Source organism: Ambystoma mexicanum, chromosome 9, assembly GCF_040938575.1.
Source record: "Ambystoma mexicanum isolate Mex_15411 chromosome 9, UKY_AmexF1_1, whole genome shotgun sequence".
In the NCBI taxonomy this organism is placed as follows: Eukaryota; Metazoa; Chordata; class Amphibia; order Caudata; family Ambystomatidae; genus Ambystoma; species Ambystoma mexicanum.
The window spans coordinates 656,168,470-657,321,902 of record NC_090931.1 but is presented as its reverse complement, the minus strand read 5'-3'; the positions used below and the strand labels follow the sequence as shown (position 1 = coordinate 657,321,902).

Here is a 1,153,433-nt window from a genome sequence, read left to right as displayed (position 1 = left end):
AGGCAGGAACTCTTTTTTTACCAGGAACTCTTTTCTTACTTAGGCGTGGCTGTGGAAGGAGACACCTAAGCACTACAGGAGGCTATTTAAACCACACCCGGTGGATGAATCTTGCTTTGCGTTATTCTGCACCCTCTGCAGCAGAACGCTCATCGTGTCTTCTGCATCCGGTCCTGGGCCTAAGGAAAAAGGCTTACCATCCTGAATCCAGTCTTCAGCAACACCTATAAAGACAAGAAAGAACAGGTTAGCATTCCGGCATCTGAAAGGCAAAGGCTTACCTACTCTTCGTGCGCTCCGGAGGTCTTCACACTGCATTCCGGCATCTGAAAGACAAAAGCTTACCAACTCTTCGCAGAGGCCGTCGGCGCTGCATCCGGCATCTGAAAGACAAAACAAGGTGCGTTTAAAGACATTGGGGAACTTTAATACTCATGTGCCATTACTCCTTTCCACATCTAACCCAGTGGGTATCCCGGCTCCCTGCAGCCGCTCCGAACTTGTACCTGCAAAATAAAAAGACAGTTAGAGCGCTTCGTGAAACTGGCAACAAGCGCTTACTTACGTGCTTCCAGGCGCTTCTATTCATCACACGGGCTCCATCTTCAACTCACTTCAGCCCGTCATCCGCCATCGCCGGAACCCTGCAAAACAAGAGACATCATTATTAAAGACTTTAAAAGACATTTGAGTTACTCGAAACTTACCGTTCGTGCAGTAAACGACAGACAGCAGTCCTCTGAAGTCAAGAGGCCTGCGCTACCTATCCAGTGAAGAAACTGGTTACAGCACCCTGCCCCGAGGCAGATGGAGAGCTCGGCATTCACTTACCTAAGACATCTTACTCTGCACGTCAGGCATACAGGGCACAGAGGTCCAGCCCAAAGAGCCAACCGGGTGCTGCACATCACCTTTGAAGATACGGTAGTCGCCCAGTCAAGACCGGCGCCTCTGCGAGAATCAGGTGAGCGTTACAGTATGCTTCTTGAGTGGAAGAGCGTGAAGACAGCCTGTAAGGGGTACCATAACCCTTCAAAGATGTTCCTGGCTTTCCTCTGGAGGAGCGAAAGGACGAGGATCGACGCTGTTGCAAAGTTCAGAGGGAACGTGCAGTCTCTGTGTCGGTCTTTATTGATTGCAAAGACTCGTTGACCGCCTTTCCGAAGAGGTTCTCCCCGTCGAAGGGCATATCCAGGACCTTAATCTGAAAGTCCTGGTGAAAATTTGTAGCCTTCAAGCAACCTTGATGGCGTAGAGATGTAGAGATACCTCGTTCCCCATCTGGCGAAAACCTTTTTCTGCGATGTCAACCATAACTGTGATGGCGTGATCCGAGGCCAGTTCTCTTTCCTGAAAGAGTTCCAGTGCCTCAACCTCCTTGTCTCCAGGCAGGAAGTCCAGGATAGGGCCCAGCTTGTACCAGAGGTCCCGATTGTAACGGGACGAAATGCTAGGGCATTCGCTGCCTTGATGGTGGAGGCTGCTGTGTAAATTATCCTCTTGCCCATCGGATCCAGCTTCTTCCCCTCCTGGTCTGGAGGACCTACGGCTGCCGATGTTGGTTTTGCAGAGCGTTTCCTAGCTGCGGCTGAGACACCGAATCCACTGGAGACTGAGAACTTAGGCACCTAGGAGCCAAATCGGGCACCCTATACGTCTTTTCCAATCTGTCCCACTTGGTCAGGGCTTTACTTGGATTTTTCATTAGGGATAGGTCCTCCTCCCAGATGTCGTCCAGGAAGGGAATGGACATGATGGTCTTTCTCCTCGACTTGCTTAGTTGGTACAGGAAACCCTCCTTCTTTGCCTCCTCGGGCACTAACTGAAACAATTACGAAGCCCTCGAAATGACCGAATGAAAAGATCCAACTTTGTCCGGAGGGGAGGCCCTATGGGGCTCTCCTGCGTGCAGAGTCTCCCTGTCCGCACAATGAAATGGTTGTCCTTGTCGGTACCACTAACCGTGGTAGCTGTGTCCGTGTCTGTGCGTGGATCTGGAGCTGTGGTAGGAGTCTTGTCATGACGAGGTGGCGGCAGGGTTGGACGATGCCAAGGACCCGCACCCCCTTGGACTTTCTCTTCCGTGAGGTGCATTTACCCTCTGAGGTTCTGGGGGTGCCAGCCCCCGATGGAGGCATCCTTTGCTGGATTTCAGTGACCAGCGTTTGCAGGCTGGATAGAATGTCCAGAGACAAGTCGTTAGGCCAAGGGGTAAACAGAGCCAGCGAAGTAGGATCCGGGGCTAATACGTCTCCTCTTCCGCAAAGGGGACTGAGGTCCTCCCTCAAGAACTCCGCTTCCATGGTCTGTGCAGCACCCATTGTGCAGATAATTGCCCTTGTGGGTACTCTAGTAGATCTGCTCCAGTCTATCCTCAGTAGTCTGCCGGTCTGCATACCTGGGAGGCTTCACAGGTGGGACAGTTTCCCTCTCTTTCTCAGGAGGCTGTTGGGTCAGAGCGCCCTGACCCTGGTTCCTTCGCCGCTCCTTCCGTAGCTGTATACCACCTTGGGGGAAAAGACACCCGCAGGGTCGTCACCACTTCTTTCCTGGACCCGCTCTCTTTCAGAGCCACGGTGGACATCATTAACTTAGACGACAAAGTGCTTGTGGCTGCCTTCATCGACAGTGCCGTTGTCGACTCAGTTGACTTGGCCATGGATGAAGCCTTAGCTTCAACCTTGTCGGACTATCCGTGGACACATGGAGTTTGGACAGCGGTTAGCGACTTTCTCTTTGAAGACGCTCCTTTCGTTGGCAGGCTCACCGTGGGGAATGATGGTGATGGTGAACGCCTTTTGTCCGCATCGGGACCCGGATCATCGGCGAACCCAGCAGAGCTAGCGTCACAGAGCTCGGCCTTCTCTTGGACCTCCGCACGCGGGGCATCCTCATAGGATCTCGACCTCCTCCTGTAGGGAGAACACTCCTCAGGTCGGCCGGTCCTGGATGAGGCTTGACCCTGCCCCGTTGCTGTGTCAGAGGCCTTGCACGACTTGAGCCATACCAACATTCTTCTGTATCAGTCTTTTTTGGTTTTCTTCGAGAAACCACGGCACAATTTGCATCTCTCCTCATTGTGGTCCAGATGCAGGCAGTACAAGCATTTATGGTGTCCATCTTCTTCCACGAAGACGTTTTTTAAACCACACTCCGAGTAGAGTTTGAAGAGGTTGCAGCCTTCCTTCTTCTCCTCAGCGATACTGAAAGGGCGCAAAGTAGGCCCCAAGTCCGAGCCTTCTTGAAACTTCGATGTTCTGAAGGTTGATGAAGATCTTTGCCAATAGCGGAGCCCTGCTGCTGGTCTCTATACTTTGATGAAGACGATAAAGCAGAAATCGGCCAAATTCTATCTATTTTGCAAAGAATTTATGAAAAAACACAAAATTAGCTCAGAGAGCAACTTGAGGACTCCCAACACTGAAGCGTGCGATGAGCATGTGAATCCCTGCCAGACCCCATGCTGGAGAACAGTTATAATCTATTCTGTCCCCAAGACTATCTTATCCGTCCCCCAGAGACAAGACTATAATTTCCTTGGACCTACGGATCAGTCTTTCCCCTAGGTGGGTTACTCACATCATATCCCCAAAAGAAATGGACACCAAGGCAATGCAGAAATGGTTAACCCTTGCGTCTTACAGCAGGGAGGTGATGAGGATTCTATTACATTTTTCGCCAGACCCTACTAAGATCCAAAGGGAAGAATTAGTCGGTAGCCTGGTGTGGGAGCCTCCTTCCATCGAGCCCCAAGAAAATGTTTCCCGTCCCTTAAAAGAGGAGGTTCGACTGGACCTGGGTGAGGACCCTGATAGAATTAGCTCCAGAAATGAATAACCATCCCACTTCTCCAATACACTTGGGAGTTACCAGTCCCTGAGAAAAATCAGACCTTAGGTTATTTGACCATGGCAGTTCAACCCTTGTTTCCCCAAATAGTAACCCTTAGAAGTCCAGAGGGCATAGGAATCTTGCCCCGGTCAGAAAGAGAATAGCACAAGCAAACCAGTTACTCTACTCACTGAACTGAAGAAGCCCAAGGTCCTTCCTTTTAGAGAAGGCATTTCGGTGTTGGGAAGGGGGGAAAATAATGAACATGATACGAGACTTGGAACCAATAAGGTATAAACCAACCCTGGGGAAGTGAAGGTCCTAGAGGATCAAGAAGCCTTAAAAGCGGCCCAAAAGTGGATAGCGCCTGAACCACTGGGGAAGGACACAAACCACTTCCCAGAGCAGGGAAATCCGGATTGTGACGCCCACCAGTATTGGCATTGGTCCCTCTGTTTCCCCAATGACACCATCTCTCTCCATTTAAAATGTCCCAGAGAACTCCAATCCTTCGCCATTACTATCAGAGAAGTTGGATTCATCAGGATATAAACCTCTAGAGATAGAGATCCCGGAGACCATTTATTTTTCAATTATCTTACCGAAAAACCTTGGGGTTGTTACTGTGAGCAGGATTTCCTGTGCAGAGCTTGTAGTAAGAGTCTCTCGCCTTGTCCACCATCATTAGCTAGATAGACAGAGACAAAATGACAGGGCTTTCCTTTGTACCATCTGACCAAGAATAACCCTGTTATTCAGCCATGCCAATGAACCATGTACTTTGACCCTACAGATACCCGATAATTTAATAGGTAAGGGAAATCACCCCTTTTTCCACTCAGACAAGTGAGATTGAGATATTAAAATATTGTATGTCCAACCAGACGACATAGACTCCTGTTGGGGACAAAAACCATGGAAAACCTGACAGAAGGGCCAGAGGAAAACAAATTGGAAGAGTAGCAATACTTTTTTCTCTACCGGGGATCAGAATACCTATAACATTCCTGTTTCCTTAATATGAAGGAATATCTGGGCCCTGTTGGATAGCGGGAGCAAGGGGTGCACTATCACATCCGAGTTGCTCCCAAAAGGTTGCAAGAGGAAGGGCACTGAAAACACCAACTGTGTCCATGGGCATAGGGAGAAATACCCCCACAATCAAGTTCCCGTTGATATTCTGGGAGAAGAGATCTGGTTGAAGGTGGTGGTGATCCCTAATCTTCCCACACAACTACTTATTGGTAAGAAAGTTCCCCAGATTCCCCAATGGATGTCCTGGGTTGCGCTACAGAGCCTGGAATATCAGGGCCAAATCCTTGTAAGAGGTCATAATTACAGAAAATCCTCTCCCGAAGGAAAGACATCAAGAAAATACTCTCCTTTAAACAACAGGAATGAGAAGAAATATAGTACCAGCCCACATATCGGGACCTGGGAGAACCCCAAAGAAAACATACAGTCCTGTGTGTCCCAGGGTGACAACCCAGACTGTAGGGAAAGGGTATGTGACAAATCTGGTGATGTTGTGACTACTTTCCCAGGGAAAACCTCTGCTCATGTAGCCAGGGAAAGGCAGAAGCTACCCGACTCTGAACCTGGGGGTGGCTATTTGTGGGAGGACCACATGTTATGTTATATTATTTTGCATTTATATAGCGCCTTATATACCATTGGTATGGTCTGAAGGCGCTGGTAGGTTGAACGCCCTTGGGAACCGAAGTTCGGGTCAGTAGAGAGAGTAGAGAGAGTTCAAAGGTGCGTGTGCACACCAGGTATGTGTGCAGCTGGTGCGGTTTTCGTGTGGTAGCTGCTTCTTAGCGGTAGGTGTGGTGGTTGAGAGATCAGGAGTATGTGTTCCCTCTGACAGGATTTATCCAGACCGAGTGTGGCTGCGTTAGGCCTGAGGAGAACGCCTGGCTGGGGGGCAGGGGGGTGAAACCAGCAGTGTTTACTTAGAGTGATGGGGAGTGAGCGGTAGATGTTGATATGAGAACAGTTATACCGAATGGTGTCATAGTAACTCTGTGTTCTAGTTGAGTGGTGGTGTAAAAAAGAGAGTAGGCGTGGGGTGTGGTATGATATATGCCCTTTCAAATGTTCCCTGCATTCCAAAGCATATTATGTACGTCACGCAATTCTATGCAATCAGGTCCGTTCTATGCATTTTTATTCATTTCAGGCGTTCAGGATTGCCCTACACACTCCTGTCTGCTCGACACTCTCACGCACTCTAGTCCGCCTTGCGTGCTCTAGTCTATCCCTCATTCTCCAGTGTGCCCCACGCATGCTCTCATGTATTCCATAAGCATGCACTCGTGTCTTCCCCGCGCATGCACTCCAGTCTACCCCGCGCATGTACTCCTGTCTGCCTATGCACTCATCCGCTCTGTATACTCGTCCGCTCTGTATACTCATCCGTTCTGTACGCTCATCTGCACTGTATGCTCATCTGCACTGTATGCTCATCTGCACTGTATGCTCATCTGCACTGTATGCTCATCCGTTCTGTACGCTCATCCGCTCTACACAGTCATCCAGTCCACATACTCATCTGCACAACATACTGCTAGTCCGCCCTACGTACTACTCAACCGCTCTACACACTACTCATCCGCTCTACGTGCTACTCATCCATTCAACACCCTCATCCGCTCCACGTACTCACCCGCTCCGCACACTTATCGGCAACACACACTCATCAGCTCCACACATTCATCCGCTCCACACACTCATCCTTTCCATACATTCATCCGCTCCACACATTCGTCGGCTCTACGTACTTGTCCGCTCTACGTACTTATCCGTTCCACACACTCATCCGCTCTACGTATTTATCCGCTCCACACACTCATCTGTTCCACACACTCATCCGTACCGCACACTCGTCCACTCAACGTACTCATCCGCTCTACGTACTCTTCCGTTCCACACACTCATCCGCTCCCCACAGTCATCCGCTCCCCACAGTCATCCGCTCCCTACGCTCATCAACTCTCTGCACTCATCCGCTCCCACCATTCATGCGTTCCCCCCACTCAGTCGTTCTCCACACTCAGCTGCTCCCTACACTCAGCTGCTCCCTACACTCAGCCACTCTCCACACACTACACGTATCCACTCCCCACACTCAGCCGCTCCCCACACTCAGCCGCTCCCCACACTCAGCCGCTCCCCACACTCAGCCGCTCCCCACACTCAGCCGCTCTCCACAGTCATCTGTTTTACACCTTCATCCGCTCTCAGCACTCATGTGCTCCCCAGTCATCCTTTCCCTACACTCAACCGCTCTCCACACTCATCCGCTCTCCACACTCATCCGCTCTCCACACCCAACCGCTCTCCACACCCAACCGCTCTCCACACCCAACCGCTCTCCACACCCAACCGCTCTCCACACCCAACCGCTCTCCACACCCATCCGCTCGCCACACCCATCCGCTCGCCACACCCATCCGCTCACCACACTCATCCTCTCTACATGCTTGTTCGCTTTTACACGTTCATCTGGTCTAAGCGTTCATCCAGTCTATACGTTCGTCCGTTCAGTATAGTCATCAGTTCTACGCCCTCCTGCGTTCTATTCGCTACTCTGTATTTACGTACTCATCAACTCTACGCGCTCGTCCGCTCTACACACCCAACCACTCTACACTCATTGGCTTTAGTATGTTCATCTATTCCATCCGATCTCCATACTCATTTGATCTTTCTAGTCGTCTGTTCTCCACTCCTGCACTCTTCCACTTAGTGCAATTATCTGTCCTATACGCTTCATCCATTCTAACTATTTCATCTATGTCATTCACTACGTTCCCTCCTCATTCATTATGTCCATTTCATCAGGTTAGATCTCCTTACTTTCCCAATGATTTATTCCCATTATCCACTTTACTGTTTTGATCTACATTACTTGTTTAGTTCTGTTTGTCTTTCTAGTTTACATTCAAGTTTATTAGCTGTCAATTTCTCGCTTCAGGTAGTTTGTTGGGACGGTGTTATTGAGATGATGTTAGTTTGGAAAACCGGTTGGTTTTAGGGGAAGAGACAGGTTTTCAGTAGTTTGCGGAAGGGCGTTAAATCCTCAGTTAGGCGGATGTAGGGTGGGAGCGAGTTCCACAGGGTTGGGGCCAGGGCTGAGAATGATGATCCGCCTAACCTCACTGAGTTTGTCTTAGGAATTACTAGGAGGCCGGCTGAGCTTGATCTTAGGGTGCGAGTGGGATGATAAGGTATTAGCTTTTCTTGAAGATATTGAGGTCCAGTTTTATGCAGTGCTCGATGGGAGAGGCATAATGTTTTGAAAGCCACCCTACGGGCTACTGGAAGCCAGTGCAGTGTCTTAAGGGCTGAGGATACGTGGTCTCTTGGACCGAGTGCAAGTAGCAATTTGGCCGCCGCGTTTTATGCCCTTTGGAGTTTATTCAGTTGGTAGGCATGGTTTCCGAGGTATAGGGGGTTTGTGTAGTCCTGTCTTGACATAACGATTGATTGGACCGCGGAGAGTCTGTTGGGAAATTAGAGATATGGAAAGATGCTCCTAAGGGTCTTAAGGTGGTGGTGGCAGGACTTTGAGACATTGTTGACTTGGCGCGAGAGTGTTAGGTCAGAGTCCAGGGTGCATCCATGATTTTTCACTGTGTTGGAGGGAGTCAGTGATTTGCCCATGGCGGGTGGCCAGGGAAGTGGGTGTGGAAGAAGATCGGAGTTGCCGCAAACCATGATTTGTGTTTTGGAGGGGTTTAACAAAGGTGGCTTTGGGTCATCCAGAGTTCTATGTTAAGAAGGCAGGATGCCAGGTCAGGTCGGGAGTTGGGTTTCGAGTTCCGGAGTTTTATAATTAGTTGAGTGTCGTCGGCGTAGTTGTAACACAGGATGTTGTGTGAACGAATTATTGGTGGGAGGGTGATCAGGTAGAGATTGAACAGGAGGGCGGATAGACATGCTCCTTGTGGGACTCCCGTGTCGACTGGTCGGGCTTGGGAGGTGAAGCTGGAGAGTGTTGTTATTTGGTGCCTGTCTTTGAGGAATGAAGCTATCCATTTAAGAGCGGTTCCACGAATTCCTAGGGAGTGGAGACAGTCTAGGAGGATTGAGTGATTGATCGTGTCAAAGGCGGCCGATAGGTCGAGAAGGATTAGTGCGGCGCATCCCGCAGAGTCTGTTGTCATTTTAAGGTCATCCCAGATCGCGGTTGGGTGGTTTCGGCTCCGTGACGTGATCTGAAACCTGATTGGGCGGGGTCAAGGAGATTGTTGGCTTCGACAAAGGCATTTAGTTGAGAGTAGGCGGTTCGGTCAATGAGTTTGGCAAGGAACCTGGTGTTTGAGATGGGGCGGTAGTTTTTGGGCTCGAGAGGGTCGAGGGAAGGTTTTTTAATCAGAGGTTTGACGTGCACCATTTTGAATGCGTCGGGAAAGATACCGGAAGAAAGGGAGGCATTTAAGATAGATCTTGCGTGTTCTCCTGCGCAGGTGGAAGCAAAAGTTTCTTTAAGGGTTGTGGCTGGGCAAGGGTCCAGTGGTGATCCAGAAGGTTTGCGGGCAGATAGAAGTTTGAGAAATTGTTCTGGTGATATTGGAATAAAGGATTCGAACGCTGGTTGCGTAGAGGTTGCGGCTGATGGGCTGGCCGGTACGGGCGGAGGATTGCCTGGTGGCTGTAAGAGAGCCAGTTTGGTGGTTAGAGTTTTTGTCCTTTCGATAGCCATGGTGTAAAAGTGGAGGGAGAGTGAGTCGCACAGTGATTGTGACGGGGTCGGGACTGTTGTGTTACAAGCCGGATTGGTGAATTCGGAGATGATTTTGTGGAGTTCTTTGCTTGGGTTTTTGCAGTTTAGGATTCGGGTGTTGTAGTGGGCTTTTTTTGCTTTCCGGATTTCGGCCTTGTACCTGTACAGGTGTCGGGCCAAGGTGGTCCTGCTCTCGTGGGTTTTCTCTTTTTGCCATTTGCGTTCTAGGTATTTGTATTGTCGTTTAGTGGTCTTCAACTCAGGAGTGAACCATTTGGGGAAAAGGCCACGGCGGGTTGATGGTTTGCAAGGGGGGGTGAGCCGCATCAGAGATGCGTTGAGCCATGAATCAAAGGCCTCAGGGGTTAGTTGGTTGGTGAGACGGCAGGTAGGTGGTGGAGACTGGAGGAGTGCCTCGGCTAGGTCCGGGGTGATTATTAGTTTTTTCCAGCATTTGCGTAGATTCGGAGGTTCAGATAGGAGTACGGGAAGGGGGTCGGGTGAGTGGATCGTGAACAAGAGGATGAAGTGATCGGACCAGATGATCGGGGTGGGGGGCTTTAAATGAATCAGGGTGTTGGAGCTAAAGATTGCATCAAGAGTGTGTCCTTTATAGTGAGTCGGGCCAGATTTGTAGATGAATGCTACCCCCCCTCCTCTGGACGGACGGTTCAGTGGGATGAGGGAGTAGTCAGGGGGAAAGGCTTCATTGGCGATTGGGCCGTCTGAGAACCAGGTTTCAGTGATGAAAACTAGGTCTGGTTTGACAGAGGCGAGGAGGTCAAAGATGCAGTGTCTGTTTTTTGCTACAGATCGGGCGTTAAATAGGATACAGTTCACATCGGCAGGCAAGGTTGGTCTCGGTGCTGGAGCGGGATGGGGCGGTGGCGGAGAGAGTGGAGGGAGAGGGGTAGGGTGGTTGATGCTGGATGGGAATAGTGGGCGAGCAGAGAATTTGGCAGGCTTCGGGCGGGGTTGGGTGGCTGCGTGTGATAGGATGATCAGGTTTGGGTTGGGGGATTTGAAGGTGGGGTGTGGGCGGTTAGGAGTTTCCGTTGCAGTTGATGAGAAATCGAGGGAGATGGGGGAAGCTACGGGGGAAAGAGGAGATTGCGGGAGAGAGGTGGTGGGTCGAGACAGGGGAGGCGAGGAGTGCTGAGGGATTGAGGGGGACCAGGGATGTTTCCTCTTTAGTTTCTTTGCTGCGATTGGTGTGTGAGAGAGGGTAGGGGGGTCAGAGGGGGAGAGGGAAGCAGCTTCGGTTCTTGCTAGGGCTAGGCGTGCAGTTTTTAGGGAGGGGAAAGGGTGCGGTCGGTGGGGGAAGGTGGCTGGGGTATGAGGGCAAGGCGGGGTGGGTGGGTGATTGCAGGGTGGGGTGTGCCAGGTGTGATAGTGAGGGGAGCGGGTATGGTTAACGCTGGCGGGCCGGGGGTGGGGATCAGGGGATGAGTGGTCTTAGGGTGAGTGGCCGCCATCGTGCCCCCCTGGCTTGGTGTTTGGAGAGGGGAAAGGCAGGGAGTGCGAAGGAGGGTGGGGTGATTTGGGAGGAGGGGGACGGGAGGGAAGGCAGATCGGAGGGTGGGGGTGGTCCATGGGGGTCGTTTCTGACAGACTCTGGTGGAGTGGGTGCGCTCATGATTGGTGCGAGCCTTTAGGTTGATTTAGGAGGGCTTTCTGATTATAGTTCTAAGATTGGAGGTGGCACGCTTTTAGGCAGACTTCCAGGTTCAACTGCTCAAAGACGATACTAGACTATTTGGTGCTTTTCTAGATACAATTGTAGACAGAGATGATATTAGTTTATTAGGTACACTTCTAAGTTCACCTGTACACAGAGAAGATATTCGGTCAGTCTCTAGATTCAGTTTGCTTAGAGGGGGTATTAGATTATTAGTTACCGTTATAGATTCTACATTACACAGCTATACTGTTAGTTATACTAATGGGATTGAATAGGGCACGCTAGTGGTCGACTTCTTTCAATTCACCTTTATACAGGGAGGGTATTAGGCATGAATCTAAATCAATTTTTTATTAGATTATTAGTCACTGTTTCAGATTCTACATTACACAGCTATACTGTTAGTTATATTAATATGATTATTTAGGGCACGCTAGTAGGTGCACTTCTTTCAATTCGACTTTATACACGGAGGGTATTAGGGACTTTGTACCGAGAGGTTATTAGGGAGGTTGATCGGTTCGGTCCGGCATGGTATTACGCTATTGCAATTTCACAGAGAGGCTATTGTGGTCACTTCAATTTGTAACTTTCCACAGAAAGGCTAAGTTCACAGAGAGGCTATTGGTCACAACTTCTAACGCAACTGGGTACACTTTTAAATGCAACTTTTCTCAGAGGGACTATTGGGCACAACTTCTAAATGCAATTGGGTACACTTCTAAATACCGCTTTTCTCAGAGAGGCTATTGGTCATAACTTCTAAATGCAATTGGGGACACTTCTAAATGCAATTGGGCACACTTCTAGATGCAACTTTTCTCAGAGAGGCTATTGGGCACAACTTCTAAATGTGATTTGGCACAACTTCTAAATGCAATTGGGCACACTTCTAAATGCAACTTTTCTCAGAGAGGCTATTGGGCACAGCTTCTAAATGGAACGTTTCTCAGAGAGGCTATTGGTCACAACTTCTAAATGCAACTTTTCTCAGAGAGACTTTTGGGCACACTTCTAAATGCAATTTTCCTCAGAGGGGCTATTGGGCGCAATTTCTAAATGTGCTTGGGTACACTTCTAGATGCAATTGGGCAACTTCTAAATGCAACTTTCTCAGAGAGACTATTGGTCACAACTTCTAAATGCAATTGGGTACACTACTAAATGCAATTGGGCACGCTTCTAAATGCAATTGGGCACGCTTCTAAATGCAATTGGGCACACTTCTAAATGCAATTGGGCACACTTCTAAAATGCAACTTTTCTCAGAGAGGCTATTGAGCACAACTTCTAAATGCAATTGGGTACACTTTTAAATGCAACTTTTCTCAGAGGGACTATTGAGCACGACTTCGAATGCAATTAGGTACACTTCTAAATGCAATTGGGTATACTTCTAAATGCAACTTTTCTCAGAGAGGCTATTGGGCACAGCTTCTAAATGCAACTTTCTCAGAGAGACTATTGGGCACACTTCTAATGCAACTTTCTCAGAGACTATTGGTCACAACTTCTAAATGCAATTGGGTACACTACTAAATGCAATTGGGCACGCTTCTAAATGCAATTGGGCACGCTTCTAAATGAAATTGGGCACGCTTCTAAATGAAATTGGGCACAACTGTAACGCTCACCTGATTCCCGTAGAGGCGCCGGTCTTGACTGGGCGTATACCGTATCTTCAAAGGTGATGTGTAACACACGGCTGGCTCTTTGGGCTGGACCTCTGTGCACTGTATGTCTGACTCGAAGGGTAAAATGTATGCAGATAGAAAATATGGGATTAAGGAACTGGGTTATTGAATGTCTCGCTCTTCTTCCCTTTCTCTTCTCCTATAGAACCCCAAAGGTTAACGCTCTCACCTTAGGTAAGTGAACGCTGTGCTCTCCATCTGCCTCGGGGCAGGGTGCTGTAACCAGTTTCTTCACTGGATAAGGGGAGCAGGCCTCTTGACTTCAGAGGACTGCTGTCCATCGTTTACTGCACGAACGGTAGGTTTCGAGTAATTCTAATGTCTTTAAAGTCTTTAGTAATGATGTTTCTTGTTTTGCAGGGTTCCGGCGATGGCGGATGACGGGCTGAAGTGAGTTGAAGATGGAGCCCGTGTGATGAATAGAAGCGCCTGGAAGCACGTAAGTAAGCGCTTGTTGCCTGCTTCACGATGCGCTCTAACTGTCTTTTTATTTTGCAGGTACAAGTTCGGAGCGGCTGCAGGGTGCCGGAATACCCACTGGGTTAGATGTGGAAAGGAGTAATGGCACGTGAGTATTAAAGTTCCCCAATGTCTTTAAACGCACCTTGTTTTGTCTTTCAGATGCCGGAATGCAGCGCGAGGCGTTGGTGACAGCCGATGGACCAGGTAAGTGAAGAGCTGTCACTGAAGACCGTAATGCTAACCTGTTCTTTCTTGCCTTTATAGGTGTTGCTGAAGACTGGATTCAGGATGGTAAGCCTTTTTCCTTAGGCCCAGGATCAGATGCAGAAGACACGATGAGCGTTCTGCTGCAGAGGATGCAGAATAACGCAAAGCAAGATTCATCCATCGGGTGTGGTTTAAATAGCCTCCTGTAGTGCTTAGGTGTCTCCTTCCACAGCCACGCCTAGGTAAGAAAAGAGTTCCTGCTTTCCAGAAGAGTTCCAGTGTTCTGAATCTAGGGAGTGGCTCCTGCCCCACCCAACAGGAAAAGTAGTTCCAAACAGAAGAGGATCAGAGGCTCAACTGGCAGGCAAGTAAGCAGCATGGTCTGCTGCAGGTAAGTCCACCCAAGCATTATGAGCCCGGCGCTTCCAGCGCTGGGACTGGGCATATTTATGAGCCTGGTGCCACTGGCGCCAGGACTGGGTCCAAAAGGTCCCAATTGGGACTGGTTGGCACTCGGAACCTGGGTTATGGATCTGCTTCCAAGGGAGTTGGGAAAACCCTGACCTTTTGGAAGCAGAGATCATGACAACAACTTCTAAATGCAACTTTTCTCAGAGAGACTATTGCGCACAACTTAGAATGCGATTGGGTACACTTCTAAATGCGATTGGGTACACTTCTTAATGCAACTTTTATCAGAGAGGCTATTGAGCACAACTTCTAAATGCAATTTTTCTCAGAGAGACTATTGAGCACAACTTCTAAATGCAATTGGGTACACTTTTAAATGCAACTTTTCTCAAAGGGACTATTGGGCACGACTTCGAATGCAATTAGGTACACTTCTAAAGGCAATTGGGTATACTTCTAAATGCGATTGGGTACACTTCTAAATGCGATTGGGTACACTTCTAAATGCAACCTTTCTCAGAGAGGCTATTGAGCACAACTTCTAAATGCAACTTTCTCATAGAGACTATTGGGCACAACTTCTAAATGCAATTGGGTACACTTCTAAATGCAATTGGGTACACTTCTAAATGCAACTTTCTCAGAGATGCTATTGGGCACAACTTCTAAATGCAACTTTCTCAGAGAGACGATTGGGCACAACTTCTAAATGCAATTGGTTACACTTCTAAATACAATTGGGCACACTTCTAAATGCAACTTTTTTCAGAGAGGCTATTGGGCACAACTTCTAACTGCAATTGGGTACACTTTTAAATGCAACTTTTCTCAGAGGGACTATTGGGCATGACTTCGAATGCAATTGGGTACACTTCTAAATGCAATTGGGCACACTTCTAAATGCAATTGGGCACAACTTCTAAATGCAACTTTTCTCAGAGAGGCTATTGGTCACAACTTCTAAATGCAATTTTCTCAGAGAGGCTATTGGTCACAACCTCTAAATGCAATTTTCTCAGAGGGGCTATTGGGCACAGCTTCTAAATGCAATTGGGTACACTTCTAAATGCAATTGGGTACACTTCTAAATGCAATTGGGTACACTTCTAAATGCAACTTTCTCAGAGAGGCTATTGAGCACAACTTCTAAATACAATTTATCTCAGAGGGACTATTGGGCACAACTTCTAAATGCAATCGGGTACACTTCTAAATGCAATTGGGCACACTTCTAAGTGCAATTGGGCACACTTCTAAATGCAACTTTCTCAGAGAGGCTATTGAGCACAATTTCTAAATGCAACTTTCCACTCAGAGGCTTTCTTAGTTGAGTGGGGCGGTGATTGCCCAGTCCACACTTACTTATTGTTGGCTTCTTGCTTCTCCTGCAGATACGATCTGGAGTCGTCACTGAGGGAGTCGTCCTTTGCCTCAGGTCCTTAGCCGATGGGCTGCCGGGCAGAGGGCTGCCCTGGGAGAGCTGGTAATGGAGGAGAATCTTTCGTCTCGACCATACGGATCGGGAGGCGGGATGGTAGGCGGGGTGGAGGGAGGGAAGGTCGGTGTAGCCGGAAGAGGAATAGGGAATACTAGGGGCACGGGGGGACCCTGGACACAAAATACACTAAGGGGAGGGCTGGGAGAGGGAAGGATTGCGGGCAATGCGGGCTAGAGGGATGCTAACACACCAAAATGGGGGATTTGCACGATTGGAAACAGACGGATGGGCTCACCTGCACACCTTAAGCAGCTGTGGATGAAAAGAGGGGCAGAGCTGCTCACGGAATGTTAGGTTTGGTGGGTGATGAGAAGCGGACCAATCAGGGACTGTGGGCGGGCACAGGGGAGGGCTGGGAGAGGGAACCAGGAAGCAGGAACGATTGCGGGCAATGCGGGCTAGAGGGATGCTAACACACCAAAATGGGGGATTTCCACAATTGGAAACACACGGATGGGCTCACCTGCACACCTTAAGCAGCTGCGGATGGAAAGACATGAGGGAAGACAACCCTCGGTGAGGCGGAATAGCCTTCCTATGTGTCAAGGCAGGCATTTTCCTGTTTCCTTAGCCTCTGGTAACACCCACTTGCCTGCCGATTCCTATATGGCAGACTGAAGTGTGGGTGTAGAACCCCCAGTCATGACCAGTCATCAACTGTATTTACATTCCCCTTTGCTTGATAACACTGAGACGATGAGGAGGACTGGAGTAATGAAGATCACTAGACCCAGAAAGCAAATGCTGCACTCTAGTTGTTGGAAAAGGTTAACGGGTGCCGGGACACATATATATACCACACCTGGAGAAAAGGAGAGATTCACTTCTCCCGACATCGGTCGGCACACAGACGGAGAGCAGGATGCAGTGATGAGCGGAGAAGCTGCTGGAGGTGGAAGGTTAGCTGTGCTTGTGCTATGGATAGCAGGAGCTGTCAGGTGAAGAAGGTGGCAAAGTGGGAACCAGAAAATAGAAGGGAATGCTTCCTCCCAGCCGGCAAGCAAGCTGCAGTGAGAATGATGAGATGCGAAGAATGCCGAACCAGCCAACAGAAACTGGTGAGCCCACAGAGCAAGATTGGGATGCCGGGGCGCTTCCTGGCAGATGCTGCATACCGTTGATGAACCTGGTAAGCCTAAACAAGGGAGCTGGGACACTGTGGCGACTAAGCAAAGAGACAGACAAACGAAGAGGGGTTGCTGACCCAATATATGAAAAGTGTAATTAAAGAATCTCGGAACTATATAAAAGAGAAGGCGATTACTGATGAGCAGTGCAAATCTGGGACCCGCACCCAAATATTGAACCAAAGAAGAAAGTAATGACAGGAGAGTAAACCAGGCATACAGTGAGTTTAGGACCCGCACCCAAATGACAAAATAAAGTACTGGTACAAGAGTAAATCAGACACACAGCAAGTCTGGGACCCGCCCCCAATTAAGATGGCTAAACTTGGAAAAGGGGAAAACCATTTTCTCAAATGTGTGGAATCTAGGGGAAGAGAGGCTCACTCCTCTTTTTGCTGTGGAACAGTCAATAAAGCTAAGGGGAAGAAGCACGTCCCTTGGGCCTGTTAATTGTGAAGTCTGTAAACTGTGGAAAGTCAAGAAAGCTCAGGAGAAGAAGCATACCCCTTGAGCTTGTGAATTGTGAAACAGTGAAACCTGTAAACTGTGGAAAAGCTCCTGTAAACTGTGGAAAAGCTAAGACTGTTCAGGGGAAGAAGCATAACCCTGGAAGCTGTGAATTGCTGAACGGTGAAGTCTGTGAACTGTGGAAAAGCGAATAAAGCTCAGGTGCAGTGGCATACTCCTTGAGCCTGTGAACTGTGGAACTGTGAAAATCTCAAGGGAAGGGTCATACCCTTTTAGATTGTGGAATGGTATAACACAAAGGGAGATCAAGAGAGATTGTATATCTTGAGTTGATCTACTGTGCAAATCAGAGGAAACTCAGGGAAAGAGACACCCCCTTGAGATTGTGGAGTATGGTAATGTGAAAGTGAAGAACATTGATAACAGAGAAATCCAGGGGAAGGGAGGAACCCCTTTAACTGGTCGAACTTTGCTGGTATCTTTTGCACTTTAGAACTTTATGTTGGAACTTTGGAAAGGAGCTGCAGCTGAGTTGATAAGACATTTTTCCCTTCATGTTATATTGAGTTTAGTGTGTGAGGATCAGGTTAGAGAACTTGTTATTTTGGATATTCTGACAAGGACATTCCTTAGTTTTGTTGAGGCAGGGAAACCACTTTTAGTGGTTTCTCCAACCCTCTCTTTAATTTGATCAATAAAAGTCTTTATCAATTACCAGAATGCCACTGTGTCCAAGTCTTACTCTTGATCCTCTGTTGCATCCAAACAGCACTGGTTATTTCTAGCCAAGCTTCTGTTTGGCTAATCTAGCTTAATGTTGACCATTTTGTCACTACATCTTTATTTGAGAATTACTGAAGGTGGTAGCTGTATGTGTGAATATGATAGGCTCATCCCATCCTATATATACAGTTTTAGCAGGGTCTTTATTACACCACCTTGGAAATAAGAGATGGTGGTGTCTAAAAGTGCAATGTGTCAATGCATCCTGACATGGGACTCATTGTATTGATGTCACTAGTACCTCTTGGGCCACGGATAATGGTCTTTAGACGGGACAGCAGTGGATATCCTAACTCACTACTATAGAATATAAATGATATTTGGCCATTCAGTAGGCCCGCATGTGGCTCTATAAATACTAACATGCAGTCACTAGATTGTGAACAGTAGCCCCAATGTCATCCCTGTGCCTAGTCTTTTCATGTTCACTGTGATGAATCCAACAATGGCATCACTCCTTTTCCTGAGGTAACCTTCCCTCATGTGGCCAGGGTGAGGCACTTTCTGATCAAAACCCTGAGGGTGACTATATGAGGGAGGATCACCAAAGGGTGGCGGGGTGGGGGGGGGGTTTGATCCTCGGGGAGAGGACACAGCATTGTTGGAGGAAAGTACATACATCCCCTTTCCTTTTGAGATATTCCTTCCCGTCCACAGGCCCTAATGGCCTGTTGTAATATTCTCCCTCAACCCTTTACACCTCCAATATTCCCCCATGTGACATGGGGAACAATATATCCATGGCTGGAGCAGGGAAAAGGCAGGGAGCGGTATGAATAACCCCAATAAGGTCCAACATCAGCTTCCCCAATATCACATGTTAAACGGACTTGGTAACATCAACATGAACCCTTGTGACTGTCTAAATCTTTGTGACCTTAAAGCTACTGAACTTATAGAACCGAACCTTCTCAGTAATGCCAGCTTTTCTGTCCATAGGTACGGAAAGGTAGAACAGGAACTTAATCTTATACCAAGCACTGCCTACCATTCCCATAAGCACCATACTGGGACGAGGAAGAGGAATCGAGCAGCGCAAAACAAGGAAAGCCACAAGCACAATGAGCTCTCTAGTGGTTCCCTGTACATACCTGTGACTGGCTGGAAGATTTAAAACTAACGGCTGAGAGCAAGAAAGAGTACTCCTTCAATGTGCAGAGAGCAGTCAGCTTGGGTTGCAAAGGAAGAGTGAAGGATGGCTGCCGATTGGAAGGAACCATCTCACCCATCCGCAAGGCTTGTGAAGTTGGAAGCACGGACCAGTGTTGCAGAGCAGAGTGGCTCACCAGCAAGGGAGAGGAGAAGCGATGCGAGGGCAGGTCATGCCGCAGACACACCAGGAGCCAGTGGAAGACTCCTGTGCGTGTGCTAATTGCAGAAAGCAGCATTCTACCTACCAAGACCTGGATCGACACAGGCGTGCTGAAGCGATGCTGCGGGAGACACCAGACCGAAGCGAGAGCAGTCCAGAGAGGAAAGCAGGCAGTACACATTTGCCGCTTGAGCGCAAATGGGACCGTGAACACCATCAAGAGCTGGTGAGTGAACCCAAGCACAGTGGGGACCCCAGGGTGTTTCAGCGACTGTGCCAAATATGAACTATAATAATTAAAGCCACAGAAGGAGAGAAAGTAAAGAGAATGAATGAGAAACAAGAAAGTACATTGCAAATAAGACCCCTAACAAAATATGATTGAATGGAATACAAATATGTGGGGAACCCAAACAGAACGATGTAGCAAGGAGATATACTATACCAAAAAGGGTATGGACAACTGTGGAAATAAAAGAGGAATAACGTATGAACTTAAGAAGTCCTGGCAGGTGAGTATACCTGGCAAGTACAAGTCTACAGGAAATCATGAGAAGAAATATAGAACTGTGTTTACCAAATAAAAGGAACTTTTTGAAAGATGTGGAACTACAAGGCTGAGCAGCTTTGTAAATAACAGTGCTGTTGTGGGCCAAAAAAGACACAATTAACTGTTAGACTAAGAATCATTTGTACTGAAGAGGAGCCCAGGGGAGGGGAGCCACCCCCTGGAGCCAAGGTTCTTCGTCCTTGGAAAACATTTGTGTTGGAGCTGTTTATTCGTCCTTTACAAACTCTTTTTCAATCACCTCAGGTTAAAGATCTGTCCCTGTTCACATTATAGTTCAGTTCATAGTGTGAGAGTCAGAATATAACTTTTGGACACAAGGACGGTTTGATTTTGACATCCTGACACAGGCAGATCCTTAGTTTTGGTTTTAGGCAGGGCCATTCCCCTTAGAACAGGGTCAGATAGGCCTTTTCCCAACCCTTTTGTTTTCAATAAAAGTATTTAACCAAAAACATGGCTAACTTGTGCCTGAGTTTCTTTCCTGACTCCTCAGATCACCCACTGGAGGAGGCAAACGGGTTAGTGCTGCCGGATGACTCAGAGACCTCAGGATAGCCTAACCCTGTGGGGATATGCTTTAACTTTAATTTTGAGGGTATGCTGTTGCTTCCTGTAGACCTCCCTTGAATGAGTTCAACAAAGGTAGCAGGCGCCCCTCTCTCGGAAGAACAAGGCATGATAACCTGTTCAGTGGTTTTTAACCACATTGAGAGTTCGCAGCCATCTGCTTTTTGCTCACTGTACCTTTCACAGATGGGAAATATCCATTTGCATATCAGTCTTTGTCCCACTCACAAGGGCAGCCCAGCACTGAAATGCTATGGCAATTCCTCTCTGAACAAAAGTAGCAACAGCAACCCCATACACGTGTTTCAGCCTTGTTGGGCATCATCAGTGAGGTGAAGCTGAGCCTCTCTAAGCACAGTGAGCAGGGAGTCCACGTCTGGTTGCCCCCAGGCAACCTTTGTGGGCGGGACAAAGATTGATATGCAAATGGATATTTCCCATCTGTGAAGGTACAGTGAGCAAAAAGCAATGACTGCGAACTCTCAATGTGGTTAATAACCACTGAACAGGTTATCATGCCTTGTTCTTCCGAGAGAGGGGCGCCTGCTACCTTTTTTGTATTTTTGAAAGGAACTTGGGGTTGGTCACCCTAGGTTACCTGGGGGCAACCAGACGTGGACTCCCTGCTCACTGTGCTTAGAGAGGCTCAGCTTCACCTCACTGATGATGCCCAACAAGGCTGAAACACGTGTATGGGGTTGCTGATGATACTCTTGTTCAGAGAGGAATTGCCATAGCATTTTGGTGCTGGACTGCCTTTGTGGGCGGGACAAAGACTGATATGCAAATGGATATTTCCCATCTGTGAAGGTACAGTGAGCAAAAAGCAATGGCTGCGAACTCTTAATGTGGTTAATAACCACTGAACAGGTTATCAAGCCTTGTTCTTTCGAGAGAGGGGCGCCTGCTACCTTTTTTGTATTTTTGAAAGGAACTTGGGGTTGGTCACCCTAGGTTACCTGGGGGCAACCAGACGTGGACTCCCTGCTCACTGTGCTTAGAGAGGCTCAGCTTCACCTCATTGATGATGCCCAAAAAGGCTGAAACACGTATATGGTGTTGCTGATGGTACTCTTGTTCAGAGAGGAATTGCCATAGCATTTCGGTGCTGGACTGCCATTGTAGGCAGGACAATGACTGATATACAAATGGATATTTCCCATCTGTGAAGGTACAGTGAGCAAAAAGCAATGGCTGCGAACTCTCAATGTGGTTAATAACCACTAAACAGGTTATCATGCCTTGTTCTTTCGAGAGAGGGGCGCCTGCTACCTTTTTTGTACTCCCTTGAATGAGGGTGGAGGTCAATGGTACATGTGCAGATTCCAGGTCGTCAATGTAAGCGGGGAAGCCTGCACGGTCATATAATCCAGCATTGATAGCTTCCAGGGTGGTGTTAATGGAAATGTGTTACTATGCATGTTGCAGAAGTGCCTAAAGCACCTGGCAGAGAAGGCAGGCTGGAACAATCCATGCAATATACAACAGTGTTGAAATGTGCTGGTCATACAAAAGTGGAGACCTTACACCAAATGTATGGGTTGGGGTGTGTGGGGCTTTGTATAGGCTAATTGCACTTTGTATGTTAGCTTCTGTGACCTACAATAGGTAGCTGATTCTGTCTCTGTAAAGGTGGTAGAATGCGATCAGTTGCTGTCTGTGTGACTCCAAGGTGATGGTCTGAGCCTTGAAACAGTGGTGCGCCACACACGAGTAATGTACCCACATGTGGAATATCCTATTGCAGGCTTTTCTGCCAACTTACAGCCAGCTTTTTCCATTTGTCCTACCCTGCCTCATCACCACCTCGTCTGGCCTTGAGGCATTATTGGTAATTTATAGGTGGCTTTCCAGCTGTCACATGGCAGTATTCCATGCTGACAATATGTTAAGGATACTATGGCACTGGCTGTATTTATTGGACTACCACCTACAGGGTTTCCTCCTTAGGATTCTGCCAGTCATAGTAGAAATGTAACAGGGGTGGTGAGATGAACAGGCAGCATGGATGAATGCCACCCATTTCCCAATTATCACAGAGGCTGTAACTGTTGGAGGCTTATCACCTTGGCGAAAAGGGAAGACTGACCCATATCTTGAAGATAAGAAAGGGAGCACGGAAAAGAGACATTTGGTGAGAACTATTCTAAAAGAGCTTGGCTGCTGCGGTTTGGTCTAATATGGCGACATGGTTAGATTGATTATCAATAATTTCAAGATGAGTCCGTTCAGTGTAGATCATGGGTGCACAACATACGGCCCGTGGGCCGTTGCGGCCCGCCATGCCCTTTTGACCGGCCCGCGAGGCACAAAGACTTTCCTAATGGAGGGCGGCCCGCGGCCGCCCTCCATTAGGAAAGTCTTTGTTGTCTTCCGGGCCGGTGAAAACACTGGCCTTCATTGGCTCAGCACACACACGCATCACGTCGCTCCTACGAGCCACGTAATGCGTGTGTGCTGCACCAATGGAGGGCCAGCACTACGGCTGGCGTGGTCCATAAGGCTTGATGCCGGAAGGCATTTCAGCCTTGGACCACGCCAGTCGTAGTGCGATTCCAGCGTTCCAGCTTACCTGCCTGCCTTCCAGCACGTCTCCGGTAAGTGGTCTGTTTGTGTGTCGGGTTTGTTTTGCCTAATGTTTGTGTATGTATGTTGCGGAGGGTGGGGGGGGGAGTGTGTCGGATGAGTATGAATGTTTGTATTTGAATGTATTTTGTGTGTATGTTGAGATGCGGGGGTGGGGGGGTGTGTCGGATGTGTATGAATGTTTGTGTTTGAATGTATTTTGTGTGTATGTTGAGATGCGGGGGTGGGGGGGTGTGTCGGATGTGTATGAATGTTTGTATTTGAATGTATTTTGTGTGTATGTTGAGATGGGGGGGTGGGGGGGTGTGTCGGATGTGTATGAATGTTTGTGTTTGAATGTATTTTGTGTATGTATGTTGAGATGCGGGGGTGGGGGGGTGTCGGATGTGTATGAATGTTTGTATTTGAATGTATTTTGTGTGTATGTTGAGATGCAGGGGTGGGGGTGGGGGGGTGTGTCGGATGTGTATGAATGTTTGTGTTTGAATGTATTTTGTGTGTATGTTGAGATGCGGGGGTGGGGGGGTGCGTCGGATGTGTATGAATGTTTGTATTTAATGTATTTTGTGTGTATGTTGAGATGCGGGGGTGGGGGGATGTGACGGATGTGTATGAATGTTTGTGTTTGAATGTATTTTGTGTGTATGTTGAGATGTGGGGGGGGTGTGTGAATGTTTGTATTTGAATGTATTTTGTGTGTATGTTGAGATGCGGGGGTGGGGGGTGTCATTTGTGTGTCGGATGTGTATGAATGTTTTGATTTGAATGTTTTTTGTGTGCTGAGTTGGGGGGTGGGGGTTCGGGTCTGTATGGGTGCTTGTTTGAGAGTTTGCTGATTTGGGGGGGTGGGGGGTTCGGGTCTGTATGGGTGCATGTTTGTGTGTGTGCTGAGTTGGGGGGTGGGGGGTTCGGGTCTGTATGGGTGCATGTTTGTGTGTGTGCTGAGTTGGGGGGTGGGGGGTTTGGGTCTGTATGGGTGCATGTTTGTATGTGTGCTGGGGTGGGGGGTTCGGGTCTGTATGGGTGCATGTTTGTGTGTGTGCTGAGTTGGGGGGTGGGGGGTTCGGGTCTGAATGGGTGCATGTTTGTGTGTGTGCTGGGGTGGGGGGTTCGGGTCTGTATGGGTGCATGTTTGTGTGTGTGCTGAGTTGGGGGGTGGGGGGTTCGGGTCTGTATGGGTGCATGTTTGTGTGTGTGCTGAGTTGGGGGGTGGGGGGTTTGGGTCTGTATGGGTGCATGTTTGTGTGTGTGCTGAGTTGGGGGGTGGGGGGTTCGGGTCTGTATGGGTGCATGTTTGTGTGTGTGCTGGGGTGGGGTGGGGGGTTCGGGTCTGTATGGGTGCATGTTTGTGTGTGTGCTGAGTTGGGGAGTGGGGGGTTTGGGTCTGTATGGTTGCATGTTTGTGTGTGTGCTGAGTTGTGGGGTGGGGGTTCGGGTCTGTATGGGTGCATGTTTGTGTGTGTGCTGAGTTGGGGGGTGGGGGGTTCGGGTCTGTATGGGTGCATGTTTGTGTGTGTGCTGAGTTGGGGGTTGGGGGTTCGGGTCTGTATTGGTGCATGTTTGTGTGTGTGCTGAGTTGGGGGGTTTGGTTGGGGGTGAGGGGGCCATGGGGCATAGTGTTTGGTTGGGGGTGAGGGACATGGGGCATAGTGTTTGGTTGGGGGTGAGGGGGCCATGGGGCATAGTGTTTGATTGGGGGTGAGGGGGCCATGGGGCATAGTGTTTGGTTGGGGGTGAGGATGCCATGGGGCATAGTGTTTAGTTGGGGGTGAGGGGGCCATGGGGCATAGTGTTTGGTTGGGGTGAGGGGGCCATGGGGCATAGTGTTTGGTTGGGGGTGAGGGGGCCATGGGGCATAGTGTTTGGTTGGGGGTGAGGGGGCCATGGGGCATAGGCATAGTGTTTGGTTGGGGGTGAGGGACATGGGGCATAGTGTTTGGTTGGGGGTGAGGGACATGGGGCATAATGTTTGGTTGGGGGTGAGGGGGCCATGGGGCATAGTGTTTGCTTGGGGTGAGGGGGCCATGGGGCATAATGTTTGGTTGGGGGTGAGGGGGCCATGGGGCATAGCGTTTGGTTGGGGGTGAGGGGGCCATGGGGCATAGTGTTTGGTTGGGGGTGAGGGACATGGGGCATAGTGTTTGGTTGGGGGTGAGGGGGCCATGGGGCATAGTGTTTGGTTGGGGGTGAGGGGGCCATGGGGCATAGTGTTTGGTTGGGGGTAAGGGTCATGGGGCATAGTGTTTGGTTGGGGGTGAGGGGGACATGTGGCATAGTGTTTGGTTGGGGGTGAGGGGGACATGGGGCATAGTGTTTGGTTGGGGGTGAGGGGGACATGGGGCATAGTGTTTGGTTGGGGGTGAGGCGCATGGGGCATAGTGTTTGGTTGGGGGTGAGGGGGACATGGGGCATAGTGTTTGGTTGGGGCTGAGGGGGACATGCGGCATAGTGTTTGGTTGGGGCTGAGGGGGACATGCGGCATAGTGTTTGGTTGGGGGTGAGGGGGACATGGGGCATAGTGTTTGGTTGGGGGTGAGGGGGACATGGGGCATAGTGTTTGGTTGGGGGTGAGGGGGCCATGGGGCATAGTGTTTGGTTGGGGGTGAGGGGGCCATGGGGCATAGGGTTTGGTTGGGGGTGAGGGACATGGGGCATAGTGTTTGGTTGGGGTGAGGGGGCCATGGGGCATAGTGTATCTAGGGTCAATAAAATATATATAATTTAATTAAACAGTCAAGATACAATAACTAAATAGAAATAAATTATAACAATGGAAAATGTGTAGTACAAAATGTAAGTTTGAAATGCAAATAAAAATCGTTACTTCTCAAAAACATTCTTTTTCCATGTGTTTAGTACAAATTGGGGTTTTAAAAAGCCTCCTGCCACGCCCCGCCTACCGCCCCGCCCACATTTACTTTTCGGCCCACTATAGCCGTCATGTAAGGTACTTTCGGCCCTCTGTCAAAATCAGTTGTGCACCCCTGGTGTAGATGGTCGCGTCCCACCAAGTTTTGGGTTTGGCCAAGAACAAACCCTCTTAGTCATATGGGTAAAAGTTGAATAACCCGGAATGAGACTGCGCCCAATGTGCAAGGGTGTGATTTATTTAACAAAATGCCCTTTTACAATGACACGTGTTTCGGTCTCCCAGGAGACCTTTTTCAAATCAGGGCCAATGTACTATCATGACACCAAGTATTATAACACAAATTAGAGAAATAAACATGTATGCGTTACAGTCAATTTTAAATCCAAATTCAAACATTCATTTTGAAAAAAAATAATAATAAAGGTAAATAAAAGCCAGACAATAATTGGGATGGGGAAAGGGGAAGGAGTGAGGAGGAGGCAAGAATGATGTAAAACAGCCCGTTAGGTTTTTTTCTTATCAACGTGATAATCAACTTGCTTGCATTAGACCTTGTTATAAGTTATGGACATTTTTTCATTTTTACCTTAAAATCTTCTAGTTCCCCTACCAAGTTTGGCAAAACGTTGTCCACAATAATCGGGTTAGATCCCTGAAAATAGGAAAGAATATCCATTTATATATAAATGAGTGAGATGGTGAAAAATACGTGATTTAGTTGCATCACTGTTGTCCCTTGTTCGCCTTTGCGATATAGGTGTTTAAATTAGACAAATCTACCTATGCCGTCCGTTTAGTATTTGTTATATTAACTTAACTGTATTGAGTTTCAAGAGTTCGGGCGCAAGGCTATATGTGATTACCTTTAGACGTCTAAGAAGTTGTCAAATCTGTTCGCATTTGAAAACGTTGTCTTAGCTATTTTGATCGCGTAATGGTATGTCTATATTCGGGCTACAACGATCAATGAAAACGCACGTAGTCTTGCACACAACGATCAGTGAAAGTGCAAGTAGTATTACCCTGGGTGCACAGTTTGTGAGTTGGCAGATGGTCTCTTACCGTCTGAAAATGTTGCGCGCTCAATCGCGTGCTGCAGGATATCTCGAAGGGGCGCCATTGCACAGTGATGCAACTAAATCACGTATTTTTCATCATCTCACTCATTTATATATAAACGGATATTCTTTCCTATTTTCAGGGATCTAACCCGATTATTGTGGACAACGATCAAGGATCTCAAGAAAATACAAACAAAAGGCTTACCAGAGCGAATTCAAAAGAAATAAACAGTGAAATAGGACCAAATCTTATTTTGAACTTATCCAGCAGAGTGATATCACCAGAGGAAAACAAGCTACTGAATAAAGGTCGTTCATTCGCCCCTTCGGCAAAACACAATGAGACAGATTTACATATAGACCTATTCAAATTTGTACGCAAATTGAAACTTAAAAAGTTTTTTGTGACCAAAGCACCAGGGAATTACCAACAGCAGCCAAAAAACATTCAGAGTGACCTAAGCATCAAAGAAATAGAAGAAATTCACTTACTCAGATCCATCACAGAACCAGGGGATTATGAAATCACTAGTGTATTACGAGATCTAAATGTGGAACCAGATTTGGTACCAATTAAAGAGTTAAAACCAGCATCCAGATTTGTACCCCAATTCTCAGCAGATAATATTATTGACACCTTCTACGAGGCAGTATTACAAGATCTTTATCGGACGGACTACAAAAAACAGCATTCAAAAGAGTCAAACACAATCTCACCCCGAAAGAACAAGAAGCCCTACGCAATCTTAAGAGTGACCGCTCCATAGTGATTAAAGAGGCAGACAAGGGGATCAACATTGTTATTATGGACAGAGAATTATCTGGAGATGGCTAGAAGACACCTGAACACCCCAGGTTGCTATTAAACACTGCTCACAAACCCAACAAAGGTAATCATACAGAAATTGGAAATTAAAATCTATGATTGGCACCGCAAAGGTCTCCTCACGGACAATGAAAGAAGTTACTGTCATGCCGCCGGGTTCCTGGCGTCTATGGAGCCGCTGGCAACGCAGAACTTAGTCCCGTCCGCCAGCAGCTTCCTGTCACTCACGCCCCCTATTTCCTGGTTTCACTTTCCTTCTGTTCTCATTGGTTGAGCGCTCCGCGGCCCGGTGTTTTAACCAGCCACTTACGGGTCACGGACGCATCGCAACGCTTCCGGTTTCGTCCCGTTAGCTCTGAGTTGCTTGCTCTCTTTTGCTCTCTTCTGGGTTACTCGTTTTTTCCGCCGGTTAGGTCCTCGCGCCCAGTCCGGCTCCCTCTCTGTTCATCCTTCGTGCCTCCGCTGTTTCTGCCTGCCCTTCTCTCGCTCCCTTGGCTTTGCTTCTCTCGCCCGCCTCCTCTGCCCTCCTTCCAACTCGCTTACCCTCCCTCCTTCCCATCTTCACTTACCGCCTTTCTTCCTCTTGACTGTTCCGCTTGCTCCGTCCTCCTGTATCCTTCTGCCTCTCGCTCTGCTCCGTCCCTTCCGTGTACCAGTTCCCTGCTTTGTCCATTGGATTTGTTCTCGCCTACCACTCGGATAAGTTTGCTGTGACCTACCGTGTACCAGTCTCCTGCCTGTTCCCCTGGACTGCCTTTGCTTACCGTTTTGTTACTTCCACTTCTAGCCTCACGTGTACCAGTTCCTCAGACCACTTACTGGACTGCCTGTGTCCCCGGGGGGTTCACTCCCACGTGTTGCCTCCAGACACTTTCCACCAGCTCTCAACCTACAAGGATTCCTGGTTCCACTCCTCCAAAGCACCCGGCGATAGCACAGGGGTTTTTTGTGCCTAAGGGCTTTTTCTCCTTCCTGGTCGTTCCCGGGGGAGGGACCCCTTGGTCTCCCTTTTTGGGGGGCACGGTGGCTTCCTCCCGGGTTCGGCCCCATCTACATAAAAAAAAGGTGCGATCACGAAGAAAGGAAAAGAAGGGTTCTTGGAAGGAAGAAGAAGGTGAGGAGTCGGGGGAGGAGGAGATCTCGGAATCTACACTGTCGGACGAAGATATCACCGACCCCGGTGACAGTTTGCGACGCCAAAAAGAGATGGCCACCCCACAGCAGGTACAAGAACTCGTAGCTGCTGTACAAAGTCTAAATTTGGAGATGCAGAACCTCAAGACAGCTAACGCCACCCTACAACAGCGTCTGACGGACAGGGAAAGACCTTTAACCGATTTACCTCCACTTCCCCTAGTATCAGGGAAGTTTGATGGTTCCCCTAAAAGGGTTAAGGAGTTCCTGGACGCATGCAATCTTCATTTTTCCTTTCGCCCTCAGACCTTTGCCTCAGACCACGCCAAGGTGGGGTTCATGATCACCCACATGACCGGGCATGCCCTGGCTTGGGCTACCCCTCTAGTAAACCAGCCAGACACGGTTTTACAGGACTACAATGCCTTTAAGGCTCTGATTCAACAAACCTTTCTGCGAACAGAGAGTACCTACTTGGCCTCGGAGGACCTCCTTGACATCCGTCAGGGGAATTCTGATCTACTGACATACATCACCGCTTTCAAACAGGTAGCAGCTGAGGCAGGTTGGCAGGAACAGGCCCAGGATGCCATATTTCGGCGAGGTTTAAGGGAGGAATTGAAGGATGAACTAGCCCGGATAGAAAGACCAGTGTCTTTTGCCGAACTCCTGACAGCTGCCCTCCGAATTGACTTCAGAATGACGGAAAGACGTCAAGAAAAGAAGAAGACCAGGTTAAGTGTACCCCCTCTCTTGGAGACTCACTCACCCGCGTCAGTGCCCTTCCAACGGACCGCTAAGGAAGAACCTATGCAGATCGGAACCACCAGAGCCCCACTCACACCTGAAGAAAGGAAACGGCGCAGGGAGAGCTCCCTGTGTATGTACTGCGGGTCTTCCTCACATCTACTAAGAGATTGTCCGGAAGTACCGCCCAGAAGGTCGGGAAACGCTCGCCCTCGGTAAACATTAGGACACATTACCGAGGGGCTGCTATTAGACCCTACGCGCCTCTTTCTGTAACCTCCACAGAAACGTCTGAGGACTCCCGGTTGATGGTGCTCACAGTTTCTCTCAGAGTGGGCACCAAGGAAGTAACCACTTTAGCTCTACTCGACTGTGGAGCAGCAGGGAACTTCATGGATACCCATTGGGCAGAACGACATGGAGTGAAAAGGATAGCCAAACGAGAAGATCAAAAGGTGGAAGGGGTTGATGGCGAACCTTTGAGCTCGGGTTTGATCACTCACACCACAGAAGCACTCACTTTGTCCACCCAACAACATATCGAAAGCATCACATTCGATATTATCAGGGCTGCTCACTTCCCCCTAATCCTGGGTATCTGCTGGCTACGCAGACACAACCCCAGTATTGACTGGTCTAGAAACTTACTTAGTTTTCAGTCCTCGCTATGCAAATCGGAATGCTTGCCAGAACCAAGATTCGAGACCGTCAAGACCACAAATAGCTGCGAAGTCAGAACAGTACACTGTCTCCCACACTACCTGAAGGAGTTCAACGAGGTTGCAACTGATAAGATACCCGTCGAGCTCCCTCCGCACCGGCCTGAAGACTGTTGCATAGATCTTACCCCAGGAGCACTGGTACCCTTCGGTAGGATGTTTTCACTGTCTTTGGAAGAGAAACAATGCCTCCGAAAGTATTTGGACAGCAACATGGAAAATGGGCTCATAAGGCCTTCAAAGTCCCCCACAGGGGCATCCTTGTTCTTCATCTCTAAAAAAGATTCAAAGGAGTTGAGGCCGTGTATAGATTATGACGGTCTAAAAAAGGTCACCATAAAAGACCGGTATCCAATGCCATTGATCACCGATATCCTACAAGCTGTACAGGGTGCCACAATCTTCACCAAACTCAACCTGAGGAATGCTTATCACCTACACCGGGTGCAGAAAGGAGACGAATGGAAGACAGCATTCCGGACTCCTTTCGGACTTTTCGAGTACCAGGCAATGCCGTTCGGGTTGGTAAACGCCCCGTCAGTATTCCAACGGTTTATGGACAGACTATTCTCCGATCTCCTGTGCCAAACCACATTGGTATACTTAGATGACATTCTGATCTACTCCCGCACTCCTGAAGACCACGTGGAACACATCAGTGAAGTATTCCGAAGGCTCCAGAGAAATCATTTGTCTGTTAAACTCACCAAATGTGTATTTTCAGCCTCCTCCATTCCTTATCTAGGATACATACTGTCCGACCACGGTATCTCCATGGATCCACACAAAGTGTCTTCCATCATTGAATGGCCTTCACCTACCTCAGTCAGAGAGATACAGAAATTCCTGGGGTTAGCAAACTTCTACCGGAGATTTATCTCTAATTTCTCTCAAAAGATACTACCCATCACCTCTCTTTTAAAGAAGTCTGCAACTCCATTCAAATGGTCAGCAGAGGCGGAAGTGTTTCTCCAAGACATATTCCGGTTACACGGTATGCCTAACAAAATCATTTCAGACTGGGGTAGTCAGTACACCTCCCGGTTCTGGAAGGCACTGTGTGTCAGACTAGGTATCGAAAGAGCTCTCACCTCTGGATTCCATCCGCAATCCAATGGGCAAACCGAACGCCTGAACGGAACCCTGGAACAGTACTTAAGGTGCTTCATCAACTCCCAACAGGACAACTGGTGCACGCTACTCCCTCTAGCAGAATTCTCCTACAATAACTCCACACATACCGCTCTGGGGTTTAGTCCTTTTTTCGGTACTTATGGTTTTAACCCTCGTTCCATTCTTCCTGTCTCGGGCCCCTCTACTAGCTTACCATCGGTAGATTCTTCCCTCTCCCTCCTTAGAGAGACACACAAGAAGGTAGAGGAAGGCCTTAAGTCAGCCCAAGCTCAGAATTGCATTCAAGCCAACAAACACCGAAGACCTGTACCAGGATGGGATGTGGGTACCAGGGTCATGCTCTCCACTAGGTATTTACCTCGTTGGGTCCATCCCTCCAAGCTATCTCCCAAGTACCTAGGGCCATATGAGATCATACAGAAGATCGACCCTGTGGCTTTTCGCTTGAAATTACCCAACAACCTCAAAAGGGTCCACCCTGTTTTCCATGCCTCTCAACTCAAGTCCTTTCATGCTGACACTTGGGCACGTCAGGTTAGACAGGCCCCGATTCCTCAGGGTTCTACGGATTATGAGGTTGCCCAACTCTGTGACTCCAGGTATCAGAGGCAGGCTGGAATATTTGGTTAAATGGAAGGGCTACCCTTCATCGGAAAACTCTTGGGAACCCATCAAACACATAAATGCTCCTGTCTTACTTCGCAAGTACCACTTCTTTCATCCAGGGAAACCAGGGGGAGGATCTTATAGGAGGGGGCATACTGTCATGCCGCCTAGTTCCTGGCGTCTATGGAGCCGCTGGCGACGCGGAACTTAGTCCCGTCCGCCAGCAGCTTTCTGTCACGCACCCTATTTCCTGGTTTCACTTTCCTTCTGTTTTCATTGGTTGAACGCTCCGCGGCCGGTGTTTTAACCAGCCACTTCTGGGTCACGGATGCGTCGCAACGCTTCCGGTTTCGTCCCCTTAGCTCTGAGTTGCTTGCTCTCTCTTGCTCTCTTCTGGGTTACTCGTTTTTTCCGCCGGTTGGGTCCTCGCGCCCAGTCCGGGTCCCTCTCTGTTCATCCTTCGTGCCTCCGCTGTTTCTGCCTACCCTTCTCTCGCTCCCTTGGCTTTGCTTCTCTCGCCCGCCTCCTCTGCCCCCCTTCCAACTCGCTTACCCTCCCTCCTTCCCATCTTCACTTACTGCCTTTCTTCCTCTTGACTGTTCCGCTTGCTCCGTCCTCCTGTATCCTTCTGCCTCTCCCTCTGCTCTGTCCCTTCCGTGTACCAGTTCCCTGCTTTGTCCATTGGATTTGCTCTCGCCTACCACTCGGATAAGTTTGCTGTGACCTACCGTGTACCAGTCTCCTGCCTGTTCCCCTGGACTGCCTTTGCTTACCGTTTTGTTACTTCCACTTCTAGCCTCACGTGTACCAGTTCCTCGGACCGCCTGTGTCCCCGGGGGTTCACTCCCACGTGTTGCCTCCAGACGCTTTCCACCAGCTCTCACCCTACAAGGATTCCTGGTTCCACTTCTCCAAAGCACCCGGCGATAGCACAGGGGTTTTTTGTGCCTAAGGGCTTTTTCCCCTCCTGGTCGTTCCCGGGGGAGGGGCCCCTTGGTCTCCCTTTTTGGGGGGCACGGTGGCTTCCTCCCGGGGTCGGCCCTATCTACATAAAAAAAAGGTGCGATCACGAAGAAAGGAAAAGAAGGGTTCTTGCAAGGAAGAAGAAGGTGAGGAGTCGTGGGGAGGGGGAGATCTCGGAATCTACACTGTCGGACGAAGATATCACTGACCCCGGTGACAGTTACCTCTTAATCAAAGACCCAATCACAGCAATTATGTATTTCCTACCAAAGGTTCACAAGGATTATAGACAAACCAAGGGATTTGAAATGGGCACCAAATATGCCCCAGCCCTAGCAAATATTTTCATGGGTCTATTTGAAGACACAATCATCTACAAGGATAAAGCATATAAAAAATAACTTGTCCATTGGTTAAGATATATCGATGATGTGCTGATACTATGGAAAGGTACACAATTAGGATTCACTGAATTTCAGAACAGGATTAACCAAAATGTAATGGGAATACAATTCACTGGTGTCTGTGATGCTAAAAGTATTAACTTTCGAGACCTAACAATATACATTGAACAGAAGCAAATCTTAACATGCACCTTCAGTAAGCCTACGGAAGTCAATTCAACGTTACACGCAGAAAGTTGTCACCATAGACCGACCATTTTGAATATACCGGCAGGGGAATTCATAAGAGCAAGAAGAAACTGCCAAACCAACGAACATTTTGAGAAGGAATGCAAAATACTCAAATCAAGATTCCTGGCCAGAGGTTATTCAGAACAATGTGTCAGTAAAGCATTGGACAAAAGCTCATCGATAACACAAGACCAAACATTATGTTAACGTTAATAACGGTGCCGGTGTTTCCGTGAAACTCTGCGGGCGGGTGCCGTTCCGCCCACCAGGTCTGACCCAGGCGGGCAGGACGGCACCCGCCCGCAGAGTCGTACTGTGCTGGTCCGGTACCAACGGCGCCGGTAGGCTTACCGGCACTGTTGTTACCAGACCGGCATAGTTATGAGGCCCTATGTGTGTATCCAATATAAAACAATACTACTGCATTAACCTCTTCAACAGTGCAACACTGTATTTAGAATAAATCCTTTCTACTGCATTAATTCGATTTTACAGACACGTGGGTATGCCTTGAAACTTTACTTGACATATCTGAAGAATGTACATTTAATTTGCATATAAGGGCATGTTAGTCAGTGTGCATGTGTTCTGTATGTACGTAATGTGTCTGAACTAGTCCTCTCTGCTATTAATGAACCAGCCACCCACATTCTGAATACTATTCACATGTAATGCAATAGTCTTATTTTCATGTTTGTTCAGGTTTAGGATATGGTCTACCCAAGAGCCATTCAGCCCACAGTGATTCGGAGTATAACAGTGGCAGTAGGTGCTATACAAAAAAAGCGATAACTGTCCACACTCAGGGGCTCCAGGAGCCCGCATTCCTGGATGCAAAAAAAGTCAGCCTGAAGGATAGGTGAAATACTTGAGGATAGTATGTTGGCGTAACCTCTGGAATTCCAGGACAGGCACTTAATTGGTGTGAAAGAAGATAGTGTGTTAAGTTCTAGTAGCTCATTCATGCATGCATTCAGGCATGCTGACACCCAATTCCAATCCATTGTCATCTCTTTCCTCTGTATTTCCCATTGGGTAATTGTTGGCAATTCGCCCTGCCGAGCCATCTCTTATGCAGGCGATAGTCAGAATTGGTTGAGGTTGAACTGTTCTAGAAGGCTCAACAGTAGAATTAGCAGCACAAGTGAGTGGAGAGGGAAGAGAAGCTGGGGGCTGTTGAGTCCCCAGATAAGGTGTTATAGAAAAGCCCCATGATTCCAGCTGGGCCGAGACTGCAAGAACCTGGTTCAGAATCAGCCTTGAGGCAAAGTGATGAAGGACCTTGTCTAATCTTAGATTGTTCCAAAATTCCACCTCATTAATGTTGGCAGAATTCAGGTGAGACAAGGCCGACACTTTAGTGAATAGCTTCAGGACAGCCGTCCTGTTCAGGGTTAATTAAATGCAATCTTTTAACACCCATACTAGGAGTAATTGCATGTTTGCAGGCTCCCGCTGATCTCGCATTGCTGGGGCCACCACACCTTTACTCAGGGTGTTAGAGCACTGCTCCTCCATTGTTTTGCGAAACTTGGGGGGGCTCCTATCACCCACAGAAGTAATGGTAAAGTCCTGGAGTGGCTAGATTGGTTCTTCAGAAGCAGCGGCTGCGTGGAGGACTGTAGTGGGGCCTATTGGGCCCTGTACAACGTCCCTATCTATTGGCATTAATGGAACAGGACCGGCTCCAGAAAGTCGAGGGATGTCATCCACAAAGATTGAGTGGGTGGACAGGTCAACAGTTTTCCGGGCGACAACCCCGCAGTGCCAAGGGTGAAAACGTGTTCTAGCAGGTCGTCGTTCTCAACTTCCGTCACCGGTTTTCCTGTCGGAGGAAGCAATTCAGGTAATATTGTGGCCGTGGAGTCCGAGGCCATACAAAGATGATTTGACTCAGATTGATGTGTCTGGGAGCAGTAGGGTTCATACGGAAGGCGCAGCAGTTTAAGATTTCTAAAGAATTTCCTTGAGCCCCTGCCCACATTCTTGTGGACAGCTTTCCTGTTTTTTGGTTTCTTTAAGGTTTGAATATTTGTTGAAAGGTCCACGGTCGGTGGCAGTCGTTTGGGCTTTGTAGGCAGGGAATATTTCTTTAACCTCACTGCTGGGCACCCAAAGATCCCAAAAGGTACTAGCGGGGCCGTAGATGGTGAGTCTAGGTCCACTACTTCAGTATCAGTATAGCTCGCCTCACCGTTCCTTCACGTAGGAGGGACTTTGCCGTTTGCATTAAGGACAAGTCAATATGGACCGATACCTCCACCGTAGGACACTGGCAGTCCTCCAAAGTACTCACTACAACATCTTCCAGAAGGTCTGCACTTCTTTCCACTTTCTCGTTACCTTCCAAGGGAGGGTGCAACTGGGTAGCTAGAGACGAGGGGTTCAATGATTTCAGCCTCTCCCTCTTGATGTAAGCAGGCCTGCTCGCTAAATCAAATAACATGGAGCACTGCAGGCCTTTTAGGAACAATTCCACAAAAGACATTTTGTCTGTAAGGGCGGAGAGCAGATGCATATTCGTTCGGAGAGCCGTCGAGACCAGCTCCTGCTGGTCATATAGTGCTTTTAAGTCCAGCTGTACACCTTCAAACATGGTACATATTGCCGTAGTTTTTGTTATTGGGCATGTCCCAGTTGCCTCCACTGCTGGGCAAGTGGTCTCATCCTATAGAGGGATGGTAAAAGCCAAGTCAGGGTGGTGGCCCAGAATAGAGGGAGCCTTACAGGGCCCCTGAACTGTCTTAAGTCTCGCCAGCGTTAGTGGAAGCCAGCTTTGCGTCACCAAACCTGTTCTCTTCTGTTCAACTCCAAAAAGGCTGAAGAGGAAATGTTCCTTTAATGAGATGAATATGTTTCATTTGTGGTGGTTTCTAGGTGAGGCAATAGGTGACCATGCTACACCCTCGTTGAAAAAAAAACCAAGTTCCAGATCAGTAATCTCTTTAAGGATTTCCCTGTTTTTTGTCAACAGCACCAGGAAAGAGTCCTTCTTGCTCACAGGTATATCCGAGGATGTGCCAAGATTTACGGAGCAACCCACTTGTAGTGGACTTTCCTTATTACCTGTGTTTTGAAAAGAGAAAAATTGGCAATGGGATTTCCCAAATTGAAATAGGTTTGCCCCTGACACTTGAGGCTGAATCCTTGGGGATGCTGATTTGGGGGCAGGAGGAGAGTACCAACTGTAGTTTTGAGGATAGAAGTTGAGGCTTGCAAAGCAGGATGAAAATGGACTTGCTTTACCAAGGTGGATGAAAACAATGGGACCACATCGAACAGCAGGATTCTCAGCTCAGCAGGTGGGAGAATTGAGCCCTCCACCTTTCCCGCATTTGATACAATGATAGAGGCTTCAGTAGCAGTGGCATTAGCGGGAGTAGGAGATGAGATCGCTCGGCCACTGCTTTGAGCTCCCGTTGTAGTTAAGGCAAGAGAAGGGGTGCTTAAGGCAGGTATATTTGCAGCCGGTACCAGCAATGTCAGTGATCATCGGAAAGGGGAGAAAAACAACACAATGCTATAATGTAACGTGGCAACCAATCCCAACTCTTCAGACAGCAAGTTACTCGCAATGGGTACTCGCTCCACTCACTGCCTTGAACTGCAGACTCTGCAGGACTCCTCGGCGCTCTGCACCAAGCTGGGGTTTTTAACCCATCCTCCTCCAGGAGGAAATTGTGAACAGAATGCTGTACGGAGTATGGACACAAAGAGCACAGTCAACATTGTAGTCTGCCTTGAACTGCAGAGTGTGCAGCACTCCCCTGTGGTCCACGCCAAGGTAAGGTTTTTAACCCCTCCTCCTCCAGGAGGAAATTGTGAACAGGCTGCTGCACAGGGCACAGACACAAAGAGCACAGTCAACGTTGTAGTTTGTATTGAACTGCCGACTGTGCATTAAGTATTTTGCAATTGAACTTACAAAGATGATCCTTTAAATCAATTTCTCTAAATACAACAAGCAGTTTTATCTACAGATCTCAGGAATCTCAATGGGGTCAGCTATGGCATCAGTTTATGCGAACATCTTTATGTTCACATTTGAATCAGAACACATATTGAAACCTCCTATATGGTCCATGAAGTTGGCAACAGGGAAAATACATTGATGACATTTTTAGCATTTGGAAAGGACCAAGAGAAGAGTTGTCTATCTTTCTCGGGTATTTGAATGGATGCAATCCCAGGATTCAATTTACCCTAGAAATTGTAACTCCAAATATGAATTTTCTAGATGTTAAAATTACACCGACCAACAACAACCTGAGCACATCGATATATCGCAAACTGACAGATGTTAATAACACTCTCCATTATACCAGCTATCATCCACAACATCTGAAGAACAATATTCAACTGAACCAATTGTTAAGACTAAGGAGAATTATCTTAGATGGCACACAATACAGTGAAGCTGTAGTTGACCAAACAGAAAGATTTAAAGAAAGAGATTTTCCAGACACAGTGCTAAGAGATGCAATAACTCAGAGTTGTTCACAAGACAGAATGACCTTATTGAAGCAAAAGGAAAAGATTTGAAGATCTCCCATTAATATATCTCACCAAATTCTCTAAACAAAGTATGCAGATTAATCACTAGCTCAAAAAGAATTGGAAGACCACAAGACTTGATCCTCAACTTTGTAAATTATTCTCTAAACCACCCCTAACTGCATACACAAGAGGATGTAATATCAGAGACCATCTGGTTAAAGCAGAAAGAATTGACAACCGCAAAAAACTCTTCCTGAACAAACCTAAATTCGGCACCTTCCCTTGTCTTCACTGCTGCCACTGTAGCAATGTACAAAAGGGAGATCAAATCAGACATCCACAAACAGGACAAAAGGTCAAACTTCGTCAATACGCCACATGTGACACCAAGTTTGTAATATATGTATTGATTGGCACCTGTGGTAAATATTATGTGGGCTAAACCACCAGGAAAATGAAAGAAAGAATGTCAGAGTATAAATCAAACATTAGGATGAAAAATCCAAAATCGCCAATATCCAGACATTTTTAACTCAACAAACACAATATAGCCCAACTTAGATTTGTAATTTTTGAAATTATTATCAAACCACCACGAGGAAGTAACAGTCTTGAGCTAATCCCACATAGAGAAATGTTCTGGATCCACATATTTTTTGCATTGGAACCATCAGGTATGAACAAAGAATTCTCTCCAACACCATTCCTATGAGCACATCTATACCTAACCAGTTTGGGTCTACACACACACACTAAATAGGGAGTGACATCACATTACATGAACTACTTGGTGCATACCTCCTAGTGTATGCTAACCCCCTCTCCAATAGACAGAGGTCCCACTTTACAATACATCTCCAATAGCTACATTCATATAGTTGAATTGATGAATTACGTTGGAATGTTTGTGAGATCCATCTATTGCTTTTTAAAATGTACTTTTGTGTATACTTTATAAATATGTTACATTCAATGAATCCTTGAACCTGTTATGAATAAGATTATTTCATATAGTAAAGTGTCCTTTAATGTCAAAACAAAGGACCAACTGTTGAGTAAATTTTCGATAGTCATACTCACATCGTTGAATGGATGAATTTTGTTGAAATGTTCATGAGATAGATCTATTGCTAATGAATATGGAATTGTATGCATACTCTGTTACAACCGGTGAATCTTTGAACCTGTTATGTGCAAGATCATACCATATAACCATTACCATGTAAAGTGTCTAGCCATAGATTTGGAAATGTGATTATTCGAGATTGATAGATCTGACTCAGATTGCATCTGTTTAGTAACCATCATTATATCTATACATACCTCACAAATACGTAAAATCTAGCGAATCCCTGAACCTGCCATGTACAACACGATTGCACAGAGTAGTTGTCACGTTTATGACTCACTCATCAATTGGATTATGTTAGTACTCGAGATTTACAGTGTAGATCAAGAGAGATCTAATTGAGAAGTTATCTTATGGGGAGATATAATGATTGCGTTATAACCTATGAATTGTTAGCAACATTGATAAAGCAATTTTAAAGCAACAAGGTAGATTTCTGGGCTTCACGGCACTTATTTACCATTTACCACGCCGGTGATGTAATCACGCGCACGCCGATATGAAAGCTAACACCACATGAATCAGGCGCCCTGCTTCATTTGCATTTCGCACAATCTCCAGAATACTGAGATTCAGTATGTAAAAGATAACTACAAACTAGAGATATTCTAAGAATGCCATCTTTCTCAAGACACGTAAAGTCTGTGATGTCATCACATAGGCGTACATCTGAATATCTTTGAATGAGCACCAAAGTTGCAGGTTGATTCCGGTCCACTATTGACGTTCGTCCTGTCCATCTGTAAGTACAGGTTTTAATTTGGCTGCACTACCGCAAACTTAGCCCTGGCATAATTGAATAAGGATTTCACACAACATCCCCCTATATTATGTTTCTCAGCAGGACACGTCACTACACGGCTCCTAGCGGTACACTGAGAAACTGTCATTACCCTTGCCCCTGGCCCTCACTGGCAAGTCAGCCTTCCAGTTAGAGCCAGGTCAAAGGCCTTAAAACCTCATCCAAGACTCTTGGAGTCAGTCGCCAGGCTCATATCCATCATAAAGACCAACATTAGAATGGGACTATTTACTTGGGACTATTTAACTTGGAGGGGTGGGGTGGGGTTCAGCCAACATGGAGGCACACACATAGCTCAGTTACAAGGAACTGAGCTATGCGGTCTAGTCTTTTGGGTGTGGCAGGCCTGGGACTACATTACCTGGACTACTCTGGGTGTGGCAGGCCTGGGACTATTTTACCTGGACTACTTTACCTGAGACTATTTAAACCGCACCCAAACTGCAGAACATGCTTTGCATTATTCTGCTGTGGGCAGCGTAACGCTCACCGTGTCCAGTTCTTTGATGCCAGCTTACCTGAAACCAAGGACCTGCAGAGAGAGAAAGAACACTACGAAACTTACCTGGAACAGTATCCTGTCTTCAATCCATCGCTAACTTCGGTTGCACTCACCTGAAGGTACAAACTCCATCATCCGGCACCGCATGCATCCTGCAATACCATAACCTGGAAAGAGGCGAAAGAAATACAGCATTAATAAGCGTTTACTCACGTTTCCTCTCGAATGAAGAAAGCCACACAATTCTTACCTGGGTAGTCATCTCCTGGTCAGCATCACTGCTGGAACATTACGGCGCTCGACGAGAAACATCGCAACCTGCAAGGAGAGAAAAGACACAGGTTAGCTATATAAAAGGCGAAACAACGCCGCGCATCGCGCATTATTCACCTAACAGCATCGCGCACACCACGCTTTCGCCTACTGGCCCATGCTCATCTTCAAACTGCATGACAACACCAAAATACCTTTCCATACCTAAAAGGAAAGAAGTAAGACATTATTATTTGAACTAAGAGGAACATAAGAACTGCATATAAAGACTGTAAAGCAGCAAACCTACGGAGTCGCAGAAGGCCTGGATTCCCACAGGGGGCTTGCACCAGTGAAGTAACTTGGTCGCTGCTCGCCCCCCACATCTACGTGCCACTGCCACGAGGAGCAGGACGGAGAAGCCACCTTTTACAATATTAAGGTAAGGAGAAGGCCCAATGGGGAGGAAGGAGTTGAGGCCAAGGGAGGTGGGAAAATATAAAGACAATCTGGTATTGAATCCAGCTCTCCTATATTGCAGACCCATCTTTAATCAGAGGCCTTACGAAGGGACCGGGAGAGGGTTCGAGAGTGCAAATCATCCAACCAGGGCTGGGTGGCGTCCCCGTGGATACCAGGTGAGCGTAACAGAAACGCTACAAAATCATTGCCAATCCAGCTTGAATTAGCTCCTAAGTGTCTGGTCTACTCCGATTAACTGCCGCCGTACATCCCGCCTATCTGTAGATTGATTTTGGCCTTACTATACATCACTTGGTCTCATTACACTTGAGCAAGGATCTGACACAATATTTCCCCCAATTAGGTTCCACAGCAGGACACGTTATCACACGGCTTCTAGTTTCACCTTGATGAACGCTTCCACGTTGTAGATGAGTTTTTACGTAAGGGGAGTACATTTGTACTGCGCTAGATTTGCATAATTCTATATCGGGCCCAGTCGACTACACTAGCTTCTCTGTATCTTCTAGATCTTCTTGAATTCAAGTGCTTGAAGATCCCCACAGCGAAATATGTACTCTAAGTCTACCATCGATTGAGTAGCAAACTCCCAGACCAAGGTAAGTGTCACACATAGCCTTTCCTTACTGTTTTAGAATGATCATTTCAGAATTAGCATTGTAACACTCAAACCACATTTCTTATCGTAGGTGGCCTTCTTGAATGCTACGCATGGGACTAATTGATTGGACATTCATAAAGAATACTCCCTATTACATTGGATTTAACTAGGTGAGGTATCATGAATGCACGTACAGATTACTAAAATTGTATATACTTTAAAGAATGCTGTGAGGCAATGGTTTTTGACTCACTTTCATATACTTGTAGAATTTAGAAACACAGAATTTAAATGTCTTCAATCAGATCAACAAACTCAGCTTCTGAGGAAGGAATGGATATCCTGAAACGCATAGAGCTCATTTTTTAATGTGTTTATTTGACTTTTACCTGTTTACCTATGAATTATGTTATGAATGAACACATTTTCAAAATATAAAAAACTGACTGAGCTCAGTATAATCAAGAAATATTTTCTGTATTAACCTAATCTATTATGATCTCCAAGTTACACTAGCCTATCTAAATATTTTGACTGAGATTATCCAAAGTTTGATAGTTGTGCATGGGGCGGGAGTGTCCTTGAGTTTTGGACACTTATATTTTTTTCCAAGTGGGAGAAAAGGAGCATGATGCCCCTGACCTCCCCCGGTGCCCTGACCCCTGTTCCAAAGGCAGGTGCAAAGCCAGAAATGTTCTGCACCTTGCCATTGGTGGTCCACACACAGGTGGCTGCCAACACAAGAAAGGGGTGCGGAGGATAGGTGCCCGGCTCCTCCTTTTCTAGTTGATTCCTGCTCTGGGGAGACAGTCTTTCATCCAATGTCCACATCCTGCTGCCTTAAAGACTGGGCAGACAGGATTGTGTATGGAGAAGGCTTGAATTCAGTCCTCTCTGTTTATATTATCGAAAGAGCGCTCAAACTGCAAGCCTGTCTTCATAAAAATCAACAGTCTACAGTCTGTGTTGCCTCTAGAGTTTTGATTCTACTAGCCATTGTAGTAAAATACTTCAGAAATGTTAGCCATATTTAAATAAACCCTGTCCCTCTATTGCAACTGCAATCTTTGATGTTCATTCATGTACATTTGCTGTATGATGACTGCATAAGTGATTCATGGAGTATTCACATTACAGTCTGGTGTTGCATGGAAACACTTTATGAAATCCTAATATCTTTTTTTAATCCCAAAAAAGGTGCTCTGGTGTGATCCACTGGTACCCGATCACTCTTTGGGACATAGGGTAGCTAGATCATAGAGGAAAGCACCGCTAGGGCTAGTCCGGGAACTATCAGACAAAACGAGGCAGGCTCTGACTTACCTCTATGAGCTGTTCCGCCATATCAGGGTATTCGGAAGTGGCTGGTTTTCTTTATGGCAAGGAGATGTGGTTTAGTAACTAGATTAGTCTTTGTGGTAGCAGGCAACCTACGTTCTAAATCTGACTTCACACTTGACCACATTTTAAGATACTCCAGTTTCTTTATGTGTCCAAGTGTGAACACACAGACGTTGACAAAATGCAAGCATTGGACATATGCAAAATACTATTAATAGAACCAGGTGGGTGACTCACAATTTAACTGATCGCCTCTCACATGCGTCGCGTCTGAGCTCTGCAGGTTCAAATACGACAGCAAAGCTGACCCAGACTATTATCCTTCCAAGGTCGATCACAAGGGTGCTAAGAGTGTTAACTTACCTTGCTGAGCGGCGTGGCACTGCACTGTAGCTTCCCCAAGTCTGTTGCATTGTTGATGTCATGGTTTATAAATTAAACACCATTAGCACCTACATCGGAAACTACATGGGTGCTAATGGTGATATAACCTGCAGAGGCGAGCTGACCCTGCCGGTATCGTAGGGCAGTAAGGCCAGCTTTTCTCAGGGCTCTGGTGATTTTGTATACATTATGGATGTGGTCTGGCCTACAATTGCTATGAATGACAATATGATTAAAATATGCCCCACAGAAACTTGAGTATGGTCTTAATAATGTATCCATTTGCATGTGAAAAGTGTCTGGGGTCTTGTGTAACCCAAAGGGCAAACATTAAACTGGAATAAAACTTCTGGGGTGGAGAAAGTAGTTTGTTCTTGACCCGATAGGTTTAATGGGACCTGCCAATAGCTCTTTGTTAGATCTAATGTAGAGATGTATTTGGCCAAGCCTAGCTTTTCAATGAGGTCGTCTATTATGGGCATGGGATAATTGTCAAATACTGATATGGAATTAAACGTTCTGAAGTTGATGCAAAACTGCTGGGATTGATCCGGTTTCAGCACCAGGACAAGGGGTGAGGACCAAGGACTCTGAGGGCTCGATTATATCCATCCTGAGCATTTTCGCTACCTCTTTCTTTATTATTTTCTTTTGAGTTTCAGGGAACTGATAGGGTTTTAAGTTGAGGGTGTTCCCTGCGGGTGTTCTAATGAAATGGAAAAAATTGACCACTCTGTCTGGTGGATCTGAAAATACCTCTGGCAACTGCTCTAATAGGTCAATAATGTCAGTATTTTGGGAAAGGGAAAGATCAGATGAAACAAAAGAGGGTTCTCCGTCAGACTCCATTAGGAGAAAGTCCATAGTGGCAGTGGTATCTTGGATAGGCTCTGTTCGCCACTCTTTTAGCAAGTTGACATGATATATTTGGGCTTTATGTTGTCTATCTGGCTGGGAAACATGATCATTTAAAGGGTCTTTCTTTTCCAGGATGGTATATGGACCGTACCATTTAGAAATCATCTTGTTTTCTGAAACAGGCAGAAGTATCAAGATTGAGGGGGCCGCTGAAAATGTATGGGGTATTGCCTATTTATGTGTCCTGCTTTTGTTCTTGTCCCAAAGGTTTACTCACGATTTCTCGTACTGCTGCCATATGGGTTTTTAGTATTTGTGCGGCCTGAGGAATGGGTAAATAGCCTCTTCTCGTTCCTCTCAGGTTTCTCTTAACATGTCTAGGACATACTGAGGGATGCTTGGGGTGTTTTCCAGCCAGCGAATAGGGCCCAGGGTATCATTACATCCCAATTCCTTGTGTCACCCTCAGCCATATTTTCTTGATTACTTTTGAGAGTCTTATTGAAAGACTCCTCCAGAGTCTGTTTGTGGATGATATACCATGGTTTTTAAGTTCTTAATATTGAGCATTTCTTTAACCTCTTGCATGAGTCTTGACATAAAGGTAGTACCCTGGTGTGTAAGGATCTCTTTAGGAAATTCTACCCTCAAAATAAATGGTAACAGGTGTTTTAGTATTTGCTGGGTAGTATTATTATGGAGGGGAAAGGCTTCTGTATAAAGAGTTGTGCAATTCATAATGACAAGCATGTAGCGATTACCGAGCTTGGACATTTCTAAGGGCCCCACTATGTCCATCGCTAGCCTTGAAAATTGAACCTCAATAATCGGTAGCGGTTATAACGGGCTGGTGGAAAAGGAGTAGATGCTGTTTTCTGACAGATTTCACAAGTCAGAACAAAGTTCTTAATATCAGCAAAAACTCCTGGGCAGTAAAATTGAGGAATGATCTGGATTTGCATTTTATCTATTCCCTGATGCCCGGTTGTCAGGTGAGAGTGGGCGAGTTCGAGAAGTAATTTGTTTTTCAGTTTTTTTCCACGCCCTGATGCCCGCGGACTATTGGCACGTTACAAGCACATACATAACATAACATAACTACTCATCTGCCTTTGTTGTACAACTAGCTGCTTAAGCCACACCCCCATCAGTGGTTATATCCCCTCAATAGAGCAAACCTTTTTTTTAAAGAAAGGACTAGCCTGACTTATTATTTCTTCAGTAGTGACCATACTGAAGGCCTGCCTGAGAATAGGGTAATTCCTTTGAGCAAAGGCCAGGTCAATTAAGGGGGCGACCTCTTCTACTTCATCAGGAATGTTCTCTATTTGGGGAATGTCTGCCTCACCAAACCCTTTATTCCCTGCTCTGTCTCTGTTTGTTCTATTATTTCTTGTGTTCTCAGGAATAAGGTCCTTTCAAGAACCCCTTGGGCAATTTGTTCACCCTCTTTTATAGTACACAGGTTATTCCCATTGTTATGTACATGCAATGCCTGACTTGGATGCTTGCCTAATGTATGTTCCCGGAGGAGGGGCTAGGGTTAGTCCCGTCAGGATTAGTTTTATCTCCCCAGGTAGTATTAAAACGACCTTAGTACTATACGAATCAAATCCTGTTCATTCAGCTGTGGCTACCATAAGGGCTTTGGCATTTAATCTAGTGAATAGCACAAGTCCACAGCTTTTATCAGTTGGAATACATCCCACTGCTGACACCATATGTGGAGGATCAGAAGGAGGGCACAGTAAAGGCATGTTCTTCCTATGAAGTTAATTTACAATAAGGCCCATCTCTCCCTATAACTATGGGGTGTTCCCTGCCTATCGTACTAAGGTGCTTGTCAGTCAGGATGAATGTCCACAAGCAAGTGTGTTTCTTCTCACTTCTCTTACTCCTTTCAGTAGACCATATGTAAATAGTCATCTGTCATCCACTGTATCAAGTTTTTGCAGTTCTTGTAGGGGATTGGTACTTCCCTGGTCCTTATTCTTCCTTGTCAACTTAAGTCTATTTAGGTTCCTTTTCTTCCTATTGTAAGATCCTGAATCTGTGTTACATTCTTCTCCTCTCTTGTATGGTAGCTCAAGTTCCAATTACAATTCCCTTATTTCCAGGGTGCAATTTCATGTATGAGTTTGGGCTTCCTGGCTTCACAGGTTTGTTCTCCCCAAATGTCTCTTTTCTGTGCTCTCTTTCTTATCTTCAAGATATGGGTGGGTCTTCCATTTCCCCCAAAGTGATAAGCCTCCAATTGCGTTTTTTCCCACTCTATGGTTTTAGTATTTCTCATGTCTTTCAAACTGTTCTGTTTCACTGGATTATTCCCAACTTGAGTACAGGCCCGTGTACACAGGCCAAAGTGCAGGTTTTCATTGACACAGTAGTACCACTGCATATCCTAAGCCTACAATCCCCTCTAGCAATGACAACAGGCGAAGTTATGTGAATTGGGATTGTCTCTATGCATCCTAAGGCAACAGCTCCCTCTAGCGGTGACAACATTGGACAAACATACTGGGACAAACATACGTTGAGCCTTTTATTATATTGTTAGATAGTTTTCCCATTAGTATTGGGATGAGTTTCGCTTATCTTATAATGAGTCCCGCTTGGTTGCCGGTATTCCCATTCCCTGTTTTACCTTCTGAGTTCCAGGGCAATGTCAGCGGTAACTGCAGGCCCTTGGATTCTCTTTCCTTCTCGTTGCTGCTCTGCTGCTTGCTTTCCACAGCGTCTCTTTCCTTGATGTGCTATTCTTGTCTTTGGTATGTCACAGGGATTTGACTCAGACTGGGAGCTGCTTACTCCCCTGAAGTGTTGTTGTTTATGGAGACTGCCCACCACCCTGATTCCACAGTGCCACCACCACCACTCTTCCTATACCACTTTGCATGGCTTTCTTCCACTCTTGCACGCCGGTTGCCGTTCTTTTTTTAATTTGATTTATTATGGCATAGCTCATAATGTGAACTTTTCACAAATAAGTTACAAAACACACATCAACTAACTATAAGATGATCAACGTTTAAAAATAAAAATTGACAATTCATAATATTCACAATTGGTTGACTGCATGAATTCATATTAACATAAAATGATTCTATAAAAAGATATTACAGTTCATTAGATGAGCCTAAAATCTCTATTGCATATAATTTTGAAAATCATATTAATCTTCCATGAAATCTGGGGGGGCCTCCAAAGAATTTGCCATAGGGCATGTGCCGTTCTTGTCTTTGGGATGACACAGTGATCGTGACTCGGACTGGGAGATGCTTACTCACCTGGATGGTCCCAGCACTGTCATACAGGCAGAGTTCCCACCACTTTGATTCTGTGGTCATGCCACCATCGCTATTTCTTCCGCTTTCATATGCCGTTTGCTCAGCATTTCTGGATCCATGCTGGAGCGGCTCTGTTGCACGTCGCCTCTACATTCTCCCAGAGCTTCATCTCCTTCTGCTCTGTTTCGCACAGGGAGCATTCCCCCCCATCTCTCAGGTTTTCGCTCTCTCTCTCGGCCTCCTCTCTCTCACTTGCTGGTCTTGCATCCCTTTTAAGCATCCCTAGTCGCAGTCCACTGGAGACTTGAATTTAAACGGATATCTTACATTTCCTGTTTTTCATAATATAACTTCACGTTATTGTCATGAGTTTGATAACAGTTTGGTATTTTGTATAAATTCATATAAGCCATCGCTTGGAGGCCATCATTAAGTTCCTCACAGGAACAGGAGTCCTTGTCCCCAAAGAAAGAGTCTCTTCCAGTGAGGTCCCACTTGCCTCGACAGTGGGGGGGGGGGCTACCTGTTGGGGAGAAGCAACACATTCCTTCAATTCGTCATGGACGGTAGGGTGAGATAGGCCAGATTTCTGTCTGCATGCAGCAAAACAGTCTGGTATCCTTTTCTTGTGTTATCTAACCGTGCTTCAAATGTTGCCCTAAGGCCATAACAGGCTTTGTTGTTTGTACTGCGCGTTATGCCGCAGTAAGGTCACCTCACAGGACTGAGGGCAGGGAGGCAATCTTTCAGGTTTCTAGGAAACAAAATAAATGAACACCAGTGACCCACAGATCAACACTGAGGGGCTTCCAGGTCAGTCAGCCACTAGCCAGCGAACACACAGAGAATGGCTGTGCAACAGAAGTGAATGTGCTCCAAAAGGGACTCACTGGCAAGAGAAACCTGTTCATTCAGGAGGGGTTGTATACAGTGGTCGAAGTGTATGAAAAGAAGTAGTGGAACCATGTCCCCTGCTGGCCTGAACCCACTCCCACAAACCCCATCACCACGCCCCTGCCACACACAATACACACCCCAAACACTTGCACGTGCTGTTAAATGGAACTTTCAGTGCAGTGCACTGAAATTGCAAGTGTCAACTTCTTCCTACACTTTTATTTTAAAACGAAACCATTTCAGAACGGTTTCTTTATAAAATAAAAGTATAGGAACAGTAAAACTTAATTTAAAAAAAGTAGAGGAGCTCTGCTCCCGCTCACTTCAACCACTGGTTGTATATCACAAATGCGAAAACTGCCATGCTCTAAAATCCCTGAAAAAATGTGCTACATTTTGCATGCTGTTTTCCCCCTTTCTGGTACAAAGTTATAATACTGCACCAATCCACCAGTCGTCTTAAAGTGCCTAGGCTTGTCTGTTTGTACATAGACATTTCTCAAGGCTGTTGGAGCAAAAGGCTTGCATTCGGGATAATTTGCATACTCACCATGCCTTGCTGATGTGGCCATGAGCTGGAGTTGAACTTAGAGCAAAGGAGATATATAGATACACACATGTGTAAATTCCAAAATTGAGCTTACTGCGACTCAGTGGGGACACATGGGAGCCATTTAGAAACCATTGGTGCCAATATTCAACTATGTAAAGCATTGGAGGTTCCGTCTCTCTGAGCTGGGCCAATCAACAATTGTGGTTCTCCACCGGTCCGAATGCATGAAGAGGTTTGTGTGATATTTGCCTCTGTTTGGCTGCCTTTGCATGTACAATAAGCAGTTTTCTCCAGCTCAGATGCTAGGCTACCTGGCTCCTGCCTGAGGAGGTATCCTGTTCCAAGCTGGACCCTGGAACTTTAAGAAGGTGCCAGACCTTCCATATGGTCCTACTGACAGTGGACAACAAAATAACCCTGATAACTGAATTACAAAGGACATATCAGACAGGTTTCGACCATCAAATATCTTGTTGGAAACGCCTGGACTCGCTAGAGCTGCAAGAATATCTTGGGAGGCTGCCACCTCCCAATGCCCCTTAAGTGTTGTAAATTGACCCCCAGATTCTAGGATCTGTAAAGGTAAGCTCCAGGCAATAATGGTACAATTTTAGCCCTGCTAAGGGCTTGAACAATGCTGAAAATTCAGTACAGTTTCCATAAGGAAAACTGGTCAGCCCCTGCATTAGGGTTCTATTTAGTGATTTAGCCCTGCTAAGGGCTTGAACAATGCTGAAAATTCAGTACAGTTTCCATAAGGAAAACTGGTCAGCCCCTGCATTAGGGTTCTATTTAGTGATGGCCAGGGACTGTGCATGCTCTTGTTTGGGAATAAAGAGGCCAGCTCTTGCCCTAAGATCAGCTGACCATTGGTCTCTTCCAAATAAGTTGGAGCCCAGCTGTCCCCTATTAGGAATGGACAACCACTTTAGGGGTCGGCAGCAGTTCCTAGATACTTTGGCACCATTCTCTCCCCCATTCTCCTATTCCAGAAGTCATTACCTCCAGGACATAAAGCGTGCAGCAATCTTTGAGATACCTGTAGCAAGGATACCCTCTGTAGCCTTTCCCAGTTATCGATCATTTGTTTCCTCCCTATTTATCTTTTCTTTAACCTTGTACTTTGCCAGATCCTGCTTGGCCCTGTTCATCCCGGGAGCACTGTTAGGAAAGATTTCCATTTATGTGTAATTTTCCCTCCAGTTGTGAACCCTCCCAACTTTTTGTTGTTGTCTGACCATCCTAGCCTGACTTTTGCCAGTGGAGCCCGGTCTTCTGCTGTACTCCGCTGGGTTTTCGCTCACTTTGTTATGGGGAAACTAACATGCTGTTAAAGACAGTCAGTACTGGAAGACTATGTTTCCCTTAGTCTTTCACTTTGTTGCTAGTTTTTAGCAACATGTTAACAGTGCATAATGTGCCTTACAGTACAGTGCACTGGGGACTTCCTTTCATTTTTAAGGCCATAGACACCCTCAAAGGATTTTTGGGTAGAAGTACAAATATACCTTGGACAGAGCTGCTGGCAGCTGTTATTGTTTATATATTTTAACCCTTTCTTTTGGTTCATATCACGGTTACCGCGATTGGACCAGGACAGTGGCTTGGCCCCAAAATGGCCATTCCACAAGGTTCTTTGTTCTGTCCTTTGGCCATCTTGTCCCTTTGCCTTCCCCAGGTCGAGCACACCCAGGAAAACCCTTATTTGGTCATGCAGATCCCTGCGCAAACCAAAGCTTTTGCGGGTTTCTGCATGTCTTGTGTGTGTGCCTCTAGGATGTGGGCTAGACTGTCTAGTTCCAATACACCACATCCTGGGTGCCAAAGAGTCTGGTGTATTGGGAATGACTGGGACCAATGTGGTCCGTGATTGGTCCACGTCTGGAGTGGCTGTATGTGAGCAGATCTCTAATTGGGTCCTCTTCGTTTTGGCGCAAAGGAGATTCTGGATAAGAGAAGGGCCCACACACCCACACCAGGTTGATCTCTCGAGTTCTCCCCAAACTTAGGAAAGGAGCCAAGTAGCCTGAAACCAAGAACCTGAGTCGAGGAACCGCTGGTGACCCACTGGAAGGTTTGGCGGCCTGAGCCCTCTGTTTCTGATCAAACTTAGAAGGTCTGCAAAAGCGCTTCGACCCATTTGAATAGTGAGACTAACTATTCTCGGCACCCCCAAATGAACCTGAAAGCATGCCTTTTCTGAAGTGTTCCTGGGCCAACCATTGAACTGACCAGCTTGCACAGGACCTTTGCCCTGAAACCGCCACAGTCTCAAGTTTACACTTGAGACTTTGGAGGTTATAGGCACTGGATATAAGGAACTTTCGTACACCTAGGCACCCTAGGTCTGGAATTAGGAGAGTATGCCTGAACCCGAGTGCACGCTGTCACTGTGTCGCCCATCCGTGGTGACGAACTTGTAGGGTGCCCTGCTGCTCTGCCCTGTCACGAGCTGCAGTGGATTTCGAGCCGATCCCTTCATCAGGAGTGGAGAAATCGCCACTGTCCCGCCACAGAATCATCCCTGGAACTCTGCCACTGAAAGCCGCAGAACCGCACAATTGCAGGATTTGAACTTGCAACCTAAGTGGACTTGACTGCCAAAGTTTGGTCTGGAGTGCACCGAGGGTCAGTGAGGGATGCAGGTGCACACGATCGTGCGGTTGGGCAAAAATAGGGTCTCTTGCAGGGGCTGTAGCAGCTCAGGAAGGCAGGTGAGGCAGTGAAGAATACATTCCCACTATTCGAGGAGGGTCTCCCCAAGAGGGCAGAACAGGATCCAAGAGTTGGCAATAGCTCGGTAGCACAGCCTACCTCGATAAAGAAGATTGGCCCTCACGGAATACTCATGCGTAAAAATTGATGAATGTGCCAGGGGCCACCGGTAAGGGTTGCAAGTACTCGAAAGTACTTTTGAGCATAATGCTCCACTCTTCTTAGGGATTGGACTGCCTCTCAGTTAGGGTTTGATAAGTGAAGGACTGCCTAGTTGTGGACCCTTACTGTGTGCTATTCCTTTAGGCCATTGGTAACTGTATATATGTTTGATAGTAGTGTTATGTTGGTTTAATTCTTACTGCTGAAATTTGTTTTGTGTTTGATTTAAAAGGCCTTTAATAAATGTATATGCGTTTTTGATATATACACCTGGCAGAGTAATTTGTAGTGTTGTTTACTGTGCGTGCCCATTGTGGGCTTTCGATCACTCTCACCCCTCCGGGGGCCTAGTTTTGACCGTCGCCGATGCTACCTTGATTGGTCTGGCTTGTCCAGAAGGTTACTCTGTTCCAAGAATCTAGGCGCTGGCCTTCTGAACCTCTGGCCACCAGGTCAGAGTTAAGAAATCCATCTTATCAAGCACTTGGGCCACTTCTCGTTTTGGCCGTGCCTGCATTCCTGTTGAGTCTTGCTAGCCTTCATGAGAACTAGCAGGCCATTATAGGACCTGTATGGTTCCTTTTGTACTTCCTGTTGTGACAACTGGTTGAACAGTTTTGAAGTCAGGCAGGGGAATTATTATCAATTTCCCCGATTGCATGCAAGGGTAACTGGGCCAAGAAAATCCCTTGCACCAAAAAACGGAAGATCTAGCCATAGGACAAAGTTTCACTCTGTTGTATTAAAAAATCAACATGGATTGAGATATGAACAATATAGCATTCTCCATACTTGCTCATTGGTCTTGAGCCTGTCGTCCCGTTTTGATGATGTACGATATCAGAAAATAAAGTTACATCCAATAAACCTAACGTGGATCAGGATTGGTTATTAAGGTAAACTATATACACATTATATGGGGGGTTACTGTGAATATTGGATAAAACCCATCTGGTGGCTCCTTCTACCTCTAAATGTTGCGAATACAACGTTACAGGTTTGTGTGCGGTGATTGGTGTGAGAAACCTGAAGGTGTCTCACCCATTGTTCCCCGGAGATCTGTCGTCCAGGTGGCCAAGACACGGCCATCGCTATTGCATCCAGTTCCTGGGGGTGGACCACTAGGGGAGGATCACCTGGGCGTGGGTTCTTCGGGAGTGGAACTGGGACACTGAGGGTTGAGACGCGGTATCCCCCTCACTGTAACACCTTTTCCCCATCCTACCCTGTAGGATATTAAGAAGCTCTACCCCTATTTTTCCCACACAAACACTTTATTACATGGTAACAGACATGTGGACTAACACCAGAGCCATTTACCTGACATGTCCCAACACTCGGGTTGGGCAGAGTCAGGCAACTGACAATAAACACGCACACCTGACGGCCCTTAACCTTCCCCACAGGGATAAAAGGCAGAGGACGAAAGCACACTTCGAGCAAGGCCGAACACATGAGGAGACAGCCACACCAAACCGGCAGTACAAAGGGAGGAGAAAAGCAGTGAGACCTGGAAGGACAACGAAGGGGGAATTGCCCTTGCCCTCCTCAACTCAGACCTGCAAAGCCTCCAAAAGGGAAGTCATAAGGAGTTACAGCTGGCGTGCAGAGCAGCAGATGTCAATGGCACAACAAAGAAGCCAACGGGTTCAGCACAGCCGGTGAGTCGGAGGAAGCTGATAGAAAACCGAACAAGTGTTGAGCCCAAGATCGCAAGTAGCAACATTGTTTGAGCGCAAGGAATTTCACAAGAAGAAGAACTTATGTATATGTTTGAACTTTAAAGAAAGCCCAGTTGAGGTCCAGGTGCAGAGGGGTCCGGGGCCACGTGGGCGCTCATTCGAAAGGCTCTGACCGGGACCTGTTTTTGAAACAACAACCAGAAGGCCCTAGGAAAGGGTGGCATGAGGTGTCAGAGTGGCCCTACAAGGGTCTTGTCAAATCCCTTGTACAATCAAAAGTCTCTGACCCGTTGCCAGAGGAAAGCTAAGGGAAGGGAACCCCGCGTTCCACTACGATTGTGAACTGTGATAATTGGCAAATGTGAATCTGACAGAGGGATGCCGAAAGAAAGCTAGGAGAAAGAAACTGTGCTTTCTGATTAAACTGAGCAATACATTAAATGTATTAGGAATACATAAACTGTGTTGAAGAAAGGCCGTAGTGAACCCGACGGAGGGAGGCCGTTTTTGCAGGGAGGATCCGAGCCCAGCGGAGGGAGATCCTACAAGCGAATAGCAATCGCCTGAGGTGCAAGATCACAGAGAGAACCTTTGTTTGTTTGTTATTTTGGATCAGCAAACATTCTAAGGCAAGAGCCTTTTGCAGGAAAGAGACTTAGCCTATAAAGGGGTTTTTGATATCGTTGAACTGAACTGTGAATCTCGTGCTGTCAAGGTACATGAGTGTGCTGTGCTCGAGAGACCTGCCTTGTCCCGTGTTTCACACGTGGGGAAGGGAGACCCAGTCATACCATACTGACTTATCATTTTGTGAACTTCTTTCTTTTCTGGTGAACATTATCACACACTCTTTTTGTAAATTATTAGTAAGGATTGGCAATAGTTTTTTTTTAGTATAGGCCCTTTTTATTTGACAAGATGCCACTAGGACTGCCTTATTATTTGATGGTCGTAGCTTGCTCACATCTTCGATTTAGATTAGGCATTTAGCTCACCCATTATAAAGTTCAATAAACACCCTTGAACTGTGATCACTTGTGTCTGTCTTTACTGTTGCCACCATGAGTTCCTTACATTGGGACATGCAAAAAAGTGTGAGCTTGTGGAAGGTAGATAGGGATTGGGCAAAGAGAGTCTTCTCAGGCTTGGGGCTTTGGAAAGGTACCAGGACAAGTGCAACTATTGAAGGTGGTGAGAAAAGCCCCAAAGGTGCTGCATGTTCTCAACAAGTTACCATCTCCAATCTCCTTGGCCCAGAGACAGAACATTTGGCTTTGAACCAGATATTACATTTGTATCATCCTGCCTTCGGTTGGATGGAAACAGCCACCTTAGTGTGGCTCAAATGAACAGGCTCTGTCTTGCAGATTCAGAACATGTGTGTAGAAACATTGATTCCTCTTGCTTGCATTTATGAAGATTTTCAGCTTGTTTTCTTGCAGGTGTGCTTTCTCTTCTGTTAACTTGGAACTCTTCCCTCTCTCGGTGTCCTTTGCAAGGCTGTGCCCAGTGGCTGCACTGGAAGCCCAGTCTGCATGTCTCAGCGGGATCTGCCAGTCAGCTTCTCCCTGTATTCGAGTCCTTTCTGCTCCTTCCATTCACTCCAATGTATTTGTGGCTTCCATCTTGATTTACATGGCCGCCAATGTTAGTCACGTTTAAGCATCAGCAAGCAGTTCATATGTATTCTTGTGCAACTTGCAGTTTCTGTATAGCGTGAGTGTGCCAGTCCTCTATCTATTCGAGTAATGAGCATGTTCTTCTTGGCTGCCAGCAAGTAATCTATGTCTGCGTAGCTTCATGCAGGGATACCTATGTGCTTCATGTCTAACGAATCTCTGTCATGGTGTCAGTTGTGACGTCATCGACTTTCTTTGAGGGTGCTGTCAGTCAACCTGCTACACTGATTGCAGCTGTATCTCTTCAACACCATCATCAGGATAGAGTTTGAACGGTTGCTTGAGCAGAGGTTTCTCACACCTGCGTTACATCGATGATGGGAGGAGGGGCCCAGGAACGATGTAAACCTCTTGTTTCTCTGCTGCCAGGATGAGAGTGGGATAGGTGCAACAAAGGCCATGTTTAGGTCTCCCTCTTCAATCCCCCTCTGGTCGATAGATCACCCACACTCATTTTCCCTATTCATATTCGACTTTGAGATCCATTCTTTCGCCACTCCTCCCCATGTGACCATGGCATTTCACTTGTTCGTCTAAACGCCAGGTTATACAACAGCAGTTTTCAGCGGGCTTGCACCATACTCATTTTCCCCAATAGTTGCGTGGATTGGGGGGAAATGAGAACCTTGTACCTGGAGGGAACAGAGGACATTGCGTCAGGTGTGATTGCAATACGTCAAAGGTCTGTTTCTCTACGTCTGTTTTGGACTCTACGTCCAGTAGTATTTTCATCCCTTTTGTCTTCTCTGTGGTCTTCTTGCTCTGTGCTTTAGCTACTCTAATAACACAGAAGGCAGATAATACTAGCACTAAGGCAGCTATGAGTACCTTCTGTCCTCTAGCCATCCACAATGGTATCCAGGAAAAAATATATGTCAGCCAATCCTCATCTTCTCCTACTGGGTTTGTCACTGCCTGCATCTTGGCGGGCAGGTCTGATAATTGCAGAATTGCCTCTGTGGGGGTCTGTAGTGTAAAGCGTAGATGCATTGGCGTAGGTGCATTGACCCACTGAGCTAACCATATTGCATTTTAGGCCTATATAGCTTGCTTTATTAAGAGCTAAGACTTATAGCAAATTCGAAGAGCTCTGATAATCAGAGCTTTATAGATGGCTTAGTAATGATATGATATGGCATTTATAACACGCCTATACACAAGTGTTTCAAGGTGCCATATCATATCGCAGTACACGGATACTGGGTTGCACGTGAAAGGCGCGACTTTGACTGGTACAGGTGCAGATAAGAACCACATTTCTAAGGAATGCTTCCCAGCTATAGATGTGGCAGGGGGGGGGGGGGGGGGGGGAGAGCGCAGAGCAGAAATTGATTTTTCCATCAAAACATGTTTTGGTTTTGCTACAAAGGTTCTAGCATATTGCGTCACATTGATTGACATCTGCCCAATAAGACTGCATACCCACATTCATTGGTAGGGACTCATCCGTTGGGCTTTTGTTGAGTGCACACTGCGAAGCGCCCAGAACCAGCAACCACTCCCGGGCAGGGGTTTCTAGCAGTCATATCCCACCTTTGTGCTGGTTACAGAGAGGGGCAAGCCCAGTCCCACAGAGGCAGGCACCAGGCGTGAGGGTGACTTGGGTCCCAGATGTGACAGATCGTCCTCATCTCAACATCTCAAGATCAACGATTCTAGGATTATATGGTTCTATTGTGTTCAAAAGTGTTTGTGATGCTCGATTTGTCTTCTATCTCATTCTGCTAAAATAGTGCTCAGTTATATAATTGGCTTGTTATCAAATAAATGCAAGTATATCACATGTTTAATTGAGTTTCTTCCAGAATGAGTTAATTTTGTCTTGCATAATATTCAAACCTGAAAGGGGAAGGGGAGGGTGTCATGGTGAAAAAGGGCTGGTCCCAGAAGTGAGCAAACACCCTTCATACAACATTTTGGCGTAGTCAGCAGGATTTCTGCGCACTATGCCATTCTGGAAGAAACAGGAGTAAGTTGAACACAATGATGATGATGATGGTAGTGTTCTCTGCCACATTCCTGGATGGCCAGTAACAAATCCGTGGTCATGTGTGGCAGACATTTTGCATCGGTACTCTGCCCTGATGGCATGGGACATGCTTGAAAATGATATTCCCTCGGCTGTAATCAGTGATCGTTTGGCTGATTTACCGCCTGAGAAAAGTAAGAAAGAGCAGATTGCAGCAGGAAAAAGGGCTGGTCCCAGAAGTGAGCAAACACCCTTCATACAACAGGATCCCATTCTCGCCATCGTAGGAGGGTACGGATGAATAGGAAGATGGCCTGATCTTGGTGCATACATCTCCTTCCATGGCTGCGAGGAGATCCAGAACGTATCTGGTATGTAGGGTCATCAGTTTGACAGCTCTCAATTCCTCTTTGCTAGCAATAAACCCCCTTGACTGTCGTGTTTATTGTCTACAACTGCTCCCATTGGGTGATGTGGAGCCCTTCGGCGTTCACGTTGGCCTGAACTCCTGGAACGACTGACTCAAAGAACATTTTGCTGAACAGTCTGTGCTCTAGTGGTATCGCGTCCAATGTGTCTTACATCTTGGTCAATACACTGCTTCCTCTCTTTACTCTTGTCAGTTCCACAGATCTCTTCTTCCTTTTGTGTGTATTCATTTTGGGGAACCCATATACTTGTATGTCTTTTCGAGGCACTACTAATGCTGGTGTGTTCAGTTGCACTAGAGAGTATATTCCTCCCCAGTTTGGAGGTAGTTCCATGTATGCCTTGGTCCCACTGCCCTATTAGCACTGTGGTACAAACCTTAATGCCTGATATCTTGGATATTCGTTTGCATCCTTTGTTCTCTCCAACCTTCACTGGACCATCATTCTACAGGGAAGCATTCTCGAGTAGTATGATTGGCATGGGACCTGCTTCATTCTCCATTCATGTGAGCAGCTTGGCGCTTGCTGCCTATTCCTTGAGGCAGTCGTAATTTTCTTTCCATACCACCTCTACTGGAACTGTCAACATGTGCTTTGCACCCCACCATCCCTTCCTTCCATCCATCCATCCATCCTTCTCCTGTGAATATGTGTCCATATACCAGTACCTGAGGTCTCTCCCAGCATCCTTGCATCCCTCCTAGCTCTTTTTGTCCTGTCTTCGAACATTGTAACTCCTTTTGTGTCACTATTCTGGCTTCTCCTTTGTTTGGGCTGTCTGAATTGCATTCTATTGTCTTGTCTGTACTCCCAATAGTCATCTATCGTTTCTATAATTTCTTGAGTCTTGATTTAGTTATCTTCTTACGGAAACGTCTTCTTGTCATCCATCTCAGTGTGGCCCAGATCCCCTGAAATCGGCCTCTTGTGCAGAGCGCTAGGTGCATAAGGCATTGTGCTCTGGCTGTTGGAATGTCTGTGGCTATGAATGTTCTTGAAACACTCATGGCATAGGGGAAGAGAGCAGACATAGCAGATCTCCTTTGTTGTGTCTCTCCCCACCTTGGTCATGTGCTGATACCACATGTTAGACGAGTGGGCTGAACCAACTTGTTATGTATTTACATATTCAAAGTCTATGTCTGCGCTTCGCCTGAGTCTTGTTTAAATCTCGGGCAGCGCTGGTTACTTGCCCAGATATGGCTTCAGTGACAGCAGGAATAGGGGTTGTATTAACATATACTTCAGTGTGTGCGTGAGACAATACAACCTTTTGTAATGCAAAGAGGGTAAAAAGATAGAGATAGCAGAATGCAGAAAATATCAACACAATTGTTTTGGCTGTAGTTTCCAAAAAGTCAACTTCAACACTTACCGAAATCATCAATTGGTGTAATAATTAAACTCTTCTGTGATAATATTGTGATAGTGCAGCAATAAACAATCGCTCAAAAAGGAACTGGACTTTTGGGTCACAAGCAGCATAATAATGAGCACACTCCTTGTTAATATTGGGTATGTGTGCAACATAAACAATAAAAAAGCACAAATGAAAGCCCTAAATGGTACGATCTGATCTGCTCCGAAGCTTCTAGTGCTTTTTAATGTTCGTACATGTGTGAAATTACTGTCATGTCCCAGCTTTCATTCCTGCACGAGTGCAGATTGCCCACCAGACCCCACAAGCTTGTGCGCCAAACAGTTCAGAAAATATCAATTGCTAGTCAGGCAAAGCCAAGGGGAAAGGAGAAGTGGATAAAACAACAAAGACAAGTCTCTGCCAATCGCCCTTGCCTCCTGGAACCTTCACTGATATGGGCTATTCTTCTGCAGACCTAAAAATGAACTCAGAAAATCATGAATTCCTTTCTCACCACTTCCTTAACTATCCACTGAATAAATCTCCCTGGAAACATTCCCAGTACCTGTTGCCCAAGCCTTATTGCTGATGGGTTCATGTAGAAATTGTAAGAGTTGCAGTAACTTTATTTTAAAAGTAAACTGTTAATCTTCTCCCAAATAACTTTTCTATAACTTTATAACTTTTCATCTCGCTGTACGCTAACAGCGTCTCTAACTGTGATTATTCTTTTTCAGTTCAGTTCTGTCTTGAATTTCATATGGAACTATTTACACCTCTGACATGAGCTGTGTGGGTCTTTTACCAATGCCATTGACTCAGTTGTCCATCAGTGTAAACAGAACATGTTTACTATTTGTTCCTTAGCATTCTTTCAAATAACATGACCTTGCGCTACACATTCAGAGAAAATGAAGAAAACGTCCCTGGTTACGTCGCGCTAAGAGAGTTTGTCATGCGCTGCCTGAAATCCTTGAGGCTCGTTCCCTGACACTCCGCGCTTGAAACAGACCGACGTATCCCCTCAGAAAAAAGCCTTTGGGTGTTTACGCACGTTATGCACATGCACCTAACTGGGTCCTTTTCGTTTACTTGTATCCAACAAACAAAACTCTTCCTCGTGCTGAACCTCTAATGCGACCAAAGCCAATGCCGTTCTTACACACGTATAACTTAGTTTTTCTGCTGACTGGTAAGTGTCATGATGCCTGCCCCGACATCCTGAACAGGTCCATCTGTCTAGGGAACAGGCACCCAAGAAGACACAGGAATTCCCAAAACCCCGCCTAGGGGCTATATGGGTTCAGTCCTGGCGCCGCAGGCGCCAGGCTCATATTGCCAACTTTAAACTATGCAGGTCATCCTGCAAAGAACTCATGTACAGGCCATCATGAGGCCATGAAGGGACTACTTTCCTTTAGGAACTATTTTGCTGCTTGGTGTGGTACTGGAACTTCTTACATGGGAACTACTTATTTGATGCTATTTAAACCACGCCCGAAGAGCAGCACATGCTTCGCGTTATCGTGCATCTTAGCAGCGTAACGCTCACTGTGTCTGCAGTCCAGCATCCAGTCTACAGCCACACCCGTCTTGTGTCCGGAGTCGATCCTAGAGAAAAGCAAAGAAGAGGAGAAGGTTCGAACAAGGAGATTTCCATTTGGTCATCATCTTTCCCTGGAGCAGCCGCACCTGTGGATAAAGGAAAATGACATTAAAATAAACCGCGTCGCATTGCCAGCTGCAGCGCCGCGCCATACTCGCCTGTCTTCGGAGCATCTCCACGACCCGGCGCAGCACCCGTTGAATCGCCGCCCGAAACATCAGCATCTGAAAAGACAAGAACAAACAAAAGGTGAGCGGGGTTCCGCCAAAGACATTCTTTTACTTACCGCAAGATACTTACTCGGAATTTTACCGCTCGAGGCAGCGCTGGTCACCATCCTACATTAGTCATTTTCGGCAAGGTGCCGCACCTGCAAAGAAGATGGAGAGCGATTGGTTAATTACATTTGGAACAATATTACTTGCTAGACAGTGCTTGGTACAAACTGACACTTACCTAAGCGCTACCTTCATCCATCGAGGTGAACTCACTCCTTGGATCACGCTGCAAGGGAAAAGGTATAAAAGGAGCAAGAGTGAATTAACAGACATTTGAACTCTAAAAGAACTATACATTCGGTTTACACACTACTTACCTCGGAGTCATTGTTGTCTAGAACTCTGCCAAATACCTTCGGATCAGTGAAGTAACTGAACTTCTACGTGCCCCTGCACTCCACGCAGGATGGAGAGTTCATCCTTCCAAACAATAAGGTGAGACTTTATGAAGGGGAATACTGGAAGTTTTCAGGGAAAATAGTGTTAGTGTAACCTCTCTACCACGGGTGGCTAATCCTCCTTTACTGCTTTTAGGAAAATATTCTTGCGGGCCAGGCAGACGAAACTGAGTGGGCAAGTGCAGTCGATCATCACTTCGCTACGAGTCACACTGGTGGAGACTGCAGCAGTCCAGCTTCTTCAACGCCCCTGTGGAATCCAGGTGATCGTAACAGTAAGCATGCATATGTTAGTTACCAAGTGACTCGCCTATGTGCCTGTTTTAGTTCAATAAAAAACACATGCATTCAAGAAATGCTTCTTACCAAATCACACTTTCAATATGTAAAGTTCATGTGTATGAATTACATAAAAATTGTTTATCCCTCCAACGCACACTGTGATTTACTGCAGATAACTTCAAACAGACTTTATAAATACTAAGAACAACAGTTTCTCATATTCTAATTTCTTTCACTGGAATTAATTCACTTAGCTCTATAGGTGCTGTAGCTGACGACTTCCTCTCACTGCTTCACTGGACACTGAAGCTTCTCATGAAAGAATGTTCTCATTTTTCTCTGAAGCTCAAAACTCAAACTTTCTCTGGGTTATGACTGACACTTTTTCTAAGAAACTGATCAAAATAGAAATGGCTTTAAGAAGATTTGGTTGCTTTCTGTGATTACTCTTTCTGGAGCTGCTGTGATTTGCTTCGAGATCCAGTTGAATGAAAGGCAATTTAGAATCTCAGATAACATTCCAAACTACCTCACAATTTCCGAAGGCCAATCAGTGCTGATTATCAGAGTCTCCATTATGCATTGGGTTAACACTAGATTCTTTCAAAGAGAGTTTAGGGAATCACTTTGTGTACTGTAATATACACCACACTGCTAGCCACAGAATTAATGAATAACTCACCCTTTACTTCCAGCCCCAGCCTTAGACAGCCTGATTCTCAGTCTTATCTGTGAATGGCTGGGAACCCTGACAACTACTCATTGAATAGTCAGTTCAAGGGTTGTGGTACTCCCCTAATGTGAAGAAAGACAGCGTGCCTAACTTTTCAATTTGCTCTTGCCTAGCTCTGGTTCTTGGTTGTGTCTGGATTTGTTGCTGCATTTCTTCTTCTTGCATCAGATCATCTATGTTTGACATCTCCAAGGTAGTTCTCCAGGGTGGCTTTTTTGCCTACTAGCTTGACTGCTTTGTTTGTTGCTTGTTCTTCTACAAAGGGGCCGTCAAATCTCAGCGTGTAACAGGATCATACGAAATTCCTCAAGAGCATTTGGTCCCCTAGATAAAGAAGTGGTTGCTTAAGCAGTTACAATTATTCTACTGGTGCGTTATCTTCATCCTTCCAAAACCTCTCCTGCCTGCCCCTCAACTGTTGAGAGATAAAAGAAGCACGATCCATCATCAAAGCAAGATATTCACGCATAGCACCAAGAACAGTGACTATACTTTGGACATCTGTCAACGCTCTAGTGGGTGGAGCAAGCGGGAGGTGCACGCGTCGTCCTGTCACCACCTCATGAGGGGTTAAATGGTGGTCAGACCCAGATTGATAATGCAATTCGAACAAGGCTAGGGGCAGGCAATGGAGCCACCCCTTTATCAGCAATTTTCATTTTGAGCAGGCCATTGAGGCATTCCCAAATACCATTTGCTTGTGGGTGATAAACGCAGGAAAATGTATGCTTAATCCCCAGCAGGGCTTTGATGGGCTCAAAAACTTCATTTATGAAGTGAGGTCCATTGTCTGAATGCAGGACCTCACACACCCCCCATCGTGGCAACATCTCTCTCACGAGGCATTTCACCGCACTGAGGGCATTGTGGTGTGAGCATGGACCAGCTTTGATCCAGCGAGAAAAGGGGAATACGACCATGATTATGTATCTGTAGCTGTTGCATACCCGAATCATATCCATGCAATCTAAGTAGAGATGGTGGAAATGCCCATGAGCGCACAGTATTGCTGCTCGCACTACGTGCTACGTGTGGCCTGCATTACATTTCTGACATACTATGCAATTGGTCATAAAAGTGGTGATATATTCCGCCAAATTGGGACAGAACCAATCTTCCCCAATATTTGTTGCAAGAACATCTTTACTAAGGCGAGTAGGGCAGTGCAGCTGCGTGAGCGCAATCTGCAACAATGCAAAGGGAATCACTGGCTTTCCTGTCGCCACAGTGCATCTGTGGGAGATATTGAACACTGACTCTTTATTCACAACTCCTTCTCCTCTGCCGGTGCTCACCCCTGAAATTCCACTATTTGGTTAACGGGTAATGAACTGTATCCTTCACGCAATATCATGCTGAGCGTGTGTATGCATTTATTAGGTGGGGTGTCAAACTCATTTATTTCTGTAAAATAGGCTGCTCACTTTGCTTTTGTGTCTGCGGCTTCATTGCCGCGGGAGATCACGCCCTCCCCCGTTCCTGTGTCCTTGGCACTGCACCACAGCTATGTGTTACGCTCACCTGCTATCCCCGGGGGCGTCTGGAAGACTCTGAGATCTGGAACCCTGGATGCGTAGTTGCCCAGTGCTGAATAATGAATCTTAGTTATTTGTAGGGTGAGCTATCTGTCCTTCGTTTCTTGTGCACGGGCGCTTGATGTTTGTTGGCGAGCTGCCCGAGTTGCTTCACTGGTGCAGTATGCTTTCCTTGGGCCCAGGCCTGCTGTGACCCCGAGTCTGCTGGTAGGCAGGTAGGTTTGTTAATTGTAAGTCTTTGTTCCATTTATGGTGGGAATTCGTTAATGTCTTTATCTCCTTATTTTCAGGTGCGAAGGTCTTGATATTGGCGTGCCGGAGGGAGAGGCATGTTTCCAGGTAAGAGAAAGCGCGAAGCGCAGCACCTTTATTGTCTTTTAAAACTAACCTGTGTTTTCTTCTTCTTCTGCTCACAGGCAGCTGTGGTGCTGTGAGTGGATGAGAGCGCAATGAATAACAGGCCCCCGGAATCCGTTAAGGTAAGTACAGCGCTGTGCGGTTGTTTAATATTGAAAGCGAACCTGAATAGGTCTCTTTTCCTTTGCTGATGTTGCTGTGCCCTTCTGCAGCGGTTTTAAGGCCCTCATGGTTCTGGTGGGAGCCTGCTTGTGACACAACTTGTGCCCCCCTCACAGTGGTCATGACACTATGTCGATGGCAGTTGCAGCGCGTCTATGAGCCTGGTCAATAGGGGTACGTGCTGCACTGGTGTGCCGTCAGCACGTCGATAGCCCCTCATTTTTCAATGTGATAGTTCTTTTTGTATTGTTGACATCACTTAGGCAGAGTCAGAGTACACTGGAATTTCCTCACCTCATGCGCTTCAAATGCCATTATGCGAGTTACTAAATCTGCCGCTTGCACTGATATGTACAAGGGCAATCTCGCACTCGCCACTATTTCCACTGTCCCGCTTGGTTTCAGCTTTACAACTGCTGTCTCAGTATGTCTCTCTCCTGTCGCCTGGTCAATATTTGAGGAGCCATCAATAAAGAGTACCTCCCTTACCCCGAGGACATTCTCTCATGCTCTGGGGATGTCGTCAGAGTTCTGTGTACGTGGTGCAGTCATGTACATAGTCTCCTTCTCCTGGTTCTGCTATGAATGTCGCTGGGTTTACAACTCTGCACCTTACTACTTTTATCGCTGGATTAGAGATAATGACCTCGTATCCCAATGCTGTCTGCATGGTCAATGTGCTCTTGGGCTTTTCAAGAATAGCAATAAGGTCATGCTCCGCGTACAGTGTGGTACTACAGCCCATTGTGATATTTTCCAAATTCTCTACTGCAAAGTCAGAAGCAGCCAGTGCTTGTTCACAAAAATAGTGACCTCTCATTACTGGATCTAAATGGCCACTGTAGTAAGCTATTGGTTTATGCCTTAGGGTCATTTTCTGTATGAGCACTGTCATCATTACCACTCTGTTGGAGTGTGAAAACAAGTAAAATTCTTCACTGTAGTCTGGAATCCTTAACGGTGGGGCTATGCATATTTCCCCTTTCAGTTTTTTCAAATGCTTCAGTCATCTCCCTTGTCCAGGTCTATTTGTTGTCCCCCACACTCTGTGCCTCCTGGAGCCAGCTTAAAAGGGGTCTAGTATATGTGCTGTAATGAAACACCCAGGCCATGAAATAAGGACATGGACCCATAAGTAGCTGCATTTTCTTCACAGTCTTTGGTGGTGGCGTTCTGAAAATTGCCTCCGCTCTTTCAGGGGTTACCTTCCAACCATAATAACTGTCCAATGTACAAAATCTCGTTTTGGCAGTATTGTAGCTTCGCCTTGTCCACCTTGTAACCCTTTTCTGCTAGCACCGTCAGTAACTGTATTGAGTCCTTCTGAAACTGCTCTTCTGACCTGCTGCATATGAAAATGTCATCCACGTACTCAATGACCGTGCTATCCAAATGTATGTTCCCCAGGTCCATTTGAAGGATCCTATTAAATATAGAAGGTGATTCGTAGTACCCTTGAGAAAGTCTTTTATGTTTCCACTTTTTATTTCTATATCGGAATGACACCAGATGCTGTGACTCCTCATGCAGTGTGATAAAGAAGAAAGCCTTCTTCAAATCTATCACAGTGAAATGAGTAGGCTTCGGTGGAATGCTTCATAATATTGTCGCTGGATTGGTAAATAACAGGAATTATGCTTCAACAATATTGTTCAAAGGGCGCCAGTCCTGAATAAAATGCCATGATCCCAGTCGCCTTCTGCACCGGGTACACATCTGTGTTATACTGCGATTCTGATGGCACCAATATCCCTTGCTACACTAACGCGGAAATTGTCTAAAAAATGCCTTTGTCTACTTCTCTGGATAAAGGATATTGTTTTGCCCTTGGTAAAATCACCCCGTGCTTGAACTTTATTTGAACCGCTTCCACTCCGTTCACAACAAGCCAACGTCATACCGGCTGTTGGTCCATAGGATGCTCGGACCTTGTGCTAGATCTTACTCAAGAAATGGCGCTGGCACCTTTTTCAGTAGGGCCATTCTCTGTGGGACTTCCTTGTAATTAATTTTCACAAAATAAGTAATGCTCATAAAGATTACGGTCTCAAGGTCTGAATAGTCATCTCAAAACAATTCTTCGTCTGTCGAGTCAGTCAGTCTGTACCCCTCTCCTACCACAATCACTGCTCTCCATGCCCGTCCTGTGTCATCAGTTCCGTGTAGCACTATCCTCCGTCTCTCATTATAACCGTTTCTAGTTCTAGTGAAAACACCAGCCCTTTGTCCTCATCTAGGGGAATCTCTGGTCTGAACAAGAATTCATTGGGCAGACAAAGCAGTTTGCCCTATATTCCTGGAAGCCATGCTTATGGCCTTGAGTCATTCAGAATGAGCAAGTGCTATAGGTGTTACAGTGGTAAAGACATATAATAGCAAATACTGTATTACACAGAAACATATAAGAAAACTGTCATACTATGCCTGGCGGCATTTCAGAGTGTGCAACTGCTGACATAAATGAGGTGAGAGGAATGGGAGGGGGGTTATGGGAGTAGGGGTATACAGGAACATGAACATAAAAACTGTTGCACTAGTCCTGACGGCATTTCAGAGAGTGCAAGTGCGGATATAAATGGGGATAGAGGGGTGGGAGGCGAGGGAGGGAAGGGACAGACAAAAGGAGGAGAGGAGAGGTTTAGAGGCAGAGATAGGCTGGAGGGTGTATGGACGTCGTGCAGCCAAAGGTCAAGCTTACCAATGGTACATAATGTAATACGTGAATGGATGTTAAGAGCACACCTAAGCCAGAAACACCAGACACCATTACAATGAGAAACCACTACAATGGGGGATTGCACAGTTGGAAAACAGACCTAAATTTGAATGTCACAGCAATCACTATAAACAATTGCAGTGGGGGAGCGCACAGTTGGAAAACACAACTAGATTCAAATGTCACAGCAATCACTAGAGAAATTGCAATGGGGAGTGCACAGTTAGAAAAACACGTTTGAGTAAGTGGCCATTGCAAGTAGGTAGATAGCGACTTAAAGAAGACATAGCCACAGGGGATACCAGTCTGTAGTAAATCAAAAGCAGAGGTGAAGTCTGGGCAGGTGAAGCAGAGTGCTTACCTGAGCAAGTTGGTGGCACAATGATTGTGGTCCTGAGTGCAGAGCACAGAAGCAAAAGTTCAGGGTGGAGAGAGAAGGAAAGGCGGCATATGGGGGCGCCTTCCCAAGCTGGACAGTGCCAGACAGGGGCCTTAAGAGTGGGCCTTGGGTGGGGGTTAGCATTCGCCTGCCGGCTCCCATTATTGGCTCATAAATATGGTGCAGCAACCAATTATGGCAGCATCAGTGCTGGGCTCACAAGCACTCCGGTGCCTGTGGGTAGGGTGGCCATATTGGAAGGTGTTGGGTTCCAGGAACAAATAAAATCCACAAGGGAAAACAAAGGATTCAAAGTGCCCATGTTGCAAACAAACTAAATTTGAGCAACTGATGACAAAGCATGAGCCGCTTTGAATTTTGGTGGAAAGCGCCCCTCGGGCTGCATCAAGCTGAAGAGGGCTTACCTTACATGCTTCAAGTCTTTCGATGTCCAGCCGGTCCTAAGGTGTCTTGTGGAAAAGGAGATGCTGTGTAGCAGGAAGCTGCAGTGATGGGATCCGGCCTCTGATGCTGGCAAAGAGGAAACAAAAGGAGATAAAGGACTCAAGGCCCAGTAAGAATGTTGTTTACTGCATTTACCCCTTGCTCTCTTCCCTACCTTGAAGCACTTTGAAACACTTGCCTTTGTGTATAGGTGCTATACAAATGGTCAATAAAATAAATAGTACTTCCACTCCATATAGGAATACCTCTGGGTCTACAGGCTCTGGCCTCTCTACAGTTTGACCGCAGAATTCAAGAATACATTCTCCTGGATTCATGTAATGAATCCCTGGGTTAGAACACACTATCCCCGGCTCAGTGAACGAGATGGTAATGTTAATTCTGCTCATCATATCCCTTCCCATTAAGTTAATTGGTGTCTGTCTGGAATATAACAGTGGCATGTTGTGCTCCCCTAAAGAAATTGGAAAAAAAGAACCAAATCTGCAGCCCCACAGAATCTTTGAGCATTCATGGCAATCATTCATGGTATCTCTCCTCCCTAATACTGGATCTGGTCACCCCTGTATCCATGAGAAAAGAGAAAGTCTTGTCACCTATGGTTACCCCCTACACGTGGTTCCTCATTCGGGTCAGGTGTAAAGGATAGGATTGAACACATCAAGTCAGTCTGTGGGCTGTCCTATTGTGGATATAAAGTCATCCCCGTCCGTGAAGGTGTTGCCCCCCCCCTGTACGGTCACTCCCCCTAGACTCTGTATGGGAGTCTGCATTGTAGAGTCTGCGTGTCTTGTGGCTACAGCATTCTGCTGCGCAGCTGCTTGCTGTACTGCTTGTGATGGCTGTGCGTACACTGATGCCTGCAAAGTGTACATCATGAGCCGTTGTGACTGTACTGGTGCCTGTTGTGCTGGCACCATTTGCAGCGCATGTGTCTGCGTTTGCTTGTGATCTTGGGCATAATAGTCAGGCTGCTCCGCCTGGTATGTTGATTGAAATGTCACCCCCAAATTCTGCTGCATTCCCCCTCTGCTCCTACACATTAATGACATGTGGCACAATTTCCCATACGTCCAACATTGTAGTGGACTTCCCCTGACTCTAGGCTGTACCCTGTTAAACCAGTCTTCACCTTGCTTCATTGGATACCAGACTCCTCCGCCTTTGGGCACCCTTCTTCTTCGCTGTGGCCAATAATTAGCATCTCGTCTTCCCGTAAAACTTCCCCCTGCCACTTGCTGTTGGTTTTGCACGTTCTGAGTAACCACTCCCTCTCTGCACGTCAACATCGCCCTGTATGCTTTCTTTTTAAATGGTTCTTATAAGCATTTGTTTCATCATAAAATAAAACCCCCTACTTCCACCCACCCCTCCCGCAGCCCCACCCATGCATACGCAACCCCTCTCTCCCCCCACACCCACCAGACAGCTGCGCATCCTTTAATTTCATCCAAACACAGCTCCATAATATACCGAGTCCAATCCTCAAAACAAGTCTAATAAATGGATTCTTTGCAGACACCAGTTCACTTAATATTTGTGGAGGAATTCCAATACCAAGTCCCAATCCTCCTTAAACTTCCTCTGATCTCCTTGAATCACATAAGTCACCCACTCTAATGAAACATAGTGCCAAATCTTCACAAGCCACTCATATTCTGTAGGGGCCAACGTATGTTTCCATTTCTGGGCAAAAGCTGACCCACTGAGAATCATATATGCCACGGTGTACTAATAGATTTCTTTAATTTTCTGGGTACCACACCCCTGGCCAACGATCTATTAACAAATATTGTCACAAAGGGAACAATATTTTTTGCTAGGTTTCTAGCCGCAGGTAACGTAAACAAAGAATCGTTAGTAGGTTCAAGTTTCAAAATCAGTGATTGAATATAATCCTCTGTCACGGATTGACATTGGGCCTCATTCCGAGGTGGGCGGTAAGGGGTTAACGGTGCCAGCAACGGTGCTGTTAAGCCCTTACTGCTGCATTACGAGGTCCTTTAGCCGGTCCCGCTAAGGGCGGCTGGTTTTACCAGGCGCCCTTAGTGGGAGCCGCTAAAGGACCAGCACGCTAACAACGGGCCCGTTATTAACATGCAGGCCCATTGTTAGCATGGTCCCCATTCCCATTGAGACCTATGGGGGCTGGACTGGGAATGGGTTTCCTGAATGGGGAAATACCGGGTCCTCCAAGGTTGGAATGGCCCAGTAATTCCCCATTCAGGGAACTCGGACCCGGTATGCGGTAAGAGGGTAGCCATGGCGCCAATAGCACCATGGCTACCTACAACCTCGGAATGAGGCCCATTCTGTGTTAATCCCTACTGCCGCTACCTGCAGTTGAGTGTTCAATCCTAGCTTGGTTGTCTGACTATTACATAAAAGAAACCTCCTCAGTCTTTATCCTAATACTTTCTTGCATGGCTTCAATTTTTTCTTTAAAAAATACATTCAACATGTTGACCTGTGCCAACGATGGCCCAGGTGATGACATGATACAGTCTGGTTTACAAAATCTAGCAACCATTGCAAAACTCTCTCTTGACTGATTACGAACATTGCTAATTTCAATGTGGAAAAAGTCCCTTTTGGTCCTGATTATGGCTTGTTTATAGTTTTTCATTGGCATTCTTGGTATTCTCCAATGTTCTGGTCCCTCTCAATGTTGTATCCATTTGACAAGCCCTCTTCCGGAAGGGGGATTAGGTTTGGGATGAACCAGGATATGAAGATCCTATTACTTTTAGGTTTCAACAGGGCATATTTAGAACATATAGAGTCCAGAATGGTGGTGCCCTGGGTAAAAAATTCCTCACTCAGTAATGTGCAATCAATACTGGCCAATCTTTGGTGTACCTCATCTCCTGGAATATTGGCCAGGTCTTTGATTTTTTGAGTGAGCACCAATGGCCCGTCCTTCCCCTTCTCTTTTCCTTTTACTATGTTGACAAAATCAAAAAATTGAACAAAATGGTCGGACCAAAGAATGGGGACTGTTCCCCTCATTTCTGTACAGATGCCTCTGGCCAGTAGTATCCCCAGTGTGTCCCGGTGCCACAGTATCTCCCCCAGTCAACTGCGCTTGTAGGTTGCTGCACTCCTTGTGTTCTTCAATTATAGCCACTAAGTGTGTCCTCGCTACTATAAGCAGGTGGTGCATAAACAGAGTTGGTATACTCTGATGCTGCTTTTAATTCTTTAAAGGTGTAAAATCCCTGGCCTTCTGTCAGAGGGTCAGTTGTTTGAGGAGGAGGACGAGCCATGGGCGATTTCCCCCCCACATCATGCTGGCTCAGCATCCACTCTTTCTTGGGTGGGTCCTTTTCCCTATCCTCAAACATTTTCCATAGCACAAGTATAGCTAATCGGTTACTCAATTTTGTCTCTTTATATGCAGCATGTAAATACGTGGTCATGTGTTGCAGCACAGATTTGGAAAGACTGGCCTCCCGGGGGTTTTTAATGATTGCATCAAATGCCAAAGCATCGAATGCCTTAGCATCTAAAACAAAAAAAAGCAAGCAAACAAAAAGCATTGAATGCCCCCCAGGACCCAACTCCCATTTTTTTACCCTTTAAAACCCATTATAATTAAAAATAAAACCTTTACCTTTGAAAAAAATGCGTTGATGCTTTTTTTCGATGCTTTTGGCATTCAATGCTTTGTAGTCGATGCAATGACTGGATACCCTCCCGGGGCCATGGCTTCGCCATTTTGGCCTCTGTATCGCAAGTCCATTCTGCGCTATAATTAATTATTTTGTCCCGATATTGCAAAAGGGACATGTGCAAGTGCTTAAGGGGTGTATGATATGATATGGCATTTGTAACGTATCCCCCATGGTGGCATTCCACCTTCTGACTACCAATAATTACTTGAGCTCAAGTCAGGATTTTTTACACGTTTCAACAATTGTCAAATTATGTATCACAATTATCGTCAATTCTTAATCAACTTCTGCAAAACCACAGCAGCTCCATTTATTCCACCAGCCTCTCCGGCTCACCAAAACCAACAAGAGCGTGCTCCATGCACCACCCACACTTTATTGTCCGCCCTCAAAGGCCAAGCCACACTCCTTCCGCATGCTCCTCGAGCCCAATCCAAATTGTACAACACTAAAAACCATTATCTTTTCCCATGTTTTGCCGTTTTCTCTCACCAACAGATCTGTGCCCCACTGCAGGCCTCCACCTTTACAATAACATGTCATGTCCTATTAACAACGTTTTTTGTGATGTCACAAGCACAAGGCAAAATCCCAATACTTTGACTGCTCTCTCAAATCTCACAATACCCCAAGACACAACACCACAAATAACCTACGGCCATCTTCCTGCTTTTCAAATCACTGGGGAATCTAAAACATGTGGTCGTTCTTCTATACCAGAGCATAGGGATTCATCTATAAAGATAAACTAAGAAACCACCTTCCAGACCCTAAGCTAGCGCCTAGAAATAGGTATCCAAACATAATTCTTCCGTAAACTAAGCAAGCACCTAGAAACAGGTATACTTCTTCATCCGTAACCTAGCTAACAACTGGAAACAGGAACCCATAAATAACACAAAACGCATCACAAACAATTTCCCTCTCCAATATTTGACGTATGGCTTAAATACAATCCACGGATCCGCTGAAGCCCTTGGGCACTGTCTCTCCCACAATCTGCCACTCTACCGTCTTCTATGCTTGGCGTCCCACAGGGAGCAGGCAGGAATTTCTCCAAGGTGGCTCCTGACAAACTCAGTGTCCATGCATGGTTTTCAATATGGTCCTCGCGGGTCACAACGCATCACTTCGAGCTCGTGGTGGGAAATACCGGTATTAATTGCCGGGGGTCTTAGCGACTGTCCTCTGCTACCATCTGAAGTCAGGCAGGGGAATTTTTATCAATCTCCCCAATTACATGGTAGAGGAACCGGGCCGAGAAAATCCCCTGTACCAAAAAATTGAAGATCCAGCCATAGGTCAAAATTTGACTGTTTTATTTGAAAGTCAACAGGGATTGCGATATGAATAATACAGCATTCTCCAGACTTGCTCATCGGTCTTGAGCTTGTCATCCTGTTTTGATGTCGTATGATGTCACAAAATAAAGTTACACCCAATAAACCTAACATGGGGTAGGATTGGTTAGAAAGGTGAACTATCTAGACATTATAAAGGTGGTTAGTGTTACTATTGGATAAAACATACCTGGTGGCTCCTTCTGCGACCACCTCTAAATGTTGCAAATACAACATTGCAGGTTAATGTGCAATGATTGGGCAGTGCAACAAATTGTGAGCTTAAAGTGAAAGGTGTATACGGATTGGGCAAAGAGGGCCTTCTCAGCCTTGGAACTTTGGAAACTTACCAGGCCAAATGCAACTATTCAAGGTGGTAAGAACATCCCTGAAGGTGCTGCATGTTCTCAATAAGTTACTATCTCCGATCTCCTAGGCCCTGAAACAGAACATTCGGCTTTGAACCTGGTATTACTTTTGTATCATCCTGCCTTAGGTTGGATGGGAACAGCCACCTTAGTCTGGCTCGAATTAATAGGCTTGGTCTTGTAGGTTCAGATCACGTGTGTAGGGACCACAAGATGGATTCCTCTTGCTTACATTTATGAGGATTTTCAGCTTGTATTCTAGCAAGGGTCGTATCTCTTCTGTTAACATGGAATTCTTCCCTCTCAGTGTCCTTGGCAAGGCTGTGCACAGTGGCTGCACTGGAAGCCCAGTCTGCGTGACTCATCAGGATCTGCCTGTCGGCTTCTCCCTGTATTCTCAAGTCCTTTCTGCTCCTTCCATTCGCTCCAATGTATTTGTGGCTTCCATCTTGATTTACATGGCCGCCCATGTTAGTTGTGCTTAAGCATCAGCAAACAGTTCATATGTATTTTGGTGCAACTTGTGGTTTCTGCATACCGCGCTTGTCAGTCTTCTATGTGAGTCACAAGCATGTTCTTCGTGTCTGCCAGCAAGTAAATCTAAGGCTATGCGTAGCTTCATGCAGGGATGCCTATGTGATTAATGTCCAACACATCTATGTCATGGTGTCAGTTGTGACGTCATCAGCTTTGTTCGAGGTTGCAGTCAGTCGACTTGCTCCATTAATTGCAGCTGTGTCTCTTGATCACCGTCAACAAGATAGGGTCTGAACAGTTGCCTGAGCGAATAGCGTTTCTCACACCGGCAATACACTGACGATGGGGCGAAGGGGCCCAGTAATGATGTACACTTCTCGTTTCTCTGCCGCCGGGATGAGCGTGGGATACGTGCAATGAGGGCCACGTTTAGGTCTCCCTCTTCCGTTACAATAAAGACAGCAGTTTATATCGCTATGTACATATACGTAAAACTGCTTTCTGTGATACATCTGTGTTGAAGTTTAATTCATTAAAGCAACTTCATTTTTATTTGTTTGAGTTCTGTTATGACTAACATGCAATGTGCAGAAATTTTTTTTATTGTCATGACTTCTTCAATGCAAGTGTCCTCTTGGCACTAGATCCTCCAAGAGAGGGGAGGGTTGGAATAAGTGGGAACGAAGGGAGAGGCAAGACACAAAATATCTTGGTGCATGTCGATCGTAAGTACCCATTTTTCCCTGTGACAGAAAGCATCTAAGCGAGTTGTGATGGGGCATATGGAGTATGCATTGCAAGAGAGGAGGACCTGGTGTGGTTATCCAGCTTGGCACCATGCTAACAAAGCTCACCCAGTGATGGGGAGTGGAATTCCATAGGGCTTTATTGAGGAGGATTGTTCTTAGAGGTTTCAAGTTTAAATAGTTCAAGTATTACGGTGGGGTTGATTGTACGAGTGGGAGTTTTGCACCAGTGTTATGTTACTGGATGGTATGTGAAATGTAAACCGGAAAGTAGTACAGTCAATGGGTTAGTGAAGGAGGGGGTGAGTTATGTTAGTCCATGTCTGTGGCTCTCTGCCATGCCGCAAGGTCCAGGTTGTCATTAGGTCATGTTGCTCAGTTGTCGGAAGGTGGAATGGAGCCAAGGTGATATCCTGTTAACGGCCCCAATGTATTTGGCTTTCATCCCGGCCTTGGATGGTCCACCAGTCTGCAATGTTTCATTGGCGTGGAGTTTCAAAGGATAATGGCCAGAATTAAGAAGATGGACCCTCTTTAGCATTTTGTGTTGTAGCAGCAAACTGTTCCTAAAGTTGCCCTGCTGGACTTAAGCACCTTGTCTGAAGCCTAAACGATGAGCACCTTCACAGTGACTTTGGCTACCTCCTGTAGAAGGCATAGTGTGATGAAGATGGTTTTGAATTGGACCTTACATTTGATAACAAGCCAGTGAACTGTCTGCCATGCCAGGTTGATGTGTTCCCATCTTTCTAAAGTAGAAGTTGGTGGTTGCCTTTTGTACTCTCGATAGACAGATCACAGTAGTCTGAATGGCATGATCAGAAACTGCTAGAGTAGTACCGTTTTTATGTGCTAACACAATGAATGGTAGGGCGAGCATGGCACGATATGTCAAATTGATCCTTGGTCAAAACAGCAAGTTCTGACTACTGCGTTGACTTGTGGTTCTGGGGTAAAAGGATTGTACATGAGAAATACAAAGGTTGTGATTGTCATGGTTGGTAGCCTGAGGAAGGCTCCCATCTCCGACTGCCAAAGAATATTTATCGGGTGAGGTTTTTTTGGTATGGCAGATGCGGACTTTAATCTTCTGTTGGTGCTAGGTTTATGCAACAGATCACATGACGCACAAGAATAGTTGAAAAACCTTTATTAATTCTCTTCAGGGAGCAGTTGGAGGAATACCTACAGATGTTGGGGAGCACCACAAACAAGTATAGCAACAGTGATAGAATGGACAGATAATTTATAGCAAGTGTAAAGGCCCTATGCTAAGATTGGACATATGGTCCTGATCTCAATGTCCAATCCTTATTCTAGTGCACACATGTTGGGGTGTCCCCACCCAAGGACGCATCCTTCAATACACAATAAGTTGGTCCATCATTTAGAAATCTGAAGCTGTGCAATACCCTCCTACAAGGGCAATACATATATTATTTCTCTTGCTGTAGGGGTCTCTGTGTACTCTTATTGGGGTAAGACGATGCTCTTACCCTAGGGCAATGGTCTTCAAACATTTTTGGCCTGGGCCCCCCAGAGCAGAATTTGGGCAGACTGCAACCCCCCCCCCCCAAATGCTGAATAGTAAGTAAGTCCAAATGGCTATGAACTATTGCGTGCTGTCACCGCCCCATACTCCCAGTATAGTGCTTGGGCTCCCCCAACTGCTCCAATCACAGTCTCTGGGCTCCCATCATCCCACTCCTAACCCAGTCCCTGAGCTCTCCACTCCACTCCACTCCACTCCACTCCACTCCACTCCCTCAAATGTCCCTGGGCTCTCTCTATTATGCCATACCCCTCCAGCCTGCTCCCACTACAGTCCCTGGGCTTGCCCACCCCGCTCCCAGCACAGTCTGAGGGCCAGTGGCAGCTGGTGAATTCTTTAAGTGGAGGGGCATAATTATTTCTCCCAGATATGCCACATCAACTGAGCATAGCAAGGGAACCCGAGCCAATCAAGGGGGGGGGGGGGTGTTCTCCCACCGGGAATTCTTTTTAAATAATGGGTTAAAATGTTGCATTTTATAGCATACTTTAAAAAAGCATTTGGTAAAAAGCACTGGGGGGCCTAGTGGGCAGGCATGGTATTTTTTAATGGATATCTATGATAGATGTCCAGTAAAAAGATATCATCCCTGTCCCCTGGGCCTCACAGCGCCTAACACACGCACACAATCAAAGTGATTATGTGTGTATCCAAGGCGCTGGGGGCCCAGGAGGAAAGCATGATATTTTTTTTACTGGACATCTATAGTAGATGTCCAGTTAAGAAAATACCATCTCTGTCCCCTGGGCTCCAGAGCACCTCAGGAGCAGAGCTGATTTTGGCAGTTGGGTAGAGGGTTGTGCAACAAAGGCATTTTTAAAATGCCTTTGTTGTATAACCCCTTCCCTCCAAATTAGTTCCACGGACCAACACAAACACACACACACATTCACACAGCAAGCACTCTATCATTCACATGAGCACCCATCATCATACACTCCCTCATAACACAAGCATACACGCATCCATACACATAAATAAATAAAAAATGAATGAACATAAACTTACCTTCTGCCCCGGTCCTGAAGTTTCCTCAACAGCACTCCAGCTCCTGCATCATGAACAGGAATTGGGGAGAAAAAGCTTCCTGGTTCCTGCACATGCGTCCAGGGGCCTGAGTGTGGGTGCTGAAACGCCCTGCTCCAACCTGCCCTGTCTCTATGTGCGAGGAGGCGCTGGAGATTCCCCTTGCACATATAAACATGCTACAACATGATACCATTGGGTTTGGGGGTATAATAAATGTAATAAATTAAAAAAATCCCCAGCCAGCATTTCCAATGAGCTAGGCAAGGCTGGCAAAGCAAAACACCCCGAGCCTTGCATGGCTCATTGAGAATGTGCGGCTGGGGAACTGAACTATCAATAGGAAACAGTGTTTCCCCTTTCACAGTTCAGCCAGCCCAGGAGCACTCCCTCAGCTGGAAAAATAAGCTGAGGTAGTGCTCAGTGTTTCACTGGGCTGGCACTTTGGGCCTCATTCTGAGGTCGGCGGTAACCAGCCAGTGCCACCGACGGGTTGCCGCTGACCCAGAAAAACTGAATCTGCCGTCTGACTTCCCGGTGCCACCGGGACATTGCAAATCCCAGCGGCACAGGAACTCATGCAGCGGGTTTGGTAACTCCCCATGGGAGATGGAAGCACCGGCAACGTTGCTAAAGGTGCTAGTGCTTCAGTGAAAAGTCTGCCTGCAGGGGCTGTTGCTCCTGCAGGCAGCCTTACTGATACTGTTGAAAAAAGGGTGCCAGTAAGTTTACCGGCACCCTTGTTTCTGGATCGCCACACTTGGAATGAGGCCCTTTGGCTCCATGATGGGAGAGGGGGACACTGGGTTGATGCCCTTTCATCCATTACGGACGAGCCTCACCTGCCCAGGGATCCCCCTAGGCCCCGTTCTTTCTTTCCTCTCTAAAAAAATAAAATATACATATTATACTTTATTTTTTACTTTTCAGGCTGGGGTCCCCCACCCTCCCCCCGAGTCGCACCCCCCCTGGGGGAAGGGGGAAAGGTGCACCCCACAGTTCTGATTTCAGGCTGCAGTAATTGTATCCATAACCTTCTGGTAGCCCCAAGCACCTCACCAGTTAAGGTTGCAGACTTTTTGTTTAGCTCTGGTGGCTTTGCAGTTACCAACAAGATCTTGGCTAGCACACCCAGTAGGCTACTCTTTTGCTCCTTCTCTTCCGAAGCACCTGGCTTTATCCAGTTTCTGAATCAAGGACTCTCAAAGGCTTCTTGCTCTATTTACTCATGCCCATCTTAACTGTCTCACTGGGTGGACTATTTCAGACGTATCACGAGTTTGGGATAGCACCCAACATTATTTGCGTTACTGCCCACCCGTACGGGAGTATTACCGCCGAATCACATGTTGGGCGGTAACAGTAAACCCCCATTCCCCATTGGGTCCCAACTCGTGATGAGGCCCTTTATCTTAGTAACTTGCTGCCCTATATATCACACAGTGTGGCCTATTTTGCATAGCCACCTCATCCTGCATCTCCTCTTCCTCTCACTGCTATAACAGCAACTTTATGGAATGCAGCTCTAACTCTGACCCTAATGATGGATTGCCATTGCCTCTTTTTATATGCGGTATTGGCACTAAATGTTCCAATGAGCACTCAGTAGTGGGGCCGTTTCAATGTTAGCAATTGCTCAAGCAATTAGTGTTACAGAGATTTTCCTTAAGGTCGTGTGGTCAGGATCCTCAGGTACATCTTCCTGACTGACGTAATACTGGCGATTCTGTCAAGCTTACCAGGCTTTCCAAGTGATAGTTGTGGCAGTGTAATCCAGGGCTAGCTCAAAGGAGGCAGATTAGGACTGTTCAGATGTACACTACACACTTTTCATTAGATACTAAATAAGAGAAGTCCAACACACTATATTTGTGTAAAAGAATATAATCTTTGTATTTAAGAAAAAGGAAAGAGAAAAATAAGATACTTACGTGCAAGTAAACCAGTGATGTCACAGTGTAGCAAGTATATATCACTTTAGGATAAGAGTTCTTTTTGGAGTCAAAGTCCTTAATAAAAGAGAAAGAGAGATAACAAGTATGTAAAAACTTTCCAGTTCAGGTAGGCAAATTCACAAGATACCAGGTGGGACCAATATTCTGAATCGGTGCAGTCTTTGGTGGAAGGGAGTTACCTCATTCTGAAAATGCACATAAAGAGCAGTTCCTGTAGTTCTGTTGGGGGAGTGCCTGCAAGAATGTGTGAAGATGAAGAGGCCCAGGGGTGCAGAAAACAAAAATGCCTGCCCGCAGTGCCAGAGGATCTGGAAAATAGAACCCTGGGACTGGGTGAGCAGCCCTGCAGGATGAGGTTGGTGGCTTTCAGAGGCGGTTGCTTTCCACGTTTTACAGCAACCACTGAAGGATCCAACAACAACACACCAATCCAGATGGGACTCCCAGGTATTTGGGAAGGACAATTATTCGAGTATTGGAGGTTCCAAGGTCAGGGGCCAGAGCCAGAAGATGGAAAGTAGAGATGATTGCAGTCTGTGTTTGATGATGATGCAGAGTTGTGTGGCTGGTCAGAAGAAGGAGTCGGACACGTTGCGGACATTACGACTTGATTTTAATTCAATTTAAGGAATAGGGCCTATCTGTCCCTTCTGCTAGAGGGATTTCCCCCGCCTATCTAAAGGAACTAAAGGTTCTCGTCAGTGTTTAGGAAGTCCCAAAGTAAAATGTCCTCGATCCAAACCAAACTCTACCTGACCCTGCCACTAATATAACCAATTCAAACGAGGCCAAGAGAATAGCTTTCTTCCCCTGGTTTTCTATCTACTGGTGTTTTAAATGTTCCTACTTCTTTTGGTTCCTTCTACAATCTTCTTCAGTAGTCTTTGGATATCTCCTTGATGAGATCTTCTAGCTCTTCTATAGTGTCCTTGGGTCTTAAAGTCTCTTTATTGATATACTTGTGATAATTGTCCTTGAGATACTTTCCCACAGTCGTGTCTGCACTTGTAGACCTTTCACAGTCTTTTAACCCAGGCATGAGTATTTCCTGTCTGCATTCCTTCTTTGGCCATCATTTGTTTTCCCTTGGGCTACGTTCTGCAATTTGTTTTGGTGCTTGCGCAGCACAAATGTAGCTGCCCGTCATTGGTGAACAAATTGTCCCTTACACACCTTTCCTGGGGATGATTTTTCAGGGTTTCTCTACCACCCAACTACTTCCCTTTGCATTTAATATTATGGGGAATTCCTTCTCCTAAGATACATTGCCTGTTGAGTCCTACCAGAACAGTCCGCCTGTCAGAGGGTGATGGCAGAGAGCAAAAGGTGACAGATGAGAAACCAGTTGGAGCTCTGGGGAATCCTCTACAGACCACCTCTAAGGGTTTCATTACAAAGCTGGTGGCATCTCTTAGACCCCAGTGTGTGTATGTTCTCCTCTACGGTCTGCCCAGAAGTTCCTCTGCCATTTAGATCATCCAGGAATCTATTAAGTAATAAGCTTCTCGGTCCAGTTAGCTTTCTGTTGAGTCTGTAATTAGTGAGCAATGTGAGTATCATTTGCATAGTTGTAGTAAGGCATTGATTCCAATGAGGAGGCACATGTAGATGTAGAAGAGGTGTGAGGGTCTGGAACTCCCGGGATCTCTGCATGCAATGATTTAGGGACGTTGATTTGAATGGTGGCATACCCATGGTAGCCATTCTGTTGGAAAGAGATTACATGAATCTGCATAGTGCAGGTAGCTTTAGCCCCATATCATTAGTAAGAGAGTTTTGTAGCTGATTGCACAGGATGTTGCTAAAGCATGTAGGAGAGTGAGAGCACTTGGAATGCAGACATGCCTGTTGTGCTTCAGCCATTTTTAACATGTCACATATAGACAATAGTGTTGATTTAATTCTTAAACTGGTCTGAATCCCAGCAGCTATTTGCCTCCATGTGGTTGGCTAGGTCTGAATAGATTCATTTCTCTGGGCCTTTCACTGGTAAGGAATCTTGGAGATTGGGCAGTAGCTAGTTGGGTCATCTGGATTCACTCCTAATTTCCCCTCTTTTACAGGAGAGGCTTGATGTAAAAGCTTATTGGTCTGTTCCTTGCTCTGAGGGGCAGGTAAGAAGAGGAAGGATAAGTCTTATTGTTCTGTTGATGTCCTGTGCACAGGAGTTCTCTGCTAATTCTGCTTGGTTGCTGGAGCTGTCTAGAGTTGAAAATGAATGCTCAAAGGGGCAAAGAGCTCACAGGGCGCAGTGAAGTCAGTCAGCTTAGCTCCTTTTTTGCATTCTGATGTTCTCATTGTAATGGAGGTCGTGGCTCTGTATATATTTATTTTGTTGGATGGCCTGTTATGGCATCATAGTTATTGTGAAGGGATCAATAGATTGTTGCAGGCCGATGGATTTCTGAGCTGTGAGGAGATTCTCCAACATTATGCTTTTCCATGCTCCGCTTGTGGGATTTAACATTCTTATATAGTGGGATGGGGTTTCAGCCCAAAATGTCAGGAAAGAAAATGCTGAATGCGCATTTAATGCACATTCAGCGGCAAACATTCTGAATCCCATTACACCAAACAAGGGGAGCAGGGGGTGACACAGTCCCCTTTGTTCGGTGTGAAGTGTTCAGGAGTTATGGGGGTCTCCCCCGATTCCATTACACGGATAGCAGGGGCCAATCAAGAAAACGAGAAAAAAAGGACCCTGCGGCGCCTGTTCCGACCCACGTTAGTGAAAGGGAACTGACGCTGCAGGGAAAGAGGGGAGTCAGCAGCAGATACAGAAGTGTGCCGCCGAAAGATAAGTGATATATAAAGGGCAAGCAGATGGGGGATGCAGGATAAACTGATCTATGTGATCACTGTGTCTCGCCGTTTTTGCAGTCAGCATTTTCTTTGTCTGGATTTTCGGCGGTGCAGTAATCACATAGATCCGTGGGATGGTGGGTGTTAGTATTGTAAAAGGTATTGCAAGGTGATCGCCCCACAATAGTGAGAGTTCATCGCCTGAACTTATTGTAGAAAATCCCATCCAAAAGTGGTCCCCTCACTAATTGTTTCAGGCATAGGAGCCTAGGCTTGTCAAGAATAGGGACAGCACATATCAGCACAGGTTCTGCCTGGGCACCTTGTGCCGAGTGTTGTGAAGCTCTGCGGATGAGTGCATACAGGTGGCACAGTAGTGAGGTGAAGAGGTGAAGCTTAACAGGCAGGCAATGGGCTGCACATTAGAAGCTTTGACAGTGCTATGTGAACTGCTGGAACAGCAGTAGTTTGGGGGGAGGGGGAGTCAGTGAGAAGGAAGAAGCTGGGTTTTAGAAATCAGCACTCTGCCTTACTCATTATCTATGGATGGTGTTGTACACATTATTTGATAAATTGAGTGCCATTGTCAAAAAATACAAATTTTCAACGACATTTTAATTGTCCGATTGCCCAAGTTTCTCAGCCTGGTTGAGAAACTTTGCCAGAAGCAAGGTGAAAGCCATGAGTGTTGCAGATGATGCAAAATTGTGGTGCATTCGTGAGTGGGGGGTCATGTGGCGAGGTATCATGCCCTCCCCTTCCTCTTCCTGCTCCTTTTCCTCTCTTCCTCTTGCATCTTCACTCTATTCCTCTTCCTGTCTCGCCTTTTCCTTCCCCTTCTTCACCCCCCTCCTTTCTCGTCATCTTCATAGGCAAATTGTTCTACTTACTGTTTTACTGGTATGATTCATGTTTTGTAATTTGCTTCTACTGTTTTCGTCTTCGATGTATTCTTGTTGTTATAATGTAAAGCGCTATATAAACATAATAAATACAAGTATAAACCACGAGAAGAGCTGGTGTCAATTTTAGGTGCTGGATCCTCCCCACTCCCCACTCCTAGGAATACAGGGTCTCTGGGGAGTGACAGATAAGATACCAGTGTGGCAGGATATAAAAAGGGATATCCCAAATCTGAGAGGTGAGATAAACTGGGGCAGGAAGAAGAACTGTCCGGACTTGAAGTAGAAAAAGTGCATTTTTTTCTTTGGCTAAGGTAAGAGCAACACACGTGGGTCAGGAATAAGCACTGTGTGGTGCTCGGATTGGTGGTGTGATGTTATTTTAGAACATAGACTTGATCTGTTATGTAAGGTCTACAAAGACGCTTTTAGAGGAAAGGTGAAGACTAGAGTGAAAAAACATGGGTATTGTGGAAGGGCCAGACCACTTCAGGGAGTGATGGAAGAGGCAGAATGGCTCCCATTTGAGGAAATGGGAAGAAGACTCCTTGCAGCTTTCAAGCCTGGCCACCAACAGTCTGGTCATTGGAGCAATACGGGACACAGCATACTGTTCCTGCAATGTTCTGGTATGACAATATGGCGGTTACATGTGATTTTATTAAATGATACAACAAAGAATGAAATTTAAACGAGGAAAAACATTTAAAAATAACGATTTTGTTTTCCTCTGTTTTTGGGGGGTTGCCACCCCGAAACCCCCTTTAAAAAAATGTTTTCGCCCACCCCTAAAAAAAATATTCCCAATACCAACCACATAAGTATAGTTTTCAAAAATTCGTTATTTTTTTTTTAGATGTTTTGGGTTCATTTTAAAATGCATTCTTTGTTTTCTATTCAATAACATCACTGCATACCAATATGGCAGATCAAACAACACAGCACATCAGAGGGACTTGCAACAGAGAGTGCAGACACACACACACACACACAAAAAAGTATCTTGGATGTTCATTCTAAGGGAAAGCACTCGGGAGTGATATTAAAGCCTCACAGAGCTGAAATGCTGAGTCAATAAGGCAGAAGGGTGGAGGCATTGGAGAATTCTCAATGTTTGACAGATCTCGAAGAAATAAAGTATATATTATGCTTTAAGGATCTCGAGTTGGAGACAGAGTGAGCACAAAGTGGACAATGTGGATTCCGAGATGGTCGCCGACACCAGAAAGACTTGTCGGCAGGTCCACTAGAATCAGCCGAAGTACGAAAGGCAGATCCAAAACCCCCGGATTGCCGTGAAGCTTGGTCGGCAGGAGCAGGACAAAGGAGTCCCCCGCATGACTCTGTAGAAATTAAGAACAGCGGAGATGTAGGATTTCCCGCGTGCGAGGCGAGAATACTTGTGGGTGCCCTACAGTGCATGATCAGGTGGATCCTAAGCGGTGAAGTTAAGCGGAGGGGAGGCTGCAGAGAGGGGCGGTCCCCACGAAGAGGAAACAGGCTGTCTTGCCTGTGGGGGGGGGGGGACCGGCACCCCGTTGGGTGCCATCATTGGGGGCCTGGAAGCACCCTGCAATACTGGGTAGCAGGTCTGGAGGCACACGGAGGGGAGGCCATAGAGCGGACTGTACCCCACAGAGAGAAAAAAAGGACTGGGCTATCGGAGCAGCAGTCAGTACATGAGGGGTGCTCTTGGCTGGTGTCCCGGTGGCGCTTCGCGGCATCGGAGGGCAGGCTTGGAGGCAGCTGGGGGAGAACCGGCATCCATCCTCTCACCAGGGCAGAGGAAGAAGCAGCAGCTCTGCCCCAGCACGAGAACGAAGGAGAAGTGCAACAAGTTCGACCTTCCCGGCATACTGCCAGATGTGGATAAGAGACGGTGAGGCCGCTAGAGGGAAAGGAGGAGGGCCCCTCGCACGACAATTTACCGTGAGGAGAACCCCACCCAGGACAAGTTGGGGGTCCAGGTAGAGTGCGCCGCCACACCCCCAGATCCCGAATGGCAGTAATACAAGACTCTGGCACGGACAGGCTACACTCTCTGGATCTAACCCCAGTGTGCGGGGAGGAACCGGCCAGTGGCGGCCATGCAGACACTCAGTGGGAGCCCCTACTGGGAGAGACTCCCAATTGGTGGCAGTGAGTGGGGTGAAGGAGCTCCCCAGGCCGTCAGTGCAGCACCAGGGACCAGGGGCCCTGCACCCGTTTGGAGGGATACAGCGGGGAACGTTGGAGAAGTGGAGAGCCCACCACCGGAAATAATCGACGGGGGGTCTTCTCCCAAGGACACCAAGGTGGATGTCCAAGGCCAAACTGAGGGCCTCGAAGCAGGCACCATCAACTGGTAGTGTACCAGGTACCCTCCCTACCATGTGGGCCCCAAATGAGGCAAGGACTTGGGAGGCACGAGTACCCCCTGCCCAACTGACCTAAGGGAGCCCATGGAAACAGAGAACAGGCCATCCATAACGAGGCAGGGCCTCCTTAATGACCTAATGACACTTCAAATGACAACGCTCTGACCTAAACACGGCTCTAGTGGAAATGAGACAGGAGGTGGGCCAACTGGGGGAGAGATGTATCACCTAGCGAGGGCCTTCAGGAGATGGACAGAGACGCCACAGCAAACACGGAGGCCATAGAACATCTCAGTGTGGCTACTCAGAATTTAGAGATACAAATGGAGGACATGGAGAATAGATCTGCCGGGATATGTGGGGGATAGAGACTTGAAGGGAGTTTCTCAAAACATATTTGCTGACTTGCTAGAAGGGACAGAGCCGGAAGGGATAGAACTGGATCGGATCCATAGAACAGGCAGACTGGCAAAAGGCCCTAATGCAAGAGCGAGAGATGTCCTAGCAGCGTTCTCTAGATATGGGCAAAAGGAATCGATACTACGTGCTGCCAGGGCAAAAGAGCCAGTGCTGTATAAAGGAACTCAGATCTCCCTAGTTCAGGATTTGGTTACCAGTACCCTACACTCAAGAGACGGCAGATGAGCCCGGTGGTCAGGGACCTGGCCCGCCATGTCATTTTTAACATATGGACCTTCCCTTTTGGCCTGCTGTTTGAATGGTAGGGGGCCCAGAGGCAGATCACTTCACCAAAGGAGGGAGCTGACCTCCTGCAGCTGGACACGAGCATGGACCGACAGGGAGAGAGCTCTTCCCAAATTGAAAACCGCCCAAAGCCCAGGCCCTGGGAGTGGTTGATGCAAGGGGAGAGGTGCAGAAGGAAGGCCACACTGCGAGGTCCACCTAAGAAATATGGAGGAGAGACTAAGGGAGGTGGCGCGACAGTTGTATAAAGGGTCCGACCAATGGTGCAAGGGTTAGTTGGAACAAATACTAATGCAAAGGGGTGGTGGAAGCAAAGGATTGACCGTGGGTGGGGGGAGTGCAGGACGACGCTCCATCTCGGCTTCAGGTACAGGCGGGGGGTGGGGAGGGAAGAGATCACGGCAGGGTAAGGGAGCGGAGGGCAGGGGGCATCCCAAAGTTGGGCAACGGGATGGTGGGGAAGGGGTTAGAATAGGGAAAGGGAAGGGAGGGATGGGTCCACAGGGTTTGGGGTCCAGGATACCAGGGAAAGGACTCATGGAAGAGGACTGAGGCACTAAGGATCACAATTGGAGAGAAGGGAGAGGGACGAGATAAAGCCGAGCATGAGACTAGTTCCCATTCAAGTGGTCAACACACAATGTGAGAGGGCTGAACACCCCTCTCAAAAGGAAAAACATTGGAGCAGTTTGTTAGATCCTCTAGGCTGGACGTCTTGGCGATTCAGGCGACCCACCTCCTGAAAAAGGACCAGACCAGACTTAGATTGCGGGGGTTCTCCCAAATGTTTCAGGCCTCGAGAACTAACAAGACAGTGGGAGTCGCCCTGGCATCCGGAATGGAGTGGATTTTAAGATGAAAGATATTAAGGCAGCCAAAGGAGGTAGATGTGATTTAATAGCGGGGGATCTTATGGGAATGACATATACAATAGCCTCAGTTTACGTGCCTAACTCTGGGCAGGAGGCCTTCCTAAGGGAATTCCTCAATACACTGGAAGCATTTGCGAGGGGACATATCATTTGTATCGGCGACCTAAATTTGGCCTGGTATAGGGCTTGGGATAGGTCCTTGAGTGGTAGATTGTATAGGGGGTGGTGGCCCCGGTCGCCTTACAAGAGAGGTTCGAGACCAAGGGACTACGCGATATATGGAGAGGGGTAATGGGGGACAAGGAGGGGTATACATTCCTGTCCAGTGTTCACAAGACACAATCCCGTATTGACTATATATGGGTCTCGGCCCAGTTGATGGGAGCAGTGGAGGGGGTCGAGGTAGGGCCCCTGGGAATAGCAGACCATGACGTAGTGTCAATGAAGATTCACCAACTGGGGCACAGGACGTGGGTTTGGAGGTGGAGGTTCCCGGGGGAGCTGCTGCATGATCCAATTGTCAAGGAGGAATTTGAGGGTAAGATCAAAGCCTTTTTTTTCACCCAATAGGAGCTCGGACATGGGAGAGAGCATCCCTTGGGCTGCATTTAAGGCAACAATAAGGGGGCAATGTATAGCAGCAAAGACACAAAGGGAAAGGCAGCCGAGGACCCTGGCGGTCCAACTGGAGGAGGAGGTCAAGGAAGCCAGGAGGCGGGAGGAGGAGGCTCCATCTAGGAACTCATTGAGGGCGTATAGACGTGCAATGGGACAATTGGGTGTCCTCAGGACCAAGACAGCAGAAGGTTTGCTATTATTCGTCCGGAAGACGTTTTACGCGAAGGAGAACAAGGCAGATGCGCTTATGGCACGATTATTAAGGGAGGCCGACTGCAGTAGCACTATTGGGGTAATAACGGATGAGCTGGGGGTCCACCACACCCGTACGGAAGAAATCCAAGACTGCTTTGCCGGCTATTATGCGGACCTATATTTGTCCGAAGACCCCCCAGCCCAACAACAAATAGACCTCCTGGAGGGAATTCAATTGCCCAGGGTGGGAGGGATTGAGCAGGAGACACTAGACCAGGAAATTACAATGGAAGAGGTTTGGAGGGTCGTAGCTGGTCTTCCCCCAAATAAGGCACCAGTCGGATTTACAGCATCCTTCTATAAAACCTATGCTGGGGTATTAGTGCCCCATCTAACACATTTATTCAACTACCTCCGGGGGAGTGGGCAGTATCTCACCTTCCATGGAAGAAGCTAAAATAACTCTTATTCTCAAGCCCAACAAGGATCCCACCAAAAGCCCCGATAAACGTAGATGCCAAGGTGTATACTAAAATCTTGGCCAATAGACTAGAGGGGCTCCTCCCAACTCTGATCCACCCGGACCAGTCGGGATTGTACTCGGGAGACAGACATTTGATAATATTAGGCATGTGGCACATTTGGTAGAGAAGGTACAGAAGACGGCCAGGCCCAGGCCTCAGGTCTTCAGATTAATCTCACCAAGCCAGAATTGCTCAACCTCACAGAAAGGGGAAGGGAATTGACTGTGCTAAAGACGTATTCACCTTTTATGTGGCACCCAGGTGTGATTAAATATTTGGGAGTGCGAATCACGTCCTCGCTTTCTGGCTGGTATGTGGCCAATTATCCACCTATGTTGAAGGCAATACAGAAGGACTTTCAGAAGTGGAGGAACCTCAAGGTTTCATGGGTGGGTAGAATGGCAGCAGTCAAGATGGTGTCAAATCTATATAAATTCCTGGATAATGCCGTACCTCGAGTTTCATGGGCCTATATGGCTCGTTGGGAGAGGATCATTGGGAAGGAAATTAGTAGGGGTGAATGGGAGTGACTGTGGAAGATGATATCAAAGGTGGTCAGAGCTGCTCAACAACAAGGAGCCTGGTATAAGATATTATATGATTGACATTATACGCCGGCTTGACTGCATAAGATTTATCCTGAGGTCTCACAGGATTGCTGGAGAGGATGTGAGGGGGTGGGTACCAGGTCCCATATCTGGTGGAGATGTCCCGGAGTGTTTACATTTTCGAAGGAGGTACAGGAGGCATAGGTCTTTAGGGAGGGGGCGAAGGGCTCCCCAGAGATATTTGTGTTGCGGCCGGGGGATCAGAGGGTTGTAGAAGGGGGATGTTGATGTCGACCAAAAGTTAATTTTGTTGTTAAAAATCAATAAAACCGTAGACATTTTAACCTCCGCATTTTGGGGATGCTGGACAAGGACAGTGAGACACCACAGTGTGCAGAGAAAAAGGCCAACAATGTTATCAAGATGCTATTCTAAAAGGAAGGCAGTGATAATGGTTTAAGCTCATTGTAGTGGTAGATCCCTAAAAGCCTGCAATCTTTCTTTGTGAAATGTCACTGCTATAGAGAATAGGATGAGGTCTTGGAGAGAATGAAAAAAGTGGAGGCAATTGATTATGAAGGTAGTAAAGTTTTCAGAATTCAGAACTTCTCCGCACTGACACTGATATAACTCAAGTAAACCCTGGATGGTGTAGCTTACAAATCGTAACATTTGATATCACTGGGGATACCACTTTTTGCTGCAGTTTATGTTTAATCGGGAGTACTGTAGGATCAGAAGCTTTGAGGAGTATGAAGCATTGCCATTTGGCAAGGATGTAAAAGCTGTAGCCTTTTTTGATTTTTATTAAGAATAAGGAACAAGTTACTTACCTGTAACTGTTGTTCTCCAGCATGGCTCTGGCATGGATTCACATGCTCATTCCCCACCGTCAGGCTGGGAATCCTCGGTAAAGAGAAAATCAGTATCAGTTTCGTTTCTGATCTGTCTTTCTTAGTAGTAACCAATCACTGGTCTCTGGGTCATACTACCCCCAGCCAATGACTGCCCTCTCTCTAAGCCCCTCCCATGGCAGCCATCCTCAGATTTGGTAGCACGTAAAGCGTCAGTGTGACCAAATGAAGAGCCGCAGATGGGAAGGAGGGAGGGTTCGCATGTGAATCCAGGCCAGACCCATGCTGGAGAACAACAGTTACAGGTAAGTAACTTGTTCCTTCTCCAGCATGGGGTCTGGCATGGATTCATATGCTCATGAATATAAGAATACATAGCAGTACACACATGCACAACCACGGGAGGTGGCAAAAGGCTCAACATTAAGCATTACATAAACTCAACATTAAGCAACTCTTACCTCCTCACCAGGCCCACCTTCAGGCGAACAGGTTGCACAGCACTGATTGGCCGACTCTGGACTCCACCCTGTAATCCCGGTCGATGCAGTAGAATCAGCCCTGCAGATGTCCAGCAGGGGCACACCAGACAAGAACGCCGTAGTAGCAGCGATCGCTCTGGTCGAATGGGCTCTCGGACGGCCTGGCAACGGTCGGTTGGCCAACCGATGACAGTGCATGATGCAGCCGGAGAGCCATCTGGAAATGGAAGCCTTCGAGAGCACCTTCCCTTGGTTCACAGGTCCAAAGTTCACAAACAGCTGTGATGTCTCCCGAAAACTCTTCGTTTGGTCCACGTAGAACTTCAGCGCTCTAGCTACATCCAGCGAGTGCAAAGTCCTCTCGGCCGGCGACGAAGGCGACGGAAAGAAAACTGGCAACACCAAGGGCTCGTTAAGCTGGAAGTTTGATGGCACCTTGGGCATGAAAGAGGGGTGCGTCCTCAGCACCACCCTCGTATTGTGAAAAGTCAAGTATGGAGGCTTGCACAATAGGGCCTGAATCTCTCCCACGCGTCGTGCGGAGGTGATGGCCACAAGGAACGTTGTCTACCACGACAGGAACTTCTACGGAGCCGAGTGCAAAGGCTCGAATGGTGGCCCCATGAGCCTGGTCAGCACCACGTTGAGCTCCCACGCCGGGGCTGGAGCCTTCACTGGCGGGAACGATCAGAACAGTCCCCTCATAAATTCCTTCACCAGTCTATGAGACCACAAGGACGGCCGTCCTGCAGTTCTGGTGTATCAGGAGATCGCTGCCAGATGTATCTTGATGGAAGCGTGAGCTAGTCCAGCTTTGGCCAGCGACAGTAGGTATGGTAGTACTTGAGGTGCCATAATCCGTAGAGGGTTAATCTTCTGTGCACGGCACCAGACAGAGAACCTCTTCCACTTATGTCCGTAGCACTTGAGAGTTGAGGATGCCCTGGCCTTTGCATGAACCTCTCTGCAGTCAGCCGGGATATCGTACCCTCCAAACTCTAGTGCTGCAGGAGCCAGGCCTGCAAGTTCAGCGACTCAGGGTCGTGATGAAGAATGGCGCCGCCCTCTCTGGAGAGAAGATCTGCGTCTGTCGCCAGCTTGACTAGTGTGACTCAGAGAGGTCCAGAAGGTCCGGGAACCAGATCTTTCTCGGCCACGCCAGTGCAACGAGGATCATCCTGCACTGGGACCTCTTGAGCTGGCTGATGAGTCGAAGCAGCAGCAGCAACGGAGGAAAAGCTTACAGGAACAGGCCGTCACAGGGGAACGAGAAAGCATCGCCCATGCTCCTCGGCTGGAGGAACATGCTGGCGATCCTCTGGCACTTGGAGTTCGTCGCCGTCGCAAACAGGTCGATCTGGGGTTTGCCCCATTGTTGGAAGAGCCGATCCACTTGATCCTGGCATAGTTCCCACTCGTGGCACGAGCGCAGCTCCCTGCTGAGTGAGTCGGCAATGGTGTATTTTATTCCTGCCAGATGGAATGGAACCAGAAATATCCCCTGGGCGACGGCCCAGTGCCACAGATCCTGGGCCTCCTTGGATAGGGCTGGGGATCTGGTGCCTCCCTGCTTCCGGATGTAGAACATCATGGTGGTGTTGTCGGTGAAGATCCTCAAGACCTTGCCCTTGAGGGACGGGAGGAACAACTTGAGCACCAAGAACACGGCGCAGAGCTCCAAGATGTTGATGTGGAGAGACCTCTCCTCCGGGAGCCAAAGGCCTCTTGCGTGGAGATCTCCGGTGTGCGCACCGCATCCCTCCAGGGAGGCGTCCGTCGTCACCGTCTCCTGATGTGCTGGGGTCTGGAAGTCCGTGCCCGCCGTGAGGTGTGCACGGGTGCCCCACCACTGAGTAGCCCGACGGAAAACCTCGTTGAGTGGGATCTTGTCTTCGAAGCTGCCCGCCGCTTGCATCCAGCGGACGTCAAGGAACTCCTGTAGAGGACTCATCCGTAGCCTGCACAGGCGCACTAGAAAGATGCATGAGGACATCATACCGAGGAGGGACTTGATGGATCTCACCCTGGCCACATTCGTGGCTAGCAGGCGCTGCACCTTGCCTAAGATGACCTTCGTCCTTTCCTCCGACGGAGACGCCAAACGTTCCACTGTATCGAGCTTCGCTCCCAGAAACAGTGCCACCTGCGACGGAACCAAATGGGATTTCGGGTAGTTGATGGAGAAACCCAGCTCCATGAGTAAGCGGACGGTCTTCGCCGTGTGCTCGACGGCGAGTTCTCTTGTCCTTGCACGGATGAGCCAGTCGTCCAGGTAGGGGTAGACATGGATCCCCTGCAGGCGCAGCCGCGCCTCCACTGGTGCTACGCACTTGGTGAACACCCTGAGTGCCGACTTCAATCCGAATGGCAGAGCTCTGAATTGGTAGTGGCGTCTTTGGACTACGAATCTGAGGAACTTTCGGTGTCCTTTTAGGATGGGGAAGTAAGCATCCTCCAAGTCCAACAACGATAGGAAGTCACCCTCCTCCAGCTGTGCTAGCACGTGCTGGAGAGTGACCATCCTGAACTTCTGTGCCTTGATATATTTGTTCAACCGACGCAGGTCCAGGATGGGGCGCCAACCGCCTGTCTTCTATCTGACGAGGAAGTATCCGGAGTATACTCCAGAGCCCCGGAGCCTCTTGGGGACAAACTCGATGGCACCTTTCCTGAGCATCGCCTTTACTTCCAACAGCAGTTGAGGGAGGTGATTTTCCTTCCTGGCCACGGGAGAAATGCAGGGACACTTATTTTGGAATTAGAGAGTGTGCCCGTGGGCCAGGGCATCCAGCACCCAACGGTCGGTGGAGATGGACTCCCACACGCGGACAAACTTCGCCAGCCGGCCTCCCACCGGGGTGCTTTGGTGGTGGCCCGATGCTACGGCCGGTTCAATCTTGCTTGGAGGCGGCCTTGCCTCCTTGGCGACGACGCCAAGATCCTGCTTGCTTGCCGCAACCTCTGTAAGCCTCCTGGGACGAGGAGCGGGCCCCCTGGCGGTACGTAGAGGAGCCACCGCCAGATCCCTTGGAGGCCCCTTGTCTGCCTCCGGAGCTCCGAAAGGGCCGTCGTTGCTGAAGGACTCCCAGGGTCGGGCCGTCTCTGTGTCGGCCTTGATGGCCTGCAGCGACTCATCCACCGTTTTCCCAAACAGGTTGTTGCCGTCGAACGGCATGTCCAAAACCCTGGGCTGCACGTCCTGACGGAAATCTGTCGCCTTGAGCCAGCCTCGTCGTCGAAGGCAAACACTGTTGCCTAACTGGCGAAACCCGGTGTCGGCAATGTCCGTTGCCACCGTTATGGTGCGGTCCGATGCCAACTCACCTTCCTGCAGAATCTCCGTGGCCTCCGCCCTCTTGTCCTCTGGTAGGAAGTTCAGTAGGGGAGCTATCTTGTACCATTGCTCCCTGTCGTAACGGGCCACAGTCGCTAAGGCGTTGGCCGCCTTAATTGTCATCGCCGCTGACGAGATGACGCGTCGCCCCATGGTGTCCAATTTCTTACCCTCGCCGTCAGGTGGGGAAGTAGAGGTTGAGGCTGTCGCCCCTGCCGCCTTCTTCTTGGACGCCGCTGAGACGACCAAATCCGGCATAGGTTGAGCCCTGAGGCACAAAGGGGCAGCGTTGGGGATCCAGTACTTCTTCTCGTACCTGTCCCTCTTGGCAGGTGTCGTGGACGGGTTCTTCAGGATCACAAGTCCCTCGTCCCAGATATCGTTGAGTAACGGTGCCGCGAGGACTGTCTTTCTCTTGGCCTCTCGCCGTTGATAGAGGAAACCCCTCCTTCTTCTGCTCCTTGGGGCAGAGCTGGAAGAGATCGGATGGCCTGGCGATCATGGCGTGAAAGGAGCCAATTTCGTCGGGCGGGGAAGCCGAGGGAGTGGTGATGGAAGGTCCGTCCCGTCGTCACCACCGTTGTCACCCGTCACCGTCGTATCCGTCGCTGTGTCATCCCTGGGGTCCGGTGAGGGGGGATGAAGGCTCCACGGGTCGTGGGGGCTTGAAGGGCGGGGAGGGATGAACTCTCCTCCGCTTGTTCAGAGGGCTGGATCGTCTGTCGGGGTTCGTGGTAATCTCGTCCTTATCTCCGTGCATAAGGTTTGGATTGCCATCAAAATGGCAAATTGTCCTGAGGCTCGGGCAATGGCTGCGACGGGAGGGAAGGCTGCTCCTCCACTGCGGCCTCGTCGGCACCACCGTCGCTTTCTTTGACCACCTCTTCGGGATCCCTCCCGTGGGATTGTACCTTCTCGAACCTCTCGTTGAGGTTCTTCACGGTTTCCACCAGCTCTTCCTCAGAGGTTGAATCCGTGTCCGTAATGGCCACCGGCCACCCCCCCTCTTTTTCTGCCGGGGTCTTCACGGGGGTCTTGTCGATTGGCTGGAAAGAGGATTCCCTCCGCGGTGGCAGGGAAACTCTGGGCCCCGAGATCGCCTCCACTGGTGTAGCTTCGCCGGGGCCGCCGCGACTCCCTCGATAGAGGCCTTAGCTGGGTGAATCAAGGCCTTCGCCACCTTTGGCGCGCTTGAGGCTTTCACCTTGGGGAGGGAGGGTCACCGCCTCGCTCCCCCTCAGCCGAATCCTTCGAGATCGACCGGGGCCTCTCCAGAAGCTTCCCCGGCTTCTCGGATTTCCTCTTCCCCGAACCAGAGTGTTGGCTCGTGGTTGATGGTGCCGGGGAAGGTGCGCCCTGCCTGGCAGCCCAAGAGCCCGACCGTTCGGCGCACCCGGTGCCCACGGACTCGCGGTGCTTAGCCTTCTGTTGCGCCCCCGTCGCCGGGGCGCCCTCACAGGACTTAGAAGACTGCTCGGACCTTTTCTTCTTCTCACCTGCTGGGCCCTTCTCCAGCCAGCTGGCGAGGCAGGTAGGACAATCCCTCATGGTCCGTTCCGATAGGTTCTTGCAGAACGCAGTGTCCTTCTCCACGTGCGTCTTGTCCTCATGAAGGCAGTAGTAGAGACATCTCGAATGCTCGTCCTCCTTGAAAACATTCTGTAATCCGCATCCAGGGCAGTTCCTGAACAGCTTGGATCCGGGCGTCGAGCTTCCCTTGTCCTGGGCCATGTCCATGGTAGGCCTCAGATCTTCTGGAATCTTCCAAGAAGCGAAACTCGACGAAAACTTCACCCTTGAGGGGCGTAGAAAATTCCGAAACGGGTCCCCGTTGATCGGAAGTAGACCGGTGGAGCTTGAGGCTCGATTTAACCGAAAAATGAGAAAATCTCTTTGAAAAAAGCGCGAAAACGCAGTAAAAGCTCGAGAGCTATAGCACAAGGACTCCCAACACTTCAACGTGCGGTAAAAATCTGAGGATGGCTGCCAGCGGAAGGGCTTAGGGAGAGGGCAGTCATTGACTGCGGGTAGTATGACCCAGAGACCAGTGATTGGTTACTACCAAGAAAGACAGATCAGAAACGCAACTGATACTGATTTTTTCTTTACCGAGGATTCACAGCCTGACGATGGGGAATGAGCATGTGAATCCATGCCAGACCCCATGCTGGAGAAAATGATGAGAGTAACCCATCTCAGAAAGGGTGGCTTGCCAACGAGGATCCACCTTTCATTAAAAGGGGTAAAGTAATGCCAAAGACATGGTATACACCTGTGCCTCAGTAAATTGAGCTGCAGCACATACTCTCCTGCAGCACAAAGCAGATTCAGAGGTCACAGATGCGCTGTTTGCACTGCAGTGATTTGGCCATCACCAGTAGATTTCAGAGGTTGCACTTAGATCTATACCTCTGATCTAAATCCAACATGATTATAATGAACTAACGACCTGTTGGCAGGATAACCTGAAATAGAAGCCATACTTCTTTTGGAATGGTGGTGAGGAGTTCACAATTATTATAGCCACATCTAGTGTGTAGCATACCAGTGCCCTCCCTGTGAGCTCAGACAGCTATGAGAGGCTATGTGGAGTTCATGCACTTGCCCGTCTGCATTCCAGTAAATGAGGGCAAGATGCATGTCTGTATTGACACTCTGTGAGGAAAGCTATTGTCCTCCTTACCAGTCTGGCATCTCCCACCTAGAGACGCCCTGTGAGCCGGGTTTCAAAGAGCCAGGTACATAAAAGTTTTACCCACAGTAGGGGGCTGAACACCAGAGAGCATTTGAAGCCTGCAAGCTGGAAGAAGGATTCCTCCATCTTACTTTTTGAGGGTTTTTCTCTCCTTCCTGTCCCCACGCTTCCTGCCGAAAAGAAGGCACTATGGGTACGACTTCAGAAGGCAAGAAGAACTTCACACAAGGATAAAGACTGGACCCCTTAAAGCAGCCTTGCTTTCTGACAATCCCATGTGGCATTTTACCTATAAAAGATGGGGCCTCCCATTCATTCTCGCATTTACTTTTGGACCATGCAGGACCTAGGAGATCATTTGGGCCTCTTTTGGGAGAGATGACCTTTCCAAAGCCCTCGAAAGCGGAGGTGAAGGAGAGCTCTAAGGCAGAGACAGGGATGCTCACTTCCCACTCCAAGGGAACATGGGGGGGCAGACTCTAGCTTATCTGAGGACCAAGGCCTACCACTCTGCTTACAAACCTCCCTAGGCGGGGAGAGCAGAGACTGAAAGGACTCACCTTGTCCTAGATACCACCAGCAGTGAGTCTCACAGCATCCTAAGAGCTAGAACAGCCAGGATCCTTGTTGACATTGCATTGAACAGATCTAACCAATTTCGAGCAGTGTTCGCTGCACTTGAACCAAAGGGACCCGCTGGTGCTGCTTTTGGTACTCTCAAACGTCGAACTGCTGATGTTCAGCATCTGTCAAACTGGCCCAACGCTGCATCACACCAAGCAGATAACATCACCTGTTGGGATTGAGCAACCAGCTTGCCACTTGCCTACTTTGAACTGCCACCACTTCAAACACTGCATTGGGACATGAGGATTACAGCTTCAAACTTCCGGCCCTCAATTGGAACAACTGGACATCGCATCACTTGTTGACCAGAACCTGCTGTTATCAAACATCTCAAACCAAATCAACCTTGAGCCATTCAAACTGCATCGAGCAGCTGATTCAAATCGACTCGATGCCAGGTTGCTGTCTGAACCAGTACGACTCCCTGTACTCGAACCAGGTTCGACTCGCTCCTTGACACAGTTCAATCACACAACATTGGAATAATGCACTTTCAAATACCCCTGTCCCCAGATCCATCTCTTGGGTCCCTAGAAGCTTTTTAAGTCACTTTTGTGCCCTTTTCCAGCAAGATATGTCCTTTTTGCACAAATTGTCAGGAAGGAAACTGGCAGGAAATGCAACAGAGTATGCAGAGTGCTTATACATTTATGTTCTGCATCTTCAGTCCTACTTTAACAGTTTTTGATCGTGTATTAATAAATTGTACAACTGATTTGTTTAATGAAAGTATATATTTGTATAGAACCTTTTATTTTGGAACTGTCGCCGTTTGGGTTGCTAAGCGTAGGCATCTTTGGTGGCCTAAGATGTATTGACCAATTTCAAGGACTAATCTTGCTGATAGGTTATGGTTGGGGGAAATTTCCAGATGGGAGAGGGTTTCAGCCTAGCCCAAGCAGTTCAATACATCATTTTAAAGATTAAGATAAGGAAGGCATGTTGCCTTTTCATGCCCCTTTTATAAGAGACTTGCTGGAGTGTTGGTTCCATTCCTTATAAGGGTGTTCAATGCAATATAAATAGACAGTGAAGTACCCCAGTGCCTGATCTTCACTCCAAAAGGAAGGCATATATTATAATGAAGGTGGCATATATCAATACAAAACAAAGATGTCATAATCCTTACTTGAATCCTTGTGATAAGGCTTTACGTAATGAGACCCAATCTAATAAATGATGATTAGTTGGGTTTATATGCATACACGAACACAACCACTCTAGTTGATTTGTGGTGGAGATGGGGGTGGTAGATGTCACCTCTCCAAGGGCTTGGTGACAGTGGCCAGTTGTGCAAATCAGATGTAAAAACACACGGGTAACACAAGATAGAAGCTACCCAGAAAAATATGTTTGCATCCAGGGCTTGCAGGATTGTGGGATATCTGGAGGAAGTGGGGAAACACTAGCGTACTGTGTATGTGGTCATCACTGTCACTCCATGGACTTGGAATCTTATTCAAGAACCCGTGAGGTTTCAAAGCTGGTTTGAAGCAGAACTGTGACGATCAGGGCAATTATGAAAGTAATTTACATTTATTAGTAAATAATACATTGGAAAAGGAGCTAGGATTCGGACTGGTAACCATTTTCCTTGCAAATAAAAGGAGTCATTACGGACGCCCAATTACGGACCAGTATAGAGGTCCAATACCCTCAGAAGAGATTTTCAATATCTAAGTGTGTTCTAAGGGGTTGATTACAAGGGTATACAAGATTCTGATCATGGCAGGGGAGAAGGGTCTGCATATTGGTGGGGTTCACTGGGACAGAGAGGTGGGCAAAGAAATCCCAGATCCCACTTGGAGGTGGATATGTATATGAACATGGAAAACGTTCATTGCATGCCAATTTAAAATGCAATGCACAGAGTCAAGCTGTTGTTGAGATGGTAGTACCCCTCATCTACATCAGCAAGAATGCTTTCGAGCATGAGCATTCTCTGCTGCAGAGAATGTGGGGATGAAGGGAGATATTGGCTTGTGTGGTGGGAAGGTAAATTTGCCCAGGCATGCTAGGAGGAGTTGTCGTAGATTGAACAAATAGAGAGGCTGCCTGAGGACTTGACACAATTTTGGTACTCTTTGGCCTCTCTCTGGATTGGGAAGAGTCACAGCCCCTTTGGCAATGTATTTCTTACAGACAGGTCATTCCTGGTATCTGTGCGGTATCGAATATTCTTGCAAACTCAGAGGGAGTCGATGCCCAAAGCTTGGGAAATATCTGAAATGGAAAAATTAACCCTTGAATTTAGAAAAAGAAAAGCATCCCTTCCAAGGAAAATATCTAGGGGGTGGGGAAGGGGTGGAGTGAGGATGGTGTATGAAGGAGAGGGTGATTAGTGTGTTCTAATGACACCTGCAAGGACAAATGGATACTGATTGCCAAGAGGTTTGTCGTTGGATGTTTGCCACAAAATCATTCATATGCCTCATTGGGAAGTTGTACATCTCTTTCTCTAAATATAAGTTGCCAGACTGGTCGAGCAGACTCATGGTAAAGGATACATTTGCCAGATTTGCTAGGGTTGAGTTTATTGCTTAATTAATGGGGATGAGAAGAGTAGTTCTATATGAAGCAAGAATAAACAAGTTACTTACCAACTGGTAACATTCTTTCAATTGGATGTTCCTCCAACGTAATCCACATCTTTGACATGTAATGTCCACAGATGTGCACTTCGGAAACTTTTTCGGCAGAGGGCGTCCTGCGTCAATGGCGTTGGGTCGATGTCCCTCAAAGGCCTCCGTCGAGGGCATCGTCACCGGATGTTATAAATAGGACGTACGGCGCCGGTAGCCTCAGTTTATCTTTTTTCATCCATAACATATGACACGAATGCCTGCTGGACTGCACATAGCCATGCAGAAACAATCTGCAATTGCATAGGAAATTCTCCAGAGGGGCAGGCTGGGAGGGGGATGTGGAATACATTGGAGGAACATCCAATCGAAAGAACGTTACCAGTTGGTAAGTAACTTGTTCTTCGAATGAATTGTGTCCTCCAACGTATTTCACATCTTTGACTCCCAAAGCAGTACCAGAAAATGAAGGAGGGAAAAGAATATAGAGTGCCCAATCAGATGGCAGAATAAAGAACCGCCTTACCAAAGAGCATATCATGACCATGGATGGTATCCAGGGAGTAATGTTTAACAAAAATGTGGATAGAAGCCCATGTGGCTGCATCACAAATATTCCTTATAGGAACTCCCCGCTGCAGGGCTGTGGAAGTAGCCACGCCCCTAGTGGAATGAGCTTGCAACCCTTCAGGACGGTCCTGGCGTGCCAAACGGTACTATTCAGTAATGGTGAGGATAATCCACCTGGACAAGGTCTGTTTTGTAACAGCCTGGCCCAATCAGTGACCAGCATACCCCACAAAAAGTTGATCGTCCACTCTGACCCTGGACATTCTAGAAATATAAAAGCTCAGAGCTCTCCTAGGGTCCAGCCTATAAGTTGCTCCTCTTCCTTACCAGGATGAGGAGGAGGGTAGAAAGACGGAAGAACCACCTTCTGGCTTAAATGAAATTCCGACACTACCTTAGGCAGAAAGGAAGGACAAACCCTCAGTACATCCCGATCCTTGTGGAACACAGTAAAGGGCGGCTTAGATGAAAGTGCCTTCAATTCACTCAGTGAGCGTAAGTCAACGCAACCAATAACACTGTCTTGAAGGACAATAATCTCAAAGGACAAGAGTGCAAAGGTTCAAACGTAGCACCCATGAGAAATTTCAAAAGCAAATTCAGATCCCAAACCGGCACCTGGAAAGGGGACGGCGGGAACACATTAGTGAGTCTTTTAAGAAATTGATAAATCAAAGGAATCTTAAAGTAAGAACATTCTTCAGATGAACGCTTGAAGATAGACAGCGCCGCTAGGTAACCCTTAATGGTACCCACTTGAAGGCCCCTGTGGGCCAAAGAAACAAAGACAACACCACAGGAATGGAACACTGAAACGGATCAACATCTCTGCACCAGTTGCAAAACTTACACCAACGGTACAGGGATTTTGTTGCCGGCCTCCTGGCTGAAAGCAGCACCTCCATCACGTCATCACGTAGGTCCCAATCCTTATACCTCAACTTTTCAGATACCAAGCATGAAGGTTTAGAGTCCTGACCTCTGGATGGAGAACCTACCCCCCGTCCCCTCACGCGCAGGAGCGAGAGAGAACAGATCCTCTCCGTAGGGAAGACGGCGTGGAGGGCAGATGGACATTTCTAGAAGGTCCAGGTACCATGCTCTCCTGGCCCAAACCGGAGCAATGAGGATCATGTGGGATCTGAACCTCTGTAACCTCCTTAGCACTTGAGGGGGACTGGAGGAAGCGCATACAGCAGTGGGACTCACCAATCCACTACAAATGCGTCTCCTAAGGCTCCTCTTGGAGGAAATTCCCTCGAACAGAATCTCTCACACTTCCGGTTGGCACTGGTGGCGAAGAGATCCACTTGCATGGCTCCCCAAAGGGCGAAGATCTCCAGAAGGACTTCCTGAGCCAACTCCCACTCATGAGAGAACGTGCTCTGCCTGCTCAGATCGTCCGCCGCATTTTCCTCTCCGCCAGATGAATTGCCGAGAGCGAAATTCCCTGCTGGATTGGCCAGAACCAGAGCTGCATTGCTTCTCTGCACAACGGGAGTGACCCTACCCCCCCTTTTTTGTTGAGGTAATTCATGGCCACTGTGTTGTCCGTCATTATCAGGACACTCTTCCCCCACACAGACGGCAGAAAAGCCTTCAGGGCCAGCCTGATGGCCTTCAGCTCTAACAGGTTGATGTGGAGTTTGGACTCCGACGGAGACCAATGATCGCTGGTGGTCAAGTCCTCGGCATGAGCTCCCCATCCTGTCAGTGAAGAGTCCGTCACTACAGTCACCTCCAGCCATGGTTGCCAAAACGGCTCCCCCTTCATCAGGTTCCCCTCGTTGGCCCACCACAGCAGATCCTGCAAGACCGAGAGTGGAATCTGAACGGGCTCCAACATCTTGCCTGCGAACTGCGACCACTGCATCTTGAGAACCCATTGCAGAGATCTCATCCGCAGTCTGCCTCTGGCACCAGGAAAATGCAGGGCTCCATGAGGCCGAGCAACCTTAAGAATTTCAAAGCCGGGAGACTCTGGGCATGTTGAAACTTGTTCACCATCTGCACAATGTCATGAGCCCTGACCTTGGGAGGCAAGCACTTCCCCAAGGACATTTCCAACACAGCTCCGATGTACTGGAGGGAAGGTGTCAGATGGGACTTTTGAAATTGAGGGAGAAGCCCAGCCGGTGGAGGGAGTGGCAGGTGACACTGAGGTGATCCAATGCTTGTTCGGGAGAATGCGCCTGGATCAGCCAGTCGTCCAGGTAGGGGTAGATGTGAATCCCCCCTCGCCTGAGATATGCTGCAACCACCACCATCATCAGATTGGTGAAGACCCTCGGGCGGAGGTCAAATCGAATGGCAGGACCCGAAAATGAAAGTACAAGTCATCAGCCGCAAACCTCAGGTACTTTCTGTGCTTGGGAAGAATCGGCATATGAAAGTAAGCGTCCTGTAGGTCCAGACACCAACCAATCCTGAAGTTGAAGGGCCTGGAGAACTTGAGAAAGAGTGACCATCTTGAACTTGTCCTTCCTGAGAAGTTTGTTCAACCAACGCAAATCCAGGATGGGTCTCAATCCCCAGTCTTTCTCTGAAATAAAAAAATACGGGGAATACCAACCCTTGTTCCTCCCCGCTACAGGCACCTGTTCTATAGAGCCTTTCTCCAGCAGGGTTAGGATTTCATGCACAAGGAGTGGATCTGGAAGCTTCAAAGAGATTCCCTGGTGGATTGTCGCGAGGCTGCTTTAGGAAGGGAAGGCAGTAGCCTTGGGCTATTGTATCTAGAACCCACGCATCTGAAGTAATGGCTTGCCATTCTTCGAGATGCTGAGACAGTCTTCCCCCAACCGGCGAACAATAGGACATGGCGCCTCATGCTTGCTTAGGAGCTTTTGCGGCAGCGCCTGAAGGCAAAGAGGCAGCTGCCTGAGCGGCTTTGGCACCTCTATTTCCCCGACCACCACGGGTACTTTTACGCTGACCCCTTTTTAACTGCCGGCTCCTCTCGTTCTACCAAAGGTGGAGTAGAAACGAAAAGAACCTCCCCTGCCCTGCTGTCCCCTAGGACGAAAATGCAGAGGTTGACGCAGTGCAGCGCTCAAAGATTTCGCTGCAGCTTTCGAGGTCTGCAAACTAAAGGCTCTCGTCAGCCTTGCTGCCAAACAAATGGGTGCCATCAAAGGGCATGTTCAAAAGACGGGTTTGCACTTCTGGAGCAAAAGGAACAAGTTACTTACCTGTAACTGTTGTTCTCCAGCCTGGGTCTGGCATGGATTCACATGCTCATGAATATTCCCCGTCATCAGGCTGGGAATCCTCGGTAAAGAAAAAATCAGTTTCATTTCTGAACTGTCTTTCTACTAGTAACCAATCACTGGTCTCTGGGTCATACTGCCCCCACCCAACGACTGCCCTCTACCTAAGCCCCTCCTCTGGCAGCCATCTTCAGATTTGGTAGCACGTAAAGTGGCAGTAGGACCAAGTGAAGAGCCGCAGAGGGGTAAGATGGAGGGTTTGCATGTGAATCCATGCCAGGCCCATGCTGGAGAACAACAGTTACAGGTAAGTAACTTGTTCTTTCTCCAGCATGGGGTCTGGCATGGATTCACATGCTCATGAATATAAGAATACATAGCAGTACACACGTGCACAACCACTGGAGGTGGCAAGGCTCAACATTAAGCAATAAAACAACTCAACATTAAGTATCTCTTACCGCCTCACCATGCTCACCTTAAGCGAACAGGTTACGCAACACTGCCTGGCCGACTGTGGACTCCTCCCTGGGATCCCGGTCGACGCAGTCGAATCTCGTGAAGGTGTGCGTCGACCTCTACGTAGCAGCCCTGCAGATGTCGAGCAGGGGCCCACCAGACAGGAACGCCATGGTAGCAGCGATCGCTCTGGTTGAATGGGCTCTCGGACGGCCGGGCAACAGTCGGTTGGCCAACCGATGACAGTGCATGATGCAGCCGGAGAGCCATTTGGAAATGGAAGCCTTCGAGAGGGCCTTCCCTTGGTTCACAGGTCCAAAGTTGACAAACAGCTGTGATGTCATCCGAAAACTCTTCGGGCGGTCCACGTAGAACTTTAGCGCTCTACCCACATCAAGCGAGTGCAAAGTCCTCTCAGCCGGCGACAAAGGTGATGTGAGGAAAACAGGGTACACCAAGGGCTCATTGAGATGGAAGTCCGACGGCACCTTGGGCATGAAGGAGGGGTGCGTCCTCAGCACCGCCCTCGTATTGTGAAAAGTCAAGTATGGAGGTTTACAGGAGAGGGTCTGGATCTCTCTGGCTTGTCGTGCGGAGGTGATGGCCACAAGAAACGCCGTCTTCCACGACAGGAATTTCAACGGTGCCGAGTGCAGAGGCTCGAATGGCGGCGCCATGAGCCTGGACAGCACCACGTTGAGCTCCCACGCCAGGGCCTGAGCCTTCACCGGCGGGAATGACTGGAACAGTCCCTTCCTAAACTCCTTCACCAGGCGATGGGACCAGAGAGATGATCGCCCCGGGGTCCTGGAGTAGCAGGAAATCGCCGCTAGCGACAGTAGGTACGGCAGCACCTGAGGGGCCATAATCCGCACAGGGTTAATCTTCTGTGCACGGCACCAGACAGAGAACCTCTTACATTTGTGTCCATAACACTTGAGAGTCGAGGGCTGTTAGGGAGAATTCTCCTTCAAGGGCTAATTTCCCTCACCTAGTGAGTCCCCCAGCAGCTTTGCTGGTTTTCTGGAGTTTATTTTTTTCTACCTGGTAAGAGTGTACATACTTTTTCCACTCTTACATGTGTTTTGGCCTATGTATTTTACTCATTGTGTGATCTTGGGCACTGGAGCACACCACTCCAGTTGCCCCTGTTCTTGTATGGGTTACACAACATCTTCAGTGTAGTAACCCAGGGTTGTCTTTAAGATTTCCCTCCGACTCCATTTCGCTGGGGCTGCCTACTGTCCCCCAAAGAAAGGTAAAGTTGCCATTTACTTTACATAGTCACTTTTACCACAGACCCAGTACACCCCATCTTACATGGGAGTACTGGAAAGGGCTAATCTGTACCCCTTTTCTGTCTGGACCTCCCTGAGCATTGTTTTGCTCTTTTAACATTTAGACTTGGCTGGTGGCAGTGATATCTACCCTAACTTTTCTACCACGATTATATTAGATAAACGTGGTACTGTTCTTGACTATTATATTAGCCTCGAACATAAACCTGCTTGACCAAATCGTCTTTCTTTTGGCTCCGGTTGGGTTTATTCGCCATTTCTTTTTGTTAAAGTCCTTCTTGTGTTTTACTTTGTGCTGCAAACTAGGTTCGCCTTCTTTGTTCACCGTCTTTTGGCAGGCTTCTGCAGAGAAGCCCTCCTCTTGGTGCCTGGGTGTCTAGGTAGACTGAATGTGAGGAAGGGGTGTAGTCACCCACTGCACAGGGTATCGTAGGAAACCCAAGTCTCACTTTGCCATGATTGGCTGAGGTGGTTGTCCAGGCTGGACAACCCCCCTGCTGCGTGATTGACAGCCAGGCTGTGTGAATGGGGGTTTTACGCATAAAAGGCAGGTCTCTTGGGCTAGAAGTCAGAGTCGCCACTGGAACTACAAGGAACCGAAGATAAGCGGAGAGAACGACAGCCGCTGCAACTACCCCGTCCCGGTGAAGCCCTGCTGAAGTCCTGAGCTATCTACTCTTCAACGACTAAGAAGATCCAGTCCGGAGTCTTCTTCCCGTGAGCCTGGTGGGGATAACCAGCTCATCTTCTTCAGCCAGAGGTTGCCGTCGTGGTCGAAATCGCTGCACACTGCTGTAGTTGTCTAGATAGCCACGCCTGACGAGCCTCTCCTGTTTTTAAGGAGCACACCTTTTATTCATTGTCGCTGCTGCCGGCTTCATCCCTGTGTGGTGCAGATCCCCTTCAGACATCCTCCTTCACAACGAAACTCCAGGAATCGTGGGTCTGTGGGAAACCAACAGGAACAACTGCCAGGGCACCAGCTGCACCATTAGAATAAGGTACTGTGTTCTGATTGAGGAAACTGGGTGAATCCCTTTTCTTCCGTCTTCAAGGCTTGCCCTTGTCTTCCCTCCTTCTTATAACTTTTGCTTCCGAACATTGACAATATCAAGCAAACTTTGGGGGGACTTTTTTTGACTTCACTCTTCAACCTCCGCGACTAATAATAAGATAACAGCTTTTCTGTGTTGCAATGATGGGTGTTGAAAACGAAGACACAGAGTTCCCCTACTTCGTTTGTCAAAGCTGAGAGAAAAGGGGATTCTGCACACATCTATTACTGCGCCACACATAGATTTTGCTTTTTTCCCATATTTTATTAGTGGCCCATAGTGATAACACGTGTTTCGGCACCCTTAACATCCCTTTTTCAAATATGGGCAATAAGGCACAAGTTGCTATCTTTTGGTGTTCAAAAAAGTCTCTATTAACGTATCCGACATCAGGGACAGGGACACGACGCGTGATGCAGGAGACATGAATTTGTAGCACCGGTTATGTTACGAGTCTGATGGGACTCTTTTCACTCAATCAGATACTTATAATTTTTTGACCTGAAACCTTGAGTCAGTGTTTGCTTGAGTCACAGTAATTGTGGTCCCTTTGTGTAATCTCTGCTACTGCTCATATACTCTTGAGATAAGCCTGGCTGCTCCGCCACTGCTACCACTCTGACATAGTAGTACAGGCTTGTACCAAAGGTAAACTTGTATTGCCACCTGTAGTCTTAATTGTGTGTAGTGGTCCCTAAGGGCACTGCACAGAATTCTGCCTAACAAGGGCGCCCTGGCCTTTGCAAGCACCTCCTTGCAGTCCGCTGGGATATCGTACCCTCCAAACTCTAGCGCTGCAGGAGCCAGGCCTGCAAGTTCAGCAACGCCAGATCGTGGTGGAGGATGCAGCCTCCTTCTCTGATGATGAGATCTGCATCCGTCGGCAGTTTGACTGGGGGGGACACTGACATGTCCAGAAGGTCTGGGAACCAGATCTGCCTCGGCCACGCCGGTGCGACGAGGATCATCCTGCAACGGGACCGTTTGAGTTAGTTGATGAGTCGCAACGGCAACGGAGGGAACACATACAGGAACAGGCCGTCCCAGGGGAACGAGAAGGCATCGCCCATGCTCCCCAGCTGAGGAAACCTGCTGGTGAACCTCTCGCACTTGGTGTTCGCCGCCGTCGCGAACAGGTCGATCCGGGGATTGCCCCATCGTCGGAAGAGGAGGTCCACTTGATCCTGCCGCAGTTCCCACTCGTGGCATGAGCGCAGCTCCCGCCTGAGAGCATCAGCGATGGTGTTTTTTATTCCCGCCAGGTGGAAGGGTACCAGAAACATCCCTTGGGCGATGGCCCAATGCCACAGATCCTGGGCCTCCTTGGATAGGGCTGGGGATCTGGTGCCTCCCTGCTTTCGGATGTAAAACATCATTGTGGTGTTGTCGGTGAAGATCCTCACCACCTCGTCCTTGAGGGACGGAAGGAACGACCTGAGGGCCCAGAACACGGCTCAGAGCTCCAGGACGTTGATGATTAGTGACCTCTCCTCTGGTAGCCAAAGGCCTCTTTCGTGGAGATCTCCGGAGTGAGCCCCCCATCCCTCCAGGGAGGCGTCCGTCATCACCGTCTCCTGATGGGCCTGGGTGTGGAAGTCCATACATGCCATCAGATGTGCGCGGGTGCCCCACCACCGGATCGCTTGTCGAATGGTCTCGTTGAGTGAGATCCTGTCTTCGAAGTTGCCCGTCGCTTGCATCCAACGTGCGTCGAGGAACTCCTGCAGTGGTCGCATCCGTAGTCTGCAAAGGCACACGAGGTAAATGCAGGAGGACATCATGCCGAGCAGGGACTTGACGGACCTCACCATGGCAATGTCCATGGTCGACAGCCGTTGTACCTTGCCTAGAATGGCGTCCAGTTGTCGAAGTTGAATCCGTCGCCCCCACCGCTTTATTCTTGGCCGCCGCGGAGACAACCGAGTCCGGGGTAGGCTGAGCCCTAAGGCACATGGGGGCAGAATCTGGAACGCGGTAATTATTCTCGTACTGGTCTCTCTTGGCAGGGGCCGTGGATGGGTTCTTCAGGAGCAACAGCCCCTCGTCCCAGATGTCGTCGAGTAACGGGACCGAGAGGACCATCTTCCTTTTGGCCTCCCGTCGTTGATAGAGGAAACCTTCCTTCTTCTCTTCCACGGGGCAGAGCTGGAAGAGCTCGGATGCCCTGGCGATCATGGCGTGGAAGGAGCCGATTTCGTTGGGCGGGGAGGCCCGAGCAGGTGGTGATGGAAAGTCCATCCCGTCGTTACCACCGTCGTCATCCGCCCACGTCGTGGCTGTCTCTGTTCCCGTATCATCACTCGGCTCAGGAGACGGGAAGAAGGCTGTGCAGGCCGAGAAGGCTGGAAAGGAGGGGGTGGATGAATTCTCCTCCGCTTGTTTGGAGGGCATTCCGACGGTCCAGGCTCCGCTGGGTTGTCCGTTGGTGGTAAGGGCAACCTTGTCCTCATCTCCCTACACAAGGCCTGGATCGCCGTCAAGATCGCCCCAGAGTTGTCTTGTGGCCCAGGGACCGGCTGTGACGGGCGCAACTTTTGGGGAGTGGAATCCTCCGCCTCCACGTGTTCCTCGTCGCCACCGCCATTGCTTTCCTCATCCGCCTCTTCGGGATCCTTCCCCTGGGACCGGACATCCTCTAACTTCTTGTCCAGGATCTTCACGACTCCAGCCAGACCCCCTCCCACCCCCTTTTTCCCCCCGGGGTTTTCACAGGGGTCTTATCGATGGGCTGAAAAGAGGATTCCCTCCGCGGTGGCAGGGAAACTCTAGGCCCCGAGGTCGCCCCCACTGGGGTAGCCTCCACAGGCTTCGCCAGGGCCGCCAAAACTCCCTCGATAGAGGCCTTAGCCGGGTGAATCAAGGCCTTCACGACCTTGGATGCGCTTGAGACCTTCACCTTGGGGGGAGGGACACCGCCTCGCTCCCCCTCGGCTGCCGTCGGGATTGACTGGGACTTCTCCCGAAGCTTACCCGGGTTCTCCGCTTTCCTCTTCCCCGAGCCAGAGCGTTGGCGAAATTGCACCCTGCCTGGCAGCCGAGGAGCCTGACCGTTCGGCGCTCCCGGTGTCCGCGGAGCTTAGCCTTTTGTTGGGCCCTCGTCGCTGGAGCGCCCTCAAAGAACTTAGAAGACCGCTCCGACTTCTTTGTCTCATCCGCTGCTGGGCTCTTCCCCTCCAGCCAGTTGGTGAGGCGGGTATGACGGATCCCTCATTGTCCGCTCGGACATGTTCTTGCAAAACGCACAGTCCTTCTCCACGTGCGTTTTGTCTTCATGAAGGCAGTAGAGACATCGAGAATGTTCATCCTCCTTGAAGACATTCTGCAGTCCACATCCAGGGCAGCTCCTGAAGAGCTTGGGTCCAGGCGTTGCGTTTCCTTTTTCCTGGGCCATGTCCACGTGGGGTAGGCCTCAAGATCTTCCGGAAGCCTCCGGGAAGTGAAACTCGACGAGAAATTTTCCCTTGAGGGGCGTAGAAAAAATCTGAAACGGGTCCCGGTTGTTCGGAAGTAGAAACGGTGGAGCTTGAGGCTCGATTGACCGAAAAATGAGATGAAATCTCTTTGAAAATGCGCAAAACGCAGTAAAAGCTCGGGAGCTACAGCACGAGGACTCCCAACACTTGAACGTGCGGTAAAAATCTGAAGATGGCTGCCAGAGGAGGGGCTTAGGTAGAGGGCAGTCATTGGCTGGGGGCAGTATGACCCAGAGACCAGTGATTGGTTACTAGTAGAAAGACAGTTCAGAAACGAAACTGAAACTGATTTTTTCTTTACCGAGGATTCCCAGCCGGATGACGGGGAATATTCATGAGCATGTGAATCCATGCCAGACCCCATGCTGGAGAACCCAATTTCACCAACCACGCAAACCTGCGTATAATGGTGCTCGCAGCCATGGACCGGCTAACACGGTCGGCCGTGTCCAAACCCAACTGAAGGGATTCACACATGGCATCCTTGCCATTCTGCACAAGAGCAAGGAACCAATCCCTTTCTTCCCCTTCAGGAATATGCTCAGCCACTAGAGAAACAGTTCCACGGAGTGCGTGAAAACCTTGCTAAGGCACAAGGGGAGTTGCCGGTTTCAACGTCATACTCCCCGCAAAAAACACCTTGCGAGCCCAACGATCGAAGCCTTTGTCGTCCCTATCGGGAGGGATGGTAGGGTACGCCGCCTGACTCGAGCTGGCCGTAGCTGCCTGAACCACCAAACTCTCGGGAGTGAGTTAAGTGGATAAGTATCTGGGGTTGCTAATGGAAAGTCAGTATTTCTTAGTTAACGATTTGTTAACAGCCGGAAGAGATTCCGGTGACTGCTAAGCAGCCGCCACTCTTTTCTATAATGTGATGAAAAGGTAACACCTGGTCAGAGGACGGACCTTGATCTAAAAAGTCTGTTAAATCATCTTGCACAAAAGCTTCAGAAGGACTAGACCAGCCCAGATACTCCTTGACCCTAGCCATGAGCCGCCTATAGGACGACTCAGCATTAGCCCCAGGCTCAGGCCTGCCAAATTCCACTTCCGGAGAAGTGTCCAAACCACTGGCATCATGAAGAGTTTGCCTCAACTCCTCCAATTGACTGTCACCAGAAAAGACAGGTGCAAGATCAGGCTCAACAGGGTCCATATCGAAGTCAGACCTTTCCTCCTCCTCATTTATGTCATCCAGAGGGAGGTAAAAGCCCTGCCACGGGACAAAAGAGGGTCTGGAGTCCACCACAGGCCTCACAGACTTAGAAGTAGCCTTCCTTGGAGGATCCACAGTATCAGGGATCTCCAACAGTAAATTTCAGGCAAAAAGCCCCGAAGGTGTTGAGGAGGGCGCCGATAGTGCTGATGGTTTCGGAGTCGAAAGCACCGATGGCTTTGCTGTTGAGAATTGTGCCGAATGCTGGTAAGAAGGCAAAGCTTTGACGTCTGAAACCGACGGATACGGTGCCGATGCCGACCAGGAAGCCTTAGCAGGTTTCTGCGATCTCACGGGGGACGAGGACCGAGACATGGATGCACGTCTCTTGCGACTATCCTGAGGCTTGTCCGAACTGGACCTCAAAGGTTCCCGATGAGTCGCGTCGAGGACCTGAGCCCGAAGGCATGCGAGTTACAGTACGAGACCGTTACTTGCCAGCTTCATCAGAAGGCGTGGACGGAACTGTGCCCTGCGATTGAAAAATCACCAACATCTTCTCCCTAAAGGCAGCCCATTCCTCCGGAGTTGAGGACTTTGTTGGGCATGCCACTTTCCTTGCGGCACCATCCTCCAAGGAGGACGTGGAAGGCGACCAGTGGTGGCGCTTCCTAGAATGCCGGGACGAGGAAGACGAATGGCGTGAACCACTCTGGGACAGAGATCCCTGTGACTCCTCCCGACGCGGAGAATCGCCTCTCGAGTCGTCGGTGGACACCCCCTTGGACTTAGATTTTCAGGACTTACTGGGTTTAGAACCCCTACCTACCTGAAGCTTCCCCTTACGCTCCCGCAAGGCCTTAGCAGTCAGCGACTGGCATTTGGAACAATCGTCGGTGTCGTGACTCTCGCCCAAGCACCAAACACAATTGCTGTGCAGGTCGGTGATCGACATTTTCGACTTGCAGTCCCGGCAAGTCTTGAAGCCAGACCGTGGAGTCGAAGAAGACGACATATTTACGAGGAATACACGAGGCGCGCTGAGTTCTCAAAGCAAACATGTGTGCAGAAAAAATGGAAATGAGGATATGGGTGCTGTGCGTCCTATTTATAACATCCAGTGACGTTGCCCGCGACGGAGGCCTTTGAGGGACATTGACCCAACGCCATCGACGCAGGGCGCCCTCTGCCGAAAAAGTTTCCAAAGTGGACAGCAGTGGACATTACATGTCGAAGATGTGGAATACGATGGAGGACACAATCCATTCGAAATGTGTATTCTTAATTAGGATGCAAGAATACAGATTGTTAGTGTTCAGATCAATAGACACAGCCAGTCATGACCCTTTTAAGAAGAGATATTGGATGTTTATTTTTAGTATGTTCTTATTTTGTAAAATTAATCAAATCTGATTTGGAAACAAAAGTAACATTGCAATGCGACTCGCATGGCTATGGCTTGCATTCCTAAGATGATTCACAGTTCAGGAAGGATATAGTCCGTGCTTCTTCTGCCTAGATGTAGTCCTCCACCAGACGCATATGTTGCTGGCGAAGGCAATGTTTAAAGACGGTGGGATGGCCTCATGCCAGACTGCGGCATAGCCATGTGTCAAAGGTCTGGTTTCAGTGAGGAAGAGGAAGTTATAGATGCCTGTACTGTGCTTGGATATGGATTGAGCGTGCAATAATTAGGCTGCTGCTAAGGCATTTATGCCCGGTGACCTAGCTGAGAGTTCTATATGAACAGTGCAGCTGTAGGTTGTACTAACTTGCGCCTCTGTGGTTTATGACTTGTGTATTACTGTAGTCCTTTTTCGTGTGTGATAAATGGCAAGGCACTAACTTAAAACTGATTTCTTGCCTTGTGATCAGCGTGTCTACGTGTTGAATCACTTGTGTTTGTTTGGGATTTTGACAGCCCACACGGGTTGGTTCCGACACCAGGTGGTACAATGAGACCCTGATGTCAGTGTGTTATGGCATTTTAAATACAACACAAGCCGCTAAGGGCTCCTAGTCTGTTCTATGTGTCTTACAATGATGCCCAACAGACTAAACCTCCCAGTGGCAGAATAATGTGTTAGATAGCTGCACAAGAACCAAACTATGTACCTGTAAATACTGTCTGTCGTGAGTGGCACATATCTCAAAACGCCCCAAATGTATCATCATATCGACTAACGGTTATTATTTTCTAATCTGGATCTAAGTGTTTCTTATGTTGGACTGGGCCATTTAGGAAGCATTTATGAGAACAAGAGCTGTTAAAAAGTATGGGAAAACCAATAGAAAAATTACACATATCTAATTGGAGTCAAGTGCAGCACTTGACTCCATGGGCATAATCTACACTAATTTCGCAGATGACATTCAGATCTTGATTAATGAAAGAGAGAAGATTCTACTTAGGAATCCTCCCATCCCCTGCACACTTTAAATTGTTTGGACAAAGATCCAATACTGAAATTCATCAAAAGAAAAATTATTTGTAATTTGTCTTTTGTAAGGATTTTGTGCTATGATCCCAGTTCCTCCCCGCACCTAAAAACTCAAAAACCTTTTTTGAATACGTATATAATCCTAAATTTTTAATGAAAACTGAGGTGTGCACCAGCGTCCAAACCTAAACTCAGATCTTGATTCCCCATCACTGGAGACCATAAACAAGACACTACCGCCATCAAAAGGATGTATGCAATCAACCAAATCTGGATGGCCACCCATAGCCTATGCCTGAATGATGAGAAAACAGAGATCCTCATTGTAGGCTCTCCTGCCCACCTAAAATCCCTACATGATCGCTACTATCATAACTATTGGCGGTATAACCATCCCAGTCTTGAAACATGTAAAAACATTGGGTGTCTACTTAGATGCTAGTCTCTCCATGACCAAGCACATTAATGCGCTGTCCTCCTCTATCGCTTATATCACAAAAGTCATCTCACTCAGCTGAGAATTCCTTACACCCCAGAACTGCCTTACATTAGCTCAAGCCCTCATCCTCTCAAAACTAGATTACTGTAACATCCTTTTACTGGGTACCTCGACAACAAATCATGGCAATCTAAAACTACTCCGGAATAAAGCCTTAAATGCTGCCCCTGGCTTAAAACAAAACAATCATATCACACATATCAGAAGAGAAGTTAATTGGCTCCCTGTCAAAGCAAGAATCCTTTTTAAGACTCTGATCATTGCTCATAAATGTATCCTTAATGATGCCCCCTCCTATTTGAACATTGTAACCCAAAAGGTGTGAACTAGGTCCTTACAATCATGTAACAGTGCTTACCTGAATGTCTGTCGGCACAGGAGCAAAAGGGCAGGAGGCTCTACCTTCCCAGTAACTGGACCAACGCTCTGGAACACTCTACCAACTCACATTAGAAATGAGCTATGGCACCAGTGTTTCAAGACAATGATGAAAACATGGCTTTTTGATAAATTCGACTAAGGCCTTTCTATTGTTCATCAATATTGGCATTATGTTGCAATTAATGAATGTCTGTAACCTAAATCTGTAACAGGATAAGTCTCAAGTAACCAACACTGTGATATACTTGTGTTTGGGCGTGTAAAAAATGTAATAAATAAATAAAATAATTCCAGAAATTTTTCAGGTCTTACAAACAAGGCATTCATAAATTATTTAAATCTTGTTTACTGTTTGTACCTCAATCAATAGCAAACCTTATCAGAAACTCACAGTAGAATGACCCCATGATTTTACCTTAAATCCCTGAAAGGGAGCTTCATTTAGACAGATTTTGCAAGGTTAATATCCACACAGGCACAGTTTGTGTCTGATTCCCACAACTATGGGATGCACGTTCGCAAGCACTGGCTGGCACTCGTATGGGGGGTTGAGGTGAGGCGGGGTAAGTGGTTGAGTGGCCTGTTGAAAGAGTTCATGAATAGTGGTCTAGCATTCCCAACGGCAGAGTTATTCTCCTATGCTGCAGTTGGAGGGCTGCAATTCACATAGGAAAGGGGATTTTAAGGCTGGATTTCTAGGAAAACGGGCTTGCAGGAGTGCAAGGGTGGGGTCTTGCATAGGAAAGGATTGCATCACCAAGCATGACCAGAGGTAGAGTTTGCATAGTAGTTATTTGCACTTGATGTTACTGCTGGTGCAATAATACAGAATAAGCAGCTGCCATGGTAAAAGGACATGATGAGCGCACTTCTTACTTGGTATGGAAGACTTGTGCAGTATATTCTATTTTTATAAAATGTTTCACAGAAGGAGACAGCTAAAGCAGTGTCTCTTTTGTCAAGGTCATTGTTGGCAAGCATAATTAAGTTCAACAGTTGGCATAAGGCTTCATGGCAAATATTCAGAAAGTACTGTGGCGTGCTGCTTTGGTGTCAGGCTCGAAATGCTCCAACATGATCCACCTTGCAAAATGATAACTGGACTTGCGGTTCATCAATTCATTAAAACATATTTTCTAACCTAAGCAGGAGATCAGATTTGTCCTTATTATAGTTCCTCCAACTGAGAGCCCCGCTGAGCGCGGGATAATGCAGTTTCTCTAGTCCTCAGCAGAGCACAAATCCAGGTACTGCCATAGTCTCTGTATTAAGTGTCAAACTCTTCTAGGCACAAGTGAATTAAAGGAAGTTGGAGCAAATGTCTGTAACAGCCCAATAACACAACAGTCACTTCTGGTGACCAAGGCAATCACAGTAGCATTCCTTCCCTCCTGAATCAGGCATCTTTTGGCACAGCAGAACTCCCTTAGCCGAATAAAGCTTTGGCAGTAAAACGTTCCACAGGAACAGCACATTCTCTTCTTGACATATCATAGTTGCAGATCATGGCTACTCCATATCATGGTACTCTGGGACCTCAGCATGCCACCCTACAAAGGACTCAGACAGGTCTTCAGGGGGACGGTTTTTGTTCATATTCTCTAACTGATGGTAAACATAGTTTCCTTCTTTGCTCTTCGTGTTCCCACAGCACCACAATGTCTGTCTGAGAGAATATGCAGAACCCAGCAGAAGCAGAAGAGCGAGGGAGCCGGAGATTATCATCCAGGTATGCCTGCAATAAGGGGGGAATAGATAATTAATCAAGGAACACACACACACAGAAATGAAACATACCCTGTAGGAAATAGATATGCACTCCTAAGGCTTGCTTCAAGCACAGATCTACAATTACCCACAAATGAACAATAGTGAGAAATGGGCCAGGTTATCGAGTAAATTCACTCTCTTTCGCGTCCTCCACGAGTGCCACACCTCTAAAGAGATTTACAGAAATGGCACAAAAAAAAACATTTGCACAAGTGTTCTTCCACTGTGTAGAATCATGAACATCTACAGCATTAGGTTTTCATATGCACGCTTGCATGTTATTATATAGCACAATATAGATAACAAATTGCCTTCAAGGAGCCACTAAAATCAGGTAGGATTGCTTAGACCCACGCCTCTGAAGCAAACAGAGGTGATCTTCCTGTTCATAAAAAAAAAAAGAAATGGAAGTTTCACAGTCTGTGGAGCCATGAAACTCTCAGCGCACGTCAGATGAGGTTTAACACATTTTCTTATACAGGGCAGAAAGAGCAGGTGAGCACCTATGAGAATAAAATACAATGGAACAAGATGGTCTACTAGACTGGACTTTATAAAAGTACAAAGGAAGGGATGGAACAAAACATGGGTGCAGGGCATGATTTTCAAAGTCTCTGGAATTATCCTGCTCCGTTGTGTCTCAAAGCACAACAGAAATCCTATGGATTTGCCTAACATATAGGTTAGGTGATCGCTTGCAGGATCTATCAGTCTGCAAGCCAAAACACAAAAGGGAGGAAAACTGGCTAACAATGTCAGGACGGACATACCACAACAAACATGTGCAAACATCTATTCTAATAGGACCTAGTGTCCAAGTCAAGATCCAGTCCCGTTATCTAAACAAAACACAGTTTTTATTCTGCGCTTAACTCCAGAGACCAGTACGGGGCCGGGGTTTGAGTCTGTGTTGTCTTGCATGCAAGACAAACGCATTGTCCTAAGCTATCCTCCCGGCCCATAAGTTTAGATCTACCGAACCCTGCTGAATTCTCTTCAAGTCACTCACATACTTGGAGCACAGATATTGTTCCTACTCTGTTCCTCAGCTCCTTAGATGTCTGTTCTTCAGCAGGAATTCCATGGCCTCCACCTGTGTTTTTTTCAGCTTGAACTTTGTCTCCCCCACCAACCAAAGTTCGCCCTCTTGGGCTGTTGACCACAACAAGCCCATGGTGTTGCTCCTTTTCAATGAGAATGGCAACAGTCTCAGTCTCTCTGCTACTGGCATCTCGGTCAAGGGACTGTGAAATAGCTCCCTGTAAGCTTGCAACTAACAGAATTCCTTGCTGTCAGATCTTGGTCAGGGTTCAAGGTATAGGCTTCATCTGGCAGATCCCCCATTCTCTTTCCTAGTGTGTTCACTGAGGCCCCTCACTCTCCACACCTGGGTGGCAGCCCTCAGCAGGCTTTCAGGTTGCTCTCTGAGGTCCTGGCTCTCCCCACTTCTGTCTATTCCAGGGTCAGACTCACAGTTTGGATCTCTCACAAGATCCAAATCCTAGACAGCATCTACCTTCATTCCCTTATTCTGCCAGGACTAGGGTGCCCTTCTCCCCATATGAGAGGTACAGTGGCTGAGCGCTGCAATCGCTCCAAGACCTTGCCCCTCCGGCTCGTCTTGCTTTTCAGCTCTCCCAGATATGATATGATATGGCATTTCGCGCAAGTGCAAGGGTAGATGGGAAGGGGAAAAGTGCATGGGGGAAAGGGAGAGGGGAAAGTGCAGTACAGGGTTATTAGCATACAGCATACAGGATAAATAACAAGGGCCAGCTGGTGGCAAGTGCGAGGTAAGTGCAGACAAGTGCTGGGAATGGGGGCTGTAGGGATACAGACACAGTCCCGCAGTGCAGGGGTTGCCAGAGAGGCAGTGCAGGGGAGAGTGGCTGGGCCAAATACCAAGAACGGTGAGTGGCCCAGTTGCAGATTCAGTGCAGTTTCAGTAGTATTAGCAGGGGAGAGGGGGAGACAAAGCGGAGGCAAAGAGGAAGGTTTTGAGGTGCTTCCGGAACCGGAGATGGTTCTCCTCAAGCTTCAGGGAGGCAGGAAGGCTGTTCCAGAGGGAGGCCCCTGCAGCGGAGGGAGATCTGCCCCCAACTCGTCGTTTGGAGAAGCGGCTGACCCTGAGGGAGTTGGAGGCAGATGAGCGAAGAGCTCGAGAAGGAAGATATTTAGGAAATGAGAGTTGAAGGTATTTTGGCCCAAGGCCCCAGACGGCCTTGTGGACAATGCAGAGGGTTTTGAACTTGATCCTCGCAGTCGCTGGGAGCCAGTGTAGTGATTTCAGTCCTGGAGAGATACGGTCCCTGGGCTTGAGGCCAAGGACAAGTCTCGCAGTCCTGTTCTGGATGAGTTGCAAAGGGCGGAGAGTAGAGGCGGGCAGATTTAGATAGAGGCTGTTACAGTAGTCCAGCTTCGAGAGAACCAGGGCTCTAGAGACCATGAGCTTCTGGGGGAAGGAGAGGAAAGGAAGGATACCTCTGAGGAGGTGTAGCTGGCAGTGTGACTTCTTAGAGACGTCGGATATGTGAGGAGAGAAGGAGAGTGTGGAGTCAAAGATGACCCCGAGGTTTTTTGCCTTGCAGGTAGGAGCAGGAAGAGGGCCCAGAGAGGCCGGCCAGAGAGCAGCAGGGAAGGAGGGAGTGGGAGTGCCGATGAGTAAAATCTCAGTCTTACTGGCATTAAGGCAGAGGTCGTTGGCGGCACACCATTCCTGGATAGCAGAAAGACAGTCAGAGATGAGGGAAGGAGAAGAGGAAGCCGAGGGTAGCCTGAAAATGAGCTGGGTATCATCCGCATAGCACTGGAAGTAGGGGCAGAGAGCGGCGATGCGGTGGGCGAGAAGTGCCAGATACTAGTTGAACAGCCAGGGAGAGAGGTTAGATCCCTGGGGGACACCACAGGTAGAGAAAAAGATGTCAGAGAGGAAAGACCCCAGTTGGACCTGGGAGGGTCGATTTGAGAGGAAAGAAGTCAGCCACGCCAGAGCCTGACCAGTGATACCTAGGTTATCACGGAGACGGTTGAGCAGGATGGTATAGTTGACAGTATCAAAGGCAGAGAGAGATCAAGCAAAATGAGAACGCATGGAATGTAAGAGTCAAGGTTCGAGAGCAGGTCCTCAGGGATGTTCAGGAGAGCAGTTTCCGTGCTTCGGGCAGCTCTGAAGCCAGACTGATGGTCATGAAGACTACCAACAGATTCAGTATGGAGATTAAGCTGGGAGATGGCCAGTTTCTCCAGGAGCTTGCCCAGGAAGGGAGTGATAGAGATAGGGCGATAGTTAGATGGGCAGGAAGGGTCGGAAGAGGGTTTCTTAAGAAGGGGGTGCACAAGGAAGTGCTTGAGAGGGGATGGGAAGACTCCAGAGGCGAAGGAAAGATTGCAGAAGTCAGCAAGGGCAGGAGCCAAGGAGTCGATGTGGTCCTTGATAGTTTTGGAGGAACCGGGGTGGACCTGTTCTGATGAGACTTTCATAGATCGGACTTGTCTTGAAACCTCGTCAGCAGAAAAAAGGGGAAAGGCAGAGAAGGAGAGAGGAGGTGTTGCTGCAGAAGAGCCAGAGGAAGGGCAGGGAATAGAGGGGGGAAGGCGATAGGAGGAGAGTGAGGACAGGATGTCCTGAGTTTTTGAAATGAAGTGAGAGGCCAGTGCCGTGCAGAGGGCCTGGGAGGGGACAGGAGAGGTAGAGACTGCAGCAGGGTTGGCCAGCTCCTTGCAGATTTTAAAGAGTTTGGCCGAATTGTTAGATGCCGCAGAGATGCGGGCTTGGATAAGGGCTCTCTTCTTGGTGAGAACGAAGAGCCGGTATTGCCTTTGGAGCAGGCGACAGACCAGTTTGTCAGAGGATGAACAGGAAGCACGCCATTTCCTCTCTGCCACCCTGCACTTGCGTTTAAGGGTGAAGAGATCCGAGTCATACCAGGAGTTTCATTTGGCTTTGGGCTTCAGGCAGATTCTCATGACAGGGGCAAGGATATCAAGAGTATCAGATATAGCAGAGTGGAGAGGGCTGTGTCAGGGTGGGAGTCAGCCGAAGGGGAAGGAGGGGGCGAGAAGGTGGCAGCGAAAGCCTCAACTGACACACGCTTCATGGGTCGGATGACCGAGAAGGAAGGTGGCAGTGATGGGGGTGGCTTTGCCTGTGGCGTAGGGAGGGTGAGGTGGGAGGAGAGGAGAAAGTGATCACTCCAGGAGAGAGGAGTGGAGAGAGGGACAGAGAGGGGAAGGTCAGAGGAGATCAGGGCATCAAGAGTGTGCCCTGCAGAATGAGTCAGCCCAGACGGGAGAATAGAAAGTGAGACAGAGTCGCAGAGGCCGCGAAGAGTCCAGAGGGGGGACAGGAGGCATCCAGGTGGATATTGAGGTCTCCAAGAAAGAGGAGTTGAGTGGTTGAGGACAGGAGTGAGGAGGAGAGGTTCGCCCACTCTGAGAGGAAGGAGGAAATTTGACAAGGTGGCCGATAGATAGTAGCCACGGTAAGGGAATGGCTAGGAGAGAGAGAGAGTCGGCAAACAAGACATTCAAAAGAGGAGTAGGTCTGCGTGGGATGATCAACTGCCTCTGCTTTCACTGATCTGCAAGGCACGGCTGCCTTCCCGATTTCACTCATCCAGACTGAAGGAACAGACCTATTTGGCAGCCTGGACCAGGTGTCTTCTCCCTAAATGGCTCGGCTGATCATGTGGTTCTCCACAGAGATTTAATTGTGAGTAAAGATTTGAAGTTCAGAAATCAGATGGAAGGAGCTTCAACAGGATGGTGGCTATTGGAAATCTGCATTGTGCTTGTAGCATGGGTTTGTTGAGCAGCCAGTTTTCCTCTCTGGCCGGTTTTCTGCCTTCTTTGCAGCTAAAAGGGTTAAACACATGGGGGCCTCAGGAATTTCTGTGGCCTGTTTAACGTAGGAATTTCAAATTGGTTCCTCTAGTTTGGTGTTAAGAGAAAATAATTGTTATGCATGTGCGTACCTGAGTGGAGGGACTAGGAAAAGGTGTTTTCCACTATGCTGTCCTGGCTGAGTAATAGTTGCAGGTGGATGCTGTTTGGGCATGAAGGGAGTACCTAGTTTCTGTGTAAATGAATGGGATTGCTATGTCGGACTTCTTACCCTGTGGGTTGCTGGCAGGTCTGGACTCCATTGGTGACTAGAGCCTTGATGAGACCCTTACCCCAGTTTCCCCAACCTCACTGGCTCTCGAGATCGAGCCCCCCATTGGGGTCCTCAAGCACAGCGGGAACTAATGTACTAACGGTTCCTGTTTGCTTCTGCATGCTATGTTCAAGCTCCAGGTGCTTTGGAAACCTGTTTTTTAGTCTGCACTCGTCACAGCAGTCTCCATCATAGAAGCGTTGGGGGAATAAGAGGCTCTGAGATCCTCCTCAAACCTTGCTCAGGGTTCACATCACAAAACGGGTAAGCTTTCTTCAGACCCAGAGCCTCATGTTGACCCCCACGATATGACTTTGCCATGGTAGTCTTTCTACTATTAGATCTACACTTATCTGGGATCGACTAATCATAATGTGGTTGTGCATTTCACAGCTGGGAGCATCATGACATACATTGGTGGAAAAGGAAAGTTCAGACAAGATAGATGTGCATACATCAAAAGGTCTATGTTGTGCTGAGAGACATTCTTTGCACCTGCCCAGTTTTAAGGCACCATTTCCCTTTGCTACAACGAAAGTCCATGCACTCTTATAAAATGAGCGGTTATAAGGAACAAGTTACTTACCTGTAACTGTTCTCCAGCATGGGTCTGGCATGGATTCACATGCCGATTAATATTCCCGTCAGGCTGGGAATCCTCGGTAAAGAAAAAATCAGTTTCAGTTTCACTTCTGAACTGTCTTTCTCCTAACAACCAATCACAGATCTCTGGGTCATAATGCCCCCAGCCAATGACTGCCATCTACCTAAGACCCTCCTCTGGCAGCCATCTTCAGATTTGGTAGCACGTAAAGTGGCAGTAGGACCAAGAGAAGAGCCACAGAGGGGTAGGCGGGAGGGTTCGCATGTGAATCCATGCCAGACCCATGCTGTAGAACAAGTTACAGGTAAGTAACTTGTTCCTTCTCCAGCATGGGGTCTGGCATGAATTCACATGCTCATGAATAAAGAATACATAGCAGTACATGCATGCATAACCACAGGAGGTGGCAAGGCTCAACATTAAGCATCTCTTACCTCCTCACCAGACCAACCTTCAAGCGAACAGGTTGCGCAGCACTGCTTGGCCGACTCTGGTCTCCTCCCTGGAATCCCGGTCGACGCAGTAGAATTTCATGAAGGTGTGTGTCGACCTCCACGTAGCAGATGCAGATGTCCAGCAGGCACACACCAGACAGGACCACCATAGTTGCTGCGATCGCTCTGGTCCAATGGGCTCGCGGACAGCCAGGCAATGGTCGGTTTGCCAACCGGTGACAATGGGTGATGCAGCCGGAGGACCACCTGGAAATGGAAGCCTTGGAGAGCACCTTCCCTTGGTTCACAGGGCCAAAGTTCACAAACAGCTGTGATGTCTTCCGAAAACCCTTTGTGCGGTCCACGTAGAACTTCAGCGCTCTAGCCACATCCAGCGAGTGTAAAGTCTTCTCAGCCGGCGCCGAAGGCGACTGGAAGAAAACAGGTAACACCAAGAGCTAGTTGAGATGGCAGTCCGATGGCACCTTGGGCATGAACGAAGGGTGCGGTCGCAGCGCCACCCTCATCTCATGGAATGTCAAGTAAGACGTTTTACAAGAGAGGGAATCTCTCCCACTCTTGCGGAGGTGATGGCCACAAGAAACGCTGTTTTCCGTGATAAAAACTTCAGCGGGGCCGGATGCATAGGCTCGAATGGGGGACCCATGAGCCTAGTCAGCACCATATTGAGCTACCACGCCGGGGCTGGAGCCTTCACCGGCGGGAACGAAGAAGTTACTTTCTTACCTAGTAACGTTCTTTCAATGGGATGGTCCGACGACGTATTCCATATCTATGACCGGTCATCACCACAGCTGTGCTGCTTCGGAAAATTTTCGGCGTCCGCGTCCTGCGTCTATGACGTTGATACGCTGTCCTCGAGGCCCTCCATCGAGCCGACGTCACTGAATGTTATAAGTAGGACGCACGACGCCTGTAGCCTCAGGCGTCGTGCGTCCTAATGTTATAAGTAGGACGCACGACGCCTGTAGCCTCAGTTCTAGTTTTTTCCCCAGAACGTGTGGCACCAATCTTCTGCCAGTATGACCACAGAAAGCCTTGCGGAAAAGTAAGCTGCAATCGCATTAGAAATTCTGTAGCGGGGCAGGCAAGGAGGGAGCGATATGGAATACGTCGTCCGACCATCCCATTGAAAGAAGGTTAACAGGTAAGAAGAACTAGTTACTCTTACCTTGTAACGTTCTTTCGATGGGATGTTCCTCCGACGTATTCCTTATCTTAGATATAAATCCTTCAGCTTTGCTGGCCTCGGAAAATTTTTTCGCCAGAGGGCGCTGCGCGTCGATGATCGCCGAGTCGATGACCCTCGACGGCCTCCGTGCCGACGTCGACGTCATCCTGCCTATAAAGGCCGCGCGCAGCGTCCGTTGCTCAGTTCCGTTTTGTAGTCCCCAGTAATGTTTTTGGATTAGACTAATCACCTTGAAGGAGCATAGGCTGCAAACCCACAGGAAGTCATACTGCGGGGATGGATGGGAGGGTCGATAAGGAATACGTCGGAGGAACATCCCATCGAAAGAACGTTACAAGGTAAGAGTAACTAGTTCTTCGAAGGGATTGTGTCCTCCGACGTATTCCTTATCTTAGATAGACTCCCATAGCAGTGGTATTGTGACTGGAGGCGGGAGTAATAAAAGTTATGTTACCCTTCCAGAATGGACAGAGTGTAACACAGCCTTGCCGAATCTAGTTTCTTGACTAGAGGAGGAATCCAGGCTATAGAATTTGGTAAATGTATGTGCGGACGACCATGTGGCAGCCGCACATATATCTCGAATTGGCACCCCTCTTTGAAGGGCTGAGGATGTTGCGATACCCCTGGTAGAATGAGCCCTTAGATTTTGAGGAGGCTCCTTTCCTGCCAATTTGTAGCACTCCAGAATGGCTAAAATAATCCATCTGGAGATGGTTTGTTTTGTTATTGGAAGGCCCAACTTATGTCCTGCATAACCTACAAAGAGTTGGTCTGCTTGTCTGATCTTAGCCAATCTGCTGATATAGAAGCTCAAGGCTCGCTTAGGGTCCAGCCTGTGCAGTCTCTCTTCCTCCTTCCCCGGATGAGGAGGAGGGTAGAAAGAAGGTAATATAATCTTCTGAGTGATGTGAAACTCCGAGACTACCTTCGGGAGGAAGTTAGGCTTCACCTGAAGAACAACTTTGTCCTTGTAAAAGATTGTATGTGGAGGTTTACACGATAAGGCTTGCAACTCGCTAACCCTTCTAGCAGATGTCAATGCTATTAGCAAAACAGTTTTGAGGGTGAGAAGCTTCAATGAACAAGAGTGTAGTGGTTCAAAAGGGGCACCCTTTAGGAAGTTTAAAATTAGGTTTAAATCCCATAAGGGAACTTGAAAAGGTTTCGGGGGATAAACATTAGTTAATCCTTTTAGGTATTGTATTACCAATGGAATTTTGAAGTATGAAGGCTCCTCTGCAGTGCGCTTAAAGATTGATAGCGCTGCGAGATAGCCCTTAATTGTGCCAACCTGTAGGCCTGAATTAGCCAGGTAAAGTAAGAATGACAACACCATAGGTGTACCACAAGAAAAGGGTTCAATATTCTTTTCTCTGCACCAGCTGCAAAATTTGTTCCAACGGCAGCGGTATAGAGTTTTAGTTGCCGGCCTTCTGGCCGAAAGCAACACCTCCATAACATCATCCGGAAGGTCCCAATCCTTGTACCTCAACCTTTCAGACACCAAGCGTGAAGGTTGAGGGTCTTGATGGCTGGATGGAGAACCTGACCTTCCTTCTGCGAGAGAAGATCCTCTCTGTATGGCAGTCGAATTGGAGGGCAGATGGACATGTCTAGAAGGTCCGGGTACCACGTTCTCCTGGCCCAATCCGGGGCAATTAGGATCATGGTCTTCCGAAACCTTCTCAACCTCCTGATCATTTGAGGAATGACAGGGACCGGAGGGAACGCGTACAGAAGTGGGAACTCCCAGTCCACTACGAACGCATCTCCTAGAGCTCCTCTCGGGGGAAATTCCCTTGAGCAAAATCTGTCGCACTTCCTGTTGATACTGGTGGCGAACAGATCCACTTGAGGGGTTCCCCAAAGGGCGAAGATCTCTTGAAGGACTTCCTGAGCTATCTCCCACTCGTGAGAGACTGTGCTCTGCCTGCTCAGAGCGTCCGCTGTCAAGTTCTTCTCTCCGGCTAGGTGAATTGCCGATAGAGAGATTCCTTCCTGAATTGCCCAAAACCAGAGCTGCATCGCCTCTCTGCACAGTGGTAGTGAGCCTACGCCTCCTCTTTTGTTGAGGTAGTGCATGGCCACTGTATTGTCCGTCATTATTAGGACGTTTCTTCCCCGTACAGACGGCAGAAAAGCCTTCAGCGCTAGTCTGATGGCTCTCAGCTCCAACAGGTTGATATGTAGTCTGGACTCCGATGGAGACCAACGACCGCTGATGGTCAAGTCGTTGGCGTGAGCTCCCCACCCCGTGAGTGAGGCATCCGTGACTACTGTTATCTCCGGCCATGGTTGCCAAAACATTTCTCCTTTCAGGATGTTCTCCCGACAGGCCCACCACTGAAGGTCTCGGGCTACTTTGACCGGGATCCGAAGGAGATCTGTCATCCTTCCTGAGAACTGTGACCACTGAGTTCTCAGTGCCCACTGGAGGGATCTCATTCTCAGGCGAGCCTCCGGCACGAGGAATATGCAGGATGCCATGAGGCCTAGCAACCTCAGAAAGTCGTAGGCTGGGAGATATTGGGCATTCTGAAATCTGATGACCATCTGCAGAATATCTCGAGCCCTCACCTCTGGTGGCAAGGCTTTTCCCAGGGAAGTGTCCAGGACTGCTCCAATGAATTGGAGTCTCTGTGATGGTATCATCTGTGACTTCTTTAAATTGAGGGAGAAGCCCAGCTTGTGAAGGAAGTGGCAAACATAATCTAGTTGTCTCTGAGCCTGTTCCGAAGATACAGCTCTGATCAACCAATCGTCTAGGTAAGGGTAGACATGAATCCCTTCCCTCCTTAGACTTGCAGCCACAACCGACATTAGCTTGGTAAAGACCCTCGGGGCGGAGGTTAGCCCAAATGGCAGAACTCGAAATTGATAATGAGAGCTGCCAATTGCGAACCTCAGGTATCTCCTGTGCCTGGGATGGATCGGCACATGGAAATAAGCGTCCTGGAGGTCTAGAGATACCAACCAGTCCTGAAGCTGGAGGGCCTGAAGGATCTGAGAGAGAGTCACCATCTTGAACTTGTCCTTTCGGAGGAATTTGTTCAATTCCCGTAAGTCTAAGATGGGTCTCAGTCCTCCGTCCTTCTTCGGTATTATGAAGTAGGGGGAGTACCAACCCTTGTTCCTTTCCGCTACAGGTACCAGTTCTATGGCACCTTTCTCTAGCAGGTCTAAAACCTCCTGCAAGAGGAGCGGATCTGGAAGCTTCAAAGGGTTGTTCCCCGGTGGATGACTCTGAGGGATATGTAGGAAGGGCAGGCAGTAACCTTGGGCCACTGTCTCCAGAGCCCAAGCATCTGACGTAATAGCCTGCCATTCCGTCAGATGGTGAGTTAACCTGCCCCCTACTGGTGTTCTGTGAGGGGAGACCTCAGAGTGGTTTTGAAGCGGCTGATGCAGTTGCCGAAGGTAAAGTGGCTCCTGCTCCTGCGGGTGCGGCTTTCTTTCCCCTACCCCGTCCACCACGGGTAAATCTTCCTTGGCCTCTTTGAGCCGGTCGTCCCCTGCCCCTTCCATATGAGGAATAGTAACGAAAGGACCGTCCTCTCCACGATGATCCCGAAGGACGAAAGGTATTCTGACGGATAGCAGCTCCCAATGACTTGGCTGCTGCCTTGGACGTTTGCAGTTTCTCCAAACTGTCATCCGCCTTCTTTCCAAAGAGGGTAGAACCGTCAAAGGGCATATTCAAAAGCCTGGTCTGCACGTCAGAGGCAAAACCAGACTTCCTCAACCACGCATGCCTGCGGATTGTGGTACTTGCCGCCATGGCCCTGCTGATACTGTCAGCAGAATCTAGGCCAGTTTGTAGGGTCTCGCACATCGCATCTTTACCATCCCTGATGATGTTTAAAAATGCGTCCCTTTCCTCTCCTTCTTGGAGGCAGTCAGCCGCTGATGAAGCGCACTCCCAAAGGGTGTGGCTGAACCTAGCGAGCGTACAGGTCGCGTTAATAGACTTTAACGCCATGCTACAGGCAGAAAAAACCTTCTTAGCCATGGCATCATACTTTTTGTCATCCCTATCCTGCGGAGCAGTGGGGTATGCAGATGTGCTGCCTGATGAGGTTGCAGCCTGTACAACCAAGCTCTCAGGAGTAGGGTGTTTTGACAAATATTCAGGGTCAGAACTAGCCACCCTGTATTTTGTTGACAGTTTTTTATTTACTGCCGGGATAATTTCTGGCGTTTCCCAGTTTGTCAAAATCCTTCTCTGTAGAGCAGAGTGAAATGGAACCACAGGATCCTCCTGTGGGCCCTTGTCCAGTATGTCAGTGAGGTCATCCTGCTGAAAGGCAGGAGAAGGTGCAGACCAACCCATAAATTCTATGATTCTAGACATCAGAGCTCTATATGGAGTCTCCGCATGTTCTCCTGGGTCTGGTTTGATAAATTCTGCTTCAGGAGAAGTGTCCAAGCCACTAGCTTCCTGAAGTGCATCCTGAAGATTTTTTAATCTTCCTTCCTCAGAGGCGAAAGTCTCTGGCTCTGGTGATGTGGTCCTCTGTAAATCAATATCTTGGTCTGAATCCTCCCTTTCCTCAAAAATCGAGGTTAAAGGGGGATACATTGGTTTTTGGAATGGTATAAACCCCATTTCCAATGCAGAAGGAGCCATCATCACAGGCCTTGAAAACGTCGATGTCGTCGACACCGACGTGAAAGTACTCGAAGGCGCCGTGAAAAGCGTCGAGAAATGTGTACTAGGCCTCGAAGAACTCGAAAGGATCGGAGTCCTGCTCGAGAACGACGTCGACGTTCTCGGCGTCGAGTCGGAGGTCTTTTGTCTAACCGTTGGCTGTGGAGTAGCCGTGGTTCTTTCCTTCACCGGCGTCGATATCGGCGTCGACGTCGGCGTCGACTCGATCGACTGATGCGCCGATGAATCCTTCGACAACGGCGTCGATGGCGCCGACCTCTGTTTCGAAGGAGTTTTCGACGATGGCGTCGATGATGCTTTATCTCCCGATGGCTCGAGGCGCTTTCGGGTTGACTTTTCCGCCGGGTACTGCGACTCGCGGCGTTTAGATTTTTTGGGTTTTTTACCCGGGGTATCACCCTCAGCTGTCTTCGAGGGGGACGAGGCCGCTTTCTCGAAGACGCTTAGCATCTTTTTCCTGAATTCCTCCCACTCAGCTTGCGAGCTGCGTTTTGTGGGGCAATGAACTCTCTCAGGAGAACTCGACGAAGATGACGAAGGGGATCTCCTACGTCTCTTCTTCGAGTGTCTCGATGTCGACGAGTGGTGGGAGCCACTTCGTGATCTAGATCGAGAGTGTTTTTTATGGTGAGGAGACGAACGTCTCGACTCTACCGAAGAAGCTTTCGAGGAAGTTAAAGTTGACCTACCTCTCTCGAGCTTCCCCCTATCTTCAAGGCTTTCGCCGTCATGGAAAGGCATTCCTCACACTCCGAACTCTGGTGCGTGATTCCCAGACACCACAAACAGACCCTGTGAGGGTCCGTCAACGACATTTTCTTCCCGCAGTCTCGGCACTTTTTGAAACCGGACCGAGGGGTCGTCGGGTCGGAGGAGGATGCCATCGATATCGAGGTAAATAGTAGTTATTATATACGTTATCTTGACGAGAACTGAGCAACGGTGTTCCGAGGCACAACGAAGCGCGGAAAAACGGAACTGAGCAACGGACGCTGCGCGCGGCCTTTATAGGCAGGATGACGTCGACGTCGGCACGGAGGCCGTCGAGGGTCATCGACTCGGCGATCATCGACGCGCAGCGCCCTCTGGCGAAAAAATTTTCCGAGGCCAGCAAAGCTGAAGGATTTATATCTAAGATAAGGAATACGTCGGAGGACACAATCCCTTCGAAAGTAACTTGTTCTTCGAGGGGATTGGGTCCTCCGACGTATTCCATATCTATGACAGACTCCGAAAGCAGTACCAACGTATGGAGGAGGGAAAAGAATTTAGAATATAGAAATTTAGAATGCCCAATTAAATTGCAGAGTAAAGGACCGCCGTGCCAAAGGCCAGATCCTGCCCATGGATAGAATCTAGGGAGTAGTGTCTTACAAAAGTATGGACCGAAGCCCATGTGGCTGCTTCACAGATGTGACGGATAGGAACACCCCTCTGCAAGGCAGTAGAGGCAGCCATACCCCTAGTAGAATGGGCCCGTAAGCCTCCCGCAGGGTCCTTACCAGCTAAGCGGTAACATTCAGACATTGCCAAAATAATCCATCTAGACAAAGCCTGCTTAGTAACAACTTGTCCCAAACGCCTTCCAGCGTAACCTATAAAGAGCTGATCGTCCACTCTTACCCGGGACATGCGTGAAATGTAGAAACTTAAAGCTCTTCTAGGATCCAACCTATGGAGCCTCTCCTCTTACGTACCAGGATGCGGAGGAGGATAAAATGCCGGAGGAATGACCTTCTGGCTCAAATGAAATTCCGATACCACTTTCGGAAAAAAGGAAGGACGAACCCTAAGGACAACGCTGTCCTTATGAAACACTGAAGGGTGGCTTAAAAGAAAGTGCCTGCAACTCACTTACTCTGCGAGCGGAAGTAACCGCAACTAAAAATACAGTTTTAAGGGTTAACAGTCTCAAAGGACAAGAATGTAAAGGCTCAAATGGAGCACCCATTAGGAATTTTAAAACAAGGTTCAAATCCCAACCGGGCATCTGGAAAGGTGACGTGGAAACACATAAGTAAGCCCTTTCAGAAACTGAGAAATTAAAGGACTTTTGAAATAAGAACACTCCTCAGACGAGCGCTTAAATATGGACAGCGCCGCCAGGTAACCTTTAATGGTACCCACTTGCAGGCCTTTGTGGGCTAACGAAAGCAAAAAAGACAGAACCATAGGAATGTCACATGAAAAAGGATCCACATTCTTAACCCTGCACCAGTCTCAGAACTTTCTCCAATGGCAACGGTGCAGGGACTTTGTTGTAGGCCGCCTGGCCGAAAGCAACACGTCCATCACGTCTTCAGGGAGGTCCCAATCCTTATACCTCAACCTTTCAGAAGCCAAGCGTGAAGGTTGAGGGATCTGACCTCTGGATGGAGAACCAGACCCCCCCTCCCGTGAGAGCAGATCGTCTCGGTAGGGAAGACGGCGTGGAGGGCAGATGGACAAGTCGAGAAGGTCCGGGTACCATGTTCTCCGGGCCCATGCCGGAGCAATGAGGATCATCCGGGAACCGAACCTCTGTAACTTCCGCAGCAATTGCGGGATAACGGGGACTGGAGGAAACACGTACAGCAGTGGGAAGGACCACTCCACCACGAACACGTCCCGTAAGGCTCCTCTTGGAGGAAATTCCCGCGAGCAGAACTTTTCACACTTCCGGTTGACACTGGAGGCGAAGAGATCCACTTGTGGGGTCCCCCAAAGGGCAAAGCTCTCCAGGAGAATCTCCTGAGCCAGCTCCCACTCGTGAGAGATCGCGCTCTGCCTGCTCAGAGCGTCCGTCGTCTCGTTTTCGTCTCCGGCCAGATGAACTGCTGAGATCGAAATTTCCTGCTGGATGGCCCAGAACCAGAGCTGCATCACCTCCCTGCAGAGAGGAAGTGACCCTGCCCCCCCGCCTTTTTCTTGAGGTAGTGCATGGCCACTGTGTTGTCCGTCAGAATCAGGACATTCTTCCCTCGCACAGTCAGCAGAAAAGCCTTCAGGGCAAGCCTGACGGCCCTCAGCTCCAACAGATTGATATGGCGTCTGGACTCTGACAGAGACCAACGACCGCTGACTGTCAACTCGTTGGCATGAGCTCCCCATCCCGGGAGGGATGCGTTCGTCACGATCGTCACCTCCGGCCAGGGTAGCCAAAAAGGAGCCCCCTTCATCAGATTGCCTTTGACGGCCCACCACAGAAGGTCCTGGGCGACCGAGGGCAGCACCTGAACGGGGTCGGACATCCTGCCGGAGGACTGTGACCACTGCATCTTGAGGGCCCATTGCAGAGATCTCATCCACAACCTGGCCATTGGCACCAGAAGAATGCAGGATGCCACGAGGCCGAGCAACCTCAAGAACTCGAACGCCGGGAGGCTCTGGGCATGTTGAAACTTGTGCACCATCTGCAGAATGTGATGAGCCCTTACCTGGGCAGGGAAACACTGCCCAAGGGACGTGTCGAGCACTGCTCTGATGTACTGGAGCCGCAGAGTTGGCATCAAGTGGGACTTCTTTAAATTGAGGGAGAAGCCCAGCTTGTGAAGGGAGTGGCAGGTGACGGACAGATGATCCAGGACTTGCTCGGGAGAGCGCACCCTGATCAACCAATCGTCCAGGTAGGGGTAGACGTGAATCCCCCCTTTCCTGAGATACGCTACCACCAACACCATGAGCTTGGTGAAAACCCTCAGGGCGGACGTCAATCCGAACGGCAGGACCCGAAATTGAAAGTGCGAGTCGCCAACCGCAAACTTCAGGTAGTTGTTGAGCTTGGGATGGATCGGCACATGAAGCTAAACGTCCTTGAGGTCGAGAGACACCAACCAGTCCTGAAGTTGAAGGGCATGGAGGACTTGAGAGTAACCATCTTGAACTTGTCCTTCCTGAGGAGCTTGTTCAAACCACGCAAGTCCATGATGGGTCTCAATCCTCCGTCTTTCTTCGAGATCAAATAATAAGGGGAATACCATCCCTTGTTCCTCTCCGCTACAGGCACCAGTTCTATGGCACCTTTCTCCAGCAGGGATTTGATATCCTGCGCAAGGAGCGGATCCAGACTCTTCAAAGAGCGATTCCCTGGTGGATTGTCGTGAGGCCTCTGCCGGAAAGGAAGACAGTAGCCGTGCGCTATGATCACCAGAACACACACATCTGAAGTAATGGCACGCCATTCTACAAGATACTGCACCAGCCTTCCCCCAACCGGCGAACCATGGAACATGGCCTCATGACTGAGCTGAAGCGGCTGCAGCAGTGCCTGAGGGTAAAGAGGCAACTGCCCAAGCGGCTCTGGCACCTCGAGTACCTTGTTTTCCACCTCTGGCACCCGTACGGTGGCCCCTTTGACTTGCAGTTCCTCTCGATCTACCAAAGGAAGAGTAGTACTGAAAGGAACACCCACTCCATTGCTGTCCCCTAGGACGAAAAAGGCAGAGGTTGGCGAACTGCAGCCCTCAACGACTTCGCTGCAGCTTTGGAGGTCTGCAACCTCTCAAGGCTCTCATCAACATAGCTGCCAAAAAGATGTTCACCATCAAAGGGCATGTTGAGAAGCCGGCTTGCACATCAGGAGCAAACCCCGACTTCCGCAACCACGCAAATCTGTGCATTACAGTGCTCGCTGCCATGGACCGGCTGACACAATCTGCCACATCCAGACCCGACTGAACGGATTCACACATGGCATCCTTGCCATCCTGAACAAGAGCAAGAAAGCCATCCCGCTCCTCCCCTTCGGGAATATGTTCAGCCGCCAAAGAGACACAATTCCACAGAGTATTAGTGAAAAGTGCTAAGGCACACACAGAGTTGGCTGCCTGTAAAGCCATACCCCCTAAAGAAAACACTTTCTTTGCCCAGCCATCAAAACGTTTGTCGTCCCTATCAGGAGGGATGGTAGGGTACGATGCCTGTTTTGCCGGGGCCGTAGCCGCCTGCACCACCAAACTCTCCGGAGTGGGGTGTGTAGTCAAGTAGCCGGGGTCACTACTGGCAGGACGGTATTTCTTCGGCAAAGACTTGCCCACTGCCGTGAGACTCTCCGGAGCAGTCCAAGCTGCAGCCACCCTTCTTTGCAAGGCCATATGGAATAGCAGTACCGGGTCAGTTGGTGGACCTTGGTCCGAGATGTACGTCAGGTCATCCTGCAGAAAATCTCCTGGTGGCGCAGACCACCCCAAGTATTCCGTGACCCTCGACATGAGACGCCGGTACGAGGATTCAGCATGTGTGAGCGGCTCAGGCCTGCCAAACTCAACCTCCGGGGAGGTGTCCAGACCACTGGCGTCGTGCAACGACTGACGCAGGTCTTCTAACTGGCTATGACCAGATAATAGGTCATCAGGAACCTCCTCAGGAACCATACCATCATCAGACCCTTCATCCACCTCAGAAATATAGTCAAGAGGCTGGAATAAATCCCTGGATGAGGGCACGTGTTTGGACTTGGCAAGAGCCTTCCTCTGGGTTTCCACCCGTCTTAAGGGCACCTCCAAAAAATCCTCCTCGAAAGGCGTCGACGGAATCGGTGTCGAGCATGGCGCCAATGGCTTCGACACAGGCCTCGAGGGCAGAGCCCTGAGCGTATCCTTCAACGGTCTCGGCGTCGACGTCTTCTTCGAAGACCTCACAGGCTCCGACGGTCTCGATAGTGTTGAGGACCGGGACCTGGAGCGGGCATGGCTAGAGCGAACCACCTTGTCCGACCGGGACCTCAAAGGTTCCCGGTGATCGCAACAAACGCTCGACTATGAAGGCGTGCGAACGGTGTCTCTAGCACGTTCCCTGCCGGCGTCTTTTGACGGCGCGGACCGAACGGAGACCTGCGACTGAAAAATTGCCATCATCTCCTTACGGAATGAAACCCATTCCGCAGGAGTGGAATGCTTGGTGGGACAAGCAACCCGCCGATGGGAGGTCGTCGGACGAGGACGGGGAAGGCGACCGATGACGGTGCTTCCGTGAGTGCCTCGAAGAGGCAGAGGAATGGCGGGACCCGCTCTGGGACCGAGACGCCCTGGACTTACGCCGACGATGCGGAGAGTCGCCCCTCGAATCGTCAGTCGAAAGCCCAGTGGATTTCAACTTCCGGTGCTTGGATACCTTACCGACAGAAAGCTTCTTCTTACGCTCCTGCAAGGCCTTCAAATTTAACGCCTGGCAATTGTCACAATCGTCCGTGGCGTGGTCCTCACCGAGGCACCAGAGGCAGGCGTCGTGCGGGTCCGTCAGCGAAATCTTGGAACCGCAGTCCCGACACTTCTTGAAACCCGGCCACGGGGTAGAAGACGAAGACATCATGAAAATCTTCACAAACAAAGTGGTTCGAAGAACCGATAGAACAACTCAGAAGAACCGAGGCGCGCCAGGATCTCCGAAGCGAACACGTTCGTGGAAAAAACAGAACTGAGGCTACGGGCATTGTGCGTTCTACTTATAACATCCGGTGACGTCGGCTCGACGGAGGGCCTCGAGGACAGCGTATCGAAGTCATCAACGCAGGACGCAGAATATTTCCCGAAGCAGCAAAGCTGTGGTGATTACCTGTCATAGATATGGAATACATCGGAGCACCCAATCCCCTTGAAAATTCCTTTTATGAATTCCTTGACCAGGCGGTGTGACCATAACGACGACCGCCCTGGAGTTCTGGTGTAGCGGGAGATAGCCGCCAGATGAACATTGATGGAAGCATGGGCCAACCATGCCTTGGCCAGCGACAGTAAATACGGCAGCACCTGCGGGGCCGTAATCCGTAGAGCGTTGAGCTTCTGTGCCCGGCACCAGACGGCGAACCTCTTCCACTTATGTCCGTAGCATTTCAGTGTAGACCAAGCCCTGGCCTTGGAAAGCACCTCCTTGCAGTCTGCCAGGAGATCGTATCCACCAAACTCTAGCGCTGCAGGAGCCAGGCCTGCTAGTTTGGCGACCTTGGGTCGTGGTGCAGAATCGTGCCTCCTTCCCTGGCGAGAAGATCTGCGTCCGCCGGAAGCCTGACTAGAGGGGACGCTGACATGTCCAGAAGGTCTGGGTACCAAATCTGCCTCGGCCACGCTGGTGCAACGAGGATCATCCTGCACCGTGACCGCCTGAATTGATTGATGAGTCGCAGAAGCAACGGCAACGGGGGAAACGCATAGAGGAACAGGCCGTCCCTGGGGAAGAACTCATCCCCCATGCTCCACCACTGGGGAAACCGGCTAGCGAACCTCCAGCACTTGGTGTTCGTCACCGTTGCAAACAGATCTATCTGGGGATTGCCCCATCGTCAGAACAGCAGATCCACTTGGTCCCGCCGAAGCTCCCACTCGTGGCATGAGCGCAGTTACATGCTGAGAGAGTAAGCCACAGTGTTCTTCACTCCTGCCAGATGAAATGGGATGGGGAACATCTCTTGGGCGATGGCCCATCGCCATAGGTTCTGCGCCTCCTTGAAGAGCACTGGGGATCTGGTTCCCCCCTGCTTCCGGATATAAAACATTGTGGTGGTGTTGTGTGTGAAAATCCGCACCAACTTGCCCTTGAGGGACGGAAGGAAAGACTTGATGGCCCAAAACACGGCCCGTAGCTCCAGAACGTGATGCGCAACGACTTCTCCTCTGGTAGCCATAGGCCTCTTGCGTGGAGACGACTGGTGTACACTCCCCATCCTTCCAGGGATGCGTTTGTCGTGACCGTCTCCTGGTGAGGGAGGGGGCGTCTGGAAATCCGCGCCCGCCGACAAATGCGCGGACACCGCACCACTGAATCGCTTGACGGAAACTCTCGTTGAGGGTGATCTTGTCCTCAAAGCTTCCTGATACCTGGATCCAAAGGGTGTCAAACTCCTACAGTGGTCGCATCCGCAGCCTGCAGAGGCGCACAAGGTAAATGCAGGATGACATCATGTCGAGAAGGGACTTGATGGACCTCACCCTTGTGATCTTTAGGGTCAACAGCTGTTGTACCTTGCCCAGAATGGCCGCTATTCTCTCCTCCGACGGAGACGCCAGACACGACACTGTGTTGAGCCGGGACCCCAGAAACAGCGCATCCTGCGATGGCACCAAGCAGGACTTCGCAAAGTTGATTGAGAACCCCAGTTCCATGAGTAGCCGGAGGGTGCCAGCTGTGTGTTCGACCGCGGTCTCCCTCGACTTCGCTCGTATGAGTCAATCGTCCAGGTAGGGGTAGACGTGAATCCCTTGCAGGTGCAGCCGCGCCGCCACTGGCGCCAGACATTTGTTGAAAACCCTTGGTGCCAACTTCTATCTGAAGGGAAGAGCCTTGAATTGGTAATGCTGCCCTTGGACCATGAAGTGCAGAAATTGGCGGTGTCCCTTGTGAATGGGGATATGGAAATAGGCATCCTCCAGGTCCAGCGACGATAGGAAATCCCCTTATTCCAGTTGTCCCAGCACGTGCTGAAGGGTGACCACGAAACTTCTGGGACCTGATGTACTTGTTGAGGCAGCGGAGGTCTGATATGGGTCTCCAACAGCTGTCTTCTTTCTGACGAGGAAGTACTGGGAGCACACTCCGGAGCCCCAGAGTCTTTTTGAGACAAGTTCTATCGCGTCCTTCTTCAGCATGGCCTGTACCTCCAGCAGAAGTTGGACGTGGTTTTCCTTCCTGGCCACCAGTGGAATGTGCGGGCACTTCCGTTGAAATACCAGGGTGTGCCCGTGGGCCAGGGGGGCCAGCACCCAACAGTCAGTGGATATGGATTTCCACACGCTGACTAAGTTCGCCAGCCGGCCTCCCACCAGGGTGCACGGGTGTGGGCCCGACGTCGTGGGCGATTCAATCCTGCTTCGCCATGGGCCCGCCACCTTGAGGACCTTGGCGATGATAGCAACCTCCTCCGGACTTGCTGCGGCCCCTGTAGGCCTCCTGAGTTGAAGAGCAGGACGGTTGACGGTAGGACGAAGAACCACCAATGAAACCTTTGGAGTATCCCTGGACCTTCCTTCCGGAGGCCCGAAAGGATGGCAGTCGTTGCTGAAGTGTGCCCAACGCCCGGGCCGTATCGGTATCCTCCTTGATGGCTTGAAGCGACTCGTCCACTGTCTACACGAATAAGTTGTCCATGAAGGGCATGTCCAACACCCTCGACTGTACATCCTGGCAGAAGCTAGTGGCCTTCAACCAACCCCGCCGACGAAGGCAAACGCTGTTGCCTATCTGACAGAAGCCCGTGTCAGCGATGTCCGTGGCCATCGTGATGGCATGGTCCGATGCCACCTCGCCTTCTTGCAAGATCTCCAGCGCTTCTGCTCTCTTGTCGTCAGGAAGGAAGTCCAGGAGGGGAGCGATCTTGAACCACAGCTCCCTGTCATAACGGGCCACAATGCCTAAGGCATTGGTCGCCTTGATCGTCGTTGCAGCCGACTACATGAGACGCTGCCCCATGGCGTCCAGCTTTTTGCCCTCGCCGTCCGGGGAGTGGGGGAGAGAGGACGTTGACGCCTAAAATCCAGAGGACTCCTTCGCCACCGCCGAGACCACCGAATCCGGGGACGGTTGGGATCTGAGACACTTGGGTGCAGAGTCCGGCACCCTGTACTTCTCGTACCGGTCCCTCTTCGCCGGGGCCGAGGACTGGTTCTTCATGAGGGATAGCCCCTCGTCCCAAATGTCGTCCAATAGAGGGATAGAAAGCACGGTCTTCCTTTTGGCCTCCAGGTGTTGGTACAGGAAGCCTTCCTTCTCCTCAGGGGCTAGTTGAAATATCTCCAAGGCCCTATCGATTATGGCGTGGAAAGAGCCAATCTCGCTGGGTGGCGAGGCCCTGGGCACTGGCGACGGGAGGTCCACTCAGTCGTCGTCGTCTGTACCCGTGCCCATCATTGCCGTATCCAGTTCCGTATCGTCCCTTCGGAGGTGGGGATGGTGGCGAAGCATGGCAAGGAGTTGGAGAATAGACTCTCCTCTTGACAGGGGGTTCCCCCGACGGCCCAGGTGCCGCGGCAGGGGCATCCTTGTCCGTATCTCTGAACATAAGGTATGCAGTGCCTGTAGAATGTCCGCCGACACGTCCGGTGGCGGTGGTGGAGGTTGTTGTGGTGGCTGCAATGGGAGCGATGGTAGTGGCTTGATGTCCTCTGGTTCCTCACTGCCCTGCTGCTCCTCGTCAGTTTCCTTGCCGCTCTCCACATCCGCTTCACGGGGGTCCTTCCCATAGGACATGGCCTCGACAAACTTCTTATCCAGCACCGCCTTCAGACGAGAAAGCTCCTCCTCTTTGGAGATGTCCGAGCCCTGCATGACTACCACCCCCCCTTTGGCTCGACCAGCGGGGACGGTCTAGGGGAGATGATCGGCATCGTCTTCACTAGTGTCTTCTCAATGGGTAGAAAAGACGATTCAGTCCGAACAGGCAGGGAACTCTCGTCTTAGGGGCCACCTCCTGCGAGTCTGCATCCGTGGCCTTCTCTAGGGACGCCACCACTCCTTCCAAGGAGGCCTTCGTCTGGTGAACCTGGGCCTTCACGACCTTGGGCGCGCTTGAGGCCTTCACTGTGGGCGGAGGGTCAGCGCCTCGCTCCCCCTTGGCTTTCTCCATCGGAATCAGCTAGGACCTCTCCAAAAGTTACCCCGGATGGTCCGACTTCCTCTTCTTCACTGACCCAGAGCGTTGGATCGTGGTAGAGGGTGCCGGAGATGCTGTTCCCGACTTGGCCGGCCGAGGAGCCCGTCCCAACGGCTCTCCCGGTGCCCACGGGCTCCCAGTGCTTTGCCTTATGTTGGGCCCCTGTCACCGGAGCGCCCTCAAAGGTCTTAGAAGACTGCTCAGACTTCCTCTTGCTGGGTGAGAATTGCTGCTCGGGGATCTCCGTCCGGAGCCACTCCGAGAGCCGCTTGCGACGGTCTTTCATGGTGCGAGGCACCATATCCTTGCAGAACGCACAGGTCTCCTCCACGTGCGTTTGGTCGGAATGTAGGCAGTAAAGGCACAGGGAGTACCCATCGTCCAGGAAAATGTTCCCTAGTCCACATCCAGGGCAGATCCTGAACAGAGGCGTCAAGTCTCCTTCATCTTCAGCCATGTCCACGCGGAGTAGTCCTCAAAGAATCTTTCAGAACCCTCCAATAAGCAAACTCGTTGATAAATCGCCCTTGAGGGACGTAGAAAGTTCAGAAAAACTGGTCCCTGTTAGTCAGATGATGGATCGATGGAGCTTGAGGCTCGATTGACCAAGAAAATAGAGAAAACTCTAAGAAAAAGCGCAAAGAGCAGTAACAAGCCTGAGAGCTAATCACGAGGACTCCCCACCACTCTAACGTGCGGTAGAAATCTGAAGATGGCTGCCAGAGGAGGGGCTTAGGTAGAGGGCAGTCATTGGCTGGGGACAGTATGACCCAGAGACCAGTGATTGGTTGTTAGGAGAAAGACAGTTCAGAAGTGAAACTGAAACAGATTTTTCTTTACCGAGGATTCCCAGCCTGACAATGGGGAATATTCATGAGCATGTAAATCCCTGCCGGACCCCATGCTGGAGTAAGGATACATTACTCACTGTAATCATATTTCTGATGCTTGTATCTGCTTAGATTCACATGCTATGCATAGGCCGACATCTAGTGGAAGCTGCAGTATTACAGTTGTTGTTTTTGAAATTCAAAAAGGGACGTTGACAGGGCGTACCAGTAATGCTATCCCTGTGATGTCCTCTGTACCCATGGACCTTCACGCGTCGGGGTACCTCAGATTGTTTTGTTCTGACATGAGGTTGCATGAAGTGTAATGTGAGTACAGTTGTATCCAAGCAGATATAGACAGAAAGTTCATAACATCTATGCACCTTCTCCCAGGGGAGGAAAGGTGGGCAAATGTGAATCTAAGCAGATACAAGCATCAGAAATACAATTACGGTAAGTAATGTACCCTTCTGAGGCTTGTGGAATCTGCTTAGATCACATGCTGTGCATAGATTAGCGAGCAGTGTTATGAGAAGGTGGTGGGTCGTGAGAAGGAGCAGCAGCAAATAGATGTTTTAGAACCGCTTGTCCCACCTGTGTATCTGCTTTGGAATGTTTGTTAATACAGTAATGCTGAGTGAAAGTGTGTATTGAGCTCCATGTAGCTGCTTTGCAAATACTGTCTAAGGGGACATTTGCAATGAAAGCCAGAGTGGCTCCAGTACCTCTTGTCGAGTGGGCCTTTGGCGTAAAAGGCGGTGTTTTATCTGATAGAGAATAGCACAGTTGGATACATCAGACTATCCACCTAGAGATGGCATTCTTAGAGATATGGTCACCTTCTCTGCCTGGCGCTATGGAAACAAACAATTGATCTGTTTTTCTTAGTGGCCTGGTCTTGTCTACGTAGTAGAGGACCGCTCTCCTCACATCTAGTGTGTGGAGTTTTACCTCAGCTAAGCTGTTGGGTTCCTGCAAGAAAGCCGGTAGCTCAATTGACTGGTTTACATGAAATTTGGAGATGAATTTAGGTGAGAAACTATGCTGAGTACGTAAAACCAGCTTGTCTTTGTGTACAACAAAGAAAGGATCCTGCACTGACAATGCTTGGATTTCACCAACACTTCTTATGGAAGTGATAGACATTAAGAAGGCAGTTTTATAAGTCAGGTGTTTGAGACTAGACTTGTGCATAGGCTCGAAAGGGGGTCCCATGAGCTTAGCGAGTACCACATTGAGGTCCCAACCTGGGGGCGGGTTAGAAATTGGAGGGTGGAGTTTCTTTACTCCTTCCATAAATGCCTTGATCCGTACTTTCCACCATGAAACCTTATTATGAGAGGTCGTGTAAGCTGATAAAGCCGCTAAGTGGACCTTTAGAGAGTTAAATACTAACCCTGCATCTAGCAAATGGAGCATATAAGTTAGAATGTGGGATGGAGTACATTCTTGGGGTTCATCTGTTTAGCCTGGCACCAAATTACGAATCATCTCCATTTGTCAAAGTACCATTGCATAGTGTTTGGTTTTCTTGCTTCTTTCAAGGTATCCATGCATCTCTGTGGCAAGTTGAGATGTCCGAACTCTATGACTTCAGGAGCCATGCTGCTAAGTTCATTGAGTTTGGCTGTGGGTGCACTGTTCATCCCTCGTGCTGGGTGAGCAGGTTGTACTGGCACGGGAGTTTGATGGGATTGAACATCGCCAGTTTGCGCAGATGTGCATACCATGGTTGTCTTGCCCACATAGGAGCAACTAGGATTAGCATCATCGGTTCCTTGTGCATCTTGTTCACCACTTTCCTCATGAGAGATGTTGGGGTCAAAGCGTAAGCAAGTTTCCCTGACCATAGGGTGTTCCTCTTGGAGCCTTGCTGGGGGAACCTGGACGCGAAGTCTGGGCATAGACTGTTTTCGCTTGTGACGGATAAGTCTATAGTTGGGAAACCCCATTGAGAGAAGAGGTGTTCTACGACTCCTTTGTGTGTAGACGCCACTCGTGTTCTTGGATCCCCATTGAGAAAAGAGGGGTTCTACGACTCCTTCGTGTAGATGCCACTCGTGTTCTTCTGGTAGGGGATCTCTGCTCAATGAGTCTGCCAGAGAGTTGAGTTCCCCTGGAACATGTTATGACGACAGGAACATCTTTCGTTTGAGTGGCCATTTCCGAATTTGCTGTGCAAGTCTGGACAGATTTGGAGAACGTGTACCCCCAGTTTTGTTGGTATAAAACATTGCTCTGGTGCTGTCTGTTAGGATCTGCACAGATAGGTTTGTTACATGGGGTTCGAATGCCTGGAGGGCTTTGAATACTGCCAGAAGTTCCAGCATATTGATGTGGTTCTGAGCTACTGTGCGAGACCAAAGACCTTGAGCTGTGTGGCGAAGTTAGTGAGCCTCCCCCACCTTGCCAGTGAGGCGTCTGTTGTGAAAACTGCCTGTACATCTGGATCGTAGAAATGTTTCCCTTTCGTTAGATTTTCTTTCATCCACCTGCGAAGATTTTGTACAAGTGTTGGCGAAACGACCACTAGATCGTCCCAATGACCACTTGCTTGAGACCACTGTTTCGCCAACCACTCCTGCATGGGACGCAGGCGCGCGTGAGGAACCAGGTAAATGCAAGATGCCATCATGCCTATTAAACGCATAGCTTGTGCCCCCTTAACTGGCTGCCGGCCTGATAATGCGGTATTTGCAGTAACCCGTTTTTTACTCTTTCCTCTGATGGAAAGACCAACCCCTCTTCTGTGTTTAAGACAGCTCCTAAGAACTGTTTTGTAGTGCTTGGCACTAGGCTTGATATTTTATCAATGGAGAAGCCCAATTGAAAGAGGAGGGTGATTGTTCTCTGAATGTTTTGTCTGCAAATCTGGGGTGATTCCCCTGTAATGAGCCAGTCGTCCAGGTAAGGGTACACTGGGATTGCCTCCCTGCGCAGGTGCGCTGCCACCACCGCCAGTACCTTTGCGAATACCTTTGGAGCCGAGGCTATTCCGAAGGTCAGCACCTTGAATTGGTAGTGCTGGTTCGCTATCTTGAAACGCAAGAATCTTCTGTACTCTGAGCACATTGAAATATGAAAATGGGCATCTTTCATATCCAGTGTTGCTATGTAATCCCCCATTTTTAGTAGAGGGATTACCTCTTGTAGCGTAGTCATGCAGAACTTTTGTGGCTTGACATACTTGTTTGCAGGGTGCAAATCTAATACTGGGCGCATTGTTAGATCTTTCTTTGGCACAAGGAAGTAAGTTGAATAAATACCCCTGTTTACCTGGTTGGCCGGGACGACTTCGATGGCGTCCTTTAATAGAAGTGTGGCTATCTCTTCAAGAAGGATACGCAGATGTTCTTCTGAATGGATCTTCTGTCGTGGGGGGTGGTTGTGGGGACGTTGGAGTAGTTTTATACAGTATCCGCCTGCTACTGTGGACAGCACCCATCTGTCTGAGGTGACTCCCTCCCATGCAGTGGTCCTTTAACGTCTTTGGCTTGAAGAGCCTGCACGCTCGACAAGGCGTTTCGACGTTGTCTCTTGGAAGACACAAGTTACAAACTAAGTGTTTGTCTGACCACAGGAATTTGCGATTACACTTGGGGCAAAATTTAAAAGGTGTATTTTCCATAATTATAGATTATGGTTATGGCAGCTGGGCGAACAAAGTGTAGGAAGGGGAGTATATGCATCCTAAAATGGACCCCCCCTTCTCTCTCTCCCTACTGTCTGAGCCGAGGCCCAGGGCAGCCTTCCAAAGCTGAACAGTCCATCGCAGTAGTCTTCGACGTGCAGTTTTTCTGTCTTCACCGGCGTGGTGTTTCGGAGGTCGGTGAAAGGATATAAAGAATTACTATCGCTAATTGTCAATGGCTTTATGCTGAAAGGAACTCCGCTATACGCGTCCGTCTAGAATGGTGGAAAAAAACAATCTGAGGGATCCCTACACGTGAAGGATCATGGGTACAGTGGACGTCACACTAGGCATAGTTTAACTGGCACGCCCTGTTGACGTCCCTTTTAGAGTTTCGCAAACATGCTATGCATAGGCCGACATCTAGTGGAAGCTGCAGAGTATTACAGTTGTTGTTTTCGAAATTCGAAAAGGGGTGACGACAGGGCGTGCCAGTAATACTATCCCTAGTGTGACGTCCACTGTACCCATGGTCCTTCACGCATCGAGGCATGTTGGTTGGAGGGACGTGTTAGTTACCTCAATTTATTAGCCTATGAAAATACATGAATAGACATTTTGGATTGATGCACTTCTTTGTGTGAGACGATAGCTTAAAAAGGGTACTGAGGAAACCCAATCAGGAATGCTTGTTGAAGAGGCCCGAAAGGACCCTTGAAAAAGAAGAGAGGCAACCAGACTACATTGTAACTAAAAAAAGCGTTCATCTTACTCAGTCAGGTAATTTTGATCTCCACTGTGAACAACTTCCTTTCCAGATCCCAGCATGAAGGCAATACACTTGCTAGCTAAAATACAAGAGGAGTTGTTAATATCCATGATCATTATCCAGAGAAAACTGAACAGAATAGAAATAAGCTAGGCACAATACAGATGCAAAAACTATTCAATCAAAGCTTGTAACAACGTGTGGCAATAGGCACAACTAAGGCCCTGCTACAGGCCAAGCAGAGCCAAACAGCAGACAAGTCATAGCGAAATTAGTGACAACGGAAGCTCCAAGTATTGACAATGCATTACCCAGTTGTGCAGAAGGCTATGACACCAACCTGGGCTTATCCAGAAGAGCAATACCAAACCAGGCCCAGGTGGTCATGAAAGCCAACCCGTATGTAGGGGTTGACTCCCTTGCTGTAGAGTGGCACACATGAGCCCAGTCATTTCACAATGAGGGTAACTGTCCCTGGAAAGGAACTGAGCAAAGCTATGTATACAAAAGGATGCAGCTATTCTGGGCACAGCTGAGCCAGGCATATAAAGCAGTGTTTCACTGGTGGAGGTGTCCAGAGGTGTGTGGGTGCCCAGAGGTATTTGTGCGCAGAGGTGTGTGTACACTAGTGGCGAGTTCAGTAAAGCAGCATTTATAAAGCGTGAGGTCTAAAATTCACATGGTCCTCTGGCATTGCCTGTCTTTCATAATGGGTTTTACACTTGCTTGGTTTGATAATCCCTTTAGAGGCCACATAACTCTCGATATGAGGACAGGCTAAATTGAAAACTGGTGATAACTGAGTGGGATATGCATTGTCCTTAACCTGTATGTTGCCTTTGACGGTCCTGCACTACACACTAATAAATCTGCATGCACTGAGATACAAAAGGCAGCAGCTAAGTCACATTAAATGTGTTATCCTTGTGCAAGTCTCCTGACATTTCTGCATGCCCCACTGGTTCAGCAATCTCACTGTTGCATAAAGTCTGCATTAAGTGACTCACTGGCAATGCAAATCTGTGCAATGTGCCCCTGGGGGTTATTAGGACAGTCAGTATTTTACCCAGATCAGGTCACCCTGTGTTAGGCAAGATTATGTGCAGTATCCTTTGGAAGACTGCAGCAACCTTGGCCTCCTGGCAATAGGAACCCAACCTTAGGTATAAGTCTGTACTACACATGTTGGTAGTGTGGGTGAGCAGCCAGGCTCATCTCAAGAGGGGTCAATGTGAGCAGTAGGGCTTTTAGACAGAGATTCACAGTGACAAGTGTTCAAGCAAACTCTTACACTCAAGGCTTCTTGATTAAACAATTATTAATTTATTTAACAGCCAGTTCAATAAGCCTTTTTCGGAAGGGAGCAATATATAAGAAACACCCAAATACACTTCAAAGTACACACTCTTCGTTTCTCTAAATCAGCAAGCACCCATTTGGGATGGCACAGAGATGGTTCCTACACCTTGGGTTGACTTAAATAACTAGGGCACTGTGGACATTAATATATCACTGGTACATTTAGAGCAATACTGAGTTGGTGTCAAAGAAAAGGGTTTGGGAATAAAACAAAGGTTACACAAATATTCTGAAGCAGGTGTACTTTTAAACCCCCAATGCAAAGAAAAGTAACCCTTTCCTGGAGGAGAGGTAAAACACAAAGTCAGAGGTAAGAAAGAAGAGTCTCTCAGGGAGCCAGGCCAGCCAATGTCAATTGAACAAAAGACTAGGTGAACTGAAGCACTTCTTGTAGTTAAGTAAAAGTCTTGCACAATGTACTAGAAGTCTTTTCAGAAATAAAGAATTGCAGAAGGGCCACAAGATGTGAGGCTTGTGAAGGGCAAAGCTGCAAGCAACTCTGTAAAAGCAACCAAGACAAGTCTCAACTGGGAACAAGCAAGGCTACATAACAAGAGGTAAGTCTCCTTAGTGTTACAGTACCTTTGGTTAAAAGAAATGCTTCGAGCTGGCTTATGTTCCTGTACAGCACTGCAGATCCCGTTGTACCTGTGCCTCAGTCATGGGGACAAGAGGGAGGACGTCTGGGGACCCCAAGGTCAGCGGCAGCAATGGACAACCTTCAATTCAGCGGCACTTTGCGGTTTCAGCTCCTCGCGTCTATAGCAAATAGCAACACTGCAGTTCTCGGATGCCACTTCAGACTTTCCTCGCATCTGGGGTCCAGCACTCTGTTGAGGTGGCTCAGGCTTTGTCGGTCCTGCTTCAAAGGAATACGGAGGATCTTCCTGAGGCTCGGGTCTGAACCTAAAGACACTCACTTGATTCTGGTGTTCGTCTCCCTGGTACTTCGGTGCCTGCAGCAGCAATGGAAGTGCAGCCAGCTCAGAGAGGATTTCCAGATGAGCTTGTCTTAGGGTCGATTGGTCCCACCAACCCAAGGGGAGAAGTCGTCCTTTGCAGGTCTTCTCTAGTCGAGGCGAATTCGGAGCTTCAGCACAGCAGCAGGGCTTCACCGGGCAAACCAACGGTCCAGGAGTTGCAGCAGGTGTCTCTTGCAAGTTGTTCTTCGGATTCCTTCATCCAGTGGCCGACTCTGCCTTCCAAGCCAAAAAACCTCACCTTTTATGCACGTTTCTCCCATTCATTCCAGCCTAGCTGTCAATCACACAGCAGGGTGTCTCCCAAGGACAGCCAGCCAGCCAATCACTTTTGGGTGCATGCCTGTAACCAAGGGGATTAAGCATAGGGAGTTCCGGGCACCTCCCACACTTCCTGCCCCTGGCAGACACACTGGAGCCAGAAGCGGGCTTCACTCGTGAATCGCGCCAAAGACAAAGCGAACAAAGGGTTGGCGCGAAGAGTAAATTTCAAGATGACCTTTCCACCAAGAAATGGCAAAAAAAGAAGACTGGGGCCATTTCGACAAAATGGGCACCCTTGGGTGTCTTACTGCAGCGGCAATTACAGCCCGCGGTAAAAACACACAATAGTAGTAAAACGTAAACCACTGCCACCAGCCATTAATTGTAGAAAGGGTAAGATAAAAATGTTACACGAGAAACTACACAAAGGGGACACTAAGTAACCCCTCCAGGTATTTAAACCTTTGGGAAATCTAAGAGACTTCCCTGTGCCACTGCACTGAAGGTGCTGTGTCTAACACTGTAAAGATGATACCTATGGAGTTTGTCAGACTCCAAAGTCAAAAGAAACACAGAGTCCAAATCACAGAAAAATACATGGGAAAGTGGGAAAAAGGGCTCCCTCTCTCCAGGTTAGAAATGAAAAGTCCTAAAGTCCAGCAAAAGAGCTGGGGGTCTCTAGGGTAGAAGGGAATTCACATATTTCTGAGAATTCTCCCTAACACCCTGCACTGCTTGTTGTGCACCTCGCTGGCTTGTAGTAGCTCTTGCTGTATTTTATTTTATTCTTTAGAAGTCACAGGCTGGATCCCAGAAGGCCCCTTAAAACGTGTCAATGCTTTTAGAAGTCCAGTGAAACGCTGAAATGAGGCTGTGTTTAGCCTGTAATTGTGGACACAAATCCAGGGCCCTATAAGGTCATGGTCTCGAGTGTAGGACTCGAGTGAGCCACCTGAACATTTTGAGCTTCTGAACTGAATCACAGACACTTTTTCCCTAGTGATTCCTAATCTAAGCCTTCACTGGGAGGATGGTTTGATTATGCTCATTGAGAGTAAGGGAGGGATGCCCCCAAGTATTCCATAATTTCCCTAGGTGAGTAATCTTGGCTAGGTATCAGGGTCAACACTACAGGTTGGTGGTGTTATTGTGTTGCAATCTGTTTATAACTTTCTTACAGTTTGGGAATAGAGACCTGTTCAAAAAGGTGCTTGTGATGGAAATCCTATAGGATCAACAGATATGCTCTGGTTTCCATGGTGTGAACGGATTTGGCAGTGGCCAGATAGGTTCATAGCTGCTGCCTATGCATGTAGCCTGAGGCAGGGGTGATCAGGACCAAATTTGATCAGTGACTGAATAGGAGGTCTGGGATTTAAGGATGAATACACATAATTTATGTTTTTCAAGGAAGCAGTTCTGAAAATCTGAATGAGGCAGCCCCCAAGGGATGGGGATACCAAATGTTTAAAAGGATGCATCAATGGGATTAGAAATGTAGTGTTCACTGTAAGGGTCCAGAAGTAGGAGACTGACGCACAGGTGGCATCTTTGGGGCTATAGACCTTGAATGTCTGTAACCTAAAAAGTCTACTGTTGTGTGTCAAATCCTATCTCTATCCCTTACACTTCCAACTAAAGTCTTAACAACTTGAAGTTTCATTCCCAGGAGGTAAATGCCCTTCTCTGGAGAATGACTCCCTTGTCCTGGTATTATATTCCAAAAAGTAACAAATCAAACAAGGTTTTTTCTCTTACAGCCATTGGCTGAAAGGCTATTGTATAGTTCACCACTGTAACCAGGGGGAATGACTCCCTTCCCCTGGCTTCTTACCATTTGTACATGGTTGGCGAGTACCAAGAGAATGACACCCTTCTCGCGGTAGGATGTACCACTTTCACCAAGTCCAGCGGGAAAACCCCCCCTTTCCCTGGATCTTCCTTTTCTTCTTCTCTTCTTTGCACTTGAGCTACCTAGCTCACTCCTCTGTGCAGTACTGCCACGAGGAAGAGGACTTCTCACATTGAAGATTATTTAGGGTTGAGTCCACAACCCTTGGTTCTCTTCTTTTACCTGGCCCCCTTGGTTCACTCTCCTGCCTCGCAGATGACTCGCAATGTGACTTCTCAGGGGCTTTCCAAGCCTCCCCTGGTGGTCACTGGGATTTACTTGACCACCCCAATAAGTAAACATTTCTCTTAATTCTGTGGTCGGTTTCTCAGGATCCCAAGGCCCATCTTTGGCTTATCACCTTTGTACCATTAGCAATGGATCCTATGAGAAATGCTCTACTAAGACAAATGGTGGTCCTGGGGTGCCTCAGACTAACTAGCCAACCTATGTACTTGGTGACCCTGGTTTATCTTGGACTAACCTGATGACCCTTACTGTTAGGATCACCATCAGGAGACGTGGCAAGAACTCGAAGTGAAGCCTTTTTAATTCACTTCCCTTGCTAAGCTCTTCTGTGCCAAAGTGGTGGTTATGTGTTTGTGGCTGTATGTAAGGGGTGGGACTGTCTGGTCCCAGTCCACATCCAAGCCATAATGGGTTTGCTGCTGGGCAGATGTGGTCACCTGAGGCTGTCCTGCAATGGACAGCTCTTGCTAGTTTCAATAGTGCAGATCTTTACTATTGGTGGGCTAAGGGGAGATTCCAGCTAGATTGCAGGATAAAAGAACTCCTGCATCCATTCATCGGATCATCAATGGCGGCGAGACCCTTTTGAGGAGGTGGGAAAGCTGAAGACCCGGAACTCGTTACTGCAGCCATCCACTATTGTCTTTTTTCCGGCCATCCTAAAGAAGCCTTGCTACTTGTTGCTCTCCAGAAGGCCTTTATCAGTGCTCTGAGCCCAGTATCAGTGAGAACAACCGCTCTCTACCCATGCTTAAGGATCCTGACCTTGGAAGCCTTCAGAAGCTTTCTGGGACCATGCCAGGTGCTGCCCTGCTTCCTCTTGGGCTACCTCCCTGCATCGGTCACCTTCCAGAGTTCGGACTTGGGACTTCTCAGACCCTCGACTTGTGGAGCAAGAAGTCTCACACTGGAGTTACATCACTCAACACGAAGAGGGGTCTTTCAGAACCAGCTTATTTGTTTCTGCCACAAGGGTCAACTTCTTCTGTTTGATCACAGTGGCCATCATGGTTTTCTGCCTGCATCATGTCCTGGGGGTCTTCTGTGGTAGCCCTTACTTAATCGTGCCAGGGTCATCGAGCAGTCCAGTGCCCAGAACCGTCTCACCAGAGCACAGAACTGTCAAATAGCTGGACTCATATCCAGATGCCTAAAGTGACCTCTGCACCAGCGACCCCAAGACCCCCTCCAACAGAACCAAGACACGAAGCACCAGGCCCAGAGAATTCAGGAGCCTCTGCAATGGTCCCTGAGCTAATCGGAGCCCAGGGGGGTGAGTTAACAAACCTGTTTCTAGCCCCATAGCTACATAGGGTTTAACAGGGGTAAAGCCCTTACCCTACCTCTCACTTGCCTGACTGATCTGTGGAATTCTTATCAAGGATCTCCCTCTCTCCCCCGGGCTTCCATTAAGATGGTGGGATTGGGAGAGGACCTCCTAAAAAGTTCTACTGTTTGGGAGAAGACAACCTAAGAACTTCTACTGTTCTTAACTTCTAACATACTTACAAACTGTTTGTCGGCTTGGCCAGCACTTGTTCAGCCTAATTTGAAGGCCCCAAACCTCCTGCAAAGGGTACAGTTGGGACTTGTTACTTTTGGGGCACCAGGCCCCATCTCTTTTAGCAAAGAAAGGACTTGTACATTTTAGGGCCTTATAGTCATAAAGCGGTGTATCATGTATTACCACCCTTTATTTTGATCTATTACTACTCAAATTGTTTTATTGCTTCCCTTGTCGTGTTCTTCAATTACTGTTGAGATGGATTTTCAGAAACAGCCCTGTGGACAGAGACTGAGAGGCCACCCTAGTCTGATGAACAGGGATAAACACTAATGTCTAGCCAAACTCATTCCGAGTAGTATGGAAGAGCCGCAAGGCTTAGACATACGAAGGCGTGAGAGTGCAGAATGGTTCAGTTAAGCACACACAGTGCACTCTTAATGAAAGTTAGTCAGAATGTAAAAATACAGTTATTATTTAAGGCATTAGACAACTCTTAAGAATGAAAAACCACAGGTAAGTGAAACACTAAAACATTTACTATTAATATATACACATCCACCTTGGTGTGCTCTGCTAAGAGCACCAACACTTCAATTTTAAGAACAGTTAGAATCACAAAGTTAGTATAGCAAAGCAAGTGAATAAACATAGAACCAGGAAAATAATCAATACTTTGAGAACTAATAGGTTAAGAATAAAGTTAGCCAACAGCATACACAATCTTTGAATTCATGTTCGAACCTAAATAAGTCCATCCCTACCTAGAAAAGAAGGGGCCTATTGCCTCTAGAGTCACAGGTCCCAACAATAGTCTTTTCGATAGACTAGGAGTAATGCACACATGTTGGCTTGATACAAAAAGTAGTTGCAAGTGTTCCAAGGTTTCGGAACGATAAGAGGAGTCTTTAAAAGACCCTCTCCCAATTCAGCCACTTTAGAGGAGCCCAGGAAAGGATACCAGGCCAGAACACCAGTGTTCAAGGCTAGGCAAAGGAGAGATAGGGCTAGGGCTTTACGTCCATAGAGCCATATGGAGACATGGGGTGGAGGGGACAAAACAGGTATTCTTACTCACCCCATGTACTCGGTTTCATTTAGGGACCACCATTATGAGTTGCTGAAATCGCGGGGTCTTCTGGATTTGTGCCTTGGTTTAGTTGGAGGAAGCCCACGGATCAAGAGGTCAATTCAGGCGTTGGCTCACTGGGGCCGACTAGTTCACAGTTCCATGCTCTGATGGACTGGAATCTGGCTAGCTTGGACACTTAGGACACACCAACCTTTGGACCACCACTCTGGCGATGACCTTAGAGGACTCCCACGATGTGTGCAGGCAGCAAACAATGGCCACTTGAAGAAAAACACCAGCAGGCGACCCTCGTGGTGAGAACATAAACTGGTTCTGAAATGACCCTCTCTGTAGTGGGCAACTGCAACTACACTGAAATGTTTCTTGCTCCGTATGGTGAGGATTTGCAGAGTCCCAAGGTTCTACACGGGACAGTGACCATTGCAGCGAAGTAGCCCAGGAAGATGTATGGCTACGTATGGCTAGATCACAGCATGATTTCGGAACTGTTCCAAACACTTCAAGTGGCTGATCTTTGAGCAGGGGTCAAAGAATCAATGAAGGTCTTCAGGCGATCTGCAGAGAGACAGGCCTTTGCGAGTGAAGTGAAGAAAGGGTTGCTTGCGAATACTCCAATGACGAGGTCTGGGTACTGAGAAGGTAGCACTCCTTTGTAGGGGTCTTGACTCCCACAATGATCTGAGGAATGGTGGCAGGAGTTCCTCTTATATCCAGGATCTACAGCATTCACACTGGCAGAGGCTGTCCACTGAATATGCCCAGCAAAACACGCACGCACACACACACACACACACACACACACACTCCCCCCCCCCCCCCCGAAACTTTGCCCATGTAAGCTGGAGCTTTCCCTGGGAATCCGTTTACCATTTATATAAAATCCTGCCATTACAGGGCTGGAAGAAGGTTAAAATACAAGATGGCCAAAGGATACATAAAACTCTCATATGGCACTCTAATTGGCATTAAGCGGTAAAATGCAAAAGTGCACTAGATTATATAAAAGGAAACATTACAAAAGTATCTCCTGCCACAACCGCAGTTAGCAAATACAAAGTTACATGGACACAAATTGACCCTACTGCACTTAACATAAGGTGATGTGTGCAAGGAAAATAAACAAACAACATTACCATAGAGAACAGCGTTGATCTGCACAGATAACCATAGGGCCCGATCAGTGCCCCCAAAACAGATAAGCTTAGCAAGGCTGGTGGGACAAAAAGGCTTTCCTTACTTTTAAAAGTTAGGAAAAGAACAAAACAATAGCAAACGGTAGGGTGTCCCATTGATGTCTATGGAGGGAAAGCAGCAAAAAGAAGAATCTTTACTAACACTCATAACCATCCCAAGGCCAGAGACAGGGGGATCTAATCCACCCCTGAATGCAGATCTTATACACGCCGTTTATACATCCGGGACAGAATATCAGCATTGCCATTTTGAGTACGTGGCCGGTATAGTGACCTGTAATAGTGAAGCCAAAGTCTTGGAGGCTTATGGACCACCTGAGCAGTTTAGGATTCTCACCCTTCGTGTTCATCAGCCCTTTAAGGGAGTATAGTCAGTCTGAATGGTGAATTAAGTGCCAAACAGGTAGGGTCTCAGCTTCCAAAGGGCCCACACAATGGCAAAACATTTTTCCACAATGGCCCACCTCAATGCTCGGTCCTTAAGCTGGGGACTGATTAAACAAATAGGGTGTCCCTGCCTTTGTCATCTAGATCTGAGAGGTCTGCTCATATGCCAGTGTCAGTACTATGAAGGGTCTCAGATAGTCCGGTGCCCCGAGTACGTCCTCAAGCCCTAAAAGGCCTTCTCACACTCTTCAGTCCAAGATGCTTTTCTAGGTGTCCTTGGAGTAGTGTGAGCAGTCAAGGGGGCAGCCTTGGTTCCACAATCTGCCATAAAGTTCCTGTACTAACCACTGTGGCCTAAACTGTGTTAGTTTTTTTTGGGGGGGTGATGGGGGGAGGGGGGGGGGGAAGTCTCCCAGTCTTGTGCAACGTGTACTTTAATGGCTAGGGGCTGATGTTTGACCCCACCAACCTAATGCCCAATGTAGGTCATTGATCCTTGGCTAATCTTGCATTTGGTTGCCTTCATGGTGGGCCTGCAATGCAATCTGGAGGTTTCTCACATGTTCTTCCCAAGTGTGACTGAAAGCTACAATATCATCAAGCTGTGCCAGGCAGAATTCATCTAGTGCATTCAAGACATGGCTGGCTAACCTCTGAAAATTTGCAAGTGCAGAATTCAACCCAAAGGGCATAACCCTGAACTGGTAAATACCCTCAAGTGTGGAAAATGCAGTCTCTCCTTGGCATTTACTGTCAGAGTGATTTGCCAATAGTCTGAATTAAGATCAAGTACTGTTCTGTTATGTTTATTTATATTGCCCACCACTACCACCCAGAGGAACAGTCTCCAGGCGCAGTGATGAATCGTGGGATCACTTCTCCCAAGGGGGGAGCCCCTTCCTGCGATACTAGGTAGGTGGCCCGTTATTCAATATTCCCCTTAGGGGTGGCGGTAAGTGCGACCCCATAGGGTGGGACTCCCTTTCTGGGAATAAAGACTCCCTTTCCGACGAGGAACTCCATTTTCATTACCCTCAAACACCCAGTCCAACCCTAATGGTTGACCGGCAACCAGACTCTTTATGCATGTAATTGTAATGTAATTACAGAAGAAAAGTATCTGCCTGGAACTGTGAAGAGTGAGAGAAAATGAGCGATTAGGAATGCCTGTCTGCCAAGCACTGAGATGAAGAAACTTTAAGGAGCTATGCAGATTATAACTGAAACACAAAGGGAACACTATCCTGAGAAGCTAGGGAAGCCCGAGCGTTGCATAATAACAGTGGGAGGAACAAGAGAATGTCCGAACGAGAACCGGGAATTACAAACCAGCTGGAGACATGAAACTGTTGACTAGGGGAGAACGCTGCTTCACTTGGCTACAGGCGGCATGAGAGAAAGTGCATGCAGTGGGAAACCAACTAAAGGAAGTCGGTCCCAGGGTTATTAGTCCCAGAAGGTATACGAAGGGGTGAGGAGAAGCCCAAATCCGAAGGTGCTTAACCTAAAGCACACCAAAGACAGACACAGGAAGGTCTATTTACAGACGGAGGAAACCGAAGCGAAGGAAAGAGAATTGCATGGTGGTGTGAGAGGATCAAGAAACCCATCCTTCTACTCGCCAATACCATACACAGACGTGGGGGTGTGTCCAACAAAGTCAAGTGTGCAGCTTGGAGTGCCGTCCTGACCGCAGACAGAAAGAGAGTCCGATGCCAACCCAGTGATGCAGCCCCAGTACAACAAAGCTAATGGACAGAGTGGGAGATCCGGGGCGCATGGCATGTGTGAAGCATATTCTCAAGTACAGAGAGGATACAAACATAACAATTGGAGAGAGCCTACTTGTCCCAGTGAGTGGAAAAATCACAAGAGGACTGCGAATCACCCAGGGACGACTCATACTCGTCCCAGTGAGTGGCCAGATCATTGGAAGAACAAGAGTCAAATATGGACTCCACCTATTCGTTTCAGTGAGGAGCTAAACAAGCAAAGGAAAGAGTTGTTGTGAGCATATACTTGTTCCTCCTAAAGAAGAAATTAGGGTTGTGAGGCATCACCCATATTCAAATACTCCGTCAAGAATCAAAGAAAGCCCAGAGAGGAATTTGAAGAGTCAAATGAACCAATATAAAAGGGCCTGGAAAAGCCCCTTGAAGGAACTGGACTTACTAAGAGATACAGCAAAAGGCCATCTTCGGATCCCATATAGAGGAGAACTTTACTGAAAAGCAACCCAGGAGAAGGTAGCCTTTCTCTTGGTCTTTCGTGGTGTAGTAATAGTGGTAGGGTCAGCCTTGGTTCATTTTGGGTGCAGGACAGACTTGATTGTGGACTTCACCATTGATGAGCACCCTAGTTTAGTTGCGTTTGGTAGGGAACCCTTAGGATAGGAAGAGTTAGGCATTTTCTTTATTATTTTTCAAATAAACCTTTTGAAAATGGCACCTATTAGTCTGTCTCCTCCTTCGGACATACCACAGTACTTGGCAGCACCTAGCTTCTCCACCAATCCATTGGTTTGTGGAAAGGGGCAAGCACCTTGGTGAGAGCATTAAATGTTCTGTAATCCACACATAGCTTCAAATCTGAGGTACTAAGACCACTGGGCTGAACCAGGCACTTACTTTTTTTATTTTATTGAGCACTTGTTAGGTGCTGTATACAACAGAATTATGTTTCATAGCGCCACAAGGCTAAATGGGAAGGGAATAGGGGAAATAATAACAATGGCAAAAAAGTAAGTATACAGTTGTGGTCTTACTAAGCCTTGTGGCAATCAGACTTTTAAGTGCATTTGAGGAGAATTGCAGGGGATGGGGAAGGAAGGTGAATCGGTGGAGTGGACAAGTGCTGGAGGTGGGGCCGGGAGGGAAGTGCTAAGGAAAGCTAAGGAGGAGAACCTCAAGCTAAGTGCTAGTACAGGTGACTCTCAAGGGTGGGATGTGGGGCCACCAAGCAGGGGCCTGCAGGGCAGTGCAGTGTGGGGGTGGAGGGGTAGGGGCGCTGGTCATGACTGATCGGAAGGGCCTGGGATCCTGTGAGATTCATGAGGATCAGGTCATCAGTCACAGCAGCAGTGGTGTGAATATGCAGGGAAGGGAAAGAGGTAGAGAAGAGTATTGAGCAGTTTCCGGAATTTAAGGAGGTCCGACTCAAAACTGAGAGGGGCAGAGAGGCTGTTCCAAAGGCAGGCACCGACCGAGGAGACCTGCCCCCCACTCTCTGCTTGGAGAAGCGTTTGACAGTCAGAAAGTTTGCGTTAGAGGAGCGTAGGGCTCCAACAGGGGAGTGTTTAGGCAGGGAAAGTTGGAGATAGCGGGGTCCCAGAACCCAGAAGGACTTGTGGATGATGCAGAGGCTGTTGAATGTGATCCTTGCAGCCACTGGAGAGACTTTAGGGCTGTAGAGATATGGTCCCTCAGCTTGAGACCAAGGATAAGTCTTGCAGCCCTATTCTGAATTAGCTGGAGGGGGCGAAGGGAGGAAAGAGGGAAATTGAGAAAGAGGCTGTTGTAGTAGTCCAGCCTGGAGAGAAACAGAGCACTAGAGGCATTGGGCTTCTGGGGGATGGTGAGAAGGGGAAGAGTGCCTCTGAGGAGGTGGAGGTGGAAGTGGGACTTCTTGGTAAGGTCCATGTGGGGGGTGAAGGAAAGAGCGGTGGAGGGCTCCATCACCCTACATTTTTGCAACTTGCTGACCTCAAACCTGATGTGGGTTCTCACTTTGTCTGAAATCCTGTAACTCCTAGACTTGGTAGGCACACTGTCTTCAATATCTATAGCATGCTGGTACTAAGGTTTCAGACCTGAAGTCAGTGAAAACAAGGAGGCAAAGTGCCCTAGCCAGGTTTAGACCTCTTCTTGTTGTTGCAGTATCGGTAGAGGGGACAACTGGACACTTTGTACTTCCTGCCGTGCTGGAGGGTGGAACCCAGCTCCAAGAGAGTAAAGGCCTTCAGACCGTGAGCACCCCAAGCCCCTCCAGACCTCCCACACCTGATTTCCAGGGATCCCAATCCCCAGTTAAAGCCCTATTCCCCTTTGTATTTTGCCATTGCGAAGTTCTGCCACTTATGGTAGTTCAGAAGAAGAAGGCAGACCAAATGGTGGCATTCTTAAAATCGTTTTTAATTAAAATATTAATAAAAGACGTATCTGTCCCCATCACAAATATTTGCCCCACCTAACACAAAACTAACTTTGGGCCTTGTCATCAGTAATGCAGTCCAAAGTAATGATCCATATTCTGTCCAAAAGCTATCCTATTATAACCCTACCACTAATCAAATATCAAAAGAAAAGAAGGGGTCCAGGAGAAGAACAAGTTACTTTCTTACCTGGTAATGTTCTTTCGATGGGATGGTCCGACGACGTATTCCATATCTATGACAGGTAATCAGCATAGCTGTGCTGCTTCGGAAACTTTTTTCGGCGTCTGCGTCGATGACGTTGATGCGCCGTCGTCGAGGACCTCCTCCGACGTCCGACGTCATCCGATGTGATAAGTAGGACGCATCGGGGCCCGTAGCCTCAGTTATAGTTTTTTCCCCCAGAACATGTGACATTAGTCAACTGCCAGTCAGACACAAAGCCTTGCGGAACGTAAGCTGCAATCGCAAAAGAAATTATGCAGCGGGGAAGGCAGGGAGGGAGCGATATGGAATACGTCGTCGGACCATCCAATCGAAAGAACGTTACCAGGTAAGAAAGTAACTTGTTCTTCGAGGGGATTGGGTCCTCCGACGTATTCCATATCTATGACAGACTCCCAAAGCAGTACCAGAGCAAGGAGGAGGGAAAGAATTTAGAATCAAAATTTAGAATTGCCAATCAAATAGCAGAGCAAAGGATCGCCTTGCCAAAGGCCAGATCCTGTCCTCGGATGGAATCGAGGGAATAGTGACGTACAAATGTATGTACAGAAGCCCAGGTGGCTGCATCACAGATGTTGCGAATAGGAACACCCCTCTGCAGGGCAGAAGATGCAGCCATACCTCTGGTAGAATGGGCCCGCAAGCCAGCCGGCGGTTCCTTACCCGCCAAGCAGTAACACTCCGAGATGGCCAAAATAATCCAGCGAGACAAAGTCTGTTTCGTCACAGCCTGTCCCAAACGCTTTCCAGCGTAACCAATAAAGAGTTGATCGTCCACTCTGACCTGGGACATGCGTGAAACATAAAAGCTTAAAGCTCTCATAGGGTCAAGCCTATGGAGCCTCTCCTCTTCCTTACCAGGATGCGGAGGAGGATAGAATGCCGGAAGAACAACCTTCTAGGCCAAATGAAATTCCGAAACCACCTTCGGAAGAAAAGAAGGACGAACTCTAAGGACAACCCTGTCCTTATGAAATACAGTGAAGGGTGGCTTAACTGAAAGTGCCTGTAACTCACTCACTCTGCGAGCGGAAGTAACCGCAACCAGAAACACAGTTTTCAGAGTTAACAGCCTCAAAGGGCAAGAATGCAAAGGCTCAAACGGAGCACCCATAAGAAACTTAAGAACAAGGTTTAAATCCCAACCGGGCACCAGGAAAGGTGACGGAGGGAACACATTAGTGAGCCCTTTCAGAAACTGTGAAATTAAAGGGATTTTAAAGTAGGAACACTCTTCAGACGAGCGCTTAAAGATGGACAGCGCCGCCAGGTAACCTTTAATGGTACCCACTTGCAAGCCCCTGTGGGCCAAAGAAAGTAAAAAGGACAGAACCATGGGGATGTCACATGCAAAATGATCCACATTCTGAACTCTGCACCAGTCGCAGAACTTACGCCAACGGCAACGGTACAGAGACTTTGTTGCTGGCCTTTGGGCCGAGGGCAACACCTCCATCACGTCTTCAGGAGGTCCCAATCCTTATACCTCAACCTTTCAGAAGCCAAGCGTGTATGTTGAGGGATCTGACCTCTGGATGGAGAACCTGACCCCCATCCCGTGAGAGCAGATCGTCTCGGTAGGGAAGACGACGTGGAGGGCAGATGGACAAGTCGAGAAGGTCCGGGTACCACGTCCTCCAAGCCCACGCCAGAGCAATGAGGATCATCCGGGAACCGAACTTCCGTAACCTCCGCAGCACTTGCGGGATGACGGGGACTGGAGGAAACGCGTACAGCAGCGGGAATGACCACTCCACCACGAACGCGTCTGCTAAGGCTCCTTTTGGAGGAAATTCCCGCGAGCAGAACCTCTCGCACTTCCGGTTGACACTGGAGGCGAAGAGATCCACTTGAGGGGTCCCCCAAAGGGCGAAGATCTCCAGGAGAATCTCCTGAGCCAACTCCCACTCGTGAGAGATCGTGCTCTGCCTGCTCAGAGCGTCCGCCGTCACGTTTTCGTCTCCGGCCAGATGAACTGCCGAGATCGAAACTTCCTGCTGGATGGCCCAGAACTCGAGCTGCATCGCCTCCCTGCACAGACGAAGTGACCCTGCCCCCCCCCCCCTTTTTGTTGAGGTAGTGCATGGCCACTGTGTTGTCCGTCAGCATCAGGACATTCTTTCCTCGCACAGTAGGCAGAAAAGCCTTCAGGGCTAGCCTGACGGCCCTCAGCTCCAACAGATTGATATGAGTCTGGACTCCGACGGAGACCAATGACCGCTGACGGTCAGCCCGTTGGCATGAGCTCCCCATCCCGTGAGGGATGCATCCGTCACGATCGTCACCTCCGGCCAGGGAAGCCAAAATTGAGCCCCCTTCATCAAGTTGCCTTCGACGGCCCACCACAGAAGGTCCTGGGCGACTGAGGGCGGCACCTGAACCGGGTCCGACATCCTGCCGGAGGACTGCGACCATTGCATCTTGAGTGCCCACTGCAAAGATCTCATCCGCAGGCTAGCCTCTGGCACCAGAAGAATGCAGGATGCCATGAGGCCGAGCAACCTCAAGAACTCAAACACTGGGAGCGTCTGGGCATGCTGAAACTTGTGCACAATCTGCTGAATGTAAAGAGCCCTCACCTGGGGAGGAAAACACTGCCCCAGGGAAGTGTCGAGCGCTGCTCTGATGTACTGGAGCCGCTGTGTTGGTGTCAAATGGGACTTCTTTAAATTGAGGGAGAAGCCCAGCCTGTGAAGGAAGTTGCAGGTGACCGACAGATGATCCAGGACTTGCTCGGGAGAGCTCCCCCTGATCAACCAATCGTCCAGGTAGGGGTAGACGTGAATCCCCCCTTGCCTGAGATGCGCTGCCACCACCACCATGAGCTTGGTGAAAACCCTCGGGCGGAGGTCAATCCGAACGGCAGGACCCGAAACTGAAAGTGCGAGTCGCCAACCGCGAACCTCAGGTACTTCTTGTGCTTGGGATGGATTGGCACATGGAAGTAAGCATCCTTGAGGTCGAGAGACACCAACCAGTCCTGAAGCCGAAGGGCCTGGAGGACTTGAGAGAGAGTAACCATCTTGAACTTGTCCTAACTGAGGAGTTTGTTCAAACCGCGCAAGTCCATGATGGGTCTCAATCCCCCGTCTTTCTTCGAAATCAAAAAATAAGGGGAACACCATCCCTTGTTCCTTTCCGCTACAGGCACCAGTTCTATGGCGCCTTTCTCCAGCAGGGCTTGAATTTCCTGTGCAAGGAGCGGATCCGGACTCTGCAAAGAGAGGTTCCCCGGTGGATTGTCGCGAGGCCTGTGCCGAAAGGGAAGACAGTAGCCGTGGGTTATGATCTCCAGAACCCACACATCTGAAGTAATGGCACGCCACTCTACAAGATGCTGCGCCAGCCTTCCCCCAACCGGCGAACCATGGGACATGGCCTCATGACTGAGTGGTAGTGGCTGCGGCGTTACCTGAGGGCAAAGAGGCAACTGCCCGAGCGGCCTTGGCACCACGGGTACCCTGTCGTCCACCTCTGGTACCCCTGCATTGGCCTCTTTCACTGCCAGCTCCTCTCGCTTTACTGAAGGACGTGTAATAGCGAAAGGAACCACCCCTCCATTGCTGTCCCCTAGGACGAAAAGGCAGAGGTTGGCGAACTGCAGCGCCCAACGACTTCGCTGCAGCTTTTGAGGTCTGCAACCTCTCAAGGCTCTCGTCAGCCTTGCTGCCAAAAAGGTGTTCACCGTCAAAGGGCATGTTGAGGAGCCGGGACTGCACATCAGGAGCAAACCCCGACTTCCGCAACCACGCAAACCTGCGTATCACGGTGCTCGCCGCCATGGACCTGCTGACGCATTCAGCCATGTCCAAACCCGACTGAACGGACTCACACATGGCATCCTTACCATCCTGGACCATAGCAAGGAAACCATCCCGTTCGTCCCCTTCGGGAATATGTTCAGCCGCTAACGCAACACAGTTCCACAGAGTGTGTGTGAAACGAGACAAGGCACAAATGGAGTTGGCCGCCTGAAGCGCCATACCACCAGAAGAAAACACTTTCTTCGCCCAGCCATCAAAACGTTTGTCGTCCCTATCAGGAGGGATGGTAGGGTACGACGCCTGCTTTGCCGGGGGCCGTGGCCACCTGCACCACCAAACTCTCCGGAGTGGGGTGCCTGGTCAAGTAGCAGGGGTCGCTACTGGCTGGACGGTATTTTCGCGACAAGGACCTGCCCACCGCCGGGAGACTCTCCGGAGCAGTCCAAGCCGCCGCCACCCTACTCTGTAGAGCCATATGAAACGGCAGTACCGGGACAGTTGGGGGACCAACATCAAGGATATCTGTGAGATCATCCTGCACAAACTCCCCTGGTGGAGAAGACCATCCCAAGTACTCGGAAACCCTAGCCATAAGGAGCCGGTACGAGGAATCGGCATGAGAGCCAGGCTCAGGCCTACAAAACTCCACCTCCGGAGAGGTGTCCAGTCCACTGGCATCATGCAGTGACTGCCTCAAATCGTCAAACTGACTATGGCCCGAGACAATTTCATCTGGAACCTGACTAGGAACCAGGCCATTAGAATCCTCATCCACCTCCGAAATATATTCCAGGTGGCGAAAAGAAGGCACCCGAGAGTGCTTGCTCTTAACCAGAGCCTTCCTAGGGGGTACCCCCGTGCCACGGGGTACCTCCGACACCCCGGCCTCGAAAGGCGTCGAGTGAATCGGCGCCGGCGTCGAGAGAACAGGCATCGGCGCCGAGAGGATTGGCGTCGACGTCTAGTAAATCGGCGTCGACGTCAGATGCAGCGCCGCCAGCATCGACGGCGTCGACACAGTCCTCGAAGCCGGAGCTCCGAGCGTGTCCTTCGACGACCTGAGCGTCGACGGCTTCCTCGGAGCCGGAGCCTCGAGAAAGCCTGTCGACGCCCTCGACGCCTCAGACGTCGATGTCTTCCTCGAAGACATCACAGGTGCACACGGTCTCAAACGCGTCGAGGACTGGGACCTGGAACGGGTACGTCGAGAATGAGTCCCCTTGTCCGAACGGGACCTCTCCCGTGAGTCGTGCCGACCACTCTTGCGAGCGGTGTCTCTCGACCTCTCACGACCGACCCCAATCGGGGACGCGGACGGCTTAGTACCCTGCGACTCGAGAATCGCCAGCATTTTCTTCCCGAAGGAAGCCCATTCCTCCGGCGTCGCACGGCTGGAGGGGTAAGCGACGTGCCAGGCAGAGTCCTCAGAAGAGGACCTGGAAGACGACCGCTGTCGGCGCTTCCGAGAATGCCTCGAAGAGGCCGAGGAGTGGCGAGACCGACTCCTAGAAGGAGACCCACGAGACTTCCGACGATGACGTGGAGAGTCTCCTCTCGAATCATCCGTCGAAAGCCCCGCAGACTTCGACTTCCGGGGCTTGGACACCAGACCTACCGACAACTTCTTCTTACGTTCACGTAAGGCTTTGGACGTGAGCGACTGGCAGTCGATACAGTCATCCGTGTCGTGGGCCTCCTAGAGGCACCAGAGGCAGGCGTCGTGCGAGTCCGTCACCGACATCTTGGACCCACACTCCCCGCACTTCTTGAAGCCCGGACGCGGGGTCGAAGACGAAGTAGAAGACATCTTCACACGAAGGAGATTCACACAAAAACTAACAGGTTCGAAGAACCGAGAAGAACAGAACTCCAACGAGTCGAGGTGTTAACCGAGATTCACGAAGCTACACGTTCGCGGAAAAAACGGAACTGAGGCTACGGGCATCGTGCGTCCTACTTATCACATCGGATGACGTCGGACGAGGTCCTCGACGACAGCGCATCGACGTCATCGACCAAGGACGCAGATGCCGAAAAAAGTTTCCGAAGCAGCACAGCTGTGGTGATTACCTGTCATAGATATGGAATACGTCGGAGGACCCAATCCCCTCGAATGACTCCCTTCTCTTGGACAGGCTTCTTTCAGCCTTAGTCTATTTTCAAATAGTTCTTGGTAACCATGTGAATCAATTCCTTCAGTTTCTCTAGGGGATTTTCCACCTTTTCTGCTTGCCCATCAATGCTTTCAATACAGTTCCTTGGTTTCTCACAATAGGACCTTGACTCGTATCTCTCTTGGATTCTTGCAGCGTCTCTAGATGTCTTTCAATATTTGGATCACACTTCAACCACTCCTTGGACTTAACCTGTCCTTTCTTTAAGGTATTCACAACCACTGGGACGAGTATGATTAGTCCCCTGAGGCTCTTCATGCCGTGTTCGCATCAGGGATCTCCCACCACTCCAGTTACCTCTATTCTGATAGATTGGCATCACCGGTTCTTGCTGTGGGGTCGGGCTGCCTCTTGTATCTTATGTGTGTTTAGCCTGTTTCCAGTTGCGGTCTCGGCCTCGTTTGTGGACAAGCCGTTCACCTCTTCAGGGTCTTGCCACCACCTTGATTCGCGTTCATACACAATTTGGCTCTCTGCCCTCTCTGGGTTTCTTCCGCCTCGTGGTTGCTGGTGTCCTCTCGGCCAAGGACCTCCCGTGGCTCTCTGGTTTCTCACTCTCGCCAGTTTTGAACCTCCCGGGTTCCACCAACAACAAAAGTTGGTCCTTATTCTGTTTTTATGGGAAGTACTGGCCCCTCCCCAGCACAGAACCATAGTCCTTTGTCTCTTGCTCATGATCGCCCTTCCTCACTTGCTCTATCTTCTTACTCCTAGTATGGTTGGCTGCCAACCACTGGGTAATCTTTATTTCTGGTATCCTCTTCTTCTCAGTATGTTTGTTTGTTTGATGTAAGTTTATGTGACATTACAATAACAAACATTAATTTGTGGAGGATGTTTCTCCTGAAGCTTTGACTGTTACAATGGTTCTTCATATAGGTCCCTGTGAGGTCCTGCTGGCTGCCACCTCTAGAGGGAATGTTGAATAGCGGACTCCCCTCCCTAGCCTCACAGGGAAGGGCTCCCATCTGGGGAGAAGTGACGCGATCCTGTGAATCTTCACACACTCAACTCTGCCACTCCGGTTTCACCATCTTTTCAATTTAGCCACTTTGAATTTTGCCATTTCAAGGTTTTTGCCACTTGGAATGTCTGCCACTCTGAGGTTTTGCCACCTTTTGAGTTCTGCCATTGTGTGGATATGCCACTGATCTCTCTCGCTGTGAATATTGCCACAGTAAGGTTTCAGAACTTTTCAAATATTGGTACTTTGAATTTTGTCAAAGTGAATTTTTATAAAACTATTTACAGAAGAAAAAAAAACCTTTAACAGGGCAGACAGTAAGCACGTCCACATTGACATGACCAGTGGACTGGAACGCATAGAAAGATGGACAAAATCATATTTCCATGGGATCATTTCCTTTTCCGACCATCATTATATATATATTGACTGTTTGAGTGCCCATTTCCAAATTTGTTGCGCTAGCTTGGACAGATATGGAGAACGTGTGTCCCCTTGTTTGTTGATGTAAAGCATTGCTGTAGTGCTGTCTGTGAGGACTTACACTGCCTGGTTTGTTGGGTGTATCTTGAACATTTGAAAGGCTTTGAACACTGCGAGTAGTTCCAGCAGATTGATGTGGTTCTGCGCTGTATGCATGAGTCCACAGATCTTGAGCTGTGTGATGAAGATAATGAGCCCCCCCCCAATCCGGCGAGCGAGGCGTCTGTTGTTACAATCGTCTGTACTTCAAGATGGTGGAATAGTTTTCCCTTCAACAGATTTTCTCTCGTCCACCAACGAAGGTTTTGTACTAGTGTTGGTGAAACGACCACTAGATTGTCCCACTGACTGCTTGCCTGAGACCATTGTTTCACCAACCACTCCTGCGTGGGTCGCATGCGCAGGCACGCGTGTGGTACCAGGTAAATGCAAGACGCCATCATGCTTAGCAAACGCATAGCTTTGCGTCCGCTTCTCCCTTCTCTGGCGGCAGGCTTGATAAAGTGGAATTTGCAGTAGCATGTTTTGGACTCTTTCCTCTGATGGAAAGACCAACCCATCTTCTGAGTTTATTACAGCTCCTAGGAACTGTTTTGTTGTGCTTGGCACAAGGCTTGATTTTTTCTCGCTTATTGAGAAGCCCATTTGAAAGAGAAGGTTGATTGTTCTTTGAATGTTTTGCCTACAAACCTGGGAACTCTCCCCCGTAATCAGTCAGTCGTCCAGGTAAGGGTACACTGGATAGCCTCCCTGGGCAGGTGCACTGCCACCAACGCCAGTACCTTTGTGAATACCCTTGGTGAAGATGCTATTCCGAAGGGTAGCACTTTGAATTGGTAGTGCTGGTTTTCTATCTTGAATCGCAAGAATCTTCTGTGCGCTGGAAACAATGAAATATGAAAATAAGCATCATTCATATCCAATATTGCCATGTAATCCCCCTGCTTTAGCAGAGGGATTACTTCCAGTCATGCAGAACTTTTTGACATACTTGTTTGCAGGGTGTAAGTCTAATACTGGGCACATTGTTAGATCTTTCTTTGTCACAAGGAAGTAGGTTGAATAAATACCCCTGTTTACCTGGTTGGCCGGGACGACTTCTATGGCGTCCTTTTGGAGCAGCGTGGCGATTTCCTCGAGGAGGATGCGTTCGTCTTCTTTGGAGCTCCACACAATAACCGCCCGTCACGGTGGACAGCACCCATTTGTCTGAAGTGAGTCCCTCCCAGGATTGGGTGAAGTTTGAAGTACGCCCTCCTGCTGGAGAGGCATGGAAGGGCACCTGGAGCGGGTAGTCACTGTTTTGGCGGTGTGTTAGCACCTCTAGAGGAGGAGCCCCTCCCCGTCTGTGAGATCTGCGCAGACCCCTCTGGTAACTTTGAGAGGCTTTGCTTTGACTGTTACCCCATGATGTGCCTTGATATTGACTATAGCTAGAACCTCGTTGGGAATTCTGTCCGCGTGAGCGACGAAAATTACCATTACCCGTTTGGCCAGTGGGTTTATTGGTTAATTGACCCAAAGATTTCAGTATATCACTCTTTTTTAGCAGTCTTTAAGGCGTCTTCAACTGCCTTTCCAAAGAGTAAGTTAGGCTCTATGGGCAAAATGAAAAGTGCGGCTTGCTTCTCCTGCTTGAAGCCGGATTGGCGTAACCAAGCATGACGCTTAATAATGGTTCCTTCTGCGATTATCCTTCCCGCATTGTCTGCGGCGTCAAGATTAGTTTTCAACATGCAGCTTGAAACCGCCCTGCCTTGTGCTGCCACAAGAGCCAATTGTGACTTGAGGGATTCAGGGGGAGATGATAACAAGGCCGAAACGTCATACCATTTATGGCAGTCATAACTTTCTAAAAGAGTGGCGTTATTAGCTGTTCTAGCTTGATAAGCAGCCTAAGATCCCAATTTTCTCCCCATTGTATATCATTTTTTGCTCTCTTGTTTGGAGCAGCTTCAGAGGAGGCTAGGGGTGTCTCTGCACTTCTTCTCGGTCAGGGCACTTTTCGATTTCCATTAACGAAATATACATTTTTTGGCTACTATACAAGCTATGTTGAAGAACCGTCGAGTGATTACAGACACCTTGCCTATGTCTCCAAGCAGGTCGTTGACAGGCGTCAGTACAGGGGGGGCCGGGGAGGGGTACCTAATATCTTATATATAAAGTCTCGGCCACCCCTTCCCAGAAACAGGCAATTATAGGGCAATTCCAAAACACATGAATAATATTCGGTGGAGACCATCCACACTTCATGCAATTGTCAGGGGTACCCTGTGTAAATATGGCAGTTTTCGCCAAGGTATGACATGCATTACTTACCGTAAAAGCATTTCTGATGATTGTATCTGCTTAGATTCACATACTGTGCATATGGTCCGACATCCAGTGGTAACCGCAGAGTATTGCATCTTGTCTTTCGGCGACCGAAAGGGGATGTCGGCATAGGCGTGTCAGAAACACTATCCCTATCGTGACGTGTGTAGTACCCAAAATCCCTCACTCGCCGAGGTCCCTCCGATTGTATTTTTTCTGCCATGAGGGAGCACAAGGCTATAGTGAGTGAGTACATGAAGAGAGAAAGTAGTAAGAAGTATATGTTCCTTCCACCCCGAGCGAGGAGGTCGCATGTGAATCTAAGCAGATACAATCATCAGAAATGCTTTTACGGTAAGTAATGCATGTCTTCTGATGCTTGTTAATCTGCTTAGAATCACACGCTGTGCATAGACTAGCGAGCAGTACCCGTTGTTGGAGGTGGGTTGTGAGAAGGAACAGTAGAAAAAAGATGTCTTAGTACTGCTTGTCCCACCTGAGAATCAGACCTAGAATGAGTGTCTAGGCAATAGTGTTTTGTAAAGGTGTGTACAGAATTCCAGGTTGCTTCTTTGTAAATGGACTCTAGGGGAACATTTGCAATTAATGCTATGGATGTCCCAGTGCCTCGAGTAGAATGTGCTCTAGGCTTGAAGGGCAGTTCTCTCTTTGCAAGAGAGAAACATAGTGTGATGCATTTGACAATCCACCTTGATATTGCTGATTTAGAGACAGGATCCCCTTTTCTACCAGCTGCCACTGAAACAAAGAATTGTTTAGTTTTCCTCAGTGGTTTAGTTCTATCCATGTAGAACATGACTGCCCTGCGCACATCTAGTGTGTGAAGGCTTCTTTCGGCCATGTTAGTAGGTCTCTGGAAGAACGTGGGTAGTTCGATTGACTGGTTCACATGGAACTTCGAAATAAATTTTGGCGCAAATCTGGGATGAGTGCGCAGAACTACCTTATCTTTGTGGACTGTAACAAAGGGGTCCAAAACCGAGATGGCCTGTAGTTCGCTAACTCTTCTGATAGAAGTGATAGCTACTAGAAAGGCTGTCTTGTAAGTCAGGTCTTTTAAACTAGCTTTATGCATAGGCTCAAAAGGGGGTCCCATGAGCCTAGTTAAAATCACATTTAGATCCCACCCAGGGGCTGGGTGAGTGATGGGGGGATAAATTCTTTTAACCCCTTCCATAAAGGCTTTAATCACAGGTATTTTCCACCACAACACCTTCTGCTGTGACGTGGTGTAGGCTGACAACGCCGCTAGGTGAACCTTTAAGGAATTGAAGACTAACCCAGAGTCCAACAGATTGGTTAGATATAACACAACGTGTGAAGGTGAGCAATCGGTGGGATTGACGCCTTTGGAACTGCACCAGATGACAAAACGTTTCCATTTGCTGGCATAGCAATAACGTGTGTTAGGCTTTCTTGCCTCCCTCAGTATGTCCATGCATCTTTGAGGGAGTTGCAGATGTCCAAACTCTATGACCTCAGGAGCCAGGCTGCTAAGTTCAGAGTTTGTGGGCATCGGTGCAGAGTCTCCCCCTGTCCTGAGACAACATGTTGTACGGGCAGGGCAGCTTGACTGGTGAGGAGAGGGACATTTCCATCACGTTCGCGAACCAAGGTTGGCGGCCCCACATGGGAGCCACCAGAATCATGGTGACTGGTTCCTGGTGCATCTTGTGTACTAACTTGTTCAGAAGTGGAGTCGGGGGGGAAAAGCGTAGATAAATTTCCCCGACCAAGTTATGCAGAGACCCTTCCCCTTGGATCGGTTCTGGGGGTGCCTGGAGGCATAATCTTGGCATTGGGCGTTCTCCTGAGTAGCGAACAGGTCGATCTCTGGAAACCCCCATTCTGCGAAGACGTTAGATACAATGTCTTCGTGCAGCCGCCATTCGTACTCTTCTGGCAGAGGAAAATCTCTGCTGAGTACGCCTGCCAGAAGATTGAGTTCCCCTGGAACATGTTGGGATATCAGGAACATCTTGTGTTTGAGAGCCCATATCCAGATGTTTTGGGACAGCTTGGATAGCCCTGGAGAGTGAGTGCCCCCCTGTTTGTTCAGGTAATACATTGCTGTTGTGCTGTCGGATAGGAGCAGCACTGACTTCCCTTGCAGTTGCTCCTGAAAGGCTTTCAATGCTTTGAACACTGCTAGTAGCTCCAGTAGGTTTATATGGTTGGACGCTACCTGAGGGGACCACATTCCGTGCGCCGTCTGTTGAAGCAGGTGAGCCCCCCCACCCTGTGAGAGGAGTCTGTCATGAGAGTGGCTTCCACTGCAGGGGTGGTGAAGGATTTCCCCTTCAAGAGGTTCTCCCTCGACCACCATTGCAGAGAGAGAACGAGGGCAGGCGAGACAACTAACAGATATTCCCATTGTCCGCTGGCCTGACACCACTGGCTGTTGAGCCACAATTGCATGGGACGCATGCGCAGCCGCGCGTGGGGGACCAAGTATATGCATGACGTCATCGTCCCTAGCAAACGCATAGCTTTGCGTACCATCACCTCTCGACTGGCTACATACTGAGGAACCTGAGAGAGCATGTTCTGAACCATCTCGCTGGAAGGGAAGACTAGACAGTCTTCCGTACGAATTAGAGCCCCCAGGAACTGTTTTACTTGGCTGGGGACTAAGCTGGATTTCTTTTCGTTGATAGAAAATCCCAGGCTGAACAGTAGGTCTACTGTTTTTTGGGTGTTCGAAAAACAAACGAACGAGTCCCCCGTCATGAGCCAATCGTCGAGGTAAGGGTAAACTGGATCTGAAAGTCTGCGCAGGTGTGCCGCTGCCACTGCCAGGACCTTGGTAAACACCCTTGGCACCGAGGCTATGCCGAAGGGGAGGACGTTGAACTGGTAGTGTTTGTCCTGAATCACAAACCTTAGGAATTTTCTGTGCGCTGGCAGCATTGAAATATGAAAGTATGCATCTTTCATATCAAATGTTGTCATGAAGTCCCCCTGTTTTAGCAATGGGATCACCTCTTGCAGTGTTACCATGCAAAACTTCTGGGGCTTTATGAACTTGTTCGCTGGGCGCAGGTCTAGAACAGGACGCATGGTGAGATCCTTTTTGGGTACAAGGAAGTACACTGAATAGATACCCTACCTGAAGAATCAGGACGTCTTCATTGGCGTCCTTTCCCAGCAGCGCTTCCACCTCTTGGATCAGGATCTGCATATGTTCCGGTGAAAGGCGTTGATGTTTTGGCGGTCTGAACTGTGGAGGTTGGGCGAATTCCACGCAGTAACCTTGGGAGACCGTCTTTAAGACCCACTGGTCTGAAGTTATCCCCTCCCATGCTTTGAGGAAAGATGTTAATCGCCCCCCGACCGGGGAGACATGGGAGGGGACCTGGACTTGGTGGTCATTTCTGACCCGAAGTTGACGCTCCTCTGGAATTGGAGCCTCTGCCTCTATTCTTTCCGCGCTTCTGACCCCTCTGGGGGTAGTAAGTGGGGCTTGCAGCAGGTTGACTTGAGTTGAAGTTGCCCGTGCTGAAATTATTTCAAGCGGCGCAGGCTTGTCCTCGAAAGGACCGCCGAGAATTACTGCCCCTCTGTGAAGAGGGTTTCTGGGAAATTTGGTGCAGCGACTCAATAGTCTCGTGCTCCTTCTTGGCTGTCTCCAACGCATCGTCTACCGCCTTCCCGAAGAGGTTGGCCACTTCGATGGGTTTGTTGATAATGGATGCCTGGGTCTCAGGCCTGAAGCCCGACGTGCGCAGCCACCCGTGCCTCTTTAGGAAAGTACCCTGTCCGAGAGACCTGCCTGCTGTCTCCGCGGTGTCCAGGGTATTCTTTACCACATTCTGATTGGCAAGTTTGACCTCCGAGACAATGGCGAGAAGCTTGGCTCTGGTTGGTTTCGGAACCTCTTGAAGGCCTTCCTGGAGTAGGTTCCATTGGGCGTCGACATAGCTTGCCAGTAACGTCGTGTTATTGGCAATCCGGACGGTATAGGCCGCCGCCGACGTAATCCGTTTGCCTAAGGCATACAACCTTTTGGACTCCTTGTCCGGGGGTGACTCTCCCATGGCAAGGGGAACCCCTGCTCTCTTGCGAGTGTTGGTCACCACCAGCGAGTCTGGGATTGCGTGTCCTTTGATATAAAGCGGGTCGGTGGGGGAGGGTCAGAAAAGTTTTTCGACCCTTGGGTTCACAGCCCTAGTCTGAGCGGGTGCTAATAAGGAAGGGGCCAGCCGTCTCTTTACAGAGCTCAAGAGAGGGATAGACTGGCTTGCCGGAGGCTTTTCATTAATAATGTCCTCTGCGAAATTGTACGGGCAATGCTTCAAGCATGGCAATTTTAAAGAATTCCACTGCTTTTTTCAACATGTTGTTGAAAGCCAATTGTTCATCCACCGGGAAAGCTAGTTGAATCGGGGTGGATGGGGGGAGTCGAGGCAGACGATATCCGAGCTGTGATCGTCCTGCTGGGTGTCCTCCCAGTTGTCCGTTGCTCCTCGATCTTCCCCATAGTTGTCTAGAAAAGAAGAAGACTCTTCTTCTGTATAGATGTCTCTATACGTGTCCATATGGACATCTTCTTGATAGTCAACTTGGTGCTGGACATCTTGTGTTTGAGGGCTAGGGTCTACCCAAGCTGTTTTCGGCGGAGGTTGATCAAAAACCCTGAAAAACTGCTCCAGCTGATCCATACACCCCTCGAATTGCTCCGTGGTTCACTTGGATGACCCAAATGGACCTAGCTGAGTAGGAACCATGTTCTCCGCCCTAGGGAGCGTTGAGAGGATCTCCTCAGGGTGCTTGAGAGGGGTACCTGGCTTTCTTCGTAAGAGTCTTCAGGATCGTCTTCCAAATCAGTGGAAACCTTTTCGGCGGATTGGCCCATAACTGTGGGCGGAACCGGTACTAGGCCCACCGCCGTAGCAATCCTATTGATGCTCTTACGGATGGTCACCGAATCTTCGGGAGACAACGCCTTCGATGATGTGTCGGCAGTGAAAATGGCTTCCACGGCTCCAGAAGGGCCAGCGGATGGCTTCTCGGGTAGAGGCCTACTCGTAGTTTTCGGGCCTGCACGGGCCTTGGAAACCTTAGAATCCGTCGAAGTTTCTTGTTCTAAAACTTCGGCGCGTGTAGTTTGGGGAGTAGCGCGCCCTTGTTATGTTTGGTATGCCCAGTCATCATGCGCTGCTGCGGATGTGGGGAAGGCTTCGGATCAGACCGATCCATGGGCGCCGCCGAAGTTTCCGGCAGACGCGATGGCGCTTTCGCCTTCTTCGACAAAGTCGTCGAGGAGGGCGCTTGGGTTGTGTGCTTTGTGCGGTGCGATTGTACGCCCCTGTCACCGGTTGTGGTCCCTGTAGCAAGACCGGAGTCGAGCCTTCAAGGGTCGGGGACGGGCATGGCGGCCCTAGAATAGTCCGCCTCAAGGTCTATAACATCCGCGTTGGATGTTTGGTCATCCGATGTACCCCCGTCACTTTCGGCTGGTGTCACGGCAGGGGAGGGAGGCTCCACGCGTGACATTCCATACGCGCCCCACCGCTTCAACCGGCGCTCCTTAAGAGTTTTAGGTCTAAGGAGTTTACACGCCGAACACCGCTTCTCGTCGTGCTCTAGGGGGAGACGAGCGTTACACGACGTGTTCTCGTCTTTCCACGGATATCTGACCCTACACACAGGGCAGAATCTAAATGGAGTCCTTTCCATAGCAGAAGGGAAGGGTGACCAGACCAAAAAGGAAAGCAGTGGAAAAGAGGAAAGACACAATTTTTAAACAGTATGGCAAACCCTGAGCCCACTCTCCCTACTGTGTAGGCCGGCCAGAAGGCCCGACCACGTGGAAGTCCGAACGCCGGATCTTAGGCGCCGGAACCCACAGCCGTAGACGATTCCCCCGTAGTCTTCGTCGAAGATGTTCTTGATGGGTGAAGTGACTTAACGGGGATTAAACCGACAATTCGATAAGATAAACAATGTCTCATGAAGAGCCCCGCTATAGGGCAACCAGTTATCTGGGCGGAAAAAAACAATCTGAGGGACTTCGGCGCGTGAGGGATTTTGGGTACTACACATGTCACGATAGGGATAGTGTTTCAGACACGCCTATGCCGATGTCCCCTTTTGGTCCCCGAAAGACAAGATGCAATACTCTGCGGTTACCAGTGGATGTCGGACCATATGCACAGCATGTGATTCAAAGCAGATTAACAAGCATCAGAAAGTGCAATTTATTTTGTAGTTTAAATTGGATCAGTCTATATTGAGCACATACTGACACCTTTTTTGTAAGTGGGCAGCATTTCTGCCATTGAACGTCCGAGAATTGAAACCCTAAATAACGCTCCCATTTTAGTCTTGCATCAATCATTGAAGATTGAGCACTCCGCACCAACCCATATAGTTTAGATACTAGACGTCTGGCATCACCACAACCACACACTGCAGTTCTCATCCAATAATATTGCAGTATGCTGATAGAGCTGCTGCCAAGTTTATTAAGAAAGTCATCCAAGGACACGAATATCCCTTATGGGAATAGACCACCAAGAGTCAAATCAATGTTGTCCCCTAAGATTATTGCAGGTCTGCATCAAAAGAAGGTACATAAAACCAGGGAAATTCTAGAGCAGTATGCATTTGTGGTATAACACAGTGAGTACCTGACCAGGATCGAAGCTGCCAATGATTCAGCACCTCTGCCCATAGAGCTGAATATTACGGGGCTCGTGCAAGCTTTAGACCGATCCGATAATTCCACGGAGCAGACTTAATCTTCCTTACGATATCCCCTCCAGTCTGCCACAACCGCTTCTCAGTTATGAGGCTCAGTGTCGGATTTATTCAACACAGGAATTCAACAACGCTGGGGGTCACGATTAGGCAGCCATTTATCACCGTGGGGTTTGAACTTGGTCACTTTGAATCTTGCCATGTTTACATTTGGCACTGTGATACTTTGCACCTTCAATTCTTTTTTTTTTAAAACCTTTATTTTTGTTTTTTTTTGTTAATCTATAAAGACATAAGAACAAATACACACCCACATTAGGGTGGACTTAACTCTGCGCCGTATCCCACCACCCATCCTCCCCCGCCCTTCAGTCCCCCCGGTCCGGCCCATAGTTCAACAGTTAGTGCCGTCCTGATTCCAAGTCGATCCAGCATGGAACTGGTGCTGTTAATTCTGTGCCTTCACTGAGATTTTTCTTCTGTGTCTGCGGCATCAGGATGGTTAGTCGAGTCCTCTTCTGATTCTTTTAGCAAAAATGATATCAGCGGACCCCAGATGTCTGGAGGTCGGGCATGTAGGAGAAGTTGTTTGACAAAGTCTGATTCTACATCCTGGCAGTAAAGGATGTCTTTGCGCCAGGCGATAAACGATGGGGGGGGGCCTCGGCCCCAGGACATGGCCACTCTCCTCCTGGCCAGTGTCAGCAGAAGACCCGTCAGTTTCCTTGTCGGGGCAGAGAGCAGCCTAGTCATGCCCAACAAGGCCGCTGTCTGGCTTGGTTGTATCGCCTCTCCCACTATTGCTGCCGTTGTCTCCAAGACCCGGTTCCAGAACGGTGTTATTTCGGGGCAATCCCATGCCAAATGGACGAAATCTGCTGAATGCTCTCCACATCTTTCACATTTAGCGGCTGTTTCAGGGCGGTGCTTGTTTGCTTTCGCTGGTGTGTAATAGGTCTGGTGTAGAAAGTTAAAATGGATTAGTTTAAAGCGTGAGTTGAGAGCGATTTTTTGAGTCTGCTTCAGAATGCAGGTCCAGTCCTCCTCGGATATTGTACTGTGCAGGGACCTTTCCCATCTGATCTTTGCTTGGAAGAGTTTAGGTGATGTTTCAGTGACAATAGCTCTGTAGATTTGTGACACCAGCTTGCCTTCACCTTGTGCTTGAATGGCGTTGTGTAGTAATTGCCAGGTCTGTGGCTGACAAGGGAAGTCTGGTAGGAGCGCTTGAAACGTGTATCGGGTCCTGAAATAGAGGAATACATCGAGTGCTGTATTACCGCCTTTTGATTTTGCTTGCTGCGGCGTTATAAAGCCGTCTTCTGTGAAGAGATCCCCTAGAGTCACAATTTTCAGTTTGTCGGCCCACTGATGAAATACTTTTTCCGACGTGAGCGGAACTCCTGGAATGAATTTAACAGGCAACAGGGGAGAGTATCTCGTTTTTACCCCGTACCTTTGGGCCAGTTTCAGCCAAACTCTATATGTTGACAGCATTACGTTCATAGTGGAGTTGGGGACGGGAATTTGACTGAAGATGACTGCGGTTAACAGGTTCGGAGTTGCCAGCGCCCTTTCCACCTGAACGTGGGGTCTGATTATGTGGGAGGCATACCAGGGACTGAGAAATTGCGCTTGCGCTGCCCAAAAGTACTTTTCTAGGTCTGGGAGGGCGAGGCCACCGCTCGCCACTGGAAGTGTTAGTGTTGCATACGCCACTCTGGCCGGTTTGTCTGCCCATAGTAGTTCGAGGACCATGCTTTTTAGTCTCTTCAGATAAGATTGAGGAAGGAATATTGGAATGTTGGTAAACAGGTAGAGTAATTTTGGTAGGATCACCATCTTGACCAGGGAAACTCTTCCCCAGAGCGTTAGTGGTAGGGTCTTCCATATAGTCACTTTATCCTGTAGGGCTTTGGTCACCTCATCGTAATTGTCGCGGAACACCTCGTGGTAGTTCAGGGACATTTGGATTCCCAGGTATCGAACATTAGACGTTTTCCATGTGAAATGGAAGTCATCTTCGAAGGGTTTGGTGGCTGGGGTCAGCGGGAAAATTATGGACTTTGATTGATTTTTAGTCCGGAGGCAGTCCCAAATTTGATTACTTCCCTCATGACTGGGTTCAGGTTCTCCTCGGGATTTCGAACGAATAGGACCACGTTGTCAGCGTAGAGGGATATGATGAGCTTGTGTGGTCCAATAACAAGTCCTCTTCGTTGTCGGTGTTCTCTTAGGATGGAGGCCAGCGGTTCCATCACCAGGGCGAAGATCAATGCTGAGAGTGGGCAGCCTTGTCTGGTGCCCCGCTGGAGTATCACTGGAGCCGATTTTGCCGTACCTATGATGATGTTGGAGCGCGGTTCGTTGTACAATAACGATACTAGTTTGATAAAACGGGCTCCTAGGCCCATTCTGGTGAGTGTAGCGAACATAAACGGCCATTCCACCGAGTCGAATGCCTTTTCGGCGTCGAGGAGAACCGCTATTGCTTGAGTTGAGGGATCTAGTGCTTCGATAACGCTGAACAGCCTCCTGATGCCGAAGGTCGTGTTACGGCCTGGGATGAAGCCTGCCTGATCAGCCAGGACGAGGGTGGGCATCAATGGTAGTAGCCTGTTGGTAAGCACTTTTGCAAGTATTTTGTTGTCGAGATTGAGAAGGGAAATGGGCCTGTACGATGCACAGTCCTCCGGAGGCTTGCCTGGTTTGTGTAGCAGGATGACATTGGCTTCACGAGAGGAGTGGGGAAGTATCGCTTTTTCTAGTGCCTCGGCATACACTGCCGCCAGAAGGGGGGCGAGGGTGGTGGCGAAGGCTTTGTAAAATTCCCCTGTTAGGCCGTCTGGGCCAGGAGCTTTTGAGCTAGGGAGGGTTTTGATGGCTTCTGTGATCTCCTCTTGAGTGATTAGGTCGTTCAGTGGTTCCCGCAGGGAGTGCTCACTCTGCAGTACAACTCTGCATCTTCGAGGTACTCCAATGCGACTTGCGGGTCGCTGTGGTGACTGTTGCTGTATAGGTCCTGATAGAAGAGCCTGAATTCCTCCGCTATGTCTTCATCGGTGTGGACGAAGTGTCCCTGCTTGGCCCGAATCCTTTCTATTGGCGATTGATTGTTGTGTGCCTTGACCAGGTTTGCCAGGAGGGCTCCTGGTTTTTGACCTTCGCCGTATTGTCTGACTAGTCTGTTGCGATTTAAAAATTTCACTTCCCGCTCCGCTGCGTTACTGAATTTCTGCAGCTCTTCCCTCAGGGCGACTGGTATGTTCGGGCTGGTTGTGTTGGAGCGCTGGAGTTCAAGTTGTTTCAGATTCTCTTCACAAGTTGTTAGCTCTCGTCGTATGAGTTTCAGTATGCCATTTTCTTTGGCGTGGCAGACCCCTCTGACAAAACACTTTAGGGTTTCCCACAGTGTGCTGGGTGAGGCCACTGATCCAGTGTTAACTTCGAGGAACAACGCAATCTCTTCTCTTAGTTCGACAGCGAATACCTCATCCCGCATTGAGCCGGTTTTGAAACGCCACTTTTGTAGGGGGGGTTTGGGGTGTGCTGGGTTTAGAACGAGAGTTACCGGGGAGTGGTCTGAGAGAGTTCCTGGATGTATATCGCATGGGCCGCTGGTCCATGGGCCGTTCACGGAGGTGAACAGATAGTCGATCCTGGAACTCGAGTTGTGTACGGCGGAGTGGAAAGTATATTCACGCAGCTCCCCTTTAGACGTTCTCCAGGCATCTGTCAGATTAAATGCCTTGCAGATTTCTTTTATTTGGAGGCTGGCTTTGGATGGTGGTTGTGGGGTTGCTCTTGATCTGTCTCTCACCGGGTCCAGCACTGTATTCATGTCTCCGCCCCAGATTATGGTCGCAGGTTCTTGGGATGATAAACGGGATAGTACCCAACTGAAGCTGTCGGGGCCGTCTACGTTTGGTGCATACGAGTTAACAAAGGTGATTTTCTGGCCTGCTATAATACCGCTCACCAGGAGAGTTCTCCCTTCGTTGTCTTTTGTGGTGTGGACTAGCCGGAAGCTGGTCTTCTTGTGTATTAAAATCGCGACTCCTCTGGAGTAAGATGAGTACGAGGAGAAGTATCTATGGCAACCCCAGCTCTTGGCCCACTGATGATCCTTCCCTGGGAGTAAGTGAGTTTCTTGAAGCATGGCCACGTCGACTTCGTGTCTTCTAAGGTACTGGAGGATTTTCCTGGTTTTAGATGGGATGTTGCCTCCTCTTATGTTCCAGGTTATGATTTTGAATGGAGCGTTTCAGGGTCTATATTGATCCGTTTTTTGTTCTCTATGGTCTTGCCAGGCGAATTGTTGGATGGAGGGAGTGGTGGAGATGGTGGCGAGCGAAGGGGATGTAGGGCCGGAGGGCGGCGTGGAACTGGTGACGCATAACTTGGCCGCTCCTCACGGTTAAACGAAGGTGAGGATGCGCACCTCAACTGGAGGTGGTGTGGCAACTGCGACTTCCCTCCCGCGCGCGGGCAACCCCCAACTGACCCGCGAGGTTCCCTCTTCATAACTAAACTGTAAGGGTTGCTGTGCTTGGGGCACTTGTGCCTCCCGAGAGGGGCGGGTGGCTCTCCAACGCACTGGGAGTCAGTCTCTACGGTATTAGGTTTATGCCTAGGTGCCGGGGGTATGAATCTTGTTCCCTTAGGAGCCCGGGTCGAACCTTATGGTGGATCTCTGCGTCTTTGGTGTTCACGCTGCGGTCTGGGGTTATTAGCGGCGGATCTGCAGCCGGCGTGATCAAGGTAGTTGCTGGCTTCCTCGGGTGTGTGGAAGAAGAGGGCTTTCCCTTCATGTTGAATGCGCAGCTTTGCTGGGTAGAGCATTGAGTAAAGTATCTGGTTGTCTTGCAGTCTTCTCTTAACTGTCGTGAAGGAGCGCCTCAGTGTTTGAACGGTAGGGGAGAAATCTGGGAAGAACTGGATTGGGTCTCCGTCGTATTGCAGTTTCCCTTTTTCTCTGGCTGGTGTAAGTATCGCATCTCTATCTTTATAGTTTAATAGTTTTGCAATGATCGGCCGTGGAGTTGCGCCTGGGATTGGTCTGGTGTTCGGAATTCTGTGGGCTCGTTCAACTACAAACAATTTGGAGAGAAGATCTTTCCCGAAGAGATCTATGCAGATCTGTTCGACATGGTCCTCCATTTTCGTTCGAAGTTGTTGTTCTCTGACTCCAATGATTCGGATGTTATTCCTTCGTGAGCGACCCTCTAAGTCTTCATTCTTGGCGCAGACTGCTTTCATCTGGGACTCGAGGGCGGTGACTCTTGCGTTAAGGCCTGTTGCGGCGTCGTCCAGATCGGATACTCGTTGCTCGACTGTGTCTAATCTATCGGCGTGTTTGTCGTGTCGATGTTGGAGCAGGTCTACTTTAGATGATAAGTTATCAAGTTTACTGCCTAAGTCGCCAATTCCAGCTTTGAGGTCCATCAGAATTTCCCTGATATCGAAGCTAGGAAATTGCTCTTCTGGCCGGGACATAGTGTGTGTTGGTGACGTTGCTCCGCTCGCTTCAGATTGCGGTTTGCTGGTGGAGCCAGACTCAAAGTTCAGTTTCTTTTGGGATTTGTCTGGTTTCCCCATTTTGAACTATCTTCTGCTTCCCCAGAGGTTCTCCGACAGGGTCGTTGTGCTCCCCAGGCTGCAGGTATTCTGGTTATGAGCTGTTGGGCTTTTCCCCGGGCCCTGGTTTGAGGGGATGTGTCGCCGGTCGGCGGGCCCCGTCGTAGCTTGTGTCGTAGCTCGGACCTCTAGACGTGGTGCTGTTTCTCGCTGTTTCTCGGCGGATTGGCAGTGAAGGCCTCGGTCAAATGGGCTGATCACTGTGGCTTTCGCTGTGGTTGTGGGGGATGATGGTGGTATCCCCCTGTCGCTGCGTGTTCCGCTCCGCTCCGCCTTGGGGGGGGGCCTCGGTGTTCTCACAGTTCGAGGAAACCCGGAGAGGGTCGGGTGCCGCCCTCGTACGGAGGGGAGACAGCTGGTTGAGCCTTGGGGACGGGTTGCTGGTGTGGTGCTTCCTGCTGCGCCCCCCTAGACCGCCGGATCGGGGAGGCCGCTTGCGCACGCTGGGGGGAGCTCCTACCTGGGTGCTCGGCGTGAGCACCGCTGTTCGTCGCACTTCTTCTTGAGCTTCGGTCGGGCTGTTGCAGGGACGGAGACTGTGTGTCTCTTGGCGCCACCGGCGCGCACGTCTACCCGCTGTTTGATGTGGTCCAGCCTTGCACTCCCACGGGACTCCGCTGGCTTTGGGTGTCGGGAGTTACTCTGATGCCGCCCTCGGGCTTCGATGGGGCGCTCTTGCACCTCTCTCTCTCTCGATCCCCTCCACCGCTCGAGGCTCACTGCCGGCCTGAGCGGCAGGCCTAGCTGGCCAGGTCGGGACTCGGCCTTTGGTCTGCCGCCACAGACGGTTTTGGGCTCAAAATGTTCGTTGGCACCTCCTGAATGCACCTGGCCGTAGTCGTGGGAGATACGGACACCACAGAGGGGAGGATGTCGCAGGATTAATGGAGAGCCACACGGAGCTGTCTAGGAGGCAGCCATCTTGGATGGCTCTCTAGCGCCCTCTTTGCACCTTGAATTCTGCCGCTTTTAATTTTACCACTGTGAGGTGTTGTCACTGAGTTTTGCCGCTGTAAGGTCTTGCCACTTGAATTTTTTCCAGTTCCAAGCTACTGCTATCAGTCTTGCCACTTTGAATTTTGTCTCTGCGAGTCTGCCACTATGAATTGTGCCACTGTGAGGCTTTCCACAGTGTCTTTTGCCATCTCTAATTTTACCGCTGTGAATTTTGCCTCTTCAAACTTTGCCACTGTGAACTTTTTGAAGTCTCAATTACTGTATTGTCAGAGGACCTTAATACCTTTGAAAGTTTGATGGCAGTCTGCAATGGTCCAATTTTTACATGGCAGGGAATCTCTTTAACAACTGTTCTAAGTCTGGTTTTCAACTAATGCTTGCTGCACTGGTTTGTTAATCTTAAAATTGCAAAGCAAATGTGGTCAGGCGGCGGACCGACATGTCAGATTTGCTGTAGGCTCCCGGGATACCCTCACCGTGTTTACAGTGCCTAATGTTAGGCAACATTGTATGTAGTAACCCTGTGGGGGACTACACCAGCCTTTTCCTTTTGGCAATAGGTAATCCAACCTTTGGTATAGGCCTGTACTACACAAGCTGGAAGAGTGACTGAGCAGCCAGGCTTATCTCAAGAGTGGTCAATGTGAGCTGTAGGGTTGCAACATAGAGATTCACAGTGACATGTATTCAAATGCCACTTATACTCAAGGGTTCTTGATAAAATAATTAATTATTAATTTAACACTGTTTTAAAATAAGCCTTCTTTAGACTGGGGCAATTGGCAACAATAAAATACACATAAAAAATACACTCCTTCAGTTTTAGTTAAGTAAGTAGATACCCTTTTGGGATGTCACGCACTTCCTACACCCTAAGGTGACTTCAATAGCTAGGACACTGTGGACATTAATATATCACTTTACACTTAAATTAAGTACTGGAGTTCTGGAAAAAGGGAAAGGTTAGGGAAGGAAACAATGGTTAACACGTTTCTCCAAACAGGTAAGTACTTTACAAACCCTCTACGAAATATAGGTTAACCCTTTCGCACTTATACAATTAAGGTATGTTATGGGCTCTCATTGCTTTTGGGGTCAAGCACTCTGTTGAGGTGGACAGTCCTGCTTCGAGGGAGTCCGGAGAATCTTCCTGCAGCTCGGGCTTAAAAACGACGCACACGATTCTGGTGTTCCTGTCCCCTGGCACTCGGTTCCAGCAGCAGCGAAGAAGTGCAGCCAGCAAGGAGAAGGGGTCCAGTCAAGTTTGTCTTGTGGTCAGTTGGTCCGTCCCACCCAAGGGAAAAAGTCGTACGTTCCGGGCTTCTATAGTCGATTCAAAATATGGAGCTACAGCACCGCAGCAGGGCTTCACCAGGCAAGCCAATGGTCCAGGAAGGTGCAGCAAACTTCTCTTCCAGTTTCTCCTTTGGTTCTTTCATCACACACACACCCAGATGGATCACGAACCACCCTGCTAAAACACCCAAAACGCATATCACTCTCAAACCAAGTCACAAACACCAATAACCTCCAATGCTCAAAAACACAAACACTGGACGCGCATCACATCTGGAAACAATAAGCATCCAGTGTACAAAACAAAGCATCCCTAGAGAGTACACACGCACTGATACCTGTTACTCCTGGTACTACAAGCTTCAACAGATGAGCACAACACCTGTCCTAACCTCCTCTTCCTCTGTAACAAACCCATCCCACTAAACTTACAGAGCCACAAGAGCGCCTGTAGACCATGGAAATGGCAGCAGTGCCCTGTATAAATCAACTTGCCATAACCTAACCTTCAATACAGCAATCCGAAGGGCTGCTTTGGATTAAGTCAGGGAGTGGATTTGACTCCACTACTTCCCCATCTGAAACCAGAAGCAGGGCTCCCATTTCCACCCTAGATATTAAAGCCATCTGCCTATTTACATGAAACACTAAGAGCCTGTTTGGGGTGTCACAGGTCTACACAATAGTTCACCTCGACTATGTGGTCTGCAACCATTTAAGGTCCTGACCATTTGCCCTGAAAATCTCTAAGCCTTTAAAGTTTAATTATCCAGTACTTCCAGGCCAAGGGAATCATCAAGTGAGGCTTTCTGGTCACTTCAATATTTCATCAATGCTTGAACAGCCTGTAGCTTGTCATTGTCCTTTGACATCGGGCGGGACATTCTTTCTTAGGTCCAACATACAGATGACCTCATTTAAGGGGAGTGAAGTGAAGGGGTTTCCCAACCTTCCTTCACCAGAGGCAAATGAGCTAGGATCTTTCGCTACATTTGCCAGATAACGGACAAGTGGTGCAACACTTGCAGTAGTTTTCTACCTGGATCCCCATCTTAGGCCAGTAGAAATATATCTATAACCTCTACTTGGGGCTATTTGGTCCAAGATGACCTGCAAGGGGGACCTCATGTGCCAACTGCAAAAGGAGGGCCTCACAGTCTAGGAAAACACCAACCTCATATGGTTGACAGATGTCTATAGGTTCACTATGCAGCAGTCTATCTTCCCAATATATCCCAGGTGGCTCACCCTACACTGGCAACAGGCCTGTCTCCTGAGGCCTTCAATTGATGGACACTCATGCTGACCTTTGATGAGTTCTCGCCTGGATGGACCCTCTTCTGAAAGTAAACCATTCAAATCAGGGGGATCCTAATGGAACATCAGCACTTACACACAGGGGTAAAGAATGGAAGGCCAAATTCACAGAGTGGACACCCAAGGTCTTACACTTACATCTGGGACCCCCTTCACTTAATCAACTCTTGGCTCCACAGGTTACACAAGATCCAGGGCATCTGTGAAAGTAGGGAAGCTTACTGTAACTGGTCTCTTGTTTGGGATGAGAAGTCCCCCAACTCTTGGCTGCATTACAGTATTCTATTGCTGATCTTACTGTGCTTAAAAGTAAAGTGCTGGTGCTCCGTAACCAGAGCACCCCAAAACTGAATACTTTATAAGTAGTATTTTACTATGATTTTTAATTGATAAGAGTTGCCCAAGGCCTAAATAAATATAAGTGTATTTATGTACATTCTGCCTAACATGTATCATTAAGAGTGCTCTGTGTACTTAACTGAACCCTTCACCACTTTCATATTCTCCCAAGACTAAACCTTTCTGCGTAGTCACACGACCATGTTAGAGTTTGGATAGTGTGACGAATCCTTAGATGTCGTCACTTCTCCCTGAGGGGGAGCCCCTTCCATGAGGCCAGGGAGGTGAGGCCGCTACCCAATAGTCCCCGTGGAGGTGGTACACAGCAAGAGGATCTCATGGGGAGAGACACCCCCTGGGTGGACAAGGACGGCCATCTAGGGGGAACGCGGTATGACATTCCCCACTCACCACCCTACATGCCCTCCTACCCCATGAACGACACTTCTATATCGCACACCGTCTGTAAAACCAAAATCCCAACATATACTGAGATGAGGAACAGTAAGGAGGACATAAGAAAGATGTCCTTGTATTGTACTTGGACGAGGAGGAGGTGCAGAGCGATGAAGAGCACTTGGAAGAATGTGAATGAGTGTTCTAGTTGTCAGTGACCCTTCCGAATAAAGACAGAGGCAGGACTTACACAATTGTCAATCCCTCCCTGGAGGAACTGAGAACACGACAGCAGTTCAGTGCAGGAAGAAAAGGCTGTTGACCAGGACACGGACAGAAAATAGGGAGGCGCCCACATATGGTCCTACATTGACAGACCGGGAGAGAAGCTGGCAGAGCAGAGGTCCAGACGAGTGTTGCAGTCCGACAGCGCAGTTGAAGGAAGATGTGCAGCCTGCTTGGGACCAACAGCTGCGCAGCTGCTGCAAGATGCAAACACATTGAGATGAGCGATCCTGAGACTGAACGGAAAACAACCCTGAAGGTAAAGGGGTTACCGGAATGGTCGGTGGGGTACAGTGGGTCGCAGAGGCAACAGGAGGGGAAAGTAAGAAAAGTTTCCCAATACAGGGGTAAGAGGGACAATCCCTGTAAAATATCAAAGAGCACTAATAATCATCCACAAAGAAACAGAAACCAGGGTCTGAGACCCTCTACCAAAAGGGAAGATCATTACCAGTCATCTTCCTCATGGCAGTACTTGGCAAAACAGTGCGCCATGTCTGCCAGAAGAGAACAATAGAGAAACTCTGGTCTGGGACCCGCACCCAAAAAAGAAGATCAATATAACTCATCTTCTTTGTGGCAGTTCCTGGCAGGAAAGTGAACCAGGTCTGCCAAGCACAAATAAGAGGAAATCTGTGGTCTGGGACACACAACACCAAAGGGAGAATAGTAGAGGTCATGTTCTTCGTGGCAGTACCTGGCAAGAGAGTGAACAAGGTCTGCCATATCAAACGTTCTTGGAAAGGCCAGGGGAGGGGAGTCATTGCCACTGGTGTTGTGAACTGTGAAACTAAGCCTGAGAAATGCTACGGTAAGGGAGCCATTCCCCCTGGTGTTGTGAACTGCGAAAATAAAGCCAAGGAAGCCAGGAGAAGGGAGCCATTCTCTTGGTAGTTGAACTTATAAAGAGGATCAACAATCTGTTGTTTATAAAATACCAAAACCAGGGGGAGGGAGTCATTCCCCTGGTGAAGAACTTGCAACCAGAATTGTGCCATCCGGTCCAGGAGGAGGGAACCATTCTCCTGGACCAATAACACTGGTGCAACACTTGCTAGTTTAGTTATAAGTGGCCATCCTACACATTACTGCTCAGGCGAGCAGAACAAGCCAGGTGCCCCAGCATTGCCTGCCGCATTCAAGTGACTCCGGAGGAGCCGATGTTCCATGCAAAGATGGACAGCGTTTCACACGCATCCCTCCCCATCGACCTACCAGCCCTGCAAGCAACTTCCCCTGACCAGCGTTACGATTGGTTCCCATGTGAGGTAAAGGGGACAGTATCTCTGAGCCAGATAGCAAAGCCAGCCTCATTTAAAGGCCCCCTTTAAAGGCCCAGGGAAGCCTGCCTTGACCTCTCCTGGCATGACCGGCGTAGCTGCCATTCCTATCTGGCACATCTTTGTGCTCAATTGGTTGCCCCCACTCGAGCAGACCAGTTCAACTGCAAATCTGATGAACCCCTGGGGTTTCACAACATCGCTAGAGGTAAGGAGAGTACTGGCTCGTCCAGCACCTTGCTTTGCTATGCACTTTCCGCTTATGCAAACACTCATCCGCCTACACCACCTGACACCATTCCTACCACCACTGCGCCGCAACACCTCCTCTACGAGCTTGTTGCTGCACAACTCTGCCCTGTACCACGCTGCTCCCTCGAGATCTATTGTACTGGCATATGCACACGGCTCACCAAGCTTAACCCACCGCACCCTCCTCCCTCCAATGCATTTCTGCCGCAACTGCACTTTGATCTCACCACAGCGAATACCTCACCACCTAACACTTTGCAGCGTCAGGCAGCCCACCTCAAAGCCCACCTCAAACCAATCATGCTACTTAATGTAACCCGGCCTCCTGATTTTTCCCATCTCTGCCTCCCAAACCTTGTTCCTGTCACTATTGCACTTTGAACTTGCCCCTGTGAGCATGCCGCTGTCTAACTCTGCCCAAAATATTGCTGCCATGCACTCCTGCCCACCCTTATCGGCTGTAACATCCTACCCTTCCCCCCTCGACACGCGCCATTCCTGCCACTAACACCCTTGCCCAGGACTGCAACGTCTCCTCAAGCTCTGTGCTCGTACATGGAGTTTTTGTTTGGATTCGCTAAAGAACAGCCTCTCATGGCCTATTGAGGGCAAAGCCAGACATAACAGGCTCTACACGTGCACTACCCCCTCTTGCTGCCCACCGCTACCACCTCCCTATATTACCCTGTGCCCACCCTAGCCCCCCTTCAATGCTCAGCCCTCATCCACTCCCAACCAGGACAGATCCCTCAACTCTGCTCTGCTGAATGTCCTCTCCCTCAGAGCCCACGTCATCTCAGTCCACAACCTTATTGTTGGTCGGAACCTTGACATCTTTGCCACCACAGAATCTTGGCTCCACAATGCTTCTGATCTCCTGCTCTCTGTGGCCACTCCACCCAGTTATATCATTCTTAGAGCCGACAGATCCAACACACCAGGAGGTGGTGGGGGCCTTATTGTTAAATCATTCCTTAACATCAGATCAATTGATGACTGCCCTATACCAGGCTACGAAATTCTCCTTACCAAACGTACTATGAACCCCAAGACAACATACAACCCATTGCTCTTATACCGGCAACATAACTCCCAAAGCTCACCAGAGCTCGATATACCTTTACTACTCACCCCCCACATGAAACCCTCAACTAAATGTATCAGACTAGAAGATGTCAAACTGGGCTTTAATGACCCGTCTGACTCTAAAGCTTCTGCCCTGGCTAAATCGCTCACACAAATGAATATCTCCCAACACTTCTCCTCCCTGATTCACGACAAATGGCACACCCTGGACTGGATCCTCTCCACCAACTTGCTCATCGAAATTTCAGCCATCAACTCTGTGCCTTGGTCGGATCACTTCCTGATAGAGTTTAGTATTTCTCTCCCTCGCCAGGTGAACAAACCGAAGCTGACTGAATTAACTCTTTGGCCCATGCTACAGACGCTACTCGCGCCTGTGGTTCCTACCTGTAACGACCCCCAACTCCTTGCAGATCTTTACATGCAGAGCCTCAAACTGTCATGGATCATAATGCCCCACTAAAACTCAAAACACTTAAACCACATAAGTAGAAACATACCCTCATCACATCCAAAGCCAACTCCTACAACTCACGTATCTCTAACGCCAGTTCGAACACCAAAGAACTATCCACCATCCTCAAAGAGCTAGCAACCTCAGTCATAAACAGCCCCCAGACACGTGCAGTCAAAGACTGGTGCCCCACCATACAATCCGCCCTTACCAGCAAAATGGACTACTTAAGAATAATAATCAAAGCAAAAAAACCCCAACTTGCAACCAAACCTCCTTACACAGAGACCGCAGTCGGCCCACGGCCACCCTCCATCCCCCTTACCACCACCTTTCCTTCACGCAAGTATCCAAAGCAGAAGCATTCAAAACCATCCTGGCACTCAAACCGTCCAACTGCAAGGGCGGGGCCTGCCCGGCTATCATCGTTAAGCTCTGTGCCACTACTCTCACTCCTGTCATCACAAAATTCATAAACCCCTCCTTAGCTACTAGCTCAATCCCCTTCAGCCTCAAAGCCGACTAGGTTACCCCCATCCTCAAGAAACCATTGCTCGACCTTCCCCACACCAACTACCGCCCCATCACCACTGTTCCCTTCCTCAAGATTATTGACTGCATGGCCTACCACAAGTACAACACTTTGTTGAACACCACAACATCCTAGGCGCTAGACAATCAGGTTTCCGTCCCAAACATAGCACCGAATCAGCCCTATGTGACCTAAAAATTCAATTAGACACCATCCGAGATTCAGGCAACTTTGGCTATGATCCTTATGCTAGATCCTAGACCTCTCTGCAGCATTCAACCTGGTGGATCATGATCTGCTCCAAAAACACCTTGGCACAGCCTTCCAATTCTCTAACACAGCTACAGCCGGGCTCAAATCTTTCCTCAGTGAATGTACCTACAGGGTCTCGATTGGGGATTCCACAGCCAAAACCATTGGGGTTCCCTTACGAGTCCCCCCAAGGCTCTTGTCTTTCCCCAACCCTTCAAAACACTTACACTAAACCATTATTTGACCTGCTTGACTCTTGGTATCAGCTACACCAACTTTGTGGACAATACCCAAATCCTTCTCCCCATTTCAGGAAACCACATTGCAGACACAGTCACTGTAAATAGGGTTTACAGCATCATCCAATACTGGCTGGTCGCCCATAACCAGTGTTTATACGACAAAACGGAGCTGCTAGCCATGGGTTTCCTACATTGCCTCAAAGGTCTAGACCCCACTTTCTCTTCCTTCCTTCCTTATTGATGGTACCACTATACCAGCCTTAAAACATGTCAAAACTGTAGGAATTCACCTAGAAGCAGAACTCTCTATGAACAAACACAACAATGCCCTAGCGTGATCCAGAGCCTACACCGCAAAGCTCATTTCTCTGAGCAGACAATTCCTCTCTCGAGTAAATTGCCTCACATTTGCTAGAGCCAGCATCATCAGCAAATTGGATTACTGCAACACTCCCTTCAAGGACACGTCCACGAACAACATTGACAAACTTAACCTTCTACAAAATAAAGCTGTTCATGCCGCCCTGGGTGTTTGGCAAACAGATCATATTTCAGCCACACGACGCATTGTCCATTGGCTACCTATCAAAGCCTGCATTGAATTCAAGATTATGACCTTTGCACGCAGATGCATCGGCAAAGAGGCCCCTCTCTACCTCAACAACTGTATTTGCCTCCACTACGATCCTCCACCAACCTCTCGCTATCCAATACCAGATTGAACAGCAAACGAGCTGGAGGCGCAAGAATCCGCGTCACAGCACCATCGCTCTGGAATTCTCTTCCTCCTAACATCAAAACAAACGTGCCTACATGACCTTCAGAAAACTGGTTGAAACTTGGCTGTTCACAAAATAGGACTAATTGGTCCTAGTTCTGTTTCCTTGTTTCTTCCTTCCTGCCCTCACTACTTCTGATGTTTACCTGTACAAACGATGTAATACCCTCGGGTGTCTCAGTGTGACATAAATGCAATAAATATGTGTTATGGACAGAGATGGGGACATTTTGACACAGGACAGTGGACATTTTAGTTACAAAGACATCCTGCTAGACCCATTAGCACCTTAGTTGAGGTGGGGAAGCCCCTTATAGACATAGGGGAAAAAAATGATTTCTCTTTACTTTCATATTGAATAAAAGTCCTTAGCAATCACAATGAGTGTGTGTCTTTCTCCTCCTTCTGCACCCTTACAAAAGAATTGAGTGTATTTTCCTGGTCACCAGAATAGTATGGCCTGTCCGGATCTGTCCACAGGCTGACTCTGAAAATCCATCTTAAGAATTAAATGCCTGACTGGCCACCAGGGGGTGCACGGATGAGGAACACCGTCCCATGGGTCCAAGAAGTGAGTTGAGCCCCCACTTATGACCCCTCCCATACATATCAACTGACGGATGGCTGTGTGAAGTGCCCACCCCCGTCCCCCATTGAGCGAAAATCTGATTAAAAACGGATGAGTATTCCCAGAGAAAGAACTGACTTTCTGCGCCTCCCCCCTACGCGACGCACGCAGGAACGGGACAAGAGCTGCGCGCCAAAGGAATACAGAGGAGCCCTCGCAGACGGTACGGGCTGTCCAGCAACTCTGCCAGCGGGTGAACCGCCACTCTTTGCCCTGCAGCCCCATCCGGAGAGGCTGACAGCGCACGCGGGAGGCTCCGTGAGAGTGAGACCCGGCGTCCCGCTCAGACGCGAGAGGGAATAAGGAGGGTCGGCGAGCCCCTCTCCTGGGTGCGCTTGGCGGCGCTGCGTTCAATAGAGGGCCCCATCAACCATCGGTGTGCACCCAACCAGAGTGTCGGGTGCAGGACCCACATTCGGGCTGTTAATGGAGAGCACCCCCGGCCCCAATAAATAAACAGACTCGCGGCCAGGCCGTCTCGTCCCCTCATTGAATAAGTGCGCACGGCCCGCGAGAAGGTCCCTCCGCACGCTCCACCCTCCCGACGAAGCGGAACACACACGGCCCTGGAGCAAAGCAGCTGCGCTCTGGGACCTTTTCGTAGTCCCCGAGCAAAATGAGCACATGGCTCCCACAGTTAACACGAAGGCGAACCAGCACCCCTCAGGAGCTCCTCGCCCCAGTCTGCAATCTCACAACCTACGGCCCCCGGATTATGACTTTGTGCCTTGATAGGAACCCACAGGACTCCACACTTTCCTGAAAGGCCCCAGAACTCAAGTGGCCCACCGAAACAAAACAAGCCCACGCAGAACGTGCGAAGGCGATGGAACACTAAGCGCCACAAACCCCCGAAAGCCATAAAGAGAGAACGTTATCCAGTGACGTCTGCACACCAGGCACCTCCAATAACGTTGCTGACCCCCATCATGCCTCGGCATAAAGCGCCAGCAGCGGACTGACACCCTCGCAATTCCCGTGGGCACCAGAACACTCGAGGCCACAGAAATTCCCTCCCTACCTACCTGGATGGGCACCTCGCCACAAGAGCACTCCACAGCGATGCCAGTCCTCACCAAGTCAGCGTAAACATCACAAGTGGCAGCCCTGAACCTGGCACACATAACCAGAGGGCCACCAATAAAGCCCCTGCAAAGTACGCTACCGAGGTCCATGGGGAACAAGGCAGAGAGATCACTGCTGCATTGAAGGCTCTTTAGAGGGTTGGGCCCCCAAATACGGGTCGTGTGCTCTCCTCTGAATGAATGACAGTGTCAGGATTCCCCCGTGGTGGAAAGGTAGTCCATTAGCCCCCGGCTGGACCAGGACAGGCACCAGTGGCTCGCAGCGACAAAGAGCACCAGAGTAACCACGTGCCCCCTGCGAAATTGAGACCATGCTGAATGCTAAACAAGATATCAGTCACACGTGAACCCGTCAGTGGCCCTGCACAAGATACCCTAAACATCGGTGCACTCCTGGAATCACACTGGACCCATCAATAGACGACTAATCAAACGGAGGGTAGGACCCCTGGACCCCGGGCGAGTGCCTCCTCCTGTCCCGCGGATGCTACAAGCACATTACTAATCAGAGGGACACCACCACCAGCCCCGCAGAGTGCGCCTGACTCACAATGCCTCAGCACTCTGCCTAAATCCGCCCCCGTCTGTGGGAAAAAGTGACAGTCCACGGTGCAGATCCCTCACAACGCACCAGGACCTTTCATCGACGTACCAATAGGAGACGTTAGGTCCCCCCTGGGCCCCTTGCCGAAATTGCACGCATAAGACCACGCAGCACCGGGACTCACACCCCACTCCTACAGGAGGCCCGCACCACATCTTTGCCCGAAACGGGAAGCCCGCCATAAACACCTTGACCACGGATTAACCCAACGGCGAGAGTCGCTGCCTAGAGAAGCCCCACACAAGTCCCCCATCCACATTGTGTGGTGCGCTATGGCCCAACGGCCTGGAATCATTCTAAAGACATCCGATCACACGGTGGTACAGAGGGTAAGGCCCCCACATTAGGCGTGTATGCCTCCTCTGACACAACAATTGTTTCATGAACACTAAAAGCAAGCTTGCCAGATACGCACACACCTCACCCCCCCCCCACGAGCTCCGAACTCGGAGCCACAATGTCGACGGAAGTCTCAGAGATGGGAGCGGCAGCCACCAAGGGCGACATTGCTGCCCTCCTGAGCGAAATTAAAAACATGGGTGCCAGCCTCGGTGGCAAAATAGACGAGATTACACAAAGAGTGGATAACATCAAAGAGAGACTAGAAGGCGTTGAGAACAACCAAGCCCCAATAGATACCCTTGAAACCCAAATGGACCTCAGGATACGTAACATAGAGAAGAGGGAAAAAGAAATCCGCCTGAAGATGGACGACCTAGAAAATAGAGAAAGAAGGAACAACCTATGGTTTTTCGGGATACCGGAGCATGAAGGGGAAACCGAAGAAGACCACAAAAAACAATACACGACATCATTAAAATTTTGACAGCAGACGAGGACATCGATGAGCCTAAAACCGAGAGAATACATAGAGCCGGAGGTCCACCAGGCGGCCCGAGGTCAGTCCTCGCTAGATTCCACCGATACCAGCACAGAGCCAGGATACTTACGAAAGCCAGGTCCGGGGGCCCTCTCACAGTGGGGTGGCGGGCGCAGATCACCATATTCCAGGATCTATCCTCGCTCACCCTAGCCCTGAGACGTCTCTGCAGTCCCTTAACGAAATGGCTCAAAGAGCAAGGCACGAGATACAGGTGGGGATACCCTTTCTCCCTCACTTTCGAGCACGGAAGCAGAAGGATACAGCTGTGATCTGAAGAAGAGATCCGAGACTGTATTGCGGACCTCCTCGGAACAGGCCCAAAATAAGGAGAACGAGAGGAACCTGAGCAGAATAGAACGCGATGGGAGCTTCAGGGTACGAGGAGGAAAAGAGTGAAGGGGTCAAGGAAGTATAGGCGGCCCAACGATACACCAGACAGCGACAAATGATAGCCCACCCCAATGTTCCACATCTCGGAAATGGTCATCCGGACAACCCTGCATAGATATTTGTCAAGATCCTGGCGACCCACGCACCTCCGATAAAGGGCCCGACTCATAGAACGGCCACCTCCTTGAGGGCGAGGTGGAACAGTCGGCTGACGAAGAACCGTGAAACCGCATGTACCACTATATTTTTCACTTATAACAGTTATTGTTGACAATTAAAGTGTTGGGGGTAGGAGGGGCCGGGAAGGGGGCTCAAAATGTTACATTGATAGTCGTTGCGACAAGGACCGTGATGTAACGGTCCCCACCGGTGGTCTGACATTGGACTGGCTTCTTTCACTCATTCAAATCCGGACGCCACTAAACCAAGATGCAAGCCCTCATTGAAAAGGGGAAAGACGAAGAAAGTGAACAGAGGGCAAGGGGTATCACGTTGAATACCTCTATGGGGAGGGAGGGGGGGAGGGTAGACTAAAACATCACAGCTCCAGACGGCTTTGGGCATCTACCAGGCCTCTTCCACTACGGCGGCACCCAGTGTCGGAAGACGGGACTCGACGCGCAAACCAAGAAGACATACAAATGATCGACAGACATGACACGGCAAGTGTCAGGCTCGGCACAATCAAAATTGGCACAATGAACGTCAAGGGACTCAATTCCCCCACCAAAAGGTCACTGGTGTCCAGAGAGTTCAAGAGGGCGAAGCTCGATATACTCTTATAACAGGAAACTAGATACAGCAGGGGAGAGGAGAGGAAGGTCCTGTATGCTAAGACAGGCTCCGAATACTGGGGCTCGGGCCCACTCAAGAAAGCCGCCATCTTAATCAGCAAAGAGCTCCGGTTCGAAATCTTGAAAACCTGGGCCGACGTAAGCGGCAGAGCACTCGTACTGGTTGGCAAAATACAGGGCACCACCATTACACTTGCATCTATATATGCCCCCAACTCTTGACAGTCCAGGTTCCTACAACATACAGTCCCCAAAGTCATGACCGAAGCAGAAGGCGAAGTGATCTTGGGAGGAGACCTTAACACGTGGATAGACCCAGAATGGGACAGAAAAGCTGGCAACCCACTAGCGGCTGCTCTACGGGAATTAGGTCGCTCACAGGTTGCAGACGTGATGGACGCCTACAAACTCAAAGACGCATGCGACACATAAACCCACGGCAAACAGGCTTCACGTTCTACTACGCGCCGCATGCCACGTACACCAGAATTGATTATATATATATCTCACCCCAGAACTCACCGAGGCGATGTCCACATCCAGTATATCCCCAGTAACGTGGTTGGACCACGACATGGTCACGGCCACCATCAGTCGGATGGCGCTCCCCCACAGAAGCCCGAAATGGCGTTGCAACGAAACACTCTGGAAGGACCCGATATTCCGAGACCAACTTATGCAGGACATTGATCAGTACTTCGAACAAAACAACACAGACGAAATTTCTGTAAATGCAGTATGGGAAGCAGGCAAAGCCACGTGGAGAGGGATACTCATCAAAGAAGGGGCAGAAAAGCTAAGAGAACGCCAACTCATTGAAAACAAGCCCTGTAACTAAATAACCCAACTGGATCACAGCGCCCAATCAGCCAGCTACGACGGAACCCAAAAAATAGAGGAAGCCAACGACAAGAGGGAGGAACTGTGCTAATTAAAAACTGATCGCATTGTGCGCAAACTTCAATATCTAAAACAAAAACAATACGAAAAAGGGGATAAGGCAGAGGCCCTAATCGCCGCGAGACTCCGAGGGCAACGCAGAGAAAGATGGGTGTCAACAATACAAAGTGAGCAAGTGTCCCACGGAAACCACCCTTCCAATATCCCAGAGACCTTTGCCAGCTTCTATGAGAAACTATACACCTTGGATGCCGCTCCACACCCAGAGGCGATTACAGACTATATGAACAAGGTATCTCTTCTGAGCCTACCCCCGGACATAGCACAAGCCATCGACGCCCCCATCACAGGCGAGGACATAGAAGAAGCGATTAAAAGGCTCCCAACAGGAAAAGCCCCTAGAAATGACGGCTATACAGCAGGGTTCTACAAGACCTTCATGGATGCCCTCCTTCCATTCATGGTCGAGCTCTTCAATAACATCCTCCAATCGGGCTCTGCTCCAGAATCCTTCTCCGAAGCGCTCCTAACAGTTATCCCCAAGGAAGGCAAGGGCCCCAAATTATGCGCATCCTATTGCCGATTTCTCTCCTAAATACGGACGCTAAAATCAATATGAGGGTCCTTCCCGCGCGGCTGGAGTGACACGTGCCCGCCATAATTCACAACGACCAGATGGGATTCATCCTCGGCAGACAGGGAGCAGACTCTACCCAGAAGACCCTTCACCTCATATACGAAGCCAAGAAAATGCCGAACTCACCCACACTATTCTCAATCGACGCGGAGAAGGCGTTCGATAGAGTCGAAAGGCACTTCCGGGAAGCCACATTAAAGAAAATAGGCTTGGGCCCTGCTCTCCGACGAGGAATTAAGGCTGTCTACATGTCACCTCGAGCATCCGTGGTAGTGAACTCCCAGTATTGATGCTGGTTCCCCCCTGAGTAGAGGAACAAGACAGGGTGGCCCTCTCTCAGCAATACTATTTGCACTGTCGCTGGAACCGCTGGTGTGAATGCTTAGAACAAACGACTGCGTCGATGGGATGCAGGTGAATGGTCGAGAATATAAGCCGGCCTTGTACGCAGATGACATCCTGCTCCACATGCAGAATCCGATGACATCGATCCCCCAAGTGATACGTTTTATCGAAGAATACGGCGCACTGTCAGGCTTCAAAATGAACAAAACCAAATCCATCCTTTTCCCGCTCCACGAACCCACCGGTGACCAACGAATAGACCTCGAGCAACTGGGATTAATCATCGGAGGCCCAACACTAAGATACCTAGGGGTCGACCTAACGAGAGATATCGCAGACCTGTATGAGGCAAACTTTCCTCAACTCCTCGCCGACCACAACGCAGACATCACAAAATGGAGACCCCTTACGATTTCTTGGATGGGACGCCTGAACGCTATCAAGATGGTGAGCCTCCCACGCTTCTTATACCCCTTTCAAGTACTTCCTGTGACAGTCCCAGAACACTTCTTTAAACAAGTGAAAAGGGCAATAACGGAATTCCTATGGGAGGGAAAGAAACCAAGAATACCGTATGAAACTCTGATACTACCCAAAGAGCAAGGAGGGGTTGGCCGACCCGACATCGAGCGATACTACCAGGCTGCCCAACTAAGAGTCCTCATTCCACATCTACGAGACAGAAAGGACCTGCAATGGGTCCAATTAGACAATGACAATCTAACCCCAGCAACTCTTGCAGAATGGCTATGGGTCCCCAGACCAAAGCTCACGAGAAGACTACGAAATCACCCAATATTGGGGACAATATGGAACATATGGAAGGAAGGGAAAGGGATGACCGGCGTCACCACATGGCCTTCCCCTCTGAGCCATCTCTGGTCCCCCGGGATCAGAGAGGAAATCCCCGAACACTCCAGATACCAAGCTTGGTTCGATGCCGGACTTGAAAGGGTCGGCCAGCTGTGGAGATAGGATAAATTCATACCAATCACAGAAGTAGAAGCAGCCCTCCAATTGCATCCAATCCCGATCTTCCTGTACTTACGTTTGAAAGGCATCTTATCCAAAAGGGAATGGAAAGACAAGACACGAAGAGGACTCACGCCCTTAGAAAAAACCCTAGACACGACCACCACAAACAAAGGTTTGATAGCACGCATGTACAGCGCCTTGATCTGTAGAGATCGAGTCCCAAGCTTCCGCCTCAAAGAAAAATGGGAAAAGGACTTCGACAGAGAATTTGATCAGCAGGCATGGGACATAATTTGCGAAACACCATCCCAAATATTAATCGCAGCACAATATAAGCTACACGCAATAAAGCTACTTCACAGGTGGCAGTACGACCCATACAGGCTTTCGAAAATGTACCAGACCGACAGCCCAAAATGCTGGCGACAATGCGGAATGGACGCCAACTATTGGCACATGTGGCGGGGCTGCCCCAAAGTCTGCATATACTGGAACTAAGTCCTAGGATGGATCAAACAGATAGACAGCATCGAACGGAAGTCACCTCCCCCTTCTGACTTTATTTGGCTTGGATGAGGAAGATGAGGAGCTAAATCAGGATAAAGGGACTGGCATTCCCACTGTTATTGGCCGCGAGAGCGGGCTAGGTCATTACATGGAAATCCCCATGCCTTCCAGTTAAAAAGGAATGGATTAAGATTGCAACGAACATTTATACAATGGAGAAAATGACAGCAGCCCTCCATGATAAGGCTGCACGTCACAAGGAAACTTGGTGCGACTTTGCTAATCAGAATATCACACGCCCAGAAGAGAACAACCCAACATATTAAGCACCCTTGTAAGCAACACTCCGCAACAGGAAGCAAACATCACCTGACACGTCACAAGCCAACCAAGCCCGTCACAAACTCCGAACATAAACAGACCACCTGTGATAAACGTCCCATCCTGCGCTAATCACAAGATGAACCTTTGCCAACGAACTGGAAGAATCAGGAAAGCCGCCCTGGGGAGGGAGGGGGCCGAGGCAGAGGGGAGGGAGAGGGATTGAGATAACTTAATTCAATTGGGGGGAGGGGGAAAGACAATCTACATGAAAGTGCCATTTTTGTTTAATAACTATGTAACATTGATGTAACAACTCGAATATAACACGCACGTATCTGTATGTGTTGCCCTCATGTTTAAAAACCAATAAAACTTTAATTAAAAAAAAAAAGAATTAAATGCCTCTTATTCCTTCAAGGAGTAATGTGCATTATTGCAGTAGACTTCGTTTAATTGGAATGCGCTAACCTCCGTTGTCTCAGCACACTCCCCAACACCAAGCCTTCTGTGAGTGCTGAAGGCTGCTGCCAAAGTGCTACTAAAGCAAAGACCAAATCTTCCTTTCCTAAAAGAATCCACATTCGCTAACAATTCCACACTAGGTATATTTAAAGCCCACTGAATCACCCACAGTGTTTATCAATATATAGGCCCCGAATGCCTACAAGAGAAAATTACAAAATAACCACCCAAAGGGAAGCTCACATACTATCTACTGGGGTTACCCAGCTTCCAAACTAAGAAAAGAGGGTGTAGGCGGAACTAACCTTTTAGTCCTGGCAGCTACACTATGGAACTTGTTTCCTCATCTCAAGGGCAGACAAATACATTCTGGCTCTTCCCTACATAAACTGAATCCCCCAACCATTCAAGATGAACAACCTTTGTCATTATGCACATATACAACGGCACAAACAAACACAACCACAGTCCATCCCTTCAACTAGTGCACAGCCACACCAATATCCTCACACTACACCACTCCTTCCTTCACTGCACGTGTCTTGTTCCTTCACGCTAAAATCTTTAACACCTCATGCCACTAAGCCCAATACCATCTTAGAACCAATAGGTCAAAGCTCATGCATGAGCGACTTAGCATGCACCTATCTCCCATACACCTTACGCCACATAATTCCAACCATTCCAAGATCAAATAGGCCACTCATCACTACCACCCACACCAAGAGTCCAGTAACACACTTACAACTCTAGGTTTCTACCTCTCACTAGCCACACATCACTTGCATACACCCTAACCACTAACTACAAACACTTCCCCCAAACTCTTCTACCTTATATACCATCTGTCAAGGCCCATCAGATCACACACCACCTGGCAAAAACGTATCGACTAAAAATACCATCACAGCCATGTCTACGCCCCAACAACCCACAACAAGTCATATGTTGTCTCTCTTTAATATAATCACAACCTCTTTATACTCTTTCTTACTGTCCAACTAACTTGTACTTTCCAATCATCAAGCCATGGACCACAAAATCACTCTGAAATACTAGCCCACACCAATAAGGCATCACTGTGTTATAAAAGACCATGCAGTGCCAACAAAACAGAACCCACCTACCATACTAGAGAGCTGGGAGAACAAGCACACCAGGAATGCCCGCCCACACAGACTACTAAAAGAGATTTCTTAAAGCCACACTCCGGTCATGAAGAAGGCGATGGCATCGGAGCACTGCAACAAGGTCCTCTGTTATCACTAGGGGTACGCCGGGGAACTCTGGGGGCCAGGGAGAGCCACCCACTCCATGAGGCATCCCCCATCCCCTGGAGGCAGTGTAAAGAGGTTCCACTTGACTTTTCTCAGCTCTATTTAGGAGAATAGCTAATGATCAAAAGATTAAATGAATCCTGGAACTGCTAGGGGTGCTATGGAGAGTGTTCCTGAGTGTGAGTGAGTGGTGTTATTTATTTAGTGTATTTTAGTATAAAACTTTACACAGCTATGCAATAAAAAGATTAACGATGATATAGTCAATTTCGTAATCACATTCTTTCATTATATTAAACGCTTGAAAATGCACATGAAGTATATATTAGCCATGTATAAAATCATACTTCATCATACAAACATAATCATACATAAAATCATACATAAAAGTGAGTGTTACTATATGGGAAGAACCAGGAGTAGAAAACCTATTTTGACCAAGTGTCAGGAGGATAGCTCAGGGGCAACATGCTTGTCTTGGAAGCAAGACGACGTGGAGCAACACAGGTTCGATCCCCAGGTCCGTGCTTAGGAACCTCTGGGTATTAAGTGCGTTATAAATAACCAATTACAAGCACAGAACGCCAAAGAGGGAGTGAACCTATGGTAGGGAATACCTAGAAGCAGAGAACATGTGTTTTTGGCCATGCCAAAAAGGTCACCATGGGAACGAGAGAGGAATTGGCTAAGCCAGAAGTGCCAGCAAGTGCTGTTTTGCTGTGGACCCCGCTTCCCCTGTGCGTGTTGTGTGTTGAACACTTTCTGCACCCCTCTCCACTTCGTGGCTCTAAGTCAACAAGGAGTCGGCAAGGAGAAGGCTACAGAGGACTAACTGCGGCATAACACGCTGTGATGGAACTTTCACTGATATTTGAACTTGTTCACGTTGTTTAACGTTGCATGTTGCTTAAAGTTGCATTGCACTGATTGTTCTAAGTTCCTGATTGCGACCAGTGCCTAACTAGGCTTGTCTCCTTTTACTCTATACTAGGATTACTGGCGTCAATCTTGGCTCTGCCCACTATTTGACGTGGGCCTTATATTAACAGCTAGCACGCGCACCCACGCGCGCACCCTTGGAAGTGCCAGCAAGTGCTGTTTTGCTGTTTGGCTGCGTGGCGAGTGCGTGGTGCCTGCCTCTAAGTAAGCAATGTGCTTTGAAAATGAAATTTGGAAATGAAATTATTGTAAATTATGATTGTGAATGGAGCTGAAGGCTCATACTGAGGTAGAAACATTATCTTGGAACTTTGAAAGTGGAAGGAGGCAGATTTAGCCCAGAAGTATTTCAACTCCTGTCTCATTACTATTGTTTGAACTTGGTGTGTGGAATTAATATTCTTTAGGCATTACCAATAGATGATCCTTTGACCCAGAATTTAAAACATAGACTGGTGGGGATTGTGATACTACCTTTTTGGTGAGTGAATTAGGGAGTGCAACTTCCAATATGGTGAATGGGCTGAGAAGTGGAAGAAAACGCATTGGTGCCCATACACCGGTAACAATTGTCACCGAACTGTCGAATTAAATGTCTTTAAACGAACATGATGATTTTGGGAATTTAACATCCTCACAGGGTGAGGTTGGGAACTCTGAATGTAAAGAATCCAGCCTGGTCCCGGTACCCGAGTGCATGAGTTCAAATCATGAGGGGGAGGTAGTTAAGGTCGACCATAGTGATGAGGTGTGAAAGGATGTGGTGTCCCTTGTGTTGGAAACCTCCCCCATCAAGTATAATGTCAAGGAAGTAAATGATATTGCATTAGTAGATACTTCAGGTAAGGCAAATGTTGAAGGGGAGGAGTGATTGCAAACTAAGCTGACTGCAAAGGGAATTACAAATCACACAAGCGGAGGTCTGAATGATTGTTCAATGCTAGGACCTGCAATAGAGGCTGAGGTAGGTAAGCAAATTAGGTTCTCACTTGGGCCATCCACCCCGGTGTCCAAAGGATGTATGGCAGATGCTCGGGAATTGGTTTGAGACGCTGTGAGTAAGATCGCTACATAAGTGAAGGTACGCGTCTCTCCGTTTTCAACCCCGCGGCGCAGGCAGTGCCGTGCTCGAGAAGAGCTAGATCTCCTTCTTCCTCTCCGTGGCGGTATAGACAGCGCCGTTGCCTCGAAGACCGCTACATGAGCGACTGTAGGTGTTTATCCGTGAAGAGCTAAACTTTCTTCTACTTCACTCTTGCTGTTTCGGCAGCGTTGTGGCCAAGAAGATTTACGCTTTCTTCGTCTTCACCGCTGCTGTATTGACAGCGCCACATCCTGTAGTGTGAACAAACAGTAAGCGGCGGGGTAGGGAGAGAGGACCACAAAACTGAAATTCTTCCCCCTGACCCCAACTAGGAACGGGTCAGCTTGGGAGACAAATTCGTGGAACGAGGATTTTTCTCTTTTTGGGAAGTCTAGTCCCACACCAGAGGCTACTGGAATACAAGCCACTAGGCGAACCAAACGGGGTTTGCAGAATGTTGTGAATCTTCATCCTATCCTGATGAGGAGATACATAATCTGTCAAGTCGAAACTATTTAGCAACTGGGAAGCCTTTTTGTAAAGAACATTGATACTTTTGGGCACCAATAGTCGATATTTTGTCTGGAATTAACTATTATCAACTACAATAGGTTGTTTAGAACCATTAATAGTATAATGGAAAAGAATTGTATTAATGAAATGAATTGTATTTCTTGTAACACCTTAACCCATTTATATTTTTTAGATATTCAATTAGTGAGTGAATGTATGAATGCATGATTAGTAAAATGTTTAAGAATTGATTAAATGGTTCTATGTTTTTTATACAAATCTAAATAAAATGAAAATAATGATTTGATCCTTACATCCTTCTGCCATCCTTCAGTTTCTCTCGTTCTCCTGGTACCACTGTTGCATTATATGTCCCTACCTCAAGGTATCAGTGATTGAGGTTCCCACCTTGGGTTTTGTTTGTTTGGCAAGAGAGGATGGCCACATGTTTAGCCTCCCAGTATACCACAATCTGGGTTTGTATTCCTTCTCCTGTGGCATAGCTGATGCTGGGATGTGTAAAGGTGAATGGCAAAGGGAAACAGAAAATGAGAAAAAGTATTACGCACAGAAAGCTAGTTCCCCAGCTCAAAATAATCCATTTAGTGATCCTAAAGACCAAATTAATTTGTTTGATCAAAAAGCAGGGAGAAAGAGAAAGAGGATTCGAGCATGCAGCTCGAGAAGATGAACTTGATCTTCATGCTCGAGATGCGCCTGGCTTTGGGGTTGAATTTCCAGTACTATCTAGGATTTTATATTTACTGGATAAAGGCCATGAGCGGGCACATTGGGAGATAGGGATCCTAAGGGCAACTATGACAGACCTTTTATGTAAGATAGAGTGGAGGGGTTATTTACTTGCGAAGCAGTGTCAGCACTTGCAGCTGATCAAAAAGAGGGTGTGGTAATGTCAGACAACACGACCCAAACTCGCGGGGACTCACGAATGGTTGATGCGGAAATTAAATCTTTTGGTGAAATGGAAGCTTTGAAAGGTGGTTAACAAGGACTGTCCTGCTATCAAGTTGAATCAGGTAGATATGGAATTGGAATGCTCTGCTGCTACCGCTATTCAGCAGATTAGGAAAGATATTGAGCTAATGAAGGATTGTATTATCGTTGGAAGAGGTGATCAATTAGTGACTCCAACCCCACCCATGCAGGGGACTGACTCGATTAGGGAGGGGATGGATAGCCTGACTGTGTTAACGGATTTGATTGATCTCTCTGATGGCTGCATGAATGAGATGTTTTCAAATACGATTGAATTGGCGCCTGAAGATGAGCCTGAAAAGCAGAATGTGTTTTTGACGCGGAGAGAAAGGAGGGTAGTTGCAAGAGCACAGAAAAGGAATGCTAGAACTAACAAGGCCAAGAAAGCGAAGTAAAAGAAATGCGATGAGAAGGTTGAACTCGAGACCTACTTGAAAGAAGTTGTAGGAAAACATGATGAGGAAAATGGTTTTAATTTACATCAATTAGATGAGGAATAAAAGGTGCATTTGAATCTCTTTCCTGAGGGACCACTTAATGGATCAAAGATTCCTAGGAAGTGCACACAGAAGTTGAAACACAGAGGGGGTGGTAAAACTATCTGGATTAAAAGTCCCTCAACAAATACAAACTCAACCTCAGAAAAAAGGGCTGATAGCACCTCCAGGGGCGGGTACGTCAGGAGTGCAAACAGCTTTATCACAATTCTATCCTGTAAAGAATAAGAAAATCAAGGCAAAGAATTGTAAAGAACCTTTGAATCGCATGGGAGTTGTCAACCCAGCCAAGATCTCAAATGAGGGAAATGGCGAGCCCTGGTGATGGCAATAGTCGGTAAGGATGAACAAGTAGGGGACGTAGAGATGGTGAAAAGTGATGTGGAAGAGGAGGGAGTTTAGGAGGCTGAACATGTGGTTTCAGGACCAACTAAGAATAAGTTGTCCTGTAGCGCCGTGGGTCGCAATGTCAACCCGAATTGTACTGAAGAGCAAGTACCCCATAGATTGATAAAAGAAAGGGGCAAAGAGGATTAAATAAATAGGAATGGTAACTATGAGGGGATGTTACACCATGGAATGCCAATAATTATGGGATGGGAAAGCAATGTTGCAATTAATGGTAGAACGAGCTTGAATAGAACATTCATGCTCAAAACATTTCAAGCGATCCCCCCATTAAGAACTCTACGGATCGGATGATATAGAATGGATTTGCCTAGCTACAAACTTTCCCCATCGTATGATATGTGGGTTCCAGTTTTTGATCATTATGAGGATGGTATGGGAGCAGAGGGAGAACTTTGCCGCCATTGGCCTGGTCCCATATATCTTCCAAAATGATCACGAAGCCGAGACCTTTTTGGAAACACCCCTTGAGAATGAGAGCTCCAAAAGGAAGCGCTGTTAAATGGTCCTCTTTCGAACATATTAATGAAGATAACTTGAAGCAAATTCTTGCATTAGCAGCTGCACTTAGTGGCATCACGACACTGTCAAACAAAACAGCTATCCCACCTCCTAAGGGTAACTCTGATACATTAGCGTAACGAGGAACCTTTTGTTTTAATGTCATGGAATAGTTGTGGTCTAGCAAACTTCCTACGATGGTTTGGTAAGAAAGACATTGAAAACCGCTGAGCAGTGATTTTGCTTCAAGAGACCATGCATATGGCGTACTTTGATGTTGCGGGTTATGGACATTATACCCAAGTGGCTACAAGAGGAACTAAGGGGCGTCCCTCTGAGTGTCTAGCTGCTCTCATTAATAACTGGTGTAAACTTGCTACAGAGTTACTCTATGAGGATGCTGTTGTGATGGCGATACAGTTGAACCCACAAGGAGCAGCGAAATTAGTTATTGTGATCCTAACTATATATTGGAATAGGGCTTGTATGTCCTGGGAACAGATAGTGGGTACTTTGGATTCAATACTTGAAGGTGTATTTGTGAGAAATTATCAGGTGGGGATTGATATAGGAGGGGACTTTAACTCCACATCTTATCAGCCATTAATTAACAACGGGAGTTTGTCTAAAAAAACAGTCCCTTTGACTATCAGGAATGGCCAGAAATGGGTGAATACTTTTTAGGCTGGGACATACAGCTGGTACCACCTCAAGTAAACTCTAGCCCTTTTACTTGGAATTGAGGCTGCCTTAGTTCTTAAATAGACCACTTTTTCTTGTCGCCCTGCATCTTAAGAGGCTGCAAACCTGTGTTAATCAGAGATTTAGGTTTCGGGGACCACTTCGCCATTTCCATAGAGTTGCGGCTTCCCAATTGGCGATATGACTTGAATATTATGCTTGAGGTAATTGAGATGATAGACCTGGACTATCCATTAGATGGAATCCAGCCATTTGCCGGAGATTAATTAATTGTATTAGAGTGGATCCAACTTTTGTGTTGACAAGACATTATGACATTGGGGCGGATGTGGAGCTGGAAAAACGAATTACGAGTAGTATCCAAAGGCACCTAATGCATTTTGCTTGGGACTCAAATTCGGTACACATTCCCAAAGAACATAGGCATGCGTTCAATCTAGTGATTCATCAATTGAAAATTAAAAGAAGTGTCAAGTTGCGCCATTGGGTAAATTGGTGCTGGGTGCCTCCCTATGTTGTGTTGAGAAAAAACGTATTTATTTGTCATATAAAAATAAGATTAAAGAGGGGTGTGGCTTGGAGCGCCATCGATGTGGTCGCCCCTCTGAAGCCGCCCGTGGGATGCCTGCCGCCTCCGTCAAATTCTGGCTGTTCCGCTGAGGCTACCGGGTCGCCAACACCATCTAAGGCGACCGGAACCTACACAGCACAACCTGGGCCAACATGATCTTCGAACGCAGGACCGTTCTACCCGAATCCAGCTGCCGAACCCTGCCCCCGTCACCAGCCGAAGGAAACAAGATGGCAGCCACACCGGAGCCTAGCAGAATACTGCGTGCTTCGCGGTGACGAAGCTGTGGAGTGCCAAGGAAGAAGAGCGGACGGGCGCCTGACTTTCCTCAGGGGCCCGCAAACCCGCCAGCACAGAACTGCCCGGATCGTGCCAGTGGCGACTGGTATCCACGGCCGGGACTTCTTTCGGCGGCTCGTATGCTCGGCTGCGAGCGGGGTGCTGGAACCCTCTCCCCCCCTTTCCTGAGCGGACTCGGGACCCTGACGCACACATCGAGGCGTCCTGAACCGGACCTAGCCTGCTGAAGAGGCAGAGGCCCCCAGCAATCACCCAAGGTCCCCCCCGGCATATCACTTCCTGGGGCGCCCCAGCCCATCCACCCATCCAGTGACCTGGAACACTGCGGGGAAACGGCTGCTTCCCGCCAGCTTCTCTGCTACGTTTGAATATTCCTTGACAGCTAGCGGCGGAAGCACACGACCCACTGCCCCAACAACTCTCTGGACTCTTCGGGACCGGATCAAGCAGGGAGCTTGGAGCGATATTCACCCCTGGGGTCGTCGCCTATAATCCTAGTCCCCTCCGCGACTCTTCCGGCCGAGATTGCCCAGCACAACCAGCATGTCCAGGCAATCAAAAGTTAGCAAGGGCACGGATATATCCACCATGTTCGCCGCACCAGATAAAAATAAGAAGCAAGATCGTCCTAAACTGACCTCACAGAAACCACAAGAGGACAGGGGAGCCCTCACTACTAAAGGGGACCGAATAGCCTTCATGGCGGACATTAAGTCAGAGTTCCGCTCGTGCCTTTCAGAACTTACCACCAAAGTGGAGCAGACAGACCAGAGGGTTACGGAGGTCGAACAGAGACTCGGAGAAGTCGAAGACCAGACTCGGGATCACACTACTACTCTAGGGGAAATGCAGAGATCCATTAATACCCTGCAACACAAATGCGAGATCCTGGAGTTTAAACACGAGGACCTTGAAAACAGGGCACGTCGCAACAACCTCCGCATTCGGGGGGTCCCAACCGCCGTCCCCGACAACAAGCTGACGGACTACGTGGGGAGCTTCTTCGAGGCCTTACTCCCGGACCTGGATAAATCTCAGCCCCTGCTAGACCGGACCCACAGGCTACGCCCGCGCCGGGGGGTGGACTCAGATCCCCCCCCCCAGATGTCATCACTATGGTCCACTTCTTCACGACCAAAGAGGCGATTTCAGCGATCAGCCGCCAAGGGGAGGATGTCACCTTCCAGGGCACTCCACTTCAGATTTACCAGGACCTCTCACTACTCAACCTACAGAAATGGAGAGCACTCCGACCCCTGGCACTTTTCCTCCAGGACCAGCAGGTCCGCTACAGATGGTTGTTCCCGACGGCTCTGCAGTTCACATACAGAGGCACCCTACGCCGGATTAGCCACCTGGAGGACGCAGAGAAAATCATGCACCCGACCTCGCCCCGAGAGCCCTCCACGCCGAACCCGGAGGGGGCTGGGGACCCTGAACCACTCCCCTCCCCAAAGCCTAGACGATCGTCATGGTCGACAACAGAGCGGAACAATAGAAGGAGATGATCAGAGGCGCTCCTGCGTCCCCAGATACTAACATCATCCTAGCCCAAACTCACTTGGCCTCACCTAAATTTAGAACCACCACCTAAATCCTAAACTGATAAGCCTCGAAGATGGAGGAGGCGGGCCATACCCATGGCTCATACCCATTCCAAGGATACTTTCCACCTCTGGTTCCTTGGAAACTCACAGTACACAATGCTCGATGGGACAGTTGGCCAAGGGTGCGTCCGTACTCACAATGTCGGCCCACCCTAAAGTTGCGGCCCCCTGTTGGGGTCCCGCGTTAAAACCTCAAGCGCAGGATGATACTCTAAAGACTCACAGTGGAAATGGCAGTTGAATCACCAGCTCCCGGCTCCCCCCCAACCTAAGTAATAGAGAAAGAAAGGACATCAGACCACCAAATCCTGAGGCTTCTCTCCCTAAATGTTAATGGACTGAACTCTCCTAACAAGCGAAAAGCAATTCTACTAAAACTCCAGGACGAAGATGCTGCGGTAGCCATGCTCCAAGAAACTCATCTGCTGCCGGCGGATGTTACTCGGCTTCGCTCTCAGCTATTTCCACTTCAATTTTTCGCCTCTGGAGCAAGCAAAAAGGGAGGCACTGCAATCCTTTTTAGAAAAGACGAACCCGCAGGTTCTGGAAACGAAAACATGCCCGGAAGGCCGATATATAGCTGTCAAATGCCTCCTACTAGGAAACCTATATACCTTTATCTCGGTGTACGCCCCTAACTCTGGTCAATCGCACTTTTATGACACCCTGGGCTTGTCTCTCGCCCGCTTCGTAGAGGGCCAAATGATAATCGAAGGGGATTTCAACGGGGTTCCTGACCCCACCAAGGACAGATCGCACCCCCCGACTCCAAGCGATTTTGCCCAAGCACTAAGCCTCCTCCAGCTGTTCAGGTCGTTAGAGATAGTAGACACATGGCGGGTGCTTCACCCCACCGAAATAGACTACTTCTTTTACTCATTCGTTCACCGAACCTTTTCGAGGATCGACCTTTTCTTGACCTCCCCGCAAACCTTGGCCTTCATCAAGGAGGTATCCATCGGCACAAGAGTCATAGCTGATCACGCCTCAGTGATCCTGGAACTCCGGGCCCAGAACCCCAAACTCGATAATCTACGTAAATGGTCCTTATACAACCCTATCCTGAATGATATGGCTACAAGAGACAAGATCGCACAGGGGATAAGAAATTTCTTTGACGAGAATCCAGCCTCAGACACCTCGCTGGCGAATAACTGGGACGCAATGAAGGCAGTGATTAGAGGCACCCTGATCGCCCAGGGAGCGGCCTATCACCGGGATAGGCGACAGACTCGGTTAGCTCTGGAAGATGAGCTGGAGGAAGCTGAGGCAGTCCTCAGGGAAAAGGGTTGGTCCCCTAAGACGCAGCAAATCATACGCATGGCGAGGAAGAAACTAGAAGCCCACTATGCAGAACAAACCGCACTGCTGATGGTGAAAGCCAAACATTCGTACTACGCAAAGAAAAACAAGGCAAACAGATTCCTGGTGGCCAAATTGGCCAAGCAGAGACGCATTAATACGATCACCGGCTTGCAAGATCCCAATGGGGTCATACTATATTCAGAACCCGAAAAGCAACGATTGGCAACAGACCATCTAACCCAAATCATGACGGCAACCCAACGGAACCTACCGCAACAGATGGAATACCTGCAGAAGGCAGCATTGCCCCGTCTCCCCGACATGATGAAGAGCGAATTGGAGAAGCCCATTACAGAGGAAGAGGTTGAGGAGGCCATTAAATCACTTAAAACACGGGCCCCAGGCCCGGACGGCTTTTCAACCAGATTCTATAAACTATTCAGATCCCACCTCATTCCCCCCCTAGTAACTTTGTTCAACTCCTTCAGGGAAACGGGATCAGTAACCTCATCGATGCAGGAATCAACCACCATCCTCTTGCCCAAACCAGGAAAAGATCAGAGAAACCTGACCTCCTATAGGCCGATTGCACTTTTGAACATTGACGCAAACATATACTCCAAAATTTTGGCGAATCGCCCGAGTCGCATCCTACCGGAGATTATCCACCCCGATCAAGCCGGCTTCATCTTACACCGCACGACAGGAGACAACATTCGGAGAACCCTGAACCTGGTAGACCTTGCCTCCCGGAACTCCCAGAAACTAATCTTAATGGCACCGGACGTGGCCAAGGCATTTGATAGAGTGGATTGGGCGTTCATGAAACACACCCTGGGGGCCTTCGGCTTCGGGACAGCATTTCAAATGATGATTCTAGCTAATTATAGCAGACCAAGAACCCTCCTGAGAATCAACGGGCACAGCTTGGCTCCGATCCCCCTGTCCTGCGGAACCAGACAGGGCTACCCACTATCACCTCTGCTCTTTGCACTCATCATGGAGCCCTTTGCTCAGAGAATCAGGCGAAACAACCAGATCAAAGGCCCACAGAGTGGCCCCACACAACACAAAATCACCCTATATGCAGATGACGTACTGCTCACGATCTCGGAGGCCCAGTCATCCCTGAAACATGCGCTACAAGAAATAGCCAGCTATGGTGAGGTCTCAGGCTTTACAGTAAACTTCGATAAATCATCGGCCTTAAGCATCGGCCTCACCCCGGCAGAGCGTGAACCACTGGCCAAGATGTGCCCGATAACATGGGAAAAAAGAGCCATCCCCTACTTAGGGGTCTACATCCCAGCTGACCCAAAAGACACATATAAAACTAACTTCCCCCGGTTGTTCAAAGAACTGGAAGGAGACCTGAAACGTTGGGCGACCCAGGAGTTCTCACTGCTGGGGTGCATTACGCCTGCGCCTCCCTCCAGTAGCGATTCCCGCACCAACTCTTCGCGATATCCAGAGAAAGATGTTGAAATTTATCTGGAAAGGTAAGAGAGCGAGAATCCCCCTCAGAGCCTTACTAGGGGGCTCCAGACTGGGAGGGTTGGGGGTCCCAGACTTACGGGCATACAGAATGGCGGCTCAGGTCCAGGCGTGGAAAATTACTACAAATCGCCCTAGATGGGTAGAACTGGAACAATCGCGAGTGCCCCTACCCCTGCGATTTTTGCCACACATCCCCACCCCCCTCAGAGCACACTGGGGAGACCTCCTCCTATCAACCAAACATACCCTAAGCTCCTGGGACTGGGCGCTGAAGAGTAAGGGAGTGCCAAGAGGCCTGAGCCCACGATCCCCGGTCTTCCATAATCCGGCATTCTCACCTGGAGCACACCCCCGCAACTTTCAGAACTGGATAAATGGCGGGTTAGAGACTATGGGCCAGCTATATACGGGAGAGAGGCCCCTCACATTTGAGCAATGTAAGGAAAAGTTCCAACTCCAGGAAAGGGGCAGATTCATCTATATCCAACTGCGCCACTGGTGCTCGCACCCTCAAACTCTGCAAGCAGCGACACGCCCTCCCACCGCCCTGGAACTCACACTTGGAGATCTTCCAGCTCGTGGGAAAGTATCCACTCTGTATAGGCGCTTCTTAGGTGACTTCCTGATCGCAAGAACTCGGTGCATGGCCCAGTGGGAGGCAGATCTGGGTCACCCAATAGACGACCAAACCTGGGTAGACATTTGGACCAGAACTCACGCCTCATCCACCTGCATCACCAATAGGGAATGCGCATACAAGATCATGTGACGATGGTATTACCTGCCCCTTAGACTCCACCACATAAATCCCCAATTAGACCATTCCTGCTGGAGAGGATGTGGCCACCCAGGCTTCTTCTTTCATATGTGGTGGGCTGCCCAAAGAGTCAGCAATTCTGGAAGGCGTGTTTGGGAACCATCGCGCAAATCACCGGAACGGCAAGCCCGTTGGAACCAGAGCCAGTCTTGCTAGGAGCCCCGATTCCCGCAATCTACCCACGCTCCGGGACCAGATCGAAACTACTCACACACTGTCTGCTAGCAGGGAAAACGGTGCTGGCCCGTGCCTGGAAGTCCCCGGAAGGCCCTCACATGCCCCAATGGTGGACTAAGCTTTGGGATATTCTGATTGCGGAGAAGGTGACGGCAGCGCAGGCAGGAACTCTCCACCAATTCCAGAATATTTGGGCCCCAGTACTTGAATACGACCAGCGCTTCCCCGCTCTTACCTACAAACCCACCAGTGCCCGATGGATCCTGAAAGACCAAGTGATCCCTGAGGGAGACACATAGACTCTGAGGCGCAAAATAGGCAATCTAGGAGGGAGGAATCCACCTCCGAGGACCGAAGGGAAGGTGGGACAGGGGGAGGGGGTGAGGAGATCAGGGGGAAAAAAGGACTGGGGATCAACATGCCTGAATGATAGTTGGTGACAATGTTTTGTAATTATCAACCTGCCTTGATTTAAAATAAACAAGTTAAAAAAAAAAAATAAGATGAAAGAACTCAGATATGACATTGCTTTAAAAGACAACCAACGTATGATGTATAATCTATTAAAGTGTGATACACGAAAAACCTGGGCGATCCTTAGAACTCTCAACACCCCAATTATAGGGCAGAAGGAACCAGCCATACTAGCATCAGTATGGGTGGATTATATCACAAAAAAATTTTAATTTCCCCAAATGTTTGAAATGGCACTCTCCCTGGATTGGGTAGCCAACCTAAACTGCAATTTGAACCTAATCTCTAATAACCCATGTCCATGATCCGACCATCACATTATAATGATAATGATGTGTTATTTATATAGCAGTTGAGTTGGCCTTGCCGAGATTCGAACCTGCGACCTGCAGATCACGCTCAGATCGCAGCAGCGATCGCTCAACCCGCTGAGCTATCTTACCGGCTTATTATCCACTTCGAGCTGGACTCAACTCACATCCCCAAAGTGATCACCCAGTCTCCTCCAAACTCGACTCGGAACAACAAGGCCATCACATTGGACGCTATCCGCCCACTCATCCAACCTATAATTAATCCACCCACACCCCCATACTTGACCCAGAAGCTCTAGTGAACACCTTCAATAAAAACGTACAACTGGCGCTAGACCAAATCACCCCCATCAAACCCAGAAAAGCTAAACAACCCAACCACCTCAACAATTGGTTCACACCTGAACTAAAGGCACTGAGGAAAACCAAAAGAGCTGCAGAATCCACATGGTAAAAAAACCCTCTTCCCCACAATAAAGATCTCTTCAAGATAGCTGCCACCTCCTACAAAAAAGCTATTATCAACCCAAAAGTGACACTTTCAACAACAGAATACAAAACGCCAAATCCAATGTAAAAGAACTCTTCACCATTCTCAGAGAAATGGAAGCACCCATTCCCCCCCAATACACCTGTGTCAAAGACGCTGCATTGTGTGCCAAAATCCAAAAGGCACTACTAGACAAAATAGTCCTACTCCAAACAAAAATAGAAGTCAAAAGGCTCCTCATACCCACCAAATGTACCAACACCAACCAAACCCACAAACCTCAACCCAACAACGCAGAAGTATTCGAATTTGTCCCAGTCACCATCACTCAGGTGGAAGCCAACATTTCCAGCCTCGAACCTCCAAAATGTCAAGGGGACATCTGTCCCGCACCCTTCAATAAAGAAGGAGTTAAAGACTTTGCACCATTCATCACCACGCTCATAAGCTCTTCTTTCACAACATGCAGTGTACCCAAGAATCTGAAAGACGGCTCGGTCAAACCACTGCTAAAAAAAACACCCTAGACCCTAACACTCCCACCAACTAACGTCCCATCACCACAGTGCCATTTGTTAGGGAGAATTCTCATTATATGGCTAATTTCCCTCACCTAATGAGTCCCCCAGCTGCTTTGCTGGATTTTTGGAGTTTATTTTTGCCACTTGGTAAGAGTGTGAGCCTTTCCCCCACTCTTACCCATGTTTTGCCATGTGTATTTCATCTGTTTTTGTGATTGTGGACTCTGGAGTACACCACTTCAGTAGCCCCCTTCTTTTGTGTGTTACACAGCACTTTGAGTGCAGTAACCCAGGGTTGACTTCCCACTGACTCCATTTCTGAGGCTGACTACAGTCCCCCAGAAAAGGGTAAAGTTGCCATTTACTTTACTTAATAATAATAATTAATTAATATTAAGTTAGTCAAATAACCACATATCCAGTACACCCCATTTTACATGGAGTACTGGAAAGGGTTAATCCTTAGCCCTTTTTATCTCCTAGAGCATTGTTTCGCTCTTTTAACATTTAGACTTGGCTGGTGGCAGTGGTATCTACCCTAACTGTTCTACCGCGATTATACTATATAAACGTGGTATTGTTTTAGGCTATCATATTAGCCTCGAACTGTCCGGGCTGGACAACCCCCCTGCTGCGTGATTGACAGCCAGGCTGTGTGAATGGGGGATTTTTTCGCATAAAAGGCAGGACTCTTGGGCTAGAAGTCAGAGTCGCCACTGGAACTACAAGGAACCGAACAGAAGCGGAGAAGAAGTCGGCTGCTGCAACATTCCCGTCCCGGTGAAGCCCTGCTGCAGTCCTAAGCTATCCCTTCGACGACCACAGAAGATCCAGTCCGGAGTCTTCTTCCCTTGAGCCTAGTGGGGATAACCAGCTCATCTTCTACAGCCAGAGGGTCCTCTTCGTGGTCGAAATCGCTGCACACTGCTGTAGTGGTCCGGATAGCCACCTGAAGAGCCTCTCCCGTTTTTAAGGAGCGCACCTTTTATTCACCGTCACTGCTGCCAGTTTCATCCCTGTGTGGTGCAGACCCCTCCAGACGTCGTCCTTCTTGCCGAAGCTCCAGGAACCGTGGGTCTGCAGGAAGCTACCAGGAACAACTGCCGTGGCACCAGCTTCTTCCTTGAATAAGGTACTGTGTTCTGCTTGAGGAACTATAGTGAATCCCTTTTCTCCTCTTCCAAGTCTTGCCCTTGTCTTTTCTCCTTCTTACAACTTTCACTTCCTCTGTTGACAATATCTAAGTACTCCTGGCAACGTGAATCTTGAACTATCCGACTGTGTGATCCTCGACAACAGGAACCCGGTTCCACTTGACCCTGGCTCCGGCCTATTGACTCTTGAATTTCTGTCCATGAGTGTTCTCTGATTCGGTCTGCCTTGACAAAAGTATTGCCTATGATTTTTGCCCCCAACTCTCGCTGGGTAACTCAGGTGCTAAGTGTGTTTTTGCCCCGGTAACATTTCTTGCCGTGGATACGCGTTTCTTTGGTAAGACCGAACTGTCATTACTGTCAAAAAGTGGTTGCATATGTATTCCCGGTAACGTCTTTTGTTTCACAACACCGGTCCGTTAAAACATAGGGTAATTACCTTGAAGTTATACCGTACAAAGTGAATTGGTTGGTTGTAGTATATTTTACGTGTGGTTTTGAATTAATAGAAGTCTTGTGTTTATAACAAACGGTTTAAAAATAAATGTAATTATATTTTTTACCTGAAACCTTGAGTCAGTGTTTGCTCGAATCACAGTAATTGTGGTCCCTTTGTGTAATCTCTGCTACTGCTCATATACTCTTGAGATAAGCCTGGCTGCTCCGCTACTGCTACCACTTTAAGATAGTAGTACAGGCTTGTACCAAAGGTAAAACTTGTATTACCACCTGTAGTCATAATTTTGTGTAGTGGTCCCTAAGGGCACTGCACAGGATTCTGCCTAACACCATTCCTGCTAAAAATCCTTGACAAAGCAGCCTATATCCAAATTCAGAACATCTAGAAACGCATAACCTTCTGGGCCTCCGCCAATCTGGCTTCAGACCTAGACACGGCACAGAGACAGCCCTTCTAGATCTGAAAATCCAAATGGATGAGGCCACTCCTCCCTCCTTCTACTTCTTGACCTCTCGGCGGCCTTCGACCTGGTCGACCATAACATCCTTACCGCAATGCTAACCACCTCTGCCTCCTTCTCACCCAAAGCAGCTAAATGGATCAAATCCTTCCTATCCGAAAGATCCATGAGGGTCTTCTCAGACAACGCATCGGCAGAACCTGCACCTATCACGTGCAGAGTTCCCTAAGGCTCCTGCGTCTCCCCTACCCTCTATAACATCTTTACCAAGATGTGATTTGACCGCCTTGATGACATGAATGTCCTATATACCAACTATGCAGATGATACACAGATCCTCATCACGCTCACAGGGTCTTATGAAAAAGACTCAGCCCCTCTCAATGAAATCTACAGCAAAATCCAAGACTGGATGGCAAAGCATAGGCTTCGTCTAAACGATGACAAACCCGAGCTCTTACTCATCGGCTCTAAACAACGCCTCAACAAACTTGACCCAAAATACAACTCATTCAACATCGATGGAAACCATATTAAGGTCTCCAATAATGCCAAAACACTTGTGTCTACCTAGACTCCACCCTGACACTATCAAGACAGGTCAACGCAACCGCCTCCGCCTCGACCTACACCACAAAACTTATAATGAATGGCCTGCAGACCTTTTCTATCCACCCACTGTTGTATCATATTGGCAAGAGCTCTGATACTCTCCAAACTCGACTATTGCAACTCCTTATATTTAGGCACCAGCAAGCAAAATATTCAAAAACTTCAAATCTTACAAAATAACGCCCTTAGGGCAGCCCTCAACATCCCACGTACTGACCACATCACACAGGCAAGACAAACAGCCAACTGGCTCCCCATAAAAGACAATCACATTCAGAACCCTCATGATCACAAATGCCTTAACAACACAGCCCCTAAATACCTGGTCGACAAATTCTGTACCAGGACATTTTCCAGACCCACTAGAACTAACTACGTGCATTGCCTCAACATTCCCAAATACAGACTCCAGAAATCAGGCGGCACTAGCTTCCCAGTCTTAGCAGCTAAAACCTGGAATTCCATGCCTCTTAGATGAACATCACTTCCCCGCCTTCCGCTTCAAAGTCAAAGCATGGCTCCTATCCGCAATCCCTTGCACATAACTTCATACCTACCTCTTCCATGTTCAACTTGTATAAACTCGTAAACTATGCCTATACCAACCTGGCGTAGTTGTTCCCACCACTCAATCCTGTAAATGACTTTATTCACTGCATCTTAATCATGTTGGTAATTAACATCAACAAACACCTGATTCACTTTCTGTATATTATACTATGTAACTGTAAATTCCTGTAATTAATCAACTTTCACATTTATGTAACCTGTACTCAATACCAAGCGCCTAGCTACCCCTGGGTTCAGTGCGTTATACAAACAAATAAACTAAACTAACAGTAGAGCGCTGCCCTTGGTCCATGGAAGAGATTGGGAATGTTATTGTTAAATTAAAGGAATCCTGCCTGATAAAAACAGACCCTCACTTATGGGTGTGGATACTCAAGAACAAATTTGACAATATTAGGCAGATTCCAGCTACCTGGTGTTCTGCGATCATAGTTCCCATTTACAAAAAAGGGCTTACTTATGAACCTGCCAATTTTAGACCTATTGCGTTGACGGACGCTTCCTCTAAGGTTTTGTCCCAACTTATTCTGAAGGAAATGCAGGAGTATATGTATAATCACAACACCCTGTCTAAATTCCAGATAGGGTTTAGGAAATTAATGGGTTTCCCTCTGAATGTGACAATTGTCTCTAACTTGCAGTGTCAGACGAAACGCCCTCATGTTGGGAGTGGTGTATATGGCTGCGCTCGATCGAAGCGCAGCTTTTGACAATGTGATAAGAGAATTGTTGTGGGACAAAATGATCCAGTTTGGTTTTCCGGTGCATTTAGTAGCGCTAATCGCACTTCTGCACTCTACTACCATAGGGTATGCCTGAATGAATTGGGTGCACTTACTGAGGCAATAGTGATGGAAGTTGGACTAAAGCAGGGCTGCTCTTTGGCAGCGGTCTTATTAAATCTTTACCTTTCGGATCTTTAAACTTTATGGAAGGATGCTATAATTTACCCTGTGCGAATAGCCCACCTTAAACTAAATTGGATCAGTTTTGCGGACGATTTGCTTATATTGGACAAAACTCTGTTTGGGTTGCAGAATAAACAATCTTTTCTCCAAATTTGCTGAATCTCTTAATCTAAAGGTGAAGCAGGCAAAATCACAGATTATCATCTTCTCAGATGGGAGAAAAAGGGTGTTAAAATTCAAATGGACCACTGGAAAGGTGAATCTTGAGATTGCAAAAGCTGTTAGGTACCTGGGATACACATTATCGGATCAGAATTCTAAGAGATGGGGGAAGGAGTTGTTAAATGAAAAACTTAAGCCTTTGACTGCTCAGATGTGTATCATATACCGTAAATATTGTAACTTTTCTATACTGCCCATCATACAATTTTACTTGCTAAAAATTGAACCATCAATTCTCTATATTTTGGATATCCGCACTGCAGAGATTGATGACCTTCTGGAAATTGCTCAGGGGAAATAGTGGAAAAAAGTGTTAGGTCAGGCAAAATCAATTCCCAACAATATAATTCACTATGAACTAGGCTTACTACCTCTCTCAGCCAAAAGGAATTGGAATAACAACTATAGTAAGATGTTAGTCCCTCCTAAGAACTCGCTTTACGAAGATCTGAATCTTAGGATTGCTTCAGGGTCTTTGGTATCCTTATCTAAATTTGTCCCAAAAAAAATGGATGCAATTCTTGACCTGATTGTAGTATCAAAGGAAGAGCTTATTGCAGGCTTACCCTGCTGTAAGCATAAATTCCAATTGCTAAATTGGTGTGTCCCGTCGGATCGGATTGGCAACTATAAAGCCTATACTGAATATCCACTTTTTAGGAGGAAATTGGGTGATTTACCCAAATATATCCTGCCATTTCCCGGTTTAGCTGCAAGAGGGCTATATCTGCGGTGCAGATTGAATCAATTTCACACCAACAAGCGTGTGCAGCATTGGGAAAAAGGAAATGTCTCGTATCCAAAGGGGGGAATGCTGTTTTTGTAGGATTCCAACTGTGGTTGAGACCTTGAAGCATTTAGTGATATTTTGTGACTAATTTGAGGCGTTGAGAGTGAAGGAATTTGGGACCTACTGGCACTCAGGATCTGCCCTATCAAGGAGCGCCTCATGGAATAAATGTATGTGGGGAAATAGTATTAACCTAGTCATTAGACTCACTAAAATCCTAGCAGAGATTGATGTACAATTATGGCTTGTTGATGAATAATGATGTAGTGTTTTTTTCTAGGAAACGTAATGGAAAAACAAAAGAAGGGTGTCTAACTATGTTTCAATTATATGTAAAGGTTGAATTATATAGGAAAACAAAATGGTAATTTTGAATGAAAAGATTTTAAACTTTTAAAGAGTTATTTTGATACAAAATATTGTTTTAAGAAGAATGAATCTGAAATTTAGATGGTATAAGGAAAATGTCATATGTTTCAATTCTTGCTTTCTCCTTGCTTAAATAATTTGTAAAGGATTTCCATGTAACTTAACACAATAAAAATTTAAAAATTAAAAAGCCAGCAGAGCCAGAGTCTATGCAAATCCATGTTCAAAGGATAGGATAGGTGGGGAATGCTCCTAACTGTGTAGAGAGACTGGCAACGTCCACACCCAGAGGTCATGAAGCACAGAGTAAAGCTGTCTGAGAGCTGTAGTCCTTAGTCCTTGGTGGGAGTAGCTAGGGCACAAGTCTAAATTAGGAAGCTTTGCTAACGCTTGAAAACCCAGGAACGGGGGGCAAGTCCTATGCTGAAGTACTGAATAGGGTACAGAACACCTGGCAACCCCGATGCACTGAGAAACCGCTAAGGCAAGATGGGCCCCATACAGGCTTGGCCAGGCAGTTTCTGGGAGGACATGGGTCAGTTTGTCAATCCATGACCCAAACACTGATGAGGAACATGCCAAGAGTCCAGATCAAGACAAATTCCACAGTCAGTGCACCCTCCTCACCCCTTCCCAAGCCATAACAAGGTGTGCTGGGTGTTAGGGAGACTATCATTCAGTGCCTATGGTAAGGGTCTTCGAGAATGTCATCCTGTTTTAGGGGCACCAGCGATTCCCTCATGCTCACCAGGCTCCTTAAGGAGTAGTGCAGCAGAGCAGCCCAAGCCCAACTTTCAGGAGTTGGAGTGGGGTAATTATTAGAAGGGAAAATGTAGAGACCGGTAAGCAACACTATTTACGCCAAAAAGTTTCAAGAGAGACCAAAGCAGACTAGCTGCGGAGATTTGGGGCAGTCTTTTGTGGGAAAGAGTTACCCTCTGTGAAAGAGCCCAGATGAATAGTTTCTGGAGATCTGGTGGAGTTAAATCCAGAGAAGAACATTGCTGATGGAGACAAGGGCCCGGGGTGAAGAAACAAATGAAAACCAGACTTGCCTGCAGCACCGGCAAGTTAGGAGAGCAATACCCTGGGTACAAAAAACACAGTTCTACAGTAAGAGGTTGGTGGTTTCCAGAAGCGATCTGTGCACATTGTTTAACGATCACCTTGGTTCCCAGAGGTGACACTGGTGCAGTAGGGACTCCATCCAAGACCGTAAGGAAGAGTGATTATTGATGATTTAGTGATTAGCAGGTTGAAGGTCTGAGCCAGAGGCACTGAAAAGCAAAGCAGCAGAGGTTGGCGGTAGTTGAGTTCCTCCCTTATTCTCTGGCAGGATATGGCTTCTCAGAGTGGGGGGTCAGTTAGAAAAGAACCCAGGCAAGAACAAGAATAGAAGAAAAGCTTGCAAAGTCGCACCAAAAAAGACCAAGACACGGAAGATGGACTGTGGGGAGAGTTTAGCAGTACGGATGCCGGATCAGAGGCAGCAGAGGTCCCTGGGACTTCCCAGATGGGAACAACTGAACAAGGGCGATTGCCGGATATCCTGGGATGGAGACACTCAGGTTGGTTTGGCACAAAGACTTCAGAATCCTAGCAGCAAAAGGGTTCCTGCTTCGAGGTCCGTCGATGTGGGCACAGTCAGGAACTTTAGAGAGATAAGGCCTTTGATTAGAAGTTGTGATCTAGTTGTCCCCCCCTCCACCCCCATATTGAGCAGGAAGAAGCGCTGCAGGGGGTTCCTTCTGGGCTTCTGGAGAGGCAGAGCTTTGCTGTCAGATTCGGTGCACCTCAACAGAAGCTGGTGCAGAGCTTCAGTCCTTCCTGGAGCAATAGACAGTCCAGGAATGCAGTTCCAGAAGTAGAACAGATGAGTGTGGAATGGGGTCTGCTTTTATTCTTCACGGGAGGCAGTGAGTGAACACAGCACTTAATCACACACCAAGCATAATTCAAATAAGAGCGTTGGTTAGCACATCCATGCATTAGGATAGGGCTCTCACACAAATGAGTGAATCAACACTGACCAAGACAGGCATCTGCCAGTCAGAGATGGTTTCAGGACGACTTCATAGCCCATTCTTAGCATACAGGTATCCGATGGCCACCCCCCTCACGTACCATAGACAAATAGGGACAACGGATAGTCATTTGGCGCCTCAGGTCTTCAAGGCAAACAAAGACAACCGCCATTTTGGGAGTACGACGTTCATTCATCACCAGATATGTTTTCCGCAGCACTTTTTGCCCAAAATGTTTTGCAGAAAAAAAAAAATTGAAGAATATGGGGGCTGTGGGCGAGCATATAAACGGTAGGGTGAGGTGGTGTATAGGGAATAAATAATAGGGAAGTTTTGGGGTTTGGGGAGGTCCCCCCCAAATAAAATAAAAAGTTGTTTTGTTTTCGGCAAAACATTTTCTGCAAAAAGTGCCGCAAAAAAAAGAAACGGGCGATGAATATACATAGAACCCATTTTGTGAAATGAAGGGGGGGGGGGCGTCAAAAAAGGACCCAGCCATGTCAAACTGATAACACCCTGTGGAACCATTTTACAAAGGCAAACAAGCCGCCACTAGTTTAGCCACATGACTAAAAGAGAAAGGGCACCACCTCCTCTGAGACACTATGGTACACCTTTTGAGGGTTCCCATGCCTTAGGAGTTGTAAGGACTCTTCGGCACAACACACAAAACCGAGCCTCACTCTTAGTCAGGTTTTGGGTTAAACCTGGTCGGGTTGAAAAATAAAGTCCAAAACCCAGAAAAGCCATCAACAAGTATAGGGGGCTAACTCATGAGATAAAAAGTAGGCTTTCTACCCAACATTGGGACACTCCAAAAAATGATGGGACTGAGTGGGTTGCCAAACTATCATGGACGGGTACCCAGGAGTTGTTTTGATACAAGACTGAGGAGGGACTCTGGACCTCTGGCCCCTTAGGCCACGCATTTAACAAACCTGAATGCTCCTTTCCTTGCACCCTTTTGCTCAGACTTCCCTCCTCTGGGCTACATACCCCACCCTGCCCCCAACAGACCATCTTGCAACCTCACTTGAGACTCAGTCAGAGTGTTGCCCAAACTAAGTGAAGCACTGACCCAGGAGACAGCATTCCTACTGCTCATTAGGCAGGCTCTTTAGTGGTAGATTGGTCTTTATATGGGTGGGCAACATTATTGGTGAATGCTAAAACCCAAGGGCAAGAAGGCCTTATGCTGATTGACTTTGTTATCCTTGATCTCCGAAATAAAACCTGCTAAGAACCTTTCATATGCTTATCTGGATTATCTGTTCCTCCCGAGTCGTGACACTACACTGAAGCACAAAATCACACTAATACGGACAACCAGGCACTGCGAAGGGCACCACCAACCTGGCCTATGCTGAAACACACAAGTCATGCACTTCTACCTATTTTGGATGTTTGGAAGCTGCAGCAACCCCACTTTTCTCCACCACTGCCTCTTTTCCCTCAGCCCCACCTAGGAATCATTCCAGAGAGAAACTGATCTTGAGCAGATCACTTGCTCGACTAGCCAGATTTCACATGGTGGCAAGAGACAATGGAAACGGAGACCGCTGTGCTTCACAAATATAACACAATGTTAGAGAGTGTGAGTTTGGGTCTTGCAACCTTCCCCTAACAGTTGTGCATGTTTTAGACGGTGTGTGCAGTGTTATTCAACAGTCTTCATTTGTGCACTAGTGTGGACCAGTAGGTGTGCACTATCATATACAGGGATAAACGACTTTCAGATATGTGCATGGACTAGTGTGTGTAGAGCTGTACACAGGTATGTGTTTCTGAAGATGCACACCAACTTATGTATGCAGGTATAACATTGGTAAGTGGGTATACTGGCAGAGACATGCAAACGCGTACATGTCTGTGAACAGACAATTGTGCACCACCTGTACAGCAACATTTTCAAACAATGGAAAATTAGAATTTAAAACATTTAGCACATCCTTAACAGGATTGAAACAAAGAGGCAAGAGTCAGAAATTAAGTACCTTTATATAAGGAAAAGTTCATCCCAAACTCATAAGTGAAATTGCAGCTGCCAGTCTGTCTATCGCAGGGACACATGCTCTCACACTTGCACGCCTGCTGGCATTGTGAGCCATACCATCCTGGGGCACATTCTAGTGGGAGAAAAAGCAAGCAACTTATGAGGGGTCTCTAGAAACTGCATCCAAACAGTCTGTTCCTCACACACAATTTAGATAAAAGTCCACTTTCAATGTTAGTTCAAATCAGATAATGAAAGCGAAGGACATGATGAAATAACCATATTTAACATATTCTGTGGTGACCAGACTCTGCTAAAATGCTTCTATACACTGCAGGACTGGAGGAAAGATCAAAACACAAACTGCTTCTTTCATGGATGAATGCAGGCTGAATCTACAAGAAAGGGCCTTCAACTCCAATACTGCAAGCCATTACTGTATTTTTTAATTGAATTATCAGCGCTCTTCATTCAGTAAAGGCAGGGTTGAGTCTCCTGAGCTACATCATGCAGCACCTACATGTCCTCAGATTTGTTCTACGGTAATTGAATGCTGTAGTACTGGGACTCTTCCTAGAGCGCACACACTCCTAATAGACCCCCACGTCTGTGCTAGTGCTGTCAGAACCACCATGGAGCCTTTCAGAATCTTTGAATATATGATCTCATCTGATGTGACACGATTGTTAACAAAACACATTTCTTCATAGATCTAATGCCTGAGCCACTCCTCCCTGTATGGTCAATGTTCACACATGCCTACTATACATATAAACGGGCATTTCAGGTTAAGGAATACCCAGAATTTACCTTGTTCACAGAAGGACCCTTGGAAACCAGGTGGGCATGTACAGGAGCCATGGACGAAATCACAGGTTCCTCCATTCCGACAATGACATTCTCTAGTGCAGCCATCACCGTAGAAACCAGTTGCGCACACTGATAAAAGAAGAGAACAGCGGATCAGGTGGGGTTATCCCTCATCTAAGAGAAATAGCTATGAATGGATTGCAGTAGCACTGTCTTTGCAGAGGCAAGCCATATGTGACCACTGCTCACCCGGTCTCAGATTGGGGAACAAAGCATGGGGATAGTAGGAGAATAGACTTGAGAGGTTAGCTGGAGGCAGAATTAATGTGCATTTAAATATTTGCCAGACGTGTCTCCTCACACCTCTTTTTCCTCTATTTATGATGCTTTATTGCCCAATATTGATATTGGCCACACTCTTTGGTTTCCCCTTTTTTTGTCACGGTTGTGCCAGGAACGTGGCCATTCCTGGACCCCTGTAGACCATAGACCCTTGCAAAGCATTTTATTTCTTCGTGGAAAAATCAAGCACAACTGTGTAGTCAGTCGGGTGGACAGACGGTGGCCATTTGTGAAATCAGTGATTACAACCTAGGAAACCAAGAATTCCATCTTTTGCAGCGAAATACTTTGACATGATCTGATCACTGAGGCCAATCTTCTGGAACAAAGCAAGAAATGTAAGGTCAGTGAAAGGGCCCAGAGTATGGTAGCAAGTATCCAAGTATATTGATTCCAGCATCCCACGATCAATAAAGAGTGAGGGGATGACACCCACAGTGGCACTATAATCAATTGCCAAGGCATGGAGTTTTTGCTACTGGAGAAGTGTTTTTTCACTCCCACATGAATGAAACACAAAGGAAAGCATTCATACTTTACGATTCTGCTAGACTAGACCCAACTGGGGTATGATGCCTGCATAAGAAGCCCAGGCATCATGCCGCAGCTTACATTCATCAACAACAAAGATTCACAAGTTAATCCAGCCAATTTCTTTACCTATACCAGGTGATATTAAATACTTAAAATATGTTATACTGGTTGCATGTGTGGTGACCGTTACTTACCTGTAACAATATTTTTGCCTTTATATATATTTATATCTCAGAAGACCTGTAGGCCTTTTCTGAATTCTAATATTATGCTACAGAGCTTGTTATTCCTACATAATTATGATAATCTTTACAAATTATTACTAAACATTAATTGTATTAACTATTCATTTGTGATTCACATTGTCTTGGGCACAGTTACAGGAACACATCCTCAATACTGTATAAAACCTATGTCCAGTGCTGCGGTTCCTGAAACGTTCGAATGATAATCCCTTGTGATTCACTTACCAATCTAGGTAAAGTATGAACTCAACGTCACACAGAACATTGATAAAGGAACGAGAACATGTGGATAAACTATTTCTTGAACAAAAAATTGTAATAGGAGAACAGGATTATTAAATGAATAGCAACATAGATATATATGGGATACATTACTCACCGTAATCGTATTTCTGATGCTTGTATCTGCTTAGATTCACATACTGTGCATAGGCTGACATCTAGTGGAAGCTGCAGAGTATTACAGTTTGTTTTTCGAAACTCGAAAATGAGCGTCGACCTAGGGCGTGCCAGTAATACTATCCCTAGTGTGACATCCACTGTACCCATGATCCCTCACGCGTGTAGGACCCTCAGATTGTATTTTTTCTGACATGAGGTAGCATGAGGAGTAGCGCGAGTACAGATTATCCAAGCAGATAGATAGCTAGATAGATAAGACTACAAGCATCCATGCGCCTTCTCTCAGAGGGAAGGAAGGGCGGGCGCATGTGAATCTAAGCAGATACAAGCATCAGAAATATAATTACGTTGAGTAATGTATCCCTTCTGAGGCTTGTGGAATCTGCTTAGATCACATGCTGTGCATAGTTTAGCGAGAAGAAGGAGGTGGGATGTGAGAAGGGTCATGAGCAAATAAATGTCTTAGAACCGCTTGTCCCACTTGAGTATCTGTCTTGGAATGAGTGTCAATGCAGTAGTGCAGAGTAAAGGTGTGAATAGAGCTCCATGTAGCTGCTTTGCAAATGGTGTCAAGGGGTACATTTGCAATGAAAGCCAGAGTGGCCCCAGTGCCTCTTGTAGGGTGGGTTCTTGGCGTAAAAGGCAGAGTTTTATCTGAAAGGGAGTAACACAGCTGGATACATTTGACTATCCATTTTGAGATGGCACCTTTAGAGACGCGATCTCCTTCTCTGCCTGTAGCTATGGAGACGAACAGTTGATCTGTCTTTCTTAGCGGTCTGGTCTTGGATACGTAGTAGAGGACCGCTCTTCGCACATCTAGTTTGTGTAGTTTCACCTCAGCAGAGCTCTTGGGTTCTTGGAAGAAGGCCAGTAGCTCAATCGACTGGTTAACATGGAATTTTGAAATGAATTTAGATGAGAACCTAGGGTGAGTTCGTAGAACCAGTTTATCCTTATGAACAGTAAAGAAAGGTTCCTGCACTGACAGAGCCTGAATCTCGCTGGCCCTTCTTATGGATGTAATGGCTACTAAGAAGGCAGTTTTATAGGTCAGGTATTTGAGACTAGCTTTATGCATGGGTTCAAAGGGGGGGGGCATGAGTCTAGCAAGCACCACGTTAAGGTCCCATCCTGGTGGTGGGTTCCAAATTGGAGGGTGGAATCTCTTTACCCCTTCCATAAAGGCTTTAACCACTGGTACTTTCCAACTGTCAAAGCAGGTGGAGCATGCAGGTGACAATATTGGAAGGAGTGCAATCAACTGGGTTGATTTGTTTATTTTGGCACCAAATAACGAATCCCTTCCATTTATCAAAGTAACAGTGTCTTGTGTTTGGTTTCCTTGATTCTTTTAGGATATCCATGCATCTCTGTGGTAGATTGAAATGGCCAAACTCTATGACTTCAGGAGCCATGCTGCCGAGTTCATCGAGCTGGGTTGAGGATGCACTGTTTGTCCTTCGTGCTGGGACAGTAGGTTTTGCCAGCACGGGATTCTGATGGGTTTGCACACTGCCAATTTGCGCAGGTGCGGGAACCACGGTTGTCTCGCCCACATGGGAGCAACTAGGATGAGCATCATCAATTCCTTGTGCATATTGTTGACCACCGTCCTCAACAGAGGGGTTGGTGGAAAAGCGTAGGCAAACATCCCCGAGCAGTTCATCCATAGAGCGTTCCCCATGGAGCCCGGCTGGGGGAACCTGGATGTGAATCCTGGGCATTGTCTGTTTTCGCTTGTGGTGAATAGGTCTATAGTGGGAAAACCCCACTGTGAGAAGACGTCTCGCCCGACTTCTTCGTGTAGACACGATTTGTGTTCTTCCGGGAGTGGATCCATGCTCAAAGCGTCCGCTAGTGAAATGAGATCCCCTGGAACATGTTGAGATGACAGGTAAATGTTCCGTCTGAGTGCCCGTGTCCAAATTCTCTGGGCAAGCCTGGACAGATTTGGCGAATGAGTGCCCCCTTGTTTGTTTATGTAAAACATCGCCGTCGTGCTGTCTGTTAAGATCTGCACTGACAAGTTCAACAGGTGGGTTTTGAACGCTCGAAGCGCTTTGAAGACCGCCAGAGCCAGAAGTTCTAGCAGACTGATGTGATTCTTGGCCACTGTGTGAGACCAGAGACCCTGAGCTGTGTGGTGAAGGAGGTGTGCTCCCCACCCCGACAGGGACGCGTCCGTAGTGACTACCACCTGTATCTCTGGATTGTAAAAGGGTTTCCCCTTTGAGAGGTTCTCTCTTGTCCACCAGCAAAGACTTTGTACCAGTGTTGGCGAAACGGCCACTAGATCGTCCCACTGACCCCTTGCCTGAGACCACTGTTTCGCCAACCATTCCTGCATGGATCGCATGCGCAGGCGCGCGTGGGGAACCAGGTAAATACATGACGCCATCATGCCTAGCAAACACATCGCTTTGCGCACCCTTATCTGGCGACCGGAATGATATTGAGGAATTTGCATTAGTAGATTCCAAATTCTTTCCTCTGATGGAAAGGCCAATTCCTCTTGATTGTTTAGGACAGCTCCTATGACCTGTTTGGAGGTGCTTGGCACCAGGCTTGATTTTTTTCTCGTTGATTGAGAAACCCAATTCGAAGAGGAGGTCGATCGTTCTTTGGATGTTGGATCTGCAAATTACTGGGGTCTCCCCCGTGATGAGCCAGTCGTCCAGGTAAGGATAACACTGGGATTGCCTCCCTGCCTAGGTGCGCCGCCACCACCGCCAGTACCTTGGTGAATACTCTTGGAGCCGAGGCTATACCGAAGGGCAGCACCTTGAACTGGTAGTGCTGACCGTCAAGCTTGAAGCGCAAGAATCTTCTGTGCGCTGGGAACATGGAAATATGAAAATAGGCATCTTTCATGTCCAATGTTGCCATGTAATCTCTTTTTAGGAGGGGGATTACCTCTTGGAGTGTAGTCATGCGAAATTTTAGGGGCTTGACATACTTGTTTGCAGGGCGTAAGTCTAATACTGCGCGCGTTGTCAGATCTTTTTTTGGCACAAGGAAGTAAGTTGAATAAATACCCTTGTTTACCTGGTTGCCCGGGACGAGTTCTATCGCGTCCTTTGTGAGAAGATTGACAGATTTCCTTGAGGAGGATCTTTTGGTGGTCCAGGGAGTTTATTTTTTGTCTTGGAGGGTGGTTGCGGGAACGCTCCAATAGTTCGATGCAGTATCCCGCGCACACTGTGGACAGCACCCATCTGTCCGAGTTGATCCCTTCCCATGCCTGGGTGAAGGTGGAAATGCGTCCCACTACTGGGGATGCATGGGAAGGGACCCTCAGCGGAGCGTCATTGTTTGCTGGGAGGCGTACCGCCTCTACCTGGGCTGCCTCTCCCTCTACCACGGCCCCTCTTGTTACCTCTAGTGTAACTTTGGGTAGTCTGTTGGTTGCCACCCCACCCCACGATGTACCCTTAGAACCCCTCTGGGAATTTTGACCGCGTGAGCGATGAAAATTATTATTCCCTCTTTGGTTCGTGGGTTTGTTAGTTAATTGTCCCAGGGACCTTAGGGTATCGTATTCTTCTTTGGCAGTTTTGAGTGCCTCCTCTACCGCTTTCCCAAACAAGACATTCGGTTGCACCGGCATGTCGATAAGATTAGCCTAGGTCTCGGGTTTGAACCCTGACTGTCTGAGCCAAGCGTGTCTCTTGATGACAGTGCTCTCTGCAATGAGCCGGCCTGCATTGTCTGCTGCGTCAAAAGTCGCTTTTAGAATGCATCCTGACACTGATCTACCCTCCGGCGCAATCTGGGCTAACTGGCCCTTTGGTGGTTCTGGTGCAGAGGCAATGAGGGCAGCTACTTGCTCCCATTGGTGGCAATTATAACTTGCCAGCAGAGTGGTGGTATTCGCGATTCATGCCTTGTAAGCGAAAGTGGAAGCCACTTTCCTTCCTAGACCATATATCCTCTTGCTCTCCTTGTCTGGGAGAGCTTCAGAAGATGCTGGAGGTGTCCCCGCTCTTTTCCTAGTGGTAGTAACTACCAATGAGTCGGGCTTAAGCGGACCCCTTATGTAAAGTGGGGCGGAAGGGGCGGCCCTGAATATTTTTTCAATTCTGGGGTTGACTGCCTGGGTGAGATTAGGGGTGAGGAGGGAGGGGTAAATTCTGCGTTGGATAGACTTCAGAATTAGTATGGCTTGGGCAATGGACTTCTTGTCCCCCATGATTTCCTCTGCAAAGTCCCTCTCTTCTTGAGCCCCTTGAGTGTCTATCTGAAAGTGCTCTGCAGCCTTACGCTAAGACTTCATTCATTAGTGGCTGATTATCTACAGGGGAGTCATTGACCGGTGGATCTTTGGGGATAGGCGAGTCTAGACTATAGGCCACTGGCTCATCTCCCTCCTCCTCATCCTAGTCCTCGTCATTCCGTAATAATCTACCCCTGCTTGGTCGTCCAGTATTTGTATGTCTGGGTCTTCAGCATACCGATGGTAAGGTTGAATAGAGAGTGGGTCTGAAATCAGACCCTGAGCTGGAGTCTCATTCCAAGGTCTCTTACTAGGAGGCTCAGGGTCTTTGGATCCTGAAGGAGTAGAGGTTTCAGGGGTATTCTGATAGCTCAGAAAATAGTCAGGGTTTTTCTCATAAAAATTAGCCATAAAAGACATTCTTCTCATCACCCTGTCGATGTCATCAGAGCTCCATTCCCTGGAACTGGGAATGAACACCTCTTGCTGAGGTTCCTCTTCTATTCCCATATCCAGTGGAGTGGGATGGACAACTTTGGGCCTAGTGATAGGGTCAGGGGTCTTAGATTTATCTTTATTCCGAAGATTTAGGTTTGTCCTTCTGGACCTGGTGTACAGATGTTTTCTCTGATGACTTCTGCTGTTTCTCCCATTTACCATGAGTAGAGGCATGTTTCCCTGAGTTTTTGGCCTTCTCTAAATCTTTCGACGCCTGGTGCCGAGATTCGGGGGTGGTTTGGCTAGGTTCTGTAGCTTTAGAGGGTGTGCGTCGAGACTCAGAGGCAGACATGAAAAGGACTGCCGGAGCCGACTTTAAGCATGCTGCTTGGGGGTAGAGGTCGGATTCGTCTTCTGTCAGCCATACCTCCGTAACTTTGGGGAGCGAGGCACCTTTGGCAATCGTGGACGGTTGCCGTGTGTCGTGAGGCGATCTCGACCTGGAACGCCCAGAGGACACCGATTCTGTGGACCGCTCTCTTTGTGCCTCTTTCTTCCGATCACTCGACACGCATTTCGAGTCTCGGCTGGGGTTAGTGTGTTTAGGTGCAGTAGTGTGGGTAGCGCTTAGGTCGCCAGGTGTAATCCCCATAACTACCCCGCCGGACAATCCTCCGAGGCCAGGGACTCGCGCTTGGTGTCTATCGACGCCCCTGTGCCCTCGCCATCCGAAATGGCGGTGTTGCTGCCATCACTGAAGGAGCCCACTGCCTCCATGGCCTCGAGCTGCCTGGCGTAATGGGTCCAAAGTTTAGTGGAGCGGTCCTTTAGTTTTTTAGCTGAGAGTTTTTAAAGAGTTTACACGCTCTCCAATTAGCTTCGGGGTGATCCCTAGGCAGAGATTATAGGTGTTATGCTTATCTACCCAAGGAAACTTACGGTTGCACTTGAGCAGAATTTAAATGGAGTACTCTCCATATGTTACTTTATGGCAGCGGGCGAGTATATGTAGGAAATAAACGAGTGTGAGTATGTCCACCCCCCACTCTCCCTACTTGCAGGGCCGAGGCCAGAGGCCTTCCGAGGCCCTGGCCGAGGGCCAAAGTCCGTCGTGCAGACTCGACGGCTGTTAGTTCTTAAGACTGGCGTCGATCTTCGGAATCTCGACATGGGATTTAAAGAACAGAGAATTTTTGATGAATTATGACAAAATGGCTAAAAGCCAGGGAACTCCGCAACTATGCCTCCGACAAGTATGGTGGAAAAAAACAATCTGAGGGTCCTACACACGTGAGGGATCATGGATACAGTGGATGTCACACTAGGGATAGTATTAGTGGCACGCCCTAGGTCAACGGCCATTTTCGAGTTTTGAAAAACAAACTGTAATACTCCACAGCTTCCACTAGATGTCGGCCTGTGCACAGCATGTGATCTAAGCAGCCTCAGAAATATATATATAAGAAATGTGTTTATTTTGAATTTAAAAAAAATCATAAAACAAAAACAATACAGTCAATACACTGAAATTACAAAACATTGCATCGGATTTCGATATTTCAAAATAAAACAATCAGCATTAGTAGTGATCAACTATATACGCTCTTAAAATCAATTTCAATATTATAATTTGCCCCCTTGATCTTTATCCCTCAAAGACCGAGCCCTTAAAATACATTTGTTACAGGACTGCCATCTCAAACTAAATTAAAAGACAAAAAAAGAAGCCAGGTAACTATCTTAAAGGCTAAAGATCAGAATCCTTGTCTCCAAATAAAAGTATCCTCTGTGTAGATGGAGCAACCCCCAATAAATAGCTGTAAACCACATGCTTCATTATCTCAAGAGGTGTGGTGCAGGAAGGGGCTCATACTCCTGCAGCATAGCTAGCCAACCCACAAGATTTAGACTCAACCCACAATATTCCTGCATTGACCTGTTTGACTTGAGATGAGGTTTTGGAACCTGCACCGCTAAGGAGTTATCAAAAATCCATGCTCTCTCACTCCCAAATAAAGGATAGAACAACAACAAATTACTAAAGAGTTGAGGTTAAATTAAACAAAAACGAAGTCTACAAACATTAGAAATAATAACATAATAAACTTTACCAAGAAATTTAAATATATATATATATTTGTAAACGATGTTTATTGTTGAAGTTCCACACAAATGAATCTTAGAATTGGACCTATTTCATTCATATGCAATGAAAAGCCCTCGCAAGACAAGGCCGCAGTGTTGTGCGACGCAGGTGCGCAGGAGGCGCTGCCCGTCGATATGTAATATGTTGCACCTACATCCACGCATCCAAACCTTTAAGAAACCGAGGATCCAACCCTCTACAGCAAAGCCATTGCAGGACAAGGCCGCAGTGTTGTGCGACGCATGGGTTAGGCGACGAATGGGGTAATGGTGCAGAGTGCGAGCACGCAGCACAGCCGTCGACCAGCAGAGACCAAAAAAGGTAAGAAAGGTTCTGGAAGTGGGAGTAGTCGCTACTGCTCTCTATCAAACTTCCCAGCCTTTGCATGTACTTCCACCTAACCGTCTGGCATAACGTACTCTGTCTCTGCGCAACCCTACGCTCTCCCCCTAGCTGTTAGCTGTACTTGTGTTTTGTGCCCTTTCTCTAGGCCCCCTTTTAATTGCGGTTACTGTTGCTCTGTGCACTGTGTCCCATTAGGCGCTCTCCCAATCTCTAGGTCCCATTCATCTGTGGTTACTGTTGTGCGGTGAATGTGTCCCATTAGGCTCTCTTCCACTCTCTAGGTCCCATTCATCTGTGGTTACTGTTGAACTGTGAGTTGCGTCCCTTTTGGCTCTCTCCCACTCTCTAGGCCCCCACCTAGCGGGGGGTACCATTTCTATTGTTGCGTGTCACCTGTCTGCTCCTCCTGTGTGACCCCCATCCTGTGCTGTGCGATGCTGGGCATCGCTCCATTCTCTCTCTCGCACTCCCTCCACTCCTCCTACTTTCCTCCTTTCACCCCCTATGGTGCTCACCGTTTCTCCCATCTTCTCTAATTGCTTCTCCATCTATCCTATCCTATCCCTCTCACTAAGTCTGGAAGGAAGAAGTTCAAGAGAGACATCCTGGACGCCAACCCAGGTCTCCCTATTGTTAATACTTACATCAGTGCTTCCTCCAGACAGACTTTCACCGACAACCTCTTTGTCATTCTCTCACCAGACCCATGAACCCCTCATATGGTATTGTCTCTCTCTCCTATCTCTTCCTCTCCCATTAATGGTGGCACTCGGTGGGAGGCCCTCTTGGCCTCCTTCCACTCCTCCAAGATCATCATTAAAGTCTATTTGAATGGCACCATCTTGGTTCAGTGCCATCAGCCCAATCTCCTCCTTTTCGATAGGCGTCTCCTGAGTCTTATCAACTTCCTCCCTCCCTCCCTCCCTCCCTCCCTCCCCGGCCGTCCTCTTCCTCTCAGAGTGGTCTCTCCTCTCCTCTCCTCCGAGACCTCAACAACCATCTGGATGCTTCTAATCCCTCATCTGGGCTCTTCCACAAGCTCTGCGACACTCTCTCTCTTTCCATTGTACCCTCTGGTCCAACACACTCTACCGGTCACACCGTGGATGTTCTCATCTCTTCAGACATCCCCCTCTCTAATCCCCTCACCACTCCTCTATCTTGGACTGACCACGTTCTGATCTCCTCTGACCTGAAACTCTGTCCCTCAGGCCAAGCATACCCCAGCACTGCCACCTACCTTCTCGGTAAATTCGGATCATGAAGCGTGTGTCAGTTGATGCCTTTGCCGCCTTCTCTGCTCCTCCTGCACTCGCACTCTGACACAGCCTTCTCTAACCTTCATCTTTCCATCTCCAACACTCTGGATGTCCTTGCCCCTGTCATGAGAATCTGTGTGAATCCTACTTCCAAGTGTAACTCTTAGTATGAGTCCAACCTCGCCGCCCTGAAACGCAAGTGCATGGTGGCTTAGAGGAAGTGGAGGGCTTCAGGCGCACCCTCTGACAAACTGGCCTGCCGCCTGCTCCAAAGGCAATACAGACTCTCTGTCCTGTCCAAGAAGAGAGCACACATCCAAGTCTGCGTCTCTCTGCAGCCTCTAACAATACAGCCAAACTCTTTTAAATCCTTATGTAGCCTCCCCATCTCATGTTCCCTCCCAGGCCCTCTGTTCATCTCTGGCCTCTCACTTCACGACTAAAACTCAGGACATCCTGACCTCGCTCTCCTCTTCCTCTACCTCTACCTATCTCGGCCCTCATCTTGCCACCTCTCCCTCTCCTCCTTTCTCCTCTTTCTCTCTGACAACACCGGACAATGTTTCTAGACAAGTCCGATCTATGAAAGTGTCGTCCAAACAGGTCCTTCCCTGCTCCCCCTGAACCATCAAGGACCACATTGACACCTTCGCTCCAGCCTTGGCCGATTTCTGCAATCACTCTTTCACCACTGGACCCCTTCCCCTCTCTCCTCAAGGACTCCATAGTGCACCCGCTCCTTAAAAAGCCTTCTGCCGATCCTACCGGTCTGCCAAAATATTGCCCGATCTCTATCAGTCCTTTCCGGGGCAAACTCATGGAAAAGCTGGCCATCACTCAGCTTACTCTCCACCCGATCGCTACCTTCTGCTCTAACTTTTAGTTTTCTGCTGATGACACTCTGCTCTCTTTCAGGCTCCCCTTAGACTCCTCTTCTCTCTCGCTTATTCCTGACTGTCTATCTGCGATTCTGTGATCCTTCTCCTTCGGACCCCTGCTCTCGCTTTCGCTCTTGCTCTCTGTAAAGATACCGGTGGGGGGTGCCTGTACTTCCGCTCTCTATATGGTAGAGGAGAGGCACAGAGGACCCCAGCCAAGATACTCAAGCGGTAGCCTAGCTTCTCGGGAGGTGATGCAGGCTGGTTCTTAAGTACAATGTAGCCCCAAACCCCCACAAAGGAATGTCCACACACTGTATTACTGAAAACACAGTCTTTATATAATTAATATTCAAAGGTATGTACACGATCACAATAACGCACTTTGTACTCCAAAATCAACAATGATAAATATATACAATTCTAAAGTGGTACCACCAATGTTATCAAATCTCATTAAAGTGCATCAACTGTACGGTTAAAATATCACACAGATCAATAACGAGGAAACCAGCAATAGAGATAGGAAGGAAAGCAAGATGGTTGAAACAATAGGCAGAGTACTGGCCTCTACCATTAAGCACAATTCTGTTTGTAGTTCCCCCCCACCTGGGCAACCTGTAAAATAAAGATATATAACAAAAGCCCAGTCCATATTTTGCTCAATAGCCTTATTTCCTCCTATAATGTTTTACCCCCCCCAATGTACCTGGTGGAGTAGAGTTCTTCGAAGACGCGTCGAAGGATCCTTCTTGAGGGACTCCCTTTAAAGCAGGAGCCACGGATCGTCGAGAGGCGTCGAAGATGGTGAACTTGTCGACGGCAGCGATGAGAAGTTCAAGGGTGCCGAGACCACGACGTCCATCCAGGCGGTGCTCGTCAGCGACATCCTGCGAGGATGAGGTGTGCGGGGCACCTCGGCGATGGATTGTTCAGGACCGCAAAGAGTTTCAGAAGAACTGTGGCCCAACAAGGGCGTCGAGTCGTTGAAGTCTTTGTGGCCTTCAGGTGGCGGGAAACCCACCGGCGGATTCTCCTCGGCACGTTGGTCGTCCTAGATTTTCTCCAGGGGACAAAGCAGTCGACGTTGCAGACAAGGGAGTCCTTCGATTCAAATGTGCTTAGGCAGAGGAGCGGACGGCTCCGGTCGTCGGCGGCACGGCGTCAACTGGTCCCCACGGCTGGGCAACACAACTTCGACGGGCCTCCAGCGGTTACACAAACCTGCAAGCCCTGGTCGACGGCAATGGACTTCGACAGCTGCGAAGTCCGGGTGCTTTGCTTCGTTCTCCTCGGCAGCCCCGTCTCGGGTCGGCAGCCTTCCGAGGGTCTGACTTCCAGGGAGCTTCAGCGAAGGTTAGCGGTGCTCGATAGTCCCTCGGAGCACGGGAAGAGGGCGCCTTACCAGGTCCTCTCTCGGATCAGTCCTTGACGAGTTCGGCAGCTTTCAGATCAGGTGAAGCAAATGCAACAGCAAGTCATCTTCTTCCAGCTGGGCATCAAGGATCAGCAGTTCCAGTTACTCTTAAAGTGTAGACACAGCTTCTGAACAATATCCAGTGGTGAGAGGTCCCCAGATATACTATCCTGTCTCATCCACACTGCTGGGTCACACGCAGCAGCCAGTCATACAGAAGGGCATTCATGCAGTCAGTCAGCATTCAGGCCATCCTCCTCCCTCTCAGACACTCACAACAAGGAATGGGGATTGGGACAAGTACCCAGACATTCAACACAACACACTGCATTCAGGCCAGTTTCGGGCAGGGCTGTCTCAGTCTTTGTCTCTCATACCAGAAACCAGACAGCCACAACAAGAAGTGCATATTGGTCACACACTCCATTCACCCAGGTCCCACCCACAGGGCGTACCCACAACATACAGTCACTGGGAAGGCTCCAGCCAGTCTGGACTGGACTTCCCAACAACACCATATATGGAACTTCCACCCAACAGCCAGTCAGGGGAAAGGGACAGAGTCAGGGCTTCCCAGGACTTTGGGAAAACAAGGTAACCGGCAATAGAAAGCAAGAGGCCACAGGGGCCATCTTGTTTTCTATCAGGAATCAACTGATTCCAGTGGCAGGGCCTGGGTATCCCAAAATGGAGGATACTCAGAGCACCTGTCAAATTCAGCATGGAGCTGCCACCAGCCCATACCCTGCTCTGCGGGCCACCCACAGGTGCCCAAAAACATACACTAAGGGCACAGGGTTGTACCCCCACCCATGGGTGCCGTAAGGGTATCCCATGGGTCTGTTCACCAAACCAAAAGAGAGCTGCACCGCCAGGAGTCCCACATGAACTCCTGCGTGGAAAACACGACAGAACACATGATAAAAAGGCACTAAAGGACAAGGATACGGAGGCCCTGTCCCTTCGATGCATTTCCAGCATCACACTCTCTCACTCTGGCCGCCCTCCTTGGGCCCTCTTCCTTTGCCTTCCTGTGAGGCTAAAAACCTTGGTGTCATCTTCAACTCCATACTCTCCTTCTCTCACCTCGCATCACAGACCTTGCCAAGAAAGCCCACTACCAGCTGCACCTCCTCAGAGGTATTCTTCCTTTTCTCACTTTTCCCCCAGAAGCTCACTATCTCCAGAGCCCTGGTTCTCTCTAGGCTGGACTGCTGCGACAACTTCTTGTCTCAATATTTAATTAGCTAAATTTGCATGTTTGTCTGCCTTTGGCATGTTTGGCAGACCAACATGCAAATTTAGCTAATTAAATATTCTCTCTCTATACCTACACCAGGGTAATTTTTAATACACCCTGGTAGGCTCCATACTGTGTTCTTGCCTAAAGTAGTCTTTGTTTCTCCTAAATGAGGAGATAGTTCTACCCACTTTTTTCACCTGTGAAAGGTAGTGTAAAGCTCGGAAGCCACAAGAGCTGGACTCTCTCTGACCCGGCGTGCAGATGTAAAGACCTACCAAGAGGGCTGTCTTCATGGTGACCAGCCTGATGTCCGCGGTCACCATTGGCTCAAAAGGTTTATGCGCCAAGGCGCCCAACACTATGTTGAGGTCCCAGAGGGGGTGTGGCTTCTTGATAAGCAGGTAGAGTCTGGTGAGGCACGCCAAATGTAGTTTAACCACCGGATTGGCAAATGAGAAAACATCCTCCTCTGATGGCCACCAGATAGGTGCGGCAGGTGTCCATTTGTCCCCCCACACAACCACCCCGCGAGTGGGCGGGGAGTGCCGAGAAGGATAGCACGTCACCCACAGTGCAAGTAAGAGGATCGACCTCCTTGGACTTAACCAGTGGCAAAACCTAGACTACTTGCTTTTGTACTGGACCCTAGTAGCATTGCTCCTAGCACCCTGTATGATGTCTAGGTTAACTTGCAATAGACGCAGATGTTTCACTGTGACCTGTTCAGGAACCACGCTGCAAGGGCTAACATCTGAGTGGCAGGGTGGATGAGCAATAGTGGATGAGCTGGGCCCAATGGAAGGTGAATCGGAGGCTGATCCGACAGGCTGAGCAGCTCCGAGAACCATGGTCTCGCCGGCCACCATAGATATATCAGAATGATACTGATGTCTCGGGACTCCCTTATCTTGCAGATCACTCTGTGTATCAGGGGAGTGGGAGGAAATGCATATGTGTTAATGCTGTTCCACTGTTACTGTAATGCGTCGCCCAGGAAGCCTAGGCCCCGTCCCTGCCAGTGCACAAACTGATGGCACTTCCTGTTGTACCAGGTGGTGAAGAGGTCCACCTGGGGATGCCCCCATCTGTTGAAGATCCCCTGAAGACCTGATAGTTCAATTGCCATTTGTAATTGTCTGCACCAAGCCTGCTGAGCCAGTCCGCCTCCGGCTGGACTCCCCCGGGAGTTGGATAGCCCTCAGGTGAATGTTGTTCTCCAGAGCCCACTCCCAAATGCTGACTGGCAGACTGCATAGGGGAGGAGACCTGGTGCCACCCTGCTTCTTGATGTAATACATGCTGGTGGAGTTGTCCGTTTGAATGAGGATCATCTTGCCACTGACAAGCGGCAGGAAGGCTTTGCGAGCGAGCCAGATCGCCCTCAGCTCTAGCCAATTAATATGGACCTCCTGTTCCTGAAAAGACCAAACTCCATGGACGCTTTGGTTGTCCAGGATAGCCCCCCCACCCCTTCAACGAAGAATCCGTGGTGATGGAAAGCTGTGGTGCCGATTGCTGGAAAGGTCTGCCTATCCTCAGGTTGCAGTCCATGCTCCACCAGATAAGTAGCTGAAAAGGAGGAATGCTGACGAGTTCCACCTGGGTACCCCGCTCTAGACTGCATGAGGCTGCCAAGTGCAGCTGTAATCTTTTCATTTTGAGCCTTGTGTAGGGCACTGCCAGTAAGCATGCTGCCAAGATACCCAAAAGGTGCTGGTACCTGCTCTGCTGAGAAAATGATCCGTGGCCCTCTTGATGGCTACGATCTTGTCCTCCGAGGGAAAAACTTGCTTGGAGCTTGAGGCCCAGAAACGCCAAACTCTGCGTCGGCTGCAGCTGTGACTTCTTGAGATTGATGGAGAATCCCAAATCGTGTAGCGTATTCATGAGGGTGGAGGAGGTGTGATGCACCGCCTCTGCGGATCTCGCCCGGACGAGCCAGTCGTCTAGGTATGGATAGACATGGTGACCGTGGTCCCTGAGAAGGGCGGCCACTGCATTTATAAGCCTGATAAACACCATGGGGGCTGAGTTAAGGACAAAGGGTAGAGCCTGGTATTGGAATTGGAAGCCCATGATCCTGAACCTCAGGAAGGACCGATGAGGCTGCCAGATAGGGACGTCTAGGTATGCGTCCTTCAGATCCAGGGAGCACATCCAGTCTCTCTTGTACAGTGTCTCCGCAATAAGCGCTGGAGTAACCATCTTGAACTTTTGAAGAGGGAGGGAAAGGTTCAGGGTGGAAAGATCCAACACAACTCTCAGGCCAGCCTGGTTCTTCTTGTAAATGGCGAAAATCCTGGAGTAGAAGCCCATACCTCGCTGGGAGACTGGGACTCTTCCTCTGCCTGGCTCTCTACGAGCGATCGAAAATCCACCAACAGTGTTGTTGTCCCAATCTGTGGGAGTGGAGAGGAGGAGAGGGAAGAACCGGTAGGCGGAAACCCGTGGACACCACTGACAGGAACCAGGGGTCCGTGAACCGCATGCGCCAATAATGTGCGTGAAGAGCATGCCTGCCCCCCCCCCCACCAGAGACATGTGAACCCGTAGGGGAGTGTCATGCCTTTTTTCCCTCTGAGGCTGGGGCTGAGGAGAGGGACTGGAAGATTCCCTGCCTTGTGTTTTTTAGCCCCTTGTCGGAACACTGGTGCGTCTGGCTGTACGTCTTGGGCGTGTACTTTGTGAGGATGGATAAGGATTTCGTAGTCTGGGAACTGTTCTTCTTCTCATCAAGTTCCTCATCGGAGGTGGAATGAAAGAGGTTGCTACCCGTGAACAGAAGGTCCAATATGCGCTCCTGGACATCTGGGTTTAATTTGGTAGCCCGCAGCCAGGCAAGTCCTTCTCATGACCGTGGCGCTCCAGATGGCCCGGCCTGAGGTGTCTATATGCGCCACTGTGGACTCCATGTCATCTTGGGCCACCAACTTTGCTTCTGCCAGCCCCGCCTTGAAGCGTGCCTGACTGTGTACCCAAAGTTCCGGCAGGAAGTCAGCCATTCCCTGCCAAAGCCTCAGGTTTAACTGCTGCAAGCATGACGTTTGCATTACACCGACGAAGGTGCAGAGAGGCGTTGGAGTAGACCTTCTTTCCATACGCCTCCAAGATCATCTCCTCCTTGCCTAGCACGGCCGAGGACGAGGTGGCTGAGGAAGACTGAAGCTTATAGTAGATGGAGGCCGTGGCAATCACTGAAGAGGGCGGTTGAGGATGCGCCGCCAGCAAGAGTCTATCCCCCTTCAATTGCATGTACTTGGCATTGAGGTGCCGATTGGTGGGCTGCGTAGAATGGGGTTTAAGACCTCCTTTATTGGCTAAGGTGACAACATCCTTCTGCATCGGAATCCCCGTTCTAAGCCGCGTGCGTAGAGTGAGGACTTCCGCCAGGACACCCGCCTCGGGTTGTGGAAGCCCCAAGTATTCAGCCGGACCTGCAAGTCGATCATGGAAAGCCTTGGCTGAAGACAGCGTGTCAGGGTCCTCCTCCTCGTCTGTGTCCACCAGGGTGTCCGATTGGTCAGGGACAGATGGAGGAGTACTGGGTGCTGCAGGTTGAGGTGTGACAACTGGGGCCGGAGGCTGGTATGGAACCACCTGGGGTGCTGGAGGCAGAGGAGCCGGCACCACGGGGGAGCGGCACAGGCAGCAGACGCTGCGTGGGGGCCTGAGGCGCTGGAGACACAGGAGGAATGACTATGGGCACAGGTGGCAGGACAGGAGGCAGCATGTGACTGATCACATCCCGAAGGATGGTGCCCACCTGAGGGGATCTCATGAGCGTGAGGAATTTCTTGAAGAATCTGTCCTCACAGGCCGGTGGGGCCCTAAGTGGCATAGGAGTAGGGCCCCAAGGTTGCTGAGGCCTGGGCATACTCTGCCTTGTTGCCTGCGGGGTGCATCTGCCCTACGTCGTTGAAGGGTATGCAGTAGGCCACGTACCTGGTGAAGACCAGTCCCACCTTGAAACTTGTTCTCCCACCTGCTCCGTACCATGGGGCGGTATCAGATGAGCGGCTATTTTGTCTGGTTCAACAGCCATCTTGTCAGGCTGCATGCCACGTGCCTGCGATGTGGTGCTTCCTGTGCTGGGCCCGGCCTCCTCCAGGACTCTTGGCGGTGGAGCTTGTGGTCTACCCTGCACCTCAGGACGAGACCTGGTAGGCGTTGTGCTCTCGGCTGTGCTGCCGGTAGTGCTGCGTACAGGTGCCCCATCAGACATTTGTCAGGTAGCAGGGCATAGCCCCTCAGGTGGAGACCCAGTAAAAGAACCTTGTAGTACCTCAGCAACGTCCCCAGTAGGATCTAGTGATCCCTCAGTCTGGAGGCCGGGAGCTGAAGCAGCCTCGGTACCCATGCTGTTGGTGGAACCTGAATGGTCCCTCCCGCTCGGACGTCTCCTTGGGAAGGAGTCGCCCTTGCGAGGTGCTTGACAAAGTACTTCAAGTCCTCTGGAGGCGATCGTTCGAAGAGCTCCCTTCACCAAGCTAACCTGTTCTTGAGAGAGCATCAAATGCAGGAACCTTTCCAGCTGTGATCGGGGCCTAGGCAGCAGAGGCAAAGAGCATGGGGGTCGGACGTAGGGAAGAGCTCTTTGCAGGCCGGACAACTGCTGAAGCCCGAAGACATCAACATGTGCCGGCGAGGAGCTGGCGCCGGAAGACCGAGTACCTGATTAGAGACAAAAAACAGTAAAGCTCGCGGCAGGCCAGAAGGCCCTCTTAGATCAACTTATTTCTATAGAAGAACTTGAAGAAGCCATCACCTCCCTTTCCACCTGTAAAATGCCAGGGAGCGATGGTCTCCCGGCAGAATTTCATAAAGGTGTACTGTTCCACCCTGGCCCCAACACTACTAAAGGTTTTTGAGGAGGCATATGACAAGAGCATGCTCCCGACCAGCATGAGGGAAATGCTGGTGATACCTATTCCCAAGCCCGCGAAACCAGCGGAAAGGAGCGACTCCTAACGCCCCCTGGCCATGCTAAACTGCCATGTTAAAATACCTAGGACTATACTGGCTGCGCGCCTATGGAAAACTATTGATTCCTTGATACACACAGACCAAACTGGGTCCGTGCTTGAACATTATGTAGTGGCATCTTTAGATGCCGTTAAGGCCTTCGACTCAGTTTACTGGGAGTGGATGATTGCTGCGCTACAAGGCTTTGGGTTTGGGGAGGGCTTCATTTGCTGGGTGACGCTACTGTATACTTCTCCAAGGGCCAGAGTGAAATCAGGCAGGCAGATATCAGAATCAAGGAACATACAAAGGGGTACGCGTCAGGGATACCCGCTTTCGCCTATGCTGCACATACTGGCCCTGGAGCCCTTGGCTGTATATTTAAGACAAAGACAGGACTATATGGAGGTGGGCATTAGAGTAGGTGGATCCACACACCTCGTGTCACTGTATGCGGATGATGGCTTTACCTGTGCGAACCACGACATAATTTACCTAGCGTCCTGGATGTGTTGGACCAGTTTGCGCCGTTGTCTAGTATCTCTTTCAATAGACAGAAAACCTGTCTCTTCCCTTTGATGGGACTCAGTGGGGCAGACGGGGCGACTCTGCCTAACCTGGGATTGCACTACGAAACACATTCCTTTAGGTACCTGGGGATCCATATTTCGCACACGCCTAACAGCACCATAATCGTCACACTCAAGGCAGTGGAGGGCATTAAAAAGTCTATGAACTTCTGGTCAAGGTTGCCACTCTCTCTCATGGGCAGAGTTGCCATAGTCAAGATGGTCAACCTTCCTAGGTTGGTGTATGCTTTTATGAACGTCCATTACTACATAGAGGCTGCATTTTTCTGTTCCCTGGATGCCCTTCTGCTGGACTTTCTGTGGCGTTCGAATCGGCATAGGTTGGCACTGAGTGTTTGTGCCTACCTTACAAGGATAGCAGGATACAGTTACCAAGGCTCGAACTCTATTATTGGGCTGCCCAATTAAGTTTTGTTGCAAAATGGCTGCCGGACGATTTGACCTCCTAGTTACTCCAGTCAATGGTGTAAAACACGCACCCAACAGTCCAGAAATCAACACAGGACTGTCCACACACAGCATCACCACTGCAACAGCAGCAGAAGATAAAACGGACAGAATCACATCTAGCGTCCATCCTGATGAAGGCTAACTCTATGACGGGCTTGAAACCAGCCCCCCATGGCCGAAACACTCAAGTGTCGATCACCTGTGACACAACTGTATAAACCTCTTTTGTGTACGTTCTGCAGATAGTGTTGTGTACACTTTTATGTCAATTACCCCCTGGACCAATTATTGTCCCGGGGTGCACTTTGTTCAGTCGTAGGTTTACCCTACTGTCATTTGTGCCTGTGCCCTTGTGAGGAAATTTTACCTCAATATTTCAGAGGTTGATACTTACCTGTATTTACGTTGTATATAATCACATCTGTCCGTTGTAACTTTCGTGCTTATCGAAAGTCTTGTAAATAATTGAGAAATTATCTGAAAAATCTGGTTTGAAATAAAATGATATGTTCAAAACCACGCAGCTGTATTTGGGATCTCTGATCCTGATTATTTGACATTTATACTTGTACCCACCTGGGTATATTAGGACCCTGCCAGGCGCCCTGTAGATTTACTTGATTAGGATGGATGACCTTAGGAAGGATCTGTGCCAGCTGCCGGGCCAATACCTTTGCATAAATCTTTGCTTCATTATTCAGCAGCGATATGAGTCGATAGCTGCCACACTCCACAAGGTCCATGTGGCGCTTGAGGAGCAATGTGGTGGTGGAAATGCCCACGTCGCTGGAAATGTGGCCCTTCTCCCTGATCTCATTAAACAATCTAGTCAGTTGCGATCAGGGCCAGGGTTTAAAGATCTTGTAAACGCCATTTCTGAATCAGTATGGGCCTGGGGTCTTTTTGGGTGGAAGGGAATCGATGGCCTGAACCACTTCCTCTGCCGTGATCAGACTTATCCAATGTCCCCCTGTCTTCCTCCAAGAGTTTGGTCAGATTCGCTCTTCGTAGGATGGTTTCCTGCTTAAGGGAGTCTAGTCCCTCCACATCCCCAAGCTGCCTATAGTAGGCTTCCATTATCTTGAGTTTCTGCCTCTACGCCCTACATAGTTCCCTGCACTCTGCCCGTAGCTGCGCAAAGTGGTTCCTGTTGTGTCATTTGCGCAATTTAGTTATCAGGAAGCGGTTAGCTCTGTTCCCATTACAGTAATGGAATTGCCTGGTTTGGAGCAGCACCTGGACAGATCTATCTGCCATGTGCATCTCCAATTTGGCTCTGGCTTTCTGAAGCTTCCATAGGGAGCGTAATGCATTTTTACGTACATGGGCCTTAGCCGCTACATCCACGAACAGTTGCAATGCCTCCTGTATCGCCTCCCGCACCCTTAGGAATGCCACAGTTTCAGAGATAAGTACCCCGCGGAACACAGCTTTTGTGGTGTCCCATACCAGCCTCCAATCCATCCCAGCTGTATAGTTCTCCAGAAAATAATTCCCAACCATGACCTTCATATGAGCCCTGGGCACTGTATCCTGTAACACTAAGTTGTTTAGCCGCCAGGGTTTCCTTTCTCTTGGTGCAACCCCCCCACCACCACCTCCATCTATACCAGGACTGGGGAATTATCTTAAAGATACCGCAGGCCTATGTCCACAAAAACAGTCGTAGGAACCAAGGAAGCTAATACCAGTACCATATTGATTCTGGGGAAAGTTTTAGGATACAACAACCCTCTTCAACAGCTCCAACTGTTGTGGATGATCCATCTTTGGCACATTCCGATTATAGGGCTCAACGTGCTGTTCCTACAATTCCCATACACCCATCCAGAAGAAACGCTCCTGGTCCGCTTCCTGGTTTCCAACTAAGGCGCTTACGTGGAAGTTTGCACTGTGTTCCAGCTGGGGGTTGCCTGAGAAACGCTGGAACGCAACGTGGCGGATCAGGCATGCCCGGAATAGAGCGTTGCAATGTCACGTGTTGCCAACCCCAAGTACTGCACCTTGTTCGTCGCTCGATGCTTCCGATTATTCATCATTAAGCACCTGGCCTTGTTACATTTGGATTCTGACCTCGGCTATGTTTTTCAACCTTGCTACTTCTAGCCCCTTACCTGCATTTCCTCCATGCTCCTGACCCACCGCCATGCTTCACTGACTCCTTTTTGCCCTGCGATTTGGTTCTACAACGTTTCTACGGCCTTTTTACTCTTTGCATCGTTTCACAGACTTCCTTCCCTACCGTTTGGACTTCGCCCGGATTTCTACACGGATCGACATCTTCGCTCCTGTTCCAACATGCCGGCTACTCTGGAACTGTTTTTCCATTTGGCGCATCACAGTGTTCTCGGCGGCATGGACTAGAGACTCTTACAAGGCGTCCTCGTGCCTACGGGAATAGGGCTCATTGGAGATTTGGTTGACTTTTGCTGATTCCAGTACTTGGAGAACTCCATCACACATACTACATTGGTAAGAACACCATTCCTTCTTGACTTTTTCGTGCCCACTTATTCAGTATTTACACTTATCGTGGGTTCTTGTGTGTTTAGGGGGAATTTACCAGCGTTTAGTGCTCCTGTTCTATTGTACCTATTGAGCGGTTTCTTGAAATAAGAGGTGAGCCACGTTTATCCGTTTTCTGAATATGAACAATATTGTAGTGAGGACAGTATTAATCTGTTGCCTTTTTTGCAGCCAGCGGTGTTTCGGTGGTGTCCTCCCATGTCCTTGCATTAATTAACTGCTCTGCTGTTCACTGAACCGGTAGAGTGGTGAATTATTAGGAAGAACTCTTTTTCTACACAATGAGTTCAGAGCTCAGACTTATATGGTACATGGTGTGGAAGAGGCAGTTCTGTCAAGAAGCCCCTGTGCACCGCAGAGAAGAGTATGTTCCTCTCTTCTGACAGGAAGAACCTCCAGGTCTCGATGAGCCCCAATTCCCTGTGAAACCTTGCAGATTCCTCTCTGTGCCTAGCATCGTTATGGGTCAGGCCATTGTTTTATCCATCTGTGGGTGTACTATACAATCAAAATCCCTTTCCTCCACTATTTGTCCCTCTGCAAGCCCTCCCAACTGAACCCCTAGTAATTTAATAAGCTGTTCCTGCCAGCCATTAGGGCTGCATAGCGCCACCAGAGTGTACATTTGTTCTCCGATCAGGCCTTTCAATATCAATAATTGCCCTTTCGGGTCCTTGTATAAGAAACGTTTAGTAAACTTGACTGAGTTCCATTCCCACACCTTTTTTCTTTGTCCCAAAGGATGCATAGAACTGTTGGGGAAATAGTTTGTGCCTCATCCGTCTCTCGTATGTTACCAACAAGTGAGTTTCCTGTATAAAAACTATAGAGGCCTTCAACTCCCCAAAGTATGGACTTGCGTTTGGTGGGAGAGTTCAACCCCTGAACATTCAGGGTGGTCACCATCAATTCAGCCATCTCCTTTCGTGTCTCTCCGCCTCTTGCCACGGATTGAGGCTACTTACTTCCGTCGGTTTAGAGCATATCATCTTGCCACTTAAAACAGTAAGAAACATATTATGAACACCCTCGCCCCCAACTTATTGTCCTACCCTGCCCCCTCCAAACACGGATCTCTGTCCAATTCCCCATAGAATAAGGACCCCTTCCCTGGGTTGAATTGTCTTCTCGATTGCCCAGGGGTCAATCTGAGGCTTCCCCTGCCCGCCCCCCCAACCAAAAACTGTACGAGAAATAGCTAACCATTGTGAATACTACTGGGCCAATCAATGACACTAAATAGAGTACAATTGTGTCCCAAACAACACGAGTAAGTCACTATCCAGTGCTACCAGCAACTTTGCCCCCATGCAATTCTCATACCCCACACCTGTGTCTCGCCATCATCACCGTTCTATGTGCTTTCAAGTGACATCCGGAGCCCACGGATCCCTTCCTCGTCCTTTGGGGTACGGCTGCACTGCCCTCCAGCCTTCTTTTTTGCCACGTATACGTCCCTACTTTCTTCGCTCCCCTCACCAATGTCCTCAGTCTGCAGAGTCAGCCCCTCACTCTCCAGCAGCTCCATCGCCTCCTCTTCCTTGATAACATGATAGGCCTTCCCGCCGTATTCAAATCATAACCCACAGGGAAATGTCCATCGTAACTGCACTCCTTTCTCGCACAGCCAGCCAGTCACCATCCACATGCTCTTCCTCCTTTGTAAAGTTACCTGCGCCAGATCCTGGTAGAGGGAGATGGAGGCGCTCTGGAATTTGATCATATGCCGCTGCCGTGCTGCCCATGTTATCTTTTCTTTCAGCTGGTACAGATGAGCCCGCCCGGCAGCAAGTTCTTGGCCTGCTGGAAGCCTGTGTAGACTCAGTGCGTGCAGGTCCAGAACTTTTTTTCCCTCCTCCGGGGGCTTCCAATATATGTCTGAACAAGGCATATACATAAGCTTCCAATTCTGCATCCAGCACTGATTTGGGGATGCCCTGCAGCCGAAAATGGTTGCGCCTCAATCTGTTTTCTGCATCCACCTGCTTATTTAGCACCAGCTCCATCCGTTGTACAGCTCCCCAAGCCGCTTTGAGGTCTGCTCCCGTTAGCCCTGTTCACAGAGTGTGGTCTCCACCTCCTCCACACGCATTTCAACTGGGATCACCTGCTTATTCAGTTCCATGATAGTCTTGGACAATGTTGCTGTGCTGTCCTTGATTTCCTGCTTAATCTCTTCCAAAGTCGCTTGCAGATCTGACTGCCTTGTGGGGGTTGGGGGGGGGGGAATCTTTGGAATCTGGCTGCTGGTCAGCCGAGGAATGAACCTGAGATGAGGCCACCACCAGACCCTTCTTGGGCACCTCCTGCCCCTGCAGCATTCTCTTGATTGCTCCTGTCTGGAGCCCCCGCCTTTAGCTGCTTGCTTGGCCATGGCTCTGTAGGTGCCACCCAATAGCAATCACTGGACATACACCTCCAGTTCAGAACCAGTAGGAAAATGCATGGTCGCTATGAAAATTGGCTAAAATGCCAAGCCTTTGCAACCCACCATAACTTTGCAGCTCTTTGCTCACCATCCTGCAATGCTCCAACCACAATCGTTTAGACTATACTGTATTGACAACTCCTAATGAGGGTGAAACATATATGTAGTCTGAATCCTTGAGAGCTGTCTGACTTTGGTTTAAAACTGCTATGTGTAAAATAGCACTACCCTATAGACAGACGTGGTCCTGGAGCAAAGGCTTGACATTTGAGCTAACTGGATGTAAGGTGCTACCCTAACCTTCAATCATGCATTCATGCACCATTCAAATATTTGGCAGGCATCCAACCAATCAGTGCTGATACCATATACAAACCTTCAAAGATATTTACATGGGCAAGTTCAAGGGATGTGGATTCCAGGAGAATTCCAGACATGCAACCTCCATGGCACAAAGGTACATCCAAAACATCCTTTTGCAAGCTCCTGGTTGGGGCTCACGTCAGAAATTCCGGGCTCCACCAGAAATCAAGAATTCATAGGCCTACCAGAAAGCAAGAAAGGCTCACTTGTTACACGTGGTGCAGCCAGGACATAAGGTTTGACTGCCACCAACAAGAACCTTGGCACACAGTTGGGGCAAGATTACTTGTGAGACCTGGATACAGGCTCCCTGCGTGTAAACATTCAGGCCATTACAGGAGATGAGCAAAATGTTCTGGGAACTCAGATATTGGGCAATAATAGGGTGTCTACTGTACACTCCCATTAAATGCATGAAACAACAAATGTTTACCAACCGTAGTCTGTCATTTTATGTTAAAAGCTACTAGCCATTTATAAAAGCCACTTCACCCCAGGCAAATCAACAATCTGTTGAGTATTGCTTTCATCATTCACACCACTGGACATGCTGCCCCATTAAAGCCCAAAAACAATTCTGCAAAATCATGGTTTAATGGAAAACTGGAAACGTGAAAAGAAAGACAGCTACAAGACAAATCAAAGTTAGATCATGATAAACACGCTTGAAAACTGAAACCTCACGTGAAAAGACACTATAATGCTATTTGCTGAAGGAAAAAACAAAAATTATCAAAACATTTCACTCAACTCAGTCAACAAAATATCTGAATTGGTCGATCAGAGCCAGACCTAAACAAGCAATTATCCTCACCCAAAACTGATTCATGACCTTAGTACCTTCTACATTCTGTAACAACATTTTGTAAAGAAAAGGTTATACTGACTCATACCAAACCTCAATCCAGGTGACTCGTACACTTTCTCCCATGTTACAGAGACCTTTGGTATCAAAACAGAAAAGTGCACGAAAGATTTATCAGCCCAAAGGCCACCCAGTTCTGTAACACCCAATTGCAACCATTGCTCCAGTCTTGACAAATCTCTCTTCAAGTGCTACAAAATGCACCAAAACCAAAAAAGGGCTTGGTGTAAGAATGTATCCAACTATTTTTCCAGTGCGATTTTACCTTCCCACTTCACCCAACACCCCATAAACACAAATGGCCACTTCTCAACTCTTCGGCTCTCTGTGTTGTTCTCCAAAAAGATACATTTTACACTCTGCATTTAAGAGGAGTAAACGTGTATGGGTACAGGCCTCATTTTCCTATAGATTTTTATGTTTTAGGGTTTTTTGCCGCTGATAGAGATTTTCCTTATATTTTCAAGTTTTGTTAAAACTTGTGAAGCATAGCAAATAATAGTTTTAATTTCAACAAAAAATATTGCTGCTGGTTGAAATAGCTTGATGATGGGTATGTGTAAATATAAGCGAAAGTCTAAGCGGTACACAAGAGGGTTCGAATTAAAGTTTTATAATAAATAAGGGAATACAGTGCATGGCAGCCTAAAAGGCATTAATAGAAGTTACACCAGGTGAAAGGTAAATGAACAACTGACATAGCCAAAAATGCCAGAGTTGCACAACACCCTGAAAAGAAAACATACAGCATAGCATGTGCTAGGAGCGTAGAAGGGAAATGAAGATCAGCACATTATGACAATTACTTAAAATTAGATGTTTGTCAAATGTCTTTTCAACAGTACAGGATAATGATTTGGTCCACATAAATGTAAAAAGTACACGTTCTACACAGCCAGGAAAGCGAAAGTCTGCGGTTCAAGCTGACCCATTCAATATAGAGAGAAACTCTATAAAATTCTGCCATATCTTTCGCCAAACTACACTCATGGAAGGGACCAGAGCTTTCTTTCATTAGTAAGCAATGGAGATCCTAGTCAGTCTCACTACAAGCGACTGCAGTCGAAAAGCATAATTTGAACCGCCTCCAGTAGGTACACCACTAAATCTCGTCAGCCGGTGTGCAGTCTCTTCTCTATCAAGGACACAACCTCCCCCAGAAGGCTATCCCCAACAAATGTGTAGCATAGTTCCTAGACCACCGCACTTTTTCTAACTTAAAGTATGTGGGCTATATTTTGTCAATTAAAGGAGGTGTCATGTAGCAATGTAAAAAAGAGATTCTCTCAGAGCTCAACATAATGAAAGGATTTCGCCATCCTTTTCCCAAATTTAAATTCAATTTGCTCCTTCTATTTTGGTGCCCATCTCTTTCTCCCATCTAGCCACGTAGAGTAGTCTATGACTACATTTATTACAGCCAAGAGCTTTGTAAATTCATGAGAATAAGTCCGGATAAGTAAATAGCTATCTTACATTTTTATTTTATTGTTTTCTTGTTAGGCGCTTATACAATAAGAATATAGTGTTTCAAAGCGCCCACAAGGTAGGGAGGGTGGGTGGAAAATACATTACATCACAATCTTGAGAGAAGAACGGGTAGAGGGAGAGGGACGAAGCTACTATGCCTTGTGAGTATTCAGAACATGCTAATGCAGAAAGGAAGAGGGAAGAGGGGTTAAGTGCTGGGGAGTCCAAGCTTGTGGGTGAGCCCTGGACGAAGTGCTAGGAATGTTGAGTGCTACACGGCCTAGCCCGCGGGAGGTCTAAGTGCAAGTCTCCATAGTGGAGGGTGTGCAGATGCAAGTGCTGTGAAAGACGGGAGCTGGGAAGAATTGGTGTGGGAGGTCAAGGCCGCGAAGATGCATAAGGGACAAGGACACCGATTCAGCGGCTGTGGTATTATCAGAACAGAGAAGGAGGGAAGGTGGAGGAAAAGAGGAAAGTCTTAAGGAGCTACTGGAATTTATGAAGATCCTGCTCAAGGCGGAGGGGGAGCGGGAGGCTATTCCAAAGGAGGGAGCCTGTAGAGGAAGGTGAGCCCCCCACTGCCCTCTGTTTAGAAAAACACTTTACACACAAAGAGTTGGTGCCAGAGGAGCGAAGTGGTCTAGAGGGAGAGTATGGTGAGATAAAGTTGAAGATAGTATGGTCCCCGGGCACAGACAGCCTTGTCGATGACGCAGAGGGATTTGAATGTAATCCGTGCAGCAACCGGGAGGCAGGGAAGACTTTTTAGTGGAGGAGGTATGCAGTCCCTGGGCTTCAGGCCAAGGATAAGTCTTGCTGCCCTATTCTGGATAAACTGGAGGGGTTGCAGAGTGGAAGAAGGAAGATCCAGGAGCAGGCTGTTACAGTAGTCAAGTCTAGAGAGAACCAGGGCTTGAGTCACATTAAGCCTCTGAAGGAAAGTGAGAAAAGGTAGATTTCATTTGAGAAGGAAGAGCTGATAGTTGGACTTCTTGGCAATGTCCTGAGTGTGAGTGAGGAAGGAAAGAGGAGTTGAAGATGACTCCAAGGTTTCTGGCTTCAGTTGAAGGCGCAGGAGGTGAGCCCAAGGAAGAAGGCCAGAGTGAAGGGAAGAAGGAGGGAGCAGGGGTCCCAATGGGAAGGATCTCAGTTTTACACAGGTGTTGAGAGATCATTGGCGGCGCACCAGGACTGGAAGACAGATAGGCAGTCAGGGATGATGGAGGGTGCAAGAGGGTCAGCATTGAGTCTGAAGAATAACTGTGTGTCGTCTGCGTAACACGAAGTTGGAGGACAAAGAGGAGATGAAGCATGCAAGGAGAGCAAGATAGATGTTAAAGAGCCAGGGGGAGAGTATAGAGCCCTGAGGGCCCAGGATGTCTTGAGAAGAGCGGTTAGTGAGGAAAGAGGACAGCCACTCCAGTGCCCGTTCCGAGATACCAAGTGTATCGTGGAGCCTATATATGAGGATGGAATGGTTAGCTGTGTCAAATGCAGAGGAGAGATCGAGAAGGGTAAGGGCAGCTGGGGAGTTGGAGTCCAGGGATGCAAGCAGTTCTGTTCAGAAGAGCAGTTTCCGTGCCTCTGGAAGCTCGGAATCCAGACTGATGGTGGTGGAGGCCTCCAACAAGTTCAGTGTGAGAGTTAAGTTGGGGCAAGGCCAGCTTCTCAAGTAGCTTCCCCAGGAAGGGAGGAAGGGGGTGATGGAGATAGGGTCAGAGGATGGTTTTGTGAATAGTGGGCGCACAAGGGAGTACTTGAGGGGGGAGGGGAACGATCTAGAGATAAAGGAGTGATTACAGAAATCAGCAAGAGCAGGGGCAGGAGAGCCAATGTTATCCTTGATGGTCCTGGATGAGCAGGGGGAGACCTGTTTAGAAGAGGGACAACTCTGGTAACCTCTTCAGGTGTGACAAGAGAGAAAGAGGAAAAGGAGGAAGGAGGAGGGAGGTGGGGGGAGTTGTGAGGGAGAGTAGAGTGGGTGGTCAGAATGTCCTGAGTTTTGGTGGCAAAGTATGAGGCCAGTGCATTGCAGAGGGCCTGGGAAGGAGAAGGGGGGAGGGGTTGGCTAGTTCCCTGCAGATTTTGAAAAGATCAGCTGTGCCAGATGCGCCAGAGACCTGTGCCTGAATGTGGGCTCTTTCCTTGGCATGGGTGGAGGGTCTGTATTGCCTTTGGAGGAGACGGCAGGTCGGTTTGTCAGAGGATGAGCCTGAGGTTTGCCACTTTCGTTCTGCTGCCCTGCACTTTCATTTCAGGGCTGGAAGTTTTGTGTTGTACCAAGTGTTATGCTTTGAGGCAGATTTCAGACAGATCCTCATGATTGTGGCAAATGTCAAGAGTGTTGGTGATGGAAAGATGGAGGTTGCTGAGGGCAGAGTCAGACGTAGAATCAGAGGTAAAGGAGAGGGGTGGGGGTGAGGGAGGGTGAAGGTGGAGGCCAAGGCAGCCGCAGTCACTCGTTTTATAGGGCGGGTATTAGTGAATGAGGTTGCTGCGACTTTTGAGCGAGGCAGTCAGGGTGCCAATGGAACCCGGAAGAGAGGAGAGAGTGTCTGACAAGGAGAGTTGACAAGAGAGGGGGAAGGGGAGAGAGTTTAGATTGTATGAGGGCATCCATGGTGTGTCCATCTCTGTGGGTTGGGCCAGAAAGGAGAATGGAGAGGGAAAGTGAGGAGCAGATGTCAGTGAACAGAGCGGATGCAGAGCCAGGGGAGTCCAGTTGAATGTTGAAATCACCCAAGAGGAGAAGGTTAGAGGTGGACGAAAGTAAAGAAGAGCAGAAGTCAGCCCATTCAGAGAGGAATAGGGAGGTGGCGCCTGGAGGGCGGTAGATGGTAGCAATGGTAAGGGTGGCAGTGGGAGAGGTGACCAACTTGCAAATCAGGCTTTTAAAAGAGGAATAGGTCTGGATAGGTAAGATGGAAGCAGGAACCCACTCAGGGAAGATTAACGCAACCGCCCCACCAGTGCGGTGAGGTCGAGGCTTGGAGATGATCTTGAAGCCGTCAGGGAGGAGTGAGTCAAAGGCAGTACATGAGCTCATCAAACTGGGATCCGTTATGGTCGCCTACTTTTCTAATCCTTCTCCAAATGATCAAGTGGTATACGTGTATATAGGTATACCTATCAGCATCGAGAGCCCCAAAAGTCTCCTGGAATGCCACAAAATCAGTACAGTAATGCAGTACATTTGTCCCATGATCATAGGCCCAACTGTTTTCCACTGCTCAAATGCCTGACCAGCAAGGTAAAGCCCTTAACCCAAGTCTTAATGGCTCCTGGGATAAGAAATGTGACCATGGGCCCCAGATAACACAATTAAGTACCCGTGAGTGGTTTAGGGAAGATTCCTAGGTCTACCCAACACTTCCCTGATTGAATGGCAGGGTCTTGTCCCTTGGAATCGCTGGTAGGATCCGTTTCTTTTAGGGTCTCATGTATTGCAGATACAATAGCATCGCAGCAAAGAGACACGAGGCTGGCTGCACCAGTGCACTATTCTTAATTGATGACAATGCCCCTCCAGTTAATGCAAACCTTATCTGCACTCACAAGCCTGATGCGTAGGGAACACTACACATAGCAGGGATTCGTGAACAAGGAAAACCAGCGCAACTCCCTTCAGACGGATCCAAAGCACACTTGCTCGAACAACGGTTCCAAGATGACACCGGCCAAAGCATAAGCATCTGGCGGAATGTCAACAAGGTGATAGATGAGTGAGAACCATCAGCAGAGGGACAGAAAAAAAGCGCAGGCTTCCTAGGGACCAATATTGTTGTGGAGCTGCGCGGATGCTGGAGATCAGGTGGTGTTTGGAAGTCAGACAGGCCTCCTGGTCAGAGAGAGTCAATCCAGTACCACCTGCAGCCTATTTACCAGCCCAGCCCTTGGTGAAAACTCTGGGACTGCTTCCGGCAGGAAATATCCATGCCCCCTTCCGCAGCTTAGACCTTGGGTGCGGGTGTACCAAGGCCCAGAAACCCACCGGAACAGGTCTCCCACCAAAGCCAAAAGCAATGAGGACTCAATATTGTCAACCAAGGAAAGAAGTGCAGGGGACATGTGACCAAAATTCCCACAGATAATTGAGTGGGTGCCCGGCTAGAAATACTTTAATCCGAAAGACTTTGTTTTGTTTGGACACATTCATATGGCATTCAGTCGCATTCACTTTCGCACCCATAGAACATTCATATGTCCTCACATACACCCACGCACCGAATCATCATACTGTCAGGAAACACACCTCCTGATCATTGCGGAATAAATAGATTAAGAGACATCCATCATTCTCTACTTTCACCTCAAGATGGCGTCTCTTTTATGATATAGCACTTGCCCATGAGCATTCTAGTTCCTTTCAAGATGGCGCTCTGAACACACCCGCTCCCAGAACCGAAGACTCACTCCTACTTAATGCAGGAGAACAGGTGGGTCACTGTGTCGCTACTGCCTTCTAGAGCGTTTTGCGTTCATAAACCTTTCTTGCGATCTTGCTGCAGCTGAGGGGGCACTCAGTGTTTTCACTGGGCTGGCTTGGCTCATCCAGAATGGGTAAGATGCCCTGTCGCCCATTATGGATGATGCCCTCTTTCCCCCTGCTTACCATACCCTTGGGAAAGCTGCGTGTAGCTCAAGACTCTGCTTCAGGCAGGTTAGGTGTGCTAGGGACTGTTACCTTGGCAGCATCAAGTTCCAACTATTATCAATTAAAGTTGCCGGTTAAGCTCTTTTTCCTCAAAGCTCTTTCTCCTTGAAAGCTTTTTATCTTTCCATTTCTTCCTTCTCTTTTTTCTCAACTCAGCAGCTGCTTTACGTTAAGCCTCTTGTATTCAAGCTCTCTATGTCAGGATCTGCTGGTTGAACTATTGGAAGGTCAAGCTTCATCTGTCTAAACTTTAAAACTTCAGGATGAACAAGCAAGGGGTCAGAAACAGATAAGGAAATAGAGTCCTCCTCTTAGGTAGGCATTTCATCTTGAAAGCTCTAAATGAGTGCTAGCTGACAACGCCTCTTGCCTGACAAACATCTTTAATGGTGCTTCCCTTTTGGGTGCCAGAGTGCTAACTGTATACAGTTCAATATCACAGTTGAACCTGTGAACATTTAGTGAAGATTTCTTAATGGCAAGGATCTCAGAAAGTCACAGATAGGTACAAATTACAATTCCACATCTGCCATCAGATGTTAGTGTGAGTTTTCTTAGGATCAGTCAAACATAAAACGTTACTCAGCTTAAAAGGTGCTTAGTTGAGGAGTTCCTGACTCTCCAAGTGGTAGGGTGGCATGAGCAATCAAGGCATCTCTTCAATAGGACTGAAGTGGTATAAAAGGAATAATCATGCAATAAGGAAAGGTTCACACAACAGAAATATATTCTTTATATAATGAAGTTGCGCATAGGATCCCCCTACAAAATATACAGGCAAGAATATATTTCAAAATAACTTTGCAGAATACAGATACAAATAGAGAAAGTAGTCTCATAGGACTTTGAGATGTTGAAAGGGTTCACAGAGGTGCAATATGACTTTCATTAAAAAAAACCTTGGAGACCTCTAGGGTGCGCGGACGGCAATGGCTGCCAGAAGCTCGGCTCCACAAACCAGGGGGATTAAAGAGATGAAAAGCAGGGATACTGGAGGCAAAGTCATTGAAAAGAAGGAGGAAGGCAAGGGGATCGACAAACGGAGAAGAGAGCTAGTGAAGGGCTGCCAAATCGAAAAAGAGTGGCGCCCGTGCCCAGGACTGAGTCAACGGACTGCTGCGGGTGCAAAACGAGAAGGAAGAGGGGGAGGTGTGGTGTCACGACCAGTGAGGTGGAAGCCCTTAGCAGAGAAGGAGGGAGGTGCCGCAGAGCCATTCCAGAGAGGCGGCCTGCCGAGTGGAACCCGAGAGCCGTGACCCAGAGCTGGGGCAGAGCAGGTGAGCGAGTGGGAGGAACCCAGAAGAGGAGACCTAGGACATCGACTGAGCAGATGCCAGCGGCCCTTCGCTAGCAGGACACATAGGAGTGGTGAGGAAGGCGCAGCCCCCTAGAGAGATAGATCGGAGAGACGCCAGGGCACATAAGGAGAGGAGGCGGGGGGCGAGGCACCTCGCAGCAACCCCCCAAACAGCGGATCAAGTGAAGGCAGGGAGAAGCAGACAGAGCGGGATCCCAAGGAATTGATGAGAAGGTGAGAGGTGCCCCGGCGCTCAAGCCCTCATAGATCAGCAGAACAGGCAGGGGGAGGCAGCGGCTCTCACGTTGAGGGGGGGGTGGCCCTCTGGAACGCAGGGGGACACCCAAAACAGGAGAAGGAGCGACCGACCCCCGTGGAGACCATAAAGTGAGGCACGTGGAGCTTGCCGTATCCCCAACACAGCCACCAAACAGGGAAGGCTAACAGTCGCCCACACATCCAGGGAGGGCAAGCCTCACCACTGCAAAAGCAGAAAAGGGATAAACCTCCACTGAGAAAACCGAAGGCTGCAAAGCCCACTCCAAAGGGCATCGTCACACCGCACGACTAGCAGGAGGAGCAGGGAAGTCCAGGAAGGGGCGAGCCTCCGAAGCAGGAGCTAATAATAGAGCCATCGACCAAGCTCTCCCGGGGAGCCCATACCTAGATACAAAGCGGGAGGAAGAGACGAGAACAGCCAAGGAGAGCTGCAGAGCCCTACAGCCACCCAAAACCCCTGCTTAGTAGCGATCAGTAAAAAAATGGAAAGAGCAACACTTTGAGCCAGACCCGCCATCAATCTGAATAGGGCCACAAAAATCGGTGAGATAACGCACATACCCTCGGTATAAGCCTCACAGAAAAGGAGGTCTAAGTAGAAAACACACCACAAGGGGTATACCAAGGAGGAAATACTAAACCACCCTCAATCCGAAGGACAACAACTGCACGTATGGAAGCAAGGCTCCGGAGCTCCGAACCGGGCCAGCAGTGAAAGTTCCGAAGGATAACAAACTAAGCACCATCATAGGGTCACAAGAGGGAGAGAGTTGACCAGCGCAAGGCCTCCCCACAAGAGGACTGGAAGTGCTACGAAAATTCAGAAGGGAAGTGGTCCACCAAGCGAGGGCCCCCCCGCCCCCGAACCCAGGCCCCAGTATGAACGAGTCATCCACCAAAGAAGATATAGCGGGGGTAATGGCAGAAATAAGAGACCTGCGCACGGACATTCAAACATCCATTACAGAACTGCAAGGAAAAGTGGAGAAAATAGAAGGGAAAGTGGAAAACCTGGAGCACAACCAGGTCAATGTGGACCTTGTCGAAATGAAATTGAATGCGAGAATGACGGACATTGAGCTACGAGAAGAGATCACCCTGAAGGAACAAGTTACTTACCTGTAACTGTTGTTCTCCAGCATGGGTCTGGCATGGATTCACATGCTCATGAATATTCCCCGTCGTCAGGCTGGGAATCCTCGGTAAAGAAAAAACCAGTATCAGTTTCGTTTCTGATCTGTCTTTCGTAGTAATAACCAATCACTGGTCTCTGCGTCATACTGACCACAGCCAATGACTGCCCTCTACCTAAGCACCGCCTCTGGCAGCCATCTTCAGATTTGGAAGCACGTGAAGTGGCAGTATGACCAAGTGAAGAGCCGCAGAGGGGTAGGCGGGAGGGTTCGCATGTGAATCCATGCCAGACCCATGCTGGAGAACAACAGTTACAGGTAAGTAACTTGTTCCTTCTCCAGCATGTGGTCTGGCATGGATTCACATGCTCATGAATAAAGAATACATAGCAGTACACACATGCACAACCACGGGAGGTGGCAAAGGCTCAACATTAAGCATTGCATTAAACTCAACATTAAGCATCTTACCTCCTCACCAGGCTCACCTCAGGCGAACAGGTTGCGCAGCACTGCTTGGCCGACCCTGGACTCCTCCCTGGAATCCCGATCGACGCAGTAGAACTTCGTGAAGGTGTGCGTCGACCTCCACGTAGCAGCCCTGCATATGTCCAGCAGGGGCACACCAGAAAGGAACGCCGTGGTAGCTGCGATCGCTCTGGTGGAATGGGCTCTCGGACGGCCAGGCAGCGGTCGGTTTGCCAACCGATGACAGTACATGATACAGCCGGAGAGCCATCTGGAAATGGAAGCCTTCGAGAGAGCCTTCCCCTGATTGACAGGTCCAAAGTTCACAAAGAGTTGTGACGTCTTCCGAAAACACTTTGTGCGGTCCACGTAGAACTTCAGCGCTCTAGCCACATCCAGCGAGTGCAAAGTCCTCTCAGCCGGCGACGAAGGCGACGGGAAGAATACAGGCAACACCAAGGGTTCGTTGAGGTGGAAGTCCGACGGTACCTTGGGCATGAAGGAGGGGTGCGTCCTGAGCACTACCCTCGTGTCGTGAAAAGTCAAGTACAGGACCTTGCAGGAAAGGGCCTGGATCTCTCCCACCCGTCGTGCGGAGGTGATGGCCACAAGAAACGCTGTTTTCCACGACAGAAACTTCAACGGGGCCGAGTGCAGAGGCTCGAACGGAGGTCCCATGAGCTTGGTCAGCACCACGTTGAGCTCCCACGCCGGGGCCGGAGCCTTCACCGGCGGGAACGATCTGAACAGTCCCTTCATTAACTCTTTCACCAGACGATGAGACCACAAGGACGTCCGCCCCGTGGTTCTGGTGTATCGGGAGATCGCAGCAAGATGAATCTTGATGGACGCGTGTGCCAGTCCAGCTTTGGCCAGCGTCAGCAGGTACGGCAGTACTTGGGGAGCCGTAATCCGTAGAGGGTTAATCTTCTGTGCGTGGCACCAGACAGAGAACCTCTTCCATTTGTGTCCGTAGCATTTAAGAGTCAAGGACGCCCTGGCCTTTGCAAGAACCTCTCTGCAGTCGGCCGGTATGTCGTATCCTCCAAACTCTAGCGCTGCAGGAGCCAGGCCTGCAAGTTCAGCGATTTCGGGTCGTGGTGGAGGATGGCGCCTCCTTCCCTGGAGAGCAGATCCGCGTCCACCGGCAGCTTGATTGGCGGGGACGCTGACAAGTCCAGAAGGTCCGGGAACCATATCTGCCTCGGCCACGCAGGTGCGACGAGGATCATCCTGCACCGTGACCTCTTGAGCTGGTTGACGAGCCGGATTAGCAGTGGCAAAGGAGGGAACGCGTAGAGGAACAGGCCCTCCCAGGGGAACGAGAAAGCATCGCCCATGCTCCTCGCCTGGGGAAACCTGCTGGCGAACCTCCGGCACTTGGAGTTCGTCGCCGTCGCGAACAGGTCGATCTGGGGTGTGCCCCACCATCGGAAGAGGCGATCCACTAGATCCTGCCGTAGTTCCCACTCGTGGCACGAGCGCAGCTCCCTGCTGAGTGAGTCGGCAATGGTGTTTTTTATCCCTGCCAGATGAAACGGCACCAGAAACATCCCTTGGGCGACTGCCCAATGCCACAAGTCCTGCGCCTCCTTGGACAGTGCTGGGGACCTGGTTCCGCCCCGTTTCCTGATGTAAAACATGGTGGTGGTGTTGTCGCTGAAGATCCTCACCACCTTGCCCTTGAGGGACGGAAGGAAGGACCTGAGGGCCCAAAACACTGAACGGAGCTCCAGGACGTTGATATGTAGGGATTTCTCCGTCGGGAGCCAAAGGCCTCTTGCGTGCAGATTTTCGGTGTGCGCTCCCCACCCTTCCAGGGAGGCATCCGTGGTCACTGTCTCCTGGTGGGCTGGGGTCTGGAAGTCCATGCCCGCCGCCAGATGCGCGCGGGTGCCCCACCACCGGATCGCTCGTCGGAAACTCTCGTCGAGTGTGATCCTTTCCTCGAAGCTGCCCGTCGTTTGGATCCAGCGCGCGTCCAGGAACTCCTGCAACGGGCGCATCCGGAGCCTGCACATGGGAATGAGGTAGATGCAGGAAGACATCATTCCGAGGAGGGACTTGATGGACCTCACCTTGGCCGCGTCGGCCACCAACATCCGCTGCACCTTGCCCAGGATGGTCCTGGTCCTCTCCTCCGACGGGGAGGCCAGAAGGGACACTGTGTCGAGCCTCGCTCCCAGAAACAGAGCATCTTGCGCGGGCACCAGGTGGGATTTGGCGTAGTTCACGGAGAATCCCAGGTCCGTGAGAAGTTGGACGGTCCTTGCCGTGTGAACCACGGCGAGCTCCCTTGTCTTGGCTCGGATGAGCCAGTCGTCCAGGTAGGGGTAGACGTGGATCCCTTCGCGGCGCAGCTGAGCCGCCACCGGTGCGAGGCACTTGGTGAACACCCTGGGTGCCGACCGTAGACCGAAGGGAAGGGCTTTGAACTGGTAATGGCGCCCTTGGACCACAAACCTGAGGAATTTTCGGTGCCCCTTCAAGATGGGAATGTGGAAGTAGGCATCCTCCAAATCCAACGACGACAGGAAGTCTCCTTCCTCCAGCTGACCCAGGACGTGCTGGAGGGTGACCATCCGGAACTTTTGCGCCTTGATGAACTTGTTCAGACGTCGCAGGTCCAGGATGGGGCGCCACCCCCCCGTCTTCTTCTTCACGAGGAAGTATCTCGAGTAGACTCCGGAGCCCCGAAGCCTCTTTGGGACGAGTTCGATGGCGCCCTTCTTGAGCATCGCCTTCACCTCCAGGAGAAGTTGAGGGACGTGAAGTTCTTTCCTGGCCACGGGGGGGACGCGCAGACACTTTCTCTGAAACTCGAGCGCGTGGCCCCGGGCCAAGGCGTCCAGCACCCAAAGGTCGGTGGAGATGGACTCCCACACGCTGACGAAGCTCGCCAGCCGGTCTCCCACCGGGGTGCTTCGGTGGGGGCCCGACCCCACGGTTGGTTCAATCCTGCTTCGACGAGGCCTTGCCGCCTTGTCCTTGGCGACGACGGCGGGGTCCGCCAGATTTGCCTCGTCCTCTGTAGGCCTCCTGAGACGACAAGCGGGCCGCTTGACGGTAGGAGGAGAAACCGCCGCCGGAAACTTTGGAGGCGCCCTTGCCTCCGCTGCTCCGAAAGGGCGTCCGTCGTTGTTGTAGAACTCCAAGGGCCCGGGCCGTCTCGGTGTCCGCTTTAATGGCCTGAAGGGAATCGTCCACTGTTTTCCCAAACAGGTTGTTCCCATCGAAGGGCATGTCCAGGACTCTGGTCTGAACGTCTTGACGGAAGTCCGTAGCCTTGAGCCATCCACACCGCCTAAGGCAAACGCCGTTGCCCAACTGGCGGAACCCAGTGTCGGCGATGTCCGTCGCAACGGTAATGGCGTGGTCCGAAGCCACCTCACCTTCCTGCAGGATCTCCAGGGCCTCTGCCCTCTTGTCGTCCGGCAAGAAGTCCAGAAGGGGAGCCAGTTTGTACCAGAGCTCCCTGTCGTATCGGGCCACGATAGCCAAGGCGTTGGCAGCTTTAATCGTCGTCGCTGCAGACGAGATGACTCTGCGTCCCATAGCGTCCAATTTCTTTCCCTCGCCGTCCGGTGGGGAAGTCGAAGTGGAGGCCGCACCCCCCCCCGCTTTCTTCCTGGCCGCCGCGGAGACGACGGAGTCCGGGGTAGGCTGCGCCCGAAGGCACAGGGGGGCCGTGTCCGGGACCCGGTACTTTTTCTCGTACCGGTCTCTTCTAGCTGGCGTCGTGGATGGGTTCTTGAGGAGGGTGAGGCCCTCATCCCAAATGTCATCCAATAGAGGCACCGCGAGGACCGTCTTCCTCTTGGCCTCGCGCTGCTGATAAAGGAAACCTTCCTTCTTCTTCTCCTCAGGGCAGAGTTGGAAAAGCTCGGATGCCCTGGCGATCATGGAGTGGAACGATCCAATCTCGTCGGGCGGAGAAGCCCTGGTGGGAGGCGACGACGGTAAATCCTCGTCGTATACCTCGTCGTCCGTACCCGTCGCTGCCGTATCATCCCCTCGGGTGGACGGGGAGGAGGGCTGGAAGGGGCGCGACGGCTGAAAAGGAGGAGGAGGGTGGATCCTTCTTTTCTTGGCAGGGGGAACTCCAGAAGGTCCCGGTTCTGGGTCCCCCGACGGGAGAGGTTCCGTCGGCAACGGTAGTCTCGTCCTTATCTCTGAGCATAAGGACTGTATAGCCAACAAAATGGCCGCCGAGCTGTCCCGTGGCGCTGGCAGAGGGGAATCCGACGGGCGATCAGGGGCCCTGTCGGTACCCTCGACGATGTCATCGTCACCTGCGTCGGGATCCATCCCGACGGGCCGGTCTTCTTCCACGCCGAGGCCGTGGCTTAAGACTTCGACCAGCTCCTCCTCCGAGGTTGAGGCCGAATCTACGACGACGCCCTGCCCCCCCTTTTTCTTCCCCACGGGGGAATTCACGGGGGTCCTATCGATGGGCACAAAAGAGGACTCCCTCCGCGGTGGCAGGGAGACTCTGAGCCCCGAGGTCGCCACCACTGGCGTAGCCTCCACAGGCTGAGCCAGGGCCACCGCGACAGACTCGATAGAGGGCTTGGCCGGATGGATTAAGGCCTTCACCACCTTAGGTGCGCTCACCGCCTTATCCTTGAGGGGGGGGGCAGTGCCTCGCTCCCCCTCCGCCTTCGAGCTCGACCGGGGCCTCTCCAGGAGCCTCGCCGGGTGCTCGGCCTTCCTCTTACCCGACCCAGAGCGTTGGCTCGTGGTTGATGGTGCCGGGGAGGGTGCGCCCAGCCTGGCGCCCGTAGAGCCTGACCGCTCGGCGCTCCCGGTGCCAGCGGACTCGCGGTGCTTGGCCTTATGTTGGACCCCCGTCGCCGGGGCGTCCTCAAAGGTCTTAGAAGACCGCTCAGATTTCTTCCTCTTCTTCTCGCCGGACGGGCTCTTCCCTTCCAGCCAGTTGGCGAGACGTTGATGGCGGTCCTTCATGGTCCGCTCCGACATGTTGCCGCAAAACGCACAGTCCTTCTCCACGTGCGTCTTGTCCTCATGCAAGCAGTAGAGACAAAAGGAGTGTTCGTCCTCCTTAAAGACGTTCTGGAGCTGGCATCCAGGGCAGATCCTGAACAGCTTTCCGGGCGTCGAGCTTCCCTTCTCCTGGGCCATGTCCGGGCCTGAGAAACTTCTGGAGTCCTCCAAAAGCGTAGCTCGACGAATCTTCACCCTTGAGGGGCGCAGACGAATCCGACACGGGTCCCCGTTGATCGGATGGAGAGTCGGTGGAGCTTGAGGCTCTTTTGACCGAAAAAACGAAGTTTTTTGAGAAAAAACGTGAAAAAATAGCACTAACGCTCGAGAGCAATAGCACGAGGATCCCAACACATGAACGTGCGGTAAAAATCTGAAGATGGCTGCCAGAGGCGGTGCTCAGGTAGAGGGCAGTCATTGGCTGTGGTCAGTATGACGCAGAGACCAGTGATTGGTTATTACTACGAAAGACAGATCAGAAACGAAACTGATACTGGTTTTTTCTTTACCGAGGATTCCCAGCCTGACGACGGGGAATATTCATGAGCATGTGAATCCATGTCAGACCCCATGCTGGAGAAAATAGACTATCTGGAAAACAGAGAAAGGAGATTGAACACATGGATAATTGGCCTGGAGGAGTCAGATGGAGAGACTAAAGTGTAGGACACTGTGAACCTCCTCTTTCAAGCGGAGGGAGGTAAGAAAGTGCAGATTGAAAGAGCCCACAGAGGTGGGAGAGTGTTCAGCGGCGGCTCACGCTCCGTAGTAGTGAAATTCCTGCAATATAAAAAAAAGCAAAAATCTTCTCGGGGCTAAGCAGGCACAAGTTATCGAATACCAAGGATCGTAGGTCAAAATGTATCAAGATCCATTAGGCTTCACACTAGGGCGCAGGCGGGAGTGTGAGCCACTCACCACATGGTTTAGGGAGAAAGGAATATGATATAGGTGGGGGTACCCCTTCGCACTGACGTTAAAATTATAGAGTGACCACATCAGAAGAATCAAAGCAAGTCCTGCAGCACATAACAGAGAACACAGAAACAAGGGCCCAGCAGGCCCACAAAGAGCTCACTCCCCAAGGTCATTTCAGACGGAAGCTCGACCCCAGAGGCGCAAAAGAAGTAAAGCAGGAAGGAAGTACGTGAAGCTGAGTTCGCCATTGTCGTCGAAACCGCCCTGACCCAGAGGGGAACGCCAAAGTAACCTCACGACCGTGGGTACGCTCTGTTAGTTATGTTTTTTGTTACTAAGGGAGGGTGGGGAAGGGAGACAAGATGGGTTCACAACCAGAAGAAAGATGTATCGGGGAGATATAGATGGGGAACGGGAGAATGGAGAGAAGGGAACCAACCCAGGAATGGAAGAAAAAGTAGGGCAGGCGAAAGGAAGCAGCCTCCTGAGGGTGGGCTCACTAAACGTCAAGGGTATGAACTGCCCCACCAAAAGTTAATTGGTGATGCGGGAATTTGAGAGGGCATCGCCCAACGTGCTCTTCATCCAAGAGACTAGACTGAAAGCAGGGGAGGAGAGGCCACTGAGGGGAAGTGGAGTGGGACAAACATACTGGGCCTCATCTGCGCAGAAAAAAGGAGGGGTAGGGCTAATACTACACAAACGGGTCCGGCGGTTGAGCCTTGGGGTCCACTCATTGATGGAAGGTTGGCTCCTATTGGTGCAGGGAAGCTGGGAGGGACCCTGGGTCACTCTAGCGGGGAGTATACATTCCCAACCAGGTACAGAGCGCTTTCAATGAAGAGGCCCTCGCCACCATGATGACAAAAAATAGAGGGGCAATCAAAATAGAGGGGCAACCATAATAGGAGGTGATTTTAACACTTGGGTGGATGTACAAATGGATAGAGAAGCAACGAGAGCAGAGCAAAAGGGGCTACCACTGGAGGGTGGGGGGTAGAAAGATTTAAGAAAAACCTGGCAGACAGGGGCCTGCTAGATGTCTGGAGGGCCCAGCACCCCGACAGAAAGGGATACACATTCCTATCTAGTGTCCACATGTTAGGAAAGATGTCCATTTCATGTGTAATTTTCCCTCCAGTTGTGTACCTAACCACATTTTGCTGATGTTAAACACCATAGCCTGACTTTGCCAGAGGAGCACAGCCTTCTGCTGCACTCCCCTGGGCTTTCACTCACTTTATTATGGGGAAACTGACATGCCCTTAAAGACAGTCAGTACTGGGAGACTTTGTTTCCCTTAGACCTTGTCAATGTTTTAACTTTTATGCAGCATATTGCAAGTGCACAATGTACCTTCCAGTATAGTGCACTTGGGTCTTCCTGTCATTTCTAAAGGCCCTAGACATTCTAAAGGGATTTTTTAGGAGAAGTGCAGATGTGCCTTAGACAGGGCTGGTGGCAGCTTATCTTTTCATGTATTTTTAACCCTTTCCTGCCAGGTAAACTGCATTTGGCACAAATAGGTGGCCTGGATCTAAAATGGCCATACCACGAGGTTCTTTGTCTTGTCCTTTAGCTATCTTGCTCCTTCACCTTCCCCAGGTCGAGCCGACTCGGGTCAGTCCTTATTTGGGCATGCTTTCTCCCACGAAATGCCAAGCTTTCGCAGGCTTCTGCTTGCCTTGTGTGTGTGCTTCCAGGATGTCAGCTGGACTGTCTGGTTCCAATACACATCCTGGGGGGCCAGAGAGTCTGGTGTGCTGTAAATGCCTGGGACAACCGTGGTCTATGATTGATCCACGTATGGTATGCCTGTATATGAGCAGATCTCCCATTGGGTCCTCTTCATTTTGGCGTGAAGGAGATTATGGATAAGAGAAGGCTCCCAACACCCATACCATGTCGATCTCTTGAGTTCTCACTGAACGAAGAATAGGATCCAAGTATCCTGAAAATAAGCTGAGTCAAGGAACCGCTAGTGACCCGCTGGAAGGTTTGGCACCCTGAGCCTGGTGTTGTCCCGCTGGACCCCGCTGGACCCCTCTGCATCTGATCGTCCTAGAAGGTCTTTGAAGGCGCTTCAACCCATTGGAATAGTGGGACCAACTATTCTCTGCACCTTCATCAAACCCTGCAAGTAAGCCTTCTCTGAAGTGTCCCTGGGCCAAACAGTGGGCTGACCAGCTTGCGCAGGACCTTTGCTCTGATACCGTCAAGGAGGCCCTTGAAACTTGGTACATCGCAAGCTCTGTGTTCACGGCACTCTCACACGGATTCCGTACACTTAGGTCTTGAGTAAAGAGGGAGCGCCCGAACCAGAGTACACGCGATTACCATGTTGCCCAGCCGTGGTGACGAAATTTGCAAGTTCATTGCAGCTGTGACCCTCTGTGCCCTGAAGCATGCTACAGTGAAACTGGCCAGATCCTTCCACCAGGAGCGGAGAAATCACCACTGTCCCATTTGGGAATCAACACTGTAACTTTGTTGCTGAAAGCAGCAGAGCCATGAGATTGGTTGTATATGAATTTTTCGAACTACAATTGTTCGAATTACAATTGACCTTTGCAGACTTGGCCGAATTGTGAAGGTCAATTGTTACATAAATGCAGGGGGAAACCCCTGGCAACCTATATATATATATATGGACAATTGTGCAAAGGTCAATTCGGACCCTTGACTTTCGGTCAATTAGGCACGAGTGGCCCTGAGGGCCCCTCTTCTTTCCACTGCTAGTGCAAACTAGCAAACTATTCCCAACTCTTGGAACCTACTCTGCCCTGTTGGGGAGACCATCCTCGAATAGTGGGAACCTATTCTGCATCACCTCACCTGCATTCCCTAGCTGCTAAAACGCTGACAAAAGACCCCGTTTCGCCCATCTGAACTACCGCGTGCATCAGCATTGCAAGTACATTTAAGCACTAGGCTCCTCTCATTTTACGGACTGGATTGCCTTTCAGTTAGGCCTGTGATTACTGCAGAACTGCCTAAAGACTCTTTGCACTACCTGCCTCCTTCCCTTTTCTAGGTTGTGGACCCATTTTGTGCATTAACCCTTTAGGCCCCCTAGGTCTTGTATAAATGTATAAATGTATTTTAATAGGATTGTGTTGGTTTAAAAGTGTTACTGTTAATAATTACTGTGTTGAAACTCAAAGGCCTCACCCCTCCTGAGAACTATTCTTGACCGCCGCCAATGCTTCCTTGATTGGTCTGGCTTGTCCAGAAGGTTACCCTGTTCAAACTAGGCTGGCCTTCTGAACCTCTGCCCACCAGGTCAGAGTTCAGAAATCTGTCTTAACACCACGCAGCCTTCACTAGAATTTACTATTTACTAATCAGTAGGGAGCACTTAAAGCAAAGATTTTATAAAAAGGAAGACAAGAAGGTTAAAATCCTGGCCTCCAGATTGAGAGCCCAGAGGGTCCAAGAGATGGGTGGAGCGAGTTAGGGAGGAAGAAGGAGACTGGCCCACTTCCCCGGGTGAGATAGCCAAACACTTTGCCAAATATTATGAGGAGCTTTATAAAATTGAAGGCTCCGTGGAGAAAATAGAGATACAAGAATACATTGCCAAGGCAGAGGTAACAACTGCCCCAAGCTGAACAAGCCTTCCTGGAGTCCCCATTGACCCCGAAGAAATAAAGGCGGCGATAAATAGGCTACCACCAGGAAGGGTACCAGGGGAGAATGGCTACACAATGGGATTTTACAAGCAATTTGCAGACACACCCCACACACGACCAAATTATTCACCCACATTCAGGAGTCGGGTCAAGCACCCCCCCCCTTCACAAAAGCACATAGTAGTCATCCCCAAAAGTGGGAAAGACCCCACCAGCTGCAAATAATACCGCTCGATATCCCTTCTAAACACAGACGCAAATATTTACAAGAGAGCCCTGGCCATCCCCATGGAAGGAATCATGCGTCGCCTCATCAACCCAGATCAGGTGGGCTTTATAAAAGGGAGACAGGGGGCAGACACCATGCGCAAAACCCTAGATATCATGGAACACTTGAGGGGGCAAGGAGAAGGACAAGCTCTGCTCAGTCTGGACTCGGGAGAAGGCCTTCGATCCGGTGGAGTGCGAGTGCCTTTGGCCCATACTGGAGAGCATGGGCTTTGGGGAGAGGTTCATAAAAGGGATTCAAGCAGTATACAAGGCCCCCACAGGAAGGGTGGTAGTCAATGGCAAAACATTCAGGGAATGTATCCTCACAAGAGGAACCAGGCAGGGATGCCCGCTATCTCCCCCACCCCCCTGTACACTCTATCCATACAACCCCCTGGGAATATGATTAGGAAGCACACAACCATTGAAGGGATCAAGGTGGGGGACCGCAAATATATGTGGCTAATGTTCGCCGATGATATGCTCCTAAACATGGCCGAACACTTAGCCTCCATACTGAGAGTCCTGCAAACCATAAGGGAATATGGCAAATGGGCGGGATTAAAGGGCAACACAGAGAAATCTACACTTCCCTTATAACAACCCGAGGGCCACCATCGAGGAGAACTCACCCATCCTGGGAATTCCATTTGCCCCACAGACGCTAAAATATCTGGGAATCAACTTCACAAGAGAAGCAAAGGACCTCTACGAGGCTAACCTCCCCCCACCCCTGATGACAGAGCTAAGTACGGACTTGGACAGGTGGGCAATCTCCTGGCTGGGCGCCTTCACACAGTTAAAATGGCAATCCTCCTCAAGGTCCTCTATCACTATCAAATGCTCCCAATAGAAATCCCAGGGATTCACTTCAACGAACTAAAAGGCAAAATCACCAAGTTCCTTTGGCAAGGGAAGAAACAATGGATAGCTTACAACACCGTAACGCGAGACAAAGAGGATGGGGGAGTGGGCCTTCCAGACTGCTATACATACTATCGTGCAGCCCACTTTAGGGCCCTGGTGCCGCACCTCAAAGGAGACAAAAATAAGGAATGGATGGAAATAGAAAACTACCTACTGAGACCAATAACACTGGGGGAGTGGCTCTGGACACCAGCATCAGCATTCCGAGTTAAAGCCATTAATCATAAGATGCTAGGCCCGATCCTGAAACGCTGGTGGAACAAAGGCGAAATGATGGGGCCCACCTCATGGCCTTCACCCATGAGGCACATCTGGCCCCCACCCATTAGAAACGAGATCCAAGATCTGGAGTGCTTCCAGGAGTGGTATGAAGCTGGCCTGGAAAGGGTGGGACAGATAAAAAGAAACTCATGCATCTCACTCAAGGAACTAGAAGCAGGGCTTAAAATCAGACCCATAGGAGCCTTTCAATTCCTGCAACTGAAGGGAGTCCTGACATCCCTGAAATGGAAGGACAAACTACAGAGAGAGTTAATGCTGCTAGAAAGGATTTTGAATGAAACCACATCGTTGAGGGGCCTCGTCTCCCAGATATAAAACACACTCCTGAACAATCCCTCTGGAAGCGGTGGGAGAAAGATCTGGGCCACCCCTTGTACAAAGATATGCCCACAAAACCTCCATCTCTGCCCAATATAAATTGCATGGCCTAAAACTCCTTCATAGGTGGCAATACAACCCCAAGCGCCTCTACAAAATGTTTAGAGAATCAAGATCACAATGTTGGAGAGGATGCAGCGAACAAGCAGACTACTGGCACATGTGGTGGTCCTGCCCGAGAGCACAGGCATTCTGGAGGGAGGTTCACGCCTGGATCAAAAACAGATGGGTGGAACGTAAATGAAACCCCGGACTAGTCCTATTCGGACTAGAACTGGAGGGCCGATGGTTGCGGCTCCCGCACATGCCACATTGCCTGCTACTGGCGGCAAGGGTATGCCTCACGATAAAGTGGAAATCGTAGACCCTCCCATCAGAAAAAACATGGGCCCAGAAGGCCAGAGAAATATACCAGATGGAGAACTTTGTAGAGGCGCTCCATGACCTCACCCCGGCAGAGAAATGGAATGGTTACCCTTCCTCAACATATACAAGTAATCCACTCCTGCGCCCCGCTCCTGAGTGCTCATAAACTCATTTGAAAGCCATGTTCAACAAATGGTATCCGCGACCCATCATGTCTCCGGGGACTTGGGGGGGCTGGGACTGCACTTTTTGAACAGACACACATGGAATTTATAGCGCACATCTCAGTGATGGTTCTCGTTATTTGCACCGTTTATTTTCAAAATGCTTTATAAAATAAGATTTTTTTAAAAAAGAAAAAAAACCTTAGAAACACAATTAACCCATAAATCACAATGTTGCGTCTATGGGCCTGCTGAAAACAATGGACTAATGTTAACCTATTTAAGTAAGTTAAAGTTTTGCACATAGGGCCCTAAAGGCAACTGAGACCCTACAAAGACACCTAAAGTGATCAGATGGCTACCCCGGAGGCAGTTGTGAGGAATGCAGGGAATTTTCCCTTTCTCCCAAAAGGGAAGCCACTAAAGTAAGCTTCCTACACAAAACCCTTCCTAGGGTTTCAGGCAAGCTGGTTCCCCCCCCTGGGGGTGACTCCCCCCTTTTGGGACAAGGATGACCCAAGACAGGCTTACATCCCACCTCCCTCCTACCCTAGGAGCCCAGTGTTTAAGGGTTACAAGAGAACTGACACCATTACTCACATGGAGGACCCCCTTTAGGGTGGATGGCGTGACTGACCTCTGCTTGCTCCCAATCCCTCTGAAGCCTTACAACCAATCGAGTTATTTTTCCAAGGAGGAACTTGAAGTGAGCGAGAGAACAATCCAGGGAGAGAACATACGGCAGGAAGCCCGGGAGAGTGATCCATGCCGATACGCGGAAGACTATGGTGCCTACCCTGCTCGAGGAACGAAAACAGTGCAGAGGCTGGTGTGGGCACAGTGCAGAAGCACATTAGCCGCTTCGATGGAGGTGGGAACCCATGCAGTCTGGGACCGCTGAGGCAAAAAAGCGAACAGCAGCGCAACCTGAGGTTCCGGCAACCCGACACATGCACAATGTCATAATGAAGGGGAAGAATGAAGGGGAAAAAGCAAAGTGCAGCGAAAGGCAATAAGGGCTGAGAAGGCCCCGAGCTGCAGGATCCTGAAAAATGCAAGATCCCGAAAGGGGATCAGAGAAGTACGCTGGGGGCTTGGAGCAGCCAGACCCAGAAGGAGGATAGCAGAAATCTAGTAACCAAGGCCAAGGAAGCCCATAGCCCGCTGGGGGCTGAGAACAGCAGGACCATTCAGGAGACAGAAGAAAATGAATACGCAGGGAAAAGAATGTCACAGCCCACTGCAGGCTCAATCAAACCAGACCCGAACGAAGAGGGATAGAAGAAGCTCACGAAACTAGGCTGAGAAAGCCCATAGCCCAGTGGGGATTGAATATGAAAATACCTTGTTCTTTCTTTCTACAGTGGCTCATTGGAAAAATAGAATAGGGTTTTGTAAGACTTCCTGACGAGCAGCGGTTTGTTATTTTTCAGTTTAAGAATGAGCTTAGATTATTATTTTTTTTTTAAATGTCAATAAAATAGTTTGTTCAACCATGTCCTCTTGTCCATCTTCTATTTATCACCTAGCACACAATCCAGCACAAGAGATGCACTCAGCCACCGGAAGAGTGACTGCAGATGTAACAGGGCCAGGATCCCAACACTGTCAAGAGGGGATGGGTACCCCTCTCAACCTCGGGCAGAAGGCCTACCTAAGTACTTTTCAGAGTCAATGCTGCCCGAGAGGCAGGGTGTGGATGTAGGTATGGTGCCGTTTCCTGCCCCCTGTTTAATTAGCAAAATGCACTTCTTTTTGCCCCATACCTTTTGTGCACAATGCTGGCCAGTGTTTTCTCTGTTTCCATAGGGCCACAACTACCGGTATTCCTAGTGGTGGAAACCCAAACAGGAGATTGATGACAAAAAAAGACAACGATATGCGGACCAGCAAAGGAACGCCACATACATCAAATGGCAATCTAGACGTTCCACCTGATCCGAACATGAACTGTCAAATGGACTATACCTGTAGCCGGCCGCCATTAACAAATGTTGGCAGACTCGCGCACAAAAATGGTGAGGGTGTAAAAACATTATATGCCTTTTGATGCCTGTAACCTGGCCACTCGGGAAACAGAGGCCAGCGGTTGGCCTGGGAAACCAACTGACAGAGGAACCAACGGAAGGAGAGGGGTCGTACAACAAGGGGCCAAAGTTTTCAAGGCAGTGTTGGTTGTTCGGGTGTGGTCACTGGCGGTGGTGGATCAAGAGACTAGCAGAAGGAAGGATTGTGGAGGTGGTTTGTGGAAATGAGCGTTAGGTAGATTTTGAGTGAAATTCTCCCCACTTTTTGAGTCCCCCAGCATATTTGCTGGACTTTTGGATTTTTTGACTGATTCTCCTGAGTGAGTGGGTATCATTTTCCAAACTCACTCATTCTTATACTCCTTGGGAAACCTTTGTACCTATTTTTGGTACTTTTTAATGGAGTTATGCTTTCCTTTATTTTTTCTGGCATCTACATTTTACTATTGCAGCGCACAGCACTTTCTGTGCAGTGTTCTTTGATGCCTGTAACCTGGCCACTCGGGAAACAGAGGCCAGCGGTTGGCCTGGGAAACCAACTGACAGAGGAACCAACGGAAGGAGAGGGGTCGTACAACAAGGGGCCAAAGTTTTCAAGGCAGTGTTGGTTGTTCGGGTGTGGTCACTGGCGGTGGTGGATCAAGAGACTAGCAGAAGGAAGGATTGTGGAGGTGGTTTGTGGAAATGAGCGTTAGGTAGATTTTGAGTGAAATTCTCCCCACTTTTTGAGTCCCCCAGCATATTTGCTGGACTTTTGGATTTTTTGACTGATTCTCCTGAGTGAGTGGGTATCATTTTCCAAACTCACTCATTCTTATACTCCTTGGGAAACCTTTGTACCTATTTTTGGTACTTTTTAATGGAGTTATGCTTTCCTTTATTTTTTCTGGCACCTACATTTTACTATTGCAGCGCACAGCACTTTCTGTGCAGTGTTCTTGGAGGCTCCTTGAGCCTTCCTTTTTATTCTACTTCTGTTAACAGATGTTACCAGGCAGGGCAAGAGGAGACCCTTCTGTACATCCTGCATTTTATGTTGAGTGCTACGGGAAACATGGTCTCCCTTTTCTCACTGTTCCAGTAACTTTTAGTTACTATTACAAGTTCATATGACCGGCTGGTGGAAGTGTACCTTTTTGCACAACTTTCTGCAGCTGTAGTAAGGGACACAGGAGTCACCATTTGCCTAAAATGGTGGTTGTACTTTTCCCAGCCCTGTTCATAGTGACTTTTTCTTACTTGAGCCTTCTTCTACCTGCACTGGCCTGGGGGGCTACATCCCTGGTGACGAGTAAGGACCTGTTATAGGACAACTACCCATGTGACCTGAATGCAGTTAGAAGAACATTTGACCGTTTTGATCTGGTTTACACCACATAGGAATCCTGGCTTCGCACAAGTTTCTCAGGACATAATTTCCTAGACCACCTAGTTTAGGCAGCTGGCAGATGGATCTGGATGGCCTGAAGATAAGTGTTTTACCCTCTTCCATTGCCCTCTCAATAACATTAATGGATGAATTGGCCCTGCTACCTCATCACCTGAGTTTTGAGGTTTTAACTACATTAGTCTTTCAGATGGACTATAGAATCCAGGAATGAAAACAGGGATGAAGCAAGATGTGAACGCCTTTTCCTCCTCGCCCTGTAACATGTCACCCCAATGCTGTCTCTGAAGGGGTCGAAGTTCCAGACCATATGCAAATAGGGGCTGGCTGCATGTGGACTTTTATCAGATGAAGATCATCATCAACGCGGAAAACACAAGGGATGTGGAGGCATCTGGTGAAAGAATGTCCATTGGCTTCCCCTAGGAAGTCAGAAAAAGTCAACCCCTGATTCTAGAGGGGACAGGGAACCAGGAGTTGATGAGCAGTCCCCAATTCAGACAAAGTGGTATGATCCAACGTACCGGACACCTCAATAACGGTCTATTAATCCTGCTTCTTCGCCTTACGTTACCTCCTGAACATTCATGAGAGATTGCAGGCCTGGTATACAGCATAGCAGCGCGTATCTTTATCAATGACACATGGACCCGTAATCATGACAAACCCTGCATTACCAAGGAGATGGCACAACCAATCGAAGTAGTGGACGGTCATCCTTTGGCTTCTGGAACAGAAACTCAACATACAGAAACCATACAGATATGATACGATGCAGCATTTATAACGCGCCTGTACACAAGATGAAGATAGCTAGTCACTACGAAATTATCTGCTTGGATATTATACAGGCAGTCCATTTTCCATCAACCCAGGAATACCTTGGCTCAAGCTACACAATCCTTTTATTACCTTGACGGCGCACACGTTGTTCCTGTGTTCTGAGCATTGTACTATGTCTTGCAATATTATTCAAGAAGTCCACAAAGACAATGATAATTCAACACACGAAAAGACAAAACAGATCAGAAGAACAATTGTGAAGGCATCATGAGACAAGACACAGACAACAGATTCAGAATTTAAAACCAAATCCTTTATCAACTTAAATGTCAGGATGGAAAAAGGCCTAACTTGCCCTAGAATTTCCCTACCTAAAAGAAACTAAGGACAGTCTGAGTCAAAGAGTTCAACTTAAGAATCTGTCTTCGTTCAAAACCTATACTTGCCCCCACAACTAATCTATACAATGTGTAGGAATGTCAGCAACCAAGAAAAACAGAGTGTCCAACAAAGTTCGGAGCTTCTTCAAGCTTGCAGATTCTCCTTTCAGATCCCTTCCCGCAAGTAAAAAACGAACAACAAAAGTCTCAAAATTACCTTGTTTAAGTTCAGGATGACGCAGTTTTAACCAATAATCGCGGTTCCCTTCCCAGAGTTCCAAGTAACACAGTTCCAAACACAAAAGAGTCTTGAGAGTCTTTCTTCAAAGCAGTAAAAGTTCCAAGTCTCAGGGTTCCATTCCCCAAGAATAGTTTCAGTTTCACAAAAATATCCTTTGTCTTCTTAGGGTTCTTTGCCACACTTGCACCTTATTTTATGGTTGGCTTGCATGTAAATATCCTGAATGAGTTGATTAAACTTCAGGGTTCCCGTTAATTTGACTTTCAATATACATTTCTGCTGTAGGTAATTTTCACGCAATTTGATATTAAATATGCCTTTTTTTTGGTTCAATGTTAAAGTTTCATCCATTTTAGAATTCAGCATTCATTCATTTTACTTGAGTTTAAAGTTTCATTCAATTTAGAATTAAAAATGTAACAGTTCTGCTTATTTGTAAAGTTTTCATTCAGTTCGATATTCAAAAGACATGGGCTGCATGCATAATTCACTTTCACTTCAACCTGCTGTTTAATGTTCCTCTAGTTTGCTTTTAATTGGAATTCCCAGCACGCAGAGATTTTCGAAAAACCGTGTTTCCTTAAACACATGACCACTCTGATACAAAGTGTTCCTTGTAATTCAATAGATAACAAGGGTTTAAACCGGAGCTTTTCATAAACATGTTTCCTTAAACGCGCAACCACTCCGATACAAAGTATTCCTTTAGAATGTGAAAGTTCAAACGCTTGCGCACCGGGTTTCTCAATTGTTAGAAACTCATTGATCGCATTCACAGCTTTCCCAGCAGCACTAGTCACACAGCCTTTTGTTTTCCATGTCAGGGGACCTCCTGCCCCTGAAGCACTCCTGTGGTGACCTCACAACACAGGAGAACACAGGAGAACAAGCACCTCGAACACCAGAAGAAAAGACAGCCTCTCCACACGGCTCACTCCACAATGTTCAATCTGCTCCTCGGAGCCTCAGCTCCCACATCACGCTTCCATTGCCCACCTCTCTTTGCAGACCTCAGGGTCTCGGCGTACTTCTCAATTAAGGTTCCTTGCTGCTTGCACCGGCCTCCCTGCTGCTTCTCCTGACGCTCTCTGCCCTGCTGGGCTGGTCTACTTTTATACACCTGCAGCCCTTTGACAGGCTGCAGGTGTGAATGTTCAATTGGCCCTGCCTGGACACAATCAACGGGACATGCCTGACCTTCACAACTCTTAGCAGGCATCTTCCTTGTCCCAGTACCAAAAAGGTAAAAGAGTGTAGTCTTCATTGCTCTTAGCTGCCTCTTCTTCTTCCCAGTACTGTCAGGGTTTACATGTGGGGAAACAAGGAGAGCTGACTCACAATAACCTATAAAGCTTGGGGAAGGGTTGGGTTGGTCATTAATAGGGAAAAGGGGATACCATGTCTCGCCCAAGGGCTCCCCACTCCCAGTCCCCAAAGTCCCTCCAGCCATGTGATCCTCCCTCGCTTCTCCGCCCCCAGGGTCGGGATCCAAGAGTGATGGCCTTTCGCTGGCCATCTGCGCAGAGGATCCAAGGGGTTTAGGAGTGAGAATACTCTCAGATTTCTCACACAATACATTGTGCCATTCCAACACAATATCAATCATTCAATTATGTTTTTTCTCTCAATACCTCCAGAAGCTTTGTGTCGCATAGGAGTGATGACTGTGCAATAACACTACTGCCAGACACCTCTGTACTCTTTAGTACGATGTATGTCTTGTCATAGTACAAAAATAAACCCCTACAGAAATATTTACAGGAAAACCTCTCCCACGGGCTGATATGTGAATCCAGACCATCATGGTGGCTATCATTGTTTTTCGTGCTAAAGAAAGTTACCCCCGACCTTCAACCATGTATAGACTACCGCAGACTGAATAAAATAACAGTTAAAGATAGGTCTTCCTTGCCCCTGATCAGCAACATCCTGGAGGCTGCGAGAGATGCACGCGTGGTCACCAAGTCGGATTTACAAGGTGCCCATCATCCCATTCAAGTCCGTACTGGGGATGAATCAAAGACTGCCTTCCGCACAACCTTTGTAGACAATTATCTTCAAATGATGACCGGACACGCAAAAATATGAGGTAGTACTCTGTTGTCCCGTCAATATATGTCTGTCCATGTCTAAGTGTATGAGCCCAATTGCCTGCGAGCTTAGGCGCAGTAGAAATACATTTTCAAAAAATAATAGATTACGAGTACTGTGTTATGCCCTTTAGACTCGCTAATGCTCCAGCAATCTTTCAAAGGTTTATCGACTGCATCCTTGCTGACCTATTGCTACATACTGTTAAAGTCTACCTGGATGATATCTTGGATTTTCTCCAAAGACCAGAATGATCATCAAGAGCATGTTTGTGAGGTACTCCTTCGCTTACGCCAACACAACCTAAAAGCCAAACCTGGGAAATTTCTTTTTGCAGTATCTTGCGTGCATTATTTGGGATACGTATTGTCCGACCAAGGATTATGTATGGATAAGCGCAAGGTTCAAGCCACCCTAAAGTGGCACACACCAGCATCTGTGAAATATATAGAGAGGTTTCTTGGTCTGGCTAACTATTACCAGAAATGAATTCCATCCTTCTCCTGTCATGTTTTACCCTTGACCGGCCGTTTGTAAAAAAGAAAACAAGTTCATATGGTCTTCCACACCTGAAAAGGCATTTCAAAATCTAAAATGGTTATTTACTACAGCACCATTTCTCTGCCAACTAGATGTCCAAAGGGGATTTATCATTTTAGCAGATGTCTCCGACAGTGCTGTTGGGGCTGTTTGGAAGCAGGCTTAAAAGGATAAGAAGGAATATCCTATTGCTTACTGTTGGGGAGAATTCTCATTTCAGAGTCAATTCCATTCATCCTTAGAGACCCACCAGTTCTTTTGCTGGACTTTAGGACTTTTTACATTTTAACTCTCGAGTGAGAGAGCCCTTTTTCTCACTCTCTCAAGTGTTTTGAACTGATTTGGATTATGTGTTTCCTCTGTTTTTGGAGTCTGACAAACTCCATAGGCCATCTACGTTTTGTATGTTGACACACAGCACCTTCCATGCAAGTGCCACAGAGAAATCCTTTAGATTTTTTCTAAGGTTTAAATACCTTTTCTTCTCTTTAAATACCAAGAATGGTTAAGTGAAATTGGCTTTACTTACCCTTTCTCTTTTTTAGGTCCAGCACACCCCATTTTATGTGGAGTGCTGGGTAGTTACTTAGTAGCCCCTTTTCCTACCTACTCATGTAACATTTTGTATGTTACCCTCACTACTTTAAATGGCTGGTGGCAGTGGTTTAATTTTCCTACCATTGTGCTTTTCTACCGCAGGCTGAATCCTCAGCTGCAGTATAGCACCCATGGGTGACCATTTTGTCGAAATGGCCCGGGTTTTCTTTTTTCGCCATTTTCTGTTTGTGAGGGCTTTCTTGGGTTTTACTCTGCACACCAAACCAGGTTTGAGCCCTTGGTTCGTTTTGCCTTTGGCAGGCTTCAGTACTGAATCCCGCCTCTGGCTCCAGTGTGTCTGAAAGGGAGGAATTAAGGGAGGTTTCCGAAACTCCCCTATCCTTTGTCTTTAGGAATGCCTGAATGCACCCAGTCCTGATTAGCTGGCTGGCTGTCCTTTCAGGACAGCTACCCTGCTATTTGAGTGACAGCTAGGCTGTGCATGAATGGGAGAAACATGCTTAAAAGGCGAGGGTTTGGGGACTGAAGACAGAGTCGACCACTGGGAAGAACAACACAACCAAGAAACTGTGCACAAAGCTTGCTGCATCCTCCTGGACCTTTGAATTACCCGGTGAAGCCCTGCTGCTGTGCTGAAACTCCTTTTTCTAATCGACAAGAGAATCTCCGGAAGGGACGACTACTTCCCTTGGGTTAGTGGGACCTACTAACCCCGAGACAAACTTCACTGGACCACCTTACCCGACTGGCTGTACTTCTTTGCTGCTGCTGCAGGAACCGAGTGACAAGGGTTGAGAAATCTATAGTCGAGTGCAACGTCTGATCAGCCAGAAACTCCAGGAGTCTCCCAGGACCCTCCAGAAGTAGGACGACCAGAGCTCCAGTCCCCCTGCCAGAGTGCAGGACTCAAGGAGTGAAGGAAGCCCAAACAGTATCCAAAATCCACAGTGGTGCTATTTACCCCGCAGACCTGAAAAGAGCCTATAGCTGCTGCATACCTCTGAATTGCTGCCGCAGGAGTCCTCCAGACGTCCTCCCTCTTGTCCCCACGACTGAGGCCCAGGAGCCCAGGACCCCAGGATCTTCATCACTGTAACCAGACAGAAGCCATATGGAATACTCATTTTGTAACCAAAGGTACTGTTCCGACTTGCGGTACTTGGGCCAGTGTCTTTAGCTTTGCTTTTCTCAGTTGAGTCTTGCAGTAGCTAATTTGCCAAAGTTGATTTCAGCACTACCCTTCACAATTTTAACAGCTTGTGACCCTACAGTGATTTTTCTTCAACAAACTCTCTACCTTTGTGCATGACTTTGTCATCTGAGACGTGCCTCAGCTACATAGACTGCTCCAATTGACTGACAGTCCTGCCTCCCTGCAGACCCTTCTAGTCCATTTGACTTCGATACTTACTGTCCCTCATAGGTGATAACTTGGTTTTTAACTATTATTGCTGGGAAAGATTTGTATCTAGACTTCATTGAATGATTTAAGTGCTCACATGCTCTGGAAACCTGCTTAACCTTTTTCCTTCCCTGAACCTTTCCTTTCTACAAACCTCAGAATCTACAAAGTGTACTAGTGATATATAAATGCCATTCCTGTCCTAGTTAGTGAAGTCACCTCCGGGTGTAGGAAGTGTGTAAGAAGCATCTCTTAAAGAGTATCTACTAGCTTGTGTTGATTCTGGAAAAGTATTTTAAAGTATATTAGATTGTTACATACATTGCCCTTTTTAAAGAATGCTTATTTAAAAACGACTGTTAAATACTTATTTATAACAAAAGCCTTCAGGAGGAGTGTTACTTGGCTACTTGTATTTGTGGATTTCATTGCTATAGCTCTACAGCTCACATTTACCCCTTTTAGGATAAGCCTGGCTGCTCAGTGACACTACCAATGTGTGTAGTACAGGCCTATACCAAAAGGAAGATTACCTAATACCAAGAGGACAAGGGTTGTGTGGTTTCCCACGGGGTTACTACATCAATTCTTGCCTAACACTCACTTCTCTGAGACACTTTCCACCAGCGAACTGAACTACTCAGTTTTAGAAAAAAAATTGATAGTTATTAAATCAGCCTTCATGGAATGGAGACATCTATTGCTTGGTGCCAAAGTAACCATAGAAGTACGTTCTGATCATCAAAACCTTTTCTCCAAAATGTTGAATATCCCAACAGTTGACAAGCTCATTGGGCCTATTCCTTCCCTCCAATATGATTTCTTTTGGACCAAAATATCCAGAACATCTAATACAATTGCTGATACCTTATCTCGGAAGGACTTGTTAACACATGAACCGGAAGGAAATCTGGAAATGATTTTGGGGAAAAGGAAGGTAATCTATGTCGTCAAAATGTTCTTTAAACAGATACGATCAGCTAGCACCTTAAAACCACCTATCACATCCGTCCTGCTCACTCTAGAGCTTCAACGGTGCGCCTTATCGCCAAGTCATGATTCCCTCACGGCAGGTCATTGGCATTTCTTCCACAAAGAAGCCTCTCACGCTATTTTTGGTGGGCATCAATTTTGTCCAATGTCCAGGACTATGTCTCAACATGATCCAAATGCATTCAATCGGAGAAACCCAAACATCGACCATTTGGAAAATAAAGACAGCCCTCCTTGGCTGCGGCCCCCTGGAAAACAATCTCTATGGAATTTATAGTGGATTTGCCTCTATCGAATGGTTGTAAAGCCATCCGTCACTGTCAACGCTTTCACCAAAATGGCTCACTTCACCCTTCTCGAATGTACACCATCCGCAAGTGAAATGAGTCGTGTCTGCCCGTCTTTAATCTTTAGATTATATGGTCTTCCCAACACCATTATATGCGACATAAGGTCTCTATATACTTCAAAGTTCTGGAAGACGTTATGTGCATCACTGGATATTAAACCGGCCTTATCCTCCAATTATCATCAACAGAGTAATGAAAGTCAGACTCTTGAACAGTACCTACAATGCAACTGCTGCACTCGACAATTGGGCCTCTCTTCTACCAAAAGCAGAGTTCTCTTACAACAACGCACTGCAATCATCCATTACCCTGAGCCCTTTTTACTGTTCGTATGGGTACGAGTCACGGTTTTTACCTACTTTACCCACCAAATCCACAAACTTCCCTTCCTTGGATATCTTGCTCTATGAACTAAAGAAAGCACAACCGTAAGCTCTGGTTATCTTAAAAATGTTTGTCTTATGACTAAGAAGCATGTGGATAGAAAGACAAGACTTGCCAGTCTTTCAGGAAGGTGCTCAAGTCTGGCTTGCAGCACGCCACTTACCGTCGCACATTGCCTCTTCTAAACTGTCACCAAGATAGTTCAGTCATTTTCAATTACGAAAGTCATCAACCCATGGCCTACAGACTTCAGTTAACTCGTTCCTGGAAACGCATGCATCCTGCATTTGATGTGTGCCTTTCAAAGCAACGCTTGGTGAGTCGCTTGCCTGACAGGAACAAGGCACCCCTGCCTCTTGTGCTTTGCAACAAGGAGATTGAATATGAGGTGCAACACAACCATTATTTCCGGACTGGCATATTACATGTCTGCCTTCCGGAGCCACTGCGCTCGACAGATCGGACCCTGCCGGGCACAGCGGCCAAGGTAGGCAGACCGGTCACGGAAGCACTGGCACCGTTAGTAATGGTGCCAGTGCTTCACTGTTCCCTCTACCATAGAGTCCTATGGGACTCTATGGGAATGGGGATTTACATTTTACTGGAATCTGACATTCTGGCCTGCTGCATTTGTAATCTCTCAGTGGTACCGGGAAGTCAGGCGCTGGTAAATTTTTACAGGTCCGGCAGCAACTCCCCGGTGGCACCGGCAGGGTTACCGCTGGGCCCGTAATGAGGCTCACAGTGTTTTTTTGGACTTGAGCTTTGCTTTGCTGCTTTTTTTGTGTCAAATCGTGCATGGCTCATAGCTTTGCTGTCAGCTTGCATCCCTTTGACCTCTCCAATACATCTATGAGAGGCACAGTGTACATGTCAAACGGTTAAAGTATGCAAACCGGGACCCATGTAACAGATGAATTCTGAGGTGAAGAAGCAATTGACCAGACTGTTCCAGCAAAAATCTACCAAGATGAACAGATCAAACGCGACTTTCTCGTAATGGTGTCAAGCAATGTACACTCAATTGAGAAGAAATGATATAGGTGAAATCACAGATACGGTACCTTCACTGCAGTTGCTGCCTGTCCAGCCGGCATCACAAAGACATCCATCTGATAACAAACAGAAACAAATGTTCACATTCATGAATATGATACTGGTCTTGCTGATCGTATGCAGCATGTTACAATTATCTTGATCATAAAGTAAAGGTTAGTACAATCCTAGACCGCACCATAACCCTTCGCAAGCGGAACACATGCACCTCTGTCCTTACCTGCAGCACTAGCTACTGTTCCATACAAACACCCACACATAGCTGTACAACATTCATTTCCAGTCCATGCCACAAAAGCACATTTTATTCCAGTACAAAGACCCACCAACAGCTTTACAAATACACCACAGTTGCAGTACTGGAATGCAAAAAGAGCTCTGCCAGTATACATCATCCAGGACCTGCATCTACTCCAAACATTACAGCAAGGGGCCCACACAGTCATTTCACCACATCCACCAATTGTCATTTCACACAAGGCGGCCTGTACACAGCTCTGAATGTGCTGCCACACACCACTCTACTTGGAGCTTCGCTAGTCACACGCACAGCCATTTAAAATCAATGCTTTCTTGACCAGTTGTAGAGTATTTTATTCATGTATTGAAAGCCACCAGAGGCCCCCTAAAACACTACTATTGAGGTCTGCCAGATTTCCCTACTTAAACTTGTATTAGTAGAAATGTAATTTATTTTATTATATCTCAGTATATTTTTGGCAGTTGGGCCTTTAATGGAACCATACAGTGTGTGTACTATCCCAGGCCAAGATGGCGGTTCTCCCCTGTGGTCCTGAATGGCTAGGCAGTGCATAAGGTCAGTTGCTAGACATTCTCAACTGCCTTTCATTGTCTTCTGCCCAGGCAGGAATTACAAAGCTCAAGGGGAGAAAAGGTCTATCCATTTCAAAAGGCCCATCAGGAAGATAATCTAGACTGAACTGTGAAGAAGAGTAAACGGGACAAGTGTGACAGGACTTACAGAGTCAAAGCGAAGTGAAAAGGTTTGTTTAGTTCATTTTTACTGAACAGATTCTTTGTGTGAATAATTTCTTGAAAAAAGATATTCTATACGGGGGGTGCTCGAGAGCCAGAGTAAAGATGGCCGCGGGTTACTGAGGCTCTGACTGAGCTGGCCATGATCAACTATCTCCCGCTGTAAATCCCGGACCGTACACGAAAATGACCCGCTAGCGACATGAAGGGCCCCCAACCGCAGTTTCGGTATGAAAGACGCTTGGGGCACACTGCATGAGCAGATGGAAAAGGTGGGCCACAGGTTGTGAAACGCACACAACCGAGACTCGTCCGCTGCTTCTCCCCGCCTGCAGAGGCACGTGGTCAACGACCGCCGGCGCAGTCTTTCCGTCTGGATTCCCCTGCCCGCAAGGTCGGAAGCACCCGCATGTGCAGAGGTAAGCCGAGACACCCACTGCACAGCCACCAGCGTCAGCCCTGGCACTACACTGCAGCGCGCTGTACCAGACACCATATCCTTCCCGCGGATGCATAACCTGTCATCGACCTAGTTGTGGTCCCCAGGACCACCCGCACGGTTGGAGGCTACTTCCACACAGAGGAGCCCCGCAGACACCAGATCCATGGCAGCAGGCGAGGCCAGCCCTGCCACCGCTTCGAGGGATAGCAGGAGACGCACCCTCACGGAGCTGGGAACCGGAACCAGAGACGGGCTGAGCCCCAAGTGCCCCAATCAGACAGCCTCACCACCACAATAACAGCAGGGCTGAGCGGTTTCCTCCCTGTTCCCTCACACAGGAACACCACCAGACTCGCTCCAAGGCGAGGTGCATCAGTACGGGCCGGGCACACCGATGAACATTTTCTAACCTGGCCCAGGGCAACATACTCAACCGCATAGGGGCTGGCCTCTTCGCCCCACAGCACCGCAGGAACCAAGAGAGCGCACAATCTTTTTGGGTGAGTGTTGAACACCCGCCCTACACCACGCCACACTATTGAGAGCAGGCAGCTGGTTCTGGTCAGAAAACCTTACACCATCCCTGGAACACAGGCCGCGGCTGACTTCCCAGTGCCCACCCCGGTTGCACTACAGAGTGCTTAGACAGTACCATCACCACAGACATCAGCACCAGATTGCCGGGTCCTACAGGACCAAGCCCAGGCCGGCCTATACACCCAAGGCTGAACTGTCACCGACTCCACTCGCAGGGACACAAGGTGTCTCTGTTTCTGAGCCTAGCGGACCCGGGACATATACACAGCCGACCAATAGAGCCGTCGGAGGGGGCAACTAGAGTGCTGTGCCACAAGTAAACCTGGATAAGCCCACTCTACCAGCAGCAGATCTTGACAAAGTTGACGTCGCCCTGCGTCGCTCCACGAGATATAGGGCGACAATGGACGTCTCAGAGCAACTACAGGCCATCCTGGCGGAAATGAAAATCATCAGACAGCGGACACAAGAAACTAACACCACGGTCCAGGACATAAAACGTGACCTGCAAGACGTCCAAACTAGGTTGAATGCACAGGCTGAAAGGACGACCGATAATGAGCAGAGCATCAGCTCTCTCGAGGACAACCACAAGACCGTGATGTCGGAACTTGACGGGGTCATCCGGCAGGTATAGCACCGCAGGGTCAAGCTAGGGGACCAAGAAAACAGGTTCAGACAACAACCTCAGGATGGTCGGCCTCCCGGAAAACGGTAAGGGCCCGTCCTCGAAACAATCATGTACAACTTCCTGCAGGATGTGCTCCACATAGATAAACCCTGTGACTATACCATCGAGAGGATTCATTGGGAACCGGCCCATAAACTGGCCGTGGGGGAACGGCCAAGAGTGTTCGCACTCAGATCCCCATCTTGAAGGCATACAGAAATGTCGGGCAGGTGAAAATTGGGGAAGTTCCAATACAACTATATAACGACTACTCAGCAGAGGTCTCCCGACGCCAGAAAGGTTTTTACCCTCTCTTCGATGCACTAAAAGGCAAGACTACAAGCACTACCTTAAATTCTCTGCGGTGTGGTGCATTCAGGTGGATCGGCAATGGCACTCGTTTGAGGATCCCGAAGATGCTTGGCGATTTTTGCAACAGCAAAATATAACCACAACTGACTTCCCAAACGCAGTTGCGCAGGGGACTCTAGCACTTCCAGCGGCGACATCATCTGATCAACAGTACCTCCGGAACAAAGGCAGAAGAAAAAGACCTGGGAGGGGCCTCAGGGGCCCGGATCACACACGAAAGGGGCCAGCAAATCAAACGTGCTACCCACAGGTGATCAATAAAAACAGCAAGCCAAACATAGAGAGAGATGATAAATAGGGCCCATGGGCCCAGAAGCCGATTCTTGGCACCGGAACACCTGGTCGGATGCGGCCTGGGGTATCGCTAAGGGTACGGAATGGACACGGACCGCAGCGGACCCACTATGGCAGACATTCATACACAGGTATGTCGGCAGCTTCAGGCTCCTGCAGCCACAATGAACCCCTCACTCTCGTCAGCACAACTAACACTGGCACGAACATTGACATTAACTTTAAGATGGATGCAGGTATGGTTCAAAATGCTATGTTTGGCCCGTCCCCTCCGGGAAAATATCAGCAGCGATCTCATATGGGTCAAGCAATCTGGATGATCGCCACGTTCCCATACCCTCTAACAGGCAGCAGGCCCATGCATGGGCTATATTGCCTCGTATTGGGAGAGATTTGTTTACTCTGAATGTTACAGGGGGAAAGTTGCTCCCAACTATTATGGTTGTTGGTTTAGTTATGGGTTTGGGACTGGGGTGGGGGAAACGGAGACAGAACCAAGGAAATGTGCTTCACAACCGCATCTTTAGGCTAGGGAAGGCTACGCAGCATATTCCCCAACCTTGGGGGGCTAATCCCCCCCTTTTATGCAGATGGCTACGCTCCCATTGATAACCCTTAATGTGCAAGGTCTGGGGCATCCCATCAAAAGAAGGTGAGTCTTGAATCACATGAGAGATCTCAAAGGGGACGTTGTGTTTCTCCAAGAAACCCACCTCGATGAGGCAGAATCTAAAGAATTGGAACGAGGGTCGGTTGGCGCAGCTGATCATGCAAAATACCATGGTAAATTAGGGGCCTCCATACTGATGCACAGAATAATCCCATTCATATTACAGAACACTGACTCGGACAAAAAGGGCAGATATGTCATTATGAGACGGTAGTTGTGCCACCACTCTGTCACACTCCTCAATATATATGCCCTCACAACAGACACCCCAGCATTCTTCACTCACACCTTTGTTGCTTCTGCACCCTATGTGGGCAGACTGACATTTGTGGGCAAGGACCTAAACGTCGGGATTTATCCCACAATGGATCGCCAAAGCATGGGTACCGAGGAAATGGAAAAAACAAGCCACCCTCTGCACACTTCTGGCAGATTTGGGGTTGGGGGATGCCTGGAGACACATAGGGACTACACGTTTTATTATCATGGTCACCGCAGTTACTCCAGAATAGACTATTGGCTGGCTCTACATGAGGTGGACGACTGCTCAATATTACCCATCACTCTCTTGGATCATGCCCCGGTACGGCTCTGGGTGACACTCCCAGATGCGCCCCGGAAGGCCCCGCTTTGGCGTCTCAACATTCGGGCATTAACTTACCCAGACTTCATGGAGTACATCGAAGCAGACAAAGCAGAGTTTTGGCCCTCGAACCTAAACTCCACATATGATGCATACGCCTGTTGGGATGCATTCAAGACCTTTTTGAGGGGGCCAATGTATATCTAGGTGGGCATACAACCTCAAACAATGGAAAGATAAGGAAACTTGGCTCCTTACTGACCTAATCGTTCTCAGGAAAAAGCATAAACAAACACCTGACCAACAAACGCTTACAAGCATGCACTCAATTAGGTCAGAAAGTAAAGATATAACAAACACCAGAGTTCAAAAATCATATTCAGGCTGGTCCCAAAAATACTATCTCGAAAACAACACACTACTACACTTGATAGCACTTGCCCTGAAACAATGTCAAGCGGCCCAGACAATCACTTCAATTCGGGATGGGAATGGGAACACCATAGAGGGGGATAAAGACATAAATGCCCAGTTTGCAGAGTAATTCGCGAACCTATATGCAGCCCCAGAAGTAATACCACATCATAAGATGCAAGGATTCCTGGGTTCCATGGCTCTACCCAGGGTGACCCCGGCCCAACGGGAAGCGATAGCCACCCCCATCTCATCGGCGGACATAGACCACGCCATTCATGCCCTAACACCAGGCAAGGCCTCCGGGCCAGATGGAATCCGGATAGACTTCTACAGAAGCATGGCCGATGACATTGCCCCTAAACTAGAAGAAGTCTTTGCCGAAGCAACACGTAGAGGTCGTCGGCTACCACAAACAATACTGGTCGCAAACATAGTGGTATTCCACAAAAAGGGGAGACTCCCTGATGAGTGCAGCTCGTATCGACCTATATTACTCATACATTCCGACACTAAAATCCTAGAAAAGTGTCTAGCACAGAAATGAGAGTCAGTCCTGCCACACCTCGTACACAAAGACCAAACCGGCTTCATCTGTAAGAGGCACTTGAGGGATAACATGCGCAGACTGTTACATATCGTCGCCGGTGACTCGGAACAGGGGGATGCAATTCTTACAGTCGATGCAGAGAAGGCTTTCGATAAGGTCCAATGGGACTTCATGTTCCTGGCCCTTGCTGAGTACGCCCTCCCTTTTACACTTATCCATACATGATGCAGCCAAACAGACGGTTAAGCACATTTCTGGTTTATATTTTACGACCCAACCCGACCATGGTTAGATTTAGGGGGCAGGGGAGAAGGATAGGCCCGGTTGGCCCAGGGCAAGAGGGATTGGTTGGTTACGCATGGGATACCAGGTTCAGGAGATGCAAATGTAGGATGCTTAGATAGCACCGTCATGGTTGTGAGGATATTTTAATTTGTTGTTTCGAAGGGACCCAATGGTTCTCTTGATTTCTAGAGCTTATTCAACTGTGTTACTTGATATGACATGTGAGCTATTGTTGAAAAAAGGTATAAACAGAAGTAAAAAAGAAAAAAAAAGATTCTATATGTAAGGATTTTATGTGCTCACGTGTTGTATTTTTCCTTTGCGAGCCTTATTTTAGATAAGGAAGTGTTTGTTCGTTAAGAGAAGTTTTTAGAGGTAAGGCCCTAAGCTTGCACGTTCCATTGCCTAGGAACGGTAAAGCATCTCAGCTTCCTCTTAGAAAGCTTTCTATTTACACGCGAGTAATGTAGAACCTTGCGCAGACTATGTGACTTACGTTAGGGCCATTGACACGCCTGTGCAGCAGCGCAGTGAGCATTTCCCGAGAAAATAATGACTCAATATGTGCGCAGATTAGTTTTTCAATGTAAAATGAGACAAAGTGAGCATTGACAGTGCAGTGACTAGCTCCAGTCACAGAGACTAATTTATAGTGTGGGCAGCGCAGTGATGCACGAGTGATTGAAAGGAGGCACGTTAAAACGTGAGGCAATCTTCATAAGACACAACACGTTTGGGAATTCAGTGCAGAGTTTAAAAGCTGCAAATGTCTTTGCTTCAACTAATGTTTTTTCAAGTTAAAACAGTAAAAGGTTCTAGAAAGCAGTGACTGGCTATAAATTAACAATGTCTGGGATAGAGCTGCCGAATACGTTTTCATACTTTTCAGGAATGTGGAGTTGAACAGAAAGAATACTTTTTCAGAATTTCCATTTTTCAGGAAAGACAAGTTCCAGGCATAGTTCTTCTAGGCTAACCGCAGAGGAGATCCAGGTACTTACATTTATTCTGCTTGTTGAGTCTTCAGGAAATAAGGGAGGGCAGAGTGAGGATGATGATGTTAAATTAAGCATGTTATTTCCTTCTCGTCCCTGCAGTTTCCCGAGTGAATGTAGAAAGAAATCCGTTTTTTATTTTTATTTTATCCACTTCCCCTTTCCCGCAGGGGTGTTCTGTGCTTAGCTGAAAACAGTGTAGTTGGGAGCGTCACGCTCTTGAGGGTCTGCCAGGGTTCAGCAGCTTCCACGGATGGTTCTTCCAGACTCAGCCTGACAGTATGAAAGGCCAATATATTTGAGTGCGCCTGAGCTGTCAAGAACCCTGTGGAGACCACAATGGCCGACTTTGGTGACATAATTCGGGAACTAAGGGAAGAGATAAGAGTAGCACACAAAGAAAATTTGAGTTTGAGTAAGAAAGTGGAGGAATGGAGTGTGACGGTCCCCCAAATTCAGGAGGCTGATGGTAGACGTGTTGACTCAAGCCCTTGGGGCGGTCTGGACCCTCCAGTGTTCGTCAGGGAGGGTGAGGAACGACCAGAGGTGGGGGATAAGGGAGTAGTGGGAGGAGCTAGGTCCATACTGAAGCCTGTGCCTTTTGCAGCTCCTGAACGTTATGGTGGGAAACCCAAGAAATTTCAGACCATTTTAACTCAATGCGAATTAAATTTTCTTAGTCGTCCAGAGGTTTTCCCTACACAGGTTGTGAGAGTTACATTAATTTGGTCCTACTTGTCTGGAAAGGCGGTAACCTGGAAAGGTTTGTTAGTGAGTCAGAAGCATGGTGCCTAAGGGAACTTTAGGCTCTTCTTGGAGGAATTTTGCAAGATGTTTGACTGACATCAGGTTTCACTAGAGGTGGATGGAGAGTTGTTGGAACTTCGTCATGGAAATCGGGACCTGGTCTCTTATATTACACAATTTAAGTCTCTGGTTTTAGAAAGTTCATGTACAGAAGAGAAGAGAGCTCCACTCTTCTACAGAGCACAGGAGAAGGTAGGGAGATGGTAGGATCACTTTCAGAGGGGTTCGCCCCAGACTGGAATTTGTGAACAGAGTTTAAGAACAGAGGTAAAGATCAGAAGTCTAGAGTAAGGGGGACACTAGCCAAGGAAGAGAAGCATAGAAGACGGGAAAATAACGTGTATTTGCATTGAGGCAAGCATGGTCATTTAGTTAACTGCCCATATACCCTGAAGAGGATCTAGACACTGATGACAAGACGTAGCCGGTAGCCAACACCTTGCAAGCAGAAGTACTTCATATTACAGTAAACGTATCCTTGTTTTTTTAAGATTCTTTGAAGGGTCTGTCCTGTTGGTATTGACTATGGTGAAAGAAGTGGTGGAGCAGGTGCGGGCTGTGGATGGGACTTCTCTCACATCTCGGCCCATTACTCATGAATCCGATTCTTTGATTATGATTCTGTCAGGGAGCCATAGTGAAGAGATTCCTTTTGAACCGATCGACGCTCCGCAATTGAAGATAATTCTGGGCATGCCCTGGTTTACATCACATAATCCCAAGATTGACTGGAGTAGGCGGGTGGATCCGTTGCAGTCTGAATTTTGTTTGGAACATTGTTTTAAGAGTCCAATTCAAAATTCTCCCCAAGAACAGGTTGGGTCGGTATCTTTGTTCTTAGCAGAAGACTGGGCACTGAGTCACTCTATTGGAGCAGTCTTGGGGGAGGTGCCTGAGTTTTATCAGTATTCTTAGGATGTTTTTGATGAAGCCTGCGGGTGAACTACCTCCTTGTAGGCCCTTTCACTGCAAAATCAAATTGGAACCAGGGGCCATTTTGCCCAGTAGTAGAGTGTATGCGCGAACAGAACGGACAAAGAAAATGAGTATTTGAAAGAGTATTTGGAAGAGAATTTAGCAGAGGGGTTTATCTGCCATTCCTAGCCAGCCCCAGCTTCTCCTTTGTTCTTTTTGTACCCAAGCCCGATGGTACTCCAGGGACTTGAATGGATTATAGAGCAGTTAATAATTTAACAGTCAAGAACTGGTATCCTCTCCCTTTAATCTGTGATGTTGGATCAGATCCAGGTTTTTTTTCTCCAAACTTGATCTTCATGGAACTTATCATCTGGTCAGGGTACAAGAGGGAGACGGTCCGGTGCCTGTCCGTGTCTGCTCTCCGACTGTAGCAAAATATTCCAACTGGATCTAAACTGTGTGGTGCCAATTTGTAGGCAATACTTTTCATAATGCCCGCCTGTGCCCATTAGCACCAAAATGAGACACCAGCACAGAAGATTTCAATGCTTCATAGCCATAGTTCATTCATAATATGCTTAAGCGGAGCTCAGACAAGCAACTGCTTTGTCTGTGCCTCTGAAGTTATTATGAGAACAAACAGCTTTTATAGGCTTTGGTGTTACATTACTTCATGACAGGTATTACATCTCCACGCTAAATGTGAACACTGAGCCAGGGTCTCAGCTAATTGCTAATGATTCTGCTAAACTATTTGTACTCCTGGGGCCTGCACCAAGAATAAACACTTACATGCAGAGCAAAAAGCTTTCTTTTTTCTGCAAGGCAAGCACATTTTAACCGTGTGCACAAACGTCTCGAGATGAATCCCCGTAAGGTACAGGCTGTTTGTGACTGGCTTTCGCCTATTAAGGTTAAGGAGGTGAAATGTTTTCTTGGCTTTGCCAACTTTTACAGATTTATTGAGGGTTTTTCACGACTAATTATACCCATCACAAAACTGCTCAAAAAGGGGGTAAACTTTGTTTGGGGCCTTGAGGCTGAAGAGGCTTTACAGTCGCTAAAGAAACGTTTCCTCTCCAGTCCGATTCTCATTCTGGGTCCTTCAAAGCTTTTCTTTGTCGAGGCAGATGCTGCTAACCTGGCAAAGGGGACTTTTTTTCCTCAGAGGCATGAGGTGTCTGGTCACTTGCATCTAGTTGCTTTTTTGCCCCAAAAATTCTCATCGGCTGAGGTGAATTACACGATTTCTGACCGGGAGCTTCTAGCAACCAAGTCAGCTTTTGAGGAGTGGCGACATCACCCCAAAGGGGCTAGACATACAGTGACTGTGTTGACTGACCATCAGAACTTGCTGTTTCTTAAAACAGCAAAAACCTTCACTCCAACACAGCTCAGGTGTTCACTGTTTTTTACCGACTACAATTTTGTTGTCACATTTAAACCGCAAAGTTTAAATGGTAATGCTGATGCACGGTCTCGCCAATTCCCTGTTTGTGAATGCAAAACTAGATGGGAACCTTTGCCTTTAATTGCTTTGGAATGTTTTATTGTAGCTGGTACGCAGGTGGCATGAAATAGGTCTAAGGAGGTCCAGGAAAGTATGTCTCCTTTGCAGATGGAAGAATGGGTACGTCGGGATCGAGCCCGTAGTTTAAAGATTGGCTTGCCATTCTTGGATGAGAAGATTTACCTTCTGTGGAGCTTCTTGAGAAGATCTTGAAGGATTGTCAGGAGTCGGTCCTGTCTGGACATCCTGGATGCAGAAAACCCTGGAGTTTGTAAGAAGAGTTTTGGTGGGAGACTGTTTGACATGACACAATGAATTTTGTGAAACCTTGTGCTGTGTGTGCATGTGCTAAGAATCGGGAAGCCGGCAGATCTCTGAGTCTTTACCTGTTCTACAGCGCCCTTGGCATACCATCTCAATGTCTTTTATTACAGACCTTCCAAGGGATCAAGGCTGTTCGTCGATTCTGGTTGTGGTGGATCTTCTTTCCACAGAGGGTCACTTCTTTCCGAATAAGGGATAGATTACCGCAGGAACTCTGGCTACCATTAATTTACAGGGGGTTGTCAGGTTGCACAGTTTACCTAGTCAGGTCATTTCCAATAGGGGTGCAAAGTTTGCTTTGACGTTCTGGAGGGCCTTTGTAGGAAGGTGGGGATGGAAGCTAGATTAACTTCTGGATATCATCCCGAGACAAATGGACAGGTGGAGAGGGTCAACCAGGAATTGGAGAAATATCTTAGATGTTACCTGTAAGCGGGTGAAGATTGGGTGGATCTGACCTGGTTGGCAGAGTTTGCCTATAATAATTGTTTAAAAGATGCTATGTCTATGTCCCCGTACTTTTTGGGGAAAGGTTTTCATCCACGTTTCCTGAGTGATGAAGTGAAAAGAGAATGTGATAACCCGGCTGTGGAAGTAAGGCAAGATACAAGAAGTTTGCTGATGCAAGCAGGTGGTCAGGTCCTGAGTATAAGTTGGGAGATTGAATTTGGCCATCGATAGACATTTGAGGATTAAGGGAAGAAGGAAATTCAGTCCTTGATTTGTTGGTCCTTTTGGAGGTAGAAAGAGTGATTAATACAGTGGCAGTTAGGTTAAAGTCACCTGCTAGCCTAAAGGTCTATCCGACTTTTTATGCGAGTCTCCTAAAATCCGTTTGCAAGGGAAGATACTCAGCCTGCTCAAATTATGTTTGAGGGTGTGTCAGAGGAATTTGAGGACAAGGGTATTCTTGATTCCCGGAAGTTAAGGGTAAGACTTCAATATTTGGTTGACTGGAAGGGTTATGGGCCAGAGGAGCGCACTTTGGAGGAGTTGTTTGCTAGATTCCACAGAAGATATCCCTTTTGGGTTTGGGTAAGGCAACCAATGGCGAGACACAATATACCCCCCTTTCCCATGCCCATACCCCTTCCTATTTTGTAGGATTCTCCAACATTACACCCCACCCCCCTTTCTACCCAAACACTGGGCCAAGGAAGAGGAGGACAGAGTAAAGAGGCTAACACTTGCATATCATCTCTCATTGGACATGTCCCGTTAATCAAGTCAGGCAAAGTCAGGTACTTGACCTTAATCACATACATCTGATACCCATTAGCTCCCCCTACAAGGATAAAAGGTGGAACATAGAGAGACACTCTGAGAAAGGTGACACACGAGAAGGAGTAGATCTTCTGGGAGAAAGTCAAACCCAATGGAGCACGACAACCGATCGAAGGACCAGAGTGAAGGGTAGGGAAACCCTAAAGATCCCTGCAGGAGGTCGCCAGAAGAAGCCAGCATTGTGTTTCGAGGACACAACAGACTCTCTTGGGTGAACAACAGAGTTGGGGAGGCGAGGCCAAGCCTGTGTGATCAACCTTGACTTGTGAATCAAAGCCGCATACACAAGAAAGGAAGGCACACGGCTAGTGTGTTAGCAAAAGACATGACAGGCCGGTTTGTGTCAAGGAAAGATTGAAGCCGCAACAGTGTATCTCGCAAATTGAAGCTTGCACACATGTTGAAATGCGAAAGAAAGAAAACCAGCAGTGAATGTAACGCTCACCTGGTATCCACGGGGACGTCACTCAGCCTGTTCTGACCTCTTACGATCTCGAACCCTTCCCTGAAGGCTATTCGACTGGAGACTGGGCTTGAAACACAGGATTGGTAGAGTTTAACTCCCTTTTGTCTCTGTGTGCTTGAACCCCTTCTTCCCCGGGGTCCAACCCTTCCCTTTGATCCACAGCTCACCTTTTTTTCTTGGATAGTGTGCTCTCCGTCCTGCTTTCAGCGCAGGGGCGCGTTGATTGATGGGGGCTCGTTGCTACCTACGTACTTCACTGGCAAGAGTTCGACACGTAAGTATAATGAGTCTTTTGAACAGTTCTCTAACTTCGTTCCTTTCCTTCCGTAGATGATGGCCGGCGTCTGGGGATGGCGGCGTGCTGCTGAGATGAGTAGCGCTGAAGGTGAGTGAGAGCGCAATGCGCGATCCTCCCCTTTCGTATTTGCATTGAACGGAGTTCTTTTTCTGTGTCTTTTAGGTGCCGCGATGTTTTCAGCGTGGATGCCGGTTATGAAGAACAAATGCGGTGGGTAAGCACGGTATGCGGCGCCTCTAGATGTTTCCACGCTAACCTGGAGTGTCTTCTCCCTCTTGCAGATGGATGAGAAGTTCCGGAGACAGAGTTCCCCCACAGCGGCTGGGATTCAGGTAAGCGTTTGAAGCTCGTACAGTATTTCAAAATAAGCAAAGATTTGCAGAATGCTTACTAATGCCTTTTTTCTGTTCTTTTCCCTTTGGAAGCGGCGTGCCGGGATGGGAATGACACCGCCGAAGATGCCCGCAGAACAGAAGGAGCGATGAATGATGGACAGAAGCGCCACAAGGTAAGGATGTTCCTAACAGTGTTCTTGTTCTTGCAGGAGCTGAGCGCTGAAGAAAGATGCAGGCCCATTGGAGACCGATCCGAACACGGTGAGTGTCACGCTGCAGGTGCAGAAAACGCAAAGCATGTTTCTCAGCCTGGGTGTGGCTTAAATAGTCTCTGGATATCCCAGGTGTCTCTGGGCTGAACCACACCCAAAAGACTAGACCGCACATGCAGTTCTGGGAACAGAAATATGTGGGGGCATCCATCTTGTCCCCATCAATGCACTACAAGTCCAGTCCCCAATGTTATCCTTTGGAAGTGAGTGAGTCTGGTGCCACAAGCGCCAAGTCTGACTCCAAGTGGGTCTTTGGAGGGATGGAGAGGCCCTTGAGGGCCATGTAGGTGATCGTGGCCTGGCTCCAGCCTGACATCTTGGAGGGCTGGGGACATGAGGGGCAGGAATCATGACAGTGAACTTTAAAGTTAGCGATAACTGTGAAGCCAGTGATACAGAGTAGCAGAGTGGTCCGGCAAAATTAAATAGCCCACTTGAAGGTCTCTGTTAAATGTTTGATATCCTATTATAAAGAGAGACAGCGAACCAACTGTGAAATGCGTAATGGTCCAGATTTACCACGACTAAAGGGGAAGTTAAAAGGTGAATGCTTTATGAGAAAGATTTCTTGGAACTTTTCTGATTTTGTTATGGAACTACCAAGACCAAGAGACACTGGGGCAAATAACATAAGGGACAGTTGAAGTCAAAGTGGTCCTGCTGAGGTCTACGGTAAAAGCCCCCCACAATCGAAAGTCTTCCACGTCAGTGAAAGGTCCGAGCTAGACTAAGGAAGACCTGGAATATAAAATAAGTTGGGGGAAGCGAGCCCCTAAACAATGTGAATGAAGCTTGGGGAAGGGAACCTAAGTGCTGCGATTGCGAGGTCAGAGCCTGGCTGAGGAAGATCTATGTTGAATCAGGTACTTTTTGTTGAAAGGTCTGAGCCTGACAGAGGGAGACCTACATGAACTGTTGATGCATTGAGAGGTCTGAGTCCCACAGAGGGAGACGTACGTGAACTCGACCCATGTTTTGAACAGCCTTTTTTTTTGATAACCTGAGCCGAAGTGTGTTATCGTGTTCACAGGGGCCGCCTTACTCCGTTCTGTCCAACGTGGGGAGGAGAGCTGACTCAGCCACTTTGATCCTATATGTTGTAACACTGACTTTCCTTTGCATACATATTCCCCTTACATATGGGATATGAAAATTGAGACAAATTGGAGGACCCTAAAATTCCAGAAACTCTGCCACAGAGCCTCACCTCTCCCGCCACGAAAGAATTCATAGGCTTTGATATAAGTAGCAGCAGAGAAGCCACTATCCCTTTGGGAAAAGAGGGATGACTCTCAATGGCTTAGTTCTAATACACCCTGTGGGTTGTTATATAAGACTGGCCCCAAAGTCGGCCCAGCCTGGAAATTTGGTCTGGATGTCCTAGCGGGCATTATAGATCCAGACGCTCGGAGAGACATAAAAGTTCTTTTAAAAAACCATGGCGAGACTTCGTTTGGAATACGTCATGGGGACAAAATTGCACAGGGAATTCTTGAGAAAGCTCTTTTCCCCCCGTTTTGAGCAAGAAACTGAACCCGAGGAAACAGAGGTAACTTAGGCTTTGGAGCGGCCGATGAGATACATACCAACGGAGCAAAAGGGGAAGATGAACTTACCATCCTTCCTGATCTAGCCTTCGCCCAGTGAAATGATCCAGTACTCGTAGAGGCTTTCTTGCAAGTGATTCCTGAGGGAAAAGGACAAGAAAAGGGAAGTCCCCTTTTCTTCCTGAAACAGGGATTACTATATAGAAGGGAAACCTCCAGTGAAGGCCTAGGTAAGACTCAATTAGTAATACCCAAAACCCATCGTAAGATTGTGCTAGAGATTGCACACTCACTTGACAGCAGAACACTTGGGACAATCTAAAACCAAGCTCATATCAGTGGGAAATTCTATTGTCCAGATATCCATGCTAACATAAAAAACTTCATTCAGACATGTGAGATATGCCAGACAACCAGTTCACATATTCTCCTACCTGCCCCTCTAAACCCACTACCAATAATAGAAGTTCCTTTCTCTATATAATCAGGATGGAAATTATTGGACTGTTGGAAACTTCTAAACTGGGCAGTAAATATGTTCTCATAATCGTTGATTACACTATCTGGTGCCCAGAAGCCTTGACCAATGCGGAATACCAAAACCCAGCAAATTTAAAAACACCTACTACCGTTCTTTTCTAGGGTTGGTTTCCCCAAGGAAATGCTAATGGATCAGGGATCCAATTTCATGAGTAAGCTCGTGGGTGAAGTTAAGGAATTACTACATATCACCACCTTAAGAACCTCAGTTTACCACCTGCAAACGGGCGGAATGGTAGAGAGATTTAATAAATCCCTCAAAATGATTCTGAGAAAGTTAGTAGACGAGGATGGGAAAGGCTGGGATCGTATGATCTCTTGGGCCCTCTTTGCAGTGAGAAAGGCCCCTCAGGCATCCAACGGTTTCTCCCTTACTCTACGGTAGAGAACCAAGAGATGTCTTACACATGCTCAGGGAGACCTTGGAAGAAAGAGAAGAGGCACCAATACCCCTCTCACAGACAGCTACCAGATTGCGAGAGCACATGAAACTCGTCAGAAGTCTAGTCCACACTCATATGGAGAAAGTTCAAGTCCTACAAAAACCTAGCTATGACGAGAAGGTAAATCTAAGGTAATTTTCAGTAGGTCAGAAAGTGTTGGTCATTTTACCTACCTCTAAAAATTAACTTGTTTCAAAGTGGCACAGGCCTTATCAGGTACTAGAGCAAACGTGAACCGGTACATATAAAATATCCCAACCCAACAGAAGGCAAAAGACCCACCTCTACCATGTAAATCTCCTGAAAGAGTGGAATGAAAATCCTTCTGCTACCACCTCCTCTATATTATCCTGTTTGGTATCCAAGGAGATTGACAATTTAGAAACTATTCTCCAAGAACTACCTAAAGATAAATAAAGGGATTTGAATGACCTTATTACTGCATACTGTGAGGAACTCATGGTGACAACAAGTAAGACCGACACAAATGATCACAGTTCAAGGGTGTTTATTGAATAATGAATGCGGTGTGCAGGTTGGAAAAATGCCTAATCTAAACCTAAATCTAAGATGGGAGCAAGCGTCGACCATCAAATGAAAGATAAGACAGTCCTAGTGGCGTCGCCTCAAATAAAAAGGCCTATACTAAGAAACATATTGCCAACCCTTAGAACTAATACAAGAAAGGGTGTGGGATAGTTCACAAGAAAAGAAAGAAGTGTTCTCAAATAATAGGTCAGGATGCGGTAGCCTGGGTCTCCCTTCACCACGTTTTGTGCACGTGGTAAGATGGGATCTTGTAGCACAGTAGACTCTGGCTTCTCCAGCAAGAGACAAAAGTCTCTTGCCTTTGAGGGCCTGGTGTGTTCAGCTAACAAAAAATAAAGTTCCTTTAACAAACAAATTAAGTACAGTTTCCAATGTTCGCTGGGTGGTGGATTCACCCCTGGCTCCCCCTTTTCTGGGCGCTGACCCATCTCAATTGTTTACCAAGTGGCACAATCGTGATAAAGTGTCTTGCAGCAGATGTCAACGGTACACGGGCCAAATCCCTGTACAATCGAAAGTCTTTGATCTCCCCTCTCGGGATTCGCTTCCCTGGTTTCTTCTCACTGTGGGATTCACTACTCTTGCTTTCACACAGTTTATAGATCATGTCCCATAATGCACCTTGTGGCAGTTCCCATTTCCTGGATATTCCTATGCAGCAGTTCTAGCACTACAATCCCCAGAGGCCTTAGAGTACAGTGCAGCTTTCGCTTTCCCAGGGCTCGGGAGGGCGGAGGCCAATTACATTCAGGTGTGCTGCTCCAGGTGCTGCTAATTAGCCTACTTCAGCACAGGGCAGGTCAGTATTTAAGCAGCCGCTTGCAGGAGCACAGGTCTCTTGCATTGAGCTTTCTACCAGCCCTTTGTTGCCTTATTCCTTGGAAATTTGCTGTGTCCTGTGGTTTCCAGTTCTTCCTCTTGTTCCAGAGCCCTGTGCTTCCTGACTTGCAGCCCGGCTTCTCAGCCTCCTCTCCCCTGGCTTTTGCCTGTACCTCTGTGCTTCTCATTCTGCAGACCTGCTTCCTTGTTTGCAGCCCTCTGTTCCCTGGCTACAGCCGACTTGCTCTCTTCCTTGTTTGCAGCCCCCTTGCTCTCTTTATTGTTTGAAGCCATCTGTTCCCTGGCTACTGCTCCCTTGCTCTCTTCCTTGCCTGCAGCCCTCTGTTCATAATTCCTGTCCTTGACTTCCTTGAGTCTTCAGTCCTCCCCTTTGGTTATCCACTTCAGTTGTACTGTTTCCTTAATTTCTCTCTGCTAGCTTTCTCTTGTCTTTCCAGCCCTGAGTTACCATTATTGATTCCCGTGTACTGTTTTCCGGTCGCCGTTCCCTGCATTTAGATAATAGTTTTCTGCCTTTCCTTTCTTCCGGTTCTCTGTCCTTAACCTTGCTCTCTGTGACTTCCTTTTCCCTGGATATTTCTGTTCTTGTCTTCACTTGTGTTTTATGTAATTCCTATGTACAGAGTTTGGCTGCTGGATTTCCAGCAGGCAATCTCTGCCCCTTCCCTTGTCGTGTTTCAGTGTTGTACTTCGTGTCATATTTAACAGTGTACCAGTTCCCGTTTCAGGAAGCAGTCATTGTTTGGCTCCTGCTGGACCTGTACAGGCTTCAGTCCTGTGAGTACTGTTACCTTGTTTGTGCCTTGGGTTCAGATACAGACACCCACTGCTGTTGCTCCGAGCCATAAGCATTCAGAGTGGGCCCCTGTAATAGCAATCTGTTCAGAAGGCTGAGTTTCCCAAGTTCCGTGGCCACTCTTACCCCATTCTGCGTACACCCCAAAAAGGAACCCAATGTGTTTGTTATCTTTGTATTCCCTGCCCCTTTTTGTTCACAGCCTCTGTTGCCTATCCTTTCTTGTCTGAAGGACTCCTTGTTATCCAGCTTCTTGTGTGCCTTTCTCCCTTTGGCTTAGTGGGCACACCTCTACTCTCAGGCCCCTCCTGACACACTTGTGCTATTGTTCGCGTTTTTAGGCTCTCCTCCATGAAGTTCTGGGGGTCTGGTCCTCGCCACCCTCTCGATTCCTTCCATCTTTCTCCTTCGTTTGAACTGCTGCGCCGGATTAGCCATCTCGTCGTGCTGTCTGCCAAGCTCGTACTGTGCTCTCTGGCTCCAGCTTTTATCCTTGTGAGGAATGGAAAGGGCAGTCAGGTGTGTGTGTGACTCTGATCAATTGCCTGACCCTTGTATTGGGATATGTCAGGTTAACGGCTCTGGTGTTCGTCAGTTGCACTTTGTGTTGTGCGAAAGTGTTGGTGCTGGAAAAGGGGGGGGCAGAGGTTTGGAATGTCCTACGCGAGAGGATGGGGAAAAGGTGTGAAAGGAAGGGACATACCGTGTCTCACCCGTGGGTGTCCCACTCCCACTCCCCGAGGACCCCCTATCCAGGGGATCCTCCCTCACTGGTCCCCCCCAGGAACTGGATCCAATAGTGATGGCCGTGTCCTGGCCACCTGGATGACAGATACCCCGGGGACTAGTTAGAGAGACACCTTAAGGTTTCTCACCATACCCCGATGTATTTTGGGAGAACTCAGGGAGAGTACATGGTACTTATCAGAACTCCAAAGGAAAAGGTGGTCCATTTGAAGCCATATAAACTCCCAGGAACACGAAAGCAGGTAGTGATTGACAAGGATAAAAAAAATGTAAAGGCAAATATCATTCAGCCCTCTTCAAGTCCATGGTCCTCCCCTATTGTGTTGGTGACTAAACCCGATCACTCTTGGAGGTTTTGCATAGACTTTAGGCAAGTCAACGCCATCTCTGCCTTCGATGCCTATCCTATGCTATGTATCAATAAACCAGTAAATGCCACATTCTTGCCAACCCTAGATTTAGCCAAAGGATATTGGCGGGTCCCTGTGCTCGGATCAGATGAGGAAAAAACTGCTTTCTCAACACCAATAGAGCTATTCCAATTCAAAGTCCTTCCTTTTGGATTGCATGGGGCCCCAGCAACTTTCCAATGACTCATGGACGGGATATTACAGCCTTATTCCGATTTCTATGGGGCCTATTTTGACGACATAGTAATTTATAGTAAAACTTGGGAAGACCATCTTTTCCATCTTTCCACTATTATGAGAACCCTCTGAGAGGCAGGTTTAACTACCAACCCAACAAAATGCAAGCTGGCTCAGTCAGCAGCAAAATACATAGGCTTCTTTGTAGGGAATGGCAGTGTACAGCCCCAGCAAGAAAAGGTGAAAGCTGTCCTAGATGCTCTCACACCCAAGACCAAGAGAGATCTTAGGGCATTCCTAGTTTTGATTGGATATTATCGTAGGTTTATCCCAAAATTTTCAGAACTACCTCTCACCAGAAAATGCAGTCCTCTTCCAGTCAATGACTGCCTTACAAAACACAGTAGATCATTTGGCGCAAAAGTCAACCTCCAGGGATTCGTTTTGGGGGATTGGCTCTGGGAACACCACCTGTTCAGATAGTCGGCCCGTACTAGCCCCCGCTACACTACCAGCACTGGGGGGTACCCCTATCATTCCATCTCCTCCCATAGATTGGAAAAATCAGAAACTCACGTTTCAAGGTTCCCAATGTCGTCCTTCTTGTTCCCAAGGAAATACTTCCTCCAACCCTCTCAGTAATCATGCCCTAGTTTCTCCTTTACCCAAACAGGCTCTTGTTCATTTGAACCAGATACCCAAGGAATAACTGGAATTCAATGATGTGTTCAATGCTAAGGAGGCAGACAAGCTTCCGCCGCATTCAACTCCTACCTAATGCTAGGATTCCGCATGGGCGGATATATGCCCTGTCCATGAAAGAAAATATTGTTTAGGGATTACATCAATGACAATCTAGCTAAAGGGTTCATTAGGCACTCCACGTCTCCATTACGGTTAACAACCTTTATACACTACCAATCAGCCAGGTATTGTTTGATCAGGCTAAAGACAGCGTGATCTACATCAAGTTAGACCTAAAATGGGTGTATAATCTAATCCGGATTGCGGAGCGGGAGGTGGGGAGAATAGAAAACCGCATTCCGTACGTAAAAAATGTATTGTGTTTTAGTCAAAAAATACAAAAATTGACTTTTCACAAAGGAACACAAACAATTCAAAGATTCAACATAATATGGGTCAATTAATACCTTAAAAATGGAGAAAGAATAAAGCAAAAACAGAACTATCAGAAACTAAGAGAAAACAAACACATAAAAAGTTAACTGCTTAATATTCTTAAAAAAACAAAATATAATCCTTCTCAAATTGCCCCAAGACATTCTTAGGAGAAATTAACCTAGCGTAAAACATTTTAAAGGCATTTTCGAGTCATATCACATGTCCAAACCCACCAGGTTCAACTCTTGCAAAATGTCACAATTTCTGTACTCAATAAAATGTAATCTCCAGAAGAGGCCCTTTCCCCAAAAAAATCTGTGGTCAAACACCAATCATGGGAAACAAATCAAGACAGATGTTGTAATCGCATTTTCAATGTGCCTGTACAATAGATCAGCATATGCTTCAAAGATTGTGGACAGGCTTCCTCACATAGAAGACAAATATCACTAGGGAAAACATCTCTTTGCCTAACGTGGCAAATTTCACGGGTGGGTAGAAGATATAGAGTAAAATCTTAAGTCGTTGGTTCGTATCCTTGGGTTGGAAAATTTCTTCAAGTACATGGGAAGAACCGATCTAGGTTTGTCAATAGCAGTTAGAGATAAAGAAAATTTGGAAGATCGCATAGCTGCTATGGTCCTGATCCAATCAAATCTTTTTAGACACTCCTTAATTTTTAACAGATTTTGGATCAAGTTCTCTTTCGTAGTGTCAGCCTCCAATAAGATTCTCGTACAGAGTGTCTTCAAAGTTATTAAGTACTGATTGGAGCAGTTCTGAAGAGCAAAAGAGACATCTTCATATAGTGGTAGAGGGCTCGGGGGATCAAGATCAACCTCTAAAGAGAAATCCACTTCCACTCCATCCATGCCAAAGGCAATTGTAAACCCAATTCATACCTAACACACGCAATTGGCACAGAACAAGGCAGACTAAGAACGTGCTTCCAAATCCTGCCCTCCAGTCTATCCCAATCTAAAAGATGGGACTGCGGACCTAATGACAGGCAAAAGGGAGAACTTGCCAAATTTATATAAGATTTTTATCATGTGGGAACCGAACAGCATGATCTTAGCCTCAAGAATATCTGTAGCGTGGGCTCTCGTTGGGAATGATCTAACCAAAGTTCCCAAATAAGCGACTTCTTTTACGATTGGGATACTCTGGTCGTCCAAGCTCCACCTTAAGAGGTTAGAGCACTTCAATGGATGTTTGAAAACCATAATCTTTCACTTAAGGGGATTGACTTTGTCATTTAGCTCTGCATATTTTTTGTGTGCAGCTAGCATATGCTGTAGGCCTATTTGCGTACAGTCCAGAAGGACAAAATCATCGGCGTAAATCAGACAAGCATATAATGAAAAGGAAAGGGACTACAATGCAACCCTGTCGAACCCCCATTAGAGTTAACAAGACTGGGTAGTTTGCCCGATCCGTCCAATCTGATTTGCAATTCGGAATCCCTGTGAAGTTCGAAGAGTATAGCAAGCAGATTTTCTGGTATGCCCACACCCTCAACATTTCCCAGAGATAACCCTTATTGATTGTGTCAAAGGCTTGTGACAAGTCAATCCATTCCCCATATAGGGGGTGGGGAGGCACCATTGGAAAAGGACCCCAAGCACACAGAACTCAAAATAAAGCCATGCAAAGAGGTTGAGAGGCCACGACGAAAACCTATCTGGTGTTTGGAGAGTGTACCCTGCGACTTTGCCCATTTTTCCAGGTCTTTCAGCACCAGACCTGTGAATATTTGCCATCAGCGTCCAGAAATGATATTTGTTGGAAGCAAGAGGTCCCCTTTTTTGTAGATAGAGATTATTACTGCTCTTCTCCACAAGTATGTTATTTGTCTGGTGGTTATTATTTCTCTGAAGAGAACTGCTAGCATTAGTAAGACCATTTGGCCGGGCCGCTCTGGACACAGAAGATTTGTTTATAAGAATTCTGATGTCATCCCGTGTTGCATCCAAATCCCACGTGACCTTGGAGGACGGGAGACAAGTTTCTGATTTTACTATTCCATATAGATTCGAGAAATGGGAGACCCAAGTGGCCTTCTGGATGACCCCATCCTGCAGCACATTACTCGAAACATCCATCGAGTTTATTAGGGACCAAAAATGAGGAGAGTTTTGCCTGTAGTCGTTGATACATATTCAACCTAGACCAATTCCTGTAATCATTTTGTATGGTTTTGGCCTTACTGGCAATTGACCGTGAATCGCCAACATTCTTTTTAGCAATCTCAGCGACCTTCTCATTTCCTTTTTTTTTATAACCAGGTCTTATCAAAAAGATGGATGTGTTTGACCAGTGATTGCGAATTTCCACTTACAGGCGGTTCAAGATACCAAAGGTGCTTTACAAAAAACATTGGTTCACATATAGATCTTAGGTCTTCACCACTTAAAGGCATAGTCAAGTAATTCAGTGAATCAATAAGTAACCTCCCCCCCCTTTGGAATTTAACCACTCTGTTCCTTCCATTGTTTATACTCAATTCTTGGGGGTAGAAAGCCATCCCAATGGTTATTTGATGGTCCATAACAGACCCCAGGATCTCATGGTCACTCGGGAAGCCGTTAGTGATAGAAATGCGGGCACAACTTTCCAAAAGATTCTTAGAAAGGAATAACTAATCAATGGTGGAATAACTGTCATTCCTTTTCCAAGTGGGCAAAGGGGGACAATCCCCCAAGATGCTCCCATTTGCAATATATAAATCCCAAACGTTCATAAAGTTACACCATGACTTGCCATTATTGGACAGAAGTTTACATGAGGACTTTCCAGGGGCATTTATTCTTATGCACTGTGAGTTAAAGTCACCCAGGACGACTAGCTCATAAGAAGAAAACTGTACAGAGAAGCGTACCAATAATTCTGAGACTGCGTAAAGAAAAATCAGAAAGAGAGCAACACATGGGATTCCAATAGATTTTGACTATTATCCATTTGCCCCCACAAGCTCCAGAGCCCAAATCCACTTTTACAGCGAGAATACCTGGACGTGTCAAGGAGTTCCCCCCTTCTCACCTGGGTCCGTTCTTTGCTGGAGTCCTTGGTCGCTGCCTTCTTGCGGACGGACCTGGTTTTGAACAAGGCTGCCCGAGTCTCTTCCGACTCCAGAGTGCGTTCAGTTTCCGGGACGCAGATCCAGGAATCCGGGGAACTAGGAAAGGTGCAACTAGCACACAAGTCCAGGAAATAGGAGGAAAGGAAGGGGCAAGGAACGGGTAGATAGACAGGTACAAGGAAACAATACTGCGAGCTACGGGACACACGTCGGATCGTTACTTTGCAATAGCATTTAGACATGCGGAACCGTGGAAGGCGTGGTCTATTAATAGAATACGTTATGTCCAGCGCGTGGAGCGAGAAAGGGGTTTCACGCTGGACGACCATGTTGGGAGTATTATGGAGTGCACGCCCCGTTGTGACAAGGACCAGGAAGTTCAAAAGGGACGTGTTCTGTAGTTCATGACAGTATGACTATTACTCAGAACCTCGGAAGAAGAGAAAACAATGTTGCAAGTTGTTGAAAAATAGAGAAGCCGTCCATCAAGAAGCCAGACTTGAGCCATGTCTCCTGAAAGGCAATCAAGTCAAAGCACTGAAATATATATGCCTTTCTATGTTCATTATAGATTACTCCCGATCCCCTGGTATTCTACCCCAGGACTTTAACATTCGCCTTGATTAGAGCGGATTCTCAGGTAAGCCTAGTTTCAGTAGAATTTGGGCCACAATTTCTAGCACCCTGACCCCTTTTGTGTGACACTTGGCCTCAATGCATTGTCATCCGTTGAAGTGCTGTGTGTGGAAGTGAGTTTAGCTGGCAAGTTCTCCAAAACCTTATAGCCCAATGTTTGCAAATCAGCAGTGGCTCCAATGATTGCGTCAACCCCCAATCTCGATCTCAATCCCATGTCCACCATGTCTGTAGAAGGAAAGTGGGGGAAATGGATATAGTCAATATCTGCCGAGGTAAAATGCTCTAAATCCTGAGTATCCTCGAAGATTGACAACATCATGGACAGATTTAAGGGCCTTCTTCTAGATTTGGAGGCTGCTTGTCTTTTGATGAACATTTTCGGGGCCTTTCTTTGTGGCGGTCCCTGCAGCAATTTGCCCCCGATCAGAGAAGTAATGGCCAATTGAGCACAGGAACAGGAGCAGGTTGGAGCCGCTTGCCTCACATATCCACACAGTGATTGAGATAAAGTAGTAGCCACATCCTCATTTTCTTTCATAGCAAAAGAAAGTGGTAGTGGCGGGACCTTAGTTGGATGGTTAATGGGGTAGATTACAGGGACAGCTTCAGCGTGTGTTGAGACGGGCTCAGTTGCAAGTATTCCTTCAAGTGGCATTGCTTGATCGCTACCAACTTCACCTCCCAATTTCCCTCTAAGCAAAATTGGTGCGATCTTCCTGGGTGCTGGTGGAGTATTGGTTTGGCTCCCCACAGTTGACTTTGTTACAGCAAGGTCCCTCACATCTGAAACCACATCCCACTTATTTGGATGTTTCCCCTTTCTGTTGGCTGCAGTCAGTGAAGCAGTTTTCAAATCATTCTTTGACGCCTTCTTTCGTAGCGTCACTTCTTCTATCTGGACGGATTTAAATGTTTTAATGAAATTAGTAGCATCCAGGTTCCTAGTTTTCTTTAAACTTTTTTCTTCTTTGCCAAACTCTCCCCGGGCCCCCGAATCCCTTTCAGAATCATTGCTTGTTTATTCCGTCTTTTTTTTTGTTTTACCATTTGGCGTATTGGCCAATTCTTTAATTTCCATAGACGTGACGTCTTGAGCAATTAGCGAGGAGCTGTTGTGTAGTTCTTCGTCTCTGCCGATTTGGTGTACTTTTGGAGCATGTGCAAGATGAAAGAACTCCTGTAGAGGCCGAAAGGGGTTTGTCATCCAATGGGAGAGCTGACACCTCCTTAGGCAGTTCAGCCAAACCCATTGTGTACCTCTTATGACAAGGACAATCTGCTTTGAATGTTTCTCCACTCAATTTCAAATTTAATGACAGAAGTTCTTCCTTGGCGCATTCCCATTGCCTGTGTAGGGAATCTAGTTTGTCTGCGTGGAGTTTAGAGGCTGTAGTTAATTCTGTCAAAGCGCCACCCATAATGGAATTAATAACTGACTTCATAAGCTACTAGCGTTGTTTCACTAGTGTCCATATCCTTTGCTAATTCAAGTAGAAAGCCTGAGTTTTGTTGTACTTTTGTCTTCAAAGATTCAAAGACTTTTACTAAGGAAGTCAGAACAAAATGTAGGGAGGAGAGCATTGGAGAAGAATCGTTTAGGGATTGTCTCTTATGTATTTCCTGTATCACAAACTCCAGGGGCCTCTAGATCCAATTACTTCATGTGGTTTGGTTCCCCCTAATGGGGGGGGGTCCAGTAAGGCAGAAATGAATTGAGTTCGAATGAGGAGTCCAATGAGATATGAGGTGCAAAAGAGCCCTCCTCTTCTTGATTCTTGCCCCATTGATTGAGGGTCCGAGTCGCATTTAGATTACCACCCTCCCTCGAATACGGGGGTGGTGTAGCTGCAGATGCATGCGTGACGTCATTCAGACTGCGTACCCTTCTTGGGGGAATAAATTCAGAGATGGATGTAGTGAGTGTATACTCATGGTTTAGTGTTAACATACCCGCTAGATTGGGATGATTTGGTGTTGAAACAGACAATATTTGTGCTCCTTGGGAAGGGAAAAATTGCCTACCCAATCCAGTGGGGACTTGACTGTCCCTAGCATAGAGACTTTCAGGAGTAAAGAATATGCCACCACCAGCAGGATATTACTTAAAGAGGGATTTCTCCAGAGTAATGACATGTTTCTCTGAAAGCCGGCCCCATCCAGTTCTGGGGCCCTTAAGTCATCACCCATTGCACCACTACGTAGATTGTATGCAAGAGACCTTTGTTTTTCCCTCTGAAACAGTCTCTATTGTTCGCCTTACAGTGCTGTAATTCACAAGTGAAGAGGGAAGGTGAAATGAAGCAGCAACCAGAGCGTGTTGAGGCCAATAAAGAAATGTCCAACAGAAATTGACTCAAATATAGCGGCCAGGCAGCTCAAAGGCACTTAAGGGCCCACAGTCACTGCCCATCCACGCCACCCCCCGATGGCTCAAGAATATCGGGTGAAACGTCCTGGAAACACGTTGGCATCAACAAGTTTTTGCCACTAGGGAAGCAATTTCAATTTCCGAGAAGAGTAGACAGAAACTAGAGTCTGACAAAATGTTTGCAGTCAGGATAAATGCAGGTACCAGAAGGTATTCGGAAAGTCAGCTATAAAATTTGAGATGTCATTTTTTTAGTTAGTCCTTTTGCACTCACACATATGGTGCTACAGGGGGGTATGGCGAAAAGTGCTCTTCTCTCTAGATTCCCCTTGGCTCACGGAGCAGGTACACAGGATTACAATAACGCTTAGTAGTTTAAAAAAAAAACAGAAAGGTAAGAGCAGTTATAAAGGGAGCACTTAAGATAACTCACCGCAGGAAGTTCTGCCGTTCGGTGCGTTCTCAGTCAAGTCAACTGAGGAGAGAGCTTGTAACCACCCCTCCACACCAATCACTGACAATGGCAGATTGCCCCAGCAAGTATCGCAGGCCGGAAAAGCAACGAAGCAGGCAACAAAGCAGGACCACAGGACCGCAGTGCGTCAGTACCCGCTCCCGTCCAAATCGAGCCCAGTGTCTCCAAACTAGAGGAAAGCACCCACAGAGTTCAATACCGTGTGTCAAGCAGCAGTGAAAGGAAACAGGAAAGCAAATAGTATAAGTAAAGTTTCTCGATCAGCCGCTTCTGACAATTCTGATGCTCGATACTCGGGTACAAAGTATCAAAGGAGATTCCATACTAAATTTGGTCACTTCAAGTACCTTGTTATGCACTTCAGCCTTTGCAATGCCCCTGCGGTTTTCCAGTTCTTTCTGACTGATATATTCAGAGACCTCTTAGACATATACATGGTGATTTATCTCGATGATTTACTGATCTTTTCTAACTCTTATGTTCTCCATGTATGCCATGTGAAGGAAGACAATACAGTCTATATGCAAAGCCCTCCAAATGTTTCTTCCATCAGAGCCGAATTTCCTATTTAGGATACATACCGACGCCTAATGGCATTGAAATGGATCCTAAGAAAGTGTCTTCTATTCTAGACTGGCCGAGTCCCCACTCTTAAGGAATTACAACGCTTCTTGGGTTTCGCAAACTTCCATCGACTATTTATTCCAGATTACTCAGACCTATTGGTTCCCCTTACTAGTTTGTTGAAAAAAGGGGCCCCATATATATGGTCCCCGGATACTGAAAAAGCATTTCAACTCTTGAAAAGGAGATTTACTACCACTCCGGTTCTTAGGACTTCCGAACCAGGACCTTCCTTATGGCGTGGAAATAGATGCTTCTAACTTCGCCTTGGGAGCTATCCCATCTAAAGTGGATCCAGACACCAAGAAATATCACCCCCCCTCCTACTACTCGCACACCTTTTCGGCAGCAGAAAAAAATGACAGCATCTTCGAGAAGGAGCTACTGGTCATTACATAAGCCTTCCTTAAATGAAGACATCTGCTGGAAGGTGCCTGTCACACCATCATGGTCTTCACAGATCATAGGAATTTTGTGTTTTTAAAAACAGCCCGATGCATGAATCATCAGAATCGCTGGATTCTACTTTGCCCAATTCAACTTTATTGTAACATTCAAACCAGGTCATTTGAATATATTGGGGTCAATTCACCTGCCCTCTTCTCTTATTAGGATGCGCTTAAACAGGAATATGCCCTCCTAGATCGAGCGGCTTTCCTTAGTAAAGGTTAAAGACAACAACGAAAACCAAGACCTCCTATTCCACAAAGCTAAACTATGGTTACCTACACAGAATAGTCATGAAACTATATTGTCATGGTGTCATGACCTGCCCCGAGAAGGGCATTTTGGTATTAGAAAGAGCTTGGAGAAACTACAAAGGATTGTATGGTGGGATACCATGAGAAAAGATAACATGGATTATGTTAATGGACGTGGGGTATGTGCTCGGGCTAAGGTCCTGAGGCAACAACCCTGTTAGGACAGTATTTCTGAAATCCAACTAAGGGCTCAGTAAAAACATTTAACTGAGGCAGTACAAGACTCCACTCTTAGTGTAAGGCTGTACCACCTGAGTTCATGGTAGCGTAAACACAGCAGCCAGGCGTATTTTAGGAGGGAGAGAGGGCTGTACAAACAGTACAAATGAAATTGTAATATACATGGTCCAAAGAAACAGAAAAACTATGTATTGTAAAAATAAAGGATTTATTTAAATACAGGTAGGCCCAGATACATCCAGGGGTAAATAAGTACTATCACACATTACATGAAATCACAATTATCGAAACACAACACTATGCTTGAAGGAGCACAGGCCCAAGCATAAACCTTATTTGGAACACCTAACATTAGTTCTAGGGAAGTCAAAACCTTTTCATACACGTTCAGTGTAGGTCACATCTATTCTTGGGGGGGAGGGTGGAGAGGGGTTAAAATCCAATGGTTACTTTCACAATTACATTCAGTAATGCAAGGGCAGTAGACCCTACCAGTTGTACAGTGACTCTTAGTACAAATCACAACTTTGGTAACTTATTTTTGGATGGCACACCGCTAACTCAAGGTAAGTAGAACCCATATACTTTTTTCAAATCTCACAATGGAGCCCAGGTTGGATCTTTCCCAGCTATACAAGTACCTTATGTACGACTTATTGGGGGACAGTTAGAACCACAGACACTTCTTGTGTCTGTCTAAACAGCACAGGGAAAGCAAAACCCAATGTTACACTTTACTGAATGACAGCCAAGTTATTTTAGGTAGGTAGGACTTAAGGCAGACCTATTCTGGACAGGCTTGCAGTAAGTCAGGGGAAACAAGATCCAGTTGGGGGACACTCATACAATTATCCTAACAGGCATAATGTGGTGAAACCAACACATTACTTTTGGGAAGAGGCACAACCTGATCACAGGTGAGTAACATACCTTCACATATACTTTCTATTAGAATGGCAAAACGGTTTCTAAGGAAAGAAAGATGTTAACCATACTTTTAAGAATAGTGCATTACATATCCAAGGTAAGTAAGAACTTTTGTAACTGTTTACTCTTAGAGTTACAGTTACCAACCAACTCTTTTACAAGTAAATAACTTTTAAACACTTATTTTCTTTTCTAGGCAAAAGGACCAATCCCTTAAAGGTCTTTCCCTTATTCTTGGAGCATGCATGTTCTCAGTGGCAGAAAAGGGGGGTCACTAGGATCTAGTGACCAACAGATAGATTTATAATAGATTCTTAAGTAGCAACAGTCAGAGTTCCTTAGGAAGACTGGGCAAACGGGTGAGTACTTTACTTATACAGTTAGAAGAGGGTCCAGGGGCTTCGCAGAGGACACCCTAGCAGGATTCTAGCAGTGGGACTGGGTGCATTGGGCTAGAGGCTTCATAGTCAAAGAACCCCCCCACCCCCCAGCTAAACAGAAATCCTAACAGACTTAAGGCAGGTAAATACCCAAGTCAACATAGTACCTCAGCATTGAAGAAGATTTTGCAGCAGGAGGACTTCAGAATCTGCAGCCAAATACCTGGTCAGTGGATTCCTTGTCGTGGTGACTGAAAACAAGACCTCAGAAGGAACTTAGCAGCAGGAATCAATGGAGAAGGCTCTAGGCAAGGTTTTCCTCGCGGCTGAATGAGGTTCTGCGGCTTTGCTGCCTTTTCAAGGAGCACATAAGACAGGAAATTGTGGCTGAATTTTCATTGTTACAAAGGTCCAGCACTCTGTTGAGGGGACTTATTGGACTCAATTTGTGTCTCTGGAGATCCACCAGGATGCCCACGAAGTTTCTGCGAGATTCGGAATTTGGAAGACTCTGCACCGCACATGGTTCGAGGTCCCAGGGAATTGGTTCCAGTGGTCGACTACCTCTACAGCTTCCAGGATCAGACTTTTATGCAGGAACCCAACCAAACAGCCTTGCAATATTCCATTTTGGGGGGGTTGGCAATACTTTTTGGACAGGTAGCCTCCCAGTTTGAACTATAATCTCACACTCAGGCTGGTAGACAAAGGGCTGCAGAGTTTTGGACTCCTCACTTAATTCCTGCCTTCACAGACACTCTGGAACCTGGGCGTAGAGTCCACAGGACTCCCGCCAAAGATAAAAATCACACAAAGGAATTTCCTGCCCTGGATGTCAGGAGAAGGAACAAGAAAGGAGAGGAACAATAACAACAAGACAGGGGCAATTGTGGTAAAATGAGCACCCATGGGTGCCTTTACGGGGGCTGTGCAAACAGCCCACGGTAAAGGTGCACCAAATTAATAAAAAGGTTCACTGCCGCCAGCCATTAAAGGTAAGTTTGTCCTTGGAACACAAACGTTACATTTAAAATGAGAAAGGGGATACTCACTATCTCCCCAGCACAAAACATAAGGTGGGGGGGTGCTGATCTCACTTAATAAAATGTAAAAGGGATCCAAAGATCCTTTTCACACTTGGGAACTGTAGTTCTCACAAGGTTAGCCAGAGACAGTTTATAAGGGGAGTGCCTAGGGCAAACCAGAAACAATAGGCACTTATTGCCAAAAAGTTGTCAAAGAGGATAACTTTTAAAAGACACTATGTAGAGTCTTAAAAAGGACACCAATAAAAAGCGTAAAAGACTCGAGTGTGGAAAAAGATTCCCACTCACTGAGGTATAGGGAATAATAATCTACCAGTCCAGCAAAAAGTTCTGGTATTGACACAGATCAGGAAGATTTATCATTAATATGAAAATCTTACCTAACAAGGTCAAGTGCCTGACTTTGCCTGACCGTATTAACGGGAGATGTCCAATGAGATATGCATGCGTTAGCCTCTTTACTCTGGATGGGGTATAGGAAATGGGGGGTTAGGGGTGATATTGCGTCTCATCATCGGTCGCCTGACCCCCACTTCCTGAAGATTCCTCACACAAGTGATGCTCCCACACTGGTCCACCCTCAGGGTCTGAGTCCAAAGGCAATGGCCGTGCCCTGGCCACCTAAGAGAGATCCCCGTGGACTAGCAAGTGAGACATTTCCCAGACATTTCTATACAGGGACTAAAATGTGACATCATGTTTTAGTCCCTGACATGACACTCTCGTAAAGCTGGCAATATGATCTCAGTTTTTGTGTTTGCAAGTTATATGAAACTGGCAAATCAACTCATTACGGAGACCAAAGTCCGCCAATGTCATCTATCCAATGTCACCTATCCTAAAATGCAGTCCCCAAATCGCTGCATCAATATTAAACAAAAGCAGTTACTTGGTCTTGCCCTCTGTACACAACATTACAATTGTAAATGTTCGCTGTGCGGTATTCCCAGCAATGCTGCAGCCCAGCCTCGCAAACGCATCCACAATTTAAGAAATAGAAGGCTCCTTACTTTGGGTGCACATCCCATGTCTGCTGCAATTCATGGGGCCACAATCCAGGATGTTGCAGGCGGCCCCGCCCCAAGAGCCAAAGCATTGGCATGCGCCCTGCAGGCAGTCACCATGGCCGCTGCAGTCTGCAGGATCACAGGCTGGTTCATGAACACAGATCACAGTGGAGATGCTCCGGGGACAGCGCCACATGCTGTCATCTTTACTAAAGAAAAGGAGATTGATATATTATTAGCGTTAGCCGAAAGAATTCACATCAAAAAGTCAGTACTCCTGCACTCCATGTAGTCCAGCCTACCAAATGAAGATTAAGTATGCTCAGAGGGTCTTCAAATGCTATTATTGCTACACTATTACAAGCTTCTCGAATTCATCACTAGAATTTTACGTACTAGCGAAATATCAAAAACGCAAATGAGAAACATCACCATCACTTTACAGTTTAAGGGATTTACAACAAAATAAAATGAGTGAAACACATCAGATTTGAATTATATAAAATAACCAATATCCCTCTGTAACATGTGAGGTGGTTCTTCAGAATCACACATTGGGTTTTATTTTGGAAAAAGTACACATTTTATACATTCTTCCAAACGTTCAAGGCTTGAGAACCAGGTTGATTTTTTTGTTCATTGGATATATTGCTTAGGGTGACCCGTGCTCGTGGAGTGTTTCATTTTTCATACTTCTGGGTGGGGTTGACTGGTAAATGCCTTGAACAGAAAAGATTTATTAAGTTTGTCGGGAAAAGTTGGTCACAGATGGGCGATTTGTGGGTCAGTCCACTGTTGGGCTTGGAATGTTTTTACCAATTAGGGGGGGGGGCTTGTGTTTGATCCCAAAGTACAAGAACAACAGATGGCGCCACTGATACTCTACCTATAACATCCCATGGTTCAGCTTGGGATGCATCCAATCCCTGCATGGATTATACATGGATAACTTCACGATTGTTTACATGCTTTCCTATCTTATACATGCAAGGAATTGTCCTTGACGCAGAAAAAACACGATTAGTTGGATAAACCATCAGAGTATTAATGTGAAATGCAATATTTCTTTTTCAGCATCACAATCTGCAATTAACATTTAGCAATATTAATGGTAAAAGGAGACTAGAATGTGCTTTTCCTTTATGTGATTTTAGTTCCGCAGAACTTTCCACTTAAGAGACATCTTGACATACACAATAAAACATAATTCATTTCAGCAATTCTGTAACAATAAAATACAACCTTAACACGCAATCTTCCTGTAATTATCAAGACCATAAAATCAATCAGAATTTTAAGTTATAGCTTAATATCCATTATAATTAAAGGTCCCGGTTTTATGGTATTTATTTTCTGCCGTTTGTGTCTGTATTTATCCACATTTATTTTTTGGCCTTTTTTTTATATTTTTCCACATACATTTTTTGCAATATAAAAAGATATTTCACAGCCAGGATTTTTCTGCATTTATTCTAGTCAAAAATACATTTATTAAAGCACACATACAGACATATAGGAAAGGAATGCTAGTTCAACAATTTTTTTCATAACAACAAACTGTTGCTCCTGTGACTGCTGCTGCCTTAAGATATATGCTGTCAGCAATTTGAAGAACTTCAACACTATTTTTATACAACTTTTCACGCTGCCAATCTGCAATGCGATGCAATTGGCCTGCAATGTATTAGTGACATCATAGAGAATCAAACACAAAGACCTGTTTTTCTTTTTTTTTATCCATTTCTTTTCCATTTTTATAAATAAATACAGACATGAAGCAGATTGATTTCCGGCTGTATTCATGTGTAAAAACGGAAAACTGGAAGTCTTAATTATAATTAGGTCAAATAGATACAGTAAGAGAAGTTATTAATAGTGGTTAATGCAAGGGATTGAATTTCCTTGAATTCCCTGAGCCTTTAAATTTACCTTTCACTTCTTTCCAAATTCCAAACAAGGCTATCAACAATGCTGTGTTATGCGAGTTGAGGCAATAAGGCTACAACTCGTCACCACCTATTGCTTTGTGATTGTGTACACATTGAACTAACCTGCTCACATAAGCCCTAAACAATTCCTTGCACATTGTCAAAACATGCTTAGCAGTTTCCAGTACATTAGGCATTTTACATATTCAATTTTCCAGAGAGACATGCAATTGAGGACCCTTTGTAGTTAGCATAGGAAGTTGGTCAATCCTCAACATTAAACAGAATCGCCTAGATGGACATTTGATCAAATAACATTGAGGACTCAGATATAAATAGGTCTGAAATCTAGGGACAGAATATTGCTTAAGCGATTCTATGTGATTAACATTTGAACCCCAATCCCACAGGTCCAGTTTGTTCCCAAACTCAGCTTTTAAAATGATAAAATCTTTAGTCCAGTCTGGGGTCCAATAAATCCACTTGAACGAGTCAAACACTGCTTTATTCCGCGGATCCTATCGATGCGAAGATCCTGGGGAAGGTGCTTGCCACCAGACTATGTAAGGTGGCTCCAATGCTAGTGCACCCAGATCAATGCATTTTATAGTGGGGCAGAATATCTCAATGAACCTCAGCCGTTCACATCACGTAATGGATCAGGTCAAAGATTCTAGTGAGGAGCTGGCATGGACATCTTTTGACGCAATGAAAGCTTTTTGATTCACTGACGTGGGACTGGTTGTTCCAGGTGCTGAAGACTTTTGGACTTGGAGAATATCTGCAGATGGTTAAGGTTGTTGTACAACGGGCCGACAGCAAGGGTGAAAACTAATAAGTGGATCTCATCGCAGGGGGATGAGGCCGGGGTGCCCAGTCTCACCTATACTGTTCACAATGGCACTGGAATCCCTGGCGTGGTTTCTCAGGAAGGAGACGGGGAAGGCAGGGATACTTGCAGGAGGGGTGAGACATATCACTTCATTATACACGGATGATTTATTACTTTATGTGACCAACCCACAGGAAAACATGGCAATGCTGTTGGGCATTTTGGGTCATGTCCGTGTGCGGTCTGGTTTTCACATAAACAGAGAGAAATCTCTATTGTTCCCACTGGGGGGCATGCGTGGACTGGATCCATCTACCCTCCTGGATTGAGGATACGATGGGAGGGGAAAGAGTTCAAATACTTTGGACTCACAGTCTTCGATGACCTGAAGGAGACGTTTGTATACAACACCGGCAGGGCATTGTCCCGAGTTGGGACCTCGATCCAGTTCTAGAAAAAGGCGCTGATATCACTAATGGGTAGGGTTACACTCTGTAAAATAGTTATACTCCCAAGGCTTCTCTATTTTTTACTAATATACCATATTGTATTAAAAAAGTATTTTTCAGAATGTTGGATGAGAAGGTTGGGGAATTACTATGGGATACAGGCAGGAGAAGGTTCTTGCTAGCCACATTGAAACGTCCGTGGTCGGATGGGGGAGGTCTTAATCTTCCGGATTATGAGCTTTACTTTATGTCTGCACAACAACTGCAAGCTATATTGGCATGGACAGACATAAGGGGAGAACTATTGATGCGGTTGTTGGGGACCCTTCCGGCTTGCCGGCAAGGAATAGAACTGCTGTGGGGTACAATTGGAGGAAAGGGGGCTACACATGTATTTCAAGTGGTAAGAATGCTCTGGAAGAAGCTCTTGCGAAACACGCAGGTGTCTGGCCTTTACAGCGCAAATTTTCCATGGGGTGTGGACTCTGGACTTCGCCTAGCATTAGGGAGCATAGGAATATCTGATTTGGGAGTCAAGGAGTAATATACCGTGGGGAATTTGTTTGAAGATGGAAATTTGATGTCGTTTGAAGACTGGAGGACTCGTTACGGGGTGGTAAAGGGGCACTTTGTAACATATGGTATGTTGACCAGACAGCTGGCTGCCAAGTAGAAAGGGATCCCGGAGAAACTCAGACACACCCTTGATGCAGTTGCTCTTGGTGCACGAGGATGGGGTACCAGGGTTCTTCGGGTTTATCAGATTTTGCGGTGTACGTGTCCTGTGAAGAAATTGCTAGTTCAGAGTAAATGGGGGCAGATCATGGGGGGTCCGATATCAGAGGGAGAATGGGTGAAATATTGGGAGCAGATCTGCTTATCCAGTTTAATGTTTTGCACAGGGTATATGTGACTCCTGTTAAACTGCATGCAATTAATAGTGCTCAGAGTTGGGACTGTCCACGCTGTAGGATAGGGCCAGCAGGGATATGGCATATGCTTTGGGGGTGTTCGGTTGGGGCATACTACTAGCAGGAAGTGATAGCAAAGATTAATGATTTGCTGGGCTCCAGTCTTGAATGTTCTCTGAAGCTAAAACTGTGGGGACAACTCCCTGGGGGGAAGCGACAGAACACTTGCAATCGTATGGCCCAGTTTCTGCTGGGGGAGGAGTAGCCATTTCCATCGGTCGTGCAATGGATGGGCGATGTTGGCAGGTGGGGGATTGTTGAATTGGATATGTTACACAAAAATAGGGACCCGGAAGTGGAGGAGTGGATGACGGTGGACTGGGGCCGGTTGCTGGAGGAGTTGTGGTTATCGGCAGATATGAAACCACCATGAAACAGCAGAGGGAGAAGACACATTTCAGTGGGGGGGCAATAAAGGGGAAGGGAGAGGGGCTGTTGGGGTGCTGGAAGGAACTTCATGGGTTGGGGGGGGCAGGTCAGCTGGACAATTTATGGTATCAAAATAATCCATTTGACCGCGCTTCACTGTTAACAGTTTTGAAAGGTATGTTGTAATTCTTTATGTAAATGGAAACTCAAATTAACAAATGTTAAAAAAAACTAAAAAAAACACAAAACACTGCTTTATTCCAAATATGCAATTTATTATTGTGCACATTATTCAGCAAATATGAGCAAAATACTTAATAATGGGCATTTGGGATCCTTAATAGCCTTTATATATAGAGCCCCTTTCTTTCTGAGCACCAGACAAGCAAGCAATCTTAAGTCAAATTCCAAGCACAGTAGTTCTATCCAGACAGATTGTGGCAAATTTAATATAGTCCTCCAAAATGTGTTGTCTATAACTTTTAACCAGTGATAGATAATCTGTCACCCTCAGGACTTCGAAACTGTAGGTTATAGCAGGGTAAAACAAAAGCTCTGCTTATAAAGCAGAGCTATACCCTGACAACTGTAACCCGCAGTACTGCCCGTTTGGGGTTTTTCCTGAAGTCCCCTTGAGGTAATACTTAATAAAAACAATCCCTTGGCATACAGGTCCCAACTATTAATATGAGTCTGTAATACTCAAGGAACCTTGGTAGAGTGGAAGAACAGTCAGGCTTATCATAGGAAGAAGATGTGAGCTCTAGGTAAGTACACTGAACCCAGGAAGTACAATAGTCCAAAGAAATACTTACACTTACAATGTTATATTAAAATATACATTTATTATATTTACACATGGAAGATGCATACATCCTTAGTTCACTTAACCAACACACACAGAAATTCTTAATACTTTTCAAAGCCCATTGCTTCAATGGTAGTTGCTTGGGGTACAATTGACACTAATGACACTAATGACAGTTCTACTGTATTATTGGTACTGCTGTGTGTTAAGACAAAGATATACTGTAATTGTATTGAGTTAGCAAAACAACATAATATTGAGTCTTTTAAGAAGGAAAGGGGTTGATTAATCACACAGCAGCAGAGCTTAACATTCTAGAGACACTTTTCAGACAAAAATTCCAATCCCTAACTATACGAAAAAGAAGTCAGTGTTGGAGTGGCTTCAAAGTCTTAAGAAGTAGCAGAACAGCAAAGGATCCTCAGGTTCCTCAGGATACTTTCAGTCTCCAGGAAAGGTTACTTGGCAAGTCAACACAAAGACGGGGACCCTGAAAAAGGACTCTCTAAAGGGACACAAGCTGGCAGTTTGGGTCAGACGTAGAGTGGACACCCTGGACACCTCTTCACACCCTGCAGTTACTCTGGAGAGACTTACTTGGTTCAAGGTAAGTTATACCTTATCACCACACAGTACCTTAGGTTAGAAGAAATGCTCGTAGCTGGATTCTCCTCTGTGCAGCAACGGACCTGGTCTCCTGATTCCTTGATCTGGTGGCGAAAGGAAGGACTCTGAATGGGATGTCTCAGTAGCAGTCTCGAGGGAGAGCGAGGACCCTTGGCACGGATTTCCTCAGTCTCCTTGGTGAGTCTGCAATTTTGGCGACTTTTTCTCAGCACCAATAAAGGATGGGGGGACTTAGGAGGTTCAACTGGAGCTCAGCAAAGACTTGACAGATTCAGCCTCTCAAAGACGTTGTACTGCAAATGGGTCAGAGGTCTCCTGATATTTGCGGTCTGCAGCTCTGGAAAGTCGCAGCACCTCAGGAGATGGCTCAATTTTTAGTTCGTCTCAGGGCTGGTTGGTCCCTCCAGCCAAAGGAAAGGAGTCATCCTCTTCGGAGCTCCTCTGTGAAGTAGAAAACGGGGTCAGGACAGCAGTCGTCACATCACAGTGATTTGAGGAGTTTGCAGGCGTCTTCAGCTTTAGTTACTTCAGTTCCAGTGGGCGACTTGCTTTTCACCTCAGGAACCTCACATTTTATTCAGTTTTCCCACACACTCCTCTGCAAACTCTGAGCATTTTACAGAAAGGGGCAGTTGGCCGTCCAATCAGGACAGCCAGCCCCCCAATGGGAACTGGTTTAATTCAGGCACTCAGGCAGATGAGTTTAGGACCCTTTAGGAACGTGCAAGAGTACAAATAACTGAACCAACTCAGGAAGATGGCGAAGTACTGTTTTATTAACAATGATCTAAAACAGGGAGTTTACAACAAACGTCAATGGACGGACGCTTAGGTTCTCTCAGTGATCTTTTCACAAAACATAGTTTATATGTCAAAAATACATCAGAGGTGATGTCATACTACGTGGCAAATAATGAAAAAACTACTAAGGGTCGGATTGTCTAAAGGGGAACATCTAAGTATATTATCTATAGGAACAAGGATTGTGAATGACTGCCCACTGTCAGGTTGACAATATATGCCTAGCTCTAAACATGTCATCTTCAAAAACATTAGCTAAACGGTTTCTCATTGGTTTTCAAACTATAAGGTCCTTCATTATATGGACCACTACAATTAGTTGGCATGCTTGTGCCATGTCTAGAACATTCGCGTCACTTAGCAGCACACAAGCCCAGACCCAGGTGCAAGGAGATGGGGCATGACACTACCTCCCCACCCAAATAGCCCAGCATCTCTCATCACCCATGCCTTCTGCCATGAAGATTGTCTTTGAACTTGGCCTTGCAAAAGTATCCTTGTCTTCAGAATACATGGGAGTGCTAGCACTCACTATCGTGTTCTAGGACTCAAGTCCAAACTCTTTTATCCTTGGCTCATGTGACAGGAGACCATGATTTGGTCCATTTTGCAGGTTTTAAATGCCTTAAATGAATTAAACTTGGCACTCTTGGTGTTCTTTCTTTGCACTTTAACAAGGGATGATTCATCCTTCGCATGTTCGCTGCTTTCCAGAATAGATAGCTGACCTTGACTCCAGGCCAGACAACCTTGCCATGCCGCTCCACAATTCAGCTTATTTTTGCTGCAACAGTTTTCCCTTTCCTCTTCATGAGTGCTGGCTTACTAAATTAATGATACCAATGTCCAGCTTCTATACAATGGCGGCTTCACCTGCATTCTATTCACTACGTATAGCCAGCTTCTATGATGACTTAGTCTACTTGCGTTTCAGCGTCTGTACAATTATTGAACGGTTGATTCTCTACAGCACTTTGTGCACGTGTAACCTTTTTCATATTTAAAAGTACACTTGATTCTTTACTTTGTCATTAGTATCTGTAGGATCCATACATCCTCTTCAGCCAGTATATAGGTCGCTTGGGAGGTCACTAGCTCCTTTATTTGCTCTTTTTTTTATATTCCTTCAGGGAGTTCCTCCCTTAGGCTGTCATCGCTTCAGGGATACATTCAGTATGGTTGTCTCAATGGGCATCTTCTTTCGAACACACATTGCGGTATTGGTACAACTGCTGGTGTCAAACACGGCACGACCTTAGGTTTCCAACATATGGGAGGTAGGGGGGCAGGGTTTCTTGCAGAGGCATGTAGCTGCTTCTCTACACCGACACAGGGCAGGGGAGTGAATAACTCCTCCCCCACTTCCCGCCTGCCCAGACACACTGGAGCCTAGGCGGGTACACTCAAGGGTTCCCACCAAAGGCAAATGCAAACACACACACACCTCCCACCCCAGAATGGTAAAAGGCCTAACAAAGAACAACCACAATAGACATGCTGAAAAAAGAAAGGAGCCAGCATGTTAGAACAGAGGTGACCATATTGTGCAGAACCAAGACTGTGAATACAGTCTGCAGTAAAAGCAAAATAGCACAAGAGTTGGTATAACACTGACACCAGCCATAGCTATAGGGTTGTCTATGTGACTAAAATGTCAAGGAGCAGAGAGAAGGGGGACACAAGGTACTCCCTGAGCACTCCATATAAGGTGGTGTGTGCTAAGCTCTCAGTACAAAGTTTTAGGAGCGATACAAAGTATCCCTCTGTCCTTAAGAACTGTAGTTAGTAAGGATAAAGAAAGAATTTCAAAGGAGAATCCAAAGGGTTCCCAGCAACACTGCACATAGGGTGCTGCGTGCTGCAAAAGTTAAACACAGATGCCTTTAAAGAGATATGGAGGAATGCAGACTCCATACTAAAAGTTAAACACAGAACAGAGTTCAAAAAGTCAGAACAAATCAGAATAAATATGGGGAAAAAGGCTTCCTTCATTTAGGATAGAAAGAAAAAGGTTCAGAAGTCCATCAACAAGTGCTGCGGAACCCACTAGGAGAGGGAATGAAGCATAAAATCTCCCTAACACTGCCGGCAAATGTTTTAATCTGCGCCGTCTGTAAGGCTGTTTTGTGGCTCATCTCGGCAATTACCTCCATGTTCTTCCAATCTCTAATCCAAGATATTTATACTTGTATACACGCTCCACTTCACCTTCCATTAGGCGCAGAACAGTTTTCCTGCAGCTTTTACTGCCAAAGCACATGAATGTTGAATTTTCTAAGTTTAAAAACAAATCATTATCATGGACATACCTGCAGAATTCAATGGCTGTCCTAAGCAGACCAATGTATGTATGGTCAAATAAAACAATATTGTCCGCATAGGACAGCCATTACACATCAATACCACTCAATTTAAGAGGGCTATTGTTTACTGTTCCTAAACAGTTGGCAAGTCGGCTATGTATGAATTAAAAAGTAGGGGGGCCAACACAAAACCCTGTTTGAACCCTCTAGCCAGCACCACTACCCTCCAACTGTACCCGGACCAATGTAGATTCATAAAGTTGCATGACACTCTTCAATAACCGAGAAGGAATGCCATAATTCCCTAGTTTCTGCCAAAGCTTAAAGCGATTGACAGTGTCAAACGCTGCTTTCAATTCGACATACAATATAGGGCGGGAGCACCTTTTGATCATGCATTGCTGATTAAAATGATCTAGCAGTAGCATGTTATATGCTGTGGCAGAACCACTTCTAAAAACCTGTTTGAAAGGTTCCCATTAGAGAACATGAATCAACCCATTTTTGTAGCTCTCTGAGCATTAAAGTTGCAAAGATTTGCTATTCGTGTCCAACAAAGACAATCGATAGTTGGACGCCATAATTCTGCTACCTTTTTTGTGAACTGGAATCAATATAGATCGTCTTTATGACACAGCAATGCGGCCTTCTTGGCAGACCACGCTAAATAGTGTGGTTAATATTGTAGGCCATTTCTCAGGGTTCTGCAAGGCCATCAGGCCCTGGGGCTCGTTTGAGTCTCTTTATAGTCAACTCAATGTCCTCTTTATCAAATTGGAGGTCAAAGGGACCTTTTCAGAGTAGCCACACTATCAATTATCAGTTCCTTTTAGTTAAAGCAAGTGGCAATTATATATGATCGCCAAGTGCTTTCCAAGATAGGGTTAATGGAACGATGGATAGGGTTACCTCTACAGGACCCTAGAATTCCCCATATTTGTTTGGTATTCCCAACGGCAAGCACCTGAATCGCCTTTTGCCATTGAATGGTATTTACAGAATGCTTGGGTTGCTTTAACGCGTTCGAGTGCCTATTTTTTTATTCTTTTTACAATTAAACCATATTCACTGGAATCCCCATAGGCTTTACAAGCAGCCCTAATCTTGTGTCTTTGCCTGCGTTTTGCCATTTGGATTTCTTTACCAAAAGGTCTTTACGCTCCCAACCAACTTTAAGGATGCCATCGAACTTGTGGAAGCAAAAATCCTAGTGAATCCGAATATCCAGTCCTCAATTTGATCAGCAGTCATATCCATGAAATCAGGGAGCTCCATTTCTAATCTTCCTGCTATGAACTCTCCAATTTTATTGAGATTTTGGGCAGACCAACCAATTCAACTGCCACTAGAGTTGGCCATACCCCCTGCATGTCTTAACACTTTTAGGCTTCCCAAATCAGCAGATATCTGTAATACCAAGGCATCATGGTCACTGTATCCATTATAGTTTATTTCTAGTTTCGTAACAAAGTTGACAAATTTGCTGGAACAGTAGAAGTAATCAAATGTAGCCTTTTTTCTTCCACAATGTCAATGCCAAATATATCCCCCATAGTCATTTACCATTCATGCATAAAATGTGTCCATAATTGTAGCATGGTACATCTTATGCTACACTGATGTGGAATCTACAGGGATTCTGGAAGGAGAATGTGGAGGTGGAGTGCGGACACTGAGAAGACGGTTGGAGAGACTGAAGCAGCGCCCTTCAGAGACTCCTTGCATATCCCCCTTTTATTATATGAGAATGCATTACTTACCGTAAAAGCATTTCTGATGGTTGTATCTGCTTAGATTCACATGCTGTGCATAGGTCCGACATCCAGTGGTCACTGCGGAGTATTGCATTTTGTTTTTCGTAGTCGAAAAGGGGACGTCGACTAGGCGTGTCTGAAACACTATCCCTATAGTGACGTGCGTTGTACCCACAATCCCTCACGCGTCGAGGTCCCTCTGTTTGTATTTTTTCTGCCCTGAGGGAGCCTTCTAGATGTGAGTGAGTACAGAAAGAGAGAGAGATATATAAAGGAAGTCTATGTTCCTTCCATCCGAGCGGGGAGGAAGGGTGGGCGCATGTGAATCTAAGCAGATACAACCATCAGAAATGCTTTTACGGTAAGTAATGCATTCTCTTCTGATGTTTGTTAATCTGCTTAGAATCACATGCTGTGCATAGACTAGCGAGCAGTACCCGGAGTTGGCGGTGGGTTATGAGAAGGAACAGTAGAGAAAAGGTGTCGTAATACTGCCTGTCCCACCTGGGAGTCAGATCTAGAGTGTGTATCTAGACAGTAGTGTTTTGTAAAGGTGTGCACAGAACTCCAGGTAGCCGCTTTGCAGATGGACTCAAGGGGAACATTTGCAATGAATGCTATGGATGCCCCCGTGCCTCGAGTAGAGTGTGCTCTTGGCTTAAAGGGTAGTTCTCTCTTAGCAAGAGTATAGCAGAGAGTGATGCATTGAACAATCCATCTAGAAATAGTGGATTTTGAAACCGCATCTCCTTCTCTTCCTGCTGCCACCGAGACGAAGAACTGATTAGTCTTCCTCAATGGTCTGGTTCTTTCCATGTAGAACATGACCGCCCTGCGTACATCAAGTGTGTGCAGAGTCCTTTCTCCCAAATTGGAAGGATTTTGAAAGAACGTTGGTAGTTCTATAGACTGGTTTACGTGGAATTTAGAAATAAATTTCGGAGCAAACCTAGGGTGAGTGCGTAGAACCACTTTATCTTTGTGAACTGTAACAAAGGGGTCTAGAATAGAAAGAGCCTGAAGTTCACTTACTCTCCTGATGGAGGTGATAGCTATTAAAAAAGCAGTCTTAAGAGTAAGGTGTTTAAGGGATGCTTTGTGCATGGGTTCGAATGGAGAGCCCATGAGTCTGGTAAGTACCACATTAAGGTCCCATCCGGGAGCAGGGTCAGCTATCGGGGGGTGTATTCTCTTTACTCCCTCCATGAATGTTTTTATAACTGGGATCCTCCACCACGACACTTTGAGTTGGGAGGTGGTGTATGCAGAAAGTGCCGCTAGGTGGACTTTAATGGAGTTAAACACTAGGCCTGAATCCAAGAGATGGGTCAGGTATAGTACCACATGTGTGGGAGAGCAGTCAATAGGGTTGATGCTTTTACTCCTGCACCAGATGACAAATCTCTTCCACTTGCTAGAATAGCAGTGGCGAGTGTTCGGTTTTCTGGCTTCCCTGAGGATGTCCATGCATCTTTGCGGGAGTTGTAGATGTCCGAACTCTATGATTTCAGGAGCCAAGCTGCTAAATTCATGTTCTGGGGGCATGGGTGCAGAGTCCTGCCCTTGTTCTGAGATAGCATGTTGTACGGGCAGGGGAGTTTTACTGGGGGAGATAGAGACATCTCCATCAAGTGAGCGAACCATGGCTGTCGGGCCCACATTGGGGCCACCAGTATCATGGTCACTTGTTCCTGGTGCATCTTGTGCACCACCTTGTTGAGAAGGGGAGTCGGGGGAAAAGCGTAAACAAATTTCCCTGACCATTGCATCGATAGACCGTTCCCCTTGGATTGGTTCTGGGGGTACCTGGAGGCGTAACTTAGGCATTGAGAGTTCTCCAGGGTTGCGAACAGGTCTATTTCTGGGAATCCCCATTGTGTGAAGACGTCGAAGACGATGTCTTCGTGTAGACGCCATTCGTACTCTTCGGGCAGAGGGAAATCTCTGCTGAGTCTGTCTGCCAGCAGATTGAGTTCCCCGGGTACATGTAGTGACAGTAGGAACATGTCCTGTTTGAGAGCCCACTTCCATATATTCTGGGACAGTTTGGACAAGCCTGGAGAGTGGGTGCCCCCCTGCTTGTTGATGTAGTACATGGCTGTAGTGCTGTCCGTAAGGACCATTACTGTCTTGCCTTGTAGGTGTTTTTGGAAGGCTTTTAGCGCCTTGAATACTGCTAGTAGCTCCAGTAGATTGATGTGTTTGGATGCTACGTTCGGAGTCCACACTCCGTGAGCAGTCTGATGGGATAGGTGAGCACCCCATCCTGTGAGGGATGCGTCTGTGGTTAGAGTGGCTTCCGCCGCGGGTGTGGCAAAGGGTTTTCCTTTTTCCATGTTCCCCTTTGTCCACCACTGTAGCGAGAGAACCAAGGCCTGCGAGACCACCACTAGATCGTCCCATTGTCCGCTGGCCTGACACCACTGGCTGTTGAGCCACTCTTGCATTGGGCGCATGCGCAGGCGCGCGTGAGGTACCAAATAAATACACGACGCCATCATTCCTAGCAAGCGCATTGCTTTGCGTACCGTCACCTCTCGGCCGGTCACATATTGGGGGATCTGAAACAGCATGTTTTGGACCCTCTCTCTGGAGGGGAAGACGAGGCCGTCCCTTGTTTGAATTAGAGCCCCTAGGAATTGTTTGATTTGACTGGGGTCTAGACTGGACTTCTTTTCGTTGATGGAGAAGCCCAGTTGGAACAAAAGGTCTACCGTCTTTTGGGTATTGGAGAAACATGTTTCGTAAGAGTCCCCTGTTATGAGCCAGTCGTCGAGGTAAGGGTAAACTGGGATGGACAACCTGCGCAGGTGGGCCGCAGCCACTGCCAGTACCTTTGTGAATACCCTTGGTGCTGAAGCTATACCGAAGGGTAGCACCTTGAACTGGTAGTGTTTGCCCTCTATCATGAACCTTAGGTATTTTCTGTGCGCTGGCAACATTGAAATATGAAAGTATGCATCTTTCATGTCCAATGTTGTCATGTAATCTCCCTGCGAAAGCAGCGGGATCACCTCCTGTAAGGTCACCATACGAAACTTTTGGGGTTTGATAAACTTGTTCGCTGGGCGCAGATCTAATACAGGGCGCATGGTTAGATCCTTTTTGGGTACAAGGAAGTACACTGAATAAATACCTTCCGTTACCTGAGATAGAGGCACGACCTCTATGGCTCCTTTTTCCAGCAGTTGTTGTACTTCTTGAAGAAGGATGGCAAGATGTTCCGGCGTCAACCGTCGTCCCCTCGGGGGTTTGTAGGATGGGGAACTGTTGAATTCGATACAGTATCCGTGGGCTACGGTGGAAAGTACCCAACGGTCTGACGTTATCTCCTCCCATGCAGGAAGAAAGGATGTTATCCGGCCCCCGACCGGTGTTGCATGGGAGGGGACGCGAATCTTCGCGTCACTTGGAGTTGTTGGGGGCTTGGGAGCCTCTGGGGGTGGATCCCCGACCTCTCCCTTTGCCCCGGCGTTGGCCTCTTTGGCTGTACTGTCCACTATTGGCTTGGTAATTGGTGGCAGGGTACTGCTGATGCTGACCTTGTTGTTGTTGCCGTTGGCCACGAAAAAAGCGCTTGTTGCCATAGCCGCGTCTGGTAGTGGGCTTAGAGATCTGGTCAAGAGTCTTGATAGTGTCGAACTCTTTTTTGGCCATCTCTAGGGCTTCATCTACCGCTTTTCCGAAGAGGTTAGCGTCCTCGACAGGTTTATTTATTAAAGACGCCTGTGTCTCCGGTTTAAAGCCTGAGTTGCGCAGCCATACATGGCGCTTTAGGAGTATTCCTTGTACCAGGGAACGTCCTGCTGTTTCTGCCGCGTCCAGAGAGTTTTTTACAATGCTCTGGTTCACTTGTGTTCCTTCGCCAATAGTCGACAGTAGGCGTGTACGTAAAGGCTCCGGTGCTTCCTCTGCGTCTTTGCGCAGTTTGGTCCACTGCGCGTCTGCGTAGCTCGCAAGCAAGGAATTGTTGTTGGCAATTCTTGCTGAGAAGGCAGCCGAGGAAGTAACTCTTTTTGCAAGGGCATATAGCCTCTTGCCCTCCTTGTCAGGGGGTGCCTCACTGGTGGAAAGTGGTACCCCTGCCCTCTTTCTAGTATTAGATACAACTAGGGAGTCCGGTATGGAATGTCCTCTAATGTAGAGCGGGTCTGAGGGTGAAGGAGCGAAAAGTTTCTCAATCCGTGGATTGACCCCTCTGATCAAAGCGGGAGTGGACAGCGACGGGGTGATCCTCCTTTTAACTGAAGCGAGGAGAGGAATGGTCTGGCTGACCGGGGGTTTTTCTTTAATGACTCTTTCTACAAAGTCTAATTCTGGAGAGAGTTCTCCTGTGTCCAGTTCGAAATGCGCTGCTGCTCTGCGCAACAGTGCATTGAAAGTAGGCTGATCGTCTATTGGAGACGTGTTCCTAACTGGAGAATTATCCGGAGGAGTTAGATTTAGGGCATCAGTGTCGGAACACACTGATGGTGATTGCCAGGGGTGCGAAGGTCCTTCTCCTGGGCTAATCCCGAAGCCTTCTTCTATAATGTCTGTTCTGTCTTCTAGACATTCCTCCTGGTTCTGTCCTTCGTTGTCCATGAAATCATCTTCTTCTTCGACGTATTGTTCCTCCCCAGTGAGGTCATATACGTCTTGGAAGTCTGAGGCTGTGTCCAGCAGGGGATCGACCAGCCTCGGTTTTTTGGCTCTGGGGTCGTCTTGAGGCCCTTCTCTAGTTCTTCTGAGAGTTAGAGGGGCTTGGGTACTCATAAACTTTTCCATCCTCTCCATACAGAGGTGGAGTCTCTCCATAGTTTCATGGGGTACCCCAGAGCGGTCTAGCGGGGGAAAACTCGAGTTGTCTACCTCGAAATGGCTCGACCTCTCCCAAAGCGTCGAGGAAAGTGTCCCGTCGCCCTCCTCAAAACCCTCAGGTGTGTAGGGAGACTCCCTGACTGAAGGGGGTAATCCCTGCTTTCCTTCGGGTGTTTTCGGCGTATCCTTTGATCTATGCGTAACGCTCGACGAAATTTTCGGCGTACGCTTTTGGGCGTCGGCTACAACGATCCTGGCTAAGCTATCGGCGACATTCTTGTCGGCGGAAGCTTGAGTTTTCGACGCTATGGGTATCGAGCGGTGTACGGCGGTATGCGCCTTCTGTTGATGCGCACCGGCCGGTGGTTTGGTGGTGGCGCCCTTGTTTGCCGAAAGCCCAGTCGCAGGTCGCGGCTGCGGTTGCGAGAGGGGCTTCGAACCCGAACGGTCCGAGGAGGCCGCCGGTGGAACCTGCGTCTCCTTGGGCGCCGAAGCTCTCTTCGACTTAGACGAAGAAGAGCCATGGGTTGTGTGCTTATCTTTATGTGAATCTTTGTGTGCGTCAGTGTCGCCGGGGTGTTCATCCCCATAAGCAGGGCGTGAGCCGAGCCCGTCGGGGCCGGGGACAGACGACGAAGCGCGTAAGCGCTCCTTAGAGGGGGTTTCGACTTCCGTGGCGGAGGTCGTGTCATCGCGTTCCTCGTCACTGTCGGTGGTAACAGCGGCGGGTGAACCTTCGGCCTTCGACATCGCGTAGGCCGCCCACCTTTTAACCCTACGGTCTTTTAGAGTTTTAGGCTTCAGAAGCCGACAAGCCGCGCACCCTTCCTCTTTGTGATCGAGGGGCAAGCAGCGGTTACACCGTGAGTGCTTGTCCTTCCAAGTGAATTTGCCTTTACAAAGTGGGCAAAACCTAAATGGTGTCCTCTCCATAGCAGAGGCAATAAATCGCGATAAACACCCCCAGGGAAAGGAAGGGGAAAGTGAAAGGCATTCTCAGAAAGACCAAGAGATGTCCCACGACCCCACTCTCCCTACTGTAAGTGGCCAGCGAGGCCAGGCCACGTGTTCGGCAGCGCTGAAGATTTCCTCCGCTCGACCCTCCGTCGACGATTTTGCTCGGCGGAGAACAGCTACACTGCGTCGAGGGAGTGCTGTATTAATCTTCGTAGAAGAAACGACCAAAGGTCGAGGGTTGCAATGTCTCTCGAGGAGCTCCGCGTGAAGGCGACCAGAAGCTGGGCGGAAAAAAACAATCTGAGGGACCTCGACGCGTGAGGGATTGTGGGTACAACGCACGTCACTATAGGGATAGTGTTTCAGACACGCCTAGTCGACGTCCCCTTTTCGACTACGAAAAACAAAATGCAATACTCCGCAGTGACCACTGGATGTCGGACCTATGCACAGCATGTGATTCTAAGCAGATTAACAAACATCAGAAATATATATACCCAGTTTACTTAAATACACCAATACATTTCTAATGATATATCTATACTCATCTCTGTCCTATCCTTACTGCTACATTTGGTGACGAGGAAGTTTCGAAGACCAGGCACCTGGGGAAGGAAGATACTGAAGCCCGCAGGTGAGCTTGAACCCTGCCCTTGTACATAATTTAGAAGCCTGGGCAAGTTGTTTCGCAACGCTCTAGTCGTTGTAAATATATTTATTAAGTGGACTCACTATTCAGGTTTAAGGCACGCGCGAGCATCTCGAGCGGTGCATTGAAGATAAACACTGCACCGAGCCGATCGCGATCTAGTCCTTTAAAGGAAAGGACCTATGATGCTGTGACGCACGTTGCGCACAGGCGGCCATTTTAGGTAGGCTAACAGATCGGCTGCATCTATAGTATTTACTGTTCTCGGATCGCATTGAAAAACTTTCTCCATCGGATTGGCAGAAATTGTAAATAAACGGATTTTGAGAACAGCGCTTATTACAGCACTTATATTGAACTATTTATATTTATAAAAAATAAAAAAATCTGTGTGAGGGTTGGATGGTCCGCTCCTGCTCCTACTCCTACTCGTCGCAGTACCAGTAAAGTAAAGAGCAATTGCTGCAACAATGGTCATGGAGCAGTGTGATGTTTAAGGAGTTACGCACCAGACATACAAAGTATTGTGTGAATAAAAGAATCATACAGAGTTATTACTAGGTGATATCACAGTCATTGGTGACAGGGGAGCGGGTGACCAGGCCCTAGCTGGCAATATGACAATGCACACTGTCCCACCACCTGCTATGTTTCTACTGGAGGCTGGAGAGCCTAATTTACCATGGAAGAGATGGTTGAAGTCGTTGAGCACTATGCTTCAGTAGTTTGTGGAACAAACTACAATGTGGAGAGAAAGAAATCATTATTGCTTCACTGCTTGGGGCCAACAGGACAGGAAAAGTATGAGGACTTGCCAAACCTGTCTGTTGATGATGAGGGGGATATGAAGGAATACGAAAAGTGTATTGCAAAATGGAATAAACATTATGAATAGAAACTGAGTACAATCTTGGAAAGGTATAAGTTTGGCAAGAGATCGCATTAAGTAGAGCGAGTGTGGAGCAATTCATAACTGTCCTGAGGAAACTGGCAAAGAATTGCAAATTTGGACCGCAATTGGATGAAAGACTGAGATCAATTAATGTTGAAGTGTAATAGTGCTAAAATCAGGGAGAGACTATGGGCCGAAGATGATCCTGATTTGGATACAGTACTACGCATAGCCAAAGAGGTTGAACATATGGAGAATTGTGTCAAAACACTAGAAGAAAGGGTGAAAAGTACTACTGTAAAGTCTGAAAGTCCTATTAATGCAATTCAAGTGGCAAAAGTTGACAATTTAAATAATCAAAATGCTGTGGTGAGACGGAACGAGGAACCTAGAATACAGGGCACGTACAAATACAGTAGTGATATGAGAAGCAGAGGATTTGCACGTGGTTATGGGAGTTACAACAGAGGACGTTTCACAAGTAATAGATGCCCTCAAATGAGTCAGAGAGGTAGAGGAAGAATCAGGACATGCTTTAGGTGTGACAGTCACATGCACTGGGCTAACAGTCCTGAGTGTCCAGCTATCCATATCATATGCAAGAACTGTAATGGCAAGGGCCATATGGCCAAATACTGTAGAGTTGATAAGGCAAGCATGAACTGGATTGGTAGTGCAGAAGAATATGAAGAGGAGGAATGTGTATTTGCTGTCAGCGACACAGTGAATGGCATGGAACTGGAGAGTCCAAAGACTACCATTATGATAAATGATACGCCAGTAAGAATGATGACCGATTCGGGAGCGAAATATACGTTGTTGCCTGAAAACATCTGGAGGAAAATTGGTCCCAGATGGCTTAATGAATCAGACATTAATCCAAGCACTTACGGAGGTGTGACGATAGACATTGTTGGATGGTTTGAGGCGAAGTTGGCCTTCAAAGATAGAGTTGCAAAAGGGAAAGTTTATGCATCAAGAAGAGGAGCAACGCCTCTACTCAGCTGGACGCATCAGGCATGGCTGAAAGTTAGATTGGTGTTACGCTCACCTGGTTCCCACAGGGGCGTCGATCGGACCCAGACAGCTGCAGTCTCCACCAACGTGATGCATAGTGAAGAGATGACAGTCTGGACTGGCCCGCCTAATCTTGTCTGCTGGACTCATAGAAGTATTCTCCTGCAAGTGGAGAAAGGGATTCAGCCACCCGTGGACTTTACTGATGCCCCCTCCCCCCCCACCAACTGTTCTCGTTCTCCCCACTAATCACCTCCGATATCCCCTCTTGGTAACCTCACCTTATGTTTTTTAAATGATGAGCTCTCCATCCTGCATGGCATGCAGGGGCGCGTAGATACCAGTTACTTCACTGGTTTGAAGGTACTGGAGGAGTTCCGGAGGAATATTGACTCCAGTGTCTATAAAGTTCAAAGAGTTCAATATGTCCGATGTTCACTCTTGTTCCATTCCCTTGTTAGGTGGCAGCTGGGTCCAAAGGAATATTGCCTAGAGGCAGCTGATGGCGTTCAGGTAAGAGTCTGTATTACCAAACACTGTCCGGTAAAAGTTGCATGAGTTTAACTTGCTGTTTTTTCTCCCTTTATAGGTGCGGCATAGAAAGATGCAGCTAATTAAAGGATGATACCTCCGGTGGTAAAGCAGGTAAGCCTATGGTGGCAAAGAGATTGTCTTTGTCGGTTTTCTCAGCTCACCTTGTTATTCCTTTTGTTTTCCCCCCCAGGTGCTTGGTTTCGACGAAGAAAATGATGGAGGCAGCACCGAGTTGAAAGATGCGGTGGACTGGTGAGTATAACACGGTGCTGCTGCTGGAGAAGTGACGCGTGCTGTAATAATGTCCTTTCCAGGCTCGGAGACGTGATGGGTCCGGAATCAGGTAAGGAATCAAATAATGTCCGTGATCTAACCTCTTCTCCTTTCTTTTCCTTTTGTCTAGGAGCTCGGGATTCGAGGCGGCGTGGCAGAAGACTGGATGCTGACTTGCAGACACGGTGAGCGTTACGCTGCTGGATGCAGAATAACATGAAGCATGAGCTGCTGTTCGGGCGTGGTTTAAATAGCCTGCAAAATAGTCCCAGGTAAGAAGTTCACCAGAACCACACCCGAGTAAAAAATAGTCCCTGTAATAAAATAGTCCCATCCAGGCCTCACGGTGGCTTGGACTCATTTGCAGCATGGTCTGCATAAGGTAAGTAAAGTCTATGAGCCTGGCGCCTATGGCGCCAGGACTGATTTCTATGATGAGCCTGGCGCCTAAGGCGCCAGGACTGAATCCAAACAGCCCCCAGCCGGGGCTGTTTGGGTTTTAATGAGTATCTGGATGCCTGCTCCCGGGGCAGATGGACTCGATCCGGATGCCCAGGGGGTAGGCATCATGACAATTGGATGCTAGTGCTGAGGAGTCTGTTTATGTGATTGAATCCAATGAGATGTCTACAGAGGCAGTGAAGAAGGGGGTGTTCAAGGATGAAATAGGCTGTGCAAAAGGGATTACGCACAAAATACAGCTCAGAAAGGATTGTACTCCAGTTGCACAGAAGCTTAGAAATGTGCCTTTAGCAATGAGAGATGAGGTCAAAAGTGAATTGAAGAAACTGGAAGAACAGGGTATAATCGAAAAGATTGATGTTTCACAGTGGGTATCACCGTTAGTTGGGGTGAGGAAGAGCTCTTGAAAGGTGAGAGTATGCATCGACCTCCGAGAACTGAACAAGTGCATCATCCCTGAGAGACATCCTCTTCCCAACATCCACGAGTTATCAACGATGGGGCCAGCAAAGGTGTTTTCTCCATATCATCAGATTCGTCTGCACAGGGATTCAAGACATTTGACAGCGTTCATAAACCCGGAGGGTTTGTATCAATATAAGAGGATGCCGTTCGGTCTTATATCGGCAGCTTCTGTGTTTCAGAAGACCATGCATCACATTTTTGATGGTGATAAGGGCTTTATTTTTTTTCAAGATGATATTCTTATATTTGCCAGAGATCAAGTAGAGCATGATAGAATTCTGGATGGAGCATTAAGGAATTTGCATAGAATGGGCATGACATTGAGCAGAGAGAAATCAAGGATCTATAGGAAGCAAATTGAATATTTAGGCCATGTTATATCAGAGCAGGGAATTACACCCAAGCCGGACTTCATGTCTGCAATTAATGATATGGCTACACCTGGCAACAAAGAAGAATTGAGAACATTCCTGGGAATGGCTGAGTATTACTCTAAATATGTTCGAAAGTTTGCTGATCACACGGCTGTATTGAGGGATCTCACCAGGATGAATGTCAAATATGAGTGGAATGAAAATTGCGAGAAGGAATTCAATTACATAAAGAGTGCTCTAACAACTGCACCGGCACTGAAGAATTTTATAAGGGGACAGCGAATGGTAATCACAACGGATGCCAGTAATGTGGGCCTAGGTGCGGTGTTGGTGCAACTCCATAATGGATAGGAGAAGATAATTGCGTTCGCTTCGAGGCTGTTAAAAGGAGCAGAAAAGTCTTATGAGACTATTGAAAAGGAGGCTCTAGCCATTGTGTGGGCAGTGGACAAGTTCAGGAGTTTTTTCTGGGGAACGCAATTTGAGGTAAACACAGACCACAAACCACTTGTAGAAAGCCTACATGAAAAAAGGACCGGACAAAGTATCGGCTAGGATACGGAGATGGGTCCATAGAATGCAGGAGTTCAATGTAGTGGTCAAGTATATTCCAGGAGTGAGGAATTATGCTGCAGACTGTTTATCTAGACTTACGAATACTCAACAGGACAATGGAAGTGATGGTGAAGAGAATCAACAGGAAATTATGTGTGTGTTACAGGACACAGCTGTTGCTAAGGAAGAATGGTTTGAAGGAATGAGTAAAGATGCAAAGTTGCAGTTTATGATGGAAAATATAATAATAATACTTTATTGTGATACAATCCAGAAATTGGATTTTACACAACTAATACATTTTTATACACATTTCAAAACAAACAAATCATACATATCAACTCATTAAATTCTATATAGAAAATATACATAAAATCCATACAGTCACATAACAGCAACCTAAATAGTAGGAAAAATAGTAGGAAAAATTGCACAGTCGTGAGAGTGCCCTATAGTAAGTAGATAAGAATAATGTAGATAAAATCCTTACTGAAGCAAGGGCTTTATCTGATTCCATACCCTAAAAAGAGTTAGCTGTAGACTTAAGGCGACTGGGTTCAGGCATCTATACCAGAAAACTTCATCTTTTATCGCCTCATAATTATGAACCCATTTTTCATAAGCGTTAATATATATCGAACCAAGTTTGGAGCAAAGTGTTACGACGTGCCGAGTTTTTTCAAGTACTCCAGATACCTGACAAATTCTACAGGTCCTGGACTCTCAGGGAATTTTTAGCCTTGGCCCGATGATCGTGAGAACCGGTAGCTGGTTCGTTCTCAATTGCAAGAGAAATCGTCTAACTTCGGGCGCCGGGGATAATAATAGGTACATTTGGGGTCTTAGATATCTATGGGTGACATGGGAGACTGCCTCATAGCCTTTAAGTGTAATTAAGTGATCTGTGTTCATACACCAGTCCCACGTATTTAACTTATCTTGGAATGATCTTTTCTGGTGTTTAAATGGTAAATGTTTTAGCTTTTCATGAGGCCAGTCAATATCCACAAACAATGATTCATTCAAATCTTTATATGAGCCACCCCTAGGATGTTTTTCAAGGTCATCACTTTGTCCTGCCAACTTAAGCAATTTACATCGAGGATTTGCTAAGGCTTTCAGGTAGAAGGAACCTCGTGCTCGCAGTGCCATCCCTCTAAGGGAAATTAGTCCCAGTTCCAATCTCAGGTATTGCACGGAGCAAGAGGGTCCCAAACCAAAGACACTGTGCCAATAATGGCCCTCTAGTGTATTTAACCACGTCAAGTCTTGCATTGCTAAGGCCTCTAAGCCATATAGTACTGCAGGGACAAAGCACTGCTGGTACAGCTTCAAAATACCAGTCATACTAAAACCCGCAGTCCCCTTTGCAAATCTGCAGGCCTGGAGGGTGAGCAATTTAGCTCTCCTTTTTGTGTTTCTAATAATGGCTTCATAATCTGATAGCGCCTTGAAATCCAGCCCCAAATATGGGTATTGCTCCACCATAGCAATAGTTCCCAGATTGGTGTCAACGCCAGACCGCCTTGGCCCTTTTCTTGTAATAGCCATTATTTTTGTTTTTTCCAGGTTTATGAGCAATCCCAGTTGTCCTGAGTAAACCTGAAGTTCATTAAGTAGGTTCTTAATACCGGATAGAGTACGGTCAAATAGGATCAGGTCGTCTGCATATAGCATTCCCGTAATAGGATTTTCCTTCAATTTCGGTGGACAATTTGATTTAGTTGCCAAGCGGTCTAGTAAGTCTGCTATATATAGGTTATATAGCATGGGTGCTGTTACGCATCCCTGCTTGAATCCTATATTGGTGCAGATCTCCTCTGATACCTCCCCCCTGTCGTTAAGGCGGACCCTTGTGGAGGTGTTACTATGCAGGACTATCAAGATGTTTAATATCCAGCTAGGGCACTCCATTTCTTTTAGCTTAAGCCACAATATGTCCCGCCCCACCAGGTCGAAAGCACTGGTGAAGTCTACAAAGGCCATATATAATGTGGCATCTTTACAGCTCATGGTATTATTAATCAGCTGATCTAACACCCTGATGTTATGGGTAGTACCGGCCCCTGGCCTAAAGCCTGTTTGTGCATAGTGCAAGATCTGTCTTTCCATGACCCAATTTTCAATCTCTTTAAGGACCAAGGTGTTAAAGATTTTACTATTAACATCGAGCATAGAGAGTTGACGGTAGTTGGCAGGTAAAAATCTCTCCCCCTTTTTATAGACTGGTATCAATACAGACTTCTTCCAAGAGGAAGGGATTTGGCAGGTTCTGCAGATCCTAGAATAGAGTGTCAGTAATATCTGCGCCCAGTTATGTGGGTCCTGCTTCAATACCGCATTGGCCAGGCCATTTGGTCCTGGGGCGTTTGAGGATTTTAGATTCAAAATCGTCTGTTTTATGCACCTATAACTAAGGGGGAGTGGCCAACTAGTAACCCCTGTACTACTTTGTGTGTTGGTCGTGTAGTCTCTATGAAATTTATTGGAGATATATTCAACCCATTTTTCACCCGAAATAGGATTCAAGACGTTCAGCTTCTGTTCTCCCCCGGCACGTGTCAGTATTTGCCAAATCCTACGGCTATTCTTGCTACATAGGGCTTCAGCAAACATTTGCCATTGGCTTCTCTTTTGGTGCTGGCGATATCTTTTTAGCCAGCTACGATATTTGCGTTTTATCTCTAATACCTCAAGGTTAAATGTATCCACCACACCATTAACAATTTTATGTGCTCTTATTTCTCTTAAGGCTCGACGCATGAGGCGTTTCTGGTCTCTAATGTTTGCATCAAATATGATGGAAAATATAAACAGAAAACATTTACCTCGCAATAAGATCAAGGAGGAAGATGTGCAAGGACTGTGGAGTGTCAGGGATGAGTTGAGTGTACAAGACAGATATTTGCTTAGAAGAGATAGATTAATTCCACCTGAAGATCTAAGGAAGAAAATAATTGATTTGGGTCATGAAGGTCACCAAGGCATTTCTAAGACCAAATGCAGGATAAGAAATACATACTGGTGGCGGGGATGTGATGCAGAAATCGAGAGGGTCATAAGAAACTATATCCTTTGTAATAAGTCTGATAAGGGTTGTGTAAGTAGTGAGTACCCGATGGTTATGACTGATGTGCCGAGCAGACCATGGTTGAAAGTTGGAATTGATATAATGGGTCCTATATGGAGTGAAGGCAGTCCAATGTTTTGTGTGGTTATGATCGACATTTTAACAGGATGGGCAGAAGTAAAGATGATGCCTAGTGTCACAACTAAAAACATTATCCATTTCATGGAAGAGGTATGTGGTAAGGAAGGATATCCAGGAGTTATCCTATCTGATAATGGCCCTCAATTCGTCTCTAAAGAGATGGAAGATTATTTAGAAAAGTGATCGATTAAGCATGTGACCAGTGCGGTTTATCACCCACAAACCAATGGAGTAGTTGAAAGGTACAACAGGATTCTCAAAGATGCCATTAGGTGGGCGGGGGCCAATGGAATGGGCTGGAAAGAAGCAGTCAGAAATGTCATTATGGCACACAGATTTACTCCGCACAGTTCTACAGGTATATCACCATTTGAATTGAGCAGGGGTAGAAAGGCAATCACCAAGCTTTGTCCTGGATGGATGGGTGAAGTGATAAATATGGGAATTGTAACTCGTAATGCTGTAGATATGATTAAACAGACAATTCAGGAATAAAGCATGGTATGACAAAAAAGATTTAGGTGTAATGAAACACTGGAAGTAGGGTGTTTTGTGAGAGTGAAGCTCCCGGAAGCTTTGAGAGTGAGAGGCATTAAGTGGTCTGATCCCATTCAAGTTATTGAGGTGTTTAAACATGCGGTAAGAACAAGTGATGGAAGGGTATGGAATAATGGAAGAGTTATGGGAGTGAATGGTAAGGTTGATGGTGGAAGTGTGGACAAAAGTGATGTTGGTGACAATAGAGGGAACCAGGAATTTTCCTTACCAATGAACTCCATACATGCACCGAATGTAACACAGTTGCTGGTGTCAAGGTTCGGGAGAAGATACCAAAGGCCGAAAGACTTAATGTACTATGTAGAGTGAAGATTTGTTTGGAAAGAAAGGGGATGTGTAGCATGGTACATCTTATGCTACACTTATGTGGAATCTACAGGGATTCTGGAAGGAGAATGTGGAGGTGGAGTGCGGACACTGAGAAGACAGTTGGAGAGGCTGAAGCAGCTCCCTTCAGAGACTCCTTCCATATCCCCCTTTTATTATATATATATATCCAGTTTACTTAAATACACCAATACATTTCTAATGATATATCTATACTCATCTCTGTCCTATCCTTACTGCTACAATAATCTACCCTGGCTGTTCGATCTATTTTGGGAAATTACACTTTTGGCAAACACCCATTAGTTAGCCTTTAGTACAACCGGATCCTTGCAATAAGCATTAAGATCCCCTGCCACCAGGATAAGATCCATATTGGAATCATACCAGTTGGTTAGAACATCGATAATATTCCCGAAGATCCATTCTGTAAAATTCCTACCCATAGAGTCATATACATTAAGTAATAGTAGCCTACTGGGTTTAGACAAATTTATATAACAAACAGATTTCCACGGCTAAAATATTTTTGTCATGCAAGGGGATGTTAATGCTATTTGCATTCAGACAATAATGTACCCCAATTATTAGTCCGCCATGCTGTCGCCCAACTGGTCCCTTAGTTGCAAGGTTTTGAAAAATAGTATATCCATCCATTACCAGATCCGTAACCATCCAACAATCCTGTAGCATTAAAATAGTATTCACCCTTAGCAAATCATATGAGCCAGCCTGATCCAACAAATGGCAATGCCCACAGGTATTCCATGTCAGTATGCTAATTCTGTGATGCCTCTTTGGGATAGTAGGTACACATTTTGCAAGCCAATTCCACCCCTGTATATCGTTCATTTTGTTAGGCGCTGCATTAACAGGGGCCATTGCTACGCTACAACTACACCTCAAGGCTTTAGGCTTTTCAACATCGATAATGGGCTGTGTGCCGATTACTGGTACATCGTTAGCCAGGTTGAACCCTAATTTGTGAAAGCTGGTTGCATGTGATTTTATTAACGCAAAGCGTTTTTTCTGCACAACATTCAAAACAGGGACCTTCTTAACTGCTGTGAGTTTGGTCACAGATTGATCCAGAGTGGAATATCTGTCCACAATTATTCCACAACTGGAATCAAGATCAGATCCTGTTTCATTGAGATCACTGGCCACTTCCTGAACAGATTTATTGCCCTCCTTTTGATCTTTCAGTAACCAGCTTGTGAGGGTCCAAGCCTTCTTTGCGTCCCTCTTTTCCCCCACTTGCTTTTTTACGCGCACGTTTATATGACATTATCACTGGTGCTTCAGCTGCACTCTCGCTGACTGGAGTACGAGGGAGGCCTTTAATAGATTTATTTGTGTTTTGTGGTTTCATTCTATGCCTTTGTTCCGTAGTCAAGTATGGTTTGGAAGTGACTGTGCTATCCATGACCTCAAGGAGCTCGCTAAGGAGCCCATTTATCATGTTTATTCACCACAGTAAGCTCTGGGGTCGGGGAAGCGGAAGCACTGCCCTTACTCCCATTGCTTGGTATACTGGTTGAAACTGGGTTAGAAAAAGGAATCAGTTTCAGCCATGATTCAATATGATGTTAACTGCATTCTGGACACATTTCCTCGTTCATTCTGCCACATAGCTTTAGTAGAATTTGTTTAGTGAACTGTAAGGTAGAAATGGCCACTTGTATCTCGAGCGAGCCCTCGCTTCTAGGAACATATTCTTCAACCTCCTCATTGTCTGTGTAGAGTACTGGGGTTGTACTCAATCTGACACCTGTATCAGGATCACTTGAAGGAGGGAGGTCTCTTTGTACAGGTGGAATCAGTATCAGAACAGTCCAAAGACAGGTGCTTCACATGATCTGTCAAGACAACTTGGGCCGCCATTTTAGATTGTAGAAAATAGCACAGATCAAGGGGCGAGTTACTGTCAATCATGGAAGGATGGAAATTATTCAAAGAGCTATAATTTGACATCTTCTCGCTCCGCGGCATGTTTACTTTGGCGGGTTAAGAAGCCTGAAAATAAGACAACATTTTCCTGTTTGCTGATAATTTCGCTTTCTGCTCATTTTCACCACTTGGATGGAGCGGTTCAGGCATGGTTAATTGCCTGCTAGTGTTGGCAGCCGATATAGGCTCAACCGCTAAGCATACAGAGCTTTTATTTCTGAGGTTGTAGCTACTCTTTTTAAGCTTAGATTTGCTCTGCATTGTTCACAGTGAAAGTGGCAATCAGCAAAAGAAGCAATTAGCAGTGACTTTATTTTGATGAATGCAATGAATTGCTGTACCAGAACTAGGCTTCACTTACCTGCCTTCCCAATTTCAAATGTGGTGCGTCTAGCACCGGCAATAACATCCGAAACAGTCAAACTGCCAAACTACTGTTACTCTCACTAGAGCACTCTCTAGGAGCAATACAGTAATGGCTTCACTGTGCACACCCCAAACCAGCCAAAGCACACAGCTCAAAGGGTCCTTGCCCCACAGTCACTGTGTGAATATCTCTTGTCCAAGGTGCGAGAATTTTACCAAGTTAACCGGGTTAACCATGCAGCACATTCCGATGTGGAATATATGGTTTACTCTAACGCATTACAATGAGACATAGAACAAGAGCTAAATGCTCTCCAGCGTGCGCATGGCTTCCAGGCCGTAGACCTGTATTCTGCCTGGATTCGGCTGTCCTGCCAATGAGCCAAAGTAGGGACCATCCACAGCAGTCACCTACATGAATCCTGGTCCCTAAATCGGCCCTGGAGCTGTAAACTGTCAATCAGCAAACTTACCAGACTTCAAAGACGTACTTCAAAGACTATAACCCCGGCCCTGATGCCAGAAACCACATTCACTCACTCACGATGACAGCTCGATTCCGGCAGCCTGGGACTTGACAGCCCAATAGATTGATTGCACGAAAATGTTTGTTTGAGGAATGGACCTCACAACGTTTCACAAGCGCTCACTGTGATCGTCAAGCCGCACCACACCCTGGCTGCTTCCGACAATTACCATAGAAACAATTTCCTTCCCAACAATCACAGTAAACGAAAGAGGAAACATCAGATGGCAGATACAAACCGGTTTTTGAGAAATTAAAAAGGAACCCAGGGCCCAGAGGAAAGAGTGGCGACAAATAATGTGAATAGTGGCCGGAAAGGGAAAAAAGATAAGAAGAGCTCTGAAGTAAAGGATGTCAAAGAAGCTACTCCAACGGCAATGGCTGAAACAGCTAAGTCCACAGTTGGAAGTCAAACAGATTCGACTGAGCCACCAAGAAAAATCGCTCCAATCTTTCTATTAGCTAAACAAAAAGTGAAGCCAACGATTCCTGGGTTAAAAATAGCTCCTATTTTCCTAAAAGGCATAAAGAACTCAGACCCCAGAGCTCGGGAAAAATGTTCATGGGTGGAAATGAAGAGGCTGATTGCAGTGAAGGTGAACACACTCGGGAAGGCGGCCAAGACTTAGTCAGCCCAAAGAATGATGGAAACCAGCTACCTCAGCAGGCTGCTGCCCTGGCAGAAAAGAGGATTTGTGCAAATGACTTGTCGGTGCACCTCCAACCACTAAGTAAGGCTGCAGAGGAACCATCAAAAAAATGTAGTATTCCAAAACAACTATCAGACATGAAAGTTTTCATATCAAGAAAATCTCCCTGCAGACAAGATAGGACACCTCTTAATTGTTCAACGATACTGTCGTAAATTAAACTAATCCCGGCGCTTAAGTACTTTTACACTGCTGATATCGAGGTGGTAAGCTTTCCCTTCAGCACAGATGCTAATATAGCTGAAGTGGTGCTAAGATCTAGACTGGGCGTGGAATCAATTAAGGGGAGGTAGAGGCCTGGGATCAAAGGGGGCTGAGGATATCTAGATCCTGTCCGGCTTCAACATATCCACATACACTGAATGGTCAGAACCAAGAACGTAAGCAGGTTTCGGGGAATGGAATTGAGGAGGCACCTCCTACAATGAATATGTGGGAAATGGTTCTTGAGAAAATCTCACAAGTATTTCTCAAAATGGGTATCCACCAGCAGAAGCTCTAGTAATAAATAAATAAATAAATAAATAAATAAATAAAATCAGACTAAAGTACTCTTGTGGAATACCAGATGCTCTGTCTCTTTCTCCCTGGAGCCTAGAATATATTCCAGACTTTTGACTTGATTTTATTTCAGGAAACATGGCTCACTTGCGCACTGGGGGTCGATGGGTTCTCCACATTTCAGCAAATGGCATTGGGCTTGGAAAGTGGTAGACCAATGGGGGGGGTTGTTTATTGCTTGTAATAACAAAGCCTTTCATGTGTCAAATATACTCTTGAACGAAAAACAAGGTATCTTGATAGTAAGAGCAGAGAGAAGAGGATTTAAATCTGACAAGAGTTGGATGGTTATCAATCTGTATTGGAACCCCCTATGCTCCCTCTGAATGATTTTTTACAAACCGTATCTGACTGTTTGGTTCAGTATTCTTCCCAACATCCGTTAGATGAAATAATACTAGCGAGAGATCTGAATTCACAATGGATTGCTACAAACGACTGTGGTATGGGAAACATCCAACCTAAAACCAGTAATGGAACATTGTGGACTAACCTCATGAGGGATCAGCACTTATGGATGTGTAATGCAAATGTATGGGGGGATATCCTGTGTGCCCCAACATGGCAAAGGGCTGCCTCCTTCTCAACTATTGACTATGACTTTGCCTCGAGAAAAATCTTTGAGAGCTGTATAAAATTTCAGGTTTGGGGTGGCAATAATGATGATCATGCCATGTTAGAAGTTATTCTGGCCACTGAATACGATTATGTGGTCTCTCTTTATGAACTGTCGTCCAATCAGGCAGGCAACCAAATTAGGAAGTTTGAAAAAGCGGGGAGAATATGGACTAAAAAAAATAAGTGATATGGTTGAATAATCCTCCGATCTAAAACTGTTGGGGAATTGCGACATACTGAGCTTTCCTTCCCTTTTGTTAAACCTAAATCCTTCCATCTCTCAGGTTCAGAAGCCCCATAGGATATGTAAACATACCTTCAATGTTCACATTTTAGAGAACAAGAAAGGCACAAGGCAACAAAGGGCCGTCCTACAAAAAACAAATCTAATCTTGATACAAAAGCCTATAAGGATGCATTGAGAGTCCTCAATAGTCAGTACAGAATCTGGATTTGATCCTACAGGCATATTATATCACAAGACGGGGGAAAAATGCTCCATCATACAAGAACGGACTTGGGTGTAATATTTTTCAGAAGTTTATGGGTCCATAGAACAATGACTCCCAGAAATAGATGTGACTGCCAAATGGTCTCTAGTATTTACCCACACTGATATTGAAAGCTTAATAAAAAAATCATCCTCCTCCTGGGCGGTGGGGCCAAATGGCCTCAGTTATACGATCTTAAAAATTAACCCAGCAATGTGGTTGAGCGTTCTAAAATCATTATTCGAGAATATAAATCGCGTCCAAGTATTTACCAGAGTCATGGAAACAGTCTGTGGTTATTCCAATTTATAAAAAGGGGGACTGGCTTTTGGCATCAAACTATCGCACGATAACACTCCTGGATGCCAACAGTAAAATCTTTGTCGGCTTCATTTTGGGGGAGATGGAGAGGTGGGTTAAAACTCTAAAGGAATAATTCCTAAACAACAAACAGGCTTTAGGAAGGGACTATCTACCTCACTGAATAGCCCAGTTCTGAGCAGGTCGAGTGCAGACTCTTTCCAGAAGGGTGGCACTCCTCTCCTTGGAGCGTGGATCGACCTGTCCCAGGCGTTCAACACTATTAACATGAATCTCCCGTGGAAAGAAATGGACGCCAGGGGGGTCCCTCCGAACCTTCTTTCCATCCTAATGGAACCTGAACACAACGATGCGAGTGAGATTAACTAGATCAGGGCTACTGTCTTATCCCATTAAGATCAATAGAGTAGTGCATCAGGGTTGCTTGATAGCTCCTCGTCTTTTCATTCTTTTTATGGCTGATCTGTATCGATGGCTGCATGAAATAGGTTTAATAACACCACGAATTGGAAACACAAATTAATTGGTTGGCATACGCATACAACCTAGATCATTCCCAGGTTGGGTTGCAACATTTGTTGTCCGCATTAGAGGATTATGCCTGTAATAACAACCTAACTATAAACTCAAAGAAGTCCAAGGTACTGATATTTAAACATCCAAAGAAGGGAGTTAAGGCATATAATTGGGTATAAAATCAACTCCCAATAAAAATTGTATCAAAGTTGACATATTTGGGACATATTTGGGAGCCACAATTAAATCCATCCAACGAAAAGCCATTTCTTCTCAGCCATCGATCTAAAAGCCATGAAGCTGGGGTCTCAAATGAAAGGAATCAGATCCAGATTCTCTACATTTTCCATACTCCCGCTGGTGAAGTTCTATACAGGTAAGGTGGTCCCAATTATTCTTTTTGGTCTGGACACAAACTCAATATCGATGGATGTGGAAGGGGGCATAATGGCAGAACTATGGAAGAAAACTCTCAATCTTCCTAATTGTGTTCCAATAGTTTGCCTTAGGTACGGATTGAGCCTGAACGGTTGAAACGATGGGATTGGATAGGGACAGGGGAGGAAATGAGGAAGGCTAAGCTATCGGCTTCGTTTTCTGTGATGGGCAAGCAAAGGATGGTTTTGCCTTCCTACTTAAAAAAAAATCTCCAGACCCACTAGCAAGAGCGCTCTTATTAAGGTTTAGATTAAACCACTTCCCAACTCTTGAGATTAAGGCAATAAGCGATAAAGAAGGGGGCACCAATGACATATGTGACAAGTGCGAGGAGAAAGAACGTCAGACACTTAAGCATCTAATTGTACTGGTACGTGGGACTTGAGAATGGCAAGACTCCAGAGATTTGTCCATGATCTCTGCTGGTTAAACACTAATGAATTCTGGCACATACGTTCATCAGGAAACAATATTTTCCTGACCGCTGAAGTGGTCAGAATCCTGAAGGATTTAAGTCTGGATGGTAAAGGAGATATTTAATATGGGAAGATGTGAAATTGAAGTGCACTTTTATGTTAGATTATGTATTATTTAATTGTTTTATGACTGTTGATCAATGGTTTTATCTTTTCTTTATCTTATCTCTTTGTTAATATTTTCTTTTTCCTTTGATAACAGTAAGAGTTATGTAAAATGAATGTTTCATGTCTGAGTATTTTATATTGAAAGTTTGTAATTTGTGTTAAAAGTCAAAATGTTGGCTAAAGCACATTAAGTAAATAAAAATGTTTTTTTTTTAAAAGAAACAATTTACTTTACAACATGTAAACTGTTCAGAACCATGTTCCTTTTACAGCGGTCCCTCCATTGATATCAATGTAAACCCCTAAACTTTTCATATTGTTTTTATTCCTGTCCTGACTTTTGGAGGCATGTAAAGCCTTTTGCTATGCTAGGTGTGGTTTCTAGTAGAATCGGAGTAAAGTGGGTGAGTCTGCATGGCCGTTTCTACCCTCACCTACGATACAGTAGTATGAGTGCTAAGCCCTGACCCTACCTCGCCCTTTCCTGATCATGATTGGTGGTGTTCTACGCAAGGATATGCCCCTGGGCATCTCCTAAAGTGATGGGATTGGGAAGAGGAACCCTAATGTTTGGAATTTACCCGTGTTCTCTCATTTCTGGAATATTTTACTCACCTTTTGGCTTTGCAATACATGTTTTCTCAACTTAAAAGACTCCCAACTCTCTACAAAGGTTTCTTCTCGGGACATGGAACTCATAAGGACACTAAGCCTACACATCGTAGCAGGGAAGGACTTATTAGGGTATTATTAGGGGCCTTATTTTATAAGGCAGAGTAAGAAGGCGGGCAGGGGAAATAAGATTTTAAGAACTAGGCAGATACCTTCACTTATCTTGAGCATAGATGTTCCAGGTTTGAAACGGATTGCACCACATGGAGAACAAATGTATGAAAAATAGAAAGCACCTTTTTATTGACAATGTCCCATGGATTAACTGTTTAATTGCATTAACTGTAGGCATTTGAAGTAGTGAGTACAGGTGAGCTCACTGTGGGTCAGCGTCCATGAGTGGGAAATGGTCCCAAGCAGAATTAGAACCGCACAAATGACAGAGCTCTTGGTAGGATCTTTTGCAGTACAATCCCTGACAAATGACCCTGTAAACTGTTTTCCATCTTCAATGGAATACATCGGAAGGGTCCATTACATAATTTGACTGTGGGGGACTCATTCCAGGGTGCTGGCTGCGGTAGCAATGGACTTTTGGCATTATTACCTGGAGAGACTCTTAGCAATGACAGCAGAAAACATGTTTGTTTATTTTATTTTAGCATTTATAGCAGCGCACAAAGCCCGGAGGTATATAGGCGCTAGTTACAATGGATATGGTGATATAAGATGTAATAGGTAGGTTGTAGGTGAATTACATTCCAGCACAAGGCTGCACAGGTCATGATAGGAAGAATACAGTAAGTTACAAAAGCAGCTCGAGGCTGAAAGAGTCATAATTGGTAGGTTGCAGGTAATGGCACAGCAGAGGCAGCTTAAGATTAATGTTGACAATTCAATGAGAGAAACAAAAAGCCCCTCCTGCAAGAACATATTGATGCACAGTCAGAATAACCCGACGCCTTCAGAAAGCATAGGGCGTAATAAGTAGTATCAGCTGCTTACGAAGTTAAGGAATAACATGATGGTAGTTCAACAGTGGGGAAGGTCAAGAAAGTGGCACTTACTGGAAAAACCACACCCAGCATAACTGGGGGCTACAACATCAGTACAGGTAACTGCAGCTAAAAAGTCAACTTTGTGGCAGGGCAGAAAGAGTGTGGATAGAGTATAGCATTGCTAGGGTTGGCAGAGGCAGGGAGGGAGCTATGAAATATAGTTTCATCGCTGGGTGGGGGCGAGCATAAAATTGCAAGCATTTGTAATGCGAGGTGGCAAAGAGAAACAAAGGTTAGATGGGGTGCAACCAGAACAGAGGTGGTCAGGTCTACTTTTATAATATGAAGAAGCTTTGTGTAAGCCTAGAGCAGGGGCTCTGGTTTGCCCGGCAGAGACAAGGTCTTGAAGCCTTAAACACTGAATGTTTAGCTTCCGAGTTGTGGGGCTGATTGCCCAAACACGATGTCCAGAGGTAGGAGCAAGTGCAGGGCGATCCGAGATGGGGAAGAGGACGGCAGCCATCTTATTGCTGTGTCCAATATCTGTGTTATCTAATGAGGTAGCAGATTGGACCTCCCGCTATTTCACAGACTCCTGCGCCTGGATGATGAAAGAGGAAGTACTCAATTGAATTTCAGCTTTGCGGATCGTTTTGGAAAGACGTCTTTGCGACTTGCCTAAATGCCTATTTCCCTCAGGCTTTAAACTGGAAACCAGACACATATGCCTTTGGCCTTCGATGCTTTCTGGGACAGATTACGCTTTTTTTTTTTAAATATATTTTTATTTTATTTTTTCAGGTCCAACAAACACACTACAACTGTTTCAAAACATAGAAAGCATATTTCAACACATTTTCAAACTCCCCAACTCCCCCCTCCCCCTTTAAACTAGAGCCAGTTCTCACATATCATTTACGGGAACATCACTGGGTGGCACACTACCTAGACTGCCATCAACCGGGTCCTCTGTTTCGTTGTCACCCTGGTGAGGGTTTGCCAACGAGGCCACCAATTGCTGCCAGGCCAGCAAGGGCCCTACTTCTTCTTCGCCCCCCCTGGTGACCGCTTCAAACCAGACTACGGATTCAGCTTCCGCCCATCTCAAGAGGTCTGTCCACCACAACTCCACCCTAGGTCTATGGGCCGCCTTCCAGCCCATGGCGATCCTAGGTTTGGCCAAGACATAGGCCAGGTCTTTCATCTTGCTTATGTGTTTCAAATGCCGGGGTCTAGGGAATAGTCCAAGCAGGCATGACCAGGCCGATTCCACATCCAGCACCACCCCCCCGCCAGCCAGTTTCGTCTTGACCTCGTTCCAAAATCTATGCACCTCCGGGCAAGCCCAAAACATGTGCAGCAGACCCGCGTTCACCTCCCCACACCTGGGGCATTGCTGTATAGCTGATCCCCCAAACTTTGCAATCTTCCCGGGGGTTAAATGGGACAGATTACGCTTTTACCCCCTTTAGCATGATCACACAGACTGTGGCAAAATTAGAAGTAGGGAGGTAGGGCCAATATTCATGGCTCCTTATTTGATAGTGCAAGAGAGGTTTCTAGTGCTTCTGTAACCGTCTCTGGATTCTCCAATATGTCTTCCTGTGAGCATTAGTCTACTGAGGGATCTGATCGGTCACCCTTGCACCTTGATTCTCTAAGGCACATTGATTTAGTCTGCCTGCTAGGCCTCACAGAAGTACACACCCAGACCTTTAAGTTAATGCATCTTCCTCAAAGTAATCGACTCAAGAGGGAGCCACAAAACCGCCGAACATATGTGTTGGGAGCAACACCTTTCCAAACAATGACATCCTCCACCTTCAGTCTGTTCAACGGTATAGGACCTGAAGGAAAAACAAAAAGATGTCAAAATTGGAACACCAATCCACCTTTACTAGTTCCTATTCCATTCCATCCTCATAAACGGCTCCACGATACCCTGGTATCTCAGAGCGGGCACTCGACTGGCTGACCTCCTTCCTAAGTGACCGTCCATCCCAGGTTATTCTAGCCACCTTCTCCTCCACTACCTCTTTCTCCACCTGTGGTGTCCCCCAGGGCTTTAACATTTACCTTGCTCCACTGGCACTCCTCATTTCCACCTTCTCTCCTACCTTCCAGTGCTACACAGAACGTTTCTTCAAATTCCCAGCTGACCCACTTACTTCTTCCATGATCCCAGACTGCCTATCTGCCATCCAGTTCTGATGCACTTATGACGATATCTGCCTCAATGCCAGCAAGACTGAGATCCTTCCTATTGGGACCCCTGCTCTCTCCTTCTTCCCCTCACTCTGGCCATCCTCTATGGGGTCTCCCCCGTCTCCATATGAAGCCAGAATCCTTGGAATCATCTTCAAATCCCCTCTCCCCTTCCTCCTTCACATTCAGGACATTGCCAAGAAGTCCCACTTTCAACTCTTCCTTCTCATAGGAATTCTCCCTTTTCTCAATTTGCCCCAGAAGCTCAATGTTACTCGAGCCCTGGTTCTCTCTAGGCTTGACTACTGCAATGGCCTTCTCTTGAATCTACCCTCTTCCTCTCTACAACCCCTCCAGCTAATCCAGAATAGGGAAGCAAGACTTATCCTTGGCCTCAAGCCCAGGGACCGCATTTCTCCTACCCTAAAAACTCTTCACTGGCTCCCAGGTTGATGCAGATTGAATTCAAATCCCTGTGCATCATCCATAAGGGTGTCTGGGGCCGGGGACCACGCGATCTGCAACTTGCTCTTACTAAATACTCTCCCTCTCAACCTCTATATTCCTCTGGTAACAACTCTCTGTGTGTAAAGAATTTAGCTAAACAGAGGGCCAGAGGCTGATCTCTTTCTTCAGCAGGCTCCCTCTTATGGAACAGCCTCCACCTGCCCCTTAAACCGGATCACCTCAAATTCCTGAAGCACCTCAAGACTTTCCTTTTCACCTCCTCCTTCCCTCCTCTCATAATCTCGCAGTCGCTGGGATTGGTGACCAGGGCCCTTATGTGTCCTTCGGGGCCCTGACCTCCCACACCCAATCACCTCAACCTCCGCCTACACTCAGCACTTGCCTTGGCACCCACTGGCCTACACCACTGTAGGCCTGCACTGACCCATTTACTGCAGCTCAACGTTTCTTAGCACTCCCTACACTAAGCACTTAAATCTGCTGTTCACCAACGAGCACAGGAGCTCCAGCACTTACCCTTCCCCACCCTCCCCCTCTTTTCTCGCTGCACTTGCACGCTCTGAATGCTCACAAGGCCTAGTAAGTCTGTTTTTATCCTTCAAGTGTATACACTGTTTTCAATCCCATGTTCCCTCCCTGTTGCCCTGTAGGCGCTTTGAAACACAATTTACTTTTTGTATAAGCGCCTAACAACTGCACAATAAATAAATATCCTATGAACTAAGGTAATGGAATTTGTTTGTTATAGGGAAGATTTTGTTTTTCTGCTTTCCTCCCATAGACTTCTACGAGACACCCTTTCTTTTTGCTATTGTTGCTTCCTGACCTGACTTTCTGGAGCGAAGTAAAGCCCTCCACTTTACTTCCCTTGCGCTTTGCTCACTTCTATGAGGAACTCAGAAGTCCTTAACACCATCAGTAATGGGAGACTAAGGGGAGTTGAGGGGGGTCATGCTTATTGGGGGAATAACATCGGAAACATGCCTTGCGTAAGGCATGTTTATGTCACCCCCATTTCATTCATTTCTAAGGCGTAGAGGATGCGTGCAACGCAACTCGTTTCCTCCGCCTTCCTTCCTCTTCGCAATTTTCATGCTGCCGCAAATGCTGGCGATCCATATGGGGTCTGCTAGCTTTATGCACCAGTATAAAGCAGGCAGAGCCCACTGGGGATTCATTGTACACGCTGCCTGCCATGCTCGCATATCAGGCAGCGTGTACAATTACAATTGATCCCTGCCCAACATGGACACGATGATCAAAATTAAGTACTGCCTGGCATGTGTGTACTCACTTTGCATGTCGGAACGCAAAAGTGCAGAGCAAAAGGTGGGGTGCAAATGAAGAAAATCTGATGGCAGAGAGCCGCCTACGTCCTTAGTGGATTTTTTGTATTTTAAAATCTGCACACATTACCTTAGAGTGAAGTGTGTAAGGATATTTGGTATCCTTATAATGTTTTGTAACTTTGTGGTTGCAAAGGCAATATGTCAAGGATGGGCTGGCGACAGCGGATATTGTTCTACCATGTTTTTGACGTTTTACTAATGTACATTTGCATTTTACCACATAATGCCATAGAGATTACAATATAATCAAAAATGGCACGCCACAAGATTTTCACCCAACCGTTGGCCTTTTTCCTGTCCTGGTGGTCTGGAATTGCCTTATAAGGAAAGCCCTTTCCCGGGCAAAGTGGCGGGCTGTGTGTGGCCGGATGTCTGTCTGGACCCATCTGCATTTCAGCTACGGTGTGTCTGCTGCACGGCACAATATGTAGCCAGCTGCCAGTTTGAATGGTGCCGATGCTTACCACTGGTGGATCTGGTGTTGACTCCAGTGCAAATTCTGGATAAAAGGGGAGCTCCTTTAGCCATTCGCCAGATCATTGTTAGAGCCAAGACCACTAGGGAAAAGTGCAGCCCGCTGAAGACCATTGCAGCAGACCAGCATCGTCTCCAACAAAGTCCTGTTGAAGAACTGCTCATTTGTCCTGATCTCAAGAAGGCCCTTGTCGATGCTTCGGCCCCCAGACTGTTGGGAACAACCTGCCCCAACCCCTGAGGATCCATGCCCGCTGAGCCTTTGCAAGTGTCCCTGAATGCTCTGGTAGAGTGACCAGCTCTCTAGAGGGTAACCTCGCTCCAACTGTAGACATTCCAAGTGCACCCTTAATACATTGTGGATCTTCCACTTGTGCAATAAAACGTCTGCTCCTGCTGTTTCAGCCACCCACACCGAAGAGAAGCTGTGCAGGTCGAGCTCCTTTGCTCACCATACGTAGATTGCCACCTAACTGTGGTGACTCCTGCCTTCTTCGTGTGCTGGGGGTCTCCTGGGGTTGCTGGTCCCTTGCAGGTCTGCATCTTTTTGTGCCAAATGTGTTTAGCTGTCCAGTCTTCAGAACCGTATAACTGGAGACTGGAACCATGTTCATGATTGGTCCAAATCAGATACCGAAAGTAACCTCAGCGCCCAAGGCCCCTGGACTTCCCTCGACTGGACACAGCACAGAAGAGGGCACCAGCAGATTCAGGAACCCCTGAAGTGGTCCCTTGAGAAGTCATAGTAAGCAGGGTAAGTTATCATACCTATTCCTGCCCCCTCCCCTGGCACTGGGTTGCATGGGTTTAAGGTCCTGGCCCATACTCTCCCGTGCCTCAGTAAGATTAGTGGCGGTCTAGTCAAGGATTCCCCAATCACCCTCCCCAAACCCCACCCTCCCCAGTCCTTCCCTGGAGTGGTGGGACTGGGAGAGAATCCTTTTGAACTTCTCTTATCATTTGAATACTTACTTGCCATCTATGGTCTTTGGCATAGCTATTGTTGCAATCCAATAGTAAACCCACTTGAACAGTGTGACTTGAGGAACTATTGACCTTTGGGCAATCGGCCCCATTCCCCATCAAGTTTGGACTAGGGATCTTGTGTTGGGTTCTCCTACAGATCTACCTAAATTAACAACCTTTGCTTAGTGGTACTGAAATTAACTATTTTTCTGTTTCTTACATACTTAAGTACTCACAGTTATTTAAAGTGTTGCTTTTCATTTAATATCAATTGCATAACTGTCTCTAAAAATAAAGTGTTGGTGTTCTGTTAGTAGAACCCCCCCAAAGGACAATATATACATGTATTTGATGATAGTTATGTGAAGATAGTTACCTAAGGTTTTCATTATTTAGAGTGCATCCTTAAGGCCTAATAAATAATTGTATATTTGTGCACACTTCTGTTTAACTGTAATTATTGGCGTGCATGGTGTGTGTGTATTATTGTAGCCCTAAACCACTCTCATGCCCTCCTTAGTCTAAGCTTTACTGCTCTGCTACACTACCTTGACTGGGTTTGACTAGCCTTCAGCATCTTTCCTGTTTATCATATTAGATTGGCCTCTCAGAATCCACCCCCAGGGTTGAATCTTAAAATCCATCCTAACAGTTTGACCGGGAGTGGGTTGCAAGGTTCTGTGAAGGATCCTGTGGATTCCTGACCAAAAGCCTGCCTAAAGTCTCCCCACAGGTGGCCAGGAGAGGGCAGACACTTCTGTATTCCAATCCTGGGGGTGGTGTACTGCGGGAGGATCACCTGAGGGAGGCAGAGCACAGGTTAGTGGGGAAAATCCCAGTGGGATGATGCAGTATCTTTCCTCCGACAGGGATTCCCTTACCATCATGTCAGAAGAGGTTATGTCTTATTGTCATTTTAACAGCTCTCCCCCTCCTGTCAAAACTGAGATGGTAAATTCTAAGTTTGTAACATTTAAACCTCTTACATCAAAGGAACCAAGAATTTGTATCCCTTAAGTCAAATGCCCTTCTCAATACCAAAGAAACTATCGAAATAATGGAAATGCTGCCTTATCTACATCATCTTCCTCTAAAAAGGTTAAAACCTACAATCCCTCCTTTGAAAATACTAAAGGGAATTAGTAACCTGGCGAGAACGAAGCAGAATGCAACAAGCATTCCGATTGGCTCTCGCCAGGTTCCTACCCGGCCGGGAATCCCTCCATCGGGATTCCACAGCCTTTGTCCCCGGCGGGGGGCGTGGCAGCCCCTAAGCCAATGAGGAGGCTCAAAGCGGGGCCATCCCTGCTCAGAGCCTCCCCGCGGCTGAGAGGCTGCCTTCGCCCCCCGCCGGGGACTCGGGTAAGTCATTTTTTTTTGTATTCCCTTGCCTCCCTCCCACCCGCCCCCCAACTTACCTTCTTGGTCCTACGTCCCCGGCGGGGGACGAGGGAAGCCTCCAGCCGTGTGGAGACTCGGAGCGGGGCCATACCCGCTCCGCGCCTCCACACGGCTGGAGGCTTCCCTCGTCCCCCGCCGGGGACGCAGGTACGTTTTTTTTTTCCCCCATCCCATCCCACTCCCGCCCTCCCAACCCCACTTACCTTCTTTTTGTTCCTTTTTTCGGGAGCGGACGTGCTGGGAACGCTTGTGTTGCCAGCGCGTCTGCTTCCGATGGCCTCCATGGAAAGGGAAAACGGACTCCGTTTTCCCTTTCCACGGTGGCGCCCATTTTCTTTTTTTTTTATCTCCCGAAACGCAGCAGCGCTGAAACGCTTCGCTCGGGTCCTTACCTATGGGCCCCGGGGCATTACCTGAGTCTGTAATGCCCCCGACGCTCGGGTTCTATTGCTTAATTAAATCTATCCTTAATTCTATAAAAGAAGTGGGAAAACCCAACTTCCCTAAAGGGAACTACATGTCCTGTAATGCCACATGGTCCGAGACGAAGAAGAGGCCTCCGGAGGCATGTAGAAGTGAAGCACAGGCAAGTAGGCCTAACAGCCTTTGCCAAGGTCAGGTAATTAACACTGACGGCCTGCACCTGAACTTAATGACCCCACCTAAAGAACATAAAAGTATGCAGTAGGAGGGGGGGGGGATAGAATGGAGCTGGAGCAGAAACCAGAAGGCTGGTAGTGGTAGCAGAAGGAGAAGAGCAACAGGCTGGCATTTCATGAGGAAGTGTGTTCACTTAAGGGACGCCAGGACAAGAGGAAAGCAGATTTCACCTGCAAGTCCTGAGAGAGTCCTGTGTTCACAACCCCTGCTTGGTCGTGGCTGCACTGAGAGACGTGTCGAGGTTGAAAGTCTTCCCAGGTTTACCTAATGACTGTTAACGCAGAGCCAAGACTGTGCTGTAACCTGAGGCCCGTGTATTGGAGCAAACCGAGGAGTAAAGGAGACTCCCCCGTGGTTAAGGCTGGACCAAAGACACCTCTGCTGCTGAGGGATTTGTGTCCCTAGATTGCCTAAAGGAGTAGCAGTGCCCAAAGAAGTCGGGAGGTGCAAGCAATCCACAAGTTTAGTGATCCTGGAGGCGGTTAGTGAAGCTCCATATGTAGGTTCACTTTGAAAAGCTTGATGGTAACTGTTGCCAGCTTAATAATATCTTGCGCGAGAATGGAAGAGAGTTAAAGTTGTTCATTGCTGTGAAGAGGCCGGTGAACAATGAGAATGTATCACGCGTAACGCTAACGCAAGTCAATGTTCGCGTACAAAACAAAGTCTTTCATTCTCTATTGTTGAACTATTAAAACTTTACCGGAATGGTTGCGTGTCTCCAATTAAGATAGGGAACATAATTCCAAATCACACAGAAACCAAACACTGACTTTCACAATTTGTTACAAGGTATATTCCATCAAAGCAATGTCGCTTGCGAACAATTGTGATTCCCGACATGAGTCAGAGTGTAACTCTGTGATAATAAAGGGAAATACAATTTGTTGCAAGTCTTTAAAGTTGAAAATCTACTTTCAAAAGTGGTTGTGTGTACCTAAATCTGTTTCTATATTCAAGTGAGATCTTTGTAACATTCAGAACAAGTATTTTAAGAAGACAGAAGTTGTTAAACTGAGAAGAGCAAGCATTGCCCAAGCCAGTAGACCCATCCTTCCTGTAGTGAAACCAGCCTTGTTAAGAACTACTCACCCACATTCTGAGAGTGTTGAAGTTGTTAACGGTCCATTGTCCTCTGATACAAGTGTAACAGTGTTATCCCAAGCTGGAAGGGTGGCACTAGAGGTTACGGGCAGCTACTGGAACCATAAAGAGGTGAATGAAGCTGGGGAAGGGAGCTGGGCGTTTGTCAAAGATTAAGACATCAATCTGTAAGGCTGATACTGTTGAAGCTAAAAGGAGAAGCAGAACAGAGGGTTGGCAGAAGAGGGCAGCAAGGTTCTGCGCATGGACCAAGCAAATTTGAGTGGTTTGGAAGGGCTGCAGGTGAGTGCGGTAGTGGAAACCTGCCAAGTTATCCACCAAGTAAATGATGCACGGAAGGGTTGTTTTGCAAACACACTGTGCACACAAACAATGTAAAAATCAATTGATCGGTAATTTAATGAAGAGGTGATGCAGCCTGACACGTTTCGAGCAACTAGCTCTTCTACTGAGGCTGCATATTGATTGTATAATCGAATGGAAAAGTACAAATAATATAATGCATGGTCCATACATCAGACCGAAGCGCAAAGCAAAGTAATTGAGTGGTCAAACCCGACCGTAACAAATAACAATTCAAATCATAATTTGTGAACAAGATAAAACAGATAAATACATTTTGACAAATCAAGCAAGTTTTAGGAACAAAAGTATATACAACCCATATGGTGTAGGTTTATCCAATTCGGACATTGCCAGAGGTTGAGAGGGTGAGAGGGTAAATAATGGAAGAAACACAAGATAGAAACTTAATTAACATTTAGGGCAATGTTGGCCATACAGTTAGTCAAAATGAGTAGAACATCATCAAATGATACCTGGAAACTGGAATCTCCTTATTGATCACTAAAGGGAAGAAATTGTGATTGAAACACATCAGTTAGACAAGGACCGCTTAGGTTTGGGTAAAATGTGAAGGAACAGCATTATGAATAGAATGCCCCAATTAGGCAGGGAGCACCTTAGATATAGGTGAAGTGTAAATAGCAAAACATGAGCACACTTACCCATGAATTGGTATAGAATTGAATTAGTTATGGCGTGGGCTCCACTGCAAAGAGATGGAGTACATTAGCAGTTTGACCAAATATATAGGGCAGTTCAATAGCCCAATACTGTAAAATTAATTTATAGATTATGCAGGTTCATAAGCAACATACCTTTGATATGCAGTTGCAAGACAGACATTGGGTTAGTCGTATGTACGAGCCCGCTAATGGTTGATTGTGAGTGGCGATCGGCGGTCAGCCAAACCAGGCAGAAAGGAAAGAAAACTCAGGCATGCCAATTAGCACAAATTAAGGATCGTCTAGACGGTCCAGTAAGTGCGCGTGGGCCCGTAGAGCACTCTAGGGGTCTGCGTGAAGTTGTTGATCTTACTAGCGTCTCCGCTGCGTATGGAGAACAGGAGCTAGCCGTGCGCGGCTCCTGCTTTCCAAAATAACAATGCGAGCGCGTTGACGTGACTGCCGACCTTTTGGAAAAAAACTGAACCAAGAAACAGTTAAAAATGGAAACTAACATCCATCTTCCCAGATTCCCCTCAGACTCGGTGGGGATTTTATTTTTTCATTACGGGAAGTGAAGTCCAAGTTGCAGCCTACATACAATGAAGAGATGATTTAATAAGCATTGTTTGCTCAAAATTGCAGTCTTCGGTCCCAGATACACCCCAAAAAGAGATTGAGTGGGGAACCATTGCTTGCTGGGAATGTAAATCCTTACCATCTGTACTACAGATACAAAGACATGTGACCACAGACCAGACAAAGTTTGGATATCACACCACTTGTCAAGCCTTGCTTTTATAAAGCCCTTAAACAGGTCTTGGTCAATGTCCTTATTTTTAAGGAATGGTGACAGGCGTGAATGGGTACGAACTGGAATGGGCAAGAGTATAGGAGGCAACTTCAATACATGTGCTATTTGAAAGGATATTATTGAACTGACATTAGTTGTCCAAGGGGGAAGCAATCCAGGCGACACCCTTCTGAGAAGGTGAAAGTTGACAACACCCTGAACAAGCAGGAAATTCAAGACGTCCCGCACTTTTGATGGTGCAACAGATTTTAATCATAACCTGAGCTAACAAACAAGGATCGACAAAGCCAAAAAATGTTGGCATTTGTTTAGTGCCATCAAGGCGGGGGTCTGGTGAGGGTGGATGGGAGTCAAATAGTTGAAACATAATGAGATAAAGAACCGGGATGAAGCATGGGCACAGGGAAGAAGTTGCTCATGGTAAAGATGTGCAGAGGAAAAATCACAGGGCAATGCTTGGGGATGAACCGACACAAAGGGAGGACTAACAATATAGAGTGGGGGCGAGGGCTAGCAATGCAAAGTAGTGGGCCTAGAGATATGCATTGGGTGTGGCAAACAATAAATGGGTGCAAAAGTAAAAAAGCAACATACAGGGAAAGCAACAAAGCGGTAGAGAAAGCGACAAACACTAGGGGGCCGGGAAAGCGACACACTAGGGGGCAGGGAAAGCGACACACACGGGGGCAGGGAAAGCGACACACACGGGGGCAGGGAAAGCGACACACATGGGGGCAGGGAAAGCGACACACACGGGGGCAGGGAAAGCGACACACACAGGGGCAGGGAAAGGGACACACACACAGGGGCAGGGAAAGGGACACAGGGGCAGGGAAAGGGACACACAGGGGCAGGGGAAGGGACACACAGGGGCAGGGAAAGGGACACACAGGGGCAGGGAAAGGGACACAGGGGCAGGGAAAGGGACACACACAGGGGCAGGGAAAGGGACACACACAGGGGCAGGGAAAGGGACACACACAGGGGCAGGGAAAGGGACACACACAGGGGCAGGGAAAGGGACACACACAGGGGCAGGGAAAGGGACACACACAGGGGCAGGGAAAGAGACACATACAGGGGCAGGGAAAGAGACACACAGGAAAAATGCATTGTGCCAAGGAAATCACAGTAGGAGCACACATTGGGTAAAATGAATCACAAAAAAAGAAGAGACAGTGGCAAGGGACTCTCGAGGTGACAGGGCAAGTAACTCAATGGGAATTGGGGGGGAACAAGCTATATCCAGGCTGGGGCAAGTCACGCACAGAAGAGTGGGGGAAGGGCACATTCGCAGAGGTAGAGTTAGAAAGTACTAGGAGCTATTTTGCTCTAGGTTGTAGCCTATAAGAGACTAGTTAGCTTGAAACCAGACGCTACTTTCGACTATACAGGCAAACTGGTGCTAAACAAAAATACTGTGATATTAACTCTGTACATTTATATAAGGAATAGGAGGATACGTTTAGAAGCAATTTAAAGCACATACATAATAAATAATGGACAGAAAGTTACAGATTGCAACTATGTAGAAATTACATTTGTAGCACACTACGTTTTAGCTCTTCATTTGCAAGAGGCCTACTGGGTGATGACCGATACCCATTAGTTGCTTTTATCTCTCCAGAAAAGGGGAAGGTTATTAGCAGCGCATAAAGGGACTCACCACAGAATGGCACAGCATACAAAGGGAACCGAAATGTGGGCGTACAGAGGGAGCAGTAAGTAACCCGCAAGTGAAAGCAGAAAACGATCAACAATATTTCTAAGGAGCAAGGGAAACAGGCTATAAGCGGTAAGTGCCTGGGTGGGGGCAGAAGGGCAAATGGCACAGGGAGGGAATAGAAACAAAGGGGGCAAAGAACACAAGGGGGCAACAAGGGACACATAGCGGGGAATGGAATCCTAACTGTGGTGTGGTGTGGTAGGAACAAAGAGTGGGTCAAGGGACACAAAGAGTCTGTACATCAATTCAACAAAAACATATTTCCTCTGTATTGAAAATGCTACCATTTTCAGTTTTTCCAGTTTTCAAGACACTACTTTTGTCAAATAAAATAATATCATTGCTCAATGCACCCCTAATACAAAGTTGTTCAGTGCACATTAGTTATCACGTTCAAAATAAAAACATGTTGACCAACAAGTTTAAGTAGTACAACTGCAATGCTACTGAAGACAAATATTATGAAGCAAAAGGAAATGTAGTACAATAGACAACAACATTACCATGCAGATATGTTTAGGGCATGGGGAAAGGGACTAGGGTTGGTAGTTTCTGATCCTTTGTCATTCTTTGGTAAAGATATTTTGTAGGGTGGGGGTGGGTGTTGCAGAAGATAAGGTGTGGGGGTCTCCTGCCTGTCAAAGTGCATTTCTGTTCATTGGCATGAATGGAAGAAAGGGATCGGTAACAAAATCATTCACCACAGTTTAAGAGAGCCTTCAGTGCAGGAATGAGATGTATGACCTTTTGGGCAGGTTTATATATGTTCTGTTAATGTGAGTAAGCAGGCCCAACAGGGAATTTACTCAATATGCCTCACAAGTAACCTTCATGAATTAGAAGAATGTTCCAACAAGGTAGACACATGAGTCTGGGGCTGTTGATGGTACTCTTGTTCAGAGAAGCATTGTCTAGACTTTTGGTGCTGGACTGCTCTTGTGGGTGGGACGAGACTGATATACAAATGCATATATCTGCTCTGGTAGGGCATAGTGAGCTAAAACGCAGTTTATACCATCATGAATAGACCGTTTATTTGTTCATGTTCATTCTCAAAAGAGGGGCTTCTGAAGTTTTCCAAGTTTTGAACATTAACAGTAAATTGATTAATGTAATCCCGAAGTGGACCCATTGCTCATGGTGCAGAGAGAGGAACAGCACAACAACTTACACTGATGACGCACAACAAGGAAGAAACACGTGCATAGGGCTGGTGATGGTAGGGAATTACCTAGCAGTATTTGATGGAATAGCCTTGCGAGTAGGACCAAACTGATTTGTGAATGGATATTTCTCTTCTGGTAGGGTACAATGAGCTAAAACATTGTTGTAGACCCTCCAGAGTAGGAGCCATCAAACAGAACAGGTTGTGTGGTCATATTCATTCTCAGTAGACAGGCTTCCATATTTGTGCAGTTCTCTTCTGTGTATTGCCGCTCCAAGTGGGAACAAGTCAACACCTCAAGAAAGCTGCCCCCTCAAAAACTATTATACACAAAGAGCAAAACGCTGCCCATCTCTTGGTTGGAATTGGGTTTCATTAGAGACTTTCAATAATGTAATTCAAGAAATTATCCTCTTTGTAAAATGTGTTCCTATTCAGATTGTTTAAGCTGGTATAATTCAAGTCTAAAAGGCAACTTAGAACGTTTGAGCCTATTTTTGCACCCGTGTTAACAAAACCAGGTAGCATTTCATCCACAGAACTAGTACAATCCACAGAACTAGTACTTCATATTCCTGCTAGGAACCTCTACAATTGTTTTTGTCTATAAGGCTGCTGTGAATCATTAAAAGGTCTCCCAGGCTGAAAGAACACATGTCAAACAGCCTGGGCGCAAACAAAAAACAGCATGCTGCAGATCCTGCTCCAGATTGAATATGTGACAGGATTGTGCTGTAAATGGGGGCTATTACTGAAAAAGCCAGAACTCCATTTACAAAATAATATCGAGGGGTCCTGCTGCATCCCGAATGAACAGGTCACTGAAACATGAATAAACACACTTTCCTTAGATTCTACCACACTTTAAATGGTCATCCAACAGTTGCTGGTACAACTTCATCCTAGGAATAATAAACATTCAGAGCTGCAGAGTCATTGAGCACTTACTATTGTGCCAGAATCAGTTCTGCTTCAATTCCCCCTTATTGGACCCCAAACACAATTTTGACTAATAGATGTGAAACTTTGCAGTCTGCCCAGCTGATGGCTTAAAAGCAATAATTCTGGACGAGAGCACTCCATTGCATATAGGGGGTCTACCATTCAGTTAAAAGACAAACCGTGAGACTTTCATTTTTGTGGTGCGACAGGCAACCTGAATAGGCACAAGGCCCAACAAGTCTGTGCTAATGTGTTGCTGGTGCCAATACTCTGTAGCAAACCAGTCAAGCGATCTTTGCCGTTACTGTGGGTGTAAAGTTATACCATCAGTGCCACTACATACCAGTGATCAGAAGGGTAACTGGCCAGAGTACCATTCACCACGAGAGTTGCTGACCCACCACCATCCAGGTTTATGGCATTCACAACTCCTTGCTTCTTTAAGAATTCTGCTACTTCCCAAAGGGAAAGTCTGTGAAAGCAAAATAATTCAGTACATTATTGGAGGCAGAATAGGGAGCCTACATCAAGAGAGAGCAGTGATTTTGGTTGGGTAAACTGGAGTAAGGAACACAGCATAATAACTGCACAGACAGTAGGGTATGTGTCTGTGGGGGGTGAATTAACTAAGAGATTTGGGGATTAAGTAAGGATGGCAAAATAGCTACAGCCAACACAAGAATCCCAATAAGACTCCAAGACATGAAAATTAATACAATCTGAATGCCATACTTGCACTTAGGAAGGCAATGTGAGCTAGGCTTCCCCCCCAACCAGAAGAGCCCAATCTAACCAGCAAATGTCCTTCAAGTCACTGGGGAAGAGCACCCACCTGCCTCAGTAGGTAAAACATGCACAAGCCACAATCTTCAATTCCTTCATAGGGGAAATGTGGACCACCCCATGTCCTTCAACTCCCTGAAGAGGGTCAATGTGAGGCATAAGAGGTCTGCGGGCACTCCTCAACTTAGACAATGTAAGCCAGTTCAGATCCTATGACATGGGGAGGAGGGAAAAGTCGGATCTGAGACAGTCCAGCAAAGGTCTGGCCAATAATCGATTAGCAGCAACATGGGTCAGACCATCATTTCCTGTCTTTGGATAGGGTAAACAAAGGTTGTAGGTCAAAGGATCAACAACTAAAGGATCGAATGGTCAAAGGGTCGACACCAAAGGACCGAAAACAAAAGGATCAAAAAAAAAACATTTTTTTGGGGGGGTCCCCCCCACAACCCCTGTTTTTTGTGGTAAAAACCACTTTTCCATAAACTAAAACCCCCCAAAAAAATGTAATTTAAAAAAAAAAATTCAATCCTTTTGTTTTCGGTCCTTTGGTGTCGATCATTTGACCATTCGACCCTTTGTAGTCGACCCTTTGACCGGACACTGTAAACAAACACTTGACTGCAGCCTCCCTGAAGAAAACGGAAGTAGGTTCCAGAGTGCTGAATCCATGCACGAGCTCTCGCGTTATGGTAACATGCTCTTTTGTAGGTCCATGCAAAAGGAGAAAAAGAATCGAAGTATTCAGCTGGCTGCAAATGCTGCTAAATGTTCGGACAACCTCAGATTGCAGTCAAACCAATTTTAATCTCTTAGGAGGGACAATATTGGCCACCCCAGTTCTACCCACACCCAAAGATGAACTATGGGCCTCATAAGTTTGTCGGTCCAGAAACAAGGGTGCCGGTAAGCTCACTGGCACCCTTGTTTCCGTACCGGCAAACTACATGTCTGCCTGCCTTGGCCGCTGTGGCGACACGTCTGACCCTGCTGGGCGCAGGGGCCACGGTAGGCAGACCCTTCATGGAAGCACTGGCCCCATTAAGAACGGGGCCAGCGCTTCTGGGAATGGGGACTTACATTTTACAGAGCCTGACTTCCTGGACCACCGGACTTGTAATCTCCCGGTGGCACAGGGAAGTCAGGTGCAAGTAAAATATTACGAGTCCGGCAGACACCCGCCAGTAGCACCAGCAGGGTTACCGCCGGACTCATAATGAGGCCCTATGTGATCCAAGCCAGGTCTCTCATGTAACTGAGGAGGGGCATTGTGGCCCAGTTTATAGTACACAAACTACCCAAGAATGCAAACGCTAATTGACCTGGGTCTGGCAATTTACTACCATGGTTTCCTTATATTACAGACGGGCCTCCTCTAGTGCAAGGTCTGGAGTCAAAGATGAAAAGCTGAGCTGCCTGGATCTTTCAAGACTGTCCGTCATGGTATGGACTTAGTGCTTACTCTGGAATAGGAATAGTGCATTAAAACAAACCTTACCCTCTTTCATCGGTCTGTCCATCTGCGTGAAATAAGACGAGCCGTCCTTCACTGTCGTGGCCAACTGCAGTCCTTGCGGAAGTTACATTGATGAAACGGTCAAAGCTACCTGTGGAAGAAAGAAAAGACACTTGGTGAAAAAATAACGAACACCTATAGCTAAGGCAAACATCTGTGGTGAAAGGGGCGCTCTCTTCCTAATATTTGAAGTGTTAAAAGGCTCAATGGGCAGTTTGAGCCGAGTGGGGTTCTCAGGCCATACTTTAAGGGGCTCAGAGTTCTTTGCTCAACGTGCAAGAAGCATTCAAAATAGGTGGCCTTGATGTGGTTGGGGAGTTCACTGGGAACACCGAGGGCTTTGAAGAAGGAAGCTGACACAAGGTGGCATGGTGGTTGGCAAAGACTTATTTTTTATCAAAGTAAACCCTCACTATCCCTATCTTCCAAGGGAGGTTTCCTTACCTTAAAATAAGTCTTCAAATGGGCTGTCAGAATGTTGGTCGAAATAAACTCCACCGTCCTGTGTCATAACCTACCTCTATCCCTTACACTACAACTAAAGAAAAAGTCAACAGAAATGTTCCTTCTCCAGAATAAGGACTCCCTTCTCATGGTAGTTGGCTACATTTTCTATGGTAAAAGAATGTCAGTGGGAATGACTCCCTTCCCCTGGCTTGTGGTTCCAACAAATCTTTATATCAGTCAACTTCCGGGACCAGGAGAATGCCTCCCTTCTCCTGGTATTGGTTCACAGCCTTCAATATAGATCACACAAAAGTCAGGGGAATTATTCCCTTCACCTGTTGTCTCCTGCTCAAAAGAACTTTCAGTTTCCTTCAACTTTCAGAACTAGGAGAATAGCGCCCTTCTCCTGGTATTGGCAAAGACCAAAGTCCTTCTCTGGGCCTCAGTGGACTCTTCCCTGCCACTGTGACGAGAGTGCTTTCCTCGGATGCTCAATATACTCGGCTTAGGGTGCCAGATCCTTCTCTGGTGATCAGTTGTTGCCAGATGCGCCCCTCCCAGTAGTCGGACTGCCACAACTGGGTCGGTAGAGAACCTCTCGAGCCTGCATCCCTTCCACCTCTTGGTCTCTTGTACGTTCTGTTACCTTTGATGGGAATTCGGTACGCCACTGGGGCTTACTGCAACTGGGGCGAGTCTCTCCGGCTCTTCTGGCTGCTTTTCTCCACCTCTGCAGCAGCTCCGCGCTCTCCTCGACCGCTCGGGTTCTTCTACCTGCGTCGCGTTCGGATCCACTCCAGCTGGACCCACAGAGAGATCCGTCAGCACCTCGGCTGCATCCAAAGCTCTACTGCTTCTCCGGTCAGCCAACAGGATTAGAAACCTCTGCTCACACTTGCTGCCTATCCCAGCTGGGCTTGACGAAATCTTCAGTCCTTCTTCTCTTATACAATGTTGCCAGTCACAGCCTGGCAGATTGTCAAAGTCCTTTGTTGTTCTTGATGGATTGATCTTCATGCATCCTCGGGCCGACCTCATACCAGTACTAGCACAGTGAGTAACCTTCATATCTTCTGTAATCTTCTTCGTCCTGGTACTTTCTTTTGTGATGGTTTCTCCTACACTACAGAAATAAATGGACCTACTTTCAAGAAGGTTGTTTGGCATGGAGGGTCGGGGAAATGATGTGGGTCAGGTGAGGTTGGGGTGCGACGTTGGCCAATGGGCTATACCCTAGGTGATCGTCCTTATCCCCTGAGGGGAAGTCCCGCCCATTATGGTCTCCCGCATTATACCACCTTTAGGGGGTCCATTGGGTAGTGGCCGCACCTACCTAGCCTTACAGGAAAAAAGCTTACCCCTGGGGAGAAGTGATGATACCTTGTGATTCGTCACAACATTGTGAGGAGTCTGAAATGAAAGCCAGACACAAAGTTGTCATGTTTTCGGTTAAAGACATTTATTAAATAAAAATGGGTTGGGAAAATGACTCTCTGGACCTATTCTAAAGAGGAACTTCCCTACCTAGAAACAAAAAACGAAGGATCTGCTTGTGTCAGGATATCAGTAACTGAAAAGCCGTCCTTGTATCCAAAACATCCTATCCTGACCCTCACACTATAAACAAAACAAAGGGGTGCAAGGAAACGTCTTTAACTTGATGTTAGCAAAAGTGTTAAAAGTATAAGAATGACTCAAATGAAAATGTTGGCCAAGGTGAAGACCCTTGGATCCAGAGGGTTGTTCCCTTCCCCTGGATTCTTAAACAGGCTGGCAAAAATGTGTCTTTAGCTAACAGTTCCTTTGTGTCTTCACTTGATTCAACATTCTTGTTCAAGCAATAAGTTCTGTAAAAGTTTTTCTGTAATATTTCTGGTAACTTTGCAGATCGCCTGGTATACTTCCCCTGCCAGGAATCTTTATACAATTTCAGCTGCCTGGTACTCTCCTGCAAGGGCTTTTCTTATGGTTTTTCAGATCACTTGGTATACTCCCCAACCAGGAATCTTTATACAGTTTCAGCTGGCTGGTGTACTCGCCTGCCAGGACTTCTTATGCGTTTCACAGCTCTTTGACTATACCACAATAGCATGTACTGTGAGGTGCTTGGTATATCTGTCTACGGTAACCTTTGCTCAATCTTTTCCCCCACACTGGCATCTCATGAATCTGTATTTCATTGGGGTTTGCCCTTGTAATTTTCCTTGTCTTCATTGAAACTTTTTTATTGGGTGTTGAATTTGCACTTTGCCTTGACTGCATTCAAACAAACATGATGTATTTTCTGCATCAGCAATTTTGTACCATTCAAACATTTGTAGGCGCTCTTGTCATAATGCCCCGGGGGTCCTCAACTGCTTTTGGCAGACTCACCATTTGCTTCCAGCCTCTCCGATCCTGCTTGCGCTTCTGCGGTGTGATTCCTTTACCCGCTTTCCACTTTGGAGCGTGCAGACGTTCTTCAGCAATCTGAGCCGCTCTGCGGTTACACGCCGCCTTGGAGAACGCTGTCTCTTTGAGCGGGCCAACATCCAGGAGCTTATGCGTGGCTTCCAGCGTCTCCATGGCCCCGACCCTTCTTGCTCAGAAGCAGCGTTTCCCCTCCTGTTCCGGCAGTTTTCTCTGTTCCACCACACCGGTCTATGTACCTCGGGTTTGTGAGCCTCAGCATGGGGTTCAACGTCTTCTCCTGCAGTGCTTGATTAAATAGTGTGGTTGCCATCTTTTTAAAATACACTGCACACTGAAGACTTGGAAAAACAACTAGCCTGCATGCTGGACACCGAGCTCCCGTCACTCTTCGCAAACTCCCTCATCCTCCTCATCTCTGTACATGGGTGGGTATGGGAGTTGAAGTCCATGGATGTAACTGGACTTTTAACTTTTAGATGTTTTTTCTCCGAGATTTAACATGAAGGCACATCACAAACAAAAGGTTTTATGTGCGAGTTGTGGGCGTTTGATTCAAAGGTGGGGGCCTGACCAGAATGACAATAGGCCATTAAGAACTTGGGTATTGGAGGGTCTTCCACAAGGGAAGGGGGAATACTGCGTCTTGTCCAATGAAGTCAAAACCTCTCCACGGGGTCAGGATCAAGCAGCGGCTGCCGTCCCCTGCCCACATAGGATGGAGTCACCGCCGGGGAATCAGTGATGACTCCACTGGATTCATCAGAACACTCACCAACTAAAATGGAAACCTAGCCCTAATTCTGGTGCTGGTCTTGCATGTACATCACTTTGAAGCCTAAAGTGTTTGGGTTTCACTTGCAATGGGTGATTTGTTTCCTGTTTGGACCAGATATCTGATGAGTTCTGAATGGTAGTGGAACAGATGGTAGGGGTTGCCTTTACTTTACTGCTGGTTACAAAAGTGGCAATGCCTTGCCTGGAATGAGATGCGCCCCATTAACATCTTGACGTGGCGTGTTTAGTACTTCACTAGCCCCATGTTTTAAGGCTTGGGGAGAATCAAGAAGTGATCTGGAAAGAAAGGTGCGCTGGTTTAAGTGATGCATTCAATGGGACAGCTCGCAACCTAAAATGGGACTTAGCCAGAGCCTCCAAGCTCGTGAGGAGAACCATCTATAACAATGGCTACTTCCGATAATGGGCCTTTGAATCTCTTGCCCTTCGGAAGATTCGGGAAGGCCCAACAAAATGCAAACCCTGCTACCTACTGTCTTACATCCACTACATCCATCCAATCTCCTCATGATGATCAGTCACCCAGTGTTCATGTGGCATGCACAGGATGGGTCGTGGCATAAGCTTAACACATCAAGCCATAATTTTTGCAGCGGTCCCTTGATCACTATTACTATCAAATGATCGGGATCTGTGCAACTGTGGCAAATGCCTGCTTAATAAAATTATCCTCTCCTACGTGTTTATAATTTACCCTAGACACTGACCTTTGTGGAGTAGGGTTAAATGTGAATTATTTACTTTTAATGCACATCACTAGCCAATGATGTTGGTACGGGCGTACATGAAAGTTGAGCCTTTATAGACTTCATGTGACACAATGGGTGCATCTTTAATCCCAAACGGTAGCGCCTTGAATTGACAGGCTCCCACCTAATTGCACACTGGAGACATGTCCTTCATTTTCCATGTTTTAGAACGTGAACGATTCACCCATGTGGTCAAATGGAAGTCATGAAATAGCCTCCTGGATCTGTATTAAGTCTCCTGCATCCAGAAAAAATGTACTTCTGAACAAACAAGGTCAATGTTAGATCAGTGTTGGTCTGACCATACCACATTTCAATGTGGCTAAAACCTAAAAGGAATAAACAATCTAAATAGGTTGAAGCACTGGCAACGCTCAATATTCACACTGGCCACTAGCAATTGGCTAGTTAAATTTGAACCTTGGCAAGCGACATTTTATGGCAGGCTAGTAGCTTGCAACTTTAAAAATGTACCCATGGTTAGGGTGAGGGGATGCAAATGAAGCAGAGTAAAGGACCAGGAGAACCGGTAAAACACAGAGATGCACCCCACTCAATGGGATTTTGAGATTTCAGGGACTAGTTTCTAGAAAGAGGGCTGCAAAGTAACTTGCCTGCTCCTCATACCCTGGACGCGTACACATCACTCCCACAATCACTAGATTCCCTTTCAAGCAGGGCCTGAAATTCCTGACTTGGATCTTCCTGTTCTTGGGGTCCCCATGCCTTTAAGGGTTCCTTCGCCATCTTGAGGTCCCTTGTGCCTTGTTGCGATTGGGCCACTTCCAGGGCTGGTGATGGGGTGGCGAGTCTGGGAGATTCCAGAATTAAATCCTTCTTATGGTACATCACGAAGCAGTGGTGGTATCTGGCCGACAACGTCAGCCAAACCCCATTACTCACCCCAAAGCATGTGTCTGTCACACTCATCTTCTCTTTGCTCTACAGAGTAATCACTTTACCTTCTCTGCACACTAATAGGACCGCTCGCCTTGGACCAAAGTAAGGTCAATTAAACTGGTTTCCTTTTAACTGCTGTGACAAAAAAAATTCCTGGTTATCACAAGGACTCTTAAGTCCTTGAAGCCAGGAAAGACTCCTAAGAATGGGTCCCAAAGACAAGTTTCCCCAGACCATTCGGAAAACCAAATAAAGAAGGACCACATCTCCCAGAATTCCACTCAGAGACTCCCGACTGGATCTGAGAAACTCAATTACAGATTCAAGGGCAGGAAGAATATGGGGAAACACTAATCAGCCCAGAGAGGCACCCTCCCCACACAGAAAAAAACAGTTATGGACTACCTGTATTGCAATTCCATCTAAGATCCAGGATGACTGACATAAGTGCAATCCTTCTCTGTGCAACAGCCAGATGTACAGGACTCCAGTTTTACCGAACACTACAAGGGGAATACAGGTAAAGGAAATGCATGTTCCCCCAACAGGTACAACCCAGTATAAATAATAGATCCTACAGCCAACACCTCAATTGAGGTTAATGGGGGAAACATAAGCACCACACAAAATAAAAGGAGAAGATTTTTTTCATAATCGTGGTCCAAGAATAGGAATTTAGAACAGCCAACTAATCGGAGTACAGAGGATAGCCAGAATAGTTTCTAAGAAGGGGAAATACTGCAGCCACAGGGAAAGTGTCATGGCAACAGTCCTGTCGGTGAATTCCCAGCGAAAACCCCCCAAAGAAATCCAAAATAGTGGCTGAATTATTTAAAGACTTTAGTCCGAGACTGCCAACTTCAAAGCATCCTGGCCACTGAGCATGGCCTGTCGAGCTACTCCATGAGAAGCGATTAAGTCCAAGCACTATATAAAGGCTAGCCGGGAAAGGGGTTTTTGGAATCTACAATTGGGGAGTTGTAATATTATAGAGCTGGAGAACTGTGGAGGAGCCGGCAAGACTGCAACGAGGAAGTTCTCTTTTGGTCTGTTTTTTTTTTGTTGGGGTCCGAGGCACTGCTCGGGTGGTCAGTGGCCTTATTTTCACCACTGCAAAGAGGAAGCTCCTCTCCTCGTATGCTTGGTTTGTACTGGCTAGGGTCTCTGACCCATTTCTGGTGGTCAGTGGGCTTATAATCAACACTGTGGCGAGGAAGCTCTCCTTGGATGCTGGGTACACAAGTATTACGGCCCACGACCTGTCTCTCCTCTGCCTCTGTGTCCCCTCTGGGTCTCTTGCACCTCCTGCCACCTTTTGAGGGATTCCGGTACGTCACCCAGGCTTCGTGTGACTGGGGTTTGTGATGAATCTGATGGACTCATCACTGTTTTCCCGGGAGTGACCTCCTCCCATGTAAGCAGGAGAACGCAGCCGTTACCTGATAACCAAACCTGGGGGTGGCATCATGAGGGAGGATCACATGGTAGGAGATGGCTGTCGGGGTAAAATGGTGACTCGCATCAGAGAGACACAGTGTTCCTCTTCTTATGAGGATGAGGATCTTATAATACCCAAATACCTAATGGCATTCTCTCACTGTACAAGTTCCTCCCATGAGAAAACCCAAAGAACCTTCTATGAAACAGAATAATCTTTGTACCTTGGGAATTCATTAATCAAATGTGGCATCCTCAAATTATCGTGATTCTGTCTTACGTAGAAGTCTTAACCCCAATATCAAATCACATATCATTCACATAACACCTAGCTCTGATAGATTTTATTTCATAAATCAATCAGAACTAAATAGACGTGGAAAACTTGAAACCACTCTGGACTTCAAGCTCCATAATGCCTATGGTACTGTGACGAGGAAGAGGAGTTAAGAGTTGATGATGATCAATTGTACTACTAAGAAGACTGTGCGGTCTAGTTGTTGCAGTTCAAATCAACAAAGCGGGACATTTAAATGTGGGAATCAGCCATAGGTGAGAGAGGGAGTAGCAGGTGCAGAAACAGTCAGGAGAACAAAAGTCAGCAAAGCCACTGAAGGACGAAAAGTAGTGGAAGTTGAAGCTGAAGAGAAAGCGTCAGCAGAAGCTGACGCAGGAAGAGAAGGCAGGCGTTTTGCATAGTACGCACAGCAGGAAGCAGAATTGTGGCAGACAGCAGTGGGGAAAGAAGCCCAGCTGTGCGGAAAACATGCTTCCGATCCAATGTGAGTCACTCCGTTGTGCTGTAGGACGCCGAGACCCATCAGAGCCTGTGGAGCTCTAGAGAACGGCTGTGCAGGCAATGGCAGTTACAGGAGAGAGGTCAACGGTACCGAAGCCCTGTCCTCACTATATTACAACACAGCATCAAGGAGTTACACAGAGATTCCGATGAGTTTGCCTAAAATGACATCTTTCTTCTTGGCCTTAAGGGCGCTACAAGACTTAGACAACAAACATTTAGGAGCGGATATCATAATCCGATTTATACAGATAGATCTAACCTTGAGGCACTCTGAGCAGAACAATTATTAAAGACAATGAATACTGAACAAGAAGGATCAAAAGGGCAAAACTGGCACAAGTCTCCTTTCATGAGATATCAGTTTGGGGAAACCTGTAACCCCCATTGCCAAGAAACTATAAAGAAGAGATAAGAGGGCAAAACAGGCACAAGTCTCCTTTCATGAGATATCAGCTTGGGGAAATCTGTAACCCACATTGCCAACAGTCAAGAGACTATAAATACAGGCAAACATTGTGCAACCCTCCTCACATGAGATATTGGTGTGGAGAACCTTGGAACAAACATGGCCACTAGCAGAAGAGACCATTTGTAGTTGAAGGAGTTTTTTTTCTTCCAGGCAGTTGAGTAAACCTGGAAAGAAACAGTTGCTTTGAAGAAATGTGGTTGTAGTAAATAAAGTGTTGTGGAAAGAAACTATTAACTTTATCACCCTGACAAACTGTTATACAACCAAAGACATTTGCTGTGCTGTCCTGAGAAAAGTATTTCATCGGAAGAATAATTGTGTTTGCGGAAGAAACAGTTGCTCTGGTTTTGAACAAGTGTTTTGTGAAAGAGACATTTACTTTACCAAGTTGAAGGACGTATTGGATGGAAAAGACATTTATTTTTCATTGAACTGAAAAAAACTTTGTTGAAACAGAACTTTTTCAAAAGTCTTCCTGAATTGATCCAGGGGAAGACACTCTGCTCACAAGGAGTGCTTTGTGAGAATTATACTTTTGAACTTTTGCACAGTTTTGTTGAACTCAAACCAGATACACTTACATTCTACAATACAGACCAGATACATTTGGACACAAGGTCATCTTTCTTTAGCATGCCAGGTAGGAACAGATAGGTGTTTATTTTACCCTGCTTTACTTTTAATAAATATGGCAAACATTGAGAAAACTACAATTTTGTGACAGTCTCTAATTTCTCACCCCTCACAGGTTCCTTTCTCCAATGCTATGGGCGTCTCTGTCCAGTGTCCATTGCACCGCAGCGGCTCCACACTCCGATATGTTGCTCGGCTCTTCTCTCCTGCTTCGCCTTTGGGGTTGGGTCAGCTGGACCCACAAAGGACTCCTTCTGTGCTTTGCTGGCGTCCTCCGCTCTTCTCAGACTATCTGCCCACAGCGTTTGAAACTCCGGTGGTTTTCCGAGCCAGTATCCTCTCCCACCTCAGCTTGTTTCGTTTGTTAGTCCATCGTCTCTACTTATACAATGTTGCCAGTCCCGCCCTGATGGATTGTAAAAGTCCTTTGTTTCTGTTGACAACTTAATCCTGGTGCCTCCTCAGGACCAACTTGTACCAGTAGTAGCTGTGAGAAACCTCACAGTGTCTCACTTTCTAGTCCCCGGAGATCTGTCATCCAGGTGGCCAAGGTACAGCCATCGCGATTGGATCCAGTTCCTGTGGGTGGACGAGTGGGGGAGGATCACCTGGATGAGGGGTCTTCGGGGAGTGGAAGTGGGACGCCAACGGAAGAGATGCGGTACCCCCTTCCCTGCAACACCTTTTCCCCATTGTAACCCGTAGGATATCTAGAAACTCTACCCCCCCACTCCCTTTTCCAACACAAACACTTTCCTACACTGTGACAAACAATGGGCTAATACCAGAGCCATTTACCTGACATGTCTCAACACCAGGGTCAGGCAAAGTCAGGCAGTTGACAACTACACACACCTGACGGCCCTTTCTCTTCCCCACAGGGATAAAAGGCGAAGCATGAAAGCACACAGAGAGCAAGGCCAACCGAGTCAGCAGTTACTGGGAAACGGAAGTTCAAACGGAGGCAAAAGATGGCGAGACCAGAAAGGACGACAAGGAGTGAAGTGCCCTTGCCCTTTTTCAACACAGATCCGCGGAACCTCTACAAAAGAAATCTTACGGCCAGGATATACAGATGGTGTGTGGCGTGGCGGATGTCAATGGTGCACGGGGGCCTCCCGGGCGGGGAGGTAGGAAGGCTACAGTTGTACCATCCTTGACTCCAGAGACAAGAAACGCCAAAGTGTTCAACACAGCCAGTGACTCAGAAAGAGCTAATGTTCTAATAGTAAGCCGGACTGTGTTGAGCAGAAGGTTGCAATCAGCAACATATTGTGAATGCAAGGACTAGTGAACAAAGGACTTGTGCGTGTTTTGAACTTTCAAAAAAGCCTAGATAATGCCCAGATGCAGAGTGGTCCGACTCCACATAGGCGTTCATTTGGAAGACTCTGTCCAGGACCCGTTTGCTGAAACTACCAAAACCAGAAGGCTTTAAGAGAGAGACCAAGAGAAAGGTCAAAGTGATCATACAGTGGTCTAGCAAAATCCTCTTTACAGTTGAAAGACTTTGACCGACAAACCATTGGAAAACTAATGGGAGTGAATCCTGCATACTGAGAAAATAGAAAGAACTTTAAGCTTGGCAACAGTGAACCCAACAGAGGGATGCCGACAGAACAGGGCGAAACATGATGTGAACATTGTGTTGACAAAGAGTGAACCCGAGAGGGATGTCCACAGTAGATTGTTTAAAAAGACAAAGACTTGTGAAAGTGAAAGGTGAAAATATCTTTGACTACAAGCCATAGGGCCTCATCACGACTTGGGCGGTAACGCTATTAGCGCGGGCGGTATTCGCCCTACCGCCGAACTCGTGATTCGGCGCTATGAGCCCATTCGGGAATGCCCCATTCCCCATTGGGCTCAATGGGGAATCTTCGCGCTAATACCGCCGGCGGATTTACCGCCGGCGGTAATAGCGCGAATTTTCGGCGGATTTCCCCCCAGCTCAGAGATGGGGCAAAATCAGCCGAAGCCCTGATTCGGCGGACCCTTAAATCCGGCGGTAATAGCGCTACCGCCGGATTTAAGGGTTACCGCCGAAGTCGTGATGACGGAGGGAGGCTGACATTCGAGAGGGGTCTGAGCCCAGAAGAGGGGAACCAATGGGTGAAGAAGCATCACCCCAACAGGTAGGCAAACTGTCGAGAAGGGTCTGAGCCCAGAAGAGAGGGATCCAGGAGTGAAAAGCCATCACCCACCGACACGTGAATGTACCAGAGAAAGTGGTTATAGATACAAGTCATAGTGAATCCGACGGAGGGAGGCTGAGATTCGAGAGGGGTCTGCATCTGGAAGAGGGGGATGCAGGGGTGAGGGACCATCACCCTAAACTTCCAGAAGAAAGGAACATGGTCTGCGTCTGGCCGAGGGGAACCAGAGTTGTAGAAGCATCACCCCAAGTACGATCGGAAAGGAACATTTGTTTATTATTTTGGAACTTTTGTTTATTATTTTGGAACACATCAGGTCCTTGGAGGCAAGAGACTTTTTGATAGAAAGGAGACTTGGCAGTCGAGGCTGCTGATAGCTGACAATGAAACTGTTAAGCTTGAGAGTGCTGTGCTCAAAGGTCCCACTTTGTCCCGTGCTCAAAACATGGGGAAGGGAGACCGCGGCTACTGCATCCCGACATAGAACACCTCTTTCTTTTTTATGAATTTTATCCTACACCCTTCTAGTATTTAGTTGTAAGGTTAGACAATAGGTTTTTTAGCATAGGCCCTTTTCGTTTTGACAAGACGTCGCAAGGACTGCCTTACTTTTCATTCGGTTGTTGAAGCTTGCTCCCATCTTAGATTTAGGTTTAGATTAGGCGCCTTTCCAACCTGCATATTCAGTTTAATAAACACCCTTGAACTGTGATCACTTGTGTCTGTCTTTACTGTTGCCACCATGAGTTCCTCACATAGCACATTCAGTGATCTTTATGTCTCCTGTGCTCTTCTTCGTCCTAGTACTTTCGGCTTTAACTTTATCCCCTGTGTTACAACAATCCATAGGTTTACTTTCAATAAAATGGTTCTGAATAGAGGGGAGGGCTGGGGAATGTTGGGGAGTGACAGTACACATGTCCGTGTCCCCTGAATAGGAGTCCCTCCACATGAGGTCCTCCTCCATTAAACCACCGCTAGGGGCACTATTTGGTAGCAGCTGCACCTCCTGATCATCATGGGAAAGGGCTCCCTGTGAGGAGAAGTGACAGCACCTTGTGAATCGTCACACTGCTTTACATATAGAGATTATCTTGAAAGACATGGGAAAACAAAAGCAATGATCACAAATGTAATATTTATTTGGCATGTACCCACTTGCAAAACGATTTTTGGAGCCATCAACATCTTCCACAGGAGCGAACATGCACCATCTACATTCCGGCTCACAGTTGCAATAAAAACAAATAGCAAAAACCAATCTGTCAGATTTGCTGATTCTCAGATAGAATAGGAAGGAGGCCACACTAAACAAATCTGAAGAGGTTGTAAAATCAGCAGGCATTCTGTTATTGCAGTTGAGATTTAAAAAAAAAGGTATCTCGTAACCGACAGGTACTCAAGTTAACATAGATGGGTTTTCTAAATGTTTGAAACCATTCCGGATCCTGCAACTAGATACCACATGTTTATAAAGCATGTGAATCTAGAACTAACTTAGGCTGAAAAATTAAATCCAGCAAAGCGGCTTTAGGTGTGAACCGAATTTTGGCTACATACCAGAGTTGAACTGGACGGAGAGCCATGGGGTCCTCTAAGGCAGCAGGGTTAACATGATCTTGGTATGGTTGTGCACCATATCTGGAGGTTAGAAATTATCATAGAGCAGATACAGCGCTCCTACAGGGGTGGACAGTATTATTAAAGGCTCTACTAGCTCCATATTTCTCAGACGCTTTGTTCAGTTGATCCTTTTACCTGTTGACTGTGTCTCATCACATTCAGCTCTCTTGCTCTGCTCGATGTAGATCTCTCCCTTCCTCAGAAGCCAAATCACTCCACTCACAAGTTGCACAAATGGGTTCACTTCATCCAGAACATCCTCTTCTGAAAGGTATCTGAAAGAGAATTAGGGGAAACATCAGTATCACAGAACAACAGATGCAAAATATTGCCATTTCATAAATGCAGTGAACCCTCAAAACTAAGTGATTGTGGTGCCTAAATACTGAGAAACAAACAACTGCAATCAATAGCGACAGGGAGACACTCGAGGGGCATCCTGTATACCAAGAGGCCTCATGCATTCAGAAGGAGCATCTATACACTGAAGAGTCTCATGGGCATCCTGTAACGCATGGGTCTCATATATTCCCCAGGGCCCTGCTATTTCCAAGGGGACTGATCAGGTACACAGTAAATAGAACTCTACAAAAATAAAGATTACTGAAAAAGAAGAATAGGTAAAAATACATTTTATTGAAAATAAGCGGGATAAAAAAAGGGAGAAAGCAAAAACACCACACTTGGCCTTATATGCCTTCCTTTTCCCCCAATAGGTAGCCAGTACCCAGAGGGCACCCTGTACACCGTAGCAATCCCCCGTACCCAACGCAGTTTAAGGACTCTCTTGTAGCCTAGTAAAGGATATTCTGTAGACATATGGGAAGTGTGACATTGACCCAGGCTCACCCGTTGCGCTCTTTTTAAAAAATGTTTATTTTTTATAATACATAAACTTTATATACATAATATCCTTCAGCAAGCCGTATATTAGATGAGAAATTATAAAATAATTAATTTTAGTTACAGGACGCTAAAGAAATAAAATACATACAATATCTTGCAATGAATAATCAAACATTGCAAGTCCTAAAGGCTCATCTTGGCCCTCAAAAATATCAATTGCATTAAAATCAGCCACAACTCCAAACTTTAAATGGAAAACACACAATACACAACAACAAATGGGCAATATATGTCACATATGCACAATTAGTCCATATATATTCCTTGTGCACTTAATTGTAAACATCATTCATATAATTAATTAAATGATCCCCATATGTTCAAATAGTAATCCTCTGTGTACGTTTTCTTATACTTCACCTGCTCAAATAACGACAGTACTTGAAGATCTGTAATCCAGTCTTCCACTTGTGGTTTGTCTCTCATTTTCCAGGCATACAGAATGTGTTTCTTTGCTACAATCAGAGCTTTATTGATCCATCTATTATGACCTTTACTCAACTCGCACAAGTTCATATCTAAAAAAGAATACCCTGGGGGGCGTGGCTTGCGCGCACAGAAAATGGCCGCCTGAAGGGAGAGCTCCGGCTCGGCCAGAAAATCCTATGGCTAAATATCCTTCCTGAACCGTTCTACATACTTTGGAGGAGTAGAATCCTGTGGCGGGGGGTCTCCTACACACACCCTCCAAAAATCGGACAAAACCGCAGTTGCGCTGCCGAGAAATCCTGGTCGGAAGAAACACCGAAAGGGGAGAGACAGCGACGACGCACGACGGCTCCGTGGCAGACTCACTAGAGGCCGCAGGAGGAGCGGGCCGCAGGGGGGGAGGGGCGCGACGACGAGCTGAGACTCACGGAGCCTCCCGGAAGCCATCGACGACCCGGTCTCGCTGAGAGCCCCGCTGCTGTACGTGGCCCCGGACCCGGCCGCCCTCATGTGGAACCGGACCTGACCCGAGCAGGGCGCCTTGGTAAGGCGCGGTAGAAATCACCGCCGGCCGGCGGCACATGTGAGTGGGACTCCCTGCCCCCCCCATTCCTTACAAGCATAACACGCGGCTCAACAAATACGACAGGACCCACGCTGCGTAGGAGGACTATTCTGGGTTCCATTAACTCCCCGTGGGGTGCACAATGTAAGCCCGGGTGCGTCGGCGAGGCAGCCGGCTGAGTACCCACGTGTATGGATTCCCCGAGTGGCTGTAACGGGAAGAACAAGCGAAGGGGGATAGATACCCGGACCAAGGGCGGATACACGAGACATAGAACCCCCATACTGTCTGGGTCCGAGTCAACGACACATTACGTGGGAGGATTCGACCCACTTCATCATCCTATATGGGCCGCACTGAAAAAAAGGGTGCAGGAGGCAAAAAGGTTGGCCCTATGGATTCCTTCGCTAACTCTCAATCATGTGGTGCGCCTGGTGGGTCTCATCAGCCCCCGGACAGGTAGGAAGACGACCCCCTGGAACGCTTGGCGACGCTGGTCCAGAACGGGTTCATGGCTGTAAACGTCAAGCTGGACGATATAGTGGCAACGATCGGCTCCTTGAAGGCCAGAGTGGAGAAGGAGAGCTCACGAATAACGAACACAGAGAATAGGATCAGTGCCAGTGAAGATACAATATCCCAGCACGGCCGAGATATAGCCCAGCTGCAGATTGAACTGCGGAAAACCCAGAGCAAATGCGAGGATTTGGAATCCAGATCCCGCAGAAACAACATACGGATTGTTGGGGTCGCGGAGACCTTCGGCAGGGGAGACATGGAGCGGCAGGTGGAACACCTTTTGAAAGACGTCCTTGGTTCTGAATCTCTCTCGGAACATTTCCTGGTTGAGAGGGCCCACCGCATCCTGGCACCACCACCGAAGCCTGGGGCACCGCCTCGTACCATCATAGCACGCATCCTCAATTATCGAGACAGAGATGCAATCCTCCGGCTCTCCAGGGAGAAAGGCACGTTGCACTTCGAACACAATAGAATCCACATTTACCCCGACTTTTCTGCTGGGGTACAGGCACAACGCAGATCCTATGAGCCGGTGAAAAGACAACTTCGGATGCGGAGGGTGCCTTATGCCCTGATCTTTCCCGCGAAGATCAGAATCCAACATGGAGGCAGGGCCCATTTCTTTGAAAGCCCCAATGAGGCCATGGCATACGTGGAGGCCTCCATCCCTCTACCTCCCAGGGACAGGACACACGATAGAAACGCTGGGAACCAGCCGGGAGTGGAGGGGCTGGATGCGGCAGACTGAAGGACTTGTACCGCCTAAATCATGCCACGGGGAAACGTGAATCAATACAGAGAACGGCCTGGACACAAACTTCATGTAGGTCCGAGCCGTGAGCCCCCGACAAGGTGGCCGGATGGCGACAGCAGCTACCCTCAGGAAAGTTCCAAGTTTATTTCAGGGGTATGCCCATCGGGGAAATCCCGAGTGTTATTGGGCAACATCGTCAGGTTGGGGTAGATGATGTGGGGAGGAATTCAAGAAGTTGTGATAAAATTTGTTCTGTTGGGATCTATGGGAAGCATGTAGGGGGGTGGGGTCTGGGGAGCCCAGTTGGAAGGGTGTTACGAGTTAAAAGTGGTGGTCACAACGCTGCACATGACAATCGCCCGGGAAAAACCGGAACAAGAATGATAAGATTAACACACAGCTATGGCACGTGCCGGAGTAAAAGATAAGGGACTGAAGTTGAAACTCCTCACATGGAACGTTAGGGGGCTGAACAATCAAGCTAAGTCTAGAAAGCTGGGGGCCTACATTACTAGGCATTGTCCGCAGGTGGTCATGCTGCAAGAGACTCATGCACTCCGCAAAGTAAACACAGCTTTTTTGAAGAACTGGGGGCACAATCGATACTATACAGAATACTCTACACAGGCGAGGGGGGTGCTGACCCTTATACACCCCTCTGTTGGCTTTCGATACGGAAAAAGCAAAGTGGATATCCAGGGACGATTCGTCATAGTATGGGGGAGTATAGCGGGAAGGGAGGTGGTGCTGGTAAACACATATGGGCCGAACTTGGACGATCCCGATTTCTATGTGAATGTGGTACATGAGATAGGATACACGGGACTTGAACAAATTTTGTGGGGGGGGGATTTTAACACTATCCTTGATGTTACGTTAGATCGTTCCAGCACAAAGCATCGAACACCCTCTAGGGCGGCAGAGATGTTGTCACAAATTTTGTCACAAATGGCACTGGTCGACTCTTGGAGAATAATACATCCACATAGGAGACAATACACATTTTATTCATCAGTGCATGACACCGAGTCCAGAATAGACTATTGGTTGATTTCTTCGGACCTCTCACACCAGATAGACAACTGTGAAATACTTCCCCGCACATTTTCGGACCACTCCCCTGTAATGACGACGATCATACTAGGAAGCGTAAAACCCCCAGCCAGAAGATGGAGGATGCCACCAGATATCCTTACCGACCCAGAGGTAGCGGAGTCATTACATATAGAGGTAGGACATTTCCTCGACATCAACAGGGGTTCAGTGAATAGCCATCATACCCTTTGGGAGGCCTTTAAGGTTTGGGTGAGGGGTATACTGCTTTCTAAGTCCACAGGGATGCTAAGGGCAGTTCGGATAGAGGTGGAGAAATGCCTGGGGAACCTGGAGGCTAGATACACTGACAAACATGACAATGAGACCCTCTCAGATATCAATCGAAACTTGTTAGAATTCAACAAACTAGCTACCAGAGAACTACTGTATATGTCAACTCCTCATAGGGCACGCAGATACGGGGAGGGCAACAGAGCAGGGCGCACCCTGGCCAACTTACTGAAAGCCGAGAGGCAACACACACCGATTTCCAGCATATTGATGGAGGATGGTTCAGTGGTCACTAGCGAAGAAGGGATTAATAGAGAGTTTACTCGGTACTACTCAAATCTTTATTCCAATCACGACTCGAAATCACCCGAAGAGGTGGAGGCGTACCTCCACGGCATCACACTCCCAACGCTGCCCATGGAATACAGGCTGGCATTGGACCAACCCTTGTCCACTGAGGAAATCGCCGATGCGATCAAATCATTGGCCAACGGTAAGGCACCGGGCTCGGACGGGCTAGCTGCAGAATTATATAAGGAGCTTAGCGAGGAACTAGCCCCGGTGTTACTGTCTGTATGGGAGGAGGCTGTGGAGGTGGGCACCCTTCCACCATCAATGAGAGAAGCCATAATCACAGTATTGTTGAAGCCCAGGCGACCATCCAATGAGATGTCTTCTTATCGACCCCTATCCCTGCTTAACTGTGATGCTAAAATATTTGCTAAAATCCTGGCCACTAGACTTCTTCCCCACATGCCCACAATGATACATCCCGACCAATGCGGCTTTATCCCTACTAGATCGACGGCCCTTAACCTTAGGAGGCTGTTCGGTATAATGGCCCAGATAAAACCAGAAGCCCAGGCAGTAGCTGTTTCACTTGACGCTGAAAAGGCGTTTGATTCGGTGTCATGGCTCTACCTGTTCAAAGTACTAAGGAAATTCGGTATAGGTCCGTACTTTCTGAGATGTGTCAGTCTGTTGTACTCGGACCCAGGAGCCAGAGTACTGACCAACCGCGTGCTGTCTGACTGGTTTGGGCTGGGTAGAGGTACGCGGCAGGGATGTCCTTTTTCCCCTATATTGTTCGCCCTCACGATTGAACCAGCCGCGGCAGCAATTAGGGAGCACCAGGGACAAAGGGGCATAACAATGGCTGGCTTGACCCACTCAATTTCCCTATATGCAGATGATACATTGCTATATATCCGAGAACCAGATGTACATTTAGGCCCTGCGATCGAAACGATACATGAGTTTGCTGAATACTCGGGTTATAGAACCAACAGGTCTAAATCCGAGATATTCCCCTTCACCCCCGCCACGAGATGTCCGATCAACACATATGGTCTGCAATGGTCTCCCACCAGGATCAGATATCTAGGAATAGTTGTGTCGGGGGGAGCGACCTCTCTCTATGCTGACAATCACGACCAGCTATTGAATAACATATCTATCAAACTCAAGTTATGGACACTACTCCCCATCTCACTCATTGGTCGAGTGGCCATACTAAAAATGGTAATACTACAGAAATTGCTATATATATTTACTAATATTCCGTTGTGGCCGGGGGCACAGTTCTTTGCAACCCTTCGATCCTTGGCGGTGGAATTTGTCTGGGGGGGAGCACAGCCAGAATGAAGTGGGAAAAGATGGTAGAGCCATATGACAAAGGAGGTATAGCTGCACCAGATTTTGAGTTATACTATCTAGTGGCGCAGGCCCAATTTATCAAATAATGGTATGATGAGCTAGATACATCCCCACACGTTGTTATCGAAAAGCACGCTGCTCTCCCCACCGATATACGGTCCATAATCTTCAATAAGAAGTATAAGGATGACTGCCCATTCCACCCGGTTAGTATCACAGTACACGCATGGTCTAGACTCTTCCGCAGGCTCGGGATTGCAGCTCCTTATTGCTCAGAAGCACCCTTCTGGAACTTCCCCGGTATAACACCGTCCTATGACCCGGGTATCTGTACAAACTGGGATCCAGAGGGGGAATTTAAACTCCGGGACATATACCCTAATGGCAAGTTTATAACTTTGGAGGAATTTAAAGTAGGGATGGGGAGGGATCCACTGAAAATATTACAATACCATTGCATGCGAATGTCTTTTAAAGCTAGATGGCCTCTGTTTCCGGAGGAACCACTCACCCACCCATGCCTTGCTGGGCTGCCCACCCGAGGAGGGGTTAGTGTTTCGGGGCTATATGCAGTAATGCAGGTACATACACCCACAACAAATAAGATTAGATCGACTTGGGAGACCGACCTGGGGTTCACGATCCCAGACGAAAAATGGGGGAAGTACTGTGCTTTAACCAAAAAAGTCTCCATCAACGCAGGCCTCCGCCAGATCCAATTTAAGGTGTTAAACAAGCTACATTACACCCCTCAGAAAGTAGCAAGATTTACGCGAGATGGCTCAGACAGGTGCCTGAAATGTGGGGGCGAGCAGGCCGACTCATTCCACATGTATTGGAGTTGCCCCCTCATACACAAGTTCTGGGGCGAAGTGGCCTCCACCCTAGAAGATATCACACAGATCCCAGCGGACCTAGCACCTCAGAAATATTTGTTTGGTGACATTGGCAAGACCTCGGAAGTGGTTAGGCGATTATTCAATGTAGCATGCGCAGTGGCGAAAAAATGTATACTACAGCACTGGAAAAGTACAAACGCCCCGAGCGCAAACCACTTTCTTAAAGAATTGACCTATGTAAATGAGTGTGAGGAACAATACGTAATGACCTTGCCAAGCCCATGCAAACCCAAGGACATATGGGCTCTATTTAGGGTATACCTGTGTGAATCGGGGTCGGTTGGAAGCAGCCCGGGGAGTACTGTTAATGTGCCGAGAGTGCAGAAGCCTTAAACTGGAATCGAGTCCCGAAATTGGATAAGTGTAATGTGTAAAGTTATGGAATGTCATGCTGTGAAGTAAAGTGTACCACCACAATTGTTAAATAAAGTTTAAAAAAAAAAGAATACCCTGACAGGCATATCCGATATTACAGTCCCTTATTGACATTTATTCTTTCCAATACTTCAGACCAAAACCCAACACTTCGCAGACAACTCCAAAGCATGTGATATAGAGAACCATATCGTCGCCCGCAACCCCAGCAATTATCTTCTGGAAGACCCAATGATTTCATCCTTACAGGGGTCCAATATAAACATCCTCTTATCTTTTGTTGAATAAGATTTAAGTTAAGATCCAGTTTTGTATCATAAATCTCCATTTAGCCTATTCCATTGCTCCAGAGAAATATCAGTTCCCATGTACTCTATCAATTGTTCCTGTATGTGATCACATTGAGCCGTTGTAGTGAAAAAGGAGAACCCGCAACTCCCTGGGACCCGACCTTAGTGCAATAAAATCACTCCTAATCACCTTCCCACACAAGTAAGTTTATGCAAAAGCACGATGAACTCAGTCTGGAAGAAAGCCAATTGTACAGAATATATGATGCTTGCATTTATTTCTACATTGTCTAATGAGAACTAAGCAGCATTTTACAATAATATGGGAATGAAAGTGCAAGCTGTATAATGCCAATTGTCAGTCACAGATGAATATGCAATTATTTTGTCTTGCGCTCCTAGATAATGTAGATGAAGGTACGATCGGATCACACCTGGGACCCTCGCCGCTACAGGTGCCCGGCACCCCTCGAGAGCCTCTTGCAAAAGCTAGATGTTTATGTCTTCAAGAAGAGCCTACGCAGTTAACCCTTTACAAGCATACGGGCTCACCCAGTTCGAGAGGCCTGGCTGATTTCAGCATTTTCCTCCAAGCTTCGAATAAGCTCTAAAACACGCAAGATAGCTCAGTAGGTTAATGCAAGTGCAGGTTACTGCGAGCGCTTATAGACTTTTCACGACATTCCACCCCTTTCGAAGTGAGACCTGAAAATGCTGACTCAGTTCCATGATTTAGAAGCATGTACGGTGTGCTGTAGGCCGATTAAGTGTTTTTCTAGCGAAGTCATTCTAGTATAAAGGAAAGACATTCTGCGTAAGAGCCCAATGAAAACGATAAGAATAAATATTAGGGAAATCAGCAGCCACAGCAATGGATGTAGCATTATATTAAGCAGCTTAGTGGAGCAGGGAGACCATCGAGTGAATACATCCCACCAGTGGTGAGTAGTAACCGATTGCAGATGGTCAGCAGTTTTGATTAATTGGTTCCCGTCTATCATCAGCTTGCACTCTGCAGAGATAACGGAGGTAGCTTGCGTCTGGAAATCTATCCAAGCAGTTTGGGCAAATTATCTAATAGCTTGAAGCCGGACAGTAAATCACCCCACAGGGTAGAGTCCAGTTAAGCAGATGCGTGAGCTCAGCATGCAGAGTAGTGTGAGACCACTGGGTTAATGAATATAAGGTGTGAGTAACAATGTCTGAGATAGTCACAACCTGATCTACGCAAAATACTTGAGGATTCCCTAATAACCTGTAATTGTTAATAAGCAAGGAATGATTAGTAACCATGCAGGCTTTATGCTGATCTATCTGGAAAATGTCAGTCCCATTAATGTGGTATTGCATCCAGGTGTACTCTCCTGCAACGGGATGCATGCATGGGTCCGGAATCCTTCCAGTTTGGGGACACACCCACCCCTGATCCCAGGGCATGCAGGCGTGACTGTGGATGGTGTAGTTTTGGCTGTCTAACCATTCCCCTCGTCTGCGGAACCCACCAGGAACCATTGATTTTCATAGGCAATACTATAAAAGGACACCATATTTCTAAAGCATAAGCAGTTCTACTAACTTGCATTAAAGCATGGCATGTGTTATTCATGCAATCAAAAGCAAGCGGTTTAATCCATATGTTTGCTGGTAATTGTAGCTCTGCGTGCCAGTGGGTTGAGGATAGTCGCCGCCATTCGGAGCGGAAAGCCAACACCTGCTGATTTAACAAAGTTTGCCATAAAATGCATTGTGTGTCTTTAGCAGTCTTGTTGACCTGCCCTATGGCAGAGAAAATGTCTTCATAGCTAAAATTCTGCCATCTCCAGTGGTTGCCAATACTTGTAGCAGTGTTGCGCAGGGTAGGGCTTATCAATGGGCCCCACTGGGCCAGAGGTTTTATAGCGGCGCTGGCATCAGAACCCATAGTGGCTAACTTATTGCACACAGTTTCTATGTCAAAAGCATTTAAAGCTCCCGTTCCCACCCCCGCTGCTCCCGCAATTAATGAATCTAACCCCCTAGCTATGTGCAATTTGGCGATGGGCCATAGAAATTGACTCCATTTGTAGCAGCTTGGTAGTACTAAGGAAACATTGCCTTGTGATAAATCTATGTCTAAGTGTACCTCTGTAATGATAGAGGCGTGCATTACGTGTTTGCAACTTAAATGTTGTCTTACTACTGGAAAATCCAGCATGTTTACAGTTTCTACTTTGTGTGACTTGAAGAATACCATTCTCCAAGTGGGATGCCTGCCCTATACAATATTAGTTTTAGATACAAACACCATACTATCATCCGGTAGTGGCTGTTTCAACGTACAATTGTATGAAATGCATTTAGTCAAGTTATAGTCCAAAAATTCTAGGCGAGTACACGCGCTGTAGTCCTTGGGGCAGAAGAAACATGAAACATCAAACAAATTATTGAATCCATTCGCTGAAACGTTTGGGCCTAAGATTTCATAAGCGCCAGTCATATGAGTTAGTGTCAAAAGGTGTCCAACAATATGCAAAGCTAGTACTTTTGCAGTTCCATGTGGATACTCATTTGTAGCACTTTTCTCACAGGTTACGGTGCGGTTGTAGTTATCATGCAGGACTGGAGCATCAGATGTAGTGCATGCGATTCTCAGAGTCCATGTAGCGTCTTGCATCAACCCATTCTTTACAGAGAAAGCGTTTGCTTGGCAGGCCAGGAGCACCCACAGCAAGGCAAGTCCTATCCCTTTCATACTGCTCTACGTTCGTGGTGTGAGCCTAGTAGTGAGAATATAAACAGGCATGTCAGAATTTTGCAAAAGTACAACATAGGTACTTCCAACACCTTGATTTAACACTTCCCCAGCCTCAGGCTTTTTGTTTGGATGGTGAACCCACATCTTTTTCCCCGTGCTACCGAAGCCTCCTTCCCCCCTCAGTGTAGTGTCTGGGGATTGCTTACTTTCTACCACTAGGGGAACAACTGCTTGCTCACAAATCAATTGTGCAATTCGGTCATATTTGGTTAATTGTACTGCAGAGGGACCAGCGTTGTGTAAGAGTACCAAATACGTCCCTCTATAATCAAGATCCATCACACCTCCCAAAATGTCAATGCCTTTTTTCGCGAGGCTGGATCGTGCAGCAATGCGTCCATAAGTGCCAGCTGGCTATTTGATTCCAATATCCAGCGATATGGATTTGGTTTGCCCCGCTGGTATAACATCATCTTCACAGGTAGATAGGTCAAGCCCAATGCTGCCTGCAGTGGCTTGCACAGGCAGCTTTGCTTCTTTGTCGGTTTTCCACACAAGAGTCTTTGTGGATTCCACTTTCTCACTTGTCAGTCTCACAAAGGGGGTCTGCCGGTTTCCCAACGGACGATTGTTCAGTTCAAACAGCGCTTGTGCCAGGTGTTTGGACCACCCTTTGAGAGTGTGAGTCTTAAGTCAGTTTTTTTATTTGTTGCTTGAGCAGCCCATTGCTGCGCTCCACCAAAGCAGACGATTCTGGGTATCGACTGATGTGCAGTGTCCATTTGATGCCTTGTTCTAACACCCAGTCTTGCACAGCAAAATGGTTGCCTTGGTCCGATTGGATTTCATCTGGGATGCCATAGTGCCTGATGAGGTATTCCATTCCTTGCAAGGTAGCCCGTTGATCTGCATGGGCGACTGGATAAGCTAACAGCAGCCCAGAGTATGTGTCTACCATGGTTAACACAATGCTTTCCATTCTCGGGTGGTAATGGGCCAATGTAGTCAACTTACCATACGCTAGCAGCTCTTTCACCTCTTCTCAAAGGGCCTTGAGGTTTCCTCTCCAGGGGGTAGTGCTTCACTTCGCAGCACACTGAAAATTGGGAGGCAGCGTGTCTGGCTTGATCTATGGTAATGGGCAATTGTCTCCTTTTAGTCCATTGATAAGTTCCTGTTTTCCCTAGATGCACTGAGGTTTGGTGTGCCCAGTCAGCCATTCCTTGCAGTACCTCAGCTTCTTCAGGTGTTGTCACTGGGCGAATCTTTGCTATTTGATCCACTTCGTTGTTGAACAGGGCAGCCAGTGAGGTGTCAGCGGGCATGTGTGCATCGACATGCCCAATGCAGATTTTGCACCTCTCACCTTTGCACCACATCTCTTCCCAGATGTCCGGCCCTCCCCAGATCGAAGTGTTCTTGATCTGCCAGCCATCTCTTCTCCATGCTGGTGCCCAATGCGTCAGGCCTTGATACGTGGCCCAGCTGTCCATGTATATGTATGCAGTCTCTGTCGCTTTCACCTGTTCAATCACGGAGGCCACCGCCTGCAGTTCAGCATATTGACTGGATCCTCCCACACCTTCTCTCATCAGCAGTGCTTCTCGGTGGGGCTGGAATGCAACGGCTTGCCAGTGTCTTTGCCCTTTATCATACTTTGCGGTGCCGTCCGTGAACCATGCAGACTTTTTTTCTTCCTCTGTCAATGTATCATAGGCGGGTGCGACTTTGAAGGGAGATTCTGGCAGCGCCACAGGGGTGCTCAGTTCAGGCATTGCTTCCAAGTTCACTGCCTCCAGCATTTGTCCTTGCAGTCTGGAAACCCCTGTGCGGCCAGCTTTCCCACATTGCTGTAAATACCATTTCCATTTGACATTGAGTGGCGTCTTGCGCTCTGCCACTTTTTCCGCTTGCAGCAGTGTCGCGCACCCAGCCCATGATCGGAATTTCTGTGCAAATTGTCACTGGTTGCTCGCCTGTGATTCTTTCAGTCTCGACTAGAGCCCAGTACACTGCAGCAACTTGTTTCTCAATCGGAGTGTATCTTATCATAGGATCTGTAAGCTTTCTTGACCAGAACCCTTGCTGCACTCTTTTCTGTCCTTGCTTTTGCCACAAGCTCCACACAGCAACATCATTGTAGACAAGAATTTCCAGTTCAAAAGGATCAGTTTTTCTCATCGGGCCCAGCGTGATGTAATTCTGCAAAGCGTCCTTAGCCTGCTGAAAGACAGACTGTTGCTCTAGGCCCCATGTAAAATCATGTTTCTTTCTGGTGACTTTGCAGATGGGTTTCAGTATCAGGCTTAAATGAGGTATGTGATTTCTCCAAAAACCCATTAACCCAATGAACTTTTGTGCCTCTTTTTTATCTGCTGGTGGAGCCATCTGCTGAACCATGTCAATTACCGGGTCGGGAATTTTCTTAACTGACCCAGACCAGATTGCACCTAAGAATTTCACCTCTTGGGCAGGCCCCTGTACCTTTTTGGGATTTATGGCCCACTCCCGGTTTTGCATGTGTGTGATCAATTTTTCAGCAGCTTTTTCTACATGTTCTTTCTCAGCACTGGTCAGCATGATGATATCAATGTAATGAGCAACATACACATCATCCAACTGCACCATCTTTAAGTCTCTGGAAATCAATCCATGACACAGAGTGGGACTATGCAAATACCCCTGGGGCAATTTAGTAAAGGTAAATTGTCTGTCTCCCCAAGTGATAGCAAATTGGTCTTGTGATTCAGTGTCAATATCAATGGAGAAAAATGCATTGGCCAGGTCAAGGACCACATGCCATTCACCCACTTCTTTTGTAAGGTTTTCAATCAGAGTAATGATGTCTGGCACTGCCACAGCTAAGGGTGGCACCTTCTTGTTCAAGGCGCAAAAATCAATTGTCAGAAGCCACGCCCCATCTGGGCAGCAGACAGGCCAGATCGGCGAGTTGAATGGACTGACTGCCGGCCTCATTATGCCAGCTTTCACCAATGACTCAATAGTTTCACCGATCTCTTTGTGCCCTCCTGGCAACCTGTACTGTTTCACGCACACTGGCTCAGCAGGAGGAGGTAAATGCAAGGGGGACCATTTGGCATGCCCAACCACAACGGGGTTAACAACTCTCACATGGACCTTCCGATTGCCAAAAACAAATTCACCTAAATCTGTAGTCACACTTTTGCCCAACACATCCATGCCAAGAATATACTCTGGTATGTCTGCAATCAAGACATTTGCTGTGAAAGGCAATCCCTCGCCTAATGATACTTTTACATTAAAGGCTTTTGCAACAGTTTCTGCTCCCCCATAACCATTGACTAGAACTCTGGGACCAGATAATTTACTGGGATTGCCATTCAAAATGGTTACCTCAGCTCCTGTGTCTAATAGAGCCAAGACGCGTTTTACTTTCTCATCCAAATACAATGTAAGTGGCACAAAAGGGCGTCTGTCTCTAGGACTGGTTCTCTTTATTAACCGTACCTCAAAGACAGAGCCAGCCCTTCAATCAAAAATGGGGTCTGGGACCTCCCACTTGTCCTTTGCCAAATCAGGGTAACCTTTTGCTTGCACTTTGAGCTTCAACACCTCTTCTTCAGAGGGTGCAGAGGGCTTAGTTTTTCCTGATCCCTGTTTTCTCAATTTCTTCCATTTCACAAGCAGCACAGGTGTGGGTTTACCGTCTATCTCTTCCCTTGGAATTCCCGCTTTTAGCAGGTCCACCCACATTTGTCTGCGCGTGACCTCAATGGTGTCAGTTTTCTCTTTAGGCTTTACATTTTTGCCACGCTTTTTCTCAATCATTATTCGCTGCCACTGGGCGCGCCGCTTTGCGCACATCCAGCCCTTCGAATTGCCCTAACAGAAGTGCCGCATCACCAATGGCTTTGCCTTCGCTGGACCCAGCAATGAAAGCAACGCTCCCTTCATATGACTCGGAGCATTTCTCAACAAGCGTGCGCACATTCCAGCTGTAAACAACTCCATGTCAGGCCCTGCAAAATTTGCACTGCACAGTGCAAACTGTAATCCCATCTCTCTAAGCTTATCTGTCGCTTCCGTTAGTGACCCCCAAACACCTCAATTCTCTTCCATATCCATGGGACTCGCATACAGATTCAACAGGGCAGTCTGAAGCCAATTAAACAAGGAATGCAAGCCTTGCTGCCCCAGCGCATCGTGCACTATCTGCCCCAGCATTACATTAGTAGTGAGTGAACCCATCTTTAACAATTCTTCTGGGGTTAAGAAGATGCTATCGGCACCCGTATCCCACAAACGTAGATACCACTTCAGAAGTGCTTCACCTGCCCTCTGTCTAAATAACTTAGCAATCTCTAAAAGCTCTGTCTGCGTATAATCGCGGACAATCTAGTATTCTGAATGTTTGCACCGCCAGCTTGGCCTTTTGACTTGTTAGTGATTAACGGCCGTGCTGGATAAACACATTTCTTTGGAGCACATTCCAGCTCCTCTTCGTCAGGGCAGTCTAACTCTGCAAGCCTGACTTCAACAGATTCATTCCAGTCAAATGTTTGTTCAGTTTTGCTGTCACTAACTTCATCCGACCATAAATTTGGGTCCCAGTTATCTTTCCTAATTAGTGCACAAATCCTTATCTTTGACGGATTGCCCCGCCGCTGTCTGCGCTTGTGCATGGCTACACGCAAAGCTAAAGAGGCACACCTGTCCTCCATCTGATCGGCCCACTTAACGGACGATTCAAGGGTCTCTCTCATAATGATTTGTTGCTCCTGGAGCAGGGAAATCTCATCTGTTAATTTGCAAATCTGCGCATCTTTAAGCAATTCATTCTCATGCAACTTCCTGAGCGCCTGCAGGAATAACCAGCCTATGTTTCCAGCTTCTTTTAGCTCCCGTCTGCATTTCCCAAGCGGTAAACTCTCCAAGCACTCACTAATTACCGCCGGGGAAACATCATTTTCAAGCATGTCCCATCCCCTCGGTGCCGAGTACTGATGCAAAATGTCTGCCACACCCGACCAGGCCTTTATTGCCAGCCATCCTGGAATGTGAGAGAGTGCACTATCTCCCACATTGAATTCATCCTTTGCTTGTTTCTTCCAGAAGGGCATCGTGCTCGCAGAATCCTGCTCACAGCACCAAATGTAGTGAAAAAGGAGAACCCACACCTCCCTGGGACCAGCTCTTAGTGCAATAAAATCACTCCTAATCACCCTCCCACACAAGTAAGTTAATGCAAAAGCACGATGAACTCAGTCTGGAAGAAAGCCAATCACACAGAATATATTGCTTGCATTTATTTCTACAGTGTCTAATGAGAACTAAGCAGCGTTTTACAATAATATGGGAATGAAAGTGCAAGCTGTATAATGCCAATTGTCAGTCACAGATGAATATGCAATTATTTTGTCTTACGCTCCTATATAATGTAGATGAAGGTACGATCGGATCACATCCGGGACCCTCGCCGCTACAGGTGCCCGGCACCCCTCGAGAGAGGAGGGGAGGACTGGCCAAGCCCCCCACAGTCCTACACCAGAGCGGGCATGTGATGCTAAGAGTCTCGGCCCAGATAGTGCACGGCTGGTCGTCCAGGCGCTGTTCCTCTTCCTGCGCTTGTTTCACCAACAGCCGAGCACGAGTCCCTCTCTCACTGGCCCAGGAATAGTTCTCTTATTAGGGGCTGCATGTCAATCATTATGACGTACCAGCTCTTCGAGAAGCTTCTAGACTCACCCTTCCAGGCAGCAAACATGTTTTCCCCTGGAAAGTTACAACTCAGAAACAGCCAGTCTTGGCTCCCAGGCTCTGTGTACGTTGTTTTGGCATTCCTGTGTTATTAGTGCACCTGACTCGCAGCGCGAAGAAGAGCAACGCTGTGCACAGCTGTGGCTGGCTCCCAATGACTGCGTAGAGCCTCTTGCAAAAGCTAGATGCTTATGTCTTCAAGAAGGGTCTTCGCAGTTAACCCCTTACAAGCATACGGGCTCACCCAGTTCGAGAGACCTGGCTGATTTCAGCATTTTCCTCCACGCTTCGAATAAGCTCTAATACACACAAGATGGCTCAGTAGGTTAGTGCAACTGCAGGTTACTGCAAGCGCTTAGAGACTTTTCACGACAGCCGTACGTACTTTCTTTTCAGGCATGAATGTAGAAAAGGTAGATACCGGTCTAGGAGGCATGTTAAATATTTTACATAAATTAGGTTTATATTTAAGGAATAAATCATTCAGTTCATTAAAAGAGATGACCCCATCTACATCTCCTATGACATCTTTTATCTTCAGCACACCCTTTAATATCCCACCTGGGCCAATACAGCATCCTATTGTTTAGTAGTGGAGCAGGATTGTGCCATAAAGAGGCCTCCTTGTTAAGGTAAATGTTTTCACCATTTTCCTTTAACCATGCAATGAGTACCCCTCTTGAAGCCTTAATTGTAGGGAGAACACTCCCAGCCAGAGGCATCCGATTGATTGAATATGTTATCTACATTTAATGGATGCATGCCGAGCCTTCAAGGACTATCCTCCATTTCTCCCATAAACCAATAAGCCGACTTCTTAAGAAGGAATCCCTTGTAGTATTTCTCAAGATCTAGATACCCAAATCCACCCTTAACACTTCTAAGAAATAGCAAGGAATTTATGCAGCCTTGCCTTCAGCCCAAATAAAATCTTGTAAATCCTTATCAATCTTATTGAGCATGCATTTGTTAAAAGGCAAACATAATGATTGAATGATATACAATGCTTTGGGCAAAAGGACCATTTTTATTGTATTCATCTTCACCCAAATTCCCAATTCAAGTGTACTCCATTTCCGGATTTCCTTTTTCATGTTCTCAATAACTTTAAATACTTTCGTTTGCACAATTCTCTTTATGTCGCGTACTAAAATAATACCTAAATATTTTACCATATCTTCAGACCACCTGCAGTTCTATGAATCAAAGTTTTCCTTGCAACACTCCAACGAACGTGGTAAGATTTCAGATTTCGACCAGTTAATCCTGTGCCTGGACAATTCACCTACTTCCTCATACATTTCTTTAAACTTACCACAAGACTCGCTGTGTGTTGACAAAAGAACAACCATACCATCTGCATTTGACAGTAATTTGTATTCTTTCACTCCAATATTTATTCCTTTAATGCGTTCCTCTTGACGAATGTATGCCGCTAATGGTTATAGGGCAATATTAAATAAAAAAGGAGTTAAGGGGCATCCTTGTCTAGTACCCTTTTCCAGATGAAAAATGTCCAGAATCATTCAATTCACCCTTATTTGAAAACAAGGACCAAATCCCAGGTTATTCAATGTATATTCCAATAAACGCCAATTCACTATCAAATGCCTTCTCTGCATCCAAAACAAATCAACACTGCATCCCCTCCATTCCTATTATATAGTTCTAGAATATAAATTAGTCCTTATGTTATCATAACAGTGCCTCTGCCTAATAAAGCATGTCTGTGAGTTATGAATAACATCCACTATGTAATTATCTAACCGATTCACAAATATCAATATCAACATTAAGCAATAAAATTGACCCATAGGTTTCACACTTGTTATGACCTTTGCCCTGTTTAGGAATCAATGTTATTAATGATTCCTTCATAGTAGGACAAATATCACCCTCATCCAACATATAGTTATATAACTCACATAAAATGGGTGCCAATTGCGTCGAGAAGGATCGGAAGGTTCTACTGGTAAGCCGTCCAACCGTAGAGATTTGCCAATATTCAAATGCTTAATGGCTGTAATAACTTCCTGAATTGACAGTCCGTCTAAAACAATGTTTTTCGGCATTCAAGCTACGGAAGTGTAATCTTTCCAAAAAACTGGTCTAATTCAGAATTAACGGTTAAATATTTTCAGAATAGAATAATTGGTAGATTAATACTAATACCAGTATTTGATGTGTTATCGGCATACCAGAACCATAAAGTTTGCTTTTTACTAATGTTTGCTCAGACATCCCTTTCAGTCTTCTTGCCAATAATCGACCCCAGTTATCCCCATTTTTCCCCAAAACCTGTTTGGTATTGTGACGATTCACAAGGTGTTGTCACTTCTCCTCAGGGGGAGCCCTTTTCCATAAGGCTAGGGAGGTGTGGTAGCTCCCCAATAGTCCCCCTAGGGGTGGTATAATGCGGGAGGACCTCATGGGGAGGGATAAAGATGATCACTGGGGGTACAGCCCAATAAATGTTGCTATTCCCTGACATTCCAAAGCCCTCCTTAATGTCCAAAGCCACTACATGGAAAGCAAGCCTATGTATTGTTGCAACATAGGGCCTAAGATCAAATGTACTAGGACGAGGAACACTGGTACGAGGTGGCCCCAAGGAAGCATGAGGATGAAGCCAATAACAATGAAGGACCTGTGTAATCCGCATGGGAGGAACTGGATACAAAATATAAAAATTAACGAAGGACTGTTAGTAGAGAGAAGCCCTGCCGCAAACCTGAATGCAGCCATAACAAGAAGCACACTGGTGGCGAATGCAGCGGTATCCAGTCCTGTTGGGGAAAGCAGCCGGCGTCCGAAGTCGAGAAGCAGAGAGCGGCAAGAGGACGCCAATGGAGTTCTCCGCCTGCCGAGGGAAGGCTGACCGAATCCCAAAGCCAGGAAGATGCCACGAAGCCACAAGTGCAGACGAGGGAATCCCAGAAAGGTACCAAAGCCCCTTAGGAGGTAAGAGGAGGTACATGAGAACCATAGGGGACCCAGGTGTGTACACAAAGTCTAAGGTGGCTTTTCCCTGGCCCAGTATTAGCAAGGACGTTAATGGGCACAACGAGAGAAGAGTCTGGAACCCCAAGAGTGAGAAGACTAGCACCAGAGGAAATCTTCCTCAACGCAGTGGTAACGAGGAAGTGTGAGAAACCAAAAGGTGTCTCACCCGCTAGTCCCAGGGAGTTCTCTCAGGTGACCAGGGCACAGCCATCACCTTTGGATCCAGACCTTAGGGGTGGGTCAAAGAAGGAGGATCACCTGGGTGAGGGGTCTTCGGGGAGTAGGAGTGGGACACCAGATGGCCAGACACAGTATCCCTAACTTCCCTGCAACCCTTTTACCCCATCCTACCCAGTAGGATATATGGAAACTCTTACCCCTCCACCCCCCTTTTCCTGCACTGCACAAACATTTTCACATGGACAGCCCGCTCTGGGGAAAAACAGACTCAAACCCGAACTGTGTACCTGACATGTCCCACTACCATGGTCAGGCAATTAATTGTAATCATTCACACCCGATTTTCATTAAAACTTCCCCACACGGATAAAAGGCAGAGCACGAGAGCACTCTGAGCGAGGCAAAGCACAAGAAAGAACAGCAATTTCGAGATGGCAGCCGAATGAGGGAAGAAAGATGGCAAACCACGAAGGGTGCACAAGGAGGGAGATACCCTTGACCTTTCAGGCAGAAAGCCGTTACTTTCTAGACACCTTCAGATTTCAGAGCAGAAGGCCAAGAAACCAGATTGAAGAATCCTGTATTGTGTGTCAGAGATACACAGGGCCCTCCTGCACGACTGCTGCATGACAGATTGAGTAGGAGAGAAGCCGCAGCGGCCGTGGTACTAGGCTCCAAGATCAAAGAAAGAAAAGATGAAGAAGAACTGGTGTGAATCAAAGTGGTTTTGCGACGGTTTAAGCAAAACCCATCGCACAATCGAAAGTCTGGTTTTTGATGCAAAGGGGTCCGAGCCCAAACGAGGGGGAATCATGGTCCGAGCCGAACGAGGGAGACCAACCGAGAACCTGTGAATGTGAAAATCCTGATAAGAAAGGAACTTTGGTGTTTGTTACGTTAGGCCCTCTGCATTAAGAGACTGTCATTGGCAGAGAGACGTTTGCAGAAGGCGCTGATACCTATGCTCTGAACGGTTTCTTTTTTCTCCACCTCTTATTTATTGCTTGGTCAAATGCCCCCTTGTTTCACTTGTTTTTCGGTCTTTTATGTCCAAGCAATAAATAAGAACACAATTCTATACCGAATGGTGCAGAGTCCTGGAGTTTACTTCCTTTTGTGCAACATACAAGCAACGGTTTAGGCTTATTACCATCTAATTCCAGTGAACTGCGACACAGAAGGATCTATTTTCTTGAATACTAACACCAACCAACACTTATGAAGAATATTAGGATCTGCAGAGCTCGCATATCAGCTCAACCATATAAGCCACGTCTTTTTTGTTTGATCAATTACAATCACACTATCAATAATTGAATATGTGATCATGAAACAATGAACTTGCTCTTGCCCCTGCATAGCTACAATCAGCAGAACGATCCAATGTGCTATCCATGACACAGTTAAAGTCTCGTTGCAAAATAATATTCAGATTCTTGAATTTTGACAGACATTTGGCCAACTCTTTAAAACAAACAAAAAAGAAGCGCTCCGCCACGCAGCCCTACAGATACAGGGTTTATCGGCCACTTTTGCTCCCTAAAAATTGGCAAATACCCCCCCCCCCAAAAAAGAGGGACTAAACATAGGAAAAAAAAAGACATGCAGAATCTTGCGCCCCTGCTTTCACCTTCACAGCTCCATGGATATGTTTGGACCAGTAGTACCACTGGCAGAAACTATTTTAACTGCGTCATTGTAAGAAGTAAACATATCTTTTAATGTGCATGAATAACTAGATGCAAAGAAATAAATATTACCAAAACATTTCCGTCTTTCAGTTAAAACATATTCACTCGCTTATAAAATACTCGTTGGGAATTGGACTTACATTTTTACTCCCATAAAAATAATTTTACTCCCAATTTATGGGGATTAAAATACTCCCACTTCCAAATCTTATCTGGAGCACTGCCCCCACAGTCCATATATGGAGCTTAATATGGACTGAAGTGTAAATCTATTACCATCCAGCATGACTAAATATCATTCTTCCTTCCTCATCTTTAGTAACTGCCTTTACTTCAATCTGCATATTTCTAAGAAACAGAATGCGAACCACTCTTGATTTGCTAGAAAGGTAACTAGAAAACTGCAGAGTATCTCTCTAGTTTACCAAGTAGGATTGTTCTGTAAACAGTAAGTGTGTTTCCTGGAGAAACACTGCATCTGCTTTTATTCTCCATAACTTAGCTCAGATCTTCCTTCTCAGTTGTGTGATAGTCATTCCTTAAACATTCCAGGATGTAAATGTGATCAGACCCATACCATCTTATCTCAATAATAATGTAATGAAGTATTAGATCTCTCAACACTGTTGTGTCAGCAGTGTAAGGAAGGCATGGGATCAACAGTAAGACAGACAAGTGAACACAGTTCAAGGGTGTTTATTGAACTTTCACATGGGTGAGATAAACCCCTACCTAAACCTAAATCTACAGATGGGAGCAAACTACGACCATCAAATAATAATAATAATGTTGTGCTGGAGTCTTGTCAAGTAAAAAGGGCCTATACTAAAAATGAAAATATTGCCAAACATTACTACTAATGTACAAATAATGTAGGGAGTTGGGGTGTGTTCATGAAAAAGAAAGAAGTGTTCACAAAATGTTAAGTCAGGATTTTCAGCCCCTTGGCTTCCCTTCCCACGTTTTCAGCACGGGACAAGGCGGTTCACTCAAGCAAAGCACACACTCTGGCTTCTGGGGCACAAGGATACAGTTCCATTTACACAGTTCAAGACCTTCTGGGTCCAAGTCTCTTCGGTTCTCGCAAGTCTCTCGGCTTAGAGGGTCTGCTACACAAAACAATACGATAACGTCCTTTTCCTCTTTCCAGTATTCATTTTTGGGTGTTCACCCTGGACCCTCTCGGCTTGGCTCAGATCCCTTTCCACATCAAACGTTTCAAAACAAAAGCTCAAGGCTGGATCACCCTCTTCCGGGCTCAGATCCCTTCCAAACTAAGTTCAGATAATTCCTTCTTGGGTGGGGCTCGGACCAATTGTGATGCACTTAAACTATCGAAGATTTTCGAACGTGCACAGGTTTAGCTTGACCCATTGCATGACCACTTTGATGTCATTAATTTTACTCACAGTCAGCATCAGTTGGATACCTAACAGAGACTTTTGAACAGGCACCCACGTGGCTCCGGACCACTATGGGTATTGTATCTTTTTCTGGGCCACTCAAGGTTCAATTGCAACGTTCAAATCATCTCCACGTCATTCTTTGCAAACACCTCACACACTATTCTCTTTGTACAATGTTGCTGCTTGCAACCTTGGTTCAAAACACAGGCTGGTTTGCTATCAGTCTCTCTAACTCAGCAGCTGTGCCGTCTTTTCTGAAGCAGCTTTGTTGTAGGAGCCAAGGACAGTACCACTGCGGCAATCGCTCGTCCCCATCTTGCTCATCGACATGGCAGAGCCTCGGGTACCTCTGCCACACTGTTAAGGTTTGATCAGCCTTAATTCCTGGTCTTCGGTTTCTTACTTTCCAAGGCTCACAAAATTAACTTTAGAAGTCACGGGTACTTCCTTCCTTGTGACTCTGATCTTGCCATCCTTCCTCTTGTATTAAACTGCCATCTTGGAATTGCTGTTTCCTCATGTGGCTTGCCTCGCTCTGAGTGTGCTTTCGTTCTACACCTTTTAGCTGTGTGGGGAAGTGTGATGGAAGTCAGGTGTGTGTAATAATCTGTAATTGCCTGACCTTCCCTGTCCATGGTGTTGGGACATTTGAGGTATACGATCTGGTGTTAGTCCATTGTCGCTCACTGTCGACTGTCCGTGAGAAAGGGTTTGGGTTGGAAAAGGGAGGGGGGGGTTGAACTCCTAGGTATCCTACCTGGTAGGATGAGGGAAAGGTGTTATTGGGAAGGGGATACACTGCATCTCACCCTAGGGTGTCCTACTTCCACTCCCCGAGGGCCCCTCATCCAGGTGATCCGCCCCCACTGGTCCACCCCCAGGAACTGGATCCAAATGTGATGGCCATGTCCTGGCCACCTGGATGACAGATCCCTGGGACTAGCGGGTGAGACACCTTGAGGTGTCTCATAAAATATGCCCTAATTATCCCATTTACATTTTTAGGATATAAATCAATATGCGTAAACATAGCCATGAGTGAATATCGCACATATTGGCCTATATATAGATATAAACAAAAACCAACAGCTATATCTCACAGATATTTCATACAACAAACATAAAAACATAAAACATGAAAACAAAAGTTCCCTATTACAGCTGGATTCTCCAAACTGTAAATCCTAATCTAGCTCCAATATATACATTTGCCAATATGATACTGTCAAAAAATTCTCTCCCTCCCAACTGGGTTTTGTGAGTAATTCGACCATCCGCACGGTGGGTGTGCACCCACCTGGCTTAAAAAAAAATGTTATATGAAATTGAATGAGCGTAGGTCAACCTCCGGAAAATGTGTGGGGCTAATCTGCACACATTTTTCTATGCTCACCGCACAACATACACAGACCTGTGTACTCTGGGTGGATACAGCCTACAGGCACAGTTCCCCCGTCACATTTAGTTGGAATGTGGCACCCAGGAGTACATCATGGCATCTCAAAAGAGGGAGGGGAAAACTTCCCCCAGCCATGGCCAGCCTAATAATTAACAAAGGCTCCATGGATCCACCCTATCACTTGATGGTCCTGCAGGACGGTGGCAGCAATTAAATATAATTAGCATACTAATAGAATATACCTCACCTCACACAGGCCCACATGGGGCCTAGCTGTAGAGGCTAACAAAAGACAGAAAAACACCAGACAACCTTTGATATGCACTGTGTCAACCTGAAGCCAACTCCCGCCCCTAAGTATCAAGGAAAGTGAAGTGTCATATCTGGTACATGTGTTAACAGTAGGCAACCCCCAATCATACCCTCTGAAGGGGGACCCCATTCAGAGGGTATGAATATGTGATTTGATGGAGACCGAAAGTCTGTTCTCGCCAAACCTTCAAGGGAGACCTGCCTTTAATCAGGAACCACAGGGAGCTCAATTAAACAGAGACCCCCTTTGATCCACAACAGACAGGAAGATGGGTGGGACTTAGTACATATTTTCTCCCCTTTACCATTCATGTTGCAAAGCACTCTGCTTATGACCTCACTCATGGCAGAAGATTGTTTGTGGGGATCCAGGATTGGTTCATTAAGGTAAGCTTAGCCTACACCAATCAATGGGGCCGATTTGGCTTTACAAAAGCTCAAGTGGCTGCTCGAGTCACTACTGCTGCAAGGGAGCCTTGCTAGAAACCTCTATAAAAGGGAGAAAAACAAATGCCATGCTCACACTGAGCTGCCGCTGGCATAAAATTGTGCTATGATAACTTTATTTGTAAAACATAGACAGATCGGATAGCAGTCTCTGAAGAAGGGCTGGGGAGATGGTAAGTAGCTGTGGGAGGTCCTCAGTGCCATCAACCAAGTGTCAATGTTAAAAGGTGTTTTGTATGGCGCACAGCTATCATTAATATTTCAGATTCTTGAGAATGGAGTTCCTAACAAATGTTTGGGTGGCCGGGCCTTTTCAGTGGCTGGCCCCAGGTTTTGGAATTCGCTGCCTGAAAATTTGAGAAAAATTGAGGATTTCTTATCCTTCAAAAAGCATCTTAAAACGTTTCTCTTTAGATAAAGCTCAGAGATACCTACGCCCTTTGACAACTGGGTTTCGTTTACATCTTTCATGACCATCAGCTGTTTGAGCGACATGATGCCTTGAGGGATAGGACGCTATACAAATAAATTGACTGGTTGTTAGAAGGGAATATACCCACTTAACCCTGGCTCGCTCACATGGCATAGCCCCATGACTACATGTCCTATGTACCAGGTTCCAGGAGGAGAATTATGGACTGCAGACAAAACAGTGACCTCTGCAACCCTCCTAGTCCTACCATTAAGACCATTAAAGCAGGCATTGAATAGTTATGGACCATGGGGAGGGCTTATGTGGACGGAAGGCAGGGCTGCAGAATAGTGGACTCCTTCAGAGAGTGCAGGAGGTGATGGACAGCAACTGTCGAAGGGAAAGATGAGCTTCCTTTTCTGCTTCCCACCTTGTCAAGACAACTCTTTAATGGAACGTAGAACACTGAACAACCAATTAAAACGAGTGTGCCTTCAGCTGGCCTCATGTGATAGCGGTTTGGCATGCTAGTACCCTTTTTTTTTTTTGTAACCTCCCGCAACCAATTCAATAACTCTCGCTCACTTGAGTCAGGCCTGAAAAGACAACAGAACCGTGTATCTAGATAAATAACAGTGAGTTAACACCAAAAGAGCTCACACCTTGCAATGTCGCTCTTATCAAAAAGGAAGCTGCTGCAACAGTTTTTGGCACACAGCAAGGGAACAACCGCTATGTTTTTTTTGCCCAAGGCCTTTTACTTCGCAAGAATACTCAAGCCTGGAAGGAGTAACAATGCCCATGACACACATCTTCCGTAAAATGCTTGTGTTTTGACGCTACAGGATTTCAAACCTGGGAAAAGTCTCATCATCAGAACTTGGGATTGTGCTCTGTGTGGACCATCAACAAGGTACAGTAAAAGCCTAGGGGTCTGCATCCCGCGCCAAGGTCTTACCCAAACACCATGGTTCCATCTGCTCGGATGCCGAACTGGGCATTCTGAATTCCATTGGCATTGCGCACGAGTCTGCCCTCACTCACAACATTCCCAAGACACTCGCCTGTAGCTACATTGAAGAAACCTCCATTTTGGGCCACAAAACACTGTGCCAAGCGAGACGTGCCCTCCACAGTTGATAGTCTGTTCTCCCTGCATCCTCCAAGCCCACCAGGCTCCAGCACAGAAAACGTCCTCAAGGGATTGTTAACAAAAGTGAAATGTCCATACACCGCCTTTTTATTCCCGTTTTCCCCCAGAAAGTGTGACACAAACACTCTTGTCGTCGCCACTGGAGGTCCGGAGATGCGACTGCTGTTGACTGATTCGTGAGTCACGTTGCCATGCACTTTGGGTTGACAATCCCTTACATGTCGGTGATGATGAAGAGGGCCGTGCTTTGAAGTAGACAAATACGGCAGCAACAAGTCGTCGTTTAGAGAATTTCTGAAAGAGACAAGGAATGTGGGTTACATTTGTAACAAAATCCATCAAGAACAGTCCAGTATAACTTTTTTAATTATTAGTTATTTAATTGTATAGCGCTCAGACCCAGAGGTATCACAGCGCTTGTACATGGTTATTGCCGAAATGAAAACAGCAGTACAGGAAGTCAAGGCAGAAACAAGTTTCAAACATCATTGTCTCATTCTCTACTGGGCTTGTGGGAACACCAAGGGCTATTGCATCGCATCCATTGGACCGAGTAGGGGATCTTGGATAGAATTTTTGCACATAAGACCTTTCATCAGAGCAACCCTGCAACGGCATTCTGAACGAACTAGCAACAAGGTAGTGGGATTTTGTCTTTCGGAATAGGTTCTCAGAATCAGTTCCCACTCACCTCCAACTACCTGCTTGAGTCTCAGTTTTTCCACAAGATTCGACTTCTTCCGAGACTGGACCCCCGCTAGAAGGGAAACTGTGGGTGTGTGTATTTCAGGAGTAATCATATAGTATATGCAGGGGGGTAAGGTTACTCCTATAGTGGCAGGAGGGAGTTAAACTTCAGAGTAAGCAGGGAGAATATCCCTACAGTTAAACGAGAAGGGAGATGAGCCTGGTGGCCAGCAGGGGAGGGTGGTTACCCTAGAGGGTTGGTCAAGTGGTTGAAGGCTTGAGTGTGTTCACCTGTACAGTGCAGTGTGGACTGTACATTAAACCACCTCCTGAAAAGGGGATAAACAAGCTGTTCGCTTGTTTTACAGAAATAGATTTTCCACACCGTTTATCATTTGGTGATAAGTGTAAAAAGAAAATCAGTATTCATCAATTTGTTTGTTGCGTGGGCTCATGGTCCCAGGTATGGTCAGCCATACATGGGAACATGAGCCCACGCAACAAACAAATTGATGAATACTGATTTTCTTTTTACACTTATCACCAAATGATAAACGGTGTGGAAAATCTATTTCTGTAAAAACAAGAGAATGGCGAGGTATCCAGGATAATCCCTGACAATACAGCAAAGGAGGTGTGGGCTTCACCTCGAAAACACATCCTGTGACCTTGCATTTAATAATAAGGACACCATAACAAGTAACAGGATGGTTCCAAACCTGGGGCCCCAACACAGAAATCTTCCTTTACAGTCAGCTTACTTGCATCCCCAGAGGGAGAAACAAGGAAAGAAGACGATTTTCAAAAGCTCTCAAGTCTCAATCGAAAGTCTTTAAAGAAACTCCTATTGGGGTAAAACAGCACAGGGGAAACCCCAAACACACATGTTACCAAGACCACTCCAATTTCAAACTAATTTGGAATCTAAACATGGACCAAGCTCTCTAGATGAATGCAAATATTGAATCATAAGGCATGTATATATCTAATCAATGAATTTGAATTGAATTTTCTGTTATAAATCCCTCCCGATGAGCCAACAGATTTGGTTAAACACATGTAGAGGGCACTACTATTTAAGAACAATTTTTGGAGGATCCTTTTTGGAATAAAAAAGCCTCATGATACAACAAACATGACTTTTGGAACATCATTTAACCTATAGTTAGCGTTAACTTTAGGTGCGCTAGAAGGTGACTTGAAAATTCTGTTCTTCATAAATTGTGACACACTCGGCAGTCTGAGTGTTACTAGTCACCACCAAGCAGCACCCAAATTACCTTTATCAAAATAAAAAACACTGTCAACCAAAGACCAATTCACTATCAATTGTATTTGAGACTGCAAATGTATAAACAGGAGTTAACACATTGTTAAACCACAGGAACATAAGGGGGTTCTCCCTAGTGTCAGAAGTGGGGATTACCCCTTTACGGTAAGTAGGAGGAAACGGGGTGTTTGTATTCTGATCAACACTAGATGGGAAAAGGATTCAAAGGGTGAGCAGGCAGGTACAACCAAAAGAATCAGCAATGGTGGGGTAATAAGCCCATCAAGTCAGCGTGAGTGGGGGAAGTAGGGAAATGCCTCATATACAATCAGCAGGCAATGTGACCCAGAAGGTTGGCAGGATGAGATCGCCACAAGATGATTCTAAAAAGGGATAGCCCCAGAGTGAGCAAGGTTAAACCTAGAGACAATTCAAGTGGGTCATCACTAGCGGGTAAGCTGGAGAATTAGCCATAAAGGTTCTGCAAGGAGGAACATCATCAGAGGAGCGTTATCCCCAGAGAGGGAGCAAGGAGTCTAACCCTACTGGCATAACAGAGGTTGCTCCAGTATGGTCAAATGGGTATGTGGGGGGTCACCAAATAGGTTCAACAGATGATAACCTAAGAGGGTCAGCAAGCGGGTTAAGCGCTGTCCATAGAACAGGGGTCTGCCGCCATTGGCTTTCCAGATGTTATGGACCACAAAAGCCAATAGTCAGCATAGTCAATGATGAAGGATCAGGGGGATTTGTAGTCCAAAACATCTGGAGAGCTGCAGGGTGCAAACCCCTGCCCTAGAAAGTGAGCAGGGGGTTGGGGGATGAGGGGGGGTAATACTATAGGGTAGCTGGGCCTAGAGGATTAGTAGGAAGTAATCAAGCAGAATCTGGAGGAAACCTTACAGAGTGTGGGAAAAGGCAAAGAAGTGTTGTTTTTCTCTTTCGAATTCACAGGATGACGTAAATATAACCCATAAGGTCAGCGGAGTTACAACACAAAAGGGTCAAAAGTATGGTGGTCCCTCCAGATTCTGCTTCGTGCTAACTCTAAAGAATCATCAAGGATCCAGAAATAAAACTGCAGAACAATGACAGCTTGGGACAATCTAAAAATACCCAATGGCGGATTATCTGGATGAATGAGAGGGTTTACAAAAAATGTTTTTTTTTAAAAAGAGCCAGCGGGTGAAGAATACGGCCAACGTCTAACGGTATATAGAGCTGTGAGAAATCTAATGGTTTTTTCCCCCCGTTTACTCTCACTTTTTAACCAGTAACCATACCCAGTTCCTCCCATCTCAGCCAGGAAATATAAAGGAGTATACATATTCTCTGAAAACTACCTGTTCCACAATGCCTCAGATACTGACAAAGAGAAGGGAATTCACCTACTCAAGCCAGAACCCTCTCTTTAGTCAGGGGTCACTTACCTTTATACACCATATCCCACTGTCCAATCACTGGGACGAAGAAGAGCGAGCAAAGAGCAAGGAAGATTTCCCATAGGGATCAAAAGAGAACAGCTTCCTATGGAAAACGGCCATGTTGTCACCTTAATAAAGTCAGGCAATTAATTTCAATCATCCACATCGGATTTCATTTAACCGATATGCAAAGTATAAAAGGTGTGGTTCTAAACAGCACAGTGAGCGCGCTGGGAACCGGTTTCACGTGGAGGAGACCTCAAAGCAGAGGACTGCTGGACCAGAAGTGAGGAGCACGGCGTGGCAGATCGGCGACCTACTGAGCGAGAAAGGCTGCAGTGCAGCAAGGGAGCCGTTCCTCCTGAGAGCTGGAACCAGGAAAAGAACTTGCTACGGACATTGTGTGAACAAGGGCTCTTTCCCCTGGGGTAAAGAGAGCCCAGGCGTCAGAGGGGCTGTGAGTGTGAGCCCTGATCCCAAGGCGTAAGGAAGGAAACTGTTGCCACGCGGCAGCCAGTGAGTGTACAAAGCTCAGAGGAGCCTGGTGCGCATGGGCGTAAGGATCAAGTAAATACAACTAAAGAAAGATTGCTGAAAGCCAAGCAAGAGAAAGAATAGTATAAAAAGGGTGCAAAGAAGCAGTGCATTCTGGAACTGGAAGTTTAAAGCATGTGAATATAAAGAGAAAGAGGCAAGAACAAAGCCTTGTGGTACTTGTGGTTCAAAACTAAAAATAAAAATACCGGATACACAAGCCACAGCCAGGATATCAGGGGGGTCTTGCACAGGGGTGGGGAAAAGATACTGTGCTTTTTTTGAAAGGCCCTGATATTAGGAAGTAAGAAGAGAATGAGTAATTGTGAATCTAAGTGATCCTGCGAAGGGTCGAGCAAAATACAGCGCACAGTCGAAAGTCTTGGATTTTGTTGAAGTAAAGAAAGTTTGGAAAAGTAGTTAAATTTCACCTGAGCCCGGCAGAGGGAGATCAATTGACGGTTTTGTGTTAAAGTGGGTCTGAGCCACGCAGAGGGGGCCCCGTGGTGAACAGTAAATCACCCAAGAAGTTGTAAATGTGAAATCCTAAGAAGAAAGGAACTTTAATGCTTGTTATGTTGCTTTTCTTGATAGTTCTCCAGTTTCTTTTCCAAATAGGTGGGTATTTTGTGTGGCTTTGATGGTATTTGGATCACAAAAGGGATAATGAGGTGATCGCTCTATAGTATTTGGATGGGTGGGGACGTTGTGACCAGGTTTTATTGGCAAAGATTGCGTCCAGGGTGTGTCCTGCTGTGTGTGTCACTCCCTTCACCATCTGTCAGAGGTTCATGGTTTCAAGTTGCTTGAATCATGTTTTCGGCGAGTTAGGGGTCTCATCTTCGAACCATATGTTGATGCTGCAGAGAATTATCAGATGTTCATGCTCTATGTCTATATTTGGGACCGCTTCTATGAAAGTTTTGCCGATGGTCGCTTTGTAGGTTGATGGCCTATAGAGTCGAAAGAATGCGAGGTTTGATTGTTGGTCTGTGGTAAGTTGAAGGACGAGGGACTCGCAGTTAGGGATTTTTAAGGGGTTGGCTGTTTTTATTATTCAGTGTTCTTTGTAGGCTACCACAAGTCCTCCTCCTCTTGTCCCTTTCATGTTCGCTTGTTTGCATTTGAAGTTGTCAGGCAGGTAGTTAAGAAGGATCAATTTGTAGTTATCGGCTAGCCAGGTTTCTGGCCTGCTCTGGTTTTTCTCAAATTCAGGACCGTGTTGACAGAGGTTCCCTTGGTGTTTGGTAATGTACGGGGTGAGGGTGTGGTGCCCCAATCTTCTAGTCATTTCATAATTTTTTCTTTGAGGTTCCGATTTCCCACTTGCATGTGTGGTTATTTGTTCTGGTGGACTATTGTTGCGAGTTAGTATGTAAGGCAGAGTGATTTTAGTCTTTTTTTGGGGGGGCTGCTCTTATTCTAGTTCTGCTTATGGGTGTGCGTTCTGTTGGTGTAATGTAGTTCGGCAGAGTGGAGTCTGTCGTGGTTCCCTTGCGGTTGTCTCTTCGTCTTGCTTTCTCTCGAGTCTGCTGGTTCTTTGGCGTGGCATTGTCTGTTCTTTAGGTATCTATCAGATTGTCTCACGGTTGAAAGTGACTTCCCGTGATTTAGTGGTTGTTTGCCTCACGGTTGCGAATGGCTTCATGTGGTTGTTTGCTTGCCTCACGGTTGCGTGTGGCTTCCCTTGTTTGGTGGTGGTTTGCCTCACAGTTGCGAATCGCTCCCCGCGGTTGGTGTTTGCAGGGGTTGCAGGAGCAATTGCCCTGCTGAGTTGTTTTGTGTTTCTGTCTGCTATGCGATTGTTCTCCTCTAGGACTTGGATTTAGGTTCCTTGGATGGTTTCCTTGCATGTTTTTGTTTAGTGGTCGGGTATCGGGAGTCTTAGTCTGGTCATTGTTTGGCAGTAGTCTCAGTGTTTGTTGGAGTCTAGGTGAGCTGGGCCCGATGGTTCGCTGCAAGGGGGAATGGTGGAGGGCTAGACTGGATGGGGAAGGGAGGCCCAATTCTTTCGTTGGAGTAGTTGTCCGCTAAACTATATGTAGGTTCTGTATTCTTGGCTTTTCGGGTGGATTGGGGTAGGGGTGTGAGAAACAGCTGAGCAAACAGTACGCCTAGCTGTGAGCGTAGGTTGAGAGGGACAGTTTGCGTAGGTGTGGGGAATGGCTAAGCACCACAGTTCACCTAGATGCAAGAGTGGTTTAATCAACATAGTTCAACATGAATTGAGAAATGTCTAACCAAAGCAACACAGTTCACCTAGATGCGAGAATAGCCCAAGAGAGGTCGTTCACCTAGATGTGAGAAATGGCCATCAATACAATTTGCCTAGATCTGAGAAAAGGCTAAGCAATACAATTCACCTAGATGTGAGAAAAGGCCCAGCCATACAATTCACCCAGATGTGAGAGTAGTCTAAGCAACACAGTTCACCTAGATGTGAGAGTAGACTAAACAACAGACTTAACTATGGTGTACGAAATTGATAAACAGTACAAATCGCCTAGGTGTGGGAAGCTAACATATATGGTCTGTATGAAAGGTGTGGTTGTCATATGACTGTGGGTGCATGGGTGGTGAGGTGCATTAGGTAATAATTGGTGTAGTAATACTTTGTGAGACTACACAACACTTATCTTCTTGGTATTGGGCAACCCACCTTTTGGTATAGGTCTGTACTACACAAGTTGGTAGTGTGATTGAGCAGCCAGGCCTATCTCAAGAGGGGTAAATGTGAGCTGTAGAGCTGTAGCAATGAAATTCGCAAATACAAGTAGCCAACTAACACTCACACCAAAGGTTTCAGTTATAAATAATTATTTATCATCAGTTTTCACGTAAGTGTTCTTTAAAAAGGGTATGATATTTAACAATCAAATATAATTTAAAAATACTTTTCCATAACCAGTCTAAGTTAGTAGATACTCTACACCCCAAGGGGACTTCATTCACAAGGACAGTAATGGCATTTATAGATCACTAGTTGTACTTTGCAGATTCTGATGTTGCAGAAAAGAAAGGTTACAAGTAAGGGAAAAGGTTAAACAGGTTCTCAGGGCATGTGAGTATACTTAAGTATTCCAAATATTCCAAATATGAAGGACAGAAATATGAAAGTCAATGAGCTAGAAGAGTCTGCAGGGAGCCACGACAGCCAAAGCCAATTGGAGCGCAGTCTATGGAACTGAGGCACTTCTTAGTTCATAAAAGTATTGCACAAAGTTAGAGAGTTTTGTAGGAATCACTTGTAGGGTAACAAGCTGTTACACTTGTGGAATCAACTCTAAGGTAAGCCACCGCAAGGCTCAACTGAGAAAAGCAAAGCTCGAGAAAATGTGTTAAGTACCCCAAGTCTAAACAGTACCTCTGGTTTGAAGAAGAGTGGTCCAGCTGGATTCTGCCCTGTTGCAGGGATGCAGATCCTGGGTTCCTGAGCCTCAGTCGTGGAGGCAAGAGGGAGGACGTCTGGAGGACTCCTGTGGTAGCAATTGAGGTCCTCGGGAGCTACGGGCTCTTTTCGGATCAGTGGCACTTCACGGTTTCAGCACTCGGTAAACAGCACCACCGTGGATCTCGGATACTTGTTTGGCTTCCTTCACTCCTTGGGTCCTACACTCTGGTGAGCGGACTACAGCTCTGGTCGTCCTGCTTCTGGAGGGTCCTTGGGAGACTCGTGGAGTTCTGGCCGGATTTCTCAACCCCTGGGACACAGTTCTTGCAGCAGCGAAGTAGTACAGCAAATCAGGGAAGATGGTCCAGTAGAGTTTGTCTCAGGGTTAGTTGCCACCACTAATCCAAGGGAAGAAGTCTTCACTTTCGGAGCTTCTCTTGTCGATCAGAAAAAGGAGTTTCAGCACAGCAGCAGTGCTTCACTGGGCAATTCAAAGGGTCCAGGAGGATGCAGCAAGCTTCGTTCATGGTTTCTTCGTCGGGTGTTTCTCCCAGTGGTTGACTCTGCCTCTAGTCCCAGAGCCCTCATTTTTAAGCAGGTTTCTCCCATTCATGCATGGCCTAGGCTGTCAATCAAACAGCAGGGCCAATCAGGACTGGTTGCATTCATGCACTCCTAGAGACAAAGGACAGTGAAGTTTCGGGAACCTCCCTCACATCCTGACTTTCTAGACACACTGGAGCCAGAGGTGGGTTTCAGGACTGAAGCCCCCCAAAGAAAAACCAAAACAAAGGGCTCAAACCTGGCTTGGCGCGCAAGGTAAAACCCAAGTAAGACATCACAAACATAAAATGGTGAAACATTTAAACCACTGCCACCAGCCACTTAAACTAGGGAGGGTAACATAAAAAATGTTACATGAAAATGTAGGATAAGGGGCTGCTAAAATCCCCAGCACCCCACATAAGATGGTGTGTGCTGGAGAAAAGGTAAAGTCAATTTCACTTTTCTATTCTTGAGAACAGTAGTTCAACACAATAAAAAGATATTTAAACCTTATGAGAAATCTAAAGGATTTCTCTGTGACACTGCATTAAAGGTGCTGTGCGTCACCATACAAAAAGTAGATGTCTATGGAGTTTGTCAGACTCTAAAAAACAGAGGAAACATATAATCCAAATCAGGTCAAAACACATGAAAGAGTGGGAAAAAGGTCTCACTCACTCCAGGGTTAAAATGAAAAAGAAGTGCAGCAAAAGAGCTGGGAGTCTAAGGTTGAAGGGAATTGGCACCGAAATATGAATTCTCGCTAACAAGGTCGGAGAGATAAGAGTACTAAGAGAGGTGGGTCAGTTTGGTGGGGCGCTGGGATTGCTGCCCCCTCTGTCCACACCACACTTACTTTGTCAGTCAAGCCAGGTTGACGGCAGCAGGCTTCCTGCTTCCCTGGCTGACACCTGCGGACACAATCTCGAGCTGCTTCTTTAGGAGCTGCCCTTTGCATTTGGGCCCTTAACAAAGGGCTGCCCAGGCAAGGCTGCTCTGGAAGGGCCTTTGAAATACAGCTGTTCCAGTCACAGGTGTCACACTGACCAATGAGATTCAAATGGGCAGAGAGACACCAGACTATTTCTGCCAATTGCAAGGGGGAGGCTGGGGACAGTAAGAAAGCCAGAAACAAAGAAAGGACTACACCACAGAGACTGCACACCCTAGATGCAGACCAGCTCAGAAAACGGGCTGCGAGTGCACAAAAAACACAAGATAAATCCCACAAAAAACCACAAACTAGGCAGAAAACTAGCACAAAAAGCACACAAATCCCTCCACAAAAGCACCTGAAACTGGCCAAAAACTGATAGAAATCCATGTAAAACTACTCACCGATCATCAACCAGCCACTAAGACAGCTTTTCAAGTGGTTTCCTGTAATGTCATCCCTGAGTTATGAGTGTCTAATACTAGAATCGGCTCTTTGTTTTGTATGCCGACTTATTTGTCTAGCGCAGACAGCAACCAAATTGCTTCTCAGCAAAACAGCAGCAGAGACATGTGGGTTGCAGAGCTTCCGATCGAGATTAAAATGGTGTGACATATCTTGATAGCCAAATAACTGAATACGCAGGTTCCAGAAAGAAACATTGATTCGTTATTCCGATTGAAACAATGGGTGAACAGGTCACAGACTTGAGCGGAAAAGGTGTTGCTTTTCATGGGGTTGTAGAGTGGGCGTGCTGCCACACTTAAAGTGGGGGTTGGCCAGAAAGCATGCACCCTTTGAGGTGCCGCCTTTGGCCTAGGACACAAATTTCTGTTTTGGACCAGTTTAAACTGGCAGACAAAAGCGACTACACACTAATAGCGACTTTTTTTCTCAATTTTAAAATCGACAATAGTTACGATAAGGCTGCTTTATTGCTGGGATGTGAGCAGGGGTGGTCTGGCCTATAGCGAAGTCTGGAGATTTCCTGCTAGGCCTCTGCATTCTGGGCATCTTTTGCGTTGTAACCTTTTTTTATTTCCCCATTATCTCACAGGAAAAGGGTTGGGCTTACTGAAAATGTGTAACTGGGGGCCTCTTTGAAAACTAAATTCCTGGCCGGTTTTGTTTTCCAGTCTACCCCAGGATGTGAGGCAAGACATCCCAAAATCCCTCAGCCCATTAAACTGCAGTTTTAAACGATGTAACAACACGAATGCTTAGGTTGATTTATCACTGCACGTGTATGATTGATTCATTGAAGGATGGCAACTGCCCTTTCCTCAAAGTGCCTAATAAGAGGATTATGAAATCCCACTGAGGACTAAACTTGCTTTATAAATTGCAGCCATGAGCTGCAGCCGCCCACCTCTGACGTCAGTGGATCTTTTATAATCAAGATGATAATCATATTCCCCAGTGCGCCACAATCTTGCCCATAGTGTCAATGGTTTCAAACTTAAGGTCTCAGAGATATAGCCCTAAATGGCTTCCAAGTGCAGCAAGTATGAAGTATCACCAGCCGATAAACCAAACACAGGAAATTATTCTCTTTTCATTGGATTGTGGTTATAAGGGTGTGGTCCCACACTCCCGCCCAGTAGCTAACAATTGGCATGGCTTTAGCATTATTAATGAGACAAATAGTCCCCAGAGAGCAACCACCAAAGGACTTACTAAATTGCAAAACAGCACCATTCACTTGAGCAACTTTTGTTGCACAATTAGACAGCCGAGAGCCCCAATCCATGTTGTTCTAAATCATGATCCCCAGATAGGAGACTTCTCTCATCCATTCTACACTCCCAGTAGCTGTAAAAAGCACTGGTAGTTAGCCATTGTGACAACCCCCACACATCACCTTTAATTTTGCAGTATTAAGACTCAGAGCACGGGCGGTCATAAAATCAACAAAACCAGAAACCAAAAGATGCAATGCTTTCGGTGTCCGGGGAAGTTATACAACGATGTTGTCCGCAAATCCCAGGGCAGAGATATATCTGCCTGCGCATCTTAGCATATCTGATGTTATGGCACGTAAATCACTGAATAGAGAATGAATATAAAGGTTGAACAAGAGCTGCCAGGACACAACACTGCCCGAAACCTTGTATAGATTGGGAAGCTGTGACAGCTTACTGAAACAAGATATATGCACCTTAGCGGTCAGATTTTCGATTAGGGACACCAAGATGGCAAGTAAGAGTTTAGAAAGACCTTTAATCCACTCATTTAATGTTATAAATTAGTCTCCCAAAATATTTTGCTGAGGAGTCAGAGAGACAGGGCGATAACAATAAGGGCCTGCCCTGTCCCCATTCTTGAAAAGTGGTACTACAATAGCCTGCTTCCAGCTCAGTCAAAAGAGGCAAATTAAGTAATTCCAAAACAGTAATGTTATATTGTCTGGTCCTGGGGTTGGGGACATATGGCCCTGGAAGTGGCAGGGCTGGTGAACCTAAGGGGTCTTGGACCTGTGGAGTCATTGTCCGGCCAAGTGAAGATTTTAAGATGGGTTCTGCTACAGGTAGGAGCCTACAGGTTGGGGAAGCCTGCTGGAGTGGGGTTAGCCTAGGAATTCTTTGGAGGGTAGCAGTATCGGGGTGGGGGGGGGAAACTAATCTAGGTTTACTGTGTGAATGGGAGAAAACGGAAATGACTAAACCAACGATATCATACAAGGGGTGCTGGGGTGACCCCCGCAACTCTTGCACGGTACAATGGCTTTGGGAGTTGCAGGGGAGGCCGCTTCAGTCACAAGGCAGGGATTGTGGAAGGAAAACATAGATGTGCAATCTATGTGATCACTGCGCGCCTGCATTTCTGCATTCGCAGTTTCCGATTGCGAGATTTTCGGCCGTGCAGTGATCGCATAGATCAGAGGGTAGCTAGTTATGGGTTGGGTGTGGAAGGTGAGGGGAATCTGATCCAGGGGTTTGGGTTGGCTGCATATCTACCAAGGTGACCACATTGTTTTTGCACTCTGGACACAGACCGACAGGTTTCCAAGTGCAAGTTATATTTGTATAGTGGATTATACCAAAAGGTTGGTCACTGGGTGCTTTCTTTGTTCACATGGCTAGCTCTCAATATATCAAGAGCGAAGCAAAGGGCCCATGATATTAAAATGCTGCTCTCACATAATAAAGTGCATTAGAATTAAAGCCTATTTTGGAGAGAAACAGCATGGACTATTTTATTTAATTTAATATACTCACAGCCTTACAGCTTTGCATTTACAGTAACATACATGTATACAAATAAAAGGGTTAAAAAATACAATACACATTAAAAGACAGTTTACACAATTGATTACAGCCGAGCCAGGTTACACAACAAAACTCCCAAATTTAGACATTGTAACACAAAGCACATTGGACAACTCAAAGCAGTCAAGTGGAGACATTATCATTGCATTTACAGACCATAAGATATATTATCTAAAATATCTTTACACTTCCAATGAAATGTAACAAAAAAAATTCATATCACCACCCTCCATAAATTTTAACCATATTAAACACACATCATTAGAATCATGATTATCAGATTTTAAAAAACTTGTCCTAATGGAGGTTAAACTAGCACAATATATTAATAGATGTTCTAATGATTCCAATTGAGATTCCCCACATAAGCGACACAGGCTCAGATCGCATTATACCAAGCCTTGCTCCTTTTAATCTCCAAAAAAATCACAAATGATGAACTTCAGTAAGAGATATTGCCTAAAGATAAAAGAACTAGGATATGCCATAACATATAGAGGCTTGATTATACGTTCCATTCTATATTGGGGGAATGGACCACTGTTACTCTTAGTGGACAAATGCACCAGGTTATACTCATAAAATGTGTGACTTTCATTTTCAACCACCCTCTGAACCCATGTACCTGCCTTATCATTGGACTGAACTCATTACCCACAGACCATGTGTTATATAGAGTCAATATTTTACCTAGGGTTCCCATGCATCTAAAACGGTCTGAACGCAAAAAAGCTTGCACATAATGTACTAGGATTGTTACATTATCTCACAACCTTATTTTTTCAATACACACAACCGTTCTGTTAGTAAAATCTGTTACTATCCCCCTTTAGGTCAAATTCCATGTATAAGAATTCCATTGCTAAATTTTGTGCCGTCCTAAACAGTTTATGTAGGATCTTAGCTTCAAACATTTTCAGTTCAGTTAAATAGTTATGGCGCTATATCTCGATGCCATAATGTAGCAACAGAGTGATTTTAGCCGCATACAGCATCAGGATCGTGTGAGCTGAAAAAAACCCCGTTTTTACCAATAAAAACACTTATGGCATTTACCGATTTCATGCATTTAGCTTTTGTTTCTACTCAATGCTTTTGCCAGTTCAGTTTTTCATCCACATACACTCCCAAATATTTGTAGGCTGGCACACGTTCGAACTGAGTTCCCTCAAGAGTCCAAGCCATCTTATCTTGCACATTTTGTTTGTGAGAGAAAACCATGATCTTGCTTTTCTCTATGTTCACTTTCAGACCATTTGTGTTCGCATATTCACCCATGCATCTATCATAACTTGAAGCCCCTTAGGGGTGTGGTCTAACAAAAGCAGATCATCTGCATATGCGAGCCAGCTCAGTTGCGGACCCCAGTTTTACCGGACAGGTATGCAAATTCTAAAACCCCACTCATATCGGCCAAATAGAAGTTAAACAGGGTTGCTGCCAATATGCATCCCCGTTTCACTCCACGATAGGTGGGCATTGATGCCGATAACTTGCCCCTACCATCTAAATGGACTTCTATTGAGGTCTCAGTATGGAGTAGCATTAACATTTTAAGTAAGCCTAAAGGTACATTCCATGTGAGCAGTTTTTTTCCATAACTTATTCCGGATTACGGGGTGGAGGGTGCGCTAAAATCTATGTAGGTGCAATAAACATTGGATTCTCGTCTCTTCCGCACGTGTTCAACAGCGGATACCAGTATTAGTAGATTGTGTGAGGTATTGGATTTTGACCTAAAACCTGTCTAATTAGGAGGAAGAATATTATTTGCAAGGATCCAAGTATTTAATTCCGCCAGCAAAACCCTGGCAAAATGTTTTGCTGGGATATCTAGCATTGCTAGCATACGATAGTTTGCCGTTGCGTTCCAAGCACCCTTCTTATATACCGGTAGGATATGGCTCATACACCAGGTGTCCGGTAGCTTGCCATTAAATCCAATTTGAACGAACAGAATATGTAATGCGTGAGCCCAGGTTCCCGGGGACAGGTTGAAAAGATTATTACAAACACCATGGGAACCAGCTGCATGTGTATGATTTAAACCCTCAATAAGGGTAACAATGTCTAACATAGCTGCCTTGCATACCCAATTGTTGGAGGGTAAATTCACTCTGCACAGTTCAGCCTAATGTTACTTCAATATGCTTTGCCCATAGGGGTTCAGAAACACAATTTATCGTCAAGTCATTATTATTGGCACATTTTTACCACATTCCATATCGCTGTATTGTTGGTCGTAGTTGCGAGGTTTGCAATCTCCTGACACCTCTATTTTTCACATTTAATTTTATGGTCTTGCAACCATTTACGGTATATTTGTTCGATAGATTTAATATAGGAATTCATCTCATAAGATTGCTTACTACCTAGAGGGGGGTATATGACTCCTGCGATCTTATTACGCACATCTTTTTTGGCCTCAGCAATCTTTCTGTCAGAGGTGACGTTTATTAAAGACCTTATTGGACCGCTCATATGTACTTTTGTAAGATCACACTAGTTATTTCACTTAATCTAGTCATTAACAGTGAAAAGGCATGGACTATGTCAAACTCCTTTTAGTCACTATAAGGTCAGATTGCTGAATAAATGCAGGAACCAGTCTTACTACAGCCTGGTTTGCCTTGACTAAATTCGGTCCATTCCATGGAATACGATGTCAGATAATGTTGCCATTTTGATCATACACATTAGGTTCAGTTTGGACCTTTAAGGATTAAAAAAGAACACATCGTAAAATGGTCACTTTCCTCGCGTGGAACAATGCCCATATCCTCAACTAGAGATAGCCCCCCGGGATTCGCAAACACATAGTCTATGGTGGAGGCACTTGCACCACCAACATGTGTGCATGCCACATGTGCATCACCCGGGCAGAAACCATTTAAACAAGTAAATCCATATTCATCCAGCATGTTCGCCCATGGTCTTCCTTGTCGGTTGGTCATGGGGGGATTTAACCGGAGCAGAGTTCACATAGGTACAATCATCTATATTACGTTCCCCTATTTGGGCATTAAAATCACCCATAAGCCATATAGGTAGACGGTGGGAATGAAGTTTCAATATATGTGTCACTGTCCTAACGTTGGCGATTGTAGCCACATACTTGGTGGATCATATATACTTACTAATATAAAGCACAGCTGCATGTATGAGATTTCAACTGCCTGTACCATAGAAGTAGACTCTTTAAGGTCTATTAATAGGGCTGCCTAACTGATATAAAAAGTCCACCCTTGGGTCAGCAGTAAGATTACTGTTTCCAACAGTTTAGACCCCAAGCAGCCCAACGAAGCACTTAGGTCCACTACAAGTTCTTTTGCAGCAGTTTCCTCTTCAATATGGCTCAAAGGAATAACTGTGGGAAAATAGGTAGTCATTTTTTTTTTTATTTACTCCAATTGCGGGTTTGGCAATAGTTTTGGGAGGGCAAATCCAGTGGCAACGCGGCATGGATTTCTGCAGGTTTATCACAATGGCTGTATCCATTGCGTCACAGCCATGCGCCAGCAGTACCTCTGTATTCCCCAGTGTGACCAGAAATCAGGCAGTTCCCAGACACGCCTCTGCAGAACTTAGACACGCCTATAAAAATCGTAGCACACACAGTAAACTATCCCATCAATAACAGAATATGTATTGCAATTTTTAAAACACTCAAACACACACGAAGAGCGCAATGCCGTCAATATCAGACGATGCGTAGTGCTTTTAAATCACTCAGGGAGCCCGTAAGCCTGGTCAGTAAATACACGCAATTTAAGGAGGACGCTACAGATCAAACATTGATGGCGCCGTATAACTCGACAACATATCCAGATAATTGTAAAGTAGCGCCACCATGCATCAGATAAACTACCATAAACACTAGTAATAATGGTGCAAGTGAGTGTGGTGCTGCTCCTTTAAGGGTTTCGGCACACGGCAGAGTGAAGTTGCACTCCGCTGCATGCCTTTAAATAAAGGGGGCGTTCCCGCGTCGCGCAGTGCGACCGGGTAGCCCGAGCCTACAAGACGTCTCTGTGTGAGTCTTTGCCAGAGGGGGCTGGGGGCTCACAGACGATCTCTTGGGGGGTATGGGACACCCCCCACAACAGTGGCGACGAGGCCGGTGACGAACCCGGACCCAGCGGTGAATATTGCTGCAATTTTTTAACATGAACGAGGGACTGAATCCCCTCGTTCCACGCCTGTGGGAGGGTGCAGCCCATGCTGAGGCAGCCATTTTGTCCTTCATGATACAGGTGTTTTGCGGCGCTGCGGAAGGGCCCGTGAAGGCAATCCATGCATAATTTTTGGAAATTTGAATAGCTGAAAGCTATTCCTACATGGACATGCCTGGAATTTTGATTTGTATGCAATTTTCGAGGTGAATCTCATCGAGTGAAGGTGAGGTACTGGGGAGGGATACTGGCTATTCTATGCATCTACCCTAGACCTCCCTAGCTCAATTTTTGGACACTCCTCACTGAACTTCTGGGGGCCTGGTTACACCTTCAGTGGCCATTTACCCTGTCTGGACTTTCTGTTGGGTGCTCTGTGCCCTGGAGCTGTACTGGTGGGGATTTCTGAAGATCAGGAACGCCTGCAAGAGTTTTGTCCTGTGTGTGTCCTGGTGTGGAAGTTTTGAAGATCAAGGTGGCCTCAACAAGCCAATCTGGTTGGGTGAGTTGCGGCCCCTGTGCAGTCCAAGAGGGGTGCTTGTGCGCTTGACCCATGAGTGATCCAGCGAACCAGGACAGAGGGCAGCAAGCAGCACAACAGCAGCCTCAAGGACTGGCCCCACCCCCACCTATGGCCCAGATGAGGGCCCCGGAGGCCCTTCCACCTATCCCCGAGTTTGATGCCCTCCATCTAGCCTGAGGCCTAGGTGGAGGCGATGGGTTGATCGCCTAGACATGTACTTTCGAGCAACAATGGAAACCAGTGATGACAGCAAGCTGGCCACGTTGCTGTATGCCGCCAGACCTGCGGTGCATGAGATTTTTGATTTCCTCCAGCCTACAGATGCGTCCTATGGCGCAGCAAAGACTGTTCTACACAATTACTTCCTCCCCCTTTCCAATGCCGACTACGAGCGTTTTGTCATGCTGTCCACTCGCCAGAAGGAAGATGAGATGCTGGACACTTTCTATGGCCGCCTCAGGAGGCTGTCAGCGGCATGTGCATGGGACAACCCGGACGATATGGTCAGGAACCAGCTCATCCAAGGGAGTTCATCAGGAAAACTATGGAGACAAGTGCTCTGAGAAGCGGGTATCACCCTACCTCGCATCCTAGAACTGGGTCACTGCAAGGAGATATCGGAGGTATGTGCGTCAAGGATGGAAGCAGGCGCTCGTCCTACTAAGTCAAAGGAGGTCTGCGCCGTGGGGCGTGGTGGCAGGGGTGCCAGGAGGCTGGCTGGAAACTTCTGTGACAGGGGCGAGAAGCCGGGAGAAGCATGCCAAAAGTGTGGGTACGACCTGCCCCACCCTGCAGAATGCCCAGCTGCCCCACCCTGCAGAATGCCCAGCAGCTGGAAGAACATGTGGACGGTGTGGCCTGGCAGACCACTACGCCAGGGGTGCAGAGAGTCCCTGCCAGTGATGGGCCCTGTGCGGTCTGGGTTCTTCAGACAGTCTCGCTCTCCCAATGTCACCTAGGTGGACCAAGGTGAGGAGGGCGCACAAGCTGAGGAGGAGGAAGAAGAGGAAAACATTTTCTTCGTGTCGAGCATTGACTCCCTCAAGTCCAAGTCCAAGGGAGGGCCGAAGACAGCCGAGGTGCATCGTGGCAGTCAATGACTCTCCCATTCCGGTGCTGGTGGACACGGGGGCGTCGGTCAATGTGATGGCCAGAGAGCACTATGATGCTATGGACTGACCCCTGAAACTCTCAACCCCGAATGCTCGAATTTTCACGTTCGGGGGTTCACATCCCATCCCCCTGGACGGTGCATTTGTAGCTCAGGTGGGGCATGGAAGCTCAAAAATAAAAGCTTGATTCTATGTGACACCCATCAGCACCAAAACACTGCTAAAATGAGTGGCGGCTGAAGCCCTGGGACTCGTAGGTTTTGCATACTCTGTGTACGTGGAGGACATACAAACTCTACTTGATAAGTATGAGAACCTGTTCCAAGGGGATTGAACGCATGACTGGCGACCCAGTGAGGCTGCACAGACGATTGGGGGCAGCCCTTTGCCCTCAAGCATAGCAGGATGCCCTTCCACCTGATAGAAATGGTAGACAAGGAGTTGGAAAACCTGGTGAATCTCCAAAGCCATGCCCCAAGGTACGCGTCCCTGGGAGGTTGTCCACGTGGACTTTGGGTCCACCTCGCAAGGCACTCACTTCCTGGTGGTGGTGGACAAGTACTCCAGGTACCCGGAAGTTGAATTAATTCAATCGGCGCCCTTCGAACACATGGTGGTGGCGATGGAGAAGGTGTTTGCTGCCCATGGTCTCCCCCAAACCCTATGCTCGGACAATGGGGCCCCTTTCCAAGGAGAGCGATTCGCTGCCCTAATGGACGACTATGGAGTGCAGCATCGGAAGGTCACCACGCTCTGGCCGAGGGCCAACAGGGAGGCTAATGCGCACGTTAAACAAAGTGTTCCGAATCGCACAAGGACATGGGCAGTGTCTCGAGAAGGCCCTGTATCCGTTCCTACATGTCTATCGGACAACCCCACACACCTCGATGGGGGTGGCCTTGGCGGAAGCCCTGTTCAAGCGGTGCCCGAGAGGGCTGCTGCCTGAAGTCGGGGATAAGGAACCAGTGTCATCAATGACCAGCAGGTGGAGCAGGACCAACGGCTGAGGATCGAGCAGGAGAATGTGAGGAGAGGCTTCCGACCTCAACAACTTGTGCCCGGGGACAAGGTGCTAATTCGAAACAGGCACCCCTGTGGGAAGCTCTCTCTGACATATGAACCTGAGCCGCTGGACGTTATTGTGGAAAAACGGTTGATGGTGAAACTGGGGGACCCCAGGACTGAGACACCCCAGGATCAGGACAGTGTGGACATACCTGATGAGGGCGGGGTGCTGAGCCCCTCCCTCGGTCTCCTGTCAGCACACCGGCTACCAGTGGAACTCCCACCCCCCGAGGTGAGCAGGAGGTACCCCCTGAGGACAGGGCGAGGGAAACCTGTTCGCCTCACTGACTATATTTTGGAGGAATTACTGTGTCCAACCCATGAAGGATCTGCCAGGCGTGGGGGGGTGGGAGGTCCCTCGGGTGGTTGTGAATAAAGGGGTTTTCTGGGGTACAGTTGTGTGATTTAATATGGTTAATGTTTTGAGTTCAGTGTGGTTATGGTAGTTCATGTGTGTAGTTATTTCTCCTCATGAAAAAGGAGGAGTGTGGTGCTGCCCTTTTAAGGGTTTCGGCACGTGGCAGAGTGACGTTGCACTCCGCCGCGTGTCTTTAAATTAAGGGAGCGTGACCGCGTCGCGCAGTGCGACCGGGGAGCTCGAGCCTACAAGACGTCTCTGTGTGATTCTTTGCCATAGGGGAACTGGAGGCTCCCTGACGATCGCTTGGGGGGTATGGGACACCCCCACAAAAGTGAGTGTGCATGCACAAAATGCAACTAAAAAAATGAAAAGTACAACAAATGAGACCGCAAAGGAAACACTTACGAGGGCAGAGTCAAACCACACGTACTAAACAGAAACTGGATACGCAATCACTGGTCTACAATATTTAGCACGGGAATATAGTGCTAGGAAGCCATGGGCCACACGCCAGGAGGCCGCGAACAGCACTTGCCCCAAAGCTCTTCCGCCAATGCACGCACGTGTGGGGCCACAAGGTAGAACTGTGTAATATGTGTAATTCTACAATTTAAAGGGAAAGGGAACACTGGGTAAGTAAAAAAAAAAAAATCACAGGGTCACGTGATAACAAACAATGTAAGATACAATAGGTCAGATAGAGGCAAGTTATTTAAAAACGAGTCGTGGAGGTCTGGCATGGTCCACAGCACAGACAGCGAACAGGACGTGCCTCAAATCACTTCCTCCAATGCGCGCGTGCCCCTTTTTGTGGTTGGTTCCAAGCCACGGGGGGGGGGCAAAAGGTAGAGCTGTGTAATTCTTTGTACGTTATTTAAAACGATTTGTGGAGGTCTGGCAGGGTCCACAGCACAGGCAGCGAACGGCACTTGCCCCAAAGCACTTCCTCCAATGTGTTGCATTTTCTGAAATGGTCTGACTCTCAAAATGAGTGTGCTTCCGGTTTGAGAGGAACAATCCATAACCCGTGCATCCGTCCATTTGGACCATTACATAGAAAACTGCTCTTTCCATTTTCTCCCCCCCCCCCCCCAGAAATGTGTAGAATGAGTCTTGTTTTTGATTTTTGGCATAGAAAGGCTGCAGATTTATTTTCCACAATATCATAAAACCACACTGCACACATTAGTGGAAATAACTGTGAAGATGCGGCGACTGCTCCGTGTCCAATGATCTGCTTCCCCCTTTCTTTCGCAAAGTCCAGTAAAGGCCCAACTCTCCCAACCCTTTCCGCCTGAGCCTCGCCTGCCCATGCAGGTGTTCCTGGGCCGGGAGAGTGCCGTTTCCTTGGGGGAAGCTCAGCCCTTGTAATTCCCCCAGACGCCCCTGCCGCTTAGGCTCCCAAGTGACACTGGTCTGAGAAGAGCGAAGACCCTTTCAGCTTTCTCCTGGCTCATCCGGAGTCTGTCTCTTGTGTTTGGTTGCCCAAACACCGCCATGCCACAGGTGGGTTACCGCCCACCGTGGCACCCCCCTTTCCCCTCTCACATTTCCAGGATTTTGGTGCATGGATTCCAATAAAACAACTCCATCCCCATTGGTGACAAGTGTACCCCATCCTTGAGATAATATTCCGGTGACTTCAAGTTGATCAGGCCGTGTCTGATCTGCCCAAATCCTCTGCCCCTGCAGAATTTGGCCATTGCGCAATTCAACTTCCGCCTCGATCTCTCCACGGCTGCGTGATTGTCCGCACCCCTCCACTCTGGTCTTGGTATTATCTCCGACCAAATGATTTCTGTCTCTCCTAGTTGTCCTGCCAGCTCCTGTAATGAGAACATCATTTCCTGCATTAAAGCCCCCCTCCCCAGGCTTGTCAAATCGTTCCCCCCCAGGTGTATAACCAATACATCCGGTTTCTGCCGTTTCCCAAGCAATTTGCACACCTGCCCCTGCAGCTGCGCCCATTTAATTCCTGGCACCCCATGCCACTCCATCCTGAACTCGCCGGGCGTCAACTCCTCCTGTTCCGCCATCCAACTTGCCCCTGCCCTAGACACAAATGAATGTCCTACCACCCAGACCGCTCGCTTTCTCCTCCGTGGTGGTGCTAATGGGATGAGAAGGCAGAAGGTCAACTTCACAGTTTTTCTGGTCTGATGTCTCTTAAAACGCCCGGACTTCCATCTCCCAATCTGCTTGATTTCTCCTGCCCCTAGTCCTATGGCGCCGGCTGACGTGGCCGCCCCTATCCAGAACAAATGTGTCCCCTTGTCTCCCCCATTCTTTCCAATGCTAGCTCCATAACCCTTCTAAACTGGAAGCGGCTAAGAGCAGACCCATCCTGGTGAAAGAGCAGTGGAGCCCCCACCCCCGAGGATGGTCTCCGCCCGAGAAAGCCCGAGACAGCCCTGACTGGACAGACTGAGCTCCCCGCGATGGGTTGGAGCGCCACTGTGCACCCCTTCCCTTCCTGATCTGTCTTGGTTCTCCTTAAAAACAGGGTCAACCGCCCCTCTGAGCAGTGTACATCGCCCACCTGTAAAAAGCCTGTCCCCTTAGCCCCTTTGTTCTCTGGCACCAATTTGCTCACCCTGAATACCCCAAAGAAAGCTAATGTGAACGCTGCCGTGAATAATGCCACTTCAAATCCATCCCGCCAAACTTGCTCCAGGCATCCCACTAGCTTGTGCAGCTTGACTATGTCTTATGGGCCTTCTCTCATCTGTCCTCGGCCCGCTCTGCTTGGCCCAGCCCTTTATGGCCTTTATAATGTAGTGTTCCTTGGTGGGGTCCCCTTTACCTTTCAGTTTAAAAAACGAGGCGATCGAGGCCAAGTGGTAGGCCATCCCCCTATGCCAGCCCCAGCCCACAAAAGCCCTTACCAGCAGTTCCTTCTGCCCTTCCCCCAATACTTCTTTCTTGAACTCCAAGAATCGTTCCCAGCATGTTTTCCATCTACTTGCTGTGCCTGGTGCTAGGGCTGACTGAACCAGGGAACTCAGATCGCCCCAATCATGTCCCACCACTGAGTTTCGAACGGGGTCATCACCTTGTCTGCTCCGGGACAACTCCCTCGGAATCGTTCTCACTGCAAATGAGAGAGAGCATCAGCAGCTGTGTTTTTGACCCCTGGTATGTGCCGAGCTCGCACCTCGATGTTGAGCCTCAACATGCTCTTGTAGAACTCCTTAGTAACCTCAACACCCGTGGGTTGCTGGCTGAATCTTGATTTATGATCTGAACCACCGCCAGGTTATCAGACCAGAGCAACACTTTTCTGTCCTTCAGCTGCTCCCCCCCAGTTTAAATGCCACCACTACGGGGAAGAGTTCCAGCAACGTGATGTCGCTGGTGATGCTCAGCTGGTGCCACTCCCCTGGCCATGCCGTGCCACACCACATGGTCCCCAGGATTGCCCCAAACCGCAGGGCCCCTGATGAATCCGTAAACAGTTTGAGTGTGTCACTGCTACTCCATTCCCCTCTCCACAGTAGTACCCCGTTGAATTTGTCTAAGAAATCATCCCACATTGCCAGATCCTCCTGTACTTCGCCCCCCAGCCTGACATGTTAGTCTGCATGCTGCAACCCCACAGTTTTGAGTTTGATGCTCCTTGCAACACTTTGCCCACCAGGATGACTTTCCCCGCAAAATTGAGGTTGCCTGCCAGCGACTGGAGTTCCTTCAGGGTTGCCATGCTCTTACCCCTCAGACCCTTGATGGTTCCCTTCAATTTCTTAACCTCGTCTTGCGGGAGCCTGCACTCCCCTTTAACCGTGTCAATCTCAATCCCTAAGAAAGTTAGGCAGGTCACTGGACCTACTGTTTTTCCCTTGCCTAGCGGGACCCCCATCCTGTTCATCAGCCCCTGAAAAGTGCTCATAAGGGCCCCACACTCCCTGGATCCTTGTTTGCCAATTAACAGAAAATCATCCAGGTAATGCACCACTGCCCCCTCTTGACACTCCTGCTTAACCGCGAATTCCAAGAACGTGCTGAATGCTTCAAAATAGGCACATGAAATGGCGCACCCCATAGGCAAACATTTATTGTAGTATTGGTCCTGCACCTTGAACCCGAACAAATGTTGACTTTCTTTGTGAATGGGCAACAACCGGAATGCCGACTCTATGTCGGCCTTCCCCATCAGGGCTCCTCTTCCCGCCGCCCTCACCACCTCTACTGCATCTTCAAAAGATTAATAATGTACCCGGCTCAGCTCTTCTGCTATGCCGTCATTAACTGACTCCCCGTATGGTAAAGAGAGGTGATGGATTAGACGGCACTGCTCTTCTTCTTTCTTTGGGACCAAACCCAGTGGAGACACTACCAGATTGTCCGTTGGCGGACACTTGAATGGACCGGCCACTCTACCCAACTTAACTTTTTTTCCTACTTTGAGTGCTACCACCTCTGGCATCCCGAGTGCTAAGCGTAAATTAAGCGCCTCCTTTCCCTTCTTAACCTCTGTGCATGGGATTTTGAAACCCCACCTAACACCTTCCCACAGCAATTTGGCATCACTGGTGTTGTGATAAATATTTAACATGCCAGTCATGGCCTGGAGCTTCACTGGTGTTGGTAGACAATTTTTAATCCCGTTTTTACACATCTGAGGGTGTGCTGCCTGTAACAAGTTGCATTCCACCTCATTCCCTCTTGACCTTATCCTTTGCTTTGGGGCTGTTCCTACGCCTCCCCTCACTTGTTGAGGAGTTGTGATCCCCGGTACCTCAGCCCCGAGGATGCCTGAAGCGGCAGGTTTTCCCAAAGGGGCAACCCCCTTCAGCATTAACCCTCCAGCAATCTGCTTGCTCCCCCTGGTAGCTGGCTCTGCTGTTCCAGGAGTACCAGCCGCGAAAGGACACCTCCCTCGCCGGGTATATCCTCCCCTGCCCCTCCAAACCTGGGGCTTCTCACCTTGGGCTTTCTCTCCCCCTTCCCCTGGGGAAACCATTTTGTCTAAGAAACCCCCCAAATCCATCTCATCCCAAGACAGTGCTGGCCACACCTGCATTTTCAAACTGAACCCCCGATCATAGTTCAGCCATCCTTCCCCTCCATGCCTTAAATACAATTTGTGTATATATTGTTCATAAGCAATCATTGCCAATGCATCCTGCGGACATTTTTCTAACATTGACATATAAACTTTGAAAGCCTTCAACCAGTTATGTATGGATGCCTCTACCTTGGGTTTCTCCCTGTCCCTCTTTTCTTTCTCTTTTTCAGATAGTTCCTTTATGCCCTCACCCAGAGGTTCCATCCCCACAAAATTCAGGATTTCAATAAATTCCTTTCTCCACACCCTCTCTTTGATAGCCCCCGGTATGTGCCAAGCTAAAGAACTTACTGACACCCTAACCAGGGCAAAACCTGGCATTGGTCTCCCATACCTTGTCATGTTGGGTCCCCACATTCCCTCTTGCCCCCCACTGCCATTGTTGCTTGAAAGTGACCCTGGCACTGTTCCCCCTTGCCCCCACCATGTTGGGGCTTGCGCTACCCCCGTCAGTGCCGTCCCCTCTTGGGACATTGCATTACTGGTCATGGAGTTTGCGTTGGCCTGTTGTGGCCTGCTGCCCCTGTGGGAAATGCAACCCCCCCAGGAAATGCAGTGCTGGGATAGGTATCTGCCCATTGGCTTACCCCCCCAGACACCCCGATGCTTTGTGCATTACCTGCCTGGTAGCCCCCTGCCCCTGGCCCCCCTGGACCCAGAGCCACCCCTCTCTGCTGTACTACCGCCGCCCCACTTGCAATTTGGTTAAAAGCATTCACATTCCCACTCAATTGCCCATTGCCCCATGCCTGCATACATTGCATTATCATACCTTTCACTGCCTCCAAGGATGTAGGCCCGTCTTCAGTCACGGCCACCCGTCTGGTTGCAGGCGTGCTGGGTGGACCCTGGTTACTCCACAGGTGTAGGTGCCGGTACGGCTACAACCTCCTGTGCCTTCCCCTTGGCCCCGTGGCCCTGGGCTTCCTGCCATTCTTGGACTGCTCCATGTTCGCCTTGCCTTTCTCCGTCATAGTTCTTTTTCTCTTTGCTGCCGGTTCTTCTTCCTCCTCGCTCAGCTCCCCTTCACCTTTTTCCCCCTCATGGTCTTGTTGTTCCTCAGTGTCCGGGAACATCAGGGGGGAATTGGGCCTCTGACTGGGCCCAGCCTGCTCTTCCCTGGGTTAGGGAATCAAGGCGTCCATCCAATTGGGGCCATGCTTGGCCGCCGCCAACTTGGCCATTTCCATAAATGCCTCCAAGTCCATGGTGAAAAATTAAAGGTGTTTACACAAATAAAGCAGAACTTGGCTTCTTGAAGTCCCGTTTCCTTCCCTTGCTGTGTAGTGTCCCCCGTTTGCTCCTGCTTGTTGCTCGTGTCCTTTCAGCCTTGCGCCTGGCTGTGTGTGGCGGTCCGCCATGCTGTTCCCCGCTTCTGCACTTCTTCGTGCTACTGTTTGATTGTCTGCGGGCTCAGGAGTATGTTTCTGCCCGCTCTGCGTTCAGCCTTGGTGCGGAGGAATGGGGTGGCCGCTCGGGTCCTCTGTCCTACACCAGGGGGGAGGGGGGCCTGCGAGCTCTTAGCCCTGCCTCTAGCCCGGGGTTGCCTGCTTCTCCCCGCTTTTCACCCTTTGGGGGCTGGGTCTGTTGTGGCCGCCTCGTTCTCTCCGCTGGCCTGCTCCTTGCACACTCCTTCCTGAGGCTGTCTTACCAGTGCGTCCCTCGGTCTGGCCGTGTGCTCTGCAGCTCTGCAGTGGCTGCTCCGCGGCTTCCTCATTCAGCTGATCGCGGCACCGCCCACTGCAATGCCGGTCCCTTGGGGCTTCCGCACTGCCGCCTGCCGATCTGTCCTTCCGCGGGTCCTTCTGCTGTTCCTGCGCCGCTTCTCCTCTCCTTCTTGCTGGAGCCCGGCCACTCGATCCTCTGTTACCGCTGCTGCAGCTCCCCTGATAATCCGCTAGCTGCTGGTCCTACGGCGGCAACGAAGACTTCCCCTCGGTGACTTCTTCTCCACGAGCTCCTCGAAACGAAAACGCAATCCTCTTTGTGGTCCTGCGGTCGGGCGTCCTTCTGCCAAGGCTGGATGGAAGCTGCCTGCAGTTAGGAGCCCACCTGCTATAAAGGGGTTAGCGCCGCCCCTTTCTTTTGTAGCCCTTTGCGGGCTTTCCTGATTTCTGCCGTGCTTTCTGTCGGCGCCTCCCCTTCGTCCCGGGGGAGGGAGGGAGGGGACACGAGGAGGACACCGCCTGGGTTATCGGGGTGCCTCCTCAGTTTTCCTTTGGTTTTGTTCGTCGTCACTGGCACAGCCACCAGAATGCTTCAGCTTGAGCACGACAGGCCGTCACAGAGTATTTTCTGAGTGGCAGTACATTATCTTAAGGCCCCACACTGACAGTTACCTCACTTCCGTGGTGATCGGTTATGTGCAGTCGTTCTGTAACACGGGCTTCCTATTTTGCTGACGGCCGCAATGGTGAATAAAATCGGTTTGGAATGGCTGTCCTTTTTTTCTTTATTGTATCTGGTTTACACAAAGTAAACCATTACAACGCATAGTAAAACATTTCCACATTAAAACCACAAAACATAAAATCAAAATACATAAAAAACAAGGAAAAAAGAAGGAGAAGCTTAAGAATACAGTGAACCAATGACTTAAATAACATTTTCAGAATTCAACAGTCAAACTAAGTGAAAACATCCCTTATCTTAAGTTTCCCACCACACAGTTTTTCTTTTCGTGGGTCTTCCACAGGGGTCTTAATCAGATTCCTCAGTATTTCTGCCTGTTGCTACCTTTTACAGGAACACCAACTTCAGAAAGGGACGTACTTAAAGGAAAGGTAGAGAACGTGCATAGACTATATCGCGAAGATAAATCAAGAGTGATGTCAGGCAAAATCCCCAGAATCAGCACACAAATAATTGGCAGAGTGCCCAGTGCCATGGCATTCTCGAAGCAGCCTGCTTGTTTGCAAAGGAAGGACAAGTACCAGAATGCAAAGAAAAAAAAGATCTTTAATAACTCATGCCCTGCATGGACAATTCTCGCTTGCTGTGGTTGCTAGACCGTAGGCGCACAGTACACGGGGGCACCTGCGCCCTGCACTGCTTGAATAACAGAAACAGGAGTGTCTTTTTGCCGCCGTTGTGAACGGTTTGTTTTCAAAAGCGTTTAAATAATGTCATTGCAGTGCCATGAAACTATTCAAAAGCTTACAAAACGGCGCTGGGCGGCAGGGCTTCTTGTTTATCACCTGATGGGTGCAGGCAGGTTTAAGTATTAGCAGGCATTTTACAAATTTATCAAGTGCTGCTCACTTCAAAGTAGGAACGCTGCTTATTCATTACCTCAGCCGTTGATCGTGAGGACAGTGGACACACCATGCTCATTGTTCTTTTTGCTATTTTTTTCTTTTTTCACTCTTTCACTATTTCTAGCTTTAACATTTTGCATCTCACTTTATTTCCATTCTTTCTTTCCTGAGACCTACTCACCAGATCAAAACAGCGCGACGCCAAAACCAACTACACTGAACAACCTACCAACATCACGAAGAATGACAAACTCCACCAGATACAACATGCGCACAACTGAAGCGATAACACCATACATCACCAAAGCAAGAAGAACCCCCAACCCACAACCATGTCCCCTGGAAGAGGAACCAGATGAAAACAAAAACCCTAGGCTAAACCTAGAAGTACTACTTGAGAACGCTGACAACCCGAAACCTGCTCCTGAACAAGATCAGAAAACGACCCTAACAAAAAAAGGCAAACCAAGCTACACCTCTAAACTCCACTGCAATCTAATAAATGCAAGATCCATGTCAAAACACTCTACAGAGATCCTCGACCTACTCGACGACAACGGCATCGACATCCTCTTCATCACAGAAACTTGGCTGGACGACAACTACAAAATCACACTCCAAAGCTGCCTCCCAGCAAACTTTAAATGCCTTCAAATAAACAGGAAAAACAGAAAAGGAGGAGGCATCGCAATAGCATTTAAAGAGCAGCTAACAATAAGAACAGACGAACCACTCAACATCCCCAACTGCGAGTCCATGGTCATACACCTAACAACTAGCCCAAAAACCAACATAACATTCATCCTGGTGTACAGACCCCCAATTTATGATGCATCCTTCGTCGACAACTTCATAGAAGCCATAACCAACATAGCCATCAACCACGAACACCTAATCATACTGGGGGATTTCAACATCTGGTTCGAAGACAGTCATGCCAACTCCCAAAACTCACTGATTGAACAACTCGCCACCATGAAACTACGACAACTAGTAAAAGGGGCAACTCACTCGGCAGGACACACCTTGGACGCAATATTCGCAGAGGAAAAACTCATCACCATGGCACCGCCGATACAAATACTGTGGAGTGACCATCTCATCATCCCATTCGTAATCACTCTGCCTACTCAAGTCTACATCCAACCTCCCAAACTCACAGCCACCACAAAAAGAAACTGGAAAGACGTCAAAAAAGGCAACCTATTCGAACAACTGGAGTTAACCAAGCCCTCAACAACAGAACTAGACCTAGCTGACCTAGACGGGAAAGCGGAGATACTACACAAATGGATTGCAGATACAATCGACAAGATGGCCCCAGAAAAACCATTCACACCATCAAAAAAAAGAGCAATGGCAAAATGGTTTAGCCCACTACTAAGCACCATGAAAAAGGAAAACAAAAAGATGGAAACTGAATGGAGGAAAGATTACAATCCAGACAAAAAAACAAAGTTCCAGAAGCACATTCGCGCATACAAGAAGGAAATTCAAAAGGCAAAGAGAAAGCATTATGATGACAGAATCACAAATGCCACCAACACACAAAAAGAAATGTTCCGTATCATTAAAGAAATGAGAAACCCACCAGGCTGTGACAACACCCCAACCCCCTCGGAGAAACTATGCAACAACCTTGCAGACCACTTCAAAAAGAAGATCAATGACATCCGACAAACCATCCAACAGAGACCAACCAGCAGCGACTTACAACCAAACAAACCCAAATCAGAACCGCAGCACAAACTCAATAACTACCCTCAAATATCAGCAGAGACATTCGCAATGCTAATAAAACACAGCAAGAAAGCGGGCTCACCGATGGATCCCTGCCCCCCAGACATCTACAAATCAATCCTCGGACAAGGAACACCAGCAGAATACTTCAGAAACCTTCTAAATCTATCACTGGCAACAGGGACAGTACCAAGGATCTTCAAATCGGCTTACATCAAACCACTTCTGAAAAACACAAGCAGGGACGTAGATGACCTCTCCAACTACAGACCAATCTCCAACATCCCCTACCCAGCCAAACTCCTCGAAACCTACGTATACAAACTAACCCAAGAATACGTTGAAGAACACCACCTGCTAGACCAAGCTCAAGTCGGCTTCAGACCCACAAGAGGTACAGAAACAGCACTACTATCCATCTGGGATGACCTAAAAACAAACGCAGACTCCAACACAACATCTGCCCTTATCCTGCTCGACCTCTCAGCAGCCTTCGACACAGTTAGCCATGACACCCTAACCAAAAGACTAGAAGACATAGGCATAACAGACACAGCACTACGCTGGACTAAATCATTCCTAGCAGACAGAACTGAAACCGTCTGGATGAAACCCTTCAAATCCACCCCACGAGTCACCGACTGTGGAGTACCACAAGGATCCTCACTATCTCCATTGTACTTCAACATCTACCAAACCCCTGTAATCAGAATCTTCAAGAAACGCAACATCAAATGCTACAACTATGCAGACGACACTCAAATCATCTACAAGATCGAAGACACCCAAGCCGATCATTCAAACCTAACCGACTGTCTAAAAGAAGTCTTCAACTGGATGAATGCCAACAACCTGAAAATCAACCCAGGAAAAACAGAAATCATGATCATATCCAAAGACCAAGAGAAGGAAACCGCCATCCCGTGGCCAACGGAAATGGGATCTATACCATCACCATCTAAGGTAGTAAAAAATCTGGGAGTCCTGATGGACAACACCCTAACCTTAGAACCGCAAATAAACACAACAGTCAAGAAATGCTTCTTCCTCCTTCACACGGCAAAAAAAATACTACCTTTCCTCTCCTTCACACACAAAACACTCACCATCGTCGGCCTCATCATGTCAAGTATCGACTATGCAAACAGCCTCTACCTCGGTATACCGGAATACCTACTGAAGAAGCTACAACGGATCCAAAACACTGCAGCCAGACTACTCCTCAAACTATCCAGAAGAGACCACATCACCCCGGCCCTAAAAACACTACACTGGCTCCCAGTAAAACAGCGTATCATCTTCAAAACAATGTGCATAACGCACAGGGCAATCAGCGGACAAGGAGCCGAATTCCTACAAAAAAAAATAATCTACAAGCCAACGAGACCACTCAGGTCAACCAACGAAATCCGACTGGAACAAAAACCTTACATCAAGAAGAAACTCGGAGGCACCGCTTTCTACCACTTAGCCGCGAAAACCTGGAACAACATCCCAAAATTGATAAGGAACACCAAAGACCACCTTAAATTCAGAAAATTACTAAAAACCTACCTCTTCAACACCGGAGACTAAAACCGAAACAACAATAAGACAAACGAATCATCAAAAAAGGACAGTGACAAACCGCTAGAACCGACAGAAGTACCCTGGGCACCAGCAGGGCTGACGCTGGACACAGGGGTCCACCCGCGAGACCCAGAGGAACGGATACAACTACTCCAGCCAACCCTTACCATCCCCCACCACCCTCACAGCCACAACTAGGTCCCACGAGGCTGTGGAACAGACAAGATACCACCAATCACCACACAACCGGGTGTATGGACAATAGCAGCGGCGCTAGTCATGTGGAGGGGGGGAGGAGCATGCAAGGTTATTAAGGGAGCGGGCGGAGGGGACAGATAGATCCTCAAACGGCCTTGAATGGAAAATCAGGCACGTACCTCCTGAGGCTCAGGGTGTACAAGCATCCCGTCGGGTAAGATTACACGAGCCCAACCGGTTTCAGTCCAGGATAGAGATGACTAACGAATATCATTAACTATTTCCTTCTCTGCATACACCTCTCAAACTCCAAACCAAACACAACCACAAACATCTAGCGCAGCAAACCGCACGAACTTCACTACACTGCAACAACAAAACAAAAAAACATAGACTCGCACATCAGCACACAACGACTACCGGCCGCATACACCCCAGGCCCAGCCGACGGAACCACCGGGCTGAGGCTGCCAACAGCACATCACTGCAATCTTGCACTTTTCCAGCCTCCACCCACTAACCCACCACCCCCCCCCCTCTTTCAGAGCCGCCAGAGCGCCAGGGACCACTCCGGTGGTGATAGTGCGCGGTACAAATGACCTTTAACATTAACTTGCATCTCACCAGTCAACCGTCCCCTTTTCTTTGCCTCTTTCATTTGCCTCCCACCGCCCCCATGATTTTGCTGCTGTCTCCACCTCACCTCACCTCTCTCTCTCTCTCTCTCTCTCTCTCTCTCTCTCTCTCTTTTTTTCTCTTAAGAGGTAAAAGAGCTCCACTCTCTCCCAGAGGCCAGTGATGCATGTTAACGCACCTGCCGTGCGAACGATATGCGCAACCAGACGGTCCAGCTGCCTGGCACAGAGGAATGGAAGAGAGGGAAATATGGGGAGCAGGAGAAGGAAGGAAATAGGTCGAATGTAGGTAAAGACACCGAGAGAAAGAAGAAGGGAGGGAGAGTGCTAAAGCTAGAAATGCAGAGTGTAAGATGGATGGTGTGGTGAGAGAGAGTGCAAGTATGGGTAACTGGACTTGGGAAGGGGTGAGCGAAGAAGAAAGAATGATGGATGCATCAGGGATTAATGTGTGGAGGCAGAGAGAACGAGCGATGGAGATGAGGTATTGAGACCAGTGGCGCAACACCATTGAGATGATCGGGCTCTATAACCCCCCTGCCCCCCCGCCCCTGGAAATGTTGGGCTATGTTGATTCGACCATGTTACCTACAGAGCCATGGCCGGACAACAGATGGCAAACGCGATGGAGGATTCCTCACAAGAAACCCCTATCCCATTAGGAACGTATAATAGAAACCAGTCACTGTTACTGAGAAATACTGTCCATCTGCGAAAATTGAAAAGATGAAGTGCTTCCTAATCGGGACCGCGTTTTACTCACCAACTAATTACCGGTAGAACCTGAACACTATCTGTGACCATTAGGGTCATTCTAAGACGCCAGCATTGCCTTGACGAAGACCCAGTGTCGAAACACGTGCTGTCTGAAGTGTTTCATCAAGTGTACAACAATAAAACAATCTTTGTGTTGATCAAATATATGATTCATGTAATCATAAATTTCAACAAGGCTAGCGCGAACAACTAGAACCCACCTGCCATTGCTCAATACTTTTTTGGGGTTGAGAGTAGAACCTCAAGGTTCCAGTTGCGCTGCACGCCTAAATACCTGCCAGGACTAGAGCGCACCATTAGTTGGTTTTACTCACTCACTTTAACAGATGACAAACTGTGCCTGGGCTTCACTGTTAACTAAGGCCCTGCACTTACCAATGTAAAGCTTTTCACTGTGGGCACCTGAATTCACATGCATACATGTGTAGGCAATTCAAATCGTAATGTGGAGTTAAACTTGCATGCCAGGGGAGTAATTGGAAGCATAGGGGGGACAGGGGCCAGCTCATTCTCAAAGCAGTCCTAAAGTGGGTGCTTTCAGACCTAGAGGAGAGAGTTAACTTCTTTGAACACTGAAGCTTCACCAGAATAGTCTCATTGGAATGTGTAAAGCAGTTAGGAGCACCCCACACAATTAAGTTTGCCACATTCTCGGAAGTTGGCACCTCTCTCAACATTTGAAGAGTTAACTCCCCCTGAAATTTTCGTTCTAAGTTTTTTAAAAATCTGTTCACTAAAAGATCAATTTAGAACTACCGCTCCTTAACCGCACGGGGCAGTCTTTCTAAACGGAACTGTCACAAGCCCCTGCTGCACATAAGTGCACACAGGGGCTGACGGGCATGTCGGGATCCGGAAGGGCAGGACCAGGAAAACGCATAATTGTGTGGGTGTTGTGTGTATGTATGTGTTTTGGTTTGGGGGAGGGGCTGGGGCTGAAATCCTGCAAGGAGGGGTTTGGGTGGTAAACCCCCCCCCTAATATATTTTTTTAAACCAACAAAGGTTAAAAGATCTAAAGGGGAAAAGACCTTTACAATGTGGTTTTTACGATCAAAAGAAAATCGGGCACTGTAAATCAGCCTTTTTCTCTTGAGACCTTTAAAATGAGGTTATAGAACCAAAATGTTAGCCTTGGCGCACCGCTGGAAGAGGCAGATGTTTGAGCGCACGTGCTACTGACAGAAAGGTGAGGAGGGAAGCATTTGCTGAAACTGGCGGCATTAAAGTGTTACTGTGTTTGTGCAGATGCAGACAAATGTACTTGAGCAGACAAAGTAAATCTTTAAAGCTGCTACTTTCAAGACTTTCACGGTCCATCTTCCTCAGCAAAATCAAATGCTCACATCAGCCCCCTCCCCACGGATGCGAGCCAACATATAACCACATTATGTGTACTTTCACAACCAAGGGAAGGGGGCTTATGTTCGCACTTGCTTTTTCTAGGTCATATGTGTTATGTGGCTAGAATAGCATGTTGGTACAGTCAGTCTGGTCACTTATACTTTGTTTTACTTTTTTTGTAATGGGCATCCATAATAAAGTAGGCATGGCATCGGTTATTACTTGGCTTCTTTGGCATTTTGGTGCAGCCAGTCTAGTCATTTATTACTGTGGCATGACCTTATATAGTGTTATGGTGTGCAATCTACTTTTATTTTTCCTCAAGAACATTTTACAAAAGTCGCTGTCCGTTGTATATAAAAATTATCCAAGCAACTAAATATGTATCTTGTCTTTAAATCTAATAATATTTTAATTATTACTGGCCTATTGTGCTTTAAAATGTACCATTTGATATTTGGTCCCCACACCAGACGGCCCTTGGGGGGGTAGAACAGAGGGGGTGGAGCCTCCAAGTTAGCCCCACTGAGTTTTTGAAGTGGTCCCTCCCATCACCAGTTAGCCCCCCCAAAAAATGTAGGTTTTGTTGCGCCCCTGATGGAGACTGAGGGGTTATGAATTGGCAAGATGAAAAGGAGTAAAAGAAAACAAAATTAAGCATTTGAGGGACGAGAGAGGGAGTGAAATGGGAAAAGAAGGAGGGAGAGTTGGTACAGGGTAGGCGGTGGGAGGATGGAGGGATACTGGAAAGAGGAGTCAGAAGGGAAGTTTAAAGTAATTCTGTACATATGCAAAGTGGCCTTCGTAGTGCAGGTACTATGCCTTATCATAACCCAAAAAGTGATGGGTTGGAGGTTTTGAATACATCCGTGATAAAATTCTGGTTAAAACTGCCTCGTTAACACACAAGTGCCTTAACAACGTTGCACCTCGTTACCTTATGGAGAGAAACAGAAAAACTTCCATTTGTCCCACCAGGACTGCAAACACAAACTTTCTAGTTGTATGTAGGTTCAAATTGACCAAAGCCGGAGGGACCCGCTTCCCAGTCAAAGCAGAGAAGTTATGGAACTCCCTCCTCCCCTTCCTGAGGGCAGACCAAACCTTTCTGAACTTCAGACATAACATCATAAAATGGCTTAGAGAAAAAGACCACTGACTCACTCTAGTGAGTCCATTCCCCTCTCCACTATCCACTAAAGTGCTTTGAAAATAGATACTACAAAGCCTTTTATGCTGAGCCTCAACCTTATAAATTATGTAATTGTTTTACTGATTATTCACATTGTATGTATATACCTGTCACACAGTCCAGTGACTGCATTGATTGATCTGTAAATGTTGTTCTACGACTATGTAACTGAGTAACGTTAAGCTGAAAGTAATCATGTATCTTACTGCTCCTCTGCGCCCCGATACCTCCGGGTCTGGTGTGCATTACAAATAAACAAACAAATAAACAAACATCTGAACCACTGGCACTGCTTTGAGCAACCTTCCACGCAACAGTTTTTTAGCCCATCTGCGCCATTGCAAAAGGGGTCCTGCCATATGCAAATCAGTCCGGTGCTGCCACCAATGGGAGCAGCCCAGCCCGAAACTGCTAGGCCTGGTCCGCTCATCAGGGAAACAGAAGCATTTACACACAGACAACCCCCGAGAGAAACAAAAGGTATAAAACTGAAAAATAATCTGCACCTCTGTAGAGGCCGCAAGGATCCAGGAAGGGATTGACCACCCTCCAACTGGTGCAGCAGAAACACAGGCCCTGTGAAACGAAACGCCTCTCTGAGGCCCTCCTTGTAATGAGGCAGAGAAAATGGCAATGGTTGTGTTGTTCACCCACGCTCGCGAATGACGGCCAGAGATCCTTGTCAGTCTCCCAGGGACAGCGTCATTGCATTTGCATCTTTTCAGATGAAATGGCCTACGAGCCTCGGGAAGCCTCCTGAGAAGCTGCCCCATGTTGGCAGTCTTATGAGGAAGCAACATGCTCCTTTAATTCAGGAAATAAAATGTGTGCTTTGCAGTGCAAATGTTACAGGCTGTCTTTGCTGGTGACTTCAGGCCATCACCTCCCTCGAGCCTCTTGCAGTATTCAGCAACCTTCTTATCACTGTATTGCATTTTTACTCCAATTTCCTCTAGATTAGCACCCTACTGTCAAAGAATGGTTAATAGCTTTTCAATTGACATACATGACCTGATTTACAAAAAAGTTTTCAATGGAACTTTCCCCATGTTATAACATTTTCGTAAATCAGGCCCTTATTGTTTCAGCTCCCCGCTTGATGCCCGTCCAAGAGAATCTGCAGCTATTAATCCCCTTGCTGCATTCTTTTGACTGCATTATAATTTAAAACACCCTACAAGTGCTTTGGACTGTTTTTCCCAGTTGTAGGCAAGAGGGCCCCAAAACATAATTTTTAAATAGGCACCCACCGCCCTGACAGATTTTCAGAAAGCCCTGCAGTTTCCGACTCCTTTGTAGTCACTTCTCCTAACCCTCGCGCTCTTAAACCCGAGAGTTGCAGGTTTTACTCAGATTTATGCACGTAAAACTCAGGACCGGTTCCATGTGTCACAAGTTTCCATTCTTTGCAGGTGGTTGTGTGCTTTATATCAAATAACAGAACATTGGTATAGACCAGAATTTCATTGCTGTCTCAACTGTGACTTGAAAGGGCCTGCATCATGGCATACGTCACTGCCCTATTTTGGGTTGTTAGCATTTGTTGATTTGAAATTGTCATTCCGATATGCTGCACCTTTTGGAAATGGGCACCATTATGAATGAATTTATCAGATATCAACTGTACATGAAAACATACTTGCAAACTTTTTCTATATTTGCAGGGTAGCCTTTGCGCATGCAGCGCCGTTGTTGTCCCCTTCCATCCAGCCCCTCTGCATCCATTTCCCCGATTCCTCCTGCCTCCCGACCCTCCCACCTCCCCTGATTGGCTGATACCGCTGGTGCTTCCAGGTCTAGAGACCCGCTGCCCTCGCCGCACGCCTCTTACCATCTGAGGCAGGTGAGTGTGTGTAGCCGTTAAGGAGCCCCCTGGGCCTTTATTTTCTATATTTGCTTACCACTGCCCCTCTCCCCAGCCCCCTGCTTCCTTCACTGGGAAGCCTTCTTCACTGGTCTTCAAATGCAGCCCTCTCCCCGGTAGCCCCAAGGCCAAGGGCGGCCCCAACAGAGGCGACTCCAGGAAGTGCCGGCAGGAGTCCACATGGAAGCCAGGTGCCAGCCGTCAACCATCAACTACAAGGACCAGTAAGGTAGGAGTGGCCTGGGTTAGGAGTAGATCAACCATTCTACCCTATAATCCTAGCCACTTAACAAACCGATATAAAACAGTTCCAAAATGTATCAGAGTTTCTGTTCCGAAATTGTATTGTAAGATATTCAGATTGTATTGATAGGCCTCTCTCCCACTATACAGGTCTCCCAAATTTAGGAGCGTTTCCGTTCCGAAATCTAATTGTATGATACTACGATTGTATTCATAGGCCTCTCTCCCACTATACAGGTCTCCCAAATCTATCAGAGGTCCCGTCCACATATTATATTGTGTGATATTCAGATTGCATTGATAGGCATCTCTCCCAATATACAAGTCTCCAAAATGTATCAGGGGTTCTACTCCAAATTGTATTGTACGATATTCAGATTGCATTGGTGGGCCTCCCACCCACTATACAGGCCTGCTCCCAAACTGTATTGTATCATATTCCAATTGCACTGATAGGCCTCTCTCCCAACCTTGGCGGGGGTTCTGTGTCCCCAAAATTGCATTGCATGATGTTTGGACTGCATTGATGGGCTTCTCTTCCGCTGTATAGGTCACGCCCATGGAATATCACAGGAACATCCTCAACCATTCCAGCGCAACTGGTAAAGTGCCACAAGCCTTCAAAACGGCATACATCAGGCCACTACTCAAAGATACAGCGAGAGACGTAGAGGACCTCTCCAACTACAGACCTATCTCCAACATCCCGTATACAGCCAAGCTGCTCGAAACGTACATATACAAAACGACCCAAGAGTTTATAGTCGACCACGACACCCTCATAACGAGATTAGAAGCACTTGGAATAACCGACACCGCGCTATGGATCAAATCTTTCCTAACAGAACGGAAACTGTATGGATGAAACTCTTTAAATCCAGCCCGAGAGATTCCACCTGTGGAGTACCACAAGGATCTTCCTTCTCCCCGCTACTATTCAACATCTACCTGTATCTACTTATCAGTATCATCAAAAGCCACGGCCTCACCTGCTACAACTATGCTGACGATACACAAATAATCTTCAAAATACAAGACAACCCAGAAAGAAACTCAACGCTAGAAAACTGCCTCTGCGATGTATTCTTCTGGATGATCTCCAATTCCCTCAAAATCAACCCAGGCAAAACTGAAATAATGATCGTCACAAAAAACGGAGGAGAAAACCAATTCATCCCTTTGCCAAGGGAACCCGGGACTACCCCAGCACCCTCGGCGATTGTAAAAAACCTGGAGGTTCTGATGGACAATAATCTCACGCTAGAGCCACAAGTAAATGCTCTCCTCAAGAAATGCTTCTTCCTCCTGCGAGCGGCAAAGAGAATCTTACCATTCTTATCGTTCGCCAACAAAACAACCACCATCATCGCCCTCGTCACGTCCAAAGTAGACTACGCCAATAGCCTATACCCTAGACATGCCTGAACGACTCCTAAAAAAACTACAACGCATTCAAAATGCGGCAGCCAGACTACTTCTGAAACTACCCCGAAGAGAACACACTGCATCAGCACTGAAAACACTACATTGGCTACCAATAAAACAACAAATAAAATTCAAAACAATGTGCATTACGCACAGAGCAGTACACAACGAAGGCGCCGAGTTCCTAAGAAACAAACTGCGCCTACATCAACCAACAAGAACGCTCAGATCAAGCATGGACATCCGCCTGGAACCGAAGCCCTACAACAAAAGAAAACTTGGAGGATCCTCCTTCTCTCACCAAGCCCCGAAAACCTGGAACGACCTTCCAAAGTACATACGTAACACAAGAAACCACCTATTATTCAGGAAATTACTCAAAACCTGGCTCTTCACGTCCTAACTAGAAAGACTGGCCACAGGGCCACCGACATAACTAAAAACATCAATGAACGCAGATCGACTGCGATACGCACCGATCAATCAATGGGAAAAGCTGAGGTAAATATCCCACGGCATACTAAAGGACCAAACGGGAGACAGTCGCAATACGACCAAAGACAGTAAACATGGCAAACTAAGACAGAAAGACTAGAACAAATCATCAAGGGGACCAGGACCGAACTATGACCTTCCCCAACAGCCCTTAGGACAAAGATAGCGAGGGAAAGGAAGCACTGCATCACGGGCCCAATGTAATGGGTGAGAAACAGAATGTTTCATCACTACACATGGTCCACCAATGCAAAGCAGGAAGCACAATGCCCCACCACACAAAACTACAACTAAACAACAGTCCCAAGGATGTTCACCCCACAAAAATCAAAGAACCAGTCAGGACAGAAGGATACGAATGTCTGAATACACACACTCACCAAGAAAGAATCCACTAGGATTCTTCAGCCCGACCCCGACCCTGAACCACTCCAAGCCTTAACTGACCAAGGTCACACTAGATCACCCGAGAATAGATATCACCCACCCAGTCCCATACCTGAAGATTACGTTCAGATGCACCCACCAATCCAAACTATACTCAATAGGATACAGTTGGATCAGCGCAACACCACCAAATCGAGTCGGCCCACGAGGAACCAGCGACATCCGAACGCACAGGTATACAACTCTAACGGAATGATAAGTACCTGAACCAGGATACAGACCCCACTAACCCAACCCTCAATCTTCTGCATACTTAAACCCACACAAAACCACACAACCACCTCTCTCCCAGCAATCTGCATGCACTTTACAACACCGCATCAACAACACATAAACTTCACCCACAGCACTCGAGGCCTTCATCCGATCCGATACTAGCACAAAAGCCCAGAACTCGGTATATACCGAGCTGAAGCTGCCAACAGCACACCACTTCTCCCACTCTCCTTCTCCCCTCCTCCCGACTAACCCTCCCCTGATCCTTCTTTTTTACAGATCCGCCAGAGAGCCTGGGGACCAATTCCGTTGGTGACGGTGCGCTATACAAGTACCGCTAACATAACATAAGAACATTGCATGCAATAGTGGTCATTTCAATAAACTGTGTTTTACATTCAGAATGCTTCGTTTGTACTAGTCTCCCGAAAGACAAGCAAAGCATTCTGCTGTGCTCCTTTTAACAGCTTACAACCAGGTGCGCAACGCCATTGAGCTGGCAAGGCTTCAGCCCCACCCCCTGAAATCTGAGCTAAGGATGGGGCGTTTTGTTACTCAGAGAGGTGAGAGAAGCCTTTCCTTAAATCAGTGGCTTTAAAAAGTGTCACTGTGTTCGTGCAGAAACATGTATTTGCACAAATGCAGCAACACTTTAAAGTTGCTAGTTTCAGGAAAGGCTTCCATCACCGCACTGCCTTGCAAACATTAATGTACACACCTGCATTTTGTAAGGCAGAGAGGAGAGGGAAGCCTTTTCTGAAACGAGCAGTGTGAAAGGATGTTGCATGTTAGCTCATTATGTATGTATGCATGCATGTGTGAAAGGGGTGTGTATGTAAGAATGAGTGTATGATGTATGGGGTTTGAGTGTGCATGTACATGAGCGAGTGTTGGGGTGTGTGTGTGAGAGAGAGATCCAGGAGCAGATTGTGGCAGCTAGAGGGTGGGAGGTGGTTGGTAAGAGAGGGACAGGTGGGGAAAGGGGATAGGATATATGGGTCCCACGCCAGACGTCCCTTGGGGGACAACAGAGAGGCGGAGCCTCCAAGTTTGCCCCACCCCGTTTTTAAAGTGGCACCGCCCATAACCAGTTAGCAAACCCCCCTCCCATCCCCCAAACGTAGGTTTCATTGTACTTCTGCTTTTTACAACAGACTACCATGTTATAACCAACCATTTTAAAGTGTTTACAACTTTACAACTTATTGGTGCAAATCGTGCTAACCATTGTAACATTAGGGTTAAGTTTTCGGTAAGGAGCGCCTCGATGCCTACGGGCAGTTGCGCGCTTTACAAAAACGAATAAATAAGTACAAAATAAAAATCTCAGGTTGGCACCCATGATTGCTACACCCGTTGCTGTTTGTTTTCTTTATGGTACCTATTGGGTACTGAAAGAGGGGAAAGCGGCAGTTCCTGTACTTTTTAAAATTAAATAATAAAGAGTACTCGCACTTATTTGTGGTGAACAAGATTTCTCGATTGGCAAGTGCCCACGTATCTCTCTATGTTAAACACACATAATGGTTCAGGCGGAGAGAGGGATGGTCCTGTCTCAGAAGAAGTTGAGTGGTCGCCGTCGCTCGATCATTTTACCTGCCATCGACGCCGCTCCCGCACAGCAAGTTAAAGATGACTTGCAACAGTACAACACGCCCACCCATGGGGGTCCTGCTGCACCCCTGCATACCCGCCGCTCCGAGCCCGGGAGGGCAGCACGTGACCAGAAATCCTGGCTTGTCAGGTGATCTTGTCATAGACATAAAAGGCGGACTGCGGATGAGCGCCTGGCGGTGATAACATTAGTGTGGTAACTGGTGAGGCGCCGAACTTGTAAAACGAGTGAACTGTAGAACTGTTCAATGCAGCCAGTAACTTCGCCCTTATTCATCTTTGCACATGCCTCTTTTTTAACATCAAACGGTAGCACTCAGTCACCATACTACTCCCTTGTGTCTCGGCAGTGTGGCACCACACCATACATGCCAACATTAGATTTTCACGGTTAAATCGGGAGACACATGTTTTCCTATAGGAATGCATTGGGGCTACAGTTATTTTAGGCGGGAGACCGTGAAAAATAGCAATATTTTTCACCCAAAAATCAGGAGTCTCCCGCCTAAATCGGGAGGGTTGGCATGTATGCCACACCCAGGACATTAATCGGGTCTCCTTAGGGAAGGGAGGGGGGGGGGCACAGTCGCACGTTTGGAGACCACTGATAGGCGTGTTTCTTTACGGGTGCATCGAGGATGCATAAATTATTAAGTGCCGTGCTGCTGCGAGGTAAATTTGGAGGGGGCATGTGTTGTAGTTGCTCGCGCTTCCGGGAGCCTTTGTATTATGTCCCAGGCGCGTGGAATCTATCCGGGTTCCACGCTCGTGGCGGCAGTTGGTCTTTGAAGGGAAGGGGCTGGGAGGTGACTGGTGTCACGGTGTGCGGGTTGAAGAATAAAGCATAACTCAACTTACCATACTCTTGCGTTATTACACTGGCGACGAGGGTTTCTTCAACCCCAACCCACGCGCCTTGCGAAGCCGTGGATCATCACCTGGTGCCCTCAGCTGGTCTCCCGAGCTGCGCTCCCGGACGAGGTCCAGCGCGGCTCTCGGCGTGATTGACTCCAGCTGAGCGTCCGCAGTCCTTCGCTTTCAAGGACCCGGCCGAGCCGCGCTCCCGGACGAGGTCGAGCGCGGCACACTGCGGGGAGTGCAGCTGTTGTCTTCGGCCGAGCAGCCGCTGTTCTTCGCCGTCAAGGATCCGGCTCGAGCCGCGCTCCCGGACGAGGTCGAGCGCGGCTCAAGGAGGTGTATGCAGCTGCTGCCCTGCAGCTCTTAGTAAATCGCAGACGAAGGACCACTGCAGGTGAGAGGTGGACCCTGGGTGGGGGCACTGCCCTGCGGATCTTCATAGCGCGGAAGGGCGCCTGCAGTAACCACGGGTGTTACGTTGTTCGGCTCCGCCCTTTCCCTGAGGAAGCTAGCCCGGTGGGCGTGGTTGCACTACCTCGACTTCAAGGAGAGGAATGTTAACCCTTTGAGTGTGGAAGTCGCAGGAACTGCAATTCCCGGTTGGCTACTTCTGTTCAAAGAGGAGGAAGTTACTTGTGACTGTCTGTGACTTCCATGAGAGGTGTCTTGAGTGAAGTGATCCGTTATAAGGGTCTGCTGTTTAGGACAGGGTGTAAGTTATAACACCTTGTGCTCCAAGTAAGTCGGGACCTGGTCACGTGCAGACATTCCAATTGTTCCATTGCGCTTGAGATCAGTCAGTGGCTATGTCGGTTCCATTGACCATGCAGCACAGCAATGCTCGCCCACCTCCAGCTTTTCTTCCCAATCCAGGGGAGCCCCCCATTGCGTGGGAACTTTGGGTGGACACCTTCAAGGTATACCTGAGAGCATCAGGTGGTTCCAGAATGTCTGATGACGATAAGGAAGCGACCCTGCTCAATTGCCTTGGTACGGAGGGTTTGAGGGTCTTCAGACATCTTCCAGCCAGGATGTTTTGGCCTTGTCTTCTGGCGATGGAGATGGAGAGAGGGGGCAGGCAGTGGTTTTGGCATTTGAAACTGCTCTTAAGAAGCTTGAGACACGCTTTGGCAAGAGAGCTAACATTGTGCTAGAAAGGTATAATTTCTTCTCAAGGGCACAAGGTCCTGGCGAGAACATTGATTCCTATGTGACGGCTCTGCGCACTCTCATTTCTACATGTAAGTTCACAGGCCTGGCGGATGAATACATTCGTGACCAGATCATGATGAGGACTAGTGACTCAAAAGTAAGGGAGAGGTTATGGACGGAGAAGGACCCTCCGTTGGAGAAAGTGATAGAAATAGCTCGTGCCCTGGAGGAGTCAAGGAAGAGTGTCAAGGAAGTGACAGAGAAGGCAGACATTGTACACATGGTTCAGCCACGCAAGAATGAGGAAAATCGTGCCAGGGACAGGGATCAAAGAGCTACGCCGAATAGCAGAGATCTCTGCAAGAAATGTGGTTGGAGGGGTCATGTTGCAGGAGCTAGGGAGTGTCCTGCTTCCGCTGTTGTATGCAGAAAATGCAAGGGAAGGGGACATTTTGCCCGCATGTGCAAGGCTGCTCCTCAGAGGGAAGTTGTACGGATGGTGGACCCTGAAGAGGATGATAGTAGTGTAACGGTTGTAGGGTATGTTAGTCCCTCCCCTATGGCGGATGTGCTTCCAAAGGAAGGTTCGCTGTTGAGCGTGGGACCATCAAAAAAGAGTGCGTGGGCTACCCTTAGTGTGAATGGAGTTCCCCTCAGTGTGTTGGTCGACACAGGTTCTCCTTATACCATGATTTCTCCTGAGATGTACAAGTGCAAGTTCCATAAGGAGGTATCTAGTTTGAGTCCGTCTGACATCAATCCATGTGCGTATGGGCGTGTTCCGATTAAAGTATTGGGATACGAGTGGGTTGATATGTAATTTCATGGCCGGAAAACCAGAGGAAAACTCTATGTAGCTTGTAAGGGCGACCCAGTTGTTGGGTGGGATGAGCAGGCTGCCCTGGAAATGGAGGTTCGTCCTGGCAAAGATGTCCCTGTTTTATGTGTGAGCAAGGGAAGAGAATGTGGTTTGGGTCAAGGAAGTGCGTTGACAGCCAATACTCTTCAAGAAAGGTTTCCGTCAGTTTTCTCCCCTGTCCTGGGCAAGTTGCGAGGTTTCTCACACAAGATTGTGCTCAAGAGGAGTGCTGTTCCTGTGGTGCACAGAGTTAGGCGTGTACCTATCATGGCACGTGAGGGTCTCCAGACAGAACTTAAAAAACTGATGGAAGCTGGTGTAATAGAGGAGGTAGAATCTTCAGAGTGGTTGGCCCCGGTTGTATTGGCACGCAAATCCGATGGTGGCAGGAGGATGTGCGTCGATCTAAGAGCTTTACATTCCAGCATCTGGATCGACAGGCATCCCTTACCGAATATACACGAAATGCTTTCGCTTGTAGGAGGGGCTTCGTGTTTCTCCACCTTAGATTTGTCCTCTGCTTATCACCAGGTGGATCTACACGTAGAATCACGCCCTCTCACTTCGTTCATTACGCCGTTTGGAGCCTTCCGTTTCCGGCGGATGCCTTTTGGTTTGGCATCTGCCTCCGCTGTTTTCCAGCGAGTTATGCAAAAGTTGTTTTGTAGAGTGGATGGTGTGGAATATTTTCAAGACGATATCTTGGTGTGGGGCAGGTCACATGAGGAACACGATGAGAGGATTCTACTAGTGTTGGGCATTTTGGAGAAGAGTGGTCTGACGGTCAAATTGAGTAAGTGTAAAATAGGGGTGGAGAGTGTAACTTATTTGGGACACACACTGGATGCCAAAGGGACACATCCCAAGGCTGAATTGGTGAAGGCGTTATGTGAAGTGTCTCCATCCACCAGTAAAGACCAATTACGGTCGATTTTGGGATTGGCTGAATATTACAGCAGGTTCATTTCCACGTACTCCGACAAGACAGTTGCCATGAGAGCTTTGCTAAAAAAAGGTGTACGTTTTGAGTGGTCAGAGTCGTGCCAACGTGAGTTTGAAGGTTTGAAGGCTCAGGTGGACCAGGCTCCATCTTTAGCTTCCTTTTCTCCATCAAGGAAAACACTTTTGACAGTGGATGCCAGTGAGTATGGGGTAGGGGCTGTTCTCGAGCAGTGTTTTGATGGATCGTACCGCCCCATTGCTTTTGCGTCCAGAGTTCTTAGTGAGGTGGAACGCAGGTATGCCGTCATAGAGAGGGAGGCCTTGGCCGCTGTCTGGGCATCCAAACATTTTAGAACATTTTTGTGGGGGGTGGAATACACTATACGCACCGATCATAAGCCACTGGTGCATGTATTGACAACTAAAGGATTGTTCCAGGCATCCTCTAGGGTGATGCGTTGGATGGCCGACATGAGTGAGTATAATTTTAAAGTGGAGTATTTACCTGGCACTAAAAATATAGTTGCGGATTGTCTCTCTCGTTTTCCCCGCCACGATGTAGGCGTGGAAGACTCAACACGGGCTGTGACGGAAGACGAATATGTGTTGGTGGCCAAGGTGTGTCCGGCCGTCAGTGAGCAGGAGTGGGGTAGAGAGTGTGCATTGGATCCAGTGTTAAACAACATCAAGGCAGCTCTCGCTACCGGAGCGGGCATGGATGAATTGGATAAATCGTTCAGTCAAGTGTGGTCTGAACTGTCTGTGGGTCCTTGGGGCATTGCCAGGGGTACCAGGTTAATACCTCCTGAATCTCTCAAGGCCAAGTTGGTGGAGTTGGCTCATGAGGGACACATTGGTAGATCTATGACGAAAATAAGGCTTAGAGAAGGGTATTGGTGGCCCAAGATGGATGAGGAGGTTGAGAAGGTAGTTAAGGATTGTGTGGCTTGTTCCATCAGCGATAAGAGCAAGAGAACGTCGCCCCAACCCGTTCAACCCGTGGAAGTGCCCCAAGATGTGTGGTCAAAGGTGGCCGTAGACATTATGGGTCCCATGGACACTTTGGGTGGAGGTTTCAAATATTTTGTAGTGTTGGTTGACTACACCTCTAGGTGGGTTGAGGCCACGGCCTTGTCCTCGATCACCACTGAGAAGGTGATTGACTTCTTGTCGGCGGTGTTTGACAGGGAGGGAGTTCCGGCTGGAGTAGTCTCCGATAATGGTCCCCAATTTGTGTCTGGTGCCATGCAAGAGTTCTTCTCCAAACTAGGGATTTGTCACCATAGGGTGGCTTTGTACAATCCAGAGGCCAACGGGTTAGTGGAGCGGATGAACCAGTTCGTGAAAGGGGCGGTTCAGTTGGCCCTCGCCAATGGTTTGCCATGGTGCAGTGTAGTGACTGAGGCACTTAAGGCTTGTAGGGTTACCCCTTCATCATTTACTGGTGTGTCTCCGTTTGAATTAATGAGGGCTAGGAAACCAGGATCCAAACTCAGGGTAGCCGCCCTTGGGGGTGGTGTGCAAAGTTGCATCAACATGCAGGAAGTTCTTGACAAGGTACGCGTTAAACAATCACGTTTTTGGGAGTCTCAGCTTTCAAAAAGGAAACCCCTGCGTGTGCAAGTTGGTGGCCTCGTGGTGGTGAAAAATCCGAGATTTGTAGCTAAGGGCTTGTCCAAATTTATGAAGCCGTGTGTCGTGACCAAAGTAGGTCATGGTTACGTTAAACTGCAAGATGGTACCAGATGGAGTTTGAGGCGGGTGGTCCCTGTTAAAGGAAAGCTGGCGGATACTAAGGACCAGTGTTGTGAGGGTGGTGGTGCTACAGTTGGAGATCTCAAGTGTGCGTCTGAGTGTGTGGTTCCCATACCGAGCCCTTGGGGTTCCAGTAGTGGTATGGTAGTTCCTGGGCGGGCTACTCTGGTGGGGCGTGAAGGTGTAGAGGTGCCTGTTCCGGGCAGTGGTGATGTTGCGCCATTTGATGGAGCGCCTTTTGCAAAGGAGGCGGGTGAGTCTTCTGAGTGTGATTCCGATAATGGTGCTCTTGGCCCGACTGAGGTGGGGACAAAGGTTGCTGAGAAGTCTCCAGTGTTTGTGTCGGATAATTCGGTTTTAGTTCCAGATGGAAGGGAATTACGCGAGAACTCTGCTCTTGCGGAAGCTTCCAACAAGATGAATAACCGCCCGACCAGAATGAAGAAGATTCCGGTAAAGTACAAGGATTTTGTTTTAGAATTTGCAGATGATTAATTCTTGAACTGCAGATATTTAATTATTTTCTTTCTTATGTCTCTCCTTCATGTTCCTTTGTTCCTTACCAATTTCCCCATTTTCTTCATTGATGTTCATATGTGAATTTTTCCTCATTGTTTGAGGTTTACAGGGGGAGATGTGTTGTAGTTGCTCGCGCTTCCGCGAGCCTTTGTATTATGTCCTAGGCGTGTGGAATCTATCCGGGTTCCACGCTCGTGGCGGCAGTTGGTCTTTGAAGGGAAGGGGCTGGGAGGTGACTGGTGTCACAGTGTACGGGTTGAAGAATAAAGCATAACTCAACTTACCATACTCTTGCGTTATTACAGCATGCGTGACAGGGAGAAGCGGCCCCCGCGCACACAGATTTTAAATATGAAGAGAAAGGAAACGCTTCAACGACGCCTCTCTTTATTTATGAGTGCAAAGTTTGAGTTCACATAAACATTCATCAAACTTGTTCTTTCAAGCTGGGTGGTGTTCTTTGAATGTATCTTTGTTAAATGGCACGCTTTACTGAGAGAGCTCTGGTCTGGGGACGCATAGCAGCTCCCACTTTGCCAACATATTCTCTCCACAATACTCTTATAGGCAGTGGTGGAAATGGAAAAAAATGTGGTGGGTGATCCCACAAGGGCCAGAGTGGGCCGCAGACTAGAGGGGGCGGGGCTGGTTCTAAAAAAAAAACGCACGGGACTGTGAGGTGGGCAGACGTCTGCCTGGCCGTTAAAGCACAGTGGCGTCGCTGGGAGAGGACTGGGGGGGCGGCCTGTGCCCCACCTCTGGAATCCTGTGACCTCCTTGTGTCCCCCCTACCTAAGGCGAGCAGTAACCATGTTCTCTGTTTGTGGTGTTATTTGTAACACTCACTGAGGCAAATGTCTGCAGATCACAGGGCAATACTTTTTTTGTCTCAAAGCGAGCCGTGATCGGGCAGCTTGCAGCCCCTCTGATATAAACTAAGCCTCCTTCACCAATCAGGAACACCAGAAGGTAAGTTGTTTACATGTAGGTTTATTTCTCTTAGTTCTTAAGTAGAGAAAGCACTGGGACATCCATCCAGCCCAGCACATTAGGTCCAACTAACACCAGTAGAACCCTGCACTCCAAACATCCATCAACGCTCCACCTAGAGTCCCAGTGACATCACCAACACTCCACCTAGAATGTCAGTGACATCACCACCATCACAACACTCATAGCCATAATCAAGCCCAGCACAGATTATGACATATCTCCCTCTCTTCAACCAACACAACACTAATAGCCATAATCAGGCCCAGCACAGATTATGACAAATCTCCCTCTCTTCAACTAACACAATACCAGACCCATGGTAGAGACCCATCACAAGTGCAATATTACCAGAAAGGTTAAAGCTCAGAAACCATTTTCTACATCCCCTGAGCCAAACCGCTACACCCCAAAATCTAACCAAGATCTTAAATGGAAAACAAAAAACTAACTCAACCACAGGCTCTCCCCAGAATCTGAACCTACTCAGCTACAAACCCGCTGAATGAGCCACAACAATGGAAGAACCAACAACAAGTCCTTCACCGTGGAGACCCTTGCATCGCAACCAAAACTAACCCACTCACCATCTAATCTCCACACAGACATGTGGCCTCCATGTCCAACACAAATATAAAAACTCCAGCCAAAACTTTGATCCTACTTCGAAACTCCATAACAACACACTGTCCCCATAACTTACTCAAACAGCACCTCACTGCCCGCTAGACAGCACCTCACTGCCCTCCTAAATGACCCAAACAGCACCTCACTGCCCCTAAATATACCAGACTGCACCTCACTGCCCCTAAAACACCAGCAGCACCTCACTGCCCCCTAAAATGACCCAGACAGCACCTTACTGCCCCTAAAAAAACCAGACAGCACCTCACGGTCCCTAAAAATACCAGACAGCACCTCACGGTCCCTAAAAATACCAGACAGCACCTAACTGCCCACAGACAGCACCTCACTGCCATTAACCTCACCACAGATATCACCTCATTGCCCCTTTACCAAACTGTAGACAGCACCTCATTGCCATCATCCACCCATAACCAGGGGACATGCCCCTACGAACACGACAAAACACCACAGGGCAACATATAAACCCTCAACAACAAAAAAACAACCAGTTAAAGTTCATGGCGCCAAAGTCCCTGCGCCAACACCAACATATCTCCGTAATGCCAAGCAACAAAGTGCAAGTGAAGTAATTGTAAATGCAAAGTGAATGAAAGTGACATATAAGTGACATGGTGCCAAAGTCCCTGCGCCATACCCCCACCCACATGTCCACTTAAACAACCTGCAAAGAAAACATTGTAAAAACAAACACTGCAACCCTTTTTTCCCCTGAACACCAACCCACGAGTCCATACTGTGAACCCTGGGAAAGTCCGAAACATTAGGCCACCACGTAAACACAACATCAGTACATAAATGACAGGCCTTAAACTGCTAACATTAACCCAGGACCCAAACCATAATTGTACTAAACCCAGAGGCCACAACATAAACACAACCAGCATTAACCAATAAAACCGGCCTCACCAAACACCTACCTCTGTTTAGTCCCTTGTTAGGTCCTTCTTCATGTCATATATGCCCCACTGGTCCGATCCAACGCCCACCACTTTACCATCCTCCTTGTCCAATCACCCACCTTCAGCACCTATGTGGCAGGTATACATAGTACCAATTACACCCACTTTATCCGATGACACAACACCCCATGCGTCTGCACTCTCTCCAATCTTCAATTGTGTCAGAAACCTGGCGACCCCTATACCGCCAGTCCTTATTGTGGGCCACACAACCACAGCATATGCCGCAAGAAACACAAAAAAAACTCCAGCGCCATGTTTTCCCCGAACATGGAACATCTCAGTCATCAACTGCCTTTGCGAAGTACGGCAGTTCCTTCCGGGGCGACGTTGCGTTCCAGACACACGCCGCATTCCAGCTGATCACGCTGGTGCGCCGGCTCCAAACGTAGTGACATCATCATTCCAGTCACCTGATTCAGAGAGTAAACAGCACGGCCGCCCGGCTTTATATCAATTGCTGCGGCCATGCACAAACTTCCTTGACCACGCGATTCACCAGAATCCACTGAGAGGTTCACATCCACGCACAAACTTGCCGGAAATCCACGGAGACGCCACCTCTTCTCTCCGCACTCAGGAGCGATAACGCCAGACTAAACGTGACCACTTAGTACAGGGCACAAGTCCCCGGCCACTGTGCCCGACCCGTCGGCTTAAGCTGCACCTGCTTCTGCCGCTCTGACCCGCACTCTTCACGGCCCTCTTCTCCAGGTGGCACACGCCTGCCACTGCTACCACCCAGCAAACGGGATGCTTCTTCCCCTACAGCGATAACAGCCGTACCAGGGGCTGTCTGGGAGCCGCCAGAGCCCCCTACGGCACCTCTGCCAAACCCTGGACAGCCCCACCAGAGTCCGCACACGGACCACCGCTCCAGACCATAGGCCACCTGCTGCCAGAGCCTCCTGGCAGTCCCTCTTTGTGCCACCTACTATGTGCTCCGCAAAAACAGGTGCCCAAGCCTTGGTCCTTCACTGCACCGCCCGGCCTGCGGCCATCTATTGCTGGATGGACATCAAAACTGGAAGGCAGTACTTCTCACCCACTGCGCCTTCCCGGCAGGACCATCCTCGTCACCAGTGATATAAACTAAGCCTCCTTCACCAATCAGGAACACCACAAGGTAAGTAGTTTACATGTAGGTTTATTTCTCTTAGTTCTTAAGTAGAGAAAGCACTGGGGCATCCATCCAGCCCAGCACATTAGGTCCAACTGACACCAGTAGAATCCTGCACTCCAAACATCCATCAACACTCCACCTAGAGTCCCAGTGACATCACTACACCAACACTCCACCTAGAATGTCAGTGACATCACCACCATCACAGCACTCATTGCCATAATCAAGCCCAGCACCGATTATGACATATCTCCCTCTCTTCAACCAACACAACACTAAATGCCATAATCAGGCCCAGCACAGATTATGACACGCTCCCATCAGAATGTAGCCACGAAACTGCTAATGATGGGCCATTAGTCACTGAATGGTTTGTGCCTGCGTTCTGATGGGAGGGGAGGTACAGTGGTGTGTGGGTAGTTGGTGTGCACAAAAGCCTCTCTACAGGAGTGCTTGTGACGTCACACATTACCTTTCATAGGTGCCCCCCCTACTTTTGTCTGTGCTCCCCCTACTTTTGTCTTTTGCCCTCTGTGTGTCCCTTCTAAATTTGATTTCTGCTCAACTGAAAGGAATATACAGATGTAAAATAAAAACGGAATAACCCATCCTGGCCATTGGAGGCGTGGAGAGTGGGCATGGGGGGCCGGGCAACAGACACCCTTGCCTTGAGTGGTGCAGTAATTTCTTTGGGGCCTTGCTTCGGGTTTCATTGGATTAGGATTCTGTTAGAGGCCTGGCTACAAATAATGCGAGGGAAGCTTGTGGATAGACAAGAGGAGCACCTTCCATTGCCGCTTTTGAAAGTTACTGCTGCCTAAGTTTATCAACCACTTTCTAAAAAAAACAACTATACCCCCATTCCCCCCATTCCAAGGCAAAGACGTGGAGCACCTTGACCCTGATCACAAAGTGAACCCCTAGCTCCCCACCGCCCCCTTATCCTGCAGCGCTAGCTGCCGTAATTGGCTCTTGCTCACATGACCTCCAGAGGTCCAAAGGATGGGACGAATAGGGTGGCTAGTGCCCTCTGTCTATATGGGTTACTCCCCAGTGTGCCATGGTGCCAAGCCCATCAATAGCAACATGCAGCTGAAATCAGTCTGAGCGCAGATAGCGGGGAGGGATCTTCCTTCCCTGCAGGAGGGGGCTCCCTGGGCTCTCAATGGTCGCTGGACTGCGCGAGCATTGTGCATTACACAATGATGGCACAGCCCAAAGCCGGCGGTAAAAGGCAAAGCAGCCGTCGCAGGCGTTTATTTATTTTATTGTTACAGTTTTTCAGCGCAGAGCATGGGCTGGGGCGGCTGACTCTGGCCGGATCCCGAGATCTGGCTACACATCTGGTGCCGGATCTCAGATCCGGTGAGAGTCGGCCCAATGACCAGCACTGCTTATAGGGGACATACCACAACTGCGCCTTCCCAGACAGAGGCACCCTTACTACATTCATACCCCCATAATCCACCCCCTTCCCCCTAAAACTCTGGGAGGTTTCCTGAAATAGAAAGGCAAGACCCGTTTTTTTAAGGTGGAAGTCACAATGCTGCAGCAAGCTTTATTGCATGAAGCCAAGGAGTTATCTTACAGGTGATCCGTTTCTCCACCACGCCGCAGGCTATTCTACGCTGGTTGTGGCTTCTTAAGAACCCCCCATCCCCATCCCTCCCCGATGTTAGTGTCCTGAGGACCCTGCCGGATAAGACCATCCCTCCATACACATTTCCCTCTCTACCCATGGCCATTTCTTTGTTTACTTTTCACAGTACACTTTTTTCAGTGCCTTTATTCACAGTACACATTTTACAGTAAACTTTAATCAGTGCCTTTTTTGTCACAGTACACATTTTACAGTACACTTTGGCTTCTACTGTTTATTTCCGTTCCCAATTTCTCGTACCTCATTTCATTCTAATTTCTATGCCCTTGTTCTACCTGTCCACCATTCTAATTCTAGTGCTTAGTGTTCACCGCTTCTCTTCTATTTACTATCCCATTGTTCTGTCTGTATGCTAATATTCTAATTCCCAGTAAGGGCGGCACCCGCCATTTGCCGCCCGAGGGTCGGCGCATTCGCCCGGCATAGCGGGGACACCCCACAATTGCGCCTCCCCAGACGCAGGCACCCTCACCACATTCATACACACTTAACACCCCCCCCCCCCCACCCTGCCAAGACCTCTAGGAGGTGTCCTGGAATAAAAAGGCAAGACCAGTTTTTTAAGGTGGAAGTCACAATGCTGCAGCAAGTTTTATTGCATAAAGCCAATGAGTTATCTTACAGGTGATCCGTTTCTCCATCACACCGCAGGCTATTCTACTCTGGGTGTGGCTTCTTAAGAACCTCCCCCCTCTGTTAGTGTCCTGAGGACCCTGCCGGGTAAGACTGTCCCTCCATACACATTTCCCTCTCTGCCCATGGTAATTTCTTTGTTTACTTTTCACAGTACACTTTTTTCAGTGCCTTTATTCACTGTACACATTTCAAAGCACATTTTTTTCAGTGCCTTTTTTTCACAGTACACTGACTGCTACTCTTTATTTACATTACCAATTTCTCGTACCTCCTTTCATTCTAATTTCTTTTCACTTGTTCTACCCGTCTACCATTCTAATTCTAGTGCTTATTGTTCACTGCTTCCCTTGTTTGTTTGTTTATTTTATTTCTATAGCGCACCTGACCCTGAGGTATCTGGGCGCAATTAGGTCATAGAAAGAGATTACATAGATAGGCAGTAGTCAATTTGGCAGTGATACATAGGCAGTAGCCAATTTGTGGCAGTGGTACAGTTGAGTATGGTAATGCAGTTGAAAATGATAGAGTTTAGATTTAGACACAAGGCATGAGGTAGACAATAAGATGCATTCGTTTGTAGGAGGGTTATCTCAGTTAGTTCTTGCTAACCAGCCAGGCTATGCCGCATTTCCGGAAGTTGGAGAATATCTGGGTTGTCTTGAGTGCAGGTGGGAGGGTGTTCCACAGTTGGGCTGCCATGACGGGAAAGCTGCTCCCGCCTGATCTTTTGAATTTGTATCTGGGGACCTATAGGTAGGGCACGTGAGTTGATCTAGTGGAATGCGTGGTGAATCTGAAGGAGAATTTTTCTGTTAGATAGGGTGGTGCTGTGTGGTTTAGGGCTTTGAAAGTGAGGCATAAGGTTCTTAGATCAATTTTCTCTTTTATGGAGAGCCATTTATGTTGTCTTCTTATTGCTGAGATGTGATCTCTTCTTGGTAGATTAAGGGCGGCTCTAAGGACGTAATTCTACAAAATGTGTAATTTGCTGGTCACAAACTTGCCAGCCCTTAGAGTCCATTGCAGTAATCCAGTTTGGACTGAATAAATGCTCTGGCAAGGATAAGACAGCTTTCTGATGATAGTGGTGGTCTGCAGGCTATTATTAGTTTGCCCGTGTAGGTGGTGGCTGATGAGGTCGCGTTAACTTGTTTGTGCAGATTGGAATTGGCCACATGGATATTATTCCCGTCTATATTGAAGTAGTTGTAGTTAGGGTTTATCTTATTTAGGATGGCTGGGGAACCTAACAGCAGGAGTTCCGTTTTGTCATCATTCAGGAAGAGGCCATGTGTGGCCATCCATGCCTGAATAATTAAGTACATTTCGTTCACAAGCCGTACGTCCGTGTCTTTGATGCCTGTTGGAGGGAGGAGGATCTGGGTGTCATCTGCGTAATTTGTGTAGGTGACACAGTCGGTCCAGTTCATCGAACAGAGGCTTAGTGAAGATATTGTACAGCGTGGGCGACACACACGAGGCCTGTGGCACTCCACATGTGATGAGCATGGGATCGGCTGCTGCAGTCAGCAAGAAAACTTGCATGGTTCTAGTGTTGAGGAATGATTCGATCCATGTGATTGTCGACTGGGAGAAACGGGCTGCTGTGGCAAGGTGGTCCAACAGTATTTTATGGTCCACCAGGTTGAATGCAGCCGATAAGTCTAGGGGGAGTAGGATTGCAATCCTTCCTTTGTCTTTGAGTTCGTCAATCTGGCTTTTTAAGTCAATCAGAGCCATTTCGGTCCCATGTTGAGGTCTAAAGCCAGATTGTTGAGACCCCAAGAGCTGGTTAGATTCAAGATATTCTTGGATTTGTAGGTATGCAACCCTATCTAGGATCTTCAGCAGGAATGGGACCGTTGTAATTGGTGGGTATATTGGGGTCTAAGGTTTGTTTTTTGAGTAATGGGAGAACCCAGGATTCCTTCAGGTTGCTGGGTACTGTGCCTGTTGAGAAGGAGGCGTTGATTAATTTAGTTAGGAAGGGTGCTAGGTCTCTGGCAACATCTTTAATGATCTGTGCCAGGCAGCTATAGCCCTGACATCTCGTGGGTTTCAGGGAGGCAATGATTTTTTGTAATTCTGGTACAGATACATTTGAGAATTTGAAGCTATGGGGGTGTGAGTGGAGGAGTTTAAGCTATGTTGGTTAGGTTGCGCCGTTTGTTTGCTATTTTAGTTTGCAGGGTGGCAATTTTGTTGGTGAGAGCATTCTGGATGCCCGTACACCAGGGTTTGTCTTTTAGGCATGAGTCAGGAGGAGAGTTCAGTGTCTCCATTTCTCTCAAGATGATGAAGAGCTCTTTGGTGCTGGAGCTAGCTTGGTTGATTCTGTTATTGTAGGTTTTACGCTTAGTGCAGATGATCTCCTCTTTGTATTTAGCTGAGAGGTTGGTCAGGTTGGTTTTGTTCTCTAATAATGGTGCGTGTTTCCATATTGTCTTGAGTTTCCTTTTTTCAGGTCTAAGTGTTTTTAGCTCAGGGGTGAACCAAGTGTTCAGGTGGGCTTTTGGTTTGCTCTTGCGCATTTTCATGGGAGCAACTGCGCCTAAGGCTTTAGACATGGTGCAGTTGTAGGTATCTACTAGTTGGTTGGGGTCAGTAGTGTTCAGGAGGGAGTTTAAGGTGGGGATCACCAGTGGCATGATTGCCTCTGCGGTGATCTTTCATTTGCTTCTTGTTAGGCATGGCGGTGCAGTGGGGCTGGATCTGTTAGGTGGGATGTTTGTGGCTACCTCAACGGATATGAGGTGGTGATCGGTCCATGGTTGAGGTCGGATTTTAGCGATTGTGATGTTGCAGTTTAGGTCTGCTATCCAATCAAGGGTCCTCCCTTTCTCGTGGGTGGGCTGGGTTATTTTTTTCAGGAATCCTCGATCGGTTAGGGTGTTGGCTAGTGATGCTACTTGGGGGTCATTAGGATCATTGAAACCTAAGTTGAAGTCGCCCAAGATAAGGATTTGCGAGGAGGTTTCGGTATTGTCAGATTGTAAAGTTATCTTATCTTCCTCGAATGAGCCTATGGGACGTGGGGGTCGATGGATGAGGTGGATCGCGATGGTGTTTTTATGCGAAATCTGTAGTTTGGCTGAGAGTAGTTTGCAGGAGGATAGAGGTGGTGATGTGATTACTCTCATGTCGAGAGTATTCTTGAAGATGATGGCGATGCCACCTCCTCTGGAATTGGGTCTGTCCACTCTGATAATGGATAAATTGGGCCTCATTTCAAATCGCCCGGTATGGAAACAACGGTGGCGGTAAACCCGCCGCCACCGTTGTTTCCATGCCGGGCGATCACAACTCCTGCAGGCGGGAGGTGATGTTCCCGCCAGGTCTGACCTGGCGGGTTTAACACCGCCCGCCTGCAGGCGGACGAGGAAACACTGGCAGCATTACGAGATGCTGCCGGTGTTTCCATGATCCCCATTCCCATCGAGTCCCACAGGACTCGATGGGAATGGGAATTAACACCATTCACCCTCCGTGATTCCCGGAGAACCAGGGTTGTAAATCCCCGGTAATTCCGGGAATCACGGAGGCGGAATGGTAATACGAGTCCGGCGGTAACCAGGTGGTTTTACCGCCACGGTTACCGCTGGACTCGTAATGAGGCCCATTGTCTGGGACTGCTAGAAGGAGTGAGGGGCCGGCTGCAGCGTGCAGCCAGGATTCAGTTACTGCTAGGAAGTCCAGATTTTTGGCTAGTATGATATCTGCAATGTTGGTTGCGTGAGCTATCAAAGACCTAGCATTTATTAGAGCTCCCTTGATTGTGAGGTCGGAGCCGTGGGAGTTGGAGGTATTAAGGCTGGGCTTGGGTAGAGTCTTGCTGCAGGTATAGGATATTTTATTTGTGGATGAGAAACCTGTTGGGGAATTCTTTTTGGTGGACGTGGTGGTTTTGTTGTGGTTGTTTTTGGTTGGTGGTAGTTTGTGGGTTGGTAGTCTAGAGCTGAGTCGATGGTTTCTGTCGTTGGTAGGGCATGGTGCTTTGGTGTGTGTAGCTAGGGAGCGGGATGAGGGAGGTGAGGCCTGCTCATTGGTGGGTTGGTTTATAGTGGGCTTGTTTAGTGTGGAGTTCTTAGAGTGGACTATGGAGTCAAGGCGAAGTTTGGGTAGGAATGTGGTGGGCCTGATAGAAGCCTTCGGCGTGTCGAGGTTAAGTGACGGTAAGAAGGGGGTGGCTCTGATCCTGGATGCAGGTCATTGGTTGGGAACAGGATTTGGTGGGGCTTGCTTGTGTGAGGTGGGGGTAGAGAGTGCCAGTGGGCAACTCCTGAGAGGCTAAATACTATTAGCAATATTGGGAGTGAGATGTGCATCTTGTACTTTTTATGGTGTAGGATAGCGTATGGGTGAGCTAGTCCAATATGGGATAGATAGGCTAGTTCAGGCAAATTGCAAGTGTCTAGCAGTAGGTTATTCAGCAACAGTGCAGTATTCTAGTGTAGGCAGCCACGTAACAAAAAGGTACCGTGAGGACATTACAGGGCCTCATCATACCGAGCATTAGAGAGCAACGCTGAAACGGTCCTAGTCATAGAGACAGTTATAGTCATAACCGCTGGGTGGTGGTAGGTTCCATATGTGCTAGCTTGATAGAGTTATTTAGTAGTACAGTTCAGCTCCGTGGATGGAGGTGAGGGTGGGCGGGGCTTACCGTGCCTCGAGTTGATATTGTGGAGGACCTTGGGGCATCCGGGTGGTTTGGGAGCGGAGGCTGGCGAGCAGCAGTTATAGGCATGGCCAGGAGGGTCAGACTGGGATGCAAAGCGGGGATAATGAGCATGCTGCTGACATTTTGCCTAACGTGTCGGCGCCTGCCGCCGGCTGTGCTCAGTCAGCTCAGTCAGGAGCTTTAGTGTGTGCCTTCGGGGTGTGCCGGCTTCGCCTGTCAGCTCGCTCCCATAGGCTGCATTTAAGTGAGGTTGGCCAATGGGATTACGCAGACTCCACAACAAAGGAGTCAGGTGTGAATATTAAAGTGTCGGCCATCTTGGAATGGTCATCGCGGACGGCAAGGAGGCACTGATTCCGGAATCACGGAAAGGTAGTTGCGAATGTTCACCGCATTCGATGGCAGTAGTTGGAGAATCATAAAAGATGTTGCGCCGCATATATGAGGGATAAAAAGTCAAGCCAGGTGCGGACTTCATGGGCAGAGCAGACAATAGCCAGCGAGGCTTACCTCTGCTCGGCTGGCCACGGATCAAGGGGTGTATTACAGTAGTGGATGCGCTGAAGGAAGAGGGGAGCTCCTGCTCCTGCACTTGATGGTAGAAGCTGGTGGTGAAGACTAGGACGGAGCCTAGTGTGGGCCTTGGGGGTTCTATTTACTTGCCCTTCTATTTACTATCGCCTTGTTCTGTCTGTATGCTACTATTCTAATTCCCAGTGCTTGATTTCCCATCCTACCAGTCTTCATGGATCTTACTTCTGTTCTAATTCCAAACCTATCCTTCTCCCCCGCCCCCACCCAGGTCCCTTCCCTCCTTTAGATTTCTTCCATCTCACTGCCCCTTGTCTCCATATTCAGTTCTATCTATTCCACAAGTTACCTGACCCCTCCACTACCACTCCGTGTTCTAGCCATCATCCCCCTCCAAGCAAGTTATTTCCCCAAACCGCCTAATTTTTAGCCCTGGCAACCTTTACCCCTCCCCCCCCAGAGCCCTTCCAGTACCCCACTCTTCCCTTTCCCCTAGGTACTTCTCCTTCCCCATTTTCTTTCCTTATTCACTCCATCCTTACCCCACCCTCCTTATCCATTCTCCTACTTCTTTCTTTACCCAAACCTTACTGGGTCTCCTTCTCGTTCCCCCACGACTTTCCTATGTTTTTTTCAGTTTCCATTCTCCCTTCCCTTCCCCAGCCCTCCCCCCGCATTTGGGGTGGGAAGGACTTCCAAGCTCCCTAACCCCTCCCCCTTTTCCAGGGGCCTCCCCCGAGTCTGGTGCTGCTGGGTGCCTTTACTTCTAAGCTGTTGGCTGCGAAGTCCCCTATGGGATCCGTCAGTGATTTCCAGGAGATCGACCTGTGACTCTGCCATGATTCTCTGCTGGTTGCTGGCGGCAGAGCGTCACCCCCACCCCCCAAGACACCTGGTCGTGGCTCGCCCTAGGGCAAGGGAATACCCCATAACTTCTGCTTAGCCACTCACATTCACACTCATCCTGACATTAATGACATTCACGAGGCCCTCCAGACGTGTCCGGCAGCATGCATGCATTCACACTCATCCCAACATTAATGACCTTAGAGAGGCCCTCCGGACATGTCCGGTGCTGTGTCGCACTTTGTAGATGAGCTTGTGAGCACCTATGCCTATACGTGAAGGTGGCTCTTGCACCTTCCCTGTAGACTGACCGCCTCCTGCTGTGGTGAGGGTGGGTGCTACCTATGCCCAAGGCCCCTGATCGAAGGGGGGAAGGGGGATAACCCCCCTTAAATTCCAGCCAGTGTCCACCTGGGTTCATAATTCCCGCAAAGCTGGCCCCCCAGACCTAGTGGCCACCCTGTTCTTTTTGTACCTTCATACGCATCCCAAATCTGACAAGGCTTCCCTCCATTCTATGGTCATCACTGCCATATCACTCCCAAAATACCCTGGTGTCTTCAACGTAATCAGTGGATGTCTGATCCATCCCATGCCCCTACTTTTTAAATATGCCCCCATGCTGGAGTTTATCTTCCTCCTTGAAGTCTACATTGCCCTGTGACAAAATGCCCCACGCCATTCTTGTCTGGTGAATATTTCAGATCAAATTACCTCTGTTCCCTGAAACTCCCTCCCCACCTGCGTAAAAGTCCCTCACATAGCATCCTTTCTCCCCATTGCGACCAGATCATTACCCCCCAAGTGCAGCACTAGGATGTCTGGAGGGCTGTGTTTCCTTGAAGCTAACTCCAGTGCATCCCATAATTGGCCCCAACATAACCCTCCTTTTGCGATCCACCGAAGTTGTGTATGCAAGAAACCCAGGTTGCCATCCCAGCTCTCTCTGCTGCTCTGGCCACAAACGAATGGCCAACAACCAATACAGAGGTACCATCTGTGAAGAGATCAACGCAAGTTACCCTTCAAACAGCTCATTCATTGCCCCCCCCACTCGCCACCCCCACCCTCTTCACCCCCCCATTCATTTCCTCAAATTTATCACCCAGATGGCACATCTTCAGGTCTGAAATAAAGCTTACATTTGTCAGAAACCCATCTAGCAATCCTTTTTATCAAGTCGTCCCCCAACCCTTCCCTCTGTGTTGTTGTGGCCGCCCCTATCCAAAATTAGTGTGGGGAATACAAGGCTGGATCGCACCCTGCCCTGGCTAGCGGTGCGCTAAAACCCTTCTGAATTGGAATTGCGTGAGGGGTGAGCCATCCTCATGCAAGAATAGTTAAGCGGACCCCGCCACCCTTGCACCCAGGAAAGTTGACATGGCCACTACCAGGCAAAAGGCATCCTGCCCCAAATTACCCAACACTTTTCCCTTTGCCGACTGATCTGTTTTGGATAGCCTTACCTTGCCATGCAGTGCTCCCCCTCTATGACCACATCCTTTGACAATAGTGCCTTTTGGTCTGGATCTGTTTTAGCCCTGGCCACCAACTCGCTGATACGCAGTGCCCCAAAGAAGTCCAACGCAAAGCAAGCTCTGACCAAAGTGTGTTCGTACCAGGATTAACACACGGATCCTAATACTGACATTATCTTTTTCAGGAGGTCAAAATGGATGGGCCACCTCTCGTCTTTGCTAGGAGGTGACCCTCTGTCCCACTCTTTCAGGCCCTCCCTGACCAGAAAACCGTTGCTTGGGTCCCCCCTCCTCGCCAGCTGGCTATGAAATGCAATTGTGCTGAGATGTGCTGCCACCAAAGACTTTGCTTTCTTTGTGTCCCTGGCCCATAGCAGAAATCGAGGCACTTTGAGTTCCCAGTCGTCCAGCCCTGTGTCTTTGGTTGCCTTCAAAAAGGTGCTAGAATTCTTGCTGTATCTGTCTCTTGTGTACCCGGCCAAAGCCCTTGCCGCTAGCTGCCTCATGCCTTCTCTCAACTCACTAGGCTCCATAGGTGATTGCTGAACAGTCTCATTGTTGCCTGGCCCTATGGGTGGACCTTCCGAAAACGTGCCATCTGCGAACTAGAAAGTGCATCAGCTGCAACATTATAACTTGCGGGAATGTGGCATGCTTTTATGGCAGTGTTTATTTTTAGGCACCTCCCCACCATGTGACGTAGCAGACTTAGCGTTGCTTGGCAACGTGCCGAATGTGTGTTGACCACTTGTACCACAGCCAAGTTGTCAGACCATACCACCAAGCGCTTGTTAGCCAATTCATTGGGCCATATGTGTAGAGCCAGTACTATAAGGAACAACTCCAAGACATTGCTGTTTTTGCTCACACGCTTTCTGATCTAATCATTTGGCCAGACTCCCCTACACCATTCCCTCCCCAGGATTGCCGCCCCCCCCGCCCTGCGGCATCGGTAAAGAGCTGGACTTGGGGGCAATCGACCCAGTGAGACTGCCACACACAAACCCAATTTAAATCCCTTAAAAATCTCAGCCATACCCGTAGGTCCTCCCTCACGCATGCGCTTAACCGTACCATGTGCCACCCTTTCACTAACCCCACTGTTGCAGATGCCAGGCACCTGTCAAATGCCCTTCCTGCACGAATGACCCTACCCACAAAGTTCAGTCGGTCCACTAGAGACTGTATAGTTCTCACCATTAAAGACACTGTGTTGATATCTGCAATACATTCTTCTATATTTTCCCTGGGAAGGCGGCAGATCCCTAACACAGTGTCGATCTTGATGCCCAGGTACGTGAACCTTGTGCACGGGCCCCGAGATTTTTCCCCCGCTAGAGGCACCCCTAATTCACCTGCTAATTTTATGAATTTGTTAAAGAAAATGCTGCAGACATCAGTCCCCTGTTCACCCACAAATAAGAAGTCATCCAAATAGTGAATCCCCCTACTCTCCATCTCATTCAAGACCCATTCCAAAAATGAGCTGAATGCCTCAAAATAAGCACATGATATGCTGCACCCCATCGGCATGTATCTATCAACATAGATCTCCCCCTCGAACTGAAAACCCAATAAGTGGTAACTCCCTGGGTGTACCGGAAGTAGTCTGAAAGCCGCCTCAATGTCCCCCTTAGCCAATAGTGCCCCTTTTCCTGCCTTCATGGCCAGGCTAATCGCCTGATCAAATGACACATAAGAAACTGAGCAGTCAGCCTCCTCCAACCAGTCGTTCACTGACTCTCCTTTGGGGTGAGACAAATTGTGGATTATGCGGTATTTCCCCTTTTCCTTCTTGAGCACTACCCCTAATGGTGATATTATTAGATCCCTCAGAGGAGGCATAAGATAAGGGCCTGCCACCCTTCCTAGTGATCTTTCTTTGCCAATATTTTTCTTTACCGCTACGGGGGAAGTCCTTTGCCGACTTCAGGTTCTCTGCTGTCCTTGCTTCCCGAGGACCTTTATACAGTATCTCAAACCCCATTGTGAAGCCCCAAACCAGGAGGCCCATCTCTTGCGCCAAGGGGTACCGAGATAGGCCCAGGAGTAATTTGTCCACCTTAATTGATGATGGGCCCTTGGTGGTAAGCGCCCTTAGTCCCCCTCCCCCATCCTTGCCACAACACTCTGTTGGCCTACCATTACCATTCTGTCTTAAAACGGCTGCATTGACGGCCAGGGGAGCCCTTTGTGGATCTCTTCCAGTTGCCCCATAAATGCTGCCACCTCGAAGAAGTAAATCATTTATTTAGGTCACTTAACATCATTTATACATACAAACCCTAAATAACATTTGCCCAACCCCACGCTTTTTTTTAAAACATATTTTTATTGATTTATAAGTAATACAGAAAGTAAAAAATCCCCCAATTTCCCAACCCGCCTCCCCATCCCACCCTCATCCGGAAGAGAGGTCTTTTTTCAAATGTTCTCGGGATCGATTAAGAAGTGAATAAGTCCGTTATTTTTATGGAGTGCGGGCACCATTGAGCCATATAGTCTGATTGGAGATATTCTAGTATTCCTCCCCATTCTTTTGTGAAGGAGCTTTGTGTTCCTTGGAGATTGCGTGTTATTTTTTCAATAGACATTTGGGACCAGCGCTTATGTAACTATGTAAACAGCATTGGTGGGTCTTTTTTCTTCCATCCCTGTGCAATCGTGGCCCAGGCCGCTATGAGTAGGCCCATGAGGCTCCTCCATTGCGCCTTAGTGAGTGTATTGGCATGTTGCCCTTTGAGTCCGCAGAGCCAGGTTTTCTCAGTGAAGCGATCCACTTCTTGGTAGATCTTTTTCAGTTTGGATATTACTTCTGTCCAGAAGCATTTGACCTTTGGGCAGTCCCACCAGATGTGTCTCCACGTGCCTGCGTCTGTACAGCCTCTCCAGCAGCGGTTAGGTGCGAGTGGGTACATGCTATTTAGCCTCTCTGGGTTTTAGTGCCATTGTGTGATGATTTTGATCCACATTTCTTTGGTTTGGACTGCTCGAGTCAGTTTGGAGATATCGGCCCATAACGACTGCCACTGCTGTGTCGTGATGTCTTCTCCCAGCGTCTTTTCCCATCTTTTCATGTATGCCCACTTTATGTCTTCTTCCTGTGTATTTATGAACCTATAGAGAGTGGAGACTAATTTTCTGTCTCCTGAGTTGGTAAGGAAAAACTTTTCAAAGGCGGTAAATTCCCTTGTCGCTGCTCGAGTTATCTCGGGCGTGGTCAGCCAGTGTCTGAGCTGTTCATATTTGTATCTGTCTGCATTTGTGAGGTTCCAGAATGATTGCAGTCGGCAAAAGATCTCACCTCCTTACCCACGAACATTTCCCAAATTCTTCTACATCCGGCTTCCTCCCAGTTCTCGTATGCGCCTTGCTCTGTCCCTGGTGGGAATTGCGGGTTCCTGCAAATTGGAGTAAACGGGGCCGTTGCAGTGGTGAGGTTTCCTTTTCGTATCTGCTCATCCCAGGCATTCAACGTGGCCTTCATGATCTCGCTGATACGCAGGTTTGGATGCCTGTGCTGCTTTGGTTTCCATAAAAGGTGTTCCAATGGTGTTCTTGCGACCGCCCTGTCCTGAGTCACCCAGATCGTTCGTTGATTGTCCCCTAGGTATTAGTTCCTAAAGTGTGGGAGCGCCAGGCCCCCCTCCTTGATATGGGACGTGAGAATTGTTCTGGCTACTCCGGGGGGGGGGGGGTTTCCTGTTCCATATGAATGATGAGACTGACTTTGCCAGTGCTCTGAAAAAGGAATCGGGGATCCTGATCGGGAGGGATTGGAAGTAATACAGCGTTTTAGGGAGGATGTTCATTTTTATTGATTGGATTCTCCCCCACCAAGAAATATTCAGGGGACTCCACCGTTCTAAATCTTTTTGAACTGTGGCCAGGAGTGCGGGGGGTGGGGGGGTAGTTTCTTTTATACAGTGCCTCTACCTTACGAGTGAGAATTATGCACAAATATTTTATGCCTTCCTCCGCAACTTTTAAGCCCATTTGCCCTGCTTCCCTTTTCAGTGTTTCACTGCACCCGGCTAAGATTAAAATTTCTGACTTTTTCTTGTTTATTTTTAGGCCCGATATGTTCCCAAATGTCTCAAGTAGGTGGATCGCCGCGGGGATGGAGTGGGTTGGGTGTTCGAGTGCCAGTAACACGTCATCTGCAAAGGCTATTACCTTATGTTGTCTTCCCGCCATCTCGATCCCCCTGATTTGGTCTGATTCCCTTATTTTAATTAGTAGGGGTTCTAGGAACAGCGCATATAGGAGTGGTGATAGCGGGCAGCCCTGTTTTGTTCTCCTAGAGATTTGCACCCTCTCCGTGATTTCCCCGTTTACCGCTATCCTTGCCGAGGGGGAGGAGTAATTGGCTTTGATCATATTAATATATTGATTCCCAAATCCCATGTGCGCCAGGGTTTTAAAGAACATAGACCATTCTACACGGTCAAAAGCCTTTTCGGCATCTAAGGATACTAGTACTGCTGGGGTGAGGGATATGCTGATTTTTTCTGTTAAATGGACTAGCCTTCTCGTGTTGTCGTGTGTCTGCCTCCCTGGGATGAATCCCGATTGATCTGGGTTAATTAAGGAGGGAAGCAGCTGGGAAAGCCTGGCTGCCAGGATTTTCGTATATATTTTTGAGTCTAGATTAATCAGGGCAATAGGTCTGTACGAGCCAGGGAGGGTGGGGTCTTTCCCTTGTTTATGAAAAACCAATATTTTTGCCTCATTCATGGATGGGGTAACATTCCCACTATCTTTAAAGGTGTTTAGCAGTCTAGTGAGGAATGGGGCGAGGAGGTCTTCGTATTTTTTGTAGAAGAGGGCTGCGAAGCCATCCGGGCCTGGTGCTTTGTTGAGTGGAAGGTCCTTTATTGCCTTCTTCACTTCACTTCACTTTCAGTTATCTGGGCCACAAGTTCCATTCTGGCTTCTTCTGGTATTTTCTGGAAGGGGATCGATGTCAGGAATCTATTTTGGTCAGCTTCGTCCGGGTGTTCAGTGGCATAAAGATTCTGATAGAATTCCCTGAATGTGTCCCCTATGTCTTCGGTGCGCGTCAGCAAATCACCACGTGCGTTTTTGATGTTCCAGATGGTCATTGATTTTCGCTTCGACAAGAGTAATCGAGCGAGATATCGGTCTGCCTTATTGGCTTTTATGTAGTATCTCTGTTTGAGGTATAGGAGAGATCTCTGGGCTTGTTTGCTACGGAGGTGTTTGAGTTGTCCCTCTGTGTGTTTGAGTGCTGTGTTTGTTTATTCCTTGTTGCTTTGAGGGCTATTAAATGGCCCCTGATTACTGCCTTGAACGCCTCCCATACAGTGCTCAAGGAGACCTCCCCCGTATTGTTGTGTTCAAAGAATTCTACGATTTTGTCCCTTATGGATTCTCCCATCACTGGATCTGTATCTCCTGTGGGAGTTTCCATCTCCATATTCCCTTTTCCTTCCTTGGGGTCGACAGATCCATCCAGAGGGGTGCATGGTCTGACAGTGAGATGGGTCCTAGCTCCATGTCTTGTATTTTACCCAGGTTCCCCACTGACACCCAGAAGTAGTCAATTCTTGACATCGTGTTGTGAATGTGCGAGTAATAGGTGTATCCCTTGGTTTGACCTTTATGTTCCCTCCATGCATCACACAGAGCCATACCTTCCATCCGTTTTTTAAGACGCTCCGATGGGGCGCACTGGTGGTGGGGTCCACCCGCACTCCGGTCTATCTGGGGGTGCCAGGCCATATTAAAGTCCCCTCCTATAATTATTTCACCTTTCGCTTGCCCCTCAATCCTCCCCATTGTGTCTCTCAAGAAGCTAGCTTGGCCCTTGTTTGGGGCATAAATGGAAGAAAGTGTCAATGTGGCATTGTGTAGTTTGATATTGGCGAAAGCTTATCTTCCTTCCTTGTCGGATAGTTTGTCGATCACACTTGCTTCCAAACTCCCTTTCACTGCGATCATCACCCCTGCCCTTTTTTCTGCTGCATTGGATTGTGCAATAATATCGTAGCCTCTTAGGCGTATTTTCCCCCTATCCTGGGCTTTAATGTGGGTCTCCTGGAGCAGTAGCACTTCAGCCTTTTCCTTCCTTAACATGTTCTCCACTTTTTTCCGTTTCACAGGGGAGTTCAGGCCCCTTACATTTAATGTTACGAATCTTATCTTCCCCATTTCAGATAACCTATCTGGGTGCGCGTTTTGCCCAAGTTAAGTATTCCCCCCTCACTTCCGGAAGGTCCTTCCTCCCCTCTCCCCCAAACTGTCAAATTGTCCCCTAACCATTAACTTTATTCCAACTTTGCACCCGAGGAGGGCCCGGGTACCTGAGGTAGCTCTGGCGTTCCGCCTATCGCTCCCTGCCCTCTGTAGACTCGAGGCTAACTTTGCGGGGAGTCCTAAACCCCACGTCATTCCCTGACCTTGATGCGAGTCGTTCTGGTTCCTCGCCGGGCCAACTGAGTCTGTTAAGTGCAAATTCCATCATTGGGTACTGTTCTGCATACCGTGTTCAGCCACAAGGCACTGGACCCCTTGAACTTGTAGATGCGCATCCTCTATTTTGTTTCGTTTGACAAATCCTTTCCCCTTCCGTGCCGTTTCCTTTTCTGGCGGGCCCTTTCCCATCCCCCGGGTCTGCTTTGCAGTTCATCCTTCTTTCTTTCATTTTGGTCGATGACTCCCCTGTCTGGATATCCATGATGCTTAGCCCCTCTTCCATGGTGGTCACCCTCCTTTGCTTTCCTTCCCAGTCGAACAGCAGACCAAAAGGGAATGTCCATTTATATTTGATCTCTCTTGTGACCAGTTCCCTCGTGAGTGGGGCCATCTCTCTTCTCTTTAGGAGTGTTACGGCAGACAGGTCCTGGACTAGCTGACTGTCCACCCCGTTCATCCTGATTTGTTCTAGCTGCCTCGCTCTCCGTAGCATAAGTTCTTTTTGCGGGTAGGAAGCTAGAGCTGCCAGCACATCTCTGGGTCTCTCTCCTGGTGCCCCAGTGCGTTTCGGGCCTACTCTATGGATGCGGTCGAACCCCACTGCCTCCGAGTCTTGGGCTTCTATGAAATCCCTGAAGACCTCCTGCACCGCTTTCCTTAGATCCCTGTACATGACCGATTCTGGCATGTTTTTAATGCGTATATTCGATCTGCGTGACCTGTTTTCTAGGTCTTCGCACTGTATTTCCAGATTGTGGGTCAAGTGAACTAGGTGCTCTTGTGCTTCGCCGTTCTGTAGAGCCTCTTCTGCGTTTTGCACTATTTTTTCTAGGGTGTCTGTCCTTTCTTCCAGGTTGGCAATGTCGTGTTTAACGCCTTGGATTGCCTGCTGCATGTCTTGCTTGATTGCGGCGAATTGGTCCTGAACCGTCGACATGAGCTTATCTTGTAGCTCTTTAAACCAGGTATGCATATCATCCTTTGTCAGAGGTAGGTTTCTTGAGGTGGTGCAACCCGCCTCCGACGTGTTCATGGTCTGCATGGTTGGGTCCTCCTGCGGTCTACTCCTCGTCGAAACTGGGGTCTCTACTGCCCACATCTGAATAAGGCTGGAGTCCTGTTTGGAGGGCTGCTGCCTACCCCCTCTCTTGTCTGGTGGTTGTGCAGAGCTCTCTAGAGAAGTGGCCCTTGTAGTGACCTGCTGCGTGCTTCGCGCACTTTCTTTGTGCTGCTGGTGGTTGTTGGGGGAGGGGGTTCCGAGAGAGGGCTATCTCGAGGGATTCCGAGATGGGGGGTTAGCTCTGCCCTCTGTGCTTCTCTGTCCCCAGTCCAACCTCCGCGTATGCGTTGAGTGTAGGAGGGGGGGGTGGTCCTCCCTCGCTTTAGCTGTGTTTTTGGGCCGTCCTATGAATCCTGCTGCCTGTTTTGGCCGTGTGGGTGATATGGGGTCCCCCCGGCGTTATGCTCCCAGAGTTCGTGTGCCGCTCCGCTGGGGCCGAGGGGGAGATCCTGTCCACCGGCCTGGGGACTGCAGCTGGTGCCTGTCGCCTCAGGGCGTCGGCTTGCATACGGTGCATCTCCTGGCTCTCCCCCGCACCCTCCGCTGATGTCGGAGGGCGCCAAATCCGTCCCTCGAGGCCGCCAACTCTATGCTCGTCCCCACGGGCGCTGCAGTGCTGGGGCTCCCGACAGTACTTCCCCGTTCCAAACGGTCCGTGCCGTCCGCCTCCTCTTTGCGTCTCTTGGGGGCCAGGAGGTCCGCCCCGCCCTGCTTTGTTCCCTCGGTGCGCCACCGCTCCTGGCACTGGGCCGCGTAGGACGGTTCTTGGTCGCGGTGGGGTAGGGGGGAGCTCCTCTCCACGGTGCGGCTGGGGGTCGAGGGACGGGGAAAAAAACTCCTCCGGTGCGCGTCCAGTGTCTTTGGACGATGCTTGGTGCTGGATGTAGGAGCTGCCACCCTCCGGTTCGTCGCTTTTTGTGGTGCTGCTGAGTGGCCCGGCGGAAGCGAGACTTACTCACGTCTCCCTGACCCGGCGGCCATCTTGGAATCCCTAACAACCCCACGCTTTTATCACTCCAACCCAATGAGTTCCATTATTTCCGCTGATCATTGCCTTCTCCCCACTCATGCAGCTCCTTGCAGTGTTCCCAAACACCCCGCACATCGCACAGTGTCGGTGTCTGCAATTTTGTCCCCATCTGCATTTGCCCTCATTATAAAATCTGCATGTGAACAGGGGGCGCCCATTGGCCTGGTTTCCCGGACACCCTCTGCCCCTGAAACCACCCTGAGGCAGTTCCAGCGGTGGCATACAGCCGGGTACTGTTGCACTGGATCCCCCGTTTTCCCTGCATGCTTGCAGAGTGCTGCACCCCCACTCCAATTAGAGCCAGACCACTTGCCCTCTCCCCAACCCCCATGTTCCTGCTCCTGGGTTGATCTTACTGAAAACCCTCCTCCTCCTAACTGAGATGTGCCGTTGCAGAGCGCCCTGGCTAGAATGATCTTCCCATCCGGTTTCTCACTTGCCCCTTTCTTGACTCGAGCCACTCCTCAACGAGTTTATGGTCCCATTTCATATCTGGATCATGCTCCATCCTTAATCAGAAATGCTGGTCCCGCAGTATCCATGCAGAGCCCCCCCAACCTCTAGTGCTCCTCAATCAAGCATCTGCGATAATTCAATAATGCCGGCTCCTGATCAGGTTCCTTTTGTACAATAATCAGTGCCATTATTTTGAAACCCGACAGCCAGTTCTCTTAATTTTCCTCAGGCCTCACCCGCTTTCTGGCCTTCACCGCATCCCTCCCCGTTCCCCTGCAAGGTATCATTGTCCTTTGTTTTGTGCTCAAGTAACGAGAATATGTCAATGAACCTTCTCTTTCAGATATCGTTTTTTACCTCCTCTGGGATATGCCAGCTCGAGTAGTTATTCCCGGTGATTGCTGGAAATCTGCTGGTGGTTCCCTTACTTGTGTTCAGCGCAGCATTGCACTGCTCCCTTCCCGTAGTTCCTAATACAACACCACCTCGCTGCTCCCGTTGGCTCCCACCGGCCCCTTTTTACAACCAGACCCTGCTCGCCCACCGTGCTACCTGACCCGCCTTGTCCACCACCCGAGTCCCTTGCTTTGCATGGTCATCCTGCAGTACCAACATAATCTTAGCCACTTTCTGCATCAGTTCAAACTCACCATCCACATTCAGGGTCTTGACAGCACCCCCCACCCCACCTCTCTGCTCAAACTTGTGTCTTCGACTATTGGCAAGTTTGGGGTTTCATAAGCTTCGGCGGCATTGGATCGGCGACAGCACCATTCCCCCTGAAGATGCCATCACGGGCGCCCCAATGCAAGCGTTTACTGCTGCCAATTCCTCCTCCAATTCCTTCTTGGTCTTTCGTTGGCAGGGGCCACCGCTAATCTTTTGTAAGTCTTTTGCATGAAATGTTCGGCTCAGCCCCCCCCCTGCTGAGGCCTGAGATTCCCTGCTAGTGTTGGGTGAAAGGGAAATGAGCATCCTCATGCGGTTTGCGTCGCTGTGCCCCGAGGGACCCGACGTCAAGGTTTTTGTGCTAATTTCATTGTTCCCCATCGAGGCCCCCCCCCATCCTGGGCATTGCTGCTTCACAACCAATGACTTTTGCTAGGGCTGCATATTCTGTCAAGATTCGGTATCCAGGAATCGGCCTGCCATAGATATTCCCCCAACTTCCTCCTCCGCTACCCCTTCTTTATTTGTGTATCCTCCATGATCTCCATTCCTGGCCTACCTTGGTGAAACATGGTGACCTGGTGTAAAGCAAAAAGGTCCTCCTCTGCTGTAATGTGAGCCTAAACCCCCCCTCCAGCTCACATCGTGTGCTTACTGTTTGCATGGCCCCCACTATACCTTTTAGCACTTGTACGTCGGCGCTGGACGTCTTGCTGCTTAGTTCACTTGGCGTGATAATCGCTTGCTCTCGTACCTGGGGAAACCACAATTGCGTGAGACACTCCTATGCCTTGTTCGTGACTGTACATGCATCTGACCTACTCCGCACGGTTCCATGTCATTTCATCACGGGATGTTTTTTCGTGGAGTTTTTTTCTCTCGATGGGTTTTTCGGAAAAAAATTTGCAGTAAAAAACCCTGCGAAAAGCCATCCCGCGACAAAAGGACGTCGTACCCTCCGCACACACATATAATTCAATCTTTCATGGTACGCCCCCACTAAACTAGGCATTCCGACATTGCGCCCTTTGTGTGTCATTGGATCGAGCGGCGCTAGTCTTTTACCCGTGCACCTTGTACCCCCTAAATGCTCCTAAGCTGCATGGCGTCCTTCCTCCCCCCCCCATTAGCTGCCCCCCCCCCCCATAAACCCAAAATAAATAACAGGCTGGGACTGGCTTATAGGACAAGCAAACATTGCATACGGGAACAGGCTATCATGGAATGTAGCCGTTTTCCATTATTCTTAAACCATTTTGTAACATTTGCTCCTAATAATTCTCAACAAATATATATCAGCAATGTCCAGCTGCAGAAATAACTTGTTTTCGTGCCAATAATCGTTGTTCAGTTGTTAGAAACGAGGTGGCGAGCTCCACATCGCACTACTCCGACACGCAGCCCTCCTCCTTGCATTGCTCTATCACTGTCTGTTCGTGTGTTAGACACAGATGGTTGTAACCTGACAGTGACCTTTTGTCATCAACCAACCTGTCCATTCCTGGTGGGGTGGGGGGCCCTCTTCTGAACTGTGAAAGACACAAGAAAACACCTGCAGTACAGGGCTGGGATCATAAGAAAACACCTGCAGTACAGACAGGAGTGGAGATGAAGATAGGCAATTTGTCAAAGCATAAATATCAAGTGGTGATTGTCCCGATACCAGAGTATATAATTGGTTTTGACATTTTGGAGGGGTTGACTTTGGGACTAGGAGATAAAAATATCAATTTGGAGTAAGCGCATTAACTTGAACACCAGTTATTGTAGGCAAACCGAAAATCTCTCCTGTGCACGTGCCTTTGTCCACAAAGCATGTATCTATGAAGCAATACTGCATTCCTGGGGGCCATAAGGACATTTCAGACACCATTAAGAAATATGTAGAAGCAGGAGTATTACACCCTTTTAATACTGCTTTGAATAATCCGGTCTGCCCTGTGAAAAAGGGGGATGGGAGCTGGAGAATGACTGTGGATTATAGAGAATTGAACAAATACACTCCCCCTTTGGTCCCTGCAGTCCCAGATGCTATCACTTTGATTCTGAATGTGCAAAAGTTTGAGGGAACCTGGTATGCTGTTTGACTTAGCCAGTGCCTTTTTCTCTGCACCTATTACTGAGGAGTGCCAGCAGCAGTTTTCATTTTCTTGGACTGGGCGTCAGTATACCTTCACCAGGTTACCTATTGAGTACTTGCAAAGCCCAACCATTTATCACTGGCTGGTGGCAGAACATTTGGACAAAATACCGTGCAAACCTGATACACAGATCTTGCATTACATTGATCACATTTTGATTCAGGGCAAATCAGAAGTAATCATTGATGGGTTGAAGAAGGAAGGGTGGAAGATTAACCCTAACAATATTCAAGGGCCAGCTGAGATCGTAGTATTTCTGGGAATTCAGTGGCATAATGGGCATCGACAGATGTTGCCGAAAGCCAGGAAAAAGATACACAAGTTTACAACGCCTGTGAACAAGAAACAAGCTCAGCAGTTCATAGGGCCATTTGGGATTTGGAGACAGCATATACCACATTTAGGGCAAATATTGTCTCCAATCTAAAAAGTGATGCGATAGAAGTACGAATTTGAGTGGGGAGAGGAACAACAGAGGGCTTTTGACTTGGCAAAAGACCTTGTGCAGTGTGTGGCCTTTGAAGGAAGGAGAAGTGGAGTTCAATGTGTTGGTACAGGAAAATTATGCTAACTGGAGCTTGTAGCAAAAGCAAGACAGAAAACGGGTTCCCTTAGGATTTTGGAGTCGCAAATTACCCGAGGCTGGCGATACACTCAGTTTGAGAAGCAATTGCTAGCATGCTATTGGGCTCTTGTCGATACTGAGCAAATGATAGTGGGTCATGATGTACTAATCAGACCCAAAATCCAGATTATGCAGTGGGTTTTGAGTTCTCCTAAAACACACAGGATAGGACATGACCAAAAAAAAAACAATATAATCAAGTGGAAAATATCCAAGACAGAGCAAAATCAGGAAAAGTTGGGGTTGCAAAGCTACAAGAGCAAGTGCCTAGTGTACCTCCTATAGACTATATACCACAGGAAGTGACTGAAATGCATGAGTCTCCAGTAAAATGGGGAGTACCTTATGGAGATTTTACGGTAGACAGACGGAACATGCCGGATTCACCGACAGCTCAACCAGTTAAGTAGGAACTGAGCGTTATTGGAAAGCTGTGTTGTATAATCCCAAGACAAAAAAATCCTAACCAAATCAGATAAAGGAAATAGCAGCCAGTTTGCAGAACTTTATGCAGCATATCAAGCTTTGAAACAAGAAATACCTGGTCAATGTCACTTGTACACAGATTCATGTTCAGTGGCAAATGGGCCTGCTACCTGGCTGCCCACATGGCAGAAGAATGGGTGGAAAATTCACTCCAAAGAATTGTGGGGATTGATTACCAAGGAATTAAAGTAATTCTAATGAACAGCGGAGACCAAGCGCTGCCTATTCATAAGGGAGACAAACTGATTATCATACCTGTTAAATTGTTCATGATCAGAAAGGGGGAGCCCCTACGGTATTAACTACTGATGGGAACCGTAGTTTTGGCTCATCAGACAGCATGGTACCGAGTGCAAAGGTGTGGGTAGAAAAACCAAGTGGCCTACCCGTACCCACGGATGTCATAGCATCAGGCAAGGACTAAGAGGTTTTGGTAATGGAGCCTGGCAAAAACAAAAAAAAAAAAAAAAAGGGAAATCGGACTATCTGCCAGCAGACAAATGTTATTTAAGAGAAAGATTATCAACACTGATATGTCTTTTCTGGGTTGCCTTGTAGAACCTGTGCCTGGCTGGTGTAATTGTGGTACTAAACGGACACTACAGCAAGGTGTCGTATCTGCGCAGCCGACCAATGCGAGTCTGATGATGATGAGAAATGATGTCCAGAGGCTTGTCGATGCTGACGCCAATGCACCAGCCACAACAGGCACGAAGAACCAGATTGGTAAAGCGTCGAGAATACATGAGGTACGAGCTTAAGAAACCATGATGCCGGCTGGACAGGAGATAGCATGGCAGAGATATTTGGCGATGATTGCCCTAAAAGAGAATATGTGGGTATATCTTGCACGGGAGATTCTGAACATTTCACATTTGTGTTTGACTGACATGCACAATGCAGGAGACTTGCTGACCACATGTCTAATAGTGGTGCCAACGCCTGCTTCAATTTTGAGACAGCTTTTTTGAGTTTTGCACAATGATTCTTTAGTGGAGGATACCGATGTGCGTCAATCCTTTTCCATTTTCGTGTGGCAACACCATATACACTTACATTCCAGCTAACAGTTCGGGAGGACCATGTGCTTTAACACAGCTTTGTTTAATGATGCTTTCTTTGCAATCAGCATTACATTACATCGAATGAGAAGATCAACCTTTGAATCTATAGGGCTATCCCCAGACTGATCCAAATGTGCACCTGGTGTCAGAATCAGATGTGTTAGCTCTTGAATATTAAATGGTGGGAGTTTGGGGATTTATATTTATAGCTGGGAGCTATAAATTATTAATTACGCTAGCATGTTTAGTGATAAAAAGGACTCAACCATACCTCTCAAGCTTTAAAGGAACTGCTTCTAGATAAACAAACTATCAGAAAGGGAACCTTGCAAAATCGAGCTGCTATTGATTATTTATTGCTGAAACATAACCCGGGTTGTAACGCATTTGAAGACATGTGCTGTTTCAATTCAAGGGACCATTCCCAGTCTATTGAAAATTACATTCAAAGTTTGAAAGACTTAACGGAACAGGTAACTCAATATCATATTGGGAATTGGTTGTTTTCTTGGATTCCAGATGTTGGAGTAATTCTGTTACGCCTTTGCTTGTATTTGTGCGATTGTTGCCATCATCATTTTTTGTTGTTGTATTCAATGTATTCCTAACTTAGTTTTGATGTTTCATCGGTTTCAGAAGCAGACTTTAGTGCCACTGAGTTAACAACCAAGCTTGGATTTTAATGCTTTCAACTAAACCATTGCACCTGTGTGCAGTGCATTTTGGGTACTCCCAGAGCCATAATGGATATTTTCTTCAGGCCTCAGTGAAACCTGCACATTTTCTCCGGGCCTCAGTGGAAGCTGTACTTGATTCAAACTCTTCTCATTATTCCACTGGTAAACACGTTTTCAACGCTGCCTATTGCTTATGTTATTCTGCATTGCTCCAAGGACACTTTGGAGGGAACATGCATGCATAGGCTGAGCCGGTGCCGGCTGGTACCTGATAACATTGTTATGGAATTTGCTAAAGCTGAAGAGAAGTTATTTAGTAGTTTTAGCTGCTTTCTTGAGAAAGGAAAGAGTTTTGCCTCTTGTGGTTACCACAGGTCCCTCCGGCTGGGGGCCTATGGGAACTGTCAACATGTATAGAATTGGAGAGCAAGAAAGGTCTAGAAAATGTCATCACGCATTTACGGATGGCTTACAATGAAGCTCACAGAGCAGTCAGACAGAAAGCTTTGTTGGAAGAGTGGATGCACTGCTCCCATGCCAGTTGATGCCAAGATCTCTCTGACTGGCTGTTTAGGAGCTTTTCAGTGACGCTGGCGAGATGAGGATGTGTCCTGCAACTGCTTCAACAGTGATGTATTTTGTTTAAGACATTAATTTATTACATGTATTCATTTATGTATGCTTTTTATGAATAAAGGGCCCCTAAGATCCATTTTACAGTTTAGCTGAGTGTCTGTGAATAATTGTCTCCCAGCGTTCAAAGCTTTTATTCAGTGTACTCGGGAGAAAACAGAAATATATCCGTACACTTTCTGAAAAGCAAAACTGTGATATGAATGCTGGCCGAGTTTGAACTCATGTCAAATTACTGAATACTTCTGATAATCCTGATGACATACAACTGCTAAGAAAACCGAGTGAAAGGTTTTGTGAATACCAAACTGTAAAAGAGATGAAAGAAAGGCTAACGTGGAGCCAAGCGAAACCCCAGGTTGAATTACATGAAAATGTGAGTTTATTAATAATAATAATTTAGCATTTATATAGCGCTATGAACTCTCAGGTATCTGAGCGGTGTTTATTATTACCCACGGTGTGTGGTGCTCATTTATCGACCTCGGAAGGATGAAAGCCTGAGTTTGGCCCTGCCGGGAATCGAACCTGCATAAGCAGGCTCTGCAGAGATGTCAAAGCGAGTGCTCTACTCGCTGTGCTATCAGACCGGCTAAAAGATATGCCAAAAGGAGGTTGTAAGCCTTGCCAAATGTAAGAGAATGAAAGCAAGAAAATAAGCAATTTTTGAATACCGATTTGAACAAAAGCAAGTACTGTTGAAAACTGATCTGAATGAAAGCAGTTTTTGCTGTGTAAATTGAGAGAACAAACATTGGCAAGCACCATAGAAAGATTTGGAAGTGCAACAAGTGAACAGTGGCAAAACAAGCAATGGTAAAGAATCATGAGGGTGTGAAATGGGAATAAACCAAGTACCATTGTAGAGCTGAAACAGTGGCAACGTGTATACAAGGAAGAAGAGGCAAGACAGGTGTGTCGGTTGCGTGACTTGTAATGGGTGGACCATGTGGTCCGACAACTGCGCTTAGACAGAGGACCCCTAATTATGTGAAAGCCATTTTAAGTACCTGCAAAGAGGATTGTAATTGAATATAAAGGAAATTTGGTGTGAACTGAAGTAAAGGACTTTGTGAAATTGGTGAAAGGTAAGCAAACCAGGGGAGCTGAAAAGTATCACAAAGAACGGTGTGTTGGAAAAGCTGAAAGACTTGAAAGCGTGGGGAAGGGGACTCCTTTGCATTGTGAACTATCCTGAAGGTTGGGGAAGGGAACCCCTTTTGGATTGTGAATGATCCTGAACCTTGGGCAAGTGAAAACCCTTTCCAAACTACGAGCTGGAAGACGCTCTGAACTTTTATTTGAACACTTCTTGTTTTGACGCTGACATCCCCACACATTGTATACAAATAGCTGTAAGGCTAAGCTTAGGTTTTGGACACAGACAGACTTTTATTTTGGACTTCCTGACACTGGCTATCCTTAATTTATTAAGGTAGGGAAATCCCACCTTAGCATAGGGCAAGTTGGGCCCTTTTCCAACCTGCTTATTGTTTAATAAGTGTTTATAGCCCAAAACTTGAATTCAGTTGTCTGTGTCTACTTCATGATGCCTTCACAGCCCCGAGACCTTTATTTTGCTGTTTTCGCTATTTCGTATCTGCCGTGCTCTGCACGTGTCTCCCCTACTGCTTTCCTGGCCCCAAGCCTGCTGCCACCTCCTGCACTGTCCCCCTTCTCTGATTGGCCCAATAGTGATTGTAACAATAACAAGGGTCTAGGCTCTCCATTTGTCGCTTCCGCAGCCATTTAGCTCCAAGGCACGAGGCAAGCTTGAGTCCTCTGCGCCCCCAGACCTGTATTCTGCTGTTTTTGCTATTTGGTATCTGCTGCACTCTGCGCGTGTCTTCCCGACCCCCGTTTCCTGGTCCGAAGCCTGCTCCCGCCTCCCGCACCACCCCCTCCTCTGATTGGCCCAAGAGCCTCTTAAATACACATCCAACCAGGGCAGCCTCTGCCCTACCAGCCCTCGGCTAAGGGCCCCAAGGCAAAGGGAAGCACTGAAGAGGCAGCATCAGACCGTGTTTGCTTGTGTTCGCCTGGGAAGCCAGCTGCCATCAACCACCAGCGACTAACAAGGTAAGAGTGGTCTGGGTGGGAAGTACAGCAATCACTGTACTCCAAAAGCCCTACCACTGTTCATACCTACATAACCTATCACACCAATGCTATCCAGCTAGTAAGTAGCACACCCGTTACTGCAGTACACCAATGACTTAAATGCAATTGCATGCGCTGCTCTCCTCCAGTTGTAGGCGTTTCTCCCCTCTAACCAGGCATCCCAAACCTAGATGTGTCTGCTTCTACTGCTGTGTCCCCGTTTTAGGCGTTTCTCCCACTCTTCGGGTATCCCAAGCCTAGCTGTGTCTGCATCTACTGTTGTGGCCCCATTTTAAGCATTCCTCCCTCTATCCAGGAATCCCAACCCCTACTGTGTCTGCATCGACTGTTGTGTCCAATTTTAGGCGTTTCTCCCTCTATCCATGTATCCCAAACCTAGCTGTGTCTGCATCGACTGTTGTGTCCCCAATTTAGGCGTTTCTCTCTCTATCCAGGTTTCCCAAACCTAGCTGCATCTGCATTTACTGTTGTCTCCCCTTTTCAGGTGTTTCTCCCTCCAGTTCTATCTCCCTTAAAACCCTGCCACTTTTGTGACCCTATTCAACATTCTAGCTGCTTATACCCACTACTGTTGTCTCAAATATTGAGTGCTCTTTCCCAATAGCCAGCAGTCCCAGTGTTGTGCCTGCTGCTGTTGTCTCAATTCGGTACACTAGCTGCTGTTTGCGCAATCTAGCTTTTTTTACTCTTCCTGCGGTCCGTCTCAGATTTGGGCATTCTCTCACAATAGCTGGGTATTCCAAATCCAGCATATTAAAGTAGCTGCTGCGGTCTCAACTTTGACTGTTTATACTTAGTGCTGCTGTCTCATATTTGTCACTTTCCCAATAGCCAGGTATCTCAACTCCTATAGTCAAACAATATGATTTGGGCCAAATCTGGCTGTCGTCATAGAACAGACAATGCTAATAAGCAATTGCAGACCCAACAAGACACAGGGAGGACCTAGCCTAATAGCTGAACACAAAGGGAGATACAATCCCCTCGACAGGCACTGGAAACTTGTAAGGAACAGGATCCCCCTCAAATCCACACAAACACTTAACCACAGCAATATTTATCTTTGGATAATTGCATCTACACCGGCCCCTCTGGCTCAGCCATATATGTTACATGTTTGTCCATCTGTCAGCGCCTTCATGCCCGATGGTCCACAGTGCGCTCAACAAATGTTGTAAAGTAAATATGCTAACTCTGCCTTCAGCACCAACAAACAATAGAATGCAGCTATACCCTCGATTAATTTGGCCTAGCTGCACACATACTTATACACCTCCATGATCACCTCAACAGTCTTTAGTATTTAGAGCGTAGCTATACCCCAGGAAAATCGGCCTAGCTGCACACATAATCCCATTCACAAACTCCACCGCCACAAGAATGCAGCTACCCAAGTCCAACTGGCCTTGCTGCACACATTCTACTGATCTCACACAACCACTGCACTACACCTAGCACTGGAATGCAGCTATACACCACTTAATCCGCCCTGGCTGCACACGTACCGAGTGCACCCAAGCACTTTACTACACTACTCTCTCCAGTGACCTGGACTACGATCTGCAAGGGCGTTCAACCAACAGCGCTTTGAAATCATACCAATGGTAAACGGCGCTATACAAAATCCCAATAACTTAACATAACATGAAGAATTATCAAATGGCTGTTCACCCTATATAGGTTCTTGGCAGAGCACACTAAGGCAACTTCACTTGACTGGTAACTAGTTCAGTGTAGGTGAGGGGCTCCTAGAATTCTCAAATCACATCTATGCGTGTGTCTGAGTGAATGGAATTTGGCTGGCCAATCCTGATTGGATGGCTGCAAACACTTTGAAAGGTGTGGATTGGTGGGCATGTGGGCCCATGTGGTGGGCCTGTCCTTTATTTATAACTTGGAAGATGCTGGGACATTCTACAGATTTCTTTGTTCTCTTGCTGCACAACCGCCCCTCTACTTGCTGGGTAATCATGACTAAAGCACCTCCTCGCTTTCTTCCCAGCCCCCTTTGCTGGACCGTTTGTGCCTACTGCACCCGAAGCCTCCTGGTCTCTGCACCCGACATGAGAGCCGCTTCTGCCGAGCTGGAAACTGAGCTGGGGAACAACTACTGTTGCAATGTTTTGGGGAGGGGCTTACACATAGCTATTTCTATGTGTGGGTTGCATGGGTTTTGGGAGAGGCCTATTTAGAAGCAGCTGCGCACAAAGAGGTCTGCATTTAGATTACCGAAAAGTGTGTTTTCTGTGACATGATTCTTGTAGCAAACATGTATTGATTTGAATTTTATCACCGGAGTTAAATGGACATTGTCCATTAAAGCACAGGGCAAAACGAGTTGCCATTCCTAAAGCAACCTTGTATTTGGAATGGCAAAATGGACCAGAAGATATTGTGTGCATGTTGAAAATAACGAAGTATTTCTTTTCTCCAATATAATTAATGTTCTTTATACAATACAAGCACTTAATCAAATCTTTCTGCTGTCAATAAACCATAAGAAATGTAGCAGTGCAACCTTTCCCTAGGTGCTTACTGGACCTAAATATTTGAAATAATCTTTTTAAATATGTATAACATACTTCATTTCTGTGAAATGGTAAACAAAATAATGCTGTCTTTTCAATTGAAACTTATCTTGTTTCATCTTCTAAAAGTAGTGTCATAACTTCCTAAAAGGCAGTGGTCTTCAAACTTTTTCACCCTGTACCCCGCCTGAGCACATTTCGGCAGGCAGCGCCCCGCCCCCCAAAGTGCCAATTGGTGCCATAAATTATTGCGATCTGTCGAATTATGACCAAAATGCCAGTGCTGGGGCACACACTAAATATTGGAAATGTTGCTGCACTGTATATTCTCAAATCGAGTGACAGTTCAAGGTTTCCCCACCCACGCTAAAAGAAAACGGTACTACCCACCACATGATCAGTTCTTCCATGCCCTGCTCCCTGCATAGTCCTAGACATCCCCCCACACAGTCCCAGGGTTCCCCACCAGGCTCCAAAAACAATCCCAGGGCAACCCTAGCTTGCTACAAAAACAATCCCAGGACTCCCCCACCCGCTCCAAAAACAACCCCAGAGCTCCCCAGCCTCCCCATGATATAGTCTCGGGAGGAAAGCTCAACGGCAACGTGCTTGCCTTGGAAACAAGACGACACCTAGCAACACAGGTTCGATTCCCGGGTCCGTGCTTAGAAACCGCTGGGTATTAAGTGCGCTATAAATAACCTATCATATCATAGTCTCCCCCTGCCCGTTACCACCCCCTAGCAAGCCCCCTCCTTACCTTGTATAATAGCCGTTGGTATTATACTGCTACGGCTGGATTCAAACACCCTGGGCACGCGCACTCTGGAAAGGGACAGAGTGAGCTTCCAGGGTGTTTATTTCCTGGGTCAGCCACGCCCACTGATTCTAAGCCTGCCCCATGTCACACTGATTTTGTTGTGATGAATTCAACAATGTCATCACTCTTTCCTCTGAGGTGACCTACCGTCATGTGGACAGGGTGAGGCAGATGCTGTCTGATCGAAACCCTAGGGTTGGCTATATGAGAGAGGATTACATGGGACAAGGTGGTCCTCGGGGAGAGGACACAGCATCGTTGGAGGAAGACACATACCCCCATTCCTCTTGAGGATATTCCTTCCCTTCCACAGGCTCTGATGGCCTATTGCAATATTCTCCCTCAACCATTTGCCTATTCCACCTCCAATGTTCCCCCACATGACATAGGGAATGATTTATCCATGGCTGGAGCAAAGAAGAGGCAGGGAGTGGTAATGATTAACGCCAATAAGGTCCAACATCAGCTTCCCCAATAATCACATATTAAATGGACTTGGTAACATCAACATGAACCCATGTGACTGTCTAACATATAGCGTTTGTGACTTTAGAGTTACAGAACGTATAAAACCAAACCTTCTCAGTAATACCAGCTTTTCTGTCCGTAGGTATGGAAACTAAGGACAGTACCTTAATCTCATACCAAGCACCGACTACCATTCGCATAAGCACCATACTGGGACGGGGAAGAGGGATCTAGCAGTGCAGAACAAGGAAAGCGGCAAGCACAATAAACGCTCAGGTGGTACCCCGTACATACCTGTGACCGCGAGATTTAAAAGTGCAACAACTGAGAGCTATAGAGAGTTCTTCTTTCGATGTGCAGAGTGCAGTTGGCTCGGGCTTCAATGGACGAGCGAAGAGAGAGAAAAGAGAAGGACATTTTGAAAGAAGGGAATTTAAGTCACAAATAAGCCCTTTTCTAACGTGTAAATGTACACAGTGTCAAAACTAAGAAAGCAGAAAGAAGATAATATATCTGGAAGATTCATTATCGAATACTATATACAGACAACGTTGGGAGCGGGCGAAAAACCCAAATAAACGGAAGTCCTGGCAGGGGAGCATGCCTCGCAGTCACAAGTGTGTGGAGTGAATCATAAGTCCTGGTGGTAGAGTACACCTGGCAATCTCAAGTGTATAAAACAGAAGGCCGGGCAATTGAAAAGAATTGTGTTAAACAAGAAAAAAGTCAAACACGTTTTGTGTGCAAGTGTTGCACTTGGCCAAGAGAAGCCCAAAGAACTGCTCTTGAAAGAAACCAAATGGTGAAAGCCCAAAGAACTATGGTTTACGAAAACCTCTAGGAGTAAAGAAGAATCCAGGGAAAGGGAGCTGCCCTCTGGAACCAAGAATGGCACCTTTGAAGAAACATTTGTTTAAGTCATTTATCCTTCATTTATTAACACTTTTCCAAACCACTCAAGGTTGACACTTCCCCTTTTCACCTTAGAGTTAAGTTTGCAGTGTGAGGGTCAGAATAGAACATTGGACACAAGGCAGTTTTGTTTTTGACATCCTGACATGGACAGAGCCATAGGCTTTTGTTTAGGTAGGGAAATGCCTCTTAGAGCAGGGCCAGAGAGGCCTTTGCCAACCCCTTTTATTTTCAATAAAAGTCTAACCAAAAACATGGCAAATTTGTGTCGGACTCTCAGTTCGAAGTCCTCACGGTGTGCTTCAGGGGCCAAGTTGGAATAGGATATTCACAAGAGTGCATATCCAGCCCCACGCCAGTTTTTTCTTTTGTCTGTTTTTATTTGTTTTATTGCAAGCTGAGGGCCTGTTCCTGACCGGGCATCAACGCTGCACCGCCCTTCCCCCTGGGGGGAAGCACTGCCCAGTTTGAAGACCCATGTCCTGAAAGGGTGCAAGATCATAGTTTAGTAGAAATGTTGCTACAAACTGCTCAAGCAAATGCTCAGACTTATTCCAATGTCTGGAGAGGGAGAGACTAGTAAGACAGGTGACAAGGGTCGGGGGGAGTAGGCAGCAAAGGAACCAGCAGTTAGGCCTTAGGGAGTCACTGGAGGAATTGTGTCAGTAAGAGAAAAGGACTGCAATGGCCAAAATAAATACTCTTTTTTCCATGTGGTCCACAGGACTCTTAAATTCCGCTTTAAGTTAAGATCAGGTGCGGAAGACAAAGGATTTTTTGGGCATTTCACTTCTAATTGACATCAATTTAGATAGAGATTTTTTTTAGCTCTTTTCCTAGTGTCACAGGAATTTGAGAGAATTGATTGGTTGAGCAATATGGAGATGAGAAAAATCCTGTTCGGTCACTTGAGTCGCTGGGCCTGTGGTCTTGTAGAAAGCATGGCTATGCTTTTCTTGATTTATAAGCCAATAGCTCTATATTCGGTTCTATGTGAATAGACCTCATTTTAAAGGTGTCAAGGGAAAAATACCTATTTACAATGCCCGATTTTCTTTTAAATGGTAAAAACAGCATTGTAAAGGTCTTTTTCTCTTGAGACCTTTAAAATGTGTTTTTTAAAAAAAATGTTCGGGGGTTTCACCACCTGAGCCCCCCATTGTTCTTCCTCTGGCCCCCGCCCCACCCTCTCCCGTGGGATTTCAGCCCGACCCCTCCCCCCTGGTTTCTGTAGCATTGATTGGACCTGCAATGGGCAGCTCAAACTGCTAATCTTGCAGGTTGTGTGAGATTCCCAATGCCAGAGATGTGCTCGATAACATGGCACTGCATACTAGTGCTATGCAGTCCATGCATGTGTAACAAAGTCCAAGACCATGTCAAGAGGGGAAGAGGACCCTTCTCATCCGTGGTGGTGACCCTACCAAGGGGAAACGCAGAGCCAGCCCTTCCCCTGAGGGGTAAGGAGGCAGCTAGGGCGGCCAATCCTTACCCCTTCCCTTTGAGTCTGACTGCAGGTTTGCAGTAATCCATTGTCTGACGCCATAACTCAAGACACAAATGCTCGCCTGGTCTTTTCGCTTCTTCCACAAGACAACATTTGGAAGGACTGGCCAAGCTAGAGTGACCTGCCAGCGGCCCACACCATTTGCATGGAGAAGACCGAGACCCCTGCACGAAAGAGCAACGCTCCAGCAGCTGGCTCTCACTCCAACAGCAGTCAGACATGTACCGCAGCAAGTCATCCAGCAGAGAGTGAGCAAGCTGAGGAAATATGGCCAACGAGGCACAGCGGGGAACTCGACTACACAGCGTTCTAGAGCTACAAAAGCAGACGGCCCCAGGCTGTGGCGAATCAACTAAACCACCATGGACAAGAGGCAGACACCCCAATCATAAACTTACCATCAAGTGGTGTTCCCTGGCAGGAGTACCCCAACGCATTCTTGGACATTGGTCCTCCTGGGCCACCATGGAAATTCTACAGATCAAAAGCGTGGATAAAGGGGGTAGGGCTTAGCCCGCTCTTTAGGCTTTTTTCTGAGACATACACACCCCAGGCAGGAAAGAATTGGATAGGGAAAAGACAATATAAAGAGGGAACAGGAAGTTTGGGTTGTTTGTGTGAGGTAAGAGGAGGTAGAATTGGTGGACCAAGCGACCAGCAGGAGGAAGGATGGAGCAGTGGAGTGTGGAGGCATTTAATGGAGAAGGTGAGATATTGGCTTAGAGAGAAAAGGGGTACTGCAGTGTGTGTGCGGGTTTGTGTGGCGAGTAGGTTAGTGTAGGGTGTTTGTGACGAGGATGGTATTTAGCTAAAGGAGCGTTTTGAGTAGTGGTGTAGAGGAAGGAATAGTGAGAGGAGAAGTGTAGTATTGGGTGGGGCGAGAAGAGTAGTGGGAGGAGACTAATAGTGGGAGGAAGAGAGTAGTAGTGTGGAGAGAGGAGTAGGGTAGTGGATTCGGAGAAGTAACATTGAAGGGTTAAGGCAAGAACTAGGAGGAGTGAAACATCAGAGGGACAGAAGATTGGTGGAAGGAGAAGGGGGAAGTAGTAAGAGAAGGAGGGAAGAGGGAAAAGTAAGAGTGGGTGTGTTAGAAAAGCTTAAGTTCACTTTTACAATTCCCTTTAGGACACTAACAACTGGACAGTATAGGGACAGCTAGAAGAGCCCAGTGGGAGCTAGATAGCTGGCATTTAGCTGACCCTCTCTAGCGCAAGCAAGCGCCTAGACACTAGTCGTTAGCACTAGCCTAGGGTTATGGACACCTCGTTAAGGGAGGAGGGTCACTTCTAGACGAGGGAGTGAGGGACTGCAATAGGACCCCACAACACTTTAATAAAAACCCTTGAACCACCTGTAAGGGTTTGTGTGGTTTTGGGCAATCTGTTACACATGTATGTTGGATTGTGGGGCCTTTATAGAGAGTAAGGGATAGTTAGAGGTTACCTAATGTTAACAATACAGACAGCTATAAGAACCTGTTGAAACAAAGGGGGGCCAGGGGCATGTGATATAGAAGTGTAATTGTACTGGGAGAATGGTGTGTTACATGAGTGTCGCTGAATAGGTCTTTGTGTGTGTTATACAAGCATAGCTTGACAGCGACGTGTGTACTATTTTAGTGATTCACACAGGGGTCTATGTGTGTGATATTGAAGTCAAATCACACAGCGGCTGAATTGGTCACAGGGCTGTAATAGCACAGCTTTTGTGGGTCATAGGGATGCAAGTGCACAGTTGTTGGGGGGGGGGGTCGGGTGTGTGTGTGTGTGTGTTTTAATATAAGCTTGCCACTGCATTGGAAAGTGTAACTTGTTGAAGTATAGCTGCACGCAACTGTTGGTGTCTCTAGGCAATTTTCTGTACACAGAGGTGTGAAACTTTATTTTGTTAAGCATTTTTACAAAAGTGCAATGTTCATCATTTTCGTAGCTTTTTGTGTTGATGACTGTCAAAGAGGCAGAGGGTTGTTTTGCAAAGAGTGGGGTGGCCTCAGCAAACATTTCCCTAAAGAGGGAGCAGCTGTGCTACATCCCATTGGCTCTCCAGATGTTATGGATTACAACTCCCATGGGGTCTAGTCAACGCTGAGGGATCGCAGGAGTTATAGTTCAACATATCTCAAGAGATGCAGGCTGCAGACCCCTGCCTCAGAGTGTGATGTGAGCACGTCTTTGGCTGTGGGGTGGTCAGGTTTTGTGGCCGTACATAATACGTGGGTGTCAGTGTGGGTTTGTTGTGCACAGGAGAGCAAATATTTCCTTGTTCTCATTTCCTAGGCCTTGAACAATCAGGATCTATAGTCAGGAAAGCTGGTTAAGGGAGGACTTTCAAATGTGGGTTCTCAGGGACGTGAAAGGGCAATATGTCAGACAGAAAATATCAGAGTGCCCATGGGCTCCTAACATGCTAACGCTCAGTATCGATGGCTGCTTCCAGCACACCAAACCTCGTTATACATACAACTGAGGTTCCGAGAATATTTTGTTGGTACTTTTACAGGACCTGCGTCGATGCGCTGGGATGAGGAATGGGGCAGGACTTAAGGGTGACAGGGGGTGCAGTGTTTGGAGGGGTGAAGACCTTGGAGAATGAGGAGAGCTTTTGGATGGTTTGTGGAGATAATGCATGGCTCAGCCAGCCTACTGGGAAAATAGCATGCCAGGTGGGATTCGTAGTTTTGAAGCAAGAGGATACGACCGGCACAAATGGCATGAAAGATTGTAGGAGGTGAACAGGGATTTACAGGAGGGGTTTATGCCTGTAAGTAGACATTGAGGTAGAGTGCTGTAGAAGTTTATGGTCGTCAAGAGGGCGCATTTTGAGGCCTACTCTTTTTTAAATAGTACCATTTTCTGCTACTGCTGACAAGGGTGCAATTTTAACCCTGCCTCATGTATACAATGGAATTTCAAGGCTGGCATTTCATGAATGGCTGAGGACATGCACTCCAGCTCAGCCAATGTGAGCTGTAACACCATCAGTGGTCGAAATGTACGAAAGGAAGAAATGGAACTATGTTCCCTGCTGGCCTAATACCCCCCCACACCCCCCTCCTCGTCAAACCTTCATCGTCACACCCCATCCCACACGCAACCAAACCCCCAAACAAACCTGCTATTTAAGGGAACGTTCAGTGTAATGCAAGATTCAACTTCTTCCTACACTTTTATTTTAAAACGAAACCATTCTGGAACGTTTTTTTCTTTAATCAAAGATTAGGAACAGTAAAAACCTTTGTAATGCTGTTGTGCAGAAAAATGGGACAACAAAGACAATGCAACGAACGCAGCCCCATGATAAAGGCGAGCCGTAGACGGCGAGCAAAAGAAAGTCAAATAAAATACGCTAGCAATACATGGCAGATCCAAAGGCCCGATAGCAGCTCTTCCCAGAGGGTTGAGGGAGAACAGTGTCCCAGTTTAACAAGGGTTGTTAGATTTCATGGAAACATAGGGATGGGGCTGGGAGGGTGGACATTGTTGGGTCACCCAGGCAATAGGTGATTGCACGATGTTGGCGTCATTTAATTCAGTTCCCCTTCTTGCAGCTTATGATGCATTTAAAATGGTCGGAATCAGCACAGGGATAAGGATTTGCTAATATTAGCCAAGACTCTCTTCCAGACTTCACATGAATAAACACAAAATTAAAGCTAGAAGACAAGACTGAAAAAAAACAAAAATGTATTTATTTAGTGTATTTCTCGGATTATATAACATGGTGTATACAGAGTTCCAGGACTGATACAATAGTATTTTTTAGCTATCACAATAATAAAAATTACCCAGCCCATTGGCTCTGATATCACAATGACGTCACCGTAAACAGACTGAATATTGGCTGTCTTGGCAGAGGGGGCCCAAGATCACCCATACCTGATTAGATAGGCAGCAAATAAGCACAAATGAGATTGCAAGCAGTGGCACCACAGATGTGCCTGGGCATAACTGCTGGCCAAGACATGGCAATGGCACCCAGACACGGCTAGTATGCCCAGACTTCAACGAGGTGTCCAGGAATGGTTGCTGTGCCCAGACACCACAGCCGTACAAAGACACAATGCTCAAGATTGGACAGTCTGCCTAAACCTGGCCATTCAGCCCAATCAACTGCTGTGTCTAGGGACAACTACTGAGCCCGAACACTATCATTGTTCGAAGAGCGGCCCGGTTGGCCCAGGCACGGCCTATGGCCGCTCAGGCAAGATTATTGTACTCAGACAGCCCTCCATGGCCAGCCAAGGATGGTCTGTGATTGGACAAGTTACTGTTCTGGATCCGAGGGTTCTTGGTCCTACTGACCCTCAATTAGTGCATATGCCTCCCCATTCCGGGGAGTTCTCATGATTAGAGGGATGGACTGGGCCCACAGAACTCCATGCATGCATTCAAAGGCAGTTTTGTGTCCACAAAGTAGGCAGTTTACACCATACCATCAGGGCTCTTCTGCAGCATGGCCACCCTCTCTGGGGATATTGTCTCTATGAACTGAATAAATGCTGCATGCAGCTCTGATATAAGTTACCTTTGCATTATCTGCATCATAAATAAAGGCTGAGGAACATTACAATGTAAGAAACGTGCAAAGCCTCATTGTGTTTTGCTGTTACACTAGTAGAGCTGGAAGCAGTGCAGTGGGCAGTGTAGTGAAGGAGACAGTGCCCAGGGCAGTGTACATTCAGAGCAGGGGCTGGAATGCTTTATGGCTTTTCAGCATGGAAGAAATCCTCTTAGTCTTGGAGGTGGGAGACAGAAACACTCTGTGATGAACCATTTGTGAATCAGCTATTGTCAACACAATTATGAACCCAAACAAGTTCTACATCAGGAATTAAATAGGATTATTTAGTTCAATAAACTCTGGTGCATGTTATACAAAAATATCACAAACCCTTTAACTCTTAAGCATGGCAGCAACACAGAAGAGGAGAGAATGTCCCAGCTTCTATAGCAGTTCCCATCTGTATAACACACTGACACTGAGCACACAGCAGGTCTTGCAAACTATCTCCATGTACTCAATATATCGATTTTACAAGGATTAGAAGGGATTGTAGGAATGGTCACTAGTTGAGTACCAACAATATGGTCGGTTGGATAGTGATTTATAGAGGGTGGGTTAAGGAGAGAAAGGATTAGCCAGGTTATGCTGGGAGAATACAGGGGATTAGATGTGGTCGGTAGGGTTGGTACAGGAGGAGACAGGATAAATACAGGAGACCGGCTGTGATAAGTAACATGCAGTGGCTGTGGGAGAGAGTCAGTTGGGAATGTCCGGAGGGACATTTTGTGTTCAATGGGTTGGGGTTTAGGAGGGAGAGGCCACAAATGGTTGGGTGGGCAGAGGAGGGACAGACTGTGGTCAATAGGGTGGGTACAAGAGGATGAGGCTGTAATTCACTGGGTCAGTAAAAAAAGGACTGGCGCTTACCAATAGGGATAAGCGTGGGCAGAATCTTCTGTAATCGATATTGTGGGTAAAAGGGGAAGGCTCTGCTTGATTAGGGTGGTTTCAAGAGGGAGATCCTGCAATTGGCAGGGAGGGAAGAATAGGCACATACTGTGCTTGACAGTCCTGCTTCGTTTGAAAATGTGTTCTAAATGGTGAGGAACTCTTATTTTAGGATATGCACAACTATGAAATCATACAATAGAAAGTGTAGGAGTTAAAGGAGGTATCCAAGAACAAGGAGGTGCAGGAGGCATGGATGCAGGGGTTTAAGGTCTGAAGCTTAAAACATTTAAAATTGGTTTACTAAACAGAGCATTTCACTTTTCATTAAAAGTCCCTTTGTACGCTCTTCCTGTGTCACACATTCAACCAAAGTCTACACTATTTACAGGTCACTCTCATTTACATCCTATGGCTTTTACACATTTTACAGAAAGTTAGAAAGTGTCTCTTAAAAACAATTCTTGTTGAATCCGGAAACCACCGCCAGGGCCTGCAGGCTGCTCACGGGCAAAACACAGGAAGATTACGTTGGCTGTCAATGAGGCGATGACACGAAGGACTCATTCTTCTGTAACTTCAATCTCACGTGCCATCAATTGAGCAGTCCGGCTACATCGCAGGTGGCAGACTTCTGTCCTTCACCCCAAGTGGTGCCGCTCTTCTTCCTACCATACAATGGACGAGTCCTCACCAGTACACGACGTGGCACTCGGTGAAGAGAAGTGGGGGCACGCGACAACAGGCAATATGGTAGAGTTGAAAGGGGAAAAATATAGTAGCATAAGGGGAGTAGACCCGAGGGGAGGATAGAGAGGGGAGGATAGAGAGAGAAGCGGGAGACAATGATGGGGAGAGAGACAATGGAGAGAAAAGAAAGACTGGAGACACGAGGGGTGAAAACTAAATGGAAATTGAGAGCATAGGAAAAAGAAGTAAGGAAGAGGTAAATGGCGATATAGACAATTTGGGGTGATCTGGCGATAGAAGTGGGAAGGCAAGTGGAATGGGGTCTGGAAAGAGTTTAAAAAAAGGAGACATTTACAACCACAGATAAGCAAATGAAGAAGAGAAGGTGGGGAATGAATAACATTGAGGGAAGTCACAATGTGGAAATAAAGTCAGAGAAAAAAGACGAACGAGGATAGAAAATGGAGCAAAGAACAATAAGTGCAGGACAATGAGAGAAATGCGAAAGGTAGGGAGAGATTAATTGAGGAGTTATAAAGAAGAGGGAGAAATAAATAAATTGGTTAGCTAAAGCAAAGGAAAAGAGTATAGGAAAAGAGATGCGCAGGTAAAGTAGAAACAAAGCACAAGGAGAAATGTGGAAGGAAACTATAGACATTAGGGGCAAAGAGAAAGAAATAGGAGGCACAAAGGATGAAAAGAGGCACAGAGAGGAAATCTAGACATGGAAGGTCGAGGAGCGGCTTTTATATTTCTCATACCGGACAGGAAAGTGCAAGTTTCGTTCATTTGGAAGCTCAATTCTTTGGTAACTAGAAGAGAAAAGCATGAAGCAGCGAAGGATTACAAGTAAGGCATGTCCGGCCAGTTAAAGAGCAGCTCCCATTCTCTGCCATGATTTGATTGGTGGAGGATATAGTCCTTTTCATTATGGAGGTTCATCATCGTGAGTTCAGTCGAGGAGCAGTCTGGGGAGGAGAAAAGGGAAGTTAAGAACTTTACAGCACAAAGTTGATGGGGGGCAGCACACAGCCGAACGTCCAAACAACGTCTCCCAATCACCTAACAACGCACTCCAGGAATTGCTCATCATTTGTCTGCCTGATATGCACACGTTTTTCTGGTGACCCTTTGTAGCCCCAAGCTAGCTCTGCTCCATCACACACACACACCCTTACTGCTCCCCTCTGCCCCTAATTACATCCCACACTGGTTACTGGTGACCCACCACATTCGCTTCTGCCCCCCCCAGCCCTCACTTGTCACACTTTACACTTCTTACATTGTCTAACCTTCAGGCCCTGGTAGGTGTGGGTGCCCCACATGCAGGTGTGATTAAGGCAACACAAAGATGCGACAGTTGCACAGCACCAACGGCCATTAATAGAAAGTATATCCAATGAGAAAGTAGACCACCAAGCATGATCAGGGGAACGTAGAGATTGCAAAAGATCGTTTGAAGTCTACTGATGCCGTAAACAGGATCTCTTCTCAATGGGATCCTCGGCAGTCCAATCCTTCCCAATACCACCAATTGCCAAGATCTCTGGGCACTTTGCAAACCACTTTGCATTTACTGATGGTCGATTATTATACAAAGGAAAAGATAGCCGAAGACAATCCCTGTGCAACACCATTGATGCAAGACAGTATCATCAGAGCCATCCCAATCGCGTGCCATTAGCAGCAGTGGTTAGGTGAATCTCAGGTTTAAATTGGTCATCTGCGACTACCAAGGATACCGTTGGATGAACTGAAAGGTCACACGTTGTTTGGGACTTCTCCAGTACGATATTGTCATGCTCCTGCTGTCACACTAAGCAGAATTCAATAGCAGATTGTGGGACGCAGGTGAAAACACATTTCTGAGCATGATGTGCTCGGAATATTTATTTTAGAAACTGTACCCAAGCGATAATGTTTGAAGACGATATGGATTAATATCCATGTAGCTACTCTGCACGTTTCCACACAGGACATATTATGAAGAGTGCTGCTTTTCCAGTGCATCATGTGAGCTTCCTGGGAGGGTCGAGGTTTTTAGTAACAGCAGAACGTGATGCCCAAGGCTAGGTTTCAGATGCACTCCTTGCATGTATGAACATTCCCGAAAGGACTAATGTTCAATAACCTCGCTACCCGAAGTTATATGCTAAATTGTTTAACTAATACACAAATCAAAATATCACACACTGAAATTGGTTTATTAATCATGTGCATTGGAATAATGAAAATGCACATTATCTGAGAAATTAAGGAATGTACCATTGGCTATTTTTTGCACTAGTTACACAATTGTAAATCTCAGACTAGCAAAGTTTAGTCTTTCTGGGGTTTCTCATAAACAGTCATGCCCCAACAATCCTAGTGGGCAAATGCGGTAATGCCCCTCTAATCCTTGACTGCTTGCTTCAAAGACAGCACCACCTTTCACATTTAAAGCACCAAAGCAAAAGGGACAAGTAGCTTGTTTTTGTGACGCCATTAAACCTACCTAGGTATAAGCTGATTTTTTTTAATCACCATACAGTGCTCAGATTTTGCTTACTTGGAGAAATAGTAATTTGAGTGGGAAAAGATGAACTTACTCACCTGGTAGGTTCATGCGCTTTGAATTGCAGGTAGTTTAGGTCAAGAACATGAAAGAATATTGTATGCCGTGAAAAAGGACCACCAAAAAACAGGATGAACTCCTGGTCATGAAGGCCTGCCACTGGATATCAACACTATGACACTTCAAGGATTTCTCACCGACAACACATGCACTGATAAAACATGTATTTTAATGTACAACACCACAACACCATAATGATGAAATAAAATGTATTCTTAAACACTGGCTGAGGAATCCATCACTTAAGTGCGAAAATACAAAAAAAGCTACATATACATACACAACGTTTGATTCATTGCAATGCCAGTTTCGACACAGCAATTTTGTTTTAAACTTCTTTCATTGCATTTTATAAACAAAGTTAAAAACATACTTACAAACATCCAGTATAAGCATGAATTCTAAAGTGTATCCATGCCCTTATACATTTCTATAACATTCTATAGGTATCACGGATGCACGATTTACCATTAACAATCTGAACATCAGTGGATTCATTGCAAAATGATAGTGATTCGTACAGTGAAAAGACAATGGGCCTGACTCACAGAACCGTTTTACAATGGCGCAATCCCATAGGAAAACGCTCTGTGAATGGCCCAATAGCTACACCCTTTTCCTCTTCCTATGCACATTTGTCCAGATAAACAACTTCTCTCAGTAATCTTTGGGCTTCGCCATCAGACAAGTCACATTCCTTATGTATTCTTGTTACTTACACCACAAAAGAGTTTATCCATTCATTGACAACTGGTACAGCGCCTTTTAATTACGATTTGGCAATAAGAGATTTAGCCCAGGGGTAAAAATGTTAAGTTGCAAGCTACTAGCAAGCCATGCACTCACTCTCCACCTCAATTACATACGCACGCACACACACACACACACACACACAAACGCACTAACCTGCATGCGTGCACACACACACTCTTAATCGCCAAGAGTCACTTTTGCACCCTGATTTAGCCAATAAGCAGGCAAGTCCTGTGAAGCATGCTTCTTTCCTTGATACACCATATATACGGTCTCTATGTTCAATATCTCAGATACTTTCTGCAAAACTGCAACCCAAAACGATAGGGCCAAGGGACACGACCATTAAAGATGGAGAAAATCTGCATTGGGTGTACGACATGTGATGAATCATGCAGAGTCCTCACAAAGACCCAACCTAAAGTCTCCTCCCAGGTGGCCGGGGAAAGGCAGACGCTTCCTGATCCTGACCTTGGGGTTGGTGTTCTGAGGTAGGTTCACCTGGGAGGAGAAAGGGCCCAGGGGAATAAAAGAACTCTGTTGGGTGAGGCGTGCTATTGGTCTTCCTCTAGGGGAGACATCTCCTCAATACCAAAATATGCAATGGCTTGTTGTCATAACACTGTTTATTCCTCAAGTTGAACATCTTAATATGGGTAAAAACAATCATAAACCTTTAGGCATTGAGAGAAATGAAAACCCTTCTAAAACATGTCAGACCCATGAAGCAAGAAGCTCGCCCAACTCCCAAAAGGTACAGTGAAAAGAAGTCTTTGAATAATACCAGTTCAAACTTTTAAGAACTTTATTCTTCTATACAATCCAATCTTGTGATTGATACTTATGATATTGCTTTAAAGAATATTATTGGGAACAGAAATTAATCCGAGACCACAAATTAAGTTAGAAAATATAACCTTTGCTTTAGAGACTTGAAGTCCCATAAACCCCAAAGTATTAGGATGAAGAAAAGGGCTAAAGAGGAACAAAACTGCAAAGTGCAGCTTGTTAATAGGAATGACCCACACCTGAGGGATACTGGGAGGCTTAAGAGGCCCCCCCTCATGTGCAGGTCATTATTGAGCAGTGGGAGCAGAGCGAGCAGTTGAAGTAGTGGGAGCAGCAGAAGCCGAGACTGGAGGAAGGAGAAGACGACTGGAGGAAGGAGAAGATGCCAGGACCACTGTCAAGTAGAAAGCTGCATCCGCCCCTATGAGGGTCTTTGCCTCCTGAAGCCTTAATTTCAGAGGTTGCACAGCAGGAAGAGTGAAAAAAGGAAGCTTGCCGTCTAAAGACCTGTTTTGCAGAGGCTGCGCAGCAGGAAGCGAACATGTGGAAAGTTTTCTTCCTCACAAGGCTGACTCCGGTGACAGGCGAGCACCAGGAAACTGTGTGCAAGTGGTGTAGATGGCAGCAGACCGAAACCAACAGATTGCCGGATAGAGAGGAGCCGCACAATCGAAATACCTGTGAGCAGCGTGGGAATCTGATGCGCATGTCTTACCCAGTGAGTTCCCAAAATGCTCTACTGACACCAGAGCATTCCGTGACTACTCGCATGCTCGAGACAGGCGTTTTCAGATCAGAAAACAATTGCGTATGGGTGAAGTTAATACAGAAGGCAATTTTTAATACCAAACTATTAGAAAACAGAGTAAACACTTTTATGCAAAGCCAAATTACTGTATCTTTAAATATGCAAGTTTATTTAAAACCCAGCAACAAGAAGGGGCAGTACTTCTAGAACCTAATGCACAAAACCATTAACCAAGCCAAAAGACAGTAAAAGCCAAGCAATTTAAACCCAACAGATATTGCCAAAGTCAGGAGGTGACAAATTAAAGTTCTAAAGCGTATTGCCCATATTTAAAGAAGTACATAACAAACGCTGGTCTAAACCCACATTGCCAAAGCCCAGGAAGAAGTAGAATAAAACCATATCCTTGTCAGTGATTGGTTCATAAAGCACTGGGGAAAAAGGAGTGGCAAGAAGACTGCCATTCTGGAAAAGGTGTTAAGAAGGAGGAGCATAAGGTGCCGAGGTCTTTGCAAAGTACAAAAGAGTACTAAAGAACACCAATGTGAATCTTACCTTCCCTGAAGAACTGCTTTAAGCCTGATGTTGTAAAGTAATGAACACTACAAAACTGTTGTAAGCTAATCTTAACCACAGAGGCACTTGTATGTAAATTACTGTTCGGGAAGGGGGAGTATACTCGAATGGCAAACTTTGAAGTAGTAGGCTGGCATGGGAGTAAACCAGGCGTGATTGAAGTAGTAGGCATGGCATTAAAGTAAACCAGGTAGAAGTTGAAGTGCTGTGAAGTGGTGTTAACAAATTATCCTGTCAAACCCTTGCTGAAGCAAGAACTGAATAAAACTGCTGCAGAAGTGTTATATTTCTTCAGAAATAATAGGTTGTTGCAAGAAGCAACTTGACAAAGCTCATTTATGTTGATACATATGAACTAAGGAATTAGTCTTTGTTTAAGTGAAGAAGATTACTTTGAGTCTATTGCAAGAAGAGAAAGAACCTTTGCTGAATCATTAGGATGTGCTGAAACTTGTTGTTGCCAAATTGGAGTCACAAAGAACTGTGTTAGAACTTTGTTACAAACCAGGATTTCCATATTTTTTATGGAACCGTGGAACAGAATCCTGCTTCAATCTGGGGAAGGGGAATTCACCCTGATTATAAGGAGAGACTGTTATTATATTGTGAACTTAACTGTTATTTTTTTTGTTGCTTTTGAATTGCAATGCATTTCCTTGTTGAGTTATTCTATGTATATGTGTGAGGGACAGAGATCCTTTGTTTAAGTGTTTCCTTTAGTTTATTTTAAGCAGGGAAATACTAGTCGGGGCAGGGACAGTGAGGCATTTATCCAACCCTTTGAGTTAATAAAATGGCCTCTTTTGAAAAACTTTCACAAAGTTGACCACCTCAGATTTCTGACCTTTCACAGACATATCAAACATTCACCAGCATAGTATGAAGTACATTTGGCTAGTTGTTGTCGGGTGCGATAATATTCATGTATATACTTTCATTGGATTGGTTTATGAGAATAACTTTTGGATAATTAATGCTTATGATTATAGCTGCAGCCCAAGGTGGGTCAGTGAATTCCACGCCAAGAGAGTTTTCCCACTTTTTCCTAGCAGCCAGTGATTGCTTTTTAGAGGCTAGTGCCAGCTTTTATAACTTCAAAATGATATGGTTGCAGTCCGGCGATTTCAGCAAAGATCCCAGGATTGGGTTGTCTGGCAACACCCTGGGAAAATCACTGAAGAATGATTTCATGAATATGCGAAGTCCATAGTGCCGTAAAGCGAACATGCTGAGTGTAATTAGCAAACCTAATTCAGCAAATCCTTTTTATGTCCAACATGGCGAAACAACAGTGGCATTCCTCATCTATTTCTTTGGTGAAGCCCTTAGGCCTTTCAATTAATGTATTAGTTAGCGATTGGGGATGGCGCAATGCTATCTCCAGTCAATCATGCAGAGGAACGGGACTAGATCTGTACCAATTTCAAGAGTGTGCCAACTGCGCTACATACAAAACAGCTCAAGATCAGGTATACCAAGTCCCCCTTTTCTCCAGTGGCTGCGTCAGTATCTCTCATTTCACTCTTGGATGATTACTGCCCCAGACCAACCTCCCTCCACCCCCACATCCCCAAGTAATTGATGAAGTTTGTTAAAAAAAGAAAAAGTTGAACGTTTGTTTGGGATAGTCGAAAATAAAGCTAATTTAACCATAGGTATTAATGACATCCTTCCTAACATAGAAAGTGTAAGGGTGATCCACGTTTTAATTTTTGATTCAATGTGGTGCAGTAGTGCAATGTGATTTAGAGCGATATGGTTTGTCTGTGCAATGTTAATACCTAAACAACAACGATTCTGGGTGCCACAACAATTGTCAGGTGTTAATTGTAAAGTCAATGATTGGAAAGTAATCCGATTTGGATGGGTTAACCTGCAGGCCGAAAATGACTCCAAAGGAGGAGACCACTGCGTTTATAAGAGGGGTTTTTAACATAGATCATGATACCACCTGCATACAATGAGAAATACTTTAATCCCAATATTATTCAAACCCCTAAACATGTGATCATTCTCCGTACGCACGCCCGGGGCTCCTTAAAAACTGCAAACAGCAGGAGAGAGAGCGGATAGCCCTGGCGTATGCCTCTTGTTAAGTAATTGGGGTTAGATATCACATCATTAATAAGCACCATAAAAGGGACCATATTAATTAAGGGTTGTTCCAGTCCCACATTTTTAAGTACTGAGAATAAATAGGGCAATTGAAGGGTTACATAGGCTTTTTGTAATGCCATCACTGGAAGATCTGAGGTAACTTGGTGCAGAATTGTATGCAATTTGGGAACATTGTGATGTGTGGTTCTTCTTGGTTTAAACTCAGAGTTTTCTGGCAAAACCTGATCAGGTATCGGGGGCTTTCATCTCCTCGCCAGTGATTTTGTAAAGATTTTATAACCTACATTTAACACAAACAACAGACTATACAAGGCTCAAGGCACGCCCTCTTTTTCTGGTTTCAATAGTATGATTATGTTGCCTTCACAAGTAGAAGCCAGGAATCGAACATGGTCCCTCGAATCTTGTAATAAACAACGTAGTTTAGGAAGAAGTATATCGGGCAAGCCAACAGAGCTAGGTGATTTGCCAAGGGCCAACTCGTTTATCGTTTTCTGCTACTTCCAGTGCCGTTATAGGTGACGTAACTATTCCCTATACTTAGAAAACTTTTTTGGTTTTGCTTGCACCTTTCTTTGCGTCAGTATTTCCTGTCTTCACATATATGATTTATGCAATTCCCAACGAATAAATGAAAGCATTCAAGTCCTTCTGCATGTAGATTTTTTTTATTTTTGTGATAATTCTAGGCCCTTTTGGATGACACGTGTTTCGGCATTACACTTTGCCTTTCTCAAATCTGGGCATTTCTGTGACAAAAAATATTGAAATAATAGAAATAAATAAAAAATGTGAAATCATGTTATAGAACTTACAGATATTTGCATATTCATTTCCTTATTCAAAAAAGTGTGAGAGGGTGAATACATGAAGTAAAAAAAACACAACAAATTTAACCTTATACCAATTTGTGCAGCATAAACCTACAGAGAAAGCATGCGTTAGAATGGGGTCTAAAATGCCCCTTCATATTTTTTTAGTAACCCGTGGGATTATTTGGTGATGAGAAAGTGAAAAGAAAATTGACATATACATACAATTACTTTTTTGCAATTTCAGCCCCATTTATCATTCTAATGTCAGTTTCATCTTGTCCCCTACTTCGTCCTGGTTAAGTATTTTCCTAAAGTTTCCTCCCACTCATTTCCTTTCACAGAAAAAAAACCCTAACTGTTGTCATCGTTTGTTGTTTTGTTTAAGAACTGCATATGCGTGAAACATTTGGTTGCAATTAATGGGCTTTCTTACCCTAAAGTATCGCGGTCCAGATAGTCTGCTTTATTACAGTCCAATTAGTAATTGGGGTCAAATCCCATCTGCTAGAAAAAGTAAACAAATTTAGGATGACCCTGGTTTATGGCTTAGATCCTAGTTTCATGCAGTGCAGTGCGAGTTTGTTAATTTGCAATTTCCTTCTTATAGTATGTTACGAATTCCATAGTAGAGAAAAATAAAATGATATAATTTCAGTCTCTCTAAAAAGACGGTTTGACTATGAGGCATCCTACTGGTAGTGTTCATTACACTTTGATAACTTTTAGCTTTGTTGCGTCGTGTTAAGGTTCTAAAAAGCATGTTGACTAAGCTCATTTAAAAACAGCATGTTCCCAAATGAGCAGCCCTTGCATTGATTGGTCCCAGTTTAGGGTGGGCTTGTGAGAGGACCCTAGGGCTTACCTGAAAAAAGTCCAATTCGTGCTCAAAGCGTCGAGTCAGTTAGACTGCCTCTTGGATGATAGAAGGAGGACTAGATATGACACTGCCTGTGAGGTATAGTAGTCCTACCTTCATTTCCATCGGATTTCTGATGGCGGCCATGTTTTGGGCTATGTTAGTCATGTGCATATTGCTATAGGGTGTTTAAACCCAAATTCGTTTTAAATCCAAGTATGTTGTGAGTGTTAATTTGGTAATAGATATCCAATGTTTTTTGTTTTTTCAGAGGCCTGATGTAATTAGATGCTTTAGTATTTTTTGACCTTGTTGTTTGCCACATTTGTCAATGCTCTACCGCATATTTTGTTCGCATTTCCAATGTACGCTACGTCAGGCATTCTGGTAATTTGAGTCCAAATCATAAAATCTTGGTTTGCATTCCATTTTGACTTATAATTTAAAGCGTAAAGAACGTTTTTCAAATGGCATTTTTTGTTACTGAAATAGTAATCTGTCTAATAAAACATGTAAATATCTTGATTCTAAATGGTTTTGATTTCCACCATTTCTATCGCTAAGCATTCTGGTAGTGGTAGTTCTTGTCTGCTTTTAAATATTCATGTATTGATAGATTAAAAACCTAGATTGACAAGCTCAATACTAACATAGGTGGAATTCTTGATTAGAGGTGGTTTCAAATTGGTGAATTTCAACCGCTAGGCATTCTGGTAGTTGTGGTTTATATCTAACTTTTCCATTTTCTATTTAGATACATGAGAGGCTAGGTTAGTAATTTCGATGCTGAAAATTGATGTTATTTTGATTTATAAGAAAATATAGGTTGCAAAAACATTTTCTGGTCCTATAAAGTCCAAATTCTAAATTCTGGGTTTGCACTCTACTTAAACTTTAAGTTAAAGCATAGTGAACGTTTTTCATATGACATCTTTTGTTCTTACTGGAAATAGGAACCTGTCTGTGAATATCTTAATTCTAATTGGTTTTGGGTTTCGCAATTACTACCGTGAAGCATGCAGGGACGTCATTTCACCAAAATGCCAGGGGTCGCGGAAGTGACGTCACACGACCCTTGACCTCTGATGACATCACAGGAAGTGGCCATTTGACCCCGCCCCAAGTGACACCACATGAAGTGATGTCACACGACCTTTCACCCCTTCACAAAACATGAAGTGGCATCACATAGCATTGTTCCTCAGTACACTAAGAACAATATAGTTACGGTATTACAGTATTATGATATACATTTCATAGAAGAATGTATTCCCATATGTTGCATTAATATCGGTGTGTATATGCCCATATGACCGAATTGCTGTGAATGTAACCTGTAAGGCCAAATGATGCCATGGAATGTAAATAAAATACATGTGTCTGTTGCATGAAATAAAAGAAGGTGCATTAACAAATTCAATTCTTAGACACTGAGCCAGAACCAAGCAAATCTACAGGCATCCCCTGCCGGGATATGCAACAACAAAAATGTATTAATTCAGTTGACTCATCAAGTGATCTTCAAATATACTTTGCTACTTATTCCCTATAATAGTGCTATATATATATATTTTGACACTGCATGGAGTGGTCACATCGCTTCCCATTCGTGCTGGAAGCTACTTGAGTTAGTGTGAATGATACTCGCACAAGTTCCACGGAAAAGACAGGAAAGCTGGTAGTGAGCCCTTCTGTGAACTGAAAGGGTGGAAGAATGTCGGGTGTAACACCCGACGATACAGAGAAACCCATCTTTGACTTGTACGAGGTGTATTCTTTATTCATTATTATTATTTGGCTACGGTTTTTGTAAAGGGTTGCATGCAATTGTCAGTCACATCAAAGCACTTAACACATTTCAGAACTTTAGAAATGTAGAGATATTGTACGAATATGTTGGTGTCTTGGTGTCTTGTTAGGAGGTCCAGGGACCGGTGCTCCAGGGTGCTGCAGGCCTGACCAGATGCATACACAATACAAAATGCACGTGCTTTACCTTGACTCAGGCCAACACGGCAGCAGCGCCTACCCTACTTTGCACATATGAAATGGATCCAGCCAAAAGAAGACCGTTTAATTGCATCAGATGAGTTTGTACAGTGTGTGTCATTTTTCATGTAAAATGGACACACACGTACAGATATATACGAAAGTAGCATGCCCACAATCGCCCGACACTCACCCACATGCTTGTTGTAGCCCGCCGCAGACATCATTCAGCCCTTTGGTCGGGGCCAGCACCTGCCCTCTGAGCAGGTGGAAGGGCGAGAGGGTGACGCTGACGGTCTCATCTGGTTGTGCCCATGCCCAGCCTAGGCGCAGAGACACACCAAGTCCAGGCTAGCTGGAATTGGATGCTGGGGGCACCCTGGGCACCAAATTAGGATTCATTCTCCCCCCCTCACGGGTGCGCAGCGCTCAATAATTGTTTTTTTTCTTTGTCTCAGCGTCAGGCCCTGGGCTCTAATAAAAAGACACAATCGTAGCTCTGTTAAGCTAATGGTTGCTAAGCAACCCTTGCAAGACTTGACTCGAGGAGACACATTGGCGCCGGTGCTCGCTCGCCCGCCGCCCACGCAGGCATTGGAGCTTGCGATTTTCTTCAGGACTGCAGCTTCCAAGTATTCATCGGCACATCCTCCACAGCCAGCCCGGGTGTCAGACTAACAACCAGGAGCTCGAGAACGTCCAGTGCAGACCTAGTCTGCAGACACAGTGGCACCCACCGCCGAGGCCGAGCTTGCACGTTGTGCTTTTTTAAACTAGCAGTTTTGATGTTTTCAACAGGGGTCTGTCCCCTGTTGAAAACAACAAACAGTTCTTAAAAAAAAAATACCAGCTAAACCGAGGCGCTTAAAAAAAGAAAACACCAGCGCGCTTAAAAAAAGAAAATACCAGCTAAACCCAGAGGTCGCAGGAGGTCGGCAGAGGTCGCAAGTTGTGACCACAGAGGTCGCACTTGCGACCTCTGGCGACCCCCAAATGACGTCCCTGGAAGCATTCTGGTAGTGGTAGTTCTTCCCTGACTTTAAATATTCATATGTTGATAGAATAAAACCTAGATTGGCATTCTCCAAACTAACATGGGTGGAATGCTTGATTGGAAGTATTTTCAAAATGCAAAAAATTAAATATATATATATTTTTTTAAACGCTAGGCATTCTGGTAGTCAGATTATAAGAAAATAGGGTGCAAAACTTTTCCACTAAGTGATTTTGGTGGTTGTAGTTCTCGTCCTACTTTTCATATTTCGATTTGTGTTGGTGTACCTTACAACAAATGGTCTACCTGTACATATCCATGCCCTGTATCATAAAAATGACACCATTTCATTGTCGGAGTTTAGGCCCTGTTCTACAGCTTTGGTGTAAGGTACACCAACACAAATCGAAATATGAAAAGTAGGACGAGAACTACAACCACCAAAATCACTTAGTGGAAAAGTTTTGCACCTTATTTTCTTATAATCTGCCTACCAGAATGCCTAGAGTTTAAACATTTTTTTTTTTTGCATTTTGAAAATAATCACGGCAAGGGCCGCTCATTTGGGAACATGCTGTTTTTAAATGAGCTTGGTCAACATGCTTTTTAGAACCTTAACACAACAAAGCTAAAAGTTATCAAAGTGCAATGAACACTACCATGAGGATGCCTCATAGTCGCACCGTCTTTTTAGAGAGACTGAAATTATATAATTTTATTTTTCTCTACTCTGGAATTCGTAACATACTATAAGAAGGAAATTGCAAATTAACAAACTCACACTGCACTGCATGAAACTAGGATCTAAGCCTTAAACCAGGATCATCCTAAATTTGTTTACTTTTTCTAGCAGATGGGATTTGACCCCAATTACTAATTGGACTGCAATAAAGCAGACTATCGGGACCGCGATACTTTAGGGTAAGAAAGCCCATTAATTGCAACCAAATGTTTCACGCATATGCAGTTCTTAAACAAAACAACAAACGATGACAACAGTTAGGTTTTCTTTTCTGTGAAAGGGAATGAGTTGGAGGAAACATTAGGAAAATACTTAACAGGACGAAGTAGGGGACAAGATGAAACAGACATTAGAATGACAAATGGGGCTGAAATTGCTAAAAAGTAATTGTATGTATATGTCAATTTTCTTTTCACGTTCTCATCACCAAGTAATCCCACGGGTTACTATAACAGTATGAAGGGCCATTTTAGACCCCATTCTAACGCATGCTTTCTCTGTAGGTTTATGCTGCACACATTGGTAAAAGGTTACCTTTGTTGTGTTTTTTACTTCATGTATTCACCCTCTCACACGTTTTTGAACAAGGAAATGAATATGCAAATATCTAAGTTCTATGACATGATTTCACATTTTTTTATTTATTTCTATTATTTCAATATTTTTTGTCACAGAAATGCCCAGATTTGAGAAAGGCAAAGTGTAATGCCGAAACACATGTCATCCAAAAAGGCCTAGAATATCACAAAAATAAAAACATCTACACGCAGACAGACTTGAATGCTTTCATTTATTAGTTGGGAATAGCATAAGTCATATATGTGAAGACAGGAAATACTGGCGCAAAGAAAGGTGCAAGCAAAACCAAAAATGTTTTCTATTTTTACTAACGGAGTTGAGGAGCTCATTGTCTCTGTGTTTGCATATACCTGTGCGACAAACTGAAGGTTAACAAAACAATCTCCAATTAAAAAATTCCAATTTCCAAATAGATTTGGAGCAAAAGTATTGGTCGCGAGAGTATAAATCTAAGGGTATCACCAAAAAGCACCTCAAATTGAACCACTATACCCTATACTTGTTCTCCAACCATAGTATAGCTATATTGTCCAAGTATGACTTAATTTCAGAAGGTGCTCCATGTAATTTGGAAGCATAGAGATCAGTATACTTTAAAAAATTCATTAATGTAGGATCGGTTAGCAACTCACCGTTTCTACTTTTAATAGCACCAATTGGTGTGTGCCCACATTCATGCTCGCTCTCGATGGAATCCTCACTGTCTCCGAGATTGCCCATATTTTTAGCATCCCATACTTCAAGGAGAAATTAAACTGAAATGGCAGCCAACTCATTAAATTCTCTCTGGATACTGCTATATCACTAGCCATATTCTTGGCTGAGTTTGATATGATATGATATTTTATTTATATCGCGCTCATACACAAGTGTTTGCTCATATGGCCCCTGAAAGCACGCTAGTTCCCTTTACACGCTTCCATTTTTCACTCTAATGGTTTCCAGTATGCCACGTTCCTTTGAGATACAGATCACACTTACATACACCTGAAATGTCTCCCAGATTGTTTTATAGTTTGGTATAGACCCTTAGTTATGGTAAAAAAAGATCAAGTATTTAATTTCTAAGGTTAGTGCTGAACAATGTATCTCTGATAGATGAAATCTTTGGTTGTCTGCTCAATTGCAAAGTAACAACCGGGTAATGCTTGTATAGCGTCCTCGGTAAAAACACGCTGTCCTCGAGAAAATCATGCTTTTAGTAGCCTGCAATAGCAATGGAGATGCAAACCAGAAATCTATTCTTGCAGAGGAATCGTGCATCGCGGATTAGCGTGTGTACTGTTTATCACGTTTATGTCTTATTCTCCAGACATCATACAGATTTAAGAATTACATTAATTCCTGAATCTTAACAGACATTCTACTTGTGACCTTGTATAATTTAGAGGATCCATCTAGTTTCAAAGACTGCATTTAAATCCCTCTCTATAAGGATGATGGTTGGACTTGTAAAGGGTTGAACACAACTCCAATGTTTGCTGGTAAAATTAGGGGGCATCACAATTTGGACCATATATGCTGAAGAGAGAAGGCAGCATCCTTTGCAGAGAATTGTGTACCAGAACAGATCGCCTCTGAGCATCAGATTTATATTTAGTCTCGAATGGTATGCTTTTATGGATTAAAATCATAACTGCACATGAATGTCGAGTTTAAGAAGCAGACCATTTATGAGGGCCCCCCCCCCCAGTGGGTCGCTTCCAAGAAGAGTACATCAACACCATGACTCTTTGCACAGAGGCCAATACTTTCCTTAGCGTATGCTTCTAGTTTAATCCCCTGATGTCCCATGTCAAACATTTGAATTCAATTTTCTATGTCTGTTCATCAAGCAATAAGGATGTTTTCCCCATCACAACGTTTTTTTTAGAAGGAAATATGGATTACCAATGTGTTCAGTCACAATAATGTCAGGCAACAAAGCTGAAATCAAACGACAAATTAAACTCCAGATAACCATGCCTTTCCCATCCTCTTTGGTATTCCCAACAAGCAGTGGATTACCTTCCCCTAGCACAAAACTATTACAGCAATGAAATAAAATAACACATATTTTCTCTTTTCTATTACCGATCTACTGCGTCTTGGGTGGCAAGCCGCTCCGTGATACAACTCCCTCCTTCAATGTCAGAGGAAATCCGCAATCTAATTGCGGTGACTATTACATTTCTGAGTAACTGTTTTAGCAGCGGTAATACATAAAAAAAAAAATTCAGTACACCAGTCCTTCATGGTTATTCATTTAATATCTACTAGAGTTGCTCAGCCATAAGTCGTAATGTAGTACAGTTAGGTTAGAGTGCAGGCCTTCCTGCGATCAATAAAAAATTGTGCTTCCATTCGAGTGGAGTAGAAGTATGCTTTGTTTTGGTGGATTATGTTCAATTTCACAGGAAACACAATTTGATATTGTGTGTTCAGTTCACTAAGTGTATTGTTAACGTCATTGAGAGTTTGGCATACCACCTGAACTGTAGAATAAATTTGAAGTTGCACACTGCTGTATTTAAGGTCTCCCATTTTCCTAGCAGCTTTAAGTATTACATCTTGATTCCTGTAGTTGAAGTGTGTTGCTATGATCAATCTCAGAAGTTGTCCTGACGTGACGCAGGTCTTGTACCCGAGGACCTACACACCCACTCCACGAAGAAGTGCTTGGAAAACCTGGATTTCCCAGAATCTCATGCACCGTTCTCTCCAAACATATCGCCAATAGGCCCATGCAAAGCAAGCCCACTATGCATATGTTATTGTGTTGCATCGCGATTCAAGGTTCTCATTTTGGACATTTAAAGCTGCTAGTTCTTTCTTTAATGAAATAACGGCTATTGGATTGGGTTATGATATCCAAGACCCCCTGTTCGACTTCATTTAGGTGATCACACATCTGCATACCTTTGTGTTGTTACATCTCCATCATGATACCGAGAGCATCAATCTTATGATGCAGGGAGATGGCAGCATTTTTAAAATCTTTAAACATATTTTTCAGGTCAGTTTCCTGCTCTTATAGTATTGAATCCTTGACAATGAAATGGAGTATTCCCAAGTCAATCACACTATGCTCTCCACCACCATGCTGCGATTTTACAGCATATCCATCTACCTTTCACTGTCTCTTACGTCCCCAGCACATGGCATCATGCAAAATTTGGTCTCCAAGACACCCTGCTAAGAGGACTCGGTGAGACAGAGAAAGCTCTGTGAGTAGATTACATTGCGCCAAAACTGTGCAACTGGGAAGCAGACAAACGTAGCTCAGTCGGAATAATTGTATTAATTTATTATTGCAGTGTGATACAGTTAAAATATAAAATGTTCACATCAAACAAGATAGAAAGAGACAAATATATGCACTATATACACCCATCATTTATCTTAGCATGCCTCCTATGACATATCAAATTAATTACCATCTAAATCTGAACGCCACGCATCAAATTTTGAAATTGTTCAACACATCATAAAACAGTAAATGGCAAAACAATGATAACACAATGAAAGGGATAAGATCAACGCTTGTCGCAAGCCAAGGTCCATCTGGTCATGCGTTAGCCATGTTTTACATTGGTTGAGTTATCACTGTTAGAACTGTCAAGGACCATGATACAACCTCTAACGTTTATTAATTGTCAACTTCCATCTTAATATCCAAGGTGCATAGATATTTATTTATGATTACCCACAGTCTCATAAGGGCTAACGTAAGTGATAGGTTTGTGCATTCAAGGCAGCCCGCACAAAACCTATCCTCCTGAATATGTTCACAAGTATTTACAAAACTTGTCACATGTAATTCGTATAGATGACAGAGTGCAGGGCATTGTATCAAAATGTGCCTATTTGTCTCCAACAGTTTTTTGTTTCTGCTTAAGTGGCAATACTGTTTAGTGGGGGGGGGGGATATCAAACCAGGAACCAGTCACTGCCAGTGTGGGCATCTGTTCATTCGCATGAGCATGATAATTCTTCTTTGTGTGGGATAGGGATACACTATCAGGTACCTTGGTGTAGGGAAATACTTCTGATGCAGCCTCGCAAAGTCCTGCAAACTCTTCAATTGGTATAGATGCTCCTGTGCTCCTGCCCAGTCCCATTCCTCGGCCCTGGTATTAAACTCACGCCTCAGTTGTTGTTAACCAGCTCCCAACAAGGCTGCCAACCTATCTCTTGAAAATAGTTTTCACAGTTCACCTTGGATTAGGCTAGTGCCAAACTACTATTATTGTTCATGACCTCCCCTAATAGTTGTAACAAAGGGCATTTGGGGTCCGTCTTTGCTTTTAAATACAGTAGGCTTTTTCAGAAAAATAGCCAGATTAATTTATGATTTAAGATAAATAATGAAACTTAGTCAGACCAAAAAGATCACTGTAAATACAATTGCTTCGGCAGGGTTTTACACAGTGATCAGAGGCATAACAGGATGGAGCATGTCTGCAGCTCATAGCAAGTAAAGAGATTGCAGCACTGAATTTAATGCTCTCGCAAGTGTACAAGAGTAGCCAAAATGAATACACTGACGTTTCAAGCTTTGTCGCCCCTTCCGTACTTGCCTATTGAGCGCCCGTCCATGAGTTCTCAATTATAGTTTGCACACAAAGTCCAGCTCTGAAGTCCATTACTCCAATTCAGTGCCAGAACGCATGCTGCAGATCACTTCCATGATGTAGTCATTCACTCCACGAAAGCCGCTTCAGGGAAACTGTCACTGTGCCAGCACACTGTGCCTTCAACTTGGCAGATTCTGTCTTCGGATTCCCCCGGTGTAACAGCACCTCCACGTAGAGGCAAACATCACCGGGCATGTCTGTTAGACAATTGTGCAAGCCACTTGTGAAGAGCTCCCACTAGGCCTCACCTACACGTAAGCAGCAGCCACCAATCCAATGCACAATGGCACACTCCAGGCGTTCTCAGTCATTGCTGCAATCTTTTCACTACAATTCATCAGTGAATTGCGGTCTCTACACAGCAAAATATTTTCCAGGATTTTCTCTCTACACACGGAGCTCTGTATTCAAGCGGCCACCTTAAAGTGACTCGCTAGCACCCCCTACAGTTGTTAATAGCGAAGGCACAAGGTTAGCCCCAAAATGTATGTTATGTTACTGGGATTTACATCGTGCATCGCTTCGATCTGTATGGTGGTTCCTTGCCGGAGAAGGGGTGGGGTGAGTAAGATTGGGGAAGAGAAGGTAAATGCATGATAGCTTTGCAGCTGTGTTGATGTATGCAGTTTGGAAGGAAGTACCTAGGTACTGTATGTGGGTCTATTTCTAGGTGGTCTGTGTCAAGGGCATACCGCAATGGCAGGCTGGTTGTTGTGCAGCAGGTGCTCCGACCCACAACACCCATGACCCCTCAATCCCTCCCACCCACAATCATCAGGGACTATGCTGGCTAGGGTTGGAGTGTAGCAGGTCACCCGTCATGGTCATAGAGGCATCTGTGTCCAGATGGAAGCCTCTAGGGTAAATTGGGCGGGGTGGGTTTATGTAAGTGGATTGTAGTGGTGTGGAGTACTGTTTGATGTTGGTAGGGAGGGATCTGAAATTGCCACGTGCTAGGGTCATAGTTGGTCTGCACATTGGGTGTTAGGGTGTGAAGGTGAAAACGTTAGTTCTGGGGCAAACAATGTATGTATCAAACTAATCCAGGGGAGGTTACACATCTTGCCCTATAGAAATATCAAACTGGCTGCCAGTGAGGATGTATTTATAAGTGTTTGCTATTGAAAGGGACAGCCTACTTTTTTATTTTGCTTCAGTGAATCTGATCACCTATGTCTGGACACAGAGCCTATATATTACAGCTTTATCAACTATGGCAAGTATACAACAATGCAGCCTTCGTCCAGCACGCGAATACGCACCAGCCTTCTGCAGAATTGATTCTCTTTGAGGTCCCTTACAGAGATGGGCATGGTTATAAAAATATTTCAAGTGGTGTGGTGAAAAGATCAAACTGTTAATGACACTGCTACTGAAAAAGCAGCAGTTTGATACATTTTATTTAGCTTACCAGCTCTTACTGCAATGCAGCAACTCATAAACTTGCATATGAACAAAGCAAAATGGAGCAGTCGGATTATCATGGAATCAAGAAACTAGAAGTACATCAAAGACTCTTTCCACATTCCAAGAAGACCACGAAGGCTAAATGTTAGTTCCATAGACAGCATTACAAGCAGTTCGGAAGACAAACTACAGAGACACTCTACAGCTGTACAAGGAGAAAAAACATTACGTTCCAAAGTCCCAAGTAAATATAGGTGTGATAGCAGCTTGAAAAACCAAACATTTTCGATTAAGGGGGCACCCAAACTATAAAAAGATTGTATAGGAACATACATGGAGAACACCACAGGCCTGATTAAGCCACATTAAGGCGAACACTCAAAGTAGTCCCCTGTACTAGCGGGCCCTTCTCCACACTGGAGGGCATTCCGGCTGCTGGGCTATGCAGAGGATTCCTTGCCTAGTAAAATATTTCTGAATATGCCCCACTTGGCACCAACGTGCCCACCAGTTCGGTGCCCCGATTAAAGTCATATGCAGTGCACTGACCGGGGTGAGGATGGAAGGTTTGTCTGGAAGAACAGGACACAATACAACCAGTACACAATTCACTCCTGTTAAGGAAGATTTTTCTTTTTACACTTTCACAAAATGCAGTTCAAGCAAACCCCCGGCATCTTTGTCTTAGACTTGAAACCTGGGCCTGGCTTTTCAGGCAAGTAAAGCCTTTTTCCTCTCTACTTACTTGCTCAGCTCATTTAATTTGAAGGCATCGGTGAACTGCTTAAGGCAACCAGTGCAGGAGATGGTTTCCGTCAGTCATGATTTGCTGTGTTTTAATGCTGCATACACCACCTTACAGTGGAGTGCTGCAAGGGTACTTTGTATCCCTTTTCACTTTTAATTTGCAACATACATGGTGCCTTGGACAGGCTGGTGGCAGTGAACCATGTTTTTCATCCTTTTGTGGGGAGCTTCAGTGCACTCACAGTTTCGTACTGCATAATGCCATTTTTAATACTCTATTTTCAAAATGGCAGCGCCATGTGTTTTAAGACCTGTCCTTTGGCCATCTTGTTTCTCAGTTGTCCTTCCTGCCCTCTCAGGCCAGGCAACCCCATATAAGGCTTTGCACTTCCCCGGATCGAACTTGGTTTCCTGGCTTAGTGCCTTTATGTAGCTGAACTAGCCATTACTGGGTTTCCCTGCTAGGAAGTGTCTTTTTCTAGGCAGAAGTGGGGTTTGTAGCAGGCTATGTTTGAACCGCCCTTACTTCTTTGAATGGTGCAGATTCTTGGACACTGGCAGGATCGAGTCACCCCTTAGCCCAGATTCTAGATAAGGAGGAGCTTTTCTGCCATTCTGGAGGATGCCCACTGGAACCAAGAGTCCAAAGATGAGGTGTCTGCATGGAAGACCCAGAAGACAGCTTCTACAGACAACCAACATTGCAGAAGCTAATTGAGGGGAAAGGCCCGCTGTTCACCCTGAAAACAGAGAAGATGCCTGGTGGTGCCTTTCCCCTTGGATTGGTTGGAACAAGTCGTCTTGCATCCTGCTCCAGTGGCCTTCGGAAGTGTCCTTGGACCAGCCTGTGGGCTGCCTGTTGAGATGGATTTCTAGAATCTGGCCTGGTTGACAGATTTTAGGAGGCCACCCTAGTAATAGTGAACAGGAGAACTCAGTGGTTAGCCAAAATCCAATTAAGGTAGCAATGGGGAGCAGTCAAGGCTAGTCTCAGGAGTGTGAGTGGGGTCAGAGGTCCACAATGAGTCCACACAGTGACGTACACAATAATTCAATTTGGACAGGTAAGTACAAAAATACTAAATTTATTCTAGACTCAAAACACACACTAGAAAATGTAACAAGCAGGTGATAATATCACACAACAATAATGAACATAAACTCTCCCTTTTCAGTACCTACCACAGGGCAGCCATGCCCAGCCGGCTAAGGGCCTGAGGCACAGCTCCCTCCCAAGTAGCTTCATTCCCTATTAGCCCCTGTTCGCCAATTAACGCCTGGGACAGAACCTACAGCAACAGAAAAGCTTGGTGTGGTGTGGGTGGGGAGCACAGCCATTACTGTACTCCAGTAAACCCCCCCCACTCGTATTACCTAAAATCATATACCTACCTGTATCTAGCCTAATTGTGTGAATGGATGGAATGTTGGGGGGCAGGGGAGTAGGCAATGTGCTTCTCCTAACTAACCATACTAAAAACTCACCACTCTGCACATTCACCCTCAAACTCTGAATCAAACCCAACCATACCTCTACCGCCCCACAAAATGCATGCACTTCACAACACCCAACATGAAACCAAACCATGCACACTCATACCTCAACACCACATGATGGCTACCAACCGAAAACACTCAAGGACCGGTTTCTCCAAACAGAAGCTGCCAACAGCACATCAAAGCTCTCTTGCTCTTCTCCCACTCAATCACACTAACAACCCCCCTTCCATTGCAGTTCTGCCAGAGCGCCAAGAGACCACACAAGTGGCAACAATGTGCGGTACAAGACCCAATAACATTAACATATATACAGTCAACATTCTAATATGCATTCAATGACAAAATAAAATAAGGTAAGTAATGCATTAAGATGGAACCAAGTCACAAAAAATATGCCTTAGCTTCAGGAGTCCAGTCTCTATGAAGAGTGGAGCCTTGTGCCCAAAAGTCGCAATGCTTCTCCCCAGAACGTTTCTGATACAGGTAAAGTACTTGTGTTGGTGAAATGTTCAAAAGAAGAGATGCAACAAAGTTACTGGCAAATAAAGATGTGTTTTCATCTTTCAGATAAAACTGCTCAGGTGCGACGACCAAAAAGCAGTGGAATGGAAGAATGCAAAGAGACTTGTTCTCAATGTTATCCTATGGAGGACAAGGGGAGACAAATGCTTTGTGTTTACTTATCCCCTTACTCAGAGTTTCACAGAGGACTGAATGGGTTGACTGGGGGTCATTGGAGGTTGGATTTCCCGCTGTTTGTTCCAGTGAGAGCATCGGGTGCAAGGATTCCCCCGGTTGAGTCTATGAGCAGAATGCAACCCTTGGCGGTGGGAGAAATGCAGAAAGCACTGATGCAGGCCTCTTCAGGACACTTCAATGGGAAGGAGAGTTCCAGCAATGGCCACTGCACGCAGGCAACAGCAGGCATCCCTCCAGTAACGGTTGAAGAGCCTGGGAGGTGGCAGACGATTAATAGCGACGGTTCCAGTGAGGAGCCCACTGGAGAGCTGGTCAGTCTACCGGGTGGTACAGGGACACTTCTGAAGGTTCAGGCCGGCTGAGTCCTAGAGAAAGCCGACACTGGTTGGTCCCACCAGTCCAGGCGTTGAAGCACTTGGCAGATCAGGTAGTCCAACAGGGCTTCACCGGGCCAGACGCAGCAAGGGATGCTGGACCTCTTCAGGAGTCTGCTTTGGATTTTCAGTCAGCTGTTCTTCAACACAGGACACTTGACTCCTATGGTGATCGCCAGAAAGGGCTGCAGGAGTCCTCTTCTTATCCAAAATCCAGGCTGGAAGCAAGTCTAAGCCCACCAAATGGTAAGGATATGCACCGTTCAAACAACCTACAGTGGCTCAATCAAGGACCACCATGGGTTTCACTCATGTGTCACATCAAGAATTCAGACACCAAAAATCCCAAGTGTAAAGGAATAGGGGTGATACAAAAGTATCCCCCCACTGCACTGCATTGCAAAATGCTGTGTGCAATATTAACAAGTTACAAAAGTGTAAAAGTCAGAAGGAAAACATGGTTTTCCAGTACTGATAGTCTGAATGCCTGATCAGTTTCGCCATAACAAAAAGAGCAAAAGGCCAGGGGAGCGAAGCTGTAAAAAGTCAGGACAGTTTAAAAAACAAATGCAAAAAGCTTGGATGTGCATAGCACTATGGGTGGAAAGTTACCAAAAGAAAAAAATCGTTCCTAACACTGCCCAACCACTGCAAAGCCATCTCTGCTGCTACAGTCACTACTACAGTCACTGTTCCAAGTTGGCGCTTGGGTCCAATGGAAGAAGGAGGCAGAGACTTGAGGGACATTTTTACTGGTGCTTATTAAAATAATAAGGATAAGACCCATCTTTTCCTATTGCTCGAGGGTATCCCTGCCTATGTAAATAACTCAAGCGGCTCATCAGTTGTCAGGAAGTCCCAAAGGAATATATCCACGGTCCAAAACTAGTTCTAACTGACCCTACCAGTATCTTAACTAACTTAAATTAGACCAGGAGAATATCTCCCCTCTCCTGGTGGTCTCTTATGGCAACGCCTCTTCTTTTCTCCAAAGTTCTCTTTACTAGGATAACTTTAAATAGATTCTTGCCACCTTCTTGATAAGTTCATGTAACTTCCACAATAAACTTTGGTTTTATCCCCTCTCAAGGGACAGTCTTTTGACACTACTTTTTAGCACTCTTTTTTATGCTACTTTCGCATCTTCCCAGGGTATTTGTCCCCAGTTCTCAATGACCTCTCTTTCATGTTTGTTCATTATTCTCTTTCCCGCCTTAACGCAGTTCCATTTGAATGGCTTTATATTCAGTATCTTGTTAATTTCACTGGGACGAGTTTCACCAGTTGCATAACGATGCCCTGACAGCCATGGTTCTCCCAGGTACTTCTGTATATCTCCAGGGGAACACTATTGGGCTCGGTACTCGCTAGGATGGTTCTCTTCCTCCGCTTTGAATTTCGTGCTTCTCAATGTTTTAAGTGTCCCGTCCTCGGTCTGCTCTCTCATTGCGATTGACTTTCAGTGCAGGTAGCAGGGTGTCTCGTTGACTCCCAAGCTGGGTGGTTTCAGCGCTGTTCGATGGGTGCACAGCCTACCACATTTCATTGGGGTCACGACATTACTGGGATTAGGACTCCCTTCTCCTCGGCCTCCCTCTGCCCGAAAACGCCAGATCTCCAGTGTTTCCTTCTGGCATCTAGGCCTCTCAGTCGCAAGCTCCACGGCTCTTGACTCTGCCTCCTCCAGGCGTAATGCTGTCAGGGTGCTTCCCCTGCATACGCTCTTCTCTCTCTCTCTCTGTGCTTCACCTCTCCTCAGTGTGCTCTCCGTCTTCAGTCTACTCATCTCAGTTATATGTTCATCTCACCTTAAAGAGACAGATCCTTTTCTTTGAACATAATGATGTATTTTAGTGTTGTATTAAGCCAAATCTCTGGATTTTATAATGTTCTTCACATCTGATGGTCCCATATATGCTACTATGGTGGATGGTCTAGGGAGTGCTTTAGAGGAACGGGAGTCCTTGTCCACTTAGGGGGAGGCTTACTTTCCAAGACCCCTAGGGAGGGTCTTGTGGAGCCGGCTCACCTCCCTAGCTTCAAGTGGGAGGCTCCCCCTGATTCGTCAGTTACAGTCCCCCCATATCCTTGACTTGCGGTCAAGGAACAATGCTGCTGTTGCTCCCCACTGCAAAGAGTGGCCTTCCTGGAGCCTGTTTCTTGCCACCACAACAAATCGGGCATGTAATCCCCCCCCACCAACTGGTGGTTCTTTACCAGATTTCCTTTGCTTTGCCATGGGGGTCCACCCAGTAGCTGTGTCTGCTGTTCCCGAGTGGTATGGCTGATCCAACTTCTAGTCTGTCAGAGCCATCCCAGAACTGGAGACTGTAACCATTGCTGTCAGAGTTCTAGACAAGGGTCTACTCACCCCCGGGTAATGCCTACAGCGGTGGGGGATCAGGCGACACATCCTACTTTTCCTTCCTTACCGTTTTCTGCAATTTGAACTCCCTAAATACCCCAACCCAACCAGGTACTCACCGGAACATGGACTCTTTTTGAACTGTGTTAAGGGTAAAGCGCTATTCAATTCCACTTAAGGATTGCCAACAGTGTATTATAATATACGTTTATTTCATAGAGCGGAGGTCACCACCGCATAGTTACGATAAAACCAATTTGCATCGACGTGTCTCAAAATTCTATTGCTATAACCTTTGACTCTTTGGATGAATGGGCCTTTCTGAACTGGAAATTGTGGGGACAACTTGTTAAACGGTTCATAAGTTATTAAGAAAACAACATTTATAAAGTGGAACGGAAATTGTGGTAGTTCACTGATGGAAAGGGTCTAAGGACACTGAATGGAAGAATCTTCTGAGATAAGCAATGGGCTTTCCGTTCTTCCCTCTACTCCAACATCATCAACTTCATCATAGTTGATTTGTTTTTCAGGGATAATATTATCAACCTGCAGATGTTGAGAGATGAAAGTGTTGCTTCATTTAGTGGTTGTAGGACATCAGCGCTTCAGAGAAAAGTGGATTTTCCCAGAGGAAAGGGAAGAGTGAGGAAGCCCTTCCATTTTTGGGGTTTATTTTTAGGAGAATCGGATAGTAGGCCTCTTCCCATGTTTTGTGCATATTGAGGGCCCAGGAAACTTTAATTAGCTGGGATAAGATACCATGGATGGATAAGGATTGTCTGAACACAAAGAGAAAGGACCATGGGTTTATACGAGACTGCAGACATTATAAGGAAAGTGGTCTAATGGATAGAAAGGATAGGAGAGAGTATGCACTATGCTTGTCCTTTCCACCTTTAGAAAACATGCAGAACGCTTAGGGATTCACTTAGATGCTCGCCGCCATGCATATACACAGCAGCCAGCATTAACAATTGTTCTGTGCACTGGGTACAAATAAGTACAGGATCCTGGGACAGCCTCATTTTACACACAGTGCATAAATCAAAATTGCATGGGGGAGGGGTTGGGGGTTGAAAGAGAGGCTACACAAGTGAATGCGGCTACTGGGGGCGTTGGACTGGAATGGAAAGTTAGAAAATTAATTGACTGATGTAGTATGAAATCAGAAACAACCATGGTGAGAAAAGATGGACCCTCATAGGGGAGAATTGTAACCCTTTCAGGTCACATGAAACATATGTCTGAATAGCTTCTTCTTGACATGTAGTTTGTGCTTGTTTATTTGTTGAACTTATTTTTGTACTTTTGATCTTGTTTTCTGAAAGCAAAAGCACACAAGTGGATGCACTGTAAAAGGAAGCCAACCCAGAAGAATTAGAAAAACATGCCGCTTAGTTCAAGTAATTACTGGTTGCAAATCCATATACTGAGTTCCAAGTACAAGACCTGGGTCTCCTAGACTTGCTAATATTTCAGATTTATTTTTGCACATCCCAGCTCATTTGCCATTGGTACACACAACATTTAAAAGCACTATAAACAAATGTTTAGGGACTGCACCAACATGATAAAAGGTAAAAGAAAAAATAAAACAAATAAGGGGGAAGAGGAACATTTGAAGGGCTCACCGACTGCTGTCTCTGGGTCGCTACTGTTCTTCCAGTCACAATGGAATAGAGATTGGGAGGCATCAGTGCGGGCACTCTGCCCAAGTCGCAGGAGTGCACTGTACGCCACACCACAATTCCTGAACTTCAGTCCCTTTCAGTTCTACACTGATGCCACTGTGTGTCTTTAGCAATGGTTCCCCTCCATGTCTAGTTTAAGCTTCTTATGGGCCAGGCTTTCATCAGAAAGGCACCACCTTTGCGGTTAGTCCTTAAATTGGTCACCTAAGCTGTAGATCATCATTTCCTTGTAGTCCTTGATATATGTCAATCTCAAGATTTTGAAGGGAAAGTTTTTTCTTGGTGGCTGGTGACAAATGCTGAAACAGACCAGATTGTATATCTTTTTTTTTTTTTGCTCCAATGCCTGCAGCTATAGTGTCTGTCACCTAACTTCCATTTGTTTTCTGGTATGTTCATTAGGCACAAGGGTTTTCCATCCACAAAATAGCAAGCAGCCGCCTCTCTGATGGCTATTTACAGAATGCAAATATGATTGACATTGCAAGGAACCAAAGGGGGATCTGAGGCTGGACGGTCTTAGGATATTTTAGCATTTCCATTCAACGTTTTGCCAAGTTAAGGTAGCCATACAGCAAGACCTCCATAACTATACTGTTCGATAGAGAGAGAGGGGAGTTCATGAAACACTTTACCACTGTTCCCCAATTGCCAATATACCTTGCTAATAAAAAGGCCAAATGTAACAGAAAAAGGAGGGACAGAGACATATATAAGGTTAAGAAAGCACTCCGACTAAAAATAAAAGCAAGTGTTAAAAACACAACCTAGTGTTCCATAGCCCTTTCTCTGACACAGTGGAAAATATAAGTAAAACGTCTTCCTTAGTGTCAAGCTTATATGACAAATATTACATACATTCAAATTTCAAAAAGGGATGTTGACGGGCGTGTCTAATACTATCCCTCATGTGCATGAGCACCACACACCGTGGGTAATGTTAAGCAGGGCTCAGATACCTGAGACTTCGTAGAGGTAAATAAATGCAAAATTATTATTATTACTACAGTGCATATGGCCCTTCACTCCTCTAGGTCCTCAGAGTATTTTGTTTATGACATTAGGGAGCATGAAGTATATATGAGAGTACATGAAGTTAAGGAATATGCAAGAGGCAAATGAGGTGCGCAAGGGTGGGTGCATGTGAATCTAAGCAGATCCAAGCATTAGAAAGACGATTACAGGTATCTAATATATGTCTTCCGAGGCTTGTGGATCTGCTTAAAATCACATGCTTTGCATAGACTAGTGAGCAGAACCAGGAGAAGGAGGTGGGATGATAGGAGGTACAGAGCAAAAAAAGATGCATTAACACTGCCTGTCCCACCTGAGAATCACCTCTTATCCACATATCCACACAGTAGTGTTGCGTGAGTGTGTGAACTGAACTCCATGTTGCTGCTTCACAAATTGCCTCTAGGGCCACATTTGCGATGAATGCTAAGGTTGCACCGGTACCCCGAATGGAGTGTGCGGTAAGTGTAAATGGTAGTGTTTTATTGGATAATGTGTAGCATTGTTGAATGCAGTTAATAATCAATTTTAAAATGGCTGCTTTAGAGAATGGATCCTCTTCTCTACCTGCAGCTAGTGAAATGAAGAATTGATCAGTCTTTCTTAATGGTTTGGTTTTGTCTATATAGTACGTTACCACTCTCCTGACATCTAGTCCATGGAGGGTCTTCTCTCCAGAATTCTATGGGTATTGAAAGAAAGCTGGAACTTCTACTGATTGACATCAAATTTTAAAAATGAATTTAGGTGATATTCCTATTGATATCAAATTTTAAAAATGAATTTAGGTGATAAGCGTTGATGTGTTCTTAAGACTACTTTGTCCTTGTGTATGATGACAAATGGGTCAATGACTAATTGCGCCTGTAGCTCACCAACTATTCTTATAGAAGTGATAGCTGCAACAAAATCAGTCTTGTAGGTAAGCTCTTTAAGGATTGCTTTATGCATGGGTTCAAATGGAGGATCTATGAGCTTAGTTAAGACCACATTTGGATTCCACCATGGGGGATGGATTGAAATTGGGGGATACATTTGTTTAACCCCTTCCATGAAGGCTGTCACCACAGGAACCTTCCACCAAGACACTTTGCTTTGTGAAGTAGTGTAAGCTGAAAGCACTGCTGGATGGACATTAAGCAAATTGAACACTATACCGCTGTATAACAAGTCTAGCAGGTAGTGTACAATGTTAAAAGGTGAGCAGTCAATGGGATTGACATTAGTCCTCCTACACCATATTACAAATTGCTTCCAAGTAACAGTGTCTTGTGTTTGGCTTACGTGCTTCCCTTAAAATGTCCATGCATCGGTCAGGTAAGTTGACTCTATGACCTCAGGAGCCAAGCTGCTAAGTTGAGTGTCTGAGGATGTGGATGTAGGGTTGTTCCCTCATGTTGGGATAGCATGTTGTAAGGGAATGGTAGTTTGACTGGTGGAGAGAATGACATTTTGAGTAGATGTGGAAACCAAGTTTGGTGCGCCCACACTGGAGCTATTAAGATCAAAGTGAGAGGATCCTGATGCATCTTGTAGATAATTCTGTTCAGCAATGGTATTGGGGGGAAAAGCTTATGTTTGTTTGTTTATTTATAGGGCGCCAGAAAACCCTTGGGTAGCTGGGCGCGCAGAGTAACAAGATTACTTAGAGCTTGGTTACAGGTTGCAGATTACATATATGTAATCTTATGTAAATTTCCCTGACCAACTCATTCACAATGCATTGCCCTTGGACTCGGTCTGGGGAAACCTGGATGCAAAAGTGTGGCATTTTGCGTTCTCTTGTGTTGCAAAGAGATCTATGTCTGGATGCCCCCATAGTTTGAAGATGTTGTATAAAATGTCTTTGTGCACCTCCCACTTGTGTTCTGAGGGACGTTTTGCTTGTATGCTTAACACATCTGCAAGACAGTTATGTTCCCCTGAAACCTGTTGTGACAGGAGGAAAAGGTTCCTCTGTAGAGACCACGAACAGATCTTCTGTGCTAGTTTGGACAGACTCAGTGAGTGCGTGCCGCCGTGTGTGTTGATGTAAAACATGCCAGTTGTGCTTTCTGTGAGGACTAGAACTGTTTTGCCTGATAAATGGTGTTGTAAAGCTTTGAATATTGCCAGTAAGGGAATAGTTTCTTACCTGTAACTCCATTTCTCCAGCATTGGTATCTTTCATGGATTCACATGCTTAGAATATTCCCCGTCGTCAGGCTGGGAATCCTCGGTAAATTATAAAGACCTTTTCCATAGGAAAATTTCGACACTTGTGTCCCATCAACGTCGTTTTGGGCCACGTACGCCTGTGCCACTAGGACGTAGAGGTATAAGTAGCCCCGCCCCCACGGCTCCCTCAGATTTCGACCCCCAAAGTAGTATGTGGGGACATCTGGTTTTCATGCCAGGGGAGGCCGGCAGGCGCATGTGAATCCATGAAAGATACCAATGCTGGTGAAATGGAGTTACAGGTAAGAAACTATTCCCTTCTCCAGCACTGGCTCTTTCATGGATTCACATGCTAAGAAAAGATTGTACAGCAGTATCCCCAATAGATGGAGGTGTGTATGCAAACCAATATCACCATAACCATAATGCATATTTATTATGGCAAAACATCACCTTATGGTGTGTTAACAGTGAAAACATCACACTTCAAAGTACATTAGCCGAAGGATGTGACCCCTTAATTGGGGCTTACCTTATTGAAACAGGTGCCGTAGGACTGCACGACCCATCTGTGTATCCTCAGCATGCTGCTGTTCGAGGCAATAATTCCGGGTAAACGTGTGTGGTACCGACCAGGAAGCCGCCTGACAGATGTCTCCCAGCGGAATTCCAGACCACAATGCCGTCGACGAAGAAGTGGATCTCGTCGAATGGGCCCTTGGACGCTTCTCCAGCTGTTTTCCGGCTTTTGAGTGACAAAAGGAAATAGTAGACGACACCCATCGGACTAGTCCTTGTTTCGAGATCGGTTTACCTTTAGCCGAAGGGCCATAAGCCAGAAATAGCTGTCTCGTGTCTCTGAAGCTTTGATTGCGATGGAGGTAACATTTTAAAGCTCTTTTCACGTCCAATGTATGGAGAGACTTCTTCGCAACCGACGAAGGTGTTGGAAAAAACGTCAGCAGCACTATAGAAGAGTGCTTTTGGAACATGGTAGGTACTTTAGGAATGAAATGAGGATTAGTAGCCAACACAACTTTATTACTGAAAAATCTCAAGTATGGTGGATCGACCACTAAAGCTTTTATTTCTGACAGTCGTCGAGCCGAAGTAATAGCCACCAGAAAAGCCAATTTCCACGACAAAAATTTCAATGATGACGAGGACATCAGCTCAAAAGGGGGCTTCTTCAGCGCTGCCAGAACTAGGTTAAGACACCAGCTTGGAGTAAACTTTTTCGCGGGAGGAAAGGTTTGGAACAATCCTTTAAGGAAATGTTTAATCAGCCGGTCACTAAATAACGGAGTTGAATGTCTCTTCCGAGTAAATCTCGAAATGGCAGCCAGATACACTTTTATGGATGAAACAGACAAGCCTTTTTGAGCTAGGAGTAGCAAGTATGGTAGAAGCTGTTCCGGTGTGATATCAAGCGGGACCAGACCTGGTTGACCTGCGCACCATATGCAGAATCTCTTCCATTTGTATGAATATTAAGCGTTCGTGGACGGCGCCCTCGCTGCTTGCAAAATGCGACGACAGTCCGCTGGAATCTCTAACGTACCAAACTCAGAGAAATCGGGAGCCAGGCTGTCAGACTGAGGCTGTCGGGGTCGTGATGCCAAACAACCCCTTTCTCCTGAGACAGAAGGTTCGGGATTTTCTGGAACCTCATTGGTTCTGCCGCTGAAAGATGGAGTAGATCGGAGAACCACACTTGTCTGGCCCAGTACGGGGCCACCAGGATCACCCGACATGGATATCTGTGGATCCATTGCAGCGTCCGACGTATGAGCGGAAACGGGGGAAAGGCATACAGAAACTTGTCCGTCCACGGGAAAGAGAACGCTTCCCCTAGTGAGTCTTGCTGTGGCCACCTGCTCGCGTATTGTGGGCATTTCTTGTTGTCTTTCGTTGCAAAGTGATCGAGGGCCGGACGACCCCATTTCTCGAAGACACGGTGTAGTTGTTGGTCGTTCAGTTCCCATTCGTGTAGTCGGTTCATCTCCCTGCTGAGAGAGTCTGCTTGCACGTTTTTGACTCCTGGCAAGTGGAATGCCAATAGATATATCTTCTGCTGAAGGGCCCAATGCCAGATCTCCTGGGCTTCGGCCGACAGAGTTCTGGAGCGAGTTCCTCCCTGTTTCCTTAGATAAAACATTGTTGTTGTGTTGTCTGTCATAATCCGTACAATTGATCCCTTTATCCGTGGAAGAAAGGATTTCAGGGCCCAACGCACCGCCCTTAATTCCAGCACATTGATTTGAAGGCTGGACTCCTCCGATGACCAACGCCCCAGAACCTGTAGGGAATCCAGATGAGTTACCCATCCAGTTGGGGAAGCACCCGTCACCACTGTGATCTGGAACACCGGTTCCAGCAAGAGAATTCCTTTTGTCAGATTTATGGAAACTCTCCACCATTGAAGCGCCTGCACGAGTTTGCTGTTGATGGTCAATTTGTCCGACCAAAGCCCTTGACTCTGTGCCCATCGATCCGCCAAGAAATCCTGAATCGGTCTCATGAAGAGACAACAATTGTTGATTAAGGGTATGCAGGGTGACATGGTCCCCAGTAGGGACATGTACCTTCGCACTGACACTCTGGTGTTGACTTTCCAATCCGATGCTTTTTGCTGCAGTTTCAGAACCCTTTCGACGGATGGCTTTACCAGTCCTGACTGCGTCTGGAACTCCGCCCCCAGAAAGACCAAGGTCCTTGATGGCAATAAGGAGGACTTTTCGAAGTTTATTGCAAAGCCCAAACGTTGTAGGAGGAACATGGTGGCATTCAGACTTTCCTGTGCCCTTTCCGGAGACAATCCCCTCACTAGCCAATCGTCTAGATAAGGGTACACATGATGACCTTCTTTCCTTAACCAGGCTGCTACTGGAGCCAGACATTTCGTGAACGTCCTGGGAGACGATTTTAGTCCGAATGGGAGGACCTTGAACCGATAGTGGGTTCGTCTGATGACGAACCGTACAAATCTTTTGTGTCGTCGACGCATCGGGATATGGAAGTATGCGTCCTGAAGGTCTAGCGACGACAAATAATCTCCCGGTTGTATCGAACGGATCACTTCTTGGAGTGTAAGCATCTTGAATTTTAGATTCTTGAGCCATTTGTTGAGAGCTCGTAGATCTAGAATGGGACGCCATTTTCCATTGGGGTTCTTGACGACAAAGTAACGGGAGTACACTCCCTGTCCCCTTTCTGCCACCGGGACCAGTTCTATAGCCCCTTTCTGCAGCATAAGCGTCACCTCTTGCATTAGTATTTGAAGGTGGGGCTGCATCGAGAACACCGGTGGAATGCGTGGTGGTTTGCCCTTGAACTGTAGAGAATGGCCCAGATGTATCGTGTCCAAAACCCATTGGTCTGCTGTTATGCGCGCCCACTCGTCGACGTGACGAGACACTCTGCCCCCCAGGACGCTTTTTAAGTTGTCATTGCTGGCTTTTGGCCTGTTTATCCTTCGTCGACGAGGAGTAGGCGCCTCGTCGTCTGGAGGTTTGGTAATCTCTGCCTTTTCGAGTAGCTTGAGCTGCACGTCTGTAGCCTTGGGAAGAGTAGGAGGGCCTGCTGAAACCTCGGTCTCTAGATGATCCAAACTGGGAGATACCTGATGCTCCTCTGAAGGAACGAAAGGAACAAAAATTCCTACCACTCTGGAGGGCTCCAAGGGAACGAGCCGTGTCAGAATCTTCTTTCATGCCCTTCAAAGGCTTCATCCACTTTCTCCCCAAACAGGTGTTCTCCTTCGCACGGCATATCCATTACCTTATATTGTACCTCTGGTCTGAACGTCGTGCACTTAAGCCAGGCTTGCCTTCGTAACACTACGCCATTGTTGATTTGCTTAAAACCTGATTCCGCCAGGTCGACAGCAATGTTAATGGAATGATTGGAGGCCTCTTCTCGTTCACGTACGAGCAGCATGGCAGACTTCCTGTGTTCCTCCGGCAGATGGTCCAAGATAGGAGCTAGTCGATGCCACATCTCCCTATCATACCTGGCCATAATAGCCAGGGAGTTGGCTGCTTTAACTGTAGTCGCTCCAACCGATAGCACTTTCTTCCCAAAAGCATCTTGTCTCCTGGCTTCATTGTCTGGTGGGGTCGTGCATTTGTGTTGCGACCTTGCCTTTCTGGCCGCCGCAGCGGATACCACCGATTCCGGCGAAGGTTGAGACATCAAGCACTTGGGAGTCGATTCCGGAGCCTTGAATTTCTTTTCCAATCGACCTTTTACTGCCGGTTCTGAAAAAGGGCGACGCATGGTTTTTAGTCCCTCTTGCCAGACATGGTCTAAAATGGGGATAGCACATATCGCCTTTCTTCTCTTGCCCATATGATCGAACAGAAAACAATCTTTTTTCTCTTCTTCTGGGACTAGGCCAAACTCCGCACATGCCTTACCCATCATGGCATGGAAAGCACCCACATCATCGGGTGGCGATGGCTGCGCCGGACTCTTTGGAGATTCCATCTCCGCTTCAGAGTCCCATGTAGGGTCCCTTGAGGGGGATAACGAGATGTCTGAACCCGACCCTTCATGTTCTGACTCTGACAGTTCTCCTTCTTCCTGTGGACGAGAACGATCTTCCTCAACCGGGTAAGCGGTAGGAATTCTGGATGAAGGGCGAGGAGCCGGGGCTGGCTCGTCGACGACTGGCGAGGCCTGTAACACTATCGGGACAAGCTGAGGTAACCGAGTGTCCACCCGCTCCAACAGCTTCTGTAATGTGTTCAACACCTCCAGGGACAGAACAGCCTAGGGATTCAGTAAGGAAGAGGTAACTGGAATGGCACTTCCACTAAAGAGCGACCCCGAACCAGTTGGTTGTAATTCCAGATCGGTTGGATGTGCGACCGGATCACGGTCATCCTCCACCGACGAGATGGAGAAAGCCGCTTCTGGTTGCAGCAAGGCCTCAGGTGGGATCGGGTCAAAAACCTCCGGGTGCCATCCCACCGACGGGGCCACCGTCGACGAGGACATCTTTTCCATAGGCGCTGTTTGACCTGACGAAATAGCCGTTGGAAGAGCCGTCGCCGAAGACAAAGCAGGCGTCGACGACCGGATCGTCGTCGATAAAGTCTGTGGAGCAGGGCCTTGAGGCATTCCCGCCGTTTTTGACCTCGACTTGTGGGACGAGGACTCTCGACTCGAGGTAGACTTATGACGGTCTCCTGAGGAGGATTTCGATGAGTCTTTTCTCTCCTTTTTAGATGAGGAAGAAGAAGACAAAGCCTTATATGAAGAGGAGGACTTTGCAGGATGTTTCTCCGAGGGGCGTTTTTCAGATGAGCGCGATTTCTTCGCCGGAGGCTCCGCCGACCCTGATCGATGAGGGGGGACAGGAGACTTAGATCTCGAGGCTGTAGAGCCTACCTCCGATGCCGGGTACGCACCCGCTCCGTCATTGAGCCAAGTAACCAGGCGTCTGTTGCGGTCTTTTAGGGTCTTTTGTGAGAAGCCTTGACGGATCTCACACGTGTCCGCCGTATGATGAGGGTGAAGGCAGTAAATGCAGTCCATATGCCCGTCTCCTTCATATACTTTCTTAAGACCGCATGTAGCACACGGAAGAAAACGCCTTTCCAGACATTCTTCGAAAAGAAACAGTCGAAGAAGAAGAACGCACAACCTAATAAAATCGTAGATACTCGAGGTAATCCCACTACTTTGGAAGATGGTTGAAATCTGAGGGAGCCGCGGGGGCCGGGCTACTTATACCTCTACGTCCTAGTGGCGCAGGCGTATGCGGCCCAAAACGACGTAGATAGGACACAAGGATTCCCAGCCTGACGACGGGGAATATTCTAAGCATGTGAATATATGAAAGATCCAATGCTGGAGAATTCTAGTATATTGATATGTTTGTTCAACAGGGACTGTGACCATGTGCCAGACACTGTTTGGTGGAGATAACGAGCTCCCCATCCTGAAAGTGATGCGTCTGTTATAGTGGCCTCCGCTGCAGGGCGTGAAAGGGATTGCCCTTTTACATGTTCTCTTTTGTCCACCACTACAGTGTCTGTACTACAATTTGCGAAACGACCATTAGATCGTTCTTCTTGCTTGAGACCATAGTTTTGTCAGCCACTCTTGAATTGGACGCATGCCCAAACTTGCGTGTGGCACTAAAAAGATGCAGGAAGCAATCACCCTGAGAAGGCGCATGACCTTTTGAACAGTTACCGGATGACCGACAGTGTAACAAGGAACAGGAAGCAGCATGCTTTGTACCCTTTGGCTGGAGGAATACACAAGTGCTTATTTTGATTGAATTTGTAAGTAGACATTAAAGTAGTGTTGGCAATTCTGGTCTAAAAAGCTGCAGAAGTTACCACCCCCCTCCCCCGCCCCCACAAGGGATAGAGTGTTTTACTCTCTTTGTAGGGGGGAGCCACTGCTGTCACTAAAGGGACGCTTGCCATTTTACAGGTTGTAGTGCCAACCAGGGAGTCTGGCTTTAGGTGTCCTCTAATATAGAAGGGATCAGTAGGCACTGGTTTGAAGTGCTTCTGTATTTGTGGGTTAACAGCTTTAGTATAAGGAGTGGATAGAGACAGCTGAATATGTTTTTTGACGACTATAGTAAAAGAATATATTGTCCTACAGACTTATTGTCATTTGACATACTTTCCACAAAGTCGTTATCCTCATCAGACTCGTGGGTTTCTATTTTATTTTTTCATTTATTGTGCCTTTTAGTTTATATTCAGTCAAGAACACATTTTTGCACATGTAATATACAAAATATACAAATAAAAAATCTCATTTATCAATCGATATAGTTAAAATAGATTATCAAGCATCACAGAATAAGCACATAAAGGAAATGTTCTTCTATTAATACATACGATCATACAGACTGGTTTTCCAGCGTTGCCAATTTCCAAATGTTATAGGCTGCTGCGTCGACTATAATAGAGTCGCCGCTTATTAAAGCTGCCCAAAATTGGTCGCTGCATATGTTGCTTATTGAGCGGACAAAACCGCAGTAGCCTTTACTACACAGTGCATTCAGAGCTGGGCAAGATGTCAGTGTCTGATGGCCTCTACTTCCCTAGCAATGCCTGCACTTGTCACCATTTGCAGTTTTGGCCCACTTGTTCTTATATTCCTTTGTCTCTAGTATGTTGAACCTGAGTTGCATTGTGAATCTTCTGAGGGTAGGGTTGGACAGTTTCTGTAGATAACTATGAGGTTGACCCTTCTTGAACACCTGTTGCGAATATTCTCTATATCTGTTGTGACTGCTCAGTCTATCTATTGCCTTTACCATGTCTGACTCAGACATTTTCCTTTTTATTAGTGATAAACAATCTGGTCACTCACGTATTGCGTCCACGGAAAGGCCTAATTTCAACAGCAGGTCTTCTGTAAAAGTACGAAGATCTTTAATTAAGTTATTAGGACTGCTTTTGGTCAAATCTTTGCCCAACAATTGAAATAGGTGGTTTGTGTCCAATGCCATCTTGTCCATTTTAAGGTATAGCGATATTCTTTTAAATTCCCAGCTTGAAGATAAAGGCGGCAGGCCGTACTCGGGACACCTAGCCTCCACTGGGACGCCTCTCGGCATATTCATTATGGAGCGTAGAAGTTATGCCTCCAATTTATTGAGCCAGCCAATTTCCTAGGTTGGCAAGATCTCAAGTGCGTACAACATGGAGGGGCATATACTTGTCGTGTAAATTTGTATGGACCCTTTGACGTTGCTGCCACCCATTTTACAATGTTCAGCAGCCCTCCCTAACAAATCATTAAAGAGAAGCTAGTTATCAATAGGTGGATTTGCTATAGGGACATCAAGGGACTGAATGAGAATGATCTGGATCATCCTAATAGGTAACAGGATCACCATCAGACATCTTGGCTTTGATCATCATCTAAATCTAGAACAGTGTGACAATATGGATCTGCCACACTGTCTACTGTAGGCACTGTTTGAGAACATGGGTCTGATACTTTCTCCACTTTAGTGGCCTCATCACGAGTTGGGCGCTAATAGCGTTACTGCCACCTATTTAGTGCCGGATCAAGGGTTGGGCGGTAATGGGTATTCCACATTCCCCATTGGGTTCATTGGACCCAAAGGGCGTTTTCGGCGCAATTAGTGCGCACTATTTGCACCCAAAAATGGGAATTTTTCCAGCGCATTTACCCCCAGATTGGGGCTGGGGGTAAATGCTGCCAGACTCATGCTTGGGTGGACCTTTAAATGCATCGGTAATAGCGTTACTGCCGCATTTAAGGGCTACCGCCCAACTCGTGATGAGGCCATAGGTGTTTTAGTAGGTGGCTCCCCTGACACACATTTCTGTTTAATGGGGTGGTTCCTCTGTTAGGGGGAATTTTCTCATAAATGTGTTAATTCCCTTCTACCTTAGAGACCCCTAGCTCTTTTTGCTGGACTTTATCACTTTACATTTTTTATCCTGGAGAGAGAGACCGGTTTCCCACTCTCTCATTGATTGAAGACTGTTTCTTTTGGTTTTGGAGTCTGACACACTCCATAGGCATAATCTTCTTACATTGTGTCATACAGCACTTTCAGTGCAGTGACACAGGGAAGTCTTCCATATTTCTCAAAGGTTTGAAAACCTTCTCTTGGTTAAATTGCTGTTGCCAAGAGCAGAGAAGTGAAATTGACTTTACTTACATTTTGTAACTTTCTAGACCCAGCAAACACTATCTTACAATAGTGTGCTGGAGGGGCTACTTAGTATCCCCTTTGTCTAGTTTCTCATGTAACATTTTTATGTTACCCTTTCTACAATTAATGGCTGATGGCAGTGGTTTGTTTACCTTTTACTACCATTGAGTGTTTCTACCGCGGGCTGCAATTGCAGCTGCAGTAAAGCACCCATGGGTGCCCATTTTGTCAAAATGGTCCCGGTCTTCTTTTTTCGACATTTCTTGTTGGAAAGGTCCTTCTTGAGATTTACTCCAGGTTTGGTCCCTTTGTTTGTTTTGTCTTTGTGCGTTTCACTGCTGAAGCCCGCCTCTGGCTCCAGCGTGTCTGGCAGGGCGGGAAGTAATGAAGTGCCCAAAACTTCCTGTGCTTAATCCCCTTGGTTACAGGGATGCAACCAAGGGTGATTGGCTGGCTGGCTGTCCTTGAGGAAAGCCCATAAGGTATCCGAGAACCCCGGTGGTGCTATTCGCAAGAAGTTGAAACTGTGAAGTGCCGCTGATCTGAAGTTTGCCCATTCCTGCCGCCGACCTTCAAATCCTAGTGCAGGAGTCCCCAGACGTCCTCCCTTTTGTCCTCAAAACTGAGGCCCAGGAACAACAGGATCTACCATACTACAACTGGAACAGAAGCCAGCTGGAACCAATTTCTTCAGACCTAAGGTACTGTAAACTAACACGTACTTACCCCCTGTCGTGTAGCCTTGCTAGTTCTCAGTTGAGACTTGTCTTGTTTGCCCAACAGTGATTTCATTTTCTACAAAGACTTCTAAAACATTGTGCAAGACTTTTACTTACCTACCAGAAGTGCTTCAGCTCCCCTAGACACTTGCCCAATTAACATTGGCTGTCCTGGCTCCCTGAAAGATTCTTCTAGCCTTTGACCTTGTGCTTTAACTATCCCACAACAAAAGACACACATTCTATAACTTGTGTAGCTGGGAAAGGGTTAATTTACTTTGCACTGGGGGGTTCAAAAGTACTTACCTGCTTAAGAATATTTGTTAACCATTGTTTTGTTCCCTCATCTTTTCCTTGTTTCACACTAACCTCAGTATTGCTCTAAATGTGCCAGTGATACATTAATGTCCACAGTTTCCTAGTTACTTAAGTCACCTCAGGGTGTAGGAAGTGTCTGTGTGCCATCCCAAATGGGTATCTACTGATCTAAAGAAAATGAGTGTGTATTTTGAAGTACATTTTTGAATTATATATATTTGCTCCCTTCTAAAGAAGGCTTATTCAACTGACTGTTAAATAAATAATTGCTTAATCAAGAAACCTCGAGTGTGTTTATTTGGATACTTGTCACTGTGAATCTCTATGTTATAGACCTACAGCTCACATTGACACCTCCTGAGATAAGCCTGGCTGCTCAGTCACTCTACCAACTTGTGTAGTACATGCTTATACCAAAGGATGGGTTAACTATTGCCAAGAGGACAAGGCTGGTGCAGTCTCCCACAGGGCACTGCATACAATCTTGCCTAACATCCTCCAAAAATCTACAAAGAAGGATATTTCGTCCATTGTTGTTTCAAACCGTTTCTGGTCCAAGTGCCTGTAGAAGAGATTCCTGTAATGGGAACACTATTTGTTCCGGATTGACAGCACGAGATTCCTTATGTAAAGTCAATGTGGCAGTAGCTGTGGTGTATTGGGAAGTGTCAGAAACAGACTTCATAATTTTCGACGGTTGTTTTGACGTTAATGTGTGTACTAGTTGACAATTGTTTTTGTTTTGGTGAGGTTGTCTGGGGAGACCAATTAGCTAATGATTTACTTGTGGCAGCAACTGCACTCGGCAGGCGCTTAGTTTTAGAGTAATGCGTCTGTTAGGACAGTATTTCTGAAGACCAACTAAGGGCTTCATAAAACCATACATCTGAGGCAGTACAAAACTCCACTCTTAGTACAAGGCTGTACACCACCTGAATATTTGGTAGCATAGACAGAGCAGACAGGCTTATTTTAGGCGGGAGAGAGGGCTGTAGTAAAGTACAAAGAACCTGCAGCATACAAATGGTTTCAAAGAAACGCTTACACCCAGAAGTATTATAAAAAATAAAGGTTTATTATAAATAAAAGTAAGCCAAGATAAATCTCAGAGATGGAGGGCGAGGGGGGAAAAGTACTTTGCCATAGAATCATAAACACAGTATAAAAACACCACACAATGCTTAATGTACACAGACCAAAGCATAGACCTTGTTCAGAATAAATAAGTCATTCTAGGTAAGTCACACCCAATTATACACATTCAGAATAGAACACACCTAGTCAACAGGAGTAAAACGACAAGTTACTTTTAGATTACTTTTAGTAATTCAAGGGTAGTAGACCCGGTCAGTTATACCGGGACACTCAGTTGTAGGTATACTTTTCTGATAATGGAACACAAATTCATGGAACAGTATGAACCTACAACTACATTTAGGATAACCTTCAGTTATACCAGGTGAGTAAGACCTAATGTTGTAATAAACTATGACAGTTGTATTTCAGATCAGTGAAACACAGACCAAGGTAAGCAATAAATCCTTACATTGTTTTAGGATTGCACCAAGCAGACCAAGGTAAGCAAACCCCAAAGTACACTTATTCGGAATGGCATGCAGCTATTCTCGGGAGGTAAAACCCAAGGCAGACTTATTCTAGACAGGCTATGCAGCAAGTCGGGCGAAACAAAGCCCAATTGGTGAACTTATGCACCCATTTTCCAAAAGAAATAATAAAGTGAAGCCAACAATATTAATTTGGGTAAGAGGAGTTACCAAATCACAAGTAAAATAACCCTACATACTTTTAAGAATGGTAGAACACATTGAAAGGTAAGCAAGAACTTTTGCAACTGCTCATATTTCAGAGGGACACTTACCAAACTTCACCAAACCAACTCATACACCAGTAAAACAGTTTCAACACTTTATACAGTTCAAGGCAAACACCTGACCTTGTAAGTCCTTCCCTAAAGCTCTTCAAAAAAGTAAGTACTTTACTGAGTTGCAGAAAGGGTCGAGGGACTTCACAGAAGAGGGTTTCTAGCATTAGCATTAGTGAACTCCCAATCACACAAATCACCCCCAATGCTTCACAGAAAACACACAAGGATTAAGATAAGTAATACCCCAAGCCAACACAGAACCTCAGCAGAGAAGAGGAGTTTGCAGATGGATGTCTTTAGGATATGGCAGCACAGGACCCAGATCCTTGAATTCTTGGTCGTGGTGAATCAAGACAGGACACTGGATGGAAACTTGCAGCAGGGATCACCGGGAAAGACTCCAGGCAAGAGTTTCTTCAAGGCTGGTCACAGCTCTGAGGTTTTGGCACCCTTTTTCAGGAGCCAACATAATACTGAATATCGCTGATCGGATTCTCATTGCTAATCGGGTCCAGCACTCTGGTGAGGAGACTCAAAGGATTTAGATCAAGTCTCTGGAGGTCCAGCAGGGTGCCACCAAAGTTTCTGTGATATTCAGAATTCGGAAGACCATGCACCGCACAATGGCTCGAGGCCCCAGGTTATAGGGTTACTGCAGCCCAGCAAGGTTGCAGCACATTGTGGGATGGCTAAAAAAAGCAGGTCTTCAGTATAATGGATCTCACTGGGCTCTGGGTCGGGGTCGTCATTTGAGACCCCCCCCCCCCCAGGTCACTTGAAAGGAAGGGTAACCGCAGACTCTGGTTACAATGCAGGCCCTCCAGTTGTTGGAAATTGCCTTAGTCAGCTTTTCTTCATCTTCCTCTTCGCTTCCAGTGATGACTACTTCTTCAGCTCCCAGGATCAGAACTTTATACAGGAACCGAGCTAATGAACAGGCGCTCAATGTTCAAACCTGGGGGGTTGGCAGTCCTTTCAGGACAGCCAACCTTCCAGTTGTAACTGGTCCCAAGCAGGCAGCCTGAAAGAGAAATGGCTGCAGAGTTTTGGACTCCTCCTTCGCTTCCTGCGTTCTCAGACACTATGGAGCCTTGACGTGCTTGCCCAAGGTCTCCTGCCGAAGACAAAAGGTGCACAAAGGACTTTCCCACCCAAATGGTAGGGTAAGGACCAATGAAGGACAAGCAAACAAAAAAAGAAGAGGGGCCATTTTCGAAAAATGGGCACCCAACCGTGCCTTGCCACAGCTGTGGAAACAGTCTGCGAGTAAGTTGCACCAAAATTGGTAGAAAAGGGTTCACTGCAACCAGCCATTTAGGTTACGCCTGTCACTGTGACAGAAATGTTACAGGACCAGTGAGAAAGGGGATACACTATCACCCCAGCACTCCACAGAGTGGGGTGTGCTGGTCTCACAAAATAGAATGTAGAGAGGATAAAAATATCCTTTCTACCCTTGGGAACAGTTGTTCACACAAGGTAAGCCAGAGAAAATAAAAACGGGAGCCCAAAGGGCAACCCAGCAACACTGCAATGAAAGTGCTGTGTGCTGCAACAATAAAATGTACATGCCAAAAAGTTATCAATAAGGATAAAATAAAAAATACACTATGAAGAGTCAAAATAATGTCACCCATAAAAGGAGTAAAAGAAAGGGTGAGTGGGGAAAAAGGTTCCCACACTGGGGAACAAAGAACAATAATCCGAAAGTCCAGCAAAACGTTTTGGGGGTCTCACAAGTGAGTGAGATTTAGCACTAAAATGAAAACCATGCCTAACGGCATTGAAACAAACGTTGTGGGCGCAGAGGACTTTCAACGCGCCGCTTCACAGACAGTAGCAGTGCACTAAGTACCGTGGACCGACTTTTCAGCACTTTCGCCGAGCTGTGGCTAACAGTGTGTCAGGGTTTCCAAGCCTATTATAAGTAAGGGAAGGGTTCGGAGATTGAAGGCAGGCATGAGGCACAGGGGTTGTGTTGCCATTGGAGTCTGTGCTGGTAGTGTGAGCTTTCTGGGTTGGTCTTGTTCCTTAACTTAATTCCAGGATGCTGGAGTCTTCCCAGTCCAAGATGGAACAAGCAGTATGTCGCATTGATTGGCTGGGAAATTGCTGTGATGCAGTTTGGAATCTTGCAAAATATTCTGAACTCCCTTTTATTCAGACTACAGCCAGAGCAGGTCACAGCAATCAAAGTGCCAGAAAATATTGAAGAAAAACAACAGTTTGAAAACCTGAGAAGACAGACAACCAGTAAGGAGACAAAGGCAATTCAGCAGAAAATTGAGATAAGTGAACTTCCAGTTTCAAACTGAGTAAAGTAAGCAAAGACAATTGTCAGTCAAGAGACTAATGAAGAGATCAGATGTTAAAAGAGGGTGTAAAACAAATCTAGTTTTCAATGTTAGCAGAAAAGGTTATTTGAAGTAGAGACGTGTTTTAAGTTTGAAGGAAGTGATTAGTGCCTGTAGCAAAAGCATGCGTGTTAACCAAGCAAACCATTGTGCGAGATACCGGCGTGTTTTAAACTAATCCATGCGCACACTGAAAAGACATTGCTGTAGAGTTTAGCGCCTGTTAATCTAACTAACCATTGCGCGAGGTGCCGGCGGGTAACCAAATAATGCATGCTCGCATGTTGAAGATTAAACAAAAGGCACGTGTGATTTTGGAAGGAGCATCGCGGCTCCCGTCTGCGTGGAAAGGTTTTCATTAGGCCTTTCGAGGAAAGGACCTAATGGCGTGCACGCACGTTGTATCCAGTAGTAGGAAGCAAAAGCTGAGGAAATTAAACGACGCAATTAAACGACGCAAGGAATACTGTGAGAGGCTGCAACGAGGCAATTAACAGAACTCACTACGTTACTCGCAGTGTAAATACACTGCAGTTTTCTTAATCAGTAGCTAAACAAGTGAGAAAGTTAATTCTTTGTAACAGAGCAATTTAAAACTGTATTCCAAAAAGTGAGAAGATACCCTGACACCTTGTAAAAGGTAAAATATTTTTAAAGACATTATAGTTTTCAGTTAATTAATGGCAAGGTAGTAACATGACAAACATATGAATAGCAAGACAGAAAATAGTTTTTACAAGAGACAACCAAAAGGAAGAGAGCCATCTTCATCATCAACAGGCTTTCAGCAATTCAGCAAAGGCAACAGGTAGATGGGAAATCCTTGGGAAGATTGCAATTTAATGACTTGTGTGAGCATAGATCAATGAATTTATATTACTGTATGTGTTCCTTTTTAGGTCACTCCATCTGCAGTTCTCTGAAGAAAAATCAGATAGTGAGGGCTTCAAGAAAGACCTGTTTTTGTTATTTTATCCACTTCCCAATTCCCCACGGGTTTGCATGTTCAGCAATTCTAAATTTAAGGATTGATGGACGGGCAGGTCTGGAGGGCTAGCGTCATCTACTCCTGCAGGAACTATAAGCTGGGATCTGACACAATGTGCTTAAGATGTTTATGCGTGTGCTCCTGTCGCCAGGGGTTGTCTCCACAGTAGTGCGTGATACCTGCCCTTCAGATCTGGGGGCAAGCACGCAGGAGTCTACTGACTCCTGCATCATTTCCTCGGTGTCACTAAGGGCACTGATGCTGCATTGATCGTCATCAGACTCCTCCAATCTGGCAGGGTAGTCTAAAGAGGTCTCAGCCTGGATGGCATAGTCTGCTCACCATTTTGTGTGTCTATATTTTAGGGTTTTTGGGCAAAAGAGATTGCACGCGTGACACAGAGTTTCCGAGTGGTCTCGAGGTAGACAATGATTACACACGTGATTGTCTTTCCACAGAAACCTCTGGTTGCACGACAGACAAAATATTAAGTGAGTTTTCTCCAGAATAATAATTAAATTGCAGCCAGACAATATATATAACAGTGGAGACAATTTAAACATTCGTGTAGCTACCTTTTTGAGAAATGTATGTGCCCTTTACTAAGTCTTTGTAATGAGTTTCAATGTCTACTGATAGTGCTATGTGTTTATAATTTGAAACAGGTGATTCATGTACATCTAATCTGCACAATGGTGAAAATTATTGTTTTAAGTGTGTTTCTTTTTCTTCTTTTATGGAATTAATGGTATTGACATATTTATATTTTATGGTTGTTGTATAATGATATAAAGAAATTGTTCTTATATATTTTTGTAAAGGTTTATTAAAAACCAAATAAAAAATAAAAATATTATATATATATATATATATATATATATATATATATATATATATATATATATATATATATATATAAGACGAGTAGAGACATTCTCTTAAGGGTAAAGCAGGATATGTTTCCCACACTCTACCGACTGTGAAGGCCGAAGAACGGTGTAGGCCGAAGCCTATGAAGGATCGCTGAAAGAAGCCGCCTACTAGCTTTCTGAATCTTCAGCTATTGTCTCGTCAACCGCCGTTTGGATAATTGAGTATCGACTCGCAGCAACAATATCTACAAATTGAATATTACACTTGCTATAACAGCTAGCAACTCAGTGTAATGGGACCAACCTGGACGTTGCAAAAAAACAATCTGAGGACTTTGACGCATGAAGAACCATGGGTACCGTGCACATCGCATAAGTATAGCATTACATACACACCATGTCAAAGTCCCTTTTTGAAACTCAAAAACAAGTCCTGCAATACTCTGGATCCACCACTAGATTTCCGCCTATGCAAAGCATGTGATTCTAAGCAAATCCACAAGCCCCAGAAATATATATATATGAATTGTTACAGGGTTCGGCCATCAAGGCAAGGAATTATTCAAAGCTTATGAATCTAGCGATGGCCGTTTTCCAGCGAAATAATTTTTTTCTTTTCCAGGAACATAAGAAAAAAAAGACAGCCATGAAAAGACCTGCTCTTGATGCCTGGCTGCTTGCTGACTTTGCACCTCGAGGAGGCCAATCATACTCGTTTTGAGATCAAGGATGAACTGTGGTTTGCAGTTCTTTAAGATCGAAATACGTCGTCACCATCAGCACCGAGTGGGTGTGTCGCTAACAAATAATAGGAAGGGTACATTAGGATTAATGTCGGATTACATTCAAACGCTTTCTTGAGAGAGGATGGCCCTTAAATAGTTCTTTCATAAGAAATAGTTATTTCACGAGCAATTTATTGTGGCGCATGGGCAGCTTTATTCATTAAGTGTTCAGATAGGAGTTTTGGGTAAAATACTTCACTAAAATATGGCTAATTTAACTAACAATGTCAATGTTTTCTCCAGTATCGAAAAGATGTCGTTTTGTGTAATGCTGTAATTGCAGGTGCCACAATGTCAAGGCATCAGGTGATGCCAGCAGCTCCTTTTTTTTTAATATACATTTTATTTTGTACAGGCAACCAGGGTGTTCAGGCAGATTCTTGCACTGGGGGTTCATAACCATCAGCTCGTTCCACTTTTGCACCAGTTTCATCTCCAGCAGGTTTTCCGGTGGTGCCACCTTCACCATGCAGCTCCATCAGTTTTCCCAATTCAAACTTCGGCTTTTTCAGCATCTTAACCTTGCGTACATAGACATCATGAAGTGGGTAAATCGACTGGCAAGCCTTTTCAATGTCTTTGCCAACACTGTCTGGGATCAATTTGTTGGCCACTTCTTTCTTTCAGGTCATTTGTCTGCACCTCACGAGTCATGATTTCCATCATCTTCTTACGGATCTGGCGGACTTGCTGATGCTGGGCATATGAGGTTTTACGGATTTGATTATTGCGCTTCTTGGTGAAACCAACACAGAAGAGCCGCAGAAGGTAACCATCGATAGTCTTCACATCGATATGAGCCTCAATCATAGTCTGCCATTTTTTGATCATGGAGCACATCTTGTCTCGTGTGAGGTCCATACCATGGAAGTTTGTGTCAGCGCTCCTTGAAGGCCACAGGTGGTTAAGTAATGGAGCTACAGGACCAACAATGGCACTGGGTGGAGAAAAAAGGGGGACTCGCCAATATCAGACCCAGAAGGTACCACCTTGAATATTAGATGCCCAGATACTGAAGATTTCTTTCAGGTTCATACAATAGGTGGTTCCCCCAATGGAGAGGCCAATCAAATGGTCTTGGCTGGTAGAGCGTTCCACAGTCTCAGTTGTCATAAGAAGTGAAACTGATTGCTTGAAAACTTCTTCTTTATGCATAAACAAGTACATTCCTCAGTTTAAAGTCATCTAGATCTTACTATCAAGCAAATGACACGACTTTGCTAACAGAAGCTATGTCGCTCTAAAACCTTCATCTTCACAAGATAAAAAGAAAAGCATGAAAACTGGCAAATGTCACATCAAAAAAGCTTGAGTGCAGGATGCCAAACTGGAAAAATAATAATTTATTCAAATAATCCCTCATAACCTTCTTTTCTCTGGGTAGTGAAATGGAGGAGAGGCTGGGGTTGATTGATAGAGACGAGTTTGTAGTTGTTAGTGCTCTGCAATAAACCATATTGGATAAATCCTTACCACACAAAGATGGCCATTCTTGGCTTTGGTTATCAGGAGCTCGTTTCCAGCAGTGAAGTCAATGATGCCTTCCTTGCCCGTCCCGACAGCAAACTTTATGCTGCAACGAAAATATAGAAAGAAAGCTCAGATCGCTCAAACACACTCAACTGCCCACAGTGCCCACTATAGTTAAAAAACACACACACACACACACACACCCCAACCCCCATAGCAGCATTCCTTCAGCAGAGAGCATGCACAATCACTCACTTTGCCATAGTGCTACCTGGAATAGAGAACACTGATGTTCATTTGCCCATTGTGGCACCTGAAGCACTATCCACCCAGATTCATTCACTCACTTTCCATAGCCCCCTCCACCCACTGAGGCAACTCACACTTACAAAGCTGCCGTAGGAGCCAACATCCATCAACCTCACTTTTACAAAGAACCTCCTAGGTCAGCAATCCCCTACATTTACTCACCTGCCCTGGCTAATGTTGATGTTATCCACTTTCTCCGCACTCATGGCAATTTTAGTTAAGGTCTCAACCACATGATCGCTCTGTAACACCACGTCGCCCTGTCAACAAAAGCCATAACATGAGTGGGAGTACACTTAAATAGCATACACCACAGAGAACATTGTGTTACCATCAAAGGAAGAGAGAAGTGAGGCTTCAGAGGGACAGGAGCTAACCCTACACAGGCCTTGCAAATTCTTAAAAATCCGACGAGACCTTGAGAGCAAGTTCCTTAATTTACATACTAACCTAAGAGAAATGCACTTGCCCTAAAATGACTGGTGATAAACTAAGCAATCCACATGTCAGCCATACCAGTGAAACGTATTGGCCATTGTTTGAAAAGAAAGTTTATAGTAAATGTTAAATTATAGTATCAAACATCCCCATACTCGCCAGCAAGTTTGCGTATCGTGCAAATGGTACTCGCCCTTCATAACATCTCACTGATGCCAGTGGGCTAGTATATTTTGCGGGCCTTGCTTCAGTCATGCGCCGGTAGGAGATGCCTGGTGGTGCGCACGGAAGAGATGCCATGGCAGGCGTGCAAAGAAATTTAACAGAATAATTCTGATTCCATGCTGCTTTACATCACGCTCCTGTCCCATCGCCCATTCTGTAGGACGTCTCAAGACTATGGAGGAAAGGGCACAGGATGAAAGTGTTGTGAAGGACAGTGGAAGGCAGATAGGGTGGAGGTGGGAGCATGAGCACAATGAATATCATGGGCAGACAGTACTTATTGTCATCATATCACCGGTTTTGCCGTCAGGGGCCCAGACACTTCTACCACTTGCTAGGATTGACGTCCTATGATCACAAACCCAGATGTTGCCATCATATGTTAAGATATTTGTTAAGCAGGAATATCCCTTTTACTACCTTTAGGTAGCCCCCTAGTCTTTTTGATGGCTTTTCAGATGTCTGGACCTTTTTTTTTATCAACAAAGTCTTTTTACAAAGCCTTAATGAAGACTGCAAATCATTTTATATGTGCTGCCTTAGCAGTCCATATCGCTACCAAGGCAGGGAAACCTCAAAAGTGCTCCACGAAGGTGTAGCCAATTGCACCCTTAACAAGACCAAAATGGTTACCTGGTGGTTTTTAAAACCCTGTAACTTTGTGTTAGGGAAATTTGTCCACAGCCCTCTGCAGGGGTGTAGGAGGACTTCTATCCCAACGGTAAATAGGGTTCAATCCACAAGATATGGTAGAGTATTCTTGGTTACACTCTGGGGAAGGCAGGGAGGTAGGTACAGTTAGTCCCAACAGATAATCCAAGAAATGGCATTACTCGGGTATACTGAAAAATAGAGCTTTTATTATAGAATTACCCAAAAGGGTACCTGAGAAGTTAAACAAAAGGGGATACTAGGTAACCCCTCCAGCACCCTATTGTAAGATAGTGTGTTCTGGGTCTAGAAAGTTACAAAAAAATGTAAGTAAAGCTCTGGGAAACAGTAGTGTATCCCAGAGAAGGTATTTAAACCTTTGGAAAATCTAAGACTTCCCTGTGTCACTGCACTAAAGGTGCTGTGTGCCACAATGTAAAAGATGATGCCTATGGAGTTTGTCAGACTCCACAACCAAAAGAAACACAGAGTTCAGAAATCACATTAAAATATATGAGAGAGTGGGAACAATGGTCTCACTCTCTCCAGGGTAAAATAATCAAGTCCTCAAAATCCAGAAAAGTTGCTGGGGGTCTCTAAGGTACAGGGAATTAGCACATTTCTGTGAATTCTCCCTAACAACACCCGTTTTCCTAATAGGTAACTTTTATAAATAAAATGTGATACAAAATTTGAGGTTAGGTTGCCCTCTTTATAAATCCTCACAAATGAAGGAGCAGCCTTTGTATATTTAATTAATTGACAGCACAGCATATAAAACACTGCAGCCAATCCTCCAGCTTGACACATGACATAATGGGAGGTAACTAGTAATACTCAATGCCAGTCATTAGAGCAATATTCCCAAACCCATTTATTGCACACTATCAGTTCATAAATGCTGCCTAAACCTGGTTGCAGCATCAGTTTCTTCCTTTAACTTGTCACTCCAAGAACATTCCTAGTTAGTGCATCTATGACTTGATCAGGCCCATCACTGTGGCAATATGGCCTTAGACGTCATCGCTGCAACAATAACTCCCATTGTGCTCCCTTAGCCCCAAACACTAAATCGTGCCAGTCCTGCGCTCTGATAGCTGCATCAATGCCCCGTCAAATGCTGCCACTACATTGATGACACTACCTTCAGCCTACATCAATACCCCACTACTCTAAGCTGTGTTCCTTATTCAGAGACACTGTACCCACATGTGCAACAAGGAGAGAGAGAGAGTTTACCTTCTGCTTGTTATCATCACACCGCACATGGAGAACAAACAGGCTGTCACTGAGGCTGCTGACTGAGATACCTATGAAACAAGGAGAAAATGGAGTGAGGACAGTGTGAGATTCCTGTCAAAGGATAAGAGAACAGTGTGGTTAAGACAGTAGCCCACTCCGCATAACGTAATTCTTACAACAGCTAGACCCACAAACCATAATGCTATTTTCTATGCCTGTCCGTAACACTACATGTTCATCAAACCATAATTCTACCCCTGCACCAACCCATGTTCTTGGATCAGAGCAAAGAATGTTTGTTTGTTTATTCATTTGTATCGCGCTCCAGACCCACAGGTATCACGGCGCATGGGTTACAAGGAAATTCACAGCTTAGTTACACAGTAGAACAAAAGAAAATATACACTACAAATATATACATGGGATATATACAGAAGCACAGGAATCTGCAGGTATCATTGCAGATTATACATTACAGATGTTTTACATATAATAGACGGGAGATTTGAGACAGTTTAGAGATCGGGAGATTTGAGACAGTTTAGAGATCCGTAGATTTGAGCCAGTTAATGCAGTTGGATCTGAAGCTCTGATATGATTGGTCTTCACGGATTGAGGGTGGCAGATAATTCTAAAGCTGGGCTGCTTTAATTGGAAAGCTGCTCCCTCCTACCTTAGAGAGTTTGAAGCTGGGGACGTGGAGGCAGTTAGTGTGGGCTAGTCTGAATGGTCTAGTGGAAGTCCTTCTATGGAATCTCTCTGTTAGATAGCTAGGTGAAGCGTTGTTCAGGCATTTATTGGTGAGTGACGCAATTTTCAACTTAATTTTGTCATTTGTGGAAAGCCAATTATTTTGTCGCCTGATTTCAGTAATATGGTCTCTCCTAGCCACTCCAAGGGCCGCTCTGAGGGCATTATTTTGAAGTATTTGGATTTTCCGGATTGCTTTGTTGGACCCAAAATAGAGGGCACTGCAATAGTCAAGCCTGGACAGAATGAGAGCTCTGGCCAGGATGATACAACTATTGTTAGAAACAAAGGGTTTGCCGGTTCTTATAAGTTTACAAGTATAGGCAGTAGTGGAAACCAAAGTGTTGGCTTGTTTGGTGAAGGAGAGGGTTGAGTTGAGGTAAAAATCCAAGAGTTTTTACCTCGTTGGCCACTTTAATAAGGTTGCCATCAATTATAAAGGAGGCATATTCAAACTCTAGTTTCTTAAGTTTGGTAGGGGTACCCAGGATGATGATCTCTGTTTTGTCATCATTCAGGCATAGACCGTGTGTAGCCATCCATGCCTGGATGATGAGATACACCCCAATTACCATGCCCAAATCCTTAACATAATCCCCTGAAAGTGGGAGTAGAATCTATGTATCATCTGCATAGTTAGTGTAGGTGATACCAAGAGTATCCAGATAATCGAAAAGGGGCTTAGTGAATATGTTGTATAGCGTGGGAGAGACGCATGCTCCCTGGGGGACACCGTAAGTGATAGGGATGGGGTCTGCAGCAGCTGAGGGAGAGAATACCCACCTGGTTCTCTCGCTTAGGAATGACACAATCCTGATTATGGCCTCCCTGGAGAAACGAGCAGCTGAGTCAAGATGACTGCATAAGACCTTGTGGTCCACAAGGTCGAATGCAGCCGAGAGGTCAAGAAGGAGAAGGAGGACTGATTTCCCCTTGTCCCTTAGTTCATCGACTTGAGTCTTCAAATCGAAGAGGGCTGTCTCTGTTCCATGTTGGTTCCGGAAACCTGATTGGCGTGCTCCAAGGAGGTGGTGTAGTTCCAGGTAATTCTGGATTTGTGTGTAGGCAACCTTATCAAGAATTTTTAAGAGAAACAATACTGTTGTAATAGGCCGGTAATTAGTGGGTATAGATGGGTCAAGTGTTTGTTTTTCTAGCAGGGGGAGTACCCAAGATTCTTTGAGGTTGGTGGGGATAGTGCCAGATACAAATGAAGCATTGATGAGCTTGGAGACAAAGGGAGCTAGATCCCTTGCAGCGTCCTTGATGAGCTGGGCTGGGCAAGGGTCACCCCTGGCAGTTTGAAGGTTTGTGTGAGAGTATAATTTTTTCAACCTCCAGGATTGATGTTTTAGAGAAGTTGAAGCGAGTGGGTGGGGAGTTGGGTGTGATGGGAGACTTAAGAGGAAAAAGTGGGGCGTTAGTTGGAGGAGTGTTAGGAGAGGGTGAATTTGCAGATGAGTTCAATAATGCTTTTTTTAGGGCTATTTTGTTTGGAGAGTAGCTACTTTGTTAGATAGCGCATGTTGGATACCAGAGCACCAGCTTTTGTCTTCAGTATAGGTATCTGGCATGGAAATACGGGTTTCTAGCTCTTTAAGGATTGTAAACAACTCCTTCATGCTGGAGTTGGCTTGAGAGATCCAGTTGTTGTTGGATTCTTTTTGGCTAGGCAAATTTCTTCTTTATAGAGGGTGGAGATCTTGGTAAGTTTGGTTTTATTGTCTTCTGAAGGAAGTAGTCGCCACGCAGCCTCGCACATTCTTGTTTTTTGCCTTAAATCTTTTAGGTATGAGGTAAACCATTTGTTCAGGTGAATTTTAGGCTTTAGTTTAAGTGGGGCAATTGAATCTAGCGATGTTGCCATGATTCTGTTATACTCGTCGACCAGAGTTCCTGGATTGGTGCTGCCTAGAAGAGTTGAGGGTGGGGAGGATAGCTGGAATGAGTCCATCAGCGGTGATGTTCTTTTTATTTCTGGTTAAAGTGGGCGGGCGGTGGGGATCTTGGTAGGGAGAGGTCTGATGGTGTTGAGCGCAAAGGACACAAGGAAGTGTAACACAAAAATATCCCTCTGATGTCAAACAGAGGGTACATGTGTTAGGAGGTTCTATGGAGAGGGTCTGCAGTGCATTATAATAGTGTGCTGATGCAGACGGGACCTGAAAGGACTATGCTGACAAAAATGGTCACCACCCGGGACCAGGAATTACTGATATCTGTTGATAATTATCAGTGAAATATCTTGGAACAGGGAAGTAATGGAGTATATTAACGAACACCGTTCTAGCTTTATACAAAGAGGAAATGATTAGAATGTGTCAAAGACAAACCAACATTTTGCAGGTCCATCCAGACTGCACACTGATAGGGTACAGAAATGAATAACAGATCCACCACGCCAAGGAAAGCAGGTGCCCGCGCACCGCCTCTCCCACCTATTACGCCATAGATCCTAGTCAAAGGAATACTGAACAGTTCAACCCGCGGCTCTCCACTTTTCATGGACTAGGACTCATGAGCCCTCAGCACCGACTGTGCGCTAGGGCTGGGAATCATACTCCAAAACAACTAGGGAGCCAAAGGTTGCATACCCATGCTCCACAGCAGGTGTCTAGAAGTCTCTTATAATAAGAGCAGGGGTGGATCGCTCACTCCTCATGCAAGTTCGAAATCTGGCATGGCCCACTCAGTCTCAGAGCCTTCTGAGGTCGATAAATTGAATACTATTAACATTAGGTTATAATAAAAGCTAGTATTACAGTGCTTAGATCGACTATATAAAACCTGATCTTTTAAGCAGTTAGTAGACAGGATTGTCTCTTTTCTAATAATCTGCAACCCTCGTGCAAAAGCATAATTGGGCCAATATAAGAACAATAACGTCAGTTTCTTTGGTTATTTACCACCTTGACTTAGTAAAGATCTTTTAGTAACATGGTCTGGCTATTTACCTGGCAAACCCCATTAGTTTGTAAATTGGGACGTTTGTTGAACGTTTCCTGTTTTCAGTTGGCATTTACAGACTGTGGCTTTGCCTGAAGGCATCTCCTGCTTCTCACTAAAATTTCCCATGAATTCTGCCATCTAGTGGATACCAATGTGATGGCAGTATGCGCAGCTCCCAGTGAAACGCAATTGGGTTCCGTTATCTAACTTTCAGCCACATTGGTTTCAATTGTTTAGGGAAGTGTTCACAATTTGCAACTGTTGAGCACTTTTCAACAGAGTATTCATTGGTGGAAGCAATATACAGTTCTCAACAAAGTGACCAGGGCCAGCCTTAGCGCAGTGCCGCCCAGGCAACCGCCTGGGGTGCCATTAGTCCCCCCCCAAGCCAGCGTGGGGGGAGGCTCACAAGGTCTCACCCGATCTGGCATGATGGGAGAAGACACAGCAGGCACCCTATTGAAGTTAAATGAGCCCTGCTCTCGGGAAGTGCAGTGCATTTAACAACAATAGGGTGTTACAGCGGCTATTGAATAATTTGGTGCCACCCTGCCCGCATGACCAGGTGTATGTGGGGGGGGTGGGGGGAGGGCGCGCCACCTTTTAGTTTTGCTGCCCCGGACCGCTGCAGATGACCCTGAAAATAACTACTGTACTCTTAACCCCTAGTCCCTTTCCGTCAAACGTTTGGGATGTTGCTGCTAGAAACTGTATGGAACAAGAGCTCTCATTATTCAGCATGGATTTGTAAAATTCTGCCTGGGGTGCATGTGTGGGCATGCACCCCCCCCCACCCCTCCTGGTTAAAACCGCAAGTCCTTTCCGATAGGTAACATAGATGCAAGGTGGGACATCCGAAGGAAAGAGAACTCTGGACAAAGAGTACATTAGTTACTATGAGTAACTTGCTCTTAGTTCCATTTATCGCCCCATTCCTCAGTGCGTTTGAGGGACTGTAAACAACCTGAATGGGAAAACGGGAGGTGCCACCGATAAGGATGCTGTATTCAGCCAAAAAGAGTCTTTAACACAGACTGGTCACAGTGATTGATCACCCTGAACTTTTATCTAAAAATAGGACTTGCAAAAATTGTGGGGTCTGCCATGATTCATCTTTGGAAGTGTCCTCCAAGGGTTTGTGTCCTTGCGAAAAAACAGAAGCTGGCTTAGCACTCACACATTGGGCATGAAGTACTATAGGAGGAAGGCTAGGGAGCCAACTATGAGGATAGCCAAAGAGGTAACTATCCAACATGAGAAAGACACTTTTGATGCCTGGTCCCCCTGGAGAATGCAAACCATTTTTCACAATCTATCTGTGGCTTGAATGTCTTTTGACTGTTCTCGGTAGAACTTAAGAGCTTGAATGACATTCATATTGTGGAGAGGAGAACCCATTCAGTCACATGTCTTGGGAGGGTGAAAACACATTGGCAAAAAGATTCCCTGACTGATGTGCAATTCTGTGAAAACCTTAAAAAAACAGCTGAGCGAGTTTGGAGTGATACTGAGTTCTTTCTCAGGCCTTATTGCTGGAGCACAGCTATATGGACCTACGTGGTGTACACAGGGTGTTTCATCCGAGTTATCTTGACTCTGAGTGACAGAATGGTTGAGCAGTCTAGGAAACCCTTCAGAAGGTGAACGACGGTTTAAAAAGTACAGTAACAATTTGTATTATCACAATATGGGAATGTCTACATAATATGCTTGTAAAAATATATTCTTAAAGTTGTGAAAGTAATATCTACAAAATACCACAATTAGGAAATCTTTTCCAGTAGTAGTGAACCACACACTTTGTGATCTCACAGGATAATAAAATGTACAAATAGGTCTATAAAGTCCAGCTTGACTTTTGTGAAGCAAACAGGCTGCAGTAGTATCTTTATGTACTAAACACACTGTTCTTGTATGGCCTCAACACAAGTCAATGGAAGAACGTTGTTCAATAGTGTCAAGATGGTGGCCTGCACACGGGGCCCACCGGGTCAAGAGGAGTCCAATGAAGACCTTCAGAGTAACACAGAGACCTCAGCGAAGACATCCAGTCACCAGGTTCTGCTCAACTCCCCCAGACGGATGAGTTCTGGTCGGGCACAGGTCCGTACAGGCGTCCTGTAGCACCAAAGAGTGGAAGTAACATTGCAGAAAAGTCTGGGGGCTGCTGCGAAGAAGGTCTGTCAAAGAAGGAAGTCTGAGAAATGCCAAAGAGGAGCCTGCAGGCTGGGGACCTTGGAACAACAGCATGAAAATGTGCCCTTGTCAAATAGATGCCAGTACCCTGACCATGTGGGAACGGACCAAAGAGCCTAGCTTGAGTCAGAGGGACCCCTCATGAGGAATGAGTGAAAAAAGCCATATCAGTGATTTCAGATCAGCGAGAGAACAGAGTCAGGGGTCACAGTTGGAAAAAATGCAGCAGGACATACCATTGGAGGTTGTTAGGAAATATTCTTATTTACTGCACCTAACCTTCCATTTCTATGGACCCCCCCCCAACCATTTTACTTTTATTTTTGTATCTGACCTGGTCTTTTTGTTTACAGTGTAGTGAAGTCTTAAGATTCACTACACTGTCTTTTGTTCATCTGTTATGGGGAAACTGACATATCCTTCATGCTGTCAGTACTGGGAAACATTGTTTCCCTTAGTCTAGTTACTTGGCTACTACTTTTAGTAACTTGTTATCACTTGTGGTACCTTTTATCATTGTACAAGACATCTTACCATGTGGTACAATGCGGTACACTTTTTGTTTGACTCTAGACTTACACTCAGGAGATTGTTGGTTACTCTAGGTGTGCTAAATGGACAAGCTGGTGGCAGCAATGACTTTTTACCATTTTTTGGTACTTTTCGTTTTAGGCTTACCCCGTTTACCGCGATTGGCTACTAACTGTGCCTACTGGTCAAACATGGCCATGCCACAAGATTTTCTGCTTGTCCTTTGACCATCTTGGATCCCCCGCTTGCACTACAAGACTTACCGAGATTTCGTGGTCCTAGCAGGGAGGGGACCCGAGATAGGAGGCAAAGTCTGACTGCGGCAAGTGAGCCCCTTTGCGTTGCTGTGCATCGGTGGCTGTTGTCCGAAATTACTTACCTGCATCAATTCCTGTCCTGAAAGGGGCCCTGCATCGAGCCTTGTTGCATTCTTCCACTGAGAGTCAGTGCACCTGCATCAGACACTGACCAGAGAGCTGCTCGAACCTGCAACCCCTGGGAATCAAGGGCTGAGACTGGCGGTGGGAAAAGCGTCCTCAGACCTTCTTCAACCAACCTGCCAAGTCTTCTGAAGAATCGGAGTACAGGGATGTGTTATAGTGATAGTTACCTGCCCTCTAAACTCCCTTTAAAAGTTTGATAACTTTTACAAAACATTTATAACACTTTGGCTTTGCCATGGATTAACTTATCCCCTGACACTTGGAACTGTTCATTGGACCCCCGAGACCCTACCTTCATTTTTCCCAGCTTCAAAGAACTCTATGAAAGTTGTGCTGAACCTTTGGCCATAAGGCCCCAGATAAGTTAGGGCTGGACTTCTGAAGTCAGGGACTATTCTTTGTGGACCATTACTGCAAATACTAATCTGTACCTTTCATTTCAGGGGTCTGATCTGTATTTTGCCCTAAACCAGTGACTTTATATATGTATCTAATTTTAGTGTTGTGTGATAGTATGTTACCTGTTAGTAATTTTTCACTGTGTTTTGCCCATAAGTAAAGAAGTATTTTTTATACCCGATTGTCTAAGTGTAATCTTTGACTGTTACATTGTGTGTAATCATTTTGGACCCCTTACAAGCTCCCCACCTCTTGAGAATTAGCCTATCGCTCTCGTCACCTTGAACTGGTTTAGTTACAGCTCACAGAGTTGTCCCTGTCACAATATAAGTTCTCCTTCTATACAACTGTCCGCCAGGCCAGAGTATAGAAAATAAATCCTACCAAAGGTCTCCCTGCCAGGAGAAAATTATTAGCATCTTGCCGCACCCTGCTGTCCTTTAACAAAAGGCCTAGCAAAGGGAACAGCCACACCGGGTTGCAAGAATGATGAAATGCTTGGATTCTGTCGATCAAGCATCAGCTATGGAAGTTGGAGGAGAACCAACAAAATCTTCAAGAGAATGGGTCCAGCTGTCCCCACCAGATCAATGGAATGGATCCCTGTACACAATTCAAAATAGGCTTTTGAGTCACTATCCTTGGGTCAGTTATCTCTCTGGATGCTTCAGGAACACATCTCAGCAGTTGACAACATATTGGTGCAGTGTGCACTCTTATGTCCAAACATAAGGGATCCTAGCCACTAATCACACATTTACACTATTCAAACATTTGGTTGGCTGCCAATCAGTGCTGGAGGCTACACAAAGTAATGCAAGCAAATTCAGGGGATGTGGATTCCAGCTGAATCTCTGAAAGCCTTCCCTCCTCAGGCACTCAAAACGCACATCCACAACGCTAGAAATTCATATGGCTTCCCTGCTATTCACTATCCCGTCTAACCTATGCCTTCGCTGACACTTTTTTCTCCTCCTTGCCCAATCTATTCCATGTGTCTCCCACCAAATATGTGAATCTGCTTGGACCTGACCTGTGCCACCCCTCTACCCAACTAACATTCGTTCACCTCCCACTGCCCTTCCTTACATTGTACCTTTTCGCAACTCTTATGATTCTGTCACAGGGCGCCCAGAATGGTGATACTCCTTTTAGGTAGAAAAGCCACTTCTTTTACCCTATTACATAGCTGACTGTACTTTTTGCTAGCTTTACATGGTTTTAGAATTGTCTTTTTTCCCCAGCCAGACATAAACCAAAGCCTGACAGAATGCACCTCTATGTTCAACGTGCTCTCCCCAAAGATAGCCCGGACTCCCCCAGAGAGATTGCCCTCTCTCTAGTCATGTGGATAGTCCGATGGTGGCTTTTTAACCTGTTTGAAACATTCCCACTCTGTGGAATCTATTTTCCTGGCTGTATCCTTTTTGACCCCCTGCTCCATGCATCAAAACAAAGGTTGTCTTTGTTTACCTCAAAGACCTGAAGGGCCATATGATTAGCCCTTGTCCCTCTGTGTGTTGCGACAAATCCCAGGATGTCGTCACTGCTTCTATACGGCGAGCCCCTTCCCAGGAAGCCAGGGAGGTGAGGCCACTACCATATAGTCCCCGTGGGTGTGGTACTCAGCAGGTCGATCTCATGGGGCGGGATTCCCCGCCTCCCTTGTAGGACTAGGGAGGACTTTCCAGGGAGAATGCAGTATTTCCACACTGCACCACAACCCCCCCTCGACGTCCTACCCCATACTGAACACCCTAGTTATCCATACTTTCATTTACTACTGTATGGAAGATAATATGGCCTACCTACAATGCACTGGGATGAGCAAGAGTAGACACTTCATATGTGAATCACATACAAACACTCGGACGCAGAAGACCTCATATAAACCAATGGAGGAGGATAGCACTAATATTGAGATGAGTAAGAGGTGCAGAGCAATACTGATTGCCCCGCAGAATCAACATGAGAATTCCTGTTATCTGAAACTAAGTATTCAATCACTCGAGATAAGAAGGGCAGGACCATCATTCAACTGGTCAGTCCCTCCTTGGAAGTAGCACTAGGGAAGCACACACTATGCGACCAAGGATATTGAAACTGCCTACCTTATGCCCGATGAGAAGAGGACATCCATAACAGGTCCACCATGCCCAGGCCAACCGAACAGAGGAACCGAGAAAGGACGCCAAACAGCGCGGCTGGTGGTAGATGGGCAGCCCTGCTCTACTGATGTGCAGAGGAGCCTTATTACGAGTCCGGCGGTAACCGCAGCGGTAAAACCGCCTGGTTACCGCCGGACTCGTATTTCCATTCCGCCTCCGTGATTCCCAGAATTACCTATAGGACTCAATGGGAATGGGGATCATGGAAACACCGGCAGCATCTCGTAATGCTACCGGTGTTTCCTCGTCCGCCAGGTCAGACCTGGCAGGAACATCACCTCCCGCCTGCAGGAGTTGTGATCGCCCGGCATGGAAACAATGGTGGCGGCGGGTTTACCACCACTGTTGTTTCAATACCGGGCGATTTGTAATGAGGCCCCAAGACTGAGAAGGAAGACTGGGGGACCACAGACAAGGTGCAGGGGTTGCCCAGGGACCTCGAGGCAGCAGAAGAAATTTCTGCAAGGTGGTCTGGAGCCCAGGAGAGAATCTGAAAGAAGTCTGGGACCCAAGGGAAAGGGTCTGGGACCCGAACAGCGGAAAACAAACCAAAGGGCTCTGTGACCCAAAGGGCTCTGTGACCCAAACCAAAGGGGTATTGGACAAGAGAGGGAATAATAAAGGGGTCTGGGATCCGAACAAGAGTGACCAAGTAAAAGGGGTATGGGACCCACAGTGAAGAGAACGCTGTGAAAGGTTCTGGGACCCAAGAAAGTCCCTGGCAGGCGTACACCAGGGCTGTTTGATGAATTGCCAAGAAAGAGCCGAGAATGTCCAGGGGACGGGAGACATTCCACCTACCTTTTGTTGAACTGCCAAGAAAAGCCTGACAAAGGCCAGGGGGTCATTCTCTTGGCATTTTGAGAAACATGAGAAAGACCCGGGGGAAAGGGAGTTATTCCTCCTGGTATTGGGAACATTGCAAGAACCCTGAAAAAAGATCAAGGGAAGGGAGTCATCCTCTTGACATCAAGGTCGTAACTTGGAACATTGCTTTATTTGTGAACTGGAACTTTACAAATCGAAATTGTGTAGTGCCTTTTGAAGGCGGACCGCAACCTGGGGGAAGAGAGTCCTTCCCTCGGAAAAGTGTCCCTCCCGACTACTGGCACAGTAGTCTGCTTAAGAGAAGGAGAGTGCCATTCTTCTACATTAAAGAGACTCCCTAACATTTTGATCTTTAGTTAATGGTGCAAGGGAAGGAAATAGATTTTGACACAGGACGGTAAACCTTTACTTAAGGAAATTTGGACATATCCTTAGTATTAAGCTGAGGTAGGGAAACCCCTCGGAGAGTTAGGGTTTTTCCCCCCTTTATTTTGTTGAATCAAAGTCTTTAGCAATAATCATGCCACCCTTGTGTCTGTCTCGTACTCATGTGCCCTTACAGGACGTTAGATGAAGTGGCCATCTTTGGCCACTGGGTGTGTGCGCCCCATGACTGGGGACTGTAGGCAACCTGAAAGCAGTTCTGACTGGCATAGTCATTGTGGATTCACTATTTTGTGTAACAGTGCTTCCTGCGTGCATGGGTGTGCTTGGGGGGGATGGCTGGACATTGGCAGACCATCACTCTGTTTGAATGTTGTTCGGTGTGTGATTTGTTTTGGTGTTCTCTCCGGACCTTCTAAGGGAGGATAAAAGCAGTCTTCATTGCCCACTGAACCTGTCAACAGTTGAATATCTGATCTTGCAATTTGGAAGACTTGCTGCTTGAGGAAGGACTGAAGAACTGCACCTGCATCCTTTGACGCTTCAAAGAATCAGATGAAGTGGTGCCTTTCCAGGAAGACCATAGGCAACGCACAGTGGCACTCCATTCCTGCGATCTGGTGGGTTCAACTGGATCAGTTTCTGCTTGAAAGCTTCATCTCCCTAAAACTCCTGACTGTGCCTGCATGGGTGCCCCTTTGCTGCGAGGTCTCTGCAGGCTCCTATGTAGAACTGACCAGAGAATCTTCATCCCAGGACATCAGACACATGTCTGCTTAAGTCTCCTTCACCTAGAAAGCTCAATAGGCCTGTGCTGTCTCGATTCCCGCATCCACACCGCCAAACTTGTCTTCCCGGTCCTTCTTCCAAGGCTGGCTCCTCTTTAGCGATGCTCTTTCAACCTTTCTTCAACATTCATTCTTCCTTGGACCTCATCCTCAAAAGACGAATCCTGTACCTGAAATCGATGTGGGAACCCTGCCTCACTGGCAACCGCCAGCTGAAGCCAACTCACGGTTTCGCTACTCTGGGCTCGACGATTGACCTAGAAATCAATGAATCGAGAAAGGGGCTTGCAGGCCTTTCGGCACGTGTGTCATCACTGGAGCCTCAGTGGTCACTGAACCGCATGCATAGCATCCACCACTGGAAACTGCAAACTGCACCTTCTCAAACTGGTTTTCTGGTCCCAGGGTATTGCTCTCCTAAACCTCAGGTGCTGCTAGCAAATCCTTTCCTCATTCATTTCTTTGTCCATGGGTCTCTTCTTCATCATCAGGGAACCCTGAAGGGCGTTCCTTTAAAATGAACTCCAGGAACTGCGCCTCGGGGCAATTTCACACAAAGGTAACTCTTTACCACCAAAGACTGCCCCTATTCGCACTAGTGGTCTCCCTTTAACTTGCCAGCCTAGATAGACAAGCCTTTAAATAACATGGCATTTTCTTTCTAAGGGGGACACTATTGACAAAATACATTTAAAAAGTCTTGTTGAAAAAAAAATACGGTGTTACTTAACTAATACTTTGTTGCATCTTCCGTTTTACTAAGTTAATTAACTCCAAGTGCATTGCTTTTGTCTTTTCTCACATAAAGATTACATTTTTTAATACAAATATAGTGTGTGGACATGCTCTTACATGGTATTAACGACAAGTGTGTACTGTACCTGTGAACCACCCCCGCTCACTTCCTCAGAGTTAGACCTGGGCTGCTTTGCTATGAAGATAATCAACTGGAAAACCTGGGGAGCATGTTGGAATCAGTAGCAGTACCAATGTCAGGAAGATACACCTACAGACCCTGAACACAGGGTTTAAGAAAAATCTCACTATTACCCTGAACTCTAGTGTATTCTGCGCATTCCTAAAAGCGGGAAGATTACTCTCTCTACCCACCATGCCCCCATTCCCCTGCAGGTAAGTATCCATCCCTAAAACACATTTTTTTGGTCCAATCTGATTGGCTGGCTGCCAAAAGCAGTTTTAAATCCCCTTCTTGGGAAAGATGTTGTTTTTGCTGCTTTCCCGCCATGTACCTCTATGGAACACCACAACTATTTGCTGCTGTTTTGTACCTGTACTGACTTCTGGTGACAAGTGAAGCCTTTTTACTTCACTTGCCTTGCGAAGTTCACCTATTTTGGGGGCTGTGATGAATCTGGACTATTCGTACCTTTTCCCCCAGAGAGGATATGGAGGTGAGCCTGCTAAGCAAGACTTTCCATAGGAAGTCTGGGAAAGGGGCACCTCACTGGAAGTGACTCCCCTCTTGGCGACAAAGATTCCCATTCCGGTAAGGAACTCCTGGGCTAGAAGACATTATCCACCTGCGTGGGAATCGGAAAGATTGTTGGTAACCCTGGTTTTGATTCACCGAAAAATGGCATTTCTTCAATCTCCATGGCTGCATGAATGCCATGCTCAAAGGAGAACGACACACCCCTTTTGTTTGTAACTACGTACATAAAAAGACGAGAAACCTTGAATGGGGAGGAGAGAATCCTGTGGTGAGGCAAGCCTCGGATGGAAAGACATCCTGGAGGGGCGGAGCCACCCTAGACCCAAGAGCAAGCGGTAGCGTGGAGAGAAAAGGAGAGGCTTGCAAAACACCGGAATGCTGGCCTTCTGACCGGTAAAGAGGCCTGGGTCACGAAAGGGACAGTAAAGCAACCGTCTCGCCTGGTAGCATGACCACACGGAAGCCATGGTGGGCCTGGGGTCTGATAACTGGCACAGAGATTACACTGTAGCAGAGAGACCAAATCACTGAGCTCTGCACGAGAGGTGCTTTAGCTGTGAAATAAGAGGCCTGCCCCTGCAGTTGCAGCTCTCTAGCACAAAGAGGGGCCTTGCAGGACAAGCTTATTCATTTCCACCATGGGGGTCGACCTCTGCCATTTCTTTGAAGTGGCCATTGTGCAGACAACTAGTTGTACTCAAATACCGAATCCCAAAGTGACCTCTGCAACCGCAACCTCTAGACAACCTTCAACGGAACCAAGACACAGAGCACAGGCTGCAGCAATTTCAGGAGCTGCCAAAGTAGTCCCTGAATGAATCCAAGTACAATGTGTGAGTAAACATACCCGTTTACACCATGTGATGAATCTGATGATGTCATCACTCCTTTCCCGGAAGCAGTCTCTCCTCGTGTGGGCAGGGGACGGCAGTAGCTTCCTGATCCTGACCATGGAGATGGCTATGCGAGGGAGGATCACATGAGGAGAGGTGACCCTCAGAGGGATGGACAGAAATCATCAGATGAGACATGGTATCCGCCCCTTGGCTTTTAGGGATATCCCCTCCTTTCCCCATGCCTTGATGGCATATTGTAATAACCCCCTTAAACATTCTGTAAAAACTACTGACAGAACTTATGAACACTTTACACCTAGTAAAACAACAATTACTGAGACGAGTAAGAGCACTGCCAAGAGAAAGAGTGTAAACCATAATGTGCAGTCTAGTGTTGTGAAGAATGTGATTGGTCCAAGAAATTTTCGTGCTTGGAGATGGGAGTTTAAATCAGCCATTGAGGGAAAATTGAGAGAGCTTCCTTTTCCAAGTGTCGGCTTGGAGACCGATGGGAGATGCAGGTTGCAGTGCAGATCAGACGGTGTCCCAATCTAGGAGTGAAAACCAAAGGCAGGCGAGTGGAGGCAGTGGGAGAGGGAGCCGACCCAAGCACTCTTAGCTGCTCGGGCAGACCAGGAGGTTGACGGGACTGAGAGCTGTGGCCGCAGAGCACTGCCGGTGAGAGGAGAGGTGCAGAGGCGAGCTGCAGAGTAGCCGCTTAATGAAGCGGTGCCGGTTGACTTTGGAATCGCCGGACGAAGAAAGTCGCAGCGGGAACTGGAAGCCTGACAGCCTTCATTACGACACAAGTAGCGAGAACGCTCTGTGCGGCTGACTGGGGAAACCCACTTGAGTCCAGCAAATACAGAGGCGAGTATCCGAATATGTACGATTGGAGTGAGAGAACGCATATGTTGCCTGTGAACCCAAAGGTGAGAAGGGGACATCGAAACTGAGGTAAAGAGACCCTGAAAGAGTGAATTGTTTGCCAAGATGGGGAAGAGAGTAATCCTCATTGGAATGAGTGACCTCTTCATTGCCACAGTACTTTCCCATAAAGTAACTTGAGGAAGACCCATGCTCCCTTGTACTGAATAAGAAAGAGCGGTTGAAACAGAATGTTCTGGCAGGAGTGTATACCAGGCAAATTGCGGATCTGCGATTTGCACCCATAAGGAATTGTACAAGAGAACCAGAGAACCCGGCAGGATAGTATACCAGGTGTTTGGCGAGTCTGGGAGCCGCACCCAAATTGTGTAAAGAAACTGTACAAGAGAACCTGACATGGGAGTATACCAAGTATTTTGCGAGTCTGGTACCCGCATCCAAGTTGTGTTTCTTGGAAAGAGAATCCCAAGGAAGACCCCTGCACATAGGATTTGATTGTATTGAATGTGGAAAAAGGCCTGGGCAAGGGAGTCATTTCCCCTGGAGTGAATTGCAGCACAATAGGAGGGAGTTATCCTCTCGGGCTATAAAGAACTTGGTTATTCTTTGAACTTTTGTTTTGGTGGAGAGAAGACTGGGGAAGGGAGTAATTTCCTTTGGAACTGTGAACTTTATCCATTTGGAACTTTTTTTGGAGTTATACCACTCGTTGAACTTGAACATTTGCGCACTTTCTAAGCCAAAGACAATACCCTTAACACCTTAGAGCTTGTTTTAGAATGCTAGGGCTAGGATAGGATTTCAGACACAGGACATTTTTGCTTTGGACATCTTGACACCTGACAGACCCTTAGTTTTGGTTGAGGTAGGGAAATACCTCCTCGATTAGGGATAGTGAGGCATTTTCAAATCCCTTTATTTAATAAATGTTTATGCCAATCATCATGAGTCCTCTTTCTATGCGTCTCATTCCCGGTTCCTCACAACCCCCTCACCTCCATAGGCTTTAACAGGCGTAAAGTCCTTGCCCTACCTCTACCTTGCTTGACCGTGATTGGTGGGTTCTATGTGAAAACTTCCCCTGGGAAAAAGTTTGACAAACCTTGTTCTGAACCCTTTAACGATTCCTAGCCTTCAGAAAATAACTGTATTCAGACCTGTTATGCTAGGGGCAGCAAGCTTTCTTGGAAGAAAGGACTTTTAAAGTGCAGTGCCTTACTTTATAAGGCTATGTATGGTGTTTCTAACTAATTTCTTCCTTTAATATTAGTTCTCTAATTTGTTTCTTACTTACCTTATTCTTTGGTCTCTTGCTTTGCTACACTACAGTTGCTAGGATTGTACTAAATGTGTTCAAAGGTAAAATGTTATGCTCTTAGAAGAGCACACCCAAGTAAATGTGTTTATAATAGTAGCGGCTGTGTTACTGTGTTACTATTGTGAAGACCTTGTCCAAGGCCTAAGTAAATAATTGTATTTTTATACATTCTGCCTAATCTATGTTAAGAGTGCTCTGTATGTTCTTAACTGAACCCTTCACCACTCTCTCAGTTCCAAAGTCTAAGCCTAGATGCTCATTCACAGTAGAGTTAGGTTAGACATCAATGTTTGGCTGGACATTAATTTCTATACCAGTTGCCCAGAATGGGGAGGCCTCTCAGAATCTGCCCATAGGGCCGATTCTGACAATCCACCTTAACAGCACAGGAATGTAATACAGAGTATGGAATGGTTGAGAAAGTAAGCTGCTTCGTGCGTCATTCCCAAAGACCATTGTACATGCAAGTGTTGTCCTACTACAGTAACCAGGGTCAATTCTGTGTTTCATCGGACATGACACTTCCTTAATGATAAGTTAGCATGTGCAGGCTTTGCAATGCAGCGCCTGGAAATGCCCTAACAATACGACTTGAGACTATGTAGGTGATGTAAATTACTTGGAAACTCAGATAATGAGGACTCTGCACACTTAGCAGCATATATGAAGGTCCCTCAAACAGATCCTTTTCTTCTAGCTGTTACATTTTGGTTCAGTGAGACACAAAGTCTTTGCAATTCCCCATGGCCCTTCTTACCTAGGCTTGGAGACCCTTTCATGAGACTGCAGCCGTCAGTGTTGGAGCACATTCCCGATTCAAAGTACTGTATCATTGACCTTTTGTCTATGGCAGCTTTAGCAGTTTCTGTAGGCCCTCAGTAATGTTTTGGAACCGACTTAGATTGTTTTGGAACCTTAGGGAAGTTCTAAACAGTCATTTAGTCTCTAAGGGCACCTCTGCCCAAGGGTCCGTTTTAGACAACTGAAGCAACAACTCAGAATGAAATTCAGCAGACCCACGGCAAACTTCAAAAGGGGCTCCATAAATTAGGCTGTGAGGACACCTCCGTGTTCCCCCCCGGTGTTGAAGGCTAAAACACAGATTTGTGGCCCCTTGGGCCTGTGAAATACAAGGTTTTGATCTTATCTGGAAGATGTCCTCCACCCTTGAGAGTAAAGGGCCTTAGTGAGCAAAAGGAAAACATGTAAGCCAGAGTGCCAGGAGTGGCCTGGCCCTAGCCACACAAGCCAGAATGCATCGGGCCTGTGCCGGAAAATATTCTATTGCAAGATAATGTAAGGAACTCATGGTGGCAACAGTAAAGACAGACACAAGTGATCACAGTTCAAGGGTGTTTATTTAACTGTCTATGCATGTTGGAAAAACGCCCAATCTAAATCTAAGATGGGGGCAAGCTACGACCATCAAATAATAATAAGGCAGTCCTAGTGGTGTCTTGTCAAAATAAAAGGATCTATACTAAAACAAAACTATTGCCAATCCTTACAACTAAACACAGAAAAGTGTGGGATAAGGTTCTTGAGAAAGAAAGAAGTGTTCACAAATGGTAAGTCAGGATGTAGTAGCTGGGTGTCTCACTTCCCTACATTTTTAGCATGGGACAAGATGCGATTCTGGAGCACAGCACACACTCAAGCTTTTGTCAACACAAGCCTACAGTTCCGTTCTCAGGTACCAGGACCTCTGGCGGTTAAGTCTCTTTTTTACAAAAAATCTCTTATCTCGGAGGACCTGCTGTATACAAAACAAACAGAGTTCCTTTCCGTCTATACCTTTGGTTGATGACCTTTCATCCCTGGATCCCCCTCTTCCGGGCTCTGATCCACAAAGAGTTTATAACAGTATCAGGACCTTCAGTGGTTACATCTCTTGCTTCTGAGGGCCTGATGTGTCCAAAGTAGTAATAAACAGAAAAGGTTATTTCTTGATTACACTTGGGGTGATGCTTCTTCAAACCTGGGTCCCCCTTTTCCAGGCTCAGACTCCTCTTGAATGTTAGCCACCCTCCGCCAGGTTCACTATGGCTTGTATTCCAAAGGATTTTTAAACAATCTTCTCTGTTACTTTCACGATTCTTAATGGCTTTTTAAACAGTTCACAGTGAACCTCCCTTTATCGGGTTCACTCTTGTCAGCACAAATATTCATTGAGGCTTCACCCCTTCTTATTGGCACCCCTCCGTCAGATTCACTCTAGCCAATGTTTTCTCTCACCATGCAGGATTAGTTTCCCTTAGCTTTCCATTACTTGCTGGTCAAACACTGTCGACTGTACAGCAGACCTCTGTATGACCACTTTGACACTCTTCTCACCTCCCTCACACTGCCTTCTGGTATTGGTAGTTTCAACAAAAATGGGGAACCAACTAGTCTCTCTCCTTGTACACCCACGTGGTGTCAGACCCTTTCTGCTTGCTTTCCCCCAAGACCTTCACAGTTCTTTGAACTTTCCTCAACTTGCAACTTTTATTCAACACAGCTTGGTTTCTTATCGGTTCTCCCCTTGACTCACCGGCTATGATGAACCGCTTGCCTTTCCTTGTATCTGGAGTCAAGGACGGTACCACAGTAGCAATCGTCTTCTGCTCTTCTACTTATCAGCATAGGTGCGCTCCATGTACCGTTGACATCTGCTGCAGAACACGTTAGCTTCCGTTCGCGGCCTTATGCTTTCTTCCACAGAGGAATCGCGGGTCTGGGTCAGAAAGGGCAAGGTCGCTTCTCTCCACGTCACCCCCTCGGTTCTCGCCGCCTTTCTCCTCCTCTTGAATTGCCGCCCTGGGATAGCTCTCTTGTTTGTTTGTGCATTTATATAGTGCTACGAACCCTCAGGTAGCTGAGCGCTGCTTATTTCCCACGGTGTGTGGTGCTCATTTATCGACCTCGGAAGGATGAAAGGCTGAGTTTGGCCCTGCCGGGATTCGAAACTGCGTCAGCTGGTTCTGCACGGATATCAAAGCAAGCGCTCTACTCACTGTGCTATCTGACTGGTAAGATAGCACAGTGCTGTCTGCCGTGCTCATAATGTGCTCTCGAGCTTCACCTTTTATCCCTGTGAGGAAGGGATAGGGCTGTCGGGTGTGAGTGATTCTGGTCAATTGCCTGACTTTGCCTGACCCTGATGTTGGGACGTGTCAGGTAAAGGGCTCTAATGTTAGTCTGTTGTCTCTTGTGGTGTGCGAAAGTGTTCTTGTTAGAAAAGGGATTTGGGGGTAGAGAGGTTGAGTATCCTATGTAGTAGGATAGGGAAGAGGGGTTATCAAAAGGGGAATATTGCATCTCGCCTGTTGGTGTTCCTGCTCCACTCCCCAAGGACCCCCATCCAGGTGATCCACCTGCACTGGTCCAACCCCAACAACTGGATACAGTAGTGATGGCCGTGCCCTGGCCACCTGGATGACAGATCCCTGGGGACTAGTTAGGGAGACACCTTCAGGTTTCTCACAATAAGCAAAGTGTGATCTTCTGCTTGCGAGAAGACACAAACATCCAGGATTTTGCAGCACAAATAGCTGTGTGCACATAAAGTGCCCTTGTTCCACTGAAGTAAAGAAATGTGCCATCTGCAAACATTTCAGTATTTATGGTTACAGTTAAGAACAAAGTAACACTTTTCTGCTTTCCCACATTCAGGTTCACAAGTAGTTACTATTCAGGTTGTAAGCAATGAGCAATTATGGGTTACCTGTCATTTCAAGGGCTACCTCCTAAGCCTCAAAATGGCAGTCACAGGCACCGTCCGTTACAAGAGCAATTGCTTACACCCAAAATTACATTGTAGTGCTCAGAAGAATAGTCCCAGTCTCCCTGAAAGCTCAATTACCTGTTAACCCGGCAAAATCAATTGTTTGCTTGAGTTTGGCTTCCTCAACAATGAAGATTGCATTCTGGGTGATCAGTAGTTGCCTCCCTCGAGCCTTGAATCCTTTCCGGTCATATTTGGTCACAGGCACTGCATACTGTAAAAACAACAAGGCAAAATGTTACTTCCATTAACTACCTTCCCTTCTGCTGTGGTGGGAGATCTTAGCACAATCACCTCCCATCCCTTATAGGCTTATTTTGCAATTCATTTTTTTGCCATGGCATTTTCCAGGGAAACATGGACATGTCTGCAGTTTTAAGGGGGCATGGGGCAGTACAACAAATCAAAGTTTGCATTGTGGGCACTGGTAACACTGCCCATCTGTTAGGGAGCTGTATCATTTGTATGCTTCATCCCTCCTTCTAGTGAGACCCCCAGCACTTTTTGCTGGACATCTGGATCTTTTTCATTAATCCTGAATGGGTGCACCCTTTTTCCACTCATTCAATCTAATGGGCTCTGTCTTTCTGAACTCTTTCCTTTGTATTTTACTGCCCTATGGATCTTCCATATCTCTTTTCAAGGCATATGTATTTTTACTATTTCAGCACACAGCTCCTTTTGAGCAGTGTTGCTGGGGACCCGTTGGGTCCACCTTTGAAATTATTTTCTATATCCTAGAGTAACTACAGTTCTTAAGGCCTATGTATGTGTTTTGCCTTTGGTGGGAACCGTTGGGTGATCCTGCCTAGGCTCCAGTGTGTCTGGGAAGGCAGGAAGTGGGGGAGGAGTGTTTCACTCCCTTGCCCTTTGTCTGCCTGAGATCCCTGAATGCAACCAGCTCCCACTGGGGGTCTGGCTCTCCTGATTGGACAGCCACCTGCCCCTTTCTGTAAATTGCTGAGATTTCAGAGGAGTGTGTACTGGAAAGGTGATGCGCCGGTGGTGAAAGGCAAGTCGACCACTGGAAACTGAAGTCACTGAAGAAGACGACCAGAGACGCCTGTAGACCCTTTGCAAAACAGTGAAGCAACCACTGCTGTTCTGATCCTGTTTTCTGTGCATCAGAGGAACTCCTTCCCTATGACTGGTGGGAACAACCAGTCCCAAGACAAACTTTGATTTGAGCCATCTCCCGAGGTTCTGCGAGTTTCCAGAGTTGTAAAACCCCCATAACAGGAGATCTGCTGCCCATTCCGAGTGCATCGTTGTGGAAAGGCCAAACTCATCCAAGTCTTTGTTGAGCCCTCAAAGACACTGCAGAGATCCGATCCAACTCCCCCAGCCCTCCTCAGCAGAGAGTGGGACATTGAGAAGCGAATAAGATTGACCGGGCGTATCACATCCTTTGTTGGTGTTGCAGAAAATGTGCCAAAATCACAGGGTGAACAGAGAAGTTGCTGAATGCCGTGCTAGAGGTCCTCCCTCGAGACTGCTGCTGAGAGATCCCATCCATCGTCCTGCCTTTCGTCATCAGACCAAGGAATCCGGATGTTGGGTCCAGCGCTGCCACAGCGAGGAGAATCCAGCCATAATATTTTCTTCTAACCTAAGGTACTGTGGGGAGAAAGGTGTTGGGTGAGATTGTCATAGTAATGATAAATCTTCGTGACCTGTGTCAACCCCAGAACTTTTAGATTTTACTGGTGGATTATTTTCCTTATACCTCAGTGAGTGGGAACCTTTTCCTACACTCAGAGAGTCTTCTATGGGTGCAATTTTTAAGACTCTCCAGAGTGTTTTCTAAAAGTTATCCTCTTTGACAACTTTTTGGCAATGGGTGCCTATTGTTGCTCGTTGCCCTGGGGCTCCCCTTTTAGCTTTCTCTGGTTAACCTTGTGAGAACTACAGTTCCCAAGGGTAGAAAGGATCTTTGGATCCCTTGGTGAAACCAGCATACCCCACCTTATGTGGAGTGCTGTGAAGATACAATGTATCCTCTTTCATACTAAAACTGTAAGAATTCAGTTGCAGGGACAAGCGTACCTTTAATGGCTGGTGGCAGTGATAACTTTTATTAATTTGGTGCACCTTTACCACGTGCTGTTTGCACAGCTCCAATAAAGACACCCATGGGTGCTCATTTTACCAAAATGTCTTGTTTTTTTTCGCCATTTCAGTGTTCCTTGTCCTTCCTTCTTCCTTCCCCTGGAACTTCCTTTGTGTGATTTTTATTTTCGGCTGAAGTCCTCTGGACTCCCCGCCCAGCCTCCAGAGTGTCTGCGAAGGCAGGAAGCGAGGGAGGAGTCCAAAACTCCACAGCCTTTTGTCTTCCAGCCTGAGTGCGAGATTCCAGTTCGAACTGGGAGGCTGGCTGTCCTGGAAGGATTGCCACCTCCTCCCACTCCCAAGTTTGAATGTTGTAAGGCTTTTTGATTTGTGCAGGGACCCAGCCAAAGTCCGACCCTGGAAGCTGAAGAGGTAGTCGACCACTGGAACCACAACCGAAGAGGATGATGAAGGAAAAACATCTGAAACGATTCCCAGCAACCGGAGAGCCTGTTGTGTAACCAGAGCCTGCTGTAGCCCTTCCTTCCAATCTACCTGGGGACTCTGAAAACGACGACCCCGACCCAGAGCCCAGTGAGACCCACGAGTCAAGAAGACCTGCATTTTGAGCCATCCCACAGCGTGCTGCGACCTTGCGGAGCTGCAATACCCCAATACCCTGGGACTGTGAGCCATTGTGTGGTGCATGGTCTTCCGAATCTCGCTAAAGCTTCGTGGGCATCCTGCTGAATCTTCAGAGGCACCATTCCAGTCCGAATAGTCCCCTCACCAGAGTGCTGGACCTTTGTAATGACGAGAATCTGACCTGCGATATTCTGTCTTCTTCTGTGCTCCTGAAAAGGAGCCAAATCCACAGAACCGCATCCAGCTACGAGGAAAACCTTGCCTACAGCCTTCCCAGTTGATCCCTGCTGCAAAGTCCCTTCCAACATCCAGTTTTCAGTCATCACGACAAGGAATCCAATGTCCTGAAGTCTTCTTGCTGCAAAATCTTCTTCTGTGCTGAGGTACTGTGCTGGCTTGGGTATTTACTTACCTCAAGTCTCTTGTGATTCCTGTGTAGTTTTGGGGTGTTTACTGCGATTGGGAGGCCTCTCATCCAGTTCACCCAGGCCCACTGCTGGAATCCTCCTAGGGTGTCTTCTGTGAAGCCCCTGGACCCTCAACTAACTCTAAAGTAAAATACTCACCTGTTTGAACAGTCATCCTTAGGAACTCTGACTTTTGCTACTTAAGAACCTATCCTGACACTGCAGGTTGGACACTAGACCCCAGTGACCCCATTCTGGCACTGAGAGCACCAATGCTCCAAGAATGAGGGAAAGACTTTTAAAAGATTGGACCTTTTTCCTAGAAAAGAGAATACGTGTTTAAACGTTACTTACTTGTAAAAGAGTTGGTTGGTAACTGTCACTCAGAGTGAACAGTTCTAAAGTTATTACTTACCTTAGAAATGTTCTGCCATTCTGAAAAGTATATATAAGGTTGTTTTACTTACCTTACACATTTTCTTCCATTTTGAAAAGTAGGCACAAGGTTATTTTAATCACCTGTGAATTGGTTGTAATGCTTTTGGTTTCGCTTCACTATTCCTGTTAGGATAAATGTATGAGTGTTACCCAACTGGGTCTTGCTTCCCCCTCACTTGCTGTTATCCTATCCAAAATAAGTGTGAATTAGGGTTTGCCTACCTAGAATAACTGAGTCATTCATAAAGAGTACCATTGTGTTTTGCTTTCCCTGGTCTGTTTTAGACAGACACAAAACAAGTCTTAGGTTTACACCTGCCTTTAGGTTGCTTATTATGTTTTACTTACCTTGAGTATAACTGTGTTATCCTAAAATAGGTTAGAGTTATTGCTTCCCTTAGTCTGTGAACCGAAAAGCAACTGTAATTGAATATTACACCCCAAGGTCCAACTCTCCTAGAATAACTGTAATCCTGAATCAGAGTTATAGGTTTTTACTGTTCCTAGAATCTGTGGTTCACTAGATCAGAAAAGTATATTGTCCAGTTGATATTACTATGCGATTTCTTGCTGGGCAACTCAGTACAACTGATAGGGTCTACTAGCCTGGTATTACTGAAAGTAATCTAAAAGTAACTATTGGTTTTGACTTCCCTAGAACTCCTGTTAGGTGTTCCAAATAATTTTATATGCTTTGGTCTGTGCATAGTGTTGTGTTTTTAGAATTGTGGGTATATATATATATATATATATATATATATATATATATATATATATATATATTGATATTACTTACTTTCCCCAAGATTTATCTGGACCTACTTGTATTTAAATAAACCATTTATTTTTACATTACATAGTGTTTCAGAGTTTCTTTGGACCATTTGTATTACAATTTCATTTGTACTGATTCTACAGCCCTCTCTGCCACCTAAGATAAGCCTGGCTGCTCTATCTACGCTACCCTTGTCTCAGGTGGTACAGCCTGGTAATAGGAGTGGAGTCTTGTACTGCCTCAGTTGAGTTTTACTAAGCCCTTCGTTGGACTTCAGAAAAACTGTCCTAACAAAAGGTATTGCTTATCTTGATCCGTGAAGTCGCCCCAGAGCGTTGAGAGGGTACATAGAGATGTCCATGGTAGCCCCTCTGACTCAAGCCTCTGCTTGTGTCCCTTTAGCAAGACCTTTAATAGGGTTTCCAACGTTGATTGTATCCTCTTGCATCTTAGAGACTAGAGAATGTAAAGTATCCACTGGAATGTTCGAATTCTGCCTTTAGCTAGGGTTGCTTTTTTTTTTACCTTAAAAGGCTTGCTGTGCGAGGAAACTGCCTCTAAAACCTTAAGAGCTGCTAGTGTTGCAATAACCAACAATTTTCCTTCCCCAAAGTCACCATCTTATGTGTATGCAGAGTAAATGTCTGTACCGTATTTCTGCTAAGATTCGTGAGTGCGCGTTATTACCAATAATATGATGTAACTGTAATTACTGTCAAAAGCTGTAACAAATGTAACCGCGATCAATTACAAACTAAGCAGTGACCTATTTGAGAAACCAGAAGGTCTCTCACCCGCTAGTCCCTGTGGGTCGGCCTCTCTCAGGTGGCCAGGGCACGGCCATCGCCTTTGGAGCCAGACCTGGGGGTGGACCAGTGCGGGAAGATTACCTGGATGAGGGGTCTTCGGGAAGTGGGGGTGGAACACCGGATGGCGAGACGCGGTATTCCTACCCCTGCAAAACCTTTGCCCCATCCTGCCAGGTAGGATACTTAGGGACTTTACCCCCTCCCTCTTCCCCTACACGAACACTTTCACATGGACAGCCGATCCGGGAGAAAACAGACTAACAACCGAGCATTACACCTGACATGTCCCAATACTGTAGTCAGGCAGAGTCAGGAAATTACTGTTAACGACTCACACCCGACTTCCTTTAAACTACCTCATGCAGAGCATGAGAGCACACTCGGAGCGATGCAAAGCACACAAAGGAATAGTGTTTTCCAGATGGTAGCTGAACGAGGAGAGAAAGGCGGCAAGCCGAGAAGGGAAAGCAAGGAGGAAGATAATCTTGACCTGTCCACCAAGAAACCGTTACTTTCCAGAAACATTGAGATTGGAAAGCGTAAGACCAGGAAACCAGATTGAAGAGTCCTGCATTGCGTGTCAAAGATACCCGGGACCCTCCTGCATGACTAAGCAAGTTGGGGAGGAGCTGCAGCCACTGTGGTACCATCCCTGGCTCCAGGATCAAAGCAGCGCCAGAGAAATCAACACAGCTGGTGAGTTGGGGGGGTCCGATGCAAGACCGGTCTGTGTTGAAGTCAAGGTTGCAAAAGCAACATTGCATAAGGAGTGCAAGAGCAAAGAATTAACGTGTGTGTGTTCAAAGATGCGAGTAAATCTCAACTGCTGATGCGAAACAGCGAAGGTACAAAATAAAGTAACAGAGTGGTCCGGCACCGCGTGTGTGCTCAATCGAAGGTCTCCAAGAAGTGACAGGAACAAAAAGGGATAAAAGACAAAGTAATGAATCGAAGTGGTCCTGCAATGGTTTAAGAAAAATCCATCACCCAGTCCAAAGTTTTTGAATTTTGAACTGTGAAATAAAGCAAGATTAAGTGGTCTCAGCCCAATTGAGGGAGACCGTGGTCCGAGCCCGACCAAGGGAGACCCCCTGGTGAACAGTAAACCTGAGAACTTGTGAATGTGAAAATCCTGATGAGAAGGAAACCTTGATTCTTGTTTGTTACACCAGGCCCTCCGCAATAATACTTTTATTGGAAAAAAGACTTTGGCGCAGAAGGCCCAGATACCTATATTGTTAACTGCATCCGTGTGATGGAAAAGCCACAGTGTGTGCAGAGCTCGAGTGTGTCACCTTGTCCCGTGCTGAAAACGTGGGGAAGGGAAGCCAAATGCTCATCTATCCTGACATATTTTTTCTTGAACACTTTTCTTTTGCATACTTCTTTTTCCCAAATCATTAGTATCTAGACGTAATAATAATTTAGGTATCTGTGATGAAAGGCTGAGTTTGGCCCTGCCGGGATTCGAACCTGTGCCAGCAGGCTCGGCACAGATGTCAAAGCAAGTGCTCTACCTGCTGTGCTATCTGACTAGCTAAATAAGTATTTGCAATAGTTTTATTAGTATAGGCCCTTTCTATTTTGACAGAGACTCCACTAGGACTGCATTATTATTATTATTTGATGGTCGTAGCTTGCTCCCATCTTTAGACTTCGGGTTAGAGAGGCATTCTATCAACCCACTGAAGTTCAATAAATACCCTTGAACTGTGATCCCTCATGTCGGTCTTCACTGTTTGATACCATGCCTTCCTTACACCTTTGAAAAGTATCCTGAAGTATTCCTAAGTGTTTTGGTTTAATGTGCGAAGTATTTTAAAGTGATTCTTGTGCAAATATAATAAATCTATATTTTAATATAAACTTATGCTTGTGTTTCTTTGATGTGCATTACTAAGGTCAGTGTGCTTACCTACAGCTCACATCTTCCTCTTATGATAAGCCTGACTGCTCCGTCACTCTACCAAGGTTCCAGCAGTAGTACAGGCTGATAGTAAGCGTTGGGGATTTACAAACAACTGGAATAACTTACTAAAGTCTTACCTCCAAGTAGCACTTCAGGAAATAACAAACTAACACTATCTACCACTATTTATGCATCATTCAAGGTGGTGATGTTCACAAGTATTTTAATAGTTATTTTTAGAATATGAAATTCTCATCCATACCTTCGAAAGAAACCTATGCTACCCAACTGTGCAATCAGCTTTCGCATTATGGGCAGTGTACTCTTCATAACGGTTGAAGGTCTTTTGTTTTTTGAATTTAACAGTTTTTAGTTTGCTCCAATTTCTTTTACCAAATTATTGACTGCAGAATGTGGGGGGTAGGAGGGTACACCCCGTACTCCCTTCCCACACTGCTTCTCCCCCAGACTAAACAATATTGCCTGACTCCACATCACCATCTACATTTTGGTTGTATAAAATGAAAATAGTTAATTAGTTCGACCAGGTTGGGGTCCAGCAACACACCCGCTGCCTTACTAATACCCTCCGACGGCTATCTCCTGATTAACCCCATTCCTAAAACAAGGACTACCAGTCCTCTTATAAATATAAAATATACCTATTTGAAGGATGCACCATCTACATACATTTATAAATGTTAGTTATCCATTCAAAATGTAAAACTACTCCAAACTAGACACGAAAAGTAACCCTACTTCAAAAGGCATTTAACCATAACCCTGACAGGAAACGTGCCTCGACTGTAAAGCGTATATTACACCTACTTTAACAGAAGAGTCAAACCAACTTTGAGGGGTATAATACTCCAACCTGAGCAAAGTACCAGGACCTCAAAGTGCAAGGTTCTATAATCCCCAAACCACTAATCAGAAAACTCAAAGGAATGATGGATCTGACCGCACGCTTCCATATAAGTGACAAAAGAAAGTTGTACCTGGATCGTCTCGTTTGCTAAGGTTTGAAGGACTTTGGCATTTATCTCTTCATTGCCTGTAAAGAAAAACACAAACAAATTATCAGTGTCCAGGAGTTGGTGTATGGGGAAGAATCATCCGAGAACAGATAGGTGGTTTGCAGCAAAAAGGCTCACCCAGGCGAGTGCTGATGAAGAGTCTGGGAACACTTTGAGGATAATTGTCTTTTTTATCCTTAAAGATCTCACTTGCAACAACTTTCTGCTCCAGCTGCAACAGAAAAGAAGAACTGGGTGATGAGCAGATCACTTACAGGCACATAGTGTGGTCAAGTATTGGGGAAGCGATCTTCGCAGATCGACTGGAGCAGCATTTAAAAGGGGAGGTTCTTAGTTAATACCTATTTAAACATTTCACCAGACCATCAGAAACTCCAATATGCTGCCGCTAGAAACTAGAATTTAATTTAAAATGTCACTCAGCATACACCCCAAACCCCTCCCAGTAATACCACAGCATCGACTACAATCCGGATGCAACTGTAGACCTTTTATTCTTAGACTACTGCAGATTGTCCTGACCAGGACACCTTTATTTCAAATGGTCTTAATGTTTTTTTGTATGCTTTTCTTTCGTGTACAGTGCTCCGATAACCAATGCACTTGTTTTACACAGCTTTGTAATACACAGGATACATCTTTTATAGAGGCACTTGCAGAACGTGAAAGATTCTCTCAAAACTGAGCCCCACACTGAAGCGAAGGAACTGGCCAAAGAACGGAATCCCTAATGCCAGGGGGAAGGGTGGGATGAAATGAGGGGAGACCTTATCAAAGTAGTTAAATGCTAGCTTCAGAGATCAGTGTCTAACCTGAAGTTATAGGTTTGAATCCTGGCAGGGCCATTTCGGCCCTTCATCCTTTCGAGGTCAATCACCAAGTACCACTGTTTTCCGTAATAATAATACATACTATCACAGTGCTTGGACGTTGAAGGACTCGGGTATGCAGGGTTTACATGATTATTATTAAGGGACACAGCCGTGTGGTAAGAGGATTTACCTGTTTGACAAGTTTCTAGCAATGTTAACAGTGCAAGAAAAAAATGTGTGTGTGGTTTGACTTTTAGCCTGGACATTTCCTTTAATGCAGCATACTGATATATATATTTTTTTCACTAAAATAACTTTAGTTAAGGTGATCAGATTCAACGCAACACCCTTGGATGTGGGAGTTATGATCATCTTAACTCTGCATCCCCCGTTGATGACTCCTAGTATCTAATGATGTGTTATTTATTTGGCGCTTATGCCTTAGCGCTTTACAGAGAATACATATGCATACAATATCACCCAACCAGAGTTGGTACTCATTTATCGACCTCAGAAGGATAAAAGGCTGAGTTGGCCTTGCCAGGATTCAAACCTGCAACCTACAAATCACAGCAGCAAGCGCTCAACCCACTGAGCTATCTTACCAGTCTCTAATTTCGTTTGTCATTGTGAATCCCATCTGTAATGTATGTGCTCATGGGCTTTGCAACAGGAGGGACACCGAGCTAAAATGATCATCACTTCCCACATCTGCTGAATTTCAAGGGTTTTGGTGGAATAGATCCGATCACATTAACTGTCCATTAACTAAAGTGTTATAAATTAATTTTAAGGGTTCTTTTATACCATAGTTTATTCAAGGGCTACTAGCCATGGCCACAGTACATTTTGCACCAATCGGATTCTTTAGGGCCCACTAGCCATGGCATTCAGCCCTGGCCAGTGAGCATGGCCTTTTGGCACAAAGACCCATTTCCCCCTGCCTAGTAGATGTGATCACAACAGATGTGCACCCCCCCCCCGCATTTTATTTTCTCAGTTTCCATTCCCCCAAAAATCCTTTCGATAATTGCTGCGGTAAGCTCATGCCAATTACTGTGATAACGCTAGAAAATGAAAAAGTCCTCACAGGTGCTCCCCATGTGCCTCCTTCCTTTTCACCAGGTCCTCCCACCCACCTCCATTTGCTTTGTGCGATGCATTTTTGTTTCCGAGCGCGCTTTACGGTATTACCGCTGTAAACTCGTGAGATTCCCCCGGTATTCCCTTGATAATGCGAACACGTCCAAACTGTAACTGACTTCCCAGACCACCCCTAACTTCACATGATGGTGGCACCTCCTTCTCCGTCTAATATTTAAAAACTACTCAACGGAATAACCCCAAACCTGTCCCGGAAATAAAGTCAAGTTGTTTCTTACTTGTACAAGAGGGGAGTTGAGGTGGAGATGCGCTGAACACCATATGAATAAGGAGCACTAATTATAAAATTGATGCTTTAATTGTTGTAGAAACAGCCGACACGTGTTTCGACACGCAGGTCGTTTTCAAGGCTGAGTAGTCACATGCAACATTTGATTTATCATATTATTCATGACAGAAAAGAGGATACAAAAGATTGTAACAATCACATTGAATTTGAAAAAAGTAAATACAGACCATATCACATAAAGTTAAAAAATAGTAGTGACATATAGCAAAAAAGATAGTGACATATAGCAAATATCATAATATTATATGAATAAGAATCATTGGCATACCGTAAACCATGGTTGGAGGGTGGAGTAAACAGAAGCAAACGGTAGTTGAAAATAATGAAACAAAAACAGAAAATATACAGTAAGAAACAAGCTTAAACATTTGAGGAATACATCCTTCCTTAAATGGAAGAACAAAAGAAACACATAAAAAGGGGATTTCCTTGACCTATGCGCTACAATACCGGAGCCCCCAATCAAGCATGGTGTGCACACTTCACCCGTGCAAATAATGAAATTGTGAACTAATCGGCACCAAAAGTTAAAGGACACACGTTGAGTAGAAACCAATAGCTAATGCAAAAGATACAAGATCAAAGTAATAAATTGAGCTTACCACAAGAACACAGAGTATATCGAAGAAATCAATAAATGGGAAATCCCTGTGTAGAACAAGCATGAATGTCAGTTGGACAACTCAAAACAAAGGATTGCTGATAATTTTAAGAAAATACAAGATATAACCCAAAATATTCGAGTCTACATACCACAAGAAGCAGAGCGTTATAAGTATTACGCTGGTGTCAAGTCCAAGCCGTGATGGCCGTAACCAATATATAACCTGAAAACCAATCAGTAGAATATCTAAGTACTTCAGCCAGATAGTATGGAATCAAATCACTGACTATTCAGCAGCAAAAGATCAAACTCACTCGTTGGATCGAGCAGTCACAGTTACAGAGGAATTCCCCAGAGCAGTCATCTGTACCAAACATTGGAAAAAGATAAAGAAAAGGCAACCGACGTCACAGCGGTGACGTAGGTTGCGTCGCATGCATCTGGCGTCGCGTGAGTGACGTCAGATGTAAACAAACAGTAAAAGTGAAAATAAAAATAGGACTAAGCCGTCAAGTAGGGATAGTATAGAGAAAACTACTAATATGTGGCCGGTAACCAAATACTAATTAAAAAAGAGAAGGAAATAGTAGAAAAGAAGCAGCAGACGTCACAGCGGTGACATCCGTTGCGTAGAACGCAGTTAACGTCGCCCTGATGACGTAAGTATATTCAAACAACCTATTCCAATGGTAGGGCATATCAAATATTTAAATTGAAATGGAAAAACATTTTTTATTAAAACTAAGGGTGCCAGTGCACACGAGCATGATGTAGCGGCTCCGGCAAAGTGCGTCTCCATGTCCTGTTCAAAAAACATACAATCCATTTTGATTCATTAATCAGAATTATTATAGAAATACAGACATCTCGTGGTCTGTGTTGAGACCCCGTGTGGTACAACGTAATAAGCAAATAATTTTCGCCTCCATTTGGCGCAATTTCAGCTCAAGGTTGCCACCCCTTTTCCCCTTATGAGCCTTCATCAGACCAATAAAGCGCAAGTCAGCAATGTCATCTAGCTGATGTTCCAATTGCCAATGAACGGCCAAGGGTGACTTTGGTTCAAGCATTTTAAGGCTAGACAAGTGTTCCCGGATTCGGATACGGAGTTGACGAATGGTGCTACCCACATACAATTTCTCACAGGTACAAATGATAGCATAGACCACATGAGTAGTCTTGCAATTAATAAAATCACGTATTTGAATTTGAGTTCCAAAATGGTCACAAAAGGTTTTGCATTTAGCAACAGCCCAAGGGCATTGGTTACAATTACCACATTTATGAAAACCCCCCGGTTGTTTTAACCACATAGAAGAACTTGGTTGGTTATCAAAAAATGAAGGACTCACAATACTTTTGATCGTAGGTGATCTTGTAAAGGTAAATTTGGGCTTTGGAGTCAAGAATGGTTGTAAATCTTTGTCAAGTCTTAGAATATGCCAATGCTTTGCAACCATTTTATATAGCAATGAAGAATCATTCGTGAATGGAGTGATTAGTGAGATATGTGAGGGATGCTCTTTTGACCTAGTCACATTAGTCAGGAGGTCACGTTGATGAGTTTGGGTGAATTTGGAGTAAGCCTTGTAAATAACTGAACTCTTATACCCTCGATTGAGGAAGCGTTGATTAAGGATATTGCATTCTCTTTTGTAGTCACTGGATAGAGTACAATTACGTCTGGCTCTATGAAATTCTCCCGTTGGGATGTTATCAATAATAGCACGTTGGTGATTGCTCTGTGCAGCCAAAATTGAATTTACTTCAGTAGGTTTTCTAAAAGTATTGGTAAGTACAGTGTTTCCTACAACAAAGATATGTAAATCCAAGAAGTCAATTTCACATGAGTTCAAAAGACCAATAAGGCGAATTCCAAACCTATTGGTGTTGGCATGACCTAGAAAAGTAGTGAAAGAGTCTTCAGACCCTTTCCAAATTAGAAAAATATCGTCAATGTAACGACGCCACATCACAATATTTGACACAAATTGCACTTGATTGAGGATATGCGTTTCTTCATAGAAAGACATAAAAAGGTTAGCCAAGGAGGGTGCAAACTTGGCCCCCATGGCAACCCCCCTCACCTGCAGATAGAATTGGTCATTGAAAATAAACATATTGTTCCCGAGTACAAATTGTAAGAATTGCTTCAACATAGATACATGGTCAGAATAGGATGCTGAGGTGTTCCTAAACACATAGTCAATTGTCTGTAGTGCTAAATCATGATTGATATTAGTATAGAGTGCAACTACATCAACTGTTGCCAACAGATAATCTGGTTCCCAAATAATATCTTGCAAGGACTGTAAAATGTGGGTACTATCACGTATGTAGGATGGCATTTGTATAACAAAAGGTTTAAGTGCCTCATCCAGATATTTCGAGAGGCCTTCAGTGGCCCAATTGATACCACTCATGATGGGCCGGACCTCAGGTAAGGTCTCAAATCTCAAAAGGTTTATGTATCTTCGTATCTTCGGCAGAAGATACATAAACCTTTTGAGACCTTACCTGAGGTCCGGCCCATCATGAGTGGTATCAATTGGGCCACTGAAGGCCTCTCGAAATATCTGGATGAGGCACTTAAACCTTTTGTTATACAAATGCCATCCTACATACGTGATAGTACCCACATTTTACAGTCCTTGCAAGATATTATTTGGGAACCAGATTATCTGTTGGCAACAATTGATGTAGTTGCACTCTATACTAATATCAATCATGATTTAGCACTACAGACAATTGACTATGTGTTTAGGAACACCTCAGCATCCTATTCTGACCATGTATCTATGTTGAAGCAATTCTTACAATTTGTACTCGGGAACAATACGTTTATTTTCAATGACCAATTCTATCTGCAGGTGAGGGGGGTTGCCATGGGGGCCAAGTTTGCACCCTCCTTGGCTAACCTTTTTATGTCTTTCTATGAAGAAACGCATATCCTCAATCAAGTGCAATTTGTGTCAAATATTGTGATGTGGCGTCGTTACATTGACGATATTTTTCTAATTTGGAAAGGGTCTGAAGACTCTTTCACTACTTTTCTAGGTCATGCCAACACCAATAGGTTTGGAATTCGCCTTATTGGTCTTTTGAACTCATGTGAAATTGACTTCTTGGATTTACATATCTTTGTTGTAGGAAACACTGTACTTACCAATACTTTTAGAAAACCTACTGAAGTAAATTCAATTTTGGCTGCACAGAGCAATCACCAACGTGCTATTATTGATAACATCCCAACGGGAGAATTTCATAGAGCCAGACGTAATTGTACTCTATCCAGTGACTACAAAAGAGAATGCAATATCCTTAATCAACGCTTCCTCAATCGAGGGTATAAGAGTTCAGTTATTTACAAGGCTTACTCCAAATTCACCCAAACTCATCAACGTGACCTCCTGACTAATGTGACTAGGTCAAAAGAGCATCCCTCACATATCTCACTAATCACTCCATTCACGAATGATTCTTCATTGCTATATAAAATGGTTGCAAAGCATTGGCATATTCTAAGACTTGACAAAGATTTACAACCATTCTTGACTCCAAAGCCCAAATTTACCTTTACAAGATCACCTACGATCAAAAGTATTGTGAGTCCTTCATTTTTTGATAACCAACCAAGTTCTTCTATGTGGTTAAAACAACCGGGGGGTTTTCATAAATGTGGTAATTGTAACCAATGCCCTTGGGCTGTTGCTAAATGCAAAACCTTTTGTGACCATTTTGGAACTCAAATTCAAATACGTGATTTTATTAATTGCAAGACTACTCATGTGGTCTATGCTATCATTTGTACCTGTGAGAAATTGTATGTGGGTAGCACCATTCGTCAACTCCGTATCCGAATCCGGGAACACTTGTCTAGCCTTAAAATGCTTGAACCAAAGTCACCCTTGGCCGTTCATTGGCAATTGGAACATCAGCTAGATGACATTGCTGACTTGCGCTTTATTGGTCTGATGAAGGCTCATAAGGGGAAAAGGGGTGGCAACCTTGAGCTGAAATTGCGCCAAATGGAGGCGAAAATTATTTGCTTATTACGTTGTACCACACGGGGTCTCAACACAGACCACGAGATGTCTGTATTTCTATAATAATTCTGATTAATGAATCAAAATGGATTGTATGTTTTTTGAACAGGGCATGGAGACGCACTTTGCCGGAGCCGCTACATCATGCTCGTGTGCACTGGCACCCTTAGTTTTAATAAAAAATGTTTTTCCATTTCAATTTAAATATTTGATATGCCCTACCATTGGAATAGGTTGTTTGAATATACTTACGTCATCAGGGCGACGTTAACTGCGTTCTACGCAACGGACGTCACCGCTGTGACGTCTGCTGCTTCTTTTCTACTATTTCCTTCTCTTTTTTAATTAGTATTTGGTTACCGGCCACATATTAGTAGTTTTCTCTATACTATCCCTACTTGACGGCTTAGTCCTATTTTTATTTTCACTTTTACTGTTTGTTTACATCTGACGTCACTCACGCGACGCCAGATGCATGTGACGCAACCTACGTCACCGCTGTGACGTCGGTTGCCTTTTCTTTATCTTTTTCCAATGTTTGGTACAGATGACTGCTCTGGGGAATTCCTCTGTAACTGTGACTGCTCGATCCAACGAGTGAGTTTGATCTTTTGCTGCTGAATAGTCAGTGATTTGATTCCATACTATCTGGCTGAAGTACTTAGATATTCTACTGATTGGTTTTCAGGTTATATATTGGTTACGGCCATCACGGCTTGGACTTGACACCAGCGTAATACTTATAACGCTCTGCTTCTTGTGGTATGTAGACTCGAATATTTTGGGTTATATCTTGTATTTTCTTAAAATTATCAGCAATCCTTTGTTTTGAGTTGTCCAACTGACATTCATGCTTGTTCTACACAGGGATTTCCCATTTATTGATTTCTTCGATATACTCTGTGTTCTTGTGGTAAGCTCAATTTATTACTTTGATCTTGTATCTTTTGCATTAGCTATTGGTTTCTACTCAACGTGTGTCCTTTAACTTTTGGTGCCGATTAGTTCACAATTTCATTATTTGCACGGGTGAAGTGTGCACACCATGCTTGATTGGGGGCTCCGGTATTGTAGCGCATAGGTCAAGGAAATCCCCTTTTTATGTGTTTCTTTTGTTCTTCCATTTAAGGAAGGATGTATTCCTCAAATGTTTAAGCTTGTTTCTTACTGTATATTTTCTGTTTTTGTTTCATTATTTTCAACTACCGTTTGCTTCTGTTTACTCCACCCTCCAACCATGGTTTACGGTATGCCAATGATTCTTATTCATATAATATTATGATATTTGCTATATGTCACTATCTTTTTTGCTATATGTCACTACTATTTTTTAACTTTATGTGATATGGTCTGTATTTACTTTTTTCAAATTCAATGTGATTGTTACAATCTTTTGTATCCTCTTTTCTGTCATGAATAATATGATAAATCAAATGTTGCATGTGACTACTCAGCCTTGAAAACGACCTGCTTGTCGAAACACGTGTCGGCTGTTTCTACAACAATTAAAGCATCAATTTTATAATTAGTGCTCCTTATTCATATGGTGTTCAGCGCATCTCCACCTCAACTCCCCTCTTGTACATATTTTCTGGTACCAGCCAGGGTGGACTGGCTGGCGTAGGTGGTAGTGCAGCTCACACTTCAATTTCTCCAGTATCAACACCAACAGTGAATACTAGCGCACAGACCTCGAATGCGATAATCCACATCTTTTTGTTTCTTACTTGGTTCCATTCCCGCCAACGGTTTTTAAGTATTGGCCTGATAACATTCAGAGTTTTTCTCGATGGGAAAACCGGTAGGAGAAGGCTGAAAACAGCATTTGTTTTGCTTAACTTTTTAATTTTTTAACAAATCTTTCCCATAATTTATAATCTGTGGGGAGGGAGCGAGCCTGTGACAAACCCTTTGTTTGGAAAATATTAGCCAAATCCATCATACAAGTCAAATATTCTTAGCAATAGAATTTTCGGATTTCCTATGGCTCATGTCGCTAACTGCAGAGCGGCGACTGCCATGTTATAATATAAATAATGCTCACCCTACAACCAGAGGCAAGGATCAGACACTTTAGGCAATTCCAAGGGAGCATATCTTGGGACGACCAAGTGAGATGTTGAAAAAACCCACAAAACAGAAGCAGACACCCGATAAAGAGGCCATTGTCATGAAACTGGTCACAGACTGGTTGTCACTAACTGGATTAAGGGAGTGCAGGGACTTGAATAGAGGGATGTACACAGCCCTTGTTCTTGATGAGCACACAGAATGCATAGCTCCCGATTCTGGACCCAGAAAAGCACCGTTCACATTGCACTTTTAGAATTGTGATTGCCATATAAATAAAAGTTATTATTGCTTCCAAAAACAAAACCATGCAAATTTTATAGAATAGCCTAAGGCGGAGGTCCATGCAGAAACCAAATTGATGGAAAAAATAATGTGTAAGCGGGTCTGTCTCAGGAAACTAAATACAGATAAAAATGCATTAAGGATCTGACGCTCTCGCAGATTGCGAAAGGAATGCACGTATGCAATGTCATACTGCAGTTTGTAAAGCTTCACCCTGAAAAAATCTATTTGATCAGAGTAGCTGCTTAATGCCTTAAGGTAGATATGATTACAATATAAAAGAAAGGCCCAAGTTGGAAGGCCGAACTGCAGGCACTTGAGTTTTACAACTTTGTTAGGTAGGATTCTCAAGACGAAACCCAACAAAGTTGTATGTGGATGAATGAATAACATTTATATAAGTTGTTTTTTATTGGGTGAACTGAAGAAGTTCCATCACAGCCCACACAAATAAGGGCGTGGAAGATCTTTTCAGCTCTGGGGGCACTATGGAGGAATCCTCAAGGCATGGAAATCCCAGAACAAGGAAAAACGATATTGGAACCAAAACGGAACTAAAGACAGCCACCTACTCAGTATGGCAAGATTGAACTGTATCCCATTAAGAGCAGTTGCTGCTTTTATGGAGGGGTGCATCGGAGACAAATGAAAATAGCCTATTATGCTCTGCTAGTTGTGAAGACCTACTGCACTTTATATTTTTTGTCCTACCTATTCCCGTGATACAGCCAGAAGGTTGAATCTGAATTTACACTGATGCTCCGTGTTGTGTTATTTATTGAGAGCAGATATCAAGTTAGTTGGTTGGGATTTATTGACATGTCTCAGACAAGCTATACAAATTAGCAAACATTATTTATCTATTAATGAACTGCAATATCTGTAATGGATTATTTTTTATTTCTTGTGTTTGTATGTATTTTAGATTTCTGTGTTTTGTGGAAGCGTTATATTTCCAAAATAAACTTGATAAAGCAATGTACAGAAACACACCATATTATAATCCTATTTAAATACTAAACAATGTCATTATTTCCATTTTGTTAAACATAAAAGTGCCCCATTACGAGGTCGGCAGTGCAGGAAAAAATTGCAGTAATGTGGCAGTAATTCCATTACTGCTGCATTAATACTGTCGAAATATGAATTGAGCGGTAGGAAGGAGGTAACCCCCCCAAACCCTCCATTACTGCCAAAAATCTGTATAATTACCACTGGCGGCAATCCCAGCGAAATATCCATGGAATTCTAGGGACTACAAAAATGTGCACTTAGACTGCCCTACAACCCTAATTCCGTTTGGTGGCATTTCAGCAGATTTCCTGCCTACCACCAAACTTGTAATGAGGCCCAATGCACTCTTTGAAGCAGAGACGTTCGGTTATTTTTATTTTGTCAACTAAAGGTATCTAATTATACATTGTTTCAATTATCAGCATCCTATTGAAAATGAGACCATGTGAACTTCTTTAATAAGACCTTTTGAATAAGACCCTTCAAGGACAGTTCTATTGAATGTTTACTGAATTGGGGACAAAGATCCCATTCGGAGCATAGTTTTGAACTGGGAATTCCTGAAGAATGAGGTTTAAAGGAGGGAATCAAATCTCCCTCCCTCACCTGCGCAGCCTAAAGCGCAGAAACAGCACGGCGAGGAAACAGTGGTAGAGTAAGGTTCAGAACAAAGAATCAAAGCTTTTAGACCACCCTTCAAAACTGCTCTTTACCACTTGGCGAGGGGCCTGCTAGGAGGTGACGTTTTAGAGCTTTGAAGTGGTTTCTTGTTTTTATTGCCACTCACTCATCCAGGCAGAAAGTACCTGCTGTTTCCATTCTGGACTGATCCTTTTGCAGAATTTCCACACCATGTTCTGCATGCATAAGTCCCTCAAGAGCTGTGAGGCCTGTAAAACAAGAGGGTGAAGTTAAGAACAGAAACTCGGATGGACACTTGGGATGGCGGATTTTAGGGGGGAGGGGTGCTTAATACCGCAACTGCAAAGAGTAATACAAAATTCTAATCAAACTCTCACTTGACAGAGGGGTTGAGCAGGGGATGTTATACTAAGGAGACCAGGAGGTAGGTGTAAAGTACAATAAAGATATACAAGAGATTATCAAACAATAGATTGTCCACACAGCTAAGTATCAAAATATATGCATTTAGTTCACAATGTAGAAACATTAAGTTAGAACACAACAAATAAAAAACACAAACAAATATATTAATTTACAGCTAGGGTTCCTAATTGGGAACCCTGCCACACTTAAGAATGAATACAGTTCAATGCCACACTGTTACTAGAGCTAAATTGAGGGGTAAACTTAGTTATCATGGGTGTTACACAATTATACAGCATCATCATCACTCTGTGACTAAACCTAATGTGCCCAACCTCAACCTTTAAACAAGTGTTCAATAAAGTTTCAGGTAGGTAAAACATATTATCATAGTCTTAGATCTATGTTAGTCAACTCTGTACCTAAATGAATTCCCTGACCAAATTCCACACTTTTTCATTTAAGCAAGAATATTACTAGATGATTAAATCTGCTAAATTAGCTATTTTAAGACATATAGCGCACACAGACACACACGCACAATAACCATTCCTGAACAGGATAAAACACTTTTTTCCAGACAATGTAATGAACCTTTTTCAAAAAGAGAAGTTTTTTTGTATACCGCCCAGCATTGATCTCTTCTTCCTTACATGCATGCTTTCTGTTTATCTTACTGTTCCATTTTATGTGCAACATACCATTTGTATTTTAAGAAAACTTCTTTTTGACATTTTGAAAGATTTTGTTACCTTAGGATCATTACTAGTCTCTGACATGTACTGTTTAATCAAATCAACATTTGAAACATTTGGATGCCCTAATAGTTGACTTGCCTTAAAAGGCCAACGGATGAAACACATTTTGGCATTTTCCTTGATCCAAGACTAATTTTGTTTTCTCTTTTGATTAGAAACGTATTTAGAAGCAAATGGCATTTTCCTATTTTGAACTAATGCTAATATGTTGTGTAATTTTGATGTCTTTTCCAATAAGATACACATATCGGTACACAATAATGAATTATAACTTAGAGCTGTCTTTTCTCCAATTATATTCATGATATCTTGGATGTTAGTATAACCATGCATCCATAGTATAGCTATTTCGAGATGACACAGTGCCACAATCTGGTATACACACAGCAAGTACTCAATAACAAATAGCAAATATATGAGGTTCAGGCACCAAGAATTATAGGTTCTATATTTTCACTTACTACCTAGTTAAGTCTAGAGTTTTCGGGATGTCTGCTCGCCTCATCGGTTGCAGCATCGTGGGTACAGAGGGGACTTCATTTTGACAGCTGTGCCTGGCAATCCCGGTCTACATTAGGGTCTTTGAAACCGTGAAGTCACTAAGGTTGGAGTTGGGCTGAAGATGAAGGACTTCTGCCTCTGTTCCCACGATGATTAAGAATCCACAAGCTGCAGCAGCTAGTAGGAGGGGCAGGCATGACCCGGCAAAGAGTCTGTAAGCAAGAGGACAAAAGGACTCAGGCTATAGCAGCTCTCACCTTTCTGGTATAGAGCAGCTGCAGAAAAGCTTTAAGGTCCTGATCCAATACTGAGGATGCACAGCAAGATTCACAGACCCAAAGATGTGTGAGGTCCCGGCAAGGGACAAGCCCCTATTACAGATGATGCTACAGATGATGCGAGGCGGCAACAAACCCACAACTCTTCTGATCTCCTGCACAACAAACACAGCAATGCATGGCTTGGATTTGGCTATGCCCATCAGTTCAATGGTGCGAAGCACAATGGAAGGACTCTCTTCCAAAGAATGACCAGAGCTTGGCTTTACAGTAATTGGCTTAGGTAAAGGTTGTCACAGAAGTAGTGTTCCACTATTGCCTCTCGTGCTTCAGATTCTTGTCTAGAGTGGTCGGCTTACTCAATGGCTGGAGAGCTCCTCCTGATGTACAGACACCTGAGCTGGGGGACCTCACCAAACCTATCCGGGGACCTGCAACCTCCATGCTACGAGTAGCAAAGCAATCATGTCTACCCAGCTCAAGTACAGTCATAACATCTCTCTGGTATGAGACAGACACACCTTACAGTGAATTACTGTATATGGATATTTCCTACCCCTATCCACAAGGAAATTGGCCAACAAATGAAGTGAGCTGAAAAGATGGGGCTTAAATAACACGTGTAGCCATTTTGACCACTGTATTGGTAAAATAGCTACCAGAGAGTGAAAAAGAAGAGATGCACCTAAAAAGCGTGAACGTAAAGTACTATTGCCACCAGCCTTACAGAGCTGAGAAGAGTATGGGGAAAATATCTATCAAGTAAGACAAAATGAGAAGCAAGTTTCCTTGCACTAATGTGCATAAGGGAGGTATGTAAGGGACTCATGGTGGCAACAGTAAAGACAGACACTTGATCACAGTTCAAGTGTATTTATTGAACTTTATAATGAGTGAGACAAACACCTAATCTAAACCTAAATCTAAGATGGGAGCAAGCTAGGACCATCAGATAATAATACGGCAGTCCTAGTGACGTCATATCAAATAAAAATGGCCTATACTAAAAAAACTATTGCCAATCCTTACTACTAAGTTACAAAAAGAGTGTGGGATAATGTTCACCAGAAAGGAAAGAAGTGCTCACAAAATGATAAGTCAGAATGGTATGGCTGGGTCTCCCTTCCCCACGTTTCAAGCACAGGACAAGGCAGAACTCCTGAGCGCAGCACACTCCTGGGCCTCTCCAACACAAGGCTTACAATTCCAGTTCAACGATATCAAAACCTTCAGAGGCTAAGTCTCTTTCCTGCAAAGGTCTCTTGCCTTAGAAGGCTTGCTGATTCAAAACGACAAACAAACAAAGATTCTTTCGGTAGATTTGCACTACAGTGATTGCTCTTAGCCCCTAGGATCTCCCTCTGCCGGGCTCGGCTCCTCCTTGCAACTTGGGCCTGCGTCCGTCGGGTTCACTACAGCCTTTCTTTAACACAGTTCGTGTATTTCTAACACAGTTCATGTTTTGTTCATTTTCATCAGAAAGCAGGGGTTTCCTTCGCCTAGCTTTCTTTCAGCATCTCTCCGTCGGGTTGACAATCGGAAAGTGGGGGCCCCTTCCCCAAGCTTTCTCCTGGCAATGGGTCAGAGACTTTTGATTGTGCAAGGGATTTGATGTGACCCTTGTAGGACCCCTCAGAAGGCTCACGCCACACTTCCATAGGGCCTTCTGGTCTTTGCAATTTCAACACAAAACCAAAGGGGCCAGCGAGAGTCCTTTGAATGAGCACTCCTACGGTGCCTGACCACTCTGCAGCTGGCCATCATCTGGGCTTTCTCAAAAGTTCAAACACACACAAATTCTTTCTCCTCAAGTTCCTTGCGTTCATAATTATGCTACTTGCAACCTTGGGCTCAACACAGTTTGGTTTGGTTTGCCATCAGCTTCCTCCGACTCACCGGCTGTGCTGAACCCGTTGGCTTCTCTCGTCTCTGGAGTCAAGGAGAGTACCACGGTAGCCAGCTTGCCTCCCCACCTGAGCCATCAATGCGGGTTGCCCCCGTGCACTGTTGACATCTGCTGCTCGGCACGCCAGCTGTAACACCCGGTCTTATAAATGACCTGTCTCTGCCTGACCCGTGTGTTGGGACATGTCAGGTAAACTGCTCTGGTGTTAGTTTGTTGTCTGTTACAGTGTAAGAAAGTGTTGAAAAGATGGAGGGGGCTAGAGCTTCTAAATATCCTACAGGGTAGGATGGGAAGAAGGTGCTACAAGGAAGGGGATACCGCGTCTCAACCCTTGGTGTCCCACTTCCACTCCCCCAAGACCCCTTGCCCAGGTGATCCTCCCCCACTGGTCCACCCCCTGGATCCAATAGCGATAGCCGGGTCCTGGCCACCTGGACGACAGATCTCTGGGGACGAGCAGGTGAGACGGCTTCAGGTTTCTCACAGGTAGTAGTGCTACACAAAAAACTTAAAAGGGGACAGGGGCGCCCTGCACTGGTGGCCTTAAGAACTAGCCAGTGCCCCAAAACAAAATGATTTAATCAAGTGAGTGTGATTAAGAAGTCCTTATTCACAAACATCAGCTCAGGTACACAGATAACTGACAACAGACATGCTGCGGGCCCCAGTGAAAGAGGTGGGTAAGCAGCCATATAGAAAACCTTTCCTAACAGGTTACCATTCACATTTTGTTTTGGGGGAGGGTGCAAAGAGAGAGAACACAAGAACCTGAAGTCCTCAAAGTACTTGCTGGCCCAGCTTCCCCCTGACTGTCCACTGCCATGTGCGTCTCAATCCTTCACAGAACAGACTCAAAAGCCTTCAGAGAGGAAAGGCGGTATATATGTGGCAGTTACTACTAGTCACACAATGTGGGGAAAGGTGTTGCGCCTCTAGATAAAACATTCCCCACACTGCTAGAAACCACAGCCCATCAAGCACCTAAGAGAAACAGCTTTATATTACAAAGCCTAACCACTCATGGGCAGACATAAAGGGAGGAAAGTTCAGTATCCCCTTACCCAGATCATTCACCACATGCTCCAAACTGAGAAAGGATCAATACCATGTATGCCTAATCAATTTTTAAATAGATGTTCTATTTCTGCTAATATTAATTAAAACCTTTCCAATTTGCAATTATGTTGGTTCAGTGAGGTCTCGGAGCGGATAAATTATTCCGCTGTGATCCTAATTATCGCTGTCCCACCTAGGTCCAAGACCTTAAGGGAAACAAAGTATTACTTATACCGCCATATTATAATCTCTAATGCTGATCAAAGACAAGGCAGCGTATTGATACCTTTAAGCACTACCCAGATAACAGCATTTTCAGAACAACCCAGGACTGCACCCATCACTAGCCAATGTCAGAAGAAGTACATACCTCAGATTAAATGCTTTTTGCCTAGAGAAGCCTCAACAACTGCCACATAATGAACAAGGTGTGGAATGCGCACAGTCTAGTTCAGGAGGCAGTGTTTTGACTGTGGGCCTTAAAAACATGGAAGGTTTTAATTCTTCCCACACCGAATGCCATTTATTCAAAGTTAAAAACGCCAGCGGGAATGGATTTGTGCTGGTTTTTCCCTTATGTCAAATAAATTGGTTTTTGAAATAAATTATACTCCCCATCCTAAATGCGTGGTGCTGATCACTGTCCGGTTATCAGTGTATTTTCTATCAAGGTGCACCTTTGCGAGGGTCAAATCGAGTTGCCTGTTACACCACCAATATCAAATCCATGGAATCTGCATGTGCAGGTCTCTTTGCATGCATCTGTAACAGGTCAACGCTTTGCATTTTACCTTCCCATTTTGACATTTTCCTAGACCAAATCCATCATTTACATTTGGTCTCAAGTGAAAAGCCAGGGCTGTTACATGTTAAGCGGCATAGACACAGGACATGGACTAAATAAACTTTGGACTCCAATTTAGGGATTTTGGGTCTTCTAAGCTCGAGTGCTAATTCCATGAACAAGCTGGCGCCGTTTTACCATAAATGAATGCAACAAACAGTGCTTCAAAAAACCAACCACAAGACTTGACACCTGAGGTGATCATAATGCAGCCCCTTGTAAGAAGATCTCATTTGCTCTCTTCCAAACATCTTTTAATAATAGTATTAGGGTATTTATTGACCACTAACTTAGTTTCGGGAAGCAACAGAGCACTTTACAATCATAGTGGGGACAACATGTGAAGAATTCAGAGAAACAGGGAGCGTGGCGCTACCAATAGGGGAGTGCAAGCAATTTAGCAGCAAGTGATCTACTAACATCCAGGGCCGGGAACAATGGGAAGCAGCAATCTTGCCCCAATTCAGCACTGTTTGGGCCAGCACGTTGAATGTCACCTACCTCACTGAGTGACGGGGGAGGTGTGGGCCAAGATTTGTCCAGAACACTCTTTGGAAGATTGCGCCGTAATTTCATCAGGAAGGAATAGCGGATGTAATCAATGAAGTATTCATTTTCGGGGCATCTGGGATGGTTACGGTAGATAAAACCTTTAATTAACCTAGAAGAGGAGAGACAGGAGAAGTCATGCAGAAGTCGAAAGTATCTGGGGGAAGAACAGATAGTGGGGTCTGGCAAGGAGGAGCTGCCCAAACCAAAGAAGGAGAAGAAGCATGTCATTAGAAAAGGAACAGCTCAAAATATAGGAAGACAGCATCCAATGAAAGCAAGACGGGAAGGTGCCAACCCAAAGAATTAAGGTTTCAAGAAAACAAGGACAAACACTGGTAACTAGAGGGGAAAAGAGGATTAATTTCTTATGAAAATGCTCCATCCCAAATGCAGAGAATGGTGTACTCTCTCTGAAGCGAAGAACCCAGTCCGTCCTTTGGTGATGAGAGAACATCACTACAGGAGGGGAAAACCTGCTTTGTGTGCGAGGGAAAATCTGAGGCAACAACTCCAGTTGAGGTCTTACAAACCCATTCTGTGTCTTTCTTCATTGGTGAAACAATGGGAAGAAAATGGTACGACTTTGTGATGGGAGGTGAATGATGCCAGGGACCTTCAGATTTTTCTGCATAGTATTTCTGGTCTGCATAGGAGGGCAGGTTAATTTCACAATCTTTCAAAACAGATAGAGTGCGATACATACCGCCGAATGGTTTCGACAGCCCATTTCCTTTTGGCAGCTTTTCTACGACCAATGGTTCCACGCCACCACGACTGAATAATGATAGCTGTAGGAAATGAATAAATGTACTCATAAGCATGAGATGAGGCAGTGCACAAAACCCATCACAGGTGGATTTAAAGATTGATAGGAATAGCCAACTCAATTATGGATGATTCCTGGCATCTTCTTTGCACCCTGAAGTTGACCTCTAACCCTTTGCCAACAAAACACATTGCATTGGCAAAGAAACATATTCCCCCTCATCCAGGTTACACTGGAATGCTCCTCCCACTTCAAGACCCTTCCACCATTTCAATGTTTAAGCCCCTGTGACCCATACGTCTTACCAAAGCTAATTTGGTCATCAAAGCAAACAGACTCCTACCTAACACCTAAACCGCTGTTACCAGCGACAGTCACCTCCCACATATTCCCCACGTCACCAAGGGGAAATCACTCCCATGCTAAATCACTTCATTAGGTCTTCTCACCGGAATGTTTCATGTGCAGGAACTTCTTGCGTTGATGGAACCCTCTCCATGCTGACTGGATAAGGGTCACTGAAAAAAATGAAAAAGCAAGAGAAACAACTTATAATTTTATGAGGATATCCAGGAACAGGTTTACAGTCTAAATAGGGCGGTATTAAGGCATGGAAGTGCCAATTACTGCTGAAGCTCAATTAGGGGACAGAAATCCTATTGGCGATTTAAAGGCACTGCTGAAACGCAATGTTTGAGATAGAAACAGGACATTGCAAGCATGAGAAACAGTAACAATGCATCAGAGCTGCACCCTCGCCCGAAAGTATAGGCATGAGAGACCTAAAAGATCAGTTTGGTGGAAATGCCAAAACCCTATAAATGTTAATTCTTCAATTCTTTATAAGTCATTAACCCTCCCTTCTCCTCACCCAAACTCTGCTTCCGCACTTCCAAAGCATCTTCTGTTGCAAAGAGACTCTTCGGAAATCTAATGAATATTTTTGTTCTGCAAAAGAGGGGAAAAAGTATTAATGTAATGGGAGCGTGTTTGTGTACTCAGTCGCAAACAATTTCTGATCCAGTCCCTGTGAATATGACACGTTCATAAACTCCAAAAATGTATTAAAATCAGGCTATGGTCATCCTCCTGCATCCAGTAGACCTTCTACAGGGCTGTATTACAGATCCTGCTAAATTGTCAATTAAACAATTGTGTTTAATATCAACATAAGAAGTATAAATACACAGTTCCTTTTATTAGTCTCATCAAAAAAAGGTTATTTTAAGTTTAAGGAAGGGAGCGACAATGCCGGTCTAAGCCTTGAGGTTGAGGCGTCCTTTAAATGTGCACTTCATAGGTGACAGGGATGAACATAGGCTGACACAAGTTTTATAAACAAAGGTTTATTGGAGATATGGTACAGATTGGGGTAAAATAATAAACCTGAAGACTGACTAAATCATGGTAGTCAGGATGAACACTCTTCCGGATGTGGTTCTCCTTGGGATACCTTAAAAAAGAAAGGGTCTCTTAGGGAAGAAAAGAGTGTTTGAACAAAACATTCTCCCAATTCAGTGGGATTAGGTCTCTCCTAGCAGATTAACCCCAAAAGCATTAAGCTTACTGCCTCATGTTTAAGGGGCTTCCACACCCTTCTTCAGGCTTCCAGGAGGGAGGAGACTACACATGAGTACCCGTTATGGAGGGGAACCTCTTGATGAGCTTTGTATCTCTCTCCTGCATAAACATTCTGCTTTTCCTGGACATGTCGCAACAAGCTTTTTCCTCTGCCCTTCTTGGGTTTACCTCTTGGTATATTAGGGTTCCACCAGTTTATTCTCTGTGCTCTTATCCCTCCCCCCCTTTACTAATGTAAAGTGCTCCTCCCAAGCAATATTCCACTCCTTCGTCACACTTCTTTCCATCACCACCACTCTCACTTCCTTGATGTTCCTTCCCCTCTCCTCTTCACTTCCTTATATCACCTTCTGCTGCGCCTCCTTTATGTTCCACCACTCCAGCGCTTCATATCCCTCCACCACCTGCTTGATGTTCCTCCACTGTCCCTGTTATTTCTCTCTATCACCTCCTCCTCGATGTTTCTCAACTTTTAATCACTCCTCCAATGTTCTCTTACCTTTATTTCTTTCTCTTTTCTTGTCCATCTCTCTTAGTCTGATAACTCTTCCCAGCCCTCTGGGTTTTTCTGGGTCTTTCTGCCTCCTCCCAGCCCACCCGGGTCACTCCTACAGCCCTCCCAGTCACTCTCTGACCCCCCCCCACCCCAGGTCACTGTACTATCAGCCCTCTAGGTCTATCTGCTCCCAGCTCTCTACATAGGTTTGTTCCCAACCTTCTGGGCCTTTCTCTCTCCAGCCACATAGGTCTTTTTTCTCCAGCCCCCTGGGTCTCTTAATTCCCTACCGCCATCGTTCCAGCTTCCCTTATCTCGCACCATCACACTGGAATGCCTTACCTCCCACAATCCGAGGCGAGCCCTCCCTCACTGCCTTTCGGAAAGCTATGAAAACCACCCTCTTCACATAAGGTCTTTGCAGCACCATGTGTGCCAATCAACTGTCTGTAATGTAATAACCAAAGATGCATGAGCTGTAATGACTAATATGTCTTTAGCAATCATAATGTGCCAACTACTGCTACCAACCCTGTACCCCCTGTAACTAAGTTCCTGCAAGTAACAGCGCCACAATGCCCTGTCTGGCTGTCTGCGCGCTATATAAATATAAATAAATAAAATAAATAAATCGTCTTGCCTTTCCCCAGCTTCCTGCACCTCTGGTCTCTTTTCTCCAGCATTCCAGACCTTTCCTTAATCCTACTGTCTTCTGCTCTTGCTCCAGGTGACTCAGAATTAGCTCTTCTAACTCCTACCATCTTCTGCCAGATACCTGCCTGTAATGGGGCTTTGGGCATGACTTTCAGCCTATTTCTGAAGTAAGGGAACTCTGATGTGTGTCCTAGTTTTGCTGGGATGTGGATTTGCTGATGGGCACTGTTAAGGAGAATTCTCATTTCTATGCTAATTGATGTACATTAAATAAATAAATATTTATAACAGAAACCTTGAGTGTAAGTGTTACTTGGATACTTGTATTTACGGATTTCATTTGTGCAGCTCTACAGCTCACATTTACCCCCTCTTGAGATAGGCCTGGCTGCTCAGTCACACTACCAACTTGTGTAGTACAGACCTATACCAAAAAGGTGGGTTACCTAATAAAAAGCAGATAGGTGTTGTGTAGTCTCACACACTATGACTGCATCAATTCTTACCAAACACTGCTGGCAGGCAGTCAGATTGGCGTAGAATGGTTACATTAACTATTTGTTGTACTTGTGCCCAACTAAACCAGCCACGAGGCTAAGCTCCACCAACAAGATAAGCAACCTTAACATGCCAAATATGGATAACGTTAATGAGTCAGCCCTGACTTGCCTTACAGTAGAACAACTGAAAGATTTGTGTAAAACTAGGGGTCTGACTCAATGTGAATTGATTGTAAGGTTGTTAAATCACCAAAGCTTGGGTAGTAGGCCTGTAACACCTACTACCAAAATAATGTGGAGGTAACAAGGAGGATGGTAGTTTAGTGTTAAACTCCAATCAGCAAGAAGCATCTGAGGAGAGAGAGGAGTCTGTCCCTGTACCTCAGTCACTTCCCAATGTGACCCCACAAGGTCCAAATCTAAACCCAGAATATATTTCACTTGAGAGACTAAGATTAGTGTTGGGGTTCAAGAAACTCGATGTGCAATCTGAAAACAAACATCAAGAGGTGAAACTAAGGGAAAGAGAAATGCAGCATGAAGTGGAAATGAGGAAAATGTCCCTTGATTCTGCTTCGCTCTTAGAGTCTTCTAGGTCTACTAGTCCCAAGAGGGCTTGCCTGCCTACATAAGCAGTGAGTATGTATGAATCTTTGTTGGATTGGCTGGGTACTTTGAATACACCTATGGTCTTCAAGGAATAAGTGGGAATTATTTGATTCCATGGCTCATGTCTAGGCTCCCCCTGAATGGCTGTGATGCTGTTATGGAGTTGGGTGCCAGTGATAGAAAGGATTATGAGTCAGTTAAGCTGGCATTAATAGCCAGATTTGGGAAGTACCTTAAGAGGTTTAGAACCCTCAAAAAGACTGATGGTACCCCTTGGGCTACATGGGTACGTGAATGTTTGAAGAACGTAGATGGCTGGGTTTAGGGGTACAGAGTACACACCTTTGAAGGAATGAGAAGTCTTTTTTGCTTGAATCTATTTTTGATGCCTGCTCTCCTGAGCGGAGACAGCACTTGGCTGACTGTAAGGAAATTGATCCTACAAAGGTAGCACAAGCTGCTGACTTATGGGTAGCCAACAGGGCCACTCAAAGACTCTGGGGCTACTCAGAGAAAGGAAGAAGGGAAGCAGCACAAGAAAGAGGGTAAAGCAAATTCTAATTCCTACCATCCAAAAGAGGGCCACAAACATAACAAGGGTAAATTCCATGGGAAACCTGGTAGGTCTAGTGGAACCTTTGGTGCCAAAACAGATGGAGGTCAACAGAAACCTCAATTCCAGAGAACATTTGGAAAATATTTAGTATGTGGGTCTGTAGACCATGTGAAGTGGATCCCAGATGTAAGGGTAAACCTTCAGGGGTCCAAGTTCACATTTCCAACTACTGGCTGAAGACCCCATTGGAGTTAAAGCTAGTGTATCTTTAGTGTCCCTGGATCTGTGGGAACAAAAGAATGTGGATGTTTATAACACCATTCCAGATAACCTTCTGTGTTGTGAAACCTAGGCCTCTCTCCCACTATACAGGACTCTCAAATCTAGGTGTAGCCTCAGTTCTAGCCTACTGTTTTTAAACATACTGCGCTGTGGGGCCTGGGCCTCTCTCCCACTATGCAGTACTCTCAGATCTAGGTGTAGCCTCCATCACTGTATATTATATTTGAAACCTTCTGTATTGTGAAGCCTGGGCATCTCTCCCATTATACAGGACTCTCAAACCTAGGCCTTTTGCCAAATTTGCGAATGTTATCGGTAAAACCTATAACCCATTAACCAAAAAGCTCAAATTTCTGCATACTTAACTCACACAAAAACCCACACAACCACCTCTCGCACAGCAAACCGCACGCGCTTCACCACACTACAAAAATTACAACACATAAGCCGCACCAACAGCACACAAAGACTAACATCGACCCGATACTCACACCCAAGGTCAGCACACAGTTTAAACCGAAATGAAGCTGACAACAGGACACCCCCTCTCTCTCTATCCTACTCCCTCTTCACCCTACTAACCCACCCCGCCTTATTTGCATATCCGCCTGAGCACCTGGGGACCAATTCCGATTGGTGACGGTGCTCGGTACAAATACATTTAACATTTAACATAACACCAAAGAATATTATAAGGACAGTGTTCTTGTAAATGGTCAGGAGACTCCTGCCATAAGAGACACTGGGGAAAGCATTACAGTGGTTGATGAAAGTTTTTTTAAGCCTGAGGATGTAGCTTAGGCACCCAAAGGTCCCACTAAACTTGCAGGAGGCCTCTTCCAAATGGTTCCTATTCTGCCCGCTCTCATCCAGTGCAATTACATGATGGTTAGGATCCCTGTTAGTGTACAGAATGAAGTGCCAGGAGTGTCCTGTTGGGGAATGACTTGAAGGCTCTTGGAGTAGTGTCTAGTACCCCTAGGCCTCCAGGCAAAATGAAGCAGGAGCAAACAAGATTGTCCAGTGAGGCAGTTTGAGGTTAAGGAGATTTCCAATACCTCCAGTCCACAGGAAGGCCACCATTCAACTTCCAAGAAAAGAGACTAAGGAGAAATCCAAGATCTCTGGTGAAAAGAAAGGTCTGAAACCTCAACCTGTTCATAGGACAAGGACATCCCCGAGAGGACTGTTCCAGGCAACCCCAGTGACCCCTTCCTCAGGTGATGCTGAGTGAGCGGACCAACCAAATTCTGTGGAATCAGCTACTGGTGTCACAGTGCTGGAAGGAAACCTTCCCTGCATTGGAGATCTGGATACTAGAGACCATCCTGAGCTGCAGACTTTACTTGCAGAAGGTGGACCCTCTATGGCTGACCTCAGCACAGGACAAAGAGTTTCCTTCGCTAGAAGGTCCGCGCCAGCTGGAAGGGCAAGAGCCATGGAAGCATAGGCTTTACTGGGAGGATGGCCTCCTCTACAGTGAACCTACGAGTCTACCCCAGGGGACTATACAAGACTGGTAGTGCCCAGGAGGTGAGACACGTTCCTACAGTTAACCCATGAGATCGCTTTGGCTGGTCACTTGAGTTTCAAGAGGACCAAACAGAGGCTATTTCTGTACTTCTACTGGCCCAAGATGGGGGCTGATGTAGATAAAGTATGTAGGAGCTGCCACACTTGTCGGACATCTGGCAAGAGTTGACCCAAGAATGTAGCACCTTTAGTGCCCCTCCCTGTGGCGGGAGTCCCTTTTGAGAGGGTGGGGATTGACATTGTTGGTCCCCTAGACACTCCAACTTCCTCAGGCAACTGATTTATATTGGTTGTGGTAGACCATGCTACCAGGTATCCTGAGGCAATACCTATGAAAACTGTTACTGCTCAGGCAGTGGCTAAGGCCCTCCTTGGTATTTTTTACCAGGGTTGGGTTTCCTAAGGAGGTCATCTCTGACAGGGGATCAAACTTTATGTCTTTTAGGCAGAATTGCATGCAGTACCCTCTCAGACCACCACATACAATTAGGACTACAGGTGTAAGCAAAACCAACCTTTGGTATAAAAGTCTGTACCAGACAGTTTTGTGGTAGCAAGCTGAGCAGCCAGGCTTATCTCGAGAGGGAATGGGATGTGAGCAGAAAAAGAGGTTACTCAGAGGTCTTACAATCACAGTGGTTCAAATAGACACTTACACTCAAGGTCTCTTGGTAAAACACTTAATTTATTACAAAGTCGTTTAGAAAACATTCACTAGAAGGAGGCAACTTAATATCATACACAAATACACTTCAGTACCAAACCAATAAGTTCCTAAGTAAATTAGGCTCCCCAGAAATAGGAGCACAATGCATTTCAGTCACTTTAAATAGGAGGACAAAGGCACAAATTAGCATAATAGATTACAAATATGTTCTTAGGCAGTGCAAATAGTTTTAGTTCACTAGAGGACTCGATTCAGTTCAATAGGCCTAGGCCAAAGTACATGGGCTAGTGTCTTGGATAGGAAAGAGCAGTTCTTGAAGTAAACGGTAAAGTCTTTGCCAATGTTCTCAGAAGTAGTTTGTACGAAAAAGAATCAGATGTTGGGTCACAAGCTGATTAGGCCTGCAAGTTGGGAAAGTTCCACGAACTTTCACTTCGAGAGGTAAGTTCTCTCAATCGGGTTGGCGCAGTACCTTAATATGAAGAACAAGATGCAGCAGAAGATGTTGGTTCCTGGCAGTTCCTGCAGATCTCACTGTTCCTGAGCCTCAGTCGTGGGGACAAGAGGGAGGACGTCGGGGGACTCCTGCACTGCACGTGATCGTTGAAAAACGCAGACAAATTGGAGTCACTTCAGTTTGAGTAGTGGTCATCAAGCACACAAGCTGGTGTCCTTCCCCCTGGTTAATCCTAACCAGCTCCGAGAATGGTATACAGGTAGCTTACGAGTTGATTGGCCCACCAACTGAAAGGAAGAAGTCGTCCTTGAAGGGGCAACTCTGTCGAGATGAACTTGGCAATTCGGACCTGCAGTAGGGCTTGACTGGGCAAACCAACAGTCCAGGAGTTGCAGCAACCGTCCTCTTCCAGCTCGTCGTCGGTTCTTTCGTTCCAGTGGTCGACTCTGCTTTCCAGTTCAAGAGACTTGGCTTTTAAACAGTTTTCTCCCTTTCATTCCAGCCTAGCTGCCACTTACCCAGCAGGGTGGCTGTCCTTGCTGGACAGTCAGCCACCCATTAATGCCAGAGTACATTGGGTTTCCTAGGAGACTAAGCACAGGGAGTTTCGGGCACTTCCCTCACTTCCTCCCCACCCCAGATACTCAGAGGCCAGAGGCGGTCTTCAGTCCTGAAGCCCGCCAAAGGCATAGAAACAAAGGGGCCAGACCTGGTTTGGCACACAGAAACAAACACCAGAAGTACCTTCCCAAAAAGAAATGGTGAAAAAAGAAGACCGGGACCTGTTTAAACAAAGGGGCTTAAGGCGCCATCTTGAAAAACATGGCTCATGCGATTTATAGCTACCAGTGTTCCCGGTCGGGAAAAATCATGGTAGTTCGTTGTAAAACCACTGCCACCAGCCATTTCGACAGAAAAGGGTAGCATTTGACCGCTACATGAGTTTCTAGACACAGGGGATACTAGGTAACCCCTCTAGCACTCTATAGGAAGGTAGTGTGTGCTGGGTCTAGGAAGTTAAAAAGGACTAGTAAAGTCAATTTAACTTTACATTCTCTGGGCAACAGTAGTTTATCCCAGAGAAGGTATTTAAACCTTGGAACAGCCTAGAAAGGCTTCCCTGTGTCACTGCACTGACGGTGCTGTGTAACACACATGAAAAGGTGCCTATGGAGTAATCTTAAAACTCCATAATCAAAGAAGACAATACATGAAAGAGTGAGAAAAAAGACTCACACTCTTTCCAGGTAAAACAATCAAGTCCTCAAAAATCCATCAAAGTTGCTGGGGTCTCTAAGGAGAAGGGAATTAGCACATTTATGAGAATTCTCCCTAACAATGTCCCACTACATTCAGACCATGTGGAAACATGGTGGAGTGACTTACAATTTCTTAACAGCCTACCATCCCCAAACCAGTTGGTGGAGAGGTTTAACAGTACTATGAAGAGCATGATAGGTGCTTTAGAGAAGCCCCTTAGAAGAAAGTGGGACCTTCTACTGCCATGCCGTCTCTTTGCTTATAGAGAAGTCCCTCAAGCACGGGTTGGGTTTAGCCCCATTGAACCTCTTTAGGGTCATCCAGTCAGAGGCCCGTTGGCCCTGATCAAGGGAGGGGTGGAGAGTTCCCTACAGCCAGTGAGAGTCACTGACTATGTGCTGAGACTCAGGAAGAGGATGGCACTGATGATGACAGAAGCTTCAGAAAACCTGAAAGCAGGTCATTCTCTGGTCAAGCATTGGCACGACCAGAAGGCCAACATGGTGGAGTTTACTCCAGTTATATGAAACAGGTGGTGGTGCCGGAAACATGAGAGCAACTGAAGAACAAGGCAAAGGGTATTACATCAAAAATTCATTTTATTTTGTTATAGATTGTAAAAAAAGTCTTTAATTAATTCATTTTGTAAAACACATCCTATATAACAGACATTCATACATTCATTCATACTAATACAGCTCAATACAGCTCTAAAAATAGTACATTTACATTTTTTAAAGGGAAATGTGAAGAAAGTGCAACAACTGTTCCATTGTTAGGATAAAAATTACGCTTTCTAAAAAAAAAAAAAAAAAAAAAAAACAATTAATGGGATCAAAAGCAAACCGATACAAATTCTGTGTAATGGAAATGTCAACAACACTTCCAGTGTTCAATGATAATGGTTCATTCCAGACAAAAGTTATCGACTATTAGTGCCTAGACTGTTGATGCCAAGATAAATAAGTCTTCTTAGTCAAATAGGCTTCTTAATACATAGTTTCGACTTGGATAGTTATCTATGTCTTCATCAGGATAGGGATGAACCCAACAACGTTTCTAAAAAGAAAAAACAATGGTACAATTAAAATTGGATGTTAAAAAAACTTAATTCACTCAGTTGCTCTCTGTGAATACCAATAGTCCAAATATAGGGAGAGGACAAATTAAGTCATACTCTGAAACCAACCCAAAATTTGACTAAATGGAGAGGGTTAACTCCAATTTATTTAAATGTTGCCCACTAAGGGGCAATGCATATCTCAAAAGGCCTCGCATACCTCCCTTTCTCTACAAAAGGATAGAGAATTCAATGCATCAGGAAAGAAAAAATCATTTCACATTGATGGGACACTATCATTTCGTGTCAATATATTTTCCCTAGTTTAACACCCCGCTCCCCCCATGTCTCCATTTGGAATTCCATTCAACAATCAACTAAAGTAGTACCTGAAAACCATACACCGGATGGGAAACTGGTCTTGTCTTGACCAGCTTCTCCTCTGTATTAGAGATGCTGGGTCAAATACAGGTAGTGCTCGTTATAAAGCACACTCCAGGAAATTTGTAAACATCAAACATCCCTGAAACGCCAAACAACAAAAGAACAGTACTTCTGTCACCACTGTATTACAATCCTACTTTAAGAGTATTTGATATAAGGCAAATGAGCACCACAAAAGGTATGCCAACGAAATTACCTCAAAAAAGGTTTAAATCTCCTTGACTTTGTATAGATGAAATGTCGGCACCGTCTGTCTCTTATCGAGGCCGACTTCGTAGAAATGAAAGAGGGATAGACAGAAAACTGTGACCGCCGTAACGTCCCCACTGTGTCGCAGTTCCTACTCTGCAAGCGACGCAGCTTCTAAACGCGAAAAACGAAATCAAACATATCAATGCTACGCTAAGGCTGTAGAGAAATGCAATCCAATATGTGCTCTTCAATTGGAAAACAATTGGAAAACAAGAGCGAAGACCACCCTTCTTACTCAATATATGGGGCGTAACACTCCCAAATGTCTTCTGTGCAAGCAATTCGAAGATTAAATGAGGTCGCTGTAATATCCCTTCTGTCAAGCAGTTTCTACTCTGCATGTAGCACTGCTTCTAAAAAAGAAGCGAAATGAAAAGTGTTACGCCAATGTTACATGACAAATAGTACATGTCACGCTAAGGCTGCATGGGGAAGCACTCCAATATGTGCTTGATGATAGAGAAAAAGAAAAAGAGGAAGTTCAAAGCTAATTTCCAAAACCTATTTCAAAAAAGAAGGTTCAAAGCAAATTTCTGAAAAAGCGCTTACCTCACGCAGAGTGACCGTCGCCCACGGAGAGTCCCAGCAGACTGAGGAGACCAAGCGGAAAGCGCTAGTCCCTCCTTTATGTCGAGGATGTTAGGGGCATAGGTACAAACAAGGACCATTATCGTGTGTCCCCGGGTCACAGACACAGAAAAAGGACCAACACCATATATGCACCTACCGAAGGAGAGTTGTTTCTAACGCTCGCATGTTCTACCGCCGTATAAGTGATCTGGTGCCAAATTTTTACAGATAAATGGCAAATCAGTGTGCAAAAGAAGAAGAAGAATGTCAAGTGTCCTCATTTTGTATACTTCTTGTAGCCCGAATATAGGTGTTCTTCAAAACACATAATGTGTGTAAAAATGAAATAAACTGTGTGTTGTCGCCAGGATCTAAAAGATACACTCAGTTTTGAAGTTTTAAAATTAGAAGACCAGACATCGTACTGGTAATACAAGGAGGAATGAAATCCAAATAACTATTATTTTCAAAAAAATCCTTCTTAACTCCATTCCTCCTGTTGATTCAGGCCTGCAGTGAGGCTATTAGTATGGTATATCCACCACTGTTCTCTTTGCGCAAGACGTGTGGCCACATTAGCCTTATCTGTGCCACATACTCTTTCTACAGCCCACCATTGCAGATCTTCTGGGCTGTGTTTTAGTTCCAAAAAGTGTGTGCTCAAAGGGGCATTGAGTTGTTTGGTTCTAATCTTCGAACGATGTTCGCCTATTCGTAATTTGACCGCCCTGGTGGTCTTTCCTATATATGCCTTTTTACAAGGGCAAATAATAGCGTAAATCACATTAGTACTGAGGCAAGTAGTGTGTTGCCTAAGTTTCCAGTCCCTCCCATGGATATTAACAATGGAGGTGGCTGAAGTGCTAGCACAGTTGCAACAGTTACCACATGGGAAATGGCCAACAATAGGGGACATGCCCCAAGTCATAGAAATAGTGGGTTGTGTATCTTGTAGATGGTTCCTATCTGCTTTCGAAACCCAGTTTTTGATGTTCTTGCCCTTTTTGAATGCATAAATTGGTTTGGGTAATTTCTGCATATTTAGTTGGAGCAAATGCCAGTGGCTAGAGATAATTTTCTTGATCTGGTTGTACTGCGAATTAAATGTGAGCGCACACACCATTTGATCATCTTTCAACTTTCTTTCTTGTACAACATTTTTTTCCAAAAGTAGTTCTCTATGTTGGTAACGTGCTCATTTTTTACAGCGTCTGAGAAGTTGTTTAGGGTATCCTCTTTCTAATAGTCTATCTTCTATAATAGAGGCTTGCTTGATGAAATCTTCTACTTTAGTACAGTTCCTACGAGCTCTAAGAAACTGCCCATAGGGAATATTTGATTTCAGAGATTGAGAGTGAAAGCTCTGATGGTGCAATATTGTATTCCTATCAGAGTCCTTTCTGTACAGGTCCACAACCAATCTCTTATCGTCCACTTTTATTAATAAATCCAAGAAGGCAATCTCTTTGTTGCTGGTCTGGATCGTGAATTTCAAATTTGGATTAAGATTATTAATCCAAGAGAAAAACATATTGTAGTCACCTTTTGAACAGTCCCAAATAATCAGTATGTCGTCGATGTACCTTTTGTAGAGTTTTAGAACCGGTTTAAATGGATTGGACTCTGTGAGAATATTAGAGTCTTCAAAATCCCACATATATAGGGTAGCATAATTTGGGGCAAAAGATGCCCCCATTGCAGTCCCCTTTATTTGCATGTAATATGTGTTTTTGAATCTGAAAAAGTTCTTAGAGAGAGCAATTTCTAATAGTTCTACCAGGAACTCACTAGGTACAGAAATAATATCTGTTCTGGTTTGGAGAAATCTCTTCATAATCCCCAGGGAATCACCTTGTGGGATATTCGAATATAACGATTCAACATCCAATGTGATGAGTATGTCATGGTCCTTATTAAAAGGAAAAGATTCTACTAACCTTATAACATCCGTTGAGTCCGAAAGGTAAGTAGGCGTATTTTTTGCAAATGGTTTCAAGAAAAAATCTAAGTATTGACCTATAGGTTCCAAAATGGAACCACTCAAAGAAACAATAGGTCGACCCGGGGGAGCACTCATGCTTTTATGTATCTTAGGTAACATATAGATAAGAGGAATCCTGGTGTTAGAGGGCAGCAGGAAATTAAGTTCTTTTTGCGAAATGATGTCTCTTTCCAATGCATCTTTGCCCAACGTTTCAATTTCCTTCCGAATCCTAGGGGAAGGGTCTCCTTGTAGTTTTACATAAACCTCTTTGTTTTCAAGCTGTCGAGTAACTTCATGGTCATATTTCATAGCATCCCAAACTACAACTCCCCCTCCCTTGTCGGCTTTTTTTATCACAATCGCTCTATCTGACTGTAATTCCTTACAGTCGGATAGAACGATTTGAAGAACACCTATATTCGGGCTACAAGAAGTATACAAAATGAGGACACTTGACATTCTTCTTCTTCTTTTGCACACTGATTTGCCATTTATCTGTAAAAATTTGGCACCAGATCACTTATACGGCGGTAGAACACGCAAGCGTTAAAAACAACTCTCCTTCGGTAGGTGCATATATGGCGTTGGTCCTTTTTCTGTGTCTGTGACCCGGGGACACACGATAATGGTCCTTTGTTTGTACCTATGCCCCTAACATCCTCGACATAAAAGAGGGACTAGCGCTTTCCGCTTGGTCTCCGCAGTCTCCTGGGACTCTCCGTGGGCGACGGTCACTCTGCGTGAGGTAAGCGCTTTTTCAGAAATTTGCTTTGAACCTTCTTTTTTGAAATATGTTTTGGAAATTAGCTTTGAACTTCCTCTTTTTCTTTTTCTCTATCATCAAGCACATATTGGAGTGCTTCCCCATGCAGTCTTAGCGTGACATGTACTATTTGTCATGTAACATTGGCGTAACACTTTTCATTTTGCTTCTTTTTTAGAAGCAGTGCTGCATGCAGAGTAGAAACTGCTTGACAGAAGGGATATTACAGCGACCTCATTTAATCTTCGAATTGCTTGCACAGAAGACATTTGGGAGTGTTACGCCCCATATATTGAGTAAGAAGGGTGGTCTTCTCTCTTGTTTTCCAATTGTTTTCCAATTGAAGAGCACATATTGGATTGCATTTCTCTACAGCCTTAGCGTAGCATTGATATGTTTGATTTCGTTTTTCGCGTTTAGAAGCTGCGTCGCTTGCAGAGTAGGAACTGCGACACAGTGGGGATGTTACGGCGGTCACAGTTTTCTGTCTATCCCTCTTTCATTTCTACGAAGTCGGCCTCGATAAGAGACAGACGGTGCCGACATTTCATCGATACAAAGTCAAGGAGATTTAAACCTTTTTTGAGGTAATTTCGTTGGCATACCTTTTGTGGTGCTCATTTGCCTTATATCAAATACTCTTAAAGTAGGATTGTAATACAGTGGTGACAGAAGTACTGTTCTTTTGTTGTTTGGCGTTTCAGGGATGTTTGATGTTTACAAATTTCCTGGAGTGCGCTTTATAACGAGCACTACCTGTATTTGACCCAGCATCTCTAATACAGAGGAGAAGCTGGTCAAGACAAGAACAGTTTCCCATCCGGTGTATGGTTTTCAGGTACTACTTTAGTTGATTGTTGAATGGAATTCCAAATGGAGACATGGAGGAAGCGGGGTGTTAAACTAGGGAAAATATATTGACACGAAATTATAGTGTCCCATCAATGTGAAATGATTTTTTCTTTCCTGATGCATTGAATTCTCTATCCTTTTGTAGAGAAAGGGAGGTCTGTGAGGCGTTTTGAGATATGCATTGTCCCTTAATGGGCAACATTTAAATAAATTGGAGTTAACCCTCTCCATTTAGTCAAATTTTGGGTTGGTTTCAGAGTATGACTTAATTTGCCCTCTCCCCATATTTGGACTATTGGTATTCACAGAGAGCAACTGAGTCAATTAAGGTTTTTTAACATCCAATTTTAATTGTACCATTGTTTTTTCTTTTTAGAAATGTTGTTAGGTTCATCCCTATCGTGATGAAGACATAGATAACTATCCAAGTCGAAACTATGTATTAAGAAGCCTATTTGACTAAGAAGACTTATTTATCTTGGCATCAACAGTCTGGGCACTAATAGTCGATAACTTTTGTCTGGAATGAACCATTCCATATGGAAGTTTCATATGTATTGTTTTACCTCTAGGTGCCGGGTTTGGAGGTTCCCACCATTGTTTGGGAGTTTACTCCGGACCAGTTTGTATTGGTTATGGTACCTACAAGGCAGAGGGCCTTACAGGATAAGTGGATTGGACCCTTCAAGATTGTAGGCAAGCTTGGAGAGGTCAACTATTTAGGGGACTTGGGCAACCTCAACGAGGCCCCTGGGGTCTATCACACTAACCGTCTGAAGGCTAATATTTCCAGACCAGAACTAGGAGCTTTGCTTTTAGCCTTTGATCAAGAGGAGGAGGAGAGTGAGCCTCTCCCTAATCTCCTCAGGGGACAAATTTCAGATGAGGCAATTGACTCTGCAACAGGAGGAGTGCAAGGCTCTGTAGAATCAGTTTGCCTCCCTGTTTTCACTGACACCAGGCTTGACCGCTTGGGGCCAGCAGGATACCCTCACTGGTGACAGTCTCCCTGTCAAAAGCAGGGGTTACAGATTGTCAGATCATACCAGATGTCAAGATGCTTGACCTTAGGGTTATTGAGCCATCTACTAGTCCAATCACTAGTCCAGTTGTACTAGTGCCAAAAGCAGGACCGAAAGAGTTGATTAATGCAGTCACCACGACTGATGCCCATCCTTTAACCAGGACAGATGAGCTAGTGGCCAAACTTGGTTCAGCCAAGTGCCTCAGAACATTTGACCTGACCTCAGGCTATTGGCAAATAGCCTTGACAGACCATGCCAAGGAGAAAACTGCATTCTCCACCCCAGGAGGCTTATACCAGTTTAAGGGTATGCCTCTTGGACTTATGAATGCACCTACTATATTCCAGGGGATGCTGAATCAAGTTCTGAATGGGTTAGAGGACTTCTGCATGGCATACTTGGATGACATTGCAGTGTTCAGCTCCCCTTGGGAAGAGCATCTTCACCACCTAGGATATGTTTTGCAGGCTCTAGAACAGGCCCATCTGACCATAAAGGCTAATAAATGTCAAACTGGTCAGAGCAAAGTGGTCTACGTTGGGCATGAGGTAGGAGGAGGTGAAATTAGGCCAATGCCTAGCAAAGTACAAGCTGTACAAGACTGTGCCACCCCTACTAATCAGACTCAAGTGAGAGCCTTCCTAGGTCCCACTGGGTACTACAGGAACTTCATAGAGAACTATGTCAGGCTGAGAGGTCCTGTGTCCGCGGAAGCTGCTGAACCCCCAACAATCCCCCTGAAATGTAATTCCCAGAACTAGATATTAATTCAGCTCTGCAAACTACAACCCAAAGGGAAAGGGGGACGTGGATAACAAAACAACACCAGGCTGACTGCGTCAAGGCTAACCAAAGCTGAACCTGCAGAGGATATAAGAAAAGCAGATACAAATCCTTTTATTTCTTACTTAACCTTTAGAGTTGGAAAGACTTTAAATCGTTAATTAATAATTAAGAATCATACCTGGTTCTTCTCTTGAAATTTCTTAGAGAAGCTTGTAAAGAAGCTGAAAATCTCTCTTACTTGAGACTCTTGAAATTCACAGCAACTTCTTAATTTGGCCAAACCTGGAAAGTTTTGCTCTTTGCATTTTTTTTCCAAAATTCAATAATTGTCCAGTTAAATTGTCTTTAATTTTTTCTTTCTTTTTCTTTCAAACTTTTCTTTAGTTTTCAAACTTTTTAGAATTCTATAGAGTTTGTGAATTCTTGAAGAAACACGTGCTAAACACACACGCAGATAATCTCAATACTGAAGATTCGCACGTTGAAAACTTCCTGCGTTGAAGAACGCGCACTGTAAGAAAAGTCCACGCGCAGAAAACACACGCGCTTGTAAACACACGCGAAGCAGAATTCACGTGCAAACGGAATCACGCGTAGATAAGACACGCGCTTGTAAACTCCCGCGCTGATGAATTCCTCCGCCTATTCACACGCGCCTTATAACCCACGCGCAAAAGAGTTCACACGCGGTCGAGTTCACGCGTTAAGAAGCACACGCACTGGTAATCACACGCGCAATTGAGTTCTCGCGCAGAAGCACACGCGCTTGAAAATACACGCACAATAGAGTTCTCACGCGGCGAACAGATTCTCGCGCTAGGAAGCACATGCGCTGGAAAAAACACGCGCAATAGAGTTCTCACGCGGCGAACAGATTTTCACGTGCTGGAAAACACACGCGCTCTAGAGTTCTCACGCGGCGAACAGATTCTCGCGCTAGGAAGCACAGGTGCTGGAAAACACACGCGCAATAGAGTTCTCACGCGGCGAACAGATTCTCACGCTAGAAAGCACATGCGCTGGAAAACACACGCGCAGTTGAATTCTCTCACCTGGAAGTACATGCGCTGGAAAAGACACGCGCAATAGAGTTCTCACTCCGAAACAACGCGCTTGAAAACACACGCGCAAATTTCCCTCGCACGCGCAAAGGTTCAACGGTTAGTTTCAGATTACACGTAGTACGTGTTTAACAAATAGCGTTCACCCGTTAACCTCGCGCAAAACTTCAGGCGCACTCAATAAGTTCAAAAATATAAATTCAAAGGTAACATTTTACGAGTTCTCACTTAAATGTCTTTAAGATAAACAGAGCGGCAGTTAAACAAAGTCACTTATCTTCAAAACGATTTCTTAAAGATCTTCAGAGTTTCCTGTCTTCAAAACGCATTCCTGACAGCTGATAACTTCTCCTGAAACCCCCAAGAAAGTAGCCGCTCAACTGCTAGCGCCTGAAGGATAAAATCCACCAGGCCCAATTCTAAAGCAGGAGCAGCCACTACACACGTCCTCTCACCTGGGGTTTAGATGATGAAAGGCAAAGAGTGACAGTTTAGAATGTTCATTGTTGTTCAGCAGTGTTTTCTAACCAATCAGAGCTGTCACTGTGAAACTCCATTTTGCCTTGGGTCAGAACCAGGATTCTGAATCAGGAAGTTAAGGCCAAACCAACTACAATAGAAAACTTCCCACCCACACAAGGCTAATCTAAAAAAGGATAATAAAAGAGAAATAATGGGAAAGAAACTTGAATAAGGGAAAATAGCCTGAATGGGGGAAGGAAACCTGACAAACTATGGGACCAGAGCTTCTACTTTAAATGTGATCTCCTCAACCAAATTCCCTAAGAAAGTGAGGTGGAATGAGGAGTGCACAAAGGCCCTTGAAGGATTGTAGAAAGCCACTTTTCAAGCACCAGTCTTGAGAGCTCCTGATTATAACCAATCCTTCATTGTACAGATAGATGCTTCTAATACAGGGATAGGTGTGGTTTTGAGCCAACAGGATGCGAAATGCAGGAAACACCCTATTTGCTTCATCAGCATGAAGCTGAAGGACCGTGAGACAAAGTGGACAACCATAGAACGTGAATGTTTTGCCATTGTGTGGTCTCTGCAGAGGTTAAGGCCATACTTGTATGGTTCTACTTTCATTATTCAGACAGACCACCAACCCTTGAGATGGTTAATTCAGATGAAGGGAAGACTCCAAAATTGTGGAGATGCTCAATCAGCCTCCAAGCTTTTGATTTTACCATAGAACACAGGTAAGGGTGTAATCACCAAAATGCTGATGGTCGCTCCAGAAAGTATGACCGACTGGAATAGGAGATTCATCCAGGAGTGGATTAAATCCTCCTATCCCTTAGTCTGGGGGGACGAGTGATAAGGAGAATTCTCATTTCTGTGCTTATTCCCTTCAACCTTAGAAACCCTCAACTCTTTTGCTGGATTTAGGACTTTTTAATTTTAACCCTGGAGTGAGTGAGACCTTTTTCTCACTCATGTGTTTTTACCTGATTTGGATTTTATGTTTTCACTGTTTTTGGAGTCTGACAAACTCCATAGGCATCTACTTTTTTGTATGGTGACACACACACATTCAGTGCAGTGTCACAGAGAAATGCCTTAAGATTTCTCACACAGTTTAAATATCTTTTCTTGTGTGAACTACAGTTCCCAAGAATAGTAAAGTGAAATAGACTTTACTTACCTTTTCTCTTTGTAGGTCCAGCACACACCCTTGTATGTGGAGTGTTGGGTGGTTACCTAGTAGCCACTTATCCTACTCTCTCATGTAACATTTTTATGTTATCATTACTACTTTAAATGGCTGGTGGCAGTGATTTAATTTTTCCTACCATTGTGCTGTTCTACCGCAGGCTGAACCCTCAGCTGCAGTACACCACCCATGGATGTCCATTTTGTAAAAATGACCCCAGTCTTCTTTTTTTGCCATTTTCTGTTTGTGAGAACTTTCTTGTGTTTTACTCTCTGTGTTGAGACAGGTTTGAGCCCTTTGCCTTGCCTTTGGCAGGCTTCAGCCCTGAAGCCAGGCCCTGGCTCCAATGTATCTGGAAGGACAGGATGTGAGGGAGGGTCCTGAAACACTCTGTTCTTTGTCTCTAGGAATGTCTGAATGCAACTAGTCCTGATTGGCTGGCTGGCTGGCTGTCCTTTTAGGACAGCCACCCTACTGTATGACAGCCTAGGCTGTTCATGAATGGAAGAAACCTGCTTAAAAGGCGAGGGTTTTGGGACTACAGGCAGAGTCGACCACAGGGAGAAACACCCAATGAAGAACTGTGAATGAAGCTTGCGGCAACCTCCTGGACCTCTGAATTGCCCAGTGAAGCCCTGCTGCTGTGCTGAACTTCTTTTTCACCTTGACAGAGTAGCTCCGGACAGAACGACTTCTCTCCTTGGGTTAGTGGGACCAACTAACCCAGAGACGAACTCCACTGAACCATCACCCCGACTTGCTGTGCCTCTCCTTTGCTTCGCAAGCCCAATGCCAGCGATCGAATATTCGTAGTCGAGTGAAAAGTATGAAGCGGTAACAAATCCATCTAGAAGCTCCAGGAGTCTCCTAAGGACTCTCCAGAAGCAGGACAACCAGATCCCGAGTCCCCTCACCAGAGTGCAGGACCCAAGGAATGAAGGAAGCCCAACCGGTATCCGAGATCCACGACGGTGCTGTTTGCCAAGCGCTGAAACCACGAAGTGCCTGAAAAGAGCTTGTAGCTGTCAACGACCTACCAAGTACTGCCGCAGGAGCCCTCCAGCCATGCATCCTTTTGTCCCCACAACTAAGGCTCTGGAACAAGGGTCTGCACCTCTGTAGCAAAACAGAATCCAGCTGGACCATTCTTCTTCAAACCAGAGGTTTAGGCTTGGGATACTTACCTTATTGCCTTGTTTTGCTGGGCTCTTCTCATTTGGGAATTGTATTGGCTCACATTGTAGAATTGAACTCAACTCTCTTGTCACAGGCTTAACAGCTTGTGACCCTACAAGTGATTTTTTCTACAAACTCTCTAACCTTGTGCAAGACTTTGATCTAAGAAGTGCAACTGACCCATAGACTGTGTCCCAATTGACTTTGGCTGTCCTGGCTCTGTGAAAACTCTTCTAGTCCATTGACTTTGATACTGTTTGTTGCTCATAGGTGGTAGCTTAGTGTATACTGTTACTGCTGGGAAAGGCTTAACTAGATTTCATTGTAAGATTTAGTTGTCCTCACATATACTGAGAAACTGTCTAACCTCTTTCCTTCCCTAACCTTTCCTTTCCTTTCCTTTCTGTAACCTCAGAATCTGCAAAGTATAACTAGTGTGATATATAAATGCCATTACTGTCCTTGTGATTGAAGTCACCTCAGGGTGTAGGAATTGTGTAAGAAGGATATCCAAAGATTATGCACTAACTTGCTCTGATTCTGAAAAGTAATTTTAAAGTATATTTACACAAATTGCCTTTTTAAAGAATGTTTATTTAAAAATTGATGTTAATTAAATAAATAACTATTTATAACAGAAACATTGAGTGCAAGTGTTACTTGGATACCTGTATTTACAGATTTCATTTGCACAGCTCTACATCTCACATTTACCCCTCTTGAGCTAGGCCTGGCTGCTCAGTCACACTAACAAGTCACACTATACAGACCTATACCAAAAGGTGGGTTACCTAATAACAAGCAGATAAGTGTTTGGTAGTCTCACACAGTGTGACTGCATCAGTTCTTACCTATCAGGCACTGCTCCAGGACATGGCATACAAACCCTGATATGGAACCTGGGGTTGGCTTCACTTGGAAAGAGGGGTGGGGGGTGAGGAATGGGAGTGGCATGAGGGCGAGTCTTCTTTCTGCTGACCACTCCCACGGCCCTGCCCTCGGGTGTGACTCCCTTAGTTTAGCCAGTCTTAGCGTTATGAGTGTGAAGCCTTTGAGAGGGGACTAATGGAGTGCTAGGTTGCTACCTCCTGTTTCAGTACTGCTCTCTCCCCCCGTGGGTCTCAGATTTCTGTACCCATCGTGAGAAACCTGAGTGTGTCCTCACAGCTACTCCCCTTGGATCCCCTTCTCAGGTGACCAGAGAAAGGCCATTGCTTTTGGATCCAGCCCCTGGGGATGGAGGAACACCTGGGTGGTGGGTCCTTATGGATTGGGGCGAGGACGGCCCTGAGCGAGATGCAGTACTTCGCCTTCCCATTCCATAATGAACCCATAGTCCCAGAAGCCTTTGTAGGATGTTGTTACCCCATTTCCTTTGGCCAGAGTAGTGTCAGGAAGAATGATACATCTCGAAGATGCAGAAGGAGAGTGAGAAAGAGGAAGGGGCCCACATGTGAGACATGGTATCCCCCTTTCCCTATTGACAACCAACCTAATCTTTCCCCGACCTTTATGGGCTATTGTAAGCCAGCTCCCCTCATTTCCCCATATGCGACACTTGACAGTACTGAGACGAGGAGGCAACTAAGAGCGATGAACACTATGCCATTTCAACACTTTAGTACTGGGATGAGGAAGATGCCTGCAAAGTGTTGTGAAGGTCTGGCATGTCCACTGAATCATAGTCGGGCTAGCTCAATTGAGAAAACCCACCTGCAACCATTAAAAGGGTTGAAGGTGTACAAAATGAGAGGCAGAGAGCAACAGGGAAGCCTGTGTGGGGGAGACCAGCAGGGGCTCTTGCTTTAGTGGAGGTGAGCCGTTAGAGGGAACTGCTGTGAGTTGGTCTGCCGTTTGCAGAATGCTGTTGAGATGCTGGGCACTGCAGAGAGGTGGTTTCAAGTAGCGTGGCGTGTGAGCTGGAGCTCCTTGGGGAAGACTGAAGGTGGAGAAGGTAGCCGTGTGGAGAGGCTGTCACTTTCCCTTGAAACCAAAAATGCTAATTCTCCTGTGTTGGTGAGTAGACCCTAACGCTAGAAGCAGAAATGTGCGTGCTCTGCAAGTTATCGATGGGACCGGAAAGTTTCGGACAGATGAGAAACCTGGTATAATATGGTACGCGAGTGCATGAGCAGGAACATTTCTATTGCTGAAGTTTGAGAAGGAATACTTTGGATCGGAGTGGTCGCGTGTCTCAGAGAGAGCGCTTTTTAAAGTTTCCGGTTGTTGGCAACTTAAAGTTAAGCTAAATAAATTCATATTGAATACCAAACTGAATAGAAACTTAAAATGAAGCAAAATAAAGGGATATTGAATACTGAACTGAATGGAAATTTAAAAATGAAACATCATGAATGCATATTGAACGCTGAATTAAAGGAAACCCTCAAGTTAAGCATATTAAATGTGCAATGGAATAACATTTTATGGGCCTAGTAAATTAAGAGAACAGCCAATGTGTACATGTGAAAACAAATTATGGAAAGGGCGCAAGTGTGACAGAGAGTCATAAGAAGATGGGGGGTGAACAAAATACCCTCAAAGAGAACATTTATGAGTGAATGCAGTGCGGCAAGGCCAAAGACTGGCAAGAGGTGTGTGACACGTGATGGCAGAGCCACGAGGCTGACAGAGAAGCCAGGGGAGTGTAAATCAGCACATAAATCCTAGAGGCTGATACAGAGGAACTGAGTGAAGGTGATTTGGTGCACAGCAACCAGTACCAAAGAACCTGTGTGGTCTGAAGAGCCCAGGAATCCTGGTTGCGTGACCTGTGAGGGGTGGACCGTTTGGTCTGACAACTGCGCCTAGACCAGTGAGCCCTGAATGCTGAAAACCAAGGATACTGTGGTGGTGAAGATAAAGTCTTGGATAAGGGAACCCGGAGACTTCAGGAACTACACTTGTCTTGAGAACAGAGCCCCAAGACCTTTGTTCTGTTTGAACTATGTTGCTTGGAACTTGGGGAAGGGAACCCAGAGGATTGTTTGGAACTTTATCACCTTGAACCTGAGAAAGATAATCTTAAGACTTTTGTGGAACTATCTTACACTTCGAGAAGGGGAGCTGAAAGAGAGCTGCGAGCTGGAAGAAGCTCAGAACTTTGAGTTGAACACTATTTCTTTATTATTGACATCCCTGCACATTGTTTAGCTTTAGTTGTGAGGGCAAGTATAGGTTTTGGACACAGACAGTCTTTTCAGTTGAACTCTGACTCAGACTTTCCTTAGTTTCATTCAGGTAGGGAAATCCCACCCTAGCATAGGGCATGTTAGGCCTTCTACCATCCTGACATTTGATTTAAAAAAATATTTTATTTTGAACTTTAGTCAGTTGTCTGTGTATTGCTTCATGATACCTTCACACCAGGCAACGAGAGCCCAGCAGGCAGGTGCGTCCTCCCCCGCAGGATCTTGGCTTCTCGATTCCTTTCATGGGGCAGGAGCCTTTACTGTGGCAATGTATTGAGTGCTATCCTCCTGTGTGTGGAATTGTTACGGGGTAGCTAGGGGATCCTCCATCACATGGTTTGTGGCGGCACCTGCCTACTTTTGGCAACCAAACCATTCACCATAGCAGTGCCAGGCACGGGATTTTGTCACAGACCATATAACAGATTAGGATAGTGACAGGGATCTTAAGGGATGAAAACACCCGAACAACAGATAAGATGTGAGCAGCTAATTACATTCAGGTTAAAAACAGAACCTGAAAGCTACTCATAAGACTTAAGTGTAAATACCTTAGAGTTCAGTAGATATGTAAACCCATGCTTGTTATTCTGTATGTTTTCACCACACCTCTACTCTTGATCATCAACAGATTTTCACACACTGAATTTTTCTCACCATTTAGAGGATTACCAAATATTTGTTATTCAAAACATTTGAGTGGTTTTACCAGATAACTTGCACAGGTCTATAGACCTCGGCCAGCTCAAATAAGAGCAGAGGTTGCATGAATTCAACAGCTTTTAACTACTTAAGTGCCAAGGACAAGCTATCTTATCCTTGACATTACCTCCGTGTTGCCTGACGAGATAGCTCCTCCTTTTAGGCAAAAAACTTAAATGCAACCCCCTGTCCACACTTTCCTGGTGGCCCTCTCCCCCCCACCCAAGTGGATGGGGCGGCACCTCATGTAGTCCTCTCTAGGGGCAGAAAGGGGCAGATATCTGCCCACATGGAGGGCTACAAGGTGTGCCCCCATCCACCTACGGTGGGGAGGAGAGGGCCATACCCCTTTCATGGAGAAAATAAATACGTGGTGGCTCCCCACCCCCACCCAAATCTCTGTTACATTTGTTTATTTTTTCAAAACATTTTCTTTTTTGTAACCCCGTTCCCTGGGGGCAGATGATCACCCATCTGCCCCAAGGGGTCTCCAAGTGGATGGGACCATAAACGTTGCTCTCTGGAACGCAAGATCCATCTGTAACAAAACCGCAGCTACACTTGATCTTTTCTTTCGCCTCAATCTTCATTTCCTCTGCCTAACTGAGACATGGATTCCACCTCACAACACCTCTGTCCCTGCTTCCTTAACAACCTCGTCTTCCTCTTTCATCCATACCCCTCGTACCTCTGGTCGAGGTGGCGGCGTTGGTCTCCTATTCCACCCTAAATTCATTTCCTCCTCTTCATCTCCACCTCTCCCCTCTTGCTCTACTTTTGAATTCCTCTACAAGTTCTTCTCTTCTCCCTACCCTATTTCCTTCCTGGTCATCTATCGACCCCCTGGTCCTCTCTCCTCCTTCCTTGATGATCTGGATCACCTCCTCTCACTTATTTCTCCAACTGCCTCTCCTTTAGTGGTACTTAGCGACTTTAATATCCATCTGCCTTCTCCCCCACAATCTTCTCCTCTCCTCTCCATCCTTGATGCCTATCTCCTCTCCCTCCTTCCTTCACCCTCTACTCACACCTCTGGTTCCACTCTTGACCTCATCTTTTATTCCTCCCACCCCTCCTCCCCTGTCTCCTCTCTCCCTGTTTATCTCTCTGACCATGCCCTACTCTCTTTCTCCCTTTCCCCTCTCTCTACACCTACAATTACTAATCCCTCTCCCCCAATCTACTCGCATCGTGACCTCCGGGACTTTGACGCTGACTTCTTCTTCGACACCTGCTCTTCTTCTCTCCCATCTCACCATGACTTTGCATAACTCTCTGCTGATGATGCTCTCTCTTCCCTTTCATCCTCTATCTCCACTGCCCTTGACCAACTTTACCCCCTTTCTCTCTTTCGCCCTACTCCGAAACCTTCTCAACCTTGGCTTACCTCCCATCTCCGCTCTATGTGACGCCTTCTCAGGCGATTAGACACTCTGGCTCAAAACTCCCTCGCTTTCTAATCGAACCTCTTACTTCTCTTACCACGCTCTTTACAACTGTTGTCTTGCAACCACCAAGTCCTCTTACTACTCTAACCTTCTCCAGTCTCAAGCATCTCATCCTCGTCGAATTTTTCAAACTCTTACCCGTCTTCTCTCTCCTCCTACTCCAGATCCCTCATCCAACTCCAAGCTTTCTCCCTCTGACTTTGCCAACTTCTTTTCCTCCAAAATCATCTCACTCCGACAAAAAATGAACTCCCCCTCTAGCTCCCTCTCTTCTCCTCCCCCCCTCTCCTCCCTCTTCCACTATATGTCTGTCTTCTCATCTGTTTCTGCTTCGGATGTCTCCTCTCTTCTTACCAAAGCCCACCCCAAATCCGCTCCCTCTGACCCTCTCCCCTCCGTTCTCATCCCCAAAATCTACCCTCTTCTTATCCCATACCTTACTACTTTCTTTAACTCCTGCCTCTCCTCTTCTACCTTTCCCTCGCCTTCAAAACATGCAACGATTATTCCTATCCTAAAGAAACCCTCTGCTGATCCACTCCTCACCTCTAACTACAGACCCATCTCCCTTCTACCTGTCCTTTCTAAACTCCTTGAGCGTCTCGCTTATTCTCAACTCTCTTCTTTCGTCTCTTCCTCCTCTCTCCTTCCTCCCTTCCAATCTGGCTTCCGACCCAAACACTCCACTGAAACCGCTCTCACTTCTATCCTCAACTCTCTCCTCTCTGCTCGGCATGCCAAGCAATGTTCCTTCCTTATTCTCCTTGATCTCTCTGCAGCTTCTGATACTGTCGATCACCCACTCCTCCTACACACTCTCTCCTCCTTCGGATTCAAAGGCCCTGTTCTGAAATGGCTATCGTCCTACCTCTCTTCTCGTTCCTTTACCGTCTCATGGGGGGGCCAGACCTCTTCTTCCTTCCCTCTCGTATACGGTGTTCCGCAAGGCTCTGTACTTGGTCCTTTCCTCTTCTCTCTTTACACCTCACTCATCGCCCCTGTTATCTCCTCCTTTGATATCTCCCATCACTTCTACGCTGATGATACTCAACTCCTTCTCTCTTTCTCCTCCTTCACACCTGACCTCCATCTCAAACTCTCCTCCTGTCTCACAGCCATCAAGAACTGGATGTCCTCCTGCTTCTTCTCTCTTAATACTGATAAAACCGAAGTCCTTTTCTTCCCTTCTAACTCACTTCCTCCTCCCTCTCCTCCCCCTTTCATTCACTTTCCTCCCTCCAACCTCCCTATTTCCTCCCATGCTCGTAATCTAGGCATTATATTTGACTCCTCTCTCACCTTTTCACAACACATTTCACTTACCTCTCGCTCCTGCCGTTACCATCTATACAACATTCGCAAAATCCGTCCCTCCCTCACATTCCATGCGACCAAACTCCTTATCTCCTCTCTCATCTTTTCCCGACTATTCTACTGCTCCCCCTTATTCTTTGGACTTCCTGCATGCCAGCTTGCCCCCCTTAAATCCATTTACCACTCCGCTGTTCGTACTCTTTGTCTCCTTACCTCCCGTGATTCCATCTCCTCCTCGCTCTCTCACCTTCGCTGGCTACCTTTCCACATACAGTTAAAATTCTGCTTTCTCTGCCTTGTTTTCAAATCCCTACATGGACTTGCTCCTCCCTATCTCTCCTCCCTTCTCACCTTTTACTCCCCCTCTGGCTCACTTCGTTCTGCTGACCATTTCCTCCTCACTGTACCTCCTTCCCCCTGTGCTTCCTCCCAGTTCCGCTCCTTCCAACTTCTTGCTCCTCTTCACTGGAACTCACTCCCACTCTCAATCCGCTCTTCCACGACTCTTCCCTCATTTCGTACTTCGCTTAAATCCCTTCTCCTTCACTCTCCTCCTTAAAGGCCTTCCCTGTTCTCTCTTCCTCCCCCCTCTTTCCCTCTTCTAACTCCTCTCTCCCCACTCCCATTTCATTCTCCCTCCCTTCTATTCTTCACTCGTTCTATCCTTCTCTGTTCCCCCTCACCAATCCTACTCCCTCTCCACTTCCCCTCCCCCTCAGTTAATTGCTTTTTGCACTGTTTTGTTGTTGAATGATTAATTATGTAATTTTGCTCCCAATGTTTATTGTTGTTCACTGTATGAGTTGTTCCATTGTACAGTGCCTTGGTGCAAGGTGCTCTATAAATAAACAAATCAATCAATCAATGGGGGGCACCTTAATCAGATTTCTGGCCCTAGGAAGGGGCATCTGACCCCAGGGAGGGCTGCATGAGATGCCCCGCCCCATTCATTTAGGGTGGGGGGGGGCAGCACAAAACGTGGGACAGGCCCCCAAATGGATGGGGCAGTAGGTTTTGGGCACACTGGGGGCAGATTGTCACACTAATGTGTGGTCGTGGGTTGACCGTCCCCAAGTGCAGCAGCAGTCCCAGAGAGCCTCGGCAGGGTCCCTGTCCTTTCCCATAGGGGAGAAGCTGTACCGCAACCCAGCCAGAGCTCCAGGGTTGTAGCTGGGTCATATCCCTGGCCTTGGGCGGCTGACTCCTATGTGGGTTGAGCGTCCCCAAGCCCAGCGGTGGTCCCAGGGAGGCAGGGGACATTCTCCGTCCTTTCCCGGAGGGAGAAGCTGTAATGCAGGCCAGCCAGAGCTCCAGGAAACTCGGGGGTAATATCCCTGGCCCTGGGCACCCGTCTCCCATGTGAGTCTTTGCCAGGGTTTGTGGGTAATACATTCTGGGGTGATTCGCGCAAGTCAGACATCTGTGGATTCCCACGGGTGCCTTCTTTTCTGAAATGCATGAGGTTCCCTGTTTTCTTTGGTGGCTTCGACACCCTAGGCCCAAATCTGTAGGTTGTCTCCCCAAACCCTTTAGGGGTTACTAGTGGTTTAGTCTGTTCCCTTTGTGCCCAGGTAGGTGCACCCACACATGTGAGGTACCGTTTTTGTCGGGACACCTGTGGGAACGCGAGAAGGTAGGCCATGTGGTGTTGGGGCGTGTTTCGGTGGGTGAGCAGAGTGCAGTGTGCGAACATTGTGGTTTTTTTGCCACATTTCTTACTTTGCCGGGGGTTGTGGGTAATACATTCTGGGCCGATTCGTGAAAGTCAGACCTCTGTGGATTTCCACGGGTGTCCTCTTTTCGGAAATGCATGGAGTTCCCCGTTTTCCTTGGTGGCTTCGACACCCTTGGCACAAATCTGTAGGTTGTCCGCATGAGCAAAAGTCCCGAAAATCTGCTATGCCGGAAGACTTGGGGTTACCAGTGTTTTAGGCTTTTTCCCTTTGCGCTCAGGTAGGTGCACCCACACATGTGAGGTACCGTTTTCATCTGGACACATGTGGGGACGCGGGAAGGTATGAAATTTGTTGTTTGCTTGGTTTTTAATAACGTTTTGAACTATATGCTGCTGGCCTTTGTCACACAACCCTTTAATTTCCCAAATGTGACCTACATTTAGTCAATGCTTTAGGCACTATAAACTTTGGAAACCTGCACAAGTCACCTACCCTTCAAAGGGTCTGCCTGTGCTCTTTCAAAAAATGTATGCTTGCCCTTCCTCACCACATTTGTTTTCCTTATTTACACATGCTAAGTATGTCTGTTTAGGGCATAAGCACAAAACTCCTGTGTACCATGGCTCCGTTTTTGGCGTGTGTTATTGCTTGTTTTGTAAAACATTACAAAAAATGTGTGATTTCCTAACTGGAAGAGTTAGGGGAATGTAGTGAAGCATTGTTTTTCTCAAAATTCACAGAAGCCATTGCCTTACCGGGCCAACCATGTCCCCAACATACCTTTTTCTCTGTCATTTTCCCTATTTTTCCCCAAACTATGGAATTTTTCCCTACATAGTTGTTGCCTGATCTGCGCAAATTACCCCTTCCTAAACTTGGAATTTTGTCTACTTTTCAGAAATGTATGCCTTTCTGTCCTCCCATTCAGCTTTCCTATGCTTTTCTTCCATTCCGTCCATGCATGTCCTATTGGAAAAAAAGGCCAAAATCACCTACCTCTCACGAAACGGTTGATAACCATATCAAAATAAGTTTTTTCGTTTCCACTCAACCTGTTCTTGAAAGCCAGGAAACTGGGGAATACAGCACAGCAAACCATTTGTTCCTAACACTTGGAAAAAACCACAGGCTTCTTTGCACATCATCTTAGTGACATTTTCTGAAAAATCCCAAAATGTTGTCCCTTTTTGGTTATTTCTTCTCACCCCCTACAGCAAACTAGGATTTCTGGGTGGCGTTATGACCGCCTACATGTGGGGAAAAAAAGGGGCCAAATGTGGCTGAGATATCTCATGTAACAAAAAAGTTGCAAGGGATTGAAATCACCAAAAAAAGGCCTTGGCACTGGAAGGGAAAACCCATGGCAGTTAAAGGGTTTAACATACTCTAGATATAAACAGCCAGCTCTATAGAGTCACAATGCCTATGTGCATAAATGTCTGAACTTTACAAAACCCTCCAACAAATTCATAAATGTGAGCTTTTTGTGGGAGATGTTTAACCCCACAAATACAACCAAATAAATCTGTTTTTACATTTATTGACTTGTAGAGCGTTTTCAGCAAAGCACTGAACGTGAAAAACATGGTAGAAAATAAAGTAGAATGATAAACGTTGCGAAAGAAGATGAGCTTTAAGCATAGCACGGAATAAAGAGAGTGTAGGTAAGGATTTAACAGAAAGGGGTAAAGAATTGCAATGATTAGTTACTAGTAAGGCAAAGCAGACAAAATGCGATGGAACATGAGTGACTTAGGAACGGATAGAAAATAACATGCTAGAGAGCGAATAAGATTATGAATAGAGATTATCGAAGAAAGGTAAGGTGCAGTCAATCCATGAATACCTTTTAAGATAATACACAGGAAGTGAAAGAGCAGAGGAAAATCAAAAGATAGATTCAAGAGAAGAATCAGAAGTGCAGGAGGAGAGACAGAGACAAGAGTACAGCTGAGTTAACAATGGACCATAACGGAGCAAGTCGATAGGCAGGAAGGCCAATTAGTAAAGCAGAGCAGTATCAGAAAATAGAGAGAAAATAAGATGTTTGGTAGCCTGAAAGGAAAGAAATTTACACACTTTGTGAATATTATAGAGTTAAAACAGACAGGAATGAGAAATATTATCTATGAATTAGAGAGTGGCAGTAACACATTACTCCAAGATTCCTAGCAGACTGTGTTAATGGAATAGTAGCTAGAGGAAAGGAATTGAAAGATGTGGGAGCAACAAAAGAAGTGAATAGAGCAGGGAATTATAGAATTTCTATTTTAGAAGCATTTTAGTGGCTAAAGTGAAAATGCATCCAGGATTGGATGGCCAACAATAGAAGCAAGAGGGGATGTACATAGGGACAAAATGAGGTGGCCCTGGACAGAACCTTGTGGGGCACCATGTAGTAAAGGAAAGGTCAGCCTAGGAGACAGAAAAGGAGCGACTAGATTAGTAGGACGGAAACCATTTGAGAACAGAGGCAGAAACTGCAAGAGACACCATTATGACCCGTGTGCTCCTGAAGAAGAGATGAATTCTCGAAACGCGACAAGCCTTATTATTTTGAAAATTCTATTGAGAACTTTTTGTTTCTATTACCATTGAAAACTAATTTGTAACTACAATTGTTGAAAACTTTGTGTTGCACTAATAATGTAATGAATTTAAAACACTAAATGTTTGTATTGAGTAAAATCAATGTGTGTCATGCCTGCCATCCCAGGACCATCAGGCTCCTTTTCTCTCCCTAAACGTTCCCTCTTACCAGCATCTTCAGCTTTTAGAACGGCTAGGCCATTCTACACACAATGGAAGCTATCTGGGAGGCGCCGTTAATACTGCACTTGCCGGTGCCGTTATGTTGGGGCTACGATCGCGTTTGTGTGTTTTTGTTTTCTTCTTCTCTACATTACGCGCTTGGATCACCTGACCAACGTACACGTCATCACGTTGGTCAGATGCACGTCAGCTGACCGTATTTCATGGAATAGATTCTAAGCGATGGCGCTTCTGATCGCGTTAACTTGAGTTATTGTTCCGGAGCTTGGCATCTGCTGCTTTCACGCAGACGCTATTCATTCATTCGACAATTTTGCCTTTCTCAGTCGCACAGAGCGATTATCTTCTGTGTTCCTACGCGGCGCCCCGCATTACCCGCTCTGTTCCCGTACAGAGTCTCAGCCGTGTTTTCTACGCGGAGCCCAACAACACTAAGCTCCAATTCCACATGGAGCATCCAGCCGTGTTCCAACGCGGCACCCAGCAACTTCCAGCTCCAGGTCCACACGGGGCTTCCAGTCGCGTTCCTACGCGGCACTCAGTAACTTCATGCTCCAACTCCATACAGAAAGTTAAGCTGATTTCTACAAGACTGTCATATACATCCTGTAGAGTCTGGTTCCCTATCCCACCTATACAGCAAGAGAGGTTAAGTTTCTGTTGGTTTATTCTCGGAGATTCTGTCCTACAACTCTCCCAACTGGACTTCCTCCCACTACCAAAAAGGGCATACCTTCCTGGATCAAGATTCATCATCTCCTCCTATTAACTTTCTACTAAATAGTCCACTGAACTTTGGGTGCTTTCCTGTGTGCACCAACCCGGCTCTAGTGCGGCCCTCTTCCCGTATGGGTTAGTTTCCTCACTTTCCCTTCGTTGTCGTTGTTTTCCTGGGATTCTTCGGACATCTTTGGACTACCAGTGACTGTGCAAAAGGTTAGTGTATATCAGATAGGCTCTTACTGTCCTCTTAATTATTATAGTATCCTGATACATTTCCTCGCTATCAACAGCTTGGTGAAACTTGGTCCACTCATGCCTTTCCCACTGATTACTCTCTCTGACTGTAGAATTATTACCAGTCAAAGAGTGACATTAGTTAGAAGGTGTCTCTTGACTGCACTTCATTCTACTTCTGCCATCAGTCGGTTGGGAGAAGACGTCGAGTGTAACCTTTACGGCTACCAGTCTGTATCCTTTAAAAGGGAATCTGAGGCATTGTATTCTGTATCCTGTGTGTTTCATTGTCAGAAAACCTGAGTTCTATCAATATGAGATCCACAAATTTAATATGATCAAATTGTATTATTTGAAAAGCTATTTTGAAAAACTGTTGAAACTATCTTCAACCAACATTGTTCAACTACTTAAACACTTAAATATATAAGTTACAGTACATTTTGACTGACAAGTTTCTTCAGTACATAGAGGTGTGCATGGGACAGGAGTGTCCATAGGTTGTGGACACCCAAACTGTTTCCATTAGGGACAAGTGAATAAACAGAAATGAGGGGTGCTTAACAGTATAATAAGCCGCTCACAAATGAAGAAGAATCAAGAGACGGGTCAAATCAGTATACAAGAGAAGGTGTGAAACTAGTGTGAATGAAAATCATCAAGGGACCACACATAAAAACAAATATTGCTTTGCTTTCTAGCTAATTTAATACGCTGAATACATTACACATCAGTTTAAACATTGAGACCAGAGGTGGGATTTTAATAGGAGCTCCAAACAAAACTTTTTTTTTTTAATCTGCTATGTTTTAGTAAAAGCTTTTGCACTACCTTCCTTGGCCGAGTCACCCCAGCAGAAATGCTACTTACTGGTCAATGACAAGCCGCTACAATCAATGTCACATCATTCAAAACAGTGGATTAGTAGCTTTAATAATTAACATTGATTTTTGTCATCTAATGAACAGGCTTTCTTAAGAGCAACAGAGGGCCGGTTACGGGAAGCAACAGAGCGCCGTGTACGGGAAGCAACAGAGGGCCGGATACGGGAAGCAACAGAGGGCCGGGTACGGGAAGCAACAGAGGGCCGGGTACGGGAAGCAACAGAGGGCCGGGTACGGGAAGCAACAGAGGGCCGGGTACGGGAAGCAACAGAGGGCCGGGTACGGGAAGCAACAGAGGGCCGGGTACGGGAAGCAACAGAGGGCCGGGTACGGACAGCAACAGAGGGCCGGGTACGGACAGCAACAGAGGGCCGGGTACGGACAGCAACAGAGGGCCGGGTACGGACAGCAACAGAGGGCCGGGTACGGACAGCAACAGAGGGCCGGGTACGGACAGCAACAGAGGGCCGGGTACGGACAGAGGGCCGGGTACGGACAGCAACAGAGGGCCGGGTACGGACAGCAACAGAGGGGCTGAAGGGATGTCAGTGAAAGGGTTTGTGGAAGATTAGAGGGGATGGTGGCAGAGGGGTGGACAGGATGGCAGTATTAGGTAAGAATTGGTGTAGTAACACTTGGTGAGACTCCACAACACTTATCTGCTTGGTATTAGGTAACCCACCTTTTGGTATAGGTCTGTACTACACAGGTTGGTAGTGTGACCGAGCAGCCAGGCCTATCTCAAGAGGGGTAAAGGTGATCTGTAGAAATGACATTCATAAATACAAGTAACTCTTACACTCAAGGTTTCAGTTATAAATAACTATTAATTTAATTAACATCAAGTTTTAAATAAGCATTCTTTAAAAAGGCAATTCATGTTACAATGTAAATGTACTTAAAATCACTTTTCAGGATCAGCATAAGTTAGTGGATAATCTTTGGATATGCTTCTTTCACAATTCCTACACACTGAGGTGGCTTCATTCACAAGGAGGGTAATGGCATTTATGTATCAAACTAGTTATACTTTGCAGATTCTGAGGTTGCAGAAAGGAAAGGTTTAAGGAAGGAAAAAGGTTAAACAGTTTCTCAGTATATGTGAGGACACTTAAATCTTCCAATGAAATCTAGACAAGCCTTTCCCAGCAGTAACCGTCTAAAACAAGTTACCACCTACGAGGGACAAACAATATCAAATTCAATGGGCTAGAAGAGTCTGCAGGGAGCCAGGACAGCCAAAGTCAAGTGAAACAGTCTATGGAGCTGAGGCACTTCTTCGAAAATCAAAGTCTTGCACAAAGTTAGAGAGTTTTGTAAGGAAAATCACTTGTCGGGTCACAAGCTGTTAAGCCTGTGAGAAACAGAGTTGGAATCAACTCTAAGAGTAAGCCACTACAAATCTAACTGAGAAAAGCACAGCTCAAAGACACTGAGGTAAGCACCCCAAATCTAAACAGTACCTATGGTTTGATGAAGAATGGTCCAGCTGAATTCTTTTCTGTTGCAGCAATGCAGACCCTGGGTTCCTGAGCCTCAGTCATGGGGACAAGAGAGAGGACGTCTGGAGGGCTCCTGGAGGTCGTCAGCAGCTAGAGGCTCTTTTCGGTTCAGCAGCACTTCACGATTTCAGCACTTAGTAAACAGCACTGTCGCGGATCTCAGATACCGGTTAGGCTTCCTTCACTCCTTGGGTCCTGCACTCTGGACTAGAGCTCTTGAGGGTCCTTAGGAGACTCCTGGAGCTTCCAGCCGGATTTCAGACGTTGCACTCTACTAAGGATCTCTCGACTCTTGCAGCAGCGAAGAAGTACAGCCCATCGGGGAAGATGGTCCAGCGGAGTTCGTCTCGGGGTTAGTTGTCCCACTATCCCAAGGTAAGAAGTCGTCCCTTCTGGAGTTTCTCTGTCGAATTGAATAAGGAGTTTCAGCACAGCAGCAGGGCTTCACCAGGCAATTCAAAGGTCCAGGGGAATGCAGCAGGCTTCGTTTATGGTTTCTTCGTTGGGTGTTTCTTCCAGTGGTCGACTCTGCCTCTAGTCCCAAACCCATCAGCTTTTAAGCAGGTTTCTCCCATTCATGCACAGCATAGGATGTCAATCACACAGCAGGGTGGCTGTCCTAAAAGGACAGCCAATCAGGACTGGTTGCATTCAGGCATTCCTAGAGATAAAGGACAGGGGTGTTTTGGGAACCTCCCTCACATCCTGCATTTCGAGACATACTGGAACCAGAGGCGTGCTTCAGGGCTGATGCCTGCCAAAGGCCAAATGAACAAAGGGCTCAAATATGCCTCTACGCACAGAGTAAAACCCAAGAATTACCTCACCAACAGAAAATGGCGAAAAAAGAAGACCAGCCCATTTTGACGGAATTGTCACTCATGGGTGCTATACTGCAGCCAGAGGATTCAGCCTGCGGTAGATGAGCACAATGGTAGGAAAATTAAAACACTGCCTGCAGTCATTTAAAGTAGTGAGGGTAACATAAAAAATGTTACATGAGAGAGTACGATAAGGGGCTACTAAGTAACCCCCCAGCACTCCACATAAGGCGGTGTTGGCTGGACCTACTAAGAGAAAAGGTAAGTAAAGTCAATTTCACTTTACTATTCTTGGTAGTTCACCCAAGAAAAGGTATTTAAACTTATGAGCAATCTAAAAGGATTTCTCTGTGACACTGCACAGAATGTGCTCTGTGTCACTATACAAAAAGTAGATGCCTATGGAGTTTGTCAGACTCCTAAAACAGTGGAAACACAATCTAAATCAGGGCAAAACACATGAGAGAGTAGGGCTAAAATGTTAAAGTCCTAATGTCCAACAAAAGAGATGGGGGTCTCGAAGGTAGAAGGGAATTAGTACATAAATTAGAATTCACCAAACAGGCAGAACATGAGCAGAAGAGATGATGTTGGAGGAATAGAAGGGATGGTGGTGGAGAGGCATAAAAGACGGTTGTAGACATGTGGATTAGGTAAGGAGGCATGAGTGGGTATATCCAATGGAGCCGAGTAGGGAGGATGTGATGGTGGCTGGTGAATCTTCATGCAACACTGGAGGGAAAGGGACTCACCTGCCCATCTTAAATTCCTCTGGTTTGTAGCCCAAGTGTTTGACTAGCACTGCCACTCCATCGAGCACCCGACCATCCCAGTTTGGCCATGTGTCTGGACACAGTGACTTGTATCTGTAAACACAACAAGGAGACAATAAAGAAGCACGCCAGTCCTTCTGAGCTCAGTAAACCTAGAAAAACAAGTGAGCAGCACTCAGAGCCATGTTACAGAACTGTGGGTCGAAGGACAAGACAACCCCTAATAACAAGCTGCAATCGAGGCCTCTGGCTCAGATATCATGTATGTACTGAGAGTGGTGTAACACAAAAGGGTGGGGGGTCTTGTATAAATGTGCAAAAAGTCACCTATAATGCTTGCCAAACCACACTCACATTTGCATAATTAATGAAACCCTCAGTTTCCACCAAGATATAGTTTGTTATTCTTAGTGGAATGATAGGTAGACAATATTTAGCCATGTACATTGAGCCAGTAACATTGGTCAAAATCTATCACTTTACAGGGGGTGGAGGCAGGCAGTGGAGTGGTTGGTGACTCTTCACAAAGGAATTTATTTTAGCATATCAGAGTACAAAGGATAATCAGATGTACATGCATGAGGCTGGAATTGGGGCATCTCCATATTGCCCAAGCAGAAGATATATTGACAATCTCCACTTTGTCCAGCAAACCAGATATGAAATATCTTCATTGCGATTAAGGTAGACTGTCTCTTCTTCATTCAAGTATTTTTATCACTGCTACTGCTTGAAGCAGGTAATAATGAAAAACAGCTATTTACTGTAAAGCTGCAGCTTTAGAATCGCTGCCACCCTGGAATTAGTGTGCACAGGTGATTTGACACATCCCATTTCCTGCAGACTGCAGTTCGAATTCCAAATACAAATTGTGTGCATAGAGAACCTGGCACATAAACATGGTACCAGCAAGTCAAAAGATGTCCTTGATTTGATCAGACTCCAAAACAGAGGCAGCACAGTAACTCAATGCTGACCCTTACGGATAGGTCAGTAGATGCTCCGTTTGGGACTGGGTAGACAAAGGATCTAATGTCAAAGAAAGTTCTGCAATCTTGCTGGTTGAGTCTTGGGATGGCTACAGCGAAACACAACAATGATGGCTGGAAGGATTTAAAATGAATCAAAACCTTCTGGCAAATCCACTGAGCAACCATCCAGACCATTGTTTTTCAGCTTGAGATACCATTACAGAAAGGGAAAGACCATATAAAAAACAGGTTTTGTATCATCCCAAAAGGGGCATTCTAGCTTAAACTGCCAGGTGACATCTCTTCTGCATGAGACCACAATGCAATGATCAGCCTCAGCAGGCCTCAACAGTGAGGTGTTCCTTGGGGCCCATATCTGGGCATACCCATTGCACTTATGCGGACTAATGCAAAACAAGAGAGTGATGCCTGGGAAGTCTGAATGTCAGAGGCAAAATGAAAGCTAGAATAGGTCTAGGAACTGACCACTGAATCTGGGTGTTAGTAAAACAGCATCCAATAACCAATTTTTCTGAAACTGTGACAGTGAAGATCTCAATAAAGTTTAAAAGAGCATAGTTACTGGTGTGCTTTCTCCAGAATATCATATGGTCATGTAGTTGCTCCACGGGCACTAGAAACGCGCACAATTAAGTTACAAAGGCTGGTATATTGTTTATGCATGAACACATGGTCATAATGGTGGATGCTAGTGATCTCCTAATTGACATCAGTTCTTTAAGTAACTGGTATCCGTATCAACTGTGCACATTTTGAGCTGAACCACCAGTATGTTAAATTCTGACATCCACAGATCTTTGTAGCATGCACGCTAACCCACTGAGCAACCATCCAGACCATTGTTTTTCAGCCTGAGATACCATTACAGAAAGGGAAAGACCATGTAAAAAACAGGTTTTGTATCATCCCAAAAGGGGCATTCTAGCTTAAACTGCCAGGTGGCATCCCCTCAGTTATTACTGTACTCCCTCATCTAGGTTGAAAGTGTTACACTGAAGAGTTGTGACATGTATTTTCCATATTAGCCGTGCTTAAAATGGCATGTGGTCTGAGCCGCAGACCAGGCCTTCCTCCAAAAGCCAGGGAAGCGCCAATGGCATTGAGCAGGGTACATCACACTCTTATTGTGTAAACAATGCCGTTCACTGATATGTAGGCTTTTTTCTGGGATGAGGCCAATGTTCTCGCAAAATACAAAACATAGATAACAGCAAACACTGCAAACTACAAAAGGCAGCTTTTCTGTAGTTTTATTCTGTAGTTCTAAACAGGATTCTGTAGTCCGCTGACACTTTTATTGTAGAAATGCCTAGTGCTGAATGATGAAAGCCGTCCTTATTTATACAAGTAAGGTGCTGTCCACTGAACACTTTTGTTGGAACGGTTCCTAGTTGCAAATGATGCTTGTGTCCTTGATATTTTGTTTAGAAAAATGTTCAGTGCTGGACGAATTTTGGTGATTGTAGTTGTAGAATAGGGACGGCCCAAAAAAGGTATAAATAGAGTAAGCTCAGGCGCTGCACACAAATGTTTGGGGCAGCGGAGCAGGAAGACCAGGAGGCAGATGGCTGGAAGGAGAGGAAGAGCAGCAAGGCTTTCCAGATGGGAGGGGTCAACACCGTCCAAATTCTTTTACTAGATTTTTGAAGGCCCAAGCTGGATTCTGCCTATTTTGATTTTTAGCAGAACTTGAATTCTTTTTGAGCTGCTTGGGTAAAGAATTTTGCGTACCCCTCCTTCCCCAAGGCACCCCCGCCCACAGTTTAAGAGCAGACACCTTATTCTGGGTTGGCTAAATGGTGGAACCAGCATTTAACTTTTTTTTAAAGCATTTTTATCCTATTTTTTATACTTTTTGATGGGTGGCTTTTTAATATTTGTGGAATTTTTCAATTTTTCTTTGAATTGTGGATAATCCCAGGCAGTCAGTCTGCTCGAGCCCTTTTCAACTCCCTACTGTAGAAGTACAGTTAGTGAGTATGAAGAGGCCTTTTCCCTTCATTTGAAATCACATTGAGAAAGGTATTTAGGTATTTATTGAAGCAGATGCTTCTATGAGATCGCTAATCATGATTTGGTGATGCTGTTGCTAGATTGGCTAGCATGATTTGTGCGGTTTCCTATCAACACCTTGTGAGGCAGGTAGTTGATTTTTTACGGTGACTCTGATTTCTTGGCGAAGGTTGTTTAGTCTTAGTCACAATTTGAGGGAGAGATAATGACGATGGGTCACCTTTCCATTAATGATTTTTTGCATTTTTAAGTGTTTTGTGTATATATCTTTACTGTTGCACAGTGACAGGTACATGCTTTTCCCTAACCCTTCTACGACAGCCTCTAAAGCCCCTGCTGGGTGGGCCACGAATACTCCACTGGGCGTGGAGGTAAGACTCTGGAGGTAGTGGTAATAAAAATCACATCAGTGGCTGAGCAGGTAACTGTGAAAAGTTAACTGTAACTATTCGACGAATGTCCTCTTCACACTGTTCACAGACACATCCTGTTAAGGATTTTTATTATCTTTTTGAGGCTTTTCCAAAATGATTTCAATGGAATCCCCAACATATCTGCGTAGGTTTGGGAATATTCTGGCTGACTTTTGAGGTATGCAAAGAATTTTAGCTACACTTATCTGCTCAACTCATTTGTTTTGTCCCTAAAACTCCTAGTACAGGGAGACCGTTTCTCACAGTTGTGTTTTCCTGTGTTCTCATTTAGTAAAAACACATCACCTTAAGTGGAGGTACACAGGTACTTTATATCCTCTTTCACCCTTTTGTTTAGCAACATGCTTTGTGCCTTTGAGATATGCGTAGGTCGGGCTGGTGGCAGTGAACAGTGTTTTACAAATATTTTCCGGTGCACTGCCGTGGACCATCTTTTTAATACTGCATAAGGATGTTTGGAGTACCATATACTCAAAATGGTTTCTCCTTGTGGTTTAAGTCATGCCCTTTGGCCATAATGCTTTTTGGCAATCTTCCTGCCCTCTCGGGATTTTGACTTCCTTAAAAGGGCATGGACTTTCACAGGGTCATGCTCAACACTCAACACAGTGTCATATAAAGCAAGTGCTTTATATTACTGAACTGGTTAAAACTGGGCTTGAGACTGTCTGATCCCAATCCACACTTATCCTGGATTATATCTGATGCTGGACAAATGTTAGGTAGCTAGCTGTCCAGGATTGCACCGCCATAACATATCTGAATGGAGCATATCCTTGTGACTGGATGTATAGAGTCGCCATAAGCCTGGATATTGTGAAGAGGGTCTGGAGCCAAACTTGGGGTTGCCCACCGGGACCACAAATCTGAAGATATGATGGCAGCATTGAAGACCCAATAGACAGCTGATAAAGCAAAGCGACATGGCCCAGACCATCTACTAATGAATCTCTGCTGCATCTCCTGCAACCAGGGAAGATCCTCGTTGTGGCTTCCAAAACTGGATTGTGGGGAGTAGGAACTCGTCATGTGTCCTGCACCAGTGTCCTGCCATCGTTCGACTCTGTAGGTGTCCTTGGAACCTCCTGTGGACCGACCATTCATAACTGGTATCTGCTGCTCTTCATCCTGTAGAGGGGCCTGTCTGAGACGGTTTTGTGCTTCTGCCTCAAGCTGAGCCTCTGGACCCCTGACAGGAGATTCTTCGGCACTGCACGTAGTCTGCTGGGGGTCCATCCTTGTTGCAAGGGTCATTGTAGCTGTTGTCCCAGGTCATCTGGCCGGCCTTGCTGTAAGTCTGCTGGAACAGTCCCTGAACGGGAGATCGGAACCATCACCTAGCTGGACCCAAACCAGCTACCAACTTCCACCACTGCACCGTAATCCCTGTACCACCACAACCGGAACCAATGACAGAAATAAGTGGCACCAGGGATTCTTGGTGCCCTATGGGTGGTTACTTTGAAAATTGGAATTCAGGGTGTTCCTACCACTTTTGATGTCCCATTGCCCCGTGTGGTTTTCATGTGTGCAATGTCCCCTCCTTATTACTACACTTTCTTGTCTGGGGAAGTCGTGTTCTAGCCCAAGATTTGCCCTGGGTTGCCTCAAGTATAGTGGAATTGAGAGTGTACCCAGCATGTTGTCCTAAAACCTTTGACCTGAAAAGTGTTCTTTAAAAGACATTCAACCTACCTGTGGCCAAAACATGTGCAGCTGAACTTTGAGACTTCCTTACATATCCCGTCCCCCATTCAGGTACATGACTCTGACTTGATCTCTGAGAGATTGGATGCTTACATACCTGGTAGGAAGGAATGCTCAAGTGAGGGAAGTTTAAGGCATTGTATATTACATCTGCTTAAACACCTTTTCTCCCACTTTACTTGGGACAGCTTTGAGTTGCTATTGCTGAATTGCTTTTGACTTTTTGCAGAGTAAACTGTTGGGCAAACCCACATTTAGATAAATTACAGTATATTAATACATATTACACGGCCTGCCGTAGCGGCCGTGCAGTTATGGGTAAGTTGCTCAACTCCTAGAAAGAGCACTTTTTAGGTGGCTTATAACTACGCCCCCCGGATGAATCCTCACAAAACTTAGCAAAAAAAAGTATATGGCCCACTCGGAATGATTCTGCGAAGTGGTGCGGTTATATGGTGGGGGGGTCCCAAAATCTGTGGAAATCCTTATGGACGCAATGGAAAACATTTTTACTCAGGCCTACAGCCCAAACCGCTGGATGGATTTCACCACATCGGCGACAGGAGCGGCGGCTTGGTCCCGATAGCATGCTTTTGTAAATCCATCCAGTTGTTTTTCTGTAAAAAGGCCAAAAAGTAGGTACAAAATAAATGTGTGATATCTGGGTCTGATCCGCGGACTCACTTCCCTATTCGTTCCACGGACAGCCTCCTGGGCCAATCTGAGAGCGGCGCGATGTCCGCAGACACTGTACGTGCCTGCTGATTGGTCAATTAAAAACGTGAGATGCGTCATTTTAAACGGCCGCCATATTGTATCCGCGTACAGCTGCCGTTGTCCGCGGACATTGCGGTAAAAACATATTCAAAAACACGACATTGCACTTGAGAATGGGATGGGATATGGTCATAAAACGCAAATAGAACCTGTGGTTTTTCATATCAGAAGTCCGCAAACAGTGCAGAGATTCGGAGGGGGAGCCCTGTGATGCTCACAAACATCTCAGATGTTCAGGGACACCCATACATATTTTTGCATTACAGGATTGGTGAAAAGCAATTTTTGGATGTCTTATAACTTTGGCGCCACTCAATGAAACTGTATGACATTTTGCAATATCATATTGTCCTTGACCCTGAATGGTTCTGTAAAGTGTGGTCCTGTTTCGCCAAGAGGGAGCACAATTAGAGGGGGGGTCCCAAAATATTTGAAAGGCTCATAAATGTGGTGCCGTTTATCACGACATAACAACTGGGCCCACAAGTTAGGATCATCCTTAAATGTATTATTTGTTAGGCCATGTGGGCCTGGAGCCCTAGAGCGCTTTCTTCTGGTGATTAGTTTTGAAATGGTTTCTAACTCAACTTTTGGGTTCCACCTAACCTCTCTCGTTAAGTCCAAAACCAATGGTGGGTCCATCGATGATTTCCCAAATCTGCTCTCCAAATAGGTGGATATTGCCTCGAGTATTCCAAGATTTCTCACATAACGTTGTGCTCTTCCAATTATCTCCCCCAGGCGGAGTCTGTTCATGGGACCAATTTTTGCCATAGAGAGGAGATAATGGATGCCCAATCCATATCATTTGACACCCCCCCGCTGGGCCAACCTATCAGTAATGGCGGCAGCCTTGGGAAAACTAGCAATAGATTGACGAATCTGCACAATGGTTTGCAAAAAGATTTTAGACTCAGATTTGAATGTTTTAGCAAATTTTGGTCAGATTTTGTCAAGGGGGGAAAAATTAGAGGTGGGGTCTAAACTTTTTCAGATGACTTATAACTTTGTTGCCGTTTGACGAATGTTCACAAAAGATTTCAGAAAGATTATAGACCTGACCTTGAATGTTTGTGCAAAGTCTGAATGGATTTAATCAAGTGGGGGCTAAGTTATAGGTCTATTTTACGTACATACATCAATGACATTTGTGATGTCATCTTTGATGTCCTGGGTGTTAGTCTTAGCAGTGCAAGGTGGTGGCGCGAGTTATGGTTGCTTAGCTTACCATAACAGGCGAATTTCTAACGTTTTTCATTTTTTTCTTGTAACTATAACAACCCTTTAACAAATATATATAGTTAAGTGTTTTTTGTGGTGTATAGTATTCTTACGTATATATATTTATACTTCTGTGTAACTCCATTACTTGACTGCCTCAAAGTGTGAACTGCACTTATAGACCAGCCCTTGATCTCTTAGGTCTGCCTTACTGCCCAGCCTTTGCTACTTGCCAGAGTTTGGTGAGAACAAGCGTGAAAATCCCTCCTAACACCTTCCAAGGAGAGAACTTACCTTTGCAGAAAGATTTCATATTTCCGTCGATATGCAAATCCAGCTCTGCGCACTCGCAAGTTCTCCATCAATCCCAAGTACTTCACCTGATGGCGGATCAGAACCTCATCGAAGCGCCCTGAAATGACAAGGGAGGGTGAGGCACGGTACTCCAGGATATTTATATCTAGCAAAAATTAAATACAATTTATAGTGAAAAGAGGAGGGAGCTAAGGCGCTCCAGGCATTGCCAACTACTAATCGAAGGACCCCGAAATTAGGCGGATGAGGTATGTGTATCAACCAATAAACAGAACCAGCTACTGCGAGAAGACTTGAGACATCTCAGTATGTGCACCTCTATCAAACACTAAAGAAAGCCACCAACAAAAAGAACGAGTGGCAGTGTTTCAAATCACAACATGCAAACAGGGCCACACACAACTCAACAGATAGACCACAACAGCCACACTGAAGAGCGATAACAGGCAATCCTAGATGTGCACACACACCAAACGATAAATAGAAGTTACCAGCAATAATAGTAGTGTGGGAGGGTCAGGGGTGATTTTTGCTATTAAATCCCTGAATAGAGCAGCCCCAGTGTATGTTCAGGTGCAGGCACTCCAGGTGCAGGCCCTCCATCAAACCTGAAAACAGTGTCAGAGTGAGCAGAAAGATGCAAAGCACTCTAGGATGCATTTCTCTAGCAAATGGAACCACTATACACTTTTGTATTACCAGCATTGTTACTACGCTGCTTGCAGCTCTTGTTCTATTCTTATATATTTAAGAGGCCACACAGCTTTCCTCTGTGGGCTGTAGATGACTAACACGGTTCAAATATTTAGTTACAAGGGGCCAGATGCATACTTTATAGGTGTTGCCTCATTACAGAATGCCAACACAGTGCAGTGCTGCAGATGAGTGAGCAGTGCGAATGACAGAAGGTGTGTGTCTGTGTGTGAATCCTTGCTAGTTTGGAGATTGCTCTTGCAATGGATCCAGCTCAAGTGCAATTCTGTAAGAGGAAAGTGGTCTGCTTGTAAAGTATTTCTAGCTTTGATGTTTAGTGAAACTTTTGTATCCCTGCAGACCCAAAAATATGGTATCTCCCTCTTTCCACCCTGTGAGACAATCCCTGTGGTGCGAACCGATCTTGATTATGAGGCTTCTCAATGGATCAGTTCTGTCCACAGAAGACAAACAGTACTACACCTGCAAGCTTAAAGGAACTGCATCTGTCTACCAAGGACCGTGCCCTAGCATCTTTAATTAGAGTATGGTAATTTTATTTATTTTTTAAGTAGTTACCCAGGATGTTACTTAGAAAAGCCGATCTAGAGTTAAGCAAGGTTTCAAATCCCGTTGAACTAAAACACTCACTTCAAGTAGCATAGACCTAGCAATAAGGCTGAATTAAGGAGGAAGGGAGCTCTAATGTGTAGTACAGATAACAGTTTACAGAAACAGTAAATATAAAGACCACCACAGGTAATTACAACAATAACTAATTTATTAATGTATTACACTAAGGCACACTTTAAATATTCAAAGATAAGTACAAATGACCAAATACTCTAGCTAACAATTGTGTAACTCACTATTGGTTACACAATACGTTAGTATCACAAGCCCTTAATAAACAAAAAAATACATAGGCGAAAATAGACGTTAGAAACTCACCTGCTCCCCAAGGTCCCCGGTCCCATGAAACGCCATGGCCGGCCAGTCCGGCATCTAAACTGAAGAGATTGCATTTCACAGCCTGGCACCTGTAGCCAAGATGGTGGTGGCTATGGGGGTGGCGCCAGATCCGGAGACATACGGACGTGCCAAAAGCATACTGCTGCACATGGAAGTGCAGGTGAAGCTTCTGGGCACGGCCATAAAAGATGAGAGAAACGTACAAAAAACGTCCAATCAACTTTATCCAGTTGTACCCCTCACGCATCATAGATTACGCATCAACCACGAGTTCAAAGAAGTTATTCTTTAGCGAGGGAAAGTCAGGAGTCCTTTTTTAAAAGATGTCATTGAGAGTTCCATGTGTTATGTCCTAAATCATTTCCCCTTCAGTTTAACCTTTGGGTACCTTACAGTGAACCTGTCTTCCTGTCTCAACATATCCTCATCAATATATTTTTTTCCATGCTAGGTCCACACTACACCTCTGTGAGTATATACATTTGACAGAGCGGGTGTAATGCATATCGTTACACTGTCAATAAAACCTCTGTTCTTGTTCTTGTAGATATATATCAATGGCTCCTTTACAGTGTTTTTTGGTTGTCTGATCTCTTTCTGTTAAGTAGTTTTGAACCAGATGGGGGACATGTATTCAGATTGTACTCCAAAAGTCTCAGGCTTTCTGTCCCTGGTCTGGTCCTCAACATATGCACCCTGCCGTGGAAGTTCAAGTCTGTTCAGGAAATGCCAGTTACAGATAACACAGAGTCTGTGGAAGACTTTTAAGTGACACACAAAGGTTCCTGAAAGTTGCAGGTGAGTAGCCTAGGAGAGGCCACCCAGCTAGGGAGTCCAGGTCAAAGCAGGAAATCAGCAAAGAGGGAAGGTAGTGTCAAGGCTGGCTGAGTAGTAATCAGGAAGAGTATGTACATAGAATTAACATTGTGGTTGCCCAAGTCAAGATGGAGAGAAAGAAACAATCTGATTGGTTCAAGGAACAATAGTATGTTTGGTTTGTCCGATTGGTGGATAGGAGAATGGGTTGGATTCTTGGGAGGTGAGCAAGATTTTAAACTGCCTTTCATCCAAAGTAATTCAGTGGCTGGTTGTACATTAGTTAAGCTCCTTAAGCAAGGCCTTTCAGAGTTCAGAAGATTTACCAAAGAAGTGAGAAAATCGTTGCTGAGCCAGAGTGATCAAGAAGACATCAAGTGGGATTGTTCCTTTTAAAAGCTTAAAGATTCTCACAGTGAACTTCCATTTTATATCAGAATCTTAAAGAGTTTAAAGTTTACTATAAGAAGAGAAAACGTTTACAGTTTATATACAATATGGAAAATAATTGAAAAGACTGCGCGCAAGTTTTAAAGTTGTTAATAGCGTGAAAAGTGTTTCAAGACTGTTTAACGTGCGCGCGAGTCTGTGTCTTCAGCAATGTCGCTGGGAGCGCGTGCGTATGAGAGCGCGTGTTGGATTGCGATAGAGCACAAGTCCATATTAACTGGTCACGGGTAATTTTTAGCGCGTGTACTTTTTTCATGTGAGTGATGTTACGTATGAGAGCACGTGTTGGATTGCGATAGAGCGCAAGTCCATTTTTATTGAGCGCGAGTTGTTTTTGGCATGTGAACTATTTTTACATGAGAGACGTCGCAAGTAATAGCGCGAGTTCGGTTGGCGATAGAGCGCGAGTCCATTGGAACTAGCGTGCATAGTTTTTCAGTGCAAGCGCGTGTTTCACGTACACGTGAATTTATAAGGTGCGCGTGTCATTTTTTAGCGCAAGGACAATTTCTCACGTCTTGTGATTTCGCATGTTAATCGCATGGTTGCAGAGAGTGAATAAGTTATTCAAGAAAGTAACTATATATTCATATGTGTAACAAAGAAAAGATTCACACGCAGAAGAAGCAGTTGCATTCAAGAAAGTTTGAGTTTCTACTTAATGCAATTTTCATACAAAGAGAATTTAATACTTTAAGAAAGACTGCATTTCTAAACAGTATTTGAAAATTCAAACTTACTGAAGTTAAATGAACTTTAAAGTTAAAGGAGAATATCTAAGGTTGTAAGGTGTTTTCAAGAGTCATTTTTCTTAAGGATATTAAAGAGACTGGAATGGCTAGTGACAATATGCACTAAAACATTACAACAGCTTACAAGATATTCCATAAAGATAATTAACCTCTAAGTCTTAAACAGAGGTATAAGAGGTAAAGAAGTTAGGGTTGCTTTAAAAATAATTTAGAGAAAAAGGTTTACACTAATGTATAAGTAACCAAGTGTATTTGTTTACTACAGATACCAGAGCCTACCAGAAGGTTGCAGGGCTGCAGTGTCTCTGTTGTTATTTTATCCAAATTCCCCTTTCCCTTTCTTAGGGTTCTCAGCTCAGCTTTTACTTTAGGGTTGAGAGGTGAACTCCTGGTGAGGGTCTGTGGGGCCAGCATCAGCTCCTGTGGAATTCAGTCAAGCCGGACCCTGACAGGATGAAAGGCCCACGATAATTTTTCCACCTGAGCGGATATAGATCCCACAGAAGCATTAGCAAGTTCCTTAAGGGACATGTTTTCAGAGTTAAAGGAGGAAATGAGGGCAGTGCGAAGGGAGAACCAGGAGTTACAAGTCAAGTTTGAAGAATTAAATTCTAGGGTTACCCGTAGGGGTGAAGGCATTTCTTTGGAGTCGAGAGTTTCTGAGAGCCCAAGTAGAGAATTACCAGTGTTATTTAGAGAGGATTTGGGTGAAGGAACAAGTTCTCAGGAGGGAAGTAGAGGGAACATGAATAGACTATAGGTCCAGTCCCTTTAGCACCTCCAGAATGTTTTGGGGGAGATGTCAAGAAATGTCAAATTTTCCTTACACAGTGTGAACTTCATTTCCTTTGTAGACCTGAAGCCTTTAATACAGGTGCTACTAAAATAGCTTTTATTCTGTCTTAACTTACTGGCGAGGCGGCAACTTGGTCAGTGTTATTAGTTGGTCAAGAGAATCCCATTCTAAATAACCTGTTAGCCTTTAAGTCAGAATTTAGAAAAATGTTCGATAGACGACAGTTATCTCAAAAAGTGGATGGAGAACTATTAGAGTTAAAACATGGAAATAAAGATTTAGTGTCTTACATCACACAGTTTAGATCCTTAGTATTAGAGAGCAATTGGCCAGAAGAGAAACAATCATCTTTGTTTTATAGAGGCTTGAGAGAAGAGTTAAATAAAAGATGCCTTATCCACATTTGTGAATAGACCCACTTCATGTGAAGATTTAATTGATATAGTCATACAAATTGATTATAGATTAGGAGAACGCAAGGCTGAGCGTATAAGGGGAGGTGTTGAGCAACCCAGAGTTTTCCCTAGAGTCGATAAGGGAAGATTAGAATTTTTAAATAAAGAATTGAGAACAGGGAATGCAGAGAGAGTAAATAAAGTGAGAGGTCCTTTAACTAAGGATGAAAAGGATAGGCTTAGGCAGAATAATGTAGGTTTATATTGTGGTAGATCAGGACATTTTGTTGGAAATTGCCCTTGATGTCCAAAAAACTCTTCATCTACTAACAGTTCCAGAAATCAACAAGTGACTAATACTATTCAAGCTGCAGTGCCACATATTACAATAAACGTATCCTTGTTTATTAAAGAGGAATTAAAGGGAAGTGGTCCAGTAGTAATAGATTCTGGAGCCACACGTAACTTCATGGATTGGAATGAGGTAAAAGATATGAAGGTGCCTTACATAGTAAAAAATATACCCAAGCAAGTGAGAGCGGTGGATGGGTCTCAACTTACATCAGGTTTAATTACACATGAAACAATTCCATTGGGGATGGAAATTGGAGGACACTGGGAGGAAATAGTGTTTGAATTAATAGACACTCCACAGTTGAAGATAATATTAGGGATGCCTTGGTTGACTTATCATAACCCTCAGATTGATTGGGGAAGAAGAGTAGTAAAATTGGATTCTTCTTTTTGTATTACTAATTGTTTTAAGGAAAAAGTTCAGGAAGATGTTTCTGGTAGTTGTTCAGAAGTTATGGAAGGTTTGGTAACATTGGGTGCCATAGTACATTCTATTGGGGCAGTAATTGGAGAATTACCAAAGTGTTATCAAGATTTTAATGATGTGTTTAGTGAAAAGGAAGCTAACGAATTACCTCCTCATCGAGAATACGATTGTAAATTTGATTTAGAACCAGGAGCCCACATTCCTTGCAGTCGCATCTATGCCCTGACTGAGAAAGAGAATCAACATTTGAAAGATTACATTCAAGAAAATCTGGCTAAGGGGTTCATCAGGCACTCTCAGTCGCCAGCAGCTTCTCCACTATTTTTTGTTCCAAAAAAGGAAGGTACTTTACAAACAAAGTATAGAATTTAGGGCACTGAATAAAATTACAGTTAAAAATAGATATCCTTTGCCCTTAATCTCAGTGATGTTGGACCAGATTCAAGGAGCTTCAGTGTTTACCAAATTAGATCTTCGTAGTGCATACCATTTGGTGCGGGTACGTCAAGGTGATGAATGAAAAACAGCATTTAGAACAAAATTTGGTCTTTTCGAATATCAAGTAATGCCATTCGAACTGTGCAACGCCCCGGCGGATTTTCAATTTTTTATAAATGAAGTGTTGAGAGATTTTATTGACATTTTTGTAGTAGTATACATTGATGACATTCTCATTTATTCTAAGGATCTACTGCAACATGAAGAACATGTTAAGAAAGTTCTACAGCAACTAAGGGAAAATAAATTATTTGCCAAGTTAGAAAAGAGCCAATTCCATACCCAAGAAGTGGAATTTTTGGGTTTTATTATTTCACCCAAAGGTTTGGAAATGGACATGAAGAAAATTAAAGCAGTAGAGCAGTGGCCCATTCCAACTTGTGTAAAAGATATTCAAAGCTTTCTGCGTTTCGCACATTTTTACAGGAGATTCATAAAAGATTTCTCTCAAACTGTTTCTCCCATCACCAAATTATTGAAGAAAGGAATGAAATTTGAGTAGAAGGATGAAGCGGATCAGGCCTTTAAAAAATTGAAGAACTGTTTTACTTCAGGACCAATTTCATTACATCCCGATGCTTCCCAACCATTTTTTGTTGAAGCAGATGCTTCCAATACTGCAATTGGAGCAGTACTTTCTCAAAGGCATCCTGAAACTGGGCAACTGCACCCTGTGGCCTATCTATCCAAGAAGTTGCTTCCTGCTGAGATGAACTACACGATTACTGATAGAGAACTCCTTGCAATCAAGAAGGCATTTCAAGAATGGAGGCATTATCTGTTAGGAGAAAGATTCACAATAACAGTTTTAACGGATCATAGGAATCTTCTGTTTTTGAAATCTGCTCGAACATTATCACCAAGACAACTTAGATGGTCACTTTTCTTTTCAGAATATGATTTTGTGATTAACATTCAAGCCAGGGCGGTTAAACGGTAAAGCGGACGCTTTATCTCGACAAAGTTCTTCAGATGAGGTAGAAAATCAGTTATTACCTGAGCCAGTGATTGCAGAAGATAGATTTATTCTAAGTACTACGAAAGAAGAGAATCTGCTTCTTGAAAAAATTCGAAGGGAATTACCGGAAAAGGCGATTCAATCTTGGCTTGAGGAGGATTCTGGAAAACATTTAATTGATGGATTTCCATGTGTCCATTCTAAAATTTACCTTCCAAGTAAAGAACTGCAAAAGGAAATTATGTAAGAATGTCATGAATCAGAGTTGGTGGGTCATACTGGAATTCGTAAGACATTTGAATTGGTGGAAAGAAAGTTCTGGTGGAAAGAGATGAAAAAAGATATTGAAGACTATGTGAAAACTTGTGAAGTCTGTGCTTGAGTGAAATCAGGAGGAGGGAAACCATCTGGATTACTTAACTCGTTACCAGTACCCCTAGTCCATGGTTTACGATCTCTATGGATTATATTGTAGATCTTCCTAAAGATCAAGGTTACACTACAGTATTAGCAGTTGTGGATTTACTGACCAAAGCTGGGCATTTCATTCCCATGAAAGGAGAGGCCTCTGCGAGGAATCTGGCAAAGAGTTTTTTTGCAAAAAGTGGTGCGACTCCATGGATTGCCAACACAAATTATATCAGATCGAGGGTCTCAATTCATTTCTAAGTTCTGGCGAGCCTTCTGTAACTGGACCCTGACGGGTAATTGTAGAAAGCTGACATGAAGGGACTTAGTTCAGTTTGCAGAGTTCAGGGAAGCTGCTACCCCCCCTGGGGTCCAACAGGATGACTCCTAAAAGCACAGACCCAGCCCCCCTGGGCCAGCCCTGGATACTGTTAACGTAAGTAGGACTTTGCGCCCAATGAAAACCCAATGGGGGAGGAGGGTGTAGGCGTGCAGTTCTAAAAAAGCAAGTCACCAGAACCAAAGTAGAAATGGTCCGAGGCAAAAGTAAATCACAAGGGAAGACTTGCCTCCTGGTCGTCAATATGCAGGCTAGTCAAGGATGATCCCCATAGGTTGCTTTTGTCTCCTCTAGGGACCTCCGACAGTAGGGGTGAGGGGACACATACACACCGTGGATTGGTAACACAACGAAGACGAGACCCTCACAAATGACTTGACCATTGCATGTCTTGCACTGACATCTCAGAAAGTGACAGTTCAACTGGAGAGAACAGGCACCATGGCAGCTATCAAACTGGCTGACAGAGAGCATCTGGCAGATCAGGGCAGTGATGGGCTGTATAGGAATGTGCTATACAGCAGCTATCAGAGCATCCCAAAGAGAGAGAAAGCAACTTACAACTATTCACAGTGGTATTACCGCTTCATAGCGGGCGAGCAGCTGGCATATCTCCCAGTTAAAGAGCGCAAATGCTAGGTTAGCACGGCTGCTCGTCTGCAGATCATGGCACTGACCCTATGGTGATCATAGCTCAACCCTATCTATACATGGAGGGATCTGCAAAGCCTGGCCTCCTTACAGATTACTATCTGCATCATCCAAAAGACCTGAACACACAGACGCTGCACTCACCCGCTTGCTTGGCATCATTGGGTTTTATACATCGGATGTACGAGGGGTCCTTGGACATCAAGATCTCCATTAGCTTGGACAGGCTGTTCTTAAATTGAGTGGCTGCCTGGAGGCAGAGAGAAAAACAGCTCAGTGCTGAGAAGGAATTAAAGGCACATTGGGCGTGGGGGTTGCATGAAAGAGAAGAGGAAGAAGAAGAGTGAGCAAAGAAGCAGGGAAGAGATAACAACAAAAGCGAGAAAGAGAAACAGGCTGGGAAAGGAGTGACAAAGGGAATGGGGCAAAAGGACAAAGAGAAACAAGGAAGTGGAGCAGTTCCATATGCTTATCAGTCAATCCCTCCATGGGTGCCCACTGCCTTTTACACAATGAGTGCAGGCTACCTTGCTAGGTAACAGATATATGTGTCCTGAAAGCAAAGCAAAGGGGGAGGGGAAATACATCCCAATCACAATAACAACCTGTGATAAATGACTGCTCAGTCATTCCCTGCATGTCCCGGACTACATTTCCTAGCCAATATCCAAACATCCCTGCCCTTTCCATGCCTATCCTTCCCCCCATAAACCCCAATTTCTTGTCCCTGGCCCATTCTTGCTCTACTCCTATGTTTAATCCACAAGCCATCCTTACCGTTTCAGGCCTCTTTTTGTCGGTCAGCTCTGTCCTGTCGAAGCACTGGTTAATAATTGGATTCTCGGAGTCACACATCGCCTTAAGAGAAAGAGAACAATTATAGCTGAGCAAACACGCTTCTTTAGTTGGTTTCGGACCTTAAAGATGTGTTACCCATCAGTGAGGTAACTCGGACAAACTTTAATTACTCCATTACCACCCCTACCGTTACTCTTGAGTGTTGTATTGAAATGTGTGCCTGGGCCATCTGAGATCCTGCCCCCCTCACCCACTATGTATGCTGAACTCTTAGTGACAACACAGCTGAGAGAATGACACGACCATGCTCATGAAATGAGCTCAAGCTGTGCCCTCGGAGGGTGAGTCACTGGTGATGAGGGGACTAGGAGTACTGAAGTAAATATACTAGTGAGGACCAATACCCTACCCAGTGAGGAGAAAGACAGGCATAGGCGCATAAATATATGCCCTACAATCTGCCCTGATCTTGTCGCCTGGGCGGTGGTACATACAAAAATGTTTTCATATAGCTCCTTAAGGTCCGCCGCGGAACAATGACGGTTTGTTCAGTTCAGTATCCCAATTCATGTTAGGGGGGTTAGGCTGGGCCTCCCCTAAGGCAAGTCCTTGTTAGTGGTGTTTTTTTTATGTCCCTGTTGGTGAAAGGAGCCTGCACCGATCTGCTTTCTGGGCAGGCCTGATAAGGTGTGCAGTATGCAGCCTCACGAGCAGCCGTGTAGGAGTTCCAGCCCCTGCTGCCTACTTATCTGCTGTGGTTTCCTGCTGTACACCGTATGACTCAGCGTCAGCACTGAGGGTCTCCTGTTGTTCTTCTATGATTCTTCCTTCACTAGCAGGGTGCAATATTGCCATGGTGTGGGGCACTGATGATTTTACCGTGTTCATGTCCTCTTCTTCCAGGTCTGCAGTGGTTCTTCAGAAAGAAGAAAAGCTTTGCCCAGCACATGGAGTTATAGGCATGGGGTGATGCAAATGGATACTGCCCATGAACAAACTGGCACATGGAGAAGGAACAGGAGCTGGGGCCCTCCCAACTTCCACTCCTGTCTCTATTGGGTAGGGCGGACTCTAGCTCCCACACTGGTAGGACTCCTACCCAGGTTGATTGGGGTTCTCATCCCCTCTTGCCAAGGGCAGGGTGCCGACTGTGCCATTCTCAAAATTTCAACTTAGCAAAAGCTATCATGCTATCTCGCAGCATGACTTTCTCTGTGCTGGCCTGCCCCAGCTATGGAATTCTCTACCACGCAACATTGAAACAATAGAGCATCATCTAAAGAAACGCTGAAAGCCTTGCAATTTCCCAGTTAGAAGCACACAACTCTACCAGCTGTTCAGTTCTCAGCGCAATGAAACCCCTTGCTCTGTGTGTGTGCTACCAGTCCTTATTCACATCAAGGCATGAGAAGTATCCAATGTAGGATTCTTTCACATGACCAAAATGTGAACATGCCTCTAAATAGCCGCTGATGCTGTCTTAGATAGTGTGGAATATGCGTTACTGCCCAGTGGAGAACCAATTGACTGAAACACCACTGGATACGAAGATGATCAAACATGAACCAGTAACCTTGGAAGGCTAGTGCCTTGCCGGAGAACATCGGACATCTTTAGCCCTTTCTAACCAGGACTTCAAAGCTGTTTAATATATTTCAATTGGTTAACACACATCTGTCTCATTTAGAACTGTCTCAGAGTGTGTTTCGTTTACTTGATTAGACAAGATAGACAAGTTGCCCAATGAACTTCTCAATCCTATCTTTGTGTTTAGCACATACTGATCCTATGGTAAACTAAGAACTAAATTACAGATCTTATTGCCAAGTGACCTTCAAATGCAAAATGATATGGTATAAATATTTAGGTTATTTCCACCAGTCTCACAAACCTAATCCAATGGTCATATTAATGCTCTACCGAGCTCCCACCATTCCCACTCTATACATTGCTCTCTTACTTTCATGCCATACCACACCTTTCTATGTCCTGCCACCTCTTAAGTTCCCATCTGCCTTGCCATTCTCCCATTTGTGTTAGAGCCCATCTCTAGCCACTCTAACCTGGTCAGAATTTGTATACTCACCTCCTTCAAATTTCGGAAAAGAAGATCATTGTTTTTATCAAGAAATCCTGCAATTAAGAGAGAGAAAAAACTGCTCAACACTGACACACTGTGAAACATGTACAGATGAAGAAGGAGATGGATTGTGAAAGAAAAGTTGAAAGAGATTGAAGGACTGAAGAAGTGGGGTTGGGTGTGAAATGCAGAAAGTGGTGGCAAAACTGAATAAAAAGGGTCTTGGCAGGAATGCTCAAAGAGGTCACGGGTGAGGGGAGGAAAAGCTGTAAAATGTTAAAGGCAAGATCGCCCCAAAAGGGCAGGCCGTAGAGGTGTTGGTTATGTCAAGCCTTCAGAGTCCTGGTCAAGCACAATGTTGGCATGACTAGTATGGGCTTCCCGTTTACTGCACACATGACCAGGAGAAGCAGTAGCTGGAGGCCTGGAGCAGAGTGACTGGGTTGGTTGATAAGTGTGGAGAGCACATTTCTTTAATAAATAGCATGCAACTGTGTGTGTGAGCTGGGGTAACTGAGTACACACGTGGTTGTATTTGTAGGCATGCATGTGCCTGGGGCAAAACTGGCCTATTGCTGTTAGGGAGATTTATCATCTTTATGCTTCATCCTGTCTCCTAGTGAGTTCCCCAGCACTTTTTGCTGGATTTATGGACCTTTTTCCTTCCATCCTGAATGAGTGGAGCCTTTTTCCACTCATTCATTCTTGTGGCTCTGTCTTTTGAAACTCTGTTCTTTGTAATTTACCTGTACTATGGAGTGTTTGCTCCATAGCTCTTAAAGGCATCTGTTTTACAACTGCAGCACACAGCTCCTTATGGGCAGTGTTGCTGGGGATCCTTTGGGTCCTCCTTTAAGATTCTATTTCTATATCGTCAAGTAGCTACAGTTCTTAAGGATAGAGGGATAGAGAGATACTTAGTATACTTGTTCGAGATATAGACGTTTTGTGATCAGCAATAGCCTTGTGATTTAGGTTGCCATAACCCTTCATCTGTGGGGTGGTTAATAGCCATAATGTGTGCTGGGGTACATATTTAAAGTTGCAAGCTATTAGTTAGGCATGAAAAGTCACTTGCTCTCTTACTACTCCACATGCATGCACACAATTTCTTACACGCCAAGTGTCAATTTTCTCTCGCTGATGGCTAGTAGCAAGTGCACATTTCGAGGCCTGCAATTGGTCATATTAACTGTGTGATGGCAATAATATGACTCTTGAACTAAACGCCAAGTAGTCCGATAATCTTTGATGTGTGGGACAGAAAGTTAACCAATGACACCTGAGCTGTGTAGAGTGTCCAGTAAACCTGAAACATTCACCTGTGACACAGTAATTGACCTCTCCTGCATAGTGCAGCAGACGAAACTCATCACGAGCCAAAGACTTTCGGGTTTTCTGGTCCGCCAATTTATGCCTGTAGAAAAACAACAAACAATTAGGACAAGACAGAAAACATCAAACACATATTACGCCACATGAGACCAAATGCCAGTGAGACACCACAATGGGCCAGTTGACTGGCTGAGGGATGACACTGCGGAGACAGACTACCCATGAACTATTTCTGGGTGCAGACATTTTGAGTGAACAGTGTGTGAAATTAAAGGGGGTTAATTGCAAAAAGTCACTAATTAAGGGGTAATGAGGGATAGATAATGTATGGGGTGCTGCTTTATAAAACATGAATGGGTGTAGAGGCCCACATGTCTTGGTGACATATACACATTATATATATACACACACACAAATTCAATATCAATTTTCCAAAAATATTCTTTCCCTTCAACTTTGTATTATATTTAAAGTTATGCATGTTGTGACAGTAATATAAACCACTCCAACCACTTGAGGAAAAGCAAGAATTGTGGCACTAAATACAGAGGATGGTCTTAAGATGGATGGTCAGAATCAATGCCCATAAAGAGTCTGAGAGGCCACCCCATTCTGATGAACAGGGACAACACTAGTGTCTAGCGAAACTCTTATCTGCGTAGTGTGGCTGAATAGCAAGGCTTAGATTTAGGAGAGTATGAGAGTGGTGAAGGGTTCAGTTAATCACACACAGACCACTTTTAATAACATGAAAGGAAGAATGTATACAAATAGTTATATTTAATGAGGCCTTGGACTACTCGTACCAATATAAAATGACAGGTAAGTAATATCACTAAACATACATTACTAATATATACATACTCACTTTTGGGTGAGCTCTAGTGAGTGCACCAGCACTTTCCTTTCAAATACATGTGAGAAAACTGAAGGTTTTGGATCCAGTTACTGGGGGTGGACCAGTGTGAGAGGATCACCTGGATTGGGGGTCTTTGGGGAGTGGGAGTAAGTCACCTGATGATGAGACGCGGTATCCCCTTCCCTGTAACACCTTTTCCCCATCCTACCAGGTAGGATACCTTGGAACTGAACACCCCCCCCCACCTTTCCCGACACAAACATTCTCACGGACAGTTGACCGTGAGCGAAAACTGACTAACACCTGACATGTCCCAATACAATGGTCAGGGAAGGTCAGGCAATTTCTGATCATTACACACACACCTGATTTCCATCACACTGCCCCACACAGATAAAAGGCAAAGCACGAAAGCACACTCTGAGCAAGGCAAAGCACACGAGGAAGCAGCAGTTCCAAGGTGGCAGTTTAATATGCAGAGAAAGACGCAAGACCAGAGAGGGTTGCAAGGAGGGAAGTGCCCTTGACCTTTTCAGGCCGTTACTCGTGAACCTTGGAAATTAAGAAACCTAAGACAGAGGACTAAAGCTGAACAAACCTGTATTGTGTGCCAGAGGCACCCGCGGCTCTCCCATGTCGATAATCAAGGCGGGGAGGAGCGTTTGCCGTCTTGGTACTGTCCTTGGCTCCAACAAGAGCAGCGGCAGTAAAGACAGCACAGCCCGTGAGTCGGAGAGACGGATACCAAACTACCCTGTCCTAGAACCAAGGTTGCAAGCAGCAACATTGTATGAAGAAATCTAAAGAGACCAGGATGCGAAAAGGGAAGAAAGAAGGAAGGCTTAGGATGAAGAGGGCGGCTAGGAGCATGCCCCTTTTAGAAAAGGTTTATCTTTTTGAAACTTTCCTTCCATTGACATCAATGAAACCGCCAAGCTATTTGCTATGGCTTGAACACTGTGCCGACCTTTGCAGTTAAAGCATTTTTACTTCCACTGCTCAATTCACTTATTTTGGGGTCACTTAACAATCCATAAGGTGCAGCGTCATTGTCTCAAACACTTCCCACTACTAGGGGGAGATTCACATATTTTTCTGCTGTGACTCACATCACTTTACACTGAAGTGCTACAGAGACAAATGAGGGTCGGGGCTGTCTTGTCCAATTACATACTGCAGCCAGGCGATGTCTGTTGCTGGGCAGATGTTGGGTTGGAGGATGTCCCTGATCGGACAGCTCTTACTGGTTTGAATGGGGCCGACCCTTGCAATTGGTCAACGTAAGCAGCCCGTAGCCTGAAGTTGGGATCGGAAGGAGGAATTCTGCAGCAGTTTCCCAGACTGACCATGGTGCAAGACACTGTAAAGAAATGGAGCCCGAACTGAAGACCTGGAAGATTGCTGCCAAGGACAAAGAGCATTGCCAAAGTCAAGTCCGCGTGAAGCACTGCCTTTTTAGCTGCAATCCTTGAAGACCATTGTTGATGCTTCGACCTTTGGACTGGTGTGACCAGCAAGTCCACACCCATGCATGGCTGAGGAAGAGAGCATAAGCTTGGGGAAGGGAATTGTGATATATTTGGTTTTGTTTGAAAAGTTGCAAGGGGCTTGAGCTTGGGGAAGAGAACCCTGAGAGGCCCAACCAAGTTGGAGACTTATTGTTTTTTCTAGTGTTGAAAGGATTGAAGCTTGGGGAAGGGAACCCTGAGAAACCGTGTTATATTTCTTTTGTGGTGTTTGGAACGTGAACAAGTTGAAGTTTGGCGAAGGGAACCCCAAGGAACCCAAAGACACTGAAGGTTTTTGAAACCACTGCAAGGGCTTTGTGGAGAAGGTCTTACGGACAGCCCTTTTTGATTGAACTTATTTTTGTAACATTGACCAAACTAAACCTGGTGAGAAGACCACCTGAAAAGAAACTTTGGTTTTCCATTTTCTGTTGAACCTTTATTTTCCTTTTTAAAGACTTCCTATAACATTTTTGTAAAGTGTGAGGGCAAGCATAGGTTTAGACACAGACAGACTTATTTTGGGCTATTAGACAGCTATTAGACAGCGACGGCCATTAGAAACATCAGTTAAGGGAATCAGCGTTCGGGCCAGTCGGGCATTACACCAACCGAGGAACTTTGTTAAATAAAGGTTATTAAACAAACAACTTTGAGTCTGTCTGTCTTGATACCATGCCTGTCTCACAGTGGGTTGTCCAACCATGGCAAAGGCCACTTTTCTGCACCGGTGACTAGCCTCAGGTGGAGCTCAAGACTCTGTAGGTCTAAGTGTGGCTGAAGACCATCTTTCCTGCTGCTGCTGCTCTCATGAATGAAGAGTGGACTTCCGGAGGAGAGTCTTTCTCGTCACCATTATTCGGCCTGCCACCCCCTAATTGGGGTGAACTTCAATTCTGCCCATCTCTGTTGTGTCCTGGGGGTGGGGAGGGTCTCCTCTCACGTGGGACCTGGAATGGCTGCTGTCTTGATGTGCTGGGTCATCCTGCTAGAAGATTTTCAAGACCGTCCTACTGACGCATGTAACTGACATCAATCTCTAATGAAAACTGACAGCGACTTCTCCCACTGCAATGGCGGCCCCTGGACTTCCTGCGCCTGTAGCTAGGGCATAGGTAAGTGGACCCAGTGATTCTGAATACCCTAGGGTTAGCCACTCAGAGAATCAGAGTATGTATGGATAGGACGTCCACTCCCTAGCTCTCCCTTGCCTGGTCGTGATCGGTGGCGTTCTGGCCAAATACCTCCTCCAGGATAACCCCTTGTGTGGTGGGACTGTGAGAGAACCCCTAAAATCTTTTACCTACATTTTAGACTCCCAATGTGCTTTATTCTGCAACTGTATTCAACCTGTTGGCTTTGCCAAAGCTTATTTAGGGTGACTTTTTCCTTACTCCGGTACTTACTGTTGAAGCAATAGGGGCCTGATATTTATAAGGCTAAGTATAGGTTTTAATATTTAAAAGCATGGTTTCTTCGCTTTACTTCTCAGTTTCTCTTTTTCATTAATATGAACTGCTTTTTCTGTTTTTAGTATGAAGTGCAGGTGATCTCACCTTGCGATAACTATGTACATAAATATGTACATAAATGTGTTTTTAAGGGTGTTTTAGTGATAGCTGCTTGATGTTTTACTATTCTTGCTTGGTGTTTAAAGGCCTAATAAATTAGTATATTTGTGTACTCCTGTGTTGCCTATTTTATGTAAATGCTTTGTGTTAACTCTTCTATTACACCCCACCCACACACATCTCCTGAAGTCTGCCTTATTGCCCAGTCTATGTAACACCTTGATACAGCTTTGCTAGATCCAAGCGTCAATTACTCCGCTCACAAACTAGTGTAGCCTCTCAGAACCCTCCCACAGAGCTGGTTTTGAAAATCCATGTCAACAACACCTTACAGCTAAGTTGTGTGAGTGGAGCGGTGGGGGCACGAGTAAGTGGTAGAGTGTCAAGGAGGTGGACACAGGACTGAGGAGAGAAGAGGAAACACCAGAAGAAGGGAAACGTTTCCTTGTAGTAATAACCGTACAGCATGGCGTCGAGGAGGTTAAGAAGGTTGGGCTGGTGGTATAGTTCAAATAGGAAAAGGAAACCAGACACATGGCCAGCCTCCCGAAGGCTAGTGGCCAGCTCCTTCAGGGCTGTTGAGTGGCCAGCTCTGGAGACAACAAGCTTGGCTTCTAGTTGCCTAGCCTACGCCTGTCAAGATCTGTAAGCTGGAGAGCAAATAGGAAGATGATTAAACTATTGCTCTGTGACATCCTGTGACAGGGAAACAAAGTGAAGAATCAAATAACAGAGTCTAAAGATTCAACAGCAAAGACATGTCAAGAAAGAATTATTGAGGAAACATTAACTTCCTCAAAGTCTCTGAGTGACTGTCTTTTGTAAAGAGCCGGGAGGAAATCTGGTCTATGGCATTTACAACCAGAATACTGATTACAGCGGAACTGATCCCATTTTGGGATTGTTTCTTCAGTTGACTTTATGTCTTAGTTCCCTACATTTCCTTTCTCAAGGAGAATATCATCTTGTTTTGAATCTGGATCCCTCAACTAGTACCCCATAGAGGGTGGAGAAAAACACCCAAGAGGAAGAGGAAAGAGGAGGGGTAAGTTAGAAGGATTTGTAGAAATAACTCACAAATCTTTGTCATATCTTTTGTGTTTTCTGGAATATATGAAACCCTCCAAACATATAACAGTCCACTGATCATCACACCAGCCCCCCATACTCTACTTGTACTCACGTTACAAAGTGAGGGTGGTTCTTCACCGCCTCTTCCAATTTTTCCAGAAATGTCTGATCTGTGGCATCTCCGGGACGCAAACATTCTTCATCCTAAGCAAGAGTAGATGGAAATGTAAGCCAAAATGGAGAATTATATATTCACCCAACACACTCAGTAGCCAGTGTAATCCTGTGACTCAATCCATGCCCTGTGCCATTCCCTCGCCTTGCCTGGCCCACAGAGACTGTGCGTCCTGCATGCCCGATACACTCTACAGCCCTTTGCGGTACTGTGATCCCACTTGCACCAAATGCCCTAATTATGCCTTATGCCATCCCTTCAAATGGCTTTCATGACACTGGGTAAATTGAAACGTGTACACTCACCAAGATTGAAATTATGCCTCTGAATTTTTCTTCCACCAAATCACAGATGATTTTGTTGTTGAAATATTGGACTGGCTCCCACTGCAAATACAGAAAGAGATTTTAAAGGCCCATCTCATAACCATGCAGCACCTGAAGGGCATGTCACAGATGCTCAGCACGACAGAAATGAGTAACGAAAATACAAAAGTACTTAGGGGGCTCACTATGGAGCAAAGCATCACCTCAGGTACTCCCTGCAGAGTCAGGTGGCATCACAAGGACACTAGTTACAGTGCTCCGTTGCACCCAAAAGACTAGCCCAAAGGGTCACACTACACCGAAGGAGCCTGTCACAGAGCTGTGCAGCACTTCAAAGTCCCATCAAATGGTTCCCACTATTCCTGCCACCTGTCACAGAGATATTTAGCAGCCCAGGGGCCAATTAAAAAGCAGCAATGGGAATCAGAGGGGGAACAGCATCTCAGGTGAATCAAAGAGCCTCTTAGCGTGTCAGCCGGTTATAGTGCTACATCACACGTAAGGGCTTACGTAAGTAAAAAACATGCAGCACCACAGGAACGGATCACACAATCATATAACAGCTTATGGGTAAAAACGGCAATATACCCCTTTCAAGAGATCTGTAGATAATGTAAAAGCACATGCTTTGGGGGAGCTGTAGTGCATGGTCCAGGACCACTAATAATAAAGCTATAGGTAATTATTTAGAAGCACTGACTCCATGAGCGCTGTAGGGGCTGTGCGTGAGCACTTATGGTCGAGTGCTGGAAGGAATGTGCTGGAGCACCATCTGTAGTATCTCTAGGGAATGGTATAGGGGCATTGACATGGAAGCAGCTATTGGGAGTGCAAAAACATTTGTTGGGAGGGAGCTGTAGGGAATGGGCATCAGCTCAGACTTTTGATGCAGTACAGGTACAAGAGTGGCTGTGTGGGGGCTATGGAGAATGGTTTAAGAGTGATGGATGTGGTGTTCTGCATTAAGGGTACAGGGAACAGAAGTGTGTGGAGCTGAAGGGAATGGGAGAAGAGAGTCTTCCAAAGCTGTAGGCAATGAATTAAAGGGGTGTAGGTAATTATGTAGTAATTCTGGTTCGGGGGGAAGGGTTGCAATGCAGGAGTGCATGCTGCGAGCTGTACGTAATGCTGTGGGAAAGCTGGCTGTAGGAACATGGATTGCAGAGCCTCTACACTTCTAAAGACAAGGCTGCTCTCAACATTACCGCAATTCCCTCCGACTCGTATTCCTCCTGCTCAGACTTCAGAGTGAGTTCAATGAATAGCTGCTGCAACTTTTCGTTACAATAATTAATGCAGAACTGTTCAAAACTGCAACAAAAAAAGAATTAAATTAACAAGGATGTAATAAACTTGCCTCTTAGGATAAGTTACTTAATTAATTTAGCAACGCTTGTACCATCAACCCTCTTTGTTTTTATAACTTATTTAACATTTGTGGTGGTGACATTAAATGATGCTACTGAGAACAATGGGGTAATCAGTCATCAAGTACAAAGCATTACCCGTGCCCCAATGGACACCCCCCCTCTGAAGGATATACATCCCCTTATAATTGCACCCATTCTAGATTCACACATAGTAGCCTTCAAACATAATCCGTTGTTAACATACTAAAAGTACAAAGTAGTTAGAAGTTCTGTAAAAGACGCAATTGCAACATGGACAAAGGGTTCTCGTGACAATGTTTTACGAAAGGTGACCATATGCTTCAGTTCAAACTACCATAGATGGTGCGTGGCTGGGCTCACAAAAAGCCCACGTGTGCACAGCAGCCATTTTAGGACTGCCTCATGGTTTACCCAAACAAAGGGGGCCTCTAAAGCAAAATGGCTGAGCGTAGGGCTTAAAACAATACATTGGTAGTCTAATCTGTAGAAAAAAAGGTACATTAGGCTAGCAATGCAGTAAATCAGTTTGCACCCCAGGTGAAGCCAAAACAAAAATTACTGTCTGCCATCAGTCTACTCCCGAAAAACCAATGTAAGGTAATATAATGCCCTATGGTGCAAATGGGGTGCCTGAAAGCCACCTGGGCAATCCAGGACCATATCATCTAAATGAGTCAAAAAGGCTTGCTGTGGTGGGGGACTTCAGTAGACATATCTCTGACCGCTAAAAATAAGTCAGTGATACCAGAAAAAGAAAGGGGACCTTAAAAAGGAACTACAGAATTTCCAAAACTGAAATGATGTCTTGTCATCTCCCATTACAAGAAAGCATCTGCACCATCACTTATTTCGCAGCTGGGAATCATTCTATTGAGAACAAGAAGGATTTTTCAACTGAAATACTGCACAGAAGCGATGTACGATTTTCAGCCCATACTAGACCACACTTGACAGTGAATCTCAGCTGATGCCTCAGGAATTGGGAAAGGATCATGTGTTTGTGCTATGATACTGTGAGGGGTCAGTAATGCGAGGCAGCTAACTGTGTGATGATTTTTCAAAACATGCCATTTTTGTAAGATGAAAATAATAGCAAAGGCCCCACTATTCCATCTACTGAGGATCTCCCTGCCTACCAAAACTAAGGGAAAACACTAACACAGGATGTTTGGCCCTCATACCTAAACATACGATACAAAGAAAATATATGGCAATTCAATTAACATAAACCACAAGAGTTACAGCTTCTTGTGAACCTTTTCAATAACCTGGGTGAACTCCCTTCCCCAGGAGTCAAGGTTAGTTCAACTCCAATGTTCATCAAAAGAAAACAAAGTAGATCTACATAGGTAGGTAGCAAAGTCTTAATTCAGCTCTTGAAATTCCCGTTGCAAGGTAAAGTTTTGTTAACCAAACTTCCAACAACAGAGTTCTTCTTCCTGAGGAAATACAGACTTTCCACTTCCTCGGAATAGCATCAATGTTATTCCCAGCCACAATGCCTTTTCACCACTTTCAAGAAGACTTCATCCACTGCATCCACTGACAGATCTATAGCTTCTAGAAAGGTGGTGGAGATTCCTGGTTAACAGTACCTATTCAAATTGGGATACAACCCCAGCTTCAGTACTCTGTGATACAGTCACAGTTTCAGTACATTGTGCTAGAACCACAGCCTCAGTCTTGAACTTCACAATAGGTATATTTGTCCGGATGACTTCACAGTGCTACTAGTATTTCCACTTCAATGACTTCACCTCTTCTATAGTTTACAATGAGCACATTCTCCCTTGCGTCACTGCATTCCACTTCACTTGGGTCACTGAAAGTTTGCATCCACTGACAATCAGATACACCACCACTACTTCAATAGTATTAAGTCTCGAGACAAATTTTGACAAGACTATTTTTACAGTACTTCAACACCTTCAAACAGACAAGGCACTCTTCCTCTGAATGTCTCTCTTCAAAAGGGGCAGACTCTTTGCATCTCTTGAATGTCTGCCACAGTAACAACCCAAATGTGCCTTTATGACCCACGTCTCTATCACAGTCTTTGGCAATATAGGTTGTGTCAACTTCAACATTTTTTATGAGCAGCAAGTTCCCCTTCCCCAACTTTGCCTTCACCGTCTCTGACAACTGTTAGCCAACAATTACCCAAATCTCTCGGTGCCACTCTCTTGGCCTCAAGTAGTACTTGCACATTGATGTCTTAGGCAAGATTATACTTCTATTGGCCTCACAGTAGGGATACAATTGCGTTCTGGCTCTGAGAAAGGCTGCTTTCAGTGTCAAATAGAGAAAAACTCTTGGCTTGGGCAATGCTTGCTCTTTCTCTTCAGCCACATATGCAATGATAAAATGTTTAACTTGTTGATTTCTTACATGAGTTGTGATTGTTCGTGTGAATAAAGGATTAGAGTTCAGTGTTCCTTTCGAAATCGAAATTAGGCACACGCGACCACTTCTTAAAGGGTTTTACAAAGGTTAAAGGTTCAACAATATGATTCGCAATGTTATTCTGTGTAATGTAAGACACACAATCACTTTTTCATAAAGTTTATGAGCTCTAAGTGTTTAAAAATGGTTTCTGTAATATTTGCTTCTTACGCAAGTGAAATGCGAATTACTCGTTCACACGCGAGTAATACTTTCCCATTGTCCCTTTGTTTAAACAAATGCTTGCTTTAACGTATATATGAGTGAATACTGGAACTGGATACTGTTGCTGGCAATGTTTGTGTAACGAATCAAAAAGCCTGGTTTAACTCACCAGCTTCTGTGATCCTTGTTCTGCGGTTTGCGCAACTTCTACAACTTCGGCACAACTTCTGCAGCTTCTGGCTTCTCAGGGACCCGCACCCTTCCTCACTGAAGGTGTCTTCGGTCCAGGCCTCTCTCTTCTGGAGCCCCTCTCGCCCCCGAGACCTGCAACTCACCCGCCGATCCTCGCTTCGATCTCCAGCATGGCTCCTGCACAGCAACCACGGCAATCAGACAAACAGAGAAAGACAGACTCCCTTCAGGTCTTCGGCTGTGTAGCCTCTGCACTTTAGAGTTTGGGAAACCGGGACCCTTTCAGAAAAAGCAGGTGAAATGAGATGCATCCATGTTCCGGCATCCCTCTGGTTCTCCCACTTCTGCTTGATTTGCCAGCACTGTGTCCTCTTCCTTCTGCCTCTGCTACTACAGGGCTCACTCCAGCTGTAGTTCCAGCTCCCTCTCATTGCATGCACCTGAAGGGTCCTTTTGCCACCGAGGTTCCTTCAGGTTTGGGCTATTAGGCTTAATTTACGGATTCCTGCCATAGCATGCCTCTTCAGCCCTCTTCCCAGTACTCTTGGGATTATGGGAAATGTAGTCCCCAACAACATAATTAGTTCTTGCAAGTATGGGCTTGATTTTGAAGGAGAAATTACTTCCCTCAAAATAATTTAAAGAGGAATCCTTAAAATGTGTTGTTTTAGGGGAAGAAAATGTAGTTAAGGCAATACTTTTAAGTTACTTTCCATTCTGCTTTTGGGGTTGAGGCAGGTGTTTATCCTGAGCTACTTAGAAGGATCTTTCTATAGGTAAGGCTTGCTCAGATTTTATGGTACTTCTACCCATAGCCATGTGTCTTATATGCGGGTCAGGGACATTATAGTGACAATAAGCCATTACCTGTTTTGGCAATCTAAAAAGGTTCTCTCTTTCAGAGGACAAATAGCGTCTCATCCCATGAGATCTCCTCACCACCCTGGGCTTTGTCTCCTCCCAGGTGTTCCTCCTGTAGTAGACCACCCCCAAGGTCAGGATCAGGAAGCGTCTGCCTTTCCCTGGCCAACTCGGAGGAGACTTTAGGCAGGGATTTAGTGAGGGATCCGTTGGATGCTTCACAATACAGAGTGACCAACCAAGTCGTAGACCAATGATTACTTTATCATCAAAAAGCTGCAGTCCATGACTATACTTGCAAATCAAAACACAGACATGAGAGCACAGATAACTTGACAGGCCAAGCGTTCTGCAGTACTACGAAAATGGATTACAAAGGCGAGGCTTCTGGTAAATGCAAAAAATGTTGGTACCTGTGAAAAATAAATCTGCCTTCCCGGTGCTCTGGCTGAAATATTGTTGCTTCGACCTACCACCAATACGGTTTCCTCTGGATCTGCTCAGTCCCAACACTCACAGAAGCAGACTCTTCTTCAGTAGCCCTCCAGTTTCCTGAAGCATCTGGAGACCCTCTGTTCTCTGAACGGCCACCGAAACCCAGAGATCCAAAACCAGTTGCCCTCCACTAACCAGAGATGTCTTTAAAAGGCCGTAAACTAACAGAACTCATTTGAAAGAGATGAAACCTGGCTGAGGTTTCCAAAGGCTAACATTGGTCTTTGTTTAACTTTGGGACAACTAAAGCATCAGCACAGAATCCATTGTATCCAAACAACTGCCAACTTTATTCCCTGTAAGAAATAATAGTCTCAGTGGAGGGGGAAAACAGATGGGAAAACAGATCCTGGGACTTACTAAGAGCTAAACACGGTGGATCTTTAACATTCTGGACCCGTTGGGGACACTGCTCCATCATGGCAATATAGACTTGTAAATGCTATACATAATGTTAAAGCATATATTCATGTTCTTATGCTCCTGTAACAGTACATCAAGTACATAAGAGCTGGAATCTAGTGCAGCCATTCCTTTATTTAAATTAAAATCGTTTTCTGCTGCAGATCTCTTGCCCCTCTGATAAAGTCTGCCTTAGCTAATATAAAAGCGGGCCAAGGACACCTGAAAACTATTGCAAGCCTGCTTCGATCAGGATAATGATTGGTGGGCTTGAACACAAGTTATGTTATGTTATTTTATTTATATTGCGCCCCACAAGTGCCCAGAGGCATACGGGAGCTCTACTGAAAGGTGTCACACATAACACACAGGAAAAATAGACTAACAACAATTAAAAATGTCAGGAAGTACTCAGTTAGGAAAGAGAAACTAGGGGAACAGGCTATCTAAACAGGTATGTTTTTTTACCTCTTAAACATATCTCTCAGATGGGGCGGGATTGCATTCCATGCTCTGGGCGTGGTAGCAAAGAAGGCCCTTTTACTTACCAAGGTCAGTTTTGTCCCTGGCACCATCAGTAAATTGGTATTATTGGATCTTAATGCTCTTAGCACTGGCTTTCTCCTCAGATTAATCTACGTATTCTGGTCTAATCCTTCCTAGACATTTATGGGTTATCATAAGCAGCCGATAATCTATTCTGTCTTCAATAGGAAGCCAGTGCATCTTTTTTCTAGCCTCAGATATTATCTCTTCTCTTAATGCCTTCTATTGCTCTCAGAGCACTATTTTGGATTACTTGTAGTCTGGCATAGACCCTTTGCCAATGCCAACCAAAAGGCTACTACAGTTATCTATTTTAGTGCTAATGATCTCTCTTGCTATTTTATTTGGATAAACAGGGCCGAATCTGTGATGATAATTTGATGTAGTAAGCTGATGCAGAGGCTAGTCTATCAACCTTGGCACGCAGGTTCATCCTTCGATCCATGTATATACCTAGTGTCTTCACCTTTTTTTGTGCAGCAAAGAGTTGGTACTCAGAATTTGTGTATTCTGAACCCTGAGCCAACCACCATCAACTCCGTTTTCTCATTTAAAGCTAGGCCGCTTTCAACCATCCATGTCTGAATCATGCCACACATTATATTTATATTGCTCACATCTTCCACATATACCCCTGATAAGGGAATAACGCATTGTGCATCATCCGCGTAGTTAGTAAAGCGCACTCGCTTATCTTCAAGCATCCTGAATAGCGGTACAGTGAATATGTTGTACAGTGACAGAGAGAGGCATGCGCCCTGTGGGACTCCATACTGCATCTGATTTGGCGCTGCATCTGCACTATTGCTACCTGCGTTGTCTCATCTGTCTTTATCACCATCTTTTCTGCCCCTTCCCTCCGGCTTCTGTGCACTCCTCTTGATGTTTATATTTTGCTTGATCTATGGAGCTTGTTAATCATTGCCTCTTGAATTGTGGTGTGTTAGGGGAGTTTTCCTAAAGTCTACCTGGAGGCGAGACTCTATAAAACTATCCCTTGGTATACAGGTCCCAAAAAAGTCTGTAATACCGAAAGATTTGGTAAAATGGCAGCGCAGCAAGGCTCATTCTATGAGGAGAATGTGAGCTGTAGGTAAGTACAAAGAACCCAGTCAATACATTAGACCATAAAAACTCTTACACACTTCAAGTTATATTAAAATATACATTTATTTTATAAACACAAAAGGCAGAGTAAGTAATACTATTTTAGACTAACCAACACAAATAGAAAACATAAGCAACACTTTTTCAGGTGAAACGGGTAGTGGCTTGTAAAATGACAGTAATGACAGTTCCACTATTTAAATAGTAGTGGCTTGCACCCACAATGAACACAGTAAATGACAGTTCAGTTATGAGGAGGAAAAATAGTTATTCAACACTAGTATCAGCAATCTATAATTCAGTAAGACTTTTCAAGGATTCTAAGAGGGCAGTCACAACCCTCGGTTTTTTCATAGTGTAGAAATATCTCCCAATGTCTGGTCTCACGTTGGGGGTACCTGGGAAGCAACTCTAGTGAAAGAATCTATTAAACTCTTGTCATGGAATACTAAGGGCCACAGATCATTTAGAACAAAAAGAAGGGCATACATTTTTGAGATGTTTGATTTAATTGTGTTTCAAGAAACATGGCTCCAGACCACTTTTGGGCTGGAGAGATTCTCAATATTGTAACTACTAGCACTGGATGAGGGAGTGGGTCGGCCCTCTGGGGGCCTCAGTATTGCTTGTTGAAATAAGGTCTTTGGACACACCGTTCTCTTGTCAAATGTGGAGTCAGGTATGATGGCGTTGAAGGCTGACTCAGGGCCTGAAAGGGGCAGCTTGAAGTGGATTATAATAAACGTATATTGGAACCCCATGACTAACGATCTTACGAACTTTCTTCAATCGTTGGCAGATTTACTGCTTTTATGTATAGGGCAGTTCCCATGTTATGAACTCTTGGTCATAGGTGATTTCAATACGCAATGTATAAAAAGTTCTGCCTAGGGCTCCTTGAATTATAAGTTACCATCAGCTAATGGAGAGTCATGGGCACATTTCTTTGTGGGCTGGGACTTTCTGATGGCTAATGGCTCTATTGAGGGAAATTTTCCTCCCGCTCCTACTTGGGGGAGGGAGGATAGTTTCTCGACGATCGATTATCTGTTTCAGTCTAGGCCTTTGTTTGAAGAATGTACTCGTTTTGCAATTGTAAATGTCTTACCGAGTGATCATGCCATCTTAGAAGCTGATTTCTCAAAAAAAAAATAGAGGTAGTTGAACAATATTTTTTTTGCACAATCTGATTGTGAATAATGGAGGGAACAGAGTTGTTAGATTTAAAAATAATGGTTGGTTTTTGACTAACAACTTGGACGCTCTATCTCCTCTATGTCGGACTCACGGCTGAGGGAGGTATGTCCTCCCAGCACTTTTGTGGAGTTCCTATGGGACATCAATCCCCCCTATGAGGCAGTGGTGAAGCAGCAAGCTAAACATCCCCATAGTTTTGACGATTAAACATGGGAAAAGAAAAGTATCATGAGATGGCAGTTAAGAAGGTTAAAGAATAGGTTTAAGGACATGCAGGACTATAAGAGGGAAACTAAAAAACTCAATTATTCTTACAGAAATTGGTCTAGAGCCCACCGTGCCTACCGCACACAACTAGAGGGGGAAGTTATGTTGAGAGCCATTGGACAAAACAATTCCCAACATTTTTGGTCAATAATCAGGTCTTGGGATATCTGGTAACTGCAGCCCAGGATGGAGTTATTCAGAAGCAGGTGTGAGTTGATAATTTCACTGGGCTATATGGTACAGCTGAGAAAGTGAAATTAGTGAGGAAAATGATATCCCTTGGTCATTGAAGTTTTCGTTCGAGGAAATAAAAACTCTTATATTGAAAAGTTTGACACCCAGATCTCTGGGTCCTAATGGCCTGAGCAATAAGATTTTGAAATTAAACCCAGATACCTGGGCCGTAGTACTGGAGGCCGTATTTAAGGGAATAGTGGTTTCAAAGCATATTCCAAGTTCTTGGAGAAGGGCGGTCATTATTCCCATCTTTAAGAGAGGAGATCGGTTGTATCCTTTAAATTACTGTCTGATCTCCCTCCTGGATGCCGAAGGTAAAATCTTTGTGGGCCTTGTAATTATGGGCTAAAACACACAGTATTATATCAAAACATCAAACAGGCTTCAGGAGAGGTTTATCTACATCCCTTAATAGCCTTGTTTTGAACACTGTCAGTAGTGAATCTCTCTCCAGGGGCGGGTCTCCACTGTTTGAGTCATGGATTGACCTGTCCCAGGCTTTTGAGACCATCAATCAGGACTGCCTCTGGGGGAAATTAAGACACTGGGGATTGCCAGAAAACCTGTTGGCAATCTTGATTGAGCTACACAGGGACACACAATTACACATCAGACTTGATAGATCGGGACTCCTCTTAAAATCCGTCGTCATAACCAGGGGAGTCAGGCAAGGGTACTTGGTGGAACCCCTTTTGTTCAACCTTTATTTAGCCGATCTGGTCAAATGGATTGTGGAGTCAGCACTGGCCAGCCCAAAATTGGGCCCTTCTAAAATCAGATGGCTGGCTTATGCCGACGTCATTGTGCTATTAGAGCGCACCCAGATTGGCCTTCAGAGGCTACTCACTGCCTTCCAGAAATATGCACAGCTGAAAGGGCTGAAGATCAATACTGAAAAATCCAAAATCTTGATCTTTCAACATCCATTGCATAAGGCTTACTAAATCGTTTTCTTGGTACTTGTATAGTTAAGTGATCCCTATAGTTAAAGAGATTGTCTATTTGAGACCAGTGGTCAGATCTTATCCAACTAAGGGGTCAGTTACAGCTGCCCTGGATGAAAAAATCCTTTGTTTAGGCTCACAGATGAAAAGGATTGTAAACAAATGTTGCAAATTTTCCATCTCACCACTTATTAAATATTATATTGGTAAGATAATACTGGCCCTCATTTTTGGCTTCAGTACTAATCCACACTCACATGTCAGACTGGGAGAGACTGTAGGGTATTTTGTGGAGGCGTGTGCTGAATCTGCCCAATTGTGTCCCTATAGCAAGCCTGAGATACAAACTGGGTGTTCCATCACTTAGGGCCTGTTTGGAATGGAAGTTAATTACATTGTACAGGCTGATTTTTTCTCCCCCCTCCTCTCTCACTCTACGAAGATGTTTTGGTGGTTTATCAGGGGACATCTAATCTATATTTGAACAATTTAAAAGTGGCAGGTACCAACATCCTAGTGGAATCAGAATGTTTGAAAGTAACTCTGATTCAAAATCCTATGAAGGCCAAATAACTTATCAAGAGAACGGACTGGATTAGAACTATTGCAGTGATGAGGAAATCTAGGATCTATGCCTCCTTGACACCTACAGATCAACTTAGATTCACCAGGCCTACTAATTTGACGTAATTCCCTGATCCAGTTATAAGAGCAGACTTTGAGATTTTGTTTAAATTTGCTACCAACTTTGGAATTCCAGAATATTAGGGACGCTGCTATGATAACGAATCCTAGGTGCCAGAAATGCCATGAGAATGAGACCCAAACTTTAAGACAGCTGATGATCGACTGCCCTGGGACTATTGAGATGAGAACACGAAGGCTGGCCAGATTTACCCCACATAACTGGTGGCTTCAGACTGACTGTTTCTGGAAACGATTGGCTTCAGGACACAAGGTTTTTCTTACAGTTGAAGTGGTAAACCTATTGCAAGAATGCAACATGTTGAGATCATTTTTATGATTAAGGAAAAATACCATTGTTGAGGGTATAATGTTGTGGGACTAAACCTCTGTGCTGATGAAAGCGTACAGTTCTTTTTCTTTTCCGTGCTGTAGAAAGAGTGAGTCTTGCTGGATATAGTTTTGATGACGTTCATTTTAAAGCTTGTTCTTTTATTTTTCTAGTTATATTTTTTCCTTTTGCTTCTTCTTTTCTTTTAGTAGTTTACTATTATGTAAATGGTTTGAAAGATTTATTATTGTTTTTGAGTTTTGGGAAAAGTCAAATTTGGTTTTGACTATATCACAATAAATAAAAAAAAGGAAAAAAAAGATGCTTAGTTACTTTCAAGTAGAATGCTGTAGTGGAATAAAAAAGTTAGTTGAGACCGTGTGACTCCGTAAGAACGCACTAGCTGTTGAGACTGAGCAGAGGATATGGGTGAACACCCAGGCAGCTAGTATCGCACTCCAGTTGCACTGAGCAACTATTTGGCTCGAGCCAAGTACTATCTTGAGCCCCACAGTACCTTGGGTGTATTGAAGAAAATGAAGCTGGATTCTTTCCTGTGCAGCAGCGACGGACCCGGTCTCCTGTTTCCTTGGTCTGATGACGAAAGGTGGGATCTGGAAGGGATGTCCCAGCAGTCGCGAGAAAGGACCCACGGCACAGATTTCCTCGGTCTTCCACATCGGTCTGTGGTTTTGGCATCTTTTTACAAGTTCCAACAGTGAAAGATTACCGCCCGTCTATCTGCCTAGATTCTGCAGTCCTGCACTCTGGTGAGGGGACATTGAGGAGGGGGATCTCGTCTCTGGAGGTCCAACTGGAGCTCACCAAAATTCTGGGAAGATTTGTGCACTGGAAGATGATGCACTGCAATTGGGTCGGAGGTCCCTTGGTATTCGTGGTTTGTAAATCTGGAATGTTACAGCACTTCGGGGGATAGCTCGTTCTGCAGCTTGTCTTATAGCTAGTTGGTCCCACCAGCTAAAGGGAAGGAGTCCTCTTCGGAGCACCTCTGACGATTAGAAAACAGGGTCAGGACAGCAATGGTCGTCTTCTGCTTCGGATCTTCTGTTCCAGTGGTCGACTTGCATTCTGCCTCAGGAACCTCACATTTTATCAGGAATTCCCATTCATTGCTCTGCAAACTGTCCCTGCAGTTTACAGAAAGGGGCAGGTGGCTGTCCAATTAGGACAGCTAGCCCCCAACTGGGAACTGGTTTCATTCAGGCACACAAGCAGAGAAAGGACGGGGGAGTTTTAGGGTCCTTCCCTTCTTCCTGCCTTCACAGACACACTGGCGCTTTGATGGGCACACAAAGGGTTCCGTCCAAAGGCAAAACTCACATCAAGACCTCCCCCTCTCAGAATGGTAGAAGAAGGGCAAACAAAGGACAACCACACAAGAAATGGCAAAAAAAGAAAGGAGGCACCATGCTAGAAAATAGGTGACCCTTTTATGCACAACCATGGCTGTGGGTACAGCCCACATCCACTGCCACCAGCCATAACTATATGGTTGTCACTGTGACCAAAAAGCCACAGGAGCAGAGAGTACGGGATACTAGGTAGCCCCTCAGCACTCCACATAAGGTGAGGTGCGCTGATCTCTCAAAAGTAATGTTTTAGGTAGGATACAAAGTATCCCTTTTTCCTTAAGCTCAGTAGATTTTAAGGAAAATAAGAAAATTTAAAAAGGAGGACCTAAAGCGTCCCCAGCAACACTGCAAATAGGGTGATGTGTGCTGCAAAAGTGAAATACAGAAGTCTTTAAAGATTATGGAGGAAAGCAAGACACCATAAAAAAGTAAAACATAAAGAACAGAGTTCCCATGGTTAGAGCAAATAAGAATGAATCAGGGGGGAAAAGGCTCCCCACATTCAGGAGAACAAGAAAAAGTTCCAGAAGTCCAGCAAACAGTGCTTGGGGGTCTCACTAGGAGATGGGAATAAGCATAAAACTGATAAATCTCCCTAACACCATGCACCTTCTTTAACTGGACCCTTGTGTTTGCTAGGGCAGGGATTCTTTGAACTCCTTAAGAATCTTAAAAAGTTTATGTGAATCCTGCTCTGCATTGGCTATCCTAGTGTCATACACTCCTTTTTGGTTTCAATATTTGCCAATTTATATATCTTGGCTGCTGTGATATACGCTTCCTTGTCTTTGCTTACTCCAGTAGGTTTCCAGGTATGGTGTTACACTCACGAAGCGCTGGTCTCTTTGGTCCAGAAGCCGGCTCTGTGGCTCCATTCGGAGTGGTCCCTTCAAGATGGCGGATCGCAGTGTGAACGGTTCTGCGATCACCGTTCCAGTCCTTTCACGTTCGCCAGAGGTACGGCGTACCGCTCACGTGCCTCCTCATATGACACGGAGACTTCCAGCCCTTCGCGTCGCTACTGTTCTAGCGAATGCTCCGTGAGTTCGCAACTAGGCGATTACAATCCTTAGCAAAAACCTCCTACCTCTGACCATTACTAACCCGTCTCCTCTTAACTTTCCAGATTCTCTACTCAGCATTCTTTGTACTCACAAACCCCCCGGATTCATCTTGCGTCTCGTACTGAAACGCCGCTTTTGGGTTCTCGAGCTACTGTCTTCCGGGTAATATTTAACTCCCGTCCAAGTCCCTTTCTGAACTTTCTCCGAGTTTTTGTGGGATTTTGATTCTACGAGCTTACTTACCTTTACTTCCTTCTGACAAACTTCTATTCCAATCGCTCTCCCTGTGTCCCGTTTCCTCTGCTTCTCTCCTGGTATTTCCAATCCAGCTGGTTAAGAGGTTAGGGGAAATAGTCTCTTAACTGTTTTCCATTTCCCTTTCTGTACTTCTGCTATTCATCACTTCGCTTCTTATTTTCTCCCTCTCCAGAAGAAGCCATCCAACACTCAACACCACGTTGTATTGGCGACATCAGCCTGCGAGACACACTCCAATCTTCGGATCCCACGCTCGACCAGGGTTTTCTTCCACAGAGGGTTTCCCTGACTGGCGCGCACTTCTCGCTCTGGGTTTTCCTACCGGGTAAGAGGGTGGCGCGTTGGTCGGGGAGATTCTTGAGTTCAACATTTGCTTCCCATTGAAATTGTCAGTCTGCTCAGGTAAGACCTCCAAACCTATTCAATTGGGTGTTTGATAAAGTTCCCTTGAACCTAATCTGAGGTTTCAGTTATCAGTAAATTATACCAGTAACATAATGAAGCATTTGCTTTTGCAAACTTTAAGCTTCTGCCTCTCAGGAGAGTACCATGCATTCCATTTCCTACAATGCAACAGCCTCTTCTTAAGAGGAGCATTCGCTACATCATCAGCCGTATCCAGGTCAACTTCCATGGCCTGTGGACAGAGTTTCCGTCCATTCCTAGAGGTTATCCATGTCTTACTCATTGACATTCTCTTCACTTCTATATTGCACAGCAAATCAAAGAGGACAAATAAATGGTCAGAGCATGGGCATGGAGATATGGTCGGCACACTTGTGGAGATGTTACGTGTGGCCATCCAATTAGGGTATTACTCTTTAAATAGGTTGCCTTGTTGAGTAAATCCTAATTCACTCAGGGATGCCTTCAAACCCATGGCAGTGTGGTCTGAACTCTCCCCGTTAGGCAAGATTGTATGCATGTGGGAGACTGCACCAGCCTTGTCCTCTTGGCAATAGTTAACCCAACCTTTGGTATAAGCATGTACTACACAAGTTGGTAGAGTGACTGAGCAGCCAGACTTATCTCAAGAGGGGTCAATGTGAGCTGTAAGGTTGTAACAAAGAGTTTCTCTGTGACAGGTATTCAAATAAATACTTAGACTAAAGGTTTCTTAATTAAACAATTATTCATTAATTTAACAATCAGTTGTATAAGCCTACTTTAGAAGGGAGCAAAACATGTAACACAAAAATATACTTCAAAATACACACTTTATTTCTCTAAATCAGTAGATACCCATTGGGGATGGCACACACACACACACATTTCCTACACTCTGAGGTGACTTAAATAGCGAGGACACTGTGGACATAGATTTTTCGTACATTTAGAGCAATACTGAGTTTGGTGTCAAAGGTGATATAAAACAAAGGTTAATAAACATTTTCTTAAGGAGGTTCGTACTTTTTGAACCCCTCAATGCAAAGTAAATTAACCCTTTCCTAGCAACACAAGTTATAGAATGTGTGATTTTTTGGAGGGACAGATTAAAGCACAAAGTTAGAGGTTTAGAAGAGACAATCATGGATCCAGGACAGCCAATACTATTTGAGCAAAATCTTGGGGAACTGAAAGTCTTTTTGCATGTAGATAAAAGTCTTGCACAATGTTTTAGAAATGTTTGTAGAAATGAAATCACTGTAGGGCCACAAGCTGGGAGTCTTGTGGAGGGGCAAGGCTGCAAGCAACTCTGCAAAAGGGCAACCAAGGCAAGCCTCAACTGAGAGCTAGGAAGGCTACACAACAAGAGGTAAGTAACCCCTTAGTTTTACCATACCTTTGGTGTGAAGAACTTGATTCCAGCTTGCTTCTGTTCCAGTTGTAGGTCTGCAGATCTGGTGTTCCTGGGCCTCAGTCATGGGCACAAGATGGAGGACCTCTGGGGACTCCTGCATTACGAATTGAAAGTCAGATGCAGCAATGGGCAAACTTCAGATCAGCGGCACTTTGCGGTTTCAGCTCCTCGCGTCTCTTGGCTCCGGTTTGGTCAGTCCTGCTTCATGGGAGTCCAGAGGATCTTCCTGGAGCTTGGGTCCGACTTAAAAACAAGACAATCGATTCTGATATTCCTCTCCCTGGCAATCGGTTCCTGCAGCAGCAATGGAAGTACAGCCTGCTCCGAGAGGATGTCCAGACGAGTTTGCTTTGGGGTTGATTGGTCCCACCAACCCAAGAGGAGAAGTCGTCCTTGCAGGGCGTCTCTCGTCAAGGCGAATTTGGAGCTTCAGCACAGCAGCAGGGCTTCACAGGGCAAACCAACGGTCCCAGAGTTGCAGCAGGCATCTCTTCCAAGTTCTTCTTCGGAGTCCTTCGTCCAGTGGTCGACTCTGCCTTGCAAGCAAAAGACATTGCCTTTTATGCAGGTTTGTCCCATTCTTTCACAGCCTAGCTGTCACTCACACAGAAGGGTGGCTGACCTTCAAGGAGAGCCAGCCAGCCAATCACCTAAGAGTGCATTCCTGTCACCTAGTGGATTAAGCACAGGGAGTTTCGGGCACCGCCCTCACTTACTGCCCCTGCCAGACACACTGGAGCCAGAGGCGGGCTTCAGCAGTGAAACCCACCAAAGACAAAACGAACAAAGGGACCAAACCTGGTTTGGCGCACAGGGTACATCTCAAGAAGGACCTTTCCAACAAGAAATGGTGAAAAAAAGAAGACCACAGCCATTTTGACAAAATGGGCACCCATGCGTGCCTTACTGTGGCTGCAATTGCAGCCCGCGGTAAAAACACACAATGGTAGAAAAAAGTTAACCGCTGCCACCAGCCATTAATTGTAAAAAGGGTAACATAAAAATGTTACATGAGAAACTAGACAAAGGGGATACTAAGTAACACCTCCATCACCCTATTGTAACAGGGTATAATGTCCAAATTACAGCAGCGGTAGTGGAGATCTTGAGAGCCCTAAATCTCCTGCGATAAAAGGCAACTTATTCTTGGGGGAAAGACTGTGGGGTGGGTGGCCCTAAGGGCTAAGATAATGGAAAGCCGTAGGGCTGGTAAGTATTTGTAAATTTTTAGGGAAGACTTTGAGAAGATTGTTTTAGTGAAAGGAAGGAGAGGTGTTGGGTGGCTTGTGTTATGTGTGTTTTATTAATTTTAAAACACAGTTCCGTTAACTTTGAAAGATGTGATATTGTAAAGGTTTGTCTATATTAAGTTTATGGATTATAACCAAACACAATAAATAAAAAATAAAAATAAAATATAGTGTTTGCTGGGTCTAGAAACTTACAAATGTAAGTAAAGTCAATTTCACTTCACTGCTCTTGGAAACAGTAGGTTAACCAAGAGAAGGTATTTAAACCTTTGGGAAATCTGGAAGACTTCCCTGTGTTACTGCACTGAAGGTACTGTGTGAAACAATGTAAAAAGATGATACCTATGGAGTTTGTCAGACTCCAAAACCAAAAGAAACAAAGAGTTCAGATTAAAGAAAAATACATGAGCGAGTGGGCGAAAGGTCTCTCTCTCCGGGATAAACATTAAAAGTCCTAAAGTCCAGCAAAAGAGCTGGGGGTCTCAAAGGTAGAAGGGTATTATCACATTTCTGAGAATCCTCCCCAACACTCCCCAAACCAAATATTCTAATCTCACAACAAAACAAATGTTGCAATCAGTTTGAGTATGGTTAATACTGTATTACCGAATTGATTAGCAAAACCCACCATAGGTGTAGGGGGGTCTATATATAAGGACCAGATTAACTGTTGTGTTGGCATCTGTATGAACTTTGGTGTGTAATGTCTCACAGCCATCAGGTCCCACAATTTCCACTTCCCATACCTCTAATCCTGCTTTATATATAAAAGCTACTCCTCCCCCCTTACCATTCTGTCTGTCAGTATGTGACAGATTGTAGCCTAGCAGGTTGGCCAGGGACCAGGAAGGGCCTGCTGCCTCATGCAGCCATGTTTAAGTCAGGTCAAAATGTTAATATCCTGATCCGTAATGTAATCTGCCACTTCAGTGGCATGTTTAACCAAGGAACAAGTGTTTAATAACATAACTTCGTTTTCTGTTCTATGATTGTCTGGTCTCCCTTCTATATGGAGCTTCCCATCCCTATTCTCCAAGTGCAGATCTCCCTCTGAATGATATGTCCTGAGCGTCTGTGGCAATGGAAAGATTATTAATGGAGAAAGCAATACAGGAATTCAGGGTCACCCCGTACTCCGTCTCAGCCCCCACAGTCTTCAACAGCCAGGGCTGTGTATTGGCTTGAGTGACAAAGGTCAGAAGGGGCCAAGACCCTTGCTGGAGTGGTCACCTTGCCATCCATGCTAGCAGCTTGGTATAGGCTCTCCACCGGGTTTATAGTTTTATCAGGGCATGTAAGAAGGGGACCTTCTAACAGTAGAAAGCGTGCTATTATATCTGCCCTGTGGCAAGAAAATGGAGGCGGCTGCAGATTACTTATTTCTGCATTATGTTTCACATTTGACTTGGCTATTAAGATTACATCTAACGGATGCATAAAAAACAGCTCCAAAAGCAATAAAACTAGAAAAAGACCCCCGCCTCAACCCCAATACCCGAGCAGGATGGGAGGACCACGGGATCACGGGCAGCACGGACCTACACAAACTGGCAAAGACTGGCTAGACCCTGATGCGCCTGGGGAGAGAGAAATGGAGCGTGCAGACTGCAAAAGAACTAGGGATTGTAGTCCAAACGCGTTAAGTGTGCAAAGGAGGCAAATAGTTATAAAATCAGCAGGCTATTCACATGGCTAAATTAAAACAAATCAGCACAACAAATTAGGCTAGACAGTGAGCGTTTTCTCCTAAATTCAATAAAATGGTGAAAGCAGTTTTAAATATCAAATAAAAAAATGCAACAAACTGCAATACTAAAAATATTTAAAACTAAAGTGTATCAAGCCACAGGAGATTCAGTCTAACACCCACCATGTTAACAACGAGAAGCTCAACGCCATGGGTGAAGTGGGGTCAGGTCGCAAAAGAGCTTTGCCACTAGCAGATTGACTCTGTTCATCCACTGGGAGATACCAATATTTTTTTTAATTTGTTACTGAGACTAGAGAGTTCAGTAGCTTGGGCTATCCTTGGGTATCCCCGCTTAGGCCCCCAAATGCCTGAAAAGGACCAGCTTCCACAGGGAGTCTGGCTGTCCTGATTGGACAGTCAAAGGCCCCTTTCGCAGACCCTTTGCAACACAGTGAAACAACCACTGTTGTCTTGACCCTGTTTTTTTGTCCGACAGAGGAACTCCGAAGAGGACGACTCCTTCCCTTTGGCTGGTGGGAACAACCAGTCCCAAGGCGAACTTTGAATTGCGCCATCTCCGGTGCTCCTAGGAGGTTCCAGAGCTGCGGAACCTCAATACTACCAAGATACCTGGTGCCCATTTTGAGTGCATCATCATGGAAAGTTTGAATCCATCCAAATCTTTGCTGAGCCCACAAGGTCACTAGAGAGATCCGATCCAACTCACCCAGACCCCCTCATCAGAGCGTGGGACTGCAGGAAGCGAAGAAGATTGACTGGGTAATCCGTGTCCTTTGTTGGTGCTGCAGGAAAAGTGCCAAATCCGCACAGTGAACAAAGAAGTTGTTGAACGTTGTCCCCCAGTTCCTCCCTTGAGACTACTGCTGAGAAATCCCATCCATTGTCTGGCCTTCAGTCATCAGGCCAAGGAATCCGGAGGTCGGGCCCAGAGCTGCAACATTGCGGGGCATCCAGCACAAACATTTTCTTCTAACCTAAGGTACTGTGGGGGAAAAAGGTATTGCTTACCTGATTCCAAAAAGTTGCTCCAGGGCATTGGGGTGCACGTAGAGGTGTCCTGGGCAACCGCCTCTTAATGCCGACTCAGCTGCTGCTTGTGTCCTTTCCTCAAGTCCTAATTAGGGTCTCCATCGTTTGTTATTAACTTGCTACTTCAAAAAGACTAGAGACTTGAAGAAATCCACAGGAACTCTTCGTATTCTGCTGCTTGTCAAGACTTTGAGCCCTCTCCGAACTGCATTTAGCTAGGGTTACCTTTTCGGACTTAAAAGACTTGCTGTCCGAAGAAACCCTCTCTAGAACCTTGAACCAGACTAGTGTTATTCTAATGAACCCTTTTCCCTCCTTTAAGTTACCGTAAATCTGCTAAGAACTGCATGTGCGCATAATTACCGATAATACGATAGCATTGTCTTTTCCCTTTCTAACGTTGCAACAAACGTAAACGCGGACAAACACAAAAATGAAAGTGTCCTTTGAAGTATATCCTAAAGTATTCTGAAGTGTTCTAGTGTAAACGTATGAAGTATTTAAAGTGATTCTGGTGTAAATATAATAAATACATAATTTTATATAAATTATAAGTGTAAGTGCTTCTTTGTCGTGCATGTCTAACTGGGTTCAGTGTACTTACCAACACAGCTCACATCTTCCTCTTAAGATAAACCCGGCTGCTCTGCCACTCTACCAAGGTCCTGAGTTAGTACATACTGATACTAAGAGTTGGGGATCTACAAACAACTGGGATAGTTTACTAAAGCCTTAACTCCAGGTGGGACTCTAGGAAAACTCCCCTAACAGTGACAAAGGTGGAAGTGGAGGCACCATGGGCACAGGCGTTGTTGTTCGTGGAAGCACTTCCATATCAAATCATTAAAAAGAAAAAGTTCTCATAGGGGGTGAAGTCACAATCTGTTTACATTTCTGGAGGAAGGAGTCGTCCTGCTTAATAGACCTTACCCTGGAGTACACATAGTGATGAAGGTGATCAAGAGTATGCCACTGTAGGCTATGAAGCCTGCATAAGTGTAATATGCGCTGATGGGAAGCACATTGCCTTAAGGGGTGGCATTGATCTGTCAACCCTAAGCTGAAAGTGAAAACTCGCATGATATGGGTGGCTTGGTTCCATTGAGGGTAGTGTGGAAGGCTTTTCCACTGCGGTTTACATCACTTGTGACATGTGTAAAGGGGGAGGTGGTCTGACGAGACCTGTGCTTTAGTCAGGTTGTGAGGAATCGCTGCACTCCCGTGATGCGCCAAAGTAATCTTGTATTCCATGCACATAAGAAATTCCACAGGAGCTTGTATGCAGTCCCCAATTTCCTTGAAAGATACAAGAAATTATCAACTAGCCTTACACTGCTGAGATGTGGCCCTTGTAATGAGAGCTTTATCTCATCTCATCCAGTATTAGATGAAACTGTAGGTATGACTGAGAACTTCGACTGACCCAGTGGGAAAACTGCAGGTGGCTTCTGTGCCTCTCTCTCTGTATTTAGGTCTTCCCCATTTTGCCTAGTGTCCCAAAAGCCCTGTGCTTCTTTGGGGTTCTCATTGTCTCCATTACTTAACCCACCTCTGACGGGGACAAAGGGCTCTTCCCCTCTGTTCTTTTAATCAGATATAGTTCCCTGTTCACATCCCACACTCAGGGATAGCATATCCTGATCACTCACCCTCTAACTCACTCTAGTCCCTTTAGCACACCCCTCTTCTAGATTCCAGGAGTGCTCCTCTTCTGTTTCACATCCCCACATCTGGAGTCAAAGTCACTCACGCTCTTTTACTACTTCTCACCCCTCCCTTCTCTTGGGTCAGGGGCCTCTTTTTTGGATTCAGGGGGGCTATACTCCCCCTCACTGGGGCCCACCCCTCTTCTGGGGTCCAGGGGCTCACCTCTTCCTCACTGGATCACAGCCCGCTTCTGGGATTCAGTGGCTCCTCTCGCCAACATTGGAGCAGACCACTCTTCTGGTTTTCAGGGAGGACTCTTCTCCCCTATCTGGAGCACACCCCTCTTCTTGGGTTCAGAGGTATCTTCTTTCCCTCACTAGAGCATACCGTTCTTCAAGTAACTTCCCTTCTCTGGTGTTCTCCAGCTTCCTCAGCAAACTCCTCTCCTCGTCTCCCAGCCTCAAAATATTGGGTTTCTTAGCCAAAGTTATAAAGCCCTCACCGTTCTCCATTGGCTGAGGCAAACTTTTGAATGGGTTGGTTAATTACCTTCCTCCTTCAAGCTAGGGGAAGCAAATCTTGCCATCTTGAATTTCTTTCAGTTGGTTTCCAAGTGCAGGAGCTGGCTTTTGTCTGCTGTACTTTTGCCTTGCCTCATTGGTTGTCCCCCTGCAGAGAAGTTCATTTTGTGGGTGGAAAAAGTCTAATAAGTGCTTTCCTGTGCAACATTGTTTTCCCTTTGAGAAAGGTGAAGGAGGTATTTCTCTTCTTAAATAAACCGTTCTACTTGACACACGCTTCTACTGGGGGGCTGCGATTGGCATAGGTTAGGATTTAACATTCAAGAATCTGCAACTGTTGAGCAAGAAGTCACTCTAGATGCCCTCCGGTTTTTGGATATCTAAATCTGATGCATCTTGGGAGATGCAGTCCCGAATACTCTGCATCTTTGGGACATAGCAGCTTCTTACTAGTTACTTTCTACCAGGGAGTTTGGGAACCGTTTAGGGCTGCCTCTGTCAGTCCTACTCTTATGCGCACCAGGACTGGATGTGATGTCGGCACTGTGGCTCACACAGGTTCAGTGGTTGGGAGACTGACGTACCCTGTGACTTGCAACCCCTTTCCCAACACCCAAGATGACCGGATAACCTCTAGAAAGAAGGGGCATTGCAGTGAACTGGAGTCTGAAAAACAAAATACGTACCTGCAATCTGTAAACAACATGTAAACAAAGCCCTGTAACTTGTTAGAAACTGAAATACCAAAGAAGTTATTTTTCAGCATGCTTCTTGAAAAAGAATTTGCAATACTCCAACTGCGAATGAGGCAGTGAGATCTCCAGGCAATATATATAAGGCACTCAATGCAACATTTAGATGGCATTAGAACAAGCAGTCACACAAGAAATACACTGAAGAAAAACTACTCTGGGTTCACTTGGAGTAGGAACCCTGCATCAGTCTCTCTAGTTGGAGAAAAAGGGAGTGAAGTGGTGATGGTGCGGAAATAAGAGGGCAGTGCTTTGGCACAAGGCAGGGCAGTGCTTAGGCCCTTTTTTGGGGCATTGTCTGGTGGTTATGACATGTTCTTCATAGTGAGTTGGGAACACTTAACATTGCAAACACTGGCAAGGTGGGGCGGCGGGAGCAATCCCATGTCTGGAGAGGGACAGTCAGAAGCACTTTACAAAGGAGGGGCAGATACACTGCAGATGGGAGAAACATGTACACTGCATCTGGGGAAGGGCAGGTACACAGAATACAGGTAGGGGGTGGAAGGAACATTTCACTAGGTGGTAGAAGCAGGGGAATGCTAGGGGTGGGGACCAAAAACATTGCAAACAGAAGGTAAGATGTTTGCTGTACAAGAGAAGGTCAGATACTAATTGCAGGTGAGGGGAGCAGAAGCCATCGGTAGAAGGACATATTTGCTACATGAGCTACGGAAAGGTGCTGATACACACAATGTGGCAGGGCAGATACACACTGTACCAAGATTTGCAGACATGCACTGCAAGGACAAGTGCAGAAAAACATTGTTTCAATAAGAGGAAGGGACATGTGCACTTTATGCAGGCTGAGAAGGGGCGTGTACATAGTGTATTTATACAATGGACAAGGTAGTGTCAGGTACATAGCGTAAATAGTAAGAGAGACACACTATAGAAATGGAGGGAGGATACAGGTTCCCAACATTCCATCAGTGATTTTAATCAAGCATGCGCTCACCTGTTGTGCTGGAAAACCTCAAAGCCATAAATATCCAGCAGTCCAATGACAGAGGCTGATCCCCGGCTACGGTGTTCCTCTTCCTGAAAGAAATGGAAAAGGATACGGGCATTAGCTGTTGAGATCCCTACTAAGGGGCCGTGACAGGATAAAATGGCAGGAAGCACAACACCTAGGGTTGGGGCGCATGGGACAGAGAAGATCACCACCACTAGATTCAGGATCACTTACGGACTGTGGCAAGGCATCACACTACATTTGGCTATAGTCTTGTAAAGGATGTGTGACAAAATCACAACGCAGGGGTCATCGCCGGGAATGTGACAGACTCTGCAGGTCTACGATGCCCACAAGCTAAGTGAGGTGGAATATGGGGGATCCACCAGAGTATGTCCACACTTCCAAAAGCATTGTGTGGACCTTCCCTTACTGTGTTATATCCAAATAGTGGCGGTTCAGAAAGATGTTCTCTTTGCTGTTTTCCCCCATAAACTTCTATTGAAAACCATTTCTTTTCGTTTTGTTTTCCATTCTGACCTGACTCATTGCCTTATATGCTTTACTTCCCTTGCCTTGTGCTCATTTGTATGGGGAGAATGGTTAGACTATAAGTGCTGAGAGACTGTCTCTCTTTATGGATTTCTTGCAAATCCAGGTATCACCCTAAAGTGGTGAGGATACTCTGTATCCTTCATCTTTTTCTTTTATAACTTTTGGAATACAAAATACAAAATACAATGTGTCCAGGATGGGCTAGTGGCAGTAAATGTTTTTCTACGGTGTTTTGAACCTGTGCACCTTTGCATTTACCGCAAATGGCTATTAAGCAGGGCTAGCACTCTACGATGGTTGTGCCACAAGATTGTTGCCTGTCCTTTGGCCATATTGTTCTTTGGCATTCTAGTGCCTAAAGGTCTGTTGCTCGTATCCATGACTCGAATAGTCACTGCCAGTTTGAATGGTGCAGATCCTTACCATTGGTGGACCTGTGTGAGCTATGTGAGACAGGCATGGTATCAAGAGATGACACAGACAACAGATGTAACAATTTTGAAAACCTTTATTAAAATATCAGGATGGATTTAATGCCTAACTTGCCCTACAGCTATGCTGGGAATAGCCCTAGCTAAAGGAACTAAGGAAATGTATAAGTCCGTAAGTCCAACTCAAAGGTCTGTGTCAAAACCTATGCTTGCCTTCACGTCCAATATAGAAATGTAGTGTGGAGACCTCCTAACTTAAATAGTGTTCAACATAAAATCTGGAGCAGTCTCTAGCCCCTTTCACAAGTTCATGATCCAGTTACAACCACAAAGTTCATAAAGGTGCTTAGGGTTCCCTTCCCAAAGCTTCAAGCCTTTATTTCCAAAAGAGCTCAGGGGGTCCCTTCCCAAACATTCACATACTGATTCTCATCAATGTCCAGCTTTATCGTTTCTCAAAGTTGCTATCACACTTCTTGTTGGGGTGTCCTGGTCTAGGCACAGTTAATAGGCTGCACTGCCCAGCCATTACAGGTCACGCAACCAGTTGCCCTTATCCAGCTTTCTATCGCTTTGGCGAATTACAGGGCCTCACCAGTTCTTAGATTCAAGGTTTGCCTTTCCTGACACTTCTTTGATTCTCCTTTCTACAATGTACTTGCTTCACTTTCACTTACAGCTTTGTTTTGCCTGATCTGCACTTTGCTCACACTTCACTGACTCCCCTCGGATTACTCGCTCATCGCTTTCACTCTCAGCATTCTTATTTCGTGATACTTTCACCTTGTCCATCGTTAGTCAGAGACTTTTGAACACGCATCACTTAATCGTGACCAGTCTGACACAATGTTTCTGCAAAATACAATTCAAGTATTTGCATTCATCTTAATTCGTTAATTCACTTCACTTGGAAGCTTTCGAGAATGTGCCGACCATATGCGACCACTCCGCTACAATGTAATTCCTTCACTTTCATACACGTACCGGGTTTCCTTGCATTCTCTTGAAGTTCACTGGCTGCGACATACCTTTCTTCTGTAAGATGCTTTCTGGGATTTGAGATTAGGGTCTCGCCGCCTGCCCCTCAGACACACCTGGATGGTTGCTGCCATTCAGGGGAGCGAAGAGCTCTTGGCCACCACAGCAAAGGAACCAGTGCCTTCCACCGTACCCTTCTCCCGCCTTCTCTGGCTCCAGATTCCTCAGGCTGGGATGGCTCTCCTGCTGCTCTCTCCTTACACAGGATTCTCACTCTCCTTGCTGTTTGTGGACTCCACTTTTTATACACCTGTGAATCTCTAACAGGCTGCAGGTCTGAAGTCCCAGGCTCAATTGCCAGACCACAATTAGTCCAATTAACAGGACATGACTAACCTTCAGCTCTATAGCCTTCAGGCTGCTTCTTCTCAGTACGTGGTCTGACTTCAGGGGGGAAGTAGGATCAGGGCAGCAATATCCTAAAATGCTGAAGGAGGGTAAGGTAAGTCACTGTCAGGAAATGGGGGATACCATGTCTCACGTTCAAGTACCCTCTCTCCAAGCCCCAAGGACCCTCCACCCAGGTGATCCTCCCTCGCTAGTCCACCCCCAAGGCCGGGATCCAAAAGCGATGGCCCTTCCCTGGCCACCTGAACAGAAGATCCCTGGGGAGTTGATTTGAGAGTACCTTCTGGTTTCTCACAGCTTGCAGTCCAGATCTTAGATGACGGAGGACTCCTGCTGCCCTTCCAGAGATAATTTTTGGAGCCAAGACTACCACGAAGAAGAACAAATTACTTACCCATGCTAATTTTCTTTGGACTGGATGTTCCTCCCACGTATTCCTCATCTTTGATATACTCCAATATCTTGCTTGCAGCTCAGAAACTTTTCTCAGCAGAGGGTGCTGTGCGTCGACATCAACCTCGTGTTCCTCGAGAGCCTCCATCCCTCCTCGAGTATGATGTTGACGCCGATATATATATGGCATGCACCGTGCCCGTTGCCTCAGTTTGTGTTTTTCCTCTCAGCAGCACAGCAGTCTCAAAGATGAGAATACTTGAGCGTTAACGGAGAGGAAGGTGTTAACCATGGTAACTCCTTCTTGACAAAGGGGAAGGATGGGAGGGTGATGAGGAATACGTGGGAGGAACATCCAGTCGAAAGGACATTACCAGGAGTAAGTAATTTCTTCTTCGAATGGAATGTGTCCTCCCAGGTATTCCTCAACTTTGATATTCTTCCATAGCAGTGTGTTGCAGGAGGTGGGAAAGAAGATTTTTATTTTTATTTAATTTTGGTTTATGCAGTGTAACACAGCCTTTCCAAATCTGGAATCCCGGCCCGAAAGGGAATCTAAACAGTAGTATTTCTCAAATATATGCAAAGACCACCAGGTGGCAGCATTGCAGATGTCTTGTATTGGTACCCCTCTCTGGAGGGCTGATGAAGTGGCTACACCTCTGGTCGAGTGGGCCCTTAGACCTTCGGGAACATCTTTCCCGGCCAGGTTGCAACATTCGGATATACATAGTATGATCCACAGAGACAGCGTTTGTTTAGTGACTGCTTGTCCCATTCTGTGGCCTGCATAGCCAACAAATAGTTAGTCGTCCACTCTCATCTTAGAAACCCTCTTCTAGGGTCAAGTCTGTGTAATCTCTCCTCCGCTTTAGATGGATGAGGAGGAGATTTTTGTCAGAAAAGAGGGACGAACGCTCAAAACTACCTTGTCCTTTTGAAAGACCGTGAATGGTGGCTTTGAACACAAGGCCTGAAGCTTGCTTGCTCTGCAAGCAGAAATAATGGCCGTTAAGAATACAGTTTTCGAAGACAACATCCTGAGTGGACAAGAATGTAATGGCTAAAATGGAGAACCCATCAGGAAGCTTAAAACTAGGTTGAGATCCCAGGCCGGAACAATAAAAAGAAATGGTGGGAAGATGTTGGTCAACCCTTTCAGAAATTCGACGTCTACAGGAACTTTGAAGTAGGAACCTTGTTCCGGAGAGTGCTTGAAAATGGACAGTGCTGCCAGATAGCCCTTGGTTGTAGCAATCTGTAGCCCCTGATGGGTTAAATGTAGTAGAAAAGACAAAACCGAGGGTGTGTCACAAGTAAATGGATCAATACCTTTATCTCTACACCAGCTGCAAAATTTGTTCCAACGGCAGCAGTGAAAAGATTTTATTGCTGGCCTTATGCCCAAAGCAACACCTCCATGACATCTTCCGGAAGGTCCCAATCTTTGTACCTTACGCTCTCAGAAACCATGCGTGGAGATTGAGGGTCCTGATCTCTGGATGAAGACTGTGACCCACCTCTTGCGAGAGAAGGTCCTCTCTTTGTGGAATATGAATTCAAGGGCAGTTTGACATTTCCAGAAGTTCCAGGTACCACGTCCTCCTGGCCCAGTCCGGAGCAATCAGTATCATGGATTTCCGTTTTTTTTTAGCCTCCTGAGAACATAAGGAATGACGGGGGGTCGGTGGAAACGCATACAGAAGTGGAAATTCCCAGTCCACTACGAACGCGTCCCCTAGCGCTCCTCTTGGGGGAAATTCCCTGGAGCAGAACTGTTCGCCCTTCGGCTTGACACTGGTTGCAAACAGACCACTTGTGTGGTTCTCCAAAGTGTGAAGATCTCTTGAACAACATCCTGAGCTAACTCCCACTCGTAGGAGACTGTGCTCTGCCTGCTTAAAGCATCCGCCGCTGTGTTTTCTTCTCTTGCCAGATGAACTGCCGACAGAGATTCCTTCTTGCAGTGCCCAAAACCAGAGCTGCATTGTGACCCCACACCCCCTCTCTTGTTGAAGTAATGCATGGCCATTGTATTGTCAGTCATTATCAGGGGGCACTCTTTCCCCGTACAGAGGGCAGGAAGGCCAAGAGCGCTAGTCTGATTGCCCTGTGCTCCAAAAGGTTGATAGGCAGTTTGGACTCTGACAGAGATCAGTGTTCGCTGATTGTTAGACCGTTGGTGTGACCTCCCCAACTTGATAGGGAGGCATCTGTAACCACTGTAATCTCTGGCCATGGTTGCCAAAAGGGTTCCCCCTTCAACAAATTCTCCTTGACGACCACCACAGGAGATCCTGCACAACCCTGTTCGGGATCCGTACCAGATCCGTCATCCTGCCGGAGAACTGTGACCACGGAGTCCTGAGGGCCCACTGAATAGACCTCATTCTCAGACGTGCCTCTGGCACCAGAAAAATGCAGGATGCCATAAGACCGAGCAACCTCAAACTCGAAGGCCAGAAGATTTCAGGCACTTTGAAATTTGGCTGCCATCTGCGCTATGTGGATAGCCCTCATCAGAGGAAGAGTCTAAGACTGCCCCAATGAATTGCAGCTTCTGGGAAGGTGCATGTGGGACTTCTTGACGTTGAGGGAGAAACCCAGCTTGTGGAGAAAATGACAGGTGCTGTCCAGATGTTGCAGAGCGTAGTACGGTGAATGGGTTCTGATCAGCCAATCATCCAGGTAGGGTTAGATGTGAACCCCCTCGCTGCCACCACCCCCATCAGCTTGGTGAAAACCCTTGGGGTGGAGGTCAGCCCGAATAGCAGAACTCGAAACAGTTAGTGAGCACTGCCAATGCGAATCTCAGGTATTTCCTGTGTTTGAGATGGACTGGCACATGAAAATAAGCATCCTGAATATCCAATTACACTATCCAATCCTGGAGCTGAAGTGCCTGGAGGATCTGAGAGAGAGTGACCATCTTGAACTTGTCCTTACTGAGGAACTTGTTCAAGCATCTCAATTCCAAGATAGGTTGCAACAATCTGTCCTTTTTTGGGGATCAGTAAATAAGGAGAGTACCAGCCTTGATTTCTTTCCGCTGCAGGTACCTGTTCGACTGCACCCTTCTCCAACAGTTTCTGAATTTCCTGAAGAAGGAGCGGATCCGTTACTTTCTAGGACTGGTCTAGAGGGAGGCAGTCTTGTGGTCTCTTTAGAAAAGGGAGGCAGTAACCATGGGCAAATGTTTGTAGTGCCCAAGCATCTGTTGTAATACTTCGCCATTCTTTCAGATGCTGGAATAATCTGCCTGCCACCACTGTCAAATGTTTCAAGTTTTCAAAGTGGTTTTGTGGCACGGGTTGGTGCAGAAGGCAAGGCAGCGAATACTGTTGCAGCTCCTCTGCCTGTATATCCGTAACCGCCTCAAGATTGCCTTCTCTGTCCGCTGTGGTTAAATTGACCTCTTCCTCTGCTGAGGAATAGTAACTAAACAAACTATTTCTCCATGCCTGAGCCGAAGATGGAGCTGGTCGACCTTGTTGGGGCTGCATAATGTCCTGACTCGGACGACTGCAACTTTTCAAGACTTTCTTCTGCTTTAGATCCAAAAAAGTAAGACCCTTCAAACGGCATATCCAATAATCTGAATTGCATATCAGAAGCAAACCCCGATTTACAAAGCCAGAAAAATCATCTATGCACTGTACGAGCAGCCATAGAATGGCTAATACAATCTGCAGTGTCTAGCCCTGACTGCAATGATAGGCACAACATAGCATCTTTACCGTTCTGAATAATGCTCATAAAACATCCCTTTCTTCACCCTGTGGGATGCGTTCAGATGCCATGGCTATCACTTCCCACAAAGTATAGGTGAACTTCGCTATAGCACAAGTTGCATATGTTGCTTTCAGTGCCATACTGCGGGGAAAACTTTCTTTCCCATTGCATCGAGCCTTTTATCCTCCCTGTCTGGAGGGACTGTGGGATAGGCTGCTCCCCTAGATAAAGCAGTATCTGCTTGCACACGAAGGCTTTGTGGACTCGGATGTTTCGAAAGAAACTCTGGATTCACTGATGAGGGTCTGTAATTTTTTAGTCATATCCTTGTGAACCGTAGGGATGGTATCTGGATTTTTCCAGTTCTCTAGAACTCTATTTTTCACTGCTGTATGGAAGGGAAGACTGGGTCCTTAGGAGGTCCCCTGTCCAAAATATCTGTCAGGTCATCCTGTTCATATTCAACAGATCTACCCCATCCAAGGTATTCAATAATCTTTGCCATTGCTGATCTATAAGATGCATCAGCATGACGTGAACCTTCAGGAGTGCCAAAATCAAGCTCTGGAGAGATGTCTAGACCACTGGCATCCTGCACGGTGTCCACAAGGTCTCTCATTTTAGATTCTTGGGATATCAGCCTCTCTGGAATACCAGGAGTGCCGTATTCCCTACTAAAACTATAAATAGGGCTTTCTTCCTCCACCATTTCCTCATAAATTGAGGCCATGGACTTAAAAAAGTCTTTTTCCTGTGCAAAAACCTTTCGACAGACTTACAAAAGGCCTCGAGGGCTTCGACCCCTACCTTTTCAGCATCGATAGACTCGACTTCGACACCAACAAATGGGTCGGAGAAGGAGGATCACTTTGAAGCATTGAGACCATGAGAGATGCATGAGAGGACTTCAAAGCCTTCGACCTACTGTCCAGGTCTTCAGGCGTGCGGTCAGTGGTTTTCACAGATGACACCCTGTCAGCCTTTCGCGCGATGGGGTCGGGAGTCTCCAACGACTTCAACAAAGGGGCTGGCTTCGCCACCTTCTCAAACACCTTTAACATCTGTCAGAAAAACCTTTCCATTTCCACTTGACGAGTCCCCTTTTTTTTTAGGAAATCTTAACAGTTGCCCATCAGGCAAGGAATCCATAGAGGACAACCTGGAGCGAGGACTCCTTTTCTTTGATCTCCTCAAAGATGACGAAGAGGACCGCTGAGCTCTCGAACGCTTCGAACTTTTACCGTGCCTCTTGGCTCGGTGCGGAGATCTCCCTGTTGGGCTCTTTTCTTTGGAAAAAACCTTTGTGGGGGTCACCAAGGATGAAATTTGGGATGGTTTGCCCAAAGTTTCCCCTTCCTCTCCTTTAACGCTTTTCCAGTCAGACTGGCACGAGCCACAATCTTCGACGATGTGGCCCACCCCCAGGCACCAGAGACATGCTCAATGAGGGTCGGTTATGGACATCTTAGCCGAACACTTAGCACATTTCTTGGAGCCCGTTTTCGGGGTACGAGTAGACATTTTCTTGTAACGAACTTGTAACTATGCAGTAAATATTACAGTGAGGAGAAGCCCTGCTCCACTGCCCAATCTCAAGGAAGAAGGCCCTTATGATATGATAGGTTATTTATAACGCGCTTAATACCCAGAGGTTTCTAAGCGTGGACCCAGGAATCGAAACCAGTGTTGCTCCGTGCCGTCTTGCTTCCAAGGCGAGCATGTTGCCGCTGTGCTATCCTCCCGAGACAAACCTTGTCAGTGTTTCAACGCCTGGACAAGTGGAAACAGTCAGCCGCTACCCTGGTTCGAGGATATGTGCCTTCTGAGCCTTCAGAAGTGTCCCTGGACCAACAGGTGCACTGACCAGCTCTCTCCTCTGGGCTACCTCGCTGCTGCTGTCACCGTTCCAAGTGCTTACTCAGAACTTGGAGGATCTTCAGCTTGTACTATAAGATGTGTCTGCCAGAGTCAGGCTTGAAAGGCAGCAAACGCACGTATCCATCAGAAACACTGTGCAAAGATCTGCAACTCATGGCTCTCCAGAAGTTCTGGACTACAACTCCAATGACCCCTTAAACAAGTACTATGCTGGCTATTGCTGATGGAAGTAGTAGCCCAAAACAACTGAAGAGCCAAAGGTTGCAGACCCAAAAGTAAATGAAGACCAGTTCTGAACTTCACTGCAGTCATTTGATTATCACTTTTCTCCCTTGTTTAGCCGTACATATTTTGCATCTGTATCCTATATGTTTGTCAGCGGTACCTATTCATTTGCACATGTTATTTGTGGATTTTCAGGGTAAAGTATTCAACACTTTATTTTGCCACCTTTGTTCAACATGCTGAGAGCTATGTACCTAGGAAATGGTGTGAAAATGGCAAGTATATTATGTGTTTTCTCTACTGCAGTGAATCAGGCTCTAAAGGCTTCTCTGTGTTTTCAATCTTCAAGCACTTCAAGCACCGCTAGTCGAGCGGTGGCTGATCTGTTCATGCAGTTTTCCTTCAGAATTTGTCAAACCTCATAGTACCCATTGCAAGTTCTTCAAGGATTAACCCTCAGCAGCAAACTCTGCTGGTCTCCTGTAATTTCTGTTGAGAGTTCCTCTTCCTTATTATTCCTTCTATTTGTCAGGTTAACGTCCCTTCCCCTCAAATATTGTTCAGGTACTCTATTTGTGTGTTCGTATTAGGAAATCCCTAGTCATTTAGGCTATTGGTGGTTTTCTATTGGCCTTGGGTAGCCTATTTATCTAGACCTTTTAAAAAGGCAGCGCATCCCTTGGAATTACCCTGGTCAACCATGCCCACAATATACTTAAACTAGCCCGAAAACATATTGAGCACTTCCTGAACACAGATTTTACATATACATTTAAAAGACGGCAATCTCTACCTATTTATCACCCACTTATGCTTCCTGCCAGCATTTAGTTGAACACATTTCACTCTTTTTAAATCACACAATTTTCCGGTCAGTGCATCCTAAGCAGATGAAAGTCCTGCTGTCCATGGGTGGGAATAAATGCACCTTAACTCAGATACATCACGCTTTAAGTCTACTGCGGTAGTGAGTTGGTGCAGTTTAAAAAGCCTAATAGTAATAACATTGTGACCTCATCTTTGTATTTCTCTGTTATGTTCTATTGCAGCCCTTCACATTTGTTCAGCATGGCCATGGGGCGACCAGGCTCCTATGCCTATTGTTAGTCTATACATGATAGGTTGTGAGTGTAAGTGAGCATTAACCTCTCTTTTCTGTACACTACTGCTTACATGCCAGATCTAGAAGTTAGCTAGCCATGGACACCAACAGGTTACAGTTGCAACAGCAATGTTGTACATATTTTGTAGCCCAATGTACACAGAGGAAATAGGGACATGCAGAAATGAATAGCCCAATCAGGTGACAATTCTTTAGACTCAAGGTCAAAGGCCCTCGAGATGTACCAAATGACTGGGAGAATCAAACCATTTAAAAGGTGGCAAACAGTAGAGAAGACAATCTTTGCACAAATAAAAAATGATAATGTTGCCAGCCCCCAAAGGTCCCCAGTGGGGAAGGAGCGCTAGACAAAAGACCCTTACCTTATATGTGAGAGAACTGTTAATCTTGCTAACCAGCCAAGAGAAGGTGCGCCCATACACAGCCTTGGACAGGGCATCCCGGGCATAGGCCGCCTGCTCGAGGTTCAGTGGGCTGTTCAACTGCAGGAGAGGAGAAAGAGAAAGGCAGATGTTATAAAGCCTGTGCTGGTGGCACCCCTACCATCAGCAATGCCAGTCACTAGTATAAGCTCTAGTTTCATGTGTGTCTAAACCACCCAGGTGTACAAGAGATGGACTTACTGAGACCACCTTAATCCAGTGTGGCAAAGATATATTCCGGAATGGAACTCTGCTATTCCTAAATTAGGACTTATTATCCAGGCTTCAGACTCATTCGCACGATTGAACCTGTTGGGAAGGGATGGCTATTTAATCATCAAACCTTTTTCTAATTGAATTGATTACAAGGTATTCTTCAATATCTCACAGCTAATCTCAGACCCACTGCGTTGGCCTCTTTCATGAACATTTGGTCAGGCTAAGCAGTACATGCTGCCTGTGGGTTAAAAAGATCATGTTTCCCGCAGCCATGGGATCTGATAAATGTCTGCGGAAATAATGATATTTAAAACATGTGCCAGCTTCAGAAGGTTCTCTTATCAGAATCTGCCATTCCATCTAGCCAACCCTTAAATATCGCCTTGCCATGCTATTGCATTGTTCTCTCATAATCATGCCTATGATTCAGCCTTATAGATAGAAGTCATTCGCTGTATGATCATTCTTAATTTAGGGAGGTAAACTCTGTTCTCACTCACAGAGGAGTTGAGGAAGGAGAACGTCTATCTTGAACCTGCAAGTCTCTATTTTTGGCTAAATACTATCTATTGTTAGTCCCTCCAACTGCCCTTTGGTGAGTGGATAGTCCATGCAAAGGGAATGCTTTGGTAGTTGATGGGTGTTATATAGATTATTTCATTCAATAATTTTGCAGCTACCTTCTTTGACGAATCAGTGAGAATCCTCGAGGCTTGGGGTGCCGCCTGCACTTGAACACTCAACCACTGGCAAAGGAGTCCTACTAGGTTCTTGTCTATTTGGAGCCTCTCATTGGGACAATTGCCCATTTTGGTCTCAAAACACAGAGAGGGCTACCTAATAATTTCTGTAAATACCATGGGATGATAATTAAGATTAAAATTGCACTACTAAGAATACCTAGACAAGTGCAGTTTGTTACAGCTTGTAAAGTGAGGGAGAATGTCTTGGAGAGCACAAGTCCTAGTCCCAGCACTTTATGTCCCTTCTTAAAAATAGTTGTTTTCAAGAAACAACAAAACTCCAAAGTAAAAACCAACCATCTATCTCATTTATGTGGCAGGTGGTTCACAGACACTGGCAGAAAAACGATTTATGGTTAAGTTATGTTGCACAATTGAAGATGTATGATTCCCCAGTACCAACACTAACCACAACCAGTGAGGACAAGAAGTTTTCCGAAGGATGATACCTGTATCCCTTATGTGCATCTTTGCATGCACTATCCTCTTTGCTATTGAGTGTGCCTACAAGCCTCTTCTCTTTACATTTTCATACTCTCTTTTTCCCCTTTTGCAGTACATGCTATTTTTCCCTTTTGGACAAACACTTCTACCTCTTCTCTTTTAGAGATGCAACATCACCCTCTTCCTTAAGTGTATTTTCTCAACCCTTCCCTCTTGGGAGCAGAAGCTCAGCCCACCACTTGTGACTTCACACTCACCTTTCACCAGCTGTGTGCATACACAAGGCTTTCCGCCCCGATTATTCACTCGCATGAATTCTCATCTCTGTCACCCTTGGCTTCAATAAACTGATTCTCCCTTTATCCAGAAATATATTTTCCCCCTTGGATTAACATATTCATCTTTCACTCTTTGGACATGAATGTGCTCCCCCTCTAGTCGTATCCACAAAAGAAGAAATAGGAAAGGATCCCTAGTCCGTGATAGACTCACTCTACGCCCTTTAAACAAGTTGCAACTGTTTGCTGAATGTTCATGTAATGTTCATAAGGCTTCAGAAATAATAGTCCATACGTCTTTTCGTAAAAGTTTCCCCCAATTACTTTAATTGCATAAAAGGCAGTATGCATCCACAGATGTGTGTCCCAACAGTATTTGCCAATGCATTTTGGAACTTAGTCCGTCTTCAGGGCTGGACACTTGCTGTGCAAAAGCCTTTAAGTGTCTGGGAATGTATAGTCATCTCGGTGACTATCTGAGTAGATTTATCTCTACCTGCTGCAAACTGCTGGCAGAGTCTCATTTGTTCACATTGGGAATGGCCAATCTCACCTTTTCTATTTAGGCTTCCATGTTCACACCTTTTCTCCTTTGGGGTGCACGTGTATACCACTTCTGTTTTGGGTGTGCAAGCTCCAGGGCACACTCTTCATGAATGCTTCCCATGTGGGCATGCATGATCACATCACCCACCCACCCCTCAACTTTGTTTCGTCTTTCCCCTTGTCTAAGTACATTGTGAGGGGTCAGAAATGCGAGTCGGACAAGTAGATTGAGTTGTCTCACAAGTAGCCATTTTATTAAATAATAAGGGTGAGAAAAAGACCTACCTTTCCCTAACTTAACAATGACTTCCCTACCTGTCAAACTAAGGTTAAAGGAACAAGATTTAATATCCAAACATATCTGTCCCTCACACTCGTAAATACAACAAAATCATACAGGAATTATATGGCTGTTTATACTCCAGAAAATAACAGTTATATTCAAACTGAAATTTTATAAAAATGTATCCTTGTCGCCAGGGTCGGATCCCCTGCCCCAGAATCAATTCAGAATATTTTAAACCAAAGTCCAAACAAAGAAAGTTATTTTCAATAGCCAAGTTCACTCTAAGTATAACACAAATTTCCTTTCATTCCATATGTCCTTCACTTGGCAAGTGGAATGTCTTATTTTCAAAACAGGTTTCCTCACTCTTCACAATTGTCAATGTTTACACAAACCTCTGCTTGACAACCAGAAAGACTGTCTTCACACACCCAGTCAATATTGAATATAATTATTCTCTTCTTTGAAGACCAATTACTTTTCCTCAAATCACATTTCTTCTTCCTAAGCAGAGTTTTGTCAGGATGGTTTTACAACAGATCATCAGAACACATTTAGTGGACTTGCACTTTCTTTCCACCACAACCTTATACCACACTGCAGTACTTCAAATTGTCTTCTTCCTGGTCAATTCGGCAGCCAGGACTAACCACAAATTGTCCCTTTCCTGGTATGCTCGACTACCAGGATAAAACTCCTACTAGTACTACTACTAATACTCTGTGGTGAGGTTTGCTTCAGACTTTCCACATTTTAATCCTCAATGGGGAAAGTAAATCAAAATCATCTTGGATAAGTCTTTTGACTTTCAACAACAACAAGGGGTTTAGAACTTCTTTCATAAGGATACAGCACACATTGACAATGCCTCTCACACAGATTAATTTGCCACAGGCAATGCAGGTTACATTCCTCTTCCCCTTTACGATTCACACAAGGAGGGCTTCGCTCCTGAAATCCTTGGTTTTCTTCTACACCACTAATTAACTGCTGGTAATGCAGATTACAATGTTTCCTTTCAAGGTATCCCTTATTAAGAAAGTTATATCCCCTTTCATTTACAATTGCCTTTCTTTGGCTTAGGCAATGCTGGTTATAATATTCTCGTACAGGTAGTCTCCCTATTTGTAGATTACAGTCATTTTGTTTGAATGTTGTTCCCTTTTTACTTTGGCAATGGTTGTTACAATATTTTCTACTCAGTCTCTCTTATGCATAGAGTTGCACCCAAAATGCGTTATCCCAACAGTTCGGTATTCAAAAGTTGTACTTTGAGTCAATGGTCTATTACAGAGCCCCCCCCCCCCCGTGGTTACGTATCAAAGGACAACTCACTGGTGTTTCCTTGCATCTCTGTTGCACCTGCTGCTTTGGTTTCTTTGTTCGTCAGGATGGTCCGGGGGTTTGCCAGCTCGCATCTCCTGAAAAGGGAGCTTTCTCTGCTCCTCACATACTCCGCTGAACGCCAACCACCGGGGTCGGATGCTGAACTAGGGGAACTTCTCCCTCCCACAGGACAGCTAGTCTTAGTGCCGCTTCCCGCTGCATGCCCTCTGCATTCAGGATTCTCAACTTCTGCCATTCTCTCAACATAGCGTCCCACTTGCAACCCAGTTGCGGCTTTGATGGCTCCTTATTCCTCCTGCTTCTGCTGCTTCCACTGCTTCTCCACAATAGCCCGCACCTGAAGGGCCTTTAAATGTTTAAAGGTCTCACTCAGATGTGGGTCATTACAACCACTAGACTGCACACTACAGTTCTGCAACTCTGAGCCCTTCTTCCTCGTCTCAGCACTAAGAGCATTATGGGACTTGAAGTCCCCAATTTTTTTATTTTAACATCAATTCACTCAGTTTTACTGATTTATAGAATGTACATTTAGGGGAGGCTTTCAAAGGAATTAATTAATGGTCGATTTCATGGTTTGATAATTCAAACATAATGTAGAATTATAATTATGAGAAATAGCTGTATTAACTCCCCAGCCTCTACATATATAATTCCCATGTTTAACTTAAGGGTTTTCACAACTGACATTTTGGGTAGTTTTGGGAGGGGAAACTGTACTATGACAACATGCCATTAGGTATTCAAGCATCCTCAGAAGCGGATGAATACTGCGTCGCTCCTAATGGAGCCATCATATTCCCTTGGTGGCCTTCTCCTGCCAGGTGATCCACCCGGCTAATACCACTCCCAGGGTTAAGATCAGGTAGCGGCTGTCTCCCACTGGCCACCTGGGAGGAGACTTTAGGCAGGGATTCTGTGAGGACTCTGTAGGATTCATCACAGCATGCTCACCTCTTCCCCTTTGGCAATTATCTTCTTATGCGTCAGAGCATCTCGGAGGACAGATGCATCCACATGGAGGAGCTGAAATTATAAAAGAGCTTTACAATGTAATCATATTTACAAGTAATCACAATGGTGTATTTATACCCCTCTTTCTAGAAACAAACCCACATCGGTTTCCAATTATGCGCTCTATCTTACATGCAGACGACCACCCTGAGCAGAAAGATCTGTACACTACCCCCTCCACAGCCCTTATGCACACCGTAAAACACCCCCATCTGACACTTGCCGTAGAATAGGGCTGTGCAACCTGAAGCAGATGTTTTGGACTACGACTCCCATGATCCGTTACTGTTAACTCTGCTGGCTAGAGCGGTTGGGGAAGCATACTCCGAAACATTTGGAAAGCCAAAGGTTGCAGGTCCATGCCCTAGCACAATTGCAAAAGCAGAGGAAATGGTCAGAAGACTTGTTTCTCCTCCACCCAGGAAGCCGGAACAGCTGCAAAGTTAAACGTGAGCAGCAGGAGCACGTCACAGACTCGGACATCCATCTCAACACATCCTTATAACATGAATGATATACCCCCACCTCAGAAAAACTCTCAAGCAAGAACCACTCAAACAAAGCTCTGATCACATTCTGTAAACTTTCTGCTCAGGCCACCTTGAATTGCAATACTGCACACTAATGAAGGAGGGGCTTACACAGACACAAGGTGATCTAACTATCGACAGGGACTTTCAATGGGCAAGGATCTAGAATAGTCATCTGGTAAAACATTTTGCGAAAACAAATATTCTTGGTGTATCTTGTCAGTCTGATCTGGAGCCATACACCATTTGGCAGGGACCCGCAGTGCTCCTGTAACCAAATAATCTGTGATTGAGGATGGACTTCTCATATTAACTGCACTGAATACTGATTCCACTACCGCGAGGACAACAGTTCCAGGAGAGGTATCTCCACAACTTATGAGACCTTAACATTTGTGTTAATATGCGCACATTGTCAACAATTCCCAGTATTACACGTTGGAACTGCTAGAATACAAGTTTGTGCCAACAAGGACATACACTTAGCATGGTGCATTTATAACCTTAAGAAACCTAAACATGGGACAGCTATAAACAAAAGGACATGAGAGACCTTTTCAGTTTCATTTTATTGATTTAACTATGGATGCATTAATGTAATGGTGCGCCTTAATGATACTAACATCACATGGTTGCTTCAAATCGATTGTATGTCTTATGAGAGAATGTAACTGTCAAAGCAACAATAAGAACATGTTCATGAGCCCTGACGAACAGCAAAGCTTGAAACACATGTAGGCTCACCTTAGACAATGGCCCACTGGCCACAGCATGGATTCCTAATAAATCAAATTATGTGAACTTGTTAGATTTTGTGTGTATAATTTTAGTATCTGACAGATCACAATTAATGATGCTATAAGGAAGTGAGGAAATCTCTTTGTATAGTTTGATTCCCCATTATGCCTTCCTTCTGTGTCAGCATGTCCCCAACCTACAAATCCTTGTCTCCAATGTCATGAAGGCTCTATGGTGTGAGCGTAGTTTAAATGTGAGGTTGGTGGAGTGATATGTCAGAAACCCAGACACACATTCAGAACTATAGAATCGAGAGCCCATATGGAGGGGTATACTCACCCTGGCCAGGTACTTTATCTGGTTCTCTGTGGTCACCTGTGAGTTGCCCTGTTCATCAGCACCAAACTGGACATTTCCCAAGTGCAACACGCTGGCTACAACGCTCAGAAGATCCTGGAGCAAGAGACAAGAACAATCTTAGAAATTGTATGGGTCATAAACATAAAAAAGGACTTCTCCACTGTAAGGGAGGTTCTTCCACAGTCCTCTGGAGCAGGGGAGTTGCTAGGTCTGGAAAAGACCTGGGGCTAAGCTGATGTCGTACTGTTGGGACTGGGGGCTAGCTAGTCTTTTGGCTGTAGCTCCTGAGATTCTATCCGGGGCTACAACCAAAAGATCAGGGGCTATAGCCCCCTTAGCCCCCCCCTAGCAACGCCCCTGCTCTGGAGAGGGGTTAGAAGAGACGCATCCTTAGTGAAGATACAGGGTGTCCACCAAGTTAGAGAAAAGTATCAGTGGGTAACATAGCAGAGCAGTCTGGCTTCACTCTAAGGGAGCGATGTGCTGGTACCAAAGTACAATTAGTACCACACATGATATACTGTTCATTTAGTATTGCATTAAAATAAAAAGAATTTCAAATAAGTACTCTCTGTAATATAGCAATACAAAATTATAGAAGAAAAACGCAGCAGTGGGTTAGAACAGATGGCAGCAAGATAGCTCAGCGTGTTAAAGCCCTCACTGCAGAGCTCATTGTGTGATCTGCAGATTGCAAGTTCGAATTCCTGCAGAACCAACTCAGCTTTTCCTCCTTCCAATGTCGTTAAATGAGTACCAATTTCAATTGGGTAATAATCATTTTATATAAAAAAAATTCTATGTGCAACACCTACTTACATATACAAACATTTTAAAAAATAGTGTAAGAAACAGGCTCAAAGGAACAACAAAATAGTAGATCAAACTGGGTTCCCACTACTATCCCCAAACCGTTCCCAGTTCACCCCGCAAAATAAATAGCTACGATGTTCAAGTCCTACAGGAAATGAAGAAACCTTCAGCAGGGACCTGCAGTACATAAGGTAGGTGGTTGTTTCCCCCCACAAACGGTACAAGGGAGGCCCTGGGAGATAGGGGAGGGGTCACAGCATTAGTCTTCGTCTCAGGTCGGTGGCTGTGGAGTAGTATGCTGCATGTAAAGATTGATACTTCGGGCAGTTTTCCTTGGTTGGCTTTTCATTTCAAGGTGTTGGGCCTTTCCCATTTCAAGAGGAAGGGAAAGCTCATTATGACTGAATGGGCACGTAAAGCCTTTCAGCAGGCGATGCAGAATGCGGTCGATCATTCTATAGTTGCCTTTCATCTTCAGCTATCCATAGGGGTGCCTCATTTCTTTGAAGCAAAAACTGAACTTGAAGGCCTGCCCACAGTTTAAAGCCTTGCTCCCATAACACTTCCCTTTTATAGATTTGAAAACTGTATGACAATGGCAAGGGAAGATAAAAAAAACATGCTTGTAGCTATACCTAGCTATAATAGATTTCTTTTTAAAGCGATATGCATCATTGTTACGATGGATTTCCAAAATATTGGTGATGGGGGTGGGGTAAGTTTTGGGAGGACACTCGATTATGGTGAACAAAGAAGACACAGACTTTAGTGAAACACAAACAAGGTAAGCTGGCAGAGCAGCGAGGCTTAGTCTCGGGAAGGGTGGGGGAGTGGTCTAGGGCTACAATGGGTCCACACAGAGCAACACCAACAATTCCAGTTATACATGTAAGCTGAAAATTATGCAATAGTTTAATAGGATTTTAAAATACACACTAAGAAAGTAACACTTCAAGTCAAATATTGAACCACCAACATTTATAAAACAGATATATACATTCACCCTTAGGAGAAATAGAATAGCATTAGATGCAATGAGCAGTGTAATACAGGTAAGTATGCATATGCATTAGATTTACACTTCAGGATAGTTGTAGAACAGCTTCTCTAATTCTTCTAAAGTCCAACCCTAAGATGGTTTGGGGCCTTGTGCCCAAAGGTCACCTATTCCAAAGTAGATACTTCACAGGTAGGTTTATTAGTACCCGGCAAGGGCGCAATCAGAATGAAACAACCATTCGGCTTGGCCCTCGCCGAGGCATTACCCGGCCAGGAATCCCTCTGTCAAGATTCCACAGCCATTGTACCCGGTGGGGGGCGTGGCAGCCCCTCAGCCAATGAGGAGGCTGGAAGAGGGGCCATCCCCGCTCCGAACCTCCCCACGGCTGAGAGGCTGCCTTCGCCAACCGCAAGGGACTCAGGTAAGGTTTTTATTTATTTATTTTTCCCCCCCCCGTCCTCCCTCCCAAACCCACTTACCTTCTCCTTTTTCTTTTCTGGAGCAGACGCGCTGGGAACACTTCTGTTCACAGCGCGTCCGCTCCCGATGCCCGCCATGGAAAGGGAAAACGGACTCTGTTTTCCCTTTCCCGGTGGCCATTTTCTTGGTCGTTTTTTTTTTTCTGTCCCGAAATGTTTCGGGACAGAAAAAAATGCTTAGTGCCCCGGTCACGCAAATCTTGCGGGACGGGATACTAAAAGCAATATGACTCTCGCTTCGCTCGGGCCTATAACTATGGGCCCGGGGCATTACCTGAGTTGGTAATGCCCCTGCCGCTCGGGTCACATTGCTTAATTAAGAGATTGCCAATGCCAGTGGTTATAATTACTAAGAGTAAAACAGTTAGATAAAGTACAGGAAAGTAAAATCATTCAATCTCAGTCCTTAGGCTAGTCCTAGGAAGGGATCCTTGACCAGGGCTCCAACGACCAAAGTCGGGAAACACCGATTTAGGTACAGGACTTTACACCCATGTAACCCTATGGAGAAGAGGGGTGGGGGGCAGAAACAATCTTCTGTGCTTGGTCCCGTTGAGGAAGGCCCAGGGGTCATGGGTGCAGAGGTCACTTTTAGATCCAGCATTTAGTTTCGGTCGGCCAACAATGCTTAGGCATCGGTTCCAGGCAGCTTCCAATAGAACTCCCAAACAAAGAAAGATGAAGAGTTCTGCAAGGCAGACCCCCCGAGGACACCTGCAGCGACTGAAGGGGGAGTGGTACAATAGGAGTCACCACGGTCAGGCGGCGGCAGGTGATTTTACATGGACTAACAAAGGAGCAAGCTCAGCACAGCTTACGTTCATGCAAGGAGGCTGAAAATGTATGAGCAGGTGTCTTGTTACATAAATTGAAGATCCACCAGGTTCCAAGAATACACACGGAATGGCGACAGCTGCAGTGATGTAGTCCAGGCGAGAGATGGTCAGGCCACCAGTTGGTCCACGGACACTTCCAAAGGCTCAGAAGGGGTCGATCCTCGATCAGGGTCGAGACCGGTTGTTTAACCACCAGTCCAAGAGTCAAAGTACAGTTTTTTCCTAAAGTCCCACTAGGAGGTAAGCCTTTAGTAAGCTATCCCAGTGGTTTGTAGATCCCCAACTCTTAGAATCAGTCTGTACTACTGCTCGAACCTTGGTAGAGTGGCAGAGCAGTGAGGCTTATCTTAAGAGGAAGATGTGAGCTGTAGGTAAGTACACCGAACAGTTAGTAAAGCACATCAAAGAAACACTTACACATACATGTATATTAAAATATAGATGTATTATATTTACACAAGAATCACTTTAAATCACTTAGCACAATACACCAAAACACAGAATACTTTAGAATACGTTTCAAAGGCCACTTCTTAGTTTGTAGTTGCTCATGGTTACATTTGTTACAGTTTTGGCAGTAATGACAGTTCTATCGTATTATCTGTAACACGCACTCACGGATCTTAGCAAAAATACAGTAAAGGCATTTACTAAGCATACATGTATTTATTTATGTATTGTTCACATGTAAGGCGCCTATACAGCAAGTAAATACTGTTTCAAAGCGCCCACACGGCAAAGGGAGGGAACAAGGGAGTAAACACATTAAAAAACATACAAATATTAAAACCAGTAGAGAAGAAAGGTCGAACCTTTCTATGCCTTGTAAATATTCAGTACATGCAAGTGCAGCAAGGTAGAGGTCAGAGGGGTGTAGTGCTGGAGTGTTTGTGCTTGTGGGTGAGCCACAGATAAGTGCATGGTACAAGTGCATGGTATGGAGAGTGCTACATGGCTTGGAGCCGCGTTGGGTATAAGTGTGAGCCTCCAAGGTGGAGGGAGTGCCAGGGCAAGTGCTGAGGGTAGATGGGAGCTGGGGCGATTGGGTGTGGGAGGTCAGGGGCCCCGAGAATGCATGAGAGCCCGCAACATAAATCACAGCAACTGTGAAATTAGCAGAGGAGAGAAGAAGGGGAGGAGGAGGTAAAGAGGAAAGTCTTGAAGAGCTTCCAGAATTTAAGAAAGTCCTGCTCAAGGCGCAGAGGGAGGGGAGGCTTTTCCAGATGAAAGCGATCGGCCACCTACCCTCCATTTGGGGAAAAGCTTTACACACAAAGAGTAGGTGCCAGAGGAACGCAGAGGTCTAGAGGGAGAGTATTTCGAGAGATAAAGTTGAAGGTAGTGTGGTCCCCGGGCCCAGACAGCCTTGTGGATGATGCAGATGGATTTGAATTTAATCCGTTCAGCAACTGGGAGCCAGAGAAGACTTTTTAGGGCAGGAGAGATGCGGTCCCTGGGCTTAATGCCAAGGATAAGTCTTGCTGCCCTATTCTGGATTAGCTGGAGGGGGGTCGCAGAATGGAAAAAGGTACATTCAGGAGGAGGCTATTGCAATAGTCAAGCTTTATAAGAATAATTCTTCCAAAAGAACATGAGTAATTTGTTTTCTCTGGTAATATTGAGCCTCTGGGGGAAGTGAGAAAAGGGAGCATGCCTTTGAGAAGGAAGGGCTGAAAGTGGGACTTCTTGGCAATGTCCTGACTGTGAGAGTGGAACAAGAGAGAGAGGAGTCGAAGATGACTCCAAGGTTTTTGGCTTTAGAGGAAGGAGCAGGGGGAGAGCCCATGGAGGAAGGCCAGAGTCAGGGGGAAGAAGGAGGAAGAAGAGTTACTGGTGGGAATGATCTCAGTTTTACAGGCATAAGTAGTGACTTTTGGGAAAGAAAAGTGTTGGTTAGTGCAATACTAGCAGTTACCAAGGTTTTAGAGGCAGTTTCTTCACACAAAAAGTCTTTTCAGTTCCAAAACGCAACCTTAGATAAAGGCAGTTTGGAGAGGGCTTAAAGTCTTGACAAGCAGCAGAATACGAACGTTCCTGTGAATACTTTACAGTCTCTAGTCTCTATGATGCAAAAGGACACAGTCAATGTTGGAGACGCTGTTAAAGGACTCGCTAAGGGGACACAAGCAGCGGCTTGAGTCAGAGGTAGGAAGGGGATACCATGGACACCTCTATGTGCACTCCAATGCTCTGGAGCGACTTCACGGATCAAGGTAAGGAATACCTTTCTTCCCACAGTATCTTAGGTTTAGAAGAAAAGATTGTGGTTGGATTCGCCTCGATGTGGCGGCGCTGGACCCGACCTCTGGATTTCTTCATCTGGTGACAAAAGGCAGGACAATGGACAGGATCTCTCAGCAGCAGTCTAAAAGGAGGACATCTGGAGCGGCTTTCAGCAACTTATCTGGCCACTTAGCGGTTTTGGTGCCTTTTCTGCAGCACTAACAAAGGACACGATTTTCCCATTTAAACTTCTTCACTTCTCACAGCCTCACACTCTGCTGGGCAGGTTGGATCAGATCTCTGGAGTGTTCTTGAGGGCTCAACAAAGACTTCAATGAGTTTGGCCTTTCCACGACGATGCACTCGGAATGGGCAGCAGGTATCCTGGTATTGGGATTTTGCAACTCTGGAAACTCACAGGACCTCGGAAGATGGCTCAAATCAAAGTTTGTCTTGGGACTGGTTGTTCCTACCAGTCACAGGGAAGGAGTCATCCTCTTAGGAGTTCCTCTGTCGTGCAGAAAACAGCATCAGGACAGCAGTGGTCGCCTCATGGTGTTGCAAAGGATCTGCAGGCGTCTCTGGTTGTGTTCTTCTGATAATATAGTTTCCAGTGCTCGACTTGCCATTCTATACAGTTCCAGCACACACTCTTCTGCAATCTCTCTAAGTAATTTACAGGATGGGGCAGGTGGCTATCCTATCGGGACAGCCAGACCCCCAGTGGGAGCCAATTCAATTTAGACATTCAGGCAGAGAAAGGGCAGGGGAGTGAATAACTCCTCCCCTACTTCCAGCCTGCCCAAACACACTGGATCCTAGGTGGGGACGACACCCAAGGGTTCCCGCCAAGGGCAAAACACACACACAGGCCTCCCCATCCCAGGACGGTAGAAGAAGGGCTGACTAAGAACAACCATGCTAGTAATGTAAAAAAAAAGAAAAAGCCACCACGTTAATACTTGGGTGACCTTATTGTGTATAACCGGGGCTATGGACATAGCCTGCAGTAGAAAATGTGCACAATAGTTGGTAGAACACATCCACTGCCACCAGCCATACATAGGAGATTGTCTATGTGACTTTTCACTGGACTTCTGGACCTTTTTCTTTCAATCCTGAATGAGTGGTCCTTTTTCGACTCATTAATTCTTGTGGGCTCTGTCTTTTGGAACTCTAGTCTTTGTATTCTACCTGTACTATGGAGTCTGTCTGCTCCATCGCTCTTAAAGGCATCTGTGTTTTTACAACTGCAGCACACAGCTCCTTATGGACAGTGTTGCTGGGGACCCTTAGTGTCCTCCTTTAAGATTATTTTTCTATATCCTCAAGTAGCTACAGTTCTTAAGGATAGAAGGATAGAAGGATAGAGGGATACTTAGTATCTCTCCCACAACTCTATAGTCTGAAAGGTTGGCACACACCACCTTCAGTGGAGTGCCAAAGGGATACTTAGTATCCACCTTCTCTCTGCTCCTGTGATTTTTTTAGTTCCAAAGACAATCACATAGTTATGGCTGGTGGCAGTGGACCGGTTCTACCAACTATTGTGTATTTTCAATACCACAGGTTATGTCCATAGTTTCGGTAGTGCACAATAGGGGTCCCCAAGTACCAACTTGGGGCCTCCCTTCTTTTTTCGTCCATTACGAACGTGGTTATTCATTGTTAGCCCTTCTACCATTCTGGGAGGGGGAGGTCTGTGTGTGTGTTTTGCCTTTGGTGGGAACCAGTAGGTATCCCCACCTAGGCTCCAAAGTGTCTGGGCAGGCAGGAAGTGGGGGAGGAGTCTTCCAGATTAACAACAGTGCCAGTGCTTCTTTGTACGCATTCCCATGGAGTCCTATTGGACTCCACAGCAATGGGGAACAACATTTTACCGGCACCTAGCACCGACAGGGTTACCGCCGGACTTGTAATGAGGCCCATTGCCTCTCAGTACTGATAGTCTTAGGGACTGATCAGTTTCCCTACAAGAATGAGAAAAACAGGCAAGGGAAGTAAAGCTAGAGGCTTTGCTTGCCTCTAAAAAGCGTTAAAAACAAAGCGAAAATAAAGGTTGTCCAATAGAAGCCTATAGGCAGAAAGTAGCAAAAATAAAATCGTTCCTAAGAATTTTTAAATAAAAATAAAATCAATGTGTTTTTATTTCGGGCGACCCATAAAAATATGCAAGCATTAATAAACAGTATTAAACACTACACTACATAATTACAACAGATAATAAACTATTCCAATAAAACTTGATAAAACTGTACAAAAAGCAGACTTGTTGAATAGCTTATTTGCACAAAAACTTCAGTCCATAACGGTCAGGTCCACTAGAGGAAAGAGAGGTAGCAGCAAAGTAAATTTGGTTCACAAGGTGGGTGGATGTTCCCTATTCAAGGTCTAAAAAAGTTTTAGTATAGAAATGTAGATGCAGAAATCAACTATGTGTTTTCCTTAACTAGAATGTATGCAGGAAGGAGGTTTGATTCCAATCCAGGATGAAGGAGAAAGGATTGGAGTTAGCAGGTCTGGTAGTTTAGAACCTTTAGAAAGGTTCTAAACTACATTTGATCCAAATAAGTCATGGTGGCAGGTTGCAGATCCTAAGCAAGAAGGGCTATGCAAGAAGCCCCATTTGAAAGAGTTCCAGAAGGTGAAACCTGCCAAATGCATTTCAGCCAATTCACAGATTTACCAGCAAGTTGCAGACACCAAAGATAAGTGTTTAAAGTAATACTTGTAGAGAGAACAACGTATTGACAAGACAAAGAATATCCATCACTAAGATTGGGAAGCGCAAATAGTTAATCCTACCCTCTACATTATGAGGTTGGTGTTAAAGAGTTGCCTCCAGTAGTTTGAGGTCTTCATATGTGTCCGTTGACGCAGGTGCAGGACATTTGTAGTATAAAAATGGCTGCGTGGATTAAATCTAACTGAGCAGCTTATAAGGTGCGGGTAAGCGCATGAGGAAGCAAAAAGACTTGACAATCGTGTTTCCACAGCTAGGCGTTGTATGCGAGCAAGCCAGTACACGCGTTTGCAGAGAAGCGGCAGTCCGAGAGCTAAAGAAATCGACTTTGCGACATCTGCGTCTCTCCTTGTGCGTGACCCCATTTTGTTGGGATGGTGGTGTTAGGGTGGTTTTACAAAAGGTTGCTGTCTGTGACAGAATTTAGGAAAGCCCACCTTGGGTGAACAGGGTTACACTTCTTAGGTTTGGCCTGAACTACCCAAAGGAATGGTATCAATGGACGAGAAGTCAGGCTTAGTCTAGGGAGGGAGGAGGTACACAGAACTCAGAGCACACCTTGGTTCAAGAAAAAAACGATTACACTGGAGAGTTATATAACAAAATAGATATTTTTTATATACACCGAGGCACACTGTTCTTCTAAGTTCAGGTAAGTAGGAAAACATATTTACAGTAGAAGATCACTTGCAATATTCTCAGAATAGATAAACCATAGATTTCCACAGGTAAGTTTAGAATAGCTTTTAGGATAACAAATCATAATCAACCAACTTTAAACATATGCGCAAACTTTTCAAACTCTTGATAATTTTACCCAAGTCCAACCTTATCTGGTATGAGCCTCTCAAAGTTCAGGTGGGTCACTGGGCCACCAGTGACCAGGGGTTAGGCAAGGAAAAGGCGGGAAGGTAAAGTACAGCGTTCAAAGATGTAGTATCCAGCAGGATTCACTACTGTTGCACATAAGGGCCAACGTTGGTTAAAAAGAAGCTCAGGGAGGGTTTGGTGACCGCCTGAAGGATTTGCCCCAAGGACCAGTGTCCTAGGGCAGGCAATTTTACCGCAAGAGCAAAATGGGTTGTGCAACCAAATGTAACTCTAATGGCACCTGGGAGGGAAGCTATCTGCAGCCCCCAGAGCCACAGGATCAAGCAAGCAGACTCCAGATAAGTTGAACCAGGATGGAGATAGTACCATAGAATGAAAAAGCAATAATTATAATTCGTTTTTTGTAACACACTGAATACCAAAGAGGTTTCTAAGTGCGGACCCGGAATTCAAACCTGTGTTGCTCCGCGTCGTCTTGCTTCCAAGACGAGCTCGTTGCCACTGAGCTATACTACCCGTGCCAGAAGGATGGTTCCAGTGGTGAGGTCGACAGTAGACCCAGTCACAGGTTTCTTGGTCTTGGTGACGGGAGAAGACGACTTCTGGGGATCTGGCGACAGCTCTTGTGCAGATGGATGCCCAGCAAAGGATCTACACAGTTCGGGCTTGTTGGCACCTTCTCCAGGCTCGGTGGAGTGGTTGGTTGTTGCAGCAGTCAACTCTTCTCTGTGTCTCGGTCCTTGCCTCTGTTGAGAAGACTTTCGGGGGATGATTCAAGCTGATGCATGTCTAGGAGGTTGCGCTTGAAGTTGCATGCAAAATCCACCTCTAGAGATGATGCACAAAGGAGCAGAACATGACCACAGGTATTGGGAATTTGCAGGCCGCAGAGGTTGCAGCTCTTCCGGGGATGGTGCAAATGTTTGTCTTGGGACTGGTTAGGCCCAACGGGTCATGGGAGGAAGTCTTCCTCTTCGGATCTTCCCTGTCTCAAGGAGGTCAGGACTGCAGCCATTACTCAGCTGGCTCTGGCGGTCGTTAGAGGTTGCTGGTGGAGTCTTGTTTCATCCTCCTTTGGAATCTTCTGTTCCAGTGGTGGGTTCCGAGTTTCAGCCCTAGGACCAAAGAATTTATCAGGAATATCAGCTGAGCCCACCAATCCTGTCCCATGCACCATTCAAACTTGGGGGTGGCTGTCCAATAGCCAGCCTCCCAGTCTGAACTGGTTTCGGTCTGACACACTGCAGGACAAAGGACAGGGGAGTTTCAAGCCAGGCAAAGACAAAGGGACAAGAAAATCCTCCCCCATACAGATAGGTAGAAGACCGACCCAGAAAGGACATGTCATTGTGTTCAGGGCTGAAAAAATTAAGTCCAACATTTTGGGTAAATGGTGTCCCTTGTGTCCCCTACTGCAGCTGCGAAGATAGCCTGCAATAAAAGTTCACAGAAAGTCATGCAAATGGTACACTGCCACCAGCTTGAACAGATGGACCTGTCACAGTAACACAAAGTTACTGGAGAGGCGAGACAAGGGGTACATTGTCACCCCTCAGCACTCCACTTAAGATGGGGTGTACTGATCTCGAAAAATAAAACACATAAGTGTCCACAGAGACAAACAAAAACCACAAAACAAAATGGGCTTGAAAAATACATTAGTATCCTCTATACGATATGGGTACATTGGGGTTCTTAAGTGGTAAACGTGGCTTCAACCCTATACAAACAAAACTATATTACAGCTGCCACAAGTTTAATCCACACCACACTTTCAAGTGATAGAATCACCCTGGGACTAAACTTAGGTGCTCCTTGGTAGCCATTTATGCTACTAAGTCAGCACACCAGAAAGAGTTTTGCAGTGACAGGGTACTTGAGAAGAAGTCCACCTAGCAACAAAAAGAATGCAGAAAACCCCTGGAACCAGTGAAAGGTTTAGGGGGGGGGGCACATAGTTTGGGAACAAGAACCCTGCAAATTGAGTTCTCCCCTAAAACCTACTGCAACAGAGGCCTAACATAATTGCTCTAAGTCAAATATGAGGGGGGTTTCATTGCATCAATAGAACCCCAACATAACATAACCCAAAAATGCACCAAGAACTCTTTCTAAGCAGCAAAGGCGGTCAGTCATACCCTACCGACTAACTAAGCAAAAGAGGTTTTCCCTACAACAAAACAACCCAAACCGACCCTTTACTCTAATGATAACCCTCACCCAACTCAATATTTAATCTCACATCACAAGAGGGCTTTCCTACAACAAAAGAAGCCCTTTTTTTTTTTTTTACAACAGGACAATCCATCACCAACACAATAGATACCCTACAAAAACAGAGACCGTTCCTGCAAGTCAAGACCGCCCGAACCACAGATTAATTAATTCACATTAATTGCAAAGTACCTTCCTTTAATAAAGTCCCCTGCCTGGTTCTGGGGGACATCTAATGAGGTGACAAAGGGGGCCAGATGTTTCCCCCCAAGTTAGTGGATGATGGACCTGGGCTGGTATGGGACGATGTCCTGGTCCCTTCTGCTTAGTCCCTGTTTTAGGGAAGGAAACAGTGATGAGACTAGTTTTACGGATGTGTTCCCCTTAAGGTTCACAGCTCCCATCTCTGAGAAAATGAAACAAAGAACCGTATCCAGTGATAAAATCACCAGAATAATCCTGCAGCCAAATAATCCGCCATTTAAAACGCATATATAAGTGGGGGTGGGTTGGGGTAATATTTAAAGGTAAAGGGGATATGGGGCGAATGCAGGGGATCTCCCCACATATAAAAACATTAAAAAGTACATTTTTAAAAGCAGCTTTTTCAGCCGCTGGATTATTCACAGCGTGTTTTTAAACAAAGAACCTAAAGAACTAGTAACAGAAGCCGTTCCCCTTTCCCCACGTGTGTCACTTTATGAGTTCCTGCAGCAGGGTAGTTTATAAATGGTGCCGGTGTAAGAAACATGAACACAGAGCGAGGGAATACATCTTTTTGTCATTAACAGCAAACACTCAGACACCAGAGTCACATTAGAATGTTCTCCAGTGCTCCCACGATGAGCCCACTCAGACACAGTGCATTTTTCCATGTCGCTCACACCGCAAGCCTGCACCGACAGCAGAATTTCTTGTGGCGTTCACCAAGCAACCCCTTGATGATGTCTGATGAATACTGGGTTTTTCTAAGACACTCATGCAGCGAGTACAGTCTACCCAATGACATGGCATTAGTTTCCCTACTGCAGAATCCAGCGGTAATGAAGAGAAAGGCCAGGACCCTAGGAGGGGGAGGTTACGGAGCTCGCTCAAGCCCACATGTGGAAATTGGTGAAGTCAAATCCAGTTATTTGAGCCTCAATCAAGGTCCCCCAGTTGCACACATGCACTGCTGCTTGGCAACCCTGCACTTGGGGCTGTATCTGCAACCCTACAGTTCCCCCACCTGCACTATCTAATACTTGTTGTCTGCACTTAACCCCTGCACTGCCACCTGTTGGCCACACTTATTTTTTTTCCTTCAATGTTTTGATCCTTTGCCCTGGACTTGCTCCACCCTTCCCTTTCCCCCAGCACTTCTTCCCGTTCCTCGGTCCTGCACTTGCGCAATCTCCTTGTCACTGGGCCTAGAAAGATCATTGTCTTGTCTTCTCTTGTTCCCCTCCCATGCCTCGTCGCGCCTTGAAACACTTGTGTATAGGCGCACTATAAATAAAATATACCATATCTACCATATCATACCAGCAACTGTAGGCAAGCAGGCAGGAAGAACAACAGAAAAAATACAAGACTATGGGCACCAGGACGTGTCCTGGACCTCATGAAGTTTATGAGGACAATCTGACACTTCTGGAACTTTTAAGAGGAGACTATCCTGATATCTGACCCTTTTAATTTTGCCCCAGATGCAAACTTGTGTGTTAACTAAAGATATTTAACCTCAGAAATTGTGCTCAGCCTCTTTGCAGATCCACTCAGCTATATGACAGACCCCGCTCGAACCACCATAGACCCTTCCCCCAATCCAGAGAAATTGTCTCACCTTCTCTATAACCCCTTTGATGCCAGGATATGAATTACTCTAACCCATTGAAGCCTTTCATCCGTAGAAAGGGCTCCCTCAAATTCAAAGTGCCTATGTCTCTCAAGGGGAAATTGCGATAAAACAAATAAAGGCTTTTCTCATACCCAAAGGAGGCCCCAAACAAAAAAGAGGCACTTTTAGACACAAGTCCTCTCATCGAACTCACAATAGGCCATTGCCCAAACCGGCGGGCAGCCTTTCAAAAATCCAGAGTCATTACTCATAACCTACAAGAGGCCTTTCTGAAACAGGATTTTCCAAACGCCCAGCAAGCATCTTGCCCCCATACCCACAAGAGGCTTTCAGGAAATCATCAGAGGCTTTGCGCAAAACCACCAGGGACCTTTGCCAAAACCACAAGGTATCATCCCCAAAACTAAAAAATGTTCCATTAAATGGCACAAACCCTGTCTCCACTCTGACAATAGACCAAAAAGAGACTTTCCTCAAACACAGCGGAGACCTTTCCCCCGAAATTCACTTAGGACTTTCTATTAAACCAGCTCAAGGTCCTCTACTAAACCCACAGAAGGCTACTCCGAACCCACAACAGACATTTCACCAATCCAACAACATGGTCTTTCATAAACCAGCAAAATTACTTTTCCACAAACCAATAAAATGCCGTCCCACAAAAGGCTTACTGCCCCAAACCCACATATGACCTTCGGCCAAGCCAGCATGAGATCTTCTTAGAAACCTTAACAGGGCTTTCCCCAAACCCACAAAAGGCATTCCACAAGAGGCTTTCCCTCAAACACACTCAAGACCTATAGAATCTCACCAGGCTTTCTACGAGCCCCACACACAACTTTATGCTCAAGTACTGAAATTCACACAGCTCTTTCACCAGAACATGCAAAAATATAGAAAGGTTACTCACTGTAGTAGGGACCAGTGGTTGGGGAGGCGTGCGTGGGAGGTACCGCACAAGGCATGCTCGCGTAACTAAATAATTTAATTTGTATGCTGCTTAGCAACACGCCCCGAGACCTGTCCTCATTCCGTGGGACATCACAACAGTATGGAGAAAAGGGGGCAGGCGGTATGTGTATTTCCATCAAACCTACATGCAAACTAACAAGATGACTCCCCTGAATCCCTCCCCTCCACAAATGGAAAGGTAGATTCCCCTTTATAGTCATAGGATGCCTTACCACTGAAAAACAAACATTCCTATCAACAGATCAATACAGTACTTTCATTGAGCATACAATAGCACAATAGCGCTTGGCCCTAAATCCAGACTCTGCATAGAAAAGCCACTGTGTTAAGCCCCAGGCAACAGATTCTCAAAGAGATGACCATTCAGCTCTCGAGAGTGCTTGGATCATCACAGCTAGGAATGTCTTGCTCTAGAAACCTTTGACAGTAGTCCAGTTTTGAAAAGGCTTTGGACTGTAATATGCCTGCGAGAAATGAACCGTCCAGTGGCTGAAGTGCATTGGACCGCCCAGCTCTAGGGAAGCTCTGGATCATACAGCTCTAATGATGTTTTGGCCTTTATGGCTCTAGTGAAATCTTTGACTGCTCAGCTAGGAGAGACCTTGGATTATGCACCCATGGAGAGGTATTGTACACCCACTTACGAAGTGTTCTCAAACCCTCCTGCCTCTAAAAACACCTGCTACCTCTGGAGAATTCATAGATCATCCAGCTCTGGAGTGGTCTTGCATGGAACCAGATGGACAGAGGGAATAATTAGGAAGAAAGACATTGCATTCCGTACCTCGACTTCATCATCACTGAAGTTAATGACAGACAGTGCCTTGCGGACAATTTTCCAATCATTCTTGTCATTTATGGAGCTGACCTTCGCACACTGACCCTGCAAGAAAACCAAAGTGGTGCACAACGTTGGAAAGATCTATATTTGCTACTTGGGTAGAACAAATCAAGACCGTTAAGCTTTTTACAGAGATCTCACTACTTGATTATGTCCCTTGCTTTCACTGCCCTAGAACATAACCAACACGCCCTGTCCTTCACACTGTACCAAACTCATCCACCATGTTACATTCACCAGCTCTCTACCCTTACACTCCACCAACCTCACTCTTCACCTTTGTATTGCCCTGGCTGTTTCCACTCCTTTACCCACCTCTCTCGCAGACGCATACACTGTCCTCAGCTTTCTCTCCCCATGCCCTCAGCTCTCTCAAATCCTTTGATTGTCTCCAGTTGACTTTGATTAAACCATATCTAGCTATCAATTCCCTTATCCTGTGGCAAGCTCTCTCTCAAACTAGGTAATCTACCTAATCTTCCCTTTCATCAACGTTCAACAGCTATTTTGTCTCTTTTACAATCCCAATCTTTTTTCTGATTTTTTTCTCGTGATGTTCCTTGCTCTCAGTCTTCTCTTATACTGACCTCATCTCTCTCCCTTATCCCATACACAGTTGCCATGTCCGTCTCCTCTGGTAACGATGTCATGCAGCTCTTGCTGGCTCAGGTCTGGTCTCCAAACCTTTTTGGTTTTCTCACTTATATTGCACCAGGCTCTTGCTCTGCCCCCCATTGTTGCCATAAGCTTGCTCGGATTCTTTACACTTTAGCCAGCCTGTGCACTCCCCCACTTGTAATCCCCTAGAGCACGCGCCTCATTTTTTTATCATTTCCCTATTTCTGACATATCCAACTCTCCTCTCCTGTAATGTCAGCAGCTTATTCCACTCCCGTATGCGAACTAGGCCCGACTCCCAGTCCTGATTCCCAGCTCCCTCTCCTCCCTACTGCTCTAGCACCCTCCCCCTCTCGTTAATACCTGCATCTTTCCTTTTCTTTGGTGTCACTGTGCCTCTCCAGCTCCATTGTATCCTCTGCTCACTTATACAGTTTCAAGCTCGCACCCCATCTTCATTAATATGGCCTGCTTGTATAGACCTAAATTGCCTCTCCCCTATATTGCTTAATCATTCCTTTAAATCCACTATACTGTCCCAAACTCACTCTTTACTTCTTAATACTGTCTGCATATCCCTTCTTTTTCCTTTACATTATGCTCCACTTACAGACTTCTCCTATACAATTCCGGACTCGCTCTCGACCCTTACACTGCTGAAAGCTCTAAATACTCCCATGATACTACTTCTAGCTCTCCCCTCCTTTCCCTTCCATTGAACTGTCTGGTATCTTTTTCTCTTTTGCCTTGGTCCTGTCTGACTCCCCCTGATCCCCTTTGCTCCGATTCTCACTCACCTTCACCAGATACTGGTAGCTCTGTGCATTCTTGTCCAGTCCCAGTCTTCGCAACAAGTCATCTTCTCCTCCCTCCAACAGCTGGTAAAAGATGTGAAAGTTCCGCTCACCATGATTCTGATGAACCACGCGGGACTTCTCCAAGAGGTAGTTAAGGATGTGGCCCCCGACAGGTGCACCCTAAATACAGAAACAAATATATGCAAATGAACGAGCAGGCTTACCCGCAGTCTTGGAGTATCACAAAATCCCTTACTGTGCAGAAGACATCTCCTCATGCCACTGAAACCATCCTTTTAAATTCCACTGAAAACCTCCTTTTAGATGCCAATGAAATCATCCTTTTAGGTACCAGCCAAGAAGAAACACAATACATGCCAATTAAGGACAACAGCTTCTAAGGTACCCTTGGTATTGATTATAGATACCCATGACTTGCATGCTACTTCTATTAAATTGCTCAATTTGGAGAAGTATTCAAATACTAAACATCAACCGGTCAGCAGAGAGCATGTCTAACTAGACTCTGCTACTGGCGACAGCAGGTCCAGAATACTGTGTGAGGACCAATTTGGGGATAACCACCATATATTTTGGGGAACATATATAAATAACTATCAGCAAAAACATGGGCGTAGTCATGTCACTGCTTAATAAGGATATTTATGATTCAACAACATTTCAATCAAATAATACAGATTAAGCCGAGAATATTGGTACGCATCCCATATCTCCGGGCCTTGCTGTTCCAAAGTTGCACGTTTCAAAAGCACAATGTGTAAGTGATTTTGAAGAATATTGGCAACTCTGATGTTATGAGTGATAAAGGGTATAGAACAAGGATCACAAGTCAACCCAGTCTTCAGACAGGAGGAGCAGGGGGTTGGGGGGATAGCGGGATTGGAACCACTGCAACTCTAGCCTCCCTGGGCAATCCCTAAAAAGGCAGGGTGCCAAAGAAATGATCATTGGAATAAATGGAGGCCAATGTAATCCAATGAGGATATCCTTCTAAAAGTACAGGGATCTGACCACGGTAAACCACAGGATGGAGCCCTAAGACCTTCAGGGGAGGCCAGGCTGAACAATTTGGTTCTCAGTGTTTCATGAGCACTGTCGACATCACGATTTGATTTGGTTAGAGTTTTATAAATAGACTGTGCAGACAAACACAGGGCAAACTAAATTGCCTCTAGGCAAAGTATTGGTGAGCCACTACAAGTCCCCAAACAGGAATAACCCACTAAATCTGCTACAGAAACACTGCTTTTTTAGCTGCTTATACAAACACTATGAAATTGGAAACACTATGGATGTCGGCCAAAAGTGAAATCCAAATGTTAGGGTCTTGGACAGAACAACCTTTGTCCCTTTGAGTTTTGAAATGAGATGAGTTGTTGCACTAAGACCATTCAGTCAAGAGTTCCTGAGAAGCAGTGGCGTTAGTGGCACATTTGAGAAAGTGGGACCTGGCGCCTGTGAGATGGTGGGTCTAGGGGAAGGGGTTAAGGGGTACGGAGGAGGGGGGGTTCAAGGGAACAGGGGGTGGCTAATGGGGTAGGTGGATCATACCAGTTAGACTCCTTCAGAGGTCTCAGAGTTGTCTGGGTTTCTAGATCATGGTTGTTTTGGAGGTATTGGGGTTTTTCAAATAGCACTATGCCTGGATCTTGGAAAAGGACCAGCACAGCAAGAAGTTGGTTCTAGTAGCCGTTTGCCCACAAAAGCTATTGCAGGTCCCAATAGGTTTGGAATGGCTAGAATGGTCTTGCGTCCAACATTGGGGTACGCATCTCCAGCACCAAGGCTTGGGGCGCTGGGTCTTGTTGGGACAACCAGGGTTGCGAGGGCATCTCAAGAAGCCCAAAATTGGGCTATAGGTTGTCAGTTTAGCTGTTTTAACTTTTGGGGATGCACTCGTGGGTCAGTGCTTTATTAGCCACTTTGAGGTGGGCTTGTGATATACCAGAGAAGGGCACCCAACAAGCTCAGCCGTGCAAGAATTGTTTCTTTTCTTTCAGAGTGACATCTAGGTGCCAGTGCTTGCCATACTCCTGGCAAGAAACACGTAGGACAGGAGCGTATTTGAGGACACAGGTTCCAGACAGGATCTCCCTAGACTGCACCAATGAAGGTCTGCAGGGGTAGGGTGATGCTCCTCCTATCCATTGGGAATGATTTTCGAACTACCCAGTATTTCCTCCAAGAAAAAGTCTACTTCCACTGGGAGCTTAGGTTTGCAGACGCAGAACTCAACCCTTAGTCCAACGTTTGTCTTGCTGCAGTGGCCCCACGTATTGATCCAATGGAAACTGCACCCTTTATCACACAACAGACCTTGTGTAGACCTCACAATGCATGACCAGTCCACAAATGTCATTCTCTGAGAGGGAATCCTCTGGGCAGGCCAAGGAGACGAGCAGAAGGGGAGGTTGTCTCCTCAAAGTGAGTGCGATGTGGGGTGGGGGTGCCTGTTAAGACAGATTTTCAGAATCAACACTGGAGGTGGATTCTGAGAGGCTGCCCTATTCAGTGAACAGGGAGAAGACACTATTTTCTAGCCAAACTCAATCAAGGCAGGATAGCAGTGCTGTAAGGATTGGACATCGGGAGGGAGCACACCAATAAATCAAGTTAGACAGAAGATGTACACAGATATACACTTATTTATTAGGCCTTTCAATACACTATGCAATCATAACCTCAGTTAAGTATTATCACACAATTACTACTGTACATGTATACACATTCACTGTGTGGGGGTTCTGCTAACAGAACACTTACACTTTCCCTTTATAACAGTTATGCAATAGTAAGAAATGTAAAAATCCACACTCTAAGTAACTATGTGTGGTGAAGCAAGTGAGAAAAAGAACAAATAGCAATTTAGGATCAGTTGGAGACAGGTAATTGTACTTATTTATTTATAGTTTATGTATACAGCACTTTACACAGGTGAAGTGCTTCAAAGCGCTTCAAGGCGGGAAGGGAACAATGGAATACAGTAATCATTCTTAGGCCTGGAAGATTCCGAATGATCAAAACAGAGAAAGAAAACTAGGATACTAGGCCTGACGACATTTCTCCTAGCGTAAGTGCATGAAGTGTTATAGTTGCGACCAAGCTCGGGAGGGGGGGATGAGAAATGGTGGGGGTGGAGGGACAGGACAGACAATTAACTGATCCTAGAACATTTAGGTAATGCATACATACATACGGAGGTGCAGGGGAGGGGAGGAACAAAAACTAGTCCGGTCCAGCAGGGCGCTGGGTTAAGCACAGAGAGGTTGCCCTGCTCATGGAGTTTAATCTGAAAGTGCAGTAATGCTGAAAAAAGTGCAGCAGCCCGGAGGCAAGTGCAAAAGACTGGGGGGGCGGGGGAGCCTGGGACCTGTTAGGCTCTGGAGGTGAACCAGGCAACCAGTCAGCAACAACTGAACCGAGTTAGGGGGGGAGAGAGAGAAGGGAAAGGAGGTTAGCAAGGGAGAGGGAAAGAGAAGGAGAAAGAGAAAAGGAAAGTCTTGAGGAGCTTCCGGAACTTAAGGTGTTCCAGGCTCAAGATGGAGATAGGCAAGGAGGCTGTTCCAGAGGGAGGCACCTGCAGAGGATAATGATCTACCCCCCAACTCTCTGTTTGTGGAAGCGGCTCACCTGCAGCGAGTTGGAGGACGAGCGGAGAGCTCTAGAGGGAGAGTATTTAGGAAGAGAGCGTTGTAGATAGTGCAGGCCCCGGCCCCAGAAAACCTTGTGGATTATGCAGAGGATCTTGAACTTGATCTTTGCAGCCATGAGGAGCCAGTGGAGGGATTTCAGTGCTGGAGAGATGCAGTCCCAGGGCTTGAGGTCAATGATAAGTCTTGCAGTTCTGTTCTGGATGAGTTGTAGAGGACGGAGAGTAGAAGTAGGAAAATTGAGAAAGAGGCTGTTGCAATAGTCCAGCCTAGAGAGAACCAGGGCTCTCGAGGTGATGAGCTTCTGGGGGAAAAGTAAGAAAAGGTAGAATATCTCTGAGGAGGTGCAGTTGGTAATTGGATTTTCTGGAGATGTCTGAGATGTGAGAAGAGAAGGAGAGTGAATTATTAGGACATAGAATCAAAGCCCAGATGTAGATCCAGAATTCTTTAGTCCTGCCATGCTAGAAAATGGGGTCTAGTGCCCAAAGGTCGCCAGTTCCACAAGATTCGCTTTGTAGGAGAATGTACTACAAACAAGAGCTGCCAAAGCCAATGGTTGCAGATAAGGGTTCCAGAATTAGAAGAGCAAGGTAAGTAAAGTTCTAACAGGCACCTCTCCCAATCCCACTACTCTAGGGGAAGCCCAATGGGGGTGGTGTATCCTTGACCAGACCACCACCGATCTTAGCCAGGCAAGGGAGAGGGAGGGTTAGGACTTTAACACCCATACAACACTATGGTGGGGGGATAGGCATTGGCACACAAACTTACCCCCCTTACTCAGACTTCTTGAGCAACCACTTCAGAGTTTCCTGAATCGGATGGACCCACTTACTTCTAGGCTTTGTCTGGTCAATGGAGTTGCAAGGGCCGAAGATACACAGGTCACTTTTGCCATCTGGTGTGGGTTTGGCTAGTCAATGATTCCCGAATGGATTCTGGAGTCTGGACAGCTAGACATCCGTGGCACGACAGAATGAAGAACTCAACAGAGGCAGGTGACCTCAGCTGACCTCCAGGACATGAAGGTGGGTTGCAGCGGTGGTCACCACGATCAGGCGGCGACAAGCGATACTCGTGGCGAGAACAAAGAAACAGGCCCTGCATGGCTTCTCTTCTGTCAGGAAGGCAGAAACTGCAGGGACAGGCATCTTGCTCCACACATTGACAGTCTGCAGATTTCCAAGGTTGAATGTGGTATGTCAACCAGTGCAGTGAGGTAGTCCAGGAGGGAGCTGCTCAGTCCATCGGGCGGCTCACCGACACTTCTAAAGGCGCAGCAGGCACGGATCCTAAAGCAGGTTTGGGACAGGTTGTTCCCACCAGTTCAGGGGTGGAAGCACCGACAGGGGCCTTCTGGAGATTTGCAGAGAGGAGCAGGCCTTCACCAGGCTAGAGGCAATGCTGGTTGGCTGCAACAGGCGTTATCAGATCATCAGCAGGCTGCACCTTTTTGTATGGGTCTTGGCTTCAATGATGCTCTGTCGAATGACTCCAGGATTTCTCCTGCAAACGCTAAGCTTACCACCACCTAGGGGACAGGGCAAGCAGGCTCACACTATGGGTGACCCACCTCCCCCCCTTAGAGGACAGGAGATCTCCTACAAGGGATATCAGCAATTCCCCCCACCCTATTCCCAAGATCCCAATATTTTTGTTGGTTATATGGAATTTACTTTGTGTGAAAACCTACAGCTTCCTGTGAGGATGATTGGTGTGGTTTCTGACACTGGAAATGCACAACATTCACACTGATTGAAGGAGTACTGCACCCCCCACCCCCTTCAGAGAGAAAGACTAAAGACCAATAGAACCAGGAGAAAGGGAGAGTCGCCCACCGAGTCAGTGAGTGGAGAGGACCTGTTTCTTGGGAGGTGTGGCAGGATACACGCAAGTGTTCACCAGGCTTTGTGAGAAAGTCAGTAACAGAACCCACAGAGCGCTCCGAGTCCCACCCGAGCCGAAAGAAGCCGGCTCCAAGAAATAATGCAGAGCAGCCGCCACAGGAAAGGCAGAACACCGGCACATCAAGACGCCGGCATCCAGGGCCTGAAGGGAGCCTGAAGAACAAGAGAGTAAGTTCTGGCCGGGCCATGACAGCACAAGAGAAATGAAGGAGGAAAGCCGACGGCGGTACATTCCAAAGTCTCCTAAGGAGCATCACTCATATGAAAAGGTTTGCAGTGGCTGCAGGAGGTAGGGAAAGGGAACGGTGAAAGCCCAAGGCAGGCTGAGAGAAGTCAAACTCTAGAACGAGGTAAAAAAATTGAGAAAGCCCTACGTGGGCTAAGAGACCAACCCCCCTCCAACCCTTGCCCCGCCCGCCCCCACCCCCAAGGCTGAGTAAAGCATCTGAAAGCCTAAGGTGGGATGAGAGAAGTCGAACCCCAAGGCGGGGTAGAAAACCTGAAAGTCCAAGGCAGACTGAGGAAAACTGAAGCTCAGATCGCAGTTAGAAAGTGGAATACCAAAGGAAGGCTAACCGAAAGCTCAAAGACGAAAGAGGAGGCGACAGAACACTGAACCCAAGGTGGAGAGACAGATTCCAAAACCCTAGGTGGGGTGGACAGCCAGAAACCCGTGCAGAGGTCCACCAGTAAAACTGTGCAGCGGGCAGAACTCTTAGTAAAGAAGCCTCACCAAAGAAGGGGGAGTCAGAAACTAGCCACCATTCAGTTAGTAGAGCCAAGGCACAAATATATTGCTTCAGTTTATTTTGGTTATTTGACAGTGGCAGGGTCAGAGTTGTGTCAAGTGTAGGTTTTAGACAGGTGACTTTTTCTGTTGTGTTGCAGCAGACATCCTGACAAGCACCCATTTACACCTTTTTGCATAGAAAAGAATCCAGTTCCCAACACTTAAGGGATAGTGTAGGTATGTTTTCGCTGAGATAATAAAAGGTTTGAACACAATGCCTCCTTGACCGTCTCCTAATTCTTATCTAACAGTCCGGACAGACCCAGACCCCACATCCAGCCACACAAACAGACCGACAGTTTGCACCGGGAAAGGGCTTGCCATATACAGCCATATAAGCCCATTCTGGACTCAAGAAGGCAGAAAAAAGGCTAAAGCACAAAATGGCCCATGGACTGGCAAACATATAGTGGCATGGCCATTTTGGAGTGTATGGTACTCTAAATAGCATTATGCAGTAAAAGAAGACTTATGGGAATTATTTTTAACAGAGAGGCTGCGGCGCGTGCTTGCGTCAACAATGCGATATGACAATGGTGTCATCATTTCCCAAATGGTGGGTATTAATTTGTTTCTATTATGTATTCTCTTTTTAACTTGTTGTGATATTTGTATAATGTTTTTATTTGTTTTTATCAGTGCTAATGGTTTTTATGCTGAATAAAGCTTTGCTGCTGATGATGATGATGATAACGACTGCTCCCTTTCAGGGCGGGGCCAAAGGTGGGTAGGATTGCACCCCTTCTGTAATAGCAAAGATTAGATTTGGTGGGATGCAACCCATAGAAAATCACACTGCTTAAGAGTCATTGGCACAAGTATTTCCACATATCTTCCAATTGGTTTAAACCAAACCAGAATAATTGGTTTCCTTTTGCTCTGAAAGGATGCATCCAAGCACATTTTGGACTACACAGTTTGCTCCTTTTATGTCATGCGATGTTATTTTACTGGGGTTTACACTGCTCACTGCTGAAATGTGTATGGTCTGCAGGAGCTCTGCTGGGTCTGAAAGAGGGGGACAGGTTAGGTTAGAGGGAGGAGAAGACTCTAGGTAGCTTTGCTGTTGCGTTGATGTGTGCAGACAGTTTCTGGTGGTTAATTGTCCTGGGCACAGAGGCCTTGGTTTCATATCCAGAGGGGTGCCTCATGTTTCCAGGTTAGAGCATGCAATGGCCAGGAGATGTAGTATGTAAGTTGGTTGTAGAGGTGCAGCAGTGTGTTGTTTGAAGTCTGATGGGGACACCTTACAATTCAATGTGAGGATGACTTACTTAGTCTGCGTACAGTGCATCTGACCAAAAGGGGATTAGCGGTTTGGAGTGTGCCTCAGAAGCATTTTATTGCAGACTGCCGGGCGTGAGGCAGACTGGGTGGCGGTGTTAAAAAGCCAGGTCTTCAAAGTTGTCCTGAGTGTCCAAGTGTGTCCAAGTGATCCTGAGTGTCCAGTGATTCTCGACTGGCAGGGAGTTTCAGCGTTTTGCTGGGAAGCGAGAGAACACTGATCCCCCCCATATCCTTTTCTAGTGTAACGTGTGGTGTCTTTGAGGACGTAATTGCTCGATTCCCGCTTTCTCTCTAGTCACTATCGAGTATTGGATTCAGATCGAGGCCCTGAAGAGCTCTACGGGATAGAGTCAAGTGCTTTGTAGTGGATTATTTTCTTGAATGGCAGCTAGTTGAGCAACCGTAGAGCTGCTGCCATATGTTCCCTTCTGCCGAGCCTAAGGATAAGTCTTGCCGCTGTGCTCTGGATGCATTGCCGTTTCTTAGTAAGGTAACCCGGCATGCCGAGGTATATTTTGTGTGCATTGTTGATTTTTAATAATACCAATGTTGTGGCAGTGAGCCATTCTGTGAGGGAAGGTGAGGAAAGGCATTATCCACTGGACCGAGCATAGGCGTAGACACATTTTGTTATCAATGCATTTAACGTGGTTCTAATGTTAGTCTATCGTCCATAAAAAGCCCAAGGGTCATGATCACTTTTGAGGATCCCCGGCAGGGATATAATTCTCTAGGCCAGTGCTGTCGGCCTGTAGGAATGCTATGTAGTGAGGAGTGCTGAATGTCCTGCACAGTGCACACCTTAGTATAAACATGTGGAAACAAAATTATATAAAGGTTGTTAGGCAACAGGTTCTAGAAGTTACAGTTGTGAGGGAGAAAAGGCAGCCCTGACATATGGGCTGTACAAGTATACCATAGCGAGTAAGTCCCCAGTGTAGGGAACCCGCCTCCCCTGCACACTATCTAAGGCCAAGAAAGACCAACTTTTCCATTTGTGCAGAAACAAAGAGTAAGGTATGTTTGTCAAAGATACACAAGTATATTAGTAAATAGGCTTCTGAGCTTGTTCACTCAATGAAATGATACAAAAGTATTCATCATAATACAAAAAGTGTTTTAATAGGTAACCCAACACGTTTTGATAGTTCATCCCTTCATCAGGGGTCTGAAGATGATCCCCTGATGAAGAGATGAACTCTCGAAACGTGTTGGGGGACTTGACTTTGCCCATTAGGTCTCCAGGAATCCCGCCACTGATTGCAGGGACGGTGATGCAGTGACGTAGGGTCTGATTCTTATGGAAGCAGGAAACAAGGGGAATGATGTGCGTTTTAGTCCCTCTGGAGTTGCAATTATCCTAGGACCAGTCCATCTTTACTTCTTTGACTGGAATCAAGGCACTGCTCTGTCACTAGCTGCCTTGAACCCTGAGGAAGTTGTCTGCAAGCATTCGTGATATTGAGCAGGGAACTTCATATACTCTAGGAAGATAAAAAGCCTGGGAAGAGAGTGGATACCCAGAGCAATTGCCAGTGGTTTAGATTCATTCAAAACCTTCCACCCATCACATTTGTGGTCAGTTTGTTTCTCCTTGTGAGAGAGGGTATGCCCAGACGTGGGTCCCTTGCTCGCTGCGCCATAGGGAACCAGGCTGCACCTCACTGAGGAGGTCCAACAAGGCCGAAACATGTCTGGGGTTGCTTGGTTTTCCTGTGCAGAGGGAACCTGGCCTAGCAGTTCGGGCTGGGCTGCTACCTTCGGTGGCAGCAGCTGCTGCCTGATTTGCACATGGCTGGTCCCCTTTTGCAATGGCGCAGACGGGCTAAAAAATGGTGGTGTGGAAGGTTGCCCAGAGCAATTGCCAGTGGTTTAGATTCATTCGAAACCTTCCACCCATCACTTTTGTGGTCAGTTTGAGGAACTTCATAGGACAGGGCTGAAGGAGAAGCACTGATGGACTTGCGCTCGTGGGTCTTTCTTTCAGATGCAGGTCATGTTACGAATGGACAGTAGTCTTAAAGCACAAGGCTTGCCATGACAGCGGTCACGGAGATCTAGAACATATGGAAAGCATGGGAGCGGGGGCAGCACACAGTTACTAAGAGGGATTGGTTTTATAACCTCAAAGTATCAAGCAGATTGATAAGAGTTGTGAGGAGTAGTCTTTGCTGTAGACTCAACCAAGTACATCACAGGGAATGTGTGTTAGGGCCTCAGATGGATACATGTGTGTAAAATGGCATGGGGTGTTGGAGGCGGAGGCGAGATATTGTGCACACTACAAAGGTTGCTGAAAGAGCCCCCCCATCGAGTCTCAAACATCTAATCACAGTTGGCAATAGTAGCCCTGGATGCTTTCTTGCATCCACTATGAGAGATGGGTACATCTCGAGGTGTGCTGGTGCGTGCTCAAATGGACCAATCCGGTTGAGTATCCTGCACACCCTGGGGTACGCAGAACAAGTCGTGTACATTTATGTTGAAGGTGTGTTAGGCTGGGAGCTAATTTTGAAAGAGTGGGTTTCTAAATGCACGTAGGTGTGCAGTAGCTTGGATGAGAGGTGGGAGTTTTAGAGGCCTGCTTGTGGGCGTGAGTTGCAAAGACTCGGTGCTGGGAATGAGTTCGGCAGGCGACAGGCAATGAGAACTCGAGCACTGGTTCTCGGAGTGGAGTAACTTGTCTCTCTGGGTCACTGTGAGCATGGCTGGTAACTTGGGGCCCCGTTAGGGGGTCGATTGTGGCTGATGGGAATGCGCTCACAAGTCAAGTTGCAAGTGTTCGAGGACAGTGCACAGATGCTTACCTTGCATTAAATTAGGCAGCTGCAGAATGTCAGTTTCTCTGGCATTTGCCCATGCAAACAGGAGATGCGTCACTGACTCCCCAGCCATATCCACGCAATTACGTGCATTCAATGCTACCAAAGGTATTAAAGCCCAGATCAGGCGAAATAACTGGCATTCACGTCTATTTCTGTGAAAATAATTATTTGGAATCTTTTGACTTCTCAGAAGAACGTGAACTCACCTTATAATCGAACTGCACATCCATGTACTTGCCGAACCGGCTGGAGTTGTCATTGCGAAGTGTTTTCGCATTTCCGAATGCCTGTGGATAACGCAAAGAAAGGCATTAAAGCAAGACACCATAAAAACACATTCCAAACGCATGCAAGAATTAGAGCAAAGGCCGCAATGTACTGACAAAGCATTGATCTCTCGTAGCAAAGCAAAGGAATCGTCTCTGGCCGACTGCTTCCTGAGGGGCAAGGCACTGTCTGTGCTGAAACGAGGACCCAGGGTGGGGCCCTAGCCGGATCAGGCTCACTCTGCGCACGGAATGAAAAGCAGCCCCCTGCCATGCATCGAATCGAAGCAGCGCCTTGAGTCAGGGAACTGGTAGTCAGAGCTGCAGTGATGGCCTCTTCTGTGAAAGACTGAACTGGAACCAGAAAGCTTAGGTGGAGAAACATGAACAGGTTTGGTTTGGCCTTATACAATGCAGCCAAGTTGGCCAAATGGAGGGGCATTCCGAAAATGTAGCCATGGTTCTAACCCAGGCAAATAGGCTCTCGGTTTAAAGGACAGCACAGTTGAGATAGTTAAATGAACTGGCCAGCGCATCTCTGATCATTATTATTAAGCCCTTGGGTTCCGTGGGATTTGGGTCAGAAACGGGTGAAGTGCCCTAGGTCAACCTCGTTCATTACTCAAGAAATGCTGCCAAGACTTTTCTTAGGAGCAGAGGAAAAAATGGCCCTGCCCTCGGGATCAAGGTTTGTTGCTGTCTCAGGACCAAAGCCGATGTTGGGCATCGCTTCTGGGGGCCGTGTGTCGGCACCTTTGCTTGTGTACAGTAGATGTGGTTGTGTCTGAAATTGGCGCCAACAATCAGTGTTGGTGCCTCTCGGTATCTCGGTAGGTGCGGGTCTGTGACATTTCTGTGTCACATGAGCCTTTGCGGTCTGGGGGTTGCAGTAAGTATTTGTACATCTATGTGTGTGTGTGTACGTACACAGGAGCTGCATTTGTCTGAAGAATGCTGTTGTTCTGTGTGCATTTAAGAAAAGCAGTAGGTGTAAGCCAGGGGCCCAGCGGTGTGTGCAGCCCAAAGCACACGTGTGCATGCCTGAGACTCCCAGCAGGCAGGCGTGTGTGCACTGCATTACTTTGGTAGGGGTGTGTGCTTCTGGTGACCTTTACAGACGCGGGTGCATACCAGGAGTGCAGACAAGGTGCCTCTATACCCCAGATTTGTGAGTTGTGCGTAATCTGCGCTTTGCTCCACCTGGGCTTCAGCAAGTTACCTCTAGCACAGGATTGGACTGGAGCAGCCGGTCTTTAATGGTCTCCACCTGGTCACTGACCGGGCACGTGACGGCGAAGTACTGCAGAATTTTCTTGGTGGCCTCGGTCTTGCCAGCGCCGCTCTCGCCAGAGATCAGGATGCACTGGTCTCGCCTCTCTGTGCGCATGGAGCGATAGGAGTTGTCGGCGATGGCATAGCTAACAGAAGACAGAAAGGAAGAAGACAGGCAGTCAGTCCCGTCTCATGCAGGAGACACTTGGGGGCGAAACGTATAGAAACGGGTTGTCTTTAATCTTCAGTTTCAACATAGTTCATCAGAGAGGGAAACCCACCAGCCACATTCCCCCTCCGAGGCCAGCAACCCTAAACGGACCGCGCCACAAGTTCCAGCATTCCGCGCTCATGCATCACACAATTCAACATTCCACTCTGCAGCATGACGCGGGCCAACATTCCACTCTGCAGCATGAGGCGGGCCAACATTCCACTCTGCAGCATCACGCGAGCCAAGATTCCACTCTGCAGCATGACGCGGGCCAAGATTCCACTCTGCAGCATGACGCGGGCCAACATTCCACTCTGCAGCATGACCCGAGCCAACATTCCACTCTGCAGCATGACGCGAGCCAACATTCCACTCTGCAGCATCCCCTCCAAGCCCTAATCCACAGCAGCCTGGAAGCACCACAAGCACAGCTTCCTAGACAGATGAACAAAGTGACCCATCGGAAGCAGCCACTCTTCGACGTTTTCTCAGAATAGGCGACTATGAGAGAATCCAAGTGACACACGGCCCGCTATTCTCATGGGCCCTGACCCACCAAAAAGTACCCATGGCGGCGGAGTATTATCAATACTGTTTTTTCCAATTAAGAATGGAAAAGGAGTTTGATTTTGGCAATCTGTAACACGTCGCCATGCAGAGCAACGTGTCAAAAACAGGGCTCAGTTTCTACCGCAGACATGCCTTTGGGCTTACTGCACAAAACACCCAGACCCGCTTGTAGTGGTCACTTTAATGTGACAGGCCAAAGCATAAAAATCAACGCTAACCTGGCCCCTGGCCTTACAGACGAACACATCTGTTTTTAACCTCTTAAGTGCCATTGAGGTTCCCCCCCCAGTGCCAATGGGTTTTTTTTTAAAATCGCGGTATTCACCGCCCAAACCCGCCAACATTTCCCCCCTCATTAACCCCTTTAAGTGCCACCGACGAGCCGGCTCGTCGGTGGCAACCTGGAGCAGTTTTTACCGACGAGCCGGCTCGTCGCTGGCATTTAAAGGGTTAACAACTTGCCAAACAAATTAATAATTAAACATTTCAATTCCCCCAACAATTAAATAAATAAGTCAGTTTAAATTCCTCCCTACCTATCCCTTGCTCCCTACCGTCTCCTTACCCTCTCCTTCTCCAGCCGTCCTTCCCGCTTTCTCCCATCTTCTCCCGGGGGCCATGCCCCTCCATCTTAAATACCTGTTCCCCCTCTTTGCCCCACCGGGGTAGCCAGTTAGTGTAAACAGCACCACCCCCAGCCTTTCCCGCGCTATTCGCCATTGTGCTTCCCTCCCCCCTCATCCAAAGGGGCCATGTCCCCGGCATCAAGCAACTTCATACCCCTTCAACTCCCCTCTACACCAAACTCCTCCTTCCTATGACCTGCTGCCAGCCTGACCTGTCACATGAGCAACAAAACCTTACAACATAACTTCCTCAAATTAATGCCCCAGCCTGTCACACGAAAACTACCAGTCCCCTTCCGGCCCTTATAACCTCCTGCCAACAGCCCAGAAACCCGATGTGGGGGAAAAAAAATCGAACAACCCCAATAAAAAACCCTCCTCTCTCAGAAATTCACACCCTTACAAGGATCTAATAAAGTGGGCGGGCAGGGACAAAAATGCTTGTCCTTAAACTTCGCCTGCTCTCGAACCTTCCCTGCCCCCTTAAATACCCGGCGGCGTTCTGTGCACAGGCCAGCTCGCTGGGCTGTGCAGCGCCCAAAACAACCCTGGGGGGAAACGCTTCGCGTTCCCCCGGCCCCCCCCTCTCTTTCCGAAGCTCGTCGCCACTTGTGAAAGTAAATAAGGCCTCAGGTGGACGTTATAAAGTATTATATTTGAGTATAATTGGAGCCTAGGGAGAGAGGCGGTCGGGGCGAACAGTCGTAGCCTCGCTGCCTAACTCATCTCCCGAACGTTCTGTGGCTCGCGCAGGTCACGAGGAAAGGGAGACCCAGGCAAACCAAGGATACAGCAGCAGCTCACCACCAATCCTTTCAGGGTTCAGCGCTTGATATTGAACACTATTTTCTCTGCTTCTGGGAACTCGAGTCTTTCTTTTAGTGGCTTGTTTTGCATATTTCTGTTGGTTGTCCAAAGACCCCAGGTCACCTTGTTACCATTTACGTCAGTCTCGAGTTTTTGTGGCTTCATGAGATGGGGCGTGGTTTAGGATTTTATTTGAAGCAGTTATAAACGTGCAGCTGGGCAGACTGAACTGCATTTGAGTGAAAGATGGATGAATTGCAGTAGGTCCTTGCCTAAGGTGGACCTGGGTGCATCCTTCATGCATGTGTGCTCATTTTGATATTTTTGAGCATTTAAGCCTCCTCTGTTTCTCTGCTCATTATTCCACCTGAGTTTCTTACACATCTGTAACGGTTCCTGGGTTCGGGACTGTGCTTGAGCCCCTCCGTTTCCTGCATTTTATATTTTTATATTGTCTATCTGCTAATTGTATTATCTGGTTGAGCAGGGGCCAGTTTTGACCTTCCAACTGTTCATTTTTGTTGCTTGACATCATCTTTACAGTTTACAGGTTCATCAGTTCATTCATGCCTTTCTCATTGGTATTTCTCTTCCTATTGTTCTTTTTCTGTTGTATCCTGCTAATTATTGTCATCATTTCTTCTAGCCTATCACTACATTAATTATTGTAAAGTGCCTTGGCATAAGGCGCTACAGAAGCAAAATAAACAAACAAAAGGATGCGTCATGCGCCCTCCTCTTCTGCTTCTAAACCTTCAGCTGTACTCCTGGATTGGGTGCCCCTTTTCCTCCCTGCCGTCGCTGTTGGTCTCACTCAATGATGTCCATGAATTTTAGTGATCTTTCTGATTCCCATCTTCCCAAACGTTAATATCCTTCGCTTTTGGGTTGAATCCTCTATGCAAATTCTGGACACCCCTCAGCTGGAGCAGTGTCTTTGATCCCCTCTTCCGTGCTTCCCCTCTTAGCTCCTCGTGGTAGCTCTTTTGCTTCAGTAAGCATCTCAGCTTCTTCTGCTGCGTCCCCGTGAGTTCCTCAGCATGTATGACCTCTCCCACTGCTGCCCCGTCTGCGGCTCCATTTTGAAATGAGTCCAGTCAGGTTGCAAGTGCCATCTGTCTTTAGTCAGAATCCCAGTTTCTGATTAATCCCTCATAATTAACCGAGAGCTATCACTTGACTTAAAATGGCATTATTAAGCTTTATGATCTTGCACTGCAGCCAATGTGGTTAGGTATGTGCCTGTAAACCATAATTATGGGCCACAGCCGGAAGCCAAAATTATCTGCACAGCTCTGATTGTAATGCTTTTCGCACCTGGCTGTGAGACAGGGGGCTAGACTGACAGCTCATTTCACAGAAAGAGGGTTAATGAATAGAAAAATACAGTTCAACATGGCTGCCAAGCAATTGACACTCGTCTTTGCAGTTCTCTAGTGTTTCTTCACAGCAATGCCGAAGACGTGCTGATTGTTTTGTCTCCTGACTCTGTGAAATCAACACCTTTGGTCATCACTGGGATGTCAGGAATACACCTGGGACTGGCATGACCTCTGCTGCTTTTCAGAGATGTTCCAGCAGAGCAGCCCTTCACTCCTCAATTCAGGTGTCCTTTTCCTCCAGGCAGAGACTAGTAGAGGACTGCATCCTTTGACTCCCCTTTGGTTTGCAATTCTCATCAGCACTAGCCAGGGTCGACAATAGTGAGGGATCATGTGAGTCATAGTTCAAAACAACTGGAGAGCTGCGGGTTGCACACGCCTGATAGGAAGGGATAGGCATTTTACTAAAGGGAAAGCACAGTGAGGTTGTTGCAACACTGAGACTTCCCCGCTGCTAGTGGACTTCTGCTGATTAATGCTTACAGAAATCCCTGCTCCCAGTGACGCCTAAGTCGCAAGAATTCCTCCCCACATGCCCTTAGAATAAGGACTAGTTAGGTGCACTTTAAATATGGCATTTTGACAATTCGTCGCATGAACACCAATTTCATTTTCAGTGGTAATGGTGGTGGGGGTAACAAAAAGTGGGCCGGGCAAAGGTAGGCTACCATAACTTCAGTTCGTGCAGACAGCAGCCTCTGCACAGGCTGAGATGAATGTGTACAACTGGCTTTCAATGCTTTACAAATGGGAAACTAAGTTAGCAATTGTTACTCAGGTATTATGGTATGGGTAATTTATACAGCGCTCAAACGCGAAGGCATACGAGCACCATCGAGCAGACCAATAAAACATAAGGAAATGGTTGAACAAGAAATGGAAGATGAAAAAAGTTACATTCTTAACTTTTTCCTAAAAACACTTAAATTCGGCTTAGATCTTAAAGAGACAGACAGCAGGGCATTCCGGGTTTTGCGGCTCTGAACAGAAAATCATTCAACCATCAGCATATTTCCTGTTGACTAGTCATGGACAGCTTAGATGGTTTGCAACCTGCGGCTCTCCAGATGTGTTGAACTACAAACGCACATGACCTCGCACCATTGGTTATACTGGCTAGGGCTGATGGGAGTTGTAGTCCAAAACATCTGGAAAGCCAAAGGTTGCAAAACCCTGACTTGGAGGCAGGAATTACCTAGTTTGATGAGTATGAGTGGGGGTGTACATCTTCAAGTTGTTGACTAGGTAGGAAGGAGCATTGCCTAGATGCATTTATGCACCAAAGTAGTGACATTACAAAATTATACAGGCAGCCAATGAAGTGGATGCAGAAGTGGGGTAACATAGGAAATATAGGGGGCATTCAAAATTAACCTAGCAGTATTATTGTGAAAAACATTGAGTGTCTGACCTAAATGTTTCAGTATACCCGTATAAAGGTAAATTATCCTAATCCAACTATTGCCCCGGCAATGGTGGTCAAATGATCAAAGTTCAGATATTGTTGGAGAGTCAAGTACAGATGGAAGTATCAGTTGACAAAAAGTGTGTGGCGGGATGGTTAATAACTCGGTTTTTAGCAGCATTTAAACTAAGCCAATTCTTTTGCATCCATTCTTGAATTTGTAAACAAGATCTTAAGACAAAAGAAACATGGTCATGGGACAGAATGACAGTCATTTAAAATAATATTTGAATGTCGTCTACATTACAATGATATCCAACACCCAAACTGCGAAGTGAGCCAGGAAAGGTTTTAACATAAAGGTTGAGCAGTAATGGAGAAAGGGCTGAGCCCTGTGGCACCCCATATTTCACTCGAGTAAACTCAGTAGTGAGGACATCCAAGGTGAGGCAATAGCGACTATTAGAAAGAAAGGAAGAGAACCAGCACAAGGCAGACCCCAAGACCATGGCCGCAGATTTTAGTCTTGAAAGAAGAGGTTGATGGTCCAGGAGGAAGAATGCTGCGGAGACACCTAGCAAAATCAAAGTGACACATCATGGTCATCTAGATTCCAAAATGAGTTGTCCCGGACATCAAGTAGGGCAGTCTCAGTACCGCTCAGATTGATGTTCACCAAGTAGTCTTTACAACTTCTGGCAATTGAGAGACCACACTCTTTTACTCTAGAGGTCAGATTTGACAGGTTTGTGTAGGTATCTTGTAGAGACATCGAGCACCCAACTTCACATTTCTTCCAAAGGCTTTCATCCTTAGAGGGGAAAGAAAGGTTTCAGAGGAAGCAGAAATAGGAGGAAGTAAATGACTCCGGAATAGAGAAGGAGGGAAGGAATTGATGGAGGGTCAGACATACAAACCAGGAAAAACAAACGTAGAGGGGATGAGAAATGAGGTATTAATGAGTGTTAATGAAAGAAGGAAAACTCGGGACTGGAAAGAGGAAAAGAAGATGAAAGCTTACAACTGGCAGTAGAAAGAGAAGAAAGAAGTGTAGGAATTGAGAGGAGAGGGCAAAGGATGTGAAGGAATTAAAAACAAAAAAAAGAGGTCACACATGAATGGAAAGAGAAATAGGCGAACTAAGAAGTAGGAGGGAAGGTAGCAAAAGATATATATGGTCTCATTAGGAGTTTGAAGGATTTACAGGTAATAAATCCGCCAAACAGAATGACTGTTACCGCCCAGAAACAACCACGGAGCTGAAGGTAAATCTTCCATATTAGGAGGTGGTGGTGTTCCCCATTTTGGAGTCCCATTGGACACTATTGGGGTTTGGCAGAATTACCACCAGTATTAATTCAGCCATTTTTTGGAGGTAAACTGGCAGAAATATTTCCAGGCAAATTGCTGGACGTTTTTCCTCCACTTTACCTCCAAAGTCGGAATTTAGTGATGCGGTAACAGGGACAGTAATCCCGTTACAGCCACTTTTTACAGCACTGTCAAACTCGGAATGACCCCCATAGCTCCAAGAGGTGAGTTAGTCACCTGCTAAAGGTGGTTGGTGGCGATGCCAAGGGGGCTGCGGGCTGCCACAAGCCAGGTGATGCTGCACACAGGGGCGGTGTAGTGAAGATCCTCTGGCTACTCCAGCCGTGCCACTTGTAGGAGGCAAGTGATTGCCATCTGGTTCTGTATGCGGTGGTGTCCCTTTGAGGAAACGTGACTTGCCCTGTGGAGGTTTCCTCCAGACCTCTAGGGGGTGTGAAATTCACCCTCGATTCCCACAATAGCACGATTTCTTCGCCAATACCTAGTCTGGCAAGAAACACCTTACCGTCTGATTCAGAACACAAGAGCCACGCTGGAGCAGTGCCCCACCCACTCACTCACATAACTTACATCGACCAGGCATTGAGAGGTAAAGGTCTGTGGATGAGAGGAAGTCAAAGAGGCACTGAAGGTGCAGCAGAATGGTGCAGGAGTACTCCTCTCCATGAAAGGTGCCCGCCTGATATCGAGGACCACGGGTGGATGCCCCACCCCATTGCCCAGAGTTAGTAAACATGTACTTCGAAACACAATTAACCGCTCAGAATGAGGCACACACAGGTGAAACCCATAGAGCCCCAACTGCCAGCATGGTCAGGGGATATAAGGTGCTCATTCAGAACAGGAGAGTGAGTATTTGGAGAAGGGAAGAGGTTGAAAAGTAAAGGAGATAGAAGGCTGGAGGAGTGTCTTAGAAGTATGGACAGAGGGGAGGTGAAGTCTAAGAACAGAGGGGAGGCATGGGCTAAGGAAAATGAGATGGAGGCAAAGAGCAGACAGAGGCTCAGAACAGAGAGCAGAGGGAGTCTAAGAACAGAGAGGAGACGGAGTGTCAAAACAGAGGAGGCGGAGGCTTACAAGAGAGTGGAGGCTTACAACAGAGCAGAGGTAGAGGCTAACCACAGAGAGGACCAGGGGGAGGAGATGGCTGAGAAGAAAGGGGAGGAACTAATTGAGAAGAAAGGGGAGGAACTGGCTGAAAAGGGGAGGAACTAGCTGAAAAGAAAGGGGAGGAACTGGCTGAAAAGAAAGGGGAGGAACTGGCTGAAAAGAAAGGGGAGGAACTAGCTGAAAAGAAAGGGGAGGAACTAGCTGAAAACAAAGGGGAGGAACTACCTGAAAACAAAGGGGAGGAGGCAGCCGAGAACAATAGTGAGGAGGCTTCCGAGAACAGTAGTGAGGAGGCAGCCAAGAGCAAAGGGTAGGAGGCAGCCAAGAACAAAGGGGAGGAGAGCAAAGGGGAGGAGGCAGCCAAGAGCAAAGGGGAGGAGGCAGCCAAGAGCAAAGGGGAGGAGGCAGCCAAGAGCAAAGGGGAGGAGGTAGTCAAGACTAGAGCATAGCAGTTGGTTTAGAACACAGAGGAGGACAAGAACAGAGAGGGGAGTTATGTGAGGGAGGTTGGAGGAGAGGAAAGGAAAGGTCAGGCCCAAAGAATATCAATTGTCTAGAAGGGATCTGAGGCAAACCGTAATTCTGAAAGAGGAAATCGTTGAGTGGGTGGAGGAACGAGCATGTGGCAAAGTGTCGAGGAGGTGCAGGTGAAGCCAATGGCCAAGGAAAAGTATGAGAAGGAAATAGGAGGAGCCCCACAAGCACGAGCATGTGGCAGAACATTGAGGAGAGAAAGGTTGGGTTAGTGAACCAAGGAGCCATGACCCAGAAGAAGGGAGGTGGTGGGAAGCCCATGAGAATGCCAGGGGCACGTGGGTGGCCTCCATTCAGCCTTAGACTTTCGGCCAATCTTTGCTCGAAAGTCAACACCAGACCGGAAAGGGGGTGGGGGAAGGTCCACAACACACTCAAGCCTCCCATAGGCATTAGCAAGAAATCAGGAATTTTAAGAGTCTACAACCAGAGACTGTAAATGGCAGGGCAAGGCCGTGAGAAAACCCCAAGCAGGACCATACGCGCCACTTTTCTATTGTAGTTATTCCTTTGGTGATTTTTCTCTCTTAGGCCCAATCCTGCACATTTCCCAAATAAATCGAATTAAACTCTATGTCTGCGACTGTGTAATAACCCCTCGACTTTGTAACAAAGTTAAAGAAGGGAATATAATGAGGGAACTCGCGCGTAATCCATAGTGAGCGGAGCAAATACAAAAATTAAAATTGTTGTATTTAACTGAATATCTGTGTTGTGTTGCTAGTTGTCTGTGGTGCTGAAGTGCACAGGGGAATCTAGCACACGGCGGTGACTGATTGCACGGATGACAAGTTCACCTTCGCATGTGCAGAATGTTTTATTTTTTTAAATTTTGGTCGATAGTCTCATTACTGTTCGGTCCTGTGGACGTGGCAGCTGGGACGTGCCCGTGAACATGTGGATTGCAACCTGCTGTCTATAAGCGAACTTTGAAGTTGCTGTGTTTGAGGAACCATTTCCCCGTAGCACCCTAGCACTTAAAACAGCCCCTTCCTAAGCAGCCCACAGGGGATAATCCCGGTATACCAGATGGTCACTCCACCACTGCCTGCAGCTTATTAAGGAAAGGTAGTGTGAATTCTAAAAGTTGCCAGCACGTATTCTCTGTGCAATGCAACAGATCTGCCCAGGCCTTGAAACAACAAGCATCGCAAAACATAATGGTGTGGATTTGAGGTTAAATGTGAAATACTTTAAGTCTTTGAGAAGCAGGATAGGCTAAAGAAGTAACTCCCACTGAGAAGAGGCGACCATTAGAGGGACCATCCAACCACAAAGCACCTCTTAATATAGCGGGTCTCACAAGCAGCTCTGAGCAGGTTCCTAGAAATATAAAGTTATTTTCTGCTAACCCCACGGGTCAAGCACCAGCCACACAGATTTCTGCATAAACTCACCATTTTAGGTTCAAACCTGCCAGGACAAAAAACACTGATTGGGGTTTTTAATCAATGGGTGAGAATACCATATTTAGAAGGATGAAAGGCTGAGTGATCACAGTTAGATTCTCTGACTTCCAGATGAAACACAGACCTCTACAGTGGAAACATTAACTAAACGCGTAATAGTCACCTATAATGCACCAGCCACCAGCTCAGTGGTCCCTCAGTGCCAAGGCTTATCTGGACAGCATATTGTGCTCATGCCGGGCCCAACCAGTCCTCGGATAGAGGAGATGGAAATGAAAATCGATAGGAGGAGAGAAACAGCGTGAAGAGCAGGAGCAAACAGCCTAGATTCACAGAGGGATTCAACCATAAACTCTCTTACTAGAAGAAAGTCAAAGAGAAACTGGAGTGAAGAATTGACCAGTGATCTAGTCCAACCACCTAGTCCAACCACCGAATAAAATTGTATTTTGATACTTTTTTTTTTAGTGAAAAGTGCCCTTTCCCCTGCACACTTTCCTATGAGACCGAATTGCTAGGGCCCTATGTTCCGCAGAAGTTGTGCTGTGTGCTGTGTGGGGAACACAATGTCCCAATGGCTCCCCAGAGGCAGCATACGTATACACATCACAATACACATCATAATAGCAACAAAAAAAAGACAACACTTAAGATCGGTTTGCATAGAGTCCTAAAGGCACTGAAAGCAATTACTACTAATAGACCCAAGCATTTAAGTGACCATAACCACTAGTTTATGTCATGTCATATTGAGCATGCATTTCTTGTCAGGAAAAGCAACGAAATGCACAAACAATTGGGGATATAGAAGTATTTACTTTGATTCCATGAATTCCTTTAGCACATTTTCGTGCAATTGAATACATTGGTGGGAACCACAAATGCCATGCGGGTGTCGCCAGAGGCACCAAGCGGTACCCCTGGCTCAGAAGGTGACGGGGACAGTGCGAGAGAAAAATAACAGGGCTCTGATGAGAGCTTGGTTTAAGTTCGATAGTGATGTCATCGTGTGTGAGGTGACTTCCGCCACAGCAGGCATTTTGGCGTATTGATATCCCTAGTGGGCATAAAGGTAAACATTCCCGCTCAGATCCTGATGCAGACTCTCGCCCCTATTTTTCAGGTTTATGCACCCTGGCCCACACCTGCCCATATTCTTTGGGCCCCAAGCATCAGTCTCCCTAATACACCTCAGTGGCGTTGTTAAGGTAGGGCCAGAAGGGTGTGGGAAGAGAGCACCAGCCTACTGTTCAAAATCTCATGCCCCTCCCTTGCCCACTCCCCCGCCCTACCAGGCATGTAGGGTGCATTTAAAGGTCCCAAACAGAAGTCCCTTTCACATGAATGGCAAGCATTTAAACACTGCAACAAAAACAGCCTGGCTTTTGCTTTTGTTTCATGTAAAGTTAAAGAACCATGTGGAAAGGGTCCTACCACCTGTCATTATCAATTGACACGAAGCAGTTTGATTTAAAGGAGGAATCAAAGAATCCTGTAACATGGAAAACAGGATTTTTCAACATTGAAAGCAAAAACGGCCCGCACATGTGTTTGCAAATAAAAACAGCATTAAAAAGCCAAAATGGGGAAAATATAACTGCTCACAGAAAAATATCAGGAAAGCAAAACATGATGTGTGGGCTGACTAAAGACACTTTAGTCTTCAGGAAAAACCTGTTCTGGCTGGGTGCAAAACTTCACAAAGGAAAGCCCCACTTCAGCCATGATGTTGCATCTCACATCTAATAACTAGCAATAAAATGTGGTCCTGCTAAAGGCGTCAAAATTCTGTACCCTCCAGACCTACTGACTAGGGAAGCAAGGACTTCAAGAGAAAGCCATCCTTGGCTGGAGCATGACTAAAAGGTGTGAATCCTTGTTGCACCCACTTCAAAGAGCACACACACTAACTTCAAAGAGACACAATAAAAACTGCTCGTTACAGGTTAGCACAGGGGGACAGATGGCGGTGGGGGATGAAGCAGCCATCACATTTGCTGAACGGGAACACTCACAATTGATTTAAAAGACGATTTCATTTTAGGCATTTTGTGCAGCAACCATACTGTGGATTGATTTCATTTTTACATACATTTTCATGTAATTTCCAAGCGGGTTTGGGGGGTATAAAATGCATCTACCTGTGACTCTGGGAATTGTAATGGCCAGTTAGACTAGGATTCTGGCTGATCTGAACATGTCATAAATGTCAGAGTTGGTGAAAAGGTGGAAAATGAAATTAGGAATATGCTTGATAATTTACATATTCATAACTGTTGTACATTTTATGAAAATGACAAAAATGTGACACATGGCCATGCTACATCGTACGGAGTTGGCGGTCGGCTATTCTTATTCCCTATGATTAACTAAAACAGAAAATGTTTAGTATGGTAGTTGCTAGCATAATTATGAAGTTGTGATAAATAAATAGTTTTTGCCAAAAAGTGGAAAGGAGAACAAAGGATGATGACAAATGGGAAGAGACAGATGTTGCTCCAAACCCCTAAACCAATCCTGACTGGAGGCGGAGAGAGAGAGGGTAACTGTCTAATACAAGAAACAGGGATTATTGCAGGGTACTTCCCATAGATTGTATGATTGGTGATGCTATATAAGGTGGGCTGCACTAGGACTGGGAGACACAAAAACCAGGGGGACAGAAAAAGTAAAACGGAGAGAAAGCTGCTGAAACTTACCATCTTTGATAGTGACGTGACCAGTCCCTTGCCCTATCTTTCCAGAGTGTCCTGAGGTGCAGCTGGCTTTCCTGAACCTTAAACAAAGGCTTGCTTTGTAAGTATCAGTAACCCCAGCCCTAAATTGCACAATCCCTTCATTCTTGTAGCAGTGCATCCAATATTTCCCCATTGAAAATTCCCCATTGAAACCCCCAATTGCCAGGGTATTTCAGTCATCTCCCCATTGAAGAATCCTTTGTTTGCCCGTGTAGTTCAGTCATCTCCCCATAGAAGAATGTCTTGTTTGTCTGCGTATGTTTGCATAACCCTCTTGAAAAATCCCTCATTTGTCCATGTAAATCCTTTGTATTTTTGTAAGCAAATCAATTAATACCCCCATTGAATTTCACGGGATCGAGATTAGTGTAATTCAAAACCAACAATCTTTTTCCCAGTCTTTTTGTTAATTGTTATAGTTATAAAGGTTTGCCCAAAAGGATTAATCCCATTGTGATCTGAAAAACGAATGTGTCCCTGTGTTTAAATTGTGCCCTGCTAAACAAATGTCCATTTGCCACTGTCATTCCTCTTTGCATTTGTCATCCTCAACCAAAACCGATTTCCCTATTGTGAGCTAACCCCTTTCCCAGAGCCAACCTGTCATTTGCAGCCTCAGTAAAAAACAAATTCCATTCGCATTTTCTTTTCCATTGGAACGAAGCTTAGCATCCCAAAAAACAATTTTCTGCTTTTTTTTCCTTTTTCCCTATTGCGCGGTCAAAAGATTATTTGCATTCCCTTTCCATTACACACGTGTTGCATATTCTAAAAATCAACTTTCTCCTTGTGTGCGGATTAGTATTCCCTAAAAGCTCTGCCTGACTTTCCAAACATAAGCAAGCAAATTCCCTGTTTTCCATCTCTTTCCCATAGCAGTTGTGAGAACATTTTTTAAAAAAAATACATTCTTCCATTGGTGCTCCAAAAACGTATTGTCCCCTGCTTTGCTGGCTCCCCACATTGTTTCTGTGGGCACCACACCAACACCGATTTTCCCCCTGTATTCTGACTCCCTGTCACTCCCTTCCATTCAAAGGAATCAAGTCCCATTGATGTTTGGGGGGTTGAGTGTTGCAGTGGGAGTGCTTAACGCTAGTTTTATCATTGTGTTGAATTGTTCTTTTTTCTGTTCAGCCATTTAAAAAAAAAAAAAAAAGTAATTGTGACAGTGTATCTTAACCTGGTTGTTTTGTAGAGATTATTGCATTTTGTGTTGCCACAACATTGGTAGCTGTTGTAATTGGTTGATTTTCCTTTGACATAAATAATAAATTAATAAATATTTTATCTATACACACCAGCCTGGTTCCTAGTCCATTGTGACACGGGGTGTTTGTGGAGGTTGGGTGCGAGACGGGTTGGAGGCCTTCTCAAAAAGAATCCGTAGTATACTAAACAAATAAAAAGAGTTTCATTGTGCGCCACATTCATTGCAGGGGAAGGAGTTCCCTGGCTCGCGTATGCCATGTAATAAACCGTGACAGGCGGCAGTTGAAGACCAGTCCCAGTTTGCAGAGCAGAAAACAGATGGTAAACGTAGAAACGCACAGCCAGGGAGATGCCTCGGGTACAAACATCATGAGGACTTTTGACTGGTGATGCCCAGATGTACATTCCCCCAAAGCATTGTGGAGCAAGTAGGTGTGGGCGCTGCACCTTTAAATATGGCGGTGATCCTGGCTTGCTCTTTTCTTTTTGTGTGGAGTGCATCTGGACTGGATACCTTGCACCTGCACACATCTGCCCTGCCAGCCCCAGGTCCACTTGGTTCCTCTGCTTTGCCTTCTCGCCAGCTGTTAAGACGGATTTCTGAACTCTGTCCTGGTGGCGCAGAAGTTCAGAAGGCCAACCTAATTACTTGGAACAGGGTAACCTCTGGACGAGCCAGACCAATCAAGGTAGCGATCGCGGCGGTCAAGACTAGGTCTCAAGAGGGGTGAGGGTGACTGAAAGCCCGCAATGAGCACACAAAGCAAGAGCGCTTACAAACTACTCCAAACAGTTGTTATATCAAAAATATATACACATTTATTTTAAGGCCTTTAAAACAACGACCGTAGCGAGAAAATCACAATATCACAATATTAAGCCAACACATACCATATCAACACAATATATATACAAATACGACAGTCGCAAGCGTTATATGCACAAAATGTGTAGTCCACCTGCAAGGGAAGGAAAACAGGCAGTGCGATAATGCTTTAGACTCAGTTCGCCTTCAGAGGCACCTAAATAGATGGAAGTCCGAGCCCTGCGAAGAGTGGAGCCTTGTGCTCAAAGTACCTGCAAACGCTGGTGCCAACGGGCAAAAGGAGAAGCTCTTCGGAGGAAGTCAGGCAGTTCGGGTTAGTGCACAACAGAAGAAGAACAGGTTCCGCGACTCAAGCGCAGCCTCCACAGCGAGCAGAAGCAGAGCGCGAGTACGGACAAAAGGGTGCTGTTTTTACACAGCGGGGAAAAGCAATGGGCTACTGCAGGAGGGCGACCAGATCCTAGCTATACTACTCACCGGTCCCCGAAGCAAGCAGACCCAGGCTTCTCCACGTTAGTTTCAGCAGCTGGCAGGTTCAGAACAGCCGGGAATGCCTCGTCGTCGTGTAGAGAAAAAAGACGTCCCAATCGAAGAAACCTGCACAGTTTTGTCACCACCGCAGGGCAACGGAGCGGCCGTGTGTATCCGAGCCAAATGTACACTCCTCCCTTCAGACCTGGGAACGCCAAGTGCACGAAGCGTGGGAGAGTGACAAGGACTCGAGATACAACACAACCTGGCGGCGGTTACAGAGCAGGACTCCCTTGTAAGCTGGTCAGTCAACTGGATGGCCCAGAGACGCTTCCGAAGGCTTACTGGCAGGAGATGATGAAGTCGCCGGGAATAGCTGTTCCTGCTATTCCAAAGGTCGAAGCACCACTACAGGCCTTCTGGTTCGATCAAAGGAGGAAAGGGTTTCACAGGACGACAGCAGTGCAAAGGAGGATTCCTTCAGCGGGTCACCAGCGATTCCTCGGTCCAGCCTCGTGGTTGCAGGATACTTGGCTCCTGTATTCCTTCGTTCGTGAGAACTCAGGAGATCGACATGGTAGTGGCGTTTCCAGCCCCCTCTTATCCACGGTTCCCTTTGCGCCAAAACGGAGGGGAGCCAATGGGAGATCCGCTCATCAACACACATACCATACGTGGACCAATCACGGACCACGGTGGTCCCAGGCATTCACACCACCCTAGACTCTCTGGCAACCAGGATGTGTATTGGGACCAGACATCCCAGCCCACACCCTGGAGGCACACAAAAGACATGTAGAAGCCCGCGAAAGCATCCGTGTTTCGCGGGAAAGTACATGCCCAAATAAGGAAGGCCCCGGGTCGCTCGACCTGGGGAAGGTGAAGGGAGCAAGACGGTCAGTGGACAGGACAAAGGAGCCTCGTGGTCTGGCCATTTTGGGAGCAAGGCCACTATTTTGGGTTCAGTGCGAAAAACGCGCTTAGAACGCCAAAAGGAGCTCAAAATACACAAAACGATCGCTGCCACCATTCCAGTCCCTGAATGACTTGCACCGATCAAATACAATCCTAAACGAGTATCTAGGGCCTGTAGAAGGCTAGAGACCCAAGAGAGCTGTAACTTAGCTTACAGTGCCCTCTTGTGTCATGTTGCACTAAAGCCGCAACATGATAAAAGAAACTACGGGAAACAGCGTTCCCCGGTACTGACTGTCTTAAGGGCATGTCAGTTTCCCCATAAGAAAAGGAGCGAAAGCCCAGAGGAGTGCAGCAGAAGGCTGCACTTCTCTGGCAAAGGCAAGAACAAGGTGAAAAACAACAGCAAAAAAAGTTTAGGGGTTGCCACATGGAAGGAAAATTACCTACAATTACGAAATCTTTCCTAACACTCGCCCCTCCCAGACTATGGACAGGGGGAACTAATCCACCCCTGGATGAGTCTCTTGTTCCGGTCGGTTAAACATTCTGGACAACCCATCAGCATTGCTATGTTGGACACCTGGCCTATGCTCAATAGTGAAGTCGAAGCCTTGTAGACTTATGGACCATCTAAGCAACTTTGGATTCTCCCCCTTCATGTTCATTAGCCACTTTAACGGCTTATGGTCAGTTTGCACAGTGAAGAGGGTCCCATAGAGGTAGGGCCTCAGCTTCCTTAGGGCCCACACAACAGAGAAACATTCTTTCTCTACCTTGGACCATCTGAGCTCTCTGTCCTTAAGCTGGCGACTAATAAAACCGATAGGGTGTTCCTTACCCTTCTCATCTACTTGTGATAGTACAGCTCCTATCCCAGTGTCAGAGGCGTCCGTCTGCACGATAAAAGGTCTTTGATAATCCGGGGCCCTAAGGACAGGGACCTGGCACAAGGAGTCTTTTAAGCCATTGAAGGCCTTCTCACACTCGTCGGTCCAAGTTACCTTCTTGGGTTTCTTCGGAGTTGTGAGGGCAGTCAGAGGAGCAGCTATGGTGCCATAGTCTGCCACAAAATTGCGATAATACCCCGTGAGTCCTAAGAAGGCTCTCACTTGGGTTTGCGTAGTGGGGGTAGGCCAGTCTTGTACTGCTTGTACTTTACTGGGTAGAGGCTGTATCCTCCCTCCACCTACTTCATGTCCAAGGTAAACCACTGAGCCTTGTCCAATCTGGCATTTACTAGCCTTTATGGTCAAGTGGGCTTTCTGAAGAGCCTGGAGCACAATCCCGAGGTGTTTCACATGGTCTTCCCACATGGCACTGAAAACTGCTATATCGTCCAGATATGCAAGACAGAATTCGTCCAACCCATTCAACACATGATTCACAAGCCTCTGGAAAGTGGCAGGTGCATTCTTCAACCCGAACGGCATTTCCCGGAATTGGTAAAGGCCGTCTGTAGTAGAAAATGCTGTCTTCTCCTTGGCATGTTCTGCTAAAGCTATTTGCCAATAGCCAGCAGTGAGGTCAAACGTGCTGAGGTACTTGGAGGCACCCAAAGTATCCACCAGCTCATCTGTTCGAGGCAAGGGGTGTGCATCTGTCTTGGTGACAGCATTCAGAGCCCTGTAATCCACGCAGAACCTCAATTCAGAAGTGCCTGCCTTTGGAACCAACACCACAGGGCTGGACCAAGGACTACTAGAGGGTTCAATCACCCCAAGGTCTAACATCTTGTTGACCTCGGTCTTAATATAAGACCGTACTTTGTCTGACATCCTGTATCCCCTACTTTTGGTAGGTACACTGTCTCCTGTGTCAATGTTATGTTTGCACCAAGGTGTCAAACCAGGCGACTGTGAAAACAGGGGGGAAAACTGCCTAAGCAAACTTTTCACCTCAGCCTGCTGATCAGAAGTCAGGTGAGGGGCCACTCGGACACCCTCAAAGGAGCTATCTGAAGGACCGCTTTGGAACAGGTCGGGGAGAGGTTCAGACTCCTCTTCCTCAACGTCTGACGCCAGTAGCAGTGCTGCGATTTCGACTCTTGGGACGAAAGCCTTCAGCCTATTCACGTGAAACACTTTTGGAGCCTGTCCAGGCCTTCCAAGGTCCACTAAATAGTTAACCTCACCCAGGGGCTCCACCACTGTGTAAGGGCCTGACCATTTGTCCTGTAAAGCTCGAGGCCTTATGGGATTCATGATCAGGACTTGCTGACCAGGTGTAAAGTTGATGAGGGAAGCTTTCTGGTCGTACCAATGTTTCACCAGCGCTTGCCCTGCCTTCAATTTATCACTAGCCAAGCCCATCAGAAGTACCATCCGTTTTCTGAGCCCTAGCACATAATCAACTATGTTGGTAGTAACAGGGGGAGTGGGCATCTCCCATCCCTCTTTGACGATGGCTAAGGGTCCCCGTACGGGATGACCGAACAGAAGTTCGAAGGGGATGAAGCCAACACCCTCCTGTGGTACCTCTCGGTAGGCAAACAGTAAGCATGGTAAAAGAAGATCCCATTTTCTTCTCTGAGGTTCCTCCAGAGCCCCAATCATGCTCTTTAACGTTCTGGTGAAACGTTCCACCAGACCATTGGTCTGGGGGTGGTATGCAGAAGAGAACTTGTAGGTGACCCCACAAGCTTTCCACATAGCCTGCATATACTTCGACATAAAGTTGCTGCCACAATCTGACACAACTTCTTTAGGGAAGCCAACCCTAGTAAATATGCAGAGTAAAGCTTTTGCAACTGACTTGGCAGTTACAGTCTTCAATGGGATGGCCTCAGGATACCTGGTTGCATGGTCGACCAGCACCAGGATAAACCTATTGCCCGAGGATGTTTGCGGGTCAAGGGGACCAACGATGTCGATCCCTACCCTTTCAAATGGTACCCCCACAACTGGGAGCGGTACCAACGGAGCTTGGATTGTCGCGCCAACCTTACCAGACAAATGGCAGGAGGCACAACTCCGGCAGTGACTTTCTACTTGCACCCCCATCTTGGGCCAGTAGAAGTGCATGGATAACCTTTGCTTGGTCCTCTTCATACTAAGGTGACCAGCAAGGGGAACTTCATGCGCCAACTGCAGGAGGAAGGGCCTAACAGCAAGGGGAACCACCAACCTCCTATGGTCTCCTTCTGTAGACTCTGTGGGCTCGCTATACAGGAGTCCACCTTCCCAATAAATCCTATGCGTCCCAGGAGGTTCACCCTCAAGCTGGGCGCAGGCCTGTCGCCTTAGGCCTTCCAGAGATGGGCACTCACGTTGGCCTTTACTGAATTCGTCCCTATCAGGACCTCCTTCAACTAACAAGTCTTTTAGTTCAGGATGATCGTTGGGGTCGAATACTTCAGGCATCGCCACCTCCTCGTCAGGCCCGGGCGATTGACCAACTTCCTCCACCGCAGTGGTAGGCGAGCTCGGGGGAATATTCTCTTTCCCTCGTCGTGACTTGTTGACTCCTTTCCCCTTGGGTTTCCCCTTTGGCTGGGGCGGCGTATTGGACTTGGCCAATGCTGCCCGTGCTTGAGACCGTGTGTAGGGTCTTTCGGCAGTGTCTCCTACGAGCCCTAAAGCTCTGAGATCATTACCCAACAAGACCTTTCCCGGGACGTTTCTCTGAATGCTCACTGGAATCCTGACTGCTGTACCATTTAAAGTAAGATTTACAGGTATTACTGGAAACATACGGAGGAGGCCGTCAGCCAACTTAGTGGGCATCAGAGTAGCTCTGGCAACTTCCTCTGAGTCTACCAAGGTAGAATCCACTACAGTGCGACTGCACCCACTATCCCTAAGAGCTGGAGTATCCACTCCGTTGATCAGCACACTGTCTTTAAAGTAGTGCTTGGTATTATCCGGAATCCTAGCATAAGCCTCTGCGACTTTAGGCTCCCAGGAACCCAGGGACACTAAAACTACCTCAGCCTCTATCCCGCTGGGAAATGAGTCTGAGGAGAAGGATGCTCCTGTAATCTCTTCTTCCTCGTAGGAGGAGAAGGCCAGATTAGCGGAGTGGACCCCCAAAGGTCTAACCTTACACCGGGGATCCCCCTTCACATGGTCAGTTGCTCCATAAGAAAAACAAGCCCCAGTGGGTCTGTTTACGTAGGGAGGCTTATTGTAACCCGAGTTCTGTTTCGGAGGCGGACCTCCACTACCCTGTGAGTTCTCTTGTGTCTTACCCTTGTTTTTCTTTTTGTGGCCCTTTTGGGAAGAAGATTTAGCAGATTCCCCACCCTCCATATCTTTGGACTTTTTCCCTTCCTCCTGCTTACCAGGATGAGTTTTGTCCTTATGGGACACTCGATGTGACACCCATAAGTCTGCTGCAATGGCCAGCTTCTTAGGATCTATCTCCTTCGAATCGGCCAAATGCTGCCTAAGCTCCGGGGAAGAAGAAGCAAAAATGTGTTCCAGCATGACAAGATTTATCATGCCTTCGAAGGTAGAAACCTTATAACCTTCGACCCAGCCAGTTAAATTTTTCAAAGATTCAGCGACATAAGATACCCAAGTACAACCTTCCTTTGTCTTATACTCTCGAAAACGCTTTAAATATTGGGCCGGAGTCTTCCCAAACTTTAAAATGAGAGTTTGCTTTAACATTGCGAAATCAGCTCGCTCAGCCTTCGACATTTCCATAATGGCACTACAGCCAGAATGGGGCAGTCTGCTGAGTAACCATGCAATCTTATCAGCATTGTCAACTTGTTGAACCTCGCATGCATACTCAAACGCATTCAGCCAGTCCATAATGTCATTCCTTTCTTCATACACACTGAGCAGATCTTTCGGAAACCGTGGATGAGAGGAAGCCCCAGACCCATGTCCAGGACCCTTGGACCCATTTGCAACCTGAAGCTTGGCCAGTTCCAACTGGTGATCCCTGTCTTTCTGTTTTTCTGCCTGTTCGATTTTTAGTTTGGCTATGCTGAATTCAAGCTCCTGCTGCCTAAACCGCAGCTCTTGCTTCTTGAATTCAAGCATAGCCTCCCCATCAGCACTGGCAGAGGAAACATTAGACATCTCGTCCTCCCTGTCCTCGTGGTCGCGATGGATCAGTGCGGCGGCAGAACCGTCGGTTCTACCAGTGAGAGCAGCCCCACCACCTTCCGCACTGTCCTCAGAAGTTATAGCGTCAAGCTGCGCTTCTTGCCACGCCACGATTCTTTGGATCATTTCCAATTTCGTGCCTTGAGAGGAAACACCTCTCTCCGCACACATCTTCTTCAATGTTTCTGATTTGGAAGCATTTAAAGTTAACAAGGTACTTGTTTCCATACTGTTAGATAGGACTATGGCCTTTTTAAAGTTATACTACAACAATTCACTACGTGTCCTGGTTGGAATAACCTGAAATGCCTTAGTTCGAGCGCAACACTGGATACCTTCAGTCGTATCCCACCGCTGTACACCAATTTGTTAAGACGGATTTCTGAACTCTGTCCTGGTGGCGCAGAAGTTCAGAAGGCCAACCTAATTACTTGGAACAGGGTAACCTCTGGACGAGCCAGACCAATCAAGGTAGCGATCGCGGCAGTCAAGACTAGGTCTCAAGAGGGGTGAGGGTGACTGAAAGCCCGCAATGAGCACACAAAGCAAGAGCGCTTACAAACTACTCCAAACAGTTGTTATATCAAAAATATATACACATTTATTTTAAGGCCTTTAAAACAACGACCGTAGCGAGAAAATCACAATATCACAATATTAAGCCAACACATACCATATCAACACAATATATATACAAATACGACAGTCGCAAGCGTTATATGCACGAAATGTGTAGTCCACCTGCAAGGGAAGGAAAACAGGCAGTGCGATAATGCTTTAGACTCAGTTCGCCTTCAGAGGCACCTAACTAGATGGAAGTCCGAGCCCTGCGAAGAGTGGAGCCTTGTGCTCAAAGTACCTGCACACGCTGGTGCCAACGGGCAAAAGGAGAAGCTCTTCGGAGGAAGTCAGGCAGTTCGGGTTAGTGCACAACAGAAGAACAGGTTCCGCGACTCAAGCGCAGCCTCCACAGCGAGCAGAAGCAGAGCGCGAGTACGGACAAAAGGGTGCTGTTTTTACACAGCGGGGAAAAGCAATGGGCTACTGCAGGAGGGCGACCAGATCCTAGCTATGCTACTCACCGGTCCCCGAAGCAAGCAGACCCAGGGCTTCTCCACGTTAGTTTCAGCAGCTGGCAGGTTCAGAACAGCCGGGAATGCCTCGTCGTCGTGTAGAGAAAAAAGACGTCCCAATCGAAGAAACCTGCACAGTTTTGTCACCACCACAGGGCAACGGAGCGGCCGTGTGTATCCGAGCCAAATGTACACTCCTCCCTTCAGACCTGGGAACGCCAAGTGCACGAAGCGTGGGAGAGTGACAAGGACTCGAGATACAACACAACCTGGCGGCGGTTACAGAGCAGGACTCCCTTGTAAGCTGGTCAGTCAACTGGATGGCCCAGAGACGCTTCCGAAGGCTTACTGGCAGGAGATGATGAAGTCGCCGGGAATAGCTGTTCCTGCTATTCCAAAGGTCGAAGCACCAGTACAGGCCTTCTGGTTCGATCAAAGGAGGAAAGGGTTTCACAGGACGACAGCAGTGCAAAGGAGGATTCCTTCAGCGGGTCACCAGCGATTCCTCGGTCCAGCCTCGTGGTTGCAGGATACTTGGCTCCTGTATTCCTTCGTTCGTGAGAACTCAGGAGATCGACATGGTAGTGGTGTTTCCAGCCCCTCTTATCCACGGTTCCCTTCGCGCCAAAACGGAGGGGAGCCAATGGGAGATCCGCTCATCAACACACATACCATACGTGGACCAATCACGGACCACGGTGGTCCCAGGCAGTCACACCACCCTAGACTCTCTGGCACCCAGGATGTGTATTGGGACCAGACATCCCAGCCCACACCCTGGAGGCACACAAAAGACATGTAGAAGCCCGCGAAAGCATCCGTGTTTCGCGGGAAAGTACATGCCCAAATAAGGAAGGCCCCGGGTCGCTCGACCTGGGGAAGGTGAAGGGAGCAAGACGGTCAGTGGACAGGACCAAAGGAGCCTCGTGGTCTGGCCATTTTGGGAGCCAGGCCACCATTTTGTGTTCAGTGCGAAAAACGCGCTTAGAACGCCAAAAGGAGCTCAAAATACACAAAACGATCGCTGCCACCATTCCAGTCCCTGAATGACTTGCACCGATCAAATACAATCCTAAACGAGTATCTAGGGCCTGTAGAAGGCCCAAGAGAGCTGTAACTTAGCTTACAGTGCCCTCTTGTGTCATGTTGCACTAAAGCCGCAACATGATAAAAGAAACTACGGGAAACAGCGTTCCCCGGTACTGACTGTCTTAAGGGCATGTCAGTTTCCCCATAAGAAAAGGAGCGAAAGCCCAGAGGAGTGCAGCAGAAGGCTGCAGTTCTCTGGCAAAGTCAAGAACAAGGTGAAAAACAACAGCAAAAAGTTTAGGGGTTGCCACATGGAAGGAAAATTACCTACAATTACGAAATCTTTCCTAACACCAGCACAACCGTGAAATTCTGCTGCAGACCCCACCCATCTTCGCTGCCGGCCCCAAATTCACTTTGATCATCTAGTCTGCCTTCTTGCTGGCATGAGAACCATCTGAACCACAGGGCAGCAATCCAGTGACTCCACTGCCACACAGCTTGACCGTTCTGCTTCTTCTAGGCTCTACGTTGCCTGTTGCTGGTACCAGGGTTTTATCCTGTGTCCCCCCACACTGCACATCAGCACCTCAAGGAGTGGAACCTGCCGAGGTAAGTGGCTTGTTGGGGGTGGGGGGGAGAGGGAGGGATGTGCAGGATTGCCATGGCCTAGATGATATGGGGTTTGCACTGTGGGGTGTGGGAGGCAGGATGTCAGGTATCGGGCCTGGGCACTGGTGTTGTGGGGCAGGATGCTAATTATGGGCCCTGGGTTCTGGTGACAGGGATGCAGGATGCTATAAATGAGGTTTTGTCTCTGGTGGTGGCTGGGAGGCATGATGCTAGGCATGGGGAATTGGTTCTGGTGGTAAGGAGGCAGGGTGCCAGGTATGGGACCTGAGCCCTGGTTGTGCGGAAGCAGAACTGCACTGACTGTGTAAAATTGCTTGCGTTTTGCCAGTGCGTAGCACATCATGCAAAAGAATATTTTCTGCACCAAAGTCAATAAAGTCATATATGCGCACAACAATGACTGAGGAAGGGTATCAGATCTTGCCACACTGGCAACTGCATTCGAACTTGCAGCCCAAATAAACATGGATATTGTTATTGACAGGTTTGCATTAACCCACAAAAATTCCTGTTTGAACCTTTATTAACGTTAATGCTTTTCTGTATTGTGAGATGTTCAGTTTCAGTCTTACTTTAAGAATGTAGGTTTCCAAGTTGCACGTTGCAAATTCAGCGAGACAAACAGCTGACAAACTTGATTTGTGATTTGCCCAAAAAAAAGCTTCAATGTTCTGCGTTTGTAGGTCCTCAGTAGAAGTCAGTTTTTCAGTTATTCTAAACGTTACACATCGGTTACTTAGCAGGCCTATGAAGACAGAATTGGAGGGCCACTTGAGACTGCACTTTATATATGATAGCATTTGCTACAAGGCTATACCTTTCACACAATGACTTACCAGACAAGTCATCACGGGACACTTGAATGGGCACTTGCAATATGATGGCAGTACCTGAACATGGCCTGTGAGGCCATACCTTACATATTGTGAATTTCAGGTGGGGTTAGGTCCTTTGAGTTTGGACTCGTGGGGCTCTGCATTGCATGTCGAGACTCTACAAGCATATAAGGGTGCTATTGGGGCTTTTGAAGATGCACTTTGCAAATTATTGCAGACCCTATAAAGCTATACATTAAATATGATGTCATTATTGGTGGATCTGAAGCTGCACTTATAGCACACCATGCCATACAGAGACAGGCGTGGGCAAGATTGGCATAGCACTGTTGGAACTGGCGTTATGTTGACTGTGATCAATTTTAATGCTTTAATGGCAGGCTGGAACATTATGATGAACATTGATCAACCAACATACTGTGTTTTAACATGTTTTCTTTGAAATTAAAATTAGTTTTACCTGTACCATTATGAGTGTGATTTTCAACAGCTAGCTTTAATAATTACTAGCTTTCAGTAGAGGTTCCCCCTTGTGCGTCTAATAGGGAGGGGTAGCCTGGTTTCCATTCCCCCTTTTTTCACATAGACTTTGCTTTCCTGAACCAGGCCCCCCATTAACAAAAATGAAAAGCGATCGCCCTTATATTTTTTCCGGTATTCCATTGCTGCCTGTGCCTTAGAGGGTGCCAGGTGCTATTGCTAGGTTATACCCTGCTCTCCCGATTGATCTGGGGTGTTTCATTGTATGATTGATGTGGTTGGTTTTTATCAATAAGTGGGAATGTTACAGGTCCGTATGTCCTTATTTTATGAGGGTTCATGATGTAGAGAGTCAGGGTAGGTTCTTTACTCGGCCTAGTTCTTCTGTGTATGTCCTTATCGGCATTCTTTCAGGTTATGGGGGGAAGAGCCATGATTTGAGGAGTTTCCTGAATTGTAGGTGATCTCTTGTATTCCATATGTTCTTTGATTCGTTCCAGGTTTTTGGGGTGAGGTGAGAAAAAGAGGATTCTCTGAGTTTACTCTTGTTGTATGATTTGGGTTCCAAGCGGATGTCACTGCTGGATCTGAGTGGCCTTGCAGTGTGATGTACGTTTAGTTTTCTTCTGAGGAACTCTGCACCTTGGTTGTGGATTGCTCTGTGGGTTATGCACATGGATTTAAACTTGATGGGTAGCCAGTGTAGCGTTTTCAGCGCTGGTGTGATGTGTTCTCTTCTAGGTAGTTTAAGGAGCAGTCTGGCCGCCGCATTTTGTATGCAGTTTATTTAGGAGTCTTTCAGGCAGGCCTAGATATAGGCTGTTGGCGTAGTCTAGTCTGGACATGATGAGGGCAATGATGGCAGTAGTTTTGTTGGTGAATGAGAGGAATGGTAGGATCCTTTTAACCGATCGCAGGAGAAAAAAGATTTCTTGATTAGGGCATTTACCTGTGGCTCCAGAGTGAGTTTGTTGTCCATCAGGACTTAGGTTTTTTACAGTCGATGATGGGGCTGGGGTTTTGCCAAGTTTGGTTGGCTATGGGATGTAGAGGTTGTCTTCTCTGTTTTTTGTGATGATCATTATTTGTGTTTTGCCTGGGTTGAGTTTAAGGTAGTTTAAGTTCATCGAGTTGTATGTTTCACTAAGGCAGTTTTCTAGTGTTGCGTTGTCTTCTTGTGAGGTAAAAATGTCCACTTTCGGTGCTGCAAGTTCTGGGGAAAACCTTTGTATTGGTTCCTGGAGTTTAAAACATGCACACATTTTAACATTTTCAAAAACACTATTTGAAGAAAATATCCTCTCTTGGTTTTGTGTGTGTATTGATTCTATGGAAGGCGTATACCATTCGTCCTATGCAATTTGGGTGGTTATGAATAGCCAATTTAATTACATTATTGCATTCCACTATAAGGATCAAACTGCAAACATGTTTCTAATGACAGCTACAACAACCGAGTTTTTCCTTTTTGACATATGGGCGGAGTGTGTGGGCGGAGCTGCGTGCAAAAGGGCGGAGTCTTGTGTGGCTGTAGGCGGGGCATACATCTCAGGGGTTTTGATTTTCAAATGTAGGCAGTACACTATCCCTCCGGTTTACAGAGTGGATACAGCAGACTAAGATGTACACAGTTGGTCAGTAAAACAAAGCAGAGCGGCAGTGTGTGACTTGCAAAGACAGGGTCCATCAAGGAAAAATTAAAGAGACATTGGTTCGCGAAAACATAGAATATAAGGATAGTGCCATGCAGAGAAATTAAGTTTTTTTACCAAGCATCCAAAATAAAGTGGGTAGTGCTGCCAGCGCTTTGATCAGCATGTTTATAAGCGCCTCTAAGCTCCTGGGGTGAGTCTCTGGGCCGGCTGCCACCTCACAGATGCGCAGACTTAGCTGTGTCATATTTGTGAATTTGTTTTGGTGGGCAGACACTATCCGTAAACAGTGCTGCTGGAAGGTGCCTTCTGGGCGGGACCAGCATTAGGGCAGGGCCACCCGGGCAACCGCCGGGGGTAGGGGGGGGCAGGAGGGGGCGCCATTAGCCCCCACCACGTCAGTTTGAGCGAGTTTTTCAAGGGATTGACATGGGGCGCATGGAGGGTGCCACATTTCTCTTTCACTGCCCTGAGCGCTGCCGCGACACTGCTTCTGGGGTCAGATTTATGCACGGCCAGGGAGTCTTATGAGTTCTTAGGAAAGGAGGTGAAGATGTTCAGATTTTAAATCACCATTAGGCACCAAGAATCGATCGGTCGTGAAATCAAAATAAAATACTGCAATGCAAGTCATTAAGGCATCTTAGTGCATTATTGCATCATAGGAGTAGGTCTGTATGTAAAAGAAAACCTTCTGCTGGCCAGTGGTTCAAGAGGAAGGTCTGTGCCTTTCAGGCTGGGTTACCACACAAACTCACACTTAATAGCAAACCCATCCACCACAAAGTATTCCCTGGACAGTGGGCCTCCAAAGAACACATCTAGAAGCTTCCCCATGCGCTGGACCCAGTCCCTTCCGTCGCCACACATGGACACTGCAGAACCCACTACTGTACTCTGCCCCTTTACAAACGTATTTCCCACACAATCTTCTGAAGGTCCCCAAGTACTGAATTACATAACATATATTATTTGAACGTTAAATCCCATAGCTGTGGCCAATGCAGGCTCTTGTGAGCCCGAACAAAGTGAGGGCGCATATGGAAGTGATCAATCTCATAAGAGCCCGTTTGCCCAGCAGTGGCGGAACGGCCATTGGGTACATCAGACTTTATCTCCCCCACCGACATTTTGGGCTATGTTGACTTGACCTGGCTGTCCTACAGAGCAATGGAAGGACAGGATACAGACAGTGCCGGGCTGCGCCGTTATTAACAAAGGTCTGGGAATAACTAACGTAAAATGTTTCTGTTTCATCTTATGGTTCTGAGATGGAATGAAAGGGTTAGGTTGCTGGGGGAACGGAAATGGGGAACTGACGGTTGGTGGTGGCTTTGAGGGGAGTTGGATGCTACATGGAAAGCTGGGCTGTTACGTGCTGACTTCAGTACTTAATAAATTGACACTTACCTACAACTGGTCTCCGCCTGGCAGATAATTCATACTGGTGACGAGTGGGAGCAAGGAGCAGCAGCCCAGCGCCAGACGAGCGTACAAGCGTTACCAGTCCTGCCCATTACTTCACCGAGGGATGAAGGAGGAGGTGAGGACCCTCATTCAGAGTCTGGGGTGTTTAGGAAGTCAAATCAAGTGCAAGCGTCCAGCTCGAGCGCAGGCACTCCACAGGCGTGTGGACATTGCCTGTGGCATTCCGTGTCAGGTCCTAGAGGAAAGCGCCCTATGAAGTGGTGGATGCCCTACCACCGGCTGCTAGGCAACAGTGCTGGACGACAACTGGGTACAGCAGTGAGCCGAACAAATGATCGAGAGGAGCAAGTGCGACGGAAAGAATGAATCCCCAAGAAATAGAAACGCAGGCTATTACAATCCAGCTCCCAGCATGTTTTCCTACCAACTATAGGAACCGCTGATAACTCGGCAAAACTGGAAAAAATATTGGGCAACTATTTAGGGGCAATAGAACATGAAGGGATGACAGATGAAAAGAAAAAGAAGTTGCTGCTTCATGCCCTGGGTCCCAAAGGACAGAGAACATTTTGAGAATTTCCCCAACTGCCATTGACAGAAAATGGCAACGTAATGTTTATGAGTATACCTTGAAACAAATGGATGCATACTATGCCCCAAAAACGAACATAGTTATAAATAGATTCGATTTTTACTCACAAGCAGAGGTTAGGAGAAATTACAGAAATATATGTCACATAGCTTTATGGCATAGCGTAGGAGGAATTCATCCACAGCCAGATCATCATACATACAAACACTTCATTGACTCTGAAGCGGTTATGGATGGGTGGGGATCCCTTCCTGGAGGAAACATGGCAATTGCAAAAAAAGTAGAACACTGAGTTGTGTGCAAAGGTGGTAAAGGAAAGAAGAAATAAAGGGAAGTGCGTAATCAAGAGCGACATGGCCTAAAGAAAGCATGTCAAAAGTGAACTTAGTCGGAGGGGGAAAAGAGAATGAAGAGAATAAAGGTAAGCATAGTAGAAAGTTTAAATTACCGACAGCAGCAGGTATGGCAGGAGAAAAGAAGGTACTCGGGACCACGAGAGATGAAAATTTTACAAGTGTGGAAGAGTAGGACACTATTCATCCTCGAAGAATTGCCCAGCATTTTCGAAGACATGCTCAATATGCATCACAAAGGGAAATTTGCAGTGGTGTGGATCCGGAAAAAGAAAGTGGCATGTGTACAAAAAGGAAGATTCAGATGAGGAAAGAGTAGTGGTAGTTCACAATACACAAGAGTTCAACAAAATGAAGTGTCTGAATTGCATTGTACGTATTGAGAATATACCAATGTCCATGATGGTCGACAGTTGTTCACTGTACACAATGATAACATGCAAAAAAGCAAAGGAATTGGCGGAAGCTGGAGTGAAGATAAAGGTGTGCAACCCAGATATAAATAATCCAGGAGGATTTGAAGGCACTAAGATACTGTTAATTGGGTACTTACAGGCTTTGACAGAATTTAGAGACTGACTGGCTGTGGTGAAGGTTCAAATCGTGACGAAAGGTGTAGACTGCTAGGGATTGCGGGACCAAGAAGCGTTGAAGATTAAGTTAGATCACACACTACTGGAACCCTTTTTGAGCATACAGATGAAAGAGAATACAGTGGAAGAGTTATATCCAGAAGTATTCACACCATCAATAGGGTGTCTGAAGGTGTATGCACATTTTATCATATTGAAGGAAGGAGCGCAACCAGTTGGGCATAAAGGCAGGAACACACTATACTGTTGGCATTGAAGGCACAGAGAGGAAGAAATCAATAAACTGACTAGCAAAGGTATAATAGAGCCGATACAGTCATCCAAAAGGATGAGTCCCATAGTAGTGGCTCTTAAGAAGTCAGGAAAGATTTGCATGTGCGTGGACCTACGTGGGCTGAACAAGAACATTTTGGTAGACAGAAACCAGTTGCCTCATATTTCAGAAATGTTGAACTGTGTAAGTGGAGCAAGTGTGTTCACGACACTTGACATGACCTTGCAGTGGCTTATCATCAAATCAAGTTGATTGAAGATTGTAAGAAATTGACTTCATTTATTACGCCTTTTGGAATGTTCATGTATCATAGGATACCCTTTGGTTTGGCGTCTGCTGCGGCAGTATTCCAGATGACAATGACACATTTCTTGAAAGGAAAAGAGTGAGCAATGGCATATCAAGATGGCATTTTGATTTATGGCAAGGGAGCAGAAGAACATGATAGGAGGTTATACAAAGTACTGAAGAGATTGGAAATCAGTGGAACTACTGTAGAAGCATTCAAATGCAGATTTGGGATACAGGAAGTGGAATATCTGGGACACTTCATAAACATCAAGGGTAATAAATCAAAAGTGGGCGTGATGGCAGCAATTAGAGATGTCGATTGAAGGTCGGGGAAAGTTTGTGTGCATGACTTGATCCGAAGATAGGTTCAGCACGTCGTCGGCTGTCGGCTCCAGGTTCCACTCTCCTGGTAATTGCAACAGCCCTTTTGAACACCACTAGCACCACCAATAGGTCTATTGTGACTCGACCCGCTGGGATTGAAGTATTAAGTACATTCTTCTATAAAAGCGGGATCCTCTATCTGAAGGCTGAAAAATCTTTATGACAGCGGTAATACACCACGGATTGACTTCTGTTGGTGTCTTCAAGAAAATATATTACTATCTCCTGATGAAGACGTAACACAAAAACCGTTTAAACGTCGAAACCGGTAGAGAAAGTGTGGATAAGGCTATTTGTGAAGATCTTCCATTCTTTGCCTATCCGAACTGTTGACCACCCACAAGAATCACTGTGGTCATTCTGTTTGTTGTTTTTTACAAAATATAATAATTGTTTTGTACAATAATTGGATTGTGAATGAATTGTGATGTTTCACATATGTTTTTACTTTGTACTTATTGATGTTGTGTATGAATGGGCTGATGTATGGTGTATGGCTGAGGACAAATGTGTGAATGATTCAAGAGTATGAATTTTATGGAATTATGATGTGTTTTTAATCAATTTTGCTGCTATGTTAAATAAATAATTGTTTGAGTGCAAAATAAAACTGTGATTCAACTCACATAACAAGAAATGTATTAGGTTTAATAAAATCCTCAATACGAGAATTTCAAACTGTATCCTCTGGATGTTCTTTTCGAGACTAGCTTCTGTTGCTAATACCCTCTTCCAGAGAGTGGGGTTTCCTGTGCCTTTCAGAGAAATAGCAATTAGAGATGTACCATCTCCATGCAACAAAGAGGAACTGTGGTCTTTGCACAGATTACAATGTCCTTAAGAGAGACGTTGTGGAAGAATGCAAGGTTTGAGTGGACATAGGATTGTGGTGTGGCTGTAGAATATATAAAAAGGAACATTTGTTTGACAATGCTGTTGGGAGGTTTGGGGTGGGAGAGCCAACAACGATAATGGGAGATGCAAGCATGTGGGGTCTGAGAGCAGCGGAAGAGTGGAGGAGTGGAAAAGGTTATAAGTCGCACTTCACGCTCAGTCTCCGACACGGAGTCCAGATATTCATTCATTGAGTGGGAATTATTAGCATGTGTTTGGGGTCTGAATTATTTCCGGCATAACATATGGGGGAGGCTGTGTGTGGTGAAGACAGATCACACACCATTGGTTGAAGTGTTATCAGTAGAAGGGATGCGAAGAGCTACTCAACGTTTGGCTCGATTGAGCCTTATAGCATACGATTTTGATTACATGGTAGAGTATGTTGTCTGTAGTGAGGAATAAGGTGGCAGATTTCCTGTCAAGGATGCCACTGACATGGAAAGAGTCTGAAGGAGGAATCAGATTAAGTGGTAGATAGTGTGCTTATGAGAGGAGATGGTGCCGTGTCGCAAGAGTGATGGGAAATGGAAATGGAGAAAGATGTGCAGAAGTGGATGAAAGAAGCGTGGCCAGAGAAAAGAGGCATAAAAGAAGAGCATTGGCAATTTTGGGAGGTGAATGATGAATTGTCAATGGAAGGAAAAGTGTTGTTGAGGGGGCATACTTTGGTGCCACTGATGCCGTTAAGAGGGAGGCTGGCAGAATTGGCTTATGCTGGGCATCCAGGCATTGCTGGTATTAACTGACAGGCCAAGGAAAAGTACTGGTGGCCAAGGTTGGACATGTTCTTGGAGAGGGTAGGGAGAAATTGTTGGCCATGTAATAATTCAGATAAAGCAATGAAAACAGTTAAAAGGGAGACTAGCCAAATAAAGTTACCAGAAGGCATATGGGAACGAGTGGGGATTGTCATGTTGTAACATTATCATGTGTTTGGGGCTGAGGATCAAGTTTCTTATTGTTATGGTGGATCATTTGTCGAATTGGCCGGAAGTGTACATGGTAATGCGTATGCAAACAGAGGCTATATTTGCATTTCTGGAACATCGTTTTAGGCAGGAAGGGTACCCTAAGATGGTGGTGAGTGATAATGGACCACAATTTAGGAGTAAAGAGATGGCAGAATATGCTAAGGAGAAAGGGTTTCAAGCGGAGTTTCACATCGAATTATCATCCTGAATGCAAGGAGAAGGTAGAGAGGTTTAACAGGGTATTGGTGGAAACCATGGCAGGAAGGAATGGCATGGATGTGGAGAAGGTGATGAAACAGATGATTTGGAGTGTCAGGTTGTCTCCTAATAGGGCAATGGAAGTTTCACCATTTGAGTTGATGCAAAAGAGGAAGTTGAATTCCAAGTTAACTCTGCATTGGGTGAACATGATGATTAAGAAATATGTTTTCACATTAAGAGAGATTAGGAAGATAATTAAAGGAAAAGAAAGAATGGTGGAAGGAGAGAGGTTGGAGATGAAGTATGATGGAGTGATTAAAGTTGGTGATTTGGTGCATGTTAAAAAAGGTAGGTTAGTTGAGAAAGGGATGTCGAAGTTTTCAGAACCTATGATGATTATAGAAGTCTTCACTAAAATGGTTAGAGTGGAAGATGGATCTATTTGGAATGTGAAGAGTGTTCAGGTGTAAAGGATCTATGGAATGGATGCATAAGGTGGTGGATGATGAGAGTACATAGAAAGAACCACCCGAGTTGGGGTAAGATGTATGCAGAGAAGATGTGAGGCGGAGTGATGAGGAAAATGGTCTAGTGTGTGAGAGAGAGAGAGAGAGAGAGAGAGAGAGAGAGAGAGAGAAAGAGAGAGAGAGAGAGAGAAAGAGAGAGAGGGAGGGAGGAAGAGAGAGAGAGAGAGAGAGAGAGAGAGAGAGAAATAGAGAGAGAGAGAGAGAGAGAGAGAGAGAGAGAGAGAGAGAGAGAAAGAGAAAGAGAAAGAGAGAAAGAGAAAGAGAAAGAGAAAGAGAGAGAGAGAGAGTTGGTAGGAGAGTATGAGAGGGGTTGGAGATTAAAGCAGGTGAGAGTCCAGGGAGATTGAGGAAACCGCCTAGTAGGTATAGAGATTCCATTATGGATGGGCATTGATGAGATTGTGTCTACAATGCAGCTTGTTTGTACATATAGTTCTCGTTCCAGTTTATACTAACATAGGTTCTATTATTGTTGTTAATTGTGGTTATTTTGGGTTTTGAGAGCAGCAATATGTGTTGTATCTAATGGTTTGGAGAAGGAATGGTACGGTTAGGTTGCTTAGGAAATGGAATGTGGGGAACTGCCAGTTGGTGGTGGCTTAGAGGGGATTTGGATGCTACATGGGCAGCTGGGTTGTTACGTGCTGACTTTGGTACTTAAATTATGTTCTTGATTGATTGCCTTTTTTTAAACTTGTTCCTTTTAATTATTAACTCCACTTTTTAATTATACTGTAGCTAAGTTTTATTTTACCTAGATTTTATTATCTAGTATCTTTCCTGAGCCTGCTGTACTTTAAGAAGCACTTACTGCTTTGTTCTTTGTTGAAGCGGCCATTGGCTCATAATTGCTTACATCGTCATTGTTGGGTTCAGAACTACAGTTCCCACGAGACTTGTAGTTCTTCCCTCTTTAGAAGACGCAGCTAGGCGCGCCGGCGCGTCCAAGCCGATTTGGGCTGGTTAGAGCTAGGTGTGCAAGGTGACTCGATGCTCCTTTAATTCGCTCACACTGATATCGATCTTTTTTACTGAATCATGCTGACACAATGTACCCTTGTTGCAGCAATTCAAAGGAATCGCAAGGCTTGTTTTAGGGCAGCTTAGATGAAAGTTCATGGGAAGATCCCAATTTCAGCAATACGCCCGCCCACCCTGGTTACCAATACATTGGGCAGTCCACGCAATTCTGCCCCAATATGGAATTTGATTATTACTGCTTGACCACCTGTCCAATATCAGGTTTTGCCTAATAACGCTGAAAGTTCCTCCAATCTTACTGCATCGCAGATGTTTCGGGAGCATTAAACAAGGCACTGAAATGTTGTCCGATTAAAACGTGCTCCCTTTTAAAACACGCTGTAGAAATTGCAGACCATCTTTTGGAAACTAATGCCGACATCTTGTTGGTTACTGATACCTGGCTACATGAAACAGCTCATCATGCCATACAGTTGGCTACTCCAACAGGCTACCTGTGTGTCCATAATGATCCAACAGGTACTATAGGTGGAGGGAGGAGGGGAGTTGCTATACTGTACAAACAAGAGCTTCATTTGCATATATCTACTCACCCTTCTCTTGCAGCATCATGTGAAGCTATATTTGGAAAAATTAATATTAATTTAATAAATTCCCTTAGAATCTTACTTTTATACAGACCTCCTAAACAAACACCACTCTTTGAAGATCAACTCCTATCTTTCATTGGAGGTATATCGAAGGCTATCACACCTTTTATTATTCTCAGGGACTTCAACCTATGGGCTGATAATCCTGCTGATCATGAGGCTCTTTCACTACTGTCAAGACTTCAAACTATTGGCTTCTCCCAGTTTGTTCATACCACGACACATTCCAGGGGAAAAACGCAGGACTGGATCCTCTCTAAAAACCAAATCCTGAAAATCACATCAGTCGCACAATGTATCTGGTCTGATCACTCATTTCTTTACTTTGAAATCCCATCTACACGGTTTCCCACTAAATTTTCGAAAGTACCTTAACCCTGCACACAGAGACGCAACTGCAAAAAAGTCTCTACCGAAGCTTTTACATCCTGAGTGCTACCTCTTCTTCCATCTATTGGCGGAAGCCTCTCTCTTGATGACTTTACATCTACTTTTAGAGCTGTTAGTAATGAGGTTTTTGATTCATTCGCCCCTCTGAGACACACTAAACAGAATAAAGTAACCAATCTCAACAAATGGTTCACCCCAGATGTTCTACATACCAGAGGTTTGAAACATGATACCGAAGGTTACTGGCCTAAGAACCCGTGCAACGACTCCGACTAAATATAAAGCAGCAGTCTGGAGCTTTAAGGAGGACATTTTCAAAGCCAAACAGAAAAACCTGAATGAAAGAATAGATAAAGCCAATTCAAAATCAAAATAACTTTTCTCAGCTCTATAACAACTCAAGGGATCCACAGTTGAGTCCTCTATTATCATTGAAAGACTGGTGTCAACGCATACAAGACAGTTTCACCCAAAAAACTATAAAACACAAACTGTATTCTGGATCAAGTCAAATTGCTGCAGCCAGCCAAAGTTGATCCTATATTGCCATATGCAACCGGAAATACCATCTTCAGACAGAGCACTAACTGTTAGCGGGCAGCCCTCCACACCCATTACTACACCACAAGACAACCAGACCAAAGCAGAACCGACCGGACATCAGCAAACAAATAAAGACTAAACAACTCTCTATCTTATAAGGCCACGCAAACGACCCATTCCGAGGGAAAGAAAAAGAGAAGAAAGAACAAACACTCCGGAAAAGCAACAAAGAACCACAACTACGGAACACACCCCCGCAGTCAGGAACAAGAATCGAACCAACACTGAGAGAAGAGACAAATCCCACTACTTAACTTCTTATCTCGCTGACAACTGGTCACCAGAGCAAACCAACCCAACGCTAGAATCAGCAACATCAAACTACCCAACACAAGCGCGTAGAAGAAGGATGAACAACCCAAGAAACCACATATACATGACCGATGCGATAACACCTTACATGACCAAAGCAAGAAGAACTTCCAAACCACAACTCATGGAAGACGAACCTGATGAAAACAAAAACCCAAGACAGAACCTAGAAGAACTCTTCAAAGACGCTGAACCCCCAAAACCTAGACCTCAACGAGAGATCGACCAGGAAGGAAACCCCAACACTGATCAGAAGACAACCTCAACAAGAAAGTCCAAACCAAACAACACCTCCAACCTCCACTGCAATCTTATAAATGCAAGATCCATGTCAAAACACTCAACATAGATCTTCGACCTACTCGATGACAACAGCATTGACATCCTGTTCATCACAGAAACATGGCTGGACGACAACTACAAAAATCACACTCCAAAACTGCCTTCCAACCAACTTCAAATGCCTTCAAATAAACAGGAAAAACAAAAAAGGAGGAGGCATCGCAATAGCATTCAAAGGACACCTGAAAATAAAAACAGACAAACCACTCAACATCCTCGATTGCGAAACCGTGGTAAAACACCTAACAGCAAGCCCAAAAACCAATGTCACATTCATCCTGGTGTACAGACCACCGACATATGATGCAACCTTCATTAACAACTTCATAGAAGCCATCAGCAACAGCCATCAACCACGAACACCTAATCATCCTGGGGGACTTCAACATCTGGTTTGAAGACAGTCACGGCAACTCCCAAAACTCACTGATCGAACAACTCGCTACCATGAAACTACGACAACTAGTCAAAGGGGCAACACACTCGGCAGGACACACCCTCGAAGCAATTTTCACCAAGGAAAAACTCAACACCACTGCACCACTGATACAAATATTGTGGAGTGACCATCTCATCATCCCATTCGTGATCACTATGCTATTCAAGTCTGCATCCAACCTCCTAAGCTCACAACCACCACAAAAGAAACTGGAAACACGTCAAAGAAAGCAACCTATTTGAACAACTGGAGTTAACCAAACCCTCGACTACAGAACTAGAGCTAGCTGACCTATACGGGAAAGTGGAGCTACTACACAAATGGATTGCAGATACAATCGACAAGATTGCCCCAGAAAAACCATTCACCCAATCAAAAAAAGAGCAATGGCGAAATGTTTCACCCCACTATTAAGCACCATGAAAAAGGAAAACCAAAAAATGGAACTGGAATGGAGGAAAGAATACAACCCAGACAAAAAGAACTGTGTTCCAGAGACAAATCCCGCATACAAGAAGGAAATTCAAAAGGCGAAGAGGAGGCATTATGATGACAGGATCACCAATGCCACCAACACACAAAAAAATGTTTAACATCATTAAAGAGATGAGAAACTCACCGGGCTGCGACAACACCCCAAACCCCTCAGAGAAACTATGCAACGACCTGGCAGACCACTTCAAGAAAAAAATCAATGACATCCGACAAACCATACAAAACATACCAACCGACCACAAAATACTACCAAGCGAACCTATCACAGAACCTCAGCACAAACTCAAATACTTTCCTGAAATATCAGCAGAGGCATTTGCAATGCTGGTAAAACGCAGCAAGAAAGCTGGATCACCCATGGATCCCTGTCCCCAAACATCTTCAAATCAATCCTTGCACAAGGAACGCCAGCAGAATACTACAGAAACCTTCTGAACCTATCGCTAGCAACAGGAACTGTACCGAGGACCTTCAAATAAGCATATATCAAACCATTTCTGAAAAACACAAGTGGCGACGTAGAAGACCTCTCCAACTACAGGCCGATTTAAAACATTCCCTACCCGGTAAAACTCCTGGAAACCTACGTATATAAACTAACCCAAGAACATGTAGAAAAACACCACCTGTTAGACCAAGCTCAAGTCGGTTTCAGACCCTCAAGAGGAACGGAAACAGCACTACTATCCATCTGGGACGACCTAAAATCTAACAGACTCAAACACAACCCTAGCCCTTATTCTACTCGACCTCTCCGCAGCCTTCGACACAGTTAGTCATGACACCCTAACCAAAAGACTAGAAGACATAGGCATAACAGACACAGCACTACTCTGGACTTAATCATTTGTAGCAGACAGAAGAGAAACCGTATGGATTAAACCCTTCAAATCCACTCCATGAGTTAACGACTGTGGAGTGCCACAATGATCCTCACTATCAACACTATACTTCAACATCTACCAGACTCCGGTTATCAGAATCTTCAAAAAATACAACATTACATGCCACAACTATGCAGATGATACTCAAATCATCTACAAAATCAAAGACACCCAAGCCGATCACTCAACCCTAACCGAGTGTCTAAAAGAAGTCTTCAACTGGATAAATACCAACAACCTGAAAATCAACCCGGGAAAGACAGAAATCATGATCATATCCAAAGACCAAGAGAACAAAACCGCCATCCCGTGACCAACAGAAATGGGAACCGCACCATCACCAACACCCTAACCCTAGAACCACAAACAGTCAAGAAATGCTTTTTCCTACTCCACACAGTAAGAAGAATCCTACCTTTCCACTCCTTCACGCACAAAACACTCACTATCTTCGCCCTCATCATGCAAGAATCGACTATGCAAACAGCCTCTACCTCGGAATACCAGAATACCTCCTGAAGAAACTGCAAAGGATCCAAAATACAGCAGCCAGACTACTCCTCACACTATCAAGAAGAGAACACATCACCCCTGCCCTAAAAACACTACACTGGCTCCCAGTAAAACATTGAATCACCTTCAAACCAATGTGCATAACGCACAGGGCAATCAATGAACAATGAGCAGAATTCCTACAAAAGAAAATAACAATCTACAAGCCAACAAGACTCCTCAGGTCAAGCAACGAAATCCGCCTGGAACCAAAACCATACCTCAAGAAAAAACTTGGAGGCACCTCCTTCTACCAATTAGCCACAAAAACCTGGAACAACATCCCAAAAGAAATAAGAAACACCAAAGACCACCTAAAATTTAGGAAATTACTAAAAACCTGGCTCTTCAACACCACAGACTCAAACTGAAAACTGAAACAACAGAAAGGAAAAGTGATGACTAAACTGGAGTGGGCAAGAACAACTCCCAGAACCGGCTGGGAAGCTCCCACGGCACCTGGACGGGTAGCGCCGGGTAGAGTGGAACACAGGCGACACCCATGGATACAGAGTCAACAACCCCACCCTAGTCCTACCCAACACCCACACTCGCCCCTTAGTTGCCACCAGGTAGCACAGTGTTGTGGAAATGTCGGGATATTGGCAATCACCACACTAGCTGAGTTGTGGACATTGGCAGGTGTACTGGCTGTATGAGTTGGAATGAAAGACTGGTAGGGCTGCGAGGGAGGCTGGTGAAGGAGGGGCCAGATGTGAAGGGGCGCTTGAAGGCCGGATGGGCCCAGATCAGGACGGAGGCGCAGGGGTGCTCCCGAGCCCCAACTCGGGAGATTACACAAACCCAGCGCCTCAGGATAGAGATGCCAACTAACCAATTGCACTAACAATTTCCCCCTCTGCATACACCTCTCAAACTCTAAACCAAACAACCACAAACCTACAGCACAACAAACGGCACAAACTTCACTACATGGCAACAACAAAACAAAAACACACAGACTCGCACAACAGCACACGGCGACTGCCGGCCGCAAACACCCCAGGCCCAGCCAACAGACCCACCGGGCTGAGGCCGCCAACAGCACATCACTGCTCTCTTGCACTTTTCCAGCTTCCTCCCACTAACCCCCCTTCCCTTCCTCTTTCAGAACCGTCAGAGCGCCAGGGGACCACTCCGGTGGTGATAATGCGTGGTACAAATGTCCTTTAACATTAACCTATGATGCCTCCTTCTCAGATGCCACCCTTATCAAGTATCAGAGGATGAGGTTCTGGAGGTTATACAAAAGCTCAAACCACATTCTGCAAGGGATATGCCTTCCCTGCTACGTTTTTTCAAGGATTCTGCTACTACGCTTGTCCCTTGGGTTACTAGCTTTGTTAATCATTCTTTTCAAGAGGCCCTTATCCCAGGAAATATCAAGGAGGCTTGGATAAAGCCCCTTATAAAAAAAGAAAATGTGGACCCTAATATCGCTGGTAATTACAGACCCATAACGAATGTGCCTTTATTGTTAAAAATAATTGATCAAATAGCCTGTAAACAGTATCAGCACTTTGTGGAACATAATAACGTCTTAGCGAATGAACAATCTGGATTCCGTACTAATTTTGGGACTGAGACCGCCCTGTTGGACTTAAAATCTAACATAACGGAAACCATTGAGGAAGGCAATGCTGCCCTGCTCCTTTTATTGGCTTTTTCTTCAGTGTTAGACTTAGTCGATCATGCTCTTCTAGAGGAAAGACTGACGACGTAGGTATATGTACTACTCGGGATGCTAAGTGATTTAGATCCTTTCTCGGACCAAGGACAGCTAATGTAGTGAAAGCTAATGCTCAATCCTCAAGAACCCTCCTTACAAGCGGTGTTCCTCCGGGATCCTTTTTGTCACCACTTCTATTTAACGTTTACTCCAAACCTTTGTGCGATCTCCTTGCCTCTCTGAGTTTACATTGCAAACTATGCAGATGATACCCAGATTGTGTTCAAACTATCTAGGGTCTATACTGTAGACACAATCAGAATAAATTAAGTTTTCAAGGCCATACAAATCTGGATGGCCTCAAACTCCCTGGCCTTGAATGACTCCAAAACGGAATTGCTTGTCATTGGTACCCAGCACAAATTGAAAAATCTTGACACCGATACAATTGCTTTGTGGTAAATGACATTGCCATTGCTGCATCTTGAAACTGTAACAACTCTTGGAGTCTGCTTGTCTCTTGCTTGTCTGAGGACAATCGCAGCGATTGTCAACTCAAAATTAGACTATTGTGACAGTCTTCTGGTAGGCACCTCTAAATCCAAAATCAAAAAGCTACAGGTGTCACAAAATGGAGCTGTTTGTGCAGTATATGAACTTAGGCGGCTTTCTAAGGTCTTGAAGTCTCGTAGGCTTCCTGTCAAGCAGCGGATACTTTTCAAGGGCTCAGTTCTGATCTTCAAATATCTCTTAGATCAGGCACCTCCATATCTTTCTTCAAGAGTCCACAAAGCTCCTATTAGGTGCACTGTTCGATCTAATAATGATTTGCTCCTCTTCCAACCTCATGTCACCTTAAAAAATGTTGGCGGTGCAGGTTTCACTGCCTGGGCATCCACCATCTGGAACTCACTGCTCATGGAATTACGAGCATGTGACTTAATAACCAGGTTCAAGAAACAACCTAAGACACTTCTTTTTTATAGGGGATAGATTTAGTCTTTAAACACTCGCCGCCTCCTCCTCTGCTATGGACTCGATTCGGTTTCTCTCATTTGTGTTTAACATGGTCTGTCTTGTGAGCGTCCAGAGGCCTTCGGGCATGTGGCCCAATATAAGAAAATTATAGATAGACACCCGCAATTCATCTCTGCCTGGTGGATACTGCCGTTTCATTGTTAGTGTCTGCCTTCTTATACATACATTTTAGGCAATTGAAATCATGATGGGGTACTAGTACTTGCATGTCAAGGGAATGATTGGAAGGGTAGGCTATTGGAAAAACATGCCATTCGATTGCCTCCAGAGATCATAGCAGTACTCACAGTTACACATTCAAACTTCACCTTCACGTTCCTCCTAAGCTTTTCTTTTGACCACATACTCCTCTTGACCATGTTTCCTCTCCTTCTCAAGTCTTTGGATCTCATTGATTGTTCTGAATTCTCTTAACTCCTTGATATTCTCTTCCTTTCTTCACTGCTCCTCGCCTAGTTTAGTCTTTTTCCTACAGCCTTTCCATTTCCCCGCCCCCCTTTCTTTTCCTTCAATGATCTCTCTTCTGCAATGTGAACTCTGTTAAGCAAGCACCATCTTCATTGGAGCACAGCATGTATTTTGTTCATGGAGAGTCTCCAAGGATTTCCTTTGGAGAAGCTCTGTGAGCAACTCCACTGCTAAGGGAAAGCTCCAGAAGCCAATAAGCCACATGCATATTGGCTGCTGCATCCTTTTCCTGCCCATAGTGAACTGTGCAGCTCTCTATTCGGCGTTTGCCGAATACTTGGGCTAACTATTCACTATTCAGCCAAATAGTAATTTCACTATTCGGTACACCCGTACTGGAGATGCACTGCCAAAGAAACGGAGTGGTATGTGCTGCACCGTAGCAGACAGTACCTTAGCTCCCCTGGCTACCACTTGCTCTTTTGCCCCCAAGATTTACCTCCAGCTACTACCTGATAATGCTGGAATACCCATTGAAATACCATTTGTGCAGCCCTGAGCGGAGCCAGGTATATGACATATGGCAGTAAGAGGCCTAAGAACCCAAAGCATGGAACATCAAAACATTTGACCGCCGTCTGGAGGGACCCATTGGGCCTCCGGATGGCTGAGTGCCGGAGCACTTGTCAGTTCTTCTGAGGGGGCCAAAGTAGTTCTGACCCCGATGTCAGATTCCTCCCATAGTAATAGGGCAGCCTTAGGACAATCTCTGTTTGACCAATCAAAAGACCTCCTGGATCACCCCTTTTTTTTCCTAAGGTTGTCCTGTAGTGCAGTTGAAAAGAGTGGCTCAGCATCCCTCTGGGACAGCTATGCATAATCCAAAGACCATACAAAACCCTGGCAGGGATATTACGTGCCGTGACTCCACAGGTTAGGCAACAACTAATGCTTTCAACCTTAGAGTGAATACTTTCAATTTATAAACTTGTTTAACCCACCTTGAAAGAGATAAAGTATAAGCTATGTATCTTTATTGAAATATTTCCGCCCAAAATTATAACTGCGTTATCCTAGATTTCATCCGGCTCTGTCCCCTTCGGAGACTTTTGCACTGATTTTCTCAACCACTGCTACCAACAGGCATGGGTGGATTGGCCATTACAGTGAGTGGGGTTGCATCTAGCTTGCAGCATCTAACCTTCCAGGGCTGCTCCCCACCTGGTTTAGTGCTGCAAGAGACAACTACTCCCCTCCTTTCCCCCAACAAGACTCAGCCATGACAAGACAAGGTTGCCACATATTACAAGCATGACGAAAGTACCTGCAACATCTTCTGAAACACCTCACTCCTACAGTCAACACTGTAAACAGAGTACAGGTGACTAGCCATCTACATCTTCACACTTCCTGTTCAATTGCATGGATTAAAACAAATATTTTCACACGAAGCACAGGGCAAGTATTGTATAATCAGCAATAATAATGTAAACAAATCCGAAGCCAACAATTTTGGAAAAAGAATGGCAAAGGAATCAAAAATTACTCATCACATTGCCCCAAACCCACATCCCACCTTGCACTTAAATTCCATTTATAGTCAATTAGGCCCGAGGGAAGCACAACATAGTCTGGGCCAGGGGTGAAGTTTTGCATCGAACGGGAACAATAGCTTCAACTCATGTACACAGTACTCTAGTGTGAAATATCTAAGTGTTAGAACATTCTGGACATCATCACGTTCCTGTCTAGAATAGTGCTAACATTTCCCGCTTGGCTGCCCCGTATTCTACCAATGGATTCAGTTTCTGAAACCACGAAACAGGATTTGTCTGCATGCCATTTTTCTCCTGTGTATCTGTGGGATCATTCCATGACATCGATATGTAGTTTAAGGAAGGCATGGTATCAATAGTAGATACAGACACAATAGATATAAGTTTTGAAAATCTTTATTTGGTATTTTGGTTGGGTTGGTAGAATTCCTAACTGGCCCTAACTCTAGAGTGGGAGTAGTCTTGACCATCAAACAAGTAAACATGTCCAAGTCAGTCTAGTCAAACTAAAAAGGCCTATACTAAAACTAACCTTGCCCTCCTTCTCAAAAGGACAAATGTGTTGAGGGAATACAAAAGGAAACAGTGTCTCAAAGGAAATGTCAGAATGGCTTGAGTAAAAACTCCCTTCCCCACGTTCAGCAGCACGGGGTCTAGAGAGTTTCTTAAAAAGGATAGGTGGATGGCACAGTTCTATCAGTCTTGGACACTTGCTTATTGGTACAATTCAACAGTTCAGGCATGGGCTTCAAGCAAGCTTCGGGTTGTTCAATGACTTCCTTAGGCTTTGTCCGCCGTGTCATAAATACACAGTCCAGCTTTTGACCTTTACTTTCCCACAATTCCACAAAGGCTTCCCTGCACCGGGCTCGAGCCTGCCTCTCTTTTCACATTCACTTTATCACAGTTCTGCACAGGCTTCCCTCTGCCGGGCTCAAGCCTGTCTACTCACTTTGTGGGGTTTCTCTTCCCGATGTTTTGTCTTAGGTGTCTTTTCACTGTCAAAGACTTTAGAAACTGCAAGGATTTTACGTAGACCACTGCATGACCACTTCGACCTCTCTTTAAGCAACCCTACCATCAACAATCTTCCTCATCTTGCAATGCCAATGCCTCTTGGTACTTGTAGTTTCTTATTCTCTTTACTTTGCCCTCAGGCCATCTTTTAAAGTTCACATGCAACACCAATACTTCTTGGTATTTCTTTTTCCTTGATTTGCCCTCTTGGCTTCTTATGATTTTATTTTCTTTGCTTTGCCCTCTTGGCCTCTATCAAAGTTCATATACATTGCCCTCTTGACATATTCAGAGTTCACATACTTTGCTTTTCACTTATTCAACTTTGTTTCGGGATCGCGGTTACTTTCTTGCCTTTGGTTCCCATTGTAATACACTTCAACTAAGAACTTTTCACAGAGACTTTCGGATGTGCGATTTCGTCTCGCAGGACCCCTCAGTTACTTTGTATCCTTTCCTTTTACAATTCAGCAATTGTCCTTTCCATTACGCATTTTATCAACAAGCGTGCAATCTTCAGCTTTTGGGTTACAGTTACTTTTGCTTTTAACACAAACCAGGCTTTTGCTGCTTTCGATAACTCACCGATCATGTTAATTGGTCTACTTGCATCGATGCCTTTCATGGGGCAGTCACAGCTGTTACCAACGCCTCCTCTGCTCCTCCCCAACTCCGCCGTTCACCCGGGAGTGTTACAGGGCCACTTCCAAGCACCTTAAAGGTTTCTCTCTTCCGCTCACTCGGTTTCACTCTTGGAACGTTTACGGCTTCCTGAAAGTGGCATTCTCGCCTGGCTCTCTCTTGTTCTTCGCAACTGCCGATCAGCCCCTTGGCCTCCCAATTTACATAGCCTGGTTCGCTTCAGTCCTGAAAGAGCGGTTTCTTCTCTTACCCACCCTCGCTCAGAGTATGCCTGTGTGTGCCACTTTTTATCCTGACAGGGAGTGTTAGCAAGTGGCATGTGTATATAGTTAGGATTACGTGCTTGACTCTGCCTGGCCTCATTACAAGGACAGAGCCATTGCAAATCAGTAGAGGTAATCTTTCTGGCCTCATTCCTCATCTTCTTCTGCTCAGTAGTAGTGTCAATGCAAAGTGGGGAGGAATTATGGGAGCTGTAATTTCCCACAAAATAAGCCAGGATAGTGGTTAGATGGGTTGTGGAAAAAGAGGGATACCATGTCTCACCATCGGGTGCTTCTCCCCACTCCCAGACGACCCCATACCCAAGTGATCCTCCCTCGCCTGTCCACCCCAAGGGTCGGGATCAAAAAGCGATGGCCTTTCCCTGGCCACCCGAGTACGGGATCCCAGGGGCCTAGGTTGTGAAACACCCTCTGGTTTTTCACAGTAGCATTTGGTACATAACTAGGCTGGAGCAATACATGTAGCAATTTGTCAGCCTTACTCTGTGTACAAAGCTAGTATACACCGAGCTAGCTCAAATTGGACTATCTTATCTAAACCTCCAAAATATTGTAAAATACTCCAAAAAGAATTTCCTATCATTGGGGGTTCCCACATTACGTGAAGGAAAATGTTTGTAGGTGGATAACATCCAGAAAAGGTGGCTGGTACGGCAGGATTCATCCTATACAGGTGAATTGTTGTTGGTTAAGTTATAGTACTTTGGATCTAGCTTCCTAGAGACCTTCTAAATATTGGTGCAAGCCTTAGGCCACTTTGTATACTCCAACAGTATCGCCAGGTCTGCTTGCCATGACTCCCACACCATGAGTCCTTGCATGTGGCTGGCATAAAATGGAAACATGTACAAAGTGGATAATGGATTACTTCCCTCTCATAGAACAGAGTGCGTAAAACAAGGTCACTCTGTGGTCCGTCCGGTGACGATGGACAATATTTACAGGTCAAACTATTAAGTACTGCCTATCTGATAAATGCCATCCAGGGGGGCTTAAGACTAATACCATAAGAGAGAGGGCTGGGGTATGCAGTGGAGAGGGCACCATTTGACTCTTGCAGCAACTCTATTTTATCTGCCTAAAGTCTGCTTTCTGAGCCTTGCAGCCTCATCTCATCTTGTGATTTCATTTAATGTGAGCATTGGCTGAAAGTCCCTCTCTAAGAAAAGCTATGCTTGGGAGGGCATTGATCCCGCTGCCCAGGCCACTGTCAGGTCTCTGTTTAAATAAACATTGGTTAAAAAGACACAGTTTAGTACACATTAGTCTTGGGTAAATAGATTCAGTTTGGTAAATTACACTTTAGTAATTTATTTAAATCTATTGTTGTCTCTAGTTTAAAACCTTTGGTGTTGCCTTGACCTTAACTTAAGTTTTCAGGATGTTTGTGTTTTCCCAAGCCAAGATGGAGGGAAGGGAGCAGGAGCAGTGATTGGTTGAAGGTTTGACAATGGACAGTTCCAAACATTCTAAACTGCCTTTCATTAGAGATTTCAAGAAAGCCAGTCATGTTTGTTCAAGCTCCAGTAATTTAGGCCCAGAAGCCTTGGAAATATCATTTTCAATCTTTTAGGAAAGAACGCAAGGTCAAGTTTTCATCTGAAGGATTAATCTCTGAAGAAAAGGAGGATTGTTTCTTCATCTTTCAAGTTTTTGATTTGAGATAATTATTTACCTAGTTTGGTGTTCAAGAAAATAACAATCTGTTTAAGTACAGTGCCAGGTAATCTTTGGAACTTTAGATAAAGCTGTTAAGTAAAGTGAGATCTGAATGACTTGCCTTTTTTGTGCATGTGATTTTGTGCGTTCGGAGCAGAGCGAGTGTAGCTTAGCATTTTTTCTAACATTGTTACTTTTGTCCGACGCTGTAGCGGTCACGTGTGAGATCTGCAGGATGTTGCGGTCAGCTTTATGAGGGAGGCAGGGCTGAAGATCGAGACGCAGATCAGCCTAAACGGTTTTTCTTGACTCCTGAGGTGAGATCGAAGCGAACATCTGTACCTACAGTTGGAGTGTTCGGTAAGCGTAGCGTTACCTTTTTTCTTGTTATCTCCGGATCGTAAATTCCTTTCAGTAAGCGGATGCAGTTCGTTTATTTATCTGCTGGCTAGTTTGGTTTCCTTTTAGCGCGAATGCGCGGCGACGGAAGCAGACTATTCATTGGTTCATAAATATATATTTCTGACATTACAAACTTTCCAGAATTTTTAAAGACAGTGCATCATTTTAAGAATTTAATTGTTAGTGAGTTGGTGCAATATCTGTTTCAAAGGCAAGACTACAAGTGATTCAAAAGGATATAAAAGAAGGCCAATAAGGAGCACGCAATCTTCCAGTAATTTAATGATTCTATCAACACCATTAGGGAGCATTAGTGCTTTTGGAGCAGTAAGTCAGACTCGTAGATATTTCTGGACACTTTCTTAATGTGTCAGAAGGAAGCACAACACAATTGTAAAGGAGTATCTGTATACTCAAGTCCTCCATGAACACAATCTATTGCAAGCAAATCTAAAAGCCATAAACTGTTCAAACCCAGTCAGGTGTAACTAGAACAGCAAGTTTTCAACTTGGTTATTTCTGGGTTTTTTCTTGGAAGAGACTATGAAGTAAAGTAGTCAAGTAGAACTCCATTTCAGAAAATAAGGGATTAGGTTTTGGATAGTCTCCGTGTCATCATAAGTGAGGACTTTAATCCAATTCTCCTCTTGGCTTAAGCAGAGGAGTTTTCAGGTAAAAAGCATATTACTAGATTTGGAAATATGAACAAGGGGTGGTGAGTTTTTGTGTTTAGTAACATGTAATTACATTCTCTCCATGCAGATGCTTGAAGGAGCCTGGAGTTCCAGTTCCAGTGTCTGAGTTTTTTTGTTTTCTCCACTTCCCCTTTCCCCCTGGGGTGTCACAGGCTCAGCTGTTGCCTAGTGGTTGATTGTGCTACATCTTGGTGGGATTGTGGGGCTCAGCAGCTCCTGCATTGGATTTTGAAGACCAGACCTGACAGCCACATCAGGATGTGATCAGTGGTAGAAGGAAGAGCTGCCAAGACTGGTCACCTAAAGAAGAACAAAGGGTAGATTGCAGTCCTGTGATTGGCTCTACTGTTGACCAGTCACACTCAGAAGCCCAATGGGTGAAAAGAGGTAAGTCACCCTCCAGTGGTGCCTCTCTATTCTGTCTACCTCTATCTGATATCTCTGCCAAGCAGCCAACATGGCACTTGAAGAGGCATGCAGGGTAGTGGACGAAGAGGTATGCTGAACTCCTTCTCTTGCATGGTCGCAGCTGTTTCCCTGGCACCTCGGGCTTTGGTGAGCAAGGAGCGGGCAAGGAGAGGGATTGAGCAGGGATGGTGTGCTCCTATCCCACCATCAGTAAACCACCTGGCCACCCTTCTCACCCTCTGCCTTTGTTAAAGTGCACTGGGCAGGGGAAGGGGAGATCAGGGATGCACCAAAGCTTGTATGCCCCTGAAAGTAGCTGGAGTGTAGTGAAGTGCCCTTTCCCTACCCCAAACCATTTAGATGGAAGTTCCATAAGAGGCATATGATGCAAGGACCTGCCATATGATGGGAGTACCTGCGCATATGATTTGCATACCTTACACATGTGAAATTACCTTTTTTAAAGGCTTCATGAGAACAAGACTGATTTACTTTGACCGATTTTCTTTTGTTCAGAAAACCTGCACTGTAAAGGTATTTTTCTCTTGAGATCTTTAAAATGTTGTTTTCCCTTTTTTTTTTATATTCAGCGTTTTAACCCCCCTGAACTCCCATTTTTCCTCCCATCGGGATTTCACCCCAGCGCACGCGCGCGGACACACACTTTTCCAAATCAATCTTTCAGTGAAAAGCTCTTTATAAAAAGATGGGAATGCCTCCCATGTGAATTCTTTTATGGTGTGAACGTCTGGCATTTGACGATAATGCCTGGCATATGATGCTAGTACCTGGGCATTTATAGCAGCAATACCTGGCATTTGATGCACCTGAAATTTTATGAAGATTCTTGTCATATGAACGAGTACCTGCAATTTGATGGCAATGTCTGACCTATGATGCGTCTGTGACAGGATTTTCCAGAGGAGAGGCAAAGTCAAACAGAGCTAAACAGTTTCCATCGAAGATTGTTTTAAGTATTTGCTCTCTGTTCTTTAGGATTTTCACTCTCGTTAATGTTTTTCCAGATTGTGAATTTATTCATCAAAGATCACAGGGATTCTCAACGAGTTCCTTATCAAAACTTGACTGTTTTGGGGATTCCGCCCCAAGTCTCACAAGGCTGCGTTGCCCCGCTTTACTTCATTTGTTTGCGGGTTCCAGGTGCTAGTTCACCTAGTCGCACTCTTCACCATTATTCTGGATACACCAGTGGTTGATCAGCCTTTCAACACTTTTGTACTCAGTGTCTTAGGATTTTGGCAGCAGAGGACCTTTAAGCATCGGGCCCTCATGACATCTCGCACACCACTCAGTGGCTTGGGGCTCCTGGCATCTACCGCATCTCTTAGTGGCTTGGATTGATGGAATCTTGCACACCATTGGGCAATGGGGGGTGTTTGGCATCTCACACGTATGTTAGCAGCTTAGTTATTAAAGAGTTTCATTCAGTGGCTTGATGCTCACACCATCTTGCAAACCTTTTAGCGATTTGAGGCTCACGGCATCCCGCACACCTCTCGGCTGTCTGCGGTACACTCTGGCAAACATCTCAGTAGCTTGGTTCTTAAGGCATCTTGGACACGTCTGGACAGCTTGCTGTTCGCCCCCACAGGACCTGATCAGGGCCACTCCCACCGCTGGACGGGAATGGAACTTCGCCAGAGGAACACTGTATAACCACACACTCTCCTGCTCCTCAGCTTCCTTCTGCCTGCTCCCGCTATCATACACCATCTTACAGGTGTGAAGCCTCTTTACAGGCCTCTCAATGCCCTGGTGAGGTAATTGTAAACATAGAAGTTCAAAGGGGTTGGATTCAGTCCTTTATCTAAGAAATATGTGATGTCCTCCAAGAGCGACTTGTCACAGATGTCAACACATGGCATACTAGGAGAAAATCTGGCAACACAAAGTCATTATGCAATATAAAAGCCAAAGCCAGTGGGCTTTACCAATGTGCGTTTTAACATACAACGAAATCTGTGTTGTGTGATATACACAATGTGTGTTAGATCATCCCCGATATGCTCATGGCCTGGAGGTTTCTACTGCTCACACACGCTAACCGGATTTTGTATTTCTTTTAGTTTTTCCCTCTTATTGATTCAATGTCTTAGTCTGAGGTCTAGTATTTCCATGTACTACTTGTCCTTTTTTAAGCAAAACCGATTTGGAAATGGACTGCCGATTCCACGCTGTGAGTTTTGGCACCTGCCCATTATGAGGCATGATTAACATTTCCGGCTTCACCGGCAACTAAAAATGTGGTTGTAATCAGCTTGAAGTCATTTGCCAAAGAAGAAATCCTACAAGGATCCTTGTGCTCTTTGGTCCAGGATGTGATGGACCAAATGTCATTACTTTCATTAAGTCAACTCCTTGGACAGCAACACAGCCTCCAAATCTGTAGACATAAATAGATGTGTATTGGCCTTCTAGGCAAGACTCTCATATTGTCTGCAAAGCATGTTCTTTTTACAAAACGCGCAATGATCCATCTGCTTGGAATGAAATGAAATAGACAAATTATTTTTCAGCTTGGGCTCCTCTTATAGAAATCATATCAAGCTCCTCCCCAATTGCATGAATCCCTACCTCCCTGCGCCCCAGATTTACAAACATCCATTTAACAATTTTCCTGGATTTTCACTGAAGTGAATCAGAGCCAGAACAAATGAATGTGGAGACTGTCAAATCCACAAGGTGCAAATGCATTCCAATCCAGCCAATTCACATCAGCTAATAACCATACTATTAATATCAATCATAATAATCACAGGAACATAATTAAAAACACCACAAGTCCTAATAATCAGAGCAATACAAATAAACTCCTTCTATAATACAGAGTGTTGTGCATACACACTTTAGTACCTGGTGTAGCCGTATGGGAGGCAGAGGGATCGAGAGGGTGTACAGCAACGGAATTTGGATTGTAAAAAGAGTGAAGGTAATCCTCCATCACATTATACAAGGCACATGCTTGGCATTTTGATAAATGTTATCTTAAATATACCTGCTTCACCAAATGAGCATATGTTTGCCAGTAAACCAGTCTTCCATTGTGTGTACTAGAGCGCTAGTGGTCTGTGACTGAGGTGTAGTGTACCTTGGACGCCCATTTGAATGGCTTGATCAGGTTGCCCATGTGGTATTCTTGCAAGTGCCCTACTAAGAGGTACTTTCAAAGCGCTACTGCATCCTTTACACCAGCACATAAGTGTAACAGGATTTTTCTAAAGCATTAGGCTAGCAGACAATTTGGCCAGTTGTCACTGGGCCAAGGTAATAGCCTGTAGCACACGTGGGAGCACACTGTATTTAATTTCTCTGCAATAAAGCTCTACTCTACTGTGCCTTCTCTCAAAGATAGAGTCACTTACAGGTGAGGCGAGACTTCGTAGAAGCTGACTCCTCGGTACCGCTCCATGTGCTGCTTGCTGTAGATCTCCAGCTCCTTGTAAGGGTTGACCGAGACCAGGACCGATCCGATGTATGTCTGAGGAGAGAAGGGGGGAGGTGTGAGACATTGCTTGTGGCTGCAGCCAACAGAAATGAGCATGTGAAGAACAAGATGATGGGCGACATTGACAACGTGACTTCAGCTAGCAAGCAAGCACAGATAAAGGCCATGGGTGGTACCAAACCCTCGACTTCAGTTAATTTAGATGCACTGGACAGAGTGGCGAGACCATCCACGGGAGTTCAGCGCAAGCAAGTGCAGAACAAGAGGACCTGTGAGCCTGTCCATGGAACTTCAGCCAACAAGCACGCTCAAAACTAAAGAAGTTAGATCTGGGGTTTATAATGCTTTCAGCTAATAAGCCACCGAAGAGAAGAACATGGGTGAGAACCATCCCCGTGACTTCAACTAACAAGCATTCACAAAAAAAGGAGGGGTAGAGCCGTCTATACACCTTCAGCTAGCAAAGCAGGCACAGAACAAGAGAAGGGATCAGACTGTCCAAGCAAATCCAGCTAACAGGCATGCACAGATCAAGAGAACGTTGACCGCACAAATGAATTCAGACAAGTAGACTGCACAGAAGAGAAGTTGCAAGACTGTTCACACTACTTCAGCTAACAACGCACAGGCAGAAGAGGGGGTGAGGAAGTACAAGACTTCACCTGACAAAAACTGTAAAGAGCAGACTTTACAGGGTGAAATGGTGGCAGTGCTCATCACCAGCTATATATAAAGGGCATGGAAAGACCAAGAGTGGAGTGGAGACAGTAGATGAGACTTCAGGTTACAAAGCATAAGTGGCTACAGAACAAGTGGAGGGGGTTTCACAAAATACATCACTGCTTCAAGGCCGTGAGCTGCGCAGTTCCTTTCAGGGACACCATATTCGGACATCAAATTTGCTCATGTGCTATTGAAGACTCTTGGTGTCACAATACAATTTATCAACAGCAATTCCCTCAAAATATTCTGAAAGTACTAAGTCTTTTTACTATCGCTTCGTTGCTGTGAAGTCCAGCCTGACCGTTCAATATTTGATCTGCTATTTGCAGAGTCATTCACTTCATAGGGAGCTGGGCATGTTGGAACCATTGCTATAGGCCTTGGCCTTATGGCTCTTCTGTACTCTCCAAATCAAAGGATACTGCTAGGGAGGAGATCATGGGCAGGTCACATGCCTGTGCCTTCATCTGAGGATGAATTGAGATGAGCTGGCGGCAACAGAATCCAGATTCGATGGAGTCCCTGCAGGCTCCTAACATATCATAATCCTACACGCCAGTGTGTGTTCTTCTGGGTTCCTGGACCACAGACCTTACTCATTAGAGGGAAACATTTGATGTGGGAACAAAGGACAAAGTGGACATGCAAATCGAATTGGAGGTTTGTGTACATTAGTTATTTGTGGACCCTCCATGTAAATTCAACCCCCAAACGCCTGTGACACCCCAGACAGGGCAAACACAGGCCCTTGGAGCCTCACGCGGTGGCATTGTCTGATGCACTGGTGATTAGGGGTGCTCCTAAGTTCTTGGGAATATCTACTGCGCACCCCCACCCCCGGACACATGGAAAATGCAGACCCTCCAATTCATGGTGTTCGGTGTATGTGAGAAGTGTCTCCACTTATTAAGTTTCGTGCAACAGGACCCAACCTATATAGTGCTATCAGCAGGCAATATCAAATAGGCGCACATAAACACAGGACCATCTGCACCGTAATTGGACAAAACTGTAACCATTAGGATACAAATAGTAAATAACTTTGCCGGCAATCATGTATATGTATATATAGCTATAGATCCAAATTGTGATCAAATTATAGCCAAGCAGAGCCAGAGGCCACCCGGTCTTGGTCCCACTCCACTTCTTGTAATCAGGATGGTTGGGCCACAATCACGAACCCTCAAAGCTCTGTTAGTGTATGGTCAGCCCTGCCTCAGTGTCACCCCCTCACTCTCCTGTTTGTAAAGCATTGGGCCTCACCAGGGTGTGGAAGACAGCCTCTATTCCTCCACACAGAATATCTCAAGCTACAAACTACTACAGGGTGCACCTTCTTTCTCTCCAAAGCGGGTTACCGGTCAGGCAACAGAACCCTGGGTGACAATCTATATGTAGTGGGCTGAATGAAGACATTTGTATATACACCTCTCCTGTGGTGGGACAGGGGACAGGAGAGAGCTATGCTACTCCTCCCATTTGATGCCTGTCGGGCAACACCTGAGGCAACCGAGGGACCCCTGTGGACGTGTTGCCTGAAATTAGTGTTGCATGGCTGCTAATCACCATACATCTCTCCTCAGGAATGTCTTTCAGTTAGGAATGTAAGAGTTCAGATGCTCAAGGATCCCCTTGGAGTCCAGGGTGTACATCCCCCTTGTACCCGTTTTACCCATTAAAAGCCACTTGGTCTGTCATCAATACATAGCAATGTGTATTCCTCTCCTGGGTGCCTCACTCATGACCATCTCAAGGCACCTCATTCACTACGCATTGATCCGCATAATGTCAGTTTTCCAGTTATTATGTATTTTGATTTTCTCCTACCCTATAGGAGAGGGGAGAATCTGAGGAGAACCTAATTGGGACCCCCATTCAGTGCGGGGTACTCTGTTACCTCACTCACCTGAAATGTGTCCACACCTCTCACAGCCCACTCACCTTCTCACAAAAAGCACAGCTTCCCTATCCAGTCAGAAGGCCCCTACAGCCATTGGCTGCAGTCAGCAATCACTCACCAAGTCACTCATTTCTCCTCCCCTCAGAGGATGTCAACTACCATTTACAGTCGAGCATACCCCACGTCGGGGGCGTGGCTTGGACAGCCATGTAGAAGGTCGTGTTCGTGTGGAGCTCTGTTGATCCCGAGATGATCCTGTGGGAGCGGTGCGCGTGTGGTGACCAGCTGGCGCTGGAAAATTACATCCATGCGTGTGAAGTTTAGTTTAGTTTGTTTATTTATAAAGCGCATCCAAACCCTCAGGTAACTGGGCGCATAATCATCTGTACAGCAGAGTTACATATCGTTACACAAGCATCATAGTACAACAGTCAGAACGTACATTAGTCCAGGCTCTGAATGTTTACATACAAGAGTAGAATATACCAAGAAAAGTATGTACATGAACATTGAGGCGACACCCGTTGAGTCTGGTGTGTGTGGAAGGCTCGGATCCCGAACTATCCCTATTTGTCTGTCGCGGGTCCCGGATCGGGGACAAGGACAAAATGGCGGCTATAACAAAGGAGATGGCAGAGATCGCAAGAGCACCGCTGCAATCGTCCGTCTAGGACTGGCAAGGCCCCTGCGGTGAACTCTGCGATTATCGCCCGCGGGCAGACTGGGAAGCGGAGAGAGAGCACTAGGAGAGCGCACGACGGAGGACGCACAAACCTGAAGTGGATTTAACCCACGGGCTGTAAGGGTACAGGATCCTGCAGAGCGAACAGCCAGCCGTGACTGGGCCCGCGGCGGAGTCGTTGGCGCCCAGAAAGACACATTGTGGCAGCGCCGGAGGGGAAAGGCCGCGTGATTGTTGCATCGGCAACAAAGTAGCCGCAGACCCTGTGAGTGGTGAAATCGTGGGAGCGGCTGTTGCTGCAGGCACCTTGGCACTGCGAACCTACTCTGAGAAGGGAAAAACCCCATTGAGACTGCCGACAGACTGAGGCTGATCTTCAGTGCGTTCTGGATACCCTTGGGCTGGGTTGCCTGAGAGGAGGGCAGTCGTGGGCGCTGTGGGGTGCGCTGGCCCCCCCCTTGGAGACACGGAGTGAAGTGGATGCTGTGACACCATAGGGTCCAACACGGACACAGCACACCATATGAGTGTGCATTGGCCTGATCACGCCGGGCCTGCGCCTTGGAACGTCAGCGCGGATCAGCCGAAACTGGCTGATTTAAGACTTTTTGTTGATCCTTTGATACCTACTAGGGCCCCCTCTGAAGCACACAGGGGCCCCCTGAATATGGGTGCGGGAGTGCCACATTGGTGACCGCCCTACACACCGGATGGCCTTGTGCCTGCGAAGCGAAGGCACGAAGGGGATGGGTGAGCGCTCTTGAGCGCTGTTCATGGATGATGCACGGCGGAGCCCGGTAACATAACACCGAGGGCGCGTGAGTACGTGGGAGGACACAGCCCACTCTGGGCACGTGCGGCGGACAGGCGCAGGTTTGGAAAGCAGTGGGTGGTTTGTGACCACGCGGACAGTGGTGTGAAGAGAAGCACGGCAGGATCTTGCCCAACTGACGCAGCAGGATATCCTCCAAAGTGGTGCGACCCCGGATCAAGCAGCCCACGATGGAGGCCTACGCCAAGTCGCCCCCGGGCGCGGAGGGGGGCAAAAGTAGTGGCGGTGGCGGACCCACGGGGTACTATCCAGGAGGTGCTGGCAGCAATTGCTGACTTGAAGGTAGCCTGGGAAACGGAGTTGGGCCTAGCCATGAAAGAGCTGCATGAGGGCCTGAACCTCAAGATCGGAGCGGTCCAGGAAGAGGTGAACCTGCTGAGGCAGGACGTGCGAACGATCGCAGAGCGCACTGGGGCACTGTAGAAAGAGTTAGCCCCGAACACGGAGGCGTGCGCTGCACATGCTAAGGAGCTTCATGCCCTCGTGCAACGAGTAGGCAATCTGGAGGACAGAGCAGAGCAAGCAGAGGGGCGCGCCAGACGCAATAACATTCGCATAGTGGTTGTACCGGAAGGGATGGAAGGACCGAACCCCACTGAATACGTTGAAACCATGCTTTTGCAGGCGATTACAGGCGGGGAGTTGACCCAGGGGTTCGCGGTTGAAAGGGCGCATAGGGCCTTGACCAGGAGACCGGCCCCAGGAGCCCCCCCGCGGCAGCTGATCGCGAAGATCTTGAATTATCGTGACCGCGAGAAGATTCTCAAATTTTTCCGGAAAGGAGGAATGATAGAAAGGGGTCAGCGAAAATAACGGCGTATCCAGACTATACGCTGCTTGTACAGCGTAGTCGAATGAACTTCGGATCGGTGAAAAGGAGGCTTAGAGAAGCAGGCCATCGCTACATGTTGCTCTACCCTGCCAGGTTAAAGGTGTTCTACAAGAACAGATCCCTTTTCTTCGAGACACCGACTGAAGCGATGGATTGGCTGGATATGCAGGGTCGACCTCAGGAACCGGATGTCCAGAAGGAAGCGGCTGGAGATAAGAAGCACGTTGCGGAGGCACCCATGGTGCCATAGTCATGACACTGGGACTGGAATATAGAATGGTATTGTGCTTGTGGGGAGGAAGTCACTGTATCTGCTGGCGGGTCCCGTTGGATGCACTTCTCCTAAATAGATGACCAGGAGCTCCTGAGAAGCACCCTCTGAACCCAATAGTAGTATACTTAGTTAGGTCACTGTTAGATTGGGGACGCCCTGCGGGGTCCTTGTTCTCGGATACGAGACAGGTCCAGACGTGGGTAGGCCTGAGATCCAGGGATGGAGCTGGGCAACTGTTGGGGGTTGGTAGGGAGGGGGAGGAGGGGAGTTGTGTGCTGTGGTGTGGATTTGGGGGATGGGGAAGGGGGATTTTGTTTGTAAATAGTAGGGAGAGAGCCGGAAAACGAACTAGCAAGGGCAGCATTAAGGGAAGGGTTAGGATGGTGATAGTCCGAACAGATGGCATTGGGTAATCTCAAAGTTGTGACCTGGAATGTACGGGGCCTTAACAGCTACCTGAAACGAAATAAAGTGATGCTGTACTTAAAGAGGATGCTTATAGACACAGCCCTACTGCAGGAGACCCACCTCACTAGGGAGAAGCTGGAGGCGATTAGGAGGAAATGGAAGGGCAATGTTGTGGGTGATGCGTACTCGGCGTACGCTAGAGGGGTTATTACTTGGGTGGCGCCGCATGTGCCGTTTCGGGTGCTTGGCTCTACAGTAGACCCGGAGGGTAGAATGGTGGTGGTAACGGGTCTCCTGGAAAACAGGGAAGTGCATATCATAAATTTGTATGCCCCCAATAACGACACAGCCGCTTATTTTAGGACCCTTTACAGTAAACTTGGCCCCCTGGCAGGGGGTACGGTGGTGTGGTGTGGGGGGGGGGGACTTTAATTGTACCCTGAATCACAGGATGGACAGGTCAATGGACAGGGCAGGGAAAACGGCGCCGGCGGCTAAAGCGCTGGGAACCTTACTGAAAGACCTAGGCCTAGAGGATGTGTGGAGAAGGTTGCATCCTATGGATAGGCAATATTCATACTACGCAGCGCCATATGATATGCACACAAGGCTAGATTATATGTTTGTAACGGCCGAGATAGTGGGAGACATAGTGGGAGCGGAATACAAGGCCCGAGTATTATCTGACCACTCCCCCTTGGTAGTAGAGTGGAGACACCAGCCCCCAAGACCGCGGATCCCAACATGGAGACTCAGGACCGAGACTCTGCAGGACGAGGGGTTCCGGGAGGGTGTGAGGGATGCCATCGAAGAATATTTTGATATAAATACGGGAAGCGTACGTTCTGTGGGCACACTGTGGGAAGCGTTCAAGGTGGTGGTGCGTGGGGTAGCCATTTCCAAAGCTAAAGGGCTCCAGGGGGGTATAGAAAAGGAACTCCAAGAAGCGGAAAGGGAGCTGGAAGATCTCACACGTTGCGAGAACACTGCCCATGATAACAGAACCAAGATAAAAGAGCTACGGTTGTCCTGCAGTGCACTTTGGGATAGGCTGTGCAGACTCAATTATAGGAAATACACGGAGAGGATACACGCAGGGGGCGACAAGCCGGGCAGGATGCTGGCCTGGCTATATAAGAGTGAGAACCCCCGCTCAGTGATCAGTGAGATTAGAGATGAGGGAGGTTGCATCTGCAACACCCAAGAGGGGGTAAACAAGGAGTTCCTCAAGTTTTACAGACACTTGTACGAGGACACGGGGGAGGATATGTGTCAAGACATACTGGACACATTGGAGGACATAGAGTTGCCCACCCTAGACGACCTAGAACGCGCGGAGTTAGACGCACCTGTCACCTCGGATGAGCTGGAGGTGGTGATTCAGAATCTGCCCACATGCAAGTTACCTGGTTCGGATGGGTTGCCTAGTGAGTTTTATAAAACATATAAGCAGGAGCTACTCCAGCCACTGCTTGCCACTTTCAACGGGGCCTATGAGGAGGGGGGAACTCCCATTGTCCCTCCGCGAGGCTGTGATCATCCCACTCTTGAAACCAGGTAAGCCGGCTGTGGAGTGTGGGTCTTACAGACCGTTGTCCATGCTCAACCAAGACAGCAAAATACTCACAGCAGTGCTGGCTAATAGGCTGAAGAAGGCGATTGGGAAGTTGATACACCCAGATCAGACGGGACATGTTCCAGGCAGGAACATCACCGATAACCATAGGAGGCTACACCATATCATTGACCAAACTGAGGAGGATACGGGCGAGTTGGCCATAGTGTCGTTAGACGCGGTCAAAGCCTTCGACTCGGTAAAATGGCCCTGGCTGAAAGCGGTCCTGAGGGGATACGGAATGGGACCTGGATACCTCAGGTGGGTCCAGTTGTTCTACAGCACCCCGATGGCGAGAGTCAAAACGGGGTCCACAGTCTCAGACACCTGGCAACTTAGCAGGGGGATAATAAACATAAATTCATACGCGGGTTGCCCCACACTACAGTGAAAATCCCTCCTACACAGTGGGGATATAATATCTATTTAATCAAAAAAAGGAAGGGACATGTCCATATTACTTAAAACACAATATGTTACCCACAACAATCTGAAACCTACTTACATAGCCCATTAACCAATTCAAGGTTATGTTAAGTTTAATGAATGACATGTATTCAATATTTAAAATATCATATTTAATTCATTTGCTAAACAGCACAAATATCAAAAAACATTTTCGTAAAAAAATGCATTATATCACATAAAAAATATACAATTTAATAAAAGTGGTGATAACACAGCACATATTCAAGTTCAAACAACTACTAGAACATTCTCAACAGTAGCTAATTCAACTGTTCTTCTTTCCTACTGTGCGTAACAACGTAGCCCGACTTATATAAGTTTCTGTCCTGGATGTTGCTATTAACTGGACATTCTTCAGGGGCAGAAAATTGTCTTGTGCTTCTTGTAGACTTCTCTCTATGATTCCAGTTTCTAGAATTGGGGGTACATATAAAAACATATTACTACATTGACAAAGTAGGTTATTTAACTTAGCCTAGCTCGTCCTAATCACCATTAGGATGCATCAAGTATATATTTAATCAAATACTGGTGCTTCAAACTTGTATCCATTTAATGTTGTACAAATTTAAAAGACAATCGCAATTTTGTCCTTCTCTGTTCACAGTGTTAGAGAGAGATATCTAGCACCTATCCCACCATGTTCTCATCAAATCATGCTCCCCGATGAATAGTATACTCATAGAGTACACACATCTATTCTGAACCCTAACTCAAGTCCTCACACATTCTAATAGAGTATGGCCTCACCTCCATTCACAAAAACGATTTTTCTCTCTGTTGGGCAAAGTTCCAGGGTTTTTCTCAAACCCAATTTAGATAAACAGTTCTGTTTAAAAAAACAATCAGATAAGACACTCTGTGAGTTCCTGAATGTACACAAGGTAGACCACACAGTAATAGACAGAAAGGAAGGTTCATACCTTTGAGACCCTCGATTTAAGATATTACAAATTTATGAGGTCCGGAAACATATCCAACACTTCCTGGGCCAAAATTCTATTTTACTTTGTAGCATTCCATGGGAAACAAACGTCTTCCCTAGAGTGTAACAAACACAAAGCCTCACTTTAGTAAGACATTTCAACAGAAATGTACTTTTCAATCAAGAATTACCAAGCATAAGTACCCCTGCTTACCTTTACAGTAGCTCAAATCGAATTCCATCAACAGCGTATAGTTATTTTACCGCTAACCTGCTCGAAAAAGCGAGCCTCTCCATTTATATTGCGCGCTACATTTGTGCGCACATTGATGACGTCATGCAATCCACGAAAATGTCAATAAAGGGGCGTGCAGCCATGTTTATTGACATTTTCGTGGATTGCCTTGGTAACCACGTTTGTTGTGGCGACGGCATGGCGTGTCGCGGAATGTATGACGTCATCGCGTCACATTTCGACGTGATGACGTCATCAATGTGCGCACAAATGTAGCACGCAATATAAATGGAGAGGCTCGCTTTTTCGAGCAGGTTAGCGGTAAAATAACTATACGCTGTTGATGGAATTCGATTTGAGCTACTGTAAAGGTAAGCAGGGGTACTTATGCTTGGTAATTCTTGATTGAAAAGTACATTTCTGTTGAAATGTCTTACTAAAGTGAGGCTTTGTGTTTGTTACACTCTAGGGAAGACGTTTGTTTCCCATGGAATGCTACAAAGTAAAATAGAATTTTGGCCCAGGAAGTGTTGGATATGTTTCCGGACCTCATAAATTTGTAATATCTTAAATCGAGGGTCTCAAAGGTATGAACCTTCCTTTCTGTCTATTACTGTGTGGTCTACCTTGTGTACATTCAGGAACTCACAGAGTGTCTTATCTGATTGTTTTTTTAAACAGAACTGTTTATCTAAATTGGGTTTGAGAAAAACCCTGGAACTTTGCCCAACAGAGAGAAAAATCGTTTTTGTGAATGGAGGTGAGGCCATACTCTATTAGAATGTGTGAGGACTTGAGTTAGGGTTCAGAATAGATGTGTGTACTCGATGAGTATACTATTCATCGGGGAGCATGATTTGATGAGAACATGGTGGGATAGGTGCTAGATATCTCTCTCTAACACTGTGAACAGTGAAGGACAAAATTGCGATTGTCTTTTAAATTTGTACAACATTAAATGGATACAAGTTTGAAGCACCAGTATTTGATTAAATATATACTTGATGCATCCTAATGGTGATTAGGACGAGCTAGGCTAAGTTAAATAACCTACTTTGTCAATGTAGTAATATGTTTTTATATGTACCCCCAATTCTAGAAACTGGAATCATAGAGAGAAGTCTACAAGAAGCACAAGACAATTTTCTGCCCCTGAAGAATGTCCAGTTAATAGCAACATCCAGGACAGAAACTTATATAAGTCGGGCTACGTTGTTACGCACAGTAGGAAAGAAGAACAGTTGAATTAGCTACTGTTGAGAATGTTCTAGTAGTTGTTTGAACTTGAATATGTGCTGTGTTATCACCACTTTTATTAAATTGTATATTTTTTATGTGATATAATGCATTTTTTTACGAAAATGTTTTTTGATACTTGTGCTGTTTAGCAAATGAATTAAATATGATATTTTAAATATTGAATACATGTCATTCATTAAACTTAACATAACCTTGAATTGGTGAATGGGCTATGTAAGTAGGTTTCAGATTGTTGTGGGTAACATATTGTGTTTTAAGTAATATGGACATGTCCCTTCCTTTTTTTGATTAACTTAGCAGGGGGACCAGACAGGGATGCCCCTGGTCACCCATGCTATATATACTAGCATTAGAGCCGTTGCCAATATGCCTGCGACAACAATATGTGGAGGTGGGCATAAGTACTGTAAGTGGTAGGCACCTGATATCACTATATGCGGATGACATGCTTCTTTATTTGCGTTATCCGGAAGAAAATCTGCAGTATGTGTTGGAGGTAATGGAACGGTACACCACCCTTTCGGGCATATCGGTGAACCCTAGAAAGTCTAGTCTGTTTCCTTTGGGCGGATATAGGAATGTCCCGTTACAGAGGCTGCCTATCCTGCCAATACCGTGGCAGATTGAGACATTTAGGTATTTGGGAGTAAATATTTACCACAGGATCGAGGCGGAATACAAACATAACATGGAAAAAGCGATAGAGGGGATCAAGAACAGCATGGTGTTTTGGGCTAGATTGCCCCTGACTATGATGGGGAGAGCGGCCTTGCTCAAGATGGTGGCCTGCCTAGACTGCACTTTTTTGGGAATGTCCCGTTTTTGATACCCAGGAGCCTATTTGTGAAACTTCATAGCGTGTGTAGGGGTTTCGTATGGGGTAACTCCAGGAACAGGGTGGCTCTGTGCAAGCTCCAGAACCCGTGTGACAAGGGGGGGTATAGGCCTGCCAAATTTTGAACTCTATTACCTGGCGGGGCAGCTGCTGTATGTGGCCAGGTGGCTTTCGGCCGAAGACACCGGCAGAGGCTAGGCTTCTGCGTGGGGACTCAGCCCCATACTTTTTGAAGGAAGTGGTGTGGTTGCGTAGGGACAAGCTGGTGGGCAGGGTGCGGCTGCTGAGGCTGGGCTGGGAGATCTGGCAAAGGTCATGGAGGATGATGGGGGATTCAGAGCCGTACTCCCAGCCGGCCCCACTGGTGGCGCTGTGCGGGAGCGACTCAACTACTTGAATCGGTCCGTAGATACTGGGAACAGGTAGGCCTGGCCACCCTCGGAGACATATGGTAGGAAGGGGAGGCATTGGACTTTCAGAGGTTGCAGGAAGAGACGGGGGTGCATGGTGGCTAATATATAACTTACGCTAGGCTTGTGAAAAAGACTAGAGAAAGATGGCCTGAGACAGTGCTTGCGGAGGATCCCGATGCCTCCCTGGAAACTATGTATGATGTATCGGAGGGCGGGCATGAAATATCGAGGATATACGAGCTCCTGCGAGTAAGGGCTGGGAAGGAATTGCTCCAAATGAGACAAGATTGGGAAGAGGAGGTGGGAGGACCCATGACAGACGGGCAATGGGAGTGGGTCCAGAGATACCATAAAAAGGTGTCCTGGAACGCGAGATTCCAACAACTTCAATTGTACGTTACCCATAGGGCTTATCTGACTCCCGGGAAAATTGCAAAGTTTGGGGGACCGGCTACGCAGCAATGCCCCAGGTGTGGGGAGGTGAATGCGGGGCTGCTACACATGTTTTGGGCTTGCCCGGAGGTGCACAGGTTTTGGGATGAGGTTAAAACGAAACTGGCTGGCGGGGGAGTGATGTTGGACGTGGAATCGACCTGGTCATGCATGCTTGGGCTTTTTCCTAGACCCCGACATTCAAAACACATAAGCAAGATGAAGGACTTGGTTTATGTTTTGGCCAAGCGCAGGATTGCCATGGGCTGGAAGGCGGCCCACAGACCTAGGGTGGAGCTATGGTGGGCAGACCTCTTAAAAAGGGTAGAAGCTGAATCTGTGGTCTGGTTTGAAGCGGTCACTAGGGAGGGCGAAGAGGAAGTAGGGCCCCTGCTGGCCTGGCGGCAATTGGTGGCCTCTATGGCAAATCCTCACCAGGGTAACAACGGAACAGAGGACTCGGATGATGACCGCTCAAGTATTGTGCTACCCGATAAAGCTCCAGTAGACGACATGTGAGAACTGGCTCTAGTTCAGGGGGGGAGAGATGGGGAGTTCTAATGGAAATGTGATGGTCTAATGATGTTTTCTTTGCGTATTGAAACAGTTGTAATGTGTGTTTTGTTTGGTTTTGAAAATATAATAAAAAATATTTTTTTTTAAAAAAGCATACCCCACGTCATTCCAGGACCACTCAACCAATAAGCAGTCAGCATGATCTCACACCAGGAACTATGAAGCTAAGAGCTTCATTTCCTGAAAACTCAGGCAGACTTGTTTGTCCATTTCCTGGCCAGCAAAATAGAAAACAGAATTCTGAGACTACAGAATTACATGGCAGTTACACAAATACCAGAGAAAAATAATTGAGACCATCACCATTCAACAACACTCATTTAGGAAGCAGGAGAAACCTGCAGACTAATGTTTGAAAATCCGTGGAAATATTGTTAAAATGTTTGCCAAAAGAGTATTTGGAGGGTTAACTGGAAAGAAAGAGGACCCTATAGTAAAAATGTACACCATTTCTCAAAGTAATTTCGAAAAACCACCAAGCTGCAGCAAATTGAATTCGCTAGATGTATTTATTTCCGTTATTTCAAAAGGGTAAGTAATCAAATCTAATAGTGTTGTTATCCGATGTTTAAAGCTAGCTCTCCCACTCTACCTGCTGGGAACAGTTAAACCACCCTTCTTTAGGACTTGGTGGCCTTTGGTTTTCCTAACTGACCAGTCTTCGCTTTCACCATCAAGGAGGATGCTGATGTGCCCTTGGCCGGGCTTCAATTGCTGCCTGCAGATCCGGACCAACTGCAAAAGGGGCTGTTGTACTGCTCCTGCGTTGGGTCTCTCCACTCCAACTGTTCCGGATGAACCTGAAAGGCGGATGCTGACCTTAGCCACGCCTCAATTGCCGTTTCTGGTCTTTTCCCACTTACGTCTTCTTTGCCCTGCTTGTGGCCTTCTATAACAGTGCCTTACCAGCCGATTATTGAGGCATATTAAACACGAGGTTTTTAGGTCATGAACCCTTTCGTCTAGCTACATATCGTCCTTCTAAAAGGACTGCAGATAAATCTTGGGCTTGGCCCGCTTTGCTCAGTGACAGACCATACCACTCCAAAGACTGGTGCTTGATCTCGGCTGACCTTGCATGCTTTTTAACTCTTAGGAATCACTAACCAATTAGAGCCCATTGCTCCTTTCTGAGCCTTGCAAATATACAGACGGGGCCATGCATTCCACATTGGCGTTTGAGGTCTGGCTGCTTGCTTGAAGCAGCTCATCTCCAAATGGAATGCTTTAGGCTTGTTTGTAATACTTGCAAGTCCTTGTGGACATGCTTGATCTTTACCAGGTGTGCTTTTAAGATGAATAGGTTGCCTCTCCCGGATTAATGGATGCTCAACTTTGTGATAATTGAAGCTTGGATCTGTGAAACAGATTCTGATCTGCACTACATGAGACTTATTCTGAGCAGCCTTTAATTGACAGTATGCTGGCTTTCAATGGGAGAGGGGCTTTGCCCGCTTCCGATTCTGTGGCTAAGAGCTGCACTTGTTTAACTCTTTATTTAGTTTCATGTGAATTGGCCAGAACATTATCCTGGGGTAGTCAGAGCTGCTGTGGGTAATCTACTATTGTGAATATTGCTGAGGCGGATGTTTTAATGACCTTTCACCTGCTTATGTTAAAACCTGGTCATATCCCACTTGCAAGCCTATACTTTGGCATTATTTCGCGGGGGCCACCTACGAAAAGTAGCCGCCTCTCTGCTCTTTAGTGTAAATCTGATTGGTTGGAAAGGGAGATGTTCAGCATCCATGCTATATTACATTCATTTCACACAAGCTTGGGTCCACATTCTCCACCTTGCTCTTCTTGGGGTTGAATGTCATTTCTACGTCATTAAGGCCACCTAGTAGATCATTTTTCAGAGGGGTGTGAACCTGTTATTGAGCTTTTTGATTTTCACAAAGTCGACACAGTGTCTGCTGATCAATTCTGATCGGGAAGAATGTATGATCATATCAACAAAGTATATATCATGAAAAACATAATAATCAGTAAATATTACTAATAACACTGTATACACAGACTGTAGGACACAAAACAAAGGCGGGAAGGCATAGGTCTTTATGTTGTCCCAAGGGATCTCAAGAGCGTTCCCCAAGGAAGATACTCTGAGACCCTCCCTGAATGCATAAAGAGGAAGTTTCCTGTTCGTTGAGGTTGCAAAGGAGTCCACCACTAGAGAACCCCATTGCTGGAAGATCCTGGTAAGTACATCGCTGTTCATCTCCCACTTGTAACTCGCCACAGATTGGCGGCTCAGGGAGTCTGACGCAACATTAATGTGACCCAGAATGTGCACGGCCTGCAGCCACACATTGTGCTGGATCGCCCAATTCCAAATCTGGATAGCTAGATCCACCACAGGAGGGGACCTGGTGCCCCCCTGCTTGTTGATGTAGAACATTGCTACGGAATTGTCAGTGCAAATTCGAACCACACTGTTGTTGATAGATGGCTGAAAAGCTTTTAATGCTAGAAAAACGGGCAGAAGCTCTAGGTAATTGATATGGGACAGTCTGTCCTGGGGCGTCCACAGATCATACACCTCATGGTGAAGTAGTGTCGCCCCCCACCCTAGAATGGATAAGTCTGTTGTGGTATTGGCATAATTAACCTAAAAACATTTGATGGCATTTGTTTGGCCATTTTCTCAGTCAAATTTAATTAAATATATATATGGGGTGGGTAAGGGTATAGATTAGGTTGAGGGGCAGTAGGGGGATTTGCGGGGGGTCTCCTCGCATTTTAGACTGAAAGAAAGGTCAAATAAATTCGATCAAATGTGATTAGGTCAAATGTTTTAGGTCAAATAGACCCAAACCATCCGCTGTAACCGTGACTTGTAGGAAGACCTCCTGGAAGGAGGTTCCTACCGAAAGGTTGCTGGCGGATAACCACCACTGAAGATCTGCCGTCATGGAGGATGGAACCAGAATCATTTTGGAGTCTGGGTCCACAGCTTGAGACCAGCAGTTCTGGAGAGCAAGCTGTGTGGGTTCCATGTAATAATGTCCCTGTAAAAATGTCTCCTGACAAAAAAGTAGCTGTTTTTTGCGGTGACATTGTTACATTGAACATGCGGGGGGATACCTCCATATGTGTTTTTGTTTTTTAGAAGGGGACATCCCCGCAACCCGTCCCCATAAATAATGTCACCATATATAAGGTCGCCAATGGCTTTTCCCAGCGACATTATGTATGGGGACATTATTACCTGATACCGCTGTGTGCGCCTTATTTTCAGTCTTGCAAGAGGTAGAGCTAACACGCAAGAAGTCATAAGGCCCAGGAGTCTCTGGAACCACCTGGCCGACATGCGGGAGGACTGAAGGAAAAGCTGGCACGTGGCCCATAGGTCAGCAATTCTATCCTGCGTCAGGAACACTCTGGCACTGACCGTATCCCAACGGAAACCGAGAAAAAATTAGGTCTTGAGCAACCGTCAGATGATTTCCACCAGTTCACTGCAGCCCCAGTTGGAACAGGAGCTGGAAGAGTGACTGAAGATTGCCTGTTGCAGCCCGTGGGCAAGGAATGCGCAGAAGCCAATCATCCAAATATGAATATACATGAATTCCCTGCAGTCTGAGGAATGCTGCGATGATCGCCATCATCAAGACAAGTGGTGCAAAGCCGAGACCAAACGGTAGCACTCGATACTGTAAGTGTTCTGTTTCCACAGAAAACCACATGAAATTACGATGTGGGCCCCAGATCAGGATATGCATGTAAGCGTCCTGCAGATCTACCACACTGAGCTAAATCGCCCTTCCGGAGAGATGACCTTATCTGGCTGGGCATAATCATCTTGATTTTCTCTTGAGGTAGAAAGAGATTGAAGTTGGAGAGGTCGAGGATAGTGCGCAGGCACTTTAAATAGACGTGAGTAATAGCCCTCCCTTTGCTCCCGCAAGGGAACAGGTTCCACTGCTCTGGAGGTCTACAAGTTTCTGTACCTCAGCTCTGAGAGAGGGCGACCCAGTCTGCTGAAGAGGAGGGTGGGGTATGAGGGAGGGGCAAGCGGAAGCCCGCTCGGGCGACGGACAAAACCCATCAGTCTTCTATGATGGTCTGCCACGCCTCCAGATGAGACGATATTCGTCCTCCCACCAGAGTCTCGTGAGACCGATGGAAAACATTTAGTTGGTTTAACGGCGCAGAGAGCAACAGTTGCTGAAGAGGGAGCTGAGGGCCGACAGAAAACCGGCCACTTTGTTTATTGCGGCGAGGCCCACCAGAGGGACCTTCTGCCCCGCTTGCACGGCACTCCTGGAACCCTCTGAAACCTGAGCAGGACCTTGCTTGGGTCCCCGTCCTCCGAGTATAAGCTGCTTTAGCTGGGGTTTTGGCAAGGAGCGACAAAGATTTTGCTGTTTGCTTGCTTGTCTTTGTTTTAGTGAGTTCCTCATTGGTGTAGGAGTGAAACAGTTCTTTACCTTCGAAGGGAAGATCAAGTAATTTGTCCTGAACCTCCTTGGAGACCTTTGTAGCATGCAGCCACGCTTGGCGGGAGATGTCTGCTCCAACCATAAGGGCCTCAGCGGAAGTGCCGACATGATGGGCTGCGGCCTCCAGCAGGTCTTGAGCCAGTACTCTGGCATCGGATAAGCAGTCTTTCAAATCTTTGAGCCTGTCAGGAAGAATACATTCCTGAAACTCAGCAAGCTCCTTCCACAGATTGAGATTTGCAGCTGCCAGTATGACCTCCGTATTTGCCTGGCACATCTAGAGAGCCGAATTGGAAAACACTTTTTTCCCAATGGCATCAAGAAGTTTATCCTCCTTGGAAAGGACTTCAGAAGCTGCCGTAGAGGATGTCGAGGAAGGCTTAGATTGGATCATAGCTGCTGCCACCACCGTTGATGAAGGGAGAGGACATGCAGTCAAGGATATGTCTTCTGATGGGTGCAGCTTGTATCGAGCGTCAATTTTCCTATTCAAGTGCTGCTCCGAATGCGGTTTTTTCCAGACCTCGCGGGCTTCAGCTTTGGAAGGAGAGGTCTGTGTGCTCCTGTGTCGAAAGAGTCAAAACTCCTGAAAGAACACCGCCTTGTTGAGCCGCAGGCTCGGCTATCGGAATATCGAGCAATGCCATCACATCCACAACCCGGTTATGAAAGACTCTGACAGAGAGGGGCGGGTCCTCACTATCCTGGTCCGCTTGATCTTCATCCAATGCGGCGGGAACAGAAAATTGATCCGCAGCACGTGGCACCTCAGACTAGGGATGTAACGGTATAACGGTATACCGTTAAAGATACCGTGAACCACTCAATTGAACAATAATAACCGTCACATTGTTTATACCGGTATACCGTGTATACCGTTAAGTGTGCTTTTCAATCTTATTTGGAAAGCTGCAGTAAGCAAGTGCTGCACAGTCTTGGTCTTGCACTGTTGGATGTGCCATCTGCCAAGTAGTTTCAGTTGGAGCAGTTTTTAATGCCATTCCATAAACTACACGTGCCTGACACAAAATCAATATGTTAGCAATAGGAAGAATAAATACAGTGCCATGAAGGAAAAGGGTTTACTTTGGGTTGGCGGCTTTGGGGTTTATATATTTATAATGTATGTTTGCTAAACATATGACAATGGGGGATGTCCCTGGTTCTATCATTGAATTAGCATATAATAAGTCACACTGCAAAATTCACTCATCTCTGTGGGTATTCCCTGCTGCCATACCAAAGGGTGACATGTCCTTGATTACTGAACACCTTTTGGCCCACAAGTAAACTTAAGGCTGTAACGTAAAGAGAGTGCGCGTGCGTGTGTGAGTATGCGCACAAGCTTATACTACCATCAGCCTCCATTGATCTGGGGCATGCATGTTATAAATATGGCAACACGTTCATCTTCACCAGTAGCCAGTTTGCTTTGCCAGTCGCAGCAGGGCTCTCCCCCCTCCTCCTTTCCACACATGTGTTTGTGTTTGATGGAAGCAAGGGGTGGCATTTCAGTGAAAAGTATGTTGAAAAGCCCAATTCTGGCTCTCGGTGCCTGGTTTTGTTTGTGATGATAAATCTGACAATTTATGATCTTTTAGAAAATATTTGTTAAGATTGGTTAACTCCACCTGCTATACTGCGATAACCATGATATACCGTCATTTTGCAAGAAGGTTATCGTACCGTCATAAAACTAATACCGTGACAGCCCTACCTCAGACCCCGTGGGCAGACCTGACTGTGCAACGGGAGTCTTAAGTATAGGTGAAAGTGGAGGCAGTGGTGGTAGTGGAGGAGGGGGCCCCACCGGAAAAGGAGGGGGCGGCACTACCGGAACCTGCTGAGGAGTAGTTGCGGCTTGGTAGGCTTAGGATACATTTCTTTGAATAGATACTTAAAGTATGCCTTCATTGGGTCAGAGTGCCTAAGGGCCTGGAATTTGCCAAACAACATGTCCTCAGAGGAACGTCTAGGCACAGGAGTGGGTAGAGGCTGGTCTGAAGGGGCATACCCCCAGGATTGCAAAGAGGCTGGTTGCCAGGATGGCCCTCCACCAACTGGATCCACGTAAACTAAGGGTGCGGACATAGAAGGGAGCGAGACTGTGTGTGGGCAGCGGAAAATGAGCACGCAAATCCATTGGCGGGCAGAACAGATTCCCATTGTCCACATTGCGTGAAAAAGGCTGCTCTGCCCCAAAAACAGGCCCCTCGGTACTAGCCGTTGTGAAAGTTGGTGTGAGAGGTTGTCAAAAAGGCCACCGCAGACTGCGTGGGTTGGGCCGCCATTTTGTTACTGCCTGCAGTGAACTGCGTCACAGGTGTCAGTGAGGCCATTGTCACCAAAGGGGCATCGGGGGACTTTTTATAAATTTTAGCCTTGTGATAGGGAACCTGAGCAGAGCCGGCGCTAGCAGATCTAGAGCGCTTTTGAGACCCCTGAGATTCTGCTGAAGAATTAGCCCTCAGTGAGGGAACCTCAGCGAGGCTGGTACCTGAAGACTTAAGGTGTTTGCCTTTCTTCTTTGTTCCTTCAGCAGGATCTCAGCGACCAACAGATTGTTTGTGGGCAGGCTTAGGGTCACTGCCCGTAGCAACAGCCTTTGGAAGGGGGCCCTCGATCTTGCCGGTTTTAATTATAGCCCCTAGTCTGGGATCCTTGGGGTTAACTCTGGTGCCTTTAGTCGCTGTACCGGAAACCTTGAGACTAGTTTTGATACGTTTAGTTTCAGACTTGGAAACCTCAGGAACTACACCAGTGAAAACAACACCAGAAATGCTCAGCCTAACTTTAGCCCCCAGATGGGGAACCTCCGATGAAGAGCCGGTCCCGACACCCCCCTTACAGGTGACCTCGGAGCAACCCTGAGAGTCCAGGTTAGATCCCTTTCAGAACACCTCACGGAGATCCCTGGTACCAGAGCCACTTGGGCCCCTTCCAGAACCAGAAGACCCCAAAAAGGAGTCCCCTGGCTGGGGTGCCCTAAAAAGGAAGGAACTTACTGGTGCTTCCTTTCTTCTTCGTTTAACTGCTGTAAATGCAGAGGAGGAATACGTTGGAACACCGCCTCCTACCTGACAAGCCAACGCTGGATTGCACGGATGGAGAGGGAGTCACAGTAGAAGCAAAAGTCCCACCAGTGTTCCGGGCCCATGCACTTCAGACAGAGAGACTGGGGATCCGCCCTCGCAAAATGACATTTGCGCGAAGAACAGGACACGAATCCCAGAAGCTCCGGCATAGAGAGAAGAAAGAAGACTGTGGAACCGGAGCAGGAATATGAAGGACAAGGGAACAAAAAGATAAAATGTGCCAAGATGCAAGTGAGTCTGACCCTGACCGCGCAGAGGAAAGGACTGAAGAGCGATGCGGAGCTCAGGAAGTCAGGGCTACGGTCACGCGATGTGGCCCTGCATAAAAAGAAAAGGACAACAAAGTTAATTTCTGATGCTTTAAAAAGTGCTCGAGTGCCGTCCCGCTGGACGGAATGTCCCAAAAGTATGGGGGAAAGGGAACGGGACGTAGGAGTATGAGGCCCAATAGCATTTTTCAACCCCAGATAGATCGCCCTCAAGGATCCAGACAACTGCAAACATGTTTCCCCTTTTTAGGGATCATCGGTACTGTATAGCATAGTTTCCACCCTATGTAATTGGGGCACATTGAGCACACACAAGCAAAGTATGGTGGATTGAAAAGACGTGGAAGAATTCCTTCCACCTGAAATGTAAAAGCAGAATTAGCCATTTCAGCCAGTGAGGAAGTCTTCTCAACATAGCAGTTTCCTGATTCTCTAGACTCCTCTGCAGAATGAGGTTGGCATTTTAGCTTGGGGTTGGTCCCAGCGAGCTAGCTCAATTTAAAATAGGATGCATTCTGCTTTGCTCTATGCAGCTCCTCTTTCTTCATATCCACGCCCCCTATAGATTTTGCCACTTAATCATGCACCTTTTTGATTCTTTGTTCCCTGTTAGCACCAGTTTGCCACAAAACATGCCTTGTATAAAGCACATAACATTCACACAACCAACATTCAAACCTCCACCCCATGGCACTTCACTAAAACAACTAATTGCATACACCTTAATTCTTCTCAACTACCACCCTGCCCCTGCTCACACCCATGAAACCCATTAACTCATTAGCACACACTTCCTTGCAGAAACATGGCTCAAGCCACACTACACACCTATTATCCCAGACATGCTTCCCCAACTCTATCTCATCCACCACAGAGAAAGTCCCCATATAAATAAGGTGGTGTCATTACCTTCATGCTCATGCATAAAGGGTCATGCACACTTAGCAACCCTCCCACCCAAATATAAATCCTATGAAGCACTCTTTCACTTGCTCCCGTAGGGTAACCTCACAACAACCAGGAACAAAAAGAACAACCCACTAGGCAAAAAAGCTAGGTGCACTCTTTTTCGAGAAGAACAAGAGCTTAATTTTGTATACAAAAGGAAATAAGTCCACTATCACAGATCTCTCTGCCTTCATCAAAGCCAGTATCGTATTAGAACTGAAAATCGTCATTTGTGATGCCTTCAATATACAGTGTTCACCCCCCACCCTCTTTGGCTACCGCCTATTTACAAGCTAATATTCACATATAGACCCATCTTCCATTGGCTGTATCATCTTCCCCTCCAACTTCTTTACACTTGGGCAACGGTCTCTTCACCTTGGGTCACTATAAAATGATTGGTTAAACTTTGAAATGCACCACTCTGTCTTAAGATCAAACCATGTGATGTGCACCTGGCCAACAACATGAGCTCAGAAGACAACTTTGAGGTCAGCCTGGTCCTTGCTAACAACGCCACACTTTTCTCATCCCAGACACGCAGACGCCCCCATCATGCCTCCCCGCTGCAATATTATAAGCATTGACATTGCCCTTTGCTCTCCCTGGTACAAATCACAGACCTTGTTGTTCTCTACTCCCCCGTTATCAGCTACTCCTCCGAAGAGGTAGGCCTGGAATCCCTACATGTCCCACTAATCCATCTAATCCATGACAGATTTAGGAGTCTTATTCCTAGGCATCTTGTAGTTCAAATGTAATTACCAGCATTCTGGGCAGCGCTAGTGTCCCAAATATCAGCTTGTGCTTTGGCAGCTCAGGAACTCTGCCCTGACTCACTAGAGTATGGCCTTCAAACTCAGCCACAGCCCTACTGAAATTTGGCTGCTCGCATTCCTGCCTAAATGTACAAAGTTCTTAACTGGATACATTTGTATATGTGTGTACGTGCATATTCCCTACCTTGCCTGGGGGTTGGAGCGTGCTAATTGAGCAAGAGAAAAGGCCTTGTTGTTCTGCGTTTCCAACACTGCTTGCAATGATTTAGGCCTACTCTCGAATACAGTGTTAGTTCATGTTATGAATATGTACCGCAAAGTAGGTGGTTAATTTCCCTTAAATATATATATATATATATGAATTTTCACAATACCTATGTCTGCCACAAGTGACCTCTACCCACAAGATTCCACCCTCCCCCATGAACCCACCTCTATGCGTGTTAGTAGATTTTCCGCAATCTAAATCGTATGAGGGGGGCTGGGATCTGAACGTGCATCCCAACACTCTCCTCATCACATCCAAATCCTACTTTTCTCTACCTCATTTAATGCCGCCCAACACACAACCCTAACTTCCACACCGACTGGACTGACTTCACAACTAACAACCACATCTCACCCTGCATCAATATCTACCATGGCTAGGTCAACTCTGGTAGTTCCTATCTAGACAACAACCCTATCCTAAAGAGTATTCTCACACCACTCATGCCCTATGACCTCACACAACTCGTCACCTACCCAACACACAGCTGGCAACGCCCTGGACCTTTTGATTTCAAGCAAAAACCATGTCTCAGTTGAAAATCAAATCTGGGAGTCATGGGCAGACCACTTTGATATCCCCTACACGCTCACTCTATTACATGCCCCTTCCCCCAGCCAGACAAACCGAACACATTACAGACCAGCCTGAACACCATTCATTCCTCCCCGTAACCCCCCACACACACAGCTCCACTTTCATCAACAATTCCAACATCCTCACACAGACACTCAACAAAATTAACCCCTCAAATCGCAAATGCCCTGCAGCCACCACCATAGACCATGGTTCAACAGCTCCCTCCTCTCTATCAAGCAGGATGCCAGACGCCTAGAAAGACCCTGGCAAAAGAACCTATGCCACCAGAACACCAGATAAAATGTGCCGCAACAAATACAAAATAGCCCCAAGCAATGCTAAAGCCATCTATTACCAACAAGAACTCCAACCCGTCACCAATCACACACAGAAACTATTCAACATTGTCACATCTCTCTCCAAACCACCATCCACGCCCCTATTCACTGCAGTATGAAACTCCCACATGGAATACTTCAACTCCAGACTACACACAATCAGTCAAGCCCACCCCTCTGCTCTCCCACTCCCACCCCCCAAACATTTCAACACTTGGATCACCTGCCACACCATCGACAGAGACAGCCACATCACCCTTACTAACAAAACAAAACCTGTACTCATCCTGGATGATGCATGCCCACCTGAAGCCACGTCCAATTGCATCACCACCCTCGCTCCACACTGACCCAACATCATAACCTCCTGTTTCTCACATGGCCCTATCCCATATGCACTAAAAACTGGACAAATCTCGTCCCTCAAAAAAACCTATCGACCCCATATTGCCCAAAAATGACCATGCCATCACTGCCATGCCATACTCAACATCCTATCCCACAGGAAGATACTCCCAGGCACCGTCCTAGAGACACACTGACAGGATACACTGTCTCCATGACCCCTTTTCCCTTGCACAGACCCTTAGCAAACACAATGTCCATTTCCACCAATATGCAGATGATACACAAATATACTTCCAAATATCCACCCCCCACTCACAACTCCACATCCTCAAAAGCGGTCTCTGCACCCTCCCCACCTGGATCCACTTCCTCAAGCTCAACCCTTTCAAAAGGGAATACCTGCTCATCGGCCCCGCCCAAAGACACAACCCAAACACACTCCCTGGATCAAAGAACACACCACAGCCAACCCACACATATCCCTCTCCAAACCTGCTAAATGCCTTGGCTTCTACATCGACCATATTTCCTTCACACACCACATAGCTGCTGTCACCAAAACATAAAAATCTGAAACTACGCCTCCTACGTAAGATCTGACACATACCTCCTCCTAATGACTTCCTCACTGCAGTCCAAGCATTCGTTCTCTCCAAATGGGACTCCGGAAATGCTCTCCTCACTCGACTTCCCAGCAGCACCCCTGCAAGTCATACGAAACACAGCAGCCAGACCCCTCTTCCACCTACCCAAACATTCACACATCACCTCAGCTCTCACCCAGCTCCACTGGCTCCCCTTACCCTAAATAATTGTCTCCAAAGGACTCTGCATTGTTTTCAAAGCCATCCACCATAAAACTCAGTCTTATCTTCATAACAACCTCAAACCCATCACCCACACAAAAACAAGAGAACACTTTGCACTCTGCAAACAGACATGCACATAAAAACAAGCATTTACCCACTGGGCACCCCAGGTATGGAACATCTCTTAACCAGGGCTAAAGTCGAGGGTACATGTGGGGGGACGGAGTCCAGCCACTTTTTTCAGAGGGGGGACTCAGTCCCCCCCCTGCTAAAATGAGAACATTGAATGTCTTATTTGAATTTATGCATTGGAGCCAAGCTGACCAGGGATCGAACCATAGTCTGGGATCGTAAAACAGTCGACAGGTTTGCAGCCAGGACACTTCACCACTGCACTATATAACCTGATGAAAAATAGCACACAACTAAAGGTAAAACGTCCCATTTCGGTACTGCAAGTCCCAGGGAAAACATTTGTATTGGCTCTTGGAGTTTAAAACATGCACATCTTTTAACGTTTTCAAGAACACTATTAGAAGAAAATATCCTCTCTTGGTTTTGTGTGCGTGTTTTATGAAAGGCAAATGCCATTCGTCCTGTGCTATTTGAGTGGTTATGCAAAGCCAATTTAATGAAATGTACATACTTCCCCTTGATATGCTATTTCTGGCAACGTCACAACCCATTACCTTTGTTGAGTCCCCCCACTTTAATATTTAGGACTTGACCCCTGCTCTTAACATTGCACTGCACCGTCAATCACGACTTACGGAAAGAGCCTCTAAATATACCTGTTTGCCCACACATAACTCACCTCGCCACTACTACTCCTTGCCTATCCTAATCTTTCTATCCTATCCTGAAAACATTTCAATCTTTGATATTTGTAAGGCACTCCGAGACCCTCTGGATTGGGCCAGCGCTGATAAATAAATAAATAGGCCCTCATAGCTCGAGTATTTTCCTATTATCCTTACATTCAGCAGTCATATTTATCAGTTCTGTGGCATGCTTTATGAGGATTTGTTGTTATTCCCCCTCTCTGCCGGGCTTCCCACACTAGATGTATGTTCTGTTATTTCCGAAGTCAGCCTCTTTTGCCTGTCATTCTCTATGCCTTTGCGTATCATCCTATCCAAGCTTCAGGAATTCTCCATTCCCTGTTTCAGGACCGGCTCTGTGGCCGATGCCTGTAGCTGGTTGCCTATTGGGTCTAGATTTGCAAGGACAAACATTACCACTCCAGTTGGTGGTATCCTAGGTTATCGGTGACCTCTTGTTCTTGCTTTGGCCAAAGCAAGGAGGATAGTTCTCAGCCATTAGAAATATGCCACTTGGGATCAGAATGACTGGATGGGTGCAACAGTGGCTTATGAGGGCTTGAGAGGTGGAGATGCTGTTAGGCTGAAAAGTACACTCGGCACACAGTCAAGATTTCTTGAAGTGTGATTTTCAAAAGAAGGGTGGCTAATTAATAGCTTTGTAGCATACACAGGATTTTCGCTTAGTACTTCGGGATTATGACATGGGACTCCTGATTTGGGTGAGGTGCAGGGTCATCTTAAGCACTTCTGGGGCACTGGGCACGTACATCTTTGGGGCCCCCCTCCACCAAACCAAAGGAATTAAGTGATCAAGAATATCTGCCCCGCCCCTGCCACAATCACAACCCATAAATTGATATACTGCCTCACTGTATTACAAATAAGGATGTTTACTCCCTTTAAATCCCCTTAAACTCTTCATTCTTGCACTAATCAGAATGATAAACAAGTACCATTTGAAGGCCAACATTATCAGTCTACGAAGAGGTTACTTCTGTTCTAGCACAGATTCAGGAGACTTTTTATCAATAGAATCCAGGAAGGTATGCGGCCTGTAGCATTAATGCAGGACTGTATGTAAAAGCTACATGTAACCCAGAATAGAAAGAGAACTCACATTTGCTGCCTCATAGAATGCAGAAATGTTCAAGCATGGCTAGAGGAGACCAATTGGTAGGAATGAGAAAGCTACACATACCAAAGCAAGAATAGTGGATGCAGATTAGAAGCAACCAGGAAGGTGTCTGTATCCAGACCGAGATTATAAATGGGATATGATTTTCAAATAGTGTTGCCGTTAGAGATCAAAAGAATAAAGTGCTTGTGGTGTGAAATATATCAATGTTCACTATTATAGTTGAATCAACACTATAGCCAGTGAAACTATGAGTGAGGCTGTGTTGAAGATCATCCCCTGTGAAGGAAATCTTTCCGAAGGGCTGACAATTTTGAGAGGTTTAGGGACTGGCAATTCCGAGAGGCAAGGCAATACAAGATTAAATTAGATGCCCAGCATTACACACACACTGGTTAAGGGGTGAATCTTGGATGTGTGCCAACTCTGCAATTTCTGCATTTGAACACTTTCATAACTAGTTCTTAACATGAACTAAAATAATCTCATTTTATAAAACTGACTTGGAAAGTACACCAATCACATTACCAAACATGACCATTTTTAAAAACAAAATATTATAGAAGGGTGTAACGCACAATATGATTCTAGTTTCACTCTCTCCATCATCAAGAGATGTATATATGTATCAGCATAACAATCAGTGTGATTTAACGGATTTAATCTGGGTTGGTGTTTTGTATTGTAAAACTTTACATAGTTCCAAAACACTGGCTTGTGAAATTGTCATTTATAAACGTGCATTAAAAACCTTTGACTTTTAGAAAAATGCAAAGCTTTTTTTATGTCAAACAAGCAGACTTTAAAATATGTTTGCCAGAGTCCTGCCCCATCTGGTCCGCTCCCTTCTGTCTACAACTCCTTCCACACAAATGAGCTACATAAGAAGAAAAATCAAGTAATGGGCTAAACGATGCCACCAGCATGCAAGGAGGCAAAGTTCACAGACGACAGTACAGTAATGTACGGGAAATGATCAAATTTGACCAGGATGGATCACTGTATTGCTTGCTGGCAAAGCCAGGCTACAAGCATGAACGCTTCGGTTCCAAATGTGGATACTTATTCATCTCTTGGACTAACAGTTTATGCTCATAGTTGGAGGTGATTGCCTAGGTTTTACAACACCCCATCGGAACAAACACATTTCTAGACCTTCACCATAAGGATGGCATGTTCGTTTTTATAGCAACCCCTATCTGGTGAAGGTGCATTGCTGATAATAGCACCTGTTGTGCTGCAAAACCAAGTACATACTCAGGCAGGTTTATAACTTTGAGACATAGGAAAGGCTCAGCCAGCCTTACAGGAATGTGCTATTCTAATCTTGCATAGGAACACATATCTCTGCAATGAGTGCTTAACACACTGAGCTAACTTCTGAACCATTGCGGCACTCAATTTCAAATATTTGGCTATTGCACGTGATCAATATAATTCCCACAGGAAGAAAAGAATGCTAGAGGAGTTGTGCCGCAAGGAACACACAAACTATATATATAACAGTGAACACAGAAAGCATTACATGAGGAATTGATCGAGGCAGAATGTACTTGCCAAAACAGGCAATAGGTTTAGAGCCCCAGCGCCATGCCATACAATATCCTGATGTGTGCTATTTAAGTCTGGTGAACAAATGAATCTTACTTCTTTAGATCAGGCTGCCTTGTGGGGCAAGGTGGGAGCCCTGGGCAAGTGCCCCTTTTGCCTTCCCATAAAAACGTCTCAGGTGAGGAGGGGTGTGGGCTGAAGGGGAGCTGATGGAGGACTTTTGACTGATGGCTGAACACACCTTTATGCAATACTAAAACCAAAGACGCATGTCATTTGGGGCCAATCTGCAGGAATTCCCTTACTTGAGCATTTGCCAATTGTTCCCTACTTAATGTTCTCAATTTTGTGGGCACTCGCGTAGATTAAACTGTCATATTGCATACCAATCGGAATCCAATTTTGTTGATGCTCCGGGCCTAGCTCTTTGGGAACCACATAGGCGACGACTACTGCTTTGGTTTGTTAGCTTCCCTAATAGCATGGTCCTGCCAGCCTTTCGCTTTGGACTCTTGTATGCAGCCATGCACTCCTTCCACATTCAGTCAATCTGCTTGCATCCTACTCAGTATTACTAAGGGGTGCATTTTCGTAAAACTGCTGATTGCGAACCTCATTCAAAGGCTCAATTCCACTGATAACTACCCAACCTCCTTCTAGGGAAGTGGGGGGTGTTTTGCGGTGCGAGGTTTAATAGATCAATAGGTTTAGACCCCAAAGTATTATGAAGAGGTTTTCCACAGCAATTGGAGTTCCTCAGCAATGTGCATAATTTACCCCCACTAGTACACCTGATCCCAGCGTGGGGCCATGCAGGTATGGCACTCCAAGGAAGGGTACCGCTCAACATATCCCGCTCATGCCTTACACTCTTCCGTCTTGTGTCCAACTCAGAGGCGTTGCTAGTAGGAGGGGCTGAGGGGGTTATAGCCCCCGGTCTTTTGGCTGTAGCCCTAACATGAAGCTCCAACCAAAAGACTGGCTAGCCCCAAGTCCCTACAGTCCAGACATAAAACGTAGCCCCGGATCTTTTCCAGGCCTAGCGACGACGCCAACTCAATTACCACGCAAGCCCACCCTGGGATCTGTCACTTCTGACAACTGGCTGGGCACTCCCATTCTGTCCCTTGTGGGCTCTGACTAATGTACGATATCACCTTTTTGGAAAATCTAGTCCACATGTGTGTTAAGGATGCTCGGGCAGATTGCGATTCAAACCACCGAGTGACTTAATGCCCGTATAGGTATCAAAAATGGCCCTTTTAGATCAGTACACCTGTTCTCAAAATGTATCAGATATGGCCTTCCACTAAGGAACACCGGCTTTTTTTGACCGTTTTGGATTTCAATGGGAGGCTCGCTTCTTACTACCTTGACACTACATTCATCCATACAAACACAAGCTCAGGCCAACCCTTCTCACTCTATTAAAATGTTCTTGTTTGTCGATTTCAACCCCCCACTCCTGCCCCCTTTTCACCTCTCCTTTGCCGCCGTCCAATGTTAACTCAAGGCAGGACTCCCGCTGTGGGGGCACGGTATGCCACTGTTGAACAAGCTTCTGCGCGGTTAGACCACCACGGCGGTGAATGACGGAGTATAAAAGAACGGTGACAGGACATGACATCACAACAGACTCCCTCTGTATTGAGGTTCGGGGACGTGGGGAAATTCCAATGTCACAAAAAGAAAATCAACTGAAAAGTCAAAATATGTGGTTGAATTCTAAAATCTGCAGTAAACTATTTTTTTTTTTAAATCAGTGTTTCCCTCCGAAAAGTACCGACTGCAGACGTGGACTGTTACTAATTATAGCTCTGTTCCAAGAACATTCTTATTTAAGACCATAGATTAAGTAATAGGGGGAAGGGAATCATTCTAATAGTGATTTAGAGAACTTAAAAACGAAAAAAACAAAACATTGACGTTTTTAAAAACGATGCGTAGCATTCAATCATTTAAAATATTTTCTTACAGGCAAGATTACTGCCAGAGACCTACAAGCCAGAGTAGCAGCCCTACTCAACTACTTTACGGTTTGGCCACAATACTCTCTCCGGACAAGCCCTGGTGCTAGGAGACCACTATGGCACAGAATGAATAACTATTACATTAAATTATGATGCAAAGAGATCACATACAGAAATAATACTTCATCCCTCCAGGGGCAGACAGTAAAAGCTGGAACCAGCCTGAGCGAAGCGAGGGCTATTACCAAGGAACGTAGTGCATCAGCCAATATGGCCCACTGCAAAGGTGATTATTGTCATTAGCAATCTGGCTAATGGTTTGGTTCTGTGTTTTGTTGGTAAATAGTTTTTTGTGGAGAGGGCACACATTTTAAGCAAATATACTGTAGGGAAGGATTGGTCCAAAAGACCCCCCTTGCCTACATCCCCTCCCCAGGTGAGGGCCATGACTCATCGGGCGTCCCCTCCGTACCACCAGGGTCCAGGTGGTGGATGGCTCACCTGCTGAAGACATTGCCCAAACGTATTGAATTTAGCTAGGCCTCAGAAACCATTTTGTCTAATAAAGATGGTGTGAGCTCGGCGCACTGTAGCGCGGCCCCCACCTTTGGAGAGTTTCAATTATCCCTGTGGCCGCAGCTCCCTGGCAGATCCGCTGTGAGCCCGTTCCCACGAACGAGACGGACATGAGCTAGTGTAAGATACCAACACTGTAACATTTCACCTTCCGCGGTGTATCGCTGCTCCCAGCATGACAACATGACCCGGCCAGCAGACCCTGGGTGGAAAGAGAACTGAAAAATGGTCCTTTAATAAAAGCAAAAGTTCCCAAATACTAATTCCAAAACTACTTTCAATACGTGCATTTTCTCCACGAACCCCTTTGATTAGAAAATTTGTAAAACGTACAGATATGGCAGAATACATGTTCACATGGCATAAGCAATGAATCACCCACACCACTGCAGTTTTGTGCAAATGACGAAAGCGCCCAGGGGGGTTATTTGTTATGTGCATCATTGAAGAGCTTACACCCCACGGTCCCGCACCACAACCGAACTAATGCTGCTAGAGTGCAAAGAAAGACAAATGCAACCATATTGAGGGCTCATGTGAAGGACACGCGAGAATGCACCCTCCATGTATGTAAGTTCAAACCCCTTATGTGCCACTACCGTCATGTACGGTGACAAGTCATTTACTATGTGCTCCACCAACCTCAATACTACCTCACTAACTGCAAATGTATATGCATATAACACAATGTTGTAGTTGTTAAAACATAGTGTACAAATAATGTGCTCGGACTGGCTATATTCGAGAGGCATTAGCAATGTTAAGATGTGAGCCTTGAAATGACTCAATTAGTATTGTATGTTATTTGAATGTTTATGATGCTTTCACCGCAAATCGGCAACACACGAGGAAGATGCCTTTGTGAGTTTATGCAAGGCCATTCCCACACCCACCCGGTGAAGCCTGCCAGACGAAAGAGGAGAGGCCCGCGCCGCGCTGCTCCACCTCCCCCAACTAGGCTGGAGCCGCTTCAAAGATTTGTAGTCCCCTCTGCAGCACCCAAGGCCACGGCCCGCCACTTGCATTATTTACAGCCAGTAGTAAACCTCCGCCTGAATACACAAATCCAAAGGCGCCCTCTCTTAAACCCCACAACCCACCAGATCACCTTGGGTTTATGGCCCCTGTAAAATTAGGACACCCAATACTATGGCAACATACAGCAGCACATTCATAACGACTTCTAACAAGACAGAAAGACATGTACCGCCTGTCCCATGCCCTGAGACCTAGCCCCACGACCTATGGTACCAGGTCAACAGGACACTGGTAACCATGCACTGATAAATGGCCACCAAACCCCTCTCAAGGTGCATTCCTCCTGTGTTGCATTAACCTGTAGAATAACCTATTGAAAGATTTACTAAAAAAGATAATATTGCAATAACTGAATTACTGCGGTGTGCATGGCCTAGGGCAAATAAATCAGGAAAAGACATTCATCTCTGACACTGGCCACAGTGGCACAACGACACCGCCCAGATGAACCCGGCAGACCTGCCAGGCCCAGCCCAAACCACGAGGCTGACCAGTGACGTCCTCCAGCCAAGGCCAACCACATCGCAGCAGCACCTATAGCTAGTCGTCGCCACCCAATCCCATTGAACTTGTGCCCCCTATAGTATGTAGGTTCTGATGACGTTTTTTGTAAATATATACGCCTGTCTTTGCTATAGTCAGACAGAGCGCTCTCGGAGTTTGCAGAGTTCTTTGCATGCCCTATTCTGATTGATAAACTCCCATTTACGCTCACCCGCACTTTGTCTTGGCCTTATTCCCATTCTGGGAGAGTCCATTATTGTCTCTCATTGCGGGGAGGATCGTGCTGGTTGGGGACGCTTGCTTTCAGTGGTGACCCCGAAAGCGTGATTATTATTTTCTCCCAACATATCCCTACCGTCCCCTTTGGCACGAAAATCTCCGGTCGAAAAGGGATACGCACGGTGCGCCGGCTCCGGGAGGCTACCCGCCAACGGCGACCGGTACGCTCAGAAGTGCGCACTCAACAGAGAGAGGGTACGGGATCCCGGTTGAAAAATCCCCTTTGAGTACCGCTCGCCGGAGCCGGGGCTGACTGTTGAGCATACGGCAGCACTGCCTGGACGGACCCAGTTTCGGAGACTCTCGGTTCAAGACGGGCACGTGAGTATTGAGTGCGAGCGATCATAAAGGGAGTAGAGGGGGAAATTTAGGACAGGGAACGAGACGGGGTAAAAAGGGGCACGTGGGTCTACTAAGGACCATCTTAAACTTTCTTTGCTTTTTCTTTGCATATGGCCATCAGGATTAAGAGGTGAATAAGAGATAAGAGTGACGGGAACCTAGCTCCGAGAGGGGGTGGAAGGCGGCGCCGCATAGTGCTATCTTGACTAGTACTGGGAATATATGAAGAAGTGGAAAATAAGATAAAGGTGTCTGGCAAAGGGAGACACGGAGAATATATTAGTAACTGCAATTCTTTCTATTCTTTTCTTCAGGGTTACGGGAAAAAATAAAAAGTGGGTTAGTACAAAACCTAAGAGATAAAGTAAGAGACAGAGAGTTTTACCCTAAAATTGAAGAATATATATATATATCTATATATATATATATATATATATATATATATATATATATATATAATTGAACTGTGAATAGAGTGTTACAGAGGGGTGTGTGCACATCGTATGCGTCAGGAGATAATTTGGTGTGATGGGTGTGTAAAAATGGTCATAAATGTATAGCCATTGAGTGGTCATGGTAAGTGTGGCCAGACAAAGCATTGTAAAGACAAGAGTAATAAGGTGAAGTGAGTGTGTACCTTTCTTATTTCTGGGTTAAGATTACAATTTGGTTTGCCCTTGTACGTGCCCCCCCCCAAAAGAGAATAGAATAGAGGCTGTGTGCAGCCATTCTTATGGTGTGTAGGCGGGGGGAGGAACACGAAGGCCCCCACGATTCAGTAAGACATAAAATACGAGGACTCACATGGTGATACGTTTATATTGAGATATCGAGATACATAGAAATACACAAGTATCAGGAGGGCACAAAGTATGGGGGCAGAAACACCCTTATCACATATTTGCAAGAACCTACCTGGGTACGCGGAGCGGATTAAGAAATATCATGACCAATGGATCACAGAGTTGAAGGGAGAGGGGTTGCCCCAGATATGGCCCGAAGGGGGATCATTTGACAAGAGTGTCCTAGATATGGTAGCCACATGTATTTGTTTGAAATACAAGGGGAAGCAGTTGCATAATAGGAGAGAAATATTAGATCTCTGGAGGCTGTTTGAAGAGATACCACCGCCTAAGGCAAGAGAATTAAATCCTGATCTACCATCTACCACTGACAATCCACTAATGATACAAAAAGATGATAAAGCATTGCCAGACGAAGAGCCACCAATAGAGGTAATAAGTTTGTACCCAATACTAAACAAGCCAGTGCCCGCAGAGGGGTACAGTGACCCCACTTATGTGCCTCCCCCGACAACTACTACAACCCAAAGGCCAACGGCACCCCCGCCATACGAGAGTACTAGGGAGCGAGCACAGGCGAGCACACCAAGGGTGGACATAGAAAAACTAACAGACGATCTAGAATCAAGGCTCTTTATAGCCAAAGATGAGCTCTCGAGAATAAAAAGCATATGTGAGCGGACCACACTTAATGCAGCAGGTTCAGAGCGTGCGTCTAGAGCACAAAGCGAGAGTAGAACTTTTGAAGAAGGGTGGAAAAAAGGTGAGATACTGTTCAGAATACAGGAAGAACCCACCCGAATAATTGAACTAGAGGAAAGAGAGGGATGTACTGACAATGAAGAGAGGCCTATAGGGGACAGGGAGGAGCTACTATGCGATATAAGGGATGATTTGGAAGAAAGCGAAAGGTTAAGTATGGCAATGGGAGGGGGAAGCGAAGGATTGGATGGTGCATGCTCAATGAGGACACTGGATAAGGAGTGGACAGGGCGATTAAGGAACCGAGTGGGGAAAATGGCATCACTAGGAAAATCGGGAATGAAGGGGAGTACAGATACAACGACAAAGGGCAAGTTGCAGCTCCCGCTGATACATAGGGGAGGAGGGAGGCCGAATTACATACCCTGGGCTCAGATGGATAAGGCTAACTTACTAAAGTTAGTGCCCCCGTTGTCAGGAGGGGCGAGCAAGTGGATATATGCCTTTGAGAAACACACAGCCGGGGTACCTCTAGCAATAGGGGACGTGAAGAGCTTGCTAGTATCAGCAGTAGGGGATCAGGCTGACAGAGTATGGGTCAAAGCTGGTTTCCCGGGAGTAACGTTAAGACTGCAATTGCCATGATGGTGCCTCCTTTAACACAGTGCGTGCAAGGGTGTGGGATGCTTTGAGGGAAACGTTTCCAGATACCCCAGACTTACAGTCAGTAATGCAGTGTACAATGAATGACGGGGAAGATGCTATGGATTACATTTTTCGGGTCCAAGAGATGTGGAGAGCAGAAACGGGCACGCCCTGGTATCAATCGACATCGTTATTTTTCTTCATTATAAAATGAGGGCTCCCAAAAGAGGTGCAAAAGGCGCTTGACAAGATAGCAGGTATTGAAGCGAAAGGATGGCCTGAAATTCAGAGCATAATAGTTCACCACTGTAAGAGAATAAAAGAAAGAGAGAAGGAGGTGGCGCAGAAAAGATTGGCAGACGAAGCAAAACTAGTGCAGACAAAGTTGGTGAAGGTCGCAGTAGCAGCGCTCCCACACAGCAGGGAGGGAGATGAGGAAGAGGAGGGGCTGGTGGCAATACAAGGAAGGATGGCAACTAATTGGGCAGGAGCAGGACAGCGGAACGAGCAGGAGCAGGGCGGAGGTCCGCAGTGGCAAGACTGGGCCCCTTGAGGGGGACGAGGTGGGTACAGGGGCCGGCGAGGAGGAGGACCGGGGCACGGGGGAATGGGAGGAAATGGATGGCAGGGTCCCAGAGGTGCGCAAGGAAGTTGTTGGAACTGCGGGAGGTGGGGACATTACTCTAGGGAGTGCAGAAGCAGACCAAGCAACGGATTTCCAGAGGCAGAACATTATGGCCATCCCCATCCGGGGAGCCCATATGGTCTCCCAATGGGACCACAACAAAGAAACGCAGGCCAGGGGTACAATGAGCAACAACAGGGACACCAATACAGAACACAGAATCACCCACAAAACAATGACAATATGCACTACACGCCAGGCAACCCTTTCACGACAACATCAAATGGAGCACCAGCACCAGCCCCCTATAGTGGCGTGTCAGTGGTTTCAGGGAGTGTGTTCAACCAAGGGGGGGGGGGCAATGAGACACCCCGCATAGGACAGCCCACAGAGAACACTTGCGTGTCCATATCTATCTACCACCTACAATGCAGCAGAGGAACCATTGGTATGGGCGCAGATAGGAGACAAGCAGTTCATATTCATGGTGGATTCGGGAGCGGAGAAATCATGTATTAGAGAGGGCCGGTTCCCGTTATCTAACCGGAAGTTAGAGACGCAGGGGTTCTCTGGGGCTGTAATTGAAGTTCCTTACACAGAAGCAGTGGACGTGACGGTGGGGGGTAAAACTGTAAAAACACCCTTGCTGTATTATGAACACGCGCCAATAAATTTACTAGGGAGGGATCTTCTTAGCAAACTCAACATGACAATATCATTTACTGAAAGAGGTATAGTGTGTTGAACACCAGGAATATGCCCATTACGTGTAATGCTGGTATTACAGGCTCACACAACCACACCAGAAATACGTGGTTTGCCAGTGGACGAGAGAATGTTTATTGAAGGACTAAAGACACTGGCCCTCATAATTCCTGAGTTAAGAAGAATGGATTGGAGGATCCCAGCAGAGTTCCTCTTCCGCCCAATAGTGTACCCTGACACAGCACCAGGATCAGAGGTATCATTAGACTTGCACGCTGTACAGGTATCTGCGAAAAGGATCTCTGTGATGGGAATAGATATAGAAGGATGTGAGTGGCGTACAGTACTGTGTACCAATGCCAATATTGCCCTAAGAGACTTGACTGATGAGGATCTCTTTTCAGATTCGGAAGGGGATGGTGAAATAGTAATGGAAATAGCAATGCCCTGTGACATTTTGATTCAAGCTAGAGAAATCCCTGTCCAGCTGATGGCAGTGGTGGGAGCACCACCGTCATTCTTCGATGATGACATGAGGCTCGTACCAAATAATTTGTGGACAACAGGCCCCCATGACGTAGGGTTGTTGCATGGAGTACAGCCAGTGATAATAAAGCTCAAACAAGGTGCAATTCTATCCCGAGTAAAGCAATATCCATTGTCCCGTGAAGCTGAAGAAGGGATAAAAGAGACAATAAATGCACTACTGGCACAAGGGATAATAGTGCCTTCAAACTCCCCATGTAACACATGCATTTACCCAATTAAAAAAGCAAAAGGAGGGTCTTGGAGGATGATCCAGGATTTACGCCCCCTAAATGATGTAATACAGAAGGAGTTCCCTTTGGTCCCGAACCCTGCATCAATATTATGCAGCGTCCCAAAAACGGCATCACATTTCACGGTGGTGGATTTGAAAAACGCATTTTTCTCCATCCCCCTGGCTGAAGAGAGCAGATACCTGACAGCATTTACCCTAGGGGGGAAGAGATATGAACATTGTAGATTACCACAGGGATACTGTGAGAGCCCAAGCATATTCAACCGCATACTACATGAAGACTTAGGAAACTTATCAGTTGAGAGCACAATTATTCAGTACGTAGACGATTTACTCGTCTGTGCACAGGATGAAGAAACATGCCGAAAAGATTCGATAACACTCCTGACCCTGTTGGCTAATAAGGGGTACAAAGTAGACAAGGAAAAGCTACAATATTGTCTGGCAGAAGTTCTATACTTAGGACAGCTAATATCAAAAGATGGAAAAAGAATAATCCCCGACAGGGTAGAAGCAATAAGATCAGTAGGAGAACCCACAACAGTGAAGGAAATTCAGAAATTCCTGGGAATGTGCAACTATTGCCGAGCATGGATATTAGATTATGCAGCATACACCAGACCCTTACTGCAAGCGCTCAAGGAGGCGCAACAGGAGAACAAGAAAATAGAGTGGTCAGAAGAAATGAGCGCCTCCTTTAAATCATTAAAAGAGTTGATTTCAAGCGCTCCAGTGCTCGCAAATCCCGATTATGGGCGCGAGTTTTACCTGTTCTCACACTGCAAGGGGACACTCATGACAGCTGTACTGACACAAAAGACGGACACAAACCTTTGGCTTACTATAGTGGCACTTTGGATGCTGTGATGCAAGGACATTTCGCGTGCGAGCAATCACTCGCAGCAGCAGCGTTCGCAATTGAGAAAAGTGCCACTATAGTAATGGGATGCCCTGTAACGTTGTTTGTGGAGCATTCATTATTTGCAATACTGGAAAGATCAAAAAGTACCTTGACAACACAGCGGGCAACCGCCTATGAAATAATACTGTCCAGCGCCAACATCCATGTGGTGCGATGCAGAACAGTGAATCCAGCAACAATCATTACGGAAGCGTGGACACTAGAGGACATGCAAGAACACGATTGTGCAACCTACACAGGAGAAAGAGGGGAGGACACAGTGGTGTGCGAGAATGTTTTGAGCGAGGGGGAAGTGTACTTTGTCGACGGGTCAGCATCAATTGATGTGGACACGGGAGAGAAACATGTGGGTATGGCAGTGGTGAGATTAGAAGAGTATGAGACACTAGTGCAGTACCGCCTTCCATCACATTACTCAGCACAAGCAGCAGAACTAATTGCCCTAATAGAAGCACTACATGCAGCTAAAGGGTGCGCGGTGACAATTTACACAGATTGAGCTTATATGACGACAACAGTACATGGAGGTCTGGCCAGATGGGGGCGGAGGGGATTTCGACGAGCAGATGGGACTCCTGTGCAACATGCAGACTTACTGAAGGAGTTAATTGAAGCCCTACGAGACCCCACAGTGGTAGCAATAGTGAAATGCCAAGCTCATACGTCAAACACAGACGTTGTGTCTTTAGGAAACGCGGCAGCGGACGCGGCGGCCAAAGAAGCCTCTTACTTTCAGAAATATGAAGCAGGTGAGTACATGCTACAGCACAAGACAAACGAGGAGCTTCCAGAAGGGTACAATGCAATGCCAATATCACAAATACTAGAGTTACAGGAAGGAGCAAGTGCAGATGAAAAGGTGATGTGGGTGAAACGAGGGTGCAGCCAATCAGCAACAGACTTACTGTGGCGACAAAATAACTCAGGGAAAGTGGTAATGCCAGTAAAATTATTAGAAATAGCGTTTCAACAACTACACTTCCCAGCACACAACACGAAACAGCACATTGCAGCAGAGATACAGGAGGAGTGGTTCGTGCCCTGTCTTCAGGAGCACTTATCTCGATTGACACTGGAGTGCACAACATGTCAGATATACAATTCAGGAATGACATTACGTACACTCAGGGGAACAATTCCAAAACCGATTGGGCCATTCAGAGAGTTACATATCGATTACGCGGACATGGGAGAAAGGTGTAATGGGGCACGTTACACGATTGTGGTTGTATGCCCATTTTCAAGGTGGGTAGAAGCAGGCCCATGTGCACGACCTAATGCTAAAAGCGCTGCGAAGTTCCTAGTGAGGGAAGTCTTTCCGCGCTGGGGAATTTGTGACGTGATTCGCTCAGACAACGGCACTCACTTTGTAAATGAGCTCTTCAAGGAAGTAACAACACTGTTGGGAATAAAGCACAAATTGTGCTCGATTTATCACCCTCAAAGTAATGGCGTAGTGGAGAAGATGAACGGCCTGTTAAAAGGAAGGTTATCGAAACTATGCTTTTCATTGAAAAAGAACTGGATTTACTGTTTACCCCTTGCGCTGTTTGAGCTGAGAAATCAGCCAAGCAAGGACCACCATTTGTCCCCGCACGAAATAGTGACTGGGAGACGAATGCACACAGCACACTCACCACTGCGCGAACACTCAGATGCACACAGGAGCGCTGCGATATTGGGAGACGAGTTCACAGACTATTTGAAAAAATTAACAAGGGCAGCGCGCGCAATATCAAAGCAGCTCTCTCCACCTTTTACGAGAGAGGAGGGAAACACAACAGGGTCTATTACGGAACCTGAAACACAGCTACAGCTGATGCCGGGTGAATTCATTTATGTCAGAAGTTTTGTGCGCCGGTGGAACGCACCACGGTTCCATGGCCCATACGAAGTAGTGTTTTCCACGCCCACAGCTGTAAAAGTGAAGGGCCTGAAGTATTGGATACATTTGACAAATGTACGAAAAGCATATAATAATGTGCAGGAAGAGGTGGATGAGGAGGCACAGACAACAGCAAACAATGCAAATAAAGAGAATGTCTGAGTATAAATTTGTGTGCGTGGCAGAGATGCACCTGAATGAGAAAGTGGCTGACAAGTATACTTGCATTTAAGGGTATTACAAAAAAAAAAAAAATGTTTTCTCTTGTGAACTTGTATGTAAACAATGATGTGATAAAATTATACAGTGTCTACTCCCTTGTCTGTGCATCCCCAACCCCACAGCCCTACCCGCTTCCATTCCCTTTCAATATATATATATATATATATATATATATATATATATATACTGGCACTGGTAGTGCCAACAAAATGTTTACATTCATGCACTTAATGCACTTTTATATCTCAAACAGGAGCTACCATGGCATTTAACGGGCAGCCTGCAACGGATAGATTTATTAGATATAGAGAGTTGTTAACTGAGAGATGCACATATTCGTATGAGTGTGGATTATCTGTGTGCATTACATTGTTTTTAACAATCATGTTTGGCCTGGTTACATATTGGTTCATAGCGTTCATAGCTATCGAGATGAACAAGGGGGGAGGGATTAACAGCACTACTGTGATCAATGCAACTACAAGTGTAAATACTAAATAAGGTGATTTTTTGGTATGGGACGGAACTAAACTTGTATGGGGTTATTATACCACACCATCCAATGCTGTCATCTCAAAAAATGAAGGGCTACAGGGTGAAATGCGAAATAACACAGTGTCTCCGGCGAAAATATCTAATTACAATGCCCGCAGTTTAAATGACCGAAACCCCTCCGCCATATCCTGGTTGTATAACACCCCCACCAGCCAGCCTGCCCCCATAGCCAAAAACACATTGTCAGATAACAGAAAGGAAGAAAATGAAAGAATGACAGCAACACATGAAATATTATATGATGATTGGGTAAAGGGGGGCGGGAAGGAGAAAGGGGGGCCCACTTTGTCCATCGCTCATGAAGCTGGAAAGTACATGAGGAACAAAAATAACAGACAAAAAAGGGAAGCGGGGAGGAGGAAGTATGATGAGTACTATGGGTTAGGACTAGATAAAATGGAAGACCCACGACACCCCCACCAGACAAATAAATGGTATGCGGACATGAGTGCAACAGCTAAACAAACAACAAATGAAAGTTGTTATGTCTGCTCCCTCATCCCCCATGCTTCAGGGACGCCCAAAGTATTGTTACCCAAAGAGTTGCCTATTATAGATGCCCAATGTCTCCTTCATCTCACGTTGTGCAGAATTAAGAACACCTTCCAGGCACATGAAGTTACTTTTAGAATGCTGCAGAACGAGAAAACTTGCTACCCAAAGACGGTAGGAGTGGTATGTCTGGAAGAACCATTTTTTGTAATACAAGGGACACTTTTTTCAGACAACAAGTGGAAGGACGAAGAAGTAATGTGTAAAGCTGAAGCGCTGAGGGGTGTGGCACCAGAGAAATTGCAGTGGATAGAAGAAACGTGCACACCAGTATGGAAGGAACACATTTCAAAACTAACCAGGGTAACAGCCATTGAAAAACCCTTCAAGCTGCAGAAGGAAATAGACTATGAGCTATGTTTTAAAGGAGAGGGGAAAGCCTCCATGGGGACAAACCAGAACTGTAACAAGACCCTTACCATCCCAGACTTACGAAAAGGGACAGCGGCCCTGATGGACACGTATTGGGTATGTGGCAACCAGGCATACCTGCACCTCCCACAATCATGGAGTGGCAGCTGCTCAATGGCCACTCTACACTCAGCACTAATGGTAATACCAGAAAGCCACATTGATAGGAGCAAAAAGACGCGAGAAAACACCCAACAGAGCGCAGCCCAGCCCCACTGCAGAGTCACAAATCTATGTCCTGTCTTCCGGGAACAAGGAAGAGGTGCTGTCCCGAAACAGACGAGCATCAAACTACATATCAAAGGCATCGTCAGAGTTGCTGGCACAGATCCCAGACAGATACCGATTATTCAGCTCCGCAGAAACATTCTTTGCCTCACTCATCCCAAGTATCCAGGCAAGAGCAAACGCAAAATGGCTCCAGATAACACGTTGGGAGCTGATCCAGCTGGCAAATGACACTGAAGAAGGGTTCAACGTAATAAAAGTGGAACTAAGAGCATTACGGCTGATGACCATGCAAAACAGGTATGTCTTGGACCTGTTGACAGCGATGGATGGAGGTGTTTGCCGAAAAATCGGAAGTGCCTGCTGCACTTTCGTACCTTCTGAAGACGCAGACAACGGCTCCCTGTCCCATGTGATCGAAGCAGTACACAACCTAGGAGAAAGAATGAAAATGGAAGGTGGAGCAGAAGAAAGCACGTGGTTCGACAATATCTTCTCCTGGGTTCCATCATGGCTGGGAATGACCGTGAAATTTTTGATGCCGCCTGTGGTGTTCCTCCTCTTTATTTTTTGCCTGTGCCAGGTGGGTCTTCGATGTTGTGCTAACGCAGTACCGAATGGTGCAATGATGATGGTGACAATGGCTAACACCCGTGGTACAATACAAACTATGCAGGAAGTGCAGGTACAAACAGGAACAGATGACACACCAAGATATCAGCTAGTGCCTAGGTATCACGACAAGGATATAGTGGACAACTTGTGGCATACTACCATTAGAGAGCCTCGTATACTAGAATGGTACGAGGAGGTATGGGTAGATTTGGAAGGAGAGAGCGGATGCATATACCTGACCTGTACCCCAGATGAGTATGCTAGGAGAGGTGAGAGCTTAAGGGGGTGTGCAGAGCATGGATGCCCATAAAAGGCACACCTGCATGGGATGACGCAATAATTGACGAAGAGGAGTGCAGGAGATTGGAAGATTTGAAGAATTTGTTACTTAAGTAACGAAAGGGGGGAAATGTAGGGGAGGATTGGTCCAAAAGACCCCCCTTGCCTACATCCCCTCCCCAGGTGAGGGCCATGACTCATCGGGCGTCCCCTCCGTACCACCAGCGCCCAGGTGGTGGATGGCTCACCTGCTGAAGACATTGCCCAAACGTATTGAATTTAGCTAGGCCTCAGAAACCATTTTGTCTAATAAAGATGGTGTGAGCTCGGCGCACTGTAGCGCGGCCCCCACCTTTGGAGAGTTTCAATTATCCCTGTGGCCGCAGCTCCCTGGCAGATCCGCTGTGAGCCCGTTCCCACGAACGAGACGGACATGAGCTAGTGTAAGATACCAACACTGTAACATTTCACCTTCCGCAGTGTATCGCTGCTCCCAGCATGACAACATGACCCGGCCAGCAGAGCCTGGGTGGAAAGAGAACTGAAAAATGGTCCTTTAATAAAAGCAAAAGTTCCCAAATACTAATTCCAAAACTACTTTCAATACGTGCATTTTCTCCACGAACCCCTTTGATTAGAAAATGTGTAAAACGTACAGATATGGCAGAATACATGTTCACATGGCATAAGCAATGAATCACCCACACCACTGCAGTTGTGTGCAAATGACGAAAGCGCCCCGGGGGGTTATTTGTTATGTGCATCATTGAAAAGCTTTCACCCCACGGTCCCGCACCACAACCGAACTAATGCTGCTAGAGTGCAAAGAAAGACAAATGCAACCATATTGAGGGCTCATGTGAAGGACACGCGAGAATGCACCCTCCATGTATGTAAGTTCAAGCCCCTTATGTGCCACTACCGTCATGTACAGTGACAAGTCATTTACTATGTGCTCCACCAACCTCAATACTACCTCACTAACTGCAAATGTATATGCATATAACACAATGTTGTAGTTGTTAAAACATAGTGTACAAATAATGTGCTCGGACTGGCTATATTCGAGAGGCATTAGCAATGTAAAGATGTGAGCCTTGAAATGACTCAATTAGTATTGTATGTTATTTGAATGTTTATGATGCTTTCACCGCAAATCGGCAACACACGAGCAAGATGCCTTTGTGAGTTTATGCAAGGCCATTCCCCCTCCCACCCGGTGAAGCCTGCCAGACGAAAGAGCAGAGGCTTGCGCCGCGCTGCTCCACCTCCCCCAACTAGGCTGGAGCCGCTTCAAAGATTTGTAATCCCCTCTGCAGCACCCAAGGCCACGGCCCGCCACCTGCATTATTTACAGCCATTAGTAAACCTCCGCCTGAATACACAAATCCAAAGGCGCCCTCTCTTAAACCCCACAACCCACCGGATCACCTTGGGTTTATGGCCCCTGTAAAATTAGGACACCCAATACTATGGCAACATACAGCAGCACATTCATAACGACTTCTAACAAGACAGAAAGACATGTACCGCCTGAGACCTAGCCCCACGACCTATGGTACCAGGCCAACAGGACACTGGTAACCATGCACTGATAAATGGCCACCAAACCCCTCTCAAGGTGCATTCCTCCTATGTTGCATTAACCTGTAGAATAACCTATTGAAAGATTTACTAAAGAAGATAATATTGCAATAACTGAATGATTGCGGTGTGCATGGCCTAGGGCAAATAAGTCAGGAAAAGACATTCATCTCTGACACTGGCCACAGTGGCACAACGACACCGCCCAGATGAACCCGGCAGACCTGCCAGGCCCAGCCCATCCCACGAGGCTGACCAGTGACGTCCTCCAGCCAAGGCCAACCACATCGCAGCAGCACCTATAGCTAGTCGTCGCCACCCAATCCCATTGAACTTGTGCCCCCTACAGTATGTAGGTTCTGATGACTTTTTTTGTAAATATATACGCCTGTCTTTGCTATTGTCAGACAGAGCGCTCTCGGAGTTTGCAGAGTTCTTTGCATGCCCTATTCCGATTGATAAACTCCCATTTACGCTCACCCGCACTTTGTCTTGGCCTTATTCCCATTCTGGGAGAGTCCATTATTGTCTCTCATTGCGGGGAGGATCGTGCTGGTTGGGGACGCTTGCTTTCAATACTCCTGCAAAACAAGATGGCTGCCATGACAAAAGCGAGGTGAGCGCTAGAAATAGCCTTTTTCTTTCTATTGCAATCACAGAGCGAAGGAAGATGTGCGCGTCAAAGAAAGATGTCGACGACAGAAGTGAGAATGTAATTCGTAATACTGCATACCAGCTAATAATGCCTACGTTCTGAGCACCCTCTTTGGAGGGTATGGCCACATGGGTGCAAATGCTGAGTCCGTGTGCAGTTATGACACAGAAAATCTATTTACCACGAAGTGTACTAACAGGAGTTTTTTACAAGATAGAACTTGTATTTGCATTTTTAGGGGGCTGGGGGGGGGGGGGATTTTATCGTTGTAAGTGCAGAATGCTTTGAAGAAAACCCTGGAACAAAAAAGAAAGACGACCGTAGCAACCAATTATAAGGGAAATAGCAAATAGGAGAATAGTCGGTGAGATTGTGCATAGGATATTCAATGAGTATATGGATAACCCAGACCCACCCAAAGGAGTGATAATGATGATACTCTCTGGGAAAGGTGGGGCAGGGAAGCCCAAAACCATCGCAGGAGCGGTTTACAACAACAATCCAGAAAGATCAAGACAAAGGCACAAGTCTCTTCCAGTAGGCCCTGGTCAGCTGCAGATGGGTGCAGTTTTGTGGAGAGGAATGGCAGGTCGGCAAAAAAGTGGTACCTCTGCCATGTGGCCTTCGCCAGGCTGTGCAGCCCTGGTCTCAATGATTGAGCCTAGTAGCGAGACCTGGATCCATGCAATGGCGTCTCTCCAATTGGCTCCGATGTTCTAGCTTATGGAGGGGGTTGCTGCAAGAGTCTTTGGAAGAAGTAGGGTTGCTGGGTGGAATGGCCATCTGTGACCACCATGTTGGGATGAGCAAGCAACCGTACAATGGAATTTTGTGGTTGGCGGATGTGCCCCCGGGATAGGACACAATGGATCTACGAGTGATCAGAGACACATTGTCTTTTCAATATTTTGCCCATTGTTAGCAGCGCTCTGCCCAGAGTCTGTACAATCGGCTCCAATCGCCTTGCATTCTATTTTTACAGACACCCCTGGAAAAGCCATTAAACATTTCTCAGTGTCCCCCTGCCCATCCGAATCCTCTCTCTCCAGCAATTAGGGGGCATTCTTAGAGTTAGAGACCTGCTACACATACATTACTAACAGTCGGGACTCGGGTATGTGCTTACTTTGATGATGGTGTTTAGTCCTTGACTCGGAGTGTGGTGGCAAGGATATGGGATACATTACTCACCGTAATCGTATTTCTGATGCTTGTATCTGCTTAGATTAACATGCTGTGCATAGGCCGACATCTAGAGGAAGCTGCGGAGCTTTACAGTTTGTTTTTTGAAACTCGAAAATGGGCGTCGACACAGGGCGTGCCAATAATACTATCCCTAGTGTGACGTCCACTGTACCCAGGATCCCTCACGCATGTAGGACCCTCAGATTGTATTTTTTCTGACATGAGATAGCATGAGGAGTAGCACGAGTACAGGTTATCCAAGCAGATCGATAGATAAGACTACAAGCATCCATGCGCCTTCTCTCAGAGGGGAGGAAGGGCAGGCGCATGTGAATCTAAGCAGATACAAGCATCAGAAATACGATTACGGTGAGTAATGTATCCCTTCTGAGGCTTGTGGAATCTGCTTAGATCACATGCTGTGCATAGATTAGCGAGCAGTGTTAGAAGAAGGAGGTGGGATGTGAGAAGGGTCATGAGCAAACCAGTGTCTTAGAACCGCTTGTCCCACTTGAGTATCTGTCTTGGAATGAGTGTCAATGCAGTAGTGCTGAGTAAAAGTGTGAATAGAGCTCCATGTAGCTACTTTGCAAATGGTGTCGAGGGGTACATTTGCAATGAAAGCCCGAGTGGCCCCAATGCCTCTTGTAGAGTGGGCTTTTGGCGTAAAAGGCAGAGTCTTTTCAGAAAGGGAGTAACATAGCTGGATACAATTGACTATCCACTTGGAGATGGCACCCTTAGAGACGCGATCTCCCTCTCTGCATGTAGCTACGGAGACAAACAGTTGGTCTGTTTTTCTTAGCGGCCTGGTCTTGTCTACATAGTAGAGGACTGCTCTTCGCACATCTAGAGTGTGTAGTTTCACATCAGCAGAGCTTTTGGGTTCTTGGAAGAAGGCCGGAAGCTCAATGGACTGGTTAACATGGAATTTAGAAATGAATTTAGGTGAGAACCTAGGGTGTGTTCGTAGAACCAGTTTATCCTCATGAACAGTAAAGAAAGGATCCTGCACTGACAGAGTCTGAATTTCACTGACCCTTCTTATGGATGTAATGGCTACTAAGAAGGCAGTTTTATAGGTCGGGTGTTTGAGACTGGCTTTATGCATGGGTTCAAAGCGTGGCCCCATGAGCTTAGCAAGCACCACATTAAGGTCCCATCCAGGTGGTGGGTTTGAAATTGGAGGGTGGAGTCTCTTTACCCCTTCCATGAAGGCTTTAACCACTGGTACTTTCCACCACGAAACTTTGTTATGGGAGGTGGTGTAGGCTGACAGCGCCGCCAGGTGTACCTTGAGTGAATTAAATACCAACCCTGCATCCGCAAGGTGGAGCATGTAGGTGACAATATTGGGGTTGATTTGCTTATTCTGGCACCATATAACGAATCTCTTCCATTTCTCAAAATAACAGTGCCTCGTGTTTGGTTTCCTAGATTCCTTTAGGATGTCCATGCACCTCTATGGTAAATTGAGATGTCCAAACTATATGACTTCAGGAGCCATGCTGCCAAGTTCATTGAGCCGGGTTGAGGATGCACTGTTTGACCTTGGTGCTGGGGTAGTAGGTTGTGCCAGCACGGGAGTCTGATGGGTTCGCACGCTGCTATTCTGCGCAGGTGTGGGAACCACGGTTGTCTCGCCCACATGGGAGCAACTAGGATGAGCGTCATCGATTCCCTGTGCATCTTGTTGACCACTTTCCTCATGAGAGGAGTTGGTGGAAAAGCGTAGGCAAACATCCCTGACCAGTTCATCCATAGGGCGTTCCCCTTGGAGTCTGGCTGGGGGAACCTGGATGCGAATCCTGGGCATTGTCTGTTTTCGCTTGTGGCAAATAGGTCTATTTTGGGGAAACCCCACTGTGAGAAGAGATCTTCTACGATTTCTCTGTGCAGACACCATTCATGTTCTTCTGGGAGGGGATCTCTGCTCAAAGCGTCTGCTAGTGAATTGAGATCCCTTGGAACATGTGGAGATGACAGGTAAATGTGCCGTCTGAGTGCCCATGTCCAAATTTTCTGGGCAAGCCTGGACAGATTTGGCGAACAAGTCCCTCCCTGTTTGTTTATGTAAAACATCGCTGTCGTACTGTCTGTTAGGATCTGTACTGACAGGTTCAACAGGTGGGGTTCGAACGCTCGAAGCGCTCTGAAGACTGCCAAGAGTTCTAGCAGATTGATATGATTCTTGGCCACTGTGTGAGACCAGAGACCCTGAGCTGTGTGGTGGAGGAGGTGTGCTCCCCACCCTGACAGGGACGTGTCTGTAGTGACTACAGCTTGTACCTCCGGATCGTAAAAGGGTTTCCCCTTTGACAGGTTCTCTCTTATCCACCAGTGAAGACTTTGTACAAGTGTTGGCGAAACGACCACTAGATCGTCCCACTGACCACTTGCCTGAGACCACTGTTTCGCCAACCATTCTTGCATGGGTCGCATACACAGGCGCGCGTGGGGGACCAGTTAAGTACATGACGCCATCATGCCTAGCAGACGCATCGCTTTGCGCACCCTTATCTGGTGACCGGGCTGATATAGAGGAATTTGCAGTAGTAGATTCCAAATTCTTTCCTCTGATGGAAAGGCCAACCCCTCTTGAGTGTTTAGTACAGCTCCTAGGAACTGCTTGGAGGTGCTTGGCACCAGACTTGATTTTTTCTCGTTGATAGAGAAACCCAATTCGAAGAAGAGGTCGATCGTCCTTTGGATGTTTGATCTGCAAATTACTGGGGTCTCCCCCGTGATGAGCCAGTCGTCCAGGTAAGGGTACACCGGGATTGCCTCCCTGCGTAGGTGTGCTGCTGCCACCGCCAGTACCTTGGTGAATACCCTTGGAGCCGAGGCTATACCGAAGGGCAGCACCTTGAACTGGTAGTGCTGACTGTCCACCTTGAAGCACAAGAATCTTCTGTGCGCTGGGAACATGGAATTATAAAAATAGGCATCTTTCATGTCCAATGTTGCCATGCAATACCCGCTTTTTAGGGAGTTCTATCGCGTCCTTTGCGAAAAGATTGACGATTTCCTCGAGGAGGATCTTCTGGTGGTCCAGTTAATGTATCTTTTGACGTGGAGGGTGGTTGCGTGGGCGCTCTAGCAGTTCGATGCAGTATCCTGCGGACACTGTGGACAGCACCCATCTGTCCGATGTGATCCTTTCCCATGCTTGGGTGAAGTTGGAAATGCGCTCCCCTACTGGGGATGCATGGGAAGGGACCCTGAGCGGAACGTCACTGCTTTGCGGGAGGCATACCGCTGCCTCTGCCGGGGCTGCCTCTACCTCTACCACGGCCCCTCTCGTTACCTCTGCTGTAACTTTGGGTAGTCTGCTGGTTGCCACCCCATGATGTACCCTGTCCCTGTGAATAATTGGAGCCCCTCTGGGAATTTTGTCAGCGTGAGCGGTGAAAATTACTATTCCCTCTTTGATTAGTGGGCTTATTAGTCAACTGTCCTAGGGACTTTAGTATATCATATTCGTCTTTGGCAGTTTTCAGTGCGTCCTCTACTGCTTTGCCAAACAAGACATTCGGTTCCACCGGCATGTCAATAAGGGTTGCCTGGGTCTCGGGTTTAAACCCTGACTGTTTTAGCCAAGCGTGCCTTTTAATGACAGTGCTCTCTGCTATGAGCCGGCCTGCATTATCTGTGGCGTCAAAGGTTGTCTTTAGAATGCAACCGGACACGGCTCTACCCTCCGACGCGATCTGGGCCAACTGACCCTTTAGTGGTTCCGGTGCTGAGTCAATGAGAGCAGCTACCTGCTCCCACTGGTGGCAATTATAGCTTGCCAGCAGAGTGGTGGTGTTGGCGATCCTTGCCTGATAAGCGGAAGTGGAGGCTACTTTTCTTCCTAAACCGTAGATTCTTTTGCTCGCCTTGTCTGGGGGAGCCTCCGATGATGACAGAGGTGTCCCTGCTCTCTTTCTGGTGTTAGTGATTACCAAGGAGTCGGGCTTGAGTTGACCCCTTATGTAAAGAGGGTCTGACTGGGCGGCCCTAAACATCTTCTCAATTCTGGGGTTCACAGCCTTAGTGAGATTAGGATTGAGAAGGGAAGGATCACTTCTACGTTGGATTGATTTGAGAATAGGAATGGCTTGAGCAATGGGTCTTTTGTCCCCCACTAGCTCCTCTGCAAGTCCCTCTCTTCCTGCGCCCCCTGCACATATGTGGAAGTGCTCTGCAGCTTTAGCCAAGACCTGATTTAGAAGGAGCTGGTTATCTATAGGTGAGTCCGAAACCTGTGGTTCCTTGTTAACCAGGGAGTCCATATTATAGACATCCACCTCGTCTTCCTCCTCCTCATTCTGGCCCTCGTCATCACCATAATACTCGACCCCAGCTTGGTCGTCCAGCACCAAAACGTCTGGGTCATCCCCATACTGTTGGTAAGAGTGAATATGGTACGGGTCTGGAGGCAGTCCCTGAGCTGGAGTATCAAGCCGAGATCTCTTATTAGGAGGCTGGGGGTCCTTGGATCCTGAAGGAGTAGCATTGTCAGGGGTATAGCTAAGAAAATGCTGTGGATTTCTTTCATAAAAATTTGCTAAGGAAGACATTCTCCTCATCACCCTGTCTATGTCCTCAGCGCTCCATTCTCTGGAACTGGGGACGACCACCTCCTGTTGAGGTTCATCTTCTAATCCCATATCGTAAGGAGTGGGAGGGGTGACCCTGGGTGTAGTGACAGGGACAGGGGTCTTAGATCTGTCTTTATCTGACGACCTGTGTTTCTCCTTGTGGACCTGGGGTGCAGAAGTTGAATGTGTAGACTGTTTCTGCTGTTTGTCCCCTTTCCCATGAGTGGAAGAGTGTTTCCCTGACGGTTTGGCCTTATCGGAATCTTTTGACGCCTGGCGTCGAGATTCGGGGCTACTTTCTCTCTTTTGAGTGCGCACGTCGGGACTCGGAAGCAGACGCCGAACGGGCTGTCGGAGCCGACTTTGGGTGTGCGGCTTGGGGATGGAGGTCGGATTCGTCTTCTGACGAACGTACCTCTGTTACTTTACAGAGCGAGGCACTCTTGGCAACTGTTGACGGTTGCCGTGTGTCGTGCAGCGATCTCGACCTGGAACGCCCAGAGGACACCGATTCGGTGGACTGCTCTCTTTGTGTCTCTTTCTTCCGTGAACTCGACATGCGTGTCGAGTCTCGGTTGGCCTTAATGTTCTTAGGTGTAGAAGAAGATTGGGTTGCGCTTGTGTCGCCGGGTGTGTTCCCCATAACTGCCCTCCCGGACAATCCTCCGAGGTCGGGGACTAGCGCTTGGGTGTCTTTCAACACCCCTGTGCCCTCACCGTCCGAATGGGCGGAGTCGCTGCCATCACTGAAGGTACCCACCACTTCCATGGCCTCGAGCTGCCTGACGTGGTGGGCCCAACGTTTAGCGAAGCGGTCCTTGAGTGTTTTATCTTTAAAAAGCCTACACGCTCTGCAGTTAGCTTCGGGGTGGTCCCTCGGCAAGCAAAGATTACAGGTGGCGTGTTTGTCAACCCAAGGGTACTTGTGGTTGCACTTGGGGCAAAATTTAAATGGAGTACTCTCCATATGTCACATTATGGCAGCGGGCTAGTGTGTGTAGGAAAATAAAGAGTGTAGAGTATGTTTCCACCCCCCACTCTCCCTACTTGCAGGGCCGAGGCCAGAGGTCTTCCAAGGCCCAGGCCGAGGCCAGAGGCCTCCCAAGGCCCAAAGTCAGTCGTGCAGCTCTCGACGATTGTTTGTTCTTCGGACCGGCGTCGATCTTCGATGTCTCGACGTGGGAGTGAAAGAACAGGGAAAATAATATTGATTTTTTGTAAAAATGGCATAAAGCCAGGGAACTCCACGCAATGCTTCTGACAAGTATGGCGGAAAAAAACAATCTCAGGGTCCTACACGCGTGAGGGATCATGGGTACAGTGGACGTCACACACTAGGGATAGTATTACTGGCATGCCCTGTGTCGACACCCATTTTCGAGTTTCGAAAAACAAACTAATACTCCGCAGCTTCCACTAGATGTCGGCCTATGCACAGCATGTGATCGAAGCAGATTCCACAAGCCTCATAAATGTTGTTACGTTGGTGGACATACTTTCAGTGCTGTGTGCAAATATAATGTTGCTGTTTGTATTTGATGAGGGAAGACCCAAGCGTACAACCCTTTTTTTTTATCTTACCCACCCCCTCCATCACTTTGTTTTGTGTGTTCTTTTGGTGGGTTTAATCATGTGCCATTACGTTTTCACATATGCAAATACCTGGATGCAGACAGTGATGTTAACACAGATCACCAACAAATACACATGACTTCAGGCACCGCAAGAAGATGGTGAGATGGTGCATATTTATTGAAGGAACCAGATGAAGAGGAAGTGAGACCGTGCAAGGCATTTGAGCGTACAAAAAACACTAACAAGCTGAGGGCGAGACCATGACATCAGCCAATAGAAACCAACATGTTGAAAACAAAAGGTGAATTGAGACAGTTCATGTGGCACCAGCTAACAGAAACGTGGACACATCACAGGAAGAGCTGAGATGGCAACTATGACATTAACATAAAATGATATGTGACATTTGTAAAGGGACCGACCTGCCATTGCTATGACCTCAACATCGTACAGGTGGTCTTTGAGTTCAGTAGTGTGTATAGTCAGAACATTACATCAAAAACCGCACATTACACTGCAAGAAACACAATAGCTTTGGCAGAGACAGCTACTACTGTACATTATCTGTCACTGCTGCTAGTGTTGGGTGGGGAGTACAAATGCGTCTAACCATGTTTGTGAACTTGGCGCTTGCTGGCATGGCGCTTGCTGGCATGGCAACCGGATTTAGGGATTCTGCCTGCTATCATGAGAATGCTGTGCTAAGAGGTTGAGCGAGCAAAGCGAGTTGAGACGAGACTATCCCGAAGCAACTGATGGCAGTTGTGGGATCTGTGAGTAACAGGCGAAACATCTTTATGTGGCATCCCTAACTCTAATACATCAAGGGACACATTCTCCTGGAGAACAGTCTTAGGTTGACATAGATCTAAACATTAGAAGTGCATTTCGATGCAGCATGTGGGGTCATACGTATGAAATGCACAGGTACAACAAGTGTGAACAGAGACACACGCAGACAATTATGCAGAACATGTGGGTAGCAGGTGCGGTGTATGAGCAAGGGCAATATAAGGAATCTATTTCGAAGAACATGGTTCATAAGGAAATGCAGTACACAGAATGATATATACATAAACCACCATCATCCTCCTAAAATTACATGATACAAAAAAAATCGAGTTTCCCTTTGAAATAGAATAGAAATTCTGTTTTAATTTGGGTTGGTAGGGAGATGGAAAAAATCTGCATCCAGCCATCAGCCCTTACCAGCAAAGCTCAATTAATGAAGCTGAAGAGAGCTATCGGCACAGCAAGGAAATGGGACAGGGACACTGACATCTTCTCTCAAGCCCCTGTTTCTTAAGACCAGAAGAATGCATGTTGAGTTTATTGGAAAATACAAGGGGCAAAAGAAGTAAAAGTGAAGCAGACTTTCTTTGGTCATAGTGTCACTGTGTTTCTATTCTAGGTGTTTTCCCCTTACTGCTCGGTTTCTAATCTAGGTACTCTTCCCTTTACTGCTGTGGTAAAGCAGGCTGGCCTAGAACACCTGTCCTAACCCTCCCACCCCCACCACAGCCACTCACCTAAGTGAAACTTCTTACACCACCATGATTGCCAACACACACTCGAGCTGGGCACACCGACAAACTAGACCACCACCCCCCTCAAACAATTCTCATTCCTTAGAACCACACTCGCCCAGAGTCACACTCCCACACACGGCCGCACACCCTACAACTCATAAACAAAAGGAGCTCTCTGGCATTTCAAAAAACACCCCATGCCCTCTGCCACCTTAACACTCGCACCAACATTCAGGAACCTTCCTGAATTGCCAAACACTCTTCAACACCAACCCTTCCATCCCAATCCTAACCATAGACGACCCGCCACCACCACCTTTCACCACACACCCTCCAACTCTCAGACCAGAGGAGCTCTTTGGCTCACCAAATACACCCCAACACTGCCCCTTACTCAACTACCTCCAATCACACCCTCTTCAAGTCCAACCCCCCATACTGCCTACCCTTCCGGAAGACTTGCACCCAACCACATCCACATCCACATACTCCACAGCTTCCAACTCTCAGACCAGAGGAGCCGTCTGGAGCTTAAAAAAACATGACCCCCCCAACCCCTCCCGGCCACTAGCTTGGGATCGTATCCCTCCAGCTCTGAAATCCCTTCATTGGCTCCCAGTGGATGCCAGAATTAGATTTAAAACCCTTTACATTGTCCACAAGGCTTTCTGGGGCCTGGGTACAAAATACCTTCAACTATACCTCGGTAAATACCTCCCCTCTCGAGCCCTTTGCTCCTCCACCTCTAATTCCCTCAGGGTCAGTCGTTTTTCAAAGAAACGAGCTAAGGGTAGATCCTGGTCTTCGTCTGGAGCCTCCCTTTGGAACTGCCTCCCTGCCACCTTGAAACTTGAGGAGAACCATCTACGTTTCCAGAAGCTCCTGAAGACCTTCTTCTTCGCCTCTGCCTTTGCCCCTCTTCTCCCCTGCTGATCTGCTTTCTCTCTCTGCACTGTTGCACCTGGCCACCCTCTGTCCTTCGGGCCCAGGTACCTGCTCACCTTGCCACCCTCCTGCACTGCCTCCTGGCCACCCTTTGCACTGGGGGCTGTATCTGAACCCATACAATCCCACCCCCCTCCATTCATCTTCTGCACTTATCAGATACACCCTATCTGACTAACCTTGCACTTTGCCACTCACAGGCTGCACTATCACAGGTTCTGATCACCTTATTTATTTATTTACTTATTATGTATCTTGTTCTCTCCTATGCTCTGCACTTTCCAATTGCTCCCCCCTCCATGCCCTTTCTCCCTTTTCCCTTCCCCATGCACTTGCGCGTTCTCAATGTCACTGGGCCTACTAAGATTGTTGTTTTTGTTTTCTCCCTTGTTCCCCTCCCTTTGCCTGCTTGTGCTCTGAAACACCTGTGTACAAGCGCGATATAAATAAAATATCTTATCTTATAGTTTAATCCTTGCGCCAATGTTCAGAAACTCGCCATCCTCTGCCGTGCCCCGCCCCTTCCCTCTTCTCCCTAGCCAGAAGCCCACATACCTCCATGCATCACACATCATCAAACTCTCATACCAGGAGAGCTCCCCAGCATTCCAAAAGACATCCAACACCTCCTCCACTCACTGATCTCGTACCCACTATCCTGGTAACTCCTGACCTGTCCCGCACCCTCTCCAACCCCCCTACCAAGGAAAACCGTCGGTGCTCCGACAAGCAAAGCCCGCTCCCACTGCTCACTACCGCCACCCTTGCCACCACGATCGGCCGAAGCTCCACTTCCCCTGCCCCATCCACATCTTCGTGGACAAGCATGGCCTCTCGACCACTAAACCCCTCGCCCCCACAACCACCACCACCAGAACACCCCCTGCTCCTTCTTTCCCTTCTCTCAGTATGGCATGTCTTGCTCTTTCCCGTAGGATTGCATCAACCCCCTTCACTGCTGATCCCCCCCCAACCCTCTTGCACACACCTCTAGCAACCAAACACAGAGGCTGGGACTGCCCCTCACCCTCAGCTCCACACGCCTCTCCAACCCTGGATCACTCTACCTACCACATCTATCACGTGCCATCTGATAACCATGACTTCCACTTCCCTCTTTGAACATGAACAACCCCCCCCCCCCTCCAGCACCAACCACAACACCAACCCACCCATCCTCTGGGCACCAAAAGCAACAAGCCCGCCATCACCGAACGCCGACTTGCCACCCCCTGACATCTGAGCCAATCACTATCAACCTAACCTCCAAACCGACACCGGTCCACTCTCAAAGGCCTGTGACCGCCCGCTCCCTCTTCCAGCTCCTGACTCGCCACCCACACACCCCCTCCCACCAACAGAATCCCCAAACTGACCAACACCATCCCTCAAGTCACACCAACTGACGCAGTCCGACCAGTCACACCATCCTCCCCAGTGACCAACACCATCCCACCAGCCACACTGATCACCCGAGACCCACCAGCCACTAACACCCGGGGAAGAACCACCTCTGCTACTTCCAAAAAAATCACTTGCCTCCTTATCAATGCCCGCTCTTGACCAAAAACAGACACAGCATCTTTGATCTCCTAACCTTCGACAAACCTGATCTCATATTTATCGCTGAAACATGTTCTCAGGCAACTTCAAACCGATAGCACACAAAGCATTCACACCTGACTACTCACTCAACACCCACAACAGACCCTTCAGAGGAGGCGGAGTAGCCATCCTCCACAAACCACACATATTCATCAGCTTCACCGAAACTCATCCTTGCACAGCTAACTGCAAATACCTAATAGTCAAACTCTCTCTCCCGCCCACTTTCTCCCACAGCTTCCTACTCATCTACAGGCCATCCAGATACGACAGACATTTCGCCAAAAACCCTATGCGACTCGCTAGCAGCCACATTAGTTATCCACCCCCTACTGGGGGATTTCAACATCTGCATTGATGTGACAAACAACGCCATGACTCAACCACTGGTCGACAGTCTGGAGGCACTCAACCTTAACCAGCAGATTACAGGACCCACCCACACTGCCGGGCACACCCTTGATGCCATTTTCAGTTTATACAACCTCATGTCCACATCCACCCCCAGACTCCTCATCTGGTCAGACCACTCAGCCATACCTTTGTCTCTCTGAACAGTCCCTCTGCCTCAAGGCTTGCTCTATCCCTCATTCTCAGTTCATGTGCTGGAACAAGGTCAAAATAATACCAGACCTTTCAGAAGTCCTACTCCGCGCCCTCCCCTCACTCACAGCCACAGATAAATCTCAACCTATTGACCTCCTCAACTCCTGGCTCAACGACTCACTCCTTCGTCTCACCCCCTTCAGCTTCATTCGCACCCATCAAGGATCGACCCCCAAGTGGTTCACCCCCCATCTAAAGGCATTCAAAACTGGAAACCGCTCCCTCGAGCACAAATGGCGAGCTTCCAGAACCCCTCAAAGCAAATCGGTGTATGCCGCCATCACCAAAATTATAAATCAGAGGTCTGAAAGGCCAAAAAAGCATATTACGATAATAGAATCCTGAGCTGCCGCAACAGCAACAAAGAGCTCTGCAGGATCAACACTCAATTCCTGAAACCTACTTGCACCTCAGCCCCGACCACCTCCTCACAAATGCTCTCTAACTCCCTCTCTGAACACTTCCACAGGACAGCCACCGTCAACACCCTACTTTCCAACCTCACCACCTGCAGCAAAAAAAAATGCTGCACAAGAATCAACCCTCCTCCCCTCCAAGACCCCTCTGTTCTGCTCTTTCACCCCCATCTGGAGCAAGGAGTTCATGAAATTGCTGTCGATAGATGGCCCTCCGGTTCCCCCCTCGACCCTTGTCCCGCCTCACTCCTCAAAGAAATCTTCACCTCCACATGTGCATGAGAACAGGCAAGGTCCATCGTTAATGACTCCCTTACCTCCGGCATCTTCCGAGAACCCTTCAAAATCGGGCACATCAAACCCCTTTTAAAGAAACCATCCCTCGACCCTCTCCAACCAATCAACTACAGGCCCATTTTCAACACCCGATTTTTGGCAAAGCTCATTGACCGCACTGCATATTCCCAGGTCAGCTGTTTTGTGGAAACCAACAACCTCCTAGACCCGCGCAATCCGGTTTCCGTCCTCACCACAGAATAGAAATCCCACTAATGTCAATCTGGGATGCCCTCAAAGTCACTGCAGACTCAGAAGGATGCGCCACACTTGTTCTTCTTGCCCTCTCAGCAGCTTTTGACACTGTTAATGTCAAGATCCTCCTTGACGGATTACACTGCACAGGAATCAGAGATTCGGCACTCACCTGGATCGCTTTGTTCCTCACTAACAAACAGCAGATCACCTATCTCCCCCCTTTCTTCTCCACTGCATGCCCAGTTAGCACTGGAGTAACCCATGGCGCCTGCCTCTCACCCCTTCTCTTCAACCTTTACATGAACCCTCTGACCGGGCTCATCTGCTCTCACAGCTTCACCTGCCAGAACTACGCCGATGACACACAAATCATCCTGAGGATTCTGAAATCAACCTCCGACCCTCACCCTGACCTAGCTGCTTGCCTTACAGATATTGAACTGTGGATGACGAGTAACCATTTCAAACAACCTCAGGGATCCCTTCCCCAAGTTCTTCACAGTCAATTCAATTTGGTCAGCTTTCAGTATGAAAGGTATTCCTTTTCGTTTCCTCACCATTCACTTAGCTTTTCTTTCTCTTTTAATCACTTTCAGACTGATGAAACAAAACAACTACAAGCTCCTTGTTTTTCTTGTCTCATTCCAGGTAGGTTTACTCTGTCTAGGCGCAGTTGTCGGACCACACAGTCCACCCATCACAGGTCACGCAACCGATAACCTTTAGTACTTTATAATGTTCACTGATTCTCATCGGACTACTTTGCCACCATATGTTTCCTTTCTGCACTTGTGACATTAGTCAATTTCCACTCTTGTTTCTTCTTGTCAGTCTCTTGACTCTGCCAACACGTGCCTTTCACACACTTCACTTTGCTGTGTGTTCTGTAAGGAAGGCATGGTATCGAGCAGTAGACACAAAAACAATGGATGCAAGTTTTGAAAACCTTTATTTAGTATTTTAGTTGGGTTGGTAGAATTCCTAACTGGCCCTAACTCTAGAATGGGAGTAGTCTCTGCCATTAAACAAATAAAAAACAAGTCCAAGTCAGTCTAGTCAAAATATAAAGGCCCATACTGAGAAACCCTAACCTTGCCCTCTTTCTCAAAATGACAAATGTGTTAAGGGAGTACAAAAGGAAAATAGTGTCTCAAGAAAAATGTCAGTGGCATAAGTAACAACTCCCTTCCCCACGTTCAGCCCCACGGGGGGTCTAGAGAGTTTCTTAAAAAGCATAGGTGGATGGCACAGTTCCATCAGTCTTGCACACTTTGGCTTACTTGCAGAATTCAACAGTCAGTCTTGGGCTTCAAACTTCTGGTAGTTCAATCCCTTCCTTAGGCTTCATCCGCCTCGTCATCAGTACGGGTTCGAGCCGGTCTCTTTTTGTGGGGGTTCCCTTTTCCATGTTTTATCTTGAGCATCTTTTCACTGTCGAAGACCTTCGAAACTGCAAGGATTTTACATAGACCTCTGCATGACCAACTCAACCTCTTTTTCAACAATTCTGCAATTCACAATCTTCCTCATGTTGTTACACCAATGCCTCTTGGTACTTGTAGTTCATATACTCCTTAGTTTGCCCTCCTGGCCTTTTACAAAGTTCATATAATTTGCCCTCTTGGCATTTTCAAAGTTCACATATTTGTCTTTCCTCGTATTCAACTTTCTTGCCTTTATCGCAGTTACTTTCTTTCCATTGGCTCCAGCTGTAATATCTTTCAACTCTTATAACATTTCACAGAGACTTTCGAATGTGCGACTTTGCCTCACAGGATCACTCTGTTACTTTGGATCCTTTCCTTTTACAATTCAGCAATTGTCCTTTCTATTCGCGTTTTATCAGCACACGTGCAACCTTAAACTTTCAGTTCACATTTACCTTTTGCTTTCAAAACCAACCAGACTTTTGTTGCCTTCGATAACTCACTGGTCATGTTTATTGGTCTTCTTTCATTTCATTCATGCAGCAGTCAAGGCTGTTACCAACGCCTCCTCTGTTCTTCTCCAACTCTGCCATTCATCCGGGAGGGTCGTGGGCCGCTTTCATGGACCTTCAAGGTTTCCTTCCTCCGCTCACTGGGCCTCAGTCTTGAAACGCTTACAGCTTCCCAAAAGTGTGGATTTCCCCTAACTCTCTCTCGATCGTTCCAATTGTTGATCAGCCCGTTGGCCTTCCACAGCCTGGTTCGCATTACCCCCGAAATAGCTGTTCCTTTTCGTGCCCAGCATCGCTCAGAGTGTGCCTGTGCATGCCACCTTTCATTCTCGCAGGGAGTGTTAAAAAGTGGCAGGTGTGCATTGTTAGGACTACGTGCCTGACTCTCAAGTCAGTGGAGGTAATCTTTCTGACCTCATTCCTCATCTTCCTCATTTCAATACTTTTGTCAATGTAAAGTGGGGAGGAATTATGGGAGCTGTAGTTTCTCATAAAATAAGCAGGAACATGGGTTAGATGGGTTGTGGAAAAAGGGGGATACCAGGTCTCACCATTGGGTGCTTCTCCCCCACTCCCTGAGGACCCCCTACCCAGGTGATCCTCCCTCGCTTGCCCACCCCCAGGGTCAGGATCCAAAAACAATGGCCTTTCCCTGGCCACTTGAGTACAGGATCCCCGGGGACTAGGTTGTGAAACACCCACTGGTTTTTCAAAAATCATTGTTATTTTCTTGCTTTCACACCAACCAATAGTGCTTTTTATTTGCCTTTCACGTGCTTCACCAATTCTCATTACAGGTTTTCACTTGACTTTTTCGCTTTCACATTATTCATAAATGCTTTTTCATTCATTTCATTCTGTTTGTAAACACACATCACTTGCTCTCCATTCGTGCAGTATTTTCATTTGACTTGTGCACAACTTCGGTATTCAATATTGGTTAAGTACTTGGTAATTCTTTCGACACTTGATAATGTCCATCGGGTCTCCAGACCAATTTATCATCTGCATTCAACTGTTCGCCCCCTGGCCCAAATGAAGCCCCCGGAACCCCACGGTACGAGTGCTCTCTGTCACTCATCGTTATGCGGTTGCTTGCGCGATCCTCTTCTTCTTTTGCTCGCTCCCCTCTCTCACATCGGGCCCACTGGCGAGCCACGCTCGCCTCTTCCACACCTTGTTACCGACTCCTGCAGCAAAGTGGAAGCTGTGTCCCCAAGCTCCAGCTGGGGACACACGGCTCTGGACTCTCTTGCGACTGTCTCCAGCCTCAGCGTCCTTCACGCTCTCCTGCAGCCACGGGCATCCTTTTTACTGAATTCTCCTCTCCAGCCTGCTGCACAGTGCCCTGGCTTCCCAGGCGGTTCTCCCCTCTTATGTGGGTCAGTCCTTTTTATATACACCTGCAGCCTCTTAAGGGGTTGCAGGTGCAAGTCCTTTGCCAGACTACAATTACTGGGACATGCCTGACTTTCAGAATGGTGTTCTACAGTTCTCTTCCTCGACTCCAGTACCAGAGTGGTGTGCACAGGTGGAAGTGTGCATTCCCCTTAGTTGCCTCTTCCTCGTCCCAGTCTTAAAGATACCTGAATGGGATATATGTGGGATGTATGACTGTGGGAAAGAGTGGTAATAATCTATGAACTCGGCGAAGGGTAGAATGTAGTTTGCCCATTTCTTGATCTACTCAAAGGAGGTGAATGTGGGTCTGGTCTGCCCATAAGAGATGTTCTCCCTCTTGTTCTTTTCCCTGTTCTTTTATGGGGTGCTTTACCGGGGGTTTGTTTGGTAAAGAAGGGGTTTGACGATACCCTATAAAGGCTTCATGGACTGAAGATTCATTGTGAAATGGAAATGGGGGATGCCGCATCTCACCTAAAGGCACCCTCCTCCCATTACCCAATCTCCACCACCCAGGTGACCTCCCTCGCATATCCACCCCCAGGGTCGGGATCCAAAGGAGATGGCCTTTCCCTGGCCACGTGATTAGAGGATTCTGGGGAGGGGGAAGTGAGGATGCCTTCAGGTTCCTCACATTACCAATTTGACACTCTCCTCTGCACCAACAAACAGAATGTGGCTACCCCCCATGATTAACTTCAACCTAGTTGCACACATAATAATACACCACCTTGCACCCCTCAATGATCTTTATAACGCAGATATACCCCACGAAAAAAAAGAAAACCGGCCTAGCTGCATACAATCTCATATACAAAGACCACCTCTGCTAGAATAGGGCTACCCAAGACAATTTTGCCTAGCTGCTCACATAATACTGGTCTCACACAATCTCCACACCACTACGAGCATTAGAATGCAGCTACCCACCACATAATATGTGGCCTAGCTGCACACATACAGACCGCACACACGCACTACTTACCACCCTATTTTTCCACTGACCTGGACTACGGTCCCCGAGGGCATTCAACCCACAGTGCACCAAGATCATAACAATGTGAAAGGCACTATACAAATGCTGACTAACATAACGTAACACAGTCAAGCAGAATCTAATTGATAGCCTGTCTAGTTGGAGATTACGCTAAACGCACACAACGTCTTTGTCCTTGCTATTATCAGAACAGTGCGTTGAGTGGGTTTACTGAACCAATCCAGGCAAGGTTTGCGGCTAGCATGCCACTTTAAAGAAAGGTAATTGCACAACGTTAGGTTTTGCTAGCCCAATATTTTCCCTAGCGCCATTCAGTAAAGAGATGAATTTTTTAACTAGGATCTTAGTCTGGGCTTGAGTTATATTTAAGGGATATAAATGGCAGTGGCCTGTAATGGTTAAACAACTCTACAATCCTTTAGCCACTCACTACTCCTGGACACTTCCGAGCTAAGTAGGATCACAGCATATAGAATGCTGTGAACAACCCCCTCCAAGTCCAATTCAGGTCAGGAGTGGGGCCGGTTTGGCCCCATCTGAGATGTAATTCAGACTGTATTCTAAATGTAGAGCATAGTAAAGTAGACCAAAATAGGCCAATGTAGTGGGTGTGCCAGAGCACGACGAGGCGGACCAAAGGAAGAGCATGCATTGGGTGTGCCGGGCAAACAGAGGTAGACGAAATGTAGACCATGCATTTGTTGTACCAGAGCACATCGAAGTAGACCAAAGGAGGCCCATGCTTTGGGTGTGCCAGGACACATCAAAGTAGACCAAAGGAGGCCAATGAACTGGGTGTACCAGAGGACGCCAAGATAGACCAAAAAAGGCCCATGCACTGGATGCGTCAGAACACACCAAGCTAGACCAAATGAGGACCATGCATTGGGTGCGCCAGAGCACATCTAAGTAGATCAAAGGAGGCCCATGCATTGGGTGTGCGCCGGAGCGCATCGAAGTAGATCAAAGAAGGCCCATGCGTTGAGTGTCCTGGGGCATAACGAAGAAGACCAAAGGAGGCCCCATACATTGGGTGCGCCAGAGCACATCGAATTAGACCAAAGGAGGTTGATGCACGAGAGGGCCAAGGAAGATCAAAGGAGGCCCGTACAAACAGTTTCCCTTTGCTCTGTAAATGCACTGAATCAGAGTAGCCCCACACCCCAGAGCCATTCGACATTACAGGATGTTGCTGTAAAAACCACTCCGCAGCCTCCTATTTAATTATACAGCAACATCTGCCTCCATCTCCGTCACTGAGGTATGTTTTCCAGCTTAAATTGTCTGCAAATGTCACCCCTAAGTAACACAAGGTTTTCATCCACAGAAACTTTTTGCTAAGAGGCCAAATGTGGCTAGTGGGTTGTTTGCCTTGCCAACACGCATCACATGTGACTTAACAGCATTGAGTTGGAAGTCAACTGCATCCATAACATCAGTACATCCATGTAGCAGGGCACGCAACTCATGCGAAGTGTGCGGCAGCAAACCTACAGTATCAGCATACTCCGGGGCACCGGTGCCCTCTCCTTTTTTGGGTGTGCCAGTTGAAGAGTTGGGATGCGAGAATGCTCATCGCCCCTGAACAGGAACAGTTGGAAAAGCCGAGGCCAAACCTCCTAATTGCATCTCAAGTAAGACAGACAGCAGTACCCCAAAGCTATCAGGGCGGCCCAAGGTTTCGTCATGTTTACACCATGAAAGGGGGCAGTCAAGTCCATGAACCCCAAATTGATTACAAACTTAAGTCCGAGGATGTAATTATCCAGTTTGAGGTACCAGTCCTGCTTGGCCGGCCCAATGCTTCTCGAAGGCCCTAGAGGGCATTATTAATATATTATGGGCCCTAATGCACTCCATTAGCCTATTACAAATGACACTGCAAAACCACTTCGCAGGAGACTCTACAAGGATGGGTCGATAGCATTTGGTTCAGACCCATCTCCCTTCTATAAACCAACATGATACAAAAAAATGTATATATATGGGATGCTGTTAGTTAATGAGCATTTCAAAGAATGTTATATTTAGAGCAAGAGGAGGCAGCGTGGTAAAATACGACGTACGCCAAGAAGCAAATTCATCCAGCACAAGACTACAGCTATCAGAGAGTACACACAGGACAAGATGAGCTGCGAGACCGTGCTGGCGACCTCCGCTAACAAACAAGCGAAACAGAGCATTAAAACACGGGCCAGGCCAGAGTAAACTATATTGTGCAGTACTGCAACCCGCACGCTCCCTCATGACACTGCAATGTTATTATGCATAATGGACTTCTATTTATGGGCCTGCGAGGAGCTCCAGCGTTTCTTGGCAAAGCCTCAGGCCATACCCATGGTGAAGGCCTCCATCCTCCGCAACTCAAGAGGGAGGAGGGAGGAGGGAAGCAGATCTTACTATGCAATCAGGCCACAGTCTGTCCATCGAAGTCTGAGGGACACACGAAAAATCATACAGATGAACATTCCGATACAGAGCTGGGCAAGACAGGGTCAGCGTTATACAGGCAGAGTCAAAGTTGGCTGGAACTAAAGGGTACGACATTCCCTTACTTTCTGGGGCAATCATTCATCTTTCCCTTACTTTATGCGACGACAATCCAGATCCAGGATGACAACTTAAAACAAAAATACTTTTTGTTTTAAACTTCACCCACGGGGCCTCGAACCAGAGCAGTGTGCATATGAAGCCTGTGAAACATTGCACCAAGCATCTCACAGGTGCTGAATGAAGCGTTAATATTTTAATAGACTGCTCCAGATATCGAGCCCAATCCCAGGCAGCCAAAAAGAACTGCATTACAGCAATTTGCGTATGAATGGCTGTAGGCTCAGCCTTGTTTTCAGGCAATGAGAGGGGTGTGTGTGTAGCTGGGCATGTTCTTTAAGAGGTGCTGTCAGTTTGCCTTAACCTACACGTTTGCCTTTCCACATCGTTATGTGGGCAGACTGCGGTTGTGGTCTTTTCCGGGTTGACGGAGTGACGTTGGGCTAGGGGGGGTGCTCGGGGGAACGTTCTGGCAGTTACTGCCTGTGAGAAATAAAGAGCAGTTTAACGGCTATCTGGCTCCTGCGTATTGTGTCCTGCTGACGGTTTAAGGTCTGCGTAAAACCTTACATTTGGCAACGAGGGGTGTTCGACACCCACCCGTGCCAGTTAGAGGTCCGCGGTCAAACGGTCTAGCTCGTCGATGCACCTTGACACTCGTGGCACAGAACGGCACACTGGGGACCGGACCGCGGTCGAGCGGCCTGGCAGGTCGGCGCTCCTCAGGTGAGAGGACCCCAGCCCAGGAGTAGAGCCAGAGCCACGCAGACAGCGTTGGTGGCAGCCCTGTCCCACACCACAGCAGGCAAACCATGTGGCCCGTGTATTGAAGAGATTACACAGCGGCATAGGAAAGTTTTGCCACGTGGATACAGCGGAGGTGCAGGGATCCCGTTGTGCTTTAGTAGGGCGCTGACATGCGTGCCTCAAATCAGTCCACAGAGGTGTGTCAGGGGCTAAGGAAGGCCCTGCGTTTTGCAACTCTCATGGTGTCACGCTGGCCAAGTGGGCCTCTCAGCGACCCAGGAGGGCCTGGAAAGGCACAGCAAAGCCCGGATCTGAGGGTTTGATATTGGTGAAATCAGGTTTTGCCAAAGGGTTTTTTTTTGTGGCAGTAAAGGAACCCCTGCTGCAACATAGGAAGGCCCTGACAACGGTGCCCAATACGGCACAGAGAGGTCCTATAGAAGCCAAAGAATACCACACCAAGTGTGCACGATCACGTCAGTTAACAAAGGTGGCATCACAGGTCACCATTCACAATACAGCCAAAGGGGGCCCACAAGACACCCACACTAAGTCAGGAGACGTGCTACTAGATACACACGTTGTTCAGGAACTACTCACTACATAAGAAGATAGAATTCAAATACTTAAAACCAGTATTCATGTCAGAGCCCTCAAGCACAGTGGCATCTTCATCAAGGGGTGCAGATACAATGGCTGATGACGCACAACAGACGCAAGGAGCTAGTAGTGCTTCACAAAACATGCCTATGCCAGGCCCATTCGATGTCAGAGACACCTCTAATCTGGGACCCAGATGGGTCATATGGCTACGTGATTTCAAATTTTATGCCGGAGCAATTGGCCTAATAGAAGATGCAAGACTTAAAAACACGTTGTTCATGGCTGTAGGTCCAGCTGTCAGAGACATAGCTGGTGAACTGCTGAATGTAGAAACAGTAACCTATGGACAACTTAACGGCAAATTATCCAAATATTTTGCTCCCCATACCAACATAGATCATGAGCGCCATGTATTCCACACTAGGAGACAAGAAAAAGGGGAATCGTTGGACAGTTTCGTGATGCGCCTACGCATCAAACTAAAATACTGTGAATTTCACAAGTATTCAAATGAAGAAGCGCTGAGATCACAGGTTATCGCAGGGTGCATGTCTCAACCTTTTAGAAAGCAATTGCTTCAAAAACAACGGTCACTAGAAGAAATTCTTGCATTAGCCCGGATGGAAGCGGCAGTAGAATCGCAGTTAGACAATCTAGGAAAAGTCACTATTCAACAGCCGACACCCAACACGGACACCATCAACAAATTGCATGCCGCCCCCACCCAAAGTGGAAAATGAGCAAATGCCACTTGCTATCGCTGCGGTTATGAGTATCCACACATAGGTGAATGTCCTGCAATCGGACAACAATGCGCCGCCTGTGGTGGAATGGACCATTAACGAGTGGTCTGCAAGAATGCACCAGGAGGAGCATCCAGCACGCAGAGACATCAAGAAAGAAGGAGAAGTTCACGTCTGAGCCCACCAGGTGGAAGAGGGGATGGAGACCAGACGATACCAAGACGGGAGGACAGAACCCAAAGGAACTTATATGCACGAGATGACAAAAGACCATTAGATGGTTCCAGAAGGCCCCACAGAAGAAGGTTTGTCAGATACATTGAGATGCGCTCCCCATCCAGTAGTGAATTTCAGTCGTCAGAAGATGACCAAAGGAAAAAAGGCTACGTGTGGGCTCTCAACAATGCCACGGCCACCCAGCACTGCCCCACACTGACATTACAAGTCAACAACACCCCCCTAGAATTTCTTATAGATACCGGGGCGACAGTCAACATCATAAGTGAACAAGCATACAACTCGCTCATTAGCCCACCAGAAATACGTAAAGCAACAGTAGACATTTACCCCTACGGAGCGACGACCCCGCTACCCAGCAAAGGGACCATATCAGCATGGTGTGTGCACAAGTCTCATGTGGCGAAGATTCCTCTACACATATTCAGAACAGAAGCTAACAGTGGATGCATCTTAAGCTTCAAGACGGCAGTGGAAATGGGTTTGGTCCACATATTATTTCAACTAATGGCTCACAAGTATTTCGCCAGGACGGATGCGGTAGAAAAAGCTTTTCCGAATCTCTTCAAAGGCTTAGGAAAACTAAAACACAGGAAAGTACAGCTTCACATCTGTTCCACCAGTCGCTCAACACTATCGTGGAATACCCATGAACATCCAACAAAAAGTGGAGAAGAACTAGATAAGCGCATCAAACTTAATGTCATTGATCCGTTCTCGGGCCTCACACCTTGGGTATCCCCCATAGTTCCAGTTCCCAAAAAGTCCCCGGACGGATTAATACGGTTGTGTGTTGATATAAGAAGAGCCAATGCAGCAATCGAATGGGAGAGGCACCAAGCACCCAGGATCACGGACATGATCCATCTTCTGCATGGGGCACAAGTCTTTTCGAAGCTGGACCTCACAAAAGGGTACCATCAAATAGAAATAGCACCTGAATCAAGGTACATAACGTTTGTAACTCACCTAGGGTTGTTCCAGAACAAGAGACTCAGTTTCGGAATTTCTTCTGCTGCTGAAATCTTTCAGGACGAGATTCACAGAGTCATCAGGCACGTGCCAAACTGCTTGAATTATTCGGATGATGTACTAGTCTTTGGGAAAACCCAGGAGGAACATGACACGGCCCTTCATAGAGTGTGCGAGGCACTGGAAACGGCAGGCTTGACGCTCAACAAGGCAAAATGTGAATTCGGAAAGGGCTCCTAATGTTTCTTTGGACACATTTTTTCCAACAAAGAAATGCGACCAGACCCTGACAAAGTGTCGGCTCTCAATTCAGCCTCACGTCCGAAGACAATAACGGAATTGAGGTCGTTCCTTGGTTTGGCCAGTTATTGTTCTCGTTATTTAAAAGACTGTGCCACTGTCAGCAATCCACTGCGTCTATTAACGCGCAAAGATCAACCGTATACATGGTCTGAGGAATGCCAGAACGCATTTGAAACAATGTGTGATGCCATCGCAAAAGCGGAAGACATGGCCTATTTTGACACCAAAAGAGACACAGAAGTAATAGTTGATGCGAGCCCTGTGGGACTGGGAGCCATACTAACGCAAAAGGACCCGGAAGCACCCACAAATGTATACATAGTAGCTTATGATGCACTCCTGGCACCTGGCCTTCTTTCCAGTTTCAAAATCACTGACTATTGGCACTTGGACTGGCAGTGCGTATCCTCCAGCCCTCAGAGATACAGGTTACTTTGCGGGATGAAATTGATTATCCTTTGAGAGTCTATTCATACCATCTTTGTAGACTTTTCAGCTTGTTTGATAACATCCGTTGGTGAATGTTCTTAGGACCCCTACTGCACAATATTGAAAGAATTTTAAACGAAAAAGAAGTGTTTTCCCCTGAAGAAAGTTCAGCCACATAAAGGCATCAAGAACTGAAACATGTTACATGTCGGGAATATAGATGTTGTCTGTGACACATTTGTTTTATGATGTTGTTATATATTGCTTTATTTGTGTCTACGTATCTGTTTAGATTGTGATTTTCCATGAAAATCGAGAAACACAATTGTATTTTTTACAATCAAAAATGTTGTGTTAATTTAGGGTCTTATGCTCTTTACAATAAATTGTATATTTTTGCTGTACTTGATCTATTTTTTCAAGATACAAGTACCGGTACATCATTTAGAGAGATGTTTGGGTTCCCAGCTTGATACCTACAATTGTTTATTTATGTTTGTTGTCCCATCTCTTTATTTATGAATATATACATAGTAGCTTATGCCAGCAGAAGTTTAACCCCCACAGAACAGGCTTATTCATAAGCGGAAAAAGAAAGTTTGGCAGTGGTATGGGCGTGTGAATATTTTTATTTATTCCTGTATGGGAAGGAGTTCACCATAACGACAGACCATCAAGCCCTGCTCACAATATATGGAGACCCAAAAGCGAGAATGCCCCAGAGGATAGCCAGGTGGGGTTTGCGCCTACAGGATTACAAGTTTACCATCAAACATCACCCAGGAAAGGAGGATAATCCGGCAGACCACCTGTCTCGTCACCCGACAGGAACAGCAAGCCCCCAACCATCCATAGAAGACGAGTACCTTAACTATGTAGTTCATCACCTACAACCCCTGCCAGTGGGGTGGACAGACATCACATAATCAGAACTGGACCCGGCCCTCAGAATAGTTCGGCACTGCATACAAGAGGAAAGGAAAGCACACATGAGGCAACAAGCAAAACATGAACCGGAGGAGGTTCAAGAGGACATCAAATGGATTGACCAAGTACGAGATGAACTCTCCATAGTTGACGAACACGTGGTATTGAAAGGGTACAAGGTACTCATTCCGAAATCACTACGAGCCAAAATGATATACATGGCACATGAAAGTCACCGAGGAGTGGTTGCCACCAAGCGATTATTAAGACAAAAAGTCTGGTTCCCAAGGCTTGACGCCATCGTGGAAGGAATAGTGGGTAACTGCCCAACATGTGAACAAGTAGCGCCACCACCACACCCAAACCCGCTCCAGGTGTTTCCTCTACCTGGACATGTGTGGGAGCAACTGGAGGTAGACTTCTTTGAACCATTGAGAGACGGCACATATGTGCTGGTTTTAATAGATGAACATTCAAGATTCCCGGAAGCACAAATTGTAGACAGCACAGCTGCATCAAGTGTCATCCCTGCCCTTGATCGTATGTTGTCCACGTATGGAATTCCACTACTGATAAAGTTTGACAATGGAACACCATTCATGAGCCAAGATTTTGAGAACTTCTCTAAGTATATGGGTTTCCAACACAGAAAAATAACGCCCAGATGGCCTCAGGCAAATGGCATAGTCGAGCGATTTATGGCCAATGTCAAAAGAACACTACAAATACCCGCTATCCTCAACAAGCCATTTGAACAAGCTCTATATTAATTCTTAAGGGACTATAGACATACGCCTCAGAGCACGACTGGGATATGCCTGGCGGACCTGATGTTCCGAAGACCCGTCAAAACTTGTTTACCTGAAGACCCCAGTCCTGTCCATGCAACATTGTTAGAACAGGAAGCTAGAGAAAGCGATCAAGCTGCGAAGACCAAGATGAAAGAAACGGCGGATCACAAAAGGAGAGTGCAGGAGTCAACCATGGATCTTGGAGACCAGTTCTGGATGTGTCAACCGAAACAACGAAAGGAAGATGCCACCTTTGCATAAGAACCGCTGACCGTGAGGCAGAAAAAGGGAACTATGATCACGGCACAGAGACAGGATCATTCCTCAGTGACCCGCAATGTTTCACATTTCAAACGAAGAATGACCAACCCGGAACTCACCCGAGATGGAGGTGAAGACAGTGATGAAAGAAGATCACTGGATGAACCGTATTTAGGGGACAGTGAGGTCTCAGAAGAAGAAGACAACAGGATACAATATGAAGAGCCTGGCAGCACTCCTAGGAATGTGGGGCGACCACAAAGAAGTTGCATGACACCTCACAGACTCATTGAAGAGATGGAATGAGAAAAGGCAAGGACATTTAATACTAAAAAGGGGGGAGATGTCAGGTTGCTTTAACCTACACGTTTGCCTTTCCACATCGTTATGTGGACAGACTGCGGTTGCGGTCTATTCCGGGTTGAGGGAGTGACGTTGGGCTAGGGAGAGGTTCGGGGGAACGTTCTGGCAGTTACTGCCTGTGAGAAATAAAGAGCAGTTTAACGGCTCTCTGGCTCCCGCGTATTGTGTCCTGCTGACGGTTTAAGGTCCGCGTAAAACCTTACAGGTGCGAATGGTGGGGGGTGATGGGGAGGCTGCATGAAGGTGCATGCTGAGGGCGACAATGACAATAATGGGGATCATTTAAATGCCTTTTCTTCAGTCCTACTAGAACTATTGTAAAACAAAATGTCTCAGGGTGGAAGGAGGAAAGAAAAGACCAATGTATGGGGTTTGAATGGGGGGGTTCCAGTGAGTATGGGGGGTAGAAAGAAAAGGGGGAAGGGCAGAAGGAACATGTTAATGGGCATTTATGCCCGCACTAACATCGTTCGCTGAACATGGATGTGGATTAAGGATCGGTAGTCTCCCATGTGCTGTTGTGCGAGACTATGGGCCTCATTACACGGAAGGCGGTGAGCCATGGCGCTATTAGCGCCATGGCTCATGCCGGTAAAATACTGGCACCGCCTTGGCGGAAAGGGGATTTACCGCCCCATTCCAAGGTTGGTGGGGCGGTAAATCCCCCTTCCGCCATTGCCCTTCCCCATTCCCATTTCTGCCCCATAGGGCTCTATGGGAATGGGGAAGGCGCTAATTACGGCACCGCAATTTTTCGGTGCCGTAATTAGCTCCGAGGTCCCTTAGCGGGTTGGTTTTTAACGCCTGCAAAAAGCAGGCGTTAAAGCACCAACCCGCTAAGGGACCTCGTAGTAAGGCGGTAATGGTTAACGGTCACCGTTACCATTAACGGTGGCCGTTAACCATTACCGCCTTCCGTGTAATGAGGCCCTCTGTGTGGTTTGTTTTGTTGTTGCAGTGTGGCAAAGTGTATGCGGTTTGCTGTGCAAGAAAGTGGTTGTGTTTGTTCAGGGTGTGAGAGGTGTAAGCGGAGAGTTGAGGTTTTTTAGCAGATGGGTTAGTGGGGTTACCTCGTTGTTTCGGACATCTGTGTTGGGTGTCTCTGCCCTTGCTGTCTGCAGGAGAGTTCCTTTGGCGGTTCATTCATTTGGTTCTGCGCAAGGTGGTGGCATGTCTCTTTTGCCGTTTAGTGATCTGTGGGCGGGAAGGTGGTGAGGGTCTCCCGCTCCCCAGGGTTGAGTTTGCTAAGGTTGTGGGTTGCTCCTTGGTTGTCTGTGGACTCTACCTGCCCTCATCTCCCTGAGCTCCTGGGGTGCGGTCTCCTCCATCCGAATCTTAATGGCCCTCCACTACTTTTTTTTTACACTTCAGCCACTGTATACCAAGCATGGCGGTACACTGCTAAAAAGAACATGGCGGAACCGGTTATGAGGGCATTCTATCCGAGATGCCATGGCAACACACTGCCCAACAACAGCAGGGATCGAAATAAGGATTTGTTGAGTAGGAGTTAAAAGCAGCTATTGGGTTTTCGGTAAGGAGGTACCTCTGGGGAAGATTGAAGATCAGGTTGCAAATCTAACTTCCACATCAGAGGCAAGCTATGCCATTTGGTCAATTATGTATGACCCATTTTGGTTTAATTGACTTCTAGGTAATATGAGAGAGTCCTCGGGCTTGATCCTGCCGTGGTGGATGAGGTTAAGGCTGACTGACTACCAGGGCATATGCCAAGTAAATCCTTCCCCATAGGTGGGGTGAGGGAGTTGGCAGGGTACCAGGCCCCAAACCACCCGACTGTCTTGAATGTTGACCTTGCTATTACAGCCAATCGCCCAATTCCTTGCAACCTCGTTTCTAGCCAGAGTTATCTTTTGTTTTGTTTCAGGACTGAAAGAGGCACAATGCTGCGCAGCAGCAGAAAATACCAGGGGACCACTAAAAGCAGCCACCGGTCATGATACAGCTGCAGAGAATCTAGTGTCCAGACCCCTACGCTGTTGAACTGCTAGCCCTATGGGACATACATTCTCTACAGTAAATACATAAAACATAATACTAAAGAAAACATAACAGAGTATTGTGGGTATTCCCAAACAAACAGGTGTATAGTGTTTTCTTAGTTCTGTACTTTTGGGCACTTGAGCCAGGAACTGGAAGTTGCCCTTCTTTGCTCACAGGGTGCCCTCAGTGTGAGCTCCCAGGTCTGTGTGTTTGGGACCTGTAAATTGGCTGGTGAGCACTCCTGTGCCTGATGGCAGTTTCCTTCCAGGCGCATGCCGCCACACTTGAAACGTTGCCGGCTACTCAGGCTCACCCAAAAGACCCTTGCTCTACATACATCCCCTTTTTGCTAAGGCGTTCAGCATCCCTCTGTGAAATAGCTCCATCTCTTTTACTGACAGGTGGTTTCCATCTCTGTGGAATAGATCTGTTTCAGGCAACACTACTCCCGTGCCTGGCATAATTCAGGACCCTGCTTGTGCAGAGTTTTTCTATGCTTTTATTCAGCTTTCTCCTAGGTATGTCAATGGCTCTGATTGACGAGGCCACTCTCCATGGCACTATTTCCGACATAAATATCTCAGTTTCTTTCCAGCTCCTTGTTATCCCTGTTAGGAATGTGCAGATGTCTTGTGTTGGCTGTTTTCTTCCCATTTCTCCTAGCTTGTTGCCCCCCCAGATGTATTACTAGGTATTCTGGGGCTCTCCACAGCCCACCAGCTGGTGATAGTGTTCTAAAAGGCAGTTTGCCTCTGGTTTCTTCTGTCCACCTTCCTGTCCTGCCCCTTCATTGTTGAGAGAGATAACTTAGATCTGGCCTTATGCATCTTCTGAAATACCCCGATGTCCAGCCCCTTATTTTCTTGACCCTTTGTGGCCCTACATCCCCACTCCATGCAGATGTTGCTGCACCTATTTTGAAAGGGTGGGTCCATATTCTGCTCTGTCCCAACCAGCCATAGCAATAGATTTTTTGAGGATGGCCTAGAATTGAAACGGATGAGGGCCTTGCCTTCCCTGTATATTACAACAGACAATGAAGGTAAAACAATGTACAATGAAAAGATATACACATTTAGATACAAAGCATCCAGACCATTGGACAGATGACTTGAATTCGTAAGACAGGCCAAAGCTGCCATAGCCACTAGAAGAATTGAAAGCTCAGTGGTGGGGCGAGTTGCAAAAAAATAATTTAAGTGACGCATAACTGGCAGATTGACCCTTTCTTCACTGCCCTCTTGGTTGATCAAACTACCTTTCCTTGTTTTTGTTATCTCTATTGTCCTGCCCCTTGCATGTATCTAACATGCCAAACCATCATTGGCCCTTTGTATTGGAGGCTATAATCTTGCTGACCCTGAGGGCCCTAAAGTAGGCCACCGCAAAGCTGCCCTAAATACTTGGTCTCATATATGTGTGAACTTATTTGACTAAGTTTTAACATTGTATTTAGCTTTTCAAACTTCAGGGGCCTTCTTTTGTCTTTCGCTGGCCCCTCGAGTTTGCCCCACCCCTTGAAAGCATAATCTATCAGTGCGCTGTGGGTTGGGTCTTTCCCCCCAGATCAAATATGCTATGGATGATAGGTGTATCCTATCCCATGCTTTCTTTTTTTTCTACCAGCCCATGCAACAAATGTGTTGACCTCCATCTCATTTATGTCTTGTGTGTGCAGTATTTGTAATTTCTTTACTGTAGCCAGGCACTTACTGTATTGTTTGGCTGTCTTTTCTTCCAATGTCTTGTTGGCCAGCTCCATCAAGACCCTTGTGGGGGCCTCCGGGTGTCTGACAGGGAGTGGGCCTCACTAGGCACCTTGCTCTGAGGTGCGTTTGTCACCCGCTGCTTTCTCCTTCTGGGCCCAGCCGTTCAGCGTGTAACAATCAGCTGTTTTTATGATTTCCCCGTCAGAAACTCCCAAACCTCTTTTGGCACTTCTGTCATCATCTGGTCTGCGTCTGGTTGGAGGCACCATAATGCATCCCACTGTAGGCGAGATAGAGCATTTGCAATATCTTTCTCTGCTCCTGCAATTTGCTTTGCCTTTATTTCTATGTTGTTGTTCAGAGTAATTGTGGTTATTGCCCTTAGTTCTTTCAGCAGCCATTGGCATGGGGATGTTCTTTTGTTGCTGATGCTAACTCCAGCCATATTATCCGACCAGACTACCAACTCTTTACTGCTCAACTCAGCGACCCCTAGCTTTAAGGCAGACCATGTGGGGAAGATTTGCAGCAGTGTCAACCCTTGCTTGCGCCATGCCTTTGGCAAATGGCCCACATAACCCACTTGTCTTCAAAAATGTTTTGTGGCCCCTATTTTTAGGGTGTTTCCTGTGGGAAAGGTTTTCAGTATTGCCATCGTTCTGGCCCCCCTGTGTTTGTGCCAAGCCTTTGGCCAAGGGACAGCACCACTTTTAACATATCTGTGTTGCTTAACTGTGTGACCCATAGCTTTAAGGCAATTTATGTGGGGAAGGTTTTCCAGTATTGAAAGCTTTCTGCCCCCGCACACCCTGTATTTATTGACGTGCGACATATGCCCGACCCGTTGAAATTCTTTGTGTAGGTATGATTTTCAAACTCTTTGTCTTTAGCTCAGAGCTTCTGAAAGAAAAACCTTCTTTGGAGGTATCACCCCTACTGTGAAGTTGGGCCTAGCAGCCAGACACTGATTCTCAGACTGTTCCTTTTTCTTTTAAAGCACCCGATTGCCTCAAGTAGGTCTTCTATTTTTTCCTTAGAAAATGGCTGCATTCTCCTAAATGTGGGTCTATTTCTAAAACTAAATGCTGTGACCTTGGCGAGGCCTGCAGTCTTCTCATGGGCTGGAGGGATGCCACCCAGCTACTGCTGAATTCATGGATTGTCTAGCACCTGCTTGCAGGCATCCGAGTCCCAGGGCCCTCTGGATGAGGACTCATCCCAGTAATGGACCCCGGCAGCCTCAGGCCTTCCTTTTTGATAAGCTCATTGCAGCACAAACAAAATGTTCCAGAAGAGGGCACTCGGATTGCGTTCCACTGTGCTGGGCCAGGGCCTTTGGGACTGGGGGGACTCGGGCTGTCTGACAGGGACTGGCCTTATGTAGGCACCCTTCTCTGAGGTGTGTTTGCCTGCTGATTTCTCCTTCTGGCCCGGCCGTTCAGCGTTGACCAAATCAGCTGATTTAGCAGTTCCCTGTCAGAACCTCCCAAACCTCGCCAACTAACGTGATAAAGTCTAACCAAAAAACTGCCCCTTTGCTGCGGGCTGTCGAGAGTTTACTACTAAGCACTGCAGCTCCACCTCTCCCAAGTGCATTTAGCCATTGGCAGTATTGCGGGCTTGGCTGTATATATAGTCTTTTCCTGAACCATTATATAATTTATTTTAATTTTACTTTTTCCCTTTTGATTAAGCTCCCAGGGGATGTTCTCGAGCCCCCTTTTCAGGTTAATGGCAAAGTGCAATAACAGATCGTGCCACAGCCTACTTATGCCAGCCCCTGGGTGGGTGCTGCGCATGGTATACAACCATCGTAACCTAAAATAACCTCAAATAATCCCCTTTTCGCCTAAGTTGGTATGTTTGTACAGCACCCGTTGGCCTGTGGAGCCAAACATTGCGCCTGGTGGATGTTGGTTCTAAGCTAAGCCGTCCCTCCCAGGCTAATCATTTGATCTCTGTCGCAGGTTCACTAAACCCTTCATCTGTTCTACCGTCTTGCCACTTTGGCTCAAATCGTTGGATTTTTAAGTTTCCAGTACTCATGTCTTATAGCGTTTACTTACTAAAAACCCAATTGCATAATAAGGCTAACATGACCTGTAAACTCCCTCTAGCAAACCGTTAAGCCAAAAGACTAATCATTGTGGTTTACATTTTTTTGCATCCTAAATTGTAAACTATAAGTCCCAGAATGCACGATAATGCCATCTTAGCCGATCTAGTTAACCCACTGTTCTTTCAGTGATTTGATACATGTAATAAAAGGATTTGTGTAATAGACAAACTAGATGTGCGGCTTCTGGGTTACCAACTTCCAGCTCGTTGTTAATCCTGATGTTGCACTATCTTTGCTTAGTGACCTATCTCAACTTATTTTGCCTGTCAAGATAGTAGGCCTCGTGGATTTTAACCATTTATTTTAATGGGCGCTTTGTGTTGCTTACTTTAGCTATCGTCGAATTGCCAGTTAACTGGCACTTTGTTAGCTCTTTGGGTTGGAAATGTCCATCCTGCATATCAAAAAGTCTCTGCCCCTTGATAAAAGAACTTGGAGTTGCACCCCGAGCACCTTAACGACCTGCAGAGCTACGGACAGGGAGTCTGCCTAGCTGGGACTTGGGAAACTGCCGATGCCGGCCCCGAGTATCCATCCAGCTGCTCCAGCAGCCCTTCTGGCCTACCTAAAATACAATTCGTCTGATGGGCTAATTTCTACGGAGCATGCTGCTGTTGGCTTCGTCTGCCCTATTCTTCTGATGCATTTATTCTGTAGTAGTGCTCCTGCTGGCTCATTTTGACTTGCCCTGAGCCTAATCGATCATCCAATGCATTCCTGCGACCAGTGCTTTGAAGCTCCCTACCACCGGAGCTCTGTTTCCATGCGCATTTGCTGTCTGTGAAAGCGCCGTGCGATGCTCTTGGATCAGCTTACCCAACCAGCATTGCTTACCCAACCAGCATTGCTTACCCAACCAGCATTGTTGTCCATCTTCTTAGATCTGCCGACCATACGAGCTGTCCTTTAGAAGCCCGTTTGTTTCTGTGTTTGGTCAAGAACTGTCTGCAAAATGTTCTCATGCTGCGAAGAAATTCTGTATTTTAGCTTGTAAATAAAACCGGTTGCTGCCCTCTCTCTATTGCAACGTCCCGACTTGATACGGTTTTCCGGGAATTATCTGTAGACTGTTTGTTGCTTCGGTTTCCAACGTTGTGATGAATTTCTGTTCTTTTAGCTAGTTTCGCACAATCTGCTGCCAACATTTGCACGTTGCTACGAGTCGCCCAGCAATGTGCCTGACTTATTTACCTGGCCTTCTGTTTCTGATGCATTTATTTCTTGTTTTATTAACGTGTTGCGACCAAAGTCCGCTTGTAGTTTTCTTGCCAAAAACGCGAAACACGGTAGCAAAATGCAATCTATATTAGGGCTCTTGCGGTCCTCTCCTATTGCATTGCTATATTGACCCGGACAAGTTACTAACTTTGTAAACTTTTTAATGCAGTTAGCCTTGTAAAATTCGGGCGCTCTCTCTTTTTTTGCAGAACGAGCGCTTCGTAGCCGTGTGTTGCTGTGGCAATGCCTTGGGCTGCTCTCCCTTGTTGATACATTTGCCCGGGACTGCTTCAGCTTTTCTGGACCTCTGGCTCCTGTCGCTTTGTTATTCCTCTGTACCGCTCGACGTCTCTGCTCCGGTGGGAGCACCGCTGCTTCCATCGATCTTCTTGGTTCCCTCCAGCCGCCCGCTCCGAGCTCCACGGAGTCCTCCTGGGGGAGGTATTGTTTGCTGGTGAGAAAAGCGGTCAATCTGCTTGTCCTGTGGAGAACGCGTGGCTTGCCGCCCGCACTGGTCTGCTGTGGTGTTTAGCGGGTCTATAATAAAATGCTTTCCTGCTGGGCCACTCAAAGCGCGCCTGTGCTGCTATATTTACCCTTGCTGTTCCGGGTGACTCGCCGAGGTTGTTTAGCAGCCTGTTGCTGTCAGGCCTGCTTTGGCAATGCGTGGTGCTCCAGTTGCTCATGTGAACCAGCGTTGTGTAAACACAGCTGAAACGTGTGGTATTATCAGTGCTGGAAATGGAAAAAAATGTGGTGGTGGATCCCACCAGTGTTGCCAACTCCTCAGTAAGAAAAGTAGCTAAATGACGTCATTGCCTAATTTGCATAATTTGCCATGTGCATTATGAGTGATATCAAGTGCGCAAGGCAGTGTCCATAAGCATCAGCTATCAGACAGGATTAATGTTTCACTACACAACAGCCCTGAAATACCCCACCTAGGGGTACAGCTGCTTGGCATTAGCCACAGTGCACATGTCACAGGTGCCCTAATCCCCCACGTCCTCCTTGTATATGCATGTGGTATTTATAGAGTCCTAAGGCCCACGGGCTACAAGAATAAACCGATTCAATGACATGTCGGAAAATCCATCATTAAGATCAATGTGTGGAATTGTGCAACAAGGAACAACACACAATATAACTCATCCAAATGTGTGCAGTGTAAAGTGCAAGCACGCAGGCCACTTGCATATCAAAGAAATCTTTAGCATGTTTGCACACAGACACCTCCACTATTGAACTTCATTGCTGGCCTGCAACACCCAGTGATGGCTCAGTCTGGTGGCCCACAGAAGCAGCCATGCCAGTGTACATTAATCCTGACCTGAAGCTTTCTCTTCTGTTGCCGCACTGTGCCTGCACCTCGCCCCTGACATGAAGAAGCAGAGCAACAGTTCCAGCGGTGCTTAATAGACTTTTTGAATAGTACGCAAGCGGGAGTTTTTGATGACATGTGATGCAAGTTATGCAGTTTAGAGAATATGTATTTAGAAACAATGATCAAAACTATTACTCCCACAGTTAGCGAGAAATCTAGCTACTTTGTTTCCATTGGTTTGGAGACTTAGAAAAAAGTGTAAGTCTCCAAACCAATGGAAACAAAGTAGCTAGATTTCTCGCTAGCCGCTTTTTCCCTAAAAAGTCGCTAGGGGGCGTGCTTTCTCGCTAAATAGTGAGAAAGTCGCTAAATTGGCAACACTGGATCCCACAACAAAAGGGCCGGGGTGGGTGAGGAGTTTGGTGTGGGGGGCGGTGCCTGAGGGGGCGTGGTCTAGAGGGGGCAGGGCTCATAGTGGACATCCAGCAATGCTGGAATACTGAGAAAAAAAAGAAAAAAGCGCCTGCGACGGCAGCATTGCCTTTTACTGTCGGCTTTGGCACTGGTGTGTAATGCACAATGCTCACAGCGAGCATTGTGCATTACTCAGCAGTGCCAAAGCCGCAGTAAAAGGCAATGCTGCCGTCACAGGCGCTTTTTTTCTCCTTTTTTAGTTTTTTAAGTCTTGGGCAGCTGACCCTGGCCGGATCCCGAGATCCGCCTCCTTATCTAGTGACGGATCTCGGATCCGCCGAGAGCCAGCCCAATGACCAGCACTGGGTATTATAATGCGGCAACTCCCTCTCTTTAGCGCTCCTGACCCCAAACAAGGTGAAAAGCACCTTGAGAAACAAATCCCAGCAAAAAACCACTAGTGCCCTAAAGACCTGCTTTTCAATGAGCCCGGAACCACGAACGAAGTGAAAAGCACTCTTTCAAAGCAAAATCGAAAGGAAACGAAAAAATGGATCTGCGAGACGCAAAATCCAGATGCACTCCGAGCCAAGTGTTCTTTCTACAGGACTGCATGCTTTCTTCTTCTTGCTGTTGGATTTAATCCATCCACTGTGTTTTTGGATGCTGAGGCTTGAGCCTCATTACTCCATCTTCTCGTGTTGAGTATATAGTCATGGGCTTGGGTTCTTCTTGGTCTGTGTGGTCTTGTCACAGTAGTGCTGGTTTCACAGGGTCTTTGCAGTGATGGGCCGAGGGTAGCTGCCAAAGGGGTTTGCAGTGGTGGCAGTGAGTCTACTGATCAGAGGGTTTGGGTTCTGATACAGTCCTTGGCAGAAGTTCTTACTCAGCTTCTCTAGATGTTCGCCCAACATCTCGATGTCCAGATCTCTGTGAATGTCTGCTATCCTTGTGAAGATTGGAGCTCCAGACGATATCCGCAGGGCCTTGTTCTGGACTAGCTGAAGACTCTTCCGGTGTCGCTCATGGCATGTCACACATGCTGGGAAGGCATACGTCAGGGTAGGTCTGATGATCGCCTTGTAGACATTGATCTTTGTCCAGAGGGGCATGGACTTGGTCTTCAGGAGTGGGTACAGCGCTGCCATCTTTCATGTTGCAGAACTTCTGCTGAGTATTCTGGATGTGGCTACCCCAGTTGAGTTTGCTGTCCAGGGTCACCACACCGATGTAGCGGCTGCTGCTCTCCCATTTGATGGTTGCCCCGTTGAGGCTGACGTGCGAGTACTCCTTGATCTTCTTTCTATTGAACAGCGTTGCAGTTGTCTTGCTGGTGTGCAGTTCGATCTGCCAGTCGCTGTACCAGGTTGAGATGGTATCCAATGAAGCTTGCAGGTTCTTTGCCACTTCCTTTTCGCTGAATGACTGGGAGATGACTAACATCGTCCGCTTACAGCGCCACGTTGGTCTTGTGGAGATCTATCGGGATGTTGTTGGTGAAGAGGTTGAACAGGAAGGGCCCGAGGTTCGATCCCTGTGGCACGCCTGCTCAGGTGGGATGTGATGAGGACATCTCAGACCGCATGGCGACATGGAAGGTGCGGTCTCCCAGGTAGCTTGCTATCATCTTCACCAGGTAGTTAGGAAATCCCAGGCCAATCATCTTGTGCAGCAGTCCCTTGTGCCTTACTCTGTCGAATGCTTTGGCAACACCCAGGAAGACTATTCCCGAGGACTTCTTGATGTTGAATCCATGGCTGATGGTATCCACCACTCTCAGCAGCTGATGGGTCGTTGCATGCTCCTTTCGAAATCCAAACTGTTCCTTTGCTAGCAGATTTCTTTCGGAGGCGAAGTCGCCGAGTCGGGCGAGGAGGACCTTCTCCAGGAGCTTCGATAATCCAGAGAGCAGGCTGATGGGGCGGTAGCTCACAGGATCCCTCAGTGGTTTGCAGGCCTTTGGGAAAACGATGACCCTTGCTTCTTTCCAGGAACTCGGGACGTGCTGGAGCCTCATGCATGCATTGAAGATCTCTGTGAGGTGTTCCATAGATGCTGGTGGGAGTTTCTTGATTGCCAGGTTGGTTATTCCGTCGCTCCGTGGTGCCTTGCCGTTCGCCAGCTTCTCTGCAAGTCCTGCTACCTCAAAGCTTGTGCACTCCTTGATATCCCCTGCTCCCAACCCGGTTCGGTCTTCTGCGAGATGCTGCTCAACTGCTTCCTCCACTCCATCTGAGAGCCTACTTACCTTGTTCGGGGTGAACAAAGCCTGCAGTGTCTCGGCAAGGACCTCTGCCTTGTCCTTGTTGCTGCATGCAAGGTGGGCTTGTCCATGGATTGGTGGGCTTGGCTCCTTCTTCCCAGTCAGGCGACGAGTCATTCTCAATACTGAGTTGTCAGCCTCCTGCAGCTTGGCTGTTGCGGCCTCCTACTTCTCTCCCCGGTGCTGTCGGATCTGTTCCCGCAGGAGTCTTGTGAGCGTATTCTACTTCTGCAGGAGATCAGGCATGCGGGTCTACAGGACTGCTCCAGGAGCCCTCCTTATATAGGGCAAATATGCCCAGAGGCCATGCCAGCATATGGCTACTGGCCACCCCAATGGCTGGCCTGTGCCGACAACCACTTTGCACCGATGTGCGTGGCTTCCTGCCTCTCCCCTATCCCCTCTCCTATTGTTAGTGTTCCCTCCCCCTTTGAAGGGGTTTCGGTGATGGCACACACCGCCTATTACCACCTTTTGTTGGGTCTTGGGTCCCCTCCCTGTCAGGCTTTTCGTGCGAGTCCTGCAGCAGGAGAGGACAGGGGGCAATGGGGAGATGGCGTGTTTTATGGTCGCCTTTCTTCCCACCTTCCCTCCTCTGTACCCCTTGTGCAGCTCCCCAAGATTAAGGGCCTGTGCCTTACAGCTACATGGGGGTACCCCGCTCATTTCATGGCACTGGACAAACAGCGTTTTCTGGGAATGCAACCTTCTACGGCCTGCAAAAAAAGAAAAGACAACAAAAAAAAACAGGCTACTGAACAAACACCACATTAAACAAACCACAGAGACTGCGCAAAATGCTGCTCACGAAAAGGGGGCAGGTGGTAAGAGGGGTTTATAAAGATGTGCCCAGCCCCAGGGAAAAGAACAGACTAAGATTGGCCCACAGAGTTAGGTGAGGTGTGGAGGAGAACCGGCAGAGCAAGCGGAGAACAGAAGGTGGAGTGGAGTGCTGAGAAGTCTGTGAGATGTTGGGTGGGAATGTAGTCAAAGTGTTGAATGTGAGAGTGTTCTCAAGTTAAAATGGCAAAGCTGCGACTGTGAGAGAAAGTGTAGGAGGAGAGAGGTGTGGGAGATAGAAGAGGGAGCAGGAGAGTGAAGGTGGAGGAGGGAAGAAGGTGAGAGAGGGAGAGTGTAGACAGAGTAGGGGACACTGCAGATAGGAGGAAGCAGTTGGTGGAGGAGGGAAGAGCGTGAGAGAAAAAAAAGAAGACGGTATACAGTCTTTATAATGAAAATGTTATATCGAATGAATATATAATGAGAATTATATAACCAAAACATAACGAAAAATGTATGTGGGGGTGGGGTAAAGGGTTAAATCTTGTGGGGAAACGGGTTTGTGGGGACCCCCCCACCAAAAAGAAAACAAAACAATGTGTTTACTCATTATATAATTTTCGTTATATAAGCATTTGTTAGAAAGACGTGTAACCAAAGAAGATCTGAGGGACAGAATAGGAGGGAAAGGATAAGAGACAGGTGGGAGTAAGGGGAGGGAGAGAGGGGGAGAGAGAGAGAGAGGGAGAGAGAGAGAGAGAGAGAGAGAGAGAGAGAGAGACAGAGAGAGAGACAGAGAGAGAGACAGAGAGAGAGAGAGAGAGAGAGAGAGAGAGAGAGAGAGAGAGAGAGAGAGAGAGACCGAGACCAGAAGGGAATAGGAGAACAGGAGGTAGAGCAAGAAGTCTTAAGATAAGGCAGAGAGGGAAAGACAGGAATAGAGGAAGAGCATCTGGGAAGATTCCGGCACAGTCTTGGCCCAGACCAATATGATCTTCTAGAAACTGGTAATGGTAGGGAACCAGGAAAAGTTAGAGAAGACATCTGCCTTTAGGCCCTCACCTTAACGTTAGGTTACATTATACAGTAGGAGTCACCCATCTCTATTCTCTGCCATTAGATTGGGGGTTAGGGTGGAGTGAGTCACGGGAGGTTGGGGTGCCAGGTAGGGGACCCAATTAGCTTTAACCATCGGCAGTCCACTAAGAGCATAAGAAATACCCTTTGTACAAATTACTAATAAAAACCCTAGAACCATCCTCTGGATTCTGGAGATTATGGATGCCATCAGCGACAGTGTTCTAATGCTCCTTTAGACACATTCCCAAACACCCAGAGCCAATGTCACAGAGTTATGCTTCTATAGCACCAGTTGGCCTGGATGAGTCAAAAAGTAGCACCTGGGAGCTGTGGTGTCAACTGTCAAGCTACCCGGGGTCTTCTAGGCTACAACCAGGGGCTAAATAGCGCTGAACAATTTCAAACCCCACAACAGAGGGAAACCCTGCCCGAGAAAAGGGTGAAAAACTGCATGTGTCAGCATTAAAGCACACTGTCCCAAACAACACAGATGCACTAGTCCTTCAAGGCACAGTGGCACACAGACCTATTTACCTGGCAGCACATGAACCCAACATGACTTGATGGGCACACAGACTAGCACAATTTGGTGGCACCATTGGGGTGTTCTGCCCAGCAGAATATGGTTGCACATACCATAACACAACAGAGATACTTCACTCAACACAACATGGCTGTGCACAGTTACAATAAGGTGGCACACTGCACGGCAGTACCACTTGGAACATGGCAGCATGCTGCCACAAACAACATGGCAGATAAGAGTCCTGTCTCCACGGATGCTAACAGAACCCTGTCACAACCACCAAGTCAATAGTAGTCGCTTTCTATAACGGAGATCTGCTGGTGTCAGTACTCACTGACCTGAGCAAGTTGAGAGCAAGGGACAGCCCAGGGCAAATGGAGCTGGAGAAGCCAACGATCATTGATACCAAGTGGGGCAGGAGTGCAGCGGGTGCAGGGACAGTCAATTCAAAAGAAAGGGGAAACAACAAGCCACTTACATAGATGAGGTGCTCCTTGAACCTTTTCCGAAGATTTTCAATGAAGGCTGCTTCACTGGTGAAGTTCTCGAGTAGAACGAAGTCTTGGACCCCCACCCGGTCTCTGGCTGTGAGAGCCCCCTCCATGGTTAGCCTGATCCCGTCACTCGCTGGCACCTGCAAAAGGAGAAACATCAACATTGAATATAGGTTCACTGAGCACCCACCAATGCATCGAACCGTACAACTTTCCAGAGGAACCCATGAGACTTGTTTGCAAGGCTGGTCATCTCGGGACTGGGATATCAAGCATGCATGGCAGACCGACTTCCCAATTCAATGCACATCAATAAGAACAGTACCCAGGCCCCATACAATGCAAAAAGGAAAATATGTCATTCCATCAACAGTTATGTAACTGGAGTCCCAGAACCATCAAATCTAGAGAAGAAGGTAGGCTTATTCAGGTTCCTCAAACCACTCAACTACCTTCAAGCAATCACTCACTTCACTCCGCGGCCGACATGCAGGAACCTCCTCCATCAACCGCCACCTTTTGGGCATGCACACGACCACGCCACAAGGGCCTTGGCGGGCGATATGAATCAGCCACTCGAGTAACCACTCTTCTGCGCACAATGTAGCCTCTTTGTGATGCTGATTGCCCATTTCAGCCGCCCTTCTTCTGGTGACGTGCATCACCCCCACTCCACCCTTCCTCTTCAGAGGATCCCCCTCACTCCTTTTCAGTGCCTCGTCTACTGCACCTGGTGATATCCATTGCCCACTCTATCCCACTGGAGACCCCTGGACTTTTAGTCGAGGTGGTGGGATGGAACCAAGTTATCCAGATGGTCTCAGAGATGGGATCTCATTTGTTGGCAAAAATACCTGCCTTCCCCCCCATCTGCAGAGGTGTATAGTTCCTCTGGGGATCATTTTCTTGCTTAAAGGGCTAAGAAAACCAAAGCAAGAATGCCACAGACCAGGCGACGGTGGGCCCCCCAAACCTATATTTGCGGCTAAATTTATCTAAAAAATGTCAACGAATTCAACTAATTCTGCCGTAATCAAATTGGAGGGCAGCACATAGCTGCATACTGTGCGAAATAGCAACAAGCAGGTTACCTTATGTTACTCTGCTTTTATACTGGGTGTATTTTATTTCACTGTGTCAATGCGGTGACCTAATATATTTTCTTTTGCTGTCTGTCTATGTCTTGGTAGTAAGGAAAGTACTTTTTTAAAACCCAGACATTTTTTTAGGCTTACATTTCGGTGCATGCTGGTACATGCAGTGCTCCGTTAAGGCTAAACAAAGCTACAAACATACTAATTTCGCTTAACTTGAATCGCCAGGTATATTGTCGGACTGGTTTATTCTGTGACTGGTATACTTTTTTAGCTATTAAACCCAAATATTTGTACTAAAAACGGTGGAAAAGGTTGCCATGTGCGTAATTTACGATTTAGCCCAAATTCCAGCTTCACCACTTAACCAAAGCGTGATGCTGATCAAATCATTGAATCTCTGACTATCGACCAAAGTTGGGCGGCCCCAAGAATTGATGCAATTGACACAGTACACCATTTGAAAAAAGCCTCATTCATGGTTTACTAAAGGGTGGCGCCATATATAATATTAACATAACCAAGTGACCTGGATCTTGAGAAGCTCTATGGTTGCAAAAAAATGGATTCTTCGACATTCGAAATCTAACACCTGCCCAAACATGGAAATGTGGTTGGAGGAAATGTACTCGATATGAGGAATTGAAAGAGTTATGATGTGTATACAGCATAAGGAGAAGACTTGACAAAATTTGGGGTGGGGGGGGAATTCCTGAAATTTGGTTTGGATTAAGTTAAAGACAATTAATATGATGCAGGATACTATAAGTAACATTTTCATTTCATTTCCTTTTGGTTACTCTATTAAAATGAATTAATAGGTATAATTACTAGAGGAATTGTTGATTTGATGAAGTTAAAGATGTTATCAGATGCGTTTTTTTCTCTCTTTCTTTTTCCCTTTCTCTTTTTTTCATGTTTCTTAAGCTGAATTGAGCACATATGGTTGAAATGTTATCGATTATTGTAATTGTATTTTAATGTTAAAATTTATGTTGGTAAAATGAATAAAATAATTTAATATATATATATATATATATATATATATATATATATATATATATATATATACACACACACATATATATATATATATATATATATTAATAGACACTACTCAAATAGTGTACACCACAAAGTTATTAGTCTTCTGGCTTTCTCATAACATATTTTGAAAGAATTTTCCATGATGCCTTGAGTATCAAAGCCTGTGAAGGCACTTCCCGTCATCTTATGCAACATTGTGATGTCAATTCATACGCAAATTAATTGACCCACAGGTCCTTTGCCACACTAGGACTCAGAAATCCTAGGACAGGCCCCGAAGGGAAGTCGACCCGATTAGTGCCCTGTAGCCAAAACAAGCCTACAATGTTATTTTGTTGTGCTGTATATCCGCTGTGAGAAACTGAAAGGTCATTTGGCCTCACAAACGGAATCCCTATTCATGTAAAATGAAATATTGCGTCTTTAGTTTTTGTAGGTTTTTGTTGGGTTCCTACATGGATGGCACCAGTTCAGATCCTTATGAGCGCTTGCTGAGTTCATTGTAGTTTTGATAGATATAGTCCACACATGTAGTAGTGATCTAATTATGGGTTTTTTCTTTTCTTTTATGAATTACTCACCAAAAGTGCTGACACGTGTTTCGACCATCTCGAGGTCTATATCAAGGCTAGATAATTAGGTGCCTTGTTGCATGCTGATGCTTGAGGAGCCAAAGGCCCTGGGTCAGTATTGCAACTTGCTTAAGTGAATCCTATCGAATAAGTGCTTGTCCATACACGAGAGCTCTGTCGGTCGATTGGCATTCTACTGGATTTGTTTTTGTTGCTGGTATTGGGCAAAGGGGCCAGAGACTGCCTGAGGAGAAAGAGGTTGGGTGGTTGAGTAGGCAGAAGACGGCAGTGAGGGTATAAGGAAAGGGTGATGCATAAGAAAGCGGGGAATTCGCATTCATTTGTGGTTTCGTAGCGGGTAACTAGAGCCATTTCACATTCTGTTGGCCATTTGAGGGTAATAAGTGGGGATTCAATGTTGTTCGAGGGAGAAATGCTTCTTTGGTGTCCTTGGCAAGATGGCAGTGGGCAGGTTGCGCTTACCTGCTGACCACATTCACCAATAGCACTTGGGGGGGATGTGGGAGGGTGGGGTGGTGGAGTGGTCGAGGAGCCTGGGAAAGATTACTGCACCTATGCTACAGGGCTGCACAGAAACGTCCAAAACGTGAACATTTCTCGAGGCACTCAACAAGGCCAAACAAGCTTTTAAAGCCTGTATACAAAAATCCGTCCAAACAAAAAAAGTCAGAGCTCAAAAGGACAGCTCCCCACATTGCCCTCAACCTTTCAGATTGTGTGCAGCCAAGGCCAGAGGGCCATTATGACTGCTCAGACCGGAGCAGTAGCAGAAGAGCCTTTCAGAGAGCAGAGGCCTATAGAGGCAGCTGTCCGCCCCCATAGCTCCTTAATCTGGGTAGAAAAAACACATGCATTCAGGTGGCGGGAAATACTTGACCGGTGGCCAGGAATGGGGACCCTGCTTTGGGGACGAGGCATGGCGTCTGGACGGGGTATTCTCCTTTACTGGCAGCCATTGCAGGGCGTGTAATGCAGGTGTGATGTGATGGTGAGTTCCCGAGACCATACACCTCAGGCCGTATGCGCCCGTGGGGATCAAGCCCGACCATCAGTAATTAATGCTGTGGGGTAGGGGCAGCCGGGCTTCAAGCACCTGGTAGACATTTCCCAAGCAGGAGGGATGGGGGTGTTGGGGGCGGGGAGGGGCATAAACTAGAAGCCGAACGAAGGTAGAGCGGTCAGACGTAAGGACACAACTCGCTGAGCTACTTTGCTGTCCTAGGGCATTGCCATTACTAGTCTAAGCACTTGACTCCGGCGCCAGATTTGCCATCAATAGCTTAGGTGCAGACAAGGCTTCTGTTGAGCCTTTTTTGGACATGTTTTAAGTCCCGAAAAAAAGAAACTTCTATAGATTTGAGTGTCTTGGAAATAGTGCTTCCAGTTTTGGAGCATCAGAAGTGTTTTTATTTTCCTTGAGGGTCTCCCTAGGCGTTTCCTAGCCACCAACTATGGTCGGGGGGACACTTGCAGGTATCGCTCTGTCCTCCGCTCGCATTTCCCAGGGTAAGCAGGCGGGAGGGGGGGTCCAGTTCTTCTCAGCTGAGCACTCACTTCCGGTTGCTTTGTCCTGCAGATCATGTTCTGACATCTTTTTTAAGCAGGGAATTATTCAGATTTCCCCAACAACAAAAAACACAGAACGACTTCCATACTTTTCAGTCTGGAACTTTAAGACTGCTTCTCTGGAAATGCAACTGAAACCCTGGCTACTCAAACCCTTCCCAGGAACTGGCAGCAAAGCCCATGGGCATTGGATGCCAGGCACCGGCACCATACATGATGCCTTGCCATCACCTGCCAAGTGAATTACACCGCATGCCAGGTTTTGACAACAGACACACAGGTACTACCAACATTTGCTCAAAGCACAAAGCATTTCCATTAAATGCCCAAGCGCTCGCACCAATGGTGGGTACTGCAAGCGACTGTCCGGGTACTCGATATATTATCGGCGCACAACAGCAAAAGCCACTTCCGGCACCCGATTGCAAAGTACAATAATAATTATAATAATCATTTGGCATTTATATAGCGCTACGAACCCTCAGGTATCTGATTCTGCTGATTATACCAACGTTGTGTGGTGCTCATTTATCGACCTCGGAAAGATGAAAGGCTGAGTTTGGCCTGCAGGCTCTGGACGGATGTCAAAGCTAGCGCTCTACTCGCTGTGCCACAATACCCTCTCCCCTTTGCATGCTGTGCCATCAAATGTACAAGTACTGCCACAATTGCTCGCAATGGCTATATCACAGGTCCAGATCCTGGTGACTGCCCCTGGGTGGCAGCAGGGCTTGGTACAAATCAACATCAACATAACCTACTTATGTCCCCTGGCCACCAGGTGGTTGGCGATCAACACTGACAACAACCATTCCCGACCACCTCCTCAGGCAAGTTGCCTTTGACTGTGCGGCCGGGGCGGGAGGCGGTGAAGGTAGAGTGCAGGGGCACTACATCTCTGCACTCTCCCACATCAACTCAACGGTCAAAGGCAGCAGGTTCAGATTGGGGGAGAGCGGGCCCAATATGCCCCTCTCGCAGGGTGTTTGGTTGGGGGCAGGTCCCTGCTCTTCTGCCTTGCTGCATTGCCACATAGACAGGTGTGGCGACACTGTAGACCTACATCTACATGACCTTACTCTTCTAGACGGGCATACAATGTGCACTCTTCACTAGCCAGTGGCAAGCGACAGCTGATTTGTTGCGAGTAAGAAAGGGTGTGCTGTGCAGGAGGGGAGTGACTTTCTATGCCTGGCCAGTAGCTTGCAACAGGAAATGTGTACTCCTGCTGCTAAGATCTTGGAAAAAAAAAGCAAAGTATAGCAATAAAAACAGCATGAGGTTATTGGACTCCATTTCTTTCTTTGCCCCCAACAAACACCGTTTTGTGTTGAGATCAACAGTTTGCAACTCTCCCTATCGTTTCATAACGTGCATTTATTTTCAGTAGTATGGACACGCCATCGTCTTCCGTGCTCAATTCTCGAATGACTTCATCCTCAAGGCCGTTCACTTCTGCAGTGGGCAGCTGGATGCCAGAAAACAAGTGCCTGTTCTGCACTCCTCTACGAGGACACTGAGGAATCTTCGCTGTCTGGCCGATGCCACGGTAGCCCGGGGAGCATCAACTGCCCAGCTTCTTTGGGTGGCGACTAGTTGCCGAATGATGTGGCTTTCAGAACAGCACGGTTCCCCTGAAAATGGCTAGCGTTCTAGATACGTAAGGTGCAGCGGGGGACGAATGGGCCTAGAGCATAATGCAGGTGCTTTGGAGGGGATCTTGCTGGTATCGGCAGCCAGTGTAGCGCCTTAAGGGTATGATAGGTTATTTATAACGCGCTTAATACCCAGAGGTTTCTAAGCGCAGACACAGGGATCAAACCTGTGTTGCTGCATGTCACTTGCTTCCAAGGCGAGTACGTTGCCCCTGAGCCAGATATAACAAGTAAAAATCTGGGACAGGGCAACTAAAATAAAAGTAGGACTAACTAAAAGTGGCTGCCAAGGCACTACACATCAGTAGCGCCTGGAGGAGAAGGGGGTTTAAGTGTTAATGTTCAAAGAAACACATATTGTAGTGAATGTATCACAAACTAACACTTTCTTAAGTTGTAAAATGCAACATTTCTTGAGATTGTGCATTCCTTCATTGCCAGCTACGAAGACCTTCTACAAAAAACCGGGACCAAGTGCAGTGTCCAATAGGAACATAATCTCGATAAAGGGGGACAGAGCACCAAATACCGGGACAGTCCCGGCAACACCGGGACGTCTGGTCACCCTGCTTAAGCCTGCAGAGGATATGTGAAACATCCCGACACCAGTGATGAGTCTTGCAGAACATATTGTACAGCTGGGAGAGGCAAGAGGGCTGAGGCAGGGACACTGGAGAAGCTTGCGCTCTCCCTGCCTAGGGGCAACATGTCTGGTGGTGCACTGCAAGCCTTTAGTCTGGGGGCGCTATGAAGGGTTTCATTTTGTATAATAGTTCACACAGGATGCATTGGCTTTCTGGGCAATGGGCTGTTGGCGTGACGGGTCCCAGTCATTGATGATGGCCAGGGATTTTGAGCTTGGTATAGATTCTACGAGTCTTATCTGTGGGACCCCTTCAATGCGGCTGACTTTATGGAAATTGTGTGCGACATCTGCGCAATGGTGAACGGCGATGTCGCGGGTCTCTGGGGAGAGCTCCTAGAGGGCATTTTTAGAGGCTCAGGGCAACTGGCAACAAGATGTACCCCATGGGGGACTACGCCCCAGACTGCATAGTGCCATGATCTGAAGCTTCCCATTTGGACCCGTTGGTGTCGGTCAGATAGTACAATCAGAAAAAAAGCCCTCGACACAATACAAAGCACTTCTGTCGGAAGGGTTCCACTGGGACAGTCATTTGTATTGGAACCATGTAGGGCCGGAAATTGAGGGGAGCTGGGGCCTATTTAGCTCCTGCTTATAAACCTACGAGAGCCTGGGTAGCATGAAACCAACAGATACCAGGAGCTATTTTTGGCTTCCCAGGTCAACTGGTGCCTTACAAGCATGCATATGTGACCTTATCTTTGAGTATTTGAGAATGCGAATAATGAAGAATGGGGGCACATATAATACACATTTAAAACATAATGAATCATGCATAATGGACAAAAAGTTCAAGTGTGCATCCAATGTGGAAGTTACATTTGCCATGCGCCAGGCAGCGTCTACTAGTTCCCCAACGGTAGCTCCTGCCCACAGGTGATGCCGAGCACCCAGGAGCTGGTTTTAGCTCCTGCTTATCAAATCTTACTTTCAAACCCGATACCAAAGCAGGATACACTGTGCGACCCACACGGTACCCAGTAACTATAATGGACATCAACCATAGAGCACCTTTTGAAATAAAACAATTTATTTTGTGAGTCCGTGCCGAGTATCTTTTCTGATTGTACTTAATAAAATTGGGCAACCAGGTAAAGTTGTCCACTCTTCAAAGTATAGACAGCAGAATAGTTGTACAAGCTAAAAAAAAATCTCTAATATTTTTTTGTAAACCGGTACACATTGTCTACTTAGGTGTTAGGCGCAGAGCCGTTTTACCACAATGTACCTTTTATGACAGTCGAATAGCTTAGATGTCAATCCAATTGGGCACGATCTGAATGACACAAGGCCTAGTGAGATCGTTTGTCTTGTTCTCCCTCGCTTGTCTTGTCGCACCAAGAAACACTTGTGCACAGGCGCGTTGTAAATGACATACTGCCCCGCCACTCCCCTACTTGGCCTGTTACCTCCCCCCCCACACACATTCTGCATTTTAAAGCCCCGAAGAACGATTTGCTTGCATTAGCGGGCTTGCTTATCCCTGCTGTATATTTTGGGGGTGTCCATTCGACACACAGGATGGTTGCCCTCCTGCAGATTGACCATGGCAACTTTCTTTCATAGGTTACACATTGCTTTCAGAGTATACAAAAAGGTTCTATGCTAAAATAGTCCACTGAAAATATTGCATGCTAAAAACAGAGGGGAAAAAACACATATTTAATGTAATCCGTAAGAACTGAAAAAGCGCAACCAAAGGAAGTAAAATAAATATATAAAATTAGTAGAATAAGCCTTAATACTTCTATTTAAAAAAAAAAATCTATGCAAAGCATTAACTTAAAAAAAAAAAAGATGGAGAACCATCCATTGTACACTGTCAACCTAGCTGTACCTTAAACAGCTCGATGTCAAACAATGTAGTTAATAGGGGCGCACAGGGGAACCCCTCCTACTGCAGAAGAGTCTCACCAAGTCCCTATTTATAACTGGACATTTTCGCTGTGTTCGTGACAGTTACACAGTGAACCTTTCTTTCTCCCCTTCAGACTTAACTCTGTTGCCTGGCTGCGATGTATGTTCCAAACACATCTTTAAATGTCATATTATAAATACTGTGACATAGAGCCATTGAAACGGTTCTTTCCGCGTCCCACGTCATTGTGGCGGCATTCCTTTCTTGTAACAAGGCCATTTTAAACCTGCATTTCTTATTTGTATTCCTTTCGTTTTTAAGTTATGCGGCTATGCTTTTTTTGCTGCGCCAAATGGCCGACTTACCTTTTATTAAAGCGCGGATCATTTTCCTTTTCTACACAATTCGCTGTGAAGCGGAAGGGATGGAGGGAGGGAAGGCGGGGAAGGACGGTACAGGTGGCGAAGGAGGTTGCATAAGCAGGGAGGAAGCCAGGGGGTGTTGTGTATCGGTCTGGTTGCATGTTAGTCCACTAAATCTAGGTCAAGGAAGACGCAGACAGGTATCCAGGTATCCTTTGGCTTAATATGTACTCTGGGATTCCAAGACCGTTTTGGAAGAATTAAAAGTCAGAGATCAAGCACTGTTGGGTGCCTGGTGGCCTCGAGAGCGTGCTTGCGCAATCCTGGCAGATATACAGACCTGAAGTGCAGCGTCTGTTTTTGGTACAGCAGGTAAGTTCCCGAATAGTAATTCTGAGGCTTCTAAGGCGACTCCAGAAGGCGGCCTAGCCCAAGATTAGGACTGCTGAGAAGGTGAAGGTTGTTAACAAAAGACAGGGGGGGTGGGACTGTTCTTGGCCTCTAGATGTAAAGATAAACTATATGTGTGTGTTCCTTGTTCTTCTCAGTTGACTTATGAGGTCATTCCTTAATGCAGAGGGCCGAATGTCAGTGGGATTTGGAAAATGGTGTGTGGGCTTCGGCTTGCACGTTGCGTATGATCCAGTGATATGACGAGAACAGGGAAATATAAAGGAACGGACTCCAAGGTTACCCAACGATGACCATGTTCCTCATTTATATGGTCTGTTTTTTCCACTACCCTGTGGCACGGAATGCTGTTCCGGAGCTAAGTGGCAAAGGAGAAGTTTTGTTTAAGGAGTGATATGAACGATGTAGCTGCTTGGTCCAATTCTAGTAAAGGGGCTGTCAGTGCCTCACGGTCCCATCCTGATTGGCTAGCTGCTGCGTTGGATCAGGAGCGAATGCGACACCATGGTATTGTGCACAGTGGAAGGCCTGAATTCAGGAAGTTTGAACTCAGTCTAAAATGTAGACACTAACCTTGCCGATATGCCATCTTCTAAAGAGATTGGACGTACAATTGGGTGATGGACTATGTGAAATTGTTCAGAGTGGTAATGAATGGGCAGTAGATAACGCATTGTTTGGCTGTGCGACGGGCTCAAGGTGTGTTCCAGTCACCCAATTAAAGTGTGGCGGCTTTCTAAACTGGGAGTACCTTTTTAAATTATTCCATGGAGCAAACTCCTGTATAATAATTTGGGACTGCAAAGTCGGGAGGGCAGATGTGGCTAGGTCTATGATAAACTGTGTGAAAAGGCGATTGTAGGTGCACACCTAAAGGGTCGGACGGGCTTCCCTGGATCTGGGGACACATTCTAGGATATGTTGCTAGACTGGCATCCAGAAAGATGGGAGAATCATTAGCCCTTCAGGTAATAGATTGCCTGAGAGATCAGCAGTGGAGGGCGAACATTGGCGTGAAACAGAAGAGAATGTGTTCCAGAACAGCTCAGAGGCAAGAGAAATGTGTGCAGCTTGGACACCTGGAAACCCTTTTAAATGCAAATGTGCCATTTAAACGACCCCCTGAAAAATTGACACATTTTTCAATTTTAAGTCTGGCAACATTTTACATTTAGGTGACCAAGTTATTATACTGCGCCAAATCCCCACAGTAGCAGTTCTGTCCCCTGCTTACACGTGTGCAAAATGTTAAAGGACACGTCTCTGGTTCAGCAGTGGGCAGGCTTTTAAGCCTACCACGGTGGTGGGGGTCACGGGAAGCCTGGGCACGCACAAGAAAACAGGAGGGCAAAGACCTTTTACATACTTACTTCCATAGGCCACAACTGGCAAAGTGTAGACTGGAAAGCTGGGAGGAACTATAGCACTTTGAAATGAGGGTGGGTTTTGAACTCTGGCTTCTCTAAGAAAAACAAAAACCTAACCCTGGAGGTTCTAGAGGCCTACAGAGAACATTGCGACACTGGGTTTAGTGATGTGTGAGGCAGGACTCCTCTTGGGCAGAGAGGGGGCGCTTCTGGGGGTTAATCTGCATAATCCAGCCCCATCTATCCTTCCAAACATGGGCTGCCGTTATTTTACCTTGTTAATGGAAGGCAGCAGAGGGGTCTTGGGTCCAAGCAGGGGGGAAGAGGCTGCTCACAGCATATGTTTACAGGTGTACAACATGCATTATGGCCCTTTTCATAAACGTAGTGCCCCTTGCATGCATTTATTGGGGCTTTTTGGGGAGTGCTACCTGCCACCTCATAGCTGCTTCAAAGCGCTTGCCATTAGATATGAATGCGAAAGGACAAAATAAAGCATGACGTAATGTACCCGGATATAACCGGACCTAACCAGCGAGTATAACAAAACTAGCATCACGCTCATTCAGTCTACGCTATTTTTTTTTATTTTCTTTCATGTGGGATATTTTGTATGTGTTATTCTAACAAGGCACATACAAAATTTGACATCCAGAATGGCCATCAAAATGGTTCCTAGAGACCTATCTAAACCTGCAAGGACGTCACTGCACTGCCCCCAAGTCTGTAAAAGTGTTATTTTTAAGGTAGTGTTGATTTTATAAGCTAGTTGCCACCCCTCCCCACCCCCGCACAAAAGCATTACTGCACTACCACCCACAAAAGATATCCGAGATCCACTCCCGGAACACTACCTCAGAACATAAGCTTAAAACAAAGGGAGAGCGTGTACTCCTCTCGGGCAGCCAAGTTGCAGGGTGGGCTTCATGCACTCTATCTAGCTCTAAAATAATCCGATCAGCGGCCAATTCAGCGGCCAGTCACCCACTCACGCTGAAGGCCTAGATCAGCGGCCAGTCACTCACTCACACTGAAGGCCTAGATCAGCGGCCAATCACCCACTCACGCTGAATGCCTAGATCAGCGGCCAATCACCCACTCGCACTGAAGGCCTAGATCAGAGGCCAATCACACATTCGCACTGAAGGCCTAGATCAGCAGCTAATCACCCACTCACGCTGAATGCCTAGATTAGCAGCCAATCACACACTCATGCTGAAGGCCTAGATCAGCGGCCTATCACCCACTCACGGCCAGTCACCCACTCACGCTGAAGGCCTAGATCAACGGCCAGTCACCCACTCATGCTGAAGGCCTAGATCAGCGGCCAGTCACCGACTCACACTGAAGGCCTAGATCAGAGGCCAATCACACATTCGCACTGAAGGCCTAGATCAGCAGCTAATCACCCACTCACGCTGAATGCCTAGATTAGCGGCCAATCACCCACTCATGCTGAAGGCCTAGATCAGCGGCCAGTCACCCACTCACACTGAAGGCCTAGATCAGAGGCCAATCACACATTCGCACTGAAGGCCTAGATCAGCAGCTAATCACCCACTCACGCTGAATGCCTAGATTAGCGGCCAATCACCCACTCACGCTGAATGCCTAGATCAGCGGCCAATCACCCACTCGCACTGTAGGCCTAGATCAGAGGCCAATCACACATTCGCACTGAAGGCCTAGATCAGCAGCCAATCACACACTCATGCTGAAAGCCTAGATCAGCGGCCAATCAACCACTCACGCTGAAGGCCTAGATCAGCGGCCAATCACCCACTCACGGACAGTCACCCACTCACGCTGAAGGCCTATATCAGCGGCCAATCGGCCAATCACCCACTCACGGCCAGTCACCCACTCATGCTGAAGGCCTAGATCAGCATCCGGTCACCCATTCACGCTGAAGGCCTAGTTCAGCGGCCAGTCAAGCAGTAGTGCATGCCGTAGTTGAATCTGGTGTTTAAGCGGCAGGCAGGGGCCGAAGCGTATGAAAAGAAGTAGTGGAACTATGCTCCCTGCTGGCCTGCCCTCACCCCCCACACACCCCAATACCACGCCCCCTCCCAATCCAAACCCCCAAACAAGCACAGCTGCTGTTTAAGGGAACATTCAGTGCAGTGCACCGAAGTGCAAGTTTCAACTTCTTCCTACGCTTTCATTTGAAAACGAAAACATTCCGGAGCCTTTTCTTTTTAAAACAAAACTATAGAACAGTTAAAAATAAAAGTTGAGGAGCACCACTCTGAGCCGCTTCTGCCTCCATTCGGCCACTGGCGGCAGGAAGCAATCTGGTGCAAAAACTTTGTGCAAATCAAAGAACGCGCCACAACAGAGCTTTCTGGAAATTGTTATTTTGCAATTTTCTATCTTTTTCTTTGATTTGCCTATGTTATGTGTCTATGAATAAAAAGAAAATAAACATGAAAAAAACGCGTAACAGAACGCAGGAACTCTTTTTGACGAGGTGTACGTTTCTGCTAATTGGCATAAACAACATGCACTCATACTTTGTCACTTTCCTGCTGGCGCAGTCCCCTCTGAAGGGCCAAACGGCTGGTCTGTCTCTAGAGGGGCCTCTCTGGGATTAAGTCTCACTGCGGTCAACGCTTGGCCCCCTCTGCGTTCCTTCTGTGCACCCCCCACAACCATTCCCACTCAGCAGGAAAACCCAAAGAAGAGCAGGATTTCAACCTGCGGCCGAAGGCACACATTCCCTCTGGCTTCCCTGGGGACAGCCAGACACCCAACAACACACGTAGCCCGCAGCACAAAGCACACCTGTGGCACGTTTCTTAGAACCGAACGCACGCTTCTTCTGTTAGATGAGGTAAGCCCGTGAGAACCCCGAGAACATGGGAGCGTAATGCATACATAGCCTACGGGCAATACATAAGGTCCACGAGATGAAGGTCTTACTTGATAGCCAGTTTTCATGGTGATGTAATATTGCACGATCAGGATACGGATGCGTTTTGTTTCACTACCGATAGTCTATATCAATGGGGTGCACTTCGTATTATTCCTCGTAAAATAACTAAGTTATTGCAAGTAACAGCGCCTCAATGCCCCTGGGCTGCTTGCGCGCTATATAAATAAATAAATAGCTCAGTAGGTTAAGCGCTCGCAGCCGCAAACTGTGTGTGATCTGCAGGTCACAGGCTCAAATACCGGCAAGGTCGACTCCGTCTTACACCCTTCCAAGGTCGATAAAATACCAATTTCGATTGGGTAATAATAATTGTATATGAACATGTTCTATGTAAGAAACTATGGATAAATGAGCCATATAAAAAATACATTATAATATTATAACCATTACTTTATCACCATTTGCTTCAATCTAATATGAAACATTTAAATGCACCCACAGGGCCAAATGCAATGTTTTGTTGTTACTGTGTGTGTTCCCGGCAACAAACGTATCACATCCGCTTCATAATGGATTTGAAAATCAACCAGTCCTTTATTTAGTTGCACCAAGCAACACATTGCAAGTAATGATTTTTGTTAAGGGCAACTAGAGCATTAATAAATGCTACTGTCTGGACAGTATATGAACAGCCTTTGCAAAACATATCCATGCTGGTGGCTATCGGAGACAGCGACAATTAACGATGCAACCTCATAGAAGCGCCCAACAAACAGAACTGGAAATTGAAGTCATTAACTGGGGGTGGGGTTCCCACCAGGGGCAGGTGGAAGGGGGGGGGTGTGTGTGCACGGCAGGATTTATTGGAGGGGGTGGCGTTATGAGTAGGGGGGCTCAGGAAGCGATGAGATTTTTCTTAGCCCTCCGCCCCAATAAATAAAATAAACATCGTTCAGGAGATTAATTAGTAACACACCAGGAAAAAAACTCCAGAAGAAGAGCGTTTCCCTCTATGTTGCATGCCCAACTTTTAAACCTACACAGCTGTACTCACATTTTCTGCAGAGTACCATCACAACAAGCATTTTCCCCAGGTATCCTGTTCAGACATTCAAGAGATGTTGTGGGCTAGTCTCTCAACCTTGGTCCCGACATGGGTTCGAATCCCGGCTTCGACAACAAACACTTCAGGGTGCATATGGATTTCCCGTGATCCACTGTCTGAGATTAGGGAGACACTTTTTTCTGGATACCAGATCCAGGGAAACTGCGCACAATGAGCAGCGCTGCCAACACGTAGACATGGTTATGCGCACACACACACACACACACACACACAGTTTTCGATACCAATGTCACAGCCACAGAGCCCCTGTAACTAAGAATGGTATCCGCAGAAAAAGTCGAAAAGAAAACATCGAATTTCGAAATTACTACATCTTTTTAGCGATCATTTCGCAATTTTTGGGGATTTTAAAAAAAAAAAAATTAGGGTGAGGTAAGGGAAATGGTTGAAGTGGGGGGGGGGGTCTCCCCCTCCAATTAAAACAAAAAAACAATAAAAAAAAGCGGTCATTTCGAAATTCGATGGTTTCACGTATATCCACTAAGATCCAATAATAAGCTTGCTCGATGACCGCAGGAAACGCACCCTTCAACCCTGGAGAGCAATGACACAATGCAGGAACTGAAGTGATCGGATATGAGTGGTTATTTATAACGCACTAATACCCAGAGGTGCCTAAGCGCAGACCAGGGGATCGAACCTGTGTTGCTCCATATCGTCTTGCTTCCAAGGCGAGCACGTTGGGCCTGAGCTATCTTCCATGGACTCAGTAGGAGTAGATCACCTAAATCTCTCGCTTGCCCTTAATTCATTTCTTTCCTTTTCGTGCATCTATTGCATTTAACCCCTTAATCTTCTAATAATATTTAGATTATTGTTTTTAGTGTGTGCAGTTGGTCACTATAACCTCATCTTGTGAGCCTGAGGGGGAATACACATTTTAGCAATTAGGTGGCACGTACCTATTGCCTTGGAGTACAGACAGGATGGGAGTCTGATGCGGGCAGGGACCCAACTTGTGGGTGTTATTTGGTTATTTACCCACCCATTGACTGCCCATGGCCATGTTAAACGCTGAGGCAATTTGCAACCACCACCTGCCTCTCCCTGTCCAAAAAGCATCCACTGGAATCTCTGAGCTAGCTCTATTAAGCAGTAGCATCAACTTGATGCTGTTCAGGGCATTCGCCAGTGTTACTCTTAAGCAATCTTCTTAGAGTTAATGGCTTAATTGCAGCTGTACATTTTCTACTGGTGTGACACACATGTCTCAATACAAGTATGCCTTCAACTACTTGATTTATAAGGGAAATGTTAGTCCTCACATCTGTACCTTGCACTGAAGACCTGTGAGAAACAAGCATTGGTAAAGACAATAGCTATTAGATAGGTATATGCCATTCTCTGATATCATATGCCCAGGTTGTCACACCATTTTCCAGCTGTTGCCCCCTATAGCCAGGTAGTATCATTATGGCAGTGCCTCGCAAGTACTTATCCAATGCCCCCACAAAAGTAAAAACTGTAGGCTTTGCCAATGTCCGTTTTCACTTGCCTTTATGCACGCCTTCAATTGTTATGTGAGGGGGAGGCTTTGAAGTGTTCTGGTATTACATTATTTCATTAGTGCCTTAACACTGCAGACAACATGGTGCACAGAGGTGAATTCTAAGGGTTTTTTTAATTCAAATTTCCCAAGTGCCGTTTCTGTCCTCGTTTCCAACACAGAGAGCGAGTCAGATGGTATATGCAGGTTTGGCAGGTACTCTAAACAACCACAAAACTAGTGACAACGTGTCTAAACAACCACAAAACTAGAGCTACAACACGTCTCGATACAGAGAAGCTGCAAGTAGACATAAACAATAGGAAAGTATGGGTTACGTGCAAACCACTGCGAAATGGAACAGGCTCCCTTCATAGATAATACTTCCAGCCTTCCTCTTATTTCAGGTTAACCTGCTGAGTCCCAAAGGTGCAGCCATACTACTACCGCACAGCGTCAGTTTCCGCTTCTGGCGTTCCATGGGAAGTGAGCTCAAAAGTGGCGTGAAAGCCTAGGTGTTCCGCTAACACCAGGTACACAATGGAGAAGAATCAAGGCTTACACACAGACCTCTGGGCAAGAATTGCTTTTTCATTTTTCTAGTAGAATAGTAAAATGTGGAAATAGCTGCATGGGGTGCCAACACGTATTTTGTACACTTCATGGAGCTTCTTCAGGGCTTCAACGATGTCCGAATCGTAAATAAAACTTGGTCCAGCGCATATATCTAAGGAGGTCGCCTGGAGAAGTGGAAATGATGCGGCATAAATGCTCAGTGGTGAAGAACTAACACATACCTGCAGCCTTTTCATGGAAACAGATGTCAGAAATTTCACTATAGGAAGTTCTCTCAAACAAAACTTTAAGATTCCCTTCCACCGTTCCATACCCTTTATAGGCTCTGCAAAGGACCAATGCAATGGGGAGGAACACCATCACACTCAAAGTGTCAATGTTCATAGATGTGACGATCCTTCAGATTGCGTCACTTATCTCCAAGAGAGACACTCCGCTTCTGGTAGTAAGGAAGCGATAGGGAGCACTGCCCCTTTTAACCCCAATCCGTTAGGCTGACGATAGGATCTGAACCTTATGAGTCTACACTCATGTCTAAAACCATCTGTACTGTGAAACATCGAACCACCCTAATGGTTTAGATACCGAGACCAAGAAGCTCTCGAAATGACACCAGCAGCAGGAAAAAAAACAGAATAGCTGTACTCGATGGAATGGATGTTACATCAGGGAGGGCCATACTTTTTTCAGAGTATCAGAAACAAATGAAGGCAGAAGGGTACTGGGAAGAGTACTGAGGAGGGTACCGAGGGAAGTACTAGAGAGAACAGTCGAGGTGGAAAAAGAAACAGAGAACCAGCAAGGGATCAAAGCCAAGAGAACCCCCGAAGACAGGCCCGAAAAGTTCAAGCAAGGGACGTGGAGGGCGTGGTTCCAGGGAATGCACAAGGACGTCTTGCAGGCCAATGGGGTGTTGGCCCTGGAGAAAGCCAAAAAGAAGAAGGGAATAGGCGTCCCGCATGGAGGCAAAACGCCAAAGGCTATACAACTGAAAGCTGGTGGGCAGTGGGAGAGAGACAAGCCGAACAAAAGAAGGAGTGGCAGAACACCCCGTTAACCAGAGATACATTGTTTATGAGACGCGGGGAAACCATACGAATCAGCCAGGACTAGGACCTATGGAAGAACAAATTGAATCATGGGAGCGTGACCTGTAGTTGGTGGACCGGGTGGTCCAAAAACTGCACCAGAACCGTGAGCACTGCCTGTTTGCACAGCTGCCTACACAGACCTGAACAGTATCCAGAGAGGCCAGGGCTGGACGTTCTACACAGGGAAGGAAGGCCGAGTCCCTGGTACGCTTGCCAGCCGTCAGCTGTACAGGGTCCAAAATGCATACCCCAACTAAAGTGGGAAAAGGCAATTGACCATTACGAAAACCCATCCCGAATGATGAAGACTCCCGACACCAAGTACCAGGTAACAGGAATGGGTAAAGTCCGGAAGAGGGCCCAGGGAAACCCAAGAGAGTCTCAGACGACATTAGTAATATCAAGATGGTGTGAAGGAAGGATAGCTGAACACACACAAAGATTAAGAACAGTAAAAAGATAGCCCTCATCTTGGCACTTGTGATTAAAATCCATCCAAACCCCAATAATCTCCTGCCATCAGTCTACTACACGTTTCTAATTGGTCAACACCAAATCCTGCAAAGAGTCCAGTCTTTTCAGCTCATTATCTTAACCTTGCCTGCCTCACGATAAGAAGAAAACCATTATTGTTGTAATGTTCATTGTGCTTGAAAAGCCAGGAAAATAGAAAACCCTTTGAGACGGCAGACCATGAGAAAATGGAGAAAACCATAAGCCTTTTTGTGATACAGTTCCCAGTCCAGTTCTGCAGGAGTGTGGTGCTAGAGAGTCGTGAAGGAGGCCGGGGAACAGCTTCGTCGTCCTACTGGGGGCAGATAAAGACATTGGGGAACCAGTTAGGAGAAGGGAGCCATTCTCCTAGCCCCACAAGAACGTTGTGTGATTGTTTATTTTCCGCTGGGTCACAAAGAGCCGAGAACTTTTGTGGAACTTTTACTTTGAAGAACCTGAGAGGCGTTTAGCATACACCAAAAACTATTATTTGATGCTCATGGGGGAGAAAGGAGAGAATGAGAGTGAGATGCAGCAGAAAAGGTAAAAAGCAAGCAAGGAAAGAAGAACAAAAAAGAATGGAGGAAAGTACGGAAGACAGTAACAATAAAAGAAAGACTGGAAACAAGAAATGAAAGATAGAAACTATGAAAAACAAAAGCTGGAAAAAGGAATGGAAAAATGAAGAACAAACCAAAAAGATAAACAAAGAAACAAGGATGGAAGGCCAGTCACCCCGAAGTACGTCTTTCCGGAAGTTATCAGTGAAGCTTACCATTGCTACTTTGCTACACAAATTGGGTTGGCAAAGAAAACAGGACACGCGAAAGTCTGCTGGCATTCCGCCAGATGCCACTTGCTAATACTTCAATGTTTAAAAAGACGATAAAGCCTTCCATTCTGGCTTCTCCGAGTAGATTGGAGAGGGTAATAACATACAGTAAAGACAGAACTATTCAAATACACTCGGATTAAATGATATAGTGAGAAAGGGGTGTTGGGACCAAACCTGGACATTCAAACAAATAATGTAATACAACTATGAAACTCAAAAGGCAAAAGTAAATATTCAGGATTTTAAGGGGGAATACACTGATGTGCCTTCTCTTTGACAGAGCTGTCTGAAATTGTCTGTTTTGGCTCTGCAGCATGGTCCATAAAGCACCTAGAAGCAGCTATGTACGTGCTGTGTACAAATAAACAATGTTTCTAAAATAAATACAGATCTTGCATGTGAAAATTGTCGGTGGTGTTAAGACGGATTTCGGAACTCTGTCCTGGCGGCGCAGAAGTTCAGAAGGCCAACCTAATTACTTGGAACAGGGTAACCTCTGGACAAGCCAGACCAATCAGGGTAGCGATCGCGGCGGTCAAGACTAGGTCTCAAGAGGGGTGAGGGTGACTGAAAGCCCGCAATGAGCACACAAAGCAGGGACACTTACAAATTACTCCAAACAGGTGTTATATTAAAAATATATACACATTTATTCCAAGGCCTTTAAAACAATGACCGTAGCGAGAAATCACAATACAACTCTAGTAAACCAACACATACCATACCAATACAATATATATACAAATACAAACAAGTCTCAAGCGTTAGATGCACAAAATGTGTAGTCCACCTAAAATGGAAGGAAAACAGGCAGTGCGAAATAATGCTTAGACCCAGTCCGCCTTCAGAGGCACCTAACTAAAAGGAAGTCCGAGCCCTACGAAGAGTGGAGCCTTGTGCTCAAAAGTACCTGCACACGCTGGTGCCAACGGGGAGTCTCTTCGAGGGAAATCAGGCAGTTCAGTTAAGTGCACAAATGAAGAAGAACAGTGTTCCGCGACTCAAGCGCAGCCTCCACTGTGGGCAGAAGCAGAGCGCGAGTACGAAATGGTGTGCTGTTTTGACACAGCGGGGACAAGCTATGGGCTCCTGCAGGAGGGCGACCAGTTCCTAGCTATGCTACTCACCGGTCCCCGATGCAAGCAGACCAAGGCTTCTCCGCGTCAGTTTCAGTCGCTGGCAGGTTCAGAAGAGCAGGGGACGTCTCGTCGTCGTGTTGAGTCTGCAGCAGCAGAGTTGAGTAAAAGACGTCCCAAACGAAGGAACCCGCACAGTTTGTTACCACAGCAGGGCAACGGAGCGGCCGTGTCTATCTGAGCCAAATGTACACTACTCACTTCAGACCTGGGAACGCCAAGTGTACGAATCGTGTGAGAGTGACAAGGACTCAAAATACTACACAACCTGGTGGCGGTTACAGAGCAAGACTCCTGTGTAGGCTGGTCAGTCTGCTGGATGGCCCAGAGACACTTCCGAAGGCTTACTTGCAGGAGATGGTGAAGATACCGAGAATAGCTGTTCCTGCTATTCCAAGGGTCGAAGTACCAGTACAGGCCTTCTGGTTCGATCAAAGGTGAAAAGGGTTTCACAAGGCGACAGCAGTGCAGAGGAGCAGTCCTTCAGCGGGTCACCAGCGATTCCTCGGTTCAGCCTCTTGGTTGCAGGATACTTGGCTCCTGTATTCCTTTGTTCGTGAGAACTCAGGAGATTGACATGGTAGTGGTGTTTCCAGCCCCCTCTTATCCACGGTTCCCTTCGCGCCAAAACGGAGGGGACCCAATGGGAGATCCGCTCATCAACACTCACACCATACGTGGACCTATCACGGACCACGGTGGTCCCAGGCATTCACACCACCCTAGACTCTCTGGCACCCAGGATGTGTATTGGGACCAGACATCCCAGCTCACATCCTGGAGGCACACACCAGGCATGCAGAAGCCCGCGAAAGCATCCGTGTTTCGCGGGAAAGTACATGCCCAAATAAGGAAGGCCCCGGGTCGGCTCTACCTGGGGAAGGTGAAGGGAGCAAGACGGTCAGCGGATAGGACAAAGGAGCCTTGTGGTCTGGCCATTTTGGGAGCCAGGCCACCATTTTGGGTTAAGCGCGAGAAACGCGCTTAAAACGCCAAAAGGAGCTCAAAACACAAGAAACGATCGCTGCCACCATTCCCGTCCGTGAATCACTTGCACCGATCAGTTACAATCCTAAAAGAGTATCTAGGGCCTGTAGAAGGCTAGAGACCCAAGAGAGCAGTAACTTAGCTTACAGTGCCCTCTTGTGTCATGTTGCACGAAAGCCGCAACATGATAAAAGAAACTACGGAAAACAGCGTTTCCCGGTACTGACTGTCTTAAGGGCATGTCAGTTTCCCCGTAAGAATGGAGCGAAAGCCCAGAGGAGTGCGGCAGAAGGCTGCACTTCTCTGGCAAAGTCGAGAACAAGGTGAAAAACAACAGCAAAAAGTTTAGGGGTTGCCACATGGAAGGAAAATTACCTACAATTACGAAATCTTTCCTAACAGGTGGCCCATAAATACACAGAAACCAGAACATGTGCACGTCCAAAGATCTTGAAAAAAAAATGCCAGACAATCCACAGAGAAGCCAAGTCCCTTTGCTACAAAAAGGCGTAAAGCGCTTTCAATGGAGCACAAGACACGTGCTGGTTGTCAAGTGTCGAGGAAATGCTGGTTCAGGACCAGTCAAAGCCTAGTTGAGATAGTTCTGTTCTAGGGTCTCTGGTGTTTCTGAGGAGCAGCGAGTGATGCTTTAGGATCTTCCCCAAATTGGATGGTACCCCAGAAACCATGTCAGGATTTGCCCTGCTCACTTATGTCAATACGAAGACTTTTCCTCCACTGGTTACATGTCAAGGAAAGCACTGTTGATTGATGGTTTTCTCCTGTGGGGGCAGAAAAGCTTCAGTTGTTGCAGCAATCATCTTATCAGTCAAGGAAGACTTGGGTCCCTCTTCACCAACCGTTACATCGATTGCTGCATCAACATTGCAAACATAAGCCATCCACCATACTTGCCGTGCTACTTTGTCAAAAATGCTCTACTACTACTCATAACACATGGAGACCTTCTGCAACCAGCTCCAGAGTCTTGCACCCATTTAAGCTTGCTGAGGCTGGTGTGTTCTCTGGCACCACTGTCATAGGAGATCTATTCTCTCTCTGGAAAAATGTTTTCCAAGATGTAATCAGAACTTCCTGGGAAACCAGAAACCAGGCAGGGATAGCATACACCTGATTTGGGGATGGTACCAGGTGTGAGGGGTCAGCAATGTGTGGCAGAATGCTTGATAAAGATTTTTCACAAGAAGCCATGTTATTAACTTAACCCAATGTGGGTTTCCCCGTCTATGAAACTAAGACTAAAGGAAAAAACGAATACAAAAAGGTATCTGTCCCGCACACTTATACATACAACAAAAGCATTTCAGATATTTGGCTGCTCAAATTCAACAAAATAATAATTAGCATCTAATATTCTTGTAACCAGGGTCTGATCCCCCTACCCAGGATCAAACTAGAATTTCCAGATAAAAGTTCCAATGAATACATTTCACTCCAATAATCAAGTTCCACTTCAAAAGGTAACATGCACAGGTTAGCCAAGTTCTGTTTCCAAGACAAAGTTCTTTTGCTTTTGGAGGGTTTCACTTGGCATCACCATAAAGTTTCATCTTCACTCTTCCAATGAATATTTACATTTTACTTCCCTTCTCTTGGGAAAGAAAACTACCACTCACTTCTTCTTGATACACAACAAAGTTTTGTCAGGATGGTTTTTACCACAGTTCATCAAACACGTTAATGGTTTTGCCACTTTCTTTCCATATCAGCCTTCCAACACAATGTAGTACTTCAATGTCTTCTTCCTGGTTCACTAACCTACCAGGACTACCACCAACAATCCCTTTCCTGGTGTACTCTCCAGCCAGGATGAATCTCCTAACAATACTACAAGTACTTTGCAGTGTGGTTTACTTCAATCATCAATACATTCTTTGACGTTCGATAACAGTAAAATTCACAACTTCTTTCACAGGGTTACAACACCCATTGATGCCGTTTATTCCACTGATTGATTGCCCATATGCAATGCAGGGGGTGCTCCTCCCCCACTTGACACACTCTACAAAGAGGGCAACTTTCCTGTGGTCATCTTTGTGTTTCCACTATCACAGCAGGTAATGATTGGTAATATCTTTCATTCATGTTTCTCTCTTCAAGAAAGCTGTTTTCCCTTTTATTTCATATTACCTTTCTTTGGCTGGGGCAATGCTGATTTGTATCCAATTCAAATATTGCCTTCTCCTTTCTTTGGCAATGCTCGTTAAGTTCCGGTTTAATATTGCCCCCTCTTTACTTTGCCAATGGTGGTTGTAGTTTGTATGAAATATTGTTCCCTCTTTCCATGGGTAAGGGTAGTTACAACCTTTCTTAAATATCGCTCTCTCTTTACTTTGGGAGTGATAATTATTAAATAGCTCTTCTGGTTTCCTCTCCACATACATTTTGGACCAAAAACACTTTTTTTCATTAGTTCGATATTCTAAATCTTTATAAGCCGTTTACAATGGATCGCACCGGGATCACCTTTCATAGGCCAACACCTGCGTGTCGGCATATCCCGCTGCCACTGCCACTTATCCCTTCGTCGGATCTGGAACCTATGGCAGCTCTGGTCACAGTCCTGTGTCTCGCGCCTCTCCGAGCAGGAGCCCACGCTGCTCCTTTCGCTTCCCAGTGCTCGGCAGCCACCAAAGTGAGGCACATGAAGCAGAGAAAGTTTCTCTCCCACGGGGGAACCTGCAATAGCAGTGCTTCCCGCTGCGTAACCTCTGCAACTTGGGCTTCTCCTTCTTATGACCCTCTCAGCACCATCAACCGTCAGTGACACGGCGGTTGTCCCATCGTCCTTGGCTCTCTTCCCCTGCTGGATACACGGCCTCTGTTAATATTTTCTTCTACTACCATTGCTGCTCCTACTACGCCTCCTCAGCTGCACCCAAAGGGGATTTAATTTCTCAAAATTCCTGCTCAGGTGTAGGTTATCAGGAACAATAGACTGTGCATTGCAGTTCTGTGCCTCTGAGCTCCTCTTCCTGGTCCCAGTACCTATGGCATTTTGGGACTTCAAGTTCCAAATGTTCTCATTCTTCTTTATGGCACACATTTCGGTTTTACAATAGGCTATTAAGACCGTATGGTAATCAGGGAAGTTGTTTAGAGAGTTCTCCCAATTCTCTCCGAGTCCCCTCCCACGTGATCCTCCTGCAGAACACCATCACCAGGGTCAGGAATAGTCTGCCTTTCCCTGGTCACATGAGAAGGGTCCCAGGCCAGGGTCTCTGGGATGATCACCTCTGATTCATCACACAGCCCAATCACTGTGGCCAGTTCTCAAATATTTTTTTATGGTCATTTCACCAGATGTATTTGTTGCATTATTAAATCGGGGGTGCAGGGTTAGAGAATATCTGTTGGTAATATTTAAGTGTAGCTGGGGAGTGGGGGCGAAGAAGTGGAGTATGGTGTGCTTGTTCCCAATGTAAATGCTGCAAGGAATCTAGGGAAAGGGGTGCAGTGAGTTGGCCCACCACCAGCTGTACCTGATCCGTTGGGACACTACTATTGAGAGAGTCGAAGAATGCTTGCCCTACGATTGGACCCTGAAAGAAAGACAATAGCAAGCTTCAAGAAGTGGGTGCAGTGGCAGCTAATGGACAGTTGGCAATTTCTGCAATGCACGTTTGAAAAGGAAATGCACACCACTGCCCTTTGTGGTCAGCTTGGAGTGGTGCAGTTCACGCGTGTACATTTCTATGAAGCTTTTACACTGAGCCAAATTACCTGGAGTACTGACGCTTCTCTAGAAACCGTTGTATTTTGCCCCCATCAGGGGTATCAAAACCATGGTCTGTGCAGGAAAAGGGAGAAAGGTGAAAGAGTAGGGGAGAGAGGGGACACAAACCCGGGTTAAAGCGGAGGTGAGGCAGAATAAAGAGGATATTTGTGTTAGTTTGAGAGCATGTTGATCCAGCCAATTTGGATCGTGGAGTCGGAGTGTAGAAATATACAGGGTAAATGCTAAAAGGTGTGTAGAGGCCGGGCATATTAGGGGAAGGCAGTTTAAAGAAGAATTTCAGGAGGATACATAATTGTGGTGTGGGGCTGCTTGATGGATTCAAGATGTGCTCAAGCTAATCCTATGAAGTGTGAAGGAATTCTGCTGTTAGGGAATGCGTTTAATATCTCCACCTAAACAACCTCCAGGACAGTAACATTGGGACGGGCAAGTCCTGAGGTTATGATGTCCAGTATGGACTGTGCAACGGGTGAGCGTGAAGGGAAGCATGGAGGGAAGACGCGACGGGCAGGGCGGGTGCATGCAGTGAAGGCCTGACAGTGTTACAGCCTGGCCCTTACTCTGTGAAACGTTTGATTGGGTAACAGTTAGGTGAACACAATACACAGAGTAGCTGGTAGAACGAGGGCAAAGATGGATAGGGTGAGGGAGAGACGTATAAACCACTGCCAAGTGTTGCCAACACAAAGAAAAATATTATGACAGACATTCTGGTAAGAAGAATTACCTTAACCTAAAATTTTAATTGCGCGACACCATTGCCCATTCGTAGCACCTTATGCTACAGTAAGGCCGCCTCACAACACTGAGGGCAAGGAGCTAGGAGCGGTGGAAGCGTGCAGGTTACAGTAAACCAGCAGTGCACACTGTGGGATGGCGCACTGGAAAGTACAGGGCTGGGTCTAGGACCTCCAGTCAAAGGCAGGATTAGTGCAATGTGGGATTCTGCTTTTTGCTTTGTTTTTGGGATTGCCAAATCACAGATTATCGATAAAGCCTTCTAGGAAGAAATTGACTTTGAATTCCCAATCCTCAACTGACACATGATTTCACCCTCTCCGAACCACATTCACAAACCTCACTCGGTAAACATATTTCACATAACTACATGCCCTTTAACTGGCTCAAAGCGGAGGATGGTAAACTGCAGAGGAGCCATGGACTTTTCGGTCCTCCCAGTCCTACACATACACAAACCCCTGCCATCCACACTCCCATTGGCTGAGTAAAAAGGGGTGAGCTCAGGGGCTTGGGCAAGATGGCGAATAAGAGTGGACTCAAGACGGCACAATGAATACAAGAGCTGATCCCTGGAGCTTGATCCCAAGGGGTACAAAGGGCATCCCGACAGTCTTGCGATCACAAAGCAGTGCAGGGCAGTTCATACAAAAACTGCACAACTCACTCCTCCTGGCAACCAGTGCAGTCCTCACAAAGGAGGACATGCAAAAGACAGACAAGTCAGTGCAATCAGTCGCAGAAACCAGTGGCTGATCGACACGTACATGGCAAGGGCAGGATTTAGGACCCAGTATCAGAGAAACATTGGTAACAATGAAAACTGGCCTAGAACTTCTCAAATTCACTGTACCCTGGACAGAACAGACTCAGCACGGGAGATGGGGGTTCTCCACTGGTTCCTGGGAAGCCACCCCTCTTAAGAATAGGAATATAAATAACAGAAAGACTCCCGAGGATGCTGTAACCATTGATGCATCACACCCACAACTAGTAGATCTAGACCTTACACAACGCTTAGGTTCCCCACTTTCAGCTGCTGTCCAGCCTCCATTGGGTACTAGTCCTCTATGAGATGCCCCACTTTCAGCCAACACCTCTGGCAGACCCCCCTTCCTCCCATATCCTGTACATTCTCAGCTTCTCGCAGGACTCCCCATTCATAAATGGATTAAGGAGGCCTCATTAGATATTTATAACGCGCAGAGGTTTCTAGGCGCGGACCCGGGGATCGAACCTGTGTCGCTCCGTGTCTAGTCAAAGCATGGCTGGCTAGCGGGACACACTCCGTTATCCTCAGCAGGCTATCGGACTCCCTGAATGGCTCTCACCTCTTCCTCCTCCGGCGGCGTGCTCTCCACACTCCACTCATCTTCCTCAAACTCCGTGCGCGCCTCCTCCTCGGGCTCGTGGACAATGATCTGTAGCTCCTCGTGCTGGCGCAAGTGGTACCCGTTGGGTATGAGAAGCACGCGCCGCTGCTGCACCATTGACCAGAGGCCCTTGGTATCCATGAGTGTGGGGGGATTCGTGAGGAACCAGCTGTGGAGTATGCAGGCCGGCGCGCAGCGCTGCTGCAGGGTGGAGTCGCTTGCAAGGCACCCTCAGAGTGAGGGTCCGGCAGGGAGCAGCGACACGGTGCACAGCTGCCTGGGAAGGTGTCGCCTGTGGAGTGAGTCGCTGGCTGCAGAACAGTTTCACAATAACACTTCTGTCAGCCCCAGGCTCGCTCTAGGGAGTCTGAACGGCACCAACAACATCTACTGCCATCCCCATGGGGACCAAAGGCTGGAACTCCCCATCGCAAGACAACAAGTTGGCACACCTGCTGACAGTAATGGAAAGGCCCAACATGGCCGCGCACCTGCCCCATAAATGTCATCACAAGCAGAGCAGCCGCTGGGCTGCGCAGCCCTGATCCAAACCCCATGTTCGGAGTACCCCCTTCACATCCACGCAGCCACACGTACTATGAGCCGTGGGAATGCAAGGTCTGAATGGGACCCCTGCCCCCATGGATACCCCACAGGAGCACTTCTGCACAGAAGACGATAGTTTGCTGCAAAAGGGTGAAAACAGCATCTTAAAAGTGTTGCGCCCATCTGCAAATCACGGCGCTTTACCAGAGCAACACTGGCCGTGAAAAGTACAATTCCAGCTGCGCCCACCCCCCCGCCCCTTATATACATTCCTCCAACCTCAATTATAGCAACGTGCTGCGTGCACATGTGTAAAACTGAAAAGCTTGACCCGAGAGCTGAAATCGAACCCCACAACTGTAATGTGCAGGTGGGCCGGCTTGCACCACTCGCCTCCCAATGCAATACCTGGGGAAAACACTGCGGCCTCCTGCGGGGTTACACCCCATCCCCAACTCTTATTACGTTTTAGGTGCTATATATATATATATATATACACATACATACACACTATGGAAAATGTGGCCCCTTCTTCCATGAAATTTGTGGCCAGTAGATCTGGGCACCTTGATTAATTGGAGTCTGGATTGCAGACAATGAGACAATCACGACCTAGCAAAGAAAGTCTGCTTCGATAGATCTTAGGTTAAGCGCACGCCTCAGACATGGGACAAGCCTGCATTTTGCAAGTTCCGATCCTGTAAGGGCTGGTCATTCTTCCAAGGACACGACATTAAGTAGCCATAAACTGGGTTATAACAGCCATCATTTCGGGGCTTAGAAGGAGGAATCCGGCGTAACGTGCTAGGTACAAACCTATTATTATTTAAGACCTTAGAAAATTATAGCAAACCGCAAAACTCGGTATTGGAGATCTGAAATCATTTAAAAGGTAAAATCATGACTTCTCTGGCAGAACAAGCAAGGGCCATCAACAAGGCACACATCTACGTCTCACTGTGCTCAAGACCAGATGCGCTACCAGGGACGGCAAGAGATTCTAGGTGCTGGGCTACAAACCGTGGAATAGCTTTCAATGCAAACCAAGTCATTTCCAATGTGGGCCCAATCCTCATGCATTTAGGCCCAGTTCTTAAAGGTGATCCAGATGGGCTTTGTAAATGCAAAGACTCAATTGCCATGGACTGCCTCTTTGTGCTGAATCCAAACTTGTGTGTAGTTTGTGCTCTAGCAACAGAGGTTCAACCATTGGCCAGGCTGCTGCCTGGGGGCTGACAGGCGGTGTGCTGATGGTGTGTGGTTCTAGGTCTTGTGGGCCATTGTTATCAAGAGCGGTTCTTTCTTTAGGAAGGTGGCTCAGGCACTTCAAAATTTGGGGTTGGACAACATCATTCTTGGTGGTGACTTTAATACTGTTTTGGATAAGGATTTGGATAGGAGTGTGCCGGGAAATTTTAGGCATAGTGATCGCCATTATGTTTCTCTTACAAAATTGCTAGAGGAGCACGCTCTGCGGGATTGTTGGAGGTTGCAACATCCCCAGGCTAGGGAGTACAGTTTCTATTCCAGTGCGCACTCGGTCTATTCTAGGTTGGACATGTTATTGACAGCTGGACTAATGACAAAGAATTTTAAGTTTGGCGAAATAGGCACAATCCTGTTGACGGATCATGCACATGTGATGGTGTGTATTGACTTGGGAGGTCCTGTTCAGAGACAATACACGTAGAGAATGGATAATACGTATTTGAAAATAGATAAGGAAGTGGATAAGTTGAAGGCAGAAATTGATTTCTTTGTTTCTGTAAATCACAATGGCGATTTGCGACCGGAAGTAATGTGGGAGGCTTTGAAATGCACTATGAGGGGTTACTTGATTAATTTGACATGTGGTTTGAGGAAGAAAAATGCTGATAGACAGAAGGAAATTGAAATGAGGACTGATGTTTTATCCAAGATGGTCATGGCTGACCCGTTTAACAGAGATGGTTTAACTGAATTGAGGAAATTAAAGAAAGAACTTAATGACTTAATTGATGAAAAGATGGAGAAAAAATACTAGAACCTAAAATGTGAGTATTTTGAGAAAGTTGAGAAGTGTGATAAGTGGTTAGCATATAGGTTGAAAATGAGGGAATCTGAACGGTCAATTGCATCTATTCAGGATACGGCAGGCCGTCTTACTTTTATGCTGCATGAAATTAATACTGTTTTTCGGGATTATTACATGCATTTGTACAGGAGTGAATTTGATGTGCTAGTAGGGAGTGTGGACTTTCTTGAGAGAGCAAACCTTGCTAGAATTTCAAATTATGATTCACAGGTGCTGGAGGAGGATCAGACTCTGGATGAGATTAAGATGGCAATCAGCAAATTGAATATTGTTAAATCACCTGGGCCGGATGGCTTTCCAGTAGAATTCTACAAGATATTGCCAGATTCGGCCTTGAATCTACTTAAAGATATATATGTGTCCTCTTTGGCTAGTGGATTACTGCCGGCTTCAACTAGACATGCCATGATATCGGTCTTTCTGAAGAAAGGTAAAGATGAGACACTCCCTGGGAGTTATCACCCGATTAGTCTTATTAACACGGACACCAACATTTTAGCTAAGATCTTGGCTGTTCGGTTGGAGGGGCTTCTGCTGAAGTTAATTGATGAAAATCAGTCGGGCTTTGTAAAAGGGAGAACGACATCCAGCAACATCAGGCGTTTGTTCTATACTATTAATAGGGCTGCGGCTGAATCAGAGGATGCAGGCGTTTTTTCATTGGATGCAGAGAAAGCTTTTGATCGGGTGGAATGGAATTTCTTGTTCCAAGTCCTCGAGAAATTGGGATTTGGATTGAATTTTAGATCGTGGATTAAACTCTTATATTCGGGTCCGACTGCCGATGTTAGTACCAATGGAATTCGCTCTAGTCCTTTTAGTCTGGAGAGGGGAACGCGACAGGGTTGCCCTCTTTCGCCTTTGTTATTTGTTCTGGCGAATGAACCTCTGGCGGCGGTCATAAGGAACAATTTGGATATAAGTGGAGTCTCTTGTTGGGGCTTGCAACAGAAAATTTGGTTGTTTGCAGATGACATACTTTTGGTCCTGCGGGACCTGCATTTGTCTTTACCAACATTAATGGATGTCTTAACTTCATTCCAGGAGATATCTGGTTATAGAGTGAATTGGAGTAAGTCTGAGGTGATGCCGCTTGCTTCTGGGTGTAACAAAAAATATGTTTCTGATCTCGGTTTTCGGTGGTGTCCAGACAAGATGTTGTATTTGGGGATTTGGATCACTCCGAAGATTTGTGATTTGGTGAGAGTGAACATGAATGTGCTAACTGTGGCTTTTAAAAATGATCTCGCACGGTGGGGATTGCTGAATTTGTTGCTTTGGGGGAAGGTCAATGCGTTAAAAATGATGTTGGCCCCTAGGATTAACTATGTTTTAAGTATGATCCCATTGCATATCGAAGCTTCTTATTGGAAAGAATTGGACAGGTTTGAGTATAAAGGCAATGATTTGCTGAGGATTGAATGGGGTAGGAGCATTGGGGCGGACATTACTGTTGAGAGTTGGACTAGGATGTGCGAGAATGTCAAATTGTGTTCCTTGTGTTTGACAGAACGGACAAGACAAATTAAGATCCTAAATAGGGTCTATTGGACCCCGGAAAAATTGTGGAGGAGAGGTTTGAAGGATGGTCCGGAATGCTGGGCGTGTGTTCAGGAGGATGGTACAATGGAACATATGATGTGGGATTGTGTGAAGATCTGAGGGTTTTGGAGTGATGTTGGTGAAGTTTGTGATGAAATACCTGATGTGACAATTGATTTTAATTTTGAGACAATATTTCTGGGGAATGATTCCCTCTTGGATGATCTCTCTCAATGCCAAAAAAAATGGTTATTTAGAGGGGCTGCAATGGGTAAGAAAATTATCCTTCGAAATCGGAAATCTGTTGCTACGATAAGTAAAGAAATGTGGCTGAGTGAGATGCGAGATTTGGCAGAAATGGAAGAACGTTTGTAAACAAACCTTCCTTGACCTGCTTCCTATACAAAGATTTGGGGAAAATTTGTAGAGATTTATTGACTTTGATTTTGTGGGTGGTGAGATGTGAACAAGGGGTGGGTGGGTTTCTAAGGCTTTGTATATACATTTTATTCATATGTTCTTGTATTATTTGTTGTCTTGTGCTTCTGCATTGAAAATACATTTTCAAAAAAAAAAGGAGCGGTCTCCAAAGGGTAGCTAGGGTCGGTCCTCCAGCGGCTACCTTAATGGACTCTCACTCCCAATGTCTGCACATTATATAATGTAGCCCCCCCCCCCCAAGGCAACACATTTACCTGAATCTTCATGAAAGAAAACGCCCCTATATTCAGCTGCACCTCTGTCGCCTTCTCCTGCACTACAGCTGGCTGGCACCAACACCAGCCACCCTTCTTCCCCATTCCCCTAGGGCTGCCTCTTCCCTCTGTGCCCCCTAAGCGTCCCCTCCCACACCAACATGGCTTCCCCTTCTGCAGATCCAGACGTCTGGACAGGGACACCCCCAATGCATGGGCGCAATGCATAACTATAGGCAAGTCTTGCCACTGGGTGATTTTAACAAAAACAATGTAGTCAAGGTATTCATTACTGAAACTTTTTTTACCGAAAAAAAACGATACAAAATAAATGATAAATATATATATATAGTGGGTAAGGGGGTAAAACAGGCGGGGAGGTGGTTGGGGGGGTTAAACACGTGGGGAAACAGAACAGGTGGTTAGGGGTGTGCCCCCCAAATAAAATAATCAAATCAGTATTTTTTGGTAAAAAATACCTAGAATCAAAAGTTGTAGGTAAAATCACAGTAAATCATCCTGCACCTTACATTATATTGCAGTAATCCAGGCAGACTTAACCCAGGGACCAGCTGAACGATTGTGGCTGACTGGAACGAGAACAGTGCAAGCTGAATTCAGATGCCAGTGGACAGGAAGAACCCACGGGGAGGGGGGGCGGTGGGGAGGGGGCGTTTGGAAGTGAAACCGACTGGCACTGCCCGTGGAAGTGATTTGGAAAGAGAACCATAGACAGAAAGGATCTAAGGAAGGACCTTGGAAAAATATATAATGGCAAAGTATCTGCAGGGGGTTTTGGGGAAGAACCATGAATGGGTATTACCCAAGGGAGCTCAGTGGGAAGAGTATCCTGGAAATAAAATATATTAAGAGGAGCCTTAGAAAAACTGATAAAGACACAGGCTTACAGGTAGTATATGGACAGAATGTGCCTGCGGAGACACCTTGAAAGACCACCATATGCAGGGCATGACATTCAACCTCCTATATAAAGAACTTCCCACACCCCTTAAACATACAATTAGGGTTGTGCCGAAGCCTGACCCTTGAATCAGTCACAGGGCCTGGAGGTGTCTGCAGCCCAGGAAAGCGTGACTATCCGGGCAATATTGCTGGAGCGGTGAACTGCCTGATGGCGATATAGAGTGGGAGCTGCTGAACCCCTCTCCGAATCTATGCCACTGCCTGATCTAGGAGATTTAGGTCAAAGGAACTGGGATCCAGGTGGATTCATGGACATGTCATACCTCCGTGGACAATGATTGCGAGGGTGGGGCTGCAGAAGGAGAGGAGGAGTGGTGCGAGAGAAAAGCAAAGGGAGGAAACAGATGGGACTTCCGGCTGCAGTCAAGATGGGTACCGGGCCTTATTAGGGCTGGACGATATGTATCAAAAGTCGTATCTCAAAATATTTGGGCTGAATGGTGATATACAATATATATATCAATATTGTTTATGTGGGTTAAATGCTCAGTTGTAAGCCAACTATATGTGAGATGCCAACAGTACTAATACTGAACTGTAAATGCAAAAGGACAATCCCAACAATAATGGCAATATTAACAAATAAATGCAAGTAGGATACACATCACAGCATGCACTGGAGTATGCATTAAGTGACATTTTGTCATATTGATTTGTAATCATCTTACTTTAATGGGCGACAGGTGTGTGTGTGTATATATGTATATATATATATATATATATATATATATATATATATATATATATATATATAGTACAGCCCTAGTCTTTGGGTAGTGAGTGGAAGGTGTGAAATCGCAGTACCCAGTGCAAATCACATTATTGCTCGACGAGGCTAATCTAAGAGCTCTGTACAACGCGGGAATGTAAAGAACCAACCAGGAAAGTAGCAAAGTAGAGGCCTATAGAAGACACGAGTGAGGGAAAGACAGGGAAGCTGGCCTCCAGCACTTAGATAGCCAGCAGTATGAGATTACGCATCCAGGAGTACAGCAGGGGTGCTTGAAGCAGACTGAGAAGCAGAAGCTTTGAGGGTCCTGGATGAGCTCGGAAGGATGGTCAAGCTGCTGATACTGAAAGAGCTGAAGGGTTCTAGAAGCAGGAAAAACTGAAGGTAACGAGACTGCTTAATATGGTGTGAGCACTGTACTGCTTGACAGACAGTGGAAATGGCCCTATATCCCTGCATCATGGAGCAAGCACTACATCGCTCAAGCACGAAATAGGGTACTACATCCCTGTAACAGGAAGAATTGGGCTGCACACTAGGCTCGATTACTAGATTACCAATAGCGGACTGGATGTTGTAACCCTGTGAAGGTGAACTGCGGCAAATCAGTTGTTGGCGCTGTACCCCTGCAATTGTGAATCTAGCTAAAAAGTGGAAATGCACCATATCCTTGAGACTGTCGGAGACCCAAAAAAGAAATTAAAGCTGGGTTCTATATCCCTTCGACTGTGCTATTAAGCAAGACTATGTTGAGAATAGAGAACGTGAGGGAGACCAGTATGCCTGTTCGAGACAGAACTCTTAATAATAGTTTAATTGTAGATAACCCCCTACCCTCTATAGGCACTTAACACGGCCATCTACAACACAGATCACTATAAACCAGTTTAAACCTCAGTGCTTGTGCCATGTGTTTCGTGGGTCCAACATAAGGTAGATTTCACATCTCTGAATACAAAGATTGCAGATTTTCTATAAAATGTTCTCCACTAACCGGCTATTCAAGTGAAATAACAGATTAGTATCCTCTCATCTCACCATATTTCAATGAAACGACAACTCAATACACAAACATTTCACCAGGATTGCAAACAGACTGACCTATATACATGTATTAGCGGGAGGAGGGCAGAAATAAAAGCGGTCAATTACAGCAATATATCAGTATAGCATTTGTTTGTGGTGAAGTGAGGGGGGTGTGAAGTAGGATGAAGAAAGGCGGATAATCAGCGGTGTGGGAATCCCCTGGTTTTACAATAAGTAGATTGCTGTACAAACAATGGCCTTAAATTCCTATGTCTGTAAAAAGGGCATTAGCCAATAGTCGGGCATTATTTTGAATTTTGGAGTAATGTATAAAGATCAAAACTGCAGCTGGTGTATTTTGTTTGTTGGGGACGATACTGCCACGAGTTTTAAATCCTTTGTCATTTACTAAGGTGAAATGACAAATGGGTTATGTGAAAAACCTGAGGCGTTTCTCCCAGGCTACTCCTGGGTATCCTTTGGTCAGGTGGCCAGGGGAGGGCCATCGCTCTTGGATCCCAACCTTGGGGACGGGCGAGTGAGGATCACCTAGGCAGGGGGTCTTTGGGGACTATGGGAGACACGCCCTCGGGCGAGACATGGCATTCCTCCCATTCCAATACACCCTTACCAGACATCCCCTCACTTGTCATGGGATATTGTCAGCTGAGTCCCATCATACCCCAGTACCTTTCTGTAAGAAAAAGGAGAACACAACCAGGGAAATTAAACCCAATAAAAAATCCATTCACCCCTCACAATACATTTATCCCTTCATCCAGACAAAAACCTTCATGGGTTTTCCATAATCTCTGGAAAAACCTAAAACTCCCACAATCCCTACTTCCATTCTAGAAGTCCAACTACTGAGACAAAGAGGAGGCAGATGGTAGTCATGAGGATTTCCACTAAGAATCCATGGGCAATGGATTCCTATGGGCAGTCTCCATGTTGTCCCGATGTTCAGGTCAGGCAGAGTCAGGCAGGGAGGGACAACTACTTGCTCCAGCTGGGAGTATAAAAGAAGCAGCCAAAAACAGCATGTTGAGCGAGCAGGGGATGCTGAAGAAACTGTGAATACCAGAAGGAGAAGTGAACAGCTGGGAGAACCTTGATAAGCCAGAAGGGAGGTCAGACTGCCAAGACAGTGAGGCCTGTGAGTGGGCTACAGTGTGGCAGTGTACAAAGGGGGCTACAGTGTGGCAGGGGAACTGTGCCCCAGGGAACCAAAACTCCAGCTACACTTTTCTGGTAGTGTTTAAATCAGTAGTTGCTCCCTGGGTAAGTTCCAGAAACCCAGGTAGTTGAGGGGCAGGTGCTGGGACTCTGACCTCAGGTGAATCCCCGTTGAGGACCCGCTAAAAACTCATCACTGAGGGTAAAAGATGGAGACCCTGTGACTAGAGGGAAGCTAAGGCGGGATAACCTGTTGTGTCACGAACTTTGTGTCAATCCCAAAATTGCATGTAACTGGCGAAGTGGAAACAAAACTTCGAATGTGCATTCTGGGACTTGTAATCCAAAAGAGCACAGCTGTGAGCGGAGTGGTCCGGCGCCGCATGTGTGCCCAATTGAAGGCCTCTGTAAGATATCCAGCTGAGAAGTGAACTTTGGCAGAAGTGAAAGTTAAAGAGTTAGAAAGAATTGCAAATCTAAGTGGTCCTGCGACGGGTCATCAAGCAAAATCGCGCACCCAGTTGAAAGTCTTCGATTCTGGTGTCAAAAGGGATCTGAGCCCGGAAGAGAGGGATTCATGGTCCGAGCCGGATGAAGTAGACGAAATTGTGAACACTGTGTGAAAAGGGATCTGAGCCCGGACGACAGGGATCCATGGTGCGAGCCCAGATGAGGGAGACCAAGTTGTGAACATTGTAGAAAAGGAGTCTGAGCCTCAACGAGGGGGACCCGTGGTCTGAGCCCGTAGGAGGGAGACCAATCGTGAACTTATGAATGTGAGAATCTTGACAAAGGAAAGGAACTTTTGTGTTTTGTTTGCTACATCAGAACCTCTGCAGTAACAGACTTTGGCACAGAAGGTCCTGATACTGAGATATTGAACTGTATGAGTAACAAAAGTAACCACAAGTTCCACTAGTCACTGGGAAAGAAGGTAATACTATGTGTTTTGCCAAGTAAAGTGAACTTCTGTTTCAAGGCGGAGGAAGCCTGTGTTTTGACAAGAGACGTTTCTTTTGAGAATCCTTTTTTTTGTTTCTTAAAGACTTTGCCAGAGTGGTGTGAGACCAGCTGAACCATTGAACTGTGTTCTCGTGCCGAGGAAGGCAGCGTGCACGACGCTCGAGCGTGCTGCCTTGTCCCGTGCTGAAAGCATGGGGAAGGAAGGCCAACTGCTCAATTGTCCTGACATATTGTTTCTTTAACACTTTTCCTTTTTTGCATACATTACTGTGCCACACCATTTTGTATTTAGAAGTAAGGATTTGCAATAGGTTTATTAGCATAGGCCCTTTTATTTTGACAGACTCGACTAGGATTGCGTTATTATTATTTGATGGTTGTAGCTTGCTCCCATCCTTATATTTAGGTTTATATAGGCGTTTAACCAACCCTTTAAAATTCAATAAACACCTTTAACTGTGTCTCATTTGTGTCAGTCTTCATTGATGATACCAGGCCTAGCCTTACAGTATTCCATAACTTGCAGCATTCCCTTCAGGCAAACATGCACATTGCAGGGGTAGGCCACTCCATCATCAAGGCTCTTCCCTCTGGAACTGGCCCCCTTTACATCTACATCCGAAGCCTGACCACATTAAGTGTACACAACCACTGGAGCCTCATCCCTTCCTGGCAGCAAATTGACCTTTGATTTGATTTCTGTTCTCATCACCTCAATTTCCCTCTTCTTACTCTGTCACCCCTTTATCATAGCACTTTGAAGATAGCTGTTTGGGGGTGGGTGGGCAAGGTGTTCAGTGCTATATAAAAATCCTGCAATAAAAATAGGTGCCATTGATCAGAACACTATCTTGGCAGATGAACTTCAGTGTAAGCACAGCTGTCATTTGGTACCCATGTCCATTCACATATAATCCCATGGGCTCGAACCGAAGTCTCTCCTGGGCTCAGTGTTTTACCTACATATAAGAATGTACTTATGCAGTCGTAACCTCATCACGGTGCTTCAGTTCTTTTTGGAAGAGGATATCAGAGTAGTCCAAGCCTCAAAACGTGGAAGACCTTCAATATTTTTGGGAAGTCAAAATGCTGATTGATGTATGCTTCAGAGAAGTCAGTAGCAGTTGGATAAAAAGATTGGTAGGATTCTACTGGCTCCCCCTTTTTTAAGTTTGAGGAGAACATGCGCACAAAGTAGCAAGTGGATTTGGAGAAGTCCAAATCTTGCCATAGGAAGTGGAGTGGGGCGTTTGAGGAGAGTAAAATAGTATCCGCATATTTCCGCATTCTTCTGGGACCCCACCAATGGAGGTTCCATTTCATTAAACATACTGGAATCAGTCTGACTTCCACACTCTGGTATTAAAAAGACCCAACAAATGACTTCACAGAAGCGCCGACTTCCCCTCATTCCACTTCTGGCACCCCAGAGCGTCCCAATGAACCCTACACCTTCTCCCTCTCCACCATTAGGCCCCCCCACTACCTTTGGAGGAACCCTCGTCCACCTGTGCAGCCTCTCATCACCCCCTGCACAGTAGTAGGGGATACAACGATATGCAGCCGATAGGCTATGCAATTTCCTCATGAAACCTCATGATAATGCCAGGGAACTAAAAGCATGCAATTGTTGGAATGCATAGCTCATGTTATGAAGCTTTTACACTGCAGCAGTCATCACCGTGGGGGCCTTACAGGGCAACACTTGCAACTGAAAGTAAAACACACCCTGCTCCAGCCAATCATGCCCTTGCATTACCCTGCTAGTGTATACTGGCAAGGGAGAGACCACAACGTTGCTGTTAGGTTATGCAATTCCTCGTGTAAAAGATCTGGGGCTGCAGGTGTAATCCAAGCATGCAATTGTTGACATGCCATTACTCGTAATTCGATTCATGAACTGCCTCCGATATGTAATCCACCTCCCTCCTGTGATGGAAACGCCACCACCACAAATGTATTTTACATGAGTGTGTCTAAGCAGGGTCCACATCTATAGACAATGGTCTGGGCACTATATATCGTACTCCCCAAAACCACCAATCAACCTCCCGCGGGGCCGCGGCACTACTCAGCTGCACGTGTGCAAGCAGGGCCCACAACTGTAGACAATGGTCTGGGCACCTTATATCATACTCCCCAAAATCTCCATGCAACCTCCCACGGGGCCACCGCACTACTCGGCTGCACACATATGCAGTGCTAGCACAAAGCATCGCCAAGCAGCCCGCGGTCATGCACACTGCAAACCGTAGCGTCACGGGTATACTGGAAGCTGGGACGGCATATTATAGCCCTATTTGTTGCAATGTTAAGCAATTCCTCACACAACATCGCGTTCATGCCAGTGGGTTTTATTGTTGAATTGCTCAGTATCTATTTGCAATCTATGCACGAATGAAGCAATGTCGGACCATAGTCCTTGGGGAAGCCCTGGGCAGTGAAACACTGCACAAACACACAGCACTACAAGGCCACACCAATGGCTGAAGGGCTTTTTACAAATGAAACATTGCATGGGCACCGACAGTCGCTTGTGGGGCTTCTTGTATTTGCTGTGGCTTCTCGCCCGCTTCAGAAGTGGTTGAGGGACAGAGACTGAGGGTGCGGGGCTTCTCAACCCTTCCTGTAGTGTCCCAGTGCAACAACAGCCACCATCCTAAATTGATGGATTAACTGAAAAAACAGAAGCACCAATGCCTCTAATTAAATGCCTGCATTCATACATGCATGCAGGTGTGGCCTGCAGTCTGCTTTCTATGTCCATGCGTGTTACCAAATTAGAAACAAAACTTGGAAGATCATTCGCCTGCCAAAGTTTTGGGAGAGCGGATAGAAACCAAGGCATCCAATGGAATTAAAAAGGCACGTCTTTCACATAGGTTTTAGGGCACTGACTAGACAATCCTGAACCCCATCATACCCTTGTTCCAACCCTTGCTCATCCAGTGCGCCAAGGCTCGACTAGCAACCACAACAAAAAAAACGAAGAAATGGAAAACAAATCTCAGGTGCACGGTCCTCGCTGCCTGAACTAGTACAGCTCATTGGGTTCATGCCCCTTCTGCGGCCGTCTATGTTCAACACATAGGCCACTGGCTTGAATCCCAGCTGGGAGACTCCGCCTTTTAGCCAACGAAGGGTTATAGGTTGAATGAAGGGATAGATTGCTATGCAATAGCAGCACAGTAGAAGCTACAACAAAAACAAGCTGTCAGCCACTGAACATCACCACAGCAGAAATCGTCTTCAATACGCGTGTTCATGAATTGTGCACACAGTGTGGGTGTGTACGCGCCGTGTGGGCAGTTAATACCAGCTGTGCTGCCACTGTCTGCCACGAGAAAGAGGATCTCGCACCACTTCGTGCGCCCAGATGGGCCGGGCTCCTGTCCTGCTCTGTGTGGCCGCTTCCTGCCGTTGACCCATAAAGTCTGTTCCATGAGTGCTCCTGCGTGATTCATTGCCCAAAGTACTCCCCTGCCGCTCCACTGAGCCAGCTACAAAGCACATATTTGCCAACTTGCATCATGTACTTTCCTCGAATTTGGCGACATCCACAGAGCTCTTGCAATGCACCGCTAGCCTTACATGGATCATGCAATGGCATGCCATTACTGATAAAGCCCACTCGTTCCCACAGTGTACCCTTTTCCTGACCTGCAGGATGCACCGATAGCATACTTAAAATGCACCCCCATCCTGACTGTCGTGGTGAAGTGATCTCAGAGTACTGAAAGATCCACAGTTCTCCCAGACTGCACTTGTTATTAGTCACTTGTATCGCACTTATTAGTGCCAGACTTTTTCAGCTTCTAAACGCTGGACCGGGGATTGAACCCATGTTGCACAGCATCGTCTTATTCCCAAGGAGAGTGTGTTACCCGAGCAATGGCCCCGGTCGAGTCCTGCTGTGAAGAATTTGCACCTTCCGTATGTCGGGTGTGCACTTGCCTGGGCTTTTTGATATATATATTTTTTAAATTGAATGAAGGGAGATCAACCTTGGAAAATGTGTGGGGCTAAACCCCACACATTTTCCTATGCTCACTGCACAACAAAAACATAGATCTGTGTACTCTGGTGGGACACAGCCCACAGGCGCAGTCCTGCCGGTCACATTTAATTGGAATGTGACAGCCTGGAGTACATGAAAAGCATCAGGAGGAGGAGGGCAACACCTTCCTCCTGCCATGGCCAGCCTAATTAAATATCAAAGGCTTCATGGATCCACCGTGCCCACTGTACTTCTGTGTGGTGGTACCGCATACTGATGAGTCAATTGAAGCAGGCCTGTGAAGAGGCCTGGTCACAGAACTAACAAAGGGCAGGAAACACCAATACCTTTTTGATATGCAATGTGTCAGCTTGAAACTAGCTCACACCACTCTGTATGAAGGGCAGTGAATGTCATGTCTGGGACAACTGTTTACAGTAGGCAACCCCTGCAAGGGGACTCCCTCTCAGAGGGAAGAAGTATGTGATTTGATTCTCACCACAAACTTCAAGGGAGACCTGTGCTTTGATCAGGAGACACAGAGAGCTCAATTAACCAGAGAGACACTTTGATCCACAACAGACAGGAAGATGGGTGGGACTTAGTACATGTTGTCACCCCTTACCTTTCCTGTCGCAAAGCAAGGAAGGCCAGGATTTCCAAAAGGGAAGCAAGATCCCTCCCCTAATCATCTCCCAGGGAACAGAGGGAGATACTGAGCTCAGAGGACCCATTCAGCAGCTCCAGAAACGTTACCCAGCCAGCACACAGCGTGCCCTACTAGGTTCTGCCAGCAAGCTTCTAGTTGGGAAGTGCCAGAGAGCCTCTGACCAAAGAACAAGGCCGTTGCCTGCAAACACTCTTCTCAGCTTTGGGCCGTCCGCCTTAAAGGGCGACACAAGCCCAGCTTAGAAGCTAGAAGGAGTGCCACAACAAGGATCAACCAGAGTTAATTTTTTAAAGGACATTTTCGAGGAAGTTGAGCCCTCGAATCACGACCGGCTGCACCACTGACTGCTCTCATGCTACAGTCACTAAAGCCGTCCGAGACGCCTCAACCAGCGTTCCAGGTCCGCCAACCAGAACAGCGATGATTCTTGACCCAGAGCCCCCTTGTTGGCTAACCTGCAGCGGTCCATCCAGCATCGCTTGCCGAACTGCCTGCCTCCTGATACCCACAGCTGTCTCCCGTCTTGAACTCTGTCACAGGAGCTGCAAAGCATCCTGGAACCGATTCGACATGGTCGAACATCAAGATCATCTCAAGCACCAGGTACATTGTGCTTTTGTCCTCCTAGTCCTTCTCAGAAGGCCTCTAGTGGCATTTACGACCCCTTGCTCCCTTGGTGCTGAAACCAAATAACCATGAACAGTTAAGACTGATTGCTTTACCGACCACCCTCCTGTCAGTATCCAGAGTGCATCCCTTTCCTTCGTGAAACTGTCTGTCCTCTGTGTGCCTCTACAGGGTGGGTTATATTTTGTAGTGTGATAGAACTGACTGTTGTAATAATAATAAAGTAGATATTTATATACAACCATGACTGGACAGTCTCTTTTATCATTGGGTAAGAACTGTATTTTTGCTCTGTTGCAACTAACCAACGATCCCCAACCTTACAGCACTTCATTCATTTGCCATTTTTAAAGTGTTTGACAGCTAGCCCCTCCAAGTCATTCCCGGGTCTGGGATTTATAGAAATAAGGAGGAAGTTGTGGGGTTAGGAGAGGGCCAGTAATAGCCTCTTATGGAGGGGGTGTTACAATGTTGTGGTGTAGGTGGTGTGCAAAGTAACCCTCTCAAAAAGACTTGATGCAAGAGAGGTCAGGAGTGATGTGTTCAGCTAAAAGACTCGAAATAAATGCCTGGCAGGTGTCTGTGGGGATCCAGAGGGGCTGGTAGTGTCCATACCCTTTAGGATGTCATCAGTGTGGAAAGAAGCAAAACTGGGGAACTAGCTTTTAGGCAGGGGGGTGGGAAGAAGGGAGGGAAAGCGGGAGGAAGGAGAGGAGATCAATGACTCAGCCGCAACTGTACACAGGTACATACAAATGGAAAAAGAAAAGCATGCACATGCCAGTTGTTAATAAAATACTGTTTAATGGTTGTAAATGAGTTTGGGTCGCTGCATTTGCTTTGTGGCTGGCTCTGTCATCACCAAGGGAGCGTTTGGAACTTTGAGGACAATTGAGAGAAGGGCAGATCACCCCTGCCTAAAGGTGGACTGGCCCCACGAACTGAAGAAATGGAAGTCGGAAGGGAAAAATGTTTAAGACTATTGAAGAAAATGCACTGCTGACAGGGACCTCCAGCAAAAACATCGCCAAACTACAGGTGGTCCAGAACAATGCCCTCAGGGCTGCCACTGGGATTTCTAGGAAGGATCATATCTCTGCAACAAGGAAGCAGGTGCACGGGCTGCCAGCTAAAGAAAGGATATTCTTCAAAACTCTCTCACTCGCGCATAAATGTCTCCATGATCTAGCACCTCCCTCCCTGGCCAACAGAATTCAGAAACTCTCCTCTCAAAGGCCTACCAAGGTGGCCTACGCCAACCTGATCTCCACTCCCAAAAGCAGGAGAGTGCGCGCAGGTGGCACTAGCTTCCCCTCCATGGCCGCCTCATTATGGAACTCCCTTCCCGCCAAACTTAGGATGATTGACTCCCATCTGGCATTCCGCAAAGCCATCAAAACTAGGTTATTTGTTTGATTTGTCAATCCTAAGCCCCATGTTATCACCTGTTCTCTATAACATGCCTGTAACTAAGACTGTATCACTGTAATAACAATTAAGCTTCCTTTCATTTACATGCAAGCGCTTCGATGCCTGTGGGCTGTAGTGCGCTCTACAAATACAAATAAATAAATATATAAATAAATAAAAAGAAGATGCTGAGACATTGCTGACTTTTCCTAGTGGAACTGGGGTCGTCAACAGCCACTTCAGGGTATGGAGACACACAATTGTGCCAGGTTGCACATGCCAGAAACGCCCCAGCAAGAGTTTCAGCACCAGGCTGCGTGTGTGGTATAGCCTGGGTGATGATGTAGCCTCTGGAGGCATCAGCCCTACTTTTGGGGCAAGTCGGGGGGAGCACAGAACAGAGGAGGGCACAGTGCATCCTGCCCTCAGAGAGCCATGGCCCGGGCAGGGTGGAGGAGCGGTGCTGCGACCAAAGGTCCAGGCGGACTCATCGGTGCAACTTGGGTGAAGAGTATCCGTGTGTTCAGATTGGCCTGGATAAAGGCAGTATCACGGGTGACACCAGCAGCAAGGCCTGGGAGAAGGTGGATGTGGCCTAAAGGGATCAGCCTACTCGGGGCTGGCTGAGGAGTATGAGAAGCTCGGGTGCAGGAGCTGCTCGGTGCTGGTCCACTGGAGAGCGACCCACGAGCTGGCATGAGGTACAGGAGTGCTACTGGAGCTGCATGAAAAAACAGGTGCCAGGACATTTGCAGAGAGGTGCAAGACGCCTCCTTTGGGCTCAGGTCGCTGCACACAAGAAGTCAGTGCACATGGACGCGTTGCACGGTCTGCAGCACAGCACAAGAGGCGGGGCTGCTCGCCGAGCGCCATGCAAGAGCACTGATCGAGAGTGAGTAGGCCCACCCCCAGGTATGACGCATTCACTCGGCAGTCGCAGCAAAACTTTCCTCAGTGAGGGGACAGAGAATGCTGGCAACATGTGGGGTGACCAAATGTCCCGATTTTGCCAGGACTGTCCCGGATACTGGAGCTCTGTCCCCCTTTGTCAAGATTATGTTTCCATTGGAAACTGCACTGGTCCCAGTTTTTGGTAGTAAGTCTTCATAGCTGGCAGGCACCGCTAGCACAGAAGAAATGCTGCATTTTACAATTTAAGATCGTGTAAGTTTGTGATACATTAATTATAATGTGTTTAAATGAACAGTAACACTTAAACCCCCATTCTCCTCCAACCATAACTGAAGTGTAGTGCCTTGACAGCCACTTTCCAGAGTTAGTCTTATTTGTATTTTAGTTGGCCTCTGCCTTTTTTTAACTTTTTAAATCTGGTCACCCTAGCAACATGAGTACTGTGCACCACTGCAGAGGACATTTTTAAAGGCAGCATAATATTAAGCCCGGGAGGCTTGGAACGCATAAACCCATTGGCAGCCACCAAACACAGAGTGTGTTTAGAGGAGTGGGACCAAGGCAGTTTCTAGCCAACTTGGTGCCCAAGGCGAAACACCAGAATGCTCCCCCACCCCCTGGCACATGTCACTCCCAAACTACACCTCTGTGTCGTGTGACAAAACCCCTCCTCAATATGAATTTAAGAAATGCTATACAAATGAAGCTGGTTTCATTACATTGTACTGTAAGTACTTAACAAAAGAATTCTAATGTGAAAACACAGCTGTTGCTGTCCAAGTAAATGTTTTTTCTGTCATCTGCTCTTGGGGAAGGCCTTGCCCGAATGCAGTTTCAAATTGTCCATACTGACACACTGTGGTGTGATCAGCCTACTGGGGCCTGGGGGCTCACTGACCACTGGTCCTGTGTTGCAGATGTTCTGTTCATACCACCTCACTTGTATTTCGCAAGGGGCAATACTAGACTAACCATATAAATTATTTTCTGATGGAAGGTTATCATTCCAAGGTGTACAGTCTGGTACACTCTTATTGTACTCTTTCAAAATACCTCTATGAGAGAGGGAAAGGGGACAGATAGCACCAGTGAGGGTTCCTGTATGCTTTGCATTAAATCACAGAGACTTTCAGGACTATAACAGTGATCAGAGATCTCTATAATGGATAAAGAAGTCTGTGATAAAAGGATTGTATGTGTGAATCTCTAAATTTAGAACAGATGCATGGCTTGGTGCTCACATTACTGTTCACAACACTCACCCCAACATTAAAATGTTTGTAAGCATAAACCATACATACTCATTTGGATAGCTTAAGTCTTTGAATGCGAGTATAAAATGGCTGCATCATTAGACACACAAATGGGGTACGAGGGCTCTTTTGCTTCTTGTTGCTGGATAATTTTAGATGAGGAAGGCCTGGGTCTCAGTGTCAGCATGCCCAACCCCGAATACAGAAACATCTTTTGGGAATTGTATCTATAGACAGGACAGGATACTGTAGAAGAGAGACCCAATATACAATGCACAGAAAGGCTACACAGAAAGGATTGTACCTCTTACAAACATTAGCCTGACCAGTAATAAGCTGATGAAGCGTTTAAAACAAAACTGGCTTCTTATGCATGGTAAAGGGTCCACAGTTCCTTAACCACTACCTCCTCACTATAATGCATTCCTCAGGGGCTATGTCGGCAAAAACGAGCAGCCCTATGCTTTATCTAACAGAGCTGGCATTAGCATCTCTTATTAGTGAAAGCAGCTAGTGAAAATCATGGTGTGGCAGTGTAGAAAGGGTGTTGTTTGGCCTAGTGGATGTACAATTTGAGGCAACTTCTTTGATTGCTATATGAGTTTAAGTGTGGGCACAGTATTGCATGCTCGTCAGTATGCTATTGTATGGACAATGACACATCAGACAAAAACAGGCATATGTGCTGTACATACTGGAGCGTCACATAGATGCCATTAACCAACAGGGTGGTGGCTTGTGCAGTGCACAAACATTGCTGCACAGTGCACACATATCAGTGCATTGATTTGCCATAGACTACTGTCTGCTTTCCTAATTAAGGTGTCAAGTGACATTGAGTTGCCATCTGGTATGCGCTCTAGGCAGTGGCTGGCTTGTTTAGAAAATTAAAAGACATTTGATGCTGAGAGGATGCATTTTGTCATGTCCCAAAGCAGCCACTAGAATACCTAGACAATGACATTTAACCTTCCCGGGGATGAGTCATATGTAATTAAAAAGTAATATACAAAAGAAAACGTTTTGGTGTGAGGAATTTTAAATAGGTTTGGTCAGCTAACTGATACTTGTGCAGGCCTTGTGAATAAAAATGCCCCATGTTCAGTTCTTAACATTGAAATGTTAAGCAGATACTGTGTAAAAACAATGGCTTGTTAAATAAGTCATCACTTATGAATTGGCCCACTTGAAAGGCTGTCAACACAAAGAATGAGGGGCACAGGGTGTGTGGCTCAAGAACATCTCACATGCTATGTTTGGAATATGCATTCCTTTGCTTGCATATTCCAAACGCATCGCAGTCATCCACAAGGCGGCAGAGATCAGCCAGCCAAACAACTCAGGAGCACTGACCGGCACTGCAGGCTGCTTGATCTTTTGTCCAGCAAGATCAGAGTCAGATTTCTGGCTGGACCCCTTACTGCGCACGCCCCCCACACCCCTCATGAGCTATTTTGCTCTGCGACCCTGGCCGTCACCCGTTCCGCACGGGCCAAGGAACAGGGCTGAGTGGGACAAGGGGTAACATTGGCCAACACAGTAAGCAACATCATTACTGTCTGGAATCCATTACATGTATATACACATTCTATGTACAACCACTGCTGTTTTTATGTTCAGTGCCACTTTTGTTTATATGTTTAAGTTATGCTGGGCTCATAGTTGATAAGGTAGTAAGACAAGGAAGGGGACAAGTGCCAAAGGAGGTGTATTGCTTTTTTAAATTAATTTATATACAAGGAGGAACAATGCTCGTTTGATAATAAAAGAACGTACAACAAATAAGAAATTAGATTTGACGGGAATCAGTGAGCTTCTTACAATGGGGTTAGCTTGAGGGACATTCTGACCAGGTTGTGGAGGGAAGTAAATGAAACTGTCACCGGGGACAATACATAAGTGAACATACATAGATTAAGGACAATTAACATTTGAAATTATTAAGTTCTTGTAGGCGGTACGGCCAGCTGTGCTCGGGATGTGACCATGATGGGTGAAGTGCTAAAGTGGAGGCAGAGGAAGTGGGGAACAGAGACAGGTTAGAGGCGAGGGAAAAATGCTAGCTAGCAGACAATTGAGAGGTAGGTTAAGAGGGTAACTCTGAGGCGAGGGGGTAGGCTTTTAGTTTGGTTTTGAACAAATCTGTGTGGACGGTTTCTCGGATGTCCGGGGAAGAGAATTCCATGCAAGTGGAGCAAAAATAGAGAAGGTGGGGAAGTGAGAGGCAGCATAGGGAGGGCGAGGAGACATGGGTAGTAGCAGAGGTTATGAGAAGGCTTGTGGCATTGGATAGAGGAGGATAGATACAGTGGTGCCTTACCATGGATAGATCTGTAAACCACAACAAGCTTTAAGGCACACTTGACAAATGGGGGATGTATAAGCTACCTCCTAGCTCAAAGGAGGCGGGCAAACCTAGAGGGCGTTATGTCGAATGAGAGGGGCCTGGTTCGAGCTGCTCACCTCAGGGAGTCCCCTTGGTAACGTCCCTAAAGATTGGGCAGGTATCCTTAGGAGGGTCCCACTTGGAGCTATGCAGAGGGGAACCTAAATCTGAATATGCGTATAGATCGAATGCTGACACAGGTCTATTTTATTGTTTTGAACATGGAGTCTCTCCCCAGCCTCAGCTGGCTTCTGCTTGCTCGTTAAAGTATGGAAAGAAATCCACACTTAGCCCATCTTCTGTCATGTTATCTTAAATGCAAGCTATGCCTGACCTTCAACTTCTCCACAGCTATTCTGTGAGGGGTGCCATTCAGCAGTACCTCCCGGACTTGGCGCTAGGTGCATATGCCCCAAAACCAGGAAAGAAAACGGCAGAACTACATAAATGTTCTCCAATATCACACTCCCAGTCCCACCTTCCTGGCCTAGCCATATACTTCCTTCCAGTAGTCACCAGATCGCACACAGGAGCTGTTCAGGTTTAATATTTCTGTGCTGGTTTTCCCATTTACTCTAAAACAGTTACACAAAAGATGTGTCTAATAACGCATCTTGAATCACGATTGCAGCTGTGGCTGACTGTACACTCTATTTATAGCTTCTGCCTCCAGGCCGTGCACAGCTCGTTGAAATAAATATTTGGTTTGAGGTGCCCATATATCATTTTATAATAAGACTGTTCCTATGGGGAGCAGCGGCTAGCTTTGCCCTCCCGCATCCCCTTCTCAGTCTGTAGACAAGAGAATGACGCCCCCGTGCCAAGCCGGCTTCGCGGTGACGTCGAACTGAGGAGACGCCCTATCGACATTGGTGGCGTTCCCGCAGCCGGACTGTGACGTCATCGCGGTCATCAGGACAGGCGAATGCTCCAGACGTCAGGACAATAACTGAACCTGTCATGGCTGCACCGCGGAGGTGCGTTCCATGGGCTGCTGGGGTTCAAGAAAGACGGCAAGCGCGACACGTGTACAAGCCACGAGGATTTCTTCTGGATGCCCACGTGCTATGTTAAGACGTGTCTGCGTGTGCGGCATGCGTGAAACATAAAGCAATAGTTTCTATGTCTAAATGAATGTGTACACACATCAGCACGTTACATATGCAGCCGGTAGGCCAGCGTCCGCCCAACTCACAAGCTGGGCCTCCGAAATGCAACCAAGTCCGCGGGCACTCCCATCCCATCTGCTACGCCCCCAGGCACCTGCAAAAAGGAGTTCCAACAAAGCCGCCTCCTTCCAAAAACTTTAAAGACCCAATTCACTATTAAGTTACGACATAAGGAGAGGCAACCCGATGCTACACACAAGTATCAGACTTCGCACGAAAGGTATACAAGTGGGTACGTGTACCTACCCGAGCACACACAATGCATGCACGCTCACCAAAACGCATACAGACAGGCTACCCTGCATGGTAGAGGTACAGCCATGCACACCAAGCTACACAGGCAGAGGATGGATGCGCAGCTAGGCAACTTGCATGCACACACTATGGCAATGCACACTCCCAAAATACAGGTAGTCCAGAAAGTACATACACTCATTTCCCACAAAATGCAGAGGCGTGCACGTGTCTGATCACATCCAAAAACAGACACAAGCCTACGGATGCGAACATGCACAGGCCAGCCTCCGGGTACCTGACCAGACAGGCCAAGGAACAAGCATACCGGTTCTCACAGGTAGGCCTTGTGGAGCCCTCCAATCCCGCCCACACCCTGCTTCTAGATGCAGACCCACGCACGCAGGGGTGGGACTGGGCACGAAAGAGGCCCTGGAAATAATGTTCCTAGTGGCCCCATTTTACACATTTTCAGCAAGGCCAACCCTTTTCTTATGGGAAAATGTGGAAATACCACACAAAAGTGAACCAGGGTGCAGAGGCCTATTGGGAACTCTCCAGAGTTCTCTATATAGGCCAGTCCACCCCTGCACGCGCACACAAAACATACAGCAGTCGGAGAGCAAGAACTGTGTGGGCATCTCTCACCGCGGCTCGATATTTCATGTCTGCTAATAGCGCGGGTCCAGTCGAAGGCAGAACCACGGCCGTGCCGGTGGTGGGGTCCGATTCAAGCTCCCGGAGTGAGGGGCGTCCCTCTGGGCCCCAGCGGGTGAAACAGGGGAGTTACCAGCAGGGCAAGGTTCCAGGGGGGAGTTCCGACACACCCAGCTGTGTCAAAAGTGACGGCCGATCCCAGCTGAGCGCGCGGGCGGGGACCAGCTCGGATGAAGCAGAAAGAAATGCACTCCCGCCTGGAGAGAGACAGTTCAAGTAGAGTTTGGATCCGATGGAATTCGGGGCTCTTCAAAGGCAGGTATCTGAGCAATCACTTTCTCTCCCCCAAGCGAGGGGAGTCCCAGAAGCACCGGAGGGAACCAGACGCTGCCCTCGCCGCCACATCTGGAAGGTGGCAGCGGTGGAAGGCGCCCACATCCCAGGTGTAACCCCAGGAGCCCCCGTCTCCTCCTGCCTGCTTCCTACAGTTTTTTGATCCTGGAAAAGCCAATGGCCGCTGTTCGATCCGGGAAAAGAGGCAGCGCTCTCTTTTCAGTCCGCACCCACTCCAGACAGAGCTGGAGTTGCTAGAGAAGCAGAGGAAAAATATTTGCTTTAAAAAAAATAAAAAAAAAATGGGAATGGAAGGGAGTGGAGAAGGGAGAGGCAGGAGCCCGGAGAAGCAGCCAGAGGAATGTGTCTTGCAGGCTGGGTCCTGAGGCCGCCAATGACAGGAGGCCGAGGGTGGAAACCGTGGGCTGGGCTCAGAACTGGGGAAGCGGGCAGACTGTACAGAGGAGCCGTGCTCGCAGAGTAGACTTCGCTGGTGCCCCGGACGCTTGCACAAGGCTCCGATGACGGGCAGTGACTGCCACGAGCTGGTTCTAGCAGCCCAAGTGCACACAGACCACTCCGTGTAAAAAGCCTCCCTGTAAAGAACTACCACGGGCTGCAGACCGGAATACAAACACTCACAGGAGGAGAGAGGGACTGACTGCAATGCTCCCAGGGACTGCTCACAGCCCTGAATCCGCCCCTGCTGACTCGAGTATACAGAGCAACGCCAAGAACACAGAGCCCCGGCCGGCTTTCATAGTATACTGGGTCACCACCTCGCCAGATGTTACATACCATTCGGGCTGTGCAGGCCAGGGTTATATCATGTACCTCGCAGGCGGAGTGAGTACCGTGCTAGTGTTTCTAGAGCATGTGCATACTGATGTGGTTGTACACAAATACAGTGCCTACCGGCCATTCCTCTAAAGAATCCAGGTGCCCATTGTTTCTTACAATCTTATAGTCAGGGGCGGACTGGGAGTCAAAACAAGCCCGGGAAATAATTTTCAAAGTGGCCCCATATTACACATTTTAAGCAAGCACAACCCTTTTCCTGTAAGAACATTTGGAAATCAAATAGATTGCCACACAAAAGAGGCCCAGGGTGCACAGGCCTGCCAGGAATTCCCTAAAAGGCCAGTCCACCCATGCTTACAGTAAACAAACCCCTATGGACTGCTTATATAGGTTGAGTCAAAACACAGCAGACCACACTTGTGACTTCATCGATTCTTGTGAAAATGTAATATTCAATCAGTAAAAATCTTTATCACCCTATACTTGAAACAGAGCAGTATTTCCACATATAACCAAGACAATAAACATGACATCAGTACATGTTAAAACACACCTGGTAAAAACCAATATTAAAGTGCAATGTGCCTAAATGCCCACGCCCAGTGCTACCAGTTGTATGAACCTCTAACTGTGCAATTATTGCAACTCTTCACAAGATCCTGGTACAGATCTAACCACCCTTACAATGCCCAACATGTTTCCTCTTAACTCAGACCCAATCTGTGGAACTTCTTCAGGTGCGTCCTATACACTTTGAATACATAGGGTGATCCGTGACCTTCCTGCCTTTATCCAGCCCATTGTTTCTATGCAACTCACAATCATGGGTCGAACTGTGACATAAAAGTAGTGAAACAATGTGCCCTGCAGGCCTGTGTCGCTTTCCAGTCACCCACATGTAGCCCGTGACCCCATGGGGCCTGGCTAGTAGTTACTACATGCATGTCAAGTGGCACAGCGGTCAAGTGGCACAGCGAGTAGAGCGCTCGCTTTGACATCCGTGCAGAGCCTGCTAACGCAGGTTCGAATCCCGGCAAGGCAAAACTCAGCCTTTCATCCTTCCGAGGTCGATAAATGAGCACCACACACCATGGAATAATAAGCATCGCTCAGATACCAGAGGGTTGGTAGCGCTATATAAGTGCCAAATTATTATTATTATTATGTCCCCTAAGGGTACACCTGGAAATAAAGACACAGATGCCAAGTTATTTTGTTAAAAGTGTAGTGTGTTTCCATTATTTATGCGTGTGCTGAGTGTATGTAATTTGGACTAAACCATCCAGGCCACCATGGGTATGGATGGAACGTTGAGAGAAGAACAATGGAATAGAACTCCCCTGCCCAGGAATGGGCTGGGGAGAAAAGTATTCAGTGTGGATTAAAAAAACAGAAACAGTGGAAAAAAGAAGACAGAAAAGAAAAAGGACTTACCTGGGGGGGAAAGAATGAGACATAGAAAAGAAAGGCTTACCTAGGGAGGAGGAGGCGCTGCCTTGAGCGCCCCCCATCAGGGTCGAACTACATTGGTAGCGCTGGGTGGCATGTGGTGGAGCACTACAGAGGGTGAGCCAGGGGCCGAATTGCTTATGCCAGGGGAAGTTCGGCCACCCCGGGGACGCGGCAGGGGTTGGCCTGCCCGAGTCCAGACCAGATAGGCCTAGGAATCATCAAGGGGTATCGGGTGGCGTGCGTGGGGCTGCCCTGGCTGAAGACGAACAGACCAGGCTACTGGGCTGTGTCCCCATTCAGCCGCCTCATGGCTAGTGAGGCAGGCCCGTTCCAAGAAGTTCTCCTGGGCTGCGCAGCCCGAGAGGTGAAGAGTGGCGAAGTGCGCACCACCCAGTAGGGTGGAGTGGTGACCGGGCTGGACACGCCGGCCAGCCAGTTGAAGAGGAGGAGGGGAGGAGGAAGTCCCTGGCTGCTCCCTTGGGCAGCCCGACTGTGGAAATCCCCCCCGGCTGCCCAGCAGAACACCCTTGGTGAAGATCAGAGGCCCGCCTCCTGCGTCGCAAGACGCATTGCAGAGGAGGCCGGCCAAGAACATATATGTATGTGTAGCTAAATGTGTATTTGTGTAGGTATATGTATATATTTATTAAATGTTAAGTAGGGAACAGTAGAATGGGGGTTATATAGAAAAGAAATGTTATGTAGGTTTAAAGATTAAGTAGTGGTAGGACAATAAGAATAGGTAATGATTTTAATAGACGGTAGAGGGAAGGTAACCTGTCATGGGGTAGCGGGATAGTGGAGTGGCTGGTCTGAGGTCGCATATTGATATTTTATTTTTATCGTGCTCCTACACAAGTGTTTCAGAGCGCGACAAGGCAAGGGAGGGGAACAAAACAACGATCTTACTAGGCCCAGTGACATTGAGAACGTGCTTGTGCATGGGAGAAGGGGGGGAAAAGTGCATAGAAGGGGGAGAAGTGGAAAGTGCGGAGCAAAGGAGAAACAGATAAACAATAATAAATAAATAATAAAGGCAACAAACAGTGGTAGTGCAGTCAGCAATTGGCAAGTGCTGGGTTTAAGGCAGTAAACAGGGTAGGTCTGATAGGTGCAGGAAGAAAAAACGGGAGGGGGACTTTATGGGTACAGATACAGACCCCAGTGCAAGGAGTGGCCCAGAGGCAGTGCAGGAGGGTGGCAGGGTGAGCAGTTACCTGGGCCCGGAGGACAGAGCGTGGCCAGGTGTACGGTACCAAGAGAGAATAGATCAGCAGGTGAGAGGGGGAGTGAAGGCAGTAGCAAAGGGGAAGGTCTTGAGGTGCTTCTGGAACCGAAGATGGTTCTCCTCAAGTTTTAGAGTGGCAGGGAGGCTGTTCCAGAGGGAGGCCCGAGCCGAAGACCGAGATCTACCCCAGCTCGTTTCTTTGAAAAACAACTGACCCTGAGGGAGTTAGATGTAGAGGAGCGAAGAGCTCGAGAGGGGAGGTATTTGCGGAGGGATAGCTAAATATATTTTGGACCCAGGCCCCAGAAAGCCTTGTGGACAATGCAGAGGGTTTTGAATTTAATCCTTGCATCCACTGGGAGCTAATCGAGAGATTTCAGAGCGGGAGAGATACGATCCCAGGGCTTGAGGCCAAGGACAAGTCTCTCAGTCCTGTTCTGGATTAGTTGCAGAGGGCGGAGAGTAGAGGCAGGTAGATTTAGAAAGAGGCTGTTACAATAGTCCAACCTAGAGAGAACCAGAGCTTGGGAGAACATGAGCTTCTGGAGGAAGGAGAGGAAAGGCAGAGTACCTCTGAGGAGGTGCAGTAGGAAGTTTGGGGTAGGAGGAGGGCCAAGGGAGGCCAGTCAGAGATTGAGGGGAAAGGATGGTGAAGGTGTGCCAATTAGAAGGATCTCTGTCTTGCTGGCATTCAGACAAAGATCATTGGCGGCACACCAGTCTTGAATGGCAGTTAGGCAAGCAGATATGTCAGAGGAGGTGGCCGAGGGCAGCCTGAAAATGAGTTGAGTGTCGTCAGCATAGCACTGGAAATTTGAGCAGAAAATGGCAATGCAGTAGGCGAGAGTTGCCAGGTATTGGTTGAAAAGCCAGGGCGAGATGTTAGAGCCCTGGGGAACACCACAGATAGAGAGGAAGATGATAGGAAGGACCCAAGTTGGACCTGGGAGGGACGATCAGAGAGGAAAGCGGTCAGCCAGGCCAGAGCCTGATCAGTGATACCCAGCAAGGCGGGCCCCCATAGAGAGATAGGACCACCCACACAGCCCATATACTCAGGCCTCAAACTCCATGGGTGGTACCCGAGTTAGGTATGGAGTCTGTTGCATCAGGCTCACTCTAAGGGTTCTCGCAACCCCTCGAAAGGAACAGTGAGATGACGTTGTAGGTTCCCATTTAGTTGGTGCTCACGCCAGGGGAATCCTAGGGAATCGTAAAGGGAAGCGTAGTTAAAAGTGTATGTGTTTATTATAAATAGAGTGAGGTCCCCCCATTGGGATCCCTATAAAATGTACTGTATCCATTGGTAATCTAAGAACTCAGGGTGTAGCCCATCTCCTGCTAGCAGCAAATTTATTTGGCAGGTGCTCTGCACCTCCCTATCTAGATGGACTGGTGGGTGGGGGTGTGGTGTCCATGGGAACTGTCTCCCGGGAAGGGAAGTGTACACCCTTGCACGGACCAGGCACAGGAAATAGTGGCTACAAACCGCAACACAAAAACCCTGTAACTGGATCCTGTCTTTCCTCCGTTCCACCCCCGCCACTCTTTTTTGCATCTGTAATACAAAGACTGAAAGAAACACAGTAAAATAAAATGGAGTTACCTAATGAAGCAAACAGTGGTCATAGAGTGTCTTCTGTGTCCAGGGTGCGTTCACAGGTGTCATCAGGAAAGATGCGCATGGGCAGGGTATGATGCACAGGTGTTCATCAGGAACAGAGGCGCGTGGACAGGGTGTGATGCTGCACAGAAGACACTCTCCTGGAAGGCATTAGGCTCAGGGATGGAAATAGGGAACTGATGAGCAGAAGTTTGCTTTGGGGAAGCAGGAGCCTGCAACTAGCGTGTTGCAAATCCAACTCCCACCTGAGGGGCAGGCCATACATATGTGTCGATTACGGCACCCACTGTGCCATAAATGTCTTTTAAATGTCACCCAATACTCAATTATGCACATTCCCAAAAACATAGTTAATCTCAGATGCATGCATGACATCAGATGAGCCAGGAATCAAAGTACCCTCTGGTATCTACCGGCAACAACCAGCAGGTAAACAGCTCCCAGCAATCCCGCCGCGCTGCATTTAATACACAATACAACAAAGAAAACGGTACCTTCCAGAAATGTATACAATTGTGAATATTTCATACATCACATTTATCAAGTTTTCAAAAGTAACCAAAATGTTGTATATGTAATCTACATATTGGGGAGGAAATAATCAACAAAACTTGCTGAAATGGGGTTTGGGGGGGTTGTAGGGAGAGCGCATAAGGTCATGCCGTCCCCCATGTCCAGGGGTTGGTCCTTAGGAAAAGCAGGGCACCTATCGTAGATCTGCCTACCCAGGGATAGTAGGCCCTGCTCCCAGTCGCTACCTGCGCATGCCAGGGATATCATCGACCGGCGTGCGCCCCACGGCAAGTTCACTCGCATGCACGAGACCCAGGGCACCACTAGGAGAAAAACATATCCTACCAAATGGAATTCATTTTTCGGAGTCCTGTACACAATTATTGAAATGCCTCAAAAACACGACCACAGTGGAACTGAATCCTACAGGTTAGAGGCATTCACAAAAACCAGGCACACACCCCTGGGCATTCTGCTCCCAAGAAACTCAATTTAGCAAATGCAATAAGTTCATGAATGAGCGCGTCCCATCCCACCGTGGGAAAGTTCACTCTCCATGTGAAACATAGGTTGCCCTCTAATGCATCCTTGCGAAACACTCTGCTGACATCCCCAACTCGATGCCAAATGGACCATCTCATTGTTCCCTTTCCCTACAGATGCATTATAACAGAGTTGTCCCACTCCAGGCCTCGAGGGGCCAGAAACATGTCAGATGTTCAGGAAATCCCTCATTAATATTCATGAGATAAATTTGCAAACAGTCATTCTGAATGTATGTAAATTAATTTCATGAATATTAATGAGGGATATCCTGAAAATCCATCAGGTTTGCAGCCCTTGAGGCCTGGAGTTGGACAACCCTGCATTATAAAGGTCAAGCGTACAACTCCTATCCCAGCAAAACCTCTTGCTGACTTGCAACCATCCCTACGGATGTAAAAAAAAAAAACACTGTGCTACTCCCAAAAAGTCACCCCCCCCAACCTTCTTACAATCGCGGTCCACCCCGGGAGGCAGAATGATTGTGAACTCACTGTACCCATCATCAGACCTGGAAGACGCCGTACATTCTTCCAGTGCGCCGCAATTATTGCTGCCTGAATATTAAAAAGGGGGTGCATTTACTTCCCTTAATCCCAAAGGGGGGTGAACACTTTGATGTGTCTCGCTTGTGCCCATACTGCCCAGCATTTGACATCTCATCCTCTTCACCAAAAATCCCTTGATCCATACCGCGTGGCAGCAAGCACCAAAGTAACATCCCCAATTGTGCCATATGTCTACAACTAAAGCGAGCTATTACGTAAAAACAGATCCGGTCTGAGAAGAATTAGATTTAAGGTATATATCCATGAAAAATGAGCAAAGGCATCCAAATAGTTCAGCATGCACACACTCATCTTACTGATAGGGGGCCTGAAAAACAGATCACCAACAACGTTGTCACCCAAATCCTAAAAGAAAGGAGGCACGGCCCTGATGCCATGACCGCTATCCCAGATGTCCTCCTATACCCAATGGGGCACAGAGGAACCCTCATTGTGCATTCAGCCACCAACATTAAAACCCCCCGAGGGCAGTACTCCCAAGACAATTGTCCCAGCATGCGCCTTCCCACCAATAATTCAACCAACTCTTTCTGATCTATAAGCCACTATTGGCGTATCCCTGTCAAACTCCCCTCACCCCAGTCTCCTCAGGACACTAAGGAACAATCCCTCACCTCTTGAAGGTATCCTCCCCTCCTCAGAGGAGCGCAGAGGAAGCCATGCACTCCCACATTTCAGCAAGTTGGAATTGTGTTGGTTATTTCCCCAAGAGGTCCAGTCCAGTGGTTTATGCACAAAGATTTTATCAATTTTGGAAAGCTGATTATGTGCTCAATGAAATAAAAATTAAGAATCATATACATTTCTGTAAGGTGCTTTTTTATTTGTTGCATGTTGTATTAAATGTGGCTTAATGCCTTCCAATGAACAATGTGTTGTGTGTGTCTTCCGCACCTGCCTTGTCCAACAAAGCAAGCCTAAGCAGAATTGTTATAATAATAATAATAATAATTATTATTATTATTATGGTATTTATGAAGTATGGACCTAGATTTAGGAAGAAAAGGAACATTTTGCAAGTCACAGAAGGAAGGACACAATGAAGGCACCAGAGATTACAGGAGGGTGGGGAGTTAACAATGGGGGAGGACAGACAATTTGGCAGCAAGGGATCTACAAGCAACAATGGGAGGAAACAGATCACCCAGTCTCGGGTAGTGTGGGCAGTGGAGGATGTGTGTCTCTAGGTGTCAGGGAGGAGCCATTCCTTGAAGAGTTGGGTCGTGAGCTCCTTCCTGGAATGTAGAAGTGAGGGGGTGAGTGTGGTGTTGACAAGGAGGAGGTTCCAGTGTCTTGGGGCATAGACCGAGAAGGCCCGTCTTCTGGTTCTTTCCTTCCTGCACCATCCGAGTTCAAGTCTATACATGTCCTTACTTCTGGTGGATGGTACGCCTCCGAAGTTACAGAGTTTCTCAGTGATCTAGCTTGAGGGCTTCAAGGCGACAGCCTTATAGATGATGCAGCAGGATTGGAAGATGATACCAGCTTGCAGCAGGGGCCAGTGCAGTTGGATGAGTCAGGGTGATGTGGTAGAATTTGCCTAGTCCTGAGATGAATCTCGTTGCAGTAGGAAACATCTTGGGGGGTGCCAGTGTAGCAGCCGCAATGCCTTCCAGAAGAGCATTCTCACCATCCAAGTGGGATTGACCGAAGCTTGGACAGCCAAACTGAACTTATTTTCTGGGATGAAGGCCTTGATTTTCTTGCAGGACTATTGGTACCCTATGTACTGCTTGAAAGAGAGGTGCCTGTCGATGTCAAACCCAAGGGACTTGGCACAGATGATCAGCTGGGATGCAACGTTCTCGAGGCTCATTGCAGAGAGCCAGGTCTGGATGTCCAGATGTTGTTGGCCAGCAATAGGAATTTGAGCTTGGAAGGGTTGAGCTTCAGGTAAGCACGGCACATCCAAGACAGAAGCAATGTGAGGCAGGTCTTGAGTCTGTGGATGTCTTTGATAGAGGCTATATTGAGGTAGAGATGCGTGGCATCTGCAAATGGGTGAATGTAGATGCTGTGCTGAGCCAGAAGGGATCTGAGCCGATTCATTTAAAGGTTGAAGATCATGGGTGAGGTGATGGATCCATGCCAGTGTGGTGAAATTTGGCAGCACAGTGCAGGCCGAGGAAGGATACCAGGGGGGCAGGAGGGGGTGCACGTTGCAGCACGATGTCATAAGGGTGCCAATTCAGTAAACTGAATTCGGGGCTTACAGTGCAGGCATTTTGTACATTGAAAAATGCAGCACACGTGTGCTTTTAATGGCCTCTGTGCATAGCGCTAAAGGCGTGCTGCACTTGTGCGCTCCTATTACCTTTCCCTAATTACCATAGCATGAATTCTTGAGTAATTAGGGAAGCGCATATTTATAAGCGTTGCTTGGGAGTTTAGATGGACATTCTGCTGCTTTTTGTATCCGTGTTTAGACCATGTTTATATGGCAAAAAAAATAGGGGCACACAAATCCACCCAGAACAATAGATGCTGTTAAATGATAAGAAACCCTGTTAAGTACGGTCAGATCAAAGAAATGACACTGAAAGGTTGAGTTTCATTGGGACAGCAAGAAACATTGAAGATCCCTTTCTTTCTAACAAGTGTCTTTTTAAAAATGTCCTATTTAATTAAAATGGGAATGATCGTGCAGCAATTGTGGAAAGATTGGTTCAAGAAACTGGTGTTTTGTACATAAAAATAAAGGGTGCCAGAACTATGTTCCTGCTAGCCACATTCTTAATAAACCAACCTGAAATATAGAAATAATTTTAGTAAACGTGGAGCAAAAAAAGCAAGATTGTAGCTTGGTTTTCCCCATCCTTAATGGAAGCCTACAAGCACCAGCAAGTGAAATAATGTGAACCTGTCAGTCATGCCGATCCACGACCAATCACCGCATGCCTGCCTGCCCATTGGGTGCAGCTTATTTGTATGCAAATATATGAACGCGCCCACAGTCTGCAATGCACCGTGCATATGCTTCAGCTGTTCATCAAACAGGTCGCACCCCAGGGCTTCCGCGCAGGGCGCAGCAAATCTGTCCGTGTGCCACAGTCATGCAAAATTTACTAAATAATGGCCCGGGTGGTGCCAAAGGTGCTGGGGGTCCCACGTCAGGTCTCGGGGCGCGGGAGGATCTGGATAAGACCAACGGATGCTGGGGCATGGGGCTGGAACGCTTTGTTCCCGGCCACCTCCATGGTATCCGCTGCAACACCTGCAACTTCAGCACTCGTCGAAGGGCGCGCTCCGGTGATGTGAAGACTCATGGGCCAGACCTGCCCCCTAAGCTCCGTGTTTGTCCCCTGTCCCGGAGCCTACGGGGTTTCATGCTCTACTCCGGGTCATCTCCGGGGAAGAGCGGGACATCTCCGGGGTTTTCCAGGATGCAATAAAATGGGTTGGCTGCCTTGCCTTACAGCAAAGGCCACAGGGATCGCACGCGCACATTTAAACAATGAACACCTCTTTGTTACTGGTCAGAGATAAGAACTGACGGGTGCATTAGCCATTTGCATCAGAAAGGCCAAAAAAGCTCCGGATTAATATGCAAGTCTGTGCCTTATTTCAAGCCAAAAACATTGAAACTGTCTCTAATTTCTATTATGTTGTTAATGGGTCTAGTACCAAGGCACTGTTGCCACTTGCATGGTCTCTTGGCGCTTTATTTTGTCATGCACACAAGAGGTTTTGCCTTTATATAATGGGTTAATAAATAAGCAGATACGCTTATCACAGTAAACTTTATTATGGTGACATTAAGGCCCTGAGTCACAGAGCATTTTCCAATGGTGTTTTTCCATTATAAAACGCTTCTGTTAATGAGGGCCCCTCCCCCCCCTCAAATGTTGAGAGCACATTTCAGAAAACGTGAAGGTAATGTTTGAAGCCTGTATGTCTTCACGCTGTCCATTCAGGGGCGGAGGCAACAGAGTGAGGGGGCTACAATTATATTCGTTTTCACTTCACACATTTGTGAGGACTTGTATATTTGCCAAGCTGTTTTACTATGATGTCTGCACTGCTAAAGTCATCCTTGTAACACAGATTATTCTTAAAAGCTCAACATTAACACATTCTCCTATCCGCTACTCCTGAGAAAATATGCGGTTTTGTGCTTAAGTTGCAATATCGTCTCAAATTGCAGCTTCACCACTTAGCTAAAGTGTGTGATCCTGGGCAAATAATTTCATCTCACTGTGCCTTATCAATAGATTTTTTTTTAAAGAAAAATGTGTTATCCCTGATTTTACACTGAATAGATCTGATAATTAAACAGAACACATCTGTGCAATTATGAACAAAGCAGGAAAGTTTAAATGAACCCAGGTACAAGTTGCAATGTCTGCGTTTTGGCTGTGTGTATATAAAAGCTAGGGCAGGGGTCTGCAACCTGCAGCTCGCCAGATGTTTCGAACTAAGACTCCCATCATCCCTCACCATAGAATATGACATCCAGAGAGCCAAAGCTTGCAGACACCCGACCATAGGGTGTGGTGACAGCAGAGCTTATAGTAGAAGTGCTGCGAGGTGTGCGCACACCAGGGCCCGCAGAAATCGCAGGGTTTTTGAGTTTCAAAAGGTAGGCAGGTCTGGGCTGGGCCATGCAACACCGGAAACCACAGTATGGCCCACCTGGCAATGAAGGCTTGGGCAGCACCAGGAGTGACAACCCTCGCTGAAACGAAGAAAAAACTTTTTTTTACAGCAAGGGGGAAGATGGCTGGGATCCTCTGGTGCAGAAACAAGATTCACAATCACCTCCTTTCTTCTTATTGACCTCCCCGTGTGCCTCAGAACCGGGGAGTGGACCCCTTAGCACAGGGTTGTCCAACTTCAGGCCTCGAGGGCTGGATCCCATGTCCAGTTTTCAGGATACCCCTCATTAATATTCATGAGCTATATTTGCATACAATGATTCTAAATGTGTACACATTTTTCCTATTGAGGGATGTCCTGAAAACCCGTCAGGATCCCAGCCTTCTAGGCCTGGAGCTGGACAACCCTTTGGTGCCACCTCATGACATACTATCGCAACACAAGTCTCCCAGGTGCCCTTCCGCAGCACAATGCCACGCTGCCCCACAGCTTCCAGCATTCTGCCATGGCTTGCGTAGATCGGCGGTGGCTTTTAGACTTTGAGACAGTTGCTTAAGCAGCTAAATATAGCCGGAGAATGTGAAATACGCAATTTGTGTAGTTTGCCCCATGCAACAGTTCCCGGAGCAGTTGCTAGCCTCGCAATCTTTAATTCCAAAAGGACAGTAGTCCCACAATTCAACATCCCATGCTAGACTCCTTCAGACATCACACAGCCAATGCTCCTCTTACTCGGTATGTCCGAGGAGAGAGGGCACCAAAGTTACTGTTAAAGTTAAACGGGGGCATGCAACTTAATAAGAATGCGGATGTACCGGCTGCAGGCAGCGAGGACACCCCCCCTCGCCCCCAAACATTAACCTTAACCACGGACTGCTAAAGGGCAATGGTCCTTACAGCGCTTCGACGCCATTATATATGGCATTAGGTGCTATACAAATAAAAGAGAAGAAAACATAACCTTACGCATAGACTGTGAAACCACTAGACTGCTCTTCCACACCAATGCATATCCACGTTAGAAAGATGTAGAGAGATAGGAAAAAACATGGCATAGTGTAATGCTTGTAAAGTGCAGCTTAAGTCCTGAAAAGGTCGCAATGCAGTCACTTAGACGCACAACGGGTGTCGCGCCCCATTTGGGAACTAGAAATGTTTTCTCACACTTTCTTGAAATCTGCATGCCCCTCCCCATTCCTTAGCCCTGGGGGCAGGCCTTTACAGTGAGACGCCTTCATATAAAAGAACAGGGCACATGGTGAGGGGCCACGCAGGTGAACGGCGTCTGCCCACTTTTTTATTTTTTTTATTTTTTATTTTTTTAAAGGAGCACTTCCTCCCGACCCGGCCCGTCCGTCCCCTCCCCACCTGTTTTTAAAGAATTTGAAAGGAAAAAACATGAATTTGCTGCAGCACTTGACCTGTGCCAGGCCAGGGAATCGAACTCGGGTCTTGTGGCAAGACACTCAGCTCAAATACCACAAGAATAGCTGATCACGTGCCACCAACAATTCGTTTCATCTAAAAGGTGGGGACACTTTACAATTCGACAGTAATATAATAAGAAAATATGTTCTATTCACAACTGCTTATTTGGTCTGCTTACTCTCTTAAATTGTGAAAGAAAGTTGAATGCAATTTGCATATTTACTTTCGGGATCCGTTCACTTCATGTGTCGTCACTTCCGAATCGAGCGTCAGATGCCTCCCACTTTTTTGATTTAAGGACTAGAGCCCCGGATATTGATAACTACGCAGGCACATGGATGGGCATGGCCGGTGAAAGGGGCGTGGCACCCTCCTTACAGTTGGAGCAGCTCTGAGCAGAGGCCAGTCAGTGTCTCGCCCTTGAATTGAGACTCTTGCACACGAATGTGCCCTCTAGAATGCCTGCAGGGGTGATGGAGTGTCCCCAATCATGCTCAAGAGAGATTTCCCGATCTGAAGCAACATTGAGCGCGCTCCGTGGGCTGGAGCCGCTCAGCTCCCGCATTCCTGGGGTTGAATGGGGTAAACAGGCTCACCATCGCCGCTTCCTTTTATGGGGAAAGTATGTTTCGATGGAAAAAATGACCGTCAAGAGGTCCTCGGCTGCTGGAAGCGTTGGGGTGTGAGCATCCTGAAACTCCGGCTCCAGCAACGTGCACACCCACACACACACACAGACGCACACCTCGAACCACTCGGTGCTGCACGGAACCGCCCCCCAAGCATGCACATGCAAATATATACACATACACACTGGGATTCCTGCGCGCACCACCGCAGGCACACGACTGGTACGCCGGTCCACCCCAGTGTTGCCAACTCCTCAGTAAGAAAAGTAGCTATTGGCTGGCTTAAAAGTAGCTAGAAATAGCTAAATGACGTCATTGCCTAATTTGCCATGTGCATTATGGGTGATATCAAGTGCGCAAGGCAGTGTCCATATGCATCGGCTATCAGACGGGATTGATGTTTCACTACACAAAAGCCCTGAACTACCCCACCCAGGGGTACAGCTGCTTGGCATTAGCCACAGTTCACATTTCACAGGCGCCCTCCTCCCCCACGTCCTCCTTGTATATGGAAGTGATATTTATAGAGTCCTAAGGCCCACAGGCTACAAGAATAAACTGATACAAAGACATGTCTGAAAATCCATCATTAAGATCAATGTGTGGAATTGTGCAACAAGGAACCACACACAATATAACTCATCCAAATGTGTGCAGTGTAAGCACGCAGGCCACTTGCATATCACAGAAATCTTTAGCATGTTTGCACACAGACACCTCCACTATTGAACTTCATTGCTGGCCTGCAACACCCAGTGATGGCTCAGTCGGGTGGCCCACAGGAGCAGCCATGCCAGTGTACATTAATTCTGACCTGAAGCTTTCTCTTCTGTTGCCGCACTGGGACTGCACCTCGCCCCTGACATGAAGAAGCAGAGCAGCAGTTCCAGCGGTGCTTAACAGACTTTTTGAATAATCGCAAGCGGGAGTTTTTGATGACATGTGATGCAAGTTATGCAGTTTAGAGAATATGTATTTAGAAACAATGATCAAAACTATTACTCCCACGGTTAGCGAGAAATATAGCTACTTTTTTCTATTGGTTTGAAAACCAATAGAAAAAAAGTGTAAGTCTCCAAACCAATGGAAAAAAAAGTAGCTAGATTTCTCAGTAGCCGCTTTTTCCATAAAAAGTCGGTAGGGGTGCGTGCTTTTTTACGCTAAGTATAGCGAGAAAGTCGCTAAATTGGCAACACTGGTCCACCCTTTTATGTGGGGACCGTGTACTGTGCGGGCCCCCTGTATGACTCTTGGTGCTGAGCTGCGCTGCTACTAACCCGGATCGGCCGCCCGCTTTTCCCACCACGATACCTCCCCTATAGCCAGAGTACAGAAGGGGACATGTAAGGGGCCTCATCAGATATCCTGGCAGTCCCCAAGAAGGTGGGAGGACTACTTTCACAGAGTACAGTGGTTGACTGGTCAGTCCCACTAGTGGCTTGGATTCCTCTGATGACACGTGCACATGGGGACACGTGCACATGGGTGCAATTTTAGGGGGGGCAAGGGTGTCCCCTCCCAACTTTCGTGGCACACCATTTTGTCCCCCTCATTTGGCAGGGACCCCTTTACTTGAGATGTCTTGTCCCCCCCCCCAACATTCTCAGCAGTTACAGCCATCAGACTTTTTCAGGAAGTGTGTCTGCCCCCCCACCCATACACACGACAGTGTCAATCAATCTTCCAGGACCGGCCTTAGCACAAGGCAGGTCGGGCGACTGCCCGCCGCGCCACTAGCCCCCCACCACGTCAGCTTGGGGCAAGTCTTTCAAGGGCTTCCCCGAGCTGGCGCAGTGGGAGAAGGCACGACAAGTGCCCTATTGTTATCAAATGCGCCCGCTGCTGCATCAGCACCTTATTGAGATGATTACCTACCCGCTTCGACGTGGGAGCCAGGCGGTTTTTATTAGAATAGGGCGCTCATGCACTAGCATGAGCTTTAACTCCCTGTTCAGGCGCTGGAGCAGGGAGTTAAACAAAAATTGGTGCCCCGGCATTGACCTTAAACTGTCTGGGTGCTGCCGCCTCTAAGGCCAGCACTGCAACCTTCCCAGGGCTTTAAGTGGGCTGGAGTGCTGCTGAGGGGGTCAGGGGGAGCTCTCAGTCCCGAGCACCCGGCAACATTTTAGTAAAGAGCCTGCGAGTGCCGCAGGGACACTGCATGTGCCGTAGGTTGCAGTCTGCCAGCACCTGACTCCCCAATATCGTCCTCGTCCTCCCCCCCGACCCCCCTCCCCGAAACGCCAGTAGCCTGCGATTTCCATCTGTAGAGATGACGTCTGCCTTTTTTTCCCTATTTACAAACATGACTTACAGTTTGCAGTCACTTCATTGGTAGGGTGTAGAAAGGCCAGTGTCCATTATGTGCTCTGAATTGTTGCAGGCTTGAATCTCTATACAGGTACGTCATATAGAAACATTTGCAGTTGTTCTTATGTTCCCCAAATGCTCTTCGATTTTATGCAAAGCACCAAGTAAATGTGTCCTCCTCCGCTTCCTCAGGGGTGCTTTCTTGGGTGATTTCGGGGCTGGCGGCTGCAGAGTTCAGGCATACATTCACAACTCGAGGTCTGTCTTTGGCCAGAAAAAGCAAGTTGACTGGAGCCTGGCTAGGGAATATGCGAATACTATTGGCCGTTCGTTGTAGGGGGGTTAACAGCTATAAATCATCACGGGACAGGCCAACAACCAGAGGAGCTGAAACCCTAAATGACCACTACAGAGCCATTAAGCACACTGGGCCTGGGACATTTATTTACAGAATTAAGGTGATTTGCTCCCAGATTGAATTGCTTATTTCCAGAGTCAGAAAGAGATGTATTTACAGACCACAGTTTATTTGGAAACTGAACCAGGAAGAGTTTTGTTTACAGTGTGCAGACTGGATGCAAGCCAGACCACCGAGAACATGGGTCCAAGGTACATGTTTGCAGGGCATCATGATTTATTGCTTGGGACAGGTAGTAACCGCCCCTCCATTAGGCCACACCCAGCACAATTTGGTCACTGAAGAACCAACCACATAAGGAATATGGGGGGGGCGTTACCATTGGGGTGGAGAGCCACCTCCTTCTGCATGAGGAACGCTGTGGCATGCCGTTTGATAGAGGCGACTGCCTAACATCCAATACAAAACCAAGGCGGTTCCAAGGCCATACACGTTTTAAACTTAAAACCACAGGTTGAGTCCAGATTTATTTTGTTGTTGTGTGGGAAACCACCCCCCCAAATAACCCATCCTTTTGTGTGTCCTTTCTACCGAGTAACCTATCATAGCGTACATGTTTTTGGCTTGTCGAACTGCTCAATTGAAATTAAATGGTTGTGCTGACAGAGATCATTAGGAAACGGGGCTGTGGCTCATGTCTTTTCTGGTAAATATGCATCGGACTTCATATTTTTTAAGCTGAGCTGCGAGTGATGTCTGTCAATTGAGGGTACACAGGCAGAGGCGTAGCCAGGATTGTCTAGCAAATGGGGCCTGATGCTACTGTAGTTGGGCCAGAGGGTTCTAGAATGGTAGGCTATGGAGTAGCAGCTTAGTTCAACTGTTCCTGGGCCTCTCCCTGAAGACATTTACAAGACATTATGAACTCAAAGAAAGTTTGCTGAGGCCGAAAAAACCCTGCCTCAAAGAAACCTAAGCAGGTTGGGGAAATGGATGATACATCCAGGATATCTACAAAATCCCTCTGCAGGTGGCCCGGGATGTCTGTGAAGTCAAGCTTACTTTGTCTGATCTCAATTCAAAAACAGGTCAGCTGGACAGCAGAGTGACTGCTTTAGAAAAATCTTCTTCATCTATGAGTACTGAAATTGCAGACAGCTTTTAAGCTTGCAACAACTTGAAGACAGTTTTACAGAAGGAAAAAGAAATGCGTCTGGACTGGAAATGAGGCTGAGGGCTAAAAACATCAGACTGGATGGAGTGGAGGACTTTGCTGGTAAGGAAGATTCAGCATCTTTGGCCATTCAAGTATTCAAGGACAGCTTTGATTGTGATTTGATCTCTCTCATGGACATTGACAATGCCTACAGAATTGGTAAAGGTGTGGGAACTAAAGCAAGACACATCCTTGTGACCTTTCAAAATCAGAAATCAAAAGAGAGTCTGATGGCTGCGGCCAGACTGAAAGGAAATGCCAATTTTAAAGGTAAACCGGTTTTTATTTACCCAGATTATCCCAGGGAGATCTTAATGCTGAGGAAATCATTTCAGGGTGCTAAAGATTTGGCCAGACAACTTCACTTGAAGACTTTTTTAAACAAAAATAATGTATTCACTACTGTGTTGCCAGATGGGAAAAAGAGCACTCGTGATCCTGCACAAGCCATGCACTGGCTGGAGCAACAAAAGAGATTCACCTCTGACTGCCTCCAATGAATTTTGTTTTTCATAGTTAATAAAGACATATCAATAGTTTCCAAACTATACTTTTATTTTAGTTATCTAGTGATGTACCGCAATATCTGATCGCTTAAATCCACTTTTTCTTTAAGTGCAGATGCTTATGGGACCAAAAAGAAGATTTGCTTTTGTTATGGCCAATGCATTTCGGAAATAAAATCCTTCATCAGGGCCTGCAAATCGTGATTGTTCGTGATTTGCATCTATTCAACAATCTCTAATATGTAACATAGTCGTTAAATCAACAAATGGAATACCCAAACATAATTGTGAAATTCAAAAATTCAAAAAATTCAAAAACACAAGTAAAACCATGAAACAGAAGAAAAACAAAAAGTAAAGAGGCAACACCACAATTCCAACAAATTCAAATGGCAGTGAACGCCATCTAAACAGAACAGGCTGTTCAATGTAGTGTGTAAGGCACAAGGGCAAATAGCAATAGTGCATTTCATATCATTTCCAATTGTAAAATAAACAGTACATACGTCGTATGTATGTCCAATGTACGAGGCGCAGATGCGGTGGGGTTTGTAAAGAAATGAGAAAACAAAGAGGGAACAGTGAAAATGGTTGTGAATACTCGTGATTAGAAATACATGTCATCAAAGTTTCAGTGAGTTTCAGTGAAGTCTGGTGAAAGTAGAGTAACTGACCTGCCAATGCAGCGCTCTGTGCCAGTTCTACAAAGTAATAGTCATACGTGAATCCGTCAGTAATGTACTTATAGATAGATAGTCGCAATCAGTATGCATTCGAAAATTAACTGTGCACATATGGCACTACAAAAGATGCATGCTCTTACCCATGATGACACGGTGTGGGTGACAGTGTCCTGGTGGACTGCAGCACTCTTGCTGCAGACCCCACGGTCGATGATGTGAAAAATGCAATTTCTAAATTGAATATTGGTTAATCACCTGGTCCTGATGGACTTCCTTGTGAATTTTTATAAAATTCTACCCGACTCTGCTCTCGAACATTTGAGGGATATGTTTGTTGCTAGAAAATCGGCTAGGGCGTTACCTGACAGCACCAGACATGCCTCTATCTCTGTGTTTTTAAAGAAGGGAAAAGACAGCAACTATATGGCTAACTACCGCCCTATCAGTCTCATCAATACTGATAATAAAATTTTGCCTAAGATTTTGGCTTTGCGATTAGAAACATTTCTCCCCAAATTAATTTGTGTGGAACAATCTGGTTTTATGAGGAATAGATCTATGTCCAGTAATATTCGACAAATTGTTCTACAATATGGAGAGAGCCAATGAGATAGATTGTGATGCCGCTGTCTTCTCCCTCGACGCTGAAAAAGCATTTGACAGGCTTAATTGGGATTATTTGTTTTTAGTTTTGAAGGAGATGAATCTTGGGGTGGAGTTAATTTCATGGATTGAACTTTTATACTCCAAACCGACGGCTGATGTTAAAACAAATGGGATCAAATCGGAAAGCTTTGTTTTGGAAAGAGGCACTCGTAAAGGATGCCCGTTTTCACCGCTTTTGTTTGTTCTAGCAATTGAAACGTTAGCCATTTCTTTGAAGAATGACCCTGGTTTGGACGGTGTGGACTGTTGGGGTGTTACTCAGAAAACATGGTTTTATGCGGACGATCTTTTTTTGGTTCTTAGGAATTAGGATGAATCTCTCCCATGTTTGATGCGAATTTTGATGGGAGTTTTACACGTCCTCTGGTTATAATGTGAACTCGTTAAAGTCCGAGGTTTTGCCTCTTTCTTTTCGCTGTGATAAAACTCTGGTGACTGGATTGGGATTTAAATGGTGTGATGGATGTGCGATTGCGGTATTGTCATGATGCCTACCCCCGGAGCACCAGGCCAGGCCCAGCACCCCCGGAAGCAGGCATCATGCCCTCGGGTAAAAGCCCAGCGGCCCCTTATAGGGGCTCTTTGGACTCAGTCCTGGCGCCTTTGGCGCCAGGCTCATGTTGGACATCAGTCCTGGCGCCATAGGCGCCAGGCTCATAAAGGGAGGTGTTTTGTGCACTTACCTGATGCAGACCATGCTGCACGCTTCAGGCCTCCCTGAGACCTGAAAGGGACTATTTTTTCATAGGGACTATTTTTTAACTCGGGCGTGTCCAGGGAAGGATACATACCTAGTTGGGGAAGGATACATACCTGGGACTTCTTTGGAGGCTATTTAAGCCACGCCCAGACAGCAGCTCATGCTTCGCGTTGTTCTGCTTCCTGCAGCTTAACGCTCACCGTGTCTGCTCCTGCTCCTGGACTCCAGCCACGCCCGCCTCGAACCTGGAAGACCTGCAAGGAAGGAAGAGAAGAGAAAGGTGAAAACCAAGGACTATTTCAAACTTCTTACCTGCATCCGGAATCTTCTCGCCAGCATCCCTGAAGAAAGACTTCCATTTAAAAGCATTGTGTTGCTCGCTTCAGCGCCACACTTCACTCACCTGTCCTCAAGACATCTCCCGGCTCCATCGCGGCTGTCAGCATCGGACGCCACATCTCTGCACCTAGGGGAGAGAGGAAGAAACAAAAGGTGAGCAGAAGGAACACAGAAGGAAAGCCTGATTAACAGCCATAATACTTACCGGCTTTTCTTCCACATTTCGGGTCGGCGCCGCCCCGTTGACAGGTACCGTACCCCGGCCCCTATGGGGAAAGGACAAGAGACATTTCTGGGGAATGATAAGGACATTTAGAGGGATCGCCCTCATCACTACTCACCTCGGCAGTTTAACCCCTCGACGCATCGCCTTCATTCTGCATCTGAAATAAAGGACAGATCACAGGTTAGAAAGACAACATAAAGGGGGCCTCACTTGAACTTTCATACTTACGGCGCATCGCTCAGGAAAGTCAAGTGGATTTTGCCAGCGCCATTCTGAAAACCAGTGAAGTAACTGGACGAACACGCGCCCCTGCACCAGAAGCAGGATGGAGAGTTCATCCTTCCAAACTATAAGGTGAGCTTAAACCGGGGTTTGGAGGAAGTTAGAGAGGAACGAAGGGGGAAAGGGGGGAGCTAGCACACTATTCTGCAGACTGTTAATCCCCTTTCTCATCTGCAGAAGGATATTCCTACGGGCCAGGCAAGCACGATTTGGAGGTCCTGTCCAATCAGTGTTCCGGGTCCTGCGCATCACGCTAGAAGAGGCCACAGCAATCCAGACTAGACCAGCGCCCCCGTGGGAACCAGGTGAGCGTTACAGGTATTTAGACATTTGGTTGACGCCCTCGATTCTGGATGTTGTTGATGAGAATATGTGTGTGATCAGTCAGGAGTGCAGAATGAATTTTGATAGGTGGTCACTTCTTAATCTGTCATTATGGGGTAAGGTTAACGCCCTTAAGATGAATTTGGCTCCCTTAGTAAATTTTGTAACGAGTATCCTCCCCTTGAGAATCAGTAATCGATACTGGAAAGATTTAGACCACCTCTTACAGGAGTTTTTGTGGGATAAGAAACCCCCAAGACTTAGCATTTGGAAACTGCAACTTCCGGTTCGTGAGGGTGGATTGGGAGTACCAAATTTTAAAGCTTATCATTTGGCCTTTTCTTCACATACATTCATTCCCTTTTTGAGTGCAGAACCAGATCACTGGGCTCTGGCGGAATCGAATGCCTTTGGTCCATTAGGACTGGAGGCTTTATTGTCTACTAATACTAAAGATCGAGGATGCAGATCATTAGTTGCGACATCTTTGCACACTGCTTGGTGTGAGTTGTTAGCACTTTTGGGCAAGGATGCTTTCAGATGTTCACTGGCTTCAATTTGGTTGAATCCTAAAATCAAGGATAGTACCAAAACCATTTTTTGGCCTTGCCCCTCAGGCCTTACCCTGCCTACGCCTCTGTACACAGGTGACATTACATACTCCGAGGTGGCGTACCTTAAAAGTCTGCTGCCTCTTCCGTGTATACACACCGCGCATACAAACAATGACTGCGTGCAGGTGACTTTCACACACATATTGAATCCAGACAGAGGACTAAAGACATCTCATGATGATGCGTGTCAGGTATGGGATGCCTAGCAAGTCCTCATCACCCAAGTTCCGGTAATTGTAGGCCTCCTGCTACCATATACAGAGGAACGTAAGCTAAAAGACAGGACAAAACTTTCTGGACTTAGTCTCGAGAGTCTGGGTTTTGCAATTAAGACAAATATAAAATAGTCTACAAATCAACAGGTTCCGTGGTTTAGTCTCGTGTCCACATACCACCAAACTTCTGGGATGTTCTTGGAACAACAGGTCGAAAAAAGGGGTAGATTTGAAAGCCAGGGCCCTCCACTCACACAAACACCTTCTATCACTTAAAAGGCACCCGTTTTCCCTTGGCTTTGCATCCAGCACACAAGGGTTGCACTGCGGTATGGCTACCTCACTGCACTCACATGCAGACAATCTAGACAATGGCACCCATGCAGAGTACCAGCTTGGCTCTTGGAAGACCACCAAGTAGAAGACACTGCACATTGTTGTAAAGCTCGAGCTGCAGTGGTGATCTAACAACGCGACCTGGACACAAGCCCGGCTTGCCCACTTGACTCTTGAGTTTATTTTCCTCGGATGTCGAAACTGGGATCATCAAGAAGTTATCCCTGCGAGAAAATGCCACACACATACTTAGTTTAATGGACTTCAGTATTGCTCCATAGAATTAGATTTACAATATTTTATAGGACAAGCAACAGGGGGGCGGGAGGGAGGGTGGGAGAGCCAGACTAAAAAAAGATTAGTTCATTGGCGAGTAAGGCAGATAATTTAAAGTAACCCGCCCATCCCCGACAGAACCAAATAAGTCAAAGTGCAGCACGGGCAGCATGAGTGCACGGGCAGCATGACCGCACGGGCAGCAGGAGTGAAAGCTTCTCTCATACAGTTGAAATACAGAAATTGCAAGCTACATCTAACCCTGCCCTCACCTCGTAAACCGCTGTCATCATTTCAATGTTTATGGACGTTTATTTCCACGCAGCTACTCCGCCCACATCCGAGACTTCACCCCCTAAATGTTTATGTGCGGGAGGTTGTAGTTGTCCCCTATGTGTATTTGAGACCCCAAGCCCAGTACTCCCTGTGACTTAGTCCGGTGCAGAATTTGGAAGCAGTCTCCCAGGATTCAGTACAGGGAGTGCAGCATAGTATTTATTATTTTTTTTATTTATTTATTTTATTTATAAACACACTGGGACAAGGGCCCATGGGCATAGCAGCGCGGACAGACGAACACCAAATAACGAAAGCAAGAGTCGGGAACAGGATATCAAGCAGAGGATCGCTTTGAATTTGGGAGTAGTCCAGATTCATTCAAACAGAAGAAAGGTTTTTAGGCGATGTTTAAACATCCCCAGGGCAGTACATGACCTACCCCTAGTAGCAGCATGGGCAGATTTTTCAAAAAAAGGATAAGTCTGGCACCATGATACCTGACGAACTAACCAACCAATCACCTCTGATATCTGTGTGAAATCTGCAGTAACACATTTGAATTCTGGACCCTTAGCCTTCAAAAGTTGCCCAATGCCCATGCGACTCGGTACAGAGGATGATCACCTAAGTCTTCAGAAAGTACCTCAAAACCCGGCTGTTCACTAGGCCGCAGCAGACGAATTAGCGTGACGCACCCTCTAAAGACAGGACCAAGCAGAACGTTCAACCTCCAGCCACCCCGTGCCGAGACTAGAAGATTGAGCAGAATCACTCAGATGAACCTGCATGGTCCGGCATCTCTCTAGGGATGAACCACTCCGACTTTAACAACATAACATCCATCACAAATCTGGACACAAAGACCGATCGGAGCACCCGCATCGCAAACTACGACAAAGCAGAGTCGCTCGTTTGGATCAGCCTCACCGACTTGTGCAACACCTGTGCAAAAAGCTTAAATCAAGAACATCCTGGTGATCAGTAGCTTGTCGAGTCAGTCGCCCCATCTTTTCTCTCCATCAGACACTGACACCACTCCACAATCATAAAATGTATCCCCTAATAGGAACAATACCTCAGCCCCATGGATAGCCACAGGACTGCAACTCTACCACTTACGCCTAGTCCTGAAATTCCAACAATAGGACCTCTCGGGAGCCCCAAACTATCGCTTCCCCCACCCCCTTCCCGTTCTACTAGCATCCTTAAACTTTACACAAAGAGCACAGCACACCTGGTAGATGTGTGCCTGCTAGCATCGCCACACCCACTCTGGGGGAGCAGGTCAGAGCTCATTACATGGCCCATCACATCTTTGGTTCTATAACCTACGGTGCCCTCGCTGGGGCTCATCCAGTAAGCAGAGATGTAGTGAAAAGATCTTGAGTTTCTCCCCTTAGGAAATAACACATATCCCCAAGAGTCCATGCCACAAGGCACAGAGCCACAAAGCCATGCCGATACTCAGGAATCTGCTACTCCTGGACCATACTCCTCAGCGCCACGTGCTTCGCATCTGCCTCTCTCTTACTGCCACTCAGGAATCTGCTACTCCTGGACCATACTCCTCAGCGCCACGTGCCACTCAGGAATCTGCTACTCCTGGACCATACTCCTCAGCGCCACGTGCTTCGCATCTGCCTCTCTCTTACTGCCACTCAGGAATCTGCTACTCCTGGACCATACTCCTCAGCGCCACGTGCTTCGCATCTGCCTCTCTCTTACTGCCACTCAGGAATCTGCTACTCCTGGACCATACTCCTCAGCGCCACGTGCTTCGCATCTGCCTCTCCCTTTATTGCCACTCAGGAATCTGCTACTCCTGGACCATACTCCTCAGCGCCACGTGCCACTCAGGAATCTGCTACTCCTGGACCATACTCCTCAGCGCCATGTGCTTCGCATCTGCCTCTCCATTTATTGCCACTCAGGAATCTGCTACTCCTGGACCATACTCCTCAGCGCCACGTGCTTCGCATCTGCCTCTCCCTTTATTGCCACTCAGGAATCTGCTACTCCTGGACCATACTCCTCAGCGCCACGTGCTTCGCATCTGCCTCTCCCTTTATTGCCACTCAGGAATCTGCTACTCCTGGACCATACTCCTCAGCGCCACGTGCTTCGCATCTGCCTCTCCCTTTATTGCCACTCAGGAATCTGCTACTCCTGGACCATACTCCTCAGCGCCACGTGCCACTCAGGAATCTGCTACTCCTGGACCATACTCCTCAGCGCCACGTGCTTCGCATCTGCCTCTCCCTTTATTGCCACTCAGGAATCTGCTACTCCTGGACCATACTCCTCAGCGCCACGTGCTTCGCATCTGCCTCTCCCTTTATTGCCACTCAGGAATCTGCTACTCCTGGACCATACTCCTCAGCGCCACGTGCTTCGCATCTGCCTCTCCCTTTATTGCCACTCAGGAATCTGCTACTCCTGGACCATACTCCTCAGCGCCACGTGCTTCGCATCTGCCTCTCCCTTTATTGCCACTCAGGAATCTGCTACTCCTGGACCATACTCCTCAGCGCCACGTGCCACTCAGGAATCTGCTACTCCTGGACCATACTCCTCAGCGCCACGTGCTTCGCATCTGCCTCTCCCTTTATTGCCACTCAGGAATCTGCTACTCCTGGACCATACTCCTCAGCGCCACGTGCTTCGCATCTGCCTCTCCCTTTATTGCCACTCAGGAATCTGCTACTCCTGGACCATACTCCTCAGCGCCACGTGCTTCGCATCTGCCTCTCCCTTTATTGCCACTCAGGAATCTGCTACTCCTGGACCATACTCCTTAGCGCCACGTGCTTCGCATCTGCCTCTCCCTTTATTGCCACTCAGGAATCTGCTACTCCTGGACCATACTCCTCAGCGCCACGTGCCACTCAGGAATCTGCTACTCCTGGACCATACTCCTCAGCGCCACGTGCTTCGCATCTGCCTCTCCCTTTATTGCCACTCAGGAATCTGCTACTCCTGGACCATACTCCTCAGCGCCACGTGCTTCGCATCTGCCTCTCCCTTTATTGCCACTCAGGAATCTGCTACTCCTGGACCATACTCCTCAGCGCCACGTGCTTCGCATCTGCCTCTCCCTTTATTGCCACTCAGGAATCTGCTACTCCTGGACCATACTCCTCAGCGCCACGTGCTTCGCATCTGCCTCTCTCTTACTGCCACTCAGGAATCTGCTATTCCTGGACCATACTCCTCAGCGCCACGTGTTTCGCACCTGCTCTCCCTTACTGCCACACCCACTTTTTTGGCAGAAGCAAGCACCACCACAAATTACAGCGGTGCGCTATACAAGACCAATTTACATTTTATTACGATTAAATCCGCTATTAAACAAACTACTATTGTGTATAGGTGCATTCTAAATAGACAATAAATAAACGCAATTCTAAGCTTCCTAGAAGTGCCCTGCGAGAAGCTGGTGGGATGTCGGGAACAATAACATGCGACACCCATTGTCGGATTACATTTTTATTAAGTCGTATGTGCTTTTAGGATTCTGATAGGAGCTTAGTTGATTCCGATTTGAAGAAAATCAATAATACAAAGAGTTATGTTGATGTGAAGACTCATTACAGCACTTAGACGAGGGAGAAATCTGCCATGAAGCACTAGATGAAGTTGTGCTATTACTATTCCTAAACTTGAAATAATGGAAAAGGTTTAGATCGAACATTGCTATTGGTTGTCCGTTTAATCCGTGGAGTGGGCCCCTCAAGGAAGGCAGTTGAATTGCCTTGCCACCATATGCAAGTTTGCTTAAGGTGCTGCAATGTGACCTTAAAGGTACCTGCGAAAGGGGACGAATGAGGGGCTACGCATTTCTTTTATCTATTGTCCCCATTACCGGATTTCAAGCGCCAGTAATAAATGAAAACAGGCGGGCAATGAAAAACACACCATAACCCACGTAAGACAAAATACAACATTTTTGGATGGACTTTTTTTTTACCTACTCTGAAATTGCATAAGTTCATCTTTTTAGTAAATACAGCTGGTTAAAATCATTGTGTACTTAAACCAGTGTGTCCTGTCAACGCATATGTATTTGTGCCATCACCCCCCCCCCCTTAGTTCTGCTTGTGCATCCCGCTGTGCCAGCACTGTTAGGCAGAATCCTGTACAGTTCCCTTGGGGAACACTGCAAAAAGATTAAGACTACAGGAGTAAGCAGCAAACCCAATTGGTAGCAGTCTGTACCATCCAGATTTACCTGGTAGCTGTGGCTGAGAAGTCAGAACTCTCTCAAGAAGAGTAGGGCAGTATATAGAGTATACACAATAGGGCCAAAAACACAGTAGGGCAAACAAACACTGACCAGAGCTTTGTATAAAAAGTATATAATTATTTATTTAAAACACACTTTAGGCAATATACTAGCACTCTAAATCAAAAGCAAGTTAAAACACAGTCAGGTAAAGTATACACACCTCCCTTGATAACTATCAGACAAGTCCGAGTTAAAACACCACGATTTGTTAAAACAGATGTGAGCGCGTAACCTGATGGCACTCCAATAGTTCATTTAAAGGGAGAGAAAGAGGCAGAGCATAGAAATAAAACAAGTCCCAACACTTTTAGGAGTTCTCAGCAAGGGAATAAAGGCAGTAGACATTGTAGAGCCAAAGTTCATAGGCCAGGCCCACTTTAAATGGCGCAAAGCTAAATGTGCCCAGGATCACATGGTTTAAAATGCAAAAAAAGTCTTTGCAGAATGTTCAAAAGAGGTTGGGGCGATTCAAGAAGGTAAAGTTAGAAGGTCTGGGGCCAACCCAGTTGGAAAGCCAAGGATTTAAGGGTCACCTTGGGCAAACCGAAGAAAGGGAGGCCAGGCAGGACACAGTACCTTAAAGAGAGAGGAAGCTCCAGCGGTGGCAGTTGTTCCTGGCAGTGGTTGCAGTTCGTTGTTTCGACCAGGGGAAGAGTGTATCTCGTCGAGGAGGAAACGTGGAGTCGTTGCACTGCACAGGGGTGAAACTAGCCACAGAGTTAGTCGGTAAAAGGTGCGTTACTTTTATTCGCGGTCAAAGTGGTGAAGCTTGGCTATCCGGCCCCCGGGGTGCGTGGCACAGGCGATTCAACCAAGAGACGTCTTTGGAAGGCGAAAGGGGTGAACTGGTTGGTCCCACCAGCTCAGAGGAAGAAGACTCGTCCAGCAGAACATCTTCTCTTGTCGTTGGGAAAGTGGTGAGTTTGTTGCAGCAGGGCTCCACCGGTGGTGTCGTCATTGCAGATGGCTCAGCTTCTTCCCTCTTCGGATTCTTAGGTCCTGTGGCGACTTCTGAAGTTCCAATCCCAAAAGCCCCGCTTTTATGCAGAAAAACCCCCATTCAACAGCCTAGCTGTCACTCAAACATGCTAAGTGGTGAGCCGGGCAGCTCACCACTGGGCCAATCAGAACAGAGTGTGACTTGAGTTGCTAAGGCAACGCAGTCCAGGGTGCCAAGCGGGGCTTTTGGGCTTCTGTGGAGAAGCCCGCCAAAAAGTGGAACAAAGGTCTCGACCTTGGTCAGAGTTACAGAGTTACATAGACGGATACGAACGCCATTTTAGAAATTAGTTCTGGCAAAAAGACCCAACCGTTGATTTAATATTAAATAAATAAACCGGCGGTATCTTTAACATTGCACCAAAAAGTGGTGCGGTCAAAATCAATGGGAAAATCCCATAGAGAATATTCCGTTGGAATATATTGCGTGGTAACCACTGCCACCAGCCAGAAACTCGACAAGGGGGGACTGGACAGTGCCCCCTTGAAAACAGACCCTGGGGCAATATAATTAACCCCTTCCAATACTTCCACAATATGATGGTTTGTACTGGTTCTGTTCATAATTTAAGACTAGTAAAGTCAGTGGTGACTTTACATGCCCTGGGAGACAGTAGTCAGTCCCAGGGTATGGAGTCTATGTTTGGGGGTCACTATGACACCCCTGTGTTACTGCACTGAGGGTGCTGTGTAACCCATACACAAAAAACAGATGAAACCCTATGGAGTAAAAGACCCCATAGCCCAAAATCACACAATAGTCGGAGACATATCTCAAATCATGCCTAAGAGTGGGAGGAAAAGAGTCTCACTCTTAGCAGGAGAAAAAAACAAACCCCAAAAAATCCATCAAAGCTGCTGGGGGACTCACTAGGTTTGGGAAATTAGCCTTATAAGAGAATTCTCCCTAACGAGCACTAATATTGACTCCCGGCCCTGTTCCCGGTCACCCGTTTAGTGCATAGTGGCGAACAGGCCATTATGATATGGAAGGATCGAACAGGGACCTGCAATGGAGGCTGCAGGGCGCCTCCTGCTTGTGTACAGTTTGCAGGCTTCTCAAGGGCTGGTTTTAGCCTATTGTGCACGTTATCATTCAATCAGGAAATGTTATTGTGAACGAAACGAAAACCGTTGCTTAAAAAAAAATCACTTACAGATTAAAACAAATATATGGTCCTTTATGTGAATTCAGCAAATTCATTAAAACGCGAAAGCAAGTGCAGCAACAGTATAGTGTGCTCCCGGAAAACCACCTGGGTCTCGATACGGGGGTTGCCGGGAGGGTATTGCACATTCTGAACAGAAACACAGCAAAAAGGAACATTACATGAAGAAAAAAATGGAGAAAAAAATGAAAACACCTCGACATGAGCCATATGTATGGAGAACCAATGGCACATGCAGAGAAGGCTGGAGAGGCGGGGGTGGGGGGAAGCAGGAGATACAAACCAGAGAAAGAGACAGATACCCTGCGAGCCTGTTTGGGTTACTGGAGAGTGCTCTCCTACAAAAGTTCTCCTCTGAAAGAGGTGAGCAGATCACCCAATTCCACCTCTAGGACATCACTATCCTAGTGCTGGGTTTTCATTTAACGAATTAAGTCCTTCTGGGAGCTATAGTGTTGGAGAGGGAAGAGACTGGTCTCCAGCACCTTATAACAAGGAGCTCTAAAAGGAATGCCCAGGAGTGGGGGAGCAGTGTCCTGGTTTTTCAATCACCCCAGGAAAGAGAAAAACACAGGGTTAGCCTCAATGGGAGAGAGCAAAGAAGGGGTGGGCGCTGCAAGTAAAGGACGAGAAGCGAAATACGTTTCGCTCTTCGTGCCAATACTAGTGTTAAAAAACACTGGCAGCGGCATTCCCTTTTACCACACTCGCACAGGGGAACCTGGACGAGGAATAGATTGGGGTTAAGTGGCGTGAGCGAGTGGGTGTAGTGGAATCTCCCTAAACAACATGGATTCAGAGGCTGGCCTTTTTACCACCAGCATTCAGGGCACGGGATACGCAAACACCAAGGGCTTTAAGTGGGCCAGGACTAGCACGTGTGGAGCCCTGGCAGTCTTCAAAAAGTTGTTCTGAGCCTGCCGGGCTGACCCAAACTAGCCCTAGATGTATCAACTCCCTCTGGTAGCCCTTTCAATCCACAGAGCTGTATGGCTAAAGGTCTGCTTGCAGGGGTCGGCACTTCTGAAAAGAAAAAAGGAGACGGAAGCACCAAAGGAATCAGTGACCCTGCCTCTCCTTTTGTTTCTTAATCAGAGGTGCCCTCCCAACACATCTACGTGGAGGTAAGGGCTGCCTGAAGGAGTTGGCGTCTCTCCTGAAGAAACAAAAGGGGAAGTGGGGGCGCACCTTTATCCTTGCTTTTGGTGTGCACCCTCCCTTTTAGTAAACACAGACTCCAACTCCAGCAGGCATCATGTCGGCGGGGATCAGAGCCTGCCATTAAGAAAGAAAAAGGAGAGGAGCGCATCAAATGGAGTGATAGCAGTACACCCAATCACTCCTGCTTGGCTCACACGACCAAGCAATTTCACCCCCGCCCTTTGGCCTCGCCCACTTCATTTAGCTCCACCTCTCGAATCCGCCTTGCGATTAAGCCACTGGGAACACCACCCCGAATAGATGGCCACAGGTGATAAATCGCGACAAAGAGAAGGGACTCGTTTTAAACTAATTCTTGTGGTAAGTGTTGGGCAAATTACCAGGGAAGTTGGTGCTGCCGAAGGGACAAGTATGGGTTGGCGCTGCTAAGGAGCAGGGTCTAATTTTCAACTATCAGGAGGCAAGGAGGCAGGGCTCAAGTCGAGGGTACACGCGGTGGACCGAGTCCCCCCACTTTTGGACAGAGTCCCCCACTATTTTTTCAGAGAGCACATTGACATGCTAATTTTTAGTGACACCACATTGAATTGGTATGTTAATGAGTGCCCCCACGTTGTGTTGTTTTATGGCCTTAGCCCCTGCAAGCAGGGTTGTTAGAGAAAGCGTGCCCACCTGCACACACCATGGACACACAGAGTTAGAGGTCGAGGAATACACACAGAAGCCTCGTGAAGAGGTAACACAGTCACACGGTACACCCCGGGCCACCCCCTCAGCAGCCCACCTCCAGTGTGTCCCCATTCCACGCGTGACTTAGTTGCCAGTCCTGTTTTTGTCTTTCGGTCCTGAATTTGGAACGGGAAAAGTCAGGACGTGGCGACTGGCGCAGAGAACGGGGAAACTTGCGAGCTCTACGTCCGGCGCCCAAGACTTCACCCAGAGAACTCCCAAGCAGGCATATTCCAGCGGTGCCTACAGCGGCCCGTGCGCACTTACCATGAACGACGGCATTTGCAGGGATAGCCCGGGGGCTGCCGGGGGGCTGCGGGAGACGGAGGTATCGCCCGCGGCGAGCACGGCAGTGCAGGAATTCCAAGCCTGCGCTCTTACAGAGGTGGCCGAGCCGGGTCAGGAATGTGCTGAACAGGACAGGGCGGGGGCTGCCTATGGACAGAGGCACGCAGGAGCGCCCAGATATGCGCGCACTCCCCCCAGCGCGAGGCTTACTCGGTGCTGCCCGGGGAACTCCTCTGCCAGGGCAGGTTTCCTCCCAGTTCTCGGGAAGTGGGGGTGGGGGGGTTGGGCGAGCTGCACTGCCAAAGAAGTCCCACACAGGAGAGAAGAGTGTAACGCCCCTGGACTGCCCCCCGCCCCCCCAGCCCCACCCGACACCTAGATATAAACAATAGCCCTCCGGAGCAGAACAAGCACCGCTGAATTAAGGGCCTGATTCACAGAATATTTTCCTAATGGCATTGTACCTTTATCCACCACTGAGCTAAGCATTTCACTAAAGCACCTCTAAATAGCAGTGCTGGGAATTGACCTTTTTTATGAGGGGCCCACCCAACAGTTGTGGGGGGGGGGGGGGCGGGAGGTGGGGGGGAGGTCGAGGAGGGAGTATGGGTGGGCCGGGGTGGCTATTTTACTCACTCCTATAAACATTTGCCTTTCGGCCCTTTAGAAGATTAATAATAATTTAGCATTTATATAGCGCTGCTTATAAGTGTGCTGTTCATTTATTGACCTCAGAAGGATGAAAGGCTGAGTTTGGCCCTGCCGGGATTCGAACCTGCGCCAGCAGGTTCTGCACAGATGTCAAAGCGAGCGCTCTACTCGACCGGCTGTGATGATTTATGATGAATCTGAACAAGATTCATCATTAACACCAGGAAAATAGTCAATTTTCTCATAATGTGCCAGTAAAGTATAAAATGTGCACACCTTTTGCAGTCTACAGGAACTACATAGTGATGTGCATTTTTTTAGAGTGCAATAAAAGGCCACAGTGACTAGTAAGACCCCACACTACCATTTAAAAAGACATCTTCAATAAACTTGGCTTTGCTGCTGATATTGCCTGTGCACCACTTCCTTCATGCATGCAGTGTTCCCCTTTCATTACCCAGTCTAAATATTCTGGGTCTTCTCTTACAGGGGTGATTCGTACAGGGACCGATTACTGTGTCTGCAATTTTATTTTAATTACAGTCTCCTATTTTTATAAAACATTGGTTGGTCATTCTTTGATATTGCTATCAAAGTACAATTTTTGTTTGGATGTTCGTCTGGATGTGCCAGTCTATGGTCACTCCTGGTTTAGTAGTAGTGTAGGCCAAGTAGAAGTTTTATCCACTAATCTTCTCTGTAGCCAAGTAGAGCAGATGTCATTTTATCACAGTCCAGTATTTAGCATTCTGGGACTTGAAGGTTTTCAACTTCAACTACAGGACTAAAAGAACTGAAATAAAGAACAAAAATCAAGAATAGGTGAGAAGTAGGGGATTTTGGTGAACACTACATTCGCTTTAGGTAAAGCTCTGTATTCCTCTGCTACTAATCTACTCACTGTTCCTAGTTCTAGGCTAATTTCCAAAAGGACGCCGTTGCCTTAGTGACCCGAGTCATACGCTCTGGAACCCATTTCCCTGGGCTAGGGAGTACTAAAAAAAAAAACACCTAGTGTAGCTTTAGGAAATGCATGAAAACCATTTTGTTCACGGACAGGACAGCTCATTATGCTCCTATGGTTCTCAGTTGCTGTTGGTCTCTAACACCAGCGCTTAGAGGTGGTCACTGTAAGGGAGGCATGGTATCACAAGTGAAGACAGACACAAGAGATGAAAGGTTCAAGGGTGTTTATTGAAAAACAACGGTTGAAAAAACTCCTGTCCGGCCCTATATCTAAAGATGGGAGCACGCTCTACCATCAAATAATAAATAACAGTCCTAGTAATGTCTGTCAAAATAAAGTGGCCTATACCAAATAAACCTATGGCCAGCCCTTACGCTATTACAATAAATGGATGCATGGAAAATAGTGTATATAAAGGAAAATCAGTGTTATAACAAAGGATCAAGATGGCTGAGTCAGCTCTCCTCCCCAGGTTGGACAGTACAAAGTAAGGTGGCCCCCGTAGACAAGATGACACACTGTGGTACAGGTTCTCAAAACAAAGGCAGTTCAAAACATGGATCGAGGCCCGCCTGGCCTTCCACATTAAAGTCACTTACTCTAGCGTTCCAAAATATCTTTCACAGTTCAACAAAAAAGTTCATGGAGGTCTCCCACCGTCGGGCCAGACCTCTCAAAGCTATAACAGTTCACATAGGTCTCCCTCAGCCGGACTCGGACCTCGCACTCACAGTGCTTGCAGGGGGATACCCTTCGCCAAGCTTAATTCACATTTGTTAGGGGTTCTCTTCCCCCCAAATAATCACACTTCCAGTCTCCCTCAGTCAGGCTCAGACCTTTTACTGTTGTCGAAGACTTTCAAAATGTGCAAGGCTTTTACTATAAACCTACGCAGGACCACTTTGACTTTCTCAAAAGTTTGCTACATGTCTCCCTCTGCTTGGACCAATCAATCGCTCACAGTTCATCACAGGTCTTCCTCAGTCGGGCTCGGACATCTCACTTTGCAACTCAACATGATTCACTTTCCTTGGGCTTCTCTTTCCTTGAAACCAAATAGCTCATATCCTTTCAGCTCACTTCCGTAGTCGCTCAATAGAGGCTTTCTCTAGGCACTGTCGCAATGCTGGACCACTCTGTTACAGTGAATCGCTATTATTCATCACTTGCTTGCTTCAGCTCACCGGCTGTGTTGGTTTCTTTGTTCGTATCCTTGATTTGGGAGCCAAGGACGATACCACAGCTGCAGCTTCACCTCCCCAACTCAGCCGCTCATCCAGGAGGGCTGCTGGTATCTTTCAAATGCAACGTTGGAGGCACTGTTCTCTTTCGCTCTGTCCTCTCAGTGGTCTCCCGCAGCCGGGCTCAGACCCCTCAAAGTTTCTAACAAAGGTCTCCCTCAGTCGGTTCGGACAACTCTAGATTTACAAAGTTTTAAAGTCTGTGGACTTCATGTCCCAGTATGATGATAGGTTATTTATAAAGCGCTTAATAGCCAGAGGTTTTCTAAGCGCGGACCTGGGGATGGAACCTGTGTTCCATGTCGTCTTGCTTCTAAGGCGAGCACGTTGCCCCTGAGCTATCCTCCCGAGACTCTTTTCTTATTTCACTCCCACTTTGTCAGCTCCCCTATAAAGCATTCCAGGGTTTTAGGAGATAAAAGGGGATAACTTGCTGAGGTCAGGGTCTCGCCACCTGCCCCTCAAAGGCCTGGGCTTTCCTGTTTTGCCCAGGGGAGGAGCTCTGCTGTGGGCACTGCCAGGTAACCCCCAGTTGCCCCTGGTTTGGCTCCCTGGAGTTAGAACTCTCTCGCCACACTGCAGCCTCCCCTGTACTCACAGGCACAGCAATTAGGCAGGCCTTCCAGTGTCTCTCCAGCTCAAATTCTCTCTGCTCAGTCTCTGTGCACGATCCAGCATCCCCAGCTCGCTCAGAGAGAGAGAGAGAGAGAGAGAGTGTGAGTGTGTGTGTGCGAGTGTGTGTGTTTTCCACCTTTTATACTTCTTGCAGAGTTGACAGGTTTCAGGTGTAATGATTGTAAAGGGAGGCCTGACCTTGGCCTTGCCTGGCATCATTACAGGGACAAAATGACAACGCCCATAGGAATCCCTGGTGCATTGGTTTCTATGGGTACTCTTCACAGCTCCCTCTCTTCCTCTTCTTCGTCCCAGTGGTTTGATAAATGGGACTTCTAGAATGGAGGTAGGAATTGTGGGAGTTGTCGTTTTTTTTCGAGAGGTGGTAAAAATATCATCAGAAGAAGGGCAACGTTGTTGTGAGATATAGAGAGTTGTGATTGTTCTCTTACGCCTCCCTTTGATGTGGGTACCTGTTGGAATTGAGGAGGGGCAATGGGACAACGGGGCATCGCTTACCGCTAGGTCCGATTATGACCCGAGAAAGTGCAATTAGCGGCACGGTAGTTAACGGTGCCGCTAACAGCACCAAGCGCGCGGGCACGCGTCCTCCCATGCCGTAAATACCGGCATGGCACAAAGTGGGGAATATCACGAGTCAAGCGGACATGCTCTTAACGCCCTTGCGAAGGCCGTAAAGTACCTAACCGCCATGGTGCTAATACCGCCATCGCGGACCAACCTTAAACGGCCATGTGCAGTGTTCCCAGCTGCCACAGGCGCACACAATCAGCACAGGTGGAGGCAATACAGACTGGCCAAGTACAAAAGGAGCACACCCCACCCCTTCCCACACCCAGTCACACTCCACAATGATTCCAATACGACTAGCAATGTTGGGGCTGGAGGACCTGATTGCAATGGAAGTGCTACAGCAACAACAACTACAACAACAGACAGCACAGAGGAGACGCAGGAGGAGAAGGAGGGCAAGGCAGGGCCAGCAAGCCCCACCAGCACAGCCAGTGCCACCACGCAGGCAGCCCCCAATCCCACGCATCAGAGCCAGTCCATTCAACCTCACCGCTGAGCAGATCCACACCCTGTACCGTTTGGACCGGGACACCATCACCACCATCGTGGACATGATACACAACGACATAGCATGATTGAAACACCCACCGCCATCCCCCCCTACTGAAGGTAGGGTCCGTGCACCACTTCCTGGCCACAGACACCTACCAGCACACACTAGGGCACTTGTATGGCATTTCACAACCATTATACTCACGTACGCTGAACCAAGTGCTCAATGCCCTCCTCAAGCACACAGACGACCACATTTCCTTACCACGGTCTGCCCAGGAGATCGCAAACACCAAAGTGGGTTTCCATGCACTGGCCGGCATATCTGGTTGCATTGGTGCCATCGACTGCACCCATGTGGAATTGGTGGTCCCACATGCCATGGAGGTAGCGTACCGCAACCGTAAACTATACCACTCAATCAACGTACAAATGGTATGCGACTCGAACACGATCATCACACATTGTTGTGCCCGATTCCCCGGATCAACCCATGATTCAATGGTCCTGCGTAACTCCACAATACCACGCTACATGGAGCAACATGCAGGGCCAAGATCCTGGCTACTCGGTGAGTCTCATGTCATGGCCATGGAAATGTGAAGTGGGTATGTGATTGACGTACCAATGCATACTTTACCTGGCTGACATGGGGGGCGGGGGGGAGAGATGCATACTTTACCTGGCTGACATGGGGGGGGGGGAGAGATGCATACTTTACCTGGCTGACATGGGGGGGGGGGGAGAGATGCATACTTTACCTGGCTGACATGGGGGGGGGGAAATGCATATTTTACCTGGCTGACATGGGGGGCGGGGGGAGATGCATACTTTACCTGGCTGCGAGTACCAGAGGTAATGGAGCCAGCTCATACCCTAAAGCAGCCCAGACTTTAGCTGACACCTGAACACATAATGCCAGATGTAAGCAGCCCTACCATGTGAATGAAGATGTGTCCCAACCATGACACAACCATCTGCATGTGCACTGTACCTAATCAGACCGCATCCACCTCAACGAAATGCACCTACATGCAATGACTTCAGCCAATACACGGCACCAAACACCATCAACTGAAATGCCAGTTCCCCATAACTGCGCACAAAGGAGTCACATGACGGACATAAACATCAATACACCACTACACTGACACAGAGGCCCAAATAAATTTTATAACAACATTTGTAGTGCTCAGTGAGGTCATCATGAGGCTGACAGCTATGGTGCCATGATGAGAGCATTTATATCACTGGACATCTGCCAGATCACCAAAACAACTGCTATGGACTAACACAGTGGATGGGCACTCACGGTACTGGACCCCCCCTGCATACACTGGTTGATGGCATGCAAAACAGTCCATAAGAGGAATACACATATAGCGGTCACATCGTGTGACTCCATTCGTGCATGGAAATGGGGTTCGAAGTAAGAGATGAATGCATGCCATGGTGTCACGTCATGATTTGAAATCTGATGTCATGACTGACACATACATTGTTGCCCCCATACAGGTGATGCAGGCTATCCCTTGAAGAGGTGGCTCCTTACCCCAGTCCGGAACCCACAGAACCGGCACAAGGAGGACTTTAATCGTGCACATACACGGACCCGTGTGGTGATTGAGCATACATTTGGCCTCTTGAAGGCACGGTTTCGCTGCCTCAGCAGGTCTGGTGGGGCACTCCTGTACCACCATGAGAAGGTGGCAAAGATCGTCATGGCATGTGTAATGCTACACAATATGTGCATCAGACGGAATGTGCCCCTGACGCTGAACTGCAACCACCTGACGATGAGGATGAGGAGGGTGGGGATGGGGCAGCACCTCAGGGAGGAAGCAATGCACAGGAGGGACGTGCAATGCGTCAGACTCTCATCAACCAATGCTTCTAGCACACATGGACGGTGGGTGTCACATGGAGATGGCACTTGGGGCACTGTGTGTGTCTGGGACATGCACACTGTGGACTGTTCACCAATAAAGCACACGTACACAATGAGCAATGTCCACACATGTGATTTGTGCATAACCAAAAAGTGTATTGAAATTGTGATTTGAATGAACACACCCCATCCCCCATCTCCCCTCCACAACACACCCCACCCCCCAACACACCCCATCCCTCATGCCCCCTCAACTCCCCAACACACTCCATCCCCCCTCAACTCCCCAACACACCCCATCCCCCTTCCCCCTCAACTCCCCACAAAAGTGTGTGGATGCCTGTGGTCAAGTGCGTCATGTGGGATTGTTCCACTGGGCGGCCTCTATTGGCACCCCCCCCTCTGCCGGCACCCGGGGCACCCCTGCCTGTACTCCGCAGGTTCCTGGCCGATCTGCGGACGAGGCTGGATGGGGCGGAACTGGCAGCCGAGGAGGTACTTGGCTGCTCACAAGGACGCCTGTCCCATTAAAGTTTGAACAAGCACCGAGAGCACGTGCCGCGCCGCGGCTAATTCTGCACAGATATCCTTGGAGGTGGATTCTATGGCTGCCTTCACAGTTTCTGCACATTGTTGCATTTCCGCCCTTGCACTTCCACATTCGGCCACATGCTGATTCAAGAGTGAGGACATTTGTTGTTGGCGCGTGATGATTTGTTCCATCGACTCCTGGTTTTTTTGGGAATAAGGATAATGCCAGTGGCGTGTCCATTGTGCTGCTCCCCTCCTGCACATCTTCCACTGGGCATGTAGTGGCTGGCCAAGAGTCATCAGGGGATTGCCCCTGTATGCCATCATCATGCTGGCTGCATGGGGACAGGTAGGGTGAATGAAGGTGGCCAGTGGGGGGACCCACAACAACATCAGCATCCCCTACATCATTGTCCGAGCTAGCTGCGGTGGCAGCAGTCTCGCCAATTGTGCTGCTTCCTGCAGACCCAGTGCCTTCAGTGGGCACCACTTGCTGGATGTTTGTTGCTGGTGGTACCGTGGTGCTTGACTTGGTGCACATCTGTGCCCTGGCCTGTGTTGTGCTCGTAGATTTCGGCTGCTGTGGGGGTTTGCTTTTTGCAGCAGAGGTGGAGGGTTCGTGTGTTGGGACATCGGGCCTGGCCTTCTTGGCAGGTGTGGTGGCAGTGTCTTCGTCAGCACTGTACGAATGCGAGCCTGTGGTGGACCAAAGGAGGGAAAGGGTTAGTGATGGGTCTGCGGACATTGAGCAGGCATTGTAATGACTACATTCATTTTGATTACTAGATGGTGCACATTGGAGGCCGTGACATACAGGTTGTCTCCCTTTTAGGTGGTAGAAGCATGGAGGCATGTGGGTGCCTACAGAAAGGGTGTGCATACTGCATGTGTACAAGGTGGGGGTCAGAACTGCCTGTAGGAAGTCTTCTGCTAATGTGTCGCGTTAACCCTGTCGGGCATCATTGCACTTCCCAAAAATCTGGACTTCAGTGAGTTTGGCATTGCTGGATTTAAGGCACCTACCTGCGTCACCTGATGTCGGGGCTCTTCTCTCCATTTCTCCGACCCCCTCTATGCTCTCTGTGCCAATGGTTGCGACACATAGCTCCTCCCACGGCTGCATTTTGATTGGTGACTCTGCTCCTCCACCAGTTGCCATGCCCAGGTTTCTGTTTGCAGACAGTATACTCCTTACACAGAGCCGTAGATCATCCCACCTTTTCCTGCACTGTCTTGCATTGCGGAGTGTTGTGCCAACTGCACTGACCCTCTGTGCTACTATGGCCCATATGGCCTTCTTTCGTGCTATCGCCGGTCTGGTCATCTCTGTCGAGAATACTACGTCGGCATGTTCTTGTAGTGTTTCAGCCAACATGTTAAGCTCCTCCCGAGAGAAGCGCTCCTGCCATAGCCGATCTCCACTTTTTTTTACAACTTTAGGCATTGTGAGGATTGATGGATGTAGGTGAAGGTTTGTAGAGGTTGTGGGGGTTAGGTATCCACTGGTTGAGGAGGATGGCAATGGATTGTGTTTTTGAAGATGGCCGCCGTGCTCTTTCCCGTTCCTGTGCGGTGACACAACTTCTGGATCCGCTTATTTGCGGTTACCGCTATAAGCAGTGATCCCTGATATCGATGGCTAGGGTGGCGGACGTGCTATTTGCACGGCATACGATGCCGGTAAGTGGCGTTTTTTGGACGTTACCGACATGGCGGTGATTACATTACAGGCATGGCGCAATGCTCGTGCCCGAGAAGTCGTAATGTGCTGCTTTTAGTGGTATCTGACCAGCACGGACACGTTAATTGCACCATGCCGGTAATGTCCGTTACTTACCGCCAGGGTCGTAATGAGGGCCACTAACCATGTTAACATATCACACCAAATAGTCTGGTATATACACCACAACTCCTGGACAGCTCTGTGCACCTTCTTCCCGGATGTCAACCCAGCATAGCTTTCAACCTGTGCCACTCCCAGGCACACACAGGCCTGTTTTTCTCAGTGTACTCTAGTGATTTTATCCCTGGATTTATAATAGAAAAGCTAAACTACAAATGCCAGAGGCCAACAGCATTAGAAAACTGGATGGACTACACCCACTGACAGTGGGCATGTTAAGACCTCTAGCCAGTGGTGGAAATGGAAAGAATTTAAAGGGGGAATACCACAAGGGATGGGATGGGGGCAGAGTTTGGAGGAGGGGTGGGGTTCCAGGGAGGCGGAGCTCAAAGAGGTCAGAGCTGGCCGTTGAACTGCGCTTACAGGAAATGTTCAAAATAATAGTTTAAAAATGGTGCAATTTCTTTTATGCTGTTTCTTTCCAATCACCACGCAGGAAAAATATAAAAAGTGTTCACCTTTTAAACCCAGCAATCTATAAAGCAATATTCCCATGAGAAAAAAAAAGTATGCTAATATGGGGCATGTGCTTTGATGAAAATGTTGTGTGGTCTTGTGGGTAAGCGTCAACACTGGGAACATGCAACCTGTGTGAAATCCTGGTAGCCAAACACTTGAGCAAGATTGCCGGCTTCAAAAACACCCAAGGGGCCCAGTCTCTGCCCTCTGAAAAAAGCAACACTATCCACCCACATGTATCCTTACCTTGTGCCCTGAGAATCAGCACAGGGCCACAATCAGGGAATTTAACAGCTCCAGTCTCCAGGATTGTAAAATGTTTTGCCACATAACATCCTCGGCAAATATTCACAACTCATTAGCACTCATCTCCCCTCCTCACTTCCTGTTTGGCTTTCAACTTTTTACAATGCTCTGCTTTATAAAAGATGGCCTGAAAAGTACAAAAACCATTTTAAGGTACGCACACAAATATATTTAAGGATTTATATAGTTGTGTGAATACCTTACCATGGTTTGTGTACTTTTTAAGCCATCTTGTATAAATGTAAGGAGAAATATGGTAGGTAAAACGTGTACAATTGTGACATTGACCCCATTTTGACTGAGCGACTACAAATACCAGAAACCTTGCTGGCATATTCCACCAAGTCCCCAGCTTTACGTGTGTTCCCTCAGGAAAGCTGGGGGCTCAGTAATGTAATCTGCTTTGTGTGCGTTCGCTGATCACCAAGCCGCCAGGCCGGGTCCCCGAGATTTGGACAGATATCAGATGACGTACCTCGGACCCGGCAAGAGCCGGCCCGCTGACCAGCATTGCCTCTTGCTCTGCTGCTGAAAAGGCAACAGGCTTTTCTAGAAGGGCTCAAGTTTTAAAGCAACATAGTTAACTATTTTAGAAATGTGTCTGAGGTTACGACTAACCCGGACGAGGGAGCCTACACAGTGGCCGCTTTGCAAAGGTGCTGAATGCAGGGCTCTGTCAAGAGGGTAGGTCGGCCAAACTGTCCTTTGGGGGAAAGTATGTGGGGAAAATAGATGCTTATTTATGAAACCATCGGGCATAAAAAAAATGTTTTTTTAAAAGAGTCCAAACAACCATCATTTATCCGACCAACGTCAACTCTTCTTTAGACTAAAGGGGAAACATTTGGGCAAAACCAGAATATTAGCAATATAAATTACATTTACCTTAAGGGACATTAAAGGTGGGATTTAAAGGCGGGTACTGAAGAATATTTTAATTCATTGATGGCTCGAAGTGAATCTGGCGAGAGGGTGGGGGAGGTCTACCAGGATAGGAGGTCACAGGGCGAGCAAGACCACAGTCCCAAGCAGGGGTGGACTGGGTACCAAAAGAGGCCCTGGGAATAATTTTCCAAGTGGCCCCAAATGACACATTTTCAGCAAGCCCAATGCTTTTCCTATAAGAACATTTGAAAATACCACACAAGAGGCCCAGGGTGCAGAGGCCTAGCAGGAAATCTCCAGAATCCACCCCTGGTCCCAAGGTCAGAGCTTCAGGGGACATTTTAAGAGAGAAAGCCATAACATTTTAAGCGATTACATGCTTTTGGAAGTCCAAATACGTTGTTGCCTAGCATTTTGGGAGAAAACTACTTCCGTGACATAAGGGAAGTCATTGGTTAGGTGAGAACATGCCTGCTTTTGTTTTCAAGCCCGATAAAACGTAGCAATTGGATGTGTCAAATTCCCAATCCATCTAGACTCAGGGAGTGGTGAGAGCGATTTTGCAAGTGCTCAAGTAAACATTAGGAAATCTGTGCGCTAGAGTTTGACTTTTAAAACTGTTTTTTAACATAAGTGTTTTTTTTTTTTATGGCCAACTGAAGCACGGCGCCAGGCCCTTTAATCCACATGTGCCACTTGTAAACTGGTGAGGGGGCAAGGCAAGGGTACTAATGGCGTGAGACGTATGCAAGAAAGGCGGCAGGATCTGAAGAGAGGCTGCAGCCCAGCAGGATTGCGGGAAGCCAGCTGCGCGCGCCACCAGACGACGTCTCTCGCTGATGACCATTCCAGACGGCTGTACATGGCGGGGGTGAGATCATTTCCGCTGCTTGCGGTACAGGGTGATCCTGCAAACAACTCAGTCCTCAGTAACCGACATAACACAATATGATGTTGCTTACTTCCCTCTTTCCCCACTACTCGGCTTCTGGAATCAAGCAGACAGCGGTGTAAAGCATACACGGCTTTCACTGGGTTTTGCTGCGGCTGGTGTGCCCTTTTTAGGCTTGTCTTTTGGCTGCAGAGCTACTGTCAAGGGTTCCGGCTTTTGATTTTACAGTACGGGCGAGAGATTTTTTTTTAAATGTTGTACTTACAGAATCTTTAAAGGAGAGTTCCGGGACTTTTTTTTTATTGTCCCTACGGGTCGGCCATGTGTTTGTAAGCATAAATCGGTAGATCGTAGGAAACTTTCCTATGGACCTTACCCGACTTTTCGCCCCTTATCGCACTCGAAATCAGCCTCCATTTTGTGATAATCCTATCATTCCGCCGCATCGACCTGGCTCACCTGCCTTTGCGGCACTAAATCAAATCCCCCGCCCCTGAAACAGACTTTATCAAAACATTCATATTCCCCGCCTCTATCCGTGACGTGACTGTGCTGCGTAGGCAAACGCGCCCAGGCGTCTTCTACGCGACTCCACACAGACCCCGGAAATCAACACAGATCAGCTCACAATACAGCGCACCACAATTCGGAATATGAAACTGTACTTTGAAATCAAACCGCAAGATTGTAAATGTGGTAAAGTACATTTATTTGACATCAAATGTTTAGAGAATATTCAGCGATTTGCATTTTTATTTGCTCATGTTCCAAAAAGTTCGTATTGAGGAACGCGATGGTCCTTTGCTGTACACAGGGTCTTAGAGCATCTCACAATACAGCACCACAATTCGGAATGTGAAACCGTGGTTTAAAAGCAAACGGCAAGATTGTACATTTGGCAAAGTACGTTTATTGGACATCAAATGTTTAGAGAATATTCAGCGATTTGCATTTTTCTTTGCTCTCGATCCAAATTAGTTCGTCTTGAGGGAAGCGATGTTCGTGTGCAGTACACAGGGTGTTGGTTTACGATAAAAATAAGCTCTTCTGTCGCACTGATAATCGCATGGCTGTTCCAACAACGAGGCGCTAGGCCACCACAATGGTAGGTATGTTGCATCTAACCGTTAGTACCGCGTAAGGGCATACTTGTACTTGGCGATCGTCCCATAAAATGGTCAGGGTGGTAACGTTGTTCACGCGGAGAAGCAACTGGCGGCTGTAGAAGCCGTCCGCCGGTGTCTGGTACTCGTGACACAGACAGTAGTGAATGATGTACCTAAAAACATAAAAAATGAAATTAGTCTCACCATCAGATCCTTATTAAAATTATTCATTTCATAGCGAGGACAGCGCTACTGGGTGTACACAAGTGTTTAAAGGCGTGGCGAGGCATGGAGGGGGGGGGGAGTGCAGGTGGAGAGTGGAAGGGCCCAGGACTGAGGTCGCAGACAGTGGACCAGTTGTAGCAGGGGAGAGGGAGAGAGAAAGCAGAAGCAAAGAGGAAGGTTTTGAGGTGCTTCAGTAAAAGCAGATGTTTCTCCTCAAGATAGTGCGCGGTAGAAAACAATATGCCACATAGAACGAACAAGTACAACTGAACCCGTCTTTAAAGCCACTGTATAGTAATGAAATTGCGGTATAAACTCATCAAAAGTTACTTACATTATATTTGCATTTTCCATTGTGTCTCTGTGTAGGGCAGACCCGAAACACCACTCCTTCTTTGCCGACGTTACTTCTTCTAATGAACGTGGCTCATCGTTTCGTTTCTGAAATTTTATTCATTATCTTTTCTTAGTCTTTCAGGATGGTCCCGGCCTGTCAAGGTCAAATCACAATAGAACCTTATATTGGGTCGTGGGCCGTTCCGCCACCCGAGCAAAACATCAAAGCAGCTGACCTTCACTTTGAGCGAGCACACATTTCTAGTTAGCTGCAGTTAGTTTTAGGGACATCTTGTCTGCGTGCCTTTTTTTTTATTGTCCCTATGGGTCGGCCATGTTTTTGCAATACGGAAACATTCTATAATTTTTGTAAAAATGATTTATATTACTGTTTGGTTTAATTGCAATGGGCCTGCAACATGAGGAGACTCGAGAGAACAGACAATCAAATTACAATCATTTAAACCGTGATGTGTATTTCTCAATGAGCTCTGCTTTAGGTGGACATGGAACAGAGGCAATGTTGGGTGGCAATGCAGTTGTCCCCTGCATAGGTTCGTTCACCACTCCATGTATGTGCCTATCGAGGACATCTACGATAAGTCTCTCAATAAACTCATATTGCATATCCTCAAACACTGGTTTGATCACCCATTGTTTACTTCTTTTAGTGAAGGCCTTATTGTAGCGAAGCGTCCCTAAAGTTCCGGTCGTCCTACTTTGTTGACGGCCAACATTATGGTTATGTGCCAAGACCGCTAAAAGAGTCCGATTTATCATGCCTTCCATGCCAAAATGCAATCTTTTGGGCCTGTACTTGAGGCACATATTGTGGAACACCTCCAAATCTCCTGTGTGGCAGAATTCCGTGAGTCCCCTCAAAGCTTTTGTTATAGTTTTATCAAATACAATCTTTTCAATGGCTTTGTGAGTGGGTGATGAAGGAATCAACCACTTCTTCTTCCGTGCCTCCTCTGTGGACAAATGGCCATGTTCACATTTGTGGAAATGCTCATTTGTCGACCATCGATGTACGTTGCTACAGTGCAACATTACTGACCGCCATTTTTCCAGTAGAATTTCCAACGACCCTTCACATGTTTTTGAGCTCCACCAAAGATGGTTGCTGATTGACTTGGACCACTGTGAAATACCTTGCAATTCTTTTTTTTTACCTGCAGCAGACAATTTTTTATTGATTGATTTTGCAAGATGCCAAACGTCAAATTGGTGATTTATATTTTTGTACTGTTCTCTCATTGTCTTGGCAATTGAAACGTGTCTGTCCGTGGCTATCAGGTCGATCACCATTCCCCGCGATTGTAGTTCTTGCAATGATGCTACAAAGCCAACTTTCTCCATGGCCACTGAGGATGTACTTTGTGACACCTGCACGACCACCGAACTCACAATTTTCTTACTTTCCATGTCCTGAAAGTGGTAGGTGCAGTACTTGGCTGAAAATCCTGGGCTGTCGCACTGTCCATCACCGGCTAGCCTGAAGCGTTTGCCCGCGAATGTACTTTCCATTGACATTTTTTCCATTCTCCAAGCTTCGCTGATGGCTGGAAATAGATAATCGGTTTGGTATTTGTAGAACTGACTTTTCGCAATGAAATGGATTCCCACAAACTGAAAGAAATACTGTAACTTTTTAAAACTTGAACCACTAAAAAGTGCGGCCGCTGCACAAAGTAGATTGCCTGCTGGCAGTTGCCCCAGCATGGGTTGTGCAGACCATGCGAACGGATGATATTGTGTACAGGTGGCATGTATTTTAAGGTTAGTGCCTCGAATTGCACGAGTCACATTAATCAATGGCTCCCCACATACTTCCCCACCAACCGAATGCCCACATTTCATCATCATAATAATATCCATCAAACAGCTATCGAATACAATGAATTTGGCCTCTTTCCTTATACTTTCACTCTGCATCCCAGCTGGTTCGGCCTGTAACGTTGAGGACATGTCACTCGCATGAAAGGTACAATCTCTGATATCGTCTTCCGCTATGCTGAGTGATATTGATGGTGTTTCATTGTCGTCCACGTCATTCTCTTCCATTGCAACATCTGTTCCTTGTCCGGAGATGGGAGAAAAAAACAATGTCTTCAACTTTCGCGCGCTCTTATTTTTTGCGGGTGTGGATTCTGTGAATTGATCTCCGACTGCATCCAAACTACCAGGAGGACATTCACTATCAATGGCTGGTGGTGGTATAGCTCCGTTGTCAATCACTTCATATTCTTCCCATTGGCACGATGCATCTCCAGTCTCAAGTCCCTGCCAAAAGGTTTGACAAGCAACATCTCTCGTTCGCTTCACTGTCTGTGTAGATTTAGTTCTTACACCCACTCGCAACTAGAGGACAGATTAGAAAAGGGATGTTCAGTTTAAACACAACTTACAGTATTGAACTATTGACAGTGAAAGACAACATAATATAGTGAACAGGACACTAACCTTCTTTTGCTTTCTTTTCTTTGAAACTTTCTTGCCTCGAACTTCAACATCTGGACGCTGTTGCTCCGACTCGTGTGTGCATGTCTCCACTTCCTCTCGCGCTGCAACGACTATATTTTCATGATAAGCACATCCATCACTCACTGAGGCTCCATCGACTCCCTGAAACATAGAACTTTCATTAGTATGTATAATAATATTGAAAACACAAAATGTACTTGGGGACCAATACCCATACGTACATCTCAATAGCAAAACACGAATGAACGCATTGTGTAGAACATTCAAACGACAATAGTTCACGCATTGTTGATCTAGTTAGATTGAACTGTCAAGATCCATACCTCGGGCTCCGCATAGACTTCCATTGATGATATTATTGAAGATGACGCTTCAGCAACTCCCTGAAACACAGTAATTGCATTAGTATGCTTTTCTATTTTGTTAAAAAGAACATAAACTTTGAGCAGGCGTCAACGGCTCATCTAAATAGACCTGCACAAATGATCAGTTGTCTAAAATAAATAATGGATATGTAAATATGATTCGATTTGCTCGATCGTTGGAAGTGTCACCACCCAGAGATCTGCATCAACTACTAGGGGTGATGTTCTTGTAGAAGAAGCTCCGTCATCTCCCTGAAACATAGTACTTGCGTTAATAAAGAAGGAAGTATAGCGGATGTAATCACGTCATATGATTTCGCTTGATCGAACTGTCAGTATCCATACCTCGAAATGCATAAGAACATCAAGGGACGATGTAACTGCGGTGCACACTTCTGCAAGCTGTTGCGCCGACCCGTAACTGCATGCTCCCCCTTCTACTTGGACTAATGCTCCATCGACTCCCTGAAACATAGGACTTTCATTAGTAATGAACACAATATTGAAAAAAGAAGACAAATAGGAGGGCGACGACAGAAGGACATATCAATGGCTAAAAACGAAAGAAACGTACCTCGAGCATCTGAGTGACATCTACGGTTGTCGTCAATGCGTTGGACTCCTCAGCATCTCCCTGAAAGACAGTACTTGCATTATTTTGGATAACAATAATTATAACTGAAAACAAAGACTAGAGGACGAGTACAAGGGTGTACCATTAGGTAAAATAATTACACGATCAATTAAAACTATTGATTTACATGCCTAAAACAAGTCAGTGTCAGAATAGCTAAGTAAGATTACCCGATAGGCGCTTGAAGTGGCTGATGACTGCAATAACGACACGGATGGAGAATCTTCCGCCTTCATATTGAGTGGATACATAAATGGGGAAATTATTGTTAGCTACTGCTACACACTACCGCAAGGCCGAGAACTAGATCCGTAAACTTGACTCACCAGTGGAGGCATGTGGACGAATAGAGTGGGAATAGCGGTTGAGAGCAATTTTCGCCTCGCTCGCGGTGTTTTCTTCTTTATTAGCAATGATGTGGAGTACATGTCTGGGCTAAAGTGCCTGCTGCAGATGCGGTATCGATCACCCCTCTTGTCCGCAAAGACTTCTAGGACTCTACTTTCTAGCTCAGAGGCTGGATATCCGCAATATCGGACCCATCCTCTTATCTGATCTATTGTCTTAGGGAAAACATGCATTATAGTACCTTCAGATTTGTTATGGGTCTTCGAAGGGCAACCGCCAATGGAACAGGCAGGCATTATGGAAAGTTCTGAAAAGTAAAGATCAACAATTCTCTATGAATACCAATGTGTTAAAACAGTAAATGACACATAAAAGGTTCAATGCAAGGTCCGTTTTGGTTCTTGGAACTATACACGTTATTCACATGCGGATAAGTATTTCAATAACTTTCAAAAAATAGAAAAAGTAATTTGACTAAACTCAGAACATGTGACTAGTTCCTTGCATGTACTGTCGTGAACGAAAAGAAAACATGGATGCAATTTGATGACTACTAGCAAATAGATATAAATTAAAAAATTGGACGCAAAATGATTATGGTACATGGACTTACCTTGACGAACAAACAGTTAGATGCAGGGATCAGAGTAGTTTCTTGTCGTAGAACAGGGAGCAGTTCACAGGTTGCAAACTGACGAGTTTGCTCAAAGTGGTCACGGAAGTTCACAGAGACGAAGAGCAGATAACCAGCACCTTCACGGGTTGACTAGCAAAGCGCAAAGAAGTTCTCATTAGAAATATGAGGTGGGTTATAAAGAATTCGAACCAGGGGTGTGTTTGTGAATGAATGACGTGTATATGTCGTGGCATTATGTGGATTGCAGGGGGCCGTCCAGCGTGAGGGGGATGCTTGGCAGGAGACACGGGGTCTGGAGGTAGACATGGGAACAACAAACCCATGCTCTATAGACCACTTTGAAGTGTACATGGTCTTTGGCACCTCTTGGCCTTTATCGCTCCCTGACAGCTCCACTTGCCAGCAGCTCAAGTACCCCGGTGCGAACTGCCTTTGATAGGGCGGGGGGTGGATCGGGGCGGTGGTCGTGCAGACAAGACACAGGAAGACTCGTGAATGGAGACACACTTATGTGGATTGCAGGGGGCCGTCCAGCGTGAGGGGGATGCTTGGCAGGAGACACGGGGTCTGGAGGTAGACATGGGAACAACAAACCCATGCTCTATAGACCACTTTGAAGTGTACATGGTCTTTGGCACCTCTTGGCCTTTATCGCTCCCTGACAGCTCCACTTGCCAGCAGCTCAAGTACCCCGGTGCGAACTGCCTTTGATAGGGCGGGGGGTGGATCGGGGCGGTGGTCGTGCAGACAAGACACAGGAAGACTCGTGAATGGAGACACACTTATGTGGATTGCAGGGGGCCGTCCAGCGTGAGGGGGATGCTTGGCAGGAGACACGGGGTCTGGAGGTAGACATGGGAACAACAAACCCATGCTCTATAGACCACTTTGAAGTGTACATGGTCTTTGGCACCTCTTGGCCTTTATCGCTCCCTGACAGCTCCACTTGCCAGCAGCTCAAGTACCCCGGTGCGAACTGCCTTTGATAGGGCGGGGGGTGGATCGGGGCGGTGGTCGTGCAGACAAGACCCGTTTGCCGCAGGGCCTCACCAAGGAGAGGCCATCTAACTGAATGTAAGAGGATGGCTGCAGGATCTACTACATGGAAGGCAGGGGGGTGAGTTTATAAATACCTCACCCTCCCAGGAGAATATACACTAGATTCATTTAAAAAATCAAAACAACCATTGTTAAAATATATGTTGGGCTTTATTTTAGATTTTAATTAAACATAAATAATAAACATTACACATTGTAAAGTTGAGGTTGCAGCACATCGAGGGAAAATCCGCGGTATTGTCCACTGTCACTGGGGAAATGTTGTCTAATGGCAAGTACCGCACAGGCAGGTATTACTCTCCGAACGCGGTGTCCGAGCCTCCCGTGAAGCCACCAAGTGAAGCAACGATAGGCCACCAGCCTGTACCACCTGTGAAAAAAAAAGATGCAAACTGTATTAAACTGACCAAACTTTCTTATCAATGTCGATTCAGGTAACACATGTCATTTTTCTTAGAAAAAAATTATATCTAGAAAATGCACTATATGGAACCAATTTACATGCGTTCCAATGATATGTAAATGTAATTTTATATGTGGGAGACGACCATGAAATAGTGGTGGCATCACTGACATCACAAACAGAGTATACTTACTCGTTACTCGGATTACGCGGACGAACAGTGCCACGAAGTTCGTGCATAAGCACCATCATCATCCTCAACACTGTCCGTGAGAGGCAGGCTTCCCTGAACTCTGGCAGCTCGGTGATGCATTGCGGACTTTGCTCGCCTTCCTGCTGACTTTGCTCGCTTTCCGAAATGTAGGCCAAGCACCCGGAATTTTCACGGCAGCAGCAGTTCTCCTCCTCAGTTGGCATTAGCTCGCACCGATTGCACGTGCACCAGGTGGAGACGCCGTCCATGCGACATGGTCCAGGCTCTTCATCCGTTGACTGGTCCTCCCAACTGCCGTCCGAATCCCCATCGTTTTCGCGTGCTTGCCTTTCCAGTAGTTCTTCCTCGGTGTACTCGGGCTCGTACATATACGGCATTATTGTGGCCATTGTGCGGTAAAGATAGTAAAATAATTTATAGCGGTGGTACTGGTATCTGTTCACACGGGCTACAAGCGGCGAAGGTAGCTGACCAGAGCACTGAAACGAGTCACAGAATACTCAAAGTAACACAGAGAGAGGAATGGAATCGAAAATCTGCTGCTGTATGTTGTGAAACGGTCTGTTTATACTTATTGGGGAAAGAGGCGTCCTGCCATTTCCATGGCAACACGTCAATAGCTGAGGCGCAGCGATTGTTGACACGAGACGTGCTTGAAATGGGCAGTACGCGTCTGCTGATGTCAGGCTCAGGGGCGGGGGATTTGATTTAGTGCCGCAAAGGCAGGTGAGCCAGGTCGATGCGGCGGAATGATAGGATTATCACAAAATGGAGGCTGATTTCGAGTGCGATAAGGGGCGAAAAGTCGGGTAAGGTCCATAGGAAAGTTTCCTACGATCTACCGATTTATGCTTACAAACACATGGCCGACCCGTAGGGACAATAAAAAAAAAGTCCCGGAACTCTCCTTTAACCCTAATGCTGCAAAGGTTAGCACGCTCTGCACGAATACGTTATAAACACTTTAAATGGTTGGTTGTAACATGGGATTATGTTGTAAGGTGTCTAAAAGGTGCACAGGATCTTTCAGGAGACTAGTACAAACAAAGCATCCTGAATGCAAAACACAGGTTTATTGAAATTACCACTATTGCAGGCAATGTTTATACGCAGACATGTTTTTATGTACAGTTGCCATCTGATAAACCCATTCATAATGGTGTCTATGTCCAAAAGGTGCTGCATATCAGAATGACAATTCAAATCAATAAATGCTAACGACCCAAAATCTACTCAAAAGGGGACAGCGAGGTAGGTCATTATGCATGCCCATCCAAGTCACTGCTGAATCAGCATTCCCCACGAAAACCTGGCCTGGATCCCTTCTCATGTGGCATGGGAAGGGCAGATGCTTCCTGATCCCGACCCTGGTGGTAGTGTTCTGAACAGGGTGGGGGCAAGGGGAGCGTCCCCCCACCCCCAGTACCCCTCTGTTGCCCAGTGCACCTCCCAGCTTTCCACTGGTGCCCTATTATCCAGCCCCCCTGGCATCAAAAGCTGCCTCTGCTACTGGTTCCATGGGGGGATCACATGATGGGGGGAAACAAGACAGGAAGACTGCGAAACCCCCTTAATTTTTACTGAAAATCCACACTTCGAATGGCTTATTGCAGAATAGAAGAAGAAAATTCAATTCTGCAGCTAGAGACTTCAAGTCCCATAATTCCATAAGTAATGGGACGAGGAAGAGGACCCAAGAGCAATGCTGCAGAAGTGGTCCTCTTGTTTGTGCTAATGACCCACACCTGCGGGAGGTAGAGATCCTCCTCAGGTGCAGGCCATTAGATGGAGACGGAGTTGGAGCAGTAGCAGCAGTAGAAGGAACACACGTTGTTGGCAGTCCACACAGAAGTTGGCCGAAAGGGAGGGCGCCAGGACCATTGCAAAGCAGATTTCAACTGTTGGCCATGAGAGGGTCCTTTTCCCCCTAAATCTAAAGCGCAGAGGTTGCGCAGTGGGAAGCGTGAAAGAAGACTGCTGTCCCCCATGTGAACGGAGGCGCAGAGACTGCGCAGCAGGAAGCGTACATGAGACCGCATCCGGGGCCTGGTGTGCACCCAGGGGTCTCAGAAGAAAGTCAAGCTCCATACTCAGCTGGCGAGAAATGAAGGCAACTTCATCAGGGAAGTGTGTCTGTTTGGAATGAGCCAGAGTTGTGGAAGCATGTGAAGGGATTGAAGACAGTAGGTAGTGAGTGTTACTGAGCATTCTAATCCCTTGCGCGAACAAACTGTGGCAACAGTAGCAAAGGAGAATCACTGGCATGCGAGTGAAATTGCTGTTAACCTGACAGCCGATTGTCGGACAATGACTTTAACAAAAGTATCACTCGTGTATGAGTGAAAATACCTGAATGGCACCAATTCAATATTAGATTGAAGAAAATAGATGAAATACAAATCGCGTGAGCATACAAGTGATTCTAAAGTGAAGGCTAACTGAAGAGTCATTTGTAAAGCAGTAGAAAACATTGTTAACACTAAAACTAAGTGACTACATTTTAATACTTGTGCATTCCAGGGACCAAGCATTGCCCATAGCCGCAAGTGGTACAAGCGTCGCCCACAGTCAAGAGGAGTAAAAGCATCGTCTCAAACCTGAGAGTTGTACAAGTTTTATTAAGAGTCAAAACAAACTAATAAGACATACCACTAAGCTTATGAGACCAACAGGAAGAGAAGGGGCGAATGCTATGTTTTAAAAGGGTGAAGCATGTTAATGGGGATTGTTCCATAAGGATTGAAGCTTGTATAAAATCTCACATTGCCAAAACCAAAAAGAGGAGCGGTGGAATTACATTCTTGAAGGCATTTTGGTTATTGATGTTTCAGAAAGACAAGCGGCAAAGAGGCTGCCCTTCTAGAAGGTGAATGTTCAGAAGAAGAATGCCTTGCTTATATGAAGATGTTGGGGTGCACTATTGTGAATCTTTTATTTTTTCTGAAAAGTTGTTGGAAGTCACAAAATTGCAAACTGCTGAAGCTGTGATAAACTTTTGTTGTCAGTAAATTAAGAACTTCAAAAGCACTGTAGATTGTGGAAAACTATCGGACAGAAGAGTAGACCCACATTGGTGAATCCTTGTAGAAGTGGGACTGGTCTGAGAGTAAAGTAGGTGGAAGTAGAAGTGCTGTGAAGTTATCCTGACAAATATACAAACTGTGATTTTTAGTGGTGGCGGAAGAGCTGAATGAAGCAGACATTAAGATGTAGTATTTCTTTGACTTTTATGAGTTGTGATAAATCATCCTGTCCAAGAATATCATTGATGCTATTTGATCAAGTGGAAAACATTATTCAAGAAAGAAGAACCATTCCTTTGTTGAACATAGGAACAAGTTGAAGGTGCAATGAACTGTGTTGGAACTTTGTTGTAACCCCATATTTCCTTGTTTCTTTTTGTTGAACCTGGGGAAGGAAGTTCACCCAGGTTTTCAAGAGAGGCTGTGAATACATTACATATGCAATTGTTAGAAATTGCCATATATTGTCTTGTGTATTTTATGTATAAGTGTTAGGGCCAGATATCCTTTGCTACAGTGCTTCCTTTAGTTTACGTTAGGCAGGACAATCTCCGCCAGGGTAGGGATAGTGAGGTGTTTATTGAAACGTATGATTTAATAAAATTACATATTTTGAGAAATCTTCTAAAAGTTGTCCGCCTCACATATCTGACCCCTCATATCACAGCCTAGACAGCCAACCATGAGGTTCCGGTCTGTACCAATGTTCTGTGATTTGATATAAAGCACAGAGCCACCAGCTGAGAATGGAAACTTGTGTCACACATGGAACCCGTTCCTGAGTTCCACCTGCTTAAATCTGAGTAAAACAAGCAACTATGTTAATGTTAAAGGACATTTGTACTGCACACTATCACCACCGAAGTGGTCCCCTGGCGCTCTGACGGCTCTGAAAAGGGGAGGAGAGGGGTGGATTAGTGGGAATAAGCTGGAAAAGTGAAAGAGAGCAGTGATGTGCTGTTGGCAGCCTCAGGCCGGTGGGTCCGTTGGCTGGGCTTGTGGTGTTTTACGGTCGGTAGTCGTCGTGTGCTGTTGTGCAAGTCTATGTGTGGCTTGTTTTGTTGTTGCATTGTTGTGAAGTTTGTGCGGATTGCTGCGTTTTAGGCTTGTGGTTGTGTTTGGTTAGAGTTTGAGAGGTGTATGCAGAGGGATGAAATTGTTAGTTGGTTGGTTAGTTGGCATTGCTGTCCTTGCAATTGTACAAGCTGACATCCACATTTCCATCATGATGCGGCGTGGGCTCGAGTTCAGAATTCTAAGTGTGATGCATGTCGAGAATCACATTTCTATCTAGATGCGACGCAAGCCAAAGTTCAGAATTCCATACGAGTGTGGCATATGCTAACAGTCAAATTTCTATCTAGATGCGGCGCAAGCTAAAGTCAGGAATCCTGAGTGTGGCACATGCTAAAATCACATTTCTATCTAGATGCAGCGCGGGCTAATGTTCAGAATTCTAAGTGTGGCGCATGTTAAGAATCACATTTCTATCTAGATGCGGCGCAAGCTAAAGTTCAGAAATCCATGCGAGTGTGGCATATGCTAATAATCACATTTCTATCTAGATGTGGCGCAAGCTAAAGTTCAGAATTCCATGCGGGTGTGGCATATGCTAATAATCACATTTCTATCTAGATGCGCCGCAAGCTAAAGTCAGGAACCCTGAGTATGGCGCATGTTAAGAATCACATTTCTATCTAAATGTGGCGCAAGCTAAAGTTCAGAATTCCATGCGGGTGTGGCATATGCTAATAATCACATTTCTATCTAGATGCACCGCAAGCTAAAGTCAAGAACCCTGAGTATGGCGCATGTTAAGAATCACATTTCTATCTAGATGTGGCGCAAGCTAAAGTTCAGGGTTAGGAGAAGTGAATACAAAGCAGTAGGAGACTATAGGGCTGTCTGAAAATCTGTAAGGGCTGGTGGGTGCCCATTTCAAAATTATGTTTTGGAGCCCCCTTGCCCAGAACTGTGAAAAACAGCCCAAAGCAATCATGGGGTGCTTAAATTATAATGAGTCAGAAGATTTTTAAAAAAAATGTATTTAGACATTTACATATAGTGCCTTAGGCCCATAGGCAAATGGGTGCATATACAAAACTAAAAATACACCGACAAACAATAAAAGCACAAAACACAGTAGACCACACAGCAAGAACAAAAAACATAGCAGCCTGAATAAAATACAGTAAAACTATCATAAAAGGCCCATAAAACACCCTTCATAAACTGGTACTAAAGACACATGGGGCATAAAATTAAAAAAATAAAATGAAAATACATTTGCAGATGGCGCCAGACAAACGTACCTAAACTCTTCCAAGTACCCGACCCATACATCATAAAATAACCAAGCATTACATTTAAAACACATTGACGTGGCCCAGCAAGCAGGTTCAAAGCTCCTCCACATACCTAAAACTTATAAAACCCCTAAATTATCAACCACAAGATTCATATTTGAGGAAACCTTTATCAGATTTTTGCATATACTTACAAAATAAGGAAGGTTTCTTCCCCCACAACCTACTACTATGCAATCTACATTAGGGGAGCCCCATCCATCAAATCCTACCCTTTGAAGGACTCTCATATCATGCAGTTTTATAATCCCATGCCCTACTTTCTGATGTAGCCAAACTAGCACCTCATTTCTCAAGGCCTCTCTTGGCTCAATTCATACAGTTACTTCACAGCAGTGATGATTATGTTTCTTTTATCCAAAACAAAATCTGCTAAAGAACCGTCAGCAATAGGCATCTGCGTTTTAGCCAAGCAAATATCCCTTCTAGTAGAGGATCCAGATGTTCCGGGTGTCATATTTGCAGCTCTATAACCAGAGATTGATGAGACACTATAGAACTCCCAAAGGATTCTGCTACAACTGTCAGTGGAGTTGGCATGAACAATGAGGCTTTCGGGTTACCCGCCCTCTTCTTCCAGGACCGTTTGACTATCTATCCTCGGTTCCCAGATGAACTTTGATCACTCCTTGATCCAGGGATTCGAGCCACTGATGGAACTCATTTAAATTACAAAACCGATTAAGGTTAGAGAAACTACAAACTTTGGCAAATTGCCAGTTAGCTGGGTCAATCATTTCACAGCCCGTCATAACCTGTGTCGTCAGGGCACTCTGAGAGACCATTCAGAGGGATCTAGGAGGAACTAGACCCACCTCTTTCGTTAGAGGCGGCGGTGATGGACACACAGATGCATCTACAACATCTAAGGAGCCTCCCTAGATCCCTCCTGACAAACAACAACATTATAACCTTTGGGTTTCAGCTCTTCCACCTCTCGGGAGGATAGCTCAGGGGCAACATGCTTGCCTTGGAAGCAAGACGACATGGAGCACCACAGGTTCGATCCCCGGGTCCGCATTTAGAAACCTCTGGGTATTAAGCGCATTATAAATAACCTATCACATCATATCGATGCCAACGGCCTCAGTATCTACCCATTTTCATTCCTGCAGTCGCTGCCTTTGCCTGACGCTCCCCTCCAGGACATCAGAGAGCTTCTTCCCCATGGACATACATGTGGCAGAAGGGCCAACGGTCCCTTGTAGAGCCAAATTAAGACCCCCAGGGTATTGAACTTCTTGCAAATACCCCCTGCCCCACCTCCATAACAGAAGTCCTGGACTGGGTCAACGCCCCAGCTTCAATTTCCCTTGTGAATTTACCAACATGCATAGGTGTCGTATTGTATTTGTATTTTGTTTATTTGTATAGCGCACAAGGCCGAGGGCAACCGGGCGCATTATTTAGTTACAGGCAGGTTACATACAGACACAATATTTACCTTAAAATATACAAGATATACATTGTTACAGGCACAATATTTACATTCAACTATACAGAATATACATGATACATAAATGAGGGTGTGCAGTTTACACAGGCTGAGCAAAATATAAAGTCAAGATATAATGCAAAAAAATGGCCTATGATGCTGAGATGAATGTTCCAGTCAGGTCATGCCTAGTCAAGGGTGGACAGCCAAACGTTGGCCTTGCGCTTGAAGGCAGGGAACGAAGGTTCAGCTCTGAGTGGATTGGGTAGAGTGTTCCACAGCTTAGCCGCAAGGACTGGGAAGCTACGACCTTCTGATTTTTGGAGGTTGAAGCGTGGGATGACAAGGTAATTAGCGTGTGTGCTTCTGAGAGGTCTCGCAGCTGAATGGGGTGTGAACCTGTTGGAGAGGTAGCTGGGAGCTTGGTTTGCAATACTTTTGTGTGCAAGTGTCAGAGCTTTAAAGGAGATTCTTTGGGTAACTGAAAGCCAATGGAGGTTTCGTCTGTGTTCTGAAATGTGTGAGGTCCTAGGGATGTTAAGGACCGCTCTAATAGCATTATTTTGGATAATTTGGAGTTTTTTGATATTGCATTGGTTGGTGCCTAGATAGAGGGCATTGTAGTAGTCAATTTTGGATAAGACCAAGGTCCTGGCTAGGGTAGTACAGTTGGCTGGTGAAAGGAAGGGGCTGTGATGAGCTTACATGTGTAGGATGCAGCTGAAACAACTGCATTGGTTTGTCTAGTTAAGGAGAGGGTGGAATCAAGGTACATACCTAGTGTCTTAGTGTCCTTGGCCACTTTGATGGAGTTACCATTGATGGTAAAGGACTTGAATGAGGAGTCAAGTTTGCTGAGTTTATGGGGTGAGCCTAGGACGAGGAGCTCAGTTTTCTCGTCGTTTAAACACAGTTCGTGCTGCGCCATACAAGCCTGGATGACTTGGTAAATGGTGTTGATAGCTAAAGAGTAAGTTTTGTAATCGCCTGTAATGGGGATAAGTATTTGGGTGTCATCGCGTAATTAGTGCACGTGACGCCCATGCGGTCCAGTATGTCAAATAGAGGTTTTGTGAAGACATTGTAAAGTGTCGGGGACACACATGATCCTTGGGGGACTCCACATGTGACAGGGGAAGGTTCTGCAGTGGCAGTAGGGGAGAAGACCCTCATGGATCTGTTATCCAGGAAGGAGGTAATCCAGGCTGTAGCTTTCTCAGAGATGTTGGGTGCAGTTTTGAGGTGGTGGCAGAGGATTTGATGATTGACTAGGTCGAATGCTGCAGAAAGGTCTAATAAGAGTAAGAGCGCCAATTTTCCCTCGCCTTTTAGGTCTTCTATTTGCGTCTAACAGTGCAGTTTCAGTGCCGTGGCGAGGGCGGAAGCCCGATTACCTTAGACCCAGGAGGTTATTGGTTTCAAGGTAATATTGGATCTGCAGATATGCTGCTCGATCAAGAATTTTTAAGAGAAATGTCACTGTGGTGATTGGCCTGTAATTGGTAGGAATGTTAGCGTCCAAGTTTGTTTTTTTCAGAAGAGGAATAACCCAGGCATCCTTGAGGTTATCTGGGACGATCCCCGTCCTGAAGGAGGAGTTTATGAGTGTTGTGATGAAAGGCGCCAGGTTGTGTGAGGCCTCCTTGATAATGGTGGCAGGGCAGGAGTCTCCCTGACAATTAGAGGGCTTAAGGCTGTTAATGATATGTTCAACTTCAGAGGTAGAGAGAGGTGAGAAGCAGGATGGTTGCAAGGATACAGTATTGGATTTGTGGTTAGCCTGAGGAGCAAGCTGTGATATAATGAGTGCAGGCTGTTTTTTTTACCATTAATTTTAGTTTGGAGCATGGTAATTTTACCCAGGAGAGCCTCTCGGATGTTAGTGCACCAAGTGCTGTCTTTGGAGCAAGTGTCTGGAAGAGGGGCAAGGGATTCCAATTCCTTTAGGATTTTGAAGAGCTCCTTAGTATTGGGTTGGGCAAGTTCAATATGTTTATTATATGTCTCTTTTTTAGCAGACAGTATGGCTTCTTTATAGTTTAGCGTCGTAATGCCATGCTTACTTTATTGGATTCAGTCGGGTGGCTTCTCCAGCGAGTTTCAAGGGTCCTTTTTTCCTTGCGTAGGGTTCTCAACTGAGGTGTGAACCAGGAATTAAGGTGAGCCGGGGTTTGGGTTTACGTAGTTTGGCAGGAGCGATGAGATTGAATGCTTTTAACATAGTCTGATTGTAAGAGTCTACCAAGACAGTAGGATCCGAGCACACTAAAGCAAGATCATTGAGGGCAGGTAGGATAAGTGGGATAAGTTTGGCGCAAGTTATGTTACGCTTGTTTCTGGTGAGTGTGGCAGGTGCAATGTTAGGGGTGGAGCGGGAGGTTTTAGTGGGGATGCTAAAGGTGATAAGATGATGATCCGTCCAGGCACATGGTAGGTTGGAATTGACCTTCACGTCACAATTAAGGTCAGCAATCCAATCTAGGATTCTGCCTTTAGAGTGAGTAGGTTCTGGGACACGTTGTGTGAAACCTAGATTGAGTAGTAAACTATTGACATCTTGGGCTGATGCATCGTTAGGGTCAAGGAGGCCTAAATTGAAATCACCTAATACGATGATTTGAGAAGTGGTCTTGGTGTTTTCAGAGTCTGCTTAGTAACTGCTCTGCCTGCAGAAGTATTCCTGTTACAAATAGTTTTTACCCAATCCATTTGGTGGCATGTGTATTTTTGTCATCTGCACTACTCTGGAGAGAGAGAGTTGATTTCAATACCACCTGGGAACTGTTCATTGATGTTTAAATGTGTCTGATGGATTGATTCACACGCCTCTGCAACCAGCAGCCTATCCCTTTATTACGGGCTTGAACATGGTTTGTTTTACGTTATGTGCAGTAATACACCGAATTTATGTTCCTTTACCCATTAACTCAAAGGTGGCTTACCGGGTCTCCTGGTGGTGGTGCCGCTGATTGTGTGGAGAAAAAAAATATTAGGCCACACCAACCTGGTGACAGCCCGCTATGCTGGTTACAAACTAACAAAGAGCTGGTCATCCTTTCCGATACCCCTCGTCTCAGAGTAGCTGAGAGCCAACTTGGGATCCAGGGTATGAAACCCTGCCCAAGCAGGCATCCAGAACTGCCCGATGAAGCAGAGCCACTGTGACGGGGTCACCCATCACTCCACGGGAGAAGCCCAAAATCGGTAGCCGATAGCATGCGTGGTGCAGGTGGGCTGACACCAGATCCGTGGTGTGGCCTGGATAAGTCAATCATCTTGGTAGCAAAAGACCAGAAGCTTATCCCTCCTGAAGACTGACGCTGCCACAGCTAACTGACCCCCAGTGCCGAGTGTGATAAACCAGAAGGCGCTCTCACCCACTAGTCCTCAGGGATTTGTCATCCAGGTGGCCAGGACACAGCCATCGCTTTTGGATACAGTTCCTGGGCGTGGACTAGTGCAGGAGGATCACCTTGTTGAGGGTCTTCGGGGAGTGGGACACCGGATGGTGAGATGTGGTATCCCCTTCCCTGTAAAACCTTTAAACCTTTACCCCCATCCTACCAGGTAGGATATTAAGGAACTCAACCCTCCACCCCCCGGCCAGACACCTTCTACAACACAAACACTTTCTCACAGACAGCCCGCTATGAGAGAAAACGGACTAACACCCAAGCCGTATATCTGAGGTGTCCCAATACAATGGTCAGGCACTTACTGACCATTACACACACCGTACTACCATTACACATCCCCACACAGATAAAAGGCAGAGCACAAGAGCACACTGTGAGCGAGGTAAAGCACACGCGGAAACAGCAGTTCCAAGATGGCAGTTTAACAAGAGGAGAAAGACAGTGAAACAGAACGGGATAGCAAGGACGGAAGTTCCTTGACCTTTTCGGCAAGGAACCGTTACTTTCACGAAACCTCGGGAATAGAAAGCGTAAGACCAGGAAACCAGGCTAAGGAATCCTGCATTGTGTGTTGGAGGTACCCAGATGCCCTCCTGTGTCGATAATCAAGGCGGCGAGAATCACCAGCTGCTGTGGTACTGTCCTTGGCTCCAAAAACAAAATAGCATCAGTGAAATCAACACAGCCGTTGAGTTAGGGCGACTGGCACAAGACCGGTCTGCGTTGAAGCCAAGGTTGAAAGCGGCAACATTGCATGGCAAGCACTGGAACGAGCATTGTATGAAATGCGTGTGATAACCGACGTGAGTAAAGTTGAACTGCAGATGAGTGATTGGACTTTGAAACCAAGATAAGATACCTTTGACAGAGTGGTCCAGGACCACGTGTGTGCTCAATCAAAGGTCTCTGTAAGGTATCCAGCTGAGAGTTGACAAAAGTGAAAGAGTGGCAAAGGATTGTGAATCGAAGTGATCCTGCGACGGTTCAAGCAAAATCCTGCGCCCAATCAAAATTTGTCGATGTTGATACAGTAAAGAAAGTTTATAACAAAGTAGATCAAGTTGGTCAGAGGGAGACCGATTAAAGATTTTGTGTCAAAGCGGATCTGAGCCTGGCGGAGGGGGATCCAGGGTGAACCATGAATCGCCAGAGAAATTGGATAAGTGAAAATCCTGAGAACATTGTGGTAAAGTGGATCAGAGCCGGCGGCGGACAGGGGATCCGAGATGAATAGTAAATCACCTAAGAAATGTGTGCATATGTGAAATACGAAAAGGAAAGGAACTTTACTGTTCGTTTTTTGCATCAGGTGCTCTGAAAGAGGTGACTTTGATAGGTGAAGAAATTTTAGCAGAGAAGGCCATGGTGTGGAAGTTTTGAACTGCACCCTCGTGCTATAGAACCCAGAGACTGTTCCAGAGACTGTGCTAAGCTTGAGTGTGCCGCCTTGTCCCATGCTGAAAACATGGGAAGGGAAGCCAACGGTTTGAATATCCCGACATATCATTTCTTCAACACTTTTCTTTGTAGAACATGTTTTCCCACACTAGTTGTATTTAGCGGTAAGCATTGGCAACATGATTATTAGTATAGGCCCTTTTATTTTGACTAGACACCACTAGCACTCTGTTATTATTTGATGTTCATAGCTTGCTCGCATCTTTAGATTTGAACTGTGGTCACTCGTCTCTGCCGACCATGCCTTTCCTTAAACGAGGAACTCCGAAGTTCAGTAGCATGGCAGGGCCGGATTTATACTGCGAGGCCCAGGGCAAAATCGCACCCCATGCCCACGACTCTGCCAAGATTACATAACCAAGGCTCTGGGTTTTATGGTATTTTATGCGGACAACATCCAACTATTTCTTTCCTTCTCTTCTTTCTCTTCTGAAATTCACCTCAATCTTTCTGCTTGCTTGGTTGCAATCAAATCCTGGATGTCCTCCCATTATCTCACCCTCAATGCTGCGAAGACCGAGGTACTGTTTTTTCCTACTAACAATCTTTCGCCTCATCTTTCACCCTCCTTTATATATCTTTTCCACCATCCAAGCTTCCAATTTCACCTACAGCTCGTAATCTTGGTCTTTACTTTGATACAAATCTTTTGTTTTCTCACCACATCTCATTAACTGCCCGTTCTTGTCACTTTCATCTCTATGATATTCATAAGGCTCATCCATTTCTTAATTTTACGGCATCTAAACTTCTAATTTCTTCTCTTATTTTTTCTTGACTTATTTATTGTTCTGCTGCCCTATTTTTGCTCCCTAACTCTCGCCTGCCCCACTTAAGTCAGTGTTCAACTCTTGTATTAGTCTTTTGTGTCTTCTCTCATCGCAGGATTCTATTACTGCTTCTCTTGAAACACTTGGCTGGTTACCCTTTCATTCTCAAATTAAATTCAACTTTCTTTGTCTTGTATTTAAATCTCTGCATGGCCTTGCTGCCAACTATCTTGCTGCACTAATATCTTTCTAGATCCCTGCACGATATCTCCATTCTTCTTCTCAATTCTTACTCTTGGCTCCCCGTCCCTTGTGTGCACAGTCTCGTTTTCGTTGCTTTGAGTTTCTTGCTCCTCTTCATTGGAACGTTCTTCTGCTTTTTATTTGCTCCATCATCACTGAAATCCCATCTATTTGCAAATGTTTGAGTGATTGTTTTCTGGATTTTATTTGATTGTTTATACATTTATTTTGTTACTGTTTTGTACCCCATGTACAGCGCTTTGCTTAAGGCGCTAAAGAAAATACAAATACAAATACAAAAAGGAGGATTGTCTAATCAATACTATGCACCCAACCACAGCACAGCTGCCTTCTTTCGCTCCCTGTACACATGACTTTCCCCGCTTAGCGGCACTACATGGCAACGGGGAGGGGACTTCAACTGTTCAATTGACCCACAGATGGACAGGTCTGACGGTAAATACTTATCTCCATCCACCCTACAAAGGTCCTGCGAACATTGGTGAGAGACCTAGAACTACAAGAAATGTGGAAATGGTTAAAGGGACCTAAACGGGATTTCTCATTTTAATTGAGCACGCATAAGATGTACACACGGATAGACTACTTCCTTAAGAGTATAGATCAGCTGGGGGAATTTGTGGGTGCCTCATACAAGGGAAAGACCCTCTCCGACCATTCGCCTTTGGTCGTTGAATGGGTACTTAGTAATCAATTTGCCCCGATACCCATGTGGAAACTGAGCAGAAATCCTACGGGATGGACCATTCAGGGAAGAGCTGGCTCAGCAGATAGAGGACTACTTTAGCCTAAATGAGGGGAGTTTTAATAGTGGTGGAATCATTTGGGATGCTTTAAAGATGGTGATAAGTGGAGCAGCCATAGCAAAGGCAGGGGGGATCTGAAAGGAGCTGGAATGGAAGCTGGCGGGCACAGAAGCCAGGATAAGGCATCTAGAGAGTTCAGAGCCGGTGGGAAGGGAGACTGAAGGAAAACCTATCGAACTGAGGCTGGAATGTTTAGAATACTGGGAGAGGTTTGGAAGATAAAGCTTTGCAAAATACTCAGGAAAGCTAAACGGACAAGGAGACAAGCCAGGTAGGCTGTTAGCCTGGTTGTCCAGGGGCAAAGACACCCAGGAGGGAATCAGAAATAAAAGACGTATGCAGAGAAACACAGAGGGCACAAAATGGAAATGAACAAGACCTTTTGGACTTTCTATCGGGGTCTATTCGAAGACCCGGGGGACTCTGGGGAGCAAGAAATACGAGAGACCATAGCTGAAATAGGGCTACCCACCCGGAGTACAGAACAAACCAACGCTGAAGACACTGCTTACAATAGAGGAACTGCGGGATTTGATAACTGTTACCCATGGGTAAAACTCCCGGAAGCGATGGCCTCGGTGCAGAATATTTTAGAGAATTTATGGACGAGGTAGCCCAAAAACGACTCCAAACCTTAGAAAAGGCGTATGAGATAGGGAGACTGTCTCAAAGTATGGAGGAATCCACTATCATCCCGATCCTAACGGCCGGAAAGGAGGGGGGTACTGTGCATATCCTACCGCCCAATCTCACTAATTAACCAAGACACCAAGATCCTTGCGGCGGTCTTGGCGGAGAGACTAAAGGGGTGATTGGGAAGCTGATACACCCGGACCAAACTGGCTATGTCCCGGGGAGGGCAACCACCGAAAACCTGAGAAGGTTAAACACAATAATTGACAAGACCCGAGACTGTCCAGAGTAGTGCACAGTGGTAGCATGAGATGCCATTAAAGCCTACTATTCCGTCACGTGGGACTGGCTATTTGTCTCTCCAAGGGGCTTTGGGCTGGGCGAGAGTTTCATCAGGCAGGTCCAGATACTCTACTCCAACCTGGTCGCCAGGGTACGCACAGGCATATTCATATCAGAACAGTTCCAGATAAACAGAGGCACCAAAGAGGGATGCCCCCTGTCCCCCATGCTATATGTTCTGGTCTTGGAACCCCATGCGATATTCCTGAGAAAGGAATGCAAAGATACTGGGCTGTCTGTGGAGGGTTGTCATCATATAATATTGCTATATGCAATGACATGTTGCAACACCGACAAGATAACCTGGAATTATATTTGGAGTGTTTGGCACATTTTGATAAACAGTCAGGTATCACGATTAGTAGGTCAAAGTCCTGAATATTTCCACTCGCTGAACGGGCAGGAGCAGAGAATGAGCAACATCTGTGCCTAGGACTGCAATGGCGCGTTAATACCTTTAGATACTTAGGGGTCGATATTTATCACGACAGGAAAGACACACCACCATAATACTGTGGAAGCAAAAACTAGATTAGAAACCTCAATCAAATTCTGGGAGACGCTACCTCTCTCAGTAGCTGGCAAGACAGCGCTCTTGAAGATGTTGGTGCTCCGCCACCTATTATACAACTTTCTAAATATCCTGTACCCGATACCGAGATCCTTTTGCAGAGAAATGAGCAAAATGTCCTCTCGAAAACCGGCTTATGTTGGCTCCCTTGGTTCAAATATATGTATAGGTCCTCCAGAAATATGGGCCTATAGCGTTTATGGGGTGCTGTCTGCATATTACGAAAACCTGGAACCAGGAATGGGGTGTATCTCATGTAAATTTGCAGCAGTGGCAACAACCGGCCCCATAGCCAATTCTCTGGACAGCAGCGTAGATTTCAGTATTAGAAGATAGCGAGATAAGAATGGTATTTTTGGCGTTTTGGCTGGGAACACTAACTCTGGCAAGCTTTTCAGGTAAATGGAAACCAAAGGGTACGGAATGTGGATTTCGCAATGACCAAGAAGAGCCTTTGTCTCTTAAACCAATCTTTAAGAAACACAACAACAGGACTGTAAAACAGCAACTATCTTGGTGTCATCATTCTGTTACTAACTAATGTTGTCTTATGAAGCGCGTATCACACAAAGTTGCACATTTATATTTGGTATAAATAGTCAGCACACCTTACATACCAAATCACCAAATTCATTATTTTATTTTTCAAAAAATTGATTGCACAAATATATAGTGTGATTGCCATTCTCGGCACATAACAATACAACAAATAAATTAATCTATTTACAACCAGCAAGAATGCATACAGAAAATGTTTTTTAAAATAAATTAAATTACACATGTTTTAACGCCAGTCATTAAGTATGGCGGAATTGCCGACATACGTTCATGTGCTTGATTTCTTTGGAGCCATTCCTCAGGGCAACCGCTTGCTGAATAAGCGATTGGCACTCGAGGATTTGCCTATGTATGACAATGTTCAGTCCCATATTATTTCCTGACCACTATGACATACTACCAATCTGATTGTAGTATTTGAAATCCACAATACATGTTACTAACCCTCACCTACCAAACTATGATGTAACAACAGTTTTGTACTCATTTTCATTTTTTGTGTTCTTTTGTTACAAGCCAAACGAGGCTTGCATGTGATCTTTCGTTTTCAAACTATGTATTCTTTACTATGAATTCTATATGTATGTCTGAATAAACAAAAATGTCTATCCTCTCCCATTTTTTGCGACTTTTGATAGCTAGCATTTACAAACTAGCTTCCTGCCTTTTGAAAACCTACCGCAGCCTCAACGGTGTAATAGAGGTAGTTTAGGACTCTCTCTTCTCCCTGTAGAATATCTGAGCAGTCATATGTAAAGCTCTGCCTTACTCACTGCATTAACAAGACATCAGTTCCTGTGTTGGGAGTTTAAAACGTGTACTCACTCCCCTGCAGTGTTCTGTCCCATTCAGTGGTGACACTCAGTTCTGTCTGCATTTGGGAATGCAGACTCTCCTTTTGCCAGCTCAGATCCATTTGAAAAATAAAATGATGAATTTAATGATTCGGGAATTGTAAAGTGTGCTGCATGGAACTTGAGGAGGAAATTAGCAGGCGAAATTAAATGCAAGGTTTAAACGTTTTTTTTATTTCTTTTTATCCTTTATCAGTTATTGTTTGTGTTATCGATCTTTCAGTGTAAATCCGTGAATATGAAATGAACAATACTTGTTTATAAGTGAAAGGTATGTCAGTAACTGGTAAGAATTCCATTTAAAATGAATGTCTTGTTGTGTATACGAATTTATGGTATGTTAATTACCGAAATAAATCAATGTTTGATGATGAGGACACAAATGCTACCAAAAATGGACCCAAGTCTTATCCTCAACAATTAATGCATATGATTGTGGGACACTTTTTAGTTGATGTCCAGGGCTATTTTCTGTCCCAATCTGACCCTGTCATTCTTGCATGTACAGCTGCCTCTTCGGTCACAAAAAACAGGATTTCCCTCCCTTTCCTGCACAGTACAGGAATTCATCTCTAAAAATAGGAAATTACTATAAAAGGCGAGACGAGCCCTAAGCAGTGAGACCAGCACCCACTCATGCAGAAGGACCCTACGCTCCAAAACTCCTACACCAACCCGCACAGCCAATGCCCCAGCAGCAATCCCACAGCCCGCGCTCCTACACCAACCCGAAAAACCAATGCCCCAGCAGCAATCCCCCCAGCCGGCGGTTCTACACCAACTCGCACAGCCAATGCCCCAGCAGCAATCCAACAGCCGGCGCTCCTACACCAACCAGCACATCCAATGCCCCAGCAGCAATCCCACAGCCCGCGCTCCTACACCAACCCGAAAAACCAATGCCCCAGCAGCAATCCCCCCAGCCGGCGGTTCTACACCAACTCGCACAGCCAATGCCCCAGCAGCAATCCAACAGCCGGCGCTCCTACACCAACCAGCACATCCAATGCCCCAGCAGCAATCCCACAGCCAGCGCTCCTACACCAACCTGGACAGCCAATGCCCCAGCAGTAATCCAATAGGCAGCGCTCCTACACCAACCCGAAATCCAATGCCCCAGCAGCAATCCCACAGCCAGCGCTCCTACACCAACCTGGACAGCCAATGCCCCAGCAGCAATCCAACAGCCAGCGCTCCTACACCAACCCGAAATCCAATGCCCCAGCAGCAATCCCACAGCCAGCGCTCCTACACCAACTCGCACAGCCAATGCCCCAGCAGCAATCCAACAGCCAGCGCTCCTACACCAACCAGCACATCCAATGCCCCAGCAGCAATCCCACAGCCAGCGCTCCTACACCAACCTGGAGAGCCAATCCCCCAGCAGCAATCCAACAGCCAGCGCTCCTACACCAACCCGAAATCCAATGCCCCAGCAGTAATCCAATAGGCAGCGCTCCTACACCAACCCGCACAGCCAATGCCCCAGCAGCAATCCAACAACCGCCGCTCCTACACCAACCTGCACAGCCAATGCCCCAGCAGCAATCCAACAGCCAGCACTCTTACACCAACCGGAAATCCAATGCCCCAGCAGCAATCCAACAGCCAACGCTCCTACACCAACCCGCACAGCCAATGCCCCAGCAGCAATCCAACAGCCAACGCTCCTACACCAACCCGCACAGCCAATGCCCCAGCAGCAATCCAACAGCCAGCACTCCTACACCAACCCGAAATCCAATGCCCCAGCAGCAATCCAATAGGCAGCGATCCTACACCAACCCGCACAGCCAATGCCCCAGAAGCAATCCAACAGCCAGCGCTCCTACACCAACTCGAAAATCCAGTGACCCAGCAGCAATACAATAGCCAGCACCCCTATACCAGCCCGCACAGCCAATGCCCCAGCAGCAATCCAACAGCCGGCGCGCCTACACCAACCTGCACAGCCAATACCCCAAAAGCAATCCATCAGCCAGTGCTCCTACACCTACCCGCAAAGCCAATGCCCCAGCAGCAATCCATCAGCCAGCGCTCCTACACCAACCCGCAGAGCCAATGCCCCAGCAGCAATCCATCAGCCAGTGCTCCTAAACCAACCCGCACAGCCAATGCCCCAGCAGCAATCCAACAAGCCAGTGCTCCTACACCAACCCGCACAGCCAATGCCCCAGAAGCAATCCAACAGCCAGCTCTCCTACACCAACCCACACAGCCTATACCCCAGCAGTAATCCAACAGCCAGCGCCCCTACACCAACCCGTACAGCCAATGCCCCAGCAGCAATCCAACAGCCGGCGCGCCTACACCAACCTGCACAGCCAATACCCCAAAAGCAATCCATCAGCCAGTGCTCCTACACCTACCCGCAAAGCCAATGCCCCAGCAGCAATCCATCAGCCAGCGCTCCTACACCAACCCGCAGAGCCAATGCCCCAGCAGCAATCCATCAGCCAGTGCTCCTAAACCAACCCGCACAGCCAATGCCCCAGCAGCAATCCAACAAGCCAGTGCTCCTACACCAACCCGCACAGCCAATGCCCCAGAAGCAATCCAACAGCCAGCTCTCCTACACCAACCCACACAGCCTATACCCCAGCAGTAATCCAACAGCCAGCGCCCCTACACCAACCCGTACAGTCAATGCCCCAGCAGCAATCCAACTGCCAACATTACAACACTACCCTGCACAACCAGCACTCACACAACATCACCACAGCTGGCACTCCTACATCATCACAGATGATACTCCCAACACCATCTAAAGCTGTGCAGGTACAACATGCATAAAGCTTGTTCTCCTACACCATCCACTATAACCAGCCCAATTACACCATCCTCTACATCAGTTCCAATTTCTACACCACACTCCACAGTCCCCGCCCGTGTAATTTACCACTCCCACAGTCCAGACCTCAACATCCTACATAGCTAGCACTAATACTTCACCCCAAATAACCAGCACGCCAACGCAATCACTTACGGACAGTGTTCCTGCACCACCTGCCTACAGGCAGTGCTCCTATAGCATAGTTGCACAGCCACTGCTCTACCCCATCTTCCACAGCTGGTGTTCCTATGCAGTCCCCCATAGTTCACACCAAAACATTACCCCCAGAACCATTGTTCCAACACTAGCCTTCACAGCCAAATACCCTACCCCATTGCAATCACTAGTACCCTTAATAATCCCTTCACATCAAGTGCACCAACATCATCAACCACAGCCAAACCTTCTACACCGTCCTCCCATCTATTATGTTTATACCAACCACCACACAAGGTGCTTGGACACCAACTTTGTCAGCCATGCAACCCAGCACTGGTGCACCAATCCACCACAGACAGTGAGCCTACAGTATTCTCCACAGCCAGAGTTCCTACACCACCCACAATGCCACGGGATAATTGCCAGTATCCTACACCATTCCCCCCACAGCCAGATCTCATGCACACTCCATGAAAAGCAACAACCCACCTCAACTCGGCCCAACCCAAACCAACACACACCCACACACTTCAAGTTGCAAGCTACTAGCTAGCCATAAAAAGTCAAGCATTACCTCAATTCTACACATACACAAAGCACATAATTTCCTGCTTGCCCAGAGTCCATAATCACTAGCCATCGGCTAGTGGCAAGTGCACATTGTGTGCCACTACTAGGTCTCCAAAAGCTGATACACTGAACCAGCTGCAGATGTGTGGTGCTCGTGGGGGCCGTTTCAAAATTATGTTTGGGGGTCTCCTTCCGTACAGCTGGAAAAACCAGTCTGAGGCCGCAGGTTAGTGCAAATATTATGATGAAAATAAAGGAATTCATGCAGGGAGGGGGTTAATAGCTGATTATCACCAGCAGGAAGCTGAAATAATAAATGTCCACTGAAAAGCTATTATTCTAAACTGCAGTAAAAAGGCAATGAGAGAAGAATGTTGCTGGATACTGGAAGGCTGAGGATGCCAGCAAAGGCAGCATTTAATGTGCGTGCTTCAAAGTGCACATTTAATGTACTGAACTGAATACGTATTTTGCTCCGAATTAATAATGCCAACATAGGGGCAGCTGCTCTGAGAAGCCCCGTGAAGGTCAAGGCCCATTTCAACCTAAGAGATGAAAGGTCATGGCGCTGTGCTCCTAGTAGAACGCCAAGGTCGAAAGCGGTCAGATCATTGGCCCAGTTACCCATTAGAGAAGCTGAAGCCTACCTTTGCCCACTTCCCTTGGCACACTGAATTCCCCACTGGTTCTGGCTTTCCTAAAGAATTGTCACAGCCATGACTCATCACTGCACAATATGCTTTTCTTATCGGAACATTTCGGAGTTATTCCATAAACAAAGAAGGAAAAGAATGCCCTGCAGGAAATTATCCAAACCGGAAGCGAGAGCTGTACTTCCTGGTGACGGGCAGAAATCTGCTGCAGTCCCCGCCTATGGCCTGGAGCCCTGCAGCCTGCCAAGGAAATCCTGGACTGTTCAACAAAAGAAATGGCGGTGATAACAGGACATCGACAAACAACTTGAGTACAAGCTCTAGGAAAGAGGCCTGCGAACGGGAGAAGAGGGTGAATGTGGCAGACGCAGAGCTGTAGGGCAAGAGAACTGCAAGAATTAAGAAGAGCGAACCGGAGGAGAGGGACAAGTCACCATTAATTGTGAGGCAATAGCTAGGCCAACAGAAGAGAACACTTCACAGCTGGGTGAGGGCAGTGAGCAACCAAGCATTGCCCAGTGATAGGCACACCTCGGGAGGTAAGAACAGTTCTACCCTGGAGATCATGGTCAGTAAAGGAACACGAACCCTGAGAGAGGACATGGGTGGGACGAAACACAGATGAAAGAGTACAGCCAGTAAGGAAACACAACATTTCGCAGAAGGTGGCGAAGGCCGAAGCATCACAGCTGGTAAAGGGCAATGATGTAGGGAAGACATCACCCATGTGAAGTGCAGAAATAGATCAGTGAAAAAACTATAGCTTTAGTGATGTTAACGTGATGATTTAAGGCAACAAAACCCTTGACATTCGGCAAATGTTGGAAGCCAAGCCACTAACTATGAAGCCAATGAGCACACTGATATCACAGATCACAACACGTATGACATCAACAATGACATTACTGGAAACTAGAGCACATTGGTGCAACTGCCAAGCCACCTAAAATGGCCACTGAGCCTCTGGACCATTGTCCACTTTGCCCAGATAGGTGTGTGGGCCACTGGCCATGGCCTGCGTCCATGACCACTGGCCACACTGTCCAGGGCAGGGCCTTTGATTATGCCCCAGGCCCTGCCAGGCCACCCAAAGTAGCCACTAGGTCCAGAGGCCACTTTATTTCAATAACAGTTTGGCTGGCATATTACAATTTTATTAGCGCGCACTGCACACACGCCCATACAATATGTTCGCCATATGTCTCTATATGGGCCAAGAGAATGTTCTACTCTCTACTCCTATGAAATACGATGCGATGCGCCTAGTTTGAAGTGAAGTCATCCATATGTACTACGTGATACCATCTGTGATGTCATGCATGTGGATCATGGGCTGTGCAAAAAGGAGGGCTCAAGTAAAAGGGGCCTAGCTGCCAACGCTTGCCCAATTTCAAGGGTGTTGTTGCATTGCACCATTAGCTTAATGTCACAAGTTAAGGGGACCAGATATCACACTTGCTGTAATATTGAGTTATTTTCTTATGATCACAGGTGTCGAATTCAACAGTATCAGTAACTTGTAAGCTACGTACCATGGGATGTTTCCCCATTATGGGTCCTAGCAGCCACTTTGCCATAGAGGGGAACTGGGGCGAGAATGCATGCGTCATGTGGCGTTTTGGCACACATTTTTTAAATAATTTTTTGTCCTGCCCCTTTGTCCTCACAAGATTTTACCATTAAAAATGACTGCAAATGAATTATCACGAGAAAGTCAAAAACGGGCTGCCGCCTGACGCACTTCAAAAACCAAACCACATTCTCGCGAGAACGCCGGCGCGCTTTCAAAAAACAAATGAGAAGTATTGCTATGCCCAGCCCAATGGCTATAGTTCAGCCTCCCGAATCCAACCTGAAAGCAGGCCTCTCCTTTACCCCCGCTAATGCTTTCACAACTTGCATCAGTGAAATCCATGCTGAAATGCGCCATGGGAAAAATTATATAAAACATTTCGGTGCCAGGGCACCGCATTCTCTGCCAAATAAATAAACAAACTCACCAAACGAATCTGCCCCAAACCATCGAAAGGCACAACTGCTTCGCTTTGTGCCAAACTTGTTTGAAATTCTGCCCAGCGGTTTACATTGTGTGCCCGCTCAATTCAGGAAAACCAATGAAAAAAGACCCCGGCCAAAAACGCACCTTTGGAAAATGTCAAACAGACACGTCAAACGAGTGAAACGTTAGTAGCAGTAGAATGTCCTCTCCTCTCCGCGACTTGGCCATTGGCTGTGCGATACTATACCTGTTGCCTTCCTTTTCCCACCTAGATCACATACATAAAGCTACACACACGAAATAAAGGCAGTATTAAGCTGAAAACAAGACACGTGCACACATTACAGTAGGGCAGTGGTATTCAAACTGTGGGTCGCGACCCCCTAGGGGTCCGCGGGTGCATCCCAGGGGGGCCCTGAGAGCTCAGCATGAAAAAAGATTTTTTTTTTTTTTTTTTTAGATTGGAAGAAATGGGCAGGGGTGGCCCACATGGGCGGGCTGAAGCATGAAACTGTCTCAGGCAACAATGAAAAAGTGGCCCACAGTTGTAAATGGATATTCATTCCTTTAGTCACAGACTGGGCCTCATTACTACTATGGCGGACCAGTAACAACGGTGCTGGTAAGCTACCGGCACCGTTGCTACCGTTCCGCCATAGTAAGAGTTGTGCTCGTGGGTGCTTGACAGCCCCCGCCAGGTCTGACCTCAGCTCGTCGGATGCACCGGCACCGTTATTAACGGTGCCGGTGCATCCGAGCTCCCCCTTCCCATTTGAGCCATATGGGGCTCAAATGGGAATGGGGATCTACCGGCACCTTCGAAAGGGCAATTATCATGTCCGCCTAACTCGGCATGACCTAGTAATTGCCCATTCGCGGGTGCCAGACCCGGATGCAACTCCAGTGGCAGCCGTGCCGGTTTTACCGGCACAGCTACCGCCAGAGTAGTTATGAAGCCCACTGTTTCAATAGTACCCAAAGGGGTGCTTTGTGTTAAAATGTAAGTAAATTGTGATATATTCAGCAACAATGGTCAACATTACTAACTGCATAGTGGCCCCTCACCCATTATGGAGGAGCTAAGGAGCCAGCCCAGTGAAACAGTGAGCACTCCCTCAGCTGCTTTATCCAGCTAATGGAGTGCTCCTGGGCTGGCTGAACTGTCAAAGGGAAACACTGTTTCCCTTTGACAGTTCAGTTTAGTTCCCCAGCCGCACATGCTCACTGAGCCATGCAAGTGCTGGGGCGTTTTGCTTCGCCAGCATTGCATAGCTCATTGGAAATGGTGGCTGGGGCACTGCATGTCTGTATGTCCGAGGGGGAGCTCCTGCGCCTCCTCGCACATACGGACAGAGCAGCTGGAGCAGCACCCACACACAGGCCAATGCAGAAGGTACGTTTATGTTCATTGTTTTTATTTAAACATGTGTATGGATGCGTTATGAGTGAGTGTATGGTGATGGATGCTCATGTGAATGATAGAGTGATTGCTGTATGAATGTGCAGCGCCTTGCATATACACATAATCATGTTCATTGTGTTAGGACCAGTGGGGCCCAGGGGACATGGATGGTATCTTTTTACCGGACATCTATCATTCAAAACCCTCTGCCTTGTCCACAAGGCTTTCTGGGGCCTCGGTCCAAAATACCTTCAGCTATTCCTCCGCAAATACCTCCCCTCTCGAGCTCTTCACTCCTCTACCTCCAACTCCCTCAGGGTCAGTCGTTTATCAAAGAAACGAGCTGGGGGTAGATCTCCGTCTTCGGCTGGGGCCTCCCTCTGGAACAGCGCCCTGCCACTCTAAAACTTGAGGAGAACCATCTTTCTTCCTGCACTTATCAGACCTACCCTGTCTGCTGCCTTAAACGTAGCACTTGCAAATTGCTGGCTGCACTACCACTGTTTGTTGCCTTTATTATTTATTTATTGTTATTTATCTGTTTCTCCTCTGCTTCGCACTTTCCACTTCTCCCCCCTTCCATGCACTTTTCCCCTCACACTTGCGCGTTCTCAATGTCACTGGGCCTAGTAAGATCGCTGTTTTATTCTCCTCTGTTCCCCTCCCTTGCCTTGTCACGCTCTGAAACACTTGTGTACGAGCGCGATAGAAATAAAATATCAATGCCTGCCCCCTGGACTCCCAGCAACAATTGCAAACTGTTTGGCTATTTACCCATTTTTTGTTAAAAGTATGCTCTACAATGCAACATTTTAACCTATTATTTAAAAAAAAATTCACAGGGGGAAACCCCCCCGAACCTCCCCTTAATGCCCCTCCACTTAAAAAAGATTCACCAGCCGCCACTGGCCCTCAGACTGTGTTGGGAACGGGATGGGGGAACCGAGGGACTATGGTGGGAGCACAATGGGCGGGAACCATGGGATAGTGATGGGAGCAGAGTGGGGAGAGCCCTGGGTGTGTGATGGGGTGGGGAGAGACCAGCGACTGGGTAGGAGTGGGATGAGGGAGCCCAGCGACTTTGATGGGAGCAGGTGACGGCGCGCAATTTATACTGTCCATTTGGCATTTCTGGGGGGTCCCGACCTGCCCAAATTTTGCTCAGGGGGGCCCTGGCCAAAAAAGTTTGAAGACCACTGCAGTAGGGTGACTTCCAAAACGAAAAACCCGGGACGACCAGCAACATAAAAGAAGGACTACCCCCATCGCAGCCCGCCAATTACCGCCCCTCCCCCAAAACCACCACCCAATCATATTTCCAGCACTTCTTTCTATAAACTGTACATGATCTCATTTGTGCAGTTGTGTCTGTGAATCTTGGCATGTTAATTCGAAACAAGCGTTTGCTCTCATGAATATTACATGGCTTGCTGTACAACCATTTCCAAGCCAGTCTCTGGGGTGCAGTCAGTAAGTGTTGTGACTTTTAACTGAAAGGTTAATTTCAATTTTAATTACTGGGACGGAGGGCGATTTCCACGGACTGCCCCGGGAAAACCGGGACGTCTGTTCACCCTACATTACAGTCACATGACTCGATACGCAGACTGCACTTGGAGACGGTTAAACCCAGCCCTACAGATAAGGGGGTGTAACAGCCACGTTTACTCCCTAAAAATAGGAACATCCTCCCAACAGAGACAAATACAGAGTAAAAATACTCGCAACAAAAAAGTGGAAAACAGAGAAAATTTGGAGCCTGCCCCATGCTTTGATCCACGGAGCCCCAGATATGTTCCGATCAGCATACATGTGCAGCCAAGGAAAGCCCCACTATTAATGCTGGCTGAAAAGGTCAAAATGTGTATGTGCCTGAATAACTGGTTGTAATGAAATGTGTTACAAAATATTTGTTTTACAGTTAAATAAATATATTTATACTCGCTTATAAAATACCCCCTTTCGGAATAGGACTTACTGTTTTTATGCATAAAAAATCATTTAACTCCCAACTTTAAACAACATGAGCAATACCAACAGTTTTGGCTTTTGTGTAGGCATGGGAAAGGCATTTGCCAGGTACTGCCATAGTGGTGCTAACTGGTAATCACTGGTAGCAACTGCAAATTGGTGTGTGAATCTGGGCATATAATAGCAGTGCCTGGCAAATGCCTAAAACCTATAGACAAGCCAGAACTGTTGGCTTTGCCAATGGTTGTTTTCAATAGGACATCAGTGAAGTATATGCATAGAGCTTATAAATCGAGTGGCTGAAAGCAGACCTGGTTGACATTGTTATTACACCAGTAGCACATTTACAGCTCCAATTAAGATATTGACTCTCAGAAGACTGCTTTGAAAAACACACTGGCAGGCACTTCCAGCACAGCGTTTGATAGTAAGGCTTGATAAGACTAGCTCACGGAGATCCCAGGATGATCTGTTTTGGGCAAGGAGGGGCAGGAAGTCTGCAGAAATGCCCATAGGAATTAGCATGGTCATGGGCATTCAATGGGTGCATAAATGACCAAACACCTACTAATGTTGTGGCCTTCCTCATATGTCATTTCTCCCCAGCTGTACTCAAATTGCATAGTTTTGGCTTATATGCCACCTAACAGCCAAAATTACAAAAGAGAGTAAAATACTCTTACTTCAAAAACTTATCTGGACTGGTTATACCATACTATAATTTAGTCATAAGACGCGCTGTTGAGGCTTTCTGAAACACCAATTAATTGTAAACGGTGGAACTCACAAGAATACAGCTTTAACTGGAGTATGGATCCACCTAAAATGAGTCAAAGTTGCGTCCACCTTTCCCTCCCCAACCTGTACCCCCTCCCCGCACATCCTACCAAGGACACCCTTCATAGACCGCCCTTCCAGTGTCCTCTATATTATTGTACTCTTTTACTGTAGCCTTAACTTGCATCGAGCGACAGTGCAAGTGTTATAAGCAGAAGTGTTCTACACGAGGACAATTACATTGGGGGGAGCGTTACCAAGTGTGGGTGGAAGAGATCAATCAGAACATGGAATGGGGGTCATCACATACAATATATGTTATGCACATTATATGCATACATGATTAACATTCAGTACAGTTCAATGGCTTGAGGTCGAATGAGAGTGTGTTGTGGGTGCTACATTCCCTTGTAGGGGTGACTTCCCTAAAAAGGGGGATAACATTCCCTTGTAGGGGTGACTTCCCTAGAAAGGGGGTTTACGGTTGGGGGTTTCCCCTTTCCTTCACACGGCTCTGCCGCTTCACAGCAACGTTTGCGACTTAAAAAGGCCAGCATATACATACACAGGGACCCAAGCAGCTCTCCCTTCAAGATGTTTAAGTACAAGTATTTTATTACCTCTTTTTTTGAAATTGGGAGTACAATTATCACGGGCGTATTGATTAGAAAAGTAAATATATATTGTAACTGACACGGAAACGTTTTGGTAATCCATTGTGTATTGCACCAAGTAGTTAATGCAAATTAAAAGACGCATTTCATCCTTAACTTACCTATGCCTCTTCAGATAAGGCAGAAATAAAATTATAAATCCTTGCTGTGGCACTGCTCCTCTGGTACCCCGATCCTAAAACACGCCGAGCTGCACAATGGAAGCTGGGGGCGGGCTCCTTGTCTGCCAGTGGCTTCCTATTGTTTTTTGGTTACGAGATGTTGTTCTACCTCATTTCCCTTTGTTTGGAGCCTTTGCCTGTTTTTCAGTAGCAAAGGAAGCGGGTAGGCAGCTCATCTGTGAAGGGGGACGCTAGTAGCGCAAAGCGCCCATCCCCCAGACATTAGGTGCAAAACCAGGGAGCGACCAATAGACTGTGCTGGGCTGAATGCTGGCATCGTGCCTCAGTAGAAGGGACAGTCTTGCTCATGGAAAGGACAATTGTGATGATCCAGACAGCAAATCTAAACCTATTTAGGCAGGCCCAGGTCAAAGCGTTCCCATGAACTGGGATGGGGGCCAAGCTAAAGCTCTGTAGGCCACAAGAGACTGCATCCACAGAAAGAACGGCTCGCCAGCATGATCTGCTACGGGAAAGCCAACCAAGATCTCATGGCCTACGGTGCCGAGGCAAACACGCAGCCGCTGGCGATTGCCGATACGTGAAGATTGACCGATGCTTAGACTACTTGATGGTCTAATTTCCGCAGATCCTGACGGGAACATGTTTTCGTGCCATTAATTATGATCCACGTATCGTCCAAACCTTTTCTTCTCCAAGTGACTCATTTGTGAGTGTGATAAATCGGAAAACATTAGTGCCCCCAACCCTTTGCATGCATTGGCCTATGAGCGTGAGCCCCCACTTGGGCAAGCTCACCAGAAGGGACCCCTCTACCCTGACCAAGTAGGGACCTGTGTGAAAGAGTAGGCGAGAGCCCCGTTCTGAAAATGTGCTTCCAAACCTCTTTGGGGTGGTAGAGGAGCAGATTCCATTTGAGGTGGTTGTGTGGTTTGCCCGAACCAATCAAGAGTGTCCAGGGTTAGAGGAGGTCCGCGCAGGAGTTTCTTTCCCTTTGATCTGGATCCTACCTAGTTGAGACCGATACTTGGCTCATACGGTCTGATTTTTGGATAATTAACCTTAGACCTCACTTGGGTGTTTTTGGTATTGTGGTTAGGTTAAAGCAAGACAAAACCACTTGCCTCAAGAAGCCTAGTAACCCCTTCTCCAATAGTCTAAAGAAGCAGGATAGGTTGAGTGGAATGTTACTTAATAAGTTGTTCACCTGAGCGGTGGTGAACAACACTAAAAAAGAAAAGAAAAAAAAATGTACCGGCACGAGCAAAGCGCTGGGGGAAAACTGTTCTTAACCCTCACGAACGAGGGTTGAGAGGCGCTCCGCTTCGCATCGCATCACCACTGCCGCCCGGGTCTCAATGAAGGCGCTCGCCTGACAGGCCTCCCGTCACCGCCGGGCCCGGGCACTGCAGTTACCGGCGCTCCCCTTAGCGGGGAGCACCCAACCTTTACAGCTTCCCGTGCTGTGCCCCCATATAAAGGGGCGTCCCTCTGCCAGGCGGCTCACCAGGACCACCCCAGCCGTACCCGGCAGACGCATCCCAGGTTGAGGAGTTCTGTGGGACCCCTGCCCCACATGCATTTGACATACGCAGCCTGGCCAACTTAAAAGAAAAGACCTCCCCGACACCTGCGAAACCGATATCAATCGGAACACCGGATGTCATGCCAAGCCTCAATGATCCTGCCATAGCGCAAAGGAGGAAACTGGCACAGAAAGCAGCAGATAAGAGGGGCCTTGTGAAACCGGTCTTGCAGGAACTCGCTTTCAGCTTCGAGAGATGGGGCCTCAATCTGCTGTGGCGCCTTTTCGTTGCCACATTTTGGAGACGCCCAGGGGGGTGGCGTGGCAGAGAAGAAAGGGTGCTTGGGGTGCAGTCGCCCCATACTTTTGTAACATGATCGGTGGGGAGTCTTAGTAAGGTGCTTAGAGTTCAGCCTCTGTGTATTAGTGTTTGCAGGGTCAGCTAAATATTTGTCCGGCCCATTTCAATATGTCGGGGGATGGGGTGGCCTTAACCTCCAGTTCAGGAAAATAGTCTGAGGCACCATTAGAGGTGCTTAAATAACTCTGGATACAGAGGATGTTGAGCTGAAGCACTAAAAGTCAATTCAAAAGTTAAAAATGGCTCTTTGTCAGTAGACGCTAATGCAGACGAAAAGGCAATGAGGTGATAACGCTGTTGGACCCCCAGCAGAGGTAGCCTGTAACATGCAAGTGCAAAGCGCACATTTAAGGTCATGAATTACATAAATATGTTGCTGTGTATGAAAGCCTGCTGGAGGCCACCTGAAGCTTGGGGTCCATTTCAACAGAAAAGTTTGAAAGGCCCTGAAGCTGTCCCTGAGTGTTCAGTGTTGGACATATTTGAACATACTCCAACGGCAGCCTTCCCCCTACCCCGAGTAATGAAGACGGAGGGCCCCTGCATGTTCTCTGAACAGTGCCTGGAGGGCATCCACCTTGTAACCGCTGTACAGAGGATGTGAGGCTGCCAGCATGGCATCCCTCGGTCATGGTACTGTCTGGCCTGCAAGCCCTACTACTGCAGGGAAGCTAATTAATTTCAAAACAACAACAGTCTCCGGGTACAGCGAAGGAAGATCAGAGGTCCCCTGTGTAACAAAAGGCAAGTTGGTACAAACTCCCAGATCGAAGCACAAGCGTGGAGCGTGCTGCTTCCCACGGCTGATGCGCCGCACCGAGTCCAGAGGGACAGCCCTGTTCCTGGAACTATCGGTCTATTCATCAGAGTAGGTTGAAGATGGAGAAGGACTGGTGGCCGGGGGCGGGAGCTACAGAGAAGGGAAAGAAACGGGCATGCAGCAGGACCGCCTTCTGGAGGCAGAAGGAACAACAGCAGTAAGAGGAAGACTTAAAGACACGGTTCAGATCCTCTATAGCAGGGCTATGACATCAGGGGCCTCACGTGCAGGCATAGACGCACTTACATCAAGGCCGACTAGGCCCAGACCTAGGGCGGCAGTTTGCCAGAGGAGCAGCATTTTATTGCAGTTTATTTTGAATGTACCGGCTGTAATTTTTTTAATATTAAGAAAATGTTGTTTCTCCCAGTCTAGCTGATCCACAACACTAAGTAATTTTGAGCCTTTAGCAGTCATTCCACTCTGACAGCTAAATTCTTTGATTTCCAAACTTGTATATATGCTTGATATTTGCTAAAGCTTTATTGTTAGGAGGACTTTTATTTGAAACAAATAATAAACAAAAATGAATCGCGTACCAAACCCAGCGTGCTTCAGGTATTTAGTGATTCAGTCATGCAATTCTCACAGACACAAAGCTCTTCGGTCCTTCTCAGCTTCCCAAAATGCTCTGTAATATGCAAAACAGCCAAATCCTCATTGTTTCCATTAGTGCCACTTCACGTTATCTTTGAAGTTCTTTCTAATCAATACACTCTTTTAAGCAATAACTTTTATATTCAAATACAAGACATACACATTTTTTTTAAAGCTTAAAGCATTGCGAAAAATATGGGGGTTCCCTTCAGAAAAGTAAAAGTAAACAATGATGCACCATTTAACAATATTAAAACGCATGCCGCAGGTGGCACTAAAATGACGTTCAGAAGCAGGCACTAATTTCCCTGCCTGGCCCCACATTTCAGAGGTCTGTGGCCACCCAAAAGGTGCAAGCGTGAAATAGATTTTAGAGAAGTTAAAATGGAGAAGAGTAAATCTGAATGGGCAAGTGCATCAAGAAACCTGTGAAAGGATTCCCAAAGCCACAGGAGGGTGAGAACAAAAACTGTGTGCCAATAAGTACACACTGTTTCACAGCTGTAAAGGTGTCCTGCAAAGATATTACCACTAAACATACGCATTCTGTGAATATCAAATACAGTGGCCAGTTCAATTGTAGTGATGGCTAGTGCACAAGAAAGGAAGCAGCTGCTCAATGCCCCTTTGTATTTAAACATACCATCCGGGGTTAATTGGCACTGTGCTGAGATTTAATTTCAGCAGAATGCCAATATGACAATAAGCGCGCACTCGCGCATTTCATCCCCGTTATTAAAAGATATGAGAAGCACTGGGGGGACTGGCATATCCGGCCGCTGCTATCCTGTGTGTTTAGATTGCTTGCAATATTAAGCGTATATGGGGTAGTTTACATCAATTTCTATAATGATTAGACATTTTCAAAATGGCGGTATTATTCTAACGCATTACTTTACTATTTTGAGGTCATGTGATCCTGGGTTCAGGGGGCGGAGACTGCCGCTCTGGCCAGTGCTTTTAAATTTCACGGTGGTATCTGCACTAGGAAGTTCGTGATAACGAGCGGAACGTGTGGCTATTTCCACCCGGATGGGCGAGTGTTTTTAATGACTTGGTCTGCCTTGTTGGTGAATATCTATTTCATGTTCACCTTTTATTTGTGATGACCTTACACTCTGAATAAAGGAAACCATTTTTTAATCAAACGCAGCAAGGTCTTGAGTGCTTGGGTTTCCAGACATGTTTCCCTTATGGGGCCTTTTGAACACTTACAACCCCAGGGCCACATGCGTTTTTGCACATATATATATATATATCTGCCAGTATAACACACAGTCCCTCAATGAAAGGGACTCGGCACTTTTGGCAAGCACCTGAAAATCCCCCAGTACAATCAGTCCAATTCATCCCTGCGGTCACAGGACCATGATTTGTTCCCAGGAGCAAAGACGGGGCTAATATTGCACTGCCCTGTTTCAACAGGCAGGAACCCACGATCACCCTCACCCAAGGAATCAACCAAGCCTGCATGCTACACACCAGTTTGTTTGCGGTGTGCTTGCTTTCCTGGCATAACCATGTTGGAATGGGCCGATGGGTATTTTATGTCAATAGAGGTTTGGCTTAATAAACTTGTTTCATGCATCTTTTCCTGCCAGCAGGTTTTATTGAATTATTCTCATGCTAATTAGCAATGAGGACTTTCTACGTAAGCAATGAGTGCGTGCATTACTTCGGGGACGCCTCTTGCGTGTGGACTTACACAAAAGTGTATGGACACGAGACCAGAGCTCGGGTAACTGCCTGGTGAGCATGGGTAGTAAGAGCAGACTAGAGCCGGGCAGGAGGTCGAGTAAGGATGCGTTATGGAGCTACTGCCCATTATGCAGAGATGACAGGTCTCAGACTTCCACACAGTTACTCAGTCCTAGCTCACCCTTTTCTGGATCTTGGGGGAAAAAACAGTTTTAGACCCTCTTTTTTTGTCGTGGCTTACCCCCTTTCCAAAAAAGGCCATGGGATTGATTATCCCTGAAAGTTCTGGGAACATGGATTCCCTACAGAGCATACCAATAGAGGCAGCCACACACATGCATCACTAAGCCACAGTGCTGGCACGGGTGCGAGGAGCAACGTGATAAATGTGGGGAAACCCCCCTTCAGGGGCCACAGCTCCAGATTTCAGGCAGTGGAGGCGGCAAGGCGTTTCTGGGTGCAGAAGACACTCGCAAACGTCAGGCTTGGACCGACTTACAGGGTGGCACCTGAAGGGCCAGCCCAGCAGGCACGTGTGCGCTGATTTTGTGCTCCAGTGACCAGTGTGAGCCAGTTTGATGACTTGATACCCTGTGTTCCTGGTATTTTGTGCCATATTTCACTGGCCCATTTTGCTTAAAATACACCATTTGCCACACATTTCCCCCCAAATGCCCGTAGTGGTAGTTCTTAATCATAAGTCTCAAACTGAGATTCACAAATTTGACTCAATTCTTTTGCATGCGTGGTCCTTATTTTTTTACCCAATCTGAACCGGTCAACTGGGAGGTGGCAGTGGTTCAATTTCTGCCCGTTTTGTAGACACGGCATGGGGCATGGTCTACCCAAGAGCATGGCACCAAGGCTGCCCAAGTTTGATCTGCATTCAGTTACAACCTTGACCTCTGGCCTTCTGAATGCTCCCCAAGGAATGGATCTTGAACCAAGATGCTCAGCTCAAAAGGCCTCGGGTCAAAGGGCACTTAGGGATTGACCAATGAGGACATCGACACCCAACACATCTCCCTCACACGTCCAATCAAATACCCAGAGGAGGCAGATGCCACTCCAGTGTAATTCCATCAGTGAGCCTGGACCGGCCATATCCATAGCATACCTGTGCGCGCCGAAGCCCTTGCGCCCCCGGGGAGAAAGAGGAGAGTTTGCCTCTCTTGCTTGGGACATGCACGCATTTGCTGTGACGGAGGTCAGGCTGGGGCACAGGAAGCTCCGGGATCAAGTTACTTGGAGCGCTGCAGATTCTCTTAGTGAATTATTCAAGTGATCCCTTCGCTATTATGCCAGTGGTAATTAAAACAAGCACCGAAGAGGCTCCTGATGAATAATTGAGGTAGCGCTGGGAGGTAGACACCGAGTGGGAAAGTGACAGACTGAGGCTCGGGTCTACCCAGCCGCGGCTGCTCGTGCAAGGATTTCGTGTTTCAGCCCTACCACCATCCTCAGTGAGCTCCATAGGGGAACAAGGAGATCGATCACCTTCGGGATAACCACAGCAGACCACCACAAAACTCAAGAGGTTTCTCTCCATGGAGACCCAACGCAGTGTAGGCTAGGGGGGGGCGACGCATGGATGACCTAAAGCGTTGGATGGACGGTACACAACCAAAAAGAGCATCTCCGCAGGTTGAACTAGCAGATTCCATGTCACAGGCAAATTGCTCTCATTTGGCAAATGATTTGGCATTCTGGGAGTTGCAGTCTTGGTTGAATTGGAAAAAGCCAGATATAACTTTCAGTAGACACGAACGTCGACGACTCATGCCGTCACCCAAGTTCTGGAGGAGAAGAAGATCCGCAAGGGGGCAAGCAGGACACAAGTCGAGGGTACACAGGGTTCATTTTTTAGAGGGCAGATGCCGCCCCCTTGATTGTTTGAGGCAGAGAGTAAAAGGGAAAAGTAGTGGCTCGCGTTATTTGGCATTGCGTAGGTCTACTAATGCTCGAACCCAGTTTGTCAAGTTCCCGGATGAGAACTTATCTGCCAGTCCAATTTAAAAACGTGAATGAAGCACCTGTGAAATGTCTTATTGAGATTATTTAAAAACAGAGAATTGGTTTTAAAAGGGGAGTGTCTTATATTTTGCTGGCAAACCTTTAGGAAAATCTCTGCGCGCAGTTCATATTTTTGGGTGTTCGTGCGTTTTATGAAAGGCAAACGCTCATTTGCCCTGTGCAAATTCTTCTATTAGGAAAGGCCAACTGAATGAACTTTACATAGTTTGCGTTAAGATATGTCCATTTCCAGGGACGTCACATCCCATTGAGTATGTTAATGTGCCCGCCCGCACCCCTTAACAACAATTTTTTTTTTACGACTTGTAACCTTGGGTCAAGGGTGCAGAAACCGGCCATGGCGTCCGGGCACTACCCTTCCTGTTACAGTTTTCAACAAAACGGCACGATAAGCATTCCTAATCTGGACACAAACTGAAGATCAGCGCTATCCAGTGCTTTAAGTGGCCTGCACACTCTAGCCGGGGCTCTTAGGGGGCGTGGCCTGGCAGGGGGCCATGCCGCAATTAGGAGGCAACACTTACCTCACCTGAAAGCTGCCTCTTAGGCCACGCTCCAGTAAGAACCCGGGCTCGATTGTGCAAAAGAGCATGAGCCTGGCATAACAGAGGTCGGCGACACGATGACAAGGCAAGCCTTTTTCTAAAGCTTGAACCTCTTGTTTACACGGCCAGGGTTAGCAAGGGAATACAGGGGCCCAACCAGGGCCCAGTCTCAAGCACAATTTACTGAGCCTACCAGGACTCTGCCCCAGCTAGCCCTGGCCCACTTAAAGCCGGGCGCTATCCCTGATCGCGTGCCTGCAGTGCTGTGAAAGGGCCTTGCCTGTCTGGGCAAGTAGCAGTGTTTGCGTTATGTTTTTATCACCTCAACCCTGCGGTTTATTGCTCCATGTCCTGGTCGAGTGAAGTTGTGGTTCTCATAGCACAACCTTTTGTGCTCCGAGGGCAGCTGAAACCCCCCGATTTGATTTTTGGTGGGTGAGAGCTCATTTAAGTGTATGGACGTGTAAGTGGCTTGGTGGGTGAGTAAACTCATTGTAAGGTGGGTGACACCCACCAAAAGCGTGAGAAGTATATTTCAACATTGGCATCTTGACTGTGCTCAAGGACATTGAGCACAGTCCCCATCGGAGACTAGGCGGAGTATGGAGGAAGGTATCTTGTGACAGGACTTGAAATCATCCTTGTGTGCTGCATGGCTCCTCCCATGGCCTAAACATGCTGTCCTGGTGGGCCTTTAAGGTGCCCACCATAAGGTGCACCCAGTGTGTTAAGTGGGATGAGAAAAGAAGGGGGTAAGGACTGTAACAACGAGGTGTCGTCAAAGTATGGACAGTAGGGTGGGGTTGGTTGGGGATGGAAATTGCTCTCAACTTGGGCCGACACTGGGAGCAAGGCAGGTGCATTTCTATCATTGGTTTGGCTGTGCCTAGTTCGTCTTTTGTTTCTTAATCACAAGCACCGAGCCTTGCATGCAACCCTTTCACCCAACTTAACTGTGTGGTGAAAGGGGTGCCTGCAGGCGTCGGCGCCTCTGATTAAGAAACAAAAGGAGAGCTGTTTGCAGAGCTATCATAACTTTTAGTGCACCCACCTCTCCTTTTGTTTCTTAATCAGAAGCGTCAACCCCCGCAGGCAACCCTTTTCACCATGTGGCAGAGACCATATCTGCTGGGTGAGAGGGATGCCTGGGAGTCTGGGGGGTGGGGTGGGAGTTGCACCTCTAGGGCTAGTGGGGAGAGCCCAGCAGAGCACTGGCTCGGGAGCATGTTTTGAGGACTAGCCTCAACCCTCTTAAAGCCATGGCTGAGTCACTACAGGCCTGGAACGTTGACCGGCCTAGTCGTGGCAGACCCAGCTCATCTCTGTCTCACTCGGGTATCCCCTTCAGTGGAACAGCATATCAGTAACATAGGGGCGTGGTGGGCTTTGTCATATCTATACTCCAAACATTGACCCCAGCAGGTGGTATTCTCGCAGCACTCGCTATCATTAACAAAAGGTGTATCCAGACGCTCTTATGGTCCAGGCCCAGTCAGGGCGATCCCTAAAAGTGGTTTCTCTAGATGCAGGCTGATTCAATTACATGCAGCAATTTCACTCTTTGGCTTAATATTGGTTCTCCAAACCCGGTCCTCAAGAGGCCGGACTACACCAGCCTTTCATTACAACCAATGACTGTGTAAATAACTCCCATTTACATTCCTCGTATTCAAACTACCTTATGTGGCTGTCAAGTAAACGTGGCGTGCCTTTCGCTCTCTGGGCACACACTGGGAGACCACTGAGGAAGAGGCGGCCCCGAGCAGAGCAAAGTCGGGAAGTTTCTAAGCTCCCTCCCAAGTGGAAGGACTTCAAGGAGTGGGCTGGCTCGGGAGCGTAGAATACTGGGCCGGATTTCTCCCCTCCTCTTGGGGAGGAGTAGTTTTGAGATCGTCTGTCTCGCCCGCTCAGCGGCACTGCACGTCGGCATTATTTAGTCGGGCCAAAGGCTTCACTGTAGCGTCATAATTGCAAGAATCCGATAGTGGCATCTCTGTGCGGTCCCCTTGCTAGATGGCAACCCGTCTAGGAGCAACATACGGCCATTCTCCAACCATGATGCTTGCAACATTTCGCGGTCTGTGGCAGGCATAACTGCCCTCTCCTCCCTGGCAACAGCAGTCATTTCGTGGGTTGCTTAAAGGGCTAAACTACTGGAAACCTCCCACCAAGTCCTTGCCGTGTTCTTTGATAATTGAGTTTTCCGTGTGCCAGTAGCAAAAATGGAGTACACTGACGGAAACGCATAAACAGAGCCCATGACATCTGAGCCCAATTCGGTGACTCCAATACACCAAACAAACACAGGGATGGCTCGACACAAAAGCAAAACATTAGTGGGGTGCGGGGGGCAGCAGTCCACCCGCGATCACAACGTTCGCGGGCAGACAACCCACATCCATTGTACACCAGCACTTTAGCCCAAGCTATGAAATAACCTCATACTATGCTGCGTTTGGGCCTTTGCCACAATCCCACCACATATTAAACCCTTCTTCCAGCCCGTTTTGAACCACAGCCCTTACCACACAGCTGGTAAGATAGCTCAGCGGGTTTAGCGCTCGCTGCTGCGATCTGAGCATCATCTGCAAGGCCAACTCAGCCTTTCATCCTTCCAAGGTCGATAAATGAGTGCCAATTTCGGTTGGGTGATATTGTATGTAAATATGTGCTCTGTAAAGCGCTTTGGATAAAGGCGCTATATAAATAACACATCATTATCATTACTAATGCTGTGAACTTGCTTCTTACTATACAGGCTCACAGGCCACTGCTCTGCTGAGAACCAGCATATTAAACCCGCTCTTTGGCGCCTGCTGGCGCTGTGACCAAACATCATATGGAACTTGCCCCCTCGTCGATGGCCGTGCCAAATGTGAGAGAGGCATTGGTGGAAAATAACCCCACAATAATCCCACCTTCCCCATCTCCCTAGTCAAAGAGTGGCTAATGGGGTCATCAAATGACCAAAAGGAGTGGGAAATACTAGGGTGGAACAGCCTGGTGGGAGGAGTCAGGATCTCTATGAGCTGGAGGGGGGTGGGGATATATGCACATAGACGGACTGGCCTATGCAACTATGGAGATTCCCAGTAGGCCTCTGCACCCTGGGCCTCTATTGTGGGGTAACCTATTTTATTTCCTAATGTTCTCATAGGAAAAGGGTTGGACTTGCTCAAAATGTGTAATATGGGGCCACTTTGAAAATTATTTCTAGGGCCCCTTTTGGTTCCCACTCCATACCGGTCCATGCCACTGGAAGGGGAGGATGTTACCGATTGGATTTTTTTCTTTTTTAATAAGGCAGTGTGCAAACGTTAATTCCGAACTTGTTTACACACTGCAACATTAAAGCGTCCTTCTAGCCCTTGTTAGCATAGTTACACGGCAAAGTTGACTACTGAATGATTTGCACCCAGAGAAGGGGTGGTCAGCCAATCCTTGTGGCTAGAACAGCGGCGACAAAATACATTCTGCACCCGCAGTTCAGCCACTCGAGCTTCTCCCTGTTGACTGCCCACTCCACCACTGCCCCCAAACCTCTTCCCCAACCCATCACTCCCTCCCCACTTACATGCAGGACTGGAGCTGTATGTGCTGTCCCGGTGCACCACTCACTCGGGCCACCTCCATTGAAATAGAAAAGAGACTTAGTCCCTTTGCTGACAGCCATCTTGTTTTTTTCCACCCCTTCGGAGATTGGTGTTGTTTACAGCAGGCAATCTCCGGAGAAAAAAAAAGAAAACCATTTGTACCCCGGATTAATCCCAGAACACGAATGGCTTTCACGTCTCGGCCGTCCATGTCCACATCCCCCCTCCCCCCCCCCCCGCCGGGACGTGAAAGTTCTCGGTTTGTTCTGCCTGTTTTATTTTTTCTGTTATTTGCCACAGCTGATGTTTCGGGGTACATGCATTCCAAAAAGGGCCGTCAGGAACCCAAAGGGTACTGCGCAGCCAGAAGCGTGTACCTTGTACACGCTTGTGAATGCTGCTCTCAGGGGTAGAAGATCTCAGAGGCCTTGGGGAGAAAAGTTGCAAAGATGTCAAAGTGTAAGAAGAAAACTCGAGTACTGATGGGCACGAAGGGGGGAAAGTAATAAGTACAAAATACAAGTGATGGTCACGAGGCTCCTATAAAAAAGCAAAGAAAGAAACGAGAACATGTGAAAAGTGATGGCAGTAACCACAACATGACAGGAGTGGGACAGTATGGCTCTGGTTGGGAGAAAGACATGGAGTTTAAGCATTATGAAATTCCTTTTGTGTGGTAAAAATCACAAAGTTTGGGCTGTGGCTGCTATGTGTTGGAATCCTTTGTGAAATGGGCCTTCTTTATACCCATACCCCTTAGGGGTGTGCATGATGGATGAAGAGGAAGTGCTTTGAGTGGGATGCGAAATCAAGGGGGGCTCTAATGGGAGCATGGCATAAAGGAGGGATTGCCTAATTGGCGGCATGTGGCTTTGGTAAGGGCCGCCTCCCACCTCTCCTTTGCGCCATAATTGTGGTGCCGCCCCCCACCAAGAATCCCCTTTGCGGAGATCATAACCCTCGCACCGAGGGTGCAAGGTTGTGAATCCTACTTCTCTTCAGTTAAAAGGCATGCCTGGCGGGGTTTGGCACCACAATTAAAAGGAGAGGCGGGTATAAGTCAATGTCTCTTTACTTCAGGCTGAAGCTCTCACACACATGAGAGAAATCAGATCAGACGCGAGATGCATGGGCGTCATTTTAGGGGGGGGGCAGGGGTGTTTGCCCCCCCCCCCATCTTTCATGGCACACGATTTTGCCCCCATTCATTTGAATGGGGCTTTTTTTTCAGATGACATGTCCACCCCCCCTCCCCCCCCCCCAACATTTTCAGCAACGTTACTCCACTGGCGAGATGCTTCAGACAGTAGAAAAAATGGCTCGTCTTTTAGCGGCGTGATCGGCTCGGACTACATGGGGACGTTGGGGAGCCCCGCCAGTGCACCATATCACAAACACTCCCACTTAAAGGGCTGAGAGCAGGCGATACGTTGGCGTTACATGATCAAACCCCAGATGCGCTGCTTGAAGAATATGAAACGGTTGCCCCAATAGACGTGGTGCGCCTCCTCCGGCGCTTGCGCAGAGTCGGGCACGTGCTGTTTGTCATCAATGCTTCCCCGTTTCCCGACCCTATCTCGTCCCCCTGGGTTTGTAAAGACTATAGCACAAACATCACAGAGTCCTACATGTATTGATGTCAAATGGCAAGCTCTTTGCAGGACGTTCCCAGTTTCACATTGCAAGAGAATGAAAACCGAAAAAAAAAAAAAAAAAAAAAAAAAACCACACGGCGTTGTCTGTATACTAGAGAAAATATGATGGAGGGGTGTTGGTGTATTTGGCGCTCGTAGTTCCAAGATTAAGCTTTTTTCAAGTTTACATTCTAGCTAAAGAAGAATTGCTATAACTGCATATTTAAATATTTTCGCAGCACACACTCAGCCGTGCAACGAAGGGTTGGCTGCTTCAACGGATGAATAAATGCGATTGATGCAAGCTATGAACTCCTTGAGAGACGCTGGGCTTCTAGGCGCTTTCTGGGCCTAGGAATCTCCCCAATGCAATGCAACGCAACTAAAAAAAAAAAAAATTCTTCTAGTCCATGTTTATAATTATTATAATTGTAATTATCTTTTATAACGCTTAATACCAGAGAGGTTTCTAAACGCAGACCCGGGATTCGAACTTGTGTTGCTCTGCATCATCTGCTTCTGCGAGAGCGCGTTGCCACTGAGCTATAGTACCCATATGGTAACAGTAGATGCACTGTAATTACTGAAAACGCAGGACTTTCTATTGATGTAGTGCAGGGGCGTCAATTCACCAAAATGAGTGGGGTAGCAGAAGTGACATCAGACGACCCTTGACCCCCTGATGACATCACAGGAAGTGATGTAATGTACCCCCCCCAGTAACATCATAGGAAGTGATGCAAACAACTTTCATATTTATTAGATACATCTAGCACCCGTGTTTCCAGGTGCTCTCATTTCAGCCAGATATAAGAACTGAGGCACAGCGGGAGGCATGATTTGTCCACGATTACCCATTTGAGGGATGCCATTTTTCAGATTCGACATGGGGTCTATATGTAAAACATACATAATGCAGTATTTTTAACAGGGTAACCGAAATCTATAATGCAGGTTTCAGCTAGTGTATGAAACATCTATAGATCAATGGGCACAGAAGTACTCGTTATCGGTGGCGTTGCTGTGTTAAACCAGCCAAAAAAGCACCGACCTGGGGAGGCGTGCACTGCTGTTTACCCAGGAGCAAAATGCTGCACCAGCAAGCCCTGAAAGTTAAATCATTGACCAGGATTTAGTATCAACAAAATTCCCTGGTTATAAATGTATATATGATACAGCTACCACTACGATAGAAGAAACCTATTAGACTGGGGGAGTGCACCTGATAATGTTATCTTTGCTGCAGTATAACACCTGGGAAAGTTTCTTTCAATATACCCAAGAGCCCCCCATAGTTTTTATTATACAAGAGTAATACTCGGTGCCAGAGAACTTAAAAAAACCCATATAATGTAATATCATTGCTGCACACATACATTCACAGCACCACACAGTTATTTAAAATTGAAACACCCACGAATGGCTTCTCACCCGGGGACTCACTGGCAGACTTCGAGGTGCGCACTGTGCACTTCCTCTTTCTCAGACACAGTGGTGCCCAATGGTGTAGCACAAAATTCGGCAGCTCCCCTGCGAGCCACGTTGTGGGAGTCCCCCAAGCTCCTTAAAGCACAGCGCATGCCACACCCTGGGCCGGACCACTACGTGAGCGGAATGTCCATGATGATTATGCCGCTGCAGGGGCATGCACTACATCATCTATATGGTAACAGAGAGAAAGGGCAGCGCCTGGTCCACAAATATACCAGATATACCAGCCACCTTTTTTTTTTGGAGGGTGTAAATATTTGCCACAAGTATGTGATTGCGAACCCGAACTAACAACAATGGGTCAGGGGGTTGGGGGGAATCTTCTCCCTCCCCGAGAGTAAATGTTTTGAATAATGGGTTAAAATGGTGCATGAAAAGCACACTTTCTGGGAAAATGTAGGTAAAAGGTCAACAAATCGGTTTTGTAGAGTGTAGGGTAAATCATGAAAAAAGTACGATAGATGCAAGTCACAAAATAGCACAGGACATTTCCCAGTGCATTATCATGCCGGTCCGTGCAATATATGCCAGTATAAAAACATTTGTATGCTGGCTTTGCCCATACATTTCCATGCTGGCTCCACCAACATATGCTACTATTCCCACATAAAACCATGCTTATGTTCGCTTTGAGACATTTTTCTGTAGTATCATTACAGGCACTGGGCACAAAACTGTCTCTGCCAATATATGCCAGTGATCCTATGTAAGCACATACACCGTTGGTTTGGCCACTAAAAGTGACATGTCACAATAAGAAAACCTGTCCAAACTGGTTCCAATATAAGCCAGTCTAGACCCATAAGAACACTTATCTTGCTCGATTCATTATAGATGCTCAGTTAATAAAATGTCACGCTACAGTAAAAAATATACAGGCCGCTACACCAAAACATCAGTCTAGTGAGGTAACACTACTTATCATGCTTGCTTTTTTAAAGATGCAGAGTAATAAATGTCATGCCACAGTAAGCAATGGCTAAACTGACTGCACCAAAATGCCAGTCTGGCCAGGGAATGGCACACATCAATTTGCCTTTGCCCAAAAATACCAGTAAAACCTGCAAAGTCAATAAAGGATGTGGAAAAAATGCTCCAGTGATCCCAGTCTCCCAGGGCCTTACACACACATGCATCCCCTTTAACACACTGGTAACTCACCCATACATCTCCTCTCGCACTGGCTCACACTGGATTTACCACACAGGCACACACTGAACCCCACCCATAACATTCACCCACCAGTTTCTCACTCACATCTTCTCTAACATGCACTCATTGCATTCTCTACACAGGCACACACACACCCACCCTCCCGGAACATTCAAAAACACTCCATCACACTAATACTCATTCACTCACCAGTCACTCAATCATACACCTTTTCTTACACCTCCACCCAATGCATTTTCTACACAGACGCTGCACCCACCCACTGACCCAGAACATTCAAAAACACAAACCTCACATTCATACTCATTCACCCACCAGTCACTCACACAACCATTCTCTTACATCTACTCATTCCATTCTCTACACCGGCACACACCCACCCACCCAGAACATTCAAACACACACATCACATCACTTCTCATTCACCCACCATTCACATACATACATCTGACACGCACTTCACACATGCAAAACACACATCATATTACAAAAAAAAGCCTTCTTACTTCTTTTTTGTAGCTTTGGCTTGTCCTTCCAGGCCCCCTCGGCTCCTCCATGCTGCTCACAAACGGGTACTAGGAAGATGCAAGAGCTTCCTGGTTCCTGCATGTGAGCTGCAAGGAAGCCGAGGGAGAAGGGGTTGGAGCTGAACATGTCATGTGACATGTGCCACATGTCACGGTCAGCTCCAACCCCTACTGAGGGCCTCCCCGGCCCCACCTTCACCCTGATGGGTGAGGACTGGGCCGGGGACACACCAGACCTGGTGTGGTGGGTCCCCCCAAGCCGCGGGGTGGCACCAGAAGCACTAGTTCTTTTTTTTTTTTTTAAGTTGGGGTTGTAAGGGAGTCACAGGGGTTGCAACTGTGGCCCCCAGAGATCGCAGTTGTGACCCCCTGGCAACCCCCAAATGACATCCCGGATGTACTGAGAAAGGTTAAATGAAGGCGACTGCTACAAAAAGAGCTAGGCCACCATCAGGGGTGCACCTAGGCTAACATTTTGGGGGCATACCATTCAAATGTTGGGAGAGGGGAAGATTTCAGAGACTGTGGGGAAAGGGCAAACTGACCTGTGTGGGAGCATCTAACTTCTTTACACATTTTTAGACTATTCTAGTTCAGCTTCAATGTTACACGAAGTTAACTCTCTCCTTTACGTCTGCAATCATACACATGAGAGCTGCTGTGACAATGGGCTGTCTCCTGTACCCCCTATCCTTCCAGTCACTCCATTTCAATTGCCTAAAAATGTAGGCATATGAATGCAGGTGCTAACAATGACACACTTTACAATATATTTGCCAGGACCTTGTTAACTGTGCAGCCGCAGGCACCGTTTATTTTCGGTGTCCTGTTCTGTCCTGCCACGGCTCTCTAGGTCAGCCAGGACAAGTCAACATCTCCCACAATTTCAGGGGGGGTGCTAAAGCCCAATCATAGTTGCACCACTGGCCGCCATGTTGCGGTCGGAGCATAAGAAGGTGTGGCAAGAGGGATTGGAATACCAAACCAGTCCATCCTGGCCTTGTTCCGACCCTACTAAACGTGGCCTTTGACCTCTGCTCTGACCTGGACTTGCATTAAACCTGCCCTCTGACCCATAACATGCCCCAACCCCATACTAACCCTTCCCTTTACTTTTGGCTGTGACCCCCCCAACACAAATAAGCCACTCTTTGGCCATTTCTGCTCTCCGCCCTTGTCCTATACTAAGCCCCCCCCCTTAGCACATGGTCTGTAATGTCAATTTGCCACATATTAATGCCCTCACATTACATTTGGATAAAGTACCCCCTCCCATAAGGATATTGCAAACCACCTACGAGTTCTGTGATGAAACAGAGGAAAAAAGCAGGTCAAGTTTATAGTAACAGGACAGCAAGGTGGCATGCAATATCCTTTTTATATACAGTAGGGGATATTTATTCCTTATAATGCGTTAGTCGGGAAGTCCCTGAGGGAGAGCCATCATCTTGGGAAGTCATCAGTAGCAGGGATTACCAGCACCTGGGTTTGGGAGGTGATACCAACGGGGGAGGGGGAGAGGACACCTAGGGTCCACAAAAATTAAACAAACCCTTGAACTGTACTTGAAACTCAGCGTGCTTTGTGGTTCCTCTGTGTCACTCCTTAGAAATAATTCCGATTGAATACTCGCTTTGGGCAGATTCATTTTCCAGTTGTGTATGTTGTGGGAGCGGGGTTGAGGGGAGTTGTGTATGTTGTGGGAGCGGGGTTGAGGGGAGTTGTGTATGTTGTGGGAGCAGGGTTGAGGGGAGTTGTGCGTATTGTGGGAGCAGGGTTGGGGCCTTTTGGAGACAGTGGAGTAGACTTCCGGGAGAAAGAACCAAAGATTTTGGCCTGTGCCCAGGATGCCCGACCAACGCCATTCACTGAGCAGAGCAGGTGAGCAAGCTAGAATGAGGGTCGAGGCAGCACTAAGCCTGACAGCCAGCATAGTAAGGAAGGTGCACCGAGCACCTGGGGGCCTCCATCTTTCTGGAAGCCTTTTCCTCTCAACCTGAAGTTCATGCCTCCCACAACCCAAAGCATTTTGCTTATGTTAACACATGAAGTCTCCAGACTGCTGCTCCCGGCCCACATCTGCCAATTCCAGGGGCAGGTCACAATGCATCGATGCAAGTGCTTTAGGACTGCTTTTTACATTTAACATGCCGCGCTACTTAAGCCGAGATTTGAGCTGAAATCGTTCGGTCCAGACACTTATCCACAAAACCAGTGAAGCAGATGATCAGTAGTTCTGAACTCGCTTGTTAAGATTGCACTCTGCAGAAAATATTCAAGCACAGCGTTTTAGCATTAAAAGATGTGCACCTTTTATTCTTTGATTGCAACATTCTAGTAAACGCCCCTCCCATGTGCGATTTTCCAGGTGTACATGATTAATCTTAATATGGGGTGGGATGATAACAATTACTCCACCATCCCTCCTAACCCACCCTAAAACCCCACCCCATGTCGCTGATGGGATCCCAGAGTAGCATCTCCATTTCCAGAGCTGGGTGGGAGGGCAGACTGGCCATGAGGGTCCCCTTTACTTCCTCCACAAGGCACTATATTAAACCCGCCCCTTGTTCATCTGTTGTTCTTTAACCCAAGCTCATGCTAATCTTGCCCTTTGAACTCGCCCATAGAAACCATGACATTCCACTCTGCCAAGTTGCTAAGTTTAACCTTTGACCACGACTTTGATCCTCTCAGATGCTGAGCATGCGCCCTGGACATCTGCTCTCAAGCTATACACTGGGCTGCTAAGAGGCTGCATCTGGGTGGTGCATTATGCAGGCAAAGATGGAGAGGTAGCAAACAAGAGGGAGCAGCAGCCCCTGACCCCGTCTCCCAAGTCTCTCCCATGGGCAGAGTGTGCACCAAAAGTGGCCCTGGAAATGCTTTGCAAAGTGGCCCCACATTACATCATGCAAGCAGAGTCGTACTGGGGCATAAAATTATCTCGGGCGCCAATGAAAAAGTGGCCCACAGTTGCAAATGGCAATACATTCTTTTGTGACGAACTGTTTGAGCAGTACCCAAGGGGGTGTTTTTAAAAAAAATAAAATGTGATGCAAATTGTGCATTTTTAAAGATATGTATTCAGTGACACTGGTCAAAACTACTAGCAGGACAGAGAAGTAACTAATCAAATTGGCCCACATTGCCAAAAAAGTGACCCAATTTGGCCAAAATAAACTGTCCCGCACCAGCATTTTGCGTTTGGTTCAGGCACTGGCCTATTTTCCTATAGGCCAGTCCGAGCCTGCATGCAAGGAAGCCCAACCCAGTTAAGTAGGTTTGGGGGTGGGGCGGAGGGTTCTCCCAGAAGAAAAAAAATTGACAAAGTGGTCCAAATATTTTATGGATTTCTTTTTTGTATTCATGTTATTAGGTGCATCAAAAGCAACCAGAATACATAAATTGCATTAATCCTCACCTCACCTCTGGCCAGTTTCTTCCCTATCGCACTCCGTCCCAACGTTGGTTCAGTCCATTACATCACATCCAAATGTCTTCCAATAGATTAGGTTTCTTTTGCTGACGAAATATGACACTTTCAAGCTACGACCTTCTTCGAAGGTCGTCAGACCAAACCAAAGCAAATGGATATTTGTCACTTTTCCATTCTCTTAAAATCACTTTTTTGGCAGTTAATGAGTGTTTCAAAGTTCAAATTCATATCAAGTCTAAGTACCTCATTCATGGATATCGTCATCTCACCCCGATAGCTCCACACCTTACTACAGTCCCAGACCATGTGTTCTGTTGTGCCCACTCGATGTTCTCACCCCCAGAAATCCGTAGTGTTGCTCAAACCTCTCTTGAAGAGCCTTTCTGGTGTCTGGTACTCTCTTAATCTGCCTGACTCTCTCCCCCAGGTTCAGGGAGGTCAATGGTATATTCTTACAGATGTTGAGTCACCGAAGGCTATCCGACCAAGTCCTACGCCGGTCTAAATTCCATTCCTTATTTTTAACCAAAGTATTATATATTCTTGAAGCAAGGTGCCCGTTTTTCTAAATCTAGTAAACGGGCCCTCAGATACCCCTTCGAAAGAGGTCTGGTAGAACCAATCGCCGTCCTTCGTGAACGGTATTCTCTGTACGTGCAATCTTTACGTTTCTCATCCAACAAAGTTTATTGAAGGGAATCCACTGGTTGTTTTCCACCACGTCCTCCAACCATTTCACCCCACTCATATACCAAGCTGCCCAGAAGAGCATCCTCTTGATCTTCACCTGAGGAGTCACACAAATGGATGAGTTTTCGGAGGAAAAGGAATCTTGAGTCAACAAATTCAATAACGTACTCCATCACATGCTTAAGAATTCAGAAGGCGTAGAGGGAACATTCCCCTCTACATTTCTTGTCGTTAAGAGCGCCCTTGGTTTGAGAGAGATGTGTTCAAGTGTATTTCCGCTTGTGACCATTCATCCAGGGTCCCCTTCAAGAAAGGAAGCCTGTGTCTAGCCATAAATGCCAGATGATAGGCTGCAAAGTCGGGAACCCCCATGCCCTCCGGCCACACGGGAGCTGTAGTTTCCATAATTTCAGATACGGCTGTTTGAGGTCCCACACAAATTCTTACATCAGTTTATTTGTATCAACCATTACCCCTCTGCCCGAAGGAAGAGGGATCGTACTTAAGTAGCAATTGATTCACGGGGTGATGGTCATTTTTATAGCATTTACTTTGCCCCAAAGCGATAAATTCACTTCCACCCATCTATCCAAGTCCATCTTCAGGGTTGACAACATCTATTTAATATTCTCCTACATCATTTGATTAACATCCTTTGTAAGCCATATTCCCAGGTATTACATATTTTCTGGGCACCAGCAGAATCCAGTGTTGCATATCATCTGCATTACATTTTTCTGAGACAGGCAATGCTTCAGATTTTTGCCAATTCATTTTATATCGGGAAATATTCTTACATAGATTAATCTGTTCCATCACAGGGGATTAGGGCAGGGGGAACTGTTCACACTTTGTGGCTTAAGGCTGATGATCTGTTGTGGGTGTTAAAAAATAAAACGGGACTCCACCAAACATTAGTCCTTGTATTCTTTCATCCTTTCTTACCGAGGTAGCCAGGGGACCATGGCTAGTACGAACAGCTGCGGAGAGGGGGGTACCCTTCTTTAGTGCCCGTCTCCAGTTGTATGATCTCAGAGGATAGGCCACTTGTCACAACCGTCCCCGTAGGTTTTGGTCTATAATAATTTGATCGATTTAATTAAGCTTCACAAACCCTCCTACCGATGCTTCAGGGAACTCTTACAAACATGGCTGCTCGACAAACATGACTGAATCATTCCACTGTTGATGCAACTCCCAGCTGTTAGATCTTGTTTTCCCACTATTACTTGTACGAGTGCCGTTTGGCTTTGGGTGCTATATAAATGCAATACATCAATAAATAAGCTTGCACCAAGACCCAATCTTTCCAGTGTCCCCCCCAAAAAAACTCAATCTGATGTGGATCAAGGCTTTCTCTGCACCCAATGAGAGTCACCAGCTCAGATGCCAGTTACAAGCTTTCAAATAATGTAAAAAATTAGTCTACGCATATCAATGATGCATGCCTTCCTTTGACAAATCCAGTTTGGTTCTCATTAACCAGTTTCTGCAATACTTCCTCTAACCCAGGGTTTGAGCTGGGGCTGAGCCCCGGCATACTCCGAAATCTCGTTTTGAGGCGGGGCTCACTAGTCTCCCCTGGCAGCCCCGGCCACTACATGACAAGGATTTTTTTCTAAAGCCTGACGCTCTCGCTCGTGTGCGAGAGATTCAGGCTTCAGAAAAAAATGACTTATCCATAATGTTGGCGCCGCACCTGCGAGGCATCCTTCAAGCACGAGATGCCCGTGGGCCAGCGCCACCATTATGGAGAAGCCGTGAGACCGCTGGAAGCAGAGGCCGCGTTTTCTAATTCCTGAAGCTCCTGCGCATTCGCAGGAGTTTCAGTCTTTAGGAAAATGGCTTCAGCTTCCAGTGGCCGCACCCTTTCAGCCTTAATGGTGACGCTGCCCCTCCCCGGCTGACGAGGGTCAGCGCCACCATTAAGGCTGAAAAGGCAAGGCGCTGTCCCCCGTCAGACAAGACTATAGCATATTAGGTCACGCCCCTTGACGGCCCTGAATCATTTAGCTACAGGCCCCCCACCAGGCAGCCTTTTGTAGAGATCAGCACCCTCTCCCCGGCTCATTTTGCAGTGCCACTTTAGGCCCTGCCTAACCCCATAGTCGATTTTTAGAGTTTATATGCCTTGAGATATATATGGATCAAAAAGTAGTTAAACCTAACAAAAAAAGGACAAATAGCATTTGTTAACAATGAGGCCTACCACACTGGAAGCCCTAGAACAAACGCTTTATTTCAAAGGGACGTGGGAGGTGAAGAGAGATGGGAGATCGGGCAAAAGGCACACACATCCAGGGTGCCTACACAAGAGCCCCAGCCATGAACTCTCCAGTCCACCACTGGCCTCTCCCCTGACTGCGCCCCACGGCCCTGTGTTACTCGGCCCTTTGCACCACACTCGCAGGACAGCGTTCAGCAATTCGCAATCCCAGTCTTAGGCAATCGCTTTCAGACACAATCCGTCTACCACGAACACTGGCACTATGGTCAACACGCCCAGAATGCCAATTTGGTTCCAAACTGGTGGCACACAGTAAGGTCCATCCTTCACGAAATCGAGCAATAAGAGAGAGGGCTGGCTGCCAAACCACCTCCCCCCGAGGACCAGGGCTCAAGTGGCACGGAGCCCTGTGCAGGTTTAGAGCTTCCCACCCCCTGGGAGTGCAGAGCCAGAGGACCCTCAGGGGCGCAGCCGCGCATAGGCCGAGAGCGGCCATCTTGCTGATCCCCATGTGTGAAACGGCAGGCCTAGCAGCCAAGCGTGGGGAGGGAACCTAAAGCACCAAAACAACTACGCACAGGCCCCGCAGAACGTACCGCACCAAAAGGACCGCATGGAACCGACAGAGACATGGACCTCTGGGACTACATGGTGAACGCACACGAGGATTCAAAGTCCCCGACCACCCCCCATCTAAGATACTGCCTGCTGAAATATGCCCCTCCCACCCCCTGATGTGAACATGTAGGCCAGGAGTAATTCTATGCAGGAAGTGGTACCAAAACTGCAGGAGCCTGACCGCTTCCCTCGGCCAAATGTACTTTGGGCCGCCCTCCACGATGGGGTTGTCACCTCACAGAATGCTGGGAGCCTGGGATATTTAGAGAGCTGCCAGGTGTCGCCACAGCTTTTCTGATGGCCGCGCAAGCGCAGCGATGGATTTGTTTTCCCACCCACTTCACTTAGACGCAGGTACAGTGTCGGAGCCTTTCAATCTTTTCAGGTGAAAGGGCCCCGAGCTGCAAGCAGGAGGGGCAGGCGGAGGCAACTGTTGGCAGTCAGCTTTCATATGATACGGTCTGCCATTCAGGACTTTAAACGTGCAGCAAGCATGTTACAAGCTGAACTTGAAAGAGCCCTTCAGGGTGTTGTCTGCCTGGGGCCTCTGCGTTACCCTTTTACTCCGGTTTCTCAACATTAGTACTTTGCTGACAAAGGATTCATTGCTTCTCAGTGGAAGTGTAGTGTTTCGGCTCCTTGATGGTAGGCCGTCTTCTCATAATTGGCGGCTATCAAGCCCCTGGCGATATTTCTTGGTCTCCATTGTAATACATGCACCCCGCTGCTGCCTCAGATCGTACTGGGCTCTAAGCAAGGGGAGCTCCCAACCATCCTGTTGCCATTGGAAATTTATCTGCAGTGTGTTCTAGTCTACCAAAAGACAGCGCTCTCGGTGGTGTGCAAGCTTCGGATATTTTGTGAGTTGTCTTGAAGCAGTGGTTGTTGTGTGCTTTAGGTTGATAATGTACACTGTTTGTGTGGTTGTCTGTTGAGTCTGTTAGAGTAGTGTTTAAGGAGCGTATGGAGGTTTGTGCAGATAGATCAGGGCTTGATGTAGTGGTGTCCAGCGAAAGTTAGTGTAGCCACATAGGTCTTTGGACGGTATCTTTTATGGTGCTGTTTCGGTGCTCGGGGAAAGCAAACCCACTCCTTCCAGGAGGAGTTTTGGGGGTTCTCCAATAGGAACATCTGGAAAACCTGGGTCGGAAAAGTGAATTTTAAAGAACAGTTGTACCTATATAGCAATTAAAATCATCAGAGTTCAACATAACACAAACTGACATAAGATTTGTTAAGAGTGAGGAAAAATATATTGAAAGCTTTATAATAAATTATTTATTTCAAATGCATGTGGGGAATTAGGACACATGGAATGAAGTGGGCAGGGTGCACAGGAGCGAGATTAAAAGCACAGAAAATCAGGGTACCCACACAAAAGAGGCCCATGGTGTAGAAGCCCACCTGGAAATCTCCCCAGTTCCCTGTAGGCCAGTCCACGGTTTGAGTCAGCCTGCCGTTTGTAGGTTTTGTGTTCTAGTGAAGGCAGTATAAGAGAATTCTTTATATGGGCAGAGCCAAACCAGCCCTCAGTGCAGGTCTTTCCAAGTTTTGGGGAGTTTTTCAAGCTGAACAAGAGTACTGGTAAGGTACTCAAGTATCTGCAAGGAAAAAAATGACAATTTTCCTAAACCGTACCTCTAGGAAGCTCAACACTCCCGTGGCCTTTGCTGTGAAAAGCTGTGCCTGCTTCCTCATCCACTCTCACCATGGGCATAATTTTAGAGGGGGGGGGCAGGGGTGTTTGTCCCCCAACCTTCATGGAACACCATTTTGTCCCCATTCATTTGGCTGGGGCACCTTTTCTTCAGATGTCATGTCCCCCCCCAACGTTTTCAGCAAAGTTACTCCACCGACTCTCACCACCATGTGACCCATCAGGGGCGCAACTAGACAGCAACTTCTGGGTAGGGGAGCTGCTACCTCCAGAGACTTTGTATGGGTGGGAAAAAATCTACTTCTCTGGTGTCCCATTCCCATTGTCCCAAAGAAATGTGTTTGGGACCTACTGTCAAGTTAGCAAGCAATGCTGCAATCGAATCCCATTTGGGCCATTAACAGTGCCCAAAACGCGATATGTTTTAAATACAAAAGCATGTTTTGATGGCAATTGCCAGCATGGCATTGCCACATTTGTGACGTGGCGCATGGCTGGATCACCAGTTGGTAGTTCATGATGCATATCCAGCTGCATATATATGTTAATGTTAATGGACATTTGTACCGCGCACTGTCACCACCGGAGTGGTCCCCTGGCGCACTGGCGGCTCTGAAAGAGGTGGGGAGGTTGAGTTAGTGGGAGGAAGCAGGAAAAGTGCAAGAGAGCAGTGATGTGCTTTTGGCGGCCTCAGCCCGGTGGGTCCGTTGGCTGGGCCATGGGGTTTTTGCAGCCGGTAGTCGTCATGTACTGTTGTGGAGGTCTATGTGTGTTTTTTTGTTGTTGTTGCAGTGTAGTGAAGTTTGTGCGGTTTGTTGTGCTGTAGGTTTGTGGTTGTGTTTGGTTTGGGGTTTGAGAGGTGTGTGTAGAGACGGAAATTGTTAGTAGAATTGGTTAGTTGGCATCTTTATCCTGAATTGAGGTGTCAGGCTTGCAAAGCCTCTCCTGATGCTCCTCTGTCCTGATCTGGGCCCATCTTGCACTAAGCTCCCTTTCACATCTGGCCCCCATCTCACCCAGCCTCCATCACAACCCCAGCTGTCCTCCTAACCTGCACTTGTGGCCAGTGCACCTGCCAATGTCCACCACTCAACTAGTGTGGTGATTGCCAGTGTCTCTGCAATCCAATTGATATTTGGTACATGGTAGCAACTGAGGTGGAATGAAGAGGGGATAGGCTGGGATAGTCGACTGTCTCAATCGGCGTCACCTGTGTTTTAGTCTATCCTGTGTCACCTGTCCAGCATTGCAGGAGCTTCCCTGCCATTTCTAGGGATGTTAGTGTCCATTCCAGTTCCGACATCCTTTTCCCTGTTGTTTTGATTTTCAGGTTGAGTCCGTGGTCTTGAAGAGCCAGGTTTTTAGTATTTTCCTGAATTTGTGGTGATCTTCGGTGTTTCTGATCTCTTTTGGCATGTTGTATCAGGTTTTTGCGGCTTAGTGGTAGAAGGAGGTGCCTCAAGTTTTTTCTTAAGGTATGGTTTTAGTTCCAGGCAGATTTCATTGCTGGATCGTAGGGGCCTCTTTGGTTTGTAGATTGTTATTTTCTTTTGTAGGACTTCTGCTCCTTGTCCACCGATTGCCCTGTGCTTTATACACATGGTTTTGAAGGTCATGCGATGTTTTACTGGGAGTCCGTGTAGTGTTTTTAGGGCAGGAGTGATGTGGTCTCTTCTGGATAGTTTGAGGAGTAATCTGGCTGCAGCATTTTGGATCCGTTGTAGTTTCTTCAGGAGGTATTCTGGTATTCCGAGGTAGAGGCTGTTTGCATAGTCTATTCTTGACATGATGAGGGTGACGATAGCGAGTGTTTTGTGCATGAAGGAGAGGAAAGGTAGGATTCTTCTTGGCGTGCGGAGGAGGAAAAAGCATTTCTTCACTGTTGATTTGATTTGTGGTTCTAAGGTTAGGGTATTGTCCATCAGGACTCACAGATTTTTTACTACCTTAGATGGTGTTGGTGCGGTTCCTAATTCCGTTGGCCACGGGATGGCGGTTTCGTTCTCTTGGTCTTTGGAAATGTTAATGATTTCTGCTTTCCTGGTTTGATTTTCAGGTTTTTGCCATTCATCCAGTTGAAGATTTCTTTGAGACAGTCGATTAGAGCTGAATGATCCGCTTCGGAATCTTTGATTTGGTAGATGATTTTAGTGTCATCTGCGTAGTTGTAGCAAGTAATGTTGTATTTTTTGAAGATTTTGATGACCGGAGTCAGGTAGATGTTGACGTATAGTGGCGATAGTGAGGATCCTTGTGGCACTCCACAGTCGTTAACTCGTGGAGTGGATTTGAAGGGTTTAATACATACGGTTTCTGTTCCGTCTGCTAGGAATGATTTAGTCCAGAGTAGTGCCGTGTCTGTTATGTCTATGTCTTCTAGTCTTTTGGTCAGGGTGTCATGGCTAACTGTGTCAAAGGCTGCGGAGAGGTCGAGCAGAATAAGGGCTGAGGTTGTGTTTGAGTCTGCATTGGTTTTTAGGTCGTCCAGATGGATAGTAGTGCTGTTTTCGTTCCTCTTGCTGGTCTGTAGCCGACTTGAGCTTGGTCTAGCAGGTGCTGTTTTTCTACGTATTCTTTGGTAAGTTTATATACGTAGGTTTCCAGCAGTTTTGCCGGGTAGGGTATGTTTGAGATTGCTTGTAGTTGGAGAGGTCTTCTACGTCACCACTTGTGTTTTTTAGAAGTGGCTTGATATGCCGATTTGAAGATCCTACGTACGGTCCCTGTTGCTAGTGATAAATTTAGATGGTTTCTGTAGTATTCTGCTGGCGTTCCTTGTGCAAGGATTGATTTGTAGATGTCCGGGGGACAGGGATCCATGTGTGATTCAGCTTTCTTGCTGCGTTTTACCAGCATTGCAAATGCCTCTACTGAAATTTACGGAAAGTTTTGGAGTTTGTGCTGTGGTTCTGTGTTATGTTCTTTTGGTTGTATCTCGTGGTTGGTCTTGTATGGTTTGTCGGATGTCATTGATTTTTTTCTTGAAGTGGTTGGCCAGGTCATTGCAAAGTTTCTCTGAGGTGGTTGGGGTATTATCGCAGCCTGGTGGGTTTCTCATCTCTTTAATGATGTTAAACATTTATTTTTGTGTGTTGGTGGAATTGGTGATTCTGTCATCATAATGCCTTCTTTTTGCCTTTTGAATTTTCTTCTTGTATGTGTGGATTTGTTTTTGGAACAGTGTTTTTTTTTGTCTGGGTTGTATTCTTTCCTCCATTCCAGTTCCATCTTTTTGTTTTCCTTTTTCATGGTGCTTAATAGTGGGGTAAACCATTTTGCTGTTGCTCTTTTTGTTGATGGGGTGAATGTTTTTTCAGGGGCAATCTTATTTATTGTGTCTGCAATCCATTTGTGTAGTATTTCTGTTTTCCCGTCTAGGTCAGCTAACTCTAGTTCTGTAGTTGAGGGGTTGGTTAATTCCAGTTGTTCAAATAGGTTGCTTTCTTTTACGTGTTTCCAATTTCTTTTTGTGGTGGCTGTGAGTTTAGGAGTTCAGATGCATACTTGGGTGGGCGTGGTGATCGTGAATGGGATGAGGTGGCCGCTCCACAGTATTTGTATTGGCGGTGCCGTGGTGATAGTTTTTCATTGGCGAAAATTGCGTCGAGGGTGTGTCCTGCCGAGTGTGTTGCCCCTTTGACTAGTTGTCGTAGTTTCATGGTAGCTAGTTGTTCAGTCAGTGAGTTATGGGAGTTGACATGACTGTCTTCAAACCAGATATTGAAGTCCCCGAGGACGATTAGGTGTTCGTGGTTGATGGCTAAATTGGTGATGGCTTCTATGAAATTGTCGACGAAGGTTGCATCATATGTCGGTGGTCTGTACACCAGGATGAATGTAATGTTGGTTTTTGGGCTCGTTGTTAGGTGTATTACCATGGTTTCGCAGTCGAGGATGTTGAGTGGTTCATCCGTTTTTAATTTCAGCTGTTCTTTGAATGCTATTGCGATGCCGCCTCCTTTTTTTTTTTTCCTGTTGATTTGAAGTCAGTTGGAAGGCAGCTTTGGAGTGTGATTTTGTAGTTGTCGTCCAGCCAGGTTTCTGTGATTAATGGGATGTCAATGCCGTTGTCATCGAGTAGGTCGAAGATCTCCGTTGAGTGTTTTGACATGGATCTTGCGTTTATTAAATTGCAGGGAAGTTTGGAAGTGTTGTTGTTTGGTTTGGACTTTCTAGTAGATGTCGACTTCTGATCGGTGTTGAGGTTTCCTTCCTGGTCGAGCTCTTGTTGTGCAGTAGGTTTTGGGGTGCATCTTCGAAGAGTTCCTCTAGGTTCTGTCTTGGATTTTTGTTTTCATCGGGGTCATCTTCCGGGGGTTGTGTTTGTTTATTGGAAGTTCCTCTTGTTTTGTTGATGTAGGGTGTTATCGCATCGGTCGTGTGTTTGTAGTATTTTTTGTTGTTCATCCTTCTTCTCCGTGCTTGTGTTAGGTTAGATTGATATATATATATATCAAAGTCATGTTTGTTTTTGGGTTTATATGTGGCTTTGATCTTGAGGGCGTAACTCCTTATTAACGGTGAAGTCTGGCATCATCAATTTTGCATGGAATATTCTTTATTTCATGCCAAATTAATGCAACTATTTCTAGCTCAATAGATATTCCCATTCCCTAAATAATTAACTTTTCAGGGTTCTTTCGGCATTACATTTTGTGGTGTTCGACTTGCCATCTACAGGTCTATTTGTAGAAAGTGCTCATCGTGCGGTCTGCTGAACTGGCCCTGCTATGTTTTTGTTTTGTAATTTTTTTGTGGGTTTTTTTTTTTTTTTTTTTTAGACGAGACCGAGTGCGTCTTCCCTTTCATCGATTTCTTTTGTAATAAACTCAAAACATGTTAATTTGACTAATTAATTGAACACCACATTTGTATTTACCTCCAAATTAAATTCTCACATCAATATCATATTTGTATGCTTACTGTGATTATTTGCAGTGTGTGTTTAGCGGCGACAATGGCCACCACTGCTCACAACACTGCAAATAATGAAAGTAAGCATACAAATATGATATTCATGTGAGAATTTAAATTGGAGATAAATGAAAGTTTGGTGTTCAATTATTAACATCAATAATTAGTGAAATTAACATCTTTTTTTCAGTGGAATATGGAAAATAAATCCGAGAATGGACATCCCGGGCAAAGCCGGATACTTAGGCTAGTTGTTACATAATCCCATGTACAACTGAGTGGTACTACAGTTGCAGTGCCTCTGAGGTGTCAGCGGGAAATCAGAGTTGAGGTCCTGAAAACCCGACTAAATACTGTGGGCCATGAATTTGTGTCAGCGCATAGAGTCTCCCGACGTAGCCCTAGCCTAACTACAGATCTCGACACAAAACTCCAAAAGCAAAACAATACATAAAGCTGGTGGTCGATCACTTTCCTCGGCGGGCTCCAGTCTATGGAATAGCCTCCCCCTTCGACTTGAGCAGGACCTCCTTAAGTTCCAAAAAAGCCTCAACCGCTTTCTCTTTACCTCTTCCGTCTCCTCCTCTCTTCCCCTGCACAGTAGCGTGACTGAATTGCAGGGCCCTTATGTATTCTCGGGGGCCCTGATACCCACATCTCTCATCCCAGCCACTGTCTTTTTTTTACTGCACTTACTTAGGGGCTCCCACGGGAGGTTGCACTTAAGTGCTTCTCTTCTGAGCACTTCACCCCAAGCACTTCTCCATGAGCACCACAGCACCTGTCCCTTACGTCACCGCCGCCCCTCTGCACTTGCATGTTCTGAACACTCACAAGGCATAGTAGGTTCGTCTCCCCTCCCCGTTATTCTCATTATTTGTTTGTACTATTAATTCAATTATTTATCTTTGTTTTAATTAATTGGCTACCTTCCCCGGTCCCCACCCTGTTTGCCCTGTGGGCGCTTTGAAACAGTTTTGCTAATTATATAAGCGCCTAACAAGTGATTAATAAATAAATTAAATAAATACACACTGGAACATACACCAGCCGAAGACAAAGGTCTACACTAAATTTCCCAAACAGCACACTAACCAACAAAGATAAACCACACAACTCTCCACACTCCTTAACCACCACCATGACAGCACCCACAGTCAACCACACAAACAATTTACATTAGCAACCTGGAGCACAATTAATCACTCCTCTAGACAAGTCACAAAATAGCTACATATTACAGACAGCCTATCTTTTCAGATCTGCACATATCAACATTGCAACAAAGCTTCCTTGCCCTGCCCTGTGTAAGTCCCCTTACACACAGAGCACAAATCCTGAAGCTCCAGGAAACCGTGCAGAAGGAAGAAGGTATGGAAGATGCAATACTCAATAACCTAGCGTAACAAACTGGGCATTCTCATTTGGGGTAGTGCTCTGAATGGTCCAGGCAACTTCAGGGACTGGCAGCAAAAGGGCAGGAAATTAATGTCAGTCTGCTAGGCTTTAATCTCTGGTGCAGTGAATGGCTGTTGAGACTAGATTTCTGCCTCTCAAATTAAGTGATATGGGAACTGAGGCAGGTTCACTGCAACAATTACGCAGTCTCGGGGGCCACGAATGGAGGAGCAAAAAGAGAGAGACCATTCTGTCCCTAAAATTATGAAATCCGCCCCACTGTCAAGCAATCTTTTTTTTCTTTAATAAGTGTGAACTAAATCACTTCTAAGGATCACAGTGATTACACACCTTAAGTAATAAGTGAACATGGGAATGTAATCCCCTCTACAAATTAGGCACTTAACCACATACCTTGGGAGCTCTGCTTGATACACACTGTAATGTTTATCTTATAGTGTTTACTTGAAAAGTACACCCATTCCATAGTGAAGCAACCTGACAATATGTAAATACTTATAGAAACATGTTAAGCCATGATCATTGTGCCTTTACTTTCCACATTCTGAATGGAAAACTTCAAGTCCTACAACACAAAATAATGATAGCCTATGAAATGTATTATTGTACAGCACTGTGCTTTCTGCACTTTAACAGTACTGGGGGTCGTTTTACTGAGAAAAAAAAAGTAACTGCACAAAGTGGACCGTTATGTTTGCCCTTACCTGCAAACAGGTCTCATGCATGCAATTGTAGTCATTTTCACCATAAAGTTCAAAATAAAAGTTTAAATACAGGCGTAAATTGCCTGTACATCTAAGGTTTTTCACTTTGTGGTGCAAATAGAGTAAATGCCAATTGCCATATATGCATGGCAGTCAGTGTTTGCAATGGATTCCTTTGGAATCCGCCTGCTTTTAGCTTGTGTAAAAAGTAGACGGATTCCATAAGAATCCAAACCACTTGGGCTGGCATGAAAATGTCATGCTGGCATAAACGTTTGTGCATTTGAATGACGGAGAGGATGGGGCGATGGAAAAGGCAATTCCGTTCTGTGCCCACACACACAAATGAATGACAATATGGCATGGCGTAAAAAGAATGCATGAAACTTTTACATATACATGCAACGTATGCTATGTCATAATACACTTGGCCCCCACTCTAAAGGACATTGTGCAAAAAGGGCACCTGGTATAGAGATTGTCAGAAACTTCCAGCTTACTGTAATGCATGGAGGGAAGGACATTCCCTAGCCACATAAAAGCAACCCCTTTTTTGCTAGTCAAGGTAGTGGATAGCATAGGTATAAACTAATATTTAAAAAGGGAGCTTTTATTGTTTTGCACACTTTAATTGTCTTGAAGCAGACAGAGTTGCTAGTTAATTGGAGCTGCATGGGGTCTTTCAGTTGGAAATGACATATTGCAGGGCCAATTGCCTAACCATTCACACCTAATGAAGGCACACTGATAACAAAAGGAAAATAGAAAATGTGCAGACGAGGACTTGTTCCTCTTCTGGATTCCGTCCGGTTACTACAGGCTCTGAAGGTCAGCGTGTCCCTTCAGGCATGCCCTAGAATTTTGAAGGCTGAGGCTGTAGCCCAATCAGAAGAGAATGAGAGCTGCAAGCCATCACTTTTTTGAGTACAGTCATTTCTTATCAGTAATGCTTTTCAAATCCGGGAACATTTAGGTGACTGGGACCCTGACAGGATGTTTCAAAATGAAAACTCACACAGCTGCATTTACTGAACACATCTGTAGCTTCCTCGAAGACAACTAAAGTGCGTCACAGAATACAACTCTTTAAAACTTCGTTTTATCCATGATGTGTGTTCGTCATGTAAAAAAGAAAGGACTAATAATGGAGAACAGACATTTTATTAATTGTAGGACTAAGTGTGTGGTATATGCAATACAATCTGTATGTCAAAAACTATTATTGGTAGAACGATTACAATTATGTATCAGCATACGAGAACATATGGCGAGGCTTGGCAACCAGGATCAGAGACTACCATTGGCACTACACTGGACCAGAGAACACCAAACAGACAACAAGGAAGATATAAGATGTATAGGACTAATGCACATACAGATTAACAAAAGAGGTGGCAACAGAGAATTGGAACTCAGTCTCTAGATTGTTCTGGCCTCTTGTTGTCGAAGACCCACCTTAACAGACTTACATTCTGAACAGGCAATGAATGTTTTCTTGTAAAGTATAAATCAGCAACGTTCTTAAGTTTATGTGAGTGAAGGTATTCATATACTGTATAACATGAATATACACACCTATAATTAGAAACCACCTAGAAATAGGAAGAAAATATCATGCATGGTATGAATGTTTTTTTTATAACTAAACATATTCCTGTTACCTAGGATTATAAATACCTAAAAATGGCTGGAACTTGATAATCAGTATATATATATATCTAAATCAATAGGTTATCATTTTGTTGTAATACATGAACATTTGTCTTCTAAAAAATATGTACAATGTATTTACATGGAATAACAACTGAAAGAAACATGACAATTAATTGACTGGAAGTGTGGTTTAGCACATATTGCTTGAAATATATCTAATAGAAGTATCAGCTGGAACATAACAGTCATTTATGGCCAGTTAATTTGTCAAGATCCAATAGCACTGTCCGTACAACCATCAAACACAAGCATTTATTACATGGTTCGTTGTAATCGCAAAAGGCTAACATATGAGATATTATGCGACAATGTATGGTCTACCCAATGTATACAATCAATAACATCAAGGAAATATATTTTTTTTTTTACTTCTATTTTGCGTATTCATCATTACGAATATATGAGAGTTATTGCCCCTAGAAATAACATTTAATTAGCATGGCTATACAGAACATATAGTAACAGTTTCTGTTTACATCAGTAACGGGTACTGCATAAGACATTTGATATATAGAATAATATTAAGAAAATATTTCATTCAACTTCCATCTTAGAATTGATCCCAGATAGAGCACATTTAATCAGCATGGATGTATAGAACATACAGCAAAAGTATTTGTTTACATCTGTAACAATACGACAACGCTTGACAGGCGTATACATCAATGTAATCACACGCATGTGCGCGGACGACATCATGTTATATACTATTAACATACAATTAAAATGGCGGCCGACCTCGCAGCATGCCACATCCACATAATACAGGTAAGGATTAAACCCCTACAGTGTGTAAGGAATTGTTTTAACTTCAGAATTAACTGTATTAACACCTTACAATGTTAGAAAGAATGTCTTCTAGGCACAATATTATTAGGATGTTTAATACATAAAACCTCTTGCACAATAGAAATCAAGATGTGACCTCAATTTCATTGGGTATCTTCTCAAATTAATTTATCAACATACTATAATGAATTAAGAATGTTAAGTCTCAGATCGAATTGAACAAAAACATTGTACTTCCAGTAACTTGGAGATGTAACTATTGTAGGACAATGAATACCACAAAATTTCGTTTTTCAATATATATGATATGATATATGACTGGGTATTAAGCGTGTTATAAATAACCTGATGTTTCTAAGCGCGGACCCGGGGATCGAACATGTGGTGTTCTGTGTCGTCTTGCTTGCAAGGCGAGCGCGTTGCTGCTGAACTATCCTCCCGAGCCAATAGACATCAAGATGAATTGACCCTTAACTCTAATGAGAATTTTCTCAAGCTGAGAAAACGAAATATTTTACAGGTATGCAAGGTCATGCACAACATTTTTGGGTTTACAACCTCAACTAGTTGTAGGTGTTGAACCACACTAAAGTAAGTTATTTATATATGTTGTATATGACTTGCTTACAGAAATATCAAGTTTGCAAATGATGCAGCACATATTCATGCAACAATGCATTTTCAAGAATACTTCCTAGTGCAAAAAAAAAAAAAATGCACGGACATGACTGCTAACACTCAAGTGTTAAGGTGAGCGGTCCTCTACGTGCCTTTAGAATAAAAACGACCCGTTTAAGGGACAAAATGTCCTCCCCTTGTGCACCTCTGCTAGTGACCCCAGAGACGGTCACACTGAACTGCATTACTGCAGCACCAGCCCAGCCTCTGCCCCATCTTTCTTGATTTGACAGAAGGACATATTCACACCAGCCAATGAGGACACAAGAGGGTCTTCTTAATGGACCAACTACAGCAGGACCCACTTTCATGGGCTCTCCTGGGGTAAGCCGGGCAGCGCTCTCCTCTACAAGCGGAGCAGTGAAACTCTGCAATCCCATTAGGTTCCTTCCACTGGAATCTCATTTACACTTAAATGTTTGTGTGTCTGGTGCCACTGGAGCCTTCATTATTCAGAAAGCTTTCTCGGCTTGCAGTGTCACAGTGTTGCACAGGGTGCAGTGCAGCGAATGTCTGGCATCAGCACTGCCTTGGTCTAGGACAGTATTTGAATTGCCCGCCAAAGCCTAGGTGTGGCATGCTGGGGGTAGAGCAGCATAGGGGGCAGAGCAGGTTGCACCCAAGAAACACTCCCCGTTTCATCGGTGCACCCATGCTTTAACCCTTGGCAGGTTCTTTCCGGTAAAACATCTCTTTGAGCGCGCTTAGTCACCCGCACATGTGTTATTCCTCGAGTATGCTCGGCTTTCTTACTGAAAGCCTGTCACAACTTGTGTGCATCACAAAACATGCAGCACAACAGGGCAAAACCAGTCTGCGATTGATTTTTGACTTCCTTCTGGGTGTCAAAATCGCATTTAAAGAGATTAACTTCACACTGGGCTTTTGGCTTTTAGGCTCAGCAAAAAGAGACTTGTACGAAGTGAAATGGGGTGCAAACCTGACGGGAGATGAGATGATGGGGGTGAGTTGGGGGAGACACAGATGTAATAAAAAAAAATAAAAAAAACATTTTTTTAAAAAAAGACGCATAGAATGAGATACAAAGAGGGAAATACATAGAATATAAGAAATAGCGAACCAAAAAAACGGAGAGGGGCACAAGTGAGGTTGGCCTGGGATCCCGCCACGAGAGAAATGTTTGGATGCTTCTGGGTCGGGCCCCGGGCCACTTAAAGCTTCAATTGCCGATTACGTTCCCTTTCACATTTAAGGCAATTGTCACGTGCATATCACAACGGAAAGGCTACCTAATAAAAAAAAACGCTAAATTGGAGAATATGTAACAATAACTAAGTTTGTTAAACGGGGGGTGAGGAGGGGGGGGGGCAGGATTTTCTTTTCGATTGGCGGAGGAAAAGTTCAAAAGTTAGATCAAAGAAAGCAACGGGCCGGCAGAGCGCTGCTCTCGGCAGTTGAAGGCACTGAACCTTTTAAATACATCTTAATATACGTCATTCAGAAGGCAATATGAACTCGGTGGTTTCCACATGATAATGTTGCCTGGAAAATAGTCGCCAGGCAGGTGACTTTTTTTCTGGCTCCTGAAATGCTTCGCCCAAATATTATAGGACGGGTATCATTTTATATTATTCACTCCAATCCTACAATATTTGGGTACATGTTTTATTTTACTGAGGGTGCATTTTCTGGGAAAGGTCGCCCCCTGCCGGCCATTTCCCAGGCGACTTTATCATTGGACACCAACACGGTCTGCTCCCATCCCTACAAGAGTGTGACAAGAGGAGCAGTACTAGTGAGATGCTCCACTGACCCGGCAGTGGAATCTGAGAGGGGCAGGAAGTAAAGGAGACAGCCAATTAGAAGGGCACTGCAGTGGGAGTAGGTTACCTCCTGCCAGGATGTACTTACAAAACCCTTCCACCACGAGGAAGCCAAAGGGAGACAGAGGACTAACCCTCGGAGCGACAGTGTTCCAGGACGCAGCCAGCAGGCCGACTGGGCAGGAGGTTCATGGAGGCCCCCAGGGTCGGATTGGCCCCTCGTTCGGCCCGTGGCCAGACCGAAATCGTCCCTCGGGAGTGGGGGCCGGTTTCTGGCCTGCCTGGGCCGGTTTTCACTTTTTTTTTCTTCAAAAAGCCTTTCATCCTTCTTAGGTCGATAAATGAGTACCAACACAGATTGGGTGATATTGTATACATATTTGTTCTATTAAAAAAGTGCTATACAATAACATCATTTGGTCTTGGATGTCTGCTTGGATTCACAGTGATTTAGTGTACTTGGGGCCAATGCTATTTGATGCCACTTCCTGTTTTGTCAAGGGGTGAAAGGTTGCGTTTCATCCCTTCCCAGGATGTCACTTTGGGGTGGGGTCAAATGACATCACTTCTGGTGATGTCATCAGAGGTCAAGGGTCGCGAGGGGTGGGCCACTTTTTTGAGGCGACGGGTGGGCCACTTTTTTTTGTGTGACCGGGCCCATTACTTGTCCCAGTCCAACCCTGGAGGCCCCAGGCGTCTTTGTACGAGTAACGAACAACCAACCCCTACCCCCCCGACAATAAATTGCCAGGAGTTAAAAGTAAGCAGGCAACAGGGCTGCCCTCGCAGAAAGTGGTCTCGGAGGAGGGCAAATGGAGGCACCAAGGGTAGGCATCAGTCAAGCGGGTCCAGGCAATTAGCAGGCTAGTGGCAAAGGCATCGGTCCAAGCACACAGTCATGCGAGGGTGCGAGAGATCAGACACCAAGGAGGAGGTCACCGCAGGCTGGCATAGGTCACGCTCTACATGAACCTGTGACGGTAGTATGCAGCGTTGCAGACATACCTGCAGTTTGAGGGGGTAGAAGGTGGTGCATCGGATTGTGGCAGGAAGGAAATTGCTCTGTAGAATTAGAGCGGCCCATTAGAAGGATCACAACTGGCAACAGTGCAGAGTGATGCAGAGACACTAAGCCTCGTCTAGAATAGTGTGCAACACTGCCAGGGCCATAGCTCTGGGGCCATCTCAAGTTGGGGACAGGGGTGTAACAGGGCATGCCAGAATCAAACCAACCCCCAGAGGTAGTGAGTGTGTTGGAGTTGAGAGGGACCCCTGTCCCTAGCTTCCCGGTACACAAGCAGTCGTGTATGTGCATTGACGCCGCCCCCTATGTCCTGGTGTCGGCAGCTTCAATCCTGGTCAGGTCTCCATTTCCAAACTTTCAGATAATCGTCCAGAGTAATGGCGATCTGAGTGGCCTGGTATCCCGATGCAACATGCACAGACTACAACTACCAGCATGCACCACACTCCCTCTCATTAGAATGGCTAGTGGGACCTGGGAAGCAGCACCTTCCAGAGACCATCAAAGACAAGTAGCACACTGCACCTGGGTCCAATGGCCAAAACCTGTCTCGGACCAGAAGAAAAGCCTGGGTGCCCTTATTACAATGGACATTCCCCACCAGTTCAGGAGCCACATGGGAGACCCAACACCTGTCACCAAGTCCCCAGCCTTGATACATGGGAACAGTGGTGCAGCAGTGGGGTAGACCAGGAAACAGTCGCCAGGGGTTTTATGGACAGTGATTTACTTGATTCAGGAGAAGAGAGACCAAACGCTACCAGAGACAGCATGGCCGACATGAAGAAAATGGGGACTAAAAAGAGGGCAAGATTAAACGCATTTAAGAAGCCTACTAGAAGAAATGAGAGCCCACAAGCCGAGAAGATATGAGAAGGTTCGGGGGCCCAAGGCAGGGATTGGTCCAGGGGGACAACTGACCAGAATTCCCAATGGGAGCCTAGGGAACCTCTTAGAAGGGAAGGGGGCGAGCAGTATAAACCCAGGAGAGTCAGGCTTCATTGGGTGGTGCTTGGGTGAGGTCAGAAGATGTGCAGAAGACCAATAGTTCAGAGGGGAGTGTGTCTTTTTGGGCAAAGGGTCCTTGATGGGAAGTATTTTGCCACAAGGTTTCCTTTTTCTGAATAGAGCCACCACAGGACAGGGTTCCTCGGCGAGGCGTATCCCAGACGTCTATAAGGACAAGACTTGGCGGTGTGCTGGTAGAGGTAGTTGGGATTGATGTCCCAGAAGCTCTATGCAGAACACGGACATTCTTAAATTCAATATGGCTGCTAGGGCAAGCCAGTGCAAGACTATGGGACCTTTGGATGATGTGTTCACGTAGTTTCAGTCCTGGGACCGGACAGGCCGATTTGTTTTGAATTACCTGTAGTTGGCGAGTTACGCATTTTGGGAGATCCAAGTGAAGGCTGCTAGAGTTATCTAGGTGCAAGGTGATCATTGCTGAGATAAAATGCCCTCTTGGGTCATTTTCCAGAGTGATATGCTCTGTCTGAGAACTCGGGAGTTGGAAGTGAGATTTATCTGTGATTTATTTATTTATTGCATTTGTTGAACCCCGGAGGCATCACGGAGTATGTTGGGTGAAGCATAGGGGCTCATCAAAGACCACACTCGCAATTTTTGCCCAGTCCGAGAGGATGTACAGCCGTCAGAGAGAGGCTACGGAAAAGGGAGGGCAGAATGGAGGGCCCAAAATGGAGAATTTCAGTTTTTGATGCATTCAAGCAAAGGCCACTGTTAATCAGCCATTCTTGATATTTAGCAAGTGGCTGGAAATGCTACTGGATTTCACAGAGCAGTCGGTGAGTCCTAACACAATTGGACTATCTGCGTACATGCGGGAAGGGTGGCAGTGAAGAGGGAAATGATGTTGGCTAAAGGACTTTGATAAATAGTGAATAGCTGAGGAGAAGGAGTAGATCCTTCGGGCACCCAACAACTGAGAATTGCAGCTTCAGAGAGCAATGGGCCTGCACAGACATGCAAGTCTACCAGAAACAAATGATCCAATTGAGGTCACACCATTCATTTCAAAGGTTTGTTGTAGGCAATAAGATGCAATGATTACCAGTATCAAAAGGCGACCGATAAATCAAGGGGATGAAGATGAAAGAGGTGTAATTAAGAAGCTCCTCCCGTAGAAGTCCCGATTCCACATCTCAGAGAATCATAACCTCGACTGGTGGTCCTTAGGTTGGTGTACTCTACCAGCTGTTGGGGTGCTGCTTTTTCTAAGATCTTGCCAATGAAGTGGGTTTGCGCTATTGGGTGGTTGTTGATTGGTCGGTTTGAATCTTTGTTGGCATTCTTTGGGGAGGGCCGAGATGTGGGGTCTCCTTCCGGAGAGGGGGGACGTCCTAACAGATCAGGAACTGTTGGTATTGCTGGTGCAAGAACGACAATGCGCTCTTTGTTGGCGTTACCTGGGCATGGTTGTACTTGCTCTGAAGAAGCTTTCATTCTTTTTGGCCATCACAATGAGGTCTGGCTGGGCGACAGGAACGGAAGGAAACTTTAGAGTTTGTATCCTGGTTCGTATCCTGCTTTCTCATCAGGATTATAAAAGAGCATAATTAGATGGCATTGTGCTCGAACAGCGTTACCTAGTCGGAACATATGCACCCCCTGTACCTGGTGACTCAGCGCACGAAAGCCCGATTGAATGCCAAGCCTTAGACCTTTCAGGAGCAGCCTTAAAAATACATGATATCAAAGGGAGTGAGCAGGGGACACCCGCTAGCATTAAAAAGGCGGGGGAAAAAGACCAAGGGGACAAAGCGAGCACCTTCCAGGAAGGTTTTCCATGAAAGGATGTAAAAAGGATTGGGGCTTCGATGAATATTATATTTGTCTTGGGGGGATAGCTCAGGGGCAACATGCTCGCCTTCGAAGCAAGACGACGCAGAGCAACACAGGTTCGACACCAGGTCCGCACTTAGAAACCTCTGGGTATTAAGCACGTTATAAACATCCAATTATTCTTATGAGAGATAGGACCACTTGTAAATGCAGAGACATTTTGAGGAAAGGACCTGGATTGGTAGGGTGTTTCACAGCGAGAGGACAGAACGCCATGTACTGGCGAACAAATTGTAGAAAATCAGGGCCCGATATAGGTGACCAGCATAGGAACTTTCACAGCATCTAATGTATTCCATGTGTACGGCTGTGTTTACCTCGTTTTAGCCATCTTTCAGTCCATTCAAACACTTGAGTCGTAGAGCACTCCTATGTCCCCGAGCTGTGCTCCCTTGGAGGGCTTTCGAGGTTCACTCAGCAAACTAACTTTTACTTCAAAAACACGTGGATCACTGGTTTAGGCACCCACGGATTTAAATAGGCCACCCTAAAATTAACCAGGCCTTCATGTGCTAGTGTCTACCGAGGGGACAGAGACATCACCTCTCAAGGAAGGTGCCTCTTCTTAGGTACATGCAGAACACATTAAGGGCAGCGTGTCAGTGGGAGGGCAGTGAGATTGCACGACAGGAGATAATACCAGGAGTGGAGTGGAAGAGGGCCAGATCCTGGGAGGGGATTCAATCCTCCAGCCACAGGATGAACTACACTATTGGAAAAGTCAACGGTTCAAGGGTTGGCCTTCACCGAAATGGACTCCCGGGTATGACCAGTTTCTCCGAAGTCGTTTTGGAGTGCTAACGAGAGCGGATGGTTGCTAACGGAAGGCAGGACAGAAATGAAGGCAAGAGCGAGTGGGGCGTTGGGGGCCGAGGTGAGAGCCAGTGCAGGGTGGAGTTACAGGGCGATCCTAGCTGCGGAGGAAAGACTCCTCGATAGAAGGCAGACTCTGCTCTTACCCGCCAACTCCAGACGACAGGGCTGGTCACGCGACTAGAACCAAGGCTGGATTCCACAACAACTGCAGAGTATTCTGGGTTACGCTTCCCATCGAGCGGGTTCATGGTAATAACTATAGAGGAAACGGGTTAGGTCCTAAACCCAGAATTATGGGGTCTTCTGGAGGGAGTAAAATACCAGTGATGACGCATGGGGATAAAAGGTCCACCGGAAGTAATGTCATAATGTAATGGGTTATATTTAACGCGCTTAATAACCAGAGGTTTCTAAGCACGGACCCGGGAATCGAACCTGTGTTGCTCCGCAACGTCTTGCTTTCAAGGCAAACATGTTGCCCGAGCAATCCTCCAGAGACAATGACATTATAGACGACTCTTATATGCTCTACCCTGCTGATTTCAGAGTTCTGTTTCTCTCTGGATTCTTCTTCACCTGCTTCCTCACCTCGATCCCCTGCAGTGTCCCCATTCCTAGGGTCCAAGACGTCACGGTTTTTTCCGAACTGTCCTGGAAATTATAGCTCTGTCACCCTTTGTCAAGATTATGTTTCCATTGGAAAATGCAGTGGTCCCGGTTTTTGATAGTAGGTCTTCATAGCTGGCAAGCACAGCGTGCATAAGAAATACTGCATTTTTACAACTTAAGAGTGTTAGTAATATGTGTTTATTTGACCAGTAACAATTAAACCATCTTCTCCTTCATCTCCTCCAACCGCCACTTAAGTGTAGTGCCTTGACAGCCACTTTTAAGAGTTAGTCCTACTTTTATGTTAGTTGCCCTGTCCCAGTATTTTAACCCTACCATTCCCTGCTCGCTTACCTGTAACCCTGGCTACTTTCGTTCTTGTATGCCTTTAGCCCTAGTTCTCATGGCCTACTTGGACCTATCCCTTTGCCCGGTTCAAGGTCATTTTGCAGTTCATCGAGGAGCTAAAGCAGCGACCAATAGCAGAGCCAGGACCGTATCCACCCTTATCACAGTTCGCCAGGCGTCAGCGAGTTTCGCAATCGTTCACAGTGTGCTCCTCTGCGTTGCACATTCAAAGCAGCACAGGCCGCACTGTACTCATAGCACGCATGCCCAGAGCCAGCGCGAGATCAGAGAACAGGAGCTCAAAATAACACGAATGGCATAAATGCAGACTCCACAAGCAATACAGATGCAATGGCCCTATTACTTACCGGTAGTCTTCAAATACAGGTCTTCATCGTCACAGTCCTTGCCATAGAGTACAGAGTGTGACGAGAAAAATGAACGCAGAGGTAATGGGTGGACTACTTGCTGGTAACCTTCATTGGGCCATGTCCAGGTTTTCCTCATCACAGTCCTTATTCTCCGTCAAGGACTGCAACCCTAATCAATGGCTTTTTTTGCACCTTTTTCTCCAAAGATTATGCACATAGAGATTCTCAACCTCGAGCACCAAAGCACAACAAACTTGATGGCAATTGCTGAGGGTGAGGCCGAGGCAGGGGTGCCACGAATGCCCAATGCTCCTCTCCACCCCCCGAACAAACAATCCACCACTATTGAAATTCCTGCATGAGGATCAAGGGTGAGGACTAGGAATTGTTATGGGCCAGTCGAGAAAAGGAGGCCCTTTTGGGTCCTTGACTTCACACCCAACGCATTGGTCAGTGGCAGGTAGGCAGTGGGTGTGCTGCAAATGGCCCGGCATGCCTCCAACCAAGGTGTGCAAGGCGCGGAGACAACAGTCTCGACTCCGACTATTCTCAACTCTTCCGCCCCACCCATGCTTAGCCTGCAACAGGGCCGGGATAGGGCAGGGCACTGTGCCATCCTCCCGCAGCATGCACAGAAGGTGTGGCATCGCCATGCCTCCATCGCATATTAAACGGCGCATGGTCAGGCGTTGCACCCCCTTACAGGTTGCCCTTCGCCAGTTCAGGGTCATATTTAGTGCACTATCTTCACTGTTCTTTATCCAAAAAGATTCCCTGCCGCTCTTAATCCAGGTCCCGGTCCCATTTCAGCCTTTTATCCTTCCGAGGTCGATAAATTGAGTACCGCTCTGTGGGGATAATAAGGTCTTCTGTTCTTCCAGCGCTCTGATACCTATGGGTGTGTAGCGCTATATAAGAAATACATCATTATTTTCTCTTCACTGCTGGTCCAACTCCTTCTGTTTCTCGATCTCTTCTGCTGGTCTTATCCCAGTTCCTTTCCGCGAGGTCCTCCCCTACTGATCTCAATCCAGGTGGTCCTATGGCTGCTGGTGGCCTCCCACCAGCTCTCAATCCCAGATCTTGAACGGATTAACCCACCCCATCAAAACAATTGGTCCCTCAAATGAAAAGCGCGACATCCATGTCATTTTGGACGATGGCACAAGCCGTTTTTTTTTTTGCTGACATTTACATTTTTTTTTTATATGAACGACTTTATATTTTGTAACCAGAAAAAAGAAAAAAAAAGGATTTAAGCAGGTAGTGAACATGTTTCTGAAACCGACTCGCTAGAACACATAACAACATGGTATTACTGGGCAGACACATTCTTACACCCATTGAGTGACCGGGCACGCTTCTAACAGATCCACTGAGAAACTTCAAAAGTATGTCCTTGATCGAACAATTGCGCAGAGGTGCTGCTCTCCCTTACCATCTTTATGTGCCCCCGCCTGTGCCCCTCGGGGGCGGCATTTCCAAACTGCCCACGTCCCTTTTTAGCACTGACCCCATGCCCCCGGGCTAGAATGCCAGGGGTGAGCGATTGACACCCTATAAAGGCATACCACCTTTGGACGGAGGCTGCACCCCTCCCCGAAACCCTACCCGGCAGAACATTCTCACTGCATCGGAGAACAGTGGCATATTAAAATTACTCCAACTCAGGCTATGATCAGATCACCTGACAAACTCAGCAATTCACCTCCACCACATTAGGTATGCACATTAAACACTTTGCACTTTAGGTATATGACAATAAGCACCTTAGTGATGCATAGAGCATAAAATATGTATGTTCCACATGGAGGGTACGGGAACGGGTTGCCTCTAACATATCACCATAGGGTTTACCACTGTGGCATTTTCTTGCAAAAAAAAAAAAAAAAAACGTATTTTGGGGATAAACTTTTTTACTGGATTTGTGACAAACCGGATTGCTTTTAGCGGTGCCATGTGTTTGTATAAATGATTGAATGAACATTGGGACATGTTTGATGATTCTATCTTAATAAAAATATGAAATTAATTGATCATTACGACTCCTGACCTATCACACTCCTTTCTACTTGCGCGAGTCCTCATCTTTGTGGCTCCGCGAGACACCACTCATTGCTTCTGCATTTGACACGCCTACCACTAGTGCAGTTCCATCCTAACCCCAGACTTAAGGCTCCTAGACTGACAGTCCTACATGCAGCGCGTGACAGTGACAACAAAGCAAAAAAGGCATGGCCAACACGTCCAGGTTCTGGGCCTGGCTAAGAACAAGAGGCTCCCCCGATGGTGGGGCAACGATTTAGCACTTCCACCACTTCCCACCCCTGGGACCAGGAAATCACAGCACCAACTTCTGGCGCACAGGTCCTCATGACCCCCACCCTAGAAACAAGTCATACAGTGTTTGGGGCCAGAGCAGGGGGCCTATCCGAACCAGAAGGTAAGAGGGGCGTGGGGGTGTCGAACCCATGCCAACCTAACGGTGCTGCTCCTTACATGGAGGATATGGGTGGGAGACCTAGGCAAAGCTTGGCCCGTCCCAGGCCTTGTAGCCGAACCAAGACCGACTCGGGTTTCACGGTCTAGTGGCCCAAAGACCAAGGCTACCCCACTTGCACCACACAATAATAATTAGGCATTTATATAGCGCTACGAACCCTCAGGTATCTGAGCGCTGCTTATTATTACCCACGGTGTGTGGTGCTCATTTATCGACCTCGGAAGGATGAAAGGCTGAGTTTGGCCTTGCCGGAATTCGAACCTGCGTTACCAGGCTCTGCACGGATGTCAAAGCGAGTGCTCTACTCACTGTGCCACTTGACCGGCATTAATAAATAACACAGCCAAGCCTGGCAGCAGGCACCTGTCGAATTTCGGCAGCACATCCACACACCAACTCTTCTGCCAAGAGCCACTGTGCAGCCGGCCTATAGTCCTGTCCTGTTGGTTTTTTTGTGCACCCTGAGGCCCTCTGGCAAGCTGGCACGTTCCCAAAAATTATGCAAATGTGACTTTTGGGCTAAGGGAAAGGAATGTCCCAGTTGTACCAGATGACCTGCCTCCTCCACACCCTCTCCCCCTTCAGGGCGAAGTTTACCAGAATGGCTGGCTGTTTGTCATACTAACGCAATATGGTGAAGTTAGGGGTGTCAGCATGTTAGGACTTGGGGTGCTTGTTGGGTGCATTGGTGGAGCTAGGATTTGCTGCATGTCAGGACTGCCGTGCATTGGCAGAGCTGTTTGGGCCTTCCACCAACCCCCACTTAAGTGGATTACAGAAAATCTGCCTGATGCAGGACACAGCAGAGCTGCAGTCCATATAGGTTTACTTGGCATAAGAATTTAGATACGTCAGGTTGGCATACTCTGATTTGAGTGCTTTTTGGTCTTCTCTATAAAACAGAGTTAACTTTGGATATTGAAGGCCATTGCGATAGAATGCTATGTAGTAAGGGCGAGATAGCCTACAAATTTTGATTTTTAGAAATAAAATCGTGCAGATAATTCTGTTTCTGAAAGGGATGCTTGCAAATTAGACCTACCCTTTCATATTTCTCCATGCCAAAACCACAGTGCACTCATGGGCCTTTGCTGTGACCGTCTATTAACCTCAGCTGTAAAGAGCTGCAATGTCCTCTTTTTGAATCATGAACATGTTTCTTTTTAAGCATCTGATTTGTTGATTGAATTGTGTTTTATAAATAATAAAATGTATATTTTTGGGAAGTCCATGGAAGTCTTCCTACATTTATGTTAAATAGGTGGAGATAAAAGTGTCAGGGGGTCCGATAACTAACTCAGGACGGAAAGGCAGGAAGCTGTTTCTGTGGAAATTTGTATACATGTCTATTGACCTCTCCAGCAACTGCCTTGCAGTGGCAGCAGGGCTGGGTCAAACGTCCCATGTGCATTCCTGACAACGGTTGGAACACAAAGTTCCAACAGTCAGGGTTGGCTTTTTAATTGTCTGCACCTTTGGTTCAAAACATAATAACTGTGTACCCCCGAGCTCGGTGGCACAGTAAACTATAAATATAAGCCATGTCTGGTGATGGCTGCTAAGGTCATTACATTTTACAGCCACATCATTTCGATGACATAGTACTGTCAACTTAACGAGGTGATTCAATCATAAGAGTGCTGGGTGTGTATTAGCTGTCCGGACGGTTTCTGCAGAAACCAACAAAAATAAATTGGACGGCAGAAAATGCAGAGTTGCCAGCTCCTCTTGCTCGACAATAATCAATTTTGGGGGTGGCAGGGGTGTCCCCTGCATCTATAGTGGCAAGAGGGGGACAAATAAAGATGTTTTTAAAAAAGAACAAAAAAGAAGGGCGCTGCAGCAGAAGTTCTGCCTCTCAATGGGGAGGCGGAACTCACATCGCAGGGTGAGAGTCAAGGAGCACAGGTAAGTTTGGCGCTGGAGGTGTGTATGGGAGTATTAAGGGTTAGTGGGGATGGATGGAGGGGGAATGGCGGGCGGTTGCAATGTGCGTGATTTTTTTTCTTTACAAACATCTAGAATCTGACTTTTTGGATTCTAAATTTTCATAAACGAATTAATCACGTATATCCGTCCATGCGAGACTGTGCCCAAGAAGGTGCCCCTTTGATCCCCGTAGGAAAGCAGGCACCTCCCTGAGAGGTGCTCTGGTGTTTCAAACACAGTCCAGACGTCACTATGGCATGAATTGGAGTAAATTTGAAGGAGACAGACAAAGGGGGTGACAAGGTTTATTCCTTAGTCCTCTGCCATAGAGGCCGAAGGCAGAAGGATGCTTGCCCTACTCACTTCAGGGGGGCCTGTTTTGGTTGAAACTATTTAAGGACCAAGGCCTTTCTACTCCCTGTGGATTGGAAACAGTTTCTTGCTCACTGGAGGTGAAGGATCCCTGCAGGTGTCAGACATATTTTCTGGAGTAGATCAAAGGACTCATCCAGTCACTGCAGTCACTGGATTAGACCTCCCAGCAACTCAGAAGCCCAGAAGCAGCTCAGAACCCGGTTTACCATTGTGAGACAATTTGTGCCGGCTCAATGGCGCTCGACTCACTTCAACCCGCTACAGGACCTGCCGTGCAGCTTTTGGAACTCTTAACTGATTCGAACCCCTTACTTTCTCTTCAACTGAATAGACAATGACTCGACCCATTGAAGTGGACAGCCTCGACTGACATCTCAACTCCATGGAAGCAACAAACTTGAATTCCGTCTCGACCTGCTGGAAGCCACTGATTCGCCATTGCAAAAGCAGGACTTGATCGTTTCGATACCGGGCCGAATGCAGAAAAGCGCAAAAAAACCTGTTGAGCTTCCGAGACCATAAATAATGGTATTTACAGTGGTCTTGTCACCCTGGTCCACCTTAAAGGGCCCTACTGACTTAGAAGACCCCCACGCCTTGCCTTTTCGAAGGCCCATTCAAACCCTTTTGACATTTGCTCCTGAAAGCAATTGCCTGTGCCCTGTCTGCCTCCCCCAACCAGAGTTCCCCCCGTTGCTCCCAAAATCTGCATTTTCTGTGTTCGTTTACAGGGGTGGGTGTTTAGTGTTTTAATTAGTTGTGTGTATTTTTGTGAACTTAAAAGATCTTTATAGAAGCAACATTGTTTGGATATATTCTTTTATTTTCGTACCACCATACTATTGTTGCTTGTGTTGCACCTGTACTAGCTCATCCCCCTCGCCCCCCCAAGAATATGGCCTGCCTTGTCCCACGTCATCGAAGGAGGTACAGCTATTTCACCTTTATGGTTGCTTTTGTAGTACTGTAGTACTGTGGGGCCGAGTGGGCAGTTTAGCCACTACTCCTCCCTCTACTCCAGAGCAGAAGTGGTTATTTTTACACAGCCATGCCGTGACACTTGTCGTATCAGCTTGGGAGATGTGTGGCCCGGGCTTGAGTCCCAGTTTCCTCTACTGACTGGAGTGTGTGAACCGGGGTAAAATGGTTTAAGCTCACTGTGTAATACCTGCAAACAGGACACATGGAATGGGAGGGTCGTGTGGTAGGTGTCCAGGTATGGGTCTGGTCTTGCGTGTGATGGGGAGGCAGTTTGACGGGTCTGGGTCTTTTGCTGGCTCGGTCATATTTAGTTCCGGCAGCCATCTTGGTTCTGGCTCGGCTCACTCCGTGAATTCTCCGGCCCTCCCACCTCGTTCTCTTCCCTGCCAGTCCCAGTGCTTGGTACAGTCCCTGCGGCTTTCTTCCCGCTTATTTTGCTCTCGCATACCCTGGCACAGCTTGCTCCCGCTTCCCCTGGGCCTGCCTTGACCCCTGCCTGCCTTTCTTCTGGTATTCTTAGCTCGGGCTCTTGCCAGCTGCTTGGCACGACGCCACCCGCTTGTTGGTGCAGGCTCCGACTCTCTTGTCCTCCCTGCCTCCTCCATCTCTGACATGGCGCAGAAATACGCTATTTGTGTCCCCCTGGGAAAGGCATTTGGAGAATGCAGTTTCTGTGGAGAGCGGCTGCCTGCCCACGGGATGGTTGGGCCTACAAGAGTGCATTATTCCCGCGCTTCCGCGTGCAGAACAGAGGCCGAGCGGCTCACAGGTTCCCAGCGGCTGACAACAAGCACCTACGCCACAGCATCTCACCACATCAGCTCGTGGCGCGCCCACGTTGCCATGTCCAAACACGCCAGATATGGGCGGGACTGCGAGGGGCGACCTTCGATCAGGACAGATTCATACAGCCATTTTTTCTACTTAAGTAAATCGAAGACCCGTCAACCATTTCAGGAGAGAATAACACGTGTGACCTTATGTCCAGTGGCGTCGCCAGGAATCAAATTTAGGAGGGGCACAGAGGGGGCCAAAGACAAAAGTAGGGGGGGGGGAGCAGACCAAAGTACGGGGGCACCTATGAACAATGTCTGACGTTACAAGCACTCCTGCAGTGAGGCGTTTGTGCACACCAACTACCCACACCCCACTGCACCTCCCCTCCCATCAGAATGCAGGCACGAACCCATTCAGTGACTAATGGCCCACCATTAGGACTTTCATGGCTACATTCTGAATGGAGGGGCTGCAAGCACTATGAGGTTGCTGTGCAGAAGCAGGGCAGGAACACCTGAGAAGTGGCTCGTGCTCATGTTCATACGATGCCAGAATGCATACCAAGATCACTGCTAGCTTTGAGACAAAAGGAGAGTATTTGCAGTGTGATATGCAGACATTTGCCTTAGTGAGTGTCACAAATAACACCATGAACAGAGAACAGGGTCACTGCTTGCCTTAGGTGGGAGGGCACAAGTGGGATGGGCAGGATTTCAGGGGGGGGGGCACAGGCTGCCCCAGACCACCCCCTAGCGACGCAACTGCTTATAACCTCTGGAGGTTTTCAGCCTCTCTGTGACTACGCTCACTAAAGCGCTATATAAACACAATAAATACAAATATACAAATACTATCCTGGGGCCGGCTGTAGATACATAGGGGAGCAATTTCAAAATGATGTTTGGGATCCCCCATGCCCACAGCTGGGAAAAGCCCTCTGAAGCAGCTGTGGGGGCGGGTAGATTATATAAAGGAGATGTGTGCATAGCGTTGAGTACTTCTTGTGGCTTTATTCAGTGGCAACATTCTATATAAATCAATGAGGGGAGGGGCCAGTAGCTGCAGATTATCATGGGACAAGGTCATTGGTCTGGGGGGGGGGGCAGAACAAAGACAGAGAGCCGGCAGGGAGCTGAAACACCAAATGTCCACTTACGAAGAGCTATTAAGCACTCTCTTTGTCAGCAATGTGTAAATGTAGTCAAAACTGGAGTAGAAAGGGAATGAGGTGATGCAAGGTGATGCAACGAGGTGATGCAAGGCAGAAGGTAGTGGCCAGCACGAGGGTGCCAGGAAAGGCAGCCTGTAACTTGCGTGCTGCAAAGCACACATTCAATGTACTGAACCAAGGAAGTATGTTCCTTTAGGATTAGACTAACATTGAGGAGGCAGCAGCTCTGCCCCCCCCTCCCACACCCTCAGGTTCAATGTCCATTTCAAATGAAAATGTTGAAAGGCCCGGATGCAGTCACTGTCTGGGCCTTGCCAAAGAGACAGGCTCCCCCCCCCCCCCACTGCGTGACCACATCACTGCCCAGACAAGAAGGCACTCGTTATAGCACAGTAGGAGTTCCACGCAGAATACGTAGTGTACATCACTTAAGCGGTGAAAGTACCATGCAGAATAGTAGTGTACAGCACTGAAGCAATGAGACGTGCTTTACACACAACACAAGGAACTGTGCTTGCACCGGAGTACAAACTGCACCCACACATCTGATAAAACTGGTACAGATTAGCAGCAGCATTGGAAGCTTCCCCAAAAACGTGTACGGGTCACAACACAGTTAGTAGCGTTGCATGCTTTCCTCGCACAGCCAGAGGCGTAGACAGGATAGGGTCTAAGTGGGAAGAGCCCACCCAAAATCTGTAAATGCCGTCTCCGCAGCGCTGTGTGGGCATTTACAGGTGGTAATGTCACTGCGGTGGGCCTCACTACATTAGTTTCAGGCACCACTAGTTGAACAATCCTGGCTACGCCTCTACGCACCGTGGGAAGCTACAGCACAGCCAGGGCTTTAAGTGGACCCAGGGCAGTGCTCCCGCAGTCTGGGAAAGCTGCCCCTGAGCCAGGGCTCCTTTTGCCCCCCCTGCGGGCACAATCTTAACCGAGTGCAGTCAAGAGAATGTGGCCAGTTGACTCACACTAGGGATGAAAGAAACAATTATCATGCTGTGAATTAAACATGTGGAGGAAAGCCGTCTGCCACTGAAGCAGGACAGCCAAAACCTAAAAGCTGCCCAAACGAGTACATAAAACCCATGATTTGCGGTCATTTCCTTGCTGGGGTATTATTATAAATGAAAAAAGCAGGCAGTCCAGCGCATCTTATGTGCTCAAAAGAGTTAGAGGCGTGTCTCACTTTCAGAGCTAGGTCATAAATAAAAAGGGGTCTTCTTTTTTTATGTTCCCAAAATGCTCTTTGATTTTATGCAAAGCAGCAAGTAGCTTAAGTTAGCTCTGTTTGTCCTCCCCTTTCTCGTGGGCAATTTCAGGGTCAGTTGAAGATGTGATGGCTAAGCGAGGGCCCATTTCAAAATGATGTTTGGGGGCCACCTGAAAACCCCCCGCTACCCTCCCCCCACCCCCTGCTTCTGAGGCAGCTGCGCGTTGCATACATTTTAATACAGATGTTTCATAATGCAAACTCCAATGGGCAATTTCTCTGGGTTTAGTAGCATTGAGGGTGCAAACCTCAAGTCCCGCCTTCATTTTTACCCCCAAGAATATTCCCTGCCCCGCACCAAAGAGCCGAAAGAATGGGAAACCTGTCAGTGGTAAGTTAACACTTTTTAAAGAGGTTTATCTTTGGCTATAAATAGCACATTTAAGGTGACACAACCTTTAGTTGAGAAGACTAGTGCCTAATATGTGCATGCAATCAGCTCTTCTTTTCCGCTTCATACTGTTGCAAAATCCTAGATAAAGGAACAGGCAGGGGTTAATGGCTGCAGATTGTCACGTGACAGGGCGACAGCATAGGAGCACTTAAGACAAGCTCATAAGCACACCTGGCCTTGGTCATTTATTTACACAAAGAAGGGGATGTATTCACTGATTGGACTGCTTATATGATGAGCCAGAAACTGATTTACAGACAGCAATTACTTAGAAGCTGAACCAGTGGAAGTTTTATTTACAGAATGTATTGTTTGGTGCAGGTGGCCCTTTCCTAAGCCATCTGCTCCTCCTTTACGCCATGTCCAGCACCCTTTGCCCACCCCCCCTACAGAGCATAAGCAGCAGTACAAGAGCCTCACCGTAACACCTTGCCATTGCCAATTCCTCAGATCTGAAGGAATTATCTGAAAGCAACACAGTATCTTCAAGAGCTAATTGAACATTATAACTTTTTTATGCATGATGTCATCCATTGGGGAGGAAGCATTGCTCAGGGGCAACGCGTTTGTCTTGGAAGCGCGACAACACTGTGCAACACAGGTTTGAATCCCGATCCCGCGCTTAGAAACCACTCGCTGGTATTAAGTGCGTTATAAATGAACAATACAAATAAAAACATTTTAAAAATCCAATAGATAATCGTGGATTGTCTCATGTTAGGCACTCCGGGAAGCCCCCAGAATAAATGAGGGAAACGCGTGATACTGAAAGATACATTAAGCTGTGTTGTGAATTTAAATGCATGGGAGTTCTGGTCACTCACAAATGGCATGCTTACGTCACACAGAATCGCGGACTGCGACATTGTCACAGATTTGTGGGGCATCTTGTGCAAGCTTACATCTCTGAAGGATCATCAGTTCCACCCAATGCAGCAGTGGTCTGTGGACAGCAGCAGCCAGCTTCTGCCCTCCAGAGGAAGTCGAAGATGTTCTTAAGACAAATATCGGCCTCAGACATCACCAATGCACTAAGGGTAGGCTTGGTCTTCTTGGAAGATACAACCAGCTAGCTCCTTCGTTATCATGACTTGAACCAACCCGGCCCGGATCCTCAACGGAGTAGGAACTGATGATGTAAGGAGACGTGAAGTATCCCGCACCTACTCCTTAACATACATTTAGAAACAGCAGACACATTTAGGGTGTAAAGATCTGGTTTACCCTCCTCCACCTAGGCAATACCAACGTCTGCAAAAATTCTAAGAAAAAAAAGTATGGCAGAGTTGCTTTAATGAAAGCGGAGGGAGAAATGGTTAAGGCTTTGGTAAGGCGGTGCCCACCTCTCGAGCCAATAGGCAAAACACAAAATGATCTTGCATGCATTAGCTGGCCTATTGCGAGATCTTCCATCATCCAATTAAGGCTGACTCAGTTAGCATTGGCCTGCAATACGGGGGACTGTGAGAATGTGCCAGTACCAAGTTATAAAAGTAGATGGGCTAATTGCTCAAATGAAATGCTCCTAAACTTTGTTTTCTTGTCCTCATTACTCCTTCTTTGCAATGTTTGTATCTTTCACTGTGTTGACATAATTATTGGATTCAGAGTGCCTTTAATTATTCATCCTCTCCCATTACTGCTTGGGCCATGGTTGCTCTTGCACTTTATGGAACTTAAGCTCTAAGTATTGGAGCTGATCTGCTCCAAAAACACTGTACAAACTCATCCATCTTAGAATATCGTGGAGTTCAATTAATCGGTTTATTATAGGAATCTGGTAATTATTTGCATATTGGCGTAGCAGTGTTACTTTTATTTGATTGTATCTGACAGTTTGATTAGGATATAAAAGACTCGTAGCATCTTTTAGATTACTTTAAATGGCGGCTGAATTTTATTTTCATTAATTAATGTTCTAGATGCTGTTATATGCAAATCATGCATTTTCTGAATAATTATTATTTAGATATAACACATGGCAGCCTGCAATGCCAGTATAAAAGCCTGTAAATGATATTCTTATTACAGGCAGTGCGCCATCTCTACTGACCGGAAATAAGATAATGCCAACGCGAGGGCACTGTGATCAGTTACTACACTTCACTTGTGACGTCACAATGCCTGCAGCTTGTGCCAGCACAGAGCAGAATGACTGAGTGCTGCCACTGCCGCACTTGAAGCCATGGCCAGCCTTACACATTCCTGTCTTCTAAAATCGCTCTGCATGACACTCTACAGCCATTTATCTAGTGGTGAGGAACCCTTTCTGGTAGTACGGGTATTTGGTGCACTGCTGGAGTTAAACACAGGAGAGCAAAAATCTGCCTGCTAGTGCTTATTTTAAAGTACAGAAGGAAAACGTATGTTCGGTGCATTATATCAAACGGCTTACACTGCTTTTTGCAACACTTCAGGAGCTGCACTTTAAAACAAATCCAAACAGATTCAACAGTTAATATATGTATCGGCAACTGTAGGATCTCTTATAATACTCTGAGCAAGAAGCCAGGTCATTACAAGGGGATGCCAATGCGTGGCCGTGTATTCCAAGGAATAAAATATCCCCTGCCGTACGAATGAAGGATAGTGCAAATTACACATAGCTCTGTGACCTTACAAAGGAACTCGGCCCCCTTCCTCTATTTGTGGTACTTATATCCAAAGAGTATCAGAACCCACGCTATATATGCCCATATACCGCTCATGGTTAATGCCCACCAATGCATTCTTTCACACCCTTAAACCTGCACACACTTGGGCAGCTCTTCACACAGGTGGGACTCTCAATGAAGGACTCCGAAGAGCTCTGCTTGAAGTAATCAGCCAGCAAGGAATCAAGCATTCAATGACACCAGTGGCTCAATGTGGAATGTGCAGCACGGAGAAAGTCTACTTTTCTACTACTTTAAACACCTCTAAGGTGGCTTTATTTTCGGTAGGTGCTTCGATATGTTGGTCTCTGGGCATCATGGGCCCATCTTGTTTTTGCATTCACATTCATGGGGGGATGGGGGTTGCTTTACAAGAAATGGTGGTAGTGGGGAGCGGGCTGGCAGGGATTGAGAAGGAGAAAAAAGGTTGAGTGATTAAATATCCCAGGAGCAGGCAAGAGTGGATGGGGGGCAGCACAGTGGTGGAAGACAGGGATCCAGAACCCCCACAGTGGTGTAAGCGGAGTTGGGATATAGAACAGGAAAAACGTGTAGGGGGAGGGGCAAAACCAGAACCAGCACACAGCTGCATTGGGGTGGGATTCTAAAACCCACACAGCAGTGAAGGGGAATTCAGAACCTGCTCTTGAGGGGCGTTACTTAGAATCCGCCCTGAGTGGATGGGGGAAGCGGTATTCAAGATGTTACCAAAGGATGGATGGGCAGAGCGCCGACATGGTGAATTGGTAGTTGCTAAAGGAATCAGAACCAAAAAAACGCTAAGTCCTGGAGGCTGATGGGTTGGTCGGGTCATCTTGGAATGGATCCTGGGAGATTGTGAGAAGGGTGGGTCAGCCGGAAAGGAAAATAGGTCAGGGTTGGAAATTACTGGGAGCTATTTAGCTCCTAGTCATAGCCAAGGGAAGCTTGGTTAGCTTGACACAAACAGGTACCAGGCGCTACACTTGACTCGGCAGATCAAGTGGTGCCAAACACACATAGCTATGTGACATTAACAGTGTATTTTGGACTGTGCTTACAGGAGAATAAAGCACACCCCAAGGAACATTTTAAAGCATAAATTATAGTTTGCATCTTTTGCTCGTGTTACATTTGCTGCGGGCCATGGGCCGACTCACGATTCCCCAGGGGTAGCTCCTGCCTAACAGGCGATTCCTAATACCCAAGAGCTGCTTTTTTTGCTCCTGGTCAACAAATCCTAATTTCGACCTGTGTAGGTTCCCTTTACCATGCCCCTTCCCCCATCAGTCAGATAGGGCTGGTCACTTGGGCTGTGATGTTCCCAATCAGGGCCATCTGCCTCCTTACTCTGGTGGGATGGGGGGTGAGGGGCTTGGCAGGTGACACTGCTGCCCACCGTGTGTTGCTGCAGGTTGATAGCCACTCAATTACTGTCAGTCAGGGTGCATTTAATAACAAAAGGGTGCCTGCCGCACCTTCTCCCACTATGCCAGCTCGGGAGAGCCCTTGAAAGACTCCCCTGGCACTTCTCAGCCCGCTACAGAGCCTAGGCAACTGTCGGGCATGGCGCTTAATTCGAACAGCGGCATTTCAAATCTCACTTTCCTTCTGATGCGTTTAATTGCACAGCTTTTGAGAAACTTGAAAATACTAGTCTTGCTAAAGAATACAGCACTGGACTAAATTGCACGGGCCTCCTCGGCTAAAGCTGCTTCCATCTGCAGAGGAGAGTGGTGTGATCTCGAAAGCTCGCACTCTTAATTGTGTTTAAGATTGGTTTCTTGGTCTCACACCCGACACCAACACATTCTTTGACAATGAATGTAGCAATGCAGGAGAGCGAGAGATTAATTTAGCACCACACTGCTTCACAACAACAAAGGCCATACTTTTTAGAACTGGAAAAACGGCAAACCTTCCAGCGATGGGGCCACAGATACGCAACATAGTAACCAAATCTGCTCCGTTATGCTGCATGCAACCGTGCATTACGCCCCTTTCACGCCGTTGCCAGGCAAAAAGGGCTAAAATGAGCAAACAGGGGGCCAAGTCATCTAACTTTTAAACCGCTACCTCTTAGGCGTCCACACACTACTTGAATGCTCAGAAATGCCAACACCTGGATAGTACAAGACCTCTCAAATTTCCAAGTTACATGCACGAGAAAGCCACCCAGTCTATTGTTTGGAATTCTGGGATTTTCAGTCTTCCATTGAAAATGGCAAAAAAAAACGAAACTACAAGTCATAGAAAAAACGGGACTGGACGACTTTCTAACGCATGGAACTGGTAAATTCGGGAGCTCTGTGGGTCTGCACACGTCAGTCTCCACGTGACGTGTGGGATACCTTAAGCCAGGTCCGCCCTATTTGCCATCATCCCTTTGCATGTTACTGGAGTAGGGAGGTGTTATCTGGTTTATACGGACCCGTAAATGTACGCGAGACCGAGGGCTCAGAATGGAAGGGTACCGGAAGTACAGCTCACAGGGACCACCCGCTCCAAGCAAGCAGCATACAGCAGGCGAAAAGAAACCGGGAACATGCGGGCAATCTTCCAAAGCTACCAGGTGCTACAGAACGCCAATCACTATTTCTGAAAACAGAACGGCTCGCAAAGGCACTGGCATGGAAAAGACGACAACACACATCCGAGAGAACAGGCGCCCGCCTTGGTGGTGGGCAGTAGAACATCCAATGTCCCTTCGAGCGTCCACCCACTTAGGGTGACCAGATTTATTTTTTTTATTGAAACTTCAGCTCAGCGAACCCTGAAAGCGAACTGACAGGACGCCAAACTTTTGTTACAGCATAAACAATTCATGTATTTCCTATTTTTCCACATAAAACGGTAAGCGAATCTTAAAAGCACCAGCCTCCTTTATGATGCTTAGAGCACCATTGCCATTAGAAAAGAATAGAATGAGGAATTCATTGTAAGGCCACATTCTCATTTAAATGTAAAGAATCCAAAAAGTCCACAATAGCACAGGTCAATCCGACATTGTGCCCTGCGGCGGCGTATGACCACCAGTTATGATTGTCTGATTCAGCAGGTAGGAATCCCCCTAAGTGGCGCATCCGCCGTGAGATTATCGCAGGACATCCAGTGACTAAGTGTTCTGTAGTTTCAATTTCAAGGTTGCAGAAACTACAAAGATTGCCCTTTGCTTCATTAATATGCCGAAGAAATTGCATCGTCCTGGTCTTCAAGGCGTTTAGACGTAGCCTCAAGAATTGCTCACAGTGATATCGTGATGGGCAGTTTGTTAAGTAGCGACACTGAACATCGAGTTTGTGTTGTCCGATGCCTGATTTCAGTGTCGTTGGCATCGTTTAACGTAAATCATTATTCTGGATCCAGCACCAGGACTCAAACTTCTTTTTGACACATTGGGGTTGCGATATCAAATCGTGACCAGATTTCCAAAACGAAAAACCCGGGACGACCAACAACAGAAAAGAGCGACTACCCCATCGCAGCCCACCAATTATCGCAGCACACCAATTACCGCACCTCCCCCAACACGCCCCCACAACCACCACCCAATCATATTTCCAGCACTTCTCCTTTCTATAAATTGTATATGATCACATTTGTGCAGTTTTGTCTGTGAATCTTGGCATGTTAATTCAAAACAGGCGTTTGCTCTGATTGATATAACATGGCTTGCTGTACACCCATTTCCAAGCCAGTCTCTCTGGCACAGTCAGTAAGTGTTATGACTTGTGCCTGAAAGCTTGGGGGTTCGAGCCAATCCTCCAACTACAAAATTCAGAAAGTGGTGTAAAAAAATAAATAAATACTATTTTAATTACCTTAGCCACCCAACCATGCAAACCCCAGACAGGGTTTCAAAAATGAAAAAAACTCCCGGGACCGCGGGACGGAGGTTGACTGTCCTCGGAAAACCGGGACGTCTGGTCACCCTACACCCACTGCACAGACCCCAGAGCAACATGTATTTTCAGTGATTAAGCGGAAAACATTGGTTTTTTTTACTACATTTGCAAGTTTGCTATGAAGCCCAACATTTGCCAGTACCTTGATGTAAATGTGCATCTTAAACTGGTAGCTTCCATGCACACCAAATCCTATTTTAGTGTGAAAAATCCAAAAAGGCTAGGATGGATGGATAGATGAATGAATGACGGTTGCAGCGGGGCGACACCACCGCGCCAATTAGCACCTTGCAGTGCTACCTATGTAGAAAAGTATGGGGATACTTTCCAGATGCAATTAAATTGCGTCAAACTGGATGGGATATGGGTTGGGAGAAACGAGTAATGAAAGATATGATAGGTTACTTATAATGCGATTAATACCCAGATGGTTCTAAGCGAGGACCCGGGGATCGAACCTGTGTTGCTCTGTATCGTCTTGATTCGGGCACAGTGAACAGTCTTTTTTTTTTTTTTTACTAACCCCAGCAGGAGACATCTCAAACAGCATTTGCCTATCGTGGTAACTTCAACCAAAGGGAGGATGAAACCCAGAGTTATTTGAACATACCACATACCCACACATGCAACTCGCTAACAAAAGACTATGGGAGACTGGACTCTCTTGGGTCAGTCCCCACAAAACCTCCACAGAATTGATCCAACGTGTTTCACAAACATCACATGAACCCACACGCAACCACTCTGCAAAGGGCTATTGGAGAACGGACTCATTCGGGTCATACTCTATGCAACCTAAATAGAATCCAACTAGCTCTACCTCAAACATCTAGTGGACCACTCCATCATGTCCCGGATCGTGCCCAATTGCCTTGCGCGGGAGGACGCCCAACGCATCCATAAGCCCTCATTGGATGACTCCGCTCTACAAGGTCCTGCATCCTTACTCTAGAAGAAAGCTCATCACTTTACCGCTACCACACATCGTCACTGTATCCGCTGCCAACCCAGAGCGCTGCCATTTTGTTTCCTTCAAATTTTGGCCTCGTCCCTCTGCCAGGCATAGCAGAGACACCAAAATGGTAGACGTGTGGGATACAAGAACGCTTTATTACACCTTCATTACACGCATTTTAAAATGTAGGCACAGATGTGTGATGTGAACTCCCAAATATCCATTCTTTTGGACAAGGGGGCAAAGATAAGCACGACTAAAACACCAATGTCAAGATTCCAAGGTCAGCCGCATAATCATTAAACCTCACCTGCCATGCTATTGCTACTGCACCCGAGCTCCAAGGTGCAGAGCATGAAAGATGTAGGCGTGGCCAGGCCTCCTGATGAGTTGCAAATACAACACCCTTTCTCTTTCTATGGAACCAGTTGAGAGCAAAGGGAAGGTGCGTTGACAGAAACCAGAACACATGTTCTGATTCTTATCTGCAGGTATGAAAATGCAAACCATGAGGGAGAGTGATGCAGAAATGTTTCTCTAAACTGTGTTGGCTGAGCCCGTCAGAAAGAGCACGCAGTGAGATGAAAAATTGTTCAGATCTGTTCAACCGCTACTGTGTTGTGCCTGGTGAGGGGCATTATCCATGCATATTTATTTTCCTTTTAGACATATATTTTCATATATATTTTCACTTTTAGATGTACAATTGGGAGGTAACCTTTTAACAAGTGATGCTTTTTCAGTGAATGCTTACTTGCATTGCACAAAAGTATTTTTCAGAGTTCCTTTGTTGTGTGCGTTTATCATAAAGTTGCATCTATGTGGTGTGTTGGTTGCTTGTTGCATACTATTTACGAGCTTGGTGAGACAAATCGTGTTTACTCTTACAATTTAATTTTGTTAAAACAGTGTGTTAAATACGCCCCACCTTAAAACCTTATCTCAGGCATGGATTAGTATTCAATGTCTAGTTTAAACGTCCATTAAACCTTAACTTGGACTCAGTGTGGTAAATGGTACTATGAATGGTCAGCGGCAGCAGGGCCCTTGCTCAATGGTGAGTGATTGTCATTACACCAACAACAGGGGTCAGAGACTCTTTCAAAAACACTCAAAACCTGACTCTCCATCCAGTGTAAACACCGTTACAAAACTACAATGTAATGGTTGCATTTGCAAATAGAATAGAAACTCAGAAAAGCATGACCCTGTAGTGGCGATCCAGATGGGTATTTCAATTGTTATCTAGTGCTTCAAGCAGGATTCCCCCAACTTCTAAGCACTGCAATTATTAGCTCAGTGAATAATAAGTTTACTGACTTCTGAAGGATCTAAGGGTAACTCAGGCCAGTCAACATTGGACCATGAGATTACATGTAGAGATCAGCAATGAGCTCTTGCCTCTCTGCGCTATCGTATCACAACACTGCCGTACCATTAAGCACTACTAGTTCCAGTAAATGAGGACTTTCATAAATCATCAAGAGACAATTTTGCTATAAAACCGCAACACACATAATACAAGTCATGTTTGTGTTACTGTGTAATTGGCAAGGGTGGTTTGCATCTTTATAATTAAAATGTATACAGAACAGATCAAATGCGCAGACCTTAGCTGAAGAAACATGAAGGGCATATTGAGTGACTTAGCCTCCTGTAAGATTAACATCCCCTTCTACAAAGCGCTTTAGGAGGTGAACCAGCTGGAGAGTGGCCGGGAAATTGTACACAAATCATGTGTTGTAGTAAGGTTGAAATCCTTCAATTACGGCTAGAACATTCCTACTATGTGGAGTTTTTCTGATTCCGGAAGCAGCGTTAGCCGTCACATTTGACCTTGTTGCTATGAATGCTGTATTAGTTCTATCTGTGAGGTGCTTGGACTGCAGGGGCAATCAACCTCTCCTGTTCTGTGTGGGTGTGGTGCTCCCAGCGCTAGTGAGCTGCTGCTATTCTATGTGAGGGGATCTTGGCTCACTTACCCCCTGCTGAGCAAGTTCACTGCGCTATCCCATGCAGTTTCTGCTCTGTGAATGGAACCTCTTCTCTGTAGTCATCTAGTACTGTTGAGACCCATGATATTCCTGTTACATGTGAGGAAAGAATGCTATACAGAGGTCCATGCCATACCTTTTCTATATTAGGAGTGGAGTGACACTCCTGAGTCCTATATTGCACCCGTTTCATAGACCCATCTGTTCTCTGTGTGGGTATCTTCTACCCTTGCTCAACTTGCACTCATCCACTCCACCTGTTCTACATGATGGAAGCGTGCATTGCTGTTGCCCCGATTTGCCTTTTCCGATTGTGTGTGGGAAGCCTGATTGGCTCCCAATCAAGATGACCGGTTCTGTGTGAGCGAAACGTTAACATGGTTATGATGCTCTTGTACCAATTCTTTGCGTGCAGGGGAAGATCACTGCGTTAGTGTTCCTCTGTTCCATTTGTGAGAGGGTGTTTGTTCTACTGCACACTGCGTTATCTATTAACTGAAAGAGAAACCTGCTTTTCTGTCATGATGGGGACCAAGGCTACATACTGTATGAGTTGGTTGGATTCTCAAATACTTTGTGCTCTCTTGTGGAGGACACAACTCATGTTTGCTCCTTTGAAACTGCATTTAATCTGAAAGTTTAAAAATAGGGAGTAAAATACGGGCACTTCAAAATCTTATCTGGAGCACCGGGCATGGTTGCAGCTTGCATAAAGGTGCTGGGTAACACTCTGGGGGATGGGCGGTAGCACTTAGCAGTGCAGGCAGGATGAAGTGACACTTTTTTCATTCCTCACCACAGTCTTTACAGTGAAGATGTCAGGGGGTGGGAACTGTAATCTAGTTCTTGTTTCACGTGAAAGTGGGGTAATGCCGCTGTTAATAAGGCTGCCAGCCACATTCCCACCCAACCCCGACTCCCCCAATGCAGGGAGGTAAGGGGCAGGCGTGCAGTAAGCGAGGGAGGGATAAGGGTCGGTCAAGGAGCTATCCCCCTGTAAAAGACAACGAAATAAAGGGAATGCCACTGGTTGCATTTTGACCATCAGCATTCTACTTTAGAAGCAACCACTCTACCAGATTCCGGGGAACTGCTGCACCCAAAGAACAGGGCCCATAAACAGCGGTTTTACCAGGCACCTCTCATTCTTAAGACTCAGACATTCCTTATTGCCGGTATTGACCGGCAGCCTGTCAAGTGGCACAGCGAGTAGAGCGCTCGCTTTGACATCCGTGCAGAGCCTGCTGACGCAGGTTCGAATCCCGGCGGGGCCAAACTCAGCCTTTCATCCTTCCGAGGTCGATAAATGAGCACCACACACCGTGGGTAATAATAAGCAGTGCTAAGATACCTGAGGGTTCGAAGCGCTATATAAATGCCTAATTATTATTATTATATATGCACTCATTGCCAGGACTGAGGGAAGCACATGTGTTAGCGGGTGGCGACCCGCAACATGCGCTGGCTTAATACCAGCTGATGGTAGAAGTCACAGCACACCTGGAAAGAGAACAGCTTAAAGAAGCTGGCCGAAAAGGGGGAAAACAGAGAAGACTAAATTATGAAGGTGAGACCAACCCGGGAGGATAGCTCAGAGGCAACATGCTCGCCTTGGAAGGAAGACGACACGGAGCACCACAGGTTCGATCCCCCAGTCCGCACTTAGAAACCTCTGGGTATTATGCACGTTATAAATATCATATCAAAACCCACAAATTAAATCATGCACTTTTGGCAATTGCTTAAGTTAGCGCATTATGCAAAAAAAGCAAAGTACAACATTTTTTGATGCCAGAAATTTAAATTCACAACGATCTCACTTGGCCTTTCCCTCATCAGATATAAACACTGCATACACATTGAGGAGATCCTTTACCCAGTCTCAGCCTACCTTCCAAACTAAGCTTTTTCCCAGACCTTGAGGAAGTTCTCACCATTGGGCAATGCCACAACATGCGGCACAGTGGAGCCCCATCCAAACCCCAACCCCAGCAGTTATCTGCGTCTTGTAGTCCCAAGGATTTAATCCTGATTGGGGATTAAGTGCAAGCAGGGTGTAATGTTTTTGGCGAGTTACCTTTATTGTGAGATCCACACCTCCTTGAACCCCCACACTCAACATACGTCAAGCCAATGCGTCCTCAGACAAAGCCATGTCCAAGCCAGGAATACAGGGCCATCTACTGCTCTCCAGTTCCACACCACCATTCCCCTCCGTGGGGATGAGCCTAATTAGATCACGTGCTTCTAAGCTCGCTTTTCTGAGCAAGAAGCCCAGGCAAGGCTCATCTGTCAGAATGGCCGATTGCAATTTCCCGCAGTCTCAGCCTTTGCTTACTCAGAAGTGGGTTACGCTAAAACGGGAAGGCAACTGCTCAAATAAGAGGTGTCGATTCCCATCACAGACATCCTCTACTTTGTTAATGCCTACTAAGATACATTTTTTTCCATTGAACAATCGATTATTGGGCTGGAACGCAGGGCTATCTCCCCTGCCTCCAGGGACAATCTTCCATAGACCTACAAATTATGATCGTTAATGGCTAGGCAATCCTTAAATGATCTAATAAAAACTTTATGGCAGGGGGTAACTATTCAGTCAGATTCCTCAGTCCCCCCCAAAACTAAAATGTACACATCAGCTGCCCCTCGTGGCCCATTTCTCCAATCCCACCTGTGGTGGGGCTCCTGTAGCCTCTGACCAATGAGTATAAGGAACCTAACTCAGGAGGAATGCTTGATGCAGTCCCTCTAGCCACAGGGGGCCAGTGCTGTCCTTTTTGACATCCCCCTTCATCACATGCCATGTGATATGTGATATGTGTTCCCCCCAAACCCCACTCCAAGAGAACGTTTCTAAAAGACTTGTAAAGAACATTGTGTTTCTTAACTTGCACTGGTACAGGTAACACCTGTAGGGGATATAAGATTCTCGTCAAAAAACACAATTATTGCATTGACCTTTCAGCCAATTGATCGCTTCAGCCTTTTGCACCAAAATGTATGGGTCACTTCCTGTTCCTGTCCCAGTTATTCCAGGTTAAGAGAGAGCACCCTTTTTTACCGGCACCTTGGACCAGCTGTTCCCCAGATCAGCTGGTACCTCATACTTGGCCCACGTGGTTTTATAGCTAGAGATCTTCCTATATTCTCTCTGTTGTATCCAGTAGGCAAGGCCCCGGGTCTGAAAGGAAGACCACCAAGTCATCGGCATGCAGCAGGGTCTTAAATCTAGCATTGTATCCCGGAAATCCCCTCCCTGGCTATAATCTATGCTACAAATGGTTTGACTGTCAAATTAAAGAAGTATTGTGAAAGGGGGCACTCAGTCACGTGTCTTTCTAAAACAAATTGGCTTGAGATTAACCCATTCCTCATCACCACGGCTGAAGAACCCTTCGATAAAACAAAATCTTCTTCATAGAATCACACTATTCCCACCTCAATACAAAAGTTGAACGCACTAAGAACCGAAACGAGCACACCAACAAACGTGTGATAAAACCCATTTGTGAGACAGTCTAGATCCAGTGAATTACGATATCCGGGAGTCGAGCTCAGTTACTTCTGTGTTCGATAGACAGGGTAAATCTACACCCTCAAAAAAAAGCTTCTAATTTTTCCCCTCAGGTTTTTTTTCAGACCTGTACAGGCAGTGATGAAGTCCAAGAAGCATCTATTAATCTCCGCCGAGTTAGACGTACCCTCCCCCGGTGCATTTTATACTGCACCAATAGTTTTAATTTGAGCTTCCTTTTTTCAGTGGGTTTGCCTGCTAGCAAACATTCCCTTTTCCCCCAAAAGATGTGTTCTGTAGAGTAGGCAGACCTTTCCTCTTTTCTTTCAAGGATTCCATCAATATCGGTCTTGATGACAGCCTCCAGTCATGCCAATAAAGATGCAAGATGTCTTTGTCCTTCAGCTGGTCATATAGAACCTTCAATAGGGCACTGTGAATAATTAATTTGGCAGGTATACATGCTTTGAATAAGTCCCATAGCATGTCATCAGGTGCCAAATCACTGACTTCCTGAAAAGAAGATTCTAATACTTTCTGCAACCACTAGTGCATACAGTCCATCCCTGAGGATATATTATGGAAAACACAATCTGCTGTTTCTCCAAACACTGGGCAGATCCATTGTTAACTGCAATGGAACATGATCCAAAATGGCCACCTCCGCTATAGAAGCTCCAGTAGCCATGTTCAATAGATCATTCACAAACCATTGGCAATCAAGAGAAAGGTGCAGTCTTGTTTGTTGTTGTGAAGGGAACACCATACACCGCCTAAGTCATGCGAGTCGACTAGGTCACTTAAGGATCTGCCATCTTGCCCACTTTCCAGTCCGGGCCCTTCCCAGTCTTATTGACCTTAACCTCATCATAAAATTAAAGTCTCCATCTACAATGAAGTTTCCACTTCCAACCGAAATAGCCCGTATTTGGGCCATAGATACTTCTCAAAATAAGTGGCACGTTATCAAGGTTTCCTTTACAAAAAGCGTATTGTCCGCCTGGGTCTTTTGTCTCCTCGCCAACAGGGTAGTTTAAGTTTCTGTGCACGCGTATGCAGGCCCCTTTGGTTTTATTGTGAGAATATTTGAGGCAACCACAGTGTAATACATATTCTGCACTTACCCCAAAGTGTCATCTGCATGGCTTCGAGAAGACTAACGACAAAAAGCGATAACGCGACATCGGTGCAAGTTCGCAGAGCTGTACTATGAGAATATATATTCTGCCCTCCCGGATCGGTTATCCGTGTATCCCAGTGTGTGTCTATTTAGCACAGGGGCCTGCACCCTGCCCCTCCCCAGATGTTTTGGACTACAACTGCATTGATTATGCTGATTAAGGCCGATGGAGTTCTAGTCTAAATCATCTGGAGAGCAGGAGGATGCAGATCCCTGATCTAGCGGGGGCGGGGCGGGGGGGTGGGGGGGCGGGGGGGGTATGGGGGAGTACTTTATGTGCAGTGCAGGAAAACTGTCCTCGTCTGCTGATGGACTGCTACAAGTTATGGTTCATGCCTTGTCATTACCAATGGTGGTTTAACGCTTGCTTCTGGAAAAGTGACTAACCATGATCTTGACTTCCTGGGGCTCATTTATCAATTCTCTGCTCTTTGTAAAATGAATACTCATTATATATATATTTTTTTCTAAAAAACATTTTCTTCATAGGAGGATATACAATGTTACGAACCAGGGAAGAAGTCCTCATACTGCTCGTCGTCATCAATGCATCAGGACCACATTTAATCACATTAGTGCACTGCACTCACAGCCTTCACAAGGGCTGTGCAATGGTTTGTGACTCATTCCTTCCTGGTAGCAGCCCCTTTTTTGTGAGTCAGAAGTTCCAGGGAAACCCAGCAATGCGCCAGCCCTTCCTACCGCAACTCGGAAACTGCAGACTGACCACATAAAATGCAAACGTAGTGGTCAAACCCACCACAGAAATAGTTTCCCAGTGCCATGTAACCACCCGCAAAGAAACCACAATCCAAACCAGGCTGCAAATCCGTCTCTATTTTGAGTTTGGAGTTGAGGATGGGTGCCAACATAAGCGAGTTTACACACCTTCTAGAGCATTCTGGCCGGGGGGGGGGGGGGGGTGGGGTCCTTTTAGAGCGTGTGTTATCTTGGACTTTGCAGCTAATTTGTAAAGGGGAAGAATGTTAAACGTTTCCCAGTATTTGCTTTGCTCGTATCTGAAAAAGCTCTTGATTCAGATGGGAATGCTGCAGCTGTGTCACACATAGAAGCACTTTCCCTTTGCTGGGTAGTTTGTGGACGGGATAAACCATTGCACGGAAAGTTGAAATTATCTTCATTCTGAGCCAACTGCAGTAAGAAATGTCAAGGATCTCTTAATATGCACAAGACGTCCGAGTACACCTTACTACCTGGTGTAAAAGAACCTTTTTCTTTGATAAGGGGGCGGCGATAGAGCGGATTTCCAGTGCCGAGAGGTGGCATGGCCCACCCTTTGTGCTATATAAATGGTCATTCACCATGCAATCAATAATATGGGTTTGCGTGAAAATCTTTAGAATCTTGCTCACAAACCAACCAATTGTGAGGTTACCCCAAAGCAATGCAAGAAAATGATTCCCTGCCCCCCACATTCAGATGCCAAGTGGCTCTACTGCAGTGATAAATCATTATGCTGACCCCCCCACCCCCAAAGAAAAATTCAGTTGCTGAGCCCCCTTGAGTAAAAATAGTTTTGCTGGACACCCCCGCCCCATCAGACGTCATATGTGCTCAAAATTTCGAGTAAAAGCAGTCACCATGCTCCCTTTTTGAAGAGCGTCACGCACCCCCTTGGCCATCCTTTGGGGACCCTATGGGGTGCAGCCCCACAGTGTAAGATCATTGCGAAACAAACTTCCTTTCTTATGAATTTTTTCGTTGAACTCGAGGCGGCATAAGCGTGTATGTTTACTAAATGGTTTAAATAAGGGATATTCATTTATCTTTCCTAATTATGCGGGAACACTATCAATAAAAAAATAAAATAGAGATGAGATATATACACGAACATTGCGTTCTAAAAAAAATTGAAAAAGCAGAAACTAAAGGGCATACAGATACCACCTGCATGGACCCCAAAATACCCTGGTAACTTAATGAGGAATTAGTCTTGGGTCTAGGGAAGGTTCCATGCGAACATACCCCAGGAATATGTAGTCAATGTGAAAATGTAGCCAGAAAAGTTGCTTTTACAACTGTAGTTATTCAATACAATCAATGCAGAGTGTGACAATTATGCCAGTAATAAGGTTTCCCAAAAAGCAACATTTTAAATACACAGAAATACAAGGCTATAACCCTAACAATGACCCCAACCTTTAATAAAGCCTACACAATCACCTTAACTCCCTTCCTAAACCTTCCCGTAACTCTAACTACTACCCTGAACTCTTAAAGAACACTAACCCTTCAGCATGCTAAAGCATTTTATTTGCATGTTACGCCATACAAAATCAATGGAAAATGAACAGTGAACCCAACTCCATCCTCATCACCAGCTCACCACAGTTGACATAGCCCTTTCCCCAAACCAAACCCTTACTGCAACTACTTACTTTGCTCCAACCACTAGGTTTATCCTATCCCCCATCTTATGCCAACATCGCCAGCCATCCAAAACGTCCCGATCCCTTTCTTTACCACTTGCCCTTGCCATAACTCCTGCCCTAACACCTAATCTATCCTAATAATTACTAATCAAATCCCAACATCACCAGCCCTGCAGCCACCACCCGACCATAACTCTTAGCCTAATTCAAATACAAAATCTTCCCCCTCACCCATATCCTAACCCTACACAAGGCAATCACAAGCCCACAAAATCCTCATTAACCCCAGCAGCACCGCATTTCTTGGCTACTTTTCTGCTTTATTTTGACTTTTTGTCTGCCACCTTTTTCACTGCAGACGTATTGTCACCACAACCTTTTCACCGACTAAATTTTTTGCTGGCAACATTGTCACTGGATACCCGGTAGAATGCTTTGCTCCAAGGAATACATTATAGAATCATGGAAAATTGATGAATGGCCGTTTGGCTTTTCCTGATCTGGCCTACTAACAAGAAAGATTTGTGAAAGCCGTGACAAAGGCCATAGAGAAATAGCTTATCAATATCAAAACATACACTGGCCACTTGGTGAAGCTCCAGACTGTAAATAAAACACAGAGGCCATTCTGTATTAGTCTGAAGGTTATACACAGAGATGGGATTTGAAATCTCACAAATGTCATTATTTGTTGGAAATCCCAGCATAATTTGTCCGCTATTGTAGCTGTTTTCTTAATGGATACATTATTAAGTCAGAATAGACAAAATATTGTGAATTTTAATATTTCATTTATTTTTAGTGAATGTACAATACTTTGAAATAATTGCATGCTAAGAAAAACATGAAGAAGTGTGGAAATGACAAACTTGACAACCAGTGGTTGCTGTTTAGGTAAATTGATCAGATATATGGTCAAGTCAGGTCTTTGTCATTATTCAGGGTGTTTATTTCATGGTTAGTTAGCCAGGTTCAGCGCTTTCGGTTCACGGCTGCCAGAGAACGCTCATTCAACACGAAAGCGCCGAACCCGGCTCACGAACGGCTACTCAGCCATCCTGGCGCCCTTACCTGGGAGGACCAGTCCACAGCATCCTGAAGCCCACCACCCAACTCCTTTGGCCTTGAAAAAGACTTAGGTCGAAACGCGCGTCGGCTGTGTCAAACTTTGTCATTCTTTTCCACAATGATGGTTTCATTGGTGCTAACTAACCATGAAATAAACACCCTGAATAATGACAAAGACCTGACTCGACCATATATTTACCTAAACAGCAACCACTGGACCATTTTATCCTACCGGCACCCATCTTTGTCCCAAGTTTGTCATTTCCACAATTCTTCTAATTAATCGGGAACCCCGGAGTTGGTTCCCTGAGAAACCATGACCTAGGCCGCAGGTCTAACGCAGGAACAATTAAAGAGGAGGTGCGCAGGAGAGAGGGAGTCCCGCAAACAACAATTCCACTTATGCTACAAATAAGAAAAACATGAGTTTTGAATGTTACAAATGGGTCTACCTATATATTTTCCAGCCAAGCTTCCAGGGGGATCCCAGGATCCGCATTGCGGAGTTGAGAAGCAGGAACGCCTCTTGAGCGAAACCCGAGATTGGCAAAACGTCCTTTTAAGCTCTCACTTACAACAGTGCAGCTCAGAATCAGTAGCAATTAGCAACAGGGAGTCAATAAACAGCTACCGCTAGGTACACAGAAGGGGAACAGGGAAGAGATGGGAGTGTCGGATAGCCAATCCCACGCAGGGAGACCATACAGAGCGTGGAATAACCAAGTCAATCGGGAGCACTACAAAAGATTTCAGGGTTTAGCAGTAAGGCCGAAAGAGCAAGATCAAGTCTGAAAGAACGACGACAAACTGACTGTTCATGCCTTCTCCCCCACATGCAACACTACCGACACAAGTCTGCACCCAGCCACCCAAGCTCACAGCCATCACAAAAAGGAACTGGAAAACCGTCAAAACAAGCAATATAATGGAACAACTGGAGATTACCAAACCCTCACCTACAGAACTAGACCTGGCTGACCTAGACGGGAAAGCAGAGCTGCTACACAAATGGATTTTGATACAATTGAAAAAAAAAACATTAAAAAAAACATTACCAAAAAAAAAGAAAACAAAAAATTAAAAACAAAAAAAACCCCAAAAAATAAATAAATAATAATCGCCCCAGAAAACCCAATCAACCCTTCAAGAAAAAGGGCAATGGCAAAATGATTCACCCCGCTACTAAGAACGATGAAAAAGAACAACAAGATAGAATTGGAATGGAGAAAAGAATACAAGACAAGAAAATATTGTTCCAGAAACAAATCCGAGCCTACAAGAAGGAAATACTAAATGCGAAGAGAAGGCATTAGGATGACAGAACCACCAATGCCAGCAACACACAAAGAAATATTCAACATTGTAAAAGAAATGAGAAACCCACCTGGCTGCGACAACACTCCAATCCCCTCAGAGAAACTCTGCAATGACCTGGCAGACCATTTCAAGAACAAAATCAACGACATCCGACAAATCATACAAAACAGACCAACCAATCATAACACTCAACCAACCGGACCCAAAGAGGAACGACAACACAAACTCAAAAACTTCCCTGAAATATCAGCTGGTGCTTGCGCCAAGCTGGTAAAACATAGCAGGAAAGCAGGATCAGCCATGGACCCCCACCCCCCTGATCTACAAAGCAATCCTCACACAAGGAACACCATCAGAATATTTCAGAAACCTCCTAAATCTTTGACTTGCAACAGAGACAGTACCACGATCCTTTAAATCAGCATACATCAAACCACTTCTAAAAAACAAAAGTGGCGACGTGGAAGAGCTCTCCAACTACAGACCAATTTCAAACATTCCCTACCGGCAAAACTCCTAGAAACCTACGTATAGAAAATAACCCAAGAATATGTAGAAAAACACCACCTGCCGAACCAAGCACAAGTCGGTTTCTGACCCGCAAGAGCAACAGAATCCGCACTACTATCCATCTGGGACGACCTGAAAACAAACACAGATTCAAACACAACCTCAGCCCTGATCCTGCTAGACCTCTCCGCAGCCTTCGACACAGTCAGCCACGACACCCTAACCAAAAGACTGGAAGACATAGGCATAACGGACATGGCACTACTCTGGATTAAATCATTCCTAACAGACAGAGCAGAAACTGTATGGCTTAAACCCTTCAAATCTACTCGACAAGTTAACGACTGTGGAGTACCACAAGGATCCTCACTATCACTGCTATACTTCAACATATACCAGACTCCAGTAATTAGAATCTTCAAAAAACACAAAATCACATGCTACAACTACGCAGATGACACCCAAATCATCTACCTCGGGATGCCAGAATACCTCATGAAGAAACTACAACGCATCCTAAATCCAGCAGCCAGACTCCTCCTCAAACTTTCCAGAAGAGACCACATCACTCCAGCACTAAAAATACTACACTGGCTCCCAATCAAACATTGCATCACCTTCAAAACAATGTGCATAATGCACAGGGCAATCAGCGGACAGGGAGCTGAATTCCTGCAAAAGAAAGTAACAATCTACAAGCCAACGAGACCTCTCAGATCAAGCAACGAAATCCACCTGGAACAAAAGCCATACCTCATGAAAAAACTAGGAGGATCCTCCTCCTCCCACCTGGCTGCAAAAACCTGGAACATCCTCTCTAAAGAAATAAGAAACACTGAAGACCACCTACAGTTCAGAAAACTACTAAAAACCTGGCTCTTCAACACCGCAGACTCAACTTAAAACAATCAAACAGGAAAGACAAAGAACAGGAGAACAGAAATTAGGGTGACACAGGCACAATAACGAGAGACCACACAAGATTGAATAGGACACAAACAACCCCCTGCGAGGACAGAACTAGAACCCCTAGCCAATTCCACCAACTAGACAGGGATGGAATCACAAACTCATGCTTGCCACGCATACAGAAAGGTCTGACAGAGATGGACGGAACCAAACTTAAACGCGGTCTATGATTATAGGGGGGCCGTCCGGTGGGAAGGTCTGCTGGGGTGTCGGCCGGTCACAGATCTGGATGGAGATGTAGAGATGCTCGAGCACCCCACCACGAGAAAATATACAAGCCCAACGCTTCGCTCCTAAACAGCCATGCCAATCTACCAATCCACTAACAATTTTCACCCTCTGCATACGCCCCTCAAAATCTAAACAAACACAACCAAAGCCTATAAACACAACAATCCACACAAACCTCACTACACAGCAACAACAAAACAAACCACACATAGACTCACACAACAGCACATGACAGTTGCCGACCAGGAAACACCCCAAGCCCAGCCAACAGTGTTAACTGGGTTGAGGTTGCCAACAGCACATCACTGCTTCCTTGCACTTTTCCCACTTTCCCCCACTAACTCACCACCCCCTACCTTTTTTTCAGATCCGCCAGAGCACCAAAGGACCACTCCGGTGGTGATAGTGCACGGTACAAATATCCATTAACATTAACATTTACCTGTCGCTGCAGGTGTGTCTGAGAATGTGCTAGGAACATTTTCAGAGGAAGCTTGACAACTGGCCCAGGAGGGCGGCAGCAATTGAGGGCTAAGAATGCCTTTAAGCAAAGGGAAAGAAATAGTTGCTGTTGGAAGCGTAAAATTAATTTTCTCAATTCCAGGCTGGAGGGTGAGATCATCATAGCCTGACAAAACCCGTAAGGGAAGGGGAAGAAATAGCTGCTGGTGGTGGTGTGAAAAGACACTTTGAGTGGCAGAGACTGGAGAGTGAGAATAACTATGCACGACAAAGGTCCCTAAGAAGCATGCCCGTTAGGTATGTTCCCGTGTAGGCGAGGTTCAAAACACATCACTAAAATGTGAAGACTTCCTCTGTGTACTGGCCAAACGCATAACAGCGATGTCCTGGAAGTCGGCAGAATATCCTAGTGTGGATGTGTGATGGAGTGACCTGCAGCGGTGGTGTGAGGAATTTGACCATCTGCACAGGGAGTGTGCGCTCGCCTGGGCTTTTTAACATTTTTGTAATTAAAATGAATGATGGGAGATAAACCTCAGAAAATGTGTGGGGCTAATCTGCACGTATTTTCCTCTGCTCACCACACAAACATGGAGACAGAAGTCTGTTCTAACCACAAGCTTCAAGGGAGACCTGTGATTTGATCAAGAGTCACAGAGCACTCAGTTAACCAGAGAGACACTTTGATCTACAACAGACAGGAAGATGGGTGGGATTTAGGAGTACATGTTGTCACCCTTATATTTCCTGTTGCAAAACACTCTGGCCCTGACCTCACGCATAAGAGAAGAATATTGGTGGGGACCCAGTATTGGTTCCTTAAGGTAGGCTTAGCCATCAATGGGGCCCAATTGGCTTTAAAAGAGGGCTGAGCCCCTCCCTTAGCAGATCATCCGACGACTTCGAAAGGAATAAGAAGGAGGACTCATTTGAACTCTGGCTGAAGGTACAGTCTGCCTTACATCTTCTGCGCCAGTGAAGGAAGGCCAGGAATTCCAAGAGGGAAGCAAGATCCCTCCCCTAAACACCTCCCAGGGAGCAGAGGGAGATACCAGACTCAGAGGACCTGTCCAGCTACAGAACCCGTACCCAGCCCGCACACAGCATGCCCTGCTAGGTTCTGCCAGCAAGCGTTCTAGGTGGGAAGTGCCAGAGAGTCTCTTAACAAAGCAAACTCTCCCCTCCACTTTGGCCCATCCGCCTTAAAGGAGGACACAAGCCCTGCAAAGAAGCTATGAGTGTCACAACAAGCATCAACCAGTGTCCATCTTTTAAGGACATTTTCAAGACAGTCGAGCCCTCGAACTGTGACCGGCTGCACCACTGGCTGTTGTCACGCTGCAGTCACTAAAACTGTCGAGACACCTCTTCGGATCCCTTCTGGTGTACTAGAGGTGTGGGACTGATTGATGGTTTAGAAACCACTGATGCCTTGGAAGTTGATTAGTCACAGGTGGGCACTAGCAATGACTGTGATTTGGCATAGGGCAGTGTACCTGGGACTTGGAGATGAGCGAAGACGCCCCCTCATGGAATGTTTTTTTACACAGGCAATGTTTGCGTCCCCGGACAATGTACCTTAGGCACTTTGACCACCTTGAGATTGCAGCAGTTTGTGTAAGATTGTTGTCGCCCAAGGGCAATGTCACATTCATGGAGACTGGGTTTGGACGGAACTGGAAGGTAAGGTTTATACATTTGGGGTTGTTGGGGGTGGGGAATTTCGCACGTAATGCAGTGATATTTGTTGCATGTGATCGAGACTTAAGTGACACCAAATTTCCTCATGTGCCTGTTGTGACAAAATGGTTAATAACAAATGTTTTTTTAGAAAAATACTCTGCCTGACAAAGGACTCTAAAGCAAGCAGCAGAAGGAATTAGTGTAGGAGATCGCCAAGAAGTGTCTGGGCGCTATATCCTGGAAACAAAGTTATACTATGATGCCTGCTGTGTCCCAGTGACTGTGTCAAGAGTAGAAAAGCAGGGGGATGTGGGCGCGGTGGAGGAGGAGATCAGTATTCCCACAGATAGTCAGGCACTGTTTGGCTTAGATCATGCCCTTGGGCTGCTGTGCGCTTTAAAAATACGAATAAATAAATACATTCCCTATGAGGGTTGTCCCGTTTTGTTGTGAAAGCCCCACTTTCCCTCATAGGAGTTTATCCCACACCGATCCTGGCAGAGTTAGTAAATATACCTGACTTGTGTTGGACCGACCTGGTGTAGGGTGGTGGAGGGGAGTTGGAGGGGCGGCGGGTGGTGTTCTGGTACTTCAGGTCTCTGTGACGCTCATACAATGTAGCCCATGAACGCGCCGTTCTGAGCCTGGGCACGAGCCCTAATTAAGCTGGGGCATCCAGCCTGGAAACGAGTGCTTGAAATGTGCTCTGTTGATCAAACAAACTTTGGTTTCCATGCAAGTCAATGTTATGTTTTCTTTAGCATGTGATGTTCAGCAAGCTGGGAAGTGAACCAAGATGGAGAGATATTTTTGGTTCCCCTTAAAAACAAAGCATCTCTATAATTAAAGGGGGTGGGGCAGAAGGGTGGAAAAATAAAAGATCTGGAGGACATATTCAGACAAATCATTTGACCGAAATGACTAATCTTCCTAGATGAAGCCAGGCTGCATTTTTGCCATTCCAGTACCAAACAAATACAGTGCTGCAGCAAGGGAAACAAGCACTGGCAATGCCAATAGTTTGGGCTTTTGTGTAGGCATGGGAAGGGCACTTGTTGGGCACTGCCGTGTGGTAGTAACGGGCCATTGATGGTAGCAGTTGCAAAATGGTGCGGGTACCTGAGCATCTAATAGCAGTGCCTGACAAATGCTGTATACTTATACACGAGCCAAACGGTTGGCTTTACCAATACTTGTTTTTAACAGGACTTCGGTGATGGACACGTCTAGTGTTTATAAAACGAGTGGCTCAAGGCAGACCTTGTCAGAAATTTTTATTACACCACTAGCGGGTTCACAACTCCAATTAAGTCATTAACTCTCAGAAGACTCCTTTGACAAAACATTGGCAGGCACTTCAGTGAAAGGTTTGATGGTAAGGGTTAATTAAAGGAGCTCAAGAAATGCCCACAAGATGGTGTTTTGGGGCAGGAACTGGCTGTGAGTGGCCATAGGGATTAGGATTGCCAGTCAATGAGTGGGCAAATAACCAAACAGCACCTACAGGCTGCGTGTCCCTCCTCGTATGCCATTCTTACCCATCTGTTCTGTAATGCAATAGTTTCAGCTTATAGGTGTCGCAAACTGAAAAACACTAAGTGTTAAATGAAGTGATGCTTAGATACACTTGGTGACGATACATGACGTCACATCATCCTTTAATCCTGCATCAGGCTTTCCACACTCCAATCAAAGACAGGAGATCAGACTATAAAGATTTTCAGAGAGGAGCAATGTCTGTCACCACGCCTTAGTCAAAGACCAACATATCTATAAGATGTTCAAGGAATAAGGTCGAAACAACCCATCAATGGACTATTGTGAGCCCATCTGTCTTGCTAGGTGCCTCTCGAGAGCACCCCATGACTGCCAGGGACACACCGCCAGTACTCTAAGAATGCACCAGGGAGGGAGAGGCACCCATGTTGTGCCATCCACAACCTCTGCGGAGTATAAAAGGCCTCCAAAACTTTTTCCTGAAGGTAAACTCTACCAAGCTGTAATGAAGCGTGTGTCAGTCTGTTGTCTTCTGTACATTTTCTACTCACTTTTCCAGGCAGCCTGCAGGACAGTAGACCTCAAAAATTAAACTGGCATGTGGGGTCGGGGGGGGGAGGAAGAACTGTGCATACATTGGGGAGGTGGGGGGTGCAAAAGTAAATGGTAAAACATCTTCCGGGTTCTTGGGTGTCTGTACTCATTTTAGGCCCCCCTTTCATAGTACACATCACCCTGGTGCCCACCCTTCTCTAGGGTGACCAGACTTGATGGCTTTGTCGGGGCACTGTCCCCAGCGTCTTAAGACTTGTCCCTCCAAAACACATATCCTGAGTTTTCCCAGTGTTTGCTGCTGTTTCCGAACGAGACGTGGGTGAGCATGCGCACTTGTGTCAATATGTTGCACATGCTCATTTTCACAGGCCGACCCCTTCCTGTTGCTGTCCTTCTTAGAGATTCCTTGGATCCTGTTTTTCATATGGGCGCTGGACAAGGGGATTCAGCCCCGTCAATGCTCTTCTGCTCATACACTCAAGGCTGTGTAAACAGAGTAGGTGTATAGATTTAGCAATGGGACTACTGTTTACAATGTTGCTCTGAGTGTTCCTCAGATCGTCAGCAGTGGCAGCTGGGGAATTTTATAACTGGAGGGGTGAAAATGTATGGGTCTAATATGCAAGAGCAACCGAGCATAGCAAGGAAGCCCAAACCAAATAATGGAAGTTGTGGCGGGGTCCCTCCCGCCCCGAGAAGAGTTATAAAATAATGGGCTAAAACAGTGCATTTTACAGCACTTTCTGTGAAAAACTGGGTAAAAAGCAAGTTTTCAATCAATTTTGTATGGTAGCACATACAAAAATCAATAGATGCAAAAGTGCACAGGACCATTTTCCAATGCATTTTCATTGTATCCATGTCAACAACATATGCCAGTATAAACATTTTCATGCTGGCTGTGCCCATACATACTGCACCAATATATACAAGCATTATCATATACTGACTGGCAGCCAGTAAAAAAATGCCATGTCAAAGAAAGAAGGTATATCCAGACTGGCTATATTCAAGGTAAGTCAATGTACCAAGTAATCACAAATATGTTTGCTTTTACACTTGTACAAAAAGGCCATGACACACAATATGGCTAGATTGGAGCCACCAATGTAAGCCAGTCTTGCCATGTAATAACACTCATCATGTTTAATGTACCCTTGTGTAAAGTACGAAATAACACATGCCATGCCACAGTAAGAAAATAAATGCACACAAACCCTAGGGCCAAACTCAAGGCATACAGTAAGAAATGGCACAGCATATCTGGTGATTTAAATTACCCTATCCAATGAAAACACAGCTCACCCTGCATTCCTCTCTCCCCAATATTTCCTCTGTTCGCTGCAAGCTCAAGAGGGCTAATGAAGAGAAAGCAGCAGTAATCATCTCCTCCACTCTTAGGAGTGGCAAAGGTCTAAGCAACAAATGTTTGTTCTTTTCCAAATAATTGCAATCCAGAGGTCACCAGCATGATATTTTTATCAAGCCAACAAAATTCTGTTTGGCAAAGACTAGTAAGCTTTAACATTTTTTTTTTTGAAAGACAGACTTGCAATTCCATTCCTAATGCAGAACTACAATGTTTCTACTATAAAACACTGCATGGCCTTCCTTTTTTTCAGTAAAGATTATGTTAGTTTATCTAAATATCAGTGTCCACTATATTTAATTTTGTAGAGGAAGGTACATCATATTGGCTAGCACGAGTGAACACTTTTGAAAATGTACTTGGCCATACATCCAAATGCTTTGAAAACCTAGTTCTGTAACTTCCTGGTTGCACACAACTGGGCAACTGGTTCTCTACCCATGAGCTGATCCCAAACTGCTTCACATTCTGTCACATCACCCTGTTGCTTTATACAAACTACCCTGAAAGTGAGATGTGAGCAAAACACAATATTCCACCTATTTTCCCCAGTTCTTTGCCTTCTACGCCATCCACTGCGCTCAGGCTCTTACATAATGAATACACAAAGCTAATTAGATGTTTACACAAAGAAGCAAGTTGCAACCAGTCTGTACATCTACAGACCTATTGCAATACCATACACTGTGGTTAGTCTCTAGAGCTCGATATGCTCCAGGATTAGGATTGCATTATATATTAGAACCTAGGAAGAGAGTTGGCCCATTAGAAGGCCGGGAATGCCAGCAGAATTTGCAAGTAGCCATCTGTAGTTCATGCCAGCCCAATGCGCCTCTGCCCAGTCTACACCTTGTCCTTCGAGGGGGTGTCCCAGGCCGAGTCTCCACTGTAGTGCCTCACTTCGACCCTCCTGCCCCACCAGAGCACCCCAGGAAACCACACTGTCTACAAACCTATGCACCTCTTGGCTCACCCCCAGGTCCTGGAAATAGATATTTCCAATTACAGACATGCGTTATTTCTTTATAAGGAATGCACACATTGTGCAAAGCATGGTTCCCTTAAAAACAAGCAAAAAAAGTATCAGCACCTGTAATGCTTTTGAATTGTAATGTTTATGACTAAAACATGGAGTCTTTGTGAAATGTATTCTGGGTGTGCCCAGAGCAGCAATGGACATTTTCTTCATCAGTGAGATCTGCATTTAATGTGAAGTTTGACTGTTTCACTGGTAAACATGTTTTTCAGCGTTGCAGTAGCCGAAGGAAAGTTATGCTGTCTTTCGCGCTCCCATGAGAAAGGGAAGAGTTTACCTCTCGTGGTTTCCATGGGTCATTCGGCCGAAGATCCATGGGGATTGGCAATAGGTGGAAAGCCAGAAAGTTCTGGAAAAGGCCATTACGTATTTGTGTGAGGTTTCAAGAACAATCAGATAGGAAAAGCTTTGGGGAAGCATGGACGCACGGCTTTCTATTCCTGTTGCAGGGAGAATCTCTTGCGCCTGGCCTGTTTTCAGAGCTTATCAGTGATGCTGGCTAAGATGAGGAAGTGCTCTGCAGTGAATTCAGTAGTGAAGTATTTTTAAACCATATACTTATTAATTTATTTTCTTTATTGCATTTATTTTGTTATGTATGCTGATTGAGAATAAGCGGCCATAAAGATCCATTTTATAATCCGAGTGTGTGTCTGTGTAAATAAGGGTCTTTCAGCGTCCAGGGTAGTTTTTCAGTTCATGTACTGGGGAGAAATAATAAGATCCTTCAAGATTTAAAGGTCAACACTTTACCATTACTGGGCTAGGGGCTGGGGGGAGGGGTGGACACCAGCAGTACAGACAGGGGTGGAAATGAAGAAGGGCAGTTTGACAAAGCAGAAATGTCAAGTGTTGATTGTCCCGATACCCGAATACATAATGGAGTGATTGCATGAACTTGTACAAAAGTTATTGTTGGCACATTGAAAATCCTCACTGCCTTAAGAGGGGCCCCAACTTCATCCCAATGTAACTTGGAAAGGAATCTGGCAAATGGGACGGTCATAGCAGATGGGCGCTGCACACAGTCGGGAACTTACTCCGGGAAGTCCTCGTTCACTTGTTCTTGTGTTTAGGGCCATCCACCTTTCCCAGACATAGAACAAGGAATGTGTCACTCTGTGTGTGAAGGGTCTGGGACCCCAGTACAGGCCCTCCGATGCACTGATGCTCATTTAGTGCTCCTGTCTGTACCAATGCCTTTTTAGGCATTATAGTGTGCCGTATCACCTCAAAGAGTGCTTTCCCACCTATAGATTGGGGCATTGGTGTCCAGGACCCCAGCAAAGACCCTGTGTTGCACAGATGCTTATTCTGTTTACAAAGTCTATCGCAACCTATACGTTTTCTGTTATTGACACAGGCTACATCGACGCAAAGCGCTTGGCAAAACTAGGAGGCCTACATGCTGGCGCTACATAAAATATCAGAACAGACCATCAAACACTACAAGTTTGGGCCATCCAACTAAAGAATACGCCCTAACATCCCCATTTCTTCCCCAAGCCACTAGAAGCTCACCCAAAAAAAAAAGAAAAAATGCCGACTACCTCCAACTTACACCAGCAGGGCAAGGCCTGCATCAAGGGGCAGAATTGCACTGCTCATTTCAATGCACTTCTGAGTTGAGAAATGCCTTTTTCTGCCCATTTTCTGTGCAAGCTGCTCAGTTTCTTTTGCCAGTCGGGTCTCCATCATTTACGCTGTTTTCTTTGATACGTTAATATACCAGCAAACAAGGATTTTCAAAAGAAAGCCTAGTGGTGATCAGATGGCATGGAGTCACTCATTTGATCAGTATTACCCAAATTGACCTTTTACAATAGACCTTTTGTCCTAATTGACCTTCTGAACAATTGACCTTTATATTATTTTAGTTATTTTATGTATGTATTGGGTTGGTTTTGGATTATAAATGATATAAAGGGATTGGGTGGGAGGTTGCGGGTTTTTTGGATTGGGTGGGGGTTGTAAGGGGTTTTCCCCCGCATATATATCCTAATTGACCCTTTAAATGAGGTCATTTCTCCTGAGGTCAATTGTGAAAAGGTCAATTAGTATACATCCATTTGATCACTTTAAGAGATCCCACAACAATAAACACAGCCTAGTCACTTACTACAGGAATATGCCCATTGCTCACTTCCTAATTTACTAGGCTTTCCTTTGGGCAGAACGTCGCTCTTCCACCCTGCCCCCACAACCTCCTACCCCTGCAGGCACCCTCTGGTGCTTTGGACTAAGCCAGCAAAAAAAGCCCTTTAGTTCACCATAAAACCCCAAATCTCCATTCTGGACAAAGCTGTGGGGGAGTGTAAGGATCGTTAGTTTCACAAAGAGGTGATCATTTGGGAGATGGGAACATTCTAAAAAATGAAAGTCTGAACAGATTCTTCAGCCCTTGGCTGCACTTTGGTGGCATTTGGATATGTGCAGGGCAGGCATCCGCCCCTTGCCTCTGTCCACATAGTGCCGCAGTCTGTTAATGATGTTCTCCAAGGTAGGAGATTTAACAGGCTGTCCCTATTGCACCTTTAAACGGCCGTGGAGAGAGGAACGTATTAATGGGGTGTAAAAAAGATTTTATTTGTGCATTTGAAGGCCGTTTTGTGGTTTAATATAAGTAATAACATGCAGATAGATTCTTGCGTGCCTTTGATAAACTCCAGCAGTCCACAAAGTAAACACGCTACACTATAGAGTTTCATTTCAATGTATGCCTGCAAAGTGTTACAGAAAGGTAAGTCGCAGCTTTAGTTAGGAGCTCTAGTAGCAGCTGGAATTCTGCTCCGCGCTTTCAGGCATTGTGTCGTCATCTTCAATAGGTTATTACAGTTACAAAAGAGTATGCTTCCTAATTACCGGGGAGTGGTGATGTCACTGATGCAGTGAAATGGATGGGATAAAGCAACGCCTATGTTTTAAGGCTATTGCAAGTCACCGAGGAGCTCTTTGAACAAATAGAGGAACAAGGTCATGGAACTTCGGGGTGATGCAAATGCCCTTCTGCATACATTGGGGGGTATTTTATTATTTGTAATATTTGGACCCACAATGTCATCTCTTACTGGCCTCTAGCTTGATATAATGTAAGAGGTCTTCCATTTGCTGCTCCATATAATCAATGGAGAGAGAATACGTTTGGATGTTTAAAAAGCTAGTCTGCAGCTTCTAATATGGTGCTGAACAGGTGTTAGCAGTTTCATAAAATGCATTGAAAACACGTTATTGTGTTTTAAAATCAGTACAACATGCAGATTCTTGCTCATGTGAAACTCCTATAGTGCACAAATTAAACCAACTGACAAACAGTTCCTTGTCAATTACTGCCTGTAAAGTGCTGCAGTGACTAGAGTTCTGCTCTGTGCTTGCTCAAGTGGCAGGCATTGTGACATCACAACTGGAGCATAATAACCAATTAGAGATGTTGCAATATCATTTTCTTATTAGAGGTCAGTTGTGATGTCACAACTAGCCTGTAATAAGAACATTATTTCCAGGCTTTATAAGGATATTGCAGGCTTCCATGTAATTAGAAAGATATTATTTTTTTTTTATTTAAAAACATTTAGCCTCACAATGCCTTGTACAAAAACAAACGCATCATTAAAACCTCTTGGATAATACACCTAAAACAATTATCTTAATATGAATTGCAAAAGTTAATTGAAGACTTGCCACTTTTGAGCACATCTTTCACCTATAATTACTCTGCTAACAGTTAACATATCGTCATAATATCCTTATAAAATCCTATCACATGGTAGATTAAATTAGCGTCATATTATTTAAAGGCGGTTAAAGGATTCAACTAAAAGAAGTTTGCTAAAGTAGCAGTCTGGTGAAGTTGCCCTAAAAAAAAAATAATGCCAAATTCAATGAAAACACATTGTTAAAAAGCATCCCCTGAATTTCAAGGGTCTTGTTGCATTAAATCTGCTCACCTTAACTGTCCCTTAACTAAAGTTTTTTAATGAATTAATATAGATTTGTCTGGGATGGGTGAGAAAATGTGTTACAGATTTGGTGAAAGGACCAGAATGTCAGAAGGGGGAGAGGCGACCAGGTGGCCGAAAAGAATTGGGGTGGACAGAGTTGATGAGCAAGAGAAAGAGCACTGATCGAGCAAAAAACCGAACCAGACAGAGAGGGGGGGGGTGGGGGGGACACACAAGAAAAAGAAAAGAACGAAACACCGAGTGCAAGAAAGAGCAGAAGAAAGAGTGATTGTGAAAGGAGGAGAGACAGCTATGTGGCCATAAAGGTGAGACAAAGTCCACAGAAAGTGTGAGAGACAGTGTCCAGGAAAAAAAAAGGTGAGATGCATTATCACAAGGGCAGGGCTGGACTGGCCTAAAGGGTACTCTGGAGATTTCCCGGTGGGCATCTGCACCCTGGGCCTCTTTTGTATTTTATTTTCACATTTTCTCATAGGAAAAGGGTTGGGCTTGCTCAAAATGTGCAATATGGGGCCACTTTGAAAATTATTTCCAGGGCCTCTTTTGGTTCCCAGTCCACCCCTGCACAAGGGGATGAAAGGCGAAAAGGCAGGCTCTGGGAGAGAAAGTTTGAGAATTTGAGAGTCTGAGAAAGCGCCAGGGAATAATTAAGGACTATGTGCAGCACCGCAAACACACGGAGGCTTTGATATGGCTTCAACCGCTAACGAGTGTGGCTACGGCTAGGAACACTTTCCATGAGAGCCGGCTGCGCTGGGCACGCTGCCCAGGCTGGAAGGAACACCACACCTTACGATAACAATCTGTACACGGAAGATACGGAAATTCAGATGCGCCAATGGGCGCGAGACACAAGCTCACACAGAGCACCACCTCGGAGCGCGAGCCAGTGACGGGGACATCCACTTAGAACACGGAGCCCTTTACAAGAACGTGGCCCGCTGCGTGAGACAGCTCGGTTAACCCTCCAAGAGGGAGGCTAACAAGTGAGACACCAGGGCGTGGCGCATGGGCCCACAGAGAACGACGCCATGAGCGCGTGCGCACGGCCTGCGGAAGAAAGCCCCGCAGCTGCCCAACACACCTGTTAGACCTCTGGCTGAGGAGTACATTAGGAACCTTTAAAAGAGGCGCATGGCCAATTCAAGTAAAGTAGCGGCCTAACAGGCACGGTGGAACCACCCTAGGCGTGCATGAAATAGAGCAAAATGATTTAAACATTTTTTTTTTTAAAAAAGGAATCCCAAAAGGTCAACGCAGGCTGCCATCCCGCTTTTCCTTTGAAGGCAATCCAGGATTCTTCTGTATTCATCCATTGTATTCAAACATTGTAATGCGAAGACTTCAAGAACATATATTGCATATTCACACACTGTATTCTCGTCATTTTCAGCATTACAAAACAGATAAACTCCAAATTTCTGAAACTGTTGATGCGATTCTAAACGCGTGTTACAGCGACATCTTCTGGGGAAGAGACGTATTGCCACATCTTTTTGTTGCAGGGTCAACCAGGGAAATCAGATTGTTTTGGAGAAAGGCCCAACTCATTTTTGAACCATACCAGGGGTAAGCTTTGTCTCGCTCTGGCCCAGATTAAGAGCAGTTATGGTGGCAGATTGGTAGAAACACTGATTTAAAAAAAAAAAAAAAAAATAGATCAGCATTTCTTTCAGTCATTCTACTCGCCATGAGGCTTCATGCACCTTCCCCTTACTAATCGCCTACAATTCGTTCCTATTAAGGGACATCCTGGTTGCCCCTCACCGGATGAGCAGTCTCCTAGCAGGAAAGCTCGTCAGCTGACAAATGGTTTGAAAGTCTTACATGTGATGTGCTAGTGTGATGTGGGTCTGAGCAAAAGACCTAAAATAAGCACGAGGTTGCCTTACTGTGCTATATGGAAACCAAACATGGTTTACTTTACTTCTAACGCCTGCCATATTATATTTACTGTTTGTTCCATTTATATATATATTTTAAAAAGCAAAACATGCCATTCCTTTGCCTTTCACCTATCACACGTCCACTTGGATTTGGCCGCCCCGTGCATTGCTTGGCAGCGTCTGAATTTTTCTTCGGGAATTCACCTGCAATGCTAGAAATAGAGACGGGGGATTTTAAGCCCACCTTTCTACCAGGATTACACGAGCCCACATTATTCCACAGAGGAGCCCAGTCCCCATAACAAGCCCGTAAGCCTCAATGGGTTTCCTGCATGGCACAAGGGCTGCCCGGGAAGCAGCCTCGGGGCAGTATCGTGATCGGGAACCTGTGCATACTGAAAGCCACCCTAACCCGGAAGTGCTTTCAGGGTCACCCACCGATGCATACTATAGAGCTGGCCATTCGGGTCCCTTCGGTGCTGCTCTTTGGGCCCACTGGGGCTTCAGTGCTGCGAGCGGGCTTCACTCTGGCATGAAGCGCTATGTAGAACTCAAACAGAGTTTACTCCCGGGGCCAGGCAGATGCGTTTCATTGCATCTATCCTACACCCTTGCCACCCCTCACAGGTTCCACTCTTTGATTAGGGGGAGCCAGAGACGGAAAAGTCAGGCAGCGTTGCAGGGTAGGAAAGGTCACCGGCACATCATGAGGTATACAATTTTATATTAAAAAAAGCCCAAAAATGAGTAACAAAGGCAATATTTTCCATCTTTATAGTGAAAAGCATATGTACAAATGCACACATCAGGAAACTGGTACACCTTTTAACATAGTGCAGCATCACAAAGCACACTAAAGCAGGAAGGGGAAGACGGCATGTAAGCCCTATGTGATCTTCTGTTATTAGGTATCTATACGGCCAATCACCAGTGGAGTGGTCGTACAGTGAGGATTTCTTGTCTAAAAAATTGGCATATCGACCGACCCACCCACGGGGTAAGTAGACCATGTATGTGGAGGGAAAAAAGAGAAAATGGTGAAAGTGAGTGGGAGGAAAGGGATGCGGAAAACGAAAGATTGGGCCAATGAGGTAAAGGGAGTGTGTGTGGGTGTGTGTATCAATAAAGGCCCCCGCATTCTCAAGAGGGACAACCAATACTCAACAGTTTAAAGAGGTCAAAACTCTTTATGTTTTTCAGTTTAATTGACAATCCGAAACAAACAAGTCACTGTATTTGCAAATTCTTATCAATCTATATAATTCCATGAACCCTTCTAGTGGCAAACCCTTTCACTCTGCTCTCCAGGTCGGATTAGAGAACTTGATTCAAGAAATCCCTTTATGTGAACAATGTTGATGAATTGCATTTCCAATCCTTCCTGAACAGAAAAGACGAGGGATATACATTGCCATGTAGAAGTATACGAAATCCTCAATCTGAGAAGGTAAACAGATAGCATTTTCTTGATCACCCAAATTCCAGGCAACAAATATCTTTAAATAGAAATTAAAAAATAATAGAGGTCACCCTCCAAATTATATAAGAATTACAGTTATTAAAAACAAAGGGATATCCAATTGTCTAATTTTACCAGTTTACACTCTAGCAGGTGGCAAGAGGGCGTAGTGAGAATCAAAAGATTAATTCAAGCGTAGATTCTCACTCAGAAATCTAGAGGGTTGAATTAAAATTTCTTTAATTTGGGGCGTAGGAGTGATCTAAGATACACATCACATCGATTCCTACTACTAAATTGTTCCTATATGATTTGTTTTAGCCTCAGATGCTTCTGAAGATGGCGTTGACTGAAAGGCACGAGGCTTTGCTGAATAGTACATTGGAAGTGTCTGTAATTATAAGTGTTAAAGGAATTGTATAGACGGGATAAACATTTGCAACATTCAGTGACTTACTGATTTTAGATTAAACTCAATCAAGTTTGTTACACATTGAGTGGAGATAGAGTGTTGACTTCTTTTAACATTGAAGTGTTCACCATTGGTTGTCCCTTTTCAGCACGCGAGGGTCTTTGTTGACTGTTGCAACTGTACACTAGGTCAGTTACTTCACCAATAGCGGCCCCAAAAAATATTTTGAAGAGAAATGGTAGACAGTAGAAAGCACTGTAAGAAACACACATACAGCACCAGTGCTTTAAGTGGTGTGGTAAATTGAGGGGAGGCTCGAGTTAGGGTGTGGGGGCGTGGCCTAAGTATGCGTGCTTAGGCCAGGCCCGCCGCCTACAAGAGCCCCCAACAAGAGTCCCCCCACAGCCCTTGCATTCAAGGAGCCGTGGTTAAAGAAATGCCTCCGGGCGTCGCTGACCCTCCCAGGCAACCCTTTAACCACACAGCTCCTTAAATGCAATGGGCTGCCCGATGTCTCTTTATCCGGAAACAGGAGTGGGGGTGTGATGGCCTGCCTCTCCTTTTGTTTCCGAGTAAAGAGCGAACACTCAGTGGAAGCCCTGTAACCAAGCAGGGTAAATGGTCTTCCTGCTGCGTGCTAGCTCTTTAGTCAGAAACAAAAGACAGGCTGGCCATCCCAGCCCTCCTCCTGTTTCTGAATAGAGACATCACGCAGCGGTTTAGCCCACGCACTGTTCAGTTACACGGCTGACTTCAGGCGTCAGCATTTCGGATTAGAAAAAAGAAAAGGCATCCACCTGCAGGCTGCCGAGTAACCGAGCAGCGCTTCTGCTAAACAGCTGCCTGGGAGGTCAGCGTGGCTGGGCTTGTTAGGGTGAGCGCCGCCAGGGACCCGGCTCGGGAGCCCATCTCAGACTACCTGGCTTGGCCCCGTCTAGCCCCGGCCCACGTAAAGCCATGTGCAGGGCACTTAATTCCATAATATGCCAAGTTTGGCCCTCTACTCGAACCATATTCCATGTTTGCCGCTGTGCAGGTAAGCACATTAATGGTGCGCTCCTCTCCCAAGCCCACATAACTTAAGTGTGGTGTCAGGAAAAAAAACTGCACACTTACTCCTTGTGATGCGGGAGATACCAGGGTGTGTCAGCAGAGGTGATCAGTGGTGCTCTGATCCTCTACTGTGGACGACACCCCAGAGTGGGCAGCCCCAGAAGGGTGGCGCCCAGGAGACGCACTCCATGTGGCTCAGTCTCCGGCCTCGTCTGGTGGGCCCTGCTTGATCTGCGCTGAAAGGCTCCACTGTCTGCAGAGGCACGAGCCCGCTCAGCCGAAGCGTCGATAAGAACTAGTGGTCTCCTAGCCTTGGGGGGGGGGGGGGGGGGGTGCTAGGCCAGAAAGGAGGACATGGGAGTGGGCCTTACTGGGGGATGGGGACAAACAGTTCTCAAAGATGATCAACACAGACAGATGCGCTTCCCCCTTCACATGTGGTTGCGAGAATGTTCGCAGGCTAAAATCAGGTTCACTGCCCTCGACATCATCACATGACAATGCTGCAAAAGCACAGACACCGTCCCCTGCAAACTCCTCAGGGTAGCGGTGCTGTACTCGCGCCTACTAGCAGGAACCATGCAGCCTGCATGTCAATGGCGATACAAGGAGTGAGGTCGGGTATCTGCTGGGAAGCGTTAAAAACAATGCCACAAAGTCAGTCGGAATAATGTTACATAACACGTCGACCTTTGCTCAAAGGGGACAGGTTGTTGACGGCTTCTATGGGGAGGAACTTGTAGCCCGTCATCTCTTTACGTGATTTCTGTTAGGTCGACCCCCCTGCAGCGTATAATGAAAGCAAATGGCAGATCATAGGTCACCATCTGTGGCGCTGCCCCGTGATGTAACTCGCACGTGGCGGCGTGACGTTGCACGCCGCCACGTGCTGCATAAATAAACGGGGCGCTCCCGGCCGCGTCAGAGCGACCGGGAAGCCCGAACTGGCAAGACGGGTGTGTGAGTGTCTGTCTAGTGCGGGGGCTTATGGGACCGCGTGGGGGCCCCGACCGACCCCCAACAGTGGCGACGAGGTTGGGATGTGGATGCCCGGGCCCGGCGGTGTTCAATGTCACAATTTTTCTACACAGAAATGGAACGGATGACATTTCGTTTCACGCCGTGGCTGCGGATCGCACATGCGGCTGGCGGCCATTTTGTCAACATGATCGTGGAACTTCTCCAAGCTCCGGTTTGGATGGGGAAGGTGATCCAGGTCTAATTTTTGGACAAACTGCTTGCAGGCAGTCTAACCTGCATATACATGCCCAATTTTTGATTTTTACTTCACATTTGGGCCTCCTACGTCGAGTGAGAGCAAGGAGAAGGGCTAAAATGGCAGGGCCTGCCTAGCCCAGTTTTTGTCCTCTTCTGTCCTTCAGTCAATTTTTGGAACATTTACACCACTGGTGTTGCTGCAGTGGAGGAGCGCTGTGCTTCTTCATCCTCTTCATCATCAGGCTGCTGTGGCCTCTTCTTCGTCCTCTTCATCATCAGGGCAGAGTACTGCAGTGGTGGATCCTCAAGTGGGCAGTCATCATTTCTAATTCATCAAAGCCGAAGGCAAGATTCCACCATACCCTCCCCAGGTTGGAATGTCGCTGTGCCTGTTGAAGGGGTATCCAGGTGTGTGGTGGTGGTGGTGACGGAGTTGCGCCCCCCAGGTCCTAGTGTGGGGGTGCCTGTGCGCTCAGGCCCATGAGTGGCGCTGGTGGGCAAGACGGGGGGCACCTTGCAGCCGCACCACTTCCCCAAGAGAGTGGCCAAGCGGGAGGTCAACAACAAGCTCCTCAGGCTCCAGTGATTCCAGCTCTACAGCCAGTGGCCGCTCCACAGCTACCCCCTCAACCCCAAGTAGGCGGTCAAGCTCCTGCGCCTCAGGGGCCACCGGTCGTGCAGCCAGTTGCCCAGCCAGGACCTCCCATCATGGCCCAAGCACGAGCCCATGCAGCCCTGCAGCCCATCCCAGAGTTTGATGCGTGGGGCCGCCGTCCAGCATGGGGCCTAGGTGGAGGAGGTGGGTCAGTCATCTCGACATGTACTTCTGGGCCGCCCAGGTGACGGATGACGACAGCAGGGTGGCCACGATGCTGTACTCCGCTGGGCCGTCGGTTCAGGAAATTTTTGAGTCGCTTCCTGCGGGGGATGGCAGCTATGACACAGCCAAGGCGGCACTCCTGGCCCACTTCCTGCCCCTTGCCAACGTGGACTATGAGAGGTTTGTCATGCTGTCGGCCGAGCAAAAGGACGATGAAACATTGGACACTTTTTATGGACGCCTGCGTCACCTCTCCCAGGGCTGTGCGTGGGGAGACGCGGAGGACATGATTCGCACAATGCTAATTCAGGCGTGCTCCTCAGGCAAACTCAGGAGGCAGGTCCTGAGGGAGCCGGGTATCACTCTGCCCCGCATCCTGGAACTGGGCCGCTGCCATGAGGTGGCAGAAGCTCAAGCAACTAAGATGGAGGCGGGACCCCGCCCAGTAAAGTCTGAGGAGATGTGTGCTATGTGGCGTGGTGGAAGAGGAGTGAGAAGACCTGGGGTGGGACCCCGGGACAGAGCAGGGAGAGCGAGGGAATCATGCCAGAATTGCGGATATGACCTCCCTCACCCGACGGAGTGTCCGGCAGCTGGAAAGACATGTGGTAGGTGTGGCCTGCCTGACCATTTTTCGAGAGTATGCAGGGCTGCCCTGCCCGTGTTGGTACCGAGAGGACAGGCTCAAGTTTGGGTCCCGCCCCAGAACCGCCCACCGAATGTGGCCCAGGTAGACCAGGGTGGGGAGGATGCCCAGGAGGAGGAGGCAGAGGAGGATGAAGAAAACATTTTCTTTGTCTCCAGTGTGGAGGTCCTAAAAGGAAAGAACAGAAGGCAGCCGAGGTGTGTGGTTGAGATCAATTGTTCGCCGGTCCCGGTGCTGGTGGACACGGGAGCCTCGGTCAATGTGATGGCTAGGGGCACTATGATACCCTTGAATCCCCCCCGAAGTTGCTCACACCGAGGGCCCGCATATTTGCGTTTGGAGGACTGGAAGCGATACCACCGGACAGTGCCTTCGTAGCGAAGGTGGAGCATGAGGGCTCGCAGATCAAAGCCCGGTTCTATGTGACACCCGTGAGCAACAACACTCTGCTAAGCTGTGCGGCTGCGGAGGCCCTCGGAATTGTCAGCTTCGCGTACTCGGTGTATCTCGAAGACATCAATGACTTGCTCGATAAATATGCCGCCCTCTTCAAGGGCATTGGAAAGATGACTGGTGACCCGGTGCGGTTACACATCGACGAGTCTGTGCAGCCCGTTGCCCTGAAACACCGGAGGGTACCGTTCCATCTCAGGGAGCAGGTAGATAAGGAGCTGGACAACCTGGTGAATTTGGACATTATTGAAAAGGTGGAGGGCCCCACTCCTTGGGTATCCCCGATTGTTGTGGCTAGGAAGCCCAAGCAACCTGACGCTGTCCGCATTTGTGTAGATATGAGGCTCCCTAACAAGGCCATTAAGAGGGAGCGGCATCTCACCCCCACCATCGATGACATTATTGCGGAAGTGCAAGGGGCTCGGTTCTTCTCCAAATCAGATCTCCGAGCTGGATATCACCATGTCGTGCTCCATCCGGAGTCTCAGCTTGGTCTACTGCTAGAAATAATCCTTTCCCCATACACTGCTGACACAGAAACTCACACAACCACTTCTACTTCACCACATTGCACCAACAGACTAACACATAACCCGGCACAACAGCACATGGGAATTTGCACCGACCTAAAAACCACACTTAAGCTCCGCGAATGCTACAAACCAAACAGAAGCTTCCAGCAGGACACCGCAACTCTCACTTTCCCGTTCCCACTACACCCTACTAACCCCACCCACTCCCCGACTTTTTCAAACCCTGCTTTTCAGATCCGCCAGAGAGAATGGAGACCGCCCCGGTGGAGACAGTGCGCAGTACAAATACCTTAAACATTTGCATTGACGGCTGCATCCAAACACTCCTATAACGCCATTAGCCATGGCACTTTGCAAGTAGTTCTCAAGCTCCAATTAGGGGGCCAAAACTAAGCGTACCTATTAATTGGTTATTGCAGTAAACCCCACAAAAGAGAAAATGAATGCAAAAAGATCTATAGGGGTTGGTAATGAGGTTGGGAAATCCGTATGCTATTTAAAAATGGTTTACCACCATCATTAATTGCCCCACTGCCAGTGCTCAGAGTGCTCTGGATTAAGTGCTGCACTACTGTCACCAAGTGTTTTCCCCTAGTTGGACCGTGGACCCACTGCTTCTGCTCACAATGTTCTCCATGGATTATTGCCCAACTGCTTCTGCTCTCAACATTCTAGATGGATTACTGCCCCACTGCTTCTGCTCTCAACATGCTAGATGGACCACTGCCCCTGCTCTCAACATGCTAGATGGACCACTGCCCCACTGCTTCTGCTCAACATGCTACATGGATCACTGCCCTACTGCTTCTGCTCTCAACATGCTAGACGGATCGCTGCACCACTGTTTGCGCTCTCCATGGTCTACATGGATTTCTAAGTGTTTGCCCAAGATTAATTGAACTAATGTTTATCTAGCAATTGTAGTAGAACAATTGTTGCTCCAATGTTGCCTATTGCTTACCCTCCATTAGTTTGCTACCTACTTTCCCATCACCAATTTGTACCCTGCTGTTTGCGCTCCAGGCACATCAGAGGGAAGTAAGAAACCGAATGCTACACCTATGCAATAACTTACACAGCGCAGTCACAGGCCAATGCACCCTAGTACCAAAGGCACAAACTGCTCCTTTTCTGGATACAAATTCCTCGAATGCGTTCCACACAGTACACCTCCAAACAGACCCCCACGCAGGGCTTAGGATAAATCAAGACTGTAGGCACCAACACAACAGCAAAGCTATCTTGCATATGCCCCCTGCCTCCACTAACCTTTGCCACCCCCTCCTTTTTCAGATCTGCTTGAGCACCTGCAGACCATGCAAATCGCAGCAATGCATGGAATAAATCCCAATAGGGGGGGGGGGGGCACCAATAATTATACACTGAAGCACTGGGCGGTTAGTTGTGGGCTTGCTTGTAATAAAGCACAGGAGGAACCCGGTGCATTTCTGAGAAATCGAGTGAGATAAAGTTAGATAGCCCAGTGAGTTAAGCACCTGCTGTTGAGATCTGAGTGCCACAGGTTATAATCCCAGTAGAGGGCATTGTTTCCAAGGTTTATGAATTGGGTACGAGTGGGCTAATAATGCTGGTTTCATTCCCTATATAACACATACACTATTATATGAAAAAGGGCTAGTGATTTCATGGTAATAATAATTCAACGTAAAGCAAGTTTGGAGATATAGCTGCCATAATCCTACTCTCTGTGCATTGCTATATGTATGTTTGAAACACTATTCAGGTCACGTAAAAAACAAATAAAAGCGTACTGCTCAAATTTTAAACATTCGGAGAAGCAGAAAGGGGCATATTTAGTCCATTAGGAGTAGCCTACTGACCTGGCCGGCAGATCATGCAGCTGTGATCCTATCCCCCTGCAAGGGGGTAAGGGTCAACAGGCCCATACGTCACCAAGAGCCCACCACTTCTTCACCAGGACTAAGGAGAGACATCAGGAAAGACCATTGCATTGGTCCTAGTGGAACTGTGCCCCAATGGCAGGCGGGAGAATTCATGAAGGCCACTAGTCTTGACCTCTTTCTTGTGGGAACTTGGCGAGCATTCCCCAAGGCACAAGGCTTGATGACGCGGTCACTGAACACTTGCGGAGAGCAAGATCTGATTCCGGCCCATTCAGATGGTTTTAGGATGCTCTCAAACATCCCTCCTAACCCAGTGTGACTCGCAATAGGCGAGAGGTGTCCAGGTCCAATCCCCGAGGGTATCACCCAAACAGCCTTACCAATGATCATTTAATTACCTTCCAATAGCATTTACTATATTCATATTCCCGAAAGCATGCAGTCGATTTGGGGGACTTTCTCGTAGTGATCATAGCACTGGTCATCCAGAGTTCTCTTCCTCCAGGGTCCTTGGATGGCCCGACTATGGGCCAGTGCACAGAAACATTATTTGCACAGCAAAATAAACGAAGCAAACTTTAGCAAAGCCAATAGTTTGGGCTTTTGTATTGATAGTATGATCAGAGTGTGAGATTGTAGGCCTTGCAAATTCTTAAACATCCCCTTAGGCCTGCAGGGCAAGTTCCTTAGTTTACATATTCGACGCAAAACACATGCACTCGCTCCATGGCAACAGGTGACAAAAAAAGCTTACCAGTGCTTTCTGGAAAGTGGTACGCGTTTAAGCACACTTTAGTGCAATGCTGCCACCCAGAAACCAGCCACGCACAGTGAAACTTTTATTGGCCATTTACTGCAAACAAGATTGTTTGCAGTAAATGGCAAATAAACGTTTCAAACATCCCTGTACTCGTCAGCAATGTCACGTACCATGCAAATGGTACTCGACCTTCCAAAATGTCCTCGACTATGCAGGTGGGCAAGTAGATTTTGCTAGCCCTGGAGTAGTAGCAGTGCAAGGGTATAGGAGTGATTTTGTGCAATGTTAAGACATATAGTCATCGAGAGTGTGCAGTGGGGACCACAGAGTTTCTAACTACAGCTTTTTTTTTTTACGGGTGTGTACATAGTGTGACTTGTAAGAGTGTTAGGGTGGGCACTACCACTATTGTTTATGATAATATATATATATATATATATATATATATATATATATATATATATGGTAGGGGTAGTTAGGGTTTAGGGTGTGGGGCACAGGCAAGAAAAAAAATCCTATGCCAAATGATTCCCTGAAATATGCAAGATATACCCAGAGAGTCTCCCCAAGTACTGTATGCTCACCAATTACGTCAAAATGACCTTTGTGATGAAATGTTCACATTTCATTTTTATAAGAATATATTGTGAGCAATACACACTCACAGGTACAGATACACATAAAACGCGCAGAGAACAGACATTCTGAAGTCTGAAGCCAATGCATTTGGGACAGAGTCCATCATCAGGGCTGTATCAGTCTCGGCTCTCCCTGGGAGCATGTATGCAATCATCGAACCCGAGCCAAGAAACAGGACTACATTCTTATCCACGGGACCGCCTGCCAATGTGGCCCTTATCCCAATGATAGGCAGTTCCAAAAAACAGACTGTTACCAATGGGTCCCAGAACCGAGCGAAGCACAGCTCCGATTGCTATCCAAATTCTAAATCACTGGAACACCTGCCAATGTGGGCCTCATTCCAATGATGGGTAACAGTTCCTTTTCAGGGAACTGCCCATGATGTCTTCTTGACTTGGGTTTGAATGCCCCCCGTGAAACATAGTACCAGTTGCCTCGCTCGTTGTGGTCATCTGTATTAAAACTATGAATGATCAATACTGCGAATGTGCATTTTACTCACAATATATTCTTATACAAAATGAAATCTGATGTATATGTGATTACAAAGTTCATTTTGACTTAATTGGTGAGCATGCAAAACTCAGGGAGACTCTCTGGGTATGTATTGCATATTCTATACATGCGTAATGTGATCATGGATGGGTCAGGCTCCGACTGACCTACGGGGCAATCCCCGAACAAAAAACGCAAAATGCTAGTGTGGGGCAGTTTTGTTCGTCAAAGTGGGGCACTTTTTTGAGCCAACGTGGGTGAGCTTGATGAGTCACTTCACCATGCGGCTAGTAGTTTTGACCAGTGTCTCTGAATAAATATTCTTTTAAATGCACAAGTTGCATTCCATTTTATAAAAAAAAATCCCCCTTGGGTGCTATTCAAACAATCTGTCACAAAACGAATGAATGGTTATTTCGAACCATGTGGCACTTTTTCATTGGTGCTCGAGACAATTGTATGCCCCAGTCAAACCCTGATGGGGTGAATGGTCAGCCAGACCGGAGAAAAGAACCCACACAATTTCGTTCTTTGGAAATATCTGGCCATGTTTAATCCTTTAACATTAACGCAATGAGATCAATGCATTTCTGACATAAACACGACCCTAGTAACTACAATGAACACATCATCTTAATCAGCCATTTTTTTTACATAGACCATAACTCATATTTACAGTAATTCCTCCTTGTGACAGGCAGTTCCCAGTGGAACTGTTAACTCCGGACCCTCGCGTGTGTACAGCAGTGAGATTTCCCCCCCCTACGCTGTCGCGGACCACCCCGCCATAACCTATGCTTGGGGGTGATCCCAGGAGGCACCCTTCTCTTGACCAATAGCTTTTGCCTCCTGGACCCCCCAACCCCCTTTTCTCGTCCACCTTCCCATCGGACCTCCCTTGCCGGGCCAAAGCCATCCCACTGGGAGGCAGACTGTGCCCTCAACACTGCACCTAACCGGTCTCAGGCCCCCCCCCCAAGAGGAACAAATCACTGACGACATGGTCCCCCCACCTGCCCCCTCCCTTCTACTGAGAAAAAGAAATGAATTCATGGGAGAATACCCTCTTTTTTGTTTATGGAGGGCCTTAGTCCATCATTACTAGATTGCTGGTCCCTCCCTTCTACTGCCAAAATGCCCCAGGACCCTGGGGGGTTAGGCGCAGGGTGGGGGCAAGATGGCGCGAAGAAACATGGGGAGAGGCAGCAGTTGGCGCCACCACCCCAGCGTTGCCAGGCAACAGCCCCCAACAGAAAAGTTGTGAGGGGAAACCAGTAGGGGGGCTGGGGAGAGCCCGGCCCGCATGAGAATAACAAAGGTCAGGGGGGTATAAGTACGGCCAAAGGACAAGAGGAAAACAAACCAGGCAAGACGCTCACCTCGTTCGGGTTAGCGTCTTGGGACCTGGGCAAGAGAGAAGGAAACGTTTGCTTTTGCAGGCTTACGGTCTTACCTTCTTCTCTCACAACGTTTGCTCTTGCGGTTTTATGGTGTTTTTCTACTTCGCTCCCACAACGTTTGCTCTTGCGGGCTTACGGGTGGTTTCATACCTTTCTCGCTTACAACATTCATACTTGCTCACTGGCAACGTTTTGCTATTGCGGATCACGGCTCGTGCAAACTTTCTCTAGTACGCTACGGTGCGTTCACCTACCCGAGCCGGAGCAGCGCGAGGAGGACCAGCGAGCACAGAAACCAGGTTGGGAGCCAGGCCGGAGTGGAAGGACCAGCCAGAGCACCAGGGAAGGAGACGTCGCAGTGCGCCGCACCAAGAGGACGCAGCCGTGACAGAGTGCCATCGGAGGGTCCAGGCGAGGCGGAGAGCGAGGCTGAGCGGAGTCCCGGGGAAGACGAAAAGCACACGGAGAACAGGAAGGCTGGGCTACCCGCTTCGATCGGGTGAGTGAGGAATCGGATACATTTACCCGGACCGTTGCCTGGGAAACAAATAAGCGCAACGAGGAGGGGCACGGCAGCCAAAGGAAGAGGAGCAGAGGCCTTAAAGGGACAGGCACGCATGGGAGTCCAAGGAAAGAACAGCACAATTAGCGCTATAAGGACAGGCGAAAATAGCAGCCGGCAGCAGTAATGGGTGCTGAATAGTGAAGCACAAGTTTTGTTTAAAAGATGACTCACACCGAAACACGAGAATAAAGCAACAAAGAGGACACGACTAAGAAAGGGCAAGGGAAGAAGAAGGAAGGAAGTCAGCCCTGCAGGAAAAAGGCATTCAAACAAGAAGGATGGCAGAAGAAAAGGGCAAGAAGGGTACAGGAATTCAGTGAGTGGGCAAGAAAGGCGGAGAATGAATATGGGGCACAATGGGTGCTGGAAGTGAGGCAAAAGGAGGAGATGGCAAATGGCAAAATGCAGTGCCACCTTTGCTGTTTGTGGAGCACAGCAGCAGCGAGGAGGTGGACACAGTACCACAAGGGCAGAAGAGGAGGAGAGATGAGCCAAGGAGATCCCAGGACCAGCCAGAGGCAACAAGGAAGAAGAAGAAGAAAGAGAAAAACAAAAAGGTACTGTGAAAAATGATGTAGGGGAAAAAGATGGTTAAAATGTTGAAAACTTGTGTCACTGGTACGGGCAAGTCGCCCAGAACCAATGGCGGAAGTCGCAGAAGCAATAGGGGACCAAGGGAAGAGCAGGGGTGTTCTTCATCAGAGGGGAGCAGCGAGGATGAAGAGAGGAATCACCTTAAGGGTGGGTGAAGCGGAGAGGGGCCATGAGCAAAAAGAAGCAGAGAGGAGCGGGGGGGTCCCGGTACAGCAGGGGGCACCAGCAGCACTACCAGTTGTACCGGGAGTAGTACCAGACTCTGGAGGGGCACCAGTAGAAACCACTCTGACAGGGGGGGACACCAGCAATACCATCGGAAGGGAACCCACCACAGGGTGTGGTACCACCAGTGGTAGCAACTACAGTTTCTACAGTAGAGGGCCCAATCATGACAAAGTTTTTGGCGGGACGTCCAGCGGGGTGAATGGGGGACCCCACCGGCCGAGGCAACGCCCACTCAGGTGTGGCGGCACATGTCCAGGAACAGATGCCCGAGGGTAACCGAGACTGGCCAGGGAGAATCTAACCCTGGACACGGTGTGCCCAAAAGCACAGACACATGTTGTTATCATGATTCTTGTTTGTGTTATTTTCTGTAGAAAATAAATGCCTACGGCCAATCATTTTTTCCACAACAAAACTGTAAGTCATTCCATAGTATAGGAGGTAGGAAACAGGAGCAAGGAGAAGCCAATACTACACAGCCTATGCCCCATGCCCCGGGCTGTGTGAAGTACGGCCCCATAGAGGGCCTGGGGGGTTAGGCGCAGGGAGGGGGCGAGATGGCGCGAAGAAACATGGGGAGGGGCAGCCAGTTGGCGCCACCGCCCCAGAGTTGCCAGGCAACAGCCCCCAACAACGGAAAAGGTGTGAGGGGAAACCAGTAGGGGGGCTAGGGAGAGCCCGGCCCCCATGAGAATAACAAAGGTCAGGGGGGGGTATAAGTACGGCCAAAGGACAAGGGGAAAACAAACCAGGCAAGACGCTCACCTCGTTCGGGTAAGAGTCTTGGGACCTGGGCAAGAGAGAAGGAAACGTTTTGCCACCCAACCCACCCTGCAAAACTTCGGGAAGAAGGAGACGAGCGGAGAGAGGAGCGGGAACGCAGAGTACTTTCTTCGGTACACGGTAAAAGAAAGTCGTAGGCGGCACGTGTCCAGGAACAGATGCCCGAGGGTAACCGAGACTGGCCCAGAAGAAGGCTGGCATCTCTAACCCTTGACACAGTGTGCCCAAAAGCACAGACACATGTTGTTATCATGATTCTTGTTTGTGTTATTTTCTGTAGAAAATAAATGCCTGCAGCCAATCATTTTTTCCACAACAAAACTGTCTGTAAGTCATTCCATAGTATAGGAGGTAGGAAACAGGAGCAAGGAGAAGCCCACACTTCACAGCCTATGGGTGGGTGGGATGGAAACTTGGCAGAGGAGTGTGGCAGAGTGCTGCTTGGTCGACGGAGGCAGGCGCACGGCAGATGACCCAGGTGAGATCAAACGAGGCGGCAGCCGGCTGGGTCCCGATGGCGGGGTAGAGGAGCTACTGCTTCTCACCCCTCGCCCAACCCCTTATAAACAGCGCCGTTGCCCCTGTGGCTACCTCCATTTTCCTGGCCGAGAGCATGCCCCGCCCTCGGACAGCTTCTGGCGACCACACCTCCTCTCCAGTCTCCCTGGCGCCTCCCGTCCACCCTGCGGCCCCTACACTGGGGGAGGGAACCCGCTCTCTGAGGCTTGCAGTGTGTGTATATATATATATATCTATGACATTGCCGTTCCCCTATACCAGCCTGGCATGGATCCAGCCAATAGCCCGGTTTGTTATGGTACAGATGCTTTTAGAGTGTCCCAGATGGGGTCAGACAGGAGGGGGGCCTGAGAGTGCAGAAGACTCTAGGGTTTGTTCTCAGGAGCTGGAGGCTAGAATCTGTGGACTGGGAGAGCAAACTAAGCGACGCTAATTTATTAGGAAATAATGTGCTTTTACTCTTTGGTTAGATGCTCTCATTTCCCTGGATTTGTAGAGCCCCGTTTACGGTCCTGAAAGCTGCAATGAGCACCATTAGCGTTATTGATTTATGGTCAATGTGGTCAGCCTAATCATTTATGCGTGCAGGGATGGCGCGGGGGCCTTTCAATCCTTTCAAATGAAAGGGCCTTGTGCCTCAAAGGGGCCCCCAGCAACTGCTCCCATGTTGCCAGTCAGCAGTTTTATAATACGGCAATAGATTCCTTTCTATATAATTTTCGTTCTGGGGCTTTAAAAGTGCACTTTGCGGCGCTCGTGTTACAAGCTTTGTTTGCTGGAGCCCAGATCATCAGGCTCCAGCAAATGAAGCTTGTAACTTAAGTGCTGCAAAGCGCACATTTAAAGCAAAGAAGTACACCCAGGCGCTATTAGCCATGGATTATCACGAGATGGCCAGCCACCAGGGAGCTGAAATATTAAATGCCCACTGAAAAGCTATACATTCTTCTTTGTCAACAATACTCTGTTGTGGAGGAACTGGTGTTAAAAGACAGCAAGGTGATAATCAGTGGGCATTTAGTGTTTCAGCTCACAGCTGGTTGCCGTCTTATGATAATTGGCGGCTATTAACCCACAGCCAGCCGCATTTGTATACATTATAATGTATAAAGCACATGGGTGCCCCAAACTGTTTTCCGTTCTCAGCTAGTGGGGCACAGGGACATCATTTGGGGGTCACCAGGGGTCGCAGCTTTGACCCCCTGAGGTCTCTCTTGCTACCCATGTGTTCTCCCTTGCTACCCCATAAAAATCAATCAATTTAAACAAATATATATGTATATTTTTTATTTTTAAAGATTTAAGACTGTGGACTGTGGCCAGCGCCATGTGGCTCTTTGTTTCTGGAGTGGCTGGATTTTTTGCTCAGGTCTCTTAAAAAAACAGGGGGTTCCACAGATGTAACACTTTGAGCAATGACCCTAAATAAGAAAGAATAGGAATAACAAATAATTTGTCTTTCTGGAACTCGGCACACTTCAGGGGGCGAGTCACTGGTTTAGTCTGTTCTAAACACCTCAACTCAGCCTTTCATCCTTCTGAGGTCGATAAATGTGTACCAACACAAATTGGGTGATATTGTATGTATACTTGTTCTATATAAAGGTGCTTAAACGTAAGTGCTATGAAATAACACATCATCATTTAGCCTTGGGCGTCTGCTTGCATTCACAGTAATTTGGTAGGCTCACTGAAGGCCAGGCCAACCTTCAGTGGGGGCAGTGGCCACCTTTACTGTGGGCAGATCACCCTGTGTTTTTTACGGATGAATCCACTTCAGGAAGGAAATGAGAGGGGCATGCCTCGAAGGAACGAACGCAGAGAGGGCACACATCTCTGTACACATGTATTCATCCATGAATGCCACCCTTGCCCTGCCACACACCATAGTATACGTTTTGCTTTACACTAGTCGATGCTTCTCATCCACAGAACCCAACTAGGGTGACCAGCCCGAAATGGGCCCTCTGTTGCCTTGTCCCAAGAGGTTTTTTCCCCCCTTGGTAAAACCCCTGCGGGGTTTGGGGCGAGGGTCGCTGGGGTGGCTTTTCAGAATCCCTTCTGCCACCTCAGCAGGACTGTGAGTCTGAGCTCTGATCTCCAGATTAAGCCAGGGCCTGTTTGCCAGAAGTTCAACATAATCATTACAAACCAAATGAATGCAATAATTGTCCTGCCTATTCACATTAGCACTTAAGCCAGATCGCTGCCATCCATGGATGGGCTTGAACCACCAACCTTTCAGGTAACAGCCAGATGCATTAACGGATTGTACAGTAGGCACTACTTTGGAAATAAAAAGGAGTAAGAGTCATCTACAAATATCTGAAAAGGTAAAGAAGTGAGCGTTCATCCCTCAGTGCTAAATACATTTTAAAAAAACACACACAAAGATTGTGGAAAATCACTGCGATAACAAAGAATCAAGTCTGAACGGGAAGTACCTCCAAATCAGGAAGAAACTTGGGTGCACACTTAGCCTTTCCAACAAACCAAGAGTGTGGGCATGTTAAGTGATTAGGTAGAGAGCTAAAGACTATCTCCATCCAATAAATCCTCTGGAACAGTGAACTGGACAGCCCTTTAAATAAGGCCAAGAAAATGATTACAGAGATCAAGTCATTGCTAACAAACATTGGCGAGAACTAATGCAGGGCAGGCGGCTCCCTCCCAATCCAAACCGCTGAAGGGGATTGTCAAGAACAGCAATAAGGGGGCAGCACGTAATGAATTAGTCTGGAGTATCTCAGAGCTGCTTGGAACCTCTGCCACCCAGACAATGCCTAGTCACGTAATGAATTAGTCTGGAGTATCGCAGAGCTACTTGGAACCTCTGCCACCCAGACAATGCCTAGTCACGTAATGAATTAGTCTGGAGTATCGCAGAGCTGCTTGGAACCTCTGCCACCCAGACAATGCCTAGTCACGTAATGAATTAGTCTGGAGTATCGCAGAGCTGCTTGGAACCTCTGCCACCCAGACAATGCCTAGTCACGTAATGAATTAGTCTGGAGTATCGCAGAGCTGCTTGGAACCTCTGCCACCCAGACAATGCTTAGTGGTGCAAATGGAAACAATTTAAAGGGAGTTTCTCGCAAGGGACAGGGTGGGGGCAGAGTTTCGAGGAGTGGGCGGGCCTCCGAGGAGGCAGAGTTCGGAGGGGTGGAGCTGGCAGTTGAACTCCACTCAAAGGAAATGATCAAATAATAGTTTTTAAATGGTGCAATTTCTTTCATGCTGTTTCTTTCCAATAACCACGCTGAAAAAATATTTAAAAAAAGGCGCTCACCTTTTAAACCAAGCCATCCATAGTGCAATATTCCATGGAAACCAAAATATCCAAATATGAGACATGTGCTTTGAGACTGTTTTGTGGGGTCTAGTGGGGCGAAACTAGGCAGGCCAGGCGATCATTGGCGCACAGCGGCAGTGGAAGCACTGAGGAGCCACAGAGCCAGGGCAGGCGATCCTCCAAGAACAGCCATCCCCGATATCAACACTGGAGACCAATCGTAAGTGGCCCTCAGGCCACGAACGCGCCGGATGCTTGCAATATGCGAGCGGATGAAACGGCGACATCTACTTCAGCAATAAAGCGCTCTCCATTGGAGAAAAAAAACAACATGAAAAAGGGACTGCAAGTGTAACCGAAAAATAACTCTGGACGCAAGGGGAACACGTGGGGAGTTGTAACCCAGAACCCTGAAGCTATGCAACCCCAAAATGCTTGTTATTATTGAAAAAAAACCCGCAGTCGGATTGGTATTAATCAGTTGTGGCTACCAAACCCTCTTAAAACCCTCAGACAAACCAAAGTGCTATTGCCTGCTGGAGACGGCAAAGCTTTAAAAAGAGTCAAGCGTGTCACTTCGAAAGTGGCTCATTGGATTGCGCTCACGAGAGGGTGTCTATCGATGATTGGAGATGACATTAGAGACGCATTGCGGCCTTCAGCCCAGATCGATTCAGAAGCAGAGCCTTCGGGTGACCTTTGCATGCGAGTCAGGAACCTTGCCCAGGGGTTTCTTTTGATCGATAAAAAGTGGTTACATCCAGGCCCGGCCAATTGGTTTTGTATTAGAAAGGAAACCTTTAGTGACATCCCAACAGGGTTCCGTGTCCATGCAAGCTCCTGTTCCACACAAACAATCAGTACTGGGGCAGGTGGAAGAGGGGAACTGGGTTAGCCTTGACATGTAGAACCCCGCTCTACAGCCCCCAGCAATCAGTGCAAGATGTCAATGTATCCTGGGGGACTTTTTATGCATTGGAATATTGCAGTTCTTAAAAGGCAAAATGGATGGCCTAGTGTTTATATGGGGTTTCCAAATGATAGGTCTACAGGAAACCTGGGCTCTGAAAGATATTGCCCTACAAGGTGATTTGAATATACCTGCAAATAAGTGGGCGTGCAAGCAGGGCATTGATAATTTAGTGATCTGCTGAGCTGCCTATTGGAAAACAGTCACTGGAGGTAGGGAGGGAGGCTGAAGCTTTAGGCTGCAAAGCCTTCCCCACAATGAAGAGCCCAGGCAGCACACGCAAAGTATAAACAAGCACTGGCAATGCCAACAGTTTGGGCTTTTGTGTAGGCATGGACAACACACTTGCCAGGCACTGCCGTAGTGGTAATAACTGCCCATTGATGGTAGCTGGTGCAAAATGGTGCGAGTACCTGGGCATCTAATAGCAGTGCTGGCAAATGCTGAATACTTACACACAAGCCAAAACTGTTGGCTTTGATAATTCTCATTTTTAACAGAATGCCAGTGAAAGGACTCGACTAATGCTTATAAATAGAGTCACTTAAGGCAGACCTGGTAAACATGTTTTATTGCAACAGTGGTGCACTTACACCCGCAAATAGCCATTAACTCTCAGAAGGCTACTTTGAAAAAAACATGGCAGGCACTTTGAGTGCAATGTTTGATGGTAAGGCTTGAATAAAGAAAGCTCAAAGAGTTATCACAAGGAAGTGTTTTGAGCGGGAGGGGCAGGGACTGTGTGGGAATGCCATAGGAATGAGCATGGCAAATCAATGGGTGGGAAATAACCAACACCTAAAAGCTGTGTGTCCCTCCTCATATGACATTCCTCCCTGTCTATACTGTAATGCAATCATGTTGGCTTAAACACCACCCAATAGCTCAAACTAAGGACCACGCAATCCAAAGGGAGCCCATATGCTGAACACGTGTGTCTGTTTTTCATAGCTTTTGGAACCAGTTGAAACTCTGCAGGGACAATTCTCTGACATTCTGCTGCAGACATCATACCAACTTGTGTAAAAATTGTAAATGCAAGGGCACAATTCACTCAGCCCCACCCTTTTCTGCACCTTCTCTTTTGTAGTGTAAATAGCAGTTCATGGGTGGGGCGCTTCCTTCCTGGCTGCAGGAGACGCCCAGATTGGAACAGCTCACACTTTTGTCCATATGCTGCTAATCCAGAAAACCCCTCTCTGCTCTTTGACGGTCAGCCCTTAATATTTGGATGAATAAAGTACCTGTGGTGCAAAACATTACAGGAACATTGGCCCGTGACCCTTAACCCAGCAATGAGCCAGAGGGCCCATCCTATTCCCACTCACCACCAAAGCAACCACATTCCTGTCATTGCCAGCATGCTGCTCTTTGCCTTCCTGCAGCCGCCTCACCCTCTTTAGCCCTAGGTGCTGCACTTCGAGGACTCTGCACTCCGCCCTTTTTCTGCTCCTCGTTTCATTGTGAAGAATCACTCTGATACCAAATTTCCGGTGCCGCCTCAAAACCTGGTGAGGTGTGGCTGCTGAGGGCAGGGGTTGGGTGGGTCATTTTGGTCTGCATGAGGAGTTTTGGGGTTTGTGGCTGACAGCAGAGTAGACCCCTAGGAAGAACGCCTGCTTGCCCTGCCCAAGACGGGCTCTGCCCTTGATTAGCAGAATTCCCAGCAGGCCACGGATCTCAACACCCGAGCATGCTACCCTGAGCTATGAGGAGTCTCTCAGCCGGCAACGCAGAATACAAACAAGTAAGACAAAATGGTTGACGGCAGCCCCACATTTCAAGTAGCCCTTTCTCTGAACCAAAGGTCCTTTCCTCTCATAACCCTCAGCTGTAGCTTATGTAAATCGAGTTAAGTTTCCAGATGGAGATTTTCCAACTTGCAGATTGTAAAAGAAGCAATGTATCGATAGGAGAGAGTGAAATATTGAGTTGGTGAAATGGGATCTGTATGCAAGAGGCAAGTGGTGAGAGTACAGTGTTGCAGGCTGCTTTGTCTTGTAAGGCCTACTCCCCCAATCTCCTGACTAGCTTCTCACCTCTTAGATCACCTGCCACGTTACACTGCACACGCGTACCCCTCCCCCTCTCCCGCCCCACACCGCACATACAGCCTCCACAGGCATAGCCATTAGCGCATGACCACTTCCTTACACCTGCACCCATCAACACACCAGATTTTGCACCAGCCTCGCCCACTGGCCCACTAATGACCCTCAACCCCATTTTTGTCCTTACAGAGCCAAGTGCAGCGAGGCCACCGATAGTCGCAGGATGAAGGGCTATACAAGCCACTTGCGTTACATTACATGCATGGGGTATAAAGGGGATATTATTGCGGATTCTTGGTGAGAATGTGAAAGGAAGACAGGACCCACAATCGTTCCTTCGTCTACATGGCCAAAATTTAATTTATGCAGCTCTTCTTGGATAGAAAATGCCTCAGTCGGGGTCAGAAGATGGACCACCTTCCAGTCATTGGCAGGTCATGGCTCTTTCCTGGAGCTCTTGTATCAATATGTATCCAACTGCCCCTGGTAACAGACCGTAGAGGCGCGTGGGAATGTTGAACATCTCATGACCGATCGATGGGGAACCGGGGCCTGTGATTATTGGAAAACAAGCAGGGAGAGCTTGGAGCGGGAACTGTATGCGGTCGAAAGCTACATCACACAGTTACTTCTCTAAAAGCCAAGGAACATGGGGTCTGGCCATACTGCATAACACTTCCATTGGCTCTGGACAGAAGGCTTGGTATGGAATTTAAAATGGGGTAGAGAGGAGGCTGGCGCCACATCCCCCAGCGGCAGAGCTGCCTTTGCCTCTGTGGTGTAGGGACAGTGCCCCCCCCCGAGCATCTGGCCTGGGCGCGCACAAGGCTTACTAAGGCGCAGAAGCTGGGTTTTTCCTGCACACACCTTGTCGTAAATTTAATCTATCCACTGCAATATTCTTTTGAATGTTTACACTGGGGTGGGGGTAGAACATGCTTCAAGCATTGCAGGGGTTAACACCTTGTCTGCCTTCTTCCAAAGATGGGAAAGAATAGGGGATTGGAGAATGTTACATGTGCTGACGACATCGTTGCGGTGCCCGGGAAGGAGTAAATGTCCACACTCTTGGTGTGCTAGAAGGTTAACAACTGAACTATAGCTCTACTGATACGACACTAGTGTTACCCTTGATGAAGCATTATGGAACTCAGCACTGTGTTACTGGCAATTACTGCACTTTACATGTTATTGGACTGAATGGTGCCAAAAGTATTATATATGCTTTATAATAGCCCTAATTTCAGAGTGAAGGTAGCTACGATATACTTCGTTCAAATCCTCAATCTGTTGAAGTAGTGTTATTGATTAATTTAAACCATATGCTATGTATGGAAATTATCTCTGATTTTATATCCTATTTTTACTCTGGAATAACATCAGATTTAAATAATCGAAGGTAGCCGATCAGTAATAATTTGTACAAGGCCTAACTTGAAGTAACGAAAATCTTTAACCCTTTATGATAAGGAGTAAGTCTTGGAGTATAAATTATTTGAGCACTAGGATTCTGTATGTCTTGTATGCATTGCTTCCTTTCCTTTTGCCCTAATAGGGGAGAATCAAGATGCTAAAAATCATGAATGATGCGATGGAAATATCTGATGCTGCTGTATTGATTTAATGAGAGCTCCTGTAAATAGGAATTGAAGAAAATGAACAGAAGTAGATATATTTTGTTATATGAAAAATTACCTTTGAAAACGTCTTAATCATTTGAAAGGCTGATTTTCAGCTAAATTAAATAAAAAAATAAAAAATATATATATCTGTTTTATTATGTTCGTTAGTTCTTGCAGAGTTGTTTTTGTATTGCAAAAATTGTACGTACGATTTGTATTAAACTTGAAATCAAATCTAATTGACTTCAACTGACTGTGACCCTAGTATTGTTCGTAGTATTATCCCTGGCTGCATGGGGACTCTCTCCGGGTCCGGAAACTTCCTAAAGCACGGTAACTGCACGAGGTGGTTGTCATTGCATCAGCCCCAACGCCCTTTGGCAACACCAAAGGCTACCTCCAAAATGGCTGCCCGCCTGTTGGAGGGATAGAACCCTCTCTAGGGGAGGACGCACTTCCTACTTTGCCCCGATTGCTGTTTGCATCTGGGAAACACCACATTTCCGGGGGGATTCCGATGCCGATCCGCCCCCAACTGATGCAGAACGATGATCGTCCCTATGGAAACTCTTGCAAAGAAGGCCTTTCTGAGGGCTTCTGCTTGCCTGCGATTCATTTAAGCTCTGCTACAGCCGGAAAGACCCTGTGCCCCCACATTTGTGGGGCCAAATTGGTTTTACATGGGAGAGGGACTGCTCTAGGTCTGGGGTGGTGCCGAATCGCCCCACAAAGGCTACACAATGACTGACTGACTCCACGGTCATCAATACGATCAGGACTGTCTGGTCAGAAGGAGTCTCCCCATTACATGGTGATTCTGTAGGCCTGGGGACCAGAGGTGCCACCCACCCCCACACTCGGGAGAATCTGAAGATGCGGGAAGAAAATGCATAACATCGTCTGTATTTATTTTCCAGCATGTGCCAATGGGAGAATGAGGGTGTTTGTGAATCATACAGATGAGTAAGAGCATCAGAGCGGCAATAAGGGAAGGCTTTGAGATGAGATGGCCACCTCTGAAAAGAACCCAAGGCCTGCTCAGCGATCCCTCCCCAGCTAATCGGCACACGAAGGATCACCTGTGGACCTCTTGGCACCCTCTACTGAAGAGGTTCAGACCAAAGGCAAGGGGCTTGCACTGGCAGTGCACTCCCTCTGCAACAGAACTCAGGGACATTCTGCAGGTTTGCCCAATAGGTGAATCGACAAACGCATGCTTGAGGTTGAGGCACTAGTCTTCCAGAAAAGCCGAAGTCGAGATATCTTAAGGGGCTCGTGTGAAGAAATGCTTTGAGAAAATGAGTTCCGAAAAGGTAAGTTTACGGTACCTAGTATGGCAGGATTGCCAGAAAGTGGCCTTTGGTGCCTGGAGCTGGAGAGTGAACAAAAAGAGACAAAGGACAGGAGAAGGGCTAAAAATAGACCGAGGCCTTCAGGACGGGTCGACCAGTGTTCAAGGGACTGGCTCGATTGATCCCATCTGGGCGAGCTTACGGGGCTCTAGCTGGAAAACTGGAGACCCTCAACGACTAATGCGGGACAGCAGAATATTTGGGAAGAAGAAACCCAAAACCCTGATCTACCACAAAGATTCCAAGGGTCAGTAGTCATACTTTATTGCTTTTGGTAATGTGTACCTTTCGCAAACAATAAAACATTCACAGGTAGGATAATCGGATCATGCAAAGCGCTGGCAGGTACAGACACTCGAGGGACTGTAGATGGAACAAAACACAATGGGGATAAAAGCACTTTATTAGGTGCGGTTCCTTTGAGCCCCCCCCCTTAGTGGAATGAAGGGCACCAAGCAAAAATAAGTAAATACATTAATTTTAAAAAAAGATGCATGAGCGCCCTATTCTAATGAAAACCGCCTCTCTCCCGCGTCTGAGCGGGGAGGTAATCATCTCAATAGGGTGCACCCTATAGTTATTTAATGCAGACCACCACCAGTGCATTTAATAATAATAGGGTGCCTGCCGCACCTTCTCCCACTACACCAGCTCGGGGAGCCTTTGAAAGCCTCCCCCGAGCTGGCATGGCAGTGGGCTAATGGGACACCGGGCAGTCGCACGGCCGGCCCTGCACCTAACCCCAACTCCCCGGTGCCCAAGGGAATTAGTGCTGTTCATGTTTTGTTCTCCAATATGGTTTGCTAATGGCCCCTGGCTATCACACCTGGACCGCATGACATGCAGAGCGGTTCCAAGGACCCCAACCAGGAAACCCCTTTAGAGGTGGGCAAAACGGTTCAGGTTGGGTTGAAGGCAGAATCCATGTGGGACTGTAGAGGATTGGGCACGTGTTCACAAGACATTTCCTGAAAACGTGCAGTATTTTATGGCACATCCAGGCACAGCCTGGCCTAAACAGTAGGCGGCCATCTTGGAAATAAAGGTACAGGGCACGCTCGAGTCCAGGTCACGAAGCATTCAACGTTCTCAATCGCAATGTTCTCCGTTCTTGGCTCCTGCGTCTACTTTCTCGTGCCGGACCTGCTGCTAAAGACACCAGTCTCCTGATGTAGTGCCATGTGACTTTCTTGCAATTGGAGCACTGCAAGACTCCTGATCCAGGGCATATCCAGATATGGTGTCCAGTTACTTTAAAAGTCCGCAGTGGCTTTCTCCAGCTGCCCCCCCCCACCAAGCATCATGGGAGTAACAAGCCGTAGCCATATTTCAGGTGCCCCCAATACCACCAGAATGTTGAGGGGGCAGAGAAGTGCTGAATGGAAAGAAGCAGGGGCAGATGCAGTTGACATGCCACCCCCTCCTCATATTTGCCAAGTGGTTCCCATTGCTGGAAATGGAAATTATTTGCTGTGAGATTCCAACGGCGAAGGGGGAGGCGGATGGTTTTGAAATGGGGGTGATTTTCTCAGCCCCCCCCCCCAAATAAACATTTCCCTTTTTAGAGATTGATTGATCATAAACACCTGGAAAATAACCCAAGAGAGGAGGAGCATTTCCTATAATGTTGTAAACCAAGTATAAAAGGTGCCCACCTTTTAAACCTACAGAGCTGTACCTAAATATTTTCAGCAGAGTAACAAATAATTTCACAGGCATCCTGACCAGACATTGAAACAGTGTTGTGGGTATGCTAAGCGAACGTGCCGCAGTCAGGACGGCAATTGGTGGGTGCCGCCCTTAGTGGGGACGCCCCCCCAGTCCTGGGCCAACTAAGAGGAGGGAAGTGGCGGAAGCCACATCACACATAGGGATGACGGAAGGGGAGCAGGGCCAGAGAGGCACTTTATATGGGGACCACAGTCAAAGGTTGCACCCTCTTTGGTCGCTGACAGGGAGGGGTTTAGGAAGCCATGCCCAGCGCAGAATTCTGCAGCGTGGTGGAGAAACGCATCACCTGTAAGCTAACTCCAGGCTTGATGTACAATAAAGCTTGCTCTGGCATTTTTGACTGCCACCTTTGACAACTGGTCCTGCCTCCTTATTTCAGGAAAGCCACAGGGGGGACCTTGGGGAGGGGGCGGGAGAGCTGGCACAAGTTTTGGGGGTCAAGTACGACTGGTGTGATGGTTGAAGCCCGAGTGTGTGGAAGGGCGCAGCTGTGGGCTGTCCCTGCTAAGTGTCTCAAACCTGGTCCTGCTTCAGCAACGTTTAAACCTGAGCCTAATGACATGGGTTTGAATCCCCGCTTCTGCAACGTTTAAATACTTCAAAACCACACACAAAAGAAGGGCGCAAATGGATTTCTAGAATCCCAGATCCAGGGAGACGTGTTTTGCCAGGTCCAGGAAAATCCAGGCCAATGGCCGGCACCGGTGGTACCCCAGAAGCAGGAGACTTGGTTTGAGAGGTAGGGAAGGAACCAAGGCAGAGACACCGGCTCTACCCCTCACTGAGCGATTTCCTCGCTTAGTTTCTCTGCAGCGTGTGGGCAGCATGCAGGCTGAGGCCCACACAGGCCTGTGGCTCAAGGGCACAGAGCTCTGCTCCTGCATTTCCACCAGATCCTCCAAGCTCTGCAACAGTGCCGGGCCAGGAAGTGCAATGGGTTCCATGGGTTAATATCCCCGAAAAAAATATTGCGATACAAACCGATCGACATATTTTTGCGGCGATATTGACCCATGGACCCTGCGGGGGACAACCCTGCAACATTTTAAAATGTGCGGGGGACACCCCCGCTCCCACAAAATATCCCCCCCAAAAATATCCTATGGCAAGACAAACGGCCATATGTACGGCAATATTTTTGGTAGGGATACCGCGCAATGTTCATCCTCGGGGTCAGGAAGTGACAGCGGCTCCTTTGCATCGCAGCGGGAAGGGGAACAGGCCTCGCCCCGTCTCCCCCTCTCGGTGGACGGGCCACATGCGATCAAGCAACAGGAGGATTATTGGACCGTCTGTTCTTACTGGAGAAGTGTCTCCCCAGACGATCGCCAAGGCAAGGTCGTCAATGATGCTTCTTTTGCTCGGAAAAGAGCGGGGGTAGAAGAAACACCTTGCCAAGACCGGTGATTTTCCTGTGGTTGTAAGGAAGCATGTCCCTGGGAGAAAAAAAACAAGATGCAGGCATCAGCTATGATAAACCCAGGGGCTTGGCCAATTCTTACGTGGCGGAAGACCCTGGAGTTCAGTTTCCACCGTCCTGTGAGTTTGGCGGGACTGAAATCATTTGCCTCGTGTAATGGGAGGAACGGGAGCCGGAGAACCAACAACGCAGGATCCAGAGTTACTCATGGAGGCGGTCTGAAAGGGAGCTCCTAGACCAGAGCTTGGCCTTACTGATTATTGACATAAACGTCATTCTGGAGACCACGTCATTCTGGAGACCCCTCATTACGCGATGGGCAGCTTGAAGTCTCAGACCCTCCTGGTGGGCGAGTCTCCTAGCACCCCTCTTTTCGTGCAACGCTCCCCCTGGGCAATCCTAGGTCCTTCCATTGGCTGCTTCTCTGCTAGCTTTTGGGCTCAGTCTCTCTCATTGCCAGACCCCATCCTAGTCGAGTCTGTGTGTGACTCACTCCCTGCCCACGCTCAGAAATGCAGCCTTGTCCTCGTCAGTCAGCATGGGAGCTCTGCCAACCTCCAGGCTCGGTACCCCCTCTTTACTCTTTTTGTTTATATGCATCACAAAGACACTCCTGGTCCCCTACTTGCGGCCTTAAATAAAACTAAAACAAATAGGATTGCTCCTCTCGAGACCGTCCCCAGGGATGAAGTAACAAACGCAAATTCAGAGGCTCAAACACTGTTGTAATCAATAAGGCAATTCCCCGCTCCACACACGCATCCCTCCTGCTACGCTCAGAAGCCCTCCCCCTCAAGCTCCTTGTACCTTTCGAATTATCTTTCTACCCTACTCCTGCTTCCCCTATTTAAAGGGTATGCACTCTGTGGGTCTAGTGATGTTTTCAACTACAACTCCCATGTCTCCTCACCACTGACTATGCTAAGGCTGGTGGGAGTTGTAGTACAAAACATTGTGCATGCCAAAGGTTGAAAACACCTGACCTATCCTCTCACTTATTTGCCATCTTCTTTTCCTCCACAGACCACGGTCCAATTACACCTGGCGGGGATACAGTACTCCATGATGCGGGAAAGGCTTTGCACTATAAGATATGATATCATATATCATATAATAGGCTATTTATAACGTGCTTAATACCCAGAGGTTTCTAAGCGCAGACCCGGGGATCGAACCTGTGTTGCTTCGTGTCGTCTTGCTTCCAAGGCGAGCACGTTGCCGCTGAGAACTGTGCAAAGGGATATTATTTACCTAAGTCAGCAACTCATTTTCACACGCCAATTCCTATTCAGAAGTTTCTGGTAGGTGGGACTTAGGAGAGAACATATGACCAATAGGGATAAGGTCCCTGTCACAACACAAGACGCTCCCGCCCCCCAGCATGCTTCATCCAGGAGAGTCTCCCAGTACTGTCTCGCACTGCCTCCTCAGAATACCATTTTATGCAGGCCTCTCAATAGAGCCTTGCCTAACCTTGTACCAGTACATCCCTCCGAATTCCACTTCCCAGTACTGCTCACTCAACACTAATCTCCCAACAGTTCAGCTACGATACAAAAGCACCGGCCACGCACTATATTCGCCCAATGCCAGCCCTGTACAGCCATACCATCCCATCCAGAGTTCCAGCACTGCTGCTTTCCATGGACTCCAGTAATGCTGTATACTTTGGCTCTCCAGATGCTTTGGACTACAACTCCCAACAGCTGTCGCCAGCATAGGATATGTTGGTTCCATGTGATATAATCGCGGCAAAAAAGCCGCCGTTTTTGCGTCGCAGTCAATGTAAAACATGCGGGGGACACCCCCGCTTCCCTTAAATGGTATAATGGGGCACACTTTCACTGGATCAAACAGCGGCATTTTTGCCGCGAATATATTATCTGATACCGATATGTTGAGGGATCATTAAAGCATAACCTAAAACACCATGAAAGGAACTGGTTGCAGACTCCTGCCCTAACCATGCAGCCACCCCAAGGACTGCAGATTTCTCATCTGTATTGAACTTCATGTTGAATTCCTCCAGCTTTTTAAGCACTGCAAAAATTGGTGACCTTGGTACCACCCACACGCGGGACCCAATTTGTCAACCTCAGAGAATAAAAGGGCTGAGTCACCCGACCCGGATGTCAAACTCTGGTGGCACTGCATCGTCATCCTGTTCCCAAGATTTCACTGCAGCTAGAAAAAGCCTACATTTCTGCTAGCAGTATATATCCTAAGGACGCCACCCCCCCCCCCTTTCTCCTCGGCACTGTGGACCTTGAGGGCCTCCACAGACTATGCAGCCCATGCCAGCCAGGGTCCCGATAGACCTTTGGGCAAGAACAGCTCTGCTCCACGCAAACACTGCAGCATCTGTGGTGCGAGGAGGTCTTTCCATGCAAAAGAATGTCCCCCTAATCCTCAAATGCCCCGTCCCGGACCACCTGGTGCCGGCGCGCATATGTACGGATGGACGGCTCATGAGGTAAGTGCCCACCTCTCAAACGGGGCCAGCGTGCATTTCACAAGTTCGAATCCCACAGCAGGACAGACTCACCCGGCCAAGGTAGGTAACATGGAGTAGCATTAAAAGGGGGTAATAGCCGCCCCTGCTATTGAAACACGCAGAAGTGGGTGGAATCAGCTATGAAGCACTATATAAAGAATTTATATTCTAGACAATATGCAATGATCTCCAAATTATAAGAAGCCTTCTGGTCCAAATAGGTAGTGGCTTAGGGGCCACACGTTCACCAGGGCAGGCTGAGGTGCAGGCCACAGCCTGGTTACATTGGTACTGACTCAATCCAAACTGCCTGTGGTCTCTGCCCCGAGGCTGTTAAACGACTTACAAGGCATGTAAACAAACATAGCTACAGTACTCGGCAACTTGCAAACAGACTCTTAATTTACTCGTATTAACTTCTTTGTAAAGACAGATTTAACCAGCATTTTAATAAGTAACTGAATTCAGGTATTGTTCTTGCAGTTAATCACCCTGGCGATGTAGAGATGGGGGGGCATTGGAGTGGCAGTAAGGTGTTGTGTGAGGGCCATATCCAGTATTTGTGCCCCGCCGGAAGACCTTCAAGCCTCAAATAACTACAGTTGGAATGATAATGAGGCCAGGGTTAGGATGGGGGCTGTTTAGCTCCTCCTTCTACCATGGGAGATCCTGGGGAGCTTTAAACCAACAACTACCAGGAGCTACTTTTAGTTCCTAGGGCCAACTGGTGCCTTACAAAACTCTGTGTAACATTAGCTTTGAGTATGTTAATAAAGACGAATTAGTACACATTTAAACATGAAAGATGATGCATAATGAGTTAGGTTTGCATCTCAAGATTTGATCCACATTATATCACCATTTCGTCAATTTGTTAAAAAACAAGTGCTGGGACCCGGAATCCACTGATCATTTGCAGGATCTGTCATTAACGCAGGTAAAGGTTTGGATTCCCCAAGAATGCAAAGCAGCACAACATAACCAACCTCACTCCATATAGGTCCATCATTTAAGCGATACAGCCTTCTCTCCACTTCTCGGTTAGGTCATTCAGGAAGAAGCTCATCCTGCCGGTCCTGCACCACTGACAGGACAGAGCTGGAGAAAGCTCGTCCTGCACCACCGACAGGACCTAGCTGGAGACAGAGCTGGATAAAGCTTGCCCTGCACCACAGACAGGACAGTGCTGGAGAAGGCGTGCCCTGCCGGTCCTGCACCACCGACAGAACAGCGCTGGAGAAGGCTTGCCCTGCCAGTCCTGCACCACCGACAGAACAGTGCTGGAGAAGGCTTGCCCTGCCAGTCCTGCACCACCGACAGAACAGAACAGTGCTGGAGAAGGCTTGCCCTGCCAGTCCTGCACCACCGACAGAACAGAACAGTGCTGGAGAAGGCTTGCCCTGCCAGTCCTGCACCACCGACAGAACAGAACAGTGCTGGAGAAGGCTTGCCCTGCCAGTCCTGCACCACCGACAGAACAGAACAGTGCTGGAGAAGGCTTGCACTGCCTGTCCTGCACCACCGACAGGACAGTGCTGGAGGAAGCTCACCCTGCTGAGCACATTTAGTGTCTTGTCAGTGCCAGAGAAGCCTGCACCCATGAGATATAATTATGCACATTTCTAGGAGGAATATACATGTTCTTATTTCAGTAGAAAGTTTGCATTTTATTTTTAGCTCCATCAGCAGAAGAAGGCGAGTTTAAGCATAAACTCCTTTGATTCACAAGCTTTCTCTGAAGTTGAGGCTGCCTCAAGTTTAGAACATTCCCATTTTCCAGGGATTCAAAATAAACATTTGAATGAACAGGAGCCAAAAACAGCTCCTGGGTTATCAGCGTCACTGAATGGGCAGGAGCTACCACCAGGGCTGGGGAGCTAGTACATATTGGGCCGCACATTAAAGTCAACGTAAGATGCAAACTATGCCCCTCGGTTCATGATACAAGGCCATTGTTGAATTAAATATCTTCTAGATGTGCCCTAATGCTCCTTTATATGCAATACCACATAGGTATATTTGTAATGCACCAATAGGCCGAAGGAGTCAAAATTAGCTCCTAGAAGCTGTTGATGTCAAGCTAACCAGGCACTTCAAGCAGGAAGTAAACAGCTCCCAGAAATGTATAAACTCGCCAACACCATTGCCAACGTTTAGCACGCACCTTCAGGCTGCTTTTTCGGGGAAGTGCTGCACATAATCACTTCTCTTGCATTAAAAGTGTTAGCAGAAGAACCCTAAAACACCCCAATCATAAGATACGTTGTATTTATTTGCAGAGCGCAGGTTCACCCCCACAGGTGTGTGGTGGCGTCTTTGCGACCGGACAAGGATTAAAGGCCTGCTGGGGTTACAACTTGTGGTTATGCGGTCCAACAAAGACGCCTTCCGGTCTAATGATATTCACTGTGAAGCTGGCAGATGTCCCAGGGGACGTGGGTGAGGGCCACGGGACCCTTGGCTTAAAAGGCTGCTACTTTTAAAAGTAAAGACGTCAATTAAGGAGGCCTGGCAACAATGTAAATCAGGGGCGGGGGGAATACAGCATTAAACGTTTGGATACTGCTGCATCACCCCACTAAGCTAGTTCAGGGGAGAAGTTCAACGCACTTTTTCACAAGTCCCCACACGACCTGTCTCTAAGCCGCTGCATTTCGCCGACGTTTGACACCTCGGCTCAAGATTCAGGCAAAAGAAAAGGCGGCCTGCGGGATTTGGGAAGCATTCTAGGAACACACCGTGAGGTCATGGGGTCGAGTCCAGGCCAGGGCGGCTCCTAAAGTGTGAAAGCAAAAAGTGATGGCTGACTCAGGCCAGTGGGAGGAGTCCCCTGGCTGCCTTGAGCACGGACGTATCCAAGACACCTTGACAGTGCCAAGGAGACCAGAGCTCAGCACTGCTAGCCACGACTTAGTAGGTCAAAAGCCCAGACATTCCTACAGAAGGCTGGACAGCTTCAAAAGTGACAACCTGCAACTAAAGCGCAAAGTAGCCCAGAGAAGGCCTGCTCGGCCCCTCCCTTGGTAAACAAGGCAGCACACACTGCTTGCTTCTTTTCACCAGACTCTGGTCAACAACCCCAGATATACTGCACCAAAGCAAGAGCCTCGGCGCCACGTGGGCATACAAGTGGCAGACAGTTCCCTTCATAAATACCAACGGAACATGAAGGCACTACACAGCCCGGAGACCCGACTGCGGCAACCTCTTTAGGTTCTGCCGACTTTCTATATATATACCTGGGCCTTCGAAAACACTGCACGCCCCCCGCCCCAAATGCGACAACCAGGACCAATGCTCTCTGCGCTCGTGGCGCCACTTTCTCTTTAAAGGGAAAACAATGACACAAGAAGAACACGGTCAAAAATAGCAGTCTCCAGTTCCCACGAATATCCTGGAGTAGACACTAGCATTGTCAATCCACATATACACACACTAAAGAGAACTACAATAAACCAGCAAATATGCTGCAATTGCATGTATCGTCTTCGTGAATGTGTACACTACTTTAAAAGTGGGCAACATCAAACACAAGGGCAGATATTCTGAGGGTTAACTAGACAAGTGCACAAGAAAATTCACACCTGCGGGAGAATGTGAATGTGCCAACGATGAAACGGTATTAAAACATGATTGTTTACACATATAATTCAGCCATGCCATGCGGGGATGAGCAGCCGACAACACTCGCCCTTCCCTGTGGCCAATAGGGCGGCGCCTTCTTCCCAGAGAGCGCCTCGCTCTCAAGGAAGGCAGTGGTGGGCGCTGCCCCCGCCGAAGCCACAGCAACACCTTGAACCCGCTTTTAAACGCACCTCGAAGCGCCCGCTTCTTCCTTCTGCAGCGCTTTGGGCACGTCTCAGATCGGAAGAGACTCGCTACAGTGCCTAGAAGCTGCTTAACTTACAACGTGTGCTACAGGCAACATGTATTGCGTGGACCAGCAAACCACAAAGAGGAGCTACATCTCAAAGTAAAAAAAAAAAAAGCGCTCCATTCTAACACGAGAGATGGTTTTAAAAAGTCGAAAATCACATTTTCAGCCGCCCACGTGGGGTGAAAGGATGTTCATCATAATACGACTCCAAACGCCCCCCAATACAGCGACGAGTACACAGACACAGCTGTGGGGAGTGTAATGTAGCGCACTATGTGCGAGTCACTGAGTGATCACTGGGGCCCATCTATGGGAAATATAAATGGACGCAGAGGGGGGTGGCCAAGGGGTTATTCGCTCTTCTATTGGGGTGTTCTCTGGGGAGATATTTGCAGATGGCCAAGGACTTTACTGGGGAGGGGGCATCAGTGGTGGAAGCCGGGGGGCGGGTGCTGCCTTTGGCTGGGAGGTGTATTCAATGGGGGGAGGTAGGTTACACCCAGGGGTGGGGAGCTTCTCTGAAGGGGGGGGGGGCTATGTAGTCGAGGCTGGGTATGTTACTTGCAGGGCAACTCTACTAACCACTTTTCTCAGATGGACTATTCGCTATGATAGTCTCTCTGGTTTGGGGGGGGGGCTTTGGATTTCAGCGGCTGTTCTAAGCTGGGTCACTGTTAGCTGGGGGTTGGGGGATCCCCAACACTCTACATGTGGCTAATCTTCCAGGACCCTCAACACATGCTACCCCTCGACCCCGCACAGCCCACGCCCCTTCTATCCCTTGCACTGACCTGCCCTCTTCTTTCTTTCCACTCCTTTCACTGCCGCCGGCACCCGGTGCCCCGCCCTCTGCAGTGCGCATGTGCGGGGAGGCCAGGCTCACACCGGAACTCAGCCACTCTGACAGGAGGGCAGGTCTCCCATGGAGCTCGCGCGGCTCCCAGCCTGGCAAAGTTACAGCGACTGCTGACCCCGCTGGTGCCGACCACCGAAATATCTTCAAATGGAAGTTTTATTCCGAAGGGTCAGAGCAAAAAACTGCCCTGTTTTAACCATAACAAGAAATAGCCACTATACCATTTGGAAATTGGAGTAATTTGCTTCCTATTGTTTGAAGTTGGGAGTGACATATTTTTTTAAAGAGAAAAATAATTACCAAACTAAAAGGGGCATTTTATCAATCAAGTGCAAATACATTTAAACTGTAAAACAAATCGGTTGTAGTCAATTTTAACAGTCAATTTAAACTAGCAATTCGTGCAACTGGAAAGACGCTCTCTGTTGTGGGCTGAACCTGTGGTCACACAGCATGCCAGCCTTATCAGTGCTAGGAGGGGCGTGGGGGGGGGGGGGCATCAGGGGATTCAATTGGCAGGAAACAGCCCCTGTTGGCACCCGGACTTCTTTGATGTGGCAATGGGCACACAGCTGGATAGTGGCCCATAGTTCTCAACCATTTGTGTTGCAAAGGCAGGTGAAAACACCCGATTGTGTTTTTGGAGGGTGAGAGCCCATTGAAAGAAATGTATTTATTTCAATTTATAAAGCGCACAACGGCACTGGGGCATTGTGGCGCTGTTACAGTATATTCACTTTGTTACAACTAAAAACAAATTCTTAAGAGCAATATTACGAATGGGCGTGCAGGAGGCTTGGCGGGTGAGTCAGCTGTTTACAAGGCGGGTGACACCCACCAAAAGCGTGTGAGTTGAGAGCTATGGTGGCCTGGGGACACCCAGGCTACACACACAGGTCTGTGATCACACAGATTAGTGGGGGCTGCAGCACTGTGATCACACCATCAACCTGCAGACCAAATGAGACACAGAGCCAGAAGTGCCATTCATGGAGTCTGCCGCCTTACGCCCGGACATGCCGGCAAGGGCTCCTTTTATTGGGAGCCAGTCATGGCACAGTCGTGACTCACACTCTTAAATGGGACATCACCACAATTTCTTACCTTATGATCAGCCCAGGCAGTAATGACATTAGAGCAACATCCTTGGAGCAGAGTTGGAATGCACAGGGTCAGGTTCTTAAGTGTCAATTTTCAGCAGCTGCACCAGCCCACGCAGGGGGTGCTAGAGGTGCAGCTCACATAGTGGGCCGCCCCTCTGGCCACCCCCTCCGTGGACTCGCCGCCTCCTCGAGGTGGGCACAGTGCAGGTGCCCTCAGGGGTCTGGCCGGAAATGGTCAGCCCTCCTAGGGGCATAAATAGCATGGGCGGAGAGAGCTAGGTCTCTTTTCCAGCCCAGGCAAGGAAGATCCATTAGATCTCGCTAAGGTCAGTGTTTCACCAGGATGGCAAGGACAACTAGGGGTTTCTGAGGGATAGGTTCGGAGCTCTGAGAAAGAAGGTGGGCTCATGATACCTAAGGGAGCAGGGTGACAGGTTCCTATTTGGTGGGGGCATTGGGGTTGCAGGGCCCCTCCCCAAAGCGTGGCAGAGTTATAGGGGCGGTCCCAGTGAAGGAGACATGCTGCTGCCTGGTCTGTGAGCTCCAACCACTGACTGCTTCAGTCAGGACGGGGGACACGGGCACTGATACCACTAGGGACGGTTCAGACTCCTCAACAACCGATGCAGTGGCCTTGGGTTTGCTCCATTGTCCAAATGGGAGGGACTGAACTGGCAGTCGGATACCAGGGCAGGCCGTTCTCGCAACAACGGAATTGGTGTGAGAGGGCTCACAGGTTTTGGACATGGGACTTTGTAAGACGGTATTCTCGGAGCCACCCGGGAAAGGAATATGTGTTGGGCCAGGCATGCATAAAACCTGAGCGGGGCTGGGGCCGCCCGATAGGATGACTCTACTACTGCGACCAATATGTTGCAATAAAATGTATTTTATGTTTCCAACTTTCAGAAAGTCTCTGACTCTTATCATTGGGGGGGAGCAAAGAATGGGAATGTATACATGTTATTGGTAGTATGCAAACGGGGGCCATGTTAGGGGTTAGCCCCTCTACGTTGGCAACATTTATATCACCTTTTTTGTTTGGGAGAAGACATGGCTGATACACCATTTATCTGTAGGGCTAGAAGTGGGTCCTCCAAACGAGGCTCTCATAGGAGCCCCGTGCAATGGAGGGGTGCAATAGATCTCAGGTCAGAGAGTTCTCAAATGGCAACATGTCGGGATTGTTTACACACGCGTCCTAGTTGGAATCTTTGCATTTTGTTACTTGCAACTTTGCTTCACTCATTATAAATGCAGGACTACAAGTCTCAGAATGCACTCAAGGCATGGGCCATTTTGAGAGCTACTTATATCACTGGGACTGAGAAGCAGTGAAGGGGGGCAATAAATTCCTTAGAGTCCTTCACAATCTCTTCCTAGAGATATTTTCAAACCAAAACAGGATCCTGCCAAACTCTTCTGAAATGGAAGTCCTCTTTCTCCCAGCTTTCAACGCCATCCCTACGATCCCCTTTCCCATCTCCTTTTCTCATGAACTTCTTGCAGGCTCACCAAGTCTCGCAGCGTTGGGGTCCTTTTACATAGAGACCATCGACTGCAACAATTCATCCCCATCACTGCCTTTACTGCTCATATTAACATAATCAACATTTGGACATGTTGCCAATTTCTTACTCACCACTCTATTAAAACTCTAAACTTCACTCTCATGCTCAGCAATCTTGACCACTGTTCATACCTACTCTTGGCCTTCCTTTCTACTCCTTTCCTATAGACAAAGACCTCAACTTTGCTACCCATACTCTCTACAAATCTACCTAGTTCCTCCCCCACTTTTACCTACTGACACCAATCTGGCTGGCTCTCCATGCACAACCACTCCCTCTTCAAGTTCATTCTCTTCGTGTACAAAGCTATCAAAGGTCTTCCTCCTCATTACATGGCTGACTGTACCTCTGTCTACTCACTATCTCGCTCCATCTGCTCCTTCTCTGCATTCAACCTCCCGGTTCCATGCATCCCTGTGCCTCCTCTCGCTTCTGCTCTTTCTCCTTATTCACCCTCTGCTCTATTGGAATCCGCTACCCCTCACAATCAAAGCCAACCCAACAGCGGATCTCTTTAAAACCTGGCTTAAACTTCGCCTACCAGCCAAAGCAGGATTTCACCCGACCCTCTTCCCCATCTTCCCTACCTGACCCCGCCATTACCTCCAGTGCCAGGTCATAATGTAATTTTGTTTATTTGTACTATACTTCTCCTTAGTTTGCAGCACTTGTCCCCCTAGGGTAATGTTATCTTTGTAAGTAGACTGATTCTTGTTGTTGTCCCTGGTCTATGTCCCACTTTATTCACACCCTCATAAACTGACTCATCCATCGTTCTCGTCTTTGTACAGGAACCATTCCGGGGAATGCCTCTGCCATCTGTTAATGTGTTATTGTAAGTCATTTCTCATCGAAGTTGACATCCAATTCTTTATATAGATACCATTACAAATACAAACAAATACAAATAGCACCACTCTGGGTAAGGGCCCAGCATGCTAGGGGTAAGGGTCCAATCAGCTCACAGCTCGATGCCGTAAGTGGATTGGCCATTGTGAAGCTAACGCCCCTCACTTCCAACGCGGCCACGGATACACAGGGTATGGCTCTGCCACCTTTGGTTTTTTAGTAGGTTATTTATTTCTTACTGAATCATGATTGTTTCACTTGCACATTTTGCTTTCCTTTAAGCCTTCGGGTCATTACCCTGGCTGCAGCGTGTGACTGGGCGCCTCATACACCCATGCTTCATTTTTTATTTACTTTCTTTAATGGGTTCTTGTTTTAATGAATTATTTTAATTATATAGTGCCTTTGATTCTTACTTTCCTTGTACAGCTTGTTGCTGGCTGAGGGTGCCAGGCCTCTTGGCAACCGAGGCTCGGCTCAGTCATTGCTGTGATTACTTTTTCTTTCCGACATGCATTCACTGCCTGATAGCAGTCTGTCTTTCTCTTCTATTGGTGCCGTGAGCAGACTGGCTGCTGTTATACCATGTGCTGTTATGTACGCTCGGTCCACAGACAGCCCAGCAGTGGCGTTCTCAGGGTGCTGAACTCGCGCCAAATTTAAGCATGCCTGGGTCCATCAGTCCGGGTTACGTATGATCAAGACGGGCTTGGCTTTTCATCTAGTCTTAAATACACCCATGAAGCCGTGTTAAAGCTAGCCCCTATAGATACGGTGTTGCCTAAAAACATTGTCTTGTCCTCGCCGGTTAGTGAAAGCCATGTCGCTGTCGGTATGTCTACTTTTAATGCCTTTTTATTGAACACACGTTCTCTTGTACATGCAACATCTATTTATGAATTTTTACAGGAGCATTCTCCTGATGTGCTGTGTCTCACGAGACTTGGTTAACTGAGAACTCGATGCCTAGCTTTTCATTGGCACTCCCGGATGGTTATAAAATACTCTGCCTTGATCGGATAGCTTCTCACCCTGGTGGTGGGTTAGCTATTGTTTTTAAATCTGTTTCCTCAATTCCAATCCCTGACAATCTAAAAATGGAAGGTTTGCTGGTACGCTTTGCCATGTCGGCTTCCTACTGCATCCACGTTTTCATTATTTACCGGCCTCCCGGCTCACACTCAGATTTCATGAACTCTTTTTTTCGAGTTGAAAGCTTCTCTTCAGGTTAATCTTTCTAATTAAATAGTATTGGGAGATTTCCATATTAGATGCAATATCCCTCAAACCCCAATATTGGCTCAGTTTTTCGAATCATTAGCCCACCTTGGCCTCCTTCAATTGGTTCTGGAACCAACCCACTTGATGGGTGTTATTATAGACCTCCTCTTTTCTGCAGAAACCCTCATTTCCGTAGGATCGGCTCAGCAAGGTTTGTGGTCTGGCCACTGTGTCATCCCATTTGGAGTGCTATGTGCTGCTTTACCACTCAAAATTAGCCCAGCTGCAGTCATGAAACGTATCTGGCGTGCAGTAGATCGCACTCATATGGTGCCACCGATTAACAATAGATGTCAGACATCTTCTTTGGCAGACCTGTCTTTCCTATCACAGACATTGCAGGACATAGCTGACTGTGTTGCCCACTGAAGCTTACCCACTTTGGGAAACGCCCCTTTACTTTACTTTTCTTTATTGCATTTATATAGCGCACCATGAACCCAGAGGTGCGAGGGCGCACAACAGTACATACAACAAAAAACATAAAAATTACAACTATCCACATATGAATGATATGTCAAATGGCACCCCTAGAGAAAAAGGCGTATACCCTCAGCTCCTTGGTTGTCAGAGGAATTAAAATTAGCCCATTAGAAGGTAAGACAAGCTGAGCGAAAGGGGCACTTGTCCTATGGCTCTATAGAGAGACTGGTTTATCGACCCCGTATTTGTGATTACCACACAGCCATTAGGGCTGCTGAACACGTTTTCTTTAAACTCAAAGTGGAGTCGGCCCTGAATCAATCTAAGGAATTGTTCTCTATTGTGAAGACATTTTCTTCCACTGCACGTTTTATACCTAGCGTGGTGTCGACTGAGGTTCTCCGTAATTCCCTTTCTGAGTTCTTCATTTCAAAAATGGAAAACATTTGTACACTTATTCATATGAATTGACAGTTTTTGATCAATACATCCCAATTGGAATCATTACTCAAGCGCCAAATTTGTAGTCCCACTTCCCTGTATTCTCTATTAAGGATGTATCTAGTGTAGTGGCCCAAATTAAATCTGCTTCCCCCGCTGACCCTGTTCCCCTTGTAGTACTTAAAGATATCATGCCCACGATTATCCTGTGGGTTACTAAAGCGGCAAATCTTTCTTGCCAGTCAGGCATTCTTCCCAAAGAACTGAAATGAGCTACCGTGATTCTCCTATTGAAAAAAATGTCACTGGATGCTTCTGATTTGGCTATCGTCCTATTTCCCATCTTGCGTTCTCCATGAAACTTCTGGAATCCTTAGTTTTGCCGCTTCTTTCTCTCTTTCTCAAGACTTGCACTTTTCCTTGACCCCTTTCAATCAGGATTCCATCCAGGCCAGGGAACAGAGAGTGTCCTTGTATCTGTACTTGATGATCTAACCATGCTGGTGGATAGTGGAGGAGTGGGAGCATTCATTTTGTTAGATCTGTCAGCGGCTCTTGACACCATCAACCACTCCATCCTTCTATCCCGCATGGCTGTACAGGGCTCTCTGGACCAGTCCTGACCTGGTTTTCAACCTTCTTGGCTGATAGGAGTCAATCACTTTCTTCTTTCTTTCTTCCTCTCATTCACTTTCCTGTGGTGTCCCTCAGGGCTCCGCCTTGTCCCCGATGTTGTTTAACATCTATGTTCAGCCATTGGGAGGTCTTGTCCATTCCCACGGCTTGTGATGTTATTTGTACGCTGACGACACCCAGATCCTGGTCCGTTTAGATCTTGACCAGGCTGGGGTGTCATCCAATTTGTACGGGTGCCTTGCGGCCTGAGGAGCTGGATGAACTGCAACTGGCTGAAACTCAGTGGGGACAAGACAGAGATTCTGGTGGTGGGTGCGCCTGCGGACCTTACTCTTTGGACTTCTTCGTTTTGGTCCCCAGTCCTGGGTGATTGTCCTATTCCAGTGACGGTGGTCAAGAATTTGGGTATCCTATTCTCTGCCTCACTTTCAATGGTTCCCTAAGTGAGTGCAGTTTGTAAAACTGGTCATTTTCTTCTTAGAGTTTTCCGTAAGGTACTACCCTTCCTTTCAGTTCACCTACGTCCTCTGGTGGTTGCTTCTATACTCACCAGTCGTATTGACTACTGTAATGCCCTCTGCTTGACTCAACCTAGGTTGCACCTTTAACAAAATATGGGTGCATGTGTTACCATACAACTCTCACATCAGCCTGGTGCTCCATGCCCTACACTGGCTTCCGGTGGCCAAAAGGATCAAGTTTAAATCCTTATGTTTGGCCCATCGTGCGCAGGGTCGGACTGGGACAAGAAATAGGCCCGGTCACCCAAAAAAAAGTGGCCCACCCCTCGCCTCAAAAAAGTGGCCCACCCTTCCGCCTTGCGACCCTTGACCTCTGATGACATCACCAGAAGTGATGTCATTTGACCCCCACTCCAAAGTGACATCCCGGGAAGCAATGAAACACAAACTTTCACCCCTTGACAAAACAGGAAGTGGCATCAAGTAGCATTGTTCTTAAGTACACTAAATTACTGTGAATCCAAGCAGACGTCCAAGGCCAAATGAAAATATGTTATTGTATAGCACTTACGCTTAAGCTCTTTTTTTATAGAAAAAATATGCATACAATATCACCCAACCTGTGTTGGTACTCATTTATCGACCTAAGAAGGATGAAAGGCTTTTTGAAAGAAAAACAAATTATTGGAAAAAAAAATATTTTTTTTCAAATTTCTTTTTCCAAACCGGCCCAGGCATGGTCAGAAACCAGCCCCCACTTCCCAGGGACGATCATCCGACCCTGATCGTGCGTATTACTGCCAGGGAGCAGACTACCTGCAGGACACATTTCCTCATTACATTCCTGAGCGGACTCTGCGTTCTGGTAGCATGCTTGGTGGTCACTCCCAAATTTCGGCTGTCCAGGATAGGTGGCCATGCCTTCTCCGTTTCTGCAGGCGAATTGTGTCTCCCTGCTGCCCTCAGATGCATTGAAGACCATTTTCAATTTGGACGTTCCCTTAAAAGCCTACTTTTCTAGACGTCAGGTTGCCCAGCCTGCTGTGTCTATCCTCGCGCCAAGATGCCCTTGGTTGAACGTGTGCGGTATACGTTTTCTTTAACATAACATAACACGCTCATTAGAATTCTTGACAATCTGAGAACCAAAAGACACCTAGTAACTGAACCTGCATTCTGTCTTTAGGCGCTCCTGCATGTAACCAGTGTTTTGTTTTTCTCGGGTTCAGGGAGCTTTCTATTTCCATGAGGAGAGCCCCAGAGAGAAAGGGGAGGATTACCGTCCTAGGATCCAGCAGAGCAAGGGCATGGCAGTGAGACGTGGCGTGGACGGCGAGGCTCAGGGGCTGGAAGAATGGTGATGCCCCAGGAAGACCTGAGGGGTAGTGTCTCTGCCTTCAAGACGGCTGCTGCTTTTAAAAGTCTTGCGCTCGCCATGAATGCCTTATCAGCAGCCACCTTTTGGCCACAGACTTGTAAAGATTCACTCTGATTGGCGGTGACTGCAGCAGGGGCTCTCACAGACTGCAAAGACTATGAACAGTCACATATTGGACTCAAAGAGTGAACTGCGATGACGCCGCACTACAAAATCTGAAGAACTTCAAAACAAGTTTATCAAGGTATTGATTTGCAAAGGGCCTTGTAGTTAATCATATGAAAGACATACACATGTGCTAGGTGCAGCGTTCAATTATAGTCCTAAAGTTGCATGGGGGAGCCCGATCTGTTGCTTAACCCCTTAAGTGCCATGGGCGAGATATCTCATCCTTGGGATTACCTCCCTGTTCTCAAAGACGAGATACCTCGTCCTTGGCACTTAAGGGGTTAATGAAACAGAAAACGTTGGAAGGCATTGAATGGTGAAATACCAAAATCACCAAAAAAGGCCTTGGCACTGGGGGGAGGGGACAATACAAGGCGAGGATACATATTCAAGTACTGACAAGCTTTCTAGTGCCATATGGGCCTCTTTTTACTACAATGACTGTACATCCCCCATATTCTGCAGAACTTTATAAGGGATGTGAGGAAGTCCCCTACTCCGTTCTGGGGACCACCAGTGGTGTGCTGGGTGCCTCCCCAAGCTAGCAGATTATGGGACCGGAGTCAGACTGGAAGGATCCCCTGGTCACCCACACTTAGAGCATGTCTTAGGGCAGGGGACCAAAAGTATATGATTTCCAGAACTATTGGAACCGATTAGAGTGCGCCTGGGATCCTCCTCTGATAGGGGGAGGTTTTGTATATTAGGGCAGGGTACAGTCACATGGTGCCAATGAGGAACAGGGTCTGTGATGAATCCGGTGGCTTGGGGATGGCAGCCGCTACCTGATCCTGCCCCTGGGGGCAACTATAGGAGGGAGGATCACGTGGGGGGAAACAACCTCCGAGGTGGTGTCCTGGAGCCATTTATTTATTTATTTGTACATTTGTAGAGCGCACAACAGGCCATAGACATCTAGGCACTCTCCATTGGATGAGACATGGTATCCACCTTCTTCTTCTGAGGATAAACCTTCCCTCCAGAATTCCCTAATGGCATATTGTCATACGTCCCCTCTTGCAGCTACTGCAAATGTTGAAAACCTTTTGTCAAGACCCATACACCAAATCTCAAAATATAACCTGCCTTGCAAAATTACTTGAAACACCTTCCCAGATTCCACATACCAATCCTCCATGACGGACTTGCAATTTAAAACCACCAATAAATTCACCCGGGGTTTTTATGCAACTCATCAAGAATGGACTACCATTCCCACAACCGCCAAAATACTGAGACGAGAAAGAGGAGTGGAGTAATGAATAGCAAAGGAAGTCACAGGCACAAGCAGTGCTCTAGTCGTTGGGAGCGCACACCTGTGCCTGGGACATTTAATCCACAGGAGCAGGAAGCTAAAGAACACTGATGGCGGGAGACAGCTGGCCCTCTCTACACGAACCGGGAAGATGACAGCCTGAAAGAAGCTTGGCTGAGCCAACCGGCTCGAGAACAGAGGGAAGGAAAGCTGCTCAAAGCAGAAGACACGCTGCAGGAATGCCAGAAGTCATCGGAGGACGCCTGGGCGTTGGCAGGTGTCGGGAAGCAGTGTTTCACTTACCTGAGTCCCGTAACAAGCAGACGAGCCCAGCTGAAGCCGCGAGGAGCTGGAATGCCGAGGGTAAATGGTCACGAGAGAGAAAGCACCAAAAGACAGTCACCGGCTGGCCGCGTTAGGAACAAGGAACACCTTCAAGAACCAGTGAGTCCATCCAAGCACAGAGGGGACACTGGGGCGTATTGGCGGCCACCTCAAATTAAAATAATTGGGACTAACAGAATCAAGCGAAGAAGAGAAGAAAAATAATTTCGTAAAACCCGAGAGAGAAAGGGTGAAAAAACATTTTATAAAAAGGGAAAGTGATCCAGAAAGGAGTGACTTTCAAATTTGCCAGTGCAGGCAGGATATGTATATGAAAAACCTAGACAAGACAATATATATGAAGCAAAATATACTGGCCAATAAAGCAAACGAAAATGAAAAGGGCAAAAGTGAGTCAAGGCTACCTCTCCCTTGTAGCGCTAGGCTTTGACATGAGTTATGCATCTATCCATGGCTCATAAAATCTTCATGCACTGAGCACTGTGAAAGGTTTGAATTGATTTTGATTATTCACACACAAATGTCAATAATTGGTTTTTGTCATGCTTCAGTGTACAGTCTATCATACCTCTGTATACTAGATATTGTGGTCGAACTTCTGAATTTTATTTACAGATGTACTTGTCTTGTTCCTTTGTATATGTTATCACTATGTTTATCTCTTTAGAATAAAATTGATTGTATCTAAGTTTTGTGCCCTAATGGTGTAATCTAATTATGTTGCACTAGAATTTAGAATCATGTCAACCTCCGCCTAGCGCTACAAGGGAGAGGTAGCCTTGGCTCACTTTTGCCCTTTTCAATATTCTCACACCCTCACGAGTCAGGCCCCCCATCACCAAAAAAGAGGGTATCACAGCCTTTTTCTTTTTTGACAATAAAGCAAACGTACAGGACTATCAAGTCTGCAAAAATTAGCAAGAGCTCACCAGTGAAAAGCCCTGGCAGGAGAGCCTATCAGGCAGTTACAAGTGTGTGTGTTTACAAGAAGCCCTAGCAGGAGAGTATACCAGGCAGTTGTAAGTGTGTGATTATAGAAAAGCCCTGGCAGGAGAGTCACCAGGCAGTTGCAAGTGTTTGAAATACAGAAAATTCCTGGCAGGAGAGTACACCAGGCAGTCACAAGAGTGTGAAGGAACGCCTGGTACAGGAGTATACCAGGCAAGGACAAGCTGAGTAGGATACAGAAGTTAAAACGATCCTGAGAAAGACACACCAGGACCAGCCCAAATGGACTGTGTGAATCCACAGAATAAGGAGTTTGGCGAGTCTGTTTTTAACCAATCCCTACATCAGCTACCTAAAGAGATACACCTGAGTTCCCTTTCACCAAGAAGAGAGTGGAAGGCAGGGCCAGGGTCCCAGAGGTGGGGAAGGGGACTAGCCAATCTCATGTCCCACATCATGCCTGAAGGCCACCCCAGGGGGCTTAGCCCAAAAGCAAATCCCCATCCAACCTGACACACCCGAGTTTCCTTTCTTCAGAGAGAGCATGGTAGGAGGAGCTAAAGCCGTATAAAAAAAACAGGGGCCATTCGGAGGTTGGAAGCAGTTGAAGTAGGAGGAGCTGGATACCAGAAGACAGGAGCTGTTTTTGGAGAAGGCTGGGGCGGGGCAGGGGGGGAGGTCACAGCAGCAGGTCCTATAGTGCGAGTAGAGCCACGGATGCTGGAAAAGTGGTTTAAAAGGCTGGGCCACAGTGGGGCATTAGAGCTGGAGGAGAAAGAGAGGAAACAAAACTGAGGAGCCAAGAGAACTGCAGCTGCTGGTAAGGAGTGAGGAGGTGGTGACCAAAGAAAGTCCAGCTGACATGAGAGAAAGATGTGCCCAAAAGGGGAAAGAAGGTGATAGATCTGGAAAGTGGCCACAGTTATGCCCAAAGGGGTGAAGAAGATGACAGTGGGAGAAATCTGGAGAGTGTGGAAAGATGAGCCTGAAGGGGTGAAGGTGATCAGGAGCAGGGGGACAGAGGGGCTCGAAAGGGAGAACAAGGTGATTAGAAGGGTGAGGGCAGACCTGCCCAGAGGGGGCGGGGTGAACATGGTGATTAGGAGAGTGGTGATCGGGGTTTCAGATGTGGTGAAGACAGTGATAAGGAGAGTGTTGCTAGAGTGGCCAGAAGGGGCAACAAGGTGATCAGGAGAGTGCCAGAGGGTCGGAACAAGGTTATCTGGCGAGTTTTGACAGAGGGTCCCTAGGGGGGCAACAAGGTGATCAGAAGAGTGCCAGAGGGTCGGAACAAGGTTATCTAAAGAGTAGTGACAGAGGGTCCCTAGGGGGGCAACAAGGTGATCAGGAGAGTGCCAGAGGGTCGGAACAAGGTTATCTGGCGAGTAATGACAGATGGTCCCTAGGGGGGGCTACAAGGTGATCAGGAGAGTGCCAGAGGGTCGGAACAAGGTGATCAGGAGAGTTGTGACAGACTTGCCCAAACGAGGTGAAGCAGGTGACAAGGAGATTGGTGAAAGGAGATCGGAGAACAAGGTGATAACAAAAACAGGGAGGAGGAGTATCCGGACCAGTGGTGGATATGGGAGGAGAGAGCATTGTACGAGAAACGGCGAGTTGGTGTAAGATCTAATCGCAGAGATAGAAGCATTGAATATGGGAGTATAAACTGGGAAAGCTGAGCTGATAAAAGACCCTAGTGTGTGGGCGAGGAAGTAGGAGCCTGTGGGGAAAGGGGGCAGAAGTATCCCCTTGTTTTGCCTAGGCAGAGTGGCTGTCCAACCTCCCCTCCTGCCAATCTGGTCTGGTCAACACTCTGGGAAGGGCCCAATACCATAATTCCTTAGTAATTGCAACGAGGGGTCTCCCTGCAGGGGGGCTGCCTCTGGCAGATGAACAGAGGAATTTCCAGTGACAGTTAAAACAGCAGACCCCCCAAAGCAAGGCCAAAAGGAGGAAGAGAAGGACAGGGGAGGCATCCCCATGAGACCTGAGTTTTTAGAACACCAAGGTCTCAGAGAGGAAGGCAAGCCCTGGGCATTGGAAAACCAAAGAGGCTTTGTTTGTGGTAAGACCTTCTTGTGTGCACTGTATTCAGTTCCTGGGAGGGGCACCACTCTACCACCCAAGCCCCGAGAGACTCTGTGAACGTTGAGTTCATTAGAACTTTAGTTAGAGGCCAACGTGACATCCTACCACTTTTCAGTTGCACTGCATGATGTCCCTTTTTTTTAAATTATTTGCCCAGTCACTGTCGCAGTTTACGAATAAATCAAGTTAAAGTTCTTGAGTATACCTGTTCTATTGATCTCTGTCACATATGTGATAAAACATTTGTGTATTCCTCATGCTGAGCTGGTGTTTAGTGGCAAGTGTGACAAATCGATGCATTCAGTCACTTCCCCCTAGGGGGGAGCTCCTTCCTCTGAGGCTAGGTAGTTGAGCACACTACACAACATTCCCTAGTGGTGGCAGGCTGAGAGATGCCTCAAATCTCACTACCATGCTCAGGAGCTCTGCTCGGTGGCCTGCTGGAACTTTTTCCCATCGAGGGCAGGGCCTGTCGAGTCAGAGCAAGGCATATGTGTCAGGCGTTCATCAGGCATTGGTCCCCGCTCATTTCACCTAGAGGTCTAACCTGCTATCTCCCGGAAACCCGAAACTCTTCCCACACAGTCCAACATTTAATTCCTCATTCCTTCAACGGCCACAACTCACAGGGTTTTGACACAGCACCAGGCTTTCGGGATCAGAGTGATGCTGCGACCCGGCAGGAGGTTCATCACGATGAAACGATGAGTCGAAAAGATGAAAGGTGGAGAGTGGATTCCTCATAAAATGTGCAGTACCTTGGACTAAAAATGGGGAGGTGAGTGGTACGGTGACTGTAGAATGGTGACGAGCAGGGGGTTGGCAGTGACTGACAGGGATTTGGCTGGGCGACAGGATGGACTTTCCAATAACACTACCATCATCTCAAGTTTGTATTCTCTCTGGTCCTGGCTAGATAAGGGTCTCAGTGAGAGTTCCTTAATGGCACCACAGCTAAATTCATAATACATTTGGGTGCAGAATAACTCGGATGTACAGGCATTAAAATAGGCATAGCTGCTAAAATGGCTCAGCGGGTTAAGCGTTTGTTGCTGTGATCTGTGTTTGACCTGCAGGTTCAAATCCCGGCACGGTCGACTCAGCCTTTCATCCTTCCGAGGTCGATAAAGTGAGTACCAATTTTGATTGGGTAATACTAATAATAATTGTAAATATGTGCTACATAAAGCGCGTTGGATCAAAGTGCTATATAAATATAACATTATTATTATCAACATTGTCATATTCTCTGGCACAGGGATTTTGATGGATATATTTTTTGGGGTGCATGAGCTTTGGTGGATGTTGTTTTTAACGAGCAGTGGTTGTGTCTGATGTGCACCTAACTGTATTTTCTGCAGCAGTGGAATATGCAGTGGGTTCAGTAGAGCTGGGTGGTTTGTAAAGTGGTGATTTGCTTCAGGAGAACTTCACCCAAGCGGCCTTTAATAGCTATGCCACCTTTAAGCCAAACAATGTGTTTTGCATTCCAAGAGGACTGGCCTTCACTGTTCTGCCTTTCCTGTTGTGGTTCTTATTGGGGGAAAAATATGCCGCTGGCTACCGGCCTTATTTTTTCTTATAGTGAGTGATATGTGTATGTACCTGTGTGTCTTTGGCATATATCACATTATGCTGTTATAGTGGGTGCCAGGGCTGCACATTACAGCGTGTGCTGCCTTATAGTGGGGGTGTGTGTGTGCGCTCTTCTACATTACATAGCATGCTGTCTTAAGTGTGTGGGCGCGTGCATGTTACATTGGGTGCTGTTATAGTGAAGGTCATGTGTGTATATTGCAGCTCGTGATCTCATGTGTCTCTAGTACCTGTGTTTGTGTACAGTATATGATGTGCTGTCGTATAGTGAGGGCCATATATGCACACGACCTGGTGTGCATTAACCAGCGTGCTGTCTTTTTTTGGCGAGTGCAATGCGTGTCCACACCACATGGTCTAATGTTTCGTGGTAATACGGATATTGTTTTTCGTTCTTTAAAGTGCATAGAGGTAATACCAATTGGCAGCCATCTGTGCGAGAACCAGAAGGAAGTTTTCAAGATCCCGCAAACTCCCTCTCACCTATTGCCCCTATAGAACATTTCTAGAAGCGGACATTTTCCCCGGTGTCCCAATTACCCCCTTAACGTGCCCCGGGAGGTTTCCGCCAGGGCGAGGAGGGTCCATTCCTCGAGCTGTCTCAGCTTCCTGCTGGCGCTGCGCGCGTGGAGCTCTGTGTACATTCCTGGCCTGCGTCCAGGATCTGCCCCCTGCCCAGAAATGCGCAGCATTCTTCTCACCGCTATCCGAAGGGCGTGGAGGGAGGATGGGTGTCCCGGGGAGCCCCGTCCCACCCACGGGCGGGGGGCGGGGGTTAGCCAGGCCCGACATTCACAGGGTTGCTCTAATGAACACCGAGGAGGTCATGTCAGGAGAGACTGAGGAATGAGGTGCGGCAGGGACCGGTGGGCAGCCGAGGAGCAGGAAAAGGGGGGTTGGGATTGCCTGGGGGGTGGTAGGAGGGGGGCTCCTTCCAAGCACCCTGGTGGCATACAGACGTCCAACGCTCACCACCACCAACTAGCCGGGCCAGCAAGGCTCGGACTAGCATATAAGGCAATAGAGCGAAGCCCTCAGTGCAGGCCCACCGTGCTAGTGTGGGCTCATTTCTGGGGCAACATGGGCCAGTTTGATGAGTTACTTAACTTCCCTGTGCAGCTTGTAGTTTTCTCGTGTGACTGAAAAGATATCAGTTAAAAAGCACAATATGCAACCCATTTTACAAAACTTTTTTTTTTTTAAAAGCTTACCCCTTGGGTACTGTACTGCTCAGTCAGTCACAATAGGCATGACTTGTGAATTGCGACCGTGGGGTTCACTTTTTCATTGGTGCTAAAGTTAAGTGTATTTATGATATGCTATAATGATGTGTTATTTATATAGCCCCTTTATCCAAAACGCTTTACAGAGCACATATTTACATTCTATATCACCCAACCGAAATTGGTACTCCTTTATCGACCTCGGAAGGATGATAGGCTGAGTTGGCCTTGCCGGGATTCGAACCTGCCACCAGCAGATCACAGCAGCGAGCGCTCAACCCGCTGAGCTATCTTACCAGTTTACCAGCATCTGATAAGCGCCTGTACACAAGTGTTTCACAATCCGATCCTGGTGTGCTTGGACGGGCACAAAGACTGCCACCACTCCCAAGGCTGTTTTAAAGCGCTGAGGATAAAGAAAAGAGACGTCGAGAGCATACTAATAGCAAGCCAAGTCTCTAGCGCTGACCCCCCCCCCTCCCCCTCCCCCGCTCCCCGCACCCCGCACCCCGCACTGGTTTATTGCAATTAGGAAACGGTATGCGCTGCTACTCCTCTTGCTACTCTGGCTAGGAGTGCTGTAAGCAGAGGCTGTGCACGTAGGGTGGCCAACTTCTTGATATGTTTTTGCGGGACACTTGCCCACATGGCGGTGATGAAGTCACAGCGTCATTCAAGTTTGGCCCGCCCCATTTGTAATTTATTACACTTGACAGCCAGCCACTTGATCACCTCCCATTAATGGCCCGCTTTTATGTAGAGAGATGAGCGACTATAATGCCCTTTATTGTGTAATCCTTCTCACATGGTAACGTAGCATATTTTAGGACGTACATACATTTCCCGGCGAATCGGAATAACAGTGGCTGGCAAGTGGCAGCTAGTCTGCCAGACGTGGATGGATGGACAGCAATTAGCTGCAGCCTGTGCGCCCTGCAGTGTCCGGCCCCAGGCCACAGCATGCCTAATTGTGCTCGAACAGAGCAAGTACGGACAAACTGCGTCGCGCAGAGCCACTCTGCAAACTGCGGGACAGTCCCCAAATACGGGACAATCCCGCGCAATACGGGACAGTGGGCCACCCTATGTGCACGTAGGTGGAAGAGTGAGTGTGTGATTTGAGTGTGTCCTAAGCAGTGGTGGAAATGGGAAAAAATTGGTGGGGGATCCCACAAGGGCCGAGGTGGGGGTGGTGTTTGGGGGGAGGGGTGGTGCCCGAGGAGGCAGGGTTTAGGGCGGCAGAGCTGGCAGTTCAAATGTCCAAAAGAATAGTTTAAAGCGGCGCTATTTCTTTCATGCTGCTTCTTTTCCAAACTATATATCAATTTCACTTTAAACCACTTCCATGGCACTGGTGATGAGTTACTTCACTATGCAGATAATAGTTTTGAGCAGTGTTGCTGAGTGAATATTCTTTAAAATGCACAATTTGCATCCCATTTTATTTTTTTAAAAAACTCCCCCTTGGGTACTATTCAAACAGGGTGATTTCTATTTGCCATACGCAACTTTTCTTTTACTTTAACCACACCCGGTACAGCTCCTGCAGCTCCTCTCTGAAAGCAGTTGGGTGGCTGCATCCTGTGTGATAGTTTCAATGTTAAGTGCGCCAGGGGACCACTTTGGTGGTGATAGTGCGCAGTACAAATATCCATTAACATTAATAGGGGTATTTATTTATTCATGCAATGTTTGTCGGATACCTGTATATTTATTTATGCAATGTTTGTCGTATACAGGTATCCGACAAACATTGCATAAATAAATAATCTGTCCATGTATCCGACACACATTGCATAAATAAACCGAGTCGTGGCTGAGGACCGGGTCGTGGCTGAGGACTGTAACTTCCTCTGGTGACCTCTTGCACGGGGTCACCAGAGGAAGTTACAGTTTGCTCGCTGGCGCTTTCTTTTCTCCCCCCCACCCCACCACTTTTTTTTCCACCACAGCTGACTCTGGCTGGATCCCGAGATCCAGCTACACATCTGGTGCCAGATCTCGGATCTGGCGAGAGCCGGCCCAATCGCCAGCACTGGTTCTATGTGGGTTATGTTTAGGGTGACCAGATTTTCAAGATGAAAAACCAGGGTGCCCCGTCACAGCCCATCCCCAACCCTGCATCCCTGATTCAAATTGCCCTGCAGTCCACCCACCCCATTCCCCCACCATCCCACAGTATTTCCAGCACTGCACCTCCTCCTATACATTGTGTTCTTTTGACTGAGGATACAGCTTATTAATAATAAAAAGAGCTTTTGCTTTGATACATGCTCCAAGCCCTGCTGTTCATTCATTTACCAATGGTGAGTTGATTGAGATGGACTTTGTGCGGTGGGAAATGCATCGCACTTCGGTAGACTGTTGGGGACAGGAAACGTATCACACCCAGATGGATTGTTTAAGGGTGAGGAGTGTGTCGCACTGCGATGGATTGCGGTGGATGGGAGATGCGTCAGACGCGGATGGGCTGTTGGAGATGAGAAGGGTATTGCACTTGGATAGAGTGTCGAGGGATGGAAGTGTGTCTCAAGTGGATGAACGGATAGGGGGGGCCGATGTATCGCATTTAGATGGACTCCTGTGGGTGAGAAATGCATGGCACTAACAGGTATTGGTAGAGGGCAGAAACCGTGCTGCATTAGGATTGAATGCTTGGGACAGGCATGCTGTAGCACCTGGATGAATTGCTGGGGGAGGTAAATGCATCGCACTGGAATTAACGGTTGGGGGTGGGAAATGTGCTGCATTTAGATGGAATGTTGGCTGTAGGAAAAGTATTGCCACTAACTATCCGTACCAAACACAAATCTTTCTCCATACGCAGCCCGAAACTCTGAACGAAACACAACCATACCTTTACCGCACAGCAAACGACACGCACTTCACAACACCCGACATGAAAACAAAACCATGCACAATCACACCTCAACATCACACGACGGATACCAACTGAAAACACACCAACGCCAGTGACCGGTTTCCCTGAACTGACGCTGACTTGCTCTTCCCTCGCTCAACCCCACTAACAGACCTCGCCACCCTCCTTCTATTGCAGATCCGCCAGAACGTCAAGAGACCACGCAAGTGGCAACAGTGTGCGGTACAAGACCCAATAACATTAACATTCATTGGTCTCTGTGGCACAATCAGTTAATGTGTGTGCATGGTACCTATAAGGTTGGGGTTCGAGCCCAGCTGGCCATGGCAAAATTGTGTGTCTATGTTTATGTATATAATATAATTGGTTCTTTATGATGCGCTTAAAACCTGAGGTTTCTAAGCGTGGACCTGGGGATCGAACCGGTTGCTCCGCGTCGCAGGCCCGTTGCCCCTGAGCTATCCTCCCGAGACAATCATTGTTGGTGACCCTCCCTTTCCCCAAAACCTTGACAGTGTTTTTAAATTTCAAAAACTGTCCGATGGGGGGCCCAAAAGTGGGACGCCTGGTCACCCTAGTTATGTGAGCTGTTGTCAATGAGGGCCAGAAATGTGCTCCGCTCCGATTGTCATAGTGAGTTCCTGACACTGCGTCTGAGATGTGTCAGTGCAGCTTGATATGGCATTAGGGGGGTAAGAGTCTATGCTGTTGGAGGATAACGCTGAAGGTCTTGCTGGGAGTAAGGCATGAGTTTTGAAAGTGTCCTATCAGTCAATAGCAGGTGTGCGTGCACGGTGGCCTAAGATGTGCTCCCAGCATGTCACTTTGTGCAATAGAGACAGGAGGTTGTGTCTAGCTATGGTATTAGGATGTGCAGGGAATGGTGAGGCCTACTGGTTGTTGAGTTGGTTTCCTGTCGTCGCAGTTGTTGAAACATTGCCTATGGGAAGGGAGTGTTATGGCCAATTGTCTGATGATACATGTAAGTGGAAGGAATCATTGATGGGCCAATGACGTTCCCAAAAGCAGGCACGAGACTGCCAATTTGAAGGGCTTGAAGTCCTGGATGAAGTCATGGAATAATAATACATTCTTAATTATTTAGCACTTTTATCCAAAACGCTTTAGATAGAAAAAATATATACAATTATTAATACCCAATCGAAATTGGTACGCATCTTATTGACCTCAGAAGGACGAACGGCTGAGATGACCATGCCTGGATTCAAAACCTGGGACCTGCAGATCGCAGGAATGAGTGCTTAACCCACTGAGCTATCTTACCAGGAAGTTGTGAATCTGAAAAGGAAGAGAATTCCAGAGCTAGTGGGTTTAGCTGAAAAGTAAGCATGGCAGAGGCGTGATTTCCAGCATTTGCAACATTTCACGCAGCAGTAAGCTTTGGAGGGCAACTGCACAGTTTGGGCAGTAATAACTTCGGGCATGTTATCCCAGCGGTTGAGAAGGAATCTGGCTGCAGGGCTATGGATACTCTGAGGTTGGCAGGGCCTGCATTCTGGCGGGGCCTAGGCAAATGCTGTTTGTATAGTCAAGGTGGGAGAAGAGAGGTTCCACATTGGCTGCAACTCTATGAGAGGAGCACAAGAATGGGAAACTGCATGTCAACATATTCAGGAGGTGAAAGGAAACTCTGACCACAGAGAACATCCAAGGTGCTAGAGAGACTCTGGGGGCTTTGAGAATGCCCTGGATCTTATCTGTGTGGGTTACCAGCCCCCTCCCAGGCTGGCCTATAAGGAGCAGCGTAGTGCGGGACCGCTTGTTGACACATGTCAGAACCTCTGCCTTGCATGCATTTATTTTCAGATGGTTCATGGCCATCCACTGGTCAATTTCAAGCGGGAATCTGTGGAGAATGTCGGCATCTGCCTGCAGCAATCCAGTGCATCAGCCCATGGCTTTACTGCCCAAACTGCACTGTTACTCTCCAAAGCGAGCCTCTTCATACAGTCTCATCTCCGGATTCACAACCTCCAGGACCACACCAATGTTTTCTGCAATTTAATCTAAAGGGGTTTACACTACCCTTAAATTCGGAATGATTATCAAATATTCTCTAATGGCTCCTGATATGTAACAAGACTGAATTCTGCCATATTGTAAATTAAGTGTTGACTTGTGGATTGGGATTCTCAAATACCCTGGATTTACCAGGCCAAGGGGCTTATCTCGAGGAGCTTCAGAGTTCTGGCCATGGCTGAGGGAGATTCCGTGTGCTTAGAAGCTGCACCAGGCATCATAGCAGACATTGTCTCCCTTGGTGGAAGGTGGGCCCATGGGGGCCCCTCCTTGACCTAGGACTTCTATGGCGCCAATTGCAGTAAAGCGAGGGCTTATCATAATATATTTCTAATATAGCGCGACACACCCATAGGTCTCAGAGTGCTGACATAACAGAAGATATTATTATCCCACAGAGTGGTACTCAATTTTTTCGCCCTTGGAAAGATGAAAGGCTGAGTTGACCCTGCCGGGATTCTAACCTGCCACAGCGGGCTGCGCACAGATATCAGGGGCAAGTGCTTAGCATACTGTGCTATCTGACCGGCACCCAAGGGTCAGAGGGGAAAATCGTGTCAGCATATGAACTCTTCAGCCTTGCGGGGTAAACGGCGGAAGACACATCAGCTAGGAGGTGTAAGTTATCTGGTGTGGCACCACTCGCTGGTAACACTTTGGACCTGGAAGCGGTGCTTGCAATTGGATTCTAATGGACAGTTGGCTTACGTTTCCAGCAAGGGTTGAGGGTCTGCAGCTGAGCGCATGGAATGTTTAAGGGCTAGGATTGGTCAGGTTTTATCACTCCTCACATGCCAGAAATTGACTGTGAGGCAAGCCTAAAGTCATATCTACTATGACAGCCATTTTGGATTATCTCTGTCTACCCCACTAGACTGCCAGAGCTGACAGTGCTTGCCTGCTGCTTGCATGGATCTGCTTACAGGACAGGGTCAGAGCTGACCCACGCTTCATATCCCCCACACTGTTGGATAACAGGACTGCCTAGGAACCTACGTGCAAGCTGTAGAAGCCACAATGAAATTCCCTGCCTGGTTCTGCGCGCACAGGTGGGAGATTCACCTTGAGGATCGGATATCTCCTCAAGCCTATGGATGATGGGCCTGGTTCTGGAAGGTGGAGGATCCCCAGGACACTCTCCGACTGTCTGGGACACTTGATAGGGGACAGTCACACTGGAGCTACTAAAGCCTCTCCCCTCAGTATGCCAGATATTTGGAAGCCCCTTCCACAGACCAGCTGCATTGCTACCCATGACTGACCCCTAGCTCAGTCGGCAAGCATCTAAAAAGTTGCTGGGCCCCCACAGGGTCGCATGTCCGCTCGTGACACTCGCTCAGCCACATGTACTAACCAACACGTGCATAAAGACTCTAAAGTGGTACCAGGTTGTGAACCCACCAGCAGCTACCGGAGATCTGCCCACAAATTCGGCAGGCTTGTAAGCATTGGGAGAGTTCACAGAACCTCTGAAGAATTCAAAACCACCCGAGGGGCAACACCGACTCCTTGGCGACTCAGTTTCTTATGCTCAGCACTCAAACAGCCTGCATACATCGCCTCCCTGCCCAACCAGGTAGATAGAATCCAAAATGGCTGTCATAGTAGATATAACTTTGGACAAGCCCCACATCCATAGTCGGACCCTCAAGGAGAGATAAAAACTGACCAATCCTAGCCCTTAAACATTCCAAGCGCACAGCTGCAGACCCTCAAACTTAGTCCCCACCTATGTGGAGGGAAACCAGGAACAATGTACAAATCCTGAAAAAGTGAAGAATACTTAAAACGAAGAGGTAAAAATAAAATTTACTGAAAATAAGTAATCCTACTATCTTTGGTACAGAAGAGAGTAGTAGAAGTCAGCCTACTCTCCCAACACAGGAGCGAATAGTCAAAGGTATCTCGCTCTGTCAGCCCAGAAGAGAAGAGTGGACCATATCCTAGTCTCCCCAGTCTACTAGGCAGATGGGAACATCATCCTACTATCTTTGGTAAGGAAGACAGTAGTAGAAGTCACCCTGCTCTCTCTGATCCAGAAGAGAGAATTGGAAGTCAGCCTACTCCCCCAACACAGGAGAGAATAGTCAAAGGTATCTTACTCTCAGCCCAGAAGCTATCCTAGACTCTGCAGTCCACTATGGCGATGGGCATGTTATCCTACTATCTTTGGTACAAAAGGGAGTATTAGAAGTTAACCTGCCCTCCCTACTTCAAAACCTACTTCAAAAGAGAGGAATGGAAGTCATTCTATTCCCCACAACCCAGAAGAGAGTAGCAGACCTCATGCGACTTGCCTTGGCTCTGAGGCAAGTACTAAAAGCCACCCTACTCTGACCAATCTTAAAGAGAATAGGGGGACCCATCCTACTCTCCGTGGTACGGGAGGGAGCATTCGCAGCCATCTTACTCCAAGCAGTCTGGAAAAGAGGGGTAGGCATGGTGTTTCTCTGAAACAAGTGCCCTATTAGAAGATCCTCCATCACAGGGGGGTGGTAGTGCCCCAACGGAAGAAATAACTGAACAAATATGTGGTTGAGGAAAATCTGGACAGTCCTTCAATCAGGTTCTTTGCGGTCTAGCGCCTGATCCAGTGGCCCTCCCCCCTCGGCCAAGTGGGTGGCAATCCTAGTCAGTTGCTATAGAGTAGGGATACTATTCGATATATATGTGTGGACCTGTTGGGGAATCCGATCACTCACTGACGCACAACAATGTCCCTTACCTAACCGCATACACCAGGGAAGCCAGCAGCTGTTGCTGTGGCACACCACAACAAACTCCCTCCCTCACCTCCCAGACCCTCGCACCTGAGAGACCACAATAAATGTGAGCACGCTATCCTCTGTGGCACTGGACAAAGATCGCTCCAGCCGAACAGTCTCAAAGCCTTCGGTACGTATATCTCACACCACCTCTGTGGAAAACAGGCCGCAGGCATGTTTAGGCATCCATGCACCATACAATGCTGCTATGGCTATGCCCTTCGGGTCTAGCATCGCGCATAGCCGTCCAGACTGAGACACTTGACATACCTCAACACCTCTGCCACTAGCATAACGCGACCACCATCCGAAAGGAACTCACTGTTAAGTTGGATTTATGAATTCTGACCTGGTGGGCAGAGGTTCAGAAGGCCGGCCTAGTTTCTTGGAACAGGGTAACCTTCTGGACAAGCCAGACCAATCAAGGTAGCATTGGCAGCGGTGAAGATGAAGTCTCAGGAGGGGTGAGGGTGACTGAAAAACCTCAATGAGCACACAGAGTAAAGGACACCACAAATCACTCCAAGACAGGTGTATATATATTAAAAATACAAATACATGTATTCAAGGCCTTTGAGTTTCAACACGGTAGTTATTAACAGTAACATTTTTAAACCAACACAATCCTACTAAAATACATATATATATAAAACCAAGTGGCCTAAAGGGTTAATGCACAAAATGGGTCCACAAGTCAGAAAGGGAAGGAAGCAGGTAGTGCTAAGAGTCATTAAGCAATTCTGCAGTAATCACAAAACTGGTGGATGCGCTAGGGGCCACCGGTAAGGGTTGCAAGTACTCACCGACCCCTGGTGCAGTCCGTACCAAACTTCAACAGTTGAGTCAACTTCGGTTGCAGGTTCAAATGCAGCAATTGTGCGGGTCTGCGGCTTTCAGTGGCAAAGTACCACAATGATTCCCAAACGGGTCAGCAGCAATGTCTCCGCTCCTGGTGGATGGATCAGGCAAGTTTCACTGTAGCAGGCTTCAGGACACAGATGGGGCACAGCAGCAAGGCACCTGCTAAGTTTGTCACCACGGCTGGGCGACAGGTTAACCGCGTGCACTCGGGTTCAGTCGCTCTCTCTTTACTTCAGACCTGGGAATGCCAAGTGTACAAAATTCGGAGTGAGAGTGCCGTGAACACAGAGCTAGTAGTGTACCAAGTTTCAAGGGTTTCCTCGAAACGGCGGCGGTATCGGAGCAAAGGTCCTGCGCAAGCTGGTCAGCCCACTGTTTGGCCCAGGGACACTTCCGAGAAGGCTTACTTGCAGGGATTGATCAAGGTGCCGAGCGTAGTTAGACCCACTATTCCTATGGGTCGAAGTGTCTTCGCAGACCTTCTAGTTCAATCGGATGCAGAGGGGTCCAGCGGGACGACAGAGGGCTCAGGGTGACAAACTTTCCAGCGGGTCACCAGCGGTTCCCCGACTCAGCTTCTTAGTTTCAGGATACTTGGATCTTATCCTTCATTCAGTGAGAAATCCAGAGATCGACCTGGTGCGGGTGTTTGGAGCCTTCTCTTATCCAGAATCTCCTTTGCGCCAAAACGTAGAGGACCCAATGGGAGATATGCTCATATACAGGCACACCATACGTGGACCAATCATGGACCACAGTGGTCCCAGGCATTCACAGCACACAAGACACTCTGGCACCCAGGATGTGTATTGGAACCAGACAGTCCAACCACATCCTGGAAACACACACACAACTCATGCAAAAGCCAGCGAAAGCTTGGTGTTTCGCAGGAGAATGCATGCCCAAATAAGGACTGACCCTGGTCGGCTCGACTTGGGGAAGATGAAGGGGCAAGATGGCCAAAGGACAGGACAAAGAACCTCGTGGCATGGCCATTTTGGAGCCAGGCCGCCTATTCGTACCAAACATGGAAAACACAGTTTACCTGGCAGGAAAAGGTTACAATTACATGATAAGATAAGCTGCCACCAGCCCTGTCCAAGGCACATCTGCACTTCTCCTAAAAAATTCCTTTGAGGTTGTCTAGAGCCTTTAGAAATGACAGGGAGATCCACGTGCACTCTACTGTACGGTACATTGTGCACTTGCAACATGATGCAGAAAAGTTGCAACATTGTAAAGGACTAAGGGAAACAAAGTCTCCCAGTGCTGACTGTCTTTAAGGGCATGACAGTTTTCCCATAACAAAGTGAGCGAAAAGCCCAGAGGAGTGCAGCAGAAGGCTGTGCTCCTCTGGCAAAGTCAGACTATGGTGTAATACAGCAGCAAAACGTTGGGGGGTACACAACTGGAGGGAAAACTTCACATAAATGGGAATCTTTCATAACACTCGCTATAGCCAGCCATACATCAACTCTCTGAACAATAGTCCTCTATCCCAAACCACCAACAGCACCCACCCACATGCCTGAACCTTTGGGTTGCTTATTCGAGTCTAGCCAACCACCTAAGCCCTAGTCCGGCAAAAATGCACACACAAATCCTGTAATCTAAATTCTTAGAACCTTCAAAACATTGACTACGGTCACTGAGGGCGTTCAACTACAAAGCACATTGAAGCCATCCAAATGGGGAAAGAGCGCTATTTAAACAACCAATATAACACAATATTTGATTGTCCCCGTCCACCAGTAGGCACATGATCGCAGCTGTGAACCCTCTCTAATATATACCATTGTTAGCACTGGTTACAACTGGCCAAGGCTTGGGCGTACAGTCGTTTCTTAAGGCTTACCACCGTCAAGTCTATGTTCATTCTATACTTGCAAATAAAAACAAAAAATGACCAGCGGACTCGTGGATGGTTGAACTGGAGGTAGGCAGTGTAGTTTTGCCAGTGACATATTATGCCAAATCATAATGATGGGTTCAAATGATCCTGGAATCTACTCATCAAACATATTATTTGAGTAGAAAAGGTCTCTTTTTATTGATTGTGATGCATCAAGTCACGTGTTCACCTCCTGGTCTTTAGATCTGGTGTCCGAGCCATGCAGACTCCAACAGGACCATCAGCCTTGGCTTCCATTACTGGCCGGCACCCAGTTCAAGGAAGACTGGCCAACTTTTCAGGGCGCGCATTAATCAATGCCAACCGACTTATCACAGATCTGCTCTAAAATGGAGAAAAAAGTTAGCAGAGCACAAGAGCCATAGAGTCAAAGTACTTGAAACACAAAGGTTTCCAATATCTAACTGTTGTCTTTTTTCTGAAAACGCGGTTACTGTTTGGAACCAACGGCTCCTACAGACTAGCTAACATGCCATCCTATCCCAACTTTCGAAAATGTCTTAAACACACTTTCCAGTTATGGTAATGAACGTTTAATAACTGTCTGCCGTTGTCAGAGGCGTTGTTAGGGGGTGACTGGTAGGGCTATAGCCCCGGGTCTTTTGGTTGTAGCCCCGGATAGAAGCACAGGGGCTACAACCAAAAAGGCTAGCTAGCCCCAGTCACGACATTCCCCAAATTAGCATAGCCCCAGATCTTTTCCAGACCTAGCAACACCTCCGGCCATTGTCATCTCAGATTTATTTAGAATTGCATACTGAATATTATGTTTGATTGTAGAGATATTGCTGTTTTGCATTGCCATGCAATAGATTGTAAAGGCGGTGTACTTTTATCTCAAATGTGCAGCGCTTTCATGTATTTTGTGCGTCTCGCCAGGCCCAAGAGAGTTGAGTGAAAACCTTCCAACTCTCCCTCGCCCAGCACACAGCTTTGGAGGGCACCCCCTTACTCATGCCAGGAAGGGTGGCCAGGAAGGGTGAGGGGAAGCCATCCTACGGTTTCCCCTTGTTCTCCATGAAAGAGTACTGGAGCCTATTCCACTTTTCACCACTTAAAGGGCAGGCGCAGTCCTGGAAGTCGCTCCACACTCTCTAGTTCCTGTGAGAGCAGTGTAGCCCCTGCGTTTTCTAGCACCAGCCTGAGCAAAGAGGTACACATCCCTCCCCATTTTTCTCAAACTCCTACCCATTTCTACTCCCCTACATAATTACTCTCAATGCCCCATTAAATGCACCTCAGATGTTCTCTCAATGCTCCTGCATAGCACCTCTGATATCCTCTTGATGCCCCTCTCAATGCACCTCTAAATGCACCTCAGATGTTCTCTCAGTGCCCCTCTAAATGCACCTCAGATGTTCTCTCAGTGCCCCTTCATAGCACCTCAGATGCTCTCTCAGTGCCCCTCCATAGCACCTCATTCCCATACATAAAAGGGCGATAAGGACAGCCCTATAAATTACAGACCTATCGCTCTCTTGGGCGAGGACAGTAAATTGTTTCTGTCCCTGGTTCCTCAAGAACTAGAAACCTGGACAAACATCGCAGGGTGTTTAGCCAAAAATCAAACAGGTTTTAGAAAAGGCCTAAACACTTCGCTGAATGGCTTTATCAATATCTTGACCCAAACAGCAGTGCACAAAGACACCCCGCTGATTGTTGTGGCTTGCATTGACATGTCCTTGACGTTTGATATTTATTTATTTTTTTATACAGGAATAACAATGCTCTTTTGATCACGGCAAGAGGTGATCGTCTTACAATGGGGGAGTTTGATGGACATTCCGGCCAGGTTGTGGAGGGGGAGTAAATGGAGAAGTCACCAGCGACAATACATACGTGGACTTACATAGATTAAGGACAATGAACATCGGACATTGTTAAGTGTAGGTAGGCGGCTTATATGGTCAACAGGGGACGGAAACTCTGGCACAAACTAAGAAGATGGGGTATTCCAGAAAGCTTACTGAGCACACTTAAAAACATCAATTTGGAACTAAAGAGCCGAATTAGGTTGAATATCGAATAAGGTAGATACTTTTAAAGGCCACCGACAGGTCTGGGTAATGACTCCCTGCCTATTCATCCTCTACGTCTCTGGCATTGGATAGTCTTAACAAAAGTAGCCTTTGTTACAACACATGTAGGGCCGGAAAAAATAAGTTGGTTGTCCTATGCAGACAATGTTATACTCATGGATCACACCCAGATAGGACTTCAACGTTTTCTTACATTATGCTATTGACAACGACTTAAAATGAAATGCTACAAAAGCCAAAATAATAAGATTTATGAGAAGTACCACCAAGAAATATGGATATACCTGGAAAATGGGGGATTTCCCATGAACAATTACTGAAGAATTGACCTACTTAGAATTTCATCTGAGATTCAAGACTACTAACGATGCCTTAATGACTGATGTGGTAGAGAAGGCAAAAGGCTTTGGATCACAGATGAAACAGATTAATTATCGCTATAGGCGTTTCTCAATTCAACCTCTCATTGATTTTTCTTATAAAGAGAAAGTTGTCCCCTCCATCATGTATATGATTGAAATAAATTATCTTGCGGAATGCAATGATTTGGACAAGATAGAGGGAATACTATGGAGAAAAGTACTAAAACTCCCGAATTTGGTTCCCACCAGAGTCATCAGACACAAACTTAGGCTGATATCACTAAAGGCCGGTTTCACTAGAAAGTACTACAATTTTATAGGAACTTTTAAACTCCACAAGGAACTCTTTCCACGCAGAGTTTGCCTTTTTAACAAATATACAAAATTCACCTCAGCTATGAAGATTTTCAAACTAAAAGTTGAAAATATTTTAAGCTCAAATGCATTATCTATAAGACTTCTAATTGAAAATCCATGTTATGTGAAAAACAGGCTTTTTAGAACGGAGTGGGCTGGCACAAGGGAGGAAATAGCGAATTACAAATTGGACAGACATCTTTTCCGGGACATCAGGAGCCATGGTACTATTCCTAAATACTTGATCAACATACCAAATTCGTACTGACGACTATAATTCTTGAGATTCAGAATGAATGTGTTGCCCACAGGTGAAATAAACTATATAAGGAATAAATGACCCTGACGAATCGGGAGTATTCGTCCCTCCTCCCCAAGGGGGAGTCACTCCCTTTGAGGCTAGGGAGGTGAGCCAATCTCCGCAAGACCCTCCCTAGCAGTCTGGACAGCGGGGTCTCACTGGGAGGGACTCCCCCTTAAGGACTCCCATTCCCAAAGGGAACTCTTTATGCAGGACACTCTAACTGCATACATGGGACTATCTTGCATCCAAAACACTGTGTCCTTCTGTTCAGCTGTAGGCAATGTGGAAAACAAGACGGTATCTGAAAATAAAGGAGTTATCACTTTAAGTAGAAAGAGCAATGAAAACGGGACAAGGAGGCCCAAACCAAGTAGAGAGAACGGTAAGCAGGGCAAGCCCCTTGACATCAGAACGCCAAAGAGAGGTGAAGCTGAGTGCAGCCGCAGAGCCTTCGGTACTCCAAGAAGCAGGAAAGGCAATTCAGAGATGCCAAAGGACCGGCAGAGCAGACAGAGGGAGAACCGTTGTCAGGACGGAATCAGAGGAACCGTCCAAAGAGGTTGGGTGGCCACAGAGTTGCTGTGGTGGGCCTGAACCCCTAACTACGCTGAAACCTGAATTATAGGAAGCGCAGAAAGCTTCCACTTACAGCCGATCAGGGAATGCGCGAGCTACAGAGAAGCCGAGACCGGAACAACCAAGAAGCGAAAGCAAAGATAAGAAAATTGACCTATCTGAGTGTCAGCTGACTCCCGCAAAGTTACTCGTGGCTGATGCAGGTACAGGGGTGTGTTGGAGGAGTGGGCAGTAACTGATAGGATGAATAATTAAGCAAAGAGACTGATTGTGGTACATGTATTAACGGAATAACGAGTGAGCAGAAACAGATATCTGAGGAGATATTTAAAGGCCCAAAGCAGGAAAAAGGTTGTGAAGCATTAAGAAAGCAGAAACCACTATCACGGGGAAGAGAGAGAAAACCTCAAGAAGTGATTTCCAGAGAAACAATTGTTAAAGAGTGGGGAGAACCCTGTAAGAAAAGTTGTGAAACGTATTGTGCGTTTAGAGGACAACGTGAAGTACACTATGAAAGAAGGAACTGGGTAAAGCCATCTCAGAGGTGGGGATCTTTCAAAGCTAATAAATCAAAGGAACAACCCAGAGAGAAAGGAAAGTGTTTAAGAGACTATATTCAAGAGAACAATATTAAGGGTTGTTTGCTCAGGAAAATATGACCCACCAACAGGTGGGAAGAGCTGGAGGAGCTCATTAAAGAGGCTTTTCAGTACCAGAGGAGATCATCATGAGGAGTATTTTTGTGATACAAGAGACGAGATATTGCAGACTTGTATGAAACTAGAAGACCCTGGGAGAAGCCGCAAGACTAAAAGGCACAGGCAAGGCCACCAGAAAAGAGAGATTCTTTGGGGCCCCGTTTAGTTATTAGTATTAGCGGTGGGGTCAGATAGACTGAGGAAAATCTTTTCATTTTTGACTTCCTGACAACAGACGACCTTAGTTTCATTTAGTTTGGAGGGAATTCCCCTATAGTGATAGGGCAATCTCGGCCTTTTCCATTTAAAATAAAGCACTTAAATGTCTGTGTTGTGTCCGACTCCTTCTTCTGACCCGCAATCTCAAACACCTGTACATTGTGTGAGGCACCAAATGTCCCGGAATCTCTCCTGCACTTGGCTATTGAATGTCCCTCGCCCGAGAATTTGAGAAGTCAAACCTTTGAAAAATGTGTTGACCATATAGGTTGGGTTAATGCACAATCCTTATGGCAACGATTAGTAGCTAATGAACTCCCTATGGCAATAGCCTTAATCAAACATTCACATTCTATTGTTCTAATTACACTAAAATAAAGATATTACAATTATGACGTTTTGATATACTCTTGCACTTTACACGCGTAACTATTTGGACTTTTAACTTTTTAACAAATTCATAAATATCCGCTAATGTAATATCCGGTAAGAACTCAAGATCTGCTGAATGAAATGATGTTGTTGTGTCTATTCTGTAATTTTAAATGTATTTGATACGTATTTGATATCCTTGTCTACGTGTGTGTACTTGGACTTGTGTGAAAAGTTTCTTTGTAAACTATAACACACATATCATTTACAAAAATACCCCTCTGATGCCCTCTCAATGCTTCTCTAAATACCCCTCTGATGCCCTCTCAATGCTTCTCTAAATACCCCTCTGATGCCCTCTCAATGCTTCTCTAAATGCACCTCTGGCGCACTCTCAGTGCCCCTCTATGGCACCTCTGATGCCCTCTCAATGCACCTGTAAATGCCCCTCTGATGCCCTATCGATGCTTCCCTAAATGCACCTCTGACGCACTCTCAGTGCCCCTCGATGGCACCTCTGATGCCCTCTCAATGCACCTGTAAATGCCCCTCTGATGCCCTATCGATGCTTCTCTAAATGCACCTCTATTGCACTCAAATGCACCTCTGGTGCCCTATTAATGCCCCATAGATGCACCTCTGATGCCCCCTAAATGCCCCTCTAAATTCATCTCCCAGCCCCGCCCCCAACCCCCAAGAACTCCTTCGTCTCCCTCTCCATATCCCTTTAGACGCCCCTCCAGAGAGAGAACTGGAGAGACCCTCAGGACGGGCTGCATTTGGGCGTGCCCTGGTTGTGTGCATCACTGGTGCAACAGCATTGAGGTAAACGGGCATCACCCCCCCCCCAAAAATGTGAGCTGTGTTGACACGACCTGGCTGACCCACAGAGCCGCGGCAGGCAATTAAGAACGTAAAGCATTTCATTGTCAGCAGCTGCGTTCCTGTGCATCATTTTCTGGGCATTTGAAATCCTGATGTGGGTTTAGCAGCGCGTGCATGCCAGGGGAGTGATTGGAAGGGTAGCCAGGGGACAGGAAACAGCTCATTCTCACAGCAGTCCTTACCTGGGTGCTGTCAGACTTAAAGGAGAGAGTTAACTGCTTGTAATATTGAAGCTGCACTAGATTAGTAACCTATCCTGACATTTGAAGGGTTAGCCTCCCCCACCCCGAAATGTACGTTTTGTTGCGCCCCTTGTGTGCATGTGTGTGCCCTCGAGGAGTCTATCAGACACCAGCCACATCTTTGTTTGCAGCCATCAGGGCTGGACTGCCCCACCGGGACACCTGGACATCCCCCGGTAGGCCTCTGGCCTGTAGGGCCTCTTTTTGAGCGGAAGAATACACATGTGTTAGCATAAACACATCGTGTGATTTTCCTCGGCTCCGTCTGGGTGGTTTGCCTTGAATTGGCTGCCACCACTGACCGAGGCAGAGGCACCGTCATTTTTTTTTATCCCCAGCATCTGGGCTGGGCCCGCACCTGTGCAGGGCCTACTGGGCTGGGCACCAGATTGGAACTGCACGTGCCCTACCTACAGCCCAGGCTGCGCCTGCGCGTACAGTGCACACATTAGCAGGCAGGCAGCTGGTCCAGGCTGCATGAGGCCTGGCATTGCAAGCCACAAGATCGACCGATTGTCAGGTGAGAAGCGACTAGCGAGACACACTGCACGTTGATGATATGTATCTCGAGTCTCGACTCGAGATTGTCCACGTAAGTAAAGTTAACTTGCAGTGGCTGCCTGAAATCATTCCCCAGAGCCCTGTTATTGGGCCGTAGAACCGTCTAGGCCAGACTGGGTAGGCACATCGATGCTCGGCTGGTGTGGGTTCAGCAACTGCGTGAGGGAGAGGTCAGCCGAGCGTCGATGCAGCAGGACCTACCCCGGCCTGTCTCTGCTGGTAGGGCAATAAGGCAATGCCCGAACCAAAAACACAACAGAATGCTAGTTTGGGCCCGTTTTTTTAATCAAAGTGGGACACTCTTTTGGTCAATGTGGACGGGTTTGACAAGTTACTTCGCTCTGCAGCTAGTAGTTTTGACCAGTGTTGCTGAATACATTTTGTTTAAATTGCACAATTTGCATCACATTTTATCAAAAGCCTCGCCCTTCGGTACTACTCAAACAGTCCGTCACAAAAGCAATGAATTGCCACTTGCAACTGTGGGCCACTTGTTCAAGGTGCTCGAGATAATGTTATACCCCAGGCAACCCCTGCACCAGGTCAGACTCCGGCCGGTGTCTGCAAGTGGCTCGTCTCAGCCCAGACTGTCTCAGGTGGCATCATCTGTGCACGTCACCACAACACTCCAAAGGTTGTGTACCCATGACACGTCCTCCAGTCCGCGTGGCTGTGGCGAGAGTCACCTCACTCCACCCCTCCAAAGGCCACGTGGGGTTCCCTTATCGCACCACCGAGCACATCATAAAGCGCCAAGAGGTGGCCATGCAAATGACAAAAAGAGCGCTATATATGACCCAGTACATAACATATGCACCTTGCACACAGAATGGGACCCATGGCTCCACGTGCCCTCCACATGCACACTGCACGGAGCACAACAGGGGCATCGCGTGCACACTGCAAGGGTCACCACTGGGTGCAGCACATGCACTCCGGCACACCTTGCAACCTTTTCACGTTCGGAGAAGTTTCAAATCTCCTCTGGTCTGTGATGGTCACTCACTGCTACTGCTGATGAAATGCATGATTTTGTTGAGTTAAGTAACTTAACTTAAAGCCTGCAAGTCAAGTTACTTAACTGAACAAAGTTATCTTTTTCCTGAATCGTGCATTATTTGCAGCGGCAGCCAGTCCCTCAAATCATTCCCCAGGACAGAGCTGTCCGTCCAGGTTCCCTGCCTGGTGGGGAATGTAGGGCAATGGCAGCGCACGCGAGATGGGGGCTATCGCTTGTTTTCTTTTAAAAGTTGTGACTGCCAGTGACGCACAGAATCCTCAACGAGCAGTAGCTGGCCTGGTGCAGTGATTAGACTGCTTGCGTGAGTCTAGCATGGCTCTCAATGATTTCATGTTGATAAATATGTTAATTTCTTATTGTGTTCCGGGTATGGAACGTATAGGGAGCCATGCAGTGTTCGTAGCAATCTAAGCTTTTGAGTGCAATAGGCGCTTTGCTCAGATGTGTCCCAAGACCAACGTTTTTAACACATAAGGCACGAAATATGGATGGTTCCATAATGAGACCCCTCCCTCCCCCTTCACAAGTGGGAGATTATGAGACGGAAATAAGTAGAATTTAGTTTGCCTATAGACTTGAATGGGGCGAGGGATTTTAAAAGGTAAAACTTTATGGGAAAAACATTTGTGTCTGCAAAATCGTGAGTCTCCTTCCCAAATAAGGAGGAGTTGGCATGTATGCTTCCCCGGCAGCAATGTACATATCATTTTGTTGGTGCGCGCCTGGCACACTCACGTTTTACCTGCTGCAAACGTTTCTACCCAGTGGCAGTAAAATGGCTCTTAAACTAAAGTAGTCACCTCATTTCCACAGCATATGTCCATATGTCTTGGCATCAATCAGTGACAGCACCTTCTGGCTCCACTGCTTGAGTACAAGTAGTGATAGCCTACATTTGGTCTCCTTTCGAGTGAAGGGTGGGTGGCACTAGGGAAGGAGTGATGTCAGACCGAGTTATGCTGCTGGGGCCTGCATTTGGCATTATATGGCACATGGCCTTCTGTTGAGGGAAGGGTGGGTGGCATTAGGGAAGGAATGAGTTTCAATGCAAGCCTGCCTGGTCAGAGCGAGGTATGCTACCGGGCCCTGCATTGCCTTGGGAGAGCAACTGCAATTCTGCTTTGCTTTGCTCTGTCTGCTGTTTTTGAGATGCGCGGCATGTTCCTGAGTCATCGTGTGTTCTGGTTATATTCTGGCTTATGTCCATCCACTGTCATTCTAGCATTCTATCAAATGCAGCGTTTACAATTGGAAATGGTAAGTTGGCGTTGCTATTATGAATGTTGTAGTGTGGGTATAACCGAGCTTAATTTATTGACTTATTTTATTTCTTTGATTTGTGTAACACGCCGAGTGACTGAGTTTACTAGATGAAATATGTTGACTGTTTCTTATGAATTGTTGAGTGTATGCGAGTTAGAGCTAAGGTGCAAAAGAGAGCTTTACCTGCAATGGTGAAAAAGACCCAAGGTTCAAATGTCAACAGGGTTAGAGAAATAAATAGGGTGCATAAGATGGTAATAAGATCGCTGTCTCTGTCTTCCCTCTGTTTCCCCCTTTGCCTGGTCGCGCCTTGAAACACTTGTTTTATAGCTGCGTTATAACTGCTTTATCATCAGATGATATCATGGGCTCTGTGCAAGGTGGTAAGAGAGACAGGGAGCAAGGGGGGTGTCACAGCAAGGGTGCTGCCAGAAAATGGCGTATGAATGTGCATTGTTGGGAGGATGAAAATAAATTCAGGGTGTGTGGCACAATGTATACAAGGGTGAGTGAGAGGTAAGTAGGGTGCAGGAGAGCAAGAGAGTGTGAGGTGAGAACGATTGGTGAAGAGTGTGTGGTGAAGAGAGCGGGGTACACATAAAGAAGACCGGTTACAGAGAGTGGGCTAGAGGCAGAGGGAGTGTGTTAAAGAGGGAGTGCAGTAGAGAGAGAGGGACAGAAGGGTAGACAGACAGTGAAGTAGGGAGGTGGGACTATATTAGAGAGAGGGAGATAGAGTGTGATAGGGATAGAGAATAAAAGAGCAATTTGTTATTATTTGTGTAATCCTTTCTCATTGTTCTTTGGATTACAGGGTCACTCACCCCTTTACTGAAAGGTCTCTGTCTGCTGAAGTAGCTGCTATGGGGCCCTTTTTGTGGAGTTTGGCACTGTATGTGCTATGGGGGCGGGGTAGAATGAGGCACACTCTGCTGTGTGGAGGTGTCATGTGTGTGCAATGAGGACCTGCATGTGTGCTGATCAGCTCTTACAGGCAGAAGAGGCCTTCATTGTGCTGTGTAGCCTGAATATGCACAGTATATGAGATGGGGCACTGCTTGTGCTAAGGGGCCCGATGTGTGCCAAGAGGCCCCTGTGTGTGTGTGCTGAGACCCTTTTTGTGCTGAGGGGCCCCTTTATGTGCTGGCAGACCTTTGAATGTTGTGAGGAGATTCTGTGCATACGGAGTGGCTCCTGTATTTCATGGGGCCCACTGTGTGCTTTGGGCCCCTCTATGCATGGTTTCCCATTCGGTTCAAAGTGATGGGTGAAAAAAGATCCATTGTGCTTAAATGTTTAAGTGCAACTGGAGTTGGAAAAAAGATCACCCTCCTTTCCCTGTTCTCCCACCCACCTATGCCACTTGCTAACTCTCTGGGGGACACCACCAGTGCCCACCAATATTTCACAGGCCTCCCCACTTTCATTATCTGGGGCACTACGTGGAACTCCGATGACTCATCCAAGCTCTCCTTACCTGACCCTTCCACTTCCCAGACCATTCCCTGCCTACCTGCCTATTCCCTCCCATGTCGCCACTTACCACTGCTCCCCCAACGCTGTCCCGTTTCACGTCCTGGTATTGTTTTGCAGTATGGGGTAACGCCGCCCTATCTATGCGCCTCTACCAGTGTGGCAAGGGCCTATACCTGCCTGTATGAGTGATGCTCCACTGTGTGCTGATGGGTCTGTAGTTGCTGAGGGGGGGTTGTATATGCAGGGGCCTTTCATGTACCGAAGCACTCTTTGAAAGTGTTGATGAGTCCTGCATGCGCTGATGGTCCCCATAAATGGACTGATCAACATTTTATGTGCCGAGGGGCCAACCCCCGCATGTGAATAAGGCCATGTATGGGGGGCGCATAGTGCGTGCTGAGTGGCCCCTGTGTGTTCTGAGGGGCTCCTGTGCAATGCAGAGTCTCCTGTAGTGCTGATGGACCCTATATGTGTTGGGCAGTCCTTGTATGTGATTGGGCCCCCAGGGGGCCTTAGATGCACTGTTTTGAGATGTGGGGCCACTACCTATGTGTTCGAAGGCCCCTACATGTTTTAGGGAAGCTCAATATGTGCATTGTAAAGCTCTGCCCGGGCCCTTTGAAGACTCGGTCAGATTGTCAGTACATATGTTGGCACAAGTGATGAGATACCTTTGAGAATGAGGTGCATTTGAGAATATGGTGACCTGCCCATTTCTCAAACTAATGCAAATAAAAAAGTGCATTATCTCAGCTGTTTTATTTGCATTCGTTTTTAAGAATGTGCCCCTATATGTGCATCTTGTTCTGTTACTTAATAAGAACATTTGTTACAATCCATGTATTATTTGATATGTTTCTTATGTTTATTGAGACTGATATTGCACTCGTGGTTTGTCCACCTATCATTGAAGATATACTTTATGAGATCATGAACTTACTTACAACATGAATTTTTAAAATCCATATATGATTATAACATGGTTTAAATGCCCTAATTTGGACTAATTTTATTCAACATCTTCTTGGGGGATACTCGCAGTCCCCTCATAGAAGGGTTGGTCTCACGCGCTATGCTCGCCCCTTCGACGAAATATGGGGCCACTTTGAAAAAAAAATCCAGGGCCACTTTTGGTTCCCAGTCCAGCCCTGGCAGCCATTTGTCACGGCTCGCTCCCTTCGCTCCCGTTCCCGCCACTTGGGGGCATGTTTTGGGGTTTCTTCCCTACTGGACATTTTCTCCGAACCTTATGCTACAGTGTCATGATGAATTGGGAGCGCTAAAACCTTATTCCCCAAATTACTTCCCTTCCGGATCCATTCCAGGTTTTTGGCAGCCAGCATGCTACTGCTACTCTAATCAAATGACTATGCTTCCCAGAATGCCTGGCTCACTGCCTCACCTCCTCCCTTGCAGGACAAGGCTGGGTGGAGGATAGGCAACACCTGTGGCTGCAGGTGCAGCAGGCGACACGCCTGAGGGGTGTGCTCGTTAAGCAGCTTTAAAAGCCTCAGTCTGCTTCAGTCCAGCGCTGGTCATTGTTGCAGCGTTCCTGTCTTGACTGGTCCCTTGTTCCTGGTTCCTAGTTTTTGTGCCCAGTTTCTAGTTAGTGTTTCTTGTTCCTTGTCCTGGAATTCGAATTTGTATGCCTAATTGATTTCTGCCTTTTGGAAATCCCTTTCTCCCTTTCTCTGTCTGCAGGCAGCCTTTCTCTGAGCTTTCCTTTTGCTGTAGCCCAATTGCTTGTGTTCACTGTTTCCTAGAAATTGTCCTTTGCTACTGAAAGACTTGTTGCATTAATCTTTCCTTTACAGGTTTAGTTTCCTGCCTTTTCACCTTGGATGGGTGGGAAGGTTTCCCTTTTGGTATCACTGCTCCTGATCCTTGCCTTCTATTGGGATCCATGCCATGTTTTCCTTTACACTTTTACATTTATTTCCTATTTTATTATTAGGTATGGGAAGCTGTTGTAACTAGCTCCTGTGTGATTATCTTTTATTTTCCACACTGTACTATTCCTTCTTGCCTCTTGACTTGGGTTTAGGTATTTAGTTATCCTCACTCTTTGCCTTTACTGCCTTCTGGGTTCTTGTTTGATTTACAGGGTTGTGGGTTAGTACTGACTTTTGAGTGGTCTTTCCGGTCCTCGTGAATACGGACATCCAAGTGGTCTTTTCGGTCTTCGTGAGTACTGGCATTCATGTGGTCATTCCGGTCCTTGTGAGTACTGTTTCCAAATTCTTTATTCAGTACCGTCTAGAGTGTCAGCTTACAGATTCTGTCCCTGCTTGCCCTCTACGTGGGCTTAGCACTGTCAGTATCTGTAATAGCATAGTGGGTAAGGAGTTTGCCGACTTTCCTTTCAGTCATAAGGAGGTTCTAAGTGCTTACCCTACATTCCTTTTCATATAGTGGTATACACGAGTCTTGGGTATTGAATGCACGTTGTTATATTCAAGGTTGTTTATTGTGTATTTTGTGCACATTTCCCCTGCCATATCCATCGCCTTCTTCCTTTCCTGACACCATTAACCCAACGAAGGCCGCCGCTCTTACCCTCACACCAACGTGGGGCTCTGGGTGGGACCCATTGGTGCTTGTTCAATGTCTCAGAGAGCCCCACTATCAGATTAAAAGATGGGGAACAACACGTCGATAGCCACTGCCAAATGTCACACCGCCCTCCCCCGCCCCTCCCAATGTAATCAGTCATAGGGGGCCGTGAGTCTGAACCGGAACTGAGAAGTTCCCAGTCCCCAGCTCGACACGACCGACCACAGCCCACATCTTCCCCATCCTGAGGCCTGGATACGCGCGGGGTTGCACCACAAACCTCAATTGCACAGAAGCCTCCTATCCAGCGCTGCAGAATGCAAGGGTCACTCTGCCAATGTGACAGACCATCCATCCAGGCGTTTAGTCCATCCCGGGCTTTCCATGCGACATAGCCTGCCTGGCTACAGCACTAAGCCTTGTGAATGAACCTAAAGACCTCGGGCTCAGGCTATGCATGTGACAGGCCCTTCAACCCCCCGGGACTGTGCTGCCCAGGTTGCAGCTTCTGGAGGCTTCCAGACCAGGCGTTCTATGTTACAGGGCGCTACAACACATAGGTTCTAAATATGCCACAACACACATGATGCACTCTGTTTGCATTGGGCAAGTCCCTATTTCAGGCAGGGCAGGCACATCATAGTACTGCCCGCAGCCCTCAGGCAGGTTCGCATGCCTGGAAGAGCTGAAGCTGTCCATAGCCGCCATCCTATCCTTGCTATTTTCAACCACCATCTTAATGGGCTACTTCATCAGTGAGGGACAGCTGGATTCAATAGGCCCCTCCCATCTGAGCATTCACTCTCTCATTTAGGGAGAAAACCTACAACTAAATGGGACGGCTGGAAGGCCTTGAATCAGTCATAACCCGCCATTTTGTTCTGGGCAGCATTCCATTCCAGTCCTGCTACAAATGTGAGCACCCCTGCCCCACCTGAAAGACCACCACAAGACCTAAACATGACGGGGGGGGGGGACTTGTGGTCACCTGCAGAGGAGATGTAGCCAGGCAGGCAGTTTGGACGGGGCTGCACCTTTTGGTGGCTGGCAAGACTCATTTCCATATGGGTGCTACCTTCTAGTAGGTTCCATGGCACAGATGTCCTGCAAAATGATGCTATGGAAGGATCCCCATACCAATAAAAATGGTAGTGATTAATTCGAAGCCATGCATCCATCATTTTTTTTATTGTACTCCACTCTCCCCTTTAGAATGACATTTGTCATGTACAAAACATATTTTTTCAACTATCCTCATGTACTAAACATACAGCAGATACTTGAAATTTGCTTTAGAGGTTTCTCAGTCAGTTGTCGCGCCTGCTGCAGAGATCTGCGTGCAAGCTGCAGGTCAAACATTTTAATTTTGGATGAGCTGGCAACATATCCTTCTGAGGCTGATAAAATGAGTAACATTGAGATGACTCGTGCCCTCCTGTCCTGGTGGTGAGGGTGGCAAATAGAGCCACTGGAGGGCTTAAGCCCTGGCAGAACTTGTTCAAGTCCCTGACAGGCAAAAGTAGGAGCAGAAAGGGGCCCACATGTGTAGCAGGTGGCTAGCATTCCCAAGGACGAAGGCAAGTGTGTTCCCTCTTCGCCACCCTTCTCACAAGCTGGGAGGATGGTGGAGACCCCATGGCCACAGGCTCTAAGCCAAGGAAGAGGCAAGTCAAATAAATCATGCTGGTAGATTCCCAACACATAGTTAAGGCCTGATCCCACAGACAAGTCCCCTCGCCTAAAAAACATTGCAGTACATCAATGTAGTTCCCACTGTATTTCACTATACTGTTACTTTCTCCCGGGGACACCATTATTACTTGCTTGGGTGCTATACAAGACCACTTAGATTGCATTAAATAATACCTAAATAGAAGCCAAAACATTTGCCTTTGTTAGTACTTGTTTTTATCAGGACTTAAGTGCAAGAAACAGCTGCAAGGGCTCACTTCTGTCTTATTTTAATTAAAACAGGAACTCATTTATATGCACAATTAAGGCATCATATGCCAGAAGACTGCCCCAAACCCCTACCTATTTTTTATTCCCCACACACCACCCAACCCTACCACTTATATGACTCTCCCCCCATATTGTTTTATGTTTTTCTTCTTCAGCAAAACATTTTCGTCAAAAAGTGATGCGAAATAGAACAGGTGATGAATGAACTTCGTACCTGTCAGGTGCACAGGACTCCTCCAGGTGGGGAAATTGATATTTAGGGACTAATGTGTTTTTTTTTTCTAGAGCACTGGGAGTCTTGGAGATTGGTGATGTCATGAATAGAGTGGGGGTATGGCTATAGAGGGGGTACACATGGCTATATATTACTGCCATCACGTATAACACATTGTACTGCAATAACCCGATAGTACAGACAAGAGAGGACATGCATTGAATTTATCTTTGACACGTCTGGCAATTGTGCATGTAATTTGAATGTTATTCAGTGTACATGTGATCTGCATGTAAAGTATAGCAGAGCCCTCAACTGTAGACAGTTGCCCTAAGGGTTGATAGACTTTGCATCATACCCATTGTCCCTCTTGAGCTGTAACCCATAGAATACATCTGAGCCCCATGAACATTTCAGTTCAGCTTTCACATAGTCTTTGACATAGCAGTCCTCTCTGTGCCTGAACGTAATGCTCTGCGTGATTTTTATAATGTGTTAAACTAGTCATCTCTGCTAGTAATTGAATAGTCACCTAATTCTAATTACTGTTTGTACACAATGTAATGCTCTTTTTATTTTCATATTTGCATAGACCATGGTCTTCCAACCCACAACTTTTCGAAGCCATAACAATGGCAGTAGGTGCTTTACAAATATCAAATAACATACCATAACATAACATTATTTTGCTCCACTGCGATAGTGGCCAAGATGGTGCCAGGTATCTTCTCCCAGGGGTATTTGCTCCCAATGCAAGGTGGTTCTCTGGGACTCTGCCCCAGTGTCTCTGCTCTAAAATGCACCACTAAAAAGACGTCTGCATGGCTACACCGGGCATGATACGTAAATATCCACTGGGCATTCCATTGCCTGCTCCCTTCACTAACATGCGGACATTATACTCGCTGCAACATAACGCACACACTTGCAAAGCCACCCACGCAACACACTCAAACACTCCTCCCAACACAACGGAAAAACATCACCACTAATCCTCTTACAACAACCTGAAAAATACAATGAGCAACCTTTGTAGTGGAAGGCTCCCGACCAACAACCTTCAACTTTGTCACAAATCTCACTGACGCCATGGCCAACCTCTCTACAAAAAAAGACAACATCATTGTTTTGGGGAATTCAACATTTGGTTCAAAAGAGAAAACGAAACCACTATAAACTCCCTCATCGCCCTACTGGAAACCTTTCACTTCAAACAAATAGTAAACAGTCCCTCCCACAAAGCTGGACACACTTTAGACACAATCTTCTGCAGAGATAGACTCTCGACCGCCGCCCCAAACAGCACCAATTATATGGAGCGATCATCATATGATCCCTTTCACTGTCAAAATCTAGAGCCGCATGATGCCCACAAACATAAAACTTCTGGCGATAAACAAAAGAAACTGGAAAAGACTTGGCCTGGAAACCCTAATGGATATTTTGGAATCTACTGAGCTAAATAAAATGCCACTGAACTCAGTGGAAGGGAAGTTTCACACCTGGATCACAGACGCACTAGATCAATTAGCACCCCTAAAACTCTTCAAACCCACTCCAAAGAAAATTGTAGCGAGATGGTTCACAGAAAAACTAAAAACAAAATGGAAACTGGAAAAAAGATGGGGAAAACACTACAACCAATTGGGCCAAACCAACTACCGACAACAAATTTGAATATGCAAATCAGCAGTCCTGAAAGACAAAAAAGCATATTAAATCACAAGAATCCAATCGGCAACAAACCAACAAAAAGAACAGTTCAAACTCATCAAGGAAACGAAAAGCCCAACTTTGTGCAACAACTGCATGGTACCATCGAAATCCCTGTGTGGCAATATCACTACCCATTTAAGAGCAAAAATAGAAGCAGTACAATGGACCATAGACGCAGGCTGAAGTACCACAAACGCCCTCCCAGAAACCATCAAACCATCAACCACCACAACACTCAATCGATTCAAACCCATAGGCGAGGAAGTTTTGACAAACTCATAAAAAACACAAATATCGCCAGATCTCCCAGTGACCCATGCCGCCGGGTATCTACAAAAACATCTCATCCACAAAACACTCCGACTCCTAATGAATCTATCCCTAAACACAGGAATAGTGCCAAAATCATTCAAAACAGCATACATCAAACCCCACCTAAAGGATGAGGCAGGAAATACAGGAGACCCTGCGAACAAGAGACCTATATCAATTATACCATAACCAGTGAAAATCCTAAAGAGCCATGCCTATAAAGAACTACTCATTCATGCAGAAAGCAACAGAATACTTGGTCAATCCCCAGTCTGCTTCAGACCCATGAGAGGAACTGAACCAGCACTGCTCTCCACATGGGATGACCTCAAAAATAAACACGGACAACAGAACGATAACAGTTCTCATACGACTGGACATATCAGCTGCCTTTGACACAATCAGACACACAATGTTAACAAAGTGACTAGAGGAATGTGGAATTAAAAGCTCTGCACTACAATGGCTGAAATCTTTCCTCACCAACCAAACCAAAAGAACACACCTACCGCAATTTACATCAGACACTAAAATATCACCTCCGGTGTACCACAAGGATATAACCTCTTGCTGCTTCTCTTCAACAGCTACATGACCTTCCTTATGAAATGCACTAAAAACCATGGACTGGCAGCCTACAACTACGCAGACGACACCCAACCCTTCTTCAAGATAACTTCCGGCTGAGACCCTGGCAACACCCTTAATAAATGCCTCATAGACATAAACACCTGGATGACAAACAACAACCTCAGGCTAAATCCAACCAAAACAGAAATAATGATCTTCCCACTGGAAGACAATACAACACAGGCATACCTGACCTGGCCACCGAGCATGGGAACCCAACCGGAGGCATCAACAGTGATGGAGAATCTGTGAATTCTCATGGACAATGGCCTCTCTTTGGAACCACAAGTCAACCAATAGCAAAAAAGCTTCTACCTCCTGTGATTAATAAGAGCGATCCTCCCTTACCTCACACAGAACCCTTGGGATAATCTCCTTGGTGTCATCAAGAATAGACTATGCAAATAGTCTCTATCTTGGAATGCCAGAACGCCTCACAAAAAACTACAACGCATCAAAAAATTCGGCAGCAAGACTACTCCTGAGACTAAATAGAAGAGATCACATCACAGCGGCCCTAAGAAGTCTACACTGGCTGCCAGTAAAGAAACACATTCAATTCAAAGCACTTTGCATTGCCCGTACATCACTGCTTGGACAAGGATTAAAATTCCTCCAAACTAAAATCACCCATTTATTCATTTATTTGTTTCTATAGCGCTGAAGCCCGCAGGCATCAGGGCGCATTACATGAAGACAAGGACAACACAAAAGTGACGGGACATTAAGGTAAGATTACTGGTTCTGGGTAGGTTGCACACCAGCAAGAACAAAGTCCTCCAAATAGAAACAAGACACTACGAGAAAAGAAAATTCTGAGGAACCGCCTTCTCTCTGATAGCCAAACTACGGAACTCGATACCGAAGGAAATGAGAACAATGTAAGACCACCTAACATTCAAGAAACAACTAAAAACCTGGCAATTCAACTCACAGAGCTAAGCATAGACCTGCGCCCCTACAAACCAAACTCCTGGACCGAAGCAAACATGGGACAATACAGAATGAAAAACCAACAATAAAACTACTCAACACCCAAAGATCACCAGAAGCCAACTAACCAACCCCACTTCTCTTTTCCACCCCCTTGAACTCTCACGTACTACACAAGCTCAGGGGGCTAGTAAAACAGCACACCAAATCAAGCAAACCACACACCCCTCTTTAATCATGCTACAACCCTAATATCTGCAGACAACAAACAACTTGCGCAGTGGTCACCATCCCTCCGGACACAACAAGCCCTGCCCACTAACAAAGCGCAAAGAGAAAGCTCACACGCACAGACACTAGTTTCTCCTGGTTCTGCGCGCATCGACAGATGAGCACAACCTCTAGCCTATCCCTTTCTCCCTCACTAACCAACCCTGCACACTTTTTTTTTACAGAGCCACGTATGCGCCTGGAGTCCATGGAAATGACAGCGGCGCTATATAAATCTGCTTATCATAACATAACATATCATTTTTCTTTGTTATGAGCCTAAAAGCCAGGAATCATTAATGACTTCACAAATAAAATTCAAAAACTTGACGTCTCTTTATACTGCCCTGAACACTTTGAGTCCAAAGCAGAGACCCCCAGAAGAGTCTTTGCGTTAACCTCATCTACTTGTAACCATTGTTTGACAAAAGCATGCATCACGCATACAACATTTGCACATCAAACAAACACAGGAAACACTCATGCAACACTTAAGGAGATCTGTGATTTTTGAGAGGAGAGGGCTACCCGTGCATTGTTTGCCATGTCTGCTGCAAGGGGCGCAACTACAATGGAAAGTTGGGGGTAGGGCCGCAGAGGAACACAACAAATGCGGCTTTGTCAATTGCTAGTCCATGGTGAATGTCCATCTGCATTCTGTCATCATTTCATGTACCAGTGAGTGGCACAGTTGGGGTGTCTTTGAGGTGTCAGGGGGCAGTCAGACTGGAGGTTCCGTCAGCAGAATTGAAACTGTGGATCCTGAATTTGCCCCATGGCACAGTGTTACCTAATGCAGCATTATGTAGTCTGACATCCTATAACATGGCATAGTAAGGGATAACAGCTGAAGGAAAAATATTTTGCATCGATATAAGCTAATGCATGTGACCAACTGGGATGTTTCCAAGTGACAAGTGTTGTCCCAGTTACTGGGTGATTAGTTGGGCAAGACATGGTAACAACAACCACCTCAAAATCATTCTATCTTCCAACCGAACAGACAGGACTTGTCGACACACAACTCCAGCACCAAAACAACACCGATTACACAATGGAACGTAAACTTCATTTTGTGTGGTAACCTACTTTATTTCCACATTTGCTCATAGGAAAGGGGTTGGGCTTGCTGAAAATGTGTACTGTGGGGCCCCTTTGAACATTATTTCCCGGGTCTCTTTTGGTTGCCGGTGCACCCCGGCACACAGACACGTGCCTACACTAAATTTCCCTATGCATTGCACTCACTCACCACAGATAAGACCAACACGGCTCTCCACACTCCTTAGACAACACTCTGATAGAGACTACCGACAACCACAAAAACAATTTACGTTAGAAACCCGGAGCGTACATTAACCACTGCTCCAGACAACTTGCAAAATATCTAAAACTTCCATACCACAGGAAGCCCTACATTTTCAGATCTGCACATCTCAACATTGCAACAAAGCAATCTGGCCTTGCTGCCGCTGCTACTACGTGAGCCCCCACACCACACCTGTTACAGATCACGAAGGACCAAGAATGCGTGAAAACCGAAGGTGTGTAGCGCAAGAATAAATAACATGAAATGGCAGGGCATATCAACGAGTTTCACTCATTCGCCTGTGTGGCAGTAATCTGCATGGTTCAAGCAGCTTCTGTCACTTGCAGCAACAGGGGAAGAAAATCCTGCTGGTTCTGCCACAGTCGGATTGACTAGAATTTAAGGTGCACTGACTGGGTAGTGAAACTATGGGCCTCATTACAAGTGTGCTGGTCCGGAAAAAATCCCGGAAAAAATGCCCAGACCAGCACCCTTCAAGTTTGCTGGTGGGGGTCCCAGATCTCCGGCAGGCCTGACCTACCGGCAAGTAATTGCCAGAATCACCGCTACCAGTACTACTATTGCCGGTAATTCTAGCAATGCCATCCCATGGAGTCCTATGGGACTCTATCTGAATGAGAACTTACTGGCTCTCTGCCGCTCGTAATATTCAGGTAATACCGGGAGAATGGGCGTCGGAGATGGTAAGCAGTGGCGTCGCTAAGGGGGTACTGGGGGGCCGGGACCCCCCTGTGAAACCCTGTGCCCTCCCTACCTAAGACGAGCAGTGACCATGTTTTCCCCCTACTTTTGTCTGTGCCCCCCCTACTTTTGTCTTTGGCCCTCTCTGTGCCCCTCCTACATTTGATTCCTGGCGACGCCACTAACGGTAAGGCAGGTTTGCCGGTGGGATACGGCAAACCTATAATGAGCACCCATATGTGTATGCCTGTCCAATCAAGTGTTATGGGACGGAGTGTGAGCCAGCCAGTGCAACAATAAGTCGTAATTCCCAGGAGGCCTTCAACAGCCCAAACGGCACTAATGTTCTTGCAGCTGGTGCAGCCCCCACCTCCCTCAGGATGTCCAGCCCCAGCCCCTATAGATAAGATACTCACGTTCTTGCAGTTGGCGCAGCACACCTCCCCAGGCCCGGCCAGGCGGATTACCTCCCCGGTGGGGACGCACTGAATGTGCAGCTCCATAGTGCCTGGCCTGTCCCCAGCCCTCGCCGCACTGCACTGCACTGCCCGCTGCAGGCCTCTCATGGGTCTCCGGCCTGGGGCTGCACGCGCAGCACTGCCAAGGAGGAGCCGGGCTCGTATGTTTAAACAAAGAGCGGCGCGACTCCAAAAACAATCGCAGCTCAAGTGCTCGCTTCCACCGCACCAGGGGTGTTCCTCGATGTGTCGAGAATGTTCCAAGATGTGCTAATTTATGGCCGGCCTCCGCACTCTCATTTACACCGGT

The 1,153,433-nt window shown here is 46.7% G+C and overlaps 2 protein-coding genes and 1 pseudogene across 7 annotated transcripts; all 3 read right to left on the bottom strand.

Annotated features, from left to right (window-relative positions):
* Nucleotides 1–114,223: 114,223 nt before the first annotated feature.
* NAGPA (N-acetylglucosamine-1-phosphodiester alpha-N-acetylglucosaminidase) lies at nt 114,224–444,331 on the bottom strand. Of its 2 annotated transcripts, none has more exons than XM_069615430.1 (11): nt 444,175–444,331; nt 402,630–403,118; nt 376,762–376,901; nt 364,186–364,294; nt 362,248–362,376; nt 313,020–313,225; nt 281,343–281,390; nt 222,252–222,380; nt 221,443–221,574; nt 143,537–143,612; nt 114,224–115,632 (listed from the first exon to the last, which is right to left on the bottom strand). In XM_069615430.1, the coding sequence occupies exons 1-11, from the start codon at nt 444,264–444,266 to the stop codon at nt 115,407–115,409; spliced, it is 1,776 nt and encodes a 591-aa protein (XP_069471531.1). In that variant the 5' UTR covers nt 444,267–444,331; the 3' UTR covers nt 114,224–115,406. The 2 variants fall into 2 exon arrangements, with proteins under 2 accessions (XP_069471531.1, XP_069471532.1); XM_069615431.1 differs by having other exon boundaries at nt 402,736–403,118; nt 444,175–444,312.
* A 46,799-nt stretch (nt 444,332–491,130) lies between these two features.
* MYO1C (myosin IC) lies at nt 491,131–1,153,199 on the bottom strand. Of its 5 annotated transcripts, none has more exons than XM_069615425.1 (32): nt 1,153,082–1,153,199; nt 857,449–857,604; nt 772,528–772,643; nt 720,841–721,039; nt 719,562–719,642; nt 708,873–709,052; nt 707,401–707,499; nt 692,645–692,758; nt 690,978–691,049; nt 686,101–686,220; nt 676,019–676,101; nt 653,599–653,704; nt 652,373–652,453; nt 652,005–652,096; nt 646,871–646,965; nt 645,555–645,601; nt 643,448–643,528; nt 642,815–642,920; nt 634,140–634,257; nt 626,681–626,794; nt 591,305–591,381; nt 590,883–590,951; nt 590,371–590,455; nt 589,617–589,776; nt 583,532–583,615; nt 572,559–572,652; nt 572,403–572,458; nt 564,451–564,586; nt 544,673–544,743; nt 542,282–542,379; nt 541,814–541,913; nt 491,131–494,573 (listed from the first exon to the last, which is right to left on the bottom strand). In XM_069615425.1, the coding sequence occupies exons 1-32, from the start codon at nt 1,153,166–1,153,168 to the stop codon at nt 494,547–494,549; spliced, it is 3,204 nt and encodes a 1,067-aa protein (XP_069471526.1). In that variant the 5' UTR covers nt 1,153,169–1,153,199; the 3' UTR covers nt 491,131–494,546. The 5 variants fall into 5 exon arrangements, with proteins under 5 accessions (XP_069471526.1, XP_069471529.1, XP_069471530.1 ...); XM_069615428.1 differs by lacking the exon at nt 1,153,082–1,153,199 and adding an exon at nt 1,105,397–1,105,454; XM_069615429.1 differs by lacking the exon at nt 1,153,082–1,153,199 and adding an exon at nt 989,409–989,483.
* Nucleotides 540,680–541,309, bottom strand: LOC138489533 (small ribosomal subunit protein eS1 pseudogene; annotated as a pseudogene).
* Nucleotides 1,153,200–1,153,433: the final 234 nt, after the last annotated feature.

What these genes read in the sequence shown, in the direction of transcription:
- NAGPA (XM_069615430.1), bottom strand. Translation starts at nt 444,266, where the DNA reads ATGCAGGGGTGCAGCAGGACCCCCATGGGTGGGCGTGTTGTACTGTTG. An exon ending in ACATGGGATGTGCACCCAAA is followed by an intron (nt 281,391 to 313,019) that starts GTAAGGAGCCTT and finishes GTTTGTTATCAG; the next exon opens with ATGGATGTCTTTGTGATGCC. An exon ending in GATCAAAATTACCTGACTGA is followed by an intron (nt 115,633 to 143,536) that starts GTAAGATGAACG and finishes CCCTTATTGCAG; the next exon opens with GCATACCTGGATGATAATCT.
- MYO1C (XM_069615425.1), bottom strand. Translation starts at nt 1,153,168, where the DNA reads ATGGAGCTGCACATTCAGTGCGTCCCCACCGGGGAGGTAATCCGCCTG. An exon ending in ATCAACATTAGCCAGGGCAG is followed by an intron (nt 541,914 to 542,281) that starts GTGAGTAAATGT and finishes TTTTCGTTGCAG; the next exon opens with CATAAAGTTTGCTGTCGGGA. An exon ending in AGAATGGCCATCTTTGTGTG is followed by an intron (nt 494,574 to 541,813) that starts GTAAGGATTTAT and finishes TCTCCTCCCCAG; the next exon opens with ACTGCTCCTCGACTGAACTC.